The sequence below is a fragment of the Harpia harpyja genome, chromosome Z (genome assembly GCF_026419915.1).
Source record: "Harpia harpyja isolate bHarHar1 chromosome Z, bHarHar1 primary haplotype, whole genome shotgun sequence".
Lineage (NCBI taxonomy): Eukaryota > Metazoa > Chordata > Aves > Accipitriformes > Accipitridae > Harpia > Harpia harpyja.
This window is the reverse complement of record NC_068969.1, coordinates 114,479,316-115,632,748: the sequence shown is the minus strand read 5'-3', so window position 1 is coordinate 115,632,748 and position 1,153,433 is coordinate 114,479,316. Positions and strand designations below refer to the sequence as shown.

Here is a 1,153,433-nt window from a genome sequence, read left to right as displayed (position 1 = left end):
CAGGGGGTCTTGTGAGACAGGCGCAGCACTGCATAACCCTGTGCATAAAACTACCAAGGTCCTCCGTAAAATGATTCACGATGTTCCCCAGCAGACCCCAGAACCTCCCTGGTCGTCGGATGGCTCCTGCTGGTGGGATGGCTGGTGGGCATCAGGGCGGTGCTGTCCCTGGAAGAGGGGACCTTGGCGCAAGCCTTGATAAGAGGTAGTATGAAAGTCATTTGGAAAATTATTGGTTTTAAGCCTTAAAAATGATGAGAAAAACTCATTCTGAATAAGAACGCATTTAATACTAGGAGAAAAAAAAGTTATATTACAAACCTACTGAATAATTAAGCAGTGACAACATGCTATTTCGGGCTTAGAAAGGCACAGTTTGGCCATGGGCATACTGGGTTCAGTGCCCCTTGGTTTCAGTGAAGGCATTTCCTTGTTCCTCTGTGATCCCTCTGGAAATCTCTGGGAAGTGTCTGTTGATCCCAGCACTGGGCAGGATGGACCCTTACCGGTAGCAGTGTTGGCTCAGCCTTTACAAGGTCAAAACTGGAAAAAAAAGGGGGGGGGGATTACAAAAATAAGTGCTTAAAATTAGGTTCCCAATTCCAGAGCCCAGCAAATGGTTTGTTTTGGTGAGTTGTGTACCAGCAGCTTCCACTGCCACCAGTGACACTGGCTTGGATTTTCTCCTGCCTATGAGACTCTATTTAAATGCCTAAATAAGGATGTAACTTTGATTACCTACTTTATTTTTGCATCGTGACCCCAGGGCATTGCCCAAAAATGGTTAGGCAGTTATTTCTGCAGATTTTATTTCTGAACGATAGCAGACCTGCATGATAGTGGACCAGAATAACGACAAGTTTACGGAAGTCCTTCTGTCCTCTTACACAGAGGAGAGTCTTTGTAAGGAGTTCTGGAAATACTAGTTACTGTTTTCAGCACTGCATTTCCAAATTATTTAGGAACTTCATTACATGCAGCTAATTTGCATGGTTTTTCTTCTAATTGGTCCATTTGTTATTTATGTCAGTCAAGATCAATCTCCATAGGTGTGGCAAAGCCAGTATTCCCAGTTCATGTGGTTTCCCAATCCGCTGCTGCAGCAGCTGGTTACAAGGATTCCTTCGTAAGAGCCCAAGATTTAGGCTTGTCAAAAGAAAGTGATTATGGGTGGTGGGTGCCTTACAGAAAGGGTTAATGTACTATTCGCATCTTTGGTTAATTCAGTAGTATGATTTGGTAATCAAAACAATAAAAAAACCCAACTGTGGCAGCTGTGGGCTCATGCCTGGTAATCGCTCGGACTTGGGTCTAGTTGTGTGCACGTGTGTAACGAACACATACGTAACGTTGAACGGTGAGAAGGCTCGGGGGGGTGCGCGTAGCTCCACCGTTTGCGCCATAGATGGAGAAGATCTTTCAGACCATCAGTGCTGTTATCTTGCCTATGTAGGAGTTCTCCTGACAAAAAGGGGCCGATCTGTTAAAAAAATACGTACCCAGAGATTGTGGTGGGTTTCAGTAGGATGACTCCAGGATGCCTCCTCCTGCTAGCCCTCGGTCTCAGGGGTCCCAGCCCTTCGTTGGGGTGACATTTCTACTGAGAACTTACCACCAAGGCTTTGGGGACAGGGATTTTATGCTGTTTTCTTGGTTTTTTTCAGCTTTACTTTTTCTTTGGTCTTCAAGCTACTAATAACATTTATGCTTGTTAATAATAGAAATGCCCTACACTTAGCAAATTTGCCAGGTATAAAAATGGCTTGATCAGGAGTACTATTCAAAGTAACGAAGACCACAAGATTTTGGCGAAAATAATTTTGGCGAAAATAATTTTGGCAAACCACCTGTTTGTGTATAGCTATCTTGGTAGATCAGGTAGAGGCTTTGGAAGGGCTATATGAAAATTGAAAGACTACACTATCCGAAATTTAATAAAAAATAAAGTAAATCAAAGTAAAGTCTATAGTCAAACTCCTTAATTGTGATGCATTTGCTGAGTTTCCCTCTTCCATCGTCGGCCCTGCTCCGATGCCATATGGTCTACCATGGAACATTTAACTTGTCAGATATAATGGATTGTCCTGGAAGCAGATTTTTGCTTTGAGCGTTCGGCTCCTTTCTTGCATTTCACTCTCAGCTCCAGGCTGCAGGATGAAGGATTGTGGTGGAAATGCAAAGAAGAGACACACAGTTGATTCCCCTTAAGAGAGTGACCTATATGCCACAAAATTTTACCCACGTAAAGAGGCATTATCCCTGTCACTGACCCTAGCAGGCTGCATGTCAGAACCATTTAAATTTGTCCGGACTTAACAGATTGTGCAAATGTTTCAGAATCAAGTGCTTAGGAATAATAAAGGCTTGTCATTTCAACTTAGGCAGTGGCGGCGCAGCTCGCGCCGGCCAAGGGATGAGTATTATTTATTGTGACCTACATGTAACCTAAGCTGCCTGCCTTGTAGACCTTGTAAATTAAGTTCATCTCCCAGGGCTACTGAAACTTAAAAAAATATATTATCTGATAAGGAATCCAAATAGCCATTACTCTGTGCTGTAAAGTAGAGGTTAAGGTTGGGCGTGATCATCTCCATGGATGGGCCAGTAGCAGTTAATTACCGTCATACGTTTTGTGGTTGCAAGAGGCAGTGGACGTTTCTCCTTGGTGTGTTTGTACCTCGCTGAACACCGGGAACCTGCCGGAGTTGGAAGGGGGGACTTGGTTCGGCAGCTGTGAATAAAGTGCTTCCACTGGTGGACTCCAAAGTACGGGTAGACATCGTCAAGTTTTCTATAATATAAACTGAAGCAAGTGACTTCTGAAACAAACGTGACAAATGACAAATTCTTCCCTGCATCAGTTGTTTTAAAATTTCCTCTCACTTAAGTATAGTAAAAAAACAGTAAAATATTGACTAGAAACCATACGTAACATTGCTGTCGCATTCCGTGAAGTAATTTAAGAATCTAGGATAAAAATCTGGCCCTGCTAAAGATACTCAGTTTTATTCGGTATTAGCGCAGCTGGTATTTCACCTATGAAGAATAAAGTATTTGTAAATCAATCTGAATTTTGCTCTTCAGGGTAGCTTTCCTTGCAAATACGAAGTTTGTATTGAGGAACGGTAATTTTTTTTGCACGAAGGTGGTTGTCTTTGCATTTGGCAGCAAAAGAAAAATTGTCAGCTGGTAGAAGCGGGAAATCCCCCTCTCAAGGACTTTTTTTGTTCAGTGCAGGAATCAGCATTCGTAGGTGTCTTCACGAGAGAGCTTTATCATTCTTGATCTGATAGTGTTGGAGAACATGTGTACTGATGCTATGAGTTTGCCTGTATTCTCAGCCCAAATTGCTTGTTCCCGTAATGTTTAGGAAATGTCAGTTCTCAAGTGTAAAAATCTTATTAGGGTATGCATGCCCTCTGCTGGATATTACCGATTTGAGACTATTGGGTATTTCATAATGTTACAGTATATTTAATACCACATCATTCCTGATGTTTTGCCATACACTGAGAAGCTTGTAGTTCGTTTTGTCTGCTTAGCTAATTCAAATTATCCAATCTGTTGTTTTTAAAACATCAAAATTATAACAAAAATAAATGCTAGCCTTTTAAAATTTTATTTTCTGTACTGAACAACATTACAAATAAATACCATTTCTGTAGAAATGTATAATTGAGTATTTAATCTCAATGTAAGGCAGTATTAGAGACTCAGGTAGTTCTGTCTATATATGCAGAGAGCTTGTGAAGACGGACGAAAACCAGGAAGGAAATTGCTAGAAAGGCATTGATGCTTTTGGTATTAAAACCCGAAAATTTATCTTTGCCATCAGGCTTGTAAAATGGGTCCATGCGTGCTTGTGGTCAGCATTTGTTTCCTTCTTTCTGGTGTGTAGATGATGCTGTAGGCTTAATTCGGGCTTCAGGCAGGAGGGGTGGGCTCGGCAGCCGAGCGCTGGGGTGCGGAGGGCTGGCCCGCTGGGTTCGGTGGTCCTGCTGCCGGAGCGCAGGGTCACCCCGAGTCCCGAGATGTCGCCTTTTCTGTCACTTTGGAAAGAACGCAGCCGTCTAATAAGAATGGGTGCTGTTTATCACGCTGAGGTGTAGATTTGATCCCCAATCTGAACGATAAGGCTTTTGATCTCTTTATCCTTGCTCATGTCCAACGTGGTTTGTTTTAGTAGCCTTTTAATAAACGCTACTAGATAGGGTGGTTTACAGACCAAAGATTTAGAGCCCAGACTTGGGCTGCAGGAAGGTTTATTGTCCTCTTTCAATTCTGTGTCTTTCGTGGCCTTAGATCCTTATCTAACTTGTTTTAAAGCGATTCTGTTTTCATGCTTGAGTGAAAACCCAGGTTTCCAGATACATGATAAAGATCTCCTGAACTGGTCCCTGAACAAATGATGAGGGATCACCCTGCAGTGTATTTAAATTTAAAATAGCCCTGTGAGGCTTACTTAGGATAAACCAATATGCAGCGCTTTACATTCAATTCTTGTATGTTGCTTTCTGGTCTGGAGTATTATTACAACATGTTTTTGTCTCATATCTTTATGAAAATGTTGCCCCTTTTTATTATTCCAATTCTCTAGTGTTAGAGAATGCTTTTTTTTTTGTTCTCCAATGCCTGTCTTCATCCCCTGCCCATCTTTTGACAATTGTAAGTTCCAAGAATGAGAAGGGCAAAACATGGTGAATGGGTTTTCTTAGAGTTTTTGTTTCTCTCCAAAATAAATTTGCCTATTTCCAGAGTGATACAGGTGTTCATACTTAGATGATCATAATTATTTCCTCTAGACTGAAATTCCACGCAGATATGAAAAGGAAAGGAGACTAAAGATGTTTATGAAGTCAGATGCATCTTCCCTCTAAATGAAGGATTGTCTCCCATAAATGTTCTTCCATTCACGGCTTTTGAGCGTAGGTGCCTGGTTGCTCTGGGCTTACTGAACGTGGCCATTCGTGCAGCATCAGGCTCTGCGAGACAAATGTGGTGGCCCACGACACTGAGAAGTCTTGAAGGTTTCTTCAACTCGTTAAATATAATTTCTACAGACGGCATGAAATAAACAGTTGTTTTGTTTAAATACCTAATTTAATTATGAAAGTTTATTATTCTGGTCTCAATTAGTGTGTGTACTTGATATTAAGCTCATTAATGTTCCTTGTCCACAGAACACAGTATTATTTATTGGTTGCACAATTGCAGTGATGGCTACGAAATGGCAATACCTGCGTATCCTCTGATTAACTTCAAGGTGCTGAAAACCTGTTGCAAAGGGTGCAACGAGCTTGTTCTGACTGGATTAGACACCTTCAATCCTGTAATTCAGCTGTACCAGCCAGGCAAATAACCAACTATTAGCCTCAAAGCTTTCTTTTATGGGATAGTGGGATAATCTTTACAATCTAATTGATTTTGGTGGGACTAGTCAAGGACTAAGGGACCATTTAATATAAGTCTGGTAGAATACGGTCTTCAATATTCTCTCTTCTTATTCTTATAGTTTCAAGTATAGTTTTGCCACAGCTATTTTGTTTTAAAAGCACGCAAACAGAGAAATCACATACTGCCCTGTAATAGATGCTATTATTTGGTGGGTTACAGAAATAGATCGAGCAATTTGCCTTAGTCTTTTGGTTTGGGTCCAGTATCTCATGAACTGAGATCAGTGACAAAAAAATTTGTCTGGTATTTTCACGGGGCAACCGAATATGCATAGAAGGGACCGTGGAGCTTGGGGTGGGCAGCACTGGGGTCGGTCCCTTCCCTGTGCTTGAAGCCATCAGCCCCACGGAGGGCACGGGGCAAAGCTTGCTGAGAGCACCGTGTGGGATACCCTTCAGCAGGCAGCACAGCCTTTCCCATCAATATATATGTATGTATGTATGTATAGACACAGATACATATAACCTTGCCTGTTTAAGCATGAGCACTAGGCTAGTGAGGTGAGTCAGTGGTAAAGTACCACTTCTGCTCTGAATTTCCTTGCTTTAGGTTGTTCAAGTCAGCTCTGTAGCTTTATTTTAGTATAGGTTTTAGGATTTAATTTCCTTTGCATTTTGATGGTACTGTTTAAAAAAAAAATCTCCCTTTGTAATGGTACTTGCTCTGGCATCATAACATCTCTTTAAGAACCATTACTGTTTACTGCACATCAGTGTAAGTGCAAAAATCCTCTTTCGCGTCAAAAAGATCTCTTTCCCCTAGCATTGTGCTACATTTTGGGGTGTGATGCCATTCGAATTATTGGGATTAATCCCTTAGCTTTGTATCTAGTTTGTGGACCTTCCCTGGATCAGATGCCATGTCATTTGTGCTATTTTGCGAACGTTATTGCACAAACTTTGCTTAAAATCTATTAGATTTCTTTCTTATTGTCTGTACTTCACACATAGCACAAAGCAGAAATAGCTCATTAACATGATACTTCCATTACCATCGGATGAGATTCTTTGTGATGTAAAATACGCTGTTCAAAACCTCGCTGAAATAAATAGGGTATTTTGACTGTATATCCTATGCCGGTAAGTGCGCTACTGTTGGAGAAGTACGTATATATAACCCGGGTCAAGCCGGAGTTAGTAACTTAGCCGAGCTAAGCAACTCTCTCTGCTGTTTAAACGTTGGAAGAGGAGAAATCGCAGCCGGACCCCCGATGTCAGCAGCCGCTGCTCGGACCCGCTTGTCCCCCCCAGGTCTGCGGGGACGATGCCTTCCGAACCTTTTCCGTGCCTGCCCCCACGCCTCACCTTTCCCCGCAGCCCGAGCACAAGGGCTGCCTGTTCCCCTGCCAGCTCCCTGCCTGCGGCTGCCCGGGAGCTGTGCCGGCGAGCACCGCTCCCTGCCCGGGTTAACAGTGGAGGAGACGCCGGGCTGCTAGGAAAACTAGCTGTCGCACAAAGGGGGACAAGCCTCCAGCCAGCTGTTAGCCCTGGTGCCAGGGACGGCGTTCGGATTTGCGTCCCTCAAGCGAGAGTCCAAAAAATTTCATTTCATACTAAAGGCGTATTTTTTAATTATTTTTGCTTCCCCCCCCCCCCCTTTTTTTTTTCCTTCCTCTTTTAAAGAAGAGTGTATTCAAAAGTTCTGAAAAAATAAAGAAGCTACCTGCTGGCTCCTCTGATGAAAACATGGGCAGGCTATTTTTTCTGTCAAGGGCAAAAGATAGCAAGGCCTGGGAGGCTGTCCGTGGAGAGCACAGGGTATATACATTTCTCCAAGAGCGAGGTGCTTATAGGTATAGGATGTATAGTGTACCATGGCTCATCTATTGCAGTGAGGTTTTTCCTCGGATAATTTATAATTCTATACAAATTTTAGCTTGATTTCTCTGCTGAAATGAGTCAGGTTTTCAAATCTCTGAGGCAAAAAAAAAGCAGTGCTGATAACGTGGCTGTCACTGGCAGAAGTTACTGTGCAGGGCCGGTCCTTGTGTCAGGCAGGTCCGGTGGTCAGAGACCTTCGCTCACGCTAGTGAGCACTGAGATGAGTCCCACGCTCGCTCCCTGGAGTGCTCAAATCCTCCCTTTCTCGTGCAGCCAAACTTAAACAAGCATAAGAAAATTTTGAACGCAAGAACTGTAGATTAAGGCAGAAGTAAACTGTTTCATGATCCTCATCACAATGCAAATAAACCCTGCTATGGGTGATAACACGTGTGTGTTCGTTACATACAGACAAATCTGGAACTATAAAGTTCAGCCCATTCTTCAGTTGCTCAAAACTTTTTCCCAAATATGCTCCAGCTCTGTGTTCCTCATACCTGGTCTGACTTTGACACTGGCTTCTCCTTTAATCTGTCATTCTCTGTAGGGGAATCGATCGGGGTCCCTTCAGGATGCATTTGAGACATCCAAGATCAGAGGGAACAATCATTAATTTTCAAAAATGCTAGAAATGCAGTAATAAAATAAGAAACAGGTTTAAGCAAAATTGCAGACCTGAACAGACTGAAATTTGCAGCCATTAAAATTCCAATCCCTAATACAATTACTTTTTTTTTTTTTTCTTTCCTCAGATAGGTTTCCCTTCTTCAGTCTAACCAAGAATTAAACCCCAAATGTAGGGCAGCGGAAACCTGAATTAGAATATTCTGATCGAACTCATCTCTCAAAAAATATGTCAAACATGAAATCAATGTAAACATTGAATTGAAGTCATTTATAGAAATAGCTTCACTTCCTTTTCTCTACAGATGGAAAGAGTTGCCTCATGCCTCTCATTCTGCCTACCAGAAAAAAGCCAAGGTGCCCTATCTCCCAGGGCAGGGGAAAAGAGAGTGGGGAATCAGATGACTTGCATTTGTGCTTTGGAAGTTGCTTAAATTTTCTACTTAATTTGATTAATTTTTCAAAGTACACCATGGAAAGGCAAGTGGCTTCTTTATTGATTGATTGGCAATCCTGTGCTGCCTTTATTTTCTACAGTTAAACAAAAATGCAAACAAAATATTTATGAAGCAATTGTTTTAGTTTAGTGAAGATAAGCAGTATTTTTTTCTAGAGGTATTTAGAGAGCAGAGACTTGAGATTCAGTGTTTCTCAGAAAACAGGAGCTGCATGTAGTTCTTTCTTTGTCTCTCCTTTGATTGGCATGCATTGTGTCAATTAATTGAATATATATATATTTACACACACGCTAAGTTATTGCCTCTGATAATAATGGAGATGCTTTTCTGCCTTACCTAAAGAACAAGTGCATACTTGAAAGTTATTCACCAGCCTTTGTAGGTCAACTTCTTCCATGGAGCTTTGTTTCAATTGTCAGATCATAAAGCCACGGAAGGGTATAGATCGTGTTGCGTGTTCGGAGTGCTGGTAACAAATGGCACATTTTAGCATTTGGTCCTCTAGGTAGAAAAAATTAATCAGATGTCTGACAAGATTTGTTATTCGTCTCTATTTCAGGCTCCCTTTTTTTTTTTCTTCTTTTTTTTTTTTTTTTTCCTGGCTTACAACAAATATTACTAACGGGTACTTTTAGGTTTTAAAATATGGACAACAGTACTCCATGCAGTAAAAGACTTGAACGATTAATGCTACCCTTATGCCTCTTTTGAGTAGTTTTAGCCATGGGGCTTGGCACTGCCACCATTGTCTTTGTGCCAAAAAATATCCGCAGCGGCTGCCGCATTCTAGTACTAGAGGGTTGTCTCGAAAATTCCGCAGTGAATGCGTCGGGTGTCTACATCGCTGTAGACACTCTCTCCTTTTTAAAACATTTTTAAAAAAAAGGAGAGAGAATCTTTAGCTCTTGCAAACCTCGGAAAACGCACAGTACAGGCTGGGGTGTTCAAGTGACTGAAAATGATGCATAATGTACAGTAAACGTAGAAATTCAGGAGAAGCTTTTGTATTTGTGAGCACAAATAGTTGCTTAAAGAGCCTACTCTTGCATATTATCAGCACTCTTGCAAATTTTATTATCTGAAACAAATGTGCCAGTGAATTTTAAGCAGAAAATCAACATCAAGAGTGTAGCTAATTTTAAATGGACAGTTTATACAAAAGATATTCCCCCCCCCATGAAGTGTCATTGCAAAAAGTATGATAATTTCATAATTACAGTTGATAGTGAAAATCTACGTATGTATATCTTTTTAACGGTTTCTTGACTTTTTCATGAATTTCGGTTATTTGTTCTTAATCGAGGAGGCGGATTTCTAGCTGTATGTGGGAACAACAACAACAACAACAAATGTAATAAAGTTAAAGGCTTACACTATCAGAATGAAATGTGTTCACTCATGATCTCTAAAGCTATCTGTTTGGTGGTAAAAGTGGATGCTATAGATGAAATCTTTACAAGGAGCATAATCCTAAAAAAAAAAAGTCAATCTCCTGCTGGCTGCTGTGCCGCTTTGGTACCTCACAGACTTCGACAGAGTCCTGGACGAGTGCCCATTGATGTCATGGAAACACTCAAATTACTGAGAATGATTCATGTCTATGCTGTTCTCTTATCCTCCCCCACACAAATAGAAGTAGATTTTAACCCTGACAACTTGTAATTTGCAGTGGGTTTATTTTTGTATCTGGATAAATATTTTTTAACAACTGAAATTAAGATGAGGCTGCCTGTGTCTGATACGATAGAAAAGAAGATTACTGATACCCAGGCAGCAGCGAGAAGCGCGTTCAAAGTACCTTGTGTCGCTGCTTGTACTTGGTTCCTCTCGACCCTATTTTTCTGTTTCGGATTTTTTTTTCCCCATCTTCACCGCTTGTTATTTGCATCGACTTTCTGGCCCTCTTGGGGTGATGGGAAGTAGCACACGTAACTCCAGGCGTGCCAGCAAGACATTTTGTTTTCTGATCTCGGCATTGGACTCGGGGATTCACGATTAAAATTTCATTGTCATTTCAATCTTGAATTATTTCTGCATAGGCTTCCAGTACTCTGAACCTGAGGGGGGCTATGGAGTGGGTGATCCATCATTTTTGTATAACCAGATACAAGTGCTTTCAAAAGTTATTACATGTGCAAATGTCCTATGAATTGCAAATAAATTTTGGAGGTTCCCCTGTATAAGTAACTACTGCACGTGGAAAACAACAAAACCAAAACCAATTGAGAAACAAAAGCAAGCAAGAGTCTTAAACTGTGATGAGGAGAAAGGTGATTTTTTTATTCCAAGCCACTTGCAATAGTCAAACTTTATCAATAATACCTCTGAAGGGCAATCAAACCTAGTAGCTATATATTAAAGGAAGGGCTTGTGGAGTCAGAATGTGGCCACACCATTTTGGGAACGATTAAAATGAACTCCATCATCCTTTGTCTAACGACCTGCCTCACCATGGGTCCTTTATGAAATTTGGATCGCATTGGGAAAACCGAGCACAGCAGAGCCGTGCGGCCGTCGGGCAGTAGCACTGCCAGCTCGGGACCCCTCATCCGCTGCCTGCCTTGCTCGGGCCCCGGCAATTGGCGAGGTCGGCGGATATCGTTGTTGTTATAATCTGATATTTCTAAACGCAGTTAAAGGACGTTTTTTAATGGCTCCGGTAGGTATGCTAGCACAGCGGCTTTATCTCGGCGGCGCAGGCTTTGGTGTGGGGCTGTCGCCGCATCTCTCGTACGTGGGGGTGCGCAGCCACGTGAACCCGGCTTCTAGGTGCAGAGGTGTCCCCGGCATCGCTGGGAGTTGCGCGCAGAGATAAACTGAGCATCTGGTCCCTAGTAACTGGTACTGTGTGTTGTGGGTTTTATGCCCCAGCCTATAATAAAAACTTTAATTTTATGAGTGATTTTTACTGTGTTCTTGGATGTTTTGTTAGATAATACCTCCCCCCCTCCCGTGATTATCCTCACCATAAGGGTGGTCTTTTAGTGTCAATATGTTTTGTATCAGCCCTCTTGACTGCTCTTTGTCTCCGGAGCACGTGGTGCGGTGCTGCTCAGCCATGACTTAATGCTTTGCAGAAACCACCTCTTCCCTTCTTGATTTTGTTTGAGTCTGGCCATTCAAACCTGAAAGAACCTTTATTTTCCTTTGCAAATATGGCATAACCGTAACCGGTACTGCAAGTCAGGCTGCTGGTTCTGAGTGTTAAAGGCTTCCTGGGAAAAAAAAGAAAAAGAAAAGGGTGCTTAGGGCTGGCAGAGGGTCTGGGCAGTCCTTGGGCCCCGGCTCGAGTCCCAGTGCCGCTGGGGCAGCCCCAGCCCTGGTGGCAAATGACGAATTTCCAGTCGGTGTCTTTCCCCGGTGTAAATTCCATCATCACCTTGATCACGGGGGAATTTCCTCCTGGGAAAGAGAGCGGGGAGCCGCATCCCCAGCAGCTCCTGGGTGTGAAGCTGGCTGTCTGGAGAGCCGGTGAGGGGCTGGCCGTGCCCCCGGCGCGGCGCTGGGGTGGTGGGGGACAGGTAGGGTGCCTGGGTGCTCAGCCCCCGAGCCGGGGGGGAGGCGCGGAGGAGGTCTGCTCCCACCTTCAGCCAGCTGGTGGAAGCCCGTTAAATCCCGGTTCCAGGAAGCGCGTGGAGCAGCGCAGCCGAGATTAGGAAGTTTATTTCACATCACCATCCTCAGCATGAAAAAGTGTTAATCCCTTTCTGTTGCCTACATGCATTACGCAGTCGGCAGTGCTTATTTTACATATGTAAACAGCACTAGGAAAATGTGGTGAACATCATATAAAGTGCTTGGAGAAGCTATATATATATCTGTTTATATGTGTTCTACATCTTTTTTTTTTTGTTGTTAACAGGTAAAACAGAAAGGGGTTCGTACTCATCGTATGGAAGAGATTCGAATTTACAGGGTTGCCACCAGGTAAGTGAAAGTCTGCTCAGCAGAGGGGTTGTGATAAATACTCTGATAAATGAGGTTTGCTTCTTAAAGTTGTACATCTTAGGGATAGGCTCCATCATAAACGGCGATGGCTGCAGATGTGCATTTCTCAGAAACGGGCTTTATTTGCAAATGCAGGTTTTAAAGCTCCTGCCTGAGCTTTTCTAGCCAGGATACAGTTACTGGAGACTATGAGTACTTGGGTTGACCTAATACCGCCCTAGTCAGAGCTGCTGTGAACTATTGATTATTGTCCCTTGCAACAATGCCGCACTGTTCAGCATGGCGGGTCCTTCCCAACAGCACAACTTCAGAAATTACAGAAGTGGAAACACACCGCAGAGCTTGTGTCAGCCCCTAGCTTTGGATGGCTACTGCAATAAATTATAGTTTTCATAGAATCTGTATGATGTTGTGTGAAAACAAGGTTGTATTGAGGGATAAAAATGTCTGTGAAAATATGATTTGTTGTCCCTTTTTGTTTCTGAATTGTTTTTGGCTGGAAGTCAAGGCCAGCAGGCTAACAGCAAAGCCGTCTCAAGGGAAGCATGCGTGAGCTAGAAAAATAAGAGTAGTTTAATTAAATAATAAAATGCCAATGTAATACAAAGGTATAGCATGTGTGTGTGTGCGCCTCTCTGCACTTTGCATTTGCATACTTTTAAGTCTCCAGAGAAAGTCTGAGTCTAAAAATACTATCAATAGCCAAAAGTCTGTGCTTTGTTTCAAGACAATTGATTTTTTTAAAAGACACTTTCTTTTTAATTTCAGTAGCAATATTAATCGTGTGTTTAAATTCATTTTGTTCTTGAAGAGTGCTAGGCTTCCTTTCCTTTTTCTAAGTGCAGTAGCTTCGCACTTTGGAAAACTATTGAAAGACTTTAATAGCCTTCTTAATATTCAAAGCTTTATACTGTTCAAATCTGCCAGGAAAAAAAAACCAAACCAAAAACAACCAACAAAAAACAGTCAAAATGCATATTATTTCCCTATAGGAAAGGGAAATACTTGATCTCTTCTTCCCTTTCGTATGTCCGTGTTCTTTAATAATGTGGGGAAACAGCCTATTCTTACATTGTTGGTCTGGGTTTTTTTTAAACACTTAGTGTAGAAAAATGAAGCCATTTGAGCAATTAAACAGAAATTTCTGTTCACAGTGCGCACGTGTCCGCCATCAGCAGCGGCCGGAGGCCGGGGCAGTGCTCTCGGCCGGCTGTCGCCGCGCGCCCCTTCCCTCCGCAGCCCCGCGTGTCCCGGGTCGCATCCCGGCCCCCGCGCCCGGACGGGCTCCCACGGACGGACGGACGGGCTCCCACGGACGGACGGGCGCAGCCGTCCACCGCAGGGGAAGCATCCCGGGAACGCCGAGCGGCGGCGGCGGCAGGGAGCTGGGCCGCGAGCCCCGTGCCCCTGCTGCGATGCTGCGGGCTCCTGCGCGGGACCCTGCCCGCGGGTCCGGTTTCGGAGGTGGAGGCAGGGTCGGGGGAGCCGGCGGCGGGGGGCAGTTTCCCTTGCGCAGGTGGCCGCGGGCCCCTTCCACCGGCCGGCGCGGAGCTGCTCTGCTTTACCCCTCCGCTAACGGGGCCGGCGTCAGCCCGGAGGGAGGTGAGGTTTGTTCTGCTGCCAGAGAGGCCCCTGCGCTTGCCGGTCGTCGTCCGCGTCGTTTTGAGTTTTGGGGATGTTTCCTGTGCAAAGTTTTGCACGCTGAGCTTGGACCGGGAAGGGTGATAAGGGAAGGCTGCTTTGCCTTGCTTAAAGCGCAATTAGCGATGTTTAATTCTACGTAGAACAAACTGGAAGGATGCAGAGATGCTCGCTGGTGAAGGTTTGCAGGCCAAGCCTTGAAAGTAAAGTTAGTGATGCACTGAACCTTCACATACACAACTCTTCAGTGAGTTGGTAAATGACTTGGTGATTTCACTTGCAATAACCAGCACAGATAAGTGCAGAAGGTCACATGTGTAACCTTACCCTCATCTGATCCAAACCAACTGCAGTAGCTCTTAATTAGTTTTAGGAGCCATTTCCAGCTAGTGCTCTTTGCTTTAAAATCCTTGTATGCTTTTGCTTTCTATTGCTAGGAGGTAGCAGGATGTGTTTCTGTCCCCAGTGCATGCTCAGCGTTGGGGATATCGTCCCCAGTGTGTAGTAGCACCCGTCCAAGGGTGAGACCTGTCTCCTCTGCAGCTCCAGCCTCTTGGAGATCCCGCTCTGCTGCTCTCTTGGGTCTGCTGCGGTTTCACATTTCATCTGAAAACATACCTTTTCTTTGCTGCATTTTGCTTTTTGTTTTTCTTTCAGTCTTACTGTGTTTGAATGATCTCGTGATACTGCAAGTAAGTTAGAAACTGTTTCTGAGTTCAAAACGGCACTACACTTCAATAAGTTATATGGTCTATATATGCCTTGTGTCTGGAGTCTTAATGTGACCCGTACTGTGGCCCCTTTGTGCACCCATATCTGTGAATATCTCCAAGATGCAGATGTGTATTTTCTTTACTTTGGGAGTAAAAAGTTAATCTTAGAATCTAAGGGCAGAGAGGTGCAGCTGTAGGCTTGAGAAGATAGTTTGCCGTAAACACATAATTTTTTCTTAAGCATCCTCAGCTCTACGTCCCAGCCAAAGCGAGGGTGGCATTTTGCACAGCATTTTGCTCTTGGTGGTAGTGGAGAGTGACCTGGTGCCAGATACCCCCAGCGTCATACGATACAGAAATTACTCAGTGTGACGTTACTGCAGCCTCGCCGCACCCACGGTGCTGGGAGCGTGGCGGGGTCGGGGCAGCTCTGATCAATCCCGTGGGGACAGCTGGCGGGAGCTGTGGACCCCCTCCTGGCCCTGCTTGCGCCGTGCCACCGCCTGGCTTGGCCTCTCTCGGCCAAGTGACAGATCAGCAAACAGCTGAAACCCCTCGTGGGGAACTGCCGGGTAATTGCCATAACGAGGACGGTTGCCCGCAGAAACAGGCAGCACGGTTTCTGCCTTGTCTTTTCATGCAGCACCAACCACCTGCAGAAGTCCACACGCCGCTCCTGCTCGCCAGACTTCTCTTCTGGTCCAGAACGCAGGAGAGGACAAACCTGAAAGTGCCAACGAGCTCCAGCCTTTCGGCGAGCTCCTTCATGTTGTCTGAAAAAGAGGATAAGCCCCGACGGGCAGTGCAAACCGGGGGGATGCTGAGCACCGCAGCGCCGCTGCCTGTCCTCTGTGCCAGGGAATACGGTCTGTCAAGACACCAGAAAAACCCCAACATTTATTCCAATAAACAAGCCAATGGCTGTGGCTGTAGTATGAGAGTTAATGCGTTTTTTTTCCCTGAACAATAGCATTGAATACTTATCTTTCACACTTTAGTGGACCAATTCTGGAGTTTCCTCAGGAGTCAGTTGGTACAGACATGGTCGGCTCTCTGGATGGATCCTTGATTATATCTACGTGGCAGTGCCCTGTGGTTGTGTAGCGTCAATGAAAAACTGGTGGAGAAAACCCTACCTATCCATTCTCCTTTTCTTTGGTTTCATTCATGAAAATTTGAGGATTATTAGGAAGATACTACAATAAAAGTGCAAATAATAAAAACTCCAATCCATGGAATAGGGTCTGTCTTTCTACCGAGAGCATCCACTTTCTTGAAGTGTAGTGGAAGAGTAGGTGAAGCAGATGACCAGTGCCCAGACAGGAAGGAGAAAAAAATATTTCTAAAATAAGAATCTCTTGAATTCCTGAAAGGTACAGAAGGAATAATGCTTAATGCTGAGGCTGGACCATCTGTTGTCTGTTCTCCAGGCTGCAGAACTATCAGGATCCACCAAATTATTAACAAGTATGAACCTTCAGGCTTAAAAGAAAATTAAATGCTACAAGCCTATTGCAAGATTTCTAGGATGGGCTTTCACATGTATTGAGAAAGATTAGCTTATCTAGACAGAAGATATTGAAGAAAACTTGGTGAATTCCAAAGGAAATATTGGTGGTGATGTTGCGGATTGTTGAGAATCCCCTGAAGCCTTGGGTTATCTGAGGGACTGGAGTAGTGGCAGGAGCTGTGTGAGCTCCTTTTTCCTAAACCCAGGAGGAGCATGCAGATTTTGTTGATTTCTGAAAGGTAAATTGCTACCTCCAGATGTGATGCATTGCTCTCTGTAGATGAGTTCCTGGAACAATTAAGGAAAACTAAATACCTAACGATATTGAACTTGCTACCTATTAATCTTCTGGTAGGAAAAAAACCAACAACCTCTTTTCACACAAATAGCAGCAATGATCTGAGGTTTCATCCCTGTGCTGTGTTCACACCAATGAGAGAAGAGGTCAGATACACAGCAACCCATTTACTTCAAGATGATTTTTATTTCCGAGCCTAGGGCCCAATTGGGCTCTCACTGAAAACCATAGCAAATACAACACTGATTACAGTGGGAATGGAAGAAAGCTTATCTTGGGAACTATTTAATTCCATTAGAGAGAAGTCATCTAAGAAACATGTACTGAAGTTGTTGTCAAGACACTTTTGAAACACTGGCTTCATTGAAGTTAATGACAAAAATCTCATTTCATTCAGTGAAGTCAGGATTTTGCATGTTGTCTTAATTCTGTGCTACTTACCATTTCCCCAAAGATCAATTTTTTTTTATATTGTGCTGGTTTTGGGGGGATTAGCAAGGCAGTAGTATTAAAAAAAGTGCACCTACTTGATTTCTCTAACTTTATTCTAGTTTCCTGTATTAGTCTGTATTCTTGGTTGGGTACTCAGATGGTAAGTAAGGGTCTGCACGTGGTAGTGAAGAACAATGCATCTGCTTCTTTATTTAGAGAGCTTCACGTAAGTCAGCCCTGTAAAGAGGTAAAGGCAGAAAGAGCTAGAAGAAATGAAATGGTAGGTGGAAGTGAGCATCAGCCGCTCCGCTGCATTAGCGATTGCAGAGCAGGGGCTGGTGCATGGGTGTGCGTGAGCATCGTGGTGGGAGCAGGGAAACGCTCTGGAGGAAATGTGAGTACCTTGCTCTGGCTGGAGGATCAGCTTGTAAATCACCATGCTTCGGTTTCCCAATTACAACTAAAAATGAGGGGCTGTGTTAATGAGATAGGCATGGATTTGACGGATGGACCACTCGGTGGATAAGGAATTGGCTGGATGGTCACACTCAAAGGGTTGCAGTCAACGGCTCGATGTCCAAGTGGAGATGGGTGACAAGTGGTGTTCCTCAGGGGTCGGTATTGGGACCGGCACTGTTTGACATCTTTGTCGGCGACACGGACAGTGGGATTGAGCGCACCCTCAGCCGAAGTTTGCTGACGACACCAAGCTGTGTGGTGCGGTCGACACGCTGGAGGGAAGGGATGCCGTCCAGAGGGACCTCCACAGGCTTGAGAGGTGGGCCCGTGCGAACCTCATGAAATTCAGCGAGGCCAAGTGCAAGGTCCTGCACGTGGGTCGGGGCAATCCCAAGCACAAATACAGGCTGGGCGATGAGTGGACAGAGAGCAGTCTTGTGGAGGAGGACTTGGGGGTGTTGGTTGACAAGAAGCTCAACATGACCCGGTGATGTGTGTTTGCAGCCCACAAAGCCAGCCGAATCCTGGGCTGCATCACAAGAAGCGTGACCAGCAGGTTGAGGGAGGTGGTTCTCCCCCTCTACTCCGCTCTGGTGAGACCCCACCTGCAGTACTGCGTCCAGCTCTGGGACCCCCAACATGAGAAGGACACGGACCTGTTGGAGCGGGTCCAGAGGAGGGCCACGAAGATGATCAGGGGGCTGGAGCACCTCCCCTGTGAAGACAGGCTGAGAGTTGGGGTTGTTCAGCCTGGAGAAGAGAAGGCTCCGGGGAGACCTTATAGCAGCCTCCCAGTACCTAAAGGGAGGCTACAAGAAAGCCAGAGAGGGACTTTTTACAAGGGCACGTAGTGATAGGACAGGGGGTAATAGCTTTAAACTGAAAGAGGGTGGATTTAGATCAGATGCAAGGAAGAAATTCTTCACTGTGAGGGTGGTGAGAGGTTGTGGATGCCCCATCCCTGGCAGTGTTCAAGGCCAGGTTGGATGGGGCTTGGAGCAACCTGGTCTAGTGGAAGGTGTCCCTGCCCATGGCAGGGGGGTTGGAACTAGATGAACTTTAAGGTCCCTTCCAACCCAAACCATTCTATGAATTCTACAGTGCTTATAAAACACTGATATTCCTTAGTGCAAGAGGATCTGGATACACAAAATACTATTATTAGACTAATGGTAACGTGTGCTGCTTATAGTAGTGTGGCTCCACTAATCGGTTAATAGTTGACGAGACTGACTTTGAGTAATCCAGAGCCATTGCGCTTTTCTGAGCAATAGTTAATTCAAAAAAGCAATGAATAAAGAGAACTGCAAAATGAGCTTGATGGCCAGAAAACATATACCATAGATTTCCAAGGCAACGCTCGAGATTGTATGTGGGAATAAATTAGATAGTCCTTTGAAAATTTGGATTATGCCTTTTTGGCAAATGCATAGTAACAGATACTTAGCTTTTAAGGTGTTTTAACTTAAAGCAAATCCCCAAATCCTAAGATGACTTGTTTTTACTACCAAGTCTTTTAGAAAGTGAGTCTAAATGTTGGTTTTGGATGTACTGATTTACTTGATGTTCAAGAAATACTCTCAGAGGCCATTTGGAACCATCCCACTGTTAAAAAGCTGACTCTGGAATGAAGTGCTAAGGTAAAAGCTAGTGGAGTTGTACAAGCTCAGCCAGGGTTTTTTTTCCCCCCCTTTTTTTTTTTCTTTTAATAAAACACAACTGCTACCAAAATATAGTAAACTTTATCCAGATTGAGGTCGTATCTGCTAGCCGTCAGCTTAGTTCAAGATACCATGGTAAGAGAAAAGCCAACCACCAGAATGACATAGGCATGATGTTTAACTTTGTTTTTATTGCAGCTTCAGTTCAAACAAGCAGCATTAGAGGCTGCAACAAAATGGCTCCTTCGTGCATTTACAATGCCGTAGGCATCCGAGGGCAGTCCGCCCAAACCTGCAGCAGCTCTGTGGCTTTCCAGGATTTCCTGAGGGACTGTATCAGTAGCAATTTATTCAAGGAATCCAGATCAAAAAGGAGTAGACTCCGAGATCCTAAAAAGTCAGAGGGATGTGACTGGCAGGGCAGCGTTCCTGCAGAGAGTATTTCTGCACTGTAACACAATGTATATCATTTAACTTGTCTCTTCTCTGTCTTCCTTTCAGTACTTTTTCTCCGACTCCCCTCTTCCTCCTTGCTTTCCTGTGCTCTCCTCTCTCCCTGCAAAACCTCCGCCCCGTCCCTCTGGAAGCAGTGGTGTGGGTTTCCGAGAGGCTTCTGTTCAAGGGCACAGCAGGCTGCCATGGCAAGTGAATATGCCAGTTCTGGCTGAGGTTTCTAGAAACTCATTTGAAAGTTCACGCAGACCCAACCGGAGTTCAGCCTTGTAGCTGCTAATGTTTTCCTGTATCCTCTCCCATCAGATCTGACTCCAAATATTTGTTGGACATTGCAGTCTCTTTACAGACGCTACACGCTCTTTCCTGACGTCCCTCCTCCTGCGCGCGCGTGGATCCTCTCTCCTTTACCTCCCATCTTTTCTTACTCCCCTGGCCCTCTGTGATGGGTGAGAGGAGCCTTTGGCACACAGTGGGGCTTGCGGCCCCCTCTCCGTTCAGCTGGGACAGCCAAGGTGCTTTCTCAGAAGGTTTTCTTATTAGAGGCATGTGGCGTTTTATCCTCTCTGTGTCATAGCTCGCTCCGAGGGGAGAAGTCATTGGCTTTTCCTCCTTGAGCAGGTGGCTGCGTGGCCGACACGCTCCCCGCTTCCCTCCTGTCCCACCCCTTTCTGTTCCCTACGTACAGTAGCAGACTGAACGTTTCCCGTGGAGGAAGGCAAGGAAAGCCTTGGATTTTAATTCTTGAATGTTTGTGGCTCAGTGAGCGTAGTGGAGGGAGGATATGCTGTAGCTTTTACAGAGATTTTGTAGAGAAGTAACAGAAGTATTGCTGGAAAACTTGAAAATGAGTGTAAGGGGAATGAAAGGAAAGACACAGGCGGCTTCTGCAGCAAGTGCATGTGGATTAACTCAGCCCAGCTGCCCATGCCCGCCTGTCTGTGTGTCCGGTAAGGCTGTAAATCCTTGCATAATGCTGTTCTTCTCATGCTGAGAAGGGAATGGACAGAAATAGCTATTGCCCATTTTCTTTTTTCTTCCAGAAGTGCTGGGACTTCCTTTTTCTGCTGTGAATTATTGAATTGTTGCAACATCTTTAATTATATGAAGAGGCGTCCAGCAAAGACAGAAGGGAAAAAAAAAGCAGGAGGGATTATCTTTTTTATCTGATATGTACTTTTAAAAGGTCCTTCTTCAGTGCTTCATTCAGCATGAGATTGAGACTAATGCATATTCTGAAATCAGGATTCTGATTTAAGCCGCTAAAGAATAACTATTACAAAAATAACCCTGGTAGCATCACACAGGGGCTTCCCACATCTCGGAGACCCCACCGATGAACGCACGAATGCTGCCCTGTGCATTTAAATGCTCTTGGTTTTCTTGAATTTGATCAACAACACGTTCTTCACTACCTTGCAGAGCACTTTGGGGGTTTGCTTTCTTTTTCCATTTTTTTATGGCCTGCCCAGCTTTTCATAGTAAACAATAAAAAAGACGGTGTCGTGACTGCAGACAGGGAAGGTGTGAACCGAGGTGGTGTGTGTGTGTGTCTGTGCACGGAGCTGCTGCGCTCTGAACTGCTTCTAATTTGTACTTTGTTCATGAACGTCAGGGCAAAGAATCTTTCCGTTTTATTGGTATCGTATACAATAAGTTATTAAATTTCATCTCTGTAATACACCTGCAGTAAAATAACAAAACATTACTGCACTTAAGGAACATGTGTGTGTGTTGCAATGTTCCACCCCTCCCTTCCAAACAGCTGCTTACGGATTTCAAGATCCATTGTATATATTCCCTAGAGCCCACCTCTAATAATCGAGACACATCTGCCATTGCAGTATTATAGGCATATGTAGTTTTATTGAAAACTATACCTGTATATAAAAAAATTAAATAACTCCTACCTCAATTAAATTGGCAAGCTACCTTTTCTGAAGATCATATTGCAGACCTCTGGAGACACAGCGAGTTCATTTTATTCTTCTGTTACAAATTACTTAGTATTTTTTTGCTTAGTCAAATAACTAGGTTTCCTCTCATTTTGATGGCAAGATTCCCTATAATAATTTCTCTTTCGTTCTCCCTCCCTATAAAAAACGCACAAAAGCTGTACTAAAGTGATAAAAGATACCTAAGGTACCAAGGAATTTAGGTTCCTACGAAGTCTATTGCTAATCCACTTTTTGTGATTAGATGGGAAGTGTCAATGCCCTTAACAAAAGCTTCGGTGCTTTATTTATTTGCTTTTAAGTATTTGAACACTCTGACTTCTTGACTGAGCAATATGTACTTACCAGCCACAGCTGCGTGTGGATATGATGTGCTCCATAGGAAACACGGTACAAAATAGAATTACGCTGTATTGTACGTATAGCCTTTGGCTAAAGTAAATGCAAAGAGAAAATGCTCCTTGCCCCTAGAGTCCAAAATTCCTCCTCAGCGGCTACAGCCATACTAACCTCTCGTGTAGGTATAATCTTGCATGTGGGGTAAGGAGACGGAGTAGCTGAACTTCGAATCTGGCTTCCCCTGACTTCGTCAGTACACATTCCTGCCCCAAGGACAAATGATCAATATGAATGGATGAAATTCTGGCTCCCGTGAGGTCGATGGCAGAAGTCCCATTTGGTTCAGTGAAGCTGGGAAGCAGAATTTTGCCAGGTAACTTCTGTGGTAATTTATAGTTGGAGAAGGTTCACCTCTGTCGTCATTTCTGCTCGAGCATCTCGCTTTGGGAGGTGGAATCATTGCTTCTGCTCCAGAAATTAGTTCTAGCGCCCATAAACTATCCTCCTGTGATCGTGGGCACGTTGTGGACTAATGTTTTTGATGTTACAGCACTAAAATAATGACATAAGAGATAAAATTTCCATGTTAATCAAATGTATTAAAGGAACAGACTTAAGTTCAGATGTCTGAATGGCTCATTTAGCAGAATTCCTCATGCATCCAGAAAGACATGGTTTCATTGTCCATGTCATAATTGAAGAAATGCTAAAACCCAATACTGCAATTTAGTGGTAAAAGGAGTGCTTTTCTCTTAGCCCCTTGGATCAAATGTTAAGCTGAGGGCTATTTTGTTGGAAGTGAGCATTCCAAGGGCACCTTTCTGGAGCTTATAACCTGGCAACAGAATAACACTGCGATTTGTAATGTGCAATAATAGGTTTATGTTGTGGTTGAGTGCTAATAGGAGCTTGGTTCGCCTTCGCAGTCGCTGCACTCTGACTTTCTGTGCTATCATGAATGCGATAAAAAGGGGAATGATGCTTGCGTGCAGTTGTACTGTGGCAGGTTGTGGGCTCGCTATGCTGCACGTTACTGGTTCAGGTCTGGTCAGTGTTTGATGTAAGACCTCCAGCAAAAAGACAGGCTGTGCTTTGACTAATTCTGGCAGTTTTCAGAATTGACTATTGAGTGCCATGGTGTACAAGGGTGATAGCTGGGGATGCTCTCCTTGGCATATAAGGTATGGTTTGGCAGGTTCTGCTAATGTAAATGCATAAACCCTAAAAAGCAAAAAATTGGTCTCCTGGAATAATAGCTGAGACCATTTTCATTGCATACTTGGTGCAAACGGTGGCTTTTATCAACCATTCATTGCTTTCTCCAAAGACGACAGTCTCCTATGTAGCTGTGTGTTCACATCTTGGTGGTGAACTACATGCTCCTTTCCCTGGCTCCATTAATAAGCCATGTTCTTTCTGAATCACTCATGTAACAAGCCTTCTAGGCCCGTTAGATAATGCAGCTCAGCTGCAAGGTAGTGACAGTTCAAGCAAGTTCTGAAGAAAAATACCACTTTTTGGACTATCAGAAATTCTTATCATGATTGTGAGGACAAGGATATAGTCTCACTAAAGACACTATAGCTTTGGAGCTTTACTCACAGAACCACTGAGGTTGGCACCTTTGGAGGTCACCTCGTCCAACCCCTTGCTCAAGCAGGAGCAGCTAAAGCAGGCTGCCCAGGACCACGTCCAGACGGGTTTTGAATACCTCCAAGGATGGAGACTCCACAACCTCTCCAGGCAATCTCTTCTAGTGTTTGACCGCACTCACAGTAAAAAGTGTTTTCTTATGTTTCAGTGGAATTTCCATATTCCAGGCTGTGCCCGTTGCCTCAGTTATCAAGTGGTTTGGGTCACTGACTTCCAGAGGGTTCAGTAAATCTCCAGCTTTCACTGGCAATTTTATGCAAACACGGAGAGAGAAGGAGGAGCTCATGTGCAGGCAGTGTGTACGCACACGTACACAAGACGCATACACAGCACATACTCATGTGTTTAGGTATTACAAAGGATTGTGATAGACGTGAGATAGCCATAAGAAATGGGGGAAGCTTCAACACGCTAGTATTGACCTAATTTCTGACACTTCTCAGACAAAACGGCCTTGCCGTCTGCTGGGAGCAGTTGTCTTTTGAGAGTCGTCTTCTGCTCCTCCCCTCTGTTTCTCCCACCATTTCAGCAGTAGAGTTACCCTTCCGCAGGAGGCATCTGCCCTCCGTAGCTTCTCGCCCGTCCTGACTCCTCTCGGACATAGCTAGTTGGTTGTTACCGTTGGGTTTGGCTGTCGGCGGTGGGGTGCTTTTCTGTGTGTTTCTGAACAGAGCTCGTCTCAGTCCTGTCCAGGCTGTGACTGGGATCTCAGCATCGCCCGGTTATTTTAAATACTATTTTCTTCAGGTCACCATCATGTTTCTGAACGCGATGATCTCCCACAGTTGCCACAAACCTGCATGGCCACTTTTGTAGCGTTTGCTGTACGCTGTCGCATTGCTCATTTCCAACAGACCATTTCCAATAGCCTTTTTACTGCCCAGAAGTTACTCGGTTCTCCCACCACCCCCTTCTGACATGTGGTTACCTGCTGCTTTGCAGGGGAATGAATAGCATCTTTAATCACACTTAATTACCATGCGACTGCAGGCAGGAACTTCACGTACAGAACAGCTCAAGATGGAGAAACAAGATCCTTTACAAGCAGAGACAGATACAGAACGCTAATTATTAAAATAATCACTATTTTCAAAACACACACTACACAAAATTTAGTCAGGATCTGTATTCTCTAAGACAGCTATTAATTTGTTTCTACAAGTCATAAAATTTCCCTTATTTTGCAAACTTCTTTACAGTATTTCTAGTTGCAATTTAAGCAATCTTTAAGTTGTCTGAATCTCTCCGAGTTTCAAAATCTAGTGCATCTCACTTGTTTACACTTTGCACAGGCTAATAATTATATTTTAGGTCATTCAGATACAGAAGTAAATAGTTCAGTATATGGATGCACTGAGAAATCAGTGTTTTAACAAACAAGCGCCATACATTTAGACAGCAGGTCATTCTTGCTGCGTTGCCTGTGGAATTTCTTCACCTGTTTTACTGCATACTCTCTTGGAAGGTCCAGATAAACACAAGCCCACGATCTGTATATTTTTAAGAGCTTTCACATTCCAGTAAACTCTCGCCACCTGATTTTCACAGAAAGCTCTTTAACTTCCCTCTCGTTAATAGCGGGAGAAAAAAAGAAATACCTTTACGTCCCACTTGAAAGCCTGTGTTTGAGTATCGCAGTGTTACTCCCTCAGTGTCTGGTGCCAGCCTTAGCCATTGGTCCAGCCTGGCATCAGCACTGACCTTAGTGATATTTTTTCTTTGGAAGAAGACACTCTAGCCGTGCTTCTGTCTATCGTTGTGTGATTTATTCCTTTGCTGCTTGGCTTAAAAAAGGAGCAATTACTTTTGACAAGTAGAGATTTCAGGGAATGTACGAGGATATGAATCCTACCAGCTATTTATGTATGGAATAATTAAAAACAATGACTAAGTTCTGCTATCAGCCTGCCTAAAAAAAGAAAACTCTCTGATACCTCAAACACACAAGCAACATCAAATGGCTGTAGAGTTGTCGTGGAGCATTCCCTACTTCTTTTCTAATTCTTTGTCTTCGCCCATCTGAGGATGCTTTTCCAGCTTGTTTTCATTCAGCATTAAAACGCTCCCGTGGGACAACAAAGCGCAGCGCATTCCAGGTGCATGAGGATTCGGGCCCCTAAGTCCCACCTAGGTTGTGCATGGCCGTTAGGTGACGGGCTGCCCCAAGTGCCGTGCGGCTGTTCCCAGGGACACGGGGCAGAGGACGGATCGGAGCCCGGGAGCCCGGTTCCCTGCGAGAGGTGCCCCGGGGAGGCCGGGCTGGAGGGGCCGGCGCGGGCACCCACCGCTGCTCTTGTGCGGTGAGCGGCTCCCGGAGCCAGGTTAGCTGAATCATCCCCCCTCAATCCTCCGCTCGGGAGCAGAAACCCACATTTTCAGTGCAGCTATGCCTAAGTTAGGACTCCACATCTGTAGACTGGGGGCCATCGACCAACGACTTGGCAATGCCTTGTGGTGTGTCTTTCTCGCTTCCCCTTTCCTGTTTTGCTTGATTTTCATTGTTCCCCTTTCGCAGCTTTTTTCCCCCATAACTGACTTGTGTTTTGCTGCAGTCTGCGGCTGGCGTTACGATTGCTCTGGTTAGAGGGCGAGGGCTCTGCGTTAGGGGCTGGAAGTGTCCCTCGCAGGTGGAGGAACAGCGCTTGAGCCCTTTCGTGCCTCTAAAACGTGTGTTTCATTCGGTTGCAGCCTGTGCTTCCCCCGTGCAGCCATCCTGCTCTGTCTTGTGTTCTCAGCCTTATTCAGCTTGGGAGCAACATTTTTAAAGCATTTTTTTCCCCCGCTCTGGCTTTGAAAAGTGCCGAACACATTGTTGGTGCTTAACAAATAATAAATAATAATAACACAGGAGCCAGGTATTTCTTTATGCCTTTGCAGCAGATGAGGGGCATGTCTGCCAGGCATTCGAGTCTTGCTGCAGTATGTTTAGCAACAATGGAGAAGTTAATATTTTTATTTCGTTTTGAAGTTAATGACAGAATATAGCCATCTGTCTGCATGTTTATAGGTCTGTCTTTTTTTTTGCTTTTAAACTATTTTCTTTCTTTGAAAATGGATCCTGGTTGACTGTCAGGAGAAAACATTTTTTTTTTAAATAGTAAAGATACAGGGTATGCTACGGTTAGAATTATGGGTATTTCCCACATCCTTGTCTTTCAAAAGTGTCTGGGGAAAAATGCATATAAAGCCTAATAAAAACCAACTGTATCACTGAAATATAACTCTCTTGGGTATTTCTCTGTCTCTTTTTTTACATACTCTATAATATACAGTGTTACCTTTACATTGGATAACAAGGTGCTGTGACAAATCCAATTTTTGAAGAGAGTTATATTTTTATTTTTTCATGTAATGCAAAAAATGGCAATTAACTGCCCAGCATATTATAGTCATCTACAGAGAAAATTAGCAAGAAGCTGCCCATTGCTGTATGGCACCTTACCGTCCTGTCTTCCCCATGCCATGGAAGGAGTGATGGGCTACTGCAGCTTACCGACAGTCTTTAATGTTATCTGTTGTGAACAAGAAGATAGGAAACAGGTTGTTTCCACAGTTTGAAAATCCTGCTTGCCTTCTTGGTCCTGAAAAGTAAAATTTTAAGAACCTCAGACAAAGGTTTTGTGAGGCCATCTTGTGTCATCAAGAAGAGTTGCCCATGTCTTACCCTCTGCCTACGTCTCATAGAATCATAGAATCATTTAGGTTGGAAAAGACCTTGGTAACAGAGCTCCTCTGCCTTTTTCTAATGCCCTTTCAGTGACTGTTGTCCAAAACACTACTCGGTAGTTGCATCCTGGTTCACTGCTCCCCTTTTTTTAAACCTTGGGCGTAGAAGAGTGATCATTTTCCATGAATCCTTACTATTTTCTTTTTAATATGTATTTCCAGTTTAAATCAGTCATTTTTAGAAGTTTTATTCCACGATGACCAGTCTTGGACAGGCTTTGCAAAATGATTGATTCCTAGCCCAGCTTTGGAAGACTTGTGAGAAACCACATTTGCAGTTAGTGCAAGTCACCACTCTGCTCTTCTGGCAGCATCAGCAGAGTTCTGTAGCAGCTATATCCTTCTTCATCCGCAGGCATGAGATACGGGAGTCACATATGGAAATTTCTACCGCTTGTCATATTTTATGGGCACATGGCACATCCTGATATCGTAACGATAGATTTGACGTGATTGTACACGTGTAGAGCAGCACAGACAGTTTGGGAATTGGAAATGTACAATAGGAAGACACCTTTTGCTGCATATTTTTCAGCAGCCCAGCAAGGATGAATGAGGCTTCTTCCTCATGTACCCTTGCTGCTTCTGCCTGGATAGAACAATGATGCTGTGCCAGTTACTAGAATCTTACTCTGAAGTTACCTGGTGTTACAAATGTAACTTCTGGCTCTTTGCTTTTTTTCCACCTTCATTCCTTTATCAATTCAGTTGCTCTAAGATACCTTGTATGTATAGGACGTTAAGTAAAATCAAGAACAAAGCAGTATCTCTGAAACTTTGCTCTCCTCTGTGCTTCTGTTCAGCCTGGTATTTTTCTTTCTTTTCTGTAGAGTAATTCAGCATAGTGGCTTTGAAATTTTTTTTTTTTTTTTAAATTATTTCTTTCGGGTAAACTTATTACCCATTTTGTGACAAATTTTGTCTCTAGTATTAGTCTGAATTGGTTGTACCATCCCTGCAGAGCTCTACTCCACATCAACTCTTTTCTGCATCTTTTGACTATGAAGGCATTGCTATATCTTGTGTTAGTGCCGTGAGTGAAAGCTGGAGTAAAGGACCCTGTAAAGGAGACGTAAGGGAAGACGCAGAGGGAGGCGTGTCCCCATGCAGTCCCATACTGGCTTATTTAAACCAGCATCAACCTGCATGGGCACTGGCTTTGACTGGGTGGCTTATGCTCATTTCCCTGAAACCGGCAGTATCGCAGAGCGGGAACAATGCTTCTCTCTGCAGGGTAGGCAAGATAAAACATCACCTCCACAACAGTAGAGATCCTCCTCCCCTTTGCCATGCAAAAAGGAGGGAGGAAACGCACCATTTGGATAGCGAGTGGGACGCGTAGAGGGTCTGCTCTTCCCCAGCATCTGGAATACCACCTCTGTGGGAGCGCCGTGGGCGAGATTAACTGGAATAAGTGCCTGCACAGCCTTTTGGACTGAATCAAGCACCGTATCTTTTGAATTAAATGAAGGTGCCTCTATTTACAGGCACGTTGCTCCTCCCTGCATTTGGGCAGTTTACTAGATACATCTGCTTAAATTTGTATAATAGAGGTGATACGAACAGATGAAAATTGTACTGTAAGGGCGAAGTGTTGCTGACTGTTTTTCTTCATACATGAGAATACTTGGGTTGCTATATTTGCAGTACATCTGCCTGTAGCAAGAAATCCCAGGTGTTCTCCCGGTGAGCGCAGGAAGGTGCTGCAGTAATCCCGGGTGTGCGGGCACGGACAGGCGTTGGATGGGCGCTGCGTACTAAGGAGACAATCCTGAAGAGAGACGTAGACCAGAAACGTGAAGGTGTTGAGCATGGGCAGCGCCTGGCACGGGTGAAGAAGCCGCTGGGTGATCTCAATGCACCAGGCAGTGAAACCACAGCTCCCATCCCCTCCCAGCCAGTGGGGCTGGGGATGCACTGGGGCCAGCCAGCTCCCGGCGCACGCTGCAGCAACACGGATGCGGCCGCAGCATTTTGTGCTTTGGCCTTTCACTGAACACATGCGGTCCTCATTTTTACTTAAAAGCCTTGTTTTTTTCCTCCTGCAGTGCTGACCTACCTGGGAGGCAGTTTGCAGCACGGCAAGCAGGAGCGGGCCGGGGTGGCATGCTCCGCTCTGACTCGCTGAAATACCAGCTTATTATATTTTTACCTGTGTCAGCATAAAAAGATGCTTTTTTCCCCCTTCCAATTTCTCATAGCAGCTGAATTTGCCAATTTTGTTGTTGTTGTAGGGTGACTAATTTTTTGTCCTGTCTTAAGCGCAAGGTGACCTAAACTTCACAGGCTTCACTTGAAATGAATATGCCTTTGCACTTTATTCAGCCTCAGCTATGTGCTGTGTTAGAATGTATCAGTTTCCATTGAAGAGCATGTACTTTAGCTGTGCGGAAAAAGATTGCGAGCAGCAGAGGGAAATTTAAAATAGAGGAAAAAACAAAGTTCCTGTTTTAAATACCACAAGTGTCATTAGTTGGTTTTAGGCGTGTTTGCATAACATGGTTCTGTAAAAAATAAATGTGACTTTATAACACTGAAAACATAAGGCTCCTGTAACATGAAACACGATTTTGCTACTCAAACTGCTCAAGTTTAAATTTTTAATAGTCCTTTCCCAAGAAAATGATGGCAACATACACCAGTGTCGTGTCTTTGCATCGTTTCTATCTATTCACTTGCTTAGGTCTTAGGAAGGTCATTGCCTATCTTCTGGGAAGAACCTGTTTTTTTCAGTTGCCGTCTCATCCGAGTGGGAATGCGTCCATCCTTTCTCCAGCTTTTGTGTTCCTCTGGGGAGAGCTCTTCCCCGTCTCGGGGAGTTGGAAGGGCTGCGGAAGGTGGGTCGGTGGGGGTTCCTCCTCCCCTGGCCCGCTCCGCTGGGCGCCCGCCTTGGCTTTGCCGGGTCGCAGCGTGCCGCTGCCTCGGGCACACAAGCGTGACTTATTTCCAGTTCTTGCGTACCGTTAGCTTCAAGTCCCACTTCTTCCCTCCGCTTCCTTTGCAACGAGCGACTGAGGTTTCACTTCTCTGCTCCTTACCCCAGAGCAGGCGCGTGCTCTTTCACCTCAGTGTGAGCTTTAACTAATTAAGCATCCTTTCCAAACCTGTGTGACGCAGATACACATTAGCCATCGGCCTCGTATGATGCTAGATCATTTGAGGACATGCAAATGGCTTTTAGTCTGAGGATAATGACTTTTTTCCCTACAAAATCTTGCTTCCCCACTGAAAAGGGGGAGGCCATTGTTTATCTTTCAGGCTGATGAATAGTAAGAAGTTAAAAAAAACATCCTCTGAGGCACTTGAAGTATTTAGCATGGGTTTTGTTATTTTTTGGACAGGAAGTTTCTTTGGTCTCTCAGATGTTTTTATGGTAACTTTTCTTTGGTTAAAAATATTGCTAACGTAATTTCAGAAAAACGCTGTTTCCCATGCATTTGAACTTCTGTAAGCCTTTCCTGTGTTCTCATATTCAAAGGGAAAACAATAATTATATCATTAAAAATGGGAATTCAGCCACGAAACACCTTTTTAAGACTGAGGCATGTCAGGATATTTTACCCTGTCTGAGACAACTTGAGCCAGGATTTTTGTTGTAAGCTGTTTGTAGTCGAATGCTTACACAGGGAAGAGTGATGATAATTGACTTGTTAGGTTAACAGGTCTTTTTTTAGGGTTTGTAATAATTTGCCAGAGAGGAACATTTTGAAGCAAGTAATGGTAGGACATCCTTACTGAATCATGTTGAAGTGCTTACTTGAACTGAAAAAAAGCAGAGCCCAATGAAGCAGCTCTTGCCAGCAAGTCTTCAGGATTTTTCTCAGGGAGAAATAGTGCAAAAAAGTCGTTCTCTGCACAGCATTCTTTTCTGCATGTCATTAATCCTCACTGTCTCCTATCCATCTCTCCCCCCCCCGCCCATAAGTGACTTCAGTGCTGATACCTACCAGATGGTATAGGATTGGAGATGTTTGAAAAAGTGGGCACTTATAGATGTTCTGAACTTCAGTGTTGCATGGAAATACAGATATTTGTGTACTGGGAGGTACTGTGAAAAGCAGGGATACCAGGACATGTGTTTCATAATTTAGTGAGTGGTTCCAGTATATATATATACCAACAAATACCGGGTTTATCTGGTTATTAGTCCACCCTATGTAAGTTGTTATGGTGCCCTTTTTTTACAATACATTAATATTCTGATGCTGTGTCCTTTTTCATACCTGAAGCATCTTACCATATGTATTTAGCTTGCATTTTTGAGTGGAATAGGTATGGAGGGATTATCTGATAAATTCGGAAGGTGTTGCAGATCAGCCGAACTCTCTGACGATGTGGCAAGTCTGTTTTCTAGCAGCACTGTGGTGCTCTGCAAAAATACAGCAGACAATGCTTTGCTATATTCAGCAATCCCCGAAAATCCAGCTGCTGTCCATGGGCCAAATTCTTCCCTCATTAACACCCAGGAGGCCCCTGGTGACTTCAGAGGATTTATCCTGGGCTAAACTGAGGGCTGTTTAATTCCGTACCAAATCTTCTGTCCTGGAAAATGACTCTACCAATGTGCTTCAGATAATATTCACGTTAAGCCAAACTGGCTCCATGTTTTTGTACAAACTGAGTAGCTACAGTTGCTCTAAGCTTGCTTCATTTTCTTGATTGCAGAGTCTTTTAAATGTTACCGCACAGCATCACGGTATGCAAAGATGCGGGAGCACTCTCAGGGTCCAAGGCAGTGGATTTTCACGATGTTCGACCGACTGCGGATCGTTCTGGGGTGAATTTTCCCAGTAAAGGGCTGCTATGCAGGGCCCTGTGGCTCATCTTCTCAGCTCCGTGCGGTTCCTTTCTGACATGGCGCCGTTACAAACCGGGGGCCCCCCAACAGAATATTTTGGATTATTTCCCCTCGCAGAGGGGGCTGTAGGTGCCGAAGTAGGGGTTTAATCCAGACCGCCCTGGTGCCCGGGGCCATCCCCGGAGCAGGGCGCAGCGGCTGGAGCACAGCCGCAGCCGGCAGCCCCGGCGCGGGGATAATCCTCGCTGGGAGCCACGCAGAGCAGCTTCAGCCGCTGCAAATATTGGAGCTGGTACTGCGCTGCGCCTCGGCCATCTGCAATATCAGGATGTTGCAAAAACGACTAAAACCCAAACCCAACTCTTTTCGTGGGCACGGTTAGCAGCACGGGAGAACTTTCTAACCGTAAACCACTGGGCTTTGATCAAAGTCCCTTCGATCGCTCGGTCTCATCTTCCCCAGCCGCCCTCACCAAATGCCAGCCCTTCTGGGCATTAAGAAACCCAGCAGCTTTGTTAGTTTTTACGGGTTTTTTGAGGCCCTTCGAGGGTGATCACGATGGCGCGTTCCCCACCCCATCCCCCTTCCCCAGTCACCACGAGGACTTTCCCCTTTTTGCGTTTGTTACTCAGCGGGACATGTTTATATGAGTATTACCTGTATTTAAGCATGTGTTTTTAAACACTATAATCATCTGGCTCAATTTCAGCCTGTAAATGAAAACTATATTCTGAAAGATTAATAACAAAGCAGAGAGAATGTCCTTATCGCTGCCTCCGAGCGAGCACAAAGGAGCCGGGTGGTGCTTTGCTGGGGAGGAGGCGGCAGCGGCGCTGGGCTGGGCGCACGGGGTGCAACGTGGGGCTCTTCGGTTATTAGCCTGCGGAAAAGTCAGGGAGTTGTATGGGACGCCCCATTTCATATATGCACGTGTGTGGCGGGGTGTATGCATCCCTACATACACGTTACACGTCAGATATAAGCATATTTACGCCCGTGTTTTGCTGATCTTTGCAGCAGTGAAAGCGCTAGGGTTTTCATTTCAACTGTAGTAAAGGAGGTGTTTCCAGCTCCAAGGATTTGAGCGTAAACTGTACTGCAGAAAATCATAAATTGAGCAAAGACTGTGTTTTACAAAACTCCTTAGTGGAGGAGAAAGTCCCTTCTTCCCTTTGAAATTTTTGCGCCTTCTACTTGTTCAGTTGAGGCACGTTTTATCCGTTTTTCCCATATACTAGGAAATGAAATATTTTCATTATACTAAAGCTTTAGAAAAACAGCAAAGACCGTGCAATTGGTGGTGAAATCGTTCACTGTAAATGTGAAAGATGGGGATTGTTAATGCAAACAAGTAACTAACCTTTAGTGATAATCAAGCAGCAGTATAATAATCTGAGTCATCATGCCTAATGGTGAATGAAGGGATGGGAAGAAGCAAGCAAACACCAAGAGTAAATGTGGGGAAAATTAGGTAAGAAATTGCAAATGTTTTTTTCTCCTGCTCACCTGAAATAGATGAAGAAAATGAGCACAGGAAGAAATCTTAAATCCTCGCTGGCCAGAGGTGGTTGAACCTCAGCCACATTTAAGAGCACTCTGTGTCCATGAAATGCTGCTGAAACCAGTAAATGAACTTTGAAAGTTGCTGCTGTTGTGCTGATATTATATTCAGTGCTCAAAAAGCACAACTGGGAAAAATTACTCCAGAAAGCTTTAAACTTAAAGAGCAATTTTAAATTATGCAGAGGAAGAGATAGTGAAAAAATTAAAAAAACCTAGAGAACTAACACTGATGACATTAATGCACAAGGGTTGGTTGAACATGAAAAATTATTTGATAATACCTGCAAGCATTTTTTAATGGAGAAGGTCAAAGTCAAAAGAAAACTGCTGAACACTGTGCACAGCTATCTGAAGGTGCTGCCCTAGAAGGCAGAAGAAATGAAACAAAAGGTTATTTGCCATCAGATAGACAAAATAAAATAAACATATTAAAATTTCTCTCACTTCATACATGTGAGTGTTCTTGAAAAAAATAAATCTCTGTGAAAAATTAAATCTCTGAGAGAGAAGTTCCTTTGTTCTCTAAAAGTCAAAATTTTTCTGCAAATACTTTTAAGTATTATGGTTGGTTGAGTAAAAAAGGAAAACAGTACCTTAGCTTGAAAACACACTCGGCGAAACCCAGGGAAATTGTTTCTCTGTGTTTGCCATCAATGGGTTGCAATTTACACTTGGCATTAGAGAGAAATACTGGACGTAAATGACACAGAAGATTTTACAGAGAGCTGCCAAATTTCCAAAAGCCAAAGAAAGGAGTATTTGTAGGAATTGGACAGATTATGAACAGATGCCCTGATAGTCACATGATAAGTGGAAATTTAGTTTCATAATTTGATTAAAAACAGAGGATTGAAATCACAGAAGGAAATAACCAAGAAATGATTCAGATGTGTATGCAGCATGACTTAGTTAACTTGACTTAAGTGAAAATTCATAAACTGAGGATAGAGCATGTAGGAGCAGCTGAAATCTGGATGATGAGATATAATCCTGTATCCTGTGATTTTACTAAAGGAGAGGAAACCAGGACAGTTGCAATTAGAAATTTGTTGTATTTAAAAAAAAAAAAAATCTGAAAAAAATTACCTCCTATTCATCTGTTTCAGCATAAATTAGACGCGATTTCAACAAATTCGAGTTGCTTTGTTTGCAGATTTGCAAGGGAATCGATGTCGAAAAGTCAAAGGGAGATGGTTTAAGAGCAATAGGAGAAGAGCAGGGATTTGGCAGGAGAACGCCAGTCGCTGCCGAGCACGGAAGAGCCTAGCGTTTTAGGTCCAGCATCCCACATTACCGTGTTGGGTACCTGCACGGCACACGTTAGGTTTTCAGCGTTGAGGAAGGTCACGGTACACCTGCCTTTCTGCTCTTTTTTTCTGGGAAAAACCCCGTAACGAAGTTGGGCGGCAGCCCCCCGCTGGGTGGGTAACCCCAGCAAGAGCGGGAGCTGCGGGGCTGCGTGCCCGCCTGCCTGCGCCGGAGCTCGGTGCCGGCCGGGGGCTCCCCGGGGAGGTGCGGGGGCCGCGGGACCGCTGCCTCCCTGACCTACTTTCCCGGCCCACGGAGACGTCGGTGCCGGAGCAGAGGGAACAATGCAGAGAAGCGGCGCTCGCAGGGAGAGCCGGGAAGGCCTAAATGCGAATAAAGCCAGCGAACGAGCTTTGGTCTTTATAAAGTGTAAAGGATTTCAATTTAGGAAACGGAGCAGCGTCGTGAAAAATAGCGGGGCGCTCTGTTTTTTAGGTAAAGTGCGTGAATTCTCGTCCTACACGTGAAGTTTATTGCTTTTAAAGGATACACCTTGGGCAAGCTAACTGATAAAGCAGCGTAAAACACGTAGACGTGCCCGCCTTCGCAGCGGCTCCCAGCTCTGCCCCGCGGCACCTCGGAGCGTGCCGACGCGTCCGTGGGCAGCGGTGGGAACGGGCTCGCCGCTCTGCCGTCCGCCGGGTGGGTGTCCCCGCTCCGCCTGGCACGAGGACCGAGGGCTGCCTGCAGGTGCCGAGGACCCCGGCGGTCTCAGCCTTCATCCCCGCTCCTCACCCTCTCCCGCTCGAGGGGGAGAAGCCTCTGGACCGCTCCGGCCAGGAGAGAAACCGGGGGGGGGGGGGCAGCCGCACGCGACGCGGCGGTTCGCCTCCCATCGTGCCAGCGCGATGCTTCTGCGAGGCTTTTGGCGAGGGGAACATATGTCCCGCGGTCGCTATACGTCGCGCGGGTTGGGAGCGGCGCGCGGGACTGCAGCTGTGCGCGCAGGAACGCTCGAACGTGAGCGCGACCCACAAGCGTTTGGCAATCGTTCAGAAAGGGAGCTTAATCTGTTTTCATCTAAGCCCGTTTTTCTCTTGCCTGCAACGTCCCCATGATGTTGTGTTTGATTCTGGATCACGGTGTAGCATGAAGATGTCAAAAAAAAAAAAAATATCCAGGTTGTCAGAAAAAAAAAAAAAAAAGGCCATTTCTGAGGTATTTTTCCCTGATCGGTGTTTTCAGAGGCTTTCGGATTACAGGCTTCAAGGCCGTTTTCCTTTAATCTGAATTAACGTTCTATTAGCAAAATGCAGCACTCGGGCTCTAATCTCGCCTGTTTCTGTAACAAAGGAAAAACAAAGTATCTTTTTGTAAACGTATTTCCTGCCTGTTAGGTCTGAAACAAATATTTAGGTGAAATTCACATGATTTTCATCTGAAAAGCAAAACTTCAGGTTTGCAATGGAAACGACGTTTGTTTTTTCCAGGAGGGGTAATATCATATCCATATGGATATTACTTTGTCATAGTACGTGCATATTTTCTCCCTACCCAGCTTTAATTCTTTGTCTAGTTATTCAAATTTTGGAGGCAGGATTCACTAGTCGGTGACTTCTTTTACAAATTGCTAGAAAGAGGACAGGATTGTGTGTAACAATGAGGAAAGCAAAAACATTGCAATTGATAAAAAATACAGCTGCGTGGCTCAATGGGAGAATGGATTTTACTCTGTTGCCTTTTTTTTTTCTTCTGTGATTGTTTTTAGCTCAAACTCTTAACGTTCAACTGGCAAATTCAATGTATTATTAGCTTTGTTTATTATGAAACAAATAAACTGCAAACCGCATGGGTCTGCGAGGACAGTAGGTGCTATAATGCAAGAATATGCCTGCAGGATTTATACAGATGAGCTCAAAGATTCGCCCCGTCTTGCGTCCTGCCTGCTGTCCTGCTCGCACCCAAAGATAACCCGCTCCCAGGGTACAGAACGTATACGCACATTAAACCCCTAGCGAAAGACCGGAGAGGAGTTTGACAAATGTAACACTTGGCTTTTAAGCTCATCATTTCTTAGCGGTAAATATTAACTTTGATGCCTAATAATTCATTGCGTTTCTAAGATCCAATTTGGAGCAAAAGCGAGCTCCAAAGGCTGTGTAATCGATGGCATTGTGGTTTGTAAACGTTTTATCTCTCTCTTTGTTGCAGGCCATTAGCAGTGTGACATGTAGGCTGAACAGTAATAAATGCCCATTGTTCCTTTTACAAGCATCTCGGAATAAGTACATATATGTTTTTACCTTGGTTTTCCTCGCCGGAGTGCTCGGCGAGGGCCCCTTAATGCAGAAGCCCACCTCTTTTTTACCTTGTAAGAATGTCTCTGTCCCATAGCAGACAAAGGAGGGAGCTTTTCTCTGGTTGGGTTGTTTGTTCATGGGTTTTTTCTTCAAGAGAGTGAAGAAACGAGGCCCTGACAGTTGCGGTGAAAATTTTTGAGATGTGTTTTTTAAAAAAAAAAAAAAAAAAATCAATCTTTGCCGTAGAAAATGCCGTTTGTAACGTAGCACTCGGACGCGAGTTGTTGCTAGAGCGTTACTGGGGAGCGCGCTTTGCGCACGGGGCTGCAGCCTGGGTCCCCGCCTGCCCCAGCAGCGGGGACCCCGACCCTGGGGTGGGGGGACCCCCGCCGGCACAGCGAGCCCCAGGGACAGCGCCGGGCCCGGGGACCGCCAGCCCGGGCGCCCGCCCGCGTTCCTGGGCGGCAGGTCTGGAGGCGGCGGTGGCGAACGTCGGCCCGACGCCAGCAGCTACCTGTTAGGTCGGGGGAACGAACCGACCGGAGAAGGTGCAACCGGTGGCCCAGAGAAGCGTCCGGCCGCTCGCCGAACAAGAGGCGCGCAGCCTTCGAGACCCGCACGTGTGCTCCCTTCTAATAGAGTAAGGCGAGTTTGGGGGCCTTTTTCTGTAGAAACCTCTGCATCTTCTTATAGAGAAAAATGTTTGGGCGAAAAAACAAAAACAACATAGGGTCTGTGTATGTTTTATGCTCCTAAAGTGAATCTTGTTTAATCTAAAATAGTTTGCAAACGCTGTCTTATCTACGTTGGTTTTTTTTAAGTCAAATGAAATGTAGTAGGCTTGGTATAGGAATTTATACAGCTGATGGCTCTAAGTCTTTCAGACTACCCGACATATGGATAAACCATGCACAGATTTAGCAGGTCTGTCTTTATGTTAAAACGTATACGTGATAAAAATATATGACTGAAGAGAATTTCTGTGGTTAGCGCTGTTTCATTCTGAAATGCTCCGAGACATTCAATAAAATTACATTTATTTTCAGAGGATATTCACAATGAATCGATAACCCTTTTTTTCGGAGAGTTTTTGCATATGTTTCTCTACCATTATGCAATAGACTTGCAACCATTTTTGCCGGTGCAGGTGTTGTTTATTAAAAGGAGCATAGTCATTGCAGGTGTATATTAGACATTAGCTGAACGTAAAGATATTAGCAAAAAGTGCCTTCTGACTGGCATTTTTATATTTTTACGCTCTCGGAGGGGTCTGTAAAGGCAGATGCTAGGCTGCACACCAAGAAAGGGTTTCAGCCCCAATCAGTCAGAGCCCATTTGTCCATCCCTCGTCAGCGAGTCTCATTTAGTCTCTCTGGGAAAAAGAGGAATATAGTTTTCTAGAATCAAAAGTTATCTTTAAATGTTTTTAGAAGTATAGTCAAGGAGTAAGGATGTTTTAATTTCTGATTTTCCAGCTCATGGGTCATATTTGACCAACTGCTTTCAGCAGAAGACATGCCACTTTGTTGAGCTATTTAGGAATCAAAAAGACTGTCTTAATTTAAAACAAGGAGCCTTTGTTTTAGTTGGTGACTGCCTTGTGAAATTTTTCAGTTCTCAGCGGGTTAACCAGGGAACAGGGGCAGAGTCATAATTGGCCTATTTAGAGTATTTTGCATGTGAATAGTGTGTTAGTGAAGCATTACTAAGTCTGTTGTGAGTGACATGGTGATTAGAATTTAGATTAGGGAAAACACATTCTGTACTTTATCAAGTACAGTAATTAGTTCAGTCAGTAAAAGTTGATTACAAGTAACGATAAAGTTAGATTTTTGGTACTTAATTTTAAAATTTCTTTATTAAATGGTAAATTTGTTCTTAATATAAATGGTAGTATCTACACCTGTTATATTGCGTATCAGAATAATTAAAAGAACAATGTGTTCAATGCAGAGTATAATCAGGGGATTTATATATTATGGGTAAGTTTCAACGTAGTTTATAGCAAATAGAACATTACTCAGGAAATTGTTCTTCTGTCATAGTCTCTTAAAGATTTATAATTTTTCTTATAGTGTGGGTCAGATAATGTTTTCTGTTGTTTCATAGAAACCATAGTCCTTTTGTAGCTGAGAAAACGTTGCGTTTACTGGGATGCGTCTTGTTAGTTAATGGTACAGGCATAAAATGGATATATTGAAAGTCCTTTGCTGCTGCTACTGCTGCTGCTATACAATAGCGTTAATTGTTTTTGGTTTTCTGAGGTGCTTTTTTTTCTGATAGCATTGCAAAAAATATTAATAATGTATAATTTCATTTTCACGTTTTAATCACATATTATGTACAGCCTGCTGTGCAGATTTTTATATTGCAAAACCTGATATATTTAATTCACAGATATGAATTTTTCCTTGCACGGGGATAGACAATGAAGCTGTTTCATGCACACTGAACCAACCGCTCTATCAACAGCAGGATTTTTTTTTTTTTTTAAGTTTTATTATTGTTAAATCCGTGCAGTTAACTGTCTTGTTTGCAGTGAAGAAACTAAATTACCTTCAAATATATTAACAGAGCTCCAAAAGTTTTTAAAACACTGATTGCATTTGAATAAGTAGGCAATAAGTCTCCTTTAAATGTAAATAATCGTATTTTAAATTAATTACTTTGTGTTTTCCAAGTAAAGGAAGAGAGGCTCAACTGGAAATTTTTGTAATGTCTCCTTTAAAGATTTGGCAGGTTCTTGTTTCCATGTTTCGGTTGCTTATGAAGGTTTCTTTGCTGTGTTATTTTTAGGAATGAGAAATAGCTAATGATGAGGAAAGTCGGATTTAACATGCACACGCACACACATATATATTTTTAATCTTTTAGCAAAGTCTCCTTGGAGGTGACATGGATATTGGCAACCCAGGAGCGCTCTCCCCCACTAAGCCTGGCTCCCAGTACTATCAGTATTCTAGCAATAACCCCCGGCGGAGGCCTCTCCACAGCACCTCTATGGGTGAGTGACTTTGTGTTCAACCTTTTTTTTCCATTTCAACAAATAATTGGAGTTTCGTCCTGTTTAGCAATACTTTGAAATAAATACAATAAGTGGCAGAGCGTATGTGTACGCCGCCAGGACTCTCGGAGGGGTTTAGTTAACGTTAGCTGATTGTTCCTCTCTGTCCTCTTTGTTGAGCACGCAAGGAGCCTTAAAAAATCGCGTTTTCAAAGCAAATCCGTGTAAGGCAAAAACAAAGGCCCTAACACTCGAGATCAAAATATGAACAATTTTCCAGCATTTTGCTGTTGGACATAAGAGCGGTGGCATCCACTCGGTGTTACCAAAACTGCTGGAAGCCTGGCGTGAGACGGCGGGCAGGGCGACTAGCAGCTGGCTCTCTTAGAAAATATCTGTGCACAAAAAAAAAAAAAAAAAAAAAAAAAAAAGCGCCTGTCTTACGAAGACACCGTTTTGTCTTTTTACAGAAGTACAAACAAAGAAAGTTCGAAAAGTTCCTCCAGGTTTGCCATCTTCAGTAAGTACCGCTCGTCTGCTCGCTTGCTTGCGATCGCGGTGGCTTTGTTCGGTTGCAGGCAGATAGAAACGAACCCGCTCCCGGGCTCGCAGAGCGCTTGGCGCTAAAGGCAGAGGACAAGGTAAGGAGAGTTAAAAAATCTCACCGCTTGTCCCGACTTGGAAGTGATTAATTGCACGGTGGGGACGAGCGTGTGTTGCCCATGTGGATTTTCAGCGGCGGACGCCGAAGAGCTGCCGCGGGCGCGGGCGGCGCGTACCTGCGCAGGGCGAGCATCCCTTCCACGTGCTGGTTAGCTTTTTTGTCGGGCTGCTGATGATTTATGGCTTTGCATGCTCAAAGAGATGCGCGGAGAGGATTTATGAGGAATTTCCGTGGGTCTCAGCCCGGGATGCGGGGCAAACGGCTTCATTTTCACGTGAGGTCTCTGAGCTGTGGTACCTGCGGCAGAAGCTGGCTGGGGGTGAGCCCAGGTGTCAACCGCTGGGATCCAGCTGCTGCCAGAGGCATTGTGGGTTGCTCAAGCAATAACGACAGAGCTGGTAATTACCCAGGTTTTTGCCTGATGTTTTAGAGAATATCCCTGATACCTCTTTGTAAGGAGGGTTACGGATGCCATCCAGCTACACCGGGCACGCTTTTCAGCATTTATCGTGAAATCTTCCCATCGTGCAGTCAGAAGTTGGTGTTTCTCTTTGGTGTGGTGAAGTCCTTTGTTTCGTGATCCAACTAATGATTCTATTAATTTTCATTTTTTCATCTTTGTGTAAAATCGTTCTGGTTTTTTTCCTGAAAAAGCTGTACCAAGGTGCATTACATCTTTTGAGAGCATTTACTTTTAAATCCATTAAAACATGTAGAAAATAGCTGTTTTAAAAGAAATTATACGACGTTTCAGTAAATACAGCATGAAGAGTAGTATGGCTAAAGAGTGCATTTTATCCTAGTATTTTTATTCCAATTTTTTCTCTGCCATTGCTTTAAAAATACATAATACATATTTTCGTATCAATATCTGCAAACAGAAAACAAATCACTCAAGAGGGGGGAGCTTCCCTTTCATACCTGATAACTCTATTTGTTTTATCTCTAAATCTGGTTATTAGGAGGAGCTGAGTGGCAATCAATCTTGCAGAATATATAACAAATTGGCATGTTAATCTCAGATGGGTTTTATGTTTTTGCCATAAATCCACGTAAATTTGCAGTTTGCAAACTAGCATACTTTTAAAGCTTCAGTTATTGCAGTGACTGTGCTAAACAGTAGTTTCATTACTGGTCACTTTATAAATAACACAATTTTAATCTGAAAGAGAAAAACACATACGAGCATCCTAATTTAATTGCACGGATTGCCGTAATCTTTATAACATTAAACAAATGGAAACATAAGTCTTTTTTGTAAGTTGCTGAAATATGGAAATTCTCAAATGCAAGTTTCCGGTGAAGTAATAATACTATTTTTTTTTAATTAAAAATAAGTTCCCGCACGTGTCTTTTAAATTTATTTCACTATGTGTTTTTTGGTTTGGGTTTTTATTGGACTCCTTTACAGCAATAGCTAATATCCTCCCCAAAGCTTTTTACGAGTACTATTATGCTTGAAGTTAGAGGTGGATTTAATTTAGACGAAACTTTAGCTTTTAATAGTTTTTCTGACAACTTCACATGATATATCCCTCCCAGCTCTTTATAGTCGGAGGCAAGGCTGCGCGTAGTAGGGGTAACACAGAGCCACCGGCACGCTGCGAGGCACCGCGCTGCAGGATGCGGCGCCCTGTTCTGCATGCTCCCGGCACCAGCCGGCAGCGACTTCGGCAGTTAGTTGTGATAGCTCAGGAATTGTGCTGGGCTTCTGTTTAGTCATTTGCAGGGGACAAAAAAACCCAAAACCCGCCCCAAACCTGCGTTTTTTATGTTTTAAAATACTGCTCTGTAGACGGGTGACCATCTCAGGACATTTGCAGGGATATTTTTGCATCCATGTTACAAAAGGTGCTTTCAGTAAAATGGTACCTGCTATCTGCCCTCCCTGCGCGGGGAAAAGTGGCAGCGTTTCTGTTGGAAATGTCAGCGTGCAGGGGTTTATAACTGCTGCAAAAGTTTTTTATGGATTGCTCCTTGCTTCGAAAGAATGAAAGGCAATTTATGTTTGTCGCAGATTAGACTCAAATGTGTGCTTCCTTTAGTTTTTTGTGAATACAGTGGTTGTACAGGATGGAAATACTTCTACAGCTCAGTATTCTCAACTATTTTAACAGTATTTTTATTTTTAAGTGAAATTATCTCAAAGTAGAATATGCACTTTAAATACTTCAAATTATTTCAATGAGCTGTACAATTTATGAGAAAATAAAATATAAAACGGTATTCTTGAGTATTTTAATCACCCCCAGCTCTATCCTCCAGGAATAAGTAAATTAAAATACAAGTCCAGTAATGTGAATACAAGAATAGTATGGTTCTGAAGGAGATACGGCCTTTTTTAAGTGATCATACAGATAGGTATTTGCGTCTTGTTGTCTTCATATATCGTGAATCATACATTTCATTTGGAATAATACTGCTTTAGAAAGAGCACCTAGGTGTCTCAAACAGAACAAATATCTTATAAAAGGTCAGATTATATTTAGGTTATGGATTGTGTCACACTGAACTGCCAGGATTTATGATGCTGAATGAAGTATATGCGTTTATAAGTTGACTAACTAGATTATAATACACTTAGTTGATAGGGTGGAAATATAGCTGTATTTCTCTTAAAATATGTATATTAACTTGTTCTCAATGTGATTTATGCAGTGGCTATGGAGATTAATGCAGCAGCGTTTGTGCAAGCAGTAATTGTTGATTAATTCATAAGTAGTCCTACAAAAATTTCAATGATAAATGGTAATAAATATGTTGTATCAGCTCCCCTTTATTATAAGAAATGGCTACAAGTTTGGAAAACAAAGTAAATTAAACGATGGAAACACTCAGAGTTTAAAAACCAATGCAGGTGGGAACCAAGTGGGGAAGGCGAGACTCCCCGGGTGCGGGGAGGGGCGGCCCCGGCCAGGCTGTGACCGTCCTGCCCGTGCTGGAGCCCTGCGGCCGGTCTCAGCCGCAGCTCGTCGCAGCAGCAAGAAGCTGGAGACGGACGCGGAGCTGAGCTGGAACCGGAGTGTTGAACTCCAGAAGCTTGGCCTGAGCGAAGATGTGAGCTGGGGCGCGCTGCGTCCCCCACCAGACCGGCCCTGGTGCCCGCCCGACCGCTGCGGGGACTCGGGGTGCTCTTCCGTGGCGCGGGCTGGGATTGGCTTTCCCAGCGTGCTCACAGCCTCCCGCGCGGAGCTTCGCCCGCCTCTGGGGTTTCAGGAGTTCACACTAATTTCAGGCGTCGTAACCTGAACGTGTCTGCCCACCCCAGCGTGATCGGCCTTTGCAGGCAGCGGGGCGGGGGGCCGGGTCCCCCCGGCTCTGCCTGCTCCGTGCGCACACATGGCCTCGCCGTATCCTGGGCTCCTGTCCATGATGTGATGGAACGTAACGTACTTCCTTGGACCTACAGACCCTATATAGTCTCTCTGGGGCAAGGGGTTTTACTGGGACCATTCCATACTGGAGTTTCTGCCTTCAGTCAAGAGCCTGGGGAGCTCTGCTCCCACTCGAGCTGTGCAGTGAGGGTCAGGGTATTTTGGATTGAGCCAACTGGAGATGAGATACAGGCATGACTATATTGGGAAAAACTAGATTTTTTCTGTTAAAACTTGATTTCCTTGTTCGAGTGCCCACATGCCTTTACTGAGCTATGACATGGTAATGTTTTGTACCCAGGCTGGTGCATGGTGCAATCCAGGTGGCTCCTCTGTACGATCACCTCCTCACCCTCAACTTCATCCTAAGGCTTTGCTGTTCTTTTAATCTTTAACCTGAAGCCTTCATCCATTTTGGCTGCTGATGGTTTAATCACATCTGACCTTTTACATTAAGTGTTTGCCAAGTGATGTGACATTTTCTGCCTCTCTTATCTTGACCAGTAAGAGATAGGAACGAGCAAGCTGTGCTGGTATGTACCGTTGGAAGCGTCTGTGAAGGAACGGGGTATGGAATGGGAAGTCTTCAGGGGCAAAAGTGAGCAAAGAGGGAAGGGCTTAGGTTGTAGAGGTGATGTTTGAGAGGTGTTTTTACAGGAACTTGTATCATTCTGACTTCAGGAAGTCCACCACAGTGGCACTGCGGCAGGAAAGTGTGTCCACCCAGGTGTTGATTTCCAACATGTAGCACCTGTAATGCAAAGCAATGTATTGAGGACAAAAAGAAAGCTCAGAAGTGAAGCCCTCACAGAGAGCTTATGATGCACGGTACGAGTGCTTCATTGGCTTTCTTGGAGCAGGATTGCATGCTTCAGCAGAAGGAGGGCTTACTGAGACTGAGGCGGGAGCAGCTCAGAGGAGCACAAGTGGTGACATTGCCTTTGAGCCCCTTGCGTGGCCAAGGCAGGCTTTTCCCCTCTGAGAATGAGGATGGGTGCGTGAGCCCAGCAAGGACCGTCTGCAGGCTTTCTGCATCTCAAGTTGCTATTCTTTGTGGCCGAGCTTTCCAGTAGCGTGCCTGGATGTAATAAATTGCTCAGCTCATGCATTTCTTCCATCACCAGTGCTTTTTCTTTTGGTATGATTATCATCTAGTAGATGTGCTGTTGAGTACAGTCGTTGTGGCACAATATATTCATTTTCCATTTTCCTTCTCCGTGGACACTCTTTTCCTTTACAACTGCACCAAGGCCTCCAGCTCCCTTAGCTCCACGGGAAGAGTGGATGGTTGCAGTTGTCTGATCCCCGTTTATGGCAGACCCGGGAGCTGTAACCCAAACTGAAATCCCACATCCTGCGCTGCCCCTGGAGAGAGGTGTTCAGGCTCTCAACCCGTGCCGATAAATGCAGCCCCTCCCCAGGCAGGATCAGAAACGCCGTGCTCTGTGGGCCAGTGCTGCTCGGTGCGGAGTCAGAGGTGCTGGCGTGAGCTGCGGGCTTGTCCCCATGTCCTAGAGCTGGAGGGTGTCAGCAGCACCCACAGTTGAGCAGCCTGGTGGGATCAGCCTCTGCAGTCTGCTTCGTCTGCCGCAGGAGCACCTAAAGGAGCTCAGCGATGTAACCACGTGGTCTGGAGAGAAGTCGCAATCACAAACCACGGGTTTTGCTGCCATAGCTCCATTGCCACCGCTGCACAGCAGCGCTAACGCAGAGCTGGTTTGGGGACGCTTTAAGGGTGGGGGGTTCGCATTATAGTAAGAGGTCCACTCGCTATCTAGCGAAACGGGAGGATGGTGGCGGAGTTACTCCAGCTTGCACCCTGCTGATAGTAAACCCTGAGCGGGCTATGATGCAGTCCTTGTTTCACAGTTTACATCCAGCTGTATTGAGCTGTATTCCCTGAATCCTGCGTGCCGGCCACCGTGGGGGCAGCAGCGAGGGTGATGTTTGGGGGGTCCGGGCTTCCCCAAAGGATGGCTTTCCTGGCGGTCCCCTGCTGGGACCCCCACGGAGGTGTTCCACCCCATGCTTGGTTCCTCATGTCTCCTTGAGCAGAGGTGGAGCGTCCCCGAGCGTCCCCGAGCATCCCCCATCCCCGGGACCGGCTGCAGTGAAATGGAAAGAGCCAAAGCCATGGCTGTAAGAGCAGCCCTGGCATAGCCGTTCCGTGCGACAGAGACCATGGCTTCAGCCAGCGGTCGCGGTCACGTCTTTCTGGTTTCCAAGGTTAATTCACTCTTAAGAGAACCAACAGCTTTAAAATAAATAAAAGGCTTAAAAATGGAAGAAAGAGGAGGAGGTGATGGCTCCTCAGGTTGAACCGTCTCCTTGGAAGCTGTGTCTGTAGGAGCCCTTGGGGAAGACGGGTGACCTCCTGCTAGGGAATGGGGCTTGGGGCTCAGCTCCCTCCTCTGCCAGGGGCTTCGTCTCTGCCCGCCACACGCCCTTCGCCCTTTGTTCGTCAAATAAATGCGAGTGGGCTCGGGGTGAAGGAACCGGGTCTGGCAGTAGGAGCTGGGCTGCACCAAGGAGCAGGATTGCCATCACAGCTTGGACAGTCATCGCACATTATTTTAAATGTAGATCCTGAGAGAGTTCTTGTGGGGAGGATGTTACAGCCAGAATAAGGAGCGGGAGAAGTCAAATGTCATCTCAGTTGTGTTAAAAGAGAAGAAAGGAACTGAAAAATTAATTGATTTTGTTGACGAACCAGCAGGTAAAATCTCCTGAGCCTCAGTTTTAATGGCAAGAGCCTCTTTCTTCATCTTCATTTAAGGTGTCCCCTCTTAGACTGGAGACATCTATCTGCACTCGCTGTTGTGTGTATTTACAAGCGCACCAGCTCTGACCTTGCTAGCCAGACAGATAAGGAAATGTATGACTCAGTTGTACATCCTAAGGAAACACCTGCTTGGTTCCAAAAATCAAGAAAAGAGAAATACTACTGAGATGCCACCTGGAGTTTTTCCACAGCTTTATTCTGATTTCCACGGGAGAAGCCTTGATAATTTTGCTGGGAGGTGAGGAAGCACTGCTTGTGCTTTTTGTGCAGACTTTGCAGACTTCCTACCTCAAGTGAAAAAAACACAACCGTATGAATTTCCCTTCAAACATCCAACTTAAATGGGAGTTTTCCAAAACAAATACAGTGTCCCCATCTTACCCTGTGCCACCTGCCATATCAGAAAATCGGCCAGTCCTGGGACGCCGTGGTCGTCACTGCTGCCAGCATCTTTGGGGACGTTTCTCCACACTGGACCTGTTGGGTGCTTTGGAGCTTGCCGGGGTTCAGCGGTGGGTTGTGGGTTGTCACCCACCGGAGACATGCCGGAGCACTCCAGCTGCCAAACGGCACTGGGGCAGCGGTGCGGCGCCTGCCTGGTGGGGGGATGCCGGTCTGGGGGTCTTTGAGGACCAGCGACACGGGGCGAAGCCTCCTTGGGACAGAACTGACCGTCTTGGCGATAGGCATCCAAGGGCAGCGGGGTAAAATGGGGGTGAAAACTTGGAGGCAGCTCACTGGGACCTGGCTAAGAACTGCGTCAAGTGAGAGGGAGCGAGGTAGGAGCTGGATGGAGGAGGGCATAGAGGAGCTGATATTATAATTTTATCATAATGTTTTAGTATAATTCAGTGACTTCTGAGGTCTGAGAGCCCACAGAGGTGAGACCGGACCTGCGTAATGCACTGCAATGCGCTTGCAGTAGGGTACTTGGCTTTCCCCTGCCTCCCAGCAGCCCGTACGTTCTCCCGAAGTCCCATTCCGTCTTCCCGGGGCGCTGCCCAGGGCTCCCACCGGCGATGGGGCTGGCGCACGCTCGCTCGCCACGTTATCGGGTTGACAAGATCCTCTTCATCTGGTGGCCCCAGGGGAAGCAGCCTGGCTAACATCCCTGCTCACCCTTCGGGCCAGCCATGTAAATCATACTGCATTATGATTTGGGGTTTTTCCATATTAAAATTAGAACCTGATTAAAGTCCACGCAGCTTTTTTTTTCAGTTAGAGCAAAGCTCTGCGTTTTGCTTTAAAGTAAATAAATAAATTTGGAAATGCAGCTTTAGCACAGAGCAAATGAAGTCAAACCAAGGAAATGATAAAATCTACTGTACAGCGGTGAGGTGATCGGTTAAAAGACCGTCTATTGCAAATCGTACCTGAAATCCCTCCTGAAGGACTAAGAAGTCATTTTGCAGACAAAATGCTGTGGTGGTGGTGTTTTAAAATAGATGAAAGGTAGAGGAAATGCAGATTAAAATGGCTTAGGTTTTAGTTTTTAATGAATTGCACGGGATATCTTCAACATGAAAAAGCAATTAGAAAGGGATGGTCCGATGTGTATTTTTCTTAGGCCTTGGCCGTACGTTATATTTAAAGGTAAAACCTGTACTGCAAAATTCACACACGTCTAAATGTTTAACTGTTTTGGACTCCCCAAAAAATACAATCCAGTACTGAATAGTTCTGGCCCATTCTTAGCAGCTGGTAGCAGAGGTGTGGGATTAGTGGGGGTTTTTTGTTTAGCTTGAGCAGAGACTCCCTCTTCAGAGTACTGGAGGTAGTGCAGAAGGCACTCAGTCTTCATGGACTCAAGGTTTTGGCCAACAAATCCAGATGATTTCTGAGTGCCTGCAAAAAGGGCAAAATGAGACACAGTAGATACTCAGCAGTATTTTTAAGGCAGTTCTTTAAAAATTGCTTTTTAGGCAGCGCAGCGTTTATTCCTCTGCACAGCTAGGATGGTGCCGGTGCCCGAGGAGCAGACCCTGCTCACGGGGACTTTGGTTTGTTCTTTGGGATGAAACATGCCCTGCGTGCCTAAGCCTGATGTCTTTTGTCCCCTCCAAACTTGATGCACATTTTTTATTTAAACTTTTCATTAATCTGTCTACTTGCATATGCTGAGCGTCAGTACTGGAAGGTTCCCGGTAGAACAAAAGGAAAACCAGGTATGTGCGGTTTTGCCAGCGGTGACTCTGCAGCTGGAAGAGCTGCTGCAGCCCTGGCCAGGCAGCCGGGGAGCCGGTCCTGCCTGCGCCCCGCTGAGCCCCGCATCTCGGCTGCCTGTTTACTCCGTTCTCCAAGGATCGGTCAGAAAATGCACTTTATTCAGCAAATAAATGTAAAAATACGTGGCGATTTCATGTCCCGCCTTCAATCATTTTCTTTGTATAGCTATGTAATTTGTAATTCTTCTTTTCATTTGGGAAGTAAGCCGAGTTTCACAAGTGCAAAACTCAGCACTTAATTTTTCTTTTTGAACTTGAGGATAATTGTTAGGAAAAGGCATTTAAAGTTAAAAAAAAAATTCTCTGTGCAGCAATTTGATTTTGTAGCTTTACTATAAATATTATCTGTAGATTGTATTCATTACAAGCAGTGCAGCGCCTTCAGATCTCCGATTAGTACAGTTCAGCATTTAAGATATAAGCATTTAAATCCTGTCTTGTCTCAGGCCTTTCCAATGTGGTTTTAGGAAAGGATGGCTTCTGGGGCTGGAGATTTATTTATTTGATCTCATTTGCTTTAAGTTTCTCTTCCGTTTCAGAACGGATTGGACGTGGGGTCAGGGTGGGGAGAGTGATGCAGTGTGCAGAGGGGAGAGCAGGACGTTAATGACGAAGTTATCTATGGAAGTTGAAGATACTCCGTCAAGATTGATAAGCTTGCACTCTGACTGGAGTGCATTTGTTAACACAGTCTCTGTATTTTATCAAAGGAACATTAATTTTTGCTCTGAAGTATTTTTTGCCTTTACACTGAAGCGGTAAATGAGCAAAAAAATCAACATAGCGAAAATATAGAAAAAAAATTGCATAAAGAGCTCCAATAACTATTAACGTTGTTAAATGCATAGCAAAGCTCCCCTGACAGTTTCTTGGCACAAAACCTAGGAGGCCTACAATGGCTGGTTGTTTTTTTATTGTTATTTTATTTTCAATGGCACACAGCGCCTTTCGGCAGGCCAAACAAGCGGTCAAAGTCAGCGCCCGAGCGGAGGGGACACCGCAGCGGCCCCGGCGCGGTTTTAGACCCATAAATGCGTGTTGCGTTTTGCTTGCCAAAGCTTCAGCCCCACGGGCACCTCCAGGAGAATGGGACGGGCTGTCCTGCCCTGCTCGCTCTCCCCACCGAGCTTCTGCTGGGCTGCGGTCACCCACTCTCCTGCTGGGAATCCCTCGAAAGACCGCAAGAACACCCTTTTCTCAAGTCCTGGGAGGGCTCCTTTCAGCCGTGCCGATGCTCTGAGATGTTACACGCTCACGCATATTTAATGCGTACAGATGTAACGCAGACGGGTTTAATCTCTGGCTCTGCAAAGGCGCACGCAGGTGCCCGGGGTGGTTCCCGGGGGTCCGCAGCGGGCCACGGGGACGGGAGCCCTCCCGGACCCAGCGCCCACCCACCCACAATGTTTAAGGGCGCGGACGGCTCGGCGACGGGCGTTTTACCAATGCCATCCTCTCGCTACGCCGTAAATAAGAAAAGGCTCAAAGGCTCCCATATTTGCCGCTTTTCTGAATATTTTCGGCGCCTCAAAGACCCGTGCCGTCGGTAGTCGTCGTGTGTTACAGCATCACCCGGCACCGCGGCGAGACCCCCGAGCAGGGGAGCGCGTGGCCCCGCTCCGGAGCGCGAGGGGCTGCGGTAACTTGGGTATTTTGAGCTAGGTTTGCATATTACAGACGATTTGACTGCGTTTCCAGATGAGAACATCTTTTCCCTGCCAAAGGCAAGCCACGAAGTGACAAGGCAAAGTTAAATCGCTTGGTCCGAGTCCAGTTTGGCGGAGCCAGCCCTTCCCGGCGTGGCGGGCGCTGGGCCGGGACTGGGACCGGGACTGGGACCGGGACCGGGACTGGGCTGGGGCAGGTCCGGAGCCGGCAGCCCTCTCTTGTTGTCATTGCCACCTGGTGGAGCACAAAGGATATTGGTTTTCAGCAAACTCGCCTTTAATTTTGGCTCTTTTATTGCAACCACACTTTGGCAATAGTGTGCGAGAGTCCTTAACCAAAAAGATCCTCTCGTTTGCTCTGCAACACCTCATTTCTCCGCTCACAGTTCATTTATGATTCTGATGAGAGTGTTTTTTCAGGAAACACACATTTCACTTTTTGACCTAGGAGCATCTGTTAGAATTTTTTTTAATACTACTTTGGCATTCTGGAAGTGTTAATGTCTTTCATATCTGTTTAATGCTATTTAGGGATATTTATGATCACCTCTTGGTTACTTGGGGTAAAGTGTGTTGCAATTTTTTTCAAACAGACAGGAAAGCATTCATATGAGGAAACAGATTGCTTTAAACATGTGCTTCCTGTGACAGTAAAAAGAACAAATTAGATTTAACACTGTGTAATGAATGCATAAATGTGTACGTTTAAGCTTCTAAAAGCCTTACATTTGTTTCTGGCCTAAACAAAAATCGAGAATCACCTATCCAGGCACAACAAAGCAGATTTAAATACGTACAGCCAAGCCGGTTCGTATTTTCAAAGCGATTTGCCTGCCGTTTTCCGTTCCGGTCTAGACTTCTTCCCCTTAAATTGAGTAAATGTGATCTTTGGATGCTCTTTCCTGATCCTAAAAGCGCTCTGCATCAATGAGCCACAGAAGGAGGAAGCGCTCGTACGACCGTACCGATGAAAATTGAAGAAGGGTTCACCCCTTCCATACGGAGCAACGTCACCGGGGCGGCAGGGCTGCGCGCAGTCCCACCCCGCGGACGAGGCGGCTCCCGCGAGGACCCGCGCCGGCCTCCGGGGCCCCTCGGGGTCCCGTCCCCCGGGCAGGACCCCCCTGGGACGCCCGGCACCCCGGGGGCTCACACCGGCGCTGCTGGGGACGGCGGTCCGGGCGAGGGGCCGCGGGCGCGCTGCCGCCGGCGTGGCCGAAGCAGGCGGTGGGAGCGGGAGCAGCGGATGCCACCGGCCTCTTCTGGCGCTGGCCGGCGGCGGGGCTGACGGCCTTTGGTTTTTTTGGAGGCCAAAAAAAAGAAGGAAACGGTGAGAGTTCACCGGCCCGGGAAACGGCCTGGAAGTACTGGCTGTGCTTTCCTCTGTCTTCGACCTGTGCCTCATTTTTTGGCTGCGCTGACTGCTCCAGCTTAGTCTCAGAGCCACGTACAGAGCTCAGAATATGACGGAACTCTCCCTGGAAACACGACTGCAAGGAAATTCTGGCACGTGAAACGTGTGCCTTAACAGATACCTTCAAAATGCAAACAATGGCATAATATATACTTAATTATTGTTCTTTACTTACCTACTAGGGGGTAGAAACTATTCCGAATCATAGCTGTAGCAATTCTCCAGGAAATACTCTAAATGTCTGCTTCTTGTTTGCATCCTTGTTTTTGTTTGAAGATGCATCTGGAAAAGAAGTAGAGGCAGTTTCTGTCCGCCTTCACCCAATTAGTTCCCTCACACCTCTTATTTTCAATCTTTCCGGAAGATTTCTTAAACATAAAACCTACTCAGGTGAAAACAGAGCGTGGGGTTTTGTGTCACTGACCGTCAGAGTGCTTCCAAGTGCAGAGTGAGGATGTGGGGGTATCGGCTGGTGCTAAAATAGACTTGGATTCGGCACACGCGCGTCCACAAATGGAGCAAAATGCCAGAAAGATGACCGGTTTGTGCCGAGCCTGAATTTTTTTGCAGGCTGTGGGAGTTCGGTCTAGAATACAGTTTGTTTGATAATTAGTGCACATCTCCTAAGACTTCCAGAGATTCGTGTTTAACCTTTCTGCCACCACGTTCTGACATAAAATTAACGCACCTTTTATCATTCTCCGGTATTTAAGTAAATATTTTTGAACCATCTCCGTGCAACAGGTTTCCAAAGATTTAAAGTATGCCGCAGGTTTCCAAAAAACTTCATTTTTTCTTATATTTTAAATGTTCTGTTTGTGCAAAATTTTGAGAATCACCATAAGGGCTTCTTTGCATTTTTAATTTAGTAACTAACATATGAATAAATTTGCATATTAATTAGTTGCAGATTAAATCATGCATACATAATTGCCTCCTTACTGTGTTTAATGTTTGTCAAAATCTCCAGCCTGGTTTGATGGATGTCGTATGAAAGATTACAATTTGATGTACCCTTGGAAGTATTTACACCAATAATGCAGGATTCTTAATAGCAGAATTCTCTAGTTATATACAGTTTCTAATAAACATGTAAGATAGGTGCATGTCCCTTTTGACTAGATTTTTTTCCTTGCACCAAGTCATTTACTATTCATAATCATTAATGCATCTCCTAATTATACAGCATATGTCTGTTAACCACTTCGTTGCCGGTCTTTGGGCTGCAGCGCCTGAATTTTTAGTACAAGTTGTGTTATTTGAGAGGCTATTCCTGAACTGTTTTGCCTCCGCCACGAGCCATCACTTCAGGTTTTCCTCGCCTGTGATATCTGGAGGAAGAGTTTAAAATGCAAGGTGCATTTTGTGGTTTATTATTGAGGTTGGAGAAACGAGCCGCGCTTAATTCATGGCTGAAGGCTTCTCTGCTGTGGCTACTGCAGTAAATAATCAAGGACGTTCCAAGTGCAAAAATACTATCTACCAAAACCGTCACGAACGTGGTGCCGAGCCTCACCTCGAATCCCGCGGGGGGTGGGCAGGGAAGCTGGGGTCGGTGCTGCGGCGGGAGCCGCTCGGGGGGGACGGCACGGCCCCTGCCCGCGGCCGCCCCTCGCGCTGGGCTCCACGATGCAGAGGGAGCTCCGGGGGCTGTCGGGTCGCCTTCCCAGCGTGCTGGGACAGCACCTGGGCGCGAGGGACGGCCGGCCTCCGGAGACGCGTTAGAAGCCTGGACTCGGGTTCCCGAGACGCAAGTTCACAAAATTCAGCAGGCTTCTGGGAACGCGTAAAGGCAGTGGGTTCGTGTTTGGCTCTTGGGTTTGTCTCGACTTTTAGCTGTGCTTCTGATCACACTTCCAGGTTTTGTCCACAGCTATGAGGGCCCGCTATTTTTAAAGAAATCTAGGTGTTAGTGTAGTTACAGGATTTTTGAAGCTGAGGCTTTAGAAAAAAATAAAACCCCAAAAGAAGAGGAAATACTGCAGGACTCCTGATAAAATCCCAAGAGTAGGCTACACTGAATTTATCAGCAAGCAGTTGATTTCCTTCTTAACCTGGCTATACGTTAACTACTTTTCAAGCAAAAGCAGTTGTAGAGGACTTCCAAATAACCATATTTTGTTGCAGAAGTTGGCACTCACATGTGTTAGGCATTTGAGTGTGAATTTGAGCAGTCGATGGGAATATGGTACAGTGTTAGGAAACAGCACCAGGGAAGTTGGACCTTGCTCCCCAAGCTTGCTGCCTACCTGATAGAGAGTCTTCTGGCGAGCGGCTTCACCTCTGGGTGCCTTTTTTTGGCTGTCTTTGTTCATCCAGGCTGTAACCCCTTCAGGTCAGGCTCTGGCTCAGCACGGTGCCTGTGCAGTGCAGGATGAGAGGGGCTTCTGGGAACGGCTGTGGTACAAAAATATGTATTTTAATATAGCATCTGGATTTGTATAATCAAAAATGTGCTTTTGAGTATTAATTAGGATTGCTGAAAGGAAAAGTTCATGGGAAAGTGTAAGCGTGTCATTTCAGTGAGAGATTTCTTCTGTAATATGTGTGTGTTTACAGTTGGTTTGCTGTGTATTTTAAGTGCACACATTTTGTATATAAATAAAAAATATGCATATCTGATATAATATAAAATACACAGTGAAACCACTGCATGGCCCTAATTACTCACAAAATCATATACTTCGTTTCAGAAGACCCAGCAGCCTGACGTCTTTAGTCCAACCAGTCAGGTTGCGAGATATATTTTAGCACGTTATTCACTGTGAAAAGCCCAATGAAATCAAAGGTACAAACACCCTTTTCTCCTGAAGGATTTTACATAGTAAAAATAAAACATCGTGGAACTAGTGCCCAAAGACCTCACAGACTTATTCTCTAATCACAGAAGAACATAAACTGCTTAATACTTACCACTAATTATCCTCCCGCACTGTGCAATTCGGTATTAAACCACAAAAGAATGTTCAAATACCATTAAGGGACAAATCTACAAAAGCAAGAAAATTGTAAGGCCAGGCCAAATTCAGAAAACTCAACCCTGCGGTTAGCAGATGCCGCGTACAATAACATCTCTGGCCCCAATTCAGTCCCGACGCAGGCTAGGCACCGTGCAGGCTGTGCATCAAACACAAACACGCCATTTCAGGAGTTGCTTAATTAGTGGCGACTTGTGCCCTTATTTAGAGAGACGTCCGAACCTTTGCTCCGCTTGCCGGTAAACCCACGCCGTGGCCGTCGTGGAGGCACCGTGCACAGCACCCGTGGATGCAGGAGCACGCCTCTGCCTTCGCAGCGCACAGGAGAGGAGCGCGGTGCTCTCCTTGCACCTGGATGCCCAATCTAGACAATTGTCTACTGCTTTTTATGTTACTATCGCATCTCATCTAATTTTCCTATGCGAAGGGTTAAAATTCACTCGGAAAGCTAAATTCTTCATCTTTAGTGGGAAAATTGACAAATGTTGCACAGAACATCTTTTGTTTGAAGATCTCTGAGCAAAGAGAGATACCCGACAGTTTCCCTCCTCCGGGCGATATTCCTGGAGAACTAGAGACAAAACGATTTTCTGCAAAGAGAGGGGAAAAAAAGACTGTAAGAAGCAAAAATGCTAACATTGGTTATAGCCCAGTCCGGCGCAGGGGGCAGAGAGCTGAGACTTAGGAAAGATCTGACACTTTTCATGCTGGTGCTTCAATAACCTTCCGTAAACCTTGCAGCCCACCCACCTGCGCCCCAGTCCCAGGCTGGATTTAGCTCCTCTCCCCGTGTGCCGGAATGAGGTTTAAGCAATAAGTTCAGATCCTGATTTCTTGGAAAGTGAGCGGGACTTCCGAAATTTTGCAACACGCTTGGGGTTTAAAGGCCAATTCAGTATAAACAGCAAAAAGGGAAGAGAAATGATGTGGTTTAGTAGAGAAGAGGTAACCATGACTTACGAGATACAAACAAACCAAAAAAGCTCTGGCAGAACATCAGGTGAAGCTTTCTGTGGCAGGACACAGATTTTTGACTCGGGAATAATATCACATATTTCTTAATGTAGAGGTAAAACTGATAAAATAACAAGACACCTACTATGTGCTAGAGGCCCTCCCGTGCTGCAGCTCAGCTGAGCTGCTCTTGCACATCCAGAGCTGGGGCAGCAGAAATCTTTCAGGTGTTATAAACCCCTTTTAATTCCATCTTTGCTTCTCGGGTAACGTGAGCACTACCCCAGTCAGAAACACAGGCCCAGCAGTCGGGGATGCAGAGGGAACAGGGCTTCGTTTGCGTCACTGGGAAACCCAAGCCCTGATTTTCCCTGTGGCGTGGGGAGACTCTCTGGGTAGGTTCTGGGATCACCAAGCAGCATTAAATACCCATTATTCAGGTTTGTTTTCTTTGTTTGAGCAGTATCCTCAAAGAAAGCCTTGCACAGGGCCCTCCCTTCTTTTTTCTGAGCAGCGTCCCAGTTTCATGGTCTCCACCTTGACCAGACCTCTCACCGTGCCATTTCTATCTCCCCTGCCCATCTCCTCTTCCACGCAGGCTGCTCTCCCAGGGTGACAGCAGAATGGGGTTCAAATTTGCCTGCGTCCTCCCTAATTCTTTGAGGTCTTCAGGACCAACCGCTTCATCTTTCCATGTATTGCCCATCCTTGCAGCCAGCAGCAAAACCAAACTGTATTGCTGAATACGGAGGGTGATGTGCATGGGTGGGGAATGCAAAAGGATTTTACCTTGTCTTCTGATTTTTTTCAAAAACGCACCACCTCTACCCCTACTCTTGTCTGGCTATTTGAGGTTGGGGGTTATTTTCAAGTACAAGTAATTCCCAAGTACAAAGTTAATCTTCAGAGCGAGTTACACACGTGTAAACGTGACCTCCTCGTCCCCGAGCATCCCCGGGAGCTCGGAGCCGCGGTGGCAGCCCAGCCTCCTCTGCCGCAGGCACGTACTCCTCCCAAATGCCTTGTGCATCGCCAAGTGGCCAGGTCACCGGTTACCAGGACCAAGGTGACCGTACTTTGTATTTTCCCTTGGAGTCGGGGCAGAGAGCCCGAGCCATTCCCCTGGGTGTCCCCGTGCCGGAGGAGCGTATTCGGGGAGCCCTAGCCTCTCATCCCCTTGGCACCATTGCCTCGATGTAACTGCAGCACCAGCGCGGTGCCTATGGCCTCTCTGAGCTTCGGTTTCTCTTTCTATACAAAGGGAAACAGCGACAGAATAATATTTAACTGCTAGATGGAGGGGCTGCGAGGCCTAACTATGTAACAGCTGAAAAGTCTTCCATATGGCAATGTGCAATAAATGAGGAGCAGCGTTCCTCTCCCGCTCCCTCCCCAGATTCTTGTGGCAGAGTGGGAACGAATCCGAGTTTGCAGGATCCCACATCTACGTTCAGTCCTGCAGATCATTTAGCAGAGAGGAGGGTAGTGAGAAACACTTTTGAGTGCTTTGATCAGCTCTGCTAACGGTTTACTATGTAGACAAATTGCTGCACGTGACTGAAAAAAAAGGCCACGTTTTGGTTCTTAACATTAGCCATGTGTCCGCTTGCATGGTGTCCACAACTTTTTCTCACCTTTGCCACAATTTTTTTGCTTTTCTTTTAAAAAATAATTGTGCAACAGCATAATATATATAAATTCTTTCTGAAGTTCTGGTGCAAGTAGGTCTTTTATCATTTTATAAAACACTGAACCCACTTGGGAGGATACATGTTGTTACTTAATGAAAATCATATTACAGTGTCATTTTTTTTTTCCTAAAGACTGAACATAAGATCAGGTCCTTGATTGTGTTATGCTTCAAAAACATTTATTTATTTTGTAGTAGCAGCTAATGCTAATGGAGAACAATTGACCAAGAACTTGTGGAAACCTCTCAGTAAAGCAATACGAGCAATAACTACAGCGCTGATCACTCTAGATTGTACTGCAACTTCAAAAGCAAAGATAATCCCTTACAATCTGAAATTACTTGTTTATTGTGTGCTGCGTACAATCGGTGAACTGCTTGGCACTGTATGAAATATTAAAAATCTTACACTGTTCGTTTATTTTACCAAATACTTCTGCAGTGGACTCTGAACTATGGTACAACATCTGTAGTCTCATACTGAGACCAATGGCACTGAAATTTCCACCTGTAGGAACCTCCCATCACTTAACCCTCCGTGCCTTGGGAACATAGAGAAAATGTCAGAAATGAACCTTAAATGTGCTTTCCTGTCCATTTCCGTAGAGAATCCGGAATCAAAGCCTATGGGATGTTGAGGCCTGTTGTCTAGGCCAGCAGAATTCCTGACTTTGGGCAGGTAACCCCCGTGCCACCTTACAGTCGTTGTAGGGCCTGTTTACAGTGCCAGAGCAATGTGGAGAAGCCGTCATAGTATTGCTAACCCCAAAGGTTCATATATCATGAGTGAGCCACCCTTCCATCCACAAAAAAAAGATATCACGAGATTTTAAAAATAGTAAAGATTGGGTTGGTTTTATTAGCCTTTGGGGTTTTCTGCCTCAGAGTTCCCATTTCCCAGCTCTCCTCCACACTTATCAGAGTTAGAAGCTCAGTCTTCAAAATACGAAATCTGAGATCATCCTGTAATCAATGACTATAGCAGCTCTGACTTTCCAGAAAAGAAAGCCCACCAAACTCTCTGATACTCAAGATAGAATGGTAAAAAATGGCACTAGAGCCTTTGCGCAAGAAGAAATCCTGGCCCACGTGGTTTAAGTTTCTCTCTTGGCTTTTCACAAGCAGTGTAGTCAAAAATAAACCTAGTGGCAAACGGATATTTTAGATAGACAGTTTTGTTTAAAATAGATTAACTGTAAAGTATGTTTGTATGCTTTTTTTTTTTTTTTTGTAAGATAAGTTTTATGGAAGGCGACGGATAAGCCAGAGTGCCCGGTGCCTCCCTACCTGCCCCCGGTGCCCTGCCCAGCTCCGGGGGTCCAGGCCAGCTCCTACTGCAGCTGAGGGGATGTGCTCAACCTGATCATGTGTTAAAACTGGCTTATCTGGAAAGCAAACGTTGGATGCTGGTTTGGTTTTCAATAGCTAGTTTTGATCTAGGGTTTTATTATGTTACTAACTTCATGTGCTATCTAGTAAATACAGTCTGTATAGCATTTGAGGTAAAAGGAGAAGTAGTTTGATATTTTACAGATTAAACTTGACGGATGCTTGCAGAGATGTTCTATGGTTTGTTCTAACTCTTTTGCCATATTCGTGGCGTCCAGCCTCAGTCACAGCCCCCACTTCCGCCAATTAGTTTGTGTTTGGCCGTGCAAGAACAGGAGCGCATGCAATTATGTCACCGAATCAGTCACTGCTGAAAGGGCAATTTGCTTAAAACCTGCTCTGGATATGACAGATGTGCCCGTCTAACATGTTCGATACATGCAAACGTACAAGAATTCGGTGGAATCAGCGCTGTTCCTGACACCCACGAGTCATGTCTGACCAACCATTTCAATTCAGAAGAAAACCTGCGAATGCATTTTTATTGAAATTATTTGGAAATTTAGCAGGGCCCAGGTACTAGCATGATGGCCTGACTCATGCACAGAGCACTGCTGGTGACAAGGACTCTCAGACCGGCATCGCCCTGGGTGCTGTCTGGGTCAGTCCCGAGCCCTTCAGAAGCAGGCTGAGGCGGTGCTGCCGGCCGTCCCGGCTCTTCGGTCCAGGCTCTCTGCTGGAATAACCAACCGGCAGGGCCACTCCATGAGCTGCACCTGGTTAAAACATCTGGTGGAGAGTTTGTCCCCTTAACAAGGAAGAGGGGAGCTTGAGTTCAGTGCTGGGAAAAAGGTTCGCTTCCTCCTGGCAGAAAAAGCGTAGGATTGTTGGGTTGATTAGGATTGCTATCAATAGGTAGTCTATAATATTGAAGCGGTTGTATCCACATTTGGCTGGTTTAAATTAGCTTTTTAGAGACTGTGGCTTTTAGGATCTGATTTATTCATATAGCATCTGTATAATTAGATATTTATACTGTATTCAGTCTATGGTGCACAAGTATCTGAATATGAACCTCTTCCTGGGGAGAGAGGAGAGAATATTAATGTACAAAACTGTAGGAAAATAAGCGTTGCCTTTAGTTGCAATGGTTACGCAAGAGACTGTTATAAACTAGTCACCTGGAGTTCAGCAGGTTTCTCTCTAACTCGATTTGGGATCCTCCAAAATCAAGACCAGAAAATGGCCGCTGCGTGTGCTACCGAAAACGTGCCCCATCTTTATGTCTGTATAAGGTAAATATGGTGCAACTTGTTCTTGCGTTCATCCAGCATCCGAATGAGCTTTCTGTGGTTCGGTTGCGTCCCCTCCGGTGAGAGGCACCGGGGGCTGTCCCTGGCTGAGCTCTGCAGCCGCCGGTGCCATCCCCACGCAGGTACTTGGGGGGGGATTTTAAGAAACCTTTAGCTCAGCTCTGGCACCTCCTAAAGTAGACCTGGCTTTGGGGAACAGAGCTGGGGTTTGCTTCTCTTTTTGTGTTCCTTAAATAGGAGAGAAGCTGGTCGGAAAAGGCTGGTGGGGCGTGAGGTGGGGCATGTCTTCATGGGACCTCTGGGTGGAGGTCCTGGTCACTCGGCTGGGGCAGAACACCACAGCTGGGTAAAATTCTTCACATCTGGGCATTCAGAGCCACTTCTGCACCCACGGCGGGTACATTTTAATAACTACACTCAAGGATTTGTGTAAGAAGGATGAGATTATCCACGTGACCCAGACTTAAAGGAATTCTGGCTATTTTAGTCATCTTACTTGGTATTTTACCATTATTCGTTTCAATTTGTGGCTGCAAGCTTGTCATCCAGCAGACAGCTTCCCTTTCTTTGCTCCTCTTCTGAGGACCTCAGTTGCAGTAGCATCAGGAACGTGACTGCTGTCTCTTCCTTCCAGCATCCTTTTGCTAAGACGTTCCGGAAGGTCTCTTTCCAGACCCAAAGCGTGCCAGTGGCAGAGCCGCTCTGTCGGGACACCATCCCTCGCAGCCCCCCGGTCGACCGAGGAGGGTGCTCAGCACCACTCTGGATGAGGCCCTTTCCAAATTCTCTGTCTCGAAAATCTTGCTGGAAAAGCAGGGACCCATTCCCTCCTCCTCTCCTGGACCAGGAGAGATGGCCTCCTGCGGGAGCTGCAGAACCTGCCTTTCTGTCTTTCTTCTTCTGGTGCTTCCTCTTGGATTTCTCAAATGTTTCCTCACCCTCTTCTGGAATCTGACACAAGAGAAGCGAGGAGAGAATGGAACCCAGTACGTACATGCCAAAGCATTGAAATGATATCACAGAAATCACAGCACTGATTATTTCTAGGCAGCCCCACCTGGTTTCTCTGCCCGTTCACCAGTTGGCCGTACCTTGCCTGGGTGGCTGGTCCAGGGTGACCAGCGGTGCAAAGGGAAAAATGGAACAGGAGGGCCGTAGAAGAAATTGTTAGCTTAGATAACGCTGAAGTAACTGGATTCTGACAACATGGCCACGTACCCTGGTGTCCTACGCTTGCTGTGTCATGCTCCTTAGGTGACACATTGACCTGAATTTGTCCCTACTTGTGTTGTGTTAGGGGAATATGTTTGTGCCGTAAGCACATGGATAAGTTACACCTGATCAGCCTGGTTCTGTTACCAGTGACCTAGAAGATGCTGAAAGAATGACGCCCAACACAGAAAGTGCTGAAACAATGCATTATCGGAGCGTTTTCTGCATTTTCAACTCCCCTGTCCTTTGGTGGCATTCCCTCTGGGTACGGCATAACACCACGTTTACCAAAACAAAGGTTTCAGTGCTCCTCCTTGACCCTTTCCCTGGAAAACGAGTACCTTTGGGGCAGCGGAGACAAGGCGCCGGTCAGACAGGACTGCAGGGAAGCTGCTCCTCCTCGCTGGAGGAGGCCGGTGCGGTGCCCGGCAGCGGCGCGGGGCGGTGGGATGCGCGGTCCCCACGTCACTCTTCCCCGCCCGCGCCTCGGCGTCTCCACGCTGCCAACCTCTCGTTAAGACGAAGGCCGTAATTGCAGCGTTGCCGGCACCGCTCCGCGGCAAGGGCTGGAAGATGTCGGTGCTGCCTGATGCCCACCGGCGGGCGGGCGTGCGGGGGGAGCCGCTCGGCAGCGCAGATGCAGGCGCGGGGGTCTGCAGGGGGTCCCGCACAGCTGCACCTGCAGCATCCCCCTCCACCCTCACACCGGCATGTCCGGAGCTGAATCCCGGCGGCGAATCCTCGCCTGTCTCGGTGCCGAGTCCTGGCGGGGAGCTTGGCTCTCCAGCAGCCCGCATTAACAACAAAACCCAGCGCGGAACAACCGCTCTTGCCCGGTTCAGTGAAAATCCCCGACGTGGCTGTGTCGCGGCCAGATGCAAATTCATCGAGCGCTGCATTTGGAGATTAAAACACCAACAAAGATTTAATTTTTTAAAAAGGCTGCTCCTCGTCAGATAACTCCCCTTGTATTTTTAGCGGTTTGCTCTTGTAATCAACGGGCTCCCGTTAGCGCCAGGAGCCCAGCTCGGGCCGCGGGGCTGGAGACGCGTCCCCCGGCCGTGCCGGCGTGCCAGCGGCAGAGCCGCACTCCCGAAAGCTGGAGGGTGGGAGCTGGACGATGCCGCGGGGGTCTCCCGAGCCGGGCTGCGCTGGGGGGCTGCCGGGGCGGAGGGGTGCGGGAAGGGGAGGGTGGGTGGCAGAGGGCTAACACCGCCTCGCCTTGCGTCATTTCAAAGCCCTGCGTGCGGTCGGTGTCTCTCCGACGTATTCCTGGCGGTTATTAATAATGTGAATTTTATGTAAGATACACATTTCTATTTCTGAAAAAGAGAAAAGGAAAGATATCCAGGACAATCACAGGTTCCCGAGCGAGGCAGGAAAATATATTAAAGTTATCTCAATGTATGTGTCGAATGCAAATATGATACGGTAAAGTAATTAATTTTTCTTGTCATGTGTTGAGAATTATGTTATAGTTATGGGCTTACTCCCTGCAAACCGCATTAACTTCTTATCAAGTTATGTACAGTATATTTATACCAAGATTTTCCCATTCAGGAGAATGAAAGCGCTAATATGACAGGATCCAAATGAAGTTGGACTGTTCCCCACTCCGAGGTTGCAAAAACCAAACTGAAATCATCTGCAGTCATTTTCATGACACATTGGTCACGATTCAAGGATTGCTTTTCAAGAGTTGCGGGTCTCTCTCCATTTCCGTGATCTAGAGACATCGGCACGTGAAATTTTTAGAATGATCTAGTGCCAGTCAGAAAAGGCTCTATTCTGCTGGAGTTAGGGGATTGTTTCCGCGGCAGGAAAGCGATTAAGTGAGATGATTTAAAGGTCCATCCAATCTAATTTTGTGGTAAAACTTGTACTAAAATGTAATGCTAGTTGTATAACTTTGTGTGGAGCTGTGAAACTACAGCTTTTATTAAGAGAGAAGACACCGCGTTTTACAGTTCGCAAACGCAGGAGGGAAGAACGGGCTTTATTTCTAGGTGCGTATTAAAAACACCAGAAGGTGTGTTTTTTAATAAATGATCAAAGCACTTTGTTGTTTTTCACCTCTGGAGCATTACTACTACCTACGTTTGTAGGAAGTTAGGTTTCTGAAGTAGATTTAGCGGTGCGGCCAACGCTCTGCCCATCTGCGAGGAGCCCGGGGTCGGAGGAGCGCTTTCTCTCCCTTTCTGGCGGAGCGTTTTGTTGCGCGTTGACCTGCGGTGGTTGGGATTTTTGGCCTTATGTATTAGGCGCTGAGGGTGGTTTAAAGGTTACAAATGTGATCTTGTCAGATTGACAACTAACTGTTCTAATGAGGAAAAAATCCTCAAAGCATGAAATTTGAATGAAATGTGTGATTATAATTCAAGTACTGTTTACCCAAACCTCTGGGGACCTCCCGAATAAATGCAGAACAAGTGAGTTAGATAAACCTCCGCTCATTCTTTCCCCCCGGTTCCCCCCCTCGCGCGCGCAGCCGCGCACGCCGACCCTATAGATCCGGGTGGAAAGTCTGAAAGAAAACTTTGCCGTCGCCCAAGACGACAGCTCGGAATTGACATCACCATCTCTTTGTCGTTGATTAATACTGTATGTGGTGCGTTACCACGTCGAGGAGTAAGGAAATAGGTGCTTTGAATTATTAAAGTTGAGCCCGGAGACTGGCTGTATGCTCGGATGGCATTTGCTTCGGCATATGCAAATGATTTAGTTTCATTTGGGATCAATTCCCAGGGGCCCTCCTTTCCTGTGATGCTCTGAATTTGGCAAGCTCAAGTGAGTCCCGACGTTGGGGGGGGGGGGGGAGAGGTTGGATCCCCCCCCTCCCTTCCCCTATTTCCCCCCCCCCCCGCCGTTGGCCGGGCGGGCGCGGGGCGATGTTTGTCGGCAGGGCCGGGGCTGCAATATTTATTATTTAAAACCCACAAAAAAAAAAAAAAAAAGAAAAAAGCGGGGGGGGTGCGCGGGGCTGCGCGGGGCGCGGGCGGGCCGCGGCAGCTGCGCACAATGCTGGGAGCGCGCCAGCAGCACGGACAGATGGCGGAGTTATTAGATGTGCATCATACGATTCCCTTCCTGCCACTCGCTTTTTAATCAAATTAAAACAAAAAAAAAAAAAGAAGAAGAAGGGGGGAAAAAAAAAAAAAAAGGGAGAGGCGAGCGAGGGAGCGGGCGAGGGAGAGGGGGAGGCAATTAAGCGCATTTGTATTCCGCTCGGTAATGGGCCCGGCTCCGCGGCCCCGCGGGCGGCCGGCGGGGAGCGCGCCGGGCGGTGCGCGGGCGCGGGGCGGTGCGCGGGCGCGGGGCGGTGCGCGGGCACGGGGGGGGGGGGGGCGAGGGTGGGGGGGGGGGCGCCGAGGTTGGAGGAGGAGGAGGAGGAGGAGGAGGAGGAGGAGGGAGGCGGGGGGGGGGGAGCGCGCAGCCTCCGCCCCCGCGCGGCGAATGGTCTCGCCCTGCTTTGCATATCGAGCGCGCCTGGCCCGGCCATATGGGAACATGCGAGTGGAGGAATTGTTGTGAAAAAAGGGAGAGCGAGTTTGAAATAAAAGTTGCGAGAGCGGGAGCGGAGGGGGACGGCGGCGGCGGCGGGACCATGTACTGCGCATACACGATCCCCGGCATGGGCGGCAACTCTTTGATGTACTACTATAATGGGAAAGCGGTAAGCGGGCGCTGCAATTAAAGGTGTAATTTGGACAAGTTTTATGGCGGCGGGGACGAGCATCCTCCGCGCCGCGCTCCCGGGGCCCGGCCCGGCGGGGGGGGGGGGGGGGGGGGAAGGGGGGGACGGGGACACGGCCGCCGCTTTTTGCGAGTCAGGGCGGGTTTGGGGGCTTCGCTTTTTTTTTTTGCTTTTGGGGGCGTCTGGTTTGGTTTGGGTTTTTTCCGGCGCGCGATAAAGTCCGCCCGGGCTTAAAAGTTTGGGGTCAAGTCGAAATAATGCAAAGGGGAAAAAAAAAAAACAACAAAAAACCCAACCAAACAACCCACCACCAAAAAAAACCCAACCCGGGGGGGGGGGGGGAAGGCGGGCGGGAGCGGAGCGGGGCTGCGCGGCCGCGGACACGAGCGGGAGCCCGGCTCCAAAAGTCCTCCTCAGAAAACGGCAAATGACAAAAAAAGCCCCGTTCCCGCCCGCGTTGGAGCGACTTGCCTGTGCCGCCTGACTTCGGTCCTTTCCCCCCCCCCCCCCAACAGAAACGCTTTATTTAAGAAAAAAAAAAAAAAAAAAGTGTCTGGTATTTTGTGCATAACCCCAGCAGAAGGTTTATACTTGCCATCTGGAGGTTTGTTTTTTTTTTTCTCTGGCTGGGTCTTGAGAAGGAAAAGTATTTCAGTATATTTTAAAATATTTGGGGGGGGAGGGGGAAGGGCGAGGTAAGGAGGGGAACTGTTGCTGAAGGGAGAGGAAAATAAAATTTGGAAATGCTGGGAAGGGAGGGCAGCGCGTGGGGGGAGCGGGCTTCGCAAACTGCTCCAGCCTGTGTTCTTTCAACTTTCTTTCCTTTCATCTGATACCAATCAGGGCGGCGTAGTTAGGCCAAAAGGGAACTGTTAGAGTTTTAACCCAGGCCCGTTTCGGATGGAGTGGATGGAGCAAACTAATTATCCTGCCCGGGCGTGTGTGAATGTGTAGGCATGTGTGCCATAGACCAGCGTGTGTTTATAATACATCCAGCTCGAATTGTTTCGTACGGAAAGCCGCTCTCATGAATGAACATCTGTTTGAATAACTGAGATTTTTTTTTTTTTTTTTTTTTTTTGGTAATATGCTTACTGGCGAGAGTTGTGGGCCTCATCTTTTGTTTTGAATATTTTGCAAATAATGCGTTGCAGTAATGCGGGACACTTGGTCTGTGAGTGGAAACCAAGGGAATTTGCGCAGCAGAAACAACTGAGATTTAAAATTATAAAAATGCAAAAAATAAAGATTTGTATAATTTACTGCAGGGCCTTTTTCCCTTTTTTTTTTTTTTTTTTTTTTTTTAATTAGCTATCCCTATTCCAGAGCGGTTCAGGCTACACCTAAAGTCTACCTGACATTCCCATGCATGGCAGGGCCGGCCAGCCTCAGGAGCTTTAAAAGAAAAAGTTCCTAAATGCTGCTATTCATCCTCAGTAATAAAATCCTGGCGACAGCAGCCTGTGAGCAGGAAGCAGCGATGCACAGTGCTTGCACAGCGTCAGGGCTACGGTAAACAATTTTCAGCACTTAGACCAACTTCATTATTCTTTGGATTTCTCTCGCGGGGGGTGAGATGGGGTGCTCGATAAGGGAAACGGAGGTGGGTGTGGGAGCCGGGGGTTTCCTTTTGTTTGGGGTTTTTTTGCCCTCGTCCCAGTTGTCTGTTTTTTTGTCGGTTTCTTTTTCTTGGAGTAACGAAACGTAGAAAGCAAAACGCCCAGCCTGCCTAGCGAGCGGCCCCACGGTCCGTGGCACCAAGGCTGGGAACGCCGAGACCGTACCGTCGTCCTGTCGTGCCAGCCGCCTGTCGTACTTACATAAAACTGCAGAATATGACATCATAGGGCTAATAAACCCCGCTCGGCTGCCAGGCCTTTTCCCCTATTCTTTGTGTTTTTCCGAAGGTGGGACTGGTAAAACCCAGGGCGGCTCCGTCACGGGAGGTGTATTTCTAGGCACCGGTGGAAGGTGGTCGCGAAAAGCCAGCCCGGGCTCGGCGCTTGCCCGCGCCGGGAGAGCACAAAGAGCGGGGCGAGGGTCCCCGCGCCCGGGGGACGGGCGGCCCTGGCAGCGCTGCCCGCTCCTTCCCCGGCATCGGGGAAGAGGCATCGGCCGCAGCGAGGGAGTCGCGGGAGCCGGGGGACGAGGCCGGCACCGCAGCCTTTGGGAGGGGGAGAAAGTATTCCCGCGTCCACTCGACAAACAGATTTTTGTGTTTTATAGAGCCGGCATTGTTCTGGCTCCGGTTCCGCATTGTGCAGCTCTTGATGTGGTGCCAGGCATCGTGCGGAGATTGGGGATGCCATGCATTAATTGTTCCCAACGCCTCGTCGAAAGGACCCTCGGCTCTTGGGGCTGCGCAGCTTTCGCCCAGTTGTTGGAGCGGAGCGGGGGCTGCTCTGTCTCACGCAAGTTGCCTTGTGCAGGAAAGACAGAGTTCTGAATCCCCCCCCCCCCCCCTTTTTTTTTTTCCCCCTTTTTTTTTCCCCAGTGACAAGTCAATTACTTGTTTAAATTCAGTTTGAACTCTCTGAACTGCGAGCAGGCAGCGGAAGCAGGTCTTCCCTGGGAATAAACAAAAGAAGAAAAAATGCAAAATCATTCCAAAGCCCTCTGAATCAAAGTTGCTGTGGGAAGAGGAGTGCAGTTGGGTACAGGAGTCACAAAAATGGCTGGAAAAAAATTAAACTGCCGTAAACGCAAGATTTGCAGAACACATTTTCTGCAACTTGCCTTTTTTTTTTTTTTTTTTCCCCCCTCGCTCGCAGGGCGTTTTAGGAGAGCTCACTCTATGGGAGAGCACTTTTTGCCTTTAACTATTTACTGATATTCATCGGTAAGAAATCTTTTCCTTCACATCTCTTGCGATAGAGGATATTTGTTTTAGAAGATCTTAAAACAATAGCAAAACCTGGCAGTGTCAAATAATAAAGATAAGCTAGGGCTTAGTGATTACATTGATGGTGTAATATATAAATGTTGGGTTCTTGATCCAGTTGTTTTCCCCTAAAATATTATAAAAAAGATGTTTTAGCAAAGGAGTTAGAAGAGTGCACTGTTACCTGCGATTAACTGGATTAACACTTGGATTACGTTGGAAGCAATGAAACAACAAGAGCCATTTTTTTTGCTAAGCCTTGCTTCTTGTTACCCGAGATGCGTGTGGTATTTTAGGATGTGCACATTACCTGAAAGGGGATGGGGGCAGGATTACTGTCTAAATTTGATTTTCAGAATTGCTTATTTTCAATTGCATCTCACTGAGATTTTAATAAAGTATTATTTGGTCATAGACAATATATTGAAATGCATGGAACTATAAAGCAGAAATTATTGCAAATGGAAATGAAAAACAAAAGTGGCAAAATTTTCTTTTAATGGTATCTTAAGATCACATCATCAGCTCCCGCCATGCGCATGTGTTAAATCATATAGGGAAACCTATAATTATTGTAATTGCTCTTTTTGCTTTATCCTAACAAGCTTCAACCCATCTCTCAAACTAGTTGTTTTGAAATAGTTATTTGTCAAGTCATCAAATCACAAAAAGTAAATGCTAATGAGTTTTTCCTGTTTACATTCTGTCTGCTATTCTTATTATAAAGCTTTTCAACTCCATAAAGTTCCTAGATGAAGATGAATGCTCCATGGTATCATTCCTGCTAATAGGCTAGGCCAAAGAGTGTAATAATTCCATGTACCACGCTTAATAATGACAAGTGAGGAGTTGTGAATGGCACGAGGCTGGCGTCACTCTGGGAACGGCGCGGAGAAAGTTTTCTTTTTGAGCACGAGGAGGAAGAAATCTCGAAATCGAAGCGAGAGACCCTGGTACTTGCACCCTTTTGGCTGAACCGGCAGTAATTCAGCGTGATGTTTATGGTTCATCTTTGTTTAAAGAAATGTCAGCGTTTCATTTGCTGGGAATATTGGAGTACTGACATGCAGATCATAAAAAAAATATTTATTAGCAAAAGTTACAAGATACTTGAAGCCATTTCCGAAGTGTAGGCATAGATTTTGTAACAAAGTAACACTAAATTTACAACTCCTTCATCAAATTGCATCCACGTATGGGTGGCTCAGCCTTCCTGATTAGAAATCCGTATGTGTATGTATATACGTATGTATATAAAAATGCTTACTCTTCTCGATATTGTGAGTAGAAGCCAAAATATCTGGAAGACTTTTCCAGTATTTGTGGTGTTTATGGAAGGGCTCTATGTTTACGTCATAAATTAAAGCAATCTCGTAGGCTCCCTACAGATAACAAGAAAACAAAATTTTGTAAAGTATACTTAAACTGTATATATAGTCAGATACACACACGCATTTTGACAGAATCGGTGGTTTTGTGCTTTACCTTCTGGAGGAAGGGAAGGGAGATAGAACAAATCTATGCTGAATCTTTGAGTTTGCAGAAATAACTGTAGCACTGTTTTTAAGGGTCAGGATACCTTACTGTTCAATTAAAACTTACACTTGGCAGGTCTGATTGCTTTCTTCCCACTGTACGTGATGGAAGTATAAGTGGCCTCGTGTTTGCAAAGCTGGGTTTTGCTGAAATATTTTAGGAATTATTCAAGCTCAGTATTCTTGCAGGATGTTACGTTGAATCTTAGTTTTAAATATGCTTTGCATATGCTGATCAGAAGTGAACTTCACCTCTTCATCTGTGCCAGTTTGGAAATTATTATGGTGGTTTTTTCTCAAAAAGAAATTATAAATAGAATTTTATTTTATTTGGTTATAGATTGATGGTGGACATGGAAAATGATGTTAGGGTGTTGACATCTTTTAATAGTGTATATTATGAGCTGCTTTTTTGTGGGCAGGGCTGGGGGGGTTAACAAAAGATCTAATGGCTGGTGCAGTCTTTAAATACCTTTCCAATTGATCTACAGGAAATTGTGCAGAAGAATTGTTTGTTTCCTGTTTCAGTATAAATCTGGTTTGCATTATACTTGGTTTACTGTAAAATTGCCGTGGCACTTTGGAGACATGGGATTTGCTTACTTTGCACAGGGAATTTATTTTGAAAAGTGAATATTCTAGCCTATATTGGCCAGTTTCTTTCTGATTTTACGATACCGTGTTGCTCGTGGAACTTTTTTTTTTATTATTGTTTTTTTTCAACCGGCCTTTGAAGTTTGTCAGCCTGACGGGGTGGTGGGAAAGGTGACTGCAGTACAGTGCCTGGAGCTTGGTGGGGAAGGTAGCACACAGTTGGTCAGCCTCTCTGCAGACATAGTGAAATACTGTGGGAAACTCTGCTCCAGGGACAAGCTACCTGCGCGGGATTGCCCTTCCTTTGGATGGATCTTCCTTTCTTTTTCCTATTTTTTTTTTTAAAAAAAAGGAACTTATTTTTTTTGTGAAGACGTTCTAGTCAAAACTCGTGTGCCTGTTTCTCAGGCTGCACTTTGCAGTGCTGCTGTGATGAGTTTGCTGCCTAGCTCTCCAGCCTTCCTCCTTAGGCACACAGCGTGCTGCACTGACTGCACTGCCAGTGCATCTTTTAACTGGTCAGGTATTTTTTCAAACAGACCACTAGACGTGAGCTTAAAATCATCCTTTCAAAATTCCGGTGCCACAGAACTGTATTTTAATACATCATTGCCAACACTCAGAAATAAAAAAACATAATGCATTTCTGCTGAAAATAATCTCACGTACAGCAAGAAGCTGTATTTAACTAACACTGGCTAGTGTGTACCTAGTGTTTTCATATCAAAAGTGTTTGTATTTATTATTGTTTGGTTAATGAAAAGATCTGCTATCACGGAAAGCTGAGATTATTACGTCAGAAATGATCTCTCACTCTGTTGTGTTCCTTTTTACGGTGGAGAAATTCTCAGGCTCATTAAAAAGTTTCTGTAAGTCTCTCGGGGCTCAGTGTGGAGACTGCATTCTCAGGCCTCAGCAGGTATCTCAAAATATTTAGCATCTAGCTTTGTTGTGGCATAGCAAGTCAGAATCATCCAAAAGCAGAGATTTCATTGGGAAATGTTTCTCCCCCAAAATTCAGGGCAGGTCTTGCTTTTCTTAACTTACTGAATTTATCTATCTTCATTTGCAAGTGTTTGGGTTTGGGGTTTGGGGGGGGGGGGGGGGCGGCGTTTGCTTGTTTGTTTGTTTTTTCCTTGTTGTTGGTTTTTTAGTTGGTTTGTTTTTCCTGAGAAAGTATTATTACAGTGTTATCTCCTGTAAGTCAAAGGGACTTTCAAAGTTGGAAGTTGGCTACAGGAGGAGCAGAATCAGACCCTTGGTCTTGAGGGATTCGTCCCTTTGTGCTGTGGGTTGTCTGGTTTCCTAAGGCACAGCTTCAGCTCTAGATGCTCTCAGCTTTTTCCCAAGCAGAGGTGTCCACGTGAAGTGCAGCACGCAGAGCACAAATCCTCCGTCTACATTTTAAACTTGCGTGCACACAAATACAAATACACTCTGCAATTTGTTGTGTAAATTTGGTACTCGAGCTTTGAATTCCTTCCCCTATAAGGACTTCAGTTTTGCCTATAAAATAAATAATATTTAAAAAAAAACCAACAAACCCTCCCCAAAGTTTGAGTAGAGGAAATTTCATACACCTGCAGAGCTTTATTAGGTGTCTGCACAGGAGTGGGACTGGTGTGAGAACTCATGTGCACAAGATCAAATTGTTCTTTAAACCATGTACTACTCTTTCCGTAATGAAAAGCAGCTGAATAGAAGAAGAGGGGTCTCTAGCCCCCAGACGGGGAGGAATTGAGCCGGGTGCTGCCCGGGTTCAAGGGCGACACAGCCCGGCAGCCCTCGCCCGTTGTTCTCCGGAGACCCGGGGCCAGGCTGGGGTACGGACCGAGTCGCGTCCCCGGCGCGGGGACACGGTGCCGGTAATTGGAGGGGCCGCGCGGGGAAGGTTGCGCCGCAGCTGCTGCCATTGTAGCCGCCCCGCGCGTGAAAAGGGGCCGGGAACAATCCCGGCTAACATTTGACTTGGCTTTTTCACCTCTGCAGCCGGGAGGGTGAGAATTGCAGAGCAGCAGTCGCTGTGCACCAGCCACAGCCCTGACAAAGGGGATGTCCGCAGTGAAAAACAAATCTTCCTGCTTTAAAAATAGATCTTTGCTCACGAAGTGGTCTTTCATAATTGCAGTTACAAGAGTTTATCCAGCATCTGGTGAATCATCGTTATTAAATTCTGTTATTAGCCTATACGTTGGGTTTCTTTTTTTTCCCTGAAATCCATGATAGCAGCAGTCATGCCTCCCGGGAGACACAGCGCACAGCTAACTCGTCCCTCAAGGACAACCTCATGGAAAAGGTCTTGTGCAGTGTATTCAGCGACACCCCCCCCCCCCCGCCCTTTTTTATTTAAAAAAAAAAAAAAAATTTAAAAAAATGCTGACTTACTCAATGGCTTTCTAATGAACAAAACAAACCAAATTGATGTAACATGCATATTTAAACCCATTCAGTTAAGTACTGACGTGATTAAAATAATCAAATGTATTACTTAAAAAATTAAAAAGGTTAAGTTCTGCACCCCATTATTTTATTGACTTTTAAATATAAATTGCAGAAATGTTTACATTCCTAATGGCATTATGAAGCTAAACTGACAAATCGGAGGGAAAAAGTTGATTGCCCAGCATATTATTATTACTGCACCTGTCATTGCAGTTGAGTTAGCTGCAGAGCAGCACGGGGTGCGAGGGCTGCTTCCTCGGCTCCCTTTGTGAGCGATGGAAGGGCTGGAAGGGACCACGAGTGTATCTAAAGCGGAGGTTTGCTTTTTGCAGTGGCTCTTTCTTGCAGTCAAGTGATTAACAGGCTTTCAGAAATCTTACGCAGCTTAGAAAAAAATATGCAAATAGAGCGAGAGGTAGTACTCTCTGATACCTGCTGCATGAGGTCCCTGCAAGCAAATACAGCACAGATAAAGGTGTTTGTGTGGGGAATGAATGCCCATTATACGCAATGAGAGCCTGTATTTTTCAAAGGATTTGTGTTATCATCAGCAGAGAGCATTAATCTAGGTGAGAATCCCAGCTAGGTAAGGCTAAAACTGCTTTAATACAGTTGCTGTCAAGTGCTGCTTTTCTGAAATGGGAAGCACGCTGGCGTGTTTCCCCCCGCGCTGCCCCAGCCGATCCCCGAGCCTGCTCGCATCCCACCACGCTGTGACATCCCGCCGTGCCGAGGAGATGCTCGGGTGCTGGCCCAGGAGCACCCACGGCCCTGGGGGAGCCCATCGTCAGCCCCCGGGCTTCCCTCGGCGAGGCAGCGCCGCCCACCTCCCAGGGCTTACGTGGTTTTTCCTATTCTTTCCTGCACGTTAGCTAAATATTTGTTATTGCACTCTCTGCTTCTTGCAGTCTCTAGTTTGATTGCTGGGAACGGGAATAAGGAAATATGCCAGTTCAGCTGCTCTTAAATGTTGCTCTGCCCCCACGTAAAATAGGTAGAATAGAAGAGCTGAAGAAGAAATGATTAAGCTATCAATGTCTTTTAAGTGGTGGTTGTTTGAGGTGCTTAGACAATCACAGATTTTGAGTTACAGAAGGATTTGAATTCCTATGATTTCTGAACACCTGATACGTATTGCAATCTCTCTTACATCCCCTCTAGCTTCACAGCAAAATGGTTGCGTAAATACATCCTCAGTCTTGCGGTGGCTATTGGACTCGAGATTTTTTGGAATTAATGCTATTTCCAGAATGAAAAAATACTCTTCAGCTGTGGCAGAGGGGAGGGAGGGGGGGTGTAAGCAGAAAACCAAATGTGTTTCTTGCCGTTTTAAACCGTGGCCATGCCTCCTGCAGAAAGTAAATCCTTCTGCATCCGCAATCGTCACGGCACGGTTCAGCACCGGAGCCCGTGACAAGATGTCCGTGTGCTCCCGGTGCCGGTCCTACGGGAAGTTTGGCTGGCAAAGGGAGGGATAAGTATGGATCAGCCATCTTCCCGCCGTTAGGTTTGCAGCACATCCTTGCGTGTGGTTTGGGAATGGGGACAGCTGCGAGACTCCGAGTGATGGCAGCTGCCGGGATGCAAAACTGATTTTCCTATTAACACCTGAAAAAGAGAGGGGGTAGCGCTGAAAACTTAAATAAGGTAACGTAAGCTGATACACGGTGCTTCGGGATGGTAATCCCACTTCCCAGGAATCGCATAATGAAACACAACCGTTGCTTGCCGGCGATGGTCGGGAACCCCTGCCCGGTCCCAGGACCCCTCGCAGAGGGTGCAGGGAAGTTTCTGGGGCTGCCGGGATCCCGCTGCCTGCGAAGGTGCTCCCAGGCAAGTGTAGTTGCCAAACAGAATACTACTTTTTCTTTCCCACCATTTGAGACTTCTAACTTGTAAATAAAAACCATCTCCAGGATAAAACTTGCCGGTCGCTATTTTTATCAGGAAAACAACAACAACGACAACAAATGGTGTGGATGTTTTTTTGTTTTACTTCCTAAATTAGTATTTTACGAACTGTTCACCATTTCAGAAGTTAAACACATGTTGTTTTCAGTGGTTCGTTAGAATACAATGCTTTTGTGCTAATCTACTTCAGGCAGAGTTGGGATGCAAGGTGACCGGTCCCAGTTCAGTCTCACGTCCTGGTGGCCGATAGCTACCATCTGTTGGGATGATCTTTTTTTCTTTTTTTTTTTTCCTTTCCTTTTTTCTCCCCAGCCTGCCCTTCCTCACACCAGTGGCACATGTATTAGAAGGGGGGGTCACTTCTGATGGGAAGGGCAATGGGGGTGGCCACTGTTCAGCATCTGTGTGACTGTGGAGAATTCATATTGAGTACAGTCTTAAGAACCGTAGGATAATAGTCTGCTTCAGCGTTGAGAAGAAATAAATATCCCCCCTATTCCCGGGGAGCACCGTCTCCCCTGGTTAACGAATCTGCGAGCGCCGTGCCAGCACACATCTGTCTCGTGAAGAAGGGCTGTTGATTCTGCCAAAGCCAAGAGAGGGCACCTTGTAGGGGAAAATAAAATTACACATGTATAGACAGCTCTGTACTGATCACTTCTGGCAGAAGCCTGTTTCTGATAATCCCCCTCGCTGCCTGAACCACACACACAGATCTGTGGAAGTCGGAATACGAAATAAGTTCTGCTGCTCCGATTGCACGCAGAGATCTGCCACAATTTTGAGGTTGCAGTTGTAGATCTTCAAAAGATCTAGACTGAGGTCTTTAATTTGGTATGCTATTAACTCATAGGATGGTAATTTGCTTTCAGTGTCTTGGTGTCTTATTTATAGCCTTAACTATTTTTCATAGCAACTTTTACTGTGCTAGGGAAAGGAAAAAAAGGGAAGAAAGATCCAGTAAATAAAATCACGCCACGTTAAACCATCCTTTTTGCGTCCTGTAGCTCTGTATTTGATCTGAGAGGAAATGGCAGCATTTTCAGTTTCCTGGGACGAACTCCTTAATCCGGGGGGCATAGGCTGTGCCCGCCCCAGGTACGGCGCTGAGGGCTGGCCGGGGTGCGGGGATGTGGTCTGTGCGAGCCCTAGCCTGGGTCCAGCACCGCAACAGCCACAGCATTTATATTTTTTGCTTAAAAGCAGATTATAAACGCTTTCAAAGTACAACTGTTCTCTAATGAAAAATATTTTGGGAAAGTTCAGAAAGTCTAATGCAGAAAGAGTGGATGGTGACAACTGGGCTACTGGCTCAGTCATCTGCATTTCTGAATCACCTTTCATGAGTGTTTAAATATAGTGTATGTGGCTATGGACTTGCACTGTTGGTAACTTCTTGATGTCCATCTATGATGTCCAGCCCGAGGTCCCAGTCACCCAGTGCAATTTTATAGGGTCTTAGGTACTTATGTTGAGCTGTCATTTGCAGAAAAAGGGATTTTTGGTTTGGGTTTTTTTTTTTTTTGTCTTTTTAATCTCCAGTAAGATGTAGACCAGATTCTCATAAGCACGTACATGCATGCAGTGGCTTCGTTGGAAATATTCATGTGCTTAAATCTGTGCATACTAAAACTCCCAGCTGGATGAGATCCCAGGACTCTTACTTGCAAAAAAGAAAGAAGAACCATAAACACAGACTTTCATGTGTGCGTTGGTGTGTTTGCAGTTATCAGCGCACAGGTGGGAGCGCTTTCAGGTCGGAAGTTTTGAAAATTTCTACCTTTAGTGCTTCCTGCAGAATGGTTGGAAGGTTTAATGATTTGGTTCCCTTCCACGTCGGCCACGGAAGTAACCATTAACCGTTTGAGAAACGCCGGCGTCGGTCTGCAGGGCTGCCTCGTGCGATTAATAAAAGCCCTCGATGGAGAGCGACAAGCGGCAGCAGGCGTTACGGGGGCTACCTGTGCCGAGGGAGCTTTGCTTCTGTAGGAGGGGGTCAGTGGGAATTTAACCCTTTAACTCCGTGTCAGCAGGCACGGGCTCCCCAGGCCCAGTCCCGCGCTCCGGGCTCCCCTGGGGCACGATCCTGAAAAAGCCCTGCCTCTCTGTGTGCTGGTGCCAGCTCATCCCATTAACAAGAGCTGGAGGACTTTTGAGCCCCGCTCTGGCATGGTAGGCATCTTTTTTCCTTTTCCTAGACACACGAGGCATTCTAACGTAAAGGTCAGATTTTACAGATGATCCATGAGATAAATTCTTGAGTTCCTTTTATTCTTTCTGATAGCTCTGAGAAAGCAACTATAGCATGGTTCAGCTTTATCTTTAAGATAGAGTTAACAGTTGTACCCCTGCAAAACCTGCAGATCCCAGGCTTTGCCTACTCCTCTTTATGTTTAAGCAAAGCAGCGTACACCCCAAGGGAAGCTTCTTTAAAGATTTATTCCAGTGCTGATGCCACAGCAGAGATGTCCTTCGGTCTGATGACGCCCATTTGCTAATAGGTAGGGAGTAATTGGTTTTCTGAGTAGCTCCTTTGCACTTGTGGTAGAGACACGTTTTTTGAAATACTGCTGTGTCAGAGTCCGAAGTCTGGTTCATAACCATATTTACTTTGAGGTACTGATTACTACAGCTAATGACTGCTTTATTAGAGTAGGAATACCTTTGGCTTGGCTTGTGGCTCTCAACTAACAAGCTAATCTTTCACTGCTACCGGCAGCCATGTATTCAAATGCCTCTTGTAATTTTTAGTTAGGATAGTCATATTTGCATAAATGCGTTCATATTTTTTAAAATTGCATTTTATACCTATCTTGTTTATCAGCTCCAGTGAGTGCACAGTCTTTTCAGACACTCTTTTCTTGGTGAGACTGGGCATCGGGAGATAACAGTGTCGCAAACTGGCAGATGCTTTATCCTGGAGCTCGTGATGGTGTGCACAAACCATCATTTTTTCCTTGCAATAATTATGGCGTTAAGAGGCATTTGTGTTGTGTGCTCTCTTTCAGCTTGCACCATGTTTGGTTCCTGTTATGCAAATACCGCTTTAAACTTAGAAATGCCAATTTGCATTAATATTTTGGTTTCATATAGCCAGCTATTGCATTGCAAAAACAAGTGCATTTTAATGAGCATTTGGCAGAATGTTAAAAAAAGATATGGTACTCATTAAATTCTATTCTATGAAATGCAGTAGTTTGTTGCCAAAAATCATTAGGGTAAAATATAATGCAAGTTAAGGCCACAAGTATAGCCCTCATCAAAGAGTGCTGCGACACTATGGAGCTGCAAAGCCATGGCGTCGTTTACTGCATCATGCAAACTTCTCTCCCTAGCTGCGAAACAGGAATACTGTGAACTTTCAGCGTTTCTCAAAACCTACTTGCCTGTCCCTGCGCCATCTCTCAGCGTTGCCATGTCTAACCTTCCTGCTCTAAGCAAGCTCATGCTGGCGTCTGTTTGGTTCCTCTAATTTATCTGATCCTGCAGACTTTTAAAGGACATAAACACTAAATTGAAAAACAATATTTCATTCCCTAATGCATTTCAGAGCCCAATTTTGCAGCCGACGTTTCATTAGGCGTAGGTTTCCTTTGGCATCCTTGAACCAGAGTCATGCATGAATCAACGGCTTTGTCACGTCGAGGAAGGACCGCAGCATCCCTGCAGGTCAGCGGAGCTGCTCGGGGGACTCCTGTGGTTGCGGGGGACCTTTTTTATAGAGTTTTTTGTAGTTTGTCAAAATTCAGGCTGTATGCGTGCATATAAATACACAGACGTACGCGTATGCATCTGTCGGTGCCGCCCTGTGCTGGTACAGCTCGCCCTCTCCCCAGCACACAGTGCCAAGCAGCTGAGAGCTCTCTGGATTTTCTGCCCCCTCATCGCTTACTCCTCTCTGTACGAAAATGCCTCTGCCTGGGAGACAGCTTCACCCTGCGGAAGAAGGAATGCGAGCTGGGAAAGCTCGCCCTCCTCCGACGCTTTTTTTTTTCTCTTTAAAAAATTTTTTGGCGTATTAATATTGGAAATGCTTCCAAGGCTGATACTTGAGAAGCTGCTTTTCTGTAAGCTGGCTGGAGGAGGGCTAGGACAGGGTTAAATGAATTCTTTTCTTCATTACTCAGAAGTGATATAGACTTTTCTTTGACTAATGTAGCTTAATTAGTGGTCAATTAAAACTGAACATTGTTGAATTGAAGTTCTTTGATCAAAATCCTTGGCATGGTCTCCCTTTCTTTAACTAGCCACCATCTTGAATTCATTTGGAATCAGTAGTGTAAACAAGTTTAAAACTGGTTCTTTTATAAGAAGTCAGCAGGCTTGTATAGCTGTGGTTTCTTTCTTTTCCTTTTTTTTTTTTTTTTAACTTCTGTAGGCGGCAATTCAAAGCAGTGTTAAATGAAAACAGTGCTACACCCTGAAAAGTGCATTTTAAAAAAAAAAAAGTTGCATTAATTAATCAGGATTCAGTGGTTGCTCCTTGTTCCATTTCTTGTCATAATCTGTATTTTCTCTCTGGTGAATAATTTTATTATTATCTGAAATATATCTTGTTTCATAATTGGGCAGCAGTTGTTCAGAGTGTGTTCAGGGACTCCACAGTCGACGAGCAAGCAAAAACAAAACTGGCAGAGAGAGGAACATGTTTTAAAACCAGTACAGGGCCTTAGATTTAATTAGAGAAGTGCAGCTTTAACTTCTGGTGATGTTGAACAGCAATAACTTAAGAAAAGACTTGATGCATCATTGGTAAATTTGGCTTAAGGGGTTATTATAAGAATTACATCTTAGAAGGTTTCAGGTAAGTGAATGTTAACGCACAAGAAGGGCAAAGTTCAGATGACGGTTATACTGTGTCCTCTAAAAATATTTTGGGTTACATTTTTCTTGTTTAGTTAATTTCAGCAGTAAGCTTGAACCAAAGATAAAGATGAAAATGCTCGGTCATTACTAAAAGCTTTGTGAAAAGTCATTGTTAAATGCCCAGCTTTATTAAAAGCTAAATCGAGCTAGAACACGGCTATCAGTGCTGACAGTGAATAAAGTAGATTTTAAAACAATGTTGAGTTTTTGATCAGCAGAGTTCTCTCTATAATATGGATGAAGAAGGCTGAAATTTTAAAAATAGATGTATTTATCACTGGCTTTCCTTTAAATGCAGTTATTTAAGCTACAGTATTCATATTTTTATAATGCCTTATTAATATTTAACAGCTAAACTCTGAAAGAAAACTATGTTGGGGGGGGTGGTTTCGGTTTGTGGGGTTTTTTTTTTCTTTTTTTTTTCTTCTTTTTTAAGTTTTTCAGTTGTTGGGTAGGGTTTCCTATCCGTGTCCATGCTGGTTCCATCAGCATGCTCTTGGGCTGCCCCAGGCTGTCCAAGTCAACTGGAGCCCATGGGTTTGAATCGCAGCCCCAGATTTTGGTGTGTTTGAGTATGTGACACTATTCACGCTTGTAAGACTCGATTCTCAAGCCTGTGCCGGGGCTGTTTTGTGTGCCTAATTTGTGTGCACAATTACGGTGATTGCATAGCCTGGCTGTGTACAAAGGATTACGGAGCAGCGGCGCGGCAGAGTCACGGGCACAAGTGCTTCATTTACATGCAGTCATGGTAATGGGGAAAACACAACTTGGAGCGTGTTTGAAAATCAGACCCCGAGAGTACCCTTCATTCAAAGTGCTTTTTAAACACTAGCAAACTAAACTTCTCAAATACAGCTGTGTGCAGCTCGGGCTGTGAACTGGTGGAGCTTTGGAGCGGTATTTTTTTTTTTTTTTAATTATTTTTTTTTCTTTCCGATTTGAATCCGCCCATCTTCGCATGACGGAGTTTGAGTTTGAGTCAGACTCAGCCAAGCCCAAATCTGCATGTCAACCTTCTGAATTTCCCATGTTCGCATTTAAACCGTGCAGATTCACACAGTCCTGATACTCTCGATATTAATCAAGGTTACTCAGAACCGCTCCCCTTCCCCAGCACGAGGTGTGCTGCGTAGGCAAGTGCTGCCCAGGCAGCGGAAAGCTTGCAGGCTGCTTTTCAAGTGCGATTCATCCCCAAGGAATGGGGTTCAAGGGGTTCGACCTTCTGATGCATTTACTTCAGCCTAGTACTGCGGCATGGACTTGGGCAGAGCAGAAATCTTTGTAGCCCAGCCTGGTTCTCGCTTGCAGCTGAGCGGGAGCTGGCCTCCAGACTTCCCCTTCCCACCCTCCCCTCCAACCTAATGCATTTACCTCGTCTTTTCGATCAAAATATTTTATAACGTAAGTCTCCGCTGGAAATCCTAATAAATAAGTTTAAACAAATGACTTGCATATTTCCTAACTGCTGCTGCCTTGCTCTGGGCTTTAATTGTAGGAGGGACTAGGAGGAAATTGCTCTGCGGCGATGACATGAACAGATTTCTTCCTTTCTTTGAATGATGGCATTTTCAACTTTTAATCCCTTTCATCAGAAACTGGGTGAAAATCATAGTCCTAAACAATAATTAAAATAAAATTTCCATCTCTTGACAGAGAGAGAAATTGTTTATAGTAAATGTGCCTTTCAGCCTTCCCTCATGCCTTCTCCCAAAAGGGCTGATTAGGATGTAATAATTGGGGATGATAGCAGGAGGAAGACGACAATTCCATTTAATTAAAGATAATTTATTTTACTTTAACTTGGTGATGTCCCACATGAATAAGAGTAGATTTAGCAGATAGATTTATTAATGGGTACTGACATCTCTGCTGACATAAAAAGCAAACATTTTCTTTCCTCATTGTTTTTATTGTGTCTCGGCACCTGAAACCACTGTCACCCCACTTCCCGCCGTTCCCGGAGATGAAGACATTTCCGCAGAGGGCACAGCTCGTGATTCATTACCCGAGATGGGTCTGAGGCGCTGGGTTCGGATCAGGACCCGCCTCTTCCTAAAAATCGAACTGCAGGAAAGCAGAATCCGGTCTGGGCTCCTTTCCGCTCGTCACCGAAACCTTCATTTCCACTTGGGTCGGTTGAGCATCCAGTTATCCTGGAGTTCCCCGGTACACGCAGAGCACTGGGTGAAATCCCAGCTTCTTTGGGGGGTGTGCAGCGGGTGCATCCACCTCTCTGTAGAGAGAGAGTAGACGTGGCACCTAGGGACATGGTTTAGTGGTGGACTTGGCGGTGCTAGGTTAGCGGTTGGACTCGATGATCTTCAAGGTCTTTTCCAACCTAGATGATTCTGTCACTCTATTCTATGATTCTCCGCCGCTGCTGACAGAGGGATGGGCTGGAGCTGGGGCACCGGTGCCTGACGGCAGGCTTGGCGTCCTAGCCGGTAGTAGAGGAGTTTATAGCCGATTTCCTGGGGATGCTCCGTCAGCCTTAGTCCTCAACGGGGGTATTTCCATCCCTAGTGCTCTCCGGTGAAGCACGGTTTCCTTTGGGTTATCCCAGTCCCTCCCAGTGCGCCCAGCTCAGCCTGTGCCCACTTCGGTCCCCTCTTTCCCCACGGATTAACGTCACAGCCCCGCCATCAGCTCTGCTGGTTGACACCCGCCGTGGGGGTACGCGGCCGGGTGTACAACCCACTGCTGTCAGGAGCTTGTGTCAGGACTTTAGGCAAACAGATAAGGTCCAATTAATGATTGTATATGCTTTAAATTATTTGATCACACTGTGCTAGGTAGATAATGACCAGAAACACTGGAAGATTGCAAAATTAAGGCTCTTTTCTTGGGGAGAGATTTGAGAGGAAAATACGGGCAGATGTCTGATACATTCGCTGTCTCTGCATGTATTTGTAAACAGAGCATAGAAAATTAAAAAAAACCCCAACACAAAATGGTTCTCAATAAATGCAGTGGAGAAAAGGAAGTTAGAAAGCAGATCCCAAAAGAAGGAAAATGCATGAAATAGTCCTTTTCCTTTTCTCTGTCTCTTCTGGGAACTCCTTTACTAAAAAAATAAATGCTTAGAAACATGCTATCTTACATGAAATGTGAATTAGAATTCACGTATGGAAACTGCCCCTGGAACTGAGCCAAGTGGCACCTTTGTTCTTTTCATCATCACTTTTATTTCTGTTTTCCCACTCTTTTTCCTCTGCTCCCTCTTTATTGCTTTTTGGAGGTCTGGTTCTGCCTTGCTGAGCATCTGCAACTGTTAAAATCCTGGTAACTGCAGGATGTCGGCTTAATTTTTTAATTTTGTCCCATCTCTCCCATCACACCCCTGGTTCTTTGTCCTTTCTTCCTACCCACTCCCTCTTGATTTTGCTCTTTTGCTTCTCCTCCTGGAGATGTCTCCTGCTCCTCTCCATTGCCCTCTGCGTCCTCGGGGTCCTTCCCTGAGCCGCGCCGCAGCCAGGCCGATCTAGCCAGTACTCGCCGTGAGGGTTGCGTGTTGGTTTACCCAAATCGGGTAAGTTGGCCAACTCTTTCTCTCCACTCTTGAGTCGCCACCTCCTCGTCGGCTTTCATGGAGTCAGCGTCTCCAGAATCTAGAATTTTCTCGTTTCTCTGCAGCCTCTGTTGCATCTTCTGTGCTGTCTTTCCATCACTTCACCCGTGCGTTCTCCAAATGCCAGCAGGGCTGGTGACGGCTGGCTCATGTCTTGGAGGAGCGTGACCAGAGTCGTGCTGAAGCCTGGAGTGCTGCTGTCAGGGCAGGTCTCTGGTCCTCAAAGCCTCCTCTGCTCCCGTGCCTGTGACCTGGCAGAGGCTGATCCCCCCGTGCTCACATCCATGGGACCTGGTGGCTAAAAAAAAAAAAAAAAAAAAAAAAAGAAGAAAGAAAAAGAAACCCAGATGGCAAAGCCATGCCCAGCTGCATGTCGCTCAGCTGTGCGGAAGGTTTTGTGTCTGACGCCGCTCTCTGATTCTGCCCCTCTTGGCTGGGCTCACCGCTGGTGGTTCCAGGGATCCTGGGCATCCCCCTTTGCTTTGTCCCTTCTGTAATACACTCTGAAAAACATTGAGGTCTTTCTGCTGTGCCCATGACTATGGCCCATGGCTACCTAGTTATTAAATGTCCCTCTCTATGCATTTTTCCCTCACTCTTCTTTCTGCTTTGCTTCCTATCTTTTTGTTCCTCGTCCCTGGGGCTTCTTCTTGCTGTAGGAGGCCATCTCCCCGTCTCTCCTTGGCCACTCTTTGGTGTTCTCCTTTTCTCGCTCTTCCTTTACTTTCCGTAACACCTATTGGAAACAGTTGTGCTTTGGCAAGACCATTTGGTGAGCTCTGGCTCCTGGTTGTCCGGGGTCCCAGAGAAGCGATCTCACGTTAGAGCAGAATTCACCTGTGGTTCCCAACCCTGCTGGCGGTGGTGGCGTTGGCTCTTGCGCTGCTTTGGTAACGATCCGGGAGAGCTGCGTGATAAAGACAAATGGCAGAAAGAAATCAGAGTCTGAATAGAAAATCTCCGGGTCTATTTATGTTATTGTTGCTTTTTTAGAGTGTGTATTACTGCACAGGGATGACATAATGTTGTAATTTTTTTTCTCTAATTTAGCTGACCCCTTTTTAACTTTGGGCGTTCACGAGATGCAGTATTCAGCAGTCCCATCTGGAAGACATTTTAACTGAACAGGATCTGCGGACTTAGAGGATCATATAGGGTGGGATAAGGAAAAAAAAGCCAGGCAGCTAATGTTTAGGGTATGCTGAGCGTAGGGCAGCTCTTTGTGCGAGCAGTGATTCCTGGTGGGAGTGGAACAACCAGTGCGCGGCAAGTAGGTGGTTTGGTCCAGATTGAAGCGTTTCACCTCAAAACGAGCTGTGGTTTGTAAATGCTGGCACTTTGTAGTGGCTTTTGAGTCGACGTCAGTCTTCGCGAGTTCCTGCTTGATGGCATTTGTGCAAACGAGAGGAAAACCAGGGCCCGGCGGGGCAGCGGACTGCTCGGCCGGTGCCTGCGCCGGAGCGGGAGGGAAGCCAGACGTTTTTGCGTATGCCGGGCCGGTCCCGCGCAAAATTCGTACTGGCAGGAGCCCGGTGGAGGGAGCGCACCCCTGCCAACATCCCCGGTGCAAAAACCTTCACCGAGAGGCGTTTCGGCCCGTGGGGCTGCAGTCAACGAGTCTCGCTCGCGTTTTTTAATAAACGCGAGCAGCAGGAGAGGAGATAATCGCGGGACTGAACCTGCCGCAAAACCCGCAGCCCGGAGCCGGGGTTTTCGGCGCGAGACGGTGCGTGCCGGAGAACCGGCGCCGATTAACGGAGGCGGTACGAGAGGCGACGCGAAGGCGACGGAGGGATGCGTGCGAGCGCCCGGCCTCGCACCTGCGCCCGCTTTCCGCGGCGCTAGCCAACCTCTGTCGTTAACCCCGGAGAGCCCCCGGCCCCCCCCGCGGGCCCCGGCCGCGGCGGCGGGGGCGGCGTGCCATACAGGTGGTTACCCTGGCTGCGTACACTTGTTTTTCACGGCGCACCGTGCACTTAACGGCTCAGCGGGACCTGCAATTTCATACCTCTCGCGGGGCCGGGGGGGGCGGTTCGCATGTGCTTTTCTGCGTTGGGGCTCATATGGTCTCAATTACCATTTGATGGCAACGCCAGGCCCGAGGCCTTTCGCGTGTTTGTCCTGTGAGAAAGATCTGGAAGAGCCGACATCTGGTTTTGATTGCCGCGATTGCAGGTTGATAGAATAAACGCAGGGTGAGGTGGGTGGGTTTTCCTTCCGGCCCCTTCCAGGCCGGGCTGGTAATGTGCTTCACTGGCGGGGCTGCGCTTTTCATCAGCGCCCGCCGCCCCCGCGCCCCGCTCCTCTTCCTCTCCCCCCGCTCACCCGCAGCAACATGTGGCCGAAATTAGGGACCTGCGGCTTGAAAAGTGCCCTTCTGCTGGAAACCTGGAACAGGTCAGCCCGCGGAAAGGGGGGTCTGCTCCTCGCGCATATTAAAGTACAGATTTTTTTGTTGGTGGTGGTTTTTAACGAAAAGCTGGGGAAATTCAGCCCTAGCCTGGCAGAGCAGTCGCTGGTCTGATGGCAGAGCTGGGAGGAGTGAGAACAGCAGCAGAGTGTGTCCCTCAAGTGGTCGTAAAGGAAGGAGTAGCGACTTTTTTGAAATTTTTTTTAATATTTAATTTTTTCAGTGTTGCTGGTGAGCATGTCCCTCTGCGTGCTCTGGCTGGGGACCGTGCTGCTACACCAGCTCTTCCCCTGCTGCTGCCCGGGGCAGTGCCGTCCTCGGGTCTCGCGTTCAGCCCCGGGCGGCCGGCGAGTTCCCGGGCTGCAGAGGCACCGAGCAGCCTTGCTTGGGAGCAGCCCCGGTCGTAGGAGTGTGGAACAGGTTGCGACCAAGAAATTTGTAATACCTGAGAGCGCAAATGGCAGCGGTCGGTCCTCGGCTCGCGTGTGTTCGGTCCGGTTAGCGGAAGCCAACCGGTACCACCAAGGCGGCGGTGGGTGGGACGAGGCGGCACGGCATGGCCGGTGCAGCAGGCTCGGAGAGACTCTGGCAACGAGCGCTTGCTGCTTGGTCAGGTACTCGCTTAAAAGAGTTTTTCCCTCTATGTGAAGCTGACATCTGCTAATGCAGAGGAGCTTGTTCCAGCGAGCAGGTTTATTCCTCCTGACAGTTCTGATAGCCAGTACGCTTTGCCATTTGGTAATGCACTTATAATTTAATAAATGTTCTCTTTGAGATCTTAATTTTAAAGGAGTTTCACCATGTATTTTGAAGTCTCTGGACTGCTGATTGATGGGTTTATTCTCTTCGCAAATGTTTCCTTATATCAGGTACCTATTCAAGTGGATTGCTCCATATACAGAAATAATCACAGTTGTGTTTTACAGCTTGTGCTTTACATCGGTGCCATGCGTGCCAGGTGATAGATTCTTCCTAATTTCACATTGCGTGTGAAGGCCGGGATGGGGCTGCCCAAGCCCCATTGCGCCGACGCAGCCATTGCACCGGAGGGATGCCCTCCCTGCCTCATTCAGAGCATCTCACGAGCAGGAAAATGGAGACGCGTTTCAATTTGAGGGGAAATCTGAAATCTTCTGGCAACGGTATAGCCAGTGCCTGAGAGCAGAAGAGAGGTGGAGGTAGATGAGGAGAAGAGCCAAGACGGAAGGGGAAAAGACAACCTCTCGCATCTCCTTGCTCGGGCTGGGTTTCCAAACACCCGCAGCCAGCTGCCCCCCGCCAGCCTGACGGAGAGACCGCGGTGGGACGGCCTGCCCCGCGGTGCCTCGATGCCGGAGGCATCTCCCGGTACTTGGGAAGCGCGCACATCCCCATCGGTGATGTCTGCGAGGGGCGGCCGCATCCCTGACCCGCGGAGATGGGGTTTCTCACCCCCAGCCCTTGCCAGCGCCAACCAGCACACCTCCAGTTCACTCGACAGCTAGTATTATGACTTATTAATAGGTGTTTTCGAGGCCGTTTATCCTTTATTTGGTGGACTCTGGATCCCCGAGGCTTGAGCACGGCGCCGTGGGCGGAGAGCAAGCGCGTGGTCCATCCAGCCCGCGAGCAGCCAGGGATGCTCGGCTCGGCTTGGCCGGAGGCGTTGGGGCAGCGCCGGCTGCATCGGCAGCTCTGCTAACCGAGTCTCTTGAATACTGAAAAATGAAAGACATTGGAAACACGTTCCCAGGACAGCGAGCTTTCCAGAAGAATTGAAGAAGAAAAGGTGTTTGGAACTTGCAGGCAGGCTCCCAAAAATGGCAACAATGTGATAATTTTTTCATCATGTCATATTACAGAATGGCGTGTTTTTCCCAGATCATTATTCATCATCTTTTCAAACCTCCCAGCATGAGTCAGAGTGATTTTCTAAATTCAGGCTCTCTTTTAAGAATATTAACATCTTTAAATCTATAATATATTTTCTGTCAAATCAGAAAGTCACTTGTACACATCTGCGGTTTACTCTCTTTTGCCTTTTTGGAGACAGCATATTACCCTTTTTACCAGTGCCATAAATTTAACCTGGTTTACTTTAACTATTCTGGATCAAGTTATTGGGTTGTTTTCTTTACCAACACTTACTCGTGATAATTGATGTCTCTGTTTAAATGGGGTTATCGGCGCAATTCCATCTTTGTAAAATTATCTGGCAGACATTTTTGGACAGATTACCAACGTGATTAAATAATACACTGCTTGCTATTTTAAACATTGCTTTGTGGAAGAATGACAAAAAGACAGGGGCCAGTCAGAATATTGTTCATCCAGTTAATCATCTCCTACGCTCTCTTTATTGCCTGTTGAAAGTACTGCAGTCCCGATGATACAGAGGGCAACAAATCTGGAGACTTCTGCACATTTTAACATGAGAGGAATTTCCATGTGTGCTCTTAGCTAATGTCGTGATAACATGAGAATCCCACTGTGATAAAAATTTGAAAATAATGAATATTTATGTTGAAAGAGTGACACTTCTTCAGGAAATACACAATTTTTTAAAAAAGCTACCTTATAGCTCCTCAAATTCTTCCTGTGACTGAGCCTGTCACAGCAAAACGAGTTAATTTGCTTCAGCCCAGTGGCTTTCACTGTGTGAAAATTCAGCTGTAAAACCAACAGAAGAATAAATCAAGTCTCTGTCTTTAGCGAGGAAGAGTTACACCCAGTTACATGACACTTTGTAAGCTGGCATTTATTTTGGCTATTTTTCCCGTCATTTCACGACCGCCAGCCTCCGTCCGCCCTCCCCTGCTCCTCCTGACGCTTTCCTTCCCTTCCCGACCTCCAAGCTGACCTGCGCGCCCAGAACGTGCCAAAGCCTTCGTTCAGCGTCTTCATACAACTGCTAAGAACAGTAAAGCAAACTCCCCGAAGGCGTTTGACCCAGGCTGAATTGCCGCCTTGTCCTGGCGCGTCTCCTGTTGCTACCGGGGCGGGCGAATTGCGGCTGCGGGCAGGCGAGACCCGACGGCAGCGCCCTGCCGCTGCATGGGCATCCCCAGCCAGCGCCACGGCTTCGGCCGCCGCCACGGTTTTCTGTAAATTCCTTCGAGTGCTGGCTCTGCCTATTTGGGTTATTTCTGAAGCGTGTTCCTACCGAGCCCCATCGGCGCGGCGGGCAGCGCTGGCGCGGGGGCGGTTGCAGCTCAGGCACCCGCCTTGGGAGACTCTGACCCCGCAGCTTTACGGTTCAGTTTGACAACAAGCAACGAAGCGAGGCAAACTCATAAATTGGGGAATAAGTCAGCAAGAGGCGTAAAATACATACTCGTTTTCTTTACAGTGCGTACGGGGAGCCGTTAGACCTTTATAACTCATGGGCTGCAGGTACTGCAGAAAGCTGAGGTGCAAAGCCAAATTTCCGTCGGCGGGAGGGGGCCCTTTCCGGGCCTAATTTTTGTTGAGCTGGAGTCACGTCTGAAAGCAGTTAGGCTGGATGGCCACAGGAATATAGGAAAAAACAGGCGTTCAGGTTGAGACCGACGTATATCGTCGTGAGCAAGAGGGCTGGGCTGCGCGGGGAGAGGTGGGCGAGAAGGGACCGTCCCTGTGGTGGGGCAGGGAGGGAGAGGTACCGGTCGCTCCTAAAATAGCAGGAGTGATCAGAGGGGACACAGGAGGGGTTTTCTTCATAACTTCCCAGGCCAGGGCCCATCTCTTTTTTTCCCAGGTAGGCGCTCTTCCCGTGCGGTAGGCGGGATGCGCTGGAAGCCTTGCCTCACTGATGAGGTCACCCACTAGGTGTTCACCTGTCCCTTGGGAAACCTCCCCGGCAGCCAGGGCGCTTGGTGGGATACCTGTCAAATGAGCGCGAGGGAAGAGAACTGTAACGGCGTCTGACCTTTTCGCTGTACGAGTTACAAACACCTAGTTTTGACTGGTTTTCCTCAGAAATGCACACCCAACTTTTATGCAAGCCTGGTGACCTCGAGCGCAACAAGTAGGGGACAACAGGGATCTACTTAGGCAAGAGCAAGACGTGGTCACCTCTGAGTAGAGGGGCGATTGCTCTCACAAGTCGGTGGCACGGGCATCCCGTATCCAGCCAGGGCGGGGATGGGTGGGGCTGGGGGGGCGGGGCAGGGTGGGGCTGGGTGGGGTGGGCACCGCCCTTCCCAGGAGACCCTCCCCGCTCTGTGGGTGCAGCCCAGGGAGAAAACCCCATGCCAGGCAGTGGCATGCACCAAGGGAAAGGCCCCGAGCTGTTAAATATATTGTGATATAGCAGAATAGAGAAATTCCTGTACGTTAAATACCGTGGCACAGTGAAGCTGTTCTTCAAAGGCACCCGTTACACCCCTGCAAGACGTGTCAGAGCAGTGCAGCTGCTCTGCGATCAGCATGCACGCTGCTTTGTTTGAAAGTGCAAGAAGTGCCCGACGCATGTTTTATTAAAGCACCGGCATAGCCAGCACGCTGCCTTTGATGTCCTTGCCGCTTTCCAACCTCTGTGCTCGCTTCCTCTCTGGGCACTGGGTATATTCAAGCACCTTTTTTTTTTTTTTTCCCTACCTGTCCATCTTTAATCTTTCAGCATTAAATCTGACATTCAGGTATCTCTTCTGAAAACCTCTGCAGTTTCTGTAGGGTTGTTCTCTGGTAACTGCAGAACTTGTATGAAGCATTTTTGAAGCCGGTGCAGGAGCAGCAGTGGGAGAGGGCAGGGTTGGGAAGGGGTGTTTGGGGAGGCATCCCCTTACCCTCCCGCTGACCAGAGAGCAGAGATTTGAGCTGACTGATGCCTCCCACGGCTCTCCTTCATCCCATCTCTCAGGATTTTCAAAAAGCCTCTTGCCTGTGTTCCTGACCTCCCCTCCCTTAGCTGAATCACAGCACTCGTCTTTGCAAGAGCTGAGGTCAAGAGGAACTTCCCCCCCGGCCCCAGGTTGAAACCATCACTATCGTCCCACGCCAGCTTGCTTTCTGCATCACTCGGCATCCTAAAGGAAGAGCCGATCTGAAAACAGCCGTGCTGAAGGTGCTGATATTAGAGGTGACACTTGGGGCTGTCACAGCTCGCAGCTGGTGCCTGCCCCGACCGATGGCTGCGGGGACCGATCCTGGGGTGGCGGGACGCCCCAGTCCCTCGCCATCATGGCAGAGCCTGGGATGGCGGTGTCCGGCGATTCCGGCTCCGGAATCGCAGCCCTGCTCCGGAATCGCAGCCCTGCTCCAGAATCACGGCACGGCACAGCATGCCCAAGAGCTGGCTGCTCCTGCCTGGCCCAGGCCAGCCCTGCCCGCCCCCGTGCAGGCAGGCAGCGGGGTTTGGCTAGTACTTGTTGTGTATTTGTACCTTTAATGCAGTTAAATGCTGACACACGAGTAGGCAGTCGACTCCCGTGATGCCGGTATCACGGCGGTTGGCAGTGGCTGCGTCCCACCCGGAGTCTCCCGCTCAGCGGCACTGGCCGTTGGCTTCGCCGCGGGTTGGTTTGGCCGGTTGGGCACAGAGCCGCGTTGCCTCGTGTTTTACCCATCCAAACAGTCTTCAGGCTTTCCTGGGGCTCGCTCCCGGCTGCTGCCGCCCCACGGGCGGTGGGACACGTCTCCTTCTCCCGAGCGCCCAATGCCGAGCACCCCGAGCCCGCGTCGATCTCGAATGGGGCGTAAGGCACCGTATCGTAAAAAAGACTTTTGCTTCGGTTTTTAACGTCGGGCTTGTCCCAGGCGCTGAGCTGCTGTGGGTGACATTGGGGCTCACGAAGCCAGGGGAGCTGCTCTGCCGCCCGGGGATGCGATGCCGGGCTGCCCGGTCCCGTCCCACGGTCCCGCTCCTTGCTGGGGCTCTGGGAGCCCGTTACTCTGCATCCCGCAGCCCCTCGGCCTTTTGCTCCCTGTTTTTTGGGTTTGGGTGGGTTTTTGTTTTTTTTTAACGAGAGAAGCCCTTTGCTCCCCCTGCCCTGGCTGGGCGATGCTGGCGGAGCAGGGCCGGGCGCTCTTCCCAGCCCCGCCGGCGGCCGTGCTTTGCTGGTGGATTTCTCTTCCCTTTCGCTGTGACCTGCGAATGTCGGAGCAGGCGCTCTGCCAATTTTGTGATCTGCTGCCTGCTTCAAAATGGAGGCAGGAAGGTATCCATTTTCATCAAGGAGATGACAGTGCTTCAGTCTTCCTGACCATCTGGAGAGAGGCACCTCCAGCGCAGAAACAAAGCGCGGAGGAATTGAGGGAGCATATACGCAGAGAGAATAAATTGCGCTCTAAATAATAAATTACGCTTATCAGCCCTGACTGGTTTTGGGGGATTTTTTTGCTTTTATTTTGTTTTTAAATGCTGTCCTGGTTGAACTAAACTAAAGCAAGAAATACAGCAGATATTTTCTAAAAGGCAAGTTGCAGAAGGCTCTGGTGTATTAGTAAGCAAATATAAGTAAATGAGTGTTTTGGCACACGTACTAAGTTTATTGCATAGACAAATACAATAAGTCTTAAGAAAGGAGGAGTTTTTCCCCTGATGTGTACACATGCTGTGTTGGTGGTCTTGTGTAGATCCAGGTTTTTAATAGTCCTTTAAAGCTTCTCTGGAAAGAGCTCAATCCATGGGAATTTAATATCCCAAGATATGTTTGTAATTTTCAGTGTTCTTGATAATGCTGTTTTTCTAAATTTCTTTTTTTTTTTTTTAGTTTGGGAGATAGTTTTTTACTTCCTTGCAGTGCTTTCAGTTTTGTTCTTAAGTGGGTAAAGTCTGTACGCCTTCATATGAGAAAATCAGCATTGTTTCAAGTTCTTGTTTATTTTAAGCTCCGTAATGCTCTAGGAAGAACATATGTACATCTGTTTGTTCATTTTATTTACAGAAATACATAGTTTGACAAATACCTTGCAAATATCCTTGTTTAAAGCTGGAAAATGTCAGGCTGGAGTTTCTTTTGAAGCTTAAAATTTATTTTCCAGTCACACATATACTGAGGGTTTTGTGTTCTGAGAGAAGAATTATGTGGTGTTGTGAACGGATTTATACTGAGCAAGGTAAAAACTCAATATTTCTTTCCTGCTTCCTGCTAAAGGCATACTAAATTAGTCTTTTTTCCTTAGGTTTATGCCCCGTCAGCAAGCACTGCCGACTACAATAGGGATTCACCAGGTTATCCATCCTCAAAACCAGCAGCCAGCACTTTTCCTAGCTCCTTCTTCATGCAAGGTAAGACATCGCTTTTGAAAGGAAATCTATTTTGCATACATTTTCTGTGTTTGTATTTTAGTTTATATGTAGTCGAGACATGCCGGAATATCATCTTGTGGTCTGTAACATTACCATTAAAATGAAGACCTGTACGTCTTCGTTTGACCATTATGCCTCTGAACATCTTGTTTTGATCCTGCAGTGAAGCAGCATAATGAATAACTTGCCAGCCTCTTATCATCTGAGGTTCTTGAAGCATTTTTTTCCAGCGTGTGTGTGTGCACATATATTATGCATATACTGAAGGCACACACATTTGTGCTTGTATTTGGTGCATTGTTGTTTTATGTTAATGAGAAAGGTTTTGTCTTACGTAAAGTATACAGTGCTACAAGTATGTCTATGTGTGTGCATATGGAATTAGAGCAACCTTTTTAAAATGAAGCTGTTTCATTTGAGGGTGGGTTAATAGTTTTCATGTATTCACTGCTACCATGTTGTGTTTCTTGCGATGATTATGTGCAAGTACAGTTAAATCTGGTGTAACTTAGTAAATGAAATTCCTAGAGTTTGGAAAGATCTGCATACAGTTAGGATACCCATCTTTTGCCACATTTAGGGCAAAATGATTAGCTTTTAAACACTTTTACATATACTCTGCTTTAGGCTAAGTAAAGGGTAAGTAAATCTGTTTAATTCAGCAGGACTGCTAGGCTAAAGTATTTGCAGGGCAAGGGACTGGAGTTTATCCTATATACATATGTATACACACTTTCCAATTCGCACCCTTAGAAAAAAACCAAAACAACCCACTTTCGTGTCCCCACCACTTGAAGGTCACGGGCGCTGCTCAGCGTCCCTGGGGATGGCTCAGCTCCCTGTCTCAGGGTGACCGGGCTATCACCTGCGGAGCTCCGCCACATCTCCGGCTCTTCATTCGAGGATGCTCGTGTCTGGGTTTCCATCAGGCAGCTGCCGCGGGAGGACGAGCTGCCCGCCCGCAAAGGAGCAGGACCGGCAGGGATGCGGGCAGGAAGGACCAGCGGACCCTCCTGCCCCGGGTCCGGGGCTCGAGCGCTGCCAGGAGGGGTTCTGCTGGTCCCCCACCCGCTCTGGTGGGTCCTCGTGGGAGGGAAGAGGACGTCGTTCAAAGCACTGACCCCGCTGGTCACCTCCTGTGGGGGGGGATCTGCATCTGGACCATTTCCTGAGCGGTGGGAAGTATGGGCCAGGACTGAAGAGCAAATGGTGCTCTTGGCTTAAAACACGAGTAAATACCCCGCCCCAAGAGCAACCTGCTATGAAACTCCTCTGGAGTTACAAAGCTGGGGATTAATAGGGTTCTAATGATATCAAATATTTACCCTTTGTAGTGCTTAGCCATTCTGTGGTTTTAAATGTTATCTTCTCGCAGATTCGTATTGAAGACATAAATCTGAGTTAAATGACTGTTCAAACAGCCATGGGAAGGTGATGCTAGAAATGTTGCTGCTGCCAGGGTGTTTGAAGTGTATAAATAAGGCAGGGCTGTAGGTGAGACATAATAATTTTTTATTAGACCAACTCCTGTAGTTTGAAAAAGCCGACAACTTTTCCAGCCTACATGCCCGTCCTTCAGGTCTGCCGATCATTATGGAAAAGTTACCTTTTTATTTTTTCCTTTTTTTTTGTTAGCACATTGGCATTCTTCCAGTAGAAAATACATTTCACTGCATTATTATGATTCTATTTCAGCATGTCTAGTTAAATGCGAAATATGCAACCAACTGTTTTACTCGATAAAATTTGGGGAGCCCTTTTTATACTCTTCAGTGTGCAGTGTGCCTCAGCAGTGAACTAGCCTGAAGGATGAACGCTGTGCTTAGGAGGTGCAGAGACACAAGCTGTGAAATCCCTAAAAGGAGAAACCATACAAGTGGCGCTACTCTCTTTTTAAACAAACAAACAAACAAACAAAAAGCAACAACGAAATGGCTCCAAAAACTTTCTGGATGTGGAAAGTCAAAGTTCAGGAATTATCCGATCATTACCAAGTTGAGGCTTCTCCAAAGCTCGTTAGCCCATCCTCATTCTGTAGGCTTCAGTGTATTTCATTTCAATGTTCAGGCTTTTGTCTCTGATGAAATTTGTTATAACAGAGTTCAGGTACTTGAGTTTATGATACCAGAGCAGGAATAAAGCAGCAGGAAACTTTCAAGCCTAAATGACGTGGCCGTAACGAAGCATTGCAGGATGACACGAGCATTCACCACTGCTCAGCTCAGCTTCATTTTTATTAAAGCACATGGCTTTCTGCTGGAGCGGCGTAGCCCTGTAGCCCCGTTAGGGTCGTTAGGATGGAGTTTGCAGAGGCGCAAAGCCGCCGGTTCTGCGGGGTCCGGCGCCGGCGGCCAGCGGTGTTTCCCTCCTGTCTTACAGATGGCCATCACAGCAGCGACCCGTGGAGCTCCTCCAGCGGGATGAACCAGCCTGGGTACGGGGGCATGCTGGGCAACTCTTCTCACATCCCCCAGTCCAGCAGCTACTGCAGCCTGCACCCGCACGACCGCTTGGTAAGGCACGGACGTGGGGTGGGTGGGTGGGCGGCGGAGGGGGGCACGTCGCCCCGACCCGCTCACGGCGTGGGCACGTCTGCCAGCTGCGCCGCCGCAACGTTCTCCGCGCACCCGTGGGTGTTGCCCGCTCCGCAGACCCGAGTTTGAGAAAGCTGGGGCGGCTTTGCCTTCAAGATTTTATTCGGGCTCTGCTGAGGGAAGGAAACTTCTAAGCCGAAGGGTAGCGCAGGCTGGGAAGCCCCCGGGAGTGGGGGCGGCTGCCGCTGCCTGTGGAGGGACGGTGAGGAGGTCCTGCCACGGCTTCGCCCGGGGTGCAGTACCTGTTTCCACTGAAGACCACCACCTCTGGACAGAACCTCTCCTAGTGCCACTGGGAACTGAAAAGAGGAGGAAAAAAATTGTCGCGCAGAGCTTTCCTTCAGCCGACGTTGCGAGAAGAGGGTCGAGCCCGTGTTCGTACCCTCCGCTCGTGTTGTGGCCGCCCGCCTGCCGATGAGCTGCACACGCCTGTGCTTTTTGGTGTTTATAATTTATGGCAGTCAGTGTCCTTTGCTGGTCTGAGTTTATAGATAACTATCTAGCATCAATTTTCTGCTTTAAAAAAGGGAGGTTTTTTTTATTTTCTCTGGTACATTCTGATCCCTAGCAGGAGGAAGTCGCTGGGACCAATTCCATCTATTGTATTGGAACAGAATAAAATTGGGATTAAATCTGATCCGACTACAGCTTAGGGGATATTCTCCTAATATCATGGCTGAATTGATTATGTAGAAATAACACTGGGTTCCATCAGTTCAGTTTTTTGTTATGTTTTCGTTTTAAGTAAGATGTAGAAGAATGAACAGACAGCTAAAGTGAAGTAATTTTTCTCAAAATTTGTGAAACATTACAAGTACTGTTCTTGTATTCTGTGCCTATACTTTTCATGCCTGAAGGCCATTAAAAAGGAAGAGTAATGAGGAGTACTGGTTTTAAGGGAGGAAAGAGTCCATTGCTGTAAGGTCTTGCAGAACCATCTTTTGGGGAATAAGAAGAATTAAACTCACTCTTGCAAACTGAAAATTAATTTGCAAAACAAATCTTTAAAGTCTCACATTTAACGAGGTTAGCACACTGCTATGTAAAATTAATAGGAAGTCAAAAGCAAAAGAAATTGCCTCAAAAACTGCTTAATCATGTCCTTATAAAAGGCATAATTAAGGCACTAAGCAAACTTAACGTTGCTCTGAAGTGACAAGCGTATATAATAAAAATTGAACATAACTTTTAAAACCCAATTTAATCTAATTTGTTATCTACACTGGTGCTCATTCATCAGAATTAGGTGGCTTTTCATGGTATCAGCTCAGGGTAGAGGTAAGAGTAGAGTGCCTTCATGGGGCAAGTCTGCAAACATTTTTGCATTTAAGTTTACCTCGATTCTGAATTTCTTGGTTTTGTAACATGTAGGGTTTTTTATGAAGAGCTGAAATATTTCTGCGATGTAAAATGGGGAGGGATGCTCCACCTAAACTCCCCAAAATGTTTTTTCAATGCAGGTATTACTATATTTATTCTAAATTTCAGAGATAGTGAGGACCACTGATACCAGTCCAAATTGTAGGTGCTCAATGCCAGCAATGCTCATATTAATCATTTATTATGTATGTCTGGACTGGCAGAGCCTTCTATGTTTTAGGTAACACTGGGACAGAAGGGAGGCAGCGATACTTTAAATACTCTCCGCATAATTTCTGCTGGAGCATCAATGAGAGGTCAGCAGTTTGTGGTCAGCTGGAGCGTCCACAAGTGGTCAGCTGGTCGGGGAAAGTTTGAGTGATTTCAGTTCAGTTCCCTGCAAATGTCCTTAACTTCTCAGTGACCTGTAGAGAAAATGCATATAGCAAAAGAAAGAAAAGCTGTTGTTTATTATTTTTACTTTCTCAGGCTTATCAGTGATTTTCTAAATAGATGCATTGAATAGTTCTCCGCTAAGCTGTGTTCAGATCCCATGTTTTTTCTAAAATGTTTGGCAGTAGTGGTTTGATGTCTCCCCCTGAGAAATGAGAAAATCCCAAACCAGCACTTCAATACGTGTCATGGAACAGCCGTTTAGCAGGGGAGATGGAGTCACTCGTGTTCAGACTGTTGACCTAAGCAATCGTTGTTTGCTCTTTTCTCCATCACGTGAGAAATTCTGTTCAGCTGTGTCATTTCAGCCAGTTGGGTTTGGGGCTGAAGTCCTGGAGTGGTTTATAATGAGTCAATGCCTCAAAACATTATTCAGACCTCCGTCAGAGTTGATGGTCGTTTTTCCATGGATAAGAAAAATAGGTTTGGGCTATGTTGTTTACATTCTTTGAGATAACTTCACAGTATTCGGTTACTTGGCACTTAATTACAAGAAATCCTGTAAAAGTAATTAAATAGTACAAATGAAGGGAAGGATGTTTTCAGCCAGCTTACTCTGAACCACCTAGGGAAGCAGAGGGCACAGAGATGATCTTGCTCTAGCACTTGAGTGCCTTGATCCTGGGCCAGGTACTGCCACGTGTCTCCAGCTGCCCGTGTTTCTAAGGAGGCTTTGTATCAGAGTCTCCAAAACCTGGAGGTCTTCTGCAGGACCTCTTCTCTGCTGGGGGCAATGCTGTGATAGAGATAAAAGCTGGGCATGTTCTAGGACCTGTCTGCACACAGTGTCTTACATCAACTAAGAAAAGACTATTCAACAGTGACAAATGGCACTAATGTAAGCCAGGTTTATAGGAATGCAAATTCAGCAAAACATTTGACCGCAGCAGTGTTGGGTCACAGTAATGAAGGTTTGTGTTGATCCAGCCATGTAGCTGCCAAAGTCACAGAATCATAGAATCGAGTCACAGAATCGTAGAATCAAGTCTTCTGTGTGCTGCCCAGACGCTTGGCCCACGCTTGTTTGGAGAACTCGGTCATTGCATTTTCGATCGTCTGTCGCACAGAGGCACTGCAGTGGGAAGGAAAATTGATCCAGTTGATCACCTGGGGTGCCAGCGTGTTTACTTATGGCACGTTTTGTAATACCAGCCGTGCACGTCTTGTAGTCAGATCTTGTTTTTAATGTCAAAAGCAGTACGGGGTTTCCACCGCTTCCCTCGGAAGGCTTCTCCTCCAGCCAATAGCTGCCCCTGTCAAAAAGGTTTGCTTGATACATCACCTAACTTTTCTAATTTCTTCTCATTACATCTCTATGGTACTATCATCGGTTACGAACTGTCCACTGTGGATATTTATCCATATCAGATAGGTGTATGCTGTGTCTGCTCCAGAACATGTCAAATTAGGGTAGAAAAATACGCTCCCTGCTTAGTCTTAGGGCAGCGTTCTGCTTTTTGCGGTTGGGTGAAGTACAACAGCACTTGGGACTGGGGCAATATGAGCAGCCTGCTGCTTTCCATGTTCTCAACAGTGAAAATATTTCCTTTTTTTATCCTTTTTGCCACAGAGCTACCCATCACACTCCTCAGCAGACATCAACTCCAGTCTTCCTCCGATGTCCACCTTCCACCGCAGTGGCACAAATCATTACAGCGCATCTTCTTGCACACCCCCTGCCAACGGGACGGACAGTATCATGGGTGAGTTGAGGTCGGGTGCTGCGGCTGCCACCCGAGGCTCGCTCTTTCCCTCCTGTCTCCCCTCACATCTGCTTCAGTGCACTGTGCTAGAGCCAAAGAGGCGAAACCAAGGTGGAGGGTTATTTGATGGTGTATCCCAGTGTGCGGAAGGACTAGCTGCTTAGTTCAGTAGGTGCAGAGATAGCAAGAATTTCATGGAAGTACATCGTAGCTGACCTTTGCCTCCTTTGCCTATGCATTTTACTACGACTACTTCTTTTTGTGAAGTAAATATAATTACAGCAAAGGGCTTTGCTTCAAAGTTTGTATGGAAGACATTGCACCAGCTAAGTGCCCGATCCCGCTAGTTTTGAAGTCTGATTTTATTGTCTTAAGTGATTTAATCGCCTGCAGTGCTGTGTGAGGTGATACTTCTGTATCACGACATTCATCCCCTTCAGTTCTTTGCTGGGTTTCCACATGGTGTGGGGAAAGCGGCGATGGCGGCACGTCCCTGTAGGGGAGAGAACCGCCTGTGACGTTGCCGAGAGTGACGCTGTAAATTAAGAGCATACCTCTGCATACTTAAATATTTGGCAAATACCGGTTCATACTTAAATACAGGAAATAAAAAAATATTGCTTTGCCTGTATCTCAAAGAGCAAATAAAGCTAATTAAATAATTGGTAAATAGGGAACACATCGCTGGACACATGTTTCAGATTACACACATGATTCTGTATTGAATGACTGTGAGCAGGACTAATGCAGTAAGAATGGAGGGTGGATTCAAACATTAACACATGGGCATCATATTTTTCAAGGTCTCTGAACAAAGAAGAAACTAAATACAGTCTCTTCTTAATTTGTCACTGTCTGAGAAAAACGTATCTCATTTCAGGATAGCATTTCTGTGCTCAATCTTGCCATTCCATTGAGAGTTCTTCCTTTACAATATATTGCTGCTTCTGTGCGTGTGACATAGGAAAATCACTCTCTCTTTCTCCCTCAAAAGAAGTCTAATAGAGTCCAGTTTAATTCAGCTGTCTTTACACCAGTTATGCAGCAGCCTTACAGATAACGTTTAGGGATGCAAAATCTTGCAGAGGGACGTAAACAGGTAGGAGTACGAATGCAGCCTCCTCTGCCTCTGGGAGCCACCCAGAGAAGTACCTAAGTTTCCCATGTAAAAAATGCATCCAGATTTTCATCTGGATTCATCTCCTGAAAAACCCAGTGTGTGAATCAGAAGAGCAACAATACAAAGATGCAGATTTTTTTTAGCAGCTGTAAATATTCAACAACTAGTACTGCTGGGCTATGTCTGAACTGAGGGCTGCAAAAGTATTTCCTGGGTCTCGATGCAAGCCCTATTCTCCTCCTAAACCAGTGAACGTCCCCTGAAGTCTGGGCACACGCTGTCTTTTCCCTGATTTTCCCGAGGAAGCCGTTTGAGCTGGCCCTGCCGGGAGCCGATGTGCCTCCATTCTGGTCCTGGGGAAGATGACCGGGGGGTGCGTTGACGTAGCCCCACCGTGCCGTCCCCACGTGGGGACAGAGACCACAGTGAGCAGGGCTGGGGCGGGTGAGCTGCGTTCCCCGACGGTCGTGCAGCTCTGAAAGGCAGCAAGGAGAAAATCCTTTCAAGGGACTATAGGATGGCATCGGCAGTGGTTAATTTTATGCTAAGCGTTGGCCTTTTATTTTCAAAGGTCTGAAGCGGTGCTATGTTTAAGCAGCCAGTTATTGAGATAGAGTGCCTTTAGCATACGCTGTATGAGTCTATCCTATCCATCTGATGCATGTATTAATCCCACTTGCTGCTTTCACTTCTAATGACATGTTGTTTGTATGACATTATGCACTGTGACATGCAGCTTTTCCAGGAGAAACATTATGTGCATTTCCCCTTGAGGCACTGGTTTCACAGTAATTTTATTACCAGAGCAGTCACATAATACTGCACTGTATATTTTACAAGAATGTTAAGCTTCCAGTTACAGGAGGGTGGTGAACTGTCGCGCAGTATAAGAAGAATATGACTTTTATCCAGCAATGTCACTTCCTCATAAGTTGGGAAGATCATCAGCTGTGAATACTGAGATGGTGCAAGTTTTTCCACTCTTCTTAACATAGAAACATAATTTCCAGTCTGCTGTTTCAGAAAGCACTATTCCATCAGAACAGCGTGAGTTTGTACTAGAATTTAAACTATAAAAAGTCTGGCTGGAATTCTCTAATAGAAGGCTGCAGCCTATCGGTTACACTAGATGCTTTGCTAGATACAATTATACTTGCTGAGATACCGATTCCTGGAAGTTTATTCAATAATCTAAGATTTACACTCAGAATCCCACCAGAAGGATGTGAAAAGGCTGTACTTCATCATTCTGTCCCTTTGCCTTCCAGTGCAGAATTGTTCTGCACAGAAACATGCTGAGAAAGTTTTAGGAGATTAACTATAACAATAAACACGCTCTTCAACAGAGTTAGAATCAATCCATCAAAAGGTTGCAGTCTTTCACAGTGTCTTCAGTACATTAATAGTCTTGTGAGTGGGGGGATAGCTCACGAGGAAAAGCGACAGCTTTGGCAGTGCATTTTCAAGTCCTGTTTTACAATCCTGTTCCCAAGTTACCTCTTCTTCTGCATCTTGCCAGAATTTGCTGATGTTTCGTGTCGGTGGAGACCTGCCTTCTCAAGCGGGGAAGTCAGCGTTCAGGCTCACGTGTGCCTAGTTGTATTCCATAATAATTAGTACATTTAGACCAGTTTGATGAAATAAAGACTAGCATAAGTAGATAAGAAATGCCTTGCTGCTTCAGACGGTTGGTTTATCTAGCTTAGCATTCAGTGGCAACATGCGGTCCTGGCCATTTCTGCAGCTCCTGCCCTTCATGCTGCCCCAGCAGCCAGGGCTGTCGTGTTAGTGAGGTTGAAGGGGACATCCCTGCCTGGTTCTTCAGGCACCTATTTATGGACCTGTTGTCCATGCAATCATCTAATCCCCTTTGAACCTGCTGAAGCTGTCTGCTTGCACGGCTTCCCCTGGCTGCACGCTCGCTACCTGCTCTGTGGAGATGGACTTTGCTTAGCTGTTTTAATTTCTTTTCCGGGAAGGTTCATCAAGTGTTCCCTTGCTCGTGCCTCAAAGCTTTGTCCATCATCAATTAATTAATTGAAATCTTTCTTGAAGTCTGGATTCAGCTACTTCATTCGATTAAAGCCCAGTGCAGAAATGTCTTGGATAAACTGTGCCCTTCCAGTTTTGGGGGAGTTCCCTAGCATTCCTTGCGCTAAGTTGTTCCGTGTTTTGCATAAGAACTTGGAAACATCTGTCCTTGTTCAGACCAAAAGCTCATCTATGCAACAGTCCCGTGTCCAGCAAAGACTCTAAGGATTTCCTTGGGAGGAACATAAAAACAAAGCAAGCATATATGATGTTTTCCCAGTTGTTCCAGCACTGGGTGCAGCGCTCAGTATTTAGGAAGCTTGAGTTCATTCTTCTCCCAGCCTTTCCTGGAGGCTTGGCCTGGCACAGTGACGTTAGACGCTTGTGAGACGGTGCTCCTCCTCTTTCATTTTGACTCTGCTCCCTCAAGACCCGATGTGGTCCTCCCTCCTTCTCGTGTTGCTATAAACAACGGATGAGAGCCTTTCTACCCTGTTGTTTGGGTTTAGGTAGCCTGTGCCATACCCCACTGTAGTGGTCCCTTTTCCAAGCCAGAGGATCCACATTTACTGAGCTCGTCCTCTAAAGGAACCATCCTCTGCTTTTTCTGACTTCTCTTCACTTCTTCTGCTCAATAGACCTTGATGCTTTCATGATGGACTTACCAGATCTTTGCTCCCTATCCAAAATAGAGGTGTGTCGTGAATTCATCGAGGGACGTAACGGGCTTCTGGGTTGTCTCTGCTCCTGGCCCAGTCGTTGCTCATTGGGGTCTTCCTGGGGGCAGTGAGGGGCTGGTGCTGCTGCTTAACCGTCAGCTCAGGTTGTCAGCTAATTACTCGCTGTAGCTCTAGGTTTTCTCCTCTTCCTGCTGATTAGGTAACCGAGAGCCCACTTGTGTGTATTTATGGCATAAGGCTTTTTTCCCCCCATGTTTGTTGCCTGGTGTTTTCTATGTATGTATGGCATTTATTGCCCAGCAATTTAGTGTTACAAGAGCTGCTCTTTACACATAATATATTTTATTATCCTGAATCAGGATCTTGCCAAACGTCACAACCTCGGCGTATGCCACGTCTTTTTCCAGGCCATGTATGAGTATGTTGAACAGTACAGATCTGCACAACTGGGAATTTGCTGGTAATACTCCTCCCTTATAAAGCTAACTATTAATTCCTTCTCTTGTAGTCTCTCTCTTAATCATTTTTTAATCTGCAAGAATATCTTCACTTCCCTGTTATCTGAAGACAGTTTAGTTTCTTTAAGAGCCTTTGGGAGGTGGCTTTGTTGAAAGATGAGAGTACAGATCCATTATATTTACTGGATCTCCTGCATTGATGTGCTCATCATGTTTTTGAAAGAATTTAGATTTTCAAGACATGTTTTGCTCCACAAAAGCAGTGTTGGTTGTGCAATATGGTGTATGTATCCATATGTATATTGCACTCTGTTATCTTTCCTCGTACAGAAGTCAGATTTAAAATGTGGTGGCTCTTTGAATTCACAGAACTTTGTTTTCAGTATTGGTTTTTAATATTTTCTACCTTCTTTACTTCAGCACTAGGTTGGTCTAAGCAGTCGATTTTACACTGTGGTTAGAAGTTAGACATTTTTGAGTTTGAGTTTACTGAGAGCTCTTAGAAACATCATTTGGCTCTTCTTTAGTTTTCTTTTTGTTGACTTATTTTAAAGCCTTTACATTGACACTTCAGTTGGAGCCAATTTTTCTGACTAATCTCTTGTAAAATATCATCTGTCCCGTGGCAAGGCAGATGAAAATAATCTGTTTAGCATTTCTTCTATTACCCTTTTTATCCTTGAATTCTTCTGTTGCATCTTGGTTGTTTGCAGGTCCTACCAACTCTCCATCATTGTCTTTGTTTCTGATGGGCTTGAAAAAGCTTTTAGTACTAACTTTTAAGCCATTAAAAATCAGTCTTTCGAAGTATTTTTTTGTCTTACGTGTTACTTGCATTAAATATTTGCCTAAGATACTCCATCTTGCTCAACCCTTACATCTTATGGTTTTCTTCCAAAAGCTGAAGGGAAGTGGAGGAGCACTTGTGATGAAAGCCTTTTATTTAGATAGGATCGATATCTGTTCTGCATTCTACAAATTTTTTTGGAAAACCACCTGAGGATCGGTTTTGCCCAGAGGTGACAGAGCGAGGCTTTAGACTGTCTCAGCCCCTGCCGTGGTGATCCTCAAGTTATTTCAGAGTTCGTTCAGCCGGAGTTTGGCACACTCTCCGCAGGTTATCTCGTGAATGCCCCTGCCAGGAAGATTTATAGGGCTGCTGTGGGAGCACCGTGCGTGGATTTCATCAGATTACTCTTTAGTGCAGGGTGACAAATCTGGTGCCAGCTGGGCTGGGCTGCAATCCTTCTTCCCCACGACTCTTCCCTGCCGGCTGCTCGCGCACGAGGAGCGGGGTCTGCACGGACGTGCTCTGGGTATCTGCATCTGTCTTGACGATGCACGTCCCAGCCTAGTCCAAATACACTTTCTTGCTTTTCATATACATTTTCTTCCATTCTGGGTGCTGTTCTGGACAGCAGCGGTGCTTTTCAGAGCTTGGGTAAATATCCCGATGGTTTAAACCTGATAGTTGTAGTGCACACCAAAGCTGCCAGCTAAGCCTGTCCCTGCTCAGCCTTTGGAGTGTCAGCAGCTGTACTTAAATAGTGTTTCAGTGAAGCTGATGGTAAAGGGATGGACCAACAGCTGTATGATATTAATAGAAACAGTTGATTATATTCCATAGCCGTTCCCTATGTAAAGCAGCGCTGTACATTACCTTTCTCTGTAGCGATACCCTCGGTTGTCTTTTCCTACGTTTGAGGTCTGGTTCTTACTTCTGTAGTGCCCAGTCCTGGGACGATGTTAGTTTTGTCCCATTGCTCCTGAAATCTTTGGGCTCTTGCAGCGGATGCTCCTTGCTGTGTTTCTTCTTAAGACTCTATTCTTCTGTTCTTCCTTCAAATGCAAGGTTTTCTTAGTCACCTACAGATTTCAGTCATGTCCCTTAGGTTACCAAAATGATAGCTAAAGCAAATAATAGTTCACAGTGTAAAATGGTTGGTGATGTAAGAAAGAAAAACATACGTTAAAATAGTTAGCTGTATTTAAGTAATCCCAGTATTTTTGTGACATGAACACTCTCAAAGATCTCTGTCTACTTACGTTTATCTTGGTCTTCCAAGCAGAAGGTGCCACAGTTACCTTCCTTTGCCCGTTTTCTCCACTGTCCCTGAGAACCCAAACCCAAGAGCGCTGGCTTTGCAGCAGGGAAGGAGCCTCAGCCCAAAGCACCCGTGCGTGCCCTCCTCCCTCCTCTGGCCTTTCCTCGGGGTTTTGCAGCCTGAGCTCAGAGCCATCCCGAGCTGGGGTTGCGTCTGGGGCTGGTGTTCAGTAGCCACCGATGGATGTTCTTCTCCATGAATTGGTATTTTTAAATCTATTTATATGTTTGGTCTTTGCATACCTTAAAGCAACAAGTTTCCCCACCTGACTGGACACTGGTGAACACAGACACGCTCCCCGCTTTTTTTTTTTGTTTTAATGGGTGGCTTTCAGTTTTTGTATGGGGATAGCAATGAATAATGATGCAGAGCTTGCCTTCCCCTTGTTGTAAACCTCTACTGTATTGCTTTTCAAGCATCCCTTTCGCAGTGAAGCTCCCTCTTCTCTGCAAAAGGGAACTTTGTACACTGCTGCCCATCTCTGAGGCTCTCCCTGTATGTTTTCCAGGCCTACCACAGTAATTTGTCTTCAAAGTCTTTCAGGAAAAGTTTAATATTCAGTATATCTGAAGAATTCCTTTGTTCTTAGCGGTAACTAATATAAGACGTGGCCCAGCTCGGCACTGTCAGGTTTCTAAGAGCACGTGGAGCAAGACTGTGGTCCCTGCGTTTGCATCTCCCACAGGACCAGTATAGCTCATCTCATTAGGAGAAACCAGCCTTCAGACAGACAAATGTAGGACTTAATTTTAGGATAATGCAGTTAGAGTCACTTAGAAAAAGGAAAAAACAATGCATGATTTACATTTAGATTCACAGTTCACTTTAGAGCGAAGTAACTGAATTTCTGGACATCTGCCTGGTGTTATTCAAGTCGCAAACCTTTAGGTTGTGATTTACAACATTAAATTACCCTGATAAGTTGTATCTCTAGCTGACACCGCCTGTTCTATCTGTCTTCGCGTTTCTTTATATATCTTTCTTTATACATCTTGATGCCTAATTTCAAGCTGAGCTGAGATCACAAATAAGCTGTCATTGGCAGATGAGCACATTTTCAAGTATACAATAATAAAAATAAAAGTTTAACTAAGAAAAGGGGAAAAAAAGGAGTCAGCAAAGACGTCCTTGCAAACCGCACTGCGCACGTTTGTCTAACAGCATCTGGGACACGCGTAGACCTTGAGGCCTTTGCAGAGGAGTCTGCTGTAGGAGAAATGCTGAACCATCAGAGTCATGCAGTCAGGTTAAATGCAAAGATGCTGCATTTCTTAAATTTGCTAACGTGCATGTTGTATGTGAGAAATAGAAGGAAAATGCTGTTCTGTGCTATTCCTTAAGTTTTCCTAACTAGAACCTGCTGAAGCTGCTACTAGAAATTTTGGGCTTAGGCAGGACGGGTGATCAATAACTGATCCCTCTGACAGCAGAGATAAGGTAACTGCTAAGCAAGGAAGGCTGGGATGAAAGGGGCAAGGGATGGAGACTAGGAAAAGCTAACTGGAGACAGTGGGTAAGATAAATGCTTACCAGGTGGGAAGACTGGAGGAGGTGGAGCAAAAGGTGGTTCTGAAGGGGCATGGCAGGACATCCCCTGGACCACAGATGTCCCTGCTGCTGCTGTGGAGCTGCAACATCCACCGGCAGATCAGCTCATCTGCTTTGAGCGCTGGTCCATATACATTCAGTTATGAGTAGTTACCCCAGTGGCCAAAATCAAAGAGCTGCTCTTTCCCATGCCCTGAATATTTAACTGAGTAATGCTGGGGTGAAACTCGGAGGAGGCTTTTTAATATTACTTTTTAATGACCAAAAAAGTGCCCGTGCTTGCACTTTGTGGTACTAACGTGGGCAATTTGGTCCCCAAGTCCTTTTCCCACGGGACACCCCCGGCTCAGAGCAGGGGCTGGGTTTGCTCCTGAAGTCCCCTGGGCGCGGGATCCCGTGGCCTCGGGGTACAGAGCCTGCCGAAGGGCAGGAGGGGGGACCGAAGCCCTTCAAACCCCGCTGCGTACGGGATCCTGCCCTGCCTCAGCCCTTGTGTTCCAGACATTAATCCAGACTTTCAGGGGTGGTTACCGACTGCTTGTTTCTCGTTTTTTGGCCGCCTGGTTTAGGGTCCTCAGAGATGAAAGCAGAAGTATCGATCACAGGCAGCAGTCAGGCAAAGCTGCGCTTTTAGTTTATAAATGGACATAGAGATGCTGAAACTGGTGGGATGTTTCACCCTGACTTTTCTTTCCTTCAGTTTCTCCTGTAACGGAGAAGTTTCAATCCTGTCACCTGAGCGTGAGAAACTGGTGGCCTGCTACACCATGATTTTTCTTGCCCTAAATTTCTTACATAAAAGGTACAATCCCATCACCTGAGAGATGGTGAAAAACCATTTCATTAAATGCTCGTGAAATGTTCAAGTGAAGTCAGAAGGAACGCTTTGGAAAAGTCCATATGGAATTTAATAATGTCTTTAAAACATGCATTCAAAAGTATACAAAGGACCAGGGTCACAGAGCGAACGAGGAGACAACAAAATACTGGGTAGCTGCCTATTGACGGCACTTTGTCCTTCCCTCGCAGCGAGGGAGGTTAGGGCTGCCTGGGAGCACGGCAAGAGCCTGGAATTAATGACTGCTCCCAGTGCGGGTGCGGAGAGGGGAACTGGGCTGCGCAGGCAGGCTGAGCTCGAGCGTTCCCGGCTCCAGGGACTTTGTCTTTGCTGCCTTTATAATGGTCCTCGGTGGTAGTTTTGTGTGTGAAATATTGCCCTTATATATAAGTGCCTTAGAGTTTTTGAAGAAGAAAACCCTCGTTAGAGTGGATTAGCACAAACTCAGCGCCCTGGGACGGGCACCGGCTCTGAGCACAGGCAGGGGAGGCAGGAGCCCTTCCCCAACCCCGGGCTCCGGCTCGCCGCAGGCTTGCCTAGCTGTGTGGTTGCGTATTTTCCATACCTTTGAGCATCTTCTATTAGAAGCCTTTCTTTCGGAAAAAGCGACGTGGCCAAGTACTATCAAATACGCAATGTATTTTTTAAAAAAAAGTACATCAAGTTCATATTTTATCTGCAAAAATGGAGCATGAATGTGTTTGATATCTACCTTAGCAAACAAATTAATGGTAATTAAAGATTAATTTTATGTAATTAGCATTAAAATGCAATTAAATTATGAGTAAGTGGACCAGGAATAGAAGTCTATGATGTCTTACTGTCTGTTTTTACATCGAGTCTTTTGTTTTTCAGCAAACAGAGGAAGTGGGGCAGCAGGCAGCTCGCAGACTGGTGATGCGCTGGGGAAAGCACTTGCCTCTGTAAGGAAATATTTACTTTGGAATACACGTTTACCGTTTTGAAAGTGTGAACTTTAATCAGAATTTGGACGCCTGGAGTTTACGAAGATGAACAGCAAACGGGAGAGATCTGGTCTCAGAGGTCACCCGCGTGGAGTTACTGCCAACCGAAATACTGAACAATCAGTGCAAAATGGTGTTTAAAAAGTTTTAGACTTAATTTTATGGTAGAATAGAAAGGGAAAGAGGGGAAGCCTTGACCTGGTCCCGTTGACTGGGTGCCAAGGAGCTGTGTCTGTTAGTCTATCACACACTGCATTTCCTAGGGCAAGGGAGGTCTGAACAGAACCCAGCGGCAGGATGACTTCTGCACTACCGAGCCATCCGCAAACAGGATTCCTTTTGAATTTGCCTTTAGATTTTCTATTTTTCATGGCAGTTTCCACCTATTCAGTTACTGTGGTTGCTGTTAAAGTCAGCAGTTACCACCTCTTACCTGGGTAGCTGGGGTACGGCAGTTTTCCAGCTCAGAGCGGGAGGAAACCCTGCCGTGCCCCAGCTATTGCTGCGGTACCAGTTGGCACGGGCTGACTTTTAATAAGGACCACTATAGTTATTTTCTGGGCAGAGTGGGTTCCATTGAGTTCTCATGAGAGTTAATTTTTTTTGCATATTCTTCGATGCTTCATTGAAAAAGACGAAAAGTCACGCTCTAGTTTGCCTGAAATAACTGATACAGTACAGAATCCACTTTGAAGTGGTGCCCTGACAAATGGCACGGGTGGTGAGCGGGGATGCCGCGGGGCGGTGGCACCCCCGCCCGGGCACGGGGCACGCGGGGGCTTTCTCGCCGGAGCAGCGGACGAGTAGTTGGAGTTTGCTGCTGCGGATTACCCGCCGTGCCAGGGTTTAACGTGCTCCGCTCCCTTTGCTTTATTTTGGCCGTTAAGGGATTTCAGCATAACGAAAAAGCAATTTTCAGGCGTGCTTTAAGGCCTTGTTCAATGACACTCGTTCGTAAAGTAGTCTATGCAATGAAAATGTGTATATGTACCGTAGCAGATCCGTGTGACAATCAGAAACCATCGCTTAATTGGCTAGTGTCTGTTCCCATCAAAAGGGGTCTGTTGTCTGGCTTCCTGCATCTAATACAGTTTTGTCTTTATAAAAATATTAATATTTGAATAAGAGGCTTTTTAACCTGTCCTGCTTTCATTTAAATGAACTGAATGCATAAGAACTCCATATTTCTTTCTGCATCAGTTTGTGATGGCTTTAGATTAATTCTGTATCATCTTTTAAAGATCTATTCTCCAGATCACACCAACAACAGCTTTTCATCAAATCCTTCAACTCCTGTTGGTTCTCCCCCTTCTCTCTCAGGTATTGTTGTTACAATTCTATTTTACTGAACGTTTCAACATATTTTTGGTAGGAGATGCCTAAATGAGCTCCTACGGTACTGGGTGTGAGATGCGCATCCAGCCGGCAGCACCAGGCGGTTCCCGAATTGCCGTGCAGCACGCGCAGGTGGCTGCTGGTCCCACAGAGACGAGCAGAGACGTGTCCTACACGCTGTATTTCCCGCGCAGAGAGAAGGTCGTTGCAGCTCTCGGGCGGAACGCCTTTACAGAAAAGCAGTGGTTTCACGCGCCCTCATTGCGGCTTTCTGCAGTGCCCTCGGGGTCTCGCGGCAGATGATTTCTGCCCCGTGCAGAGCGTGTCCCCGTCCCGTGGCCGTGCCCCTGCGCAGAGGCACCCAAGCCCTTGCGGCAGCCTCGCTCCGGGGTGGCCGTGCCAGGTACGTCTCCTCGGACGTTCCCCCCCCCCGTCCCCTCCTGGGGCCGAAGCAAACGCTTGCTTGATCCATAAAACGTGTCTCTGGACAAACTGAGCCCCTGTGAACCCAGCTGATTCATTTCATACTTTTTTTACGATAATCGCATATTTTAACTAAACCCACTTTACTAATAAAAGCCTGAACTGAAAAGGTCCGGAGGCCCAGGGTAGTTCTCATGAGCATCAGGTGTTTTAAATGTTTACCTGAATATAATGCGGATTCCTTAAACTGTGAGACTTTTCAGCTAGAGCATTAGGCTTCTCCTCCCGTGCAGCACACGCTAACGCCTTGGAGAAGGCGCCTTGGCTTTCCATCCCCTCCTTGAGACGAGGTCTCTAATCACGAGTAACCAAAGACCCTGGTCTCCTCTTCGTTGTGCATGAGCCCTGGATCCCGTTAACCTCACCGGGAACCCTAAAAGGCAGCCGGGGCGGCCGTGTTTCCGTAGGGCAGCGCTGGCGAGAGGTGCGATCCATCCCTCGTTCTCCGTGGGGCATGAGTAGCAGGACGGAGGTGGAGGGAGCTCCTGGGCTCCTGATCCTTTAAAGTGGTGCCCCAGCCTCAGGGACCTACGCCTAGTAGCGGCTCTACAGCGACGAGACCCTTTTGGAAGGAGGGATGGAGAGAAGCTTGTGCTAGCCGGCAGCCTCTGCAGGAGGAGGTCCAGGAGGAGGGCTGGGAGGACACCGCGTCCCCCTCCGTCACGCTCGCCCCTTGTGAAGGAGCACGTAAGGTCAGGGCCACATCCAGTCCCCACAAAGCCACCCCTAGCTGGGGATGGGGGACAAGAGGGACCACCCGGCCTGTCACAGCCTGGGGGGGTCCCGCACCTCAGAAAATGACTTTCTGCCCTTATTTTGCCTAGAATCACCCCCGAGGTGTAGGACCGCCGGCACTGGGGCTGCGTTTCTCCTAGCGAGGTGCCGCCCTCCTTCCCGACGGAAGGGGCCGAGCCAGAGAGAAAAATCCTGTGCTCATTTGGGCTGCGTTGCTCTCTGCAGGCTCTACTGGGTAAATAGGGAGAGACGGGTGTCAAAATAAATAAAAATAAGGAGCATAAGTGCATTTAAATAAGAGCTGAAAGTGTTTAGCATGCAAAACGCTTTCCCTCAAGGATATCAAGGGCTAGTTAAAAACGATTTCAAAAGTAAAGATTGCCATTCATTGCTCCATACAGTGCTGTAGCAAAACCTCAACTAAAAGCTCCATGGGGACCAGAAAGGGAAGATTTAAGTTTTAATTAAAACTGACATAATTCTGACTTTTATGAGAACGAAAATCTTAACTGTGAGAGCCTAAAAAAATTGCCATGAGTTCCACCCTGGCCTATCTCAGTCCAAGCAAATGCCACTCAATGTAGACAGTAAGATTAAATTCCTAATATTTCCATCTCAAATTCTTAACCCCGTTTTATGAGATCATTCAGAAGATCACTCGTTCAAAAGAGCATTCTAAATTGTCTAAGCGTTGTGCTATATGTATAAAAGCTGTTGGGAAACTACTTGAAAACACTTCTTTTCCCCATGTTTGCTTTGCCTCTTTCACGAGGGCAAATTTTTCCTTAGAAAATGCTGCTGGAGACCAGGAGCCCTTTTCTTCCCGCAGCAGCAGGAACAGATTTAGAGCAGCGGACACAAACCAGAAGGTTTTCGGTCAGACCCTTGGCGGTCTCACCGGGCCAAACCAAATAATCTGCCCAAAGAGAGCGCAAACCTTATCAGCGTCTACATGAATGTTGTGTGCAGTGCTTTTACTGACTTCTTTTTTTAAGATTTTGTAAATTTGATGATGGGATGACGTAACCGGTGGCACTGAGTGTGTCTGGAAGCAAGGCTAGGAGAATGGGCTGGTCTGTGCTGGGCTCGCATAGGGGTCCAGCCGCCCTGCAGCGCCCTGCAGCCACGCTGCTTCTCCTTCCACCACCGAGACGTTTCCTTCTCCCGGAGCCTCTCGCAGCTCTAGCTGCCGAATGAATGCAGCCCTCTATGTGGAGGAGCAGCCTGGGGGAACTTTGTGGCCTGCATCTACGTGCTTTGCTACAAAATACCTTTTTTTTTCATCCGTGTGTATTTTGGAAGTTCTCCATATGTCTGCTCTATAGTCTATCTGGAATACGGCATTTACATGTCTACAAAACTGTCCAAAAAGTTTGAAAGACATTTTTGTTTGCATAGTTCTAATGGTAATTCCAATTTTACTATTAGCAGGCACAGCTGTTTGGTCTAGAAATGGAGGTCAAGCGTCATCATCTCCCAATTATGAAGGTCCCTTACACTCTTTGGTATGTTTTGATTAGTGACCTCCTCTGCCTCAGTATTTTACTTGCTGTTCTTTCCATTTCTCATCCATTCTTCTCACACAGGTTTTCATTTCGTTAGTGACCGCTATGCCCTCGGACTTGATTTTACCACCTCTAAATTCATATCATGGGTGCCCCGTGCTCTAGATACGTGGTGCGGTTTCAGATGCTGCTGGCCAGCGTCTCCTGTTTGACAGGGGATGCGGCGCTGGAATCTACTGAAAAGGGGAACAAGGACCACAAAATAGGGGAGGATGAGCAGGCAGATGGAATAGATTGAAGAGAAAACGGGAGTAGAGAGCCGTGGCAGCTGTCAGACAGGACGGAGCATCCGTCAGTCCCACGGAGTGAGGGAGGGAACGCGGCTGGTGCGGCAGCGATGGTCAGGAGTCCTCTCCCCGGGAAAAGCCGGCAGGCTGAGTTTGCCAGGCCGAGCTGGTCCTAAATGCTCGCGTGGCAGAGAGGGTTAAAGGGATGTCAGTAAGATTTGTTACCTTTCCTAATGGAAAGATGAAGTAAGAGTTGGAGCTGGCCAGAAGCACGGTAGGACAGAGCAGAACTGTAGAGAGCCCCACGTCCTTTGTCTCACTCTTCTCGGTCGGTTGTTGGTTTCGGTTGGAAGTCTAGGGGGTTTCGCTAATCGGTGTGAAATGCCTGACATGTTGGGTGTAAAATAAATAGCGCTAGAGCTTAGAAGTTTCCTTTAAAAAAAAGCAGTTGGGTAATTCCCAAGAGCACAGTGCCTGACCCCCCTAGTACGGGGCGATGCAGCAGTCCTGTTGGCTTCGTTAGAAGTTTGCCAGAGTCAGGAATTGGTACGGACTATTTTTACTGCCCCGATACAGAAATCCTTCTCATGATTGACCGCGATATTTTCTAGGCTGGCTGTCTTCTGGAGATTTTTTTTAGTCATTTTGGTTTTTGGAGAGCAATGGGTTGGTTAAGAGATTTGCTGAAGAGACCCATAAGCTATGCCTGATTATTTTTGCAGCTCAGGTTCCCCAGTGCTTGGGCACTGTCCTGTCGAGCTTCCCCTTTTCCTATTTTATTAAAGAGCAAAGACTTCAGGTGCCCGGGCCCGTGCGTGGCTTGCGCTGGGGACGGCTGAGGACAGCGGTGGGGCTTGGGGGAAGCAGAGCAGGGGGTGCAGGGGGGTCTCTGTGGGCAGCGGGTTGTTCCCGGAGCATCCCACGCACGCGCGCGTCCCTCCTTTTGCGGAGCAGCCCGTGCGACAGGCAGGCTGAAGCCTCGAGGTCGTTATTCCCTGCAGCCCGTTGCTTCTCCTCGTCCTCGCCCCGCCGGCAGCACGCCTCGGGGGCTGGTTTTTGGCTTAGCGGGAGCACGGTGTTGGGAGGCAGTAACGCGGCGAAGCAGCGGCTGGGGATCTCGAAGGCCCTCACCAGGGCCCAGAACTTTTAGGATGGTCGGAGAAGTGGGAGGCGAGGGCCCCTCCTTCCCGGGCGCGGGGTTGTAGGGACCCCAATGGCATTGTAGCCGGGGGGGGGGGGGGTGGTGTTCGGAGCAGCCCTGTACCCCTCGCCCCCCGGGACCGCCCCGGCTGCTAGTTGTTAACCACATCGCTCACCGGCCGTAAGCTGCTCAGTTAGGGAAGAGTATTTATTGCTGCTTTTACCAGTGATAAAAAGTGATTTCAGGATGCATACCTGCAGGGAAAAAAATCCAACTAGCAGCAAGGGACTGTAGGACCTGGTAGTTTCTCTTTCTCTCTTCGTGTGTGATCGTGGGATTAGATGGGGGGAGGAAAATCCCAGTCAGAGATTGATTACAATTAGAGGTATATTTGTTTCTTTACTTCTACTTCTTTTTTATTTTTTTTTATTTATTTTTTTTTTAAGTATCACTAAAACTTTTCAAAGACATAGAGGGCAACATATGTACTGTAATGATTATGTTCATGAGGAATCATTGAACCTGTTTTGCCCATGAAAATCAAAGCTGTACTCGTGTTAACCATGCTCTCTCCTTCCCCGAAACGCTACTCTAAACATTGCCCTAGGGAAACAAAACCACTCCTCTCCGAAAAAAAAAAAAAAAAAAAAAAAAAAGCCAAAACCGACAAAAAAAAACACCAAGGGGTTGAGAAGGAAGGACTGGCTGTCAGTGACCGTGCCCCCGCGCGCCCCACGCACACCGGCGGCAGCGCCTCGTGCCCGGCGCTGGGCAGCCCTGCGCGCCTGCTGACGCTCTTCCCGCTTTGTTTCTCGCACACAAACAGCAAAGCCGGATCGAGGACCGCCTGGAGAGACTGGACGACGCCATCCACGTGCTGCGCAACCACGCGGTGGGGCCCGCCACCGCCATGCCGGGGGGCCACGCCGACATGCACGGCTTGATAGGGCCGTCGCACAACGGAGCCATGGCCGGTCTGGGGTCCGGCTACGGCACCGGCCTGCTCTCCGCCAACCGGCACTCGCTCATGGTAAGCCGCGGGGCTCGCCGGCGGCGCTGGGGTGAAAAACTAACCGATCGCCAGGGCTCGGGGCGGGGGGGAAGGGACGGGTGGGCGTAAGGGTCCGCAAGGCTTTGGGGCTTCTCGGAGAGCGCGTTCACGGAGGGAGCGATGCCGCCTTTCCTTCCCGCGGCGCGTAGGCGAGCTATTTTACAGCTCCAAACGCGCGTATGGGCGTTTCGCTCCGGTGGCGGCGAGTGCACCCGTTTCTGTTTTGTCCCTGCCTGTGCCCTCAGCCCAGCTTGGCACGACTCTTGCCACTGGTACCGAGCCGCTCCGCTCTGCGCCCGGCCTCGTTAACCATCCTTGCTGACGCGGCTCGGGTCGGCTGAGGGCACGGGCGCACCGAGAAGTCGCCGGCGGGCGCCGCGGCGGGTGTACGGGGAACGGCAGCCCCGCGGCAGCAGGCAGGAGCGTGCCGGCGAGAGCCGCCCCGCGCCGGCGAGAGCGGCAGCGAGGTCGGGCTCTCCCGTGCCTTTCCGTCGGTGGTTCACGTGGCCGCATGTCGGGGCGAGCTGCGCAGCCCTCGTTTACCCTTCTTCTCACAGCCACGTGCGCAGAGGTGCGGATTGTGCGTGCGTGTGTGTGTGTGCGTGGCAGGGGGCACAAGGGGGTGTGAAATCTTCGGGGGGTCACTTATTCTTTGACTTCCAGGCCAGGTGAACGTAAAGTCACTGCCCCAATGCTTTTCCTTTTTTGCTTTCAAAAAGATGGCGGTAGCGTTGCATTTCACTCGGGACCCGCCACTTGGTTGGGAAGCTGGGGGCGGTTTTTAGCGTAAGGCGCGGTTTTGGCACGCAGGGCTGAAGAAGGTTCAAGGAATGGGAGGTAAGCCTGTCCTTGTCTTAAACACGTGCTTAAATTTCGGGGGAGAAGGTAGTTCAGAGTTAGAGCTGTGTATGCTCACTGTGGCGTGTGTTCCACTCTGGATTACGTGACCTTTCTCCAACGTGAAATAGCCGGTGCACAGAAGCCTGGCTTTGCAGACCCTCCTTGGGCTCGCAAGCTCGTGCTCGCGTTACTGAGCCCCTGATCTGTCGCTGCTGCCTGGGTAAGTGGTGTGTCACAAAAGCCTGTGGGATCAGGTCTGTAGCTTGCGTTACGTGCACCGCTTGGGTCTCCAGGACAGATGTCTTGCACTCTGCAAAGGAAATACTTTGCTGTTGCTTTCTCTCTTGCAGAGAAAAAGCATGTCTCTTCAATCTTTTTCTTTTTTAATATATCAGAAAAATAATAAGGAAGACCATCTAACACAATGCATGTGAGTCTACAGAAATCTTAAAATCCCTCAGCAGAAGTTAATGCAAAAATAACTGTCCTGTAGGAGCTGAGAAGCAGCGATTCTCGACTAGGAAGCGGTGAGGTTGTGCACGTGCAGAGCTGAGCTAGATCAGTGCAATCTTCAACAGGATTAAAAGGCATTCGGTTTTATACTTCCAAATTTCATTCCAGAAATAGAGTTGCTTACTCACACGTGGAATGGAGGAAGGGAACAAGGAGTTATCTGGCAGTATTTTCAGATGGTTCAAGCTATTTAGGTTAATTAAGACTAGGGGAAAATATGTGGAAAGAGAAAGGGACCTGACAGATCCATGGCCAGTTTGCTGCTGCGCGGCGCTGTAGGGGACTAGGCTTGATCCCCTGCTCATCCCACATGCTAAGGGCAAGGCAGGGCAGATTAGAAGAAAGAATTTCAATTAACCATATACATATAGGGAGGAGAGCATATGCCTCTGCTAGAGTCGCATGGAAGTTTCTCCTCGGTGTGCAAGAAGCCCTAAAAACAAGACCAAAACCCCATTGAATTGGAAAGGCACACGAGAAAGGACACCAGAACTGATGGAGTGGCAGTGTATGCCTCGGGTATATATTTACACATACATACATGTGTGTATACCTTCCCTGGAGCTGCCTTCTGTTTTGGTTTTCCTATTTCAAAAAAGTGTAGTGGAATTAGGAGTTCGGGGACAAACAGCAGGAATGATTGCAAGCATGGAAGGATTTTCATGTGAAGGGAGGTTGAACAGATTGTGGTGATTTTGTTCAGAAAGGAGATGAATGAGAGGAGACATAATAGAGGTACATGGAATAATGGACAGCATAGAGAAGGTAAATCTAGCTCTGCTATTCATCTTGCCTTATAATTAAAGAACAAGGGGACATTCAGTGAACCTGACAAAAAGAAATACTTTTTATTCAACACACAATGACCTGTGAAATTCATTGCTCCAAGATGTAATCAAGGCCAAATGTTCAGAAGCATTCCAAATAGGATTAGACATCATATGGAAAATGCAAACATTTAGAGTTTTATTTGACAGGATTCAGACAGGATTCCTCCTTTTTTTTCGCAAGGGAATTAAAAAAAAGAAAGAAAGAAAGAAAAACTTTGATGCCAGGGTGTGAGGCAACTGCTAGGGGAAAGCAGGAGCTTCTTCTGGTGGCCAATTATTTGATAATTACCGCATTCCCCGGTCTGCTGCGCGCTGGGGATGCCCCCGCGCTAGGCGCTGTCGTGATAGTCGGTGAGGCGATTATAAAATAATGAGCTTGCAGCGGTATTGAGAGCATGGCTTTATTCAGCAGGGCCGTTCCTGAGCCTCGTGCGATGCTGGGGGAAGTTCTCAGGCGGCTCGTCCAGCCTGGCTGGCGTTGCTCCTGCCAGCGGGGCCGAGCGGAGCGGAGCGGAGGGCTTTCGGCCACTCTCCATCCCGCGTCGGGGACGGCTCCGCAGCCCTCGGCACGCTCCGTCTCCGGCCAAGGGCAAGGTTTTACGGCTAAGCTTGGGTGCTAATCGCCATCCAAAGCCTTCACGACTGAGGTCTGCCATCTCGTAGGGAAATGAAAATATCCCAGCTGTCTCCTGCTTCCCCCCTGCAAGAAGAAGTTGGCTTTTCAGGTATCCTTAGCCAGCTATCCTTGACCAAACAGTTCTCCCCTTCAAACTTGTCCACATACAATGCCCTGGGCTGAATATTTGCCCGTAGTTTCTGTTGCTTCAGGTTATTAAAATCAGTTGTTGAAATTAAGCACCTGAGAAAGGAAAATAAGGGGGGTGTTCTTTGCTTTTTTATTGGGGCAGCTTTGTGACAGTCTCTGCTCCTCGTTAAATTAGACGTTACTAAAAGTGACTCTGTCGTGGGTAAAATATCATTAAAAGCCACAACTGAGCCTGCGCCATTTGCAGATTCAAAAAAATGTGAAGTGTTAACTGAAAATGGTCTGGTGAAAGGCTCTGAGAGGAGGTAAAAAGATGCTTTTTCAGCAGCTCAGTTAAATCCATCTCCTCTCCCCTTCCCCAATAAAATTAGCATGAACCAGACATTGTTTTGCTCTCTGTGGCAGTTGCTGAGAATTCACAAAAGGAAATTCTAGATTGTAATTTAGCTTGGCCTCAGGTAATATGTTAAATACACTTGGGATACATATAATCTAAGATTTTAGTTTGTACAAAGCTATTTTTTCCTCCAGTGTTTAAACAATACTGCTTTTAATGAAGAAATCTGGCTTTATTAAAAGCCAGATCTGTGACTTACAACTGTTTCTGCATATCTGCTCTCAATCAAGAGAAAAGAGTTTAATTTTTGTAGCTTTGTTCGCTTTGCATATGTTAAACTGATGCAACATGCACCCAGGGCATCACTTCAGAGACAGTTTGTTCCATAAATATGTGCTCCTCGCTTAAATACCAGATGTAGGTGAAGTTAGACTGAAACAAAAAAAAGCAGCAACAATGAGAAATCGAAGTGCCGGTATCGTGCATCTGAAAAATGTCTTCATATTTTTAGGAATATGTAGGCACTTGCTTTTTCAGGAGAAACGCCGAGTGATGGGGTCTGACAGGTTCTGTTTGGACTTCGCTAAATAAGAATATGGTCAAAGCAGGGTGACGGAGCAGGAGAATTCGGATGTTTTGAGAGCAGTGCTGCTGCTGCAAATGAGACGGGGACATTTCTCTGAAAACCTGGAGTCTGCCGCGTTCCCAAGCAGCATTACTCACTGTCTGAAACTGTAACTTGGGTGAAAGAGTCGGGCCCAATAATTTCTTTTGGAAAACTGGTATGAATTTTGAAGTAAAAACATAAGAACAAAGGAAATAGTTTTTGAGTAGAGTCAGTCTGAAGTTAGCCTTTGACCATTTGATACATTCCACGCTGAAAAGGAAGTTGAAGGGGGAAAAAATTTAAAAAAAAAAAAAAAATCAAGGAGGATACTGGTAATGTTTTCCACATTTGAATTTTAATACATGAAACAGGCTATAAAAGGCTGGCCAGCTGCAGTAAATAAAGTAGCAGTGGGAGGTATGGACCGGAAACTTGTAGAGCGCGCTGGTGGAAGCGGCTGTGCCCACCGCGCACCTCCGCGCGCTGCCCGAGCGTGCCGGAGCGACCCCGGAGCGGTGCAGAGCCCGCGCTCCCTGCCCGCATTCCCTGCCCGCATTCCCTGCCTGCTCTCCCTGCCCGCATTCCCTGCCTGCTCGCCCTGCCTGCTCTCCCTGCCCGCGCTCTCCCTCACGCAGCAGATGTGCGACTTTTCTCCCCAGACAAAAATAAGGCAGAGATCGGTCAGATGCTGCTGGAAACGGGAATCAAGTGCTCCGGTTTTAATGGAATGAGGCCAGGTTTACAGCTGTGTGGCTGGGAGCAGAGTTCTGCTCCCTGTGCGAACGGTTTGCTATAGCAGGCTGTCTTAAAAGGGATTTCTTCTTTTACATTCCCTCACTTTTTTTATTAGTGGCCCAGTAAGGAGAGCGTTTAAGCATTTACTAATTTTTAGCAGGCCCCTGGAATTTGCTGATGTCCCTGTTTCTAATTTCCCCTGTGCCACGAGCAAACCGGCGCACATTAATTCACGCCATTTACAAATACAATGTGTGTGATACCAGTTTAGCAGCAAACTGGTTTAGCGGCGAAAGCCCGGAGGAGCTGCCCGCTCCTCTGCGCCCGCTGCATTGCAGCAGCAGCACGTGCAGCCAGGAGAAGGGCAGCAGGAAAGTCGCAAAATCGGGATATTTCTTAAATCGCAGCCCTCGGGTGCCAGAGCTCGCAGGGCGTCGGGCACGGCTTCCTCGGCTGGGCAGGGTGGAGGGCAGGAATTCGAACACGGAGCATCCCCCGGCTTGCGCCCCAGCCGCAAGGCTGGGGTGCAGCAGCTGCTCGCCCAAAGCTGGTCCCTTTGCAGGGTGTATTTGGGGGTCGTGGGGCCGGAGGGGGAGCGCGGCGGGGAAGGGGGGTGACCCGCTCGTCGAGCAGGGGAGGTGGACGTTCGGGTTTCCCATCCCATCAAGAGCCGGGTTCTGCAAACACACGTGTGCTCGACTTTATTGCCACGCGTCGGTCCCGTTGGGACGATCCGTGACGTTGAGGTTAAGCGCGTGCACGAGCGTTTGCGGGATCGAAACCGTCGTAATTAAAACGGAGGTAGCCTCCCTTGGCCGGGCTCGTAAAGCCGGTACGGAACCGCCCCGGGCACCCGCAAAGACACCTCTGGGAAGAGGCAGAAGTGGCTTAGAAATGGGGATGATGCGGGGTTTGTCGTCGGGCCGCTCATAACGTTTCTGTCTCTGCGAGGATCTTCAAGGCCAAAGTTGTAGAAGTCGCGTGTCAAGACAAAAACTTGGGAGTTTTGGCCAATTTAATCTGCCCATCTCCATCTCTCAAGAGCATGAGCTAAGTGTATATTTTCAGCTTTAGCTGTGAATTTCCTGGCTTTCCGCAGTTCCTGTTATTTCAGAAGTTATGCGGATTGCAGGGATTTTATCGTAACATTTCGAATTGAATTGTAGAAAACAGCAAAATGCTAACTTTTGCAGAGGAATCTGAGAAGACACGTGTTTCTCTTGTAGCGGTGCATGAAGGTATTGATTAAAATCATTACAAGCCAGAAACTGGTATACATTATTTTTAAGATAACGCTTAGAAGCCCATCAGCCAGCCTGCATGCTTCACGTGAGGGCCCACAGGAAGAGAGCGTGTTCGTGTGTATTTTTTTTTTACATCCACATTAAATTAACTTATGGAATTTTCCACCCCTAGGAATTAGAGTAGCAGCTCATGAAGTAATTCAGTTATGTCATTCGTACATAAACAAAAAGAGTCAAGCGACTTGGCATTATTTAAAAGACAAAATTTGGCTTTTGCTGTTTTGTCTTACTATCTCTTCTTAATTTTTAGCACAGTTGTAGCTGCTGCGTCTGTGGTTTGTTTTGCTTGACCGTGTTTTTCAGTTAGCAGGTATAGTATAAATTAAAAAAAAACGGACAGAGTGACCTTGCTGGAATGAAGTCTGACACAACAGGCACCGGTGTCGGGTTTTTATATAGCACCGTTTTCTGCCTAATTGGTTGACATTCCTAATGCCGTGCAATTACAGACTTTGTCATATTTTTAAATTATTTTGGAGCTATAAAGTTCATTTCGACCAGGAGAGAAACCGCTGACCGATATTTAAGCGACACCTTTTCAGGAAAGCGTCGTCCTCGCACAATGGCTCCATTCATTTCGAAGCAGCTAATTAGCCACATGGTTTAAAAACCGCTCCCCCCCCCCCCGTCGTATTTGGTTTCCCGCGACGCCCGCGAGCTCCACGTGGCCGGCCCGGCGTGCGCGCGCTCCCGAGCGGCGACGGCGAGCAGCCGGCTCGCCTTTAAAGAGCTGCTGGGTGCGACGGCCGGACCGGAGGCGCGGGGCCGAGGCCGCCGGCGAGGCAGGTGCCGGGGAGGAAGGCAGCGGCGCGGGTGGGTCAGCCGCCTGACGCTCTGGACGGGACCCCCGCCATCTGGAACCGGGCACCAAAATACGGCGTGCAGGTGCGCGGACTTGCTCGCAGCCTGGTTTCCTCCCCTCCCTCCCCAGGCGTTCAGCGAAGAAGAGTTAATGTTCTTAATCCGGTACTTTAGGACCCTTTCTATCTCCGGATTTAGCCAATACTTAAATGAATAATCATCTCTGCTGGAAAGAAATCGCAGGGATTATTTCCGCGACTTCCCTCCGACGGCCGTGGCAACCCGCTTCTCTCCCTAATGGGTCGCAACCGGCCGCTTTTCCCTTAAAATGCTTCCATTATCTCCCACGGTGGGAAAGCGAAGCCGGCGAAGCGCGGGAGACCTCGCGCCGCGTTAGGGCTTACGGAGCGGGGGGGAACGCGGTGGTGGGCCGCTCTCTCCGGGACTGCGAAGGGCAGAACGCCGCAGGAGGGGGCCGGTGGCGAGCGGCCGGAGCTCAGCCGGCGACCTGCGCGGCGCTGGGGGGGAAAAATCGGCTGGAGGTCGGCTCTTCCCACCCAGCGGGCACGTGGTGCCAAACCGAACCCCCTCCTGCCGCGCCGGGGGGGGAGGTGGGCTCCCCGGGGAGCCCACGGGGCCGCGGGTGGGCGACGCCACGCCGCGCGCTCCCGCGGCCTCGAGGCGCGCACGCCGACGCCGAGCCGGTACACCGGCCTCGCGTGGAGACGTGGCACTTGCGCTTTTGTTTTTTTTCCTTCGTCGTCTTCTTCCCCTTCCTTTCAACGGCAAAGTCCGGCTTTGCCACTTTCAGCTCCGTTTAAATGGCTTTTGCACACAACTGGCTCGCAAACGGCCCTTTCATAAGATATTTGGCGAGCCGCTTAGTACTCGGTGCTACTTTTTTTCTGTAGAAAAAAATGTGAACTTTGCTTTTTTCCTGATTTAATGCCACTCTTAATGTCTTTTTTTTTTTTTTTTTATTAAATCCTTTCTTTCGCTTTTGATCTTATTTATAGCTGAGCCACTGGTCATATGGAAACTATTATTGTATAGCATGGAGATGAAAGACTTCGGTGCAGTTAAATAAGAGTGAATAATTTGGACCAATAATACACACATACAGTGAGAGACCATTTGTGTCAGAGTGCCCTGTGCTGTTCCCTTTTTAATATAGCGTTAGAGGTTTATAAGGGCTTTGCACAAATCTGCTTTCTGTCAGACTTATAAATTTTGACAATATTGAACACATGTTAACATGCATCACCTTACAACTTTCTTGCCGCGTGTTTTTATTTATCTAATTGGATAACACAAGGTCATCATTTTTAAAAGGACAAAGCTTGTTGCTTGTTGCATTTGTTCACGATACGGGCAAGTTAGGAATAATCTCTTCTTAACCGTAGCCCAAAGCCGTGGTCCAGGCTATAGGTAATAGTTTTTCCTTTGTATTTAGAAAGTTAACGGTACGCGTGAAGGCCGGCTCTCAGCATGAGAGGGGTTAACTGTAAGGAAAGGGGTGCAACGCTCATAACTTCATAGGAAACCTTTCCCCATTCTTTACAGTTTATGTCTGCTCCTTACCATGCCCGAACTTCAAATGCCCATCTGTGAGCAATAAAAGAAACATTTGTACGACCATTTCTTACCACTGCTCCGGATTCACTTCTGGGTCAGGACGGGGCTTTCCTCGCTCTGGAGGACAAAGTTTCCATCGCCATCTACATGACAGGCGGAGAGAGAGAGAATCCGACCCATTTCAAAACAAAATGCAGCGCTTTGCGGCTGTCAGGTGCAACTGGGATTTCGGGGAGGGGGGGAGGCTTCGGTTCAGAGGCACCAAAACAGCTCTCCGTGTCAGTGGGGTCTGATCGCCACGCGGACACGTTTTCTCTTTCACGTTGACTGAAAACCGAGCGTCTTCCCGGTCCCTCCGCAGGGGACGGGTGACCCCCCGTGTGCCGCGGCACACGGCGAGGGGTGATGCCGGGGAGGGGGGGAGCTGGTGCCCCGGCCCCCGTTCCTCCTGGCCCCCGTGGCAGCGGCTGGGAAGGCACGTTTGGAGAGCGGGGTTTCACTTTTTGGGGGGGCATCCGCGCCCGGAGCAGTGGAGGGGTGGCTTCGGCCAACAGCCTGCTCTGGGGACACTTCTCTGCGGGGGTGATGTTAATAGGCATTGCGTAACGGCCAAATTCAATGCCGTACGTCTTGACGTTGATGAAACAAGCATCTTGGGCAGCAGAACAGTTACTTTTTAAAAAAGAAGGAAAAACGCACTTTGTGGAACAAAGGCGAAACTGTGAATTCCTTCCCGGCATCCCAGCATCGCGTTCTTTATCTGGGTTAACTACACGTATACATCTCCATCAAGAAATGCTGAGTATTCAAGAATTAATTTCCACGTATTTTTTTAAAACAGCTTCCCATTCATGATGAATGCATAGATAGTGCGGGTAATCTGGAATACGTACAGGCTAGCATAACCAGAAAAACCTGACGTTTGTACTGAGTACCTGTTACCGTATATAAAAATGAAAATGCAAAGGTAAGAGAAGTCAAGGTCTAGCCTTCTTCCAGCTATTGAAGTTTTTAAAATGCCATAGAAGACTAATGCAAGTGTGAATTCAGGCATCATCTGTCCAGGTTTTCGTGCCGTGTCCATCAGCCTAGTACCTGCGTGCCTCCAAAGAGACCTGCGCTGGAAGGTCCGCAAAACAATTTTGATCCTTACTCTGGGATCAGCCTTCTCTGTACCAGTATTTATTTATCTTCCAGAAGCCTTTTTAACCTTAATAGCCAAAACCCCACCGGACTGGGGCTTCTCATGGTTTTTCCCTTTGGCGGAATTATCGCAAGCAGACTGTACCTCACACCCGAGTATGCACACGTGTGCTTGGGTACCTCTGTGTGCCTGAGCTGGTGACTGCGAAGGGGAGGTTAAGGCAGACGTTTGCACACCAACAGCAAAGCCCGCTTATACCTCCCGTGCACATTTTAGGATTTGTTCTTTGTTGGGGTTTTTTTTCCACTCCAATCTGCTGAGTGCTGCAGTAGGGGGCTGTTTAAAGAGATGGAAATAAATAAAATATTAATAGAACTTCAAAGTGAGTTTGATTCTCTAAAGATAAGTTTTATTTATAATCTACACTCCCAGGCTGGGGGGAATGATTCATATCTTCGCTCCACCTCAGGGTAGAGCTGTTGTTTGTATAACAGACAAACCGGCGGCGCTGCTGGCTGCGGAGGGAGGGGGAAGCAGAAAATGCAGCATCTTCTGTGTCCCTGGTGGTGCCGGGAGCTGCCCACACCCCAGGCTCGCAGGCGTTGCTGCTTTCAGTCCCTAAGGCTTTCTATAGGACAGGCTTTATTTCAGTAAGTCACATCCCTGCGTCCCCTGGCAGGTGGTGGGTTTCGGCCGCGTTCGGCAGCGTGGCGGTGCTCTTGAAGGTCCTGAGCTCTTGGTGGTTGGGTGGAAAGCCCTGATGACATTTAAAGGAAAAAAGGAAATGATATTTAAGGAGAAAAGGAAATGATGTTTAAAGAGAGAAGTAAGTGGCCAGCCCATTTTAGGGGACATCTGAGGCCTGAAGTTTGCTGTAAAAGCAGTCGTTTGGGTACCCATGCAGGCCAGAGCATCCCGTGGGCGGGGGAGACGTGGTGGTGTGGTGAAAACCACAGCGCTGCCAGAAGCCGGCCCTCGTAGTCCTCTGCTTGTGGAAGTACTTGGTGTGGGTTAGTTTTGGGCTTTTACTATAGATACCTGTGTGTGCACGTACGCACACATGCAAAGGTGTTTGTAGCCTGGTAGAGTTGGAGTTGAAGTCTTCTGTGTCTCAGAAAATACACTATGTGAGGGGAACAAAGTGATGGGGGCTGCCTGAATCTTCTTGCAAACGATTGGAACTGGAGAAATAAACTATCCAGGAAAACACGCTATGGAAAGGCCGTTGCAAGGTGGTGGTTCGTGTAACCGTGGAGTTAGAAAGCGTCGGTGTATCGGAGCAGCCCCCTCGCTGTGGCACGGGGAGGATCGTGGGTGGGAGGGGTGCTGCAGCCGGAGCTCCATCCCATCTCGGGGTGCCTGCCTCCCATGCAGGGAGAGGGGAAAATGGGCTTGAAGTCAATCACAGTGGATAAGAAGTGGTCTTTCTTTCATGCAGGGATGGTTGTAGGTTGGGCAGGCTCGCTAAGCATGCCTGGAATTTGCCAGTTGGCAGGGAAAAAAGCTGCAAATCTCAACAAGCAAGATTGATCACATAGTGGGTTGTAAGAAAGAATAAAAGAATTGATAGTTTTTATCATTCAGTTGTGAGCCATAGGTGGTTACCTTCCAGATCTCTTGAGAACCTAAAGGAGAAGAAATGTGAGGAAATCTTTTTTTATTGGAACCAATTTTAAAAATATAAATAGAACTTTATATCAGTATGTCAGCGGTAAAGTGGTGGTGACTTTATGACATGGGGTTTTTTTGCATCTGTATTCAACACTTCAGTTTAGAAATCCTCCAAATCATTAACTTTTGATTATTACCATGTCTGCTTCTTGACGTGGTAAAACAAGGCGTAGTCTTCAAGAAGTCAGGCCAAATAATCAAGGTAGCCAGGTTGTCCCTCTTCAAGCTGGACCACCCAACTGGAGGCATCTCGTGTAGCTCCATAATGGAGGTGGTCCAGGGAAGGAGGTGGGCTGCTCCGGGGCAGGAGCAGGACGGGATGCTTGCCGTCTCCGGGTCGGTCAGTCTGTCTGTCTGTCTGTCCGCCAGCACGGGTCACGGACGGAGGCTGGCAGGAAAAGGGAGGGAGCCAGAGCGAGACGTGGTGTCTGTCACCGCGCATTTACAGCTTCCAGCCGCTCTCGGGAGCTCTGCTCGAAGGGTGGTGGTTGGTTGCCAACCAGAAGTGGTATCATATGTTTCTTTGTCTTCATAGGCCTCAAAACGAAATGGTTTAATGGTTTTTGTCTTTTGTAGAATCACAGAAAAATGTAGATCAGAGGGGACTCGTGGAGGTGGCCGGGGTGAAACCCCTGCTCACGGTGGGGCCAGACGGGGAGTGGGGTCCAGCTCCCAAGCTAGGTCGGTTGCCCAGGGTCTGAGCTGGGTATCGCTGGGGATGGAGCAGGACAGCCTGTTTCACTAGGCGTTTTCTTTCATAGGTGCGGGGAAAAAGTACTTTTTCTCCTCAGAATGATGTCAGCGGGACTTCATTGTGTTTTCTGCATTGGGATTTGAGGAAGTGGAACTGCTGAGCTCTAAGCGCCCCGTAACAACTGATTCTCTCTTAAAACTGAATAATGCTGGTTCCAGTCTTTTCTTAGTATCTCATGTTTTAAAAATTATAACATCTCAAAAAAGAGAGAGTTTTTGTCTCTGCTATTTTACACTTGCTTTCGGTTATTTGCATTTCGTCTAGTAGTAAAAGATTTTCTCAAGTTCCCCTTGGCAGGATTCCCTTTTATCTTTCTTACTGCGGTCTCGACTTGCTGTTAACAATTATCCTATATTATCTTGTAAGTCTGATCAGAAACATCCCTCCATCTTTTTATCTGCCCGAGAACTTACTTTTTGAGTGTAAAGAGCGATTTACAGTTCTCTGTGGGGTTTATCGCCCTTTTGGCTCGAGCGTTAGGGGACGTACGCACCTGAGGAGGTGGAGCGCTGAGTTTTCCGTGCGGACACGCTGTCTGTCTGTCCTTGCAGATGTCTGTCGGTACCTCTCCGGCTCGGAGCGCAGCCAGCCGGAGCTGCCGTGCAGGACCGGGGAGGCAGCGCCAGCGTTGCCGCTCCGGGTGCTTTTATATCAAAGCAACTTCTGACAGTTTTGCTCTTCAGACGCGTAACTCTTCTCGGCGGTCTCCTTTATTTAATGAAGGAGCAACCCTGCTCCGCAGAGTGTGTCTGTGAGCCACGTAGAGGAGAGGAACGGATGCGTTTCCATCGCGCCTGTGCTGTCAGCTCCGATGATGGCATTACTGGAGTGTTTAATAAAACCTTTATTGGTATATTACCCGGAGTCACGGCGTTGGCAGGGACGGCGCCCCTTTGGGTTTAGGACTCAGTGGTTGATGAAATCCAGCGAGCGCTAATTTGGACGGGGCTTCTTGTTTTGGAAAGGCAGGTGACACGTTATTATGTTTGGGGGGAGCGGGGGCCGTGCCGCTCGCTGCCGCAGCTCCCGCTGTCAGAGGCTTAGCCGGCATTACGGTGAAAAAAAATGGCAGGCCTGCGAATCTGATCCCCCAAAATGAAAGCCGAATGCCAAATTGAAATTCCTGCAGGATTTCCGATAGCAATGGGGGAATTGAGAAGCCCACAATTAAGCATATGGGCATTAAGATAATTGTCAGATCTGTTGGCGGACATGATAGAAGACAGATGGGTAGGAATCGGCGCGCTCGGCTGCGGCACCCTGGGAGACAATTTGACATTCTACCTGCCTGAGCTGCTCTGCCGCGGTTGTCACAAGGCGTGCGGCGTGGCATCCTCCCGGGCGGCGCGCGCGGTGTGCGCGGTGTGCGCGCGCGGTGCGCGCCCGTACGGGCCGTCTGCGCCCTCTAGTGAAACGCAGCCCGGTGCCGTGCCTCACCGTCCCCATCCCTCTCCTGGGGTCCCCAGGATTTGGGGTTCTGCCGGCCGGCCTCACCGCTGCCTCTCTCCTCACCGGCAGGTCGGAGCCCACCGCGAGGACGGGGTCAGCCTCCGCGGGAGCCACTCGCTCGTGCCAAACCAGGTCCCCGTCCCCCAGCTGCCCGTCCAGTCCGCCACGTCCCCGGATCTGAACCCGCCCCAGGACCCGTACAGGGGTGAGTACCGCCCGCCTGGCAAGCCCGTCCCGGCACGCAGCATCCCCAAACGCGCGGCCGGGACGGCGGTGACCGGGCTGGAGGGATGAGGCGTCCGAGCTCCTGGTCGCGGGGACGCTGGAGACCGTAACGCAGCGCGGGGCATGGCGGGGACAGCAGGGCAGAGCCTCTTTGCTAATGCAGCTCTGCTCTCTGAATTGCTACAGCTAGAAGTGTGCAGGCAGCTTGCTTCTGGACAGTGAGCTTTGATACCAGGACTGCTTTAAGCAGCAAAATTAAGAGTGTAGAAAACACTGCAGGACGCATGGCAAAAAGCTGTGTGCGTAAGGTGAGACTCAGACCCACAGATTTTCCACCACCTTTACGGTTCTGCCTGTGGGAAGGATGGCACCGGCGTGCCTCTCCTTGGCTCACAAGATGTGTTGCACTGTCCTAAGCCTGGCAGACTCCTCTGCAGGGTTATTGGAAAGCAGGCCTGGAGCTAACCGAACCCCGAGGACATCGGGGGTCTGTTGTTATTCGTAGAGGCAGCTGATCTTCCCATTAAAGTGAGAAAGAAAGAGCCCAAACTATTATAAGGTCTTGTCCATTCATTGCAGCTGAGGTATTTTGATTATTTTGAGAATGGCATATTAAAGATCCTTTTTTAAGGTGAAGGAAAAGTTACGTAGTGATTGAACAACAAGAGTAGCAGCTAGGCATCCTGTGCCCCCTTCCACGGCTACCTAACAGCTGGAAATGCGGGTCTGGGCAAGATCACAAGCTCTCTGTCCGTTTGTAGAATGCAGATAATGTCATCTGCTAACAGGTAGCGGGTGTCCAGAACTCCTTCAGATGCAGAAATCAAATTTGTTCTAGGAGTTCAAAGTCTTACTTTCTTCCTAAATCCTTGCTTGCAGAAGCAGCTCAGGGTAAGGGCTGGTGCACGTGCCAGCTCCCCACTCAGAGCAAGATGCGTGGGTCCTGTGATCACGGTCCCCGGTGCCGTTCAGCTGATGTTTCGTAGACAGCGAGTCCTCATCTGTTCCTAAAGGCGGAGGAGCAGAGCTAGACCTCAAAGCCCTGGCCGAACCCCATTTTCAGGAGCTGCCACCCCCACACCTGGCTCTGCCGGGGCTGTGCCCGCGGGTCACCCTTCGCTGGGGACGGAGGACACAGACCCAGACCATTCAGGCATTGGCTTAAGCACTGCTTGACAGCTCGTCCGTGTGTTTTCTCGCAGGCATGCCAACTGGACTGCAAGGGCAGAGCGTCTCTTCGGGTAGCTCCGAAATCAAATCTGACGACGAGGGAGATGAAAACCTCCAGGACACAAAGTCTTCTGAGGACAAGAAACTAGAGGATGACAAGAAGGATATCAAATCAATTACTAGGTCAAGATCTAGGTAACAGTATATAATAGTGTCGCTTCATTTAATTCCTTTACTGGATTTCGATGAAGTGAACAGAACAGGAGGAAACTATGAGGTTTTTTCCTGGCAGGTAAAACCACAGCCTAAGTGGAATGGCATGGCTGTTCTGGCAGTACCGAGTACCTTTCTGGTACCTCTACTCCAGGACATCCTCAAATTGGAACAATTCACAAATTTGGACACTGAGCAAGTTCTCCACAACCTGTAAAGAAATTGCTTTACGCTAAAATGTATGAACTAGGCTGTTATTCCTCTCTGCCTATGCTTGCAAATTGGAATACAGTATGGATTTTCATCTCTTTAAAAATATGCCTAACAGCTGATCACACCTGCACCTGAACTAACAAACCGTATGCTTTTCTTTTACCTCTGAAATAAAATTGTCATTCCCAGTCCTCAATTTCGGTAAATCTCTAGGGCTCCCTAGGTTTAAGCAGAGGGTTTAGAGGTCTTTACTTTACTTGTTCGGCATATTCTTTATAAATTTTTGGAACGTATTAGTGAAGTTGTAGCTGGATTTTATCATCTGGGAGCTCACGCCCACGGTGAACATGAACAATGTCTATGGGTGCTGCAAACGTGAACCTGAGCAAGGGACAGGCTTTACTTCTGTCCCTTGGATTTCACCTGCCTCGCCTGCATGTCACCCCAGGGCCCGAGGTACAGCTCAGGACTGCAGGTACTCCTCGGCATCAGTCGAGTCCCAAGCTATGCAGCAAAAAGCCCAGTAAAGCTGAAATCCAGGCACAACCCTGCTTCGTTCAGGGGATTTTTTTTAAAGATGGAATGGCAGTGTCCTTCTGCCTTTTCTCCTTCCACGCCTGGTTCTCTGTATAAAAACCGAGCCGAGGTAAGAAGCGTCTGAGCAGACGGGCTCCCCCCGAGAGAGCGCCGAGACTCAGACCTCTCAGGCTGGCGCCCGCCGGTGTTTAAAACATTAATTACATTCACGTCTCTTATGACTGGAGAAAATAGATGGCACTCGAGATTTTCTCTGAATAAATGTGTTGAAGTAACCATATGTAGAAGTGAGGCTTTCATGTGCGTTTACGATATGGTAAGAAGGAGGCACCTTTATGCTGATGCGAGGTGATCGTGGTTCTTGTTAATTCAACAAATACTCTGTCGCTTATGCATATTTATATGTGCTTTGAAGCTTTTGTAGGCTAACATTTTTGCTTTTAACACGCTTGCAGCTTTAAACGGTTACTCCTGATACTTAGTTATATGTCTAAATCCATGTTATTAGTGCTGCTGAAAATTTAGATATTTAGTTATATGTCTAATTCCATGTCGTTAGGGCTGCTGAAAATTATTACTCCATTTGCATAACCAATTCAAATTATATAGTGCCAGTGATTCACCAGTGGATGCGTTTTCAATTTCAAATCATCATTTTATCTGGATAGAAAGCAGATTTGTTGCAGAAAGGATGCAGAAGTTCACCCTAGGGCTCTTCACAGCCAGAAATGACTTCCGTGGCTCTCTGCCCGTGGGCGTTTCGGTGCCCCGTGCTCCGTGCCGGGACTGGGGTGCTGCCCACGCCAGCTGCCCGTGGCTCCCCGCTGCCACTGTTAGGGAGGACGGCCGATCCTCCCCTTTGGGAGTAGAGAAAGTTTCTTCCAAACTCCGAATGACAGTCTGCTGAAAGGGAAACGTGTAAACGCACGGCTGTCGTTCTGGCTTGGAAGGCACTGCTGAGGGGCCGGAGCCCGTGGGAGTTGGGTGCTGGCACTGGTGGGAGCGGGGGCAGGTCCCCTCGCCGGTCGGGAACGAGCTCCTCGCTCCTGGGGCGAACCCACAGGCAGCAAAGATGGGAAGTGGGAGCAGTGCAGGGAGCCACCAGCGCGTCCTTTGGGGTGAAAGGGTGACGATGAGCGGAGATTTGCCACGATTTAAAGTGTTGCAGTACTGGCTGTGATAAAACACGTTACTGAAAAAAAGCTGTGTTTTTGCTTCTTTAAAATATCGGAAGTCCTGCCTCGCAGATTGTAAAGCCTCGTTACAAACCAAGGCTTTACTCAGAGTAAAATTCAAGGGGACTGACTTTTGCGCAGGTTTGGTGGAAGGGGAACAGTAAATAAGAATCGTTCAGAAGGTGCCTGTTCGTGAATTGTAGCCGTGCTTTTGGACAAAGTCTCTTGAAAATCTTTGCGCTCCTTATTTTCCACATCATTAGAAAATGATGTATTCCTTTTGTCTCCCAGCAATAACGATGACGAAGACCTGACACCGGAGCAGAAGGCCGAGAGGGAAAAGGAAAGGAGAATGGCCAACAACGCTCGGGAGCGCCTCCGCGTCCGCGACATCAACGAGGCTTTCAAGGAGTTGGGCCGGATGGTGCAGCTCCATCTGAAGAGCGACAAGCCCCAGACCAAGCTCCTGATTTTACACCAGGCTGTGGCTGTCATCCTCAGCTTAGAGCAGCAAGTCAGAGGTCAGTGTGCCGCCGGGTCTCCCTACATCCCTCCCGGGCTTCGGCTGTGCCAAACACGCCTTTCTGGGTTGGGGAAAGCCTGGCCGGGGGCACCGGGTGCCAGGGAGAGCGGCAAGACCTAACCCTCGGCACCCGGAGCCGGCCGGGCACCTCTGAGCAGCCGGGGAGCTTGCGTTCCCCTGCGGCTCCGGCACTGGGAACGCCGGCGTAGGTCCTCGGCAGCCTCGGCACTCTTTACATTCTTCGGCAAGATCCAAATTCAATATTAAGCTTGGCTGCTCCTTAGCAAAGCGCAAACACGGAGGTATTTGCAGAGCTTGTGTACGGAGTCGTGCTGCATTTCGGCGCTCGACCTGACCGAGCTGCGTCCTCCGCTTCAGCCCGCTAAATTCCTGTAGCAGGACTGGAACGAAGAACTGACAACTAATTATTTTAAACGCCCATGCGATGAACCGTAGACCAACCTGGTATAAGAATGTGAATATTTGAAACCGCCTTTTGCTTTAATTCAACAGAAAGAAATCTGAATCCTAAAGCAGCGTGTCTGAAAAGAAGGGAAGAAGAGAAAGTATCTTCAGATCCTCCTCCGCTTTCCCTGGCAGGACCCCACCCTGGGATGGGAGATGCCTCCAATCACATGGGACAGATGTAAAAAAAGGCAAGTTTGTTTTCAGCCATGCCCTGGGAGCCTTCTGCCCCGCACCCGGAGGGGCTGCCCCCGGTCCAGCCCCCCGTCCCAGGGCAGACCGTCCCCCGGGGTGCCGCGCGCGGGGGTGGACGCGCCAGCCCACCCCTTATAAACTGGTTTTCGGGTCGCCCTGCGAGCACGCTTGATTGCCAAGGCAGTGTTCGGGTGGGTTGCTGGAGGAGGGTGTAGGGACGCGCGCAGGCTCGACTCTCCTCGACTGATGAGATTTTTTACTTCTTCCGCAGGTCCAAGTTGCCACATTTCTTCATTTAAGCAAGAGACCACTTCCTTAACAGCTGTATTATCTTAAACCCACATAAACACTTCTCCTTAACCCCTTTTTTGTAATATAAGACAAGTCTGAGTAGTTAAGAATCACAGACGCAAGAGATTTCAGCATTCCCGATTATTAAAACCGAGAAAAAACAAACAAAAAGTGCAACTTGAGGGACGACTCTCTTTAACATATCATGCAGAATGTCTAACGCAGTATGTTACGAGCTGTAAGTGCACAGCCTAGAGACTGAATGGCAATCTTCTCCACACTGTGGGACAATGCATTTGTGCCTAAACTTCTTTTGGAAAAAAAAAAAAAATATAATTAATTTGTAAGTCTGAAAAAAATATTTAATTTAAAATTGTAAACTTGCAATAATGAAAAAGTGTACTTCTGAAGAAAAAAAAATGAGCGTTTTTGTTGGTGTGCTAGACAGCTAGTGTTTATACTTACTGGATATTAAAAGGGAAGCTTTGCTGCCCAGATATTTACAAAACCAGCAAACGTCCTAATGAAAACTGAAGCGATGACATTAGCCATTCCTTAGGGTAGGAGAAACAGATGGATCTTATAGACCTATGACAAATATATATATATAAATATATATATAAATATATATTAAAAATTTAGTGAATATGGTAAGCTTTTGTTCATTTGTTTCAGACTTTTTTGCTCCTGTAAAAAAATAGTACTGATTAACTTTTTTAAAAAGAAGATTTTACTGTAAATAAGGATTTTTTTGTCTTATTTCTGTCCCTCTCCCCTGTTTTTGTTATTGTAACCTGTAGTGCCAACTCTGTCTCTGGAGGGGTAGTGCAGGATGAAACGCTGACCCTGACGTTGCTTCTCATTCATAACTAAAGTAGAGAGTTGTTTCTTCAGTCTTTGGGGAAGACAGGACTTTGGGGCCGGCGGTGTGCCGGCACCCCGGGCGCGGGAGCGAGCCCCGGCCGCCCCGCTGCTCCGCTCGACCCTTTTCTGGGATTTTCAGAGGTACAAGGTTAGAATGCTACAATGTTACCACTGTGCCTTCCAATGTTTATATCATCGGAAACATAACATAATCAAAGTGGCTGTGATTAACGAACCGATTAAAGTGTTACCTATGTGTGTAGCCTAAATAGTGTGCAGTGAGGCGTTGCTGAATACATGGTCAGATTTGGGGGGGGGGGGGGACGACACACACCATCGCGGGGGAAAATTGCAAGTAGTGTGACAGATTTGATCGACTTCTTTTTCTGTTGTTCTTCTCTCGTTTTTAAGTGGATTATTTAAGTGTAGACCACTCGCTGCCTCCTCCTTTCTTTGTGAAATGCCAATTTCGGTCATCATGCAGCATTATAACAAGCCTTATGAGTCCTAAAGCATTAAGTTGCACTTTCTCGAGGAGGGGTGGTAGTACAGTATTTCTCTGGCCAGTACGAATGAAGTTTTTACTTAACATATTTAATAGTAACATAGCTCAAACTATGGCACAGCAGCTCATCAGATAACTAGCTTTGAAGTCTGGGCACAATTGAACCAACTTCCATAGTGAATCTTAATAACGATTGACTTTGGTGTACAGTACGATTAACAGATAGTGCTCCTAGTTAAGTATTTGTCAGCATCCTTTTGTCTCTAATTCCAGTTTCTATTTTTACAGCCACACCAACCTGGCATGTATTTTAAATAAAATCTCCCTGTTCGAGTAGATTTTCCACCTATCAACACTGAATAAATGCCATAAATCCATCAAACGGTCTAAATGTTCCATCTGTTCTCCTGTTTTGCCAGTTATATAGTAATGAAAAATACATTTGTAAATTTTATGCAACAAATGGCAAACGTATCATTATTTTGAAATTGTGTATGTAAAAGTTATATTTTTACATGTAGACTCTTGTTATTATGTGTTTTAATACATTGTATCAGTTTTTTTGTTTATAAAAATCTGTGTGGTTGAAAAAAAGTCTCATTTAAATGAAATAGTGAGATACAAGAATCTGAATTTTATGTTTGTTTCTGAAAACGTAAAGAACAAATATGATAGTTACCACGTGCTCACCTTCGACATCCCCATACCCATTTGGATTAGCTGTGTGCGTGCTGAAAACTGTAAATATGTTCAGTAGCGATAAAACTTTCAATGTTTTGATTTGTCGATAAGTTTCTCAAATGTGGAGGTGGATTCAACTGCTAGAGCAGACGCTAGAGGAGACCACACTAAGGCTTAATTCCGAGTTACAGAGGCTTATTGCAGGAGAAACGCTGGACTTGGAGCAGGCCTGGTTTATCTGAGAGGGGGTCTAATAAAGCTTGAGCCCACCCGGCGCTAACGACGGCCAGTGGTCCCCTCGGCAGGCCGGAGGGCTCTGCTGCTCCGAGCCGCGCGGGTTGTCCCTCTGGATGGCGTGAAGAGCACGATGCCGATGAACAAGCCATATATTTTTTTCCAGGAGACCTCAGACCCGGTGGACCACACTCGGTTTCGGTCTGTCCGAGTGCACCACTCGATCGGGGTAGGGACCGGCAAGGAGATCATCGCCGAGATGCTGAGGACTGTGCTTCTGATAAACGATGTAAAAAAAAAAAAAAAAAAAATTATAAGACCAACTTCATGTTTATTTAAAACAATCTGTGGACAGAAAATAAATGACGAGTTTAGTTTCTGGAACTTAAAGAGAAAGAAAAAGCTTTTCTTGTTCCGCTCGCACTCGGCTCGCTGAACTCGAGGAGCAGCTCGGGGCCGTGCCGCGGGACGGATGCCGGCGGCGCGCTGCGGGCGCTCCCAGGCTTGCAGTCCCTCCTTTGCGCAGGATGCGCCCTCGTCCGTCCTGGATTTAAGAACTGAGGATCCTGGCCGGCTTCTGCTCCAGACGAGGCAAGATTTAAAAACAAAAACGCCCCACGAGCGTGTAATCCTTCATTTTTTCCGTTATTTCCCAGCCCAGGTAAGGTGTGCGCATCTCGAGCTGCCTTTCTCCGAGGGGATTGAGCTGATGATACTTAGTGAAAGCGGTGAAGGTTTTAGAAAGCTGTACCCTGTGGTAATAAAACCGGGCTAAGAAACTCGCAAAGAAAGAAATAAAATACTGAATTAGCAGCTTTTTCTGAACTGATCCACCTCCACATTCAAGTAATTTATGAATATGCTGAATAGGGAATCTGTTCATCTAGAACTTTTTTACCATTTGTCTTCTGTGTAGCTGCAAGGAACACTAATGTTTATACAACTGTCAGTCCTACCAGTGATGCAACTTGTACTGATTCAGTCTTCCGAGGTTTTTTGGGTTTTTTTTAGGGTTTTTTTCAGGGGCGGGGCGGGGGGAGGCAACGAAGACGGGTGGTCAGGGAGAGGAGGGGTTCACCTTTGTATCCAATAGGCAGAATATGATCCGTGTCCAAAAGCGAACAATACAGAATATTGCCAGGAATGAAGAGATTTCAGCGGAAACAAGCACAAATAAAAAAATAAAAAATAAATTAAAAAAAAAAAAGAAAAAAAAAGGAAAAAAAAAAAGAAAAAGAAAAAATTAGTCCACTGGTTGACTGGAAAAAAAAACCTAGAGGTGGAATACGATGAATTCCAACACAGCGGGGCACCAGGGCCCGGGGGGGCCCTACCTTTTCGTTTTGTTTTTGTTTTGTTTGTTTGTTTTTTAAAAAACATGTTCTTTCTCATGGGACTTGAAGTTGATTCATATTTGTGCAGTGCTGGTTTGACCATACTCATTTCAAGTATTATAGACTTATGTAATGGTGAAAATATATGAACTGTGGCCTTTTTCATTCTTGTTACTTGTGATGCAATTAAGTGAAGATAAGAAAAAAAAAAAAGCAGAGATTTACCATGTATCAGTGCCTGGCTTTTTGTTATAAAGCTTCGTTTGTCTAGTGCTCTTTTTGCTATAAAATAGACTGTAGTACACCCTAGTAGGAAAAAAAAAACTAAATTTAAAAATAAAAAATATATTTGGCTTATTTTTCACAGGAGCAATCCTTTTATACCATGAATATTACGGAAAAAAAAAAAATTGTCAGATTCTGAATATTTCTTCTTTGTAGATTTTTGGAATCATTCTGAGTAAAAGTTTGTTACTTTATTTTACTATTTAAAAGATGTTATTTTACCATGTGTTATTGAGATGAAACTGTATGGTAGCTTTTTTTTTTTAGTTGTAGGTCGCAACGGGGAAATTTTTGCGACTATACACATAGCTGCAGCAGTAAAAACAAAAAACAGGAAAAAAATGAAAAAAAGGGAAAAATATTAAAAAAAAAAAAAAAGATGAACAGTTACACCTTGTTTTCAATGTGTGGCTGAGTGCCTCGATTTTTTCATGTTTTTGGTGTATTTCTGATTTGTAGAAGTGTCCAAACAGGTTGTGTGCTGGAGTTCCTTCAAGAAGATGACAAGCAAACAAAGACAGCTTGGTGTAGGCCATTACCTGTTTCTCATCTGTAGTTATTCGATGCCGTCATGTACATGACCGTTCTGTAGCAATAAATGTGCCATTTTTATAAACCGTTTCCGACACTTGGGTTTCATTTCATTCCGCATTGCCCATCACCGCCAGGGCCGTCCGGCCGCCGCCGTGCCCCAGCCTGGTTTTGGGGGGGGGTTCTTAGGAGAAGGGGTGCTTTTTTTTTTTTTTTTAATACGTGTCTGCGTTTTGGGTAAAAACCCGTTGTTTCCGTGTGTCCTGGTGTGTGTGCCGTGCCCCGGCGGGGCTCGGTGCTGCGCTGCGCCGGGACCCTGGTGCTGGAGCGGCCGGAGGAGCCGGTGCCGGCGGCCGTGCCGGGCGCTTCGGGCTTTCCCCCGCGGTCGCTTCTTCACTGGCCGGGAACGTTGGCAAAGCGCTTTCCGATCCTCTCGGAGGATGGTGCTGTAAAAAGGCAAGATCATCTTCATTCTCATTCTCATATAGATTTTACTCTGCTCCGTAAGTAAAACATCTGTATTTCACCCTAAAACTCCTTGAGCCCCTGCAAGAATACAAAGCACCTGCTACAGCAAGCAGGGGATGCTGCACAGGGGGTGTGCTGGAGCGCAGGCAACCCACGAACCTCGGAAAAACAGGCGGAATCTGTAAAATCCAAGGCTGCATGTCTGCAGAAATGTAAACCGTGCAAGTGTTTCGCTCTGCCCTCGCTTGCCGTGCTCGGTCGGCACTCACCACGTCGGTGGGTCAGCTCTTCTGCGGGTTTTTCTCTGCTGCAATTTCATGGTTGGAGCTGGAGCGAAGACCCAAGATGCGCGATCACTGTAAACCGAGCGTTGCCAACCTCACTCATGGTTTCACGGTATTTACACTTTTTTTTTTTTTTTAATAATTCACTTCTGGTTGGCACTGTTGGACCTTCTCAAGCCAGACGGAACCCACGGAGTTCAGAGCTGTACAAACGCCTTGCCTCACGTCCTACCGACCGAAAGTTGTGCAAACGGCGGTGGTGGGGACGTACAAGCCGAGAGGGGATCTTGGTGGAACAGCCTTGGGTTGGTTTGGGAGAAACGAGGAGGGGGCTGGTTCACACAACATTTATACAACACCGGAGATGGACGTAAGAACCATTGCGGATTTGCACTGAGGAATCATTTACTCTGTGTGGTGTCTCTGGGATCTTTTCGATTATTACTGACGCCTGCGAGGCCCGTCAGCGCGGCCGTCGGTAGCAAAACACGAGGACTCGATTTAATCAGTTATACATGACGTGCATCTGATACTTGCAAAGCTTTTGAGCGATAACACCTTTAGTTTTGCCGATGAATAGAGTTTTATTGCTGCGGTTTACCCTTCTACCACAATTCATTATTGCTACTGAATGATGCAGTTTGGTCTCTTTGAGCGTTACAAATGAAATGATGTGTTTAACTGAGTTTTCCTTCCCGACCAGGATAGTAGGTCATTTTAAATAACTGCAGACGCTGGCTCCGTGCTGTTTCCTGGGGGAGGGTACTCAGACATCTCAGACAGAAAATAATCTCAAATTAATTCCTTCTGGAGAACGTGGGTTTCGGGGCCAGCCCCTTGAGGCTGCGCGTGGCTGCCGGGCACGGCACGGCCGGGGGGGATCTCCACGTGCCCTGCCGACTCTCGGGGCATTTGGGAGGAACTCCTGCAACCCCCCCCTGAGCCCACACCCCCACTTTTCATCCACAACCACCAGACCTCTCCTTCCCAGCACCGCCAGCCTGGAGCGAACAGGAGCCCCTGCCTGTTTCTGCCTGCGTCGCCTGCTCTCAAGCTGCCACCGGAGCCGCCTGCCCAGCACGTCCCAGTGCTGCCAGTCCTCCTCTGCCCGGGAAGATGCCTGCGCTGCTACACCATCCCCAGTGCCACCAGTCCCATACTGGGCGCAGCACGGCTGGAGCGAGGAGCCGGGCGGGCAGGGATGGAGGAGGAGGAGGAGGAGGAGGAGGAGGAGGCTCGAGTGGGTTATTTCTCCACTTGCAGAAATCAAAGATGCTTTGCCAAGGGGGGGTGCCCCGAGGGGCTGCGAGGGCTGGGAAAGGTGCATGGGTGGGATGGGGTGCCGGGCACGGCTCTGCCATTCCGGGGCCAGGCAGAGAGGTGCCCGGGATGGAAATGTGGCCACTGACAGCAACTCAACCACGCTGCGTTAGAGGATTTTCAACAGGACATTCAGTTGGTAATTCATTTATGAGGAGCTTGGGCTTTTTTGTTGTTTACTAATGAAGCAACGGGACTCCACATTTCTTCTGAAAAAGAATAGAAGAGCTGAAGGGTGGAAGAATGGGTCTCATTCTTCTGGTGTCTCTATAGATAGAGTTTGGATGAGGAGTCATCCCACCCTGTCCCGTGGCTGACAGCTCTAGGAAAGTTGGCTTGATATCATATGCAATTACACTGCAATTATGTTGGTAGCCAGTAAATACATCTCGAGTGTCTTGAGCTTGTAAATCTTCGAAGTGTGAGCACTGGGAATGAAACCGTCCCATCCTCTCGGCTGGAGCTCAGACACAGAGCCCGGCTGCATTACACAGCACAGGGGTCACAGTGGGGTAATGGGGATCTTCACCCCATTTCTGAGCCAGAGAAGACCTCTCGGGCTCCATCCCTGCACCCCTTTGCTGTGAAGTTCCCTGCAGCGATCTTCTGCAGACATGTAGGTTTGGGGTTTTTTTGTTTTGTTTTTAAAACAATGCTGAGGCTAAAATGCAGTTCCCCAGTCTTGCTTACTTTCTGCTTTGGTACCTGTGGTTTTAAGAGCTAAACCCTGTTTACGTGGGCACACAGCGAGGGTCCCCCCAGGACGAAGCCTTTCAGGCAGTGTTGTCCTTTTATGCTTGGATGCAAACTGCCACTGGCCCTGCTGTTAGCAGTTCCCCACCCTTATTTAAACCCTAGCAGTCATCAATTTGGTGGCATGGACGACCTTTGAAGACAAGCCCTCCTACCCTGGAGTGAAGTACGTGGCGATTAAGACTCATCTCATACTTCAGGGGCTCGCCCCAAGACTACGGCTTTAGCCCATCACTGTCAGATGCTGATTTACATGTGTGCCAGGGGAGTGTGGAGACAGCCTTTTGGATTTGGTAACAGTTTGTACGTACTTAATTGGGGAGGTGAGGATCAAGGCTTGTCTGGGGGAAGCGTCCATCACCCAGCATCTCTGGGAGCAGACCACACTGCTGGAACAAGCGGTCTGGCCCATGGCTTGGTACTGGTGTTCTGAACAACACTAGAAAAAGAGATTGCCACTGCTTCTTTCCTATGACTAGGAGAAAGGCCTCATGTTTTGGGTACTCCTATCTGCAGAGAGCAACTCTTCTGTCAGAGGGGACAGCCAGGCCACCTGTGCAGCGATGGCTTTCACAACGGCTGCATTTTCTGATGCCAAAAATAAAGCAACAATAAATAAACCAGGGCAAGAGCAAAATACCCACATTTGCACGCAATGCATCTGCCTGAGCTCCCTCACATCCCAGGAGGGCTCAGTCCATACCTGCTGGTGGATGAGCGGCTGCAGGTCCCGCAGCAACCTCAGAGGGCTTTGCAAAGCTGAGGGCTCTGCTGGTAGGACAGGCTGGGGATTCTGCCCCTGCAGAGCAGCAAGTTGGTAATAAGCCGTGCCCTGCAAACTCTGCCTCGCTGCACACTTTAACCAGCCAAGATGCACGTGGTTACCCCAGGGACCGGTGCAGGACAAGGCAGCCCGCTGCCAGCCGGGGCTCGTGGCAGCCCATGCCACCCACCAGCCATCCAGGGGCAGGTCCCGTGCCCCAAAATGCTGCTTGGTGATGTTTAGCTCGGGCAGGCTTTGCTCAGCGGGCACTGAAACGCCCTGGGACACACACCGCTGTTGTGGCCAGCAGCTCTCGCGGAGGTGGTGCCCGTCACCTGGCGTCCCCGGGATGCTCGGTCTGGAAAACTGCATCTGGAGGCAGGATTGTAATACTGGAGAGTATGCGTGCACGCCCATGCACAGTATTTCTGCTAAGAAAAAATGCAGCAGTGCCCAAAGCTGCAGGAGGACAGTGCTGCGGGAGGAAACCTCTGCCCAGGGCAGACACCCAGCCCAGGCTTGGCCTCAGCACAGGGAGAGGAAGGAGGATGGGATGGGATGGGATGGGATGGGATGGGATGGGATGGGATGGGATGGGATGGGATGGGAAGCAGCTGGGGGAAATGACCAGGCCAAAAGCAGCAATGTAGGAAGAAGTGGGGGATAAAAGCTGTCCGGCTCCCTGGGTGATGGGAGGGGTGGTTCTCGGGTGTGTTAATAAGATCAATCAATGAATCAATCAATCAATTAGAGGCAAGGTGGTTTGCATTTTGGGAAGATGGGCAAGCCACGTGACTTATTTTTCTTAAGAACAAAACCAGTTTGGAAGCATGCTGGGGCAGCAGAAGGCCAGCCACCGAAGGCAGGCGCAGGCTGTGTTTTGCTGCAGGACTTGCCAGTGTTTGCCCAGCAGCGCGGTGGCCCTGGGACAGGCTGGGGCCACGTGGGAGCTCGGTGACAACGTGACGAGGCGCTGGCAGCAACTGCCCAGCCTCAGGTGGGACGGTCAGTAATGTTTCCTTGACCCCCAGGCACTGGTTTTTCTTTTAATTGCTTAATTTTACCCAGCTACCACTGACTACACACTCTTAGAATAACTGAAGGAGTTTCTCCCCCTCCTTTCTGCTAATACCAATGTTACTGGAAGTTGGCAGGTTCAAAGCCTGTTTGAGGCACTTCTGAGAAGAGCAAGCAGGCACTTCCCTGAGTAAACGGGGTTTCTGGAGTACTCCTGCCCACCCGCTGGCTGGGACCGTGTCCTTCCCAGGAAAACTGATTTCCCATCCGATGCTATTACCGGCAGCGTTGGCAAATCTGCCAACATTTTCCCATTCCCCGTGGGGGGAAACCTGGAAGTTTTTCTGGTGAAAAATGAAAACATTACCCCAAAATACCCCCAAATAATGCAGGATTATGCAGGAATCTCCCCCGGAGGGTGATGCGCAGTGCCGAGTCCTTCCCAACCCACAGGAGTCTCTGCAAAAACAAACCGTTGCCAAACAGAACGGGCTGAAAAGTTTCTCTTTCAGTAAATAGCCCTTTTGGCAAGAAATGCTGAAAATTTTCTTTTCATTTCTAGGCGCCGATTTTCTCAAATACTGCTGCTTATATGATCAGATAGATTTCTGTAGCATGAGCTGCTTTTAAGCTCTTAAAACCCCACTCTGTTGTAATCTAGTGTTAATCAGATTGTAGTCAGCTGTCCCTGGTATAGAGCAGTGGGGCTGTGAGACCGGGAAGCCTTCCTGCGATGCTGCGGGGCGGCTTAAAACCTCGGCGATATTTAACGAAGTGCCGCTTCGTTAGCAAAGAGAGCGTTTAGGTGGTCGTACCTCTGTGAGGACCTGGGATGCTGAAGGTGAAGCCGGGGGGATTTGCCCAGCCCCCAGCAGCGAGGAGGAGCGGGTCGGCTGAGGAGTTTGGGGTCTGCTGAGGAGGAGGCAGAGCCCCGGGGTTTAACTCATCCCTCCGTCTGCGGTTTAGGGTTTGGTACTCGGAGCCCTGGCATCCCTCCAGAAGTGCTAAATACCTCGGTAGATCCTTAGCTAGGACTCATTTATCTTCTTTACTCCGCTAAGCCAATATTGTTATTTATAAGAGAAATCCTGCAGCCTTCTTCTAAATCCATTCCTCGGCACAGCTGGGTAGATATGCTCCCGGCACCGGCAGGGAATGGGTTCGTGGTGGAGCGGTGAAGACCTTACCCTGGTCCTGCCGTGGCCCCGCAGGCAGTCCCAGGCACAGGACAGAAATACTTGCAGACTCAGCTGTCTATTCCAAAAACAGCCAAAATTTTATTTTAGTAGGATTTTTTTTTTAAGAGCGTAATATTGATAGAAACAACTTTTCGTTGTCAAATATTCAGGGCCTCTATCAGAAAAAAAGAGCATTGGGAAAGTAGCACTGCAAATTAAATTCCAATCTACCTCTAAGAGAAGCCCAGCAAAGCATCCCCGTGCTCAAAGCCACACGGCGGGGGCTCCGGCACAAAGCAAACTTCGGTGCAGATGTGCTGGTGAGCGCTCAGATACTTACTGAAATGCGCTAAATAACTGTAAGCCTGAGCTTCAAAGAAGTCTAAAGAGGATTAAATCATCTGAAATAGGCCAGAACTATTTTGTTGCTGCCGGTTTTTTAACTTTGTCAGAAGAGTGAGTCACTAGCAAGATGCCAGAAAGCTCCCCACCCTCCTTGCACGGCCGGGGAAGATGGTGCAGGAGCAGCAGCCGCTATCCCGGACCTGGGTGCCGGATCCGGGAGCCGGTGGGCAAGGACGAGCACCGGCAATGTAGGGCACGCTGAGCTGGGGGGCTTAGTGATGCTCTAATCCAGAGAGAAAAATCGCATTTGTAAAAAGAGGCGGGGGGGGGAGAAACATTTATTGCATTGCAGCCTGCAAGCTGTTGGCCCGGGGCTGCGTAACACCCTGACACCTCTTCGCCTGCTGCAGCTGAGAAGGGGAAATGTCGTGCGGCTTTTTGTCCTGTGCCAGGTCCCACGCCATCAGCAATGGCAGAGGCTCAGGCTCAGCAACTTTGGTGATAAACTCTTTACACCAGAAGCATCCAGACTCCAGTTTGGGGGTGAAGCATCCCCATAGCGCTGCGTGTCCTCGTCCTCCGAGGTGTCATTGTCTTTTTGGTCGTATTTCAGCCCAGGGTACGGGCTGGCATCGCTTGTGGCCCTGCATCCCCAGCAAGCCACTGGGATCTAATAATTTATGAGGGCAAATATGTAAGCCCTGGAAGGCAGAATTAAAATTCTGGGGACTCTGTCGTGCACCAGTGTGTGTGTGTATGTGTACACGTGGACACCCAGCATAGACAGAATAAAAGGTGACAGAAAATATTGGTGACCAGTCAAGATAAATCCTTAGTTTTGCCCATACGGATGTGGAAAAAGATATTTAGCATTTGCAGAGTGCCAGAACCATTTCATGCAATGCTAAAATGAAGTGGAATTCTTTGGGCATCCCCTGCCCCATCCGTGGGCGTCTGGGCTGACCCTCTGGCCCAGGCTCCAGAACCACAGCCGTGCGGGGGATCACGAGGCTTCGCTGGAGATCACGGCAGATGAGAGAGGAGCAGTTAAAAAACCCCCTCTGAAATAATGGCATTTCAAGAGACAGAGGCTTTGGCTGTGTGTTGTGGGATTTTCCCGCTTGGCCGCTGGCGTGTCCGAGGGCTGGCACTGCTCCCTTGCTTTTAGCAGGCTTTCTAAAGGACTCGGGGCTTGAGTTAGCATTGCTTGAGCGGGGCGTGATGCAGAAATCAAAACCTACTCCTTGCAGGCTACAGTAACGGTAAAGCCATGTGTGAGACCCCGCAGGGGTAGTTTCGGGGATGATGCTGTGTCCTTTAGCGGAGCTCCTTTCTCGGTATTTCAAGACCATCACCGGAGTGTCTCAGTGCTGGCACGCAGCAGCAATGCTCCAGTTTGGGGCGTGGGGCTCACGGGCATCCCTGTCTTGATGCTTGGTGTAGCTCCTGGATGATGGTTTCGCCTTAGATGTGACCTGAGCTGTCACAATTGTCCCAACGGTCAGGTTTGAAAGCAATGTTTGTGCTTGGTGTTAATTGTGGAAGCATTCTGCTCTCCTCCCTGGGGAGCGGCGTTGGCACCGTTCATTCGTCCCGCCAGCAGCACCCGTAGCTCTTCCACTGCCTCGACCTGTGGTTTGGGTGGTAGCCAGCCAGCCCCGGGGCTGCTGGGCTGGAGGACACCGCAGCTTGGCTGGCCACGAGCTCCAGCATCCCTCTGATGATGGGGAGGCTGACCAGGAGTTGGAGGAGTCTTTCGAAGCCAAAGAAGTTCAGTTTGACCTTTTTCCCTAGAAATTAGAGCTGCGGGCGGGAGAAGTGCCAAGGAGGCAGGTCCCACGGGGCCAGGGTTTGCCCTGGGGTTCGGTCGCGGGGAGGTTGAAGTCAAGGGCTGTTCAATACATTCGGGGCAAATTAAACAATATGCGGGAGCAGTAGAGGAAAACAGCTTTCAGTGTGGGTTGCTGAGCCTACATCAGGGAAAAACAAGAGCCTCTCCAGGAAAAGCACTGGCGAGGACGGGTCGGCGCCGTGGGGCACGGGGACTTGCAATCACGGCAAACCCGTACAGCAGTGCCCTTCATCTTGGCTGCACACCAAATGCAACTAATTAGCAAATAATGCCAGGCCTTGCTGCAGCTGAAAAAGGATTAGTACGAGGCTGTGGAAGATCCCTCTCCCGAGCGTGGGTGTGCCGGGTCAGATCGTGCCCTCCGAAACTGTGCCGCCAGCCAGCCGGTGCTTCGGGGAGGGAAAGGTGAGCTGGGTTTAGCCTTTGGTTTCTAAGACTATCATAAATTCCTACTGTCTGTCAACATCATTGCAGTGCCAATAATAAAATAAAAGGCGAGAACCCCGTGAAGCAGACAGGTGACAACAAAAGCTTCGGTGGAATGTGGAGGAGCGCCAAGGGAAGACAAAAATATCGATGTGGATTAAAGACAACGGAGCCACACTTAGATGCAAAGATTATGTGAAATTCCTGAATAATGTGGAATAAAAGGGACTGAAAGATCATTAAAATTAATCAGAGATTAACGGAAACAAAAATGCAAGACTGCTGAGCCAGTCTTATCTGCTGTCAATTGAACTTATTTTAGCTGAGAAATAAGACTATCAGATTTGGAGCATAACGATAAGGATAAGTAAGATCTCTTAAACCTCTAGAGAGACCCCGGCAAGTGCTCCCAGCCCTTCTGTGACCTCTCGGCGGGGGAGCAGCTCGGTGTCCCTGTGTCCTCCCCATCCCCGCGGGCAGGTTGGTACCCAGCTCCCACCCCCGGCTCCCCCTGCCCCATCCCTGCCCTGTCCTGCGGGACGAGGCCAAGCAGCTAAACTCCAGAAAAGCAAATGGCCTGCCTCTTTGAACTATTTATCTGCTGTCACAGTAATGGTATTTGGAAAAACTTTGCCCATCAGCACATGCTTCTTCCTAAGGGAGGGGGCAGGATTTCTGGGAAAGGTGAAACACAAAAAGCTGGTGTGAATGGGGCCAGTTGCTTTTAACTGCGCGAGAGCTACAACGAGTTACGTCCAAAGAAGATCTGGTGCACAGGATTTATTTCCAGAAAAAAACATAGCAAATATGTAGTGGCTTGTTTGTGAAAATGTGGTTCGGATTAAAAGAGTTATGCTCTAAAAAGGAATTAAAAAAAAAAATTAATATTGCTCTTGAAACATCACAGGGGAACACTCAAACACTTGGGAACGAGCTGAATTTGGCGATGGTGTGGGCTCGGTACTCGGCGGGAAGAAACCCGCGCCGGGCTGCCGAGGTGAGGTTTTGCGGCGGAGCTGGGGTTTGCCAAATGCCAAATGCCCAGCCCCAGCCTGCCCCTCGCCCTGCCATTCCTCCTGCCCTGCAGGGATCCGGCCCCAGGGCTGTTTGATGCTGTCGGTCGGAAGTCAGTCGGATTCGAGGAAGCTCAGGATATTACAGCATCAGAGCCGGCATAATTAGAGGCAGATCTGCGATTGCTGTAAATTGTCTTAGCTTCATTGAAGTCAATAATCTTTGAAGTCGATGGAGGTATGATAACTTACACCAGCTGAGGATCTGCCAACAACTGTTGGGTTTTTACAGTCCGTTATTCATCCTTACAGCCCAAGTACGAACCACCAGCCTTGCCTGGCCAGGCACATCCCTGCGCTCGAAATACTGTTCCTGTGTCTTGGGGATATTCAGCAAATGGATCCTAAATGGTGACCTGGGGCTGAGAGTGTGAAAATCAGATGCAGGGAGGAAAATCATGCCTTGCTACAGCACTGGTGATGGAGCAAACTGAAACGGACCATCCCCTGGAGGGCTCACCCAGCAGAGAGGGCTGGGAGACAAGGAGTACTGAATAAATAGCTACGTGATCCCAGGATGGTTAAGAAGCAAATCAACATGTTTGTAAAGATGAAAAGTGATGCATTCACCTGGTTATAGACCAGTTTTATTTGTCTTTAAATAAAAGCCTCGCTGGGGTTTTTAGGGCATTTAAAAAACTAAGCTGGAGGCTGAAAAAGTGTTTCCAATAGCGCTGTCTCTATTTTGAGATAACTCATCCAGTCTTCCTTTTTCATTGCCTGTAAAATCTCTCTGTAAGAGGAACTCCTGTAACAACCAAAAGCCCATGACTTCGCTGACTTCTTCAGCCTTTCTTCTCTCCCCTGCACTGCGGATTAGTTTATTCCTACCAGGCTTTGCAGTGATGCTTTTGGGCAAGGGGATGAGGATCCACCAAGGAAAGGAGCAGGTATTTTTATGGTGCAGCATCAGAATTTGGCTTATGTCTGCTCAGAAATGTGGATCTCGATGTTTATCATCTTTACGCCCAGTTTGAACTGCCTCCGGGACACACGTATCCCTCACCGAGTGCCTCGTCCTCGCAGCCCGCTACAGCTGCCAGCCAATGCAGAGTCCCCTCGTGAAACATGTTGCAATTGGTTCACCCCACCAAAACCTTTCTTTCTCACTCGATTCCCCTAATTTTTATGGAGAGCTCATTGCCACTTTGCTGTAGTATCTCTACCTTCAAGCTCCTTCTCAGACCATGAGGGCAAACTAACACAGAAAGCTAAATTAGACATATTGCATAGGAATGCAGGCTCCAATCAGACCCTCGCTGCTCATTCCTCTGCACAAAGCATATAAATTCATCCCAGATGGGTAAATAAGCAGTCAGCCTTTATTGAGAAAACTGTGTATTCATTTTGCTGCTGCTGACTAATTTCTCATAGACATTCCTTCCTATGTATTGAGCAAGCATCTTCCCGCATCCCTCTGATGCACTGTTAGCAGGAGAAATTATATCATAGTATTTCTAATTTGTGTTTAGTCATTCTAGCTCTTTTTAAACAGGCTTATCCAATCAACCCGGGGCTTGGTGGTGGAGGGGAGCCAAAAATCTGGAGACCTACTGCCAGGGCTTCGTGCTATCGTCTTCTGAGCAGCGGGGACTCGGTATAAATTGATCAGATACTTGGTGGAGAGAGACGTCTCCTAGACACATCCAATTATGCCAGCTTCCGTCAGCCCTGTTTTGGAGAAGGCCAGCTATCATCTGCTCTGGTCGGGAGGCTGCGGCTTTTGCAGGCAATGCCTTCTGAGTTCTTTTTTTGACGGCTCGGGCAGGTTCTGCTACTGCACGCTGCAAAGCAGCTCTTTTAAGAGAGCAGCGGTGGTGTCTGGGGGGGTTGCTCCCCGATCCCCCCCCCCTCGCAGGGGCAGCCCCTCGGTGCCAGGGTGATGGGTTGCAGGGCCGGGGTGCTGGCAGAGCGGAGGCAGATGTTGCAGCTGGGGCTGGTCCCCGGCTCCTTCCTGCTCTGCCTTTCCCACAGCCCCGCGTATTGTCTCGGCGGCTGCTCGGGCCGGCTGGGGCTGGCCAGCCCCGGCAGAGTGCCCACGGCTTTTGGTTCTCATTCTTTAGAAAAAAAAAAATTTTTTTTTTTGGGGGGGGGAAGAAAGAAAGAAAAACAATAAAGTGCAAAAAGAAGGAAGTTTCTTCATCTGCCTCCCTGCGGGGGCATCGGGGTCCCGCGGTGGGGTTGGGTGGGTGACCTAGCAGCTTCCCCTCTGCCCTCCGTGGGGTGCTTCTCCCCGGCACGCACCGGGGGTGCTGGCTCGGCACCCAAGGGCTGTACGGCTGCACCTTGCCCTGGGGCGCAGCAGATTTTAGGTGCTTCACGGCTGGTCACGGTCCCGCACAGCGGCGACCTCAAAGCCGTCAGGACAGCTGATAGATTCACCCCGTCCGTGCACCTCTCTCTTTAATGGGACGCTCTTTCCATTTCGTGCAGTCATTTTTGCACCGTGAGAAGCTGGCAGGGTCCGCACACCCCGGGGTTTCTCCGGCTGGACCCGGCAGCACCCTCGGAGCATCCGTGACCGGCTGAATCCCGGCATCCATCGTGGTCCCAGCTCTGCTGCTGGTGGAGCCTCACATCCCCTTCAGAGGCTGCAGGACCACCTTTGTGGGGGCTTCTCCAGCCCACTCACTTTCACGTGAATGCATTTGGGGTCTTGCATTCCCACAGTGCGCTTTCTAGTGTGACTTGGGGCTGGAAATGGATTTGAGGTTTGTGGATGCTCAGTGCGTTGTATCATTGTCTTCTCTCTCCTCCTCCATCCCTCTGCCCTCTCCCTGTCTCCTTTTTCAGTTACTTACTAGCAAATAGTTGCTTGAGGAAGTCTGATAGTGGCGCAGGTTTATTTCTTATTAATTTTTATCCAGTATTTTCTTGCATGTCAGAAACACATGGTGTATTTCCAAGGGAGAAAATATGTGTTAAGGTCTAAAATTTATCCATTCAAAGATCACATGTAAAGCCAGGGTGGGTCAAGCAACGTCCTGGAAGGCTGGTATCAATTTTAACCTGGTATTCAGTTATTACACAGGTGCAAGTTCTTAAAACAACTCAGGAAATGAAAAATAGGGAAGACATCAGGCTAGAAGATTGCCACTTACTCCGAAATTTGCATGGGGAGAAAGGGCTGTGCTCAGCCAGCTGAACCCCGTACGTGGTTGTCAGCTGGGAGGGACAAGGGTCAGGCGGGAGGATTTGGGGAAGGAGGCTGGGACCGCGGGTCAGGAGAGGAGGCATCGCGAGGGCAGGAGTCAGGCTCAGTCCCGTGTCTTCTTCGGAGATGCCCCGCAACAGCGGGGAGAGGGGGGGACGGGGGTGTCGGGATGAAGTGGGGTTTGGGTGGCTGGGGGAAAAGCATCAGGGGCAAGAGTGAAGCACAGGAGACATGGGGTTTGCCGGGGGAAAGAGTGTCTTAAAGGTTCGTAAAATGTTCATCTCCTTTCAGACCCTTCCTCCGAGCCCTGAGCGTGCCGTGAAAGGTCTGGTAGCAACCTGGTGTGTGATATTGAGGGGAGCTGGAGGCCAGGGTGGGGGGATGCCGACGGAGGAGCAGCTCCGGGACCATCCCAAGAGGCAGCAAGGAGATCCCTTGGAGGACAACGGGGCCGACGGCCGGCGGGCAGCTGTGTGCAGGCAGGTGGAAAGAGTGCGCTGGGGATGCAGAAGTGGTCCGAGAAAGAAGGGCAATAGCTGGAAAGGGAGGCGGGGAAATGGAGAGCAGAAAGGCGAGGATGAAGCCAGTGATGCTGCAGGAGCGGGTGAGTGAGCAGAAAGCAGGAGAACATCCCCAAAAGCCTTGCGAGGCGGTATTACGGAAAGCACGGCTCCCAGGCAGCGCGGGCAGCACCGCTCCTCTGCCGCCGGCTCCGCAGGGGCAATAGTCCACCTTGGGGGCTGTTTGGCAAACTTGGGTAGCGGTTTAGTGTGGTGCTTGTATGTCATGTTAAGAACCATTTTCAAGTCTTTTTTTGTGCAAATCAGACCACTTCTCGCTCTCAAGGGAATCAGAGTATCTGGAGCTGCTGTTCAGCAACCTTCAGGTGACTGTCATGATTCCCCAGGGAAGAAGAAAATGTTTTTGTAGCAATCAGTAAGAACAAGAAATGCCCTTTAGTGACACCCTGCTAATCTGGAGGGAGGTTCAAAGTAAATTTTCAAAAATCCTTGTGGTTTAGGGCCAAATGCAGTCATCGACAACAGAGCCAGATTCTGCCATTTGCCAGCACTGCAAGGTCGGGCGAGTGCTCTCAAAGCTGAGAGTTACCCCGGGATAAAATAGGGGACCTGGGCTAGGCTCAGAATAAAAAGAGCTGCTAAGACACACTGCTAATATTGAATAGTTCATCTACAGTTCAAAGGGCAAGTCTCCCAACCCCAGAGGTGAGCCTGGCTTAAACTGTCTGGCAGACTTCTTCTTTCATCCACAATCCCAAATACTTAATTTTGTCAACCTTGATTTTAAAAATGGCCAAAAAAAGCCCATGATGTGGGTTGATCTAAAGCAGAGGGAGAGAGGTGCGATGTGCACATCGGCCCAGCATGGCTGTAATTGTCTGTATCTTCAACGAGCTCGTTCCTGACGAGGGGCCGGCAACGCACCCCAAACCTGGCTGCTTGATGTGCAGCCCCGTGAGCGCCTGTGTCTCCTCCTGCCTGGACTCAAGGAGTACAGAAACATCAACAACAATTAAAGCTAATGGGAAACAAATGCTCTGTCCAAAACAGCCATTGATTTCAGTGGGAGCTTTATGAGAAAGTCGGAATTGGATACAAAGGGTTTGTCTTACATTTGTCTTAACTCCTGGCTCTGCGTCCCAGCTTGTTCCTATTTTATCTAAATCTGGTCTTAGTTCGTAGAGCTGCAAGATTTGTCCAGCTTAGGGCTCGGTTCCCGTCTCACACTCGCCCCGAGGCTGCCGGGGGGACGACGGCTGCTGGCCGGAGGGGACGGGGCAAGGGGTCCCTGGCTGGCCACAGCCACCGTGCCCCGACCTGCTGCGGGGTCCCTCGCCGTCCCTTTCGCCCGCTGTCCCCTCCGAACACGAGGAATAACGGGCAGGACCCGAACGCCTCGGTGCTGCCGACGCATCGGTCCCAGCCACCCGCGGGCCATCGGGGTCTGGTACCAATTAGCGCAGCTTTCCGGCGGCTCGACGCGCGACGCAGCGGGAAAGGCGCACAAAGAGCAGCACCAGCGCGGGGGGGGCTGTCCGCCGGGGGGAATCCGAGCTTGCTCAGCACCCGCCAGCCTGCGCCCGCTGCATTTGGCTTCGCCCAAGTGCCTGGTGAAACTCTTTCACCTCCGGCTTTGCCGGATCCGGGCACGCCGCGGGCTCCGGGATCTGTGGTCTCTGCACCTGCGGTACAGGGCAGCCCTGGTGAAGCACCCAGCCTTGCAGAAATCTAGCGCTACATCAGTCAGAAGGATATCTCCATGCATAGCTGCGTCTTTTCTTCCTTCCTAATGAGTAATTTAGAGCGAGCGGGAGGCTGACCATCAGCAGGCTGCAGGACCCGCACGGCCGCGGCTGAAGGCAGGCGCACGCTGAGCGGGGAGCTGCCCGGGGTGTTAAATCACAGCCCTCCTTTGCGGCCAGAAACTTGCAACACCAGCAGCAAATTGCTTGTTAGGCTAATTACGCCCTTCCTCTTTTAAGTGCAGGCATAGATGAGAATGAGGATACCTAGAAATACAGAATTGTGATATATATGTGTGTGTAGAAATTAGTTTGCACTAGGGTTTGAATGGTGGCTAACGCCAAGCCCCCTATAGAAGACTATAAGCACTTCTCTGCGGATATGTGAGGGTGGGATTATAATATGCCATCCTCAGTCTGTAAATGAACCACTTCTGGGCCAAATCCCTTGATTTCAGCGGGGAGATGATATATAAGCTAATAGTGAGCTTGACCCAACTTCTCTGTCTCTGCTTAACGTTTTACCCACTGGATTTAACCAGAGGTCTGCTGCTGTGAAGGTGAAATCGCTTATCTAACAGTGACTACTTAAATGCTGAATTTTAGGGACCAAACGACTAGGCTGGTCATTGCAGGAGCAGCAGCGTGCCCCGTGCCTGCGGGGTTTCCATCCCTACGTGCCCGTGCCCACCAGCCCGTCCCCGGCCGGGGTTGGCAGCGTTCAAACCCACGGCACGGCGGTGCTGCTGCCTAACAAACAGTCTTTGGTAACCATGGCTTAGGGTAATTGCACCGATGTGTCAGCTAAAACTCACGGCTCCTGGCTGATGGTCGGTGGGTCTGGAGAAGGAAGAGGCTTCTGCAGCCTGCTCCCGTCATTTTTTCTGAAAAAGATGAGTATCCTTCTTCAAGCGATTTATCAGAAGTATTCGACATCAAACATTGATGCTCCTGCCATCGCACAAAGACTTTGTAGGCATAAAAACATAGCATGAGTAAGGATATTTCCAACAATTTTACTCCAGAAATTGCTTCATAAATGAAACATGTAAGAGACTATATTTATAGTAGAAAGAACAACTCTCTCGGGATATGAATAGCATTATACCGTATCATGTAATTAAAAGCTGAATATGACTAACACATTCCCATACAGATGTATCACAGCACTGGTGACCATGTGGGATATGTGAAGAAAAAAGACCCAGTTAAAGAAACCACAAATTCCAGGGGTGGGAGTGTGAGGAGGGGGATAATGAAGCGCTTTGCAATCTATTTTAATTCTCCTTTTTTTTTTTTTTTCCCCTTTGCGAGAGCATGAACACATGAAAAGCATTAGGTAGTGCCGTGCCCGCCGGAGACCCGGCGGTGGCTGCCGGACCGGCGGGATGGAGCATTGCCAGCTCCGGCTCAGCATCCCCGGCCCCGCACCGGCACAGCCCCCCGGAAGGAGAGATAACGAGAAAATGGCAGATAACTGCCAAAACCCCCAAATGGCGAAGCACCATCCTGCAAAGAGACTGGGAATTCAGATGAAGGTGGGAAGGTGCCTTCAGAGCAGCGGGGCTAGCCCTGGATGCCTACGGAGCTGAGCGCCCGGGCTTTGGGTTCTGCGCCGAAATGCGGTGAAGCTGATGGGCGTGCGGACCATGAGCCCGTAACAGCATTGGGCTGGGCCCTCTGAAGGCAAGCAGACCTTGAAATACAGGCACGGCCCTGAATTCATCTCTGTAGGTCTCTCCTCCACCAGCCGATACAGCCTGCTCCCAGAGACCCCGGTCAGACTCTCTGCATTGCCGTGTTTTCATTCCAGATCTCCTCAAACACTGCTGTATAAAAGCCTGACTGCCCAGCACAAAATTGTCTGCTTAAGAGAGACAATGGGTGTTGAAAGAAACAAAAGAAGAAAATATGGCTGAGAAAACAGTGTAAAATAAATACATAAATTGGGGGGGGAGACAAACTTGTTTTTTCTTCAGACTTTTTGTGTATTGGAAAGCAAGCACCATGTCTTCTGCAGGCTCAGCGAGGTATTCGCGCCGTCCGTCCTTGCGGGTCGTGCTTTACGTGCAGCATATCGCCATTTTCTTCTGGACTCCCTCCAGCTGGCCCACATCTTTCCTGAGGGGCAGCACCCGAAAGCAGACGCCGTCCTCCAGCTGAGGTCTTACCGGTTCCCAGGGGAGAGGAAGGATTTCTTCCCGTGCCTCAGGAGCAGCACGGCTCCGTGTACAACCCGGCGTAGTGTGTATTCTCCTTCTCCCCAGCGGAGCAGCGCCGGGCTGCGTGTTCAGCACATGTGCCGAGGAGCCCCGCTCCCTCCGCTTCACCAGATGCTCCCGCATCCCTCGCATCCCTCCCCTGCCCTCGGCACACCGGAGCCGCCTGCCCTCCACGCCGGCCCCCGGTGTCCAGCCCGTATCTCCGACCTGCGAAAGTTGTTTGGAGCTCGACCCTGCCTTCTTGGCTCGCCGTTCCTGCACATTTCGTACGGCTGCTCCGGTCCCCCTGCGCCGCACCGCGGTCGGGAACCTTGCTGGATGCGTGCCCCCGTGTTGCCAGTCTTCAAGTCCATCCTTGGGTACGGTCCTCCAGCCTCCGCCTGCTCCGTGGCATTTTCCTCTAGGCTGTTGCTCCCTTGGTATGCTTGAATCGGAGCCCTTGCCGGAGCGCAGACATATGACATCCACAGCTTCTCCTCCACGCGCGAGGCCTGCTGCCCTGCTGTAGGATGAAATTAGATTGGTTTGACATGATTTATTTGTGACAAATCCATACTAGTTGTTACTCATCTCCTTGTTCCATATACTTACAAATTCTTTGATTAATTGCTCCGGTACTTTTCTGTGACTTGATGCTGAGTTGACGGCTCCATAATATCTCTGCTCTTCCTTTTTTTTTTTTTTTTCATATTTTTAAGGATAGAAATCCTGTTTTCCATCTTCTAGATTTCTGGTATCTCTCCTGTTCTTAGGACTCAAGTTCTTGAAGAGAATGACCAAGATGCGTGTGCTGGCATTTGCCAGCCCTTCCAGGGACCCGGCACAGCCTGGGACCAGGTCGTGCATCTCTCTGGATGTGGCTTACTCCATCTTTCTCCCCGCTCTGCAGTGCCTCTGCCTACGCAGGGTTAAATTATAAAGCTTTGGAAGCAAATCAGATGCCTTAATGGCACATCCCTACTTTTATTTATAATATGTTCTTCTGCTCTGATCACACATACTTGTCTGAAATACATTGTAAATCAATGCGCCCTAATCCAATCTCGTGTTAATTAATTCTTCCACTTGCCTTCTACTTGGGGGAAACAGAAGAATAGATGTAAAAACCATGATAGTGATGTTGGAGCGGCTGATTATTATTCTTTACAATAGTGTATTGATAAGAAAATGAGCATGTTCTTTTCCCATTTGCAGCACAACCTTGGGCAGGAGTTTGTTATATTAGAAAAAAGCAATTTGAAAAAATTGCTCCCTGGCTCCTGTACAGCCACTTGAAAATTGATTTATTTTGGGGTTTCCACAGCTGTGTGTGGGTTTCCACAAGACTTTATTTTGTGTTATTAAATCTGGCCGTTGAAATGTTCCTTTGATTTAATGTGAAGTGTGTTTTATTTGATAATTCCTTATAGATATGGAGGGGAGGTCTTGCTGAAGCCGGGGAGAATAAACAAATAAATAGATAAAGGAATGGCTCGGTGGCTACGACAGCTTGCCCCCCCCCTCCATGAGTGTTCTGCCTTGTGCTCCCACCAAAGCTGGGAGCCAAAGCCTCCGAGCAAGCCATCCATCGCCTGGGGAAGAGGAGCCCGGGGAGCTCCCTGCCCTGCTTGGGGAAAGTCAAAGTCTCTGGAGTGGAGGAGGCAGCTCCCGAAACGTGTTTTCTCCCCGTGAAGTCCCCTGAACGCACTCTTCGGTGGTCCATAGGTGAGAAAGCCAGGTGCCACCTCACCCTCTCGCCATCCCCCGGCACCCCTGGGCGAGCAGCAAAAGAGAAAAACAGGGGAGTTCCTCCCCGGCTGCATCTCCGTGCTGGAAATCTGCCTTTGGACCTGCCTGGGCAGGCAAAGCCCGTGGCCGGGGAGTGAGGAGGGAGCAGCTGAAGTCACCTCCGCAGCTCCTGTCCCAGCAAGGCTCTCGTCCCCCCCGGCGTCACGCTCCGACACGTGCCCAGCTTCAGACCCCGCGCCAGGCAGCGCTCTGAGCTAGACCAGAGGAGGGCCTGGCCTGGCGTCCAAACACAATTAGAATAAATTAAGAAAAAAAAGAAAAATGTCTTCTTCAGCAGAGTGAGGCAGGAGGAGCGGCAGCCCTCTGCCTTTATTATTGAATTCTGATTTTTGTGCCTTAGCCTCTTACTGTTTGCTATGGCTGACGCCAGCTTCACCTCCTTGTGGTAGCTGTAAGGGCTTTCTAGCGTGGCCATGGCTCTCCAGAGCACCCAGTGCTGCCCCAGCATCCTCTGGGTGTTTTCCTACGGAAAGGTGAAAACATCTGCTCAAGGTTTTTGTATTAGTAAACAAACCACTTGGTGAGCACACTGCTTGACTTCCAAAGTAGCATCCTTTTCTAAAAGCTCTAATCTTAAGATAATCATCTTTCATTCTTTTTTTCCCCCCTATAACTTTTTTCAGTAGTTTTCCCTGCCATTTTTGCATCAGCCATTTCCCCCCCCCCAGCCCACACACTGCCTCCCACGGACACTGTCCCCCCATCTCAGAGCCCCCGGCCCCTCGCTGAGTGGCTGCTCCCAGCAAACCCCAGGTTAAGTGGAAGGGGGCAAAGGCACAGGGCATAATCCTGCTGCCCCCCCCCCCCCCCTTAAGTGCAGCAGCGTGATTGAGCAGATGAACTTTTTTTGCCTCAGACAGTTGCAAAAATCTTCATTCGGGGAGTAATAAATCTTCAAGGGGATGGAGGAAAGGATGCAGCAAAAGGTCAGCGTGTGGATGGGATGGAGCAAGCACAAGACACTTTCAGGGTCACTTTTGCACTGATCCAGGACACAGGAACCAGGAGGTCATTGTGTCAGTTTAGTAAAGCTGTCACATAACCCATCAGCACTGATTTTATTCAATTTTTTTCATTTTGTGAAGCGAGAGGTATGGAATCACTTACTCCTCATGGGTTAAAAGTCAAATTAAACAATACTATTTTAACACTCCCCAAACGGCCATCGACAGGAAGAAAACCAGTGCTGATGGGGACAGCAAACGTGGTTGTGGCAAATAAGAAACAAATACCTGGCTCCTGACGAGCCCCTTTCACCCAAGGACCAGAAGGTGGTTCATAAACAGTAATGTGTGCACGCTGGGATTTTTGCCAAAGGTGAAAATTAATCAAAGCAATGGTTTTTCATTCTGCTGGAGCTGACCTCCGTCCTAACTGCATCTCTTCCTACAGTCTGCACTGGTGCAGAGGACTTCAGCTTCATTGACTCCAATGGGATCACATTGATTTTAGTCGAGGAATGAACTGGGAGGGCTTTATAGAAAACCAAATTCCTTTACTGATTTGCTGTGCTCCTTAACTTGACCACGATGAGGCTTGTTAGAACATTTGGGAAGATGTAGGACCTTGTCCAGCTCTGGCCTCCGTGGGGCTGGAGGCACAGCCCACCCGACTGACAGCAGAGCTGGGCGCTTGGGGGGCGGCCGGAGGAGAGGAGCTGGTGACCGAGCTGCCCGGAGGGATCACAGGCAACTGGGAACGTAGAGGATGCTCTTGGGTACCACAGGGATGATGCATTCTGCAAGTTTACCGTTAGATTTTTAACAACAATAAAGTAAAGAATAGTTTTGCAAGGAGTCACGGATAAAGTTGCTGAAGTTTAGGTTTGAAAAGTTTGTTCCAAGTCAGAAAAAAAAAAAAAAAAAAAGAAAGTCAGACACTTCTCCTTCCAGTTACAACAAAAGATTTTGGACCTTATAAAACATTTCCCAAGAAGGCCTGGTTGAATTTGTTGTGACAGAGATCCCAGAAGGGCTTTGTGGTTTGGGTTTGTGATGGAAATCTTAGTCACCTTAGATAGCTTTTGAATTACAATCGCCATGTATGGACAGTGTGACTCCAGTAGTGTTTTCATGTATTTTCATTTAACAGCTCTGCAAATACTAGATTTGGAGCTTGTAGCAGCTGAAGTGGCGTACCTTCCTAATTTATGTTGGGCCGGGTTCAACCTTATGTGATTCTGCTGAACTCGTTCACCCTTCATTTCCCCTCCTGCTCCGGTTATGCTTCCTAATATTCTGGTTTACTCCTCCCATTTCCTTCCTGCTCCAGGCCTTGGCTCGCTGCCCTCTTTCATCTGCCTGTCCTTGGAGCGAGCCGCTGCCCTCCTGCTCGCATGTGCCTCCACCTCCCCGTCCCCTGTCCCCTCTGACTCCTCGGAGAAACCCGCTTCAGCAAACAGCCTCTTTGGTTTTCCTGCATGTAGGAGTCCCGATAGCATCCCCTCTTGTACCTTAATTACCCTGCAGTTGGGCTTGGGCAAGTAAATGCGTATTTTCCTATGATTTTTCAGTGCAAACCTATGCAGCATTATATGGAGAGACTGGCACCAAACGCTTCATTAATAATTGCTGGGGATGGATTTGGCCTGTTACCTCTGCCCAAGAAGATGCTCCAGCTCTGCAATATTTCCTCAGTCCGACTGGCTTCATTGCAAGTAAACAGAGCATCCAGCCAAGTCGAAAGGGCTTGTCATGGCCATGTTCTCTCGGAGATACTGGGATTAATGCCAATAGCCAAGTCATTTTGCAAATGATATTGCTTAGTTTAGCTCTTCAGATGCTCCTTCGTTTCCAAGGCATTCGAAGGCTCTGCCTGAGTTTGCAGGAGCAGCCCTGGCCCTGATGATTTTCAAGCTGGCATTCGGCAGGCAGTAAGCACAGCCATAGCCCCAGCTCAGAAAAGGACAGGGGTTTAAATTTCCTGGCCTAAAGTACATCCTACAGTCAGGAAGATCCCGAGTACTTAGGGGTATTTCCACACCATAATCTGATGTGCAACAGAGGATGGCTCCGTAAGTCCTGTGAGCGTCGATACTTGACTGCTCTCCCATCTGAGCCCCCCGCTAGCTTGCCGTGCTCAAGCTGGTGACAGCGTGTGATTTGTCTAATCCCGTTTCTAATAGCGGTCTGCCTATCTGCAGCAGAGAAAAGAGTCGTCCCTTGTAAAAGGTCTGGTACAACACGCAGTGAGAGACTTTTGCATCCTAACAAGAAACTTCAGTGGGTTACAGGAACTTCCAGATTTCTTGAGCACAAACCCTCATTAAATCCAAGTGAGAATTCTAAAAAAACCTAAAATCTTGCATTTCTTTTCCTGGATTTATCCTGGCCTTTGCTGTACCCTTTTCTCTCTGTGCTGCAGGGGCTGGTCAGAAGGCGCAGGGCATCCAGTTCCTCGGGCTGCCCCGGCCGGCAGCAGCGGGTACCCGACACGTGCCCGTGAGCAGCGGCTGGCAGGGATGGAACTACGTTGATTCATCCCCGAGACCAGCCACGCAGGGTCACACGAGGGACCATCTCGTATCCTGCCCGCAGCAGCGGCCACATCCAGATGCACAGGAAAGAATACAAAAATAGGACAAACAAGTGATGCTTCCCTAGAAAACTTCCCCAGCCTCCGGTGATTTGCGGCTGTTCCTGCGGCAGAGGGGATGGTGATCCCCCGGGGCGGCGGATGGGGATGCGCAGGGGGGCAGCCCTCGCCCTCCCCATCTCCGACCCCCACCAACAACCGAGGGACCCTCCCTTTCCAGCACCCCCAGGCTGAAAAGCTGCATTTTCACCTCCTCTGCCCCCAAAACCGGAGTCAGCTGTCTCTGCCCGCTCCCCAGCTCCGGCGGCCTCTGCCTTGGTGCTGGCATGTGTGTGCCGTGTGCCGGGGCACGGCCGAGGCGCGGCGGAGCGGGGCAGAGCATGACCTCTACTCTTATTAAAATGCACTGACCTAATTTAACTGATGGATCTCTGGATTTACATGGGCTGCCCGCAGAATAGGCTGGCACTGACCAGATTAACGACAATTATTTGGGATTTACAGAGACTGTTTGCAGAATAAACTGGCACTGAGCAGATTAACTAACTAAAATAATTTGGGATTCAGGCAGACTTCCCACGGCAAATAGACTGACACAAATAAAATTAAGAGAGGACCAGGGGAAATACATTTGTTCTGCTTATTCATTGCAGTTAAAATTTCTATATTCCCTCTTTCCACAGATCTATCTTTTACATTGTCCCCCAAACAAATAAAAGGTATTAAGTATATGGAGCGATCAATCCTTCCTACCATCTCCACCATGATCAAACACAATAAGAAAACAATTACAGATGGGTCGTTTACTCCAACATACTTGCAATCTTTTGATTTTATTTGTTGTTGTCGTTGCCCTTGGAAACACTAAGCACGCCCTGCTCTCCTGCCTGCAGTCACAAAACGATGCTCCTTTGCGTCCCAGCACACAGTATTATTATCATGATTTACGACCTGTGACCAATTAGGAGCCTGTTGCAGGGCCTGGGGCTGAGATCAGGAGAGCCATGTGGAGAGGCGAGGGTGGGCTGGTGGGCACAGACCCCCCCAAGGGTGCGGGACCCCCGTGGGCAGGGCGGGCAGGGCATCGCATCGCAAGGGTACGCTTTGCTGGACCCTTCCAGGACGGTGCCCGAGCCGGGGACCGATGCTGCTGGGATGCATCCCTGGAGGGAGGGGATGCAGCGGCAGTGGGGGGGGGGGCGGTGCAGGAACGGCCGCATCACCCCAAATCCTGTGCCGGGGTGATGCACAAGAGCATGGGCCAGACCCCAAACTGCACCGACCCGGCTTCGCCCGGTAATGGCACGTCTGGCTGGGGGGTTGCAGCCACCCCATCTCCCCCACCGCCCCCTGCCCTGGACCTCGGTGCAGGGCTGTCCTGGCCACAGCTGCCCCCCCGGGGGACTGCCTGGGGCTGTTTGGCACTTTTTCTCTCTAAGCCAAGTTTTCACATTGTGCTTTTGCAGGTATCCTGTTTATTTGCATGCCACCCCCCCGCCTATTTTAAGAGCCCTTTTCTTTCCTTGTGCTGCCTTTTTCTTTTCCCTCATAGGGTTTTCCTGGCCTGAAATAATACTGGCAGGCCCTTCTCTGAAATTACAGGGCCTGTGTCTGTTACCTGAGCATTTCTGAAAGGGGTGGGGAGAAAATCCGGCAGCACAAAGTAGGCTTGAAACAATGCCGAGGGTACGTGCAGCCAGATCCGTCGCTACGGCAAAACTTCCGCGCGTTTCACCGCTTCGCAAAGCCACAGACATCCCAAGCTAGATTAAGAATGGCGTCTTTAAAACAGAAAAAACAAACAAAAATCCCCTTGCTAGATCTAAACCACCCAGGCTACAGCGGGGAGACCACAAGAAAGCCCGGGCCAGCTCTCCATCAGCGCTGTGCGGTGTAGCCGGCGATTATGCGGCAGCGGGGAATAACAGATGTGTATCAAAAAGTGAACGGCGGCCTGCCGCATCCCACAGTGCCATCTAGCGCGGTCCAGCCCGGCGGGACCCAGCGGTTCCGGCAAGTGGGCTAGCGGGGATGGAGGTGCAACTGGTCCACGCGTGTGCCAGGCACCCGTGTGCATGGACCGCACACGTGTGTTGGGGTCCAGAACCCCGGCGGGGTTCGCTCCTTGCAGGTCTGTGTATGGGAAAGCGGTGTTTTCCTTGCTGGAGACGGCGAATATGTTTGGCGCTGTCGTTTTGCAAAATCACCCGTCCCTCCTCGCTCCGCTGGGGAGCACCGGCTGGTTTGCAGGTGGGAGATGCTCCGTCGGGCAGAAGCGTGGGGCTGTGCTGGGGGGCTGCTGGGAGGGAGGGAAGGATGCTCTGCCCTGCCCTGCTATGGCACACTGGCAAAACACCTTGCTCCCCCCTTCCGCGGGGTCAGCACCCTGCCAGGGTCCCCTCTCCGGCTCAGCCCCCCCCGGGCACCGCGGTGCCAGCCTGAGCGGCGGGATGGTAACCAGCAGAAAGACCTCGGAGGGCGAGTCATTTAGTAACCTCTTCCCGAGCGCAAGAGCCTGTTTTAAACTTCTAAATGCCAACATAAATGTAGTCAGGCATATATTTCCATACTGATACTGGATAATAAACACAGTGGGAGCCTAAAGTACCTTGAGGGACATCCTGCTGTGCTTATTATCCTGTACTTCTCCACTAATTACTAGAGCCTAAACTTTAATACTCATGGATTTGTTTACCTACCACTTTATCAGCTGCCGTATCTGTTTTGCAGCTTCCCCGTGACTGCACTGACATTGCCACGCTTTCCTTCCCGACGGGCTGTGTTTTTTGGCTATGCCTCCTGTTCCCGTCCATGAGCCATGTCACATGCGTGGCTCCGGCTCAGGAAACCGGCACCGCTGTCCCCGCTTCGCCTTGGCCGGCCGCGAGATGCCGGCGGGCTGGCTCACCGCCTGGCCACGGGGCATGCAGGGACGAGGTCGGATGGAGGCAGTACGGAGCAGAGCTTCAAGGCACCAAAGTCACTTCTGAGCTCCGTTTCCACCCAGGAGCTCTGCTGCTGCCCACTTACCCAGCAGACATTTGTTAGCCGTAGCTGAACTCCTTAAAAACAAGCAGAAGCGTCTGCAAAGCACCCAGCAGCCCCTGCCCCCAACAGCTGATGAATTAAATCCAAGAGGAAGATGGCACGAGGTGGGGAGCACCAGGGAACAAAGAAATATCATCCTGGCAGGTGGCGGGCCCAGCACGCCGGCAACAGTAATGCGGGAGAACGGCAATGCAGTGGGGTTTGCAGAGGGTTTTTTGGGGAAGGTGGCCCAGGCAGGAGAGGTGGTGCGGGAGGCTCGTGATGGTGCTCAGCTGAGAGCGCAGCACGTGGGCGATGCAAAACTGCGTGGGTGATGCAAAACTGCATGGGTGATGCAAAACTGCGTGGGTGATGCAAACCCCCATGGGCAACGCACACTCACGTGGGCAATACAGATGCACGTGGGTGTTGCAAATGTGCATGGGTGTTGCAAACCTGCATGGGTGATGCAAACCTGCATGGGTGATGCAGACCCACGGGCAGCCGTGGTCGCTGCAGAGACGTGGCACCGACCTGCGGTGCTGGTGGATGTTTTGTACGCAGAGGAGAGCACGCCGAGTGGGTCCCTGAGGGGTGGGACGGGCAAATATTGTGCGATGTGATGAGGAAAGGGCGGGCAGGAGAACTGGCCATGGGGGGAAAGAGGGTAGATGGACAAGCCCTGGCAGCACAGGGGTGGAAAGGTGGGGAGCCTGCTCTGCTGCAGCCCCTCGGGGGGCCCGCTGGCCCCAGGTGGCAAAGCCCATGAGTGGGAGATGCTGGGAGCCATCCTGGCTGCCTTGCAGGAATAAAAAGGCTACTGCCAGCCCACAGGAGGCCACCCCGGGGATGCCGGCGGTCCTTGCTGCCCCTTCTCCTTTGGCTGGCAGGCCAGGCACAGCCACACCACCCCATTTAGCCGACAAAATTCAAAGCATTCGTGTCCAATAAATTGGATTATCACCCTTTTGTTGGATTAAGATGAATGACTTTCCAAATTCTTGGCCTGTTTACTTTGGCTGCGCTCGAATCCTGTGAACTCGGCTTCTGATAACCGTGTTAGAAAGAGGGATATGTGGAAAAAAGACTGAAATAGAAATGTGTAATCGCCAAATGGCTTTCTGGTTGCCTTTTGTTTTATGTCAGAGCTCAGAGTCCGTCCATAATTACCTTCATTACTCTTGACCCGAGAACAAACACAAAGGCACTTTTAAAAGAGATTAATAAAAGGATTTCTGAGGAAGAGACGGCATTGCAAGTCATTTTCATGTCTGTCCCGCATAAATTGAATCAGGCGTCCGTGCGGCAGCCGGGGCTGCCTGTCTGCTGCCCACCCGGCTCCATCCCCGCACGGGGCAGAGGGCTTCCCGGCAAACCTCCGCCTTTGGTCCCCGGTGCCGGCGCTGCAAACCCACTTCCAAGATGCCAAACTCCAGCCGCTGAGGCGTGTCCCCAGCCAGAAAAAAACCCACGCTTTTATACCCACAAACCAGGCAGGCGGCAAGCTGCATCCTCCACCTTCGTTTCCACGGAGCCCGACGGGAGCCCGCTCAGCCGCTGGCGTGGAGCATCGCAAGGACCAGGCGCGGGCTGTTTGCCCCAGCCGAACGGCAGGGAAGGCAACAGCCGCTTTTCCCTCGGGATGCACAGCCCCTGGACCCCTTTGTCCCGTCCTCGCACCCAGGGCATTGACAGGCAGGCCCAAATCGCTTTGCAAAGCGGTTGAGCGCAGCGCAAAGGCAGAACTAATTCCCCAGCAGAGCCCGAGCCACGCGGCGGGGTTGCACGAGGCCAGATCTGCCCAGCGAGCCCCCCGCGCCCGCCTCGGCCGATTTATTTTCCCCTCCCGGAGGGGTGCTCCTGGCACGGAGCTGGGTCCCAGCCGACTTCCCTGGAGCTGCTTACGTGATTGCCGGGGGGGCACAACCAGCTCGGGCTGTGGAAATTGCTCCCAGCACGTCTTCCCCGGTAGACTCTGGCTATTTTCAGATCATTTCCATGTTTTCTCCCAGCCTAGTTTTGGCTTGGCTTTGCTGAGCACCATCCAGCCCACAGCGGCCGCAAGGCTCAGATCTCCCGTCTTACTATTTTCCCCTCTGCCTTCCCCCCGAGGGCACCCTGCCCCAAACAGCAGCAGTCCCAGACTGTGTCACCCTGTGGCTCAGTTTACCCCTGCCTTTGGGGACAGGACAGGCTGCTCCTGTGGCTGAGCATCCCTGCCCAGCTGTGCGTTACGCTGTCTCCTTGTCCAGCTCTGGCAGGGCAGGAGGAGCGGGCAGCAGCTCTCCATGGGGACCGGCTCCCACAGACTTAAAAAGTCCACAGAGCCAGCCCCCGCTAAGCTCATCTGCGCATATGGCGTCTCTGGAATATCATCTAGTCCTGCCCTCAGTCTCCAGTAAGATAAAGCAGAGCTAGTTGCCCAGGACCATGTCCAGACAGCTTTGGAATATCTCCAAGGATGGAGAGTCCACAGCCTCTCTGGACAACCTGTTCCTAGCGTTCATCCACTCTCACGACTGAAAAAGAAAAATCATAAGAATTAAAGTGGGATTGTTTGTATTTTGGTTGTGAAATGACCAGTGATATGTGCATGCCAGGAACTGTGAGTGTTTTGGGGAATGTCCACGAAGGTGACGACCATGACCGGGGCTCCAATTGCAACGGGTCCCACCAGCACTTCATGTACTACAGAAACTTTTATTTACTTTCAAGTCCCCAGCTCCCCCTGCCAGGAGCTGAGCTCTCCTCTCCAAAGCCCAAAGCCCAGCTCCCTGGGCTGCTGCCCGGGAACCACTCAAGTTTTGGATAGAGCTGCCAGGGCTCAGCCCCCACCACCCCCAACGTGCACCCACCTCTGATTGAAGCAAACCCAGACCAGTGCTCCCTGTAAGCACTTGTGCGAGCAAATACCCATCGACAGAAATGCAAGAGGTCAGGGCATGCCCCCAGAGAGCTAATTATCAATGCAATGCTCCCAGCAGCTAATTATCAATGCAAATGATGGATCAGCCCAGGAAGGTCTGTGCCCCAGCGGGGCCGAACAGGATGCTGTGCTATTTTGGGGGTGTCAGGCAGAGCTGTGAGCAAACTGATGGCTTTGGGGAGGAATTTCCACTTACTGCCGTCCATATGTGCGTGGGGAGAAACGACACGATACGGCACTTCAAAGCCGGACGGGGACTGGCCGGGTGCGGGGAAGGGTGCCGAGCGATGCTCCGGCACGGCAAGCGGGTACACCAGGGAAACTTGGCAAAACCGAGTCAACACCACCTCACGCACTAAAACAGCAGAGGAAGACTTTCAGACACGCAGCGTGGGCACGGCTGGTTGCCACCACGTGTAAGGTTATTCCCACGAGGGCCACGCAGAAGCAGAGGTGGCCGGGTCTGCCGGCCGTGCTCCGGCGTGGGCACCCATCTCTTCGGGCAGGTCTGGCAGGCAAAAATGTGTGAGCACCCCAACTACTTCTGGAAGCCCGGCCCAGGGCTCCTGCTCCGATCTATTTTGCAAAAATAGTGCATCTATTTTGGGGGTTAAGCCATCTGCTCACCTTGCTTCTGTTCAGAGAGGAATTAATTACAGGCCATCTCCTTTACAGGAAACAGAACCTGCCTAATGGGTTTATTATCAGAACCTGTTTCTAAAGGGTGTCCCGTCCCCATCTGATGCAGCAAGCTAATTACAAAAGCTGGTTTTGATTAACTTGAAAGGTATTGTGACATCCAGCTTTGAACATCTGGAATGAAAAATGGGATTTCTTTTAAAAAGGAACTACCCGAGACAGCTAACAAGGCAGTAGGAATACATTATTTTGTTAAAAACAATACCCGCAGAAATGAAACGTTCACCAAAGCACTCCTAAGACATGTGCTAATCCTCCCATTGATCACTGCTTACCTCCTTCTGCATTTGTCTTTATCGTTTCCAACACTCCCTGCAACAAGGAACATGTTGTTTTATACGCATAAATAACACAACGTAATAAAAAGGGACCCTAATACTAATTAATGACTCTGGGCTGTGGGAGGCTGTAACTTGTGTGACACAAATGAACAAGGCAGAATGAGAGCTGGTGGCAGGAAAAGCAGGCAGAGCGCGGGACCCCCGCCTGCAGCTCGGCAGTGGATCCCCAGGGCTCTCTCAGGGCACGACGACCAGCCGCAGCAGAAGAGCCAGCAAGGAGCAGCTTTCATGCCGGAGAAAAAAACTGAAAGGGAACCAGACGACAAACTGTTGAAAGCAAAACCACAAAAATTATTGAAGAAAAGGCTTGTGACACCCACGAGGAAGGAAATGGGGAAGAACAACAAGAGCGACATAAAAATGTTGGAAATGAGCAAAAAAAAAAAAAAATATCAAAGGGCATCCTTCAGGCAAGGGAAAAACTTCCTTCCTCCCATGCTGCGTGGGAGGCTGCTCCCATCGTGCCTGCGGCTGCTGGCACCCGGAGGTGCCCGACCCGTGGCAGCGGGTCCGGCTCTCCATCGCCTCGCTGCCATAGGACATGGGATGCACGGCAAGGGGTGCGTGCCGGCGCGGGCTTTGGCCGTCGGGTTTTACGAGGTGTTTCGGGCCAGCACCCGAAACGTGCGGCACCGAGCAAGACCCGTTGCTTCGTGAAAGTCTGACTCGTGCCCGGAGAGCACACAGCTCAGCAGCTGCTCTGGATGTGCCCCGGGGGACACCAGCCGGAGCCTGCCTGTCCCCACGGTCACCCTAACTCCCCGTATCTTCTCATGCTGAAGGTGGAGGTTCTGGTGCTCCTCCAGTTACCGCCAGCCAAAATCCAGGTCAGAGAGCTTGAAGTCCTCTGGCCTGTGACAGTAGCACCTACATGCTGCAACAGAGCAAAGAAATGGCCATAAAGACAGACGGGGTTGGACTAGATGACCTTTAAAGTTCCCTTCCAACCCAAACTATTCTATAACCCTATGAAATAGCCATAAGGTCTATCCTGATTGTTTCCAGCCCATCCCGCACACTCCCTGCAAGGAGGAGCAGGACCACTGCCTGCTGGCTGGCAGAAAGGGTGTTTGCAGGAGCAGCATGTTCTGGTGTGAGTGCTACAGGTATTTTGCATTCACTAGTTTTGCATATTTTTTTTTTACTCCTGGGAGAGCTAATTACAAACAATTTAATTAAGATCTCTCACTCATTAATGTTCTAGTAGTTCAGCAAGTTTGGGTTCGCTCAGCAGGTTGCAAAGGTTTTATTCTATCCGTTATCCCCCCATTAACTCAGCCCGTGTCAACGGTGCGTTTGCTTATCCCCTGCAGTCCCGTGGAGCTGCACAGTTCAAAATCCCCTCGAGTGACAGGTCCTGGGACACCTTTGTTTTGGGGTGGATGCCAGGCTGGCACGGGGCCGCTCACCCGGCTCCGTCCCCAAGGGGTGCTTGGCTGACGGACCCCCTGCACCCCAGCATCACACCGGCAAGCACTACCCTGGGGAAATGTTAAAGCTTGGTGTTAAACGGGGCAAACTGATAAAAACCTCTCACCTTGTTGGAAGGGACCTGGAAGGTTAAAAAAACAACGGGTGAGAAAGGAAGGTGTTTGGGGAAAAGCTGGAGCCAGTTCCTTGGGTATCAGTGCACCAGCCTTATCTGTCCAGGGAACAGAGAAATCTGAGCACCAAGCCCCTGGAAAGTAGGGAAAAAAACATTACAAGTGACTGAGAAAAGAGAGGAAATGTATTTTTAGTCCATTTAGAAATCTGGTTTGATTTTGTTTTGAATTAGCTTAAAAATCTGCTTTGGGTTTGGCTAATGCTTTAAGTTCAGCGAAGAGCTCTTGAGCAATGCGCCAGCTCCGCATCCCAGCCTGGCGGTGGCCACGTCTCCAGTGGAACAGCCTCCAGCATCCCCCGCCGCTGCTGCCAGCTTAATGAGCTTGGCTAATTTGGGTGCTGGGTGGGACCCTGAAGAACAGCAGCCCCGAGACCCGTTTTCCAAACTGCAATAAAAGCCAAGTTACCCGTCAGCCGACGTTGTGCTCCAGCCTCTGCCCCGCGGAGGCTGCAGGGGAAATTCTCTGGTGCGTGGAGCTGGGTTTATCCTGCTCATTGCCAGGCAGGATACGTGTATCAACTTTTTTGTTCGGTTTTCCTTTGCTTTTACAGTAAGCGGGCGAATGGCATATATCTATATCTATTAGATCAGCAGCGCCTGCTCTCACAGCTGGCTGTCTAGTGAAAATGAATACAGAAATCATTAAAAGTGGTCTCGCAGGAGACCATAGGCCAATGGTATTTTATTGTGATTTAATGAAAAAACTAAAGCGCTGCTAGCACATGGTGCAATTCTCTTTTCATAACAATTGATTATGGGTTTATACTCGGTGATGGGTTGCTCTGGGGCGTGGGGAGGTGGCATGGCCAACCCCTGCCTCGTGCCATGGCTGGGCTTACTGGTTCCTGCAGGGATGTTGGGATGAAAAGACTCTTCCGAGTCCCCACTGCCTGGCCCAGCCACACAGATACCTGTGCTCACACTGTGGGTTTTCATCAAATGAAGCAATGGTATTTTTTACATGAAATCTTATATTTTAGGTGACTTGGAACGCAAGACACGGCTTTGCACCAGGTCAAAGTTAAATTGCTCTAGGGGCATCACACTTTACCCCTCTGGTGCTCTGCGTGAGCCAGGATCCCGCGGCTGAGCATCACCCACCTGCGACTGCACACAAAGAGCCGGGCACGCGCGGGTGCAGCGTTGCAGGGCATGCCTGCTCACATGGAGGTTAAACCTGAGCTACGGATAACGTTCCCCTTCTTTAAGCAGTGAAGGAGCAGCCTTCGCTCTCGTGTCTCTCCTCCCAGGGAGCTAAAGGCCAGCCCTGCGAGAAACCGAGGTCCTGCGGAGCAGAGAGGGGCCGCAGGGCACATGGGCAGGTTGGCACCTCTATAAAGTGCCAAGGCTCTGGAAAACAGCCAACCTTGAGCTGCAAAATGCTTTTCGAGCTGGGCAAGAAACCTCACCTGGTCTCCCAACACATCGCACTCGGTCGGCTGCTTTGGCTGCCTTTATTTACGGCGTCCGCTTAGCAAATAGACAAACCTTGGCTGCCGCGGAGCGCTGCGCAAGGGCAGGCAGATGTCCAGCCACATCTGGACAGATCCGCTTGCAACCCAGCCTTCCCGCTGTAAACAATTGTAATGTTAAAGCCCGGAACAAGGAGAATCTGCCTTTGGTTGGCAGCTAACATCCACCTCCTAATGCCTTGTCGTATAAATGCAAAGGTGCAAAAACCGCATGGATATCAGGTTGACATGTGGGCATTTAAATCTTATATCGTATTCACCATAATGCCTCACATCTGCTTTGGATTTCAGTGTTGTCTGCATAATCCTTAGCAGAGCAGCACATTTGCAATACAAAAAAAATATTTCATGTAGAGTTATCACAGCCTCTCTCTCCAGCTTGGGAAATGTTTGTCTCTGCAGCTGAATAAGCCATTAAACTTGGAAGAAAGCTTCCTTTGGTGCGAGATGAAAAGCTCTTGCTTGGGAGGAGAGGAAAAGGCACTGGGTGGCTTCTCGTCATCCCTCCTGCCCCAGCGCTGCCGGGCCAGAGGACCAGGATGCTCCCTGGCCACGCAGGCACGCACGCGGGGCGGTGGGCAGAGGGGTCTGAGCTCCTGGTCAGGGCAAACGAAATGGATATCCCATTTCTAGATGCATGTGATGAAAAAACGTGGGCATCTTTGCAGGAAAGCAATAACCTTCTTGCCGGGATGTGGATGATTTTTCAGAATTTGTTTATCTCTGCATGGGAGCTGCCCTTGGAGTAATGTAAATTACTGGGGAAAACCCTCAAACAATTTTATATAAACTGTTGTTCTGACCAGAACTTGCAAGTGGAAGATGTCCCAATTCAAGGAAATTTGAGGCATATTTTATAGGACAAGGATCACAAGGCCGGGTAGGAAAACAAAGGGGAATGGTGCATTTGTGGGCAGACACAGGAACATCTACAGATGTGCAGCCGTAGGAGAGTTAGCTAAATACCTGTGTGCAGGGGACACCTATGGATGAAATACATACATTGAAACAACCTCTGCCTGTGAAAGCATCCAGGGAGATGGACAGAAGTTACACAAGTTGCAGCACCTGGGGCACCCTGGGGAGCTGTCTCCACCCTGCGTACAGCTTGAATCCTTAACGGATTTAAGGAAAAAAAAGGGTAGAAGCACAGAAAACAAGCCTGAGGCAGAACAAAACTGCAATAAGCCCAGAGACTGCTTGACCTTGGGGTGCCCCAAAGCCCAGTGCCCCCCACCTCCCGGCAGGCACAGGAATACCCGCTGGACCTCGACCGTGGTTCCCCAGACCCTGCTCCAGCCGACAAGGCGTCTGACCGGGCACTTAGGGATTTCACCGGGAGATGAGTCTTTTCCAGAGGGATACGAATTTATTTCAAACTGAAGTGAATTCAAATCACGGCACAAGATAATGATGTCAATGCTGCTGTATAATCTCAAAGAAGAGCAATATACTGTGAAAGGGTGGCGAGGGAGTTGCTAAATACAATAACCATACAGAGGGAAAAATAGATGTTTAGGGAGTCACCTGCAGCCTTGATTGAAAAATCAGTTACATTAAAATTTTTCCTATTTAATTATCTCACAGATAATATCACTTAGATTGAGTTTCATATCTGAGCAAATTAGTTGTGCCACTATTATTAAAACCTACTTAGGAAACTCAATCAGTGAAAACTACCACTTTGAGGCTTAACACATGCTAGGAACAGAACTGGAGAGGTTTGCTTTTTCTTTTTTGAAAATGAGCTAAAGTAACTTTATGATATAGATAAATGTAATACAAGTGAATCCAAATTAATGCTGCTTTAGGAATTGCTTTCCCATTTAGCATTGCTCCACAAAGCTACAAAGCTGGGCTTGAAAAATTTAACAAGGTCATGGCCAGGCTTCAGGCTGCTGGAGCCGAGTCTCCTCTGCTGCCGCCCCAGATGCAGCAGTGCAATGGAGCCCTGCAGTAAATGGCAATATGTCATGTATTATCTGCACAGGGCTGGAGGGCTCTCTGCTTGAAGGGCTCTTGCCCAAGTGATGCAAAGAATGTTATGGAAAATGAAAAATATTTTCTCCGAAGTTTAATATGTTGTTACATAAATGCAGGCATCCTGGAACCGAGAGACGGGCTGGAGCAATCTTCATTTTCCACCCTGCCGTGGTCCTATCCGGATGAGGAAAGCTGCATCCCAGCCTAATGCACTGCAGCCTTTGCCATCACATCCACAAGACTTGTGCTCCGCTTCCCAGCCCATCCCTCCGGCTCTTCCTCTCGCTGCCAGAGCTGCATCCAGCCATTGGGGCATCTTCAGCTTGGTGCAGGAAAGGCTTCACCAAGATCTTAATTTTTGCACAGCTGCAGGCTGCACTACAGATTCATTTTGTTCTGTATTTTTGAATTGCTTATTTTATGCTCCAACCAGATTTTCTTTTTTTTTTTTTTTTCCTCCAAATGAGTGCTGTTTCCTGCCCTTCTTCATTTGCAGAAGTAATCAGTGTGGGCTTTTGCTGATTTTCCATTTCAGCAAGTATCCTGAAAGTGGTCTGGCTGCCAGCCCCATCCACTCCAGACAGCTCCGGCTCTGCAGGACATGGGGAAGGGCTGGAAGGACTCCGGGGTCAGCATTGCTGTCCGCGGGTGGGGATGAACCCCCCCAATTCCATTGCAACCTACTGGGAGAACAGAGCCCTAAACCTCGCGAGGGTGATGATTTCCAAACCCCTGTAAGCAATGAGATGCTTAGAGCTCCTTCACACCCTCGGTCCTGTTACGGGCTGAAAACACGGGGAGCTCCATGGGAGCACGGCGATGGGACCACACAGGCATGAGCCCAGCCGGCACGAGGCTACGGAAAACCCAAGTGCCAACACTCGGTTGTACAAAGCCACAATAGTTTGCAGCCGCTGAATGAAGCTGCCGCAGCAGAGACAGCAGCAGCCTCGAGGGAGAGGCAAAATGATGCTGAGCCTTGGGCATCCATGCCTGGTCTGGCTGGGAGCAGGGGCAGGGAGCGGTGCAGGGGTTTGGTGCCTAATTTCACCCTGTGCCGTTTTCTGGATGCCTGGGAAACATTCCCCCTTCTCTCCATTTTTTTCCAGTACGAGAATCTTCTTGTCTCCCCCCGCACATAAGGAGTGAAGCGTTGCAGCCATCTCAATCCTGTGCAAGGAACAAATGCAATTAGAATTACAGCTGCGCCGTCTATCACGAGCCCTTGACAAATCTTTCACCTTAAGGCTTCCTGCTTTCGTTTTCATCTGTAAATGTCTCATTCACAAGGTGAATCATAACACCCAGCTTGATAACGCGATGTACCGTAAGCTTCCCGAACCTTCTCTTAATTGCAAAATACTCTGATGTTTCACAGCTCTATGTACCTCACACCTTCAGATCCACTTCTCAGCCACCTTCAGAGCTGAAGTACCCCAGATTAATACAACTCCAACCCTTCTTACTCGCTCGCTTCTGCTGAAGGATTTCAAGGTTGCAGCCAGCAGCTCGACCTGATGCTGTTCCTACAGCCTAGGTGGGGAAGGGCCAGGGACGTGGGAAATGAAGAGGCACACATGGGTGTCTGCTGCTGGCCAGGGCAGAGGCAGGTCCCCTGTGGGCTTTTACAGGGAATTCTTAGGGGTTTAGAAAAATTCTAAAAATTCTTAGGGGTTTTTCCACTGGAAACCGATGGATCGGGATAATGACATTACCTGGTTAGGGGTGCAGCTTCTGTGCTGAATGCCTGTTGCAACTTGCCCCTCGCAAGCAGGCACTGCCGTTTCTTCTCCAGCACGGGAGCTTAGGGATGGGGCTGGTGGTCAGGATGCAACGAGCACGAGAAGTCTTGCCGGTGCCGGCGGGATTAAGGTCCCACCAACATTTGGGTAAGCTGTTCAGAGGAGCAAAGAGATGTCAGGCAACCTGGGATGGGGAGCTGGACCGGAGATGATGCTCTAGAGGCTGAAGTGCCCACGGTGAAAGAATCATAGAATCACAGAATACCTCAAGTTGGAAGGAACCCATAAGGATCATTGAGTCCAACCTTTGGAGACCCGCGTCCTCCCTTTCCCTCAGCAAAGCCCACGTGGGAGCCCAGCCAGGGGCAGGAGGGCATCTCCAGCGAGGGCAGGGACCCCCGCGCGGTGCCACACAAGACCCCTTCTCCCGACGGCGTTCCTTGTGACCCCAAAGTGAACGCCCTGATGTAAAACTGGCTCAAAAACCCCATGGGCAGCTGCAGGGCAGCAGCAGCCTGGTGAGCCCATGAGAGGGGTCGGAGCTGGCAGCGGGCTGGGGACAACCGCGACTGTCCCGCTGTCTCGTCGCGCCTGTACGACAGCATCTCCATCGCTGCGGAAAACAGTTTGCTGCTGTATCGTGGATGTGACTGGATTTTTTAAATCAAACCAAAAGTGGAAATTATTTTGTTTGTTTTTTTTTTTAAATTCCGAGACCTAAAATACATGTGCAGGCTTCTACGTTATTCTATATTCTTAATATTAAGATATGGATATTAACTTTTTAGCTGACATAAGAAAATACCATTTCAAAGCACTGCAAATTTAGATAAACCCCTCACATTTTGATGTCATCCATTCTGTACAAAACAAGTGGTATTTACAGGAATACTTCTCTATGTAATTACACAATTATTAAAAACATAGTAGTGAAGTAGGAGCTTTTATCAAGTCATTCAAATTAGAGCTGTTTCATTCTAATCACTATCTACTTGAATACGTATCGCTTGGATGAAACTGTAAAAAGCTCATTAAATATATTTTTCTTTAAAATTTAATTACTGGGAACTTCTTCAGAGAATAATGATTTTGGATCATAATTAGGATCTTTGTTTCTGTTTGTATTTAGACTGAAAGGTATAAAGACTTGGAGAAAAAGAGAGAAATTGCAGATCCAACATTTGGGAAAGGAGCTGTCAGGAGGGGAACAGAATATTAACAAGCCAGATCCAGCATTACAAAGCAGAAAGATGGTGCTATAATTTGATAGACTTATTAAGCCCTTCGTTTCTGGTGTTAAGAAAGCTGTGTTGTAGTCCTCTGCAAATGTGAGATACTAATTGGATTCTGTTTCCATACAATGTGTTTATGTGCATTAACTTAGTTTAGGCAACGAGGATGCATTTGCAACCTGAGTTTGAGAGTTGGAGTTTTTCTTCTGTGTGATGGGTTTAGATCCCAGCACTAGGAAAAAAATGATGTAAGTATTTTCCATCATATGCCAATTCAAACATATATGTGGAGAAAAATAAATCACTGCATTTTTTCCCATGATGACGACTAGGGATGGAAGTTGCCCCGGAGCAGAGCTGAAAGTGAGAGGTGGGTGTCAGCATATAGTGGTGCTGGCAGAGGTAGAATGAGGAATTCTTACAGAAACAGTTCCACAAGGTAAAATAACAATGAGTAAAACCAAAAAAAGAGTTGTCCTTAAAAAATAATTAGGAAAGGAGAAGGGCCTGAGCCTGCAAACCCTAATGTGAATATCCATTTCACTCACAATTGTGCATACTGAAATTGTAAGAACTGCTCTCTGAAGGCTGCAGACTTAGATAGTAATCTTAAACTTTAAAAATTACATGCAAGTGCTATCAATTGCCTACGGTTTTCTTGTTTGTTAAGGCTTAATTTTTATTGATAATTTTAATTCAGTTTAAAAAGGGGGTTTGTTTACAGGAAACACATTTACAGATGTTGGGAAAGGCTGCAGGTACTAAGCACGAGATGAGAAAAGCTGGAGCAAGGCAGGGGGAGGCTGATGCTGACACACCGGTACCGGGCTGGGCGAGGATGGGGATGCTCCCGGCTGAGTATATGCCCTTTACTTTTCTTACCCCAGGATTTAAACACTTCCATCATCTGCTGAAGACGGCTGGCTTCGCCTTTCTAGCTGAAGAATGTGGGTAACAACATTTTATTTTTAAATAGCCCCTGCCCTTCATGTGTAGGAGCCTTTGAGTGGTTTCCCTTTGTTGCCTAGGGAATGGGGCGATACCAAACAGCCATCACAGCACTGATCAGATTTTGCAAATATTTTTCCTGCCTGCTTCCAAGGTGCCATCAAGAGCCCCAGTTACCTGAAGCGTCCTGGTAGAAATGACCAAAAAAAGTATCACCTCGCTCATTTTTTAGAAAAGGTGCATCACGGGCACGTCTTCATCTGCACTAAAATGGGGGGGGGGGGCAAAAGTACGGGTTGGGACAGAAAGCAGAACAACACATCACTTCCCAGGACAAGGAAACTATCCTAATGCAGTAGAAGGAAAACCAGCGATCCTTTCCATTTTCCTGCCAGGAACCATCACCCAGTGGCATCTCCTGCATCCCGAGGTGGGCGGCAGCAGCCGGGCAGCAGCGTGCCAAGGTGCTGGCATCGCCTGTGGCTAGGGTCTGCGGGGCTGCTCCGAAACATTGCTGGGACCTGGGTCTGCTTTTCTGTTTCTGGATGTCTCCGCAAATGCCGGGGAATGTATCCCAAACCTGCTTCACATCTCTCAGATGTCCCTTGAGAGTAGAGCGCCCACATTTCACTTGTCTCAGGGATGAGGTTCTTGCTTGGGTTTGCTGGAGTCAAAATACCATTCACGAGCCATTAAGTGACAATTTTGCAATTTGCTGTCAAAACGATGCCTGATGCTTTTGCACCTCCTAACCAAGATTTGCATGGCACTTTTCAAAAGTACAGCCAGTAGGTACAGAGGGAAAGAGAAACCTACAATTAAACTCGGAATTCCCATCCCCAAACTGATGTTTTCTTACGTCCTCCTCCAGGTAGCCTCAGCGATTGCACCTAGCACGGGCAACCGAAGAGAGCAGGCAGGGAGCCGCGCTCGCCCGCGGCACTGGAGCACATCTCCGTCCCGGCTTTGGCACAGACCAGGTCCCCCTTCCCAGCGCAGGCGGGCGAGCGCAAGCTGTGCACGCACCCATTAGGGAGGAAAATAATTCCCATGTTATTACTTCTTAACGCTGAAAACTCTCTGCCAGCTGCTGTGTGAAAGCTGCTGCGAGGCGCTGCTGGTCTCAGCCCCCAGCTTGGACCAGTCCCTCGCCCGTTTGGATGGGGTCAGGGCGCAGGGTGCAGGCGGGGGACTGGGCGCACACCACTGCCTTCCACCCGGGACACGGGTAAATCAGTATTTCTGCTCTACAGAGCTGCTGGGGGCTCTGCATTGCCCTTCAAGCAGGCTGAACGCTAACCAATTCATTGATATAGAGGGTTTTACGATGAATTCTATAGATTTACGGATATAAGGGGGTGCGGGTTTACACCTGCCATCAAAATACTGAACCGAAGTCTCCGAGCCTCAAGTCGAGCACTGGGCTTGAGCGGTGGAACCGCTCTCAGCACAGGCTGGTGTCCTCAGGACATCGCCTGCCCTTAAACCTGGAAGTTAAATCCGAAAACTCTGCTCTTAGGCCAAAGCGAAGAGCCTGCAGCTGCACGGGAGACGGACCCAGCGGCACCCATAGCCCCTCCGTCGCAGCTGGGCCGTCTCCCACCGGCACCGAGGGGGGTCCGTGGAAGGGCGGGTGGTTAGGTCCTAGGTGATAAAGCCAACCTCCTCCTGGGCAGGTGCCTTCAAACCATCGCTCCTTTTCCCTCGGCGTGAACCGGACCGCGTGCGTCGTCCCACGATCGGCGTCGCCACCGGCGGCATGGGGGTCGGCGCTCACCGCTCGGTGCCGCACGGCGCGGTGGCCGTCCCTCCTCTGCCGTTCATCCCTCCCTTCCCATCAGCCGCCCCCGACTGCCGGCGGGTGCGACGGGACCTGACGGGGCCGAATACCTGATAACGCTGGTTTTAATGGGATAGTGCAAAAACGTGGCTCTTTTTCGAGGTGATACGTTGAGGAACCGCCCCCCCCCCCCAAGCTGCTAGCTGTACATTTTTCTTCTGGAGATGAATCATAGGCAATTAACAGGAACAATTCTAATTAACTGACATAATTAAAAAACTAATAATGTTTAACATTATTGTTTTATACAATGACATTAGCTTTAACAGCCTAGCAACACATCAAGGCTTCATTTGCATAGTCACTGAGTATATTATTTATTCTTGGTTTCTTTGGTAACCAAATTGACAATAAGAACTGCAATGTGAATTCCTAAATTGTTTTGCCATATAGCTTCATAATTTATGCCATTGGCAGTAATTGTAATGTCTGTATAATTTCCCTTTAATTATCAACTAATGAAATTTACATTCATTTGGGTAAAAAACAAATATTCACATTCGACTTCCAATCACCTGTCCAAATTTCCAATCAATTTACCAATGTTTGCTGTGCCTTATGTTTATTTATATTTTTGAATGTCAAAATGGGGGAGAAGTACTGAGACCTCTTTGACTGTTAATGGCTGGGGGAATAGTGATTACTGGAGCTGCTGCCACCGAGCTCTTCTTCCTCCCAGATTTAGGAGATGCTCCTTTCCAAAAGAAGACACAAGATAGGGACTTTATCACATTAAACTCTACGGATTTTAAGTGGAATTAATTCTGTAAACTTTAATTGCAGAATAATCTCTGCCTGTTCCCTTATCTCTTGATTTATTACAGACATTTATTTCTAGTTTGAAAATTTCTCATCAGTTTCCCAGGGAATTAATTTAGTTTTTCAAAAAGAAAAAAAAAAGGAGGGTTGGGGGAAAGAAATGGCTTCTGAATTCAAATTGAGATGCTAATTACAATAATTATTTCATGAAATTATATAGAAACTTTATACAGATGAGTATAGTCATTTCGTTAAAAAAAAAAATATTTGCGCATAATCTTAATTGAACTCAACTTCTGAACAAATCAACACTTTGGCCCTTTTTATTTTAAATAAGGGCACTTGGGAAAGTCAAACAGCCCCGGGAAGGCTCCCCTCGGGCCGCCCCGCTGCAGGCACGCCGGCGGGTGCTGCACCGGCATCGGGCAGGGTCCCGGGCCGGGGTCCGGGGGGGCTGCCCCAGCGTGGGCCCCCCCCCCGCCGACCCCGTTCCCCAGGGAGAGCCGGAGGGTCGCAGCGTCGCGGCACCTCGGCCAGCGGACCCGGTGGAAAGTGAGCGATGGAGTCCATTATCCTCAATTACCTTGAAGTGATTTCGCTACAGATTTGATGTGAAGCCACATGAGACAAATTAAAACAATTAATGGACAATCTGGGCCGGTCCTTGAAGGGAAGCGCTTATCATTTGTGTCTGGGTTTTTCTGTTCCATCAAAGATGCCTCCTGCACATAGAACCTATTAACTCCTTTTTGATTAGAAAAGGGAAGCTTAAGAATAATAATTGCTAATGTGCTGTGTTTCTTCAGGGGGAATGGCGTTGTGATTTGGAGGACCTGGTTCCCGACAAAGTTTCCCGTGTCTCCTCAGGAAGGAAATATCTGAGTGCTTAAAGCTGCTTCGGCGGCTCCCGATGCGCAACCCACATAAGGGGCTAACGGAGCACGAGCTCCTTAAAATAAAAGGAATGGAGGTTCTGTGAAGAAACGAGCATCTGCGAGCAGACTAATGTCACCCAGCGAGCGGCAATTGTGATCCGTGTTTGGGTCCACTGAACAGCATTTCTATAGCAGTTGAAAATTCATTTCATTTCATTATCTGAACCGTTCAAGCACCCCACTTTGGATCCGAGAAATCTTTCCAAACCTGCAGGAAACTCATTTACCCCTGCTGAGGCTCCAGCTTCTCTTCTTGTATTAAGGTAGCGTTGTCTTCCTTACAAATTCTGGCAGATATACACGCAAGGTTTGTACGGAGAAGAGAAGGACCATTTGCTGAAATCCAGAGTGGAAAGGAGCGGCGTTATTACTCTTCCCTGCTTTATTTAGGTCTGTTTCAAGGCTACTTTACTGATCTCTCATCTGTTACAAATACAGTTCGCGACACATTAGAAAGGAGAGAGCTGCCTTTGAGGGGATGCGATGTAGAACAAAGAAAAGACCATCTACCCTCCGAGATTTTGCTAATGAAGAAACGTGCAGTATCATTAAGTTGAAAAGAGAAAAATAAAGGAAAAAAGCAGTAATCAAAGTGGGATGTTTCCAAATTAGGGACAAATTAATGCAGGGAAAGTGTCTAGCGCTGGAGGTCCCTGAGAGCGAGCACCTTCCCTTCTACAGCATAGCAGTAGTTTCTGATCCACACTGTGAAACTTGACCTAGTTTCTTGATTACAATGATTTAAATACCTACAAAGTTTGTTGAAATCAGTATGTTTACTCCAGAAATACACCAATGAAAATTAGCCTGAGATTGCATAATCTGTACTCATTATATTGAGTTTCCATATGCACAGAGTAAGTGCAGAATATATAATAGCCTTGTACATTTTTCTGCCAGATTTTCAGCCCACGTATATATATAAATAAATATGGTGTTGCACTCAGGAGAGAGATGATCCGATCACAGCCGCATCCCTTGCGACACCCGCAGAAGCTATCTCTGTGGCCCAAGGGGTAGCACGCATTTCTCTAGGTTCCATAAGCAGCGACCAGCAAATAAATTACTGCCATTGCTCCGAAGTGCCCATTCCTCCACACCTGGAACGAGTTACCAAATCCCATTACTCCAGTCAAGATCAGACCAGTGTGTTCGAGAGAGGAATTCCCACATGGCGACGTGTTTCATGACTCACGCGGATCCACACGTTCCAGCCCTGGGTTACGCTTTAGGCTTCTCTTCGGTCTTTGGGTGCGGGAGGGTTTGCTTTGAGTCTAATAACCTGGAGTGACCCGTGAATGGATGCGGATCGCCCGAGCCCCGCTTTTCCATCTAGTCCTTCTTCTGGAGGCAAGCGGGCACCCACGGGCACAGCAGGGAGCGGGGAGGAGAAAGTGAGGGGTGGAAAGAGCAAAGATGGAAAATGCTGTGGGGTGTAAGCAGGATAGGAGAGAATAAGAGGGCAGATTAATGAATCATAAGGTGAGAAAATAAAAGCAGGCTAAGCTTAGAACCAAAGTTGAACAACGGCACTTAAATTTCCTACGGCGTGGTTTATATTGCCTTCCTCCTTTTCCTCTTCTTTCTAATGGCAACTTAACAGCAACAATAAAAGCCAACATCTGAGATTGTCCTTTCCCCAGCATTCCTTGACACAAGACGAGTCAAGAAAGTCCTTCTCCCGGAGGAGCCGGGAAGGCAGAAGCGCACCGGGGCTCTGCGCTTACAGAGCGTGCAGCCGTCCTTCGGCTTTCGTCCGGGGGCTGGTGGTGGCCACGTGGGGGCTGGTGGTGGCCACGCAGGGGCTGTCTCTCTGGAAGAGCTCAGCCGCAGGACGGGGGTGCCGGCACGCAGCGGCACGGCTCCAGCACGGCTGGAGCCCATGCCGGCGAGTGGAGCTCGGCTGCCGGGTGCCCAGGGATGGGTGGCTCTCCGTGGGGTCTGCACCCGGGTCTGCAGCCCAGGTCATCCTCACCATCCTTCCAAATGGATGCCCTCGGTGGCTTTGGTGGGACAGTGGTGGTTGGAGCGCAGCTGCAAGGACAAGGGGATTTTCCTTGTGCATCCGTGCTGTGTCCTCGCTGCCAGCAGGCACCGCGGGGCTTCCCGCGCCCACGGAGAAATCCCTTTTTTGCTGCCGCTTTGAGGAGGTTGATTAACGTTTTGAAGCTGGCTAGATCCATCCTTACCTGCCTTGCACTGCTGGGAAGCAGGGAGAGAAGAGACCCCAGGTGGTGGGGCAGTTAAATCACTGGTGAGGGGAATGTGATGAGCTGGGGGGGGGGAGAAGCCCCCACTGTCCCTTCCACAAATCAGGCACATTTGGGAGTCTCCCACTTGAACTGAGCAATACGTGTAATGGGATTTTTGCCTAGCACATATTATACCATCACACTTGTCTTTCAGATAGGGCATCTGTTCTTCAGTTCCTCTTTTCCTTAAAAAAACCCCAACAAACCCAACACAGAGAAGGAATGAGAAATGAAGCGGATTTTTTATTAGTTTGTTTCTTTGTCGAAAATCTGTAAACCAAAACGCTTTGATTTTCAGAACATCTGATACTGGAACATACAGGTCGGCTTTGTCTTTTTCAGGTACGGATGTATTTTTTTCAATTTTGAAAAGCTCCCTCAGTCTCTCGGGGTTTTGTGCCCCTTTTGACGAACTGAAAAGTTTAAGGGAATAATTAATGTCTCGGGTTGAATTTAAGAAATAAAAGAACCTTTAGAACGAGCATCCACAGAAAAAGGCTGGGGGACGGGAGGGGGGGGAAGACACATCTGCTCCCTGTATGGCTCACGCTGAGCGGGGGTGGGAGCCGCGGGGTGCGCAGACCCCCCCACCCGGCCCCGGCCGCCGCTCCGCCCCGCAGGCAGCGCTAGGTGGCACTGCCCGCCCGCGCATCCCCCGCGCATCCCCCGCGCAGCCCCCGCGCATCCCCCGCGCATCCCCCGCGCAGCCCCCGCGCATCCCCCGCGCATCCCCCGCGCATCCTCCGCGCAGCCCCCGCGCATCCCCCGCGCATCCTCCGCGCATCCCCCGCGCAGCCCCCGCGCATCCCCCGCGCATCCCCCGCGCATCCTCCGCGCATCCCCCGCGCATCCCCCGCGCAGCCCCCGCGCATCCCCCGCGCATCCTCCGCGCATCCCCCGCGCAGCCCCCGCGCATCCCCCGCGCATCCTCCGCGCATCCCCCGCGCAGCCCCCGCGCATCCCCCGCGCATCCTCCGCGCATCCCCCGCGCATCCTCCGTGCATCCCCCGCGCAGCCCCCGCGCATCTCCCGCGCATCCCCCCCGCAGCCCCCGCCGGGTCGCAGCTCCGGAGCACGGGGGCAGGCGAAGCGGGGCGGTGCGGGGGGGGGAACCCACCATTGCCTCGGGCGAGGCTCCAGGGGACTTTCCTGCATCGCTGCTGCAATATTGAGTTTTTTCAATTTCCGGGAATCTTTTTTTGCCCGGTTTTTCCCTGATTTGCTGTCGTTGTTACAACTTTTAGATCCTTGCCACCGTGCGTGGTCTTGCTCTGAGAGAGAGCTGGGCAGTGGGTTGTGTTACTGGTGCGTGCTCCAAGCATGCATGAGGGTGATGGCGATGGTGATGGCCATGGTGATGGTGATGGTGATGGCGATGGTGATGGCGATGGCGATGGCCATGGTGATGGTGATGGCGATGGTGATGGTGATGGTGATGGCACCACTGTTAGAGCCCGCAGTGCCCTCTGCGTGCATCTCCTCTGCCAGGAGAAGCCATGTATCCGTGTTTGGAGCAATCCCGTTGGCGGGATCCATGCACATGGTGCTAACAGGGACCTCCTGAATCCTCCGCTGGAAGCGTCTGGAATTAAAGGCAAGAGAGCAGCGAGTAAAGCGGCGTGTGACAGCACGGGTGGGCAGGGACGAGCACAGGTCTGTGCTGGGGGCTGCCGGGGACGAGCCAGCTCTGGGGCAGGGGCCAGAGCAGAGAGCTCGGGGTGCAGCGTTTGGGTGATCGGCAATGCTCAGCTCAGAGCAGCTTCCCCAGGACCGCTATGGGATTCTCTCTAGGCAGTTCCAGCAGTCTTATGGGACAACAGTATTTTCCACTCTCTGCCCTTTTTGCAGGTTTTTATGATGTCTGGCCAATGTTTTTACATGTTACTGAAGAAGTTTGCAGCTCAAGAAGGAAGTTTCCCTTTCCATGTAAATTATCTCAGGGAACAGAGAGACTTTTGGAGCCCAGCAGATAATGCAGAGTGAACATGAAGGTGCTGGGGAGGCGGCAAGCGCTGCATTTCTGGGTTGAATCTGTAGATTGACAATTATTTACCACTAAACTTTTGCATTGGCACTTCTGTCTGCTGTGCCATTCAGGTCAGGTGAAACAGCCTATTTTGAAGGGGATATATCAAATACAGAAGCTGGACAAGCCTGGTTTTAAACACTGAATTTCCTCCCCACAGGAGGAAGAGTGTTTAGGGCAAATAACTGGATCGATGTCTTTTTGTAGGGTAGGAGGCTTTCAGGGAGGTTTTTCTCTTCCTGAAATAACAGGGTGAACTGGCCCCTCGTCTGTTTTTTTATCGGGAGGCACACGGGACGTGCAGAGAGAGCAGCCTTGAGGAGAAGGGGGAGCGGGTGATGCATGGGGTGGGTGGGATGTGCTCCATGAGCGTGGGAGGAAGGACTGTTCCCAGCAACTCCCAGTTCACCTTTTTTCCACGCGCGGGAGCTGTGCCCGAGCAGGTTGCAGCTGGGATGTGGTTCCTTGGCAGCCTGAGCCCAGCAAGCTGGGCTGTCCCAGTCCCCCCCTGCTCACCCCGCTGAGCTGCAATACCCGGCTTCCCTCCTTCGACCTGCGACCGGGCTTCTGCAGACCCGGGCTGGACCCAGGAGCTGTGCACAGTCACTTGCTGTGCCAGGCGTGCTTGCAGCTCCTCGCGGCACTTGCCGCCGGATTGCACAAGCGGCAGTGCTGGTGCAAGCCTGGGAAGCGGGGCAGTGCCGGCTGAGGGCATGGCAACTCTCCTGGCATTGCCGGAATCAGGCTGTCGGGAAGCCGGGGCAGGACCGGCACGCACGTGGGTCGCTCACGCGGTGTGCTCAGGCCTTCACGGTGTGGTTACCATCCACCCACCCCCTGCTCTAATCTCAGCTGTACTGGTATGTCAAGAGCAGCGTTTGCCCTTCGCAGTTCCCTGGGCAGGTAAGAGATGGATGGGGCAGCTTTGAAGCCTCAGAGCTTCCTCCCCATGAAGTCAGAGAGGCTTAAAAAAACTTTTAACAAGCAAAAACTTGCTAGCAAAGCAGAAACATCCTAGCAAAGCAAAAATCAGGATCAAGTTCAGTTAAAAGACAGGAAACGCTATCATGTAGAAGTCCAGAATGATGAATTTAAAATTAATTAAATGTGTTAAATAGGATGGCAGAAGCTACACTGTTGTCTGTCCTCCCAGGTTAATAGTCAAGGCTTGCTTAAATAATTCTATGAACAAACACTATAGCAACAAAACTGCTAAGGGCTTGGTCAAAAGTCCCTTGAAGTCAGTGCCCTTTAGTTCTGGCAGTCATATTTAGGGTTCTTATTTGTTTCCTGATCTAGTTCCAAAAGCAGCGCAGCGTGGGCTGTGGGATGGAGTCGGAGAACCCAGCACGGCTCACCTGCCTGCCGGGCACAGCCGGGACCTCGGGTCACATCTCTCCCTTCAACCTTTAACAAGGGAACTAAAAACAGGAGATGAAGCTCTCCACGTGTGCGTGGGGAATGGCAGGCATCACCCCGTCATCTCCTCCGGACCCGTGCTCGAGTGAGAATTGTGTCACCTCCCGGAGGGAAACTCCTCGCTAATCACAGAGCCCATCCAGCCTTCTCCCACGCGTCTCTGCGGCGAGGCTGGGAGGTGAGCAATCGGTGCTATGACCTGAGAACGTGCATTTGCCTCGTAGACACCTCGAGAGGAGTCCAGCTCAGAGCTCTCAAAATGCCCGTGGAAGCACGGCCGTTTGTAACCTGTTTACAGCTTCTTTCAGGTAAAAGGCTGCGGCTCTGCCTTTGTGAGAGAACGGTGATTGACTACCATTGCTTATCAAATTTTCATGTCGTGTGTGTGCATGGGTCAACAACCTTATCTCCTCCATTCACAGTGGTCCAATCCTTACATTCCTGATTAATGACCAATTTGAGGAAAACCAACAAAACCCCCAGGTGCTGCCATGTCTTTGGTTCCAAATGTTTCACCTTGTCATCTCCTCATCTACTGTATGAAAGAAGAATATAAACCATGAAAAGCCAGAGCCTGCAAGTACTTGATGTCATCTAGCTCAGCGATTGTACCCACAACAGAAAGTCCAAGGGCCATGGGAGCAGAGAGTCTACTCTCCAAAATCAGAAGAAAGGCTAACGGGAAGGAGTTTTAAAGTGAATGACAGCTCATCTTGGGCCCTTGGGCTTTTCGAGGTGAAATTCGGTTTGCAGATAAAGGGTGATTCAGCCGACAAAAGGTCCGGGCCCGGCTCGGGGTAAGCTGAGCGGCCGCCCTGCGTGATGACAGGTCCGCTCGGGTGGGAATTCAGGATGTGGTCCTCAGACCCAGCACCGGTTGAGTCATTACATACTGCCAGGGCTTCACTGCTGAGGCATCGGCGCTTTTTTCCAGTGAGAGGCCAAGACGATTTTGTCATGTCGCTTCTGCGATGCCATGCCTAGGAGATAAAATCTGGTAGCGTGTAAAGAGCCGTAAGCAGTGCTATCATTTCTCGAATGCAGAATTAAATGGAAGTGGCACATTTTCAAAACTGTTAGAACAGAAACCCCAAATTTATCACTGTCTGTCATTTTTCAATATGTTTCTTTCTAAGCCTCGCTTTCTGATGAGTAGAATAATTATAATTTAGCTGCAGTAACTTGGGGCTCCATTTTCAGTTAACAGATTGTTTATCAAAATGAAGACCCAGAGCAGCAGCTGTAGGATGGGGAGAAGGAGATTGACGTGGATCACAGACCAGTCCTGTGGGAAGCAGCTGAACAGAAGGGAATTTAATGACTACCTCCAAACACAAGTGATCGATTCACTGAACCCACTCAAGCAAGGAGGCACTGAGTGATTTGGTTTGGAGAATTCATTATTCATACCTATTTATTGTGTAAATAGAGAGAAGAGACACTTTTGGATAGAAATTCAGACCAAACGGACTTTACAGAATTAAATTTGCAAGGGCTATTTTATTTGAAGATTTAAGAATTCCTGCTCTCCGGTAAGACAAGTGCAGACTTATGTATTACACACCAGCCTGATCACTAAAATCATTGTGGGTTCATTAAAATCCCGTCTAGCTGTGCCTCTGCACGTACATTGAGCCCCTCCAAACCAACGGTGCTCTCATCCCACGGCAGGGTCAGCCCACCCGACGGATGCCCCAGACCCTGGGCCGATGCTCATGGCAGTAAATCGCCGGCCAAGGTCCAGCCCCACTGACGCCAGCAGCAAAGTGCCCCCGGACCAGTGACTTTTAACCCTTTGCTGGGAGTGAAAGGCTTTGCATGGAGAGGTTTTCAATTCTGTTAAGTTTATTCTCACACTCGTGTCTAGATGGTAAAAATGACATGTAGTTCATATACATCTCATTTCCACTCTATACGGCAACCCTATCAAAATAAATGTAAGTACTATAAAAACACACTGAAATTGTATATTTAAACAGCTTTTTAACTGCGTTTTTGCAAGTTTTTGAGCAGTTTTCTCATTTTCCATCTGACATTTACTGGCACCGTGTTTCCTGGCATGAGGACTCTGAACATAATGCCAAGGTATGAAGGCAAATGAGTTCCAAGCAGCGAAAAGATGCTGATATACAAACTACCACTCAGAAAATAACTTTGGTAATGGAGTTTAAATACAGTAATTCCCAAAGTACAGACTACAGATTACCTGTAACGCACAAGGAAGGCTAGAAAGGGTCCAAATCTGTGTCATAGTCATGTTGTTTTTACTGTGTTTTCAGTTAATACTTGATGACACAATTGCTTGAAAAGCAGTGAGAAAATATGATGGGTGATAGGATCGAGAAGTGATTCATGCAGATCTGTTGCCCTGCCCCCAAGGAGATAAGTGACACGGGACAGTGCTCTAAGACTGCAGATTTCTGAGATAACTCTGTAAAATGATGCTGGTAACTTCTCCTCGCTGCAGCAGAGTTGCTCTGTGGTCCTGACGATGACTTCATCTTTCCAAACCCGAATGCACCACGTCTACACCACAGCATTCCTCCACCCTTACACACGCTGGCTCCCGAGCACAGCGGCTGCCCCCCCCGCTGCCGAAGCACTCCTGGGCACGCTTATCCAGCACCTGACTAACACTCCAATAAAGGGGGATTTTTCCTGCGCTGAGAGGCAGGAAAATGCCTCAAGGCTAAGGCTACAAAAAGAATTACGTGTCTCATCTAAGTGCTGCTTTAAGAAACCAAGTATGAACATGTGTCCTCAACACCAGGGAGATTTGGGGTAAGCCCAGACACTTCTCCTGGTAGGTCTCCAGGTCAATCATCAGTATTTGCTGCTGAGCCTGTGGCTGCTGCAGACCTGCCAGACCCCTCAGCTACGTTAGGACTTGAGGATTAAGCCCTGCCCTGTTTATCTCACCCAGAAGAGCTCCTCGGGCGGATCTGCTGGGTGAGGGCCAGCTGGAAGCACCTCCAGGAGGATGCTGCCAGCCCTCGACCTGGTGTGCTCACCCAGGCAAAACCCCCCCCTTTCTGCTCGAATGGATGTAAATGCACATCGCCCAGCTACAGGCAGCATCCCCTAAGTCTTGTATCGTATTGGGGTCGAAGCCATGCGTTGCAATTCATTTTGTCCGGGGTGACTCGGCACGCGAGGGTCGAGGCTGTGGGCTCCTCCGGGCAGCGAAGCCAGCGGGTCTGGGGCAGCAGCGGTCGCCCATCTTGTGCTTTTCTGGGCTGAACTTTCTTGCTACAGGTCAAACACAGATTTTGCAACCCAAGGCTGTGAAAGGCAGATTCAAGTATTTCCTGTATTATTTCCTGCAGCTGAGGATAACACCGTGGAATGCGAAGCCTAGAAGATTTATACTTTTGTGTATTCCACCATGTTCATGCGGGGAAAAAGGTCTGGAGGAAGAGAAAACCGTGACTTTAAAACCCAGAATGGAAGAAGACAGCTTATTTGTTAGTAGGTAAGAGAATATCAGTGAATCATTTATCATCCAGAGTGTTCACATAAGCAAGAAAATGTGTGTCTTGGATCTTCTTCTTCAGCATCAGACCATGAAAATAGTTATTTTCTAAAAGCAATCACATATGAAGATTAAAAAAATCCGAGTGTCTGTGCTTTACGGTGCCATACAGCAGGTCAGGGTGGAAACTGGTGATTCACGATCTCCAGACCTTACTTTCCTCATCATTAAGTAAGTGCAGAAAATTAGCACTAATGCTTTACAGTAGCCAGGTGTAAACATAACCATAATGGTCCAGGTCAGGTTTTTCCTGACTCCTTTGAATTTCTTTGTGCAGGGTCTATCTTCCTAACCAGAGACCCCTTTCTCGGGTGGTCTCCGTGCGCTGTCTAACTGGGTTAGTTGGTTCGCGTGATCTCGTTAGCCAGCCTTGTGCTGGCCCAAGGAGCCCGTTAAGGAGGAGGGCAATGTGCCACTGAACGATCCGCTGGCGGTCTTGGGGAAACGTAAGGGTTTTCTTCCAGCTTTGCAAGGTGCATAGCAGAAATTGAAAACTGGACCTTAAAACGATTTGTAGGAGACAGAGGAATCTGGAGACAAAAAGAGGACAGGGGGTTTATCCTAAGCAAAATGTCCCATCTGCTATCCGCTATCCGGACAGACCGGGAGCACCCACTGCTTCCAGGCTGTTTCTGCTCTGGGACGCACGTGGGCGAGATGCAACGGGCACGGCCACCCCCCGGCAGTGCCTCGCTCCCCCCGTGCCCCCGGGAGCCGTGTCCCTTACGCCGCTGGGTATCCCGGGAAAGGCAACAGCAAAGGGAAGGTCCTTCCATGAATAAAAATCAGTCATGTCTTCAGCATCAGCTCCCGGGTACACGCTTGCCTGGAGGAGTGATAGAGACAATTTCAATATGCAACTGGATAATTACATGGGACTACTTAGAAAGGCAAGTAAAGTTTGGTAGGATTATTTTGTACCAACAGAGCATATAAATCTTGCCAATAACCACCCCTGATTTTAATTACAGTGAAGCAAGTTTTATAGGGAGAGCGTTTTGTTAGAACAAATGATTTATTTGGGGAAAAAAAAAATGACAAGCTCTTCGGTTCACAAGCTCTTCTGTACACATGAAACGGAAGGAACGAATTTCAAGCTTTAGTTTCTATTTAATTCAAATTAGTGGTTGGTTAGACCAGACACAATATTTATTTCATTTTCAAATAACAAATATTGTGAGAGGACCTATTTAGTCAGGAGTAAGCAGGCATTTCCTAGTCTTGGTTAGATGCTTTTAAAATGTCTCTATAAACTGCAGGAAGAGTGAGGGCTTCATTTTCCTGCTAATGTTGTGTTTTCAGCCTAGGCAAGATAAGAAATACTCTTTATTCTTGCCCAAACTACTCATGCAACAAAACTCTTATCTTAAAAAGACATTGACAGGAACAGTTAACACACTGTATAATTAAAGCAATAAATTAATTACCAGGCTTCCCTGGTGACTATTAAACACTTGAGGCAAAAGAGCTGTCTTTTGCTCCTTGTTGAAGGATTATTACTATTTAGTTTGAACATTAGCTTGAACAATCTAGGTTACTTTCTCTGGTGCAAATGCGTAGCCACAAAACCCTTCATGTTGGCAGACATGTAAAGGTTGTTGAGGCAGCTTTGCTAACATGTAAGTGTCTTGAGACTTGGGACGTCCTCTAACACATTCCTTCAGGTTTTGGGTGATTTCGGTGGTTGCAACAAGGATCCTTAAGAGATGGATGCAGACATCAGCTGCAGAAGGATTTTAATTGTAGGAAAATGCCTGCAAGCCGTTGCCCGGGGGTGGTACGGGGAAAATGTCACTGGTGAAAACCCACACGTGTGGCACCCTGGGACGCAGAGGGTATTTGGCACCTCTCGTCTCCTGGGTTCTGTTTGAGCGCAGGGTGACTCACGCCAGGGAGCAGACATATGACTCACGGTTTTTATTGAGCTGATGGGCTTGTCAGAGCCAAAACGTTGTCTGACATTCTTATCTAAAAACCCTAACGTTAAATCTTTTTTTTAAATACATTCTTTCTGAGGTTATGTAGGGAAAGTATTTTAAAAGCCATCAATAAAAGGTTGTTTATGCATGGCGAGCTTTGCTTGAAGGAACTTTGAACCCCCATTGCAATTTAGAGATATTCACTTTAAATCTTCTTTAATGTTTTCCATGGAAGCTGGCTTCAGATAAGCTCCTTGGGAGCAGAGAGTGAGACGTGCAGGTAAAAGCAGCGGGCAGAGCCGGGCAGCGCTGCGTTGGGAGGATCCGTGGCAGAGGGCCACGTGGAAGAGCCGGCCACGTGCCGCGGTGGCCAGGAGAAACCTCAGTCAGGGCAAACCGGTTCCCAAAGAGGGACGTGTCGTGTCTAATCGGTCATCAACCTTCCCACTAAGGAAATCCCTAGCTAGACCGGAGCTGAGGAGCAACGTCACGCTAATTGAGACCTGGGACGTGATTGCTGAAGCTCGCAAGTCTCTGCAGTCACACCCATGAAAGAGCCATCGTGCACAGAGGAAAAAGTGATGCAGCTGAATTACTGGTTATATTTTTAATAGAGCCTCTTCCACAGACATGTACAAAGTTTCCTTCCGTTGTATTCAACAGGCTTTGGGTCAGACCCCCAAATTTGCAAATAAGCTTAATGCTTTACTCATCAAAACATGTAACTGAAGTTTTGAGGGAAAACCTATAGCAACATATTAACTATACCATTCTCTTTTTCATGAGTTTGTGGATAGAACTGTGGTTTTATGTAAGTAAAAATTAGCTGTTTGAATAATAACATGAAATGGTTGCTTAACTGAAAAAGCTCTAGGAACTGAAAGTTTCCATTCATAAGCTGAGCTCGCTGCGTATCCCATAAAGACCTTTGTGCATCGCAATAACTGGATCAAAACAGGATGCTGCAGCAAGGAGGAGCGATGATCCCAGGGCAAGGCTGAATGGCTAACCTAAATTACCAGGGTTCGTTAGCCTCCGCTGCCACGTGGGTGTTACACAGGTTAAGGACTCAGGTTAGTCCCCGAGTCCAAACTGCCTAGCAACAAAAATTGAGAGGCGCAGCCTGCCTCTTGTGCCGGGGCAGGAATACACACCGCCTAGCCAAATTTTGCTGTGCCGGAGCAAGGGGCTGATGCAGAGGTTTAGGACAAGTTGCAAGGAGCCCACTGTTGCGTGGTGGATCTCGACCGTACTGCAGTACACCTCCTCTGTGCTGGCAGCGCTGATGTGGCCCCACGCGGGCACCTGGGGGGGTCAGCTCATTCAATATCTCATAAATCACCTCAGATGGCCTTCCCCATTAAAAGAGGTATCCCCACATCACCCTACGTCAATGCTCCGCTGTCACAATCACGCTGCAAAGTGCTAAATCTTAAACCCTCAGAGATTTCCCGCGACAAAACGCAGCGGAGTTTGCAAGCAATTCTATACGTGGCTTCAAAGATAGATCAAGCTGCGTTTTGCAATAAATGCAAAGGCAATCACCACCCTGGATTCAACCTTCCTGGGCTGCAGAGAACAGCTGGAGCCTGCTGAGAGGGTTGTTAGTCCCAGGAATGTGCTAAAGATTAACCATCAACCGTTAGCTATTTTAGTTGGTCTGATCACAAGAAAAGCCACCTCTTGGGCTCCCTGTTTTTGAGATTTAAGAGCTTCCACTGCTGCGGAAGGAACAGCCCAGGAGTCGGTGGTAACTCGGGGCAGGGCAGGAGCGGGTAGGTGAGGCAGGGATCTGGCCGGTGGCTGGCACCGCTCGCCCTTCCCTCCCTGGGAGCCGACCTTGGAGCCGGGCGCTGCCGTTCCCGTGTTTGCTCCGGAGCCAGGGCTGGGAACAGGGCCCGACTTTGCCCTCAAGGCTCTTCGCTTCTGCGGGGAGGCAAGGAAGGGGCGGCACGTCCCAGGTAGAAAGAAAAAAGAGCTGCAATTTTTTTCCCCCCATTCCTAATTAATAAGAAAATCCTCTTACACTCCAACAGAAACCTGTTGTTAAGACACAGGACTCACACGGGCCACTTGGGAGCATCGCAGCCACTTCGCTCAGAAACCGGCTGCGGTGTGTGCGCAGCGGGAGGGTTCGGCTCCCCTGGCCACACAGGCACGTATGGCAGAGCACGTATGGCAGGGCACGTACAGCAGGGCATGTATGGCAGGGCACGTAGGGGTGTGCAGCACCTGGGCCTCCCCTGCCCGCCCTGGGCGAAAGCACCCTCAGATTCAAAATGTCACTGGAAAAAGAAAGCTGAGTGCAACCTGATATGTTTATGGGTGTTATGTGCTAGGGAGGGATATAGATCTTAGGGGACTGGACTTGCTGATCAAGACTTTCCTGTTTGTAGAAGAGTTTATTATACACTTTTGTCTCCCCATTCTCCATTTTATCTTCCCCCCCTTTAGCCTGTTTCCCAGTACGTTTGTGGCTTTCTCAGCTGTATTTCCATCAATACTTTTCTTTAAAGCGCTCTTCTTCAAGATGTTCCTCTTTCATTCAAGACACCTGCTTTTCTGTGCCTCGCTTTTATCTGTATTTACCATATTTTCTCACTTTCTTCCTTCCAGTTTTCCTTGCCCTCGTTAGTACTAAGAGGTAGCATTAATCATCCCAGCTGGATGGGACATCTCTAGATATCGCCTTTTTCCCAGTCCATTTTTGCTCATGCAGAAGAAGAGAAGGCTGATGACATATCCAAGAGGGAAAAAAAGCCCGTTCCAGTGACATGCTCGTGCTTTGGGACACACTTTAGCGGTGGACTGGGCAGCGTGACATTGACGGTTGGACTTGATGACCTGAAAGGTCTTTTCCAACCTAAACGACTCTCCGATTCGATGTCCCCCTTGGCTCGGGGGGGTGTCCCAAGCACCAAGCTGGCGGCTGGCTCCCTGCTGCAGGGACCCCAGCCAACCCACCGGGGGCCCAACGGCGTGCACTGGGTGCACCCCACGTGCGGAGGAAAGGGAATGGCAGGGAGATGGAGGTGGGGATGGAGATGGAGGTGGAGATGGAGGTGGAGGTGGAGGTGGGGATGGAGATGGAGATGGAGGTGGAGGTGGAGGTGGAGGTGGGGATGGAGGTGGAGGTGGAGGTGGAGATGGAGGTGGAGATGGAGGTGGAGGTGGGGATGGAGATGGAGGTGGAGGTGGAGGTGGAGGTGGAGGTGGAGATGGAGATGGAGGTGGAGGTGGAGGTGGAGATGGAGGTGGAGGTGGAGATGGAGGTGGAGGTGGAGGTGGAGGTGGGGATGGAGATGGAGGTGGAGGTGGAGGTGGAGGTGGAGATGGAGGTGGAGGTGGAGATGGAGATGGAGGTGGAGGTGGAGGTGGAGGTGGAGGTGGAGATGGAGATGGAGGTGGAGGTGGAGGTGGAGGTGGAGATGGAGATGGAGGTGGAGGTGGAGGTGGAGGTGGAGGTGGAGATGGAGATGGAGGTGGAGGTGGAGGTGGAGGTGGAGGTGGAGATGGAGGTGGAGGTGGAGGTGGAGGTGGGGATGGAGATGGAGGTGGAGATGGAGATGGAGGTGGAGGTGGAGATGGAGGACCCCCCCACCCCGGTGCAGCTCGTGCCCCGCAGCCGTTATCGCAGCCTTTGCCCTCGGGGCTGGGAGCCCCCGAGGGGGCGGGGCCAGCCCGCAGGTGAGGGCGGGGCGAGCGGGGCGTGGTGGGGCGGGGCCGCTGAGCCCCGGCACCGGAGCGGGGCCGCCGCGGGTCTCCGTGCGGGGCGGGGGGGGGGCGGCGGCAGAAGAAGAAGAAGAAGAATAAGAGGAGGAGGAAGAGGAAGAAGAAGAAGAGGAAGAGGAAGAGGGGGCTGCTTGGCAGCGGTGCCGGCGGCAGGTAGCATGTCCTCTGCCTCCAAAGGTGAGTCCTGGCTCCGGCTGGGGGGGCGGCGGCGGCATCCCGAGAGCCCCTTCCCTTCCCCGGCCCCGCTGGGGGCTGTTAGGGGCCGGGTCCCGTCCCCAACTTCGGGGAGCGAGCTGCCGGGTCTCACACTCCTTTGCTCCCGGTGACCGCAAGTGCTTTTTCAGCATTAGCCCCAAATTAGCACACCCCGAGGAGCCAAACCCTGGCAAAGCCTAGCCCCCTGGAGGTACCTTTCACGCCTACCGCCAGATGCTTTTAATAAAGCATAACCTTGCTACCCGTTTGGTTTTGTTTTTTTTTTCTTTCCTGTATCCTTGCCTTTGTTAATGAGTCTGCTTAAAGCCAAAAGTGAATTATTCTTCACGGCTTGTGCGTAGCTAATGCCTTCTGGATGAGCGAATGTCTCGTGGCCAAAAGTCTGTGGGTTGTTTGCAAAGTGTCCCCACTGATTTCTTGCGCTTAATTGTGTGTTGTGCTGTTAGTCACCGGTTATCTGATCCTCTCCCTGTCCCCCGGTTGTCTGCAGAAGTGCTTTTGTGCAGTGGGAGAATATAAAAAAGGTACATCTGCCTGAGGAGAGACGGTTGTGTTTACTTGTACGTTTATGTATTCATAAAAACTGTTTCTCAAACACTTGTGAGAACAACAGTAACAAATAACTGCTTTCCTGTGGATGTGCCCAGGCACCAGGCATTAAAAGGTGAATGAATATTGTATAAACTCCTGTTCAGCTGTGGAACAAGCGTGGTATTTATTTACCTGGCTGTTCCTGGAGCAGGCACAGGAAAAAAAAAAAATGCAGAAACCTTGCGTTTGAGTTACAGTGCTCAGCTGGAGACTGACACGGAATTACTTTATCTGACTATTCCCAATAATTGCAATTAAATGGATTAATTTCAATTTGAATGACTGGGGTCCAGCCCCACCTTCATTCCATAGCTAGTCCCATTACCCAGCCTGAGAAGAGGTTTATGGTAAATACCCAGCTGTCCTGGTTGCAGGCGAGCTGCCTTTGGTCCCTTTGAATTCTCAGGTGTCCCCTTTAGCTGCCAGCCTGCCCTGGCTGGGACAAGCCTGGCCGTCCCCTGCCTCGCTGTTCAGCAGGCTCAGACGCCGGCGGCACCTGCACCCACGCACCCAGGGGATCCGTGTTCTCTGCAGCACTTTTGGTCTGTCTCTCTTTTTGGCCTGGGCAAAACCTATCGCTAAGGCGGCCAAGGAGCTGCACCTCTTTCTGGCCGAGAGTGTAATAATATAAACAGTATTTTATATTAAATGTTACGCAAAATAATGTCATTCTGAATAATTTGGGATCTTCCTTATATAAGCAAGGGTGGTGCTTTCCTGCTTGGTGTGTCCTGGATTCTCTCTTGCGTGAGCTTTAGAGCAAGCAACCCATCATAAGCAAAAGCACGGAGACGTGCTTTTATAGTCATAAAAATATAGCTTGAATATTACTGCCTTTGTCACACCTGTGTTGACAATCTCAGGCCTAGCAAAGCAAATCTCACGTGCTTGATGGGTCACCGAAAGGTGAGTGTTTATAAAGGGTGGCAGCGGGATTTTTCTGCAAACGCTAAGCCTCTTAAATTGTGCCTTCTAGCAAGGAAAGCCTGTGAATAATAGATGAACTTGGCACTTCTTTTTACACTTGCTTCCAAAGTGGAGAGAGCGTTTGCGTGCCGCCAGCGGTACTTCCCCCATCGCTGTTCTCTCCATGGGCTGTTTTAGGGTCGCCCGCCGAGCACCGTCCCCTGGGGTAGGGGGGTGCTGAGCTCTGGGCTGGTTTGGGCAGTTTTTGGTGTGATGGTCCTGCTGCCACCCCCCGTGTCAGGACAGAGGTGGCCGGAGGAGTACCGAGGTCCAGCTGTGCAGCCCTGTGGGCTGCTGGTGGCTGCCCAGCTGGGGAAGGGGGACCCTCGCAAGGAATTCTGCCTCCCAGCCCAGGGCCCTGGGGTCAAGTTAGGGAGCTGTGCCGGGTACCGCTTCTCCGGGCTCAGCTGCTTCAGATCAGGAAAAACGTTTCCATTCCAGGGCTTACACCTGGGAGCGAGTGGAGGTTTCAGCCTGAATTAGGGCAGGCTGAAAGGAGAATTGATCCTGGGTTGCCTTTGTGTTGGGTGACTCAGTAGCTGCTAGATTGCAGGCAGGAGGGGAAACAGCAGCCAGCAAGAGAGAACAAACTTTGTTTAACCCCTTGTAGCATTGGTGGGAACCATCCTCTGTACCCGTGAAAAACCTCTTCCATGCCGCAGCTGTAGGCGTCTGGGATTTGTGCTTTATCTTCCAGCCTGGATAAACTGTGGCACCGTGAAATCAGGGCACAGCATCTGGAGTGAGTGATTTTTTTTTTTTTTGCTTGAGGTTCAAGCCCTCGAGGGTTGTGCCTGGATATCCAGCTCCTCTTTGCTATTTGATTAGAAGCTATGATAGGAAAGGTAGCTCGCCCTTGTGCAACCTGATTTTCCTCCTCTATCCCAAGTCCAGAACAGACCAGCTCAGTGATGGCCAGGAATGTGGCAGCTGCTGATGCTCCTGATTCTTAGAAGGTGGAGAAGAGTAGAAAGGAAAGCAATAAGAGTTTTTATTTTATTGCTCTTTGAATTTGTAAATCACCTAAGAATTGGAGTCCTAAGTAGTAGCCCTGAGGCGCTTAAAGCTCACGCGTTAAATTTCTTTACATTTATTTATAGTTAATTTCTAATTTAGCTGTCTGTTGTTGTCTGCCTGGGACATGAGACAATGGTGTATGGAGATGTCTCTGGTGTGGGTGAGCTGCTGTGGATCCACCTGGGCAGTTATGCAAACCAGCTCCATGGGGCTCTCTGTGGGAATGGCATTCCTCCTCCATCACAGCAATAAATGTTTCAAGTTGCCTAATTATGTTTTATTAGAAAATGAGCTAGTGAAGAAATGTGCTAGCCTGAGTGATCTTCCTGCAATAGTGTGTGTTGGGGTGACTCAGGGAATGCGAGGGTTTGGCCTGCAGCATCGGTGCTGTGTGGGCAGGACTGCTGTTACTGAGCTAAACTGCAGGAGCCCCGAGACCTTGAACTGAAGTGTTTTTAAAATAAATGCATTTTCAAATGAAATATTATTGTAAGCTATCTGTAAGCTTCGTTAAGTGCAACCACTTTGTCTTTTCCACTGTGAGCCCATCCGCACCCTCCATGCTCTCTAAGTGGCTTTATTATTTCTCTGTGCTAACCTTAATTGGTTCCAGACCCTTCAAATGTGCTCGTTAAAAATCAGCTTGTCTGATGTGCACCTGGGAGCTCACTAACTACCTGGGACAGGGCTGGAAACCGGTGTCTTGAGATCCAGACGCTCACTTCAGAGCAGTGCAGCTGACACTGGATGTCACCATTGTACAGCACAAACCCAACCGAAGGTGCTCGGGATTTTATTCTCCCTGCGAGAAAAAGCCTTATCTCTTGTCTCCTAACTATTCTCCCAGGTAGTTTTTTTTTTTTCCCCTGAGAATTCCGGTATCATTGAAGCTTTGTGTTGCTTGTAATGTCTAAGCAGGATGGGGGTAATCCTCCTGAACCCAATTAAAACCAGTTCCGCGCCGGTGTAGTTGTTGGGAACACAGAACCAAGTGTGGACTGAATTCCCTGGCAGCAATGTGTTACTGTGCGCAGGATAATCAGGTTTGGTTTATAAACTTTGCAGATGGATGGCAAAAGTTTTGTTTTGTTCTTAGTTAAATTGCATGCATGTGCGAGTTATTCGTGGATTATCTGCCTGGGATCTCTGGCCGTATGTTTTCTGAAATAATATAGGATTGGGGTGTAGGCTGCTAGTAAAAAGTCATTGCAATCTTCAGGGAAAATAATGTGTGAATTTACTTCTTTTCCCATTTATTTAAAAAAAAAAAATCAGATGTCTACATTTTCTTTTTATAAAGTACTTCTTAATGTTTGGTGCTTTAAGCTTGCAATGCCTGCTTGGCTCCAGCATGTCCCTAAGCTGAAATGGAATTAAATGGGATGGAATAATGGAATTATTCTCCATCCTTGCGTAATGAAACAAGTCCCTCTTTTTCTCTCGCTTGTACAGAAGAGAGAAACGCACGTATAGTGATGACTACCCTGCTACTCACTGAGCAAATAACACAAGAAGACCGTGGCTCGGAGGGAAAGTATGTCCTTTACGGATCCTCGTGTTCCCAAATCACCGAGGAAGCTGAATACGTGAAAAAGGTATTTCTGAAGTTGTTGTTGTTCTGTTCCTTTCTTTGCTTCAGCAGGAGACACGGTGAGAAAAACTAATAGCTCCTGAAAGAGGAAAATTCTGACCTGCATAGCGACACGCACTTGGAAAACCTTTTGGTGTACACATGGATTCTAGAAACACTGTTTACTCCGCGGTAGTGACTTAATTATAGCGTACACTGTCTTAGGTCGGGTTAAACCACTTTAAAACTGGTGAGGTTTTTCCACCTCTTGTTTAGGACTGTTGCAAGAGACACCTCAGTGCGTGTCCCCACCCAAAGTCACCGCTCTGCAGCGGCAGAGCTGGGGCTGTTTGCTGGGAGACGCGAGGAGAAGGATGCAGGAGCCCGGCCGCGGTCGGCAGAGCAGCACTGGGGAACGGCTGGGGGCTGCGGTGGAGACGAGCGTGTCCCCAGCGAGAGGGCTCAGCTTTGCAGCTCAAGGGAAAGGGTGTCCGGTAGCAAGACTGAGGTGGGAAAATGGAAAAGAGCATGAACGAACATGTGGCTGGAGCCTCCTGGCTTACTTTGCATACAAAGACAGTGACTAAGCAGTTAGAAAGTGTAGGATGGATGCATTATACCTTAAAACCAGTAAGAGTGATGTGAGAGATGATGCATAAAAAAAAGTACACGTATCTAAGGCTGCCGTTCAGCCCGCTAGACAGTTTGAACATCGTGCTGGTGGTACGTACTAGTATACCTGTAGGTTTTTATTGGAAGCCGTTTGCTATACAGCATCAGTGCTGAGCTGAGTTGTACAGCTGGGCTTGGTCCCTGGAAGAGACGAGGAAGCTCTGGAGCAGACAGTGGGCAGCCTTATCCGAAGCAGAAGTATTGGTCTGGGGTACGTGGAGGACCAGTATCTCGGGAGGTGGAGGATGACCTGTGGGACAGGGAGCTCCTGGAGGTGTCAGGCAGCAAAACCGAGAGCGCAGCGCTCAGAACAGTACTTTTGAGGTGTGTGGAATAGTCTTGAGTTGTTCCTTTCCTGAATGCCAGAGGAAATGCAGGAAGAATGGAGTTTAATGAATGCATTTAATGAACTCTTATGTGTAATGACACAAGAGAAGACCTCAAACTTTTGATTTAAGTTAAAAGAAATAGGATTTCTTCATTCCCTTTGTAATTACCTTTATGAAGTTGCAGAATAAATGCTGTAACTTTGAAAATTTTGTGATGGATTCTTAAGCATCTCATAATATCAAATCATTTATATGAAGCAATTAGTGAGAAAACAAATATATTCCCACCTCATAAAGGGCATATGAAGCAGTGCCCTGCTTGATGCTGACACCACACTGAATGGGTAGGACATGCTTCCCCCCCCTGCCCCATGAGAGATCTTGTGAGCAATGAGACACAGCCTGGTAGATCTGATATCTTATTTCTTTGCTCTAAGCAGCAGAGCACAGTGATGATAATATGCAAAGGCAGTTTTTCTGCATCCCAGCTGAGCCCAGGAGAGCGCTGTGGAGTGAGTGAGAGGAGGATCAGTGGGCTGAAACACAGCTAATTAAGAAATAACCGATCACAGAAAGTTCTTTTTAAAAAATGCTTACTCCTTTCTCTGTTCAGGTGAGAAATGAGCTTGAAGAAAAGCCTCTGTAGTGAAAAGAAAGTGATTTATGGTTTGAACCCTTTAAAAAGTACAGACTGCCCTTTGTTTGTAGTAGTTTATTTTTAACAAATGAACTTGGCGTAACGTAAGAAAGGCTGTATAAATGCCAGTGCGTTCTGGCATAAATCTGACCGATTGCAGGTAGTGTTCCTTGCCCGTACCAGCTCTCAGAACTGACAGGAGGCAAGCAGTGAGCACACATTCATGAACACCTGTGGGGGGGGAAAAGTGGTTTAAGCAAGTTAAAACCGCTTTAAGCAAGTGGTTTGGAGCAAAGAGGCAGCCCCTAGGAAGCAAACAGATTTGGAAATGTTGTGTCTGAACAGTTAAAATATGCTGGAGTAAGAAGTGGTTCTTTTAATGGGAAGTGTTGGACAACGTTTACTCATGTGCATTTATGCAGCCTCGCCTACAATGCAACATATGCTGCAATATCGTAAAAGCTAATTAATCTTATACCTGTGCAATAACACTGTAGAGAGTGGAAGAGCGCTATTTATCAGAATCAACATGCAAATGCTTTCCAATGTAAAGCCCTGGAGAGCTGAACAAGCAGAACATTTTAACTTCGGTGAATTCATGGAGGTGGAGGAGCTGTGCTGGCTGCTGCCCCAGGAGCTGCTCGGACCAGACTCTCCGGAGAGCTGCCCGTCGTCCGCCCCGCGCTCCCTGCGTCAGCCGGAGAGGGGTGCTTATAAGTAGCCAGGTCTTTTAGAATCAGATTCATTGCTCAAGCTCTCTTTCTATTATTTTAAAAATAATTTCCATGTGCGTTTCCTTTAGCAGCTTCCTCAAGTGTCGGGCAATAAACCGGAGTCAAAGAGCAGCGGCTGGAGCTGGAGCTGCAGTCCTGTTGCAAGGACGATGAAGGAAACAGAAGAGCAGCTGCTGCTGGTGAGCAGAGAAAACCAAATGCTGAAGATCAAGGTGTGTTTGGGTGGTTTTTTAAGGTTTCAGGTGAATACGTGCGCCTTGCAGTCCAGTTAGAGTTGGGTCCCGGCTGCTGCAGCACAGTGCCTGCCCAGCGATCCTGCGCCGGAGCCTTCCCTTCGAGGAAGGGGCAGACTCTGCTTCGCTTTCCTGGCTGCTGCAAACTTTCATTCCAGCAGGCAATGAAATTCATATCAAAATCTGCTTCTGGGGACGCTTCCCGTTTGTGACTAGTGAGACAGCACAGTCAGTTCTGTTGGTAGTTGACAGCAGATGTATTTACAAGCGGTTGGAAGCATCTCTCCTTTTAAGCCGTCATCCTTTGTTTGTCATGGGGGGATGGCTCAATACTGAATAAATCTGCATTTATTTGGCAACTAAACAGCCTGTCAGATACTGCCCACAGGTGTTTAGGATTCCTTTCCTTTTTTTTTTTTTGACAAGGGTAAATACTGAAATTTGATCTTGTATAGAGGGCTTATTTCTCAGCATGTGATTATAACATCACAGTATATATGTATCGCACAATTACTCTCTCTAGCTGGAAGCCACGAGAGAAGCAGGTGTACAGGCTCTCAGATCTGCCTCCCAGAAACTGTATGAGAATTACCAGACTTGGTCAGAAGAACTGAAAAAAAGCCATGAGAATGAGAAGCAGCAAATACAGGTACAAATCTCCCCCCTGTGTGGGCATGACCATCCTGTTCACTGTCAAAATATTTACGTGGGCTCTGGCTCTCTGTGCTGCAAACGTTGACCCAGGAGCTACTGAGTCTCTTCTGCTAGCGCAGTGGGGAAGTTAAATAGGAAAATTAAAAAGAAAAAATATTTTGGTTTTATTCTTGATTCTTGGAATTGGGTCGGTAGAGATAGCTCAAAATTCCTCGAGCCCCATCCCTGTCCATCCGCTGCACTCATGCCTACATTAATGCCCTTCTTGGTCCCAGACCTACCATCTCCAAAAAGAAGAAAAGCTTCAGCAAAGCTCCAAAACCACCAGCCGCCTTGCCGAAGGCATCAGGGAAAAATGTACCCGCATCGCAGAGATGGAGAAGCGAGTGCAAAGGATGGAGGAGGTACGTCTGCTGGCTTCTTGTGTCTGTCTGTCTGTCCTGGCACCGGCAGTCCTGCCCTGGCAGTGCCAGTGCTTGGAAAGAGGAGTTAATAGCATATTAGCTGTTGGAATTGGGACTAAGAGGATTTCTGCCATATTACTCTGAATTGAGGACCTTTAGCTGTAACTATAAATAAAAAGTACAATTTGAGCTCCCTCTTTTAGTTATTTAGCACTTGCTTAAAAACTGTAGAGCATCAGAGAGAAGTCTTAATTTGTAGTTATTAATGATTTCTACTCCTGAATAGTTACTCTTTCACCTTGCCCCATCGGTGTACTTCTAGCATTTGAAATGAAAATGTAGCCATCCTAGCACTAAAACCTGCTCCTTATAACCCTCAGAACACACCACTGTAAGCGACCAAAATCCTGGGCAGGCAAATGAGTGCTGTAGCCATCCGATGGCTGCTGGCACAGAAACTTGCAGAAAATTTCTTCTCCTGTATTGTGAATTTTCTTTGGTGGTGTTAATGGCGTTGGAAGAAGTGATGGCACTGTGCATCGTTTTTCTGATGTACACATGCAGTAGTGGTGGGAATTACTCCTATAGAAGTGCCATTCTAAAACTAATTTTTTCCTGTCCTGGGATTACTGTAACGATGGGGTCAATGGATGTATGTCTGTCCCCATCGCATGCAGGTGATCTTTCTGATACTAGGAGTTTTGTTATCAGTTTTGTTTAGATTTTTCCCTGTGTGGACAAGGTTTTGAGAGGTGGATGTAGCAGTAACGCAGTATCCCCTGGCTGCTCAGCATGGACTCTCACAAGACCTAAGGATTTTGCTAATCAAGTAGAGGACTGCTATTTTAAGAGAGTTTGGACTTTTCTCATGGTAAATCGGTACAGTCATCCCCTACGGATTCGATTCAGAGAGGTCCGACTGGTTTGTGTCTCCAGCTGATGTTGAAGGAGGCTGATGTAGGTGGTTATTAGTGAATTCTGCCTGTTTTCAGACACCGAGTAGAATTGTTGAATGTACAGCCAAACTTCTCTTGCTAATCAAGTGGCAGGATATGTAATATAGGCTTTATATAACTTGAATTGTTTCCTTAGGAAAAGAAAACTCTGATAGAGAAGAAAATGTCACTTGAAAAGATGCTTCAACAGATGATGTCAAGGAATGAAGATGCCAAACGGTGATTAAATGCATGTGATGATAGTGTTTTTCTTTCTTTCTGGGGGATTATTTCATGTAGAGTGCCAGACAATCACTTGCTCAGGTTCCTTCTGGTAGTAAAATTATTCATGATGAAAGCAACTGGTTCAAAACCCAATTTACTGTGATTGCTGGAAGAAACCAAAACAGATGTTGATGTCCTACAGCTCTTGGATATTGATTCTACTGGAATTCCTAGTACTTTTCCTTCCACTTTGCATGCATTAATTGTTTCCCTTTCCTGATTCTTGCTTGGAGTCGATGTTGCTTTGGTGACATTGTGCATGCGGTAGGTGAGGCGATAGCCTTCATTATTTATGAATTTACTTATCAACAGCTAGTCAGGGTGGTCCTGCCAGGCCAAATATGTCTCAAACTATGGTTTTATTTGTTCTACTCGGTAAAGAAGCCTTTACATGTATAGTTCTGTATAAATTACAGCCAGGCATCCTCAGGAGCATCCTTGCTAACAAGCTCTTGAGCCGACCCTGAGGTGGGAAAGCGGCTGGCTGGGTCAGCGATCCCTGGGGACTGAAGCTGGGGTGCTCTGCTCTCGCCCGCAGGTGCCTGGATCTCCAGCGGCAGATTTCCACCCTGCGGGAGCAGATCTGCCGCCTGCAGTGGGTGATCCAGGCGCAGCACCACGGCCTGCGCAGCGTGATACAGGAGGTCAGGCTGGTGCGGGCGTCCTACCGGGCAGGTCTTCAGTGGTCGGGAAAAGAAATGGGAGACACTGGGATGGGGGCTCCTGCCTTAAGTGTATGTGCTGGGGACGAGCAGCTTGCTCGTCACGCTGTGCCCTGTTTTGTGCACCCCGCGTTCAGGCATCCACACGCATTTCAACATTAAGATGGAAATGGCATCCCTAAAAATGGGATTATTGTGGTGGAGTCAGCAATTTCAGGCAGACCCCTGAGTTCTCCTAGAGTGTTCCCAGGGGGGACCTGGCTCCCTGCCGTGCTCCCGACGGGGACCTGTCTGACCCGGGGATCCTTGGCTGGAGGCACCTGCCCTGCAGCTTGTTTCATGTGAAGTTGGTGAAGCTGCTCCCATGAGCAAAGCGAACAGGCTGGCATCCTAGAAAGGGTGCAACAAAATTCAAAGCCATCAGCCTGCTTCCCAAAGTCATGCTACAACATGAGCTTTTACTTACTGACTGCTGTTGTATGTGTGAACTCTGGCTGTACTCCCCTTGCCTCGCAGAACACGGGCTTGCTTTTTCCCATCCAGCTAAGGTGAGGCCCTGTGCTAATTAGCTTTTGTAATCAAGTTTCTGTACATATGCCAACGAGAAGTATACTTGTTATCCCAAGGAAAATGTGACACTGTGTGTTGAGAAATTGTTTTATATATTGCTCAATCAACTAGTTTGAGTTTTTCTATGGTAAAAGACTAGGGACTTGAACAGCCTGCAATTCCCCTGGTACAGTGAGACATTTAACTGTGGTTTTGTTTGACAGAGAGATATTTTCAATGTATTAAGGTTTCAAATCTCTTAAAAACTTTATTTCCTAACTCTCAGGCAGAGGAACTGAAAAATGAACTCAGAAGCCAAGATAAAAAAATAGAAGACCTGACAGAGAAGCTGTCTGCACTGGAAGCACAGGTAAGGTCACAAAGTAAAAATATATTGGAGGGAGAGAGCAAAAGTAGCTTGCTGCTGTCAGGGGGCCCTTCACACTGCTGGGCTTGCATCAGTATGACACTGTCAGGGTGGTATTTCTTTGCACTGCATCTTTCACTTGGCTAAAAAACAAAAAATCCCCCCCAAACACCTTTTTGGAAGAGCAGCAGGTCCTAGCTGGCATCCAGGCTTGTCTCGTCTGCTACATTACGCTGAGAGGGATTTATTTTATTTTTTCCTTGCAGAATAAAGAACTGAAAGACAGAGTGGAGTTTTGGTCTGGCCAGCCCAAGGCTAAAGTTTCAAAAGCTGTCTGGACAGAGTAAGTAGGTACCTTGGGAGGTACCGTGGGGCATGAGAATGGCTGAGCTCGAGGCTCTTGCAGGCTACCTCTGGTGTCCCCACAGGGTTTTTGAGTGAGCTGACTCAGGCCTTGCTGGGAGCAACCAAACTTCATCCTGCAGAGATTATCCTCTCTATAAAGAGAGGAAAAATGCAAGCTCTGCTACAAACTTAGTAGCTGATGGTGTGACTGTGGTACCCCGAGTCCTGACTCCCCCACAGCTCAAATGGGGCATGCTCAGGACATCAACCAAGTGCATCTGCAGAAGCTCGTACATCTGTTCAAGATTAAATGGGAGCCTTTCCTGGGGGATACAGTCCTTTGCTGTAGTAGATCTGGACGCAGGTTTCTCTCTCAGCAGGACAGGCGTTTGAAGTCAGCTCCTCCATATCCAGGGCCATAGTTATAAACCTCTGACTTATTTCATACATGGTTGTGGTGGGTTTAAGCCTGGCTTGGGCAGGTGAGGGTGTCTGAGTGATCTCTACCTTCTTGTGCTTCATTCTGCAGCACCCCACGAGATTTTGGAGCATCCCCTTACCTGATGCTCACCAGGCTAAGGAAGCAAGAAAGCTAAAGGAACGACTGGATGTTTGTCTCCTACCCTTGCCAGAAGGACTCTTCCTGCGTGTTGCGACCTGTAACTCCTACAGCCTCTTTGTTACTGCAAAACACCTTCGGCATGTGCTGCCTCTCTACAAAAGGTGGTGCAGAAGCAGTACTGAAGAGCTGCATTTGGAAGAATAAACCTGGAAACAAGGCGAGAGCTGATGAGGGGTGGTGAGCTCATGAATGCCTGCGCAGTCCAGACAGCAAAGACAGCCCGGCCATGCCTGGGGGGGTGTGTTGCACTGCCAGACTAGCTCTGCGACTGCCCTCAGTTTAGGTAAGATTATAAAATAAACCTTTGGCTACCTGGTATGTTGTTACAGTCGCCGCTTTCCTAACTGCTGTTGTAGGATGGCTGGAGCACAGGTTGGAGGTGGAACAGCAGCCCTGCCCTTTCAGGGGGACTCAGCTCTCCTCCAGCGTTGGACCCTGGGGGGCACAGCGTGTTTTAGGCATAGCAGCAGCATAATGTCATGGTGTCCTCGGGGAAGGAATGAGCGGATCCCTTTCTGGGTTAAAATGGCTTTTGCTTTCCTGAAAACTTTCCATGGCAAATGGTAAGTTTTCTGCCCAAGTCAGCGGGAGTGTGAAGTTCCTCCTTGAGTCCTTCCTCCAGCTGAAATCCCTTTTGGAGGGGAAAGCTGGTGGTTCTCCTCCCTAAAGTGGGAGAGGTGCTGCAGTGGCCAGCAATCCCCTGTCCAAGAGATGTGGCACACCTTGGGAGCTAAACAGTGTCCTCAGGGGAGCAACAGTGGCTTTGCACACTCACATTTACCTCTGCACTGTGGGACAGAGGGAGCCCAAGAACTGCTGTGTCCCTTAATCCCTCATATGCAGACAGAGCAGCGTTTGGAAAAAAAAAATAAAGGAAGGTGTTGATCCTTAAATATGGCTAAAGGTACCAAGTTTCAGTTTGTTCCTTTTCTTACCTAACTTTAGATAACATTATTTACAGATGGTTTCACTCCAGGATTAACCCTGTTAAGGTGCAAATAAAAGCTTGGCATTTGCTTAATACAGGGGTGAGGCAGGTTGTATGTTTCCACAGGTGCTGCTGTACACAGCTTGCCAGGTTATACTTAGTAACCATTTAAGAGGGTGAGCTTTGTAAACTGTACCATTTCCCTGTCAAGTGAGGGCAAGGAAGTGCTGTTCAGTCCCTTCCCATCCCTCAGGAGAAACAGAGCTCAAAGTCAGGGTACCACTGCTGAGCTGCCCCAAGGCAGGCTGGGTGCTGACTGTGGTGAGGTTTGCAAACAGTCCCTGAGCCAGCCCAAAAAACCCTGCCTCTCTTTCCCTGGTCCTCCACTTGTTTTCCTAAGCTGACACAATTGCTAATGCTGTGTAACTAGGCTGTACCTCCCAGGGAAAAGCCTCCACTTCCCCCCTAAAACAGCTGAGACACCACATTTAAAAATGTACTTTTATTCTGAAAATAACAGTGCAGAAACCGAGTCACAGGATACATTCCTCAGCTGTATTACACAAACCCAGTCACCAGTGAATCAGTTGACAGTATGTTTTGAAGCCACAGGTACTTTGGTACAACAGAGTGACATCAACATCGGTAAGCAAGCACCACAATTCAATCAAGGGGTATCTATAATAAAAAATACTATTTGTGTTCAAGATAGTTTCAATCAATCACACGCATAGCACAGATCTGTTGAAGACAAACATAAAACATGCTTACAGTAGCATAACAGAAGGAAATGCTTAGTGTTTATCTGGAAGGTGAAAGAGACCTTAACAAAACCAAAGAATAACCATTTAACTTCCATAAGTAAGATACAACAGGCTGCTGCTAATACACAGTTTGTCCATTAAGCCCTATTGCACAATGAGGATGGACAACTTTAGGGTCTACTTTCTAAAGTTATGTTTTAACTAGGTAACTGTATGGAACAAAAGCACATAGCAAAGAATCATTTCCTCTGTTGCCTTTAACTAGTTAGATAGAAATAATAATAATAAATTGGAAACAGATCTGCCCAGCATCAAAGAGCATAGTCCCAAGTGAACAACATCCTCTGGAAAAAAAAAAACACACAACAAACCATAAAACTTATCCTATATGGGGGTGCGGGTTTTTTGGGGGAGGGAGGGAATTTATGTTTAAAGTAGAAGAATTAAGAGAGGAAAGAAGCTGTGAAAATTTGGCTTTTTCTTTAAAGGTACCTCAAGCCAGGTCTCCTACACTCAGGTAAAAAACTATTCATTTTTACAGCTTCCCATCAGTTACAACACTTTTTTTCTCCTTTTCTTTATAAGTAAGATCAGAGCATGGTCTGAAACTGCTACAGTGTTCACACCTGTATAAAAATAGGAGTCACTTGAGGTTATTTTTACACTTGCTACTTTTCTTCAGTTCTACTGCCAAGAATACAAGTTTTAAAATAACAGCTCCAGATTATTTTTTTTTTTAAAGTTTAGGCTGAAAACATTAGTTATATCTGTGGATTGAAATAGTTCTAGGCAATAAAACCTCTTACCTTGAAATAGTCCCACAGAGTTGGTATGGAGCAGGTATCAAAATCACATCTTAGACAACTTTTAAGAAAGTTTCTTACATGATCCAATCCTCTAAAATGTAAACATATATATGACAACCCTTTACACATTCAGAATGTTAAATAAGATGTAGCCTTCAGAAAACAGTTAAGGCAATTGGTTCTTAAAAAGTTACCAAGACAGCAAGGAAATGGCAGCTGCTCTCAGATGTCTTTTGCTACATCATACTTAACTGCCAGTCTCAGCTGTGCAAGCAGCCAGCAAATTGCCTGTTCTTGCCTTATGTGTCTTCTTTAAAAAAAAAAAAAAAAGCATGTTTCAGGCACCCAAACAAACACCCTCCTTTTTTTTTTTTTTTTTTTAAAGTAAAGTAAGTGAAACAAATACCTTTCCTCTTGCAAATGTCTGTAAAAAGCCACAGAAGGCAAAGGCTATAGAAAAGACAGGAGTTACTTAAGCCCCTGCTACTGGTTTTCTTTAGTGCCACTACTTCTCATAGCAGGCAGGTGCTGAGCTGGACACCAGGCTCAGGACTTGGCTGGGGCTCTAAGCTGGCTGTGCCACAGCACCCTGGCTGGAAGAGGAGATGGTGAAGTGGGGAAACTGCATCAGTTAGGGGCTGAGAAATGAGGATGTGCTGCTCTGCAAGGGCAGCCCAGAGCTGCAGCCCGCTGCTGTAAGTGCAGTTTGGTACGTGCCAGGGTGGAGCAGGGCCCCTGGCCGAGCAGAGTCACTCCCCTGCCAAATGCTTTTCTTTGGAAATGAGTCATTAGAACAAGGAAAAAAACCCCACACATCACTAGCTGATCACAGATAAAAACATTTCATAAAATGAAAGCAGAAGCTTAAACGATTGTGAAGCCTGAAATACATGATGTGCCACACACTATCTCCTGGTCCCCAGCCATTTCTAATGCTCTCATGGCTCTGAACAGGTATTGCTACATGTCAGCAACAGACCCTGTAAGGACTTCTGGAGAGCACCTGCTTAAGCATCTAACAACTGTGCATTGAAGAATAGTCATTAATACTCTCCTGGCCTTTTTCAGTCAATGGAATAATTTTCTTCATGGCTGGACATTATTTAAAATAAAATAATAAAAATAAGCTCATTCACATCTGTATGCTCATGGAGTAGGTCCTTCTGTGCACGTTTTTTTTTTCATTTTACACCATTTTAGCTGTCATCATTTTGCCCTGACAATAGCTCCTTACTTCATAGAGACACTTCAGACTCAATTCAGCCCAGCACTTACACACAAGCTTAAGTAACCTCTCAAACCAGGCTCACTGATAAACACTGTAAACATTTAAGGGCATTTCTCTTATTTAAAGCATGTTGCCTTTAGTACCACTTCTGTCCCGCAATTTCCAGCCAGCCCTAGGTATCCCCACCCCTCCACCCATCTCCGCAGGTAACTTGTTTTATTCCTGAGGATGCAAAGCAGCCCAGGACCCTGCCCTGGCACTGGCTCGCCTCTCCCCTTGCCCAGCTAGCAGCAGGGCTGGCCAAGACACCACAGTGGCATAACATAAACACAGGCAGTGTAAATTCACTGCTGGAGTGATCTCTACACCCAAAAAGGTACTTTCAATGTAGGCATAAAAAAAAAAAAATCCCATTTGACAACAGCACATTTCCTTTCTTGCATTCCTAACAAAGGTCCTGGCACTACTACTGCAAGGTGAGGGGCTGGTGAAGGTGAGGGCAGGGTCAGCAAAGGATGCACAAATGCCAGAGTAAGAGCAGCAGTATCAGCTTAAAAGACATTGCCTGCTGACCGTAAATTTCCTCACTCCTCTGAGTATTACACCCCCAGAGTCCAAATTCACTACATGTGGCAGTTCATAAACAGAGCTGCAACACCGGACTTTGGCACCACACTTTGGCAATGCAAGTATTTGGCAATGGATAAGGGACACACTTCTTACACCAAGACAGACCAAGCGAAAGGCTGCAGGCGAACAGAAGGAGCCGGAACAAGGGGATCACTGTAATGCCTATAGCCACAGGTCAGCACTCCACCACTACTCTAGTATAGTGTATTAACATCTTTTGATGCCACATTTTTACATTCATGCTTAAAACATGGGAGGACAAAAATACCTGTAGATCAGGAAGAAGAATGGAGTACAATGAGCTCTAACGATGAGACAAGGTGTAACGCCATTACACTGCATACGCTAGTTAACTGGGATACACCAAGAGGATTAAGGGAACAGATTCAACAAGAGGTCAGGTAACTTGAACTGTCTTGGTAAATATCACAGCCTGAGATGGCTGCTGGAGACAAGGCAGGCAGAACTATGCAGAGAGAAAAGGAAACCAAAATTATTCTCAGCGTAAGATCCCACAAGTCACACCTCTGAAGGATGGCTATTACCATCACCTTTGTCAGTGCACAGCAATGTTCAGTTCAGAAATTACCACACGCTGCGCAGTAAAGTCTGCAGCAAGAGCACTTTACTGGGGGGGATACTGGAAAACTGAAATAAGGTATTTCTAAAAGGACACAAAAAGAAACCTCGAGAAACCAGTACCTGGACTGATATTCAAGACGAAAGCCCACAGGGTTAGAATACCTGCACTGACATTTAATTTTTAGTATCACTCTGGATAAAGTATCATAGGACCTTCTCTCTCCAGCCCTGATACAGGATATCTATCGAGCAGGCTTGCAAACAAGCTGTGTTTGTGCTCAAAAGCAAATGCTTAGCTTCCAATTCAAATATGTATAATCAAATTTCACAACAGCAGAGTCTGGATTCAAGTTCTAGTGGGATGGGATGAGGCTATATCCTACCACAGACATTAAGTGAAAGCAAATTCACTTCCCAGGCCCATGTCCTGGAAGAATTTCTCAGACTGAACACGTCAAAGTGAAACACTTCAAGCAACAGGAGTACAAAACGGTAAAAACAGTAAGATACATGGCTCCAGCAAGGTATACATACAGGAGTTCACAATGCAGTCAGAAGAGCTGGAACTAGTAAAGCTCTGTGCCACGATGCCGTGCCTCATTGGCGTCACAGCAGCCTGTACACAGGACAGCACTACCCACCATACGGATGACTCAGCTGTGCCGCCCTGCCAGCTCAGCAGCTCTTTTCCAGCAGGCTGCTAGCAGGGGCTCACTGTGCAACTAGCTAGCTGGAAAAACTACCTAAGGGGATCCATTAGAGCTGCAGTAGAAGTGAAGGAAAGTTCTTCAATCAGAAAGTGGGTACCAGATACACCTGGGAGAGGATCTTCCAGCACATGGGATAGAAAAGTTCCTTTCCATACAGGCAAGACTGTGAGTAATCGCCTTGTAGTGTCCGTCCTTTGTTGCGGTTACCATTATTTCCCAGATATTACATAAAACTTGTGAACCTTAAAACTGCTATTGCTTTCAGTTCCTACCACAGCAGCAAGGAGTGGCCCTGAGTCATCTCTGCAGGGCTGCAGTTGCTCAGTGGGGGTTCACAAGAGCTGTGACACCGGAGGAAGACAAACGGACATTGCCAAGTGGACTTAGAATGTGAATCTGCTGGTGGGCACGTGAAATCTAAGAGGAATAGTTATGAAGAAAAAATGGAGCAAGAGTCAAATGATGACGGAGAGGGGACAGAAGGCAATTTTTAGTAAGAGTTCATTATCTAGTTTTTTTGCAAAGAAAGTTAACCTGATAAACAACAAAGCTGTTAGTAGCCATTTAGAATCACTTATGTTCCCCTTTTCTTAAATTAATAACTGAGATCTACTATACCACCTACCAGGAAAGGAAACATGTTTAAACTTCTCTTCCTTTCCTCCAAAGTTTTGATGGCAAAACCCTTTTGGGATAACAGTTTCAAGTGCACTCATAGATTTTTTTTTTTTTTTTTAAAAACACAGAATAATAATCAGTTTCTTATATTAGCAAGTATATAAATACAAACTAAGCAATGGAATTTTTACTACAGTCATTTCCCTTTCGCTCCTAAACGGACCCCTCCAGCGACACTGGGCTGCGAGGGCTGGCCACGCGCTCGCTGCATTGGCACTGGAGAGTTTCAGAGACTGTATCCTTATGGAACAGAGCACCCTGGTAACGGACTGCCAGCTCTGACAATTCACAGTCACTGAAGCTCACTGGCAGGGTTAGGCGATGCCTTCCTCTAGACCACACCGTTCTGGGTAACACTGCTGTATTTTTTTTTTCTTTTTTTAATTATTTTAAAAGTGCTAGTTTCAGCAGGTGGAGAGAGAAATAGAAGCAACTGAGCTTCATCAAGGTGCTTTGAAACAGTGCCAGGTTTGGGATTTTACACACCTTTGTATGAATCATCTGTCTGCTACTGAAGTCACTTTTAGCTTTGTAACAGCTTTTAGACAAGCTATACTTCAGCTGCTCTGGGAAAGACGCTTTGGTTGACTGTCAGTAATTTACCATTCTTAGCAACTTCTTTCACTCCTGTTCAACAGACAAAAATCTGATGCTGCAAAATGGGAGATTTCTTTGAAAGGGAGACAAGGAGCTCCTCAGATCATAATTTTCAGGAATTCAAGACATATTACTTTTTTTTTTTTAAATTATGTTTACATTTTATGCTACATACTAAAAAGCAATACAACTTCACTTCAAAGAAAACCCTGAACTTCCAGTCTAGGTATCTCAGGTAACTGAGGAACCTATCTGAGTATCAGCCTGCTTGTTATCAGTCTACTTACATTTTCTGCCTGGGAAATCACCTATTGACTACCACAACAGCTTTTCCACCTCTTGAGGTGTTAGGGCTTTTTTTTTTATAGCCTATAAAAGGACCTGCATTATACCTGGTTGTATAGTATACACTATATATAGCCTTTAGGTATAGTCTATCACTTATATAATCTTTACAGTCTGCAAATCAGATTTCTGGCATGGTAATCACAGCTATTTGGTTACTCACCCAATGGGTCTGCTGCTACGGATGTACCATCTGCCCTGTTAACATGCCAAATCATCAAGTAAACATTGTTTTAGGAGCTGGGCAGAAAAAACTTATTTTTTCAGCAGTGAATCTGGTAAATTCTCCATTTCTGGGAAGCACTGAAACATTTTATGAGCTTGCTATTCACAAAGTTTGCAATTTTGAATCAATCAAAGCTGAAAACATTTAAATACATGAAAGTCTGCAATCCTGCCAACCCAACCAATCAAGCTTGACTTGTAAAGAGATCTTCCCCCCCCCCCATCTGCATGCCCCCAAATGATTTTGAAGTAGCTTAAAGCACAATAAACACAAATAGACCTTTAACTACCACCTGTATAAAAACAGAACAGTTACTCTACAAAAAAGGACAGGGTAGACTAATAAATATACTGTAACTTGGTTTAGAAAAGGATCTATACTTATAAATATAGTATTTTTCTTTATTTTTTTCCTGTATTTGTCTTTGCTTGTGATAAGCAACTTGCTATTTCACTAGAACTTGCTTTCACCCGTAGAAGAGATCTTTTGCATTGCACCCTTCCACTGCAGCACACTAACAGAGCAACTTCTACCCTCTGTGCTGAGGTACCTGCAAACTTCTGCAACACACTTCTATCTAGTCAGTCACATATTCTGGACTCCTGTCATTCCAAGTCCCCACATTGCTTTTTTCCACTTTGCCCTCTTGCAGACAATTTAAGAATATGAGAAAGCTGTCCTCTTTTGAAAACCTAAGTGCACAGAGGACCCAACAAAGCTGTAGCGGTAACTTAGAGGCTTGCTCAGCACAGCAGAGTTTACAGTTCCTTTCTAAGGCAGTGCAAACAGCCACAAGTTCTTTCCTGTGTCCTACCTGCGATATACAGTTACCCAGAGAAAAAGAAGAAAATGGATAGTTTCCTTAAGTTGAGGAGGGGAGAGTATTTTTTGCTAACGGTAAGAAGTTGTTTCATAAAATATAGTTTATCTCTGCTCCCATACATTATACTCTCTTCTTTATAAACTGTCCCTGCAGCATCAGAATCCCTCTCCATACTTTTTCTCATAACGCTCCAATCCCTGCTTGGATTATTGGCAACACAAGCAATGCTGCACAATTCCCTGATAATTTTTTTTTTTTCAAATTCAATGCCCTACTTCCTCCCCCCAAACCCAAAATACACACACACAACACCCCCCCCCCCCCCCCCCCATCTCAGTGATTCACTCAGGACGGATTCACAGCATTGCTTACTCTGTGCAAGTGATAAAGTTTTTCTTAATAGGCCACATAAAATCTTTTGTATCTCTGCCTTAGAAAACACATGGTCCCTGATGCAGATTAAGAATTATAAAGAAACAGGATTCGGTGGAAAAATGGCACAGACCTAGAAAACCACCCACCTCCATTTTAATTTCAATATCCAGTGTATGCAGATAATAGGTTCTTTCCCTCTTTTTTTTTAAAAAATAAAGCTACTTTCCTCTATTCAGTATCCTGATCACACAAAAAAATAGAGATGAGGGCTAGGGGAAAAGGAGTGGGGAAGAGACATGGGAGAGTTTTCCATGAAGATGGCACTGTATCAGGAAGAATCATTTCAGCACAAGAGCCTCACTGAAACACAGCTTTTCATTTTAAACCAGTTCTTTGGAGAAAAATGCACAATCCAATAAAACAATGTAACTTTGCTTCTGTGCATGGCTCAAGAGAGCTGGTTTGAATTTGGTGGTAGGTCAGCCATATTCTGATGAAATATTTTCATTGGTTCTCACAGTTTAGAGGTGATGTTTAGCAGGCACACTTTTTCTCCTCCGGTTTTGCCGAATCTAGCTTTCCCGAGCTGCCTCCGTTGGCTGTGTCGGAGACCTGTGTCTTGTCCACGCACTGCTCCATACGCTTCATTATCAAGTCCAGAAGCATGTCCACAGCCTTCTCCACGTTCTGTCCGGTAGCAGCACTTGTTTCAAAGTACGGTATGCTACAGTGAAAAAGAAAAGGTTTGCTGGAGAGATTTTTAAGACAACCAAGTCTCGACTCTTTGTAACACTCTCAGTGCAGCTATCAGTGGTGGGTTTAGTGGCAATGAAATGAATGGGACAGACTTCTGGTTTGTCGTGACTTAATTTCCTTGCTGGGCAGAACCCAAACTCCTGTTCCTAGCACATGGTGTCATGACGACACGAGCACAAAAATGCCACATTAATTTACAAAATGTATCCTGGCATTTTGACTTCAAATTGCAATAACATCAGCACAAACCTTGGCTGAAAAAGTCTTTCAGGTAACCAGAAAGTCTATTTTAAAAAGAAACCTAAGTCCGCATTACAGAAAGTTTCAGGGACCACAGAACATACCAGAAACCTTTTTTTAAGCAGATAGAACATACCAGAAACCTTTTTTTTTTAGGCAGATAGTACTTACAGGGACAGCTAAATAGCAATATTTGTAACTATCTCCCTCCCTTCTTTCTTACTTATAAGCACAACTGAACTTAGCCGTTTCCATTCTGAAATCCCCTTTGAATCCAGAATATTGCCTTCCAAATCATCTTTTTCAGAAGAGAAGATTATCAATTGTTCCATCATACAAAATCTGGCATGAGCTACCTTCTTCTCAGTGTCACTGTCCTCCTTTACCTGGCTGCAGACAGCTTTTTAATACTCTTTTATTATTTTTAAGCCTAATTTGCTTACTATTCCTCACAGTTTCTCAGCCCATCTTCTGCTGCTGGCACAGTTCTCTGAACATCCCTCACTGCACAGTAAGGGCAACTAAGGGAAAAAAAAAAAATACACATTCTTTTTGCCCACAGCACTATTTACTAACTATATTAAGTATCAGCCAATTTATCCAGTTACAGGACACTCTGCAGGTGTTTTTAGTGCAAAGAAATGTAGAAACCTCACTAGAACAAGAAAAAGGCCATTAACAGCTTTATTATCCATCAGGAAAAAACAAATAAATTCAGTGCCACTGCACACCTAGAACCTGACCAAAATCCACAGGTGTCTCTGCTGCCAAATTAACAAGACAAGCAAGTTATAAATATTGTTATTTATTTAGTTCATGATACTGAATGTTCATCTGCCTTTGGTATACTCTGTCCTGAACTCTCAGGACAAGCCAATATCCCAAGAATGTAGTTTTCGAGTAAGAATGTTTCATTTCAGCCTTATTTGTCATGTTGTAATATTTTGGCCAAACTACTAGAACATTGTGTTTCATTCTATCTATTTCCTATTCAAACAGGTCGATCTGAAAGTGTGACAAGTAGAATATCACTATAGGTGTATGTGATATTGCAATGCCTACAAATCTTAAGAGTTTGTAAGTATACTTGCAAGTATCTCTAGGCAGTCATCAGCTACACTTAAAACAGTTACAGACTAAATTTAGCTTCTGTCATAATTTGCTTACCCATATTTGTCTGCCAGATCTTTTGCTTGCCTTTCATTTACCTCCCTTTGGTCTGATAAATCAGCTTTATTACCAATTAAGACTATATCTGGATTCTCGCAATATGCATTGGCTTGCAGCTGACCTAGAAGCAAAAATAAACAGAGTTAAGAGAATGTTGGAAGTGCCTTAGAGACCAAGATTGTTGACAAAAGAATTCAAAACACCTTTCTTGCTCCCCACCTCAAAATATCCTAGACTAACCAGCCAACCACTTCATGCCAAACATGTTTCATTGTCGTACATTTACTTGCTAAGGGGAATTTTTCAAAATAGGAAGTAGAAATGGTACTAGAAAATTACTTCCAGTATTTATTTTACCAACATACAACCAGACTTAAAGGCAATGAGGTGCACTAAACACAGTGCTTTAGCAGAGGAGAACCTCCACCAGCCAGACCTTTTATTCTACAAGACTCATAAGGACATTGAGGAAGTACAAGCAACATCCCACGTCATCTGCAAATGCAGCTCTTCAGGAGTTTAGGACAAAGTCCTCAAGTGTGTTTTTCTCTTGTATATACTCAATGCAGTTTTATCCATTTGAAGATCCAGGCACAAGTACTGTTCACAGCCTCACCCCTCATAAGTAACTGTACACAGCCATTTACTTACACTTGCCTCGATCCTGAGGGGACTGATTTGAAAAGGTGCAGTATACACAGAAGAAGTTAGAGACTCAGCTTGGTAAGCAGTGGAGGACTGTGATGACAGGGATTGTTTAGTGGGAGGAAGGAATCTCTGAACAAGGTGGAGTTGTTTTCACAAAGCTATCTGGATTCTCACATTATCCCCACTTCAGCTTGTTTGCTGGAAAACTGCCAGCTGGACATGTACTGGCCTCTGTCCTTCCAGCACTCTAAATACACTCAATTAAAAACAAACTTTAAAAACTTAACCTTTGTTTCACTTTTATTCTAGCCGTTATCTGAAGGAAAACCAACAACAGCAAACACAATGCGCTTTCAAACCAAATCCTCAAAACTCAATCTTAATCTTAATTTTAATTTAAACCTCAAAGCAGACAGGAAGGAATCACATTCTGCTTTGCAAATGGAAAACACACCATGAAGATAACAGCAATATCCAAAATACAGTTTCCGAGCTTCTGTATATCATCTAAAATATGGGGTATGGCCAAGGAAATGTCGAATGCCATGAATTTTCAAGAGGCAACAGATTTATTCAAATTGTACCAAATCCAAACAAGATTATCAAGAATATGCCCAAAACAGTCTATCATGGGAAAAAAAAAAAAAAAAAAAAAAAAAGAGAAGCATGTATCTTTCCAATTTGATGAAGCTGTCACCCGAAATTAAAGGCTGCAAGTACCCCAATTATGGCTGCACTAGACATAACTACTTTATTTGAGCATTTTCCAGCTCACAAACGATGACATGCATAAAGCCTAGAAGCCTAAAATACACAAGAAAGCTTCAAGCCAACCAATAAACCCAAGCTCTACGGTTCTACTTACTCATCCAATTTCTGACATTTAAGAAGCTCTGTTGACTGGTGAGATCAAACATTAGTAAGAAGCCCATAGCATCTCTGAAAAACGCTGTGGTCAGACTTCGAAATCTGAAGGTGGAAGAAAAAAGACAACATAGCTCTATTAATACGAAGTGATCTCTAAAGGTAGCACTTTTCTGGCAAGCCTGAACTGAGTAAAGGAAAAAGAGATAAAATAAAGCTTTTCTGAACTGCTTGTGTAAAAATTCTATTTAAAAATTATCTTGAAATCTGAAGAGTCTGCAAGATTTAGTGGACATACATTCCCTTGGAAGTAAAACCAAAAGAAAATAGTCTTTGACTTTCATTTTAGCTATGATGCATCACACCAGTCAACATTTATTAATCAGTGTGTTAGTAATTTACCAGAGGAAGCTCATATGTGAGAATATAAACATTGTCAGTGAGTAACCTATTAGTTCAAATTCTGCCTTATTTAACCGAGAGCGAGACAGAGACAGAGAGGAGGTTGGTTAAAAGAAAAAAAGATACTGAAGCATTTAGGGTATCACAGATCACAGTGATAGAAATGGATTCACCTGTCGAGATTACACACAGTCAACAGATGTGCCCTACTCTATATAGTCAATATTAAAGAAAACAAAGGAAGAGTAGGTGGCTGTTTACATGCCTTTGATTGTTTGATGTGACTATCTGCTGGGAAGCTCAGCTAAAAGGAAAAGGTAACCTTTCCTTGCAGAGCTCTTGACACACGCACTCTGTAAGCAGACCTGCGTAAGTGTGCGTTCACAAGGGACATTGTTTACAGGCTTCCTCCAAAGCTATGGAGCTGGATGAAACTACAAACCATGAAATGGAACTCTGTCTGTCACCAAAAGGTCACAAGGCTGTTCAAATCAGGAACGTGAAGAAAGTCCAAATAATATGAAAACATTCAGACAGTGCTGGAAAACTGTGCAATGGCACTCTGGTGTTTTCTATATCACAGGGATCTATCACCTCACAAAACAGCACTATATAATCTCACACAAACCAGCAGTACCAGAAATAGTAACTGATATTTTACGCCACACATCTGTGAAAATTAAAAAAACAGCTCTCCACGGAAACATGTCAGATACCTGACACTACTTTTAGGGTTTCTTTTCAGGAAAAAAAAAGTCACCTCAAAGTGTTTATTCTCTTGCCAAGGGGTATACACAAATGGTGTTTGAAAGTAAGGGAAAGAGATGCAAAGACAAAATATCAGCTTTCTTCTGCTTTTCATCCAGCAACCCCTCCCACACAGTATTTGCTTACTCTGGAAACCTGAAATCTGCCTCATCACTACTTTCCTTCCTCCCCACTGGGCAAATGCTTCAGTCCACTGCTCTTCAGTCGCTATTACACAGCAAATAGGTGTGCATCGCATCTCCTTCCCTTGTTGACAGATGACATCAGTAGTCATACCAAGGGCAACCTCACACACTTCACGATAGCAAAAATCAGTGTATGTAACCAACCAGGGGAAACTTAAGCAAGCCATACACACACTTCTCCCTTTAAAAAAATAACAGGATCACATTTAATAGTGACAAGTCAAGAAAGTCTTTGGGAAGAACAAACAACTGTGCACACAGAAGATGGGGAACACCTGGTTAGATAAAAGAATCCTTCTGCAAAGGAGGATGCTGGTCAGTGATGAACCTAATACATGTCAACCATGGTATGCTGCTGCAAAGACGACAAACACAACCAAGCCATAGAAGTAAGATAAGAAGCAATTCTTTCATACTACTCAGCACTGGTAAGACTTGAACTAGAATTCTCCATCCCACTTGCATGCTGGTCATGAGAGAGGCTGAAACGAGCCTGGGGCAGTACAGAACAGAAAGCTTGCTCATCACAGAAAAGTCTGACCAAGCCCAGAGCACATAAACTAGAGAGGACTTAAGGAAGGCATCATGCTGCTCAGAACCTTGTCCACTTGAGTTGTGAGCACCTGCGAGAACACAGACTGCACAGCCTGCGAAAGCAACCTGCTCCAGGGCTTAACCACTCCCATGGTCAACACTTGTGTCCTTCTAACTAGCTGGATACCCTTACGGCTGCTTGTGACCACTGCCTCTTGCCCTTCAGCTGTGAGCCTGAGAAGAGGCTGGCTCTGTTTTCTCCCCACTAGGTAGATGAAGACAGCAATTAGCCTCCCCTTAGTCTTCCTGTCTTCAGGCTGAACAAGCTTAGCCCCCTCAGCCCTCATCGGATCATTGTATGCCTCTGCCTCCTGACCTGGTCTAATGGCACTCCACAGGACTTCAGTTTATCAGTACAAAGCATCCCACAATGGGAGTCCCACAAATGGAAACGATACTCCAGATGTGGCCTCTGAAGTGCTGCATAAAAAGGAATAACCACTTCCCTCAGCCTGACAGCTACATGTGTGCTAATGCAGTCCCGTATCAGCACCTTTATCAAATACACCTTATCATCCAACCTAAGAGAAAAGATGTGAAATAGGAGAACAGGACAGTTAGGTAGATTATACAGTATCTTCCAGAGGCGATTAAGAACATATTATGAAGCCAAAAACCAGTACAAAACAAAACGAAAGAGCTAACCAATGACCCAATAACTCACGTGTGCCAGAAACAAGGCAGCGTGCTGCCAAGGCAGAAGCAGACCACCTTCAGTTCTTCCAGTCCTATTCTCTGAGATCCTCTGATCACTGCATCAAAGCAGTGTCAGAAAAACTTTATTTCTGGAAGATATTTTCCTTATCCTAAAATAGGAAGATTTTTGAGATTTTTTTCACCTGAATGGACTAATGGTTTACCCAGAAATGTGAAAAACTCAGAACTGCCTTCCAATGAGTGGAACTGTTACCTTTCCTGTCCAGCTGTGTCCCAAAGCTGGAGATGGACTTTGAAGGCTTTTCCTGGAGATCCATTTGGTCCTCTGCTGTTGTATACCTAACGAGAGAGTCAAATCAGCACAGCCATACAGCTCACACTGAAATCCATTGCGTGGGTCACAGATGTATATTTTGTGCAAGCAATAAGTAAGGAGTAAAAGTTCAGTCCTTCAGTAAAAGCTGACTCTTACCTCTAAAAGCCACTTCAGAGGACTGCTTATAATATTTAAAAACCCAGGAGCCACATGAAACATCTGTGAAAGCTGCACTTTAAAGATAATTTGGTCATATTCAGGACTTAAAATTAGATACCAATTCTTTAAAACTTGGCATAACACTGTGCTGAGCAAGCTGTCTGTGTTCAGTTTCATTGCTGTTCTTAGAAAATTTACCGCTGGCTGACAGGATTAACCACTATTATACAAAGCTATTTTTCATTCATTAACTTCTGTTGGACATTAATGACTTCCTTACTAACTGCAACTGAAAACTCATGGTGCTTAAAGAAATCACTGTGACCTTTTGTTGGGGCTCGATTCTTTATTAAACAGCAACAGCGTTGCAGTAAAAGACAAAAGGATGAAGTAAGCATGAGCCGGTTTTGTTATCTGAGGTAGTTTAGCAGACTCTCAGCAATTTTAAAAGCAGGCAAGTATTGCCCTTGCATTTAGATCAAGAGAATGTGGACTTTATGGACATGTCTGTATCCAGAGGCTGCACTGACCTTACCCAGGGAAGTGGAACACTTCCTCACCTGCCCTCCCTGGGCTGTAAAATACAGTGTTCAGTTCTCCTGCACAACCAAGTTAATATTAATTGGGGGTTGGACTAGCTGACCTCTGGAGATCCATTCCAGCCTAAACTATTCTGTGATTCCATGGACTTATTTAAACTGTTGTCATTTTAACAGGTAGCTTCTGACTGCAACATGCCTTTCTTTCCTTTGTGGCAGGTGCCTGATCTGAAAACCAGAAAAGAATCAATGAATTAACCACACCACGTTTGTGAATTAAACTGGTTTGCTGGAGCATGTTCCTGTAATATTTAGCATGATAAACAAGGAATCTCACAGGGTCATTTTTTAATATGACTTTTACACAACCAAAACCCACATATTTAACCTTTTGGCTCTCTTTCTTAGAATACGCTTTATTAGATAGATCTTCAAGATATTTCAAAGCTGGTAATTTCATGTAAGATGTAGTTTCTCCCACAATTACAAACTATCTTTCCCCAAAATGGACAGTAATGGAAAATTACGGAAGAAAACTGTCTGCAACCTTTAGCAGAAAGTTCAACCCTCTGGAAGGAATCCAGCGCCCATGTTCAAAACACATTAATGAGCATCTGACCAGCCAGAGAAGGAGTATTCTGGTAATTTGCATGTTCAGACATTTCCTTGCAATAAAATTGTGCTTTTAATATTTTACTCTTATTACATCACTGCAATCCCACAGTGCAGAGAAGGAGCCAGGTTCCACCGCAGCCTGAACCTGGCCTGGCCTCCACTTAACTGGCCTGAACTTGCATAGCGCTGATTACGAGTAATTTAAGACATAATCCCGATCCATGGTTCTTTTATTCAGAGGACCCCTGAATCCCCATCTCCCAGGCAGGGCCTGCACATCCCCGTCACCATGGAAAAACTGAATTCACAGCAGCAGCCACAAATACTGGCAGTCATGAAAAAGTTGCCAGGGAAGATGAAGGTGAATGGGGAAGCGATGCCCATCTTTTCATGGTACTCTAGGGAAACTGACATGACCTTAAAAGCATGTGAAATGACAACACATGAACAACATGCTTTATATTACCAAGACACGTGTTTTCATTCAACTGCTTCAAAATTGGGAAATGTTGTAATAATAATTAATAATAAATATTGTAATTGATTTTTAGTTCTTACATTAACCTGATGAAGGGCTGAGAAGCACTTAATTTTGTTGAAACTGAATAGTGTAAAGTTTTGTCAGCACTCAAGTTGTCAGGTACAAGGAAGAGCTCACCAGCTGCTCTCCTTTTTAGGCTGAAAAGTTCGCCACAAGCAGCAGTTCTTCTGCCAGCTTACTCATCTCTGCACTGTCAACACTTCCAAGGACATTTCATGCAAAACTCTTGAAGTGTTTCATTTAAGTTAAAAAGAAGCACATTTAAAGACGTCTCCATCTCTGAACTGGGCAAGTATTTACATTTCTTTTCATTAAAGAAATTACTAAAATAATTGTCCAGGGTCTAATATCTTGTATTTATTATGGTTTTACTGATCAAGCAAGCTAGAAGGATTCTTATTAGAAAGCTGAATTTGTCCTTATATTTAGCCTGTATCAGTTGTCAGGATCTATGAACAGATACATTAGTCACCTTAAATTAAAACAAAATGACTGTGGTCTCATAGCCACAAAAAGCATCTGACTGACACTACAGAAGACTCTCATCTTCTATTTAACATCAAGAAACAAAAGCATGGGAGAGCAGGCTCGCACACCTTGCATTAAGCAGCACATCGATCCTAACCTACGAGGACTCCTGATCACAGGCTTGGTATGCTCAGCCTCCAGCCTTGCTGCTGGCAGAGACTCAGAGGAGCAGCATGGTCCAGCTGGTGGAACCGCTTCTTGTGCCTTTGCTAGTTTACTGTGTGACCTGGAAGCAAGCTGAAACCTCTGTTCTTCTGCAAGTTTCCATCTCTTCGATTTAAATTATGAGTTTGGGGGCCAGAGTTACTTCTAGTCACAAACACACCTCATTCACTAGCACTATGGAAACCTGCTCTAGGAAAGATCCTTTTATACCAATATGCAATAAACCACTTAATCCAACGTCAGGATAAGGATAATAGCGTTTTCCCCCTTCATCCAGTTCCTAATTATGAGTTGCTTAAGCCAAAAACTAGACAAGGAAAAGCATTATCAACACATGTTATACCCCACAGTAGGAGAGGCAATACATATTTACATAAAACTTGTTCTCAGCAGAAATGAATTAAAAAAAAAGTTTTGTATGAGAAAACTTACCACTCGCTTTTCCCGAAAATCTATCCCTACTGTCGTGATGAATTTTGGATTAAATTTGTTATCGGTGTATCTGTACAGGAACGTTGTTTTTCCAACCCCAGAGTCTCCAAGGGCCAGGAGCTTGATCAGATAATCATAGTCTCCATCAGTCATAGTGCTAATTTTTAGGAACCTACGTAAAGAGGAAGAAAAAAAAAAAAAAAGATTTAATGATAACACCCCCCCCTTTCTGCTTGTTTCTGCCTCATTTCTATTTTTGTTCATTGAAACACTGCTGCCTGTGCTCAGGGTTAAAGTTATGTTTGTGTATTTTGAACAACGCTAACACAAAGCTGCAGTCAAACTCTCAATTTCAGTTCAGGTGCCAGGAGATAATACAACTTACACTTTCAATTTGCTAAATAAATAAAATTGAAGCTTAGAATGGTAGACTTTGGGACAAAAAGATTATTTTTGTTCTGAGGATGACAATAAGACCTACAATGAACATAGGTATGAAACCTAGGGCTAAATCCTTCTGCTCAAAGTATTTTGTTATGAGTTTGAAGAAAAAGGGTAGTGCAGAAATAGGACTGAAAAGGAAACTCAGACATGGCAAGGACCATTCTCAGGGCTCAAGCTCTAACCAGTATTACATTGCATTAGCAGGGCTACGTATTTCCACCCTGAAAGAAATACTTTTCCCCCAAAGATAATTTAAAAAAGCAGAGTAAGCAATTATCCCAGGGCCGCTGTTAATAAAAGGAGAGAGCTCAAACGCAGTTTACTCTCTAGTATAACCAGATGAACCCACAGCTGTCTTGTTCCACAAAGCACACACCAAAACCCGCCCCCTCATCAAACACTGCAGATACTAATTGGAGTGAAGAAGAAAGAAAAGCAGATGGCAAGCCCACTGCCTGGGTTCAGCTTTGTGCCTTGGTTAAGCTGCTGCTGTGACTGCAAGCAGGGGCATCTCCTGCAGCCCAGGGGAGCCACCCAAGCGTGGCCAGTGTCCTGAGAAAGCCACAGAGAGCTTACATGGCTTGACAGCAGTTGTAGGCTCTTTCCTATATGTAGTAGTGAACAAGAGCAGCAAAGCCTACCTCATTAAGCACTTTTAAAATAAATATACATGTCAGAAAGTAACACAAATTTGCAGAAAGAGGAAAATATTTATCCTATTTACCCAGGCTGCCTCACAGCCCAGGTGGAAGCTCCTGGAGCAAAACGTATGCCGCAGAAATTATTTCTGTGGGGTTTTCATGACGCCACGCAACAGTTCCTGGCTTTTTCCAATCTGCTGAGTCAAGTGACACAACATGTTTGGGATGGAAAGCCAGATACAAAGGAGGGACAGCTTTTCAGCATTTTCTTCTACTTTGGTCTTTTTCTGGTTGGCCAATGCAACCAAGCACCTGTGTTCAGGGTCACTTGGGCTCCCACCAACAGAAACATTCATCCTCTGTCCGAAGCAGGGCACACCATCTGCTAGCACAACCTCCTGCAAGAACTATGCCGTGGACACCCAGCTTGAGCAGAGGACCTTCATAAAATTACTTCCCAACCTGGCCAAGCATTCACCCAGAGGAGAAGCACCCTTTCTCCAACCAGACTGCTTCCCTAGCTTCTTTTTTTATTATTTCAAGTTCAAGGGGAGTGTTGTATTATCCTAAACCTAAAGCTCCCACTACTGTATTTGCTATGAAGCTCTACAGGAGAGGAAAAGGAGACCTATGTAGGAAATAGACCTACAAAGTATTTATTCACATGTATGAAACACCCTGGTGATGAGAAAACTGGAACCATATGAAACACCACCTAGTTTACATCTTCTCTTACCTTGTTCTCAACATAATTTAAGCCTTCTCTTTTTTCCAACATCTTGTTAATCCTTAGCACAGATGAACACCCTTCCCATTTGGATCTCTATGCTGAAACTAAGTACTGTGGTATCAGAGCAGGAGACCCTGGGCCATATCCCATTCACAAAAACTACTGCTTGTTTCAGTACAAGACCTTAATTTCCATCAGAATAAAACCTACCTTTCTGAGCATTTAAATTAGCAAGTACTGACCTGCTTTGACTAAAATAGCAAACTAAGCCCGTTTTGATTATCCGGCATTTCAACAGCTTTAAGGATAAAAAAAGCTGGCTGCGTACTGAGCAGTTTCATTGTACGCGATTTATACCTTTGACAGATATAGAGCCACCCAGAGAGGCAGGACAAGCTTTTGAGAAATTCATCTTCTGATGATAAAGGTTTAATGAATCGAGAGAAAAAGGCCCCCCAATCTGACAGTGCTGCTCTGCCTTGCACTGCCTTTGAGCTGCACTGGGCAGGGGAAGGCCAGAGCACCAACACAGCGACTTCACAGAAATTAATTCAAGGCCTTCAATCCTTTCCAGAACATCCAGGCCCCACTGAGCAAGAGTAATTTCTCCCCAGAAGTCTGAGGATTATCAAAATCAAAGTATTTCTGATCAATGCAATAACTGTTCTTTAGGCATTTCATTCAACAAATCAGAAAAAGAAAGGTATCTTGGGAGATGATTCTCCCCCAAATGCTTGACTGGTAAAACAAAGTATTAACGTGGGATTAGAGACTTCTCCCAAATATCCATGTTCCCATGTTCTCTGGGAGCTGAAGTTCAGCATCTCCTTGCTATGCAAATGTGCAAAGCAGAATATTCAGAATTTACCAGACGTGTAAACATTGAGCAAAATATACATCAGACTAGGATGATTAAAAACCTATTTTTGTAAATCTGTCACGAAAAGGCAGTTGGCACTCCTATTCCCAGCACTGACTGCCTTTCCAGAAATTCCTGCCTGTTTGCACCAGGGGCTGCACAAGCATTGCAGCCTCTCCCAGCCTGGCGCTAGCCGAGGCAGTCACCCATGCGACCAGGGCAGGGAGGCAGCCTGGGAACTGGTGTCTTTTGGCACGGTTACTCCAACTTTGCTCTCCTCATTCACTGTACTGCGTAAGAAAGTAAAATAGTCATTGGTTGGATAAAGGGGTTTTATTCCTTCAGATTTTAACCTGAAACCACCAGTTTTCCTCTCCTTGACCAGCTACGTGACGGAGTCGGGAGGAGCATGCTTCACAAAAACCTGCATGCAGGGAGACTTTGACAGACCAGACGGATCCACTGCCGTCACACTGCCATTACTGTTTTACCACTTCCAAAATGCTGTAGGACAGCAAACTGAGTTCTTGTTCCACAGGAAATTTGAGCATTAATATTTTAATTTCATTTAGAATGAAAGAGTTAAAATTACTACTGATTACTAATAATTACTATTAGATAAACATCTAAGCATGCTTTTAAACATGTCTATAATTAGCCGGATTTGAAAATTCTGAATGTTTCATTTTGTTTCATGACAAATGTTAACTGAAACAGTATGTACAACTGAAGTATAAAAATCATACACCATATCTGAAACAAAGCAAGGTTCTTCAGTGGAGAAGGTTTGGGGTTCTTAAAGAAAAGAGACTGTATTTCAAGAGAATTTCTTCTAGCAAAAATCTGAAAAACACTGCAGGATTTTCTATTAAGAGGTTATTAACACAGCAAAAGTGCAATATACTTTATTCAACTCTAATTTTAAATGGCTCAATATATTGAGCTACTGAAAAGAAACACCCCTGGGCTGTAATGCAAAAGTCTTACATTGCTAAAACAAAGCAACCCAATTCACAATTCCCATGACGACATTCAAAAAACACCCCTGTGCCTGGAACCTTAACTTTCAAGTCCTTACCATCCTGAGAGCATCTAAATGGACTTGAAGTTGTAATATGGCAACTCATTTTGCTGTGACTGTGTCTCCACCACAGACCACCTGCAGTCAGAGCAGCCAGAACCAGCAAGGTCTCCCCCACCGTCTGTCCCACAGGGCTCAGTCAACCTGCAAGTGCCCACACAGACCAAAACCAATTTTCCACTCAACTAATGTAATCTCACCCTCCAATTCTGAAGCCCGTGCTGTCTCTCTAATACCATGTTACCAATTAAGCTTTACAAAAACCCAAACAGGCCTCCCAACTGTCCCTCCCAACCCTCTCTGCCAACATGGCCAACAGCCAGAGGATGATAAATGTGACATTTTGATGCTGTTCTTCCAGGCTGTGCATCTAGACTGAGCCTGATTTAAAAAACACTCTTCTGCTTTCTTGGCAGACAAGATTCCCATCTAGACCAGAAGCAGCATCTTGTTTCTCGATTATTTTGTTCCACCCCTATTTAATGTTCTCTAACTACAGTGTGAGAGATCATTTAAAATCTGGCACTTGTCAGCAGATACCCCAGAGAACATTTTCCCGATAGAGAGATATGGCTTCACATAAACCAACCAAACCTGAAGACATTCAGTTATAGCCTACAGGGAGAGGAAAATCTACTCCTCAGGCACCGTGCCTTTGCTCTGCATCTCTGTACCCAAGGCACAGAGGAAACGCACCATGGCACACCCCACCACACTCAGCTTGGCATGCCCAGAGGAGCCTCCCAAACGCAGCACCTCCAAAGGTGGGACTGTGGAAGCAGGAGGGCTCCAGCCCTTTGCAGATCCATCAATAACCCCTCCAACTAAAGCGACAGCCTCGGCACCAGTCAGCAGCTCGCTCTGAAGAGCCTCCCCAGTGCATGGAAAGGGATGCAGAGGAGAAAAGTTATAAGTCTGGTTTTCTTCTTGCATTTGTAGTGTGTTCCTTAAAAACTGGGAGAAAGGCAATTCATTGAAATCTAAATTGCTTTTCAAAAAATAAAAAAAAAAAAAAAAAATCACTTTTGGCTGGGAACAAACTGCAGAAAAATGGTTTCAATTGAGAAACTCTTTTTCATCTCAAGATGTTTATATCTACTGTAAAAATAAATTCAGCAGGCTAAGATTCTGATGAACCTAACCTAACAACATGGCCTGTTAGTCATACTTTTAGCCTCTCAGAATTGGAAAAGATTAAAAAATTTGAAAACTTCTAAATTTCAAACTTTGCAGGTTTTTAAATTTTAAAAGACCTTCCTAATCAAATAGATTATCTACTAGATTTTCTGATAACACATTTTCTCATTAATGGAGAGGGCTGTTGAAAGAAGTTCAACGCTTACCTAAGTAGCTAATGGGAATATCATCAAGAAAAAGGTATGTGTGCAACGAGAGAAAAGTCAGTTCCAGAAAATAAGATTTTATTTCCCTTGGCATGCTACTAGTTAAAGGCCCAACAAACAAAAATCTTGTATAAATAACATTAGCTCTAGAAAACACAGGATATAAAGTCACAGCACACATATTGTACCAGCAGCCGGTCAGCAAGAGATTCGTTCCCTCTGCAGCAAAATATATCAGCACCGCTACTATTCATCCAAGCTTTTTTTTTTTTTTTAAATGTAAAAACCATAACAAAAAAAATCAGTGCTGTCCTGAGGACCAACTCAGGGATGACTGTATCAGAGGCGCACCACACAGACATAGTTACTATCACTTACTCAAATCAGCAAACTCTGAGCCAACCAGGGAAAGGCTTCACGAGCAAACTCTACGCTCCCCACCGCAGCTGGCACTGGGAGACTTGCTGCTCCTCTTTGATTCTGCTGCAGTGAGGCTGGAGTCTGACTTCTCCAGCACCATTAAGACCTCCACCACTTTCCCCTTTTTTGACAGCCTCTGGCACCTTGAAATATCATCAGCTGATACAAATTTGATCCTCAAATAAAATGCAATGCTGTTCCAAGAGCCCAGCAACAGCCTAATAGATCCAACAGCACCAAAAAAACCTACAAACCGACCCCATTCAACTTTCTTTGGTGCACAGCACGAGCCATCATGTCTCGGGTCACGGAATGATGTTCCTAAGCACAGGCAAAGGTACTGGACCACATGATGATGACCTGCAGGATCCCCCAGAATGACTGTGGCACCATCCTTTCACCCTGGAGATTCCGCTCCTGGTTCCCTTCAGGGTCAGCAACTGGATGCAGGTGACAAGGGCACGTACCACCAATGCATGGCATGCAGAGAGATGACCCCAATACCAACTCATGGTTTAAAAATACTTTGGAAAAGGCCTGAGAGACAGGTGGGCATTAACCAAGTTTAGCACAGTACCACCAAGACCACCCATTCTCATTCCCAAGCACTCCACAGATGTACCATTAACTTTCTGATAAACAAAGAGCTGCATGGAGACTTCTAATAAAGAAAAGAGGAGAGCTAGGCAAAGCTGATCTGTGGGAGGACAGGCTGCCTGCTACGTTTCCTGTTAGAGTCACTTCTAGGAGATGAAAAACACCAATGGCAGCAGGTTCTTGTTGGAAATCAGAGTCACTATGTACAAGAGAGTTTTGAAATGCATTATTTCTAGCTCCGTCTATCCTCCTAAAGAAATCATACAGGCTGTAGCAGAAAAGACATCTCAAGATCAACCTGGATGTGGCTGGTCTTTGAAGTTCTTTAGCTACGTCCTTTGAACAGAAACGCAAAGCTCTGCAATGTGAACAGAAAGCCTCCCCTGGTCTTCTGCAGGAACACCAGCAAACTTCCTTTTCTTTCATCCTCAAGATTCTGGCTGGTATTAACTCTATCCCAGCTACAACCAGTACAGCGAAGAACTAAACTCTAGTCCCCTGTCACCCTCAAAACCCCACAACCTGTTACTCTCTTACTGTGGGACGTCTCTCGCTGATGGAGCATCCAAGAGAGAACCCCACACCAACCAGATTATAAACATCAAACTCGTTAACAGAGTCACAATAGACACCTCTTCCCTAGCAGTGAGAACATACAGGACCATCTGCAATTCAAAGTGGAACAGACAGAGAATTAAATTTAAGAGCGCATTATCAGAAAGTAGCCTCGCAAGTCCTTTCCGAGTGGGAGAAAGAGACAGGATGTAGGAAAGATAAGATAAAACTCCGTCCAGTCATCCCAGCATCATGCTATAATTTGTCTGCAATCATCTGCCAAAAAAGCAGAGCCTCACAGCTGCCAAGAAAATGGCCCACAATGAGCCAAACATTTTCCCCCTCAAAAATCAAACAACTCACTGGAGCTATGCTGAGATGAAATTAAAGCTGGCTTCTCCGCTCAAAATCAGGCATACACAATTTCCATACAGGAGCTGTGAGCAACAATACGTAACAAATGCGGCATGAGTGCGAAAGAAATGATCTTTCCTTATTTTCTTCCTTACAGTGGAAACCCCTGGAGGACCAGACGGGTGCTTTCTGGCACAGCTGCCTCGCAGCATTTGAGCACAGACAGCTTCAGGCTTCAGTATGTAGAAGACTCTTGGCAAGCCACAGCCACATACTACTCTCTTTAGTAAGCCAGGATACCCTTTTTAATAGAGAAAGAAATATATACAGAACATACTGCATTTTAGAAGTTCTTTAAGTATATGGACTTTCAGCTTTCACCCATGTGAGCACAGGCTGAACATAACTCCACAGGTAAGAAGGCGAGTTTGTTGTCCCACTCCTCACTGCTACATGTGCCCTGTGAAGGAGCCATCAGGACTTCCACTTTAAATTCCCCTTCAACTCACAAAAAACCTGCAGTGAGCATTCAGACAAGCAAAACCAGTAAAATTTCCAAATACGGCTTTCTAAATAGATGGGTAAACACCAGACATTTCCTAAGCTAGAACCCTTTCACATCACCACACATCCCACGAGTATTATTCAGAATAAAACAAGCAGCATGCTCTCAGCTACCCACGTCCATCCCTGCTTTCTGTTCACATACCCACACCTTTTGGACTCCTTTTCTCACACTGCATGCTTTGCTACCCCAAGTTGCACTTAAAGAGGGAAGAGCAGCTCTGAAGCCCTTCCCTTCCTGCCGACGTGGTGTCGCTGCCTGAAAACTCTTCTTGCTACATACACACACAACAAATACATATTTACATTTGTGTGGGCAAGGGAGAAGAGTGACTAATTCAGTCATTTTCAGTATTAAGGAATATGAAAAATACATGCAATACAAAAAAGAAAAAAGGCAAAGACAAGGACCACACCCAACTATTACCAGAAGCTGTTATCACGACACTTCCCGAGTCCTTTTTTCCTCTAGGCCAAACACATAATACAAGGCGAGTTACAACACAAGCAACCATACACATTTTCCTCTATTTCACCATTTCAAAAACCTGCTCAGTAAGTACAGGAATTAGTTCTGGGTTGACCATGCCACAGTAGGTCTGTATTTAGCACGTAATCCAGTCTATCACACTTGATTGACTGCACAAATATAACTGTGCTACTGACCAGAAATTAATGATAATTTAGAAAATACCTGCAAAATACACAAGCCAGAAAAGGATTTTGCAAAAGGCAGCAGAATCCTGCCACTGTAAAATAACCCAGACAGCAAATACTCTAATCTTTCATTCACACTTCAAAAAGGAAAACAAGCACAGTCATTAACAACACTTACAGGAATGCATTTAAGGAGGAGGAAAGCCAGTGTGGGAAGTTTCAGTGGCTCACTGAAAAAAAAAATCTCATAAAATTTATATAAATCATGTAACTCCCTTTGAGGGAGTCCAAAAGTTGTACAAGGATTGGACATACACAGGGAAGTATTCCTGGTTAAACAGGAGAGAAGGGGGATATCGGGACTGCTGTCACAAGTGCAGGGTCACTCCCCACCCTACCAACACAGCCCAACACGCCACAGATTCCAGGAGAGATGCCGAGTTGCTGCTGACTTGCTGTTCAAACCCTCCAAGTCTCTCCTGCTCTTTTGAAGGCAAGTCTGTGTGTCAGGGAAAAAAAAAAATCCTATGAAAATTTATGAGCTAATATAGTTATCTGAAAGACATGAAGTGGGCTAGACTTCCCTTTTAACTGCAGAAGCATGGTATCATTATCCATACTTCATCTCTCCCTGACCTTATCAAATTCATGTTTTGAATCCAAAACTCATCATAAATCTTTTGTAAAACTCCTTTGACAAAGCCCAGCCTTTGCCACCAAGCACGTGACTGTTACACTGGTTTTCTGCAGATCTCTATTTAAATTTAGGAACCCTGATATGCTGATGAAGACTCCAAAGTGGATGATTACATCTAAAAGACCTGAACGTTTGCCAGCTACTCATGTTTTTTATAACACTACCCTTCTTCCTGCATACATGAATCAATATGTGCAATGAACAGTTATCAACAGAGTAAAGAGCAAGGGGGGGTAGAGGGAGGAAAGTCAACTCCACAGCTTAGAAAGCCTGTCCCGATAGTTGGGGCCGTCCTCCGACGGTATGAAACAGCATCGCTCCACTAACCAGTTATGCTGGTTTACAGTTAGTCAGCCCAAAGTCTGGCCAATACAGCTCAATTTTGTTAACATGGATGCTTTCTAATCTCCTTCCAAAAATATTTTCGGAAGCAGCAGGGGAACACAGGGCTGACCACAATCAGCCAGGGGCCATTGTTAACCCTCTAATTGATCCCAGAATCAGCCCAAACCTGTCTTTTGGAGCATCTCCATAGTGAAGTATCTAATGAAAAGTCTGAATCAAGATTAAGGCTAGGAGAATTTCTGGTTTGTGCTGTCTATAGATAATGGGCTGTATGTACAGTAATAGGGAAAAAAAAACCAAAACAAAACCCCAGGAAACCCAGCCATATCAGTTTGGGAATGGACAGAAAGCAGTGAGTGGAGCCTACTGCTGGCTACAGCACCTGTTACAGCTCTGAAACACCGTGGCCACCATTCCTGTAAAGTTGACGGTCCTTCTAACAGCTATTCTCTTCCTAAAAAAAAAAAAAAGCAGCTTCCTTGGACTTCATGTACTTGCATCACTGTGCAAGTGGCCTGTACTCCCCTGCCTGCCTGAGGCTAGCAGGAACTGAGCACACAATGCTGACCGAAGAATCGCCTGCTCAAGACTGCCCTGTTACGGATACCCACTACAGACACTGCCAACCTGACTTAGAATGCAATGCTCCCAGTCACTACTGGCCTCCTCCGGAGCAGGAGGGCAGCCACCAAGGGGAAGGGACCTGCTCTCTGCTGCTTCTGCTGCGCTTAAACTGCAGCCAGGGAGATCTCAGTCACACCTGACAAAGGAGTATCACAGGTTTGTGAATAAAAAGCAAAGCTGCTATTACAGTAGTTTAAGCTATTGGCTGGCTGCACCCTAGACAGGTCTGTATTTCTATATGTTGCTGCTTTTCCCAAAATCTTTGGGCTAGGTTTTAAGTTCCTTTAATAACAAACCTCCATTAGGGTGGCAAACTCACTTTGCATATCCCAAGCCTGTGCAGGGGCTTACCTAGAAACACGGAGGCTTTTCTGTGGCTGAAGTGCAACTTTACACGGTTCTCTCAAACCCTAAAGGGCCAGGGACTGGCCCTGCCATTTGCACACTCAGTTCACACCTGAACCCAGGGAATGCTACAGAGGTAATTACATTTGATTGCACTTCATCAAAAGCCCTTCCGCAATCCTCAAAGCGGTCTCCCTTTTGCTGTCAGACAGGTAAAGAAGATTTTTGGCATAATTGAAAAGTAATGCCTTTTGTTCCATATTGCTTACAACAGGCTCAGAAAGCTCTAACACTTTCAGTGTCCCTTTAAACAATCACTGCAATAATCATTAGACGCAATAGCAGCTACACCTGCCTCCATACGGTAAGGCAGACTTCCACTCCCTGTACCATTCTGTTTAAATAAAAATGTACAACAGTGATCAAAACGGTTTGGTTTGTCAAATAATCTGATCCCATTTATCGTGACTCTTTAAGGACTGCAAATTGTAAAGAAGGTTCCTTGAGATAGAAAGTCATTAGTTCTAACAAGCTAATGGCTATTACACATTTAAATCACTGCTTTTGAAACAGTAAATCATTTCTTCTTTCTACAGCAGACAATCTTATGTGAACACTAAAGCAATCTGATTATTCCATGAAAGGTTTTAGGAATTAAAGTCTATTGTACTGCTCAGGCACAAATTGGTTATCCCAGAAGTTTTAACCCCTTAAAGCTGCAGAGAGAACAGTTATTTCTCTCTTCCAGCTGAGGCTGTACCAGAAAGGAGAAAGTCTTCTCACGCCTGTCTTCTCGACTCCCCATGATGGTCCTCCTGGGATACTGCTCATGCCTGTGACCATGCCGCTGCCAGCAAGCTTCCCAGGGTGTGCTTCTCCTCTCTGCACCAGTGGCCTTCTGCTTGCATCAGGACATGGCAGGCAGACACCAGGAACACCACCTCTGAAGTTCTCACAGCTGGTTCCCCTCCTATCTCTCAAGAAAGTGCCATACCTGCCGCACCCTGGTTAATGCCAGCCCTGCCTGTCCTGCCAATGGTGCCGGGAGCGGACCCAGGCGTTTAGGGGCAGACAAGCAAATGAAAGGTTTTGAGGGCAAGAATGAGAAGTGAATTAGGAGCTGTCACAAGCAAGATTAGCAATGAGTTTTATAACTCTAACCTATGGGAATTAGCCAGTTCTTCAAGATTCAAAAGGAAACATACATCTTAAAGCTCCTTTCCTGATATGAAATGTCAAGATTACACGGTCTACTCCCTATCAGTCATTCCAGAGAATTATCCATTGCCTGATAAACATGCTGTGGTTTAGATCACAGAAACTGCCTATTTCCATGCTGTCTGGCCATTTCATACTGCTGCATTAACTACAACAGAGCACAGGGAATATTGCAGCAGGGAGCACTCAGCTGCAGGCACAGGGCCACACTTTATCTCAGCTGTTGGACACGGGTACCTCCACCCAGGCCAACAACCACACCTGGGGGTGGCAGGGAGGAAGGACCAATTGCCAGGCTCAAACTTTCCCAATGCCACACAGATCAAACCCAGACCTGCTGCATTATGCTACCGACCATGCTGCTTCCCCATGTCACATTTCAAAACACAAAATGCAAAACAGAGACCTTCTGCTGAATTACTCTGGGCTATTTCATTTCTCAATGAAAGAAAGAGCAAAACCAACGTTTTCGTGGGAACCAGCACAACTTACACTTATAGTCGCCTATGCAGCAGTTCTGAGACCAAATACCTGCCACAGGCTAACAGGAAAATCAGCTTGGAAAATTGAGGCTGCAGTGCATGAACAGTGAGAAAAGAACAGCTCCCAGGAAAAAAAAAAAAAAAGCTATCCAGTTCTCGCAAATGCAAATTCAGACTTTCAGCAGGCAGGGCTCGCAGATATACAGGTAAGCAGCATACAACTGTATTTTGTGACATGCTCTCAAGGGCAATATATTTTCGAGATGCTATTATGCCAGCTTTAAACAGTGACAGCATGTATTTCAGTAATGACCAGGTTGTGATATGTCAGCCTTAGCAGTTTCTAGGCACGCTCTAAGGGAGCATGTTGCTACTCCCCAGTTCGCACATTTTAGCAGGCTGCAATATATTGCTGTTTCTTTGAAGGCAAAAATAAGCACCACACCATGAGAGCTGTCGCTTTTCTTTGCAGCTGTTCAAACTTCCCTAGCACCATGTTTTAACAGAGCTTTCCAACAACGCTGTGTGCAAAACTGCCAACAGTGCCTTCTTGCGCATTTACTTGTAACACCCCATCTTGAGAACTTCACACGCAGCCAAAACCCACCAGATTTGTTGAGAAGAGTTTTTCAGCATGGGAAAACTGTTTCTCCTTTGAGTCAAAGTCTGATTAAAGAACTGAAAGAGGAGTCACGCTCTCTCTCACTGGTGTGAATTAGCATAACTCCAAGACTCAGGCCTTTTTTCCCCCCATATGTCTGCAAGTATGCAATTCATTTTACCTTTGGCAATTCTTTTTTTCACCTACAGCCCACGGCATAGAGCTACTTTAAAAGAACTTTTATAATAGAGCTCAGAAGAGGCAAACTATTTCCCTGCTACTCGGCGTACCTGCCTTTCTCCTCCTGCCACAGCCACTCGCAAAGATGCTTCAGTTAAACTCTGCAGAAGTTGCGCTTGGCTACGAACTTAAGGACCAAATCTGTTTCCACGATTCCTGCAAAGTGCATAGAACTGCATGAAAGAAGCCTCTCCACAATAATCTGATCTAATAAGGCTATTAGCCATACAATGGCATAACAATACTCTGCACGGTATTTCTGAACCAGCTATTTTTTTTTTTAAATGAAAAAGTGCATTCTGCTTCCGTCTCAGCTGGTCTTTTTATATACTCCATATCATATTCTCATCTCATTCCTCCACCCAAATTAAGGAGTGACAGCAGACACTGCGCCGTCAAAACTCGTCTGCTCACGGAGGAACTATTTCGGGGTAACTTATATTTGGACATCCTGGAATAAGCCCGCCTCGTTACGAATTCACTTTAGGCTTTTACAGGCATCATTCACTGGCACGCATCATTCACTAGCTGCTTTATCCTGCCCTTCCCTTTCCGCCAGCCAGGTCTTCCACATTCACAAATCTGCCAGCTCAAAACGCAGGATATGCCAGGAACCTATACATCCTCTCTGCGCGTCCCCCGCGCTGTCACGAGGAGAACACAGTCGCGATAGTCGGGGGTGGGACTCCCGCCTGTCGCCCCGCTCCAGCCCGCGGCCCGGGGCGGCTGGAAGCCGCCCCGGGCCGCGGGCTGGAGCGGGGCGACTGTCCGGGCTCCGTGCTCACCTTCACCGACCCATTTCGAAGCACCCCGCAACCGGCTCCCCATCCCCGGTCTCCATTTTACCCTCCCTCCACACACGAAGTCCCAGGGGCCGCCCCTCGCCGCCGGCCTGGCCCACCGCCTCGCCGGGCCGCGGGAAACGGCGGAGCCCGAGGGCCGACAGCGCCCGGCGAGGCGGGAAGGGTCGCCCGCCCACCACCACGTCCCGCTCTCCCCTCACACACGCTCTCCGCGGGCGGCAGAGACCTGTTCTCCGGGAGCTCCGCGCCGCCTGCGCCTCTTTCCCTCGCTGTCGGCGGCGAGAAGGGGGACGAGCGAGGCGCGGAGCACCTCCCTCTGCGGGAGCCCGGCGCCGAGGCTGGGGCTGAGGCGGAGGCGTCGCTGCCGGGGCCGGCGCACGGATGTGGGCGCTCGCCCCCGGGGCCGAGGCTGGCGGCGGCGGGGCGGGGACGGGACGTGAAGGCGGGCCGGGGCCGGGTTCTCCTGAGGGGAAGCACCCTCCGCCGCTCCTACCTGCCGCGGGCGTCTCTGCGTGAGGCGCTGAAACCTGTGGTAGCGACGAGGAGGAGGAGGAGATCAGCCTTCCCTCTGGGGAAGGTGCCCAGCCGGGGGGGAGCGGGTCAAGCCAAAGCCCTCGGAGAGCGGGAAGAAGGGGTCTGACGGCAGACCGCCCTCTTCCCTGATTTTCCCTCAGGCGAACCGGTCCCTCTCCGGGGGAGGGCTTCCAGCTTTCCCCCTGAGGAAACCAGGGGCCTGAGCAGCGTCTTCGCTCCGAGGGAGAGTCCCTACCCCAAGCGGGAGCCAGCCCTGCCTTACCTGGAGGGAGGAGAAGGGCAGGAGCCTGCCAGCCGAGTCCCACAGCCCGGCCAGTCCCGACTTGTGCCCTGCCATCGGTTTAATGGGCGTTCAGGTTTTGCCAGCAGTTCTCCAGGGGAGCAGCCCCAGCTGAGCACGGCTCCGGCATTGCAGGCCTGATGCAGAGCAAAGAGCAGCTGTAACCTATTGCTTATCACCCCCCTGAGTCCTTAGGGGAAGAAGTTGAAAGAGCTGCTTTCCACAGCCTCGCTAGCTCAAGTTAACTCGAATTTTCCCTTTAATCCATCTCCTAGTTCCCCAAACTCGATCCGAGGCGGTCGGTCAGTCAGGTTGTGTTTCCAACCCCACCGCTATTCCAGTATCCCAGCACTGAGGATCGAGTGGTGCAGCTGCAAGAGTTCACCCAGCGCTAATCCACTCACTGGTAACCCAATCACTCTGTGCTACTGAAAAAAAAAAAAAACGAAACACCCCAGTATTTTGTAGCTAAAGCGCAGCTTTTTCCGAACCGCTTCCACACGACTGGAGTACCTTCAGTGAGCCCATGCAGCCCAACAGCACGGTTATAATCATTTCTGCTACAGGCTCGTCATTACGTGAGGGTAACTCTTTACCTTAACTTGAAATGAATTTGATGTCTCCATCGCAGAGCACTTGAGAAGCCTCACAGGGCTGGGAGAGATGTGTTCTCTCTTTAGTACCGCGCATTGGTATTCATGTGGAAAACAATAACAACATTTGCACTACGCTGCTGGTAACTGGCACGTAGTACTAGCACCGTTTGGCCCCAAAATATCTGCTTTAAAAGTAAGAATGCAATAGGCAGGAGAGGGAGAGAGCTGAGTGAGAACAGCACAGAAAAATAAGGGCCGGCATTACCCTGTACACCTATTTTGGCAAGGTTATGGCACTTTGGAAAGCCCTTGGCTGGCAGAGCTGCGTGTTCAGAGTGAGTTCTAATAATTTCACTCAAATCCTTGGACTTGTCATAGTATCAGCAGAGTGGCCTGTGAAGTTACAATTCCTCTTTTATATGTCTTCTTTTGTGTGTGTGAAGTCATTGGTGAGATGTGATGGGGAATGCTGAGGTATCACACTGATAAAGTAGGTTGATAGACAGAACACCTCATCGGGTGAGGAACAAAGAATGGGAGTTTGAGCTTCACACCCTACTTGAACACATAGGAACCCTCTTTTTTTCCATGTGTCCAGAGATACCTGCAAAATTGGGCTAGCTGCAGGTAACCTTTCATGATCCCAGGAGGACGATCCAGCTGCAGATCCTGCGCCCAGTCCCACCTTCTAGCGCTTATAGCCACTTGGAGGTCTGTTTACATGGTTTCTGCCCTTCCCTGGGGTTTGTTACTGGCAATGTTTCAAAACACTGCTGTCACTACCATGAGAAAAAGAGTTTTTCTGAACAGATTTGTTCTTTGGGCTGCACAGCTCACAAATAAACCTTCTTACCTATGGCACACACATCCTTTTTTGAAAAATACTTTCCATGCAGCTCAGCTGGGAACAGCAGTCATTCAGTTTAAAATCAGTCAGACCGGTTGCCAGCGTTAGCTGCTGCAACACTCCTAAATGGGTTATCGCTGGTCTGTTTGCCCCTTTCCCTGCTGGTAAATGCCCAGTGCTCATAGACGGAGGAGATCAAACTGTTGGCAAACATTTCTTTGAGGCCTCACAGCTCAGAACTTCGCACCCACACAGTATCTGACAAATTGGCTTGCAATCAGCAGTGATTCAGTTTGGCCACACAGGCAATTAGTAACTCTGCTGGTTGCCAGCTCTTTTTATATAACTGGAAATGTTTTGCTATGATGGACAGTTTCAGGCAGAAGCATTTCTCTGAAGCCCTTGCAGTTCCCAGATAAGTTTTCTCTTTATCTCCTCTAGGCTGCTAAATGTTAAATAAAACTATGGTAGTTGTGTTTCTTTTGGGTCCCTTCAATGAAAGGCAAATGTCTTAGTAACCTCAGTTTCCTGCTTATTCCTCTAACAATTAAAATTCAGTGCTACTCACAAGAACAGGAAATGTGCATGGACCCTGTTCTTTCCAGATAGAGAAATTTCATGTGAAGCAGCAGTGACTAAACAAATACTTTACAGAGTTATTAGAGAAAATCATACAAAATTCATAACGAAAGGGTGGTATTTCCTGATACACTTTTTTTTTTTTTTTTTTTTTAAAGAGGGCTGGATCTGCTTTAGAAGTAGTAGCAGGATGTGGTATTTATGTTCCCTGTGACGAGGGAATATTTGCATTACCTGCAATATCGCACCACAATGAAAGCAAATATGTTATCTCACCTGTTCTCCCTGTGCCCGCAGCTGGGAGCAAATACCAGCTGGCAGCTGCTGCCCAGCTCGGCATAGCTTCACTCTTCCCCAGCAATAAGGAAGAAGTTGCAGCCAACTCTCTCTCTCCCCCCTGTTTTCCCTTTAATTATACCAGAAAGTTATTTCTCATTCAAATTTTTCTTTAAGGCCTGCTCTACGTGGGGGAAAAAAAAAAAAATCATTTTAACTATGTTTAGCAAAACTGGTGTATGCCTTTAAGTAAGCTGTCTTAAACCAGTTCTTGTGGCTCAGTTGTGGTTTTTCACAAAGTACTAATAGCGTCATTTTTCATCTCACTGAAGCACGCTAAATTAATGTATATTCAACCTCATTAAACTGCTACAAACTTCTTATGCAAATGCATTCAATCTGCTTTAGTCTTGCTTAACTCACTCAGCGTGGGTCTGTAAGGACTGGGGCACGTTGCTCTCTTACAGTGGCCTAACAAGTCACACGCATCAGGTAGGATTTCTGTCGCGGGGGCATGCGACGTGACAAATATGTGACATGTTGTGGGGAGCCTTAACACACGTAAGACTGCCCAGTGGCCCTCCAAAGGGTTGTCAGTAGCAATTAGTGATATTTAATGAAAGCAATCAGACACGGCTATGTCTGAACTGAGCAATGACAAAGTGTTGCTAGCATATTTCATATTCTTTCTCATCCTGTCCTTGACCAATGTACTGCCTGAATTGCCAAGATTCTTTGAGGAGAAACTTTCTATGTGTTTTAAATAGTATCAAGCATGTGTCTTGGCCCTCTATGCAAAAAAACTCCACCCAGACTAAACTCACACACGGTAGTATAAGCCGTTTGTAAAAGGCTTATTTAGATTAGAACATAGAAACTAGATATATGACCAAGGTGAATCTGGAGCAAACAGTTGACTTAATTACATAAGGCCAGCAAGTTAATTAGATAAGACACGTATTGCAGATTTACTTTATGAGTAGGTCTCCTCTGTCTATCCTGCTTTCTCCCTTTCCTCCTCCACTCCTCTGCCACCCTCATCCTCTCCCAGTTGTGCTGGGCATCCACAAATGGTTCAGGTCCCCAGGAGCTCCCGTCACCCCTTCCTCTGGTTCGTGTGCTCGCTGGATGTTGGATTAGATGATTGTTGTAGGTCCCTTCTAACCGAAATATTCTATTCCATTCTGCTCTAGTCTGTTCTAGTCTAGTCTATGTCTGCACTCATACTTGGAGACAGAGCTCACCTCTTGGTACTTGGCAGCGTAACTCCACTGAGCTCAACCAAACTTGATCAATTTATGCCAATAGGGTGTTTAATCCATTATATGTTTCCTAAACAATAATAATTCAGCAGGATATGCTGATGTTTTCTGCACCGTGATTTGATAGCCAGGGGCTAATTAGTTAAGAATAAGAGGAATGAATAAGGTTGGTCAGAAACCACTATCCTCTTCTGCCCAAAATGATGTTGGAAAGAAAAGCCCTGATTATTTAGTTATTTACTGAAACTAAATTTTTGGATTAAAATACATTTTTCATCTAGAAGGTTGCCCCAGATTTTTTTCAGACCCAGAAAATGTTCTTTTCCTAAAAAAAGGACATTGTTAAGGCCAGCAGATAATGACCTTGGTCATTTCTGCCTAGTCAAAAATTCAACCTGCAATTGCAAGCAATTTGCATCTCTCTTTAAAATCAGATATGTTATTTAACTTCAAAATGCAGCCATTTTTCCTAATTCCCTGTGTTACAATGTTTTAAATATGTGATGTGCCCAACAATTCAGAAACAAACCAGGATCACTTTGATGTTGCAAACACAGAGTATCAGCACCTAAATAACGTGTGCATCTGCATTTATTTATTCATGGTGAAGAAAGCTGTATAATACAGCCAGTGTTGAACTTCATCAGTTCCTTGATTTTGACTTGGTCTCCCATGACTCTTGCTGCAGAAGCAGCAATTAGTAAGTGCTGGCCAGTTGGAAATGTAATAATGTTCTTTTTCAGTACCTGGGGCTGTTGTGATAGGAGAAAATGCTCTAATTTGAAAAGACTTGTCTCATTATCTTAACTTCATTTGAGCTGATTTATAACAGCTTATCACACTGTGTCTGTGTGGGTTCCTTTTCGCTAAGTTTCCTCTGGACATTTTCATGTTATCTACAGACACATTGCAAAAGCAGAACAAAACACAACAGAAAAATGTTTCATGCAGACCTAAACTGCATCTCTTTTGAGCAAGCTGCTACTGTGTTTCAACAGAGCTAGCTGTGAATTTGCTTTAAAATTATGTGGAATCACTTCTATAAACTCAGAAAAACAGACTGAAGGAAACCACCCAGCTTCGTGCAGTTTCCCCTCTCCCGCGGTGGTAGCTGTGGTCTCCCGAGGCACCAGTCAGCGTCATAACTGCAGGATTTTCTATTGATTCATGCACAAAGTTAATTAGCAACACAGGAAAGGAAGCTGCTCATTTGCAGGGTGGATTTTCCAGGATGACGGGGAAGGCACAGCCTTGCTGTGCAGGCATGGGCTCGGGTCCCCGCTGCTCTGCCATCCTGGTCGGTGAGGCAGAGACCAACCCACGGGGCTAGAGGAGAGGCAAGGGGAAAGGCTGGGATTGACCCCAGGAACTTGGATGATGATGTCGTGCACTTCTGCAGCAGAAAGAAGCAGTCCAAATATCATTGCCAAAATCTCTGCTGGAATAAGGGAGAAAAAGAAGCCTCTAGTAATCCTATGCAAAGATATGCACTGGTAAGAATGGGATAATTCAATTAAAAAGTGAGCCAGTGGAATGGCAGAAATATAGGCAAAAGCCCCATTTTCTGAAAGAATAGCTCAAAATTGTTTGCTCTAGTTCAAACAAAATGTATTTGCTTGGATGAAGAGGTACCGATGATCAGGTAGATCACTTCTATGCCCAGAACTACCAGACAAGGTGGCTGTAGAGATCTCTTCTGCCTGTCTTGCAAGTCCACAAGAATGACTCAATGAGGGTGACTTCACGAATCAGTCACAGAGGCAGAGGACAGGAGTAGTTCAGGGATGTGGCACCACATCCTATACAATCTATTTGAGCCAACTGTCACCACCAGCAAACCCACCGAGGTAGCTTTGTGCAAGCCATCAGCTCCTTGAAGTATTTCCATATGCTCATACATCGCCCATCCAGAATATCAAACAGAAGATATTTTAGCTAGGAATCACATAAAAAATCTTTCTTTGCACCAAAAGTGGCTCTTATTACATGCAGCATAGCAAGGGCTAAAAAGCTCTGAATGAAATTAATCTGTAGAACCTGGAAACAGAGTGCTTCTTAATGGGCTGAGCGAGCCTGATTTGCCGGGTGCTGGAAAATAGTGTGGAGTGCCAAGAATGAGTGCTTTATCCCCGCTAAAAATTAATCTAACAAGATTTCCATAAAATTACGACTCACTGAGAAAAGCTTCTGGATGCGGTCTGGCTAATTAAACCCTGCAGAGGCAGCGTGTGGTGGGAGGGGTGCGTGGCCGCTGGCTGGGAGGTGCGGGGAGCCCCTGGCAGTGCAGAGCCAGCATCGCTGGGCGCCCGGTCGCTCCTCGCGGGCACCTCTCACTCCCCACCCTGCGCCTTTCTCTTTAGAAACTGGGAAGATGTCGTGGTTTAACCTCAGCCAGCAGCTAAGCACCACACAGCCGCTCACTCACTTCCCCCCCACCCTGTGGGATGGGGGAGAGAATCGGGGAAAAATACAGGTAGAACTCGTGGGTTGAGATGAGAACAGTTTAATAGAACAGAAAGGGAGAAACTAACAATGATAATAATAACAATATGAAAATGAAAATAATAATAATAAAAAGATTGGGATATACAAAACAAGTGATGCACAATGCAATTGCTCACCACTTGCCAACCGATGCCCACTTAGTTCCCAAGCAGCGATCCTCCCCGGGCCAACTCCCCCCAGTTTCTATGCTGGGCATGATGCCATATGGCACGGAATATCCCTGTGGCGAGTTTGGGTCACTGTCCTGGCTGTGTCCCCTCCCAACTTGTTGTGCCCCTCCAGCCTTCTTGCTGGCTGGGCATGAGAAGCTGAAAAATCCTTGACTTGGTATAAACACTACTCAGCGACAACTGAAAACATCAGTGTGTTATCAACATTCTTCTCATACTGAACCCAAAATGTAGCACTGTACCAGCTACTAGGAAGAAAACTAACTCTATCCCAGCTGAAACCAGGACAGAAGAATAAAATTAACACTTGAGCCAAGCGGGAAGCTGGAGCCAAGGACTGTGCGTTGTCCCCCGGTGGGCAGGACAGCATTGCCTGGGGAATGTCCTTGGGCTGGTGGGGATGGCAGGGGTGACCTGTCTGCTGAAGCAGCATGTGGGGGCAAGATGCAAAACCCGATGGGGTCTAAACCACAGCCGCAGGCTGAGCTCGGGGAACTGAATTGCTCCCCCACATCAGAGCAGGAGGGGCCACAGAAATACGTGGGAACATGCATGCCGTAGGTGCTTCGCAAGCACTTCATACCTAGTTTGGAGAAGGAACGGGTGATTTGGCCCAGAAGGAACAAATGTGGCCTAAGTGCTCCACAGCTTTGACGAGAAGTGGCTCTTCACATTTAAATGGAAGCATATGACACGAAATAAAGATTCACCGCAGAGGCAATCAGCGGCGCAAATTCAAATCAGGCTCATCAAGCCTTGTTAGCTCCTGCTCAGCATTGACCCAGTTGGGTCCCAGGTGGCTCCTGCAGAGCCACTCGTGTGTGGAGATGCTGCAGTCCAGGGGGGCTGCTGGCCTGGGCATCCAAGTGAGCTTGAATAACTGCTCAGTGCTCCGGCGAGCGTGGGAGACATGCCGTGATTGCCGTGCTGGGGCTGCCGGTCAGCCCTGCGCGCGTCGATCGCCACCCTGACCGTGCTCTAGGTGTAATAATCACGGCTTGCTCGAGATTCTCCCTGGGTTATTTAGTTATTCCCCCTCTAACCGTATGGGCTGTTATGCAAAGGACGTGAATGGGAGGAAATCGGGCTTTTTCACAACATTGCCCAGGCTCTGCAGTGGTTGTGTTTCTCATTCTGCATTTTCCTGGCTATCCGAGGTCCCTCTGCTGTTGCAGCTGGAATGGTCTGCTCATATCAGGAGCGCAGCACAAACCAGTTGGCCTTGATTTTGTAGGTAAACAAAATATCCCTCCGGTCTGAAAATATTGCTGGTTTTCCCTTGGTGTGATGCTGCCCTGAGAGCACTCATGGGCGTTCATTCCCCACGAGCAGAGCAGCAAGAGCAGGGGGGTACGGAGCCTCCGACAGTGTCTGCTCTTGGGGAGCAACTGGGGAATACAAACCTTGAAATACTCTGCGATTGTCAGCTGAAACCTGCTTTAAAATATTTTAGCATCTGTCCAAGCCATTTATTAGTTATTTCCTATCTCTCTGTCTTCCTCTTCTTTTGTTTTTTTGATTTGCAGGTTTCATGTATCAGTGTTTTCACTGCCAGTACCTGGAGCACAAACAGCATGCAAGGCTTTACACAGGGCGATCCTGTTCTCTTTACAAAGCTAATATCTTTTATTTTCCATGGAAACAATCCGTCAAGATTTTATCATCTCGATGAGTAGTGAAAGGCTTGCTCGGCGCAGCTTAAGCCTCCTTTCTGCAAGAACTCATAACTATAGATGCACAATTTTCTTCTTGTTTCTGATGTCTTCACAGTTTTGCACACACCAATTTTTACCAGTAAAAGTTTCTTTTTGTTTCTCTTTTGCTTTGGGGAGCTAATTCTTAGTGTTATCTCTTACAAGAAGAGAATTGTGCAGATAGTTTTTCTTAAAATAAAAGGTAATGTCTTGAGATGACTATGAACAAGAAAATAGTCTTTAATATTAATTTTTAAATTGAAATTTCAACGCTCTCTTTTTTTTTTAATTTTGCTTCACTATTTGCGATCATTAAGGAGCCACATAAATGTTCATGGAAAAGAAATGTAAAGCTCAAACACTCGAAATACTGACTACTTGTGAATTTTGAATTCTGTGTTGAATTGTGACAAGTTCCCACTCAAAATTAATTGCCCTTGAGTAATTTAAAGTACATCACTTTGTATAACTTACCCAAAGACAATTAATTTTGAGGAACAGAAGCTCTAGCATGTGATCTGGGCTAAATTATTGAATACTGAATATTCAGAGCAGAATTTGTAATCGGCAGGCCACAGAACAAAACACATTTCACTGAGTAAGTAACTAATCAAACAAGTTGGAGACCACATTGAACAGAGAATATGTGCTGAAGAAAAAATCTTTTTCAGGCCCATTCACACATGGAAGGGAAGGTGAGGTCGAGAGTGTGCCAGCCCTGAATGGGGGACCTGTGCCTTTGCCTTCAGCGGGACCCCGTGAGCGGTGTCCCTGCAGCGGCAGGGGTGGGAGCTGATGGCCCTGGAAATCCCATTTTGTCCTGCCTCCCCGCTGTACCTTACCAGGAGAGGATGAAGGGTGTCTGAAAACATCATCTGCACCCTTCTGTCCTCTGTTGGTCTTTTAGCTAGAATGGACATTTAATGCACATTTCTGCCATCCTCCTTTCCAGCAAGTGCTAATGTCCCTGAATAACTTCAGGTCCTGGCTGTGAGGATTTTTAAAAGCCGTTTTAGAAAGGAGCATGTTTCTTCCTTACTTTGACTGAGATGTTTTCATCTCAGTGGGATGGAGACAGCTATTTTTGTTGAATGTCCTCCCCACGTTGCCTATGAGCTGTGCTGTGTGAGTGGTGGGAGGAGACATCATTAGGAACCGAAGGATAGCACCTACCACGGCGTGCAATTAAGAAAGACTGGATTTAAACTCGTTTGCCATGTAATCGTGTACCGTGCTCATTAGCCTTCCACTGCAACAAGGAGAATAGTTATTTCTGTTCTAAACCAGTGTCACAGTCCTGTCGGGTGTTACATCTGCTCATTGCAGCCATAGCCTGCAGATCACGCTGATGCGTGGGAAAGCCGTAGCCCCGTGGACTCACAAGCAGACCTTGCATCTAGCTGGTGTTACGTGTCCCAGGCTTGGTCCTGCTCCTCGCCCGTGCACGCTCCCTTCTCCCAGGACAGGACTGGGACTGCTTTACCAACCTCGCTAACACCGGGCAGTTTATGTCACACGGGCACGTGGCAGTCGCTGGCCCCTTCCCCACTGTCACTGCACAGCAAGCTCTGACACGTCGCGTTCGGCTGCAGCAAAGTCGGTATTCAGCTTTCAGGTTTAGTTCTGCACCCCCAGCCACTTGTAACGCCCGCGTACGCCGGGGTGGGCTGCGGGAGAGCCTGCGGGCGCGATGGACCGATGCCGACGGTGCATGAGCAACAGCAGAACTGGATCCGATATGATGCTGAACCCCCCCCCGCTCTGTCCCATTTGCCCTAATAAGGTATTTATCTAGAAGTCTTAGAAAAATAATTCCAGTGCCAAAATTATTCACATATGACGGAGTAAGCAACCGAGTTGTGGCACGAGCGCGGCCACTTCTTCCTACCTAAGTAGCCCTGTGGGGCAGAGCAGCAAGATACACGTGGCTCCCTGGTGTGCATTCGGGGGGAGGTGAGGACTTTAAAACATCTTCTCCTGCGCAGTCGCCTTTGCTGGGAGCGGGGTTGTAGGGCATGCCACACTCCATATTCCTTCCACCCGGACGTATAAACCCAGCACACTGCAAAAAATCATTGCAAAGAAGCAGCGCTGAGCTCTCCAGACACAGGCAGCAGGGAAGCACTGAGAACTAGGACACATTGCAAGTCCCACGGAGGTAATTAGGTGCCTTAGTGAGGCTTATCAAGAGGCACTTTCTCATTGTGATTAACAGCCCCGAACCCACTGCTCCTGGCAGTTCAGTCAAGCTGATCTCTTGGGGTTCAGGGTTTGTTCCCTTTTTTTAAAGACAAATGGTGAGGAACACCTATGGAATTTCTCTGGGCATTCACAGAAGATTTGGGAAATCTGGTTTCCATACTGCCTGCTGCTGGAAGTATTTTTAAACCCGTTGTCTTGGTTTCGGCTGGGATGGAGTTAATTTTCTTCCTAGTAGCTGGTACAGTGCTATGTTTGGGTTCAGTATGAGAAGAATGTTGATAACACACTGATGTTTTCAGTTGTCCCTAATAATGGTTAGACTAAGTCAAGGATTTTTCAGCTTCTCATGCCCAGCCAGCAAGAAGGCTGGAGGGGCACAACAAGTTGGGAGGGGACACAGCCAGGACACTGACCCGAACTGGCCACAGGGGTATTTCATTCAGGGTTTTACATAACTGCAGCTTATTGTTTGTTATTGTCAAATTTATTTGTGACCATATAAAGCTAAACTACACTGAGAGTACTAAAACTTTAGCCAAACTTATTAATAATCTATTTTTTTAAAGATATAGGAGAATGATGAAGATTGTTAATGATAAATTCAAATGCAGCTGGACTATGGTGAGGTACTGTCCAGGAGAGCGTGCCCTCCAGCACCCTGCCTGGCCGAGGTCCAAGGGAAACAAGCTTGCTCGCTGTCCTGGTTTCGGCTGGCATAGAGTTGGTTTTCTTTCTAGTAGCTGGTATGGTGCTATGTTTTGGGTTCAGTGTGAGAAGAATGTTGATAACACACTGATGTTTTCAGTTGTTGCCAAATAGTGTTTAGTCTAAATTCAAGGATTTTTCAGCTTCTCACGCCCAGCCAGCAAGAAGGCTGGAGGGACACAACAAGTTGGGAGGGGACACAGCCAGGGCAGCTGACCCAAACTGGCCACAGGGATATTCCATATGGCATCATGCCCAGCATAGAAACTGGGGGGAGTTGGCCCGGGGAGGATCGCTGCTTGGGAACTAAGTGGGCATCGGTTGGCAAGTGGTGAGCAATTGCATTGTGCATCACTTGTTTTGTATATCCCAATCTTTTTATTATTATTATTTTCATTTTCATATTATTATTATTATCATTGTTAGTTTCTCCCTTTCTGTTCTATCAAACTGTTCTCATCTCAACCCACGAGTTCTACCTGTATTTTTCCCCAATTCTCTCCCCCATCCCACAGGGTGGGGGGGAAGTGAGTGAGCGGCTGCATGGTGCTTAGCTGCTGGCTGGGGTTAAACCACGACACCTGTATTTTCCACCTTCACAAGACAGTGCACAGGAGTGTGCTGTCAGTCAGTCAGCAAGTCAGAACCATGTTTTTCCATAGACTAAGAAAAAGGCCCATGACAAATAGTTAAGAAAAGCCAGAATGTAATCAGAAGAGGTAAACTCACTGCAGGGGTGGTCAGCACCTCTGTTAGAAAACATGATCTGTGACTCAAAACAGGCAGCAATTAGGTGGGTTTGGGGCTGGCCAGGGTAGGAAGCATCCCTGGGTGAGCATGGCCGTGTCGATGCACAGGGATACAGGCAGTGGTCCCCGGCTGTATGCAGCACCGCTGGCATTGCCCCGAAGGTACAACCAGGGTGTCCGTCACAGCACCCCAAGGGCCTTCCCCACGCAGCCTCGGCACAGGCATCGACGGCTCTGACAGCTTCTCACCTTGGTCACTGTAAGTGATTTTCGGTGGTCAGCTGAACTATTTTGTTGCACTAAATGTTCTCCTAAACCTTCAGGCAAAGCTGAGGAGGAGACCTGCTGAAGCTTTCTCTGTCATTTGGTTTCGTTGGACCAGTTCACTGCTGTAAGGCAGACCGAGATGTTGGGAGCCGCAGACTGTCAAAGGAGAAAAATGTAAAACTAGGTGGAAATCATCTCACCCCTCCCCTGGAGAAGTTGAGGGTGGGTTTCCTTATCACAGACTTTTCCTCTGCTGAGCTGAACCTGTTTCAGTATTTCGACCTCTGTTGCAAAGTGGAGATGCCAGAAAAGACTCTTCTAGGTGTCTCAGCCCCATCCAGGCAACTGCCCCCAAAATGGGAGTGGGAAAAAGTCCACGTCACTAAGACCTTTGCACCCTTGTTGAAGTCTGTCTTTTGATGTCTTGTGAGCTGAGGCAAATCCTAAGCCTCCAGGTCATTAGATACCTGTGCATCCTACATCTTTGGTGCAGCTAAGCACTGGTTTGTAATTGCTGGCCTCCTGGGAGTCCATGGACTATTTCTAAGGGACCATGAAGGATAACTGAGAAAAAACAGTCTAGTGAAAGGAAGCAGAAAGTAATGAAGCAATCTGTTCCCCCAAGGAAACATTGAGCTGAACAGATTGGATTCACCCAGTCAAAGGAACGATATATCTCATCTCATCTTTGTCACCTGAGCCTTAAAGCAGACTGAAACCAAACCACTCTGTGCAGTTCCTTCACCAGGCTAAAAAAAGGTTATTAAAACCCACCAAGTTATTCTTAAGAATTACTCATGTTGCTCACACAGTTGTGCAATACTACCTTATCACATAATGTAATAATTTTAGTAAATATATTAAAGTAGGAAATATTCTGATTTCATAGCTGAAAAGAGAAAGATACTTAGAATCCTAGAATGGTTCCCCAATAACATTAAAATACTAGATAACTTCTGGAGAGAGAATAGTTCTGCAAATTAAGTGACTGTTTCAGGGGCTGATCTGCACCTGCACAGTGCCAGGTACCGTGGGATGCCAGGATGCGACTTGGATTTCATACTGTCCTGGTTTTGGCTGGGATAGAGTTGGTTTTCTTTCTAGTAGCTGGTACAGTGCTACATTTTGGGTTCAGTATGAGAAGAATGTTGATAACACACTGATGTTTTCAGTTGTTGCTGAGTAGTGTTTATACCAAGTCAAGGATTTTTCAGTTTCTCATGCCCAGCCAGCAAGAAGGCTGGAGGGGCACAACAAGTTGGGAGGGAACACAGCCAGGGCAGCTGACCCAAACTGACCAAAGGGGTATTCCGTGCCATATGGCATCATGCCCAGTATATAAACTGGGGGGAGTTGGCCCGGGGAGGATCGCTGCTTGGGAACTAAGTGGGCATCGGTTGGCAAGTGGTGAGCAATTGCATTGTGCATCACTTGTTTTGTATATTCCAATTCTTTTATTATTATTATTATTATTTTCATTTTCATATTGTTATTATTATCATTGTTAGTTTCTCCCTTTCTGTTCTGTTAAACTGTTCTCATCTCAACCCACGAGTTCTACCTGTATTTTTCCCCGATTCTCTCCCCCATCCCACAGGGTGGGTGGGGGGGAGTGAGTGAGTGGCTGCGTGGTGCTTAGCTGCTAGCTGAGGTTAAACCACGACACTTACCCACAGAGTAGCCTAAATAATAATCTACACATTATAATCATAGAGAAACACATTGTTAATATCAAAACCTTCTTGTATAAGCAGGGGTTATTACCTTCTACATATTTTAAGGCACGCACTAAATTAAGAAATTAATAATTGTTCTAATGGCACCAAGTTCTTTTAGCTACTTTGTGAAATGCTATCTGGAGTACACTGCAAAGAAGAGGCTGGGGATGCAAACAGGGATTAGCATTTGTATCTAAAAGAATATGGAAGCTCTTTAAATTAAGAGCTGTATAATAGGGAACATACATAATAGTGTTGTCTGGAAGAAAAGTGATTATTTCAAACCAAGTTTTCCAGTTTCACCACCTACACCTATCACTAGTCATCTGCTTACAGAGGCAAGAGATGAAGGCTGTTTGTTGCAGTGTTAAGCAGACAGCATAGTCTGCAGCCTCTGATGAACTGTCTGGGTTATTTTTAAATTTTACATGTGTGAGAATAAGTGATTTAACTGTAAAGAAACAGAACCAGTTTCATGCTGCCTCTGCCTTACTGGTGTTTCCCTTGCGATCTGCTCCTCTTTTTTCCCATGAAAATCCAGATAAGCGTTTCAGGTAATGTATTAGCAGTATAACCCCGTAAGCTACACTTTGCAGTTTCTGTAGAATTATTGGATGTTTCCAGTGTAATCTATCCATTTTGGACTTATCAAAGAAGCAACAAAGCCTTGCAGAGAAAGAGTGCTGAGCAGCACTAAAAGGCTGAGCTGCAGCAAGCATCCTCAAGGCAAGCTGGCAGTGGCAGGACTGGTGATGCTGCCCTTGAAGCAGAGAAGAGACAATAACAATTTGTCAAAAGTATGTCACTAGTGTCTATCAGATGAAGTGTTGTTATCATCCTGACATGACTCGAGGGCTCCTCTCTAATCATGGTATCAGAGGGTGGAGGTGGAGGGCTCTGGCGGGGGACTCAGGACCCCCATCACGGTACCCGAACCCCCCGGGCTGGCCAAACGCCTGCACATGTGATGTGGTTACTGCAACGCTTCGGGGCAGGGAGGACTGGAAAGGGAGTGGGAGCAAAACGGAGACACACAGGGGATGAATTGGGGCTGACACACATTGCCAGCGATTTTGGATGCTGCCTGCAGGGCGGTGAGGCTGTGCCCCGAGGATGCTGTGGTGCAAAAGGAGTGGGTGCCAATGCCAGACATCGCCGGCTATAGCACCTGCGTTAGCATGGCTGCTCTCCAGGGAACTCTATTATGGGACCACTTTTCAACAGCCACTCCACCCATTCACAATAAATTGGTTTTTTCAGATATCGTGGGACTTTCCCTAGCAGCAATAATCATTCTTTACTGTAACAAACATAGTCTATAACATAGTTACTTGATTCAAAACACATCTGAAGAAATTCCAGTAAGGCTGAGGGGAAAACTGCTTGTGAAGATGTTGCAAAGAGCCCAATTCTTCTTCAAAGCAGGAGGCCTGAGTGCACCCTGAGAGCGCGGGGTGCCCGGGGGTGCACCCCATGCATGCCCAGCTGCTCCCCTTGGCTCCCAGGCAGCACCGGGCTCTCCCGCTCCTCCCTGCAAAATCCAGGCCCCCAGTTGCCCGCTCACCCGGTCCCGCGGGTCCGCCCTGGCCAGCACATCTTGGTGCCTGGCTGCTGGCAGACGTTATATCTGCCCTGGGAAATAACTGGTCCCTGGGGGAGCATCAGGCAAGAAATATTGTTTCCATGAATTATACCTATTTCCTCAGGCAGTTCCTCAGTGGAAGCTATGCTGGTGCGTTTCTTTGCCCCTCTCCAGGCTGATTTACGAACTCGGGAAGGCTCGCTAGCCCTTCGCATAAGCGTAATGAGCCGGGCAGCGAAGCGACCCTTGGCTGTGCCAGGAACTCTTACCCAGCTGAGACAGGGAGAGATGCTGTGCGTCTCAAGGACTCCTGCTGCCCGGCGGAGGCAGGCGGGGGACGGGAGTAGAGATAGCCACTTCTCATAACAACCTGCAGCCAGTTCTCTCTCCTAACGACCTGGAGACCTTGTTATTGCAGTCCTCCCCTCACACGCTGCGAGCAGCCCCTATCTGTGTTTGGAGTTCTTCTCAGTCTCGGAGTTTCCCTTATCTGCGTGTGAAATGGGACCAGCGCAGCTGGCATCCCAGCAATTTGTTGATGGCAAAAGTCAATCGCCTCCCCAACCTACAAGCAGCGGTACTACGGGAGGCCCTCGGAGCTCTCCCGGACCGCAGCGGGCTGGGACCAGCATCTCCCCCCGAGTGGGACGGGACGCCTCTCCGAGCTCCCAAACTCTCCTGTTTGTTTGCGAAAATCGGAGGTCTGTCGCCGAAAGCCGACACGGCCGGGGCTGGTTCTCTCCGCTCCTTGAGGCTCAACCCTTCACCCGTTGAGACAAATGCCAAAGCATTCGAATTTAATATTTTCACTGACCTCGAGGGGAATTTTTAACAGGCATACCTCTTTTACTCTCTTATCGGTATATCTCTTAGCATCTTCATGCACATGCGTGTACTAACCATATAGTCTATAATAAGTATATTATAAATTATAGTTTCAAATTTGTACTTAAATTACTGTCACGATTTTTATTCAACCGTGAATGAATTTCAGGCTGCCATTATACTCATAATCCCTTTAGCTATAAACCGTTGCCCAAGTCTGGGACTAGGAGTCGATCCAGCCGCACCTAGACTCCGACAGGAGTTTAGAAAGCAAGGGGGTCTTCTCTGAACCTCATGACTCAACGGGAGGGTCTTCCTTACCCTTTCCCACATTCCTGACCTTTGTACAAATCACAAGAAATAATTTCTTTGTAACATTCCCTTTTACTGTATTAATTTTTCGGTCCCTATATACATAAGTTTAGTTTGATTCTGATTTAATTTTCCTGTGTGCATTTCATCCATGTACTAAGTAATAGAGTGAACCTTGCCATCAAATTCTGTGAAGTCACACTTTCATATAAATTTCTATTAAATATTTTTTCTATTGCTGATACAATTGGAGGTGATTCTTTAATGATCCGAATCCCTCTTCTCTCTCTCATTCCCCTCCGTGACAGAAGCATGCAAGGTAGCGCTGGGACATTACAAAACAGCCTCAATAATTGAAAGAAGCTCCGCAATTAAGTTTGACGCCACTCCTTTAGATCAGCTACGTTTCCCAATTTACCCCATGTGATGCTCTTTGCTCTCACTGCTCATTTCTCCAACTCACAAACGCAAAATTTCTCGCACCAACCTAAATGCAATGACACGAACAGCCTGGGCAAGGTTTTGTAAATATTCGTTATCTTTGGGGGATACCGACGCACTGACGATGGGATCTGACGCGCAGTGTTTGTACTCCTCTGCGGCCGCTCTGGCTGGGAGCCGTGCTCCGGCCCCGTGCCTGCTCAGCCGCCCGTGCGAGGGCAATGCTGGGTGGTGGGTGTCAGGAAAAGCGCTCGTCTTCTTCTCGGGTGGATGGTTTTCCATCCCAAGATGAAGGAGAGCCGTTCGAGCTGCGGGAGCACGGGACAGCTTGCGTGGCAGCGGCAGTGCCACCTGCAGAGAAAGCTCCCTCCTGCCTTCCATTCCCCCCCCCACTCGCTCCTCTCTAAACAACTCAAACCCACCAATTTCCACTTTCCAGCCTCAGGGACTCTCCCATTGGGTTTAAGTAATAAGCAGACCCAAATGTGAAATTCAAAAGTAGTTTTAGCCAAAACAGGGCATTTTGAAGAATACACACTCGACAGTTTGAATGTGAAGTCTCTACCAGCAATCCAGTTCTTAGGAAAGCCATCCAGATTGCTTTAGACCCTGGGATGTGAGGGCCAAACCAAATAACTAAAAATAACAAATAATGGAAAATTGTGTTTAAAACCATGACAGAACTGTACCCAAGACATGGGCACCTTCACAGCAGATCTTGACACTTTTCACTTCCAATGTTTATTCCTATATAATATCTCCATCCTCAAAACTGGTGGAGATGTGAAGTAATTCTGAATTTAGATGACAAGAGCTCGCATGGGAAGCCCCCAGTGATCCCATACTGCTCAGCTTTCCCTCTCGTCCTAAATGAAGGCTGATTTAGAAGAATCATTTACTTTTGGCAGCATTGCGACACTGGGAGAAGCCCTCTAAGGCATATGTACAGCCAAAGGTGTATAACTCGGGAAGCAGATCCTGCACTGACCATTGCTCTGCAGCTCTGCAGTAGGGTTTTCACCTGAAGGCAAAGCCAGGCTGGGGGTGCTCAGCACCCCTGCCAAGGTAGGGGAGGACCCCTGGGTGCTCAGCAGCATGGGGCATCGTGAAATTCATTAATCAGGACGAGAATCTTCCATGGCAAGAAGGAGACGTGGTGCGGGGATGGCGAGAAAGGCGCCTCGGCCAGTCCATCCGCACGGTGAAGGGAGGCAGGCTCGGAGGGAAGAACGAGCTATGCTCATTATTTCAACAGTGATTTCAAGTATAAACAGCATCCCTTTTCTTTTCCACTATACACCATCTGTCTGGATGTAGTTGCCCCGAAGAAAGGATTAGTATCTTTTTTTTTAAAGTATTGATCATTTTAGCATCTACTATCTAGGCACTGGCAAGTGATCTGCATCCTCTGAGTCAGCCTGATGGCACTTATACGAGTTCCTGCTTCCCCATCTTACAGAAGAGCAGAAAAACTATCAAGCCAGGACAGCACTAACAAAGTCTGCAGCAGGTTTCGGATGAGGATGTCTCCTCGCTGCTCCACCTCAGGCTGCGGAGGCCAGACACGTGGAAGAAGGCAGCTCCCGCTGCTCATTGCCTTTGAGAGAGGAGACTTGCATCTCTGTATTTTGCATTTACTGCTGCAACAGAGCTCATGCAATGCTGGCACACTCGTGTGCACAAATTAGGTGTTGGCACAAAGCAGATGCAGAGATAGCCATGAAGTGTTTGACTGTTATGAGATAGTTACAGAAATCATGGATTTGCAGCCCAGTTTTAAATGGAAGAGCATTTTACTTGAGTGGAGAGAATGAAGAGTGGTTCATCATGCAAATGAAGAGCCGTATGCAATAGTCTGACAAGCATGGAACTTTAGGATTTATCTACAAACTAAATGAGCATTTGTTATCTAGAACAATAAATATCTGTTTACAGTGTAAGTAATTTCTCCCTCCTACTCCAGTGTAAACTCAGTGCCTGCAGAGCAGAATAGATGGCCCCGACTGGGTTCCCTTTATTACTTTCCCTGAGTTTCTGTCTGGCAAGTGCTGGGGAGGAAGTTATTAGACAGAGGACATTTGGAAACAAAGCCCAATAGGAGCAATCGCGTTAGATAAATGAGTATTTATCTACCATCTAGCTTTCTGACATGCAATATGTCTGCCTGTATTATTTCAGACAGTAATTTTACAGATCTGACCATTACCCATAAATTTACCCAGATGAGAAAAATTTTTGGTGTCTCTGATTCTAGCAGCCCTCGTTAACGGGCTCATGGACGGCCGCTCACTTCTTCCATAGGCGCCCGACCCACGGGAGACAGCACCGAGAGGGGTCTGGGGCCTCCCCTCAACCTCCCCCCCACCCCAGGAGTGGGGGTCCCCCTGACCCCCCCTTAGAGACCTCTGCCCCGGTGAGATGCGGTCCCTCCTCCCTTGCACCTCGAGGTCGGTAAGCAAAGCTGAGCTCTTCACAGGTCAAACCCGCTTTGTAAAATATCCGTGCTGATGGAGCTGCGCTAAAAAGCTGCACGGAAGATCCCAGCTTTGGGAAAAAATGTTGCCTTAGCAACTAATTGCCAGCCTGCTTGTGCAGAGGAGGCGGCTGCGCTGTGTTTACGCGCAGGTTAACTTCATCGCTGCTGCAAAGGCTGAACGCGATTTACACTGAAATGATAGATACCCATATATTTTCAAGTTAACCATGCACAGCCTGAAGATGACTACTCCCGACAGCCCAAGGGGACGGCTGCTCCCGAGGTTGTGGCTGGTGGATGTGCTGCTGGTGCAGAGGCGTGGGGCAGCCAGACCTGCTGCTTCCCAAATGCAGGAGCAAAAAAGACAATCCCAACCCACACCTTGGCTTTCGCTACATATTTGGGGAGCTAGTGTTGCGTTTCCCAGAACTTGCTTAAATCTCTTTTTGTATATTTTGTCGTGACGGTGTGTTATTTTTAATCTGAACCCTTACAGATTGGATCCTCGCTAATCTGATTTGCATTTCCATCATGAGTTAGTTAAACTATAGCAGGAAATGTGCCGTTGGAAACACCTTTGGAAGCCCAGGTAGCAAGACACATCCTTTGACCACCTCAAAGCAAAGACTGCTCAGGGACGCGGGGGCAGAGATCAGAGCTGGATCGCCCATGCAGCGGCGGTAGCAGCAGCAGCAGCAGCAGCAGCAGCAGCGGCAGCAGCAGCGGCTGAGTTTCACACCCAACTCATGCAGGCTTCCCAGAGCATCACAAACCTCAGAGCAGCGTTTCCAGAGGAGACCATGCTGTCGGCAGCGTCGTTTTCTGCTAACGTCGACGCGAGTCACCCTTGTAAATCAGAGCTATATAAATATTAACTCAGGCATTTTTAGAGATGCCTGAGTTTTTCAGAGGTGCTACAGCATCTTTGGGAGAGCTTGCAGAGCCTTTGCAGAGCTTGCACGCCGGGCTGTCCCCTCTCGCCGTGCCCGTCCGCTCCCCACCCGAGTTCACCGCTGCTCTAAAGCTGCATTTGAATTGCGTGGGCAGAAGGACCGAGGCTGGCCGCGGGGCTGCACGGGCTCACGGTGTTCCCAGCAGCATTTAGACGCTACTCAGCAAATACTTGAGTTTACACCTAATTTGAAGCAGACGTGCAGTCTGTGTGGCCTGAGATGCTTAAACATACAGACAGGATGACGTAGCACCTCCCGGCTGCGTTATATGGTCACATTATTTTGATGCCCTGTTAGGAACATCCTATTTAGATGTTCCTTGAAAGGATTCATGCCTTGAAATGCTGTATGATCCAAAAAACTCCCACTGCAAATGAGGAATAGTGTTGAGAAAGGGGTATTTATGCCCTCACCTGAGCCATGGAGGATGAATTCAAACAGAGCAATAACAACCCATAAGACTGAGAACGTAGGTAGTTTGTATTGTCAAAGCTTTTTACAAAGAAAATTATACCTGACAGCATACAGGAGTCAAATTCGTGCCCCAATATTTGATGGAACGAGTGACTGTCTAAACAGAGGAAGTATGTACAGAAAATTAAAATCCCAGCTGCACATGGGCATGTTTCTGCAGGACTTGAAATTTGGTGGCAAAAAGGCCTGCTAGTAGTTCCAGCAGGCTTTTAAAAACCCAATTTATAAATTACTGACACAAATGCTGGAGTTTCACTGAAATCTATGTAGCTTGCAGACATTCAGATTCTCTGAAGAATTAAATCACTCAAATATTTTGTATGAAAAAAAAAAAAAAAGGAAGAGATGAAATCAGTGGAGGGATCACAGCTCTCTTAAGACTAGCCCTGGTAGGAGGGTGATTAATGAAAGCAGGGTGAAGGAGAGGGTGCTGCAATGGTTGGCTTTGCTCACTTAAGGCAATAAATGGGTGCATTAAAAATGATGAATCCTGGTGGTTCTGTGATAAAGTAAAAGGCACTGTAATGATAAATTTAGTAAAGGTAGTCTGAGAAAAGTTTCAGAATGGCTGTCCCCATTTCCTAATTTTAATTAAACTAAGACACTAGTAATTAAAAAAACCCCTGTAATAATTCACAAAATTAATATCTAAATAGTTTTTTGTTTCTTTTAAAATCTTTGAGAAGATTTTAAATGCCAGAACCTGAAACTGGCTGTTTCTACCCAAGATAGCCTGGTTCCTTTCGACGAGTAGACAAATGGCTGCAAAAAGAACCGAGCTGTGCAATAAACCTCAGCAACACAGCGAATAGGCAGGGCAAGCCAGCTTCATCCCCTCTGCCACCCCTCCGCCTCCTCATCCTTGCTGAGAGCTGCAGCACGGGGACAAGGGGAAGGGACACAATTACACCCTCCCAGCCAAGAGTGACCCCAAACTGCCGCAGAGCCGGAATAATCGCGGGGTTTAGCCCGGGCTTTGAGGGATGCTGCCGTGTTATCCCGGAGGGATGTGTGCATCCTGGCCAGCTCAGCCAGTGCTCAACTGCAAAATATTAACGAGGCTCTCGGAGAGCTGCTGGGTGCCCTCGGCTGCCGCCCACCTTGCCCCAGGTGGCATCACCCGCGGGAGGCGGAAAAAAGGAAAAGAAGTGCCATAAATTATTCCAGCGGAGACCGAGCTGGGCAGGCGGTGGCTTCCTGCTGTCCCACGGTCCTTTTGGCTCCGGGCTGGCACCTGGTGGGAGCTGCCGAGGGGCAGCATGGACCAAGGACCTGCCACTGGTTTGGGTGCCTCTTCCCACGGCAGCCGCTCGACACCCGATTGGGGACATTCAGTTCTGCTCGTGGAAACGGCTCTATATGTTTTTAAAGCTCCTGGGGAAGTCAGGTGTTTCTCCTCGCTTTGGGGGGCACCCCGGGATTCAGGAGTACTGCAGAGCCTGTTTTGCCAAAGCAGTGGGCTCCTGCACACACCAGCCCCCCCCCCCCATTTGCTGCACTGGCCCCTGCCTTGCTGCCTGCGGCGTTCCTCGGACAGGTCTGAGTGGTTCCTCATCAGCACGGAGAGGGGCTTCCCAAAATCCCATCCTCATACACAGGCCGCTTCCTAGCCCCCTGCTAGCATGGCTTGTCATTTCACAACATACAGCAAAGTTTGATTTTGGGCTGCGGGGGTCCCTCCCGGCTCAGAGCCCCCCATGCCAGCACCGTGCGGGTACCCCAAAGCACGTGCGGCCCAGAGGCGCAGGTGAGGGGGCACTCCGTCCGCAAAGCCGTATCGGGAACACAGGGCTTATGCTGTAAAACCTGCTTTTTACACTTTTGCTGTTGGAAAAGAAACGTCGTGGACGCTTGCTCCAGCACCGACCCAGCGCTGGTGGTTTTGCAATCAGCTGATACATTTACATGGAATTTGTTGGCCTCAATTCCAAATAAACCGAGCTGTGCTCCTCAAATGACTTTAATTCCTCCAAATTAATAAGTCTTATCCCTTTTTATCATTAATAGAGGAGTTTTGCCCCTAGATGAATGGTTTCCTAAGTAAAATTCACTGTGCTCCCCTGGGGCTGGAAATACAGTTGTGTGGGGAACTGTAGGCGACTGACTGGCTAACTCTGCTCGGAGATGTGAAGCCGCAGTTTGCTTTCTGCTTCTTTATAGAAAAACTTAGTTCTTTTAAGGGGAAACACAAACTTTCCAGGCTTGGGTTAAAAGCGGTGAGGTCTGCGTGCTGCCTTCCTGCAGCAGTGACCGATGAGCCTGAGGAACCATTACCCGCCTGGGCAGTCCAGTCCAATTATCTTTATTTTTTTGAGATTAGATAAAAAAAAATGATGCTAGTTCCCTAATTCCACTCCCTATTCAATTACATTTGGCAGAAAAAGATGGATGGAAATAAATCCCCCTCTGCAGGTTCAGTTAGAACCCCCCAAGAAGAGGAGGGATGAGATTAAGATGCCGCGGGGGATGCCGGCACCCTTGGCACCAGCGCTGCTCCACTGCGCTTTGCGGCGGGGCGTGACAGAGAAAATAAGTTGTGAGATTCATGACAAAATCGTGATTCAGAATCACATTCACTACTTTAGGAGAAAGACACTATTTAAAAACAATTGCATAAGTCAGATGTGCTCATTTTTATCCTGATGCTTCTGGAGGAGTCTGACAACGTGATTTACCTTCCTGCTTCTCTCTTACACAGCACAGAGTTACGGGAGAATTTCAGTTGGAAGGGACTTCTGAACATCATCTAAAGTTTAAAAACATGAATGCATACTTTTTGGCTTTTGCTAGATGAAGACTGTAAGTCTTAAACTAATTGCTGCACGGCACAATACGGAGAGCAGCATCTCCCCGCCGAGCTGTCCGCTGGCCGGGTCGCAGCCCCGGGGATGCCTGCGCCAGGTCCCCTGCCGACTCCTTGGCCCGAATCAGCAACACGCGTGCACACAAAGCGGTTCACATCCCTGCCACGGCGTTTTCGGAAGCAACTGTGGAGTAATAGATGCCGGCTTGGGTAAGTGACGCGGGCAGGAATGCAAACAGCAGACTGCCCGGAGCCCAGTAAACACCCCGCACAGCCCACCCAGCACATCCTTTAGCCCCACAAACGTTCGCTCTGTCTCCTAGAATAACATTTTCAACACAAGAAAGATACATTTAAAACTACTTCTTACATGGCAGAATAGAAACAAAGGTTAAATGTCATAAATCACCGGAGCCAATTTTAACAGAACGTTTCCCTGTTTATCTTTCTCAGCTAAGAAACTTCATACTAATCCAAACTAATAAAGTATTAAAGCATACCGTTACAAAATAAAATGAATCAACTTACTGGAGATCTAGCTCAAGTTTAATCCTTCTGCTGCTTTCTGCTGGTTTCCAACTTCTAAGCAATAATTTATTACTGCTATATAAAATATTAAAGCCAGTGCCTGCAGCATTGCCCTATTTTTTAAGGTCTTGAATATACCATTTCCTAACTCCTGCCCGGTTACTTATTTCTGCTGACTACATTAAATTGTGTCCCGTTAGTGCCGCTCACCCTCAGCACCGCGACGGCGCAAACCACCCAATTTATGGCATCTCGGCTTATCGCAGAGAGCGGGGAAGGGAGTGGGACGTGCCTCCCACCCACGCCGCGCACATACAGCCGGAGCTGTTGGCAATGCACTCACACGCAGAGCCCAGGAGCGGCGAGGAGATTGCTGCGTTCGTACTCCCTCCGTGCCGGAGCTCCTGCGCAGGTTTCCCTTTCTTGTAAAGAAATACACCCTACGACAGAAGACGATGCTTCCCCTCAAAGGGCAGGATACAGCTTGTCGGAGGCATCTCAGGAGATCCATTTTAATGCTGTGTCCGTGCATCAGATGTTGCTGCTCATTTCTTGTTTCAAGTGGCTAAGCGATAAATTTTGCTTAGGGGAAAGAAGGGTTAAACAGGCTCTAGCATCTTCACATCTCTCGTTAGGAAGATATAGCAAACCCTGCTGTGAGTTTCTGCCAGAAGGATTTTAAACCTTGCATGGGAGAAGCAGGGAGGGGAAAAAAAATATATCTCCTTTCTTCCTCAGGTCCATCTATTTGCTGTTCTCTGGCAGGAGCCGGGTAGCAGGCAACAGGAATGCTGCAGAGCCCCAGGGACCTGATGGGGAGTCTGGGGGACCTGGGTACCGCTCCCTCCCCAAGCCCCTCTCTGGGCATCATGATGGGGAGCGGGTTGAATAAAGCAGATTTTGGGTCAGGGGCCAAAGCCAAGTTTGCCTTTGCTCTGGGAGGAGCAGCCGCGCTGGGTCCCGCACCCTTGCTGCGGCCAGGGTATCTCGTGTATTGCAGACGTTGGATTAGCCCCAAATTTGCCATTTCTTTCTCTTAAAAATGGGAGACACAGAAGCACACCGGGCACGATGGTGTCCCTTGTTTTCTGCCCTTCTCCTTAACCAGGCGTTTTGTCTCTCACCTCCAGGACACACTTTTGCCCGGGCTCCACTACAGCAGGTCCAACCTCCTGTGGTGTATTTCTTCCCACGGGCACGCAGGGGGACCAGGAGAGTTTAAAGATAGTTTAAACTGCAAGCAAAATGTCCGTGGATTGAGCAGATGGAGCAGATCCAGGTTCCAGTTATAGCACCGTGACGTGAGAGCATCTTTCACCAAAATAGGGGGAACTTGTGCAAAAATAACATTTGCATTCTTTTCTTTAGAAAAGGGATGTCGCTGATGTCAGCGCACCTTAAAATAACCACCCATTTGCCAGACGAGTGGATTCAGCAATATCCCAAGGAAGGGGCTGATGAGGGAGTTGGAGTGATGAAGCTGGAGACCAGCTTCTTGCGCGAGCTCCCAGCGAGAGCTGCAACCGGCTCCCGAGAACCCAAAGCCACCGGTCCTGAATACACCAGGGGAGGGAAGAGCTGAGCGTTAGGGACTCGCTGCGGATGTGCGAGGCTCCAGGTACTCTTTGCTTTACTGTATTCCAGTCTTCAGAGAAGCCTGTTTTCCTGATCGGCTCGTCTGGCACAATCTAGATTTCCCCCAAGGTATCTTGAGGGAAAGACACAATCTGCTTCTCCCTGGCATCTATTCACTTCTGTAAACTCCAAGGCAGAACAGTCATCAAATTTCTGTTAGCAATGCCTTTTGTTTCTGTCAGTGAAAAATTAATCTCAAAGGGAATGTATTTTTCTCCAACTGCTTGTTTTTTATATAGTAAAATGCCTTAGAGCCATAATTCTGCAAGTTTAAAATTTTCCACTTGTTAGCTCCCACCCCACTTTCTCAACTCACATTACAGCCGTGATGGCAGAACATACCCTTCAAAACCCAACAATGTTTTTTGGCATTATCAATAAACAGAGGCAGCTTCTGAAGAACGTCAAAGGAAGCAGGCATGGTGATAGATGAGGCACAGATAAACGAGATTTGCATCCCACAGAGTTTTACCGACACCGTACAAACCTCGGGCTCCACCCTGACAGCCAGCAGGCATCTCACCCGCGCTAATGAACTTATTTTCCAGTCCATTACTTATTTCACAGAGGGTCTCCCAAACCGCCTCCAGCAGAGCTGGCCACAAGCCCCATCCTCGGTCTGCACTCACCTGCAGGTCGCCAGCAGCTTCTGGGACCTTCTCGAGTCCATCTCGAGTCGCACAGCCTTTGCTTTCAACTGCAAACTCCACTGCTCATCATTCAGATGACTGCAAAATAGTCTTAGGATTTATATCTAAATATTTGTACCCATCGAATGAAAAGACTGCGTTTCAGTGAGAGGTGTTCATCTCCCAACAGCCCTCCTTTCCCCACGGCGAGCGTGCCGTAGCTGACAGCCTCACACGGTTATTTATTTTCAATGAAAAGGATCCCTTTAATTAGCCAATTCACAAGAAAGAGGATCTCATGCGGTATCTCTTAGGGACTTTCTGACATTTCTTGAGGATTAGCAGCACCTTAATTATTTAAAACCTGCCATTTACTCTGTGTCCTACATCTCCCGAGTCAATTAAAACACACAGAAATGTTGACAAGGGCGTTTCAATCTGCTGCTGCTGCACATCACGTCACCGAGAACGACCACAGAAAAGCTTTCTGAACCAAACTAGAATATATATGGATATACCGCCGTATAGGAGAATTGCATTAAGGAGGCTGGAAAGGACACCGGGAGAACATCTGTTCCGTTGTCCTGCCTCCATCTAGGATGGGTGTACGTACATCCCACCAGACAGATGTTCTTAAAATAAACCAGCCCCAATGTCCAGCCTGGGCTGTAGGAGACCTCCCGACAGCCAGCATCCCCAGTTCGAGAGCAAAGACCACCTTCTCTGGAGGGACCAGGCAGATGGAGCTGGAGAGCGGCAGAGCAGATCACAAACCCACCAGGTTTCAGTAGAGGAGCAGAGCTACAGTTTGCTACCTGCTTGTTTGATCTGTATTTAAAACAGCAAAAAAACATTTTAGGAGTAAAGAGCTGCCCAAGGGCGATGTGCAGATATTACTCACTGAGAAGACTGAATAATGTACGTGTTCAAGAACATCGCAGTGTCTTACCTATTTCTGTGTGAAAAAAAGGAAAGATCTACTAATACAGCCTCCACTCTCTAATGCAAGAATAATCATCAAGCACACAGGTCTGCCAACTTAATTTGAGGGAGGGAAAAATGTGCTTTTTTCTTTTTTAAAAACAATTCCAGTATTGGGAAACTCTCAGACAGGTTCCCTAGGAAGGCCTGGGGAGCTTAGGGATATCAAAGAACATTTTGAGCAAATGTGGTAAAGCAGCCTCATGCATGTTGGTGCCCCTGGGGTGCCTGCTCCGAGGCAGCGCTGAAGATCACCCGGGGACACCCGCTGCCACTCACCTACAGCTAATTCAACAGTTCGGCCCCGCTGCACAGCATGCATCTTCAGAAGTACCTTCTGGTCCTCTGGAAACAGCCATATGGAAATTATTTCCCCGGAGAATCCTTATTTTGCTTCCTATCGCTGCAAATTTGGTCTATAACTTGTGCAGAGCTAGTGCACAGAAGACATTTACTCCGGACCTATCCTTTTGTGCTGCTACAGAAGAATAAAACCTTTAAAGTTATATTTTAATTAGCAAAATATACAGTGGAGAACAATCCCACAATGAGGAATGAGGTCCATGATGTGGCCTGTGGGCATTTTACATTACCCAGCCCTGATATCAGTGGTCACACTGTGCTGGTGCGTTTCTTTGCCCCTCTCCGGGCTGAGGTACGAACTCGGGAAGGCTCGCTAGCCCTTCGCTTCAGTGCAAGGAGCCGGGCAGCGAAGCGACCCTTGGCTGTGCCAGGAACTCTTACCCAGCTGAGACAGGGAGAGATGCTGTGCGTCTCAAGGACTCCTGCTGCCCGGCGGAGGCAGGCGGGGGACGGGAGTAGAGATAGCCACTTCTCATAACAACCTGCAGCCAGTTCTCTCTCCTAACGACCTGGAGACCTTGTTATTGCAGTCCTCCCCTCACACGCTGCGAGCAGCCCCTATCTGTGTTTGGAGTTCTTCTCAGTCTCGGAGTTTCCCTTATCTGCGTGTGAAATGGGACCAGCGCAGCTGGCATCCCAGCCATTTGTTGATGGCAAAAGTCAATCGCCTCCCGAACCTACAAGCAGCGGTACTACGGGAGGCCCTCGGAGCTCTCCCGGACCGCAGCGGGCTGGGACCAGCATCTCCCCCCGAGCGGGACGGGACGCCTCTCCGAGCTCCCAAACTCTCCTGTTTGTTTGCGAAAATCAGAGGTCTGTCGCCGAAAGCCGACACGGCCGGGGCTGGTTCTCTCCGCTCCTTGAGGCTCGACCCTTCGCCTGTTGAGAGAAACACTGAAGCATTCAACATGAACCTTTTCACTGACCTCGAGGGGAATTTTTAACAAGCATACCTCTGTTTCTCTCTCTTTTACTCTCTTATATATATTTCTCTCAGTGACTTTATGCACACATGTGCACTAACCTGAATAGTCTATAATAAGTTATAGCAAGTATATTACAAGATATTAAGTTATAGCAAGTATATTATATTATAAGTTAATACTCTCAAATTTATACTTAAATTACTGGTGTGAATTTAATCAACTGTGAATGAATTTCAGGCTGCCATTATACTCATAATCCCTTTAGCTATAAACCCCTGCCCAAGTCTGGGACTAGGAGTCGATCCAGCCGCACCTAGACTCCGACAGGAGTTTAGAAAGCAAGGGGGTCTTCTCTGAACCTCGTGACTCAACGGGAGGCTCTCCCTTACCCTTTCCCATGTTCCCTTTTACCCTGTTATGTTTTCAGTCCCTATATACATAAGTTTAGTTTGATTCTGATTTAATTTTCCTGTGTGCATTTCACCCATGTACTAAGTAATAGAGTGAACCTTGCCATCGAATTCTGTGAAGTCACACTTTTACACAAATTTCTATAAAGTAATTTTTCTATTGCTAATACAACTGGAGGTGATTCGTTAAACAACCCGAACCCCTCTTCTCTCTCTCTCTCTGTAAATCCCCCCCCCCCCACATGCAAGGAGCTATGTCAGAAAAATCTGATCAGTCCCAAATTTCACTCAGTGATGAGCAAGTGCAACATTTAATCGCCAGCATAGGGAAAATTTGATCATACTTTTGAAAACTACCTCTACAGAGGTTCACTGAGCGTAGTGAGATGTTCCCCCATGCCCAGCGTGAGCACCTCCCGCTGCTCCCCATCACCCCAACGCCCGTGCTCACACAGCAACAGAGCAGTTGGGTCTTTAAATAAATTACATCCATTTAATTCTCTCCCTCACTTCCAACACTGTTTTGCTTGGTCTCACTGGCAAACGTCGAGGACGAGTTTTATTAAGCAGCGCAAAAGTCACTTCACAGCAGACTTAAGAGCTCATTTAACCTTTTCCTCTAATGCACATTAATAATTGATTTCATCCTCCTTCACAGGCTGTTCAGCATTCATTTTAATACTGATTTTCCCTATTCTCCCACACTCTTCCCAGTACACTCCCATGCCTCCCCTCCCCTGGCAACTCGCGCTGGGCTTGCAGCCACTCTTGTTGATCTCTCCTGCTCCACCAGGGCCAGGACAGAGGACGGCCAGCTAATCAAATCCCTCTAGGGTTTTTATTGCACTTATCATGCCTTTATCAGCCCCAAACTACCTTTTCCCTGCCCACTCAAAATCTACCATGCAGGCTTGCAGGGAGATGTGATGCATTGAATGAGCAGCAAGCAACCCAATAATCCCAATTTTCTTGGGCTGGCAGGTCAGGACACGCGGCAGAGAGACTCTTGGCTTCTCCATGGGCAGGCCTGGCCCGTACAAGCTTGTTAAATATAGGCATTAATTGAGGAGCATGATTTCCCCATCCGAAGGATGATGACCAAGCAGCAGGGCTGGCCAGGCTGTAGTTGCAATTCATATTAGATAAGAGGGCCGTGTCATGAAGAAGAGGGTTTTTAGCATTGTAAAGACAGTGTGGGGAAGCAGCTGTGCATAGATCCACAAAAACTTGTTAAATCCTGGCTTTACAGCTTTTTCTCCCCTCTCTCAGACTTGTGACATGCCTCTTTAATTTCCTGAGCCTCTCTTCTGCACAAGAAATTAAAGGAGTGTAATTATTTCCCCTTAATATACAGAATTACGAGGATTAATTAGGTATCGTAATGTAATGTACCCACAACAGGCTCTAGCCTACCTTTGTGGTTTTCTAGGTGTTAGAGGAACATATAGGGAAAAAAATTAATTGGGCATGATGTTACAGTGCTCATAATCTCAAGAAGAGAGAAATTACTCTGAGAAATGTTAGGATTTCTTGCTTTTTGTCCTTTTTTGTGTGTGTGTGCGCGGGAGGACACATGTTTATATTGTTTATATTTCAAAGTTAGGGCAAAAGCGGTTCCGATTCGGGGACTCCAGGCGAGGATGCTCGGGGCCACGTCCCGGCTCCTGGGAGCAGCATCACCACACGCCGTCGCAGGGAGGAACAGCAGCAAGCTGCAACGTCTCCTGTTCAGTGAGAGAGGTTCAGTCCAGATCCCGCTGAAGTAAGTGGCAAGCCTGTCCATATATAAAAGTGAAAAACCTCAGCCCAAATAACAGCTGTTCCTCAAGAGAAGAAACTGCAGTGTCTGAGTACAATCATGCTGGCATTCTGCACCACTGGAATATTAAACTTCCCTGCACTCAAACAAACAATTAACTCTGCAATTCTGTTTTTTTTTTTTTCTTGGAAAAACCACAGAACCTGATCCCAAGCTTTAAGGTAGTCCTTAGTGAGTGCTGCACAGACCGACCGCTTGATGAGCGATGAGCCCACGGTCCCTTTCCTCTCCTTTCCGACCCTGTTTTAGCGTTAAGTGTAAGGAAAGTGTTAAGTGTAAAGGAAATAGGAATGAAGGTTTATGTCTGAGCCCTGTTGCTCAAAGCAAATCATCTACAGACTTACAGATCTAAAAGGTAGAAGAAAGTTACTAGATTTATTAACCTGATTGCTTGCATCACACATTTAACGAATTTTCATGCAGGCAGCCCTTCGCTCCTTACAAGCCTGAGTCGGGTTAAAGGAAAGCCTTAGGATACCCCCCTCCACCCAGCTTCGTTTAAAAGTGTTAATCATCTTGAGAGTCTTCCAAAAGGTTACCCAACCTCACTGCCACAAACAAACAGTAGCAATACCTCATTTTTAATATATTATTTAAGCTCTTGGCATCTCGCTTTTAAAAATGTTTGAACCTCAACATTTATTTTATTTATCTACTTATTTATTTATTGTAACCCTTGCCGGTCTCTCCCCAGCCCCGGAGTGGGACAGTGTGGTACGGTGCTGCCGGCAGCATCCCCTGCCCCGAGGATGCTGTGTTGGTGCCCGCGGGCAGGAGGAGAGGGTTGTTCTGGAGCTCACTCCCGTCATCAGCGGAGCAGGTATGCCCTGCTCCCGGGGCACACGTATCCCAGAGCTGAGATCTGGGGTTTTCAACTGTATCAGCTGGCCTGATTAAAAAAAAATTCTTAAAAACCAGCTTCTTCCTGCGATGTGTGCAACGCTCCTATTCTTAGCCCATCGCGGTCACCGTGACAGCACACTGCGGCCAGGAGCAGCTCTCGCATCCCTCCTCTCCCAATCACGATCATCCTCTTCAGTTGGGTCTTTTCAGCAAGAAATTCTTAAGAAAGATTTCCAGGTATAATTGGCTAATTAACACCATGTCCAGGGCAGGCTGCAGGCAAAAAATAGCCCACACGCACAGCTAAGTACAGCATGTTTTCTGCTGCTTAGTCTCTTCTACTTCTCTGCAGCTTTATAGACATAGTCTACAGGCTATAATATCGTCTATATATAGATACAGGCTTATCTGCAGTTTATTTAGTAGCTTAGCTACATTTCATTCCTTGGTCTGGGGATACATGCATGCTCCTGACGTGTGCTGAGCTGAACCACCTGTACCTTGTTTCTGCTCACAAAAAAGGGGGAAAATAGGCAATAGAGTGAAGCAGTGCTTGGTCACTGTACTGTATAATTAATATATTATGTATTATGTTAATTATAATAACTAATGCAAGATGAACAAATGGAAGAACGTGACGGGTGTTGCTGGTGAAGCTGGAGCTGGAGGCAGCAGCTGGACTCCGGAGCAGCTCGCATGCCCAGAACAGAAGTGGTCACTTGTTTTAATGAACAGCTAAGGAAAAAAGCCACTTTAAAGCAAGGTGCTCATCTATAAAAGAGGCTGAGAAAGAGCGAGATGGGAGGGAAGCTCGTGCAGAACTGAAGTATAGAGGAAATAATTTAAATTAGATTAAATCAAGGGGATAATGTCGCAGTACTGTGCGTCACTCTTCATAACATCGTCTGCCAGCGTAAGCACGGACTGTCTTTGGTTGTGCAACGAGAGCACCCAAACCGAGACGCTGCTGATGATGCAGAGCACGGACCCCCCTTTTCAATTTCTGAAACAAAGGCAATCCCCATGGCATGGGTTTCTGCACCTCTTTTTTAACCCCCTCCACCAGCAGGGATGGTGTTTCGTGAAGGTTTTCCCCATGTGAAGGCACCAGCCGGGACCTCGCCAGCTTTGAGAGCCCTGCCACGGGGTTAAAGCTCACCGGCAGCACATCGGGGCTGCGGGGACAGATTCGTGCTGCGGAGCACAAGATGGAAATAAACGGATAAAGCCAAAGGCAAAACGACCTGTGTTTGAAAGAGCCTCCTCCTCAAAGTGGGAGGATGAATCTAAATGCAGATGTGTATGGGTGTGCTAAATTTCACAAGGCAAAGCCAGGCACTATGATTCTCCAGAACAATTACTGGAGAGACGGGAATAAGGAATTATGGATTTCCACCTCAAGAACCCAGATGGAAATGCAGGGCCAAGGCAGCAAACAGCCTGGGGTGCTGCTGGAGGGGATGGCAGCACTGAGGAGCCCCAGCAGCACCACGCTGGTAAATTCAAGAGAAGAAAGCCTTCAGACACCCCGAAACCCCAGACACCCCCCCTTTGTCACCACCCCGTACCTACAGGGTACGCTACTCAAACCAGATCCATCCGCTCTTTCATAACAGTCTGGCTGCGCCAAGAAAAACTTGATTATGTTACAGTAGTCTACTGACTTCATGTGCAAACAAGAAAAAATTAAAACCCCTGTACGTTAATTTCATGTGAAAATTCCTCCATGCCCTTTTGTTTCCCTACCAAAAAGTGCTTTAGTAATGTATTGGGAAAAAAAAAAAGAAAGTCACATAGCTTACTAACTTTTACTGCAAAAATTTGACGATCCTAACCACATCACTTCTGGATTCACTCTTTTTCCTCCAGCAAGCTGACTTTTAAAGGTCAGAGGAATGATACTGCCCTGTGTTTCCCGAGGGCTCGGTCAGACAGCAGCCGGACCCCGCAGCATCCACGGCCGGTCAGGCAGTGAACTGGGTGCAGTGGGAGATGCTGGCCAGGCTTGCACCCGTGGGACCGCGCCGTGGGCACTGCCCAAAACCGCTCCTGTCCTTCCCTGACACCCAGGGAGAAACATCGCTGTTTAACTACCTCTGCCATGGCACAGCTCACAGCTGATGCTGATGGTGAAAACCTGCCCTGGGGGGAACTGGCTCGGATGGCTGGTTGTCGCCAAAGGGGCCCCAGGGGTCCAAAGGTAGGAATATTTTCATTCCCAGACGATGCACCCGCAACTAGGCAGGAGAAAGGGTGAGGGCCCTGCACTGGTGCGTTCCTTGCCCCTCTCCGGGCTGAGGTACGAACTCGGGAAGGCTCGCTAGCCCTTCGCTTCAGTGCAAGGAGCCGGGCAGCGAAGCGACCCTTGGCTGTGCCAGGAACTCTTACCCAGCTGAGACAGGGAGAGATGCTGTGCGTCTCAAGGACTCCTGCTGCCCGGCGGAGGCAGGCGGGGGACGGGAGTAGAGATAGCCACTTCTCATAACAACCTGCAGCCAGTTCTCTCTCCTAACGACCTGGAGACCTTGTTATTGCAGTCCTCCCCTCACACGCTGCGAGCAGCCCCTATCTGTGTTTGGAGTTCTTCTCAGTCTCGGAGTTTCCCTTATCTGCGTGTGAAATGGGACCAGCGCAGCTGGCATCCCAGCCATTTGTTGATGGCAAAAGTCAATCGCCTCCCCAACCTACAAGCAGCGGTACTACGGGAGGCCCTTGGAGCTCTCCCGGACCGCAGCGGGCTGGGACCAGCATCTCCCCCCGAGCGGGACGGGACGCCTCTCCGAGCTCCCAAACTCTCCTGTTTGTTTGCGAAAATCGGAGGTCTGTTGCCGAAAGCCGACACGGCCGGGGCTGGTTCTCTCCGCTCCTTGAGGCTCGACCCCTCGCCCGTTGAGACAAATGCCAAAGCATTCGAATTTAATATTTTCACTGACCTCGAGGGGAATTTTTAACAGGCATACCTCTTTTACTCTCTTATTGGTATATCTCTTAGCATCTTCATGCACATGCGTGTACTAACCATATAGTCTATAATAAGTATATTATAAATTATTAGTTTCAAATTTATACTTAAATTAGTGGCATGAATTTATTCAACCATGAATGAATTTCAGGCTGCCATTATACTCATAATCCCTTTAGCTATAAACCCCTGCCCAAGTCTGGGACTAGGAGTCGATCCAGCCGCACCTAGACTCCGACAGGAGTTTAGAAAGCAAGGGGGTCTTCTCTGAACCTCGTGACTCAATGGGAGGCTCTCCCTTTTACCCTTTCCTACATTCCCTTTTACCCTATTACATTTTCAGTCCCTATACATAAGTTTAGTTTGATTCTGATTTAATTTTCCTGTGTGCATTTCATCCATGTACTAAGTAATAGAGTGAACCTTGCCATTGAATTCTGTGAAGTCACACTTTTATACAAATTTCTATAAAATCATTTTTCTACTGCTAATACAATTGGAGGTGATTCTTTAAGCAATCCAAACCCCTCTTCTCTCATTTTTAAACTCCCCCACGAACCCCCTGGCTGTGGGTTTGTCCCTTGAGGCTGCAGGGGTTTCAGAGGATCCCCATACATTGTGCCAGCAGCTTCCCCCATAACTATTGTCACCTCCCCAAAAGTTGTGGACAATTTGAGTGGCTTCAGAGCATTTTCTTCTCTGACATTTCTTCTGCCTTTTAGTCAAAGTAGTAACAGTTACTATTATTTAAGGAGCTTTTAAAGTAGTCTTTTACCACCTTACATTGCTATATCAATGAGTCGGAGTACCCTCTCTCTCCTCTACTTCATGGATGCCCTTTAATTTTTTTTTTTTTCATTATGCGGTGTTGATGCTTTAGACCTTTCCCAGGCACGGCAGGATTTGTCCCAACTCTCCCAGCGACCCCAAAGCTGCATCGCACCGAGCGCGTACCTCTCCGTGGGTTCCTGCCGCAGCACGAGGGAGCGGGTCTCAGGGGAGGGCGTCCATCGAGGCACCCTACAGCTTCATCAGAGAAATATCGGCTGCTTAACGACAGCTCAGTAAACCACGTATTAGAGTTGCAGGCAGCAATCAGAGTTCATCAGCCTTCGCTGGCACGGGGCGCGCTCCCCGGGAACGTAATTACGTGTCTTAACGCGGCTGCCGACTGTCGGCTGGTAAAACCCCGGGACCTCCTCTTGCATGGGGGTGCTTGGCTTTTTACAAAAAAGCACCTTCCATCACTAAATGACGGAAGCGAGGCCTTCGTTAGCTATTTATGAAGAAGAAAGTTTACGAGCTTTGTGAGCCTGCGCTCGCCAGCGCGCCGAGCGTGCTCTGCCAACACCCCGAACTCCGAATTCCTCGTACGTGGGTGCTGCTCCGGCGGCGATCGCCGATGCCCCGTGCACGAGGGGCTGCTAGAGAAAAGCCGTTTTCTGGCCCAAATTGCTCAGCTTCACCTTTGGGCCTCCGTGGAGGCCCCTGGCCGCTATCCCAGACATCCACCCAGCACCCTCCCCTGCACCCCAGTTCTCTCATTGCTCATAAAACCAAGTCATTATCCTCAAAATAAAGAAAATAAATCTTTTCTTGCAATGCCTTCCAGGTGTCCCATGGGTTTGCACGGAGCTGGAAGCGAGTACAGAAAACAATAACTTCAGTAAATAAATTATGAAAACTAGAAGAAAATTAAATATTCTGAGTTTCTCCTTACAAAAGAAGCAATACCAATTTCTGAATTCAATTCACCGACAAGGAAAGGCCAGACTCGCAGGGGTACAGGTTGAAGAGGATCTCGAGTTTATTACATCCCCACAGCACCAGGGAAATCATTTTGATTTTACTGTATCCTGTCTGCACAAAATATTGTCTCATGAATTTTTATTACTGAGTAGCACACTGTAATCTGAATTTTATCTAGCCATTAAATGAAGTCATATGGAAACCAATTTGCTGTGTTTAACAGGGGTCTAAAGTATATTAGAAGAGTCATAAATCCTCAGGTCTGTATATCCCAATACAGCCCTCCACTGACATTTTGCTCAAAAGAAGAAATGATGTATTGATGTTATAACACACACACACACTCTTGCTAGGGAAGCCTAGCTCACAGGCAAACCCTCCGCCAAGAAAAAAGGAGTAAGTGCTGATGGTTTTAAGGAGAATGTCTGAATTGCTCTGTCTTAATGCAGAAAGTGCTGTTCTTTGTACTTTGCCCCAATGAATCGTAACATGTTTTGCGAATTAAAGAGCAAGATTACCATATTGATCCCACGGTGAATTCCCTGCTTTACCATGAGCTCTAGTCTTTAAAAATCAAATTGCTGGCATTTCAAACTGATCACTTCTAAATAGTAAAATCAGATTTCCTTCAAGTCCACAACTGCAGTGTTCAAAACATAATATTCTTTGCACTTTTCTGGGAGCAAATTAAGTTATTCTCGCCGATAGCAGAGAAGAAACGCTTCCCCCTGCCCTGAGACCTGGCCGGGAGCCGGTGCCATGTCCCCGGCCGCAGGTCTCACCTCTGGGGAAACCCACAGCACAGCCCCCGCCAGCACCACGAACCGTCCCACGGCCGAGGGCTGCTCCTCCGGCTGCTGGCACAGCGGTCCAGTCGAGAGGACATTGCAAACATATATTAAAAAAAATTAATTGCCAGCCAAACTGATCTAGGTGCAACATAACTTGCTGCAGGGATCAGGGAACGTATATAAAAAAAAATTAATTGCCAGCCAAACTGATCTAGGTGCAATATAGCTTGCTGCAGGGATCAGGGAAGGTCACAAGCTGTTTCTGCACCCGATTTACTCGGTGCAGCATCCGAACCTTGTAACAGCTCCAGGGGAGCAGAGCATCCCGCATGCGGCCAGGTACCGAACGCGTCGGCTCGCCTGGGGAAAGGGGAGATGTGCGGGGCAGCTGCTGCCTGGTGGGTTATCCCAGGGAAGGCAGACATCCCTCCGGCCCCACCGGCTGTGCTGGTGCGTTTCTTTGCCCCTCTCCGGGCTGATGTACGAACTCGGGAAGGCTCGCTAGCCCTTCGCTTCAGTGCAAGGAGCCGGGCAGCGAAGCGACCCTTGGCTGTGCCAGGAACTCTTACCCAGCTGAGACAGGGAGAGATGCTGTGCGTCTCAAGGACTCCTGCTGCCCGGCGGAGGCAGGCGGGGGACGGGAGTAGAGATAGCCACTTCTCATAACAACCTGCAGCCAGTTCTCTCTCCTAACGACCTGGAGACCTTGTTATTGCAGTCCTCCCCTCACACGCTGCGAGCAGCCCCTATCTGTGTTTGGAGTTCTTTCAGTCTCAGAGTTTCCCTTATCTGCGTGTGAAATGGGACCAGCGCAGCTGGCATCCCAGCAATTTGTTGATGGCAAAAGTCAATCGCCTCCCCAACCTACAAGCAGCGGTACTACGGGAGGCCCTTGGAGCTCTCCCGGACCGCAGCGGGCTGGGACCAGCATCTCCCCCCGAGCGGGACGGGACGCCTCTCCGAGCTCCCAAACTCTCCTGTTTGTTTGCGAAAATCGGAGGTCTGTCGCCGAAAGCCGACACGGCCGGGGCTGGTTCTCTCCGCTCCTTGAGGCTCAACCCTTTGCCCGTTGAGAGAAACACTGAAGCATTCAACATGAACCTTTTCACTGACCTCGAGGGGAATTTTTAACAAGCATACCTCTGTTTCTCTCTCTTTTACTCTCTTATATATATTTCTCTCAGTGACTTTATGCACACATGTGCACTAACCTGAATAGTCTATAATAAGTTATAGCAAGTATATTACAAGATATTAAGTTATAGCAAGTATATTATATTATAAGTTAATACTTTCAAATTTATACTTAAATTACTGGTGTGAATTTATTCAACTGTGAATGAATTTCAGGCTGCCATTATACTCATAATCCCTTTAGCTATAAACCCCTGCCCAAGTCTGGGACTAGGAGTCGATCCAGACGCACCTAGACTCCGACAGGAGTTTAGAAAGCAAGGGGGTCTTCTCTGAACCTCGTGACTCAACGGGAGGCTCTCCCTTACCCTTTCCCATGTTCCCTTTTACCCTGTTATGTTTTCAGTCCCTATATACATAAGTTTAGTTTGATTCTGATTTAATTTTCCTGTGTGCATTTCACCCATGTACTAAGTAATAGAGTGAACCTTGCCATCGAATTCTGTGAAGTCACACTTTTACACGAATTTCTATAAAGTCATTTTTCTATTGCTAATACAATTGGAGGCAATTCTTTAAGCAATCCAAACCCCTCTTCTCTCATTTTTAAATCCCCCCCGACAACACCAGCGCAGCAGAGGCCAGCACAGCCCACAGGCGAGAAAGCAAAAGTCATGGAGAAAAGTCAGCTCCACTCCTTAGAAATCGGCTGTTCCCATAAGGAGGATGGGAGATATCCCCTCCCACCTGCTGTGGCTTTTCCTCTCCGTTTCCCCCACCAGCTGCCCAGCAGATACAGGCCGCCTTTCTTATTGCAACCCACCATGAGAAAACACGGTAACTGAAGAAGGAGCTGCCCCAAAAGCGGCAGCGACCCGTACTCACGCCGTCGGTGCGTGCTGGTCCCAGTCGCTGCCCCATCGCTTCCACCCAGAGCCGGCAGCCCCGGCTGCACCAGCCCGGCACGTTCTCCCATCACGGCTTGCAGGAGCTTTGCAAAGGCTTTGGGAGCTCTCCTGGCCCCCCCAGCCCCCGGAGAGACCCTGGCATCCCCAGCTGCTCCCGCTTTGGGGATTCATGCCCCTGCCCAGGCTGTGTACTGGAAAGGCTGCGACAGCAAAGGGCCAGCACCTGAGCCAGACCCCGTCAACACACCTGGGGCATCTCCGGCTTCCCAGCCCTGTCCTCTGAGACTGGTTTGCTTCTCCATTTTGGGCTCCAGGCACGAAGCAAAATACTGACAAGCTTTGTTTTCCGCAAGGGTGAAGCCTCCCCCCGCACGCCAGCGGGCAGACTTTTCTCCCAAAGGTATTTCTGTATTTTGAATAAAGCCAGCGCAAAGGTTTGTCCCGGGGTCCCCCAGACCCTGCTCCGGGGAGGGCGCTGACAGAGCTCGGCATTAATCACCCACCTTCCTTTTCTTTGAAATGCTTTTAAGCTGAACAGAAGCAGAAAGCCGATTTCATCCGGTGGAAAGCCATTGGCGCACTTGAGAAAAGGCGGTCAGCAATGAAAACTTGTACCAGTTCTTCACTGGAGAGATACCTCTGTCTCCTGGACAGCAGGACCCTCATCACGCCAAGGCAATGTCGTTGTGGTTGGATAAATCTTGCGTGGTCTGGCACGGGCGTGCGTGGTCTCGCACGCTCCTGGAGACACACAACTTGTGCCCGGAGTCGGGAGCTCCCGTCCCTCGCAAACGGTGGGTGCCCTGCTCAGCTCCGGCTCGTTTCCCACACCCCTCCTGATGGGAAAAACCTCAAAACCTCCATGATTTTATTTATGGTGTTTGAAACTCAGTGTTTGCCTGGGTGTTTGCATCGGAAAACACACTATTGTTGTTATTTATTGTTCTCCTGTTGAAAATATTTCAGCCGTCTCTTTAGGAAGTAGAAACAAATCTGTGGGATACCGAAAGGGCTCAGACTTGACTACAGCCCTTGCTCTGAAGAACATTCTGTCCAAACAACACTTTAAATACCTGAAAATAATTCAAAAACAGCTGCAAAAGGGAGGGAAACATCAAGTTGTTATTTTTTCCAATCACCTTTCCTACGGTCCCTGGTTTGCAATGGCTCATCCATCCCCTGGACAGAACGACACTGCGAGCACTTCTCCCAAGCTTGTAGCTACATTTCCACTTCAGCTGAATTTTATCTTTGCATGGATAGGTCTGCCTGAAAGAAGGAGGAATATAGACAAGATTATTGAGGTTTGGCACTGACTCCTAGACCCAGGAACACATCCCGTTGCCTCGGTGTGCTGATACCAAATCTGCATTCAGCCAGTTTAGGACTGAGAGGGGGCCAGGACCAGGACCTCCTTATTGCTAAGTCATCTCCTCATCACCAAACCACATCCTCTCGACAGCACTGCCTGGCTGCGCAGGGACATTAGGTGGCAACTAAGTTTAAATCCAAAATATTTCAGTGCCTTTATAATCCAGGGGGAGAAAAGACAAAAAAAAAAAATCCTGCTTGAGGAAGTGATGCATCAGTAAAGAACAAGATACTGTAAGGTCACTTTTGGCAGGCAGAAAATTGGGGTTTACCTACAGCAAACTCACTCTCAGAAAATATAGGCTACATCTACAAATTTTCTAAGTGGTTTTTCCAATGGGCTTGAGCTGAAGGGTTTCAAATTGGTGTGGTCCAATTAATCAGTCAGGCTCGCTCTTGTTCTATAATGAGCCACAGAGGCTTGATTTCTTTTCTGAGTAACAACAGTAAAAAAACCCAACAGACCTAATAATAACAATAATAGTCTGGCAAATAAAGTATTTCTGGGAAGAATTTTCTATTCCAACATTTTCTCTTTGATCCACAGTGAATCAAAATCCCAAACTTTCAACTTGCCTACTGAAGAGACAAGCTTATTTTAATGGCCATTTTAATTGTGGCATGTCAGTGATACATACATGCTCATAGGATCAGCATCTGCATCAAGATTTTTATCACATTTCCGTGCTACTGCAAACCAGGAGGTTTCTGCCGCTGACTCATTCTTCCTGCTGCAGGCTGGAATGGCTGTTGAGAAGAAAAAGAGTAAAGCTGGGGGTTTGGGCATTTGTTTTGCCACCCTGGGACCCCCCTGAAATGCTGAGAGCTCACTCAAGTCTCATATGCACACACACAGGTAAGCCTTCCCTAGTGATGCTGCCAGTTAAGCAAAGGTCAAACCCCACAAAAATTCACATTTCTCGAGCACTGACGTGAGCTTAACAGGTTGAACTGGCTCCAGAGTGAACTGCCATTTCTTGCGTTAGTTTCTGAATGTGGGATGGCTGTGGGGCCGAGTGCGATCTCTCTCCCTCCCCTCTCATAGGGGTTTTCTGAATTCTGCTCTGCAACGGACAGACTCTGGATGCAAACCTAAATCTTGCTCCTGAGAGGCCACGACTACTTCAGCAGACACCAAGGTACCAGCCATAGACTGAATTAATCCACCCAACGAGGTCTTCAGCAAAGTCTCTTCAGCGGATACTCCGCTGATCCCTGGTTTTTAACGGCAGTAAATGACTCTGGAATGATTAGTGCCCACCCATGCTTTGCCCTTAGGGAGGGATGCGCAGTTAGCGTTTGCTGAGCTTCCCCTGTGCTCCTCCACTTCTCCGGACCGCTCTCCTCCGGGAAGGGCAGTTTGTGTAGCCCCTGTGCGATGGCACGCTGCTTCAAACCCTTCTGCCTTCCATCGCCCATCTCACTTTCCTTTTTGCTTTATAACCGCCCGGCAATGGTTTGAGTGGGAGGTAAAGCAGAGGTAAATGGCATCACCCTGCAGCTCGGGGAGGGGATGGCAGGTACTCAGGGATTGATACGTCTATTTAAATGCATCTATTTAAAATGCATCTATTTAAAGTACACCATACAGGTAACTAAATCGTACTAGAGAGCAGAGGAGAGCCGACACGGACTGATGCTCCCCAGCTCTGGAGGGAAGCGCTTGCACCCCTGTCTGGTTGCAAACCGTACTTGCAAATAAATGTGTTCGCTCTTCCCTGGCATCATAACTTCTTCAGTCAAACCTCTGAACCAGGAGGTGCTCCTGGGTGTCCCCGGGCCGGCAGCAGAGCCCCTGCCTGCAAGTAAAACAAGATGGGGAGAGCGAAGCTGCACATCCATGAGATACAGATGCGACGCTTCCAAAGGGAAAAGTTCCGTTCTCAGTCGAAGTTTCTTGCTTTTTACCCTAAATTACCTTCTCCTGAGGAACCACATCCCCAGGCACTCGTGCTCCCGGACCACGGTGCCGCTGGCACATGGCCCATGGCCACAGCCCGGCAGGCGGCATCCGCAGCACTCCTCCGGCTCCCAGCCCGGCCAGCCTGGGAGAGGAGCGGGAGCAAGGCAGGGCTTTCCCTCATGCTTGCCAGTGCTCTACGCTCTAATTCTTTCCCAGGAGGGCACGCTGTATTTTTTCCAACTCCGTCGTGCTGCTCCGATCCCACCGTGGCACCTCCCAGTCATCTCACAGGGGCAGGGAGCAGAAAAGACTCTTTTCCTTGAGCTTTTATTATCATGTAATATTTAGAATACATTATTACAGGGTATTTGGTATTTTTCTCATTATGTTCTCTGGCACTGGTATAGACGTATCACTGTGTTCCCAAAACACAGGAGTAGCATTGTATGAAACCTGGAGTATGAGCTTTGAGAAAAGGCAAAGGAGCAGCAAACGACCTCCTCCCTCACCCAGCCCGGCAGCATGCACCAACACTGCCTTGTGCCCAACGGAGATATTATTCTTTGTAATTAAAGTCAATGAGAAGAAAACAAGTTTCTCGGAGGAATGGACCTCACCGTCACTGTGGGATCTCCCACTTGGGGTGACCTCTTCCCAGAGCTGCTTTGGGGGACAGCCTTTATTTTCCCATATTGTAGCAAGTTAACCTTTCTTTTTTGCAGCATATCAATCACCTGCTCACTGCCAGCAAACAGAGGCAACTGTCCAGCGAGCAGGAAAACTGAAAAATGAGTAAAGAAATAAAGTGCAATCAAAGCTGTAGGGATGGGGACTGGCAAGCACCAGTGCATTTATACAGACACCCAAAGAGGTTATCGTAAGCCGTGGGAGGAGGCGAATTCGCAGTGCACGAACTGTCGTGCAGGGTCCAGACCCCCCTTGGGTTAGGAGGGAGGGGGTGACGCACATCATCACGGGGTGTCACACACGTGTACAAGACTTCGGGCGGAGGACAGGAGTGGCGGTGGCAGGACAGCAGCAAACTCTGCATGTGCAGAAGCAAAGCCTCATACCTCCGTTTAAACCTCCAGCAGGTCTCTCCCCTTAACCCCACCACCGCTGCCGCTGGCCTGGGCAAACAGCTCTGCTTGTATGCTGCCACCTATTCCTGTAAGAGAAAATAATCTTAATGTGTGGGCACTAAGGACATCGTTATCAATTTGTGGGCAGGCACTGCTTCAAACTTCCACCTTCCTTAACAGAGCTTTGCCGTAAGGTTCATTTGGTGGAAGAAGACTTGAACACCCTCTTTCCATCTGTAAACTCTCAGCTACAGCACGTTTCTGAACTACTAAAAGCAGCTGGATTTTTAAAATATGTATATTTATAATTGTATATATATTTATAATTTTATATATATGGATAAATTGTGTATGTATACATGCACATCCCGGTGTCAGGGTCCAAAAGGAGTCATTTAGGACGACCTCCCTCCCCTTGGGAGCAATGACCAAGTTCGTGATACCCCTGGACTGAATTAAGGTGAAACGCCACCAGCCAACCACTTCAACAATTTATTAATACAAAATACAAGGCATGAGGTTAGATGCAATAACTCAATGGTGACTACTTAGCTGGACAACTCAACTAGACAAACAAGTCCCGTGCCACATCTTTCACAATTTGATAAAGAAAGGAGCGGGGGGAGAGAGAGAGAGAGACAAAGACATCACCACCCATGGATCCAGCGGCGTCCTGTTGGTCCTCTTGATTCCTGGTGGTGGGGGTCCCTCCCCAGCTCCTGATGGTACCATTTTATATAGTACGAGTCCCAAAATCTCTGCCCAGTTCCAAGAAACTTCATGCATACTTAAGCAGACAAGGCAACGGCACATTTGCCAACATCGACTTCGGTACCCACGCGGCGATCGTGTGGGGTCTCCAGCCCGCCGCGCACGCGGGGGGGTTCTTAGGGGGTGGCCGGGTGCCCCCATTAAGTGCCGTGACCACCAGCCGACCTTTCATTGCGCCTGCGCCGCAGAGATTGCGCCAGGCTGTGGGTTCTTGGCATCATTATGGTGACAGTTAACCGCGGGGCTCTGGTCTGTGAACCGGCGTACCGTTCTTGCTTGCGGTTTCCTCTGTATCGAGAAATGTTTAAGACACACGTCCACGCATCTGTCCCCTGCCTCCGGGAAACAGTCCGTTTCAGAGGGTTGCTGCAGGGCGCCCACCGTGATGAGCGTAGGACAGCACGGCCGAAGAAGCTGGAAAGAATGTAAGGTCCTAAAGACTTTGGGCTTTTGGCAGAATAAGCAACATCTGCTTATAAAATGTAGTGAAAAGGAAGATGAGTTTATGAACATCTGGCACTCCTGAGAAACACCATTTGGGCCAGTGCAGGGGCACAGGGGGACAACCCTGGGTGCCAAGGGGCTGCAGGAGCACCCCGGCATCCCACACGGGTGAGTCTGCACTCAGTACCGTCCCTGGGGATGCTCCTATTTCCTATTCTCCTATAAAGCACAGTCAGCTTATCATTTGTTAAGCTCTGTATTGTTTCTAAAACGAACACACTGAAAAACGCACATAGTCTTCCCAAAAAAGCCCAGTTTGTCTATCTGGTTACAAAATCAAATATTTGCCCATAGCCATGCTGCCGCTCGATTTGTTACATTCCTGCCTGGCTGAAGAGGGAAATAAGCAGCATCCCTGCCTCCTTTGGGGCAGGCGATTTAATGGCCTGGTTTTATTTTCATTTCAGTGTGCATTTTGGTACCCTTCAAACAGAGGGTCCCCACACCCCACAGACCGCTGCCCTAAAAGCCACCTGCACTGACCCATCCAGGGAAACCCATCTCCTCCGTGGAGCTGCCGGCGACGCTGCCGTGCGGTGCCTGTGCTCACCTTGAACGTGTTCTGTTTGCCCAGGCTAACGACAGCCCATAAACCCACAAAGGACTTGGCAGGTACCTTTGAGGGTGCTGGGAAGTCCCCGGCTGGGAGAATGGATAACCCTCGACTACAAAGGGATGCCACCCCTATAATTAGCAGTATTGTTCTATAAAACAAGGTAAGCTATTTCCAGCTCTGCAGCCATCAAAAAACTAACTCAAATCCAGCAAACCTTGGCTTGTCTTCAAAAGGTCCTTCAGCTTCTGAGATGACTCATTACCACGTAGGTTGTCCGGGGTCAGGGTGTGGGCTGGCTTTTCTGTTTGGCTGTGTTTGCATTGCTAGAGAAAGATAAAGATTTCTCAACATTTGTAAACTGGCTGTGATCAGAACATACAACAAAACACAGGAAATTTCCTTTTGTCCTTTGGGATCTATAAAACTCACCTGGGCCATAAAGGCTCGTTGACATGAGAAGGAAGCTGCAGGACCGAGATGTACAGAGCAGGTTTAATTATTAAATCATCCTTTATCTAGACCTCTTGAGATACTACCGAGCTCTGCCACGGCTTTTTAGCTGGTGGGATCTCAACAGAAAACGTTGTAGGAGACATTTGTGCATGTGCATGTTCACAGAACATGATGCAGGCTCAGAAGAACAGTGCAGCTTACTCGTTATAATGGCAATATTAGTAAGATGAGACTATTTAGCTGTTAAACATCAGAAAACAAACAAAAAGGGGAGTGCAGCGCAGCTGCATGAATACACATGAACTCTGATACTTCTTTAAGAATTAGTAAAAAAGTTTCAATAGATTTAGGGGCTTTTTTTATTAGTTGGAGTGAGGGGGTTTTGTTACTTTTTTTTTTTTTTTAACCAGGTTGCAGTGGGTTCCTACATTTTGCCTCCATCGCATTGTGCTGCCAGCACTTGTCCCTGCCGAGAGTGACAACGTGAGGGTTTGGGGAGGTTCCTCAAGCCCTGGTGGGAACAGCCCCCAGCCTCTGGGGCCCAGATATCCTCCCCAAGCAGCTTTCCAGAGCACATGCTGGCTGAAGAATTTGCATCTCCCCATTCAGCAGCTCTGCTAACCCAGGCAGATGCGACCCATAAGCCTTACGAAGCTCCTGCCTGACTGGCAAGCAGCGAGCCCTGGCATCGAGCCGCATACAGTCGATGGATTCAAGGAGCTTAAAAGCCTCCGAATGGTCCTGTGCTAATCTCTCACTGCCATAAAATTTGTGCAGATAATTTTCTGTAGGAGGAAACCAGTCAAACTCCATCAGGAGTAAAGCTTTGCCAGGCTGTAAAACGTGCACCTTTAATGACAACACACAGTGCCAGGTCTGGAAAAGGATAAACCCTCCCAAGCAAAAAAAAAAAAAAAAAAAAAACCACCGTGGAGCATTGCATGGGGTACGTGACCCCTTTGGTTTACGGCAGCTGGTTACAGAAACCCTATTGCATCTTCTGCTATAAAACCCGCTTAGCGTGACATCGGCCACCTCCAGGGGATGGCTCAGCGTGGAGACGGGGCAGGAAAGGGGATTTTCCCGGAGGGGGAAGTGGGAGGCAGCCCAGATGACACATCGACCCGAACGGACAGCCCGCTGGGACTCGGGCTGCCCGAGGAAACCCGTGAGCCCCGTCCCCGTGACAGCCAGGTGCTGGTTCAGCAAACGTCCCCAGACACGTCGGGGAGAGCCGTCACCTCGGGGGAGGCCGCGTGGAACATCGCAACCTCTGCCGTGGGGGGAATTGCAGGGGGGGGCATGGGTAGCGTCCACCCAAACCCGGGGCTGGTGCCTGCCCCAAAGCCGGGACGTCGCAGGCAATGGGTCAGTGTTGGATGAAAAAGAGTTTGAGGAAGGGGTTGCTTTTGGGAAAACGGGAGAGGAACCCAGGTGTGCTGGGTTGTGTTTGCCACGCGAAGGACAGCAGACGGCCCCGAAATACAGACACGAATCAGCCTCAGGCTTCTCCTTGCTGACCCCGACACCAGCCGTCCCCTGAGCCAGGGAACTGGCTTCGTCACCTCCGAGCAGATTTTAAGCTTCACTCTTCACAGACAAACTGGGGATCTGGCGCTTGTGCTCTGACCATTTGCTTGGATTCCGAACCCAGGAGGTAGGACAAGAAATGCGATTCAGCACAGCATTAAATCCTACTGTGGTCAGCTGAAGACAGATTTGACACCAGCCCAAAGGTTGACTGACACCTAAAGAAGCTATGGTGAGAATAGCTGGGTTATCAGTATTGGTAAAAGTTAAAGGAGAATTAAAACCAGCACATCTGTAAAATGGATAATAAAGTCAGTCCACATGGATACACACTTACAGCTAAGCAAAAAGCACTTCACTCGGCTGAAGGATCAGTCTGCAATCAGTAGACCAAAATTTAATTAAAAAAAAATTTAAAGTCTGAAAAAAATATGCTAGCTATTTAGTAAAAAACAAACAAAAATAAAGCGTTCGCAAATGCGAGCCTGCTTTTGAAGCACAAGGGCACGGCTGCAGCAGCTGACGGGGCAGTAATCGCTTTCGGAAAGTGCATTTCGCAGGCTGTTAACCCGATTGATTTGGATGTGCAAGGCAATGATCATTTCATTACGGCCTGATAAACGACAGCGATGCATCTCACTTCACGGTCCTTCCAAGAGGTTCTCCAGAGTGCACTCGCCCTACTCGCGGTGCACAGGGTTTTAAGCAGAGTGGCACAGAATAAAGCAGGTGGGCTAAGATGTTTACAGCCAAACAGGAACAGACTGCTAGGCAACCAAATTTCCCTCAGGGTTCCAGAAACGTACCTACAGAAGCGCTGGTACCTGAAGCCCATTCCTTGCGAGTCTTAATGAAGTAGTTCATAGAGCTAAATAGATTGATGAAGTGTACTATACGAACATTTCCCCTGGTTTGATTATGTAGCACACACTAATCGCACCCTTCTGTGGCCTCTCAGGATCTGGGGACTCACAAAGATCAGCTGGCAAAATACAAATTAGAAATTCCAGGCTTTTAACACTTTTAGATCTTTCTTTTATAATCAACATGATCATCCCCTTTTACTGACAGGCACTGTCCTGCTCTACGCTGGCAATAACAGCATCTGCCTGGGTAAAGGACCCAAATCTATCAATATATATTTTAAAGAGTAGCTTGCGGTCAAATACAACATGGAATAAAAGCAGCACACCAAAAAAAAATGAGACACAAGAGATAAATCAAACCTCTCCAACAGCGGGTCACAGGTCAAGCCCAGCCCTAAGAGCACACAACTGAGAACACCAGCTAAAACCAGGCACAGAAGTATTTGGTGGGTACCTATAAACAACTTCTGAACACCGTGCCTTGGGAGTGCAGGGCTCAGGAGGGCAGAGGACAAGAGACATCACAGCCATTGAGGTGAGACCACAGCTTTCAGTCTGGTATTCCAGCACAGCAAAGGAACAGGACGACAGCAGAACAAACCCCACTTCTCCGTTACTCAGCAAACCACCTTTTCCCATCTGCAAAGAAGAACCTCTCCCGTACCTGGTGGGTGCCTCGGGACCTCCCAAGGAACATCTCGGCTGAGAACCCCGCATTTAAACCTTCCTTTTCCCAGCTGAATTGTTTTAAAGCAGAGCCTTGGGCTGATTGATTCCCCACACCTGAGAAACCAGCCTGTTTCTCTCCTAACACCTGAAAGCACTTAATAACCTAATAACAATAAGACAGGTCTCTACCCCTTGGGGGGTAGCATGACTTGGAGAGCTTATCCAGCCCTGGTAGGCTGGGGTCGAAGCCAGGCGGTGGCCAGTGAGGACATGGCACAGAAGAAATCCTGCTCCTGTGAGCTCTGGTGGGACAGCAGTGTCCTGAGCTAGCTCGTATCAAGCCTTTTACATCCAACTCCTATTTTAGGCATTGTTTCCGGCCTTTAAAACCAACGCTGGGCTGCGGGTTAATTATGTGACAGTGACATTTCTCCTCCTGGACACGCACGCAACGTTTTGTCTTGAAGGCGATGAACAGGTCGATGTTCCAGCCCCGTTGGGGTCCGCAGTCTAGGCTTTCCCTCTCCCGTCTGCTCTGCAAGGCCCAGCCGGAGCACGGCCACCAAACAGCTTCACAAAATCCTCCTGGAGAGGCAGCGGAGAGAGCTGCAGGGACCCGCACAGCCGCTCACCCTGCTCTGCCAACAGCCAGGACAAGCCCGGCCGGTGCAGTAGGAACCGGAGCATGGCAGCACCTGCAAGTGGAGTACCCCGAGGTGGTGGGATGTTTGCTGGAGAGAAAGATGACCTTCGGCCAGATTAAAGAGTAGCCAGGGGATTACCAAGAGCCTCAATAAGAAGTGAAATGAATCCCTACTGAATATTTCACTGAATCCTTGTTTATTATGTGTTGATATTAAATCAGTAAACCACTTTAAATCAAAACAGGATCAAACCCCCTGAACTAGGCAAGTATTTCACAAGATTGAAAAAAAACCACAACACCCTAAGCCATGGGAAACAGAGAAATATCTCCTTGCCTCCCTGCTGCAGCCATCCAGTTGACTGTAATTAAATATTTATGCAAGAAGGAACAGGAACCTGAGGGTCACAATAAAATGGCATAAATGCCAGTCTGGGAAATCATCTTTGCTTCTTTTTGGCCCAGTTTTTTGGGGCTTATCTCTCCCCACCTTTTGCGTGGGAAGTACAGGTGCCTAACACAGAGCTTATCCGCTACTGAGTCTACCTTCTGCTGAGAATCTAGCCTCAAATGTTTCTTCCAAAATCAGATAGCAGTTTGGTGGCAAAGTCAGGAAAAGGAGTTAGTTGTCCTAAATTCTAACACAGTGCCCCACTGAGAGGAGTGCAGTTAGGGGAAGGAGAGTGAACATGACCTGAACATATGGCGAGCTCATTCCTGCCATCACTGTTAGATGCGGGGCTTATAACACAAGTCTTGGTTTGTGTATAGGCGCTGCATTTGTGTATAGACACTGCTAGATAAGAGCACTGTCTACATGACAGAAAATCAATGTAAACTTCAGTAGTGTGAGGGAAGAGATACGGTGGGATAATGGATATTATACAGAGCAAAAGGCAATTGTAATGGTAGAAATTACTTTAATATACAACTAATCAAATTACATTGCACTATAAATAAAACATTATAAAAATACAGAAAGAAAATAACTTTTTATAATGAATAACCCCAAGTTATTCTTTTTTTCTGAACATCTCGTCTGAATAAATAGCAAGAAAGGTACCAAAAAATACTGGTAGAAACATGGTGATCGTGAAAGAGTCCTTGGAACCATTAACTGCTAAGAGAGGTTATTTGCCTGATTTTTTGGCAGGCGTTGGGAACTTCTTAAACTCAGCCTGTTCCTTCCAAAAAAGCTGAGCAAGGATATGGTCTGCCGTTCCATGGAAGTAGTCATTCATTCGAAGAGTTTCCAGCTATGAAGAAAAAGACAATATTTTAAGAAGAATAATCACAGCTACCTGATCATTTTTACAATATTAATAATATGGAATATTAAAGTGCATTTCAAATCCAAGATGAAAATGAATTAATATAAAAGTATATAACTAATGACAAGTCTTACACTGGGCTATTAAGATCACTGGATACGTGTAACCTTAAATAAATACACCCTTGCCCTGGCTCTTAGGATATAGACTTGTTTAAGGCTTACAGAGATCTCTGCCTTTTATGGGTGCTCAGGTTGTAAAGATCCTGCCCAGTCCACCCAAGGACAAGCTCCATCTCTTAAACACCAGCAGTACCTCATGCACAAACACGATCTGAATTCCACCTCTCTTATACACACATGCACACACGCACATGCATACACACACATGGGAGCATGTCACACCCTACCACGGACCTCTTTTTTGTCTTTCCCACCTCCTGTTTCCAGTACAGAGTGATATGTGTTGCATGCCAACCACTCATACCAGAAGGGAATTTTAACTGTCAGTGTACTTGACATATTCTTAGAATGTCTTTTGAAAGGTGTGCACTGAAGCATGAAGCATAAAGCTTACGTGCATGAGAAAAACATAGTTGAACATTTTTTTCTCCCCTTGCCCGTATGAATTCTCACCTGGTTTCCTGTATTGTAGGCTAGAATCAAAAGCAAATCCTCATCACATAAGCTCTTGATATAATGTTGGGTTCCAACAGGGAAAAATATGACATCTCCAATGCCAATGTTGAAGTTGGCAGTGACTCCAGAGAGAATAACTCCAGCCTATTGCAAGTAAAGCAGCAATATTCAACAACAATTTTCAGTGTGCTGTTACTGGATAAATACACAGTGACAGTCCCAGCACTGCACTGAAATCAGCTAGTGTAGCATCGGTGCTTTCACTGAGAATCCAGAAAGGTAGAGGGGTCCTAGGCAAATTCCTGAGTAAGAACATGGTAAGTCCTTACGTTATGGAGTCTCATCATTCCATCTCAATTATCTTTGCACTTCAAATTTGCACTGAGTGAAAAACATAATAAAATCTTGTACTCTAAACCTTAATACTCACTAAATTTTTTTCTATTTATCTGTTCCTCAGAGGTGCTAAATCAAAAGTATTGCTTTTTTATTTTGTACTCCCAGCTTTCAGGAGAGTGGCAATTCCTGTAATGAGCATGCGTGATTTAGCTGAACAACTTAACAAGATGGACAAATTCTGCTCTTTGTATAACTCCACTTTGGCTAGACAAGCTTCCACAAATGTAACTGAGATCAAAATTTTATATGGAGAAGGAAAGTGTGGACACTGAAAGTTTTGTAATACTGCTAATTGTAGTGTTATTAATCAGGGCTGGGAGTCAGTTATTAGCTCTGTAATTGTTTTACAGCCAAAACTCCACTGACTTATCCCTCACCCATGTAACAAATTACCTGTCCACAGCCGCTAATGACATAACCCATCTCGTTAGCATTGAAGTGGAAGTGAGGCTGCCCCAGTCCATTGCTGAATATCCTGAGAGTTGCTAAGGTAAGGGTATTTTCATGCTGAAAAGCAGAACAAAAATGTTCAGAAAACTGTCCAAGTTTGTTATATCCCTGTTATACATGACAAAGCAGTGATGAACCCACAGAAACTGCATACTATGCCTTATGTTTATAAATCTACGGTATCCAATTAAAAGCACGTACCTTGTTCAGTGACTCACTAAAAATTTTTTCTGTTTCATTTAGTCCAGTGCCATTTATGCGGTAGCGAGCCCACTGGAAGATTCCTCCTGGAAAAGGATATTTTGCTGACCCTAAAATAAAGACAGCTAAATGAGCATTTCTAACAAGGTTTGGTTAACATTGTTTATTAGTATATTGGCCAACTTCAAGTTATTATTACGTACTAAACTTGAAGCCTCGAATCTTATGAGGCTCTGGAACCAAAAAGAAAGCCCATTTAGCTTCTCTATCCTTCATGCACTAGACACTATGCAATCTCCTTTACCGTATTTTTCTGTAGTCAGATAATCATAATGAAAAGCTCTGACTAGATTTTTTTCCATCCCAAATTGCTATCAATAACAATACACTTAAAGAACATGCTAACTTTCAGTATATTAATTCATATTAACCTTTATGGCACAGATTGTGTATCACAATATTTTGTAAAGTACTGCCAATGCAGAAGAACATTTTGGTCCAAGTGTGAAGATTTTTGTCACACATCTATTTCTCATGACCTCTATCAGCTGTGTGTGGAGCTCTGACCTATATTTGCTTTTTATAGCTTTTTGAATAGACTCTACTACTTGGAATTAAGTTTTGCCATCTATGTTTATTAAGTGCTCACTGATAATCACTAGATCTAGGCTATACAGAGGGACGTTTAATACAATTGTTGATAAATCAAACAGTGAATATGGTTCAATGCTGTTTATGAAGTTATATTTGTAAAAGAAAAGGCAGGACATAATTAGGTATCTGTTAAGGTGTTTATTCACTGATGTTTCTTATGCAGATGCAAGATATTCCAAGAAGCTCAGCACCAGTCACTCTCCAGCTAATCTGCTGCAGGGCTTCCTCGCCTATTAGGTTTTAATTTCTGAATCAAAAGTTTAGGTTATTGCTTAACGTAACTGTAGCAGGGAACACACCAGTCCTGGTTATAGATGTAAGTAGAGAAGCTTGAGCTGGGAAGTATTTAGTTCATGCCCTGCTGCTTACTGGCATTCTGCTTTCATATCTACTATTGCAGATAGAAACATTAAAATCAAAAGGGTAAACCACTTTGAGATAAGAATCAGGTTATACATCTTCAAAGGGCAGTAATTAGATGTATTACCAATGCATTTTTCATTTTATCTCCTTAAATTCTTATCATTTATCTATCTACTTTTTAACTCCTGTTTCAGTGAATCGACTACGGATCCACTCCTCTCCCCCTCTAGAAACACAGAGAGCTCTTACATACAAAGTTCCTAGATGTATACCTTTGAGATCGTAGAAGTACTGCCATACAAGTTTGTCCGGAGACTGCACATATGTAGCATTTTGTACAAGCTCATTTAAGTTTGGTGGGAGGTTAATTGCTTGATCTTCTACTTGTTTCTTGAATGTTCTGATGAAGTTAACTCCACCTTGTGGCTGCGGAACACACAATGCATGTTAAGCTGACAGAGACACACAGCAAACTGTGGATTTAAAATTTTGCTTCATTGAATATCCCACCTTAGTACCTGGTGGTAGACATTCTGCCTTGTGGACATACCACATCTCTTTAATTGCCTCACCCTGTCAATACTCTATTATGCTCCTTTGTTTTGCCCTTCCTTTTCAGTTACCACAGAGATTTGGAGCAGAAGGGAAACTCGATCCATCTCCCATCAAACTGTTTCAGGGTGGGAAGGTCTATCACAATTCTGTGGTTTGAACATGCAGATTGCTCAGACTCAGCAGAAACTCTGTGGCCATATTCTTGCTCATGGGACATTGCCAACTAGTCAGTTCAAGTAAGATCTGTTTTAACAAGAAGATGGACTTATCTATAGTTTCCTACGAGATCTTCTCATACCACAGAATTCATCAAGGGGCTATTGGGAAATTAACTTGGGGCTTCACTACGTTGTTTTCCCTTACACCTTTGGAAATATGGAGGGCCCTCTGTGAACTGGGGATAAATGTGAAGAGTGGAGGAGAAAAAGTTTCTTGGAGAGAGCATCATCATTTATTTCTCCTTGTGTATAAAGAAACACAGGGTGGCACAGTGTTACACAAAGGACATGTGTACACCCTTCCGCACTGATGGGACTAAAAAGAACAACTGAGGTAGGGAGGATCGTCTCCAGAAAATAGAGAGAGAGAGCCTGGACTGCCATGTTAACATGTAGACAACTAGATAGAGGCTGGCTATCCTATCATACAGACCTTTAATGCTCTAGCTACTATATCCTCTGGGGTAGAGAAAAATGCATCATCTACATCCAAGGTCTGAAGTTCTTCATGTGTTGTAAAAAACAGCAAGAACACACAGTCTTCTGATCCTACATTCTTTATCCAATGCACAGTGTTTCTAGGGAAGAAGATCACTTGACCAGCCGTGACATTGTATGTGGTAACCACGCTGTCATCTGCACCAATTACTCCAATCCAGGCAGTACCCTGTAACATAATCAGAACTTAACAATCATAACGAAAATTTTCTCATTTAATCCATATGTGGCAAATCAATAATTCAAATAACCTGAAGGCTGTTAGGAAAAAACAGGACCTGATGCACTCTCTAACAAGCCTTTGTGAACTTAAGTCCAGAATAGCATTTTAAATGACAAAATTTTAGAAGGTTTAAGGAACACATGACAAATACACATTGCTCACAGTCAAACCATTTCTTATTAAAGAAGCTGTGAACAGCTATAAAGGAGTCATCTTTGACCAAAAACTGCTGGAGAGAGGACCAGGTGTTTGTGGAATGCCTTACTCCAAGGAGGATCACCCATCCAGTTGGAGCTGTTCAGTTCTATGCTGATCAAAATACGAATAATTATGCTTAGAAATAAATTAATAACTGAGATCTAAGTACCTATGCTTCCAAAGAAAGATCATTTTGTTTTCAAATTAATATGCCACCTTGAATTCCTTATGGTGACTTTCTATTTATCTCATGTTCTTCATTTTTACAGATTTGAAATTTGACGGTCAGGTGAGATAGGGCAAACATTTACAAAGAAGATTTATTTGGGGGGGGAGGGGGGAAGGAAGGGGTATTCGGTCTAGGAAAGAGAAGACTGTATGGGAATAAAAGTGTCTTCCACATACAAAAAGTTGTGAGAAAGCAAGCTGATCTGAGGGTCTCTACAGCCAATGGAGATAAACAAGGAGAAATTAGGATTTTTTTTTTTTTGCAATAAAAAAAAATGTGGGTTTCGTACCAGCACAAACATTCTAATGGTTTCTGTGATGAAACATGGGAGACAACTACTTTTTGATTTTATAATAGCTCCTTTGTTGAAAATTTTTAAAAACTGAACAAAAGTATCAAATATGCTTTAGGTACTCTTATCCTGCATCAATACAGGGGATGGAGCCAGAGGCTTTCCTAAGAACCTTAACAGTCCTTCATCTCTGTGATTCTGCAATGGTTCTCTAATATAATTACTTTAATCATTGTAAGCACTTGGATAAGTACATAAAATTCTGTAACTTTCAGGTATCCAAAGTCTCCTCTGACTTCTGTTTTTATACTTCATTGGCAGCTACAGGTGTTTGGTCCTCTTGCAAGTAACAACATTCAACAGCCTATTTCAACCATCTCCATGTGAAAATTTTATTTCAAGCAAGAAAACTAATGTCATACATCAATTAATGGTAATTCTGCTTTTAATACCTGTTAACATTTGTATATAATGTATATGTAATTTTTTTTTACATGTGTACATCTTCTATATACACATAATGCTTTAAACTGCAAAACAACTGGGAAAGCTGAAATAATCAGATAATACCTGCAGCAGGTAGCCGTGTTCATTGGCATTAAAATGCCAGTGGGGAGCCCGAAGCCCTTTGCTTTTGATCCGTAAGGTTCCAAAAGTCATTCTGGAGCCATGTTTATTGATACTTTTTCCAAATTCCATTTCTTCAACACTTTGATATTCATTTACATCCTTCCTGAATCTTGCCCACTGAATTTCACCGCCTGGGTAGTTATGTACCTGTAAAGTTAGTGAGAGTGGAGAATTGTATTAACTGTGGACGGTGGTGACCAAAGAATCCAAAAATATTTCAGAAAATTCTTGGTCTGGGCAATACTGAAGGGACCTGTCCTTTTGCTCAGTGAGGATTCTCTCTTTATGTATTTTAGTCACTTTTCACAATCATTTATATACTTTCTCATGTCATGATGTAATAGTATCATTTCTATAAACGAGAGAAAAACAGTGATATCAAGAACAAAATTATCTGCTCCTCTTTTTACGTCATTCTGGACTTTGATTTGGGGAAATCAGTTACCCATATGCTTAAACTTTTAGATTCAAAACATTTAGAACATTTCCTGAGCAAGACATTTTCCTGAATTTCTATGGTTGCAAACTATTTGCACCTGAAAATATCCTTTCCCAATATTTGTACTGCCTCTAGAACATGTTTTGTCCAGGAAAGAATCATCTTGCACTGATGAAGGGCATATTAAAAGGGTTGCTCTCCTCTTAAATACTTTTGTTTGCATTCTTAAAAACACTTTTTGTTTAAAAATTAATTACATAGTTAAATCTAACATGAAAAAGTACCAGAATGGCTGTTGTCAGTTTAAAGTGCCCTACTACCTAATCTATCCTTTTCCCTCTTTTGCTGAAAAGCAAAAATTAATCAGGAATTATTTTTTATATAAAGATATATTTAGAGGAAGGCGTATGTCTTTAATTGCTCAAAGGATACATTTCTATAAGTATCAAAATACACCTAAACAAAAACTACATAATTCCTAGGGCTTCCTTACATTGTCAATTAATTTTAGCTCACTGTCGTGGTTTAACCCCAGCCAGCAGCTAAGCACCATGTAGCCGCTCACTCACACCCTCCTCCCCACCCAGTGGGATGGGGGAGAGAATCGGAAAAAAAAAAAAAAAGTAAAACTTGTGGGTTGAGATGAGAACAGTTTAATAGAATAGAAAGGAAGAAACTAACAATGATAATAATAACAATATGAAAATGACAATAATAATAATAAAAGGATTGGAATATACAAGTGATGCACAATGCAATTGCTCACCACTTGCCGACCGATGCCCAGTTAGTTCCCGAGCGGCGATCCCCCCAGCCCCACTCCCCCCAGTTTCTATGCTGGGCATGATGCCATATGGCACGGAATACCCCTGTGGCCAGTTTGGGTCAGCTGCCCTGGCTGTGTCCCCTCCCAACTTGTTGTGCCCCTCCAGCCTCCTTGCTGGCTGGGCATGAGAAGCTGAAAAATCCTTGACTTAATCTAAACATTACTTAGCAACAACTTAGCACTGATGAAAACATCAGTGTGTTATCAACATTCTTCTCATACTGAACCCAAAACACAGCACTGTACCAGCTACTAGGAAGACAGTTAACTCTATCCCAGCTGAAACCAGGACACTCACTGAAACAAGATCATGGAGTTCATTTTTCTTCTTGCAACATAATTTGTTTGAATCCAGTCCTAAGAACAAAAAGCTTAGTGTGCTACTCAGCTTAAATTAAAATTTGTTCTTTCTGGTTTTGTTTCTCAGAATTTCATACTGTGTAATTTCAGAATCACACATAAAATGGTTGCCTTGTCTTGCAAGCCTGATTTGTTGGAGCAATTATTTAGCTCTCCAAGAGGCACTCCAGAGATCCATACCACTTCCAACATCTGTTATGAATTGGAGTGAAACACTGTCAGGAAGTTTGTGTCTCTCCCCATGGATTATAAAAGAAGTCTGGATAACAGCTTTAGGCTGATCACCTAATGCTTAAAAAATAGTTAGGTGAAATTAATTCATTGAACTTCTATATTTGATGCTAGAATATTATTGCACGAGATGAACAATTTACCTTTGATTTCCCCAGATGATTCAGGAACTGGTATTTGATATCCACACTTTTTTCACCTGGTTTTGGGGAAGTTGCACCATTGTCTGTAACACCCGTCTCTTTCATAAAGGCAGTGTTTTTTACAGAGACCAAGGACAGGGCCAGCACTCCTATTGTGGTGGTGATAATACAGGCCAATAGACAAACTAGAAAGACCTTCATTAGGGACCAGCTGCCCTTTCTTTCCTGAAATTAATAAAAAGACCCCCAAACAAAAAAGAAAGCTTTATTAGATCTAACACACAGAAGAAAGTTTGTGATAGTTCTTTTGTAATCAAAACAGTATGCCTTTCAGAAACACAGGTATAGCCAAATTACTGGGCCCATTATAGGGAAACCTTATAGAGTATGTTATCAGATTGTTGCTGTCTTAGGGGTTATACAAATGCTTAAAGATTTTTTCATTGCTGTTTCTAATCTATATCACAAAACGCTGAAGACCTGCAGCATCAACTCATGGCAAACCTTCATCTCTGGGGCAGAAACGCTGCCTCTGCTTTATGTCACATCTCACATGGCCCAGCTCCCTGTCAGTAAAGAAGACAGGCCAGAATGGGGAAATTTCATCTGTACGAACTGCTCTGGGCATCATTTCTTTACTGAAAATTTCCTTTGTGGACATTCAGACCTCTGGAGAAGGGTGAAGGGGAGAAGCAGCTGGGCACACAGAAGCACACAAATTCTTTATAGAAGGCCAAGGCACTTCTGGCACCGTGAAGCATCACCTTGGTGAGGATATTCAGTGTTTCCTGTCCCTTAAACATTTTTGCTGCTGAAGTTGCAGCTTCAGACCAATAGAGACTGCATTCTCCGGCCCAAATTTTAAAACTCTACTGATTCTGGGTGCACAGTTTGATCTACCTTTAAAAGCCTGATTTTTCACATGGTAAGTGCCTGAAAATGAGGTATGAATGTTGATCACTTAAGCTAGACAATCAGAAATGAAAAAATTTAAGATTACTTGCTGATTTTAACAAAATGACCTTTTTCATTGATCTATTTGACAAAAGCTCTTTACAAATACATTTCTCTTGGCAGCAGAAAAGTGCTCAAAATATCACCCTATTCTATTCAGTAATATCTTTTCTTCAGTTCAAATGACTCCCTTTTTAAAGTTTGTGTTCAATCAAATATCACAACAGTAGGACTCAGACAACAAAGTCTCATCAGAGAACAAGGCTTTATAGTCAAATGCATTTGAAATCCCCATTTTCCAGATTTGAAGGACCTTTAATTTACAGCATTTTCACAGCAGTGGCACCCATTCAATAATTATTTTTAAAGTCAAAAGAATGCTGTACATATTACATAATAATAACTAATACAGAACATTCAACCTCAGCACAACCGTGTGGAGTGAGTTGTGCTGTGAGGAAATCACTAGCCTTGGTATATTTATAGCCAAGAAGCAGCACTGTACTGACTGCAAACAAATATAGTGGCTGATGAGCGATACGCCAACTGTTATTGCATGAAGTTAATTCAAATCCTGAGAAGCAAAAACTTTAATGGGAAAATTACAGAGAATTACTTTTCTCAAGGGCAAAAAAAAAAAAGATGAAACAGTACTCTAATGTGTAACTCAGTAGAGATACTAACCATTACCACAAGATGAGCTTTTAAGTAGCGCTTTCTGTTAAAATCTATGGGGAATCCTCCAAAGATAATTACTTTGTCCAGTAGTCAGAGGATAAAGAATTCAGCTATTAACTTAAGTGGGGCCAGGCAATTATGTCTCATAGTTCAGATCCTAGCTAGTGCACATGGAACTATGCATTTTCGGACCTTAGCAACTGAAGCCCTTTACAGCTTTTATTTTCCTCAGGACCTTCTTAATAGTATAGGATTAGGTTGTGTTGCAAAATAAGGGTTTAATCTTCAGACTGACTTTTAATACTGTTTTGCTAGCACTGTAAAAGAAAATGACTGGTACCTCTTTCTTTGGGCACTCTTCTCCTTTTGAAGAACTTTGTATGCTCTCTCCATGCATTTCAAATGCCTGGTTATCCATTTAGTAAAGCTAAAATAGATTAGTACACAGAAGACAAGAAAAACATTGAAACAAAAGGATGTTAATTCTGATATATGCTCAGTTATGTTACAGAGCTCAGGGAAGTGACTCATCTTCTGCATAGTAACACTAATGGCATTTAGTGCAGTACCATTGTGCAGAAATGTGACGCAATGCAAAAAACTATTCTTCACTAAACTACAACAGAAAGGTCTGACAATTTCTACATTCAGATTTAACATTACTCATGTATCACATGACCCCTAAGACACAACATGACAATGAGATAGAGTCTGAACCATCAAATACTTGGGGAAAAAAAGCCAGAGGTCATCTAATTCCTTTACCTATCCTAAGGACCCAACATATTTAAATTACAGTTTTGGCTGGTTGTGTAATCTACTTCTACAACCACAAAAATAGTTGAGGTTCCAGAACTTCTTTGGCAACCCATTTCCCCGCTTACATGTTATTATTGTTAAAAAGGTTTTCGCAAGCCTAAATCACTCTTGCTGCAACAGAACTGTTATATGTTACCCTCCTGCAATGGATCTAACTACACAGTAAATGTCCTACTAGCTGAGACCAACAGTACATCCAGCCCAGTGTTTTTTCTCCAGCAGGACTTTAGGAAATGATAAGGGAGAGCATAACCTGGCTACTGTTTCCAGGTTACACCTTTCATACTTTACAGGCATACGTAACTGTTGAATTAGAGATGCTAGAGGGAACAGCCTCTTCCCTTTAGATTTCATTCTATGAAAAACTCCATGACTTTGTCGAAGTCTTTTCTGAACCTGCTGATACTCCCTGACATCCTAAGTTTACTGCTTGCAGGTTAAAACAAAGAGCACTTCACAGTCCTAAACAGATCTCCTACTAGCTCCTTTAAGGCCTCCTATCTTTCTGTATTGTGGGATTAGAGCAACATCAAACACGTTCCCCTCTCCAAGCTGAAGGTCCAAGCCTTTTTAGTCTCTCCCTATTAGGCAGCTGTTCTAGCTCCAGGATCATTTCAGTCACTCTCCTCTGGATCTTCTCTAACTCCACTACATTATGAAAATAAAGAATAGCAATAGACTTCATTGTCTCCAAGTACTGTTTTCCACCCATCTTCACACTTCCCTAAAAATAACTTAATATAGACTATGATTCCTTGTTTTGAGGCACACAAGTGTTAAATGTTGCTACCCAGTCATAAAAAGGAAACTAGGTTTGTGTAATACACAGTGTTTGTAACGACTTCTCTCTTTCCCCCCTCTGCCCCTCCCATTTCCTTGAGATATTCCATGTGTGATTAGGTACTTCTGAACTTCTAGGAAACTGAGGTTAAGCTTACTGCCCTATAATTCTTTGGTATCATTTGCTGACTTTTTGTTAAAGGTTACTTTGCTAGTCCCATTTCTAGACCATTATGGGACTGCACTGAGGTCTAAACATTACCGATAGCTTCAGCCGTTTCTCTAAGATCTTAGTGTTAATGCCGGTAGGTGTAGTCCACTGGACACCAGTAGCTTGCGTAAGAGCTATCAATCACGTTTTCCCTGTGGTAACCTGAGCTTTATCCACCCCCTATCGCCATTGATGTTTTAAGTAAACATTACACCTTCACTGACATCATTTATTACTCTCTGCAGGGAGGTCATGGACCAAAATTTTCCTTGGTCCTCCCTTATATCAGTAAAGGACTTGTTGGTTATATAAGCAATAAGGAACTTTTGGGTTATTTTATTATTTTTGACAGCTCTTCCTCCTTGTCTCTCATTTTTGTGCTTTGGACTTTCCAAAATGCACAAAAGTCCAAGCTGACTCATCTTCAGGGACAATTCTAGCTATTTCCGTTATGCTTCCTTCTTGAAGACCATTGAGGTCTACAAGACATATTACATTTATTTTAACTGTTCCATACTAGGATATCCTGCAACTATATCTTAAATATATGTATTTTTATGAACTGCCAAACTTCCGAGCACCTTTTTCCTAGACTTTTTTCAGAGGATTTTGCAAACAGATCTTTGAATTTCTTGTAGTTACTTTTTTCTATTTTTCCTCTTTTCCATTCTAAAAAACTTGAAAACCTTGTAAGAAAATTCTTCTATTAACCTTCACATTCTGTATAAAACCTGACATCATCCTAGTCTAAAAATACCCTGGATACTCCATATTCAATTTATTTTAACCAACAAATATTTGGTTAAGTAGTAACTCCTCAAGGCAAATTATTCTGTCAGTTGTTTACAAAAATGTTCTTTCCATCTTATCCTTCTTGGTTGGTGGTCTTAATGGTAGGTCCTCAACATAATAGCAGTCAGGCTTTTTTCTCCTTTAATTATTGTAAAGATACTTTTAACAGATTATCTCCCTCTATATCCTTCTAGACTTTAATACAAAAGTAAATATTCATAGAGAAAGATGTCTTCCCTCCCCTTTTCTTCAGGAGCCACCTCCAGTTTTTTTCTGTATTAATTCATTAACAAATGAAGTATCCCACCAAGTAAACATTTATGTTGCCTAAATCACAACTTTGTATAGAACCTTGTACATTCTTCCATTTAGTTTCCATATAGCCTGCACTAGTATAGACATCTTAAATGTTAAGCAGACATATTCACTATCCTGTTTTCCGTATTGCTTCAATCCTTTTTATAAAAACCCTATATCCACAGTTACTATGCCTCTGGTCACCTTTCCACTGGTAACACTTACATTCTTTTGTCATCAGTCCCCATTAATTCTGGTTTAAAGCCTTTCTTCCTAAGTTGGCAAGTCTAAACTTAAAGCAGCACTTATTTTTCCTTATGAGACAGAGCTCATCTCTCCTCAGTAGTAATTTCTTTTCTGTTCTGAAAGAGCTGTGAAAGCTCAGCCATTCCAACTGGCAACAGCAGGATCAGGTCAATTAAAATTAAAGAAAAGTTCTTCTCATTTCCCTTTGAACAGCAATTCTCTCTGCACGGTGAGAGACCTACCAACTCTAAAGTTGACCAAATATTTTGAGTAAGGACACAAAAATTAAAAACCATGGTAGATCACAGAATCCATGATCAACAAGAAAGAAAATACACATTATGATTTTCAAGGGTTTCACAATTCCAGATAGATATATATATATAGATAGATATATATATATGTGAGAATCCATAAGCACCTCTTGGAAAACAAATACAAGTGATCTGGCAGCGTCAAAGATACATAAGAAAAGAATTAATACATTGATAATGAGTGACTATGGGATTTGCAGTTTTTCAGATCCTCCTTTTCAGACTAAAACAGGTATAAACTCTAGCCAAATTAACCCTCTACTGGCAGCACTGTTAGGCTTCATGATATGTGGAGCCTGTAACTAAGTTTTCCTATATCAGCACATTTTTGTATCCGTACAAATACAGTGATGCAGAGAGATTTGCTAACACAAATGAACTGTTATAAAGGAAAAGATAACTGCAGCATACAGTCATTCCATTTCAAGACCAGTATCACAATGGACTCTCTCATTAAGCCTTTAAAGAGCAAAAATCCCATCTATTTTCCTCCCACCGTGCCACGTCTGTAGTCTTACCACAGATAGGACCTTCACAAGATTTAAGAGCACAATACTTGTCTTCATCAAAGCCTCTACTTCCCTCAGCTCCGTTTTACTGATATATATATACACTGTAATTCAGGAAGTGCCCTCCTCATAAAAGATTTCCTGTATATGCAAATACATAGGATCACAAATACTTGTGTATATCCTTAGCAAACAGTTCTTGTCACTTACTGAGAAACAGTGACTTTCCTTCTATCTAGTCCTGCTATTTTATTATAGTATTTCCTCCAAATCCTGGTCTCTGTCTTTCTGCCTGCCCTTTTTGTTTTTCCCACTGTCACACGGAAGATTGTAGTTCAATAAAATTCCTTTCCCCTGATCCAGCCTCAAGGACAAGAACATCATTGACATCTTGGATATGGCAATTATTTTTGTTTAGTACTTGATTTATGTATTCCGTTATTTTTTCTGAGTGGCAACTTCTTTATGCTAACTCATAAAAACCCTAAATTCCAGCTGTAATTGCAAGAACTGACCAGTGTAGACAGCCAAAAAGTTACTTTTTTCTCTTGATATATAAGGCATCAAATCCCTCTTTAAAATACTCTTTAATAGCCGTAAAATATTGGTAGCATTTAAAAAAATTATTTTTATGTGAAACCAGTTGTCTCTACTTACTGACTAATGGTATTTTATTGGTTTTGGGTTTATTTTATTTTATTCTCATTTGAATTTCTATTGTCTACAGCTAGAAAGTATCACTTATTTGTTGCTTAGTTTCATATGCTTACGGTGCTTTTATCCTGTGCAGTACAGTACCTCACACAGTAGACCTTATCCATGATCAAAGCCTTTCATACCTGGCCAATATGAAGTTAGTAAATATGAATATTCAATAATGTCAACAATATTTTTAGTTGTTACCTAGGTCTGTGTGCCATAAAACCAAAAAAGGTTGTGCTGAGATTCTCCAAAGTACATTAAACTGATAAAGGAGAAATATCTGGAGTCTAATAAAAAAAACTCCGAAGAATGAGGAAACTCACAAATATGGATAGGTATGAGGATTCTCCAAGGGGCAATTAATGAAAAAGACTTTCTACATAGCAAAAAATCTCTGCCCTATCAAGACAAGTTCTAAGGGAGCAGGGAGTGCTTTACATTTGTCCTATGCAGCCCTGCAAGCAGGATACAAGGGGAGTGTGGTATAACCTGCAAGTACTCTCAGGGCATCAAGTCTTGCTTTAAGTCCACCTTGCTTGTGCTACCAGCACCCAAAGGAGTATCTATCCACCTGGATGAATAAATCTACCTTCCTACTGCGAGCTATGTAGGTACAAGCCCCTTCAGAAAGAGAAGAGCTGTGATAGCTTAGGCAGTGCCACACTAGTTGTGCTGAAAGTCTGAGGTGTACTAGCTCAAACAATGCAGCATATGCACACTATGCGTAACTACCTACACACAGCATCCAGAGTAGTGCAAAAGTAGAGCAAATTCATTGTGATCCACACTCAGACATGCGTGATGTCAGGAAAAATCCTCATGTTTCCTTGCACATCTGAATTCCTTTGATAAAATGACCTCTGGCAAACAGATACTGTCTTAATACAGACAACGATTACACCCACAGTATCAGTTGGTTTGTACATTCATGTCTCAGGAATGCAATGCTTTATAAAAGCTTCTACAAGAAAGTTTTCTAGAGGAGTAATTTCATTTTCTGTACTCTGATTTCAGATCTAGCTCTCAGGATTTGAGAAAGACCAATAAAATCTGTCTAAAATACATTATTACGTATTACTTATGATCTACCTATGTTGTCATGATGGCATGACAGTCATAAAATGAAGTCATTTATTATTATCATCTCTCTACTTACCAGTTCTTAACAGGAAGATAGGAGAAATGCATAGCTAACTTTCCTTCTACTTTTTCTTCTGGTCTCTATTTCATTTCTCAGAATCAGTACATGCTCAGGTACCTGCTTTCTCATGCATACCTATAAATATCCAGATTAAAAGGAAACAGTTCACTAGAAAGGCATGTTGCCGTATTTTGTTTACTGACAGCATAAAATGCTGGGCTACATTATGTAAGCCTCGGAACAGGTACCAAAGGCTTCTTTCAAAATGTTCTCTCAATATATTTCAATTCGCAACTTGAATTACTACTTACAGCTTTTCTCTTTTTCTCTCAATTTGCTGTTGTCAAATGGGATAAGTCCTACTCCTCTCTCCCCTGCACAAGTTCCAGTCCTTATCAGTGGCTTTCACAGACTAATTCTATTCAATTATGCTAAGAAAAAAAAAATTCTATTACTTCTCTGGTTATTTAGGCCCACCAAAGGATTTTATATTCTCTAAAGCTAAGATCAAAGACAAGGAAAATGGAACAGAGCTTAGGACTTCCCAGTAAAAGTGACAACCAGATGTTGGATCGGTCCAGCTGAAACACATTCTGTGCTCCTAAACAACATGCCTCTTAACAAGTGCCTTCTCTCCCCAAAGAACCAGGCTTTACCAGGATGTGAAAGGGGGATAATTAAAAAAGACTTCAGACACTTTTTGATACAATATATTTAGTAAGTTTGTGGTTGGGGAACAAGGAACGTAAAATTACATCAACTCAAGTCCTGTTAGAAAGAACAGCACTGAAAATATTATTTAATTACATTATTGCTAAACATTACTGCTTAACTTTACACATGATATTGAGCTCCCCCTGCTTCTAACAGGCCACGTAATGAAGTGATGACTAGAATCAGCCACAGTTTAGTTTTTTTGTAAATTTGTATAAATACACAGACATTCTTGCATGAAAATGTTCACCTTATTTTAATTAAGTATTCCTTAAAAAGTGGTATCCCTTGTCACATATTGTTAGATCCTACTGAAAGCACTAACACTCAGTTAAGCTTTGAAGTAATTAATGAAATGAACGAATATGTACAGAAATACTGAATACAACATTTTTGAGAACATGCACTGGTGGTTCAGCTTGCAAAAAAATTGACCAGTGGTCAGGCTGACAAATTATTTAAATTACACAATATTAAACTATTCTTAGATATCAGCTTCACAGATCATTCTTTTTTTCTTGTTTATCTTCACGATCATAGGTCTGCTCTTGTTGGTTACTGTTATCTTCAACAAGACTTTTAACACGTGACAAATGGTGTAAAGCCCTAGATTAGGAAAAATGAAGACTTTAACAACAGTGTATATATTACTATTTACATTTAACACAAAATGATGTTGATTCCTTACAAACAGCTTAACAGTTTGAATGGTATTATATACAGTTTACATCTCTATGTCTAACTGTTCTACTTACTCTGTTTTAGAGATTACAGAATACACTAAGATGTTCTTTAAAAAAGACAAAACTTTTTGGAACTGAAATTTTAAGTACATCTCAAATACAGGTGCTCACACAAACACTGTTTCTATTAAATTATTACGGAATGGGTATTTAAAACAGGATGTTAAACACTGCAAAACATTGTCATAAAATAGCATACCAATACTGAAAGTTACTGTATTTTTTTAAATTAAAAGTTCTTTTCATTTTACATTACAGTATAAAACTGTATTGCAACACTGAGTTTTGTTGAAACAAATGTTCTACATAAAATCCTGCTTTCCATTCTGCCTTTTCTCAAACTTTTTATTTCTTTAGTCACTTGTAACCATTCAGTAAGACTGCTGATTTCATTAATGAAATGTTTTCTAGCAATTATTTTCTCCACTGTAGTGAAAAAAAGTAAGAAGCTATTTTGTCCCATATTACAAACTTTTCCAAGTCTGATTATTTTAAAGTCCATCTATGTGTAGCAATAATTAATCTACTGGTATAGATGAAATACAAATGTTTATTTACAGAGTACATCTCAGCAACCATTCACTAGGTATTTCTCTGCTCCTTAAACTGCCATATTTTTAATTATTCACTACTTGCTTATTCTTAACAAAGCTTTCAGATCACATGACAACTCAGCTAGTTTATCATTCCTTTTCTGCAATTTCTGAAAACTGTGAAAAGTCAGAAAATCAATGGTCACTTACTTCTGAATAGAATTAGTAAGAGGGATTATCTCACTGTCACACAGTTTTAATTCAGCCTCAGCTTTTTCAGAAAGCTTAAAAAAAAACCCCAAAAATTGTTAACTGAGGGAAGGAAGAGTAGCTGAATATGACAGAAAACACAGAATTTTTATAGCACATGACATGGGAAAGTATTGCCAACAACTTTATAGCATTATAAAGTAATTCACGTTGGGAAGGATCTCAGGAAGTAGGCTCCTGCTCAAAGCAGAGGCAGCTATGAGGTTACAGCAGGTTGCTCAGGACTTTATCCCATCAAATCTTGAAACCCTCCAAGGACAGAGACTGCATGACTTCCTTGAACAACTTGTTCCAGTGCTTGGCTGTCCTCAGGGTAAAAGAGCTACTCCCAATGTCCAGTGTGAACCTCCTGTTTCAATTTATACCTGTGTCCTGATTTCAGCTGGGATAGAGTTAACTGTCTTCCTAGTAGCTGGTACAGTGCTGTGTTTTGGGTTCAGTATGAGAAGAATGTTGATAACACACTGATGTTTTCAGTTGCTGCTAATAATGTTTAGACTAAGTCAAGGATTTTTCAGCTTCTCATGCCCAGCCAGCAAGAATACTGGAGGGGCACAACAAGTTGGGAGGGGACACAGCCAGGGCAGCTGACCCAAACCGGCCACAGGGGTATTCCATACCATATGGCATCATGCCCAGCATAGAAACTGGGGGGAGTGGGGCTGGGGGGATCGCCGCTCGGGAACTAACTGGGCATTGGTTGGCGAGTGGTGAGCAATTGCATTGTGCATCACTTGTATATTCAAATTCTTTTATTATTATTATTGTCATTTTATTATTGTTACTGTTATCATTATTAGTTTCTTCCTTTCTATTCTATTAAACTGTTATTTCAACCCACAAGTTTTACTTTTTTTTTCCTGATTCTCTCCCCCATCCCACTGGGTGGGTGGAGTGAGTGAGTGGCTATGTGGTGCTAAGCTGCTGGCTGGGGTTAAGCCACGACAGCCTGCTTCTCATCCTGCCACCATGCACCACTATGAAGACCCTGGCTCCGTCTTCTTGATACCCTCCTCACAGGTGCAGGAAGACTTCTGTTAGGTCCCCCAAAACTTCCTCTTCTCCAGCCTGAACAAGCCCAGTTCTCCCAGCTCCCCCCCCATAAACAAGTGCTGTAGCCCCCAACCACCTAGGGGCCCCTCCACCAGCTTATTGATGTCTCTCCTGAAGTGAGGGGCCTAAACCTGGATGCAGTATTATAGATGTGGTCTAATAAGTGCTTGGGGATACAGAGGGACAACCATTTCTCTTGATCTATTGACTGTGCTCCTGTCCATATAGCCCAGGCCCTACTGTTCCTCCTTTGCTGCCGGGGCACACAGATAGCTCATGTTCAGCTTGTATCTACCAAGACCTCTTGGGTATTTGCAACAGAGTGGCTCCCTAGACAGGCAGTCCCCAGCCTGTATTGCTGCAAAGGTTTCTTCCTTCTCAGGTACAAGGCCTTGCATCTGCCCTTATTGAATTTCATGAGGTTCCTGTCAGCCCACTCCCCTAGCCTGCCTGATCCAGAAATACATGAAGCATTTCATTCACTACTGAGTATAGGACATAGGGTTTAAGAACTGTATTCAAGCAACATTATGAAAAAGGTAAAAAGAGATAATAAAGTCTATGAAATCATTTTGAAACAAGTGTCACAAAATACCAACTCTCTGATGCCAAAGGAGGCAAGGATAGAGCGTTTGAGAATGGCTTTTTAAAAATTTGGTACATGCCCCGAAAGCCTAGAATTAACGGGATTATTATCAGAAGACAACTTTTTCCAAAACACAGCTACTGCTTGAGCAGCAGAGATCCCAGTCTGCTCTCTTCGGGCAGGATTGCCTGAAATGTCGCCATCTCCTGGCTTACAAGTACGGCTTTCTGCAGCACCTCTGAGGCCACTGTTGGGTTATTGACCTGCCACCCAGTGCCCCTGCAAACGGGGAAAACTGCAGCTTAACTTAGCACAGAGCCTCCAATTTGCACCAGCAGCAACAAGACACAGAGGACTGAGGGCACAGCAGCCTTGGGCATATGCTCCTGATGCAAAGTGGATTGAATCTGCTGGCAGTGCTCTTTCGAAGATGACAGGAAACCAAGTCTATAAAAGGACTAAATTTTTCTCAGAAGCATACATAGCCCATCAATTTTGACAAGATACAACATAAGGAAACTGACTACTCACTTTTTCAAACTCTTCCTTTTGCTCAGCAGTTTCATTCTGGTTTAAACTTGCCTGAATTTCTTGAAGTTTAAACAACATTAGCTTCAAAGCTTCAAGGGGCCTTTGGTGATGACCTCCAGAAGAAGTATTTTCCTAAACCAAAACCCAAAGAATTTGTTGATCTTGCAGTGTACTGCAGTGCACATAAATCAAAACAAAACAACCAACTTTTCAAAAGTTTCCCTGAAACAGTTTCCCTCTACCTGTTCTTTAAAGATCTATTTTATAAATTGTACATCTATGATGCTACAATGGTTAATCTTATTTTATGCCACTATATGGTCAGTGAAGTCACTGTAAATACATACACTGTTAGGAAGATGTGAAGCAACACAGAAAGGCCTCAGCCCTGGCTTGTGTCAAATAATTCAAGAATACTAAGACTGTCAGTCCTTGTAATGCTATGACAGCAGTGCTGGAACATGTTTCAACATTTCAGAACCAACAGAGCAAGTAAGCTTCCTTAATGATAAACACAGATTTATTCATATAATTAGCATCTGTATGATATCTGCTTATACTATAATCAAAAAAGCATCTTAACTCAAGGTGACAAAAATCTGTGGTTAATCTAGAAATACTTATGTCTAGAAATGTCTGATGATCTAGCAGAACCAAGAGAAAGGGAAGCATGAAGGATGAGATACAGTGAAGCACCATTCATCAGGCAATAATTTAAATTACTCATGCACATTGTTAGGTTCTGTGTCAATTAACTCCGTAGGGAAACAGAAGTATGTGCCACAGTGGAAAAACTTAAAGGGTCATGCTCTGTTTACTATAAGGTGGGAAAAGGGAACCTTAGCGCAGTTAAGATTCAAGGACAATAAGGCAGAAAGTAAAGGGAACATACCAGTACGTAAACTAGTAGTATGCCTTTCAACTAGAACACTGGGCTCCGTGCTCATCTCCCTAGTTGAGAAAAGGCTAAAGGGTTCATGTAATCAAAGTGACAGACTGAACAATATTAAGACTGCCAAGAAGGTGACTAATATGTAAGAATGGGAATAAAATAATGAATAATCAAAAGAGTAAATTCAATCCCTGATCCAATTCCAGTGCAACAGCATAAATAATAAGAAATATATTACTTAGCTTACCTCTTGAATTTGACTCATACTCAACAGTACATCAGCCAGGCTAAGAAATTAGTAGTATTTAATACATCAATAACGAAAAAGTCTTCCTTCACTTGAGGCAGGAAAATCATTATTTAAACAAAACATGGAGTACAAAAGCCAAACTATTCCTAAGCAAAGCATTTCATAGTTAGATGCTTTCTTAATCATAATTGTTACCAAGGGTTAGATTATAGGATTTAATAACTGTATGAATTCATTGTGCTCAAATATGACTGAAGTACTGCAGTTAGGCTTTCTACCTTATATATTATAGCAGAATTAAAAATTTACAGGGATTGCCCCTTCTAATATTTACCAGTCTTACACATTTTAGGCACTCTCAGAAATAAATACTCAATTTTACTGACCTTATTTTTGTCATTTAAACAGTCTTCCAAGAATTTGTGTATGATATCTGCTTTGGGGAATGGTAGAGCATTCTCCATGTCCTCACAGCACACAGGCACTAGTGGTTTGCTAAACCAACATTAAACATGCAACAGAGAATAACAACAGGTTTATAAACTAAAAGAATGATTTCAGGATATAGTCATTGTGATGAAACCAGATATGTTGCATCACTGCAACACCAAAGGGACCCTGAGTAGTCCTGTCAGCACTTTGGTGTATGTGAGAGAAACACAACTATTTTTTCCAGTTTTGCCAGTATAATTAAAACCTGGGTAGCCATAAAAGTCAACTAAACAAAAAAGGCAAGATAAGGACTTGTTAGCTATAATTTATTACACATGTGTGTTTCTCTTACACATGGTACTCCTCCATTAACATTCAATATCTAAAGAAAAATAGTTGCCTTCTGCTTACTGACCTCTAATTCTTCTACAGTCTCTAAGTTATTTTAATTCAAAGCTAGTAGTCTCATAGAAACAGGCATTAATGAAGCCTGATTTCCAGTGATGCTCTCCTTTGTGGGTATTCTGGTGGCTAGCAGAAGTTTAGATTATTAGCCTCTCTCTCAACAGGAGCATGAATAGTACCACTTCTATTATCATATGCAGGAATGCTGCAGTTTGAGACTTTTACTCACCTGTGAAATATTGTTACAATTAACCAATAGTTCAGAATCTTCTAGGGTAAAGAGAAACACCCAGAACCACATACACCCAGCTTCTTAAAAACTGTAGCAAACTGTATGAAATTCTAGGATTGATTTTTAGCATTCTTTGATTCTGTGCAATAACCTTTCAGTTCCTAAACAACTGAAATTTCACACCCAAGACTGCTCCAAAATTTCCCAAGGCCACACCACTGTTACCACTATTGGGTGGGAATAGTGGGACTTCCAACTATTAACTTGTTTTTCATAAACTATTAATCATAAACTAGTAAATCTGTCAATTTAAGTTCAATTAAATAATTTTTCTCTTGAAATAAATATTTCTTATATATCACTGATGTACAAAGATACTATTAAAAGGCAACAATAAGTAATAATGATAGCAGTCTTTGCAAGTCAATGAAGAGAAAGCAGTGCACCAATATCCTGACCTTGAAATATTAAATATTCAGCACTAGCAAAAAATCTAATAGTAAATCCTTTTTCATGTACATGCCACAGCACTACTACTTATAACCTATATAGAAAAGCAATTAAATGCATTATGCATTTTCACGAACAAATTATTCCAAAATATATCTTTACTTACAAAGCACCTGGAGCATTTTCCCATGATCTTTCTGCTTCTAGTATATCTGTTGTAGAAGGACTGCCATCATTTTCCAGATTATTTGACAAATTTTCAGTTGAACTCTCCACACCTCTGTCGGCCTTCGAGGTAAGTGGCTCAAGCTGGTCTTCTAAAAAAGAAGGACACAATGTGTCCAACCCTCTTCAAGGGAATTATTTCCACATTACTTTTAACTTTATGTAATACTCAAAGAAAATTACTACAGATGAATTAGCACTGGAAATATTTTACAGAGAGTATAGCCCCAGTACAACTCCTTTGGTTATCTTGGTATGGCATGTAAATCATCAGTACCGAAGGGGATCTGCAAGGTTCTAGCCAGGAGAGTATTTAAAGTAGCCAAGCATTTCTTTTCTTAACTTATGTAAAACAAGTATCATATGCAGCATTCAAGATTATTTAATGTTTTTAATGTGTTTTCATGCTATAGAAAAATATAATTAATATTATTTCACAATATGATGTTAAATATTACTTATTAATACTATAAGTTCATAGGTTGGTTTTCTTATTATTTTGTACACTTTTTTCTAATAGGTGCTTTTACAGACACCTGGGAGAGAAATCATGCAACATATACATGCAAATCACGTATACAATCACATACAGGACTCACATTTAATAATAGGTTGAGGCAAGCACTCAAAATGTGTCTGTCATTGTCTTTTTTTTTTATACCTAGCCTGTTCATGATTGGTAAAATTTTCTATGTGAAAAAAAGGTATAACCCTGTATTTCAAGTTCATCATGCACACACATTATAAAGGTATTTGCAGACATTTGTATATCTGGCATTTTGTTGCTTTGAATTAACAACATAAACAACATTTTAATGTAGTTTTTATATATAACCTCTTGGAACAAGGTGGAGATCAGTATTTATGCTCTGCATAACAAAGAAAAAATATTTTTCTTTTTAAATGAATAAACTTAGACAGAAGCAAAGGTAATTAACACTTCAAAATGTTAATCTCTCATATCAAAGCAAATCTTGCTGATATTTCATAATACAAAGATGGTGCTTCACCACAGGAGGACCTCCCTGCTTCTGAAGAGCAATGGCCTGCTGCAAAGATTAGCTACACGAGTGATTCCCAAGGAAAGTCTTTACATAAACTGAAGGCACTGGATAACCTAAATATAGGGGTTACAAATATCTCCTGCTGATTGTGTAAAGTAGAGAAAAAGACTACACAATAAACGGTATATTTTTTTTTTTACCAATTTGACAGGTTCATTTACACTATGTTTTGGAATCTCTCTCCCCCAAGGTTACACTTCATGTAATTTAATTTAATGCTTGAAATTCTATTAAGATATTTATGGAACTACTGTCATTACCTTGCAGTGAGGCACTAAATACACAATAAGTACTTATATAATACCAATGTAATAAGTACTTTGCTGTAAAAGGAATGCTTAAATATTGACTTATATATGAAAACTTTCAGTATAAAAGCTGTTTAACTTGGTCAACTACTACTAAGTGCTTTGAGTCATGTCAAAGATGCAAGTGAATAAATCTACTGCACAGTGCAGTCAGACTAACATAGCTAGAGTGTTGGTTTAAGAAAATGTACATGTCTTCATACACATATGATATATACCCTTAAAATTAAAGAGCAAATTATACAAAATATAGTTACCTCTGAAAGGCTTTTTAGTGTGCCTTGAAAACAAGTTATCAAAAGGGAAGCACCCATCTGGACAGTCATAGTTGCAACTTTCTTCTACTTTGTTATCATTTCCCAGACACAGGCAACCATTTTGTTCAAAAAAATCAGAACTGCGTTTATCTACAGAGTGCCTTTTTTTCAGGATCTCAAAAGCTTGTGAAGAGGAAGCTTTGCCTTGTATATTAAAATTTTGACCATCGCTTTCTTTAGCTGAATCAGAAAAAAGGTTGTAACTCTTAAGCCATACTGGGTAGTGCAAATTGGGAATACTACTTATCCCTGATACACTTAAGTCGGACTTCTGACTGGTAAGCCATCTTGGATAATTCTTAAAAGGAAGAGTGTCCTCTTCAAAAGACGAGGGTCTCAAACTTCCTTTAGAGGAGACAGAATCGTACCTATCAGGTGTATACACATTGCATTTCTTTTTGCTGAAGTCTTTGTGTGGATTCTGGTGAGCAACAGCTTTCCCATTCTCCTGGAGACTGAAACCACTTTCAGTATTGAGTGATGAGGTTTGGTAAGGGCAGAAAGATGTTTTAAGGGACGGTCTGTTCCACTCACTACTTTGATGCCTTGATTTAAAAGGAGTACGCTGGACGAAGGGTAGTGATCCATCTGCTGGAAGTGCTAACAGATCATCCGTTGCAAGACTAATCAAGTCTGGGTCACACTCACTCTGCGTTCTAGAGGGTGAAGCAAGAGAACCCAATCCTACATGCTGTTTAAAATCATCCAGTGCTGAAAAACAAAGATATTTTACATGACATGCTAAACTTCAAGCATACCAAAAGGATACATTTGTAAGATCTAACATGAAGTAACAGTTTAAAGCTGAAATGTATTCTTTACCAGGGGCACTGAATTACAGTTCTTGCAAGAGTGGTTCAGTTTCTAATCAGAACCTTGATAAAAACCTTGTCGGTCAAAAGTTACCCCTCCTTTCACAGTACACATTTACAGCTCTGAGTATTTTCTTTAATTTTTTATTTAAGAGAAACAAGAAGTCAACATTCTACAGCCCATTTTCAGTTTCACATTCAGAACTGTGTATTTTGCAGATACATAGTAAAAAATAGCTAAAAGCAATAGCTTGCAAAGCAAGTAGCCAGATAATGGGCTTATAGACCTATTTTGTGATTCTACAGAAACTTACATGCTGTATAAGATTTGACTTGACAGTTTTTCAGGGAAGAATTATAGCATTAAATCCTTTACTGAAACTATGAAGCACTTTGGTTCATGACAATAGGTTTTCCTCAGCTAGTACCCGGAAGTTATTTTTTCACTCTTTCACTGTAATATCAGTAAGTGAAATCCATATATTACAGACTATTGTAACATACAAAACATACATGCAGACTAGCTAATATGTGAATGGAGCTAATGAGACTCCTGCAAAGAACAGCAATGGAAAAATTTCAGAGTAAAAATGTGAGGAGATGACACCTTTCATAGAACAGTTTCACATTTTTAGTGATAATCAGAATGCTGGGATTTTTTGGGGGGAATTCAGTTAAACATAAGTAGAATGTGGTTTGTATTAGAAAAATATAAACCAAAAGCTAAACACAGCTAAAAATAGCTGTCTTGGTAAAAGAAAGAAAGGAAAGGTGTGAAGCTAGAGGAAAGTTATAGGCTATGGTGAATTAAAAAAAGCCCTGAATAACACAATATGCTACTATAACTGTCCATGCCAATGCAACCCAGGAAAGTGTCCTTTTTCAGGTATGAAGTTCGCCTGTACTTAGAACTTTGTTATTTTAGGTGTAATGAACAAAGCATTTGCAATATAAATTAGCTCAAGCACAGTTACCTGCTCTAGACCTTCTAATAAAAGTTCATATAATCAATTATTTATTTATTCAAGCTAACTAATAATTTCAAAAGCCAATTCAAACCCATATATGTTACACGCTTGGGTTAGACTTCAGGTCCAAAAGTACATTCCATAAAAATCAATGGATAAGAGGCAAATTTTGTGTTAAGACAGAGCAGTGTTTGAGGGAACTCAATTAATTAGATACTGATGTTACTTACTCTGGAAAGAAAACTGAGATTTTTTTTAAAAGACTTGGGTTTAAGCAATGATTTACACTGTCTTTAGCATATATTCACATATAGAAAATACAATTTCTATTCCATACTCTGGAATTTATTATTGCATCTATGAGCATGGTCATGAATTCTCACCAATCCACCAAGCATTTATGAAAAAGCATTACAGAGAATGACGAATATTGCTAGCCATGACCAAGCATCATTTACTATACCATAAAGACTTGCAAGCAGTTGTGCAGGGAATATTCCTTCAACAAAACACACCTGGTGTGAGACAAGGAGTTGCAATACCATTGGCAATAAAAACAAAACAAAAGAACAGCAAACACCAAAACTTATTAGACAACAAATTTGCAGAGACATACCATGTTTTTCTTTGGCATGATGCTTTGAAAACTTAACTTGTTTGGGAGTGCTTTGAAATATGCAGATTTTTCCAGTGCGTATTTCTGAAGATGTGAGACTTAAATCAAAATCTTCAATATAAGCCTCCAAAGCCTCAGATGCAGAGCTGTAAAGCTTGTCCTTGTAGTGAATCAAGCTGTTTGAGTATGGATTATTGCTGTCAGTGCTATAGCTTGTTAAAAGAGAAGATACTGTTGAATCAGGAGAGCAGACACTGCTTTCTTTTATTGAGCTTGTCATGGTTTTTACCCAGCTTTCTGTTAGAATCTTCACTCATCTTTTTAATCAATCTAAATGGAAAAAGAAACAAAACCGCAAGTGATCATCTGCACTGAAATGTCTTCTCAAATTGTAACATATCTAGGATTTTTTACTTTTGTTCTGTAATTCTTATTATTTTCCTAAAATTTACTACTTAGCTAGTCAGCTTTCTGCTTTTCAAAAAGTTTGTCATACATATGTGCTGCCCCTAGAAAAGTCAAAGGCAGACAATAAAGAGACTGGAAAAAAGATAACGATAGGGAAAACTTCTTGTACATTGAAACTTCAGTAGTGAAAAAAAAAAATAACGAGAGCAGGAAAATCCAGCTCCTCACTAGTTCTAGAAGAACCTTAGTACCCTGCTTTTGCAAGAACAGGATTTCACATAAGAACTGCTGACATTTGTCACCAAACATACAATTCAGCAAAGACACACAGAAGTATCATAACTTTTGATTTCAGAACCAGCACAAAAGAGTGGTGTTCACGGACAAAACCGGAGGTTAAAGTAGCTTAGTATGAAAACCTAAACAACTCAATGTAACAAGAGTAGGAAGCCATTACCCTTGCAGATATTTTTATATAACTGGAATGGGTACACAGAGCAGAAGAATTTTACAAGCCCCATGGGAGCACTTAGAATCATCCTATCTACCTATGCAATTCAGTCAACCCAATCCAAGCTGCCTTTGTAACCCCCCCAAAGTGTAAACTGAAGAGTTGGAAGCGCAGTCTGGTTCCAAATGCTGCAATCAGGATGGTCAAGGCCACTGAAAGAAACCTAACAGTCCATTTCATTCCTATAGGTAAAATACCATTTGAAAGACCTGTTGTTAAGGAAACAGGTGGTGCACCAAGCAACAACGATTAATAACTTGGTTATACCCAATATCGCGTACGTACAAGGATCAGCATGCAATAGCAGCATAAGGATTTATATGAAAAAGGCACAGTGGGGGGTCAGCTCTTCCAAGGCCAAAGCGGTTTTCCCCGTAAAGCCGAGGAGCCGAGCTAGGCACCAGCACAGAGACCTCCCGGAGCCCCATCCTCACACAACACCCCCAGGAGAGACAGGGCAGGCCTGCACGGTAAGACCCGGCCGTGGCTGGTACCCCCGTCCCCCTTTCCCTCACAAGAAGCAGTCAGCGCGGGGAAAAGAAGCGCCCAAAGCAGCACAGCCCCTCCGCAACGCCATGAGGGTGCACCACCCTAGCTCCGACCCGCTGCCCTGCCCGCCCATCCCTCCCCATCCCTGCCCGGGAGCCCCGGGCATCCCCACCCCACGACAGCCGCTTCTCCGGGGTTTGCCGCGCAGCGGTTTTGAAGGGACCGCACCCCCTTTACAAAATGGCGGCGCGCAGGCGCGGGGGCGGCCGCGCGGCCCTGCGGGAGTTGTAGTCGAAGCCGGGAGGCCGGCGGCTGCTCTAGCCGGGACTACAGTTCCCGGCATGCCCCGCGGCGGGAAGGCGGGAAGAAGGCGGGGCGGGGCCGTGTGCAAGGCTCGCCCCTCCGCGCCGCTGAGGTGAGTGCGAGCCGCCGCTGTCGCCTCTTCTCCCTCTTGCCCCGAGCTCCCGCTGTGTGGGGCAGCCCGCCCGCCGCAAGAGAGAGCGGGGTGGGCGGCTGCCGGGTGGGTTGCCCGCCGCCCCTCATGGGGGTGGGCAGCGCGCCTCAGGGCCGCCTCCGCGGGCGTGAGGGTCCCCGGCGGCCAGGCCTTAGGCTCCGCCGCCTTGTCGGCGGTCGGCTTGGCCTGTCAGCGCTCCCCGAGCGGGTTGCGGGGGCTGCGGAGGCGCCGCGGATTCGCGGCAGGCTGAGGATGTGTGCTCATCCGTAGCCCTGGGCGGGCACCCCTCCTTCAGGGGTGCAAACTGAGCACCCGGCTAGATTCCACAGGATGTTGCTGAGGTAGCTCTGGAAAAGTCTGTGCAACCCGTTACACAAGACAGCCCCATAAAGATTTAGGTATGAAGTTAACTTTGTGTGAGAGACTGGTCCAGAAGTGTTCGATGCTGTTGGCCTGAGAACAACAGTTGATCCTCCTACGAGAAAGAGTTACAAGAGAGATATTGTACGTGTTAGCGGGGAGGAAGAAGGTGGGGAGGTAGGGACCTGCAGCATACCGGAGATGTCAGCGTTGGGGAGGGCTGGGTTGGGCTGGAAAGGGCTGGGCGGAGGATGTCTTGGTAAGGGTGGCTTTGCAGCCTTGCTGCTGCACGATTGCTAGAGCCAGGCCTCTCACCAAAGAGTTTCCACAGTAGTACAGCCTATAATGATCGTTGCATAAAGCTCTGATGTAAGAAAAATCTCTCTTCAATTGTTTGAGCTTCGTGTGTTTTAACTACACGAGTTGGTCGCTAGTCTAATGACTTCTGCAAATCATGGCAGAATCAGAATCTCAACTGTGTAAGGAGAGGAAGTTTTAATGAGGAGTAATGATGGATTTAATATAGCATGAACGGTGTGTCTCTCTGGATGCTGTAATTCATTCTCAAGATCCACACCAGCGGCTGCTTCTCAGTAGCCCAGACTGGAAGTCAATTACATAATTTTGTTTAAATAATGACTATCTTTTTCTGAAATGGAATATGATGAATAAAAAGTTCATTTGATAGAAATAGTCAGTTAATGTATACTAAAAGCTGTGGAAAGAATACAGGAATGAGCCCTATGTTTTTTGCTCTTTAAGGAATTCTTTTATCATATGCCAGCAAATTGCTTTTAAATCTTTACAGATAAATGGACTATAAGAAAATTGCAGATGAAGTTTCAGAAAAAATTTTGTCGTACAGCCAAGATACTTCAGGATGGAAAGTGATAAAAATTTCAGTAAGAAAATACTAGTTAATATTGTTTATGAAGTTATTTTTATTAAACATGTTTTGTTGCAAAAAGTGTTTCCTTTAAAGTTAGTTGACAACTCTCTATCAACTGCTAAGTTTTTATTTTTCCTTTTTCTACTTTGAGAAAAATGTTACAGTTTCTTCAAAGCCTTCAAAAGAGTATGCAGGAAATATGTAAGTATTTACATTTTGTTTGTCATTGTAATGAATAACAACATCTTTTTTGAACAGTGACACCCAAGATTGAAATGGAAAAGTTAACCATGTTCTATCCTTCATGGAAGTGTTAAGTTTAGTTTTGTTAGCTGTAGAGAAGATTTTGCGCTGTAGTTACACTGGGTAAGCAGTAGGGCTGGAATAAGAGAGATGGATTTCCCAAGCAATTTTCAAATGTGTTACGAAAATTAAATACTATATAACACTTACTAATATGGAATAAGTAGGTATGAAGTCACAGTTTTGGCCTGAAGTCAGTGACTCTTCCTGGTGGAATATTCTATTCAAGCCATTACATCTTATCAGCTGGACTTTGCTTTTCACGCCTTCATACTTGTGAAATGACTGATACACATGCAGACATGCTTATGCTCTTGCTCTACCTTATCTGTCCTTTGTACCTTTTTCTTTCTGGCACCTGAAACTGAATTAACTGTACTGAGATAAGAAGGTCATATAATCTCTGCAGCAGCAACTCCATCTGTCCTTCCTTCTCCCGAGCAATGAATTCTGTGCTGTTGTTAAGCAGCTAGATTTGGCCCAAAGGGTAGAGTTAGGCGAGGCAGACTAAGCTGATCTCACAGCTTGCTGTCACTGATAGCATTGGCTCTACTCTTTATTTTCCTCCCCCCCTCTTCCCTACCCCTCTCCTGGCTCTGCAATCCTGCTTCTCCTTTATGGTGGCAGTGGCACTCAGCTGAGTCTTTACCAAGTTGATTCAGCTCATTAAACTGGGGGAAAGAAGAAAAATCTCACTGAAGTGTGCAAAAGTGGAGGAAAAGAGGACACTTGCAACATGTCCTTAGCTTCTCTCTTTCTCTCTTTTTTTTCTTTTAATGCCTAATGAGTATTAAATTATATTAAATGCCAATATAGACAGATAGGCAGTAGAGAAAATTTGCATCTGATTCTTTTTTGTTCTCGATATGATGAGATGTTTGTGATTAGTGGTATTCTAAATCCAAAAGTCTTACTTGCTTTTCTAATTATTTCTGAAGGTTTGAGCAAAAAGGTATTAAAGAAGACAATGCTTTATCACTAATATTACAGAAGAATTACTCTACAGTATTATAATGGAAAATAGTGTAATATTTCATTAGAATATGTTAAAAGTACTGTTATCTTAATAAGAATTTGCATACTTTGTATGTGGCATTATTATTGTATTTCAGATCTTATTTCAGTACAGGTGGATGTGAGGGACTGAGAGTCTGGTTGCTTAGAATTCACAAGAATGTGCCTGACTTTTTTTTGTGGAGGACAAAAGATGTGCTATAGTCTCAATCAGGCACAAAGCCATTTTCAGTTGTATTCAGATCTGTATGCAGCAAGTCCTTTGCAGTTAGGAGAAGCATCATCATGTTTTCTGCCATTTGGTACAGGGAGCCAGAATCTTTCATTCGTTTATTTTTGTACAAGTCTTTGTCACATTAACAAGCAGTACCAGTCCCTAGTGTGTCTTTTGTGAAGGAATACTAGCTGTTTCTAGGAGCAAGAGTATAGCTGTTCCCATTTTCAGTTTGACATTGAATATTTATTAACCACATATCACAAATGCCAGTTTCTTTTTTGATTGGCAGGAGTATTAACAGTTTGCTTTACTTGCTAAAAGAAATCAGTATGGGATCTGGAAGTGAAAAGCAATAGAGATCCTTGCTTCAGTCAGGTGAAATACTTTCAGGAGAGTTCAGGGAAGCATTAAGGTGATTGTTCAAGGCTGAATAGGATTTAATTTGGAATGATGTCACCTAAGCTCATGAAAGACAATGAGGTATGTATTTTAGTTTGTCTAAGGGAGACTAGATCTGGTGATCTGAGTGGTCTTTACCAGGCTTACTTCCTCTTTTTCCAGTGTTCCCAATAATCCACTGTAAAAACTGGAAGTTGAGATTTTTCACAAGTGTGCCCTTTCTTTTATTCTAGCAACTGTGTCTTTCAGAAGCCTTGCCTAGAAGAAGTCCTTCCGATTAACAACTCACACTGAGTTTAGGAGAGAAGATATTACAGGATGCAGGCGAGAGCTGCTTAGGAGATTGGTAAACATAAGTTCATGGGAGTTACGGGAATAAAGGGTGTATCCATATATTAATATGCCGATTTTAACTGGTCCTGCCACAGTTTATGTTCACTGTTTTTGAGTAGGCGTTAAAATGTTTTCTGTCACCATCGGACCTGCTATAGTTAGTGGAGAAGCGAGTTTCTGGAGTAGTCATATGCGCCCACACTGTGCGCACTCCACCAAGGCAGCGAGTGGTGACAAGAGTTGCTGCAGAGTGAGGAAACAGACCCATGATTTTACAGGGCCTCTGTGTTTGGGTTTGAACTTGGCTGTCTTTGCTCTTTCTGACTTACACTCAGGGTCTGTAAATCTGATTTCATGCTTCTTAAACTGTTTGCAATCATAGTCTCCTTTGAGCTCATCTGTCATGCAGCATCCTTCACCTTTGCATTTAATTGCTGTCTGTGGGTGCTTACTGTAGTGATTCACAGTTTCTCCAGGAACTAGGTGTGAGAACTATCAGTATTAGTGAGCAGTTCCCAGCATTACAGGAGTTTCCTATTTCCTTGTGAGAGGCCCCTCTTCCCCTCTGTGAACTTTCCCTTGAACTCCTTGGAAGATTATGAACAAAAGCTGGGGAAATGCCAGAACGTGCTAGTTCATAAACAGTGAGATTTGCAATCAGTGTCAAAATGGACTGAAAGTATCTAAATAGAAAAAATAAATTAATAGATTAATTGCATATTTTTAAATGAACAGGTTCCTAATAGCTCACAAATAATTCATTTAAAATGTGTGGTGCCAAGAATGTAATGGTCTCAAAAATCAGTTGCAGAATAATAATTTTTATTACTACTTGAATTTTAATCAATCCATCAAGTGCAATCACATTCATGTGCTTTACCTGATTATAGCCTGGCATCCCCAACTGCTAGATGCTTATTATTGTATAACTTACTTTTCCAGTTTATAAATGTGAATTCAATATCTGTTTTTTACACAATCTAGATACCGTGGAGAAGGGATAATTAAGGAAGTCCCTAGTAAAATTATTCCTTTTATGTATCTTCCTGAATATCGAAACAAATGGGACAAAGCATTACAATCTTACAAGCTGTTAGAAAGGATTGACCAGGTAATACAATAATTTAATGCAAAGATTTTATTTTAACTCTTTCTGCATGAATTATGGTGACTAAAAAGACCTCTACTTGGATGAAGAAAGCTCTCTGCAAAATACGTTCTGGGTCAGTAAAAACTTCTAAGCCTGCTGCTTATGTGAAATGGGTATGAAACGTGTCCTTCCCCTTAGGAGCTAAATATTGAGGGTAATTTAAAAATTAGGGTAAATTTAAATATCTATTATGAAATAAGTGTCCTCAAACATGCCAAGAATTCAGTCCACAGAAAACAACAGAAGTCTCCATCAAGAGTAGGGTGAGACACAATGACAACAAAATGTAGGGAAAGCTCCCCTCTCGGTGAGCATAGTTTACACAAGTTAAAAAAAAAATCACCAAAGTTAAAGGCAGCATGGAAATGGAATTGATGCTCTACTAGTGCTGTGAAATCCTGTATGTTCTGAATTCCAGTTGCTTGGGGCTTTGTCTCAGGCACTCTGGAAACCCAGAACTCCAAATTCCCATGAAGAGTATCATCCTGTGTTAGCCGGCTTTGATCTAACCACTTGAGAGAGATGGAGGGAGGTCTCAGAACATATTACAAGGGTATGAATGACCCAAGTGTGTGAAAGTACTCCCTAAACCAAGGGGCGGGGGGTGGGGGGGGTGGGAATCCTCCATTTTTTGTCTTACCTGAACCTCTCTCTCACTTTCCTCTGCCTGGATCTGCTAGAGTTAGTCAGATGTTAGTAGTAGTGGTACATCCAACCACATCTTCTTAGCTTTTTTTGGAACTGATTTAGTTTAACAGATTATACATCTTTGTCCTAGAACACAATGTGCAATCTAGCGTGTGTATTTTAATGCAAATAGGCATTCTAGCTCCACCAAATGTGGATACTAAATGTGCACATTTTGAGTTTTTCCACACAGAAACTATACTCCTGCCTCAAATCCAGGGCACAAGGCATGGCAGTGAATCCCTACCCTGTGTTACTGGAAGATCCCCTTCATGGCTCTCATGTTAGTTCAGCACTAACTAGGTTACAAGAACTGTTGTCTTTTGCTAACAAATAGGAATCCATTTTTTGCCACACACTCATTATTCAACATGTAATGCTGCTTTGCCAAGTAAATAAAACTTAGCTTCTGACAAACTAATTCAAAAAATTACCTTTACTTACTTGTAGGACACTGGTATATACCACAGTGTAACACACAGTTATGGTATGGGACTGATATCATCAAGAGATTTTGTTGACCTGCTGCATGTTAAACCATACCCTGGTGATATCCTTACAACTAACTGTAAGTTGCATGTAACTACTTATGCTTTTGTATTTTGGCCGCGTTCTGGAAATCCTAAGGTGAATGGCTGTAGTAAGTTCTGCAGCCTAATCATGGTATCATGTACCTTGCTCCATGTGTGGTCTTACTGATTTTAACAGTCCCCTCCTGTTTATCCCCAAAACAAAGTTGTTGGGTTGTTTTTTAGTACTGAAACTATAAAAATTGATCTTCGAAGAAAATACTGTTTATTCTCCTATTATGTCTCTCTTTGAAAAATTGAAAAAAATGTAGTAGTAGTATGAGGAAGCTAGAATTTATTATTTCACTATATAAATTCAGTGTTTATTTAATAACACTTTTCTGTACTTGGATGGCTTCCTGACCAGATGCTACTTGCCTAATATGCTATTCTCTGAGTGAATTGCTAATTTGCCCCATATTTGATTCTCCTTGAGTTTGGCTCTGTAAACTTATACAAAATGTAAAATGATAATATTACAACTATATGGCCAACCAGGAAAATCTCTCACTGCTGCTCCATTTCCGTGCTAATCTTTTTCCTTTGTGTGGATCTTAGTACATGGCAGAAAACAACATTTTTCATCTTGGAACTTTACTGACCTATCAGTATTTTTCAAGCCATATTCTTACAATACTTTATTATGCAAAAGTAATGGATAACTAAACAAAAGAACCCCTCCTAACTACTATTGTGCATGTGTGCAGCAATTTCCTCATCTCTGCAATTGCATTTACTAATTAATGACATCTGCTGACAAACTAACTTCTTTGTCCAGAACTAAGCCACACCTCAACACTTAGGTATGTGTAATCACATCTCAAGGATAATGCTTTTGGGTATGTCTGCCCAAACACTTATAGAAGTTTTTACGTGTATTGAATTACTTGCACAAATATTTAATGTCCTTTAGGTGTTTCACATACAGAGTGGAATCGCTAAACACATCAGCGACTGTATTGCGAGATCTTGTACTATCCTATAGTGGTTGGAGGAGTTTGTTTTTAAAAAGTATTTTTGATTTGTATGATTGACATATATAAACAAAATTAATTTGATTTTGCTTTTTGTGTGTGCATGGTGACTTACAGCTAGCTGTCAGTGTGGAATACTCCAGCTGCCCTCCAACTCCCTCTTGTGTCCGAGGCTATAACAATCCCTGTGGATATGTGTGTTCACCTTTGCCCGAGTAAGTATTTCTAGCCCTCTTATATTAGCATCTTTGGTTACTCGGTTGTCTTCTCTATGCAAAGCTTAAAATTTACTGAACCACACAGGTTTTTTTTAACATTTTATTTAGACAGTTTTATTCTGGGGGAACTTTTGAGTTTTGTGCAGATCAGTTTTGTGACTCAGACTATCTTTTGAAACAATTGAAACTTCCACTTTTCTGTATTAGTAATTTCAACAGAGATGGACTATGAATTGTAAACATTTGTACATCTCACTAAGTTTCATAGCAAGAGTAACAAGTGTTAACTGAAGGATTTTACTCCTTTCATCACAGGAATCCAGAGCATTCTAAGCTAGTTGTATTTATTCAGCCAGAACTAGGAGGAATGCTTCCAGGTTCTGTAGTGGAGACAGCATTACCTACTACTCTCATAAACTTAATCACTGAAACAAGAGCTGGACTGAAAGGCTTGAAAGACCATGATTAAACGTAAGTGGAAAATAATAAGCACTTAAGTCACATGCATCTTTTACTTGGATTCATTTTTAAAGTAGATGGAGAAGTTTATTTTAATTGTGGTTTGTGTGGAAATACATAAAGCTTAACTGTTAAAATGGTGAATGCTGGTTTTCTCTGTTATTGGGAATGATGCAAGAATTTACATTGAACTGCCATCAAAGAACAGGATGTCACTTTCAATGTAATCAGGTGATGTTTTGTAATATTTTTGCACTTTGTATGCAGAGAATATATATATACACACATGCAAGAGTCTGGTGATGTAAATTATAGCAATGTTAAAATACAGTAGTCAAATATTTTGCTATAGCTTTAAACACACTTTGATAAATTCTTACCTCAATTATGTACTCTTGACTGAAACAAGCAAACATCTCGTGTGCTAGAGACTTTAAACATGTTTATTAACTGTAAGTGTGCAAGTGTAATTAGCAACTATTTCACTGTTTTGGAATTAAATATGTCAAGAAAAGCCTGATGAATTTGTATATAGCATCTCATTAAAAGCTGCTCTTTATACACAGAGTTGTTTTGTCATTTGCTGAATCCTGAGTACAAAACCTAAACAATTTTATATGCTGACTAATTTCCAGGAACAAGCTGGTGATACAATTCATTTGGAAGTAATGTTTCCCATTACCCCTTAGTATTTCTAGTACCTCCAGTTACGAGTTAACTGCTGGAAATAGTGATAGCCATGTGAATAGCAATTTCCATGACAAATCAGAGAAACAGTGGTGCAAATTAAAGAACAGTGTGAATATTGCTTTCATCTTCTCTGCTCAATCCCCTCCCAAGTTGTTAGGAACAATTAACTGCATACATAGTATAACTCAATGAAAATTAAAGTAAACACTCATTTCCCCTAGTCAACATGTTAAGGTATTAATAGTGAATACTGAAAGATGTTTGCATACTATATTTTTAGGGCAACTAAAGATTCATCAGATAAATGTCAATTTATAAGAAAGAAAAATAAGGCAGACTAATGACTAATTAAACAGTCACCAGCAAGTTTTGCCAGAAGTTGTCAAAATATATTTTTAATATTCACACCTTTACAATTTATAGTAAACTTTTCATAACTAAAGTGCCTTCAAGTGCTGATTCTTATAGTGTCACTATTATGAAAAATGTTTCACTGTGGTTTAAAATATTTTAGCAAACTGTTAGACTGTGATAAACATGGTGCCGTATTCCTTCTTCCTTTACTTGTTTTAGGTTTTTCGGGGGGTTTACCCGTAGAAGTTTTGGACACAGGTTCCTGCCTCTTCCATTCAGCTAGTAGTTCTTTTTGCACATCTGCAGGTAGTTCATAAAAAGTCTTTGTGTCAACGTTAGGAGGAAATACAATTCCTGCTTGCCTACTATAGGTTTTATCCACAGAAGTTGTTTGAAAGGCCTGCTTATCTTTATCCAAGACAGGGACATGCAAAACAGTTTGGCTGGCTCCAGCTTCCAGAGATGACAGATCTTTCCCTCTGAAGTTCAGAGAGTCAGTAGGTTGTTTTTCCAGACTGCTGCTTGTCAATGCACTTCTGGGACACTCAGAAAAACAACTGGCCTTGGAGCTGTGTGCCAGAACAGTTACAGACTCATGAGCTGACGTGAGATGTATACTGCACCCTGCAGCGTGCGTATCACTGTTTAGTCCCTTAGAATCTGGGGAAGTGCTGTGCACCTCTTCTGCAAAATATACTGATGGCTGACCTGAAACATCCTCAATAGGGATCGCTTCTGATTTTTCAGAAATAATTTCTTTTTGAATATCTTCTGGAAGTTCCCTAAAGACTTCCTGGTCAATGTCACCAGGAGACAAATAAAATGGGAAGTCAGGAATTCCTGCTTTTTTTATGTTGCTTTTCTTTTCCTCTGAAAGTTTCCTAGTTTTTGTAGTTCCAGTTCTGTTGCAGTTCTGGTTCCAAGAAGCACCTCCCTCACCTTGTGAGGCACCTTCCACTTCCTGTGGCAAAAAAAAGGTACATAAAAGCATAAGTATGTTCTGTGTAATTGACCAGTGACAAAGCACTATTTTACTAACAGCAAGTTCTTCAAATTATTCCTTAACAGACAGTAATTTTTTTTCCCTTACGATCAGTAGTGTTTTTTTAAATATTATTTTCAAGCACGGACCTTGAAAAGTACATACATGTAGGAATGCTTTTCTTATTTTAAAGCAGCAAATACCTTGAAGTTACATTTTACTGCTTTAAAACTCTGTGGAGCTTTAGAACACACAATATGATGTTATCCATCATAGTCCTGAGCAGTTGAGAAACAGACAAGTTTATCAATATGCAAAATTGCTATGTCAAGACAGAAACAGTAAATTCATTACACAACACAATTTTGAAGTTACTAAGTTTCCGTATTATGTACCGAAAGCATCTTGTGGAAATACTTAGCAGTGTTTCCACAGACAGCTCCTACACTGTCTAGCATATGGAGCTCGGAGGTAGGAGATTTGTTCCAATTCTGAGCAGGAATTAGAAGCTCACTAGATCTGAAGCTAGTGCTAGTGGTCAATACAGAATTGAATCTTTGATTAATTTCTAGTCTGAACAGGGAGACTTGAGAATGCATAGGAAGGTAAATAATCACTGTGAAAGTATCTTAATAAAAGCAACAAGGTAAAAAGCAACTTTAAGGAGCTTTTAGTCCAAGGTAAAAAATGCTTTAGTATGACAATATCTGAGTAAGTGGCCTGTTGTTCCACAAATGCTAAAAGGGCAGATCTTACTGAACAGCCAAATTCAGCAATTATTTTTTAGAAGAAATAAGTTTGGATTTCTCCCTTTGTGAATTCTGTTCTCTTCAGTTAAGAAGATAACCTAGCTGGCTGTCCCATTCAAGACAGTATTAAATCTCTTTTAAGCAGTCTGTCTAATGAAAGAAAGTGAACAAGTAACACCTGCTCAGAAGGCTCCAAAATAAATCTTCATTTGTACCAGGTGAATAAAACTTACGATCCTAAAAAATTCCAAAGCAGTTAAGGTTTAAATCTATATAATAAAGACAGAAATATCAGAACTTTCTTATCTGCAGATAGTTTTCAGTATCTTTCAGCTTACCCGAACACGTTTACCAGAGCCTGATGGAGGTGATACCTGCTTTAGATAGAAACCAATTGATCCTTTCTTGCTGCTAGGAAGATCTTTGAGGTTGGAGAAGCAGACGCTCACAAGAGTAAGATGAAAGGGTTGATCTACATCTACCATCTTTCGAAAGAGTTTCATTAGTATATCAACCATTGGAGATAGGACGCTGCTGCTTTCTAAAAGAAAAAAGGTTGAAAAAACCCAATGTATGTAATCAGAAGTAACTGACTGACTAAGATTGACTTAAATAGCAAAGTACAAAGGTACTTCTAACTTCATATTCTGAACTTTCAACATTTTGCATGTACACAAAAGTAAGAGATCAGTCATAATCTAGGAAGTTGAAAATACAGTGCTATTCTTAGCAACATAAGAATATTTGTAACTCCATTTATACACACTAAGGAAACCTTTATTCATCTCAAAACATGAATTCCTGAAGTATTAAACTCTAAATGCTGCTAAAGGCTTCCAAAATAATCTGTCAGTATGGTCAGGAAGATGTTCGTTCTGCCCTGTCAGGTATGTCCTGAACTGAGTAACAGGCTTTTTTTTTTACCTCCAGTAAAAATGCTTAATTTCACACCTGTGAAGATTGACTTAGGTTAGAAAGGAAGAATTACGGGATAAAGCCAAGCTGAATGGATTTGAAAAATGATCTAATTCTACCAAAAAGGGCCTTTACAGAGCCATGTAGGTGTGTAACATTACACCAACACAGGTAATAACAACATGGTTTAATGGAGTTTGCATGACTATATGAGCTGACAGTAACTGTCTCCTCCAATGTAGAAGTCCAGTAGCAATTCTGAAGTGAGAAGGTACAGAGACTTTCAATAGCTTCTCTAGGACTGAGAGAAGTAATTCAGGAATTGAAGTCAGGGAACAGTGATTCTGTGTGCTGATGCAGCAGTGATTCAGATTTATTTCCTCACCCCAATCTGAATGAAGTGTCAAATGAATTGCAACTACTGGTTGGAAAGCTTAAGTCTGAGAAGGATGAGAGCCTTTATGTTATTAATTTTCAGACGTACATAAAAAAGACATTTTATTACATAATAAAACTGAGAACATAATTCAAATCCCTAACAGAGAAAAGCAGATTATTAATCTGGGAAGCAGCCCCCAGTCGCACATTCCCACCCCACCAAGAAATTTACTGCCAGGAATCCAGCCGGACTGGGTTAAAACATGGTAGTAACATAGAAGTTATTCCTACAGTGAAGTTCTATACGTTTTTAGCACACCTCATCAAGATACATCCATTACAAGTAATGGAAAAGTTGCCAAGTATGAAGTGTAGGGAATATTATCATAACATTAAGTAATGGAATTTTACAGAGAAGTTAGGTGGTAGCAGCGCAAAGTTGATACTTTCAAAAATTCTAAGTTTACCTTTCCCAAATTTCTGAATGAGATGAGGCGGAATAGGACACTGACGACTTTCCCGATTAAACCATTTCTCAGTTGAGGAGAACTGGCGTATGGTCAGTCTCACTGTGTGTGGTTGTCTTCCATCTTTGTATATTCTGTGGAGCATTAATGTGCACAAAGCAGTAAGTATTACTATGAGTATTTTTCAGAGGCTCCATGGAAACACACAGCATCTAGGTTACAAAGTCAAATTAAGCATTACAGATCTCTCCCAACTTCTGGCCTTACTCCACTGATTATACAGGGAACTTTGGGTCTTAGCTGCTTCCTGTAATTACCCAGAAGTTAGAAATTCAATACAATGTGAATACTGTCTCCAAGAGTCTTCACCTGAAGTGAATGTGAAAATTAAGTGGGTCAGTCTGCAATACTGCCACGTTTCAATATTTAATACATTAAAAGTAGTACAGTCTGCAGTTATACCCTGTATAATCCTCAGCTTTTAGGTCTTCTTTTTGCTTTTCAAGGAAACATACCCACTTTAGCAGCAAAAGGTTCGCTGGCTTTTGGAAGAAGGATAAGAAACAAAGTATGTAATTGTTTCTTTCCCCCTCCAAAAGGCATTGAGGGGTGGGGAGGATGTATTTTCTGTACAAAAAAGATTTTGTCAATTCTACATGTTGTAAACAAGATAGGACAAACAGCCTCACTTCAAATTTCGTGAGTGAAATGCTCTTTCAGACTGACAGAAAAGCAAGCTGTGGAACAGCAGACATGCATAATGGTGGTCACCAAGGGTGTGAAAGTAGAGAAAGTCACTTAAGGAAAGAAAACTTAGGCTCCTTCACAGAAATCAGTGAAGATGCACTAAATACTGTGATGCACAACCAAAGCAACAGCAACTGAGAAGGATGAGCAAATGGAATATGCAAAGGTCCTTATCAGAGAAGCTGCATAGGAATGGAAGGGCTGGCAGCCAGCCTGGGGGCAAGACAAATGATGGGGACAAGAGGAAAGTGGGGCAATACAGCAGGACAATCCATGAATTGAGAAAAAAAGACCGAAGGGTAAGCTGGAGAGGCAGGTGCTGTCCTATAAATGCATTTTGCTGAGAGAAGAAATGCAGAGTATGAGACAAACCTAACATACGCTCCAAGTCCCTTCAGGTCACAATTTCAGTCATCAAAAAGAGCTACTGAAGACAAGTCACCTGTCTAATAGGTTAGGAAGCAGTTCTTCAATTTTCTCTTTAACTTCCACTTCTGATGAACATTTTTTAAAGGAATCTTCATCACTAAAGGACTAAAAAACCACATTACTCCTTTCAATTTTATATTTACTTCAAAACTCTGAAGAGGAAAAAAAGTATCACAGTTAAGCGTGTAGAATTAACACCAAGATATCTTTGACACTCAGAGCTCAACTGAATTTCAGGAGAATTACACATTAATTTGAGTTGTACTAGAGAATACATACAAAAATGCATCATTTTGGTTAGTCCAGCAAAGCTGTATAAAACTAAAAGCAATTTTTTTGTTCTTTATAAAGTGCTTCAGAACGATACTTGTACCTGAGGAGGGCCTGATGGAGTCACAGGGGAATCATCTTCTCCGTAGCTGAGTTTTTGGATACGCTGAGCGATAGAAACACCTAGTTCCTTCTCTAACACAGCAGACGGAAATGCTTGGAGATCACACACATTCCTAACACCCAGCGTTTCAAGACGTTTCGTAGTTTTGTAGCCAATGCCTAAATAAAATGTGTATTAAAAATACACAGAAAAGTGAAAAAAAAAAAATACATATATATAAAAAATGCCCCCACACGTAGTACTGACAATTATTTTCCCTAGTGCAATGCAGGCTTTTCAGCAATGTTTTCGGTGAGTTTCCATTTGAGTTTCAGAATCTGCCATTAGAAAAGCCGTACTGGGACACAGCAAAGGTCTGCCTGTGTCTGTAGCCTACATCAATGCTTCCTGGCCAACAGCACAGTGTCAGTGTAGAATATTTAGGAAAAGTACTTCCTCAGAGTATTCTATCAGGCTGCAATAGACTGTTTTAGTAACTATCAGTAGGTTTCCAATCAGCAAGTTTAAAAAAGTTTGTATTTAAAACCTAGTATCAACCACAGCGTTTGGGCTTCAATAAAAACAAACCGAGATTTTAGTATTTTTGAAGGTACGTTGTAAAGCACTGCCACACATTTATGTCACAGCCGAAAGTTCAGAAAACCAAAGTCCTTTCATTGCTTCTGTTGAACAAAACTCAAACAGCTTATGAAAAAATAGAAAGCACCCTGAACACACACCCACACACCCTGCTGCCTGCTTGCGAGAACTGGATTTTAAAATTATTGCAGCTGTAATTTTTTCAGTATTTTTTCTTACCATCTTAAGAGTTGTCAATATGCTCTCCATCTATGCTCATAGCACCATACTTACCAGGCACTTTTTGGATGTGATCAAGGCTGCGTATTAGATCTTGACAGCTTTCAGGCAGAAGAACTGTTTGCTGATTCGGTTTAAAGGTCCCAGATACTAGTTTAGACAGTAATTTGTTAGAGGCCACTCCTGCACAGCCTGTGAGGCCCAGTCTTGCATATATGGCTTCCCTGAACTCCTCCGCAATCTGAGATCCAATAACTAGTCTTACATGCGTTGTATCAAGCAAATTGATAGCTGCAAAGAAAAAGCAAGCAGTGTTCAGTATGTAAACAGTCACCTAGTTAACTAATTCTCTAGATTCAGAAATTTTTCACATTGCATTAAAGCAGTACAAGAAAGTATGGTCTCACAGGTCAGGTGGTATTGCCAGGGCTTCTGTATCCAAGTTTAACTTCACTCCTATCTCCCAAAAACCCTGGTAAAAGGGAGACTGCTGCTGTCCAAAACCAGGGGCATGCTGTCCAGGAAGCATAATGTTTAGGGAGTATTTTAAATATAAAATACAATATATTAAGGGATGTCAAAGAAAAGTGTTAAATATGACAGATTCTTGTACCAACGTGACCGAAGTAGAGATTTACAAATCTTCCGTTTAGAGGGCTGCCTCGCAGCTAAGCCTTTATTACGCACATGCAAATGCCAAATAAGGAAAAGGACTATTCAGGCATTTCCCTCCCCTCCAAACCATATTCGAAGCCATTGCAATAGCTTAAAGTCCAGGAGAAAAACAACCGCCTTTCTTCCTAGTGCATGAAATGAGTATCATGGCATAGCTATTGCATTCACAATGTATGAAGCAGCTCAGTTAGCTACTTCAGCCTCAGTAAGTCTATTCCTGACCTAATGGTTGTAGCAAAAATTTACTCTGTTTTTTGGTTTTTATTCACTAAGAAAATCACTCAATTTTGCCAACTGACAACAACGTTCAAGCTGAAACAAAATTCTGTGTCTTACTACAGTAGAACTACTTTAAAGAAAAAAAAAAAAAAAGGACAATGAAAATCTCTTCTGCCAAATCATTGTACATGCTTATCTGCTGCAGAGATTTTTTTTTTTTTATACAATCTAACTGGAATGCTGATTAACATTTGTGATACATGTACTCTCAAATACGGAAACCAAGCACAGAGCAACACAAGTTTCCAGCTGTTCAGCTCTGGACAATACTCAGAAGCAGACAGATACTTTGTACTGAACTTCACAAACGTTGACCGTATTTTTCAACATGTTTAACTCACCTTGGTGGTTGTACACATGGCCAGACACACAGACTCTGGAACATCCACTTTGCTGTAGCTGGTTTAGTCTTTTCTCTACGATCTCTGTGATATCCACAAAATTTTCATCAAACCCAAGCCTTTCCACCAGTGGACAAAATTCCCCCAACAACTCTAGGAGGAAAAGATACCCAAGGATAATATGCACACAACTAAATAACGTGAGGTTTTCATGTCTGCATCAACCCACAGCTGATTCCCCATGGATTCAAGAAGGATGATTGCATGAATAGAAACCGTGTTCTCTTCCAGATAAAATAATCAGGCACTTATTTTAGCAAAGGTGAAGAAGGGGAATATTTCTTCATCCCACAACTACCTCTGGCATCTGCTTCTCTTCTCCCCAAAGCTCTTCTTTCTTTCCTCATTTCTTTTTGAAATTATAGTTGTTAACCTCTGCAGTACTTTCTCCTAAGGAAATGTGTTTCCCAGGTAGGTGGGCTTTTACTTCTAAGTTATTACTATTTCACCTGCTAACACTGCTAACAATAAAAGCAGTAATTGATGGACAATGCTGGCATATCATTTAATTGAGAGATACTGGAGAAGTTCACCTGCTCGAAGGCTTCAGCATCCTGTCCTCCATTGCTTCACATTTGGAAATGTATTACTGCAGTCAGTATTTAAATAAGAAAAATTGCTCCTAAAGAACTACATGGGTGTAATCCTAACATAGCATACAAATCCCCTATAACATCAGTATGATACATTTATAGTGCCTGACCCAGACTGCAACCAAGTCTAATAGCTTATTTTATGAAATATTGACGTTGTACGACCGTAAGTATTATCGCCATCGTACGAGGCTCATTCTAGTAAGAACTTTTGGAGCAGGAAAACGTCATGTACTACTGCACGCGTGTGCACGTGCACACAGAGTTTAACAGACAGCGTTTGTCCTCTACTGAAAAGTTGTTAATTTAGTACCTGTAACCTTGTATGACATTTCCCTGTAGGGGGTTAGATCTTCTCCATTAACCAGTATCAGCTGAGGACACTTCTCTTTAGCATCCTTGACAGACATCAGTTTCTTGACTCCAAGTTTTCTGGCTTCGTAGTTACAGGTAACTACGATGTATTTCTGTTGCACACCTAAAAATGAAGGTTGAATGTGTTTTAAGTTTAGGTTTCTTGGTGCTTCACAGTACTTTCATGCCACTGCAAAGACTGCAAAGCATATGCTTTGATCAGACTGCAACATCGTAGAACGAGCAAACCAACCAACACAACAGTCTTATTTTACAGGACTATGAGAAGGACAGATCTCTTGATGTATACTGGACGGTAAGAACATTTTAAAACTTTACAGATGTTTTTCCCTGTTGTAATATCGCTCTTAATTTTGGGCCTTTCCAGGCAATCTTACTCATGAAAGTGCTCTTTATGCAATAGTCATTTTATGATGTACTTTCTCCACTGATCGTAGACACTACTGGCTGCCTCGCGTTCATTCTTAACTTCTGGATGGAATAAAGCATGCTTTAAGCATGACTGTGTCAGAAGGCTCAGGCTCATCTGTGGGGCTCAGCCCTCTCCCTGCCCGTGTACGTTACAAACCAGCTTCAATCCCCACAACTGCTCAGACACGTCGGCAAGCGCCTGTACTTGTGCTCAGGAGGATGTATTAATGTTGCAGTCACAGCTACACGGAGTCTAGACTGCATCTTGCTCACTCGGGATGTGGTTACAGCTCCGCTGTGCCTGCCTGAATCTCACCACACAGGCACGTCCTTAGTTTATTCATGACCTTAGTTTCTTCTGCCTGAATACACATAATCTCCAAATTAACAGCAAAGTAACTCGTACCTAAAGGCTTGTCTCTTAACTCAGGATTACGGATCATTTCTACTTGTGCATAAAAGCAGTCCAAGTCAACGTGCGCGATCACTCTGCATGCTGTGCTTCTTGCCGATACAGACTTGCTGTGGCCTGCTGCAAGGAAAGTAAATGAACAGGTTAAAAATGACAAGCTGCCTGACACGTCACCTTTTTTTTTTTTTTTTAAATTAATTCACAGTAATAAACAGATGTTACAAGAAGAACACAAAATGTACAAGTTTTGTACTAATTCTAGCGCTGCATTAATTCTAGGATTACTTATGAGCCTAAGTCATCCATAGCAACTCGGCCTACTACTAAACACTCCCGTTCTCGGAGGTACAGTTGTATCTGTTTTTCACTGAGCCATTTTAGAACATCGCTTAGCTGATACGATATCCTTTCACAGTGGAACACCGAAAAGTCTTTTTATTTCTGTAAAATAATCTGTCTTTAACTCCGCTAGGACAGCTCTACCAGATATCCTCCGCCTTTCCCAGGGGCGGCCAACGGAGACCACAAATCACCATCCAACAAAGAGCAAACCCTGCTACGAAAACAAGGCCGCCAAGTTAAAAAAGGCAAAAGAAAGTAATTTAAAAAAAAACCCCAAAACCAAAGGGGTGGGGGCTTTTATTTCTGTAAGATGAAAAAAAAAACAAACCCAAAACCGATTAGTTCAGCGTGCTGTTTTGGGGGTGCTGTTCTGAACGCCTGCTGAGGTCTCCTGCTCTAAGCGGAGGAGCAAAGCGGTCACCGAGAGGACCGCAGACCTAATTGAAAAGACAAGGCAGGGCGATGGCTGCCGAGGAGAGGCTCTCCCCTCCTCGCCCACAAAGAGCTCGCATTTTTTTTTGTTTTTTTTTTTTTTTTTCCCCCTCGCCCCGCAGCTCCCGCTTTTCCATCCCGGCGGGGCAACTCCGCCTTCTCTCGCCCCACGGCGTCTGCCCCGGCCGCGGAGCCCCTGCTCGGGGAAGAACCGAGTCAGAGGACCGGGGCCGGATCTCCGCGGCTCTGCCGGCGCCATTGCTCCCCTCCCCGCCGTCCTCCTCCGCCGCCGCCCGGGCCCCACGCTCACACGGGGCGGGCGGAGCGGCTCCGCCGCCGGGCTGCGGGCGAAGCCAGTCCTCCTCGTCCTCCTCCGTGGGCGGCGGGAAGGGCTCCATGCCGCCTCAGGGCTGACTCATCCCAACCGCCGCCGCCACCGGCCGCTCTCCCGCAGCTCCCCTCACGCTGCCCCCGCCCCGCGGAGGAGGAAGGCGGCCCGGCCGGGCCGCGGCGCGCAGGTCCTAGCGCCGCGCCGCGGCGGCCGCTGAGGGCCGGGGCCTCCCTCCGCCTTGCAGGGCCGCCGAGCCCGTGAGGAGGTGGCCCTCCGGTGGCTCCGTTACGGGACTGCCGGGTGTCCGACGGGGGTTGGGGTGTGTGTGGGGGGGGAGTTGGGGGTGCGGTAGTCGGCGTCGTGTTGCGGGGAAAGGGCCCCCGAGTTCGGCAGAGCACCGCGGGCCCCGGACGGCGGAGGGCTGTCAGCCCGGCGAGGGGGAGGCGGCGCCGGTGGTGGGAGCGTGGAGGACACGATTAAACTGAAGGGGGGGTGGGGTGGGGGGGGGGGAAGCGTTTCGTTCGTGGACGCTTTTGGAGGAGGAAACGGGTGAATTCGGGGTTTTTGGCGGCAGGAGGAGTGTCGGCGACCCCGTCCCGCTGGGCTCGAACGCCGCAGCCCGTCCCAACGCCAGCCCGGCACCGCTCTCCCTCACGCCGGGGGACAAGCGGGACGTGACGGACGCTTTCCTCCTCGCCCCGGCACCTGCCGCCGCGGTTCCGCTCCGGGCTTCCTCCAGCCTCCTCCTCCTCCGCCGGAGAGCCCGAGCCCTCCCGGCAGAGCTCCCCCGCTCGCAGGACGTCCGAAGACGCCGGCCATGGCAGCCCGGTGCCCGTTCCCCGCTCCGTCCCCGCCGATTGCCGCTCTGTCCCGCCTACGGCTCTCTCTATGGTCGGCGGAGGGTTGGCCGCTCTGGCCCCTCTAGGCCGCGCCGCGCCCCAGCTCGAAGGGCCGCTGACACGGATTCCGGGGCTCGGTCGCGGAAGCGGGCGCCGGGGCGAGAGCTCCGCCGGCTGCGCGCGCAGCCCGCGCTCCTGGCGCCGAGCAGCGCGCCGCGGCCGCCATCGCCAGGGGGTCCCGGCCCCGGCCGTGTCCGGGAACAATAAAGCTCTTGTTGCGAGCGCCGGGGGCTGGGCGCCGGGCGAGCCCCTTCCCCGCTCGTCCTTCCCTCCTCATCCTCTTCTTCTTCTAATTCTTCTTCATCCGGCGCCGCCGCCTCGGGCCCTGCGCCCGGTGCATGGAGAAGCAGGGTAGGATGGACTGCCCCGCGCTGCCCCCGGGCTGGAAGAAGGAAGAGGTGATCCGCAAGTCGGGCCTCAGCGCCGGCAAAAGCGATGTCTACTACTTCAGGTACGTAACCGGCGGGGCCGACCGGCCCGTGACAGCCCGTTCCTCCCCGGTGGGACGGGGCCGGCCCGGGCAGGGCACCGGCGCCAGCGCTCCTCCATGCTCCCCCCCTCTCCTCCTCCTCCTCCTCCCCGGCCCCGCCACCTGCTCCCCGAGCTCCCCCCCTCCGCGTCAGGGGCGGCGGGGTGTCCCGCTCCCCCGCCGCCGGCCCGCCTGTCAGGGGCCGGTGGGAGGATGGGGCCGGTCCCCGCACGCCGCCGCACGCCTGTCAGAGGGCCGGTCCCCTCCCGCCATGGTGTTCCCCTGTCAGAGGGCCGGTCCCCTCCCGCCATGGCAGCCCTGTCAGGGGGTTGAGGCCGGTCCCCTCCCGCCATGGTGTTCCACTGTCAGGGGGTTGAGGCCGGTCCCCTCCCGCCATGGTGTTCCCCTGTCAGGGGGTTGAGGCCGGTCCCCTCCCGCCATGGTGTTCCCCTGTCAGGGGGTTGAGGCCGGTCCCCTCCCGCCATGGTGTTCCCCTGTCAGGGGGTTGAGGCCGGTCCCCTCCCGCCATGGTGTTCCCCTGTCAGGGGGTTGAGGCCGGTCCCCTCCCGCCATGGTGTTCCCCTGTCAGGGGGTTGAGGCCGGTCCCCTCCCGCCATGGTGTTCCCCTGTCAGGGGGTTGAGGCCGGTCCCCTCCCGCCATGGTGTTCCCCTGTCAGGGGGTTGAGGCCGGTCCCCTCCCGCCATGGCTGCCCTGTCAGGCACCGCTGGGTGGTCGGGGCCGGTCCCCTCCCTGACAGGGGTGGTTGCGGGGAGCGGCCCTCACGGCCGCGCTGAGGAGAGCGCCGGTGCCGGGAGAAGAGGGGGCGGACGGGGCGTCTCTCTCCTCGGGCGGCGCCCCGAAGCAGCCCAGCCCCGGCGGCGGCGGGGATCGGTTGGCCGCCGCCTGCGGGGGCCCTGCCCGCAGGACAGCGGCTCCCGCCGGCGGCCTGGGGGGGGCCTCGGGGAGAGGCGCCCGCAGGGCGGGCTGGAGGCCAGGCCCCCCCCCGCCGCCGCCGCCGGAGCTCCTCCTGCCGCGTGTGCAGGAGCCCCGGGCAGCCAGCCGTGCCCCTCGCTCGGGAGGAGCCGCCGGTTCGTCTGTAGCGATGCTCCGCGGTTCCCTGCCAGCAGCAGGCGACTGCCAGCGCTGGGCTGGCTGGCTGGCTGCAGGGCTGACCGCTGGGCAGCTCGCAGGGCTTGTAAGGAACCCTTCAGCCCGGTTTTCCTTTGGGAGGGAGCTGCACGCTGGCCCGTGACAACCCTCCCGAGCCTAGCTTTTCCGTAGAGCAGGATCAGGCTAAGGAGAGCACCTCCCTGCATTTCAACTGAGTCAGAGTTGCCATCATCCGTACACAAGACGTCCTACCAAAATAGTTGGGTCATTGGCGGGGCACACGCACACCACGCTGAATTAATTAGGAAGATTACCGTTAGTAACAACAGTTGAAAATTCAGCAAAGTTAAGAGCATGTGAAAACTGGAGAAGTCTTGCCACTGCTAAACGTTCTCGTTATTACTGCACGGGTTATCGCAAAACCAAGAGAAGCAACAGCAACCTAATTTTGTTTCACCCTCCCGCTTGCTTTCAGAAACTGAAAAGACAGTTTCTTTTCCCAAGGCAGAAATCAAATAAATGCTGAAGTCTTGCTCTTAGGCCATGCTTCTGTAAGTCCAGCCTGCTGCACAGCAGAGGAAGCTGTCTTCTGCAACGGCTAACCTCTTACCCACAGCACCTCTATTTATAGCACTATATGCATCTGATGAACCGCACCTGAAACCTCTCCCTAACATTGCTGTTTCCGAGCAGGCCTAGCAGTCTCCTTTTGTTGCAGTGAATGGACTCAGTCTTTCTGCTGCCCAGCTGGAGGAGTAAGAAGTTGTGCTTGCTCCTTCTCAGATACCAGCTAATGGAAAAGTCGGTTTCTGTCAGTGTTGAATATGGCATCATTTGACCCATCATGTGTTGCTGCTAAAGAAAATGAAATGTCTGACAAAAGGATCACTAGATGTGGAGGAGGAATGTTGATTTTTCGTGAGCTTTTTGAATGAAGCCAATTGAAAAGTTTTTTAGACAAGTTCTGTTTTTGTCTTACCGCCTTTGTCTGACTTGCGCTCCCAACCGTATGCTAATATTGGGGCAGATGATTGGGTAGCATCTGGCATCACTGTCTATCTCTGCATCTGCCTTTCCTTTCTGCGGTGCTGCCTCGTGGAGCCTGTCTGAATGATTGCACTTGAGTCTACAATCTGAATCCTGTTTTCTGGATGGGTCCTGGTTTTCTGCAGATTGCTAAACTGAACTTTCTGTGTAGGATTATTCTTTCCAGAATTAAACGCCAGACTTTTCTCAAGCCAGACAGTCACTGCTGACTATGTTGGAATGTATTTAATGCAGAAAGCCCAAGTAACTTCAGCTCTTTGCTCAGGATGACCTGTTTTAAAACCACTTGAGTTTAGCCACATGTTTGTCCCATCTGAATGTAGGGGTGTCAGTGTTCTATATGTTATAGATCCTTAATTAAACTATGAAAACATGGGAAAAATGCAGCAAGCTCTAGTATTTCCAGGTTTTAGGTTTTGCTTTCCAAAGAATGATATGTAACCTCATTAAGTTCATTAAGGCACCTTAGTTAGCTGACTAAAAACCTGAGGTTTTTTTGATTTCTTAAGGCTAGAAAAAAAACCCAAAAGGGATTGGACAAAGCTTCATTTACTGTGATGGTCTAAATAATAATAGTAATTAAGAACAACTCTTGCAAGATTAATACATGTTGCAATCTACCTTATATGCATTTTGAAACTTGCTTGTTTCAGGACTGGTTTATGGTATTTTAACATGTCACACTTTAGGTAGGTGTGAACCAGTTGCTCAGATAAAGTAAAACACTTCCAGTAGTTTCTGGTAGGATGTTTTTTGCCCCTCTTCACATATATCCATGAGTCCTCTGACCTTTGTGATTATCATAAAAAAGCTATTAAGGGAGAGTTGTGGTGGAAGTACTTCACAAATACTGCGCTAGATCAAAACACAGCTTTTGAGCTTAGCCCCTTCTGCATAACGATCTGAGCCTTCACCCTTCAGATTTTGCTGCTGCTGTTGCCTAAAACCCTGTTAAGAAACTCTTTAACACAATTTTTGTTGAAGATGCAAGACTGTAATCTGCTCATCACTGACTCTAGAATTCTGTCTTTTTCATGTGGGAAAGTGGTAGGAATAAATGTTTCAAATTTTAGGACGCCTTCCAGCATGGTTAGCAGTGATGCAGATCTTCTGCCAAACAACCGCAAAATTGAAACTAAAAACTTACCAGGCAACTCATAGCTTAGAGTTTGTTGATTTCACTACAGATTACAGGTTTGGAAAAATAAGTAGTCATTTATGTCTAGAGAAATAACTTCTGTTCAGTAACAGGACTACTTCTGCACAACCGAAGTGAAACAAATAAAAAAATGGTTTTATGGCTGCAGGCAGGACTGGCATAGGAAATTTATCTCTTTTTTTTTTTTTTTTTTTTTTTTCTTTTCATTCTGTTATAGCTATGAGGCAGACTTCAGCACTGCTATGTTTAAAACAAATGAAAATCTGTTTTGATCTAGTAAGTAGAGCGGGCCAAATACATTGAAAAGAGTTATGTCACTCTAGTTCTGTTGAGGAAAAAAAAAAGAATGTTAATAAATGCTACGTTGTTAAAATATGTAGTTGAGTACGAAGTGGGTTTTGATTTGTGTGCCTTATACAGACTAATATTCCCTAAAAGCCTGCATAGTCAGGATTTGGCATGACCACTTGAAGAGTAATGCCACCTTTTTTTCACAACTGTAGGACAATGACAAAAACAAGCATTGCATTTAAGTTTGTACATCTTCAAAAGAATTCACTTAAACTTCCAGTTGCTTAATTTTATCCGGTCAGAAGAAATAGATTTCCGTGTGTGTCTTGATTTGAGGATAGTAGGCTTGCACAGGTGACACCAGAGGCCTGGCTTGGCTTGCAGAATCCTTGTTAATGGTGGTGGAGAAAAATCTAATTCTTCTGGAGCCGAGTTTGAGGGAGGAGAGAATTACTATATTTAGTAACATAAACTTATTTGATCTAGGGAATAGTGCATTAAAAATCATGATACTGAATGTAGGACAAATGCAAAACCAGCACAGCATTCTCAGAATAAATACCTGGTTTAGGCTTTAATCCACACATCAGGTAACGTCCTGGAAGGTTGTATGTGCAATCGGTCTGGTGTGTGGTGCCTCTAGCTTGAGTGCGTATTGTAGTGATTACAGATGTTCTGTCTCAAGAGCAAGAAATGTTCACAGTGATAACGATACGGGTTAAAGTCAAGAAAAAGATTACAATGGTGCCGAGACAAGATATTGTTCTTTTGAATCAGGTTGAGATATGTAGTAGCAACTTCCAGGAATATAGGTGATCTTTTCTGGTGTGAAGAAGGTAGGAATTCTCTCAATGACTGTCTTGTCCATACTATAAAGTGAATGCTCAACTTACAGCAAAGGTGAGCTGAAAGATAATTTTTGTTGCTTCTTAAGAATAAGAAGTCCTCTTTCTGAATGGCTTGTCTGTATTTGCTACAAAGTCCTTTATAACGTCCTCTCCGTATCTGCAGAGTGATAATCTGAGAGTATTCTTTCACTTTGTCTACAGACAGGATATTCCATTTAAGGCTATACATCTGATTTTTCTTTCAAATCAAGCTGCTGCGCTTGTATGAACCATATTTCCAATTTGTCCTAACTGTTGCTATCTTATTGTAATTAAAGTTATCTGAGAAAGTGTACCTACATAAAGAGCATTTTTTAAGTGACTCTCCTAGTAGTAACCTGTTTACATAGGGCCTAACACTGTAGTAAATTGGCATAATGATTTTTTTAAAGTATTATTTATTCAGTGTACTATGAGGTAGGGGGTGCTGCTGTCCTGCCAAAAGACTCAGTCATGCTTCCAAAGTCCTGCAAAAGTCTGAGTGAAGTGGGAACTTTGAACATGGGTATCTCAGCTTCTGTTTTCTTTACCCCTTCCTTTTGTTGGTAAAATCCCTTTAGTGTATATAACCCCCTAGAGCATTTACCTGTTGAAATATATTTCTTAAACTCTGGCGTGAAATTACTTCTCTCACAGCAGCAAGTTAATATTCTGTTTTGATGCATTTGCTCTTCGTGGGAAAAAAGCAAGCAAGAACTACTCTAATTTTTTTCTAGTCGAGATTAAAAAAGCCAAGTAGTTGACACCGCTTTCAGTGGATTCTAATAGACTGTTAAGTTTAACTACAAAAGCTTTTCCAGTATAGGTGTACCCATGGGGCAAACAGACATCCCTTTGAAGTTTGTTTTGTGGTTTGACAGTAAAATAAATGCCAGAGAGTTTCCAGTGATGGTAGGATTAGTTTAATTCTTGGGGTTTTTTTTTTGCCTTGGTTTTTTGGTTTTTGTTTTTTTTTTTTTTAGGGAGACCTTTACCTTTGTCTTTAGAAGTGAGCAAGTCATGACTTCCTGAGTGATGCTCAGTTGCGCTTATGTTATACATAGGGTTATTGGGTTTTTGCTTCCAAAGATAATTAGAGCTTAGAACAAGTCCTAATAGTGAGGTCTACATTTTGAGAATGTACTTCACCTCTGTGCAAGAAAAAAATTGCTGCCGTTAGCTGCTTGTTAGTTTCTTAGTGCAGCTCCTATTATATCTTTTTTCTGCAGTGCACCCACTTAAGGGGCCAGCCTTCATTGAGGAGAATTTTCAGTTGCTATCTTCTTCTTCTCATCTCTTCTGAAAGTCTGCATCCCTCACTGCTCATAAGTGTACTGCTTTTCTAAACTTAAATGAAAACCAACACAAGGCCAATGATAATAACAAACAAGTTAGCCCAAGTTTTTTTGTGTAGGCTTTCTCTGATCATCCTTAGGTTTTAGTTTGAATATTTTGGCTGCCTTTTGTTTTGCCTGCTGGAAGGAGAATGTGAAAAAGAAGTTTAAGTGGAACGGGTGTTATTTTGTATTTCCGTGGCTCAGTTACTTTCATTGATCTCTGAAAATGCATGGTAACAATCTCCCTTACTTAAGTTTGGGGCAGCATGGGGAATCCTGGCTGAACCATGCTGGCTAGTAGGGTCTTAGTATGTAAAATAAATTTATTTTCTTTATAGGGTGAATTCATCCCTGTATTGAATGATAATAATGATTATTACGAAGTCATAGTGGTAACTCTGACTTCATTTTACGAGGGCACAATGAATCAGTCCTCTGTCCCAGCAAAGGAGGTCATCAGGTTGTTTAGGAAACAGAAATAGATTCTGATAAATGAATCAAAAATTTTTCCATAAATAGAAGATTAAATAACAATCTGGAAATTAACTTTTTACAGTTTATTGGTGTCAATTGCTGTTGGTGTTTCAGTGTGGTGGTATAAACTATACGTACTATTGTGTAAAAAATATATTTTTGCTGCAAGCAAAATTAGGTAACAATGCTGAACTCCTTTGAAGGCATGAAAATGTATTATGTTATGCCATTCATGTAGTGACTTCTTTACCGAATCTTTGAATGTTTAGAGTGTGTGTTTGAGTATTTGCAAACAAATCTTTGAGGAAAGGTATCTCCAACAATTGCAGAGCAGTTTTTATGTTGTGGTGAACAAATCTGTCATGTTCCCTTAGAGGTCAGCTATCTAGGAGGCTTTAGTGAGCAGCTGTCCAATATTAGGTTCCCTTGAACATAAGATCAAACAACTGAGTTTATTGTGGGATTTCTGTGGTCTGGCTTAATGATTACACTGTGAAATGCTCGGATATACCTCCTTTCCTGGGCTTCATTCCCAACCTGTGGAGGGGAGTGATTGGTAGAAATGCTTTGCCTTGCTCTACCTCTGTTAGGTAGCCAAATCGAGATGTCTTTAATGTGAATTGCCTTTTCAAAAGTGTTTAGCATTTTTCTTCCTTTTCATTGGTGTGTGGCTCTAGGTCAGACTACAGCCTGCCAGACGGGAACCTGAGAAAACAGGAACTGTGCAACTGTTGGCCACCTTGGAATAGGTGGCGTGACTGATTTGTTTAGACTGCCCCTGCAGTGCTGTAGTAGAGGGTGTAAATACTAAATTAAGGGAATGAATTGTAGTTTTAATAGCCATGAAATCACACCTTCTCTTTCTTCAGTTTCTTATCATTTTAGCCACTGCTGCAAAACTGTGAAGCTAGACCTGCTTTGAAAAGCAAGACATTTTAAACTCGGAGAAGACAGCATATTTTCCCTGTTATCATCTGCTGTTGGGGGAGCATCTAGCATGCTGCGGTTGAAATTTTCCTCCAGATCTGTTTGATGGGTAGGGCCAGCAAGCAAAAGCTCAAAGTAAAAAAAAAAAAAAAGGAAGTTTGCCAAAATTTTTTTGAAAGCAACCAAACCCAGAAATGTCTGCCAACAAGGGTATTGTTTTAATAAGCCACACTACTATCTTGCCTAACTTACTGTGCATTTTGAACTGGGGAGGGGGCCAGATAGGCTAGTATCAAGTAGGTTTTGCTGTACAATAAAATTCAAGGTAACTTCCTTGTACATTAATTAGCTTGCTCTACTGCTTCACAGGAAACATCTGAAAAGTGTCTTTTTAATAAAGTTCCATGCAAGCTCATTATATAATATAATCACCTTCAGCCCACTAAGAACTACAATATGTATAGTATGTGAATTTGTGCGAGCGTATAGGGTTGTGTTCTTCATTTAATCTTGTATAAAGTGATACGAGCCTTGATAATGTAATTGAAAGAATAGTTTTTAGAAGTTGTTGCACGTCACCTCTTTTGAGATGTGCTGGTTTTTGTTAATTGGTTATGTCAAAAAACATACAGTGTTTAATTTGACAGGATAAGGTTTAAATGCTGATACACGTCAACTATGGTAGAACTAAGTCTTTCAGGTGCACTAAATATAATATTTCTATTTGGAAAATAAACCCCAGAAATTTCTAAATGAAGTTAACAAATTTTTTAAAAAGCTGTAGAAAGTCAGCTATCTTTAGGTAAGGCTAAATATTTGTAACTTTTAGTTAGTACTTATAAAAATAACAGTCTTACAACAAGCTATTGTTGAAATCTATGTGGAGATATTCCTGTGTAATCCCACATTGATCTTGCAAGTCTAAATTGTCTCAATGTTGGGTCACGCTGCAATTTAGTCAGACCAGAGTCTCTGCTATGTCACAGCACCCTGAAAGAACACTTTCACTTGCTTCTTGTTGCATGAAAGAAGTCAGTGTAAAGTTAATGAATGTGCAGAACATGTGGGTGAGGGCAAATTTTACTGGTTTCTCCCATATCTGTGTAATGTTTCCTTAAAATAATGTAGTGGTCCATGCCTCTGACTTTTGTAGCAGTTGAAATTTTAGAGTATGTGAACTCAGAGCAATGCATTTTAGAAATCTCTTGCAACAAGTGTGACTTCAAATTCTGAGCTTTCTTCAATGTCTCTTTCAGTTTGACTTCTAAGATACCTCCAGAGTATGATCCAGAGTGCCTTCTCAGAGAGAAGAAAGCTTAATACCTCTCCTTCCACCTTTCTTTTCTACTCAAAACTAAATTTGAACTTAAACTTGGTTTTAACACGTTTAGGAAAAAAAAAAAAGAACATGCTGTTTCTTAGTTTCAGCCAAGATGTGTAAGTAGCAGGCTCTTACGTAGACATACTGGTTTAAATAGGTTCTATAACCTCACTGTTTTCTATTACTGCATACTAATTATTTAATAGATGTTCAAATAAAGCCTGTGCAAATAGGCCTTTTATTTGACTTTAACCTCATGGAGCTTCCTCTGCAGGTAAGAGAAAGCTTTGCAGCAGGAGCAGGTTAGAGACTGAAGATAATCTGGGAACGATTCAGAAATTCAGGCATTACTTTAGTGGTTTGACAGCCTACACTTTCAGGGTACAAAATGGAAACAACTGCAGGACTGGTAGTGAAAAAATGAATATATGTGAAAAGTAATACAGGTGGGGTGAAAATAAAGTTTTGAGTTTATTCAAATCCTTCCAGCTCACGTATTCATCTCCCTCTTAGAACAGAGGGAAGGTGTGACATATGAAATGACGAGTCTGGACGGTGTTAGAAAAAAATGCAGGCTTGAAACTGAATGGAAGGCCAGGGGGTATTTTGCCAGCTACTGATGTTGAACCACAAGGCTTACAGAGCATTCTCCAGTATTTTGACATCATATGAACTTGTTGAAACTGTGAAATGAAGAACAATTAAGGATAGGGGCTTTTGTGGAAAATAGAACCAAATGAAATGTAGTTTCATAGTGGAATTCACTAGATTTTAGAGTTTGTACCAAAATAATGTTCCGAAGTAAGCAGAAGGAATGCTACTTAATCTGTTGGACTTCAGTGAACTTCACTTTCAATTGTGTGTCATTAGATTTCCTTGAAGCTGGAGAATGGAAAATACTACAGGTTTTGTAGAATGATTAAGTATGGGGTGAAGAGGAGGCAATAGTAGGTTATGATAAAACAAGGGCTTCTTGGTTGTCATAAGTTGCTAATGGAGTTGCATGAACGATGTTCTTGGAACCAGTCTTATTAATACTTGGATGCACAGGTCATGTGTGCTATGTATGAATCATGAGCAAGTTTCATACCTGGGACATCAGCAGAACAAGTGAGGATCAGAAAATAATCAGGAGCAATTGAATGGCTTCAAAGATAAGGGGATGATTTAGGATGAAAATAATAAGGAATAGAAGACTATGGACTTAAGGACCAAGAAGAACAATTTCTGCTTTTTGTCAGAGAGGGCAGATGGTTGGTTCACCACTTGGAAGGAAAAGATGCATTGACAACAATATGAATGTAGTGGGATGCAAAGGAGTGACACATTTCTGCGGAGACTGGGAGGTGCTGTGGTCACCGACTGCTGACTGGAGGCAGCAACATCTGGAAAAGGAATAGGATGATGAGAATGAATGGTGGAATAAGGGAAATGTAAAAAAGTCCAGAATAAGTACTTGACTGAAGTAGCAACCAAAGCTAAGGTGGACAGATTCCTCTCTGCCTGCCTTTTTGTTTACCTTTGTCATTTCAGGTCAAGGACAGATAGAGCAAGTCTCACCCTTCACACCAGTGTGGGAAAACATGGAAGCAAAAGCTATGGGACAGAATGTCAAACACTTTTTAGTAAAAAAATGCCTATTTTTAGTTCCTTCTTTTTTGTCTTGGATTATTTTTTAATCTTGGCCCAAAAATGCAGTTGTCGTTAACAATGAAATTAAGGTGAAACTAGATATTTTGCTAATGGATTGCAGTCTGTCCCTGCTAAGAGTTTCACCATTTACTTAAAATGGTAGGTTTTGTCCTGTGGATTGAAATACCCTTTAATACTGATGATCCATGCAGATCCTAATACGGAATATTGGATCATGTGCTTTGATTTACTTTTGGATTACTGAACAAAACAAACAAGACCCCCAAAATGTTAGATGTGTAAATAATAGAATTTAAGAATGTTGGATGCATTTATAAAGTTTGCTTTTACTTGTGAAATCTGTTTTCAGAATTCTACAGGAAGAATTTTTAGTGAAGCTAGGCTGATAACTGCTCACTGCTGGAATTTTGGATTCCTTTGAGGTGTACGTGAAGCATTTCTCTCCAAGGAACCTGAATAGGAAAGCTAGTAAAAAGAGTGCTGTCTTGATGACACAGTGTGTTAGCTTCTTACAGAACAGTAGAAGATGGTGATATGGGAAAACTGAAAGGTAGCATGTTTCATCTTTGGTACCAAAATTAGGATATAATAGAAGAAGATGTAGGATGTCAAATTTTTATCTCCTTTTAGTAGTTACTTAGCTATGGGCTAAAATGACCACGTGTATACAGGTTTTAATTAAAAAAAAAGTGTCTGGAATGCAGAATACCAACACCAACTTCAGGGTTTGCTTATAGTCATTGTTTTCTCCTTTTCCTTCAGTGTTTTATGTTCATTAGGAAAGCCGGGAAGGCAATGTCTAACAGGATACTTTATTCAGTAAATTCAGCCTTTCCACTCTGTTAGGAAACGGAGACAGGCAGCCAGCAATTCTTGACAAGGTTTTATCCTGAACTTTTCTTATACCTGCCTGAATAGGAATGAAAGACTATGGGTCAGATTATTTTAATAGCAAACCTACTTGCCCCACAAGACTTGCTCTGTCTCTGACCTTCAGTGCAGAATTTTTCTTACTGTTAACAAACCAGGGTGTTAATCTCCACTATCTAAAATAAAACTGGTGTTGTGTTTAGTTTGGCTTATAGCTTCAATTCTTGGTTTACGAGAAGTAGAAAATAGTTTGTGGTGGGATGTGTGTGTGTGTGTGTATGTGTGGTGGGGTTTTTTTTCCCTCCCACACCCATCCTTGAGGAGGTTAGCTTCAGATTGTGATCTGTTTTAAGTCTTTTTCTCCTACCCTTTACCTCTTGTTAATTAGGTCTTTCCATATTTCTGGATTCATTTAAATGACTTTGAAAAATGTTTGGCTTAATTAGCTATTTTTCCCAGAATTCAATACATATTCTTCCATGGGGAAGTTCTTGCCTCAAGGCATTATTAAGTTAAGGAAAAAAAAAACCCACTTTGGAAAAGTGAAGAAAACAAAAATATTCAGTACTTTTCTGCAGAAAGGAAGTGGCCTGAAAAACTCTCTGAGCTCAGTTAACCTCTTGGGTTTCAGTAGTTGGGAGGATTTTGACACTTGGCTTGTTTCATTGGATAGAAATTTGCATTAGACCAAGGGACTCTTGGCTTCACATGACGGATATTTAGCCATTTTCACGGCTATCTGTACTGATATAGATATATTTTCACGGCTATCACAAACTGGTGTTGCAGCTTGAGTTTCACATAGCAGTTCTTGATACTTGATTTTCTGTCGAGCTTTTAAGTCGGGGGGCAGCATTGTTGTCCCTTACAGTGAAATGAACTATATAGCTTCCTGGCAATAAGGTGCTTATGTGCAATGACTTGCACACAGGGCATGCAGACTAGTGAGTAAGTCTACAGGAATCCCCAGTGGGGTTGGTGAAAATATGCATGGATTAAATGTGTATTTAGTGCAGATAGTGTGCACAATGTGTGCGACTGTGTTTGGGATGCTTGAGAATGAAGTACGCATGAGGGGATAGAAAGTTCTGTGATGTAAAGATTGGTAGACATACCACTTCCTTAGGATAACTGGAAATTGGATATTTGCTGACGTTACTCAAAAACATCAGCTGGGACTTTGGGGTAATAATAATTCCCTAATTCCAAATGCAGATGATTTAAATAACTTCACTACAACTGATATGATTTATTATGATGGGATCTATATACACAATTGCAGCTTTGGACCTGTTTCATATTCTGCATCATCTTGCTTGCTGCTTGCTTGCTTGTTGCTCAGATACTTATCTGGCTTTGCTTACCAGTCTTGGTGACTGAATAGCTAAGAGATGTCATGTCACCTCAAATTCTAGTTCTGTGCATCTGTTTAATGCCTTGCTGTTTGATAGCTGAGAAGGGTTGCTGTTGGGTCGAGGTTGGCCTTAGCTAGCAATCAGTTTAAACCTTGCATACGGTTTTTACATTTGTGCAGGGAGGGTCCTGCTCTTGGCCACAGTCTGACATTTATACTTCTTTTACTGGGGTTTGGTTTAGCTGTACTGCTAACCCAGCTTCCCAAGGTGTAGTGTATCCTAGCATCCAACAGCCTGACATAGAAATTAAATCCAGTGCAAAGGACGGGAATGGATATGCAGAGGTTGGGCAGGTATACCGTCACTAATCAACACATCAATGAACGTGCCACATGGAATAAAGATAATGGAAACTTTTTAGATATTTAACAAGGTATAAAACCTGTTATAAGAAGTCAAGGTTGTATCCTCTTGTACAACAAAACATACTAAAGTGTTTTCTTCTTTTTAGTCCAAGTGGTAAGAAGTTCAGAAGCAAGCCTCAGTTGGCAAGATACCTGGGAAACACTGTTGATCTCAGCAGTTTTGACTTCAGAACGGGAAAGATGATGCCCAGTAAATTGCAGAAGAACAAACAGAGACTAAGGAATGATTCTCTCAATCAAAATAAGGTTTGTTAGTCAATACTGTGTTTAAGGATATCCTAAGAATTTCCTTTCCTGTAGTTCATTTAGCAATTTCTTTTCTGCTTAAAGCAGTCCGCTTCTAAGATGTACATGTATGTTTAATTTTTAGTAGTGGTAGGCAAATTTATAAATAGAAGGAATACTCTGCTACTACCCAGAAAATATCAAGGTGAGGTTAAGTATGAATCAAAAGTTTGAGTAATTCAGGAGGTGGCTTGGGACTAAGAACCTCAGCGCTAGTCGTCTACCTGAATTATATTCTTCTAAATGGGAAAAATTAGGACTGTTGACACCAAGAGATTCTCCTGTGCAAGGCTTCAAATTGCTATGTTCATCTTCCTGTTCTGAGATGAAATAGTTCACATTTTTAATGTGTGCGATATGTGCCAGGAAGCTTGTTTTCTGAGGCAAATGTATTTATCTGTACAAATCTGGATGTCTGTGTACTGCTATGTACCTTAACAAGGCCAGGTGTTTTTCTGTTAAAGATTTCTCAATTGATTTGATTGTTCTCTTATTGTCTACTTCTTTTTGAACAACAGTGTATCCTTTTGAATACTGAAGAAAATATGTATAGTAGATTAAACATAAAAGGCTGAAGCGTACAGAAGTGAAATAACTGATGTAGCACATAGGGACATGACAAGTAAATTTAGCTGACTCTCAGATAATATGTTCCTGGACAAACTTTAGAAGCCTCATACAACAGTTTGAAAGGATTTCTGTAACAATCTGCAATGTTTTCTTTTTCAAGTGTTTTATTCTTCAGGATTTCATTACTTACAGTAGTGTATGAAAATACCTAACAAGTTATAGCTATGTCTTGTGCACTGATGTTTTGTGTCATCTGCCATTTGTAATGCGTGAACCACACATTTCATGCTGATTTCTTTTTATTTAAAGCATATGTTCAATTTATTTAGTATTTTCTTCCCACAGACACAAGGCTTTCAAATAAGATAACCTTTGGGCATAGTCCAAGGAAAGGTTTTGGTTAGGCTTTTAGCATGAGCAGGAATTACAAAATTTGGTATATAAAATCTGGATGAGTGTGTGCTCATTTTGTATGATCTTAGATTACTTGAATGTTGCTCACAGTAGCTCTGTTAAATACAAGATTATTAAAAAATGCCTTTTTTAGGGAAATAACATTTATTATTTCTAAGTGACTGAATCTGTAACTCATGAGCTTTCAAGAATTTCTGCAGTATTCCTGTGATAGTTAAAAATGAGATCTCAACTTATTCAAGTTTATGTTTTCTTCCACAGACACTGAAAGAGATTGGTTGTGGTTGTCTTCTAGTCCGCCTTGCAGCTGTGCTGCTGGGGGGCCATAAAAGACAGACTTGCATAGGCAAGTTTGTGTATAAACTTACTCATATTTTATGGGTTGTTTGTTTTTGTACAAACAATTTACCACAAATGTTTCTAAATTCTTTGGCTCCCCTTATGTTTCAAGAAGGAATATCAAAATATACTTGAGTCTTCTTTCTCAGTCGTGTCTAGGCAGTTAGATTTATGCAGCTGGTGGATGGAAATGCTGTCTTGCCATACTTCTAACTTTTGAGATTCTCATCATTAGCAGATTAGAACTCAATGTCAAGATTGACATACTAATGCCACCTGGCTTAAAATGGAACTGAGGATAATATATGCTAATGAATGCTCACCATTTTGTGATGTTAAAGTACAACAGTGTAAATGACACGGAAATATTCTTCTAGCAAAATACTTATCTCCCGTCTTAGCGTTGTGCATTCTTACTGACCTTTCAGTATTGGCAATAAAGGCATATATCTAATAGGTTTCTTTATGGTAGAGCTGCAGGAGGAGTTTTGCTTCAACCTATACTAATCTTCCCGTTGTTTTCTGTGTAACCATTTTTACATTTCACTTGCAGATTAAGTTACTTTATTTGAAGTGCTTTTGAAGAGACAATGAAATAAGGAATACAATTGAATATGAATCCAGTAGATGCAGCATACTGCCGTGCTTATAGAAATAAGCTTATCAATTCTTTATTTTGAAAAGAAAACATAATAGAGAGTACTGGTGTCCGGCTGTAAGTGATTTGGAAGGCCTGGAAATACATTGTTGAGTTTTTAAAACGTTTTTATGTCCGCGGCACATTGATGCGTCTGGAAATACATGTCTTTGGAAAGACAGTGGACTGAAATTCTTTTGGAAACCATTGTTAGAGCATAAAATACTCCTAATGAGTAAAAATGAGCAGGGAGCATTGATATTTCTGCTAGCTGATACATTTCTATAATCCCCAGAGCAGGAAGAGATTTTGTTTTGTGATAGTAGTCAAGCAATGTAAAAGCCCACAGTGTCTGTGTTTCTGAAGGCTGAAGGTTTGTAGGTGTGCCTAAAACTGAATATTGTGAGCTTGATTGCCATCTGAAATGAAGTAATCTGTGTCTGACCATTTGAAATATGTAGATAGTGTCTTCTATTTGGAAAGCTTAAAAGAGCTTTCTTTTCTTCAGGAGAGGTGATGGTTGTAGGGATCTTTGTTACTTATTTCTATTAGGATGTACTGGAAGCTTTTCCTTTGTCATGAATAAATCTTATGTATGGGTGGCTTATGATTTGTTGTGAAAAAGTGTTTCTCTGAATATCAGTTGCTTCCTGTTAATGTGTGACAATTTTTTTCCCCTGTACATCTGAAGATCTGCAGGTGCTGGAGATGGGTGAGCTTAGCAAGTTTCTGTACTAAAGAGTTTATTTCTGTTGTTCAAAACTCAGTGCCATAAATGAGAGACTGTTTATTTAGGGTGAGATCAGAAAGCCCAGATGTGACTATGATTAGCAAGGAAATAAAGTAGGATACTACTAAGATTACAATTACAGTACTTAGGAATTGATCTGTTCTTAGTTTAAACAGTTTATGCTAATAACCACTTTCTAGTATGTAGCCTTGATAAAAAGTATGTGAGACATCTAGGCCTTGAACCTGTATTGCCTGCATAGTTTATAACTCATCAGGGTTTTGCTTTAATTCTGGGGACCATATCATTATTGTAGCTGAATTTTCTTAATTTCTCACGCTGCCTGAAGAAATCTTCCTTTTTATTTTTCTAAGTTTAATGGAATTATTTTTTAACTTCCCTTTAAGTCACATTACTGGCCAAAAGGAACCTGTAAATATTTTTCATGAACTTGAAACAAAGACCTTTGTTCTAGAAATGTTTGCTAAACCAGATTTATCCCCCATATGGCAGATGGCTCTGTAATATTATTGGTTTTGTCAGTTTTAATAGATATTTTACCACTAATACTGATGCTACTGCACAGAGTGCCCAGGGGGCATGGACTTCAAAGCATCAAATACTACTTTGAACTTGATGTCACAAGATCAGGGAATGCAAAGCTTGTAGGATAGGCAAGGTCTATCAAAGTTCTGGTGTGATTTAAGTTATGTGGTGCGAGGAAAGTTCATTTTCAAAATACTTTGTGCAAATGTAAGTAAATGCGATTACTGTCTAGCTCTGGTTGGTGATTCTGTGCTCATCAGAGGTGCTTTAATTATATATGAAAATATACATTATATATGAAAAAGTCTAACATTAGACTTACTATTGTCATCGTCAGTGAGGAAAAAAAATAGAGCCCATAACCAGTATCCACCATGCAAAGCACATGCTAAAAGCAATGACCAAAGTATCTGGAAGTATTTTTCTAGTGGACTGGGACTACGTGGGTGAAACATGAGGAGAAAAGTGATGTCTAGATTTATTTATAAGCTGAGATTCTCACTTTTGCTTTGTATAAAAAGATCTCAGAACTTCCATGCTAATTGAATGGTAATTTCTCTGGTTGGTTAAAATTATTAAGTGTAATCGGGCAGAAGTACTTGTGCTCTGTTGCCATTTGCTCTGGCCGTGGAAACCCTGGTCCCAGTTAGACAAGAATCAACAGTGTATTAGGGATGGAGCTGAAGGTGGAGATCCCTGAAGATATGCTGCTTTTCCCTTTTGAAAGCAGTAATATTGCAAGACATGGAGACTGGTTAGTTTCTGGCTGTAAGTTTATAAACCAGAAACGATAGATGCCTGAATTTCTGAGGAAAACTTCTATTGGAATTTGTGGGTTTAGCCTTATATTTTAATGAGTTAACTGCGCCACCTGGAAATTATGAAGGAAGGGGACCTATAAAATAACAAGGTATATTTAAAGGAGTGGTAGGAATAGAGATGTGAGATCAGAATTGCTTCCATTGAAAGGAACAGATTTCTAGAACTCTTTCAGAATTCACCTGTATGTTCTCACATATTTCTTCTGTTGGTCTGGAAAACTGTTTTGGCTCTTAAGAGAGAATGAGCAAATCAGTATTAAGCAAGGATTTCCAAAATGCTACAATGCTAATTTATAAGTGAGTATATGAATTGAGTCATACTGTTGAATAGCTAAGAATATGCATAGTACTCTTGATAAATCACCTTCTTTGCCATCTGCATGAAAAAGTGAGGCCTGAAATTTTAAAACTATCCCTTCATTTAGGTTATGTTGAGATGCCTAGATAAATGCGAAGCGTTATTCTGTTGCTCCTTCCTACCAGTTACATTCCTTAGAATTACATGGAGGACTTCCTTTTTTTTTTTTCTACCAGGAAGGATCTAATAGCACTGTGTCATCCTGGAGAGGCTATAGAAAGAGGCTCCTCCCTTGCCTCTCCCACCACCCAACAGATTAATCAAATAGTTGGATAGGAGCAGCCAATATAATAACCATTGTAGTCTGTAAGGATGTATTTTGGGATTAAGTGGCTTGCCTGTAGAATGGTCTTCATGATGAAAATTACTTTCTATGGAGTGCGGAGATGATGCTCTCTTTATTGCTAGTTTATAGATTATTCACTGTACATATATAGGAAGAACGGCTTCACGCTCCCTTTCTCATCAGCCATCCACCTTGCAATAACAGAGGTATGCTAAAATACAGGACATTCTGATGGTGGAGGAACTACCCTGTCAGATTGCTCTAGCAAAGCTCTAAAAGAGGGATATGTACTTTTAAAAGCAAAATTTAATCTGAGGCAGATGCAGTGAAGAGAAGGCTTATTGCTTAATAAGCCTAAGCCTCTCGCCATATTTTTAATTTCATTTTCATACAGATCATTACAGAATATCTATAGTCAGTATTCTAACTTTCATCATCTGGAATTCCAGAGTGTTCAGTTTAGGAATGAACAATTTTTAAACAAGCATGTGCTCTCTGGTTCTTAACATAGTCTCTTTTGTGAAGCTGTGTAGCCCAAATTGTACAATCTAAATATGGAGGATTTGAAGACTGAGATTTAATTCCCATTACTAAGCCCAAGAGGTTGCTTTTTCTCACAAAATTAGGAGTCTAAGTAAAGCCTAATGAAAAACGTCCTTGGATGGAGTCTGATATTGATGTTCATTGTGTAACTTTTGAGCTATGATCTCACAGTCAATTATAAAACTTCTGAGATGTGAAATACTACATAATAACTTATTTTTCTTCCTTTTGAATGAGTAGCAGTAAACTTTTAAAAAGCAAAAGCTTAACCATTTTTCTTTGTCAGAAACTAGATATGGCTATTAAATGTTTTGAAGTGCTTAGGACTGTTCTGCAAAATAGTGAACTTTTTTTTAATACACGTTCTTTGGGAAAATATGTACCATGGGATATTTATTTTCAGTGTCAATATAATGGTGTGTCTTTTCAGTCACACCCTTGTATCCTTGGGGGGAAAAAAGGGAATTATTTCAGTTGTTAAGAAAATAGCAGACAAAATGCAAAAGCAGAAAAGTCTGAAATTATGTGTTCAGGACTTGAAGGAAATGGGATTACAAACAAAAAGCTGTAAGGTGCTGTTCTGTTGGCACAGCACTTCAAACTGGCAGTCTGCTTTTGGATAGAGAGATTTAGAAAAGCTGGAATGGTGTGCAGGCGATGATCTATCTTTTTCTTTCCTCATCAGTCTTGGGGATTATGGGAGAATTCTATTCCCCCACCCCAAATATTTCTGGGGTTGATGCTATGGAGAGGGGTTCAGGCAGTAGTAACTCCAAGGGCCTAAGAGTTTGATGGGTGACAAGATATTATTGGTAAAGTTATATCTGATGCCTGGGAATCATCAGTTCACAAACCTGATAAAAACTAGCTTTGTCAAAAGACTTGCTAAAGTTGATATAGTTTTAGTTTCTTTCCAGAATAAATTGCTGCACTTAATTAAGGATTGTTTGATGTAAGAATTGCTTAGGAAATTTGTGACCAAAGTTATGCAGGAATTTGCTGTCCTTTAAGACTTGGAACTCTATAAACTGTTTGCTACAAACATATTTTTATGAAGCTTTGGAGATTTCATTTTGACATCTGATCGTGAAGCTGTCTCTTTTCAGAACGTAAGTCACTCGCACAATTAACATACATATTTTAACAAAAGAAAAGATGGACTTTCAAGCAGTTTGATTCTTCCCGAGCAGGTGAAAATGTGTGAAACCAGTTAATTGTTACATTTTTTTTTTCTTTGAAATGGATGACTGCAAAGGTTAGTTAAGTACAGCATTTAAGGGAAATCTTTACTCCAAAAAAGCCTCCTTCTTTTGCACATCAGTAGAAGAGGGTGAATCCAACCTTAATTTGTGTACTTTTTATGTATAATTTTTGTTAATTCACTTTTTTTTTCTTTTTTTAACAGGGAAAACCAGACTTAAATACAACTTTACCGATCAGACAAACTGCATCAATTTTCAAACAACCAGTCACCAAAGTTACCAATCATCCTAGTAACAAAGTACGATCTGATCCACAGCGAGTGACAGAGCAGCCACGACAGGTAAGAATTAATCTATTTCCATTGTTACTGCTCAGAAAGTTGAACAAGCTGAAAATGTGCTTGTTTTCAGCTGTGCTTCAATTTCAGATGAGAATTCCTGTCTTGAAGGTTACTTACAGAAATGTGTATAGTACATACAATTTTTTAAAAAATACAGAAATAACAGTCAGTTCGTATGGAAATTAATATTTCATAATCCAGAACTTCATTCATATTTGATTACCACATTCCTCTTGAAATTCAGATATATGCTATACTGTCACAATTGGACATCACATGTACAGCTTAATAGAAGTTCCTGTGAAATACATGGTTCTCATCAAGAAGTAATACCTCTCTTTTATGTAGAAGAACTTTGTGCAAAATCAATAAAAAATTGTATTTTAAATCCCTCTTTTTCACTCTACTACTGCTATAAATACAAACCACAGTAACATAAACTCATCTTACACAAGTTCTCCTCTAGCTGCTTTTCTTTATATCAATGACAGATCGCCTGTTTGCACAGTACTTTTTTGGTTTTTTTTAATGGGGAAGAGAGAGCTGAGAAGAAATGGGAATCTAGTTGATGAATGAATGAATGAATGATTGGCTAGATAACATAGTGTATATTGGATTGAGGTATTGTTTTTAAGTCTGAGTTGTATTATTTGAGTCGTAGCATTACTACAGTCAAATTGAAACAGCTTATTCTATCTCGGGAGTGCAGGGATGAGAAGAAAATGCAGAGGCAAGTTCAAATTTTTGTACACTCATATGTCACTAACTTTTAACAACATTTCCTTTGAAACTCAAGCTGTCTCTAATATTGCACTTTCAAACATCTTGAATGCTGTTCTTGTAAGAAATAACATAAGGAATTTAGACTCTGCATCCTCTAAATTCAGGTGAGAAAGAAAAAGAAGAAATATCGAGCCATATTGGATCATCTTGTTGAGATGTCTTTTAGCAAGATTTGAAGGCCTCAGCTAACCTCACTGTTGGTCCCATGAAGTTCAACAGGGGCCATGTAAGTGTATCACATTCAGATCTAAAAGATGCATAATTGCATGTGTCTATTGATTCTCTTCAGATTCTTTGGGTTTTTCTTTTGAACTACTACACTTTGTGTGTCAGGAATTTCCTTTTGGTCATGTTTGCTGAACCAGTTATTATCACCAAAGCATATGAAAGTTACGGCACCTTTGTGACAAGAGAAATGGATGTCTGGTGATTCGTATCTTGATGGATTCCAAATCCTTTCATGCTTGCCTATTTCCTCCCTGTTTTCTTTCTTCCAGAATCTTTTCTTCAAATACAGTGTGACTGAAATCTTTGGGAATGCATCCCTTGTCTTTTGAGAATGGCTATCCAGTAAAGATTTGCAGAATAGGCTATATTCAAACCCACCCAAGTTAAATCTTTGCCTCCTTAAGATAGGTTCTAATGGATTAAGCTATAGCAAGATCTTCATGAAATCATCATCTGCTGATCACTGTGTCAGCATTCTTTTTCAATCATATGCCTTTCTCCTTGCTTGCAACAGTGTATCTTTGGAAGAGGACACTTAAACACTATTCTTATTCTGTATTGCCATACTTCATTTGGAAGAAATGCTAGCTCTGTTTGCATTGAATGCAGAATAGTTAATCTTTAGCAAAGCCAGTCTTGATGTGTCTTACTCTTGCTTTTCTCCAAGCTAGAATGCTGCCTTGAGCTGTTTTCTGGTTTGTCATTGTTCTGAGTAGTGATGATTGACATAGGTGGGAGACTTGGGGAAAGGAGAGAATAGATTGTTTCAGTTGTTTTTACATAAAATTTGAGTTTTCAGTGAAATTTTCATTTAAAAATCTGGTACAAAGCAATTTAATGTAGGTAGTACATTACACTACATTGTCAGTTACTGAAGAATCTTAAGCTAATTGACAGCTTTCATAAACAATTTCCAGTGATCTGGTTTCTTTACACACAGATTTCCATCATACAATTATAAGTATTTCTTTGGTGTTAGTAACCAAAAGTATGGAGGAACTCCAGTCATTGGTCATGTGTACACCCTTCATGTATGCATACATAGATGCACAGACATGCACATCTTGTTTGAACATAGCATGCAGTTCATTCCGATGTTTTACTCACTAGCTGGAGCATAGCTATTAATAGATATGGTCTTTGCTTGGTTTTCAAAAAGCAATGATTCTTTTCTTGATGTGATCTGTTGAGATAAAGTAGAGAAGCCAGGGTGAGGACTGAAGTTGCTGGAAAACCTTTTTCTTAATAAAGCCTGCACCATGTGGAGCACCTGTCACTTGAGATACAATTGTTGGACAAATGCAGCCTTGCAAATGTATTTGAATTCTCTTCCCCTCCAGATAAAGCCTATATTTTCCTTACATAAATAATCCCCACATGTGTCACTGTCTTCTCCTTCTCTCCTACTCAGGTGTGCAAGCTTTCCTGTACATAGACTGTAAATGTATCAGTGTTGGATATTCAAGTGAATGCTGAAACACTAACTATATTGCCTATTTGTATATAAAGCTTACTCAGTTACCACTTCCAGTGTCGTTCCTCCCTGTTTCTTCAATCGTTGGCCCAAATCCCTTAAGGGATTCTTGCTTCTGTAGTTCTAGATAGCCATCTCTGAAAGCTTTATCCGCTTAGATCTATTGTATCTCCCTTTTCAAAAGACAGTCTAACCAGAATTCCCTGAAAATTCTCTTTGGCCTGCCTTCTTATGTAGAGGTAAAAATAAACGAGTACTGTAGTTCCTTTGGCAGTCGGTAGGTTTTTTCATGACCTGAGAGTGAGAAGACATGCTTATTGGTGTTGGCAGGGAGGATATTTGGCAGCAGCTCTTCTTTAAGCAGTAAACCCTGTGGTAGTTCTTGGGAAGATAAACTAATAACAGCTTGCCTACGATCTTTGTATAGGTAAAACTGTCAATTAGAGCAACTGCTGGTTCCACGTATTCAGCATGCTAGTTCATTGCACACAAGAAGTGTCACAAGGTTGTCAGCCTTTTTCAAGCAACAGCTCTGCAAGACAGCATCTTAAAGCTTTCAAAGCCATTCTTAAAGTTTTTATAGATTACTGAGTATCAGAGTGGAGAACTTTACCCAAGAAAAAATGGAAATGTTCTGGAGAATCCTGGAAGTAGTAGTGTCAGAACTTGAGCTGTGTGTGTATGCATGCATGCTCTCAAGGGTCTTCTGGTACTCACTAGACCTCTCCTCTTAACTATCAGTCTTCTTCCTCGATGTGGCTTTTGTTAAAATACCAGTACCAATCAATCCATGGAGATTTCTCGATTCTTCGTATCTGTTCAAATGACAGGTGTATCTGTAAGTTCCTAAATAGCAAATCTAATAGCCTCAATTGCAGTTTTCTTCAAAGTGCTTTAATGTCTCTTTTTGAAGTATCAACCTGCTCAAAATATTTTGACACTCCATAAGCTTACTTAAGATAGGTTTTCTTACTATTTCTGTGACTTCGGGTTTTTTTCCCCTCACAGAGTCCGCTGATAAACAAATGTAAGAAAAGGAATCCTGAAAGATTGCTAGTGGGCCCTGCAAGGAAAGAAAAAAAAAACCAACCAACAAACCCCCTTGTTTTAGCCTCCTCTCCACTGTTAGACTTAGTAAGTTTTGATAAGATATGATACTTTCTGGATGATTTTAAGGGTAATGGCTTGGATTTTAAAAAGTCAGGTTAGCATTGCTGAAATTGAAAATGGAATTAATGATGAATCAAAAAATCATGCAACTATATCTGTCATCTTCCTATTAGGTGATATTGAGTACTGTCTTAAAGTCACATAATTTTCTCCCTCCTTCCTATTTAGCAAAAAGGCCACTAGACGTAGCAGTACATCAGGGCACATTAATGCTCCACTTGTGCGTCTGGATTTGAGTATTCCTCAATGAGAAAACTGAATGTGAAGCAGAGGAAGTCCTGTAACTATCTTAAACTATTATAGGCAGTAGATCTTTCATGTAATCACTTAAACTTGAGTTACTTGCCTGTCAAGTGTTCTGTACCTAACGGGATCAAATGGAATGGTGCTGCAGATAAACTTCCTTCTTATGGATCACTGCCCTTTGTACCTACACTCACTTGGTGCCTCCAAAAGGTCCAGGCCTGTGTCCTGAGTAGAGCACTTATCCTATTCTTTTGTGTTAGAGCTCCTTGGTTCACACTGTTCTGCGCTTATTGACCTTTTTCAGGGTAAATACAAAACTCACTCATTTATCCCTGTCCCCCAAATGTATGGTGCCTGAGGCATTGCTTTGAGAGAGCTTTGACTCCTGAGGACCCACTGATCAGTAGTTAATTCTCTTGTATGCTGTTGATTGTGGTGGTAGGGATATTTGAAACCATACCCGTAAACTGATGTTTATTTAAGTGGTAATCATAACACCGAATTTGCAAAGCATTGACCTCAGTATCTTCCTGATATATTTGGCTAAAAACATTCCACGAACATACCTCAAATGTTTAAAAGAAGGCCATCCTTCTCTTCAGAGCTCATTTTGAGAAAATCAGGTAGTCAGTTAGTATTATGTGATCTGATTCCTCTAGTTCTGTGGCAGACAACCACCTTCAAAAACCACTTTAGGATAAATCTGAGGGTATTTTCTTTTTAAAAACACCCTAGGATAGACCTGATGTATTTACTTATCATCTATCTGTAGGCCAGAAGTACTCTTCAAAATTGATTTGAGACTCTCTTTTATACTTACTGTCATATATATTTGCAGTGGATTGTATTGTAATGGATTATTGAATAGGATTATATATGACAAATTAAACCTGACTGTAGTCATTTTTTGGCATAAGATATATATATATATGCAGTCTAAAAAGCCTAATTTACGAGAAAAATTGCAGGATGTCATTTTATGTATGTCTTCTTGTGAAGAGTTCTTAACAAGAAAGAGGTATTTAGCTCTTAGCACTTCGTATTTTGTCAAATAGATGTGATTTTATTTCCTGTGAATCAACTTAAGGGATTGGAATCTAAAATTAGATAGAGTTGAAAAACTTAAGCTGCTTGGTTAATATCTATTAGAATTATCAAAAAGAGGGATGGAAGGAACCCAGTGAGATTGTTAAGTTTCATCTCCCTCTCCCAGGCAACTAAAGGAACACTGAAATTTTGATTGGCAATTATGGATGCAGCAGAACTGAGCAACTCAGCAACTGGATATAAAAGAGGAAAGAAGTTTTCCAGTTTTCTGGAGAAATTCTCATTCCTTTTAAATTCTTCCATGGAGACTTTGAAAAGACCTCTCTTTAATCATATTTCCTCATTTAACTGCCTGCAATGTCAATCACTTGAGCAGTTTCCCAAATGATAACTGGCATTCTGGTCTGTCTTAGCCTTTAAAACACCTTTTAAAACATAACAAAATTGCAGGCTGTCTGTGTCTGCAGTACAGTATAGATATGTTGACTGTATTTTGTGTAGACATGACTAACTTTTAATCAGCTCGCATACCAGCTTATAATGCATCTGCAAGCAGCGTGGAAATAAATGTGGTTCCAGAGAGCTGGGAAGATGCCAAGGCAGCTACCTGGAGTTGTGGCTGTGCTGTAAAACTTGCTGTGTCCATCATACTTCTGAATTAGATGGTAGCTTTTTCTGACTACTGTTGCAAGTTAAGAGCAGATGCTGTAGCTGTCTAAATGGAAGAAACCACCTCAATAAACAAATCTCTGAACTCACCAACACCAGAATCGATGTCCTTTCTTCTGTGTTTCCAGTCAAGTACATCATTCTGTTGACATCTACAGTATTTTCAATACTCTGTAAATCGTAAATAGCAGATGAAATTTGAGGTTCTTGATTGATCGATACAGGTATATATCAGTCACCCTCCAAGAATGTTTGAATGTTAAGAACCTACGTGCTTTTCTTTTAAAAAGAATAGAATTGGAATGGATTTCTTTCCAGCAAAAATTTCCTGTAGGCTTCCATTGCTTGAGCAACTGTAAATAGACTTATTTATCTAAGGAAAAGGAGCAGCGCATAATATGTTTGTATTTGGTGGTTCTTGCAATAGGGAGGCTAATCTATCATTTCTTTGTTGTCTGAATGAGAAATAATAGTTGCTTAGGAGATTGTGTTTTTACAGAGATTACGGGTTAGATTATAGTTTACCATTAGTCACAAATAGCTTTTCTTGGACAAGAAACAATTATGGAGGAAGCAATATTTTATAATTCTCCAAACAGAATTTCAGAAGCACAGCTTAGTACAGCTCTGCCATTATGGAGTTTCAGAACAACAAGGAAGTGAAAATTCTGCTCCGCCCTGGGGACCTTGGCATTGCATTCCTATGTTGTCTCCTCTGTCACAGGAAGAAAATGGGGTTGCCCTTAGGGTAGTAAGTTTGAGTGATAAGGGATACATTTCTTGCTCGGCAGGAGATTATTGCATAAGAGGTCACTTTTGGCATAATGCATATTGATTAATTTCCTAGGAAATGGAGCACTTAGCTGCTGGGTCTTTCTGAATCTAGAACACTCAAACATCGGTAAATGAAGGACCTGGGTTTTAGGCTCTTTTCAGTGTGTGTTCCCTAACTGCTACTTCAGGCAAAACTGAAGTAGAGCCATTTTTTATCCTCCAACAGGATGAATACCCATAACTGACTATGAATCCTCAGAATGGTTATTCATTTTGCATTAGTAATGAAATATCACATCATAACAATGATCAATCTTGAAATCCGGTTCTTCTCTCATTCCTTCCTACCCTGGTCCCATCAGGATTCTCATTACTGAATAACAGGGTCTCGTGTTTGCTAATGCTTCTTTCCTGGAGGCAGGAATCTTGCTTTTCTGGCTGTACTGGTGAATTCTCAGCAGGAGGAAGGAAGATTGGACCACGTCAGCCTGCCCTTTGCTTCAGGGATTATGGTACTCTCCAGGGTACGCAAGCTGAGAAAAGCCCAGAGTCTGGATAGCTCACTCCATTTTACAAGAAAACCTTTAATTGTGAGAAGATGTAAGGTTATTATGCAGAAGGTGGCCTCTGTTGCTGGCAGTCATTTATTGAATTTGAGTGGCTGTATCTGCAGATGCTTGCACTGTGTGGGGGACTGTTGCTTGTTTTATGAAGTCCAGATGGCTTTGGGCAGGAGACAAATGCCAAGGGGGCAGTCTGCCTAGGCCACGCTCTATGGATGCTGATGCCTAACTGTTAAACTAGATGGGATTTTTATGAATTGCTCCTGATTTAGTTGCCTATTTCTCTGCTTAGCGGGGCACAAAGCCGGTGAACCTGAGCTTTATTTTCTCTTTTTCTATTCCCTATCTCACTAATGATGAGATAAATAATGTAAGCTATTTTTAGGGCTGTAACCTCGAAGGCAGATATTTTGCACATCGAGAGTTGCATGATCTTTTTCAGCTACTTGAATGCTTCCTTCCGTTGCTGTGGAATGGTTGCATCTTCATCATGTAAGTGAAGTAACAGAAAAGCTTTTTCTGAATTTGTATTAGCAGTTTCCTTCCCTCTCTCTCTGTCCCTTCATAGCTATTCCTGGTGCAGCTGTTAGGGACATACTTGTCCAGGTCTGGTCCAGCTCAGAATCTTCAGTAAGATCCAGGAAAGATGCAGAGGTTCAGAGGGGACTCGTAAGAACCCATAAAGGGTTGGGGAACAAAATTCATAATAAAAATCTAGGAATGTGATTAATTTCTGAGCAAAAAATTAGTAAGAGTGACTCGTGCAGTCTTAGTGGAGATCTGGGGAGCTGAAAATTTGGAGCACAATCGTTGTTTGCAAATAATTATATAGACTAGTGCTGGAAGCTTTGTGCTAGGAATATGCTTTGCTTCAGTCTTGTTTTAACAGGTGTGTCTAAGTGTCAAGTGCTTTTTTCTACTGATGTTGACCTTGAAGTCATCTGAGGTGTTGATAGTTGTATAGACTTTTCCCTGCATTCACAATCAGTGCTTAAAGAGCTGAGTGACTACTGGTGTTGGAAGCTCCACCCAATCGATACTGCACTACACTTTCCAAGTCTTCTAAGCTTTCATTCGTGTTAGTTGTCCTTCTTCAAGCAACTCTCTCTCCCACACAGGCATTTGCATTCCTATACGCCCTCCATTCTCGCAGTTCCTCGTTCCCTCTGTGATGTGTGCTGGGTTGATTTGAGTAGGGAACTGAGAATCAAAACCCAGTAATGTTTGATTGTATTTGGTGATATATTTGCTGCTGTAGACCAATTAATTTTAGCCTAAATAAAGAGATGCTGTTCTTATGTTTACGTGTAACATATAAAAACATAGCTTAGATTTGGAGCTGGTGGGCTTTTTGTTTAAAAGTTGATGAAATGGAGAGGGAAAGGGGAACAAAGGGTTAATTCCTTTAATGGTCGAAAACATGAATAAGCTTTGTAGAGACTTTTATCAAGATGGGAGGCTAACCCAGTGATGAAATACTGAATCGATAGATTTTTATTTTGACTTCATTTATCTGAATCCTAATATTCCTTTGAGTTTGGCTAGTGAGTTGCTGGTTTCACCTTTTTAACGAAGGATTTCTTCAGCGTTCTAGACAGCTTTAAGGCACTGCCACTTCATCCATGGAGCTGTAAGGACTGCTACAAGACATCTAGAGTGCTTTCTTTGGGTGGGGTCTTAGCAATAGTGGTAAACAGCAGGAGTGAATGACTGGAGGTACTAAATATTTAACATTTAACAAGATAAAAGAGGTGCCTTGATACTCAACTAGCAGTGTAGCTCAAACCTGGGTTGCAATGTTGAAAATTAATACTAATTACGAGCGAGAAGTCTATTTACAGGAAGCATTTGAAGTTTTAAGTGGCTGTAGTAAAATGAGACACAAGTGGCAACAGGTATTTTCAAAAACCTGTCAAATCATGGAGATGTCAAGAACGTGTGAAGTGTAGTCAGAGTTTGCAAAAAAGTTGAAGAGCTTACTTAGGTGATACTGTGTGAGTTTTCTAAGCCACTTAGATCTAAACGTGGTTACAAATGTGTCCTGTTGTCAAGAGAAGAGTGCTTAAATAAGTGGATCTCTGTAAAATGACATAGTAATCTCTCAGGCAACACAAGTATCATTCAACCTACGATTTATAAAACTGTACAGACATGTTGTGGAGAGTATTGCATTTTTCTTAGCATAACGGCATGTTTTATTTTCAGTCAGTAGTATACTCCTAATGCTAAGTTAGATGTTCTTTGTTGCTTTTTTCTTTGCCTTTACTACCGCTGTAACTCAGAAACTTTTTTTTTCTTAATAAGAATCACTGATGTACAGTGCTTCAGTTATGATGTCGTGTGACTAGCAATATAGGTTCCACAGAAAATAAAAGAGAATGCTCTAGTTGTTTCACTTCCAGTTTTAGAGCAGAATGTGACATTTGAAAACCCTATCTTAAACTGAGGCTTTTGCGTACCCAGCTGCAATGAAGAATTTCCTAGGAATGAGAGTAACTGCTTCTCTAGTTTTTTGTCTCAGATTTTTCAGGCATGAAAAGAAATAGATTCCCCCCCCCCCCCCCCCCCATATCCTGCAGAAAAATCAAACTATTTCGGAATGCCCTTTCCACAGGAAATTGCTACGTTCTTGCTTACCTCTTTATTAAGATTATTTGTTAAAAGTACCTTCCCATGGAATGGAAATCAACTTTTTAACTACCTTTCATCACTAACGTGCTAAATGGAAAAGGCCCATTTTAAAGAATAGGTGTGGCTAATCTCCAGCCCGGAACTTCCGGGTGAATATTCAGACCAGTAAGACAGGAATGAGTAGGGAAATCTGTATCATTAAACAAAAATCTCTCAGGTCAAAAAATTGGTTTCTGTGAGAAATGGAAACATGTTCCCAGCTAATAAACAAAGCAATAGAAAGTAAAATGAATGTGAATTTAGTCCATGTATCCTCCTAAAAGTGGAGAGATTTGATTCTATTTCCAGATAAGTCAAGAGATCTATACAGCATCGGAAAGGGCAGTGTCACCAAGCTAGCATAGGTCTGAAGTGGCATAGCTGCTGATTAGCATTAGTGTTGGTGCAGCTGTACTGCTCCAACGTGCAGAGCTGTCTCCAGTGTCTCAACACGCACTACATAATTCCACACAAATACGTTTCCGATGACTAAAACTCCATCAGCAGATAGGATATTATCTTTTTGGTAGCTTACGTGACTGTTAGGTTGGTTGTTTTGTAAGCTGCTAGGCACTGCCTGTCTTTTATTGTTCTGATGCTGTTTTGTTCATGAATGCTGTTTATTTCCATGAGCTGATTTAGTTTTGTTTATTATTTCTAATGAGCAATCTTGTTTTCTCTTTTTCAGCTTTTCTGGGAGAAGAGGCTACAAGGCCTCAGCGCATCGGATGTCAGTGAACAAATCATAAAATCCATGGAGCTACCTAAAGGTCTTCAAGGTATTGTGTTCACTTACTGCAGTTGCTTCAGATCCACAAAGTTGTTGTGCTTAAAAAGGACAGAGTTTTTGATGCTCTTAACAAGTTTTCAGTTTACAGTCAGATTAAGTAAACTTCAAATTGTAAATGTTCTTGCTTACAATACCTCAGTCTCCAAAACTATGTTTATTTTTAGTTCGTTTATGTAGTTAATAAAAACCCACACTTCAGAACTGCATTCTTATTGGTGAAAGTTGATCTAAAATATGTTCAAGTCATAGTTCAAAATTAATAATTTGTTCCACTGCTTGGGAGATTTTCTTGGGAATTTGAGTATTGTAAAAATCTCCAGTGTTTGTTTTCCAGAATTAATTTAATACTGTGTAGCGTTAAAGCAAAGACTGTGCTGGTGTGAATTAATACCATGAAGCTGCAAAAAACCTGTTTCAATATGTGACTGGTAAATTTATGGTATGATCATCTTGATTAAAAAATTGATGATACTGTAATTGTTAGTGTAAGGAAAAAACCTAGCCGATTTTAGAAATGAGATGCCTTTTGAAATGCTAACTTACACTTAAGTGAGAACTGTGCTATTACAAAGCCATTTTAAGAACTTGCATTTAACTGTTGAGCTTATACAATCATGTATCCTGTGGTAGTTATCTCATGAGTGTACATAGCCTTACAAACTGAGAAGAGCTCTGCCACTGGAATTTACATATGAAATGTGAATGGTAACTATTCAGTTGTCTTTGTTTTAGGAGTTGGCCCAGGTAACAATGACGATACCCTGTTGTCAGCTGTTGCTAGTGCTTTGCACACCAGTTCTGCACCTATCACGGGACAGCTCTCTGCAGCTGTTGAGAAGAACCCAGCCGTCTGGCTTAATACATCTCAACCCCTCTGCAAAGCTTTCATAGTCACAGATGATGACATTAGGTAAGTTTCGTAAAGTCTTCAGTAAAACGAAAAGCATGTTCAATTAAAGTAGATCTCTTCCTGGCTCAGTGCAGTCCTGGAGATAAAGGAAGAGAAGTGTGAACATTTTTCTTGTACCTGTTGATAAGTTCAGTAACTGGAAAAAATGAAAACCTGGTTTTTTTCTTTGTGGTCAAAATAGTAATATAAAAAATTCACTAAGGTATGAGTCATAATCCACATTTTCTTTCCCAAGAGAGTGCCCTAAACATTAAGCTATAGTCATGATCAATATTGGCTTTCTTCCTTCCCATTTCTGGTTTGGTCAAGTTAATTTGTTGATCTCAGTTAAAAAGTAAGTAATTTCAACAAAGGAGAATAAGAATATTCCCCTACAGCATATAGCTTTGCGGCTAATACACTCTCTTAAAGTGAGAGATTGCAATATGATATGAAGAGCACAGATAGATCTATTCACATATGGGCAAAGATTTTGTTTTTTAGTAGCAGCACTGTTAATTTTCTTTTCCAAGAAAGACTCATCCTTTTTTGGGTACTAAAAGCAGGGGCTTCAGCACTGAATTGCAAGGTTAGGACTGAGTGAAGAGAGAGATTTCTTGTTACATTGACTAATTGCCAGAGTGTGGCAAGACATGGGACACAATCCTGGCATCCATTTTTTTTCTTAGTATCGCTTAGCATGAATCAACTCATGGGATGAACACTGCCTTCCGTATCACATTTTTAGTTAAATTCCAGGTTGCATAGGGAATCTGAAGACCAAACTTGGATCTTGCTACTTAGTGGAATTCACTCGGCACCAAGGTCCAATACTGTCGCATTCTTTTCTAAGCCCTAGATGGCTAGCTGAAGCTTCTGCAGAGCTAATGTTAAGGTATAAAATTATCTGATTCCCAGTCCTTTGCTTAGGGATTTACTTCTCTTTATTTTCTTAAACATCAACTTGAGATGCTTTCAGAAGGTAAACTTTTCTTGCTTTGCTACAGAATGTTACAGGGCAGGATGAGAAACTTTCTTAGCTTGTTTGACAACGTTTATTATTCTTTGGAAACAAAATTCCTTTTTTGTCTTAGCAGTCATTCAGTTGTTTTTACAAAGCAGATTCTGAATTTGATGTCAGACAGTACTGGCAACTCAGGAAGGACACAGATTCTGAACTGGAGCAGCTCAACTTCTATGAATATGCTGCCAGTTTGGTGTCTCTTCTGGTTCATGACTTCATAGGTAGCTCACTACAAAAGGATTAAATATTCTTAGAAGTTACCTTTTCATGTTGTTTGTGAGAAGCTGGCTTTCATTTTAAGACCCTCCAGAAAACACATTGCGTGAAGAAGTAATATCAGAATATGGCATCTGTTATCACTAAGGAAAGCGGTACAATTGCTTTCTGAACTTATATAATGATAAGGAAAAGTTTGCAATTGGGGATGTCTGGTCAGTTGCCACCATATATTCTGTTTTACTATAGATTATTCAGGGAGATCATAGCAGTTGTTTACATTTAATAAAATAGCTGTCAGCTTGACTTATGTTTAACTTGAAGTAATACTGGTCATGCAATGATGGTAAATCTCTTGCATAATCAGAGCAAAATGCAAAATTTCCTCTTTTGGTTCAGCACATTCCCTGGGAAAATGTTAAATAACCTCCTATAAATGCTTGGTTAGGAAACAACTGTGCTTCCTTATCGCTAGGGACAAGCACCTATTTTTTTTTTTCAGTTGTGGGATATACCTTCTGAATAGTTCTGGGCTTCTTAGTGCTAGTCCTGTGAAAGGTAAGTATATAAAATGAGTATGATGTGGTTCCCAGTAGTCTTTACATCCAAATCTTAGCCTCCTGAGGCAGGCTTTTAGAATTCCCTGTTAACTGTCTTCTCCCGTACTGAGACTGTGAGATCATTTATCTTGAGACTCTGAGATCATTTATCTTGAGACTGCTACTTTGCACCTTCTTTTTGTAGCTTCTTTCCTGACCAGCATCTACTTACGTTCTTTGCAACGGCCCTGTTGAGTTGCCTCCGTTTCCATGAAATGCTAAGACTGACAACCTTTGTGTCGCTGCTAGATAAATGCTCTAACCAGTTTCTCTCTTTTGGGATGAACTGGGGAATGGTATCTTTTGAAAATAACAAATAGGTGGATTGTTTTTTCTAGTTATGCTTAGATGGATGAAGTTTTGCAATATATTAAACTCATTTTTGACTCACAGCAGTGTTCTGCTTCATAGTCTAGCCTGTCATTCTTTTCAAATGTCTCTCTCTTTAGTGGGATTTTCTAAAGCTTATAGTTTTCAGGGGATTTATTTTCCTAAAGCATGTAAGTTGTTTCTGAAAATCCCACCTCTCAGTTTTCAACAGCCCTTTCTCTTGCTCAGTCTAGGTTCTTTGCTGAGCGCTAACCATCACCCAGTAGGTTTTGTTCCTGAGCTTTCTCGGGTATTTTGACAATTGCTTTTTTTCAAATAGCGTGGTGGTAATGGGACTTCTGCTTTTTCTTATGGGTAGCCATAACCTGTTAAATTTACCAAAGCATAAAAATGAATGTAGTATGTCTCGCTATGTCATGCTCTGCACAGTCGTGGGTAAGAAAAAGTACCTGTTAATCTGTCCAAAACCTAAGCTGTATTTACCATGAGACAAGAATGGAGAGTAATTAAAGTTTAAGGCTCTCTAAGTTTATTTGGCATGGGTTTAAGAATGTTGGAATCTTAAGCTATATGAAACTTGATCCAAGCTAGTCAGCTGTAGCTTAGTCCCTCACAATATTCCTCAATACCCTGTACAAATCTTACTTTCAGTATGACAGACCAAAGCCACAAGAACTATAATGTGCCAAAGGAAGAAAATGAAAGATTGAGAATGTTTCCACAGTCTGAGCTCTCCTCAGGAATAAGAAAATTGTAAGGTAAAATGATGTGTGTTCCAGGGAGGCAAAACCCTAAATAATCATATCAATATTGGCTATGAGATAAACTTTCTGACCCCAGATGTAAAGACGAGTTTAATACAGAGTATGTCAGGAAAGCACGGTAACTAGGCATCTGAGAATTCCTGTAATTACCGTTTAGAGTATGCTGTCTCAACAGTGGTTAATTTCTGCTGAGAGGGGAGGAGAAGATGGGAAAGATCTCTTGGAAGTGATGTGTTGGAGAGGTGTATGTATGGGGGGGAATTGGCAGATGTCCCTAAACCTGAGTTTGATAGAATACAGCAAATACAGTCAACATACTAGTAATTAATTCTCCTTTCAGCAGTGCATCTCAGATCTGGTTAGTGGAAGACTTCTGGAATCCCTGCTGCTGAGAAGCTCTAGAGCATGTTTTTCATAAAACCAGAGTAAATGTTACTGTAAGCACTTACAGTGATGGCTCTCAATTAGAGTGTCTCAAAAAAATACTGTATTTGAATGTGCTGCAAGATCAGGGGAAAAGGGTTATTACCTCCCTCGTGATGAGTAGGAGGTCGAACTGGTGTTCAGACAAGGACAAGTTGGTTCTGTGGCTTTTTTCACATCTAACCTGACATCCATCCTAAATGTAAAGATACCTTTGTGTTTCTGCTGCAGCTAAATGCTATTACTAGAGCTATATGCAATTTTTTTATTTCAGTGACAGAGTAGACATTGCAGTGCCAGCACATAAGGAACTGAATCAAATGGAGCCTCAATAGATGTAGCAATATAGAAAAATAGAGGAAGAAATCAGAGGGGAGGTTGGCACAGTATCATAGTTTAGTTGCATAACAGTAGTGTGGAATCACACATGTCTTTAAAGCATGCGTGCTTCACTTAGTTGTGTGGGCTGAGAAGAGTGCAAGTAGTAAGGACAAATAAAATCGTGCTAAGCACTAAGGAAATCATCTGAATGCAGAGCTATACACAATCCTGTTGTATAAAGCAGTTCTCCACTGAACATAAGGTCAGAATTGGAATTAGGGGCTTGTGGATTTCTGTGTTAGGAGTAATGTGTCTTTAATTTTAGCTTGTTTTTGAAGGCAATAGTACTTAAACTAAAGGATGAGGACTGTGTCTTGCTGGGAGGAAGGCTGAAAAGAGCATGTGGCCAGGGAGCTGCTTCTCAGCGAGTGATGCAGCTGGGGAGGTGAGAAGGATCAGCGCAGGCTGCTGTTGTGTGGGATGGTGCCGGGGAGCTGTGGAGCTGAAGGGCTGAGGGCTGGTAGCGAAGAGTGGGCTCTTGTGAGCAGTGCTCTTGCCTTCCCTGGCAGCACTGCTAACCCTGTTGACGTAATAGACTAAAGTAGTTTTACTTAATACTGCTGTGATAAACTAGCATAAGAAGTAAAATGAATCAAATTGAATGGAGACACTCCAAGTCCTAGAGCTTTGCTTAGTGTGAAAGATGAACACTTCTTGTTAGTAGTGTTTTCTTGTTGTTTGTTCTTAAACATTCGCTCTTCGTAGTTCATTTGCTTTGAAAGTCATATTACTTGTATAAAAAAGAGCTATGTTTTTAATACTTAAAAACTCTGCTAGAACACCAAACTTTTCAGGACTGAGAGTGCTGTGAATGATTTTTTCGTTGTTGCTCCCTCAGAGGTCAGCTGGCTGGCTGAAAATTTGGAAATGAGATAACTGGGGAAGACTGTGTCTTCACATGAGTTTGAGAAGCAAGACCTGGGAGTAACCTCTGGAGAAGGCCACATACACTGTAAATAGGGAACCTGGGCCCTTAATAACAGAAGCTAGTCCGAGATACAGAAAACTGGCTGTCACTTCTGTGTATTGTGAGAGTTAAATACTACAGTTATATGTCTGAGATGATAGGAGGTGGCTTGTTACAAATCAGGATAACGATTCCAAAATCTAGGACAGGCTGAGCTTATGCTTCAGCATATATTTTTCAAAACTTCATCAACATAGTTAAGTACATTTAAAAGAAGACCTCAAATAAAGGAGCCTTAATGAGGTGGTAAAGCTTATGATTATTTTGTGCCCAACTCCTCAGAGTTGGTATATCAAGATACTTGCTGGCCTTTATGTTAGATTCCATCTCTGGACAGCAGACTCACTGAAGAGTAAAGCAGGGAAGGACCTTGTAGCACCAAGAAAGAAAGGATGTTCCAGATTTTTGTGTGCTTTCTGGCAAGTACATTCTCTGATACACATTGATGTTATAAAATATTCACAGCCTGGAACGGGCCTCCTTCTTCTCCCAGCTCAGCTGTTCATGGCTTAATTCAAGTTACGAAGTGGTCAAGGTTGTCTAAATGCCCTGAGACTTTTTTGACAAAGCGAGGATTGATATTTCCCATATCTTCACTGAATATGTGATACTTCAGGGCTTTTCCAGGACATACGCTTAAAATGCCCAGTGACTAGAACCATGATGAAGGAACATTTACATTTAATTCCTGAGCCATTCTTTATAAGAGTGGGGATGTGTCCTTACTGTGTTTTAGTTCATTGGAATTTTCTTTGCACTCTAAAAGGGAGCTTTATAAAGATATTTCAGCAGCTTGCTTCTCTCTGATTTGGTCATTCAGTCACTTTTTAAAACATGCTGTCAGTAAGTGTTCATATTTAACATCATAGCCTAAATTAGCCCTGAGTATGGGCTAATTCACTGGAAATCTAGTGAAGGGATCTGCTGGTGTGCCCTGGTTTCGGCTGGGATAGAGTTAATTGTCTTCCTAGTAGCTGGTACAGTGCTGTGTTTTGGGTTCAGTATGAGAAGAATGTTCATAACACACTGATGTTTTCAGTTGTTGTGAAACAGTGTTTATACCAAGTCAAGGATTTTTCAGCTTCTCATGCCCAGCCAGCAAGGAGGCTGGAGGGGCACAACAAGCTGGGAGGGGACACAGCCAGGGCAGTGACCCAAACTGGCCACAGGGGTATTCCATACCATATGGCACCATGCCCAGTATATGAACTGGGGGGAGTGGGGCTGGGGGGATCGCCGCTTGGGGACTAACTGGGCATCGGTTGGTGGGTGGTGAGCAATTGCATAGTGCAGCACTTGTATATTCCAATCCTTTTATTATTATTATTGTCATTTTCTTAGTGTTATCATTATTATTATTAGTTTCTTCTGTTCTATTGAACTGTTCTTATCTCAACCCACAAGTTTTTGTTGTTTTTTTTTTCTGATTCTCTCCCCCATCCCACTGGGTGGGGGGGCAGTGAGTGGGCAGCTGCATGGTGCTTAGTTGCTGGCTGGGGTTAAACCACGAGATGGTGTAAATGGCTATTGACTGTAATCTGAAGCCTGTTTCAGTGGAGTTTGTAGGCTGTGGATTGTGGAAAGATCCTAATGTCTTAAAGTCAAAATTCTAAAGCCAAAAAGGGGAAAAATGAAATATGCTTCAACTATTTATTTTCCATAATCTTTGGCCAGTTCACAGTGTATTCCAACAGTGAGATGGTGGCAACTTTTTATTACTGATTTTTTTAAAAATTGTATTTCAGCTTTTGTGTGCTCTTGGGATGATTGTCATTCGATTAACAAATACTGAATTTGCTACTCTAACTTTTATTTCTCCTTTGTCACAGGTTCTGCAAAAGATAAGGCATCTTTGGTTTTGTTCGGTTCTCTGCCCCAGGGTTTGAAAGATCACTCTCTAGGCATTGAAAGTTAACACCTCTGGGACAGTAAGCTGTGTATTGGAAGATAGAAAACAAGGGTAGAAAACAGCTGGAAGATAGAAAACAAGTTCTGTACAGAACTGCTAGCTTGTTCTTTTTTTTTTTTTCGTCCTTTTGCTATCTCTGTAAGCAGACAGCCCCCTCTGAAGTACTTAGGGAGTGCTGGTAGTGGTTGCAGCCGTAGAACGGAGTAGCCTTAGAGGCTGGTGCTCTTCAGAGGCTTCTGGCTTCTGTGGAGCATGTTGGATATCACTCCTGCTCTTTTAAGATTTGATGTTCTTTATATCTGTCCTGCCATCCTAAATAGCCACAGGGAGTTTGTGGCACTAACGAATGTTTTCCTGTGTCTGCTTCTGATGAGTTCTGGCCATTTTTAAAGTGTATATTTTGTTTAAAGATTTTCTTTTTTGGAAAAAATAGCTTGATAGAACAAGTGGATTTTCATGTAAAAAACCCCTGGGTCTGATGCAAAATTTGTGTTCTCTTGGGAAAACTTCAAAAGAGGACTTCTTGTTTTCTGTTAACATTTGAAAGCTAAGTATTACCTTCCAAACTAAACATTGAATCAAAATATCTTAAATTTATATTGATATCAAGGCAGTATTTTTGAATTAACTTTCCCCAGGGAAACAAGCCTTTGTTTCAGCAGAAGTTGCTGCCATTTTAAATGCATCGTTGCTTAGTAGATAAGACTGAATAGATAGGTAGGAGTAATTAAATAAATAAATGGAAACGGTGAAGCTCCTTGAGGTTCTTCCCCTGCACACGCATTGTGTGGGACTTGGGAGTGGTTCTCTGAGCACCTAGGAACCTACTCAGTGCCCCACCATCCTGTAAAGGTGCTCCTGGTGTACACACCCTTACGCTGGGAAAGAGGGAGATTGCCTCAGATCTCCTTTATAATGCTCATGATGGGAATCTCCTGCTACAATTTTCAGTGATCTACTCTAATATGTCTCTGCCAAAAAATAAAAAAAAAAAACAGTCTGACAAAGATAGTCCAGTGGGATACTGCTCCATTAACTTTCTGTTTGGCCTTTTCAAGTATCTAATCTGAGAGTGGAAGATCATATGTCACATTCAATCCTTCTGTCTCTGTATGAGGGAAAGTAAACCATGCATGCTAAAACAGAGAGGTTTCTGGCTCAGAGTGCTCTCGGTTTTAGAGCCAAGCACTACCTGCATGCCTGTGTATGTGTGAAGGTAATAGAACTAGTCTAGTAAGGGTTTAGAGAGGTGGTCGATGCCCCAAGCCTGTCAGTGTTTAAGAGGCATTTGGACAATGCCCTTAATAATATGCTTTAACTTCTGGTAAGCCCTGGAGGGGTCAGGCAGTTGGACTAGATAATCATTGCGGGTCCCTTCCAACTGGAACTATTCTATCGTATTCTGTTCTAAGTTAAAATGAGAGTTGAGAAACCAGTCCTGAGTCATTGTTTATGCAAGTGTTATGCTCCCAGCCTACTAGTATACTTGAAGGATTGACATTTCTGCCCCTTCTTCCCTTCTCTCCCTTCAGAAAACAAGAAGAGCGTGTGCAACAAGTGCGCAAAAAACTAGAGGAAGCACTAATGGCAGACATTTTATCTCGAGCGGCTGATACAACAAAAGATATAGATGTAGAAATGGATAATGGAGATGAAGCATAAAAACAAATCAGGTGAGTCAGATCTCCTGGAGGCACGCTCTGAGATTTATCTCTTGGCTGCTGGCAATCACTCAGCAGTCATTCGGTGGACAGTAGTGTATCACACACAAGCAGTCCTGCTTTCATGCTGCACATATGTTAGCTGACATGCCCTGTATCAGCAGAACACTAGGGTGATTTTGCATATATAGATATGAACACCCTCACATTAAATGCTACACAGATCACCAGGGAGGAAAAAACAGTGTTTTTCAGCTTTTACAGCAAAGACGCAGTCTCTAGAAACCATTGCAGGTATATTTTCTGGCACTTAATAAATACTTGATGTCAGACTGGGATAAAGCAAGCAAAGTAACTGGCCTTTTTCTGTTCTTCAAAATTTAATTTAGTAGAATTACATAAGAAGCTCCTGAAACTTTTCTATTTATTTTTAAATGGATAATACCTCTACAAATTAATTTTCCAAGGCATCTTCTTGTATCTTACACCTGTTTACAGTACTGATCTGTGGATTTGCCAAACACTTACTTAAAAAAAATTTTTTTTTTAATCACCTGCAGAAGAATGGTAATTCATTCTCTTGTTTCCATTGAGCTGGCAGTGCTCATTTATGAAAGTGCGCAGCTTTGAGATCTGAGCTTTTCATAAGGAGTTAGCTGAAGTTTTAACAACTAAGAATTCTGTCTGAAGATGGTTGTGTAATTTTAAAGGAATTCATTTCAGGTTTTTTGTTCTGGAGTTACTACACACAAGGGGCAAGAATGTATGGATTTCCTATTTGACAGTTACAAAGGAATTAACTTTTATACAACTATAAATACTATGTTCAGGTAACTTGTAGACATAGGATGGGAGTTTCCAGGCTGTGACCTGCTTTAGCAAGGCTGCTAAACATTCAAACTGGTATTCAACCCATGGCATAGAGTGGTAATTCCATGGTGCTCTGGCTCCCCCCGTATGAAGAATATAAGCCTGGTGCAGCCAACAGCCAGATGTTATTTTTGCACTCATATCTGGACTGCGCACTAGGTCACCACTTCAGATAGAAGGGTGTGTTGCTTGAGTAAATTCTTACAATTAGAAACAAAATGTATTCATAATGTACCCACCAGCCCCTGAATACTCATGTTTCTAATGCATAGTCATTTTTATTACTTACAGTGTCAGTGCAACATAAAGGGAAATTTGATCTTTAAGTTGTGGACAAGAGCTATTTGCCAGTGTTGTTTACTGGCCACTTAACAGGCCAATAATCTTGGATGTTTTCCAGGCTACTGGAATCTTTTAATGACTTCAAGTTACAGCTATTTACTATTAAACTCTTAATCCCTGAGTATTTCTGCTATAAAAGTCTAATTATGGATAACTTTAAAGGAAGTCAAGAAAGAACATTGTTTTAAGATGTGAAACTTCAAACCTTTGCCATTTTAGAATCAAATTGTCATTTTGAATTTTTTAATTTAGCATAAAATAATTATTTTGTAATGGATTCATAAATCTATTTGTAGAAGTGGTTATTTTTGCACTGGTACTGTGGTTCTCTGCAGAAATCAGTTGGATCAGTAGACCGTGAGTTTCATCAACTTGTGAACTGATTACCTATTTACATGTACATAACCAATGTACATGTAAATGTAGATGTGTTGGCTATGTTCTGTAAAACTGCTTTTTTTGCCCTAGTGGCTTTAATTATAGACTTGAAAAAGATTTTTGAGTAAGTGGATTAGGTAACGTGAAGTAGCTTGCAAGAGGCAACGTTTTTTTCCTTTATACAGACTAATGTTCCAGTATGATGTTTTTATATTAAGAAACTTTTCATGTACACATTACGCTGTATTTAAAAAACAAGAATTCAGAAAGTGATTTAAGGCCGTAATGAAGAACTACAGAAGCCTGGGTAATGTGCCAGGAGGGTGTGTGGTGAAAGAGGCTGGATGTTAAAAGCATGTTATGTATGCGGGTTGTGCTTAATGAAGAAGTAAATAGGCATCTGTGGGACTCTTAACAACTGAGTAGCTACTTACATTGTATTAATTTTTTGTTACCCACTTATGAACTATTTATGGTGTGCTCTTAATATTGAACTGAAACACAGCTGTAACTGCTCCAACAAAGTCATTCTAACTGATGCAACCATCAGCCTTTACTTTTCCAAAAGGGGTTACTTCTTTCTCTTTTACAGGTACTTTTAACTGACTTATCCCAGGAGGAACTTCCTATAAGACAGAGGCACTTTCTCCTTCGGTCTTTCGTTACAAGAAGAAATGGACCCATGCACATTTATATAGCTTTCTAATAGCATTAAAACCAATGCCTTTTCTAGACTCCTATTTTTGATGTATATATCTTATTTGAAAAGCAACTTTATTTTGTGTCCTATGACTTAAAGTCCTTTTTTAAGTATCAAACGTTACCCTTAATCTAAAGCTGAGCTTTTGATGCCAGGTTGCAAACCTACTGGAATTATATTGCCTGTACTAAATATTTGTTTTTCCTGTGGTTTTTAGTAAGAATGGATCAGGAGAACAGAATGATTTCCCAATTAAAGATTATTGTGACTCTGTATATAAACAGATTTTTATACCTATGGGTGAAAAAACCTGTACATTCTTCCGTCATCACTGTAAAGATAAATAAATGATTATATTCCAAGCAATTGAAAACTTGTTGTGTTGTGGATAGAGTAAGCAAAGAACGTCCCTGCTCATATTTCAGTGTTCCCTTGGCCAGGTACTGGAGAGGCTGGGAAGGGCGTGTATCAACAAGTACTGTCTTTGCCCAGAGCACTGCCTCAGGAAATCTGTCTGAACTCGGGAGCAGTTGTGGATTTTTCAGCCGAGGTGAAGTACGATTGCATATTTCCTCTGAGAAAGACGACTGCTAAAAATAAGTAGCCAGCATGACTTTACAGAGTTCTGCTTTGAGGTCAAAGTGAGACCGTAAAGAAAGTGTCTGCGGTGCAGAATGCAGCAGGCGCCAAAACTTGGGCTTGTTTCTGTCCACCTAGACAAAGCAGTTAGGACATCAGGATGGCCTATGGCACCGCACCGCTAAGATTTTTGTCAACTGAGTTGGGTCTTGCACAGTTAATCAGAAAACTCAGAAATAATCAAAAAACTGAGCAGGTTTGCTTAACTTCCCTGGAGATTTAAAGACTAAATTGCCTGGCAGGTCAGAATAGTTCCAAGGTTAGCATAACATCTGTTTCTCCATGACTAGTAACATATCGTACTGCTCTGCAGCCCACGGTGGGGGAGCTTTTCCATCGCCTCTGGAGTCTTTCTTCTGTCTGCACAATACTGGTCACAAGAGGGAAAGCAGAGAGACAGGTGATCTTACTGCAGATTTCCTGGGATGGCTGCGGGCTGGGAATCAAGACAATTTGTCATTTTTCTGAAGGAGCTTCCTTTAGTTTATAATTGGGCAGAATAAAAGAGAATAACGGATCTGGTCTTTTCCAGCCTGGTCACAGAGTGGGGGGCAATCAAACTCTCTCCTCATGAAAAGAAGGGAGCCTGTTACTAACAGGCTTCTGTAAAATTGGAAAGAAGCTATGTTCCCAACAAATTATCATTATTTGGTGAATTTCATGAAGATTGCTTTTTGGGACTGTATGTACACTGCACTACCTAGTAACTTTTCAGAATGCAAGTTAAGGGTTTGACAGATAAAACTCAGAAAGTAGAGCTTGAGTGAAGGTGAGTGAAAACCCATCACCATTGATAATTAGTTGAATTTAAGAACAGTTTATACTTGTTCTAATTCCAGAGTTGTATTGCATAATTACTGATCATAAAGTTCATGAACGGGGATGTGAGTGACTTCTCCTGTGTAGCTGTACAATACAGTCTCATTTTAGGGATGACGTTACTCTTCACACGACTGTATGTTAAAGTGCAATAAAAGCAGCACAGAAGTGGCTTTAAAAGGCTCTTCCCAATTAAAATATTTCATGTAAGAGCAAAAAGCAGATACAGCTCTTTCAGAAGAAAGATGACTCTTAATAGTAACTGTTTAACTGTGCCGTGTAGTTTTTTGCTGTTTATTACACCAATATTAACACTTAATGCCCTTGGGGCCAGGAGATTTGTCCTGGTCTTGCATACAAAACCTCTGGTACTGCATGTCGGGACTGCACTGCCCCGATCGTGCTTCACGCCTCCCAGGCAGGTGCAGAAAGCCGTGCCGGCTGTTGTAGCTCCTATGAGGTGTTGCTATGTTATTTAACGTGCTGTTGTTTTATTTCTTAATGATGTCTCATCACTTTTTTTTAGTGAGTAACCACCGTGACTGAAAGCCGTGGGGGAAGAAAATGCTTCTCTTTTTTAATGAGAAGATGTTCTCTGTCAAAACTAGAACGTTTTATATTAAAGCACAAGAAGTTCCCAAAGTTTGGACTCAAATTTGACAAAAGAATTTCCACTAACACTGGCATCACCTTTCTGTCAAAATCATCATTCTGACGGAAGCCTTTCTTCTACCTCTTGGGAGTAAGATGGTATTTTGGTACTAAAAAGATGGATATTAATCCACTGTAGTGCTGGCTTAGTGATCCTTGGAGCAGCTTAGAATGGAATGGTTTTCTGGTTTTAATGGTATTCTTCTATCTGGAAATCAGCAAGACCACCAAGAGGGAAGGACATCGCTAGCCTATAGCTCCAAACCCGGGTGGATCTAGTGCACCTGTCCTGGACAAATATTGCTCTTACCTTTTGAACAGAGGCTTAACTGGTTAACTGGTTAACTGGTGGTGGAGATGGTGGTGGTTACAGGTTATTCAAGATACGGGATTCTACCTCTTGACACCTCCCCACCCCTCAGTATGTGCTAACCCTCATTTCACGCACTACAAGGGGATACTCCTTAGACTCCCAACTAAAGCTGTTCCCCTTTTGAGAAAAAAATACCAACTTCTGGGGCCATAGAGGAAGCGTGCCATGCTGTAGCTTAGTGTTTGGGTCGTTACCTGCGACTGGAGGGACTTGGGATTGAGGGGCTGCCTGAAAACTAATGGTGTATTTGGGGGAAGGAAGGAGAGATTTATGGTTTGCTCCTTCACTGGATGCAAAAAATCATTAAACAATTTTTTGAGGTCTTCTTTTTTCCTGGGAGAGAGAAGTAACTCTAGAAAAAACTGGGTTAAAGGCATTTGAAAAAGTAACGATCTTACCTATTCTGCCTGCCGTGTTAACTAGAGCAGTCTGTCACTGCAGGAGAAAGAATGGGAAAAGACTTTTCAGGTGCCTGGTTCACCTCACTGCTGCTGCAAATGTCGTGGTTTAACCCCAGCCAGCAGCTAAGCACCACGCAGCTGCTCACTGACTCCCCCCCACCCGGTGGGATGCGGGAGAGAATCGGGGGGAAGAAAAAAAAGGTAAAACTTGTGGGTTGAGATGAGAACAGTTTAATAGGGCAGAAAGGGAGAAACTAATAGTGATAATAATAACAACAATAAAATAACAATAATAATAATAATAAAAAAATTGGAATATAGAAGTGATCCACAATGCAATTGCTCACCACCCACCGATCGACGTCCAGTTAGTCCCCAAGCAGCAATCCCCCCAGCCCCACTCCCCCCAGTTTATATACTGGGCATGATTTAACATGGTATGGAATACCCCTGTGGCCAGTTTGGGTCACTGCCCTGGCTGTGTCCCCTCCCAACTTGTGCCCCTCCAGCCTTCTTGCTGGCTGGGCATGAGAAGCTGAAAAATCCTTGACTTGGTATAAACACTACTCAGCGACAACTGAAAACATCAGTGTGTTATCAACATTCTTCTCATACTGAACCCAAAACATAGCACTGTACCAGCTACTAGGAAGACAATTAGCTCTATCCCAGCCGAAACCAGGACAGCGAGCAAGCTTGTTTCCCTTGGACCTCGGCCAGGCAGGGTGCTGGAGGGCACGCTCTCCTGGACAGTACCTCACCATAGTCCAGCTGCATTTGAATTTATCATTAACAATCTTCATCGTTCTCTTATACCCTTATGTCGTGGTTTAACCCCAGCCAGCAGCTAAGCACCACGCAGCTGCTCACTCACTCCCCCCCCCCACCCAGTGGGATGGGGGAGAAAATTGGGAAAAGAAGTAAAACTCGTGGGTTGAGATAAGAACAGTTTAATAGAACAGAAAAGACAAAACTAAAAATGATAATAATAACAATAATAAAATGACAATAATAATAATAATAAAAGGGTTGGAATATTCAAGTGCTGCACTATGCAATTGCTCACCACTCACTGACCGATGCCCTGTTAGTTCCTGAGTGGCAATCCCCCCAGCCCCACTCCCCCCAGTTCATATACTGGGCATGATGCCATATGGTATGGAATACCCCTGTGGTCAGTTTGGGTCAGCTGCCCTGGCTGTGTCCCCTCCCAGCTTGTTGTGCCCCTCCAGCCTTCTCGCTGGCTGGGCATGAGAAGCTGAAAAATCCTTGAATTTAGACTAAATGTTACTTAGCAACAACTGAAAACATCAGTGTGTTATCAACATTCTTCTCATACCTAACTCAAAAACATAGCACTGTACCAGCTACTAGGAAGACAATTAACTCTATCCCAGCTGAAACCAGGACACCTTAAAAAAATAGATTATTAATAATTTTGGCTAAAGTTTTAGTACTCTTAGTGTAGTTTAGCTTTATACTGTCACAAATAAATTTGGCAAACGATAGGCTGCAGTTATGTAAAACCCTGAATGCACTTTTTCATATAGAAGCAGGTGTCAAAACAAGAAAACATGAATGATTCAGTTCCTATTGGAAGGAGCAATTCTTATCTGAAGAACTCTGAAAGTTAACAGCACCCAGCCTGTGCGCATCAACAAGTCTGCCAGTCGCTTTCAAAAGCAAACTCAAAACGAGCTCAAAACCACAATTCTTGTCTATTTTCTCAGTATTCACTAGCACAAGAACACCCAAAGCACTGGTTGGATCCAACGATGAGCTCTTCTCCTCTGCAGAGCAGACGACTGAGCCAAGGGCTCAGCAGCTCCTTTATCTGCAGCAGGATGGGAAAGGGAACTTCTTGTTTCTCTTGACAAGCTGCTGCCATTCCATCGGTGTCACTGACTGCTCAGCTGCGTTCTCCGATGTAGCTACCACAACCGTGTTGTATTATAAGGAATGAAATGGTGTCTCTGAGCACTGGGGTAACTCCAGCATCGTGTTGTACCAGGCAGAGAGCATCTCCCGCGTGCAGACAGCAATTTGGAAATCCCACTGCGTGAGCTGCAATTCCCTTCACTTACTGTAAGAATTAAAGGCTTGGCAAACACTACATTTGCTTCAGGTAAGTTTTCTGTCCCTACTCCGAGGTCTGGTTGTAGAGTGCTCTCAACCTCTGCCACCAAGTACGCGCAGAAAGGAAGGCTGTGATCAGGTTGCCCGCGGACTTCTGCCAACCATTGACACATGACTGATTGCATCTCGCTGTGCAAGCAGAGTTTTCCTCCCAGAGCATTAAACCTGCCTGCTGTATACGCAGTACGACACTCATTTCTGCTTCTCTTTCCAGCAGGGACATGTTCACCTGCTGGTTTATATTGAACTTTTTGGTAATAAATATGATTTGCAACTCATGCATGTTATTTAGTTGCTACAGTTCCTTAAAAAATGAGTCAGTTCCCTTCATCAGTCACTGGGATTTCTCCTCTCTCTTCCCCGGTCCTCATCAAGGACTGCTTTGTAAAGTAAACTGTTAAAGGTAGCGTCATGAAATACCTATATTTAATGTGAGATTAGCAGTTTAGGTCAGGCTCCTTAAATGAAGGAGCATTGAAACAGTTTCCTCCATCTTCTGTTTGTAGTTCTTCCCTGGAGACACTGGAGGTTGCTGACCGGAGAACTGGTTGTAGCACAACTCACCCAGACCTCCCCTCCATGGTTATTTGGAGTTTGTTTACGTTACCTGCCTTAGCATTAAGTCCTTGGAGGAACACAAATATGGTCTAAATTAAGCAATCGTTGTTATCTTGTATGTATTGAATACATTATTTATAGTGTATTTTGTGCATGGAAGTGGCTTGCATTTCATATATAGGGGTAGCTGCAGACTTGCCATGTATGTACATAACTGTTTGCAGGGACAGACCATAGAGATTCACTGGGCACACTTAAAGTGAAATTAAGATCACCTTTAAATCTGAAACAGCCTCTTCAATACAACCAAAATAAAATCAGGTACTCTTACATAAGTAGTTCTTTGTGTTCTCAGGGGGGTGGAATTGTTTATCAGGCAGCAAAATGCTCAACTCTCCCCTCTCCTTCCTTTGTGGTTTGGCTGGAGATTAAGTCCAAAAGCCAACTTGAGAAAGCTGTGGTGCAGAATGCGTCGCCACTTTCAAGAAAAAAGCATGTGCTGGGTAATGCGGCAAATGCCACTGACGCTGTGTGCCCCTCCGGAACACCCTCAGAACAGCATCTTTACAAAGCGATGGGTGTTAGGGATGCGGGACACGTTTTGGTGCATGAGTATGCATCGCCTTTCGCATCGCGTATCCTTTGAGGCAGATGTTGCTTAAGAAGAATGCAATAGTCTTTTGGGGGTGCTAAAATTCTCTGCTAAAATACACCTTAATGAAACGAGCAGCTGCTTTTTCATTGACTTTAGAAGAACCTAGGCACAAGCTTTCATTTTTATATCTATACCGGAAAGATTGGCTTTTTCCTAGCTTTTATGTCAAAAGTTTAATGACTTCTCCATTAAAGCTGAGCTCGCTTCATTGGATGCATCACTGGTTGCATCTTCAGCACACTTCCAGGGTTAGTATCTTCGTTCGGGTACTTAATGCTGCTTTGGATGAGAGGTCCAGCTTCGCTGTTAAAATCTGCACTCATGCGTTGGTCCTGAAATCAATTAAATGCTAATGACCAAGTAGTCTAAACTGGAGAGAGATCTACTTAAAACAGGGATGTGTAGCAATGCATTGTCTGGGACTGGGTAGGGTGGTTACTGTTTTTTCCAACAGGCTACCAATAAATGGGCCTGAGAAGATGTCCAGGCACTGGCAGCTGTCCTGGTTTTGGCTGGAACAGAGTTAGTTTTCTTTCTAGTAGCTGGTACAGTGCTGTGTTTTGGGTTCAGTATGAGAGGAATGTTCATAACACACTGATGTTTTCAGTTGTTGTGAAACAGTGTTTATACCAAGTCAAGGATTTTTCAGCTTCTCATGCCCAGCCAGCAAGGAGGCTGGAGGGGCACAACAAGTTGGGAGGGGACACAGCCAGGGCAGCTGACCCAAACTGGCCACAGGGGTATTCCGTGCCATATGGCATCATGCCCAGCATAGAAACTGGGGGGAGTGGGGCTGGGGGGATCGCCGCTTGGGGACTAACAGAGCATCGGTTGGCGAGTGGTGAGCAATTGCATAGTGCAGCACTTGTATATTCCAATCCTTTTATTATTATTATTATTGTCATTTTCTTAGTGTTATCATTATTAGCTTTGTCTTTCCTGTCCTATTAAACTGTTCTCATCTCAACCTGCGAGTTTTACTTTTTTCCCCGCTTCTCTCCCCCATCCCCCCGGGTGGGGGGCAGTGATTGAGCGGCTGCGTGGTGCTCAGCTGCCGGCTGGGGTTAAACCACGACAGCAGCCCCGCCGGCAGATGAGTGCCCCTCGGTTTCCCAGGGGGGAAATCTTACAGATTTCCCAATTTCTGCCCCCCACACTTGCAAGCCCCCCCCGGCTCCCCGCTGCCCGCAGCCTTGGCGGGCAGCAGCAGCAGCACAGCGGGCGGGACCCCCCCGAAGGTCGACGGGGACACGTCTCCCCCCTCGGGCCCCTGCAATCCCTTCCCTGCAGGGGGTCAAAACCCGCTTTGCCCCCCCCGGCCCGGGCGCTGCCGGGGTGGGCAATGGGGGCCGAAGCCTCTAGAGGTCGGTGCAGCTCCAGCAATGGGCCGGCGTGGTGCCTGTGCTGGGATACGCCGTAGACACCCAGCTCTAGAAATTAAGCTGTAATCCTGCTTTAGCAGCGCTCTGCGGTGCGTGTTCTTGAGGACAAGGTGGGAAAGCCATCAGCCAGCTCCCTACAGGAGCGTACACGAAGGAGGGAGGGTGGGAGGTGGATGGTCGGTGTCGTGGTTTAACCCCAGCCAGCGGCCGCTCACTCACTCCCCCCACCCGGTGGGATGGGGGAGAGAAGCGGGAAACAAAGTAAAACTTGTGGGTTAAGAACAGTTTAATAGAACAGAAAAGAAGAAAGTAATAATGATAATAATAACAATAATAAAATGACAATAATGATAATAAAAGTATCGGAATATACAAGTGCTGCACTATGCAATTGCTCACCACTCACAACTGATGCCCAGTTAGTCCCCGAGCAGCGATCCTCCCAGCCCCACTCCCCCCAGTTTCTATGCTGGGCATGGTGCCATATGGTATGGAATACCCCTGTGGCCAGTTTGGGTCACTGCCCTGGCTGTGTCCCCTCCCAACTTGTTGTGCCCCTCCAGCCTTCTTGCTGGCTGGGCATGAGAAACTGAAAAATCCTTGACTTGGTATAAACACTGTTTCACAACAACTGGAAACATCAGTGTGTTATCAACATTCTTCTCACACTGAACCCAAAACATAGCACCATACCAGCTACTAGAAAGAAAACCAACTCTATGCCAGCCGAAACCAGGACAGCGAGCAAGCTTGTTTCCCTTGGACCTCGGCCAGGCAGGGTGCTGGAGGGCACGCTCTCCTGGACAGTACCTCACCATAGTCCAGCTGCATTTGAATTTATCATTAACAATCTTCATCATTCTCCTATATCTTTAAAAAAATAGATTATTAATAAGTTTGGCTAAAGTTTTAGTACTCTTGGTGTAGTTTAGCTTTATATGGTCACAAATAAATTTGACAATAACAAACAATAAGCTGCAGTTATGTAAAACCCTGAATGAAATACCCCTGTGGCCAGTTTGGGTCACTGCCCTGGCTGTGTCCCCTCCCAACTTGTTGTGCCCCTCCAGCCTCCTTGCTGGCTGGGCATGAGAAGCTGAAAAATCCTTGACCTAGTGTAAACACTATTTGGCAACAACTGAAAACATCAGTGTGTTATCAACATTCTTCTCATACCAAACTCAAAAAAGCACAGCACTGTACCAGCTACTAGGAAGACAAATAACGCTATCCCAGCTGAAACCAGGACAGTCAGCTATGCCAGAGCCTTCAGCTCTGCGCTTACAGGTCCCCATTCTGCTGAAATTCCACTAAAGGCCCTTTGGTGCATTTGATGCCCAGTACATTGAAGTCTAAAACCAGAAATGTTTGGAGAAATACAAGGTCGTACTGTTTCAATCACACGCTGCGGTACGCAGAGAGTTTGATTCACAGCCCTTTGAAATCAAGGAAAAAACCCATTTGAGTCTAACAGGCTTTAGCCGAGGTTGTTTCTGAAGTGGTTGGAAAGCAAGGCAGCTCTGTGTTCAAATCGAGGTTTCGTGCCGCGTTCCGCATCTCGCCCGGCGACCTCCTGCCTCCCCTTGCCCTGCCTCCCCGCTGCTTCCCACCACTGCAGGAGCAAGCCGCGAGGGGCTGATGAAAACAGCCATAAACATGCCATTATTTGCACATTAACTCCTGACTATAATACTAATAAAACGTAACAACATTCCAAACCTGCTCATGCAACTGCCCGGTGACTTACGCCATGAATATGTAACAGGACGGGTGGCCAGGATTTAGGCAGATTTTGATTGTTTCGTTGGCACATCCAGTTGGAAGGAGCCCCTAAAACACATCTGTGCTTCTGCGGGAGTTATTATTAGTTTGGCTTTTTAGTTTGCAGGGAGCTGCAGGGATCTAAGCATCCTGACGGTCAGTATTTAGTTTTCTACTGAGGTTCTCAGGAGTTTAGCTGCACCTGAGCCAGCAACACAAAAGTAACCGATGCGGTCAGTGTCTTTCACTCGCTGTAGTTTAAAGGGTAGGTGCTGAATGTTTTCCGATGCCCAAAGTCTTCACTGAGCTTCTGCAAACAGATTTAACTGCTCAGTGAAAAGAGAAGGGAAATGTTTGCGAAAAATCATGTGGAGTAGACCCACAGTGAAAACATACTTTTCTTGCTTGAAAAATAAACGTTCTGCTCCAAAACATTTTGTTTCTGGGTGGCTTTGCTCTTTACAGAGTTTAAGCAAGCTAAATTAAAAGATGGAATCTCTTCTGAATGAAGATTTTGAATATTTGGTTAAAGAAAGGCTTTGCCGAGAAAGGGCTTTGCCAGGTCCCCGATATTCGTTCCACTCTAGTAAAATGCTCTTTTTAAAAATGTGACTCCGCTAAGCAGAGGTAATACCAGCACGTTCTTCAGGTATAGACAAGGCTGTTAGAAAAATGGAAACTCAATCAGTTGGGATTAGGCAGAAATATGCATTTGCTTGGATGACTGCAATGGTAGATTATTTGAGGGAGAAACCCCCTATCAGCGCCGAGGCACTATCCACTGCATTACCTGCCTTAAACGGTGAGATCCCACCAATCTGTTTTGCAGGTTTCGGTGCCTCTGAGAAGGCAGGAGTACCAAAATGGATTTAAAAGGGCGTTTGTCGAGCCCAGCTTAGCCAGAAAAGCTGCGCACCTTCTTACCACGACCTGAGGACCAAGGAGTTGTTTCCGTGGCTTACAAATATTAGTGGAAAATAAGCCACTGGTAAAGCAAGCATACCGTGAAGTGGTTACGTATCGCACATCGTGGCTGTGGTGAGTCTGAAACAGAGGGAGGCGATGTCTTCACCGGGGTTTGGTGGTTGGACTGGTCGAGCTCTCACTGGTGCATCGTACCCGTGGGGCTGAAAAGTTCCTCCCCACCTGACCCCCCCAGCGGTTCCTGCTCTGCATTCCCGCGCCCACCTTCAGCTGGAGCCCCTTTTTGAAGTCAAAAAGTTTTTGATATTTTTGACTTGTTAGTATCTGCTCATGCAGCTGAATTTGGACTCAGAAAGTAACAAAAAAGGGAATTGCATTAGCATGAGGCTGAATAAGGCGTGATTCCCATGCGCTTCCCTCTGGCACTGCCTGGCCTGCATACCAAAATGCACTCGGAAAAGTTTCAGACTGAGGACTGAAGGACAAGTTCAGTCCAATTCACACTGTGTCTTGCAGATGGAATAATGTTTACTGCAGTGTAAAATGATATAAAACAAATTTCTGAGTGCATGTGCAGCTCAGCAAATAACCTTTATCAAGCCTCAGGTTTTCTTCATCTGTTGCGTAAATGAAAAAAAATAAAAAGAGTTTTCTTATACCTATGTAACAAACAACGATCTCGTACATATCTTTGGATGGGGTGTGAGAGAAATACTTCTGAAATTTTTGCTGAGAGACGGGAAACTGCCAACACCCGATCTGTTATGGACTATTTTAGCATGTACTCATGCTCTGTGAATGAGGCTTAAAACAGAAGTATTGATTCCTGTCTTGGGACAGATTTTAGTCTCTGAATGATTATATTGACATTCATCTCAGGGGAAAATTTGTAGTAAAAAAATAAGCAATGTCCAGTCAGCAATGTCCTCTTCTCAAAGGTTTCCAGAGAAAGCAGCGTGCAGGAAAGCTCTTCAGATTTGCATCCTGAAATCCAGAGCTCAGCAGTTCGAGGGATAATTTAGCATCACTCTGTTTTCATAAAGGATTCCAAAGCTCTGGCAGTTTTATGGTCCCCAGTCCCACGTATTTCAACCCAGAAACTCTGGCAGCTTCTGCTAAATGGCAAGCGTTGCCAGCTTAGCAAGAACCGGTCTTACGGTGCCTTCTTCCTTCCTAGCATCTCTTGACCAGTCTCACATCACTGCAGTGGCCCGTAACTGGCTTTCCCGGTAATTTAATTGCTTTGTGGAGGGAAGGCTGGCCACCTTGTTGGCCTTCAGCCAGACCACCTTGCCGGAGGTTGTCGAAGGTGAGCGTGGTGGGCTGGCGAGTACCTGGTGGGCTCGGGCTTACCTGCCTGCTGCAGAAGTCGGTACCGGTGGGTGAGGAGGAGGAGGAGTGCCCCGTTGTATTCCCCCCGCACTGCCAGCTCTGAACAACCAGCATGAGGAAAGAGGTGCCTCTTCTTTTTCAAAATTCTGTCTCTCGTAGGAGGTGGCCTTCCTTTCCCCGTCCGACCTGCTGTGATGTTACACAGCTGCGCTGTTTTCTATTTCAGTGGAGAAATACAGGCAAGATGTTCTTTACGGACTTAACAGAGGGGTTACCGTGGTGGGAGTCCAAAAGCAGTAGCGTTTGGCTTTTACAATTCAAATCGCTGCTGGTGGTTTGCATCCTTAAAGCACTTTAGCAAGTATCTCCCAAAGTGTGGTCGGGAGTCCCGGGGAGTGCAGTCATCCGGACGGGCACGATGCTGCCGTCACCGGTGCTGGGCTCCTCACGGCGGCCAGTCCCCTCCAGCTCCCTCTGGAGAAAATTAAGCACTTGTGGGTGATGCACAAGGGCGGGAACCAAGTCAGAGCACTCTGAATTATCTTCTAACGGGGCCGATGGCTTTGCAGGGACCTTAGGTGCACCCCCGGGCAGGGGTCTGCCGCACCATCTGCTGCCCCTTTGGGTACCACCAGCCTGGGGTCGTGTTGTGCCCCTGACTGGCGTGGTGCTTGGCAAAAAAATTGAATAGCACTCTATAAAGGCTTGTCTGCGCTTGGAAGTTTGCCAGCAGCCCGGCGATGGACTAATTATTCCCGAAAAGTTATTCCAGTGAAGGCCCCCTGTGGAAATTTATTCCAGATTGTAATGATTATTTTTTCATATTTAGTTCAATCCACCTCCAGATGGGGAAAAATTAATGATTTTAGATTGCGAGAGTTCGTGCAGGGGTATGCCGAAATAACTCTTAGGGAACAATTATTCCAACAACTCTTCCAGCACATCTATTTTGGGAAATTTCCCAGTGCATGAGCACACCCAAACCTTGCTGCCTTCATAGGGATCGTTAAAGAAATGGGCTCTGCTTTTCCAAGGGTTGAGTCATAAGGGCCAAAATAAATGCAACTTACATTTTTTGGCTTTTAAAAGAAGAATGAAATTAAAATGAAAAGATTAAAATCAGAAGGTGAAAAAGATAAGGAAAAAGAAAAAGACAAGGAAGCAGAACAGGTTTCTGGGGACAGAAGAATTTTTATCACCACACTTAAAATTAATCAATATTGTCAATGTTTTACATTTCCAAGGACAATAACTTTTTCCAATGTCTCTCAATATTCTATGAGTTTCAAGCAAGATATAATCAATATAATAAACTATCTTTGGTATGAAACTGATGTTTGTTCAGTCAGTGCTCACAGTTATGCTCATGTCATTAGAAACTCTTTGTTCCCAGCACAGAATAATGTGAAACATTTATTTGTATGGGAAAATCCTATAGAGTTTTTATAATCGATAGTTGGTTTTATAGTTGGTTAATCAGTAAGTGTGAATGCAATCTTTTGTAATACTATGATGTAAAATATAATTTTAAAAATGACACTTTTATGGGTGTGCAAAAACATTTTTGCAATTAAACCCCTGGAAACCTTTCAGAGATGTCTTTCACAGACAGTGTTTTAAAACCCCAATTCCAAATTTAGTAGAGTACTTCAACCCTTCTGCTTTCTTCTGGACTGTTGCTTATGGAATTTGAAAACTAAGTCTGCTGCTATTTGCACTGCAGGGCTGGGTAAAGACTGCTCTTCTGAGTGACTGTGAATCCTAGCACTGAATAGTATAGACTTCTCTTCGAATTTAAAGCTACACACAGTGCTCTTTTTTTTTTTTCCTGGCAATGACAATATCTTATTCCTCCAGCATTCACAGCTTGATTTTACCCTTTGATGCATTTTCAAGGGCGGACCTGTGTGTGTGTGTGATACATCTGCAATCCTGTGTCCTCTTAAAAGTGACAGTAGAGAGAACACTTTCCCGCAGTGATGTTTCACCTTGAGCTCTCGGAGGTCGAATCTAGCGGTGATGTCCACAGTGCCATTCGCTGACAGGATCTGGTCACATCCATCCAGGGGGTGAATCTGTCCCTAAATTAGGGAGTGTGAAGAAATTGTGTGAGAGAGTTTTATTAACGAGTCTTCAGATTTCTTGTTCTTTTCAATTTTATTCCTGGAGTTCATGACCAAGAAAGTTATGGGGCAGTAACTATAGAATTATTAAAAATGAAACGAGCTTGTGCAGTGGACTTATTTTACAGTGTAGCTTAGGGACAGGAGAACCTTATAACTTTATAAGGTTATAGGCTTTAAAGTGCTTTAGAACTTTTCTGAAAGTTTTACTGTTTCATAAAAGGAAAGAAGGGAATGGAAAAAGTTTCTTTACAGACACACGAGTATCTAGCTGAAGAGCTGGGCTTGTCCCAGCGGTTTAAAGAGGAAAGAAAGAAAAGAAGAAAAACAAAGAATGAAGGTGGTGTTTGGAATGGGAAAAAGATTAGTTCCTTTCTTGTCTCACGTGACTATGGATGTTCTGGTGCTCCTACAGCGGGATCTTGGACACCATCCAGCTGGATGTAAAACTCTTCTGTAATGAAAAGTCCTTAGAGATGGCAGGCGGTCAGGTCATCCATCTGCTGTTGTAGGACTGAGTCCTCTGTTACATTTCAGAGCTACATCCAGCCTCGTTAGAAGAGCCCACCCCACCACTCAGTTATACCTACTGCTCTTCAAGCGACTGCTCAACATCATGTGGATCCATGAGAAACTTTGCCCTGTAATTATAGCCCAAATGACGGTTTTCTTACCTCACCCTCATTTGTAACGTCTAAATGCTTTAGACTTTTCTTCATCATCATGATCTTCACTCCCACCTCCTCTATCCCCCTTGAGTCCTCTCTTTTGTGCATCATCAGGCCACGTCACCTAGTTTGTCATGTTTGATTTCTGTACTGGTATTTGCCAACTTTCTTTTGCTGGCAGCCTTTCCTTTTGAATCATCTCTGAAATGGATCCCCATTCACCATGGGAAAAGGACTCATTCAGTTTTTATCAGTGCTAAAAGAGACTTGGGGCAATGTGAGTGTTTTGGTGCCCAATATTGCTCCGATACCTTGCTGGCTTCAAAGGGAATAATGCTAGTGTTGGTGGGAATGGAGTTTCCCTCTGCTCGCTGGTGGCACTCAAATTCTCTGTAACTACAGTGAAAATATAAAGTATTGAACTACGGGGTTTTCTGAAGAAACGTCAATGATTTGTGGTTTTTCCTAATTCTGTCTCTGGGTTTGTTCTTTCACCATCCACCACCAGGAAGGAGATCAGGGCTGTTCATTCCTCAGTGGAAAGCGAACAGGGATGCAGAGCTTTAACAACTACTTTTTTTCCAAGTACGGGCTTTAACTTTTGCTGCTAAAATTCTGAATACATTTTTCTAAGATGCTGAGTAATTCATTGCAAGTGGCATACATGAGGCTCAACAAGTCTGAATGTGGTGTCTGAAATATCATTCATTAGACACTCAAAATTGCCAGTTGTTCTGGAAAATTGTGACCCAGGTCAGCTGCCCCAGCTCACCTTGGAAGGCTGCAGATCTGAAAATGTTGACTTCTTACACATCTGTTCTTCTTTTCAGTAGCTAAAATATATTCCTTTCTCTATCTGTTAACATTCACTACTATCAGTAATGGAAGAAAACCTTGCTTTGAATGGTTTATTTATATACATTTGTTCTTTTTATTTGTGTGACTGGGTTTGAAATAGCCCTCCTACCAGCAAGAGCAGTTTAGGCTGCAGCTTCCAGACTTAAATGATATTTTGATGGACAGCCAAGCAGCTATTTTACAGAAGACAGTCTGAATCAGGAGCTATAAGATGATGAGCATCACAATTTGCGGTTAGAAGAAGAGATGCATTTTCTTCCCCAGAAAAAAGCTTTGGGAGAAGGACGATTTGAGTTAAACTAGGGTAAGGGATTTTTTTTTTTTTTTTTCAAATGAGAAGCCTTACCAAAAAAAAAAAAGAAAAAGAAAAAAAATAGGCCCAGGAAAAAACAGAAGTGCAGGAAACAAAAGCAGAGGTGTGTATGTAAGGATTAGAAGAAATACCTGGAAGTGCAAAGGAATTCTCATGTAGAAAAGGAGGAGCTGTAGGCAGTGAAAGGCAGAGATTTGCAAAGGCCCCCGATGGTGACTGGCTGGCTTTAAAGTGACAGGGATCAGTTTGGGCAAAGGCTCTTGGCAAGAGGCTGTAAATTTGAAAAAAAAAAAAAGAGATGCAGGCTCTTACTCAAGGCAGGTCTCCGAGCTCCTGGTCTTCCGCAAATGTGTTCCCATCAGGAGCAGTTCAGCAGACACACTTGCTGTATAAGTAGGTTGTATTGGCTGATAAGATAGCAGGCAAGAAGCTATTTTCTGATTTAAAGATTGTTTATCTCCCCTGACAGTTTTCGTGGCAGTTTTTAAAGTTTTAACAAGGTGTTTGGCATAGCCGTTAGAATTTGGATTGTCGAGGGGTAGATAAAAGATGTCGAACACTACAAATATGAAATAACTGCTTGTGTTTGTGAGCTTTTGGCTAGTACCCATTGTCAGGTATCTATTCTGAATAAATGAATTTATTCCGAAAAAGCCGTAAGAACGAGTGAGGAAGGTACGGCGGGGAGGGGAGTCATACCCACACAACATCAGTGTGTCCTTCTTGGGGTTGCTGTGTGCTCTGTGCTTATTTGGATGTGACAAGAGGGATCTGACTCTTTGCGTTGATTCAAAAGTGGCAATGGTCAAGGTATGGAGTGAGCAAGAAGTAAAAAAAAGTCAATAAGTGTCAGCGGTGGAGCACTGCGGGCTTAGTGGGGGAATGGATTAATACTCCACAGGTCTGCTCTGGAAGACCGAGTTAACTTTGGAAATTAGCAACCGATGCTTTTATAGTAAATAAGAGTGTTTGCAAACAGAATTAGGATAAATTCTGCAGACAATAATAAAGACTCTGCACCAGGACTCTCCGGGGGAAGAGTCCTGCTCTGGTGTGTATGTGTGTTTATAGCAGCAGCAATTTGTCTCGCCCCTATTTTCTACGCCATTCAGACCCCTTAAACCATGATGGCCCTTTACATTATTTTCTGTACTGGGAAGGACATTCGTTATCTCCTTGGGCAGAAACTCCTCTTCCTCTGTCACGCACTTTATTATGCTGAAAGTCCTGTCTCAGGGGTGATTTTTATGGGAGGGGAGGGTGGTTAGGGGAATGCTGTGTGTGGCAGCCGTGGAGCAGGAGCGCGTGGTGGGAAGCCTGCCCGGTCCCGGCTTGTGCAGCGTGGGGACCTCGGGCTGCTCCATTAACTTCTTATAGCGCTGGATGCATTGTGCCAAAAGCTATTACTAGCACTTTCCTGTTTATGTAATACGTTCACATTTTCATAATTAGGATGCTGTCTATCCAAACTAATCAATCTGTTAACAGTGTTTGTAGGACAACCGGTATCACAGTGTGAGCACTCTGTCTTGCATCTTGTACCTTTGCGATGCTACTGAACATCTCCCAGCTGCATGACGGGTACGTGCTCCTCTCTGCCAGAGCATCTACTCCTTACCTGAGGTTATTTTTCAGGGTTTTTCATCCTTCCTCATCGTTCATTCATTCTGGTTTTGTAATCAAAGAGCCCTCCTAAAGGAGTTCAGCCCCTGTCCATGTGGCACTCATTTCATCCTCTGATTTCTTTGTTAGGGGCTCTGTTTTCTCCTAGTAGTCCTGGAAAACAAAACCAGACTTCAATGCCAGAGAGGAAAACTAGCAACTGACCTAAATGGAGGTCAAGTCTCTTCAGTGATTTTTTTTTTTTTTTTTAAGTAAAGGTTTAGAAATATTAAACAAATGTATACACTGTAGCTGAAAGATAAATGAGGTATGCTTAGCAGTTGCTGAGTTTATTATAACATGTTTTTAAAATAGAAATTCTTTATTTTTCTCTCAGCTTTCAAGTTGAAAAGGATAACATCTTGATTTGCTTCTTACCTTACCCTTGCACTTACATACACAATTGCCCTCAGTGGTGTTACATCAGTGTGAGGGGAGAAATTCTTCTCTAAAATCAAGGTCCAGACCATAATTTAGCTCTCACTGACATAAACTTCTGCTGGGGGAAGCTAACCTGTGTTTGTTTTATTGTTTGTTATTCTATTGAGCCATAAGGAGGTGTTCCTTGGGAATTTCCTTTCCTTGTGCTTAACTGTGGTGTTTAGGTACAGGCGACAGCAGAAACAGGAATACAAGGGGAATTATAATTAATTGCATGGCTTTCCTCTTCAGCTGAATGATACATATATTTAAAATATATGCAATTTTCTTCCATTGCAGTAGGACCGGGACTCACCCAGACACAAATAATTTCTCAATATTGTTATTTCACTTTAATTCACCAGAGATAAGGACATCTTGACTGAAAGATGAAGTTAGGCAGAAGAAGTTAGTATATCTGAAGGAGAAATTAGTGGTTTTTTTTTATGTTAATGTTCAACAGAGCAACTTGGAAACCACTTAACGGCAGCCTTGAATTGGCTCCATATATAGTGCAGCTGATTTTATCCTTTCTAAGAGAACACAGTTTTTCTCAGAAGGATTATGTATGGACCTGGTGAAAGAAGATTCAGTAAGGATCACAGGGGAGCATCTGAAGGGCGTGGGGTGAGATATGGAATATTCAGTTTAATTACATTTGTTCAAGCCCACAAAGGCAGTGGGAGCTAAGGACATCTGTTAAACACTTCAGAAACTTTCCTTCATTAAGGCATGGAACTTCGTGAGGATGCTCTGGGAGTACAGAACTACAGTGCAAGTAAGAACTGGGGCTAGGATCATTAACAGAAGATATTTTCAATAAATTTTCCTTAAAGACAACCCTAAACAATAAATGAAAGGCATGAGACAGTCACAGTAATTCACTTCATATCCCATGTGTTTTGTGGCTTCCTCAAGGCTTCTGAATTGTTCTGGTATTGAATAGCAATGGTGAGCAAAGTCTCCTTAGCACAGAGGAGTATAGTATTTCACAACGAGCAAGTTCTGCAAATTAGTGCTTTTAGTCCATGTCAGAAATCTAACCGCCATGGTCTGACTGCAGGAAAGAATGAGCAAGGAGCAGCAGTGAAATTGGCACAAAGAATTTTACTATAATCAAGCTGACGTGAATTATTGATGGGGAATAGTAATGTCAGCATTAGCTACATTACAGTGAGAGATTTGCTGTGGAGAGGAATGAAGATGTGGATTTTCTTTAATGCACCAGAAAGTATACATTATTAATAAATGTGCAAATGTGTAAGAATCTGTTACTAATGACAGTAACACAGTTCTGTCACGGTCCGATTCCCGGGCCCCTGACTTGGAAACCACAGGAATCTTCTAATGCAACTTCTTGTAAAAAGGGGCAAATGGTGCAAGGTGATGAGGAACACCAAGCCGATGAAGCTCTGGTAGGCTGTGTGCGTGTACCGCATCCCGTGCCCGAACTCTTAAAAACTCAGTGTGCAGAACAGAGTATTCTCAATGAAAAATATAAGCAAGGACGTTTAACAATAAACACGGAGATAACAGCAAAATACCTTTTTGTCTTTAAAGTACACAATTACATTGTGTTTTGGTTAAGTGGAGGTCTACTAAAATCCTACTTTACAGCATATTTTAAAGCATCCAGCTTTTAAACTAGGTAAAATGAGACTTGTCACAGGCAGCCTAAGCTCTCCCTCTGCAGAGGATGGAAAGAGCTGGGTGGCTTCAGAGTTACGTTCATATTATCCTGAAACGGCGTCCTGGGGAGGTGGGATGAATCACTCTCTGATGCTGCAGGTGGCACGAGGACCATGTTACCGTCTCAGGATTATTGTCCGTGGCCTAACGACAGGGATGAATCATTTAGTCACAGATACGCATCAGGCGGACGAACAGATTTCTACTGCAGCGCATCAACATTGTTTAATACAGGAGCGTATAAATGAAGGTATGAGGCAGATCTGGTTCTTCTTGGTGTGATTGCAGAGCAGTTCACAGACCAGGGTGGGATGAGAGCAGGGTACACAACGCAGACAACCAAAAAATGCATGCAGGGTGGCTCCGGGGTTCTTCATTATTTGCTAATGAGTTTCTGCTCTCTCTAGCTTTTACTGGACAGGCCGCTCCTTCGTTGGGTTGCTAGCATTTATAAAACCCTCTCGTCTGAGGTGAGAAGTCACCGAGCTCATCTTCACCACGGCTGCTACCTCGCTGCCGCTGAGCCCCGGGAGCCTCCAGTTCCACCTCGTTAGCGAGGAGGTTTGCCGTGTGGTTAACGCTCGCTGGACTTGAGCTCCGCTCTGCTTTAATCACCCACTTGCTGAATTTATGTTACTGCATTGCACTTCCAATCCTTGCTTGTCACGGCACGAGTTATTTGTGGTCCTCTCCTGGAGGATTTCCCCACATACTGCCAGGGTCTTTGACGTTTTCAGTACAGGAATAGAAACAGTGGAACTTTGGGTGGTTAAAATACTGTTTCTGAAACAAGCATCAGTCTGTTCTTATTGTACCCCTTACAACACCCTTCCCATAACTGGAAACTCGGAGGTAATGCTGTTTAAAATCGCCCGCCCGCATCGCCCGCCAGGGTCTGCCCATCGCAGGATCACAGAGCGGTTGAGGTTGGAAGATACTTCTGGGGGTCATCTGGGCCAACCCCCTGCCCAGGCACGGCCACCTGGAGCCGCTTGCCCAGGACCACATCCAGGAGGATTTCGAATACCTCCAAGGATGGAGACTCCACAACATCCCTGTGCCAGTGCTCGGTCACCCTCGCGACCTAATGCGTTCCAGTTTGTGCCCGTTGCCTCTGGTCCCTGGGCACCACCGAGGAGAGCCTGGCTCCGTCCTCTTTGCACCCTCCCTTCGGGTATTTATTGATAAGATCCCCCCAAGCTTCTCTTCTCCAGGCTGAACAGCCCCAGCTCACTCAGCCTCTCCTCAGAGGAGGGATGCTCCAGTCCCATCACCACCTTTGTGGCCCTTCACTGGGCTCTCTCCAGTATATCCATGTCTCTCTTGTGCTGGGGAGCCCAGAACTGGACCAAGGCAGGGGCTTGTGGCTTGTATCCTAATAGTCCTAATCAGAGTTAATAACAGGTTTTCTAATCTGTGACCTCCTTGAGCGAATCTTGCTTTAATTACAAGTAAAATGAGCTGAGCCAGGGATAAAAAAACCCCAGTAATTTTATAGTCTTAATTTCCTGTATTTTGTGGGATTAGGTGAAATCTATAATTTTGCTGGAGTGTAGGTTTTATGGCTTAATTTCTTACTGCTTTTGTACTAGGAAGGGAAAAAAAAGCTTGCGTATATGAAAATCAACATAATAAACCGTTATTGCCGGCACAAGAGACATTATGGTCTCCCTTGGAATAGCACAAATACATTAAAAATGTATTTAGATGCATTTAAACATGCATATTATTTCACAGATGAGTGTAATGGTTTCTTAGGAGCTATTAGGGTTTAGTATGCAAAAACCATGTTTATTTGTGAGACTTTCAAGAAAATTATTTAACAAAAATGACAGTAACAGGACCCTTAAGGTTTCATTATATAAATCTTAATTCAGGCACTTGGATTATTAATCCAATAAAGTGCCATGGACCTAAATGACTCATTACACACACACTTTGCATCAGTTTATTAATAAACTCATAAATAGCCCATTATTATTAATTTGATTTTTCTGAAGCATCCAGTTGTGCAATGAAAACAATGCAAGGTGTGAGCCTCCAAGGGCTTTTATCTTCACAGCCATGTCACAGGGAAGTTCAGGAGAACAGGGAATGAGATGCAGAAATAGCCAGTCATCAAGGTCTCTGTTACTACAGCCAGGTACACACAAGGCATTTCATTTTTGATTGGCATAACTTTGAGTTCAGATGTGAAAAAGTTTTTAAAAAGTGGCATTTCGTGAAATGAAGATGCCACGCTTGAATTAATGCTCGTAAGACATCAAGACACGACTGGCTTCTAAATGACTCGCTTGTGGGCAAGGGAAAGCCTGGAGTAGGTGACCTCTGTTACCCTGGGGGAAGAGGGAGTGATGGAAGGTTGTTAGATGGGACATTGAGGGTACCAGAGAAGCTTCCTCATCTGGAGTTTTACTCCGGGAGTAGCAAAATTATGGCCAAGTCAAAATACAAAGGGAGCCAATGGGTTGAATTTCTGGACAAAGAAGAGAAGGCAAGAAAAACCCCAGAGGAAGAAAATGCCACCTTCTTCATGGTTGAGGCAAGACATTGGAGTAAATGAGCTAGGATGGAGCAGAACCTAAGTGATAACAGACCAACAAAAAATTTTATAGTGCCTGATACTCTACTGCTTTTAAAAAGATCTGTACTTGGTGACATCTTTGCTTATGTTTCTTTTCTCTTTGCATTGTAACTCTTGAGGCACTTAAATAAAAAAGAAATGGGAACAAAATCCTGCCCGGAATTTTTATGACTGAGTATTAACTTCTCAAAACAGACGTGTATCATGCACGGTTCCTCCCATAAAACCAGCCAGGCTGGCTCTTCTGCCAAAGGCAGGAGAAAAAGGGAAGGCTTTGAGGGTTGACTGTCACAACAGGACACCTTACACCAATGGAGGAAGGAGCGATCATGAGCCTTTTTGCAAGCAGGAGGGAACAAAAGTGGCTGCTTTTATCAGAAAAGAAAGAGGAAGTAAAAGTGAAGGTTTCATGACTTGGGAAAGTTGGATTTCTCTTTGAATTGCTGCATGTTGACAGCTCGCACCTCGCCATCCACGCACACACAGACACAGAAAATGCCGGTGGTAAGAGTTTGTCACGTAACAACAGTGTTTAAATAAACCGTGAGGCTGAGGCTGCCTGTGTCGCGCCCAGAGATGGTTTTGGATCTTGGCTACTTATTCTCCAAATAGCCTGCCCTGTCAGGGTTATCCTTAACACGGATGATGAGAAAGTACTGATAATGAAAGTCATTTATTTGCAGTTTCACTGAGGCAGACCTTTCTCTGGAGGAACATAAGTACGAAGGAAGGAACAGGGAGCCCAGCTGTGTTGTGTGGTGGAAGGGGCTGTAATCAGTAGCAATAATGCCAGCATATCACCCCATTTTAGACTGCCTGTGAACTCTGCAAATTCAGGTCATCTGCATTAAATAAAAAAAAAATATTACGGGTCCTTTGGCCAGGAAATGTGATAATCGCAGGGTTAAAATTATGCTTAATTTTACTTTATTACTTGTGCATGAATAAAAGCATCCAAATTGTACATATGCCAAATCTCAAGGGGAAAAACATTCCTATTTTGCCTCATTTTAGCCATTTGCCTCAGGTGGCAAATACTTTTTTGTGTTTGTTTTTTTTTTATGGGGCTAAGAGTAAAGCTTTAGATGGCTATAAGCATAAGGTCAGCACCAGAAGTGCTGTAGACATGTTACCATGGCACTGCATAACTAATTAACCATCCTGATAAATTTTTCCCAGGGTGTTTCCTTGTAAGCTGCTTGAGAGCAGCAGCTTCAGCCCTGACAAGATCTCACTTCAGCTGTGTGAGGAGCTTGGTGAGGTGGGGAAATGTTGCTGGACCAGAGAGACAGCAGTTCTGCCCCATCTACATCCTAAAGTGGTCTTAGCTTGGGTGGCGAAAGGCTTGTGCTTCCACTGCTGAAATTTTCTTATTCAAAATTGCCTGAAAATTGTGTCTTTAAGCTCGTAAGTACTTTCGAGTCCTCTTATGTTGTCCCAGTCCCATTGCTGGGTAGACAGCACAAAACCATAGAATCATAAAATAATTTAGGTTGGAAAGGACCTCTGGAAGTCATCCTATTCACTCTCACCTTCTAAGAGGGTTCCAAGTAGATCAAGTTGCTCAAAGCCTTGGCCAGCCAATATTTAAATATCTCCAAAGAAGGAGAGTCCACAACCACTCTAGTACCTGTTTCAATATTTGACCATCTTCATGGTGAAAATTTTTCTCATTACATTTAATTGGAATTTTCTGCACTGTAACTTGGGTCCATTGCCTCATCTCCTATCTCTGTACACCTCGGAGAAGAGCCTGGTTCTGCATTCTCTACCCCAACAGGTAACTGAAGACCACAAGGTCTCCCCATAACCTCCTCTTCTAAGGCTGAATAAACAACCTCTCTCAGCCTCTCCTTGTTTTCTGGACTCTAGACTCTCCTGACCGTGGATAATTGAGGAGTTCAGTTTTTAGGCCTATTGGGTTGGCATCTTTCACCAGCACTAAAAAATAATTCACTTTTCACTTTTCTTCCATAAAGTCTTTACTGCTCAGCTCTCAAAAGGGAAAGGTTTTTTAAAAAATTTTATTCCCCTGACGTGCTACCTTTTCAGTGTCGATTAAATAGCATCCAGCATCCAGGCAATAGTATATTGTCTGCAGTAAAAACCAGCAGCAATGAAAAACTAAATACAGAACTGCTAGCAAATAGTGAATTAGCCTGGAGTGAGCTGCATTTGAGTGCAGTCACTGGTATTTATGTGCCAATGGTAGATGCTCTCAGACTCATTCCTTTCAGGCTGACAGAAAGCATTAATTGCAGTTCTTTAGAACAAAAGCAACTTATCTGAGTCGGAGAAAATACCACCTGCAGAACCTTATATACATCTAAGCGTTGAGAGACTTCTTTTCCCAGCTCGGTTATTTCCTGGCTTAATCAAGTCAGTCTGAGTTTTCTGAGCACCCGTTGTCTTCTTTGTCCTTTGTCATGTTTTGGGGTTAGGTGTAAGCCACGTGCTCAGACCCATTGAAACTGAAACTCCGTGGTTCTTGTCTCCTCTTTCTCCCCAGTGCCTACATCATAATTCATACTGGGGCTCTTTTCAGGGCCAAACCAAACAAATCCCTTTCTTGCAGAAGCGGAGGTCAATATGCACCAGGGTTCAGCCTTGCATGGATGCAAGCCATGACAGGTTTGACTCCGACTGCCTCCAAGGCTATCCGCACAGACCCTACGTCTCCCAGAAGACTGAGGAATGGAGCCTGGGGAGGAGATGGCCCGTCTGGATGCAATGGGCTTAGGGGAGCGCTGCACCGGACACGATCCATCTGCAATTTGTTATTTCAAAGGATCCGGAGTCTGGGGACCTTAAGTGTCTCCGCTCCCTGGGGTTTATCGCAGGCAGAATAGATGAAGCCAGCTGCTGACGTTGGGTGATGGTGTCTTATAGAGCTGGCAATTTGGGATCCCATCCTGAGACACCTAACTCTCCTCATGTAGAGAGAGTCCTTGTCCTATTTGTCTTTAGCCTTTTCAAGACCTTATTGTAAATCCTGCTAAAAGACAGCCACCTCAAAAGTAATAATTTCCCTACCCCCACGAACCCATGAAATAAAAGTATTTCAAGGTGCTTCTTTCATGAAATGGATTGACTGCAGTGTTGCCCTCACATTGCCTGGTCTATCCCTGTTACATGTTAATGTTTAATCCTCGTGCTTTGAAAACAAAACGGTATGCTGCTTACTCAACATCCGGGTTGCATGGTTTATTACACAGTATATTGTTCTGATCATTTATATTTTGACTCCAATATTTACTTTAGATTAATAACCTCAGAGCAGTCTATTGTTTTGAAAAATGATACAGTTCCAAGAGTCTCCATAGCAGGAAAGCTTCTAAATGTCCAGTCTAAATTCAGCACTAAGGCTAGCATTTTAAAAAACCCACTTATCCATTTCAGTTTGGGTTTCCTCAGCCAGACGTGACTTTACAAATCATGTTCAGACCCAGCCAAAATGCATTACTTGTAAACTTTCCAGTACATCATGTTCTTCACTTGCACTTCTTGTTTTACCCTTCTTTGTACTACGCTGGATACTGTGCTCTGATCTGTAAAAATTGATGCCCCAGTCAACAAATCAATATGTTGATTTCCATGTTTCCTTGTGCACCTTCAGCGATGTCTTCTGCAAATTAGAGCTCTCCTCAGCCTTTCATTTGGGTGCCCGGTACTTTCTCCCTGACTGACACCTGTCCTTGTGATTCATGCTTGTGCTGGAGCAATTCTCAATTTCTTTTCTCTGCAGTGTGTACAGCAACAGGCAAGGAAGATGTTACAGAGGGCACGGCTGCCAAAGTGAGAATGAAAATTCCAAAGCTTTTTATCTTGTTTAGTTTTTTAGAGTTTTCTTTAACACTCTCTTTGCTGTGTATCGATGTAGTTCAATTCTCCATATCATTTTCTGTTGCAGGAAATATAAAAATGACTTCTCTCACTCCTAAATCAAATGCTCTTTTCCACATGTTTTCTTTAGTTCAGAATTGCCATCATTCGAGTTTACTCTATCCCATTTTCTGTTGTTAGACTAGGTCATGCTGCTTCTGGCTGGGACTTGGTTTACTCATTTCATGAGTTTTGAGACGTCTGGTGCTAGTTAGGTGAATGCTTTCAAGGAGATATTCCAAATCCTGTTGCTTTTGTTCCTTAAGAAAGTCCACTATTGCAAAATCTTTGCCTCTGTGCCTATTCTTTTCCCATATGCCTTGTTCTGCATTTCCCTGAGATATGTTTTCCATCCCAGTCTGCTGCACGCCGTAAAAAGGGAAGCTATGAAATCACCCGCCGTGCCTAACGCTCCCTTTCCCTGATGCGTTGTCTCCCATGGCTCGCTTTGACCTTCTCTATTGAGTTTAACTTTCTTCCATTTTAATAAGGGTTGGTAAAAGGAAATTGTTCCCCCTTCCACTTCTCCCCCATGGCAGGAACTTCCCTGCTGCAATTCACATTTCAAAACATGCCAACATTTCTGTCTGCCCGAGATATCCATCCGTCTGGCAAAGCCACAGGTAAAAAGAAAAAGGGGAGGGTGTGGGAAGAATTTCCTGGTGTTTCATGGTACGTCTACCAAATACAAATGGCCAAAGAAGAGCCGGGAGGGCACATGATGTTGCTGCACAAAGTTTTCCATGTTGGTTTTGCATCATGTCTACAAGTCGATCGTGTCGCACCCCTGATGGAGGTCGTCCTGTACTGCAACCGAGTGTCTCTCCTGTCCACTTCTTGGATATTTGTTGAAAGAGGGTTTTTTCATGTTGTAAAAGCAGTGGCCTCTACTCTGTGGCTTAGGCAAAAGTTTTGCTACATCGATTTCTCTTGTGGGTCAGGGGAAGTTTTGAAAAAATAGTTCAGGTGAAGGTGGCTGTTGCTACAGTCTAATTTTATTTTATGTTTTGTGCTTATTATTACCTGCTGCTGGTTTAGGTTTGGGGACAGTTGCAGTACATCTAAATGGAGCAAAGCAGCCATTTGCAGGTACCTGAACCATCGCTGAATGATTTCATCCAGAGCCAGAAATGGTAAAGCTGCAGTAAGGCTTTGTGACTCGGTTTATTAGGCTGAATTAAATGCTGCACTTTATGTGACTATATTGTTCCTCGTTCCAAGCCAGTGCCTTTCCATGGCACTGAGCAGTGACATGTGGATGTGCCAGCACAGTCAGACCAGGAATATTTGGGCATGTCTACAAAGAGCCAGATATCACATCAGAGATGAAAATTACATTTTGAAATCCTATTTTACCATCTGAAACAAAAGCCCTTTAGTTTGCTTTGTAGGGATGGTGATTTCCTAGGGAAATGGGAAGAGCATCTATGTTGTTGCCCTTGCAGTATTACTTCTCCACTGCTTTCATTGTGGGCCAGCCCAGGCTTGTTTCTCTAGACAGGCTTTTCCAGTTGTGTAAATGTTTTGATATATTTGCTTCTCCATTTTCAAAGAGAATTTATTTCCATCTGTGGATGTAAAAAGTGGCTTCTTAATTTTAAAGAAAGATGCCGGTGCTCACATTCAAAGAGAAAAGGATGAACCAAGGGAGGGAGGTACATTAAAGTGCACTTGCTGCATTTCTCTTTTGACACCTGTAAAACATACAGGACAAAATCCTGACCCACTGAATGAAACGGGGAATTTTGCCTTTTATTTCAGTTGAGGCGGGGTTTTGACCGTGGAATTCAGAGTGTAGGTGTTTGGCAGCTGAATGGCACATTAATTCACAAGCTTTGGTATCCTGCAATGGGCGTGAATACGACGGCACGCATCGGACCCAGTACCTTGCCCACGTTACTTCTTGTCTCCATGTAAACTCTAGCTGGGAATTCAAACCACAGCCTTGTGTTGCACCCTTATTTATGGATGCCTGGTTTAAAGAAGCTTGGCATGGAACGTGCATTTTGATATCTATATAATTGGGGACATTTTAAATGTAATAACCATTTATTATTTTGTAAGTGGGACCAAGTGAATAATTTTAAATGAGCATGCAGTTGATAAATACAGTTCCTTTTGCCATATATGGAGAATTTGCCAAACGGAGAGTTTCCTGAGTCAGTTAATTCCTTTTTTTTTTTTTCTTGCATATTCTTAATATTCCTTTTCCTTCCCTGTCCCAAGGATTGATTACAAGCAGGCCACCACAGCTATTCAATGTTTATATTTGAGCTGGATCAGCTAGTTGTATCCTAGTGACTACAGTAATTTTTCATCAACAACAGGGAAAAGTGCCAAAGGAACACATGAGATTAAAATTCTTTATTGTGGGCATTTGTGAGAGTAAAATTTAATTGTATGTGTGTTGGGGAACACACACAGCACCAGCCCAGCTGAACTCCACTCATTTCCAGGTGCAAGAGAAAGGAAAAATTTCCATGTCTTTTACCCATCTGCAAATTTAAGTATGTAAATATATCACATAAAACCTGAGTCAGAAGTAACAATCAACCCTAAATTTTACTTGTAAACCAGTGAGAGGTTTGATGTAGTGTCTTTAACTATTTATGTAATGCGCTGATAACTGGACTTCAGCAAATTAGATGGAGTAAATAGGATTGTTCACATACCCTAAATGTCTGTTTTCATTTTCCTTATTTTTATTCATGGATCTCACATAGGCAAAAAATGAAATGCAAAAAGCAATGCAAAATTCAGCAAAGATACTTCTAGCCCATAAGATTTCCTTAGGGCATATGAACTATATGATTTATAAATAGCTCATGTAGACACAAGATAAAAATAACCCAGGAAAAAATAAGAGAGGAAAAAAAAAAGCCCACCAAGCTCCTGTTAGATGAAGTTCTGATTCGAGCACATTCTATGCCTAAAAACTCCCAGCTCTTACCTCCAGAACTGTTTTAAAACTTTCCTTTTTGTGAGATAAGGGCACAATAACTTTCTCCTTCTCCCAGCTTTCTCTTACCCGCGCTAAATTTTTAATTTTCTGGCTACTTTTATCTTCAGTTGACATCCATCCTCCTCCAATAACTTGCGGTGAGTTCACGGGTTGTTTGCTGGGAAAGCGCTGAAGCGTAAGCAAGTTTTCCTTTTTGGGGGTTTCTGTCCCCAGCCGCGCCGTGCCGGACCCAGAAGATGCAGCCGGGGCTCCCAGCCTCTGCGGGGGTAAAGCCCAGCCGGGATGCGCTGCTCTTTTTTTGAGATTGGATGTCTGTGGAGGTGTGAAGCCACAAAATATTTAAGACCGGCCCCGGAGAGTGGCTTTCTTCTGCGCATATATTTCAACCCGTGACTTGAGAGCACCTCCCCATCTCCGCTGAGCCCATAGGGACGGAGGGGACAACCCGCCCTGGGATCCGTGCCCCCCGTTCCCCGCACGGGGCAGGGCTCAGCCAGGTTACGCGGTTCACGTTGGCATTTCAAACGGCCTTTGGCCGTAGAAAATCTGAACTGTGGAAGCTTGAAGAAGATGGTTTCCATTGAGCGAGGCTATATGCAGATTTTTCTGTTTTCTCCAAAACGTTGTCAGACCGAGACCCTCGACGAACAGTATAGAACTCTCCCTGTTAATGTTTTATACTGTCCTCGTTCCCATTGATCTGGCAGAATTCACCATTTTTCACCATTTACATATAAAACTTTATTTCTAATTTGAAATAATGTAACTTTCAAGTCCATTTATTCTGTATGATTTATTAAGAAAGTACATCAGTATCACCAAACTAATTATCATAGGCAAATGACTTGTCATAAAATTAATGTACCTAGTGAAAAAGTTAATAGTTATTATTTAAATTCTTGTTTCCTCCTCTTTGCCTGTAATTACTTCCAGATATGTGAATGAATACGATTAATACAGAGAAGTGAAAATGAAATGAATTTGTTTCAGACTTTTTCCTTAACAACAACGCTTTATCCTGCAACCTTTATTCTAAGAGAAAGGGCTGCAGGAGATCCAATTTTTATAATTAAATATTTCTTTGTCTTGCATAGCTGGCAATTTAGAAACCTAATATAAAGGCTCACAAAATATTGCACCTTTTAATAACTAATGAAGTTTCTTGGAAAGAAGTCCTCTGAACAAAGAATTTTAAGGAGGGGGGGCATGGAATTTAAAATATTGTGGTAAGCATGTTGAAAATGTTGGGGTCTGTTAGTTTTCTGACAAGTTATTTTTATAATCATAGTTGAAGAAAATTTTTTTTTTGCCACATTCATAAAATAAACTAGATAAGTAGCTAACAATGTATTTTTCCAGCTAAGTATTATAATTTTTGCTTTACTCTGCATTTCCTCTTAGCCCAACTTTCTCTCCTTTATAACCCAAATTCATTATTCCTCTTTTACCAGCTTTAAGTCTGCATCTCTTTTTCCTGGTAGTTTACCAGCTCCATTTGATTCAGGCTTATCCTTGTGAAGCGAGAGAACAGAAGAAAGCTCTGTGACCTGCACTGTCTGATCCCAGCAGCTTTGACCTTTTTTTTTAACAGGCCCCATGCAAACTGATATTATGGTACTTTGACCTCCACAATCATTACTGCAAGGGATGAGTATCAACCCTATGGATACTGTTTGCAGAAAGGCTGTAACTTATTTGCAGCATGCATGGTACTTCATTTTCTGTCAAATTGTGCGTGTGGATAATCCTCCACAGCACGTACTTTAGAGAAAATTGCCACATCCTCGCATGCAATGTGCAAACAGAAAAAAACCCTGTTCTCCTTAAAAGAACTTCTTTGTTACAAATGATTTACTCAGCTGTACGGTGCAGAAGCCAGACTGTCAGTGGGATGATAAACTAGTTCCTACCAGGTAAAGATGTGAACCATGAAGTTATATTTGGACCATCAATGTACATAAAATATGAATACTCTGGCAGTTCTGAAGGCATAGGTGGTACTTCTGAAGAATCGTCCAAACACAGGTCAAATACCAGATACCTTCCTAAATAAATTTCACTGAGGGAATCCGACTCCATCCATTAACTCGCATACAACAAACCTGGAAATATGCTTCAGCATCTGAGCACAAAATTCTCAGCAAAGGCAGTAATAAAGTATGTCTTGTTTATATAGATGACTGGATATTCCTGAGTTACTGTCCGCTACACATTACAATATTTACAGCATTATCGTTATCTGCATCCTGTAGCTAAGAAATAAATCACTTTAAAATATTGTTTCATTAAAAAAACAAACCACCCAGCAGCCCAGCGCAACATTACTGCAAGGTTGTGCTCAAGAATTTAAGTGCACAAAAGCCAGTGTGTTTACTCAAGTGGACAGGGCGATATATATGATCTACAGTGTTATACCTACTCATGAAATAAACTTATTAGCGCTAAAATGGATTGATGGCCAGTTATGTCATCTGCTGAATTTGAGTTCAACATGAATAATCATTGGCATAAGCTGAATTCTGACATTCCCAAGCATTGGGAACAAGGCTTTTGAGCTGTCAGGTTATCATACCTTGCAGATGCTACAAGTGCTTTTTTTCAAGAAGAGTCAAAGTTTTCAAATTCTCAGCATCAGGGACCAAAGACATGGGATAGGGAATGTCCTGACGTGCTCTGTACTAATCTCAAATGCATTATAATGCCAGAGAGGTGGCTGTATGACTGTTTTATTCTCTATAATCATTTATCTTTGTAAGTGATTCATGATTTGGCACCCAGTGGAATCAGTAATATCTTCTTCTGTTTTGGCAAGCAATGAATTCTGGTTCCAGCACATAATGACAACAAATGAACCAAGCTGTTAATGGTTTCCATGTGTTAGAGATAAAGACATTGATTATTAAAATGAATGACTAAGAGAGGTAGAATGGCTTAATTAGTCAGCATGCTGCTTTGCTTTGAAAACCCCTATTGCCTTTGATTGAACCCAGGACTTCCGTCAGTAAGAATCACTTACACTAGCAAATAAAAGGCAAGCAAGAGAGGAAAGTGGCTGTAGTCTCTGCCTGGTTATGGTGTTGTGGGGATGGGCTGCAGTATGAGCAGTAGTAGATGGTGTAGCCTTTATCAGTAACATCTGCCTTGTCTTTTGGCCAGCTTGAACGTTCACGCAGCTGACTCCACCTGGCTCCATGGGATCTCCCTCCATGTAAGTACGTTTCAAAGTTCAGGGGCCAGGAACTTTTCCTACAATCTCCCTTTGCTAGTGTGGGGAAATCCAGGTGGAGTCAACAGTGCTAAAGTTATGGGTACAGTTAATAGCAGAACATCCTGAAGGATGCAGTCTGAATCTTTCCAACACTAACAGTTCATCAGAGCTAGAAAAGGAAACATGTTTTTTGTGCAGGTGGAGAACTTGCTTAACTGTAGGCATGTAAGACACCTAATTATCATACTGCTAGCAATGCTGTGGTTTGCTGTTTGTTTTCCATTCTTGGATGGGTAAATGTGTTCTAGGAAAACTGTTAATACTCAGACACTGCCAAGGTACAATGTGGGGAGTTGATGGGATTGTTCTCTAATCTCATGCTGATATATCTTTTATCCAGGAGGCTGGCTTTACCTGGAAACCGGGGATTTCTTCTCTGTTACCCAGAAGGTGGGCAGGACATCTCTCCTTGTTTGCATAGCTACATAAGCGGAGCAGGTAAGGAGGATTGCCTCTCTAAATCTGAAATTATAGACATGAAGGTCCTGTAAACCCTTGTTTGTATTCATTTTCTTGGTGTAATAGGTTGTAAAGGTTACATGTAACCAGTATTTCTTGCTAGCATGAGTACAAGTAAATTTCCAACAAAAAAAGTGACTAATAATCCAGAGCTGATTTCAGTTTGTGGATGAAGACACCTAAACATATGTGCCTACATGTGCAGCAGTTAAGTATCTAAACTCTCTCATCCTTGCTGGAGATGTAGTTGATGGATGCAGTGGAGCCTGGGGAGCCTTTTCAGCTCAGGTTAGTGTAGGTTCTTGCCAGCTGGAGAGCTCTCAGCCTCCCAGCCGTGGAGTTTGCTCAATTCAGCTGCTCGTGGGCAGGTACCCCGTGCTGGTTGGCATGGTCTGGGCTGCTGGAGACATCCACAGTGGTGGTACGTGTGAGATGAAGCCTGAGGGAGAACTGTAGCTGGCTGGGGTAGCAGCCAGAAGGCAGACAAGATACTCAAAAATATCTGAAAAGGCGCTGAGTGGTTTAATCTGGATATGTGGGGACCATAGATAACTTTGGGCTAGAAGATGTGACGGCCTGACGTCAACAGAAGGACACAGGCTCAGGAGGCAGGACTTGTACAACTATTATATTGGTTAAAATATACTAATGAAGAATAGGACTGAATTAATTTCTGAAAAACTTTTGTGGATTGCAGCTGATTCTGTGCACAACTTGGCTTTCTAACTTGTGTGGTGTGTTTGAAATCATAATGAATATGTGTACCTACTTTAAGGTTATTGGCATGTTATTTTGCCCCAGATTGAACTCTGAGGGTGTTTTTGCTCTCTGAAAGGAGCTGACAGTTTTATTTTGCAGGCTGAGTCCCTTTTTTCCCTTGCATTTGTGCTTTTTCACTTAATATTAGATTCTTCCAAATAATTCGGATAAAAAAAAAGTAGTGACATGGAATAATAAGCTGTTTGCCCTAAAGGAATTATATTGATTGAGATGGACTCTCCTGTCTGAGTGAGGAAGTGGTGTCTATGGGTCTTCCTCTTACAATAAGTAGCTTTCAATCATTGCATCTGTGTAGTGCACTGGATATTTTTCTGAATGCCTCTTCATTTTCTCTTTAAACTTTTTTAGTATTTTTTTGACCCCTGAACTGAATTACAACAATGAATATAATACCTTTAAGTACCTTAAAGGCCCCTCTATCTCTACAAGGTTATGTAGAAGGAGAGGGCCCTATAGTATAGAGAATTTGGGCTCCAAATTAATTGTTTCAGTTCTTTGGTTAAGTGCTTGAAACTCCTTGTGTTTTCTTATCCAATACTAGACTAGAAGATGGAAAAAAACCTACTGAAAATAGAGCGTGTTTAAAAATAAATATAGCATATAGCTTTTTCTGGGTTTAGTGTAACAATTGAGGATCTAATCTGCATAATATAATCATTAGTTTTCTCAAACTACCAAATGTCTGTTATTTCAGAACCTTTTAGCTGTAAACATTATGTTCAAATACAGATGGTGTTATTCAGGGTTTTTTTTCCACAATTTGATCAGATGAAATATACTATATTTTGGGTTTAGCATCAGTATTTGTAAGGCTGTTTGTAGGAACTAATGAATATAGATGGCATTGCTAGCTGTGCATAATGCGTTCCTACAGCACGAAGCGAGGAGCTCAGGTGTCATTTCAGAGTTCATTGGCTATCAAAGGAAGCTGGCTGTCTCCTCCAATTTAGCCTGTGTAAAGAAATATTATGGTTCATCATTAAAAAATAATAAAGCTTTGAAAGTGACCATAAACAAGGCTACCTCTACAAGGAACTCATGACTAACCAAGCAGAAAGACAAAGTAAAGTTGTTTACTAATGACAAGCCTGATTCTGCTTCCTCTTGCAGTCAAAGGCAACACTGTTGCTATTGTCAGAGATGGTGGGGCTGGGCTAGTCAATTAAGTGTGCCATTAATGATGAAGAATTAATGTTGAAATGGAGAAATCGACAGAAGGGGCTGAATCACTGTTGGCTGAGTGAGCAACGAGACTATTAGGTTGAAGATGTACTTCTGATACTCTGTATGGGTATTATTTTTGAGATGGGATCAGCTGCATGCACCGCCAGTATGTGCTGGGGACTGCCGTTTAGATGTGCAGAAGATGGGTACTGTAGAGAAAGGGTCCGTGTAACTCCGGTGCAGACGGATACACGTGAGGCTCATGTCAAATGTGAAAGTGCTGATGTGGGTTCGCATGGGGTAGGTGGAGATAATGCCTATATACGGTTTGCATTTCCAGCAGAATTTACACCTCCTGAAACCTAAAAAAAGCCCCCAAACCCCAAATTTCACTTAATAGCCTGAGATGCAGGTTTTGAGCTGGTATAGAGGAGACCAGGATGTAAGAAAAGCATTAATTTAGGTCTATTAGTGCATCAGAAGAAAAGAAAACTTAACTGGAGAAACTACTGCTGTGACTCCCAACCTGTGCCAGGTGGGTTAGGGTCCTGCATGGTTTGTGGAGCTGTTTCTACCACAGCTGTGGGGCATGCCTGTCTTGCAGGGATATTCCCTGCTGATGACTTTTCCTACTGGAAAAAATCTCTGCCTTACATACCCTCGATGTGAAATTAGTTATGTCTGTGCTTGCTGACCGTACAGCCATTAGGTTTGGGAATTGGATGGGTAGGGTGCATTATCTTTGTTTTGCTTTCATTGGTTACTAAAAACCCTTTTACCTCCTGTGCTGTGGCTTAAAAAACATGTTTTACCCAGTGCTATACTTGGTATCAGATGGCTGGCCTTCATTAAAAGGCAATCAAAGCTAGGAAGAGGCATTTGCTCTTTGAGGGGGGGGAAAAAAATCTATACATAAACAACATTGCAAGAAGTCGTACTAGGCTATTCAGGCTTTGACTTCCCCCTGAGGCTTCCTCAGCTCTTCTGAAAACGCACAATTTGGATCATAACTTCATGTTCCAGTTCCTTGCTTTTCTCATTGTGTTCTCCAGGCTCTAAAACCTTACCTAGGTTTCTCTTGACTTTCCTTTACTTCTCTTGCACACATGGTAGTGTAGTGTGAGAGTTAGAGGACCTGGACCAATGAACAAATTGGTTTTTAAGCTTTATAATTGCTGAAAATATTAGTGCACCTCTCTTGCATGCAGTTAGACATACAGCAAACTAAAAAGCCAAGTTCTATATATGTCTTCCTCTAGAAATCCTAGCATAGCATCCTTTCTTCACATGGCAATGAATCTGTATATTTTTGTCCAGCAGAATACATTTGCACTTTAAATGGTATTTCTGTAGAAGCTTGGTTCTTGCTGCTGGTCTGTCACACGTGCTCCCCATGTCTATTCACTGTGAGCATCTCGGGAAGCTTTTTGTCAAAACAGTTGTGGTTACAAGATGACTACAGGTTAAAAAAAAAAATGTGCTTTTTGGGGTAATGTATCAATTTAGGAAAAAAGGGGCATTGAAAAAAAGACACTGGATAAAATATCCTGGAAACAGGAACACTTCCCTAGAACCTGTTCCCACAGGTGGTGCAAAGCAGCCCTGAGGTCAGGGAATGTGGGAGCTCGAGGTTCAAATCTATTTTTTTCTGCACTGAACCCAGATCTCCTACTTCACAGGACATCCTGTGGGTAAAAAGCTGATATTGTGGCATGGGTCCTCCAGCTGGAGCTGCTCTCCTTGGCATGATTTAACAGCCCAAAGAGAGGAGTTAAGTCAATACCCTGGCAGTTAGGGCACCCTTGCCCTACAGCTGGAGAGCTGCCCTGAACTGGAGAAACCCAGCAGCTGAGTTACTGGTCACAAATGGGTGGTGTGAGGGCAGGAAAGCTCAGAAGGGGTAAGAAATTGTCAGCCTGAACTGGGACTGTATTCTGGGTATTCAGTTATTTGCTATCACTGCTGCTAATTAGTGAACCTAACCACAGCTATCCACCTGTAAAATAGCTGTTGATGCTTTTCTATTTACTTTCTTCTTTCCTGTAAGGAGCTACAGAAGAACACAATGATTATGCATACTAAATACTGAGTAACATATGCCATATGCTGGGATTTAGCTTCTTGAATAAATCTTAATTAGTTAAATATAACCAAACTAACTATTCTTTTATTCTGAAATTGGCAGCAAATTGAATGTGACTGATGTACTGTCCTCCATGCTAACAGGAATAAAGAGCTCTTTAGCAAGCTTACAGAAGCAATGTACTTAAAATTGCTTCTATTATTAGCAAGGTGCTTTAATCCAGTGATAATGAAGGTAATGATTTTCTTGGTTGCAGTGTAATTCTTCTCAGTATCTCTTCCTGTGTCTCACAGCAGAACACATACTCGGAGGGAGTTCAACACCACAGACAGTTTCTGCTGCAAAGAAACCTTTTCTGGCCTCCAAAGGCAGGAGCAGGGGCTGCTGGATCCATGGTGTGGGCACAGTTCTGCTTCCAGTTACTCAGCACCCATCTGTCTAGGCCCACATCTGCAGTCGTTCCCTCTATGCTGGAATAATGAAGTCAAAAAAACCAAAAAGCACAAACAACAGACAAACATGGCTGGGAGAAAAGTCCTGGAAAGAGTTTAAGGCTGCGTCGCTGTAGGCGGCAGCAGTGTGTGTGACTCCTTCATAAACCGACCAAATGCCACTTTACAAGTGGCTGAGGTTTTTGGATCAACTCTGCTTGTGTTTTTACCCCAGTTAAATTGGCTGTGGCTTATATGAGGTATCTAATACTTAACTAATAGCAATATACTCTTGTTTTATCCATACTTAAAGCGTTTTAGGATGCAATGACATTTAGTGATTGAAGGGCTTAGTAAGATGGTGAGAAACAACAAACAGGTTGTGACTCATGATTTTGTACTCTGCCAAAACTCCTTCAAGAGAGATTTTAGAAGTGTGCATCTGGAAAACTACTTCTAGGGTGCAGTGGTGGAGCAGGGCAGCAGAGTGGCTGTGTCCATTCACTATTTCCAGTCTTCATCCACAGTCTCTCTGGCTATGAGATTACTAATGAAACCCAGGAAACCATATAGCCTGTGTGATCAGGAGCTGATAAAAAATTGATTTATTTTTCTATGGAAGGAAATAACTCAAGAATAGAGTCTGGCTGAGGTCCTGCCCTTTAGTTCCAAAGTGGAATGAGGAAATATCAAATGTGGTACTTTTGCTCAAAGGAAAACACTAGTATGCAGGAAAGCTAAAGAACTGGGGGAAGGTTAAGATAGGGAAGGACATGCTTATACCACTATTTTATACTATTCAATCACTAAATAAAATAGGAATGGCTATATAAGCAAAATATGGGCTTTGAGGTTCAATCTTTGCATTTAAAAGAGCAAGTATGTGTTTTGATGAAGACAGTAGAGGAGGTACCTGGCAGAGGAGATGGCTGCACCATTCTCCCTGAGTCCTGGCATAGTGGCTAAGCAGGTAAACCAACTTTCCCATCAGCACAGGGCAGATAATGTTGGGTTCACACAACAGGGGGAATATTATTAGTGTATACTTTTGGTGACATTTAAGGCAAATACAATTTGCTTATTAATATAAACATGGTTATGGCAGAATAGACTAGTGAATAATGCATTTGTTTAAAATACAAGAAACACTTAGAACATGTTTTTTCTGGTGAAAATGATACCATTTTCAGGCTCAAAGTGAAATGCAAATAAATGAGACCCTTTACTTCCAGAGAGGCTGCAACAGCCTAAGAATAACTTGCACCATTCAGTTATTTGAATTAGAAGTTCTAATTAATCTAAAGCTGAAAGGGAGGGGGGTGGAATTCAGATTTCCATCTAACTTAAAGCAGAGGCATGAAATACTTCTGATGTATGACATCTGAGTCCAATACCTTAACAGAAGGTGACTAGATTCCCCATGACAGCCAAGGCAGTGTAAGGTAGTAGTCAATGGTTTGGTCTAAGACGCTTCAAAGCTTTCTGATTCTGGCCTGGGCTGATTCTTGGTTTTGAGCCAATTCCTGTTAAGACTTTCAGCAGGTCCCTCTGCTTTAAAGGATTGTGTTTGCCCATGCTCCTAAGGGACCATGCAGCTGGACTGGTCAAACAGAGGGTCTCCAAAGAAAAGGTGTGTGACCTAGGAGCCTGGAGGTGTAGGGTTCTCCATCGACCAGATGAGCCATCTCCACTGGGAAGAAAAAAACCTGCATTTTCACATGGCAGAATCTGCACAGCAGACTCTCAAATGCATGACAGTTGCTCATGCTCTTTTTGCTTTGTTCATTTTTAACTTATTTATATTCAATATGAACATAGTCATGCACTCACACCCATACATATAGCAAGTATATTGAACTAATCCTGTTTCCAAAAATCCTTGCTTCTGCTAGCTCTTAACATACCCTTGGAGTATCTTCCGTGTCAGAAAGTGCTGTGGAGATGAGAAAGATGTGAAGAAAGGCACTTATTGGAAGCAATGTGGCTATTCATCTGTGAAGTCTATAGCAACAGAACAATAAAACTCGAACTCTGAATCTAAGGGAGGCAATGGCATGGAACCAAGGGTGTTTTTGCTAAAGCTTCCCAGTGTTTTGCTAGGTGACATGTCAGACTCATTATATTTGATTCATTGGTTTCAGTGCCTAGAGCTGAGCACCAGCTTTAGCAACCAATTGTAAAAGAAAAATAGACAGTTCAGAAGCTGGGATAAGCATTAGTGATTCTTGCTGCTTTGAATTTGGTCTTATGATGAATGTTATTATGGGAAATGTCCAGAATACCTTAACACCTGAGCACACCTGTTAAGGATTTGGACTATGTTAGCTGCACTTAAGAAGATATGAGTCTGTTGCATGCCAAGCATGGATCCACTCTTACTTTGGATAAGGACAGTATTGCATCATGTAACCATATGGTAAAACCTGCTGGTTCATTGCCTTGGAAGAGTGAAGCTCAGTCCAGTTGTGTTTACTCAGTTTGTCCCTTTTCTGTTAAACAGAACCGTTCTCATGTAGATGGATCTGGTGTTTTCAGGCAGAATTATTGCATGTACCCACCCAGGGACACAAGGACTGTTGGCTGACTTCTGCCAGTGCTTTACCCCACCAACTCCCCCTTAGGAATCCCTTATAGAAATCGCTTCCACTTGTCATGTATCTTCTCCCACAAATAGGAAAGATGATGAAGAATTCCCAGGGAGACATGCAAAGGAATACTTCATAGATGACCTGTGCTAAATGTCAAGGAACTCTAGTGGTCCTTGGGTTGCTCCCTTTACCTTACACCTTGCTTCCCACTCCTATTAGGACCGCATATGTCTTGCTACTACTTCAACTGGTGATTGCAAGTATTTGACCAATTCACTTCTCAGATATTTTAAATATGTATTTAAGTGAAGAGAGGGAATATGCAATGTAACTTGGCACAGGTTTGCCAGCATTCAGGTACCAGCTGCTCCAAAAAAAGTCCCCCCCTTTACAGTTTTCAGCCACTGTGGACTGCTTTCTAGGAAGTTCAGAGTATGTTCAAGTGAAGATTTCTAAGAAAAGAAGGACTCTGAAGGGTCACAGTAAGGCTAGGCTGCCATGTACAAGCTTTTCTGTCACATTGTCTAGCAACAGCTCTGTCCTGGTTTCAGCTGGGATGGAGTTAATTGTCTTCCTAGTAGCTGGTACAGTGCTGTGTTTTGGGTTCAGTATGAGAAGAATGTTGATAACACACTGATGTTTTCAGTTGTTGCTAATAATGTTTAGATTAAGTCAAGGATTTTTCAGTTTCTCATGCCCAGCCAGCAAGAAGGCTGGAGGGGCACAACAAGTTGGGAGGGGACACAGCCAGGGCAGCTGACCCAAACTGGCCACAGGGGTATTCCATACCATATGGCATCATGCCCAGTATATGAACTGGGGGGACCGCCGCTAGGAGACTAACTGGGTGTTGATTGGTGGGTGGTGAGCAATTGCATTGTGCATCACTTGTATATTCCAATCCCTTTATTATTATTATTGTCATTTTCTTAGTGTTATTATTATTATTATTAGTTTCTTCTGTTCTATTGAACTGTTCTTATCTCAACCCATGAGTTTTGGTTTGGTGGTTTTTTTTTTCTGATTCTCTCCCCCATCTCACTGGGTGTGGGGGGGAAGTGAGTGAGCAGCTGTGTGGTGCTTAGCTGCTGGCTGGGGTTAAACCATGACAGGCTCTGGGAGACAATTCCTTCTCATTTAACATAAATAAGTTCCCTGGGCCCATTTCTAGCCTTCTCTTGGCAGCCTCCATTCTCACGTGAGGAATTGTTGTGGTTTAACCCCAGCCAGCAGCTAAGCACCACACAGCCACTCACTCACTCCCCCTCACCCAGTGGGATGGGGGAGAGAATCAGAGGAAAAAAAAAAAAAGTAAAACTTGTCAGTTGAGATAAGAACAATTTAATAGAACAGAAAAGAAGAAACTAATAATGTTGATAACAATAATAAAGTGACAATAATAATAAAAGGATTGGAATATGTAAGTGATGCACAATGCAAATGCTCACCACTCACCAAACGATGCCCAGTTAGTTCCCAAGTGGTCACACTCCAGCTCCACTCCCCCCAGTTTATATACTGGGCATGATGCATTAGTATAAACACTATTTTGCAACAACTGAAAACATCAGAGTGTTATCAACATTCTTCTCATACTGAACCCAAAACATAGCACTGTACTAGCTACTAGGAAAACAATTAACTCCATCCCAGCTGAAACCAGGACAGGAATATATCCTGAAAGTCTCATCTAAAGGGTGTGGAGGTGCAGTTATTTAAAGTTACTCAAAATGATTTGCCCCAAACTGGGGTTTGTCAAAATGGTGTTGTTATGGTAGCCCTAATGCAGGTTTTTAGTACTGTGATGACAACAATACTGGTCTGAGAGCGCTGCTCATGATTTCTGGTTACTTAATCATCTAGAATGTGTCTGGTCAGGTATAAGATACACTTGTTTCTGTGTTTGGGGATGTTCATGTGCATTTATGACCTTATGGAAATATTTATTAGTAAATGTTACAGATGTGGCTAAACTGGCTGCTTTAGCTCCTTAGAAAAGCAGTCCCTGAGGTCCCAGGTGACGGGTGTGATGTGCATCTCAGGGGCATGGCTCTAAATGCCAACTTCCTTGCTGGCTTCTCGCTGCATCAGTCCTGGGGCAGGTCTGCCACTGTTAGAAACACTTCAAACAAAGCTGGAAAGGTTAAGTCACTAATTAAGTGGTTGCCCTTCTGACAGAGATGGTCAGATTCTGCATCCATTTTTAAAAGATACACTGATTTCTGTGAGCATTCCAACTAGATCTCTACATGAAGTTGAGCACTCTATATCTCTCCCATGTCAGTCAACTTTGAATTTCATTCTAAAACAGAACTCAAGAGCCCATAATTAGATTGTTATTAGGATTAATTTTCAAGTACTCCATGATTTCTCTTCTCCTGATTAAAATTGAAAAAAAAACCCCTCATCCAGCCCCCCAATCCCACAGAAGGAAAAATGGTTGGAAGAGGTAGAAAGGAGAGATGGGCAGATGTTATACTTAGATTGAAGAAAGGACATTTCTCATTCCAGACAGGTAGTGGGTTATTAATTCCCTCAAGTGGTTCTGCACATCTCATAAACCATGAGAGCAGCTGAGCTCAAGAGGTTCACAAATGTCAGCTGAACCCCGAGAATTACTGCTGTCTCTGGGTCTCTTCCATATTGGTTGTTAAATCTTGTATATTATCCTTCCCCAAGAAGGAAAGGCAGCAATGCAATGCTAAAAATACCTGAATACATTTTTCAACATTAAGCATAAAATATGTTGAGATATCTATGAAACACACGCTATATATCTTCTTGTAGCAAAAATATATGCATGGAGAAAGCTGGCACTTAAACTCAACGTTTCCATAAGTCTTAATGCTACTGTTGTCACTTCTAGTGGTGCCAGCAGCCTCTGAAGTTGTACAGGCTCAACTTTGTGTCAAGTACTTCTGCTTCAAGTTTTTGCTCAGCCGATGCCTACAAACATGTCTCTCTGATCCTCCCTAAGTTTGGAAAATGAGAATGAAGAAAAGTGGCTCTGCCGTGTCAAAGGAATAAACGGCATGCTCTGGGTTTCATTTTGAGCTCATGGGGAAATGTTCAGTAAAAGCCACGCAGCCTTTCAGCGTGGAAGAGCCCAAGAGGAGATCTCTGATGTGCTGAAGATACTCAGAACTCTATTCCCTAAAGTCTCTCCCTGATTTCACAGTCATCTTATGAACACTTCTAGTTATCCCCCCCGACCCTGACACACATGCTCCAGCTGCAGGGCTCTGCCAGTTTTCTAAAGTGGAAAGTTCCACAACAGGACTTAAAACATCGCTGCAGTTGTGCTTCCACCCTTTGAGACAGGACAAATAGAGAAAAACCTCTTGATGATACATGTTTCTCAGGAGCAGGGACAGACTGTGTTTTATGTCCTAAGGGCTGTAATTTTTCTTGTGGCGGTAAACATGTATCAAAAGTGGGAATGAAAGTGTGGGGTAGATTTGGTCCTTAAATCCTGCTTACATTTTTAAATGGTAGCCAAGATCTATGGTCTCTGTGGCCAGAAGAGTTTGTGTTGGTTTTTTAATTAAATACAGCTCCTAATTAGTAGAAAATACTTTCTTTGCAAAACATTAAGACTTTGATAACAAATAAATTAATTTTCAAGGTCTTTGAGCTGCTGATTAATTTGGCTGCATAGTAAATAGGTCAAGCTCAAGTCTGGGCAACTTCCTGCTGTTGAACGGTTTCTGTGGAATTCTTGCACACAGTAGTGACAGGTTAATTTTATGTTGGGAGCAACTATGAAGTGGTTTGTTAGTGCTCTGTTAAGCCAGCCAAATCATATTCTTGTGCATAACAGCAGAGTCTCCTCACTGTCAGAAAACACGTTTACAAAAAGCACGCTGTTGCTGTACACTTCCCGTAAAAACTGCTAGAGAGAGCATACCAGTAGAAAATAAAGCATTAGTGTAAATAATTGGAGTTTCAAATTCAGGGCCAATATGAATCAATACAGCAGGTAAATTTGGTTTTCCTTATTCCCACTTCATTTGAATATCCAATTACATTCATATTGTCTTTGATAAAGAGGATTGGTAACGAACCTTATCCTTGTACCTTATGACTTACCTTGCAGGCACTGAATTTTTTTTTCATGTAGACTGTGAATTGGAGTTGGGGGAAGATAAGTAACTGGGCAGAACAACAGACTAAAAGTGGACAAGACAAATGTATTTTTTCACAAAACCCTCTCCTTACAAGCTTAACTACATGCCTTACTCCATTGCTTTTCTAGGTGTACTCAAGTTGTTGCAATAAAATAAATTGCCCTCAAGTTCTTATATTATTAATAATTCAATAGCAACTACTGAGCAGATGGCATAGTAGCTGTTGCTGTGCAATATTCATGGAATAAGGACTAGAGTCTTACAAGGCAAGAGACCAAAAAATGTTAGGCTATCAAGAAGACACACATAAAAGCAATCATACCCTCATTAATTATAATTTATAATAGCATACCAAAGCAGGCCACAGGATGTCATACGTAGTGAGGAGTATTTCATCAGAAAGACATCTGGGGGCATAGGTAGAGCAAAAACATCACAGGAATGACCAAAGGAAAAACACTACCCACAGCAGCCTAGCTGTGATGGCTTGGGTTGGATTAAAAATAGGACAGCTATGATCTATAATGGTTACACTTGATCTTTGGGGCTACACAAATTAAGGTCATGGTTGGCTGTGCAAAGTGCCTGGGATTTCCATTTCAAGAGCCTGTGCTTGCGCTTTTGCTAGCAGCATTCAGCGGGCAAACAAATGTATTCTTTCACTGTGATACTACAGGATGATTTTTTTCCTTCTCCCTCAATTCATTTTGTCTATAGAAGGATATTCTCTCTTCTGTATGCTTCTAGTAAGATTGTTTGATATTTTTCTGTGTAAGTGATTTTTGAATGGAAAAATTGATTTCAGTAAAGGTACATCATGAGAGACTTGCTTTCTCAGCGTTTAACATTTTAATTGAAGAAAAAAAAATCCCAGTATTCCTATGCCTAAATATTTTGCTGTTATTTATTTCATAATATTTGATGACTTATGTTTTCAGACGCTTGTTATCAACAGAAAATAAGTGCCACCCCTGGAAACTGTAGGCTCCCACTGAATTTTAAGTGATACCAGCTCGAACTTGCTCCTGAAATCTAGGAAACTCCTTTACTTTGCCAGAGCATTCTTTATAGGTAATACTTGTCTTGGCACAATGGCTAACTGCTGTCCTGGAAAAGTCTTTTTAAAAAAAAAAACCCTTAAACTTTACTGATGGAGGAGAGAATTATATATGATGCCAAGTAATGATTAAGCAACGTGTGTGTGACTGCGTAGGGATGGGCTTTTTGACTCTTTCACACAGTATTTAAAAAGTAAGACCAACGACTCGCCCAGGGTGCTTGATCAGTTGCCTTGAGGTCCATCTTCCATTCCCGAGCGCGTTAAGCAAGAACGAGGCTTCCCTCCTCGGGTAGGTGTACATCCACGCCTTGCTTTCTGCAGGTGGGAGAGCCCAGAACTCGCAAAACTCTCCCCATCCCTCCTGGGAGAGCGGTCTCCTTGGCTGCACTGGGCTTGGCCAAAACCACTGATGCTGCAGGGACGTCAGCCCGGGATTCCTCCTGGGATGGCCCCTGCCGCTCGGCGTGGGTCACCCACCGAAAGAGCGATGCTTCCTTCTGCCTTCATCTAAGCAGCCTTCCTACGCCGACCCTTCGTGGTCGAGTTGTTTCACGCAGGCTTTTCAGATATCAGGCAGGGTTAACGGCAACCTTTAACCATGCTAAAATGTCATTTAATTCTTAATAAACCACCCCGGCTGCCCCATCGCAGTTCCCCGAGCAAAGCCTGCTTCTTCCGTGCTGTTCACGTCCTCCCCTGAGATGCTGCCGGTGCGTTTCCCGCAAGAATTGCTCCAGCCCTTCGGGGTCCTCGAGGAAGCTTTCCCAGCTCGACCTCTGCCTCCGTAACAGCAGGTGCCTGCAGTGGACGCTTTCCTCCTCAGGGATCCTGATTACAGTACTTACAAAGCGAGGAGAAAAAAAAAAAAAAAAAAAATCAAAATTTTCCCCTAGGTGGAAAAACCTCTTGGTTTCCATTCCATGTTACTGACTCTGCATTTTTGAAGCGGTTCGCTATAGGTGTCTGCGTCACACTGAGAGTATTCTTTCATTTTGGCTGCAAACACACACTCCGGTAAAGAAATTCTTCTATGCCATTTATTTCACAGCTTCAGCCTGCTCCTATGCACTCTGCAGCAAGTAAACAATGCTATTTTGATAAAGAGAATAATTAGCTACCATTGCTAATTATGCTAATCCTCTTCTGGTGTTGTCACATTAAATAAAGGGTTTTGACAGTTTTGTGCTTTGCATTTGGTTTGTGCAAAGCTATTATAATTTACCTTCCTTTCTGTACTAAAGACAAAATTCTTAAATATAAGGAGTATATAAAAGCATTGTATTATTTAGAAGAGATTTTTTGTGGCGATGTATGGCCCTATTCTGATGCATCGCTGTGTTGCTAGATGGAAATACAGAATAAAAAAAAAAATCTGCAATGTAATAAAAACTTCAAGATTGATGTGTTCCAGCCAGGGAACACAGGCAGGGACACAGAGGTGTATAGAACCTTTTCACTTTGATTTTTTTTTTCCTTCTTTCTTATTCATCTTTCTGAACACAGACACCATTAGAAGACATTGCTGCAATATACACATAGGAGCCAGGCACATACATTACAAGTGCCAATGCTGCAGGTCCATGTAACAAATTGCCAGTAATCTATACACTCAGTTGTAAATACCAATACTACAGGCAGGCTTGAACCTTTGCATTTTAGTTGCTATCCATATTGGTGCACAGAGAAGCACTCTGCTAATTGAGTAATTTATTGTATCTTGTTTTATTTATATTAATTTTTCATGGAGGTTTTGCAGGCAGTTCAGGGTATGCTGTGTGTCAGGATAAACAGGAATACATTGCTCATCTTGCATTTTTTCTTACTTCACAAAGTTTCTATAAAGCTAATGCTCTTTGATTTTATTTTTTTATTTATTTCGTGTTACAGATGACTGAAAAATTAACCCTTTGTCTATGGCTTTTAAAATGATTTAGCTGAAATAACCCAGGGAGATAAGTGTGCTCATATCTGAGCTAGAACCAGATCAGCACTTTGGAGAGTCCAAAACTCCAAGATGTCCTTTCCTCCTCTCTCCTGGCTCTAACAAGGATTGGTATGATGTTCCTGGAATGGTGGAAGGACTAACTGATATTACATCATGTGAGATTTCAGACACAAAGAAAGATTGTACCAAAGGAATCCAGTGGCGACTGGTCACCCGAATTAGAAGTTTCACAGTTTCATAGAATCACAGAATGGTTTGGGGTTGGAAGGGACCTTTGAAGATCACCTAGTCCAACCCCCTCTCAGGGGCAGCGACATCTTCTGCTCGGTCAGGTTGCTCAAGAAGAGCTCAAAGTAGAAAGCAGACTGTCAAACAGTGCTAGCACGGAAAGTTGTTAGTTTCATGAGTTAAGTGAAATCAGAACCAAGTGAATTTTGCAGGTTGCTTATCCTCCACAGCGTAAAATGCTACTGTTTTCTATGCTCGCTTTGACATTAGAATTATTGCTATTAATGATGAATTTATGTAGGTTTCGAGCAGCGAGGGCATTTTTGTACTCGCTTGCCATCTAAATGACCATACAAAGAGCCTTGCCCTTTGGCTCTATTATTCTCAGATGTAAATCTTTATATTATACTTGGAGTTATTACCTGTGTTGTCTTTTATACACTGAAGTTAGAAAAGTAATAGGGTAAATGAGATGTGTGTTACTCTCATAGATGCTTCATTCTGGGGCAGATGGGAATGAACTGTAAAGCATCATGATCAATTATAGTCACAGAGCTGAATTAGTAAGACAATTTTAAGACATCTCTACCTAATTTATAAGAGTAAGCTTACTACTGAAATTCTTTCTCTCCCTATGTGGGTTGATTTGTATAGGTAGAGAGCTCCATTTGCCAACATAATGGACATGGGCTCTGCTGGAGTGATAAAGCAGAATATGAGATTATTTTCACATTTAGTTGATGGCAATGAGCTTTAACAGTTGTTTTTCTCTAAGCATCTGTGAATTGGACTATATTCATGCAGAGGAGACAGTCTGTCATTTGCTTATACAAACTCTGCGTTAAGTCTTACTCCTTTTTTTTTTTTTTTTTATAATTTGTACATTATACTTTCCCTATGGCATTTCTTGCTCCTACTGAGTCTGTGTTGTACACGCTGGATCTTTACAGCCCAAAGACCGTCACCATGCAAAAATAATAGTCTTTTTAAGACAATTGTGGTTTATGGGATGCTGGAAGCAATACCATCAAACTATGAATATATCTAATAAATAATCATTTAGCTCTTCTACTTTTCAACCGTAGAGCTCAATGTACTTTCCAGCAGAGTAATTGTCTTTACTCCTGCTATACAGACAAAGAAGCAACACCTAGACAAAGAAAGTTATTTGCTGAATGTCATCTGGCAGCTGAATGGCAGCTACCTATCCGTTGGCCTACAGTAACTGGTTATGAGATGTGCTGTGTGTATGTGTTTCTGTTGGAAAACCACTTACAATTGAAACTATGGACTCTGGGAAGGAATGCATATTCAGATAGGTTTCTCTGCTTGCACGTGACTTGAGTTAGCTACATTCATACATAACAAGAAGCACCCAGAAGCTCTGAAGAAAAACCTGGATCAAGAGAGAAATACCTTGAGTGAAATGAAGTACCGTAGTACTGTGCTTAATGGCAGTGCAGACATGCGTTAGGGCTGATGGGAGTAGGGGGCTAGGGGACTTATTTTGAAACCATGTAAACTAAGATGACATAAATCTGAGCCTTCGTTTTGGCAACCAAGACACGTCAGACTCCCCTCCTTGCAGAGCCACCACTGGGACTTCTCTGCTCAGCCCGATCTGCTACATCAGAGGCCTTTGCAGAATGAAAAATGTATAATTTGAAAATGAACACTCATATACTATTAGGAGTTTATTTTAAATCTCGGCATCCTCACTGCTGGGGAAAAAAGAACCAACTGGAAGGCCTTTCTGCAAATATCAGAATCTTCTTCCACATTTGCTTTGCAGATGTGTGTATCCCCTGCTAACTTCAGGGTAGATGAGCTGGGTGGAACACAGACACGAGGGTCTGATTATCTGGGAATAACAAGGGGAATTGCAAGAGAGTTACTTTGGAAATGCTGTTAATTACTAAGAATGACAATCACCCTTTCTAAAATGTTTCCAGTTTAATGTAATCCACAGATGTAGAGGAAATGCACTGATTCCTAATTGCTTAAATTCAGACACAAGTTTTAAGGTAATTTAGGTGTAGAAACAAAAGCCGCACAATTTTCCATTTGTTAGAAGGGATAAAAGTGCTTCTAAATAATTACTTAGCTCTGTAACTGCTATTTTTCCTCAGAAAAATGGAGGTACTTATGTTTTTAAAAATAGATGCTCTTTTCCAAATAGTTCTGGTAAACTGTCTGAGATCTAAAAAAAAAAAAAACCCAAACCCTTTGAATTAGAATGATTTGTTATGTTTGCATGTTTGGAGGAAGGTTAATGACCCATCTGACAAAGCTAGTGATAATTAGACTGCCAAAATTCCCTCCTCTTACTGGCGATCGTTTAATAGGAGTAGCAGTGCCTTGGAAAAGGACTTGGCGCTGGGATTTTGCCATTTCTGGGCATCTGCTGCTGAGGGATGCCACGTGCTTTCTCAGAAGCTCCTGTGAAACTTCCCACAAGTCTGAACTTCAGCTGGGCTTCAGCTCACTTTGGGAGCTACACAACCAATATACTCACTGTAGCTCATAACTCGTAACGCTGCTGCTATGTAGTAGAGAAGAGGCTGAGGAGAGCTGTCAGCGCACTTCAGTGCATGAATGGACCCGAGCTGTGCTATACCAGTGCTTCCATCCTGCTACTCCAAAGGCTGGTCTTTTGGGGGTTTTTAAGAGATCTGAGCCAAAGAGATGCTCAAGTTACCCACGTCTCTGTCTGTTTTATGTCCCAGACTGAATTTCAACCCTGAAATAATATCAACAAAGAACCAGTGTAAAATAATTCTCTGAAACAGGTGGGTTTTGTAAATTATTGTAAGAGTCCGATGGGAATCTGACCATGGTTCAGCTTGGATTATAGACATGGGAAGTTCAAATGCTGGCTGTGCTGACTTGGGCTGGATTGCCTGTTGACTATGATGAGTGACTCCCAAAACACAAGCGTGTTTTGAGGAATATATTCCAACTTTGACAATGGCCGAGTGCTTGGTAGATCCACAGTCACGCGCTGGGAATAGACAGGAGGGTCTGAGCAGGAGCAGGAGGGCTTAGACAGTGGTTCGGAGGACTTGGCAGAGACACGCTCATGGCCTGCCCTGCCATCATTTCTCCTGGACGCTTGACTGATTGTGCTTAGTCTGCATGGACTCTGGGTTATGAACCTTCACGTGGCCAAGCAGTGACCTTCTGGATTGTTTCCTGTAGTCATCCAGCATCCTTGCCTCCTACAGTGCCTTCGTCTTTCTTCCGTGTCCATCTGTCCTGTCCAGCTGTGGAAGCAGCACTTGCTTTCTTGCCATCTGGATCCTACCTGCTCGCCAAAGAACATCCCCAGCCTTGTTTCCAGTCCCATGAGCACTCTGGCAGAGCTATGCTGACCTCGTGCTTTATTTTCAAGTATACTTACCCTCTGTGGCAGGAAGGGGACGCACAGAACGTGTGTTACTTAAATGGTCTGATCCTTTGAATTGTTTTGTATAAAGAGAAGAAGGAACATTATTCTGTCTCTCCTGATTGCATCTTGGTTTCTTAGGTGTATTGCATCACCCCTAAATGGTAGTTATTATTTGAGAAGAATTAGATTTTGAGTTATAATGATTCACCAGCTTTGTTGCACTTCCAGTGTTTTAACTAGATTCAGAGAGAGAAATGAGGTAAGTGACTGACAGAAACAGCAAGCTGTCCCAGTTCAAAACACAAGGCGACTCAGAACCTAAGCTTAAAACTGGTGTAGACATACCCTAGATTAAAAACTAGGGTCAGCAAACACTTGAGCTTTAATGAGTAGGTTCAATCTCATATCCCTAAGGCTATATCTGTACTGCATAGAATCAAGGCATGAAATAAAATGGGGCATAAATCCTCTTTGAATGGAGGCCTTTCCACTAACCTGAGTTTCTTTGGGGACTATTTGCTGATTAAAATAATTTTTCAAGCCTTCAGAAAATAAACCAGTTACATATTTTAGGCATTTTTTTATGGACAGATGCAATCAACCTTACATGGGTGAATTCCCCAAATTTTCACAAATCCCTGGTGAGGAGGGGTTTGGTTTTGACTGCCTCCCTAAATTAGCTTTGCAATTTCAATTGAAGGTGGCTTTCTTTACTGTTTCTTCCAAAATGTGAAGTAGAAATTCTCTCTCCTGTTTACTAGTTTTCATGGTAAACAAAAAAAAATAGAGGAGTTTCTTATTACAGGCTATTTTTGAAAATTTGGGTACTGACTTTATTTGCACCAGTTTCTCTATCTGTAATAGAGGAGTGTAATCAATAGGGTTTTTTACCATGTTTTGAAAAGATAATTTTAGGTCACTTAAAAAGCCTTGATTTTCAGCTAAGAATAAAGGCAAATTGATTGTTGGAGATACTGAAGGGAATAAACTAAACCTGGAGACTTTTAGTGTATCTTCTTACAAGACTAGAATAAAAATAGAAGTCCTCATAGAACATATCTATGAGTATAACATTTTCAAAGTGTCAGTTCCAAAACATTACCCATGTTATTTTCAAAGGGATTCCTCCTTCCCATTAGCAGAACATTCTCATTACAATCCAGATAGCCATTTAGTTCAAGGAACATAGTTTAAATTAATAATGTGTGTTTGAGTTCATTTTTTTTGAAGAGAGGTCAAAGATTTGTAAATGTTTTTGTGGAAAAATAGGCAAGAGGTTGTTCCAGGGAGGTAAGTCATCAGTTAGCCTATGTGTTATGCTAGTAATGGCTATATCTTTGTGACATATTTATGAATTTTGGACCACACTGACTGTATCGGGTGTTTTAGAAATAACACTATTTTACTCTGACCTGAGTTAGATTCTGCTGTGTCCACTGTTTACTTGGTCTGCTGCCACAAACCTAAACTGCCAGTCCAAATTTCTGTAGGAGATCCACTTCTAATAACCTCAGACAACTAAGAAAGCCCAGAGGAGCCACTCTCACCCCAACCTGCACAACCAGATTACAGAGCTAAATTGTCAGAAGTCCATGTTACATCTATACCAGCAAGTTAAAGTGTCCGAAACCATGATCTGGTCTTTGGCCAGGTGGTGTGGAACAGCATGCATCCATGCTGTGAAACTCTCTGGCCCACAAAATAAGTCAGCTTCATGCAAGCTGTGTGTTGGGAATGGTCCTTGGCTGATGCAAACTCCCTGATTATGCCTGGAAATTTTTTGGAAAAGCGGTAGTTGGCCTAGGATAGAGCTGAGCCAGGGACTGTGCCAACAGCTAACCATATGGGCAATTAAGTTGCCGTGCCTGGAGACATTTAATTTCCTGGAATAGACACAGGGAATTCAGCAGTTCCAGATTCCAGTAACCCTCTGTTAGTATGCACCGTAGCAAAAAGGTCTGGGAAATATCACTAATTATCCAGAAGTGCAGATGCTTGTTTGCACAGTTCTTTCTTTTGCAGAGACACTGATAATAATAGAAATCAAATTTTATTTTATAATGCGTTCTTATGGGTTTCTGCTGTATATGTGTGTGTCTGTGTGTATGTGTATATGAGGCTACTAAGAAAGATGGTGAAATGAGTTGTGTGTAGAATACTGCACATTTCTTCTCTATTTAATTCACTTTCTAATAAAACATCAGTATTTTTTTCCTAGATAGCTTATGGGCTGAGCTAGAATCAGGGTGTCACAATCTAGATACGAGATGCAGGTTGTCCAAATTGCTTGAAATGGTCCATTTTCCTTTGCTTGATGGTAGTGGTGGAGCATGCCTATGACTTGTCTACTTCTGAAATGGAAGAAAACAAGATGTTTACCCAAATGTGCTTCCTAGGGAACGATTGCATTTTCACTTTTGGGGTAAACATTCGATGTGCAGTTCATGGCCACTTTCTCTGCTGTAGCCCATGCTACAACAAGATATGTTGTGACTTGTTCTTCTGTGAGTCTTACTCAAGTCACTGGAAAACTGCAAGCAATGCAGCTTCTGGCTGACAATATTTAGTAAAGATGTCTCTGCCTACATCAGAGGACTGAAAGCTTTCTTGATTTGTGAACACCTAGAAACTTTCCAGGCATAAACACCTTCAGAAATAGCATAAATAAAGACTGAAGGCTGACAACTGCGACTTTGCCTTTCTTAACTGTCTTGGAGGAGCAATAATGAAGCGATTCACAGGTTCTCGGTGTGTGCAAGCCTTAGGATGAAAAAAACGAGCTAGGAAGCCCTGAGCAACCTGCTGTGGTTGACCCTGCTTTGAGCTGGGGAAGCCGAGGGGGTTGAACCAGATGATCTCCAGAGGTTTCTTCCAACCTCAACAACTCTGTGATTCTGTCTTTGCCTGTAGTATTTAACAGGTTTTCTTTGTACAGAAGGTTCAAACACAGAGTAAAAAGTTTTCTCAGGCAGCTGTATGAAGTAACAGATGTACAGGCAAAAATGTAAAACATTGGAACGATTTGGCAGTTTCCTTTAGTGAGAACAAAAAGGTATTTTAAAGCAGGGACTGTGTCCATTGCTTGTCACTGCTGAGCCTCTCGATGGGGGAATGGAGGGTAGAAAATGTCTAAGTGCGGCTGGAAATTTAGAAAAGCTGCTGAATTTGATACATATCCACCTACCTTACGCAGACAAAAATTAATATACTTGTTGGAAGTAACCAGAAGGTACTACATTTGGGGTTGTGTACATATGGCTTTGGACTAGCCATAAGTCTCTCTTGCAAAAGAATTACACACATTCAGACATGGAGTGCTTGGAAAATATTGTAAAAACCTTCTTCAGTGAGAATTTATATTTACATGTTAGTGAGCCTCTGTAATTGTTATGTCCATCTGCTGTTATCTACACTGAATTGCAAGGGAGTGCCCACAGAATTATAAGCAGCCCATGCCTCTCTTTATCTTTGCTCTCCTTTTTACACTGTTTTGAGCTCTAGATAATTAGGGGGAAGGCAAGAGCAGTGAATGAGCAGAACTTTGTATTTATGATCCTGACTTCCCAGAGTCCTAAGCTTTGCTTTCTAGACTGTATTATAAGCATAACCTACCAAAAGGCACATTGCATGCCATTAACAGGTTCGTTTTGCTGGAGGGACAGAATAAAAAATGGACATTTCTCTGCAGTCTTGGCACACTGGCTACTAAGAAATTTTAGTATTGTCAGGTTGTAAGTGGCAACAGTAACATTTTAAATTCAAAAGACTCTTGTGTACTGCAGAATAATGGCATAACATGCTGAATAACTTTTTAAGATTTAAGATGGATCTCATTTAATCTGACTCTGGGCATATTAGGTGTTTGTCCTGCCTCACCACACTCTGCTCATTTTCCAGTCAGTGTAAGAAAACAGGTATGTGAGGAGGGTGAGTCATCCACAGATGTCCACCCCATTTGCCCTCTGGCTGTACCAACTTCTTTCCATTGATTGTAAAAGGAGCATAACTTACACTTCGTTCTGACTTTTAGCCTGATGTTCAATCAATGTTGACCTCCTCTTTTTTTTCCCTCTAGAGACATAAGAAAAATATACAAATCTGTAGGAAGGAAGAAAAAATATTTTCAGTGAGAAGTAATGAAATGTTTGCTTTTTGATATTTTTATGCTCTATTTTTTAAGAGCAGAAATAAGGTGTTCGGATTCATCACTGATTTTTAAATTCGTTTTCTATTTGTGTATGGGACCACCTTAACTCTTAAAGATGGTTTGGAAATCCTACCAGTCCCTGAGAACTAATAACGTATGGGTAGGGATACTTCCCACTAAAGAGGGAGATGGATACGTGCCACACTCCCTCAGTATGATTGCAACTGGTCTGCAGAAAATCTACACGGAGCTTCTTTGTAAATAATGGCAATCCATCAAGACCTGCCTGCAAAGATAACTCATGGGTTCTTAGTTGGGTGTAAATATGCTTTATGCAGATTTCTCCTCCTTATGTACCAAGCAGGCATTTTCAGCCCTCAGGTGGCAGCAGTTCAGGCTAAGCCCATACCAAAGTAGCTGGGATCTTGGAATCGCATGCCCCAGCACAGGAGGCTTATTTTTAGGGTTTTCCACTTTCTTCAAGGGCTGTGGGTGGTTTTCTGTGTTTGGTTTTTTTTTTGTTGTTGTTGTTTTGTTGATTAGAAATGCCCCTTCAAGAAATTAAATCAGATTTTAGGCAGGAGGTTAGGTGACCTAACAGCCTTTTAAATTTCTACCATCTCTGGTTGTGTCATTCCTATACAGCTATTGCAGTTGAAATCTCCACTGGTGAAAAATACTTGCTAGGAACAGGTTGTGCTAAAATATTTAAAAGTAAATAGTTTTGTTACCCCATCACTATTTTACAGGCACTCTCAGGAATGTCTAGCTTTGTTCTGGGTTTTTAAAGTTACTCAAAGAGCTTTAACATGTTGCACTATAAACCTCTACCAACTAAATCTTTATTAACCTATAATGACCATTCAAAAACAAAAAGATCTGAGAAAGTGTTGTAGTTGAAGAGCTTCAGGAAACACTTTTGACCAATTTCCTGGTTTTTGACATAATACTTTGTGCAATTAGACAAAAACCAAAAACCAGATTAGACAAAAACCAAACCACACCCAACATGGGGAAAAAACCCCACAACCCAGACCAAAAAGCCCAGGTAGTACCTTATATATCAGAAACTTTTTAAAATTTAATTTCATCCGACTTGTCTTACTGAATTTCTTTCAGTGAAACCTATTTTCTTTCTTGGTGAGAAGCAGAAACAATATTAAAACTTTCAGTTTGTTTTTGCAAGATGTAGTTCAGGCTAATATGTACCTGCCCCTTAAAAGCTCTCCATCTTATATGAACCTGTCAGTGGCAACTTATCATCCTCAACTCTGCTGCCTAACGTGAAGTCTGGGTAGCATCAATTCATTTTGTACCTCATTAATCTTTTCAGCAAAGTTAATTCCTTTGCCTTGTTGAGACCTGCACATGTAAGGAATGGATAAAGAATTCAGGTCCACTTTTCACTGTTCTTTTGTTTATCTAAATATCCTTGAAGTTTTCGGTGAATAATACGAGGACTCTTGAAAAATTATGACCAAAGCTGTTTCAGTAGTTCTAACCCAAGTGGAAACTGTGAACAGGAGGGAAGCCTTCCTTTTGTGATGCCCAACTTTAAAGGGCGGGCTAGGGAAATTATTTGCTGTAAAACCTGCTCACGGATTTTGCCCCTCTGCAAAGCATTTAAGAAGAATCCATACCCAATCTTCAGTTGAGTGTGTGTGCGTTATAGAGCTACCAGAGCTGCATTTTCTGCCTGGGGTGGTTTGCAGAGCTATTCATTATTTATGTTTTATGAGGTGTCACGACTTACATTAATTTTTTTTTTCTTTCTCTCTGAATAAGCAAGAAGATAAATGATGGATAGTGATTGATGAATAATAATGAAAATTCTATGAACACCTAGGCTTGCATGGGAATTAGTGCTGAGGTGTTCCGGTGGGGAGCAGCCATTCTCAAAGATCTCTGCAAAGTAACTTTCACTCATATGCATGTATTCACAAATGGCAAATAACAAAGAACAGAACATGATTTAAAAGAATAGCCAAAAGAAATATGGAGCAGTGTGCCTGAATACTGTGTTTTTCAATATAGATTTCAGTTGACTCTGATATTTAAGCATCTTAAACACATGTCCGTAATTCTGCAAAATCAGCCTGCCTTCAAAACCTTTTGAAACCTCTCAACAGCATGGGTCCTGCTGCTTCTCCTGAGAAGCTCAGGAAGGGCCTGAGGGAACATTCCAGTATCGGACAATACGGTAACAGACCCACCTGCCTGGAGCTGATGGAACGAGCTGCAGAAAAGAAGTCCTTGTCATATGTGATAACACTGTTGAGCCTGTAAAATTCAGCCGCTGCCCTACATATTTTTAAGCAGTGTTTACACCTTTTCCTTAATTATTTGCACATAAATTTGCAACACTTCTGATTTGTATGCCATTCTTCTACCATTTTCTAAAGCCCACAATGGACCAAGCCAATGAGCAAGTTATGTAAGGGTGGAAAAAAAATACTTGTATTCTTTTATGACTCAAGCCTGCCAGTCAGAAATTTTTTGAATTCATACATTTAAGTCAGAAATTTTGGAGCATTTAATTTGAAAGAGAAATTGATGATGGCATGAGGTGTCTGACGTGGTTCTATTTACAAAAAGATATGAAGGCTCATCTTGCATACAAAGATTCAGTTCATGCTTCCCTGCACACTGGTCTTTCAGCTAGCAGCCACGCTACAAAAGTCATTGGACTAGTTTCCTCTTTGGAAAAGATAAAATGTCTTATTTGAGTTGTGCTTTATAATTTCCCATCTCTCTCTGTCTGCTGTCCTGTTTCTTCCCTCCTCAGTGCACTTCTGATAGGAAAAGCCAAGTCTGATGGCAAAACCCACAGTCTCTTAAGGTACCTTTGATAATCCCAGCCTGGAAACTCAGTCCAGCTGAACATCAGCAGACTGGCTGTCATGGGGGGGGATTTAAAAATGAGAGAGAGGTTTGGATCACTTAAAGAATCACCTCCAATTGTATTAGCAATAGAAAAATGATTTTATAGAAATTTGTATAAAAGTGTGACTTCACAGAATTCAATGGCAAGGTTCACTCTATTACTTAGTACATGGATGAAACGCGCAGAGGAAAATTAAATTAGAATCAAACTAAACTTATGTATATAGGGACCAAAAACCTAATAAGTTAAAAGGGAATGTAGGAAAGGGTAAAAGGGAGAGCCTCCCGTTGAGTCACGAGGTTCAGAGAAGACCCCCTTGCTTTCTAAACTCCTGTCGGAGTCTAGGTGCGGCTGGATCGACTCCTAGTCCCAGACTTGGGCAACGGTTTATATCTAAAGGGATTATGAGCACAATAGCAGCCTAAAATTCATTCATGGTTGAATAAATTCATGACAGTAATTTAAGTATAAATTTGAAAGCATTAACTTATAGCTTATAATACACTTGCTATAACTTACTATAGACTATTCAGGTTAGTACACACGTGTGCATAAAGTCACTAAGAGAAATACATATAAGAGGGTAAAAGAGAATAAAAGAGAGAGGAAAAAGAGGTATGCCTGTTAAAAATTCCCCTTGAGTTCAGTGAAAATATTCAATTCGAGTGCTTTGGCATTTCTCTCAACGGGCGAAGGGTCGAGCCTCAAGGAGCGGAGAGAACCAGCCCCAGCCGTGTCGGCTTTCGGCGACAGACCTCCGATTTTCGCAAACAAACAGGAGAGTTTGGGAGCTCGGAGAGGCGTCCCGTCCCGCTCGGGGGGAGATGCTGGTCCCAGCCCGCTGCGGTCCGGGAGAGCTCCAAGGGCCTCCCGTAGTACCGCTGCTTGTAGGTTGGGGAGGCGATTGACTTTTGCCATCAACAAATGGCTGGGATGCCAGCTGCGCTGGTCCCATTTCACACGCAGATAAGGGAAACTCCGAGACTGAGAAGAACTCCAAACACAGATAGGGGCTGCTCGCAGCGTGTGAGGGGAGGACTGCAATAACAAGGTCTGCAGGTCGTTAGGAGAGAGAACTGGCTGCAGGTTGTTATGAGAAGTGGCTATCTCTACTCCCGTCCCCCGCCTGCCTCCGCCGGGCAGCAGGAGTCCTTGAGACGCACAGCATCTCTCCCTGTCTCAGCTGGGTAAGAGTTCCTGGCACAGCCAAGGGTCGCTTCGCTGCCCGGCTCCTTGCACTGAAGCGAAGGGCTAGCGAGCCTTCCCGAGTTCGTACATCAGCCCGGAGAGGGGCAAGAAATGCACCAGTCCAGTGGGCCATCACCTTTTGAACTTGAGTCTCCTTTAATGTGAAGCTATACCTGAGTCATACAGCTCTAGACTTTCTGCCAGGAAAGAAAAGGTGTTCCCTTTTTCCTTCCAATAGTTCTTGATTCTTGGCTTGCTCAGACTGAACACACAAAAGATTGGGTCTGGATTTGGAAAAGGGATTTTTGACCCTCAGGTAGAGCTCAGACACTTGACTGTTGCTCCTGGAATCCACTTTTTCTCTCCATCCTCTGGAATATTTAGAATACATGTTAAACTGATTGTCCCAGAATTTTTTTTTTTTTTTTTTTTTACAGAAACTGTAGTAAGAGGATTGTCTTACAGCTCTCTGTATTCTGTATCCTGCCAACTTTCCATAGGAGAACTGCACAGTTCCCTGCTACTGCTCAGTTTGATCCAAGCTTTTGCTCTCCCTTGCTGAGGAAGCAATCCTGCTCTTGTCAGTCACATTACCGATCACTTCATTTTCCTCTTCTAAACAGCAAGGCTTATTTCTTTTCAGTGTCTTTCAAGAGACTTCCAGCTCTGGTTCTATTTTTTTAGGGGGGGTGGTGGTGGTGGTGGTGTCCATTTAGTAATGGCTCTTGATTTTTGTCTGTTACTTTTGCTTTTGTTTTAACACTTTTGACCACTTTTGATCTCTGTAAACAAGCTTCATCACTGCCTCCACCTCCTTTCATCAATGACCCAAATTCAGTCCCCCCCCGCTGGATTCCAGTCCATGTTCAAGAATAACACTCTTTCAGTATTGTTATTCTTTTTTACTTGAATGATTAGCCAAAATCTAAAGAATCAAATGAAGATATAAAACTTCTTTTATTTCTGTTTATTTAAAAATGCATGAAGACATACTCTGCTGAGAACATTGCAAGCAAGTTAACTACTGCACAGCCTCAACTTCTGAGATGGAGGTGCTGGGCAAGAGAACTTGATTTTCTTTCCAAATTCCTTTGTGTATCTCTCAGTAATTCACTTAAAAATGTACCTACTGAATTATTTTAATTTTAATCACAGGCTAAATTATTTTATGCAATGAGTAGTGTCTGAAGGCTTGCCTGCTCTTCAAATGTAATTAATGCACTAGCAGCTTATGTGCCCCCTTGTCTGAATGAACCAGCTTTGCATGTCATGCTACCGCTGAGAAGGTTGTATTACTCCAGCAAAGGGTCAAGTGCCAAAGTGTCCTTACAGATCACCCATTGCCACTTCTACAAATCTGGACAATCAGTAGTTTACATTTACTTTTTTTGGTTTTTTAATTGAAAAATGTATTTCCCCTACACTTAACCTAATAGTGCATGGCTGACACCTGTACTAATAGACTTTAGCAGCTTTAGTATTTGAATCCTTATTTTTATGGATTTAGTGGGAAAGTAATAGGTATTCACAATAGTGATGCATTTTTCTTGTTTCAATGGGGCAATACAAGAACTAGTTCTCTTTTGTAAAAACAGCTGTGTTTTCTGTGGGACTTGAATATTGTTCCTTACATGTCTGCTGGAGCTCTGTGTATAACCGTGATGGATTTCATAAGCTTGGAAAACTCTTACCGTCCGAGGTCGCATTCTGCATTGATCGCTCACGGCTGTACAGTTGTTCTACAGACCTGGTGCATTTTACAATCCCAACTTACGTCTGCTTTGGCTGGAATCTGGCCAGTGCAGGTAACGCTAACTGTGCCGATATAATAGTCTGATGTTAGCATGATGCTAGCTTTAAACCTGTACCTAACTGTGAAAACCAATAGGCTGAAATGCATGCTGAAAAATCAGTGCTTTATCAGTCCTCTTGGTTTCAAGCTGCCATAGATTTGTCTGACCGTGTCTCATCCCCAGCTGCCGTGCAGATCAGCAGCAGCAGAATCCTGTACTCAGCAATGTCTTTGTCTACTCGCATGGGTCTGCAAAAGCTTTCTGGCTTCTGTTCCTTGCCAGTTCTAATTTTGAGTGATGGAAAACCATTGCCCAATTCATGAACTCAATAAACCCATGCATTTATATGATGTATATTTATGGAAACTGTTGTAGTCACACTTGATATTAATATATTTCAAGGCAAAAGATCCTTAGGGTCATTGATTTTTTTTCTTTTTTTTTTTTTGAGAGAGCACCACATTTGCATGAGGTACAATACATGATGAAGCCCTGGCATTCTAAGATTATGGCAGTGATTTGTTTTCCTGATTATTGTTCAGATAAGAACATGGACATGAATAATTACGTCTTCCATCATTCTTCTCTTGCTATCATATAAATATACCTGGGTCAGGGGACACTGGCATTTGAGGATGTATGGCCTTCAAAGTAATACCGATGGCGATGTAGGTTAGCTAAGTGATTCTCACTAGCTTTGGTGCAAACTGTGAGAACCCTCAGGTGCTTTCACTAATTGTGAAAGATGGAGAAACAGAAGTAAATGAATGAGTTTTCCATCAGTAAAGAGGGAAAAACAGATTTTGGCTAACCTCAAGTAGGTGCAGAAAGCAATGAGAGGGCATCTTCTTTAAGTTTGCCTCAGTAAGCAGCAGCATGTGGCTTTCAGTCCCGATCTGGTGTCCATCAAAATCAATGGGGGCCATTCAGGTCTTCCATAGCAGGACAAAATGCTCAGGTTCTCTCTCAGGCTATAGAAGCATGTGCACATGAATATGATGTAACTAATGCAGAATGGTGCTAAAACAATTAGTGGTCCCACCCATCGCCCTTGCAAGCAACTTTCACTCCTAAGAGCTGCAGCAGCTCCTGTTGGCATGCTGGGTGTCTGTGCCCACTAGGAAGTTGTTAGCTCATTACACAGCACTGAGATTTAATTAAGGCCAGAGTTAAGTGTGTAAAGATATTTTACTTTTTTTTTTTTTTTGTAGCGGAAAAGTCAGAAGTAAAAAATTAACAGAACGGTAAGCAGAGCAGAATGGCCTTAAACAATTCATATAATTGTATAAACATAATTTTATGGCATTTTTTTAACATGTAATATATTAAGATGCAGATTCTGTGTGTTGCAAGAGAACTTGATAGTGTGTGAAATTAAAACTACAGGCAGTTAAATTTTTGATAGAAAATCAAATAATACATTTTTGTAATTGTAAACCACTTAACATTTAGATGTCTTTTTTTCCTATAAGAAATTCATTATGATATGCCTGAATACATTTAGTGGAAACAATTGAGACAACTTAAATTTCCCATCTAAAGAAAATGGATCCTGCATATCTCTAAAACAATCTGAGAAAACTCCACCAGTATTGTTCATCAAAAGTACAACTGCGTTAAAAAAAAGAGTGGACTATGACCGTGTGACATCTGTGTTCAGTGTTTTTTGTAGCTCCCTCTCACCAGATGCTGCATGGGCTCTAAATTCAGGCAGCTCTGCCATTTATTGCAAGTGAAAGAATGAACTCTTTTCCAGCTTCTGACAGACAAAACATTTCTTCCTGGTGGTACTGATGGTACTAATCGCACAACTTGTAAGAAAATAAAGGTTTCTGCCCCCAGATAACTGACATTCTAAGTAGGCAAAACAGACCAAGCCCAGAAGAAATGAAGAACTTCTGTCTTGTTCTACAGGGTGATCTACTGTAGGCTTTGTGGAATTAACCCACGACCGTGTCGAAAGGTTGAGATGGAATTTCGACCTTTGTCTTGAAAGACTTCATAGCAGTGGTGGCATAATACCAATAACAAATAGGCTAAGATAAAGACATTTCAGAGGGATTTGGTTATAATTTCTCTGATGTATAAATAAGATTAAACATGTATGAAATCAAGCACTTCTGAGAAGAAATACTGAAAATGAGCCTAATAGCTCTCATCCAAACAACAAAAAGAAACTGAGATGTTTTTCCCTAAATTCTTCTCCCTTCTCAGATACAAATCCCCTCTAACCTCTGTGGTGGTGCAGACCTCCTGCACCATGTTGAGATGTCAAGACCAGCCAACGTTGTGTCCTTGTTTTGGCTACAAGTGCAGTGAGTTGGGACAATCTGGTACGTACTTGTCCTGGTTACGGTAAAGTGAGTTAGGACAACTGGATACTCCCTAAACGTACCTGGAACTCCTGCTGCCTGGATCGTGGCACGCCCCGGGAGGTTCCCGAATTACGTGACAAGAATTGTGGCTGGAATAGAAATACACTGACCACAGTCAATCATCTCACGATCCTAAGTGAGAGCCTTTGAGCTCCCCGGGATCGCAGCAGGCTGTGACCCAGTATCTGCCCCTGAGTTGGGACGCCTCTTAGGGTAGATTTCATGAGGATTTCCAGGATCGTCCGCTGGTAGACGCTGATGAAGAAGAAGGGGTCAAAGATTGTCTGCTGACAAATGCTGACGAAGGAGAACAGTGAGTAATTCGCTGCAATTAGATTCCACGAAGTTTCAAAGATCATTAGGTACTAATAATTTACTACAATTGGCAAAGAGAAAAATCTTGATTGTATGTTAACCTCTGTATCTGTGTGTGTGTGTTTGTGTGGGGGCTATTCGATTTAGGAAACTTTGTAGTGTTGATTATAGCAAATTTTATTAAATGACTGATAGTTGGCTAATGATTAAGTATTGTTAAAAATCTTGTGATTTACCTAATAATAAACCTAACCTTGTGATTTACCGTAATAGTGTTAATAAATCTTAAATTGTTGCTACCTAAGTTGTGTAGGATCCATAATCACTCATTCCCCCCAAAACTGGTGAGTCAGCCAGGAGGTTTCCTTACCCTTTGTGTTAATACCATTAGACATAAACTGCTGACCAAGTCTGGGACTAAGTCTGGATCCAGCCACGATTAGAGTCCTCTCTGCGAAGGAGTTTAGAAAGCAAGGGGGTCCACTCTGAACCTCGTGACTCAACGGGAGGGTCTCCCTTACCCTTTTCGCCTCCAGCCTCTGTGTAAATAATTCTAAATTGATTCTAACTCTATTTTCCTTTATATGTTTCTTAACCATAGTAAGTAATAGAGTGAAACTTGCCATCGAACCTCGTTAAGTTGCGCTTTTACAAATTCACATTAAAATCACTTTTGCCAATATCTTTGACGGTGATTCTTTCAGTGATCTAAACCACTCATTTCTGCGACAGCCTCGTTTGGTACAGAGTTGAAATCGTAACGTGCGAGGTACTGCACGCGCACACACTGCCGTGCAGGAACTGGGGTGACTGGCACGGTTGCCTGCGCTGCAGGTACAACGGCAATACCCACTCGTGCAAATCAGATGGACGGGTCGTGTACATATGGTTTGGGAAACACAGCTCCAAAATTTTTAGAAGACAAAATACTAAATGTGCTGGGGGCTTTACAAGAAAACCTAAATAATTAGTGTAGCTCATGCCCTGATGTAAATTTACATGAGGGAGATGGAGATAATTCTGCAAGCTACTCTCCCATTCCTCAGAAGCAGCCTAACACTGATACATTTTAAAAGGTTTGGCTGAATTCCTGCATCCTTGTGCCAGCGTAGCTTCTTCCAATAAAACCAGAAATTAACATTTTTTAAAAAGGTCAGTGAGCCTTCCTAACACTGTTTTCTCCTGTAGTCACATCTAAATACATGTGTTATTTCTAAATAATTCATTATTTTTAATTATCGTTTAGTTATGATTTTCCCTGATGCAGAAGAATGTTGAGCAAACTTAAGATAATGTTCGGTGCAATATATCACAGAAAAGACGCGCTCTGATGATGTGCATTTCTAAGTACCGTCACTCCAGTGATGCATTTTCGTGTAAGAATACAGGAATCGAGTTGAGAAATGGAGGGTATGTATTATGTATTTGCAAAGGATCCTGATGAAATCCTAGCTGGAATCATTAGTTAAACTCAGCACCTGTCACATTCAGAGCAGGCGTGAGATGCTCCTGTGGATGCTCCTGCAGCCATTTCTGAAAGTCAAGGGGCTTGCAAAGGATCTTGTTTTTACTGGGCATGCTCCTCTGCAATTGTCACAAAGCCTTGCATTCCCAGATAGTTTATAAACGTGTTTTTTGAAAACAGTTCTAGGCAAATCCGTATAACCTTTAGAACACATGAATTGTCACCATGTCAAATGGTGAGTCTATATAACCACTAAATAATAGTATCAACGTCTCACTGTAAATACACTAAAAAGTTTCTTTCCAAAGTCATCTTAAAAATCAGCACAAAATCTAATGAGTCTTTTACTGGAATACCCACCTACATTGCCTTCCTAGAATATCCCCAATATGTCAGACATAAGGCAGCTCTGTCAATCTGATGTATTGAAGCTGGAAACCAAAACCATGCTGCAAGTATCCCAAAGTTTTTACTTGCACCCAATATTTTGGATACAAGTAGAATTGGGAGGGGGGTGGGGGTGGTGGTGTCTTTCTGAGTCTGTATTTCCCTGTATTTAAAAGCTACAACACAGTAGCATGTAGTGTAGGAAAACTAGCTCAAAACTGGCCAATGAGGCAGTACTTATTTAAGAAATATATGTACCGATTCTGTGTCACAGTATATCTCATATAGGATTTGGTATTTGCTTCTTGCTGTTATTATTCTTTAAACACTTTCTAGAGGTGAGATAATAACTTTTCTTTTATGTATGCCTGAAGAATCTGAAGTGCTGAGATAGTGATAGCCAGTATAACTTAATTTCAAAAGTAATTAATGAGGCTGCATTTTAATGAGCCTTTTTATACAGTGTTGTGAACTGGGCTGTTTCATGATGCCATTGTTCTCAGACTGCTGGAGGGAAAAAAAAGAAAGCAGAACCTTGGAAAATTAATTTAAAAATAGCAGCAGGCCAAATAAGAAACAATCTATACATCACTTTGCATTTATTTTATCCTCACAGGTATTTTTGAAGCAAAAAAGACAATTCCTTCAAAGTTCTAGTATGGAAAGGATTCATGAGGTTGTAAATTTCTGCCATAGTCTTATAACTCATCAGCCTCCTTTCATTCTTTTGTGCTTTAGTATTCTGTCTTTCTTTGCAGGAATGCAAAACGGGGTCTACAATAAGTAAGCAAGGCTTTCTTTTTCTGTGGGATAATTTGGTTTTCTACATCAAATAATTTCAGAATATTAATGGCCTTTTGTAACTCTTAGATAATATCAGAATAGGGAAGAACGTGTGGGAGAATAGTTTATGCCTCCTAAGGTTGAAATGTAATGAATACCGCTATGAGCTTTGTCTGTTTAATGACTTTCATGTAGGTGTAAAAATAACATAAATGTATGTGCAATATTTTTATCACAGTGAAAATCCAGGGATTTTATTCCTAGCATAGCTTATGGTATTGGCAAAAATGTAGAAAAAACCCTAGATTTTGTCCCGCAAATGAGTATGGATTTTAAAAGATCTTATGGCAATCCCTTCCTGAGCTTTCATGACTTGTAATAGATAAAACTTAATCTAGAAGGCACTAACGTTCTGGTTTGTATTTGGATGAAGTCAGAGTCTCTCGGTAAAGACTAGTCTTTCATTATCCAGACTGGTGAAAATACCACAACAGCACTGGCTTGCAATTTCTGCTAGGGAGACTGAAAATGTGGAGGAAGGGACAGCCCAGGAGGCTGAGATAGCGCGGAACCTTACAATTGAAACACTAGAACTGATTCACTTGGGTCTTTGAGGAATTCAGTATTTTCTGTATAAAAGTTCCAGCTTTGGGAAGAAATCAAAACTCATAGATTTGATCGTAGGAGTCCTGCCGAGTTTAAGGAGCCACAGCAAACATCTGGATCCCTGTTTATAATCTGTTAGCAAAGGCAGAGTGGTATGATTTAATTTCACTTCTAATGACTGTAGGTGCATGCTCATTTGTAAAGCTTCAGTCATTTGACCAGGGTCCTGAGATGTAAGCTAACCTAATTGCGAAATGGCTGCATTGCTTTCTCTTTATTGTAGTAAGTAATTCATGATGTTTTGTTGCATGGAGATGGCTTAATTAAGCTGTTGATTTAACAGGGAGAGAGAGTAGTTGTACTTTCTCCTCCTTCCTCCTCCTCCCCTGTGCTGGTGCGTTTCTTTGCCCCTCTCCGGGCTGAGGTACGAACTCGGGAAGGCTCGCTAGCCCTTCGCTTCAGTGCAAGGAGCCGGGCAGCGAAGCGACCCTTGGCTGTGCCAGGAACTCTTACCCAGCTGAGACAGGGAGAGATGCTGTGCGTCTCAAGGACTCCTGCTGCCCGGCGGAGGCAGGCGGGGGACGGGAGTAGAGATAGCCACTTCTCATAACAACCTGCAGCCAGTTCTCTCTCCTAACGACCTGGAGACCTTGTTATTGCAGTCCTCCCCTCACACTCTGCGAGCAGCCCCTATCTGTGTTTGGAGTTCTTCTCAGTCTCGGAGTTTCCCTTATCTGCGTGTGAAATGGGACCAGCGCAGCTGGCATCCCAGCAATTTGTTGATGGCAAAAGTCAATCGCCTCCCCAACCTACAAGCAGCGGTACTACGGGAGGCCCTCGGAGCTCTCCCGGACCGCAGCGGGCTGGGACCAGCATCTCCCCCCGAGCGGGACGGGACGCCTCTCCGAGCTCCCAAACTCTCCTGTTTGTTTGCGAAAATCGGAGGTCTGTCGCCGAAAGCCGACACGGCTGGGGCTGGTTCTCTCCGCTCCTTGAGGCTCAACCCTTTGCCTGTTGAGACAAATGTCAAAGCACTCGAATTGAATATTTTCACTGACCTCGAGGGGAATTTTTAACAAGCATACCTCTGTTTCTCTCTCTTTTACTCTTATATATATTTCTCTCAGTGACTTTATGCACACATGTGCACTAACCTGAATAGTCTATAGTAAGTAAGTTATAGCAAGTGTATTATAAGCTATAAGTTAATGCTTTCAAATTTATACTTAAATTACTGTCATGAATTTATTCAACCATGAATGAATTTCAGGCTGCTATTGCACTCATAATCCCTTTAGCTATAAACCCCTGCCCAAGTCTGGGACTAGGAGTCGATCCAGCCGCACCTAGACTCCGACAGGAGTTTAGAAAGCAAGGGGGTCTTCTCTGAGCCTTGTGACTCAACGGGAGGGTCTTCCTTACCCTTTCCCACATTCCCTTTTACCCTATTAGGTTTTTGGTCCCTATATACATAAGTTTAGCTTGATTCTAATTTAATTTTCCTCTGCGCGTTTCATCCATGTACTAAGTAATAGAGTGAACCTTGCCATTGAATTCTGTGAAGTCACACTTTTATACAAATTTCTATAAAATCATTTTTCTATTGCTAATACAATTGGAGGTGATTCTTTAAGTGATCCAAACCTCTCTCTCCTTTTTAAATTCCCCTCATGACATCCCCGTACGCTCTTGTAGTCACGGTTTTACACATCGCTGGACAGGCAAAATTTCCAGCAGCTTAGTGCGTTCTAGCAAAAGGTTTTGTACAGTTAACAGTTTAAAAATATATTGATTAGACCTTCACACTAACTGTTAATTTTGCCGTTTGCAATCTCTGCTGTGATTTCCAGAGACAGAACTAAATGGTGTGCTGTCAAATTTGCCATTTTAGCAACATGTTACTGTGGTTTAATGGCTGGAGAGGTGACTAAACAGAGTCCTGAATGGAAAACACAGCTTTGCAAGAGATATTTCAATGAAATATCTTGAAAGGCAGCTTCTGCGGAGTAACCCAAAATGTTCTACAAATTAGACCATGCAGAGGAGTCATTTATTATCAGTTACAATCTGCTGAAGTACTGTCACTAAGGAGTAAACTCCAGCCTTGCAACTCCCCCATACACATCTCCCCTGCAAATCTGACGTTTCAGAGAGCTGGACACCTTTCAGTTCTGCAAATGCTGCCTTTGTGCACGTTTTTGGAACTTTTCCTCCTGACTGTGTATTTCTTGCAGCTCTCAGAGACGATGGAGGATTAGCTCAAAAAGAGCTTTCAGTCAAAATGAGTTTCTGAAGGAAACTGCTCCATGTAATAGCCTCCAGCACCCTGTGAGAAAGGAACAAACAATCACCACCACAACAAATTGTATTTATTTAGCACCCATCACAACAAAGCTATCCCTGGGCACTTGACAAAACTTTCTTGTTTATAGTACAGAAAAGCTGAGGGATCTGAATATGAATTTATGTAAATCACCATCTACATTTCGAAGCAGCTGTTTGCAACAACTGTTCTGTTAAATTGGTCCCTCTTTTGAATTTTTTGAGTTTAAAAGAGGAAGCAGATCAGAGTTCTCTTTACCAGCTTTCCAACATGTTTGGAGTTTGGTGATACAAAGGGAATGATTTTGAAGGATCTAGCCTTGAGAAAGCAGAACACAAGCTATTCTTCCTCCCCTGCTTTTAGCTATAATTTTCAAAAATATGAGCATCATATTGCTCACAAACCGCATGTTTTTTCCATCTGTGAGCCAGCCAGCCAAAATCTGTCAACATGATATGTGGAAATGCTCAGAAAAGCAACAATGACATTAAAGACAGTTGAAGCGTGGAGTAAGGGGAAGAGTGGGTGTAACTGGATGGCAAACATCCTTTCCCGCTAAAGCACGGAGGGATAGTTATTGTGTGAATGTGAATGGGTAGGGACCGTTTGTGAAAAGTCTGTTGTGATTAAGCCATGTATATTGTCATGAGCAGAAGGCATTAACCTGTCTCTTTTGCATCCCTACTATAGCGTGCATTTCCCTCTAGCAATCTTTCTCGTTACTGTGCATCACCGTAATCGTACCTCGTCCTTGTTCGCTGTTTGACCTACTGATGGACTTCAGGCTCCTTCTGGTCAGAGGAACCGAAAGTCCTCTGTTCCCTTTTCTGCCACGTGGGCTTCAGTGATGGGATGAGCCAGGACTCTTTGGCCCACTGCTGCTCGTCCAGACCTACCCCATTCCTCCTCCAGCCCGCTTTCCTGCAGGAGAAGAGAGGCTTGCTGGTGCTGTGTTAGGTTCTTTGGATCATCTTACCAGACCTGGAAGCACGAGACATTGAAGAACCCTCCTGCTAGACTACATGCACATAGCCATGCTCTGCACAGAGCATTTCTGCCACTCTGCTCAACGTGGGGCTATTTCATGAGCACGAGGGAGGCAGATTTTACAGCAGGGTGCTTCTGGAGTGTCTCTGGTACCTTTTCATTCTCTGCCTTGAGCGAAATGAATCGGTGGTGGTGTTATTAAGCATGAAATATAATTGGTGAGTTCCTCACAGCCTGAATTTTGTGATGGAGAAGAGCCACTCTGGTGAGGTCCTTCAGGGTAAGATGGAGAGGAGGAGGGATGCGCGTCCCTCAGGAAATGTCAGGGAAGGGTGGCGGAGAGCTCTGCCATCACGTAAAGACAGTGTTTCAAGTGAGATGGATTTATAGCACTTTTGTTATACATATTTAATAAATTCCCTATGCCTAAGGAACTGAGACAAACTAAGACACAAAGATGTGGACCTGTGAATGTGGGCATCAGCTTAGAGCTTCTTCTATAGGTGTGCAATTTGACCATTATGGCAGCACACAATGTCCAACACATCACGTAAAAGAGATAATGGGGAAAAGATATTTCACAAGCAATTTTTCCTTTGTTCTGTAGTTTCATCTAACCTTATCTATCAAGAGTGGTGAAGGCTGTATGTTCCTTTGCAATGAACGTGAAACTTGAAGGGCTGCACAGATAGATTTTTACGTAGACCAGGCTCAGACACGTGTATATCAATAAGCAAATAAAAGTCAATTAGTGCACTTCAAAGATGAAAATAGATAAATGTTTGAATACGGCAGTACAGTTGTTACTCCTGCGAATATCAGCAGTAGATAAATACAGCAACTGCTACTTGGCTCAAGTGCCTTCTACCCTGGAAAAATAAGGAAAAAAAAAATCAGGGTTTAAAAAAAAATAACTAGAATACCATTATTTCTTTCATTCATGTAAATGACAAGGAATGCCATTCTGCACATGGGGACAAATTGCAACATTATCGAATCAAAGTATAATATTATTTGTAAACAGTGCCATTCTGAGCTCTGGAGAATTAGAGGGGGGGAATATTTGGCAATATTTGATGGCTTACTGTCCTGGTTTCAGCTGGGATGGAGTTAGTTTTCTTCCTAGTAGCTGGTACAGTGCTATGTTTTGGGTTCAGTATGAGAAGAATGTTGATAACACACTGATGTTTTCAGTTGTCGCTGAGTAGTGTTTATACCAAGTCAAGGATTTTTCAGCTTCTCACGCCCAGCCAGCAAGGAGGCTGGAGGGGCACAACAAGTTGGGAGGGGACACAGCCAGGGCAGCTGACCCAAACTGGCCAAAGTGATATTCCATACCATATGGCATCATGCCCAGTATAGAAACTGGGGGGAGTGGGGCTGGGGGGATCGCTGCTTGGGAACTAACTGGGCATCAGTCGTGAGTGGTGAGCAATTGCATTGTGCATCACTTGTATATTCCAATCCTTTTATTATTATTATTGTTATTTTATTATTGTTATCATTATCATTATTAGTTTCTTCTTTTCTGTCCTATTAAGCTGTTCTTATCTCAACCCACGAGTTTTACTTTTTTTCCCCCTCCAATTCTCTCCCCCATCCCACTGGGTGTGGGGGGAGTGAGTGAGCAGCTGCGTGGTGCTTAGTTGCTGGCTGGGGTTAAACCATGACACTTAAAAAATAGTTGATTGCTAGCTTAGGCTACTGGACAGGATAAATAAGATAATAGCCTTTCTGCTAAATAACAGTGATGTTAAGATGTTATGGGCTCAGCATTGATTAGCTGCTTCTAATATTAACCACATTTAAAATACTGGGGAGGAAATATAAATATGATTACATTTTTGTCTGTTTTGGAAAGCTTTAGCTTTGTGTTGTTACAACAGATGGTTATTTTAATTCACCAGAGACTGCTCAGGCATGTGAAAATGGTTTACGGTTTGATTTGCTATAACATACTTACTATTAATATTACAACAGTATCTCAGAGTATTGGTCATGGATCAGGACCAAAAGATCCAAGCACTCTAAACATCCAAACAAATGTTTACAATCTAAATATAGGAGTTAGCAGATGGAGAGATGCAGTTAAGAAATCATAGAAAAGCATGAGATAACACAAACACTAATGATCCCAATACACCAGTAGCCTAACGACCACCGTATTTTTAGTCTAGTGTTTTGAAAAAGTGAATTTTCTTTTAATTCAAATATTTGTTAATTCAGCCTAACTGTAAATCTTTTGCATTCTGAACTTGATTTGTCTTGCTGGTGCTGCAGCAAGAGGAGCAGATGCACGCATCTGTGTGGGTGCAGTGTTATTCTATAAAAAGCTCCATAAAACAAACCAGACTGAATATTACATAGGCTTATTCTGTAATGGTGACTGTGCCAAAAATTGATAAATTCTGTTGTTATGCCCTCATAAATCTCAGCAAATTAGGCCGAGAAACATTCTGAGCACAGTGCCACGCGTTCCCTCTTTCTCTCGCCTCTTCTAGCGTCCTCAGGTGGGAATGGAAAACCCAAGAGACCTCCGGCTAAATCATCTCTTCCACTTCTAATGCAGCTTGAGGTCTTTCCTTTATTCTTTTTTAAATCCAGTTCTCTGGCAAGCTCCACCGAAGCAACAGTTTAACAAGGACTTTACCAAACCATCCTTGAAGCCCCTTTGGGCTGGAGAAATAGCGTGAAGGCACTGCAGTGAGGACTGAGGTCCCTGACCCTTCTACCTATAAAGAAAACAATAGCAAAATATCTTTATTAAGAAGGGGTACTTTATTAACAAGTAAGTGGGGTCGGCAGCATTAAAATCAGATGACTGACGGGTAAGTTGTTGCTGAGCGTATAGCAGCATGGGGGATTCAAAGGGACCTGTGAAATCCTGCTCTCGTGCTCCTGTCCGAGGTGGGAAGCATCACATGAAGGGCTTTGGAGCTGGGGCTGCTTCTGTCCAGGACGATAGACTGCCCTCCCGAATCCTGACTGAGAGGTGGGAGAATGACGCAGCCCAGTTGTGGAAATGCCAACGGCAGTCAGCTAATATCTAATCATTCTCTTTTTTCCTCTTTTCCCTTCCAGCTGGTTCTTTCTGATTTGACATTTTCATTGTGATTATTGACCTGTTTATATATAGCCATAATTCCTCTGTGGTGGGGCTTATTATTTTGGGTTTAATATGCTTTTTATTAAAATTTCTTAAAAGGGATTTTCTGTATGTCTGTCTGACAGATTCAGAGTCAATTTTAGTGTCCTTCCCCTTTTCTAACTTCATATTCTGAATTTAAAGTAGCCATGAGTGTCATTTCTTTGATTTATTCAGTTAGCCTCTAGCTTAATAAATCTTTATTATTTCTCTTGTCCTGTTTTTCAGTATTAAATTGTTTTATGTGTCCCCCTGAGATTTTCTGAGAAAAGCTGTATATCTTTATACCTTCATGTTGCACATTAAGTCTGTAAAAATCTGAGTCTTTTAATTTTCCTGTTTTTGCCAAATGCCATTATTTACTTAACTAAATGACTCTAGTATTTTATGATGATGAATCTTCCTGTTAGAAATAAACATAAACCTCTTTTTGTAATGATAGTTGTGACTTCACGGCTTAATTTTTATGATTTGTTCTTTCCCTTCTAGAAAAGACCACCAACCAAACATCAGCCACGGGAATTTTGTGCCACCCATCAGTATTTAATACAAACAATATCCCCTGCAGTAAGGTTCTATAGGTCTGCTCAAAAAAATTGCTCCTTAGCAGGCATAGGTTTCTCTTTAACACTATGGGCTGGATTCTTAGTGGACATACCCAGAGGTAGTCACGGATGTTGGTGGAAGTAGACTGGAGGACAGCGGCTGGGGATTTTATTCTATAGACCTGAAGGTTTTAAGAAGCATTCTCGAGCATGCCATTGTATTATTTCCTCCTAAGCTGTCTATTTTTCAGCTTCCAAAATGTATACGACCTCCGCTGGAAGCGTTTCATGTTTTTACTTCCCTAAGGCTTCTTCTGTACCTGCTGCCACATAACGCCAAGCGAGGAGAGTAGCTGGAGCCCGTGAGCTGCGGTTGATCACCTCTCCAAAGAGATCAAATCCTGCTTTCTGGCAAGCTGGCTCACCCTTTGTCACGAGACTGCGCCTGAGAAGTAGCAGTCTTCCAGGGGACAAAGGGGGAGGATATAAATAGAGCGTTTAAGGTAAAAATCAAAACCACCTGGCTACAGCTACAATTTTCTGTTCTTTTAAGAAATAGAAAAAGCCTACAAAATATTGTATTTTGCCTCAGATTGCTCCCTTTTTTAGAAGTCTAGCTTTAGCCATATTTTACTTTCAATAGTGCATTTTATGAAGATGTCTGTCCTGTTCACTCCATCTTAGTTATTTTTCCCAACTGATTCTTAGACCTCCCTTTCTCCCTACCTATCTACCAGCTGACATTCAGATGCACGCAGATTTTATTTATATGTTTCGCTATCACTCATTAATCAGCAGTTTAGACAGAACAGCTTGTATCTCTTGTGTCGAGTCCTCCTGTAAGTGCCAGTAGCAGTGATTCATATCTTCAGTTGAGGAACTATTTCCATAGGAATAAACAAGAATTTTGCCATAGCTGGGATCACAGAGATGGTCTTTTGGTTTCCACATTTATGCCAGAGGTATTTAAATAACTATCAGGAATGATTTAGCTTTCTCTGTTTGTGGCACTGTATTTCTTGAAAAGCCTGCTTCTCATAGTACAGAATTACTTTTTCCTCTCTCATTTTACCCTAAGCATTTATTCATATTATGCACATTACCATTGCTTTCTTGGTTCTTCTTTTGCTTTTACGGAGCTCTCCCTAAGGAATTTTGCTGTAACACAAAACTTCTTACTTTTTTTTTTTTAAATTAACAAAGTATTATTTAAATGTGACTTACAGTGAGGCACTTGATGTAGAGATCAATGTAGTAGATTTTAAAGGCTGCCATTGAATTTTAATTCAATGATATAATAAACCCATCATCGCATACGCAAAGAGTTGCAATATAAGTGTAGTGGAATTTGATTAATCTGGCCGGATGAGTTTCAGAAGGTTTCAAATTTTGTGAAGTCTCTTGACTTAATTCAGTAGAACTGCTGAAGTGCTTGAGGCTGAGTAAGTTTGTACCAAATGAGATCTTACCCTTTTTAATTTTCCAAGAACCATTCTGTTTTAAATCAAACTGGGTATGATTTTTATTTTATTTTATTTTTAGCAAAGGACAGAACCATGTAAGTTTGTTATTACTTATTGCATTTCTATGGCATCACTTGTGTGTTCAGTGTCCTTAGCTTTCAATCTAAGGCCCTAAGACTACAGCAGAAGATCACCAAATCATTAGGGAACTTTCCCCATGGATTTCATTGCAGGTTTAGATACAAAATAGAGATCACAATAGCAGGAGAAACAGAGCATAAGGAAGGATTGTAAAAGCAGGAGGTGCCTTAGGGGATCCATCAAGGTAAAATGGAAGTGGGGCATGGAAGAACCTTTTCCACCCACGGATGCAATTTGCAGGCTAGCCAACAAGCTCTTTACAAAAGTGACTGGTAATTTGGGGTTGCATTTTCTTCTCAGCCCTGAGTGACTCTGAAAGTCGAGAGAAAGATTCCATACAGCCTTTGAAAAACAAGTCCCAGGTAAGCTATTTCAAGCTAAAATGACTAATGTCTCTTGGCCAGTTTGTGTTTCCCATTTAGCTTTTCATTATCCTTTACTCTTTTTCTCATCTCTCTTTTTCCACTTTTTTTTTATTCATCATTTTCTACTCCAATATCTTTGCTCAATGTTCAGCCTTTCCCTAGCAGGATGGAAACCTACCTGATTGCAATGGGGACTCAATTCTTCAAATTCCTTTGTGCTTCTAGGAATCTGAAATTAGGCCACATTTTTTTTCTTAGCTCTGCTGGCATTGTATCACTGCTAGTAGATATTTGATGTTACCCTGATGCACAGTAGTCACCATTAAAAAGTCATTTACACTGGCATCTAAAACTTCTTAGCACTTCTTAGATCAAGAGGAGGAAATAATTGCAGCATCTTGCATTCTGTGGTGTTGTAACTCGTGGTGAATGTTGACATTTTAATGGCAGGCATCATAATTTCAGACAGAACAAAAACGAAAATAGGAAAGGTCTATAGCTCTCACTTAATGAGGTCATGAATTTTCTTTCTCCGGAATGTTTGGTTCGTAATTTCACTAAAGAAAAATAAAGGAGTTTAGACTTTGACTAACATCTAACAACAAGGGAAAAAAACAGAATTCATTAGTGGGTAGTACTAATTACTACTTATTAATAATTTGTGCCTCCCCAAACAAATACACAGTGTTTCCTGCCTGAAGATCTTATACACTCAAAGACTGATCTAATTTACACTTTCAGTTTAAAGCTAGCCACAAGGAAGGAAAGAGTAGGCATGATGTGAAAACAATAGTTACACAAACTAATGTAGATGGTGCTGCAGTCAGTTTATACGCATTCCCTGGGCCATAAGGTAAGCAAATAACACTCCCCTTTCATTTAAAAAAAGCAAAACAAAACAAAACCCAACCTTTCCACTTTAATCAGTTCAAACTGTGTTTAAAAAAAAACCCCCACAACATATATTTTTGAGGAATCTGAAATAGAAAAATTCAGATTTTTTTTTTTTTTTCCATAGATGGTCTGACTGTAGGAGATAAATAACACCAGAATCAAAGAACGAGATACTGGAAGAGGGACCAGAGATATAGTGGAATGTTTCTTTCTGGAGACCACTAAAACTCTCCTGGATGAGGCCCTGAGCAATCCAAACTAATTGGCCCTGCTTTGAGTATAACTCTGATTGTAATATTGGAATAACTTCGGTTGGAAGAGACTCCTGGACGTCATCTGGTCCAACGCCCTGCTCAGAGCAGGGGCAGGTTAAAATTAGTCATATTGCGCTGGAGCTTGTCCAGCTGATTTTTCAAAATTTCCGCGGATGGAAATCCCATTCTTGCAAACAGATATGTGATTAATAGAAACTCGATATGAAGGGGCCATATGAGGCTATCTGTTTCCACCCACTCGACAGAAATAAAACCTACAGGCACACAAAGGCAATCAGTCATCACAAGCTATTCTTTGTTTCCTTCAAAGACTCCCATCAATACTGTACCCTGGTGCAACAAACATTGCATAAGTTCACTTATTTGCCAAGAAATAGCAACAACTGAGGTACTTAGCTAATTAGACATTTCTGTCTTTTGCTTTTGACATTTATATCAACTTGAAATTTTGCAGACTAGATTACTGAAAGAATTTTAAATGAATACTGTAGTGATTAAGCATTGAAGATGAATACTAATGCATTTCAAACTGGGTTAGTGCTGTAATGAATTTAACGTATCTAGTTTTAAAGTGGACTAATTAACAATTAAGAGTCTCAAGTGAAACTTATTTATATCTGTGTTAAAAAAAAATATACATATATATACCCCAGTCCCCCACCTCCCCAGTTTTGGAGAGGCAAAGTTCTCAGCCTGGTGCTTGGCAGGGTGTAGCTTCTGCAGTTTTCCACCTTCCCTATAGTCAGGCATTTTCTCCTTTTCAGGTATTCACTGGGATGTCCAGATCCTTCCCCAGCCCCTTTTCCCAATGGAGGTGTATCCTAAATCATGGATAGTAGATAGTAAGAGCATTTCAACAGTTTATTGCAATGAGTGGTTTCTGGCCACATCCAGAAAATCGCCTAGGTACCAGCTGGCTATTCAACCCCCAGATCTGGATCCTTGTGGCTGTCATGTAGCCATGTTCGCATCTGTGCTCACCTTCACTGGGTCCTTTAGAGGGAAGCTTACCATTTTCCTTTGCATTTGCAGGATAATGAACATTTTTCTTTTTCTCCACCCCCCCTTCTTCTTCAGTTCAAATAGAGCAGAAAGGGAGAGAAGTGCTATTCCCTTTGGACTACAACATCTCTGGCAGGTGAAAATTGCTGCATCCCAAAGGGGATTAGCACAGCATTAACTTACTTGTCAAATACAAATGTCAGGTTAATTTTGTCCCTACCTTGATATTCAGAAAATATAAGCTTTTATTCTAAGATCACTAGAAAGGTTCCTGTGTGCATATTTTAATTACGGTGGAAATGGATCTGCCTATCTGTAGATCCTGGAGTGCATGTGTGTGTATGCGAGACTTTTAAATAAATATCTTCTGTTCATTGTTTTTATTTACAGGCTTTCAGGCTTGAAAGGACCACAGGGATCAGCTCCTAGACTACCTGTTTAGAAAACTCGGGCCAAGAAACTTCACCAAATAATTTTCTCATCAAGCCTGTAAGTAGATAGAATGATCCAAACGTTGCAGCATTTTGTTAGCGCACGAAGTACAGCTGCCTGGAAGCTAATGATAAGGGAAGAGGTAACATATCTCTATTGTCCAAGCTAAGGAAAATACTGAGGGATAAGAAACCGGCATAAATGCTGAGTTAAAAAGTAAGCAGAGTAAACACATTGTAAAGTTTTTTCAATACTAAGAGCTTAAGATTTAATTTGTGACATGGCTAAAGAAATTTAGTTCAAATACAAAGTACTACGTTTGTTTTCTAAACCCATCGTTTCTGCCTATGGTAGGCAAGAGCTGGAAGTGTGTATATCATAAAAAAAACCCAAACCAAACCAAAAACAAACCACCAACTTGGTTCCACTTGGGCTCTAGTCCTCTGATTCACCCTACTCCCCTTTAACTTACATGAGACCCCTATGACTTGTCTTTGACTCACCTACCCAGAATTAGATTGTAATTTGATTTTTGACCTATGAAGTTACAATTAAATCAGACATCTACTGGTGCAGATCCTAAAAGGCTTTTAGAAAGGTTGAAAATAGTAACAGCAAGAAATTTCAGGAAGTTTTATACCTCTGTAGTGGATTAGTCTACTGAATTATATACTCTCAAAGAAGACTATTCAGCAAAATTTGCTGAGGGACATTCATTTCAATTAGTCATTTATAATCAAAACAGTTTGTCTTCAAGGGGAAGGAATTGATATTGTTGATATTGTTAGCCACTCCTGTTTGGTGCTTGGGCACTAAGGGCTTGATGCTTTCTGGTACGGTCTAGCCCCCCAACAGAAGGTGCTCAGCACCTCCTGGGAATGGCTCAGCATCATATAGGATTGGACCCACCGTCCCTTTGACAGCATGGGTTACTCCTTGATAAATGGGCTTATAGGCAAAATAATCTGAAAAGGTTTTCAAAATTGAATGTTTTTTCCCCCTTGTTTCCCGAATAGTCTTAAAAAGCTGCTCTTTAAGGTTGGCAAGGATGGTGCTCACAAGGATGAATTTCCCAGGTCAGACTTTAGCAGGTGTAAATCAGTTCTGAAGGAGCTGTACACCGGCCCGAGGCTACAGATCCTCCCTCTTGTACACACTTGGCCAAACACGCAACAGCTTGATATTCTTTGTTAGAGTCAACCAAACCCAAAAGAGATAGAGTCAAAACTAGAACACAGGCAACGCGTTTCCTAGTTATGAGCTGGAGAGGCCCCAGCTCTGCTTGTATTTTCCTTCTTGGCACTAGCATCCTCTGAGGCATCCCAAGATTTCAGCGCGGGGTTAAGCCAGCCTTTGGGGTAGAGTCTTGTGGGTTGGCAAGGTTTGGACCCGCGTTGGGGGGCATTGAGGAGCACGTCACACACGGCAATGATGAGCTGATGGTGGCAGGGTGTAGCAGGGCTGGTGGCTCCCTCAGGAGCCTGCCAGTGGGGGTCAGGATCGGGCCCGGGCGAGAAGCAGGGTCAGACACAGCCTGGGATGGTCAGGAAGGGCCGTGGGTTCCTGAATGAGTGACAGGTCATGATGCAGGAATGCCGGTATCCAGGAGAGAAATCCTGCAGGTACACACGTGCAGGGGCGTCGGAGAGGATGTGAAAGTGCAGGATAGAGACTTGAGCTTTGGGGGAAAGGAAAGCACAGCCCTGTACGGCTGTGAGGCCCAATCCTGCACCACACCACTTTATTGACGTGAATACCGCCAAAGTCTGAAAATAACATTTACTAGTATGAGTCCACATCATATTATATTTTCTCAAAATTCACTTACATATGACTTTTGTATGATTTATTTTTGCTGTAACTGGTTTTTGTTATAATTTCACTTGAATTTTTATACTGAAACATTCTTTTACAAATCACAGCTTTTCATGTTTTGATTATTTGTGTGCATGCATATAAACCCCATACAAATACTCTATATGTACAATATATATAAATCGCTCTAATGTATATAATCTAAAGCATTAAGGGTGACAAACTACATTTAATTTTACTACCTTAGTAGACAGTTATTTTGGGAGTGAAAAGAGAGTTTCCAAAATGCCAGGAGAAAAGAAATAAAGGTAAATGGGGAGAAAATGCAATCTTAGATAAACTCTGAATATTTTCTCCTGTATCCTGTGATGCGTTCCAAGTAAAGCAAAGGGCTTTCGAGCTTTCTGCAGATGGAGGGGCTGCTGCTGGCTGGCGTACGTGCAGCTGGGTATGTGCAACAAGCAGGTGCATCGTTTGTAGCTGTTAGTAAGCAGAGAAGTGCCAGAAGTTCTGCGTATGCTCTCATTGGATTTGTAAAGCAGTGCTCGGAGGGCAGGAGGGGAAGGGGAGGAATTCCCCAAAAGCCTGTTGGCAGTGGCTTGGTTTTACCGGATCACACAGGGGAAAATGGGTTGGACATGGTCGTCTAGGGAGGGAATGCGGCTGAGATTCAGGAGGCAACTTGCAGCATTTACAGTTGCTTAATCGTTTCTGTTTCGCAGAAGTCAAGAAGAGAGCAGGGTCCTAGGATAAATTTTGTCGTCTTTGTAAAAATTCCTCCAAAATCTTTACCAAGAATTGAACATTTCTCTTGGGAAAATGGAAATAATCAGTCATCAGCTGATGTGAAAGGCAGTATTTTCCTCTGTCATTTTAAATTCAATTGATTCTGATTTGGGTCAGATGTATGTAACATTCACCTTTTTCTGTCCCTCACGGGCATTGTCTCTCCTTCTCCTCTTCCAGTATCTTCCATAGCTGGATTTCCATGTCCAGTCTCTTGGCAGCAGAGCCTTTTCTGCACTCGACCCACTCCAGCACATGGAGAGAGAGATCTGCAGCTCAGATCTTTGCTCAGAGACAGGCTGAGGGCAGAGGCTGCAGGACCCACTGGGAACATCACCCTCCGCAGCTCTCCCCAGGGACTGGAGCAAGACAGGAGGGTGTGCCGTAATGTTGAATCAAACTGACACCACCATGATTATTCAGAACTGTAATAGCATTCTTATCAGTTGAGAGTGTTTAAAGAAAATGTCTAGAGGTTTCCAAATTTAAAGTTTTGGGTTTCGGCCTGAAACAACAATAACAAGTCAGTGTTTGAGATTCTTGCAAAAAACATACATTCCCTATCGAAAGGAAACGCTTTTCCTGACAAATTAATTTAGTTAATAAATCAGTGCAGTTTCGCAGAGTAATTCTACCAACCTAACCAATTGTTTTAATCAGACAAGCACATGGCTTACTGTAAGAATCGTGCTTTCCTCCCTTACCTAACAACATATGTCTTTGTGCATGATCAAGAGATTCGTCATTTTCTTTTTCCATTATACTAGTTCTATATGTCAATTAATGCATTTTAGCTTTGTTCTATCTTTTTTTGAATCTAAGAACAGGAACTATATCAAGTTAGAAAGTAAATAAAGCAGCAAATACTTCCTCTTGTGCTGTGCAAACTTACATTATGTGTTGACGATAAATATATCCGGGACATTCAAAATTGATTAATTGTGTCTTACAAGGTAACCAGAATAGCTTTTCCCCTAAAATGAGGTCACATTCTAATAAAATAATTTACCATTTTTAGTCATATATTATAATAAGTCATTTGAAGTCAACTGTAGGCCACTCAACTTGTCAGATCCTTATAAATGAAGATAAATGATGAAAAGAAAAACTGCAAAAATGTCCTGAGTGTTATGTGACACATTATTGAAATATTATTAGCAGAATTACTTAATGGAGATACATCAATTAATGAAATCATTCTGGTTGTCCAATTGCTCCAATGAGCAAAATAGAATTAAACTACCTATTGGGAGCTCTGACTGGCCAGTATGTGCATAGGAGTATAAGGTGGAAGGAATGCAGGAGCACAAGAAGGATAGGCTACGGAGAAGGCAGTATGTCAGCAGAAGGTTGGGAATGTCCCACCAAAGTGCCCCTTGAACTAACCCCCGAACCTTGGGTCATTGCCTTGTGAAGGGATGTGGGCATCGTGCGGGACTCATCCATTTCAGCACAGCTCCAGGTGCTGGGGAAGGTACTTGGGCATTTCCACCTCCAGGTTCAGGGCACCAGACACACGTTTGTACTAGCTGTTTGCACCGCTAGAGAAAGAAAGCATTTTTCTCTTTATCTACTTAATTTTATTTCTCCTAGCAGCTTTTGGCTCAAGGTAGTTTTATCTTTAGGTTTGCTTTGGCAACACAATTTAAAACCAGTCAGTTTCAGGGTATTGCTTGGTTTTTGAATCCCTGACTAAAGAATGCCTCACAGTTAGTTTAATGTTTGTCAGAGCGTATAAATAGAGAGTCTTAAATGGTGACTGCAGATGTGGACTTTTAGAATCATAATAGTGGTCTCCAAAGATTATTATAATAATCAGTTCATTATGCATTGTTATCAGAACTGGTTACTATTATCATTATTAATACCATTATCCTTTTTCAATCATTGTGTGCAGCCCAATATTATTGCCTGTCAGTCAGGCCGGTAACCTGGCATCATCTTTGTGATCTGCAGCTCCTCACATCCAGGATGTGTCTAAATCTTGCCAATTCTTTCTGCCTAACAGCTCCCAGATCCTCGTCCAAGCGATCTTCATCCTCTATCTTGATTACTGAAGCACCCTGCCTTTATTCAGACCCGTTCCGAACAATGTCGCAAAGAACGTTTTCCCTCTCCATCACGTGAACCGTGTCACAACTCTTGTTTTATCCCTCTGGAGAGCAGGGGAGGGGAGCTACGCGTGTATTTCCATGTCCATTGGTGGCCAGCCCCAGTGTATCAATTACTGAGGATATAAATATCAAAGTAGGAGGAAATGATTTAAACTGGAAGCTAGTTCTGGCATAAGATCAAATGGATGTAAATTAGTTATGAAAGACTGGAAATTAGATGGTTTCTAACTACACGAGGTGTAAAGTTCTGGAACAAGCCTTCAAACACATTAGTGGGGGGAAAGTATTTTATGCTGGAGGTTATGATGTTTATCGAGGCAATTCTGCGAGAGTTTTCCTAGAGACAGAAAATTAAGCTTGTGATCTGCATCATTTGGCAGCAGATTCACTGGCATCTTTATTTAAAGATCCAGTTGTTGTTTGTTTGTACGTCATTTCAGTTCTATTAATCGTATGCTGCGGGGTTTGGTCTGGTCTCCTGCAGAAGCTGGACAGAATATTTTTCCATACTCATACCTTGAAATGGGTAGAATGAGGAGGGAGGAAGAGGGCAGGGAGTTGTCCTGTGATTTAGCGGAGAGTAGTCACACCTAGAAATAGAAGGGACATCAGGGTGCACCACAGCTCCTCATGGTATTAATATCCCTGGTATTAATACAGTTGGGGTGATTTACTTCCTTGCTTAACGTGAAACCAATTGCTCGATCTGAGATCAGGAAGGCACAGTTTGGAAATCATAACATAGGTTTTTCTGCCTTCTGAAGCATGGGCCATGGTCCATACCCAAGACTCATTCTGGGTGGTTTATTTCATAAGTTTCCTGCTATGCAAGGAAATAATTTCCATTGATTTACCAATCCTTTCCATTGATCTTTCTTCCTGCGGCAAGTTGCAAACATGCCTGTTTGGGGTTTTGTTGGTTTTGTTTGTTTTTTTTTCTTCTATGGTTCATCATTTGTTATATTTTATTGAGATAAATATTAGGGAAAGAGTTTTCACAGTGAGGGTTGTCAAATACTGGAATAGGGACCCAGAGAGGTTAGGAAATCTCAGTCCTTGGGCATATGTAAAACTGTTTTTCCTAAGCAACCTGATTTAACTTCGAAGTTGGCACCTCTTGGAGCAGAAAATCCAATACCAGATGATCCTCAGAGGTTTTTCCAACCTAAAATATTCTGTGATTCTGTAGAGCTGCAGAATATGTAAGCAGTGGCGGATGGGAATGTGTGACACAGAAATCTGATAAACACCCACAAACTACCTGATATTTGCTCGTAGCTGTGGAGTCCAGAACTTGCAAATCCAATGGTCCCTTCATCCTATATTCCTATATGCCTCTCAGTCATTGATGAAATCTCACTTTCTCTGCAGAGTAGGTTGTCATGTCCACCACCGCACGGAGTATCCGTTCTGTTCATTAAATGCACGAGCAAAACATTTCAAATGAGAGCTTTAAAATGAGAGCAACAAGTATCAGATGGCAAATAACATGCTTTAATATGCATTTGACCTAAGATTCTCAACAAGAAGAAAAATTTCATGAATAGCAAATAAGGTTATACTATTCATCAAAGAGATGGAGTTCCACGCTTCTGTTTGATAAAATATTTGGACATCAAATTTAAACTGTAATGCCTCGGGGTATATTTTTTGAAAATTTTGATCAGTTCTACCTCTTAACAGATAATATTTTATAGGTCTTGACCAGGCACTGGGGCTTGTCAGTGGATTTCTGCATGATGAAAAGTAGTGCATGTGATCAAAAACAGAATACATTTTTCTGGGTTATTCAAATTCAGATTTTCCCCTAAGGCTCCTGGATGCATTCCTTGGTTGCTATGACTGAAGTGTGGGAATTAAGATGCACTCTTATAACTGAACAAGATTGATACTGACAATGTAATGTAGGTTTGATTTCAACTTCATGTCAGCTATACCATTTTAGACAAAGATTTTCAAGAAATCTAAAAGTTAGGATCCTAAAAAACCCCAGAATTTCATCAGGATTTATATCTGTAATATTTTGAAAAACTCAGCTTAAAACATTGATTATAAGCCTGCCTTTAAACAGAGCCTATGCAGTTCATTAAATAAATAAATAAAGAGCAAAATCATTCATAGTTTCATAACCATGGTTTTAATTTGGATATATGAAAGAGAGGACTTGGCAAAATTGCTTTTCCAACTTTCTGGCTCTGATTGTCTTTAGCGCATGAGAATATTGTTCTTCCTAATGATGCATGTTATCTGCTTTACTGTCCTAGACTTTAATTCTGGGGCAGTGCTTGGGTTTTCTACCTATTCAGCAGAAAAATCATCTTACTGTAGAATCTTCTCAACCAAGTTGGCTGAAGGTCACCTTGAATGATATTAAAAGAGCTCTCTCCTCTTCTTGTTAAGGTCTTTGCTGAAATAATCAGTCCCAGCTGTCCCTTCCTTGAAAATACAACCATAGGGAAGATTCATTTAGACAACATTGCTGTGAGCTTCTCCTTTCTATTGTCATCCTGATGAGAGGAGAACACTGGACTTCTAACAAAAAGGTTATAATGTCTTTCATTAATAGTGATTATAAATTAAACTAGACTAGTGGAACTTGAAGAAATTTGTACTCACACCCTACTGTCTCTATTAGTTCTGAAGGCTTTGATAGAAACACAGGTAAAGAAGCTCAAACATAGCTTTGCTATAGCTGGAAGTTGCTTTTGAAATGTTTAAGGTCCAAAAGTAAGGGTGTCACCAAGAGGGTATTAAGAATGACTGCCTTAAATTTGCTTCTTTTTTCTGAAGTGCATCAGGCTGGCAAAGTGCACTTCTCCCTTTCTAGGTTCTTGCATGTTGGACACCAACCAGAACCTCCTCTGACTCCCACCAGGAACTGTAGAGTGTGCCTTCATAAAATGTTTTCATGGAAATAAGACACACCTCTACTCCTTCCCTCACCAAAGCCCGAGCTTAGTCTATATTCAGAAAGTGTGATGACTAAGCACCTAGTCAGGTGGAAGGGCTTCCTCCAGCCAGCTTGGAATTCCTGACTTGTACACTCAAGCTATTTATTTGAAAATTCTTTCCTTGCTGTCAACAACCATAAATATGAATGAGGTCAGTCAGACGAGGACATCCTAAATAATACTGAAATCCCTTATTGGTGACAGCAGTGTCTTGCTGATTCACTGATCTCTTTATAGTTCTTCACTTTGGGTGTCCCATTTGTGCTAAATTAGATGAGTTCGGGGGCACTTGAGAATATCAAGTGGAAACATGTTCTTGCAGGAAATGGGGGAGAATCTGTTAAGGTGCAAAGCATATTAGCATCGTTTATTGCTGAATGTGTCTGGTAGCAAAAGCTGCAATATCACCGTCAGGAAACAACATCTGATTCTTCATACGGATGTCATGCCCATGCTGTTGTGGAACATAGCAGTAGAATATCAAATCCATCAAGGACATTGCAGGACACAGCAATATGGGGCAAGCTCAAACATTGGTATATGATGTGACAGAAAATCTTGTATGCGATGACATTTTTCTTAAAGTATATCAAAAAAATGTATACTTGGGAGAAAGATTGAAACATTTTTCAACATTCTTATTTAGTAAACAGCTAGAGGCAGATTAACCAGCTACTGTCTTGCAGTGCTGTTCCTTGCCATTGAATGAAGGATACAAGATGAAACAGAAATTGCCTGTATGGGTTCCATGCATACATTTTTCATTGTTGTGTCTGTGCTCAGGAATAGTAGAGAGGAAGCACGGAAGACAGACTACCCTTTTGCAATCAGGTAATGGAGGTGAGTAATGTATACACATCAAAAACTTATCTTGAATATGCCTGGGATACCACGGAGATAAGTTTGGGCAAGTAGAACTTCTGGTGTCTTGGTTCAGCAAGCATTGTGTGTAGCTTCTTAGCCAAATCACTATTTCTGGAAATCCTTTAGGGACAGAATTTGTTGTGGATCTTCAAGCTTTTCCTGAATTTCTGTATTTAGATTAGGCCCTTTATTATTTTTCTACCATTATTTTGTTTCTTAGCGAAAAACGTGCAGATGGAAGTGGATACAAACTGAAAACCAAGGACTTTGTTTAAGTGAGAAGGCAGTCTCTAACTCGACAGAATATTTTCATGCACAGCTAATTGCATGCACAGTTATGCACATAGCAATCAACATTTAAGAACTGCATTGCTGGGACAATCAGACCACTGGAAGCTTTTGCCACGGAAACACAAAGACAGCTGAAGCAAATCAGCTACATTTGTGAAATCTATGCACATAAATTAGGGATATGTAGGAAAAGGGAACACTTTCATTAGACCAGCAAGTGTAGTATACTATTCAAACACAGAAACCGTACGCACTATGCAGAGACAGAATATGAATGTTGTCTGTCTAAACCATATACAGCAAGGGTCAGTTATAGACATAAGCCTCAGGCTTTACTGTGACAAGTTCTGCTCTCAAGCCTCCCAGCTCCCTCAGAGACAGAGTCTAGGAACGCAATGCATTTTGTACAGAAGAGGGAGATTGAGTTAGGGACCACCTAAGCAAGGTGTATACGGAAGAGTCCATTGGACCACATAGGAAGCACTTGAAGGTGCCAAAGGAGCTGGCTGATATGGCTGTTAAACCTCTGTCTGTCATTTTTTGAAACCACATGTTGGCCGGGAGACACTCCTGGCTGGAAAAAGGCAAAAATCAAACCCATCTTCAAGAAGAGGATCTGGGAGGTACAGGCCTTTTCAGCTTATCCTCAGTCCCTGGAAAAGCTGTGGAGAAAATCCTCCTGGCTGCCATTCAAAGCATCTGAAGGACAGGAAGGGAATTTGGAAGGGTTTTTTTCTGACTAAGCTGGCTGCCTCTATGGATAAGGGAAGAGCAGCTTACTATGTATACCTTGACTTTAGCAAAGTGTTCAGCACAGTTTGCCGTAGTATCCTTATAGGCAAATGGGTGAGATATGGACGGTGCATTAACTGGTTTAGGTAATCAATCCTTAGTTGATTTGCCTTAGCTTTACTGTGTGTTCCTGAGTACCTTTGTGCCTTCATTTACGTTAGCAAATACCAGCTGTCATCAGCCTGTGCAAGGATGCAAATCCTGGGTGCTAAAGGGAAGTTTCGGTTTTTAAATTGACCAAACGTTTACTTTTCTGGTTCTGTCTCAGTGATGGTTTTGCACTAGAATGTGCGTAGAGATTCATATTTCATTCTTACTTTGTCCAAGTCAATTCGGAGTCTCTAGACCTGACTGGCATGCCAAGCAATCCCAGCTGCCCCTCCGCAGCAGTGCCTAGAAAAAGAATTCTCCGATGTGAAGCTAGTGCCATTTTCTTCACCTATATTTGTTCAGTCCTCCTCAATATGTCACCCAAGAAGGTCATGGCTTGTATTATCATAGGACATCTTGTCTATATTCAAAAGAAGGCTGGGATCACAGAAAACCGCCAGAGATTACAGACCCTTTTATGGCTCCTCAATAAAGATTAAGCAGTGCAGTCAGAGTCATGGGACTGTGGCAGAATGCAGAACCACTGTTTTTAAATATTACTACTGGAATGGAACCAAATCAGATATTTGACTTTCAACAGGGAAAAAAAATAGCCTAGTTAAATTAAGTATTGAAAAGACTGTAATGTTTCCACCCCCCTTTAATTGTACTGCTTGCTAGTTTCAGTTCTTACCTTTTTCTTTAAGATCTTTTTGTTTGTTTGTTTTATTTTCTTGTTGTTGTTTTTTTGGTTTTGTTTTGGGTTGGTTTTGTTTTTGTTTTTCCTGGGACAAATTCTCTCTCTTATATCACTATGATTTCGGTCTAAGTCAGGAAGACTCATTCTGGATTTACACTAATTTAGAGCTAAATTTTAGCCTAAAGGAAAGACCAGATTTAGACGAGAGCCATTGCATGCTTTACTCCAGTCAGCTGTAGCACGTACGTGATCTTCATTTCTCACCTGTGAACGCAGCAGATTTTAGGTATAAAGCTGACTTGTACAGTTACCACACATCTAGGCTGGAAGCACATGAGTGGGCTTAGCAACTCTTCACGTGACAGAAGTTAAGCAAAGCCATCACCATAGAGATAACCGGGGAGGACACGTCCCTGTGGTTTGCCTGAGTGGAGATGCTGTTACACCTGCCCTTGGACAAAAAGGCAGCTCTGCAATCTGCATGTAGCTTATTCTCTGCAACATGTAAGTTAACTTTGATCTCAGAATATTTAAAAAATGCTTTTCACTTGCATGCTGCCCTAATGTGCCAGTACTTTTTCATTCTTGGCTGCTCTTGGGTTTTGTGACCAATTCAACTGTTGTAAGTGTTCTCATCTTCTCAGTCCGTAAGAGAAAATCTGTAAGAGAATCTGTAAGTCTTCACAATTTTCTGTGATTTTAGTCTGCATTTTATATTGCAGATTCTCAAATCCCTTTTTCCTGTGCATAGTGCATAAACAATATAATAAAAACTAATAAATATACTCAGAGATATTTAAGGTTTTCTCAGGTAAGCCATGACAGTTAGTTCAGTTACATTTAGAAAGAAAAGGAAAACATAAAATAAACTGTGAAGACACAGCACAACTCTTTTTGTTGTTTTTGTTACGGTTCCACCCACCACCATCAACAGAGCTCTGATACACTTGTCTAATAGTTATATTATCCCAGGTAACTTCAGTTCACAGAGACAAGAGGATGGAGAGGGAAGACAAACAAGCACAGGAGGGAAATAAAATCATCATTATGGCATCTTGAAACTAGTCCTCACTTCTTGGATGTACACAAGTGGTTGAAGGGCGTATCTTCCCGTTAACCAGGCTCCAAGTCAGCCAGCTGCACACCAGGTCTGCTCTGGAAACTGTTCACACACGCAATTCCCTTTGTGACTCTAGCTTTGAGGACCTAAATGCTCAAAAGGTTTATATTGACCTCCATCAGAATAATAAAATGCTGCAATCAAGCTAATGTAAGCTAGACCAACTCATCAAAAATTCCTGCAGATTAAAAAAATATATTAATCAGCTATATTAAAATCAGATGTGGGTGCATTGATTCACTTCCCTGTAGTAGGTACTTGGGCATCCGCTTGCAGGAATTCTGCTGAAGCCTGCAGAGGAACTAATCCACCTTTCAGCTCAACATCTGTTTTCAGCGGAGGGCAATAAGTAATACATGAGATACCTCTGAAGATAAACTAACAAATCAGTATAGATAGCAAAATGTTCTTTGAGATGAAGATAATATTCAGTAGCCTCAAGGCAAGGAATGTATTTTCAGTGCTAAGAGAAATAAAGACTACTTACAGAAAGCAATCCATGCTGTAAAGAAAATTGTGGTAGCAAGGAAGAATGTGTACTGCAAAGGTGAGCAACAAAACATACAGACTAAGTTCAGGGACATAATTAGATGAAAGGCAAGAGCTGGCAATGTGATAAGTGTCTTTAAATACAGCAAGCAATGAACTGTAATGCTGGAAAAATATAAAAAAAAGCCATGTGAAATGAGTAGATGAACAAGTCAGCGTCCCCTTACACAAGGTGAATGGAGCGAAACATCTGAGTTGACAGAGAGAGGAGCATTGAGCAAACTTACTAGCACCTTCAGCCATCGACAAGTTTGCTCTCAACCTTCCTCAGCAATAATTACCCAGTTGTTGGACAATTACAGTGTTCGTATTGGACTGGTTTCACACAACATGGATGGAACAACTCTTGGGTGGTGGTGGTGGTGCAAACCACATCCACATCACTTCAGTAAGTGTTTGCAGCCTGAACAGTGCCAATGGGCACTGGGGATTTTACTCAAGGAGAAGATCGTGATGTTTAGGAATCAATATACTCAAGTGGCATATGTGAAGAACATACTGATAAAATGCGACATTTTGAATGCCTAGAATTAGTCACTTATCTTTATGTAATCGCTTCCTCTGCGGTGATTGGTTTGATTCAGGTTCTCCTCAATCAAAGCTGGTTTCACTCTTTCTGCTTCCGAAAGAGCAAGGTGAGCACACGGGTATCCTGCCCCGGCACTCAGGCGCTGACCATGCTCCTGAGCGGTTTACCACGGATTTACCCAGGGAAACGTCTCTCCATGACACTGCAATGGAATAGACACTCGGTGATGCGGGAATGTCAAAAAAAATTTGAAGTTTCTCCACGTGCAAACTCATTTGGTATAGAAAAGTTTAGATATTCTTATTGATATTATATTATCCTAGCTGACCCTTCCATCCCTAAGTATTGATTTCAAATGTATTTATATAGCTGTTACTCAAGAAAAGGTATTTCATTTAAACTCTCTTTAGCAATAGAGAGAGGAATTCATTGCTGTGCTCTATCTTTGTGCCTTATCAACTCCTTTCAACACAGAATCTTATTAGCAAATCCCTTGTGGAGCAGTTCTTGTTTGTGTTGGAAAGCAAAATAAAGTTCTTGTGCATTCAGTGATAACGGGTTACTTACATGCCACATTTTATGGAAGGCATTATTTCTAATATGTGTCATTTAAAAAAGACTGGAATATTCATTTATTTTGACAGTGAAACATGAATTCTAGAAAGTGATAAAGATTTGTGATTACTCTATTGATCGGACCCTATTCCAAATTCTCTGAGCTAAGAAGAAAAAGATCTGTCTGGTTTGATGAAGAAATAAAAAGATCATAACATGATGAATACTAAAATGAACCTGACTGAACTAAACCAGCTCAAAATTCACGTAGTTTAGACGAGGGGCCACACAGCATGGACAATATTTTGGTTTTGCTCTTTGCTAAAATACGAGATTCAGAAGCTAAATGGGCCAAAATGATTTTTTGTTACACCTACATAATTCCTGACTACTATTTGATCTGTTTTTAAAGCTTCTTCTAATGCTGGATAATCTACCATTTCCCTAGAAAATCTCCTAGTGTGCTTAGCAGGTACGTACACATCACGTCATGCTCTATCCATTTTGCAGATCTCTGAAAATTTGGAGGAAAGTGAATTAGCTCGATATCAGCCAAGAAGCAACCATATAATTTTCTCAGCCCCCCATCACCCAACCAGGATTGATGGGGACACAATCTACTAGCTTGGGGGTGGAGGGGAAATCCATGGAATTTGCATTTCACCCTTTAGTACAAAGGGAAAATCCTAGTACACAAACTACTCCCCCACCTCACCCTACCCCACATTTATCAGAGAGCTATGAAGTACCTGTTCTGCTTTGGACTTTTCATTATAATAATGCAATTACTTTTGTCAAGAAATACACCACTTAACCTGATTCTAAGAAAAAATGGGTAAGGATTCTTAATAATTAATAAAATGACATTCCTTTAAAAAATGTCATCAACTGTATTATACTGAAGTTGGCATTCACAGTCACTTAACTACCTACAGAATGAGAGTTTCTTTAGCTGTTACTGGAATCTGCAGAGAGGCAGGACATGAGCTTGTTGGATGAGAAATGCTAAAAGTTTGGTGACAGACTAAGCAGGGTCTTTGCAAAAGCTGAGGTTTTATCCGTCCAATTAGAGTGAGATAGCACAAACTAAGTTCACCTAATGAAAGCCATAGCTTCAGATTCTTCTCTAGGAATTCAGCTGGCAGTGATTCATGCTAAACTCAGGAGCCTAAACCCCCTTACATTCCCGACTACAGCATGTGACTAGACCAAGGTCTGTATTCCTTGCACACACACAGGTAAAATTCTTGTTGGTATTGACTAAAACTTTGTAGATTAGTATAACGTTTGATGGGCATACAGCAGATAAACATTGGCTACAGGGGCTGCTCTGTCACATCTTGCATTGATTTTTTTCCACCTAATCTCTTCAGGTAACCCATCCATGAACTACGATTCGAGAGCTGAAAGACGTGTTCAGCTGTCAGCTTTTAGCTTGGCTCAGAGTAGACGTTGCTCCAACTCTCAATTATTCCCTAATCTAGAAGACCTATGAAGCAGGTGGATATGACCTTTGAAAATAACCCTTTTACAGAGGCTTGTGAAGATGGAATATGGGCTCGAGTTGCTTGACCTGATTTCATCAGTGAATGCTGATTCATTGAAATGAAAACATCTTGCAGCAAATACAGCAGTGCAGTTTTTGATGGAACATTCGCTAATTCACAGGCAGGAGCCTGTGGGAACTGGCTGCTTTTAAACCAGCTTACCTGTCTGCTTGGAGATAATCCACTCTGTTACTCCAAGACATCCCTACCTGTGGCTTGCAGGCAAATTCTTTCTCCTAGCTGCAATGGCAGTAGGTACACCAAGGATTCCAGATCCCTCCCTGTGTTTAATGAGTCTTTGCCATGGAGGTAAGAACTCCGGTTCCAGCCAGAAAAACTACCCACCTGTGCAAACCTTCTGCAGTGTTGAGGTCTAGCTCTACCTCACCTAGCTTCCAGCACGTTGGTGAGGATCAGGGCCAGGAGTACAGCTGCCTTCATCTGTACACTGAAATTTGTTAGGGGCAGGCACTTTCAAGGAGCAATCCAAGCCACCTAAGGTCTGAATCTGTCTATGGAAGCATCAGTTCTCTCCACTTATCATGCAACGTGACTGCACTCTGAAATAAGGCACGGCTTTAGGTACCTGAACACAGGTGTTGTGAACTCAGACCAGATGAACTTCAATGAGAACTGTCCCTTGGGAAATCTCTTTAATGACAATTTTGCTAACAGCTTCATTGGTATAGTTACTGTCTGATTATTTTAACACTTTCTATGTGGAGTCTCATCCTAAAATCTTATAATAAATGACTTGTAGCTTGTGTGACCTTTCATACCAATATATTACCAGTGACTATATTAATGATACTTTATAAGCAATGAGAGATTTACCAGGCTGTCTGTAGAGTTCAGTGTGATGTGCTTCAGTCCAAGTAAATGGCAAGACTGGACCCAAATTATACCAACATACATATATAATGTACGAGAAATCCTAAATTTATTTGGATACCTTCAAGGAAGCTGAACCCTGTAATGATTAAACTGCAATAAACCAGCAATTACTGTGCATGCTACTCCTTGGAGATGGGAAAAAGTCTTGGCTGTAAGAACCGTTTAAAAGCAAAATAGATCAGTTGCTAAGTAGTTGCCAAGTTCTGAGCCTGAAATCAAACCCCTTTAAATACTAAGTAAGGGAAATAAAGCATTGTAATCATTTACACAATACTTCTGGTGTTGGGCTTGCCCTTCCCACTTTGTTACTGAAAATGGGGATTAAATTAAAACCCGTGTCCTGACTCAAATGCTTTACAGCAGCGTGACGTCCTTGAAAACTGGGCTGTCCTGCGTGCCCCACAGCTGAATTGCTGGTTGCAGGGCTCCAAGGGATGCACAGAGCCACCGAGCTTGTAACGCACATGTCTTCCAGGCAGGCATCCCAAATTCCGTTGTGTGACCCGCCCTGACTTTTCCATGTGTGGTTAATGAGCTGCCCGTGCTGCGATCCCCTCCCTCTCCCCTTCTTCCCTCCAAGAGGATATCAAGGTTGTGAAAGAGCAGAACATGAATAGTCAGCTAATCAAATCAGCGAATGCTGAAAAGGTCAAAGCTGTGCGGGAGAGTGTTGACTTTCACAAGCTGTCACGAAAGGGAACTGTGGCGTTTGAACACGGTGCAGAGAATTCAACCCAAATTTGAAAGGGAAATACGAATTGCTTCTCTACTCTGGGTGCTGAACTAGCAGGAGCAGCAAGCGAGAGCCTGGCTGATCACACCTTCACAGCTCTTTATTCCATCTTTTGAAAGCCCAGGGCCCAGCTCCCCCGTTGCTGAAATATTGCTGCACACCAGCAGATTTCCAGTAACTTACTGGGGTAATCGTCATTGGCACCAGCCGAGGCACAGCCCGCAGTTCTGCCTCCAGACCCCAATCCCATTACCCAGCTGCTCACTGAAACAGTTCAGGGAGCGCCATATGGAATTTACTTATTGATGCCATTTAGTTTCCCCAGCACAGACATAACTCTCAGAAACTACGTTGTGTGGAGCTGGGGAATATTTGCCACAACGGACGGAAGACGAGAGTGAGGGCTTGTGTATTTTTAGCTAACACATTATTCCTGGCATTCCTTTGGAGCAGACCCACTTGTTAAAGCCTCTGTTCATCCATCCAGCTTCCCTGTTTAAATACAGTCTGCCACTTCTCATCTGCTCCTATCTTGGCTGGGCGTCAGTCACTTAATCACTTGATTATCAAGGAATAAATGGGAAAAAGAAACAGACTGGCAAAAATCTGAACTTCTCCGGTAGCTGGAGATCAAAGGGTGGAAAAGTTGACATATCTTGAAATCCCCTGGCAATAGTGATAAAGCAAGCCACCAGGAAACCATCATTGGTTTTGTTGTTATTGTTTTAATAAAACACTAGATGATTGACTTCTCTGTCTAAATGAAGCAATAACTTACACTGGAAGGCTCTACCACTATGCAGCTAATTGCACTTAACACAGTTTAGCCTAAACTAAGCTGCAGCAGAATAGTTTAGTCTGAGCAGCTTTGGAATTAGGCTGTTCATCACATCATTGTGTGTCTTGATTCAAAGCAAGGGAAAGCTCTATTTCTGCTGGGCAAAATGAGTGGGCCCCTCTTTGTCTAAACAGTTACCAGATAAGGACTAAGAGATGTGTGTTTCTCTTAATAGATTTTTCTTAATAACCAGTCTAATACAGTATCCATGACTGATAATCAGAAATATTTAAGCACTGGAGAAGAAAAATTATTCAAAAACATACATTAAACCCCACCACCTGGTTGACAAGTACATCTCCAAACTGAGAAATACAGACCAATTCTGTATAATGCTTTCCTTCGAAAGCATAGAAGCTCCTGAATTCCATTGAAATCAGGCTTGTGTTTCTGGGTAAATTCTGATTTCCCTGTCATTCTTTTAATTCTGGCTTAGACCGTTGAAGACAACCTAATCTAGGGTCGGTGTCAGAGAGAAGATGTGCAGAAATGGTAGCAAGCCCCTGCATTTCCAGTAACCTGGTCTTCTTCATGCCTCTCACTGCAATTGTTTTGGGTGCTCCCTGTTCTTGCAGCCATCTCCTTTGGACCAGAAGGGCAGACTCCCCCTGCCCCGGAGCCGATGCCAGCATCCCTCTCGGGATGCCCGCCGGGTGGTACTTAGGTACAAGACAGCTGCATCTCCCCTCCTCGTGAGCTGGGGACATCACTACCCTTACGCCTTAATTAATCGCAGAAGAAGATGTTTGCCCTTCTTGGCCTAATCTGCTTAACAACAGTTAAGGTTTATTCAGTTCCAGTGTTCTGTAACACTGCAGGGATCCACCAGTTTGAGTCGTATCAGCTTCCCCACAGCCAGCCCGGCCACACGGTGGCTTCAGCTTGGCTCAGTGATGTTCCTTCTTGAATCCAGCCACGTGCTGCTGGGGAAAAGGAGAGAATCGCTGTCCACGTTGCAGAACAGATAAATTCTGCAACGCTGAAACTTGTTTCCCTGTACCGGTGAGTGGGAAAATTTTCAACATTTTAATATGTGCCATGCTCAATTATTAAGAATATCTTCCTGAGCTGGTATTAGAGATCTTTCTCTCAGCAAAGAAAACCATATTAAAACACATTTCATACCATGAGATACTCTGGTCCTCAGGCTAGTTTCACTTACAGTGCTGTAAGGCAGTAGTGATGCTATTGAAATCAGTGTTTCAGCTTCAGGCCTAAGTAGTGAGGCAGAGGAAAGGTAATGCATTATTCCAAGATAAACAGCAAATTAGGAGTAAGCAGTAACCCTGACAGCCCTGTAAATTCTGAGTCTTGGTTTAGAGTCATCACACTTCTAGCAGGTTCCCTCTCTCTGTCAGCCAAGATCATTATTGTCTCTGTCCAGATGATGAAATCCTGTAAATCTGAATGTAAAATATTTTGCTTTCCCATTTAGTGTTTTTTTTTCCTGAATATTATTTTGTGCACCCAGGGAGAAAACAGCTGCTTTTCCTTTGCTTTCTTTTCTTAAAGGGATGCAGGTAAACAGAGAACAGGATAAATATATATAAATATTTCTTGAATTTTATCAGACAAGCAATTCCCTTCAAGGGCATAAAAGATTTCCTCCTGTAGATGGCACTACCTCCTTTGCACCTTCAGCAGGAGGTATGGAAGAAGGGATGACAAACTTGCTAAACTCTCCTCATCCCCGATAAGTTAATGCTTGCAAAAGCAGGAGCTGCCCAGGGTAAACTGGCAGTGTGTGCTATAGGCACCTGAGTTAACTTTAAATAAATGGGCTGGGGCACAGCTGCTATGGCTGGGGGCTCAGACAGGCTATTTATCTTGGCAGATAAATACTGCACTGTGGGCAGTTTCTCTTGAGCCTGGAGGAACTTATTAGGGCTCTTCTGCTGCAAGCTACAGCCTAGGTATGTTGGTGAAATGGGTTGGGAGATCCCAAATCCCTGAGATTCCTAGCTGGGTCCCCCCAGGTGCTGGCTGTGCTGCTCCAGTCTCTGCTGTAGACCAGGAGCATGTTCCTAAAGAGGGCTGGCAGCAGGTGGGAGACTCCATGTCTTGCTTTCCAACAAAAGATGTGTGTGCTTTCTGTAAGAGCTCATGAATTTTGTTAAATTGGCACCTTTGAACAGAGAAAACGCTCTGCTGAAAGGCTGTGGGCTTCTGGAGCAGGCTATTGCTCTTCTTGATCACTCCCCTAGTCTTCTCCTTGTGCTGCTATAATGCATACCTTGCTGCAGGTGATAAAGCTCTCCAGCTAAAAAAAAAACCAACCCAAAACAACAACAAAAAACCAACCAAACAAAAACCAACCAAACAAAAAACCCCCCAAAATTGTGTATTGTATTCTGTTCTGTGTGGATCTAATGTGAGTGCGAGAAAATAGCAGGGCTTGCTCTTGATTTGCATATGCTAAAATGGTGGAAGGTTTTTGGTGGTGTTTTTCTTTAATTACTATCTTTCAGCCTTATTAAAAGCTTAGTTTTAAATGAAGCCTGTATGCCATTTTCCCCAAGCTGGTGTGATCACAAAATGTCTGTCCCAGGCTACCCTGTCTTCCACTTTTTCAGAGTGGGAGTTTTTATCCGACAGCATGTGAATAATGCTGAGGAATGGAGTGGCTCATCACAGCCCGTTAGCTCGCACTAAAATTTTTCTCCATCAACAGCTTTTTGACTAAGCTGTGGCTTGAATTTAAAACAGACCAGTGACTGTGCTGTTTGCTTTGCTGAGATAGTTTTATTAGTGCTGCAGGATAAGGGGTAGGATCTTTACAGGAGTTTTTGCCATCGATTCCGTGTGAGCAGAGTTGGTGGAGGGAAAAGCACTTCTGAAATCCCCGGTCTGCTATTCAGACTCTGAAGGTTCAGGTGCATCGTGCACAGGCAGCAAGCTCAGATTACTAAAGCTTTTGGTGTCTATCCTTTACAAAAGGTAACATCCATCAAAATGGACAATGTTTCATTGTAATGAAGGATGCTTGCAAAGAGTCTTGGACCTCTGTGTTTTGGCATCATTTATTTCAAAAAAGGAAAACAAACACTAATATCCTTCTGACTTCTAAAGAAAACAAAATAAAAAGCTCCATCAAAACCCAGGGAGAGCAACAGCACTAGCATTCCACCAAAATGGCTTAGAAGTAGAATTTCTTACAAAAAAAAAAAAAATCTACTAATTGATTTTGTTAATTGGCAAAATATCTTGTCTACTCCTCTTGTGCTGTAGTAATTCCAAGCAGTTCCAGCTTTCCCTGGCCCTTTCTTACCCTGAAGAGCCCTTGGAGGACAGTTGTCATCACACAGCTCTGCACCTGGGGTCTCTCCTGGAGCACCAGTTGAGCTCTTGGCATCAGTCCCTGTTATCCTTGGCTTTCTTTTGCCTGTATGATAAGATGACTGGTGGGACTGGAAGGCAAGCTAGTGTCCTGGTTTCAGCTGGGATAGAGTTAACTGTCTTCCTAGTAGCTGGTACAGTGCTGTGTTTTGGGTTCAGTATGCCAAGAATGTTGATAACACACTGATGTTTTCAGTTGTTGCTCAGTAATGTTTAGACTAAAGTCAAGGATTTTTCAGCTTCTCATCCCCAGCCAGCGAGAAAAGCTGGAGGGGCACAACAAGTTGGCGCAGGACACAGCCAGGGCAGTGACCCAAACTGGCCAACGGTGTATTCCATACCATGGGACGTCCCATCCAGTATAGGAACTGGGAAGTGGGGGCGGGGAATCGCCGCTCTGGGACTGGCTGGGTGTCGGTCGGTGGGTGGTGAGCAATTGCACTGCGCATCATTTGTACATTCCAATCCTTTCATTATTGCTGTTGTCATTTTATTAGTGTTATCATTACCATTATTAGTTTCTTCTTTTCTGTTCTATTAAACCGTTCTTATCTCAACCCACGGGTTTTGCTTCTTTTCCCGATTTTCTCCCCCATCCCACTGGGTGGGGGGGAGTGACTGAGCGGCTGCGTGGTGTTTAGTTGCTGGCTGGGGTTAAACCACGACAGCTAGCCAGTAGCAGGACATAGATGAGGTGGTTTTTTTTCTCGGGAGAAGGCTTGATCACTCTGACGGTTCCCACAAGCCTCCCTTTCCGTTATTATCCTGGCAGCATGGGCAGATGCATTCCTTCCTGTGAAATCCTTCCAGCACAAAGCGTTCTGTGATTTAGTGATATGAAAAGTGAAAACACTCAAACCAAACCAAATTGTTACAGTTGTGTTGGCAATATTAAAAATAACTCCCTCTCTGGAACATTATCCGGAGTGGGGAGGGAAGGAAGGGACATGGCTCTAGGTGTAACCAAGGGGATGAAGGGTTTCTATGATTCCACCGCAGGATGAGCGGAGCTGTGTTCCCCCTTCTGCCACTGCCCTTCTCTCTGAGCTCAGCCCAGGGATGAGGCTCTTCTCAATACCACAGCTTCTTCTCTTGCAAAGGGGGTTGAGGATGATTCCTGCCTCCATTTAATAATAATAATAGTAATAATAAAAGCTTGAATCTAAACTAGATGTGTAAATTGTGCAAGTTAGCGTTCTAGTTCCCCACTACGTGCTAGGGTACCAGTATCATAGGCTTAAATACCCACAGTAATAGAAAATGTTGTGTATATATGCCGTGCATCTAATTCTAGCAAGTCCTATTCCATGGCAGCCAGAGAGATGAGATTTGTGGAGAAAGCTTACGAAGTCAAAATGGTATTCCTATGCTAATTAATTTTAATTGAGCCCAAATAAATCTCTCCCTTCTTTTTCCAACAAAAAGAGATTTTATGTTTCTCTTCCCTCAATATCTCCTGCAGAACCTCAGTGGAAATAATCCTTTGTATGCATTTTTTTTCCTATGTGTGCAGAGGATTTATGACAGGAAGAAGGTTCCTCAAATTGTCATGCAGAGGAAGCTTTTCTTCACCCTTTCCTGGGCACCGTCCTCTTCTCCCGAGAGCTGCAATAATTCTAACACGAAAGTGGCAGCTCACATTTCTGAAGCGACATGTCTTTTTCTCCTGCCAAAAGCATTTTCTCCCATTACTGCACCCCTCAAGAAGAACGGTTATAATTGGCTCTTCCAGGTCTGCTCATCCAACAGCCGTACAGAGAGTTGTACAACGGCTGGTGCTCAAGGATTATTCATGTGACTGGAAAAGCGACTGTCACACAGCCATCCTCACTGGTGTTTTTAAAGAGCTGTGTTCTGTCACACATAGAGTTGAACTCAAACTGGATGCCCTATCATGGGAGCGAATGTGTGTGTGTGTCTTTCCCACCTGGATGAAGTCGCTCTCACCTGGACAGGGGATTACTGCACTGGTGCCCAATGCCACCGCACAGGCAGTGACCCGGTCTCTTTTTATTTCTGCTTTGCATAAGGTAGTCAGTTGGGTCAAACTGGAGCCGATTGAAATCAGTGGGGTCACTGCTGTGGAGTTTGTAATGGGATCACAATTAAACTAAACTCCAGCTCGACCCTTCCAGGATTCCCTTGTTAATTTTGTCCTGTTATACTTGTATAGAATTACAAAAATGGTCAGATGCTGGAGAATTAAAGAAAAATAACAGTTTGTCTTTTAAACGTGAACCTCTGCAAAGTGTTGTCTTGATAAGGAGTGTCAAAGCAGAGCCCATGTCAGTAACCTGCAGATTTATGTCCTTCCAACGCTTAGGTCAGTACTCTGTAAATCTCTTTTGCCAATTAACCTACGTATGAAGCTACAGCATAGTTTCACAAATGCTGCTTTAGGTAATATAACTGGTTTAAGGAGATGAAGACCTTCTGCCCCCTGTGTTGTTCCCTCTCTCGCAGTGCCTAATAGCAGCAGTATCATCAGATAAACAGGATTGGGGAACTATCAACACAAGATCAGTTTTGACCCAAGAAAGGTGATTATTGGTATTCCAGATCCATTTAGTAGTCCAGGTCAGCCTGTGACTGCAAATATTTGAGCTCCCAAACGGTTAGCTCTCTGCTAGTCACTAATCCTCTCCTGATGACTGTCTTTAACTCGGAGGCTCGCTCAGCCACCAGATTTCCCAAGCAGTGCTGTCCCGGCCGTAGGCATTTCCAGAGAGCTACCGCAGAGCCAGGACTGCACCAGCGCCTGGCAGTACGGGAAAGCAATGGGTTTCCCTGGAGAGATGGACTGGAAAATGCCACTAGGGCTTCAAGTAATTTTTAAAGTGCTATTCAGTGGAGAGAAACATTGGAACCTTATAACACTGCCATGGTTTGGGTCAGCAAACGAACATCTCTGCTTAGGAGGGATGATATGCAGAAATAAGTGCTTTGTCTGTTGTATTTGAGGACGCAGTCAGCCTGGTTCACAGAGATCCTTACTGCAGCCTGGGACTGCTACCGACCACTGCAATCCAAGCAATAATCACCAGTAGTAAAGGGCCTGGGGAATCAGTCTGTTCATGCAAAAAAAAAGCTCCTTCGAGGCTGAAGATGGAGAAAAAGCAATGCACCGTTTAGCTGGAAAAAGCGAAGCAAGTTTATTGGAAGAGCTGTAAACCAGGAATGTTTTGATGTAGGAGAAAAGCATTAAGGTAAGCGTAGGCAGGAGCCCAGAGCGAGGAGCAGCCGAGCTCTGTGCTCCGAGTCCTGGCACAGACTTTTTGCATTGCACAGAAGTCCATGTCTGGTGCCTCCGCACCTCTCCCACCCCCTGTGCGATCCTGACCCCCCAAACACAGACGCTCGCTCTGCAGAGACAGGACGGCACCCCAAATCCCTCTGTTCCTGAAGATCTGATGCTCTTCATGGAGGATTTGGGAACTCTAATATCAGATAGCCCTTGTTCTCATGAGGTGGGAGGGATGGCAGCTTCGCTCCCCAGGGGTATAGGGCATAAGCGGTGTCTCTGATCTGTTGTTACGTCCGTGCAAGATACAGAAAGAAAGGGGGTGAAAAAGCAATTTGATACACATGCCGAGGCTTTGAAAAAAAAAACACCAAACCATTGCATTTTGGATTTATTCAAATATACCAAAACATCTGAAATAAATGTAAGGTTCCAAAATTCACTTTGCATGATTAATGCTTTGGAATATTTACATTTAACTTTCCAAGAAATGAGAATCTTTAGTTTCCTGTTAGATAGCTGTTGCTCGATAAAAGATTCTGAAATTGGATGTTACAGGTCATGGAATTGTATTTATATACCCATTTCATGCTTCAGAAAATCAGCTTCTTAAAATGTAATACTTGATTACAGAAAAATGCTGCCTATCAAAATAAATAAATAAAATGGCTGCTGCTCCTTCTCCTATCAGAGGGAGGATGTGGCGGCTGAGGTGAGCTATGAGAAGTATCATCAAAATACCAGCTGCTCTAATGAAGTTGTTACGCTTACCCTTTTTAAAAACAGGTAGCAAGTTCTGTTTATCAGAAAATGAGTTCCCTGGTGTACAATAAAGCAGGTGCCCAGGAATGGCTGTGAACCAGCTAGAGGATTTCGAAGCCTGTCTTCGCTGGATGGGATGATGCTAACGGGTGATTTTTAGTTTGCTCTCACTTCCACAGCTGCAATAAATTTTTACGGTGATTCCTGGGCTGAGCCTCTCGGGATGGTGTTACGGATCGTGCAGCGCTTGTGAAACCGCTGTGCCGGAGGGGTGGTGAGAAACCCTCGTTAAAGAAAATGGCCCAGGCTCATCCCTTCTCCTCCTGTGGCCCTTCCTTGCCTCTTCCTTTGGGAAAACCCCTCGGGGAGGTCCCTGCCCAGCCATGGTGGGGCAGTGGGGTCTGGCCAACCAGCAGATGTGGCAAGGCATTCCTGTTACTGCTCTAAAGGAAGGGTTGATGCTCACGTACAGGTATCTCATGCTACGTGGCGCGTAGCTGCTCGGTTTGCTGCAGGTGTTGCTCTTGCCATCCTGCCCGGCTCCGTTTCCCAAGCACGTCCAGCATCTGTGCTTTCCCCGAGTGAGCATCACCCCCTGCCTTCCCCCTCCTGGGGCTTCATGAAGTTTTTGGTAACGTTCCTTTGGGGTTTCACAGGCTTTTTAAAATTTTTTAAATTAAAAGGGTATTTCCTCGGACGTGAGGAATTGCAGCTTAGAAGATACTGTTCAACATTATGTATTGCTAATTTAACTGTGATTGAGATCCTGAGCTAGCAAAAAGCTGTCTTAGTTGTTGTTTTGGTGGGTTTTTTTAACCAAACCTCTATTAATTACAAACATCTAGCTTGGTAGTCACCTTTCTTAGGGCTTGAGGTACACAGGTGATTATAGATCAGTGTAATATTTACTGCTTCTTCATTTTATCAGACTTTATGTGGATTCTTTCCCAATTTTGTGAATTCATAGTATTGAAACTTCATTTTAAGCAAAAATATCAGACTACATGGCTATTTCTAGATCAAAAGGTATTTGGGGCAAAAGTATGCTTCTTTAAAAAAAAAAAAAAATTCTTTCCTTTAGGAATTATCTTTGTCTTAGTAGACATCTTTGGAAATGATTACATATGGAGGCCTTAAAGGGAGGTAAAAATGGTATATTTTAGGTTGATTTTGTATTTTAACACAAATATTTCATCACGTACTCATCGGCATATGGATGAGGAAGAACAATGTGGGAAGAAGGTTGCTCATCTGCTTTTAAGGAGAGGTTGAACCCAGAAAGATGCTCCTGCATCGTACAGAATTACTAGCGCAATCAGTATCTCAAAGTCTTGCCTTTCAGCCCAGTTCTGGAGGCACAATAAACTCAGAAAGTAAGATTTTTGTGGTTTTTTTTTTTTTCTCTGACAGCAGTTTGAAATTCTCCTTCAGAGGGATCCCAGCACTATTTAGCATCAGTAAATTAAGTTTTCCTGGCCAGCGTGTCCCTGTGCTCTGCTGTGCTGGAGGTTTTGCTTGGCTGGGAGGTGCCGGCGCTGCCTTTTATCAAAGGCAATCTCACAGTGTGTCAAGTCCCTGTGTTTGCAGCGTACTTCTGAACGTGGCAGGAGAAGATGACACTACTTTTTGTAGCAAAGCAGGTAGAAATAGTGGAGGCTACCACCCAAAGCCCTCGTGAGGTCTTGCGTGGAGGTGAACTGCCTCAATTTACAGGTATTTTCTTCCTGAAAAAAGGGAATGAGTTTGCAGCCTGGTGCTACAAGCACAGCAAAAATTACCAGGAGGCAAAAACTACCAATGGGTAAGAGTAGGCAATTATTTATAAAGTTCCAGTAGCAATGTGAGAACTCAGCATTTAAATCAAAAAGGGGATGTGATTTCAGGCTGCCCATATTGTCAGCTCAGCTTTTGATTTGCAGAACTTGCATGATGGTTGGATTTTTAATATGGGAAGTTTCTTTTAATGTTCTTTTCTCTTCTGAAAGCATTAAAGGCTCCAAAGAAAAATGATGCCATGCAGTGTTGGAACAGGGGAAAAAATTACTTCCTTATCAACTTGGATTATACATAAAATCAAATTATTCAATCTCTATCTCACCATCTAACTTCATCACCACCTCATCTTTCCTAAAAAAGGTGATCTACCACCTCGGTGTAATTAATTTCCCTCTCTTACGCTGATGAATTGAAAATCAATTAAAATAGAAAAAGGCAAAACCCAGGAAGGGATATACAGAGGGCATTCAGAATATGAAGCTATGTGCTATAATATCTAATGCTTTGCAAGAATCGCTCCTGTAACTTTAGGATCTTGAACTTATGAGAATTCCTCTCCATTTATGTAACAGGAATGGTCTGGCTAATTTTTCCCTCCCTGAACCTTTTTCCCAGTGTCCATTTGTAGGTTAAGGCTGTAATCTAAATTGGACCGGGCAGGCTATTTAAGTTATGGTAGCAAAGCTCGTCCAATCCATAATGGATGTTTCTGTGTGCGTGGCTCAGGTTCCCACCTACTGTGCAAATTGCCGTAGTGAAAGCACGCACCCAGAAAATGGAAGGAGGTTAGGTATTAAGGGTATCATATTTTTCTGAAAATAGAATTAGGGCCATTACAGAGCTTGAGCACATGAACAATAACAAACATTAGTCTTGGTTTTAAATTGCGGGTCAATATTTTGCAGCTGCTGCAGCAACCTGCAGGCAGGCTGTCACATCAGGTGGGAGCTGCAGGAGAGTCCCGTTGCTGCTCTGACAATGGATGTGGTTTGAAACCTCCAGGACTGAAAAATTTGAAGTCTCCAGGAAAGAACGGGTAAGAGATACTTTTGCAAAGAAGCAAACACTTAGTTTTGTTTAAGTGTCCTTGCCCAAAACTTGCATTTGAGGGGTGAACATGTTGTGATGAGCGAAAGAGAAACGGACGCCTCTTGTCTCTTACCGCGCTGGTCCTCGTGGCTCAGCGGGACGTTGGAGTGGCTGGTGATGAAGTCCTCAGCTGTGCTCTTTGGCTTCTCTTCCCCAGCTGACAGCGGTCACTTATACCAAGTCCTAGGCAGAGAGCAGACATCCCATTTTATCGCTGCTTTGTGTGGACTAGTCCCCTGTTATTTTCATTTTCTGAGACCCTCTAAAGCACTTGGCAGAGGCAGTTAGCCGTTGACTTAGCATGGGTGAAGAGTTTAGGTTACCAAACTGTATATCTGTCCTTGGTTTTAATTTGGTCTGCTCAAGAACTGTTGAAGTCCACAAGCATCTCCCTTCCAAACTATTAGAAAAAGTTATTACAGGAGATGGGGATGTTTGCTATCCTTTGAGACATGGGGATATCAACTCTATTGGTGGGAACTGCTTGAATAATCAAAGTTTTTACTGAGCCATTCTTTTAAGGGTTTGCCCTGCTTTCTCTTAATTCCTTTTCAGTGCTAAAATAAAACAAAGGAAAACTGGTTAAAAAAAAACAAAGGAAAATGTTGGGGGGGGGAGTTTGGAGGGGAAGAAAAGGGGAAGGGAGAAGGTAAGGAACAAACCCTTCCATCGCTGAAGTGACAAAGTTTGGGTGTCTTTCCCAACTGAAAGCGTTTTTTAGGACATTTTTACTCCAAAAGGCTTTGGTTGGGGGAATGACAATATCTGGACAGGATTAATTCAGTGAAGAGGTCTGATATTAAATTTATTAATGAACACAGGGTTGTCAATTCAGCTATATCTGCATAAACGTCAAAGACGACTTTGGGGTTTCCTGTATTGAAAGATTTATCTGCTGTTCTCTTCTGCCTTACTGCATTAAAATTAACTGTAACCAATTTCTTTTTTGTTATCCCAGTCTTTGTCAGACTCCAATCTCTTAAAAGATAACCAGCATCATTATTGCTGCTACATGAGAAGTCTATTTTTAAGCTACTTCTATGAAGGCTTTATAATTAAGCTTTATCAAGAAATGCAAACAAATACGTAAGTTGCTATTAAAGTTAAACTTCCCTTCCATGAGATTTTTTTTTTTTTTTTTAATCTTCAATTTCTTTTCTTTGGTAGTTCTACAGGAAAAAGAAAACAAAAGTGAATACCCTGAAAAGACTGTGGTCATTCTTTCAAAAACAAAGAATAACAAACATTACTGCAGTGAAAGAGGTAATAGTCTTGTCTCCCATCCTGGACAATAATTCTATCCCTTATCTTTAACAAATAATGTAACAATAATACATTTGCCAGTATAAACAGTTCCAAAAAGGAAAAATTATGACCACAGAGGGACATGGAAATTGGAGCGTGTTGGCAAGGGATGGGATGAAATGAAGCAGAAAGCACCACAGAAATCCCAGGGGATGGCACTCAAATCAAATCTGAACGTTTCTGGTCTGAGGCTGAACCCAGTTTTAGGTGTCCCTGGGTATTTCTGGGCTCCGCGGCATCCATGGAGATGCTTCATAGCTGACGTGAGACTGCTGGGAGGAGGACAGACACTGAGCGAGATGAGAGCGGTCAAGTTGCTAAAATCGTTCCCAGTATGCAACACCTCTCTCTGTAGTGGGAGATCTGGTTCTTGCCAAACAGAGGTGGGCAGAGTACACTCTTACGCCTCACTGTTTGCATCTTGTGCACGTTTTCAAAGACAGTCTGGTCTGCAAAGACCGCTCACATGGGACCTGTGGGTGGATTTTGAGAGGAAACAGGGTCTACTTCTTCTTAAGAGAAAGGAATGAGGCAGCCAGTTACAGAAGAGTTAATTTTCTAACACAGATGCAAGCTGAGGTGGAGTTGTTCAAAGCCTTGAAATTGAAGAAATTTAATTTAGAGATGACAATAGGAGAGTTTAGAGGGAGAAGGTTGAAACATAGAGATAATGGGGGACTCGCAAGATGCCCTGCCTTTGTTCTCCTGGGAGAGGGTTATCAGGTGTTACGGTTTAGAGATGTGGAATTACTCAACCTTTAGACTCCACCTGAAAATTGCCTTTAATACCTCTTTCTGTATAATGGAGGGATTTTTTTCCCCCTTTTTCTCCTGTTGCAGTATCCTTGCAGATGAGATCTCTAATCCTTACGGTCACTTTCTTAGCATTTTTTTAATGGCTGCAGGTTTGTTATGATAAATGCAAAAAATCTCCTGAGCAAAAGATAGTAGTGGAATTTAGCAAAAACTAGAGATTAAATTTATGCTCGCGTGGACAACAATAAAATGTCTCACACACGTACTGCTGATAATCCTTTTCTGTGATACTGTAAGCCCGTTGCACCAAAAGACAAGAGCCTTGTACAGAGTCTGGTTAATAGGGCCCTGAGCTGTTTCTGTAACGTAACCAGAAGATAAGCATGTTATTTAAGTTCTGTGCAAACCCTCTCCTCTGGAATGAATTTCCCCTTAGATGCATTTCCAGAAGCAGCATGAGCAAGAGCTATATTGATCAAGAGTCTGAAGCAAAGCCAGAGCTGTGGCTCCACAACTGTTGCTCCTAGATTAAAACCCTGGCAAGAATTCAACGTGCTGGAAAGGGTAGTGATGGGGGTAAAGCACGTCCCAGGAAAACAGGCTGTGAACGTGGGACTAACATCTCCATCTTCTTGCTGCTAATGCTGGCCTGGAAGCAGAGTCCTGCAGCAAAGGCAGGACTGGATTACTCCTAGGAGAGGCATCTGAGTATTGTAACCTTTAAAGTCACACTTTTGTCATACCCACTTGTCGTATCTGATAACGAGGGGAAGCTATGCGATCTATAGCATGCTGCTACAAGCAAGATGGCACATAAATAAATTGCCTACCTGATAATACAGTCCGCTGCTGGAGATAAGTGGAAGGGTGATGTGTTTGTAACAAGGAACATCCCATCAAAAGCAGCTAGAATTCTCACAAGCTTTGCCTCTCAATAAGTCACTTTTTCTAGTTTTGAAAAATATCAGGCTGTAGTAAAGAAGATGGAAAAGGAGTGAATGTCATGGAAAATCTGCAGGGTGAGATTGCCAAGTGCTCCTAGTGAGCAATGTTTGTCAGGGTGACTGAGAGCCTTCACAAATAACAGAGACTCCAAGGGGTGAAGTGGGCTTTTAACAGCTTCACAGGGAGAAAATCACTTTCAAAGAGAAGAAAACAAGCTACTTTGGGCAGTAGCCCAAATCTTGTGTTTAAAGTTTCTAATTCTGTATTGTAGAAGACTAGGAAGAAATGATTAACATTTTTTCACTGTTAGTAACAAAAAGATGAAAAGGAGAAATATGCTGATGGTTCCATTACTTTCTTTACAGACCTCATCAGACCCAGGGCATTGGACTTTTTCTGGAGGGGCTGTAGGGAGCACAGTTTTCAAGGATTCAGATAGGAGGTTAGGAGATAAAGATGTTATTTAATGTTGGACCACTGACTTGCCCTGGCTTTGGCAAGTCCCTTTGACTGAAGCCCATAATGCGGAATGTGTGGACTATTTACTAACTGGACATTGGATGTCTAAGGTTGGGATCCAACCTTCCTACCTCAACTTTACACTGGGGATGTCTTTGGACACCTGAAGAGGCATCTAACCTTCTCTACTGGTTTGACAGGTAATTTAGGCACTTATGTTAGTAGGACTTTTACACAAGGCACCTAAATTTAGACTTATGAGTGACTAAGTAGGGAAAAGGTAGGGGAAAATGTAGGCACTTCTCTTTGAAGGAGTTCTTTCTATTCTTCTGTACTTCCTATCTTTGTTTTGCAGCAGCTTACTTTGAGAAGTGACATTAGCTCAAATTTAAGTACTTGGTTAACGACAAACGCTGTACTTTGGCTGTCTTGTATCTCAGACACTGCTTTTTCATCCTAATACGCTTTCAGTGACCTTTGACGAGTGCAAGTGGCCAAAGGATGTGTTCATTGCTGAGAGTTACACTTCTGTAAGAGCATATGAGCACCGTTTGCCTCTGAGAGAAAGCACGGGCAGCATAGTACAGAGAGAAATGAAAATGTTTATGATACTGGAGGAAGCACAAGAATGTTATGAGAAAAAGGAGAACTTACTTCGCCTGAGAGTAGAAAGGTGGTAGGATTCAGAAATCACCATAACAGCCTTAAATTTTGACCTGAGTTAAGCAAAGCCTGATTTGCTTTTTGTGCATGAGCACTTGTCACCCAGAGGTAGATGTGCATGATTTTACTGCTTTTGTGTGCTGAGTGTACTCTGAAAAAGCCACTAGCATTTTTCAAAATAGAGCATGGCACAGGTGGTGATCCCCTTGAAAAAACATACAGCCCTGAGTGGCTACATGTAGATTATCACATACTGCTCCCACCAGAGCTCTGGGGTTTACCGATTTCCTCTGAATAATTAGTTTCCCAACATATCCTGTCTGAATTCTCGCATATGAATCAATTTCCCACAGAGCAGTGTAAAAGTTGTGCTTTATTCGGGAATGGTCTAATCTTCCGCATCACTGACTATTCTTTCCTTTGCCCATCACCTTGATCTATTAATATTTCTAGTGCCTACCCCAAAGTGGCAAAAGAGTAACAATATCATTACTTGGAAAATTAATTAACTGCTTATTGTTATTAATTATTTATGTGCTCGTAGAGGCTAGGAGCTCAGATGAATAATTCTCCATCATGTTATATATAAAGGCATAGGAAAAAGACGGTCCTGTCATGAAGAGTTTATGGTTTTGATAATCTAAGTATGCATTGTACCATATACCAATTTTTCATTTGCATTCTTCATTACTGGTCAATAATAGGCATTTAAGAGTCATAACGCTTCATAGCCAAGACTGAAGTTAATAGGAGCGATGAATGATCTTAGAATCACATGTTTTTTAACTTCTGAATTTATCATGTAGAAGAAAAACTTCAAAGAAGCATGTCAATAAAAATGACGTTTATCTTCCAAAATGTGACCTTACCTTTCAGAACTGTAGACATCTAAACATGCAGCTAGGTAAGACCTCTTGGCTATTGTGTGTAATTGTCGAGCTGCCCTTCTTGGGGAAGTCCGTTATGGTAAATTCGTAGGATAGCAACAAAAATGATGAATGGATGAGGTAGTTATTTATGATTCACACGTACAAGAAGATAAATATCTGCATAGTACCTTGATTAAATGGTGTCTAAACAGTGTAAGTGCAGGATGATATATTTCTAAAACGAGGAGTTGCATGAAAATGAATAGGTGCTATTGCCTTCTGAGTAGCATTTGTAAAGACAAAAAATGGGTCCAGTTCTGGGCTCTGTGTTGTAAGTGAAATGACAAAGAAGTGAAAGGAGTACAGAGACAAACCACTAAAATGTTTTGGGGCCAGAAATTGTGCCCTATGTGGAAAACTCTCCATTTTATCAAAAGCGATCATAGGGTATAAGAAATCTATTCAGCAAAAACTGTAAAGTGACTAAAATGCACAGCTAGATAAATACTAGTCAGAAATGAGATGCCTGTTTTTAACTGAGAAATTGAGTAATCATTGAACCAAACTTCCAATGATTGCAACGGCATGATCATCTCTTCAGCTCAAGCCTAGGTATTTGCCTTGATATTTTATCTTAGTGTTGACTTACTTAGTGAAGGATGAGCTAGATGAAATGACAGAGCCTGGATGATTCAGAAAGTCCAGATTAACAGATTTGAGTCTCACTGTGAAGTAGTTGCTTTGTGAATGGCACTATCTGTTATGGTCCAGGAGGTGCTGGAGTAGTAGGGTGAAATGTTAGGTTTCTGGGCTCCCTCTGCGCTTGGTGAGGACAGAAGCTCTTCCAAAGCACATGTTACTCCATCCCGTGATAGAACAAGGGGTTGGCATTGCTGCCTGGGGGTCTGTCACTGTACAGTGATTACAGAAGAAGGTGTGAAGACAGTTAACTTTAAAAGGCTAAGAATAAATTAAAGCTTTGACTAAATAAAAAAATATTTTGTAGCATTGTCTCTCCAGAATGAGTCATGGATAACTTCTCTTTCAAAATACTGAAAAAAAGGTTGACCAAAGAACTGTGGTTTCTACTGTATAAAATATATACTTTTAATAGCAAGTCAGAGTGTCATTCTTCTGGTACGTAAGACTAGATATAGACATAAAGAAGTTAAAATGTGATTGGTATGATGAAGAGGTTGAAGGACATGGCTTATGAGGATGTGCTGGTGCGTTTCTTGCCCCTCACCAGGCTGATTTACGAACTCGGGAAGGCTCGCTAGCCCTTCACTGTGCCAGGAACTCTTACCCAGCTGAGACAGGGAGAGATGCTGTGCGTCTCAAGGACTCCTGCTGCCCGGCGGAGGCAGGCGGGGGACGGGAGTAGAGATAGCCACTTCTCATAACAACCTGCAGCCAGTTCTCTCTCCTAACGACCTGGAGACCTTGTTATTGCAGTCCTCCCCTCACACGCTGCGAGCAGCCCCTATCTGTGTTTGGAGTTCTTCTCAGTCTCGGAGTTTCCCTTATCTGCGTGTGAAATGGGACCAGCGCAGCTGGCATCCCAGCAATTTGTTGATGGCAAAAGTCAATCGCCTCCCGAACCTACAAGCAGCGGTACTACGGGAGGCCCTTGGAGCTCTCCCGGACCGCAGCGGGCTGGGACCAGCATCTCCCCCCGAGCGGGACGGGACGCCTCTCCGAGCTCCCAAACTCTCCTGTTTGTTTGCGAAAATCGGAGGTCTGTCGCCGAAAGCCGACACGGCCGGGGCTGGTTCTCTCCACTCCTTGAGGCTCAACCCTTTGCCTGTTGAGACAAATGTCAAAGCACTCGAATTGAATATTTTCACTGACCTCGAGGGGAATTTTTAACAAGCATACCTCTGTTTCTCTCTCTTTTACTCTTATATATATTTCTCTCAGTGACTTTATGCACACATGTGCACTAACCTGAATAGTCTATAATAAGTAAGTTATAGCAAGTATATTACTAGATATTAAGTTATAGCAAGTATATTATAAGTTAATACTTTCAAATTTATACTTAAATTAGTGGCGTGAATTTATTCAACTGTGAATGAATTTCAGGCTGCCATTATACTCATAATCCCTTTAGCTATAAACCATTGACCAAGTCTGGGACTAGGAGTCGATCCAGCCGCACCTAGACTCCGACAGGAGTTTAGAAAGCAAGGGGGTCTTCTCTGAACCTCGTGACTCAACGGGAGGGTCTTCCTTACACTTTCCCACATTCCCTTTTACCCTATTATGTTATTTTGGTTATAGAATCATCATAGAATCCTAGAATGAGTTGGGCTGGAAGGGACCTTAAAGATCATGTAGTTCCAACCCCCCTGCCATGGGCAGGGAGACCTTCTGCTAGACTAGGTTGCTCAAACCGTCTGTAATCTGAAAGGGCAGAAACCTCCATCTTTTGTGTAGCTGTTTTCTTATTGAAAAAGACATGCTCTTTGTTACATCCACTGTCAGCCATCACTGTGACCCCATCAAAACTCCAATATTATAATCTATTTCTTGTAAGACAATGCCTACAGAATAAGAAAATTATTTACTGAATCTTTTTTGGATGCCTGTTGGGTTCAACTTAAAAACACTTTTCCTAAGCATTCAGGTTTTCTACAGTGTTGTAAAAACAATGTGCAAAATTTCACTTAAAATCACCCTCCTGATAAACTCTCCCTTAGTCCCAGCTGTACTGAGTGCTGCAGCATACTTAATACATCAGTTCACGTACCAGGACTGTCCCTGCCCCAGTCCTACAGCTCTGCTGCTGCCATGCACATCTTGGACTCATGTAAAGAACTTGGAGATGATGTTTTTCCAGCCCAATGTGGAAAAACAAGGAAGGAGAAACACTCCATGAGCCTTTACTTTGTCTGCACTGCTGTCAATGTTTCGGTGGCATTTTAAAATAAAGAAAATGTCAGCCTGCTCTTCGTATCTCCCTGTCATATCTGTCGTCATCAGAGATGTTTAAGTCAGGTCCTGGTTGTTAGGACTCTGGAATTTTCTTGCCATCTCTAGTTCAAAATAGCCTGAAATTTATGACTTCTGGACACTTCGTGGAAGACACTTTTTGATAGATTTTTGCAGGTAAGAGGAATGGAAAAGATTTGAGTAGAAGTTTGTTTGGCAGTGTGCACTTGTGTTTCAGTGTGCCCCAGGATATGTTGTGATATGAAATTCTGGTCCCACTGAAGATTATAGCCGTTCTGCCATTGAACTCTAAGGAAGATTGGTTTTAAATCAAAATTTAAATAGCTACATTTATTTTTCTCAACACACTGTTTGAGTAATTCCACTTTATTCTCTTTAGTTTAAGTTCAGCTACCCGAGTGGTGTGTTGATTACATATGGGAGTATCAGCTTTGTTGGGAGGAGGAATTATGAACAACAAAAAACTTCTTTAGCTGTAGAGCTCTTTAAGCTGGAGGACAATTTAGAGAAACACACAGCGATAACATGAGTCGTGAGCAAATCTAGTGTGGAAATTGGGAGGAGGTTGCCAGCTGTTGATGGGGTAAACTTCAGGAAAAGCTTTCTGGGAGCAGAATAAAGGCAGGAAACACAAGCGGGACTTTGATGTTTTATAAGTGTTGTTATTTGATGTGGATGCTCATGACAGCGAAGAGCTGGGCTCCGCTGCCTGACAGTCCCTTGGAGCCAGACAGGTATCGGCTTCGTGCAGGAACAGTTTGGCATTCGGCGTGGAGCGGCGTGAGCCATCGCCTGAGAGGATGACACGTTCCAGCCGGTTTCTGAGGGTCCCTGAAAGACACAATGAAACTCTCCAAATGGTCTGTTCAGGCTGGATGACATGGACAGTTCTTTCTGGTTTATACCATTTGACTGACCTTGTCTCCTAGCTAAACATTTATTTTCTCCTTTCCCTAAGCTAGTATTTTCCCCTTCCTAAACTGCTGTTCTTGGCTCTAGAGACTTCTCTTCCTGCGCAACATTAGTGACAGTGGAAGGATCTGATCCTCTTGGGCGATATCTCAATATCTTGGAAGGCAATTAATAAATGGTGATTAAATGATAGCTGTAAATTGAGTTACAAAACACATGTAATTTCAGGTCTTTTACATGTGCTGGACCATCCTCAGTTAAATGATTTAGAATCAGAGCTGGGTCCCTATTAGTTTAAGTCCAGTTTTTATAAGGCACTAGTCTCTGTTACAGCACAAATTTTTAAAAAAGCATTTTTGTTACAGGTTTTCCTCATTACTATCTACTACCAAAAAACCCACGAAGCAAACTTGGAACAAAATGACAGGAATGTATCTGTTGTTGGGAGGAACGTAATTCAACAGAATCTTTTGAAGAAGATGCTGGCACAAACTTTAGCGATGAATAGGATGGTCCTGATCATGAGATCGCTAATGAAAAACCTGTGGCAGCTTGAAAACTCATTTAGCCAACAATGCACTCTTAGGTGGCAGTGAGCTAGCTCACAAGTCAGGGAATTTAAAACGAGTGTGAAAGCTTTGAAAGAAAACCTTGAATTCTTCTGACTTGGGTTTGTTAGAGTTGTTACAGCCTATTTCCTACGCAATAGCCAAACGGCCCATTTACACCATCTGCCAAGGTGCTGGGAGGTGAAGTAGAAAACTGAGGCTTTGGTTTCCTTTCTGCCTTCCTGAACAAAACTCGCACTTGTCAGACAACAGTCAGCGTTATTGAACAAGGGCTTGACAGCTATGGGGAAAAGCAGATTGCTTCTCCATCACCCTGCTTTACCCCGGTGGCAGCAGGGTCTGCCAGCAGCACGCCGGTCGCGCGGTGCTTTACACACGTTTGCCTGTCGGGAAAGTTAAAGCATCGTCAATCCAGGCCAGATTTTCTAATTCACCTTTCTCATTGGATAACTTTGCCTATTAACTGTCTTTTATTAAATTGGGTGACTCACACACTAGTTACTGAAAGCCCTTTCATGCAGGGGTACGACTCCAGAGCCATATAGACCTGTGGAAGAACGTGTCTCCCTTGCCAGGAAAGCAGTGCTCGAGCAGGGAATTGTCCTCTTGGAGGTGGGACACTGGAGTTTATACCTGAATTTGGTTGCACTGGGGTAAAGTAAGATGAGGACCAGAACGTATCGATGCTCACTCCCAGAGGAATAAAAATATAAAATAAAAAACCACTAAAGTATAGTGCAGCCCATCCATTGATGAGAGTGTGTCCTGGTTTCATAATAGTTGTTCTGCTGGCAGAGGAGGGGGAGACACTGCTCGGCAATATCCAACCTGTCAAAACCAATGAGGGATATCTTCGTCCCTTTTAATCAGAGATTCCAATACATTTTTCACTTAAGAAACTAATAGACAGATAACACATTTATATGGACATATTTTACGGCTGGAGAGAAGCGCACATTAATTTTTTTTAAAAGCAAAGCAGTACTAAAGTCTACCAAAAAAAGTACATGAAGTTCTGCTGAAAACCAATTCTGATCAGATGCATCGTGCACAGCTGTTCAGCTGGGTGCTCAGGAATTAATTTTGTCTCTGTTCATTATGAATTATTCCATGCAGCTATGATGTCTCATAATGGATAGACTATGGAGGGGAGAGACTGGTTTTGATATAATTTTTTCCCAAAAAAAGAGTATGATAAAACAGAGTACAGTGCTACTACTTGGGCCATACATAGAAGTAGGGCGATTCGTATGTAGATAGATGAAGGCAGTGACACTATATGGTGATGACAGCTCTTCGCTGAAGGCTCTTGCACTTTTTACTTGTATGTTATAGAGTTATGTGTACCTGTTGTGTGTGCGTGTGTGTGGTTTTTTTTTTTTTTCTTTTTAGAGCTGTGAAATGAGTCTTTATTCACATTTGCACAGAACTGAGGACTATGGATTTCTGTCGTCTTTTCTCACTCCAGGCCCTCTTGCAGAAAGCATAATAAATAGGACTGCCGTAAGGTGGATGCCTTCTGTACAGCTCCATGCACTTCTCCCTGCGATGCAGCCACGCTTTCGACAGAAAAGCAGCATCTGCTCAGGTTCACACCGTGCAGTTACACACTTTAAGCAGTCCAAACCACTCCATTTCACACTGCACATGGCTTAGAAAAAAAGATGTAAAATAGTATACCTGACTGGGAATTTTGCCAGGGCCTCACCAGCATAATCAGAAAACAGGACCGTGTAGATGCTGATGAGCATAAAATAGTTGGGACTGTTCTCCTGCACAAGTATCCTAAAATATTGAATGCAGGTTTAGAGACATGAGGAATTGTGGCCTAAAGAATAATTTCAGAAGGTTGTAACTGCCAGATGAGAGGTGCTTAGAAGGAAATTGCCTGTCTCAGCTTGTGCTTGATGGCAACAACTTAGTGACAGAAAAGGGATGTTACATATGAGGCTGCTCCATAGAAACGGCATATTATTTTTGCAAGAGGAACAGCAGAATGTGTTATTTTGAAATCTCAGCTTGTTAGAACGGAGTTCTTTTTAGGCTCAAACTAGAGATGATTTATAGGAAAAAAGCCCCCCAATTTTACTGCAAGAGGTGAATGGGGAGAAAGGAATAAAATTTGTGTGCTAAATGTCACGTTTCTTACAGACAGCATGAACTTTTTAGCAAACAGACGGATTATTGACACAATATGGAGGTTTAGTGATGGATATTCTATTTCCATCCACAGATGCATTTTCTGTCTAAAATTAAATTTTGATTCATCTGCAATTGATTTGATTTTTAAACCAGCTTAGAAAAAAATAAACTTTGACTTTGAAAATAGAAAAGAAAAAAAAATCACAGTCCAGGCTTAGACTTACCTGCTGCTGCCTTGGTAACAAAATAACCAGTGCCAAGATGTTTTTAGCCATTTCTTACCGTCTGTTCCCAAATCTTTATGCTCAGCCTCAGCAGCATTGCCCACCGTGCTGAAGGTAGAATCTCCCACTGACTTCTGTGGGTCTCTGGAGGCCAGTGGGAGGTCAGCGCTGTTGGATGAGGCCAGAGAGTGAAGGATGGAGCAACCGTGGGTCCTTGCAGTAAGGAAGGGCAACCCGGGCTGTATTAGCCAGAGCACAGCCAGCACGTCAAGGCGAGGAATGTGTCCTCTCTGGTGGACACTTACGAAACTGCATCTGGAGTGATGCTTCCAGTTTTGGGGGTCCCATCAAAAGAAAGGCATTGACATGCAGGGGTGAGCCCAGTGGAGGCCATCAAGGTGGTTGGGGGGGGGCTGGAGAAAATGACCTAAGAGAAGAGGCTGAGATGACTATGGACGGAAGGCTCGGGGAGATATGGCTGTCTACAACTACCTGATCAGAGGACACAGCCATGATGGAGCCAAACTCTTCTCAGAGGTGAGTGGCTATAGGGCGAGAGGCAACGGACACAAGCTGGTACATGGTGAATTCTGATTAGATGTTAGGAATAAATGTTTTACCATGAGGGTGGCCAAACACTGGAAGAGATTGCCCAGGGAGACCCTGGGATCGCCACCTTTGGAGGTGTTTAAGACTGGATGAGACACGGCCCTGAGCAGGGCTGCATGACCTCCAGGTGCTCCTTCCAGCCCGAAGTGCTTTATCATTCTGTTCTAGAAACCCTCACGATGAAAGTTGTCCTCTACTGCAAGATGAAATATAGGAAGATGTTTGGAACATCCTTCAGAAGGAAGATGAGTTTTATTGACCTCGAAGCTGAAAATTACCCACATTCTTGGATTTAAAAAGAAATAATATCAGTTGAAGAGTGAAGCTGGCATTCAGGTATTAAGCACGGCAGTGTATGGAAAGGATCTTTTTTTGGAAATACAATGTTTTTACATTTCTCAACACTTTTTATCTTTAATTTCTTGTTTGGAAGGATTGTAGATAAATTTTGTTTGATAGACAGACTTGGACTTGGCCTGAAATGTGGACTGGACCCTTGCTGAAAAACAAAAAAGATGTTTCTTGTGAACAGAAAATTTAAGCTTTCAGTCAGTTAACCCAGCTTCTGACAACTGGTTCAGCATCTTGTGTTAGTGTGATAGGAGAAGACACAGCCTGTGACCCCAAACCATTGCACTCTATGTGAACTGGGCTGCTTGCAGGCAGGGTGGCAGCGGTCCAAAAGTGAATCATTACACACAACATCTGCTTAACTGTTCACGCCACAGTTCTCTTTTTAATTCAGAATCGGTGAACCAGTCCACCACCTTTTATACTCTGACTAGTCTGATGCTGCAGAACAGCGGCTGTGCCGCCGCTGCTTTCTACCACTGTTGACTTCATTGACGTTAAATATAACAAAACAGATGATTGGCATATAATTCATCATTGCCTTGGCCAGCGTACACCTAACTGGATGCTGCTTTGACTGATGCTCAGGCTTCCTTCTGCAAGGAAGCCCGCTAGCGGTACATCCTTCATTACAGACAAGTTGCTGAGCAACAACAACAAAAAAGCTTTAAATAATAGTTGCTATATTTAAAAACAGTATTTTGGAGTTCAGTGCAGAACAAAACTTCTGTGTTGTTATGGGCTCTGGCAGTGCCTTAGCTTTCAAAGGCCCTGCCAGGTGCAAGAATGGCCTCATGGCAAATCTCCATACAAAACAAAAGTCAGGCTAAATCTGATAAAGGACTGGGACAGCATTTTAGGCATACTGTATCCCAAACAGTGCTAGAAAAGTTGCTGCCAATCCCTGTAGGTGATCAAACACCAGTGCTGCTTTACTTTTTTCTCATCTTAAGTTTTCTCCCTGTTTCTGTGTGTTCCCAAAACTGTGAACATGTTCAGCTTGCAACTACATGCTGAAAAATAACTGGGCTTTATGCTGTCCCCAGGGCGGTGCAGTATGTTAGGTTTCTCGGATTACACATAGGAAAAGCCAAAAGGTTGTAAGCCCCATGTGAAAGCATGTAGACCCTCTTTCCATGGAGACTTAGACTACTATCACAGGAGGTGGGGGAAGACAGACGTTCAAATCCCAATTCAACTTTTTTGCCGATAGCTATAAGCCACTGCTGGGAGAAATTCAGAACATCAAACAAAGGTACTGAGAGGTGGGAGAGTGCCTTGAGCCCCTCCTCTCATGCTGAAGCAAAGCATCACATAGCAGGAGGCCACTCCACCAAGGAGTAATGAAGGAACTATAACTTGTTGCCTAAAAGTTAAAATACCTCGAAAAAGGATCCCTGGCATCTGGCCTCTTCCTTCAGGCTTGTGTTTGCCAGGAGTAAATCCCTGAAGAAAGGTGTAGGCTCACCTCAGCCAAACTGGAGCTGAAAACCAGGCATGTTTTCCTTTGTGCTCTCTGCCAGGCTCAGGAGTCTTTAATTTTTTCCTGTATAAAGGACTAGCTTTCAAGATGAGATAAAGTTGATGGCCCCCCGGTGCAGCCTAGACCTGGTTTACATTTCTGTTCGGAGGCTCCCAGATTTCCTTGCATATTGTGTTGGAAGCTTAGTTGCCTACCGTAGGATTTGGTTTCTACTCAAGGGGCCAAGTACTTCAAAGTTATTAAAAAGATCTTTTATTGTTTCTGGCCCTCGTGGTTTTGCAGCTGAAGGTCCATGGAGATACTAGGTGAAGGAACGGTGCTCTGCAGTAAACCTCTCGCTTCCCTTCATATCCCGCTGTGCGCACGTATAGTAAACAACTACCACAACAGGACAGGTAACAGGGGAAGCTATCCTTGCAGGGCATTTAATACTGGAGGAAAATTCTCACTTCTGCACTGTATTTTGCAGTAGGGGATATTATGGACTGTTACACATTCCCTTGTGTTACTCTGATTATTATTCTTGACTATTATGCCTAGTTTAAGTTTAAGATTTAGCTGAGAAGCCTTTATATTATTTAGGCAGATTACTCAATTTCATTTTCTTTACAAAAAAATGAATGCCAAGCATAAATCCTAGAACTGAGACTAAATTCATGTGATTACAGCAGAAACAGCTAAAAAAAAAAAATAATCCGGTTTTCTGGTGTTTGTACTTGTGTATGACTTTGGGAGAAAAGGAGACTTCCTTAAAAAGGAAGGAGACTTTAAGAAAACATCTTTAAAAAGCTTACACAGTGCTAAATTTTAAATATTTAGCCTTGACATTAACTAGCATTCCAATGGCCACAGATCTACATATTCTTTGAGCCAAGGAATCAATGCTCTTTTACACTATGTAAGGAGAGAAGCCAATATGTTTAATGGGAATTAACTCAAGTGTTAAAACAATTTCCCTGCTCATGACTGAGCGTAGTGATGGTGGAGTCAATGAAATTTTTGGTTCTGTGCAGACTTCAGACTCCCCCCCAGAGCGGACGAGCACCATTACCAGTTGGGCAAGGCCCTGCAAAAACGAAAGCAGCAAGTCTGTAACCTACATCTAACTTCATGTCCTTCCCTGCAGATACGTCTTCCTGGCAATCCTGGAGAATGTGGGAGAGGAAGACTCTGCCTTCACCCAGGAGCAAATGCAAGGGTACCAAGTTTTTATGGGAGCAGGGTTTTATCTTGCACATGTAACACTCGATCCAAAGCCAGATAAATGCAAAGGAAAGTCACTGGACTTTGAATTACAGCCCCATGAAAGCATTTCTTACACAGAGCTACATTTTTCCTGGTTTTTCAGTGAAATTAAGTGTATGCAATGGTGTGGTTTGATAGTCCCTCTGCCTGCCCAACACCCCTGATGCACTGACCAGTGTCAACGAAACATGCCAGAAGGATGGAAGTTTCAAAGGCAAGTTTTGTGAAAACTCATGTTTTAGCAGAAGAGAGTTAGTGCTTCTGCTTAGGGAAAAAAGTGCACCGGTTGAGAAACTCTCTTCCCCTGGTCTGCAAACCAGGCAAGGGAGCATCGCCCAGGTACGGCTCAGCACCAGCCGGGCTGAGGGTACCTGGGAGCAGCAGCAGGAGACACCACGGGAACCATCACCTTTATTTTCCAGTTGGGCGAGGAACGAGGTACTGATTTAGAAATACTGCCGCACCTCTGTAAGTGCTGCAGCTGAGTGCCTTGGCTTACTACTCTATTCTGAAATTTAAAAGAAAACCACCTCTGTGGAGTTTATAGTGAGTTTAAGCATAAATTCGTAAACAAGCAAATGAAGAACCAATGGCACTTCTTGCAGAAGGTGTCAACATTATGAGCTAAAAAACTTTTGCTAAACTAACTAGAATTTATCCAGTATAATTACCAGACTAAGGTCACAATTGATTCAACAACTTAAGGAATTTACAACAAAATCGGGTTGCCAATTCACCAGGTAATCACATTCTGAAAGACACAAATCAAATGACGAGATTACTACAGTAAATTTGTGATTAGCTCCTGTAACTGCTGACTGTAGTAAAGTCAGAAATGAATAGTTTTACTCAGCAACCTCGTAATCAATATGTAAACTCTTCTGGGTTCCTGTAGTTAGCAGGTAGAAGGCTGGCTTCCTTCCCAGGTGAAGCGGTGCTTTCAGGAGGTCTGGGTTTGGTTTCTGATCCTCTTGCTGGTTTGCCAAGTGTTATGGGCTAAGTAATTCCACTCTCTGACCCTCATTTTCTCATGTGAAAACTGGAATAACAATAATAACAATACTGATCTCTGTTGTTAAGCATTTGGATCCCAGCTATAAAAAACATTATACAAAGATCTGTCACTACCCCATAAATAATGTATACTACCTTAGCTCGTTAACAGAAAAACACTGTTGGCTAAGATGTGCTAAAATTGACACATAGGGGTGTGGAAGCACCCATGGTCCCTACAATCAGTGCTGTAAATTTGGTGCTAATAATTCCAGAAAGAGAGCTGCAGTTTTATACTGAGACACATAAGTTTCACTGGAGGATGCTCCTTTCCAGCAAGTTGTGTGCTAGAAGTTTTGGGTTATGAGTTTCAGGGAAGAAACAAGCAGGTATGACTTTAGTAAAGGTTAAAACAACAACAAAAAATTTCTCAAAAACCACTTCCATGTACACAATATGCTTTTGAAATAGTTTTTGCTAACTTACCATTATACTTGGTGTTCTGTCCTTGGCAAATTTTACAACACTTGCTGGAAGCTCAGTATTGGTCTTTTGGAAACTGTCTCCCTCCGTTTGATTTAAATAGAGCTGCACCTCATTGTTCATCACTGTTGCAAACTCACTTGTTAAAGTTCACAAGATAGCTACCATTTGTCAGGAGCTTTGCTCTTCATTGTGATCCTGAATGTGCCCATTAGGCTTATGATAGAAAGAAAAAAACTTAAATGACCTAAATTACAGGACCAAGGGCCAGGAAATTATTAAGCAAGCTGTTCTGTTGATTAATGGGAAACAAAAGGATACTTGTCACAATCAGATAGGTAAGCTGATGGGCAGAAAAGATATGGGGATGGTTTAGCAAGCTGTGCTATCAAAGACTTGATATACACTTTATCATGGTTAATTGGACAGTCTGCGGGTAAGTGAGAGATGTCCTTTGTGAGATTCTTACTACATCGAAACTAGGAAAAGCATTTTTAGTATTTTTTAACATAGTTTCTATGTACAACAGTGATCACAAGAGATGCTTAAGAGCTACTATAGTAGGTTTAAAATCCTGAAGTGTTTCCAATGAAGCAGGCATGGCCTGTCAAGGTAAGAGAAATGGTCTGTGCTGAAGCAACTCGAGGCAGATTTTTAATTTCCCTACATCTGCACATTTCTCTCTCCAAAACCAATGTCAACCAATATGACATGCTTATATTCACCTTTCTAACAGCTACATATATTCTACCAGCCATGCATGTTTTCTTCTTATTTATTTAATGCAGCATCTAGTTTTGAAAACATAATCAATGTTTTTTGCAGAGTATTATGCTTTTATTTTTCATACCATGCTTCTGTGGATTTTCCACATGTGCAGAGACGCAGTGGAAAACAGGTGAAGGTGAGAAGAACAAAGATAAGTTAGAGCATCATCTTGTTTGAGCTCTGGCTTTCCCATTTTTCCATTTTTTTCCACCAAAGCGCAGAAATTGGGGGTGGAATTTTCAAATCCATTAACTGTAGCTCTGCTTCTTCCAGCGAAATGAAATGCTTTCAAAGCAGTAAAACCAAACTGCCAAAGAAAGCCAGTTAAAAGAAGAATTAAATTGATCATTAAGACTTTAATCTAGAGTTTTTACAACAGCATACACTTTCAGTAGTGTAACTTGGGCTGCACCCTTGGTTGGAGGAAAGCTGCTGCAGATTAATGCTGAGCAAGGCACTCTGCACGTTACCACCTTCTGAAGGAAAAGGAAATTAGAATCTCTGCAAATTTTGCTAAGCTGGAACCCGAGACGGTAAGGGAAAATGATGAAAAAGTTCACAGTTTAGGCAGCAAAATCTAATTAACTGAAAACTTCATCTCTCAAGTACTCATGCAGCTTCAAGATGATTCAAGGGCACTACTGCTGCTGCGTGTCAATGGGAACACTTATGACAGAAAAACAGATCCAAGAGGTAGTAGTGCCAAGTATCTCTCCCAAGGAAGAGGATTTAGGCTGGTGTTCTGCAAAGGAAATACGTATGCCAGAAGTTCTCTATAGGGATAAAAAAGGATGAGCTTGCGGAAAGCATCCAATAAGGAAATTTCCAGTTCTGAAGAAGAATATGTAACTACCATGACTTTGATCAGAGCAATCAAGGCAGCTGTTTGCTTCTTGAACACTCTTGAATGAAAATGGTGGTTGGGCTTTTTAGATTTTTTTTTTTGGAGGGGCTGCAGCAGTACCTCAGGCTTTTAGATAACTTGAGAGGAAAACACAACTTTGTAGATAAAGGTTCTATATTTTAGACAGCAGAGCTCAGTTTCTTTCACTTGGAAATTATATACCTCCAGCAATCTGACATCACCCTACAGCACCCAAGGCTCTGCATTTCCACCCCAGAGCAATGCTGTGAAAGGCAGGAGAGCTTGTCGATGCCAAGGTGTACTCAACCTCAACACAGACCAGAATCCTACCAGCCTTGGGAAACAGCAGAAAATCCCTTTTCTTTCTAATCTCAGCCTTCCCCTGACTGCAGAATGGGGCATCGATGTCAGAGGAGGCAGAATTCTGCAGGAAGAGGAGACTCCTCGCCATCACAAGGAAAATGAGCCCAGATTTTGAACTTCAGGCTGGAGAACATACTGTAGAGAGGGCACTGCAGAGCCCAGAAGAGTTGGCCACCATCCAGCACGTGCTTCATTTTCAACTAAGTACATGGGGTTGGAGGAAAGATTGGGAAATAAGGGCTCTGTTAGGCAATTAGGATTCTTGTCACGCTCCTATTAGCATGAGATTCTGCAAGAAAGCTGTTGGAAAAGTCCATGGTTTGGAACAAATCTTGGATAAATCCTGGTTTCTTGTAGTATCTAAGAGCATGGAATATATTTTTAGTATAGAATACTTTATCCAGGAGCAGAATCCCCATCAAACAGCAAATAACCAGCCACGGCTGAGACATGACATATTGTGAATAAAACTACTAACCCCATATGGCTGATCTACTCCCTCGTTTTTGTCCTTGCTTAAGAAGACTTGGTCTAGGCATTAAGTAGCAAAGCACTCTGTCGTGCTATTTATCTTTGCTAGGTATATTTCTTTTATTGATCTGCATATTAGTTCTACATCTGCTGTGACCTAACAGGCCACAGAAGGCACTTCTGAAAAAGTAGTTATATAATGATTTATTTCTTGTTAAAAATACTGGTTATTTTTAATATTATACAATAATTTACTTCTCTTCTTTTATCATGTTGAACTCTGACAAAATTTCACATGAAATGAGCAATCAAGCTGTTGTGACTAAGAAGAACATTAATATTCCTACAAGATTATCCACACAAAAGTCTATCTGATTCCTACCTGGTCACTCCCTACCCACTCTCTGCTTGGTACTGGGAAGCATAAAAAGATAAGGATGTAGTGGGGTTTAATTTGTGTGTATAACTCTCATACTTCTATACCTTGATGGAAATGGCTTTTCCATTATTGAATTTCTCATCAATAAGAACAGAAGCTGAGGTCAGTGTTGAGGTGGATGTACCGGTACCCTGGGGCCATTGTGAGATTCATTACTTTCCTGTAAAACAACCTGCAAACCTTTTGAATCAAAGGTGGGGTTTTTTGAATCAAAGCTTTATTGCTAGGTATCTGCTGGGATGGGGATGGTTTGCTGTGACTGCTATCAACAATTTGAGCAAATCTTCTGGGAGTCATTCTGAAATGGCCCATTTAGTTCTCAAATATCCAGCACAATCTAGACCAGCGCATGAGAATATCTGGGGAATTGCTGGCTCTGCTTTTTGGAGATCAGATCTGCTCGTATTTTCTGCTCTTCAACACCAGGTCACGGTCATCTTGTGGCACCGGTGCTAAAGGGTGATTCTGTTTAACAGCGCAATTTCTGTAACTGCAGTGGTGGTGGTGCTCAATATGCTGAAGAACTACAGTAACACAGTAGCCTGAAAGTGTGACTTACTGAAGATGGAGTAATATAAGCTTTTTGTCTCAAAAACAAAAACACACACACGCAACCCTTTCACTTGAGCTGTGATTTGTTCCACCTCCTGGTGAGAAAATATGACCAAAAGGTAATCATTCCCTGCAAAGAAGGCAGGTAGAGTCAATAGAATTGAAATAAAATCTACACTGTTGTATCTGCACGTACTAATGCTGCTGGCTTTGATCAGATGACTATTAGAATTGAAAAATAGACGCTTCATAAATGATATGGCTTTTAGATTACCCTTTGCAAATATAGCAAGCTCTTCTGAACTGAAGAGGTGGTTATACTTACATAGATAGGTCTTCCCTATGGAAATGTTGATACAGGAAAAGCTTATCGTGTAATTAGGAAAAAACAAATCAGAATTTAGGTCCTCTAAGTAAGTCAAGTTCACTGCTGCAGTCAAAAAAGGGGAATAGGAATCTAAGTGCTTCTCATCAGTGAGAAGTGTTTGAGAAAAATATGTGAAGAGGTGGTAAAGAGATCATGTTGGTTTGGAATGGAATAAACAAATAAGTGTCACAAGTAAGAATGATCACTTAGCATCAGCTTCTGGGACCTTCAAATGTCACAAAGAGGTGATTTAAGCATTACAACTCCCTGAACAAAATTCTGCTCTTTGGTAGGAAGGTGGTACAGCATCAAACAGCAGGTGAATTGTTACATAAAATTAAAATTTAATGCCTTCATTTTTTTTTTTTTATTTGAAGGTCTGCAACCATTACTGAATGTGCCTATGTTCTTCCTTACTGGTGACATCAACTCCTTGCTGCTCTGAAGTTAAATAGGTGTCAGCTAATGAGTTATCGATCATTTGATTGAAAGTGAGGGGTTGAATAGACTGATATCATGGAAGGATAATCCCCTAACTGCCAAACTCACATAGTCATCACTCATGGCTTATCAAAGTTAGGCATTAAAAAAATCCTACTAGGTCATCTAATCTGCCTGCCAATATTGCCTGTAAGTAGGGCTGGTCAAGAAAAAGGAAAAAAATACCGTCCGCTAAATTGAAATGTTCTGTATGGATACACCTATTTGGAGAAAAAAAGAAGTTAGTTTTGAAAATATACAAAACTGAAATAGTTTTATTAGGCTTTCTCCTTCTCTTTTTCATTCTGGCTTTTGTTGCTAAACTGACCTTGTAAAAATGAATGTGTTGATTTTGCAGAGGAATCTAATTTTCATTCTCTGGTTGCAGTGCTCTTTATCCTGATATTTTGCAATTTACATTATGACGATCTTATTTCATTTTTGGAAAAAAATCAAATGTAGAAATACAGGACATTACTGTGGAAACAGAAGTACTATTTTCTAGTCAGGTCCATTTAAAAACACTTTGACTAATCTCTTTTTAAACACCCTTTAAGTGTGCAAGTCTAGTTTTTTAACCATATGAAAATTTCTCTCCAGCCTTGAGCAAGAAGCTACCAATTTAGACATTTCCTACTGAATAGCTTATATGATTTTCTATTCATTTTGCTAGTTAGTATGTAGCTCCTAAGCTGATCTGTAATTCATATACAAAGCCTGGGTACCTAGTTCAAGGTTTTTGATTCATTTCTGTGTCTAGCTGTCTAAAAACTGGGTGAAAAATGCAGTGTTGCAAATCTAGAGTTTTTTGTAGACTGAGATGGAATTTCTATGTCCTACATACAACTGGTGAGTTACTAAGCACTGGGATGGGGGAGGTTATTTTTAAAACTTCCATTTCCTAGAATATTGTCTGCACTGTGGAAACAGTGGAAACCAGGTAGAGCTGAAAATGGGTCTTGCTGTTTCCTTCAAGGCTCTAAACTTTTTGGGATGGCTTAGGTTTGGACTGATTTGGAAAGGAGGAGGGTGGAGAGTCACAGGAGTCGGGTAATGTCCAGATATGAACTAGCTGTCTAGGCTCCACTTCCAGTGAAGAGAAATAGGCATTTCTAGCATAGGGTTTCTATTGCCGTTGCAGAACACCAGACAACCAATGCAGATAATGATGTTTTCATGGTAGCCGATTAAAATTAAGTAAGTTATATTCAGGAGGGCTGAATATAAGCAACATAATTCATTATAGCCACTATGCTTTGGTTGAAATGCATAGCGGAAAAAATACACAAATAAATCCTCAATATTGTATTAGTATTGGATAATTAGTAAAGGAGGGTGCAGGAAGGAAAATAAATCAGAATAGTTGCAGCTTGATATGGGATATGTTGCATTTCACTCTATGAAGCTGAATGAAGAGCGTGGTGGGAAAAGCAGCAGTAGTGGAAGGATGCACCTGAGCTTTGAGCCTTGCAGATTGGATTGTCTTGTCCAATTATTCTCTTGCCCAAAGCAGAGTACAATCCCACAACACAGTTAGCAGTCCTTGTCCCAGCACCAAGGGAACCTACACTTCACTTGATTTTCTTGTTCTTTGTTGTTTTACCTGACTGGAAACAACCTGACTGATGATTTATGGCGTTACTCCGGAGGGATCTTTATGCCCGCTCACCCTATTAGACACAGCCCTTTTTGTTTGCTGTTTTTCTGACAGCAAGTCAGACACCATCCCTTCTAAAAAATTTCCCGTGGTTGCAACTATCAATCAGTTGTAAAAAATGATCTGGAGAGAAAATCCTTCCGCTTTGCATCAGTGCCCAGAGGAGCACATCCGTGCAGTGAGGTGCTGGAAGAGGGATTTGGGAGGAGCAGCAGACACGGGGAACCCTCCACCCCGCCGCTCTCATGAGATGGACATCAGTAAGTTTACGATGCTATAGTTGCCTATGACAACTGGATCCGGCCTCAGTGATGCAGAAAGTCTCTTCCCCTGTTTTGTTATGCTAACTGCAGCAGTCGCTGCAAACCCAAGTCAGACGCTGTGTCTCTCCATGTATTTGATTTGTTTCCTCTGCCCGGCAAATGCCTCTTCGTAGCGGTTAGTCCAGGAACCTGTGGTGCAGGTAAAAATTGATAGTGTTCCTTGATTCAGCTGAAGAGGCGGAAGATGGCTGTTATACATAATGAAAGCTTTTTAACATCATGGGACTTCAGCAACAGAAAAGGGACGGAATCTTTTTCCTCAACTATTAAAACATATTCTATCTGTTCCCTTCTGCAAGGAATTATGTATACTCCATTTCAGTAAATATACCATTTATATGAATCTGCTTTGCTTAATTCATGCATGTAACGTGCAGGCTCTCTTTAGGAGTGGAGCAGGGTTTAAAAACCTTTGAGGAAGAAGAAACCCAATGTGTTTGTTCAGCTGCTTGGAACAAAATACGAGCTGCTCTAGGCTGATGAAAATATTGGGTTTAAGCTTTTTAAAAGGATTTATCTGCAATGTCCAATTAAAATATACAGTCATGAAATGGCAGTTTAAGGAAACTGATGCCTAATTCTCATGCACATTTAATTTTCATTTTGTCTGAATGGGCGGCTGATAGAAAACAGTTCTGTGAACTTGTTTCAAACCAAAATTTCCTCCAGGTATTTTTTTAATCAAGCATTGAAATATAAGCCCCTTCCTTACATAATGACTGTGTGTACAGACTTTTAAGAGGAGTGGACGGTTTGGGAAAGGAGGAAGAATGGTCTCAAATTAGCCTACTGAATGACTAAGTCAAAAAATAAAAAATAAATAAGTTAAAAATCAGTTCATTTGAGCTTGCCTGCAGGCAGCTTTCTCTGGCGTGTGTTATTCCCAAAGCCAGTTCAGAAAGAAACATGAGCTGCTCGTGAACATTTTCTCTGATATAGGATATGAGATATAAACATGTATTTGCCTGGGACTATTAGCATGAATTTTCTTTTTTTCCCCTTAGAAAAATCTTTGTACTCTCACAAGTCTACAAAAATCCTTTTATCACAAAGCAGCCCCTCACTATCGGTGAATTAGCCCCAGTTGATCATGAAGCATTGCTGAGCTCCAGCAGTAGCTGACTCAGGACCAGGGATGTAGTGCGTCAAGCAAGTACTTACCTGGGGCAAGATTGGCAAGTGGAGAAGAGATATAAGAAATATAAATAACTAAAATGATTCTCAGCCAATACAAATGATCCTTAGTCAACATAGACAACGGCAGTAGACTATATTGAATGAAAGCTTTGGTTTGACCCATCTAACTTCCACTGCAGTCAATGAAGAGACCTTCGTGGGGTTACTTAGTCACTGTTGGTTCTGACTCATGGTCAGAGAGAAAAATATCTCTCTTTCTCTCAGTTAACTGAACAGGTAACATCATAGAACAATTAGGCTTCTAGCTCTGTTAAATGCCTATTTAACTAGCTAGAGGAAATAAAGCTAGATTTAGGTTTAACTGTGACACATCACTGAAGAATTGTTTTTGTTCATGCTAACTTATGAAGCCAGATCTCTACTGTTATTCAGAATAAGATGTTTTCATTAGGGACAAGAGCATAAATAAAACCATTTGTGTTCTGCACTTGGGATACCCTGGTTAAACAAAAGGAAGGTGTTTTGTCTATTAAATCAGGTTAGGAAAGATCAAAAAGCTTCTTCTAGCTTGTTTATTAAGCCACGTGGGAAATAATCATCTTTGAGCATTCATTTTTGAGTCAGAGCTTGGAAGTGCACTTACTGTTATTGTGTTGTTTTTATCAGGTTAACAACCTGATGGTATTTGCCTAGCTGAAGCTTTGAATATTATCAGTATTGAAGCCTGAGAAGGCTTGTTGTGCCAAGGGTATCTCAGAATGGCTGACAAACATTTCATCAAGAAAGAATGTTTCTTTATGCTATACCCACTTCATTTTCAAGAAGGGTAATTGTTTATACCTATTATAGATGGGTTAATTTGTATATCTGAGGCTAGATTTAATATAAGCGTTACAAGCGAGAGTCTGCAGTAGCCATTTGAAATCAATGGCACTAGGCTAGATTTACATCAATGCAATTTAGCTCAAAACCTGTGTCTAGATCCAGACTATTCTTTCATTGTCCCGGAGTCAGTCTGGTATGCATATTGTACAATGTACTCTTTGCTCAGTAAAGCCTAGCTCTGGCTCTGTGTACGCAGCTACCGTGCAGAGATTCAGATAAGATGGTCCCGGTGTCTGGTTTGCGCGGCTCACAAGCCAGCTTGAGAGCCCAGCCTTTCTGCTTGCCGAGCTTTGGCAGGCTGAGGAGTAGTCCTGGGCTTTCTCCGGGTGGAACCAAGCTCCTGGAGCACAGCTCGTGCTGTCCCACTGCGAGTGGCAACCACCCGTGGGACCGGAGCAGCGCGAGGCTGAACCAAAACCCCTTGGAAATGCGTTGGGGCATTAGGTCCTCAGCACCAGCCGTTGTGCTCTGCGGATCTTCTCCGACCGGACAACACAGCTGGCCAGTGTAGACACAGCCGGAGATGATTTCTAAGAGTTTGGCAAGAAAGATTGCTGGGGGACTAGCTGAGGTCTTGGGAGATTCGGTTGTCTGGCCATCAATTGTCTAAGATATCAGTCCAAATTTAACATGTGCTGCAAGTGTGTTGTGGTTTGACAGTATCTTATCCTTGTGCGTTTAACACAGCTAAAAAGTACTGTAAGAAGAGACTGCGACCCAAAGTTACGTACCTTAAAGTAGGCTACAAAGTCGCTCCGTTTTCTCCTTTTTTAATTCCAATTTTACCTCTTTTCTATTTCTGTCTCTCTCTTGTTAAAGAATTATGACATGGTCAAAGGCTGCAGTAACAAAAGCCAAATAGATAAATACATTTCTATGAGGTTCTCTAAGCTAATTGAATTCAAATCTAAGTAAGTGAAATATTTTAAAGGAAATTCAAGCATGCTTTTTGTGATTCTTCAGTACTGAAAGTATACTCTGATTTATCTAAATCTACTTACCCAAGTGTAATCTTGGACCCAAACTTGTAAAAATCCTAACAACACTTTTTAAAGGTGGATTGAGAAAATGACATTCACCTTGCTGAAGGCCTAGGTATGACCAGTAAACAACCCTATTAAATATTTGAAGCTTTGGTAAAAAGGTCATCATTACATAGGAAGATCATCTTTCCATACCGTTAACTTTTTCTGTCCTTTTCTCCTAAAAGAGGGACAAAAATATAATGCATTAGCTGGTTCAGAGCACAAAACATTTTATAAAAGAATACATAAAACCCTATGAACTGTATAGGTCACTATCCCAGGAAATAAAACAAACTTTATAGCACAGAAAAAACAATGTCATTTCCAAGCAGGTAACCGGCTGGGAAAAACATTGAGGAACTTTGTCTTCACAGTTGTAAAGCAAATTTCACTATTTAATAGAGGACTGGCTGCTTGGAATATTGGATGTCATGTTTTGACCAAATCCTGGAGGGTGCAAGTGATACATATATCACGTTAAAATCAGGACTGGAAGTCTTCATGAGGGGGTGTTTCATGGTGACAGCAGGAGCCAGAACTGGGGAGCCCAGAATAGGAGCTCTGACCTGATTTGCATTACCTTGAATGAGTCGTTTAACTTTGCAGTGCCTCTGCGCCATCCGTAAAAAGGCAGGATGATAATAATACCAGGTATTTCACTAAAGCGTTAACTATGCAGGAGAGTACAATTAAGGACAGGAGCACCCTGATCAAGGTTATGCCTACTATTATACTGTCTCGAGAGCACACTAGAAGAGGATGCTTTCCCACTACTATAACATGGTAGAGCCAGGACTACAGCTGTAGCCTCTGAAGCCCGGCTTACACTAAGCTTTTCCCTGTTACAAGCAACCTTCTTTACTCTATTTGTAAAGCATACCTTGAGCCAAGGCAGCAAGGATATTAAAACTGTGCTTGGTACCAATATCATAACCTTCAGCTGAAATAGCAAACGGCTGCAGTATAAGTGGAAGTGAACGTAGAGTTGTGCTGCACACCTGAAAGGCAACACCTACAGTTTGAGTTCTCTCAAGCATATGCATTTTAGATAAAAGTGCACAGAAATAAAATATTACTGCTCTAAGTCTTTTTCCAGAATTCCTCTCCGGCTCAAGCAGACACGAGGCAGAGCCCAGGCGAGACCGTTCTGCCTCCCTTTCTTCTAAGAATGGCAGGTGGTACAGTGCTAAAAGCCTTTTTAAGTGTTTTTGTAGTCATCTCCTGCTTCTTCCTTATCTCCAAGGCCATGACCCTGTCATGGAAGGAAATTAGATTTGTTTGACATGATTTGTTCCTAAAAAAACCCAGTGATGGCTGTCTCCTTGTTTTTCGCCTAAGCGTTTGGCAAAATGCTACAACCCTCATTGTGCCCACAGCATCTTATCAAACAGTCAGGGTTTCTGAGGTCAGAAAGCATCAAAAAGCCCTGGACAGCCCAGAGGATTCTTGACCCAACACATGTGATTAATACCCTGCTTTTCCCTGCTGATGCAGTGAGTCACAAGCAGCTGCTGTCATTCCTGACCAGAAAATGCAATGGCTTATTTAACAAAATAAACTTTTCTTTCCTTTTTGTTCAAATGGCATCACGGCTAGTACTGAAGGAATTAACCTTGATACATCAGCTCTTCCCTACGGTTGCTCCAGAGCCACACCTGTGCAGAATCTGTGCAGAATCTGTCAAAAGATTAAATACAAATTCATCTCGCTGAACCTAATATCTAGCACTTGGCACATTCTGGATTCCAGCTGGAATTCAGACTTGAACAGCTCTAGTGGCAATGATGGATGATTTCCTCTTGTTAGTAAACATTTTCATTATTTTAGACCTCCCTGCAGCCCTTCACATTGTCAGCCATGAGATATTACCTCCCACTTGAGAGAATGCCAGAAAAGCTATAGGAATAGCTGCTGTTCCTCCACAAGAGACACCCTCAAAGAACAGGGAGAGAAATATACATCTTCAGCATTACGTCTCTCATCTCTGAAGCCCAACAAGGTTACTTTCTCTCTGGCCCTCTTCAACATCTATCTGCATGAAGATAGCTTGGATCAAAAGAGCCGATTAAAAGTGAACCTCATTGAAGAGGCAAACACTCGGACAGTACGATTTTCTGACGTTGTGCAACTTGGGTGAAGGTACAGACTGACAGCTGGTCAGTTCAGTCCAAGAACCCTCCTTTGCTTTCTGTCTGATTACAAGCTCTCATCTAAAAAACTGAAATGACTTCAGTCCTCTCCATTTGCCAAGGAAATGTCACCTCATCTCTTACATACCTTTTTCATCATCTCTTACATATATTTTACCTCTTTCCCAAACTTCAGCAATGGGATGTTCAAGCTATCAGTCATTGAGAAAGTGACTGCTAAGGAAGTGCTTCCATTCAAGACATCAATAAATAAAATGTCAGCCTGCCCTCCGCTGGGTACTTCAGTACGTACCTGGAGTGTACTGAATCAAGTGCAAGATCTCAGCTTTTATCTTCAACTTCCATAATGGTCTGGGTCCAAGGTACTAAAACACCTACTGAAGTTCCTGGGTGAAGGCTAAGAATGATTATTGATTTCTCAGATCAGTACAGCTTTCTGCAATAAGGGCAAAGGTCCTCTCTGCAGGAGACCTTCCTTTCTGAGGGCTGATGCAACTGGGGATGCTATTCAGCAGGAATGAATGACCACTGCAAACCTCATTGGTTTTTGCTCTGAGCATAAAGTGTAGTTCTTTGACCTGCCTGCCGTAATACCGGTATCAGCTAGTGCCTACAGTTTAGAAACAAACCTCACCAGCACTTCATATTCCATTAAGTAAAGTTTCTTACCCTTTATTCCCTCCTGAGGAGAAGATGAGGCAATGACACTGGCATCAGCGGCAGAAGATAATCAGATACTCCCATGAAGAGGAAAACGTGTAATCGCTATTTCCTTGAAAGAAAATTCATTTTAAAAGTGTACTGAAAATTGGCCTCAGCTTTTGACTGCAGCTGGCTTTTACATCATTCAGCTGCATCTTTGCAAAACCATCCTCTCATCTCCCAAATGTCAGATATTGCAGCAGATGGTGAGACCAAAAGTTGGGCCGTGGAATTGCTCATGAAACCTTTTACTGCTTATTTCCACAAACAGGTCTTCAATGAGCCCCACAGGAGATAAGGACATTGCCAGGTCATGAAACTTCAAGGGATTCTTACTCATTCATAATGACCCTCACTTAGAAAGTGCATGCTAGGGACGACCCACAATGGAAGGGAAGTATATTGTAAAACAGAAGTTTCACTATTTTCAAGAAAAATAAAATATTTGACAATATAATAAATTGCTGCAGTTTAGTTACCATGGTATACTGGAGTCTTTATCTAGTCATTATAATTTCACTGCAATAGCTCTTGCCTTATCAAAATGTTTCAGTGAATCAGGTGTTCTGGCTGCTTCTGATACGGGATAAGAGCCCTGGCCTTTTGGTCAATACATTTGTTTCAGCTAATTATTTCCAAATTGCCAAAGGGATAAATATTTAAAACAATCATGCATTTAAAACATCACAATTTAAAGGCTTAAACCACATCATCTGGTTTCCAGCGTCACAAATTTAAAGTTTCTGAGCAAATATTATATAGCCAAGCTGAGAAGCAAGACAAAGCCTCTACATTTGTTCCAGATTGCCTCTGATCTGTTTTGGAAATGGAAAAGAGGGGAGATTCAGGGATCCACATCCAGTAACAGATTTGGCCTCCAAAGTATGGTGCCGAATTCTGTCAAGAACACAGAATCCAACGCTGATCAGCCAGACCCCTCCGCAGGGAACCCTGTAGGGCTCATCTGCTGAGGACAGAAGTCGTTCAAGTTTGGGCAGTAGCTTTGTTTTGGGTGGAGAATGCTGGGTTGAATTTGCTACTGCCTGTAAGAACCTGCGTTGAGCCAAACGATGCTGTGGGTTCCCAGCTGTTCTGCGAGGTCAAGATGTGGGGAGGGATGAGATGTCCATAGCAGCTTTGTGTGATGTGTTTACAAGGAAAAAAGGAAGCCAAGAGTCCTGAATCTGCCCAGGGTGCTGAGCGGTGAAGAAATGCATCGTTATCTCCGGGTATTTTGGCACTGGGAAGTATTGCAGCAACCCGCCTGGAGCATCTGCTGGAAGGGACCAAGGCTTCCAGAGACCATCCAGTACCACCCCTCCGGGCTCGGCATGGTGGGCACACATCTCCGCTGCTTCTGACCGTGCACCAGGGACCCTGCAGTGCAGCAGTCTGTCCTCGCGGTTTCACGAGGGACGTGGAGTGGGCAGTGTGGGGCTGAAGTAAATTCATGATCGGGGGTGGCTGCAGATGGCAGAGTCTTACATGCTGGAGCCCTTTACGGGTCACTCGCACAACTACGCCGGCAACTTTTTTGAAGTGCTGTTGCTGTTTTCCAGGCAGGTAAGACGAGGCATAGACAGGGAGAGTAAGGATAAGTGGCTTGCCCAAGGTCACAGATGAAGTGACTGACAGAGCTGAAAACAGTACCCAGGAGTCCTAATTACCAGCTCTCTGTTCCAACCACTAAATAGCAATCAAGAATGATTATGCAGCAAAGGCTCTTGCACATGGGAACTGCCTTACCAGAGGGTTAATTCCACTGTAGCTTCTTACTGTGAGCTGACACATGGTGGTGCAATGAGAACATTAGCCTTTCACCCTTCAGGATGTTGTTTGATGAGGTGCTAGTCTGGAAAACAAAAGCAAGCAGCGGAGAGGCAGCAGCCGGCAGCTGTAATTGGCACCTCAAGAGGAAAGAGTCAGGAGTAGGGCGACCACTTTGGGCGAGCACAGCCTGGGAGGGCTGCGGGAAAAGGTTCGTGGACTGTCTGCTCCACAGCCCTGCATGGCGTCTTCTCTAGCTTAAGGGATGGTACCCTTTACTAAACTTTTAGTTCTGGAAGCCCCTCGTTCGAGCGTATTTTTAGCAAAAGGCCTCAGAGGCAGGTCACTCCGTTGCAGTCAGACCCTCTCTGACACAAGCGTCAAAATGAGGGTGCAGCATCACGTTTGGCTCCGCTCTGATTCTGTATGACAACTCCTTTGCTCTCGTTTTCCTAAACACAAACAGTTGAGTGATTTCCTCTGCACATCGCTCAAACATCTGCATTGAAATGTGAGGTCTGCGTGCTGGCCTCTCAGCATTGCCTCCCCTCATTTCGATATTTCTTGCAACAGCCATTGAAAAAATCGTGTTAGCTGATTCCCAATTCTCATTTTTGGACAGGATTTCTAGAGTTAGAAGCCATTTCTTATGCTATAATTCCAACTCTCAATTCAACAGATAGTATTAGTCAGTGAATTATTTCAAGCCATATGAGTAACACAATCAATACTCATGAAGTAATGGCTTGGGTAACCATGCCAACACAACTTTCATGCAAGACTGGAGGGCAGGTTAGTTTTTAAAACATTGAAAGGGAAGGTAATTAAGTCTGATCCTGACAAGACATACAGGCAAAACGAGAAAGCACTGCAAGTCATGTGGAAATATTTCCAATGAAGAAATAAGGCTAATGCTGCAAATAAAATTAATTCAGTGGATAACGCTGTAAAAAATGTTCCCTTGCTCAAGCAGCCATCAGGAAAGTGTTCCTCCTTATCTTGCATATTTGGGTGAACATTGATCTTCCTTTTGTTGCATGGACATCTAGTTTTTCTAAGGGTTGTTTCCTACAAATGGATTTTATGTGTGGACGTGTAACCAAGGTCTCTGTCAGAAAATTAATAGCTAGGTCAAAGACTGGGTGATGTGCCTGTTCTTACTATCTCTTGGAAAGAAGGTATTCCAAAGGATGATCCAGTGCATGTAAGACCCATAATTTCTCAACAGAGCTTCCCTATTTTGTCCTTAGAGACTTTCAGTGATGGTGATTCTCCTAGCAATCTATTCCAGGGCTAAACTCTACTGTTGGAAAGATTTCTACCTTTATCTATGCTGTGGACCCTAAAGTCCCTTTGCTACAATTGACAGTAATACTGCAGAGGTTGGCTCTGAGTAAGGAAAGGATCTGCGGGAAGGAGATGTTCAGATGAATACGGGTAAGCGCAGAAGCAGCTAGCTACATGGTGCAGAAGAAGCAGGCGATAGCTTCGCATCAAGGTGGAGCATGTGGGAGAAGGTACAAAGGTAAGGGTAGAAGAAGAACACAGAATGCCAACAGAAAGGCCATGTGGTAAGTCAGACAGCAGACTGGGGTGGAATAACAAAATACCAACAATTTGTGATGCTTTCTGTCCCGCTCCACAATGCTGCATCTTCCTGTACTTCTCCCCAAACCTTTTGATACATTCCTCCTGTGCATCACTCTGTGCTTGTGGTGGTGTGGTCCTCCCGCCCCCCCAACAGGACCTGAATTTCCCATAATCCTGACCAAGCGATAACCACCAGTGGTGATTGTAATGGATGTGTCTGGTCGTGATGGCTGCATCCTTCTCCAAACGGATTTGGGGGAGACAGATAGCAATACAATAGCCAAGGGCTAATTTGAACATTGAGCCCACCTAACCACAGCGCTGGGCTGTGTCTGACTCACTCAAGCCAAAACTGGAAGAAACTAACACCTATGGTTGGTATGTAAATATGAGTATGAGTCAATTATGTTACTCCAGAAATAGTGGACAGCCCAGGGCCCGCTGAGCTCTCCTGCATGGCAGCAGGCTGCATGCCAAGATCTCCCCTTGAGTAGGGATGCATCTCAAGGTTACTCCTCGAGGCTGAGAGACTCCTTGCTGCAGCAGATTCTCGGTAAGTGATTAATAGCATGCTAAACTTTGAAGTCTTAGCTAAGTGATGTGAAGAGTTGATTGCATATATATAATCCTTTAGACATAAACTATTGACCAAGTCTGGGACTAAGTCTGGGTCCAGCCATACCTAGACTCTCTCTGAGAAGGACTTTAGAACACAAGGGGGTCCATTCTGAACCTTGTGACTCAACGGGAGGGTCCCTGACAGTTTTGTCTGACCCTGCCCTCTACACAGTAAATATCAACCTTGTCATCAAATCTTGTCAAACCACTGTCACTTTTACTATCAAACTTTTTGTTAAACCACTATTTTCTCTCAATAAACATACTGCTACTTCTCTCTTACGAGTGAAGTGCATCACTCCATCCGCGACAGTGCTGACCATCTGACCTGCTACAGACTCTGAAGACGTCGGCGTCATCTCCCCCTTCAGACGCCGGTTTGCCATTCTGCTTGCGGGGAAATCCACGTGTTGACTTTATCCGCGTCTAGCTAAATAGAGACTTACTCGTCTATTTGCAGACTGAGAGCACCATGAAATAGAGAACATCTGCTTTTGAACGTCTCGGCAACATCTAGCGGAATATCAGACCTACAGTAAGGCAATGAGAGAAGATCTGCAAAGAGTAATGTAGCTGTCGAGTATGTAGGTACAAGTGTCTGGGGAACAGAGAGGCACAGGCAGACCACGAGCACTGGGAAAGGCCAGTGTGAGCTGATAAATGGTTGGAGACTGGGTTTCACTTTACTGCTTGCCCAAGCCCTGGACCAGCTGCACCATGAGCTCTGACAGTGTAGGATCAAACCTGGCTTCTGTGGATGAAGATCAGGACTCTGACCTTTTTTCCCAAAAAGTCCTCTCCTCATGCTTTGGACGAAAGAAGAACTCCAGTGGCTGTTATCTGCAGAAGTGTCCTCCTCAACCTCTCTATGGCCCATCGTGCCAGGGATTACCACATAAGCATTAAAAGCAATATGACAGCCACCATATAGGGATGAAAAGGAGGGATGGGGTCTCAGTGGAAAAAATATCAAACACCTAATTTTCAGTTACTTTTATAAATAATGGTGTGCAACGCTTTTGGCCCCATATTCACACTATGAATGTGATAATAACAGCTGGCAAATCCATTGTGCCTTGCTTCTGCATTGCAGCTTTTAATTTTATTTAAGAATAACATCAGCTGGAAGCTGGCAGAGTGAGTCAGAGTTATCATGTTATGTCTAGTAGGTCCATAAAACCACAACCTGGATTTGATAGCAGGAGCTGTGAATGTTGGCTAATGAACTCACATTCTTTACAAGGGCCATATGGGCATAGTTAGAAAATACAGTTCTGTGTTAAGGAGGCAGAGAGGTAAAATATTAATGCATTGTATTTTTTCAGGCTTTAGAGTACAGACCCAAGAAGGGAATCTTTCTTCCACAAGTTATAGTTCAAACAAATTGCTATGAAAATCAGCCAATTTTTCCCAAAGAAAGACATTATAGTCAAGTTCGAAGGCTTCTTACCTGTGCTATAGTATCTTGTCTCATCTATGAAACCTGTGCCTCATTTCACAGTAAATATCCTGTGAATATCAGAGATGTACCACTTGGGGATGTACCAATTAAAAAGTGCTATCTTTTTCTGCCAACTAAGCAGCAGCTAATACGTTGCAATAGTTTGCACAGCTCTGGCAGCTAATTGCTTCTAAGGCTGGGGATACTCTGTCACCGGCCTGAGCTGTACCACGGGCCACTTGGAGCACTGGGCACGTATTAGAGACGGGCTTTTTGGGTAATACCAGTGCCTGATCCTGCGATTAGTTGTATAAGAGCAAACACCTGTACTTACTTAAAACCTCAGTGATATTTTTGACAGACCAAATTTTTGCTGCTTTTTTTATTTTGTAATCACATTGCACATCCCATGGGGAAGAACAACTTAGCTGCCTATACCAAATTGCAGGACTGGGGGCTGACACCCAAGTGCTCAACTTCCAGTCTTTCTTGTTCTTTCTATGTTATCTTTACCCTTCTTTATGGCCGCCTTTATCAATTATAATTAATTCACTGAGCTCATTTTCCCAGGACTTATTTTCTTCCCTCTGGGTTTCAGGAGACTGTTGTCTTCCGAGCCCTTTGTTCTATGTGCCTCACGTGTCTTCTTCTAATTTATGTAATTTCTCATGGTTGGTGTTGTAATTGCCTGGTCATGTACACTATCTTCTCTGAGCAAGCTCAGAGGAAAACTTAAATAGGTATTTTTTTAATCTAATTTAATTTAATCAATGAACATAGGTACATCTAATGCTGTTCTTCTAACTCTTAGCTGTTCCAACAATTTTGATTTTGTCTTTCTCTTGGCTGGCAGCCTTTCTCTCCTACTCAGAGGTACCAATCACCTCTCAGATGGTTTAACTGATTAAGATACAGAGTTCAGTTCAGAGCTATTGTTCTTCGCTTTGAAGATGACTGCTCCAATTTCAGACCTGCACGCTTGTCTGTTTCTTATAAATACATCAGTTGGTCTAATGGAGAGATATTATCCCTCCTCACTACCTGGCATCATTTACCTCCTTAGACCATGACAGCTGTAAGGGTATTGCTGCGAATGCAGTTCAGGTCTAAGCCCAGGCTGCAGGTGGCAGAGGTAGATCCATCCATTCTCTTATTTATTGATTCAGATGAGGAGTCGGGCAGTTTGGTGGTTGCTTTCCTCTGTGATCGGTGTAAGGGAAACCAGCGGAAGGTGGGATAACCCACACAAAGGCAATATCTCTGTCACTGAGAAGCTTTGTCCTGAAATGTGAGAGTTCATGTCCCTTCTAAAAAGCCAGCCAGCCTTGAATGAATATAGACTGAAATGAAACCTTTTTTTTTTACCTTTGTAAGCAATGAAATTTTCAGGCAGCTTTCCCATAAAAGTAACAGAAAGGAGAAAGCTCAGCTACTTTCAAGATGAAGCTTGAGTAGTGCATGAGTTGATCTGATTCAGTTGCCTAAAATAAGAGGAGGCTGGGCAATGACATTACTATTACAACTTTGCATTTCTTTGTTCTCATCTACCTATATGATTTTATAGTTTAACAGTTTAGCTGGATTAGTGTATGAAAAGAGGGGAGGGTTTTGAATAGTTTGTAGATGTATACTCATACAGCAGTTATAGTTGCCATTTCTACTTGTTAAAGAAACCATAATAAAGTTGCTGGGTGGTTGGGGTAAGTGGGACAAGACGCCGGTGTAGAGCTGTGCCTGCTCTCTGCCACCCTAGTTTATTTAGTTGACTGTTGTAAGGAGGGGGTTCTATTTTGTCAGCACCACTTATGAGAGCTGATTGTCATCTCCTCTCCCTTTTTTTCTAGTCAGTGGTCTGGCAGCTGCTGTGCGGGGCGATTGCTCGATCCATAGTTTATGGTGCCTCCCCCTGACTTGCAAAGCTCTGCGGGATCCTGATGGGTGTTTATTTTCATTTTGATTTAGTTTTTAATTGTATTTCCTTTGCCAGTGTTTGCTGCAATTAATCACCAGGATTTTGCAGCTGTGGTGCTCCCTATTGAGTTTTGAAGTCCGTCGTGTTGCTGCTCTCCCCCGTGAGCTACTTAACAGAGGATTTGAATGTCTTTTGCTGATCTCTGGCATGGGCACCTTTGCTTTCTATACCTTTGTCTCACAGACTGGGTCAAATGATGCTCCTTGCTAGACGTATTGCCATCAAAATGCAAAAAGTACAAAGGACACTGAAGGATAAATCTCTAGCTAAATTTGGTGGGAGGCAAGCCAGCTTGTGCACTGGGGATGGCTTTCTATTCTGAGGCAGTGAAAGCTAATGGTTCTGGACTGTTAATATTAATGGTTATGTCTTTATCTGCTTCCCTGATTGACTTACTTTCTTTCTGTGTTTCAGCATTGGAAATTAGTCTGTATTAAACTTACTTTCAGGAACAATAGAAAATGGAAGATGCTAAAAGAAATCATAGCTTCCATGTTTTTTGTCATATTTTATAGTCCTCTATTTATTACTCCCCATTTATAACGAACCCCCCTATTTCTTCACAAGCCAGTTTATATCAGCAACACTGGCTGTAGGTTGCCTTGGTTTTCTAAGTTCTTGTGGCCAGGCTGCACCGCAGCGGTGAGAAGCGTGTTGTACAGGGTAGACTTGTCAGGTCTCTGATGGCTCAGACAAATCTGCACGTGCCCAGCAAGGTGGTTTGGGATGCAGCAGAGGCAGAGTATAGGCTTCTTAGGACCAAGTACTGCCATCCACTAAAATATCCTGCCTCTCCTTTTCTAGCTCCTGTTCAGACTGGAGTCACTAGTGGCATCCTGACCATCCAGCCGGGACACTCTGCCCATACAATAAGTCCTGGGCAGGGTAAAGGATTCTTCCTAGGTAGGTGAATTTAGCCCTAATTAGCTGTATCTTTTTTTTTTCTTTTCTTTTGTAAACAATGGATGAGAGAGAGAGATGGGATTAAAATGAGTCCTATTTCCTCTTGCAGATACACTTTTCATGCTGCTAGGAGAAATCATTGCTCTTTCCATGCGTTCTTTGCTCTCTGAACAGACCTGGCTGTCACTATATTGAAATCAGTGAGTGGGCCTGGGAAGGGTTCAATATAAAGTGAATGCAAAGCTGTCAGATGAGAGACAGTTAAACAGAGCAAAGACTAGGAAGAAGTGCCCCAAAACACATGCCTGGGGACCCAGGCTCTGGTCCCAGCACCAGGGATGACCCAGCGGGTCATCTCATTGCCATGTTTTACCTGGCTTTTTCTTCCTGTCCTTGGTTTGCACTGGTTGTCTAGGTTGGAAATGGAACGCAGACTCTCTCAATGAGAGTGCTGGTTTATGTTCCCATCCCACAGGTCTCACTGCGGCATCAGAGACTTCTAGGTGCTACGGTAAATACTAATGTTGGGAGGTAATGGAAAAATAAGCCACCATGTAGTGCAAGAGTGGAATGATTTCTGACACAGTTAACACGTGTCTGCTGAGAATCAGATGAAGTAGGCTCTTAAGCAAGTTGTCTGAAAACATTCACTTTGCAGGAATTCACAGCCAGAGTCCCATGAAACATTCAAGCCAGAGTTACTAGTTAATTAAATCACTGACTTTTTTTTTTCCACAAGGCAGCAATAAATAGATTCCTTTTTATGAAAAAGAAATATCAAAGTAATAATGTCATTGAAAATAAATGTTGTAACTGGTAATGATCTCCTACTGCAAAATAAGTGTCAAGTCATTTGTGGAAAATAAACATAAAGAGGAGGCAGGGAAATGGGTTACTACACTCTGGAAGTAACCTTCATCTGGTTCCAAACTTCAGTCCAGGAATGTTATTGCTAATCTACCAAATGAACAAGTAAAGAAAATATAGAAGAGAAAATGTAAAAGGAAAAGGAAAAAGGGGGCACTAACAAACAGGCACAGTATAGTGCTTTGAAGGTGTGGTCCTGTATCTCTCCAGTCATTCAAGAGAATGATGCTGACTTCCACGGATGTTTTCTTATAAGAAAACTTTATTCCAACAGGCTCAGGAGAATCTGCACTGGGACAAATAGGCAGCGATGCCCAAGCATATTTTTTTCTTTTTTTCTTTCATAAAAGCTAATGTGCAGACCATGCCGTCAGTATCTCCCAGACTCGCATGAACTCATATAGCTGAGGTTGCCCCATTGTCCTCTCACTTGGCACCACTGTATATTTGAGCAAATGAAGAGAACAGCTTGTCATGCAAGTGCCTATTACCACGCTGTCGTGTGGCTGTGTTCTCCTGCTCGCTCAGTCCTGGCAGCCTTTCCAAACCTATTGCTGTGGCGAGATGGTCACAAAGGCTGAAGCCCTTTGGACGGTCGTAGCCAGCCGAGATTGCTCTGGGGGTTGCAAAGAGGAAAGCTGAGCCAGTACTGCCTGGTGTTTATGAAGACTGTAGAGAAGACTTTTTTATATTGTCTCATGATCTTTGTGACTACAAAGACAAGGAAGTAGATAAAGATGCTCCTCTGTCACACTGTGCAACACCTTGAAGTCAACAAAAGTTTAAGGGCTTAAGTTTTGTTTTGTCTTTTTTCACTTGGGAACTGCAAGCCCGGCAGGCCTTCTGCAACTTACTCAACTTACAGCCATACTGCTGTGACATACTGATTTAACTGAAATTTTCAGTCCTAAGGTATCATCTCTACCATGCTAATGTATACTGAAGAACCATGCCAAAGATTAATCATGATGGACGATTCTTAAAATGCTTTCAAAATTGGTTTATTTATATTTACAAAGCTGGCCAGGAAACACTCCTATAACTTGTCTTAATCACTTCTTTGGGCCAGAAGCAAAAAAAATCTGAGTCCCTTCAGAGACCTGCCCTGCAGTCCCACCCTGTTTTAACATCAAAGCAATTAAGAGTTGTAAAAGCAGCAGGAACAAAAAAATAAATTCCATGGGAAAGGAATGAACAATTAATTTATTTAACAATGAATATATTTTATGAGCTCTTAACAGTAGAAACACAAGCCCTCTCTTTCCTGCTGATTTTTGTCTTCTTTTTTTCCTTTTGCAACAACAGCAAAAAAAGGCATGAGGTTTATAAACCGCTCCATTGGCTTTCACGCTTCCTTAACTGAAGCTACCACCTGGTGGAACGAACTACTGATGGAAGAAGTGGGCTGCACATCTCTGGAAGTCCCTGAGCTGCCAACCCCCAGGGGCCAGGTCTGTGTCGCAGGGAGATGCCAGCACAGCCCTGCTCGCTCGCAAATCTCCGCTCCTGAGACAGGATCCCACTGACCATGGGTCTGACCCTTCCAGCTCTGACGGTCAAAGTTTTCACACCAAGACCGTATGTTTTACCAGAAAGTAAAATTCAGTCAAACACATCTCATCAGGTATGAAGGTAATTAATTGGATGAAATTACATGGCCTCTGCTATGAAGGTCAGACCAAATAATCCAGCATGCATGAACATAAGAAGAGCTAGACTAAAGGTTAATCTAGCCCAGTGCCTCATTTTGCTCAGGCTTTAAAATGTTTGTTTTATATATAGCATGATTTCATGCAAATATGAAATACTTCACATAATTCTTTCTTACCCCCAGCCCCTTGTTCCAACCCCATACACTGCTGCTGTGGGTTCTCATGATGAATTACAGAGTGGTTGCAAAAAGACGCTGGTTTTGCATCCCTGAAGGATGGAGCTAGGTGTCAAGCCTTGGCCTCGCAGACCTGCAGCGCATCCAGCAGCTCTCGAGCCAGGAACAAGTGAGACCCCGAGGAAGAGCAGCCGAAGCTGTACCTCCTTTTTGCCAATGTGCTTGTTCTGGCCGGAGCTGCCAGCAAAGGTAGTTACTAGTGCCAAATACGCAACTGTATTCCCTTGGGAGCTGTACATTTCGTACTGGTTACTGAAAAGCTATTAGGAATGAATGGGTTTGAATCCTTACCATTGTGTGTTATCTTGCTTGTGGGGTGAATAACCAGTTTTAATGGCTGTTAGGCATTTACACATCTGGCTGTGGGTTTCAATGCTCATATTCAATCCTGAAACTCACTTGAGTTTAATTCACTAGAAGCTCATACCTGTCAGAATAACCTTGCTGAATTCAGGTTATCTGCGTGTGCCAGGAATACTCTGGTGACTGTTTTCCAAAGGTATAATTGTACCTCTCTGCCCTCGGTAAAACAGGATATTAATAGTAGTTTGTGGATGACGGTGATGAGGATGGTGCACCATCAGCACCCTGATTGTCTCCACCAGGAGTGGTGGATCACATGCAGATTCTGGCAAACACCCTGGGACCAAGCAAGGAAGTGGAAGAAACAGTTATGAGGAAGCCATCACCGATCAGGCTTGAATTTAACTCTTGGAAGTGTTTTATGCAAATCTGGGTTTGTTTCTAACTAACAGTGCATAGTAATTCAGCTCCTGACAGCTTTAAAAAGCTCCCGCTTCTTGCCCAGATTGTTTGGTCAGAGGATCAGGACAGCAGGTCAGACCCTTGCAACATTGATCGCTGCAATGCATTTCTGATGGGACACCTGGGAAAAAAGATCTGTGAGCAGAAAGCAGAGCCAGCCACAGCTCCTTCCATTCTCATCTCACTTTTTGGTTTTGCAAGCTGGCAGTAGCTGCAGGCTGGAGCAATATAAACGATGGCTGTTAGCATTATGGAAAAAGAAACAGCCACCTAAACCAAATATTATTATTATTATGAACCATTTTAATAGAACAGACAGCTACTTTCTGTGTTTTTTAAAGTACATCTTCAGTTTCTGGTCAAACTGTTTTGTTTTTGCCAAAATCAGATGCCGGCTCACTGAACCTTTCCTGTGCATGTTGCACTCTGCTACCCAGAGAGCTGGAAATCATCGGGTGCTGCAGCTGGCTACCACGTACCGTACAGGAATGCACGGCCTCGTGTTTTCCAGAGAATTGGAAACTGGAAGTTACTGCCAGAATACCTCATTTGAGATGCACATTTAATGGAATAATTACTTTTTAATAAATCCTAAGCATGACATGGATGGTTTTTCTTCTGCCTAACTGGCTAGCACTGACCAAGCCACTCACTGGCTCCCCCTCACCTTTGCATGGGAATGAAGATATTCGTCTGGGTCTTCAAACCTCGGGCTCAACCTTTTCCCTGCTGTTGTCTCTCCAGACCCGTGAGCTCCCAGGGACGGCCCTTGCCCCACTGCTTTTCCACCCCCAGGTACACTCTGCAGCACTAATCAGCTTTGCTGGTGCTTCATCACCCGAGTGCCTGTGCTGGGGTAGCAGGCAGGGGCTAACGCAGGGTGCGGGATGCTCCGCTGGCAATGCTCAGCTTCCAGAGATGGAAACCCTGGTAGCTCTGAAGGTACTGACTCAAAAGACCTGGATGAGCAATGGAAATGTGAGCACAGCCCCAGAGAAAAGGGATAGAAAGTAAGAAGCATGTATATTACAAATAAAACCATATTATTGCTCTCATTGAGACTTTCTCCATGTAAAAATACTCTAACTGTACTAGTTTGTCTTTTTCTATAACAATCAGAACTAGACTAATAATAATAATCCTTGAATTAGAGTGTTAAGATTGCAAATTATACTAGTAAGTTCTTTTCTTTATTTACGGTGCTTCCTTTTTGCCTGTAAAAAAGACTTTGGGTGTAACATTAGCCTTAGTGCTAGCAGCAGTGGTAGTGCTATCACCCAGCACAGGTGCATTTAGAGAAGTAGTACATTAGTTTGCTCAAATGCTCAAATACTAGTGACAAACACCATGCAACTGCATTAGAAATAATAATAAAAATAATAACATATATACAATACAGATGACTACGGTAACTACATATTTGGAACAAGAATTTAGCATTTGGAACTTAGTTATGTCCAAATCCGTAGTAAAATACTTAGTTAACACCTCCTCCTTCTCAAGGAGATTTGCTGAAAGTAACGTTTGCTATCATATTCTTCACTCTGCTTCTGTATCATCTCCTCACCCCAGTTTTATTTGTCCTCTCTAGTTAGATTTTTATTAAAAAATGTGCAAAACTTAGCGCAACATACTCCGTTTTTTTTCTCTTAGCAAACCATTGGGCAGTAATGTAATAAATATAATTCTGTAAATGAGAGCACTCTGAAGAAATTGCTTGATTATTGGTAGTGCTATGGACCCACAGTTTCTGTCAGCGCTAATAAAAGTTTAAGATTCACATCTCCTCAGTTGCTTAAATATGTTCATGTTGCAAAGAGATGGGCTGTCCACTGAGAATCATGGTGGCAGATACCCTAGCTTGTTTTGGAGGTTACCATGAAGCATGATAAAAACACAGACATTCATATATAAGCACTGTGTCACTTTTTCCCACTCAAACAATTCTCTCACACATTACATTTAGTGGCCAATTAAACATTAACTGTTAGAAAAGGGAGGCTGGAGTTGTCTCTCTTTTGCAATAAGCAGCTGCTTGTGCCCTTCCCTTCTGTCAGGTCTTTGTGTAGCTGTGTCTTCGTTCTACCTCGTACCGATTTCATCTTTCATCCTTGGGATGCTGCCAACCTTTCTTTCTCTGCAGATTAGAACTTCAGCACCTTTTACTTGACCTTCACAAAAGCTAAATTTTTTTGGACACTGGGTGTCTCTGAGCTGCAACAGAGCCAAGGAAATGTAGAGGATGTTGGTTGCGCTCCTCCCCTTCTGCCTCAGCCTCTTTCTCTTGGCTAATTAAAAAAATTCCTTTGCTGGTGCTTGAGGGCCAGGTTGTCACTCATCTCAGCTTTGATCCTAGGAGGTGACTTATGCATATATTTAATTTTGCATGCTTTAGAAGCCCATTCACTTCAAAGTTAAACACATCAACAGGCTGTTAGTTGGATCAAGGTCTACATTTACTTTGTCTTATTCTGTGTGGACGTTTCCACAACTGCTGCTGTTCATCACTTACCTTTGGAAAGTATTCGTGAAAGGTTTTTGAACTACTTTCTCTCCTAATGAAAGTTAATGGGAAAGCTGATCCTAACTTCTGTAGACGCAGGATCAAGACTTTCCGTCCAAGATCTGAAACAGGAATGTCTGTTTTGGATCAATTTTATTTCCTTGTTGAACTGTGTATTTAAGCCGTTAGCCAGCTAGAGTGGGAATTCATCAGATTTCCCTCTCAGGCAAGATGCTTAGCTCACTTAAAAATTGCTGTCTCATTGTGGAGTTATCACATGGTCCTTCTAGTCTAAAGTTTCTCCTTTCTCTGTTTCTACAAAACATCTGCACGCAGACAATTATTTTTGGGCTTCTCAATTTATGAGTGCTTTTCTTCTTTTTTCTGTTTTTTCATCATGCACTTCCCATCCGCAGTGCAATCAAGCATGCAGTTCCTAATCTTAGGGAACATTTCAAAATGATGATTTGTTGTTAGGAGCATGGAGCTGGTTGTTAAAATTTAAAGGAAGGGTATACTGGAGTTATTTCAGCTCACGGAAGACCTTAGCAACAAGCTGCACCCAGCTCCTGCCCATGCCCCTCAGCTTTCTACCATGTTCATCCCTTTCACTTCCTAAAAGCCACCTGTGGGGCACCCCTGACTGGAGGCAGTTCCAAAGTTTCTCATTGCAAAAAAACCCTCATTTTGCTGCTTTTTCTGTTGAAAGGGTCCTAAAAGCCCATCTTCCCCCCCACCCCCAAAAATGAATCAAAAAAGCCCACTTACTTACTTAGAAAAGTATGGTCTGTGAGACTCAGACATCCCACTTCTGCTATTCCTCTGCTCACAGAAAAAAGTTCCCCCTAAAAAAGCATTTGCTTAACACTTAATTGCTCCAAAATGCAATGCTTCTACAACCGCCTTAGTGGGTTTCTTTAAGGGTACGTGGGTTTGCTGCGGAAGGTCACAGCTGGCTCCGGCTGCGTTCCTCGTGTGACGGAATCGGGATGCGCATCGGCAGGGAGCCGACCCTGTGGCATGGGCATCCACAGGAGGGTAACACTCGTCTTGTTTTCCCATGGCATGGAAAAAACAGGCTTGAAACTACTGCTGGTTCCCCACCGCTTTACAGCATTCGGCAGGTGACCGTGGTTGGAGTTTTGAAGACAAGGCTGGGTCTGACTTGGCCTCTGGCAAACAATTGATGTTCTACATCTTTCAAATCTGTTATTAAAGATCCAAAAAAGAAGAAAAAAGCTAAAGCATTTGAAAAATAAAGAACTAACAAAGGCATTCCTATTAACATTATCCTTTATTCTTTTTGTCTTTAAATGCTGAGGGTTTAAAAAAAAAAAAAAATCCTGTTTGACAATCTCTTGGATGGCACTACAGATGGGAAATAAAAAAGTTTCCTGAAACAAGCTGGAGTGCTTGTTACTGCAGTTGTTTGCAAAGTCCTGGGCTGCTTCCCTGCATACCAACCAAGACTAATGAATGCATAAAAGGGGAAGAGAATAAACAGCAAAATGGGAAAATGTTCTTTTCTATTTCTTCACCAGACTCTTCAGGCACCTTCACCACTGGAGAACAAAGCCATGGGCCATGCTTGTCAGTCCTCCCAAGGCCTGCAAACTTGCAGCAGCTTTGGGGTCTCTTGCGCCTGGCTGCCTTGTTTGGTTGCAGGCTTGCAGCAATTTTACAAAAGGCCTTTGTTTTACAAAAGTGACCTTGGCTGGCCAAACCAGATCCTCATTGCGTGGAAGTAAGAATGGAGAGGTACAAAGAAAAGAAATAAAGCCAGAAGATAAAGCTCACAGCAGCAATGATATGTTTTGTATTACAGAAGTCATATGGGACTTTTAGACAAAGCCAGAGAAAGAAAAGAAAGGTCATATCGTCCCCAGTCTCTGGTTTGGCGCCATTAAAAAAACCAGTAAAATCCAGATGACAAAGGCCCATTGAGGTTCTTGTCTCGGGATGTGGTTTGGCTTTCATTTTAAGGTAATGCTGACTCCAAAAGTTGCCCTGCCGTGCCCTCCTGCCTCTTCATCACACCGCAATCCACAGTCTCCAAGCCCACATAAGTACTTCTTGTCTCCTGCTGACCGGTGTCCGATGCACTGGTTTTGGGTGCTGCACCACTCCTACTCAGAAGACCTCAGTGGAATCAACTGAGGTCTTCTTGGTAACCGATTTGCTTGTGATAATCATTCTTTCTGCCTTTAACTCTTGCTGCTCCCTCCATATACGCTCTTCTAGGAGAGGCTGAGCCGAGGTTCTGTGGTCTCCGCTGCTCCGAGTGCCCCGAGTGCGAGAGCCGGGAGGGAAGCCCATCCCTTCCCCGCGCACCGGGATGCCTTCGGGAGCTACGGAGGGAGTCAAGCTGTAGGAGGGGATGCTACCCAGATTTATGCTTCTGTGGGGTTGCCAAATACGTTGGGAAGATTTCCCTGCCAGATTGCAACTTCTGTTCTTCCCCATAAATTAACTTGCCTTCAAGAAAGATGTCTGCAAACAAAATTGTCTTTTTTTTATTCCCGAGAATGTTTTGGAAGAGTATCCCTCCCCTTCAGCAGCACCTCCTACTCCTCAAGAGCAATGTTTTTATGCAGTTCAGTTTGCGGTGGGGGCTTGAGGGGCACGCAAATAAGGAGAACTTTCACTTAGGCAATCTGTGCCTGAGCGGTGCGTTGGGATAAAGTGGAGAGAGGCAGCACTGGAAGCAGAAGCAGGGACCTTTTACACTGCCTGAGTCCCCTCCAGCCCTAAGAGGGACAGCTTTACACAAGCAAAATGGCTCTTTGCACAGTGACTATAAAGGGTACCGAAAAACAAGTCCAACACAAAACTCCTGCAATAACGGGAAGGGTACATCCTGGGGCAAGAACTAATCCTGTGGGGTAGGTATTGATTTTTATTTGGGTATATCAGCATGCACAGAGGCAGGCTCATTCTGCACTTTAATAATTATTTCGGTTGTGCCTGAATGCAAATGTTTTGGCTAGGAAACAAATGCACCAAGCCCCTGACCTACATGCCGGGAAGAAGAGGCATGGAGGCTGCCCGGTGCTACTCACCCGTGGGAACACAGCAGGTCCCTTTCCTCTCTGATTCCCACCACTTCCAATTTCCACCAAATGGGAGCTTTTTATTAATAGAAAAGTTTCTGAGCATGTATACCATGTTATTTTCCACTCAGATTCCCAGAAAAGAATGAGGTTGGCTAAATCCTTTAAGATTCAGTTACTACACTCAGGTGCCTTTGAAAATCCCAGTTTTATTTAACAGTATAGTGAGTTTTCTAATTTTCTCAATCTACCCTGACTCGCACATTAGCACACATGAATCCCCAGCGGCGGGGGAGGGCTGTCCATTTATTTAGCAGTGGAAACCATTAGCTTTTGCCTGAAGACAAGAAGTTGTTTTACAGGGCTTATGAAATTTCTACGTGTTCTGTCACACTTGAATTTATGACAACAAAACCCAGAAGACCACAAACAGTCTCATCCTTTGCTTGTGACTACAACTGAGCAGTCCCTCTGAGAGAATTAGTCTTCAAGTACGTACCTGGAAATTTGGGCTACCCGAAGTGCAGGCTGCAGCTCGGATGCCTGCTCCCCTGGCGCGAAGCAAAGGCATTTGATGTGCACCAAAGCGCTGATGCTTTGGTTGGAGCTGTACCTAAACCAGCTCTGTTTTCTGCTGCCCGTGGCTTACAGGTGGCCACAGTTTGCACTGAGCTTCAAAACCTGCTGCTTTCCCAGAGGGAGGGAGCAAATGCACTTTTATCCCCTCGCATGCCTTTAGTCTTGCTACTTCAAAAGGCATCAGCACCCCCGCCCAGGTAATAAAATTGATGCATGAACCACTGCATAAGTCACTGATCGGTGCAATATAGAAAGTCAAACTACACCTATAAAATAATCCCTTCAGCCCTTAAAGCTGTGTGAAATCCCTCCTTGGCTAGAGAGTCCTTTCTAGAACTGTGAAAGATTTTCTGGCTACTTTGCTTTAAATGGAGATGTCTTCCGAAAAGATTCCCTAAGGTTGAGGGGGTGGCGGGAAAAGTTAGTAAAGACAGAGAATCAAAGACCCAGCAGATAATACTGCAAAGACCTGTTATCCATATGGCTCTGATTTGCAGTCAATTTTCTTCTTTAATAGGATTATTTCTTTGTCAGATATTTATATTCTCCTGCATGGAAAGTTTATAGAACATGCAGCATTGATATATTAGTGCCAAGCAGATTTATTCATTTAGCTGCTCAAATACTCATTGTAGCCCTGCTGGGAAGGGAAGATTTTTCTCAACTTAATAGTCTTTTTCCTTATCAGATATTCATTTAAATGGTTTGCCTATAAATACAGGACATGGTGAGACATGTATGCTATAAATATTTCAGAAGATTTATGCTTGCATTAGGCATTCCTTTAGCTGGACATTAATGTATTGCAGCTACTACAGCCAATTTAAAACAAAAACAATAACTCTAGTTATTGATAATAAAACGTTCACGTGGTTTCAGAGAAGCAAAGCACAGCCCCTCTCCCTCCCGTCGAAGGAGGGTTGCGTGCGTCTCGGAGCGTGCCCACCGTTCAGCTATAGCCCAGTTTGCCCCGCGAGACTGGGAGATAGATGGAAAAGACGTGGACGTGTTCTCGGCTGCTGGCAGATGTGGCAGAGGGTTGCCTTCTTGCAGCGTGCCCGTCGTGCAGTCCTTGCAGCCAAAGCACAAGGAGACTCGGCGAGGCCACAAAAGTGCAGGTTATCATCAAGTTTTAGTCCCCGGGCTGCAGGGCCTGGCATGTATATGAAGGGAAAAACAGGGCTTTGATTTATATCACACTGTACTTTTGTCCTCTCTGTCATCAGCGTCTGGCTGCTTCGTTTTATTGTTGGTTGATGTTTTCTGCAGAGCTGCCATGTTTATGACAGAAAGAACCGTTTGAGAACTGTCACGGGGGGGGGATTTAAAGGGGGCGGGGGAGAAGTGAGGGGTTCAGATCGTTTAAAGAATCACCTCCAATTGTATTAGCAATAGAAAAATGATTTAATAGAGATTTGTATAAAAGTGCCACTTCACAGAATTTGATGGCAAGGTTCACTCTATTACTTAGTACACAGATGAAATGCACACAGGAAAATTAAATCAGAATCAAACTAAACTTATGTATATAGGGACCAAAAACGTACTAGGGTAAAAGGGAATGTGGGAAAGGGTAAGGGAGAGCCTCCCGTTGAGTCACGAGGTTCAGAGAAGACCCCCTTGCTTTCTAAACTCCTGTCGGAGTCTAGGTGCAGCTGGATCGACTCCTAGTCCCAGACTTGGGCAGGGGTTTATATCTAAAGGGATTATAAGTATAGTAGCAGCCTAAAATCCATTCATGGTTGAATAAAAATCACGACAGTAATTTAAGTATAAATTTGAAAGCATTAACTTGTATCTTACAATATACTTGCTATAACTGACTTACTATAGACTATTCAGGTTAGTACACACATGTGCATAAAGACACTAAGATATATACATATAAGAGGGTAAAAGAGAGAGGAAAAAGAGGTATGCCTGTTAAAAATTCCCCTCGAGGTCAGTGAAAATATTCAATTCGAATGCTTTGGCATTTCTCTCAACGGGCGAAGGGTTGAGCCTCAAGGAGCAGCGGAGAGAACCAGCCCCGGCCGTGTCGGCTTTCGGCGACAGACCTCCGATTTTCGCAAACAAACAGGAGAGTTTGGGAGCTCGGAGAGGCGTCCCGTCCCGCTCGGGGGGAGATGCTGGTCCCAGCCCGCTGCGGTCCGGGAGAGCTCCGAGGGCCTCCCGTAGTACCGCTGCTTGTAGGTTGGGGAGGCGATTGACTTTTGCCATCAACAAATGGCTGGGATGCCAGCTGCGCTGGTCCCATTTCACACGCAGATAAGGGAAACTCCGAGACTGAGAAGAACTCCAAACACAGATAGGGGCTGCTCGCAGCGTGTGAGGGGAGGACTGCAATAACAAGGTCTGCAGGTCGTTAGGAGAGAGAACTGGCTGCAGGTTGTTATGAGAAGTGGCTATCTCTACTCCCGTCCCCCGCCTGCCTCCGCCGGGCAGCAGGAGTCCTTGAGACGCACAGCATCTCTCCCTGTCTCAGCTGGGTAAGAGTTCCTGGCACAGCCAAGGGTCGCTTCGCTGCCCGGCTCCTTGCACTGAAGCGAAGGGCTAGCGAGCCTTCCCGAGTTCGTACATCAGCCCGGAGAGGGGCAAAGAAACGCACCAGCACAAGGAGTCACAACTACTCTCAATCACCGAGAGAAGCCAAATGGTATGAAGTTCTCAGGCTGTGGGTCTGAAAGTCGACCTGGGAAGCTGGCAGAGCCCAGAGCTATGGGAGATACTTTCACCTTTCTGTCTGAAGGGCTCTGTGCCACAGTGGGGCCAAGAGGCAAAATGTCAGTGTAAAATGGTCAAGCCCCCTCCTGACAGTGCTGGCTTGATTTTGAGGAAACCTTCAGGTACAGCCTCATCTTTGGTTTTGCTGGAACAATTTGTAGCTGTAAAATATGTGCCTGACTCCGGGCTTAATCACTACGTATTGGCCCCTGAATGTGTCTAACTTCATCCCTCCTATTGACAGAGCTCTGATAAATACCTACGGTGCAAACAGGGTCTGCCTGAAACAGAGGTAGCTGTTCCCTTCTTCCTTTCCTCCACCCTTCTCCCCAGAAACAGTCTCCTTTACAAATGCATGTAGGTCTCTACAGGTGGAACGGGCTTCTCAGCAAATGTGGAGAACCAAAGTATTGACCTGTATTACCATTATTATTTGCCTGCAGAACCTCAGCGGCAGGTATGGAGTTAGGTTAGGTGCGTGGAGTTGGGTGCATTCCCCTTCATCAACAGAACGACACAGGTTCCTTCAGAGGGCAATTAAAATGGAATTCAACCCCCCCTGAAGATGCCTACCTATATATTTACTAGAGCCTATGTGGCCTATTACATGAGGGGTGATAAATTTAACTCTCAGATACCAGAATGAATAAAACAGAAAAAGAAATGAAATAGAATAGAATAGAATAGAATAGAATAGAATAGAATAGAATAGAATAGAATAACTAGAGCAAGACCCCAAAACAATATAATAGAACAAGACCCTCAGATAGTCTCATCATCTGCATGGTATTTAAGAGCACTGAAAAAACCCACACGTTACTCAGCACTTTTTCAATCTACATGCTTTTTTTAGATTGGACATTTAGATGAAATGTATAGCTGCTCCCTAACACTGCAGAAACTGAACCCCTAGAGCAGGAGGAAACATAACGAAATCTTTACTGAGGGAGTTGACTGATAGGAAATTGAAAATGCAAGGTGACAAGTGGCATGCTTTTAAGTAAATCAAAATCATTACCGACAGCTTGCTTTAATTTTAAAGCAGTGACATGGCTGTTCATTTTGAATGTGCATTTCAAAGGGGCTGTGACTACCCGTTTCTTTGGTTCTGGTTGTGCAGGTAAAGGTTAACTGGTCCTCCCAGGTGTGCAGCAGAAAGGCTTTTCATCCTGACAGCCTACAGGTTCCTGAGATATAGGTACTTCTTACTTTTTTGTTGTTGTTTTTTTTTTTTAGCTTCCTCCCTTCACAGACATTAATCCCATGTACCAGTCGGGGGGGGGTGGTACTAAGGCTCGGTTTGATTGCTTAGCCATAGCCATGCCTGTGCCTTTTGAGCACAGTGCTATCTCCAACCCCACCTCTCCTGGAACCAGTCACTGACCAGCAAATACTGACCAGTACTCATTCGCAGGACTGCCCCGTGTCTACAGGACCGGACAAAGTCCGTGTGCCCAGGAGCTGCCCAGTGGTAGCCCAGTGCCAAGCTGATCACTAAACCCAGGGCTTGAGTAGTCCATAGAAACTGAGCCATGTTTCCAGCATTACGGCTGAATTTAGACAGCTTATTGTCGTGGTTAAACCCCAGCCAGCAACTAAGCACCACGCAGCTGTTTGCTCACTTCCCCCCCACCCAGTGGGATGGGGGAGAGAATTGGGGGGAAAAAAAAGTAAAACTTGGGGGTTGAGATAAAGATAGTTTAATAGGACAGAAAAGGAAAATAATAATAATAACAACAACAATAATAATATTAATGTTATTATTATTATTTTAAAAATACTTAGAATATACAAAGCAAATGATGCACAATGCAATTACTCACCAACCGATGCCCAGTCAGTTCCCGAGCAGCAGCCCCCAGCCAGCTTTCCCCCCCCGCCCCCCGCCCAGTTTGGCCAGTTTGGGTCACTGCCCTGGCTGTGTCCCCTCCCAACTTGTTGTGCCCCTCCAGCCTCCTTGCTGGCTGGGCATGAGAAGCTGAAAAATCCTTGACTTGGTATAAACACTACTCAGCGACAACTGAAAACATCAGTGTGTTATCAACATTCTTCTCATACTGAACCCAAAACACAGCACTGTACCAGCTGCTAGGAAGAAAACTAACTCTATCCCAGCCAAAACCAGGACACTTATCTTACACTGCTGCTGCCCTTGGTACTTCCACTGTGCCTAAAAGGAGTCACTCAGCCTTCGGGGAGCCATTCCGTTACCTTTAATTAGAAATACATTCACTTAACTCCCCCTAAGCTCTTCCCCATGACAGTAGGGATAAGAGCGTAACATTATACCTACCTTCCCCTAAGCCTCTGTGTGCCTGCACCTGATCCCAGGCTACGGGAAGCTATTTAGCGCGGGTTTAGCTGGACAGGCTTAGTCTTGCATCTGGTGCTTTAGTGAGGTATCGACAGACGCATCCCCCCACCACGCCACGGGTGTATTGCTTAGGCTGGAAAACAAAATAAAAAGGCACGCGCATCCCACCGTGGGCTAAACTCCCTCCATCTGCTCTGTTAACACGTGCTCTTCAGAGCCAACCAGTCTTAACTGGAGGCTGGTTTGTGTTGAGGATGTTGGGAGACTCTGCCCTTCCATGAGCTTTTTGTTCTAAAAGCACAGCGATCACGTCTAAGTTGGGGATTTTTTTGGCTTCACCTTCCACCCCTTCTCTGCTGGATGTAACAGCCATTTCGTTGCAGGACTAATGTACTGTAATCGAATCGCCTTGTGATCCTCTTTTTCGAAAAGTTAACAAAACAGAGAATTTTAAGGCGGAGAAAGGTACCGTTTCCAGCCCCCCCAGTCATTATCGTGGTACTGGCATTTTTCAGCCTCTTCCATCTTTCAGCAAAAGAAGAGAGAGCAGGTTTGGTGTCAGAGCTCTTGGTGCTGTCTGGGGGGACAAGTCAGGCCACCACCACCTTTTCTTGCTGAATATTAGCCTGGTCTTTGAGAACTGTGGTTTTTTCCAACTTTCAGAATGTTTTCAATTAGATATAATTAATTGAATTTAACTTCTAAAAGATTTTAATTCAGTTTTTTTTTTAAAAAACAAAGTTTAGTTTAATTAAACTAAAGGTTTTTAATTGGATAAAGGGAATATCATTAAAACTATAATACTACTTGTGCTGATAGCAAAGCGGTTTAGTACCTGAGGAAACAGGAGCAGCCGACAGGAACAGCAATAACAACCCTAGGAGCAGGGTTCAAACCCTTGATTCTCCTGTGGGCAAAGTATTTCATTTAGGCTATGGACCTTTCTGTGGAATACTTTTCTTTTTAACCACTGTTTCTGGATCGCCAGGAGACTGCCTGTGTTGCCAGGTGGCTAACTCAAGCAGTCTCACACGTCTGTGGTGTTTCACTGGTAGATGGTGAGAGATAAGAAAGAGTTGTTTCTAGACCCAATAAATTCATTTTCCCAACTGTGTCGTGTGGTTCCCGAGTACAAAGGAAAACAATTCTCTTCACGACAAGCTTTATTTTCTTTTCAGTGCTAAGGCTGTGTCTCTTGCCCTCTTTTTTAATGAATATGGCAAATAGGCAGAGTTTTGAATAATGAAATTGTGAAAAAAAATTGCAGATGAAATGTGTAATGATTCAGACAAGACCCTATTATCTTAATCCAATTTCATTAGCAGCAATATAAAATTGTTTCTACTTACTCAGACTTTCTTTTTTAATGAAACTTGGTGATCTGGAAAGTTAAATGTTTGCGTTTACAAACACTGATCAAAGGCATCTAATTTCGTAGATCATCTCACGACCTGATCCTGCAATCTGTTGACGTCTGGGGCTCCAGTTCAGCGTACCCTCTCCATCCCCGGTCCGAGGGCAGGGTGTCCCCCCAGCCCAGCACTGGGAACACCATCCTCTGGGAAGGGGCTCCCAGCGCACCCCCATTCCCCATCGCACCCTCCCGCGGGTGCCCTCTCCGGCTCTGCCCCAGTGAGCAGGGACACCCTCCCGAGCCGGCACTAAAAGATGTGCTTAGGCTACTCCGATTATTATGCTTCCAGCTCACGCCGCTCCTCCTTGGCTACTAAAATATTCATGTCTGGCGCAGGGTGCTGGGAGGCTGGGTAGCACATTGTCATAATAAAGTGATGCTGAATTTTGCATGCCTACTTTTTTTTTTTTCTTTTTTTTTTTTTTTTTTTTGTATGGTCCCAACATTATAAATTAAATTTGGTACTGCCCAAATAAAGAACCAGCGTTTCATTCCAGACTTGAGAAAGGGTGTAATTTGTTAAATCAGATAAACCATCCCTCTTCCAAATTCTGCCCAGACACTGAAAATTAACTTATACATTAACCCACCACTGTCATTACATGAGAGGAATGACTTTCCTTTTCTTGCAAATATTTTTCAGGATTTTGCCGTCGTTCCTGCACTGCCTCAGAAGTTTTTCATGGAAAAGGAGGCAATGAGAGGGGAAAAGCTCCCTGGGGGTAGCCGTGGGGTGATGACCGGAGCCTGGGGGGGCTCGAGGGGCGGCTCAGAGCCCCGCGCACCCCGTGGGGAGCCGGCAGAGCCGTCCGTAGCCCGGAGCAGCCACAGACCCAGACAAGGCATGGAGTCGATCTCCGACAGCAACGGTAAGTGTCTGCAAGAGCAGCACAGGACCACTGTCTTTCTCTTCTTTCTCTGACTGGTTTTGACTGGAACTCCATGCACGTGAATCCCTTTTCCTCAGCAAGAAGCTGAAAAAAAAAACCCCAAACTTGTTGGGAAGTTTCCCTGAGTCAAAAGCGGAGAGCAAAGCAACCAGGGATGTAACGCAGCACTGAGAACAGTGCTCAGGGTCCCCACCTTCCCGGGCCACCACGTGTCCGCTGACGCGTTTGGGCCTTAAAATAGATATTTGCCACGTGTTTCCCACCACACACGTTAGCAAATCCTGTCACTCGTGGCCGCGGTCCCGCTCCCGACCCCACCAGCCATTTACAGACAGCGCATCGGCACTACTCGATCCGCTTGCTCTGACCGCACTCTTTGCTCGGTTTGTTGGCGAGAAAGGCACTCGCATTAATTCCCACGTAGCAAGAAACGTGCAATTAAGTGCTGCGCTGTCCCCCAGCCTCGGACAAGAGGGAGAGGGCGCACAACGGCTGGTGGGCTCCCAGAGCTGACATCCCTGCCTGCTGAAAGCACGGGCAGACAGACCTCAAGAAATGGATAAATTCTGCAAGTACAGCAAAAACCTCGGAGGTTTACAGCTCGCGAGAGAACATCTCCGCTACGTCTCGTTGTGGTCTGACGGACCTGAGCAGATCAGCCAGGTCAGCTGGATTTCCAAGGAAGGGAGAGTGCAGGAGTTGTCCAAGAGTACGGGAACTCAATCTGCCGCTCTGCTTGGAGCTTCCCCCCCAGCCAGGGCAAAACATCTCCTGTCCAAGTGAGGTTTGGGGTCTCAGGACGAAGCCCAGGTATTTGCAGGTGTTTCGTCAAACAGCAGAACGTGCCACCAACCCAGGGCTACGGCGATACGCTGGGAAGGCTGTTTGCTTTTCGCTCGGTTGCTACAGATGGACTGTCTTGCCCGGGGTGCCAGCAACAGCAGACGTAGCAGAGCATATTGGCTTAAGACTGCTAGCAAATTGAATTGCTATTCCACAATGGAGCCAAAACCTGGTTTTGTCCCAAACCAGGGTGAAAAATGAATAATTCATGGATTTCTTTAAAAGGAAATACGGTGAAGGTATTTGATTTACTCACATTATATTTCAGCAAAGTCCGAACGTTTTCTTCTGACTTTTACATCTGGAGTTTTGCATTATAGTATCAGCCAGAACATATGTAGCTTTAAAGCATGACACATGAAAAAAAGTCAAAATATTTATAGCAGAGCCAAATACTTTGCCACATTGAAATAAGACTGAAATAAAACACTGCGATAACTTCCTGAGCATATTCAGTAAAATACAATATGTTTCAGTGAAATACTTGGATAGCCTCAAATCAACAGTTTCTGATGTTTGAAAGGAAAAAAAAAAACCCGACCATTTTTATAATGCACTTTGTGAAGAGCATCGTGGCTCGGGACTTCAGCAGAAAGGCGGTGGGAGCCTGGTGCGACCATGAGGCTTTGCCTCCTTGGCTCGGGGAAACTAACTGCTTTTAAAATAGAATAACTTCCTTAGAGAGGTGTAGTTACGCATTGAAGTCCTGCCTGTTGCTAAAGAGGACTTTCATAAGGCAGTGCCCATTGCTAGAAAATGTCTAAGTTCGTTTCTTTTCTTTCTTTGCAAGCTGAGACTCTGCAGATCCCAGCCTCAGGAAAGCCTCCCAGACAATCCTGCTGCTTACAAGCTTATGTGTATGGAGGCCTGTTCCCAAAGCAACCCCCAAGGAGTGGAATTACATTTATTAAAAAGATTTTGCTACTCCAGTGTACTTGAGCTGGCAAAGCCAGGAGAAGTCTACAAAGCCCCATCTCTGTGCAGTCCCAGCCCAAAATGCAGCTCAGCCATCCCCAGCCATGACCCCCAGGTGCCTGGGCTGGAGGTTGCTTATATATTCCAGCAATGACTTTGTCTGCTCCTGCAAATACCTCAGCTTCAGCCTGCTTGAAACCAGCTGGAAATAAAAGCAGAGGAAATGCTCCATGCCCAGGCGTGACTCCAGTGATGGTGCTGGGTTGGATCTCAACCCCTTCCTATTTTACTGCAGTCTCTCTGGCGTGCTACTGTGCAACTGCCATAATAAAAAAATCACCGTGAGGTGCTTTTGCACGCAGCAGATTTGCTTCCTTGCATTTCCCAGGTTTGTTTCTTTTATGGACTGGGCTAAGGGGAAGTTTTTACGCACACACAAAATATGTAAGTGCTCCCCCGAGCTGCTTCCCATGCTGGTGCTTGTCCAGGGAGTGATTTCTGCTTACAGGCTCTGCACCTCCTTTCAAACCACCAGCTGGTTTTACTATGTTTGACTTCATTTTGTAGCCACATGCTCCAGCATCCTCCTGCGGAGTGGTCATGAAATCATAGCTGGAGAAATTGTAAGGCAAAAGCCATCGGTGAGCTGCCAAGCTTCTCCAGAGGTTGTTTGCAAATTACTTACTTAATAAAGAAAACACATTGACGGCCAGCTCAGATTTATTATTTTTTTTTTTTGGCCTGTGGCTAACTGCCTTGTTCACAGCCAGGCGAGCGGCACCCGACTCCTCCGCGGTGCATCTGTCGTGCGCAGATTGCTAAAGCCACGGAGTCACCAGCCACGGAAGGCAGGGCTCGAACCCTCCCACGCGTGGCTGCAGGTCACTCACGCTTGGGAAACGACGTCTCAGCCACAGAGGCTCAGTCATTTATTGTGATGGTTTAATATTTACAGGCTGCAGCCTCTTCTTCTAGACACCGGGAAAAGCAAGGCGGTGGGCATGCAAAGCTTCCCCCCAAAAACCCACACTGTGACTGCAAAAGCTGAAGGCAAAGGTCTTCAGACCAAAACACACTGATCTTGCAGTCAGTTTGACTTGAAGTAAAACAATATTTTCTTCTAAACCGTCCACCGATTCCTTTCCTACACTAGCATTATTTTGTTACATGAAAAACTCAAATAGATTTAATGTATTGGCCCCAAGAGAGGTCGATGTCTTTTTGTGCAGGAAACGAAATATTCCCACTTTACTAATAAAATCCTGAACCATGATAAATTTATTAGAATGCCACCATTTTAAATTCAAACTAAAGCCTCAACGCGTGCAATTAATCAGGGGTTGGTTTACCCTACAGTCATATTTCTCTGTGCTTAAACATGGTGTAATAGAAAGGGTTTCCATTAATCCCCACTGACAACACCAAACAGGGTTTTTCAAGGACTCCAGCGTAAAACCAAAAGCAGTGGTTTGGGGCATGCCCCCCCATTTTTTTCCAGGATCCTTCTTCGGGACAAGGACCCACCTTTGCTTTCAGCAGGACGCAGCAGCCCTACCTTCAGCCCAAGAAACCAAACCACAGGCAGCTCATGCCCCTCTTCTTTGGAGGAAAGTCCCACTGTGGTGTCAACTTGAGCTCTTTTATTAAGGTATTTGAGGGGGGGTTGCCTTCCTACAGAGGAGAATCTAACATTTACGGAGTGCCAGGAAGGCAAAAGCCCCCAAAGCTTGCATTATTTGGGGTCCTTGGAACAGTTTTCTGCGCTTTCAATTTAGCTTTGACTTTTATTTCCCATAACCTTCTAAAACGCAGTAATTCTTGAAGGAAAAAATGAAATTGTCTGCCTTTCCCTGGAAACATCTGGAAATATCAAAAGTTTGACCTGATTAGAATGCCCCTTTCCCACCACCCGCTCCCACGCTTGGCTCCGCCACCATCCTCGTTAGCAACAAAACCAAACTTTGGAAGAAAAGGGCAAGTTGCTTGTGTGGCCGCTTTCTGCCTCGGTGCTGAGCTGAGCACAGCCCTGGGGCACAGGACAAGAGTCCTCGCTCAGCACCAAGGTCCCATCCCACCTGGATGGGAATGTGCTCGGGTGGGAGAGGGCGAGCGCATGGGACGGGCAGCCCACGGCCGGCCGGTCTCGCTCAGCCCCTTGCCTCTGTCGCTCTCGACATCGCAGATATACAGAACTGTCAGGTCTTGACTTGCTTCAAAAGCAGGATTAATACCGTTATCTAACTACAGAGATAGCTGCTTATTTGTCTTTACATCTCAGTCTTCAAACACAAAAATCCTCCCACTTGCTTGATGTGATGATTTGGTACCTGCCACCGCTTGGAGTTTAGAAATAAAAGGAGTTTTGATATTGAAAAAGGTTGTGCCAAGAACATAAAAAGGGCTTCAGCGTCCATAAAGTGGTATTAATTTTTAGAAATAAACATGAAAGCTCTGGCCCCATAAACCACACTGCTTGCTTTGGACAAGACCTTGAAAGAGCAAACAGCAAGAGAAGAAAAGCAATTCCTTCCGCAGAGTCATATTTTGTTATGCAGCCTTAAAAGTTGAGAATAATGGGGAAAAAAAAGCAGACACCCCACCCGCCCCCATGTTCGCTTTACTCAGAATCCTCCAAATTAGACGAGAAAGAAAAGCTTTGCGTGAAAGAACAGATACGGGCACACCAGGGAGCTGGCCATGATGTTGAACATGAGGAATGATTCTGCTGGGAAGCAGAGACACCGACGAGGATGAGACGGCAGCCACGGGGGCTGCAGCGGTGGGCACCGGGTCCTCAGAACTCGCACAGGTCAAAAGTGCCCTAACCGTGTTTTATTCAGAATATGGACTTGCCCCTGTCTCCTCTGATCAGATGAGAAGCCACCCATTCTCAGCACCTATACGAGAAAGTGGAAGACAGGAGGGGTTTGGGGCATAACGTATGTAAAACGTGCCCTTCCCACCTAGTCCGCATTGCAAATTATTTGCAGCACAGCCTCAGGAGACCTAGAAAGCGTTTTGGGTCAGTTGGCTGCACCCAGTGCCAGGGTGGCTTAGCAATGCAAATGCCCACGACTCCAGCAGCAAAGCACGAGGGCACCCCGGTAAAGGAGAAACAACGATTGCAACAAGAGAAACGGGGCGTAAGAGGAAAGAAGGCTGCAAAGCGCAATGAGAGACCGAACTGGCTGCCTTAGTTACCCATCAGGGTCTGGAGAACATTCACTGCGTGCAGCCCTCGGGCTATGGGGTCGGAGGAGATGCTGGCAGCACCATCTCCCTTGACTGCTGCCTCCTGCAGATGCTCACAGGTAGGTGCCGGGTAGGACAGCTATGAAAAATCCATGCGTTGAGTGCTTAGAGCTCAACACTAACATGTCTTGAGGTTGCTCACATCACCCAGCACTGTTTTGGCTAACTTTACTACTAACTCACGACACCTGTGGGAGGCAGGGCAGGCAGGCTCAGCAATCGCTGGGAAACAACAGCAGGATCAAAGTGCAATGGGAAAAGGCGCAGGAGCAGAAATAAATCCAAATCCCAGCTGCTCCCTTACAGGGAGACTGAAAATAATTTGTGAAATGTAATAGCTGGAGGAGCGTCTTGGAAACCGCCCATGCCCAACACGGGGACATCGAAAGCACCAGACATTAAAGCTCCCGGGTGCGCAGCACAGCCCGAGGCGGCGTTAGCCCTCTGCTTGCTGGTGGCATTGAGAAGCCAAGCCCAGCGTGACTTTTCTCTCCTGATACGGAGCTGGCTCCCCAGCGTGTGAAACTACCCTTCTGGACAACCATTTACACGGTGGCATCACGTTTTCCTTCGCAAGAAGACTTCTTCTTCCCTTCCAAAGCTTTCCCCAGATCGACGCAGCTCCTGCAGCATCCAGAGTGGACCCCAATACTCACCTTAAATTGACCCCCAAATTGCAAATCGCATTTACACGGGGCTCAGGAGGGGAGCAACGCAGCGGGGATGGAGCCAGCAGATACTGCAGGGCTGGATGGGATGTGCTGGGGTGGGAGCTGCGGGGTTGCCCCGGGATGCAGTGACCAATACCCAGTGCTTGTCGTACAACGTACTAGACAAAGAGAGAGAATTTGTATCAAAACTTTATTTATTAAACAAAAAAATGCACCATTGGAATAACATTTCTATAAAAAATGAATATGAGACTGTTCTACAGTGCATTACAAAACCCCCTTTTTCTTCATGTAGTAGTATACAAGATTGTGTGTAGAAACAGTCATTTATTTTTAAACTGTAAGCAAGTTTCCTTTCTCATAGAACAAGATTTACACTTAAATATTGCAGTCACTATTCTAATTTGGTTAACAATGCTAGAGTCTGACAATTTAAAGAAACTGTTTATAGGCTCAAAATGCCATCTTTAGGCCTTTTGTAACAACAAGATTTTTTTTTTTTAAACTAAGGCTAGTTAAAGCTGTAGTATAACCCATTTCTATCAGATAAACATATCACTAGTATGCTAAGAATTTTTTAATTACCTTACAAAGCCCTTTAAATGGCATTCACCAGTGCCAGGACATCGAATTAGCAGGCTGGAGCCAGTGTTTCACAGCAGCCGTGGGGTGTGTGTGACAGTGGCGGTGACCGGTGACTCGGCGGCACGGTCCCACTGCCCGACCCCCCCGAATCCTCACGCTTGGGGTGCATAACGCAGGACCAGAGCCCAGCACACGGGGACATGGGCACACTGCAGCTTTAACAGCCTGCTCTAGGTTTCCAGCCAGGTATCCCTTGTATCATAAATTATCCAAAAGAAAACACTCTAAATAATAAATTAAATATTACTTATAAAAAGTACACCCTCCCCCCCCAACCACCCCAACCCAAACATGGTGGCAATTCGCAAACGCAGGAATTGCCAGGTCTATTTTACAAGAATAAAAACAGCATTGTTCCTTCTCCTACCGACGTTGCTTCCTCGCACTTGGAAATACACGTACAGCATACAGCGAAGCACGCTGGCTCGTGCCGCCTCGTGACGGGGGGGCTGTATCATGTTCTCCAGCCAACCCAGACCAGAATGAGGATGCGTTCAATGCCTTTTGCTGAGAACGTGAAAAAAAAGGTCATGGAGCCTCCGAGAACCCAGTTCGACACCAGACAGGACACTGAGCAGCTAATGGGGATGCGGGGAAACAAAGCCAGCAGGAAAAAACAATCTCTGATCACCTGTGAAGCCACGATTTTTTTAAAAAAAACCCTTCTTCCATCCAGCTTCCAGGTATCCATCTCAGAAATGAGGCCGAGGGGGTTGCGGATTCGCCGCCTTCTGCTTCCCACCGGCGGTGCCCGCAGAGCGCTTCCCACACCTACACCTGCTTAGGGATTTAACGAGCGACTCCGGCGATGCTGCCAGCTCTCGCCCTCCAAACGTTTGCCCCTGGTTTTACCATTGGTATGGCTAAAGGTGGTTCGTGTCTGTTCGGGGCAGCGTGCGAGAGCATCTGCGTATGGATTTGCAGGATTCAGCGTTAGGTGCCAGCTAGGCGGGCGTCCCGGGAAAGGACCCTCGGTGAGCTACAGCAGGAATTACACCATCAGCTCTGACTGCAGAATAAAATGCCTGACGCTTCCCAAGGGCTGGAAGGACCCAGAGGTGGCCTCACTGTTAACTCATTCCCATCCTTCCACGCGTGAACAAGCGCTGCCATGGTTTTGCCTGGTGTTTTCTGGGTTGCGCTGTGTGTTGTGGCAGAAGGTGTCGGAGCGAGCGAGCATGCACCGCAAACATGCCCAGAAGCTCTGGAGAAACATTTTAAAAAATCATCTAGGCTTTAAAAATGTCAAGGAGGGAATCAGGCCAGACATGCGGCAGTTCTACCTAAGCCAGTTTTTAAGGAGCTGGCTCTGGGCAGGGGTTGGTGAAAAGATGCTCCTGTAAAAAACTAAAGGCAAGGCTACCAGAAGAAGAGGCTCAAGGAGAGCCAACGCAAAGAACAGCCACTTTGCGGCAGAATCTTACTGCAGCATCCCACACGTGATGTCCCAAGCTGCACGGGAGCCTCGTGGCTGTGATTTCCTTCGCTACCAGTGCAAAGCTGCCAGAGCATACTGGGACGCGCATTGCCACTGGCGGTGGGCTGGGTGCCGCGGGGCGAGCACGGACCAACCCTTGAAGCGTTTGCAAACCTGTTGGGAAACTCTGGAGTGGGCAATCCTGCTCGGAGCTACGTGACTATCTCTGTGCTTCTCCAATTTCTGGCTGCCTTTTAGTGGGGAATTACCAGTTCCCTAACGTGAGGGTGCACAAGCAGCCAGACCAGTATAGGGGATATGATGGTCCTCGCTCCCTGAGAAGTGACACCACAAACCCTACGGCAACATTTTGGCAGTATTGCTGTCCGGCCCCAAATTGTGACATAATCAGGTCATATGCAAGAACAAGCAGATTATCCTCCCCCTTCCAAAAATTTAACAGCTTCTCAAAGTGACTGAACCTCTTCCCCAGAAGTGAGCATCTAAGCAGTCCATGGACAAAGACACTGAGCTAGGGAGTGCTCAGCCTTTTGAACCATTGATATTGCTCCATCTTTAGGTCTTGGAGCAAAAAAAAAAAAAAAAAAAAGAGGGGGGGGAGAAAAAATAAGAAATATATTCTTTTTTGGCTGCTGTTTTTTTTTCTACCTGTTTATGGCAGCCCTGTTGTATTGATTAGCTCGTGATCTTCCACAGTAACATCGAGCTTCACAAGCTCGTCATGCGTTGGCAGATTTCTCATTACACTTTTCTGGGAGTGTCCGTGGCTGAGATAGTCACAGGCTATAAATACTCTGGCAGTTGAGGAATTTGTCAAAATCCAAAGAAATTCTCAGCCAAGCTCACTGCAAATAAATAGAGCATCAGCAAAATATAATGTGGAAGTTTTGTGCTAAAACATTTGAGTTTTGCAAGTTACGTAGTTCACACATAAGGTGAAATTTTAAAAGAAATGCCTGCTTACTAATTCGTTAGGTATTGTACTAAAATTGTCCTCAAATGAGGGTTGGGAATGTCTCCAAGGCTCCTTAGGACAACGACGCCCAAATTTAGTGTCATGCGGCTCAGGGGAGGTGAAGGGTACAGCTGAAGGAAAATTTAAAAAAAAAAAACCCGACACAACCCCCAAAACTCAGTGTTTATATGGAATAATTGAGTTTTACTGACGTATGCAGAACTTACTTAAATTGAAGCAGAAGTTTGTTACTAATTTATTTAGAAAGGGGGTGGGAAGCGGCTGAGCCTTGCTCGGGCTGAGCCGATAGAGTTGTTCCTTCCCGCGGACAGAGCACACGAGGACTTGTTTTGGCGCGGACCTTGGCCTTGCTCTTCAAGTGTTATTGATTTAAATGGGCTGAGCCTGGAAATAGATACGCTTCAAATGGCAGAAGAAAGGCAGCGCTCATGGGAGGGCCAGATCAATTTGCAGACTTTCAGGGGCTTAGCGTTTTAAGTCGAAGAGAGACGCCTGAACAAAACCAAGAGGCTGATCAATACCAAAGCGCCTGGACGCTACGACGCTTGTGTCCGAACCAGACAAAATCCAACTTGCAAACCTCTTTGTGGCTCCTCTTATTTTAGGCAATTTGGGATTGTTATATACTTGGTCCTGGGTTAGTATTCCGTGACTAAAAAGGTGCAGTGCTGCTCTGTAAAGTCCTGGGGGCAGTTTCGGTTCCCAGCTATCCTGCTGCAAATCCAGGGTAAGAGATATTTCATAAATGATAAGTGAGAGACAGATTTGACCTTATGTTTCTATTTCAACAATGTCAATCTCTGCAAATATGGACGGGGAGCTATTCAAAAGCTGCATTAAGCCTTCTTTTTTTCCAGTTAAAATGGAGACAGTGATTTTACAGGGTCTAACAGCTGAGCCGGGTTTTCATCAGGAAAGATTTGTGCGTTTTATATTTAGTAGAGGTTTTTGGTTACAAGTCTTTCAGAACTGGAAAGCTCAGCCTCCCATGCAAACAAGATTTCCTCACTCTTGAGAAATATTTCATTAAAAATCTTAGTAAATTGAATAACAAGGCATTTTTAAAGGAGCATTTTCACAAACACACTAGAGTTCCTAATGAAGCATTTTAATTCCTCCTTGACATCTGATTTCCTTTCCAGCACGGGGCCGTAGAAAATAATCTGAATTATTACTTCTGTTGCAGTGCCATTTTACTCAAAATATTTTATTCGGAGATTCACATATAATTACCCACCTAATAAAAGGAGCTATTAGGTTGTAAAGATCCTATCCTTTCCATGCTCTTTTAAAATTATGACCCACTCAAGCTTGAAATCAAAGGCAGAGCTGAATGGAATAATTCATCTGAAACTCTCTTATTGGGTTTTGCAGCCTCCTAACTGATAAATATGCAAATTAGTTCCCTTTTGGTGATTCAGCTGCATAAACAGGGATTAACGCTGAATGCAGCTGAAAATTTAGCAATAAAATGTATGCACACAAAATTTAGTCAATTCAACCAGTTATCGTTGTCAATAAACACTGTAATGCGCAGCTAAAGCACTAGGACAAGGAGAGGGAATCCCTAAAGATGGTTCACGGTGTCCTGCTGCTCAACCAGGAAACATTACGCTTGCAGAAAAGCCCTCCTAATTAATTTATCAGTTATTTACCGTTCTCTGTGGTTCTCCCCCCAGGCTCGCGTCCTGCCCGTGGGAAGCACCCAGCGCCTGCCACCCCTTTGCCCTCCTCATCCTCCGCCCATCGTCATCCCAGGCGGACGGGTCCTCGGATCGGAGCCGTCCCGGGGGATGCGGGGTGGATGGGAAAGGCTCGGGGAAACTTCAGCTCCGTTCTTCTCTCTGCTCCGACTCGCGGTGGCCCCAGCAGCACTTCCCAAGGTCATCGCAGGGCAGTCTGGCACAAAGGCCACCCATACGCAGACATGTTTTATTACAAGCTTCAGCACGTAATGACTGCGTGTCAGAGAAGATTGCATATTATGTCCTCTTTTTGCAAGTGTACACTGGCTGGCTGGCAGCAGGCCACCAATGCAGACTTCTCTTTTTTTTTTTTTTCCTTTACATTCCTGGTTCTCTGTTTGCCATACATAAAACATTAACTACGAGAGGATTTACAAACGCTTGCTAAAATGGCTGAATTTCACAGCAACTCGCTAATCCCCACCACTTGTGTGAGATGAGTGACAGAGACGACAAAAGAAATTAGTAATTTGTCTTTTTGTTTTGTGCTGTTGAGAAAACTTCCAAATTTTTGGCGTGGTGGTGTGATTATTTGCTATGGGTGTTTTTGTAGTCAGTAATTACGTACTTAAAAAAAAACCCAAACGAGTGACCTACAACACTGTCTCATTAACGGCATGGTCTATGTTTAAAAACATACTTGCATGAGGTAAGACTAGATCTATACAAAGAGCTACAAACCTCTACGGAGTAAAACATGAGTTAGTCATGACAACTTGAGCTCTACGAAGACTAGTAGATCAAAATGAGCAATCTGGTGGCATCAGCTACGACTCCGCAGCGATGACGTCATTCGCTTTGCCACGCTTCCATCACTTTAGATGCCAGATCCACAGTTCTGTAACATTTCCATTATTATTCTTTCCTTTTTCTTCTTCTTATCATTCCTTTTAGGACTTTGCAGGAATCTTCCTTGCGCTGAAGGAGTGGGACCGGGAACAAGATGATTTTATGGGGTGGTGTACGTGGGTGGTATGCGTGAAATCCTGGTATGCTGCAATGCTCCGGGATAATTATCGCTTCATCAAGAGCTGTTAGAAGGCTGAGCCTGTGATAGCATTGAGTTGCTTCATTAGCCCCTCCAAACTGGCCATCTGTTCACTCAGATCATCCTGCTCATAAACCTGCGAGTGAACAAACACACACAGATAAGCGGGCAGCGGGATGGGAACCGACCCCGCGCCCCCCCGGCACAGAACCCGGGATCTTCACCGGGACATCTTCCCCACGTGGTCCTCAGGGACCTGGAGCATTCAAAAGTGGGCTGACGCTTACAGGCTGGATAGCAAAGCCTCTCTGGGCTTAACATGGAAGCTGAAAACCAGGGGTGACCATGCTAGAGCAACGTTAAATGTTAACGACCCTTCCCTGAGCCCCCATTTCCCCAGCTCCCTCCCACACGTCCAGGCTTGGGGCGACTATGAAAACATCGCTCAGCAGCCATCAGAGACGTCAAACGGTCATCTAAACACGTCCTCTCCTAGGGCAGGCTGTGACGGTTCGTCCAGCAATTAGCTGAACTTCTCAGCCGTCGCCGGTGGTTGGGAATTTCTGCCATGGCCTTTAGCGGGAGCAGAGGAGTGGGAAGAGTTTCCAGAAGCGCCTAAGTGGGCTGGATGAAAGTCCCCCTTTGGGGCATGGTCAGCTGAGAATCTGCAGCAAAACCTAAAATTACCCACACTGCATCTATTCTTGGGAACCACTGAACTCAAAAATTGCCAAGGCAAGAGCAAGAGGAGCGATCCTCTGCTTTCAGACACTGAGAGGGAGCTCAAACATTAGTTCTTTATGCGGGTTTTACCGGGTAAAAGATCTGACAGTGCTGTATAAATCCTGCAGTCCCCAAGGTGGGATGGAGCAGGCAGCTTAAAAGAGCACCTGCAGAGTCAAGCTTAAAAAAAATAATCCCCAAATTCTAGCCTTTCTCCCCAAATTCTGACTGCCCGATGAGCTTGTTGCCTGTACTGTTATTGCCTGGAACTGCCCTCACGCTTGTGGAGCTTGAGCAGTGTCTCTCCTGAGATCGAAATCATGCTGCTGTGATGAAAAAAGGTATTGAGAGCTGAAATCGCATTTTGTATTACCAAATGTCCTGTGTTAAATTACTCCTTATGCCAGCAATTGTATTATGGAGGGCATTTTCCTTCCCATCCCCATTCCAGTAGGAGATTCCACATCCCTTACATCATCCTGCATCCCCTTTTCCCAGCAAAACGTGAGAATCCTTCTGTGACTATATGTGGAAGGATATTTTTATGCCATTGATAGTGACAAGCAGGAATCAAACACTGCTGTCCTGCATTAATCAGGCAGCAGACCCAAACCCTCCACACGTTATGTCTAAAGCAAATCTTTTGTCTTTCCCTTCACTCAGGTTGAAAATGTAAAAGGATTCACTAATGAAATGTTGGACAAATCACCACTATAGTGCCTAGCAAAAAATTCTCCTGTGCAAGTAGATGAAAAGAGGTGATAAACAACATGTATTTAATGTATTTCTTTTTTTCCTTATTCTTTTTCTTTTGCACTGTTTCATCTTCTGGCTCACGTGAGACCTTTCTCTAAAAGAGTCTTAATAGGAGTGAAAAGATTATTCTAATTTCACCACCTTTTCAGTTTCACTTATCTACTCCTTCAATGTTATTTTTCTCACCATTATCTGGTATTACTATATACTCATTTTTCCAGCCAAAATTATTTTCTTCCCTTATCGCACTTCTCACCCCCTCTTTCTCTTCTCCCGATAACTCAGGGCACTCAGGAGAGGCTGTGCGAGTTGTCCCGTGGATAATATTAACGCAGAATTTAAGCACTCGCTTCTCCCCTGTATCACACACGCCAAGCTCCATTAAAGCCAACAGAAAAGTTTTACCGGCTGCCAGAACTTTCTGCTAGCTTTCTAACAGCTATCAGCTGCAGCGTAATACCTTAGGTAAGGAGGCACAGATCGTTATCTAAAAATTAATGTGCAGATTGGGGCTTAGAGAATATAACTGGATGGCGATGAGCCTTGCAAGAAGGCTGGCTCCGAAAGATGGTTCTTACGTTTGCGGAGTCCTCCGTCTGCTTGTGGCCCTCTTCTGCGACCTCCGGGGCTGTGGGCACCGAGACGGGCAGCAGAGGTGACCTGGCTTTCCCTGCCAAGCCAAGGGATGCTGTTTTAACCTGAGCCTTGGGGAGGTTAGGCCCTGGAAAAAGAAACAAAAGTCACACCGAGAACCTGTAGGTATGAAAAAGGGGATTGCGGTGAAATTTGGGGATTAGAGGCAAAACGCGGCTGGTTTTACCATGCTGCTTGCGTTTTCGGTTGTAAACGTATAGGCTCCTTCCCAGACGGGCTTACGCTATTTCTTCCAGGAGGAGCACCAGAGCCAGCACAAATACTTTCTAAAAACTCTTCAATTCTATTTCAAACATCGCAGGTCTAAAGCCCGCTGCTGCGCCCAGCAGAACCGACGTCCGAGGCTCCCGCAGAAGAGCCCAAAGCTACCTCTGCCATCGGGCGAGGTTGCAGCAGGTTTGCCGTTTTCTGTTGACATCGCTTTTTGATGAAGCATGCTCCTTTACAAAACCAAAAGTTTTCACACGGAAACTTCAGTTTTCCTGGGAAAAATACCTACAAACCAGAAGATAATGAAAACCTGGGCTCTGTGGCCCCTGCCTGTCAGAGAACTGTCAGTTTGATGTGTTTGAAGGAGAAAGTGAGACCGAAGAGCAGAGAGCAGTGGTCAGGCTGGGGGAATGGCAGTTCATTTCCACAGTTCTCCTCTATTTTTGTTTCAAGTCCCTCGAGCTGACAGCAGCCCTCCAGGTGGGTCACTGAATGAGCTAAAATAAAAATTGTATTTCAACTTTCTCCAAAGAAAAAAAAAAAGTTCTGACTTTCTATCCCAGTTTGGAAGGAGGAAAAAAAAAAAAAATCAAAATACATTTATTTTTTTGACAGAAAGGGATTCCCTTTTTGAAGCAGCTCTACTGAAACTCCTCCTGGCACCACTCCGAGCCACAGTACTGCTGCTTGGCAAAAGAGGTGTCAGCCGCAGCACGGTTTGAAACGCTGCCCTTTAAAGATGCATCAACTGACATGTCTCGGTTGGACGTTTCTAAAGGAAATTAAAAATTCTTTGTCTCATTTAATGATTTAAAACATCAAAGAATAAAACCTTTGTCCTGGACAATCTGCCTCCACTCAGCACAAGGTGCCTGGCTCTGTGCAAGACTGCTGGAGACACAAGGGCTGTCAGTTGAAATAGAGGCACACAAGACATTGATTTTAAGTACATGGGAATAGTTTTAAAATTAAAGTTGCCATACAAAACCAAACTGAGAACATGTATCATCTCATGCATCATAGATTCAAGGCCAAAAATGGCGATGGCAGTTTCAAGCTTGCTTGCTGCCAGAGTAATCCTGCTCCCCCTGAAGCTACGGCTTAAACATCCCTACGACCTGCGTAAGGTCAAACTCATTCCAGTGAGCACTTTGGCACTTCTTTCAGCCACCTAGGTCCCCAAAATTTATTCTTCCCACTTTTTCTCTATTGATATTAAGCCACTTTGATGCCTGCTTGTGCCTTAAGGCAAGTTTCATGTTCGCATCTTTAAATATGCAATCTCCAGGCTGATACTTGCTTGGCAGGAGGCATCACGTACCAGGGACTGTCAAATCCCCCCAGCCAGCCCCACCAGGTAACAGCAGATCCCCTCTGGCACAGGGGATCACTCTGGAGTCTCACAGGGCAGGTTTCCATCTCCCTTGAGACTTGGGCACAGTTTTTATTCTGCTCATTTAACTCCCACCGAAATCAAGAAGACAAATCATAAACAAGTAGCTTTTTTCTCTGTATTTCCTCCACTATGACCTTCAGCAAGTTCTCTGCCTTTTTTTCTATCAAGAAAATGTGTACTATAATAATGATAGTAACAACAGCCATCGCTTTAGTAGCTGATCGTGCTTATTAGGAGTATTAAGAGGCATCAGCATCAGTCAGTCAAGTAGGTTATTGGCCATTGCACCAGAATTGGACCCAGAAAAGATAAAAACAGGTCGAGACACTCAAGCCATAAAATGTGCATAGAGGAAGGGGTGTCCCTGGGACGAGCCGCAGGACAGGTTTGTACGCGGACGCCTGCGGCTCTGGAGCCGAGACGCAGGGACCAGGAGCGTGGGAGATGTCTCCATCCACATGGGATGCACAGAGGCTCGCTCCAAAATCCACGTCTCGGATCAGAAAGCCACCCAGTTTCCATGCAAAACCAAACCGTCTTTTCACGGCTCTTAAGTTTAACCACCCATTTGTTTTCTTCATCGCTAGATTCCCACCTGATTACCTCTCTGTTCTTACAGATCGTGAAAGCAATGCTCCTGAGCTGGGAGAATACCTCCGGCGCAGGGAGGCAGGCAGCTGCTGCAGCTGGAGCAGCCGCGGCTCTCGCTCCCCAAACCCCAGCAAATCACTGCAGTCATGACAGCTCTCTGTATCCTTCTAGAGTTCCAGCAAGTAGCCAGGAGACAAGAGTTGCAGATTAATTTTCCTGTGTTTCAGAGAACTGTGTTTACATTTTTAATTAGTTTAAGGCAGAGAAAACACAACGGAGCAGAAGAGAGAACAAAATCCCTCCCGAAATCGAGTTGCCAACAGCGTGTTCATTAAAAGTAAGTTCCAGTAAAGAGCTGCAAGATGGGGGCAGAGAGGGAGAGACTCACAAACACCCCCTCTGTAAGGCTGAGAATTGCAGATAACTCCCGTTTAGCTGAAGCTATGAAAGTGTGAAAGCTCAATACAAGCTAAAAGAGATTGCTACGAAGATACCCTCACTCTTCCAGCTCCAGTTTAATAGCTAAAAGACTTCTTTAATAACTGGGCCTTCAGACTTCCCTGTATCTCAGAGTAAGAGTAGAAGATACAGCAATCCCCAAAGATTCAATCTTCTAAGCGCTGCACATTCAAATCAGTTTTTAAAAAAAGGAAATATTTTTCACTTCCATTTCTTAATAAGAAAGCTTATTTCCAAAGAAGAGTGTGTGTGTGAACAATCACACACTGACACTCAAAACGAGCACCCAGCAGTTACACACAGAGAAACGCAAGAGCCTGAATCTAAAAAATAAAGCAAAAAAGGTACCGTCACAGGCAAATTAACTCTAAGCTGCCTGGCGCACAGACTGTAGCCCCTCAACATTTTTTTTCCCCCCAGTGCTTTGCAAACACCTGCAGTGCTCAGCAAAGAAGCACACTGCAGCTACGGCCCCTGCAGCTGGCAGCTGCGGCGGTATTTCTATTCCGGCAGCGCTCGCGTGCCCTGCTAGAGAGGGATTTATCCCATTCCTGTTACAGGGAATCTGGATTGCGTCCTGGGATATCACTGGGACGTGAAGAATAAATAATAAGATATAGCCACCACAGAAAATTGCATCCGTGCCTAGATAATGGACGCAGATAGGCTTTTTTTTTTATACAAGTGGCTTCCCATTGCAACTTTGGTTTTCATGGGCTGGTGGAGAAGTAAATATTTGATGTGGTGGTGAGGAGCTCATGTGAAATGCAGAGTATGTTGCTATTGTAATCCTCTAAATCCCGTGGTAAAAATCATGTTTCTCATATGTAACTCATTAATTGTAGTAATTGGACTTAAAGACCCACTTTTCTGCACAAAGACAGATGTTCCCTCCTGGATATTGTTAATGAGAAGCCATAATGATGATTAGTAAGTTCAGTTTGTGCATCTTTTTGCCCTTTAGCTAACAAAAGCAACAGGCAAATTGTAACGCTCATAACTAAAATGAAGCTGAGAAAATTTTCCTTATACCTAGCTGCATCTTTCAAGTTCTTCAGCGAATGTTTTACGGCAGTGACCGTTTTCCAAGGTAAAGCCTGTAATACGTAATTAGTACAACAGTTGAGCCCTCTTCCCCCGAAGGACATTAAAAAGACCAAGCAGGCCTCTCAAAGAGAATTCTGGACGCAGAAGGTTGACATGCTAAGTAAACTAACTTATGCAAATGAGTAGCTAATTAAATTAAAATCGCTTTGGTTTCTAATGTTCTCCAACTCAGTGGGACTCTCACAAGTAAAAAAAAGGAAACCTTGGATCTGAGGCCGCAAGAGGCAGGAGGTGACAATACCGATCAGGTGTAACTCTGAGCAGCCCCAGCACGGATTTACTGTTTAAAAGTTGCATTTTCTCAGTCGGGTTACTAAACACTTCACTGGCTCATTAGTTAGATAAAGTATAGCTACCAGGTGCAAATCCCAGCTACCGCCGCCTCTCCGAGGCCCCCACTGAACTCCCTGCAGTATCATCCTTGGTATTTCGGGAGCATTGCACATCAGCGTGATCCTGAGTCAAGCCAAAAAGAAGCAGTTTTCTAACTCTATACGCATTCGCGCGTATCAGGCCATAGGTTATCATGATGAACACCAAGTAAAACCAATATAGCATCCATCCTCTTGATAGCAATACTTTGGGAGAGCTACTTGGCATTATTTTATTTTGAGATATGTCAAATGGGACATGAGATGATGTACTCAGCCAGGTGAGAACAACTCATTTCAGGGAGAGGGCTCGGGGTTTCTGCTGTTTGTGTTGCAGCGTTTCCAAAGGCCAGTTCCCAGCTGCAGGGAGGACAGCAAGCTGGAAACTCAGACAGTGTCAAAAAAAGCTATGTTCGCACTCGATGGATCTGGGGTCTGTATCCAACGTGAAGACCAAAAATTCTTGCGTGGTTCATGTGTTACAGGCATTCCGGGTGACGATGCAAAACAGTGACATGGAAAAAAAAAAAGAGTTAAGGTGGAGAAAATGGAGATAAATGCAAAATTGAAAGGAGCTAGTTTATGGCGAGACAGCAAGAAATCATGCTCAATGGAGAACACTGGAGTAGAAGGCAGCTACCAGTGGAGTTCCTCAAGATCTCGATCTAGGACCGATTCTTACTATTTTGATACATACTATAGGCATGTGATTATGAAATCTGTTACTAGCAAAAGCTTGGAAATACAGCTGGACCTGGAGTAACACAAAGAGAACTGCAGGGACCTTTCTGCCTACCTGCTGCTGCTTATGCAAACTTTCAGACCTTCACAGCGAGGAGGCTAGACCGTGTCTCGCGTCCCTTCAGCTGAATTCCGCATCGCTTCAGCTGTTTGAAAGCGAGGGATGAGCCTCTGCTGCTTCTTTCATCTCCCTTGATCATTTATAGAAAGAAGCACCTTCCAAAGTCTGCAGAAAGGTTGGATGAATTCTCTTTCAGAAGATCCTCTCTCTCTCTCCTTTGGCTGCACAGTGAGCTTATGTGACTGGCACAGAGCAGACACGTATTCATCAGAAGCCTAAAATTAGCTAGGAACGAGTCATATCTCTGAGAAGAAAGAACTGGAAGTTTTGCCACAAATTCTGCTGGGTCTAACAGAAGGAAATGAGGGAAGAGAAAAGCTTGCACACTTCTGTTTTCAAGCCTACAAGCAGGTATGTGCCTCAGAGAAGTCAACTACAATCTTCGGATGTACGAGGGAAGCAATTTTTGGCAGAAGCAAGGCAACAGCAATGCTGTTTTACAAAGTGTTCAAAGATCCTATCTGGAAAACTCCGCGCAAGCCTGAGAACTTGCACGCAGGAAAAAAACAAATTGTACAAAGAGGGGTTTACTAACTGGCAGTGACAAAGAGGAAGAGTCTATATGCTAACCTATATATGGAACAGAAAATGCAATGGAATCAGTTTTGCCTGCAAATCCTGGGCTTCTCAGAAAGACTGCAGTAATCTGGTTTCACTAGGCGGTAATGCAAAATTCAAAGGCAATGAGAGTCTTTCCATTAACCTCAGTGAGATGTGGATCAAGCTCGCAATACCAACGTGTTCTTCTCAGAGATCACCAACAGCTGCGCTTAGGAAGGACATACCTAGGCTAAAACATCAGATAGTGACCACAATTATAGAGAGGACACCTAGCATTTTAAAAAAAAACGTTCATCTTCATAATATTCTGCTCTTGGTAAACACGTACAACCATCATCAAACACAATGTCTGACAGCAGACAGGACACTGGAGAAACTCTGAAAAGAGGATTTTGCAGTAAGATGCATTGTGTTGTATATGGGCTACTGGTTCCAGTTTTTACACTGCAGTCGTTTTAGTCTATTGATTACAGAGTTGGACAAAATGCTCGGTTCAATATTTGATTAATCTAAAGCTGATTTTTTTGTTGTTAGTTTAGGATTTTCAAGAAAGCAAAAAATACTTTGGATCAGGCAAGGTATGTATAGGCATGTCTCATAAAACCGATTTGGAAACTTAAATAGAAAATTTCCAAACTGGGGATACAGACACATTCTTACATCCAGTAGCCCAACAGCCAGGGCATACATCAAAGATGTGAAGGGGATCTGCAGCTGAAGATCAGCTGGTCTGAAGGGGCAGATGAAAACTGATCTATCTACTGGGGTGCAAACAAGCCTTTGTTTTCGTAAGAACTGAGAGGATTCTTGGAGGATGAATCCTGTATAATGAGACTATAAAAGTCAAAATAAGCTGCGGAAATCAGAAGGTAATGTCAGACTTGTAACTAAATGAGGATAATCTTTTCTGACCCTGCATCTCACACCTCTTCGATGGCTTTTTCTAAGCAACAGAACAAAAGACAAAACCTGTGTCGTTAGCTAGAGCTGCCTCTAGTAATGAAGATCTGCAGGCACGGAGGAATCTGCAGGGATGCTCCCACAGAAATATGTCATAGCTCGCAAAACTGAAAGCGATCAATCTGGGAAATTAAAATTATTGAAGAATATTGTCTGTCTCAGATGCTTCTGACAATAAGGAGACTGGCAGCCTGAACTTCAGGGGTGGGGAAGGAGAGCTGTGTAGCAATGCAAAGCCAGATGTTTTCCCTATTAAGTAATCAAAGCTGGTGGGGTATACGGCTTATCTTGCAGGATGAAGAGATAATTTTCTTATCAGAGTACAACAGAAAATCACAAAAGGATCAAATGCCACTTACGGGTTATTTGATATTTCCACCAGTAAAAACAGTGTCAGTTTAAATGACTTAAAAGTTGAAACATAAAGATGAGAATAACATGTAGAAGTGAGCTTACTTGTAGCTCCATGGCTGGATATTCCTGTTTAAGTAAGACAGTGCCTCACAGGGGAACACAATACGTAACTAAATGAAAAATATTATTTGAAGACTCATCTGTTTTACATTACAGGTGGGAAAAAATATTTTTCATCAAGAAATTGAGTTTCTAAAATTGATTTTTGAAGTGATAATCAACAGAGGCTTGGCTCATTCCACAAGGGAAATTGTTCTAGAAAGAGGCAAAGTTTAATTTAGAAATATTTGATAGTAGGAGAAATAAAGTAAAAAGAGAAATAAAACACAAAAGAGAAAGAGGTCATTTAATCACTCTCCGGATTACGGTACCAAGCAAGTACTGGGACTGCCTATTGGGGAGGCTTTTGAAATAGCACTGATGAACTTCGCACATTTTTACGTGCTACGGCTTCAAAATAGGTATAGAAACAGTGATTTTGGAAAGCACACTTCAAGACAAAAGCAACACAGACTGCTCAATACGTGGAAATATGAGAGAGATTTGGTCTCTGTCTTCTCAGCTGCTCTTCATGTTTTTAATCTATTTGCTGGCAATACTACGTGGGATAAACAAGTGTTAGGGCAAAAGTGACTCGTTGGCTGCAACTGCTCAGTGACAACACACACAGTCCCAAATTAACATGGAGAAATTGTACACGCAGTGGAAAAAGTTTTACTTCTCTGCTTATGAAACACAGGAAGATAGAATGGCCCATCATTAAGTCTTTCTACGGATTTACAGTATAATTACCCAGATAATTTTTTTTTTAATTATTTGACTGCTGCTTTGTATTGAAATAGATCATTTATATCAAAGGGGAATTAGCTCATTTATTCAGGCAAGTACCTAAATCCACACTTCACTTTACACCTTCCAGTAGTCCCAACGATTTTAATGAAACAACTCAGGTGTCTCAAGTTATCTGCATGCTAATTAAACTTCACTGGACTGGGGCCAGATTTCTCTAATAGATAGGACTGACCCTTTCACGACACTTCTGTGCCAATATATCTCCCAGGTGAATGGAGAAAGCCTGTTTTCATAAAAAGAAATGTGGAAGAAAACAACATTTCAAAATTGAAGGGGGGGGACAGATGAAGGCTTATGAAATAAAAGAATAACTTTCCTTTGATTCTGGGAGTTACTAGTGCAAAAAGCTAGGATTTCAGAATAAAAGGTTCAAGAATGAATCAATCCCATATTTTCAGTGAATTTATAGACCTTGCTTACTGTAGACTACAATGAAGAGAAGTCCATAACCTCATTTACACTCATCATTAAAATAAGAAACCCCCCCCCTACGCCAGAAAGATTTTTATACCCTATTAACAAAAGAGTTCTTAGTTGCCTTTAAATTCAATGACTGAATTCAAATTAGAAGCAATAGGTTTTCCTTTGTGTTTTATATTGGCAGAGGGATTTTTTTATTGCGAATGGTAAATTTAAAAAAAAAAAAAGAAAACTGAGAATTTGGTTATATAGCTAATTAATTAGAGCTAATTGATTGTTCAGAATAAATGCACTCATAAATTAAATCCCCAGTTTGCATGACACAGGATTAAACACTCTAAAAAATGGATAGCAATTAAATGCATAAATCTAGCACCAGAGAGTTCCAAGTTCATGTCTCCAAAATTTGCCTAATTTCCAGCCAAAAGTTTTATTCTTGGAATTTCCATCTCTAAACACTTCACCTGAGATCCGATATTCAAGACATTTGTGTAACAAGTGATTTTACCAACGCTCCTGTGAGGAGCAGTCTATTTTCAGCACGACTGAAAATTCTTTCTATATTCTTTCTATATTCACTCTTCTAAGGATCACGGTAATTTCAGCATCTACTGAGGCCCCAAACCCTTGCTATTTGAGATTATTATGGCCCAGGAGTCACTGCTTAATACCCATACACCCTTTTTTCCTCTTGATTTCATCCCTTATTTATTTGACCGTTAGCTCCTGGGTTTAACACTGGCTTTGCAAACCTTCACTCTTATCTTGTTTTTCTCGTTCTTTTCTTACAATAGCTATAGAAAGAAAAAAAAAAGCAGCACAAAAACGACCTCGTGGAGCTCATTTTCTTATCAGGCTTTCTTATCCCGTTTGGTAATGAAAAGAGCGCGTGGGTCAGCCTGGATATGGGAAGGATTTGTACTAACGTCCAGGCAATATCCAGCTGCTGCTTTTTACACAGGGATGGTTACTGCCAGGTTTCTTCACCTCACTCTTCACTTTTACTCCCCAAACATTGAAAATACAAGGGTTTTTTTCCAAAGAGGCAAATAAATAAATCTTGAACAGTTCGTCTGCAGTGCAACCCTTTCCCTGCACTCCCAGCCCACAGCCACTTCGGGGCATACCTTACAGCTTGGCAGGAGGAAGGAAAATCAAGCTCAATTTTGCTGTACAATAAAGTGGGTTTTAGCTCTTGAGGTATCACTGAGTGATTCCAGGAAGCCCGAGAAGATGACAATTTGGTTTTCCAACTACACTTTTTTTGGTGGAGTAGCAATAGAAAAAATGCAGCGTTTTTACAATCTCACAAAAGATACAGGAGCCTGAAAAGGCTGAAGTTTTCGAACTATGACACAATATAAAAACCACCACTTCACAGGTGGTATTTTCTATCGCCTTACACTTGCTTCTGCAGAAGAAAAATGACCTCCTAATTCAGGTTCATTTAAAGTGCAGCTGATCATCAAGACCTAAAAGGAATTTTCATTTGTGAGGGTACAAAAAAAAAATCTTTCCTGTCCATTTGTGGAATTTATGTCAGATCTATAATGCAATAAGCTCAACACTCCATCAAACATTTTCTATTTAACCTGAAAGGGGACTAAGTCAAATCACTTATATGCCTATGTGTATGATTTGCAAAGAGGAGCAAGTGCAGCCACAGTGGGGACTGGAAATACCATGGAGTGATTCTTACGCCTTCAGAATAAGTATTAGGAACCTCAAGTGCTCGATCACAAAGCAGTGATGAAAAGGTGAGATCTCCTATAAAATATCAATGGGAAGGGCTTAATGTGAAGAGTTCAGATTTACCGGGCTCACGCAAAAAAAAAAAAAAAAAAAGCAAAAAAAAAAGAAGAAAAATGGCAGATTTAGCTCTGGATTAGGCTGATGTCATGACCCAAAACCAGGAGCACAGCCTTTTTGATATTTATTCATATCCTCATGGCAAAATCCCCCACAACTGAGTAATAATCTCTCTATGTCTTTTTTATGAACCATATGATAGAGTTTAACAGCTAATTATAATGCTACTACAGAGATATACTGAATAGATAAAATATTAGAGGAGACACCTCCTTTTAGCATCAGGTCAATCAAAGCCAAGAAAAAGCCCTGTGCTCATCTATTTTCTGGGCAAGATCCAAAAATTAATTTCGATACTAATATTGCACGAGGGCCAGTGTTGGACATCAGCTCCAGGACTATAATCTAAATATACAAATACAGCTGGAGCTTCGGCACGCTGCTGGCTGCAGGGCGGGCGGTGGGGCTGGTTGAGGACCGGAGGACACGACTGCCTGCCATTTCTCTTTAAAAGGAGATATAAACCTCACAGGGCTGGAGGGAGGAGAGGCTGCCAACCAGCAATGAAGGGATTTCAAGGGAAATCTCCACTGAACTTCAGGTTCCTGCTTTTTAAAGTCTTTGCTGGAAATCTCTGGATCAATCTCTACAGTTCTCTGCTGCTTTCTCCCCTTCTGAATTCTGCAGGATTGTTGCATTATTTATGTATTGTCTGAAGGGATAAGACAGCCGATTGACATGCATTTAAAAAAATAGGACAGCAAAGCAAAAAGTAGTTTGGTTTAAGTGATGATGAGTCCACTATTTATTGCCCTATTACTTTATTACACAGGACATGCAAAAATGTCTTGAGTTTGAGAAAAATGTAATGAAAAATCAAGTAATTCTATCTATCAGGTTAAGGAAAGTAACAGGTATTCCAGCGTGGGATTTTGCTAAGAGCCTTTTAAACCTGAGATGTCCCTAAGTGGGGTGTGACAAGCAGACGTGGTCCGTAAGGGAATCGTCTCAGCTGGCCCGCAGAGAGCTCGGCCACCCTTGCTGCGCCAGTGGGGACTAGGGAGGAGTGACTGTGCAGGGACGTGTCAGTCGTCTTTTCTAGGAGGTTTGTTCATACACAGAAATACATCACAAGCTTTGTCAAGTCACAAATGTCTTCAAAGTTTCCCTTTCATGGGTATCTAGCTATGGCTGAGATGATACCGTGCTCATGGGTAGGATTAAACACTCAGAATTGCTGGTGAAATGAAGCGCTCTTTCTTGACTTCTCTTCTTCAGTGCTTTCTCTCTCCACTCCCATTTTAAGTGAAAAGAAGAGAGATCTGGATTCCAAAGGAGTGGGATTTGGGAGCGGGTACTGAAAGAGCAACCTAGTTTTGAGGGATCATGTGCAGGACCAGGATCAGTTCCGCATGCCCCACCGCCCAGAGGCACAAATAGAAGTTAACAATTACAACGGAAAGCTTTCTACAAGAAATTGGTAAAGGAGACAACATCAGTCTGGCTAATGACTCTGAGGACAAGTACATTGAGAAAAGCAAGAGAAACCATACATAGAGAGAAATAAATAGCCCCCAACACCACAAAATAGCTGGGGGCAGATCAGAAATGAAGTTATACGGGAGTCTAAAAAGTAAAAATTGTGGTTTCAGTATAACAGTGAATACAATAGTTTGAATGCCATATATAACTCAGCAACATGTTTTTGTCTATGTGACAGAGTCCAGAAAAAAAGATTTTTTCATTGCTTTAGCATTTGCTTTATTTCCATTGCTTTATGGCAGATTATTGCCATAAACTTTCAGTTCTTAATTTTGCCTAATAACAAAGTTCTACACATTGTTTGTAGGAAACATTGCACCTGCTTATATGAGATAACTTACTGAAAAAAAAGGCAATTTTGTTTTTCAGGATGATGGGATTCTTTATGAAGATAAGTAACATGCCCCGACTTCCTCTCTCTTCACCTCGCCTCCCAGTTATAATGGTTAAAATGTAAACTCTGATTGACTTAGAGAACAAATAGTCCTTTCGAGGTAATCAGGCTTACTCACTAGAGTAAGACAAGTAGAATAGGATCCTCATAAAGTAAAATGCAGTACTACATAAAGATGAATGGACTCTGTTATATATAAAAAATAATTCAGCAGCACTATTTGGCAAAAGCAGTTCTCCAATAACTAAGGATTTATCTACTTCTGTCTGCTGTCAGAAACTGGATTACTTGCTGATGGATAGCAGGTGCTTCCAGTAAAAATGCAGAGATGTTTTGGTAGCTTGCTTGTTGCAAACCTCGACCTAACATATGCTGTATGGCAAGAAAGCTATGCTCGGAAAGCAGTATTAGAATAGAAAAGAGTAAAGCTGAAATCTCAAAGGTTGCCTGAGCCAAACTGGAGATTATCCAAGCTAAGCAAGTAGGGCAAACAGTTAAAATGAGATACCAGTCTGCAACCCCCCCCTTTTTTTTTTTTTTCTCCTTAATAGCTCTCGTAGTTAGGGTTACCAAGGCAAATAGTGTTACTCAAATTATACCGGTTCACGTGAAGAACAATTCTAGCACTGGGCCTACTTTACAAATACAGCAAATACCAGATACATCACACAAATGTTCTCATTTGATCCAAGGGTGAATTTTTAAAACAGCTCTCTAGAAATCGTGCTGCTCTGGGAACAAACCCAGAAACGAGCTGGAGAGGCACCGTTCCCTCTTGCTCTGCCATGCCTCCCACCCATGACTGAGTGTTTCACTACGGCTATACGCAGCCATTTAATCTAAACCTGAAACCAGCCCACAGCTTCGTTCAGTAGTGGCACTATGCTAAAACCTTTTTTTTTAATATATATAATAATTTTCTTTCTGTTCCTTGCACACTTGCTATTTAATTTTTAAGTAGTTTGCACACTGGAGTGGATTGCAGTCAGTTCTTTTCCAGCATACATAAATAGTTCTTTCATTATCAGAAAGGCAAGCCTTGAAACAAGAGTCAAGCATTTGGCACTGGTTCAAGTTACTGTAGCATAACAGGAGACTGGAAACAAGACCAAGTGATTAATTCAGCATCTCATTTAATTCATTTTTATCACTTACTTGTTAACTCTGATTTTAAGCTATTGCCTTGTTCTGAATTTTTATTCCAGATTGCCAGAATGAAATACTGGATTATTATTGTAAAACTGTATATATCCACTTCCCATTCTGTGAGCTCTTACAGATAATTTTTCAAGGTACGGGACAGTCTCGTGCTCTCTATTTTCTCACGAACTGAAAGTCAGTGGTTCAGATGAGTGGCACCGCGGACTTTTCCCCCATCACTCTTACCTGTTTGAGACAGAAGTGGTGTGTAAGGGACTTTCGGTTCTATTGCACTCATGGGCGGAGGTAGCAAGGGGTTGGCAAAGCTGCGGAGAGGGTGCGTAGGGCGGACGCAGGCGGTGGGGATGGTTCTGCTCGGGGCGTCCTCGTTGTTGGAGTGCTCAGGCTGCGTCTGCGGTAGCAAGGACGGCTGCTGTGGTGCTGGTCCTTCATTAACAGCTGCAAGAGAACAGTCAAAAAAAAAAAAAAAAGGAAAAAAGAAAAACCAAAGGACTATTATTGATGTATTTTTTATGTCTCATTTCCTACTTTAATGGTCGTTTTCAACAGAAGGGACAGCATTAGCCTCCGCCCTTCAAGAAGGTGCAGGAAATATGTAAACAGTTCCATCAAGAATTATTGGCAGACGAATTAAAAACCAGATGTTCCTCAGAGTGGCCGTGTGCCATCTGAAGCTCAGAACATCTTCCTTTAAAAAAAACCAAAACAAAAAAACAAGCATGATATCTCCTTCTCTCTAGCTTTCCTCTCTATGTACTTTTAAATACTAAAAATCAATAAACACATGAATACATCATGTGGAGATTGAAACAAGCTACGACTATGGAAACTCGTTATGTTCAGCATGACGGTAGTGTTCTAGTCATAGCAGAGAAAAGCTGGAGACAAAGAAAGGACTTAATTCCCACATAACCAATCACCAATACTGTTTTTCTTGAGACAGCTGTAACATTTAGTGTGCCAAAGCAATAGGTTGCTGTTTTATTAGCCTATATTCAAAGTCAATTCTTCAGAGATTTAAATGTTGCGTGTCAACCTTCTAAATATAAAAGACAGCTTCCCTATGTTCTGCAGTGTTTCTTAAAAGAAGCTTCCAGCATCAACCTCTGTCATGGACTTTCCAAGCCAGAAAACAGAAGCAAACAGCTGAAGTACTAATGAAAACAAAGGTTGAAACAGAGAGAAAAGCCCTTTATTTCTGCAGCCCTCTAGAAACCCACGTTGTACCCAAACTATGAATTGCAATATGATTATGGTTGTATAAGAGTTTTCAGGACGTGTATGGTCCACAGTGTTGTCTAACACCTCCAGTACCGTGAATGCCAAAAAAGCTGATTTGTGAACCGAGTTCTCTTGAAACAAATTAGATGCAAAATCTTCTGTGTAGTCTAAAATCAGAGTATCTTCTATGGAGTGTGTACAGTGTGGTAGATGTTGCGCAGGAGGAGGGATAGAAGAAGACAGCAAGAGGCAGGTTGCACACTCACACATCCCAGCAGATTTATGGCACTGCTCTTTACCTAACACTGACTCTTGGTCATGAAGAGAAACTCACTGCTGCTGTTTACACCAGGACACAATACCGTACCACGTTATTCAGACTTTAAGAAGTTTAAGAAAATAAACAAAGACAGAAGAAAGAATTCCAAAGAAAACATTATTTTGTTCTTGTAAGGGAACTGTAACTGGAATAAAAAAAATCTTTAAAATCTCTTCCTGACCACTATGCCTACCATGACAAGCCAAACTAGTTAAGAATGAATTACAAGGACCGGTAAGTGTAAGTCTGCTGTGGTGCTTTACGGATGGCAGCAAGAAGTTCATTTCCTCACGCCGCAGAAAAGAGCCTGCCACTTCTATTTTGTTCCTACTGCAGGAGAAGAATAAGCGAATTGAACTGGAAACACCATCTCTTATCTTCTTTTCCAAATCCTGCACCACGAGTGCTGTTGAGGCTTCCCCGGAGCTCGGGTCCGTGGCCTCTCCTGGCCCCTCTTCCAGCTCCTGCCCCACTGCCCCGAGGAGCAGCACTGGAGAAAGCTCTCCTCTTGGTGAGAGTGCCCTCAGGGCCTGACGTTATTTGCAAGCAAAGGAAGCAAACTGGTTAGTGAAGAGCCTGATCACAACAGGAACTCCTTTAATTTGAGCGTGTTTGTGTTGTCCAGCGTCTCCACAGTACCCGTGCCGGCCAGGATGGCTCACAGCACAACAGTTAATCATGCAGCTTGTGGCACAAAACAGAAATCTAGGAAAAGCTCAACCTTTTTCCAAAGAAAACAACCTTCCTGACACATAGCTATCAGAATTAGTTATTATACTGGGACCCAAAAAGCTCCAGAGGATCTGGTTTCTTTCAAAGCCTGCTGCAACAACCAGAACTCATTGTGCAAATAACATGCAATTACACAGCCAAGTCAAATCTCAAGGCATTTTATAATAATTAATGTCAAAGTATATAAGTAATTACAACCTACTGAGTGGCAAAACAATTTTGAAAAATGGAAATGAGGATTTCTCCTCATTTCCACAGCCCCATTGATTGTTCCTATGGCAATATCACAGACATCCCTGGCAAAACCGAACGCCACGGATAGGAACCCAACTATGGGATCTGACCAAGGTCAAAATCATCTACAGTTTGTAAAAGTTTGCTCATCGGTGGCTCATTTCCCTTGTTTTCACCTTCAAGGCCCTTTGCGTTATCATGCCATCGCCCTAGCTCTGCTTCTCCATCTCCTTCCTTGCCCAGCAGACCCCTCTCTTTTCTTCTCTGAGGACTAAAATTCTCCTTAAGGAAGCCAGAGTTACTGAGGTTATTTTTAACAGGGCAGAGCAGGAATGATAGTTTAGCTCATTCCACCCTTACTCACTGCCCACACATTCAAGAAGGCGTCACAGCGCGTTGGTGCTCCAGGCTACCGTGGGCATTGGGCTCTTCTCTCCCTTCACTCTGCCCTAGTCAAGGAAGACGCAAAATAGCCTGTGAGTCTCACAGAGGTACACATCTGAGGTTACAATGCTTTCTGGAGCAAATCCTTGGCGAGGTCTTTGCTTAAAGTAAAAATAAAGCCTTTTGTCTATCCGTGCTCTTAGCCTCAAAATGTCTTTCAACATGTTTGTCAAAGTCTGAACTTCCTATGGAGCCCAACGCTTTTCATTGTGTCCTTAAGGACAGCTCTTTTGGGAGGCTCTTGACCTGTTTGGAGAAACAAGTAGACCAGACCCTTACTGCTACTCGCCATCAAATACCTTCTTGGTATTCTCTGCTCTCAGATAACAAAGCTTTATCAGCTAGCATCAGCACAACAGTCTGTGCATTAAAAGGCTATTAAATTACTGCTTTACTGTATGGGTATGTTTTATCTTAAAGATTTAGTTGTAAAATCTGGAGACCTACATAACCATTATTGCATAAAAGATTTCAGCTTATCCTCCAGCTATTACTGAAGAGAAAGGTGTGATGACTCTATTAAAATAAGAAGCTAGAGGTGGGATTTAAATATGGAAGGTACGTGGTCTAACAAAGGTGCTTCATGCTTGAGAAGACTTTTTTCTAAAATAAGATGTGCCTGCTTGCAAACATAATGAGAACCATCAATTTGCAATTCACTCAAGTCCCTGCAGGAAGAGAGGATGGGTTGTTTATTTGAAGGACGGATGAAGATGAGCACATCGCTACTGCTGCCTACATCACCTACATCAATCCGCTGCCTAGCAGCCAGGTATTTGCCTTCATACACCTCAACAGAATTGCCCAAGAATTCTAAGTATTTCTACTGATCCAATTATTATCTCGATTTTTTACAGAAAGTTGACACCCAATCGACCTTTAAGATGAAGCAGATAATACCATGCTGCATTCAAGTTGTGATCTTTTGCTCTTGAACGTAGTAAAATATTTTGCCAGAGTAAAGAAAATATTATGCTATACCTGAAGATCTCTTCTAAAGCCCAGTAAAACCAGTTATCGTCTCATTACTTTGGAGAAACGTTGGATAAAGCCCTCTTTGCATACATTTTGTATGTGAGGAACATTGAGAATAAGCTTGCTTTGAACTCCAATAGCCATGGACTCTGCTCACCAAGCAGAAGAATAAATATCTGATGCAAAATCTTTTGATCTTCCCTTTGCTTTTGCATAACTGTTGGTTGGTACAATGCTGTTAACCAGTTTAATGAACATAGGTCTCTGAACATATTTTTACATTGTATATCTTCTATTAAGAAATAACACTGGAAATAGTCCCCCTTGGATTTGTAGCTATTGGCTCTGCCACAGTCTGAGGTAATGAAAAAATCAATACGGATTGAAAACAAAAGGTAGTAACAATTCAAAGTATGTGACGGTAGATGGGGACTTAAAATGACTGAACTTTATTCCATACCTGCTAATGACTTTCTGTATATTTTTGAATTTATACAGCTTGTAAATATCACGTGACTAAGACTATATACCTGTATAATGCTGACAAACCAGGGCCTCGTTCCTGTTGGGATCTTTGGATGTTATTACAGCACAAGCAGTAATATTTTTTTAGCATGTTTACTGTCAGGTTACTACTCTCGTGCAATTTTAGGTACATCCCAAGGAATATTTTTGAGGAATACTTTTAAAAAATTGCTAATCTAAAGCTGAATCATGGGAAGATAGCAGAACCGTTTTTAAATCATATGTGGCTAAATCCAAAGAATTATGTACTGAAAAAAACAAATTGCTTTGCTGACGATTCACTTTCTAGAGGAAAGCAAAGGAAGTGAGGGGCGAAGCAGGACCTTACCCACAACTCCAGTACAGCTCTCACCCCACTTCTGTGAGATGTTGCAACCCCTGCTGAACCCAAACCGGACCGTTGAATAAAAACGACGATTTCCACTAAGTCCAGAATGCAGCTTCTATGGTAGAAGGGATTTAAGCTTCCCAGCTGGGCGAGCTCACTGCAGAGCTGACTGTTCACAGCCAGAAAGCCAGCTCCAAGAGGAAATGTGCTCAGGAAATATTTGCTTTAGTGCATCTCACTTTAGCAGATCAATGTTAAGTAGAGTTCTCTCTATTCCATAATACTTTTCTATGGCTATCTTAAGCTAATAACATCATTGTTGTTCTACTGTTCTGGTTTACAGAATTTTCAATCTTTCTTTTTAATACTAGAAAATAAGTTATCTTTATTTTTAAAATACATACTTTCTGAACATCTCCAAGTTTTCATCATGTGGATTAGGAGCGCAATTATACTGATGAATGGTTCCCTCTAAAAATAGTGCTGTTAGACCAGTTGTAGTCTTTAGGGTTAGCCTGAAGCAAAGTACCCTGCCTCCCGTAAAAGTGCGATCAGGACGGGACCAGGACGCAGTCTGTTTATGCTGACCAGAGTGGGGATGGGGATGGGGCCACCTCGATACCTCCCAAGTGGGAGATGGTTTCCTCCAGCTCTCTTCTTTCCCTACTGGAGACCGTGATGGCTCAGCATCTCCAATAGTTGCGGCAGCGGAAAAAAAAAAAAAAGCATCTTCTTCCTTCTGTAACACGTGGCAAACTAGGCATGTCACCACCTTCTCCTACCTGTCTGGATAGAATTGTGATCAGCAGGTGTGACAGAGATCTGGAGGAGAAGGCAAGCTGCGGGAAGGATTGCTGACCCGATGACAGTCACTTTATTATGGCTCAGAGATGCTTTCTGTCTGGAAAAACCTGATATTTAGCAATTGTATTTTATGCCTGGTAGCATCATCAGCAGTAGTCAAACAAGCAAGACAGCTTATTATTCAAGCTCTAGCTGGCGCCTGACTCTCCCTTCCATTTTTTTTTTTTTTTTAGTTTCCTCTTCAGTAGAACATTTGTCCTAAAGATATGTTGCAGAACTCAAATCTTTGGGTCAATGAAAAAGGCCTTCAGAAACAGAAAAAGGTGTTCAAGCATTGTCTGTACGGCAGGATGCCGAGCAACACCTTCGCTAATGGCGTGGCATATGATTTATTCAGGCATTGCTACATCTTGATCAATAGGATGCTCGGTCATGCAGTATCACAGGTAGGCTCTGTCTCCGAGGAATTATTGCTGGGTATTTCTTTTTGAGACACAGCTGCAATCGGTCAAGTATCAAGTGAATTTTTCACTGAGGGGTAAAACACACAAAAAAAGCTTTATGTATTGTCTCTATAGTCTCTTTAACTGCTAGTTGCTCTCAACCGCAGGATCATAGTAAGAAAACGGCCAAAAAATAAACAAACTCAAAGCGTTAGAGTAATTCCGTTGATCTATCCCCATTCGCTGCTGCAGCGAGGTGGTCGGTGAGGCAGTGGGAGGCGAGCCGCAAACGAAGCAGCTGCTTTTCAGTCGGACGCGCTGGAGATTGACCACTCTTCCAGATGGGATGACAGCATCGGCGCTGGCGTTTGCTGAGAAAAGCTTCAGGCGTCATATAGAAATATACTTTTAGATCCCTTCATCCCCCCTCCGACTGAAAAGTAACAAACACTGCCCTTACATAAACCTAGTGAACTGCTTGGCTGGTTGTGACAGTGTCAAGTGTCACTGGAAAACAAACAAACGTTTGGAAACGCTATTTCCACATCCTTGGCTGTGCCTTCTCTTCATTGCCGTGGTGGTGAAAACGTAAGGCACAACGAAGGAAGAGAATATTTCATTTGGAGGTATTTTGCATGATCCGGGAGCTTTGGAAGCCGATAGCCTTCGCCAGAGAGCACAACTGCAACGGCTGTAACAGGTTGTCATTGCGTGTTGTAACGGGCTTAGATAATTTTTTAAATACCACACAGTCTTGATTACCTAGACCTCAATAATCTGAAAAAGCCATTATCCAAACAAGGCTATGTCTACCGCTTTTGAATTATTTAATGGGAAATTGCCCAAATTATCTGAAATCTTCACTGCATGAGTTTTTTCGACGCCCATCAGGTCTTGTGAATAATGAAAGCTGTTTTGTATTCAAGCTTCTTGCAGGGAACTTTTGTGTATTAGCAATCTTTAACTCTCAAGCATGCCGCACTTGAAAGACTCGGGCAAACCCACACCTTTCTATACAGACCTTCCTCCAGGAACTGCCATTGGATCCAACAGGACTTCAAAGACATTCCTCTTTTTGAAAACCTCATCTCCAGACTACTGCATGTGTAAATCTAGTGGCTGGTTCAGGCAGAAGCTGAACGCACCGGGGATGTGTGATTTTGGGGGTTACGCCTAACATACCCCTCAGCAATCGTGTCCCAGCCACCACTTTGGATCTGAGGACTGAAGATGCTCAGGTCCTTTGTGAGCAGGTCGAGGTGATGGCAGCTGAGCAAACAATTCAGGCTTCAATTCTTTTTCTTCCATTTTCATGATCAGGCAAAGGGTGGTTCATTTTGTTTTTATTCCCCAACATCTAATGTATGTCAAGCAAGAAAATGAATCTACTTTGTTTCCGTGCATTGCATTTGTGGTGGGTTTGGTATTAATTTAAGCAGCAGACCAAAACCTGATTACGCCAGCGAGGCCCTTCAGAGGAAATTGCCATCTAGGTTTGAAAGAACCTCAGCAATCACACTGAAGAGAGGGGGAATGGCATTAGGATGATGATTAGGACACCTGAACCCACCTTTTTACCTACAATCCCACCACTGGATTTCAATCACCGGTCCCCAAGGACCTGTCTGAACTGACTGAAAGCAACAATCAAATAGGAGGAAAAAATCAGTCATTTCAGGATGAGTTCCCTGTGGACCAGCAGCACAGACTCTCTGTGATGTGAAAAAAATACGTGTAACAGATTGACATTAATCTGTCAATAATTCAGACTTGATATGCAGTAATGTTAAGGGAGAATTATAAGAAAGTATCAGCCCTCCAACTATAATTAATATGCCAGAGCACGCTCGTTAGGCTTGAACAAAGAACAGACGGCTGCCGGTGCGGCAGAGGCTTACAAGGAAGTTGTGAAGGTGAGGCTGGGGGCTCGCGCTGCGTGCGTGCGCTTTCCCCGGATCACGGTAAGGTGAAGAATAGTTATGGGAACACACAAACCTCAAATTATTACTGCAGAGGAGCAAATGTGAATATAGAGCTCACTCGAGAGAAGAGACGAGTGATGTGAGATGGGATAACAGTATTCACATGTATAAAAGGATCTGCAAAAGGAAGAAGACAAACTGTTCTTTATGCCCGCTATAACAGAATCAAGAAACAATTGGCTTAAATTTTAGCAAGTTAGATATTAAAGAAAAAGTTTCTAACAGCGAGGGCAGCTAAGCCTGGGAAGACACTGTGTGGAGAGGTCGTGTAAGTGCTATCAGGGATGATTTTAATGAGTGATGATACTAGATTCTGCCTTGGGATGAAGAAGAGCTCCTGAAGACTACATTTTTCTGGGAATAACCTTATGAATAAAGCACAGGAAATCATAAGTACAGTGAAACGACTGGCAAACCTGCAGAAAAGACAGGATTGGATTAGAGAGGCAGCGACTTTTCACTTTTAGGGTGTTCAGTACAGACTGGAAATTGCAACTGGAGCTGCTGCTGGAGAAAAGGCAGCCCGCAGCCGGTTGCTGTTACCCGACCGGACTTATCCTGGCTCCCAAAAAGCACGGCAGCAAGATTTGCATTGGCTACAGCTTATACATCCCAATGACAAAAAGCAACTTATTTCCAAGCACTTTAACAGCAAAGAGCAGAAGAAAAATACTGTACTGACTTCTTCCAGCTCCAAAGGTCCTGTCCACCGAGAGGGTCGGGAACGGCACCGGCCGAAGGGTGAACTGCGGGTGCGGGTATCCGCAGGTCGGGGACGGCAGGATCCCGGGGTACTGGGCACTTTCTAGTGTTGGCACCGGAATGGCACTGACCACAGCTAAAAGGAAAGCAGGAGAGAGAGATTACATGAGTGCTTTTGGAAAATGAAAAAAAAGCCCTTAGAGGGTCAGTCGGGAACCAGAAACAACCACATTTCCAAAGCAAAGTACCCAAATCCTCGGTATAAAACATGCCCCTGCCCACAGAAGCCACCTCTGTATACAGAAACATGCCTCTCTGGTATACATTGGATAATTGCAAGTGCAGTCTGCAATTACTTATCTGTAAAATTAAGTAGCTTTTTGTCTGTGTTCCAGCTATTCAGCCACATTTTGAGGGGTGCTTTATATCCCTTGACAAATAAGTGAGAAGGAACGGAGCAGGCAATTTAAGGGCTTATTTCAGTTGTCTAGGCACACACAGGTCCCCAGTGCCTTTTCTGATGCCTTAGGAGAGCCTGCTGCCCCCAGCCGCTGCTCTGGAGGAGTGTGGGCTCCTGCAACTCCTCCGTCACTTCTCCTTTATTTTCAACAGTCAATGCTTGAAGAGTGGGTGATAATAACGCTATACAAATCATAGATTTCTCTGTAGCTTTTAGGAAAAACTTGGAAACTCTCATTAAAGTTTTGCCCAGCTAAACAATAAGCTGGGATTTTTGGCTCGTTGCTGGTAAGGTTTGGCTTATCTAGCACCTTTCACACGTGAATTATAAACAATGCTGTAAACTTCAAGACAGTCATTACAATTACTTCTAGCTCCTACAACATCCATTACGCAGACTGGCGAATTGGGCTACCTGCCCAAGGTCACACAAGAAGCCATGAGGGTGCCAAGGTTTTACGAGGGTATTTTTAAGCACAGGGCTTTCAGCGAGACAAGGCTGCACTTCCAGAGGTAATGGACAAGTGTGGAGATGAAGAAAACTCATGAAGCCATGCTAACCTGGGTGATTTGAGCTTCAGAGTTGTCTGGGTTCAACTCACCCACCCTTAGAAGAGAATTTCTACTATTCAGACATTTCATTTTGTCTGTATAGGACATTTTTATTGACAATATTTATAACATGGCTGCTACAGTGAAAAATATCACTCTTTATTGAATCCTATTAAAGAACAACTTGTTTTTCAAAGTCCATTCCTTCATTTCTTTTCAGGGTGCAGATACCTAGCACTTTAATTTTTAAAATAAGACAGGATTACTATTCATTGCAGTACTCTATTGTAGAGAAGCTGGAGAAAAGGTAACATCAAACATTTTCAATAAATCTTTGCAATTTCAAGCAGATACGACAACAAATCTGTTCTGCCATAGCCTGTCAGCTATTGAATTTGCACTTAATATTGATATACTAAGACACCGAAAACAGAAATTCCCTGACCAAATCATGGAGCTACCTAAACACTGTTCTACATTTAAAATGTAGTGTATCACGTAAAAAAGGCAGCACCCGAGAACAGCTTACAGAAATGACAAAGTAGGACAGTTTGAATTGTATTCAAGCACCCCAGAGGCTGCCAAAGCAACTGAGTTGACATGTTCCTATTTCCCTGAAAAAAAGAATTGTGGGGATTTTCTGCAATTTTCGGGAGGGGCACACACAGAAAAAAAACCTCCCCACAAAACATAGCAGAAATCTCTCTCCAAACTGATGTACTCTGTCAGCATTTTATTTTCATCTTCCATAAGTAAAGATTACCAAAAGAAAACAGGGGAATTACAGGTGCAATACTTGAATGTGATACCCTGCAAAGACTTTCTCAATTATTTTTCTCTGTAAATACTCCTCTCCATACAACAGCCTTGGCATTTGTGCCTGCCTGTATTTCAGTAGCATTAGAGCCATCAAAGATATCACTAAAACCTTATCAAATTTATCTGGTTTATGCTCCTTCCACTTCAGTAAGCAAAGGCGCATTATGGAGTATATTTGCTCTCACAGACTGCAAATACTGATTATTGAGATGAGCATGAATACTTCCAGATTTGGTATTTAACAATTAAGAGTATGTGTTTTTTACTTCAGAATTACAATGTTGTTTCTTCAATCTATTTAATCACTCACTGCTGACAATTTCTTTCAGTATCAAGCAAACAGAGAGAAATTAATTAAAGCATCTAATCTGACAAAGCCTCAATTTTACCTTCTGGGGAAAAAAAAAACATATTCAGCGTAACTCAGCCTGCACAAATGCACAAATAAGACTTTTATAAATCTGAGTTTAATTCTTTGCAAACAATTATAATATGCTGTCACTGTAGATTAGATTGATACTATCAAAAATATAAATAAATAGAAAAAAGGACATCATTCCCCAAAATGCATCATTTGACTGAAAAAACTAAATAAGTTTAAGAGCACTTTTATCTCTAAGCTGTATGCAGAACAATGTTGACTTGACTTTTACTTAACTACCACTGCTATTGACCCATCGTAATTACAATTGATTCGGTTCTGATTTTGCTTACACCACTCCAAGTCTATCCCTTTTCTTGGACTGCTGCCCTCCTTCAACCCAGGCCAACCCAGCAGGAATCCCACTGAAAAAAAGGGCAAATTGCCTGATTGTGAGATTAGTGTGGTTACAAGACGGGAATATTTCCCAGGACGCAGCCAGGTGGTGTAAGAGCTTTCTCCGCCTCAACCCAGAGATCTTTCTTCCAGATCATAGAGAGGGTGGAGGCTGAAATGTGGTGATACATCCAGCCCAAGGCGTGAAGAACTGGAATTCAGTCTCTCCCTGGGCACCTCTGGTTTATCCTTGTAAGGGCTGGGTACTGAGGCTGAGCAGCAGGACCTGAATCGCACGCATAACGAACACAAATTAAGGGAACCAATGCTAGCTCCTCCTAAGTGATTCACTGCACAAAGCCATGGTAGGTTATTCCCTCTCCTCTCCTTCACTCAGTTCCTTCTATTTTTTTTTTTAATATATCATTTATGATGTGCCCTTCCACAAACCTACAAATAGGCACTTACATTTAACTGCCAGAGCTAGAAAGATGAAATGGATTTCTGTCAGTATATGTTCATTTTTCTTAAGTCAGAGTACTTACACAGATGTACCAATTCCTATAGATTTTTGATCGGATCTATTTTGTGAGGTCAAAGGTAGAACTTCTAGCTAAAAGCTGAGAGCTACCAAGAGATTGATCACAGGGCTGCTCAGAGGAAAGGTGGAGACCCAAAGCCTCATGCTCCACCGGGGACTTGATCAGTGCCAAACCCTCTCTCCGGTGCCTGCGGGCTCTCACTTAGCCTTTTCCTTTGCTCAGATGTGAAACAAGGTCACTTCAGAAATTTTAATCAGTTCTGCAGGATGGGAGAACCTAATGCTCTCCAGCCTTCCTGCCTTTCTTGTGTACTTTGATGCTTTGAAAAAGATTCACTTCATCTATGAAATTTGTTCAATGATAAATGCTCTGTGGTCACTAAAATTGAACACCTATTAAAAATATCTTTTCTCCTTGTTTACTTGGCTTTATGAGAGAGCTGCTCCACATTAAAAATGCATATAGGGGCATGGCCAACTACTATAGACAAAAGAAAATATAGCAGAAACTGCAATAGTGTCCAGCTGATTATAATTATTACTAGTAATAAGACCATCACAATTTACATCTCTGTATTGCAAAGCCTTCTGCTCTGGCAGCTTGAACTCTTACCCCCGTTTTTCAAGTTTTATAGTAGGGAGACAGAGGGATTTATCCATCACTATCCACCTGGTAAAAATAGACACGATGACTCTTTAGGCTTAACCTGGGCTGAGTCTAGCAGAAGTCTGATTTCTGAATTCTTTCCATAGTTTTTCCACTGATGCGTTGTGAAGCCCTGGCAAACTTCCAGGCCTTTTATGGGTTTGGTTTTTTTTAGACGAAGAAAACATTGCTAATGCTATTTAACTTTACGAGGCATAACTAGATCATATTTGAAAGATCGTACGAGATCTTCAGATGGGTGAGCACAGCTTGCGGGGTGCAGAAGGGGGCTCGGGGAAGGTCCCGGTACTCACGAGGGTTGTTTGGTTGTGAATCCATGGGGATCATGAGCTTGGCACGGGTGGCTCTGCGGGCAGCAAGCGAGCGCTCCAACGTGGACATGCTGCTTCCGACATCTTCTGTCTCAGGCCCTACAGAAAAACAACACAATAGCTCAGCTGAAAATGCTGTAAATGAATGTTTCTCTTCACTTTATATCTAGCAGAAAGACCAATAGCGTTTTTTTTTAGAATTCTGTGGGTTTTAACCGATCATTAAATATCACCACCTGCAAAGAGCTGCACAGACTATTTTGGCTGCCTTCTCTGAATAAAATCATTGCATTTTTCTGTAAGAGAATTAAGATAGCGTGTCCCCTTTGACTCTGAAATTATCTTGAAAACCCCATTCACTTCATAAAAATGTGACATTTTTCTTGTAACTTCCCTGCTATAAACATACTTTAAAATTCAAGTATCAAGAGCAGAAAAAGGCTGCATAAATTCAGGTACCCACAAAACCTGGCAGCCAAGAACTGGTCTTTGAAATACATCTGAAGGATGAAAATGACCTTCCTTGTGAGATACCACAAAGTCCTATGTCTTGATTGTCTGGTAATTCACGGTGGCTCTTCCAGTCTGTGCATCTTGTTTTTTCTACAGCAACCATGGCAAGCTGAAGATGTGCCTGGATCTTCCCCTTCTTTAGTCCTGGATCACAACTAGCACATCTACCTAGATCAGAGAGCTGAGATACGCTGCCTGATGTCCAATCCAATCCAAAACTGTCTCAGCAGCTATATATATTAAACTCTCTATTTAGCTACTGAAATATGGATGCTCTAACTTAGTCACATTAGTATAGGATATTTGAAGTATTCAAAGATTCTAGAGAATACACTTGTCAGAAGGAAAGTGTGCTTGGAACTGGATGTTTAGTGGAGTGAATTGCAATGAAATAAAAGCTGTATTTCTCTCTTCATACCTTGTCTCACATGAACCTTATATTTATGTTACTTTTGCTATTTTAATAAATCATGGATTTAATCAGTTTAATACTGTCATACAGGTAAGCTTAATACCCACTCAGACTATTCATCTCTGATGAACCCAAGTGAAAACATATTCCTTGAAAAAGAAGAAAAAAAAAGATTTGCATGAAAAGACTTTTTTTTTTTTCCCAAATCACTCTTCTCTGAATTGCAGGACTGAAATGCCAAGTCTTCTATCAACGGCCATTCAGAGACCTAATTGCTAGTGAAAAGCCAGGGACAATATTACTGAACTGCGTATTACAAGGGAAGAAAGATAAAGGCGTTTATTTACGGTCCAAGGCATTTACACATAAAATACCTAGCCCAGCCTTTGTCATTAACTTGCTCATATGCTGTGATGACTTCCTACCATGCACTCGCTTGCAAGCCTATTGCAATCAATGGAGCTCTCCCACTGACCTTTCTGGGCCCTGGATCAGCTCTCCTGATCATCAGCAATAACTGTTTAGGCAAAGGGAATCTTCTGGTTATGTTTTCCAAATATCTAATATAACAAGGACCTTTGCGTTTAAAACAACAGAAATCATTGTCACAATTATCTTCTAAACAGTAAACTATCAGCCCAAAACACAATGTCAGAGAAAGAAAATTCGATCCATTTAGAAAATTGAAAACTGTTCCTTAACTTTTCTTTCCCTGCAAGAACAAGAGCTATGGAAAAGGGATAAAAACAGCAGAGGTATCTGAAAAAGTCACCTTCATTATTTACAGCCCCAACCGATATTCTGGAATTATTTCACTCTGTCACCCACAAGCAATGCGTTCACGATGAACTCAAGACAAATATGTTTATGCTTTCAACTTCCGTGCTGTGTTTCGCCCTCCGTCCCCCTCTGTACATACCACCTGCCTCTCCCAAGACTTTCTGTTATTATGGTGGGAAAAATGTTATCAGCTAAAGTGAAACCTGGGGTGTGCTGTGTGCACTAAGGTTAAAAAAGGGGGAGAAACCTTGCTGAAACCACATTTTTCTTACAGAATTTCTTTCTTCATATCTCAGTCTCCCTGGCCCAAATTCTGCTCCTGGTGATGCTGCTGACCTTCTTCCTGATCATGTTCTCCCTTTGCTCCATTTTCCATTTCTTTTTTCCCCCCACTTCTCCATGCCCCCTTTTTCCTCCCTGTTTTTCCTAGCATGGTACGCAAATTTAACAACATTTGACTTCCAGTTGAATTCCTGAACTTAAAAAATTAGAATGGTGTAAAAATCAAAACTGATGGCTTTTCCCCTAGTCTGAAACCACTGCAAAAATCATCTAGGAACGTCTCTCCCAGCACCCATACCAGAGCTGGCAATTCTCCCAATCTCCTCCTGGATCTTGCCAGGTTTCACCCTCTCCTAGAGACTCCACGTGCTGGGCTAAGGTCACTAACCACCAATACCAAATTAATTTAAAGAAAATTTACATGCTGGTGATGGAGAAAAAAAAAAAATTGGAGTATATGGAATGGGGTTGGACTAGATGACCTTCAAAGGTCCCTTCCAACCCAAACCATACTATGACTCTATGATTCCAATTTCCCCAAATCTCCAAGTGAAACCCAAGCAATTCCTGTCTCTCCTGCCCTCGGAGCCCCTCACCGGGCTGCGGGGTGCTCTTGCTGCCCAGCTGCGTTTCCGACTGGCTGTGGCTGACGGGGGTGATATCCTGGCAGCTCTGCATCGGCGAGTCCCTTCCTGCGGGATCCGAGCCCGTCGGCTTCTCGATGTTCTTCATTTCCATCTCCTCGTGGTGTATCCACAGATCCGGGGGTCTCAGGTCCTTCTGGCTGCCCTTCCTTTTACCAGCGCTATGGGTTGCACGTTTCCTGCAGCAAAAAAAAGATCAAAACTGTCACGTAAGGACGTTTTTCCCCTCCATAAGACCAAAAGAGTGATGTCTCCTCATCGGTGTCTTCCTAAGGAACCCCTCTGGTTGTGTCCTTCAAAGGACAGCACTTCTCTTGGTGTGGTCCTATGCTTCCTGCAGTTTGCTCCAGGGGATGGGCCTGGGGCTCAGCAGGGTGGGTCATTTTTTTGCACCCCCTGATGTAGAAATTGGGGAAACCCACTCTTCCTGGAAGAGAAGGGAAGCAGCCAGTTTCATCTCAAGAAGAGCAGCACTTGTGGAGTGCCTGCATTTAAAAACAGCGACTGAAAACTGCTGAGCCCACTTCTGCCAAGTTATGTGCATCTTACACCTTCCATAACTGCGTACGGCATAGGTTATATTTCTTTAAATACACATTAAAGCAGTATTTTTATTGCAGAAAAGCTCAGAGATCTGGAGTAGCATTTCCCAGAGCAACATTAACTCTCCTCTCTCTATGCACACATATTACAATAAGCTCTCGCACGTCAGAGGACCACCTCCTCCGGGGAGCACACCGCGCCACGAGGGGATGGCACTGCTCCGCTGCTCTCCGACTTTCACCTCCCCTCGACTACGCAGGCTATTTATAACAAAATACGCATGTTTTTCTATGCTAAAGAAAAGATACGCTCCTTAAATATGGAGCACAATGTCTAATTTACAGCTGTAGAGAAAGTCTTATCAGAAATCTATCAATTTAAATAACTGGAAGAATAGTTTTTCTGGCTTACTGTTAAGGTTTTTTTGCTCAATAATCCAAAAGTACTCTTGCCCCTGCTTTTTTTCCTCAAAGTACTTCGTGAAAGGAAAGTCATATTATTGTCCCAAGTGGAAAAGTAGAAATACTTGTGATATACACAAAGCTGCAGGCAAATATTTTCAAATTCATGTGCACTTTTAGGTAACAAAAAAAGAAAACCTTGATTTCCAGGGGCACTGAGTGCTCTCAGTCACACATTACCCCCGTTGTACGCTCACGTGAAGGGAAGGCTCTTTCCCGAATCCATGGAAAGCAATGCAAAACCTCTCACTGGCATCCCTAGGACTCGCGCCGTGTGTGTTATTTGTGTAGGTGTGCTCAGATAACTGCCCTTCCCATCACACGCTGCAGGCAGTATTGTGGAAGGTGACATGGGGTTATTTTACCAGAAAAAAGCTTGAGGAAATTTTAAACTAAAAGAAACTCCAATTGTTTGAATCTATTTCTGTTCTTTGCTAAAGTTTCTCAGCCTGGTCTAGAAAGCAAGAGATGAGCGTTACAACTACGTGCATCACCAAACATTTTACTTTCAAGAGAAGGAACAAACACGTCTTATAATTTAAAATGTCACCAAGGGCACAGCCCTGTCTCATCCCCAGGAGCTGACGGCAATGACATTTTACTTCAGCAGAAATATCCCAGTCCTCAAACTGCCACCCTTAAAGGCAGAAATTGTTCTAGGCCCTTTGACTGGTTGGTACCCCAAAACCTCTTCAAGGGTCAAAAGATTAATTTTAAAAAGTGATCAGGAAAGTTAGCGGTGGAGGCGAGGCTGGGGTTGTTCAGAGGTTTTTGTTTATAGCCCACAAGAAATGAGAGTGTTGGCTTCTGGTCATAATGACTTCCTATGTTTAGTCTGTTACTTGCTAATTGCCAAAACTTAATAATTAAAACGGTAATATTTCAAGAAACAGGAATAAAGAACATGGAATAAAGGCAGTTCTTTAACACCTTCTTGTACAGACCCTAGTACCATCCTGATTAACACCTACAAGAATAATTATGAGCACTTTCATTCAAACCTTAACGTATGACCCGCCTAAAGGTAAAAAGTAAAGTTGTCTTTTCTGTCTCATTCAAAAAAAGACCATAATTTTGGTTCTAAACAAGGAATTACTTTCTTCACTTCAGAATACAGCAGCTTTTTTGTCACTTTCCATCGAAAATAATTCATTTCTCCAGGCTTGAGCTAGGCAAGAGAAATTTCAGCCCCAAAGTAATTTTATACACAACTCAAAATAGGTGGTTATAATGAATGTGTCATTCCAACCACAAGTACAAAACCGCTACAGCAATGATATCATTTAAAAATATATGCAATGATCTAGCTTGGTTTGCATTGTTTTTTCTCACAAATTATTGATGTTCTGACAGCCCATGAGTAGCAAATTGAATCAGAGCCAGGAGTGCATACAAGAAGGTCATCAATAACAAACGAAAATAAATCTTTCCCTGGAATGTTTTGTTTCTGCAATGCAGAAGTTGAGATTCAGCTTCTGAAAATGCATCTACTCTCATTTTCAGGGGGAGGCAGGGTCTTTGCTGCACCAGGCAAGTACATTTTATCTATAGAAGACAGTCATAAAAGCTTCAACATCAGCTTCAAAGCTCAGCTGCAGCAATGGAAGCCGACGCTTCAGAAGTTTGTGTTGAGATTTACAGTGGGTTCAAATTTAGTCCGTTACCCATTTTATAACTGGAGCAGGGGTTAGGAAGACAAGAGTTTGGAATTGAAAAAATGATCTCAGACGGCAGCGTTTCTGTTGTTGTTCAATTGTTTTACAACATGAAATGCATCCAGCTTGCATACCATAATGATATATATTTTTTTCCTAAGGATGGATATAAAAACAGAATTCAGCTCTGCCCTTAAAATATATATTATGGTCATGCAATCTTGAATAATGACAGCAGAACTTAAGCTGTACCTTCAAAATAAATAAACTCTCTGGAGAGGACACTCTTCACTCTTTCACATTGTCTGCTTCTAACCTTTCCAGCACACCACCGCCTGGGCAGTGACTTCAGCCATTATACAGCACACCCATAAAGCTCCTAACAATATACACATGCTACATAGGATAATTTTTCAAATACTCCAGAGTGAGATTACTCTTCATTGCCTTCATTTTACAGTTACATCACCCCAGAGAAAACATTTAAGGTTATAACAACTCAGCCTAGTTTCTTTTTTTAACAACAATTGAAGATGTCTCTATCTGAAGATCTCAGAAATAAACTGTTCTCCTGGGCAAAACAAGTTTTTGCTTGTAAAAAAACCATGGGTAACCATCCAGTCCTGGGCCGATCGGACGTCTTTTCTCACGGAGCAGGGACAGTTTCAAGGCAGGACACAAGCAACGGCCCCATAAGCCGTAACCACCTCCCGCACGAATCCCGAGCCTCCTGCACTGCTGTTTGCAAAGCACTTTGAAGATACTCAACAATGAATGCAAATATTACTTCACCTTAATTATCCTTCCAATGCATGAGTTGTTATTTTGTATTTTCTGCTCTTTACTCTTAACCTGGCAAAAATGTGCACTGTGCCTTTTGGGCTATATTAAAGGAAATTCAACCGGTATAGAGGTCCTGTCCAAAAAAACAACAAAAAAAGAGAAGAGTACAAAACAATTCTTCCTCCAGAAAATCTCCCCCAGTGTTTACAGACGAAAAATTATTTCAGGTTGGCCTCTTTATTTCCTGCCAGCCGTCCTGAAAAGCTGAAACCAGTACCTGCCTCTCCCATCATCTGGCTTCATGGGCCTCTCCCCCGTGGTAAGATCCAGCCTCACACCATCGTAGAAGAGATGGGGCAGAGGCCACCGCTAACGAGCTTCCCTGGCGTGGAGGACACGCAGAAAACCAGGAGCGTCTCCAGGGAACGCAGCAGTGAAATACGGAGGCTCTTCAGCGGCTGCCAACTCATTCCCCGTTAGTTTGAGTTTGATTACGCTTTGGTTAATGCCTCCCCCGAGCCTTCCCAAATGTATACTGACACATCCCTGTTACTTATATGGGACTTAAACTAGTCTTAGCTCGTTTTTTGCAGCCTCTTTTTACACCGCTCCCCCACCCAGCATACTAATTGCTCGGGCACTTGTTCAAGACCATGCTTCATTTTTAATGGCTTAAATATGCACTGTTTACCTACCAGGCTCAGACTACATGTCCACCCTCACCTTTTCTCCTGTGGAAATCACAACTTTGTGTTACTAGTCCATAGGCTAATTGTTCTGGCACGTTACAAATTTTTGTTACGCCTCGAAGCCTTAAAAAAATTCCTGGAAGAAGCAGGTCCTGCAGTGTATGCTGTACAAAGTGGTATTTTCCCTTATTTTCAGATTCAACTGGGATTCATATTCTCTAAGCTTAAGCTCTGAACTGACCTGCCCGGACCAGGAGTGCCCTGAAGGACGGAGCTGATGGGTGACCCCATCGCCCACCCTCCCTGGCACCACATCAGCCGACACTGCCAGTGCAGGACGGCGAGCATCTCGGGCTGCGGAAGACGTAATTACGGTGAGGGTATGAATCTCAATTACTGCAGGAGCCGTACGTTCCCCTTATGCGCGACTGGGTAAGTTATTGCACCTGAATCTTTACTCACATTTTTCTCCCCTATTTTTTACTGGTGTCAAATTGTCACAGGATTTGTATGGCTGATATTTCATTCTGCCCTAGATGGCAGAGACAGAAAATACCTACTAAGCCACCTAGGTCAGTACCAGGTTGTTCTGTATAATATGCTTTATTGTGCTTTGTTCAGCCAAGTTTTAATTAACTTAAGAAATATGACTTTCCTCCACTGAAGGCTTACAGGAGATTATTCCATCACCTGCAAGTTTTTGCTCTGGGGAAGGACACATGCATTATCCAACAAGACTTGGCCTTTACCCTCACTGCAGTCCTTTTGTTCAGTAGTTCATCGGTGATTTTAAACTAAGAACCAGCTGCCAATAAAAGCCTGAATCTAAACTCTTTGTGTCATAGTGTGCATCTCTCCAGGCAGGTCAGAAACAAAGTCATTCCCACCAACAACTTCTGTTTTGAGGAAATTCAGGATTTTTCCTGTTGTGCTAAACTTAAGATCCGTTGTTTAATTTTTATTGCCCTGTTTTTTCCCCACTTTCAGTGCAGAAATGGTTCGTTTGGGGCAACTTGGGTGAGATTCACCTGTCCATAGTATAGACATTTAGAAGTTAAACAGCAAATCCAAATCCACCAGCTTCACATTTTTTTAATCACTGGACAGCAATAAGCATCGTCAGATGGCAAGTCTTCCGATGTCTAAGGCTAAGACGAATGATTCTTTGAACGTTCCTGCTCCTCCCCAGGGGCTACAGAGGAGGTCAAGGTTGATTAATTCAAACTTGGATATTTAAGTTTTAGACACCTAATTCTGGACAGATGAATCTGTTTCTCTCTCTTGTAATTCCCTTTTTCCCTGTCAGAAACTTAAGAGAGCTTTAGCCTTGATTCACCAAACTCTACGCAACAGAAGAATTTCCATTGCCTTCAGACGATGGCCTGATTTTCAGGTGCTAAGACTCACAATAGAAGCAGATTTTCGTATCAGTTCATCATTCGACTACTCCAGCACTCCTAAAAACATAGGCCCTTACTTTTCTGCCTAAACGAGAGCCTTCTTATTTAAAAAAAATCTACCCTCAAATATCCATCCTTAGAGAAAGCGCTTGCCCCAGTGACTGTAAGACACTACAAGCTGCCATCTGCCCGTGCTTGAGCAGCTCAAAGCTGATTTCAGGAAACCTGGGGGCTGTTTGGTTCCCTGACCATCCCTTCTTTTATCGTGCCGCCCTTTTTTAAGCATCAGTACCAATCAACATAATAATGCCTGGCCTGTGCAAGCATTTATCATTCTTGTGGGCAAACTATGATTAAACTTTACTTTCTCAGGTCCAGTCTTTCATACTAGCATAATAATACAATGAATTAATAGTAAAATGATAGTATAATAATTTTCAATGCATTAAATACATCAAACCCAGCTCTGTTTCAAACCCATTGACCCCACTCCTAATTTCTCATAAAAACTGAAAAGAAGCTTTGTGCTTTACGCTGCTGCCCTTTTACAGCCTTTCAGAGGAATCTTAAAGATTTTTCTTCCCTGTAATTTTCTATAGACTGGGTGGTTTGTTTTTTTCAAATATACGAGAATTATCTGGAGAACAGTTCTGGATGCTTTTTACTGGAAGACTTTTGGAGACAGACTGTCTGGAGAGGATAACGTCCTCCCAAAGGTTAGCAAGTGAGCAGGACTGTCTGTGTTTCTTGGCCGTGCAGGTGCAGGGCTGCAGACTCAGAAATTCTCACAGCATCACCTGGCACAGACAAATACTTTTTTTTTTTTCCCCTTTAAATCAATGGAATTGATTCTTTCCTGTGTCTGAATTATACTTGGCAATATAAACAACAGAGAGCTGTGCAGGGCAGACTTATTTTTCAAGGTTCGCCACGTCAGAAGGTACTTATTCTCCATGGTTTACTCCGGAGCCTGGGGATATTCTCCACTCACCAGCAATGAGTAACACCTCCAAACCCAAGAGATCGAGGCCCAAAATGCAGTTCAGCCCCAGAACCCACGACTCCGCAGCACGAACGCTATTGCCCGTATCTATTTTGAAGCTGAGCGTCACTGCCTTTTCCTTCCATCCCCCGCGCTGAGAACGTACTTTCTCTGCTGTGCCGAGGAGCGCCTGGTGCAGATGACGGCCACCACCACCACCACCACCACCGTGATGACACCGACGGTGACGACGATGATGACAAGGAGGTTGCTGTTCTTCTGGGGGGTGACGCTGCCGTGGGGAGGGTGCATCTGCCCGATGGGGGGCTCTGAAAAAAGAGAAGACAACGAGGGGATGGTTAGCGCTGGATTTGCTCCCCTCCCTCTGTCACCTGTAAAATAAAACACATAGAGCCTGTCAGGTGGCATGAATTCCTCTGAAAAAGCAGACGGAGGGTGCAGAAGGGTGCCATAAAGAGCCAAAATTTATGTCTCGCTGCCTTTCAGTGGTATAGCGAACAGCAAAATATTTAAGCAGTAACGACTTTGCATTTTCTGGGTGTTAATAACCTGGTGTTGGGAGTCAATAACTCTCAGCTCATTTTTGCTATTATCAGCTGAAAATGGAAATACAGGGACTATGGATTTTTTCTTTACGGCCCATATAGTCTTTCTCGGTATTTACAGGCAAATATATCTCTTGTGTACCAGCCAACCTGAATGCCCGATTCATTTGTCAGTACTGCATTCACCCCACAGTCAGTCTTGCATCACATTATATTTCGTTTATTGCTATGCTGACCAGATCCCTGTGCAACACTTGAGCAGGTTAAGGGCTCAATCTTCTGAAGTGATGAGCTTCTTGGTTTCAATGCAGCAGCAAGACTGGGACTGAAAATCACATCATTTCTGGTGTCGAGTTCCAGTCAAACTGACTTCAAGTACTGGTCCCTTGCTTTCAACAATAGTTTCCCCATTGCACTGGGAATAGGACAATTTATATTTTTATAATCTTGTTTGATAACGCCTCTGTTTACACAGCGTTGGGCCATACGTTACGGACACCTGCACAAAACAGCAAGTAATCCTTTTGCTCTGTCTGCTAAGGCAATCTTCCAGGCATCCTATAAGATTACAAACTCACAAACCCCCAAATATCTTTCCACTTAAGCTTGGAGAAAAACTAAATATTCGGTGCAATGGGATGCAAAAGGAAGAGCTGTGCTATAGCGTGTCCAAGGTTTCACAAGAAAAATAACTCAGGAGTTTTCGTATGGCATCATCCCCACGCACAACCTCCCATGTACAAACTAAACTAGACTTGACTGGGATTTCATTTTGCCTTTAGTACGACTGAATGCGAAAGGAGTAAAGGACAAATCTTTCCAAATAACGGTTTTAGTTAGCAAGAGATGTAATTTAATTGTAATATTCTGCCTTGATTTTCTGCCTTAATATCCTTTCTTTACACAACTAATTATGCTGTTTAAATAATTTGCCCTTTTCTCATTGCCTTTTTCAGGCAACTGAGTAAGATAAGCAGCTGTGAGTGCCATCCTTTCGGCAATACAATGGTCTAGTACAGAAATCCCAAAGACTTTGGGGTTTGGTTTCTTTTTCATTTCCATGCTGAGTAAAAGGCATTGAAGGAACATACCACATAAAATACAGCGACTATCAAGAAAAACAAATTTTTTTTCTCTCCCTACCCTTTATTGCAGGCCCTGGAAGCTCTCTCTACTTCTCGAAAGTCAGTTTTCCTATATTTATGATGAACTACTATGAAGAACAGGAGAAAAGCCTTAAACAGTGGTGTGTTGGCTGCAGCAAAGTAGGACAGAAAGAAGTAACAAAATTTTGCATTCCCTCCTTGTCTTGACTGAGGAGAATAATCAGTGTGAGTTAATCGGCTATGTGCCTTGTAATTATTTTGTACTTTCAAACCTCACTCGATACCACATTTGAGGGAATCTTGTCTGTTGTTTCATTCAATAATGTGAGATGACAATGCTTCATTAAGTAACGGAGATGGGGTCAGGAATAAGAAGTTATTGATGGCGTACCTACTCCCCAGCTGGCACTGATTAGGTTCAGTTAATTTTTGTTAATCCACGGGGTTTCCTCTCATTTCTTCCTATTTTAGGGCAGGATTAATTAATTTTAAAAATGGTATTTTCTGCAGAAAGCTTAAATTGAAATATAATAACGTAAAATGCATTTTACAATTCTTTTTAAGCTGTTATTTTTTCAGAGGCGTTCCCATGGTCTGAGATATATCTAAAACACCTCTTGCGATGGGATGATCATACCCAGCGACGTGCCTTTCAGAGTACTGCGTCAGCTGGAAATCTGATGGGTAGTTTGGGGATCAGCTTTAAGAAAGCCAAAACAGAATATACGGTGACCTGACCCTACTCTTTGTCAACATTTCTGGTTAAAACTACGGTCTGTTTTGCAGCAGATATTTTGCACAATGGATGGGATTTTCAACAGCTAACTCTTCTCTACAAAACAGCCAGCGTGCGACCAGTGGGCACGGTGGGTGGCCTCCAAGCCGTAAGAGAGAGGAAGGAGAGAGCAATAAAGAGAAGAAAAATAGGAGGTTGTCACCAAAACTGTACTTAATTATGGAGCATGGTTGGGTGGAGCCTGTATTTACCGTTCAGACTGCTCCTGTCAATCAGGTTGGTGTCCACCGGCCAGTAGGAGCCATCCCCGTGACGACCTGTTGGCAGAAAAATGCATCAGATACAGCGTGACAGGTAAACCAGCAAAATCAAGTTTGTTGCTTGAGACAGCGCCTATCTGACAACGTTTAAACCATTAAACAGCGCGAGAAAAGTCATCCCGTATGCGCTGGGGAAAATCTGTCATCAAAGTAGGCTTTTGAAAGCAAGCTGAATTTCAGCCCTTTGAGCAGCTTGCCTTGTTCTGTTGGTTTTTTCCCTCCTCCAGATGTGCTCGTTAGAGTGACAAACTAAGGTGTGATGGCAGCATCCGTCTGTGCTCCCTCCACGGGTGTCGGGAATAATTCAGACAGCTGCTTTTGCACACAAGCAGTTGGAACAGCAGCAGAGGGATGGTGCTGTACAGAAAATCGTGGGCACGTTTCTCCACCTGCCAGGTGGCTTTCCACCACTATTAAGCAAGCTTTCTTTAATTTATTTTCCCGCTTTTGGAAATACAACTCCAGAACTGCTTGTTTTTTACAAAAGGATCGCCTCTTTTCTAACCCTGACATAAAAAAAAAAAAAAAAAAGAAAGAAAAAAGAAGGGATATGATTGTTATTCCAAAAATGTTTTGGGTGTTGAGGCAATATTTGCACTCCAAATTAATATAGTAAAATTTCAGGTCTTTGTCTTTTCCCCTGCTTTATTTTGTCCTATTTATCAGCTTTGGGCTAAAGAGCTGTGACGGTATGTCCGTGTTTCTGCCAAGACCAGCATCTCTGCTTCCTCACGTCAAGGTGAATCACAAAGGTTGGTAAAGTCCTACCAAGCTCTTCTTTGACTCTACCGATACGGGATTGAGCAGTCAAAGTCCATGGCAGAAGTGGTTTGGGGTAAAAGGCGCTCTTCTGGCAAAGACCAAGCTTATGCCACCAGCCTGCTGTGGCTATCTCATTCCTCCAAAGCTAATTATTTTTTTCATTAAGTCAAACGAACCTTTCCAGGTGGCACAGTCTCAGCTGATGCCAGTAGTGCTCTGCTGGGACAGTGGTTCAGGGAAAAGACATCTTCCCCCTAGAGAGGCAGAGGCTGCTGGAGCAGAGCATTGACTCCGACTCCAGAAGAGCCCTGGGCACCATCTTTTTTGGCACTGCCATCCCTTAGGTCAGACAAATAGTACCTGAGGGTGGGTTTTGGTTGGCGAAGGGCTTATGTAAAAATTCCGAAAATTTAGTGCAGGGCAGGGAATTACCAGGGCTTACTGCAGATAACTTCTGCAGCAACCAACCACCGCCTACATCAGCTCTCTTGGCAAATTAGCAAAAAACCCCACATTTTCTCACTTTCCTGCAGTTGTTTGTTGCTGCTGTGCACTGTTGAACAACTGCCATATTCCTCTCCAGAGGTACTTGTATTTCTGTGGATTGTGAAGAAATTCACGTGCATAACTTTGTCTACCAATTTGGAAAGTATTTTGTGATGAATGGCCCTAAACAAATGGAAGATGATTATCATCAGAAGAGACTTCAGTGTAATCATCTTTTCAATCAGCGTAATTGCACAGCTACAACAACTTGATCCCAAGAAAGCAAGGTTGCAAAATGTTCAGCTGTAAAAGCAGACAAAATAGAGATAAATGTAAGGTATATAGTAATTCTGTTTACCAAGATGACACTCTAAAGCAGTCCTATTCATAGTACTACACTGCAGCGTGTGAATATGTTGTGACCCTGGGGTTATATTGTGCTTAGGAAATTGGGTATCTCCATGGGAGACTGCTAAATGTTACTATTTTTTATGTTTAGCCCACACTGAAACATCTTAGCGGGAGCCTAATGTATTGGAAAATTTAGTCAGGATATCGGAGACTTAAAAAAACTAACCCTGCATGCCTGACTCTGAAGTTTGGTACTTTCTGAATTAGCATAAGAGCACTTTTCAAGGCATCACACATGACATTTTCCTTGTAAAAATATTTGCGTAAACAGCTGCCCATTTCATTTCTGGCTCTAATACAGTGGCTGGCACCTGGAGATGCCATTTATTTGGGATGGCTGCAACACGGAGCCAGCCAGGCAGCAACTGGGGAAAGGTTTGGGCTACACTGTCCATGTCGGGGGGGTTCTTGGGCTAGAAATGTTTCTGAAATGCTTTAAGTTTTAAAACCATCCCAAGGCAGCAGACTCTCCCAGTTTTACTCACTGAGGGTAACTCCAAAGGCCCAACTTCTAATCAGAGGCAATTTCACTGATAAGAGACAGGAACACAAATAACTCTTAACAAACAGTATTTCAACAACACGGTTTGTCAGGGATAGCCAAGACTGAATTTATGGTAATTCCGCTCTGTTCTGCTCTTAAGACATACAAACATTATTCAATATTTGGATAAACAAGGAAATGTAAGCACGTAGGAGATGGGAGGTAAATCTCATTTGCATTGTAAGGTTTTACATGTTAAAGGGTAGGTAGGGCTTAAACCCCTAAGGATTATCCATGCTCTGTTCCAAGCCAACACACCTCCATGAATCATTTCCATCTCTAGCTTTCACTTGGCAACAGTTTAGGTTATATTTCCCTCTAAAAAACTCAAACGATGTGCGAGAGCACTGCTACTTGGAGGCTATTGCTTCATTCAGTTTCAAGGCCTCAGGTTTCGACTACCTTTACAATAATCTAAGAAGTAAGCTAACCTGTGAGCTTCTACTTCATTTTCAACTTCAGTATCTTTACTGAACTCGTCTGTTTGCACTGTACTATCACTGTTGCTCTCCACCTCCTTCCCAAATCCCCTGGTGGGTTTCTTGTCTTACAGAAGACAAGTACAAAACTCCTGTCCCACTGAGTTTAGATGGAAACCCTCAGTGTCAGCCAGAAAGTCATGTATGAGCTGGGCATAACTCAACAAATATGTCCAGATCTCATTTGGGGTTTTTTGGGGGTCAGACAATAGACTCTCTCTTCAGCTTCCACCAGTTTCCAGTGGAGCTTCTATTCTTTGTATTATTCCACCTTTTGGAACAAACCATTATAAAATCTTGACTCATCAGCTGTTTCTTTGAGAACTGCCTTTTTTAATGGAGGTTAAACAGTCTTTAAACTTGATTTTCCTACTTTGTTAATGAGTTGTATTAAAGGTGGTAACATGCTATCAGAGGTACAAAAAGGTGCATCCATATGAACCTACATATCATTTCTCACCTCTCACTTCTGTGTTTAACTTCTGTTTTCCCCCAGGTCTTTCAAATGTTTCAGTAACTCAAGTTTTTCTCTGAAAAAAAATCACGTTGTCGGTGACAACGGTTCTTCACCCTCTCAGGCCTCCAGCACTTGGAAGTTGGCCAAAGATTCTGTTGTCATTTTGCTGTAAATCTCTTTCCTTTTTCATGCTTTACTCGAGCAGCTTCCTTATTTGCAAACTTCAGGTACTCCTGCACGACACAGGCACGTCGGTAGATGTTGAGGGAATGCTCTCTCCTTGCAAAACGCTCACTGCAAGCCAACCACCTGCGCGGGAGAGCTGGAGGGGGAATGACGCTTGCTGCTGTATCGTCTGGCTCCCCTGAACCAGACACGGCCCTGCACTACCACTGTTGCTGTATTTTGCCTTAAACGGTCCAAAATACGGAGAAAATAAGCTGAGCAATAGTCTCACATGAGACAGCAGAGACTGTAAGTGATATTTCCTGCCCCATGGGGGTCCCCAGGGAGGTTCAAGCATGCGAACTAGGTCACTGGGAGGTCCAAGCTTGCAAACTAAGTCTTTGGCTCTCACCGCCAACACAAGCTGTCAGGTGTACGGTGCCATCAGAAAAGCTGCTCTTCTGTTCCCACAGAAAAGCTGGGCTCCCCGTGTAAGGCAGTTATGGTGCTGAGCACCTGGAAACCTGCTCCAGGATAGAGCAGAAGATAGCAGAAGACAGCAAGCTGCCTTTGGGGGGCAGCTCTAGCTCGCTGCTGACCTGCAGCCCCCCTAGAAACCCAGCGGAATAAGGATGCTCAGACGTAGCAGAGTAAAAGCAGAGTAAGGAGGGTGGCTGAAAAGCAAGGGGCAAAGGGAGCTTCTGCCCAGAGCAGACACATAGACACCTGAGAAAAATGAAAGCATCCCTCTAGCACCTTGTTCCTGTTAGGTACCCTTTTCTGGGAAGGCAGAAATACAAGTCAGAAGAGAGAAAGGTTGATTCATACATGTTATGCAGTTCAGTATCTCTCCAGAGGCTGCTCTTCATCCTGGAAGACGGACGCCAGTTCAGCCTGAGATGGGTAATGCTGTGCGGTCACATCGCGTATTCGCACACCCAGCAGGGACGAGGAGCCACGGGTCACACACGGACTTCAGAGAGCACCGAGGTGAGGATCCATCTCCGTGTGCACAGCCATCGACAAGTTCCCTCTTCAGCCAGTGATGAGAGAAGAAAGCCTCACAACCACGGCTGAATCTGCTTATCTTGGATGGGAAAAGCTGCTTTTTGAAGGCACCCACCTCTCCCCTTTGACCACACTGTCAGGCATTGAGATGTAAAACATTAGCTTTCAGCACTGAGGTTCCGCATCCATCAGCATTTAAACAGGTCAGAGCACGAGGACTTGTGTCTTCTTCCCATCTATGGTCAGCACCTGATAACGAAGGAGCCCACGTTGTCCTGGTGACAGCTGAAGAGCTCAGCGAAGGCAGGGGTGTTTGCAAATTTGCTTATAAGCAAGTATAAACCGGCAGACTTCTTGGAAAGATGCTGGGGCTTGGGGCAGAAATGCAAGATTAGGTGAACAGACACCACATCACCTGTTGACTTTCTAGTCCTTCTTTTTCAAGTGTATCTGGAGGTAGTTGTCTCAACTATGTCTCAGCGCAGCAGGAAACACAACCAATATGCAGGAATAACCCTTCTTAAAATTTCAAGCATGTCTTCTGAGATGCTTTCCATCTTTTGGAACTTAAGAAAGAGTTCCTACACCTGCTTGGTAAACATAGCCAGATGACAGAGTTTAAAAGGCTTTTTTTTTTTTTTTTTTTCCCCCAGAAGGAGTTATTCTGATAAATGGGATACTTCTTATTTCTTTTCTCTAGCAAAGAGCGTTACAGACCACTGCATTATTTGTTTAGGAAGCAGCTCTTTGAAAAAGATCTGAACTGCTCATCCTTTCACTGCTGCTACGCACAGAGTTTGCAAAATAGCTTCGGAACCAAAAGCCCGGAGCCATCAAAAGCTCTAACAGAAAAAAAGAGGCAAACTTGATGCCTTCTGCAGTCACAGTATGAGACGATGCGACTGTTTTGGGGCTGATATCAGGCTGTAGATGTACCGGCAGCTGTTTTCACGCAGGAAGGCATATGCAGAAAAACGAGCACAGGAAGGTTTCAAATGGGCAAACAGCAACACGCCGGCAATAATCCAACATGGCAAAGGTTGAACTGCAGAAAGTCCAATCCCAGGCATGACTAGACTGTGCTTCAAACCCTCTTGCTCTGAAAGCTGAAGCAAATGGTGCACTGTTAACTCACGAGATGCAGAGCATCGAGGTATAAATAGCAGGCGTACGGTCAAGTGCCCAGTGTTCATCCCCCGTTCAGGAGAGGCAAAGTGCCCCAGCATCACTTGGAAACCTTTCCACGTCCCTCCGGACTGGATGCAAAACAATGCAGACCACTGTTTTCCTCAGGATTTGGAAACAAAAGCTGCGGATGTCTGTCGTGGATGATCTTCTCCATGGGCTTTTTGTTGTCCTGGGTATGGTCACTGGCCCTGCTCCAGGCATGGGAACAGGAGACCTCCCACTGGCCTCACCATGGCAGTAAACATTAAATCTGAACTTGTAAATATCCAGTTTATGGTTTCAAAAGAGTAATGCCATATATATATATATATATATAATCGTACCTGTATTCCATATGTAACAATTTTCCATAGTGATATATGAATTTATCTAAATAGTTCATATGACCCATTTCATGGGAGGTATGCTTTCAGAAAACAATTGAGCAATCAAAATGTATTGAAATTTCCTAAGATAAGGAGAAACATTTGTTTAAAATTGTGTACGTTTCCTTTCATCAAAATCTACAGGGGATGTTATAAAACATTTGTAGTCCAAAGGCAGAAATCAGCTTTTTCGCTCTTGCAGAGATCTCATTCTGATGAGAAAGCAAAGCTGTTGACAAGTCCTATATTGACAAAATATGGACTAAAGAATTTAATATTGTTTTATCAAATGGAAACTGGGGCAAGATAAAACACAATGATTAATCTCTTCTTTGCCCAGTTTGCCTCTATATATTTCAGATGAAAATCATAAACAGAGCTTTTTAGACTCCAGGAAGCCTCTACAACAGCTCATCTGAAAGCAGCTGGCCTTGACCCACATACATAAAGTTTGTGACAAAAATTCTCTCTTGAGCATCTGAAAATGTAATTTTTTTCTTACTTTTATACTACCATTTTTAGTACCTTTGCCTATGCCCTGCTCTACCAGTTGCATACATGCAAAATAAAGATCTGAAAAGAAGCTGACACATTTACAGCCTTGGCACCCACTTCAGATTTAAGGGGTCTCCTGTAAAACGTGTGATTTGATCCTCTAGATGCCGATGCTCCTCTTTTTGCCCTTCAGATGATGGTGTTTGCACCCTGGGAGCGTTATTTGCATTTCATCGACAGGATTTCTCATTCTCTGTCAGGCAGCTGTGGACCAAAGCTTCCACGGGACGGGATGGGTTCGACTCTGTCCATCACTCATGGGCAAGAATGAAGGAATGGAGGTGGGGTGCCCCTTGCCTCCTTCCTCTTGTCAGTGGTAGGTCTCTGCTCTCCCAGGGAGTTGCAGCAACAGGGAGCACATCTGCCCTGACCAAGAAACCTTTGAAATTCCCCCTAAACTCTCCTCTTCTCCCTATCTCCTTTTTTGCACCCCAACCCCCTCGCACATCCCTCCAACACTGCTTGGCTGCCACGTACATTAATTTTGCTTCCTGAACTCGGGAACCCTGAGCCGGCATTAGAGACAGATGACCTACCAGAGTTTATTCGTGTCACTCAATAAGAATTGCATTTGTGGCAGAGATGGCCCTCAGGGCCTTGTCCAAAGCACAGAGTAATTTAAAAGGCTCCCACTGACTTCAGCAGGCATTGGTTCAGGATGATTAAAGAATTAGCTTTGATGATTTCTAAGGCAAATCAGCTTCTAGAAACTTTGACTTTGTTTGTCTTAATGCTTGTGCTTGGAGTACAGTTACAGTGAGACCTGGCACCATCCACTTGTCTTCAACAGAGCTGCCTAAAGGCCAAGTAAATGCGAGTGAAGACCTCAGACTTTGTCTTATTAGAATTCATCACTGAGGTCACATAAAAATGGAAACTGAATTCAGGTATCAACAAGCCTATGGAAGATACAATAAAAGGCTGAGAATTTCTCCTCCTCATATGCTACAGTCCTAAAGAACGAAAACGCAGTGTATTTCAACTACCCAGGCAAAAGACAGCATTTATGTACTAGGAATGACTGCGTTTAACTCACACTGTGCATACCTGCTGTCTGCTAAAGACACGCTAACCTCATTTCATTTGGGTAAGCTTTAGACCCAAATCAAACCAAAAAACACCACCATACCCGAAGCAACTGGGAATCCGCAGGCTACGGCTGCAATCCCAACACAGTTATCACCCTGGGGATATGCTTTAGCCAGACATCATGCTGCAAGTAGTTACACGAAACTGGTTGAAATCTTCCCTGTTTTAAAGTCTATACGGAGTATCGTTCACTAACCAGGTTGCAAACACTGTTCAGGCTGCTCAAGAACAATTAATTATTCTGGTGACTGTTTTCCCATAGCAAGGAAAACCCTAGCAAGGGGCACAGCGTTCCCAGAAGAACACGATGCACAAAAGGAAAAGCACCCAGACCTCTCTTTTTCTGTGGTAGTTTGAGGTCCATGAAATAGCACTACAGTATGGTCATACAACCATACAGTTACGCTGAAACAGGGCAACATGCTCAGTGAAGAACTAAGACGCAAACTCTACTTTCCATCCAGCCTTACATTCCCCCCCCCGCCCTTTTGTTTTTTTAAACTGAACTTGACACTTCTTCAGTCCTGCTTACCAGGTGATACCTTGTGCTGAAGCCTCTCCTAGGCTTTCTAAACCTGCCTGAAAACATTTTAAATGCAAATCTGAGAAAAATATACTGACAATTTACTTACAGGCTTCTTTGTAACCTAACACTTTTACCCTTTAAAAATAGTTTTTATCTATTCAAACCTGACATTTTCAATTTGCGTGTGCTGTGGTGCAAAAAATCATACTGAGCAAACCAGCTTTTAATTTTATAATTTGTATACTTCTACTTCTTTCAGCAAATCATACGCTGAAATCAGAGGGTGAATTTCCAAAACTGGCTGAGAGTGGGTCTCTCCAATGTGCTACCTTGCTGTGATACTATATGGGGTACCTGGTACAAAGTAAAATCCTAGTGAAGAAATATGCTCCGGGTAACCGCCAGGGATGCTCCAGGTCAAAGTAAAACCTATAAAAGGGCCTAGAGTTGACTTTGATCTTCTGAATAACGCTTTCTTGACTTCCCTAGGAATTACCTATTGTAAGTTAACTCAACTCACTAAATTGGGGTAAGACGGTAGCTGTTAAGTAAAGCCAGGGATTTGAGGTTTACACCTCACTCTGCCTTTTAAACTAGTGTGAAGTGAGAGTTCGAATCCAAATAAACCTCCCAAGATCAGGTCTGAGTTTTCCAAATGTCACGACTACTGTTTCCTTGGGCAGATGTCACATAAACGTACAATGCTCTAGCTGTAATTGAAAGAAATACTTAGGAATAAGTAGGTCTATAGTAAAAAAAGGAAAAAATATCCTAGCAACAGACTTCACAACTATTCGAAAGGAAACAGGAGCAGAGGAACTGCGACTAATCAGACATATATTCACATTTGGAAAATGTAATGATAATGCCTTGAAAAGTTGACTAAACTTTGCTATTATCAAACAGGAGCTGCTGGTTTGAGAGAAAAGATGATTTGCGATTTCTCACGGTGAGGCTTTTGAACTTTAATCTCTAACCCACGAAAGGGTGCAAGAGGAGCCTGGAAATTATGCTGAGCTTAATTACACTTAATGTGAATTATTCAGAAGTGCAGCAGAGAGACTAAAAATTTATTTCATACAAAGAAGCTTGACATTTTAATTGGTCCTTCAGAAAAGAGACAAAACAATTTCCTCTCCCGAAAATTTACATCTTCCCCGTCAAAGCAGCAGCCGCAGCCGAGCAGAACTTCATTAACAAGATTAATTATCACGCCAGCGTCTGCCTCATCAGGTGTGCAGCCCAGGTGAAAAGCACGGCCCCCTCCCCGGCGCGCCCCCCAGGCTCCGGCAGAAAAGGCGACAGATGGAGGGCACCGTACCTTGGTCATTAGCCATTTTGTCAGGGTGCTCGACTGCAAGAAAGAGACAATGTCATTAGAGGCTGACAGCTCCTCGCAGGCAAGCCGACGCATCGCAGAGCAACTACGGCGTTTAGCGGGTTGGCGCAGCGCGGTGCTGCCTTCCCGCACCGGAGGCGGGAGGTGCGGGAGGACAGGATGAGTTTTACCATTCCCTTTTTCAGAGAGATCCTGGAGAACTGAGAGGACAAACACAGAATCATAGAATCACAGAATATCTCGAGTTGGAAGGGACCCATAAGGACCATCGAGTCCAACTCCCTGCTCCTCGCGGGACTACCTAAAACTAAACCCTATGGCTAAGAGCATCGTCCAGACGCTCCTTGAACCCTGAACACAGGTTGAACCGTGCCTTGTATCAGATATTTTCACCAAGTTCTTCCAAATGCAAAACCTTTACCGCAGCTTTTTTTCATTCGCTTGTTCTTTTTTGGTATGATCTGGCAAGTTTAATCAGGCAAGAAGGGAAAGAGGGAGAGATTCTGCTTCTTTAAATAATTACAGTCAAATCACCTACAAGTTGAAAGCTCAGTCTGACTTATATTATCATTGTTTCAGCTTTTTGCAAAGGGGTTTAAAACTATTTACATGGTTTTGCATAATAACCATAAAAGATAGCGTGATCTGAAGTGCACCAGACAAGACTTCAAAATTCAGTAGATATATTAAAAGCTTTCCTGCACAGCTACAACTTCTGACTATTTATGATATGGCTGAGGGAATTAAACTTTCCTCGGATTCATAAGTAGCTACCATCATAGAGCATTAACCAGTCCTCTGCTTAATAAATTATGCAAGAATCTTAAGCACAGGAAATTGGGGGAAAAAGAAGTGTTTTGGCACATGAATCTGGAAGTCAAATAACCAGTGCCTGCAGGTGCAGAGCATGCTGCTCTCCTCGCTGCTAAAACCACTACAAAACCTCCTCTAGATGATGGCATCGTGCTAGGAGCACGTGGAGGTACCGAACTAGCAGTAATTTACATTTACAGACACGTCTATGAGCTCCATGCCTGTGGCAGAGGGGGAATAGCTGCTTCAATGACCCCCAAACCCTCAGTTAATTTTTTTTTCCCCCCTCTCAGACTTTTTCACATGGATGCAGAGCGGAAGAGGGGTAGATGGAGCACATTGCCTCAAACTTCCTCGAAATCCGTGAGCCTGCGCTTCCCCGCTGAGCCGTACCTGGCTTATCGCCTTTCCCTGAGGACAAATATATTCATGAAAACACGAATCCTTGCTCGCAGCTAAAGTTACCCCCGTCCGAGCGCTGATACCACTTAGACGCTGCCCTGGCACCGCTCGGCGTTTGCTGCCTTCTCCAGGCGATGGAGGAGGCGAAAGCCGTGAGACCTGCGGTGCCAGGCAGGGCTCCAAGCCGGGTGGGTGATATTTACTTTTGGCAGGCGGGGGGGGGTCACGTTTGGTGCCGGTTATGGACTGGGATGCGCTGCTGGACCACACCGCCGAGGCAGCATTAGAGGGCACTGCAGTGCTAGAAATGCTGCCCCACACCTTCCTTGCCAAAAAGGGGGGGGGGATCGGCATCAGCTGCGATTTCGGGTTCTTTTAGAAATGGTACAGTGGCAACTTTTAATCTGGTGTCCTGTAGAAAGCCCACGAATACAGTTTTCCTTGCTGATCTTAGCGCGATGGGAATATCTGAAGCTCAGCCCATGACCTCTTCAACCCTCTCTCTCCCCCTTTCCACTCTTCCCTTTAAAAACACATCTGAGCCAGGGGTTTGTTCGTGCTTGATGTCATGTCTATAGGTTCATTAACAGGCAACTTTTTTCAGTTTATGTAATGTTTTGCGTGATTCTGATAAGCAGAATACTACTCTCTCATCTTCCTTAATTAAAGGAGCTCGGCACTCACAGAAGGTCTGTTTGTAAATGCTGGCTGAAATCCAGAATAGGTACAGCTGAGCAGAAGAAAGCATAAACACATTTACTAAGTACAGTTCTGAGATCTACTTGTTTCTGTAACAGATGAAAAAACAAATCACTGACAAGTTATTTAAAAGATTGAGGAAATCCTCCTTCCTGTCTGTCACCGGTTCATTCCTTCCCTCTTCAGTTGTCATCTTTCATTGGGCAGTTGCAAGTAAATTTCAGACTATTTACTCACTTCTGCAACTTAATGAATTTCTGAAAATGATTCATTTATATGCCATAAAAATAATGTAACATTGAGACTTGGACTTTACCTTCGGGGACAATCTGTGACAGTACACTGTGAAAGGCTGCAAAATGGACATACTATTTGGGCACTCTCTGCTTCTTTCCCATAAACACATATACATATATATGTATATGCAATATTTACTGAAGTCATCCACACTCAACAAGGAGTAAGAAAAACCCTAGTAACGACCTCAAATTTTGGCCCAAATTATATAAGAAAAAAAAAAGATGGGATATTCAATTACATTTTATCCTTCTATTCCAGGACCCTGAGAATGTGTGTATCAGATTCTTCATGCTTTAAGTGATAAATTTAACCAGCCAGAGCATAAAAAAAGCAGATCCTCAACTGATGTAAACTGTTGCAGATTGATTGAAGTTCACAGTGTAACAACAATTTACATAAGCTAAGGATTTGCCCATTTGCCTGTATATTATCATCAGTGGAGCTGAGGTGGAAGAATATAAACTCATTGCTCCGTGGTAGTGTTATTTACTACTAAGCATAACTCTTTCTCACAGATCGCTACATTTTCATTAGTAAAGGAAAGTCAGTACAAATACTCGCATCGCAATTACAACACAAGTAATGGCTTGGTTTCCTTGGAGGAGCTTTATGTGCTATAATATATGAAACGAGACAGTGGGTGACTTAGTGGGTCTTTGATGCTTGTTTAGTTCCTCGTGATTTAAAACTTCCTCTGATCAGGACAGAGATTTGCCATCAGAGCACACATTACCATATGGCACATACACATCTTCTGTTAATAATCATTAAGGGCAGGAAACCAACATTTTTGCATAATTCAGAATGCACTCAAGACTTCAGAAAGTCTTTTCACCTCAAGTGTAGGGATAGATTTGTCAAAAAAACAGTTGAATAGTATTGAACATGACATATTTAGGGTGGATATCATTAAGTATTCACGGCAGAGTATTAGACATAGTCCTTGTAGGCTATTACAAGACGTAACAAATGTATAAATTCATCTTTCTGGTATCTGTTGATGCTGTCTGATCTAGAATTCATTTCCCAAATGAGTTTTATGGTACTTTGTGTAAACATTACAAAGTAAGTGATATCAAGTGCATTAATCTTTTGGTTTAGTTAGATATCTGGGTCTCTATATCTTTTCATATCTCATTAGTCTGCGGCTATTATATTTTGATGCCTTGACTCATTTTAAACTCAGTCTAATAGACTTCTTCTGCTTGGCACAAATTGTGAGCATGAAATTAAGTTGGCACCATCCGCTTGATAGAGATGAAGCACCCGCAAAGTGCTATCTCTTCACATTTCATGGCAGTGGAGAATGAATAATCAGGATCTTACCAATAATTCATTCAAAGTGAAACATGACTTGGACAAGTCAGTCCTGCAAACCTGTGCAGGCGGTGATAAGCTTAGAACAAATTGATACAATTTTTCATTTTTTTTCTGACTCTTGCTAATTCATGAAAACTGTTGTATGAGGCTTTTCACTCCCAGCCTGAATGGTCGATAGCATGCTTTCGAGACACTGATATCAGTGAAGGAAAAAGGGAAAGCTCTCTGCCAGTGCTGCTGAGGACACTGGCTCATTCATCGCAAACCTTCCTTAATGGCTGAAAACGGAGTTTCCCCTCCTTCCCTCAGAGGCAGCGGAAAAATTTGCTATTCACATGAAGGTTTGCGCAAAGACAAATACAAGCGCTCGCCAAACAAACCAACAAATCCCCCAAAGGGAATGATGTGGGGATGGTGTGCCACCCCTCCTCTGCAGTCATTTCGCTTGGCTTTTGTACACCTCGCGTTAAATGAAGTCACTTGCAACTGATTAAAAGAGAGGCTTGAGCGTCAACGCTAATTCCAAGCCTCTCACGCACAGGTTTGGGGCTGAATTTCCCTAATTTCCCTCCAGTCGTGACTTCTCAGGCCCAGCCTGCGTCCAGTTTCAATTACCTTCTGCCGAGATGTTGTTTTTATATACAAATCCCTGGATTTTCTCTAGAGGAGACTCAGCGCTAACGTGCTTTCTCATATGCCATGCTTCTTTCCTGGAATAGGTTTGCTGTTTATGTCATTTGAGTTTTTCATTAATTACACGTCTTTTTAAAAGTAATTTCATACCTTTGTGCAAATGAATGAGTGACAGTTAAAATATAAGGAGCAGAGCTGCAGCAAGAACCCTGCTTCCCACTCACGGTAATATTGCTTACATCTTCATAACTAATAATTTCTGGGTAGATCATGTCAGGCCTTCACACAGACAGGCAGCGGGGAAGAGAAAAGAGGAATATCTCCCATGTTAATTTGAAATGGAGTCTGATACAAGTGCAACCCTTTGCTCTCGTAAACACATTGGTGCTGAAATACCAGCCAAAACCCATACCCCTGATTTGCCTGCTCCTTCTCACTGGTCACTAAGGGAGAGGGGTCAGGTATTAATTAGTCTCTTGTTAATAACAGGTCCTGAAAAATATCTGGAACAACTTTCCCCACACAAAGCCAAGTTGCATCTCAGTTTGCTGAGGTTTTTAATCATAATTTTGCCCGTCTACTCTGTTGATAGGAGTGAGTCATTACGGGTTCCTACAGTCACTGAAAGATCCAAAATGAAAAGGGACCTCCCTAGAGAAATCCAGTCAGATCCAATTAGCTTTATTATTGATGGGAGAAAGTTAGGTGGTGTCAGAGTGCTTTCCCCCAGCTGAATGAATTGAAAAATATAGTTACTGCCTCATTATGTGGTTTACTTTTGTCAACTACTGCATGTAGCGTTTTGCTTTTATCTCTCAATAATAGTTTCAAGCAGTAGGAGCTCTTCTGGCTGACATGGAATTAATTGCAAAGCTCCCATGAAGGCATAAGAAAATTCTATGTATCATTACTATCCAGATGATACAGATCCAAACCTTTCAGTGTCCGGAAGAAAACGGGATCGGAGAGGGGCCCCACTCCCTTGGCGTTGCGAGCTTGGATTCTGAAGTAGTAGACGGTGTCCAGGTTGAGGTCCATGATCTGGTGGGTGAGGCGGTCGCCGCTGATGGACTCCATAATCCAGTCATCAATCGGAGCGTTCTTGTCCAAAGTATAGAAGAGGATGTAAGCTGAATAAACACAGTCTCTCAGTTAGTACTTCAACCAAATTTTAACGTGCTTCTGTTATGAAATACAGGTAAAATTCAGATTTCTTAAAAAGCGGGGTTTTCTTTATAAAAGCAGGGATGGCAGGTCTCCAATCAAAATAGCTTTGAGGAATGCTATGAAAATACACATTTGTCTATTTTTAGACCAAAACCACGATTACAGTATTTACTGTAAGAAATAGAGATTTAACAAATATTAAAATAAGTAGCACACATTAAAAGGCTTACAAGTGCATTTCTCAAATTGAGGTGCACCCTTCAGTCTGATAGCTGCCATAAACCATATGATATAAGTCTTTAGTGTTTCAGTGCTGAAATAAAACTAATTGGTATTAATGACACACATCAATTACTGGGTGCTTATGTGATATTTCTTGGCAACCACAGGGAAAAGTATTTTGGTGAAAAGAATAAAGAATTAAAAATTTTGGTAACTCAGAATTTTGGTAACTTAAGAGTATTACAATAAATATTTATTCAAACAATAGAAGTTCGAATAAAACTTAAAAGTTTTAGAACTTAGAGAATAGAAGCACCAGTGTTAGGAAGCAATAATAGTTTGTAGGAATTACCTTGCCAGCCAATGAAATTTTGGGAAGAAAAAAGCCTGTAAGCAAGGCTGAGAGGTCTAGCACCCCCTGCAACACCAGTCTCTACCTAACTTTGAAAACAGCTTCTTTTTTTTTTCCCCAAAATGCTCCCTGGCAAATTAGTCATAGGCAAAAAACCCACTCCAAGTCTGGTCTTAAATGCTGTGCCGCAGGAGGGAGCTACTGGAGCAGGGAGAGCCCGAGCGGGTCTTCTGGACTTCATCTTTGTGTCTGGACCCAAAGTTACTACAAAGTTGGTATAAGCCTTATTATTAATGCTATTTCCCTATTCTTTTCTGAAAAAAAGATGCTTTTCAAAACTCATTCCACATGATCGGTTACACTGGTCACAGACAAGCGGTGTTAGGATGGAAGTGTTATGGTTTTGTGGGGGGTTTTTTTGGTGCTAGTGTTATATTATGGGATTTTATTTAGAGGCTTGTATTTTGGGGTTACTAAAGCAGTTTCTCTGACCATGACATTTGAATTAATATATTTTAAGCTATGAAAACATATATATGTTTCTCAAATTAAGACAAATACATTCACTCAAGCATTTGTATGGATGAAGATTCGGTTGTTAAGGACGTTTCTACTCTCCACAAGCAGTTGTTTCCTCTGAGACGTCTAAGAAACATTTGACCACATGTGCAGTAAAAAATCCCCATGAGAGTCATTCTTCAACCAAGTGCTACAAGAAAGAAGTTTGTGCATGGATGTCGGGACCCAGTCTGCTCTAAGGTCTGAATGCTGCTGTCGATGGAAAAACTCTACAAAAGTTGCTACCGCAGAGTCATTTCATGCCTTGGAAGTCAGGAAAGCTTTTATTTTATTTTGTCTTTTAGTCACTGAGGAATCAGGACAATTAGCAGTCATTTCATCATCATCATAGAATCATCAGAGAAAGGTTTGGGTTGGAAGGGACCTTAAAGATCATCTAATTCCAATCCCTCTGCAGTGCATTGTCCATCAGAATGATCATTTCTGCTCTCTAATGGCTAAATTAGGTTAGCGTAAACAGAGCCATTTCATCAAAACATCCTCCTTTCAGACATGGTCACGGATTGTCAAGTCCTGATGATAATGTGGAGTGGAATTATACGCAGTTATGCAAGTCTAGCCTAGAAATCGTTATTGCTGGGTGCTGTCCACATGGAAATATATCCTTATTTTATTGGTAACATAAAGTGGGGTACTTTCCTGGTGTAACTCACAACAGCTCATCTGATGCCAGTGAAGCCCTGCTGAGTTACAACTGTTAAAACCTGACCCAGTGCTCTTCACTGCTAATGGCTCACACGGGACATCATTCCCAAGCGTTCTTCTTCCTCTTACATTTATATTTCTCAATGTTTCAGCGGGGTGTAGCTGGGATTGCTAGCAGTAATGGTGACATACGCACACTTTCTCCCACACAAAAATATGTCGTAGAACTGGTCTAACCCAACTGTTTGTAGCAATGTGACCCTAATGTGCACATTTTTGAAGACGAGCAATATTTTTCCTAATAATTATTTGCCTTTAAGATGTCTATTAACAGCCTAAAACGATCATTTAAATGCAAAATCTCAGATAGAACTCCACTATATTTTTCAAACTAAATTAACATTAAAGGTTTGTAATGGATTTCTTAATTAGGCACTAAGGTTATATGCAGTTTTTTGGAAAATAAAATCTGTCAATGTGAAGCATCCATTAAGTTCAGTTCTTGTCAGTCAGTATTAGGGTTTCTTCCCTGATCATCATTGCCTTAAATTGTTATTGTAAAAAGTTAAGCATCTACCAATAAACTCTCCCATGATCTGCTGCACTAAGCAACCTATCATTATGTATATTATGTATGGCATTATTGCCAAACAAAGTACTTATTATTAGTCGTTTCTAATTATCATTGAGCAGCACATACCACAAAACCTTCACTTTGAATGCTGCATTTTTTAACTTATATTACTGCTCTTAGCATTTAAAAATAAGATTTACATCTCCCGAGTTCTAGACTTTGCAGTATCCCTAATACTGCCTTGAATCCTAGACCAAATTGGCTGATAAAAGTAAGAGAAAATAAAATAACGTCAGAGCAAATAGCACCCAAGAAAAAAAAAAAAAACAGAGATAGGGAGTGAAAGCAGCAAATGATCAGAACAGTAAATAAACAGAGAATACAGGATAATGTAAATGTTTACCAGTAATTTTTCCATTGGCTTCCAACGGCGGCTGCCAGCTGACAATGACGGCCCGGGGCTTCCCTTCCCTCGTAATGACTGTCAAATCCTTGGGAGCAGAGGTTGGAGCTGAAAATAATGAATATAATTGAAAACAGAAATTATTCACCTTCTGAATTCCTTACACACCGTAGCAGGCATGAACTACTCAGTAGGCATTTACTGCCTTCTTAGAACCTTTCAAATGCGAGAGTCCTTAGATGCATTTCAAACATGTAGCATATGATTTGTCTGGAAGTGCTATTTTAATAGTGGCAATTGTACAAAACACTGCGTGGGGATACGTTAGGAGTTGGTGGATAGCCCTTATCCTCCTACCGTTAATATTGGTCCTTACAGCTAAACGACCACCGAGGTATCCAAGAACATCTAATATACTGTGGGAGCCCTATCCATTTAATAACAGTAATAATATTGTGTCTTCTCTGTTAGGAATATTTGTAGGTATGTACCAGTATAAAGCAAATATACGCTCAACTTGGGACATTTTAGACATGACAGAAGATTCTTAGCTTTTCTATCTCCACTGCATTAAAGACAGAAGGTTGGATTTCTGAGCCTGCAGTGGCTGCTTTGCACCCTGCTTTACTAATGCTGGCCATGAGGTCTTGCGCAGCATCTCAGATATTTTAAAATCGTATTGTAAAACTGTGGACGAGAAAGGAAAAATGGGCAATTATTAAAAAATAGTTAAGAGAGAGGGAGTAATACATTGGCACTGAGCTCATTGTTCGTTTACTTAGTTTTGATACAGGCTGTAGACGACTTAGAGCATACAGGTAGCGTAAGAGCATGGAGAACACAGTGTACGAGCACCCCATCATCTGTGTCCTACCCATATGGCCACTAAACAACTTTCCTGAATGTTCAAAGAACTGCTCCAAAGTCACTTTAGGAGGTAAAGCTTTAAAAATCTGTTGGATCATGCTGAGCTAAACCAACCCGACCTAAAGCACAGACACAAATCTTCGAAGTGACGAACACTCAGTGATCTTAAACAAGAAGAAGGAAGGGAAGAGCCAGCTGCCGTACAGGCTCTGGTCACAAGGAACTGATCGCTCTGAAATAACACAGAGCAGTTGGTCTCATGGTATTTGCATCAGCCGAACTTTTCACAAGTGGGATCCAGAAAGCAACCATGAAATCTGTACGCAGAAAACAAAAGTTTCCATTACTGTTGTTATATTACTAAGCAGGTGACTACTCGCCAGCTGATGCTCTTTGTGGCAGATTTCTGGTGGATTATCTCTTTGCTATACGTGCTGGAACAACACGTTCACTCTGGTATGTCCAGAGCCAGCACCAATGGGACTCACAGTGTTTCGCTTTAGTCTTGTCACATTAGTTGCTTCTCGCTGGAAGCATCTTTCTTAGCCTGAAGTAGGCAAGCCACAATACAAACTCACAGATCTTTGAGAAGTCTCTTAATCCTTGGCAATGCCCAGCATGATGTGAGCTCCCACACTGCTACGGAAGTTTGCATTACTGTTGTTGTCATTATTATTATTATTATTATTATTTCTCAAGCGGGTTGTGTTGCATTTAAAAGCTACTCGGCTTGTAGCCAGCTTGGGACACTGGCTCATCAGTTTGAAAACAGGGTACTAGAAGAAACATCTCGTACTGTCTTGCTGTTTCAGGGAACTGCAAGAAATAACCCTTTTCATAAACAAATCATACTTGATTTTAAAAGTAGAGTTTTCCTTCTCTTCGCTTTTGCTAAGCCTATCCTACAACATTCTCCAACTTTACATAAAGTTTTTGCACCGAAGTGCATCCATCTCTCTGTATGCAAACAGCATCTTTATCTTAAACACTATTTTCCGTTCTCTGGTATGAACCCTTTTGACATGTTTTCATGAACTAACCCTTTCCTTTCCTAGACTTTCTGTTATTTGTGAGGTTAAACCAACAAAGCTTGTAAGCCCCCTCCTGTAACATAGGCTTGCCATGCTGGTGATTACCACGTGAGTCCCGCTGAGCGGCTGAAGTTGAGCTCTGCTTTCAGCAGATTGTGAACATAAGATATCATGAGAAAAATCAAAGCTTTAGATGTTTCCCTTAGCACTCATTAACACCCCTCATATCAGTAAGACTTGTGTAGGCAGATCTGGGGACAGAACTTGGCTCTGAGAGTTGCTTTTGAATTATGGGCATAACAACTCTCCCCAGCTATGGTAGTAATCTCCAGTGAATTCTGTATCGATGCTGATATGTACGTTTTTTAATATCATTACAGGAAATTCAACATGCGGAATGGGTACAAAATAGGCAATAAAGATCAGCAGTGCAGGATGTCCTTAATTAACAGAGCTGCTCCATCAAGCTCAGATAATTGCATTGCAATCACATGGGAAAATCTAAGGACACATATATTCCCTCTTATTCTCCCTTTGTTAATTAACTGGCATGTACTGTGGTTTTCATTAAAAAAAACCCCAACAAATCAATATTTACCAGCAGACTTCATTTGGTATCTGCTGGTAGAAAGCAATTTGTAATGGCACCTGGAGTGTTTTCAAGGCCACCCGTCACCCTCAGGAAAATATAGCATGTACTACATTGGTGTCCAAATGTACATACTGCTGTCTACAGCGGATGAAGAAGAAAAATATCTTAAGCAAAACCATGGACATTCTTATCTATGGACAAGGGACTATAGCAAGATATACAGGCAATCATAATGAATTTGGAAAATCTAGTAGTTCTGCAGCATCCAGCCTCATGCAGGTCAGTGGGGTTATTTAAAAGCAAATCTACTCAGGAGTTTCAAAAGAGGGGCTCAATATCTTATTCGAAAAGAAATGAAAACTTAATGGAAGACCCCACCCTTGCCATTAACACCTATGTGATAACTAGAAGTAAAGACCAGGCATACTATTTCCCTACTGTGGTTAACTGAAGGCACACAAGAGAGAAAGAAACAATTAAGTTTTGGGGAGGATGTTCTTGCCTGCAGAGATCACTACGTCTCCATCCCTTTTCAAATATTTTTATCCCACTGAACTAGGGTTACATACAATATGTATCTGGTGTCTGTTATCAAAACTGGGTTTCGTCCCCTTCAGAATCTGAAATATCTTTCAGGTCATAGCTTCCTGCTTGGAAAATACCACTCAAACGCTTGAGAATAGCACTAAATTAAGCCTTCCAAGTGTTTATTATAAGCATATTGTTAATATTAACAATGGCTGCTTGCTGGAAATGAAATACAGACATATAAAAACACTGAGCATAGAAGAGATGCCTTACCAAACTGTCAGCAGGGAATTTATGTAAGTCAACATTTTGCACAGGGTAGATAATTGTGTCTTTCCAATAAATAATGAGCAAGCTAAAAAGACGGCTCACTTGACTATTATCTTTTTTTCCTGTTGCTGTCTCTGTCTCTAATTCTGCACACACGGTTTCAGTCACTGTAACTCTGTAGGTCTTGGCTGGACTGCTGCGTTGGTCACCGGCACGGTGCACAGCTAACAGCGAAAATGTGTCCATGTAGTATTATGAACAGAGCTGTGAGTCAAGACCTTGAGTCAAGAAGGATGTGCGTTAGATAGAAGCAGTCATTGAGTCCTTTCTACTAAGCGGGTAAGATGGGAAGTCACGAACTTGAGACAAAACCACACAGAACTTCAGAAGTCAAAATTTTCAAGTAGCAAAATCATTACCTAATGATAAGAGAATAATTGTTCTCACCTGATCGCGGGTTTCTTTGAAAAGTGAAAACTATTTTAAATCATTAGCATTAACAGTCACAGATACTCATTATATTATGGGGCAAAGCATCACACACACACATACTACCATCTCCTAACTTCTTGCAATGCCACCAGAGCTCAGTAGAACGACGGCTCTGCTTCGTGCCCATGAAAAAAAGTGAAGAAATACAGTTAATTTTGTACGTACGCTATTGGTTTATGCGGTTAGGATGAACTTGAACAAGGCTTTTGGTGACAAATAAAAAAACCAAAGAGAGCCTTTCCAGCAGCTCTTGCCGTACCTGCTTCATAGGTGGTGGCATGCGCGGTCATGCTCCAGGTGCTGGACCGCCGACCTTTGGTGACCATGACAGAGAACTCGTACATCGTGTTTGGCTTCAGACCTATCACGGTGTGACTCAGAGCGGTCGTGTCTGCCGACTGCAGAGAGATGGACCCGAGAATGTCTTTTAAAGCCACTGTTTTTGCTGGTAGCCAAGCAAAACACAGTTAGAATGGATTCCTTTTCCAAGCAAAATAGCTCTGTTGCTACTGTGTACCTTAATGGGAGTATTTTTAGTACCATAGGCAGTTAAAGAAATTATTGTGATGCTTTCTCTCTCTCTCTTTTCCCAGACAAAGAAATTTGCCATGCATTTTTTTCAAATGTAAATTGGAAGCTAACCCTACGTCCTTCATCTATGCCCATATGAGGACAAAAAATAGGAACATTTCCATAATTTAAGCACTAATTTCCAGCCTGTTTGTTGGGTTCCTTCTTAAAAAAAAAAAAAAAAACAAAAACAACAAAAAAAACTTTTTAGTCTCCTGATTCTTAACGGCGGCTCAGAAAGCATTTTTACCACTAGAATGGTCCTGACTAAGGCTTCTCAGTTCCTGGGGTTAACATGTATTTATGACAGAGATCGAAATATGACCCAGGACCACTGCATAAAGATGCTTTTTTGTATTCATAAAACACACTTTCGCTTGGTTAAATGTAATTTGTTTATATATTAGGTTATATTTGAAATATATTATTGATCTGCCTCACTGTGATACGTTATGAACAACTACACATATTGATGTTGATGTGAATATTAAATTGTTCATTTATTTTTAGCTGATGTAGCTTTTTACCTCAGCCTGCAGTAAGGAACAATTTGAGGCAAACCGCACTAGTATCAAAGGATACAAGTGAGAAGAAAATTATCGGACAAATTGGTGACAATTGAATAAAATCAATTCCCATGCTTTTCAAGCTACAGAGCCTGGTGTGCAATCCTCCAGCGCCAACAACTTGCAGGCGAGCGCGTAAATGTGGTGTGCCCTTTTACACCTTTCTATACCTATAGACTAAAGTGTACTGAGCGAGGACGACATTTGCATCAGAAGACTACCTTGATGTTCACATTTGGGAAGCGGTTCACAACAAGGCATCTTGCTGGCACGCATCAGTAATGCCATTCTGATGCTAATCATCAGATGATTCAAAAATAAATCGACCTTTACTAAAAATGGGACATCAAGTTTCCAGCACACCACAGAATAAAGCAGTAATATTCAAGGGGGAGTGGGAGAAATTTACTTTGCAGAGACATTAATGAATGGGCTATATATGCCTACACGGTACGCTGTTTTATCACAAGTGCTCTGACAGATGTTTTGCATGCTACTTAATAGGAAGACTTAATGCAATACCAGATTTTATCATCTTCATACTGAATTAAATCTCCTAGTTCTTGGAAATTAGCCATTTTGCAACTTATCTGTACGAGGGGTTTACTCCAGCCAAGAATCTCCCTCTATAAAAAGTCTTATTGAAGCAAAGACATCACTTATAACCTATGTGTTTATAAACTACTCAGCCAAACTACTCAACTACTTGCCTGAGACGGCAAAATCTACCTGCTAGAGTTTATACAAATTATTCTTTGACTAAAGGCTGGATTTCAATATAGGGAATAATAATTTTCTCCCCCAGAAAAGATTTTGGAAGAAATGAAATTATTTACGGCATAAAATACTCCTCAGCATGTCTTAGGGTAACTAAATCTGATAACTATCGCTATGGAAGTTCTCAGATATTACACATGATCAGGAAAAATTCACGTGGAAAAAACAATAGGGTTTGAACCTATTCCTGGACAAAATAGTCTTTAGTGGAACATAAAGACCTTGGGTTCTTTTTTGCACAAAGAAACTTATTTGTCTCCAGCTGAGTGGTTTTCTTTGACTGTTTTGTTCAATACTAAATATTAGCATTTCAATAGTCAAAACATCCTTGAAGTTAATACCGCATTGAGATGAAGGGGGTGTAACTGTAGCAAGTACCTTTAGTAATGCCACACCATGCCTGTTTGGGACAGTTTGTACAAAGTAAAGTTGGTAGGGAAAAATTAAATTTATAAACTTTCAACTTCAATAGGAAAGTCTAAACCCTTCATTATATTAGATTTGATATACAGTTTTGAAGCAATGGGAGACTGTAATGGGAAAATCTCAAAAGACGTGGAAATTCAATGCCAATGCACAAGCAAGTGCTTTGGGAACCTACTCGTGAGCCTGATCCAAACCCCTCTGAAGAAAACAGAAGTTTTCCCCACTGTTTTCAAAGAATAACTTAATAGCTTTTATCTTGTTTCCTTGTAAAAAACGTGGTTATTTCAAGAAAGCAGACCCTCTTGAAAGATTTTTGATTGTTTCTGCTTCTGGGTGATTGAACTGGAATAAATGAATCAGACCGGCTCTTTACATGCTACCCAGAGACTAGTCAAAGTAGAGATGATGGCAAAAAAAGGTAATTTCACTCTCGCTCCTCTCCTCTTCAGTCTCCTGCTCCTCGACGGCTCCCGGAGCCCTGCGTGGTGGCTCTGCGAGAGAGATGTCCACCTGCTCGTGTGAGCAGAAAGCCAACGAGCTCGACACCTCCGAGCAGGACGTGCTTCTCCTGCACAGCGGATTAATAGGGCTGGGTTTGATCATTTTTGCTTATAACCCACCATCTTCCACTGCAGGCAGCTCAGTACATGCACTGGGAAACTAGAGAAAATGTTATGATTGACTGTGAGTGGCAAAACACAATGCTGTCTTTTCTGGAGCTTTGATTTCATCACTAGAGCTGCAAAGTGGGACTCGCTGTGCTTCCCTGTGCTATACTCCGCATTTTGTTGGGCACGGAAATCCATCTCTAAAGAGGAGTCGGATCAAGGTAGGGCATTCAAAGCATTACAGTGCATCGTTTTGGCACCCTTAATTACCTCGGAGCTTGTTACAACTGCATGAACATACAAAATTTGCATCTAACATTGCAGATCACCATGTCAGCATCTGAGGTCGCCACAAGTACGGCAGCAGATGTAAAAGCAAGGTATGTCCTTTTACACCTTGTAAAGATGTGCTATTATTTAAAAGCTTTACAGTGGGTCAGCACCTGCAGCAAAAAGCCAGCTGACCTGAGTCTCCTCTCAGCTGGCATGAACACAAATCAGGAGTAAGGCAACTGAAATGGATAGTTTTGTGACAGCACATGGACCGAGCCGAGTGCCAGCGAGCCAAATTCTGACGGAGACGTGCAAGGGGGAGAGCTGAAAAATCACACTCGGAAAAGGGATTGAAGGCAAGAGCTTCTCCACCATCATTTCCACGTCTTCTGAAAATTGCCTGGGAAAGATCTTGAGATTAGCGTCTGTAGGACAGGGGTACCCCAAACCTGAGAGGGGATGGAGAGCTATTCTCTGGGGTTTGGAAAGGCCAACCTATATTCAGACACATCACTCAGGCTCTAGTCAGAGGAGCCTCAGTGCTGGATAGAGCATGGCCTATTCCACAGTCCTTGTAAAAATGACTTGTATGAGGCTGCTTTTGTTAGGACAGAGAACAGTAAAAAAGGGGGCATCCACCTGCAGTATAAAAATACACCCATAGCAAACAACTCACTATGGATCAATACGATCCTTTAGGCAAGTGAAAACAACTATTATGGCAGGGCACAGGAGGAAGGACATTCTCATCATGGGGAAGGTGGATGTTATATGAGATGCAATATATAAGCTGACGATAGTAGGGAAAGATAGCTTATTGTTCAAAAACAAGCAAACAAAAAAGCCTAAAGGCTGTGCTTGTTCCTTCCCATTCCCTGTCCCACCGTACCTCTTTAACGTACCGCACGTGTTTTGGTACTGCTTTCATTAGGACTGGGAAAGAAATTCTCATACAGAAAATAGCATGCTGCTGTCCCATCCATTCAAGTGGAGTTTTCTCATAAACTAGCCTTCATTTTTTGCCATTTGGGAATATGTAATATGGGTGGGTGGAATTGCCATACGGTGTGGGTGGGTTTGCAACTGGCATTTCTTCCTAGTCACGCTACACTATTGTGCTACCAAATCTGTGACTGATTTATATCTGATTGGTAAAGACTGAAGATCAAAACTTTCAACAATTGGCATGTGGAATTAAAATAATGGCATTTTCATCCAAGTAAACACATAGGTTTCTAGGAAGCAGTAGTTACTCAGGCAAGTTTCCTTTTGATTGAAATGCAAATTTTGGTTGAGGGAAGTTCATAAAAGCCAAATCAGAGTCTTTGCAAATAAGATATGAACAGATGAAATAGCTCATAAATTCATAACGCGTTAAAATTTCACCTTGTACTTAGCACTTGTCGAATAGCTTGTTCTCCATCGGACCGTGTAGAAGCGAACCTCCGTAGTCTTTTGGTTCTTTGGGACAGAGTTGTCTGCCCAGATGACCCTCACTGCATCATGCGTAAGTGCAACAGCCTGGACACCTACTGGTGGGAGCATGGGGGTGGAGATATCTGGGACTGAGGTAGGGAAATCATCAAGCAAAGGATAAAAATCAACTTCTAATGGATCAATGGGGTCTGGGTCCATACATCACCAAATGAGCATTCCAAAATAAATGAATAGGTAAGTTAAACAGAAAAACAAAACAAAACAAAACAAACCACAAACAGCCACCAAGGGGCACACATCACAATGGGTTAAATGCATGGCATTAATGAGGAGGAGGAACATGAGGAGAACAGAAAGAAAGGCATTAATGCAAAATGAGAACGCATCAGCAACATCTCAGTTACATCACAACAAACCTAACCATCGCTAACTGCTATTTTCCATGACTTGTTTAAATACTGCCAGGTACGCTGTGTTTTCTTCACACAAGATGAAGTCAATGCACAGTGTCTCTCCTTAAAATGATTTACGTTTTCTTAAAAAAATGAATCACTTAGATGATACATTATTGGAAACACCTACAAAGTGGAGAGTGTGCCATCTTCCAACCTCATTTACAGACGTGACTTACTCTCACATGTGTAGGAGTTACCTATGCTTTTCTCTCTTGGCAGCCTCTTTCAGGCTCTTTTGTTGTTTTAGGCTCCTGAAAGGAATATATTCTGCATCTGCTTAAACGTTTGTTAGGCAAAACAGCACGCAACAATTTCACTGCTGAAGTGAAGATCTTGCAATTGCTGGTTCAATACTGTCAGCGTGCTAAATGCGCACATCCAGGCGTGGAGACGTGGATTATCTTCAAGGGGGCTTCTTCCTCGAGGAACAAGCACAGTTCCTCTCCTGTGCATCCGTGACCGGGCAGTCTTTGGGGAGCAAGACGCTGAGCACCATCTGCACGCCACGGCGGTGCGCTATGCAATGGCCGAGGAAAATTCTGGCTGTCTTAATTATCGAGACAGTGGCACATTTCATCTCATTTCCAAAAGTTCAGATCTGAGTGGCGTGCTGACACATCCAGTTAACTGAGGCTGCCGAGATGACTGCGGCCGTGCTTCTCCTTCCACTCTGTTGCAGAGGAGGTTTCTCTAAGTTACGGTGGCACGAGAGAGGGACCAGGCGTTGGGTGGGCAGCAGATTACTGCTGTTAGAGTCAGGGGAAAAAAAAACACCAACCACCCGCGTACAGAATTCCTGATCGGCGTTTGGTTCGGCCCCGATGACATTCACGCTCTTGGCTTCTCCGGGGGTCTGTCTCTGCCCTCTGGGGCTGCACAGCGATGGCACCCACGCGGGAACCAGAGATCGTTTCTACTCGGTTTAAATACCTCTGTCCTTGATGAAGCATCCAGCCAACTTCTGGCCTATCTTTTAAAACTCCTTCCTGACTCATTATTTACCAGTTGTGATTTTTCTACATAGAATTTCAAAATGCAGTGGGTAAAGTGCAGCACAAGCACGCCGAAAGGTTGCTTGGGTTTTTTTTTTTCCCCCTAAAATAATGTGCTAATTAATTAATCAAAGCATAAATGACTCTACTATTTCCTCACTGACAGCTGCTACAGTTTGCCTGCTCCATGTACAATTCCAGCTCCTGACACTCTTTGATCACTCCTGTTTTACAGTTTTTGTAATTCTTACTCAGAACTTCAGGGGGTCACAGCCCTCAGAAGGAAAAACAGAGGAGACAAAGATGTTTAAAATGTATGATAAGCCATTAGGTTCAACCTGCTTCTTGTGTTGCTTCTTTCATCAAAAGCTGCTTTATAAGAAGCTTGAATATACGTGTTGAAGGAGATGAAGCAAGTCAGTGGCTGTTGTTGTAGCGATCCAAAACTCAAACACATGATCCACACAGGGAGAAATGGGCAGCTGAATCTCTTTTTTGCCCCAACCTGGTGAATCGAGCTTCTGCAAGTTGAAAGTTAACAGTTTCTTTTCCTGAACTGAAGTTTTCCAAAAGAACTGGCTGTAAACTTTGGAAAGTGAGCAATACCTGTTTCTGTTGGGGTTTTTTACAAACTTATGATGGAAGTTGATGTGATTGGAGCCGAGTTGATATTTTAGCAAATACTGCACTTCCTTTCTCTTTTTCTTTCCCATACTGAAAACTGAAGTCCTGCTGTAGAGGAGATTACGAAGAGAGGCTGGGTTTAGCAAAAATAATGGTCAGACTTGATCAATCAAGATAATTCAGTTTCTGAAACAAATCACCACTGACCTGGGGAAGAGGGAAATGTCTATAATCCACTGGTGGCTGAAAATAGGTCCCTAAATACTGCCTCCATTTTCCACCAAAGTTTCATTTGCTATTATTTACGCGTGGACATCTGTCATTTGGAAATTGCAATCTCTTGACAGAAAATAGTTTCTTGCTCTCTTCGGAGCTGTTTTGTGAATATTGCACGTCACGTAACTTTAGTTTGCACTCCCTATCCACACAAGCAGACACCAAAGCATGCCTATGTATATGCTAAACGGACACACGAAGACACAGGTTTTGGTTTTCTTTGGTGCCCAGAGCGCGTCAGCTCATCCGCTGCTTGGGGGGCACGGTTCTGTGCTTTCCTGCTTTGCTAAAAGCCTTTTTGGAGATGTTCCTCCACAAACAACCCAGGCCACTGGCTCCTTCCAAAAGCTGCATCCCACGGGTGGGAGGTGGTGGGAAGCTCCGGGTACGGACGTCTCAGCAATGAGAGAAGCACTGGGGTGGACTGCTCGCAGATGATCATTGGGTCAGTTCACCAAAACAAGAGCCCAAGCCTGAATTACCGTTTTCACACCTGGATATCATTTTGTTTATGAGAGGTTATATACAGACATAAAATCAAATTGCACAGGCCAGCCGGGTGATTTTTAAATAGAACCAACAGGGAACAAAACACTTAAAAATAAAGGAATATACAGATCCTGAGGCAAACTCACTGGAAAAAGATTTCACAAGACACGTACTTAGCAAGAATGACCTCTGTAGATTCCAGACAAGAAGAAAGATTAATAATTTTGAGCCAAAATTTTTCTGACACTTATTATATCTAATGTAGCTTGTTACAGTTGCCCTTGATTGTGTAATTAATCTTTTTTTTTTTCCTCCTTCTGACTTTCCAAGATTTTTTATGGGAATACTTCACAAAACCATATGGTAAAAGCTGTTTTTCCTTGTAGAGCCACAGAAGTACAATTTGGTTGATTTATTCCTCGTGGTCCACCCAAGCCAGCGTCAGTGATGGGGTTTGCTCTCAGTGACACAGCTCCCTTTCCAGGCAGCTCTGAACACCATGGGTGAAACACGAGAAAAAACTTCACCAAATGATGGTGTTGCTCCAGAGGAAAAACACTTTTTTTTTTTTTTTTTCAGTTTTGTTCTTTTAACCCCTCGTCAGTCCCATCCACCCACCAGTGATTGCAGAAAAACCACGAGGCAGTCTGGAAGACAGTGCTACATGAGAGTAATTCTGATTTTAGAACTTTGCTAGCGTCCCAACAATGCATCTGTGAAAAACAGCTGCCTAAAATCACCCTGCTCCATTACTGCCGGGTAATCCCTTCTGCGAGCCTTATCCTGCCAGGAAAATCTCATCAGTACGTTCCTTCACCTTTTGCAACCCCTCTACATGCTCTTGTAGATGTGCATGATGAGAGTGTGTTCTTAACTAATTCATTTTAATTTAAACTGCTTTAAAAATGAAGGAAACAAAAATAATTTCATCTGGGCTTAAATCAACAAAGCTATTCACCCCTATTCTGCCCTGATTTTTAAATATTTAAATTGTTTGGGAGCCATGCTTCTCCCAAGCCAACCCGCACCAAAGAGCAAGCGCTTGTGAGCATCCCGTTAAATTCATACAGCCAATTTCTGGAAAGGGTAAATAATTCATTCTATCTGTGTAGTTAGAATAAAGTAGAAAATGAAGCTGATTTATTCTAGCAGGGACCTGGAGGTTGCAGAGCTCTTTTCTTCCATTGCCTTGACCAAAATGTTTTGCCTAGCGTGCACCTTTGTAAGGCTAATGTTCACTGACGGGGAGCAGATTACGAACCGGCATTTGCAACTCACCTGTCATCGACCTGGTGGTCGCACTTTCGTACAGAGGCACCCCTTCGCCTGCGTTGTTAAAGGCCTTTAAGGAAATCACGTAATGGGAACTCGGCTCTGCAGGAGGAAACAAATAAGGCAAAACAAAGCACGCATCGTTAAAGTCAGATTTGGGATGCAGAATGGACGAGTGCTTTCCTGAAAAGCAAGAAAAAAAAAATATAAAGTTAAACAAATGCCTGTGCAAAGTGACGAGCATGACTGCTGCCCATCGTTTTCATTTCCCTTCCAAAGGCTTTATTGATCTCAATCCCCTGGTGCCATCTTCACCAACAGCGAGCTGACGTTCTCCTTTAAGTCACCTGCAGCTTTGCCTGCGTAACGAACCTGGAACCCGCTTCGCGCATCGGCCCTAACTCCTGACCCATCGCTCCGAGCAGACGAAGCCGCAGACGCGGTGCTACACGGCGGCGAGGGATGCTGCGGGGTACCGGCGCCTTCCCCCCGGCTGCCGGATGGAGCTGGGGCAGCCGGGGCCGTGGTGCTGAGCTCCGGCGGGCAGGGAAGCATCCAGCCCCACGCGGCCCTCCGCGAGGACACGTTGCCGTCTGGGGGATGACGTGGGAAGAGACGGTTGAGGGTCGCCAGCGATGCGTTGCCTCGGGATCCTGAAGTCCGTACCGGCGAACCGCAGGCGTCCGGCTCTCCAGCGCAGCTCGGGTGGAAGTCGTGCTCCCGAACCCAGCCCAGAACAGGTCACGCACCCCTGGGATCGATTCCTGGACGCTGAGCAAAAAGCCTCCCTCCCTCCCTCATTTCTTGATGTCAGAGTGACGTGGGTAATAAGCCGTTTTACCTCTACTGAGAACTGCTCACGCTATGTTGTAAAGGTGAAGGATGGGGCAGACAAGAAATAACACACGGGAATTAACTTCAGGGTTGCACGGACGTGCGGCGCTGGTTTGTGTGTCCTAGTTTACCACGGGGCTACTCTAAATATGTCCCTAAATAAAAACAAAGTGAAATGAGCGCACCAGTTCCATGTTGGTTTTTTCTACTGTTTTCTGAGCAAAACAAGGCGATTCGTTTTCCTGATTTTTTTTCCAGGTGAATTACTTCGTTCCCCCCCACTTTTTTTTTTTTTTTTTAGCTGTTAATTCTATTTGTACAGAAGAAGATTGCACCTGAATACATTGGGCGTTCATACACCTGCCAAAGATGGGAACCACCTTCTCAAAGTTCTTCAGCAAGAAATAACAAATGTTTGCACATGAGGACGCATTTATTAACATGACATTGCAAAAGACCTGCTGCAGAATTACATATTTCATCTACTTTAACATCAAATCAGCTCAGTATGATTAATACCATTACAGTGAATCTGAAATGAGTAAATAATCTTTAAGTACTTATTGCATATTGTTACTAATATCCTTTCTACCCACATATTTTGTACTTAATTTTATGTCCAGAAGAAACAGTGACATATTTGTTTAATATTCAGGTGACTTCTGTGCTTCTATCACAAAAGAGCTAAACTTTAAAAATTGCCAGATGAATGACTGGTGCATTAATAACTCCCTGTGCTAAGTATTGTACGGTTATTAATTCAGTTGGTACTCACTGTAATATCATTAGTCATAAGGAAATTATTTTGTATTCAGAGAGACGTAGTATATATTTTCATATGATTTCCACCATGTATTAGCATACTACTTTTAATTTCTAATTTAACTAAGTGTTGTAACTCTCCAGATTCCACACAAAGATTTATTTATTGAGACAAGAAGTCATTATTTAGCTGAGACTTTAATAATGTCACATTCAGTAGTTTCAGCAGAAGAAAAAGAAATTCACATGCACAGTCTAGACCGACTCCATCTCTTCCTTCTACCCACGTCCCAGCTGCTGTGCCTATTTAGGAGTTTTGAAAGATGTCTGGCAGAGTGACGCAAGGGGTTAATACAGACCATTCGCTAGGGCAGACTTTGGGAAATACAGGGAAGAATACCAAAAGATGAAGTTTTAGGACTTTGAGATGTACCAGGTGTTTGCTGTTACCAGCAGTGAACTCAGTGCCTAGACTGAAGAGGACAGATAGAGACAGACAGCGGATTAATCTCACTGCTTTCTGTAAGTTAGGCACGTGGTTTAGTTTATAAGGGCTGTCCCTACAGTGACTGAAGAGACAAGCACCTCTGTATGACAATTCATCCCATACTAAGATAGGTATTTAAGAAATATAAGATAAATCAGCCTCTAAGGATTGGTATGTATCTCCACTGATGACGGCCACAGCACAGATGTCTGGACTTCGCTTGGCTTAAATTTTAAATAACAAGACATTAGTCAGAAAAGAATGTCACCCTGACCACTGACTTTGCGAATGTGGAAGATTACTGGAGAAACCCGATTCTAGAAATTGCTGTCAAAACCCCCACAACCCCATAGAACTGTCACGTCTAATCAAAATACATTGTGAATTCCCAACAATGAATACGCAAAATGAGTGATTTACTATTAATTTGATCATGAAAAATACACTCACGGAAATTGATAAATTAGGCGGAAAAATGTGATAAGTTCATGGAAAATTTAAAAATGGAGACTATATAGCACATACTTCATTACAACTGCCCATATAGCACAATATATAGTCCATCAAATTTTATAAATTGAACAGGCTGACATATGATTCATGTTTATAACTAGGCTGGGTAAGGTTACATTTGCAAAAATGAGCTAAGATTGGGATGAGGATGCGATCTGTAGCTTTCTGTTAAAAACATGAAAAATTCAGGTGGTTAATTTGAGCTGCTGCTAACTGGAGCAATAAATAATTGCTTGAGTCTCCTTTAGATAAGAGGGAAAAAGGCAATTTGCCATGGTACAGTGTTTGAACACAGTATTAGAGTTCGGTTTAGTCCAATACAATGAAAAAATGAAAAAGCATTAATATTATCATGTGACAGACAGTTGCTTTTTAAACTGCATTGTATACTAATAATAATTACGGGGTCATTCTGGTGCTCTTTTTGGTAAAGTGCCCCTGGCTGGAGTGGGAGTTCAAATGAGGAAAGCTTTTTAGTGTAAACCTGATAATAAGTGCAGCTGCTAATGGAACAGAAGGGTTGTTAGCGCTCCTGGCAGAAACAACACAAAGAAACAAAGAAACGGGGGCTTTAGAGATGACGATTGCAGTGCAGTTGCAAGAATTCAGAGGTAAATTCTGAATTTTTCTCCACCGACTCCTATTCATCACAGCGAGGAACACAACCCTATAACAATGATGTTACCATTTGTATTTGCTATTCTGAAGCAGGAGTGGGAGACAATTATATGCTTTTTTTCTGGCAGAAGAAATCTCTTCTTGCCTTTGAAGAAGCTGAGCAAAGAATTCAGCTTTAATTAGAGCATCAACCAAGAATCCCCATGTCAGTGTTGGTGAGGAACATGCTCTGGAAATAAAGTTGTGTTCTGCAGTTCAACTAAAAAAAAAAAAAAAAAAAAAAGGACAAGAAGTTCAAACTAAGCATGAACAAAATCGATTTCTTCTACTGACAGATGTTGTTACTGGAAAGAAAATAATCAACAAATACCAACTCATTCAAGATACCACAGTTATCTTCTTCTTCAAGAGGGTAAAATTGTGACATCTCTACAGCCATTACATGGCATCTTTTGACAAATGTTGACTTTTCATGTATAATTTGATTTTGTCTTTAAACTATAAATATAAAATAAATGCTTGACAACTAGATATGAACTCCAATCTGAGGAAAGCTCCTCACTTTAAACTACAGGGTTGGGAAGAGGGTAGTGCACTCAGCTGATTTTCCAGATCAGCTCCTTTCTCTCTCAAATAAAAATTCATTCTCAAGTCCTCTTCTCATCTCCCATTTTAACAATTCCCTGACACGAGGGACCTGTAGAGTGCTCTACAGATTGGTACCCTGGGAGAGCCGAAGCTAAGATGGGGTCTCCTGCTCATCACGAAAACGTTGCTCAATCCCATCATACTACTCAGAGCTACTGCCTTACACTTAAAAACATCTGAATTTCTTCTAATGCAATGTAGCCAATGAAATAGCAATAAAGATAAGTTACATGTTCAATAATCTTCTCCCAACACCTTTGTCAGTGCCTTTCCTGATCCTAACCAAAAGTGAAGTAGAACTTCATTGAGGTCTAATCCCTTTTACTCTGCTTGAGCATCAGTGTGAATCTATAAGTACAGTATAATAATGTGCTCACGCTGCCACAGGTTGCTGAGGAGGAAAAGCTGCCATCTTTTGCACTTTTTTTTTTTCCCCCCATTACTAAGCTGTTTTTAACTGTAGGCTACAGAAGTCTACCCTTGGGATGGCAGAGACAGTAGTAAGGTATCTGTCATGAGAAGCTACAGCCTCCCTGTAGACAAAGTAGAAACAAAGATATCTTGTCAAAACAGATGGGGTCTGACAATATCCTGCAGTAAAAAGACAGGGTGGAAATCGCAGCAAGAGACATTCCTATTAGTTATTAGGAAAAAAATAAATATGAGGGCTGTCAAGCACTGCAGCAGGGGCCCAGAGAGGCTGTGGAACACCCATCCCTGGAGGTGCTCAGAAGTCAGCTGCAGAGGACGCTGGTGTGGCCCAGAGCTCCCTCTGAAGCTGGCTCTGCTTGAACAAAGACTTGGACCGTATGACTTGAGGGATCCCTTCCAACCTAAGTCATTCTGTGGTAATTAATACCTGCTCCCACAACCACGATGAGAGCAGGAACCTGGCCTTGATATCAATCTGAGGAGGAAGTTCTAAGCCAGCTGCTGACATAGGACCCTTCTGCCTTCTCTGTTGCTCTCACCGTTTGCTTTGCCAAAAGCATGCTGACTCCACTTTATCAGCAAAGAAAGGAGCAGAAACACAAATGCTAGCATTTGTTGCAAGCAGAGTAACTCCTACAGGAAATGCCCTGTTAAAAGAGAAAAAGTCTTCAAGAGAATTATGTCTATGCCCTGTGTGTCCTGCCATTGCCACTGATGCTGAAAGACCCTCCAAAGGGTAGAAAAGCCATCGCTACAATTATCTCAAAAAGCAACCAGAGAACTGTCTCATTTACTGCTGTTTGGGTTTGTGAAAACATTACACCTAGTAATCAGTAGTACCAGTGTCAGTTCCTAGACCTAGTCACACTAGTTTATTGCCAGGAAAAGGTAATCTATCTATAGGACGAATGTCAAATTGAAGTATAAACTCTTGCAGACAAGGGTTACCGCATTCTGAGAAATCGAGAGGGTAAAGCACTTCCAACGACGCAGTCAAATGTAGTGTACTTCTGTACCCTGGACCTGAAACGGAGGGTTGCAGCCAGGGCTGGGGTTGAACGCTCCCAGGGAATTGGAAACCACCCTACGTGCATTAAGGAGCCCAAAGCACAGTTTACGCTCCAGTTTTCAACTAGAAGTGCCACAACAAACAAGCCCAAAGCAGGAGGGGTTCCTGCTGTGTGAGACGGCTCAGAGGGAATCGGAGGCGTTCCTCTGGAGGCAAATTCCAAGGGAATCTCTTCACACCTGGGTCAGACCTTGGAGGAAACATTCTGCATTCAGCAGGCTACTGAATAAATCCGTGCTTTGAGCGCTGCGGTGTCAGGCTAGTCAGGCATCCAGGCATAACAAACCGTGCCACGTATGCCGTTAGAGCATCAGCAGCGTCTTGCCCGGGGGGTGGAAGCCCAAGGGGTGATTTGGCCTCCTCTGTGCAGAAATTACCCTCAAGCAATGGACTGTACACCGTCACCCAAAAAGAAAGGTGCCTTGACTCTGATTTTACAAATATCCACTGGGCACCTAATGGCCAGCAGATTAAAGTGCATTAAAAGAAACAGTAAGTGATGTATTCCACCTCTTGGACAGCATACGCTTGCCCTGGAGAGCAAAGCTTAGAAGCAAATTTTAGCACAATGTAGGGAAATGGTATCCACATTAAAAAAACCAAACCCCAACCCCAAACTATTAATCATATTAGCAAATTTAACTATAAATATTCCACTAGAATAGACTAGCATGGTGAAATTCTGCAAATGAGTTTCTCCTATGTTGTCAGCTAGAGAAAAACAGTTTTATTTTATTCCTTCTAGGCACTTCTTGTACATCAGCAACAGCTGCATTTCAGTGGTGGACGAGGAGATAATTTCTGTGATGTTATTTCATCGAATGTATTAGGTAATTTAGAAAGAAGTCACTACCAGAAAGGCTAAAATGGGTAATAAAGAGCTCATGTATTGCTTTCAAGAAAATAAGAGAACTACCAATGAATTATCCTTTTTCTAACACAACTGAACTAGCATATATTTACATCTTCTGGTAAACTGAACAATCCATAATAACAGAGAAGAACTTTGTTCAATTAAGTTAAACTTACCAGATGCTGGAAAATTCAAGAATGCATTTTCCATGGTTACAGAGGATGGGCCTGGTATCTTCTTTGTGAATGGAAAGCACAAAATGTAAGTTTTGGAAATTGGGCACATTATTTCCATGCCAAAGGTTTCATCCAACATTTAAACAAAGTCAGCTAACTAACATGATATTTGAAGCATCAGGAGTACTAGTATCTCCTGAAAATCAATTCTTTCTGTTTAGGATCTGAAAGAGCAATGTAGATTGCTGATTGAGGCATCAAAACGTGAAACTATTGGCCTGGGAAAATTCCCACCTAAGTGTTAAAGCCCTTTTTAGACAAAAACATTTGGTTTTGAGAGGGAATACAGGGAACAGTGGAAACTTGGATTCATGTCTGCAGTACGTCACAAATTTCTCAAGAAATGATGGATAAGTCACTGGTTTTTGTATGTCTTCAGTCCCTACAGTATTAACTTTTCTTTTTTTTCTATTTCCTTTAATCTTTTGACTATAAGCTCCTTGAAGTGGAGTCTTACATTGTGTTTCTACGTTAACTACGCAACAAAACCCCGATCTCACCTCGAACCTCTGGGCCCTACTGTAACACAAATAACAAAGAAACGTTAATACGTAGCCATGCTTAAAATATTTCCTATATTTAACTGAAAGTTGTCCCTGAGGAGCACAGTTCTGCCCATCTGCTTCCCAGAGATGCGAGGGACGGGGGACAGAGGGAGGTCCTACACGTCTACATTTCAACCGAATACAACCTAACCTGTAATTTTTAATCCAGTCTCACCGTTGACTCTGTTACAACTGTTGAACGCACGTCCTAGCTCTCTGGATGATAAACTAGGACTCCAGTCATCTTCCAAAAATTTGGTTAGGCAGCAATACCCAGGGTTTTGCCTTACTCTGCTGCAGCGTGAGCTCCAGCAGCATCCTTCAGCAACTGGACCTCCTTGTCTTCTCACAGGCTGTCCCCCTTGGCAAAACATCTCTCAGCGAATCACCCCAAAGAAGTCAACATCGACCTACCTGGAGCCCCGGCGCCTTTGGGGGAGCGCACCGTGCAGCGCGGGGAGGACACGACCCTGCAGGGAACCAGTGAAGGTCACGGCATCAAAACACGTCGCTGCAGCTGGGCGACAATGATGTGCCTCACTATTCTGGGGGTGCCTGTGTATTTATAGGTACTCAGGCTGATTCTGGAAACATTTAACTTCTAAAACGCTAGAGAAAGTGTTTAACGGAGCAAAGAGAATTCATAATGAGAACCTGTTAAGTGCTTTTATTTTAATGTAGTTCAAGAGACGAACAACAAATCCATATTTACAGTTGTTTTTAAGATGTCACCTCATCATATATTATGCCTGCTTGCTGATTTCTCTTGCGAGCTATGTCCTCTGTGCATTATAACAAAGTGTGCAGGGCTTTTTTTTTTTTTGAGGAAAGACTGTAATTTGAACATGCTTAGAAATAGGTCTTGTCTCCTGCGGAGATGTGAACCTTTACAACTCCCATGGTGCATTGCAAGCTCAGTGCACTCTGTGTCGGTAGGGATGCGAAACAACAAAAAAATCCCTATGCGTATCACATACATTTGTTATTGATGTTACAAATGCAGACAAACTCAGGAAGAGTAAAGTAGTGTAGCAGAAATGAAGTGTAAGACATATGGACAAATGAATAAAAAATGAATAGATGTGACTCGAGATGCTTCCTGACATCAGAGGAAACGCCATTAACGTACCAGGAAGGTTAACCTGTGTGGGGGCAAGGTTTCTTCAGGCACTCATACACAAAAAATAACGATGAAAGTTGAACCATGAGGAGAGGTTGTGCTTTCCTTTGCAAAAAATAAGTCTTACATCCAAGCAAACGTGCATCCATAAGCCTGCGTCACTTAGCTGTTTTGATCTCCTTAGCATCCACGACAGAGACCAGTAACAATCCAGAAGGCATAGTGTTGTATCTGTCCTTTTCCCTGAAAACTAAGCCTTGCAACAAAGCTTCCTTTTTTTGTGGTTGATGAATGAGTATAAAGAAAAAAAATATTCTTGGCTATCTGCATTATTTATATTATAATTGGGGATTAAGAGTTATTCTTCGGCATTCTGGTTTTTACCAACGAAGAAGGGAAATATTCAGCTCTTCTGTTCCATCTGTTGTCAATAGATCCTAAACACTTTGTCAGAGAAGCCCGTTTAGCTGTTTTTTACAGCTGGAGAACAGAGGCATAAACAAACTAAAAAGCCTTACAGAAAGTCAGCCAGAGTGAAGCGTATGAGCGGATTCCTACACACAGGTATATGGGCAGGCTAAAATTCACTTTAACACGAGGACACTGTTAAAATCCACACAACATCTGATTTGGGGGAGTTACGCAAGATCTGTTTGTAATATAAATAATGCATGGATCACACACTGACCCTTTGCTTGGGAGCAATTTCTCCATACTCTGTAAGAAAGCAAAGTCAGGGAGAAATGAAAGAAAATTGTTGCATGAAGTATTTGCAGAAATAGCAACATTCTTTAAATGACAGTCAGTTTTCAAAGGCAAGAAAGAAAATGAACAGTCCCTGGAGTCTCGAAGTGCCTTTACTTGTTAGTGTTGTGCTTTAATGTGATCTATGAGGGAAACAGTGAGATGCATAAAATTTAACATATTTTTGTTTGATTTTTGCTGCTCCATTTTGTATTAAAAATGCAAAGGGAAGAAAACAACCCAAAACTACATTAAAAAGCTTTTTTGTTCCCTTTCATGTCTTTGTTACAATCCACAACTGTCATCTGCAAAGATTAAAGAAAATGAAGAACCTTCTTTCTCTCCCTGATTCGCAGTTAAGATTGAAGGTGAATTTGATGGAACCCTTTTGTATTCCTACCGGTATGTTTGTTAAAATATAAATTCAGATCTAAAAGCTTTATCTTCATTTCTTGTCACTTGTAATTGTCGATTTTTTTTAAAGTTTTTTTCCTTGAATAATGCAGGGATCTGTAAAGTTGAACATCTGTGCCATCCAAAATGCTCGCACGTCAGCTGAACAGTAACACTTGCATCAAGGCGCACAAAGACAAGACCACCCCGGCTGCCAAGCTCCCACCATGCCGCATAGAGTCCCTTGCACCAGTCCGTATAGACCAGGGGAGACCGTGCAACCCCCTCCAGCATTATAAAATGACTTACCGGTGTGAGCTGTTAATACGTTCTTATTATTCATATGGTAGCTCTAATCTCCAAACTACTAATTAAGCAGAAATTGCTCACATCCATTAGATTTTCTCTTCAGAGCTTAAAATTTTCAGATGTGCGTAGCTTCAGGCTTTATGGGAGGAGAGGGAGTAACTTTGAAAAGTCTTTGCTAGATTTTGCTGCATATTATGCACTTTGCTTTCATTGCTGGGCCAGGAGGATCAAAGGTTCAAGTTAAAAAGAGACATGAAAATAATATTTCAAGATGTGCACTCCAGCTTCCCAATCAAACTCTTTCAAGAGGGTGCATACGAATTCCTACACACTCGGGGAGATGAATGTAGCTTTTTCTTAGATCACATAAAGGCAACTGTACTTAAAAACTCTTTCTAAAATTACGCCTTGTTCTTCTCTTCTTACATACGTAAGGGGGGAGGAAGGGATGTGCTCTTAAGAAGAAAGTCCACATTTCTGTAAGACTCTAGAATTTGGTGCAGCTTTCCCATCACGTTTAGTTTTCAAATGGTTTGAATAGCTGTAAAATAATAATTTTTATACACATTTTCTCATGGAAAGACCTAGGGCGTTTTACAGATGGAAGTATTATTATGGACGCCAGAGGAACTACCTTTTGTGATCAGCTTAAAACTGAGTCTCAGGTTTTCAAACCTGCATCTCTCTGCTTTCTCTCACGTGGTGCAAACACCCTGTCGTCAGCTGCGGAATTATTCTATTGTTACTATTCAAATGCTTTTTTAAAGCATTTTTGCTGTTGGGATGTCACTAACATAAAGCAAAGGCAGAGGCCACACCGTGCAGCACTGGGAGGCTAACGGTCATCCGCCGGGTCTCCTTACGCCCAGCCTACCACCCTTCTCATGTCAGCCTCCTACCTTTTCCCACTATCCCAGTAAGTTGTTAAAATATCCCAGAATGAGTTATCCAAATATCCCGGCATGATATGATAATGTTATAATGTACCGGAATATGCTATGATAAAGTTACCACGTTTCATTTTTCCAATACATTAATTAAAAATACAGCTTTATGATCTATACTAAAAGTTTTATGCAAATTATTACAGCTAGTGTGGTGTTTCAGATATTTGGGGGTTTATGTTTGCAGAATCAGTAAACAGAAATCTCCTTGGCTTACTTCTTCCCTTTTCTTTTAAACTTTTATTTCATGAGTAAGCTTTAATACGAAGCTCCATGGACATGAGCCCAGTCAGTTCATTACTACGCTTAATGCCTTCTGAGCTGGATCAGTACAGAAATCATTACTTCTTAGGCGTAAAAGATCAGAATTGGCATCTGTGAATTCTTCCGATATTGTTAAAACCACCATTACTCAGTCAATAACCTTGCCATTTATAATCACAAGCAAAGAAGTAAAAAATATTAAAAGAAACAGAAAGAAAACAAACTGAAGTGGCTCACTAGAAGTGGGTCTCCTTGTTAGAATTATTCATTGCAGAGTCAGTCAAGCACTGATCTCTGTCACAGAAAAAGCTGAATGAGAGCAGGGGATGCTTGCTCCTGAAATTTATGAGACTGACATCAAATATCTTTCATACACTACAAAAAGAAAATACAACAAATTCTTCACTGACAAAGCTGAAGTCTCTGGATATTCTTATATTCTTCTGCACCTGCGGAGGTCTCTCCAAGCAATATGACCACTCAGTCATAAGAAAATCACTCTAATTCATTCTAGAGCACAAGTGTTACCTCTATATAGTTGTATTCAAGATGATCATCACACAGAATAAAGTTCTCAATCACTATTATGAAAGACTGAGTACTTTTCTTCATGTTTTTGAAGTGATTTATTCAGTCGCTGAAGTGTACTACTCAGACAAGTGCTGTAACAGCTCGGGTACAGGCTCATTCAGGCATTAAAAAAGTTTTGCTTGAAGGCAGTAACCAATTAAGTACCTGAAAATGTGATGCAAAGCTGCCATACAACTTGCGCATACTGGTGTTACACTTGCATTAGCAAGAGGGAAGGAATTAAAAAGCAGACCACTCCGTGAGCGTGTAGGTCTCCATCCTTCCCCTATGGGTGATCTCCTTAAGGAGACTGTCCATTGCTCCCAAGCCTTGTACTTTCAAGCAGAGTTTTAAAAGTATTTAGGATTATAAAGGTGCAGTGAAGTGTCCGATAGGATTTCTAAAGAGACTTCGGTATCTGACTCCCATCCAAAACCAGTAAGTACTACACAGACAGCATTTTTAGTTGATCAATAGCAGCAGATTGAAGGTGCAAAGATCTTTGGAATTTCATCGTCAGCTCTTGAATGACAAATCCTGATGCGTAACAACGCACACCACGGCTAAGTTACCATTACGGGCATCCGCCGTGGTCAACAGGGAGAAAAAGTCAGATGATGGAGCTGTTGAATGGGCTGAACTATCCTTGCTGTTCTTTTCTTGCTTGAGGGACTAGAGAAGTAACATGGGCCGATACAGCTCAAACTCAGGTGACTCAGTTAAACATCTGAAGTCGGGTAAAATAAATAACCAGTCTAGAGAGTAGGTCAGAGAGTTTATCATTAGTTCTGATCACAAAGGTTTCACCACCAAACGCTGACGTACCACGTCCACAAGTGAAGTAACCCATCTTCTTTACAGCCTGGCTGCAGAGAACATCAACAGGCCTGAGCTTAAAGCATGGACTAAGTTTTGTTTCTGACTCTGCCTCAACTTTTATGATAGTAGTAAGTCATTTAGGATTAGATTTTAGAATTACAGAATTTCACATAAAAATGCAAATTACATCAAATTACTGTATTTCCAGACATTTATAACAATGGTACCCAACCATCCGTATTCATAGGATGTGCGTGCAGGTGGCCAACAGTGACCCGTGGCTGCACAAACAAATTAGGGAAGGAGGAACAAAACCTACACAAATACCAGCACGAGGAACTGCAGCCTTACATATCCAACAAGCAGGAATTGCCACAGCAACCCTATTGCACATCTACGGCAGGAACCGCCAAACAAAGGGGGATCACGAAGGCAGGAATTTCCAGGGCAACCGTATCGCAGATGCTGGGAAGGGAATAAAGCCAGTGAGCCAGCCTGGGGGCTGACAGCTTCAACTTTCAATACCTACGTGCATCCCTCTTGTCAATCTCTCAACTGTAAGGTCTTTGGAAAGATGTCCAGGAGGTGCTTTTGTGTGGGTCTGAACACAGACAGAAGAAAATCGTTCCCAGGAAAAAGATCAGGCGTGCACGTATGCGCACACGTATGGTGTCAGGGTGTTTCACGTCCCTGTTCAACCTGGCACGGCACTACTTTTAACAGAGCAGTTCTTCCCCATCGTTTCTCTCAGCACTACAGCACGAGTTTATAGCAGTAAAATAATGCCTGACACGGACCTGGATTGCTGGGTTTGGGCATCTGTGGGTGAAAACGGTGACTATAAGTGAGAGTCAGGCAGGATTTCTGAAAGGCAGCTGATGTCAAACAAATCTGATTGCTCTTTAATGAAAGTATCTACGACTCCAGAATCTAAATGATACGTAGGTTTGCGCTGTGCTTCAAAATAGCATACAAAGCAACAATAAAAAGAAAAACTGCAGTGAACCTCAGGAAGCTGCAAAACCCCAATTTTTCAGCTACACACATCACAGACTGGATTGAGGCGAAGTGGGGTGACCTCTCTGCAGTCTCTGTCTAACGAGACAAAGGAGAGCTGGGGAGCCAAGAGGAAGTAATCGCTGAAAGCCACGAGCATCAAAAGGGATGAGGTCTTTGGAAGGGAGAGAAAAACTCACTGAAGTTCATCATTTATTTAGACATCAGACTTCATTGTCGCTTTCACATAGTACATTTATGACAATGAATACCATACTCATGCACAGGTTTCATAGGAAATTTTACAACAGGTGGGGTGAGTCCACATAACATCTAGGAAGTATTTTTTCCCCTCATTTCACCTAGGAAGTACTTTTCCCCCTTATTTCTGCCAGCAGCACATTTTGATTCATAACCTTATTGAAAACAGTACTTTTATTAGGAAAAGAATTCTGTCTCATCATTTTGTGTAATTTTCTCGTAATGGCTTCTAATAAAGTGGGTGAATAATGTAGGAAGTGTTGGCAACTGTTCTAATTTTTTAAAAGCTTTCTCTGGGCCCTTGGTCACATCCCTCTGGGGTTCATTTTCTGTGGATATTTAAATGATGGAATTTAATTAATGCAATTATTCATGGAATTGATTTCCGAAGTTGTACACGTGAACATTTGGAGAAGTCGAATTTAAAATGCACACATCAGGATTTGCGACCAAAGAGCTTGCATCCTTACCCAGTTCGAGACCAGATGCATGCAGCTTATCTGGACACTGACAATTAAGTTACAGTGCTCACATTTTGAATATTTGCAATCAAACCAAAAAATGTACAATGAAAAAGATACTTTCCATCTGAATAATTAATAATGTTCATGAAACCTCAGTCTGTTGGAGGATATTCAGCAAAAAAAACCAACCCTGATTTCAGTGACTGAATTATTTATAACTAAATATTTAATACACTCAATAGTTTCTTGACATTTTCTAGATGTCTGGGTGTTACTTCTGTATATTAGTAAAGTACATTAGTGAAACACCCTTCCTGACTTGCTGGACTTTGTATGTACTTCTGCCTGTTGGCAGGGCCAAGAATATAGGAAAACCCTTTTAATCCACAGAAACAGTTCTAATACCCGAAGTACACCATCAACTTTCCACAGATACCAAGAGTTTTGTATCTGCAAGCTGTTCCTAGCATAACTTCCACCTGACGGTAGTGGCTATCAGAGGTCCTATGAGCGAATATATTCACTGGTCATTTAATACATGAAGGAAAACAAACACTAAAGCTTCACAAAACCCAAGACGTTTCTCCAGTTGTTAATCAAGACACTTTTAGTGGGAGCTGGGCATTCGGAACTCTGTAAAACTTTGATAGCTCTGTCCATCTCCCTTTCTTTTCTAGTACTTCTGGGTCAACAATGGTGGAAGACTCAACTGAAAACTCATTAGAGATATGAAACAACTTAAAATAGGCTTAGGAGAATTTAAATCCCTTTTGGAATTAAAAAAAATACTTTGCACTTAATCCTGACCATTAGTTATTAGACACACACATTCATTAGTAATAGCTTTTATCTTTATATTCCACAAAATTTCTGCCATAGTCCAGTCAGATATCTTTCCATTTTGCATAGTAACTTCGCACTTGCACAAAACATTATCAAATCTGCCTTTTTCTGTAGAACTCACTGAGTATTTGGGAGCGTTTATGCACGGCTCTTTGCGAATACCTCCATCATGAAATATACACCTGGACATAGAGAAGCTGTTTGATGAAGTAACAGTAAAAACAGTTTACGCTACTCTCCAGGTTTCCCCCAAGGAAACGGCAAAAAGGTTGGACGATGCAGTTTCACGGTGCTATAAAACACAAATTCCAAAGAAAAGCGTCTCCAGCTACCAAAGAGTTTTGGCCCTCTAGAACTGAGATAACTAGTCTAGCTGTGCACCCCTAATGCACCAAGTTAATGAATTTTCCTGTAACAGCTGATCATTCCCAGATTACTAAGCAGAAAACTTACCATTTTTACCTGGAATAGAAGTGCTAAAGCAGAAACTGCAAGGAAACCATTAAACTTTTTGACTTCCTTTAAACTTTGAACTGTTTTCCCAGTGCTAGGAGAACGGTCCGTCACCACTGGAAGAATCCAGGTCCCTGTGTACCATGCTGAGAATTTAGATGAACTGTCACAGAGGCTGTGCCATGAATAATGAATAACCACCTCTCTCTGGGCACCATTTTGACAGACACAAAATAGGAGTTTTGCGATTGCCATTAAATTCAAACATGGGGGGGGGCAGCCCAGGGAATAACATCTTTAGGTCCAGCTCTCTGCACAAGTGAGAGTCAGTATTAGGAGCACACGACTTAATAAGGTCTACTGAATTAAATGAGCATTTGATCAAAGAAATTTGACATATTTGAGACTGTCCAGAGTTTTGAAGGTAGAACCAAATGTAAAATGGACTGCAGAAACAGCCTAAGAAAGCAACATATAAAGGAAGCACCAGTGATTGCCTGAAAATAAACCTGCAAAAATAGCATAATCTCAGAGGAACATCTTTTCATGAAATGAAATGAATGAAAATAATTACTTACCCAAATTTTCAATGGAATAATAACGCTGTTTACTGTCCACCCGCACAGTCTCAGCATACGGACTGCCTACGCCGTAGCCGATGATGTACCCGCGGACGACAATGTTTGGGTTCAGCGGCGGAGTCCAACTCATGACGATACTTGTTGTCAAGGGCCTGACATGAAGAGAGCTTGGCTGGTCAGGAACCTGAGATTCTGGGATTAAAAAAAGAAAGAAAGATAGAAGTATAAATTAATATTCTACTCAAGGTTTGAGTTTAGATTAAAATATTTGCACAAAAACCCCCAACCAGGTGCCCCAGAGTTACATGCAGCGCTTACATGCAATTTGATTTCTGAGCTACATCCTTCCCTTCCAAGAGCACCGAGCTGCCTCATCCTGTTTTAAACCGAGTATCTCCTGGTGCTTCCCACCTTTAGCATAAGGCTACAAGAGATATTTAAAATGATGCAGGAAAATGAAAGATGACCTGCAAAAGAATTTCCAGGAGGACAACTTTTCTCTTCCCTAGTCTATTTGCAAGTTCAGCAGGATCCTAACAGCTGATTGCATGAGTCGTCCTGCGCTCGCAGATTATTTAACAAAAAGGTTTACTTTGTTAGCAATATACTAGTATATTCTGGCAATAGTGTCTTTCCTTCCCATGAAAACAAGAATTTAACTCTTGGGCATGCATCTCTTGCTTTGAAGCTGCTTTAAATAATACACCAGCATTTCAAAAAATGAAATAATAGAATGAGATATTTTATTTACAGGTGTTCCCAGGTAATATTCATTACTTTAAGTAGTAATTAATCACTTGGAGTCTATGTGCCTTCTACAAGCCTAATTTTAGCGTAAAGGTTAGATGAGTAAATGCCTTTTGTTTGAGTTTACCCGGTAACTACCATATCACAAGTCTCTTCAGAGGAGCTGCACAGTAGCTTGTCTGTTTGAGAGCAGAAAGAGACAAGTTACTATTTTTCCCCAATAAAAAGGCTTGCAATATAATAGATGAAAGCTTATATGGAAGGCAACAAGGACAAGATGATGTAAACTCCAACAAAAGACACTTCACAGTTGTGAAGCATTCCCACTGTAAACCTTGGAAAAGGCAATAAAAAGAAGAATTAACACTTTTCAATAACCAGTCCCATGCATGTGTCCTTGGTATTTTATGAGCTTTCAGTTGAATTCTTATGAACACATTAGAGTAGTCTGAAAACCTGCTGCACCTTCAGGGAAGGCTGATTAGTACATTACCAGTCTGAACCACCTAGCAACTTTGCAAGTCCTTTGCATTCAACTCCTTAAAATTGCAAAGCATGGGTCTTGTTTAAAAGTTGAAGAAAATTCACTGAAAAGTTGCTACTCACAAAAAGAAGAAACAGATTGCACCCGTAGTGCCACTGTAAGTCAGGTTAAGTTGCCATTTACCCCCACTCCACTCCCAAACTTTGTTTTAATGCAGAAGCAAAAGTTATTTGAGCAGCTATTCCTCAACAGTGCTGTTTGAAAAACAAATGACAGAAGCATTTCTTACAAGCCCCAAAGATAAAATAACAATTTGATGCCTTGAAATGACAAGCTGGATAACATAGCAATACTGAAAATTCCTCAAAATTCCTAAAAGCAGCAATTCTCAGGCAGCAGAGGAGATCAGAGCATTCAAAGAACCAATTGCCCTCAAATGATAATTTTTACATCTGACACAACACAGAGATTTCAACTGCAGTACAGATACCTCTAGGCAGCTGTTTAGGTTAAAACTGCTTTATTCAAACATTTCATATTCTTTATTCCAAACAATTCAAATATGCGATTCACGCATTTCAGAGCTAAATCATGACTTCTTATTTCAAAAAGTTAAAGGCGGTTTAACTTCTGGTACCCTTCTTGTGAATTAAGTCTCTAAAATGAAGCTGGGCTGAACAACATTTTTGAACTATTCTTTGATACTGACATTTCATAATCACAGCTATTTTTTGAAGATGCATTTTTTTGCTTCAGCTTTCTGTATAAAGCAATTTTAGTTACATTTTCATTAGCTTTACTTTCAAACATTTTCTGGAAAAAACACTTTTCTTATTCTGAAACAGAACTTTAGAAATTGTGTCGTGTAGCTCACATCCCAAATACAAAGTTAAATGTTAGAATCAACTATTTTTTTTTTCCCCTCAAACAAAATACTTTTTGGTTCTCTTTACAACGAAGCATGCTTTCCACAGTAAGGACTTCTGTCAGACATAATGTACAGCCAAACATCTAAATCCATCAATTCTTCAGGAAACATGACCATCCAGCCTTTGCATGGCTCTGCTGATTTCAGTGTTCCAGCACTCAGACATCCAGGAGTCAAATTCTCATTGAAACACGTATCTCATATTTCTGCTTTCTTTGTCAGACCGTTCCCTTGCGGTTCTAGATCGATACATTTACTTTTGTATCTCCTGGGCTTGAACGTGATGCCGGAACTACTTTTGAGAAGCAACCATGAGATCCCATTCTCCTACACGTAGTGCCAAATGAGTTCTTCATCCTAAGTCCCAACTGAGACAAATTTACAGTCCCTCTCTTAACTGCACCAAGAGTTTCTCGCTTTCCTCTCAGGTGAGGAAATCTGTGGGTACCTGCAAGGAAACGCTGTGCTCAGACCCACCAGCCGTGGATGTCAGCCAGCCCCACAGACCAGCGGCTGGCACGCAAGAGGAGAGCTCCTCAGTAGACGTGCCCATGAAGCCAGATTTCTCGGTGCTGCATTTCTCACGCTCTTCCCTTACGGACGGTTAGGTCCGCAGCAAATGGAAGCCGGAGTCCTGCGTCGCTGCCTGCCGTGACTTCTCCTCCTGGGACGCCACGTCCGCTCACACGTGCCTCTGAGTCCTTCGCTGTGTTTCTGCGTGATGGCTTGAGCACCTACGTCTTCCATCCAGGCAATACTGCACTTAGTGCTACTTAAAGGTCCCTAATTCCACTGTCAAGCTTGAAAAATGCTTTACATTTGGGTCACTTTAGCAATTCTCTTAGACATTCAAAGATGTATGTTTTACAAAGTCCGGGTACTTTTTACTCATCCCATTTTGTTCACAGATTTCCCCCTTCACTTTTCAGTATAAATTACAATATAATAGCAGTGTAGCTTGTCATGCTCTTAGAGCACTAATTTAAAGCTGAAGCTAAACTATATCACTATCTAATATGTATAACAGCTTCCATCTGTTCAATGCAGTAATCAGAAACGAAGCATCCTAAACCCATTTTCCTGGAGGATACCTTTGCTAAGTTGATCAGAGATTCTTTTGCATCCTTGCTCAAGCTATTTAAAACAGACCCTTTGGGGAAAGCACTGCTTTCAATTTCTATTTTTTTTCTTTTTAAAGCACAAAATTTGAGGCTTAAAATAAATATTTAAAACCTTCCCAGCTGTCAGTAAAGGCATTCGAGCTTTCTAGGGAACCTTGAAGAAGCAGCTATGTTTGGATTTCTAATCACTTTAAAAAAAGACAGTAATTAAAATGACTATCCATTGGGAGTTGATGCCGTTCGCCAGGATACTGTTTGTCTTTGTGCTGCTGATGCCAACCAAGCTTCCAGAGAAAGGAAGAGAAACTGCATTAGCCAGAGCAGCAGAGAGGGAATTGCAGTTACCAGCCTGTGCTCCAGCCCTTCCCTGGTTAGCTGGCACTTGCAGGACTCTGCGTAACTACAGTAATAAGTAGGTTCTTCCCCAGGGTTCATCGGACCATTTGTACCTAGTATGCAACAGGGTGCATTCCCAGCATCAGGCTGCTGCAGCTTCACGAGGATAATGCATCACTACTGCAAATGCAAATGCATGTAAATACAATACATGAACAAGATGGCTTTGCGTGAATTTATCGGCATGCACCCACTTCCATCGCGTGTCTCCTGTGATTACTCGATTAACGTCTTTGCATGCACACGTGTATTTGGGCACAAAAACTTCAAAGGAGTGCCGTGTGTACTAAATGCAAATCAAAACGAAAATTTGCTCACATGTATTACTTTCTTTTTACATACTGCGGTGTGTTCAGAATTTATCTTTTACTCTCGCCAGTGAAAAGTCAGCTGTTTACACCTTAACAACATCACTTCTCAAACTGCTGTCTAGCCAAAGCATAATTAGAAAGATATCATCATGCACCACGGCATGTTGTGATCCGTTGGTATAGTTACGCCGCGTCTAGTAGCATCACCTCTTCTTTAAAACCTTGATGAGAAACCACAGGTAGTGGTTCTCCCATTTTGCGTGCCATGCACTGCAGTCACTCCCAGTCTGCTGGAAAATTGCATTTGGACATAGAGAAAGGCAGAAATTCTTCAATTTGCAAGGCTTGATTTTGAAATCATAAGGAAATCCAGCCAGTCAAAAGAAAGGCAACATCACGTACTATGGTGCATTTAAATTGATTATTTATTTATTCTTTCATCCAGTTTGCCTTTGATCCTTTTTAGGTGACTTATTTTGTTTTAAAAATCATAGCAATTTTCATCAGTTTCCTTTTATTTTCTATTCATCTCCTTTCAACTACGTATTTGCTTCTTATGGATTGTCTGTAGTTTTGCCGTGACTTCCATCTGTCAGATTCTTTGTTCCATTTGATTTGCAGTCTGTTTAATTTTTTTAGGTAGACTTTTTCATTACTCTCCTTTTATTCCTTTACTACTTCAAATATTCCAGTCATTTTATCTAACCCTTTCATTTCAGTGTTTTTCTTCCCTTTTGTGTCAGCATCTGCACTGATTTATACAGCCCACAGTTTTCAGGTATCTGCATCCCATCATCTTTCACTAATTATTCAGCTCTGTTGCCAACCTGCATTTCTAACATCTGCAAACAAAGGCTGGGAAACAGGATTTGACCTATTTGAATATTTGCTTAGTGAACTGTTAGGATTGTTGGCATCATTTCCATTGTTTCTTTGATTGATTACATTTATCATTTATGAAGTTACAGATTCACTGCACCGTATTATGGCAAACGGCCATGATGCTCAGGAGCTAAATTCTGTCACAGAATTATTTTAACAAAGGTTTCCGACTCCTTGGTCCTGGTGACGACAGAGAAACGCAACCCAGGGCATACGGGACCCAGGAGAATAAGAAATCATCTGCTGGTGGGTGTTCAGAGCCCAGGTATCTCACCCTAACCTCGGCTTGGGTGACAACTGCAGTGCCACCCCTCGGCTAGAAGGCTTTAGGAGACAACAGCTTTTAAAAGAGATGCATTTACCATCGAGATCATTCTCGGGTGTTTCCGCTGTGTACCAGTCCGAGGGGGGGCCTGTCCCATTCACTGTCATGGCAGCCACCTGGAAACTGTACTGGCTTCCTTTCTCAAGTCCTGTTTAAAAAAAAAAAAAAAAAAAAAGGCAAACAAAAATCATACAGAAAGAAGAAAAACAAATTAATGAAAATAGCAGAGTTTGCAATAGACTTTGCATAAAATGAAATCTCTAGTAATAGTCCACTGGATGTGCCATATGTAAAGAAATACATAGAAATGCATATATATATGTATATATACAAAAAACATATTCAAATACATAAAAGCGTGTTCCCCCAGCACACCGCAGCCCCACGCAGTGTCTCGCTGCCCGGTTTGCAGACTGTGCTATATGGCTCACGTACGCGGGAATGTCGTATGGGCAGCACCCACCCAGCAATGCCTGGGCAGGGGTGTAGCAGAACGGCTCCAGGGGGGAGGTCGTTAGACACGTGGGAAAAGAGATTTTTGACCACAAGAAAAGGCTTCAAAAATTGACTGAGGGCTGCACCGGCCCAGGACTAGTTTGGTTCGTAATTCCCATCGGTTGCGCTCATACATACAAAATTAATAGAAGTCCAAATAGCAGAAAAATGAAGATTTGTTTTACAGAGCTAATCACTTAATTGCACACTTCACAAAAACAGCTCACTGCTTTTAACACGCAGGGTACTGCAGGTACACTCTCCTTATCCATAAAATTTGCAGGCTAGGAACTAGGTTAGCAAGCGACGAGTGTTTTGCTTTCCGGTGCTCCTGATTAACTTCAGAGCACACAGTTCAGGCAAAAAATATAAAGTCTTACCAATATTATGAAATAAGCACGAATTCAGAAATAGACGTTTTCCTCTGTGGCTAAAGCCATCAGAAAACAATTACTGCAGCGTTCCTGAATGTGCCACAGGAATTCCAAGTCCCTGAGGTGGGGATATAGGTTTATCTTTTTGCTCAGTCTATACTGACCACAAAGCACAGGAAAAAAATGTTTCATTTAATTGCAAACATTCTCTGGAGAAGAACACTCATAATTAAAAAGAGCAGTTTAACATTTAGCTGACATGGAAGGCTACTCTAAAATTGATAGCAGCTATTTAAAAACCTGCACTGTAACTCTAAACTCCTTTGCTATTGCAGATGTTCTTATTATCCCGTAAAGCACCTGCCTACCAAATAGGATTGCAGCAAAGATGTGAAGTGCCTACATGTTAATATTTAAAATGTCCATTTAGAAGAGCCACACAGCTCGGTCTCCAGCAATCACAAAATATGCATGCAGCAGGTAATAACGAGATCTGGATATTTTGCTGAATTGCTTTCTAAAACACGTATTCCCAAGCTCCGTAAAACAAAGCACTTCCCTTCGGGCTGCACGGAGGCATCGGCAGCCGGGGCAGGCAGGAGGGCTGGGGCTGCCTGCAGCCCACACTCCCACCAGGACTCCCACAGCTCTTCAAGCCCGGAATAATTCACGTGAAAGAAAGTTTGCTCAGGACGTGGGGATCTACCGCAATAGAGATTAACCTGCTCTGCTCCCCAGGCGGCAGACCGAGGCTTTAACCTCCCGCAGCCTTTCCCCCTCGCCGAGGGGGCGATCCGCAGGGATGGGATCCGCGGGGACGGTGGTAGCGGAGCTACGGAGGTACGTGCCTTCGCTCTGGGACTCGGACTGCATCGCGATGTTTTCTTCTCTAAGCTGTCACAGCAGCAGCAACTCCAACATCTGAGCAGCTTTCATCATTATTTCTACTTTATCTGCCAGATAATAGATCCTTTCCAACTTGTCTAACGTGCTATCGCTCCCCAGAAAGTACTCGTTTGTTGTGCAGCCATCAGTTACGTAGCCTTCACAACAGGTCCCATGGGGACTTCGGTCAAGAGCCTAGGTTAGATGACCAAGTTGAGATTTCAGTATTTAAGGTTTTCCTCGTAAAAATGTTCTACTTTTGCTGTTGTTTAATTTTGAAATAAAATACCGCTTTTCCTTCCGAAACAGAAAAATGATATTGTTTATTCTGAAATATACAATTCAAAATGACTTCTGATTCTCACAGATTATGTTTACTTCCACATGTAAAGTGTAAAGCAGGTCATGTGAGGTGAAATCACGGTTATACTGAATTCAGTGGCAAAGGTGCCATTGACTTTGTCAAAGTTTAATTTTCTCCCTTGATGCTTTGCTGCTTTCTCAGTTATGTCTTGGGCACAATGCAAGAACCCAGGTGAAATTCATTTTCACCCACTAGAATTCACTGTAACCCTTTTACAATACTCATCTGGCTACTTTCATTCGTTGCAATTATAGTTTTTCTATGATCTACTGTTGCACTTTTTATCCTGTGAGGAGATATTTTCCACTGAAAATCTTGGAAAAGAAACTAGGCAAATCGATTATTTTTGCACCCACGAGAAAATACGAGATGTTGACTGAGTGCTCTAAAAAACTATCCAAGTCTTAAGATATTGGACACCAGAAATGGGGCTTCAAATTCATTAATGATAAAATCCAGGAGACAAACATATGATAAAAGCATTAAGGAAAAGATTGGTTTAAAAGAAACACCATAAAGACTGTCTTCGTACAACACAATAAATGCTACCTGCCAGCAAAGAAATCAATGTTCCCTTGAAGTGAAAGTATATTTTATTCCCAAAGCATTTAATTCATCAAAACCTTGCAAGGCTGTACCATGTGAACACTGACCTGTGAACAAGTACCAGAGGTTGTTTGGCTCCAGTGTTTCAATCTCACCCCTGCGGGTAGTCTTTCTATGTCGGATTTTATAGCCCGTAATAAATCCATTTTGAGTACCTGGTGGTGGAGGCAACCAGCTAACTTTGATGCTCTGTAAAAGAAGAGATATTATTGTTGATTTTTTTTTTCAAAGAAAAGACAGAAATAAAGCACATAAAGTGAATTTTAAAAAAGGAAAAAAGAAAAAAGGCTATGTTTTTCTAATAACAACATGTATTCAACTAAGTTGTTACTTTGAGAACAAAACCATATCAAATCTAAAAAGATTCACATTGGGATAAAGAAAACCGTGCATTCTCTAGCAGTGGATGGCTATATAGACAATGGATTTATATAGTAAATTTTCTCCCTTTTCAGGAATTTTTCATTTCAACAGGCTACTAGAATACCTATGGTACTAGAAACATCAGCTCTGGGGTTGAGTAGACACTGCAACTCATTTTGCTTTTCAGCCCAAAGTGCCGAAGTCACCTCTTTCTGACCGTAGGATACAAATATCAACCCGAGCAGCCCTAACAATTCTGTGCCATTTTAATTCCACGGACATTCACAGAGACGTTACATTGATATAACGAGGGTGCAGTAAAGAGAGTCAAACCTTTTGGGAATAAACTTATTGCCGATCCCAACACGTAAGAGAATTTTTGTTGAGCCAGTCGTCAGAGTCAGCAGCAATGCAATTAACCAAGACCAATCACTTACTTTTTCTAAATACTGCTTGTCTAGCCTAGATTGTATGAGGGATTTTAGCTCAGCCTAATAGCCCAAACTGAAACTCTCCCTTCCTGATGCATCCCAACACATCCCTACACGGCCAGACACCCGTCTCTGCCACCTCTCTCCTCGGAGAAAGGTCTGAAGGAATTTTGTCACCGCGATACAGAAGCCAGTCCATGTCCTTGGCCATTCCTGTCACCTTCTCTTGTACCTTTTCTTCCTTCCCGTCTTTGGCGGAGGGTGCATGGCAGGTCTGTGCAGCGCTGCAGCGATCGTTTTCTTTTCAACCCTGTTCATTTTCCAATAAACCCCAACACTCAGCGGTGCTTTTACCGCTGCAGACCATTGCGCTTCCAGACTTCTAACAGCAAGACCTCCTTCCCGACCAGCAGCAGCTACTTCAGCGCACAGCAGCGGGTACGCACGTGTTCTCTGCATTGCTTTATATTTAACCACATGGAATTTCGTTTACTCTTTTACCTCCCACTCACTCAGCGTTCTAAGGATTTTTAGCAATCAGCTTTCACTTTTGCTACCCTAAATTGTTAACCCTTGTTTCCTCACTCTCCATCCTGTGCACTAGCCAGCGTGGACTCCAGCATGAATCGCTGGGCAACTCCACCGCCGGTGGTCCTCAGCTGAGACAAGCCAACACCTCTCTCCGTCCTTTGTTTGGTTGCTTATCACAAAGGGATCTTTTTCCTTACGCTGCAGCAACTGCATTTCTTCAGGAGCCTTTTGTGAGGGATCTTATCAAAAGGCTTTAGGAAACCCAAGCCAATGATATCAACTGGATCTCCTTGCCCAGGTGCTCGATGATTCCTTCAAAGGACTTTAATAGGCACGTGAAGCAGGACTTCCCTCCACAAAAGCTGTATTGATCCCTCTTCGTCATATCATGTTCATCCATATGTCTATTCATTCTATTCTTTATTACAGTTTCTATCAATTTGTCCAGGAGAAACCACCAGATTTAGTGGGCTGGACTGATAAGAGACCTGATATCGTACATTAACATTTCTTTGCCAAAACAATCTGGGTACCAGCTGTTCCTTACAAGTCTCCAATCATTCTAGTGTTTTCACTCAGCCCAATACAAGGTATTAAGGGTTTCTCATGGAGCAAGGCCTCACAATTGCACAATTCTATCTATACTATCTCTTGCAGCACTGTATTGCAAATTTTTAGACAAAGAGAAAAGTCAAGCACATCACAGTGGATGGTTTTTGACAAAACACAATTTATTACCATTATTGAGTTGCTTAGTCCCTGCATAAATACGTTATAGCACATATCAAATTAATTATTGCAATAGAAAAATCAATTTTGCACATATACTGCCCAGTGATTTATTGTTACAATCAATTATACATTTCAAAATCAATACTTCAGGTTTTCATTGCTGAGTGAAATAATGCTGAGTTTTCTGCATTAGGGCAGAACAAACTCCATTCTTCAAACCAGAGAGTGATTGTTTTAAAAACAGATTTGGTCACTTTGCATATTGAAATTGCCTACATATAAAATGTTTATGGAAGAATGCAAACACCCAGAGAGCAGCTTTAAAACATATTTCTGTTGACAGCTCTGAGGACGTCTACAGGTAACTCATTGCTCGATACCGGTGCACTCCCAACTCTTCTGATTTCTGCACAACATTGAGCCACGCTCCCATCGTGGAGCCCTCAGCATCTCTGTGTATTCCAGCCCAGCTACAAGGAGAAGACACTTTGACTGCCCCATTGCCCAGGTAGAGAAGAAAGCAGAGCATTTGGATATTTTCTCAGAGGAGAGTAAGAAAGAACAACTCCAGCTTTCCCCTACCCTTTCCAAGAGCAACAAGAAAAGCGCTTCTGAAATCCCAGCTGCCCCCATCCAGGGGAAAAAAAAAAAAATATATGGAGAAGAAACCATAAAGGGAGGGAGGGACAGGAATGCTTTCAGGGACCTGTCACATAGCTCATGCAGGTAGATGGTTACAGGAATGATTTCTGGATTGAAAAATCCCACCAGAAGGGACAAATCACACTGGTGTCTCAGTTTAGAAAGTGCAGTAACACAAACTTTTACCCAAAGGTGCCGCTTACAGAAAATTTAGAACTGAGTCAGCTGATAGAAACCACAAGTGAATTTTGAAAGAAATCCCATAATTTGGAAGACCTTCTAATAACCCAGAATTTTGAGCGGATCTTTGGGTGGTCCACCATCATTTCCAAACCACAGGCTCCATTTTGTCAATTTATTTCAAACAAAAAAGATTGCTGAGCTACATGTGAGCTAAACCAGCTCGAGGCCCCAAGACAATCTGTTGCCTTCCAGGAGAGGCAGCCGTAGCGTTGGTTCTGCTCCTTCAGAGGAAGGGCTCTCCAGGCCAGCGTCCACCCACACAAAGAAAAGAGTTTCTGGCAAATAGAACAATACTCGAGCAACGGATCTGCCACTGGGGTGGTTCAACCCCTCGATGGGGCCAGTCAGCAACCATTTAACAGACCTATAGATGTGAGATTTATACACGCGTAGTCTTTAGGGATATAAGGAACTATTGCAGCCATACTACTTCTAGACTGAACTTGACACCAATTTGATTTAAAAAAGACAAACAAGAGTTCCAGCAGAAGCATCCAAGCACTTGGAGCTGCAACACCTGCGAGCACTGCACAGTTTTTATGAGACCCCAAATATCCCTTCCTCTACCTTGAAGTCAACACGGACTGCATCTCCCCGCACAGCAGGTCTCACAGAAGCAATGGGTTTGATCTAATGCTCAAGGTAGAATAAATAAGATCTTCCTTATGATCAGAGGAAAAAGCAGGTTCTTTACAGATCCACCTAAAGCTGTCACTGTAACGGTAACAGTTCACTTTCACCTCAACCTGGTCTCCATGGACACCGCAACGATGCTTTTTATCAATAGTACTTAACATGTGACCCTTTGCACCAGGAAAATCAATGACTAAGGTTCTGACAGGCTTCTTGTCCTTTCTTCTGCTTAAGAGAGAACAGTAATGACTAGTGCTCTAATCCTTCACGCTCTGTCCGAAAGGTAACCAACAGAAAGAAAGTATTTCCTTTCTGTTATACCAGCATTCCTAAGGAAACCATAAAACGAAGCCAGCTTCAAGAGGATTTTAAGAACCTGTTAGTCCTGGTTGGAACGCAACGTGGAAAAGTACTGTAAAAGGTTACTGGCCTTTTTTGTATCTTAAATACTCCTACTGGTGGTGTTTAGCTTTTATTAGTAATAGCAACGGGCACTGAAGATACCCGAGGTCTGTCAAATGCTGTAGCGACACACATTAAATATTCTTAAGAACAGCAATAAATAAAAAAATAAACCAACACCACAGCACCTCTGAAGTATCAGTGGTTTCAATACACCCAGACGGCAAGCGTTCCCCACTTAAGGTTGCAAGCTGAAATAGGACTATAGGCTTGAAGAAATTAAAATTTAAAAACTAGCATAAATAAGCTGGACCTGTCAGAAGCAAGGCTTATAGCCAAAACCACAATATACTGCCCGAGATGCAGTTGCAAATAATTACAAGCCCCCAGGATGCTGAATAGAAAGTTTCATGACCAGTTTGACTCATCTTTCATCCTTAAAAAACCCCCCTTGGGACCTGGGTATATAAGTCAGACTGGTCACCACCGAACACAACGATACATCCCCCAGAAGGGCTCCTAAAGATCTGCTAGGAGCATTCAGAAGTTGTCCTGTGCCTCTGAGAACGAGCCTTTCTGTGCTTGCCAAAATTCATATCTAACTGTGGCTTTTTTAACTGCTATTAATCTTGGCCTCAATAATCTCCTCTGGGTGAAGTGTGCATTCAGAGGCATTCAGGCTCTGGTTTTGCTAACAATTAAATCAAAACTACCTGAACAGCTCATAGAAAACATGTATTATCTCCCAAATCAGGTACCTTTTGAAAAACAGGCAGGACTCAAGAAGGGACTTAAAAAAGACAGTATTTAAAAAATATGTCTAACCCTCAGGTGTACTTTAAAGGAGGCTAGCGCTTGAGAAAATGTGAAAATCAATGTGTCATTTGTGCAATAAGATGCGCTAAGCTGACATAACTGCAAAATAATAGTTTACACCATGAAATTAAGCATCCCAAGGTGAAGTAAAGGGTACTGTACTGTTTTTTTGCTATGTGTGAGTTCTCTCCCGAAAGAGAAGACGAATTCCAAGGAAATACTTATTCTATACTATGCATGTGGCACAGAAGCTTATTACCCTAGCGCTGTAAGCTGTGCTGGTGCATTTCTTTGCCCCTCTCCGGGCTGATGTACGAACTCGGGAAGGCTCGCTAGCCCTTCGCTTCAGTGCAAGGAGCCGGGCAGCGAAGCGACCCTTGGCTGTGCCAGGAACTCTTACCCAGCTGAGACAGGGAGAGATGCTGTGCGTCTCAAGGACTCCTGCTGCCCGGCGGAGGCAGGCGGGGGACGGGAGTAGAGATAGCCACTTCTCATAACAACCTGCAGCCAGTTCTCTCTCCTAACGACCTGCAGACCTTGTTATTGCAGTCCTCCCCTCACACGCTGCGAGCAGCCCCTATCTGTGTTTGGAGTTCTTCTCAGTCTCGGAGTTTCCCTTATCTGCGTGTGAAATGGGACCAGCGCAGCTGGCATCCCAGCCATTTGTTGATGGCAAAAGTCAATCGCCTCCCCAACCTACAAGCAGCGGTACTACGGGAGGCCCTCGGAGCTCTCCCGGACCGCAGCGGGCTGGGACCAGCATCTCCCCCCGAGCGGGACGGGACGCCTCTCCGAGCTCCCAAACTCTCCTGTTTGTTTGCGAAAATCGGAGGTCTGTCGCCGAAAGCCGACACGGCCGGGGCTGGTTCTCTCCGCTCCTTGAGGCTCAACCCTTCGCCCATTGAGACAAATGCCAAAGCATTCGAATTGAATATTTTCACCGAACTCAAGGGGAATTTTTAACAGGCATACCTCTTTTTCCTCTCTCTTTTACCCTCTTATATGTATATATCTTAGTGTCTTTATGCACATGTGTGTACTAACCTGAATAGTCTATAGTAAGTAAGTTATAGCAAGTATATTATAGGATGTAAGTTAATACTTTCAAATTTATACTTAAATTACTGTTGTGATTTTTATTCAACCGTGAATGAATCTCAGGCTACTATTGCACTCATAATCCCTTTAGATATAAACCGTTGCCCAAGTCTGGGACTAGGAGTCGATCCCGCCGCACCTAGACTCCGACAGGAGTTTAGAAAGCAAGGGGGTCTTCTCTGAACCTCGTGACTCAACGGCAGGGTCTCCCTTACCCTTTTTACATTCTCAATCTCTGTACAAATCACGAGCAATCAATTCTAACTCAATTTTTTGCTGTATGTTTCTCTTTTACCCTATTGCATTTTCGGTCTCTGTATACCTAATTTTAGTCTGATTCTAACTTAGTCTTCCTTTGTGGGTTTCATCCATGTATTAGGTAATAGAGTGAACCTTGCCATCAAATTCTGTGAAGTCATGCTTTTATATAAATTCCTATTAAATCATTTTTGCTAATACCATTGGAAGTGATTCTTTAAGCGGTCCAAACCACTCCTTTTTGTGACATAAGGAAAGTCAAAACTACTTAGAAGACAGACCTATGGAACCTACAGAGATCCTGTATGATGTTTTTTCACGAAATAAGGGTGTCTTATTTTGAAAGGCTTTAAGTCAGTATTTTCAATGCTCTGGGAGAACAAATTAGATCTGTTATCTGTTAATGGTATCTTGACCATCAACAGTTTAACGTGTGTTTGTGTACAATGTTGTTCAGGCTCCCAGCTGTGGACGTGTCAGCTTAGACCCATGTGGGACACAGAAGTGCCTTGCAAAAATACAGGAGGCCTAGGGCAAAGAAAGGAAAAGGAGAGCATTTCACGCTATGTGCTGTGAACGCCCAAAGTCCTGCTGGAAACATCTGAAAGCATCAGTAGTCAAAACGACAGGATTTTTCACGTGCTGAGTTGCAAGTGTAGGAGCAGAAGGGGTGAGGTTTGGATCCATTTTTTTCCAACCGGTTCTGCTCTTTTATGACCCTCGCTGAATTACCTTCCAGTAACGCGAGTCTCGGACTTGGGTCCCACGCCTTCGGGCACAGCCCTGGACTTAATTTCCTGCTTTATTTCCTGGGCTTGCAGCAGGACTAAAGCTGTAGTCACCGGAGAGGCTCTTTTCTCAAGCATCCAAACCTGTTACGGTACGTGTATGAGTGACAGAGGAAGGCGCTTAATGCAAAAGCTGAATTTCTCCCAGCCTCTCCTGGTGCCCTCGGACCCCCTCCCCTCCCACCGCCCCGCAGGCAAGGGGCTCTCCTTCTACAACCAACATGTAAGCTGCAAATTAATTTACAAATACATGTGGAGCCTGTTGGCAGTTGCCTTGGATACAAGCAATTTTAAAGTCCCCAAGCATGGTGTTTCATAAAACCACTTTTTTCACCCCAAGAGAAGATAAGAAGAAGAAAAAAACTGGGAGGATTGTTAAGGTATGAAGACCTTTTCAGCCAGTATTATCTCCTCAGGGTATTTCTCTTCTGAGCTACGTCTCCAAACGGCTCTTATATTAAAATTGCATGATCAAATACTTAAACCATTTGATCACCACGGTCTTAAAAAAAAAAAAAAGAAAGCAATAGTAATGATATACTGGGGAAAAAAACTTAAGGATAAAAAATGCCTCTGGGTGTCTTCGCTAACTTGAAAAGAAGAGAAGATGAAACATAACCAAATACAAGGCTTAAAAGAGTCAGGAACCTCAGGCAAATACTTGGTTATGGTGGCAAAGGAACAAAACAAACAGAAAATAGTGAGGTTTGAAAACAAATAATGAAAAAAGTAATAATTTCCTCTCTCTCTGCAAATGTAGAAACTTCTAAGGCACAACTGCTTCCAAAACTTTGTTCTATATATTTAAAAAAGACTTTGGAAATAATCATGGACAGTGCAACTAAGTGCTTTTTAGCTGGGTGACATATGGACATTTCAAAATAGTATGCTTAGAGCAACACTTAAAACAATTTTAATGTTTCAAAACTGGTGGAGATTCCTCTGAGCTATGTTTAGACACTTAACGCATCAGGCTCTTTTTATAGTTGCTGGTAAGAAAAAGGAATGTCCAAAGAAATTCACCTCCAGTGCCTGCCCCTAGAATTGCCCATTTTCCCCCCGACTGCACGGGACAGCTGGCCTAGCCACGGATATCTGACTTTTAGAAGTCAAAGTTAGGACAGGTGAATCTTGCTTTCAGTTTCTCATTTTATTAAGTGAAAAAAGTCATTGCTTACTGGGTTGTTTAGGCATTTTTAGACATTTCATTACACAACTAAAACTAACTCGTACTAATTTTGTAAGTACATTTGAAAACGATACCTTTTGAAGTAACTAAGACACACCATTAACTTGAAAAGATCTTTTTTTTTTAAAGAACATCATATTCACGAAGATTTTCAAAGCTTTGACATCACCTTCAGAGTTGGGCTAGAAAGTTTTCATTAAGAAAATCAACCCCTGTAGTAGGAAAACCCATCTACAAAATATTTCCACAGCTGTAGCGATATATTTCTTTTCATTTTAACTCTTCCTTCTGCCAATGACAGAATTACTCACAACAAACGGTTGCTCTCAGCTCTTCCTCCCTCCGCTGAGGATGCTCTGGGTTGGAGTCACCAGGGCACACGGAGTTGTGAACCCCTGGAATGCCGACCGGCAAACGGACGGGGATGCTGCTGGCAGCACCCTGGCCAGGCAGGAGTCCCGTCCCTGCTCAGGGGCTGCCACGCTGCCTCTGCGGCACGCAACGTCGCCTCTACGGCGTTTGCCAACATCAGATGGACCGAGGCAGCAAACCCACACGCCTGTCGACATGCAAACAAACTCAAAGTCGTTCAACAGCTGGCAAAACCGTTTCTGATCCACAGTGCAATTTTTATTCATATCAGGCAAGGAAAGGTTGAATTTCACCTCCTTCCTTTGCAACACCTGCTAAATATTGCAAGCTCGTAAAGGGCTTCAGTCAACTATAAGAAAACGAACTGGAACTTTACTGGCCCAGGGATCAAAGCAACTATCAATACTTCAATCAAGTTTTCAATTACAAACGCATTTAATTGATTAGCACTTAGCAGCACCTGTAGTTGGCTATCACTTTAATTACTGATTATACCAATACTGATTACTTAAACGATATCTGCCTGAGAGCCTCGTGATTAAGAGTTTATAAAGCAAAGGGCACAATAATTTCAAAATAATTAGGCTATTAAGATTCAGATTAAAATAAAATTGCAAGAATATTTAAAAAAATATATTCCATTTCCAATGTTAGTGCACGTGCCCTTATTATGCTGTGCTGGTATCAGGAGCTGCCCAGAGATCCCTCAAAGGCAGCTAACTCCCTCTTTCTCTGGAGGAAGGTGTTAGCTGCCCATCAGCACAACCCACCCAACACCATCACTGCCACAAACAACAAAAGGAGGAAATGAAAAAAGCGCAATAAAATAATGCATCCCTAAACTTGTTTACTAAATATTTATGCTCCCGCAGCAGTAAAGGAGGTTCCTCCTGTTACAACGTATGCAACGGAGAGATGCACACTGCATTTGGAGACTGACAGAGTTCCTGTGTCCATCGCCTGAGTGCCAGAGCCTGTCTTAGCTTCGATGCCAATTCTCTGTACGATTTTTTTATAAAGCCACTGACGCTTTCCTTTTTGCAAATTACACATTTTCATAACAACACTACTGAAATACTAACTGCGACAGAGGTTTGCGAGTCTCAAGGTGCGTGAAGGTTCCTGTGGTAAGGTAACGCAGGAGCGCAAAGCATACCAGCTTCTCATGACGTACTGTCAACCTGGAGAGCATCTCTTTGGGCCTCTTATGGAAAAAGCATAAAGAGAGTTTCCCAGCAGAAATGCTCAGATTTAAAGGCCTAATTCGGACGCTATTTTGGGTATAGAGGTTAGTTAGTGAGTTTCGGAAAAGAAAGGAACCATCTGGTGCTATTCAGTGTGCATCGTGCGCTGGAACAGCTCCCTGAGCCCAATTGCGGGCATTGAGAGAGGGCTGGGAAAGGATTTGGACAGGATCACGAGCGAACAGCTAAAACGAGGTAAATTCCACAAACGAGTATAAAGCTTTTGTTGAATTGCTCAAAGATGGAAGATGATTATGAATAATCCTATTAAAAAGACCAGGGAAACAAGACATCAGAAGATGCAGGGACAATTAGCCAGGCTGTAGATCTTAAAAATAAACACTTCTGCCCCTGTAAATTTTCAGGTTAGGCTAGGACATGTCCTATCCCTCTTCTCAGGACCGCAGAGCATTGCAGAGCAGTATCCAAGGGAAGGAAAGCCCCCTCTCAAGAAATGCAGATAGCAGCTATGGGGATGGACACTGCTGCCTCTCTGTGTAAAACTCAGTTTCTTCTGTTTCTTTTCTTTCTGTAACAAAAAGCACACCCTGTGAAATACCTGCTTAAGTTCTGCTGACAAAACTTTATTTCTTTGACAACATCCCCGAATTGCATGCATTTTCTGTGCCCTGTTCAAAATTGGCACTCTGAAGTACTTCTAAGCTTTGTTACATCCATTTATTCACAGAAGCATGTTACTTTTCCTTTTGATTATAGGAATATATCTCCTATCACTAAGTTTGGGGCTGAATGCTAATAAAATGTGGGTTTGTAAAACTGTATTTTAATGATCGCATACCGGTGAAGTTTAGGACTATGAGAAGACCTGAAATACGAATGTGCACTGACCTTGTCTCCAATTAAGTCCCTGGGAGAAGTTCAAATGAAACGAGAAGGGAAGGTTCTGGCCCTGTTCTTAAGTTAGTTATCAAAGAAGTGGCTGGGTCCTGGTGACTGTAAAGCTTAACTGAAAACAAAAATGGAGCGTGAAGACCTACAGGTAGACTTTCAAATTTAAACAAATACTCATCAAAACTAATTTGTGATTCTCTACTCTCACCTCTTGCGTGCCATGACTACACACTGCCTTCAGACTGTATATATGTACTTCTGTGGCAGCTATAAAAAAACCTTTAATTTCCTCGTTTATTCAGTATAACGCATCCAGAACTTGCATCTTACAGGACGGCGACTCCCCCAATGTCCCAGGTGCCGGTGGAAGGCTCAAATGCAGCCTTAAAATAAGGGGCTTCTCACACATATGGCTAGGTTATCTAAACAGACACAGAGGCACTTCTCATGGCTCACACCTCCGATGAAAAAGTAAAATGTGGCATTTCATGAGAAATTAAGGCGCTCTGCCATTTTCCCCTGGGTTAATCTGTCCCAGAGACCAAGGGCAATCCCACTCCAGGGCCCCATTCCTCAGCCTATGTTTATTGTATTAGCATTTTAAAACCTGCCCACTGCTTAATTCCTTCCCATTTTGTACCCCAAGGCTGATCTTATTCATTAATTCTAATTGAACATTATCTGTGCTTCTGCTTTCGGCTTTCCAAGTCTCTAAAACACTGGCAGAAATATAAGGGTAGTCCAGGTATCACACGTTGCCTTAAATAACTCTAGCTCCAGCCAGCTGTGAAAATACATAATCTTCAGTAATTATTTCTGTTTTTATCTCTACGTTTTTTTGTTTAATTATGTTTTTCTTTAAAATTTGAAGTGCTGGAGGTCCCTGAAATTATCATGGGACCCAGATGCCAAATTCATCTGGGAAAGGTAAATGACTAGAAGTCACTAGACAACCAAACACATTATATCGATTTTTAGGATTAATGACAAGGGTCATTTAGGATAGGCCTTTAAATTTTGTACCCATTGGCATCTGTTTAATTAAAGACGTTTCATTCCCTACAGACACTCAATAACATTAAGCAAGACTCCAGAAAACATAATCTCAGACATAAAAATGTATTTTCTATTTTCTAGTTGTTCTAACAAGCACTTTTGCTTTAGGGACCTGCAGCTAGGCTTTTTGAATCAGCATCAGAGCAGCTGTGGGACACTTTCGGTATAATTTTTCTCCGCCCCCAAATCAGCCTGAATTTGCAGAATTCAATGGGATTTGCCTAATTCTCTGCACTCCCAGAAATTATACCAGTCAGTGATAAGCTCAAGGCAAATCTCTGAGGCTTGAAAGTCTTGTCCTGAAGACCTCCTATGAGATGTATTTATAATTGGCACCTCAGTTGATATACAGACCTGCAGAAGGATATTCTTCTACAGTGAAGGACACTGGATCCAGTCCAGCCTCAACTATTGTTTACTACTGGAGCTGAAAAGTTCAACTTTGTTATAAATCTGCTGCTGGACATTCAAGGTTGGGTTCATCCCAATTAATTTATGCACATAGCTGAAGCATCCCAGTACTTGGTCAGAGAAGGATGTATCATCTATCTGAACCACCCTTCGGGAGCTGCCTGCCACCTTATCACTAAACCAAGCAGCACTTAGGGTGCTGCACTTCAGATAAATAAATTAAGTGCCTAAGTTCAGGTGGAATGATCAGTCAGGTACTCCATTAATGTGGATGGCATCTGAGCCGTGTTGGAAGAGAAGTTAATATCAAAATGACAACGGAAAGCAGCAGAAATGTCACTGAAGTACAGAATGGTGTAAGTTGGAAGGGACCTCTGGGGGTCATCTACTCCAACCCCCAAGTATTTGTTTAACACTTGTTCAGAGACAACCCATCATGGTCAACATTTCCAAAAGCAACCTGCACTTCTGACATTTCCCCCGTGTTTCACAGGGACCCGGCCGACTTGGTGTCCTGCTGCGGATTTTCTAGAGGATGCTTCCCAGAATGAGACACCTCAGCCCACACTGTGCTTTAAAGAGCGCCAGTCCTCATTAGCAGCCTCGTTATCTTGAATTAAGAGCATGAACACGATTATTTAGTTCGGTTTTCTGGGGGCAATGCAGCCCTCCCATCCAGCAGCTCCTGTCCTTAGGCTCAGCACCACATGGGCCAGGCAACACTGCACCCTCCAGCCCTCCCAAAGGAAGAGACTGAGCCTTTTAGCCATTATTTTAGCCATTATTTCCTTGGAAGCAGAGCCCAGATTCGTAGCTTCACAGGCCAGAAGGGATCTTTGCAACCATTCCCTGCCCGGTGTAACAGAGTCTGTGAGACTCCTCTGGATTAATTCTTGTCTGAACGGGATAAAGAAGAAATCTGGTTTTGCCTGACCTTGGGAGAGGGGACAGATCTGTTCAGTTAAACACACAAAAATGGCTTATGTTGGTATATTTTGGAAGTTTTGTCGTATTTTCAAGGAAGAGATAGACTTGCACAATGTCGCCAGAATGAGCGACTGGCCAAACTTTGATTACAGCCCTGCTGCCCAGTGCCGCTACATTAAAAAAGTTATTTTCCTTTCAGAAGATTTAATGTCATAATGTTACCAATAAAGGAAGGCACAATAGAGTTGTCAAGAAAAATGAGAAATAATCCCAGCTACAGTCCTGAACAAAGCCCTCCGAAGTAAAGCGTGCAGTGATCTAAATAGCCCAGCACCTGGTTGTTATTCTTTGACTAGGTAATAAATACAGCAACCTTTACAAATGGATTTTAGAAAATAACCTGTTACGTTAACAATGGGGTGGATTCCCACCTAATGATCACAATTAACCACCCCAGTCAGAAATATCGCTGAAAAGAAACGTCTCAGAATAGCAGAGGTAGCGTTTCTGGCACTTTTGACCCTTAGGGCTACATCCCATTCAAAGAAAAAGTTGCAGTGTAAGAATTTATAAAGACAGTGATCTGAGTCCCACCTGCTCTCATTATCATGGGCACAACGTTTAGGCCCTCGAGGGAGAACAACTGTCAAAATCCTAAAAAATTCAAAGTTTTCAGAATTCACCAAGTAACTTTACGGTGCTGTGCACGACATACTGGTTCACTAAGTAAACTAAGTGACTGGTTTCAAAGCAAGTACTTTTCGTTACATCAGACTGACATAACATCCTCCCTTCACAGGAGGAGATGCTGGAAGAAGCTGCTCTATGCCTTTACTCATGTCATTTAAGAGCTTAGGGCTGGGCGGTGGAAAGCCATCGCAGCGGTGGGACCGGAGCCTGCCTCCAGCAGCCTTCACTGGAGTTTGTCTGAATGGAGTGCAGGATCAAGCGCCTTCCAGCAAAATATCTATAAATACAGAGAAATGGTGCACGGCGAGTCCTATTCAGCTGCTTTCACCTCTACTCAGCAAAGCGTTGCTCCATAAACACTACCATCGTATCTCATCCTGTACGATTTTCCTCTTAGGAAAGACACAGGACCAGCGCCTGCACATCCTGACCTCTGGTAGTGTTACTAAAAGGCAGAGCAAAGAAGCAGATATTGCAGTCATGATAAATAAAGATCACATTTGATGTTAGTGTCTTCTTTTGAGTGAAGATGATTGGGGTTTTTTTTTTCTTTCCTTTCCCATATCATTTTATTTGCAAGTGGCACACGATTACTTGGGTACCATCCAGTAGAGAAAGAGGGAAATTTTCACTTCGCAACACCATATCATATTGCTAATTTGCCTTAACTTTACAGGAAGAAGAAAGCAACCATTAAAATATTGGAAACCTTTGTCACACACTGCTTGTGGAAAAAAAATTTCAAACATTTTTCCAGTTTGAGTAAATTACACCAGAGGTCAACTCTTAGAAATTCCAGGCTGCCATTACTACGTCAGAAATAAGTATGTTGGTCCTGTTTTTATCTGATGGGAAAACAAGCTATACAGCAAAGATAAACAGTCAAAATAAAGTATTATTCCCAAAATCCTGAAAATTTCACTCAAGAGCACAGCTCAGTCTTGCCATGCGGGTGAAGTCATTCACACCCTACAGATGAACCAACAGAGATGCAACAAGAGCAGTCAGCAGTTGGGCTTAATATAAGACTTTACAAACACAGATTTCAGGATTTCAGCAGACTTAAAAACCTCATCAACTGGCAAAACTGTCTCTCGTGCAGAGAGGTCCAAACTGCAAAATCTGTAGCTGTATTTCACCTCCTCGGTGCTTACAAATGCTTGGGCCGGGACCAAACCTTAACTTCACATATGTGAAGGCACAGCGTAATGCAGAATATGTACCAGAATGATAAAGCTTTGCCAAAGGTTGGTAATTCTGGTTAAACGGCTTTATCTCCTATTTATAGCTACTGAACAGCACTGAGAGCAAATATTGCTAAATCCAACTATGCATTATGCCAGCATGCATATATTTCCTGATGAGAAAAAGTTTGTGAAAATAGCAGGCATTTGATATAATTAATACATATGCACCCAGAAAAACACCACTGAAAACTAAACCAAATAAACACCAATGCCCTAATAATATCTACCGAGGAGTAGTCTTTGTGTAGGGTCAACACTTTTTCTGCTACTGCATGAGTTTTTCTTTTAAAATACCCATGTCATCCATCAGCACTGTTCATCCAAACCCCACACTCCTTATCCTTGTGCCTCTGGCATGCGCAAGATGCCAACGCTTGTGCTGGAAACGCTCAGGATTTACATGAGGGTGTGCAGCATATGTCCTGGTCCACAGAAATGCTTTTTCTCCTGGTGAATGCTCTATAAACTCTATTTCAATAACTAACTTGGACAAAAGAGGCAAGGTGAAGAGTATTGCTGTGTGTAAATTAAGTCCTTATTAAGGAGAAAATAAAAAGGCAGCAGAGAAAGAACACTGGAGACTAAGCATTCACAGAAAAGATCAGAAGTAAATATATTAAAGTGTACACAGAAACATAGGAAACAGTTTAATAAATCAATACAAAGGATGTGAGCAGATTTGGAGATATTTAGTTAGCCAAACAGCATTTAATACACAGTTCAGAAGGGACTTATTGAATCAAAGTGCTTCAACTGTTGCTGCAGATGATGATGGAGTCTCCTCCTTGCTCCAGGTGAGGCAGGAGATACCCAGCATCATTTGCCTTCACTATTCAAACAATAACATAGTATTGATCTCTTTATTTAGTAAATTTTATGATTCCTGCAAACTGCTACAGCTTCAAAAAAGTGGTTCTATGTAAGTATCAGATTTTATGTACCGCATTTTTCTTCACCATCTAAAGAAAAACCGTGGCTAATAAACACTACACAGCACTCTGCTTCACATATCTTGAACCAAAGTTCCGTAAAGCCAAGAAGACTTTTTTCTCTTTTAGTTTCAACAGGTGCTGGATCGGGCCCATAAACTGCATAATTAGGCACACAATCAGCATCATTTATTCTTCCATCAAATCCTATACTTGCGTATAGATGTAATCATCAGCATCTCAAAGATCACTTAGAAGGCAGGTGACAAACCTGTTCCTTACAAGTTTTATTAGACAATCTATTCAGTGGAGACTACTCAGAGGAATGCTTCTCAAATAGATACTGTTAGGACAACTTCAGCCCCAATGAATGGAAAAAAATATATATAAACTAATTCTTTCCTACCACCACCTAGTTTAAAAACAAACAAAACAAAACACCAAAATAATCTGAAAAGCACTGGAGAATACTATTAGACCATAAATAGAAATTTTCATCACATGCTTTCTCAATTCTCTGTGAAAGATAACATTAAGCTTGTGAAAAGAGTTAATACTGCATTAAAAGGGTACTCTGGGAGTTAAGGCTACTTTCAAAATTCTGAAGCAAAGCTAATTCTGGCGTGAATGATTCCATAAATATCATGTAATTTAAGCCCAGAAATAGGCTGGTTTATAATTGTTTTATTCTCTAGAGACTGTTTTGTGGATTTTAAAGATGGGAGGACATAAACTTTTGGCTTTAGTAGATCTGTGGGATCCAAACTTTGATTTTAGGGAGCCAATTTTGGTCTTAGTTTTTTGTTTCCAATCCGCCGCCCCCCCCCAATCTTATTAGGCAAGGCTATTTTTATAACATAAAAAAAATCTTTTATGGCTTCCCTTTTCATTGGTTCTGCAACATAAATTAACAAGAAACATTATTCTCACTGCTATATACACATTACCAACAAGGAGTAAGAAAAACAGCAACAGAAAAGCAAAAAAACCCCTTAGGTTATATATAATTAAGACAAAAAGTCGTAAAAATCATTAAATGGAAAAAGAAAGAAACCTCAGGTCCTGATTTTCATTTAGACCGAGAAATCTTCCAACCATTCTGGCTGCGCAAAAACACCTCAAGGAGGCAAGAGTAAATTTACAACTCTTTTCAGGTACTATCATCCTTCCAGAATGGCATAAGCAGGCGTTGCATAAATAGAAACCAGATAATAAATCTACTGGAAACAGTTTTATTTTATTTTCCAAATCTTTGGCAGTCTTATAGGACCCTCCAGCAAGTCAGGCTGAGTCAGCGCTACGAGGGAAGGCTCCATGATGCAGGAGGTGCTGGGATGCCTTTGCTCCCACCCTGTGGGTGCGGGACCCCCGTGCTGCTGGGCACCCCAAAATGGGGACAGGCCACCCCCTCTCCCATCCTTGTGCCAGAAACAAGGGGCTTTCCGGCCCAGGGGTTTGATTAGCACTTCGCAAGGTTTAAAACTTTACGAGACACCCGTGTTGGTTTTGGGGGATGCAAGGATGAAATCCAGACAGTGTATTCAGATTTACAGACTGCGACGGATGCGCTCGACCCCCTTAACCAAACCAGCCTGAGCCGTAGCCGGGCCAAGAACTCCTCTAGGAAACCCGCAAAGGAGCAGAGTGAGCACCGACGCCTACGAGCTTGGATCACCGACCACGCGATTAACACGTGAAAAGCGGGTGGTTTTTCCAAGACTCATTTATCAAGGACTAAAGAAAGTCGTGGGTACAAGGAGTCTCGTGCATACCTCTCCCATTGTATGCAATTTGACTACGAGCCAACCGCTTTACCCCATAAATACGACAGCCTAAGCGAGCCTCCTTTGAGCTCCCCTTCTAGACAGCGTGGCTGCACGGCGGCGATCTCCCCTTGAGCTGGGATGTCTCTCAAGGTTTGAGATTCCTTACCTCAGACTAAGAGATCCTTCCTTACCCTTATTCACAACAGATCCTCGCTAAGTGACTGATAGCATGCTGAATTCATACTAATGGAATCCACATAGCTAATTCCATCAGACATAACCCATTGACCAAGTCTGGGACTAAGTCTGGATCCAGCCGCACTTAAGACTCCTCTCTGACAAGGAGTTTAGAAAGCAAGGGGGTCCACTCTGAACATCGTGACTCAACGGGAGGTTTTCCTTACTCTTTGTATTAATTCCATTAGACATAAACCATAGTCCAAGTCTGAGACTAAGTTTGGACCTAGCCACCCCTAAGCTCCATCAGGAGTTCAGAAAACAAGGGGGTCCACTCTGAACATCGTGACTCAACGGGAGGGTCTCCCTTACCGTTTTGCATCTCCGGTCTCTGTGTAAATCATTCTAAATCGATTCTAACTTGATTTTCCTTTGTATGTTTCCTCCATGTAGTAAGTAATAGAGCAAACCTTGCCATCAAACTTTGTTAAGTCACACTTTTACATCATATTAAAATCACTCTCGCTAATGCCTTCGATGGTGATTCTTTAAGCGATCTAAATGACTCATTCTGGGACACACACCCACTGAAAAAAACCCAAACAAAACCCCAAAACATATTCCATGTCTGTCAAGATGGCCAAAAACACATCAAAAAGTCTGCCCTACAGTTCTTGACTGCCCTCAAGATCCAGGCCAAATTTCATAACTATTCACTAAAAAGCGTAATGCCTTTCGCTGCTGAACCAAGTGAAGTATGATGACCCCAGCAGGTCCTGCCAGTAAAAGGAGACGCCGGCAGCATCCCCAGGCTGCACAGGGCGAGGGGACAGCCGGGGCGGTGCTGGGGCCCCGGTCTGCTCCCCACGTGGGCACCCACACCAGCAGATCAGAGAGACGGGGGTTGCAGGAGGGATGGAGCTATGAAAGAATAAATGAGATGATGGGTCTCATCTCGCTTTGACTGGTCATCACAAACAGCAAAACCCCAATGCTTGAGTCAGGACAGGCGAAGGGAAAATGTCTTAACAGCGATATCAACAGTCGCGCTACTACCAAATGTTTTCTCCATCTGGGAGATAATTCCATTATCTTAACATTGCGACCACAGAGACAAAGCCGTAAATGTTTTAGGCACCTAAAATGGAATTTCAGACAAAGTAAGCGAAAACGTCAGTCGACTCCGAGGTCGGGCTTGGGAACCCCAGCACCCGCGACATCCTATCACCTCCTCACCAGCGCCTAGCTGAACCCCAAAGCACAGCAGCAAACCCTCCTCTGCCCACGTCCCAGTGCCCCGGGCTTTGGGAGAGGCATTGCTGCACCCTGGGAACCCGCCGAGGGGGACAGATCCCAGCTCCGTTTCATCTGTGTCCGACAAAATCTTCTGGCTCTGTTTTGCTGACTGTTTTCATCCCATTTCTGGAGCTAGCTTTGCAGCCACACCATAGCCATTGCTTCTTACTGGATATGGCCCCAAATCAGTAAGAGCAGCAGCAATATTTTTTTCCTTCCAACATCCCATCCCAGCTGAAGCCTGTCCTGCAGATGACATTTCTGCTGAGACCAACTCTTCATTAATGGAGTCTATTCTTTTATATTTTGTCCCCAAAACTGCATTTCTAGTGGAAATTACTTGAAGAACAGTCCATAAAGGGTAATTGCCCTATTTTTCCAAAGGTGATCCACACAGCCTGCTCATTCATCCTCATTTCACCGGGATCCTAAGACCAGAGAAATGTTCGGCTTGCTTTTTGCTGCTATACGATGTCAGCTAATGCTGCTGTTAGGATCCCTGTGAATGTCATTTTAAAGTCTCAGTGATAACACAGGAAGAACGGTGCATCCTAAATTAAAGTGACTACCCAGGTTTCCTCGGTAGCGACGCTCCTTTTTGCTATTCAGGTGACAGAAGCAGTACCCAGACACGAACGTTGCTGCATTCTACAGAAAGCAAGGGGGAAGTTTTGTAAGTGAAAATCCTGAAGGACAGACGAAGTAAATGAATGCGATCAAGTTTGATAAGAAGGGACAAGAAACCAGCTGATCCCCATAACTGGAGGCATATAAGGTATTATTACACCAACAATTATATTTCTTTCTATTTATACAAAAAAGATGTAAGCTGATATTTTTATTAAAAAAATCAAATAAATGCTGCTAGGGAAACATTAAATCTGAACAGATAAGATCTCACGGAATAAAGAAAGGCAAAAATTAAGTTCCTGAGAGTAATCACAAAGCCTCACTACTCTGCAGCGCAAAGGCTTTTTTCCCGGCTAATTTATTTATGCCTCAAATGCTTCTTTTAAAGTGTACATTATATGCTGTTTAGCCAAGCTAACTGAAGTCTTAAACACACTTCTCTTTCCCCCTCTGTGACTTTGACTGCACATGTTTAACAACGAAATCATACAGGTTTTGGCACCTATTGTTTTTACTTTTAATAAGAAAGTTTTGTGTTGGTTTTTTTCTTTTCTAAGTTCTGGTTTAGCATGTGTGTATAATGAGATAGTGACAAATGCAGGGAAAATTTAAATAATTTTTAGTGTTTACCCTGGCTCCTTTAAAAACTTTATGTTCCATAACATACGGGGAAACAGACACCTCATCCTTATGATCTGACTGGTTGCTAGAAGAGATGCGATGGGAAGGGAAGAAAAGACCTCAGTGTTTACAGCTGCAGAGCAATCATACCCAAATATGCCATATTAATGAATATGGCTCAATCTCTCTCTAAATGATCCTTGAACAGAAGGATAAAACTGAAAGAAATCAGGGAGAAGCCCCATCTGCCCTGAGGACTGCAGGGACTTGATAAAAAATGAAAAAAATTAAAATATTCAAAGTGAAATGTTGTCCAAAATAGTCCAACTGAAGTCTTTTACAGGACAGCAAAACCAACAGTCACTAACATCATGGGATAACAGATTTTTTCCCACACCTGCGATTTCATTCCTGTTCCTGGCACTCTGGAGCTTCTTCAGAAGACACTAGGGTCAGTTGCATTGCCCTGTAAACTCTAAAAACTAAGAGTTTTCCCTGGGTAACTCTTTCGACTAATTTCATTATATTGCTTTTTCTAGAGATGAGCTTTCTCCATCCCTTAGGAGCCTCCATACTCAGCATTTAGTCTCTGAAATATGAGGTTGAATGAAAAACTGGATGGTGTTAGAAATTTCACCCCATGCGGAAAAATGGAGTCCCACAAAGAATATCCCACAAGCTCTCTAACAAAACCTGTTGCCTAATAATAAACCAATAATAAATTCAGATGCCAATAAATAATTTCATAAAATTCAGTTGGTGGCAGTGTGGTATTGACTGTTCTCTGTACTATCTTCTATTGCCTCTAAATGAAATTAAGGCCTGACCGTGGTGAACGCAGAGCCGGAGCCGCAGGCGCTGCCCCAGAGGACTTTCTGTCTCGACAGACAGCACAAGCACCTCAGGGCGAGAGGGCACCAGGAGAAATGAAGTACAACACACGAGGCAAGCAGGACGGTCCAGCAGCCTTGCGGCTCCCCGCTTCAGCATCACCTCTGCCCCGCGGAGTCAAGTCACACCAAGGCTTGCTACGCGCCCTCTGTCTGCATGGGAATCCATCCATCCCTCTCTCATTTTTAGCATAAACCCGATTTTCCTTTTCAAAATAAACTCTATGACTCTTGCCTATATGTTCCAGAACTTAAACGAGTAGGAAATAAAGTTTCATTTTTCACTTTCCCACAATAATCGTCTTGAAGAAAGCTACAGACAGTGCTTAATATAAATCTTGTTCCCGGGTAAATTTACCTTAGAGACCTTTTGGGTGCTTATTTAAGTTGCCTGTGTTCAAGAAGAAATCAGTTTTTACAGATACAGCAGGAGCTCTTAGCCAGGCCAAAACAACGAGGCTGCTATAGCTCTTCTCACAGGGGAACCGGAGCTCCAGGTACCTCCTTTTCATAACTTGGAAACAATTATTGCTGTGGCTGAAGCACAAAGGAGTCTTCTCCAAATGAAACAAATCTCTTCAAGATTCAGGCACCTCTAACAGAGGTGCCATTAGAGCATCGTCTCTTGAAATACTGCCAAGCGAGCGTGGAAATATCTCAATTTGCATGTCATCGGATTTGATAAGCCAAGACACATATGGCAGCATCACCTTCATACGTGTTTTCAGGGGTTCCCTCCCCATAACTGGAGGATTTGGTCTAAGCCAGAAGTCAAGGTTAAAATCAGATTTTGGAAACCAGAAATCCAAACGATAATACTCATTTTAGGCCAGACAGGTAGTATCTCGAGGTGGGTCACGTAGGACGAACAGCTCCAGTGCATGGCAGTGACCCTTGCAGCCCATCTTCTCAGCGCGGTGGCGGTGGGTTGTCCCGCTTTGAGTGAAGAGCAGCGAAGCTCTGAGAAAACGCTGTGTCCGAGGCACACGCCGCGAGCATCGATACGGGGAAAGGCGCATTCCCCTCTCGGGATCCCGTGCCAGCCCACCCGCTGCAGGACCGGGAATCACGGCTTCTGCAGGCAGCTCCGTCTTCGAGCTGTTGGCTCGCAGACCCCATCAGCGTCGTCAGAAAACAGCGGGTTTTGTCGCGTCTAAAACCTTGGGCAGAACCTCTGATGAGCACCCCAGAGGGCACTTAGGAAGAGGCTTGGCTTCGACAACTTGGCCTCCGTTCCTGCTGCCTGCGAGGCAGAGATGCACTTCTGATCCATCTCCTCTGGCACCAAACCAGTAGCTTTTTTCCCCAGAATGCTGCGCGTGCCCCATCGTGTTTCCTCTTCCCTGCTCCCTTCCACCGCGCCGGTTGAACCCGAGCTGGACTTCGTTGCCTGTGCCGCTCTGACAGAGCTGTATGCTCTGCGAGATCGTCAGTGAAATCACCTCCCTGACCGACTTGCTCGCTAGCTGGAGACTGTATGTAAAGTTCAAGCACTGGTGATGCTATTTACTGAGCTATATAACAGAAGAAAGTGTATAATATTGTGTATTATTCAAGATGCGGAAAGGCTGGGAAGTAGCAAATTCAACAGAGAACGACTATGGCAGTAATTACTAGTGAACTGTGTGCTTATTTCCAAATATCTTAATAGCAGCCATGCAGAAAGGTATTCTGAACCACCAGAAATACCTCCGACTAATTTTGGGGGCAAAGGCTGTTATTTTGTTGTTTTGTCATGCTGTCTAGCACAGTGAGGTCTTGAGCCTGTATTTGTACATGCCTAGAGTGCACATATACCACATTAATACAAGTAATAATAACAGCAACTGCAGTAATTGCGTGCAGTAATGTAATTTTTTTCTTTTTTTTCCCCTTGCCCATTTTAATGAAAATCTGTCCCTCAGGGAAGTTGGCACATGAGTACTGGGGGGAAGAGAAGAGCATAAAGTGTATACAAACTATAAATGTCAACGGCAAGGCATCGCTCACGATGGTACCCAGGGGCATAACTAGAAGCAGCAGAAAAACATTAAGAAAGGGAAAATTTAGGGTGTTTCAGGAAAGACAAATAGTGATATCCAGTGAGACGTATGACAGTGACACAATCCCCCCGCAAATGTGGTGGGAAAACACCAGCACTTAAATGCTTTGCCAATACATGGGGAAGAGAGGTAGGAAAAAGAAAAATAAAAAAACCAAACCCATAAAACTGACTGCTGGGACTAGCAGTGCATTAACCGTGGTACCAGAGGACACAACAACTCCTTCCAACTCTCATTTCAGTCATTTTGTAGGGGAAATCTTGACCCAGAAATTATCTGCTGGTTCACCACATGCACTTGGTTAACCTCAGATACAAGTTCCCTTATCCTCTGTTACAGCCAGGTTCAGATGAGCATATAACGTCATCAGCAAAATGACAAATAAAAATTTCCCTGCCAAGTTCATTCCGAATTTTTCTGTATTACCAGAGATTACAATTTTCTTCCTTTAAAGGCCAATATAAATGGAAAAATTATCTTGGATACTAGCAATTAAAATGCTACAGTGAAAATACATGAAGACAGTAAACCAATATGGCCACATTTTTACTGACACTGCCCAATCTCTTCCAATGGTTTGAGAAATGTTCCTATTTCGTTAACTGTCCTGGGCACATATTGCGCTGCAAGATGCGATCATTTCATTTCTGGCCTTCTGGTCCGTGCTGAAAAACTAATAAAATTATTGAGCTTATAGGCAGAGCCACACGACAATTAGTTTATTACCGAGGGGGCAGGGGGGGAGCGCACCTCCTTCACCCCAGCCCAACACGGTGGCTATCACCATCTCTCTTAAATTAATAGCAGCAGCTGAGTCAGGTCACCACTGACCCCAGCTGCGAGCTGGGAACACGCACCATTCGTTACAGTTACACGTGCAGCCAAGGGTGAATGAGACAATATTTTTACTCGGTGTTTTCTACTGTACCATCAGAACTAAGCTATAACTTTTAATCACGGGCACAAAACCTGGCAGAGGAACTGGGCTGGAATAGAGACATAAAACATGCAAAATGCAGCTTATGCGAGCGGACAGAAGACCCGTACCTCCGCATAGAAACTCTCCGTAATTACAGTTCTCTTCTTGAATGCAAAATCAATATGGAGTTAACGGTGTTGTGATACTACCCATGGTGGAGAGGGCAGGCGGAGCCGCGGCCGTGCCTGGCGTGCACCCCGCAGCCGAGCAGGAGAAGTGCCGGAGTTACCTCCCGGTGCCACCGAGGAGCCGCGGCCGCCCCCGTCCTCCCAAACATTTTGTCCATCCAAGGGAAAGCCAAGGCAGGCACGACACAAAGCGGGCAACCGAGGCCAGCGCTTGAGCTGCCCCTGCTCCAGGGCCAGCCCTCTTCTGGGTATAGAAGATTGTCTTGCACTAATCTACGGTTTTTCCGTCTTTGCACCAATTCTTGCCTCGCTTCTTGCCTTTTTACTTTAACTCGTTATCAGATAGTTGAAAGTCTTCCTACAGATCTTACTGACCTCTCTCATCAAAGGTAAGACACGTAATCATCACAGGCTGATTGTACCTGCCTGAAGGCACAAATACACATAAGAGAGAAATAATGCTTAAATTGCCAAGCCCAATATTACCCAAAAATGCAATAGGAATGTCCCAACTTCAGTCTGAACGGCAACACCAGCAAATAGAAGAGTTACGAAGGAACTCAGCTTACCTCGCAACGCACATTCTCAGCTGCGTTTAAGCAGCTCTTCATTCTGTGCGGTATACTAAAATTTTGCCAAATACTAAACGCTCCTAAACTTGTTTGGTTTATAAATTAAAGAACAACAACATACAAAACAGCAAAGAACAAGTCTCTGCGAACACAGATCTATTTTTCAAGAATTACTCACTTTTGGTGAGTAAAACCGACTAGTCAGATGGTTGTGCATGTGTAACCATGTCCTGTGGCTACACTGCACTCTCCCCAGGCTCAGAGCTCAGCGGAAAATGTGATGGGAAGCATTCAAATGTAATTATAAAAAAAAGAAGCACAGTTAAACCAGGGTATTTGTAAGCTTCAGAGTTCTAATTTCAATTTCACCACCGCCTGTTGGCTTGTATGTTGCTATAAGCTAAGAGCCAGTTATTTAATGCAACCACTAGTTATTGCTTCAGTATTTCAACCATCTTTATAGCGTCTTTACAAAATGCTCTCCAAGGAGCTCAGCCGGAGAACTGGAGCTATGGGTGAAGTCAATGCAACCAGGAAATTGGAAGTTCTTCTGGTTTGGTTTTCTATTAGGGTATTGCATTTTTCAGTTTTATTTTGCATCAGCCATTTCTACTGCCAAGCACTGAGGGAGAGTTGGGGTGTGCACAAGGCACCCAAGGCCACCTCAAACCTCGGAGAAGCAACCCGACTCCTAGGACTAGACCTTTTTTATTCCCTTAATTCAGTTTCTAGAAAAAAAATGGCAGTTTTAGCAGGCTTTTTACAAACAGACTTCCAGGGCTCGCTCTTTTTAGGTGGAAGGAACACATGAAAAAGCAAAACTAACAAATAAAGCAGACAACTCCCACTTTTACACGCACTTGCAGCTCATTTTTCCTAGGACATCAGAGCGCCCAGGCATTCCCTACCAGCCTGGATGCTGCAGCCTGACGAAGTTTGCTCCTGGTTGCCTAATGACTCGCTGCGTGTCCTGCCCTGCTTTTCAGTCCTTGCTTCCTTGGCTGCAAATAACTTGAATCGGTGAATCCGTAGCTTTCTGAACCCAACATCTACCTGCTCTTTTTGCGACTCAGGCAGATACAGCCACTACTCTGCAGTCGCGTAATTCGGTACGAGACGCCTGCCAAAACCCACAGCTTCCCGCATCGTTCCCTCTTCCAAAATGCGCCAAATATTTTTGAAGGAGGGTATACGAAACAATTTCCATTAAAAGTTATAAAGCACGCAGCCGTCCTCTGCTCTCATTTCGCGACACCGCTCAATTCCCCCGTGCCCCCAGGCTCACTGCTGTGACGATCCCCCCCCAGGCTTTGGGCGGGCGGGCGGGCAGCGAAAAGGCAGCGAGAGCCCTGCCTGCAGCAGTGGGGACTTCTGGTGGCACTTAGATTTTGACAGCAGAGATTCGCTTTGTACATCCACTAGCTCTAGGGAAAATAAGTAGTAACAGACGGGTTTCGACTGTCTTACCCATTCGGAGTTGTTGACATTAATGACACGCCACACCTCTGCATCCACCCGTCCCTCCCCGACTGCTTTTATCACTAAAATAATTTTGTCCGCTTCTATGAGCGCCTCAGACTCTGAGAAATGGAAACTCAGGTCAACAAATATGCCTGTCCATCCCTGGAAAGGTGTGCAGGACACATGCGATGTCCTACTTACCAGACCGGTACCTTCTGTTCAGCAGTTTGTTCTATATTGCATCTCAAGAGTGTCCAGTGTTCGCGAGAGATGAGGATTGCCAGCATTCAAGGCATTGCTAAAAGAATTTTCTCTTATATTACCATACCATTTGCTATTAATCGCTGATGATACAGGCATTATCTCATGACCTTGTATCATTATGCACTTTTAAGCAAATAAATTACATGTAAGGAACTGAAGACAAAAGAGAACATGAAGGGTAAATTGTATCAAGCACTCCTAAGTGCCTCTAACAATGATATTCCCATCCTGAAGGACAGGAAGAATTTCACCACTATGAAGCAGCTTTTATTTTTTTTTGATTTTGCATGCATTCTTCTTTACAGTAATAAAAAAATAATTACGGAAAATGTCAAAAATCATATAAATCTGTACACTCTACTGTCAAACTGCAGAAGAGAAATTTTCTTTTATAAATGGCACCAGGCCAATATATTTGAGGATGATAAAAGAACATATTGCCAGTGTGTATTTCTGCATAAAAGGCAATTAAAATATGATGTTAAGAAATGCTAAAGAAAATGAGGGAAGCACAAGCACTTGCTGTCTCTTTTTTTATATACTAAATAATACAATAAAAATAAAATCCAATTAAAAAACTCTGCCAATGCTGCAGAAATCTTATGACTCATTACAAGCCATCGGAAATCAAAGGAAGACAGACACCCAAATTATCTCACATCTTGAACCACGAGTGCTCAGACCGAGCCCCAGAATGAATTACTTCTGTGTTTATTCGATCATACAGCAGGATCCTGACTCAGTAAACTTTTATGACAAGCCATTCCCAAATTTCTGATGGCTCATTTTATTGTGTTTCGGTGAGAACAAAAGATCCTTGTCCTAACGAGTGAAGAAATAGCTGTTCGTAATAAACACTGAGGCGGCAGTACACAGCCAGTTATTTGAAAGGACACATCGTTTAGGCTGAGCTTCTTCCATATGCTTCATCTCCTGATATGAATAGGGAAAAAGCAGGAATTTGCAAGCGCTGTAGCGCAGGAGTTAGCGCCAGGAATACATATTTGTGCTGTGCCACCCTCTCGCCGTGGTACGCAGGCTCATCGCAGATCCTCCCGTCTAACCCTTGCAAACAGGGTACGTTTGCTCCCAGATCTAAAGAGCTTCGGGGAACACGGAGATGTGCAAAATTCAGCTTTAAATGGAACTTCCCCCAAATGAAATACGATTTTCTGCTTCTATTTCTGTACCTTTTTTTCTTATCGCAAATAGTTTTTAACTCTAAGTCAATCAAACCATCCCAACTTCCACAGTTTGGATGCAAAAATCGTAAAATATCGAGCTCAGTCAAAAGAAATTAATGAGCATTTTTTCAAAGGTATTCTCTGCTGAATAACAGCAGCTAACCAACTCTGCGCTGGGCAAATTGCTTGCTGGTGTGATTAAATCACAGTTACTCAGAAGCAACATGCCTGTCAGTCTTCATTGAATTTGGCTGTATTAATACAGTTTTACTTTTTTAATGTAATTAGCAATAAATTCAATAAGAAGCTTAGATAACATCTTTCAAAGTAAATAGGAAATGAGAAAATGCCGGGAGGAATAATCCAGCGCTGCCTTTCTAAACCGCGCTCGCAGTGCCCTGTGTGCCGGGCTGGCGGTGCAGAGCATCTGCAGAGCCAAACACCACGGGCAGCGGAGTTACTGATCTGGGGGAGGAGTGCCAGAGGAAATCACAACCACGCGACAGCCTGCGTTCGTTTTTCATTTGTAAAAAAAACCCAGACACCTTATATTAAGATGTTTATAATTCTAAGGAAGAGCCATGTAAGGTTTTTCCAAAATGTCCTTTCCTTTAACCCTTGCAGGCCAAGGAGTGCACGAGCTCTGCTTGTCTTCTGGGTGTGTAAATCCAGGCTGCCACCAGTTGCTGGAGATGGCCTTCCCCCTCAGCCCTTGTAAATACAAACCTATAAATAAAACCGTTATTGCCCCTTTGCATCCTGGTTTACGCCAACTGCCGGCTACCTCTGAGCAGGCAAAAGTAAGGGATTTCCATAAAAGTACCCTTCACCAAAGCGATATTTCTGGAAAACACCTTTCTAGAAACAATACTCTTTCTGTCAGCAGGACTGATATCCTTCAATAGCAAAAAAAGTTACAATCCCTAAAACTTCCCAAATTTTCAGGTCCACGTGATTATTGTTCTACCTCGGTGGCCAACAAAGAGCATTTGCAAACAGTGACATGCTGAAACCAGCAGCAATTGCTGCAGCGATCCATGGGGGGCAAGCGGTGCTCGCTGAAGCCAGGGAAGCTCTCCCAGTGTCCTGGGAGAACTTTGGAGAAGACCTGAAGGAAGAAAATACCTAACTTACTCATCAGCTTCCAACCAGTCTTGGGGTTACAGGTCCCCATATTTGACAGAGTCAACTTAATTCCCTCATGTCTGAAAGAAAATATTCTCCCACTGTCCAAGAGGTTTGCTTCCTACAATTAATCCTGATTCTCAATTAATTCTAAAAACTTATTAAGCTCAAATGATGAGAAGGGTGAAAGCTGCTGGGCATGATGAGCTGCAGAGATGGGCCCCTCCGTGCCCGCGGGGTATTCCCAGCCCCTGCCTTAGCGCTGCGCAGAGCGGCACAGGGTGGAAAACGAAGCATCCCTTTACTGCCTCCAGCATGCTCCATTACAGCAAACCCATCTCAAAAAATAAATAGGAACAAAAGACGTGGCACACCTATTCATTTTAAGGCAGCATTAATCCTTACCTGGGTCGTACAGACAGCCCTGACCAATAACTTAGAAAATAACCTTTTTCTAATATATTTTTCAGCACAGCAGCTGCTCTGGCAAGCTCCTTATTTTGCTGTGCTCTCACTCTGGTTTGGGTTCTGTTCTTCTTTATGGCAAATAACGAACAGGAAACGTTATGTTGGTACTTCACTGCAATGATGTTTTGACTCTTTTATACAACACTGAAAGCATACTTAGGCTCTGCACTCAACTGTGGCACACAGCAGCTATGACGAGGTTTTTAAACAGCTGGAAACTTCTGAGAACTTCTATAGAGATTCTGGATATAATTAACACATAAGAGCTGCAGAACAGCCGTGCTGAAAATAAACTTATGAATATGCATGAGACTTACCAAAGTTTGTTCCAGGATATTGGAGGGGAGCAGTAATGTTCAAATGGAAGGTAAAGAAACAGACAACAAGCAGAAAAATGTGACTTTTTAGATTAAAAGAAATCTGTTTGGTGATGGAATAATTGGAGGAGCAATGACTCCCTTAGACAAGGCAGTGAAACCTCTGTAACAGCAAATTTTTGAAGCAGGTGAAACCTGTAGGACTGAATTACCTTCATTACTGGTGAAGATAACTGCCTCAGGCTGAACTGCTCCAGAAAATTTCAATTAAAAATTTCAACTGCTGCTAAGACCAAAGTATAGAAAACATCACTTTGTTCTAGTTAAAAACATATGTATATTCTGGTATGAGGGTTTTTTCTCTCCACCTGAAGATCCTGTGAGCACCTGGAAACACTGCAGGAGATTTTGTTTGTACCAGGGATGTGCCTTTGTTGTTCCCACTCAACTTCATCCACGCTGGATGGAAAGCCATCCAACATTTATACCAACCTAGAAATCTTCAAAAACAACCCAACCCATTTATAACTCTGGTGGCAATTACAACCATATATATATACACATATACATGCATATTCTTTTCTTCCATGAGATTTCAGCCACACTGAATGTGTTCATGCCTGATCTCTTCTCTGGACCACCATGAGAAATGGCTCCAGGCACTCACCACGGAGCAGGTTGGATCCTATCACAGTCGATTTCTGCTCTAAGCAATGTTGTTATTATTAGCTGAAATACCAGAGATCTGCAGAATGGGGCTAAAAACTTTTGTCCTGTTTACAGAACACAAATTTTGTCCTGTGATACCCATATGGAGTTATCTTTTTCTCCATTTATTTTCTCAATAAGCTAGGAAATCTTTGCAGAAAACATATTGAAATGTCATCATCCTGCAAAGTCAAGACGTAGCAGTAAGGAAGTGCCTTTCCTATGTCTGACTCATTGCACAGAATCTGATTTGTTTAACTAAAAGATACTCATTAGTTTGGTTTCACTCTGCTCACTGAACTTACTTTTCAGTCCCAGTCAGGAGAGAGAGTTACTAAGTTCCTCCTAGGATTTCTATAGCATAAGCACTTTGCAAACACTATCAAATTTAACTTATATGTTCATTTATGAGTTTATTTTCACAGCATTCCTGTGGAAAGGATGACATTATCCCCTTCTTCCATTATTCTGGGAAAGATTAAGCTTCACTACTTTAGGGTGCTTTATGATGTCTACTATGCAATTCTTTAACAATTTTGCTCCCATTTTAGCTGTATCGGAGTCCTTTATTTATTCAAACCACCACTTCTATTGACTTCGCAATTGTGTCTGCTCAATACTTGAAAATGAGAGCTCCCAGCCCAAGCTGGTCATCAGAAGACGAAGGCGGCAACTACTGCGGTCACATCTGAAAGACTGACCAGCCTGGTACAAAACCAGGGGCAGGAATAAAACCAGCTTCTAACCACAAGGTCAAACTCTGCAACGGTCCCTGCTGTTCACGTGCAGGCAAACTCTACGTGATCAACCACCTCCACACAAGCTGACCACAGCCTTGCAAGATGTGGAGGCAACTAGTAATCCTTATTATTAATATTATTATTATTAACATAATAATATTAATACATCTTAAAGATGTGTGACAGCAGGAGGAAAGTCTAGGCCATTGCATCAGGGATGGAGGACTTGACTTTTTAAGGTATTATCACATAGTTCTGGCTCCATTTATTTAGGCATGTGTGTGCATGACTGAGCAAAGGATGATATTTGATAGCCACTGGCAAACGGGTACGGCGGTTCCCAAACCCGATGGCACGCTCTGCACCAAGCACAAGGCAGGCGCCCATGGGAAAACATGTGAACGAGCGTAGGCTGAACCTCTGCGTCCTAAGACATGTGCAGAGGGAATCAATAAAGGTTTCACCATGAAGTCATGTCCCACACTTTGCCTTTGATTATTCAAACTCTTATTTACTCCGCCTGCAGCAGAGCTGCATGTACATCTAATTTTATACAGATTGCTATACAGACAGCATATATAGTGCCTTGAAGGGGGTGCTCAGCAGCATAGACAGCTTTGGGCTAGGGAAGCAAATCAAAAAGTTTTTCATGCTTTTCCTTAAAATCAGCCCTCTGAGACCAGCAGCGGGACGGCAGCCATCGGCCGCCGCCTTGTTCAGCCTCAGTTGGTGTCTGCAGAAGCAGATAGCATCGTCTTCCTAAAGGGGTTCAGTGTTGAGGCAGCACTTTTCCAAAGCTAATTGCTTCCCATGCATGAAACCATGCTAACATCCCATGAGGGAACTGCGGGGATTAATTAGTCCACATTTGTTAAGCACTTTGAAGATGAAAAACACTTTATGAAAGTTAATTGTTACTACTCGGTTATTTTTCCCCACCAAGCCAGCGTGTTCCTCCAGCAGAGCTTTCTTTCCTTTGCACTTCAACCACCACACTGCTCCAATATACACGTAGACACGTCCAAAGAGGAAACTTGTTTTATACTGCAGAAAATCTCTCCTGTTGTTCACATTTTTGCAGATGATTATCTGCCAGAAGTCATGCTGTAGCCTCGAGAAGCTGTTTCGACAGCATCTCTACCCTCGCTTCCCATACAGTCCCATACAGGATCACCATTCCGTTTTTTCTGTTTTATATTCCAGTCGTCCCTTCAGAAATAAAGTGGCAAATTGTGCCAATTTGTTTCACCACGTTTGCTATCTGCCTAGAGAAACCATGTGCGCGCCCGTGACCGCGGCAGACAGCTGAAACAGTACCCGCAGCGCAGGGCTGGAAAAATGCCTTCGTTCCAGATTTACCACAGTTATCAGCCAAATGTCGCACAGCCCATCATCACACCACTTGGACCAATTTGCTTCAATCTGGTCTCCTGGATATTGCATGCCACATCGTTAAAGGCAAGTGCGCTCCCCACTCTCAAAGAATCACAGAATGGTTTGGGTGGGAAGGGACCTTTGAAGGTCACCTCGTCCAACTAGTCCTCCTGCCACGAGCAGGGACATCTTCCACTAGATCAGGTTGCTCAGAGCCCCGTCCAACCTGACCTGGAATGTTCCCAGGGATGGGGCATCCACCACCTCTCTGGGCAACCTCTTCCAGTGCCTCACCACCCTCATCGTAAAACATTTCTTCCTTCCATCTCGTCTGAATGTCCCCTCTTTTAGTTTAAAACCATTACCCCTTGTCCTATCGCTACAGGCCCTACTAAAAACTCTGTCCCCATCTTTCTTCTAAACCCCCTTTAAGTACTGAAAGGTCGCAGTAAGACCGAGCGCATCTCCTGTGGTCCTGAATGCTGCCAAACCTGACCCTCCCAATTGTGAACCCTCTTGCCCCAGCCTTAAAGCATTCCTTCACAGGCTTTTTCGTACCTATTTATTACTTATTAAAACTTTAAAACCAACACTGCGGTCAAGGCAGAAATCTTGTGGACAACGCAAACGAAGATTTCCCTTTTTTTCCCCCTCATCGCTTCTCATCCTCCACTAACGTCCGCAAATGCCGTAGCTCAAAGAGCATCCCTTCCGTCCGACCCGCAGGCGCTCACCGCTGCAGAAGAGGGAACGGCGTCACTGCGGGGACCAGCCCGTCCCCGAGCTGCCCCTCGGCAGAGATGTCCACGTTCTGCACGTCTATTCGAAGGGAGGTGCCGAGATTCAGACGGGAAGCCTGGCTCTTTTATGGGAGTTCATCAAAGGTCAGCTGCTAGATTACATAATCAAATTGAAATAATTCAGGAGTCCTTCCCATGAATAACAATTTTAGAAGATTATAGTAATTTCTCCCACAAACCAGTCACTCTGAGTAAGAGACTGCATTTTTTTTTTTTTTTAAATAGGGTCATTCAAGGCCACTGATTCTACTCACTGGACTTTAGCCAAAGAAATATACATAAATATATGTGATTATAAAAAATCACGTTAATTTGCATGTTATGTGTTCCCCCTTTAAAAAAACCCAGAGGGCTAAACATAAAAGCGGCATAGGAAGGTAAGGCAAGTTAACCCCGGCTGGCTGTTAAAAGGAAACGTGCAGAATAGGTGTTTACGGACATGGGGATGAAAGGGAAGCCTTGCACGCTAAAGCAGCTTAAGAAGATCTAGATTACATCTGAAATATTATCAATAATTTCTGGCTACATTTATTTCTTCACAGCAATTGATTGAACTAGTGTATGACCGAGCAGAGAATAATATCCGTGATGCTGGGAAAGCGTCAGGCTCTCAAGCTCTGCTGACGTTCGGTACTAAAGAGCTGCGGGGAAGCAGCTCTTGACAGCCTTTAGGGTGGTGTTAGCTGCGGGATGAGATGCTGAAGACAGGCAGCAGTGCTCAGGGACCCTCTAACATGGAAATAACAATAATAAAAGCGACAATGTACAGACACGACTGCAAACTGTTATTGCCCATCAGCTGGTAGGGGATGGGAAGAGCACGGAGCTGAGGGGGTGAGTTTGGTCCTACTTCATGGGTCTGAACATCGTCATAAAAAAATGTCATTCCCCCACTCTAGCGCCTGGAAGATGAAAATCTATTTAGGAAAGGAGAGACCGCTTTAGCAACCACAGGCTGCTTTTTGTGGTTTGACAACAGAAGAAAGTAAAAGGAATTATTTTAAGGAGTGAAGTTAACACCCATAAATTAAAGAGCATCAAACTCTGGCATGGACGTCCTCCTTCAGAAATAAATTGGCCCTCATTTTCCGGTGTTTCAAGGAGGCTCACGCTTCACTGAAACCACAACTTTACATCCGACTGAGAGCATCTGTATGGGGTTTTAATGTCCTTTAATTTACGTCCATTAACCTTACAGCTTTCATTAACGTCTCTCTGCTCCTTTAAATGGGCAATACCCTTGATTCATTTAAAAAAGGAGCAAATCAAGTTGCAACACTGACAAGCGGGACCAGCCCCAGGTTAGCGAGCGTGCTGCCGGCACCGGCCAGCTCTCGGGGCTGCTGTCTCTACCAGGGCTCCGGGATTAGGCCGACTTGCTCCTGAAATTATATCTCAAAGTCTTCAGCACAGCCCACGGGACCTTCAAATCCACAACCGCACAGTGCCCTTAATTTGCTGTCGGGTAGTCGGAGCAGCACTGGATGCCAAAAGCAAGTCCGACTCCCGTCATGGTTGTGTTCTGGTATGTTGTTTCCATTTGGCCTTGCCTGTGTTAGGATACTCGGTCTTATTTGTCTCTTCAGCTGTAATAGTAGTGTTACGCTCTTTTACAACCCTGCTGTTCCTTTTTTCTTTTAATTGCAAGATGTTCCCTAGTCAAAACAATTACAGAAAAGGCATTAGAGCACAGAGGACTAAATAACAAAGAAAACTAAAGAAAGCAATGTGGAATAAAATCTGGCAGTATTACAAAATTAAACCAGAGCGAACCAGAATTAGAGACGAGTGAATTATTTACAGTGAGTAATTTGTCTTCCTGTCTGCTCGCAAACGAGGAAAAGTTTGTTGTTTCCTCCAACTCATTCAAGAAACCCGAACAAAACACGTTTCCCAATGATTTCCCTTAAATGCAATACATAGGCTGACGGAAATTCTCTCTATAGGTCACCTAGCATTACGTCTGCTGCTTAAGCAGCGAGCGTGGAAGCGTTTCAATGATGGCAACTTGGATGCCTACATTTAGAGTCTGGCTTCTACCAGATAATGCCTGCGCTCAAATGCTGTGGCCCTGGAACGGGGTGAAAGCACAGTGCACACCGTAGGGCTGTACTGGGAAGAGCAAACCACTCACCGGATCACGGTAAATAATAGAAATAACACTGTGCTCCAAGACAGAACGAGCACTTTGAAAGATCAATGCAATTCCGGAAGGTGCTTAAATCCCTAATTCAAGGCCAAATTGTAACGGGGGTCAGAAAGCTCACACTGAGAAAAATATTTTGAAGATGCTTACATAACTTCCAAACGCAAGAGGACTTTATCAAGCTCCGAATTTTGGAAAGAGAAAGTAGGGCACTGCCACAGACAGATGGAACCGACCCACAGAATAAAACCTTTTCTCCTAAACCAGCTGGGATTAAAACACAGACCTACCAGCTCCCAGTTCTCAACTAAAAGCATGGCTTCTTTTTATATATATATATATCTCAAAATAAATTTTGCTGGGAAGAGAGGCAGCTGTGCTAAGTCCAGTCACTTTGTCTAATATTAAAAACAATGTTGTGCTTCTCAGGACTAATGTTACGCCAGTAATTTTCAAGGAACATATTTATAAATGAATAAACTGTTCACCACAACACATCATATTAAGGAGAAATATATTTAGGAACAGATTTGCACTGCTTTGTTTGTTATGATTATAAATTATTTTGTTAGTCTAACTGCCTAATTGCAAAAGGATAAGGATCTCTTAAGGGAGCAAAAGTAAATATTAGAACAACTGAATGATGTGCAGCATCCAAACGCGTCTCCTGGCAGGGACGGAGCCATTTGTACCAACCTGCTTATGGATTTTGAGGGACTTCTGACAACACAAAACGCCTTGTGAAGTCAAGGTTTTCTTTAGGAGGATCTGAATCCTTCTATGCCTGTGCGAAGCAGAGAGCCGAGCCGGAGCTGACAACCGCATGCTCTTGGAAGAGCATGAGAGAGACAGATCGCCATGGGACAGACTGAACGCTGGCCAGAGCACCAGAAGAATTCTTTATTGTCCCAGCAGTTTTCTAAGGTACCTTTTTTTCTGCTCCTTCTTTCCAGCCCAAGCAGTAACCGGCTGAGTGAACTCAGAGGTTTTTACAACGAGAAGAATTGGGAGAGCCCTGCTCAAGGCTGGAGTTTTACTGACTGTGTAAATATTAGACTTTGAAGAAAACCATCATTCAATTGCTCAGAGAAAATAGTGCAGGTCAAAAATATTTTTTCCGGATAGAAATGCAAAGCAGAGAGCTTTCCCAGTTCAATGGGCATTAAACTCCCTCTCTATTTTCACTTTGGATGGAGCCTGTGATGGCCAAGCACATGGTCATGGTATATCAGTGCCCACGGGTGAAAATTACTTTTTGGCATCATCCTAAACCAAAGATAAACTTCTAGCCTCTCATTAGTATTACAAGGCTCATAATGAAAAAATACTGCTGTATACATCTCAAACAAAAACCCAAATCTGCTCTGACTGAAACCATTGCCCTGTGTACGTCATATGCCAAAGGGAGAGTTTTCAACCAGACAAGCTGCATTAACATTAGGTGCAACTGCACGGAGCGCTGGAAATAGCTGTCTTTAGTCCCTTGCCACACTGTGCAAAGGTTTGAAAAAAAAAAATTCAAATTAATTTTTTGTGATTGAGGAAAATCACTGCATTTTTTTTTTTTTTTTAATATCCTGAAACTTATTTTTTACTCATTATCTAGAATTGAAGTCTATTCTTTGGCATATATTCATTTGTGGGTTTTTTTCTAATATTTAGTGCCTTCTTGATACCATGACTCTTAGCTACATCTAATCCATAGATGTAAAATTAACATATAAAAACATAAAACACAATATAAAGATATTGTGCACTTCAGTATATATGGATTGTATCGAAACAGCCTCCTCCCCCGGAAAAGATTCAAAAGTTGCACAGGAGGAAGAGTAAAGAATTCCCAAAATAATACTGGAAACCGTGATGGCTGGGATTCCAGAGGGAAACACCAGAAGCTGCCAAAATACTGGTTGGGCATGCCCCAGATGCCTCTGGCTGCCCGGCGGTACAGCCCTCCGCTGCGGCCAGGGACAACTGCCTAGAGGCACGCCAGATGACAATTTTAAGAGGGTTTTTTTCCTGATATCAAGCTTCTAGGTAGAGCAGTTACAATCATTTCCCAGGGTCAGTAGGCTGAATATTTTTGCTACCATTAAAATCCCTTCACGATCAGTAAAGTTTGACTCAGAAGCTTCCCATGTTGCTCACATTAGAAGGGATATTGGTACTTTAACCTGGCATGTTTGTTTATTTCCAAAGACACACAGCGATCACGTTGTCCTGAGCATGGAAAATATAATCCCAGCATTTAGGCCGGCATCTCCTTCCTCTTGGCTTTGGGTCGGAGAGAGGGGCAGAGCAGCACGCGCTATCTGCTCCCCTGCCCGTTCCTCCTGACCTTGTCTTTCTCCTTCCCTAGTCTTTTTATTGTTTCTCTCAGAGATACCCAGGAACATATAGCTCTACTAATCAGTGTCATAGCTCATTAATTTGCTTTATTGGTCTCTGGGTAAACCTCTCGTGCTACACTGTTCAGAAGCTCCCGAGTCTTTATCATTAAGAAATAACTGCCCAGAGCTCCTACTCTGTGTGTTGCCTGGGTGCATTAAGTGGCTTAATAGTATCTCTAAATTTATCTTAAATGGAAAGGTGGCCAGAACATTCATCACCTTGAACAAGGTTTAATCAAATCCCATAACAAAATGAATCTGTCCAGTTTTGACACCATAACCTCTGAGACTTTATATGTACTCAGCACTGAGGTGTCAGACGTGGACGATACCCTTAAAGTGCAACAAAAAAATTATCGTTCTATTCAAGATAAATACATCAATGCACTTTGAAGTGCACAGTTATAATGCTTTCTTGATTACGACACATCTTCCAGCAGGATTAGTTCAAGGGATGTTTTCTAAGAGAGTCACCCACAAACAGTTTTGGTCTCAGAAATGTGTATAATTAAAAGTAAGAATTGGAAGGTATTGATCTACAAGTTTCAGCAAATTTTCTCCTTTTAAAGGTTAAGCTCAATGCTTGTTACTATCCTTTTCTACGCGTAATAGATTTAAAGGTTAAAGAGCTCTTTCTCTGTGGTCTTCTCCATAAATAATATATTTAAAGGTTACGTAAATTGTCTCTAGAGGACACAACTCTAAATAGTGGTGACAGTCATTTTGATTTTACTTTTTGGTTCTTTTAAACTACTTATTTGATATCGATTCCTTTATGAGGAATCCAATCTCAATTTCCAGTTCACAGCTCATCTTCTCCTACAGCCACAACACTTATGTATATCTGAGAGCTTCAGCCTCCACAATGCTTTACAAACATTAGCTACTTAAAGAAAGGACCATGTTTTTCACACTTTGCAAATACCACGTTAAAATCCAGCTCAACTACCCCGTTGTTCCCTCAACCTTGCCATGAAATGCCAGATGGAAATATCACAGGGCAGCCTTGTGCACAGGGTTAGCCCAAGTAAGCACTTAAACTTACTGCTCAGCTGTCACTGTTGCCGAGCTCTCGTGGCTTTTTTGTACTTACTGACTCACCATCCCCGCTGGAAGGTGGGTTGTGGCGAACGCTACTGAAGGTGCAGTTTGTTTGACAGTATAACCCACCAGCTCAGTTTTCCCCAAAATAAACTGTACTGCCAGAACTGTTTCATTATGTGTAAGCATCGCATCGCTTAGTAATTTTGTTAGTACTTCGCACTTCGAAAAAGTATTTCAGGTCTCAGTCTTTCTGTCTGTAAAATGGGGTGACTGCTCCCACCAGCAGGCTCTGGCCAACTGCTGCGTTTCAGGACCAGAACGGGCTCTGCTCCTAGCCAGTCTGTAGCTGCGAAACTCAGCGCCCGACACGACTGGAGCTGAAGGATGGATCGGTGCTTTGCAAACCTCACCCGTGGGGCCGGAGGGGAGGCACGGAGGGGCTCCCCAGCAGCCCCCTCACTGGGATGGGAGACAGCTCCTCTACCCCGGGCCAGATCATTGCTGCTTTCTTAGGCAGTTTTAAACTTCACTGGCGAGATAAGGGATAATTATAGAATAGAATTAGAATAGAAATAGAATTAGAATGGAATTAGAACAGAATTAGAATTACAATAGAAATAGAATAGAAATAGAATATTTCCAGTTGGAAGGGACCTACAACGATCACCTAGTCCAACGGCCTGACCCCTTCAGGGCTGACCAAAAGTTAAAACATATTATTAAGGGCATCGTCCAAATGCCTCTTAAACACTGACAGGCTTGGGGCACCAACCACCTCTCTAGGAAGCCTGTTCCACAGTTTGACCGCCCTCTCGGTAAAGAAATGCTTCCTAACGTCAATTCTAAGCATTATAAATAATGCTCGTTCGGGGGAAAAATACTTCCCATGCCAACCAAATGTTTCAGATGCAATAAAAGACACTAAAGAGAATATATCGCACCTACTTTAAGCAGTCTGTCCAGCCTTAAAAGAAACATTCTCTCTTGATATTGCTTTATCATAAAGGGCCCAATCCATCCTCATCCTCCAGTGAGCCAGTGGCACTACACAGCAATGATATACAGCTCAGCAACAATTCCTCTGAAGGTTTAGGATGCATTTATAGCACATTTTAATGTACATTTAGTAGCAGAGCAATTTTAAGCAGCTGAGCTAAATGCAATCTGACAGAATGGTTGATCTCTTTGGCTGTGCTGGAGTGTATCACTTGCCGTCAGTGCAAAGCAGCCTCCAGACCCAGATGCCAAGCAATGAAAAAAATATTTTTTGCAGTGGCAACATCTGGCTCCTGCATGCCTCACGTCTGTCATGGAGCATCCCAAGGCACGTCTCCTCGTGTCTGCATCCTTCTCAACAGCAGAAATCAATGCGGGGACCAAAATCAGAGGGGGAGGAGGAGAAACTTAATAACGTTTCACTTTGACAGCTTAAAAATCGTCAAGACTTTTTTCCACGGACTGTCAAAGAGCCAATAGTTTGGTGATGACTTTAATTTGGAGACGGCTAAATGTTTTCCAGCTGAGTGGCAGACCTATGTGTAGATGATGTAAAACTCCTGACAAGAGGCTTGTTTCCTTTAGGTCCCATCAGCAGAGCCTCTCTGGCCACAGACTGGCAAATATGGGTTAATGTAAAATGTCCCACAGGTGAGTGCCTAGGAAAGCAGGCAGCCAGATGCCTAACTTCAAGTGCCTAAACCCTTTGGATAAAATAATTTAGAAAAAGGACAGAGAAACAACATAAAAATATCAATGTGATTTTAAAAAGTATAGCTAGCTCCGAAGTACCTATCTACCCTAAGATACTCTGCAGCACTCGTCACCTCAGGTGCCGTTCTCCATTACAAAACGTTAAAATTTTTGAACATAATTAAAAACGGAGTTAGCCGCTTTGCCGCTGACCACAGTCTGCCCTTGTCTGGGCCGATCCCGAAGTCAAGCTCAGCGTTACGCCAGCCAGCTGCGATTGAACATCCAGCAGCCGGGCTCGGGCTTGATTAGCTTCTCTGCCGCTGAATTTTGGTCCGACGGCAGAAACACCTTGCAGCCCTGAGCAGGTCAAAGTTGCCATGAATATGGAGCATCTCCAGAAGGCACATATCTGTGTGTTTAAGTAGTGTGAAATTAAGTGATTTGTTAGGGCTGGAGGTCCTGATACCCACTAGCCTAGCTCTTCTGACAGTAAAATAAGCTCTCCATAGCTGCCGAGGTTTTGCTAGGAATAATTGACCACATGAGGCAAAAAGAAGGGGAGTTTTGCTCAGCGAATGTTAAACAATACAATTATTCACACTGGAAAGAGCTACGGATAATACTCAGCAAAGTGTTACAAGTGTGGAATTCGAGTCTACAATCCACGGCTATTGCTAGCTTAGGCCACCTTCTCCTTCGTTAAATTTGATACAAACCCCCATATTTTATTAATGTGAACTAATGATAGAGATAACTCTTCCTGCAGTTTATTTATTGGTACTTTTAAAATCTCATAAACAGCACAAATTTTGATTTGTGGTATGATTCTGCAAACATTATGGGGCATAATGACTGTGAAGTTTTTCTTAAGCGTAGATACAAACAGACGCACAGAAAAGAAATGACAAACCCCCCCCAGATTCATTACATGTCTTTTAACTTTCCCCAGGAGAACATTACCAGTTATGTTCTCAGAGCTCTAACTACCCTATGAAAAATCTTACCCTAGAAGCAATCCCTATTCATCTAAGTGGAACTACATCCCGGGATTAAATTGCTACTAAATATGACCAAAGGAATTCTGCTTCTACAGTTAGTTCCAATTATTTCTTCACTTTTCTCTGTATTTTAACATGGGAAGAAGAAATAAAGTTGCATACACTTTTAATTAGATAAATCTATAGCTATTTATGCATTTCAGATTTGCTAATTAGTATTTAAAAAATTACAAAAAGTAAAAACGCACCAATATTTAAAGCAAGGAGGTAAAGAAGTAAACAAATACATAAATAACCACAAACAGTTGCCTTCACGCTGGTTCTTGAAAAGGGTGGAAGAAACGAGCTCAAAGGAAGAATAAGATCTCCTCAAATAAAAGACAAAAGGAGCAAAGGAGCAAATTCTCAGCCTTCCAGCTCACGGCCCCCAGCTAAAGCAACGGTTGGGCTGTCGCAGAAATTGTATGCCAGCTCAAAAGAGTTCAGATCTGTTGGATCTCCCTCAGAATAAGAATTCTTTTTTTCTTTTGTTGCCCCAGATACAGCAAAGTGCAGATCTCCTTGTTCTACAGATTGAAGTTTTAAAAAAAAGTTCTCTTTTAAAAGATAAAACTTTCAACAATTAGTTCAGCTTAGAATTGCAGGTCTTACACTTTTTTGTTTTCTAAAAGCCTGCTATAAAAATGTTTCCCTTTTTTGACCTCCTCTGCTGACCAAAATTTGGCCATTGCCACGTTGTTTCTGCCAGAAACAGAAGCTGTTGATGCAGGTATTCCTTGGGAAAACCCCTTTGTACATTGTACATGTCCTTTTCCTTAAGCAAAACAGGGTATTTTGAAACAAAAGACGTCCAAAATAAATCTCTCCTCTCTTATTAGATCACCTAGCTCTAATTAAAAGTCCATGCAAGCACCCTATGCACTTTGCCAGCTTCGATATTGAGTTACCCCCTTACTTGTCTCAGCCATTTCTGTGTTGCATTTTACGGTGAAATCTCTTTTAGGCAGGGAACTGTATTTCTGTCACAGTCCTCACCATTATCAATTCTGATCTGACCGAGGTCTCCAGTCACAGAACACCATCAATATTAAGCAATAATCATGATAATAGTAATTCATATCAAGCATCTCCCATTTGCTTGGCCATCTCCGTTATGTTATTAAATTAATAGATCTGCCACTGCCAAAGAAAAATAGCATAAAGAGAGAAATCTTATTAAACTACAGATAAAATTTTAAACAATTCTGGGAACTGCCAAGGCCAGCCTTTGGGCTCTTCTGCGCACCACTCAAATCCAGTTAGCAAACTATGAGGGTTATTTAGTTGTTTGTTTTGATTTAATCAGTTTGTGAATGGTAAGTGTTTAGTCAAATTAATTCTGACTGCTGCCAAGAGAGAAGAAAAGCAAGAACGTGATAAAAAATGGACTGCAAAAGTACAATATTCTGGGTTATTGCAGCCTTTTACAAGAGTGGGAGACTGCATACAGCCCTTTACAACATTAGCAGTTTAGTTGTGCCTCGACCACAAATGCCACAGGAGTTGTACTGCAAAAGAATGGGCAAGGGGTTTTTTGGGCATGGTCTCTGAAGCTGATTCTTCTACTTGAAAAACTTTTTTATTCCTTAAGATTTAGTGAGTCTAGTTCATTTCTGTATTTGTTGTTCCAAATTACCTAGATGTCAATATTTAAATTCTATTCATGCTTTCTCAAGATTTGCTGGAATATATTGGTATCTGTTCTTTCCTATGTCCACATGACCCAAAAGAGTCCCAGCTGGTTCCACATCTCTTCTTTCTCTCTGATAAAGATCCCCATTTCATACATACACCCTTAAGATACCTTTTTACACAGTTATTATGTCACACAGCGGCCTCATTCTAGGGGCGATGGAAAAGCCCTCGCGTTACCACCGGCGTAGTTCTCCAACACACACACTTGGTCATGCAGAGAAGGACTGCGACCCATTTCTTCTGCCTATCACGAAACAGCAGTCCTGCACAGTACAGTCCAGCCAAACACTCAGGTTAACGCCAAAGTCTGCCTTTGTCCAATACAGCACTTGTATCTGCAAATGAATATCCCGTCAAGACTCCCAACGTTTAGTGCTCTGCGACTGGGAACATACCGACGACCTCTGATGACGGTGGATAAGGGCGAGATGGACGCACAGCCCATCCTCCCTCACCCCATCCCTACAAACTATCTCCATCTCTAAGTACCAATAACGCAATAACACATCGTAGGGTAGGAGCATCCGCACACCATCCTGTGCAGCACTGCACCCCACAGCTTCTTTTCTATTTTTGTTCCAAGTACTTTAAATGTAAATGATCACCACAAAAGGTCACGAAACGTGATCAATTGCTCTGTGACATTTTACCTTGAGAATAAGCAAGAAAAAGTAAACACATACATTTGGAACAAGATGTGCCAAGACACCAATGCCCTTTGGGCACTACGTGTAAGAGGAATTTAAAAGTAACTGGAGCTGGGTGCATTAAAAAAAATAAAAATAAAACAGAATATACATTTGATGTCATGAAAATGAGCAGTGGAAGAGAAAGATCAAACTGACAGGTACTCAGTGTTCCCAGCAAATCAGAGATTATATAAATATCCTCTAAACTGGAGTTTATCCTCGTCGGTGATCTTGGGGCTCCTACCCCTTGGTAGCTGTGCAAACGGAAATCTCCAAAGATCATGTCCAAGAGGACATCCTGACAAGATACGAGTGGGCTTTTTGTGCCTTTCTTCCACGCTCTGAAGCGCGAGCTTTTCCATGTCCAAATGGGCCAATCATTGAAATCGGCTACAGAATAAAAGCTTATGTAGGTCCGGTAAATGGAAGGAATGAATAAAAAGAAAGGGAATAATCTCAAACATTTTTCAAAATATATCCAAAAATAGCACTCAACAAGCAGTAAGCATAATTAACACCTATAATGTCCAATATTATCTTATGAAATGAAATCAACCCACTTTATCAGTGATATGGAAATGTTAGACTTTTTTAAGGAAGCAAGTACTGGATTTAAGAGAAAGAAACGCACCATTCAGAAAACAAATATATTTGTTGGAATAAGCAAGATGACAACAGACCTACCTGCATGCATGTGGTGCATATAACCTACCAAGAAAATATTTCTTTCCCACACCACCTCTTCCCCAGGAACAGCTCTGCTGCTCATTATTCCCTGAGATTGTTCCATTTAATCAAAGCGCAGTTAGGTTTATTGCAGATATTAATCTGCAATCAGGGAACAGTTTCTGCTTGTTCACCTAAGTTTAAGTGATACTACCGTTGCTGAAGCCTCTCTGGAAAAATCACTGTTTCTCTCTAAAACATTTTTTGGGTGTTTCAGTTCTTATTTTAATATGATCTCCCAGACATGCAGGGGCAGATTAGGTCTCTTTGTATATGAAGAAGCTACACAAAGTAGGAATAGCTACACAAAGTAGGAATAGCTACACAAAGTAGGAATAGCTACACAAATACCTGTGATCACCGGCCATGAGGTGCTGAGCACATGGCAGACTTACCCTGGAGTTAACCACTTCCAAGGAGACGTTCTGAGGCATGGCACTGGGCACTGAAAGGGAAGAAAAGCAAAAAGAAATGGGAAATATTGCCATTAGCATCAAAGGCAGGGGAGGTTACATCGAGTATTTCTCTTGTTGGAAAGAAAAGAGTGCAGCTTTTACAGCTAGTTTATAATCTGATCACAACCATGCAGCTAATCCAGGTGGCACTTCAGAGGTCCCCTAGGGAGAGGAAAAACAAATGCATCTGTTCATTTCTTCCCATTTTTGATAGACCTATTAGTAAGCCTTTTAAACAGCCAGTCAGCGGGCTCCCTACAGTGAGCCCAACTACTTGCATTCAGTTATTTGTTACAAACTTGGTCAGAAATAAACAAGAACATGCCACAATTTCTCTGGCTTTTATGTATTAAAGTGCATTTCAGAACAGATATTATATACAGACAGAGCAGGGTATTCCTCTCTCAGCGGCAGCAGTGCGCCTCTTTCTACAACGACGCCTAAGGGGGAAAGAGAAAAGAAACTTTGTCTTTAGGTATTATTTAAAAACAGTGTTGTACACTAAGGCTTTGCTTGTCGTACATAATATAACCCATACCTGGTTTTATACAACTAAACTTTGTTATATCCATTCCGGTAAATATACTTTAATTCTTAAATGGGGCTAATAGCTATTCAACACGTGGTCTTATACAGATGCCTCACGAGGCATTAACGAGAAGGTCTGGCACCCACAGCTTTAAATAAAACAAATGGTTCTGACACAAGGGGGTTTTTCCATCTTAAAAGTTCCTTTAATCTCACACTCGCTCTAGCTATAGCTGCAGGAAAAACCTGGACGGTGAAGATTCATGTATCCCATCCATCCTGCCAGCTCCCTCCCCATGAAGGATCAGGCTCACACCACCGAGACGCGGCACGGATACTGGGGAATGCCCAGCATCTGCGCGGTTGGACAGGCCATTAGCAACTAACTACTGACACATTTCTGCCTGTTTTCCACTCCCTATCTGCTGTACATTTATTTCCAATATATTTGTGCAACAATGGTTCAAATATATATGCCTCCAGCTGATGGCAAGTATTAATTCAACCGCTGAGGAGCCAAGAGCTTTAAAAATAAGTTCATAGCTGGTGACACATCAACTGCCTGACACGAACCCGAAGCTTTATGTTCCTTTCAGAGAAATAATGCCTGCCTGCTAACCTGGGCTACCGAACAGTTGAAAAGCAGAGATATAGTTTAAGCTTACAGGAAGGTGGCCCTGAATTTGGAAAGAAAGAGCTGAAAAAGGATCATGGTGAATACCCAGTTTAAGAATAGTTTGCAATGGGATTGATTAGGGAAAAAGAGAGCCAAAGAAGAGCCGTTTAACACATTTTTAGATGATATTAACAAGAACACTAGGGCAAAATCATTCTCATTGCAGTTGTCCACCCATTTGAATTGATACAGCAAAGATCTACAAGAATGATCTGAGACCTGAAACATTTTAGAGATCAAATAAGTTGATTTTATTTAAACAAGTGTAGTGTTAAGAAGTGCTTGAATTATTATCTGTTGTTACCTGAATGGGGAAAGGACTTCTGGCTGTAGAGAATAATTTAATAGGCAAAGAGCTATGAGCTGGAATCCATCTACATTAGAAATCAGGCATACCTTTCTTTTCACCTTCTTCAGTATTCACTAAAAATTGCTGTCTAGGAGCATGGGACATAGGTCACCAAGCAAAATGTATACGTAAATATTTCTGCAAATCACTTATGTTGGCCAAAACTTTCACCAGAATGAACTGGTGAAATTCTATGTGCTGTATAGAGGTGGACTTAATGGGGGCTGTTGTCTATATTGTCTCTTTCTATAGTCTATATTGTCCATATAAGCTGCCAGCTGTGGCACACAGAGATGAGCAGACTGGCTCGAGATCCGCGCTCCGGGAGAGGCAGGCTGCATCTGTAGTGAGAAGTTGCCTCTGACCTTAACATCTGTGACTCTCTAAAGAATGTAATGGCCACTAATACGATAAGAAACACCCCTGTACAGTCATTAAAGGAAAGGATCACAGCAAGTCGTATAAATGCTACTTTCCCCAGATCATTTTAAGCAGTGCTGGTCAGACAGCTCCTCCGCTGGACTCTGTCTAGTCACGTCTATGTTCAATAAAAAAAATTCCCAAAGCGTAGCACTTTGGAGCATCCTCAGTGCATGCTGCTATTTAGGGATTTAAGTCAGTCAGAGCTAAGTCATTTGTCAGTGCTAATAAGAAAATAATATTTTAAATACAGGCTACAAAAGAGCAGAAGTAATAACAGCTAACCAGGAGGGACCTGGTGGCAGCAAAGTCCCACATTAATACTGCTGTCCTTCACAAAGGCTCTGTGGATCATAAAAAGGAAAAAAAAAAAAAAAAAGAGACAAGAGGAAAAAAAAAAGATGCATTTGAATCATAGTGATCTGAAAACTCAAATTGCTTGGAGAGAGAGGTACAGCAAAGTGAGCGGCAAGGAATATTGAAACTCTTCCTCACTGTGAGGATCCCAAGTCACAGAGATTTGCTATTGGAAAAGGTCCAGGGTAAGCAATAGCCTGACTCAGCTGGGAGTTCCTGAAAAGAGCAGCTAAGTCTCTGGACCGTTTTGCTTATCCTGCCACAGTTTGATGTGAAGATACACGTTCAAGGAACATACAAAACTAACTTGACATCATGCATTTTAACCACCCAGACCTGCCTCTCCATCGGAGCAGAGGGTCCAGGCTGGGGGACCCGAGCCCCCTTCTGAGCTCTGCCCCGACCTGCCGGGGCTCCGCACGCAAAGTGGTTCCCTGTTCAGGCTCTTTTTTTCCTCTCTCCAGATTAGCAGCTTTAGAAACTGGTTGGTTTCTCTAGTGCAGGGACCATTCTTTATTTGTTTCCATACTGCCCACGACAGTGCAAAATTGATCTAAGGCATTGCTGCGGCAACAGTTCCAGCAGCAGCAAACAGTACGTGAAACATTTCATCTCCCTTAACACAGAGGAGACATCACTGCTCGCACTCCCCTCATTTTGAAAAATATCAGACAGAAAACCGTCTCTGATGTACTCCGTATTGCAAGGAAAAAGAAAAGTGAGATATTTTTGGACATTTCTGAATGAGCCGGATCTGGCAAATGCCACTATCTCCCAGAAAAGCCTGTTCTCACTGGAGAATATTTGCCCTTCTTTGTGAGCAAGGCAGAACTGCTCAGAGCCCCAGTTTCTCAAACGTGATTCCTCTTTTCTCCCCCCTCTCTTGTGGGCAGCGAAGGCTCATTGCGACGTTTAGCCATTGCCACCTTAAACCTTTCCCTCTCATTACTGACTTTCAAGTTTTATTGTTACTACATATTATTCCCCTACTGGACAAACTTGTCTTAATTTTTCTTTTTTTTACTATTTGTTTGTCTTTCTATTATCTTGTTTATTTCTCTTCAGTGAACGCTTGTCACATTTCCCAGTTCTGTTGCATACATGAACATAACTGATGCGCTCCTCTTTTATTCCAGATCTTCAATCAAAATGAGAAATAAATCCAGACCTGACCCAGCATCGAACTCAATCACTTCCACAGCAATACTGGGTGTCTTTATTCCTTGCTCACTGTTCAGTCAAGGAGAAGTTTTGCGTTACCAAATCAGAGACTCTGATTTAATCTCTCAGGTCGCATAACAATCAGAGCGCTCCCCTGGCAAACCCAGCGCCTGCGAGATTACAATTACTTCCTCTGGTTTTATATCTTGATCAAAGAAATTGGATGCACCTGGTAAAATTTGTTTTTTGTTTATTATTCACGTCTTAATTATACCATTAGAAATTACAGCAGAACTCATTTTACCTAGCATTAGCTATGCAATACACAATGAACAGAGATAGATGCATCCAGGGATAAGTCGGCCGCTCTGTCTCTGCACAGGGTGACTCAGCAGTGGAAGAAGCCTCGAATGCACTGGAGGAGCCTTGCTGCCTGTGTTGGACGAGGTGGCTAGAGGTACGTGAGATGAGCCTCACTGCTGGAGACTTACTGATGGGAAGAAGGTTCATGTGGCAAGGTACTCAGATTTGTTCTTTTCACAGAATCACAGAACGGTTTGGGTGGGAAGGGACCTTTAAAGGTCACCTCGTCCAACCCCCCTGCCATGAGCAGGGACATCTTCCACTAGATCAGGTTGCTCAGAGCCCCGTCCAACCTGACCTGGAATGTTCCCAGGGATGGGGCATCCACCACCTCTCTGGGCAACCTCTTCCAGTGCCTCACCACCCTCATCGTAAAACATTTCTTCTTTATATCTAGTCTGAACCTCCTCTCTTTTAGTTTATAACCATTACCCCTTGTCCTATCACTACAGGCCCTACTAAAAAGTCTGTCCCCATCTTTCTTCTTTAAGTTTTTATAAGGTCTCCCCAGCGCCTTCTCTTCTCCAGGCTGAACAACCCCAACTCTCTCAGCCTGTCCTCACAGGAGAGGTGCTCCAGCCCCCTGATCACCTTCGTGTCCCTCCTCTGGACCCGCTCCAACAGGTCCGTGTCCTTCTCATGTTGCGGACCCCAGAGCTGGACGCAGTACTGCAGGTGGGCTCTCACCAGAGCGGAGCAGAGGGGCAGAATCCCCTCCCTCGACCTGCTGGTCACGCTTCTTGTGACGCAGCCCAGGATACGGTTGGCTTTCTGGGCTGCAAACGCACATTGCTGGCTCATATTCAGTTTTTCATCCATTAATACCCCCAAGTCCTTCTCTGCAGGGCTGCTCTCAGTTTCTATCTGGTAAAATTAAAAAAATATTTTTTCAGTTGCCCATCAGATGAACCCATGTCCTTTGCAGTTTTGCTGGTGGTTTGTTGTTCTTCAGTCGTAGAGCAGAATGATCCAGAATGAATGAGATGGCCGAGCAAGCCCCCCGTGTATTTCGCTGCAGCGCAGAGAGCACCCAGGTCCCCAGGCTGCTCTTTTGGGAGAGACACGGGAGGGACAGCGGCACTAACTGGGGACAGCGAGCCAGGAGGCAAGAGGGCCAGATCCCGACTCGATAAAGACTGAAACAAGCACACCATGTCACCGAGCCTTGCTGGTGCTGGCACGATCTCCAGCCACCAAACCTTCCCATGGACGTTTCATTACAGCCTGCACCTTTCCCCCAAACTAAAAAAAGTTTTGCATCAGGAAACTCCTGTGTAATTCTTGCAGGGGAAAAAAGAGGAGGGAAACAGCTCAGTACTTCTCCCAAACAGATAAAGATGGAGTGAGTAATTTTCGGGGAATTCACTGTACCAAGAGGTTGGGCTACTGGGGTGGCACAATGAGGGACTCGGTCCCCGGCAGGGTCACAGCCACGACACCGTTCACCTCCGGTAAATCCATGCTTGTGGCTCCGAGTGACGGGCTCCGCTCACGCTCCCGTAAACACCCTCGCAGTCCGTTCCTCCTCACCCTGCTCTCAGCTCTCGTGCAAACACAGGAAAGGCTACCGACATCTGAAAAACTTCATAGGCTGTCTCCTGTGTCAATCTGAACTTCAATCTTCAATTTTTACTTTAAAAAAAAGCATTCATATTATAATTATGGAAATAAATTACATTTAAATCAGGTACTGAGGAAGCATGAAATAATACTGTCTGCCAATTGCTGGGATTAAATGAATTTTGATAAATTCACGAGCATGATAGCTCAAAGCATTTCTGAAATGGCACGCAGCTTCGCCAAATATTATCTGAGCTGTATTTTAAACTGAAAATGAAGCATTAAAGATACAGTGTGTTCCTTGATCTGGTGAATGCTGTCTGGGGTCTGTAGCTCCTGCAGCTGGAGATGCCACACTAAATCCCTTTGATTGGGGTGCATTTCTCCAACTATAGATTACATCCCAGAGCCTCATAGAAAATTTCTGCCTACAGAACTGCAGGAACTAACACTACACGCTTTTTTTTTTTTAATAAAACTATATACCCTGTCGTATGCTATACAGCAAAGGGTTGACGTGGAAAAAATAACCTGCTCAAGCACACGCACGCTCTCAAGAGAAAGGCAGACTTAAAAACGATCCTGTCATTTTCACAAGAGGAAAGGCAAGGCAGACCAATCTTCAGGACTTTTCTCCCATTTTTAATTTTTACTTCTGTTTCAAACCAGCTTTCAGAAAAGCAGCGCAGGAGTCGCTGCCCTTCGAGAGCATCCCGGCTCCTTGCCCGGGGGCTGCCCTCCGGGTTTGGCTACCGATGCGAAAATAAACTGCCAGAGACTACACGGACCGAGCTGCAAAGACAACGTGAAGCAAAGACCAAAGGCAGCCGGTCGTGACAAGCAAGGTGCTCCTCATTTTGGTTTTGTCCGGTGGCAAAAGCACCGGGCAGGAGCAGGGAAAGGTGGCCAGCTCCTGTCCCTCCAACAGCAGCAGTCCCTGACTGATGAGGCTACTAAATCTAAATTTAAACCAGAGCACGGGTTGCAATTCAAAAAGCAGAGCGGGGCAGCATGGGGAGGAGGTTGGTGGTAGGGGATGTAGGAACAAAACCTGCCCAAATCCCAAATGTGTATATGGACAACTACAGGCTTTCTCCTTCCTTTATCTCTCACCTATAAAACAGGACAGATTAAATGTCTTTGTCCCTCCTCTATGTAGGCTGTTAGCTTGCCCATGCAGGAGTTATTTCTTGCTGTTTTATTGCGCAGCCTTCTAGCAGAAGGGACCTTAACCCTGGGAAAGGTCTCTGTGTGGTGCCATAAAAGAAGAAATTGCAGAAAGTTTTGGCGCTGCAGACGTGCTCTCTCAGTTCCGTCCTTTCCTTCTCGGGACAGCTAGGACCGTGCTACCGCCTTCGCTCAGGCTTGGCTAAAGCCAGGCTCTCGCTGTGGCCCTTTGGCTGCTCTTCTTTGGGCAAGAGACCAAAGTGGTTTCAGGCAGACCCAGAATGAGGAGGATGAACAGATATCCTAAAGGGATTTTCTCTTCTTTTACACCTGCTCCAAACAAACAGAGGAAGGCTGGGAAGGCTGCAGCCAACTGACTTCTTTACAGAACAGACTTCTGCTTAAATAAAGAGAAAAATAAATACCCTCTTTTTCCAGATTCCTGAAACAAGGGCACCTAGGCACACTCCTGTTTTCTGGAATAGTCCCATGCAAACCTTCTCGTTAGCAATGATTTTTGTTCACAGACAGGTGAAGCATTTGAAACACTTGCAGAGGATAATTTTCAGACTCATGAATAACAATCTTTCCCTTTCTCACTTACGGTGACATTTAAAACCAAAGTGGAGTACAGGGCTGCAGTTCTACACTTCACAGTGTGAATTAAATCTACATACATTATGCAAAATATTCATTTTCACTTGTTTTCCTTTTGTTTTTATAATTATAAGTGTGAAGTAATTTATTCTGCCAAGATCCAGCCTGTATTACAAGGGAAAACTGAATTTGCTGGGTAGACGTAAGTAGCACTCGAAAAAAATATTCCAGAGGTGTCAAACGTACAATAACAGTGCCAACCAAGCCGGGGGTCTCACGGATGAATCCCACTGAAGCTCCAGCCCAGAATAACGCAGATTAAACCAGAGCTGGGGTTCACCAGCTCCCTGGCTCGGGGTTCCCCACACCCCCGGCCCCCTCCATGTCGCTCTTCACAAGGTCTATTTTAGAGGCTCCCAACAGCTCTCCTCCAGCACCCTTTATCGAGGTGCCTATTTATTTCTGAATTAAACTTAGGGCAGACTGGCTCAGCCTTTTTAAAATGAAAGCACTGCCCCTCCTGATCCCCACACAGCCTCACCGCCTGACTGAAGCCCCCCCCTTTTAGACCATGCCTTCTCCATCGCCGCTCTTCCAGAGGTCAAGGAGACCTGGGGGGGGACCTGCGGACCACAGGGTAATTTAGAGTGGCAGCAACCCTACCGGGAGCGGGTGGATGTGAGACAGGAGCATCGCTTCCATCGGGGATGTCACCAACCCACCCGTGACCCAGGGACACCTGCAGAAGGGCTCTATGCTGTAGATACACTAAACAAATACAAGAGCTTCTCCAGTGCATGATCCCCCCTCTGCTGATTTGCTCCAGGTTCTATACAGCTTCTACTAACGCTGCCCAGAAATTGGTATTTTTAGTTGATCTGGTGTAGTATTCAGAAGCAATGGGTTACCAGACAGAAAATTGTCATTCTTAACCTCATGCAAATTTTCAGCTCTTTTGGTAGAATAACAAGGGAGAGTTATCAACTTTGTAATGAAATTAGATAAATATTTGTAATTATAAAGGGATATATATCAGTCACCCTGGTTCCGCATTCAATTTTTTTTTGCTAGCATCAATCTACAGCATGGAAAGGAACAACAGTGAAATTTTTATGCGACTGAGGTGCATGCCAGGCACTGTTTCCAAATGTGCTCATTAGCACAGGTTAGCTGCTACATTTCTGAGGGGAGAAAATCCCAGCAAGCTTAACATACCTAGCTGAAGCCCACGGCAAGGTATTTCTTGCCTATTCCCTGATTTTAAACTCTCATGTAAAAGCAAACATTTTTTCCCCATGAAAATGACCTTAAATTAGTAATCCAAACCCAGGCCAGGGCCAGCTGAACTCACATACCTTGCTTTATTAGCATGAATGAGAAAGAGATTGCCTGAATTTTTACCAGAAGGAAAATTACCTGTTTATAAATCTCACTTTAAAAGCTTAGTTGACACCTCTTATATCATCTTTAAACAAAACGTTGGTACGGAAAAAGCCCCTCCGGCTGTGGGGCTCCGTCAGGAGCTGGCACATCCCTGAAGCCTCTGGAGCCTGTCTCTGGTCTGGCTTCTGCTTTATGAACTCTTACCAGCCCCGCCGAAAGAATTTTTCCTTCGTTTTTATGGGTTTTACACTTTTGTAGCCCAAATGACTCCAATGAAGTTATTCCTGTTTTAGCCAGGTGTGGGGATCAGGCTCAGTGACTTCAACAGGAGTCAGCCGTGCGTAGGTTTTGTGATATCAGACACAACTAAGTGATTCTGAATGCAAACTAAAATTCAATTTATCTCCCGGAGCCTGTGAGCCACGGGAGCACAGCACTAGCTCGGGGAAGGATGCTGGTGCATCTGCTGTGACGAGCAGAGATTGAAGCCCTGGCACATTTGCTACCCCTGTGTCTAAAAAGCACAAGGAAAACCCAGGCAGTTGGCTCTCCAGATGCAGCTGTAATAAAATATAGTGTCTGTTGAAAAGCTGAAAGGATACACCTGTGCCTAAGTCAAAGAGAAAATAATGAGAGAAATAGACTATCCTTATTACTAAGCATAGGAATAATGAACCAAACCAATTATGCTTGGAGACAAACACCAGCTCAGAGGGTACTGAACCTCTGATTTCTGTCCTCCACATTCAATAACCAACTCGCTTCATCGCTGCCTCTTCCGAAATACGGTGGCAGAAGAAAAAGTCTGATGAAGGCAACCGATACACGCAACCTGCCCGTCCCGGGGTCCCTCCATCCCCACTCACCATCCGAAAGCGTGGTGACCGTCACATCCTCGGTGGAGACGCCGGGGCCGTAGCGGTTGTAGGCGAGGAAGCGCAGGGTGTACTCGGTGAACTTCTTCAGCCCCTCCAGCCGGTAGGAGAGCCCGTCCACCTCCACGTTCTAGCACACAGAGACGATAAACCAAGGGGAAACGTGACCGCCAGCACCACGGCCGTGCCGAGGGATGAGCGGATTAGAGGCGAGCTTTTCACTCTTTGAGAAGTAGAGCTAAATCCTTATTTAAGTTGATATAAAAGGCAATTTGTAACAGGGCGGCTTGTTACAGCTCGGTTCTCCAAACTCGTCCACAGCCCTGCCCGCAGCTTCAGCACGGAGGGGATTTCAGCGCCTCAGAGCGGTGTTTAGTTACTTAAGGTGCAGGAGAAAAGGGGGGCTTTTGGGGGTTAAGCCAGTCGCTGCCACTTCACAGGTACGTGATAGGGAAAGAAAATAAAGGCAAAGAGTCTACGGGGAATTTTGGAGAAAAGGAGGAAGTAAAATAAAGCAAGCACAGAAAAAATGGGGACAGTATAAAAGTTCCCGTAAGACTACTGAAGCACCTGCCACAAGACTGCTGATGCCTGTGATTAACACGTGCTATCAGGTGAGAAAAAAAAGACGTCTCCGCTTTCTACCCTGCCCTATTCTTTGCTAAAAACCTATTCAGGCCATACTCTACCTACAGAGCTCATCTCCACTGCCACTGCTGCACTCCTATCAAATATTGGTTATTAAATGGCCAGCGGGAAGTGTCTGAGCAGTTTGTAATCTGCAGAAATCAAGGCTGCTGCTTTGCCACTCGAAAGCATGTGTTCACGGCAGAGTTAGGAGCACAATTAAGTGCACAGCATCAACACCAATTTTTGCTATGAGCATCTGTCAGCCTGGAGACAAAAAGTATCATTTCTAGCCTGGATTCATATTATTTTATCCTCCTACTTGAAAGAAGTTACAAGAAGCAACTAAAAATATATATTCTACAAAGATCACATGTACAACCTGCCATTAACGTGTTGATGGTTTTGCACAATGTAAAGGAGGAGTCTAAAGGGTCTTTAAATGCTCTTTGGCATTATTCTGAAATTTCAGCATAAATCCGAGGAATGGTTAATATATAACAGGCTGCCGCCTTCTACCTCCTGAACCCATTTTATACTAGCAGAAATTTATTTTGCTTGATTTGCTCTTTTATCACTGGTCTGTGCAACGTTTACCTAACCTGGAGGATTAATCCATAAAACCCTCACTCTTGAGCCTTTACAGCGCTCTAAAGACCTGCAGATTCCTACAGCAAATATGTCCTTTTCACATGGAGAGCAGTCACCGCTCACCTGCTCTCTTCCAGTCGCCATCTCCGTACAGAAGAGCCTGTAGCCTTGAACCGGGCCGTTTGCATAGGCAGGAGGATCCCAGGAGACGAGAATCGAGGTAGGTGAGGTAGACACAGCCCGCAGATTTTCCACTGGCCCAGGAACTTGCACTGCATGGAAAGGAAAGGACGGTGTGAAAATCCCGTTCCCGCATCGCCCACCGCTGCGCCCGGGTCCCTGACGCGTGGCATGGCCCAGCCCAGCACACATCTCCGAGGGACGCCTGCAACGGCACTGCTTCAGCACCGTACACCTCAGAAACTCCAGAAAAAATACAAAAGGGATGATAAACCCATGGAAAATACACTGCCGAAAGACTATTGCAGATTTAGCGCCATGAATACATGAAATACTGAAAAGGATTGTTCCATCTAGGCTACATCTCTGTGCCTTTGGCTCAGAGGACGGACTTCATCTTAAAATGAATTTCTGGGAAATAATTAGCACAAATATCTAATGCATGCAATAGATGCGTTTACCTTGCGGTAGCAGGAAATCGGAGACACGCAAATCTGATCATCCAAGACCAGTTCGAGCAAAGGACTGCCATTAGAGGAGCCATTAGAAACACCCGCAGGCAAGCACCAACACAGCACCCGACACAACCAAAGTCATCTCGTAAACATACTAACTGCGAGCTTAAAGCTGCTTTCCAGCGAGGCACCGCTTAGCTGTGTGTGTTTCTGTCCCAGCTCTGTACATACCAGCTTGATGCTATTAAATTATAAATCGATTTGGTGCACTGCAGCAGGCTTTGGTTTCTTTTAGCAAGCAATTAGCCTTCAAAATCCCTCTATTAGCTTCTACTTACACCATTTGTACGTATTGGGCACGCATACCTGTTTATGCTATCTGTTTAAACTCCTTTACGAGCTACTCACTCCCTTTTAGCTGCCCGAGGGATCACAGACGACGGCTGAGATGAAGCATTAAGGGCGATCCTTGGCACGCTCTAATGAACAAGGGAGCCCACAAAGGCTGGGCTCTAGGCTGGTATCCCTCCATTTAGCAGCGGTATGAGACCGCTCCTGCAAAGCCACAGAAGCCTGGGAGCGCGGAGCAAGGCGATGGATTTGCTCCGAAGACATCACACAGCTCTTCGCGTAAAGCCCTGCGTGAGTGGGCTGATCTCGGAGCTGACCTGCTTTGAGCAGGGGCTGGACCAGAGACCTCTCCTCATCTGCAAACCCTCATTTGCCCTTAAAAGTTAGGCCAATATTAATGTCTAGCCCCAGTTCCGCTCCTAACTAATATTCCTGTGTTTGCACGGTGCCCAGCGCTTACAGAAATTGCAGGGCTGTAACAAGCTCGTCTGAGAAGCCACATAATGACAACAAAAGTGTTAAAATAGCCCACCCTTGAAACTATTCCCTGGTTTGATTAGTTCTGAAAATACAGAGGTTTGCAATAGGTTTAGCCTTAAGTAGAGATCATTTGAAATGCAAACTTTTGATTGCCTTGACCAGATCACGGTGGTGGGTGAAGAAGCACACAACTCCTCCTCAAATGGCAACACAAAACAATCCCTTGTAATTTTTAAAGAAACCATACTTGATCACCTTTTGTTACATAGCCTGTATCTTCAAATGCTCCAATTTTACCCTGAATGCAAATTATCACACATCGACTACATCACGCTTTTAGATGTCAGCTTAAATCAGTTATTAAAATAAAAGAGCTAAAAAAGCTTAATAAACTCCTCTACCAGCAGTACCAGAAAATCACTCCCTGCAAGTCTCAGCTGGACCTAACCCTAACTCCAGATGTTTGGAGATGAAGCTATCTATAAGCTTATCTGTGCCTTCATCTCGAACTCAAGCAAAATTGGAAGAAAAAACCAACAAATTATGATTGTGGCAAAAATATAAAGGTCAACCAGAATGTTATTTCTGAGAATCTTCAACACCAAATAGTATCTTTCTACTTTCAATAGGGAGTGTGCTGTGGCATAAAACAAACTCACAAGCTATTGTGCAACCGGCAGATAACAGAATTACAGCTCCTAGAACAGGCTTTCCACAAAGTTACATCCCCATTACAAGGCAGTTTCACACTAACAGCTCTCTTTTGTAAATCTGGAAGCGTGCGGCGAGCAGCGATACCTGAGGAGCGCCTGACCCTGCGCTCCCTCGATCCGTCCCTCTCCGGAAAAACAGGGATGGCAGAGCTGGGCACTGGGGAAAGGTGCCCAGAAACGTCATCAACAAAACACAGATAGCCTTTGATCACAAGTAATTTCAGGTTTCGATGCAGTGTAGATATATTTAATATATTTTTATTTCCTTCGGCCAGCCTTCCTTTTCATCCTATTTCAGTATTTCTGACAGGCACTCTAATGTGCTTAAGGTCTCAGTATTTTCAGCACACACAAAGCATTTAATAATCTCTCCTGATCCCTTCTGTCAAATAACAATCTCGTGAAAATTAGCATTACGTTTTAAATCTTTTCCTAAATTCTTCTTTTTCTAAATAGCAGAGAGGCCCTAGAACTGCTTTACATTCCATTAAAACAAGATATTAAATCATGTTTCTTCTAAAGTCAGTCTTTTACAACTACCAGCATCCTTTTTCTAAGAAAAAAGGATAAAGGAAAGAGGGCAGGCAGATGACTGATGCATTTTCTTTTACCACAGGCTCCACATAATGCTTCAATATATTCAAAAAATCACTGTTCCTCTGAGAATGCCCTTCCGCTCCCATAAAAGACCAGTTCAGCGCCTCAGACTGTTTCATAAATACAAGCTACAACAACTGCTTGCAAAGAGTTTGATGCTGCTCTCACAACTGCCAGTTTTGCGGTTATTTGGTGGAATTACTCCTATTCAGTAGCAGTAAAAGCAATCAGGTCCAAAGCCAGAAATGGTCAAATGCTTTGCTTTTTTTTTTTTTTTTTTTTTTCCCCCAATGCTGATTTTAGGAATATGAATTAACTGCCTTTCTGTTATTGCTAACGTTAGCTGTCAGCGTGGCTGATTTACGGGGGTGAATAGCTGTATCCACGCTGCCCCGAAAGCCAACGTTCCTGGGGCTGAAAGATGATACTTACCATAAGCACCCGATACATGCCTTGATTTTAGGTATATACTCTTGCAGAAAGAAGTAACCGTGTTCTTATCATATTCACTGCAGAGGAGTACTGTTGTGCTTCTAATCTGAGCTGGCCCCAGCAAAGAGGGCTGTCCTCCATGTAAATGGTACGTCTTGCTTTTCATCTTCCAGCACTTCTCCAGTCTTACAGCCTATGGGCTATTTTTGGAGCTCACCTCCAGCCAGCGGTCCCTATAAACCCAAAGATGTCACGTCCAGTTGGCAAGAGGCGAAGCGCCTGCAGAGAACGTCCATAACTCATTCCCTCCATCCATCTTACGGAGCAGTGCCGCGCATCCGCGTCCAGTCCCGGCTGCAGATGCACCACACACACGGGGCAAGCTGGGAGCCTCCGGCACGAGAAACCAAACTCCAATTCCTGCCTCCAGAGTACAAGTTGAGTCAATGCAGCTTGACTTGAGGGTCAGCAGACCCGGAGGAGCTCAGCAGGAGGGCTTCGCAGCTTAAAGCGGGCAAGAGCTGCTGGGAAGACCTGGCCACTTGTAGGGTATGAGGGCTTTAAGACTTCTAGTAACCCTGCAAGTTTGATTTGTTGTAGGAGCAGAAAGGGCAGGCATCGTGCTCCTCAAAACCTGCAAGAACACAATTTCTACTCTCATGAGCCTTCACTGTTCTTCCATAGAGACTTCCTCTTTGCTGCTGTTCAGTTAAACTTCTGATAATAGTAGTTAATAAGATACAAGAAAGATACAAGTGCCTAAAATAGGAATGTAGGCAACTACGTCAAAAATTGCTTGGCAATTGCCTAAACATGCTAAATATCTCTCTCAAATCTCACCTTTTTGTAAGTTTCTGAAGCTCTGCCTTCTGCACCTCAGGCCACCCTGCCTGCGCCGGTGGGAACCCGGCTCATACCGAAGCCCCGCTGGAGACCAGGGAGAGGAGCATCTGAACTCCTTGAGCACAGCTCTGGCACCTAAACAGTTAGTTACCCCAAGGCCGTTGCCTTAAGCTCTATCACAAGACACTGACCTTCTTTTCAGGGGTATTGACGGGCTCCAGCCTCGGGGCTCTAAGGTGTATCGATGCAGAATTGTGCACGGCAGCCTTTGGACAAGAAAGCAGAGCCATAAATACCATCTTGAAGTTGAATGCCCAAATAGGAGGTGAAAGGATCACAGTCCTACTTCTTTTCTCTCTCCTTCTGGTCCCAGGGGTCTTGACTTTGGCTGCCTGTAGTCCAAACCGACCTCCTGCCTAATGGCCATGAGGCTCCTGCACCAAGTGTGCCATTCAAAGCATTCATGCTCTGAATCCTTTCAGGTAGAAGACAGCATTAAAACTTTGCATTAAACCTTCCCAGGAGAGAGCGCGTACCACCGAGCACATACCACCACCATGCTTTCATAAGGAAAACAAAACCACTTATCCCAACTCAATTTTTTTAAAGGAATATGCCTGTTAATTCTGAGTTAGGCTTCCTTGGTCTCCAGCTCTGTGTCAGGCTAGCCATCTCCATCATGAAAGCTGGTTTTTTAAAACATTTTTCCTAGTGATTCATTCTTCTCTATAATGAGATGCAATGATTAAAATGTTCTTGTTATTACATTTCACTTTTCGTTTAAACAGCTGGTTCTGTGCTGATCTGCACTGAAAACATTTCAAACATAAAACATTTATGAAGCTACTTGCAGTTATTGATAATAGAGTGCATGCTTTGATTGCGCCTTTGATTTCCACCCCCCCCCCTTCTTTCTCTGTAGTTAACAGCTTTAACGATATTTCATTAAAATCTGGTTCCATGCTGCACGGAAAGATGCAACTTCAGAGAGCCTGCAGGCAGTGTAATTATTAACACAGCAAAACCCACCTCCCCGTGCCGGACACGCTCTGAAGACATGACAGTTGTTTGGCAGGACTGCCCCGGACGCCTCCAGCGCTATCCACAAGAGCTGGCATTGGAGTCAGCTTTTGGAAGTAGCTGTCGTTTATATTTTCACAGAGTCTTCTGGTTTTCATTAGTTTGCCCTTTAACTCCTCACGCGGTGCCCAGCTGCGCACCACAGATGGGCGCGTGGATCTAATATTCTTGGATTTGTTAAGGAACACAGGACCGGGGATGGTACCACCAAGTGATGTGATGGAGGTGGCTCAGCTCCGAACTCCGCGGTGAAGGGGAAAGAGCCTCCGTGGAGCTGCCTTTACCAAAGGAGGTTTGGAAACGCGTCCTCCTCCGTCCTCCTGCTGCGGAGGGGCAGAGGATCTGGGGCTCGGGGGAAGGACGGCGAACTCAGGGGACCTGTGCATCACCAGAGACCCCGAACGTGCCAGTGGGGCACCATACCACAATACAAATTCTAGAAAGTCCGGACCAAGAAGCAGGTGGGAGTATGGTGTTATCTTCTTACCCTGGGATCCAGTGATAGGATGGCGTGGGAACGGTTCCAAGCTGTGCCGGCGGGGTTTAGACTGGACATGAGGAAGCATTTCTTTACCAAGAGGGTGGTCAAACCCTGGAACAGGCTTCCTAGAGAGGTGGTCGATGCCCAAAGCCTGCCAGTGCTCAAGAGGCATTTGGCCAATGCTTTAACTTTTGGTCAGCCCTGAAGGGGTCAGGCAGTTGGACTAGATGATCGTTGTAGGTCCCTTCCAACTGAAAATCTATTCTATTCTTGCCAAATAAATCCTTCGCCAGAAATGGGTAAAATAGTGGCAGCAGAAGCAGCTCAACGCCTAATACAGGTGTTTCATTAATAAAGAAACTTTAAAAAGCGTCTTCACTACCCAGCGTTTTCACTCCCGTGCTTATTTTGCCTGACTTTCAAACTTTTAAGCATATATCGCAGTGCACAGTTCTAGGAACTGAACCACAGTAACCAAACTGTTAGCCCTGCTACTAAACTCAGAAAGGGAACAACATTTTAAATGGTCTCCTACTATTATTTTTACACCGTAACAATGGGCTGTATTTGTGGCAGGAAAGCCACAAGATTGCGGATGGAGGAAGAAGTACTCTGTTGTAACAGTTTCCACTGGGGAGCAAAATTTATGATGATTTCACTAATGTCAATAAGCTACTTGAAAGCAAATACGGGGTGCAAACACAAACACTAAAATAATGCCATCAAAGAAGAAATATTCTGCAGTCAGTGAGATAAATTCATTTAGAAAACAAGCTTTTGTTACGAATTCCATCTGCTTCTGGGCGTCCAAACATACCCTGCATTTGTTTGAGGTCTGAAAAATGGAAGGAAAGCCTTTCTGAATGGAAGAGCATTTACAACGGCTGGAGGCCTCGCTATGCACTTACGTAAAATGATAGCATCCGCAGAACTAAAAAGCAACTCCTATTGACTTCGATAGGGACAGAAATTCAACCTTTTATTTTGAGAAACAGTGCACAGAAAGATAGGTTACAGCAATCCTGGCTCTGGCTCAGGCTTCCAGAGGGAGCTTGGATAAATAATTTAATGCTTTTATGCTTCAATTTCCTTCCCATAAAATGGCATAATAATATATCTCCTACCCATTCTTTATCTTACCTATTTATATTGCAAGATTTCTGGGGTAGGAAGAAAGGTCCAGATAAAACAAAGATGAATGTATGTCAAACGGAACTGAGACAGAATTTCAATTCCTACACCCAAAGCTATTTTAGAAATACTCAGCAGCAGCCCATTTTATAGGATACCTTCTCTTCGACCTTCTCCTTCTCCCGGTGCTGTGCTACTGCTCCTGCAGAGGACCGGAGCGGTTACGGCTGAGCACCTCGTACCCTGCCAACCCCTGGTACGGCAGGACTAGTGACGGCAGCACCCAGGTCCCCGATGGGAGCTGAGCAGGATGGGTGAACAAACGCCGCTGCGGCAAAGCGATGCACTCGGATATCCCGCAGAGTCAACCGATATGGAAGGGGTCAACGGACCGGGCTGAACTGTTTAAATGATTTGGCACCTCCCAGGAATAGTAAGCTGGAGTGCATCCCTTCCTCAGCTGCAGAGGTTCAAGAGTCTGTCTTCTGTCTCAAATCTAGTCCCTCCGTTAAATTAGGAGAAATCATAGCACAAACAGCCTCCATCATAATTTAGGTCTCTAGACACGGCCATCCTACAAAGAAAACCTGTCTCTCTACAGAGATAGCTTTGTTTCTGATCAAAAGGTTTGAGAAAAGCTTTGTACCACCATTCAGTAAAATGTGGTGGCATTGGATCAGCTGGCGGCACTGGGCAGGTCTCTTCCCGGTGCCCAAATTGGGCTCGGTGAAGTTTATTTCATTTCCAGCTCATTACCAGTGCCCCAGTCGCCATTGTTTTAGGAAAGCTATAGGGAGACAAATACATCCCAGCGGTCTACGGCTCAGCAGAGATTTTTGGATGCATCTCAGCAAATCGACACACCGGTGCTCTTGTCCAGAGAAAGATCAGACGGTGCCAAAGCCAACTGCCGAATCTGGCTGGTGAAACACTGCCCGGTGTCTCACCAACAGCGAGCGGAAAGGACGGCGGCATCGAAACGCTCCCTTGAGGGACGTAAGGGCGAAGGCAACGGACCCTAGTGCAAAAGAGCTTCCAACTGCAATGTCTTTCATACTGGTAAGGTGACATCTTCATCACTGTCATCTGCCTCTCAGTGCTCACCCACAGCCCGAACCGCCATCTCCTCGGCACGCAGGGTCAATCCTGCCTTGGCGAGGGGTGCCAAGCGTGGTCCGTCTGTCCTACACCGCTCCCGGCTGAGGGGCATCCAGGCAAGGGCCACTGTGCCGCTGCATTACTGTTTGCATCAGCGACCTATAAATATGGAGATTTCATGCAAATGGTGCAATGCCTTGATTTGCATAGCTGATTAAGATACGCTCATCTGTTCTGCAGTTTTCTTTTTTCAGGTAAAAGTGGTTTTAATTTTCTGCTCCTTCTCGGCAAGTCAGTCAAAGCAAGTATTTTACTTCGCATAATGGTGCCTTTGCATCTCAGCAAACCTGGAGCAGAATTACAACACACTTCTAGCCAGCAAAGCTTATTATTTATAAAAGGCAATGATTAGGTGACAAGCACTGAATTCTTCATATCAACCACCTCCATGAACCACTAAAAGGCAGGAGTGTGCAGCGTAGACAAGCCTCAGAAATGGAAAATTCCTCTTCTCGTTTAGAGCATTTGGTATATTTTCACTGAAGCAGATTATTTCTGGTAAACATGGTCTTCACAGACATCAAAACATTTGGAAAGAATAGTGACAACTTTTGCTTAGCAAGAAAAATGAAGCAAAGTAATTCCATAATGCTGAAACATCCAGTAATGCCATTTTCAAACCGAAGTATTTATTTTCTAAATAATTTTTAAATTACTTGCACCGATTTTGGTGTAAGCTTTTCACAAGTTTTACAACACTGGATGACAGAATGGGATGTATTGTTTCATTAAAGCAAAAAAAAAAAAAAAAAAAAGGAAAGCAATCAAGAATTGTTTTCACTGTACTTCAAAATACAAGAGCCTCCACCATCATCATTTCCCGTGAACCCCAGACCTCTGGTCCTTGCCCTACTCTTGCTATCCTCAACCCATATTTAAAGAGTCTGATGGAAAACACAAAATAGTTTTAAAGAAGAAATAAGCAGAGAGGAATGTTTTTAATAAAATATACTATCACTATTCTTTCACAAGTAAATTTTAAGTTCATGAAAAACAGGCAGAGATTATTGTGAGGAGAGGAGAAGATCTGTTAAAAACAATAGGAAAAAAATATTTAACACTATTTAAAATCCTTGGGAAATACCTGGAAGGCCAGTCTCCCAGAGAAAAAGCGGCTCCCCGCAGCGGGATGTGCAGCAGGGTTGTCCGTCAGACTGGCCAAGGCTCAGCAGACGGGAGGAGAAGGTCTCCCCTGCGTGTCGCAGCAAGACCACGCCAAGAGCGAGGGCTACGGCCGAGCTGGGGCTTTGTAGCAGGGAACAGGACCAGATCTGTCTCAGCATCTCACTCAGGCCAACTCCTCTGGAGCCCCAGGAAATAAAACGCAACGGCTTTTACCGCTTTTGTTCTCTCACCGAGGAGGCGGTAGCTGGTGCTGAGATTTTCAGAGACCTCTGAAAGAATATCTCAAAACCTCTCAGGAATGACGAGGGTCAGAGGTATTTTCAAACCCAGCAAAGCCAAAGAATTTTTTAAAATTTTTTCTAGAAGGCATAAAAAGATGAGTATGTGTCTCAGAAGGGAAAGTCTTTCTGGTATAGTGCCAACCTCAGTAATCAGAAGGAAAACAACACTTGAGCCTGGCGCTGATTCGCCACGTGTCGAACGTACCAGCAATTCTGCCCTACGCGAGAAGCCACAGAGATACCAACTCACAATTTCAAGAGGAAGGATTCGGTATACACATCCCTCATCTACGGGGTTTCTTCCTCTGTACAACAGAGGACACCAAGAAGGTCTCATAAAGGGGATGCAAAGGCATTTGAATTCTGTTTTAACTAGAGTATTTCATATAGCAATGCAACTTTCTGATGAGACTGACACTTTTCAAATGAGGCAGAAGAGCTGGTCAGAAAACAATTCAACAAAACCAAACCCCCGAAAGAAAAGACTCTGACTGCGTTATTTCAGTTAATTAAGATGAACGATGAACAGCAAGGAATTTGTGGTTCTTTAAATTGAACCCGAGACAATTAGAAAATGAACAATTTTACTTTCTGGGTTTGATTTGTTTTTCACTTTAACTCTTAGTCTACCAAGGTGGTAACAAATCCTCCCACTATTAATAAGCTGAATCTGCCCTCCTAACTCACAGAAAAGAAGAGCTTGCACGATGTCTTCAAAGGATTAAGATTCCAGCATGTCGTCACCACTTCGCCCATTTTGGAAACAACGGGATGACGATGCACAGGAACGAAACACCTTTTTCAGTGTCATTGCACGAGTCAGCTGGAAACTTCAACTTCAGAGAGCTTGTGGAGTTAGCACTGTCGATCAGTAAGAATTGAGTATTTCATCGGGTCCCCTTACAGCTTCAGAGGCACACGGCTGCAGAAGGAACAGAGCTGGGGCAGAAAGGCAATGGGGTGGCACCACCGCGGCGAGGTGCAGGGTGGAAATGCACTCAGTGATGGAGACGATTTGGAAAGATGGAAATTTTTCAACTGAGTAAATATCTTCAAGAATCTGATCACGATGGGTTTTGTAGAAATACTGGAAGAACTGACCACACGCTCACCTGATCACTTTTTTTGCTGCTTGAACAGGAGGTGACAATCAATCTAAGCTTCAAGAAAGGTGTGCAGAATATTTTCCTCTCCTTTGCAACTTTTTTTCCACAGTCTCTAGGAAGCAGTACAAAATAAATTTCCATTTCTCTCTTACTTAATCCCTCCTCATTGTAAACGGCCTTTACAAAAGTCTTAATCAAGCTCCCCATGACGCACAGGGAACCATACATCCAGCAGGTAAGTGCAGATGGAGTCACTGAATCTGGCTTAAGGTACTGCATTTTTTTCAACACAAGAAACTAGAAATTCAATGGGAAATAGAAAGAAAAAAGAAAAGAAAAAGGCCACAGCACTAAAACTAGCCAGAGTCTGAAGAATAAAACAGCATGAGGTGATCTTTAATCTCAATTATCAATGCTAACAGCCTTTATTAACCAACCCTGACTCCAGTTTAAACATATCTAAAAAGCAACAAGCTGGCCCGACCGCCCCTGCGGCATGTACAGACCCAGCCTCGATACAGCAGAGGTGGCCGGGGAGCACAGGAGCTGGGAACGGGAGCGGGCAGATCGCTTGCCATGGGAAAATGGCTCAGATTCCCCACAAAATAAGATAAATTTCTACTTGATTTGAAATTATACCTGGTGTAAAAACAAAAACGCAGGAAACAAAAAGACAAAATTCCTACCGCAGATGTGTTCAGGGGATCTGAGTTCATATTTTCCATTGAGAAAATACAAATTAATTCCACAAGAGAACAGTAAGGATACCAGGGCCAGGGCAGACGCATTACCCAGTCCCATGCTGGGGACACCACCAGTGTCCCATCCTGCTTCTGCAGCAACCTTCTGCAAAGTGAAGCACCTTCCAAGAGTTGAGACTGAAGCAACTCTTCTCTCTCAAGAAAAAGACAAACCCCCCCCCCCCGCAAAATACCAGGAAAGAAAAAGTGGATGGGAAGCCAAAAGCAGGACAGAAAACCAGACATCACCATCTTTCCCTTTAGGTCTGCCCAACTTTTAGAAAGGAAGATACGTTTCATTAAAATTTAAAGCAATTGAAAACCTCCCCCCCCCGCCAATGCTCCACATAAATTACTCATAAAATTAAAGAACCATGCAAGAATGGCATAAAGTTACCCCAGGGTGTATTTTACTGAGCCATTATGGAAGAATACACACAAATGAGGAGGATATTAATGACTCCACAGAACACATTTTTCAGTACTGCTTCACCCTTTCATCAAATGACAAGAAAAATTCACTACCGAGGCACTACACTGGAGATGCTTATGTTTTCTGCCTGCCCCAGCTCCCTCTTAGAGATTGATGAATGTATGAAATATATATAAATACCCCTGCACCTTGCAAAACGGACACTGTCCAAACACAAAGTGGCCATTCATTATTCTGGGGATCTTTCCGTACACACAAAATTTGGCAGAGTGAGAATGCAGACTCGGACTGAGACTTTTTTCTACTTTAAAAAAATATATGTAATGCTGTTGTAAACAGATGGATGGAGAGCAGGAGCGCCATGTCCTCAGTTCATCACTGTGACAGACGATGCAGGACAGGCTGCAGCAGAGAAGGCTCCTGATGGAGCCCACGGCTCCCTCATTAGATGGGATTAGCTGCAGGTCTGTTAAAAACTAGTAATTTTTCTTACATCAGTACATGATGGAAAGGGAAATCCCTGCCACGAAGGATATCGTTTAAGCAGCATTGATAGACCTATACCTGGGCGTGAGGAAGGAGAGAGGAAAAGCCATAGACTCAACAAATAGCCCAAGTTGGAAGGGACCTTGGAAGATCATCTGGTCCAACCTCGTGTCAACATTGCTTATTTATACTCTCCCGATGGAGAAACCAAGAGGCTTCAATGATCTGCCCAAAGCCACAGAGCCTCGGCTTCAGCCCTCCCAATTTCTTAAACACGAGCTCAGCTTTTTCTCTGCCCAGGTCCATGGCCATTTTGCACTGGAGAAAGGAGATTCTCATCTCCCTGTTCCCAAAAACCTGATCAAACCCACTTTGGCGGGAGGTCTGTGCCTGCCCAAACTCACTGCAGGGCTCTCATTTCAGCAGGACCCTGACTATCATGAGATCATTTAGCACCATTTATAACAACAACGTTATCATCATTGTGACTGAAACCGGTACCCGAAATAGCTGAGTAGGAGCAAAGGTGGCACTAGTGCCCTCTGAACTACTCAGCACCCGACAGCGGCAGGGTCCAGCCCCGCTTGGGGACCCTCGCCAGCCCGGAGAGGTGACGATCTGGCACCATCTCTGCATTGGTGTCTAAAATGGATGGGTCCGATACAAGTCTTCAGAAAATTCAATTACTCCAGCACATGCTTATTCTGCAAACTTAATTTGCCCAGATCAACATATATGGAATTGATTATTGCTTGATAAAATTGTCATCTTTGTGGGCTTTAAAGACATCCCTGCCCTCCCTTGCTTTTCCATGTGAAATTTCATTGCATTAATTTTAATGGCCTTTTAATTTTCTATGTGGTTTTGACATTTGCAGAAGAAATGTATGTTAAAAGAGATTGCAGTTGCAACTTTGTCTATGTCTTTTTAACATTTCCTGTGCAACAACTTCAAAGAATATTGTCTCCACTGAAAAACTTGTAGCCAAAAAAAGCCGTCACTGAACCCCAAAACTTTAACAGCTTCTGGTGCAATTGCTTTAATGCAGTATTGATGGCAGTTTTTGCTGCTAGTTGTCTTAGCAAGAAAATTCAGGTGCAGCCAGTCATTGATTTTAAAAAAAAAAAAAAAAAAAAAAAAAAAAGACAAAGGGACTGATTTCTGAGGTTACATGCACCAGCCTCTAAGGGGAATTGAAAGTAATTACAAAAGCATGGATCCTGGTGACCAAAGTCACCCAAGTCTCCTATGCAGGTAAGATCACCCTCTAGCTGCTGCAAAATGTCCCACTTTCTCCATAAATCCACCCCAAATCCCTGTATTTGTTTCAGAATTTCCATTTTCAGGACACTGGGGTGAGGAGCACAGCTTCTCCTGGTGGCTCCCCACCTCAGGGACAACCACGGGGGGTCACAGATTTGCTCCTCGCAGCATAGCATGGGAGGGGAGAGACATATGGGCACACAGCTGGGCTTCTCTTAAGTAGGTATAATAATACTTCCCTACCTCAGAAGGATACAGTAATTAATTATTCCTTATAAAGCTCTTAAAGATGCTTGGGTAGAAGTTGAGATGTCAGTGCACACTAAATTGATTTCACTGAAAGGGAGATGATAAGACGCGATTTTATGAGGCTGGAGTGATGCCGTCAAGTTTCTTTGGGGCACACCAACATGCCTTCCTATTCATCTCCTCTTCCACCAACTAATACACACATCAGGGAGACACAGATTTATTAGGAAACTGGTTTTAATTCATAAGGGCTGTGAAAAGAAGTGAGCTGGTCCCACAGCAGGGAACAGCTTTTAAAGCTCGGATGGACAATTTCAATCCTCCTTGCGAGAATAGATGTGTTCCTTTATTCTCTACTACCAAGCTGCTTTAACAGCATCTTGAGGAGCCAAAATAATAACTCACAAAGTCTCCACATGTGGCATGAAAAGATTAGACATGGCTTAAGCAAGCAGGGATTTAAATCTGGACTGATAATACTGTAGTGAAATTATATACCATAAAGGCAGAGAAAAAGGGGTTGTAGTTTACCAAAAAAAAGAAGAGAGGAGTGTTAATCTGGGGACAAAAACCTTCATATAAATCCAGCCCATATATTCTGGATGATTATTTCAAAAAGCTGGAACTTGTTCTGTTGATCTTTTAAACTGATTACTGAGCAAATGTATGCACTTTTAGAAACAGGCACTGACAGACATGAATTTCAGATGTCCTTTTTCATCAGCTTTTTCTTCTTTAACAATGCCAGATTGCATAATACTTCTGCTATTTTCAAATAACGTGGAAATTCAATCTATGTGCAGCCACGTAATTTATTGTACAATACTTACAGCATGTTCTAAAAGACAGCCACATAGAGGCTGACTGCCTCCCAGGACCAGAGAGACTTGTTTCAAAATGATAAGATAATTTGGTCAACAGTAAAAAGTGAAAAGAAAAAATGGAAAGCAATATTTTCTCCATGCTCAAATTTGACACTTCAGAGAAATCTTCGAGTTATTAAATAGGAAAGATATTCCAAATGTCTACGCTGCACATTAAACAGAGCTGGTAACTCTGTGCCGTGGCAGCTTCAGGCGGTAACAGCAGGGGGTAGCGGTGCCTGCTTTTCACTGGGGCTTTGCTGGGGAAAGGCGTTTTCCTGATTGGAATGCTATTTTACTTCTGTAAATATATATATATATATAAAAAAAATACAAACATATACAGAAATGTGTATACGCACATTTGCGCCTGCGCGTCTAAGCAGAGATAAATTACTAATAGATAAACGCTGCTGATGGCGAGTTAATACCTTACTTTCAAACGGTTCAGATCCATAAACTGACTTTCAAGAATTTTTTCCCCAAAAAGGGCTGGGATAGAACCTTGCTTATTTTTGCACATGGCAGTTGCGTAACTGCAAATAAGCGCAGTAAGTGGCAGAGCAACCTCAGAGCAGGAATTGAAGATGTATCTAAAATGCAAGGCCATCCAGAAAAACAGAAAGCGACGTATCTCAGGTGATATTTCACTAACATCACTACTTTTGGGAGTTTGGGAATTGATGACAGGGAGTAAAATTCACATTTCGTGATAAACAAAGCTATAGCCACAAAACCTCAGAATAACATCAGTTGAAAGGTCCCTTTTCCCCTTGTTCACACCATCCCTTGCCTGGCCAGGGGACATAGCACATGTTCTCACTGGCCGTAACAGACACCTTTCCTGGGGCTCAGCTTAGCCGTAAAAGGAACCAAATGGTTCAAAAGCCACCTAAAGCCACCTCCGGAGGCTCGCCTTATCATAGGATTTGCTTCCAAGCTCCTCTTCTCCTCCACCCCCCATGGAGAGCCATTCCCACCTCCTCTACCTGCTCCCAGCAAAAAGTCACCTGCGGCAATGAATCACAAAAACACATTTCAGGGCTTTCCAGCACAGCTGTTATCTTCACATAACAAGGGGTTTTCAGACAAATACTGCCTTTCAGTTAAATTTCTGTACATGGCAACGCGTGACGATGTAGAACAGTTTCTGTTAAGCGTTAGATTTCCCACCTTATTACAGAGGGAGAGTGTATTCTGGCAGGGACTTACTGACAGAGCGTTAAAACAGCTGAGCATCCCACCATCACCCCTACGGTTCACCAAAGCAGTCCAGCACACATCAATATGAGACACAGCACCCATCCCTGTGCTCAGAACTAGATACCAATCCCATTTTTACGGCCAATTCCTCTCAATAATTAATTTTGCCATGGAAGACCTCAAATGGTGTTTCAATCCTCTCTCTGCAAAAGCCCCTCTTGGACCTTCCAAGTGAGAAAAACTGCAATAGCACAAACTCAACCAGAAGAAATTTCTCTTCTTTCTGGAGACCAGATGCGTGCCAATACTTATAATAAAATGAGACATACAGAAAGAGAAAAGTGTTTACTGAAAGGTTCCACCTGCTCCAAAGATTTATAAAACACAGTTACGGCTAAATGTAAACAAATAGAAAATATTTCCTTTTCAACAAAAATAAGCCAAAACGTTTACTCTAGTGGAAAGTTTTTGTATCTTTCAGTAAGTTTATCATGTTTCCTTGTAAAAACCCAACTCCTTAGGAACTGCTGCTCCCACCCACGCCAAGACCCCGTTCCTGCGCACACTCACGCTCCGGCTGCGTGGCGACCTTGACGGGCTGCGAGCTCTCTCCTGGTCCCCACTCGTTGTATGCCACCACTCGGAAGGTGTAGGTCTCCTCCGGTTTCAGGTTGCCCACAGTAAGTTGAAGTGTTCCAGACTGAGATGTGTTGACTGCCCGTTCCCTAAAAAAAAAAAAAACAAACCACCAAAAAAACCCATTTTAAAATGCATTTGGATCTTAAAGCATTACTTATTTATGCAGTTGGTAGCCTGCAAGGTATGATTACTTATCAAACTTCAGTTTGAGGCTTGTTCGTCTATAGGGGGTTTTTTTGATTTTTACTTTAAAAAGCCTAATTCAAGTAATGGGGCCCACTGGGAATGCTGCAAGTGCTACAAAAAAAGACTTGTATTTTAACGCTTCATAAGGTACATAGTATATTGGTTCTTTGCCTTTCTTAATATAACAAAAAAGGAAAATTGATGGAAAGAAATCACTATTCAATACAGGAACACATCTCTGATATAGGAAGCGAGATGCATATTGGTCTGTAAACATCCAGCTAACAAAAACTGGGTTTAGATTGCCCTGCAAATCGAGCCCTCGTCAGTGCTCCTTTTTGCAGCTGTACCTGCAAAACCACCACCACCACCCATTCTTTCACAGGCAAAGGGACCAGGCAGAACTTTTTCTACAATGGGGCTACCATCCACCATTTCGGAGGTCTCAAATGAAACCCCATTTGTGGAGTTTGCACTACGCTCCCCCTTGGCAAGGCGAGCTGTCCAGGGACAGCCTTCTCCTAACGCAGAAGGATGGTCAGACACCAGCCCACGTTGGCAAACTTGGCTGGCAGCTCCTGGGAAGCTGGTGCATGGGTTCAAGCAGGTATTTCTCCTCCTGGGCTGTGACACCGAGCCCACCTCTTGTCCAGCACTAAATTAGTTTCAAGAAACACTGCAGCTCACTATTGCCTGCATCAGCCAGCTTTCTATTTCTGCCCAACCTGGCCAGGAGTTTGTCATCATGAGCCATGGCAAAAAACGCGATTGATACTCCTCCACCAGCTGCTCCCAGTGGCGAGTCCCACGGTAACTGGCCGGTGGTGGTCTCCAGAGTAAAGGTACAGCCCAGACATTGGGAGGTGGCAGTCCCTGGCCAGGGAGAGGTGCAGGACATCGTCCTCCCACCGGGGCAAGAGCCGTGTAATCTTTCCTGGCACCAGGAGCACCCAGAGCTGAAGGGGTATCTGCGTCCTAGCACGGGTCAAGCAAAGCTCTGCCCAGCTGGGGCTTTGTGCTGCCCGGGGAGAGAAATGATTGGTGAGAAAGAGACAGACCTAGAGTCATTAACGTGGGATTATCTGGGAAAAACACAATCCCTAAACAGTAAAGCAGGGTTTAAATTGGATGAAATCACAGTCATTTCATGGACAATCTGCAAACAGAAGTAGGTAAAATTGCTTTTGTAACTGATTTATTATGGGTGGTGTGCCTCGCTCCTCTCCTTTACTAGAAGCCCTCTGAAAAGCTAACAACAACAAAAACGTAGATTTCATGCTGCAGAAAAAAAATCATTTAAGACCGAATCAACTAATTGTCAAACTTCATGTAGGCTGCTGTGGTTCTCTGGGCTGCAATAGGCATAGCAGCAATTCAGAGAACAGAGATTATTGTTCCTTTGGGGAATGTTCCCTCAAAATGAAATTTCTCATACCAGAGAACAGCCCTGTCCTCTGAGCGCCAGGCTCCACCATCGCTCCGGCCCTCCGAAGACTGACTAAACAAAGCTTGGGTGAACATTCCTTGGGGATAAACAGTCGGATCGTCCCTTAGCAGAGACGATGGGAGTTTAGACGGGAGTTTAACGCTTCTATTCCAGCAGAAAGGCTTTCTGTTGCACTTGATAATGTGAAAGGAGAGCTGCGGACGGCTGCTGCTCCCCGACGAGGACGCTGGCAGGCAGAGCCTTTGCTCTTTCTAACCGGGCAAGCTGAGCTGTGCTTGACCAACTCACCTAATTTTATTCTCTTGCCTCTTATCTCTGGTTTCTGTCTGCATTAAAAATGGCTCCAATGGATTTGTAACCAACTGTCGGACTCTGAAAGCAGCGGTACAACTGGGGGGCCAGATGGCCAGTAACGTCTGAACTGAACAGCTACGATATTTCCATAAACCCCTTAAGATGCAGGAACCCACAAAAGTAAGAGAGGAAAAAAAAATATAACCAGTGACTTCCTACCTGCAGGATGACAGCACTGTCAGCAACTGTCTCTCATTGTATACGTCTTTTTTGTTAACAGCAAAGATGCAATAAGACCACCTTTCAATACCAAAATAGCAATAAAGAAGCAAGAGAAGAAAAAGGAGATGAAGCGATAGAAGAAAACTCCAGTCAGATATCTGTTTTAATAGTTCTCTGCCACAGTGGTACCAGTGGTGATGCAAGTCTGGAAAGGTGGAATGGTTTGTGGCATTCTTTCAGTAAGTCTTTCCCCATTATTTAGTAAGAAAGAAGAAAAAAAAACCCATACACATATCTGGTGCCCCCAGCACTCACGTTGCCATTGAGTGACTTCCTGAGCCGAACCAAATCTGCATTTTAGACTACGGGGGCTGAACCAGCACAACTCTCTCATCTTGTGTAGTTTGGGACGTCGGTGTGAAGTGCTATGATGAGGAGTGCAATCCTGACACAGCCCATTCTGTACCTGATGCTGAGGTTGCAGAACAACAGAAAAAATCCAGCCCTGCCACAGAGGCACGAGGAGACCCAGGACTGTTGTTCCTCTTCTCAGATCTGCATTTGCTGCATCACATCCCAGCCTCGGCCATTTGGAAACATCCAAGCAAGTGCTTCGATTAGACTAACGCACTCATCTTCAAATGCAATCTCAGCAGCTTCAGTGTTCACCTTCCGTTGGATTTCAGTGGTGATACGTACAAAAGTCCATCGTGTGCTCCTGCTTACCAGCGAGGGGTTAACGCGTTACAGATGCTACAGCAACGCAGGAATCATCTCAAAAGCACCAAACATCCTTGAATCAGGCACCTTTACATTTGGGGTTTTCTTTTTCAGACCCATCTTGGACATAAATTAGTCTAAAAATAAAAGACCTTGACTAAAGTCATCCACCTTCTTGTAAAATGGAGGCTTCGACATGTAATTTCCAGTGACTGAAGATCATGTTACATTACGGTATCAGCATGTAAAAAAAGATAATTACAGTTCCCATATATCTCTTAGGTGTGTAACAAATGCTTTTATAATGTTTCAAACACCTAATTAGTTACTTCAAGTAAGACAAGTCATGTTAATGCTCCTTGCTGTGAAATGAATACTATTAATTTTAAAATGGACGGACTTTTATTACCTTGAGTTCTTTTTTTATCTCCCATTATCATTCTCCCAGAAAATAACATAAAGTCCTTGATTATAATAAGCAAACCTCAAAACTAATGTAAATAGATCATCTGGGAATGATATTTTAGAACTTCAGCTGAATTCTGAAGATAGACTTTAATCAAATATAAGTTTTTGTATTCAATTAAGTGGTCCCTTGATTCATTTCTTCAGTCGGCAACATGCAGGAAGCTAAACTGGGAGATCTATTAGCTTGTTGTGACTATCTATGCATTTATTAATTTGTTACTGAAAACAAGTTCTAGCGCATGTTCAACTAAAAATAAAACTGGTTCCAATCTTGCAAAAGAGTCCTTCGTCAAAGGGTTTTACGTTCAGCTGTAATACTGCTGATTTCCAGGGTCATTTTCTTCTTTTTTTTTTTTCTTTAAAGATCAGAGCATTTAATTTCATTTATTGGGAAAAATGGTTGCTAACAGTCAGTTAAAAAAGAAGGATAACTAAAAATCAGGACCCACTATTTAAGCCAACTTGACATTTCAAAGGTTGCAATCAAAAACTGAACAGTATTTTTGGGCTTTGCGTCTCATCTAAAATGCTAAACAGAAATATATTACCATACAAATATTTCTCATTATTTATAAATAAATATAGTGATTTTTTTTATTGTAAATTAAATTTTAAATATAGTGACGCAAATTCTCACCAGGAAGGCAGAATTCATTTAAAACTATGCACAGGTAATTAAATATGTCTTGAGATTACATCTGAGGAGTTATTTTTTGGTTTAGAGGTAGATGAGAAGCAAATCAGCGAAAATAAACAATGTCTCTTTCTTTGTGGTGACTAATATGCTACCGCATAAATATCAAATGCCTGCGTGAATCAATGCTTGCTCATTGAGAAGCAAACCAGCAGAGACAGAGGAAAAGAGGGAAGAAACAGTGAGGCTGAGAGCAAACCTGAATATCAAAATCAGATCAAAATTTGAACCTGCCTGTGGATTGAAATATCGAATCCAGCCCATTCTGCAAACGCTCAGAACAAAAAATTGCTACTTTGAATCAGTGTGCAATTAAACGTGAACAACATCCAGATACAAATGCTGTTGGTTCGGAAGGGGTTTAAAGATGGAAATGGATCCAGTGCTTCCCACCTGAAGACCACCTCTAGCTAAAAAAAAATAACAATTAATTAAAATTAAAGTTTCAACAGCACATGGATGTGAGAGATGCCAGAGCATCAGCAGCAGATCTTGCAGCACCCAAGGACAGCCCCATTCCCAAGAGCTCACCATCTGGGCAGCATCCCGGCAGTAAAATGGGAAAGAAATCAAAAAGGCAGAGATTTACCCGCTACATTGGTAAACTCTGCATTTTTAATCTTTCGGATGACCTTTTACTTGCATATAAAATAGGGGTTTTTTTTCAGTGAGCTTATAACATCAAATGAAACCTAAATGAGCTCCTTTCTCTTCTGGGACATTTCTCCTGCGAGGCAGGATGGATTTTTATGGTCTTTGTGCGTGTGTACGTCTATACCTTGAAGAGTGATATCCACTGAAATGCATGCATTATGTTCTACTGTTATATTCCACTATATTTTAACAGAAAATAAGCACAATCAAATGTATGCTACAAGTTACGTATCTACTAACAGATCCTATACACAAAATCCTCTATTTCTGCTTGGGTTTTTCATCAACAGTCTGCTCTTATCAGCAAATGTTATAGAATATCTCACTTTTAAACCTGAACTTCTACCTCAACCAGAAACTTCCCTAGCTGCAGGTGTATTGGTTGGCTGTTTATTTATTTCCTAATAGATTTAAGGTTTGTTTTATCCTTTTCTGAGAAACATGCCTTTTAACTTTAAGTGCTCTTTCCAATCATCCTTATCAGCAAGCAAACCCATTTGATCCCAAGCAGGATGCCCAGCTGAGCATGAAGATTAAAGAGCATCCCATCAGAAGGGCTCTGGTGATTACGCTACGGCAATAAGTGCAATCACTTCCAAAAGGGGTTCTTTGAAAGGGCTGAGCTGAAAAACCCTTATGAGAGAGTTCAAAACACGGGAGGCTGTTTTTCCGGACGGTCTCTGAAATGGCCGTGCGCCCTGTGTGTCGCGTTGGCCGCGGTGATGCTGCCAGATGTCATGCAAATCCTCCCTGCTCTCGAACCCGGGAAGATCGCCTTACTCCAGACTTACAGTAATTTCTCTGACAATTCCTTTGCATCCCTGAGGTTAATGTCAAATCCAATACTTATTTTCATAAACAGAAAAATAGCTCTTTTGTAAAAATAATGTGTAAACAATAAACAACTCAAAAATTCCATGGAAGCTTTTTCCTTTAAGGAAAACTACATCAATTTTATCTCACAGTTTGTCTGAAAGTTTGCAAAGCTACAGGTGCATATTCAAAAGTTGTAAACTGGAGGTGGTATTTTGAGTCTCTTGCTGGCAGGAACATAATAGAATATTTATTTTGTCTATTTATTTGTTTAGTTATTTTAACACAGAGCCCACAGTCTTCTGCAGAAGACTCTTTAACAAGGCGTGCATCTAGTTGGGAATGGGACTAAGGCACCCTTCTGGGACTCAGGACTTTGAGCAGCAACATGGAAATTCTGGAAGAAAAATTATTTTGAAGTATAAGGGAATCTGGGGTGAGCTCTCTTTACATCTTTTTTAATCTCAGAAACACCATTGTTTAAAGGCCTTATATAAGAATATTAGTATTTTCACTTCACTGCTGAACTAAAAGGCTGAGTTAGAATACGACTCAGTCCAGTTGTGTGTGGCAGCTCTGACGTTTTAAGACAGTTAAAATAAATGAGATGCGATTACAACAGTGCCCTCCGGCATTGCCCCGACATGGGCACTTCATGCCCATCAACAAATCTCAGTGCACTTTATGAACAAAAGGAGATGAGAATCCCCACGCACAGATGCACAGCACAGGACCCTGTTCCGTTATTACTGGTGGCGATCCTGCAGACAAATGTTAGGACCCAGATGTGCAAAAATATTTGATTCAGTCGTGTGAACCCCGATTTGGTACCCAAACAGGGAGCAACAAGGGAGCCGCTGAGCATCCTCACTTCCCACTGAACTCCTTCATCGCTCTTTTTGCATCAGTTACTTTTCTAAGGCCAATTAATACCCTCCCCAAGTGCCTTACAACCTTCAGTATAACCCTTCCTGACACTCCAGTGAGACGTCGTTCTCATTTCATACACGCTAGTCACAACTGGAGACTCGATCTGATGCAGGATGGAGATCGGAGCCCTGACCCTCTGTCTCACCCTGCTCCTGTCTCTTGCTCTCTGCTCACAGTCAGGCTCAGAGGGATTTGTGGAAGGTGAGATGCCCATGTCCGACCTGTGACCCAAACCCAACAAGCCTGGCTCCTACCCTGTGTTTTTGCCACAAACTCACCCCCCTGCCTACGTGCCGTTTATCCCACAAGTGACACCCTGCTGCAGAAGACGCTTGCCTGCAGCACTGGCCTCAGAAATGCCAACTTGAATTTAAGAGCTTTCTTTCACAGAGAGAGAGAGTGCGTTTCACACTCTCATCTCAAGTGCTTTGGGTGTTGTGTCCTTTCAGGCTGCTCAGCCGGACCAGATGGATACACGTCTCTATTTAGGAGCGTCTGCCTCTTGCAGCAGGTACTGCTGCTATAGCTATCAATGTCTACAAGCATTGAAACAAATTAAAAAACAAACCCTTATATATAGAATCATAGAGTCATTTAGGTTGGAAAGGACCTTTAAGATCATCAAGTCCAACCATTAACCTAACACTGCCAAGTCCACCACTAAACCATGTCCCTAAGCGCCACGTCTATACGTCTTTTAAATACCTCCAGGGATGGTGACTCCACCACTTCCCTGGGCAGCCTGTTCCAATGCTTTGACAACCTTTTCAGTGAAGAAATGGCTATATAGCTATAAAAGAAAGCTGGACCTTGTTGGAGATTAAGATGAGAAGCTTGCGAATGTCCAGCTGGGGCAGGAAATTTTGCCTGCAAGACTGAGTCCCTTCGGATGAAGGATAAGCCCACACTGCGGCAGAGGGGAGCTCACTTTGGTAACTGTGGGGTCCCACTTCTTTAGCTCTCATGAATCCAATACAGGTCTGCTCATTTTTCAATTAAATATAGGTTCTTATTCAAGTCCCCTCAGAAGCTGAGCTGCCATCAGCGCCCACACAAGTACTAGTCACCAGCCAGCAGCTGAAGTGTATCGTAAGTGCAGCGAAATACAGGACGGGATACTTCAAGTGAGTTCTTCATAACGATGTACAGGAAGAGAAAAACACAAGATTTTTCTCAGGCAGAAAATCATTTATGAAGTTAGGAAAATAAAACAAACCCCAAGTAAATACGCAGTACCTTTTCGAGTGTGAAATGAACATACACAATGAGGAATCATGCGAATGCCAAACAATCTATAGTGCCATTATCACAGAAGAGCTCTCTGCTCTGCAGCTCTAACCCATGAGGCTAGAATGGCCCAGGCTGGTCCATCATATTTGCAATCACGTAAAATCTTCGCAACCCACTCCCTGGCTGTTTTCAAGGTCTTAAAGCATTTGCACTGCTCTAAAAGCAGTCCTTCTCCCTGGCTGATTAGGGCTCAACAAATTCACCTCTCCCAGCGATGCAAAGAACACTTGAGCCTGTGTCTTCAGAGGAAGATGAAAGGTAAAATATGGAGCTAACAATACTTTATGTTAGACGGTCAAGTAATAGCTGGAGGACGTAAGATCCACAGACATCACTGTCAACGCAAATGGCCCTTCGTGCCAAGACAATGAGCGCTATTATATAAATGTTGATATGTCGTCTATAAAACTATATGGCAACAAAAGGCATTTCTAGCTTCACACTTCTTTTACCACGGGGAGAAGAACACAAGGTCGAGAACCATTTGCAAGATACTTGTAAAGACCTCAGGCCCTCGTAGGGCTATCCCCCCACCCAGAGGAGACCCACGGTCCGTTGACACCTACCTGTTGACGCCATCCCTGGAGAAGAAGACCGTGTACGTCTGGACGCTGCCTCTGGCTTCTGCGGGTGGGCGCCAGCTGAGACGGACAAACCGGCTGGAGACCAAAACAGGGACCACATCTCGGGGGGCAGAGGGGAGGACACTGGAACTTGGGACAGCTGGAGGGGAAGGAGAGGAGTCAGTCAGAGAGGCCGCTGGCACGGGGGTATCGGGGCGGGCGGGAGGTGCCGTGGTGGTCACAGCTGAGGTGTTAGGGAACAAAGGGCCAAGGTGGCATGGAATAAGCGTGAATAAAGTGACAGGGGATGAGAGAGAGAGAAAAAAAAAAACTAACGGTAAAATCGCACCTTAAAATACACCGTCCTGAACCATCGTCTAAAGCGAACAGCAACACGCAAAACTCGAGTAGGCTACTTCCATGGGATAACTGGAAATTATTTCTTGCACGAGCGATCAGTACGACACTTTCCTTTGTTCACTCCTATTTCACTGGTTTTGTCTCTTGTGCCCCAAGCAGCAGAAGTATTTCACCTCATAAGCAAGCAGTAACTGACCACTCAAAGCCTGAAGCCTACGAACCGACGGGTTTGGGAAGAGCAGAAACTAAGTAGGGTGCTTCAGCACACGACTTATTAGATAATTGCATCGAAGTCGGATAAAACGAAAAGAGAAAAGACAGTGAAACTTGATATTAACACCGTTCCCCATGGAAAAGCGTGCAGAACCAAGAAATGCCTAAACTGCAGATTCAAGCAGTAAAATTCATTTTAGAACAGTACTTATTTATAGAGTTTAAGGGTTTGGCTATTGCCCACCAAATCTATGTGAAAGCTGGCCTGCCAACATAAATAAATAATTTTTTTTTTTTTTTTTAACAGTACTTTAAATGATAAGCTGCCTCCTGATTTAGCACATGCACCTTATGGAGCACCCACGGTCATCTAACCTTCTCCGAGAGCAAACACGATTTGGTCCAATTTCATGGGCCATACCGGCCCTGAGAAGCAGGTTTTCACCATTGGTATCGAACCAAAAAGCAATTTATTTTTCTTCGTTCTTGCCAATCTTTTTTGGTCAGTCCCCATGCATATATTGTGAACTATATTAGTAGCATTAATTTACTGTGAGAGCATTAACAGTGTTGTATTATCTAAACAGCATAGGAAGAACAGCTTCATGTAAAAAGCATGATGCTCACTGAATACTAGCTTAGCATTTTCTGATATTATCCCTAAGTTATTATTAAAAGCCATTAATATTGCTATTATTAATAACAAACATTATTACCTCTTACTTGTTGTGATCAATCCAAAACCAGAGGGAATTAGGGAATTTCCCAGTGGCATTTCCAGGGTAATGATGTGTTGAAAGAAAATAATAAGCCATAGTCTCAGCTCTTTTGGCTGCAAAGTTGTGATCCATTATTTGCACTGAGATTGTGTTTAGCGTCCTTAGTCATGGGCCACTGATCTAAATAATGTGCAAACACAAGGCTAAAGTATAATTCTGTGTACATTTATATTACGACGATGCGACTATTTTGCTTCGTGGTCAGAGCAAGCAGATTTGGGTTTCTGGTCTATCCTATATGTTGACTCATGTATTATAAGTGTAAGTGCATTGTCGTCTTCTAAAGAGGCCTGTGGTAGGTAAACACCTCTAGAGAAGTACCAAGGGCAAGATTGGGGAAAAAAAAAAACAAAAACCCCACACAGACAAACCTGCAAGGCTTTTCCAGTTAAGTTCTGGTACTTAAAACACAGCAATTCAGAAATATCCCCATTATTAAGTACTTTGGCACCTGAGGGGCTGTAGAAACTCTGAGTTTTCCCCCGAAACACCCCGGTCCATGGTTCCTCCACCAAATATCCATCCTCCTGGTAGAGCACGGCAGTCTGGCACCTCTCTTCCATCAAAACCCATTTAGTATTCAGAAACTTGTGCTATGATCAGTCCCGAGTCCAGACACGTACATTTCGGTGACTATGCGTACGTGACTACATATATACGGGTGTCTAGTCTCCCCCCATAGAAAATGAGGACATCTACCCAACACAGGTAATGGAGCCCATAGAGCTACTCAAACTACCAAACAGCGTCTACCTTTAAACATGCTGAATAAGTATCTAAAATCTGGAGGCGAATCCATACCCTTCGTGACCTCATGCCTGCGGTTGCGGCGGCTGACCTGTTAGGTGTCAACTTATTGAAATAACAGTGAAAAAAATGAGGCGAAAAGCAGCAAGATTGGGACTGAAGCTCCAGTCCACTAAGCATGTATTTTACTCTGGCTTTCAGTAAACTGTGTAGAGCTATCACTGACAAAAGCAATTTCACTTTTATTGTTGTTAGCAGTGAATAGCAAACATATACAGTAGAATAGCACAATCCAGCGAGACATATAACCCGAAATTATCTCAGCAAGTAATGCCTGAAATCCTTCAATCTTTCATATGACTACACAAGATCAATCCACCATTGGTTAAACCATCTTCATCAGAGTCTGACAGGCTCCGATTTTAGCCTGATGCGGTTTATATTAACTCCTCATGAAGTGCATCTTTCTCTGCTCTTGTGGCAGCGTGAATAATCATCTAGCTCTGTACAAAGCGAGCATAAAACTGGATTGATTCATTTTCCATAAGTGTAAATGACTATACAATCAACAGAGAAGGTCTGAATACAGGCCTGATAGGAACTCATCTTTGTGTTTCCATTTCGGAAGCCAAATGGAGCACCTCAAATTCAGAACCAACCCCCCTGTTATTTTTAATCCAGAATCAGCTGTGATTTTGGGGACCTTATTATTATTTTGCCAGTAGGACCTGTCTTTGCACTCCTAAAGCAAATGTTCTTCAAACATGCAGACATATGTTTGGTGTAGATGTCCGGGACCGGGTTGTTTACAGCCTTTACTGGTAAAATACAGACCAGTTACAAAACATGCACAATTTAGGGGTTTTAAAACAACTAAAAGCATAACATCGTGCGTGACATCCCCTTTCACCAGTGCTTCCCACACACAGCAGTCATGGGCTGTTTCTAATTAAAAATAATAGGAATACAAGCCCTAGTTCACAGAGACAGGGGTTTTTTTTAATACATTTCATAGGTTGGTTTGGGTTTTGGTTTTGGGGTTTTTTTAACATATATGTGCATGTCTACAGGCAGGTGGGGAGAGGAGAACCTGTCAGCAGCAGCTGTCTACCCTTTCAACGGTGTTTGTAGAGACCAGCAAAAGCTTATGTGGGATATACAAGAAGAGATGACGAACGAATGAAAAAAAAACCCAACAACCTTGTAATTATATCCCACAAGGGATTGGTATCAAGAAGATATAACATTATTATTGCTAAGGAGAGGTGGCAATAGATGGCATGGGTTTATTCATGAGCCTCTCCTGGTAAAAGACATGGGTACAAATGCTCTAAATCTGAGTTATAAAACATCTCATGTTCTCACTTGAGTGCTCACAGGGACTATATATATATATATATATACATACACACACACCCCGCTCCAGACCTCAGCACAGTTTTTGTACCTCTGTACAAAAAAAAAATATTCATTTGCTTTTTTTAAAAAAAAAAAAAGAAAAAAACCAAAACATACTTACCAAGTTGACAGAAAAGGGAAAGAAGTTTAAGGAAAAAAGTTGTAAGTTTAAGGTGAAAAATAAGTTGAGAAGTTACTGTGCATACAGAAAATGTTGCTCTTGGATGTCAGTAATATTGATATAAACGCTATCCTGGTAATCTGCATTGAGGCACAAGTTCTGAACTCCGAAAGATGAGTGTGACTTTTCTGCTACTGAGAAAGATGAGTTTGACTTTTCTGCTACAAGAAAGATGAGTTTGACTTTTCTGCTTTTAAAGCAATTAATATTTGCACGTTTTTAGTCATCGTGTTTAATTCATATAGAAAATTTAAGCCTGTTATACACGTAACATGTTGCCACACGCCTAAATTAAAAATTATACTAATTTTTCAGGGGGATAAATTAATAGAGAAAGAGATTGGGCTATATATAGGATCTATCTATATATCAAAGAAAGTGTTGATTTTCATGACGCTATCCATTTAGCGTTGTTTTTTTTAAAATTATAACCTTACCTAAGCGAAGACTATTCAAGCAATTGCCACTGTTTTACACTTAGAGTCTGTTAAAATAAGAACATCTACTATAGGCTATCTATACTTTTAAAATACTGTAAATTAGAGCTTGCTGATAAGATTTGAAACTCGATACTTTTTCAGCAAAAATGAGAAAACTATCACACTTGCAATCTTCAACCTCCTGCTGCAAATCACACTTTCCCTACATATCCCACATACCCTGATGCCAAAATGACATTTCAAGACATCAAATGAAAATTTTCAGCCAAGACGCTACCTTAAAATATTTTTTATGCCTTCTAACAACTATTTCAATTTCTTAATTTGAATTTTTTTGAATATAGAGATGAATTTTTTATCTGTTTTCATTTTAAAAGACATTTGAAAATTTCACTGCATGTATTTAAACATAAAAGGAACATTCAGGCTTTAAGTTAAACATTTCATTTCAGAAAAAAAAAAAAGATGTTCTATTCAACTTAAAATATAAACCTTTTGGATTAATTCAAGTCTCTTCCCCACTCTCCCCCGTCATATTTTCCTTGGCTTTAGCACTTTAAATCAGTTATTCGTACAGCATGAATTTCAAGTATGACATAAGAACATGAATCTGTTCTCATCTCCAAATCCTCAGTGTTAAAAGGAAAAGCAATTTACATGGAATTTTAATTCCAGAAATAACATCAAATACGTGCTTATTGTCCGGTGTTGCTCAGTACGGCCATAGCCTGGTCAATCCAGTCTTTTGTTACACTTCTGCATTCAGAGAATTTCGTCTTTTTTTAATTTTTTTTTTTTATTCAGAACCTTTTTGACCCATCTTACACCTTCCATAGAGCAAACTGCGAAAGTTATAAGTGAGAAAAAAAGCTCGCCGCAGGAATATCTGTAAACTCAAGAGATGCTGCACATGTAACAGCACCTGAAAAAGCGAGGCACTCTTCCAGTAAAATCCCCTTAAATAGGAAGATCTATAATAGATATCAATTTTGGTGGATTCGTCATTTTTTAGAACATAGACCCTTTTGAAAGAATCGTTCCCATTTCATTTTACAGAACACCCTTTTATTTTAACAGGGCTATGCCATTAACTGGCAGAACTGCAGGCAGCTCAAGAACCTCAGGGGTCGACAATCATTCCTGGGGGAAAACCTCAGAGATGGTTTACAGATCCACGGCTGGCACCCCCATGGCAACGATGGACTAAAAAAATTAATTAAAATTTTTATTAAATTTTAAAAAGGGGATTCAAAAAACCTCCTAATTTGTGTTCTTGAAAAAAATAAAAATCAATCTTCATGTACATTAGAGAAAGAAATAGAACAACTCTAAACAAAACAAAGTTGGGGTGTAGAGCATGCGTTGCCTAATTTTACCTTGCACTGGCTATCACACAACTACGAATTTGCAATTATATTAAACTTGTAACAGATCACTAATTGTTTCCAATTTAATAGACCACACTGAGGATCTGCAGTTGAGAGGAGCTGTATTTTTACATGGTGTTACTTTAACATTGGAAGATTCATTTTTTATGCACTCGGAATATAAAAGCAATCCATGACTTGCACATTCCAGATACCCTCAAGAGCAGGCTGGGAAAGTAACCAGGAGCTGTTTTGCTCCAGATCGAGGAAAACAACCAAGGACGGAGGGTTTGTGCCACTAAAGAGCGTGGTTTCGGTATGAGGACGTACCCTTTGATGTAGGGATCCTGGGGCCTGAAGCCCCCCTGTCTGGAGGCATCACCCGTGCTAAGCCATCAAGCACGTGCCTTGAGAGGGGAATGCAAGGAAAAATTCTGCATTTCACATGGGTAGTTAAAAATTCCATCTGAAATTTCATGATGAAATGATGGATTTCACCACCCATCCTCCAGGCCGCTTCTAAAACCCAATGCTAACCTGCAGTGGGAAGATGTTCCCCAGGAAAGCCCTGGGACATGGATCCAGGAGCTCTCATCGTCCCACATTAAGTGATTAAATGGGTGAGAACTGGTGAAACAGAGAAACAAGAACCAAATTAATCACAGTGTTTTGGTCTGATCACGAAATAATTAAATTTTGGTCTTGTTTCCAAGAGCTACGAAAAAAGCAGATGTTCTATCAGATAACCTTTACAGAGATATGAAATAGGTGTAATTTACTGTCCCAAATAAGTATCAGATTGGACAAGTTACTGGTAGCTCATTACTTAAGGTCAAACAAAATGCTCCTTTCTGCACAAGCAACTCCTATTACCTTTCCTGGGGACCACTTACACAATTCGGCCTTTCCAGTTTCCATCCAGCCAATTAATCATACAACACGGTTTCAAAGCATCACATTCAAAAAGCATTTCTTCAGGCGTTGTGTGCTCAAATCCATCCTCCAAACGCCAGCAGAGATCACGTTGGCACAGCTCATATGCGAGCGCGCCCGTCTACATTTGATGTGTTCACACACATCAGGTTTTACCAACGACACGGAGCACATGCCAGGATGTCAGGGTACATCAGCATATGTTTAGAGATTTTCAGCCCATATGCAGTGATACTAATTTACCAAATAAAAGATCTGTCCTCGTTGCCATACATACTTCCTCCCTTCTGGCTTCTTGCACAGTAATTCATTATTACTTGGTGCCATAATGATGTTCTTAGAAACAAGTCATGCAGTACTAATTTTTATTATGCCTCTTTTATGACATTACGAACCTTGCTATAAATCACTGAAGTTCACGTGTGTCAACAACGCCTGATGTTCCTGTACGAGGAATTCACTCCTGACTCAGCACCTCGCAGGATTAGGCCAATAGCGCTTTGGAAATGGCACGTACATATCTGAAATACAAAATCTCACAGAGATGGGGGAGATTTTGATAGTTTCACCCTATGCAATAACAACCACATCAGAAGCTAAATACACACTAGCGCTTCTCTTTTCTCTCCAGCCTCATTTTCTCAAATACAGGCAAGAGAGGTATATGGAAGGATAACAGCTTTAATTGCCGAGCTGCGATAGCGGGAGGAAGGAGGCTAGTTATCTGCTAAACGGCGTGACCCGAAACCAGTAAACGGGGACACCTCCACGAAAAGCAAGCCAGTGCATCTCCTCCCACACGCTCCTCTTGACAGGGAGGTGCTGCTCACGCTCACAGAGGAGCACACAGGATCTGCCCCCAGGATGGAGCATGAGATTCCGCAGCTGCAACCACAGTTAGTGAAGGAAAAAAATGCCCAGAGGGCCCCACCACAAAACCCAGCACCAACAGACCCTTCCCCATCCCCGTGGAACTCAGGATATCTGACCTGCCCTCTAGGCTACCCCTGCAAACCAGCCGTGCTATTGTATTTTATTTTCGGCTCACCGCTGCAACACCGGACCGCCTTTCAGTAGCAGGTGGAAAACCAAGATGAACGCGCATCACGCGTTTTACTCTTTCAACCTCCAGCCCTGTTTTGTGCGTAGACAGGCACTGGAAGGAAGACAGAGGAAGACGACGACTACATTGCACCTTCACTTCTCCCGGAGAAGAGTCAGCGGCTTTCATTTCTTCCTCCTTTTCCATGGGGGAGAGCCCCTGAAGGGGTGACAAAGGCATATGGAAGAGAAGGATAAACGGCTGGGAAACGGGATGCCCGCTGCAAGATCTGAAAGCTGAGGTGTGCTGGGGTGGGGAGCAAGAAGAGAGGCCAGGAGGAAAGTCCAGGGAAGAGCACGTGTTGGGTGGTCAGAGAGGCAAAAGGGTAAGGTCAGGCCAAAGAAGGCTACAATAACTAGCAAAGGAATAGCTCAGGTTAAAATAGAATTTGTCTGGATCCCCTGTAAGAGTCAAAAGATGTGCCGTCTGTGTTTACTTTGAAATTCAGCAGCACAACACAGAACTACAAGATCCCATAATTCCAATTAATCCGGGGCAGTTTTGCCCAACGGTTATACTGAAAGTTATTTTAAGGAAGATGTCGCCCAGACCCTTATCTGCTGTTAAATGTGCAAAACAGTACCTTGTAGAACTCTGGGCCCTTTGGGGAGTTAAGAATTATTTGAACCTGTAGCAGGACATAGGCAAGAAAGGCAAGGCAAAGAGCTTTGTGCAGGGGCCAAAAGGAGGAGAGCATCTACGGGGATGATGGTGTTTGCATTGTCACAGTAAAGCTGCTTGATCAGAGTTAGAAGAAAGTGATTTTATTTTTCTCAGATCATTAGCTGTTGTCACCTAAGAGCTACTCTACGCAAAAAAACGGGCTGGGTCAAGGCAACAAAGATGAAGTCCTGCTGACCGAGATCTAAGGATGCTGGGTGTGAATTGCTGTCTGGCACCGCTATTCCAGCAAAGTTCCAGGTGTGACTGCAGCTCCGCCAGAAAAGGAGACACTGTAGTGGTTTCACTTATTTTTGGAGAGCTGGTGTTCCCCAGGCTGGCAGCTGTAGCCCTCCATGGACACACACTACATCCACGCACGATCACTGCTGCGTCAGCAAAGCAACAGCACTCTTAGCACAGGCACGGCCACTACCCGCTGTTTTATTGTAAAAGTACACCTACAAATGATACAAACTACTTTCATATCATTTCTTTAACTGCAGGAAATCTGAGATGTTTCCATTTTCATACCTGAGCTTGTTTTGGACACAGCTTGGCCAACAGTTGTCCAAGGGGACACTCAGACAGGCTGGTACGTGCACACACTTCTCTCTTCCCGTGCATGTGAAAGGCACGCCTGTATGCAAATCTGTCTGCATATTATATTCCATTTCTTTCCTTTTACAGCTCTGAAAATTGCTATTCACATTTAAAAAAAAAAAAAAAATCAACGGCAAATATGGCCTTAATGGCTGCTTATGTTCATGCAGGAAGAGATCTTACTAATTAACTGACACTACAGTGTAAAAAAAAAAAAAAATTAAAAAAAAAAAACAATCAGCAAACCCACCACTGATCAGCTCTCATGTTCAGAGAAAGCACTACTGCTCTCCCCCTTGGAGCTGTGAAGGCAGGGCTGGCGTCACCGCGCAGGTGACATCTGTCATCATCAATTAGTCACCAAGAAAAATGGGGGGGCGAGGGGCAATGGGCTGTTGATTGCAAGAAATTCAATCACCCGCAAATGCTCCCGGAGGAAATGCTGGTCAGTTAATCTAGTCAGCCATCCCCGACCCACCGAACAATAGCTGCCGCCCACGGAAAAAGCCGAAATAAACTGAAGATTTTTAAAGCAGCCAAGGGACTTGGAAGGCATTTCATGATCAAATACCAACGGTGTTAAACAGCAACCATAAATGTTGTCATCTGTGGTGTTCCAAATGCAGCAGGAGAGCGCGCGCAAGTTCATTATTTTTGCAAGCGAAACTCAGCGGTGCAGCAGCTGTTTCTAGTAACGATAGGGAGAGTGGCTGGAAGGTCAACTACTTCCCACTGTTCGTGATCAGCTGCTTCTCCTCTTCTTCCTCCCTGAGACCATCAACAGCATGCTGTGCACGTGGCTTATTGCTTTTTAGCAAAAGTTTAACCTGCATTAAAACTGAGCCCTGAAGGGTTTCAAACTATTCAGGAATGTAACAAAGTTGAATAACAGTTTTTGTTGAGGGAAAAAAAAAAAAACCAAACCAAAAACATAATAGAGGGAAAATTCTGAAAGCCTCACAAACTGAGATGTTCTCATTCTGAGAAGTAACCACTTCTTTAAAGAAACATTATGGTGTGTCTTAGCTTGTTCTCCCTGAAACTTTCTGACTTTTGATTTTGAAGTATCTTCTCATTTTTAATATTGGGATTATATTTGAATCAAAACTGCACCCCCTTGTCTTTGTTCCTTAAAGCACCCTGAAAGAGCGTAAACTTGGAACACCTACCCGGGGGACCACAACTTGCTGCCACACTGGAGATTTAGGCACTCTGATGTCGGGCAGACTTTTCAGGGAGGCATACTATGTACTTTAAAATGTTTGCTCACACTTAGAGATGTCAGTCAAGACCCATCTCCCAATCTCTCTTTACCTCAAGTTATATTCACAGTAGCATGTGGCCATACAAGTCCAACACTGAGCACCAACGAGACCTTCAAAGGTCTTCAGTGAACCGCCATTTAAACATCTAAGAAAGTAAAATCTCTGAATTATACTGAACACATACTCATTGCTGCTACTCAGCTCCCGTAAGGAGAGCTGACAGACACACACAAGTCTCCAAGTCTTGACACGGTCAAGACACGTGAAGCTTCAACTCCCACACACTTTGGCAGCTCTCCCAGGGATGGAGCCTCCTCACCAAACCCGGCCAAGGCTGACAGCAGGATTTAGAGATTTGCTGCTGCCTTTAATATTTGGGCCAAACTCTTTGCTTTCAGAGAGAGTGGGACAAAACAGGTACCTCTGTATCAATAAGGTATTTTACAGCCAATTCAAAAATAATAATTCCAAGCTAAGAATACCAAGTAAAGCAAAGCAACAAAATGCTTCAGCATCACTCTTTTCTCAACAGCACTTCCCCTAATGTGGGTATCTGCTCAGTATTTAGCTCTTGTGCTTTCTATTCCTTAAACACCTAATTCTTCTCAAATACTATGGAAAAAATTAGTCCTTTTCTGTAGCTCAGGCTTCCACCAAGCACATTAGTCCTTTTTTTTTTTTTTTTTTAATTTTATTGTAGTTCTCAGTGTTACTCAAAGTTTTGGCAGAAGGTGGCATATGTTACCTGATCTGTTCAGCAGATTATTTATCAAAATCACTGACAGGAGTGTGAATTTGTAGGGCCGCCATGCATGGCTAATGGGGATGCTTTTGAGGTGAACCTTTCTGCACCTTTCCTCCTCATCTGAAGAACAGAGAATTGTGAATCCAAGCGTGTTCATGGTAGTGCAGAGGGGTTCACACATTCTGGTAACAAGCACCAGAGAAAAGACCAGGGAGAAAATTAATAACACCACCTTCAAAGCAGTGTTTAGCCAGCACAAAGGAAATAAGGAACAAGGAGACAAAGCTAAACCTGGTGAACAATACAAAATGTGGAATGTTTCCACTACTGAAGCATCACCTTGTACTCGGTGAGAAGCTTTAGGACCTTACAATTGCAAGGGCAGCCATCAAGTGTTGGGGGGCCAACTCCAAGGTGTGCTTTGCAACAGCAGGAATTTGTCATACTTCACTAAAATACCTGGGGATAGCCTGGCAAACTGACCTCTCTCCACCAGAAGCAAAAACCACGCCATCACGAGGTAGCAGCCTGCAAGCTTGGTTTTTTACTCCTAAAAATCAAATCAAATTTTCTTGCAACAACTCTTCCTAAATACGCAAGGGTTTGAAAGCTGGTACGTGACAGAAATGGCTTCAAAGGAAAAAATGGAAAGACACTGGATTTCCCAGTCTTTTAAGTCACCTGCTTTTGGTAGGAAATCCCCGAATCAGCCACGTGCTGCCTCCGCACAGGTGACCACACCAAGGTTCCAACGCCACGTGGGAACATCTCAGAGCATCTCCTTCAGCCGTCCCTCTCCTCCAGTGTGTATCTGCTAAGGCTTAGCGCCTCAATTCCCTGGCTGTTTATTACTATTCTTTCCCTAACAAACTTTGCTCAGCCCCCTACTCACCTCTGTCTTGCAGAGAGGAGACGTATCACCACAACTCACTTTGGCAGCAACAAACCTGCTCCCAGACCCGGTTAACTAACACTGCTCAAGGAGCTGCTCCCCGTGATGAATCGGATCTTAACCAACCTCTACAGCACTCACTTCTACGGCTACACACCAGAATGAAGCGAGAAATAAATTAATCAAGCCTTTTACAGCAATTTTCCCAAGAAGGTGTCTTGAGCTCCTCAACGGAACCATGGTCCACAACACTTCTTAGGTGCCTTGATAACCTGCAAAAGCCTGCCAACTGGTTTACTGAGCATCTGCCATGTCTTGGCCACACAAAAACTAAGGGAAGAGCAAAGATGAACTCATGAACTGCTTTATTGCAAACGGTATTTATCTGTAAAGGACTGGTTTTGACCTGCACCGAAACCATCTGCATATCGACCACAGAGCCCAAACCAGAGACAGGAAAGAAGAATGACGGCTGTGTAGTAAAGGTATTTTGCCTGGATTATAGGTGTCCTGGGCTCAACTGCTAGCTCAGCAAGATCTTCAGCATAACATATAACATCTCTCTTGCACTGCTATTATCTTTTCACATTTGCACAATGAAATAATCATGCTTATTTTTCATTGCTTTTTTATGACGTGAATTACAACATACAGCTTTTCGCAGGCAGGCAATAAAAAAAGCTCCCAAATCACTTAGCTTGAGACAGGAGTCAAGGTTTAAGTAAATTCAGTAATGTGAAATGCTCAGATCTTGCAGAAATGAAAGTATCAGAAGAGACTGATGAGGCTCTAAGAGGTCTTTTTCCATCTGCAATTGCCCAGGTGCCACAACTACTTTGCTCTTACCACTACCTTTTTCCTGACATCAGAATTACATCAATTCAGTCACTTTGAATTTCCTATTCGGCCCATCATTTTATTGTATGCTCTGTGTAAAATTGCATGAAATAAATGCTACCATCCGGCTTGAAAATAAACAAAGAGAAGAGAAACATCTGAGTCCAAATTTCCTGGAAAGTGCAAAGTGAGATTTTAAATAATCCGGACAGCTCTTGAACGCTTTCATTTTTTGTGAGGCATGTGCCACCACCTTCAGCGAGACACTGGGAGAGAACAGCAGAGGAACGGGGTCAGCTGGGACATCAGCCAACTCGCAGATGCACGGCCCACGGTGCAGCTCCAAAAGCTCCGCGTCCCCCAGATGCTTCCAGTGCTCGATAGCAAAGCTAAATGGAGGGGTCCTGGAGGGATCCCTGCTCCCTTTCCCACAGCTGCCCACTACCCCGGGATGTGGGGACAGCTCAGCTCTCCCTCCTGCACCTCCAGGACTGACTCGGATGGTCCTTCCCTGCCCACCTGGCAGTTTCAAAGGGATTCAAAATCTTTGATCTTCGCCCTTTCTCTAAGCATTTTAAACTGCCCAACCGATAATAAATAACTAAAAAGGAGAGGAAGGACGGTGAGAGGCAGACAGATGGCCACCCAGATCAACAGACAGATGGTACACTCACATAACCCTTATTTCTTCAGCAGCCTAAACCAGCCTACAAGCCAGCAGCGAAAACCAGTTTTGAGGGCCAGCGCAGCCGTGACGGCGCAGAGGGCCGGGTGGCAATCGCGGCACAACGGTACATCAGCACGCCCGGTGCCATCCCACAGCTCAACTGGGATCTACGTTGCTGCTCATCAAAGCACCAAGAGCTCAAACGGCATCTTCTAGGAGTGAGACAAGAAGTCTGCCACCAAAGAGCAGCAGCCTTAACAGGCGAGGATGCGTTTAACGTGAAGGAAAGGCAATGCCTATCCAGGATAAGAGACCTGTGTGTGGGTTTTTTCCTCTCCCTGTATCGTAGAAACGACTGGTTTAAGAAAGCCTATGAATCTTCAGCAGAGTAAGCAAAATCATCCAGGAGCTGGAAAACTTCCAGGTGCCCTGTGTGTGATGCGTGCTGCACACCAAGGTATCTCAAGGATAGCACTTTTAAGAGAGAAAGATCTGCAGTTACTTTGACCTTCCACACTCTTAAAAATAAACCGTATGACTGCGCCCGGCATATGAATAATTTGTGGAGATGTAATTTTTTAACAGTGAAAGGTTCTCACAATCAGCAGATGACCCGGCCGTTACCTCCGAGGTAAGCGGGCAGGCTCAGCATCCCACCATGCAGATACCTTCAGGAGCTCACGAAAGGCATAGCTATTACTGCTGAGACAGACCTGGCGCTCTGTTCATATCTAACTCGGCGAGAGTCCATATAAACTCCCTAAACTTGTCCTGGTGCATGTGCTAGTTTTGGGCAGACAGGTATGCGGGACCTCCCCTCCCAGCCTGCCACCCCTCTTCCATGTCGGGTTGAATGAGCTAAACGTGTACTTCACAACCCCAAAGGCTTGGGGCTACAAGGCACTAATTGCTATTTCGTCTTCCATAAAAATTTCCTGCAATTTCCTAAGCTAAGAGCAGGGCAGAGGAGAGACGGGAAGGCTGTTTTCTGCTGTGCTGGGGGGAAGAAAGTGTCATAGAAAATAGAAAATAATTCAATTTTCATAAAATATAGTAAGTAGCAAAACAATGGACTCACTAAAACAGGGGGAAAAAACGGCATCGCTTCCCAGTCCTGGCTAACGCTGGAGAGAGTCTGCTCCCAGAGCATCCTGCTCATTATGCCTACAGCACCCGATCCGCAACATCCAGCATTTCTCTCCCCAAAATACACAACGACACTAAGTCAACACCAAGCCTGGGGCAGGCAGAGGGAGGGGATAGATGGACAGTGCCGTAGGAGTCTCAGCTCTCTTGTTATACAATATATAATACAAGCACTGAAGCAGTCGCTGTCCCAACAAGGCGAGGGGCTGCCCAGCCAAGACTCAAAAGACTGATGGACACCAGAGAGGCAAAACACCGAAGGGCGTCTTGTAATCTGCCCTCCGGAGACCATCGGCTTTGAGAAGTGAAATTACAGCTGCTGCTAAACTGCAGGAGACTGAAGCACTGACCCTACCTGGTCCTAAAGAGAGACTGAACGCAAAATTAAATATTTCATTGGCTATCAGAATGGCCAGACACAAAAATAGTAAAAGTCCTTATCCCTAAAACCAAAAATTTAAGCCCTAGATTGAAACCCCTGTATGAAATCATCTTTCATAGCAGTTTTTGCCATTTTATATTTTTAACTTTCCTTTTTAAGGAAAGAAAGCTTAATGATCATCCCATCTACCTGTCTTTTAAACCCTCTACGGCAGCTGTTGCATTTTGGCCAATTCTAACCAAATTTCTCAAGCGATTAGGGATCTCAAATAAAGGAAATCATCGTGAGTTTAATGAAAATCAGTTCTTGGGTGCGGTGTCCCCACTGATCAAAAGCCTTCAACAGGAATTCAGTGACTCTACAGCCTGATATATGGGCTTGGAACCAAAACTTGCTCCCCTATCAGCTGCTTTCTTGGTAGGTGGTATTCAGGGGCATCAAAAAAAGTGGGGCTAATTGCATTTTTACCTGCTGGGACCCCGAGATGTGGTCCAGAGGTGGAAGAAGGGGTCAGAAAAGGACCCCAGCAAAAACAACTGTCGTTTCAAAGCCCAGGCTCGTAGGATGCAAGTCTATAGGAAAGCAGGCTTCATCGGTTACGCTGCTCCCAGAACAATTGTTCCACCATACGAGTAACAAAATTAGTAATTAAGAGGATTCCCAACCTGAGAGAATTAGTGCCTCCAATCTATAATAAACCTATTAGAAAGCTCAACGGCAGATTGCACTGCCACAAGAAAAAAAAAAAGAGTCGGCAGAGATTTTAGTGCCCTCTCCTTTCTAAAAATTATCTCCCCACCTAAGCCAGTTTAAAAAAATAGCAATCAGATGGATTGAATACTAATTCTGAGACCGTTATCATGGTACAAAGCACTGAAAAAATACAGTAATATGTTACATATTCCTTAAGGTAAGTTTTTTTTCCAGGATATTGAATTTACAGATAAAAGCAAGAAACCAGCAGAACTAATCTATACATTAATGAAACCCACTGTGCCCCATTAGAAAAGCAGTTACTCTGAGACAACAGGAATGATATTTATAGTGGTGTGTACTGATACTAATAGTTTTGTTAACATTATCTACTTTGCCATAGACTTAAAAAGAATTATACATAATAGTGGTAGTTACGGTAGCATCTTAAAAATTACTGGCTTTCTGCCATTCTAATTCTCTCTTCAATCACCTGTAATTTTCAAGCCTTTTCTCATCTATTAGGTTGCAATTTTTCACGAGACCCGCCCACTAGTATTTTGTGAGGAGAAGGATATGGGAGATCTAATGGGAGAAATATTTTACTCAGCGCAGGGGGAAAAAAAAAAAATGTTGAAATTATTTTACTTTACGTAAGAGCTACTGAGTCAAAATTTGATCTGGAAATAGTTCTACTGAACGATCGCATGGGCGTCTGGAAAGCATTATTTTGGTTAAAGTTACACAATATTGAAGAAAAAATTCCCATTCCCCCTGGACAAACGGGCACAGTAAGCACGTGAGATGTGAGAGTGAGGAAGACCCTGATGTCCCCCAGGTGCACAAGGCTGACCCCGCGCCGAGGAACGCTGGGGGCCACCCAAAACAGTTCACAAAACCCGCAAGTGGCAGAGGCAAGGCGGGCAGGGAGAGGACCCGCCAGCGGAGCTCCCGCGCGGGCCGGCACCGATGGGCACGTCAAGGAGAGAAGCAATGGGTGATGGTCAACCACGACAGCGTCTTCTGGGAAGCCCGTCCTGATTTTGCACTTCTCCCCAGGTATCCTGTGAAGGGCTGTTAGCAGAGGCTTCGGTCTGCCCAAGTACGTCTGTTCTTGCGTACTGCAAGTTGCATAAATAATCTGTGAAAGACCTTAAAAGGCTCAGAGCAAAACAGAGATGAAGTTTGGGAGCGCAGGCTCGGGGGATTTCGGAGGGACTGCAAAGCAAGGCTGAGATAGGATAGGATAGGATAGGATAGGATAGAATAGGATAGGATAGGATAGGATAGAATAGAATAGAATAGAATAGAATAGAATAGAATAGAATAGAATAGAATAGAATAGAATAGAATAGAATAGAATAGAATAGAATAGAATAGAATAGAATAGAATAGAATAGAATAGAATAGAATAGGTGGCAGAGAGACCCAAATAAAATCACTCTTTACACACAACTCTATACAACCTGTACATAAAATTTCCCTTTCCTTTTTTTGTTTTTTTTTTTAAACCTCTAAGACAGACACTTCACCGCTATAGTAAACATTTCCTGAATAATGAAAGCTATTACATCCCTGGTTCTCTCGAAAAATTGGAGAGAGTTGCTGCCTGTGGGGCTGCTGAGATACCTGCAGCACCTGGCCAGGGCTGACTAGCATTGGAAAGCTGAGCAGCTCTGACATGTTGTAGTTTGAGTTTGCTACAGAGGGCTTGCTACTATAAGCTGTATCAACAGAATTCTTATCAACTTTGGCAAATATTAATATATAATTCAGATTTTTAGTACAGTTACTTTTTTTTTTTTTTTAAGAAGTTGAGAACACAATGCTCTTCCCTCAGCTCTGTTCCTTGCAGAACATAATCAAAGCGCTTTGGTTTGAAATGCTGCTTGCTTTCTTTTTCTCCTGGATAATGCTTTGAAATAAAATAGCATTTCTTAGCAAAAAAATTGAAGGACTAAAGAAAGAAACCTTCCTTTTGAAATATTAAATGCAATTTTATTTTGAACTGCAATGATAAAAAAAAAAAAGAAAGCTTCTGTGGCTGGGGTTACAGTTCCTCATCACATAAGACAACAGACTTAAAGCGAGCTTATAATTGTCAGGGAGCTTTAAATAATTGAACAGTAAGACACAGCATGGGAGGGTGTGTTTTTATTGTGTAATAACATCTCAGGATTCATTATTCATAATAATTATGATTATTAGTCTTGCAAGTTTTATACCGTTTCCTTTGAAAATCACAAGACTGATTGTATGAGGAAAGAGAATTTAGAATAACACACTTAATTTGCTTTTAGTTTATTACATTCTCCTTATTAAGTCTGTTACCAGAGGGAATAGTCCTCTAACATGCAGAGAAAACTAACTTCTTAATAAAAAAAATAAAAAAAAAAAATTAAGTCCTCTACAGCTCAGTTTAAAATAGTCTGTTTAGGTATGATTGGGCACCTCTTTGGCCTGAAGTCAAGGGCAAACTCCTTGTTGTTTTCAAAGGTACAAAGTAGGCCCATGTAAATCTATAAAGAATTAAAAATTACAGTAAAACATTTGATGTTGGAGTCATGAATTATGATAGCCTTATTCATACTGAACTGTGCTTACACTGCGAACACTTTGATATCAACGGGGTTCTCCATGCTCTACGTTATTATTCAGAGCCAGACAGAAGTGGTTTTCCTGTCTTGTGAAGAAATTTGAGATAAAAGAGAGAGAGACACGTTTCTGCATTCGGATGAGCCCAAGACCTTTAGAAGTATTTTCAAGGAGAAAGGGAGCCGGAGCGGCTACCCAGAGCTGCGGGAGAATCCCGCATCAGAACAAGGCTCCGGCTCCATCAGCCCCATCAACACGAGCATCCTACCTTCGCATCCCCTCTCACGCTCGCAGAAAAGGGGACAACTCTCATCAGCTCTGCCATCGTTAACGACGAGCGGCCCCAGACAGAGCGTTAATGGCGAGGCTGCAACCGGAGAGACCTCCGTGGAGAAAGGAAATAGCTCAATACGTCCCCCTTATTAATAGCATGCATTATAATGGGAAAAGGTGAAACAAAGCAACGGAACAAAACTTGATTAAGTTGCTTCAAGAACAAGAAAGTTTTTCAGCTGAGGTATTTCAAGCTGCAGTTAAGATGACAGAAAAATAAATAATTTTTTCCCCACAGTACTTATGAAAGATGATTCACCAAAGATTGCAGTCAGATGTAAACAATCACCAACCCTGTCAGCGGAGTTATTTTCCAGCGATTCGCTGATGGGAAAATGGAACTAAATATTTCACCGCCAGCACTCTTCAGCAGAGGCTACAACAGCTCAAACCCAGAGCAGCACCGTTTGTGCCACTGAAATCTTTAACCTCTCAGAAAGTAACTCGCTTCCACGGTGCAAGATGGTGCGTAAAACAAGTTGTCTAAGATGTCCAGACATTTATGGAGGTGTAATCTTGGCTTGAAACTTTGCTCTGCAACGTGGGAAAGGATGACCAGTGAAATAGGGGTGAAACCTGCAGTTTTCTTCCTTCCCGTGTCTTTCTGCAAGCTTCATAATTTAAAATGGAAATTCTCTGGCTGAATGACTATGGGAATAATGGAATTTTCTTCACCTAAAGATTTCATAGTCCTGGGAACATATTTTTTGCTTCTAAAATGATAATAAACTTTTCATGGTTTATTTACCAAGAGAGACAAATTACTCAGACTTTAAAGTGGGATGAGTATTTTTTGGAAGGAGAAAGCAATAAACACATTTCTGAAAGGATTCAAGAACTCTGAGAACTTAAGAAAATCTTTTTATGGATCTGGCTGAGAAAACTGAATTCCATGAGTCCATACAATAAGGGGGATAGAATATAAATCAGGAATTTATATTTTTTAAAATTACAATTGATATTGAATTCTGGGAACTCGAGTGCCACTAGCATAGCAAGCTATGCTAATGAAAATGCAAGGAAGCCAGAAAAGAAATGGAAACACAATGGATATTTTTATGTAAAAGAAAAAAGGAACATGTTTTATGCAGAAAAAAGGAATCATCATTTAAAAGGAAAAAAACCCCCACCCCTTCTTAAAAACTCATTGACTCTTGCAGATTGTGGTAACAAGGATCATTACAGTACGGGTGATATGGGTGATATATTCTCCACAAAAACTATGGACATGTAAGCGTGAAAGAAAAGAAAGACTTGGAGAACTGTCTGTGCAAACCCTGGAGTTGAAGAAATAGATGAGGAAAAATAAAAGAAGATTCTTCTTCTTGGGTCTTTGTACAAAGACCCAATAATTGATTGCTGTGCCAAGTCCTGAGGAGCTGAAAAAGTGCAAGATGTATCTTACAGGTATTCAAGACCCATAAATAAGCTTTTATCATATGTTATAATGTAAAAAGGTCACACCATGTCATGTGCTCAGAAATGTCAGGCTAGCAACTAGTAACCATAAGGAGTAGCTAATTTGTCTCATTGAGCTGGAAGCCCACGAGAACAAAGGCAAGGAGCACGCACTGGTGGTTACCTGCGCCGTCAGAAGTCACTCCCGAGAAGGAGCCACATCCATCATCTTCAGACAGTAGCCTTAGAAAACTGGAGGTGTATTCTCTGAAAATAAGACAGCTTGATAGAGAGGAATATATCTTAGCACAGCGAGAAAGACACTAGCCCTCAAGCTTCCTTGAGACAGGGAAGGATGAGAGAAAAAATATCTAATAAGGAGAGTAAATACCATCCTGGTGGCTATTACAAGCATGGAAGAACATCCTGCTGGAGCCTGAGGAGGTTCCTACTGCTTGAGAAGTTTTTCCCTGCTACCGCGGATGGGAACCGTGAAGTGGGGTCATGAGTGGGAGATCGGTCTCTCCCTGGGGGCTGCTGCCAGGCAGAGCCTTCCTAAGCAGTTCCAGCCTGGGGCTCTCCTTGTAGGAAGGAATAAGGATGACAACAGACAGCCAGAAAAAGTCTCGGAGATGCTTACGAAAACCACCTACGTGTTGGAATAATGACTGCTGAGAAAAGTTAGTACAGTGCAGGAGTTGCATTTTAGGAGATGTTCACGTGGCATCAAGGGAGGTGGCTTGGTCAGGACTTGATCCAGCACTTGGCAAGCAGACGTGAGACAGTACTGATGGAGATGGCTTAGCAATAACAGGGAGTCTACATGTGTCCCGCAGCTCGTGCTATTGCTCATCTTTCGATAACAGCTCACGTTGGTCTCGCCGACTAAATAAAACTACTTTGATAAAGAAGAAACAAGCAAAAATGCAGAAACGATATTTAGGAATGGTTCTGCAGGATAATAGAGAAAAATGAGCCCAAAATCAACATTTCCTGTAAACAGAAACAAAACAAAAAACAAGAAGAAAAAGAACAGATTCCCATCGATATGATTGGAAACGGCGAGGCCGCACGTTTGTGTCGCTCTGCTGTGCTGCTTTCTAAGCAGGAAATTACCTGGGGCTGATCACGAGAATACTAAATCAAAATCTAAGTACAGAAACCATTTCACGTGCTTCTCCTTAAGAAAGCCTACAAAAATACGCGCCAAGCACAAGGTAAACGAGAGCTATGGGGTTAACGAGCAGCACAGCTTCACGTGGTGGCCAGAGCCCATGTGGGGTCATGCGCTCGTCCCGACTGCAGCGGGTCTGAGCTCTCAAAATTCAAGGTAATCATTGCATTTGAACACTTTTTTTTTTTTTTTTTAATCAGACACATAAAATTCCTTCACGTCTATTCCATTTGGCCCAAAATAAATGAACTGACTTATTTTTATAAATTTGTGAATCCAACCAGAAATGTAATCAAGCAGAGAGGCCTGCAGAAATCTATAGCTCCAGCCCAAGCTGTTCAAAGTGATTTGAAGGCCTGAGTTATTCTATACAGGAGCAATTCAGCACAGCATGCCGGGGCTGATCTGCATGTAAATAATCCACCACAAGGGCCTGAAACAATGACAGGCTGCTGCTCTTTTTGCAGCCCCGAAGAGCCATTAGCTTCATTTCTATCACGGTGCTGCCACACAATTCTCCCCTTTTTACCTCCTTTCCAAAGGAGCTTTGGGTTTTTGCACCTCCTCAGCTGATGAGGTACAAACCTGCCCTCTACCCGCTCCAGGCTGTCCTACGTAAGAGCCAGAGCAAGACAGCAAAATCATTTTGGTTTGCTTACTATATAGCATTACCTTTCCATGTGAAGACTGCTAACTTATGCAGGAGCTGGTTCTCTGGGGAACACATTATGTTGCTGGCAAACATTTGCTATTCTCTTGCATGCTAACCATCTTCTACAAAGCAGAAAACAGCCATTTAAATCTCATTCCATTTCTGCTGGCATCGCTCATACGCAGCAATAAGGGAAGGGGGAAGTTTTCATTAAAAGCGGGTATCGTTTTCAAACGGGGCATTGCCAAGGTTTGAAACAAATCCTACCAACTGGTGCTGTTAATGCGTATTTGGCTGAAAGTCATCAAGTCCACATGAAAATGAATATATTATGTTTGTTACTATCACAAAGGGACAGAGGACAACACTAACTATATACTCACATTGTGTTTTCTTATTGCAGTGCTGAAACATAGCCCGGTTCACAGAAAGCGTAACACCACATCGCAAAGGGCCTAATCCCATAACCGCTTAAGGACGTCTACCCTTCGCAGTGTTGTGTAGAAACCCTCAACGTACTCAAAGCAATATAACCACGTTACTATGGTATCCACATCTACTTATTCAACTAGTGAGAAGGTTGCATTAGCCCAGGCAAAGACCTGCGTCCGTGCAGCAGTGCTGCTATCTGTGCTGGTTCTCCCAGCTGGTATCTCGGGCAGATACCATAACACAGCTACATCTTGCAGCCAGAGACGTCTATAAGTGAGATCAGAAGAGCATTTAAAATTGTAGTTAGAGCCTATTGTACGCGCCTACTGCTTGTGAGTCTTCTGGCATGGTGCACCTTTTGCGACGGTGAGAGGCAAGCTGGAAAAGCAGTGAAACGAAGCCCCGCTCCGACGGCAAAGAAGGATTGCATCCCACCCCAGCTTAAGACAGTGGCCATCAGCAGAGACCTTCACAACACAGTATTAAGCCATGTGCCTTTAACAATTTATTAGAAAGAAGCTAAAGAGATAAAGCTTCTCATAATTGCATTATGTTGGATTAATATGCCTTCATTTAATTGCCTACTGTCAATTAATTCTCAGTAGGGAATGCAGAAACCAGTACAGGTAAAGGGAGTTCCAGCTTTTGTTGTCACTTCTGGCAAATTAACAGACAGAAACTGGAAAAGCGAAGCATCGCTGAGCTGAACAACTGACTGGACACACGGCCATACTTAACATACCCCTCCCACGCCTACATAAAGCTTGGACAGAAATCTTCTACAATATACAGATGCGGCAAGAACGATGCAGCGACAAAAATAAACCTGTGCAGGCAGTAGAAAACATGAGCAAAAAGACACACTTGAGCGATGTTTGGTAAGTGGCAAGACAGATCCTCAGCTGCAACCACTCTGGGTTATTTAGATGGGCACAAGGAAAAGCAAGAATCACTGAGGCTCGCTCGCCCCGAGACCAGCTCCATGTGAGCTCCAGCACAGGAGAGAGAAAACCGGGGCTTTGTTCCTGTATTCCCTTCCTGACGGGTGTAAAATGCACCAAATTTATTTTGCATACAATGTCTTACTCCAGGTAAGTCATAGTGAACTTCACCCAGTTCTCTTGAGGAAAAGACATCATGTAGAATGTTTGCTCCTCTCTCCTTATGAATGGAGATACCATAGCAGGAGAAAATAACAAACTCTTCAGCATAACTACAACTGCCTGGATTTATGTGATGTCCCCGAAATGAAAAGTGAGTGGTTTGATATAGTTTCAAATTCATTTTTTCAAAGAAAGTTAAAAAAAAAAAAAAAAAAAAAAAGGTAAGACTTGCTTAATGCAAAACATTCCTTTAAACAGTACACCATTTTCTGCTTTACAGATTGTGCTTTCTTTCTGAGGTCATCGGGGTAATGTAAGAAATGGCAGGCAGACAAACTGCCTCCGGCAAAACTCGGGAGTAGACCAAAGAGTACATTCAAACAGTGGTCACACTAGAATAATTCTCCCAAGTCTGGTACGATAGCAAAAACCAAAGTGTTAGAACAGAAATCGGCAGAGGCTGATAAGAAAATAATCTATCTACAGCAAAGAGCATTATGTTTTCCAACCTCAGGAAATTCACACTAAACTGAAAAGACAAAACAAAAAAACCCCACCACTCCAGGGCTGGCAATGGAAATGGATAACTTACTGAAGGTGCAAGGCAATAGTTCTGATAATCAAGATTTAGATCAGATTAAGAGGAGCTGGGAAGGGGGGTGAATTACAAACAGCTTTTTAAGGGTCAGCTTGCAATCCATTTGCTTCACATTGCATGTTAAAAATTCCACCTCATCAAGTACTGGTAATTTGTAAGATTACAAGAAAATAAATTCCTAAACGCTACTTTTCTAGACTTTGCAAACTCCACGCTCTGTGTGATGAAGCCAACAAACACAGATAAAACCCATGCGTTTCGGGTATGCCCTGTGTGGTATGACCAAGGAGTCTTGACATGGAAGGGGATGTTTGTCAGTTATTTAGGACCAGCTGAGTGCAGGCTTTATGCCAACAAAGTCTTCAGGGAAAGGAAAATACCTACCTTTGGTCTACCCAACAGAGGTTAGAAACCGGGTAGCGTCATGGGAGAACTGCCTCAGTCTAGCGCTTGCTAATGTCCTAAAGCTGCTATGTCTAATGCTTTAAAGGCTGTTTCCTTCACAACCTCCACTCTTAGGATAATTGCATACGCTCAAGCGGTAGGTCAGGGAGGACACTGTTGTCCTATACATGCCAAGGTGAAGAAAATTAATTTCATTCCCAAAAGAAAAGAAGAGCTGGCAAGACTGACATTAAACAATATTGATTCTGTGGCACACGGGTCTTGAAAGCAGAGCCAAAACAAACAAGCGTGCTTTTGGATCCAGCATCCATAATATATCACCAACCCAGGCGGATCTGAAACGGCTCAGCAGAGGACACTGCTCTTTTCCCTTTCCCTGCTACAGCAAAAAGATGCACAAAGCTCCTGGTAAAAAATCAAAACAAGTCATGTGTAGAGCAGAATACAGCCCAATAGTTTTAACAAAAGAGAAAATGCTGGGAAAATACTCATGCATATCTGATGTTGAAGGAAAGCCAGGGTGCGACTAACATACTGGAAAAGTGTTTTCCTCTTCATACAGAGATTGCCCCAGCAAATTCTGTCAAGGTTACAAAGACCTTGCATTACAGCTTCTGTAAGGGAGCAGCTGTCTACAAACAGACTTGCAAATGTACTTGTGCATCTCGATTTTTTTCTTCCTTTAATTTAAACCTTTAGTAGGACTTATTTATTTCAACAGTTCCCTTCTGTTAGCATCAACTACAGCTCCTTCCCCTCTTTCTCTTCAGAGATTTCCATAATAGAAGAGTTTTCTATAATGGCATCTTCAGTACCCTGTTTAAAAAAATAATAATCATATAGATGAGAGTACACTACACTTCATTAAACGTGACAATCACATTCCTCCACACAGTTGGTCTCACAGAATGCATTCTGTCTAATCCAGCTACCTACACTCCGGTTAATCTATCAACACAAACAGTGAATTTTGTTGCAACACAGGAAGAGCAAAATATACCTTTTAGCCATCCCACTGAGCCTCCTGGAAAAAGAAAACACCTTTCCATCCACCAGTAACACCCCTCCTCTCCAAAAGCCCAGCTGAATGAGTTTTAATGTCTGAAAGCGGTTCCAACAAAAATAGGAATTTCTACAAACCTGAATTTTTTTCTTTTTTTAGAAATTTTTCATTTTTCTTCAGAAAAAAAAACAATTTTTATTCATTTCATTTAAACTTAATTTCATGTTTGCCAATTAAATGAAAGCATTTTAGCTTAAATCAATTCAGTAAGACATTTTTTGGTACTTTCTCTCACCATACAGACATCTATTCTCTCTGCTGGGCCAAACTCACTTTCCAAACACAGTTTAGATATTCCCAACAGGCAGCCCTCAGGGTTGCATCTCTGCAACTCACCACGGATTCTGCGCCCAGTATTGTGTTTAAAGGACTTGCGTGTAGCCGAAAGGCATCTTGGAGAAAGCCAGCTGAACCCCCCCTCGGAGAAAGACACCCAGCCCTGACTGCAGAGGTGTCTCGAGAGTGCTGTGGGGAGGCATCACAGCAGCTCCCTCCTCCTCGCTAATCCTCCGCTTAGATACCCAAATTAATGCATTATCCCTCTCCTTCACAGCACTCATGGGGATTCCTGTTTGAGTGCATTGTTCCTCCTCCATCCTTTCCAGGGCGATTGCTTTCTGCAGCATTTCTCCAGGCATTGCCCACTTGCTTATTCCTATATCTATTATTTTGCAATTGGCTGTAGTTAAAACACGTCATCTGAATAGGCTTAGTTTGCTCAACCGTCCAAGTCATTCTTTGTGTCCGTCTCTAACCCTTTTAACTCCAGTAATAAGTAGTTCATATTTATTTTCAGGTAATTGCTCTTAAGCACTGAACAGCATCAGGCCCAATGACAATCTCTGCTCAATGCCACCACCAACATACCCACCCAGTGATGACTCCCAAGTCAAGAGCCAATTTTTAATCCATTAACCATACGCTATATTGAGAGTGAACAGTGTTTGTTTTGAATGAGAACGTCAGGCAGCTCCAGCCGAGCAACTTCCACGCACCAGAGCCTACGTGGTGCTCTCCATCAAACACGCAACCACATCGAGGAGGGGGATCAGGCTGGTTTCTCATGACACCGTTTTCCACAGAGCCCCCTCTGCAGCTATCGTATCTCCCTTCTTGTAATTCATGATGAACCGATACCTGTGTCAGATTGCCTGTCCTTGTCCCTCTTGCTAGTATAAGCCAAGTTGGTTAATACTTTCAGAAGTTGCTCACTTGCCGTTTTTTAACATCAGCAGAGCAATATATTATGTTCACAGTTTTCATTTCTAGACAGCTTCCGTTTTCTCAGTCAAGATTTAGGCTGAAAATAAGCGTTGAAATATCTGAATTCCCCACTACCTGAATTCCGCAGTTTGCTCAGTCCACCTGTAGCTTCCCTCCAGAAATCCTACGTGGAAGACCAGAGGAGCTTAAAGCCTTACACAATATTATGGTGGTTTACTTCTATCCAGTCAAATGCAGATATTTTAATTTCTTCTCTCCTTTTAGTATTTCCATGCTAGTGATACTTAAGATCACCTGGTGGGGGTTTTTTTTAATAAAAACTCCTTTCTATTTTCTTTTCCTTCCCAGCACATTCTCCTTCCCTTCTGGAGAACAGTCACGTCCATGGTAGCAGAACTACCTGCTGCTTTGCAAACCTACACGTACGTTTTCTCTTACCCTGCTTTAAATGATCCATCTTCACCTTTCTAAACTCTGTCAACCCAGCTACTCATCTTAAGTGTTTCCTACCTGATTTTATAGGTAGAATCTATTTAATCAGGAACATCACCTTGCAATAAGTCTACAATCATATTTTCCTTCTTTTCCCAAGCATTTTAACTCTTTCTTTCCTTTACTCCTTTGCAATTTTTCCCAGCCACATTTTAATTACTTTTACCACTTTATAATATTTCATTGTGAATAAAACCATCAGAAATAATACACTGTGATAAAGCAACTATGATAGTTTTTGCTTCCTTATTTCAATATCAGAAACTTGAGCAAACACTGCAACACAGTTTAAGCACGGCACTTTTTTTTTTTTTTTTTTAACTTTACAAAAACCAGTTCAACAATTTTCCCCAGGATCAAATCTTTTGCTAGGGGACTTTAACATCCTTCACGATTTACCACTCTGTCATTCCGCCCTCTTAGCACATGCTACACATGAAATTTCCACATCTCCTCCTTTCGCATACATGACCATAACAGGGTGACACAGACCCCAGAAAAATAAAATACCCATGGTATTTCGTACCACTGCGCTGCGTTGCTTCAGAAACCCATTTCAAAGCGCTTGTGAAGAGCTTCTGCCGTCGGCTCTATCAGCCGGGACAGATGTTTGTCCTGCCAGCGACTGCGGCAGGCTGCCCAGAGGGAGATAACCAGGGTCCCGCACTCCCTCGACGTCCCCAAAAAACCCCTAATGACCCAAATAAGCCACGGGTACTCAGTTACGGCGTGTGCGCTGTCTGTCCTTGTACAACAGGAATCGCTTCCGAGAACTGCAGAATTCATGTGACCTTACTGAAGATTAATACAATGGACTGAACTATTCAATTTGTGATTAAATTGTGTGTGTTTGTGTTTATGTATACATTTGTATATTACATACATTTTCCAGATTGACACAGAAGTAACTGGTGGAGATTCCTGACCTCAGTCCAGTGCGTAATCACGTTCAGCAAATACAGAACGTGCAGTAAAGCAGATCTGGTGGGGAAAAAACCCAGATCTAGCCAAACCTAGCACCTATTACCCGGGATTCTTCAGGACAGGAAATTCAGTGCAACAGTTGAGCCGAAAATACTGGGCCCAACGCTGGAGACAGCCAGCACAGTAAGTCACTAAGTTCACAGCAGCCTCTGTAAATATCTAACAGAGTATTGTTAATGTATGTAGATATATACTGCACGCACACGTTAATGACTGCGGACACAACTGAGCGTACAGCACAGGAGAAAAATTGTTTGCTGCAATGTTCAACGGGCAACTCTTGTAGCAAATCACCCCAGAGCAGTTTTCCCAGAAACCAGAATCTAAAAGAGTTTCCAGGTTAAATTCAGACTTGGTCTGAAGCCTAAACTTTTTTTCTGACCCGGGAAACCGTAAAACCCCAGAAACGGTGAGAGGTTAGGATGTAAGCTAACCGCAGCGTTACGAGGCGAGAAGGGCAGGGAAGCGATGGCAGGCGATGGGCACGCAGCATTTTCCCCCGCGCCTGCTCACGCCGCACCGAAGCCTGAAACGCAAGTTTTACTGCTGAAGCGCTCTACTCCATTACGTACCCACGTGGAAAGTTAAAACGTATTGTTCCACAGCAGGAGGGCGTTGGCATTTCGGCCCATTTATTAGCCTGTTTCGCTATAGGGTAACGCGACTGCATTCCTCGTGTTTGATCGCCTTTAAAGTCTTCCTCCTGAAAGCTCCTCGCCTGTCGGCTTGCGGCGAGCGCCTTTCTTCACAATGCGTTTTTATTCTTACACCAGAGATATTTTCTTATTAGTTATTCTCTCAGGCTGCATCGCTTCGTCCCCGTTTCCAAGGCGACAGACAGGAAGCAGGAGTTAAGCAGAATCTTTCATCTGGGAGGGGATGATGGGAATGGATGAGGGAGTTTGAGCAAGGTCAGGCATTTACCGCTGAATACAAATCTGTCACGCCTAATAGATGAAGCTCTTTAGTTTCCGAGCTACTCAGGCTGCTCCCAGCATCCAAGGAGAAAATAAAAAGACACTCAAGCATGAATGCCAATCAGCCTGTGCTGGCAACAATGATGTATATACATGTGCCATAGCAGCTGTACCAGGCTTGGCCATGGATGAAAGGAGAAATTAAATAGGTGTCAATAATTATAGAAGGTCAGGATCTAAATCCCTGAATACTAAATATATTTTAATAATACTGGATGGTGAAGCAGAGAAGTTATTAAGCCAGGAGGCTCAAGAGGCCTCGACCCAGAGTACAATGAGATGCCGGGGACGCGGCGGTGGAAAAGCGGTGGCACACAGAGGGATCCTGAAAGGCGATGGGGACACTAAGCGCATATTTAGCAAATACAGCTCTTTTAGCTGGCCTGGCTATGCTGGCTGTGCAAACAAGGGGAACAAAGTGATGGCTGGAGCTGGAAGATTTGCCGAGGCCAGGAGGGCTTTGCTGAGGGAAAGACAGGAGGGTGAGAAAACCCATCCCAGGGTGTTCACAGCTGGTCTGCTGTCCGACACAGCCACCGCGGGGTTGCAGGTATTGGAGCACAGAGGGGACAGGTATGCCAGGCAATACCTTCCTCCTCTGCCCAGAACTGGGAATCCACGTTCGAGATTTATCGCTGTGCATAGATCTGAAAATCGCAGTAGTCCATCGCCCCGTGAACGCGGTCGTAACTGCGGCTGCGGGGTGTCTGTGGTCCCAGGACGATGGCACGGCCACCTCCTCTCTCCGAACCCGACGGGCACTGCCCCGGGGACGTCGTCCCGCAGCTCGTGGCTGCAGACGTCGCTGCCATCGCAGGAGACCCCCTTTGCCTGTAAACGGAGCCAGGAGCGGGGTGCTACGTGCACGATACTCTGCAGCTTGCCATCCCCTCCCCGGGGCCGCAGCCCCAGAGGCAGATATGGACTACGCTTGGCATCATTTACAGGAAAAAAAAAAAGGTTGGTTTCCATGACAAACGCTTTGTGGGGCACAGTATCCCAGCCGGCACCACTCAGCAACTTGCAAACCTTACAGAAGGCAAGAAGATTGGTTTAGAATAAGCCACAAAACAAACCATTAGAAACTCCTCGGTGGAGAAGAGGCAGCAGGCAGGCATCCCCCCGTTCGACATTTCCTACAAGGACTACTTTCAGCCCAAAGCCTCGCGTCCAAGCGAGCGAGGAGATCGCTCCCTGCTCACGCACGAGGGGACGTGTGTTGCTCCAGAGACAGCAGAATAAATCGTGCCTGCTCCACCCCTGTCCGTAGCCACGTGCAAACGTGGACTTTTCCTGCTAAAACCGTCTCCTCTGAAGTGATGGGTTAGAGTCAGGGTTGTGCAGCTCTGCTCCCAAAACCAGCCGGGCTGAGCAGCATCGTTTGCTCCTCTGCTTTGCCGGAGAAGCCAACGGACACAAGAGCAGCTCCTTGCTTTGGGAAAACATCCGTCACAGCACAAACCGATTCGTTTCCCTCTGTCCCGCACTAATTATGAACAAAAAATAGATGAAGTGACTAAACCGCTGGCTAAACTGAACCTTCTTTAGAGGATAACACTTAGACTGTATTTTTCTTGTTTATCTACAGATTTCAACATAAAGCTGTCTCTCGCATGCTGAAGGCAAGGCTTAATGGGATTTCTGTACTGAAAGGCACAGGATAACTACAGTAGTGCAAATACACAATATTACACATGCAACATTAATTTTTATATGGCTTTATATTTCTGTGAAAAAGCTTGGTTTAAAGTTGGCATTATTAAGCATGCCTTCAACATGCTAGAAAGATATCTTAATTTTGGGATATCAGCAGGTTGATTTTGCTTTTTACTAGAGCTAGGCAATTACACATGAAGATAAATGTCATAAAGCTAGCTCAATAACATAGTCTTGCAAAAATACCAACAGCAGTAAAATATAATAAGCTGGATTCTAATATAAGCAACACAGTAGCTGAAATCCAAAGAGTTGTTTTAATTTTGAGCAACTTCACATCAGAATAATTCAAGCCAGAAATGAGAATAATTCTTCCCGGTAGACTGGCTATACGTCATCATTGACTTTTAAGAAAACACATATAGCAAAGGGTCCTGGGACCGCATGAAAGACAGACCTTAAGTCCCTCCATCTGCCCTCAGGCAGACAGTTATACCAACAGACCCCTGGCAGATGTTTGTCAAAAACCTGCTCTTAGTAACATTTAGTGATGGAAATGCTATAACCTCTCAGACACAGTGTCCCGAAGCATCATTTACACATCGATGTTTCACCAGCCTCACGATCAGAAAGGTTGGGGTGTTGTGGTACTCTGTACCCCGAATCCTGCTTTCTGCAGTGCGGTTTGGGGGGCAAATGATGTTCTTGACTTTTCTTTGACTGCTTGTAATTTTGCAAACTGGGATCCTGTCTCTTCTCAGTCATCTGTTTCAGAACCTAAATTAAAGTCTCCCAGTTCTTTCGGTCTTTCTCCTCCTTATGACCCTCTCAGAATTCCCATGGCTTTCCTCTCCGGTGTCTCTCTGGTCCCATTCAGCGAAGGGCTCAAAACTGGAGACCGGACTTCATCCAGAGGCTTGGCCAATGCTGACCAGAGCAAACAGCATTTCATTCATCTTGCCAACCATGCCGTTTCTCACACCGCAATCTGGCTTTTGCAGGCAAAGCTGTTTTAAGGAGGATTCATTTTCATGTATGATCTTAGATACGTACTTTTATCTGGTCACGGATAACAGAAATTAAGTTAGGTTTTATTGTTTCATAATCTGGCTTGAAAAATGATCAGATTTGATAGTCATACTGCAGCAAAGATTTCTTCATGTTACACATCTGGGCTCCCAGTCTGTGGGGAGAAGGGGAGTTCCCACCGCCACTGGTGCGTGGGGAGATCTCCAGAACACAGCGCTGCTGAGGGCACACCGTGGCCGCTGAAGGGAATCTATAGAATTAAACATCATCCTAATTAAGCCATGAAATTCAGCAGGTTCCATCTGCCTTTACCTTGGTGTGACAGATAATGTTTTGGTTGACAGCGATTATTTCCCATAAAAGAGAAAATGGAGTCTCACATCACCAGCACAGGGGGTGCAGGGTCAGGCTCTCTGCGCCCTACCCATGCAAGCCACGTCGTTAATTGTCCTATTTCTTGTAATAATTACAAAAAGGCACCCACCTTCACCTGATTCTCAGGCTCTTTACCCAATTCCTGTTTCCTTCCCGGGTTAACAGCTGTGACAGATGCTTCAAAATTCTTCTCCGCTCTTCCACACCACTAGATTAGCAAAATTTTGCTTTATTCAACTGAAACCGCTGCTGTAGATGTTTTAACTGACAACAACTGTGAACAGCTGTTGCTACCTGAAGGACAGATACTAACTTTTGGCAGGGAAATTCCTGCCAACTGTTTCTGTAATGAAATTGTCAATGTCTCTGAACAGCTCAGAAATCTGACATACGCTAACTTACAGATAACAGGAGGAAAAACCCACCAAGAACCCCAAAGCAAAAACAAAGAGGTAAACAAAGGATATTTAAGATTCCCTTAATCCTGGTTTAAAAAAAGATAAATGTAAGGGTATTAAAAGTCTGAATTCCTTAGAAGCAGACCAAGGCATTGCCCTTAACCATGGCTCTGGTCCTGCAAGAAGGTGGATTCATTCCGAGGCAGTCGTCGTAAATCAGGAATACAGCCGCCTAAGGTCAACATAGGTAAGCCAAAAATCTATATATGCAGGACATTAATTTAATGCCCAGAACAGCAGACGGTACTACAGTTTATCCAGCATTCTTCGGCCGTGAGATGCTCGGGTCTGGTAGGGAGCAAGGGCTCCCTCTCTGTTCCTGAAGATGGAGGGGACACAACGAGGGGCTCCAGGTTGGCGGAGGAGCCCTCGGGGTGACCCCAGCAGGGGAAATATCGTGGCAGACCACGGAGCTGCTCATGACCCTTCAGTAATGACACCACGTCCCGTGCCCGTTCTGTGAGCTACGTCCCCAAATCTGGCTCTCCCTTTGTTTCCCAGCGTACGTGTAAATAGCTAGCGCACCTCTGAACGATCGCTTGGCTATCAGAGATTCCTTTGTGCTAAAGGTAACTGCAAAGCAGTTGTACTCCGAGTACAGTATTTTGAAGATCTTTAAAAAGATTCTGCCTGCAGAGATGTCACGAGCTCAGGAGAAGGAGAAAGCATAGGGAAAGTATACCAAGAGCCAAGTATACGCCGCCCTCCTCCCTCCCTACTTTCTCAACAGATGATGCTACAGAAGGATGGAGAGGACAGAAATACATATATTTTTAGTTTGGGATCAAAGGAGAGAGAGGGAAAAAATTCTTTTTCATAGCTTCTCTTTACAAAATATTCTTTTCTTTTTCACATCAACAAATTTAATTTTCTTGTACATGCTTTAAAAGCTTTTAGAGCCATCACCCCTCCTCCCCTCTTTTTTTAAAAAGACATTTTTAAAATGGATTAAAGAGCTAGATAGATGAAATCCTGGAACTTCAGCAGTCTCGGTTCAAACCCTTACCATGGGTTAAGCAGATCTGTGCTGTTGGGAGGCAAGGACTCTTTCATCCTCACATTGAAGCTGTCCCATGTGTAAAGTAGTATAAAATAGTTACCTCCTCACCAAACTAGAGAACAGGGGCAAAGGAATAACTCTTTAGCAGGGCTTTAGGAAATTCAGTGGAGAAATGTGTGAATTTCTTGAACCTAGTCTTTGCTCTAACTACCGTTTCTTTCTGCAGAAAAGAGCCCTATGAATATGAAAGAGAATGAACTGGAAACACCTTTCACCCAAAAATCCGCGGCAGGATTAGGACAGCTCTCGTGGGATTACAGGTTCAAATCCCATTAGGTAGAAGACAGCGTTGCCATACACTGCATGCGATGGCTGCAGATGCAATTCTGGGGAAAATAGAATTACCTTAAAAAATTTGCAGAAAGTAGACCCATGAGAAAGAGAAATCCTTCAAAGTGAATAATGTGATGAAATTAAAAGAAGAAAAACATTAAACAGGCTGAAGGGATAACATCCCAAACATGAAAATTAAGCATTTGCTAGCAAAGCAGTCGCCTGAAACGCTGCACAGACCAGCGCTGTCCTGGCCAGAGACACGCCACCAGCTTTGTAGCCGCAGCTTGACGAGGCCAACGTGACTTTTTCTGCCTAATCAAACCCTTGAACCTTTTCAAAATTAACTTCTACCGTTGCAAGGAAAATTACAGTAGATATGGAAATTGATGCTGATCTCCACTCCAGTGGTACCAAGTTGTTGACTTCTGCATATCTCTATTTGCAGTCCTGCAACTACAGTTGAAAGCAGACACGTTTGAGGAAAACAGGACCATTAAATAATCATCTTTATGAGGCCATCATAAGAGAAACCCTCTGCCCAGCAGCCTGAGCAGGGCACAGCGCTGGCTCGCAGCACGGAGAATGCCATTCCAGCTACCCGCGCGAGGAAAATTCTGCTTTTTCCCGCTGGAGGGGCCAGCACATTTAATTTTGACAGGACCAATTTCAGAGTACATGCTCCAGGACAGTAAATGGTAACTTTTGATGGCTGCTCACCTTGGCCCTCTATTCCTCAGAGAATCAGGGCGTTTTCTGAACAAATAATGGCTCTCACTGCTTTCAAGCCATCCCCTCCCCAGCCCAATCTTCTACTCCCAGGGAAAGTAACAGCAAGGCGAGAATGCTGCTGAATATAAATAGGAGTAAAGCACATTATAATTACAAATCTGGCTATCCAATGTACAGCTCTAAACCCTGAAATGATAGGCTGACACTGTCATCCCAACCCAGACACCAATTACAATTACATCTAACCGAGGCCACTGAGCCAGACAGGGGAAGGGGTGGATGAAAGATGCACCATCTCAGGGATTCATCTCCTAAACTTCCAAGAAATATCAGTCTGCAAATTATTAGCAAATCACTTGAGCTAAATAATTAATATTTAAACACGGGCCATGAAGTTATTCCTAAATGTTAATGGTGGGAATGGGAGAGAAGGGAGGGATGAAGGAGAGGAAGGGGGAGAATATGAGAAGCCTGCTTTTTTTTTTTTCCTGTCACTCAGATAAGACATTTGCATTCCTAGAAGAAATGTGCCTGCTTCCTCCCTTAGGAGCTCGCACAAGGCTTTTTTTTTTGTGATTTTTTTTTTTTATTATTATTTTCCCCCTTATTACTCTGTGATCCTGCAGATGGAAATAAACATACAAACAGAGAAAGTCCTAATAGGTCTGAATCAACATCAGAACCAAAAAAAAAAAATCATCATCTTTGTCCCCAAGTCCATGCTTGGCATTGTCAGAAGGCAGGAGCACTGCTTTGATCTTAACAAGAGACTGTCTGCTCCTAAACTCTAAACTGAGCTTGCACTGCAAAATCAATTTGTGAGCTCATTACATAAATCCATATTAAACTATTTAGTCTATATTTAACACTATAACAAGTATAGTCAGGGTGAATTAAATGGATTTTATTCCAGGTGGCGAAGAGCCAAAGTTTGCCCTTCGTCTTTTAATTCTCTTCCCAGACTCATCTTTTGCAACACTGAAAAATTACTTTTTACACATAGGAGAGCACACGCAAACACACGTACACAGGGATGGCAAAGCTCTCAGGCTTTTATTGTTGGAGCTGTAGGTGCTAATGAAATCAATATATTCTAGTCCTCAGAGTGATACTGGCAGCACGTATTTGTTATCTCATGCACATGCTCCATGTGTTGTCCTGTACCATTGGCCCCAAGTATGAACAAAAGCAAAACTAATAGAATATCTAGCGGTTTCCTAAATAGGACCACGTGTAAGTCTCTACGTGTTTGGGGGTTGTTCTCCCTAAATCTTTCCGCCAGGGACCAAGGCTATGAAGTTAGTATCGCTGACAAATATGCCTGAAGATTAATTTGCTGTTTCCCCATAAACCAAACACATTCAGCTATTTCTTACCCTTTCTTATCGTTGATCAAATGGCAGCTCAGCAAATAGGTTTCTGCTGGGAAGGTGACATGGTAGTGCACTACGTATAAAAACCCATCAGCGCTCAGGACCGCAGACAATGCATCTCCTGACCTTATTACTCCTGAGCTCTGCAGTGTAACTTCATCTACGCTTCTAAAGGAAACTGTTATGTTTAGGGAAAAAATGAGCACCTGCAAAAGGGGGAAAACAGATGACAAAGAGAGGAGTTAACTTAAAAATTAAGCGCTCTCTGGCTAGCGAAGTGGCAGGCAAAGTCAGAAGCCAGGGATGAAACACCCAGCTATACACGGCCAAATGAACAAGGCTAGAAGGACACGAGCCATACGGAGGTGAACAACTCTGAAGTAACTTAAATTCCTAGCCAGTGACCCGCTACAGAATATACAAACACCTCATGCTTTCTAACGTAGTTAGTTTTAGGACACCTTTGATAAACAGGCAAATACTATTGAACTCATTTGATCGGTAGGCATCCCAGTGAGTTACTGGGAGGTTTGTGGCAAAACCTTTGTCACACCAGGGTCAGACTAGCAGTTTAGGCACTGGTCTGTCTTTCCTCTCTAAGGCTTTTCTCCATATTTTTCCCCCAATTCCTTCCTTAGAGATGGTTTAAAGGAAGAAAGTCTATGCCCCCCCAAGCTGCAAAATCCAGTAGAGCCCCCTAACAACTCCCTGTTAAATCACTGAAACTCGGACCACGGGTATTTCCCTGGAAATAAGGGCAGAAGGACCTTGGCCTATGGCCAACCCTCAGAGCCTACACATGCACATTCAGGGATGACCAGGGCTTCTCTGAAACTTGCGCCGTCACCTCTGCTGACAGTAAATCCCCTTCCACCAGTGTCGGTGGAGTCACAGCAGACCCCCTGCAGGAGCTGCAGTCTGCAGCATCCTGCAATTTTCATTTGGGTTCTTTCCCCCCCCCCATTTGCAAGATCAGCTTCTGCCAATGCTCTATTACTTAAATTGAGTGCATTAATATATCTAAGGTCTCTTTAAAACTCTTAATTGTCTGTTACCTTTAAAATAAAGAAACGAAAAGGCTATGGCATCTTCACAGTCTACTCAAGTAACCTGTATGTAAAAAAAAACCCAAACCACTTTCACATGTAGACCACACGCACAGCAACTCTTCGCCTTTGTCTATATGAAATTCAATTACATAGATATACGGCTATATATAGACACTCACAGCTTCTTTCAAGCCGCAAGAAGTCTGATGTTCACAAATGAGGGAAGAAAACAAACCCGCCGGCCTTTGGAGAGCAGAAGACACAGAGCTGAGGGGCAGCAGATGCACAACCGCTGGATCCAGGTGGCAACAGTCACCCACAGCCGCAACGCCGAGACTTACCTCACCTCACCTTCGAGCTTCTTCAGAATTTGACTCGGCACCCTCTGTGGGGTTTTCTACAGCTTTACTTCACTGTGTAATAAATACGTTGCATTGCTCTCATGAAAGCGTAAAACACTGAGGTTATGCCAAACCTGAACGAACAACTCTTCAATGAGCTGTTCATGAAAACCTGTTTTCTTTGCACTCGATTCCTACATGAAAAATGAAGCTTTCTGGTATGCAAGCCTAGTCATTCAGACAATACTTGTGAAAACCAAAATCTCCTTTTCAAGGTTTAAAAAAAAACCCCAAACCCCACAAATCCAATAGAATACTTCATAGTAAGAGTTCCTATGTGAAGTCATTAGATTCAGTTATCCGCACCAAACTCACACAGGACTAAAAAGAACATTGCTTTCCATATTTATAACATAGTCATTTCAGTTCTCCTATTCTGACAAATTAAATTCTAAGAGATCTCAAGGTCTTAGAACTAATTGTGCAGTTATTCATTCTATCTTGTGATTATTCTGACATTACCATGTAAAGTCAATATACAGTAAGTGATATTTTAATTAACACCACTTAAACCCTAATTGTATTGCAGTTTCCCATGATTATTATTTCTCAACACATATCCTTTATTAAAGACAAAAAATCATGGTAAGGCTGGATTTTAAATGGTTAATAGCATTATAGGAGATTATTACCCTTCTCTGCCTTTTTTTTCAAATTATCCTAAATCTATTTTAATACATAGTTGTGTTCCTGTTAGAGTACAGACAACAGCTCTTCCTCTCTTACATGCAATAGGTTTCACAGCATTTTCTGTAAAATTCTATCATGTCTTTACAGAACCTCTGTGCTCAGATCACTCTTTCATTGTAAGTTTTGGGTTTTTTAAAGAAAGCACAAACATGTTTGTGAATTGTTTGGGAAGCACAAATGTTCTTAAGGTATCTGACACCTTAGATGACTAAGGTAACTTCAAAAACGACCGCTAAAATCTCAATCTTCCAGTCCCGCACTCATCTGCTGTTGACTGCTAAAGGCATGAGAGCTCCCCAAATACTTCAATTTCTCGCAGGAGCTTCTGGCTCACCTGAACTTCTCTCCCTGGCCGTACAAACCTGCAGCCAAATCCCGAGAGCTCCCTGCCTGCCCCAGGCAGTGACCTTACGCAGGTCTTTCACACACAGCAAGGCAGCTCCAGCACAGCTGAGAACCATCTCACCCCAGAACACCTGACATTTCATAGGAATACATCCATCGGCGAGAGGAGTGACTTTCTACTTCAGACCAGGAGAAACCTGGGCTCACCACGCTCTCATGTGACCCCTCTTCCCCGACCAGGGCCTCTTTCTTGCTGAGTTTCTCCCTGACTGTCCAAACGTTCAAAATTTGGCCTGCACCGAGGTTTAACTCGGTTGGGGGAAAGCAGAGTGACTCCAGCACAGAAGCTCATCCTCCTGAGCTTCATAGGAGACTGTGGTGGTGTAGAAACCCAGCTGCCAGGTTTTTAAACCATTATAGCTCTTACAGAACAAAGCCACCAATCTTTGATATCAGTATTTTAAGACAGGATCACTCATCTCTAAATGCATCTTTCCAGAAACCGTTACAGTCCAAAGTTTCCAGCAATGTTCACTAGATCAATGGAAAACAGAACCAGACATCATCTCATGAAGCCAACTAATCCTTTCCTACATCCCATGGCTGGATTAAAAATATCCCTAGCACATATTTACCTAACTTGTTCTTAAAGACCTGCAAAGATGGAAGCTCAAAAAAATCCTCCAAGATAATCCCCTGCAGTCCATCTACCCAGACATGCCTTCTAAGCACCTCTGCTGTTTTTAGGATGGCCTTTCTACGCCAATTTTTTTTTAAACTAGAAAAATATTCTGCTAATTTTGCATTTTCGCGTACGTCTGTTATAAATCCCCAGTAAGGTGTCATAATATTATGGCAAAGACCACCATAAAACCATATAAACAAAATTTATTCTTACTATTACCATCATTATTACTGCTTATGCGGTGCAATAAATGTGAACAGCTTACCAGTTGTGCATACCAAAATAAGGACATTAAATCTCTTGTTTCAACACAAAAACTCCCGATGCTATGGTTCAGGAGGTTATTCTTCTCCCCATCCCTGGGCATCAGGTGCTTTTTCTGCTTGTTGCTCCCAGCGCTTTCCCCTGAAGCACCTCTTTGGCCACCAGCAGTGGTAGGGCTCCAGACAGGATGACGATACAGCACATTAAATTCCTCCAGGGTCCAGAGCCACCAGGCACAGCCCCCCCACGGGCCCCCGCTGCCTGGGGCTGTCGCCTCACCTTTGGGAATAAATGATCGCGTCTGGGCTACATCGCACTTCATCCTTGGAGCTGCGTCCCACGGAAGGTTACGCCTCATATCCCTAAGGTATATTTACAACTTTGCAGGAGTTCTTTCATTTCAAAGCATCTTAAATACTCAGGGCTGTGTTGCAGCTCAGTAGAGTGCAGCTTTTCTAGCATAAAAACAGAGATGAGTTGCACGCCGTAGGATATGTCAGGGGAAACTCTCCTGCAGCTAGAAACAGACTTTGAGGGTGCTGAGTCTGCTCAAACGGTGCTGGAGAACCGTGGGTGATGGAGAGCGACGCTGCACCCCACCTCCGTGTCCCTCCTTGGGAACAGCACCCCAGAGCCAGCACCACAAGTTTTCTAGCCAAGAGCCACTGGGCAATGGCCAAACCAGAGGCAGCGAGCGAGCCACCAGCTCGGCAGTGCGAAGGGACCCTGGTCCAGTGCAGGAATTTGCCCCCACGCTCTTTTATTTCTAGCCGAAGTCCATACGGGCAGTATAAATCACACCACATGACTAAATAAGCCTTCAGAAAATAAATACATTTCCACATCCCAGTGGAATTACCGCTCCCTGCATTAGAGAAAAAAAAAAAATTCTACTCTGAAATTTGAGTGGGATCTTGAAATAGTCTCTCACTTCTTTCTTCTGCTCTGTCTCTGCCTACACAATGCGAAGTAGCTGTGTGAAATTTGCTATTTCTAACTCAGGGCATAAAGAGCAGACTGAAGAGACAGCACATTCCAGCTTCCTCTGCAAAGGCAGGATCAGGATTATTAGCACAAAATTATATCTGTCCAGCCTCTTTTTAAAATTTCCAGTAAAGAACATTCCTCATCACTACTTTTTCACTGGTTTACCAACTGTTAAAAAAGAAACCCCATTTTTCCTGATATTTGAAATCATAGGTATTATTTCAGACTAATTTTAAGGGTAACCATAAGCAGAATTAACGCATGTGGTTTGGCTTTCCAACAGACTTGCAAGGAATACAAATCTGATGTTTTAATGCCAATATAAGCTCAGTTTCTTAGAATAGAGATGGATTTTATTTTGTGGTTGTTTTTTTAATGGGGAAGTAATTATAAATAATACTAAATTATAACTATAAATAATAAGTAATAGAATAAGTAATACTAAATAATACTTACGATAACAAAGGGAGGGGAAACAGTGCCTCACAATGTTTTTGTAACGGGAATTCAGGGACAAAGGAAGTTTTTTTGAAAATGGAGTCAACCCCTGTTTCTTTTACAAAGAAAAGTAATTCACAGGTTTCCCAAGCTAAGTCTTGTTATACAGAAATGCAAAGTCTTTGCAAAGATCTTGCGCATGCAAAAATGTTAAATCTGCTAGCTGCTAAGCCGCAAATCTGACATGAGAAGGAGCTACGCAACTTGTAAGTAGAGGAATTAAAAATAAAGAAAAAGAACGTGACAAAAATGACAAAGCGAATGGCTCAGAAAGCTGAGCCCGCGCAGCGGGGCTCGGAGTGAAACACCCGCTCGATGGGGACCAGACAGCGAGGACCAGGCCACCCACGAGCTTCAGCTCTCTGCACCCTTCCCTTTCTCCCTGCAGCATCCATCTTTGGACATCCTCAAACATCTGGAGATCATTTGTGGATGGACATGCAATCCCTTCTTGAATGCCAAGAGTGAAGACTCAATTTACAGCACTTTTACCAGTCTCTGGGAGAGGGTGTCTTCCTAAGCTGAAGATTTTTCTAGCAAGGAATTTATTGCAGGAACATAGCTAATAATTATCCTACCGTATACACAAGTTGACTATTTCAGGGCTGTTTTTATCTGAACTTTCACTTGCTAGAATAAAACAATCCCTCCACACATCTCGTGAATATCTGAAAAGGATGGATCCGTGAGAAGCCACCGGCATAAAAGCAAATAACTGTCTGGGAGTTCTTTATAGGAAGATTTTCTTCTGGGATGCTCTCCTCATCTGAAGTTATGCATGTCCATCACTCACCACCACGCTGTTCTCTATTCATTTTCTGGGTGTGCAAATAACAGGTTTTATACAGCTATAAAAATAAGACAGTCAGCTGAGATCTCTTTCATCTGCTTTTTCTTGCTGAGAATTTGTTTTCCTGTACACGCAACCAGAAGTACATATTGTAGGCTTTATTCCTGGTACCTGCTCAATATGATCGCACATTTCCATAGATCGTATAAAGTCCATCGCCCTTTAGCAGAGTTAGGGAGCAGAAACAGAGGAAGCCAGGCACTGGAGCGGCCTGAAAAACCCAGAACGTGTGTGTTGGAGATAAGAGAACTGAAATCCTTAAATCTGCCTCATTTATTGCTTTGGTTTTTTACAGAAATCAGAAGCATTTAAAGTTTCTTTTTTTTTTCTTGTTACAAACTGGTGAGCAATCTCCTCCTAAGAGGGTAACATTAAGGTTGTTAATGGGAAAGAAAGGAAAAAGGAGAAGAAACAATCCCAAGCGCCTTTTCCCCAAGTGTGCTGGAATCCACAAATGTACTTTGATTTATTGACTAATGTGTGTATCACAGACCATCTACCACCACTTATTTTACTCTAGTTCATAATGCCCTGTAAAGTACAATGCCTCTCCAGTCATAATCTCAGTTTAAAAGGACAGAAATTTTATATTTCTCAGGGAGCTCGTTGGCTTTTTACAGTCTAAGCAACACATACCAAAATAGTTTTGAGCATGCTATAGCCACATCTGGAATACTAAAAGAGGAAGCTATTATCTGTGTGAGCTCATAGCCCGTTCAGCTTTCACTTCTCATTTCAGTATTGTCTAATTCCAATTTAGCATCCCAGCATTTACAAGGGGTGTATTTGGTCTCAGTCTGAGCTCATTTATTCTTGCTTTAATGCCAACTTATGTGCTGCTACTTCAGGTTCTACAGTTAGTGATGGTCAGCAATGGATGTGAATCTACATGTCCACGTAACAACAACAGTAGTAGGAGCACTCAGACTGATTATACTTTTCTATCCCAGTAAAACTTTCAAAATCCCCCAACAGAAAATACACAACGTATTTAACCCACTGAATGTCCCAAATTACTTGCAAAACTTAAAGCAAAAACTATCTGCAGTATTACGAACCACACACACACAAAAAAAAGTTTAAAAGTGACTATTTTACCCTGATATAAGTTTGGGGTAGAAATCACTGTTAGGGTAAAATCATTATTAGTTCAATAAAGGGTTTATCTGACCCTGGTTTTCAGGAAAAAGAAGCTCAGATAAGCCTTCAACATGACTCCCTTCCACATTAATGGCTCCGGAAGGGGACGATAGCTATTAAAGAGTATATTGAAATTTCTTTGGGCTCTCATAAAAACCCGCCAACGGCAAGCGTGGGCTCTGCTGGGTCATTGCGGGCCCCAGGAAGGGGGGAGCCCCCGCCCGAGCCCCCCGGCCAGACCCCAGCTACTCGGTGATGCCACGGGGAGCTCGAGCTGAGCCCCAGACGCGTGCTGAGCATGGCCCAACAGAATCAAAGCAGAGGGAGCTACGTTCCTCCCGCCACGGCCAGCCCCACCGCTTCATTTGTATTTATGGCTGGCTACTCCACCATCTGTGCATGCTGGCCCTCCCTTCGTCTCAGAGGAGTTGGAGTGGCATTGTTTGAAGATCTGATTAAATAGCCAGAAAAAAGTAATCCATCACTTAAAAAGGGAAACAGAGACAGTTTACAATGGCGTCCCGTAGCTCTTTAGGATTTTCTTTTCATTTTCTTCTATTTTAATTTTAATCCAATGCCAAACATAATAAACACCAACACGGAGCGTAAAATTTACTGACAGCATTCCACTTGCAATGACTAGCTGGGAGCAGCAATGAGTTATCCAGTTTCCCCTAGGATGATCCTAGCACCGGATTAAACCCCACTACAACAGGAGATGGCCTGTTTCCTTCAGATGTTCATGTGTGTAAATACAATCCAAGCGCACGAACTGAATATGAGATTCATCTTAAAAGAAAGCAGAAAGAAAACAAACAAAAACCAAAGGCAAAACAACTGTGCATCTCCCCAGAGTGAGATCTGAAGTGGAGCAGGTTGTTTCTGAGCAGGATGATGATCCCAGCCAGCCTTCCTCAATATCACATAATAGACGTTTTTTCTGCCAGTGAATCTAGTTCGGAAGTGCCTTCTCATTTTCACATTCGTCCCTAAGGGAACGTAACCTCATTGTCACTTCTGGCGACTGCACAGAGGGAAACGCTCACCCAGCAAGATCCTGCACTACGCTGGGTGTAGGGCACGTACGAAAGTGGGAACCCAAATAAATATCTGCCGCTTGATGCAAATACCCAACCACCAACCTCAGGTAGTCAATTAGCCCTGCAAAGCAGGGTGAGGAGGGAGCCCAGGCTGGAGGGTCACACTAGCAGGAGGAAAATAACAACAATCACATCTCTACGGACATTACAGTTCTTCTCCCTTTACGCCCCTCCCGGATCTCCCACTAAGCTGCATAATTTCATGGCTGCAAAGTGTCTGCGGCATGAGCGTCTAGGGCAGAGGGAGAGAGGGAGGGAGGTCTCTGACAATTCCCCAGTTGCTACTGGAATTGCTTTCAGGCAGTGGAGAGAAAAGAAGGAGAACAGGCTTATAAAGGAGATGCTGAATCACAAGGGAGAAGGAACGAGAGGGAGGTGAGCTTCAAAGATGTGCAAAATCCATGTCCAGCCATTCATTTGGGATCAAGAGAGAAAACAGAGGGAAAAACCTTAGCCCTGTTCCCATTTTCATTTGCCTTAAGTATTTGCATGGAGACAACTTTGCAAACTGGGGATCCGAGGCTTCCAGCGGTGCTTACTCCTCACTTTTGTCTACCAGCTGACCTCAGCTATGGCCACGTGGCAGTGCCACCTCCCTCTGTACTGCCTGGAACCACTCTGGGTAACACTGCCCATAACTCAACAGCTTACAGGACTGAACTTTGATGGATCTCAGCAAACATTCCTGCTCAGTGTTCAGATAGGGGTCCTTAAGAGTCAGACTACTGCAGCTAACAAGAACGTAGACCATGGCTGTACTTATTTCTCTATTTGTAGGTGCCCAGAGTTTTGGCAAAGCTTTAAAACTTCACACTGATGCTGTGTGGAAACGTTTCAAAGGATTTCCCAAAGAAATTCTATGGTACGAGCTATCAGGCTGGTTAACTGATCTCAGTAGGGCTGTCTCGACTGAGTATTTGTGGGCTACCAAGATTCTGCTCTTCCCAGTCCAACTCGGAGCATGAACGACACTTCAGCATGTTCTCTTGTTCTCAGCTTACTGCCATAGCCCATGAGAGGTAGCAAGTGTAACCTGCAGCCCAGTGCAGGTCATTAATCATTTACAACCCAGAAACTTTGAAAGGCTTTTATCCATGTTTTACATATCATCTAGCTTAAGATGAAGACATCTTTCTGTTACTTAAAAACCCATAAAGCAGTAAACACTTAGGCTGCTGCACAGCGCAGTCCATAAAACCAAACACCTATTAATTTCAGAGCAACAAAAAAAAAAAAAAAAAAAAAATCCTTCCAGCATGTAGACACAAACCTTCTGATCTCAACGGTTGGCTGCATTTGATAGCCCACTGACGAACTGATCTTTCTCATACTTTCTTTTTCTTCTCTTTCCCTTTCCCCAAGACAAATGTTCTACAACAGCTTGATGCAGAACTATGTATAATATAATTCTCTACTGCTTATGGACTACTTTAGTCCATCACCTCACCCATTTATGATCACCTTCTCTTATTTCAGCAGGATAAAGCCGACCAATAAAGACCAAGACACTGCTGTTGGCTTTTCATGCAGGTTTAGTTGGCCTCCAGAGTCATCTCTAGGACAAGGCCAGCATTTGTAATTGCCCCAGTGAACAAAATGCCTCAAACTATCTGATAGCCTGGACACGCTTTTAACTACAGCCAGCCAGCTGGATAAGTATGAGGGAGTAAAGAATAGTAGCTGCTCATTTGGGATTTTTATGTTAATAGCATTAATTACATCTACAATTCTGTATGTCCTTTGCATCTTACCAGGCTCTGGGATGATTAGCTGTGCACTGGCCTGTGCATTTCCAGCTTCATTTTCAGCTACACACTGATAAAAACCTTCATCTGACTTTACCAAGCCCAGAATCCGTAAGTTGCTGCCACCCTAGAGAGACAGCAAAAGAGAAAGAAAGGAAGTGGAGAGAATTAATTAGAAAAACACCATCCAAAGTGAATGTGGATTACAAAACCTTTCCAGAACAGCTACACTGTGAAACAAGGTGCTATGTATGTAATCTCAGCTCCAGTGCACGTAGTCCTGGTCCTTAGAGGGCTGTAACCATAAGCCTTTTCATCAGGAATCTCTTGACGCCTTGTGGTCTTTGCGTTTTGTTTGATGGTGCCTATGGCCCAAGGGTAAATTCACTTTCTTGCACTGAGTCCATCCAACACCCTTCTCGAGAATTAAGCTCCAAATTACAGCCATCACTTGAGTAGTGCGCTGAATTTTGTCTTGGCCCTTTGCCGCAGGGAAGATTTAAAAGAACTTTCAACTTCTGCATCTTTGAACAAATACTGCTCTGAAGGTCAAACCCTCCTTATGGCTTGAGGCCTGGAGATCCTCAAGAAAAGGTCACTCTACGCTCACTTCATTTGAAACAGATTTAACTTTTGACTTCTGTTAGCACAAGCAGAAACCAATTATGTTGGGTAAAACAGCTCAAGTGAGGTGTATGCTTTGGCTGAAACGTACCTTCCGTTAACTACTAAGTGAAAGAACTTTCTAACACCTCCACCACACAACCACGGCAGCAATAGAGCCGTCCTTTCCTTGGACAGCTGCTGGCTGCTTTCTAATAAGCAGTGATATATAAAAAAAAAAGATTGAATTTGCTATAATATATGGCAGAATAAGTCTCTCCTGCATGAAAACCACATTAGAAATAAACTCTTTTTTTTGATAGGTAATTGAAAGACATGATGATAATCAATATTATTCGTTACAAGGTGAAAAGTTAGAAAGCACTGAACCAAGCCACGTCTCTGAACAAGCCACACCTCGTGGCCCATGGCCATCTTCACAGCAGCTGAAGTTTTCAGGGGTGTTCTCCAACATCTCAGCTCACTTACAAGTGACACTGCTTGCAGGAGAGGCCAGTTAAATCAACCCTTTTAGAAAACACAGCACAAATTCTTACCCTATAGAATAGTGACACTTAAACTAAAAGAGGTTGGAGTCCTGGATGGGGACGTTACTTTAGGTAGGGTGCACAACAATTCTCCCTGAAAAGTTGTAATTATGTCAAATAAGCCCCTGTGTCTGAGTACTATTTCCTTGGAGAAGAAATCTACTATTTTTCTTCAGAAAGGATAATGGTGAGGAAGGGAAGTCAGTAACACCTGGCAAACAATATTATTAACAGCAACTCAAAGTATGACCTGACACTGTTACTTCTCCGTGAAAAGACCTCGTTCCAATATCACTAAAACTGGGAGACAATGTCAATGTACTGGACCTAACACATCTCAACGCAACGTGCATTATTTGTATTAGAAAACAAAATTTCTTCCACCTCCTTCGATTGGATCAAATACCAGAATACATTTCACAACTTCATTTAAAAAAAAAAAAAAAAAAAAAAAGAGTAATTCTAGTAAGTAAAAGCCAGATAATTACCACTATCTGAAAATAGTCGCTAGGAATGACCACTTCTCCATTCTTGATCCACTCCACCGTAGGAACAGGCTTACCAGACACGGCACATTCAAACTCAATATCCATACTCTCATAGGCATGAAGATTTGAAGGGCGAATTAAAAACCATGGTGGAACTGCAAAAAAGATGGGGAAAAAAATGAAAGTGGCAATAAGTGGATATAAATTAAGGCTTAGCAAGTAAATCATTTCAATAAGCCTGAAAAATATTAGACATAAATAGAAAATAAATCTGTAATTCAAATTATTCTCTTTAACCCTGAGCCTATTAAATACTAGAGAAAGCATTTATTCTAGAAAATATGCTTAAGCAGGTCGATGTTAACTTTTTTTTTTTGCCAAAAGAAAGAACAAAAACCTCAATTTAGAAGACGCGTAAGATTTATGTATAACAAAATATATATGTAATTCTCACTAAGCGAGCAGGGAGGTAATAAAATCTCCCTCATTTCAAAGGGATCAGATGCCAACTGCATACGTAACAAGGTCCTGCAAGTCAACATATGGACAGGCACTTACAGGTACAAGACAAGTCCACTGACAAATACTACAAAATTAGAAATATTTAGAGTAGAGATATTTTCATAAAACCAAGAAGGACTTCTGGCTGGGTTTATAGAAGATAAGGAGATAATCAATAACCAGGAAATCTGTCCCTAGTGATTGGAAGAAGAAAAAGGTTGAAATATCTTTGCTGGAAATGAATTCTTATTAAGCTAGCAATTACCTGTTGCCTTGTATTACTATAATGTATTCACAGTTTTTCAGTATGCTAGATGATATGCTAATTTAATTTCATCATTATTGTAATACTAGGATGATGGAAATTAGCAATTTGAGGCAAACTGTTAATAACATCACATTTCTAATGAGCTCCCCCCGCATTGTACTGAAAAACACACACAAAAACTCAGCAGCCCACGTACATTTTGTCAGTTTTTGTAGGGGAACAACAGTCTCTGTTTTGAATATCCATGGTTGCCAGAAAGCCAGAGTAGATTAATTTCTAAGTACCATCCATGACTTATCATTTCAGACAGAAAATCCAATTGTATTTCTTGAGCCATCACTCCCGATGTCTGATTATAATATTTATAAAGCCATAATATTAAAAAACTCCTCTAAATTAAAAGACAGCGAAGATTATAAAATAAATTGCACAGAAGCTAAGAAATGTTAGAGCCAAGGCTGCCCTTGCATCCCGAGCTCAGTTTGCGAGGCTTACAGCACATTTCTCAATTACACCGTCAAATTCTGTTTCTTCACAGCCTCCCTAGGCGCTGCAGGAGGACCCCGCTCGCCGAAAGAGCAATTCAGGATTTAATTTCAAGCTTCCTTTTTAGTACATGGCTTCATGCTTTCTAGTTTTCAAACTTTTCTCTGCAAACAAAATGATTGATTTCCCAGTGGTTTTTTTTCTCTGGTTCCCATTTCTACAATACCGGTGTGATCCACAAACGTTTTTAAACGCGTAGGAGTCGGACACTAAGAGGTGCTACTAGCCAAGCTACCAGTGAGAGGGCAGAAGTACCCTCCTCCATTTTCTTGTCCAGTTAGGTATGATTTAGAGCAGTCTCTGTTAGAGTACTCCACGGACTACCGTGGGGTTTTTGCACATCAGACCAAAAAGTCTCACTGGGGATGCAGAAAACGAGGAAAACAGTTGCAACATATGAACACGTGGCATAAGCGACGTCTGCTAGGAATACCGTGGCAGATGTACAAATAAAATTGTGTTCTTCAGGGTTTGCATTTCATCACCTTAACTACAAAACTCTTTTTTTTTTTTTTGCCTTTTTGACAATAGTTTCCAGCATCAGTAATAAATGAAGGCAGAGTCCTAGACATCATCACCTCTTCAATCATCTGCTCCCAAGCTAATCCCGAGTGCTCTCCAAACTTGCGTGCACAATGAGGTAGAAATACTTTTGAGAAAATGAGATTATTATATTTAAAAACTGCAAATAATGCATAACACCAAGCAGATCAAAGTAAGACTGCAAAGTTTTTATGTCAGCTTTTTCTTGATTTTAGCAATTGTTTCTGCTTTTGAGCTAAGTTACCTACACTTAAATAAACATCTGTCCTGGGCCCCTCCAGCACCATTCCTGTGTCCCATCTTCTCTATTCCTCCTTCAGATTGGTCTCTTGTTTACCATGTATTTAATAATTTAGGATACCTAGAAGCTCCCAATCCAGTTCAGATCAAACCCAATGCATGCAAATTAAAACCGATGAGGTGTCCTGATTAACTTAGCTGCCTAATTTCCTATCGCAAAGGCTCAGGCGGATGCGCGGGTCAGAAAAGCTCCAGGCTGGGCTCTTCTTGCTCTGTGGCCATACAGACATTAAACCAGGGTCTCCAGACCACAGCACCACACAGTGCAGGAAATTTTGTAGATGATTTTTCAAATAAAATATCACTCTTAAGGGAACACTAGTAACTAGGATGCTGATCAAGAGGTTTGTAAAAAATAGTATCGCTTAGACTAGAGATGCACAAAAAAAGACAATTCAGTGGCTGAGTTACGAAGAACCAGCATTGACAGTACGGCTCAAGGGAAAAGAAACAAGCTCTTTGGGTAAGAAATACCCGAAGGAAAAAAAATTAAGATGGAATCACATTCATACATTAATTTTTAATGCTTTTTTTTTTTTTACACTAGAATCCTACCATAATTTATTCAACAAACTCACATAAAACCACCAGTATCTATGTAGTTTATAAACCATATAATTTTTCAGAGCTGACAAAATCACAAACTACTCAATCTTCATTAATGTGCTTTATTGCGATGTCACCAGAAGCCTGCAATTAATTTATAGACTTGTAATTCACAGATTCCCGCCAGTTATGCTTTACGACGCACACGCTTCTAGACCCTGACCCCGCTTGCCGGCAGCTTTTCATTCCCTCCACCAGCACAGTTGCTCCTCTCTCCTCATTTCTCCCTTTTTTTTTTTAAATTGCTGGCATTTTTCTAGACTGCTAGAAAGCTTGATGCTTTCTTTTTTTATGGTTTATGTTCAGTATATGCATATCAGGGTGTTGAGTTTCATACAGAATAGATGTATTTAACAATTATAACGCACACCCCAACACCCTTGCAATAGTGGGGTAGGTGTGCCCCCTATTTTTTTTAAGGATGCCATTAAAGTGAGTAATTTGCATAATTACTTTGGTGGAAATTATGCCGTATTAAGCGCAGGTAAGACACCACAAATAAGGACAACGTAACACCCTAAAGCAGACAGATATAACACATTTAGACTGGAAATATGTATGCATATATATATAAAATGTCAAGCACTATAAATATACATTCTATAAATATTTTATACATCAATAAATGTCAAGCGCTGCCATATTTGCTCTCTATGTGTTTTTTTCTCAGTACTTAATATTTTAAAGGCATGCATATGTGAACAAGGCTGATGAGGTGGGTTGCAAAGGAAATAAAAATACACGCCATTTTCATGTTCCTTCTAATTATATTGTGGCAATATAAAAAGGCTTGAACAAACCACAGACTTTTTTCCCAAGAAACTTACAATGTTTCAGAGAAATTTTTTTTTTTTTTTCTTTTTTCAGAAAACGTCTGTGAATTGTTGGAAAGTGAGAGTTTAGTGAGATTTTTCCAGAACAGCCTTGCACTATACAATGCTTATATTGTACTCTGCCCTGGCTCTGGCTGAAAGCCTTACAATTCTATCTTCAGACCAAAATAATTTCAAATAACATCTCAGCAGGTTATGCTTATTCAATATCAGGATGACAACACTTTTCTAAAAACTCATTTTCATTATTTCATGTCAACCTAGCCCTATCAAAATGCCCCAGTTGCAGACTGAGAATATTTTATGCTAGATACTGTACCAAAAAAAGGGAGGAAAACACCCTAGAAGGTTAATGGGGATCTCTGAAAGATGTCCATGAGATTTTGAGTTTAACAGAATTTGTATCAGCAAGTAATATCAAAGTCCTCACTAAACGTCTTTGGATAAAGGATTAGGACAGACCCCAGCGCGCAACCCTATTGACTCAGGAAGATTTTTAGTCGTGTGAATGGTGTCACTTAAATGAAATACAAGATAGGAGCCATTTTGCAGCTAAGTAGTTTTGTATGAAAGCGTACACAAAAGTTTAAAGTTCTCTGCGCTCCAATGAACGCACTTGGTGGGTGCTCGGTTACGGAGGTTGTCCCCCAGCAGACAGCACATCGGTATGTGGTATTGCAGGCTCCGAGATTCAAAAGCAATAACTTATCCGTGTGTCAGCAGATCCCCGACAGCTCGGGGAGAGGAAGAGTGTTTCGTTTTCCGCAGTGCAAGAAAAAAGCAAATCTGAAAATCGTATTTAATGTATATACTCCTGTAAAGATGACCCTACAGCCCTGACCTTCACTTGCCCAAAGGTCCCTCAGATGAAGAACGTGCTCTAAAGTCTGTCCTGTTTGCAGGTCAGTACTGAAGCAGGTCGCTGTTCCGCGGGGTCTTCTAAATAACTCCTCGAAAGCCTGCGTGGGAATTCCACGATGCCGCGGAAAGCAGGTGTGGGTCTGGGTTTCGGGTCTCAAACACCGGCTTTGAACAAATGGGCTTTTGCCTTTAAGGACCGCAGCAGGCTGCATTTATTACCAAAAATGTCAAAGATTTGTTGTAATGAGCCTGTAGCAGAGGCTTGGGGACTAATCGAACACTTGCCAGCAGAAACAGCTAGTTTAGAGAGCTGTATGTTGGGATGACCTCCCTATTTCTAGAAATACCTTTTGCGAGATGACAGCTGATCTTGCGACAAGAGGAAGCAGTTTTAACTCAGAAAAATGTCAGCATTTCCTAATGCAAAGTGTCTCCTCTTTGCATGTTTGAATAAGGAATGTGTTTCTACTGACCCAAGAAAGATAACTGCTGTCAGCAAGTGCCCAACCCTGTCAGCCTTCTGAATGGGAAGACTTTGAATTGCATGTACTTAAAGGGTGGCTTTGGCATCTCATAGATTCAAATCCTTTTTTTTTTAAAAAAATCCCTTGTACTTTTCACTGCTAACTTGCACAAACCGTGAATTTAAAATAAAGCTACATCGAGTGAATGTGCCAGGTTGTGCCTGCCTTCAGGGGAGTCAGCACAATCTAACTCAAAGCCAGTGGAGCTCCTCCAGATCTAAAAGTGACAAGAGAATTGGATTTTTATATGAATTTATATTTTTTTTAAATATATATATATGTGTGTGTGTGTATTTACTACTCTTCCCTGTTATATATGGTAATTCAGGAACTGAGTTGTTACTGCAAGAAGTTCAAGAATAAACTATGAATGGTGTTACAACGCATGGCTCTTTGGAAAGAGTATGAGGCATAAAAAACAAAGTCCACTAATGGGTCTTCAAAAAAATAGTAGATTGAAATTACTATCTTTCTATCTCTTACTACAGCTCTGCATCCTTGTCTTACTCTAAACTCTATGCCCGACAGGTAGAAAGACAATATGATCACAATACATGTCCCCTCAGAGCAGCCTTGAAGAAATAAGAGAAAAATGAAGCTGTTATTCTATGTAAAACTTCATTCTTCACCTAAATAAAGGTGTTACTTGTCTTATTTAATGATTTAGATTATTTTCATGCTTCTTTAGTTCTCAACGTGAAGGTCAGCTTATACCATTACTGCAGAACAGCAGAAGTTCATGGTTCCCAAGAGAAAAAGAACTAAGCCACCAAAAATTCAAATGATACATCATCGCAATCCCACGGGCATGAAAGAGGAGAAGATGCGGAGACAACTCCCGCAGCTAGAGCAGGGCTTTTGAAGTCAAAGCCTTCTCACCCGAGACACGCATCTCACTTTGTACCGAATGTATTAGAAATGTATTTTAATCAGTCTGAATTAACCAAAACGTATCCTTGTCCCTCAGCGTAACTTGGAGCAGCCTTTAACCTTCCAAAGTTGCGCATGGTTTCAAACGCATACAGACAGTAAAATACTAGGAGCTGAGCAGAGACTGGGGAGAAAAGGCAAAGAAAGCAGAAAATTCACTGGAGGGGGGAGGACAGAGAACAGCACTTGTTTCCCACTCTGCATTTTCTACGGTGAGCGATAGCCAACTGAAAAGCTGCTAATCCTTCCACTCTAACACTATATAAATGAAAAATAATCAAAATAAGAGATTTCATAGTCATTGACTACATTACTAATCGTAATTCTATTAATGAGTGCACTAATGACACGCTTAAGGAAAAAGACAATTTCAGTTTTATAAATAATGATGAAGATTCTTCATCATTACATCCCAAAATACAGTGAAAAGCAAAACTTAACATAGCTCCCACTTCCGTTTCCAAAGGCAGAAATCCTTCTGAAACACTGCGATGACCCATGCTGTACTTGAAGAGCTAAAAGTCTTGATCTCATCTAAATAAAAAGGCACTTTTTCTCACCGATTTGTAGGAGTCAGCCCCTCAGCCCAGTGCAGAGGAAAAGGAGACACTGTTTTTGTAAGGAAAACTCGTTACTGTCTCTGCATTGGTTCAAATTGCAGCTGTTCTATGAAAATTCAAAGGGGATAAGATTACTTGTGAAGTTTTCAGACAGGGTCAGAGCAGTAGGGAAGGACAGGTTTGCTGCAGGATCGTACCTCAACAATAAGTGAGTATAAAAAGCCTGTTAAGAAAAAGGGACTTCCTTAGTAAATCACAAAGATTTCGTTCACACATTGGGAATCAAGTAAGAAATTCCCATCACAAAATACAACTTCTTCATAGACGTTGCCGCTTTGTGTCTTTCGCCTTTTTCCTAAAAACTAGTTTTAAAAACTTGCCAAGGGCGTAATCTGTGTCTCAACAAAAAACCCCTCTTGGGATTTTTGGGGGGAAGTTTGCACGGTCAGGTGGCTAATAACAACTCCCCCTTCATTGCCCTCCTGGTAGCCAGGCCCTATTAAGTTCAGCAAGGTTGATAACGACCCTGTGAAATCGCTGGGAGTTCCATCTGGCTGCTGCTGGGCTGCTGCAATGTCAGCACTGAGGAGCAGATGCAGCAGTTATACGTGTTCATCCTCACAGAAAAAGCCTATACAGTTAAAAAGTATTGAAACCAGATCAACGGAAGGCAAGTTTTAAGGTCTGGGTAGGGAACGCGCGCAAACACTCATCTACAACTTTCTGTAGAGGACGCTCTGTGTAATTTCCGTGAGCAGTATTGAATAAAACCTAGCCATCTTGTAGACCACCATATTCTACCACAGTGTAGAATATTTCAGGATTAATGTAAATGTCTGTAAATTTCTGAGTTTAAAAACAAATAGGGAACGTAAGTCTTTCAAATGGATCATAATACTAAAATGTTATTTTAACAACAATATTCTGGAGGACTTCCAAAATACAAGGGCTTCCCCACCACCAGTAGAGAAGTTAGGCATGGAGAATGGATTTTTCCCCATTAATACATTGTTTCATGTATGACCACCAAGTTAAAAACAACATAAAGATGAGATAAAGCATTCCTGCCCCTTGTAATAGGTAAAAAGTTGGTCCAGCTCCTGAATGGGTTTGCCTGGCTGAAGACCACAGAAGCAGGATGCTAATAAGCGTTCCTTTTATGTAACGCACCGATAACGGACAGCCTGGGAAGAGAAAACGAAGGTCACTGATATCTGTCAATTTATAACCACCTAAAGATTTTATTTTATTGCTGCCTTTATGACTTATAGTACAGACAACAGTTATTGACCACATACTATCTGCCCTGGGAACAAATGAGCATTTCATAATTGTGTATTGGGTCAAACTTTATCTTCAGATGCATTAACGTTATTTCTGTCAAGCCCTGTACAACAGGAACACATGCATCACAGAACAGCCTTTCCAAAGGCTAATATGATACTGACAATTAACTAAATTTTGAGTAAAGAACATGAAAGAGAAAATTAGGTTGCAAGAAAGTTGCAGATAGAGCTGAATTACCTACTTTTTTTTTTTTTAATAGTATTTTGGCTGTGTGAGTAAGGACAGTCTAAATGGGTATTAAGTTAATGGGAACACAAAACTCTTGAAACATAATGTAAGGCCACAGAGACTTTCCAAGGTCTCAGAAGGCATACTCGGTGTTTTTTCTTTCTTTCCCTTCATAAAAACATCAAGATACTCTGAGTTAACTCAAGATAAGTACTTATAGGCACCAACCTTCACCTTATCAAGAAAACCCAAGAAAAAACAAAAATGCAAGCTTATTCTACAACCATTCCTCCTGTGCATTTGTGCAAGAGGCAGTATTTGTGGTTAGACAGAAAAATAACTGTTGTGCCTGGATGCCGCACGATCTCTCTCCTGTTCCTCACGGTACGTTAAGGACCGGCAAAGGATCTTTTCCAGAGCTCTTTGCTGAGATTCCGGCTGACAGCGGCATGCACCTTGCCATCAGACTTGATAATTGCAACTATAATGCATTTCATTTTGGGATCTCAAAGCAATATGTAGACATTAAATAATTCACAAGCATTTTACAGATAGATACACACATATAGAGTAAATGACTTGCTCAAGGTCACATAACATATCAGTGACAGATAATTAAAAGCCAGTCTAATTAATAGATGTCCCTGCGAGATTTCTGTATATCTAAGACTCCCTTCCCTCTCTAGCTGGAAAAGAAAGCTGCCTCTTCGCAGTACGGATTTCCCAGGTTTACTTTTGGACTTTCTCTCTCAAAATCCTTTTCAGGATCTGCACATCTTTGCCCTGATTGCATCCAGTAAAGCCACACCAGCTGCAGGTTGCTGTCACTGGAGCAGGAGCCCGGTTTCTACGCAAGCCCCACGTTGGGCAGTGGGGACCAGCTCTCGTTTGTGAGTGGGTCAGTTATTGAGCCAGCACCACCCCGCTCCTTACAGCTCTCCTCTTCCCCCAGCACTCCTCATTAAGGTTAAAAGCAACTGCCGTAACCTCATCAAAAAGAAAATTGGAAAGGCTAAAAACAGATAAAAATACAGTAGAAGCACCGGGAACACGGTATGAGTTTATTACCCTCTCTGTAGCAGTCCTCATCTCTAATAAGGGCTTTTTTGTTGCTGTTACTCACAATTTCATTCCCTCTTCCAATTTTGCAATGCAGCGTTAGTGCGGAGGGACATTCCGTGGCTTTCCCCGCAGGGAAGGAGCAGGACCGGAGGGAAGGTGGCGGTGCAGCCAGGGACAAGGCACCGCCACGGCTCCCCTGCCATTAACCTCCACTTCTTGTCAGTGTTTCCTTAGTTTTTTCCCTGATATCCGAGGGCTGCAAAGCCCATAGCATCAGGCTGGGGAAATGAGACTCCAGTGAGATAAGAAGTGCACGGGGAAGGGGAGGAACTCCAAAAGTACAACTAATTGGGAGTTGCTCACAGGAGGTGCCTTTAGAAGCTTATCCTGGCTGATGCCATGTTTTTAATTCAGTAGCAAAACTTCCAAATAAAACTATCAAGAATTAAAGGCGCATAGACAGTAGCTCACTGGATTCACTCAGTGACTCAGCCAGGTCCACACACATGGGCAGACCATGGATCCGTGCTTGCTCAGGCTCATCATCACACCTCAAAAGAACAAGAAAACCACTCTTTTACCTTGAGAGCCTCCACCATGCTTGGAAGTATTTAAAAAAAAAAAAGGAAGAAAAATGTTTTTTAAAAACAAAACAAAAAGCATGTCAGCCCCTCTGTATTTTCCTTTCTTTAATTTCATTCTGTTAGTCATCAAACTATTATCTTGTAAGGAAAAAAAAATCACCAGCTGACCACATTTCAATAACCTTTACAAAAGTATGCAATCTGGTTTCTGGAACAACCCAAAATGTACGTTAAACTGTTAATCCACTTGAATCTCCCTGTGTGTAGCCTGCCTGGAGGAAGTCCAATACTGAAGACCAGCAATAGTTTGTCACTCTGCAAGAAGGGAATATTGAGAAAACGTGCTGGAAAGGTACTTATTTTTGAGCTATTTATTTGTATGGCCTCAATCTTCATTTTATCACACTGTCTTAAAAGAAAGGGAAATGAGAAACTGAGGAGCAAATAGATAAGACAGAATATATAGTACAGCAGTATATATAATATTGGACACGTTACTGCCGTCTGTTATGATGCTTACTATACTTCCAGCCCCCTTGATGTACCTGGCAAGTTAATGGGTGGATTCTCATGTCATTTATTGAGGCTAGTACATCAACTTTTAAATTATTCCATTCAAACAAAATCATTAACATGAACTGAGGACAGATGCTCAGAATGAGTATCTTGGAAAAGAAAGATTTGAGCTGTGCATGAAAGGCTTTACAAACTAAGCTGTGTAGAACACAGAGAATGAAGAAGTCATTGCCACAAAGTAATAAAAAATTCCAATTCAATTTTAAAAACCCAGAAATATTCACGAGGAATTGCTGGCTTCCGAGTTAGCACAGCCCGCAGGTAAAGCACGGGATAGCAGCAGTCCGCAGGGTGCGATGCCACAGTTCTCCCAGTCCCCCTTTACCTGTCTCCTAACCAGTGCTCATCACCTTTGAGGAGGAACAGCTCCTCATCCCAGTCAGGCGAACGAAGTAAGCCCTTTTTAAACTGACAATATGAGTTTTATCCCCCCTGCTCCCATAATTAAGAAGAGTCGGGAACTGCAGGGTGACAGCTGATGGGAGCTGTGGTGGTCGCTGCCAGGTTATCGCGCTCAGAAATCAAACAAAAATATACTCCGCTCTACATTAGACCAACACCAGCTCTCGTTTTAGATGTCAGGCCAGTTAGTGGGCGTGTAGCTGTCTGTCCATACTAGCCTTTAAATAAATAAAAAGTCATTTCATCTTCCTTGTAGAGATCAGGCTAACAGCTAGCAAATGCTAGGTCTTAATGAAAGCATCTAAAAGCTCCATTTAGTTTAAAAACTAAAAGCATACACTAGGCAGATTTATTTTGGTTTATTTGGTTAACAATCCTACCTGCCAACCGAGTACAAAAATACGAGCAAGGCAGAATATGAATTATGAAAAAGACGGCCGGCGTGAACCTCCCTCTCCACCGGCCGCTCTGGCACGGGCTGACCTTTGTTCTCGGCACTAAAAGTGAAGTGCAGATAGATGAAAGGGACTCGAAGCAGCCCTTGCAGCTACAGGCAGTCCATTACACGACCCCCCTTCCACTCTGGGCGAGGCAGTTGCATTTTGATCAAAGAGAAAGGAATCAACAAGCTCTAATTTGATTAGCAAGCAAAAACGTCAAACGATTTTTAAGTAATCCAAGGTCACCGAGAATAAAAGTGGCTGAGGTGTACGCACACTCTTCACCAAAATATAAATCAGACAGCCATTCTCTTGATAGCAGCTAAGTCGCCTACTCCAGGAACCAAAAGCCTAACTGTTTTCCATTAATTCACCCAAAAGGCATGACTAAAGCAGCCGACAGCTCTTGTACCAGATGGCGAAGATGAAATGGGGTGAAGAACCTCCTGTCCTGCAGGCACTGCCATACAGACCTTGCTACAACCCTCTTTCCCCAGATTCCCTGTGTACAACCATCAAAAGAGAAGAAGAAAATGCAGATTGCTTCAGCAAAGCAGGGAGAAGGGCAGGATGAAGCCCGCGTGCCTCCTGCTGCCCAGCCCTGCACCCCAAGAGAGGATGCTGCCTCCTGAAACCCACTTGAACAGCTCAGAGAACAACCAGAAAAGTGGAATAAATGAAAACTGAGAAAGATCTAGGTTTTAGAAAACACCATGCTTCATTCAATTGCTTCCCCAGGACAAGACACATTAACTCTAAAAAACTAATATAAATTAAACAGACTAAAGGAATGTGTATTCTATGCGTGCATAATGTCCTTTAGTGCGCTGCTTCTGAATCTCAACGTTAATATACCACAAGCCGCACAAATGTAGCTTGAATGGATCGAGCGAGTTGAATTACTGTCAGCCAGTGTCATAGGCAGTTCAGCTCTTCCAACTGCCTTACCCTTTGATGAAAAAGTAATAATAGTTTAATTGCTATGACACATTTCGCCCGTAGACATTAATGGGTTTGCAATACCCAAGTGAAGGAGATTGACACCTCACTGTCATTTTACCAATGGGAAAGTGAGAGCACGTGGATCAGGCTTAGGAGATCAGGAGGGTATGTTACAATGATCTAGTCCAACCTAACGCATAAATCAGAATAGGACTTCCCTGAATTAATCACTTTTTGAATTACTGTGTATATTTTAGGGAACTCATTCATTTTTTCTCCTAGTGATACAAAACACACCATGGCCCTTGGTACACTGCTTTACTGATTAATTATTCTCATTTAAGAAAAACGTATTGTCTTACTTCCAGTCTACACTTGTCCTTTTTCAACAGTGGGTGTTCTTCATATCTATGTCAGGTAGACTGTAAGGCTCCATTATTATATTTCTGTTCTTTCCACCGATAGCTACAGACGATGATCAAACCACTCTGTAACCTTCTCTGACAAATTAAATAAATAAAAGGGGCTCTTTCATCTTAAGTATCTTTTCCAATCCTTTAACCAATGTCACAGTTCACCCTGGATGCCTTTATCACTTCTTTAATTTTCTTCTTGAACTACGGATGCAATTCTTCAGCAGGGTTTTCCCCAGTGCCAGGTACAGAGGGTGCTAGGCTTATCCAAGGGTCCCATTTTCATAAATCCCCAAAATCACATCATCAGTTTTGGCTGCTGCATTGGGCTGGGTGTGATGTTCAGCTGCTCGGCAGCCTTGACCCTCAAAGACTTTCCCAGTCTGTATTTTCCAGCAAAAGCCTGCAGTCTGTACAGCTGGCCTCTACTCCAGAGAACTCAACCACATGAACAGCATTTACTTGTGCCGAGCTCCCCTAATTACCTGATGATTGGATCAATCAGTGACATGTTTTCTTCATTAATTCCTGCTCTCACAAAACAACGTATCTGTGCTTGTGTTATCTATGAACTTTGTCAATGCTTTGTTTTCTTTCAGGTCATGGGTCAAAATGTTAGAAAAATATTTTATCCGATGCAGAGCCCACAGCCCCCGAGACATCCCCTTGGCCTTTTCAAACCTCGGCACACAAGCAGCTCCCCTCCGGTCCTCCACGATTACCCACTATTTCAAGAATTACTGAAAAAAGGAACATTTATAATTTAGACATTTCTTCAACCAGTTCTTTTGAAGTTCTTGAATACAATATATTTAGACAGGCTAATTTGAAATTAGACATTTAAAGACGTCTATTTGAGGTGGTACTTTTAGAATTTCCTGATCTACTGTTTAACTCTTACTGAAGCTCCCTTGATGCCATGCTATGCTCTGGATACATCACCCACCTTCTCCTCTGATCACGCGGAATATCTGCATACCCACAGCTTTACTGAAAATCCTACTCTGTGTAACCGTACAGTCCAGCAAAATGCAGATCTGTGCAAAATACTGGAGCTGTCGGACCATAACCCCTTGAAATGGGGCTGAGGTCCAGGCTAATTAGTCCTGCTGCGAGGCCCAGCTTGGGCAGGAGACTGAGCAGGAACAGCGTACTGGCCCCGTGGTCCTCGCCAGACACGGCAGCTCGCTCGGGTCTGGTACGTCTAAATGAAACTCCAGCAACGCTCAGCCCCGCAGTTCAAGGTGTTCTCCAGCTTGCAGAAGAAATCTGCTCTCCCACTGCGAGACAGTGGCTTTCTATTAAAGCTATGCTTCTTTCCAAAGTCCCTAATTATCATTTGCATTTTCCTTCTGACAGGCCTCTGAATTTTCTTTAATTTCATGAATTTGAAGCCTTTTAAGCATCGAGCGTGTATCCTGTATCTATGGGATTTACTGTCCACATACAGCTTTCAGAGCTAACTTATTTTTAAGTTAGGGAAGGGATTAGCTCTTTGCTGGCCTTGGATGAGTGCAGGATCAAGAACTTCACCGTGACCTTTCCTAAGCGCCTCAGAAAAAGTAGCAGAAGTAGTGATATCCTCCAATTGCCTTTTGAGAACTATCAAAACCGCAGCGCAGGGCCAGAGAGGGGCTTCTTAAATCTGCTCCATCTCCTCCGCGGGGCTGAGCTCACGCTGGGAGCAGTAAGGGTGAGCATCTCCATTCCCCTACTCCCCGATCTCCGCAGTCACAACCGTCTGGGACAAGGCTGGCACAGCCTGGAGGGAACAAGGCAGAGGGGGGACCGAAGCGTTCCTCCGGGGACGTCCAGTTGCCTCGCCATCCTTCCTTTGGAGCACGTTACAGAATTACAGCCCATGCCCCAACGTCGGGATAGCAAGTTAACGAGCGGCACTTGGCACGAAGCGCCCGAAGGCCGGCGTATTTTCCAGCCACACTTCCTCTCCCAAAATGAGCTGGTGTCAAAACGCATAGGTGCGTGAGGTATTCGAAAAAACACAGAAGAAAGCTCAGATGAATACAAGCCTACTGCATAAGTAAAGCATTAAAACAACAATAAAATTAAAATACAACCCTTTGGTTTTACGGCAAGGTCAATAGATTACTTCTTGCCCAGTTCAATTCAGGTATATAGAAGCGTATGCAAGCGTGTATGAGTTTTTACGGATGAAACCACTCTTAAAATACATGCATGTATACACATACACACGAGTATGTATTTCCCCCAGCTCACAGTCTTATTTATATTCTAGATACTATTTATGTAAAACCAAAAGTGACTCTTCAAAAATACAGCTGCTCATTTCATTATCACTATTGCCCAATATTTTTCTGACAGTTATCTCAGTTACCCATGTTTTCCTATGTGACCCACCCTCAATACGCTATAGGACAGAGATATCGGTATGCACAATAATACGTTGTGTCACACAGCTTTCACGTCTCTGTAACAATCACAGTCTAGCATCTCTAAAACGTTTTCAAATTTTATCTCGCTGTCCTTGGCTATTTTGACCCCTTATTTTCTCCTAATATAATCCCTGCAATTTTCAGCATATGATTGCATCAGGAAATAATATTAGTTAATTACAGCTTATCGCATTTGAAACTTGGTCTTTTATTGCGAGTCTAAAAGCTCTCAGTGCACCACGGAGCTATGGGAAGTCCTTGTATTTACCAGGTAAGCTAAGCTTTGTCTCTGTATGTAAAACCTGAGCCTGCTTCTACAGGTGAGGTGCCAGAAGAAGCGTTCAAGTTAACTCGAGCAGAACTGGACATCCCGCCACCTCGAGCTGTCCTCCGAGCAGCTGCTGGGTCACCAGCGGGTGGTGGATCTTCATGGAGGTCACCCATTACACCCCGGAGAAAGGTAACGGAGCACTCGTATCCTACACCCCCCAGACATCCTCCACCTCTGCCAGGAGGGTGCTAAGCCACTCGTAGGGCTTCAGTTCTATTAATGTCACTGAAGTAAGTCATCTGATTAAAGTTAAGCAAGTGTTCAGCTGAATGAGGGTCACATTGCCGAATTTCAGTCTCTATCAGCAACTCTTCCCTGAATTACTAAATCAATGCTCTATCACGCTAGTGGTAGACGGCCCTGGACTGCTGGGAGTGCTGTCTCTTTTTAATTAAAAATTAAAACTGAAGCCTTCACCATTACTGGTGGTGATTGAAGTACCTGCAGCACCTTTTTTCACAAGGGCAGCGTTAACTTTAAAATCCTGAACGACTATCAGCAGGAGGAATTAAAATTGCCCACATATGTGTCTCATTTCTTCAGATACAGTATTTACAAGCATTGGTGCACGTTGTAATACCATTTTTACAGCTCTTGTATTCTCAGCCGTGTACAGAAGAAATAAAAGCTATAATCTATAACCCTAAGGTCTTACCGGTAAGATCCCAAACCTGCAGGCTCCGATTGTATTACTAGGATTAGTGTTTACTACTTTAAGTAATGCTCTTGACCCCTGTTTAATAATAGATATTTCATCTCCTCTGTTCAAACAGCCCACTAATTCATGGACTCTGGGTAAAATTCACCTTCACACACAAAGCACAACTATTTCCTCGAGGGTTTGTACAGAATCTAAGACGGACACACAGGCTCTCTGCCAAGCAACGGATTTCATCCAAAGAGCATCCTTTTGAAGAACCTGTTAACTATTTTCACAGAAAAAGGCTACCTTTAAAATAGGACTGGAAGGAGGGCCTGGGTTGCTTCTCCCACCCACCACGTGATTGCTCATACCTTAATTTATGCACAAGACAAAATTTTCATCTACTTTAAGTGCTCAGCTGCTGAGATGTGATACTAATCACTCTGACAGCTGTCACTCCTCCCATCACCACTTAACACATTTAGCTGTTGAAGGGAAAACCAGGCTAGCGCACAAATAAAAAGGCTTATTCTGCAACAAAGAGTTTAAAGATTTGCCCCTGGCAAGTCTCAGGAAAATTACAGTTTTAAAAGTGTAGATAAGGAAAAAAAAAAGCTGAAAAAGCTGATGGAAATATTAGTAAAAACCAGCTTGAGTTTTAAGGAATTGTGTGTATCAATCAAAATTCACTGCACTTCAGGAGACGCAAGGAACACAATTTATCAATTTGTGAAATGCGTTTTCATCCTTACTCAAGTGTTTCATTTATTAAGGTAGGAAAACATACTCACACAACTAAGAACATGTATGCAACTCTCCTACCACACAAACTACCTTGCTGAAGTCCAATTACTCCCCAAAATACCACGCTGAATCCCATCGCAATGAGACACTTGGCACAGAGCAAACAGAACATAAAACCATTGCCTCTGCCGGGTGGGACCAGGCAATGGTCGGGGGGGGGGGAGAATAAATTCACACAATGAAAGCAAATCCTTGCCAAAAGAGAGAGACTGTTTCCTACAATTAACACAAAAATGGCACAATTCCAGCTGTGCATCCAGATAGGACTCACCAGGGCAAACCCACTTAGTAGCCATTGTGGGTTTATTTGCATTCTTCCTTTTTATATTCCTATTTTTTCCCTTTTTTTTTTTGTATTATTGGGAGATATCGCATATATACCTGGCAGAGATCCAAGGTTTCACACTCCTGTGTGTTCACTTTCTGCCTACTAAGAAAATGAACCTCTACTGAAAAGTCATCCTCAGCACCACTTTTCTTGAATACATACTGAAAATGAAGCAAAAGCTTTGAAGTCGAGATAAACCTACTTTAATACTACTCCTGAAAGCATGACTCAGCTCACCATTTAAGCCACGGCTCCATTTCCTTTGGTAGATAACATAATTGCACCCGGTATGGGGAAATTTTCAACATGGTTTTGTAAAATAGTATACAGCTAATTGTTTTGTCTGTTGTACTCTGCCATTTAATAGGTGTTCAATACCCAAGAAAAAAATCACTATTCACTTTCCTAGAGGTGACAGACCTTCTAGGAAAATTATGTATCTTCTCAGGACAAAACACACGTACACACAGAGAAAATATGACCCCTGCATTTTCTCCTGTCTGAAGTTAACAAAACAAGATCTCCAGCATTTCCTAACAAATACCTTTTAGGGCCTTAATGCAGAGTTAAAAAACAGGTTTGAAAGAACCCTGTATATAAGTTTGTGTTCTTTTTTCTACTTTATTAAATGAACCCTCCCTTAGTTCTCTTTTTTCCTGTCATTTCCTAAGTCTTCATTTTGTTTTTTCCTTTTTTTTTAAAGGAAGAGAAACCTTTTAAAAGAACATATAGAGCACCAGAAAATACGTTGAAGGCCAAAAACCTTTGCCAAAAAAAAAAAATCTTGAGATGCTTTTTTTCATTGAAAATTAAAAGCTGAGATGAAGGAAAACAGAAAACCTCTGACGTTACACACAAAGCTTTACAGGTATCTCAGGGAATTTGCCATTTGTCTGGAAAATTCTGACGGCCAACATCCAGCTGGGAAAAATGAACAGATTGGGTTAGAAGACGAGCAGACATGAGCTTGTGTCCAAACCTCAGGCTGCATTTCTTCCAAGGCTTTAACGAAGTTTGAAAATATTTCATTTTTGATTGGCAGCCATGAATATTTGCTATACGATGACTGCAATGCTCTCTGTTCTGCATCTGAAGTATTTTGTTTTAGCACATGTTAACTTTAATTTTTAAATATCTTCTAAATGACTTACTGTATTGGAATTGGGAACCCTTTTAAAAAACCCCCATCCCCCCAAAAACGTAATACCCCCCCAACAATAATAATAAAACCCCACACCAAAGGAACAGCAGCACAGCAATTCTTCCAAGCCTACAGGTTGCTTTCGCCTGAGCAAAGCCTCCAGCAGCGCCGTGCGGCTCCCAGCCCCGGGGCGGGCTGCGCCCGATGCCCCGAGCCCATACCGAGCATCGGCTCCACTCTCCCGTGACTTTAATGATTTATATTTCCTTCTGCTGATGGATCTCAATAACATCTTTGCCATTTTACTCTATCAAAAAGCTAAAATGATGGCCTCAAGGATTTTCCTATTACAGTCACATGTACTCTGTAGCTTGGTTCATTGCCTCCAGACTTATTTCACATTTGTCTATATTACACTGTATGTTTTCATGCAATTTTCCCGATAACCATGAAGCCTAAAACCTTCTAAATGTGGTTGCATTATTTCTCATTAAACACAAAATTGGAATTGATGACAAAGCAGGTTCCAAACTGGAGTGGAGAACATTACAAGCTACAAAAGTCTTCTGGATGTACGCAAGACCCTAATTTTGTCTCATTAGTCCAAATTTGATACAATCAAATGTTTAATTACTTCTCTTTCCATCCATTTTATTGAGGATATGCAATTATCTATGTGTGTTGAATTTATACATACAAATTCCCAAGTAAATGACTCACTTTCATGAACTTTTCATGTAGAATTACTATTTACAGTTTCCAGTATGCTAGCTCTGTTTTATACACAATGTCCAATTTTACCAAGTGTCATGGTTTAACCCCAGCCAGCAGCTAAGCACCACACAGCCGCTCACTCACTGCCCCCCACCCTGTGGGATGGGGGAGAGAATTGGGGGGGGGGGGAAGTAAAACTCACAGGTTGAGATAAGAACAGTTTAATAGAACAGAAAGGAAGAAAATAATAATGATAATAGTAACAATAATGAAGTGAACAATAGTAATAATAAAATGATTCGAATATACAAGTGATGCACAATGCAATTGCTCACCAGCCGCTGACCGATGCCCAGTTAGTTCCCGAGCGGCGATCCCCCAGCCCCGCTCCCCCCAGTTTATATACTGGGCATGATGCCATATGGTATGGAATACCCCTTCGGCCAGTTTGGGTCAGCTGCCCTGGCTGTGTCCCCTCCCAACTTGTTGTGCCCCTCCAGCCTTCTTGCTGGCTGGGCGTGAGAAGCTGAAAAATCCTTGACTTAGTCTAAACATTATTAGCAGCAACTGAAAACATCAGTGTGTTATCAACATTCTTCTCATACTGAACCCAAAACACAGCACTGTACCAGCTACTAAGAAGAGAATTAACTCTATCCCAGCCAAAACGAGCACATCGTGACTTAGTATCACAACTCTGAACCTAATCTCAAAAATTTACTCCCTTGTAAATGGGTTTGAAAGACTTATAACATCCACTGCCTTGCTCTGGTCTACCAAAAAGGAATCTAATAAGAAACCAACAGGTTACTAGACACTACCAGAGCTAACTTCTCAACTTGACTAGAACCAGTCAATACATGTTCTGTCACTATAACTTACACCGTTTTATTATTGAAATGTTAGCAATACATACGTATAAATAAAACACTTTCATTTTTATATATGGAAATATTTATTTAGAATCATAGCTGATGCTACCCAAGAAATTCTGTAGCCTAAGCAGCACTTTGACAGCCAATTTCCAACCACTCGCACCCAATTTAATACCCCCCTGAAAATTCAAGGTGGCGTACAACCACGCGGAGCAGCTGAACCAAGCCTCTCAGGGAACACTTGCAGTGACACATACCCTTGGTGACAGTGCTCTATTTGTTCTGCTCAGGGGATAAAACTGATCTGCCTTAAATTAACAAAGTTGTCCCCCTGCATTTTTTATGTTATATTTTCAAACACACATCCCCTTCCAGATTTTTTTTCTTAAGAATACACAAAAAAATGCTTCTGGAAGTGCCATGAGATACCCTTCCCTCCTAGCTCACTTGAGCATTTGCCCTCATTATTAGGCAAGAACTATATGGTCCCTAATTTTCAATTTAACCCCTGTATCTGCCCATCCCAAGTAGGAACCTTGAGACGGTAGATAAGACTGCCTGTCCTAATCAGACTACACAGACTACTTCTCTTCAATTAAACAGGAAAAATACTGGGAATATTTCACTCTCGCTATTCCTTCAGGCAGAAGAGGAGAAAGACATGGAGAAACTCCTTTGCCTTCTTTCTACCCAGGGAATTTTATGTAAAATATTAATACTTATTTGACTTTAATTGTATTTGCATAGATTCAGGAAGTAAGGTAGAAGAAAAAAAAAAAGAAACACCAACTTGATCAAATATTTGTCCAGGAAAATGCGGTTTAGGCAATCACTAAGAGACATCTACCATCTGATCCTCATCCACTGGAACAGCAAATATTCTGCACTCATGCTGCTTGAAAAATTTCTTTCAACACTGGTAGACTGCAACGACTAATAGACACAACACTAAAGAGACTACTGCTTATACTTTTGTATTTCTGGAAAACTCGTATTTTAATGATCGCTTGTACATTTTCCCTAACATATATCTCATTAAACTTACTCCTCACCCTGTAACTTCAATCACCAGATAACGCAGTTTCTCTTGGGGTGTGCAGAATAACCGCCAGGCACACAGGCTGCGGCATGTTTGACCACGAGCAGGTCAGCATCCCTTGAGTCAGAGGGAATACATGACCGTTAATACATAATTTGCCTTTGAAGATCTCATCGGAGAAGCACACGCAGCATTTTCAGAGTGCAAACATTCAAATGTGTTTATTTTTCCGACAAAGAAATGCTGAGTCTTAAATACCCCACAGCCAACGGCGAGGCAATCTCTCTCCTCTTCCAGCTCTCCGCTTAACACGCCGACTTCGGGAGTTCCTAATCTGGTGTATCCTTAAGCAGATGGCAACACTCCACCCTACCCACTGTGCAAGACTTGCTTTCGTGAATGACAGTTTTACAAAACGATTTCATTTGCATACATCAAGCCAATTTCTCAAATGATACTAAACATGAAAGCCAAAAAACACATCTCCATCTTCAGTTACAACCTCTTAAGGGAAGGACGACATGCACATTTCCACAGGGATGGTCCTTCAGGTGCAGGAAATTGCAGCAGAAAAAAGAAAGCGCATGGGCTGTAGGATAAGAATCTTTTCTTGTAGAGGACAATGGGAGCAAAGTTCCCTAAATTTTTAACAACTGTGGGTAAGAGTTTGATACTGAACTGCTGACACCTTTTCCAGGCCATTTCATAAGTAAAAATCATTATACTGAAGATGGAAAACCTAGAACAAACTTCAGGTGAATGAAGAGATTCAAAAACCTTTTCAGTATTTGTGAAAACTTCGAAATATAATGTCAGCCAGGAATTCACAGGTAATTTTTTTTTTTTCCTGGTTGACATCCATCAGCAAGTATGCTCACCCCTAGGTAGCAAAATATTCAGATCAAGTTTAAGAATCCACCTTTTATACTCATGGGTATGTATTTAGGTATTTTGGCATATTTAACAACCTATACTACCCTTAATTTTTGAGGGCCTTTTATAACCACAATTACTGTGACGATTTTTTTAGGGGGTGTCCAGCTGACTACGTCTTTGCTCCATCAAAAGAATAGTACAGATCCATTCAATGTCATCTCTAACAGGTAAAAAAAAAAAAAAAAAAAGCATTAGGGAACCTTGCGAACCCACAGATCAGTCATCTTTGAGATTTTCAAGATACAAGAAAGGAAGAAGCCATTTATACCTTTCTGCTAGCAAGCAAAAGGTTAGGGTTTGACCTTTAGGAAGTCACTGTTTCCATCAAACAGAAGCTGTATTTACAGTGGCTGGAAGACCACCGAGAACCCCGACTCTGATTCACTAATGGTTTGTAAGCTGCAAGGAGACAAAAGCTGTAACCCGCCGGACTGAAAGACCCTGACGTGACATTTAACTACTGCGTGGCTGGGATCTGCGGGAGAGGCAGCGTCCCCTCGCGGCAGGTACCACTGCCGCTCGTGGAAATCCCACGTTTATTTGGGAGCGTGAACACAGCGTGCGACGCAAGAGAAGCCTGCGTGGCCTCAGGTTAATTAGCTTCTCCACATTTCCCCTGCCTATTTTAGGAAAGGCATTATACAGTTCGCTGCCGTTAACAGATCTGTAACCCTGCAAGAAGCGCTTAAATACTTTACCGCTGAAGTTAAAATTGGAGGCCTGAACCTCAGCGAGCGCGGCTCCTCCCGCGCTGAGCTGGGCGAAGCCGGCTGCTCTCCGACGTCCGAGCCCGCAGTAGGTAATGGTCAGACCCAAACCTGCCATCCATCACCCAGGACACGACGCCTTTTGCTCTGCCCGCGGGGTTTCTCAGCGTTCAGCCGCAACACTCCCGCTGCAGAACTCACGGATAAATTTAACCAAAGGTTCAGAATCCAAAGTACAGTTTAAATCTTGCCCGTCTCGATGCGCGTTTCAACACGCTTGTTGCAATTACTGGGGAATCCATAGTTTTGCTTTTCTGAACTCCACTTTATCGGGCATTTGTTACTTCAGTTTGTACATATTGATTATTTCTTTTTATAAAGTGATTTCAAAACACATGGTGTGACAGTGCTATAAAATCAAAGCACCATATTATTGTTGTTAATGCCTGCAGTCCAAGAAAATAGGCAGAACCCTAATATTTTCTACTTCAATACCTTGCAGTCTTAAATACAGTACAGATCAAAAAGCTATGCGTACTGGAGAACTAACTCTTTCCAGCCCCAACCTAACAGAGTGTACGCTTAAAAATACATCTAGTGGGTTCTAGATCCGGAAAACAGTATCTGGAAAACTGAAGCTTTCCGTTAGGACATCACTGTGTGGGAAAATAATTCCAGAGGCCTGAAACGAGCAGGACTATTGCTAGAATAATGAGAAACATGTCTGCCCTGATCTCAAAAGCGTCATAGTTTTTTTTTCCTACTGCTGTGTATTGAGCAGCCTTCCCAACAACTCTGTTATTAAAAAGTTTTAGCAGCCCTAAGCCCAGTTGAGCAATATTATTCCATTCTTCTTCTAAATTTTGCCCATGTACCCTGCCTTCATTGTCTTGTTCAATGGAGCTACTCACATAGTATCGGGACACTTTTCAGTGTGAGTATATGGCTCATAATCTGGCTATTAATTTGAAAGGAGCTTGCACAGTAATTTATTATATTAATACTTTGCACTTATATGGCACTTTTACATTTAAGAATCACAAAGTACTTTACAAAAAACTAATAAATTAATTCTCACCATGCTCCTCTGAGATGGCTACTATTAATCACATTACACACGGTGGGGGAAAAACCTTACAAAAATGCTAAATGAATTACCCAAGGTTGGATAAAAAGTCAAGACGACGACCTCAAAGTGAAAAAGATTTTAGCTCATGCTTTTGACAATTCCTCTCAAAAGTAACGAGTACAGCCCAGAGAACCCAAAACACGTGGGACTGAATCCTGCAACTCTAATGAATCAGCTGGGAATTTCCCTACATACCACTGCACCTACAAGATCAGCTAAAGTTTCACTAAGGTCAGGATTGGTATTTCCTTAAGGACCGTGCACAGCCCAAAGAAAGAAACAAGTGGATTTTGAGTTATAGCCAAAAGAAGGGATCCACGTTAGTGGGAGCTGAACTGCATAGCTAAAATTAACAGTTCTGGGGTAAAAACCCAACGATAGCTGTGCTGATCCAAACACTACCGTCATCTAGGAGTCAATGCCATGTTCTATGCTAATGGAAGTTTTTCTTAATTAAATACGTGGTATGTGTCCCATAGACATATAATGAGCATGTGAAAATCCACCTAACTCTCCTGCAGCAACTTCAGATTTTAATAACTTCAAGATCTTGCGTGTGTATTTTATATATGTATATAAAATAAATGCACACACAAATCTCCCAAATACATCTACAATTAAGCATCCTTCTAACCATATGCTTTGCTTGAGCTTAGTAATTCTAATAAGTAGATGCTGGGACTAAATGCAGAAAGGCTATTCCATATATTTTTTTTTTAATTAAAAACAAGCAAAACTGAACAAAAAAAACAGCTTTCTGTGATTAAAATGTTATTAATATTTTTGCAAGAGCAGTTCTCTCTTGTAAGGCTTCCTGCCCATCCTTAAAGATTTGAGAGGGCCAGGGCAGCACTCAGTTTTAATGAGGCAATACTCCCTTATACACTGGAAATACATAAGCTGTTAACAGAAAACATTTTTTAAATGTTGATAAAGAGGAGGGTCATTGATAAAATCGGCAAGTAAACTCCAAGGTAAAAATCCTCCGATTTACACACCAACTAAACAATTCAACTAAAATAATAATATAATTTGGTCTACCATACTTCATATGTAATGAAGAGAGAAAGAGAAAAAATTCCATAATCCAAATATTTTGATGGCCAGTCATACTTCAAAGAAAAAATACAACACATTATGCAAATAATAAGTCTAAGAGTAAGATGAAACCTGTAATTTGGGACACAACAGAAGAAAATTAAGAGTCGGTTACCTGAAATCTGCAATTCTTCGGACCGATTTACCTCATGCAGTTTTTCATTAGGCTAAATATTATAATCCACCACAGGATCCACAGAAAGCTACCAGGAAAGCCAGAAATTACTAGAAACATATGCTGCAAGCCGTAAACAGACTGCTCTTCACAGTGAAGAAGCAGTTAACCTCTACCCTTTACCCCAAAATGCCCCACTCCATCAATGAAACATTTAATAAAAACAGCCTTTCATCCAATTTTTCTAGAAGTTGGATAATCCCACTGCTTGGAAAGAAACCAGCCAAAGGTGCTTCTCAGTTAACCAGAAATGCTGATGAAATTTCAGAGTGACACCGTTCATTCAATTCCCTTTACGACTGCCACCAGGGACCCCAAGCTCTGCTGGTGGCATCGCTCAGCAGAGCCCAGGTAGCCCCCGGGCACGAATCGCCGGCTCTTGACACCAACGAAATGGCACTGGACTGCTCTGGATTAAGCTCCTGTTTACCTCCCACAGGACACAGCATCAGAACAGCACTAAACCCCAAACGGCGCTGCACTTCTGGTTTTCCCATCTGATAAACAGAAAGACAAATTTTTCTATTTATTAGTGTTTGCATACAAATATTTTGAAAATACTCCAGTATTTGGAGTACTTATTAAACAAATTCTCCTCTGAGAAGGAAGACACACACAGACAATACATCCCAAAGCTTGCAGCAAGACAGATGTTTGCAGATCCTGAGCCCAATTTTGTTCCTGCTACTGCCAAACCAAAGACACATCAATCGGTGCAGAACCAGCTTCACGGCTTGCTGTGTGCATTGAGATGCAGCTTTTATCTATAACACACTAAGCACTCTCTACAACCTACAACAGACTATGAAAGGGTGCAAAAGTTGCGACAAGGAGACCATATCTACACGCTGGTCAGGCAACTGAGATCTGGAGGCGAAGCGATCAGGAATACACCGCTGGAGGTGGAGGAGGAGAGATGAAGCACTTGGTGTGGTCTGAAGATCCACCCAGTAGCAATGGCACAGAAGGGACGGAGTGACCCATCCCTCAGATACATTTATCACCTATTTCTCAGTTTCATCCATGTCAGGACATACCTGATCAACAAGAATCCACACCTAAATTATCATTAAAATGCAGCAAATGGTTCAAAACATCACCCTCCTCTAAATTAAAATAAACGCTTTTCAGAAAAGATCAGGCTGTTCGGGAAACATGAGCCTATCTATGCACCACTTACAGGAGCACTGTAGCCCCAAGGAAATGTCACCTCCTGAAGAGCTGCAACGCAAAGTGCTTGCACCTATAGCCCAGGTGTCCCCTCCCTGCCTCACCTTCAACCCTCCTAATTAACAGCACCCATTTGAAAATGGGTTTTGTTTCTAAAAGGTATTTCCTACCTGTGGCGGTTTATTCCACCGTAAGAAGAAAAAAATCATTAAGCTATCAGAAGCCATCGCTTTTAAAGCAATCATAATTTCGTGAACCAAGATTTATAACTTCAGGTTTGAGATAAGAAGCACAGGCAAATATATGTGGAAAACAACATCAGGTTCCATCCAGATTTGTTAAGTATAAAAAATAAGAAAAAAAGAAGAAGAAAATGTAGAACATAAAATGTGAATTGTTTCTAAACAGAATGTTTATTGAAGATTTTTCAGAGGAATGAGTAGTTCTTTAAGTGGCAAGTTATTGGTTTCCCACAGATTATATGTTATACAATCAAACTGAATTATTGAAATGCCTTCCATCCACCAATCTATTTACATCAAATATACTGTGTTATTTTTTTGTACTGCGATCCCAGCCTTCACAGGAAGTCTTTCCAAAATGGGCTTTAGTGCATTTTATTCATAATAGTGACATTTTTACAGCCATTTAATATACGGAATCCAGCCTATTAATGTATTTATCCTGTTACACCACAGTTATTAGATCTTTAAAGCCACACAGGGTTTTTTTCTTCTTTTTTTTTTTTTTTAAGACAGTAAAACAAAAGCACAAGACAAGGAAAACCAAAATATGATATGCCAGCATGCATTTAAAAGGGTATTCTGAAAGACAGCAGGGTGGGCTTATGGTCTGACCAAAGACTTGCCAAGAGCCTTGATATCCCGCATGACTACAGCAGCTTGCTTGCTCTGCGACCTCAGGCGATGCGCTTACGTTCAGAGGTCTCAAACAGCCTCAACGTGAGCTCTTAGTACACCGTGGTGGCTAAAAAAGCTAGCGTAAGCCTTGGATGTTTAAAAAGAACAACGTCAAGGAGAAGAAAGAGTCTGATCTTGGCTGACTACGTAGCCTTTCTGAGACCGCTACTAGAGCGGCATGCCTAGTTCTGGTACCCGCTTCAAGGGAGATATGGAGATACCAGAGCGAGGGAGCACAAAGGAAGGCCAGAAAAATGATTCAGAAGCCAAGGACTATGAGACTTCACATGTTTAACGTCTTTAGTGGATTGAAAACGTGGAGAGGTGACTACATCACCCCGAAGAGCAACTGTATTTAAAAGACTTGTGGCTTGTCCAAAAGACTGATAACACTTCCCAACTTAAGCAACCGGCTAACATTTTTTTACGCCATTTTGAAAACGGTTCGTACTTAAAGGATCGCAGAGATGCTATTACACACTATTTATTTGGATGCTGCCTGAGAAGACACGCGACCAGTTTTGCCTCACGCGCAGCTACAGCAGATGATGCTGCGTGGTCCCCACGCCGAGCAGCGAGCATGGCCAGGCTGCGCTTCCATGCACACCCCGCTTAAGCTGCTGCGTTTTGCTTTCTGTCAAAACAAGCTCAAACCTGAATTAAGTGCATTAAACACCAGACTCTATTGTCTCTTCATGAGCCCTTTTTGACTGGAAGGAAGTTAGGAAAAAACCTGTGTAGGTTGGTATCAACAGAGAACAGGGCTCAGCCATGATAAGGAGAGAGGAGCAGCTCAGTGGCAGCAGGCTGGGAAGGATTAAAATGGTGTTTAGGGTTTGATTTTGTGACTGATCAGCAACAGATCTGTGTCCAACCAACATGGTGATCCGCCAACGCCTGGGAAAGGACAAGTCTAATCACGTAATTGCTAGTTACTGACTTGGGTTCATTTATAAGCTCCAGGAGCACATTCCTGCTGCTAGACGAACGCTAAGCAATCTTATTTCACCTAAAACATAGCAAGTATAAAAGATTTTATTAATGCACCAGTAGTAATTAGATGTCAGGGTTGCATTTATTCTACTAGTTCATTCAAGACAGACATTTGCTTTTTTTGTCAAAGTTGAAGATACTATTCATTAAAGCCCATATCCATTGCCCAAGTGCTTACAGCAGAGCAATGGCAAGTGCTGTGAGGTGCATGTTATTCCATATTCCCCAAAATAAGACAAAAAGAAAGTAACAAAGGACTGTATCTGCCTTATTAGATACTTATTCCTCAAAACAATAATTAGATTAATTATCCCAAACTCATGAAGACATAATTGTATTACTCTCTAACAAAACTCCATAAACCTGCTGTTACTCTAAATCAAGATAACGTATCTGATTAGACAGGGGGGTTGTTGCATTAGATTTTGGCAAACTGATCATGGCATGAAAGCAGCCCAGGGATGAATTAGATTTTTGCTAAGATTAATTGCAACATTAACAAAACAAAACCAAACCAGTATGAGGCAATATCACACAACTGGGCCTAATCACTTTCTAAGCAAATTTTAAATGGTAATACTTGATATATTTGATTAAGAAAACATCTGTCACACATACTTTAAAGAGACATTCCTCTGGCCTTGCCGCATCTTCCCACTAGAGGAAGAAAAACACTGTGGGGAAGCTCAAATAATGCCAACACCAACCACACTGACATTTTAAGATATTCATCTGCTCAATAACCATATAAGGACACACGTTGGTTCCCATCAGATTTTTTTGAGAACTAGGAGTATTTTACTGTCTTCATTAAAATAAGCCCAACACAAACCAACATCATCTCTCTCGCCCTTAAAGTACACATATAAATCACAGTGGTTTAAGACTAGATTGCCGTCACCAAATTGCAATACTTACACCACTGTAAAGGAGCACCTTTGTGATGATTTCTATTTTCTATCACTTTACTGTCTCCTTGCAGCTCTATAGCCCATGGTGTCAAAAGGTGATAAAAGAACAAATGAAACTGTTAGAAACAATGTCTGTAAATGTCTCTTTCCAACCATACAGGAGAAAAAAGTCTTATCAAGACAACGCTATCTCTGTTTTTATTATACTCTGGATAATTTCGGGAATTTCATGCATAAGGTGAAAGAAATCATTTTACCACATCACTTGCCAGTTCCAAGATACTTTCCTAACAGGAAAAGAGAAGCAGTAAATTTATGATTGCCCCGCATCTCCATTACTCTCTACCATGGCCTTTAAATCAAAGCCTTTCTGTCAGGCAGGAGGTAAGCGCGCTGGGGGAGATGGAGGGAAGACCAAGGCAGGGACAACCTCGGGGACAGGCTTCCTCACCGGATGGTGCTGTGCCAAGGACCAGCGCCGTTTAACCCCAGGGAATCACTGAAGCTTCCAGAAAAGTGGCATTTTAATTCTCAAATCAAATTCTTCGGGATGATGGATGAGTAAAGAACAAAACAAAACAAATGGCAGCTTGCCAATATTGACAAGAAAAGGGAAATCTCCTTTCCAGCCTGGCCTCCAGCTTCGAAAATCAAACATGCCAGTAAAGGAAGTTTGTGCTGGGGCTGAAACTGGAAAGCTGGGCAGCAAGTCACAGCAGGTTTTCTTTTTACTTAGTGGCTTGTGGCTAAAGCCATCCAGGCAGTGAACATCAGCCTAATCCCCAGCTTTCTGACATACAATGTCTTTCCAACCTTTTGCACTGCCGAGGAGCGAGGGCAGCGGCTGCAGATGACACGCGCTGCCTTTCCCCACTCTCATCCCTTCCACACCGGTGCCTTTGCCTGAGGAAGGGAATGAGATCCTCCTCTTCCTCCTGAGGATCCCTGCTGCCTCCCACCCAGCACAGAGCAACGCTGGCTCTTGCCAGGAGCGTTTCCCGGATGCAAAATTTCCATTTGGCAGTGCTGCATGTTATAAACCTCATTTAAATTTCTTGTAAATCTGATCTCTTCCATCTCATGCATCAGCACAGAGACAGTTTTATAGCAGCTGATTTGTTGTCATTGCTCCCAAGCTGCACTGTACCACAATCCTTTAAAAATAGTAAAAATTCACAAGTGATGTCACATTTGGGGCCTTTTGGCTTTCCCTTTCTTTCAGTAGCTTCCACTTTGAAGACTATCAGCTAGGGCAGACTCCCAAATTTATTCTCTCCTTTTGAATCCTATTTCACAAATTCCATCCTCATGCCTTGGTGGATTCTTTCGTTAACTTTCCAGCTCTTACCAAGTGATGGAACAGGCTCTTCATACAACTGACAGTTCACAGCAAACAAATTGATGGCCTCCATTGACAATGCTGTACCTGCCTTCTGCATATTCAGCTGATGACATCCACATCTGACCTTATTGAAGATTTGCTCTCATATTTTTCAGTGTCAATTTTTCCTATTACCCCAGCAACCTTACGGCTTTAAATTATTGTATTCACATCTAAATCTTCTCCGGTACCTGAAGATTAACACGCAGTCCAATCTTGCTGCCTCTTTGCAAACAGGCAGCTGAAGTACAACATGTTCTTTTCATTAATACCAAAATTTTGGGGGCATCCACATGTAAGCAGACACCTCGCCTCTATCCACGTCCATTTCTGTAGTCCTCCTGTAATAATCCTACATTTCCACTGAAGTATACCCAGTAATTAAGGTGGCACTGTTGGTATACATCCAGTCTGATAGCGTGGTGATCTGAAGGTTGCTAAATAATTCCTCCAGCTCTCCAGGGTCATTATCATTTGTTAGGGCACAGCACAAACCTACGGAGACCTTGTCACGCCCTGACTGAACTGAACCAGCTGCCAGATATTTATTGACGGGGCCCATGACTTAAACCCTTCCTCACCAGAGCTGACAAGCTCAGAGCAGCTCGCTGGCGCTAAACTAGCTGGCCAGATCAGCTGCTATATAAAACGGCTTTGCTAGCGGTCTTTATTTTTCCAATATAGTTGCTCTGAAATAGAAAACATCTTTTATGCATTAACTGCTCTAGTTTTAGGCAACTTCCAGCAAACAGGCTCTGGATACCAAGTTCATTAGAGAAGGATGACATCTACTAAAGGGATCTGCACGTAGCACAAAGACTTGTTCCTTCATTTCACAGCTGGTGAAGTTTAGACCTCTGTGCACTTCTTTTCCCGGGGCTCTAAACTTTTATTTCAAAAAACTCTCTTAACCTTCCTTGGGCATTTCTTTTTTCATATGGGAGGAGATTAAAATCATTCTCTCTGGGTAAGCATTTCCAGGATGCAAATGACATCATTACAGAAACTTTCACACCACCTCTTCTTTGCTCTAATCTGGGAAATGGTAGGGGCTGAAGCATGGTCCAGGATAACTTGCAAGTTTACAGTTGTTTAGTAGAACCCCATTTGTCAACTTTAACCAAAACCCACAAATGTCGTCTTTCAGATCTTAATTTAAAGCACCTCAGAGGGTGATGATCAGTTTTAGCACAGCCAGCATGGATATCCCTTGTATTGTTTGTGTCATTAAAACGTCTCGGGTGTTCAAAATAATAGCTAAGAAATAACACGGCTTAGAAAGGCAGCAGCAGTCATTCCTCTACCTTGGCAGAAGGAAAATGGAAGCAGAATGCACTAAAGCCTTAGCAAGAGCCCCAAAGATGCATTCCCAGTGACTTTGTCATTGTCTCCCCCAGCAAAGCTGGGCTTTCCCTTACTGAACAGTGGCCTCAACGGGAGATGCCATGGGAATGGCATTGATTTTCACTCCTCCTCGCTGGAGGGTACGCTGGGCTTTGTTCACGGGGACAGGCAAAGTGGAACAATAACTCCTGCAAGCTGCATGTGATTAGTTACCTCAATACAAAAGAAAATTAAAAGCTACATTTCAGCAGGAAAAAAAGACATGAAGCAACTCAAATCCAAACCCTTCTGAAGGGCCAAATATGATTTTCTTTCCCAGGACATTTTATTTTATATGAAATACTGAAGACTGCATAGGTTGGTAATTAAGAACATAAACTAGCAAGGAGCTGGTGCCCCAGCAATGATGTGGGAATTGCAGGTATCTGACACCACTCCCTAGTTTGGAAATAACACCTATTGAAAACAAGGAAGATATAAATGAGGATTTCAGCATGAAGCTTTAGACATATTAAGATAATATCTAAACACTTACTTCAAACTGTGTTTTTCTTTCAAATATGCGCACGTCCACCACTCCAAAATCTTTTGTTAAATAATAAAAATGCATTTAGATCCACCAGTGGGAAACACTTTGCTTTGTTACTCAAGAAATTTCTCTCAAAGAAACAAGAGGCCACCACCACCGCAGCCACCCAGACCCCCAGCAGCAGTAACGGGGAGATGCGGTTCCTCACAGCCCACCCCAGGACCACGGCAGGAGCTCACACCACCACATACCAAAGCCAATCAAAGCCTAATCTCTGCAAAGCACTCTTGGCACTTATTCTGAAAAATCTGAGAAAAATGATCATGCTGTTTCAACAAGAAGCACAGAGTTCACCACGAAGAAAAAACAAAAGCAGTGCAAACATCAGCTGGGTAGCCAGCCACAACTTGCAAGGCTTTTTTGGAGACAGAGCAAACCCAACACAGGAGAAGAGAGCACATAATGGTCCCTCATCTCATCCAGCGCATCCTCCATCCTTGCCCGGTGGGTCCACCACACGGCTGTGGGGCAGGACAGCATCCATGTAGCTTTGCTTCCTTCACGGCCATGAGGAATGTTCACGCCTAATTGCAGCAGGCTTCATGAAAGCAATGATCACCTTCTGAGTCACCAAACCCACTTTACAGAGGAATAACAACCAGCTACAGAGTGCTTTAAAGCTGTTTTCTGCTTTGAGCAGGACTTAAGATGTACATTAAGTGCCAGGGAGCCCTGGGACAAAAAGCTTTCATTCCTCTGTTGCTAGCTCCCTTCCAGCCTTTTCCATCCAAACACATCACCTTTCTAAATAACAGGTGTAAATAGAAATAGGCATGTAATAGCATAAAGGCCTTTTTCTCCTCATTTCTGGATGTCTACTGAATTCTAACAGCAGTGAGATTATTGTGTCCCATGCTTCAGTCTTTTTATCTTCAGGTGCTAACATCTTGGCCCGACTTGAACGAGCCTCTGTTCTACCTCCTGCTGACCAACGTTCATTTGTGATGTAGCCATTGGGAACAGGCATCAGTCTACAGGGAAATTTGTCCAAGAACATCATCTATGAAAGATTTTGCCTTTTTTTTTTGTCTGCATGACACCGAGATCTGTATTTCAGTATCTTCCCACAAACAAGATTATTATTCATAAGCATCATTTCTTTCCCCCAGATTTGTGCAAAAGTTAATTAACCCTAGCAAAAAAACAGTGCAAAATTTATTAATGTGGTCATGATGACCATAATTGTCATTTCTGAGTGTTTGAACTTCCCTAGGAATTTTTTTTCATGTGTTCAGCCTGTCTGCTTGAGATACGGCTGGGGGCGTGCAGTGGGAAGGGGGAATAGATTCAGAATTTTCCAAAGGCAGACCCTAGAAGAAATGTAAAGCAAAGAATCCTCCCTTCTCTCAGACAAAAGACATTCCTCTCAGCCCCTTTTATGCTGCCTTTTTTCCTCAGTTCTCCTCTATTTGATCACCACAGACCAGGTTCAAAAAAACAAAACAAAACAAAACACCAGTGAAATACATCTGTCTTGCTGTTTGCTGGGGCTGAGCCCATCCTCTTCCAGCAGAGCCATCTCCTGATTGTCCCTACCTGCTGCAGGGACATCTAGAAAATCCTCTAAGGCATCCTGGAATCCTAGCTTTTTTTCCCTTTTTTTTTTTTTTTTTTTTTCTTAATAAGCCCCAAATGACCAACAACAAAGCAGCCCTCGGCACAAAAGCAGTGAGAACTTGCTGCCCTCCTTCACCAAACCAGTTTTTTATATCCCTACATGAAACGGTCTGTTTCATTCAACAAGCTTTGGATGGCCACCAGAAAGATGAGCTGAAACACATACTGCATTTCCTTCACGACCTTTATCTTTTGAAGATGACTGCAATGGATTGCAAAGCTACTTGCTGTACTAGATATTTGCAAAAGGCATGTCAAGGTTGAAACCGATATCCTTTATTAAACTTTAAAAATACTCAATAAATTAACAGAAAGAGGCAAAATGGTTTGACTAGAATGAAAACCAATACAAGTGGGATTCTGTGGGTATGCGTAACTCCAGGCTAACCTGTTTTAAAAAAACAGTAAGACGGCTCTGTTAGTCCTTTTCTTCTTCTAAGCAAAAAAACAAAGTAGGATGGGGTCGGGGGGGGGAGTTCCATAGGATTGGAAAAAATGATCAATGAAGAATAAATATTCAAGTGCTAATGGCTGATGTGGACCATAAAGCGTACATCTTATTTTTACGTGCGGGTTATCAGCCTTCATGCTGGTTTACATATGGAGGGGATGGGATTCTCATGACATGGCTTATTCAAGCCAGGTTATATTTCTAACATGTTTGTTCTAACCCCTTCAGAAGTTCTGCGTTTGACACAGAATCACTTAATGGAAGTACCCTGAACTGTGCTATGCAGGAAGTCAGATGATTAAATCCTTCTCCTGACCTTAAATTTCCATGTGTTTGAGATACGTCCTTGATAAAGATAATGGAGTCTGCCACTGACAATCCATTCTGTAAGTATTCTCAGTACTCATCAGAAGAGAAGGGCATTAATTTACAAATAAATAATGCGGGAAATTACGTTTTAATATCAAGTGTCTTCCTTTATCTTGAAAAAAGATCTAGTAGGTTTACAGTATGGTAAAACAGCTGCAGTTACTCTGCTTACCACAATTAACTGTGTAAAGGAAAGTCGGGATTTCAGTAGTTTCACCTCCTGCATCACGAGTGTCAGCCCCAGACCCAGCTCCTGCAAAACAGACCCCCCTGCCTCGGCCCTTTCTGCTTAACAGCCTTTCCAGTCGTTTATTGATGATGGCTTGCTTTCAATAATCAAATATTAAAACTAATGATTATTTGGAGCACTTCTAGTAAAAGCAAATGACTGGCTAGGGGTTCGCACGATGCCAAGGAAAACCCTTGGGAAAGCTGATTTACTGTAGCACAGTTTTGGACTGGAGTTGCTGAGAACATCAATTTAATGTATTTTTGGATAAATATCAAGTCCAGCACCACACATATTCATCTTGTGTCGTCTTGGTTTCTACATCCAAGTTTCAAATACAGGCTCCAAAGGCCGAGGTCTCGGCTTCTCACCAGCTCACTGCCAACTGGCAGCAATTTCAGATCTGTAACTGTCTTAAATGAACCCTGGATTATGGAGTGGTTTCAAAGTCACACTCCCTCACACACACACACTCACACATATGCATCTGTTATACAAATCATAAACCACCCATGGCAATACAATTATTATTTTTTTCAACAATAAACGTCGTCTTTTCTTTGCTGAGTCTAAGGAGTCTTTTCTTGGGCTCTCAGCTGGAATGAACAGATAATAGTAGCTTTGACACATTAAAACATGTGCCTTATGCAAGAGGGGAACAGCGCATAGGTGCGCCGTCAGTATGGACACGAGTTTAAATTCTACACTTGAGTTCCTCGCAGCAATGAGCTGTAGCCTCTCTGTTATTATGTAGTGCAGCAGATTAAGGCTGGGCTTGGCATGATCTAAATCAGAATAAGCTGCCTGGGTAGAGCACAAACACACTGATATGAGAGGTCTGCTGGCCGTCCCCCTACATCAGCGCTACCGACTATATGGATCTATACGACACTCTTAGGTTCGCTCTTGAAAGGAGCCATACGCCTGTCTTTCAAACTAGAGGTAGAATGTCAAGACAAACAAGAAAAATTGCACTGTTCAGGTGCAGAATGAATGTATGCAGCCTTCCCATATGCAAGTATATTAGGAATTAAATCCATCAATGATGGACATAAATAAAAAGGAAATGACTATCAGAAAAGAATAAATACAGGGGGAAATGGAGATAAATGCATACTGGCAGCTTCAGACTGATGGCAGTCATTAAGACAAGTCACTCAATCTGCAAATTAGTCTTTTTTTTCCCCAAAGAGCAATTCTATTAATAATAATAATACTATGAATACTAAAAATAAAAAACTTATTGAGAATTATAAATGCAACAGGGCTATAATTATAGCTACAACTGTCACAATATATAAAAAAACATTTATTTATGCATACAACATGCATAACTATAGCTTCTTTACAAAAACAGAACACCAGTTAAAGATTTTTGATATATAGATATATAAAATTAAACCACCCTCCTACTATTCTATAGCATCCTGCCTTGCTTATTTTCCTGGGACAAAAATTTCACTCTTGCCATTCATAGCTGTAGGTCACCAGGGAAAAAGACTGTATGTTTTAAGAAGAATTAAATACACTGAGAAGGAGAAATACTGCCTATATGAAGGTTAAGGAGACGCTTCCATTTTTCCTAGGAGAATGCCTTTTTCAAAAGGGAATACTTACCTCCTCTCTTCATGTACCTCCATGAGAACTCCCAACCCGAGGCAATTTTGACTGCTACTCAGAGTCTCGGCCTTTCTGGGAAGAGCCCAAACCTAGACTGGGAATCTTTGGCCACACACTCTTCTGGCACTATATTATGATACTAAATTCTTCATCAAAATGACCAAAAATGAAAAGTTAATGGGCTGCACCTTCTCATTGCTGGAAAGCTTTAATTAACATCCATATTTTAAAACCAAAAATGTTTTACATTTTTATCAGACTGAAATTTCTTCCCTTTGAGTTGTACCCTGGATATCACTGGTAAAAAGGAGATGAATATATTTACAGCCATCCTTCAATTCCATATCCTGTATCTGTCTCGCTTGGTCATACGTTAGAGCCAAAAGATACCTGAATATTTGCACGGTAAAATGCATCGCAGCCTAGGGCACAGCAGAAGCCCCTAGTTCAGGCAGTCTGATCTCCAAGTTGAGCATCCAAAGTAAACAACTGACTGTGGCCCTAAATTTGCAAGCTGATATAGTAAAGATCATCTTTTCCTCAAACACGATGAAGCACGATCTAAGACTTTCTTAGTGTGTTGCAGAGCTGTCAATCACTATTTAGCTGAACACCCTACATTTTCATGACAATGGCAAAATGCACTGGAGCACCAATTTCTCAGCTATAAGCTAGCAGAATAAGAGATAATTTACATTTACTTGAGGGTAAAACTTATTAATAAAATTAAAGCTTGCACCCTGAACACAACATATACTTCTTTCAACCCTCTGCTTTCAGCTGGGACGGAACTAGTTATCTCCAAAAAAGCACAGGTCAAAGTCTGAGCTCTGTAAAATGAGCAAATATCATGGCTATATTTGAAAGATAATGTTTAACATCAGTAAGATTCAGCTAAGAGCCCTAAAAGCTGGTTTTCAGCAGGATAGCATCTAAAGTCTCTTACTGGATTAGACTCAAACTCAACATTCGGAGTGGCTCCCAATCAAAGCAACAGGGAATTCTCAAGACATGCAGACCCCAAAATTTTTATTTATCTATAAAAGGTCCACGATTTCATTTTTTATTGTTTAAGAGATCATAATTATTTACTCTAAAGGGAGAAAGAATTCAAGTCAATATTTCTAACTGACAATAGCTGTTTTCCATCTCTCCAGATCCCTGTGACATCCAAAAGAATCTTTTATTCTTTCTCTATAGAACTTTAAAAAAAAAAAAAAAAAAAAGAGAGAGAGAGAAAACTAAACAGAATATTACAAAACAGCCCAAAGAGTTTCAATGGATATTTTTCCTCTCTAAACCAGAGGCATCAGTTATCAGTAGCCTATTGGAAAACGTATCATATTATCGGAAGCATGCACCATAAGTAAGAATAAGCTAAATCCAGCCTAAAGTACACCACTTGCTTGACACAGTTGGGTGCAGAATGTTAGTCTTCACTTTGTTTTAGCCTTAAAACATACTCCTCCATCATCTTTATATAGTAAGCATACTCTGATAAAAATGTGTGAAATCAAAATACAGCAAATAGAAAACAGCAGCAGCTTAGACCTTTTATATGATCATTTCTTCAGTAAATCCCTGATATGGACTCAAAAGGAAAAGTCAACAAACAATGCAAAAGAAAATAAGGCATGGGCTTACCTCATCCTTTTGGCAGGCAGGGTTTTTTTCACCTTTCATGTGTTAGAACAAGACAACTACACCTGATTGGAAAGGTCTGGCAACCTAAAAGCATTGTCTGCAGCCTTCAGGGAGATGAGAAAAACAGAAAGCTTGCAGTAACAGCCACTGAGGCCAGATTTTGAAAAAAAAAAAACTGGTTTAAATAAATTACAAGTAGGGGGTTTTTTTTGCACATCATAGATGAACAGACATGATTTTTGCATATACACACGACCCAAATTCTCCAGGTATGCGCAGGAATACGCGGAGGATAAAACCGAGCCTAAGCTTTTGACAGGATAGAAGGTCAACTGCAGTGCTAAGAAAGAAGGTCACCACGTCCAGACACACACGCAACGAGGAAATATTTTATAACAGCGTAGTTTCCACTTTCAGTACCTGCGCGGACTGTTGCACATGACTCCCTTTCCTCTTCCTGGGCTTCAGGTGGCTGAAAGAGAAAGAAGGCGAGAGCAGGGCCCAAGCGACCTCCTCCTCCGCAGGGAAACATCAGGAAACTCGGTGTCTCCTCGCCCCCAGTTCCAAAACAACCTCCCGTACAACACGGTCCGTGCCTACGCTGCCAGCCCAGGCTGCGTGTCCAAACTCATTCCCACACCCGTTATCAAACAGGAGTTCCCTACAAATTATCCATAAGATCAAACCCCAACAGGGGAGAAGCTCGAGTCCTCCGGAGCACCCGGGGCCCGTGTCAGCACTCACAACTTCTGCTTACGAGGGAAATTTGCTTCTCCCTTGACAAGACTAAAGGCACTGCCAGAAAAGCAGAGTGGCTGGTACTTGCTGTCATTTAACATGCAGTTCTGCAGTGCTCTGAAAACATAAAAGTTACTGACATGTCTGAATCCCTGAATGATTTAGGCTCTGCCTTCTAAGAGGATGTCTACAGCTTTAACTAGAAAATGGCATACAAAAAACAACTTCCAATACATCAAAATAAGTAGAGGATACTAAAGTGACCCTGAGCTATAGGGTATCTTGCAACATCCTGATGAAATTATTCTGTAAGAAAGTATAGTAAAATATGTTGCTGGAGAAAGTATAAGGTAAGCCGTGCGGTACACACTAAAGGTTTTATTCTTCAGTAATTTTAGCAAACATGAGCTTGCAGAAAAGATACACTGATAGAAAAAAAAAAAAATATACATCCATATTATCCTTCCCTCCAGGAGTATACTACAGCTATTCCCTAGAAGAAAAATAAAACAAAAAGCCCAATAACATCAACTCAAAACCAAAAGGCTGCTAAAAGCTCAACTCCAACATCCAGGATGTACTTTTAAAACAAAACATATGCCCTCGTTTTTAGCTTTCTCTAAAATTTGAGCATGTTTGCAGAGAGCATTAGTCTTTTCGAAGCAGAAAAAAAGTAGGCAAACAAAATGCTAGGAACACTAGAGAAACGCCATTCTGAACATCCAGGAATAGCTCCAGCTCAGGTCAGACCCAAAACCTCATCCTGCAATATCAAAGAACTTGCAAAGACAAATACCCTTCTCTTGGGTATGTGATCCAACATAATACCCAAGTCATAAGAATCCTTTTGTCAGTATTAGGTCTCAACATGAAGGAACATAACATCCCCTCAGCTGAAACATCCTCAGTACCTTTCATAAATTCCTACAGCATAACAGTCATTTTGAAAGGAGCAGTTTTCATGTGAGTAAAATCGCCCATAGACACTGAAAAATTTTCTTTCTTGATACTTTGCTCTTTTGTAGTGTTTGTAAGAATCTAGGTGCATATTTAGAAAATGAACAGGCAGCACAGCTCAAAAATTCCCATCGATTTTCCTGTGAATTCCTAGAATGGGGCAGCAATAGAATTTCATCTCCTACATTAAAATCTAGATAAACCCTGACAACATATCATAGGCAGAATTTCAATTTGAAGCCATGTCATACATAAGCAATACGTTGATTGCCCTAACCAGCAATTTCCGTGCCATCATTGATCAATATGCTGAACTAGATCATAATTTGTCACTTGATGCTACGCAAACCAGACTGTAAACACTAATTTTCTTTGCTGTCCCACAAAGACAGGTCAAGCGTAACTCCAATGTCCCTATCTACAGGAGTACGAGGACTGCTACCTTCCCAAAAACCGGCTCACAGGTTTGTTTCACATTGCACCCATCAGCAGAAATTGTTGGATTTATTCCCAGCGGAAATGTGTTGTGTCCCAAGGGCTGAGGCAACTCTCCCCAACAGAAGACCACCACGACGAGACGCAATTTAACTCTATAGCCCGCGTCCACTGCAGAAGTGAACAAACCTCTACGCTCCACCTGCTCTGACAACACAGTCCATCAGGCTGACAGGGCAGCAGGTTGTAAACTGTCAGCTATCGTCCAAACGCTGTCGTCGTGGTGTCGGTCTCTGTTTAATCCTGAGACTGGAACTACTTCAGAAGTTTTCAGAAAGTTTTCCAGCACCTTTGTTCAAGTAATTCCCCATTTTTCAGACCCAACATGCAATCTCTCAAAGGAAGGAAGAAAGTCACTTGAAGGATAGATGCAGACATCATATCTTTATCTGCTCTATCCAGTCTCATGCTATTCCTTTGTGTTAACTTCTATGTTCCTTAATACATATCACAAAACAATTACGTTTGGCTCTAGAAACATTTATTTTTAATCATTCCTTATCAAGCTAGATGGGAAAAGACACCTATCCCTGGGGACACATAATAATATAATTCAATGTATTAACAAATCTTTCCCTTGTACTGTGATCTTAGGACGAATCGTTCACAGTAAAGGAAAATAACAAATAGAAGACTTAAAGCAACAACAAAGTCAGAGCCGGTATCTTTTAAGGGAGCATTCGCCCCCAGAGAAGATCCTGGTATTACTTTCAGCAGGACCAGATTACCTGGTCACTTAGATAGGATTCTAAAAAGTCATTAGATAAAACTAACCATACTGCATAAGTGCAAAGAAGCTGAAAGAAGAATAGATGTCTTGCAAGAAACGTGAAACTAAAAGGGAACCACTAGATCACTTAGAGACAAAACACTGAAAATCTGTGCTTTGAAATCTTCCTGCTTTGTTTTATTCCAAAGGGAAAAGAACATATATTACACACATAGCAGCAACCGAGTAAGAAATACCAATACAGCTTAAAACAAGATTCAAACCCAAATTCAGTCTGACTTACCTCTTTGCTAGTGTGGTTTCATACTCGGGTTGTCCTATCCCATAGAACTGCTAATTTGTAAAGCAGAGAAAGATGCAGTGAGAATAAAGGGAAATGTAAAATAATAAATGTATTGATAAAAGATTGAAGTTACTTGAAGAACTGAACTTGCAGTGACACCCTGAGTTTGCTTTTCCAACTTCCCCAAGGGAAATACGTTTGCAAGAAGGAGCCAAAGCCACAGAGACTGGAAGCATTTTGAAATGGATGCAAGAAGCCAGAAAGAGAAGAATCACAGACATTAACTGAGTGCCCTGGCACCTTTATCGCAACAAAGGGACAAAGTAGGATAGTTTGGGGCCAAACAATGCAGATGGAGACATCATCATGCAGAATGCTGAAGGTAATTTAATTTGAAAGATAGAGACAACCCACTGTAATTAAAGATGAGAATAACACAGCCTCAAGCAATGACCTAGGTAGGTGGTTTGGACAATTGCCTTTGGATTTGGCTGCTGCCTTTGGGCTTAACTGGAAGAAAAAGGATGTTCAGATGACGTTAATTAGCACCATACTGCTGGAGATTTGGTCATGTTTCACACTAACCACTTAAAAATCAGCAGGAAGCCAAATTCTGAAACCACATCAAAATTAAATTCCCACTGGATTAGCTGTTTAGATCAAAGACAGTGAAGGTCAGAACTCAGGGGTTTTAAAGTAGGAAAATTATTTTTTTTTTTTAATCACAAAGAAATAATCCTTTCAAGACAAATATGTAGGACATGATTTTTTTTTTTTTTTCTCAGGGGCTTTTTTTGGAAGAGGGAAGAATAATCTACATGGTGGATTAGAAGAAAAATCTCTAGGACTGCCTTTTTTTTTTTTTTTTTAATATAGCGCTCCCACTGATGCGAAAGAGCAAGATGTAGTCATTTCTAGGACAGCCATAAGGAATACAGACATGGTGGAAGTTATTTGCCAGCATCTCGAGCCTTCATCTGTTCATTTCCTTCTCAAGAGCAGCCCAGAAAATGCACATGCTGTGCCACGTATCCATGTGGCAGGGGACCGATATTCAACACATTTGCGGTTTCATCCATGGTGACAGCATAGTCCTGTTTGCATGATTCCCTCCCTCCTCTGGGGAAAGGGGAGCTGATCCATGCCATACACTGCTGACACTTGCGCCCGTTCCTCCAGGGCATCCAGATAATTCTCTGGTTCAGCCTGATAAGTCTTCTGCAATTTAGAAACTCAGGAATGTGTTAATGGCAGACCCAGGTTATGCCTTCCATTCTCTTGCGTGGCACACATCACGTACCAGAGCTGGAAGGCTCTCCAGTCTCACGAGTTTGTCTTTATTCCCACAGCGGTGGACAGGAGCGGACCTCCAAGTGTTTTTGTAGGAGAGAGAAAGTAGTCATCCAACCCAAAGCAACAGGAGTCACTTTGAGATCCTCATTTTCTCTTTCCTTAATGATACAACGAAATTATAACCCACTGGACCTCCTATAGTCCCGGCTTTGCCAATCAAGAAGGAAGAGTGTCGCAACCAAACAGCTGGGACCCGAGATGGGTTGTTCATCGCGGGTTATACTGATTTGCCCCATGGCTTGTGCTGACCTGCTAACAAGGCCTGCAGAGAGGCTTCCAGGGGGTCAGCAGCCATAAGACCACCCACGGGTAGAAAATGCTTTTTGTTTGGAGAGGGGGAGAACTTGGAGGGCTTTTTGGAAGTGTTTGACCGCCTTTCATTCTTCTCCAGCTAGCAAGAAATAAAACCCTGGACATTGCCTGTTAGACTAGGATGTTATCCGCTTCTCTGCAGAGGTTACTATTATGAGAGTGCCCTAAGGGGTCTGCCAAACAGGGGACACTTTGCATGGATCGTACAAAAACACAGTAGGTCGACTAAGTTTATGCTTTAATGTTAGAATCCAAGAATCTGATGTGACTTATTATCTGCGCAGCTGAAAGCAATAAAAAGAGTGCCTTAAGATATTTTTAAAAAGAAAGTCCAAGTGATGATGCTTTGTCAATTGATTCAAAATAATAGTGGAAGCTGAGGGAAAACTTTCCTGCTCAAGGGAAAGCTGCTGCAGTGGGCTCAGGAGAGCTGGGTTCTGGCACCACTACCCAAAGCCCATGGGTTTTTTCCCCCAGCTTTTACCTGCTCAGTCTGAATGACAAACCATTTAGATTGCATCTGGTTATTTTTCACATATGTATCATAACTATATCACATATATGTGATATAGACTATAGTAGGCCTTTACTCTCAGGGACTATTTCTAGGCCCTACTATCATGCTGGCACTAACATTAAGCATCGTCAATCTTCAGCGGAGTTTGTAAAAAATCATCAGTGGAAACAGTATGGTTTACTGTTACAGTTACTATGAAAAACATCCTCAGGATCCAAAACAAGTCCAACATAAATCCAACCATACTTACCCAGGCACCAGCTCCCATTAGCATCAGAGCAGCTTTTTGTAGAACAAACATTTTAGAAACCAGACTTCAAAAGTTACAGTCAAGCGTCCAGACTGCACAAACCATACAAGAAGCTACTCTTCGCCTCCTGCTTTCAAATGAATCAGTGGACAGATCACATACACATCCCTTTACCTTTTGCTGGGTCCCTGCTATTGTTTTTTGAAAGAATACTTATAGTCTTACAATGTGTTTTAAATAACCAACTTCCTTAATAGGGGTACCTTTAGTTGCTGCAATTTGATATGAAGCAAACAAAACAAGCCCAGTATTGTTCATTGCACTGTTAGAAAATATAGCACAGGAGGCAGTGAAAAACGACCAGTCACTTCTTTTCGCCTAGCTGATACATATCTTTATTTATTCTTTCTGGTAATGTGTGAATGCTGTGCCATGCCCTATTTTGTCTTCTGCCTCAATTAAAATGTAAATTTCTGCAGCCCATCTCTGTAATTCCAAACTGCTCCGGGCAGAGGAATTTAAACTGCTTTTAATAAAACCAACTACAGATGCTGCAATAAGATTCCTTTCAGAACATTTGAAATCTATATTTTTAATAGTATTCTGTATATTACACAGTTATGGCATTGCTCTGAACTTTCCCATTAAAGCTGGATCTGGAAAGACTATGCATGACCCAATTAATAACAGGCAGACTCCCAGCTGGCTCCATGCACACACATACATGCACACCCACATGCCCAAACACATATATGCGCCTCCCACTCCAACAATTACTTCTATTAATTGCTGTTTCCTTTACTTTCAGAAGATGCAATATAATACCCTTTGGTCTGTATGCTAGAGCTTGGCATCTTAGAAATTCTCAAAGCCTTTTCACCAGCCAAGATCTACAACTAATCTCCAGCAAACTAAGTTTTCAGTTAAGAATCCACAAACCTGCATTGACAAGAAGTTGTGCTGGGTATTCCCTAATTTTCTTTTTCCCTCTTCCGTAAATTCTGTCAAGTTCGGAAGTTCAGATGTGTCTTGCTGAGTTAGTGTACTTTAAAGGCAAGTGTCACACTCAAATTTATAGTAATATGTGAGGTGCTCTTGAAGGGCTTATTTCTGACAGTGCAGTCTTAACTACCCACCTACCTCTAACAAACTCGACAATCACAACTCAGAATAAACCCCCACCCATCATACAGCCAGGGGAAAACCCTTACACCAACAAACCCTGCCTACCTCCCTCCATGACATGGAGATGATGTTATATTTATAGAAGCGGTCTTGAAAAAACAGGAGTTGCTAAAGTCCCATACACCGAAAAACTAGAGGATTTACTGCCAAGCTGAGAAATAGAAGTCAAGACACCCACAGGTATCGATTATATTTTTCCCAGGGAAAATCCTACAAAGGAAGCACCAAAATACTAAATTTAACCAACACGCAGACCTACAGAATACAACAATGTGTTACACACACTGACAGCATCACGCTTTAAAGCACAGAAGAGCCTATGGAAATACTCACAGTGCTGTTCAGAACTTCCTGAATATCTGGAAAATGAGCGTTTCATTCTAAAACGCTTTCTAACGCAGATTTGCACGAAGAATGAGAGATGGTTCAGATCCCGGTGTGTAGTGCTTGCTTCATACCTAAAGCAGTACTTTGCACATCTCCTTCTGAATTTTGTTTCACCTCTCCACTTTTTGAGTTCATTTTTCACCAGATTTTTCCCCAGCAAACATTGAAGAGGGCAAAAAGCTCCAAACCGAACCTCAAAGAACTAACAGTGCCAGCAGCTAATGACAGCTGCCAATTTGGAAACCCAATTTCCAGGTGGATGCTCTGAAATGACAAACCAGGGAAAAGAAGGCTTGTAATCGAGGTGGTGCTTTCACTCTCCACCTGCCTCCGCAGGGGACCCGGAGCTCTCCCGGCATCTCCCCCCACCCAGCCTGCAAAGTATTTTTAGTTTCAAGGCCAGAAGCAATGTTCATCTGTATTTTGCAGTCAAAATAATGACAAAGTGATAATTGCCAGTATTGAGATTTAAAAATTACGAGGAGATAAAGATTCAACAAAGCAACACTCATGAGCCTGAAATCTCTCCTCGAGCAGTCTCAGACTCAAATGGGAATCTGATGAGCGAGAGTTCTCATCATGTTGATATTTGTTTCTTCACTAGCATAAAATCTTGACAGTCAAGATGGACCTTTGAATCTGAGTGCTGGAAACGCCAAGGTACTCCGTTCAGAGGTGGACTAAAGTGTTTATATTAACAAACTGCCTATTGTTGCATTTCTTCTAAACTTTTTTTGTCCTTAGGTCACTGTTTGACATTTCTGTTAAAAGGATGACTGATCTTGTCATTTTTTCATTGATTTAAAACATTTGATTCAGTAAAGGTTTAGCTAGTGCTACATTCAAACAAATTTGGCAGGTGTAAAGCAGAGTTACTTAAATTAATAGAAATGTTACCACATAATATCTAAAAAGCATGTACGTTGCTGCAGGGTAGTCTGTTAGTCTGTTGACATGCACATCCGCATGTGTTTTGCTGATATTTCAGGGTTTCCGATAAAGCCGGCCACATATGATCGACACGTTAAATACCTGAAACCATAATTCTGTACCTAAATGAGACGTAAACAAAGGCGAAGTGCAACTCCCTCTATTACTCTGAACACTTCCACACGCAGCAAGCTACCACGTTCTTCATACTTAGAAACGCTCCACACTTCATGGGAAGTAACAAGAATTAAAAACTCAAAGCTCTAGGCAAGTCAAGGGAAAAAGAAAAAAATAAAAAGATCAACCACAGCCCATATTTGCCTCCCAGGGACTGAACTCTGGTCTTTTTTGTGTGACCTCAATTCAAGTATTTGAAAGACAACTTAAAAACTACCATCTCAAAGACACCTGGATTCCAGGAATTTAGTAATTTTAATTCCCCACCACTGGTTCAGCCAACCCACAGAGAACTGGAAACCCTTGTTCTACCAATGGAAATATGAGAAAACCTTTACCTTCTTCTAAGGAGATTTTAATAGCTTTTTTCAAGGGTGCAGAGGGTGAACCCCCTTCTCCCAGATTCACGTGACACCACCATGTTCCACAGGACACCCCTAATGCAGGTGCCACCCTCGAGCATCCTCCCAGTGCCCGGCCAGGCTGCCTCTGGAGTGAAGGGTATTTTTGGTACTTGCTCTAGGAAAACTGCTGCAGTATTCAGACCTCTTCTCTACATAAAGAGTAAGCGAAACACAGAGCTACTTCAAAGCTTAGATACTGGCACGCTTGATTTATTGCATATTTTAAGTTGCCATCTACCCGGATTGTCAACTTCCAGCAGAAGTATTTTTCAGCTCTAATCCACTTCTATTTGGCCAGGAAACATGGCTTGTATGGAGGCTTAACAACAAAACACAACTTTATTTAGATGAATATAAACTATATGCACTAATAACCCTAGTGGAACATGAGCTGTGTTCAGTCTTCTTATATTAGACACTCCTTTAGATGGAGTGAGGACATTGCAAAAATTAATGCTGTCCTTCTGGATGGGACAGGACATGGTGGATATAAATATATACCCCTTTTCACAGAGTTCAACACCTGCACGCCAGCACCGATACCCCAGCCATGGCCATGGTGCAGTGCCAGGCTACCTCTCTTTCTACTATTTCCAAATCAAGGGGGAACAGCTGAGCAGGTAAATCTGGGGCTATATGTCTGCTTCCCTTGAAGCTATCTTTAATTTGCAATTGTCCAGGTCAAAGTGTAGTATTCAAACTGCAATCCTGGGCAGGGGGTTGACTCACGCCGGTAGGGCACGCATTTCTTGTGTCAGCAGGTGAATGAGACTCAACGCAACGAGCATCATTTGGGGGAAAATTCTGCTGATGAATAAGGGTAGGAATCGAGTCAAACACAGGCATCACACATCATCCGTAACATCCAAAATTATCTGAGATGGGGGCAAATATTATGCAGGACCTTTGGGAAACCTGTACTGACCCGGAGCAAAAGCTGGCAGCCAGGTACGTAAAGTGAAAGCTCCGCTTGCCCTTACTGCAATGCAGCACAAGGGGCCACTGCACAAACCTGTTAGCAGCCCTTCTGATTTAAATCCGGCTTTTATTATTTTTATTAAAGGACTGATGTTTCCTTACGCTCATTTCAACAGCGCCACACGCTGCAGAGTTCCAGCACGCTATTCAAAAAGGTCACCTGTTACTTACAATCTACAAAGAAAACTATTGTAAAATATCGGAAGATGAACATGATACCTACGAAATTTATTTTAGTCAACCTGCTAATTGAAATTATGTTTTCAGCAGCTGCTTGTTGAAGAAAAATCGATGACATCAGAAAGCTTCCTTATTTTTTTCCTCTCTCTAGATATCTGTGGACTAGACTGCATTTTTCTCTTTGTTTTATTATACGCAACAGCAGCCACAAATAAAAAACAAATCACCACAACAGCAGAGATAACACAGAACTAACAAAAGCAGGACAGTCACACTGGTGTGTCAAGAAGCACGCAGTTACACATGCGTGCGTCTCTACTGCTAAAGCAGTAATGAATTTTTTATCACAAAAAGTAGAAATAAGGGCCCTTTCCAAGGTGTGAAACACACTGGAGAAAGATCTGCAAAGCACTCAGCTCTGTTAGGCTTCACTTTAAGAAAAAAAAAAAAGTGAGAAAAATCTTAGGAAAATATTTTTTCTGCATTTTTGTTATTGCAGAAGTATTTTTTCAGGTCTAATAAAAACACAAACAATATGACCTTATGATTTCAGAAAAAAATAATAATCTTTTTTTGTAAAGGTTAAGGACTTGCTAATTAGGTTTAATTTGTTATAAAAGGCTGAGGTTCTTGAACCAAAGATGAAGCGTTAAAAAAATAAAGAGTTTCTTTATGAACTTTTCAAGTATTGTTTTTGACATCCAGATATTATAATGTTTTGTATTTACATGCCCAGATATCATGGCAAGCACTTGTATTAAGAGTAAAAGGACAAAATGTTGTTCTAGAAGGGAAAAGAATCTCTAGTACTCCTCCCATTTTCTATATCCAATACGCTAAGGATAGGAATATTAAATCTAAATCAGACATTCCAAATATCCATACGCCTAGGCATTTTGTATTCTTGCTTCTCCAGACACGATCCAGTTCTTTACCACCATCCTCCCAGCAGGTGAAGCAAGCAGGGCTCAGCAGAGGTCCACATGTGGGACGCAAACCCCCTTTCCTCTCCCTGAAGTGAAAGGCAGCAAGAAGAAAACCAAATCCTCCCTTTCCCCATCAGCACACTGAAGACAAGGGGACACTTCACCATCCTTAAATCCCAGGGGAATAAGGTGGGGATGCCTCTTCTCCCCTTAACCAGAACATTTTGGATCCGTTCTTTCTAATTTACTAGTCGATTGACACCACGGACGCCAGAGAAGCAGTCCTGGGAAATATTATTAGGGTTGCAGGACTGATGCGCAGGGACGAGCAAAGTACGAGCCTCGGCGTTTAGCACTGCCCTGCTTGCTAATCGTTCTCTCCTCAGCTGAACTGTTCCTTCTTCCTCCTCAGTTTCATTTTGTTTTGAATGCAGATGAAGCAAAGTTAACAGTCTGCTGCCCCGCATAAAAAAAGATATACAGCTAAAGAGACATTCAACATTGGATTCAATGATGCATTTGAAGATAATGTGGCACAACAAAGACACAAAGCAGACTTAACTACAAACGCTGAATAAATATCATTTCTGCCTTTAAGAAGAACTTACCAGGGCCAAAGGCAAATGCAAAGAGGATGCTGTGTGAAGGGGGACTGGAAAACAGAAGAGCAGGAAAAAGGGAAAAGAGACTATGCTAGATTGTGGCTTCTTCTGAAAAAGAGCTTTTATCCATGAGCCCCTCACAAAGACACTCTTATCACACACACATATAAGCTGCTCGGAATTTTTATCCCTCTCTTTTGAAGATAAAGATTCAAACCTTGCTGGTCTGATACAAACAAGGCTCCTGCTGATCTCGGTGGATATTTTGGTTGTGTAAAACCATAGGGATGCGGTGTGATCTCTCTCAGATTAGTCCCTTGGCATATTTTCTGTTTTCAGGAGTCAGCCAAACCATGCCCTCTTCTAAGGTTTCCACTGGGAATGGCTAGAAGCTCACTGGGAAACAGAGCAATCTGGACATCCCCTGTGCTAAACCGGCCGTGGTTCCAGTGGTGCTGAGCCTGTGGGATTTCGGGACACAGTTAGTTACTCCCAACGGATAGCCAGGGAGCAGCAAAACTGTGACACCTTGTACAGCAACTAATCAATCAGGACGTGAAGGCTCTTAAATAGAGAGCTTGGAATAAATGCAACAGTAGACGCAAAAAAGATCTGAACCGGCTCTGCTAAAAGTCAAGTATAATACAGAAAATTAGTTTTCTCAGTAGAAGCTATTAAAGAAATGTCTCTGGGACAAAAAACACTAAACAACACCTTCCCATTCCACTCCCCCCAAAAAGACCACCACCAGAAAAGAGAAAAAATAGTGACTTACCCCTGTCTACATTTAGCAGTAGTAACATATTAGTACACCAGCCCCACAAACATGCTCACAGGATGATTTTATTTCACAGATATGACTTGTGCTTGTATATGGTGCTAAATAAAGCCTTTCACGGACAGCAAGGCAGCTTCACAGGTTTCCCACCACCGTCCCAAGGCTGAGCGACAACCAGCACCCAAAAAAGCAGGGTCAGCCCCAAGTCCTTCTTCAGGGGCGTGAGGAAAGGCCACAGAGGCAGAGCAGTTCCTACCTCCTACCCTCTACAAAATTATACAGTGTTGGGATGCAAGATCATAGTGATGTCCCATCATTACTAACCTGCATCAAATTTTAACTATTATAGCCAAAGCTGAAGGATGAGGGAAATGGCTAGTTCTAATCTTACTCCCATACATTCTTCACGCCACTCATGTCAAAACCATTGATTTTTTGCTTTAGAAGATGTTTTTTATGGTTTCAGTTGTAAGTTTAAGTAGTAAAACAAAATCCAAACCCTCACTGGGAAAATGCTAAATCTCTTCGTACTTGTCAGTCAATATGAAGAGCTCTTCCACTGGAAACACCAGAGCAAGGTGCAGGCAAATCAACTTACACATCTAGGAAAGCATTTCATGCATTCAAAATATCATACAGACAGGCTGATATGAAACATGATTAGTTTCCTAAATAATTTGATATATTAATCTCATTTGCAAAAATCTTGGCTTTAAAATACGTATTTCTAAGCAAACCATTTCGTTTTGCTTTTTTTCGGGAAAAAAAGTCCAAATTGTTGGGTTTGGTTTTTTGTTTTTTTGGTTGTTTTTTTTGTTTTGTTTTTTTTTAGAAAAGCGCCATTATTTAATAGATGCAATCTTCTCAGCTGCCCGCGACAATGTTGCATGAAAACATACCGCAGGCAAGGCTGTCTCTGTTCCAGCTCCACCTGCCAAATTCATTTATAATTATGGATTACATCAACCAAAATTTTATCGTTAACTGAGAGGCCATGGCCATTTTCCAATTTTACAAATTGAGGTCCTAAATGGAACAAAGGTATTTACCTGTAAATATTACGGCTTCTATACAAGACAGTGCATTTACCACAGCGTGTGCTCTCTTCAAGATGATGTGAAGCTCCTCCATCCCCAGCACAGACATACCCACCATCCTGCAACACCTACCTTTGGCACTGATTTTCTGCAACAGATCCATACTGCATATTCACAGAGAAATACTTCTGTTTTTCAGTGGCACCTACAGTACCAAAGGGAAACTTCCAGCTTGTTTGGCAAACAGAACTCAACAGGCAATTCATGCACCTAATGCTCACATTAGAAAATGCTTCTATTTATCCACAGAAATATTAGAAAAGGACACAGGCAAGGACAAGTTGTCCCCGTTAACCATTAACTGATGGCCTCCAGGGCAGGGACTGCTTAAAGCTGTGAATTATCTAAGAGTGCTGTGGGTTTTTAAGAGAATGAGCCCCAAACAAGGCTGCAGTGTACCGCAGGTGCTGTGGCACAGCATCTGCAGAAGGAACCGTTACTCCAGAAGACAAAATTTGGCGTGGAACAGTTTAGCTTTAACCCTTTATCCAACAGGGTTGTTTTTCTTTCCACTCCTTTTCTACTGACACTGCTAATGGGAAATCAAAAGGAAAAAAAAAAAAAAAAAAAAAAAAAAAGGGTTTGTGATAAACAAGCTACTTGTACAGCAGAGGAGGAAAGACAGTGGGGAAATCATTACAACCTTTAGTGTTCACTGAAAAGCAAATGTGGAAGCTATTTCTAGTCCACAGATCTTGTCAATGATTTCCAGAACTGTTGGCCACGCTCCTCCTCTTGAAATTTCATCCTCCGGTGGTTTCCATGACTCTGCTCTTGCCCAGTTCCCGCTATCTTTATAATTATTCCCTAAACGCATCTTTCGGATGCTTCTCCTAACCTTTCTGCGACACACGGGCTTGGCCTCGTCAGCAGTCCGGCAGCATTTGCATAACGCTTCACACCGGGGCAGCACCGCAGCCGCCGGCTCCAGCCTAGGGCTCAGAGATCACGTCTGATCGCACCTCAGACAGCTACTGCCTGCAAAAGAAAACGACCGAGTTCTTTTATCATTTTATCAGTGGAGAATAGTTATTACAGCATCCATACTCACAAAGTAAGTAGCACCTTACACTTCCCAAAGGACACCAGGTTTTTACGTGGGAAAGGGCAGGGAGCACTGGCTTGTCCAAGGTCTCTCAAGAAATGATCTGTGCAGGTGGGCACCAAAAAGATTTTTCCGAGTTGTAGTTTCCCTAGTTATAAGGCACAGTAACAGTCTGGATAGAGCCAGCTACGTACAACTGCTGGCTTTGCAATCCTCTGCGTTTGCATGCAATAAATACCAAGCTTTCTTCTGAAGGGCTTTGCCTCTCCTGCCATCCCTGGAGTTCAGAAAATCCTTTCGGAACAGATGACACACGAGGTGTCCAGCAGGAACCTGCTCCATCTGGGAGTTACCTCCATACCCTCTCCTACCCCACAGGCTGACCTTCTTTTTCCTAACAACCTGATTTAACAGAAAAAAAGATGGCTTCCATTTTTCTTTAAAGGCAATCATTTTCTGTCATCTTCAAAAAGTAAACTTTCTGCACATAATAGCCAACTCTTCTTCAGTTAATCCATACGTATCAGTGGAAAGAGGAACAGGAAAATGGAAGTTAAATAACTAAAGATTTTTAAGAGGTCCCAGAGAAATAACTTCCCATTAAAGAGCATATTTACTAGATAGATGTCTGTGTGCTGGTACATAGACATGACCAAAGAAATCTTCCACGCTGCAAATTAGCGTGAATTAGAGACTGAAGACTTAGGCAAACGATACATGGGCAGGAATGTAAAAACAAAGAAAGGAAAAGAAAAGATGACTAGGATGAACCAACTGAGCAAAAAGCTATTGAAAAAATATTCAAAATGCTGTTTTAAAAAAAGATACACTGCTCAACAGCATTTGACAATTTCATATAATTGAGTTTTAAAACTTTCCTTGCTTTGAGTATCAAAAGCATCTGCACCATGAATGAATACACTTTTCTGATATTTAAAAACAGCAGAAGGAAAAATAAATACAGTTGCCACAGGCCCCATGTTAACTTAATCAACTTGCAGCCTCTGAGATTTCTTCTTCTGGAACAAAAAATATTAGTTGAAATTAATACAATGGTATGTACCTATTAATAAATGATTAATTTTCAGACTTCAAACAGATCCTGTTTTGTGGAGACCTACGTTTCAAGCAGCTCAATGCAGTAGAAGTCCAACTAATCTTTTGTACAGTAAGCAATTTATAAAAGGCAGGTTCAAAAGTTAAACAAAGAAATGAAAAATAGCCTAAAAGAGCCCAGCTCACAGCACTGTGAGACTGTGCTAACTGCATTCTGGTAAACAGGACCACAGACGTACAATTTACTAAGCTGAATTTGGTGGAAAAACTAATAGAAATGCAGATTATTGGACTGATCTATTTTGAAGACATTGTTTTGGAAGGAAGATTGGATTCATGGGGAAAATGCCAGTGTCCTAACCTTCCCCATGGCTTCCAGCTCCAGAACGATGCCAACGAGCTGGGAGCCTGAGAAAGACCCTGAATATGGAGAGGACACACAGCTCCATCCCAGACACCACCCAAACCAGATCTCGTGTTCCCAAAAGCACTGCAGGTCTTTCCTCACCTCTGCGGGTTTGCTTTTTTCCATCCTCAAGCCTCCCCCTCTTCCTTCTACCCTCCCTTCAGAAGTCCAACTTGGCCAAACAGCTGATCTTTTCTAATGAAGTTTTCCGCTTTAAAATTGGCAGCTAAAATAATTATTTTAAAAATAGCTTGACACTTGGACAAGGGTCTCAACGATGGATAGAGCAGTACGGTCCTACCCAGAGAGGGTATGAGTACAGGTCAGAACTAGAAAGAAAAGCTGCATTTTCTGGTTTTGCTGTACTTTTCCTTTCTGTGCATGGTTGTCTACCAGCGTCAGAGGGAAATAGCTTAACAATTGCAATGAGAGCTCGTCCCCATCTCAATTCAATTCTTTCTCCTCCAAAATTGCATGCAAATGAAGACAATGGTTTGACTGAAATATTTATATTATTTTTCCTCTTCTCTTGTCCTGGCTGTTTACAAAAGGTCCTAGAAAAAAGTTCTGTAGAGAGACTATCATCACAGCAACAAGGCCCAAGTCCTTTTATCCCAAACCTGAAACCTGTGTGAGTCTCAGCACTACACATCTCAGCAGCCTGGGCTATTTCATTCACAATTTTACAAAACTCATGGAGAACCAAAATACGCAAGCTTTTTTACTCATTTTTTCAGGGCTTGCCTCTCAGTCCAGTTTTACAAACACCAGAAGTGAAGTTTTACTTCAAGTTCATTCTGATCCAGAGCTCAGGTTCCAACTGCCCGAAAGAGGAGCTTCTGCACAGATTTACCTTCAATTCTTGGGTATCATCTCTGACAAGATACTGAACTCAACCGCCTCCGAAACATAAAAAGCTCCAGCATTTTTAAATAACATTTCAACTCCATTTTACAAACCTTGAAGTTTATTTGGAAGATACTATGTTCTCCATGAAAACAAATTCAAGTTCATGAATTCTTCTCTTATGTATAAAAAGGTGGTTAAAAACACTCACGGTTATGTCTAATTGGCCTACAGCTATGCTTTAATTAGATAAGTTGTGACAAAATGTTGCTCACAAACCCCATGCTGTGCATATCTAATACACCTCCAAGGTTTAAAAGGGACAAAAAAAAAAAAATAATCATGTCAGCCATACAAGTCCTTCAAAACTAACTGAAGTCAAAGTTATTTAAAAAGTCTGTTAGAAATACTGCATATTTTAAAATCTGGCTTTGACCGAATGTGCTTTTAATATTTCTAGCCCTTCCTACATGATGGGCAGTGGTTGCTTCACATACCTGTAGCTGCTCTATAGCTGAGAATAAAGCAAACTTTGCTCAGGTGATGTGGTCGGTATCCTCAACATCACTCCGCTGCTGGAGCTAATATTCAGTGAAGTTGTATTTCACAGAAATTTTAAGTGGCTGTGTGTGTATATAATAAATACTATCACCACGCACTGTCCAGCTGCATTCATTCTCCAGTGGAGAACTTCGCTACTTCAGCAGCTTTTCTAGAGTCCAGGACCATGTCATAGTCAGACTTTGCAATAATATACAGAATTACAAGAAGAACAAGAGTAATCTTCTGTTAACTGTGTAACTATATATCTAAATATACTTAGGAAAAAGAACTTGTGCTTGTGTTGAACATCTCCCTTGGGCAGCAGGAAAAAAGAAATCCTGTTATTTCAAAAGCCGCAATTATTTAGCAGTCATAGCGAATTCAGTGCCAGCTTGTTTATGCAATTCCTATGAACGATGATGCAGCCAGTGTCTAAATTGAGTTTGCTCTTTCCCCCGGCATAGCAAACTGTTTGTCTAAGCTAATAAATGTACACATTAACCCAGCCACCTCGTAGGAAGCCTGTTCTACGCTCTGTTCAATATTTTCTAGTTAAACTAATCGGAACCATTTGCTCAAAAGACTTTTGAGACCCTCTCCCTCGCAACTGGAATATACATATTTCACATGCTGAATTTGAGTAGTCTCAAAGTCCCAAGCGGTTTTAACAGATCGCCACCACTGTTAGCTGTAAATACTTTCCCAGCAAGCCGCAAGTGTACCACTGAAGCCAACATAAAACACTTTTAGGAATCTGAAGAGTAGCAAAAGCTGGGAGAAGTCATGGGAATAGCACTAGACACATTCATTATGAGTAACAGACATTTTTCAGTCTTGGACGCTCTCCTGCCTTCTTTTTTAATAATTGAATTTTGGCAGCTGCATTAATTCGTGTTAACTATGTAGTTTAATGGGAACTACTCCATAACTGAGTGCAGTTCACCATTCATTTCATTTAGGACCTTTTATAACCATTAATCAAACCAATGGCCAATCACTCTTGTCACGCTGAATCAAACGAGAGCCAGAAGGCAACAGGAACAAAAAAAGGTCTAATGAACGCTGCCACTCATCTCGTGTTATAAATAGAGTGCAGGGAATCGCAACGGTGTGTAAGCACAGCAATGCCAACTTTCCTCTTACCTGTGAAACTCTGCTCTAACTATGATTTTAAAGATGTGACATTTCAAAAACAAACAAACAAAAAAAACAAACAAAAAAACCCCCAAAAACCAAACCACACACAAAACCAAAACCAGAAACAAAAACCCCAAGGTTTTGCCCTCCATCAACAAAACTACTCTGCTAATAATGATAAAAATCAGGCTGGAAGGGACCCTGAGAAATCATAGCCCACCCCACTGCCCCACAGCAGGATCTGCTTTCATTTAAACATGCCTGATAACTACCTGTGCAACCTGTTCCTAAAAACTACACATTTGTAAACTAAAAGTTGTAATACACAGACCAAAACAATTATTTATTTTTAAATGACAGGAGTGTGCTTTGCGATGAGATCTACATATTTTGACTGCCTTATCAAAAGTATCAGGGTGACTTACTCTCAAGCACTTTGCTGCAGAAAGTACTCTGGAGAGCTCGGGAATAGAGAGCCAACCACTCCAAGGGCAAAAGAAACCACTTCTCTTGTTACAATATATATTCATGCAGTTCTCAATTTATAGTAGAAGAGATAAAAGATCGTCCTCAGCAGTAACCCAGCTGTTAGCTCTTCTCTCCATTGAGACAAAGAAACAAACTAGAAAGTCAGAGCTGAACAGCCAAGGGTCAGGTTAAGCATTGGGAACCCCTCCTCTCCGAGAAAGCTTTCTGCTTAAAACATTTAGTTAAAAAAAAAAAAAAAAAGCTTTGTTTTTTGGGTTTTTTACAGCAAGCTGTTTAAAATGTATGTAGACATCTGTTGTTTTTATTTTTCAAATCCAGCCAGCAATATGGGGAAACTCATTTCAGTTGAGTCTTCTTTACTTGTCATTTTCAATTTTTTTTTTGAAAGTATATAACATGCTCTCCTTATTGGAAATAGCATGGTGCTAAACCATGCTAATATATTAATTATAATACCATGCTATGAAAGATTCCTAGCGTTATTATTAGATGTTCACAGAAACAGCTGAATGCTACAAGCAGATGCTATTGCTAAGGAACTGCACAGTGAAAGAAAATACACCTCTTCTCTGGGCTTTGTTCTGTTTTATCTTATCCTGTCTAATGCTCAGAAAGACAGACTTATTCATACTTAAATGTAAACACCAAAATGCAGTAACTAGTGTTATACAACAATTATACAGTTACAAAGTAACAAGTCTAGTGCTTTTGAAAAACAGGACATTTATAAAGAAAACATGTATTTTTTGAAATACCAATATACATTAAAAGTTGGGGAAATAGCAGCTGTAAGTCTTCTGGTATCCTATATGGCTCAGTCCTATCACTGAAGCTAAGCTTTTCCACTATGTCTAATGCAAAAGTGCCCCATCCTCCACTTTGAGGTTTACAGATCAACACTGTTCGAAAACCTTCTGTACAACACAAGTCTAAAGGAGATATTTGGTGGTAAAATTTCGATAAATGCATTGGACCTATGAAGGAGATTGTCAAAGGGCACCTCAGCTCCCAAACCTCGCTGAAGGTCAAGCCGACCCACAACAGCTAACCCACGATTTTAGTCCAAAGACTTTACACTGAGTCCACATTAACAGTTACTTTTGCACACACGATTCACAGCTTGCCTGCATGTTACTCAACTCAAGGTCATATTTTAAAAAAAAAAAAAAAACAAACCAAACCAAGCAGCAAGCAAGCAAACAGAAAAAATAAAAAGATTTCTGTCTCCAAAGGGTAAGTAGCTTCTCGGTATTGCTCAGGGTCAGAACCGGCTCCCAAAGTTATTTAGGCACTTCTCTAAATCTCATTTAGCACCTATGGCCATAAGCAAAAAATCAATTTTAAGAAATGTGCGCAAAGCCCTACAGAGCCTAGAGCCAAAACAGAAAACTTAAGTTGGAAGACGGCTGAAGTAGGTAGCTGGGGCAGCGGACTGCGCCATCACCTGCTGGGCTGGAGAACATCTCCGTCGGTCCCACCCTACCTATATTCAAGAGTTACACCAGCAGGACTGCGCGCGGCACGACTCCCTCCGCGGCCCCGGGAGCAAATCAGCCCGCGGGCACCGCGACGGCTCCGCACACGAACGCACCGCCGCGCTCGATGTTTCTGGCAGCAGAAAACCTCCCTCGTCAGAGAGAAAATAGCTTCTTTAACACGCCATTTGGCAGGGTATCTCGGCAACTATTGCAAGCTGATCCACAAAATTAAAAGTTTAAAAATGGCACTCTGCGGAGATCTGGTAGAGTTAACTTTCCGACATCCGTTCTCCTGTGGATTCAAAGGGATTTCTGCATAAGTATTCTTCCCTTAAACATAAACCTGTAGATCATACCCAGACACGGCAATTTTCCTATGATCAGCCAAGTGAGCATCGGTATCACAGAGCTTGTTAGGTATATTTATTTTTAATAGGACTGAATTTAAACACCATTATCAGAAAATGGCAACACTGGAGCTTCACTCAAGTGCTTTTTACAAGTGTCAGGTGCCGAATAAGTATTTGATACTCATGATACATTGACAAGAATTACATTTCCAGAATGGTCTGAATTAGGCACTCAACGCCCATTCCATTCATGGCAATAAAAATTAGCTAACTGTCCTTCAATCACACACCATTACCAGGATGAGCTTCCCTTTACCTGCAAGTAGGCATTCACCTCATTATTCACAGACCCCATTAAAGGAAAATCACTCAGAACAAATTCTTCAAACTGCTCTAAAAGCAAAATAAGACATCAAAGAGGACTGGGGAAAGAAAAAAAAAAAAAAAAAGACCTATATGGAAGTTCTCTAAGATCAGACCGCTGTTCATTCCAGTCCAGCCTCACTGCCAGCACTAGCCAGCGTCAACAGCATCACAGTAAGCTGGGAGAAACTTTGTCGTAAATAGGTACAGAATAATGCATGCTTATAATATTATAATTATATTATTATATAGAAGTGGATGCTTCTTCCCATAAAGGATTAAGTCAACCCTGAAGCTCACACACACAAATATATATACGGACACATATATATATATGTATCTTCTTTTTATATAAAAACAGACACACAGAAGAGACTGTTGAAATCCTGTTTTCTTTCATGTTCAATACGCCCATATCCAATAAAATAATGCCAAATCCCAAATCAATTCACAAATCTCTTGGTCCCAATGCTATACCCTGATGGGAAGCTCCACAGATTAATATAACACTGTTTAAAAAGGAAAAACACATAACCCCATCAGCTTTAAATTTGCAGCGGTGATGTTAGCACTTGCACCTACTCAGATATTTTGTCTGTCTCAAGGGCATTCAGTCATGACATGAGTTTCTTGACATCATTGGGGGTGCTGGATAACCCAGTCATTCTGCTCGGACCGCTTGGCTGAACTGCTTTATGTAGTTTAAGATACATTAAAAAAAACCCAAAACAACACATCAAGATGTCGAGCATGTTCACACGTAAAAGAAAAACTGCAAAAATTTCTGCAAAACTCTACTGATTCCAATAGCTGCACTGACTCAGCATGACTGCAGAGGTGCCAGGCATTTAGCTATGCATATACTATCGTGTGCCCCACCTTCAAGTGTCCTATTAATAAAATACTCTTCACACATCAGCCTCAGCAAGGACAGCCCCTTTCCCCCCACCATCCTTTGAAACTGTTGCCACCCTTATGTTTTTCCTCCTTTCCATTGCACCCCTCCAGAAGGCAAAGCAAATCTGAGACCAGGAGAAACAGAGGAACTTGCAGTAAAAACCTGTCAGGGCTCAGACAGCTTTGCCATAGAAAACCTGTGGCACTACGCAGTACTTTGCAGTTTACTGTTTATGCCAGCACAGACCTCGTGAGTGCCAAGACTTCATCATTTCTGTCCTAGGGTTACGCAGCTCTGCTAGTACTGTCATTTTTAACTTCTTAAGTATAAAAAAAAAATCCTTGAAGTGAGTAGCTAACCTTTTCAGATCACCTATAGGGTACTCCCATAACATTATTTTACTTGTATTCAGCACCGTGCAACCATACCATGCTACCTGCTAGCAATGCAATGGTAGCTAACTGATTTCGAAGGGAAATGTTTCAGCTTCAGTTGCATAAAATTCATTTTAAAACATTCTCCAAATGTATTCTTCCTGGATGGAAAAATATGACTGGCTTCTGTGAAGCCATTGAACACTATTGATTAGGTAATACATTTTTAAAATTCTCTAAATAAAGGGGAGTGAACATAGAAAGTTATTGATCCATCTAATCTAGTCCAGCACCTTCATCTTAGAAAACCTGGTGACATTTCAGCAGGCAAATCCAGTATTTCCAACAGACTTTGGGTTGCCTGTCCCACACTGATACCCTGAAGAAGACTCTTCCCAAAGCCTAACTGAAACATTTGACTTCCATATTTTCAGGTGACAGTACCATTAATTTTCTCTCACCTCAGTGAGAACTAGGTAAACTCAGCTCCATCAACCTTCTGGGAAAGGACATACGAACACCACATCGGACACTTCTGTCTGCTTGACTTGACAGAGGAGCTCTGGGGATGGAAAACCTACGCTGCCATGTCACAGGCTCTAAGTTATACCTGCAAGCAATATAATGAACAGTATCAATGTTTCCATTCACACGGAACGTTTCAGTATTGAAACTTATCAGGAAAATGAATGGGAGAGAGATTGCTTTGGGGAGAGATTGGGTTTTATGTTCATTTGTCTCAGTTTTGCCTAAAGTAAACCATCATGAGATTTGTCATCGATTACCGTGCTGCTTTATCCTGCCAGCTCACATATACATATGCCCTGTTCCACAAAGAACTATAAACGCGGAGCGGAAGATAATTAAATAGCCTAGTCTGTGCTTGGTTTCTTCAACAAGATAGCAAGACATGAGCAAAATTAACTTACCCCACAGTGTGGGATCATAGAGAAACAGACCCTCAGGTTACTCAGATTTTCTTGGGCTCACCAGCTTCTGGAGAGCTGCTGCAATGTCCATCCACGGAAGATCTGCCTGCTTCTCTACAGGTTTATAACAGTGGATAATCTTCTGTATTTTGGAAATTATTTTTCAATGAGTATGTACCAATAAGGTACATCACTGGGTTTGACTTTTAACATTATCAATAGACTATAACTGCTTTTGTAAATATTTCAGGACCGGTCCATTTGTGCGAGATCAGCTTAAGCAGCGCTCACAAAGGAAACGTTAGAAGGCTTCCCATTTTTCATGCTTTCATTGCTGTGTCAAACCATGTTATGGTGATGCAGGCTTCCTTCTTAATACTACTCTCTACCTAAGTGATTCACACACAACAACGTGATCCACGCCTGCTTTATTCGGTACTTTCCATGACCTTGATCTCTGAATAACCATTTTGCTACAGGAATTTATGCAGCAGAGTCAGAAATAAAACTGATTTGACCAAGATGCATGGCGCTTACAATCGTTCATTCTTGTCAAAAAGACTGAGGTGATTCTATAAGCCACTTGTCTCACGTGGCCTTACCTTTGATGTAGCTTTTCTTCTGCAATGGCAAACAAAACTGGTGCTAAAACCACTTCATATTAAAAACTCCCTAGTAAAAGGCATTTGCATAGAAAAAAATGCTTCCAAATTGCAGTCATCGTTTGTAGCTTATACATATGGATGCTCAGTAAAAGTTAGCAATAGTGTTTTTTCTGCAAACACTGTCTTTCCGATCCAGGGTTTTTTTGCTTTTTGCTACTTTCTCTTACTTTAGGCAGTGACCTAAAGGCATCTCAGACCAGCATTCCTGACCCAACACTACTGGAAAACTGTTCCCTTCTCTGTTCCTCCTTAAGGGACATTTTTGGAAAAGAAAACTGAAAAAAAAAAAAAATTACCTCAATCTTGATCCATTTAAAAATAGCTGCCCAATTCAAAGGCATTGATAGCATAATTCTGAATATAGGCACTATTATGCAAAGAATAGTTGAGAAACCTCTCAACTTTCAGAAGATGCAATACTCTTCCCCTACTGTATCTGTACAGTTATAGTTTGCTGATACAATTAAGGGACAAACCAAATACTGAGCAGGAAGAAGAAGAAATTATGTATGACAGCATATCAGCAAATCTATCAATTCAGTTATGAGCACCTACAGAAAACTGGGTTTATCTCTACCAGGACCTGAAATCCCAGGCGTTTATCCCATCACCAAACCAGGCTGCAATAAGTGAGATCCCACAAGTAGGTACAGGGTATGGAAAACTTTTTTCTGGGTTTATGTCACTTTCAGAATGCTTACGAGTTGGGGTAGGGGGTTTCTTTGCTAAAACCAGCTAAGCAGACTTTCAGTCTCACTTAACAAAACACAAACCAAAAAACCTATATGGAAAAAAAACCCCTCAGAGGCCAAAAGGGAACAAGCCCCAAATACACTTCTGAAAGCTAGAAAATACTTAGAAAATCATTGTAGTTGACACTGGTTAACACATTTAATCATCTTCAAACATTTGTTTAAACACCAAGCTCTCTAAAGCTACCGAGCATGTAGATGATTTATGTAGTAACTACGTAATCTGCACCGGACCTTTTAATTTTCATTACACAGGGAGCTGTGCTGAAAATCTTGCCAAAAAGGCCACGACACAAAATCAAAATTTAGCAAAATATATTATCTCTTCTTGCAAATTCATTCACCTCTTGCAATTTTAGGCCTATGTCCAACACAGGGTTATTTTTAGCTCTTTAAAAGAACTAATAGGAACTCCATTGTGAAACACACTGTTTCTTGCAAATAGCCTCATTATTTAAAAGATCAAAAGCATCTTGCTACCATGTGATGTAACTAACTTTGATCTGATGTCGTCTACTCCGACTTCAGAGGAGATAATTATTGGACTATTTTTTTGCACTCTGACTGCAAATGTCTCATTTATTCCTCTTTGCACTACAGATACATTTACAATTAAAGGATTACATCAATATTAAAAAATGCGAGTCTCACAACAAAATACTGATAGGCAATTTACAGTTTGTTAAATAAACAAGCATGTTAACTCTAAGGAAACACACAGAAGTATCTGCATTTGTATCTAGCCAATGAAGACAATAAAACTATCAATTAATTATTCTGTTTATGAGATATGACGATTACATGAGAAACTTTAGTGCATTTGAGAGTTTCCTACTGGTAAGAATGGATTCAACAAACAGATTCTGAGCAAGTTTGTAGCCCTGGTATATTGCTCTGGAAAGACAGAGATCAGGGGATTGCTATCATCATCTCTCCAGTTTAATCATGTAATTTCCTTCGAATCCTTTGAACATTTTCTGTTATTAATACAAACATACACGAACATGATGTTTCATTTTCAGTTAAGTCTGTCACAAATGAGTGATCTACTCGTGAAAATAAAAAAAGTACGTTAATCTGGTGCCTAACTTACAGCTCCTTTTTTTTTTTTTCATTTGTTCTGTATTTGTGAATTCCATATGTGAACAGGTACTTTACCAAAGAAATCTTTGATCTACCAACAGGGTGAATACAACCGCATTGTGCCATGGCAATGCAGTTTTGGTTTCCCCTTGAGACTGCAAAGAATCAGTAATTGTGGCATCTTTCATCTTGTGTGGGTCTACTTTCATGCTTAGCACTATCTTAGCATTCTGTCGTCTTCTCCTGGAGATTTTCATCATCTTATATTCATCCTTAGTCACATTGCCATCACATACCTCTCAACGTGCATGAAAATTTATGTACCTTTAATTTCTACATGACACACAGCAGAAGGCATAATGAAGCCAAAGCTAGATGCATTACAGACTGAATGCAGACAAGAATAAATTTTTCAGAAGGTAAAGGACCTAGATGCAAAACTCCTATTAATTTTAACGGGAACTGCATGGTCAGAAATGATCTATACAATAATCTGTGCAATGATCCTCCAGCCACAGTTGCCTTTGCCAATACATATTGTCATCTATTGTTGGGGAGAAATATCAGTGTAATTTATTTCTACTTCTCAAACAACAATTAGTCACCTGCTGCACACTAGATTTGAAATCAACATATTTCAGTAAGGCAAATAAAGTATACTGCCCAACAACTTACCTGCCTTTTCTATATTTGATTCCTTTTAACAAAACCAATTCCATAATAAGTGACTTCCACAATTATAAAGCCACATTTTTATTTTTATCCGGTAAAACAATGTATTACATTAATGTACCTAGAGAAATAGAACTGAACCCTCCATCACCAGTAGTAATTATATTTTATTATGGCTTGATAAAAGGATATTGTTATACAAGCACTGAATATCCTATAATCCAAATTAAGGCTCTATTCACTAATGAAAGTATTTTTCACGCATAAGCTTTAAAGCCAGAATGCAAAATGAACAGCACATTGACATATGTTACTGTTTGACTAAGTATTAACTATGTTGTTCTTTAGATCCGACTGAATAACACTAATGTACTCTGCCTTTGTTCAATGGTTTAAATAAAGAAAAAAGAAAAAAAGGCAGCTATTAGATTTAAACATATTTTGGATTCCATTAACATTTGCCATGAGGAAGGAGTGTGGGGGAAAGCAGGTTCTGTCGGGAGGGTGCTTTCACAAGATTTAACAGTGGGAACCCTCAGAACATCACCGTCAGTGAGGACTTCCATGAATTTACCTGGACTTTTGTTAATTTGGTGAGAAGGCACTAAATACATTGATTTTTATCTTACCGCATTGACTGTTCATGACAAAAAAAAAGTAGCTACAAACCTGATTTTCAACTTGCTGAGCTTGACATCGTGCACAAAAGGGACACCCATTGTAATGCCAAAAATAAGGTTTCAGGAAGGAGAAATAAAGGGAAACGACCACGTACAGAAGGCAGTAGCAATTAGCATCTGATCCCATAAGATGTTTGGCAACAGCAAGGCTATCGGGCACAGTGGGAGGTATTCAAGGGTTTACATGACTTGGTTTCCATGGGTGTGAATACCTGATCAAAGCAGGGAAGGGACTTGTACAGTTTGCAGCTATTTGGAGTTCTGAAAATTAAGTCACTCTGGAAAAGGGAATAATTAAAAATGTTCTTGGAGAAGGAAAGTGGGCGTAGTTCATGTACTCACCCATCACTGACAGCTCTGCAGAGCCACTGCTGTTCTCGTTTTTGTAGGTGACTACACACGTGTACGTCCCAGAATCGTCGTCAGTCACGTTTGATATGAGTAGGTTACTGCCAGCCAGTAACGAATACTTTTTGGACCTGAAACATGGATAACACATGTCCACAGTGTGTTAAGGCGCTATCTCTATCTAGAAAAATACACACAGTAAATTATGCTGTAAGTAGTTCTCAGCTGTGATTTTTGCTGTTAATAGCTTTGCACTTCCATTTTAAATATCAGCCAGGTGACATTTATGATCAAATTCCACCCTCGGATTTGGCGCAGAGATGAGTTATAGCAGCAGGTTAAGAGACACATCCAGTCTCATTATTTAGGAGGAAAATCTCATGGCCTCCAAATCCACCCCACTGAATTTGAAACGTTACTCAGTGGTTTGCCTGTACTTTGCTCAAGGAAACATACTGTTAGATACACGACCCATGAAGGACTGAGCTACCTGACGGGAAGCACTTCGTCTCCTCGCAGCCACGTGAAGGTGGGAGGGGGGTACCCAGAAACGCAGCACTCCAGAACAGCATCCTTCCCTTCCATGGCCACCACGTTTGACGGTCGCTGCAGGAAAAACTGCTGCCTGTGCAAACCTGGATCTACAAGAGCAAAAGAAACCAGTATCGTCCATTAAAAAAACAAAAAAAAACCACCCAAAAAACCAAACAAAACATTCTTTTTGTTGGGGATGAGGAATATGAAATGACTGATCAATAAGGGACCCAAGAGACCACAGCTTTCACAGATTCTTACTGATGGGAAAAATACAAAATCATAGTACAGACGTATAAAAAGTGTATCAAATGGCAATCTTAGAGCTGCTTACAGGTTGAACCCAAGGGAGCAATTTGAAGGCAGAAAAATACCAGCTTTTGGGAAAGTGAGAAAGGACTGTTTACAGCCTGGTATTAAAGTCAGGTCTTGGAAAGCCACAGGAAAAGGCACAGTCATGGCAAGAAGACAGAAATACACATAAGGTTAAGAGTGGTACTGGATTAATGACACTATTTTGGAGTTGCAAGAGGGAAGTTCATAAACGCAGCAGGTGAGAAAAGAGAAGGAAAGCTTCAAGTTAGGAAAACACAGAAAACGAAGAATGAAATAACTTGAAAAGTCTGAATCGAGAAGGAATAAGTAGAAAGGTTAGTGCCCCAAATTCTCCTTTGCCTGACCAAAGGTGTCCGCAGCAGTCTCAGCCAGCCCCAGACATCCACCTGTGGGCAGCTGAGCCGAGCTCAGGGTGCCCGCTTTAGGGTGAGCTCAATCTCTGCCTCTGACTGGCATGGGTGGATCACCGCTGACCAGGGGACAACCCACACTCGGGTGACAACCTAGACCCAAAACCCACGCGTTGTGCCTGAAATACCAGCAAACAGAACCATACACCAAGGAAATCAGTTGGGTTGGTTTGCTTTTTAAATGAGTCTGTTCCTTCTCTTGGAAAGGACTTCATTTTCTTATCACAGATGTTGAAACAAATGTGCTGGACTAGAGCCATTAAACATTACTCCTTGTTTCCTGACACAAACATAAAAAAATACGCAATATAAGTGAATGTTCCCACCAAATTAACAACTATAAGATCTTCCAGTATCATCTCCAAGTAATTAGCTCGTTCTCCCATACAAGTCGGAAGAAACTGTAACTAGCTGCGTGCATTTGTTACGGATTTACAACAGCAGCATATTTCAACTTCTTACAGTAACCAGATGAACGTGCAATTTCCAGCCCTCAGTAAGTGCAACTGATGCAGAAGTTATCACACACAACTCAATAGCTTCAATCTGTGAAGACATTTTAGCTGATCGCAGTGATGCTTTTGGCCTGTGAATCGCATGGCATCTCTTGCAATAACCACAAATACATATATCACCTTAGCGATTAAATACAATGCAATTAAATACATAGGAGCTAACTAGCAGAAAACCAAAGCTTTTTTTGGTTTTTTGCTTGTTTTGATTTTTTTTTTTAAAGTCAGTTGTGCAAAGATGAAAACAGATGTGCAAAAACAGAAAGCAAACAAAGTCTGCAGATAGCATCCAGTTCTTAATACAGGACTGTCTCCTTCCCTTCAAAAACACTTAGTTCTGAAACCACAAAAGAGGTTGTCTGATTAAAATAATGATCTCGGTTAGGATGGAAGATGTGAGCAGCAGTAAGAAGCACAGCCATAAAAATATAGGGAAAATGACATCAATGAAGATTAAATTTGAAGGCAGGAAAAGGAGATGATTGATAATTGAAACTATAGGCTTTAGTAGAATACATCTGGCTGAGAGGGTTCTTCAAATACATCCAGAATAAATGGGATTCCAGAGCTGGTATAGCCTGGATATTAGACAAAGCTGCAAAATCCTAAACCACACAAAAGCAGCTCAATACGTATTGCTGTTCTGTACTTGGGAAAAAGCAGGATAGCACATTCACATTTTACAGTCATGTGAAATACGTTTTTGTTGTATTGGAGACTAGAAATAATGTTAATGAGACATCGCCATTGTCTTAACTCCTCCAGTGAAAATAATGTTTTCATTCTAGCACTGCCAACAGTTTGAAGATCAGTTAATACCTAGCACAGATTAAATCAACACCATACTTCAACCAAAATGAAACACAAAAGTATTTTATCTGGGGTTTTTCTTCTCTTCTGTAATTTGCCTAGCAAAATTTTGGATGTTCCCAAGGGACATACTTGAACGAACATCCTAATGAAAGCAAAACTGTTAGTGTTAAGGTACGCAGGCAGATAGCTAGACCAAGCCCAAGTTTAAACTAGGAGGGTACCAACATGAGAAACTGCTGAACACTGGAAGGGGAAAGTCACCGTCCAACGCCAGATTGCGACTCAAATCATTAGACAATAATGGTAGGTGACAGAGGATGGACTCAAAGGTAGGTAAGTATTTTTAATTATTGTTTTGGGATCTCTTACTTAACCTAAAACTGTCAAAACCGCTTTAGGCTAAAATGTATTTCAAATCAGTTTTGTATGGAATGGGTAGCTACATATAATTTCAGCATGAGAAGACACCACTACTACACATCCCTGTAACATCTCTCCGCTTTTATCCCCACTAAAGCTTACGTTTAATAATCATCATCTCATCTCTTGCTTAGCTCCCTTTTCCAACACTTATTCTCCTCCTTTAGCCTCCAGCAGCCAACTGTGCCTGTACCGTGGCGTTGCCTTGAGCTGGCTGCTGCTCACCTGCTCTGCAGAGAAATGCCCCATCGCCTGGAGGAGGGAGAGGGTCCCTGCTCTGCCATAGCACTGCTGTCGCCTGCTCTTCTTCGTTTCCAGCTCTTGCTCCACTCAAGACTCACAAACAGAAGCCTAAGCTTGTATTTGACCTTTTCTGAACTCCCTAATGATATAGCTGCTAGCTGAAAAGGTGGCATCTTCTCTACATCCCTCTTTCATCCGGAAACGCAGCTCAAAAGCAGCTAGAAACCAAACGTGTCAGTTGTGAAGCAATGTTTTGCTGCTTCATTTCCAGTTGAATAGAGAGTGCGGCTTAAAGCCACATAAAGAGTCGAAGAAAATACCTGTTACGGGAAGGAAAAAAGAAGAAAATACCTTATTCTTTTCAGAAAACAAGAGGAGGGAGAGAGTTGTGGGTTCAAACCCAGGAAGCTCAGAACTTGCACGTTATTCAGGCAAGTCCCTAGCAAGGGCTGAGCCTCCCAGGAGATGGCAGCTGTGCCCCGGGGCGTCACGGGTGGGAGTCAGCGCCCACCGTACCGAACACGGCCACCCGAACCACAACTGCCGCCAGCCCTTATGTCCCTGCGGTGAAGGCTAGCGTCAGTTTTACTACCAGAGGCGTCTGGATGGGATAACGAACAAGTTTGTTTAAGCATCAAGAAGAAAACGACAGCTTTTCACGATACAAAAGGCTAGTTAGTAAGGAGGACTGACATGCTATCACAGACTATTAAAGTTGGCATATCACAACCTCTGGCTTTGTGCCACCTTCCGAAAAACAGAAGTAGTCTAAAACCAAAGCTCAGTAACTAGGACACGAAAGGCAGTGTTATCTGAAGCTACAATTACTTAACCATAATCCTACAAAGCACTGAGGAGTCTCCAAAGGCACCCTTTCCTTCGGGTGGACATCCACAATTTCCTCCCAAAGAGCTGAGATGCACCCCGAACAACGGAATGGTGTTGGACATTAAAAGAATTCATGGACCAAAAAGTCTGTGGGACCACAGACTGCAAACCTCTGCAGTACAGTGTTATACTGAAGGTGGCACAGCTACTTATGCTTGTCAGGGGGAAAAAAAAAAAATGAAACAATTAAAAAAAATAGTCACTAAACATGTTCTGAGTAAACCCTACAAAAATGCGCATCAGTCACTTGTGAGGAAATCGGGCCTTTTTGTGGGCTTAAAGCAGTACACATCTAGTGCCCAGGCAGCCATTTCAGTATCTGATTCAGACTTGTCTGGTAAAATTACTTATTATTGCACCAGTGCAACCAGTTATTTCCAGCTGAGAAATAAGAGAGATTGGTCCATCAAATTAGATTTTCATATTAGAGAGAAAGGAAAAAAAGGGCGAGGAGATTTTAAGACTAAAGGACCATTAAATTTTGTTTCTTGTCTAAGACAGGCCACAGAATCACACCCGTCCTGAGCTCAAAAGCATGTTTGAATAAAGTGCCTTCTTCAGGAAGGCATCCAGTCTTGATTATAAAGATATCCAAGCTCTTGTTATGCCCTTCTCCACTTGATTAAAGAGCACTCCGTGTATTCTCCCTGACAAGGTACTTGCACACTATAATCAAGCCCACATAATCAACCAACTATGGACTAGCTTCAGCAGATGAGAAATTCTTTGCATGAAGCCCTGGCTCCATTGGAGGCACCGACTTCATTTCAGCCACGATTTCACCTCTTATGCACTGACACGGCATTTGCGGCCCGTGCCCCCATCCCTAGGGATGCGACAGGACACCTCTTGGTCTTTTTCAGCATTAGCTTTTCAAGCAAACTGCTTGACGGGGACCCCGCGGAGCAAGCTGCTCCCACCGACGGGCCACAGACCCCCATCGCTGCCGGCGCTCGGCCACCCGCACGCTCGGAGCCTGATGCTGGACCAGCTGGAAGCAAGGGCTACGCCGAGTCCCCAGCCTGCAGAGCACCTATCGCCTTGCTGGCATTTGCTGATTTTATTTTAACAAATTTCTATAAATTAATGTTTAAGAATGAACGGATATGCCTAAAACTAATTATAAAGCGGTGAGCTGTAAGAATTTATTTTCCCCGAACAAAGCCAAACCTCATTTTATATTTAGCATTTTTCTTGAGCACACAACGTGCAGTAATGAGGTACAGCTATACACATATTTTTCCATGCTCGTTAAATCAATGACACATCGTTGAAATTCAAAACCACAAATAGGAGCTGCAAATGTGTGATTTCAATAGTCCCCATTACACTGATATCTGAGAATACCACACTATTGGCAAAAAAATACATATACACCTTCACAAAGCTGTATTAGGATAAATCGCTTTATCTCCTTTTTATAGGTTGTTAATGGAGTAACCGAGATATTTTGTGATGTAACTAAGGACGTATATGTACTCCGCAGCAGGCAAAGGTCCTGAATTAATCTTTTTTCTCATGTCAAAGGCATAACTTCTGCCACATTTTACCAGCATACTTTACAGCCAATCACCAATTGTTCTCTCAATAAACCCTCAGATTTGTGTCAATATGCATTGATAAGAGTTGAGGATGTATTTAATTCTCATACCAAACTGGTCTTAAGCAAGTGGAACTCAAGACAGTGCAATTTATTTCTGCCTTCCAAGAAAAATAAAGCTGCAAGCAGTTCACTTGGATTCAGCAACACAGATACAGCTCTTCAGCACTGGAGGAGAAAAATGTTACCGCAGTATTTTAGCTACATTATATATTGAAAAAAAGAAGAAACGCTTTCATAAAAATGTGTTGCATCCTGTTGTATGGCATTTCACTGTGCTAAGCTACTTTATGCTACAGTGCATTTGTAAGTGTTGTTCAACTGACAAAAGACTCCCATCGTATCATAGCCATGAAAATTTTTCTGAATGTATTTGGATAATATTGTACTTTGCCAGTACAATTTTATTTTTTATTGCAGTAGTTTTTATATTGCAAATTACAGAACTGAGATGCCTTTAATGTGACACTGATGTGACGGACTATCTCTAAGTGTTCATAGTCACATTTCTAAATTCGATTAAAAGAGATAAAGATTTATACCAAATAAAACCCAATTTTGCTCTCTGCTGTCAGCAAGAAAGGCCAGCAAAATTCCCCAACCTGATCTCACCATCATGCCTAAAGGCTGAACACTTAATCCCAATGAGAAAGCAAGGGTTATGTGTGAACAGCATTAGAGAAATCTGTCATTAAAATGATACCGATCTCTCAATATACAGAATGCATTAAAATGTATAACCAGAATGCAGTCACTACTTTGGGATTTTGCTTTTTTGCCTCCATCTCCCAACCCCCTTGCCAGCATTTTTCTGCTTCAGCCCTTCTGCCCTCCCCTCCCAAAAAACGCAAGCCTGGCTCAGCTGAGCTCTGGGACGTGACATGACCAGGAGCATCCAAGTAGTAAGGACACACAAAGATTGTACCATTAGCACCGACACGCATCAGGGCGTGAAGACATTCTTCTTACGGTAGTAACTTCAAAAGACATTAACTAAAGTGCAAGGAAAACTGTGCCAAGTCGCTGCTGGAACGTGAGACTATACATCAGGGGTCCTATTTCCAGCTTTAATGACGATTTGTTGTGAGATACTCAGTTTCCTCATCCATAATGAAGACAAAAATATTTACAGGCCTTTGACTTCTTCGAGATCCTTAAGTAAAAGGAGAATATAAAATTTATTACTGCAGGGGTAGTGAAGGGTCATTGCTGGCTTGTATTTAGAAGAGAAAAGGAGGAAGCTTTTTCTCTAGCCATTAAAGTTTTAGAGGCAAAATTGAAACAGAATGAGGAACTGCTCCATGACTACATTATCTTCTATCCCGAAAATGGAGAATAGAGCTGAGGTGAGAAAGTAGCAACACATTTACACTCTTACTTTCAGCTGAGCAGAGCTCTGGCAAATGTTATTTTAGACCTACATCGTCCTTGAGATGCAAAGACACAAGCAATTAAGCAGCAGTGGTTTGATTCAGGTAGTAACTGAATCCAGAGAAGAACCTAATACAAGATTTGCAATGTGGCCTTATGAATATAACTGGAAAGATTTTACTCCCAGTCCTAGTCTGTTATGAGTTGCAAAAATAAAAATAATCCCCAAAAAAATCAAATCAAAGACTAGCTTAGTCAACTTTTAGAAACAAACAAGTAGCAGCCCCAAACTGTTGCGTGGCTTTTAATTAGTAAATGGGACAATCTTTTAAATCATTTTTATGGCCATTCTCCAAGCCTCCTGCACCATTTCTGACACACTATGTCACACTGACCTCAGCATGGAAGTCACACACGTCCTGTACCATGACCCAACCGCCACTGCCGTTATCCTTACCAGGATCTCATTAGCCTCTCTCGCAGCACTTGTTCTGCTGATTACTCAAGATGAACCTCCAAGATTTGTCAGAGGTAACTGTTTGCTCCGGCCCCTAGGCAATCCTACGGCCAATGGGACCAATCACAATAAAATAGTCTTTTTTTTTTTTTTTTTTTTTTTTTTAAATTCTGCCCCGTTTTTAGAGTTCTGTTCCATATCTACCACCTCTGTGATACATGCATATGCCTTCAATTGTGGTTTTATCACTATATAGTATATTAGAGAGCATAGGATCAAGAATATATATCCCTGGCTCTTAGTGAGGGCTCCCACTAGAAGTATCTGCTCAGTAACCATTTCTGTTTGGAGACTTGACGGCTACAAATCTGATCTAGCTTATAGATAACATATTTCTTTACAATTTCTCTAATTTCTCAGGTGATAAATCCTCCCAGAAATCTATGATAATGATACAAATTACCACCAAAAATTTATGCTGACATCTTCTGCTTTCATACAGTCATACTGACTGATTTTAATTGCATGGACCATTTTATTATTTGGTCCCTCAAAGATGCCAGCCTGACAGACCATCAGATACTCAAGGGTTGGTTTGTTTGTTCCAGACCATTGGAAACTTCAGTATTCAAAATTTATGGTCAAGAATTAATGGTCCTGAAAATTTCTCAGCTCCTCCAGGAACTACATTTTTATCTGGATATAAAGACCTGAAAACATCTGGGTTTGGACAAGCTTTTTAAGCCACTCATGTCAAGACAATAATAATTTATTTTTTTAATATAAAAGTACTTTTAAATAATCAATGCCATACATACAAGCACATATTTTTTAAAAAACTAGTTGGTTTTTATTTTTACTTTTCTGCCTTGTAAACACTGAAAGAAGTTCTACCACTTTCATCCATTCATAGTAATATTGTTTCAGTTATATTTGAAAAACATTTCTACCCTAAACTTTACTAATTCTTGATATCTTCCATGTCTCTGATTCCTTTGACTCTCCACAAATTCTGTTTTTTTAATTCATAATTACTATTATCAGATTACTTGCTCCAATTTTTAGATTTTTCTCGTTTCTTTGTAACCAGACTGCTGTGGGTTTCAATTAAGACTGCTTTCTTTTCAGTATGTTGCAGCAACATTGTACTGTGTACATATAAAATACACTTCCAATTCCCCAATAGCCATTTAAGTCATTCCACTTAAATTCTCTCTAGCTGCTAATTTGACTCCTGCACAGGGGAATTATCTTCTGGTTTAAGAGATAACTTTACAAAGTGTAGCGGTGATGAAACAGTTGCGTATGTTTTGCTAGCAAATTGGGTTAATGGCTAGAGAAGCAAGTAATGTGTTTCATGCAATTAAAAAAACAACCACAAAACCCCACCAAAAAAAAAAAAAACCACCAAACAACCTCAAAAACCTACAAGTTCATAAAAAGCCAAACCTGGATGCAACCTTCGGTTGCAGCCATCATCTCTGATGTTTAGGATCTATAATAGTCATAGTCATCAATAGTCACTAATAGTTTATTAGTGTGTCGTTATTATTAGTATGAAATAATGCTCCATATTAAAGCTCTAGTGCCACTATTTCATATAAAATCTCAAAGCAGGAATGCAAAGGCTGTTCCAAGACTACAGAATTCCCTCGTGTTTGGGATTCTTTGTGAACTGCATTTTGAGAGCAGAATCAGTGACAAATTTGAAGTGAACTACCTTGTTCTTCTCTGCCTACCCAAATTTGCAAACCAGCCTATGGTCCACTAGTTGAAAGCATCGGCATCCTTAAGCTAGCTCAATTTCATAAGGTTGATCATACACCAGGAACCTTCCAATACCAGCTTATGCTTTCAAATACATTCAAAATAAATTACATAATATTCTTAAGGTTCTTGTTCTGAACTCAATCTGTGCTTCAAATATAAGTACTAAAACCAATCCCATTTAGAGCAATCACTGAAAAGCAATCACTGAAACCTCTATGCATATTTCATAAACACACTAATATGGCAACTAGCCAGGGAGTTGTTGAGCAAACAGCTCTTTAGTAGATATTAGTTATCGTTCGTGTGATTGCATTGATCTTGAGATCAGCCCTGTGCTAAGAGGACATGCTGCCTGTACATAACATCTCTGCCTGACTGCTCATTTTTATTTCCAACTAGGCAAGCCACTGTAACATGGGAAACTGATATTTATATGTATTATGTAAGAGATTACTTAAGCACTAATCAGATTTATCTAGGGGAGAGAGGCAAAATAGCTCATTCCCCAGGATTATTAATAAGCATTTTAAATTTAACCTTTTTTTGTTAAAGGTCAGAATACAGCTAGCTTATAAAGCGACCTCAGCAATGGTATTCATTTGGGCAGCTGGAAGTAAGGATAACCCAGATACTGGAAGTTATTACGTGGATATTTTGTAACTAGGAATTTACTGTGTAAGAATACACACGGAAAGACGATAGCACATGTGCGTGTGTGAACACTCTCGCACTGCTGCCTTGTTTTCAGACTCGACTTTAACAGATGACGCCTTAGGAGGATTTATTTACCAAACAAGAAAATATCTTTCCCCCAATGCATCCAAATACTACTCATAATTTAAAAATCAGAGTAATTACACTATTACTAAGTAACCCAGCATGTTATGTGACAGGGCATACCCCATCCAAATGGTTCTCTCCTAAGGAGGTAGAAATGAAACCTTTAATAGAAATTATCCCAATTCAGCAGCACAAGCGATGCCTACGCCGGGTGCGCTGCTCAGGGCAAGGCTTTTGATCCATTTGGTGCTCGGGTTGAAAGGCAGGAGGAGCAGCGACTAAAAAACCACCCGTGATATAAATACAACTGATAGAAAATTCAGTACAAAAATAAACAGTTCCAATGGCTATTACTGGGTTTAAGTGTTTAACTTTTTTCTGCTTGCAAGAATATAGCTTCAGGTTGCTAGTCATTAGTTTTTCATGTAGTTTATAAAAAATTACAGATTAAAAAGCCTTTCCCCCCAAGTAAGTGCTTACAGAGCACACTAACAGCAAGTCTATAAAGATCTCCTGAATAAAGTACGAAATTTCCCCTGTGTTTACCAAAAGGCAGGCTCTGTACAGTAAACACTATAATTCTTTTCTGAACTATTATTAATTTATCAACATTCACTCCCTCAGCTACTGCCTCAAACTGGAAGCTTGTATTCAGTTGGTATCCGAGTAACTGAAATCCCTTCCAAGGCATCCTCAGCTCTGTACAGAGGCTTGCACACTTGCGTGCATCACCTTGCTGGTAAACGAGCATCAAAATAGACCTGGTATAAACGAGTTCAGCTTATACCATGATCTGGATCCATCTCTGGTGTCGTGCATCGCCCCTGCGATTTGTGCATCCATAAATGACACTGGTTTTGCTGGGGTTTTTGTTTGGTTATTTTTTGTTGTTGTTGTTTGGTTTTTATATGTACTGATCAGAATTAGGGCAAGGCACCCCTGCAGAAAACAGGCACTGGAGAACATAAACGTGGAATTGTTTAGATTTAAAAAATAAATAAATAAAAAACCCCTGAACTTGTGAATTTAAGTGGGCCACATCTGTTGGAAACCTATTTTCATCTAAGAATAAACACTGTTAAGCACTAGCTGTTGAGGTTAAGAGTAAGGTAAAGAGCTGACTTCGACAATTAGTGGCTGTTAGGGAATGTACATCAACACAGGGATCCTCCCAGGGTACAAAAGACGAGAAGAAATCTTTAAGTTATCTCTGCACCTGATACAAGCTCAGTGTGTTGCATGAGGAACTGATGGCTGAGCTTCAAAGAGATTGTGTGCTTCAGCTTAGCCAGACCTTCCTCAAGACTAACTTTAACTGTAAAACTCACATTAAACAACGAACCCATAGCAAACAACACAATTCAGTATATTCCACCCCTGTCATTTCCCACGCAGATATTTACCTAATTGGATGTCCTCAGACAAGATGCTTCCTGTATTAACGTGACTATTCAAAATCAAGCTAAGCCAGTGGTAACTGCAAAACTCAGTCAGTGCCACGATGCTATGCTGTATTTAAATAGCTCTAACGTTGCCATTGCTTTTCTTCTAACAAGCGGAGTCACTTAAGCATCAAAGCAAGCCTGAGCTCATGAGGCAACTTCTGTTGTACGTGGTTACTTAAACATGGCCAACCAACCTCTCCTTCCTAATTCCTTCTCGTGGGATCCATCTCTACTCGGTCCTTTTTGCTGCTGTTATCCTTCTGTCCTCAGAAGTGCAACCGCGAGGAAGGAGCCAAATCACACAGCAGCAACCAAATTCTATTCGCATTAAATATGAAGGAATTACATGATATTGTTACCGTTATCTTGCACTGCAGCTCAGCAGACAAGCTCAGGGACAGAGAAGGAACCTCAGTAATAGACAATAGTACAGCGGCAGATTACTTGAATGGCTAATGATAAATGCAGGATTATTATTTATAAACAGAGAATTAATAGCTTTCAGGCATCAAACTACTCAACTTTTGCTTCTAAAATGTCATCTATATTTCTGAAGTGTACAGACCTCCCAGAGAAACTTACACATTAATTTACAGAAGCAATGAATTCAGCTAAGAATTAATTCCTTAGTACTGGTTTCTATAAGATCTTGGGGGGGGGGGGGGGGGGGGGGGTGCAGTAGCATTATTCCTTCTAAATTAATTAGGTGAGTGCATATAGTTATCTGAATATGTATGTCCTCATGTTTTCAGTATTTGCTGAAACTTTCACCTGGGATTAAGTTTCTGGACCCCAGAGAAGAGCACTTCAATTAGAAAGGTGAAAAAATGTGCATTTGAAATGAGCTTTCTGCCAAAAGCTGCAATGGCTACTCTTAAAATTAAGTGCAACTGATAAAACCTGACACAATAAAAACTCAAGAGTTTTGCTCAGGTTTGTTGGGCTTTTTTAGAAAAGCTCTTCAAAATCTGTTCTCATACGGCCTGCGTACTTCTACAGGCACGGGGTGTCTGATGGAGGATTTAGCGAGGCTGGAGCTGTTCGTAAAACGTGTTTGTTGATGCGCTGGGAGGAGAATCGGCCCCTCCAGAGCCTCCCCAGGCAGAACCAACCACACAGAGGAAACACGCTTGCAAATGGGCACTTGTAAAGTGTCGCTGAGTTACCAAAGTAAAAACTTCATGCCCAGTGCCTTGCCCCACCTTTCAGACATTTTAAGCACCTACAAACTACTTCTCTTTGGTAACGGAGGTCGAAGGCTCAACTATTCCTTCATTTACACGGTGAGTTAAACTACAGGCTTGCGTCTGGTAGGGTGAATTTTACTTTTTGGTCCAGGAAATCAGTAATTCTTTCATCCAAATATTTTGGTTTTCTAACCTGTATTCATGCTGGATGATGAATTTTTCTATCAAGAGGAGATACAAATATCTCCAGACGCAGCATAATGTCGAATCAAATATTTAAGCCACAGGCACTTCGACTAAAGAAACTAAACGACAAAAGATGTTTATCCCTTGTTCTTTTTTCTTGCATTCTCTTTGGAAGCTGTAGAGAAGATTAGAAATTATTTGCCAGGATTGTGGTCAGTTTTGCCACAAATCCTGACAGATACACTGTGTGTTCAAAGAAATCACGACCACTATCTGTGGAAGAAACAGCATTTTAAAAATACAGAATTATGATATGCTACCTACACTTTTTTGTTGTTTTGTTGCCTATTCCTTTGAATGGGATTTAAGACTTCTTTATTTTTTTTTCTCCTCACTAACCAGGGGAAAAAGGCCAAGAAGAGTATTCTGCCTTCACTAATTATGGAAGTGGAGAGCTGCAACTGAAGAAGATTTCTACCAACAAGCAAAAACAGGAGGCAGAATTAGCAGCAAAGTATCAGCTAGCTCTGAACCATGAAAGCATGCACACGAGAACAAAATTCCCAAGAGGCTCAATAAGATCTGAATTTTTGTTTCAGGAGCACCACTCATTTCTTACAAGAGCTGCTGCCTGCTCACATTATCCTGAAATGAGACCTTGTGCTGCTTGCCCTGAGCCAAAGTCTGACGGACTCCACTAGTTCCTTGTTATATATTTTTCTCATTATTTGCTCCAGTGTTTCCCTGGTATAAAATTTTAACATGCTAGGAAGAGATAAATTAATTCCCCTCTCTCCTATAGACAGCCTGAGAGAGGCCATTTAGCCAGGACGTTAACGACCGAAACTGGGAAAAGGAAGAAACATCAATCCATCCACAAATGATCAGAAATGTAGAGGCATAGCGAATTAACAATACTCAGAGGAGCTCAGGAGGCTGAGGGAAATCTTCCAGGTCTGTCTAAAATACAAAGTTTTGTGATTTTTCTTAATTTTAATCAAGACATACGAAAAAATATTCCCCGCCCATGGATCTCATTGCCATTAATAACCAGGGAGGCAGGAGTGCCTCAGTGCTGCCCAATGCATAAGGAACAGCACCGGCTTCATGAGGCTCACGGCGAGCCTGAAGCCCCCAGAGCAGCCATCCCGGGGCAGCCCGTTACACCAGCAAACAGACGGGGAACAGGTCCACGCTACAGAGGTCAGGTGCAAGCTCTGGTCTGCAAAAAAGTAGGAGAAAAACCTGGCAGAAACTGCAGGTGATGTGGTCTTCCCCTGTTGCCTGCTGGTCTGGCTGTTATTTTGCTTTGCAGCTCCAAAAAGGATTAATACCTATTACCGTAGCAGAAAGCGAGGACACGGGCTTTGGTTTGTAATCCTAGGTTTAGAGGCTGCGGGGGGGTTGGTTCGGTTTTATGGTGCCAAATCCCAAAGAAGAAACTGTAATCCCCCAAATCCCAGAGCTACAGACCACTCCTAGAAGCAAGGATGAACACATCAAGCTTCACCTGCGTTAGTACACGGACACTTCCCCGAGACTGATCCCGGCCTTCCCGATATCTATAGCGTTTGGACCATCCCAGAAGCCTGAGAATCCTGCTCAGTTACCTCTCAGTGAAAAATCATGCAAACCAACATTTGTCTAGAAAATGCATATATAAAGAATTTCTAAAAATACAACATCTCTGTCCCCTTTAATTAGTGGTTACATGTTAGTCTGTAGAACTAGAAGGGAAGGAGATTTTGCGGCAATACCTTTTTCAAACCATTCTTCTGGCACTCAGTTCTTGATATTATACTGCAGTGGTAACCATCTATTTAGCTGATGAGTTTATTAACAGGGAGAGCAAGAAGCTCACTTGGCCATGAATTTAGGAGCATTACCTATCACAGCTAAACTGTGTCAGATCCCAAACTGTGCTCTGGGCAACTTGGCAGATCGCATCAGGCACTGAAGTATCCAAGCGACCTAACTTTGAGTAGGTAAATTCAAGAACTAGTCCCAACAGATTGCCCTTCTAGTCGATGGGGTGAGAGGAGCTCTTCCAGAGGGAGCTCTGGGACAGTACTTACTGTACTCTCAGATGGGAAGTACTTCTCTCTCCCCATTGACCATGTAAAAGAGACCAGCTTCATACATATCTAAATTTGGTACTTGAAGTTAGGCAGCGTGAATACTTTCCTACAGTGTCAACTCCTCACCTTCACATCCAACTGCTTCTAAAGGTCTCCAGGCTCTTCCATGTGAAGAACTTGGAAGCTTGTAGAAGTAACTGGAAAGAAAGTGGGATAAATCAGCCTAGCTGCCCCAGGAGAAGTGACCACTCTTTCAGAGAACCAAAGGACACAACCAAACAAGAGAAAAAGGTGGTGTGGAAGGGTCCGGTTCTTACCTGCCAAAACTCGGACTTCTGCATCATTTCCAGTTCTCGAACTGGCTGGGTTTTTCGCCAGGCATCTGTAGATCCCGCTGTCCCCGTGCTGAACCCTGCTGATCTGTAAAGCTCCGGAGGGCAGGACGGCCACCCGCGTGTCGGCCGGGCTCGGGAACACGTCCTCCTGGTTTCGCTGCCAGTGCACCACGGGCATGGGCTCCCCAACAACTTCACACTTCAGCAGAATCGTGTCTCCTGCAAAAGCCGTGACAGATTCTGTCTGGGAAAGAAACCTCAGTGGTCCTGCAAACACAAGCAAAAAAAGCAATTATATAGCTGCTGAAAATAGAAGTCACACACTGTTTCCATGCTGATTTGTATTTTGTTAACAGTCCAGACTAAAACAAAAAAAAAAAAATTACATGATATTCTGCAAACTGCTTGGAGATTGCTATAATGGCCAGGTGACTAACACTTTCCTTTGTAAATTACACTCATTAACAGCAAAGAAAAGATGTGTTATCAACATAAAGAGTAACAAATTGCACCTGTTACTTACAAACCCACTCAGGAACAAATTTAAAGTATAGATATGCTATCACGCAATCCAAACTGCTCAGAACAGGATGGCATTCAAAGGAAAGCACAACTAAACCTACGTAAGGTTAAGAAAATGTTACAGTTGCATCTTGCTGTATTTCTTCTTCCCTCCAAATAAAAGGAAAAATACTCTGAAAAACCTCTGCTAAATAAGTTACTTGGGTCACATAATCGAAATACTTCAAACAGGGAATGGCCCGTGTCTGTTTTTCCATGAAATGTTTTTGACTCACGAGGGCAGGGGAGCAGAGCTGGAAGCTTTAATTGCACAACCCCCAGATGCCCCAGCCTCACTCAGTGCAAAATCACGAGGACCACATCCTTCACAAGAAAAACCCGGCAAGAACAGAACACCGTCTGCAAGATTCCAAGTGCAAGATGTCATCAAGACCATGGACTTTATTACCTGGAAGCATCGTTGCTTTGCAGAGCACAGATAAACTTGCAAAGAAGGAAAAGAAAAGGAAAAAAAAAAAAAAAAGGAAAAAAAAAAAATCAGCCCTCTTTCCAGCCAAGTACAAGAAGGACAAACCAAGAAGATAAGCTGAAGCAACTGCTTGGATTAGGGATGTGCTGGAGACAGTGGGGACATGTTCTGGGGACATGCTCCGGCTCTAGTCCTGGCCAGTCCCTAGAAATGACCCCACCAGCTCCCAGCCCGGCTGAGCACGCTCGCCTGCCTGCAGGGACTACCTGAAGCCACACCAGTAAACACGATCACTCAGACACGTGTGCGAACATGTGCCAAGTGTTGGACAGAGTGAAAAACTTAAGAGACAACACTAAGAGCCACCAAAAAGTATATAGGAAACAAGTATCTTTTAGATTATGTCAGTCAGTATACAGTGAAGGCTTTCAAAAAGGAGCTGTCAGTAGAGACTATTCTTTGCTTCGTCAGCTTCTTAATAAAGACCTCAATTTTCCAGGCATTAAAATGCCACCCAGATATTCAGCAAATCGGTGTACTGGGGAACGACTGTGTACCAGAAAAGGCATTTGAGTGGGAGGCCCGCATTCGTTCCCCGGTTCAAACACCTATTTTCGGGCGTGATTTTGGCCCCCCCCATCTCTTGTCTCAGTTCTCCTCAAACACGTTGCTCCTGTCTCACGGAGCATCCGCAAGGACGAGATCTCGCAACCTGGGTGAAGCTCTGCCGTGAGCTGAAGCGGGGGAAATTCTTTAGCGAGACTGAAACTGGCTCAGTGAAGGCTTCTTAATGGCATTTCCACACGTGAAAAAGAGCCTACATGAATCTAGTGTTGTGTGGGCAGTGGTATTTCTTAATTGCCAGGTTTACAAGCTATCCCTATGAACAAAGGGAGTGAGGAGAAGGCAGTCGTTCCCAACGCCACCCACGCAAGCCCTGCCACCCGCTGCACCCTCGCACACCTCCCCGTTACAGCAAGGATGCTACTTTCCAGCAGAGCTATTGGCACAGACGCACAAGTAACAGCTTTTCACCCCCAGCAAAGCTGGTGCAAGCTAGAAAAACAGAAGCGTTCAACACTTTAATTAAAAAAAAAAAATTGAATATAAACACAGTGTGAACAGTGATGGAAAGCTGTTGAAAACTGCAGATTCTTCCAGGAGGAAACACAGCTAAATCTAACAATTTACCGTAAAAACGAGGACTAAAACAATTGCCATAGAAGGACTTTTTTTTTTTTCCCCCATGGCAGCACCATACCTCCCATGTCCATGCGCACAGGCAAGTTCCCACTTTGCCCTGCCTCTGCACTGTCTCTCTTTCTGCGCGTACCCCAACTCTTTTTCTTTTAAAGTTTAAAAAAACATAATAAAAGTCTATGCATAACAGATGGGGACATTGCAAAAAACCTTTTGCTGTGTCCCAATGAAAAGACACTAACCACCTTTTTCCATGGTTATGTTCAAAACTCATTCATCTCTCTGCAGGACCATAACATATGAGATCTTAAAACTATCACTGGGTCTTTACAGCTCTCCTGGCTTACGCTGATTTATTTTAAAGACAGTTTGTGAAGCTACACAGATGTTTGGGTTGTTGGGAGCTGGCTCAAGGGAACGGACCAGCAAATACATTCCGAGAAAGTCACTTTCCGAGACAGACTCTGGAATTAAACATTGCAGATCCTCGGTGATGCTTCGCTTGGTAGCCAAAGGGTCACAGATGCACCTCCCTGCGTTACGCTCAAACCTACTTAGGAAACTTAATTGAAAGCAGTACCCAACTCCGATTTACCATGCAGTCTGCTTGGCAGCCTATCAGGATCCCCATCTTTCCTTACAGAAGACCCAATTATTAAGCAATTAAAGTTCACTTAATAAAAAGGCTTATCATTTGGGGGACAGACCTCAGGGTCTGGAACATGTTTAGCTATTAAATATTCAGCAATTTAGTAGCACTCAGTACAATCCCCCAGAGAAGAACTGCTTTAAATGCTTTGTTTGTTTCAAATTAAAGTCTGCAAGGTTACTTAACATCAAGACAAGACCTTTTTTTTTCACTTTCAATTCACATAATAGCTGAAGGGCGAGAAACCAAGGTAATGAAAAAGAGTGATTTCCTTCTGCTTGCTTCAGAAAATAGGAAAGAGAAGCATGGGTGAGTGAATCTGGAAATGTAAATATTTTAGAAACTGCTGTCTAATTCTCTCTTCCACAGGCTGGTTTCCAAAAAGGTGCTACACTTCAGTTACTCCATACTCTTTTTTTGTTTGCTAGCTCCAGTCTACAATTCTGAAAATATTTGCGCTGAGTTGTGTGCAACAGAAGTATCAGAACAAGACCTACACCAAATAATCCAAGTACAGATGTGGTGTTCAGGTTCGTTCACAGAAACAGGAGCTAAATAAACTGTTCCCCTTCTTGTTGCAAACCCCACCTTAAGCTGGACACTCAGATTTTTGATTAAGAAACTAATGGGGTGGGGGGGGGGCGTGGGAGGGGTGGAAATCAAGTTACCAACATGCATTCAGCAATATTGCCAGGCAGGGAATTCCTGCGGTGTGGTACCAGGCAGCCACTCCTAGTACTGGCTGTCAGCCTAATGAGAAGGATTCAAAGGGAAGGATTTAAATATTACAATAAAATGAACGTTAGTAAGATATTTTATGCCTTTGCATTTTTTTTTAATATATGAAATTTGGGCAGTTAAGGTTTATATAGATGGAAGTTAAACCAATTTGCCACAAAGGGCACCCTCAGCGCAAAGTGGAGGAGAGGAAGGTGCCTTACTGTCTGAGAAGCCGAGGATGGAAACCCGCCTGGTGTTCCAAGAGCAGATGAGGCCAGAATATGACACACCAAGTAATCATAGGCCTATTTACTATTACCTATTTCCAACAAAAGAAAAGTTCAACTGCTCCTCAAACTTGTGCCTGATATTGGAAATACATCATCCTGCTATAGGAGCCGAATATTTCAAATAACACTTACCAACCACCAGCTAAGACTACACTCGAAGCGTGCCAGAGGAAATACAAAATCTTAGCAAAGAGACACTAATTTGCTCTACGGTCCCAGTTTCCAGCTGCTTTCTTTGCTTCAGCCATTGGCATGGTATTCAGGAGAACATGTATGATCTCTTATTAGCACTCGATTTTCATCAAATTCACACGCCCAAGCTAAAAATATATAAGCAGCATTAATGCATGAGCATTTGTCCGTTACGCCTAAATTAAGCCACCCACCTCCCAAGGCTGCCTATGTATGGGATTAACCAATTAAGAGCTCATGACCACTAAAAAGAAGGCAGAATCTACTTTTTTCTTTTTTTTTTTTAAATACAAACCACACTCAGTATTCTGACTATGCAGAACATATTTATAATCCTGTGAAACTTCACCCTTGAACACAAAGTACTGCAATTCCGACTGCAATGCACAGACACGATCCCCACTGGTAGATCACATCACATACAAATACACCGTGAAACAGGGAATACGCAAGTCTCTGATGTGATTTATGTGATGTGAACATACGATTGCCTTGATTTCTCCCAACTGTGGAGATTCGCATAAGCAAACTTCCCTAGAAGTTAACATGGCTGCTTGAAACAACATAAATTGTGGGTAATGACAATACAGTCAACATCACATATCAACTGTATCCTGAACCGTTCCATCAAAAAATGAAATACTGAAAAGTAACTGAGAATTTCAGAGAAAGAAAGAAACACAGCATCCTTAGAAATAAACCTATACAACTCTAATTTGTTATCTTTTGTTTTCCCTGGGTCTCAGGTGTTACTTCTGCAGCAGTCCAGTTGTAACCCACCATCACAGCCCTATGGAGATACCGAAATACAGCTGACTGTGTCACTGAGCATCCAGCAGCTGCAGCCAAAGGGAGAACAGACACAATTTAAAGACTGGAAGTTTGATTTAAGAAGTCAGACTTCAACAAGTATGACAACTCTGGTCTATAGCCCTGTCTGCAGTAGATAAGGATCAACATGGGCTTGGCATTGAAATTGTGTACTGAGATGCAAATAATTACTTATGAGGCACAGTGGCAGGCAGGTCCAAATAGCTCCAGATTAACCCAAGTACAGCTAGTTACATAATAATTAATTGAAATAATTGTGTACATAAGTGTGTGTATATATATAGATAAAAAAATATCTGAGTGCATCATAGGTCTTTAATTTGTATTCTTATGTAAGCAAGAGATAATATCATTTCATTTTCATAAATGAGGAACTGAGTCTCTAAGATACAGGTTAAAATATTGAAAGGCAGCAAAGCCACGGAAACTGGCATCCCACTAGCTTATAAAATGTGGCAGCTTCTAACTGGGAAGAGTTCCTCGGGCTTTTTAAGCACTTCTGAAGATGCTACAGTGACTGACTTGCTTGCTCAAGGTCACCAGAGAAATCCAAGGTAAGCAGGAGTTCAAACCAGGCTTTCCCAAGCCCTCCTGTAAATATATCAGTGTTTCTTTCTTTCCTATAAAACTGAGTGGGAGTTTCTTTTGGGGTACCCACAAACTGAAACAACCTGAAATACAGTTCAGGGACAGCCTAGGAGGGAGAGAAAGGTTGGGTTCGTGCTGAGTTCTCAGTTTCTCAGCAGAAAGGAGAAAAATCCTTGTAAGGGAATGAGCTTAAAGTAAAATTCAAGCCCGTGGGCTCAGCTGAAGAGGGGTTGAAAATGTACTGCCTGCAAAAAAAACCTTAGGGACCACCATCACCAGATACCCTAAAAATAAAACTACAAGGGATGAGTTTAAACAGACACTATTATGTTTAATATTCATCGAACAAGTGTCAAAAAAATACCTACTTCACATGCTTTTCTTCTGTCCTTTTAGCATGTGTCTCACTGCTTTTGGATTGAGGAGTGACTCATCCTGCTTTGCGCCAGGGGAGCGAAAGCAGCTTAGATGTTTTCAGCCAGATTCATCCCAAACTCCAAGCCAAACAAAGCATTTGGCCTCATTTCAGGAGAGCCAAACTGCGATAGCTTTTTTAGCCTACGCATTTAAGGGCGAGACAATTATTTCTGCAACTTGTATCTAGCATTCAATTATCGTACTGGAAAACACATCTTGACATTCTTGCTGTGACATCCTCTAGTCCTTAGATAGCCCTCAGAGCTCCACTGTGAAGACTCAAAGGGGCAGTCCCTGCACTTCTCTCTGCAGCCCTTTTGGGAGGAGGATAATTTAGTTGACCTCAAATAGTAGCACAGCTCTAGAGGGAATCTCTGTACTGGGTCAACTTACAACAAAGTCAAAGAAGCAAAGCACAGATTTTATAGTTGACTGTAAATGCAATAGTGTGTGTGTATATATAAATAGATATTTAGGGGAGAGTTTAGGCTCTGACACTTAAGCTGTGTTGCAACCCTGATGGTACTTAGTCACAGAAGTGCCGCAGTTCCCCAGGCATCCTCACCTTTTGAGGAGGTTTTAATCCTGAGAGTTTACTGTTAGATCAGGCTCCTCATATAACACCAGGAGAGCCACCATGTTTCCTCTTAAACCACAAGGAGATAAAGGTCAGAAGCCACCTATTCCTCCATCAGCCTTACCCTCGTGAGGACACGTTCACACAAGTGCTGTTGAACTCGCTGTAGATGAGATAGAAACCATAACTCATGAACAGACAATTCAGAACATCCCACGTAGGAAAAAAAATTTCCCCTTTTCTAGTACAGGGGCACATCGAGGTCTCCTCCAGCACAGCAATTTTCTCTCCCAGCATGTACAGTCCATTACAAATATCATAGCACCGATTTTTGGCAGCAATCCAATTCCACCAAGAAAGGCTAGCTGAAGGAAGATGAAGCCAGGCTCTGCCCTTTGATGCCTCTTACCTATCACAGGAAATAAATGAACTTATTATTCTGAAAAAGACTTTTCCCTAACCTGTGTTACTGATGTCAGCTCAGATTATCAAAACTGCAAGAATTTTAAAATCTAATTTACTTGTCACCTTTTATGCAGCTCGCTTGCTGGCTTCGCTCAGCATAACGCATGGAAACAATCTATTTTTTCCATCCACATATTTATGCTGTAGGGGGATTTTCATCAAGGATTCAATGCCTTCATGGTCAGTTCTACTTAGTCTTCGCAGATCTATCTTTCTGATTCAAAGCACTAGCACAAAGCTGTTGTGCCTGAATGTCCCACACATACAGGATAGGTTCAGAAGAACAAAACTTTCAATTTTAACTGAACCATTCAAGTACAACCCTCAAGATTGCTTTTCTCTTCGTTCTACAGGTTTGTCAGCATTTCAGAGTTCGTGAGAGCCAAATTCATCATTCTTCAAGATCACGGCTTGAAACCACAACCTTCTTATAGCCACGGGCAAAACACCAGTCTCCAGAGCTCCCTGCCTATAGCCCTCTATGGCTGTTCACTCAGCGGGTTGGATCTAGTTCCTCCCTCGCAATTTGTGCAAGATACAGCCACAGCTTTCAGCTTAAGACTATTTGCTGATTTCTCAAAGAGAAGGGGGGGGAATAAATCACAGAATAACAGAATGGTTTTGGTGGGAAGGGACCTTTGAAGGTCACCTAGTCCAACCCCCCTGCCATGAGCAGGGACATCTTCCACTAGATCAGGTTGCTCAGAGCCCCGTCCAACCTGACCTGGAATGTTCCCAGGGATGGGGCATCCACCACCTCTCTGGGCAACCTCTCCCAGTGCCTCACCACCCTCATCGTAAAACATTTCTTCCTTCCATCTGGTCTGAAAGCACAGTAGATATTAAAAGCAACAACTGCACTAATATTTATTAACAAGCCTACATGATATACTGAATCTCTGGCAGTGTAACTCCCTGTCATTCACAGTAGTACAATACACCTGCGTTGGGAAAAGAAATACTACCCTAAATTTTTATCACCCACCAACAAGCCCACCTACTGCTTTGCCCCTGTTAATACACAAATCAGAGGGTGTAAATCTCTTCATCTTCCTGTCGGTGGTTCTTGCCAGCACTCGTGGCTTGCAGCCAGCAAGCAGAACAGGCTTCCCGCCAGTCGCCAATGAAATCATCAAATCTGCTCCTCAAACAGAAAATAAGCAAGAAGAAAATAGGCCTTTTTTACTGCTGAAGAATCTAAAAAGGGCCATATTTCAAAATCTCTAATTAAAACAATAAAAAACGCAGGCGCTCTCATTTGTGTGCCACGCACTGGGAGTTTGCTGGTGCTAGCATCGTTTAGTCCATTATATTTAAAGCCTTGCACTTGGAGCAGCGACTTCGCTTTCATAAAGCACTGTAGAAGGAGTATAAAGATGCCCTAAGCGGACCAGCAATCTCTTGATGTAACAGTCTACAAATGTAACATGATATTTTTGTGACTTGCTTCATTTAAAGTACTTCAGAACCACCTTGAAAGGACCTTCAGACTAATTAGGTGTAACTCCAGCCACACCTCCCAATAAACGAACAGAGTCTTCAAGCAGGACAGAGGCATCCCCAGCTCCAGAGAAAGAAAGAACGAACAAGCAACGCAGCCACCCCTGCCTTCAACGAGCAGGGATTGCTCTGTTTGGGCTACCACCGAGAGCACCGAGCTGAGCGGTACCATGGGACAACAGCAGCCAGAGCTGAAACCCTGCTGAATCGGCGCCGAACGCACAGGTGAGCCATGAGCCGAGTGAAGCTTCACAACAGTCCTAGTTAGTAAGGGTTGGTGTGGTCTGTAAGGCTACCACAAACCTCTCTATCATGCAGACCCCATCCACTGCGGCTTCTGAATCCAGCTGTCTGCTTTAAACCTCATCTTTCAGAAGTCTGAAATGCCTAACGTGACGTGAACTGTGGTTTATTCTCCAATGATAGCAGTAGATGTTTCTGATGTGACAGACCAGTTCTGACATACTGAAGGTCAATCTGTTCAGAGAAAGGAAGAAGGAAAAGTAGAACTCTGCTACCTCGAATAACAGATTCTGCCTACACAGCAGAGAAAACGTTTATGTATGTTCCCTTCCCCTCCCCTAACCCAGTTCATGGACTATCCTACAGCACTTCGAAGACCCAGAACGTATATAAATTACCACAGCAAAAGGCTGCTTGCTTCTCTGCTCCCTCCTCTACTGACTAGCCATAGAAGATCAAATCAAGTTCAAGAGGACCTCAGTCCTCTAGTTTAAGGCACTTAATGGCACAGGCTCATGATATCTATTTAAAGAAAAGATCAATTCAAAACTCTCAATTACCACTCATCTTCAGCAGACACTCATCTCAGCTGTGCTGAAGACCAGACTTTCTCAAGGACTAGGACAGACCACAGAGCAAACGCTTGTGAGAAGAAAGATTCATCAGAGATTTCAGAAGCTTCAGATGCAAGTACAAGGGCAAGTTTATTTTAACTTATCAGCTGAAAGCATAGGGCGTCTCACACACACAGGGTGTGACGTATGGGCGTGCAAGGTATGTGTGGCTCTTTCTTAAATGCCTGAATGCAATGAAAGAGCCCAGACAGCCCAAGCACCAGAGCTGCTTGGGAGAAGGTGCAGAAGATTGTGCAAGGCAGTGACAAATGAAGATGAGGAACACTGAAGTAGAAGATGCAAATGCAGCACCTGAGAAGTTCTGGCTGCTGTCCATTTTACCCTCTTCCAGCTGTTTGAGGCTTTTCGGGTTTTTTTTCAGTGGGCATCCATTTTCGCAGCTCTTGCCTGGTGAAAAAATCTTTGAAAGCCACTTATTCTGCCAAAGCCAACTGCAGTTCCTCAGGGGCAGCACATGCCACTAGTGATTAAAGGGACACTACAGGTCACGGAACTTTGGACAAACTTCCAAGATGATGAATATCAAGCCTTTGACTCCACAAGCACGGGCTGGGAATATCTTACATCATTAGTAACGATGAGACCAACAGGATGTTTAGACATTGTACGCAAACCCACGGGATGTGAAGCAGCCCAATCCTTGATAGGTTTAACTACGCCAAAGGAGGCATTCATTCTCTCAAGAATATATAACATAGTTCAAAATACAAGGACGTAAAAAAAACCCCTAAAAGTTTATCTTTTCTCTTGACCATTATCTGACATGCTGCATGAAAACACGCTTTAGTTCTGTCTTGTCTCATTCCAGACAGAGAAGGTTCAAAACATATCCACCAACTTACTTATCGAATCCCACTTCCCAGTGGATTTGTCACAGCGCTGAGCACCACAACTGTGACCGTATTCATCCCTGAAAGGTGGGAATTCCCCTCAGCCCACGGTCAAGACGGCCGACCACGGTCCTGCGGTGACTGGCAGTGCATCTGGAGACAGCGCACTTCAGCCATGCACCCACGGGACAGCTCTCTGCCTCAAACACCTAACTCCTCTCTTCTTGCATCCTCTTCACACGAGGGTAAGCGTCACACAATATGTTACCTGACAGCAAAAAAACTAGAGAAACTATAGAGAGAACAAATTAATTGGAAAAGCAATTCTGACAGAGTACACATGATACTATGGTGCCCATCCAAAAACTCAAAGTCATGCAGCAAGCCACGTGTCAGAAATAATATAAGACTTAAATGAGACATTAAATGGGATGTTAAATGATTTTTCTCAGTTGGCTAGCACTTTTAAACTTCATTTCATATTTTTAAGATATTTCATTTCAGCTATATTCCTTCCCTTACAGCATAAACCCTGTGTTTTCTGCTAAGGATAAGGATCGCAAAGCTAAGGGTTAAGGACAAAATACCCCCACCCACCCTAAGTTCTTAGAATTGTGCCCAAAATACAAGAATTGGCTTAATTTTTTTTTTTTAAATTATATTGGCTAGAAGTTTTTTTTTCATTTGTCTTCAAGGACAAATTGCAACAGCCTATAATCCATATTAGGGAAAACATCACATGCTACACAGCTGAACACATAAGAAAGAGGTTATAATTGTTTTACCATTATAGGCAGCAATATTTTTCTAGAATAATCAATTCCTCATAAGCCCATAGCATTTATTTATTTATGGGAGATCTATTTAAATGTGCTTTTCCACACATTAGGATTCAGCCTCCACCTTATTTTCCTAATCATTAAAACTAGCAAAATTACTATTGCCCCCACCCCCAAGAAATCAGTGGCTTCCTCGGGAAAGCAACTAAAACCAGCTAGTAATTTGGGTCTGACAGATTTACTAATGTATCTGTAGGCCACTAAAGCATTTGAATCATGTGACGTATCTTTTTATGAGACAAATTTGGTAAAAGCATGTCGAAGTCCAATCCTGAAATACAGCGCAATAAATGAATTAACTGAGCACAGCGTACTCGCTATAGCCATTAAACTGGAAGAAATGCAGGCAGAGGCAAATACCAACTTGAGAAATGTAGACCCAATTGGCATTTTATTGAACATTAGCAGGCAACCCTAAATCACCAGCTATCGTTGTGTATAAGTAACCATTTAGCAGCAGTGGTATTTGTGGTACTGCAATTCCCGGGGCCCCAGTGGGTGTTACGGCTGTCGTTCCCGTTATGACACACAAACGCACACGTGCAGGATCGGTTCAATGCAGCGTATTGCACGAGGCGCTGCATGTGGAAGTGGAAAGAATAAGCAAAGTGCAAGGAAAGGGAGGCGAGAACTGCCAGCTAACATAGTGCCATGCCATCAAAATAGTCCTGATCAAACACCAGAACCAGGCTGGAGAGAGAAAATAGCCAGAATCTGAACATCCTCAGATATGGACATTATTTGCTCGTGTTTTCCCCATTTTATTCTACAATTTATGCATAAAGCATATGTCAAGCTGCCAGTTCAGGTCATATCTGAGCCCAGCTCTGTGTCCTACTTTGCAGAACATCAGCCACTAGGTCTAGACAACGGTAGCTTCTATAGCTCAAACTTCAGCCCTTCGGGAAGCCGGGGCAGAGGAGAACTCATCCTCTGCAGCGACCTGCCACTCTCCATCAGCTGCGGGGTGGTACAAAAGAGCCTCTTCAACCTCCCCCCATCCTTCCTGGGCTGTAAGAGCTCTCCTTGCCCCTGTCTATGGAAAGACAAACTCATCTGCTTAAGTTGGCTTGTTTAATCATGCATCAGCAGAAAGGCAAATGACTCACAAAACCAGGTACAGCTGCAACATTGCACAGAAACTGGTCCTTACTGTTTTCCAGCTCACATCTGCCATTACTTGCCAAAGCAGGTCTGTCTAATATGGACAAAACAGAAGCAGCGAGTCAAACCCCTGCAGATTCATTGCCCTGAAGACAAGCAACAGCCATTTTAGCCGTAGCCTGGAAAAAAATGTGGAAACAGAGTAGGAGGAAAAAGTAGTATTAAAATTATACCAGAAGAAACCACCTAACATCAATTCATAAACCGCAGAATATAAACTGGTCCCCGATGCTTTCCCTGGTTTTCATGCACACTTTATCTTCCATTGGCAGATGTCCTCAAACATAGCATCTTCTCCCTCCTCCTTCCACAGGGACCACGTAAAGACCAACAAGGTTACCTCAGGCTTTACCGCATATGCCATTTGAGTTCACAAAACCATTTAGCAAACAGGAGCGACCAACATACCCGTTTCCAACTGCGACGTGCTGCCGCAGAGAGGGCGAGGCAGAGGAAAAGAGGAGTGGGATCCAGCCAGAAAATGGTAGATGCTGCATACCATCCTGGCCTTGGTCTAGCAAACTCTGTCTCGGGAGATCAAACACTGTCCTGGCACCTAGGAAAAGCTACTGGCTACTCTTGAAAGTCTTGTATGCAAGGAGTCAAATCCTGCTTTATTTATGTATGCATTCTCAATGACTTAAGTGCTACTGACTTTAATGGGACACTCCTTTCTATCACAGGCTATTTTCTTGCCCATAGCACCAGCAAACCTCTGTTGATAAAATAGTCTGTTCTGACAGGGCTTAGCTCTTCTCTGAAAGAAAAAGATAACTATGATAACAGTAATAACATCACTGGAAAACAAAGCCCATTAAAATGCAGCAACCTGCTAGCTCTGTTCTGGTTGAATACTACAGCATTGTCATGCTTTACCACAAATCTACAATAAATCAGCAGTAGCCTTCAGCACCAATAAGTAACTTGAATACTTTATAGTGTAGCATCTCCAACTTCAAGTTGGCTTTTTATCAGCAGCACAGGACAGGTTACATCAAACCAAACTGCCCCAGTGAATGGTGCAGTGTTACGTTTTCTGCAGTTATCCTCATTTCCCCTCCTTTATGACCATATGGAGAATACTATATGCTCCGTGTTTGCATTTCTCTGCTCCATATGTCAAGGGTGGACAAGGATATATTGTGGTGGTACTAGAGGTACTTAGTGCAAAATAAAGAAAGTTGCCCCCAAGTGCAACTCAGGTGGCCTTGTCAATTCAGAGGAGAAAATCATGTAACATGTGAAAAGCAGTCTTTTTCTTTCCTTCCCCCAGTGGGAATTTCAGCATTTCAGAAGGAGCTGTTCAAAATCAGCCTCCTAACATCAAAAAGGATGTTAAGTGCAAATAAATCAAATCAGAAAGAGAAAACAGGATGAGAGCAGTTAAAAGGCATGGTGGCATCTTTTTAGCTTTTGCAGGTAATATACAGTGCATTTACACAAGCCTATTTATCCACTGATCTCAAAATAATTTGTAAAGTGTTAATTGACTCATGAAGCTTTGCAATTTTCCCCTGGGAGAAAAAGTAAAATCATCATTTATATTACATGAGAGCTGCTTGGGAATTTTTCAGCGTGATGGTTTCTCGTCATGATTTTTCACTTGGTCAGTGGTGATTCTGCAGAGGACAGACCCGGACAGCACTGAGCTCCCGTCGGCTCTCCTCCTCAACGGCTCGCAGGCAGTTCTGGAGCTGTGAGGGTGATGATACCTGAGCCCTGCCATGCAATTTATTCCAAGACAGACACCCTGCGTGTCCCCAGGGATCCCCGTATCACAACATCACAAGTCTACAAGCACTTCATGTTCATGGGCAAGAGGGAGATGGACTGCCGGCACAGACCAGGCTGTTTTGTGGGCTGATGTGTTGCAGCGCTCATGATAATTTAGCTTCTCTTTTTGGTTTGGGAGGTGACTTCAGGAAAGTCACTTCTCTGTGCTTTGATTCTCTCCCTCTGTGCAACTGGGAGCAAGGACAGGAACCTGGCTGACAAACCGTTGTGCCATCTCCTGATGAAAGGCACTACCTAAGATTCAGGGGATCTTATCTCTATCCTGAAACCAAAGGAAGAAGAAAAAAAGATTTTTCCATTTAAGACGCTTAACTCACAGGGTAGCTACCTCCCAGTCACCGCTGGACAATGGTGCCTATTGTGCAACAATTTATTTGCAATTAAAAGCCAGAAACACACCAATACAGTCATGCTGTTTACTGGCACCTGCCAGAACACAGAAATCTCCATGTTCCAGAAAAGCCGTAGCGATGGGCACAGGGAAGAGGGAAGTTTGCTTCCAATTTGCTCTTGGCAGGAATCCCACCCTGGCCGACAGCGAGAGCCGACTCACCGACCAGAGCGAACAGCGTGCGCTCGCTGGAGCCCCCATATCCAGCCCGTGCAGAGGAGCAGGCTCTCAAAGACATGTCAAATCTGGTTTTGCCAACGGAGGAGGTTCAGAATATTGCCCCCAAATCGACCGCTTTACTGCTTTACCTGCCCTGCGTCTAGTAATCAGCCTCAGATGCATATCTGCGCTCTCCATGTTTTCTCTTCTTGGTTGAAGCGACTGAAATGGAACCAAGCACTTTGGTTTAAACTTGTTTTAAAAGCCTCCCTTACTCCAGAATATAGATATCCCTGTTAGAAATGAGCATGGCTGCTTCTCTCCTGTCTGAAACAAGTTTTGTTGGTTTTTTTTTCCCTCTTTTTTTACATTTCCCAAATTCACCTACAGTCATTTCAAAACCAAAGAGCTTATGGGACATAAATAAATTCTGCTGGCCCACTAGCGGAGTGACCTTCACCCTCTGTAAGCAACTTGGAAATTCATTACACAAAATTTCTTACTTTTTACTGACAAATAGTACAATTTTCCAGGATTTTCCAGCGTGCATGACCACATTATCAGGAGACAAAGAAATACATTTTTCAGTAGCACCAAGGAAATCCAAAGCAAAATGCACACACCTATACCGCCCCATTTAAATTTACCTTTATCATCTGCAGAAAACTAATTTTGCTCAACATTTTCAATAACATTTTGCAGTAGACTGCCTCGATGTTCATCTTAAAAACCCAGACAGGATATGCAAAAGCAGCATTCTGTGACTCTGGACCACATGATTGATAAACATAATTGTATAACCCAACTTCCAAAAGTATCTTTTTAAAATTGGAAATGCTCTTTTAGTATGAATATGCAACATAGCCACAGGTTTGAGATAAGAAAAAAAAGAAGTATGATTATGTTGTTCTAATGCCCGTTCAAATACATGTGTTATTGCTAGGTCTGGCAGATACAGGTTCCTAGTTCAGAAAATATGTGGTTATAACTACTGAAAAAAAGACCTGCAAGACCTTGCTCCATAACTTCAGCTATCCATAACCCAGATTAAAGACCTGTCATCCACCCACCTCTCCCTTTCTGTCTTGCCTTCCCAACTCCTTCCCCATCACTAACCCCAAAGTCACACGCATACGCTCTCTTGCCTTTACCACAGCAGATGTCCTTCTTGCAACTCCCTTATCTTCAAAACATCCTCCCGACTGCTTCCTTCTGGCATTCTCACATTTGTGCTTTTGAACCCATTCTTCTACCTGGAAAAATGCTGTTTAATCTTGTGAACTAAACCTCTAGCTTTCAAGTTATAAATCATTACATAGGGGGGGGAAAAATAGAAATAAAAATGACAGTGTTCCTAAAACCACCGACTCCATTAAAAAATTTATTAATATACCCACACTAGTGTTGTGCTACACAAAAATGACCCTTTGGCAGCCCACAGTGCAAGCTCTCTACCGCAAGTCCTTATAAAGCTGTCTCCCCTCATCAGGAAACACTAAAAGGAAGAGAACTGAAAGCCCACAAAGTTATTACCATAGTTAACAGAAAAGGAGAAGCAAGGTACAAAAGCAGGAACATAAAATACCTCCGTCTCCCTGATGTAAAGGGCCAGAATCCCCTAGAAGATGATAAAAAAAAAAAGAACACTTTAAGATGGTGGCTCTAACAAGAGCTCTCCCATTAAGGCATTAGAATTGCATTCCCTGCTCCCTGTGAGTCAAGAACCACAGCCCACGGCTTGCAAAGTTAAAGACCGATTTACTTCAACATCTTTTTTTACTTTACCTTTGGAAATTATGAAGTTGCACACAGGCAAGGGTGAGACTGCCATAACCAAAGTCTCCCAGAGTTACAACAAAATACCTGTTCTTTCACTTCCAACTTTGCTCGCCAAGCAACAGTGCTCCTGTTAGTCTCCCCTTGGTCTAACCTTCACAAAGTGGAAATCTCTACTTGTACATCACCATTTATCTCCAAAGCCAAATAAAAAGTCATAGCAGTTTCACAATCTTTACAGTCACTACCGTTCTGTCAAATTAGGTTTAAACCAGCCAAAACATTCAAAAGTTACCAGGAAGAAGGAAAAACAAATCTGGAGTGTCTTTTCCTTAGGAAAAGAAAAAAAAAAAAAAAAAAAGAATACATGCTATTCAGCATCTACCAAGATAGCAGATCTTCACCTTACAAATCACTTCCCTATACCTTTCTGTATTTCACCGGACTCTTAACAGCTTAACAGATCACAACACTTTGCAACTGAACTTCAGAAGACTCAGCTAATTCTTCCCTGAAAGAAAAAGCTAAAATATTACAGTTTTCTTTATTTCCTTCCAATGTATATTTAATATATCTCACAGTACATTAAATTGTGTAGTCATTTAACCAAGGATTTAGTTATTTACAGTCAATGTTTAGTTTATTAACTATAAGAAAATTATTATTTTCTTATTGGTACTCATGTGGCTCATTAGAGCTCCAATCACTTTTCTTTATCTCAGAGCCGGTAACCTTTTCGATGACTTTGGTAGTAAAATTTTTTACTCTGCTTCTAAGGCAAGACTTGCCCACCCCCAAAAAGCTGTACGCGCAGCACCTTCAACACCCATGAAGCGTCCACAGCACTCAGCATCCCCTATAGCAGGTGTTTCCACAGGGAACGAGGGCATCACGAGGCAGACAGGCCACTAAATTACCAGACAGCAGGTTACAGAAGGAGCTTGCAAACAAATTGCCTCTCATCATGCCTAGTGATTGCTCAGGACATCAACCATGCTTCATATTTGTGGCTCCTTAAGACTACAATGTTTGATTTTAATTATATAATATATCACAGAAGTGTCTAGCAAGAACAGTCTAATTCCATCCAGCTTATATCTTCTTAATGCCTCCAACCATATCATCACCAGGATGTTCACTGCATTATGGGTTTAAATATTTTAAGAGGCAGCAAATCATGTACCAAAGTCTTTGCAGGAGTATATGTTAAGATTATGATATCTATTATTTCGAAAACAAATACAGAAAACTACAGAGTAATTTTGTTAGTATAGTTATCATTCCAATATTTTGTAAGAAAAGTCACTAAAACCAGTTTTACAACTCCATCTGTATCAATAACACATCTGTACATCACACAGCTTCGTATTATCACCAGAACTTAACAGTGAAGTTTGGTTTATTTGTTTTGCCCAAGCACTGTTTATGTCCCTATAGCTATTTACAGCAGAACATGGATTTCCCTCCACCCACCCCCTTTCTCACAAGACTTATTTAAATTAGCAGTCCTCAGGAAGAAAACACAGAGAATATATTATTCAAATTCTGAAGTGGTTCATATTCTGAGTTTTTAATAAGAGAACAATGCTGCAACTACTCACAGGGAATAGTTTCCAATGTCCTTACACATCCTGAATATAATTTAATCCTTTATGTAGTCTCACTGAAGTCACTGCTGTGAGGATTAATACTTTACAGAAATAAAGGTGGCAGAATATCTAGAGAAACATAGTAAATGCTAGCTTTATTGTTCTGGAGACAATTTATTTTCTGTAAACCAATAAAAACTACCCTCAGCGGTGGAAGTTCAGCATGAGGTGTTCGAACAGACAAGATCTGTACATTTGTTACAAAGTAGTGCAAGTTATTTCATTCCTCATTGACTACTTGTTGAATAAGGATGCATTTACCTTATGCCCCAGGGGCATTTTTGGCAACTGCTGATCAAGGGAGGATTAGGGACTGCCCGTGAAAACATGAGACCTGTATTTTCACTAGCTTGCCTCCACCCATGACATTCCCAGAAAGCCTGGGAGAATTATTCCCTGGGCTTCACAATACTACCAGAATTACTGAAAACTAGTGCCAAGACTAGATTTACATAATCACTTTTTTATCCCTTGGCATTATATTTAACTCAGCTTATTCTTAAAAAAAAAAAAAAAAGGAAAAAGAAAGAAACCAAACAGCTCATTCATTAACATTAATGACTCTTCCAAGCTAATTAAGATGAAACTCCCCCTTGTCATCCCCCAAGTGATCAAACCATCAGTTTCTTCTCAAACAAATCTGCACTGAAGGCAAAAATAAAAGCCAACTCAAATTAAATAAAAAAGGAGGGTCCAAGGTAGCCATTTAAAGCACCCGAAATTGTCTGAATATTTAATTTGGAGTTAAAAATCAGGGACAGAGGCAAGTAAATGAAAATTTGGGTCAAAATATTCATTATCACAGACATAGAAGAAAAATTTGAAATCTTAGTAAGGGCCATTACAATGGCATCTGTGCATCCAGCTGCTAGGGCCACCCAGCATCTATGGCTGGATTCTCAGCCACAAACCAGCAAGGGATTTTGCTCTGTGTGTGTGTCCATAATTAGCAGGAAAAAAAAAAAAAATAAAATCTTTTTTTTTTTTTTTTTTTTAGTAAAAAAATAAATCAGTCCCTACTGTGCTTAGTGCAAAAGGATTTTCAGGGTCAGGAATTTCAGCTGAATTATCATGACATACTAACCACCACCAGAGCACCGTGGATGCCAGAGAGGGTGCCAGCACCGCGATCCTGCGGGTGCACAAGCGTCTCCGAGGCCACCAAGCACAACGTCTGCTCCGCTGCTGGAGGTGACACGGGAACAGGGGTGCCACATCTTGAATCTTAATGGCACGCCTCAGGTCTCGGTCTCTGTGTTCCCAGCTGGTTTTGCTCAGTGCTGTACCCTCTGCCAACCCAAAAAAAATCTCAGAAAGGGACTTTCCTTCCCCCGGGTTTTGTTTCACGCAGTCCCCTCCCGTTCACAGATGCGCTCGCTCCTTCACGAACATTACTGTTTCTGCTTCACTGTTTCTGACAATACCAACACATGTATTTACTTCCCAAACCAAACACAGATGTCATGTTAGAAAGGCAGTATGTGAACAACGTTATTGTGGAAACAGAGATATTAATCACCACAAGTAATTTAGAAATAAAGAAATAAGTGGCTCGTTCTCATCAATGTTATTTTACCTAGGACTACCAAAAAAAGCAAGTCAGGCTTTCTGACAATTTTAAAGGCACCTTCTTTTTCTTTTCTCTACCCCCCCCCCCCCCCAGTTTCACACTGGAAACACATTTTATACTAAAACACCATCCTACCAACCCTCTCCATTGCCAAACAATTTTATGGAACACCAAAAGAACATTAATATTTTCTGTAAGCAGTCTTTCTCCTGTATTTATTAAATTTATATTTTCAGGCCTGTAGAGGTATTATAGAAAATATCTGAGCTTTGGATTCTGAAAACACCAAGCTTGTCTCTGCCACAACATAATTTTGGAGCTCCTGGATACTGTAGAAACAAGTGAAGAAGTCACCAGAAACCTTTCAACGAGCTGAGAGATGAGAGAAACGTGAAGAATTGAATTTGGAAAGATACAACTATGAAGCAGAAGTTAAATTGGATCTTCTAAGGAAAGACATTTGATAACAGAGTCTAACATTGAATACGTATCTGGCCAAGGGCCTAGTGCTTACTCTGCCTCATAATTTTAATATGATGTATCAAGCCCTAATTTTATGAAGATGTAAAGTCACGCTGAACTTCAGTTATCGCATTTCAGAATTTTACTGTACTCGAGGGATGACAGACATTTCAACATGAGGATCCTTGGTTTTTTCCTGGCACACAGTAGCATATGCACATATCCATACCCTTCCCACTGAGTACCAAAATCATCTGTTTGCTCTCAGTAAATGATAATTTATTGCATTAGACAAAATAAAACAGTATATTTCTGAAGTCATCCTAATGAAATTACTCCTTTTTAAAAACCTTTACTAAAAAAGGTTTCTGAAAGTCTACTGACGCAGTCTTAAAATCATCATTTGACTGTGAATAACCAGTTAAAGTATTACTAGGAATAGAATTTCAAAACAGATTTTCAAGTTAAAGACTACTTCTGTTTAGGAATTATAGAAGTGATGAGTACCTCGATTAAATTAACTTTCCTCCCTAAGAACTGGGGGTACCTCCAAATTTTGCAAAGAAACATGGCTGCACTTCTGCAGAAAATACGACCTAAAATCCTTCCCTGATGAACAATCTCAGAGACGTCTTCTCACAATTTAAGTTTAAACACAGAAATAAGTGCCAGGCACAACCGCCTCACGTCTCTACTCAGTAACTCAAACTTTTAACACAAACAGCTAAATAAAATCTGGGTGTGACAAGAGCATCCCAAACCAGACCCAGCAGAGCCCCGTGGGATCCAGGAACGATGGAGGTGGATATCCCACACAGGCAAGCGGTTGGGACCAGGCAATTAAAAAGCACAGAGGAATTAGGCATAGCTAAGCACGTAGATATACAAGTCCCAAACCGCCAGCAGCTTGCGACCCATGCCATCGCTACCGGGCATTGGGTACATCAGTTGGCTGACTTCAGGCCAGACGGTGTCAGCAGGACTACAGCACGGTTTATATACTTCAAAAGCAACTTCCATGAATTCACTAGTAAACAGCACTCCTTCAGCCCCCAAACCACTAAACGAACCTTAAAGTTGATTTTGTTTCACCGTAATACTGGAGTTCCCAAAGGCCCCCTCTAACTGGTTCCACCCCAAAGGCGGCAGGGACCAGCCCAGTGGCAGGAGCACGTCCCCGCTCTGCGCCACGTTGAACCCGCTTGCCCGCTTCTGGCGTTAAACTGGGGGGACCCCCGTGCCCATATGCAATGTTATAATGAAAACAGTGTGCTTTAGCAAAAGGAAGGAAAGAAAGGAATGGAGTAAAAAGGAACGTAAAGGAAAGAGAGGACATTCCACTGCTGCATAATCAAGGTATAACAGCACCATTTATGAGCCAACGCACAAAAAGCAATATACTATATTGCCTGTAATGCTTTGGGTGATTTAAATGTCAGTCACAGTATTCAACTCATTTATATTTAAGTGTATTATTTTGTTCAATCATTAGGAAAATGTTTGCATGAGCTGCTTTATGCTTGTGGTTTCCAGATTTAATAACTGTCTCTCAGACAGCATCAGTGAATGCCTGCACAATTTCTCTCAGGGGTAAGGAGAAGAAAGGCAGTATCAGACTACTTAGCAAAGTGCACATAAGAAACAAGACAGGTGAAACCTGTAGTTATATTTTTAAGTTTAAACAGGAGATGCATGTGCATATTTAGCCCCAAGCATCATAGCATGGGTACAAAAGACTATTGCACAGTAAGGTTGAACACTGAAGGACAAAGAAAAACCGTAAATCAGGTGCTACAGAACAGGACTGCTGAAAGTATTAAGCTCAACGGAATAAAACTTAAGAATGAGACACTAAACAAAATACCAACTATCTCATTTCAATTTGGAAGGCGAGGTAAGATACTTTAGCCCCTCAAGCTACTGAGTCAGTGTTTTTCCCTTGCCTAAAAAAAAAAAAAAAAAAAAATATTAAGAAAAGCAGCTTACAATCCAGACCACAAATGCTGTCAGACTACACAGTTATTTGATTAGTTAAGCTCAAACCAGCAGATAAAACAAACAACTAGAACCTGCAGTTATTAATTCATTTATTTTTCCCACAATTATACTTTTGGAATTCAGATCAGACAGAAAAACTTCCATTTTTTCCATATTCTCTTTGCATTTTCATTTTCTGATAAAATTTGAATCAAATACCTTAACAACCCATGGTTCTTCACAGTATATTTTCTGGCCCCAGTAAACTTGAGTCCCCTTTAAAAGCAATAATGAGAGGAAGCCATATCTAATGATATTTTTAATTTGCTTTTGAAGATCATTATTTTAGGATATACTTGCATTATTTAGATTATATAAGGAAATACAAATGCACATAAATGCACATGCACATAAATACACACAAAGTGTTTAGGGACCAATATAAACCAGCCGGGACATACAGCCAACATTTCTGTGGGTATGACCGCTGTCATATCTCGTGAAAGAATCCCCTCCACATTTGAAACTGGGATTTCTGAAGGGTTCAGCAGCTCTTGCTAGGAGCCAGTCGTCATTTGGGTTGTATTTGTACTCCTGTTGGCATGCCCTCTGCCTTCGCAGAGGCCAGCATACAAACACAGGCATATTTATGGGAATGGCCACTTTGCCCGACTTTCAGAATTAGTGAAGAGTTCATTAGAAAAGCAGTCTGTGTGCTCCAAGTACTAATTCTCCTGGTGATCAGGTCACAAGATGACCAAACCTTTGCTTTCTCTTCGGACAGCCTGAAACCAGAGCAGCAGCAGCATCCTTCCCACCCTCCGCTCGACAACTCGCGTGGCATTACCAAGTGACAAACCATGTAAATTAGAAGACAAATCTAAGGCGCGGATTAAAAATTCTATTACTTACATTGATTCAAATGCCTTTATTGGGAACAATGCTGTGCTGGAAACCACACAAGCAGAAACGAAGAAACAGACTCCGCTGCTATGCTAGGTGCGTCTGAGAATCACATTAGTCGAATAAAAATCTTAAAAAATAATGCAGAATCAAGCTTCAAAGTAACAACCAGCATCCAAAAGTGACTGGGTATAAAAAGTACTTGTATGCGCCTATACGTTTCCTTCAGTTTAATGAGTATGATATATATTATGTCAGCTATCTAGGGCTGCTCCCCATCATAGCTTCATAAATAAATTGATTTCTTATAGCTTCAGTGAATTACAAAGAGGCAACCTGAAGGATGACAGAGTACGGGTTCACAAAACTATTCTTTTAATAAAGTGTTGTGTAAAAATATAGTAGAGATATTAAAAGTATCTGAAAGCTGAAAATCATGCAAGCTAGTGAAAAAACAAGGAGAACCAGTGGGGAACCTGATAAGAAGGGAAGATTTTTCTCTGCTAACCTGCAGACCAGATAAAAAGGCTGTGGAATCTGGGGCACTAAAAGCAAAGGTGGCCATAGAGGTTAAGGCAGGAGAGGAGGAGATCTTGGGTGGAGATAACAGCTCTAAGGAGTTTAGTAGCTAAATGGAATGGTGAAAAAGTTTGGAGGAAAACACGGCAGGATTTGGACATATAGAGCAGAAGCTGGGGAAAGATGATCCTTCAGTGACAGGATGCAGAAGTGGGATACAGGCAGAGTAAATGCTTCAGTTATTACAGTTTCAGTTTATGAATGAGCTTCAAATTAAAAGTAATTCATGCTAGCAAGACTCCCTTCTACACTGCTTAAAAAAAAAAAAAAAAAGAAGTTTCTCAGCTTAATAAGCTGTATTTTGAAAGTTTTAATTGTATGGCTGTATTTTTTCACCAGATGGTATGTATTCAACACTTAAGGCTTTTTTTAAAGTCTGTAGTTGTGTGACAGCATAATTTATTATTTATTTTAAACACAGAAGTATGCTTTCCCTATGGTATCCAAGCATTTCGGTCAAACATTTCTTGAAGCGATACTTACAACAATTACGTTCTAAAACATAGAGTGTTGATAACATCTTCCAGTCACCTACTCAAATATGAAGAACATGTAGCAGATGATTGTAAAATTCATCACTGAGAGGTATTACAGATGGTTATAAGCATCTGGTTAATCTGCAAGACTCCAATAGTCTAAGAGCTGATTAACTATTCATTAAAGAGATGTTAACCATTCATTAACCCTTTGTGAAGTATGTATGCACAGAAACCTCATATTATACGTCACCAGCGTCGCAGGGAGTTTGTTTCTAACCTGAAACACCAGCTCTCTGCACTTGCTGGCTTTCAGCGATGCCATTGAGCAATAAAACCAAGCTTCACTGCCCATCTGCTCTGCCACAGTGTGTTCAAAGTATCCATGTTTTATCTGATTGGATGTACAAGGATAACGACTTGGACACCTATTCCACCCTTACTGTCAGCAGACAATATTTTGGATTTTTTCAGCTCTTAAACAAGACTAGTGGCAGTACAGAGCTAGCTCCCAGCTAACAAGGATCTTGTGTCCCTGGTATTTCTGCGTGCATCCCGGGAACCACGTCATGAAGAAATGCCCAAAGAGAAATGGAGAGAGAAGGAGTAAGAGATTAAAACATCCCAATGGACAATTCACAGCTTGGGGGTTCCCTCACCAGCATACTGGGAATTTACTTGGCATCTTCCATTAAACATTACCATTAAGATCCCACCCTCTGGCTCCACATATTTGTCCCCAAGTGTTTAAAGCTGGCCTTACCAGCACTTACACTGCGTTACAACAGGTCTCTCCAACCCCGGCAGCATTACAAAGGTTATACAGGTGAATAGTCTCTTCCAACATATTAAATGCCACAAAAGATTTCTTTCCAGCACCTTGCTTGCCTTTGCATCAAAGCCTTTCTTCAAAAAGGTGTTTACTGCCAGCAATACCAGGCAAACTTGACTCTACAGTAGTGCTTAAGCTCCACCGTGGTCCACTTTTTCCATCTCAAGTTGGGAAGGTCATGATCAAATGAGCCTGTGTGTGTCAGCACCACACTGCTTTCCGTCGGTGTTTGCCTTGTTAGGATGAAACAGAGGGCGGTGGATTAACCTTACCCCAGAGAAAGGACTAAATTCAGCTCCTGACAAGATCTCCATTAACCCCGGGGTTTAGGTTTGCTCTGGGGCTGCCATGAAGGCAGGCAATTTAAATTTGCCTACAAATTATCAAAAATGATCAGCCAGCAAATTATTTAGCCAATGTGAAAATAATAAAACCACCCCTGCATTTCATACAGTAATATTTAGACTCAAGTAACAAAAACAGCAATAGCACCAAACATTCCTGTTGATAGATTTAGCTGTACAGCTGGTCAGAGATCTGCAAACCCAAGGGCTATGGCCCAGAAGGACACTAGACAGCATTTTGTTGCAACAGACTGTTTTATCGGAGAAAAAGTGTTTTGGAAAGACGCTTCTGTTCTGGAAAAGATTTGGCTGGAAGGGACCCACCTCACCTCCCCTTCTGGGGGCACTGACCTGGGAGGTAAAACAGCCGGGCTATGGTCCAAAAGATATTATTCTGGTACAATTCTTGTTCTTACAAAAACATATTTAAATATATAGTTGGTTGTCCTTGAATAAAAAGGGATTCTAAAACCTATCAAGCTGTGGCAAAACAGAAAAAGCACTGCAGTCTTCCTGCTGTTAGAGATGCTGCAGCAGGGAAAGGGCTCTGAACATCCCAGTAGCCAGAGATCACAGCGTGCACGGGCCCATCTCCTGCAACATCCTAGGGACACGCAAGATTTGACTGAGGGGAAAGAAAAAAAAAAGTTGGTTCCTCCCATTAGCAAGGACTGGTAAAGAGGGAACAGAAAAGCGTTCAGGGAAAGCGGGACTGATGGCTGATAAACAACAGCATCTTTAGGAAAGCAGACATCTCGCTGATTCTCCCCCAAATAAATTATTCAGTGTTGTTTGTGACAGCAAAAAGACGCTTGTGCTCTTACAAATAGGCTTTAAAATGCCTGCTGAGTTCCCCTGCAGGTGAATGGAGGGTCTGTTGTCATACAGGGCTGATATCCCACTTGCTAAAATCACAAACGGCTTTGTAAAATCTCTTCCTGGGGTACTGAAAAGCTGAAAGCCAAGAGGATCTAAGAAGAGAGTCTTAGAGATTGGTTCATTTTGCTTGTTTATGTTTTTAAGTCAGATTTCCCTGTCTGTTACTCAGACATATTAAAACTCAGACAGGATCCTGTTAGCACATGCAGCCTTATGGCATTAACCATGGTCACTCACATAACATCTGGTTTCTGCTGAACCCAACTTCTCCCTCACGCTCAAGAAAGTGGGAGCGCTCAACCTGAGCCTACCATGTCTAAACGACCCTACAATAACAGCACAGCACATGCAAGACCAAAGAAAACAATTTCAGGAAGGAATTTCTAGGTTTTGTTTCCAAATAAATAAGTATTAACTGAAGAAAAAGGGGAAAACAGATTTAAAAGGTGTTTTCTTAATATCAGTTGTTTCCAAATCTATTGCACTGCGGAATTAATCCTCGAGCAATCAGTCTCAATGAAATGACTCTGCCTAAACTACTCAAAACACATGTTTGACAAGACTCTCCAATGTCCAAGGCAGCAGTGGGGTGAATTGAGCCCAAGTCCTCCAGCAAACATTAATCAGCTAATTACGGCGTCTGGCTGCACAACCACTGCCATTAACAAGGGGTTTGCAGTTATCACTGCTGATGGCTTTAAACATCACTGCTAATTAGTTCTGGAGAGAAAAGGCTCCACAACCCAAAGTTCATGTTGCCCTGTCGTCAAGAAAAGTCTTAGCCTTTCTGCATGTTTTAGCTGATGGGAGGCTGTTTCCTTCACTGATTATTGCTGGTAAAGCCTAGCATATATGCACACAACCCTAATTAGAGAATTACTTCTACCTCAGTAAAGCGTCTCCAAAATCTGCTTCATCTTCCAAACATGCAGAGACAGCACATAATGTGTTTTCATAAGCTGAGCGCTGCACTTGATAATATAGAAAAGTCTTTTTGGAGTGTATCTGATTTCTGTTCTTCAATATTTTAATGTGGAAAACTTCAAAACGAGGTAAGAAAAAAGCACAACTATTCTCTTACAGACTAAAAACCAATCTGGTTAGGAATCACAAAATGCGGCTTAATCCTCTGTTGTGATACAACTGGTAGCAAAATAGCAGATGTTTTCAGGTAAATATCAAAAATCCACATGGTATTGATTGATTCATAGTATAAATAAGACATTGCTTTCACAGAAAACCCGTCAGCTAGAAATATATCCTAGCACACATAACAACACAAATCCCAAACATCCCACTTTTAACCAATAGCTGCTTCACTCCCCTTCTCCCTTCCCAAAAGCCTTTGAACTCCTTGGCCACTTTCAACAAGTCCGAGTTGTAGGGCTCAAAGAAAAAAAGATCCTACAAGTTTTGAGGAGAAGAGCTTTCTAAACCAAAAGAAGTAGTGCATCAACTGGAAAAACCACAGTTTGAGCTAACGCCACACACAAACGCACAGGCCAGTTCCCATCCACATACCTGGGGGTACCCACAGGAGATGCTGCCAGTAGCCTGGTGTGGAAGCGACCTCCGGGTACCTTGGTGGGGAGGGACGGGGGACATATGCTCTGGAGAAGACACTTTCCTGGTACTCTTCCCACTGAATCCAAAAAGCAGGGTAAGAAGCATGGTCAAAAAAAATCAGGAAAAAAAGGAATATACGCTACAAAGGAGTGGGACAGGCTGGGACCACTGAACAGGGGGGTTGGACGCAGCCAAGGAAGCAGGCAGATGACTGGGCTGGTGCTGGTTCTTGATAACATCCAAAATCAACGAGCATCTAGTAGAATCTTCTTCTGCACCAGCTAATAGTGCTGGACAAAATGGAACAATCAGGTGCACTGAGGTACTTCCATATGCTATAAGTAGATACTATAAGTAGGGAAATAATAATTTCCAGATTCTCACTGGGAGAGGGATAAAAAAGCAGCGTAGGTCAGTCAGAAGTACCAGGGGTAAATCAGACACTGAGGGAATGCCTTCAGGGCAGAGAGCAGCCCAATTGTCAGATCATAGCACGGATCTCCAATATCTAAGTCCCACTTGAAGCACCATGTGTGTACATCTACGTATGTACATACACATACATGTATACACCATCACCGAGAGGTAAAATTCAGAATCTATTTCGAGTGCGTGGGTTTGAGCTAGACCGCTGCAGTGCACCCAGGCCATTTTGGTCTGATCAGAAGTAGAGCAGATTTTCTGACAGTGGAAGAGGAGGGGACAAGGCTCCGAGAGCAAAACCAATGGCTCCAGGAGCAGCAGCCCCTGGAGAAGAAAGAGGCAGAGAGGAAGAGCATCTTTGGGACCAAAGAAACAGGCTGCGAAAAAATTATTTGTGCAACTCTACTGTGATGTGGTGAATCAAGCAAGACTGAATTTGTAAAGGTCACTGAAAAGAGAAGGGAGCAGTGATCAGGATTTGGATGATGCTGCAGGGAAAAAGAGACTTTGAAGAATAACATAGTTAAGAAAAGGAAAGGATTCGGACCTTCACACTAAAGTTAAAGGGATATGGGTCAATCATTTTGCTTAGATGATGACAACCTTAAAATAGGAAAATAATTTCACAGAAGTCCAAACAGTCATAAATCCTGCAAGAAGAGGCACACGGGGTACGGACCACGAGGCGAGAGTTCAGCTGATGAATAAAGGGCAAAAAGAGTCAGGGACAGCGAGGGATGAGAATCACATCAATGAAGCCAAGATAGCAAAGGGCAGAGGAAGAGGGAAGAGATGACTTGTCAACTTCCCACATGTGAATAATCCCAGTGATACCATTCACACACAGAAAAAGCTAAAAAAACGTATGTATTATAGAATTAGGGTCTTAAAGCAGGACTTACCACTTTGCCTACGGCAAAACACTTCAAAGTGGCGGCACGAACATCCTCCAACAGGTTACGCCGTTCTTAGTTTGTACTATACTACTTCACGTTACATGATACCCACATCAAAGCTTCAACAGCATCCTCATTGTTAAACACTATTAAAATAGGGCTTGAATGCAGCAAGAGGGCCCCAAAACAACATTTGCCTATTTATACACAACAACTAACTCTTCTGAGTAGATCAGCAGCCAATAGTTACTTGTTTGCAATCTTCTCAGCCATCACAGGAAAGAAAAAACCAGACAAGCAGATTTTGTGCTTGTGATGGTAAATGCTTGCAACTCTTTTGCAATACTGCAATATATAGATTTCATCATGCTACTAGCCTTCCATTATATTGTCATCATCTGCAGTTGAATGAGAACACGTCAAGTAACACATCAATATTCCTTTTGCAGTGCAATTCCCAGGGCCTCCAGCCTGTGACATTAATATGAGGGAATAAGAAAGTCACCAGAACTTTCTTCTTGGATTCGTACATCAAAGCCACCAATGCTTACTCCATCTTGTTCTCAGTAATGAATATAGAAAGAGAAGCTTCCCTCCACACAAATGCATACATAAGTCAAGTAGGTTCATGCAGCTAGAGCATAAAGACATTGTTTTCCAGGTATTTTTGCCCACACACCAGCATTCCTTTCCCACTCAGGGTGTACATCAGTCACAATTCTACTGTCAAACGTGATTTTTTAAACTGTCTAATAGTAGTCATTGTGTATTTTAATTAACACGTACATAGTAACTGGCAAACACGGACAAGAGCAGTGAGATCTATTGACCCAAAGGAGAAATTATGATTAAGGAAAACAGAGTACAGTTTTTATTTGTTTTTAACCTTAGAAACCAATAAACTTGAAGCTCACTGAAATATGAAATTGTGTGAATAACTGCAATTATTTTGAGGTCATTAGAAAAATCCTACAAACTCCTCATTTCTCCAGTGCGTTTTGTCAGAAACGTAATGAGTTTTTTAATTCAGTTGTACTCATTACTCTATGTAATCAGAAGAAAGAGAAGTTTAAAAGCTATTATTCAATATCTAAGAAGAATTTATTTGGGTGGAAAACGTCATCACATCCAGAGATGTCGGATGCCATCCAAGAGCACAGCTGTGACTTTGGCTGCAAGCGGACGTCACTATTACGCAGGGTGCCGAAAATTCAATACTTGCTCACTTGCCGTTCCGGCACTACAGAGCACAAGTGGTACGTTTTTTGTCCTATCAAATTTATATGGAATCTGTGGAACATATTTTCATTATATAAAGTTTCTCTGAAGTTCTGGAGAATTTCAGAGACTGATTAGAACCGCTGGTGTATTTACTAATAACCAGGGAAAGATGAGAGGAGCCTTGGCTCCTCAGGTTAAAAAAACCCCACAGAATTAAAATTCAGGCTTCTTACTTTCCTCTAATGCAGGCAATTACATACCTAAACTGATTATTATTCTTATTTCATAAATTAATTTTCAGTTCCATCTATAGAAGAAAGATTTGGCTTAACCTACAATGGTAGTGTGTTAGGCTGCACTAGCGTTCCTCTCTTCCAAGCATCATGGAATATTTGGAAGTTTTGCTTTTTGTTTTGAAACATTTGGGGTTTTATGCAAGAAATTAATTAAGATTACAGGAAACTGAAGCAGCTGAACATCCATATGACGATGATATAGAATCATTTAGGTTGGAAAAGACCTTTAAGATCAAGTCCATATACATAATTACATATAGTCCGTATATATGATAATATACATTTTAGGTGTTAAGTATCTTTACATTTAGGGACTATCTTATCCAAAAATAAAAAGTAAATTTTAAGGTTTTAAAATAATTAATATATTTACATTTACTAGAATGAGCTTCACGCTTGAAACATCATATAGCAATGCAGCTAAAAATCATTTCTCAATGAAATGGCAATCAGAAAAATTTAACCATTGCATTAAATGGTTAAATATTTCCTGAAAAGCCATGACTGCTTAACGTAATAGGAAACAGGCAGAACGGAAATACACTCACAATAATTCTGATAAAACGGATGTTTCCACATGCTGTTACTTGCTGAATTCAGTGTGACAGAGAACATTCAAGAATTTCTGTTGAGTTTGGGCATTCAAAATTTATCTTTCTTTCCCTTAAAAGGTAGAAAATGTGCTAGAATTACATGTTCTCATCTACTACCTTCCAGCTCAGACAATCTTAAACTATGTTGCTTATCTATAAAGCAACTATATTAAAGAAAAAAGCCGCTCAAGTATTTAAGTATTGTACATTTGGTTTGTGGGTTTTTGTTGGTTTTTTTGTTGTTTTTTTTTTAATAGCACTTAAATACTACTTCTAATCCAATTTGCAATATCAAAAAAACCCTACAGCCTCAAACTGTGATACATTTCACCTGCTCAGAGATCAGATGGCAACATTTCTTTACCATTTCTTTTTGACAGTAAATTAAAATGCAACGCGGCTTTATGCCTTTTAATTTAGTCTTTCACTCAGGCAAACCAGTATAGCTTTTACTGTATTATTTCTTCACATAGTGAATACGCAGCTGATTGCAACATTTTTCCCTTCTTGAATGATGCATTGGGAAGAAAATAAAGATTCTCCACAAGGCGAGGAGGAGACTAAATTTTCAGAGAGATCAAAAAACATTACAGAAAAAAAATTAAGTCCTCAGTTTTCAGACAGAGCAATTAAAGCAATGAACCTGCCATAGAACTTCCAATAAAATTAATGTTTGCTGGCAGTTTTAATATTTTCTCTTTTACATCATCATGGGCATTGTCAAACCCTGATGTTCCAGACAGCTCCATAGAAACGATGAGAATAACCAGGCTTGGACAAAAATCTTCCTACCAAAACGTTTTTTCTTTATAAAATTGAATTTTTGACTAAATATATTCCCTTTGCAAATAAGTACCACTTTTTTCAGAAATTATATTAAAATGTTTCAAAACATTCATAAGAAACTAGATGACTAAATTAAAATGTTCCATCCATCATTTGGTTCATAGTAAAAATAATTTTAACATCCTACTATGCTGCTTCATGGGAGCTGCATTTGGATTTCCCCCTGTACAAAAGCTCCTCTAGTGTGAGACACATCTCCCATCACACACCCTAATCAAAAATCTTGGGAATTCAGTTATCGGGATACTGTCCATCAAAATGAAGTCCTATCAGTAAGTTTAGCTTAGAGACCAGTAACATGAATCACCTATACTATAATTGTAAAGGGGCATTAAAGTAATATTGCCTAATTTCAGTGTTGCAGGATGAGGTTTTATTTTATTTTTCTAAGCTTTCTTGAAGAAAAATACCTTCTCTCCCATACAAATATATTCTACTAGGAAAAAGCTCCTACATCTACTAGATCTAAGAATATGCACTTATTTCATCTAAAAAATAAAGCTACATATGAGTGGGGATGTGTGCTACCACAACAGCAGGCTGAGCTGGGACCCCAAGCACAGCAAAATGAGACACAGCAAGGAGCAAAAGCACAACATGGTTCTTCGCCAATGCATCTCCTGGCCTTCAGGTTCTTTTGTTTCTTTGTTTGGTTCAAATGAAAAAAAAAAAAAAAAAAACAAAAAACAATCATGCCCTTTTCTATGAACTACTAAATGGTGTAAAAGCCTTCTACTTCACATAATTAGTACCAACTTCTACATTTTCTCACCAAATCAGTACTGTGCATTTTGCTTGGCCTACCCACAGTACTCATTAATTTTGAAAATTAGGTATTGCCATCCAGAGGGACTTTGACGGGTGGACCCGTGCAAACCTCATGAAGTTCAATGAGGTCAAGTGCAAGGTCCTGCACATGGGTTGGAGCAATCCCAAGCACAAATACAGGGTGGGCAATGAGTGGACAGAGAGCAGCCCTGCAGAGAAGGACTTGGGGTTATTAGTGGATGAAAAAAACGAGTATGAGCCAGCAATGTGCGTTTGCAGCCCAGAAAGCCAACCGTATCCTGGGCTGCGTCACAAGAAGCGTGACCAGCAGGTCGAGGGAGGGGATTCTGCCCCTCTGCTCCGCTCTGGCGAGAGCCCACCTGCAGTACTGCGTCCAGCTCTGGGGTGCTCAACATGAGAAGGACACGGACCTGTTGGAGCAGGTCTGGAGGACAGCCACAAAGGTGATCGGAAGGCTGGAGCACCTCTCCTGTGAGGACAGGCTGAGAGAGTTGGGGTTGTTCAGCCTGGAGAAGAGAAGGCTCCAGGGAGACCTTACAGCAGCCTTCCAGTACCTAAAGGGGGTACAGGAAAGATGGGGAGGGACCCTTTAACAGGGAGTGTAGTGCTAGGGTGAGGGGTAACAGTTTTAAACTGAAAGAGGGTGGATTTAGATTAGATACTAGGAAGAAGTTCTTCATCTGTGAGGGTGGTGAGGCACTGGCACAGGTTTCCCAGAGAAGCTGTGGCTGCCCCATCCCTGGAAGCGTTCAAGGCCAGGTTGGATGGGGCTTGGAGCAACCTGGTCCAGTGGAAGGTGCCCCTGCCCACGGGGACATGGAACTTGATGATCTTGAAGGTCCCTTCCAACCCGAACCATTCTAGGATTCTACGATTTTAGTTCCATTATGAAGGTTATTTCTTTAAACTAGAATGCTAAGGGGTTTTTCCGCCCTCTATATACACAGTATATTTAAGTTTATCTTTAATCAGCTGCTCATTAAAGAGTTGACAATGAGACTCGGTAACTGTATTTCACATCTTGCATTTGTTCCTTGAAGACATGTTCAAGAACTCATCAGAACACCAATTCTCCAAATCCCCTTGATCCAAATGGGATGCAATGGCATTAACTAACACTTAGGGAGCACAGTGCGAGTCCCCACCCTGCTCAGCACACCCGCACTTGGCCAACACCCAGCAGAGAGCCATGCTTGGATTCATTAGACAAAGACCAAGGAAGACGGATGTTTTCACTAGCTCCGCCCCTCTTTGAGCACCAACCTCAAGCTGTCTTCATCCTCATACCGAAGCATTTCTGTCTCCAAAGCACAACCTTTGCAGCCCCTCACTGCACACACAACATGCTGACCCTCTTCTGCGCTGGCTCCTCCGCTCCCAGGAACCCGACACAGGCTCCAGCAACAAGGCTGGTCTGACACAGCGCGGTACTGTCTGCCTCTCTCCTCCTCCCCGCTGGCTCCAGGCCTTCTCTTCTCCAAACTGTCCACCCAACCTACCCACTTTTCTCAGTTTTCATGGAAGAAATAGCAGTGGGAATGGTGAGACACCCACCCAACTCTGCTTGCATGGATGCAGAAAACTCCTCATCATGACAGTCCTTCATGAACTGAACAGAGAGCTTTTTATGGCTATGCCGCATTTCTTTCAGCTCTAAATATTGCTTCTAGCCTGAACTCTACAACTTTTAAAAATGTGACTGTTGAATGTAGGATTCCAGTAGCAGCATCCACAATTTAGTGGTCAGATGTATGGTCACCTCTCTGCTCCTGACGTGGTGCTGCTTCTGTTCCCCTCCAAGTAACCTTCCGCAAAATCCCGATTGGCAATAAAAACAATGAGATTCAATTTCTACAAGTCCAATGCCATCTGTTTTCCCTCACGCACCACTCCTCATTCCAAACCACTTCAACATTTCATGCTGCTCCTGAAAATTTTCTTTTCTAAAACATCATCTTTTCTTACCTAAAGCAACAAGTTTGCCCACTGAGGTCTCCCAAACAGAAGATTCTCTTAAATCGGCTTTTTTTTATTTTTGAATTGGTATTCCCACAAGTTTTTATTCCAATACAATACATGTGTGTGGGTATATATATATATAAATTCCTCAACTTTTTAGTCTGACACACCACTTTGTTGTTGTTTGTCATCAGAGGCCAGAAGGACAGTGGTTGCAGCCTGCTACGCCGCTGGGGTCCGCGGCACCGTCTCTCCCGAGTCCAGTTCACGGACTTAGCGTTCACCAAATAACAGGGGGCCACAAGTCACTTCCCAACCGCAAAGTGCAGGGGAGAGTTTTAGCAATACAAAGCATTAGTGGCCATGGCAACCATAATGCAATGACCTTCTGGTTATTTTATTACAGCATTAAATCAATATTTCTGCCTTGGGAGAAAAACTGGGGCAGTCCCACATTGGCCTAGAAGATGCATCTAAGAGAGGAACATTTTTTTTTCCCCCCATACTAAGTAAGATTAGAAATAGTTGTTATATAACAGGATGAGCCTTTAGCCACTAATGGAAAAAAATAATAAAACCCCCCCTCATATTAAACTCTTAAACTTGCACCTATGTTAAAACCCAGAGCCTACCAAAGGTTGGGATAAGCACTTGTTTGTGTCAGAGTTTGTAAAATTACACAGTGCTCCGGGATTATTACGGATCTTGTCAAAACTACTCTAGAGGCAGAGGGGAGGATTATGGTGGGGAATTGACTTTCTCTGACTGATTTTAATGAAAAGTCAGATTTCTGAGACAACGTTATAATAATGCTTCCACTTCTCCCCACAGCCTGGAGCGTCTCTGCCTTTCTCCCCCCTCGCTTGTCTGTTCGTAAGCTGATATCAGCACTTTGATGTGCCTTTTACTGCTGGAGCTGGTCCCCTCCCTCCCCAGCCCTTGCTGCAATACATATGATTGCCAGCCCATAAATATGACTGCGCTGTGTCAGGCTGATCAAAGTGTCAGACTGTCACATCTGTCTGAAAAAAAGCAGCAGTTTGCACTTGATCCATAACATATGTAGGACATAGAAATCCTTAACTATAAAATTACTCATCTTAAACACTGTAATAATCAGGCATGGCTGCTACAGATAGCCTGTTATTATACATGTGTTTAAAATTCAGATAAGGAATGTCTTGTTATTACTTTTACAAACCCACACGGCATCATGGTTTCCCCAAGCAACATTAACCAACCTACTACTGAAACGACACTGTTTTACAAAGGGACTCCACTCCTTCCCCTAAGAGGATATTTATACTGGGGTTATACTGTCATTTAACCCAGGAGAGAAATGCCTCAACATGAATAAATGTAGTGGACTCCCACTTTCCCCACTCCCTTTTATTCTTTAATTGCTACTTTTTCTATCATATCTATGTTTACGTATAGATTTACACCTACCCCCAAAGCTTTATGGTGAGTTGTTGTGGTTTTGGTTGGGGGGGGGGGGGGGTTAGGGGTTTTCCTGGTGGTGTTTTGGGGTTTTTTTTCTCCCTGAGATCACAGCAAAACATAACACCAGCAGTCTCACAATTACATGATGCATTTTGGGAAGCCAGCATCAGGTCATTAATGAAGCCTCCTGCCTTCCTCACAGGGTGAATCAGGAGATAATCTGGCAACATTGGCAGAAGAGCTTTTATTCAAATTCACATGTATGCTATCACAGACAGCACACCAAAAAAAGGCTACCTCACTTTGAGGATAACTATCCTCATTTTTTGTTATTTTTTTCCTTTAAGTAAGCACGTTGTCAAATTTGTTTTGGGGCACAGACTGCAAGTACACAGTCTTTAGGCTTTATTTTGTTGTCGACATGATTTGCAAGCACAGCACCAGCAAAGCAGCACGGGGCTGCCCTGCAGGCTTTGCCACAATTAGGGCTCTCCCTCCCCTCCGCATCGCTTCTCCTTTCTCTCCTAACAGATTCACTTTGCCTTCTTGTTACCGGGTATATAATGAGTCATTTCTTTCCACAAGAAACCTTGGAGCATGCCGCAAGGAGCCAGAACCTGCTTGCAACTGGGGAGTTTCAGCTCTCCTTTGCCTATCTTCACCGGTGTCCTCCAGGAACATGCGCGGACCCTGCACCATGCCCTGTCCCTTGGAAACCAGAAGCTTACTGCTACACTGAACGTAAGGAAGAAAATAAGTTTAAACTGCTGGTATGTTCCCCATGCACAGTGAAACAAGGAGTCAATTTTAATGAAAATATTTAAGTTGACATAGAATGCAAAAAAAAAAAAAAACCTTCCATTTTTTTTTCATTGGGGTCTGGAAGGAAAGAAAAACTTGGTGATGCTCTGCCCAAGTGCCACTGTGGGATAGGAAACCCAGGGTCAGGTCACCCCAGCAATGATAAGAGTTTAATGACTCTCCCTTACCTCCGTAAGGAGCCTTTAGCATTTTGACCAGAGCCGAGTTATTTTATAACGGCTCTACGGACAGTTTTACTGAAGATCAGCATTATTGCAGCTAAAAACTTGTTTTCAATAATATTTTCTTATAAAATCACTATCAAAAATGCAAAGCATCACCTATCAAAATAATTCTGAAGCACAGGTTCAAAATCCCTAATGAAACTATTTCTAAAAGATTACCTCTCCAAGAGGCATGTATTACACCCCTGTTGAAATAGAGTGACCAGATTTCACCACTATTCACCCCAGTTTCTCAAGTTAAGCAGTAAATAAGCAAACAAACAAAAAACCCCAAACACAGCAACTCCTATTGCTTCACCTCCTTTTTGTTGGACTTCACACAGAAAATACAGCTTCCTTACATCACCCTCTACCTGCTCAGAACTCAAAAGGTAGTCAGGATTTGTATGACACACCATGCTAGAAATTGCTGGCTTGTTCATAAGGCACCGCAGGAAGAGCAGATAAGCTATCCCATACTCACATGCCTCCAACAGCCCGTGTTTGTGTTATATTGGCCGATAACACACAGCAAAAAAAAACCGTCATACCCTCTGAGAAACAGACTTCATAAAATTAATTTTGCATCTCATTGCCTACTACACCACTGCACTTTGGACTCATTTATCTCAGCAATGCCAAATTACTCAGTGCTTCATAAAAATTGCAAACTTTTTTTTTAAAAAAGCAAACCACTAAACATAGAGAAGTAGTTTTGCAAAGCCGTCACTGAAGTAAGACGTACTTTACACTGTGAAGGTCTCTACTGGATGTCCCAATTTGAAATATTATTCTGTGGAAATATCCTATTATTTGTACTATACAGTGACTCAAAGCTTTAACCATCAATCAGAAACATTGGTGCTAGGTGCTGCACACAGAGGGGAAAAAACCATTCATCCCAAAGACAAGCAATATTGGTGGCATGTAGGGAAACACTGCTTCTCTGGGGCACAAAGGTTGCCATCAGAGGACACTCAGCATTTATTTCAGATTTACCACCTGAAAGAGTTACTTGCTTTCACAGCATAGCTATAGGCTTCTTTTAAACCAGCTGTCACGGTAATTCATGAGCTTTTGCATCTCCTGGACCAGCCGGGAGCTATGAGAAGTCAACTTGTATTCTCTGCTCCTGCATCACCTGTTTCATTAGCAATATGCAGCGCTTCAAGAGGCAAGGGTTGTACAAAGCTGTTTTACCAGCCACAACATCAGAGCAACATCACATGGTTGAGTCTGTGCAGGTCCCATCCCACCCAGCGAACTCCAGGTCTCTTGTCCCTTCATGATGACAACATCAAGGAGCAAATTAAATCCTACTCTCAGGACTCGAATCATTCCACCATCTCCACCCGAGTCCTACCAAGTGATACATGCCACCACATCGCTACCGTTAATAGTTTACATGTGCGTAACAGAAAGGACTCCCTCTTAGCTTCACACTTTTAAAGTACATAGAAAGGACTGAAGGTTTATTTTTGTCACTGAAAATGTAACTCCCAAGTTTTATAAAGAACATGGTTGCTTAGTCAGAAAATATTCTTTTTACAGAACCACTTAATCATGAAGAAAGAGGCGCTTCAAAAATATTGTTTTCAAGAAGCATCAATATAAAGGCTTTCTTTGTTGACAAAGTACTTTTTGTTTGCAGCACAGAAAATACAGTCAGTAAACAAATTTCAACCTTTGGCAGCTCCTTTCTAACTTTGTATTTTCTTTTTAGATACTGAAGACATCATCCGTTTACCAGGCTTCTACCTTCATCGGGTATTCATGCAGAAGAACATCATTGTATAGGATGTCATGACATAGTTCTTGCTTATCTTAATAGTAGGATTTTAAAAATCCTTTAAGAGGTTGATTTTTTTTAAATCAGGATTCTTTTCTGGGTAGCCTGAAAAGAAGGAAACATCCCTTACTAACAATTCCTTCCATTCCTTTAAAGTCTCCTTTGTCCTACTCCAAGAATTTTTTAGACTTCCAAACAATGAACCAGAAGCACCCTGCTCAGGCAAAACAAGCCCATATGCAGAGGATTTTTCTTGCACTAGTAATCAGAGGCTGTTGAAGCATTTCCTATTTAACTGGCACATACAAGAATCTACCCCCAGGAAAAGGAAACCCAAAAAAACGCGCCTTTGCTCCATCATTTCAGGAAAGCTCGAAGGAGCGATACACAGGTTCCAGCATCAGCTCCCACGCAGTCCCTCCTCTGCAATCACCCCCCTGGAGAGCAAGGAGAGTCCCGTGCCAACATGAAAGTTTGGCCAAGCCCATGGCAATACCGGCTGCATTCCTGCGGTGTCCCAGCAGAGCTTGCTCTGTACCAGTTGCATTCCTCCAGCACCGAGGTGGACAGGCTTTTGCCCGCCCTTGCTGCTCAAGCACCCCACCTCACGCGTTGCCTTGGATTTTTAGTCCACACGCCATCGGCTCAGCCTGGAGGGTTGTCCTTGGATCCACACTCCAGAGCACAAATTTTAGGCTCTAGGACCATTAAGCTGCAACACCAATCGCTACGTCATTTTCTGCCATAAAATTAAGCAGTCCACAGAGACAGCTTCAACTGGGTCCTCTTAGAAGAAATTGTTTCTCACCATATACCCTTTCTGGCCTCTCGTTATTATCCTCCTGATATTCATGGTTTACTGGCTGGTTTTAATCATAGTAAAATGAAACCCTGTTGATACGATAGCTGTAAACATGGGACTGCCAGGCTAGGAAGTGCTCAGTCCTGCCTGACATCATTTTTATTTGCCTAGAAGTTCTTTGCTGTAATGTCTCCCTCAGTAAGTCGAGCCCATCCCACAGTGTAGAAGGAAAACTCACATGTTTGAAAAGTACCTAACGGACAGGCTCGCAGGCTGAATCCAATTCCAGAAGCTGCATCCATAAATAAAGGCTGAAGACACATAGAAGTTCAGGCTACAAATTCAGAGGCTTAGAGAAAACATTTCAAACAGAGATGGAAAGAAGATGAAAATAATTCTAAAAAGTTTCTTTTCCGTAAGAGAGTTTGGCCAAATTGCTGGTCACTTCCAATAGCATGGAAACATTTCCTCTGAATCTCAGAAAGCAGCAAGAGTAAAGACAGATTGCAATGGAAAAAAATTCATTTCAGTCGGCTATGGATGCTGCCACTACTGTTTTTCACAAAATAAAAAATTTGATGTTTGATCACAGTGTAACATGCCAATGGAAAAAAAAAAAAAATCTACACTCACCAGGCAAAACAGCTACTCATTAGTTCTGGTCCAGATTTAAAGAAATAGCTTCTGGAAACAAGAACTTGAAGGAGAGCTTCATTTTCTTTTCTGCTCTCTCTTAAAATCAATTATTTCTAGTCTTACCAACTGTGGAAAAAGCTGAAACAAGTGCATTTCCAATTCCAAAGCCAGACAAGACATAAAAAGCGTTACACCAGATTTCGTATTTTAAAGCCGATTTCATAGCTTTTTGCTGTCCAGCCAATGATTGCTTAATGTCCGAGGAGAGCACCACAGGAGGAGGTACGTGCTATTCACAACCAGGTAAACCTACATTTTGTGTTCAGATCCCAGACAGCTGCAAACTTTCTTGTCTGATTGGACGTTCCTGGAAACACCTTATGTATTTTAAAGACTTCAAGCGTTTACTGTCCAAATATCTAAAAATGTGGTAGGGCACGCACCTTCCATTCATTAATTTAAGGACTCTGCTTATGCACGCTATCTGGATAAAGGTAGGCAAAAGAAAGAGTTAAGCAAACAACTTATGTCCCTACTCCGCCTCCCAAAAATAGCTAAAATATTCTGTCTTCCACAATTCAGTTCAGAAACCCAGATCAAATCCATTAGGTAGATCTTGCTAGAGAGCAGACTGAAAGTTGCAATTACTTTCCTTTACTCAACAAGTCCGTGTCCTTAATACCTTCAAGTGCACGACAGGTCTTACCCTCCGAGAACTCGATTTCACCTGGCCTGGCCTTCCAAGTCACTGCCCCCCACCCCAAGCTACTGAACATTTTGGGTCAGAATCCTTTTAGACCTCGACCACTTAATTTTTCTCTGCTTGAGCAGAGACTAAACCTCAATAATTCCTTGTCCAGCCCCGAAGCTGGAGTCGCTCCATTCACACCCCTCAACAGGTAAAACTGCATTACAAAGCGCAGGGTAATATAAAGGTGTCTGGTTGGCTTTAAATGAGCTAGAGGGAAATAAAGTGAGAAAAACAAACCAGGCTGAAACTGAAACATCCCTGCTCCACTTTTGATTTCATTACTTACTCTATAACCTGAGGCATGATTCTCTCCCTTGATTTTTCTTCTGTAAGATCTGACTGGTAACCGTAGTCACTAACAACAAAAAAATGACTCAAAAATGATGCGTTCAAAGTTTTCTGCAAGATCGCAAGCGTAGCACTAAGGAAGAGAGGCGATGTCCGTTTTACAATCCCTAGTTAATTTAGATCTAGCCAAACACGTTATTTTCTAAATGCGTGAAAGATTAATTTCTGACTTAAGATCTTGGATGCAAGACACCAGCCCAGGTGAGCTTTTAGGACTGAATTACAAACCCATGAAAATAGAGTTTATAATGGAAACGCTGACAGACTCTCAGCTACAGCTACACTAGTGGGAACCACTGTAATAAAATGAATGCAATCACTCACCTCGTTTCACCAGATTTTATTGCTGTAGAGAAAATTAAGAAACTTAACATCTTGCTCTCCACTAAATTGCTTTTTCTTCCCCAGACTTTTTGGTGTGCCCTTTGTGATACCACTTACTTGTAAACATCCTCATTTTTGTCTGTGTATTAAAACACATGCATTTAGCAGCTTAAATTAGGATTTCTCTCTCTATAGTGTTTAACTTCCTATCTGGCCACTTTATTCTGAATCTTATTCAAATTAAAGCAGGGCTATTATGCAAGGCACAAAAGTTCAATTTGAGTAAAATCTGGGCAGGATTTTCTTTTTTGCATGAAAACAACAGCATAATAAGTGCTAATCATTATAATCTTTTCAAAGTGAAAGCTTTTCAAGAGTATTTTTGCATTTACGAATATAAAGCATGCTTCCAATTTACATTCTAAAGGTTTGCATAGAATCTGAGATTAGAGATAGAAGAGACCTATATGTCATCCCTTCAATTCCCTGTCAGTACTGGATTGTATCATCTGCTGGTAAATATGGAATAAGAAAGTTTAAGAATAATATGTTTTAGCTTGTATACCCATAATCACCCTACATCAATCAGAGAAATCATGCAGAGAAATTTGGAAACCCACATTTCTGTACCGCTGCACGTCAATCAAGTCCCAAACTAGCGCATACATCAACTACTTCTCTTGGTCGGACATGGGCACCAACTAGGGTAGAGAAACCTGACCCCTTTTAATGAAATTGCCTGGATGATGTGTTTTATGGAACTTGAAGATTGACCCAGCTAATTTAAATCCCTCTCCCCTCTAGTGACACGGTGGCATCACAATTGACCTATTTCTCATTTGCCCAACAGAGGTCATCAAGGACAAATGAGATGGTTGTAAACAGCTTCTCTCCTCTTATTAAACATCGCTTCAGAAACGTGTATAGATTTCAAGTAAGCAAGGTCAAGAAACCATTAGAAAGGTTAAATTGGAAACAAGAGAGCATGCAAGGTGGTCACAAGATTGTTCCAAGTCAGAAAATTAAATTAACCTAAAGCAATCCCTGAAGGTGACTACATCTTCATTACTTTTATTAGGGACAAAAGTAAAATCAAGAAATAGGGGAAGACCTATTGAAAAAAGATGCAAAGCACGAGCTACCCAGAAAGCCTTGCCACTTTTGAATTCCCCCCCACCTCCATCTGATCATGTTTGTTCAATGTTTCATGTTCACTTTTCATGAGCAATTGCTGCAGTTTTACCAGTATAGATGTCAGCATAAAGCAAACAAATCACACGGAGAGACATTTTAAAATCTGCCGCATTTGTATTTATCCTGAAACGCATTGCACACTCATCCAAAACAGGGATCAGAAGAATACCGCAGGCAAAATAGCACTTAGACATCTAAAGAATACGCTTACTCAGAACTTGGTCAGCTAAACTAGAAAGAGCGTGAGCCAAAAACACTCTGCAGGACCCACTTAAGCAAATGAAGTGGTATAAACGACTAAGTTGTCACCAGAAAATGTACTTTAGTACCTAAAATGATACTGCTGAGTATATCCCAAAGCTTTTCTGCTCTGGCTGACCCAGCTCTCTGAACACTTATAAGTTTATGCTCCTTCAGATAACCAAAATTCACAGAACCATCCAGTTTTCCACACACACAAGGAACTGTCTGACGGACTCCAACATGCTCTACAGTCGCTTTCATTACAAACATGTAAAAATGGGCCCCAGCCTAAGCTCTTGCAAACTAGCATTTTTGGCTGGACTGTGTTACAGTTTCAGAGGAAGGAGAACAGAAATATTCTCTGGGAGAATGGGTGCAGTGAGTTCACACCCCTCCACCAAAATGGGTCTGAAACTCAAGTCTCCCACTTCATTTGCAAGAACTTCAACAAAATGAACATGGCTACTTCTTCCTCCAATGATGCAATAACAAGAACAATCATTCCACCTGTGCCCAAGAGCATGCTATTTTAAGTACAGAAGGCAGTTTCCAGCTCTGGAGCCCAGAAAAGGAAGGAGATGAGACTGCAGACACATTCCTCCTCAGTGGACGCTGGCATTCAGCACACCAGCTCCTACAAATCTCACTCTTTGGCATTTAATTCTCCCCATTCACTGTAAATGACACTTAGGATCCAATTCATCATTATAAATGCTATTCTGAGAGTCAGGTCCCTAATGTTCAGGATATGCAGGGTGAGCAATTGAAGTCTAGGTTCACTGTGAACTCCAGATATTATATCCAAGTACCCCAAACTACTGACACCAAGCTTGAAATATAAGTATCAAATTACACTGAACTGCTCATGGTTAAGAAAATAGCACATTTCAGCAAACGTAGCCAAAGCTTTTCCAAAGAACTAGCTCTTTGTTCTTCTATAATCTTATAAGATAAATACAGCTATAAAATTATCCATTTTTACTGGCTTTACACTCTAGGCTTTTCTCAGGGAAAAAGTTCTGATTGTGTGTTCTATATTAGACATGCATGCAAGATAGTTACAAGGGTTAAAATGTAGACAACAACTGCATTACACATCACCTGGAAGCACAGTTTCAAGAACCTTCCCATAACATGTATTTTTAAAGTATATACAAGTATCCTTCGTTTCTTTCCTGCTACCTTGTGCCATAAGGCACTAATGATGCTGCTGTTGGATAAGCGCATATAATCTGGACATTCAACTAAGCAACAAAACCAGTAAGATATTGGGGAAAGTGATATATGTCAGTTTAAATCAGGTTTCTTCAGTCCAGAAAAAAATAAGAGTAAGGATGAGGGGTCTGAGCAAGAGGTTCAACAGATTTTAATGTGTTCGGTTGCAATTAAAGAAATGATGATCCCTCTGTTGGTCTTGGTCATAAATAGAAAGATTAGATCAGATTCCTTAATATTAGAGAAGATGTAGGTTGGACATCAGAAAATCTGCCAGTGTACTGAAACAAAATCAGGCTGAATAAGGCTGTTGATCGCTCCACTGTCGTTCTGAGTGCTATAATACCTGGAGCACTGCACAGAAGGGCAAAGGCAGCTCCTCCAGCTTTCGGTATCCATCACTTCTCCCACAGACAGCCTGATCCTGCCTGCACGGACAAGGCACGCTGGGACTACCCGCCTTGCAATAAGCGTCAAGGGAAGAAAAGCAGATGAAGGTCTCCTTTCCCACAGACCTGAGAAACAAGAGGCACCCAGCTCCTGCGTGCTGTCAGGGCTGAGCAGACATGCACAGGATGGAGCAACCAGACACCGAGGAAACACGGAGGTCAGAACTACTGTAACTTTGGGCTTTAATTGCCTCCGTGGTCAGGCAGCAGCTGAGCAGGAATTTCAGGGCAGCAGATTCAAATGTCAGCGTCTAAATAGAAGCAAGCTTCCCTTCATTTCATTTTTTTTTTTAAATCTCTTTATTTTTATTTATTATTATTGTTTCCAATAGCATTATTTCTGTTTCTGCAAAATACGCTGTAGCAATAGGCTGACAAATACATCTGAAGCACTTGTATCTCACACCAAGAAAGGCTCATAGAAAACACAGGAGGAGGACTCTGACCCCTGCAAATTCAAGTACAAGCATTGCTACTTCCAGAGAACAACAACAAAAAAAGGACTGTAAAGAAGAGAAATTTTAAACAATAATTTTTAATATAAAAAAAAAAAAAATCCTTTTTGCCTAAAAACTAGCAAGACCAGGTTATATAATTGGAGGCAAGGCAGGCCAGAGGCATGAAGAGCAGCGCGGTAAGTCTGAGCACCGCTGCCTGGCTCAGACCCAGCAGCAGCACAGCCTGCCCTGCCAGCTGCCGGCCAAGAGCAGGAGACCGGCCTCGGCCAGGGAAAGGGAGAAGAAATGCTCCTAAATGAAAACTACCTCCAAAAGACTGAAATTGAAGCTGACAGCACCAGGAACTAAACGCAGGTAGGTCCTTCGTCGCTCGGATGACTGCCACCAGGAGATGGACTGAGGGAGAAGAGGAGACACCAAAAAAAGCAGCAAAAAGGTTTTTGGCAAGTCTCAGACAAGCGACAGGGCCTGGGAAGGTGAGAATCACAAAGGCTTGCTTTCTCTCTAAAATTACTGCATCAGTTATTACCTGTTCTGTCACAGCAGCCCCAGGAACACGAGCAATTTGAAAGGTACCTTTATATCACGAAAAAAAAACCCAAAACAACCCAAAAGTTAGTTTATACCCCAAAAGAACCTACAAGTCAAGCATTTGTTTTCAGGCTTAGAAGATTATACCCCAACAGCACCTTTGTCCTCCGCAATAAAGGACAAAGTGATGACACCAAGAAAACTGAGGTTTAATTTCCAGAAAAACATCCTGACAGATCTATTAGGCAGTAGGACACAGTGCCAAGGGAGGCCGTAAGAATCTTATCACTTAGGGCTTGTAAAACCAGAGCAGACAGACGATAAGCAAACATGGTGCAGGAACAGCCCTCTCCTGGAAGGTAAACTGGCCAGATGATCTACAGGCTGATGGCCATCTCCAGTGCCTATGATCTATTACACCCCATTATTTTAATTCACTGAACTGCATGCCCTCACTAACCAAGGCTGCTCCTTTTTCAATCCAATCTCCTCAAGTTCAGTCTAAGTAAATCTCTGCCAGGCAGTAAAAAACAAAAGCAAAACCTTTTTCCTAAATGAAATTTGCTAATTAAAGCCACATTTCTATGCAGCACAAGGATAGGAAGAGCAGGAATTGCGGTGGCATGCATTCCTGCTGAGCATTTCTCAACAGCCCGATCGTAGAAGGGAATACAGTGCAGAAAAGACAGTGTTTCTGTTGTCACGCTGCACCCAAATAAAAAGGAGCATTGCACAGAAATGCAGTTCTCAAACACTTTATTACTCTAGAACGTTGCTCTCCTACAGGTTGACAAAGTCATTAAATTGAAAATGAAGAAAAAAAAGCAGTGTGTTGACGTGAAATTTCGTAACTTTTAGCTACTGATTTTCAGACTTCCATTTTTATGAGCAAAACAATTTCTCGCTTACTGATGCCCATTTAAAAAAAATTACAAAGGTCCCATTTTATCCTAGCTATTTAGCTGTCCTAAGTACCAGCAATCCTGCCATTACAAATATGAACACATGGGATTGCAAAAAAGGCAGGCAATCCCCTCACAGGGCTGCTGCCGTCAGCTCTTTTTTTCCATTCGCTGCCTGTACCGCAGAACCTTGCGGAAGAGCAGCCAGCAGGAATAAAGGCACATCCACACCGTGCAATCAAGAGACACCAAGAACACCAAACAGGAGGACTGAACAACAGCCTCGGTCTTGGAAGAAGCCATATACAATATGGAATAAAAAAACTTACTTCTGTCTAAAGATACCTCCTGCTTCGATTGTAAAAGTTAAACGACAGAGATGGGTGGCAGGCAAGAGAGCAAGGTGAGGCAACGAGACAATACTATGCAACAGAAGAAATACCATTTCAGAGCGCTTGCTTCAGCGTGGTCTCAGCATTCATATGTCTTACTGCAAAGGAGGGTGTTCAAGGAGGACTGCAGCATACAGACAGACACAAAAAACATGCAGTTACAATTTAAGCTTGCAGAAGTAACAGCACTGTGGATGTCCAGCCATCTCCTTGGTGACACCTTCCCAGCAGAGCCCTAATCCCTGGCTACGCAACATCCCAGCGGCACAGCTCATGGGGAAGAACTGCCCGAGCCAACCAAAGATAGCACGCTAAGCACCTGGAGAGGCAAATCAGCACAAAACATGGTGTTTCACTTGCACCGACGCAACCTTGCTGAATACCCTTTGCTCTCCTAAAAGTGGAAAGTAAGCACATGAAATAGTAAGTTTGGCTCAAAGCACCTGTTACCTAGTACTGAGTCTCTGCTCGGTCTCGGAGGGGAGGAGAGGAGAACGCAGAGCAAAGCCTTGATGGTTACGAATCCAGAAGCACCTTTGCTGGAGTGACAGAACGGGAACCAGCGCCCGGGTATGCCTCCACCCACTGCCTCAGGGATCCCAGAGGACTTGCAGCATCAACGCAGATGAACAGATAGCTTTTTATTGTGTTAAATATAGAGTTAATTATTCCTCCTCTTGACAGAAAGCGCACCCAAGAGCGACACACATGGATACGTGTCAAGAGATATGTGGCTGGAGCGGTCCTTGGGAGTCTGCTGCTCCCAAGTCACTCACTACAGTAATTTTAAAGTCAGCAACAAAAGTAAAATTAAAAGCTGATAAAAGTGTTTATGCTAATGATTGTGTTGGTGTTCAGGTACTTAAACGTAAGTACAAATATTAGCAAAGACATGTATCTTCAGACGTGGTCTACTTCTTTACTCGCTATTTTAAAACCAGTGGAACATTATGGTGCAGCTGTTCCCAGTTCACACTGGTGGGGATCAGGTCAGTCTGCTTAATGGAAAGGTACAGCATTAGAAAGGTTGATGTTCTGTGGAAACAAAACAAAAAAAAAAACACCCAGGAAAACAAATGAAGAGTAGGGAGGATGTACAGAGAGTTGGAATAGAGAAATAAATGAAAGCCAGAACTGCATGTTAATTGAACACCATAGGGGCTGCCACAGATGAGCTTCTCTTTGCCCTCATCTCCAAGGGACCCCTAAGTCACTGGATTCTTAGCACATTTGAAGAGACTTCTAATAATTATTTATAGCAAAATAAAATACCTAAGTAACTGTAAGATTTTTGTTATCTTTAAATATTTAAGTAGCATGTTTAAAGTGAAGGTTAAGCAAAATATCTGATTAGTTGTACTGTATCTAGACTGTACTGTACCTAAATAATACCCAAATAACAGCCAACATAATGCTCAGCCTTCTCTACTTCTTGCCTTCTGGGCCCACTTTCTATCTTATTCTTTACCCAACAGGCTTTGATGACTGGCTCCAAATACTCCAAAGCTTCTTTATTCCTTCTACCTGTTCAGAATGAAGAATTTGGTATTTTAAGTGACAGGGCAGAAGCTGGCTGCCACATTCCCCTGGCGCTAGAAGCCAGTAGATCTGCATCATGAAAAGCTGCGAATTCTCTCAAAAGCCACTTAGTGCCTAGTGGTAACTGTGATTATGAAGAACAGCCAGTCACCAAAAGGAGCCAGTTACTTATTCCCAAATTTTCACTGCAGTGGATATTTGAGATCAAAGTGTTTCGATATTCAATGGTCAATCAAGGATTGAAGCAACACAGGCAGGAATATCTTCCCTTCTTCCATAGGTGAGAGTTACTCCTGAGGAAGTAAAACCATCACCTACAGCTCATGTCCTGCAATGAGAGATCCCATCACAGTTCACCAGGGAAAAGTAGAGCGACCTGCAGCAGCTCCGTATACAAGGCACCTAGAGGAGCCACTTAACTTCTATAAGATCATAAGATTAAAGGTGGGACAAACACATAGAGGAATTAAAGGTGTAACTCACAGCCTGTCGCACAAGAGTGGTCATACAGAACAGAAAAACATTGAAAATTACCATTTAAAAAAAAAAAATCAGCTATCATATCAAAAGGACAACTACCTTACTAGATATTGTGGACATTTCGTTTGGGGTTTTTTGGTTGCTTATCTCCCCACACCCCCATTTACATCAGAGAAAAGTAGGTGCATCTTATGCACAAGACAGTGGAAAAATATTGGGACCGAAACAGAGTGACATGCAGAGAGTCAAATATTTACCTGATTTCCTGATATTTCCTTTCACATTTCAGATCTGGTTTTAAATACAAATGTACTAATGAGCTTTAATGGCATGATAGGGTATACGTTTGTGCACGAGGATCTTACAAATACAACAAAGGAACATTAAGTAGTGGTAGCATAGAGCGAGCACTCGGAAATCATCCGTTCCATTAAGCAAAAAGACTATTAAGCACTATAGGTCATCAAGTGATGTAAAAAGCAGTCCCACAGGCATATATTATTATGGCATGTAACAAAAAAGAGGAAAAAAAAAAATCTGAACTGGCTAGCTAGTCCTTAAACACTGGACTTAACCAATTCCTGAGAGAGTCCCAAGAGGTGCCCTATGCACCAGTACACACGGTATGTGCTGTATGTATTCATATAAAATACAAATATAAAAAGGCATGTTAGAAAAACCTGTTGACCAGAAGTTCACAAGCGTCCATCTATTTTGCCAAATTCACTGTCAAGGGGTGATACTTGTAATCTAAGTTCTCCAGCTATCATGTCTGTTCTACAGAGTTATTAAGACTTGCCTTTTTTTTTATTTTGCCATTTATGAAGAAAATCAATTTTTGAAGCTCCAAAATTAGTTTGGGAAGCATGTGGAGTTTGTTTTAGATTTGTTCACTACTTTTATTATGGTTTATAAATTCACATTACTCTAAAATCTCCTGTGATTAGGAATCAAAAAAAGGTAGGAATAAAAAAAATGATTAAGTCAATATTGGCTTATTTTAGTCATTATAAATCAAGTTATACCTCCCAAACGATTAATTTCTGAAAGCAATTTTTTCTCCTTTATAAAAAAAGAAAGTGACTGTCATAGATCCAGGGAATGAAATATGCACCACTTCAGACCATGTCTTGTTTACTCTGTCCAATACAGTATTTCCTAAATTTTAGTTTAGCAGGTTTCCTGCATTTATCTCTTAAAAGTGATACCTCCTTAGGTTGCTCTGAATGATTCATTTTCATCCTGAGTTCATTAAAATCCCAAAATACTGCTAGGCAATAGTATCTAATATTATAGTTCGTAATTTCTTCACTGTTCTGCGTGCACTGAAATAGATCTTTTAGAATTATCAGTGGATTTACAATATTTGAAAAATAATTTAGGAAAACAATGAAGCTGTAACACTAAGTGAAGATTAAAATTTCTTCACACCTGCAAGATTTTAACCTTGGGTTCAACAGCTGTCCTAGCAACTAGTCTTCTGGTACTTGAAGTCTGGCAGTGCTGTCACAGATGCAGCGATACTGCACAAGGTGTGATCACCATAAATACAGGGCTGTAATTCTGAAGTCCAGTTACCTTGTCTCTTTGCAATCTGCTGGTGTTCTGTCTAGACAAGTACACCGCAAAGTTTTGATTCTTACCAGCACAATTATAAAATGCTCCCCGGATTATTTTTTAATTTTTCTAATACTGATGAAGCAACCTGATAAAACACTGCGGCATGAGCAGCCGCCTCCTGTTCAAAGCTGAGGGACACACTGGTGTCAAACGCCATTTAAAACTATTTTTAAATCATTTAAAGCTCTTGAAGAAATAAGTTGTTGCTTGGCTGACAGGTTTATGGGAACATATGGGCTGACTTACAGCTGAAGGAGAAATGTGACAAATGTTTTTTATTTGTTCCATGGTACTTGCTCAACGCATACAGTTTAGTCCCAGAATAAACGTGGTCACAACAGTGGTTTGAAAATTCCTCTCTTTCTTCCCTGGATATTAACCTTCACAACAACCAGAAAGTTCCTTCCACAGTAAAAGAGAAGTCCAGTGAGACTGTAAATAAGGTGCCATCTTGTGACACTTACCATAACCCTGCATTAAAACTTTTTCACAAAATTAAGCCTTTCAGGATCTCAAAGGGCAACACTAGCCAGCTGCACTTTTCCACTGACTTCATCAGATAGGAAATATTTTCAACTTCTTTGACAAAGCATGTCTTAACTATTCTTCTAGGCGGTAGTTTGTTGTGGTTTGGGTTTTTTCCCCTCCATCCTCCAAAATAACCTCTGATTTCAGCCAGGACTGAATCAGTGGCAATATACGCATGCAAGGAATTAAGTGCTTAAGGAAGACAAATTTATTGAAGAAAAAAAAAAAATAAAAGGCACTTAAACGTCCGAATGCTACACTCATGACTCAAGAATTTACTGACACGCAGCCCACGTTGACAACTGATAGAGTATTCAGGTGAACTATATGGATATACACTGGTCCTATAGTCTCCAGACATCTACTACTGGTGATTACCAAAGCTAGGGCATTGGTCTAAATGGATCTATGGGTGGGATGTAACTTATCCATTGTCTGGTTGTTGTTTGGAGTTGGTTTGTTTGGGATTTTTGGTGTGGTTTTTTTGTTTTTGTTTTTTGGGGGTGTTTTGGGGTTTTGTTTGTTTGTTTGTTTTAAGAAAAAGTAAGTAGTTTTCAGTATTTCAGTTTTCTAGTTGTAAATCATCACAACCACACAAAAAAATTCCTCTCTTATCACGTCAAAGAGTTTGTCTTCACCAAGGAGCTGGATATTGAAGTGCAGGAATTTCCCTATAAAGCGACCTTGGATTCCACTTCCTATCATCTTCTGAAAGACCAACATTTCAGATTAACAGTAAAGCCAGAACCTTTGAAGGACTGATCCTGCAACAGTCTATAAATAGAGACATAAGACAAGGTAGTGTGGTTTCTATCCGAAATCCTACCAATTACTAGAAATACCAATAATCAGTAGTCTGTTAAATTGGGAGTTTTAGTAAGATGCTGGAGAAGGAAGTAGCTCTTCGTTTCTCTCCAGTGCTCTCATTTCCATTTCAGCCTGGAACACTTTTACAGCTGGAGCACGTCGGGGCCGTAAGGACCCTTGAGAAGTTCTTAGAAACAGTGTATTTTCCCATACATGGCAGGCTTCATGCATAAAATTCTCGACTGATTAAAAACGGTTTTCATTTGCTACATTTTCTTTATTGAAAGCACTTTAAGCCATGAAAGTATAAGGGGAAGGGCTTTAAAAGGGCAATATACTTTCAGTACCCCTGAGCAGTCTGTTCCACGCAGAGTTTTACCTTTTAGCGGTGACTGCTTTATTGACTGTTAATGCTTTAAAAAGTGTGGTGAAATCACGTTCAGAGTCTTTACTACGAGAAAGATATATGCCCCTTATGCATAGCAGTGGTTTGGCAATTGTAACCTCCAAAGACATAAATGTTGATGTATTCTATGTTGCCAAACAGCACAGTAAGTACTTAAAATGCTGTGAACAGACCTACAGTTTAAAAGTGACACTACCCAAGATTAGATTGTAATTCAGTGAATGAATCTCTTCCTAAAACCTGCCTGAAATATTGAAGCTCATGATCCTTCCTTTAGAATCCTGCAAGAATGAAATCTTGCACAGAAATGGGAGACTAAGTGAAACAAGGATATGTACCGTTGACATGAACACAATCTTCCACTCATCAGGACAGTGCAGTCACACATACCACCATCATCTCCTTTGGACGAGAGCATCAGGCTGTCCACGAAAATGTCTATTTAGCAGCGATACCTTGTACATCATATACAAGGGATCAGAAAGATTCAGTTTTTAAGTGTTATAATACTAAACGTAGCTCTATCCTATCCCAATCCTCATCTCTGTAGAAGGAGGCTTTTCTGAACGTAGGAAGTTTATTTGCTTTGCCAAGCAATGATTAACACAACATACTGGAGTGCGAGACCTTCATTTCTCCTCTTGCCCTCTCTCCCTTACTCTGTCATGTTTCCATCTGCCAGTGCCTTAAGTCAATGATGTTCTGCCAACATTGCACAGTGACTCCCTCAAAAAAAAACCAAAACAACCCAAAACCAAAAAAATAAAACAACCCACCACAAAAATTCTGCTCGCTCGGGATTACATGTCCTTCAGAGCGCAAAATACCACTTCTGCTTGAAGAACTCGTTGCCAATTTTAAATGCCATACACATGATGTTCTGCCTTAAAATATGAACCATTTTCACACAATGAGAAAAAAAAAAAACCACACCAAAAATCAGAATCACCAAGGTCAGAAGGCCCCTACAGAGACCATCTAAGTCCAGTGCCCTGCAGAAAGCAGGGGCAGCTACCAGCAGGTTGGGCTGGTTTGTGTGCAACTGGGTCTTGCGTATCTCCAAGATGCAGACTCCACAGCATGCCTGGGCAACCCTTCTCACTCTGTGATCACCCTTATAGGAAACATACTTATGTTTAAATAAATATCCGGTACTTCCGTTTGTGCACATTGCCTCTTGTCCTTTCCACTGTCCTTCCAGTTACAAAATCTTTATCAGTTCTTGCAGCTTCAGCCAAATTCTTCTTGAACAGCGTAAGCCCCCCCCACCCCAAACTTGTCACCATCACTGCAGGGATATGAGACCAGGACCTGCCACGCAAAGCACAGTTCTTCCTACGAAAAGCTCAAAATTAGAGCTGGGCAAGCACAACAGCGAACACTCACATATGTGCATTCGCTTAAAAAGAATAATTGGAGTGATTTTATTAGTTAGCGGTTGCCAACAACCAAGATCAAGGCCAAATAACAACTTGAACTGGCAAGAAGCCCTACTTGGCAAAGCATGGCTCTGCAGGCTGCCTTTGAGGGTGACTTGATAACAGAATGAACAATTTCTTTACATCTGGAGGGCTCTCCATCACTTTGGGTAGGAATCATAGCACAGGGATACGTACACTGCTGAAGGTGTGAGGTTAAATGACCAGAGATTCAGACAGAAAAGTGGTGGGGAAGAGGTAGATTAGGAAAGAGCCGAGACTCTTATTACCTGTTTTAAATCAGGTACCATGAGAAAACACACCTTTCTAACTGGTAGAGAAGGGTTTGGAGGAGGAGAAGTGATCTTCGGTTTAAGGGACCATAAGACTGGAAAAGGCACTGAGTTCATGAGGGACACTGGAGAGTCCAGCTGAGAAGACAGCTGCCTGGACTCCCTCCCAGTATAACCAGTGAGAGTTAGGAAGACACAGGATGGCAAAGAGTTGTAGAGCACCTGAACTGAACTTCAGTTTTGTTCTACACCCCCATGTTGTTCAAAATGTGGCAGGACAGCAAGACTAGGTAGTTCACAGACTAGATGCCCGGAGACCTGGAGAAAAGTGCATCTCCCTGACAGGCTGCGTGAGCACAGCCAGGTAATACTGAAAGCTTCAACACAACCTGGCTTTTAACTTTTCCTTAACATAAACAGAAGCTGCTCCTTCACATAACCAACACGCCTCAACAAACTCATAGCTCACCTGTGCACTAAAGACCATAAGTGTCAATCCTCTCCCCAGCACAGAAGAGTATTTTATCCTCTTTTCCCAAGGTTACCAAGTTAGCACCTGTGGATGGCTGCTCGGCCCTTGCCAAGGCAAGGCAACCAGGGCATTCTTTAACAGGTTTAAGTCACAGCGATCAGCAATACACAGTAGCTCCATCCACACAAAGAGCAGAAACAAAAAGCATCCCCTCCGAACTGACAAAATTCTTTAATAATGATCACAAAGAAAATTATTCTGAACTTTAGCACATTCCAGTTGGTATCAGTTACTAAGCGATTTGGGGTTCCTTTGTAGCTTTTATTTGAAGGATTTCCAAACATCTTTCTCCCCAATAATTAGATGATTGAGGACTTGCTACATCCTTCCACAGACTGATGAAGAGGCAGAAGACCCCTTTAAAACTTCAGACAAACACCTTTCACAAAGGTATTTGTAAAGTCAACGAGAAGCCATAAGTGTTCTCAGATGCCTGGTAACAAACTTGTGTAGGTATAAGGCAGAAGGAACACAAGTGCTTTAAAGGAAATACAAAGAGGCTGCCAATTCCAGTAAGCTGCATAATGAATTCTTGTCTATGAAAAAGTTCCTAAACCATAAAATTTGTATATTCAGTGCCCTACAGAAGTTTGGCATTTTTTTGTGTGATCTTCAATTCATCAGAAAAGCAGTTAATTTCCAACTTCAGAGGTTTCATCTATTTTGAAGACAATAAATATGCAGCAGATAACTCAAAGCAACAAAGAGGTGATTAGACATATTTAAACAAGAATAATACCTTGTCAGAAATAAATTACTGTCGCAGAAGTGTCATATATAGCTTTACTTCTTTTGAAGAGGGGAAAAAAGAAAACCCGCAGCACTTGAAGTGCTTTTATGTACATTTCTTTCTTTTTTTTTTTTTTTAAAAAGCAGCTGCTCACAAAGAATATTTCCAGCAATCCAAACAGTAGGAATATTTCTCCCTACCTGCTACCATGACCTTAGCTGTCCGACTGATGATAGCTCCAATGCCTTCTAGAGATGCTTCACACTGGTAGAGACCTTCGTCTGGCTTGTGGTGCCTGGAGTGGACTATGTTTTGTATCAAGAGTGATCCATTGGCCAGCTGCTGCCGCCTTTCATCTACTGCCAGGTTTAAGAAGACTGCATCTTTCTTCCATTTAATAACTGGGGCTCCTTGGTCTGATTCTGCTATGCAGTTCAACAGCACATTGCTTCCACGCATGGTGACAGCATCTGAAGGCTCAGTCAAGAACCTCAACGATGTAAAAGTCTTAATCTGTGACCCTGAAACAGCAAAACCATAAAAGAAAAGGAGTAAATATCGGTTATACATTTCTAATGGTATATTTCTTCCTCCAATTAGATACAGAAATATCCTCAATATAAGGAGGTAGCATACAAACCCCAGAGGCACCATAGATATGGCTGGCAAACATTGTAAGAGATTAAGCTATGTTTCTCTGCAAATTATTAACATGCACAAAAAAAACCCAAGCAGAAATTATACTTTTGTCCCATCGCTACAAAAACAATATTTGTAGATAAACAGATCCTTTGTATGTAAAACATGGAGATGAAGCAAAGCTAAAAATCTGTACAACTATATACACCTGAGTCAGAGGTTAGCATAAAACCACCATACCCCTCGACGTTTATTTGGAGAATTTAATTGCTTACAAGACCTACTCTGGCCACATGCACTGAGATGCATTTCAGTGTGACAAGCACAAAAACAGCACTGGGCCTCGCTTTGTTTGCTGTTAGCAAACAAGTGGGAGGAAAGCATGCAAGTCTGCAATCTGACCATCTATCAGAAACAGTGCCAAAACCTTAAGCCTGGTAGATCGTCTTCCACCTCACCAGAACAACGGTTCTCCTCACTACCAACTAGTCCAGCCACTGCTCCCCAGTACTGAGCAAGAGAAACACCATGCGAGCGTGTCCTTTGTATGGAGAAGGGGCAGGGGAGGTGCTGAGAATGCCAACCCTACAAGCTGCACGCCATCCCTGCCACAGCACTCAAGACCCGAGATTTCCACCATCTGCAAGAACGCAGAGGCCAACTTCTTATGCGTCACTTTGGTAACAGGACACCAATCCACTTTGTGTAGTTGGGAGATAAAACAGACCGTAAAGGCAGAGAGAGACGCTCTCAGAGCAGAGCTACAATGAGGTCTGCTAAAGAGTAGAAAAGTCATTAAAATGCTTGAGAACCTGTGGATGCAGTTACACCAAAGGGCACAACTCAATAACCTAACGTGGTCCTTTTTCTCTATTGCATCAAGCATTTCCTAATAATTTATAAAGAGGCAAAGCACATACAACTTGTATTTTTAGACAACAGAGCCTCCCCAAGTCTCAGTGACTATACTTGAGTGAGAAAGCATCAGAGTAGTTTCCACTACATCATAATAAAATCAGTTTGCCACATCACGGGCTTGCCTATCCCACCCTGCCCAGGGGCAGCACCTCTGAGCGCTTCCAGGTTTAGCCATAGCCCTCTGGTTCCCAGACAGACAGGTTGCTCCCCAGCCTCCACCAAACTCCATGCCAGCAATAGTGCTACTGTTCTGTGCTCCAGCGCATGGAGAATGGAGTTTTGAAACAGTTGCACATGAATGCAAAACTAGCTTTTTTTTTTCCCTCTTCATCATCAAATGAGTCCTTTTACCTCATTAGAGCAAATGAAAACAAAAACTTACATGATAAAAAGATTCAAAAACCTTTTAGTCCTATGAAAAAGATTAATTATTTCTATTTTCTCTCTCAAACCAAAGCTTTCTACGACTATACATATAATAATGCATAAACAGCTACTTGGCATTTTCTTTATAGAAATTAATTTTATTGTCAAGTACTTAGTTCCACCCATACGCTAAGTGAAGTAGCTAGGTACCAGATTTTCCTTCAAAGCATATAAACAAAAAAGTTGTGGCTTCAAAACATTAATAAAATTTAGCAAAGGAGAAAGCAAGAGTTGGGAGACTCAACTCGAAGAGTATTTCAGACACAAAAACAATAGCACCGTAAGACCTCAGAATAAAATATATTGTCTAATACCATCAAGAAGAGTAGCCAAATCCTGATTTCTTTTTCATCTGTCTTAATGCTCTGATCTCAGTTACTGCAGGAAGCACATCAGAATTAGGACTAAAAGCTGCACATTGGCACAGGGCACTTCTGCCCGAGAACATGGGTAATGTTATAGGGGTATATTTAAAGTGCATGAAAGAGTAGTTATTTTAAAAACACATGTTCTTTTCCCCTCTCCCAAAGGCAACTATGTTCTGTTTGTAAATGACGGCTTCTTGTTGGACATTTATGTATGTCACCAACACCTATAACAGTTTAACACAGCTGTTTATGACAGCATGTTAATGATTTTATGTAGCTATTATCACAAGTAAATAATCCACTTCTACAGGAGAAATGGGGTTATGACAGCTTCCAGTGCAGCAAATGCAGAAGTTACAGAAGTTAAACAAAGATTAACTTTCCTTTCATGCAATTACCCTTGCAGTTCAGTTGCAATTTCAGCTATTCACATCCTTTGCAAAAGGCATATTTAACTTAAATTGCTTTACTACAAGGAACCTAACAGCTTGAATAACCTGAAAAGCTTTCTGAATGTGAGGAAAATTCAAATCTTCTTGAAAATATTATTCCTGAAGATAGAAGTCATGGTGACATCTTAAAAACGGAAGAAAATGACCGTTTATTTTCAGAAGACATTACCTGGAAGGATAAGAATCTAATGGCCACGTTTTTGTAGTATGTAGGTGCTGAAGGAGAAAGGCAGAAAAGTATTTGAAAATCCCATTAGTACCTATTTGCCTATTTGAACTACTAACTTAGTTTGGAAAGCCCAGCTGCAATGTTACATCTGAAGTCAGGGCAGCCTGGAGAGCTTTCCCAATAACATGTCATCTTATTGCACCCTTGACTTGCACAATTTTTTTCCCTAATTTCTACCTCAAGCAGCAAACACTAAACCTGATTCCTCTAGACCAGGTTATAAGAAGGAATACACTACACCTAATACAGAGGCCTATTTCAGCACCTAAAAAAAAAAAAAAATTAAAAATCAAGTAATTTCACAATACAACCCAGGATGAACAAACTCAGCCTTTGTCAAATTAAGGGAGAGACAAATCCCAGACTTGATCAGACCAGACCACAACAGACCTCCACACCTTCCTTCTATATGTGTAAAACTAAGGACTGTCACCTGAAGAAACAAGAGATCCACATATCAAATTAAGAAAAGGTTTAAACTTTGCCTGCAACAAGAAACCAAACTCTGCCAGCACAGCTTATGAAATGCACATCAAATGTGCTCTAACCAGGCTGATGGCAATTTCTGCTGTAGAGGACAAACAGCCACAAGATACAGCCCAATTTCTAGGAGCCTACTTCAACACAGTTTGCCTCAAAAAAATGCTTGCTTACCACTTCTTATTATCAGGGGGTTCTTTGCAGGGGGATGTAATTTCTTTGTGAAGATTTCTGTATTCACTGTGTATTCCCTAAGGACAGTGCATACTTATGTGTGTACATATATACACACACTCTGAAACAAAACTGAGCCTATGAAAATTCTTAAGACATTGTGGAAAACACAAGTAAGCACAATTTCTCCAGCAACTTTTCTTAACAGTACATTTACTTTGAGGCCCAAGTCAGAGTTCAGAAGCATTTCCCTGGATCCCTGTTCTCCTATATAGCATCTATCCTGTTTAAAAATGTCAGCATTTCAGTAGACGCTCAAGCCTACGCCAAACACCACCCACGCTACTGCTACCCCAGGGTAAGCCAGCTGAGGAAATGGGCAGAACAGCCCATATGTATGCTGCTCCTATAGATCCTTTGGGTCCCTACTGCCTAAAATCCCCTTGCTTTAAGAACGAGACCAAAACAAAGCAAAGCTCCAGCTTATGGAGGTCTTTCCTCCCAAGGCACTCACTGCACTGCGCTTCCTCTTCCCATATTCTCCAAGAGCAGGAGTGCTACCTCCAAAACTCAGTGCCTCCACCTCTGCGTGGTGGAAATCCAGGGTGAAACCCCCCAGTAGTTGCAACCAAGGAGGCAGGAGCAGCTTTTCCATCTCCAGCCTGAATATCAGGCTTGCAAAGCGGAGCTCAGACAGACAGCCATCTCTCCAGCTACCTATTGCACAGCTTTTTAATAGCTGGAAATATGGAGATGATGAAAAAGTTCTTTAATATCTCTCCTAGTCCTTGGGCAACTTCTTTGCCATTGTGCATTACAGTAAGCACCTCATAGCTGAAACGGCTGCAACTGTAAGCTACTTTGCCATTTTCATAAGCAGGTAGGGGACTTATTTTAAAACAGAGATGATAAACCTACAATTTAATCCTTATTGCAATAGCTCAACTGAAATGGAAGGCAAGGAGGGAAGGAAAAAATAAGGCAGCCAGGCAGGAGAAGAGATGAAGAGCTCTTCTAAAACCTGCCATAAAATTTGCCCATGTTTTCTTTTTCCAAGTTTTGCTCTCGGAGGAATGGGGGTCTTCCTTTATCTGGCATTTTTGCTAATGCCTTTAATTTTTCATCTGCACTTACTTGCAATCCCTTACAGCTCCAAGATATTGAACAACTAAAAAAGGCCACGGCGATTGACAGTCACCAAGTTGTAGGGAATGCACTCGTTCACATTTACAGAGCCCTGGTTTGATGTTCCCCAGTCTGGTTTGCAAAACCCAACCTACACCCATAGCAGTTAACACTTTCTTATAACGCATGCGTCACAGCGAGGACATCCCTGCCTTCCCTGGGACTTGCTTCCACACTCTTTGCCTCTCAGAAGCTTTAAAAGTCAGAACAAGAGAGGGAAGTGCTGTTACAGCTGCTTCATCTGTTGCAGTAAATACATTCACCTTTTGCGTGCATGCTCACACAGCTGTCATTTGGGGTCCAGCACTCTCCTATTTAAGCGAACAAAGGAAATTAAGAGTTCTGCAAACCTGAGGCTGCTGAAACCGATGGGTCCAGGGCACCTTAGCACTCCCTCTTCCCTCTGACTACAGCGCGCACAGAAAAACTACAAACACAAATTTATGAGATCTATGGCTTAACCACAAACTTGAATGGAAGCATTGTAAAGATTAAATACCTCCTACACAAAGCTACCGTGTCAGCTATTCCGAGCACATCCGTGTCATCAAACAAGCCCGTAGCGCTGCTTGGAGATCTGAAGCTCCGAGGTCAAGGAGAGGGCCCTTGCCAATAGCCCACAGGTCCTTTAGCCAAACAAAGGAGAAGAAAACTTGAAGCTAAAAGACCCCATCCTTAGTCCCTTGCTGCTTTAGCAACCAAGGCATTACCCTATGTGATAACCCGCTTTGTGATACAGGAATAAAACTAATGGGCTTCTCGCCCTGACAGGTAGCATCAGAGTAACTTCAAGGTTATCATCCTCCAGGCCGCAGAAGAAATTAACATTTAAAAGATGATCTCTGATGTGCTGCTTAATCAGTCCCTTGCTTTGAATCCTCCACTTTCTGTTCCAGCTTTGTGAAATGTAATCTTCCAGGGTGGGTTTTTTTCCTTCATGTTCTGCATCAGTTGCTTCCATTATAGAGAGGGAAGAGATGTCACAGTTGCAAAAGCATTTGACCAGGCCACCCCTGGAGCTTTCTTCTTTTTCAAATAAACATTAAGAAATAAGACTTTTGCACACAGACCATTTGAAATCTGTGAATACAGAAATACCCCCCAGTCTAACTGAAATTTGGTAGCGGAGCACTGTAGCTGAACTAAGTCTATTACAATGAAGTGTATTTATGGGCACTCAGAGTATACATTTTCTCAGAGGATTTCCCCCCCCCTTCATCTACAGAGCCTGCATAAATTAGCTTAATGGCCAGGCTAATAAGCATTTATTTACATGCCTAGGTAATGCAGAATATATAGCAAAACTTGATACAGTTTTATCTGTTGCCACAAAATACGCTAATATGAAGCTTAATATATATTAAAAGGAGAACTCCTGTTTTAATGTTTTTATCATAACTTATGATGCGCCTTCTGGGGTGCTGAATATTTCATCTCAGCTCTATGAAATTTTTAAAATCTAGCCTCGTGCCTGCATTTGATGTTCAAATGTGGAAATAAAAATTCCTGCTCCAAGAAACGTACAATGCAACACACAAGTGTGTGGTACATGGAAGCATTGTTCAATTTTCATACAGAAGTGAACATATACTTTTTATCAGGACTTCATCATGACATTCTGAATCACTGAATTTTTAAATGGTGCCATCACAGGATTTTAAACTGTACTAAAAGTGCTTGCAAAAAAATTCCATTATAAGTCCTCCATATTCAATGAATCATTAGGAACACATAGCGACTGGCTGTCTGATTTTTACTTTAAAGCTTTAGCGTGATAAAAATAAGGGTTTTTAGGTAATTTATTACTAAGGGTAGTGCCTCCACGCCACAGTACCCCACACTGCTTATATCCAGAGTGCTCAAAACATCAGTCACAAAGAACTTTCGCTGGGTGCCATTGATGAGCAATACCCAGAAAAAGGGCCACTGAACAGATCCAGCATCATTTCTGTCCCACATTCAAGCTGTCCCTCTAGTGTAAAATCACAGTCACATAGAAAGAGTAAATGAACCCCTTATCAAACCGAACAAGCTGAGTTTCGTGTGTAGTTCTGCTTGCCAAAGAATGAATGACCCCATGCAACAGATGGGTTTGTCACATCACCTTACACACTCGGTGCTCAGATTTAGTCGGGCTGCAGATGTTAAATGAACTCTGATGGGATAAGAGAGATGAGAGCACACGCAGATGCTCCTTCCTGCTACCCCTCTGAATATTGAGGTCTCGAAAAGCACTGTTTATTGATTGGACCCATTTGACTCCTTGCCCAACAAAGATATTTGGGATAGCCCGCTAATTCGGAGAACAGCCCTATGGCTGACCCAGGCTGATCTCCGACCACGGTGCAGCGAAAGGGGCACTCCTTCCCTTCCTCCAGCCCCAGCCATACGCTCCTGGGGCTTCCCTCGCTTTGGCTCCAGCAAACAGGAAAACACAAGAGCCAGCTTGACCTGCCGACCCGCAAAAGAAAACTACTCCTCTCAGATCAGATTCCTTGTAACTGAACCATAAAACAAGGCAGAGGGCAAGAGCGCAACTATTTGGAAGACAAGGGCTGAGGAAGAAAAAAAAGAGACCAAGTCTTCTGGCAGCTGCCTGCTGTTAATCTGCTTTGGGCAGAGACAACACATTGGCCAGACTATATAAAACTATTTGAACAAGTACCTGCACACACCCACGATTTGCTTGCTTTGCTCATGTACTCAGTGAAACTCGGTCTGTGGCAGCCGCTGGAAGAGGCAGAGCTCAGGTCCTCTGAGCCGAGATCAGATGATGTCAGGTGTAGGTAGGCTTGCCTTAAAACAGTATGAGTGATTCTCACTGCCTAAATTTAGCCAAATCAGTTTGAGGAACAAAATCCAGTCTCCCCAACCAACAAGCCCTGCAGTATGCACTGCTTCTGCAAGCTTATAAATCAATTTAAGTTACAAGTTCATGGGAACAAATTCAGAAGATCCAGTTATCCCTGGAACGAAATGAGAGAATCATTTTGCTTCCTGCACGGCACAGAGGATGGAGGGCACAAGGGTATTTGGCTACATTAAAAAAATACCACTAGTATTGGAAGAGGACTGAGACATGCTCAACAGCAGGATACAGCACCATTTCTTCTGGTCCAAAGCTCTCCAGAACTTCAGGTAGCAGCCGCTGCAAACCTCGCTGTCCATGGGAAACCCAGACAGAGCCTGGTGTTTTCTTACAGTGGAGAAGGCAGCAAATTGGATTTTCATTTTGAGCACCCAGAGAAGACTACTGAACAGTTAATTGCACTGACTTGGCAGTGCAAATTTTTCCTACATGCTTTTGTTTCAAATGCTTTAGTTACATTATCAGAAAATCATATTTGCTGGGTTTCCCCCCTTTTCCTCAAGATAACCGGTACCTGCACCTGCCAATTTGCACATAGGAGTTCCACAGAGAAAAGAGATGAGGCACTGTATCTACAGACAGAAGCACAGCGTTGTTGGTACTTTCCGCATTTCCTATACATTAGATTTAATATACTTTTCAAGATTAAGGAAATGTAAAAGCATAGCCAACATGCAAACTCCTGGAGAATAGCAATGTTTTAAGGTGCCTAAAAGCAGTATTACCAACCAGGATCTTATCACAATTTTGAACAATCCCGTTAAGTTTTCAAACAGCCCTCAGCAGAAGACTCCAGCAGAGAAGAGGCTGCGTTAAGGTAGTTTCCCCAAGGTACGTCACAACACCAGCGTGTTGCCGGTTTCAACGTTCTCCCCAGCAGATGCTTTCTGTCTTTCTGACAATGAAAGAAATTACTCTCACAACTGTTAAACACACATCCAAGACATACCAGATTTCAGGTTTGCCTATCAGAAACGGTCTGTTTTCTGAAGTAGTGCATTTGAGGAGTCAGCGAAGCATGGCCCTACAGAACAGGGCTGAAAAGTCAACTAACTCCATCCTGACAGCTACAGTATGTCAAAAGCTGTCTACCAACACCCCCCCTTGTGTCTCAGAGACCTACAGTGCAACCTTCTCACTTACTAAGTTATGAAAGAGATATTCCTACACTAAAGCTTCAAAGCTCCAGTATTCTGCCAGTGTTTCAGTCTGCCGCATCCCATAAAACATTTCACAGTCCAGACCAGCAGAAGAAAATGCAGAAGAGACACCCAAGAAGTGCCTGGCTACAGATAAGGAACTAAATAAAGCAAAGAGGAGAAGTGAATTTGGGGTATGTAACTACAGAGGCAGAAAACAAAACAAAATAAAATCACTTAAATTATCAGATTATGTTATTATTAGATTAAATCACCTAGATAAAAAAATGCATGGGGATGGAATGAGGACAGAGCAGTAAGCAACACCAAGCAAAAGAAGGAAGAGAAAATCCCCCAGGTCAGTGGTAAAGGAACAGTCAAGAAGCAGGGAGAAAAAGAAAAGGGGAGAAAAAAAAAAAAAACCACCAAACCCAAAAATCAATCCAGCACTGAATCCAAGCCAAGCAGAAAAGGGCTGAAAGGGGAGAGTCGAGTGGAATATAAACAAGAAAAGGCCCATAGATCTGGCCAGATGCAGGTTTTTACTAGTCATTGTGGAAAAAGCCAGACTGCAAGAAGGAGACATGAGCCAACAGAATAGACATTCATGCTTTAGATGAAAGGGCAAAGGAGGGCAATAGCTGGAGAGGGCAAGGACATGGCAATGTATGTAAAGGAAAAAGAAAGAAGTCAGGTGAGCAAAAGAATAAAGAGGAAGATGAAAAGATAATGAAGAGCAAGAAATACTGAGTTAAAACATGAAAAGAACACATCAGTTGTTGAAAAAGGAAATCCCTTGGAAGAGCTTTAAGCTAGAGAGAAAGGCAGAAGGAGCAAAACCAAAGCCAGTATTTCCACAGTTTGATTTTTTTGAGATGGTGATGCATTTAGGGAAAAGAGCAGAGGAAGAAGCAAGAGTGAGGGGGGATGGGAAAGAAAAAAAAAAACCAAAACCCAGACTCCATGACTAAGAACTCTGTGCTGAATTTAAGTGCATTATAGCTCAGAACAGCCTATAGCATAAATAGTGCTGCTCAAACACACACGGCAGAGCTCAGAATAAAACCACTTCTCGGGAAGACAAAACATTTAGACAGGGGGTTTTTTGTTTTCATATTTGTTCACTTCTTAAATGCATTCCTCCTTCCTTGCAGGCCATTTAGTAATGCAATAAATTAATTTGTACTTTAGAGTGAACTCTTTAATCCTTTTTGTTCTCTCCCCTCCCCATCAAATACATACTACTGAATTTGCATGCATTAGCATAATGAAACATTAATTACATAGCATTTTGGATAGGACAAGCATAGAGCTTCAATCAATCTCAATAACTCACATCAGGAAGGTGAAAACCACTGCCCAAGCTTATCAGGACAACATAATAGACACAAACACATCAACATCGCCTGTTGCGGGTGTGATTTAAACCCAGCATCCAAAACAAAAAAAAACTCAGAAAAAATCACAAAGAAAGTAATAAATATCAATTATGTTAATGATACACAGACAAATTGGTTTCTCCTGGTTTTGTTAGAAACTAGAGCTGTGTTTGCACCGAAGGATGAGCAGGACTGATCTGGCACACGCGACCCCGGGAGGGGGTTATCTCCTTCAACATATTGGGTGATACAGCTGCCAAAAATAGCGTGTGTGTACCCTTCAGCACCAAATTCCAATGACTTTACAAAGACTGCTTCTAGCCTTTAGTTATCATCTCATCTGCAGCCTTCTCAAGCATCTTCAACAGATCATATGCTCCCTCTGTGCCTCTCGTTGTAGGGTACCCCTCTGCCAGGGCAGGTCCCACGGTACAGAGGGACCCCCCAGGGCCCCACAACCAAAAAGACCTCACAAGTGCACCTGCATCTCCTTACACATACCCGAGGCTGACATGCATAAAGCAAACCAGCACCCAACGTAAGGTAATAGGAGGTCGGCTGCGTCCTCCTCCCATTACTGTGCATACAATATCTTAATTATAACGTTCTCTCTACTCCCATTTACAAAACAGAGAAAGACAGTTTCTTGTTCAAGCCTCGAAATTAAAGTTCTCCCACTTCTATTTAGTGAAAGGCTTCTGGGAACACCAGACTGGTGTTCATTAAGGAAACAAACTGCAGTGCTACGATAATGTATGTGAACATTAAAGAAACAAATGGGGACTTCACTGCAAATGTAGAGCCCTTCCCTTTTTGCACAATGAAAGCACACAGCAAAGCCGATGGACTGTGTGCCCTGAATGCATCATTTCAGCTTTTGAAAAACCCAAAAGAATTAAGATAAAGAAAAAGTCTAATCTGAGCATAATCTGAGTCATAAAACATCCAACAGCAATCAAGACTGCTGTTGTGAGGGATAACCAATGAATATCAAACTGCTCCCACCACACTCCCTTAATGCATCAGCTTTTCCAGCAGGAAAAAAAAACCCCACTCAATTTTGTTTCATAATAAATCACAGTTTCCTTGTTTTACTTTAACTCCATGTCCGTGTGTCAGCTACAGTAACAGAAACATTGAGGGGCTAAACTAGGTGACCTCCTGACATCTCTTCCAACCTAAACTATTTTATGAGTCTGAGAAAAAAAAAAGAAAAAAAAGATAAAAAGCCAGCACTCCCCCACAACCCTCGGAAGAATCCAGACCTTGGAAGAAAAAAAAAAAATAAAAAAAATCACTAGCTAGAAAATGAACCTCTCCTTTGGGAGTTTGTCACACATCACAAGCCCCAGGACAATAGATTTATCTCCAACTGAGCACCTTATAATTTAAGCATATCCCTATATCCCTTACTTTTAATTTTTCAATCACCACCAGAGCCAGGATTTTTGTTTCACAACATAAGCATAACTACTAAAACTTGAGTTCTGCATGTTTTAGATGAGATCAAGCCCAATGTATGATGGGTCAGATATTGACTTGGACAGTGATGTTGAATTAATTTACAGCCACAAAGTATCCAGACCTGTGTTTTGAAGGCTGCAACATGACATGATGGAGAGCTTTTCCTGAAAACCACAAAATAAGAGGACCAGCTTTGTGGCAGATCCATATTCAGAAGTCATTCAAAAAGATCAAATAAAGTATTAAATGTCATTGTATTTCAAAGATACCATACAGCCTAGAAGAGACATTGTCCAAGTAACACCCAAAGCTGTCAATATGAGTTTACTTGCAGGGTGTAGTTTTTAGTTGGAAATTGGCATTCTGCAACCGACACACAGTAAGCAGTATTTCTCATCACACCTGTCCTTCGGGCAGAACTGTCTTCAAAGCCCCTCATTCTCTGCCAGCTACCAAATACCAATTAACTGAGCATTTCCTAACAAGGAGAAAAAAAGAAAAAAAGGAATCAACTCAGCAAGTTTTGTTCACTAAGCACAGAAAACAGCAGAATTCATCTGCCTCAGCTTTGGTGGCTGTGCAATGCAGGCTTCCAGCAAAGACTGAGAAGTCATTCTCACCTGGGACTAGGAAGGGGATAAGGAATCCCAAATGATTATTCTATGATCAAGCAGCCACCTCTCCCTGTTAGTGATGAGGTTTCAAGGAAAATAAGCTTCTATGGGGAAAAAGCCATTTCTGCCCAGGAATTGAAATACCTTGAATGAGCCCACCAACATTCTCACTTCGACACTTGCTAAAACAGCGAGTTTGCTAGTATTGGGTTAGCTACAGCATCTATTTTAACGCACTTGCAAAGTTTCTCATCAAAGTGTAAGAAGGGATATATCTTTTATTAAGCATTTTGTTCCTGTTCACTCCCTGAACAGTTGCTGTATTTCAATGGTAGGAAAGAGCATGAAGGAAACTCCCAGGTAAGGTTTACTACTGCCTCTCCACCTTGGTGTACATCTCTCCTGAATGAACATTCATAATTTGATTCAAAGGACATTTTCTTCTCCTTATTCTGCTCTGAGCTACTTGTCTTCCAAAGGACAAAAAGTCTCAGGCTCTCTCCAACCAAAAGTCTTTCCACTGCGCTTTACTCCTCTCTTTTCCTCTTACCATCTCTCTTTCTAAAGGTGAAGATGCTTCCTCCAAGCTTTCGTAGCAGCTGAAGAACGCACTCCTCAAAGCCGTCAAGAGCCAGATCGTTTTTCGGTCCCTCATGTAACCACAGCCAACAAAGGAATCGGACTGTACTCCCTCAGGTCCCCCTACCACCAAAGCACTGAGTAAGCACTGAAGAAGCCCAGATATAGTTAAAAAGCCAAGTTAAGGCACCACCAAGCATCCACCCCAGCATCTGCCACCACACTTGGTGTAGGAACAAGTACACAAGGAGCCCTTCTGCCCCTCTCCTGCCAGGATCAGTGGTCGCTCGGCCATGCAAGAAGCAGGATTTCTTGCACCCAGCTTCCCCGGCTACTTGTACAAAGACGCTTGATTGGAGCCCAAGCGGTTCAGTATGAATTGCATTGATTTATGCCCAATTCCTACTGCAGGTCTGTTGAAGAAAATACCTCGCTGTCAAATCACCGCAGAGTCACTCTGACCAAGACAGAGCATCTTGACGTCTTCAGGCAAGCTGGCCCAAGAACTGGTGTGCACCGAGGCTCAAAATGCCTGGGAGGCATACGCTGAGCTTGCTGTGCAATTTTGGTTGAACCATGGGTAGTGTTTTCTTTTCTCACTATCCTGCTTCTGTAATGACTAAGTCCATGCCACTGAGACCCTCAGACATAAAGTTCTTCAGGGTCTTGTACAACTTCACTTGGAATTCTGCTGAACAACTGCTTTAAAGAACAATCAGGTTAAGAGGAACAGCACAGCACCCGTAGGAAGAGAGGTCCTTCACCCATAGAACCATAACAGAATTGCTATGCAAACAACTCAGTTGTTAAATACATCTTTTGAGACTAGGAAAAGCTTAGAAGTCAGAGCACAAAATTCAGTCACTCTTATTAAAACATTGTGCAACAACAGTAATTTCCACTCTTTTTTAAGTGTGGAGCAAATAAATCCAAAACACCCTGATGTCCTGTTGCCAACCTGAGAAGTTTTCTCGTAATCAAGTTATTTTTAGAAGTTTGCCAGCTCCAAAGAAAAACAGAAGGAGCAGTCCGACATTATATTACTCACTTGAACGAGTTTCCAAATTGAAATCACTAAGATTGCAAATACAGAGTTGTAACTACATGGGAATCCATTTGCAATAATTTCAGATCTGAATATTGCCATACGGTCCTCTTGATTTCGATGAAGAAAACCTACTCATGTGGATAATACTATGCAGATGGGGCAGTGGCTTTGGGGCCTTTTGCCAAGGCTGTGCCTGCTCTTGGCCACCCCTGCAGCTAAATGCCTTTTGATTGCAACTATTTCTGGGAGGAAAAAAAAAGGCTATATATACCAAAAGTATTTACATTCCTTAGCTAGGGACCCAGACTTATGTTGGAGCCATATGGCTGTACTGTTTCTCTATTTGAGGTTCTGGGAACATCAAAAATCAAGCTGTGGTTGGGAGGTTTTGGATTTTTGTTTTGTTGTTGGTTTTTTTAAATAAAAAGCAGGATCAAAGTAAATAAAAAACAAAATCAAGGCTTGTAAACCAAAACCATCAATACAGACACAAAACCTCACAGACCTTGTTCCCACAAATACGCTTTGTCCAAGGCACCAGACCAAATGCACAGACCAGGGAGACGAAACCTGCATCAGGAGAGACGGTGAGTGTCCACCAGGTAAAAAGGTGAACTGCTAAACTGGTCCAAATGAAGTATTACAGTCCAAAAGAACGTCGAACTGTTTAAAAAAAAAAAAAGTATTTTTCCCCAGATCTCCATTCCTGCCTTTGATCACTCTTGCCTTTACACGAGGAAGTTGACTTGCACAAAGAGCATCACCCTGACCCTATGCAAGAGGATTTCCTCCAACTCTACTACAGATTAGAAAGGCTCTTTACTTACTTCAATGATGTTATAAACTGCACCATGGTTTAACAAGCTATAAGAGGCCTTTAAGCACGTAACAACCAAATGTGCCAATTGCTTCACAGATGACAGCCAGTCTCTACCTCCCCTCACCCAACCCATCCCTGACCTGTTTCTCCTACTTTATACTACAACTTCTACACTTCCCTTTTGCCATTAAGGCTGTGTAATTGGTTTCTGCACCCTGTTTGCTTGTTCAGACAAATCCTGGCTGAGCTACAGAAAGCCACATTGGCACATCCTACAGCAAACTCCCACAACCAGCCGGGACAAGACAGGTTTTATTTAACATTTCTCTTTGGTGCCTTCCAGCTCTCCACCTGATTCGAGCTGGGCAAAGGTTCAATTCACACAATTTCAGAGGGAAAAAAAAAAAAAAAAAAGAGAGAGAGAAAAATCCAAACCATAAGCTACATGAGCGGCAGGTAACAGGAGAAGGAAATGTTTGTCATAGTTTTCAGTGAAGTTGTGAAAAAATGCAATTACAAGCTTAAAGACAGTTGCGGGGGGAGCCCCAGACATTGTTTCATAACCTCTGCCATCGATAACAGCTTCTTTTAAATGCAAATTCTGAAACCAGTGCATGCTGCGGCTGCAGCGGTACCTCGAGACCCCAGCAGCCATCAAACAGTGCCCCATTGTAGCAGGCGCTGTGCGAGCGCACAATACCGACCTTATTCCCTGAACCTCCGACAGAAAGTGGGCTGCAGAATTCTGCAGCTGAGCGAAAGCCACAAGCGTTACCCTGGCTGCCCTGAATACCAATAACCCTCAGGGCATCAGTCCATCCTACGTCTTCTCCGGCTGCAAAGTTTGAAAAGTTTTCCGAAACAATCTCTGTTTGAAAAGCAGTTTTGTTCGCCGTGAATTGCTGCGACTCCGCCTTACGCAGCCCAGCCTCGACAAACCACCGCACTGGTACAACTGGGGCCAACGTCTTTTTAGGCTAAAATCACCAAAATGACAATGCTGAATTGAGAAGCAGCTGCCAAGAGCAGAGTGCAAGTCTGCAACTTCTAAAATTGTCTGCTTCAGTTTACACTAACCATGGTAATTAATGAAATTAAAGCCCGCTAGTCTGCTTGCTATAGCTGCACACTTGAAACAACATCCCGTTCTGCACATTGGTTTTGCATGTCTAATGGTACAACTCAGTCATTAAAAACCCTCCTTTAAAAACAGGACACATCATCCTTCCACTAGACAGGCTTCTTTCCCCAGTAGGAAAAGAGAAATCTGTCTGATGCATGAATATTGGGGTAACACCGCACTGCAGGTTTGTTAAAACTCCTAAGTGCTGAATAAGCTGATTAGCACATGACATCTAAAAGTCAATATAACCTTCATAATCTTCAAGAAGTAGAGAAATATTTCACACTTATCAGAACAAAAAAAAACAGATTAAAAAAGAAACTAGGTGAACCCAAGAGTATTTAGCTCCCTGTGATCAGTAGATCAGGATGTCTTTTACTCCACGGTGCTTCCTTCGCCAGGGCAGTGTAATTAATCATATAAAAGTTGTTTTGAACTTGATTCACAAACTAGAAGCAGAAGAACAAACAGAACTAATAGAAGAACAAAAGAGGTTTAGACTTGTATGTTTTTGAAATCACAGCACTAACATGATTTCAGACACTATCATCATTTACTTAACTAAATTATTAGCCCATCGGTATTCCTCTTCCTTTCTGACACAGAAACATACATCAGAAGAACCACCACCGAGCAGTGGGAGGAGAATAAATCAGAGTCCACACAACCGCAGCTAAGTCGGGTTCTTCTGTTTTGTTTGGGTTCCCCCCCCCCAGATTAAGGAAAAAGAGCAAATATCAAACACCCCATGAGCCTCTTCTTGAAGAATAACATCACTTTAAAAGCTCCATCTTTAATTAACAAATTTAATGTTATAATTTTTTCAAGTTCCACAACAGCTTTCTCAAAGCCCAATACATGGCAGGCAAAGCCCTTGGAGACTTAGTTCCCATATTCCTTGGCTGCTATATGTAAATAAAAGCAGTGAACACTGATGGTCGCTGGCTTCCTACATAAAAGGCAAAGGGGGAGAAATTAAATCAAAAAACTTGAGGATACTATAACGGAAAAAACCACATGAATAAAGTCACTTGCTGGGGAAAGAATAAAGGTTAGGACCAAACATTTTAATTCAAATTACTGGCACTTGTGTAGATAAACACTATTTGGTAATTTCAGTTAGGTACTAAAGGGGTTTTCACTCCCAAATGGCCCATTTCTACCAATTATGCCAATTAATTGGAAAAAAGATGGAATAGAGGTGCTTTGGTTTCTCTACAAACAAAGATAGGAAGAATGGAAAGCCATTTACATTAATAAGTATCCATCAAAATACTCCAACTGACAGCCAGTGTAATGGAGCAGTTACAGCACATATGGTTCCTAACCGGCTCCTCGTCGCGTCTTTCCAGCACGCTCCGCAGAAACCTGTCTGCACAGGGCTCCTCTGCGACAGGAAATAATTGCCATTTCTGTGTTAAATATGGATGCAGCCACATTAAAAAAAAGTACAAAGAATAATTTTTTTTTTTCCAATTTGACCATCTACAATGATTTCCAATTAGTATTTTGCTCTCACTGTCAGAAGGGTACTCACTTCAAAGCCAGTAAATATCCTGCCTCATATTTTAACTTATTTAATGATTGGATCAGGAAGAAACATCTATTAAGAACAAATGTTTCTCTACAATTAAGTATAAGTATCCCCTAAAAATCCCAGTTCTGTAAGCGTATTTCAGATAAGACTTCTTTAGAAATATGAACACTATCACTTGTAATAATAAAATTTTATTCCACTTATACCGTATCTTTCCCTAAAATGCTGTATTCTAAGTTACACACAATCATTACCACCAAAGTGCAGCAAGTGTCACTGGAGCAAGTGTCTCCTGCCCAGATTTTCAAGCCAGCCAAGCTTTCGCTGTGGCACGCAGTGACCATAGCCTGGTGTCGAGCACCCAGCTGGGACAAGTCCATGTCTTCATGGTGCATTTGTTCTTCAGGCGGACACTATTTATTTATTTTTTTTTTTTTTAAAGCTCTGTCACGCAGTGTGGATCTCTGAGCCCACAAAGGGGATTGGCTTCACCACACCTACCCTGAAGATCTCCCAAGGAAGACAGAGACTTGAGATTACTTTGACAGAAGTAGGATGAGGAGGTTGCACACCAGCAGACGTTGCATTGACACGCACATCTGAGGTCAACATAACCCAGAGCTGCCCGGTGCCACACCAAGTTACAAGGGCTCTGCACAGGCTCCACAGAGGCTGCGAGAGCCTCGGGGACAAAGCAGCCAGAGCAGACCACCGATGAGATGCCACCTCAAGGTGGCTTGTGGCACGGGGAAGCCCCACAAAGTCTCGTCTGCCGCAGGCAACCGAAAGAAAAGTTACCCAGCTTAGTTTCCGTCAAAGAGTAGGCTGTTTGCAAGAGATGGTGTGGGTGCCAAATGCTGCGGTATACTTTAATTGCACATATTCCTGAAGCCACTGTACCACGTGTGGAACGTGGACACAGCCCATTTGAGATGACAGCTTCAATCAAGAGTTGGTTCTGGCTCCCTAAAGCAGAGTTCCTGGCAAGGGAAAAGTAGTTTGTTCCCCATTCAAGAAAAATACCATGGAAACTGTAGATAATGCTTAAAAAAAAAAAAAAAAAATCAAACTTATATAATTCTATAGCTTATCTATCCTTAAGAATTACAGCAATGTCTGTGCAAAGCTTCATTGCATGCAACAAAGCAAGTGTCTGTGTTCTCCATTTTAATTGTTCTGTTTTAAAAAAATCAGACCTCAGTTTTCACACAATAATATCGTTTATCAGGTCCTCTTCCAAACACCCACATGAAAGAGAAACACATTATGTCTCTACTTACGGAGACAAAAAGAGGACACAGCTTGCTAGGAGTCCAGGGTGCCATTCTGCAGTGACTAATGATGTTTAGTTCCTCATTTTTACATTTCAGTACATAAATATTTTTTCAGACTGTTTTATGGCAGATATCCCCTCCATTTCAAAGTTTGGAACAATCGCTATGTAGAACTGGGGGTTTTTTTGCCTCGATTCAACTTTTTAATAACTGAATCCAGTGTAGAGATATGAGTGCACATTCCAGTGAATCAGATGAGACTTTAATCCATTCAGCCTTTGCATTTCTTCTTCCAAGTACAGGTTTTAGTCATTCTATTTGTTCAAAATCTGACCTGACTTTTAGACAAAGTCTTGATTCAACATCTCTTTCTTTTGTGAAGTCAGCTGTATTAAAAAGCTACCCGTATCTTATTCAATTTGGATGCATCTTCTGGTTTTCCTCCCTACTCTAGTCTTTTCTGTATTGTATTATACTGATTTCAGCTGTCATACAAAATGCTATAATAAAAATACTAGCTAGTGAAAGTATTATAAGTATTGATTTATCCTGCAGGTTTTTAAACCTTTGTTGTTGTTGTTGTTGTTTTTTAAATCAAGCACAAGCAACCAGCAGAAGTAGGATAGGCAACTACAAGTAGAAAACCGAACAAGAACAAAACACTCTTGACATGTCCACTTGTGTATTGATAGTCCCGTCTGTATCCAGCAGGCTCCTAGACCTCCAGGAGCTACCAAACAGACTTCTTGGCAGCTGTTTTTTTCAGGACAAGTGATTACAGCAAGCCAACAAAGCCAGAGCCCATTTAGACATGAACATTAGAGGAGCTGGATCAGGGAGTGTTTGATCCCTGCTCCAGAGGATGGATCATCCATCTGTTCCTGCTCCAGCCTGGCTCTAGGGAATCCTTGGATGACACAACACAAGCGTATCTCACACTACATCACCCATTCTTCACACCTACCATCTGCTGACCGGGACAGCCATTTCTAGCACACAGGTGACAAAGCGGCTGCTTGAAAGGACTGCATAACTCGGGCTAGCTCTCAGGACACCTTGCAGTGAAACAAGGAACGCTTTGTTCCCTTGTAATAGGACGTCAGAGAAAGAAAATATGTCTAGATGCTATTTTTTCTTTCTTCTTCCTCAGCTACTACAAATGATAAATCTGTGTATTTTCTAAGCAAAACGCACAGCGTCACTGCTGCTATTGTAATGCAATTGCATTCATTGCACAGAAATATGTATTAAATAGTAAAATACATCTGGTGACAATGAAACCTGCAGTTATATAATATTTGAATAGAAGAGTAAAAGCAGTTTGAAGTTAAACTTCAAAGCAACACAATAATCTGTCACATCAGAAAATTCAGTTAGAAATGCCCGTAGTTGTCAAGAAAAAAAAACTCGGAAAATTCGAGGAAAATAATTCAGAAGAGTAGCTGTTGATCATATCACATACCATTTACACCACAAAAATGTTTATCATTGTGTTTGTTTTATGATTTAGCTTCAACTGGATATAAATATGCAGATGCATATGTTCGATACAGTTCAGTCAGAGGCATGTTTTTACCACTTGAACAGCTGCAGTTTTAAACTTTCCCCAGTGCCATCACTGTAATCAAGCTAGATCCCAGGGGGTGAGGAGACATCGAGTTTTCAGCCTCGTATGATTTGGGATGGTCACAATCCGTGTTTTACAAACATTACGTTCTGAAATACTCAGCTTTATTCACATCCCTCTATAAAAGCGATAATTCATACAGGTAGCACCCTTTTGCTTGCCAAATAATTTTTTAAATTTAAGGCTACTGAGGTTTTACAGCAGCATCCCCAGGTAGTCCCAGGGATTTCAAGGTGCAGCTCGCTGTTTCCAACAGGGCAGCCCATGCAGGTGCAGGATGAGCCTGAGCTCAGCGATTGCTTTCTGGTACAACTGCTGCTCCTTACCTCAGCCAAGTCCCTGGCATGCAGGGTATGGGGTTTGAGCATCCTTAAACGTTATTTTCACAGATCTATGAAAGCCTGCTTTGGCAGATGTCTCAAATCTTAAGCCGCAGGACACTTTTTTCCAAAACTTTGGATCTATTTCTTGTTTATTTTCTGCATCGCTATTGTTAATTTTTCCCCCCTACAGCATTTAGGGTACTTTAGAGCACATAAGTCACCAATATCACTCATTCACAGCTCTGCTAGAGCCCATTTATTCAACATTTGGATGTACAAGCACTGAAGAAAGATATACAATCACTGAAGAAAGATGTTAAGTAATACAGCAGTCTTGTCACTGCCAGGAACTTTCATGAGTCAGTGCTTATATGGTGGGTTTTTTTTAAAGGACATGATATAGATCAGATGGAATGGCCAGAGTCTGGGATTAGATATTTCACTGCTGGGTCCTTTGAAAGCCAGACACAGAATTGAAAGCAAGAGCCACACAGTCATAAGACATTATCTAACCAAAACCAGTACCTGCCTTTGTTCTAAATCCCATTTCAAAAACATTTAGAGCTGAAAACTTAAAATATATTGCAATTATATAGCAGCTATTAGTAATGCATGTTATACAGTTTTATGAAGTGTTAATAAACTCAATAATAAAAATATATTAATATGCAGTGAATTTTTAATTATGAAATGCAATTATAGGTCATTTGTTTGCTTTTAATCATGCTGAGTAATTGGCTCCCTTGCTTCCCACTGACGCATTTATCATTCTTTAGAGAAGTAGCTTTAACATAATATACGGCCGGTAATGTTTTATACCTGCCTCACACTTATGTGGACAACTGCAAAAGACATAGGGCAGTAGCGATTTGGGCTCACGAAGAATGAAACTACACCATCTGGCAATGCTTGACACCCACTTTACACAGGTAGAATTGACTACACAGGGCAGGACTGGAGAACCCCGCTCACAGCATCTGGCATGATTTAGGGAGGCAACCTGTAGGACAGTGGGAAGGGAGAATTTATGGCAGGACTTGAAAACCATCCAGCAAAAAGCACAGATACTAATGGTCTGCAGCTCTCTAGAAGGACAGGCTACAATTTATAATGTTTAAGATCACTCAGGCATTATGCCCTGGAATACTTTGATACTATACTCAAAACCCTGCACTCATCAAATATGGAGATTGAATTTCACCACTTGCTACGGAAACATTACAGGTTTCTGCAAGAAACAAAGCCTTTTCAAGGCTGCGAAACCCGTGGGGCACACGGACCATGCTGCATGTGAATCTGCTTCTGAGACACGTCAGGGAGCCTACAGATAACAAAGCATCCTGCCAAACGCGTTGACCATTGAACCCCTGGATCTCTATCACATTGCTTAAAAAGAAGAGAGATGTGAGGGATCTGAACCCACGGGCCCTAGGACAGACAGAAAATGACGGATGGGAGAAATCTCTAGGGCAGGAACAGCAAATGAAGTGCCAGAAGTGGTCACTTAACAAATGAGAAGTTGTCAAGTGAAACAATTCTTCAGATCTTTTAAAGCAAAATGTTTTTAAATTACAGCTTGAATATGTCAGGGGCTCAACGGGGCAGGTGTTCAGTGGACTTCTGATGAGTAAGCTGACTGCAGTCAGCTACACAAGAGGGTTTAGACAGGACTAATTAAGAGGTCCACTTAAGTAGATAGGTAGATAAATGAAGCAGCATGAAGTCAATCCTTACTGTGGGCTTCTGTAAAAGCCACCCCAGATATAGAAGGAGACGGCAGCTGTCCCCAAACACAAACATCTCTCTCCTGTACTCGTAGGTACAAATCACAGACTTTCCGAGCTCAGGGACACCCCGACTGGCTGCCTGATAGGTACCGGGCAGCACTCTCATCCCGCACTGGAAAGGCACCATCTCCTGCCAGCTGAATCCCAGACCTTCCTTTCTTCTCTAAATAATTAACACCAAATGAAGTAAGGAGTGGAACATGACCAGGATACTCTGAAAAACAGGGCTTGTTGATTAACTGAAAGAGGAAAGAAATCTAGGAATATATGCTTGTAATCCAGATGCTTTTATTGACCAAATTTGTCAGCTTTTAGCTTCAAAAGCAGAAACTAGTCAAGAATAATTAAAAAAAAATAATCACAATGTGAACATCAAAGAAGGTTTGAATTAAAACTCAAGGCAGGACCCTAACTTTTTTTCTGGTCTACATGTACAGCATAGCAAGTGTTTGAGGTCCGGACGTCCACAATCCCACACCAGAAGTACCACTCCAGGGCCTATATTTGCTAGGAAAATATAACAGTAAGTGGGCATTGTGGTCTTTTAGTTATGCGTAATGTATGACAATTCACACATAGCCCTTCTTTGGAAACCTGTACACTCAGCATTTTTGCAAAATGCACCTTTAGTACCTCTAAAGGCAAACAAAAAGCAGGTTGCTTTGAAACTGCAATTTCAAAGTATCCTTCAGTTTTTTAAAAAAGCAACAGCTCTCTATTCCAGGGCTACAGCCTTCGCATTAATTCCCTATTACCAGTACCTGAGGGGATTTTTTTACTGTATTACATAAGACTGACTGAATAAATACAGAGTTCTTAAACGGCCATTAGTTCTCTTAATTAAGTACAGTGAAAATACATGGTTTGCTAAGGCAACAAGTGTCAAAATAAGCCCAAATAACATTGCGTTAAAGATATGTAGAATACACCAAATGCTACACATCCTAGAGGACAAGTATTACAGAAAGCTGATTTTGCTAGGAGGAAATTCTCTCTCTTCATAATTAGAGATGTTGAAAACTCCTGCAGTCTGCTGAGTGACAAGCCCATTTCTTACTAACCAGGTTATTATTCAACAGTCAAATCCAGTAGTAAAATGCCAGTCAACGAGATTCATCTGTCCTCAGAATAATTTATCTCTGTACTGTAACTTTCCCCAGAATATCAAACTTTACATGCATCACACGACACCTGAAAAGATGAGTAGTTTGGCAGGTGCCAGGTTTGAGCTAAGAATGAAGTGGAAGTGATGGTTACAGTGGTGGTGGCAGGGGTTTTTGCAAGCAATACTACTTAGAGCAACAAAGCTATCCATCAAAAACAGCAACGCAGCGTAAAAGGTAAGACACAGGAGGAATAAGCTCTTACCCACCTCAGTCTTGATACTGAAAAACTTCTCCCCAGAGGAGCGGGGCTCAGACCAACACCCCCCTTCTCACCAGTAGGCATGAAAGCTTCAATACCCGAAACACCGACCTGGGATGCTTCCACCTTGTCCTCTGCTGACAGCCAGGCCTATGGCTTTTGCTCAGGCTGTCCTAGCTCTCAGGGCAGCCCCGTGTCCCAGCAGGCATCGCTGCAGCCTGGGGACACGCACGACTGTCACCTCCGCAGGCTCCTGGGGGGGCTCAGTCCAAACCCTTCTTTGCTCCTAGCTGTCATCTACCCACCTGATTACTGTAATCCCCCTCCACAGCCTCAGGGAGAGCAGCCATCCTTCCTCACATGATTGTCAACAGTAAAACTACTGAAAAATGCATAGAAAAGATAAAGCACGGGGAAACTAATAACTAGCAAGTAGTACAACGGCAGCCCGTACCACCAACCAGCTCCTAAGGAAGGAGAGGGGAGAAGGATTCAGCAGCATCCCTAAGAGAAAAAAACAAAGCAAAAAACCACCCTCCAAAAAAGCACAATACCAATGTACCGAGAAAAGAAATTGCACAGATGTGTAACATCATGGTAATGGGTGCAGAAACAGCTATGAAAATCCACTGTGTCTAGACATCTCTCATTTTTGTTTTGTCACTAAATGAAAGTCAGATGCATCTAGCCCATAAGAAAAACTGCAAATATGGTCTTTAAAAAGATAACCTCAAAACTGGCCCTACGAAGGGTAATATTCTCTGTTCAATGCTTAAAATAATGTATATGGAATCTCATAGTTTTCATAGAAAACTGTATTTTGTTTCAAGTTCTTAAAACAAATCTTTATCAACTGGTAGAAAGTAAGTACACTTCCAGGACCATCCCATCTGGGCCAAGTGTCCATGATAAACACTCCAAAACAAAGCACTACTTTCACAAGCTGATCACAAGTCAGCTGCCTATTGTTGGGCCACTAATTTCAAAGAGAAAGGAAGCTATTTTCTCTTCTGTAATTAGCATTATAGTCTGCAGCTTTTCAGGAACACCAGAGGAGGTCCCACCCCTGCCCCAACTGCAGATGCAGCATTACCTGGGGCAGGCAGAAGCCACAGTAAATTCCAAAATTCTACTGAAAGGAGCCAGTTTCTTCCCTTTTAAGAAACAAACCCCGATAACACCACACTTGCTCATGAGAAAGATGTAGCCATTCACCACCAAGAGCAAGACCAAGGAGATGCAACTCCTGAAGAGGCAGCACAGGCAAGGGTGGATGTACCTCAATTAGCAGCTGATTAACACAGTTGAAAGGTATCTACCAAACTACTCCAAAACTGGGGGTTCATCACATACAGAGGAGGGCTGTGATAGGAGTTTGGCACAAGTCTAAAAACTGCAACCAATCTGCATAACAACAGTTCACTTAAATGCACAAGCTGCAATAGCTCCTTACAAACCGTTCCGTCCTTGAAGCACCAAAATTTGATTATTGTGCAAGTGTTAGCAGCAATAAGCACAACATTGGTCACCACGCCCATGTGGAATTAACCTACAGAATTTCACAGGAGCCAAACTAACAGGATCTCATTTAAGTTATGCTAAAAGCACATAGAATTTGATAGAAACCAAGCACCTTTCTGTATGCTGGGGAAGGCTGCTGTTACTTATTTTGGAAGAAGGTCTTAAATTCTGTAAAATGGTCCCGTATACCTATAGAAAGGTTCTTATTCCCGGGGAACCACTGCAGAGCTTCTACCATCAGAAAAAGCAGCAATAAAAAAAGCAAGACTCAACTATCAGCAGGTAACCTAGCACCTTATTAGGCAAACAGACCTCCTCCTAACTAACCACTAATTCTCTAAGCCTGCCTTAGCAGCTCAGGGGATGGCATATTTGGGGTTACAAAGCACAGCTCACTTCTTCCCCACACCAACCCTCCCAATGCACTCACGTGCATCCCTACTTAAGCTATGATTTATTGTACCTGGCAGGACAAAGCAGCATTGAACAGCCACCTACAGGAAAGAGGGAAATGACAGCAAAATATTTTCAAACAAATTCTTTAGAAAAGAGAGGTCTCGCCACTTCTGAAGGGACTGAAGCCAGAGATATCCAGCCTGTGGGCTGAGGTGGGTGGCAGATAATTCAGCTCCTGCACATCCATAGTGTACAAGGGACTCCACTGAAGTATATAACAGCATCATATCAAAGGTAGCTTTAAAAGTGGCAAACCTTACAGAGGAATACACTGAAATTGAATGATCAAAGACATCAGACAACATGCGAAAAGAAAAGGAGATGGATTTTACCGTTTCCTTCGTTCCCGTGGTGCGAGGAATCATTATCGCCTGATCTGCCAGCCACCGCCTGAGACTCCCCAGCGCTCCCGAGTGCTCACACACCACTAACGCTGCCGCTTTATACAGTTCTTCAAATGCCAGGAGATTCCTGACTCGTATTCCGTATGGAGCTCAAGACAGTCATGCATTTCTTGATTCCCATTTAGCAACACCCTGATCTCATTGCTAGCCCCCAGCATCACCTGTGCACCGCTGGAATCCACAGCACCCAGATTTCCTAGGCAGGGGCTGAGTTTTGATCCCACTTACACCCATGCATCTGCAATAAGTTCAGATGCCTGCTCTTGTGGAAAAAGATCAAGATTCTGGGGCTCAACAGCATGCCTTCTGATTAGTAACATTAGTAAAGATCCATAGCAAATAACACACAAGTGATTTACTCATTTTGAATAACAGAGTCAAAATTTGGCTCAGATAAACAAAATGAGCAGCCAGTCTTGCAGTCCTTATTCTTGCAGTAAGGCCAGCAGACATGGACTGCATTAAAAAAACAGAAAAGTTTTTGATTTATCTGATCAATCTTCACTTTCTATTTTCAAAATTATAGCTCAAGGAAATGAATATGAAATTTTTTTGTCATTAGCACTTGAAACAGATATACTGCCTGCATCTCCAGGAGATTTCTTTCTAGACAAGTTCTTATTTATCTCAGATGAATACTTCAGCCATGACTTTATATGGGAAATACCACCTTTTAGCTGGCTCATCCCTTTCTCCTGAGCGTCAAATTCACACCTACAAAATGGGCAAGTTTGCAGAACCACTGCCAAGGAACCTTGCTTTACTAGCCTTGCCTAATGTCAGACAAAATGTCAGAGACTCCAGAACTGCTCTTGGCAATGCACAAGATGGAAACCGTCCAAATTCAAGCAGCTGAAAGGCCTGCACAATCACTGCACAAAGGAACTGATGTATTGCATATTGAATTGTGTCAATGATTACATATAATTGTATCATTACCTAGAGTGAAATTAATGGAAGTTACCATTCAGGAAAATAAGAAAGAAATTAGCTTTGAAGTAGTATAATGAAAGATTTAAGTTAAGGAAGAAATCAGTCACATTTTTCAAATTACTGGTTATAGTGCCACAAACACGCACCATCCAAACCCCGTTTGTCACTTGGACATGAAGACTTCTCTCCTTCAAACCACAGTGTTGCTATTCAACAAGAGTCAAGCATGAATAACTTGTCTTCACCCCGATTCTCAAATATACAGGCACGCACAAATAAATTTGCAGGTGAATGAAAAACTATTGTTGGATCCATGAAAAAAGACAGCATTTGAGAATCTTTTACAGGAGAAATTCTATTCAAATGCTAGTCAAGCATCCCACAGCAAAGGGAATTGCATCAACTAAGTATACAACTGCACGTCTTTCATATATCAAAGCCATTCAGTAATTGGTCAACAGTTGCTAGCAACACATTAAAAGAAAACTCTGTTACTGTTAAGGAAAAATAAGACTTAGAATTTACACCTTGACATCATTATCTTAGAATAGGTCCCAAGCATCCTCGCTAGAATGATGTGACCTATTTATCGTTCTTTGAAATATGTTTGAACAAGTCACAGCAATTTTATTTCAACTAAATTCGTACTATTGCATTATTTCTTATAGGTAAGTTCAGGTTCAAGACATTCCAATTCAAAAACCTGTGTAAGACACAGACAGCTCTACTTCCTCCACGTTTACTAATCGCACATTAGTAGCAGTTACAAAGCTGAATGCACCCATCTGAAAGCCAGTTACAACTTCCAAAGTCCTCATGGCAAAACCAGTTGAAAGCACAGGTAGTAAACTCCAGCCTAACTAAAGGGGAAGAAAAAAATAAAATTAAAAAAAAAAAAAGGGACTACAAGTAGTTTAACTTACTGTCATTTTGGGGGGTTTCATGAAAAAGACCCTCGGGTCTGCAGCGAGAGCCTCTGTGGTTACCCAAGAACAGCTCTCCACCCCGTGCGCGGCTGTGAGCGGCGTCCCGCCGTGCGATGGTTTATCACATTACAAGCTGGCACTGAGGGCTCGGACTCTCCTCCAGCTCAGCCGAGTAGGGCTGCTCGCCTTTGGCCTCCCCACCGCGGCGAAGCTGGATCAGTAGTACTGCCAGAACTCCTGTTCTTGGCTTTTAAATATAATGAAACAATGGGAACTCATCTGAAGGCCTTCCAAGGCACTTCACACCGAGCCAGCTGGAGCTTGCCCTAAGAGCTGTGCACAGACTTCAAAATGTGCCTGATTTATTTCTAGAAATAATAGGGCAAGCTAGACACGCCACTGCTTTAATTCAAGGACAACCTCCTAGAAGAACAGTAAGGTTTAAGCATCTCATATACTGCCAACAGTACTCAACAATTTCATAGCCCATTACTGCAAATAGCCAAAAAGTATTTTCCTCAATTTTGATGCAAAACTTATAAAGCACTTTCTAAGCTTTCTACATCTTTCTGACATTACTTTTATTTTGTCTGAATTGGCATACTCTGCAATTTTTGATTGCAGTAAAAAAAAAAAAATCCCGCACGTCTGTCACCCGATTTTGATATGAATCTGTAAGTCAGCTCATGTCTGAAGCTTTTACTAAGCCTGAAGAAGAATCAAACTAACCCAAGTTTACAACATAATTAAGTTTGTGATATGCTTGGTCACTGTCAGCAGAACTAGGTAGATTCTTGTATTTGATATTAGTTCAAATATGTGCAAAGTCATACCCTCTTAAACTTCGACAGTAAAAAAAGGACCAACAATTTATTGGAGACAGTGCTTCTAAAAACGGCACTGAAGTGAGATGGATCTAGCTCGAAAACAACATTGTTTTTCTTGGGTTAGTTGTTTGAAAAAAACATTTTAATAACTGAAACCCTAACATAAACGATATTGTATCAAAACATTGCTCATCTGTTGCAGAAGTTAGGAGATACCAAAGTCAGCTGAAATGTTACAGCACTGGGATTCCTCTCAGAATTACGGTACTTCAGGGACGGATGGAAAACACCCATATTAGCATTTCGGCTTAGATCTCAGTAGCACTTTTCAAGCTCCTTCTATCTCCGACCTACGGTGCTTGATCCACATGGCGGAGCAGTCTTTGAGCACGTAAACTGGATCCCTTCCAGCTGAAGCGAAACCTGAAGCTGTGCTGTAAGCATCCCACAGGCGTTGGGCCCCTGGGATCAGACAACAGCTACTTCAAAGAAAACCTCCCAAACACATAGCATGGACACCAGACCTTCTCCACCAGCTCTCTCGCTTTGGTGCTGCTCAAACTGCTAATACAAACACAGATATTGCTGTGCTTTTTGATTATCACCCATTTTTCCAAGCTTCTATTTCCAGCATCATCTAGGAGGAGAGCAAGGTTGATATGGAAAAAAATCAAAATATTGTTTGGACCTCAGTAAGTGCTTAATTTGGATCCAACTTAATTTCTGGAGAAGTATTTGGCTGAACGCTGATGGCACACCTCAGCAGGCAGCTCATATAAACAGGTACGGAAGAAATTGCAGAAGTGGACTCAATACATTATTAACTCTCTCTGAACCTAAAATATTTTTAAATGGGGGAGCAAATTAAAATGCTACAAATAATTCCAATTATCCTTCAAAAGCAGGTCTTCAGTTGCTAGAATGCATCTTCTCTCTTCCTTCACTCCCATAAATAATATTCTTTCAAGGGAAATTGTGCAGCCCTGAGGTAAAACTAATATTTTAAAGTTTTATCCCTGGTAGGTTACAAAACTTCTCTGCTGACCCTGTATTCTAGGGTCTATATTGATTTTTCAATTAAAAATTTATCAGGAATAGAAGAAGTAATAAAGCAGCCAAAATCACTATGGGAGACCCAGAGATGAAAAAATAAGGCTGTTTCAGAGACCGAGACAGGCTAGAGCTAGCAAAAGCAGTTGACGCATGCAACACCTAAACACAGGCAACCAAAATTGGTCCACCACAAAGAGAACAAGAAAGAAAGGAAAGGGAGGAGGAAGCAGAAGACGACAATCAATGGAGCTAGATTTATAGTGAAAAGGTTAATTAAATCTTTTGCTGACTTTTACTTTGGAAGGAAGTCACTTTTCCTAATCTAAATATATAAAGTGCCCTTTTCTGAGGCTCCAGTCTCAGAAATACTCAGTGCATAGAAAAACACCCCACAATAAATCACATCACTTTGTGAAAGGTAAAGTGGTGCAACTGTATAGCAGTTGACCTGCAAATAAATCTTACTAGCTAGACATGTCCCTTTCTGTCCGGCACTGTAACTACTGGAGGCATTTCTTTCCTTTAAACAACAACAGAAATCTTATAACATAGGATTATGGCTATCAAAAAGGATCTGTGCAGACCTGCACGCATAAATCTGTTCAGATAGAGCAGCCAAGTTACTTCTCCAAAGCTTAAAGAACACAATTTTATAAACTGAAGAAATAGTGAACTTGCACGGTATCATCTTCAAAGGTCAAGAGCAACATCACAGGAGCAGTATTTTCTCTAGCCCCCCCTTTCAGCCAAGCTTCACCACTCTTGCTATGCCTGTAAATGATGGAAAACAAAAGATCTAAGTTGCCCCAGAATGACGTTCAAGGAAAACACCAGGGTACAGCAATTGGGGGATGGAAATCCCTACAGACAACATCAGCACCTGCAGAAGCCTCCAAGATGCACAGAAGTAGGTCATCCCATTTTAGTGAAAACAGGACAATTTAAGAACAAAAAACCCCCAAATCCAGCCTCTGATTTGTTTTGACTGTATCTTCAGTAACAGATCTATTTTTAACGCTATTCTTGATTTATGTATTTTGAAAATTATAGAGTCCTCCTGCTACTAAAATAATTGTACATGATGGAGCTGGAAGAGGGGCGGGGCAGGAGGGAAAGAAAAAGAGGAAAATTACTGTACTTTTTTCCCCCTAAACAACATGCCAACATTCATAGACTCTCACATGCTTGAATAGGAACCTCTCATGTGTAAAATCAAAACGGAGGGATGCAGCTTCTTTGCAAAGCTGATCTTTCCTCCTTCTCTTGCCAGACACATGCAAACACATAAGGCTATCCAAACACAGTATCACAAGCTACGTTGTTCAGCCTCAAAATGGATCATAATAGCTTCATCTTCTGAAGAGGCAGCCTTCGCACCCTTCCAGCTATGGAGAAGGCATTTAGTCATCGCTGAAAAACCACAAGGTCAAGAGTGAAGAAATGGCTGAGCTGGGCTCACAGCTCCCTCTGAGTGCTGGTGTTTCTCCTGAGAAGGTGGAGGGGAGACAGATGAAGCGAGTGCCACAATTCCACCTTGCTGATGTCTCTATAGTTTAAACCCTGCCACCACTCAGAAGAGGGCCAAGGAAAATCATCATCTGTGAAGTGTTGGGCAAGAAAAAGAAAAAAAAAAAAACTCCAGATGCGACAGCCCCCAATGACACCAGCTCCCCCCACAACTGCAGGCAGGAGCAGGCTCAAGCATCTCCTCCATCTCACCTGCCGGGCACGCACCGATGCGAGATGCGTTCCTCCCGCAGGGGCAACCAAGTGACAGCCGTGAAATATGTGATTACACACTATCAGTGTCCAGCATCTGTCGCCTTCACATTATTCCCCCCCTCCCAACCCCCCATGGGCTAAGAAGGAGCAAAAGCTTCCCAAAAGGCTCCCGATACAAAAGTACTGTTTTAACAGAAAAATGCCACTTTTGTAGCTAGCCTGTCTCCTCTTGATATACATGGCTCAGATCCCCAGGGTGTAAAGAACTACAACGTGGGGTGAAGTGAAGGAAAAGCAGCATTTTGGGTCAGCTTTGAAGCAGAATATAAATCTATGGATAACAAGGTAACCCTTTCTGACCTCGGGTCCTGAAAAGCACTCAGAAAAGTTGAGTTTCTCTCACACTGGTTGTTGGTAATTATTACCTGCACACAGAGGCAAGTGCCACCCAAATCATCTGCGCACACAGATGCGGAGCAAGTACAGACCAGGGTCACGGGACAACTCATGCACAGTCTGTCGGTCACAACTTCCACCGACTGAACTACCTGCTCACACCTATGCTTCCATGGGAAATTGTTGTAGAGCCAGCACGAGAAGACAACTCAGTCTTCAAAACAATTTTTTTTTCATACATTTCTTTGGATATTCCTGTATAGTGGAGGAGGGAGGTAGGAGGTTTTCCCATAACATTGTAAGAAAACCACTTAATATTACATATAGCAATTGTTAAATTATTCTACTAGATGTATAGGGTCAGAAAAGAAAATAAACTTGAAGTTTCCACTCCTTCCTTTGTTTCTCTCCATCAAGAATTTTTTTCCTCTTTAAATACCCTGCTTACAGAAGTAAATGCTGGCACATATACCTAAATGACATCGCTGTAAGGACAAATAACATCCAGAAGAAGAAACTCCATCATATGGACCTTTTAATTTCTTTTTTTCTAAAAAGAAACAATACAATAGAAGATCAGAAATCCTACTTAGCATATTCCATGGAACAAAGACAATCAGCTCAACAGAAGGAATCAGGAGGAACCAGTCAGAGATACTATATTTTACCATATATGTCCCATTGTTATTGGTCACAGACACAGTTCACTTGGTTCGTGCAACCGGCACAACAGTCATTTCCCCAAAGATCACTATTCAATGGCCTAGGATCAGAAAGACACAGTGAAAAGGGTGGATTGTTTGTCTTACTAATCTTGTTTTACAAAAACTCACCATACAGCCCAAAATACACTATTTTTTCATAAAAGGAAACAGATACCTGACTCTGTTTATCTAAGTCCTCCCCAGCAGGGGTCACTGAATTAATAACAAATATGAAATAAAAATAAAACATGGATATTTATTCTTCCAAAAACGTCTTTTTAATCTTATGTTTGCATAGGTGCCCTTTAAAGTGTAGAATTATTTGTGCAAAAGTTATTAAGAAAATTCTGAGTCGAACCTGACTGATTTAGCTTTATGAGCAAAGTAATAAACATATCATTAACACAGAAGAACTTCTACAAATTCAAAATCAGCAGGTGCCCATCAGATACAGCATATGAATTCAATTTAACTTTGTCTCTTCTTGTCCCTATTTCTTATTATCTAGTTTTTTGATTTGGGTTTTCTTTCTTCCAGGATCACAAAAAGCAGAAGAGTCTCAGCTGGTACAAATTAGCATAGTGGAAGTCTTAGGCCTAAGACTTCAGAATTATGCAAATATTTACTATCTGTAGATCTGGACCCAATCTCTCAGAAACAATAAAGGGAAAATTGTCTCATTGTGTCTGCTATCCAAAGTATAAAGTATAATGTTTCCAAAGATGAGGGAAAAATTTACAGGGAATTAGCGTATTTTTTAAAAGATCCTTTAACTTTTAATACCATCTCTTAAACTGGCATCATCATCTTTGCCACTTTTTCCATCTACACAGCATGTCCTCCTTCCACAAACCTGTCAGCCAGAATTTGAATAATTTATTATTTATTTGCTGATCTTTCCAAAACAAGACACAGAAAGAAGAAGCAGGAAAGTTTCTGCTCAGTCAATTTTATTTGAGCTTTAAATTAAGAAGGGGGAAATAAGGCGCTTCTCCATGAAAGTGCACGAGAGCCAACATTTCTATTCCCTCTTCTAATAAAAACGCACATTTCTCTAAGTTGCATTGTCTGAGCTGAAGTGGTTCCCATTGTTTCCTCCCCAGCTCTATGGAGGGCTCCTGACAGATGACCCACGCCGGGCTCGCTTCTTTGTCTTCCAACCTCCTTATCACTCTTAATTTCTGCTGAAAAGGGGCAATCTGCTTGGCCTACAGCCTCTTCCTGGGAGTAGCAGTTGGTAAGCCGGGGGTCTCCTCATACCCCTTGGCTTTTATGCAGAGCATGTCCGCATCCCAATTATCCCAGAAGTTCTGCATAAATTAGTTGATATTGTTACTAAAGCTGTCAGGAATAAATTGTTCTTATTTGCCACAACTGTCAAACGGAGGGAGGGGGCTCCGAGATGAGCTTTGACACGCCACTGCTGCTCAAAGGCAGAGATGCAAATGGTACCTCCTGCCAGGGTGTTGTCCTGACGACTCCTAGCCATGCTCAGTAGACGATGATAATAACACACATATACCCACAGCTGCCTTAGAGGCTGCAGATATCTAGCACAATCATCCTCTGCAATAGGAATTAGAAAATTTACAATAAGAAAATCTGGCATCAGGACAGAGCTCCAAACGACTGTTTCTGTTCTCAAAACTTGCACGTATATCTAAGCGGAGTTTTGAGCCATATGCCTGTGGCAGGTTTTGCATTTTCCATGGGCGGGTGTAGTATTCAGTCTTGATGCTAGTTTAAAAAGGGAAAAACTTAAAGAAAAAAACCCCAGCTGACTAAGATTTTGTACTTAATTTGCTGAGATGGTACACATGCATAACAATCCCTAGCAAGAGTAGGCATAAAGGAGATGCAAAATGGTAGCCAAAATACATTATTCATTCCTGGGGAGACAATTTTCAGGGGAACAGGAAAGAATTCAAACCATCACTGGGTGACACTCATAGCTCAGATGAGCATCCTTCAACTTGTTTGCTCCACTTCTTGGGTGAACTGGAATAAAATCCTGCTTAAACTAAAACTATTAGATATAAGAATGGAAGAAAAAAATAATCTGCTTTATACTATAAACTAAAGAAAGCTTTCAAAGCATAAAAACATTGCACTCCCAGTTAGTTGAATACAGTAATTTCTGATTCATACACACATACATAAAGAAAGTCTGACCCAAGACTGTTGCATCTTGCTACCACTTAACAGCTAGATAGCCTGGCTAAAAATAGAGACACTAGAGGACAAAATTATTAGCAATCTACAGCCACAGACATTAGTATGCAGAAGGAACAGAAGCAAAAATGTTAAAGAGAAAAAAGCTAATGGGTTCTCCTAAGAAATCTGGGGCCAAAGCAAAATACAGTGTCCTTGAAATGCTTCTCTAATTTAAAAATAAAAATCTTTTCCATTTGCCAAAAGTAAATCTCGCCCCCACTCACCAAACCCCACATTTCAGTTTCCCTTCCCGCTGAAATAACAAAGAAAAAGTTTCAGAAGTCTTTCCAAAGTAAAATTTCAAACTCCCCACAAAAATGTGAATTAAACATGATTAAAATAATTATATCCTGAGATTTCAACTTCCCACTCATGGTACATCCCATGGATTTCCCAAACACAGCAAAAGTAAATATATTGTACAGAGGAAAAACACCCAAAAACCCACAAAAAAACCCAAAACACCCATAACTCTGCTTACTTATGCACAAACAAAAAAAATTATCAGTTTTCTACTGGCTCTACTAGCTGCCCACAGCACACCAGTACATAACGCCTCAAATGGGAGCATGTAAACTACACTGCAGCTTCTTTGACTTGAGAACATGATTCAAAGTCTTCAGCAGTTTGCTTCTGCTTGCTAATTCCTACGTATTAATTTGAATATGGATCTTTATGATCATTTCTTATGCTAATAATAAAATCATACTTTATTAGGAACTGATAAGCATGAAGGAATTACTGCAATAAATTGCACAGGTTAACCTGTTTCCCACCCTTTGTCCACAGGACACTGTACAGGTACAGTGCACATTGTCCACGCGTATATTATGTTCAAAAACAGCCACAAAGAGTCTGTTGGGTTTTTTAATTACATATATTCCATAGGTATTCTAGTCCCATCAAACCCAGAATGCCTTGCAGACTCATCAATGCAATTTCAGAAGAAAAAAAACCCAAGAAAATCTGCCAGTATTAAAAGACATCCTGACAGTTTGGAATGAAACATCTACATTTTTCATTTTCAAGGGTTGGGGGGGTTTTTTGCATCACATAAGGAGAGCTACACTGTACATTATTACAACATGAACATATTGCTTTGCACACATCAGAACTCTAGAAGCTTAATTTCCTGATAAATTACGTCCCATTTTCTTACACTGCCACCTCATTAATTCCTCCCCTCCCCACCGAGTCACCCCCAATACCCCAGCTCTGTCCCTCCAGCCAGCACCACGGCTGCCTACCAAATCCTCCGGACACCAGCCATGGTCCTCACCCAAACCCACGTCGAGGAGACGTCGGGCACAGCGCTCGTTTGGATCTCCTTTACTCAGCTATTGATCTTCATGAATTCTGTAGGAACTTAATATTTCTTAAACACCTGCTCCTCCATCAAGTTGCACTGAAATTGGACAATGTATTGAAAAATTATTGGCAGGGAGAAGGACTTGTAGATAGACAGAAAAGGGAAATTTGTTTTCTGCTGTAGGAAGCAGGTAAAAATAGTTAAGACAAAGCAGTTTTATACAAGAATTTAATTTTTTTTTTTTTAAATCATCCCAAAGGTTTTTAACATTTTCTTATGGGGGGAATTTTGGTAAGTTAGCTTCTTAATATTTTAAAATAAGCCAGATTTTGAAATCAAGTCCTTTGTGAAAACTCCATCTGCTCCGCAGCTTTGTCCAGCAGCCTGATCACATTTCCAGTACATTAATGGGAACATTGCACCTTATTCCAAGGAACCTATACCAAATTCTCTCTTTTACTAAGAGGGAAAAAAAAAAAAAAAAATCTCAAAAAAACCAGCATCATAAGTTAACCTAAATCTACCTTTTCTGAAATGAAGAGTCAAATTCATTCATTTCAGTGGGGTAACTGCCCAAAATGCTTCTGAAAAAATCCATAAATTGATTTGAAAATAATATCCTCCAACACAACTTGAAGGGAAAGAAGTTTGAAATTGGACACTTCACCTATATAGTTAATGTGATCTGTTCCTGTATAGGCAGAAAATAGAAACTGTAGGCTCCTTTTTCTTGTACTGATGTGTTTGGGACTTTTTGCCTGGTTTTGTGGTGTTTCCCGCACAACCCTCTCCCCCTCTCAAACTAGGGTTAGTCACTGATTTTCCACTGTTTTCTGTGAACAGAATTGAATGATTCTGCACTGGAAGATCTGAGCCCAGAGCATCCACTTACAGACATTAGGGAATAACGTCACTAGATATCCAGTTTCTTTATGGTAATAATGTAGATCCAAAAATACCTTGCCCTAGTGATAACACATTATTGACTTATTAATTATTTAATATTGCTATAGGGCCTACAAATCTAAATGTTATGAGAGCATTTGACACTAGAATTCTTCAGGAAATTAATTTGTCTTGTTAAATAGAAGATAAGCTTTGATCTCTGTGAAATTGTTCAAGATGTGCGATGAAGACTCTGCTATCCTGTCCTTCTTAGACTTTGTGAGAACATTAATTATGACTCGCATTCACTGTGTATTTCAGAAAAAATACATCAATTAAGTACTTGAACCCACTTCTGCCAAAGGACATATTACAAAGACATAAGTTTTTTTTATTTTGAACTAATTCTATAGTATTTCTTACAAGTTTTGGTGGGCAAATGAGTCATTAATGTATATGTCTGTATCATATAACCAATATACTTCATTTTCCAGAACGGCCTTGACAACAGTGAACCTTTATCAGTCCCTCTTCATTAAGAAGTCACTTACCCACAACAATTTCACATGTTTGCTTGTCCCATTTACCCAAAGCTACCGCAGCAAGCTGCTTAGTTCACAATTCTACGTTTGCATACTGAGTATTTCTGAAACAGGCCCTTACCCTCATGCATATTCAAGAACGATGGATACTCTTTGCTTAACCACCAGCTCTGAAGCACACACACACCGTGGGCACAGGGCTGCCATCGGCAGCTCAGCTGCAGACCTGGCCTTGCCTGCCCTTCCGCGGGGACCATCCAAAGGTCTTCAGAGCGGTGTCCAACATCCCGCCAGCGGTCCAATTCAGTTTTCGGGACTGAGAACTGCAAAGATGCTTTGCATTCGGAGAAACCCTAGCTGAGAAAGGGCGATATAATGGGAGAGTTCACCCCAAAGGAGATTGTGCTCAGGACAGACAAAGGTTAATGATAAGGCTGTCTGAAGGACCAAATCTCAACCTCATGGACCTGCTCGAATCGCCCTGTGAGCCACCTTGACTGGAGAGTCTGTTATCAGCAGGGAACACTGAAATCACCTTGCCACCAAAGCCACACAAGCTACAGCTGTAAAGGATGTTCTAGTTTCATTTCTCCATATCCACCTTTAATTACGTTACCCAACTTCCTTAGCTCCACAATCCAACAGAACAAAGCAAAAGGCTCGAAGTTGACACAGCATCCAAAGCGCTTTCCGAGAGGCTGGGGAATCCCGAGAGCCACTGCCCAGGAGTGGTGCAGCAGGGTCCCACCACCACACTGAGGACAGAAGCTCTTGGGGGACATGGCAAGAATGATGTCCCCAAGGAACTCCTCAGTGTTTCAAGGGCCACTGTGGAAGAATAACCAGCACAGCAGGCAGGGATAGGAGCATCCCACTAGAAAGTATTAACCAGAACCTCTTTGGCATGCCACACTGCAAGGGAGATAGAGAGAATAAGGGTTCACACTTTGCAGTGTAAAGCCTGCAGAGCAGAAAAAACATCTTAGCAAGTATTCTTTCACTAGGCAAGGACACAACCCTTTGCAGACACCTCTTCTGCTCACAGCTGAGAGAGAGAGATATGGCTGCCCCGCAGTGGAAGTTCATTCATCTGGAGCACGGACGTGAGCTGTACCCCTCACGCCCAGGCTTCATTGCAGCAGAGACACGGATACATGCTGCTGGAAGAGCAAAACAGGATTGCACCTCTCATTGCCCAAGTCAGGGACCCAGTAGCTTTCCCAGGCACATAGTCACTGCCCTTCCCAGTAGTAGGCTGCCCACCCATCCCAAAGGTCAATACTGGATTTATATTATTAGACCAACACCAAGCAAGCTTTTCCCCCCGTTTTAAAAGGACGAACAAAGCCATTTTTTCATGCTCCTCACAGCACCCTGTAGGCTTAGGGGGGGGAAAAAAAAAAAAAAAAAAAAAAAAAGAGAGAGAAGTAGGACAACAGCAAGAGTACATTAAATACTAAAGAGAAGAGAGGGCAATGAATATTGTGGCCAGCCATGGCTGCTTTCCAGGCAGCTCAGAGTCTTTCAGCAGCCAGCTGCAAGGGAGTAAGTGCAAGAGCAGAAGGAAGAGCTGCTGCTTCTCAGGCTGCATGGGGAGAAAAGGTTGTCAGTCTCAGCTGACCCCTTTCCTTTCTCAGGTGCAGAGATGCAGCACTCGTAAATGAATTGCATCAGAAATTGAGTAACAGGGCTCTAAATACAGCCAAAAGTCATTCCTCCATTACACCACCAGTGCTAAATGAGAGACCATTTAGCCCTGCACAGAATCCAACCCGGTAACACACGTGGTGGAAAAATGGGAGCACTCTCTTCACTCCTTTCCCTTCCCCTGTCACCTGCAGTGGTCATTACAGTTAAATATTTTGCCATTTGGCTGCATTTGACAGCCCAGATTCCCCGGGTATTTAAACGATGGTATATTTGACTTATACAGACCTTTGGTTAAGTTCACAGAAGGAGATAAGGTTCAGCTCCTTCTGACTTGTATCAAGCATCCAATAAAATAACACAAAAGTCACCTAAACTCTCAGCACCTTTGAATAGGATTAATACTCTCTCACTGGGTATTATTTTGCAGATATAGTCATATAATCCTGTGATATTAAATATCTCATTAGACAGAGATCCAAAAACAACATAATGCCAAGCACCGGCAAACAGAAAAGGGGGATCGGCTCTTGGGAACGTGGACTCACACTGATGTTAATTATGATCTCACAATTAAAATCATTACATGGAATTCTATCCTCACTACCTGTACAGTCTACATCTATCCACTCTCCATACATATGTAGACATTTACGTAGGTACGTTAACCAGTGTTAGAATAAATCACTATCAGATTACCCAGTTAATAATTGCCAACTTCTGGATGACTTCCAGACTCTTTCACGCACATCTGCTCCACACATTAACAAAATGTACAGCAACCAGTGCTGCACAATTCAACACAACAATTTAAATATTTTGTAGAATTAATTATATGTAATTAAACTTAATATCATTACATTTGTGTTCTCAGAGGCAAGTATTTTATAATTGCTGTAATGTCAACAAATTACTTTTTTCCCCCTAGATCAAAAAACAGCTTGGTGAATGGTATCACCATACATACTTAACAGTGTTTGTTAAATAACCGTACTACAGAATGGCAAAAGAAACATCGCAATTCATCAGCTTCTCTCTGTATATACGCTCTTCCCTCGCCAACGAGCACATCACTACAAATATTAATGGCTTTCCACGCAGGCTGCTCAGCACTCCACTCACAAATAAGAACGTCGCCTCCTCCGCTCTTCCCTGCTTGCCGGGAGATGGGCAGAGCTCCCAGGTAATGCCATCACTCAGCACAGCCGGAGCCACGGCCCCGTACCTGCCAACCTGCCAACCTCAGCAGGTCAGGAATTTAATTAGCATGCAGCACTGAGAGAGCAGCTGCTTGGTGGCTGTTTCCTCATTTATTTATAGCTGCACCTTTGCATCCTGAGTGCGTTGGTTTTCTAAACCCACATTTGCATGATGAAGATGCGTGCAGTGCAACTTCACCAGCACCATCTCAGAAGACTTTCTGCACTTAAACTAATGGCCCGTGTCATATATCACCAAGAATAGCAACGAAGAAGTGTCAGTAAGATTTCAGTTTTGAGGCCTTTGTTCTATTGGACTGATTTACGAGGTAGTTATCTAATAAAAAGCTCTTACCGGTTTTCATATGACCGCAGAAGTGTTGCATATTATGACCCGACCTCCTTTCTTTAATGGATAACTTGGATTCAGGAGCCATCAATTCCTTACCACGACTGAGTCTCCTGCACTGTTAACTAACTTCTACATCTCCTCACCTACAGAGTTGTAGAAAAGGTAGTTTCTGTTTTGCAGATACCCTCCCTATTTCAAGTTTAAGTTTTGTTCTAGCTAGGATAACTTGATCAAAAGTCAAATCCCTAAACAGAACAAGTTTCTGTATGTCAGCAGACATAGGGTAAGCTGCCTGTGTATGTCCTAGTTTACGGGAAAATATAAGGTTATATAAACGGTCCAAAGCCTATTTCATTTCAGGCTCAACTACATTGTTCCTCCTTGCATTTGCCAGGGGTCAGCCCTGCAAGTGGACTCACCACTACTTGCTAACTACAGAGCTCATCTCCTCTGCCTCCGCTTTGGCAATCGCAATGAAACCCTTCCCGCACCCACCCCAGCAGGGACCTCGTGGAGTCTTTTAAACAAACCTGAGGGGCAAGTCTAAAATGAGCCTGGCATTTAGACCGGGCCACTGGGCAGCTGCTTACTTTAGTGTCACCACCCTTGTCTCCCCAGACTGCTGAAGTATTGGCATAGTCCGGAGTTGCACTTGTCTTACTCTCATGTGAGGCTGAAGATCCTGCTCCATTTTTTATAGGAATGATTTTACTGCTACAGCACATCTAGAAACCTAAGTGAATCTAATTTTAGTTAGGAAAAACAAACAACTTCATAACAAAAATATTGATCTGATTTTTTTTTTTTTTTGCTTTCAAACAAGCATGGTATTCCATGCCCCAATATATTCTGCACTAGTTTGCTAGCTGATATTTTAGTATCCTCTAAGAATTGCCAAAAACATTTAAGTTTCAAGACACTTGTTTGACTTCTACTTCATGTTTTCAATCCACCAAGACTGCATTATATTCTTTCATAAGTGCTCCTTGCAAAACCAACTCCTTTCTGTATTGTTCACTTAACCATTCTGGGGATTGCATAGTGGTGAATTACCACTATGATGGCATGATTGCACAGTGTTGAATTACCTTAGAAATAGCTGCATCTCAGCATATGAATGCAATATCTCACTGACTCAGACTCTTAAGCCCTTGAAAATACTGCTATTTCAATAGTGAAGCTGCAGCATAAAACTGGAACATGGGACCTGGTCAACCTACTGAGGCACCAAGAAGTTTTGTAGTCCGCCCACTATCACCGGGATCTAATACACCTGTCAGCCTTCTCAGCTACGCAGTGTTAGCACTACTAACTTAATTCCATTACAAAGAGAACCTAACACCAGCAGTGGGAGCAAATAAAATATTAAATTAATAGTTTCCTCAAGCAAAAAAAGTGACCTTCCTTATTTGAGAGTTACAGTTAATCAGTATGACAGACAGAATAGCTGAGAGTCAGATCCCATCTGTACCGATAAGTCAAAGTGACTAGATTTATTCCAGATTTAAGTTTGATTTGCATCTATATCACCTTACTTGAAGGTAACCAAACTACCATATTTCTTAGCTCAGTAAGATTAATTACCAACCCTCCAAAACAAACAGTTTTCAGAACAGCTTCACACAATATGAAAAAAAATAAAGAATTCACAGCCACATGTAGACTGAAGGCCTCCCTCCTACTTTAGAGCGATATACACTGTTCATGACAGCAGCTGCAGCACCAAAACCCCAGAGCTCTTTCACAATTGTGACATTACATGTTACAAACATAATTTCATTATAGTCTCATGCATATATTTCAGAAGAATTACTCTTGGTTTTACACCACTTTAAATCAGGCCTGAAATCAGAAAAAGACCTGAATCCGGCCTTTCAATAGCTTCCTACACAAGTTTATTACAGAGATCACATGAAAATAAAATTTAAACAAGCCAAAGTTAAAAAATCATTAAAAGAAAAAAAAAAAAGAGAGAGAAAAGCATAAGTCACACAGTGAAGAGTTTAACAGACTGTAATACAAAAAACTGTATCCCGCATCGGAAAGCTTCAAATAACCTTAGTTACAGGCAGCGCACCTACACTAGTAACACACCAGACAGAGTCCCAGCTGCTGCAAGCAGAATTTGTTTCTATGATGAACAGAAAGTGAGCTTTAGTTAGTAAGAACTGCCACCTTCAAACTGCTGAAATATTTATGGAGTGAGCAACTTTGTCTGGAAACTGTCTTACACAAAAATAATGGCTTAATATTAATAAGATTGGTTTATCCTGACAAGAGTCTGAGCAAATAACACATCCTTTCCTGGGAAATCAAACGTAAATCAAAGCTTTCTCTGTACAAGTTTCAGAAACTGCAAGAAGAATTAAGGTTATTTAAAACCTCTTGGATACAAACCTTCCAAAATGGCAAGGGTCATTTAAGAGGAAGCTCTGTTGCTAAGATACCATAATGATAAAGAATGAACATAAAGGCTGTTGTTTATTTTCACTTTAAAAAAAAATGCACAAATGTACAGCAAGGAACATACTTATCTAACAAGGACTGAAGTTAGATCATATCAGGTTTAAATTCATCGCAGAAGTGTAGAGCTATACTAAACAGCAACTAAGTATTTATGTACTAAATGTCTCCTCCTACATCCAGTCAACAAAATATGGGTAAGTTACAACAGCCAAATGAGAGGTTTAATCTTTGAGCTCAATCAGCTGATGCCTGGTTCTTCAGTCCCAGAGGTCTTAAGGTTCAACCAGCAGCAACATCCACTCCAGCAGTTACTTCAGCTCTGGTCTCCCTCTACAGTAACAATAGCTTTTCAGATTATGATACTTGCACTTTAAGTATATTTCTTTTATAACTACATGACACTTATAGTAGAGACACTTTTTCACTGAATACTCACATACTGTACTGGCATAAACTATTTAAATGAGAGAGAGGGGCTGGGGAGTAGAAGAGAGCTATGATTCTGCTGCTGCATACCTTAGCAATTCTGAATAAGTTTTTTCTGCATTGTATCACCTGGAGTGTAAAACCTTCTGTTTTACAGAAGAAAAATAAGAGGTCTTATTGCTTCATCACCTACAACTCTGCTGAATGAGCTTTAATTTATAGTGCTGAATGCATCAGCCTTAAAAAAACTCACGGTAATTGTTTGAAAGGAAAAGGAGGTACATGGGTTAATGGAAAAAGGCAAGGGTTCAACTGCTCAGCATGGTGCATTCACCCTTTATGAGTGCTTCAATTCCACTACACAGCAGAGAAAATTTATTCCCGCAGTCATGCATGGAGGATTTAAGGCTGGCAGATTTGTATTTATGGCATGTTGCAAAATAAACAACATAAGCAGTTTCATCGCACAGGTGGTAAGGGTGCTTTGCTTGAGAAAATACTTCAAGAGAACTGAAATCTCCATCTGATTTTTTTTTTTTAAATTTGAATAGAAAATAAGAGTTGAAACTTCATATGAAATGAGACATCTGAAAGTTTTAAATACAGTCGCTAAAGCATTTCAAGTTCAATTTTCTGTAAATAATAACTTCAGCTTCCTGTTTATGATTCAAGTATTTTGCATTGAACGTGAAGTGGCTAAAATTTAGTATGCTAGTTTTAGAAGGAAAGTTTCATCCTTTGGAATTTTTTTTTTGTTTATTTTTGAAATTTATGGAATTCTTTGAGGCGAGATTGCCTTTGTACACCAAAGAACCCGTTCTGTGGAATAAGATATAAGCAGGTAAGCCAAGAATGAAAATCCAGCTAGTGGGCTAAGGACAACTAGCTGAGAACAACTCTATGTGATGTTACAACCGCTCACATGTTGAAAAAGGAATACAAAACAGTTGCTCAGTTGGAGAATTGCATAAAATTCAAATCCAAGTTTACAATGAGATTTTTGCCATTGAAATCTATAAACTGTTTCAGTCCTATACATCATCATCTTCCCTTCTTTTTTCACCTACGTACATTCCTAGTGCATCTGTAAATGCCAGGAAAAAACACACACCTACACATACTGAAGTATATACTATTTTCCGTTAAAAAGTGCATTTAATAACTATGATACTACTCAGACCCTAAGGCTGGACAGGACAGTTAGATCTTCTCATCTGTTCAACTATCTAACAAAGACCATTCAAATTAGTGATTTATTAATTCCAAGAACTTGTCTTCGACCTAAGGATATTGTACAAGGGAGGTGGGTGTTAAGAGCACAGCAACTGTTCCTGTGGCTAGCCAAACTCTCTTAAAGTGTCCATCTTGCTTATCATTTGAATTTGTCTCATTTTAACTTCCAGCTGTTGGTTCCCAACATTCCCTTCAGCCTTCGGTTTAGGAACTCACTAGTTTCTGGCACTTTCTCCTTTTTGTCATCATTTTGCCTCTCAAGTCACTGAGAACTGGAAAAAAATCCATTGCAGACTTTTTGCCAGCCCACAAGTCAGGCTTGTAGCTCTCCATTATGTTTACCATGGTAAAAACAACAAAGTAATGATAACCCACTCTTAAGTACACAATACTAGTAAAGACATCATTGTTAATATTGGCTAGAAGGACTTTTTTTTTTTTTTTAAAAGGATGCTAAAGCCAAATATGCCTGCGCTAGGCATTTCATAAAGGCTTCGCAAATTGATCCAAACTCTTTTGTCCAGAAGCAGCATACAGGCACGTTTGGCAACAGGCATCTCCCGAGATGCTTCTCATGCCTTTCGCTCCCTCTGCGATATTGGCAGCCACCTTGCTTTGTCTCCAGCTTGGAAACAGGGCGAGTGCTGGGATGCTGAATGGGTGAATCTCAACAGACCCAGAACTACATCACCTGCAGCATCAGGCTGCCGTCTGTTTGATCAATTATCAGAAGATTACTCTCTCCGAGACTCAGAAATGACACCCCGTTCTGCTCAAACAGGTATGTACATCTTTCTCTCCTGCCCTCAAAGTTGCCAGAGGGAACGGGACAGTTTTCCTCGGGAACTGATACCTTCCAATAAGCACGACAGATAATAAATAATGCTCAAATAATTAAAACCAAGACACTTGTTAGACAGCCCTTCTCAATACCCTCAGAGCCAAGGCAGTGTTCAGATGGGAATACTCAGATGTTCTGTTCTCTGGTGCTCCGATCTTCCTATCCTGCACCAAACCGGGTTACAGATGCTGTGGATTACTGTCAAGAGGCTGTCTTAGATGGAACAATTCTTTGAGCCTCTGCGACAAATGTTACCTTCCCATCAAGATTTAACAGCCAGGAGCATGATCACTCACAGAACAATGACTGAAAATCCTATTAGGCCTCTGGTTTGCCCTAATATTATAAAGGGGGGAAAAAAAGGCTTCCTGGGGTTTTTCTTTTGTGCAAGACAAACTCAATCTGCCTCCTGGAAAGAGAAACATTTTAGCCATTACCTTTAGTAAAAACCCCCACCATAATTTTTCCCTCAATTACAGTAAGGCTGATTGCATTTAAGAGACAGAGGAAATGCAAAGCTTGAGCCAGTCAGTAATGGGCAACTGGTTTCAGGAGAGGAGAGCGTTTAACATATCCCTGGGTACATGTCCATCATCTTAGTGCAGCATGAGCTATAAGGAAGCAAATTGTGCAGGAACACACATGCTTCCCCTGAAAACGATGAGAGATTTTTTTTCAGTGAAAGATTTGTCAGTTGCAAATACAGGATGAAATGCCCAAAATTGCATATGTATACCTATACATCACAGCTTGATTGGTTTTAGTGCAGGTCACATGGGAATCGCTTGACATACACACTGAAGAGCATGCTCAACTCATGTGTCTCAAACTATACATGGGGTTTTCTTTACCACTTGCTTTTAATTCCTTCCCTGTTCCTTCCTTCACACCTTCATTTTCTTTCATTCTGTAGCAATTGCCCCAAAACACAGAAGGAAAAAAAATGGTGCCACCTCTGAAAAAAATCACTGGGATGGAACTGTATACATAATGTATGTTGTGTGATGTTCCAGAAAACCTTACGCACAGAATTGCATTTTGATACTAAATGGACCTGATTAGTTCAGTATTTTATCAAACTCTAGTCAGCAATAATCATCTAATAAAAGTTTAATGACGTATGGCCCTGAAGTTGCAACAATGTGATTTTATTCATAGTTACATCAATAAAGATAACACATAAGGGATTCTTTCCAACATACCCTAAGGAAGAATTAGCTACAGCACTAAACCAAGGGTAGCATGCTGCACAGTTTTTTGTAAAAAGATACTAGCAAATAGTAAAAAACAAAATACAAACCCAACGTAATATTTACATCACAAATTTTCACTTTAACCTAATTTATTGATTTAAAGGATTAAGAAAAAATAAAGAGTTTAAAGCTAACTTAACTCTGGAAACTTCCTGCTTGTTACATTTCACAAAGATCCTTCGTGGTTTTGCGTTTTGATTTTCTCTGGGGTTTGGAGGGGTGGTAGCGGTTTGGTTTTTTTAAGTGAGGCACATTTCATGTTTCCCCAAGTCCTCAAACACCGATACAATGTTTAGCAGTAATGTTAAAAAAGCTTACTTCGCAAAAACTCTAAAGAGAGAGCCTTTATTCAAAATTATTAAAGCACAAAAGTAAATGTATTTAAAAAAACCTGCTCTGTATCCCAGAAGGGGTTTAAAAATATCTCCCTTAGCTAATATTAAAATTCCATAGTTATCAATAGACATGGTCATTTAACCACTCGAGTGCCTTTGGATGTATAACAGAAACCCTGGGAATTGACATTTATTCAGCCTAAGAATACACAATTTGGATTTTTCTACTCTTACTGCTTCAGAGATCACAGCAGGGATCCCTTTAAAACAGGTTGCCACTGGCATTTGCCAAACTGTACTTAGCGAAGGATTTGGCATATAGATAGGCAATTTAGTTGCCTGGTAATTTGCATAATACCCCACGCATCCTAGTTTTCATGTCAAAATACAAGAGATTGCTAACCCTTCCAGGGTGTTAAGAAGCACCACAAGAACTGAATAAAATGTGGCAACTAAGCTGAAGTAAAATAACCTTCTGCACAAAAGCAGAGTAGCATTCTGTAGGCATCCTTTTAACTATCTCCATCTTCAACTTCACCCCACAGATTAAGACCAAAGCAGTCTAAATTTGTCAAGACACCAATACTGACTGGATACATTGATTTTTCTCCTTGTTTCAGTGATTTTTCCATGGCTTTGAACAAAAGAAAAACATAAAAACCCCTCATTGCTCAGAGGCTGGCAAATTTCTTATGCGTGTTTCTAGACAAGCAGAAAACACTGATTTGAGAGGTTTGAAGGGATCTGTTGTCTATTGCTCTCAACTGTACATGCTAAAGGACACACTTTTTTCTCCTCTTTTTGAAGAGTTCTAGACAAACCTATGAGTACAGGATGTGACTGAAGTACTGCTACTGTTTTGTAACACTTTAAACTTCAAAGGAACAGAATTTCTAGATGATTAAAATGCTTTGTAAAAGAACTAACGATAAAATATCCATAAGCACAATTATGCAAGGGCATCATTAGTAAAAATCTATTGAATGTTTACACAGTATGTTTTCTAGCAACTATTATAAAGAATACTAGAAGTTTATTTTGCTGTAAGTTTTAACCTACAGCAAGACCCTAGTAAATTTTAAAAATAATTATTTCCCTGAGGTATAATCTACCCATGCCAGAAAACCTACATGCCATGCAAGCCTTAAGATGCAACTTTAATCTCCAACGGATACCACGGATAACGGACATTATTCAAGGTCTAACAACTAATTTCACTGGGAGATATCTTATTGTAACTAAACACTATTAAAAAGAAAAAAAGTTTAATTGACATAGAGTCTAAAATATATCCAGAGTTTCATATCAGCAGATGATGAACTGAGATGAACCAAAACACTTTATCACCTTGGTTTAATAAAGCCCACTAGAGCCTACCTTGCTTAAACAAGACATCAGACTATGTTGTGTATGGCAGTAGACTGTGATAAGCATTAGAAGGGAAGGCAAACAATATCCCCAAATCCAACTTGCTGGCCAGGCAGCAAAAAAGTAATTTGAGTCCTGGAGATAATCAAAGTTTCAATTTTGTACATGTGCAACTGTACCTCTGTACGCAGGGGTCTTGTGGCTCAATTTAGTGCCATATTGCCACGTCACACAAAAACACGCATGGGAATTCTAGTGGCTGCCTTGTTGCTCTCGAGCATTGCCAAGAGAAGACCATGGATTGCAAGTTTTAGTTATTACTATTTGTACTTTAATTCAGTGATATTGGGGAGGGTAGAAGCCATGCTATTTAATTCCTGTGTCATCCAATTAACACTATAATGATTGTCCCAATCAAAAAAATCAGCAATAACACAGAGAAGTCTTAAAGCCTTCTAATAGTCACTTCTCAGCTTTGCATCGAGAAGTGCAAAGGCAGAATTAAGAAATTTGTAGATTATGCTCTTCTAGGGACCTCAAACTTCAGCTATTCTTAACAGATGGCCCCAAACCAAGTTCTGCAGTATGTATCTAAAAAATGTTTTATTTATCCTGGGCTGCATCACAAGAAGCGTGACCAGCAGGTCGAGGGAGGGGATTCTGCCCCTCTGCTCCGCTCTGGTGAGAGCCCACCTGCAGTACTGCGTCCAGCTCTGGGGTCCTCAGCATGAGAAGGACACGGACCTGTTGGAGCAGGTCTGGAGGACAGCCACAAAGGTGATCGGAAGGCTGGAGCACCTCTCCTGTGAGGACAGGCTGAGAGAATTGGGGTTGTTCAGCCTGGAGAAGAGAAGGCTCCAGGGAGACCTTACAGCAGCCTTCCAGTACCTAAAGGGGGTACAGGAAAGATGGGGAGGGACCCTTTAACAGGGAGTGTAGTGCTAGGGCGAGGGGTAACAGTTTTAAACTGAAAGAGGGTACATTTAGATTAGATACTAGGAAGAAGTTCTTCATCTGTGAGGGCGGTGAGGCACTGGCACAGGTTGCCCAGAGAAGCTGTGGCTGCCCCATCCCTGGCAGTGTTCAAGGCCAGGTTGGATGGGGCTTGGAGCAACCTGGGCTAGTGGAAGGTGTCCCTGCCCATGGCAGGGGGGTTGGAACTCGATGATCTGGAAGGTCCCTTCCAACCCAAACCATTCTAGGATTCTGTTGTTTAATTTCCTGTTGTTTAGAACAATCATCACTCACATTTGCAAAATAAAAGGCGGAACAAGTGAGGAAAAAGGATAGTACGCTCATCATGTCTTACTGTGAAGACATTAGAAAAAGTCTTTGAATTCCCACACACTGCTGAAGAGCTTCAATGCATTCAGGACATGGAAATAGCACAAGACTATTAGAAATAAGCTATCCAAAGAAAATATGCAAGGAGATAAGAAAATATTATCATTCTCAGGAGAGATTCTGTACAATAGTATCTGGAACCTATGAAAAAATGCTAAGAAAAACTTGTAAGAAAAAAATTACAAAGACTTATATGCAAGTCCTAACAGTTGAGCTCAATGCAATGCTGCATCTATCCCAGTTATTCTCTGGAAGAGAGAAAATACGGTAAACTGAAAAAAACCAAAGAATTGTCAGGACCGAAACAAGCAGAAGAAAAAGATTGTCCCCCGAGTCTGTATGACGTAGCAGATCGATCACTGGGCTGTAATAGCCTGGCACCTTTGCCACTGCCCAGCTTTAATTTTCCTCACATACATGCCAGTTTGCAAACATTATTTAGTTAAGCCTTGCAACGCCTCCATGAAGCGGGTAAATATTATTGGCCCCAGGGAGAATAATGGGGAAATTGAGGCTTTCTGAAATGTCTTTCCTAAAAAACACACAACAAATCAATACTGTAACAAGGTCTTTTGGACTCCAAGCACCATCCTCCACTCAACTAAACGGCAGTACCTTGTGCATCTCAAATTCACTGCATTGGGTCATTTAACCTCTCTGTGTCCCATTTTCTCCCTATTTAGGAGAAGCATATTAACATTCAATTTGCTACACAGCCATGTTGACGGCAGGCTCGTCACATCCACCTCTGTCATGACACTAAAAATGCTTCCTCTCACAAACATTCTGGCCCCGCAGAGTATCAAAGAGCTCTACATCCAGGACCCTCCGTCAGCTTCTGCCAAGGAAGCATGGCCACAAATATTCCTCCAGCTTAAAAGAAGCCTGTATCTTCACTCTTTCCAGACAGCATTGACCAACACTAGAGAACAGATGGGTGAGGATGGTTCTGCATGGACCTGGACTTAGACACTTCAATCTGATTGTTCCACCACCAACTACTGCTTCGCTCTGACAAGAGACAACAAAATTGTTGTCTTCTCATCATCACACAGGCTTCCTTGAAAAACAGAAATGCGCTTATTAAAGAAATTACCTAGCAACATGTCATTTGCCCCTCCTGACTCAGGAACAAAGCATTTCAACCTTCTGTAACCAGGCAGAAGCTGATGCCACCGCATCCACCTGGGCAGAGCACATACAAGTTGTGAGCAGGCAAGCATACACACACACACACACACGTGCATGTTCTCCTCTTCCCCTTGGATCCAGTTTACAAGGGCTGGAAGTCTGGCACAGCCCAAGCTACAAAGCCAAGAAAGACTCTCTGGCTGGGGCTTCGTTGGTTGTGCGTCCTTTGAGGTCAGACAGGAGGACTTAAAATCCCACACTTTCTGATAGCTTAAACGTTTCATTAATGGCAGAAGGAATCAAGCAAAGCCAGTTCTAATCAATAGTATGGAGTAGCAGCCACAGCACAGGCTATGAACTGCTTTCAAGGAGCCCTTCATTAATAAATGCACATGCAGCTCTGAAACACTATGGTATCCCACATAGCCTCTCAAGTCACTTGTCCTTTTACATGTAAATTATGGGTTAGGACCACGTAAGTCACATGCGGAGTGACAACCAAAGTCAATGCAGAAATACCCTTTCACTGGGGGAGGAGAATCACACTGCTGACTTAAGTACAAGGCTATGTTGCAGATAATGAAGTTACGCAAAATTACAGTGGCGTAACTGGAAGAAGAATATAAGCACCTATCTGCTTACGAAATTTGAATCTAACACTCTCAAAAGCATTCGGAGATCTGAGAGAGAAGGCAGGACATTTCAAATAGGGTCGCTGGCCTACAGTGACAACCTGTCCTCAAGTTCGAGCTCAGTCATTGAACTAGATTTCTAACACACCTGCTAATAAACCTTTGGCATTTGAACTGTTACACAATCTATTATCGTTTTCCCTGCCACATGTATGAAACATATTTAACATTCATGTTTGTATTTCTCTCCCCATATATATGATGGTACATTTCTTACTAGATTTATTAATATATTCGACAATGTATTTGCAAAATTCCAGACAGGTATTTGATGGGCTGATACCATAAACGCACTGTGGAAACTATATACATTATTCATGAGGCTTGTGACAATATCCTGCCAAAAGGAGCAACTGACAAACAGTAATAAATTTGAAAAGTAGCCATCAAATTAATATAGCCAGTGATAGTACTCCCTGCAAACATTGCACAATCTAGACTATCCATACACCGGCATTCACACCAGGTACTGGATCATTCAGATACCTTTGAAGGGTCTGGAAAAAACTCTTAACAATTAATGAAGACATTTAGAAGTTACTTCCCATGAAAACATCTGAAGGGCAAAAGTTAGTCATCCAGAACCCAAAAGGAAAGTTTTTTTTCCTAGCAGAAGTGTCTGCCAACCATAGAAATTTCAACAGGGGAAACAAACTATGGATTAACTGAAAGGGTATAGCATCCCAAACTGACAGACTCATACAGAACAGGCAGTATTTATTTTAACTGCTGGTTTGGTCATTCTGTTCTGGTCATGGTAGGCACTGGATGCACCTGTACTAACTAATAAATAATTTTTTAAAACTATCTGCCTTGCACAGATTTCAGTCTGAAAACAACAGGAAAAAAATGCAGAAATAAAATATTGTCCTAATTTTAAAGATAGACAGCTTGCTAAAATAATCTGTCACAAAGTCAAACTAAAATAACCTGATGCCACCATTTAATTCTTTATCTGTTCCAAGAATCCTTCCTTTCTAAAACAGAGGAGGAACATCTGAAGAAAAGCGTTACGATAAAACATTTTCAAAGTTAAGTATTTGCAGAATCAGCATTTTATTCAAGATATATTAATTATACTGGGAAAAAAAAAGGCAGGAAAATTATTGGCACAACAGGACTAAATTCATTTGCAAACCACATACAGCCTCTGAAGAAAACTGTTTTCCAGCTTTTGGTATACACTGACATACAGACAGCAGAGACAACCACATTTTTAGCATCTCATCAGTGATAAGTGCTCCTAGGCCTGTTGTTACACATGCTCACAGAGCTAAACTCTCTTCCAAAGCACAACTATGGCAATCCAGAGCTGCACCGTGCATTAAGCTCAGATAAGGTTTGATTAAGGATCTACTTCGTGGACGTTTGCAGGACCGAGCTCAGACTCCAAAACCACAACTCCGCACATTAAGCGTTGTGCTATATTAACGGGGGAAAAAAAGATGAAGGGAGGGTGGAAAACCCTGTATTTAAGATGACATTTGCCATGAGTTCAATTGAAATTCATTGTAGTTATGCTTAGGAAAAGGGCAACAAAGACCAGCACGGTTAAGCAGGGATATAGAGATTATAGATATAGAGATATAATCAATCATAAAGCTTTACAGAAAATATGAACAACTTTGGCAAAGGGTACTGAGGATCTATGGAGTAAGATGAACTGTGTTTTAAGGCTCTTTAGCAGAACAAAGAAACGCTGAATGCAGAGTCACCATTTCCAGACATTTACTTCACCAGATGTGCCAAAATGCACGAGTGCCCATTTCAGGAATCAAAAAAACTAAGGAGGGTACACTCAGAAGTTACCACTTCATTCAACAGTCCTTTAACTAATATTTTTCAATGACTTCGGAGCTGTCTGGAGAAAACATTATCCCTCGCTCAGGAAGATATGCCTGCCAATAGCTCCACTAGCAGTAATGGAGAAGCCTGATGAAAACCAAATAGGAACATACAATTGTTTTTGCAACGTGTACATTTTATCATCAGCTTATTTCGCTTGATCACTTGGATTTTTTTAAGTGCTCTCATTTTCCAGGTATTTTTGCATTGTCCTTATCACAACAAAACAGAGATTACAGATGGAGCCTCCTAGACAACACAAGTCTGATATAAAGCAAAAAATGAACAGTTTTCATGTTTGAGAAATTAACCAGTGTGCCCAAATCACTGAATGAGCAGTTATACTGTAATCTTATACAAATAAAGCAAAAATATATATTCTTTAGTGATAAAAGAGAACTCAAAAAATATTTGAAGATAAAAGTAGTAACTTTCATACTTTTCATTTTGGGGAGCCCTGTTCCTTTAGCATAAAAATGTTGACATGAATAAAATGAGAGCTATTAAGGTTTATTTTACAATGTCGAAAGACATCTATCAACATCAGAGATCACTCTGCAAAGATTAAGTAGCAAAGACTTTCTAAAAATACTTAAAAAATTTAATCCAAACCATTGTAAAATACTACGGTTTCAGCAGGGATTTTCTCTGATTTACTTCATTAGAGCCCTTCAGATGTAGAAGTAAAGGGTTTGGGTGACAATTCTCTCAAAATAAATTTCTGAAGCTCCACAAAGGTAATAAAATTGATATTATAAAGCTGAGACACCTTCTAGAGCTCTTTGACACCAAAGCCATAAAGGACATACTTCCAGTATACTTTCTTGTATTTCTTCACAGAGCCAGAAGTGTAGAGACCATGAATCTACAGATATAGATAACTATAATGGGTAATACAATTCAGTTGAATATTATTTTCATTGTAATTCAGAACACGTTCTTTAATGAAATACCTACATCAGAGACTATATCTGGGAAAACATATTTTAAATACCAAACAGTAAATGGAACAGGTTTTTAATATGTTTCAAGGTTATTGTCAATAAAAATACTTAACATCATCTATCATAGTAGATGAACTGTGGCCAAATAAAAGCCAAATAACGATGTGACATAATTACTGTGGTCCAATTCAGTTTCTCTAAATGAACCTCCAGAATAACTTGGCCATTTTTCACTTTCCCAAGATCTTTGCAGCCTTCAGGAATGTGCAAGGAAGGACAAAGGTTTGAAAAGTTCAGGGTTTTCTTTCATTGTTTCCACTATTACATGTGGAAAACAAGAGTTGCGCATGTTCTCCCCAAAGCAGCAAACCTATTTTAAGAGGAGTTCAGGAGAATAAATAAGGTTAAAATACCTCACTATTTTTCAGAACAACTTAGTTCCAGCCGAAAAATCTGAATGGCACCTTGAACTTCCTCCGATTATTCAGAAGCCTGAGCAGAAAACAAGATACACAGCTCTACAGAGAAGGAGACTGGCTTTCAGTAATGACTGATGGAGTTTTAATCAGCCACTAAACCAGAGTTATCAGGGCAGGTTATATGGTAAACATTTATGCCTGGTAAGATAATAAATTCAAGCTTTTGCAAATTAAACAGGGGGCAGGGTCCCCAGCTGCAATTAGGCTTTAGATCCACTGTCAAGGTAAAAGACTGTAAGCTGGAATAATTTTAAAGAGGGAAAAGTGAATTAGGAAGCAACAGCAGGCTGTTTCATCCATCCGTGCTGCAAGCAGCAGAGAGAAGTTGCTGCAGAAGTCAACTGGCAATGCTAAAACCCACCAGTAGAAACTGGCTCTCTTGCAGGCAGCCTTGGAAGAGGAGCGAAGGACACCAAGTATATGGTAACCAAGATAGCCTCTGACCTCACATGTGGCATCGGGGTCAGGAATGAAACCCATCATTAGTCCGTCAGCATGTGAACGGCTGATAAGAAAAGAGATTATTTCAAATCTCCATGGTTATTAATCCCGTCACAAAACAAAGGGGTCAAGCTTGTTACAAACCAACGGTATTTCTGGAGCTTTGGAACAAAGATGCTCCAGCGCTTCCAGGGGCTGCTTATCCCAGAGCACAAAAAGCAATTTCTGCCCTCCCAGCCCTTCGCAGCAAGCCATATTCCTTTAAGATCCCAGCCTAAAGACCACTAATATCCCTGGGCTTTCAGACAGTGCCATAGTAATACCATATTTCTCGTTTCTTTTAAAGACCTGAGGGCTCTGCTATCCTTAGAGATTTTCACTTTCACACTTCCCTTGTTACAAAAATATTTTTATCTGAAGTCATTGCTGTTAGGATTGCAATAAAGACCTTTTGTCCTCATTTTGAGAAACACTTGGTAGTGAAAAGAGCCATTTGCTACTACCCCATTCCCATACACACAGGTATCTTTCATCTCTGAAAGTACAGGCACATAAAAAAAGGAAATAGAAGTGTCAATTTATATTTAGGTCTAGAGGAACCTTCGCAGTTTTAATTACAGCATGCAATCTCAACTGAGTCATTTAATTCTTGCTGGGATTTATGAGGATGCACTCATTTAACAGAGTTTGCACTGGAGCACTTAAAAATGCTTTATTGGAAGAATTTCACATTCATAACTTACTACACAGATTTTAGGCTTCTCAGGGTGCTGTTCCCTTCCCCTAATGCCAGAGCCAGATCCTTGCCCTCAAAGTGAAATTTCTGTTTCAGGACCGTGGGAAGATGCAACACATTTGCTGACAGTCTGAGCAAAACCAGCAAATTCAAGTACAACAACAACAAAAGCCAGTGTTACTCGAGCAGCCTCTGGTTTGTTTGTTTATTGTGGCAGGAAGGGGGATATCTTCCCAATGTACCTAATGCATGCTTCTGCGCCACTGATTAATTCCACTGTCCTTCCTTGACTTTATGATAAGCCTTAAAGAAGTCTTGTGATGAGAAGATGATACGCTGTACTGCCAAACTGAAGAATTTTTTTTTCTTTTGGACAAGAAGAAAAAAAGGTGAGGGAAGCAGACAGAAAGTTGAAAACATGAAAACGAGAGGTTGACTATAAAGGAAATGAGAGTTGCTAGAAAAAAATTTCTATCCAAATACAGTATCCTTGAATAACCTTGTTAGAAAATTGCATAAAATAAGCCAACGTATGTAATCCCGTTACAAACCGTTAGCTTACAGGCTTTATGCAGAGGAACTGGGTAATGAGATTAAACCACAAACAAACATGCCCGGCTGTAGCTTCCTGAATTGGACAGTTAGAAAGAAATCTTAAACAAAAAGCCCTAAATGGACAAATACCATGTTATCTACTTTTAAGTGAAAAGCAATTAAGTAGGAAGATTGTGTGGCAATACAAATGCACCCTCACTTTTCTGCACATTCTTGTATAGTTTTCCTAGCCTCACTTATTTCTTAATGGTATTTTTATTATGTGTAAGTTATTTAGTTCTCAAAGGTACACAAAGTAGCTAATTGCTCTTAATGAATATTTCCTCTGCTCTCAAAAACCGGTTCCCAGAAAACCACTTTTTTCCCCCTCCCCTTTGTTTTTGTCCCTTAAATAGCACTATATTCTCAGCTGATCATTAAGGACTATTTTGTGGAGTTTTCTCTTTTCCTAGGTGACAACACTGCCAAAATAGGCCACAAGCATCAAGTCCCCTGCTTCCTTACTCGTAATCAACATTCACTGACATACATACATTGTTCTCTGACAATTACACACCAGTCTTCATCAAAAGCACATAGCACAGAAGCAGAACCCGCTCATAGCAGCAGGTTGCCAGCCTCAGATCTCTCACCTTCATCAAGATCCCCATCCATCAAGGTAGACGGCAACCATTGCCCTTCATCTCTTTGCACATCTCTAGCTGATAATACACACCCCTCACACATTTCAAAGTGCTAAAAGTGTAAATAAAACCAATTATGAAACTGAAGAGTTAGCTTTTTTCCCCAAAATAAGGCAATTTATGTATCTTAGTACTCTTGCAGACATTCTATTTTTCTTCTGCCTCTCACTATGGGTCTTTATCACACAGTGTCCTCCATTTCAGACTCGCTATATTCAAAAGTGCTGTGAGGGTGAAAAAGTTTGAATTCAATATCCAAACAAGTAAAATATCAATGAGACACCTAGACTAGCGGGAAGAATGACTTATCACAGCATCAGTAGAATAACAAAGACTTTGGTAGCTTGAATCTTTTACCTGGGGCAAGCAAAGCTGGGGCACAGCTCAAGCATCTACATGCAAACCAGACGCCTAAGGTCCAATTACAGTCAATTAAATAAAACCAACAAGATCTAGACACCAATTTAATTGGCCAACTTCTAGAAGCACTGTTGGGCTGCCCATATGTGGACTTTTCTTCCACTGGAGATGCCTTATGGTATACTAAATCTAATGATCCTGAGAAAGTCCTCTGAACTCATTACTTAGGATGCTGACCATAACCACCTGAATGTCTAAAGGTCACAATTGCATAATGTTTTCTGCACTTAAACCACCAGCAGCTATTACAACTCTGACTTACAGCCTATAGTCTCAGGTCTCCCTTGTTTATAATAAAGACCTTACAACTTACACATCAAACAAATTTATAAAACAGTGTGTTCCACAACTTCATAAGTTACTTAAAATCTCAGCTCTCATGTAACACTCACTGAAGTCATCCAAAACGTAACAAACATCTTGTCCTACTAGAACAAAGGGTTTTTTAAACTGTATTACCTTCTTTAAAGCTATAATGACATTATAAACTTCACTGCATTCTCGTGTAGATCCCTACCCTGTCCTGCTGTCACACTAGGGAACAAAAACAAAAAACCCAAAAAGTAATCACATGCCAATTGCCTACAACAGAACAGATATGGGGTGACTGATGCAGAGAAATCAGCTTTCAACAGAAACAGATGCTTAGGTAAACCAGTCCCATTTACCTCAACTTCTTTCATATATAGTGTCTATAGTGGAAGAAAGACTTTCAAAAGATCTGAACTGTTCCAGAAGACAGCAAACATCTTTCCCTGCCAAACTTTCACACCAATACACATGTACTATTCCTAAAGTCTTGGTATTTTTAAACCAAGAACTGATGTTTCAGTGGTGTTTGGGCTACATTATATTTTCATGAAAGCTGTTGTCAGGCAGGTGGAAATCTGACATTTAAGTGACATTTTCTACTGAACAAGACAGAGCTCATCCCTTTATTTAGCTGTGAGCCTGCATTTGAGAGAGTATTTCAGTAGCATCCTCCTCACGGATGCTTGTTCAACTGTTGTGTTCCATCACTGACTGTATAAATCCTAAGTTGGTACAACTCTTAGTAGAGTTCTTGCTACACCTGCATTTTCCTATCAAAGGAGCAACTGAGATTCAGTTTCAGATTATCTTTTTGCTCTTTTACAGTCACCACACCAGATTTTTTTAACGGGGTACACTTTTTTTCTGCAAAAGAGAACTTTTCTTTTCAAACAGTTCCTCAAGCTTCCGGTATAAACTGTTTATATTTCTAAAAAGCGTTTCATAGAAATGATACTAACCTTTTTTTACAGCAGTTACTGTTCTGCTACTAGAACAAATACAGTTTTGTAACCCAAGCTTAAGGGAAAAAGGAAAAGCGTCAAGGGTATAGGAGGAAAGGAACAAGGGAGAAGTGAAGCCTTTTTAGTACAAGCAGCTATCTATTCTACTATAACTAGTGAAATAAAAAAAGGAAGCGTCAAGAGAATTAAAAAAACCACACAAAATACCTTACCTAAAAAAGTCACCCATCCAACCATCTTTGAAAGTAGTAAATTGTATTAGGGGAGCCTGAAGATTAGACCACGTAACTCTTTTGCTCACAAAATGCCACGATAACTACTTTTGGGCAGCTCTGGCTACAAAGCCTTTTTGCAGCAGGCTTTCGAGTTGCAGTGAGGTGGGTGCCCGCAGGCAAGCAAAGGCCCCCTCTTGCCCTGTGATATTCTGCAATGTGGCTAAGACAAGCAGGGAGAACGATGGAAGGAAATGCTGGCATTTCCCAGCCTAGGAAAAGTTGGTAGCCTGCCAAAATAAAGGGGCATTCCTGTTCCCAGGTTAAGTCTATGGTCACAGCAAAGCAGCATTCCCAGCACCACTGGGAACACCATCGTGACTACGGCGGCATGGCCCCTTCCTTCCACCAAGCTCCTGCCTTACCCAAGGTTTGCTCTGTAACCGCACATGTTACGGTGATTCTGGCATAACCCAGCTTTCGACTTGTTTAACTACGTGACAAGTAACTTTCCAGCAGACATTGCAGTGCCAGTATTAACAGCATACCTGTTATGCATACAGAACCCAGACTCTCATCCATTGTATTTTTACAAAATATAACTTGTTTTCATCTTTCAAATTTCTCACACTTCTGGCATACATTTCTGAAATACTGTATTCCTTGAATGAACTATTCTATTCTGATTACTTCCTCTGAATTCATACATCTCTGGATCTTCTTTATATCTCATCAGTGCCGACTGCTTTCGAAAGTAACATTTAAGAGGAAAGTATTATTTATTTTAGCAGTAAAATGAAGCATTTAGTAGAAACCAAAGGCAAATCTATGTATCTGTATTTTCTTCTAATGCTTACTATACCATGAAAATAACCAGAGCAGACCTGTGATTTTGAGATCTCCTCAGCTGGGCACCTACCTGTGAACATCAATCCTTCACACAAACTCTTTGACCTTTCTCAACAAAAATCTGTTTTGAGTCTGACAGGGACCGAAGGGGGGGGGGGGGGGGGGGGAGGAATCATCAAATCTTACAAATCTAGTACTTTTATTTACTAGCACTTAAGTGCTTACCAAAGAACAGTTTATTTTAAGCTGTTCTTTCGCCTGCTACTTGTTTCTTCCTGACACCCAGCTCAAATTAAATCAATATATTTGTACAGTAAATATTCCCCACAGCCCAGTGGAAATGTAGTTTTCATAGATCACCACAGAGCTGCTCCAACCTAATTTTTATTTTAGTCTAAGTATCTGGGAGGAATGTGAAAGCAATTAACTAGGAACGTCCATGGCCTCTCATCAACTGCAATTCACACTGGGCAGGGCCATTAGAGATCTCTGGTAGAAGTTTCCCAGCAGTTGCTTCCTCTTCATTTATCACAATTGGTCTGCACTTCTACTGAACATATTTGAGGGCAGAATTTATTCTCTATATAAAACTGACTCATGGAACACCCTCAACATTGCTGGGTAATAATACTATAATGCATGTTTGCAGCCTTGTAAAACAGCTCTGAGGTAGCGTTATACTGATCTGAACTACGTTACACCAAGCTTAGATACCTCTTAGTGACTCGAATGTGTAAAGGGATGGAAAGGAGCAAGACAGAAATAAATACGTTGGTTTTAATCTATGTAAACCAGCTTGAGTTTCATCAGATTTTGCTATCTGCTGGATAAATTAATTTTTGTCCTTCAACCACTATAGCCGGGCTGCGAGTAGGGAAGTAAATATGACAGGCATTGGGAAAACATTAAACAGAATTTACAGATTGAAAAAAAGAACCACCACTACCTCTTCCTTAGTGGGCTATAGAAAGTCTGCTGCACTCAAAATTGATATGCAATGAAAAATGGTTCAAAAGCCACGCTAAGACTACAGCTGCGGAGGTGGAATTGGCTATAGATATGTAGTTGTAATAGCAAAACCCTCTTCTAGCATGTAATCAAGGCAGTGGAAATAACTGCGGCAGCAGGTAATGAACTTAGCTAGCGCTTAGGAGAGAAGTTCTGCAAAGAGCACCAACTTTGAAAGGTCAGACTCCCCCAGTTCGCTTTGTCTGCCCAGCCCCGCTACTTGTGGGCACACTGTCATTTTGCAAACAGCAGCTGTGAAGCTGCAGCCCCGTGCTGCATCACGCTGTAATTCAGCGCATCGGGAAGAGCTGCTCGCCACGGAGCACTGCCCTTCAAGCGTCCTTATTGCTTCTTCAGAAGCCACATGCAAAATGACCTGAAACCTAGCACTTGTCATTTAAGGACTCTTTTCCCCACCCTTCCCTAAGGAAAAAGAAGTCGGAATATGTATTCTCAACAAGTGCCCTCGTGTACGTTATTCCGAGGAGGGTACGATGGCAGGTGTCGTGAGCCAGTCTGCAGCCAAAGTTTCTGCACACAAACCTTCGGATTGCATGCAAATACGCGGACATGAGCAAGACACATGGGTATTTCCATTTCCTAATGGTCTCCTATTTATTTGCCTTATTCCCCACTATCGCCCATTGGCCACTGCCATCAGAAGCCAAATACAACCTCATGAAACTTTAAAACCCTCAGTGTTTAGTTTTGATCCACACATTTGAGACTATTTCATATCAGACCCTCAGCTACACATTAGAGGAGCACCGAATCAATGGTATTAAGTCTGATATGAACTCCCGTGCAAGTCAGGGCTACAAGAAACCCTACCAAATTAAACAGTCTAGTTCCTCTGATCTGAATTTGGCCCATAAATGCAACAGGTGAAAATCCACAGCAATTCCACCACAGAGATGCTGCACAAGCAGCTTTAATCCTTATTGGAAGCATGGAAGCATCCTGCAGATCAACTTGTCTGCATTGCAGCCAAGATAATCCTTCATTTGAGCTGCTTATCTGAGATCCACCCTGCTGTTTGGATAGGAGGATTTAGCTCTTAAGGGACTATTCTTCAAGATACTGAGCCACTCCCAACAGATACTCAGCCTCCTCAGCTCTTAATGGAATCAGCAGCAGAGGGACTGTTCAGAGCCACGGACAGGCAAGGCAGGACCACACAGGATGAGGCACCCCAGTTCCCTGGGGTTCATGGTAGCTTAAAAGAGCCACTTAACTAACCTACAGCTCTGCTAAAGGAGAAATGGTCTTATTTTTAACTTATAGCTTTATTACTACCTTCTAATAAAGAAATACAAGCAAAACTATTCTCCCATCGTTATATAAAAATATTGTTTTGCCTTACGGGGGGAAAAAAAAGATCTTGCTGAAAGCTGTATCAAAATAAAGGAAACCAGTGTCTGAATCCATATCCTTCCACAAGATAAGGAGGTGAAAGCTCAGCATTATCAGTTAATCCCCCCCTTTTTTTAAAAAAACTTTTTATGTCTTCTGATGAGTTCTAATTAATATTCTACAAAGCTATTTTGAGGAATTTCTTCCTCACATTTGTCATACAGTATTTTCCATTCTGAATTTTTTTTTACTAGCATCTAAGGGAATTAAGTAATCAATTCCCAATTTTCCTTATGCCCACCAATATTTAATAACTGACACGTAATGTTGCTTTTAAGCAATAAGAGGGTGGTATCTTTGTATGCATTTTATGTAATTGCCTATACCAGTAAAATATTAAGTAAAGCAATGTACAGCCATGATTTTAACACAGATAATTCATATGCTGTTATAAATATTGAACTCAATGTAATTTATTGCATAGTACCAAACAGTAAGCAAACATGCATTCCCCCCCCCCCCCCCCCCCAAAAAAGAATAATTTAGAAAATCGGCTCCGATTATAAAAATGCCCTAGAAGTTCAATTCTCAGGACTGGGTACTTAATCTTTGTTTCAAGACAAACTCTGCAAAGTAATTTGCAGTACCAGCTCCTGGTGGAGTAGAGGTTAATGAGTAACTCCTGGAATACAAGACAGATCCCAGAGCCCTGGATGACCCCAGTGGAAGTTATGGATGCTAAGCAAGTCTCTCATCCAGGCACATACTCTATTATTGCAACTCAGTAAGTATTTACGATAACGCTTCACCACAGGCTACCAAAGCCTCCGCGCCATAAGCGCCATTAAAAAATTCTCCGTGTTACAGCACTTTACTCATCTTGCAGATAGATGCCACTCATCGCTGCAATTTTCAGAACAGGAGTCACAGTCAGGCAGAGGGACAGGTTACCCAGCAAGGCTGGGCAGCCTGCGTCTTTAGAGGTTTTGAAGACCCAACTGGTTAACCCCTGAGCTTTACGCAGAAGATGGACTAGATGACCTCCCAGTTCCTCCCAGCCTGAACCAGCCCACGGTGAAACCGTCCCTGATGGATGACCACAGTTGCATTCTTCAGCTATTTGCCTACCATATGTTGAAGTAATAGCCACGTACAAGCCCTTAGAAACAACCTGGCTATTGATGCCAATTACTGATGTCTCACAACCTCCAAAGACATCCTTCATTTTTGTCTCTGTACTGGACTGCTAGATGATCATGAGCATTTCATTTCCAACCTCTGTAGCAGTCTGTTTCTTCATCTTTAAAATAGGGATACATGATACTGGAACCCCAGGCAAAGTAATCAAGGATTTACATTAAAACTCTGGTAATAAAAATATCTACCTGTTACTAACACCTGGTTGGTACTTAGTAAACCGTAACCTGCCCTAACAACTAGGCTATCGAGACATGCTGTTGTACAGTATTTCCTCCACAATGGCCTAATTTTTGAAATGAGACAATTATGAATAGACAATTTTGAAGGCCATTCAGTATTTCAGCATGACACTAAAAGCAAAATTAGTATGATCTTCTTGGGACATGGTGCCTTAGTTACACATTTCCAGAATAGGTAACACAGACTTGAAATAAGCGCTACTGAAAAGCTACAGTAAAGTGAACTTACGGCAGCCACCTGAACATCACTGAAATTACAAATAAACAAGACAACGAATTCCCCAGCAGAGAAAACAAGTGAAGAGACACAGCAGTAGTTGAATTAGGACCCTGTCAAGGGCCTGTCATATATTCTGTATTATTTCAGCAAGGAGTGAGCAAAGTGTGGTTGACATGACAGCAGAAAAATACGTTCAGATTTTAACAGATAAACTACTGACACTAACTCTCTGCCTCCGCTCTCAGACACACATTTTTGTTCTGGACTTCTGATCATCAGGCAGCTATGCAGATACATTCAGGAGATTTAAACCACTCGGGGCTTTAAACACTGTGCCTGAGCACCATATAATGCTGATAAAAATTGCACAGGAGCCCCCTCCTAATCAATATTAAATGCCGCTTAAAGGATATTTACTTAGCATACCTGAAACATAATTACAGTTCTATTTTTCCATATAAGGCACACTTACACATTTGTGTATTTTGTATAAAACAGTCATCACAATTACTATGATAAACCGCTACAAGACTCCCAGGCAGCCTTTCTATAATTGCTAGAAGACAGGAGCCCTGACCTCAGATGGCAACCTGTATCATTACCACAGGGAAGACCTAAGCAACTGTATTGATTGGGTTTCTGAAGGATACCGCAGCAGGATAGAGTGCTGGATTAAAATTTAACTACTCCCATTATCCCTAATCAATTATGTCTTTAATCATGTAACATTCACTGTATGACATCCAAAATCAAGTCAAGACACAGCAATGAAAGATTTGGAGTAAGGAAGTAAACTAGAATCTGACAGACCAGAGCCAGACAGCAGTCAGTTAAAAATAGAGAGAATTATGAATAAAGTGTGTATTATAGAAATGCCAATACACATCACTTCAGGCTTGGTGGCTCTGGACAGTGTGGAACCTGCTTTATGGCATTTCATCCATTTGCTATCGAGTTGGGCTTATGATTACTTGCATCCTACATTTTTTTATGTACTTTCATTGTCTTAAGCTACTCACCATTTCAGTAATACCTGAACAAGTAAAAAAGCAGTAAAAAGTTTAACTTTTCCATATCACAACTTACACTCACAGTTTCTTTCTAGCTGAAAAGTATCTACACTTACTTTAATAAGTAACTTTAATAACTTTAATAAGTTTACTTTAATAACTTTAATAACTCGTGATTATTAAAGTTATGTTGCACAATCTAATGACAAGTTAATTTAAAGCAACCTCTGCCAATGACACAATGCAGTGTAGTGATATTGCACTACACAGCTTGCATTGTAAAAAGCAGGTTTTTACTAAACAAACTCATTATTTTGAATGGCACGGTATTTCCCTTGGTCTAACGAGCTACATTTGATCATACAAACAGAAAAACCAAAACATCACTATCTGCCTCTTGAACAGTGACAGCTTAAGCTTCAGTTTAGCTTAGTTGCAAATAGGGACCGAATTAAAAATTCAAAAGAAAACAAGCTTGTCTTTCCTAAGAAGATATTCATAACCTGATGGATAAACAAAAAAATGAGACAACCAGGTTGGTAAACTTGCAAATAAGAGATTATACCACTTCATGCACATCCTCTGAAGAAAGTTTTACTTTATTTTGCATGAAATTTATTCTGCCACTTCAAGGGCAGTATTTGTTCACTCCTGCCTTTTTCCTTTTCCATTTCAAGATGAAGGATTTTCTTTTTGAAGCAATCTCTTTCATTTGCTTCTCAGTTTTGTTCTTTTGGGGCTTGGGGGGGATTTTTTGTTGTTGTTTGGGGTTTTTTTTGTTTTGGTTTTTTTTTTTAAGTTTTTTGAAACAGGCTATTAAACATACACTATGCATTGCTTGCAAAAGACAGACAAAAAACAGTTTCCCTATCCACAGGACCTACACATACATTTAATTCAAGCAATTACATTTCATCAAAATTTCATGCAGAGGAAAGAAAAACAATCTACAGATCACATGTCTTGTCCAAGCAGCCAGGCAGTGCATACATACTTTGTATGCACTGCCAACGCAAGCTACAGTAAGAGAACAAATGGCTGGAAAAAAGTCACCAAGTCACTTCCTAGGAATTCTCTCCCTTTTTTTTCCTCTCCTCAAACATCCCCTCACTGTAACAAGATTAATTCTGTTATAGGAGTTTAAAAGAGCTTCATTTTGTTTAAAAGAGCTAAAGGCCACCATACAGAAGTCAGAAAAAACCCTGATCCAAGACCCTTAAAGGTCTTCCCGTATGCCACTGAGAAAGTTTGTATCGGCATCCACAGTGGTTTAAAGCAAAACTGCACCACTGATAAGCCCAGCCCTGCCAAACACATTCAGTATGACCGAAGCCTATGCGACAGACTGGTGCCCTCAAAACTCAGTTGGAGACAAACAAGTGAGCTCCGGCAAGGGATCAGCCCCTCAATTCTCAGCTTCATTAACAAAGTTGAACTCTGAGGTTTGCACTGGAGGCATTACGCTTATTTTCCAAGAATACAAAGCCGTGTTGATTGCTTCTGAAATACGCTGGTGAGATTTTTACCCCATCCCCCAGCTCGTGCCTTGACAGTCATCTAACTTCCTCCACAGTGAACCTTATGCATAAATGTGCTATTTTGAATCTCGCTGCAAATATCTAAAACACACAGTGTAATACTCAGCGATCTTGTTCTCAAATTTAGTGATTCCACCCTACGACCATTACTGGGAAAAGAAGGAAGGGAAAAGATTAAATCCAAATCATAACAATACCAATGGCTCACTGGTAATCCACAGCACGTATCTCACTGCCTCTTGCACACATCCTTCTCAGCAGCGGGAAGGAAAATGCATACATATTTTACATTTATACATCTGTTTCATTATGTCCTAAACTGAAGTGAAGGATCATGAGGTCTGGGTCAAATTCACTACTACCACAAACAAAGGAAGATACACTTCTGGAATCCAAACCTCAGTACGCTTCATGGAAACTATTTCAGCTCCATCATCTAAATTGCCCTGCATTGTGCCACAAGGACACGCTGTCTGTGTTGCCTCCATGCTGATTATGTGAATCAGTGTGTGTAATTAAATAAAGCATGAGATATTGAAGTGGGGAGGGGAACAGGATTCTTGCTTGTTATGGTCAACAAATTAAATTCTATTCCCAGTCACACCATTGTAATTTGTTTTCATTTCCAGTCAATGAGGCAAATATCTACCCTTACCCCATGAAACGAGATAATGTTTAGCATAAGTGAGTGCAAAATGTAACCCAGAGGATTTATTACAGACCTACAAAGCTGCGAGAGCAGAATTTGATCATCATCTTGTTTCTCACTCTACAGAAGCTGGTAACACTGCAGCCATGCCAGTTATTTCAGAAACTCCAGCCAGTAGGTTTTTTAACGTGCTTTTTCCATTTTAAAATCCTGAGCCATGTTTGCCAGCAAGAAAGAGCGCAGAGAAAAGATTGAGTAAACATCCTAATTGGTGTGATAGCATATTTTCTGCATTGTGAGAAGTGACAGCAGTAATATTGACCGATCACTGCCAGCTGACAGTGAAATGTCAAGACAGAGTTGGAACAATATACTTCATAATGAACCAACTCTGAATACAAAGTCGAGCAGGGAAAGCGGAAATCAAGTGAGAATGAGAAAGTATAAACACTTCTGATTAACAGCCAATAGCACCAGCTGGAACAGGCAATATAACAGTCCTGTTGGAGCAGAGGGGTCAGCTCCACCAGTGACAGGCTTGGCAACACAACCTTGTTAGCAGCGAGATGAAACCTCATTTGCTCACAAATTTCAGAGGATGTTCCTCAGGCATCCACAGCAAATTGATGTTAGTATATGAAATTGCATTTAGCCCTGACTTCCTGGCACCCATCCCCAAAACATGCAAACAAGCCATAGCCAGATTGATCAAGATCACAACTGGCCGGCAAAGCACGCGGGAGATGCAGGTGCTCAAAGGCACTCGCAGCAAAACCAGACCGAGTTCTGTAGGCAGGACTGTACAACAGCTTCCCTAAGAAACCCTCCTGAGTGGGCTCCTTCTGGCCAGACTCACACCATACACCACCCACCGGCAAGAAAAATTATTCTTCATCAAGGAAAAAAAAAAGTAACTGAATGCTGCTAAACTTCACAGCTCCAGTCAGAAGCAGTACGGTCAGTCAGCTGACAATGCTACTTCCAGAAAGTCTTCTGTAAGTCAGTTACAGACAGTTAAAAAATTAACCTAATAAATAATACAATATGTGAATGGTATCCTTCTATAGAAAGTGCCTTGTCAAGATGTCATTTTAAAAATAAATGCTAATTTCTGGTCTCCAGAGGTCTCTTTTCAGCATCCCAGCTCTGTAACTCTGCTATGCATTTGTACTTCAGAGCTAAAAATCCATGCAGGATTTTAACAAGTAAGTACACCAGAATTAAAGGCATGTTTTCCAGTAAAATGACTGTAAACTAACAGCCGCCTAGTTCTTTCATATTACTGCAATACCAAATGAGGCAAAATTGGACTCTGCAGTCTCTGTGGAGACTTTCATCAACTTTCATCAACTTCAATTTGGAATGTGAACCACAGTCAACGGGCAGATCCTCAACCGAGATAAACAGGGATAGCGCTATGGCATATCAATTATTAAAAAGCACTTGAAGATCTACAAATAAAATAACAGTTAGAGACTACTGTTATTACTCTGAAGCACACTGGATGCTGCAGGGCTGGAGGAGAACCTGCCTGTTTCAGGGCAGAGCCCCCCAGCAGCCGGCAGGACAAACAGCCCCCAGGGGAGCAGCTCCAGCCCTGGCAGGTGCTCCGGCTGCACAACAAGAAGTTTTTGTTCAGATGTTATGAACAACGTAAAATTTCATGAGCCTGGTTTTGCATTTCATTGTCTCTTATCTTTAACTAGCTGGAAAGAGACTGTAAACACACCTTTAAGCTGCATGATGCCAGGAACCCTGCGGCTGCAACAGAAACGTGTCTGTTTCTTTCCCTTTTTCCTTCCTGCTTCCCCCTTCCCTCCCTCAAAGCTATTAGTTTATTAACTTACTTGGAAAGGCCTGAAATAGTATGTGACATCTTCCTTTCAAGACAGTTAAGTTTCCACATCCATTTTCCAGAACCTGATATTTTGTATAACCATTTATATTTGCTAAGACTTTTTTTTTTTTTTTAAGTACCTCAAGTTGCAAAGATAGGGAAAGCAATTTTTTCTTTTTTTCTCTTTCAGTTCTAAAATCAGATCTCCTATAAATACAAAACAAGTTCTACCAGCATGTGAAACTACTTTTCTTGTCTAATGCATATTCTTTTTATTAAAAGAATGAGTAAATAACTGGTGAACTGTCTGGGAATGACTAACTACTGATTATGAAGAATAATTTATAATTCTCCTTGCTTTTGTTTCATTTACTGAAAAGTCCATTAATGACTTTTTAAGGACTCAAATCAGCTATGCATTACATTATTAAGAAAACAATTAAGTAGCCCCAACAACATTAAACGTAACCAACATGGATACTAATATTTGATATGTTGTCTTATTGGTACAACTGGTTTTGTGGCCTCCCGGGAGAGATTTATTCTAGTGTTTATTTCTACTTACCTAGAACTCCTAAGAAAAAAAAAAAAAAGTGAGTCATGCAGCTGCACACAAACTCTTTAATAATAAGGCCTGTAGCTCTGTAAAGACAGACATCCTCTTGGGTACAAAATCTTAGATTTCTAAGCTTGTATTTACATCCTCTTACTGAAAAGACTAGAACTGGAGGCTTGTTTGCTCTTATGAGCCTGGCAGAGCATCCAAGAAGTATAGCAACTTATTCATCTTCTTCTGAAAGCAGTTTAAAAAGTTAGATCAGAAACCTTTTCCGTAAACATTTTTAATATATAAAAAGTGCTTTCAAGTTGCAACTCTTCATCCAGAAGAACTTTACTGTGCAAACTCTATCCGAGTTACAACAGAGCTGGGTAAGTCAGGAAAATTGCACTGAACATAAAGAGAGAAATTTCCAGAATTCAGACCTCCAAATCAGACCACACCAGGTGTACAACAGACCAGGTGAAGCGCTGCTAAAACTGTCACAAGTTACCCATCAAGCTGATAGGAAAGGAAAAAAACCCACCCTCAGAAGACAAACTTCACAGTGACTGCAGCCAAGCAAGGATTCAGATTCCACCTGCCTGGATGAAAACACAGGGGACATTCAAAGTAGACTGGGATAAATGAATTGAGCTGTGTTTTAATCAGGATACTGGGATTAATTAATTGGAGCAAGGATTAAGAAAAAATGAATGTGTAATTTATTAGAGAAATGAAGGCTTGGTGGCTTAGTCTCTAGACAGGGAATTAAACATCTTTCTACTTACTCCAGTGAGATTCTTAAATAATTCTGAATTAGTCGATAAATACCAATTTTTTTTTAAAATGGTGTTGCACAAGGAAACCCTGCCCTCTGGCTAAAAGGATTTAAGTTCAGATACAAGCTTTTCCACAGCAACACTGAGCAACTCACTCATCTCCTGTTCTTCACTTACCATAATTAAAGTAAGTGAAATAAGCAGTTATCTTCCTATGCTCTTCCCCTTATGTCAATTTAGAGATCAAACTCCTCAAGGCAGGACTTCATTCTATTTATCACGCATAAAGAATTACACTCTGTAGAACTACAGACACTTGTCTTCAGTTTGCCACCTAGATGCTAGCACAAACTACACTGGCCATAGTAGTGTTAATGTATTTCCTTGCACAAGATACTCATGAGGATTCAACTTTTAAAATGTTTATAAAGCAGAGTTGCAAGCAGTTACGAAAACTGTCAATAGGTTCTTGACCATATATAGGTTTTATTGTTTCTTAACCTTTACTTCCAGCTTCGCCAGTTCAGCTGACTACATAAGCTCAGAAGAAAACCACTGGATTTGGTCTTATACTCTGAAAGGCTGTAGAGTTCACATGATTTTGAAGAAAAAAAAAAAAAACAAAAAAAAGCAAAAAAACACAAAACCAATAAATCAACTCAGGCCATTCTGAAGCACAACCTATGATTGCCTGAAAGGTCAGGGAGGTTTAGAGAATCTTTTGTAGTAAGAGACAGAGCTTAGGCATAAACCAAGTAATAATAACAAAAAGACACCAGAAATCAAATCTCTCTGAACTCCTATGCTTGATACTTGTGCCCACATCCAGACAAGCCACACAATGTGAGCAGGTGATTTTTTGCACATGGTTTTCCCTCCCTCTTTCTAAAAGGATCATACTGCCTGCCCTGGATCCAAATACCCCTTCACCATAGGGTGATTAAATTCCAAGGCTGAGTTTTGATTCCATCTGTAAATTAAACAAGCAGGTAGCAGTATATATTATTAGCTGGTGTATATCCTTGCACAGCTCCACAGGCAAGCCTTGATGACAAAAGCTAATTAGTATGTAACATTTAAAAGGATTAAGAAGTATGAAGGGCTCCCACTTTGGTAACAGATTTGTTCTGTCTGGTCACCAGCACTCTGATTTCATTGCTAAAAGCTTCAACAAATTTCTATTTGCTCTTCCATTTATGGCACTATGCAAATATTATAAAATGGTTTAGCGCCACATGCGAGCTCCTAATGCTTCTTCTGTCTTCTCTGAGATAGTCTTTAATTAGTCAATAATTGCTTGAAGGTGCCAATTGATTGGCATTAGAAACACAAGAAAATGAAAATGGTCCTTTTATTTCAGAGCTGTATTTAAGGTTTTAGTAGGATGTTAGCAGCATATCATTAAGTAGAACAGAGCAAAGTAGTCTACAAAGCACATTTAAGAAGCATGACTAAACACCACACTATCCTGCTTTACTTTTCAGATTAGGATAGTGACAAGTAGTAAATGAGGATTATGCATGTGCAGTTCTAGGAAACATCAAAATACTGTATCCCGTATTGTCTTGCTCATAAATACACCCACAATTCAGCAGAACCTGACAAGCAGCTGCAAACACTCAGCACGTTTTTGGTGTCATTTCTGGAGAGATTTATGTTCTCTTTAGCTCTAGAATGCTATATGTTCGTTTTATAAAAGCAGAAATAGGCTTCATCTGTGGTTCTGTTCCTGTGAATTCATTTATCTCTTGTCAGGGCCTAATGAAAAACATTTTAAGCCGGTATTTCTGGAGGTGTCAGGCCACATTCATTTTCCAAACCTACACTTTTCTACTCTTCCTTTCCTTTTTTTTTTTTTGGCCTCCTGCAGAAGCCACAGCAGCTGAAGATCTTACACTAATCACTGGTAACAGACACACCACCTGACACTTTTAAACACCAAGACCTTGCTGATCAGTAGTATATATAATATTTTCATGAGGTGACCAATTCTAAACTGAAGGAAAGATTTATACAATTATTTTTCCTGCCTGAAAATAAAACGCTTCCTACTTCATTCAGGTTTAGACCTGTACCTATGAACACCAAAATACAACTTTATGTAGGAGTAACTTAGTTCAAAGTCAACTGAAATCTGTCCAGGGTTCAAGACCACAACTGGGCAGACACACTTTCTACACAAAGCTTACACACCACACTTAGGAGGTTTCTGCAGGTGTAAACCTGGAGCAGAAGACCTACACAAGGAGGAGTAATGTCAATTTTTATCCTCACTCCCAGGCTGGATTAAAGCATCAGCAAGAAACTATTGCCCAGTGGTAGGGGGAAAAAAAAAAACCCAAAAAAGAATGTTTCTAAGCACTGTCAATAGAAACCTTTTTTATACAAGTTTTACCTGTAAGCTATTTGGCTCCAAAGCAAATCAATACCAATAAGAGGATATTGTTTAAATCCACACAGGCTCAGAAGCCAACATGAAATCACAACCACCACATGCTGTTATCCCACAGCCCAGCACCACCTCCAGGCACAGTCCTGCTAGGAGCAGCACCAGGATACAGAGCAGTATCCCAGACTGACCAACCGGTCCTTCCTTCCCAGGGCCACAGCGGCCACCAACCTGGCACCTGCTATTACCTACTCTGTATCACCTTTTTTTTTTTTTCCTTTTTTTTTTTTTTTTTTAGGAAAAGGAAAAGAAAAAGCATTGCATATTAGACTATAACATCATTCACCGAACCCCTTTGACATGCCTTAACACCCCCCCCCCCCAATGATAATAATCAGCAATATGAACAGATCGGGCAGACTGCCTGTTTTTACATAAGCAGCCAAAACAGAACGCGGACAGCCACCAAACTTGTGGTAGGCTCAGGCAAGCTATCTCCACACACAAACACCACCCTATCAACAGACCAAGGGGAGTGCTCTGCAATGAGGGGTCTCCAGCAAACCCAACAAACCCTTTCCCCGATTTTTACCTGATGAGGTTTCTCTCCCCAGCCCATTTCACCTCCCTCTCTGGAGCACTCCTGTAGCCATTACCTGGATGCTTAACTACCCACTGCTACAGCACCGCCAGAACACGTACACAACGATTATTTTAAAGGCATCCATCTCGCTTCGCTTCTCCACATAGTCCTTCCACACAACGCTTGGGCACATTTGCCCTGTTCAAATGCTGACTTTTCAGCAAATTAACTTGCAAGCCCACCTCTAACTCACCCACACTTACCTACAACTCAAGAAAACCACTGCAGCGATGCCTCACTGCTTCTCAGCTGTCACAATAAGCTAAAATAAAAGTACTTGTGAAATAAAAGCAGCTTTTTTCCCTTTACCTTGTGTTTTCGCAAGCATCACCAAGGATCAGCCAACAACCCCTCTCCTGCACGCAGTGTGGAGCAGTCGCTCTTTCTTCCCCCCAAACCCCCCCACCTGTGGGTGAGGGCTCATTAATGAGCTCTGGCTCGTTAACAGCTGACAGGCGGGAGATTGGGGGTTTCAAATGGCACCAGGTGAGGGCCCTCACAGCACTAACGAGACTAATTGCCCCAAACAGCCTCACCTGGACCTCACTCCCCCCCCAGCCCTGTTTCAGCTGGGGCCGGCCATGGCCTCTAGGTCATGGGCCTAGGCCGGCTCCGGCGCCATCCCGGGATGCTTCCCGGCCTGCTTCTCCAGGGGGACACGGTTCCCCCCACCCTGTGTGGGGCTGCAGACCTCATCTGGCCCCAAGCTCCCCATAACCAGGTGCCACGGTGGCCCAGGTACCTTTGTGAAGCATCCCCCCCCCCCCCCCAGGAGACATTTTGGATGCCCTGCGACAAGCGTGGCGTTCGGTGTCCGAGCTGAAGCACGCTAACCGCTTTCAGACAGCTGGCTGGCCGGGTTTTACCGACTTTGAGGCGTTTTGGTACCAGAGCAGAGCACCCACCTCTGAGTTTGTTTAGCCGTGCTTTTCCAAGGCTCCGTTTGTAAAGGCCACGCTGCTGGAAAACCCAGGGAGCTCTGGCCCCCATTGCTGCCCTTGAAACAGGCCCCTGAGACAGGTATGTGGTAATTTTGTCAGAAGAAAGCCCATCTTTCCTATTTATTCCCCGTTTTTTAAATTTTTGAATACGTACTTTAGTTATCTATACAAAAATCCCTACTGTAGAGAGCTCGCGTGTTAGCATGCGCTGCATTGACAGATGGACGCCACCATTAAAATTAACAGCCAGCTTTCGGTCGTCATCTCCCTGGCTGAAATATGCTCCGCTCACACATGGAAAGTTGCACGGCAAAGGAGACGATATTAAAAAAGCATGTGCCGCGCTCCTGCCAGGCACCGAGGGGACATCCCGCTAATACACAACACACACGCCACCTTCACTCATTTTTTTTTTTTTTTTAAAAAGAGATGAATCAGCAGGCTGTAAAATTCAGATGGGTACCTGATGGCGTACCGGCTTGTGAAGTGACTGGAGAAATTGTGTCCAGAGAGTGACGGGCGAATGCCGCTGAACACAACCAGCTGCCGGTCACCACCTCGTCCCTGCAGAGCCACGGTCCAGCCTCCCGCTGAAAGCTAAGTCTGTATTATAAACAAGCCCTGGAGAGCCATTTTCCAGGGTATTTCTCTTCATTAGAAGCTTTTTTTTTTTTTTTTTATCATATGAAAACACAAACAGTATTAGTTGGACAGCATTAAAAAACATTATTCATTAACCATCCATCTTTGGAGGCTTTTCTTCATCAACCTACAGCAAGGCATTAGGGAGATTATGCAGCAGCATTTCACTTAAATTTAAAACGTTTCAGATTTGGGAAAGAAACAGTGGTTTATTTTCTGATAAATGAATAAAACAAGCTGAAATTTTTAAATGGCTATCGTGCTCCTTGTCAGATGATTTCAAATTGGGTTTCCCTGATATGGCTGTAATGACATTATGTTGTGTTAATCCCGCAAGGTAGCTTAGATGTCCTGAACACATTTTCATCATTTCTCCCACCTACTATATCCCATTTTCACAATTTGACAGACACTCTGGAATAAAGACTTAGAGCCTGTATTCTCTGTAATGGAGCTTTCTCCTACACAGCTGTAATGAAAATCGGAAACAGATAAATGTAAAGCCAATCTAATAAATAGAGAAGGATGAAAGCATTTTATCTTCATCTATCGCCAAAACAGTTCTCACGATCACATACTAAGAAATTTCGTAATGAAATATTCCTCCTGGTTACAGTACCAAGGTTTGGCCTTGGAAGGGAAGGTTCTCTTTTCAGCTTTCCTGACTTACCCTGGGTCACCCTGAGTGACCTTCCCGTGCTTCAATTTTTCTCATCTCTCAAATGAAAATAATTCTCAATATTCATCTCGCAGCTGGATTCTGCTGTACAATCAGAGCCACTGCGCAGAATTTTAATACAAGCCTGAATTCCCCCGTGGTCTGTCACTCAGTAGGACTGCAAGGCTGTATTTGTAGTGGGTGCCACTGACTACATGTACTTTTTATTGAAAATAATTGTCACCGTTCTGCCTCTGCCCTGCCGTTTTTGAGGACCAAAGCATCCTGACCAAAGGGGTGCAGCATAAACAATGATTATTTCAGTATCTTCAGGGACTGCAGCTATTCCTAGATGTTGAAAGGACATTCAAAGGACCTCTCCTATCTTGGGGAAAACAGCTTTTGTGTATGAATAATTTCAATTTCTGTCTTTCAAGTCTGCATCTCAAAAAGGTTCATCAGTTCCTCAGAACAACTCAAAATATGTTGTTAAGGCACAGGTATCTTCTTTTCTATTTCAGCTTATGCTCTTATTTATACTTGACATGCCAGAATAACCCCATGATAAGTGAAATATTATTACACTTATTTTGCAGAAAGGAACAGCAGCACGAACCTGAATTGCAGATCCTCAAAGGAATCAATGACAATTGTACCTAAGCAGATTTTAAAAGCTGAAGTTACACAAAAAACCTGTAACAAAACTCAGGATTGAAACTTCTCCCAAGATGATAACTCTTGAATGTCTTCTCACAGTAAGAATATTTGCAGTAATTCCTGATCAAATGTGTTCACTTGTTGTTTCTCATTTCCATGAATCTTCAAACTTTTTCTGTTCCCATAAACACTCGTTTAATTCTTCCTTTTCAAGGGCTGACACCCCATCACTGATGAGTGAGGACAGAAGAGGAGTCTTGAGCTCTTGTTGTTTTATCATGTATGACCGTCACCAGAGCTCCTGTTCTGATGATGTATCCAGAGAACACAAGACACCATTTTGCCTGTACTGTGAACTCTGATGTAGAAGAGGGTAACAAATGTAAAGACTACGAAAGAGCAGAGCATCTTCTTCAGCGTAAGTCGGAGCCACACTGAGAACAAACTGGCCGCTGTGCTTAGAGCACAAGACGATTTTTAAATATAAAAGCGGGGAGGGCAGAATCACTGCTTCAGAGCACAAGACGCATGTAAACACTGCACACCAAGGGCAAAAGGACTGTCCAAAACTTGTACACTTAGTCTAAGCTAGCTATGTGTGTTCCCTTTATCTTTAACAGATAAGCACTTCCATATGGCAAGTTTCCCATCTATTTCTGGATACAATTAATCACCCTTTCATGGTACCTGCATTGCTGATTATGGAGGAAGCTTAGCCTATCAGCCATCTAGTCAAAGCCAAAGTTAGATGAGACCAATCCCACCTTAACTGATTTATCCAAAGACTCACAAAATACACCTGGCAGAATCAGAAACAAAATGCCTGAATTAGCAATCACTCGGGCCCATTATGCTACAGTTTTTCTTTAAACTGGCTCTGGGGATTTATATATCTCACATTATCCTACTGACTCACTGGAACTGGAAGAATGTCAAGGATTAATACAGTTAACCTGATTCCCCACTTATCTATCTGTGGTTTCTTCCCAATGTAAAGTTTAATTTATTTATAAAAGTGGGAGCGTTTATTTCAGACCATCTCCTGGCTTAAAATGACAGCAGCCTGGCTTTTTTGCATGATATACACTTTTGGGGGATGTAAATTTATACCTGAGAGGACAGTGAAATTGGGAATTCTCTAGAGCTGCAGGGACAAAACACAAACTTAACCCAGCGCTTACATAGCAACTGTTTTCCAACCACCTTGTTGATTATTATAAGGTTGACTGCTTTCCTTAACAGCAGTTACATCTCTGAAGAGGTTCGTGTTCAATCCTTGTGAGAGAAGTTTCTAAAGTAATGCTCACTGTTCATTTTCTTACACCCAGCAGAACCACTTGCTAGAGCAGAGCACCAGGAAACATCCCGATTATTCCCTCTCCCCTCAGAACAACCCCACTCCCTTCTGTGCCGAGCCAGGATTCTCATTCCTTGTTCAGCAGTCTTGTTTCATTGTTCCATCTGCAAATTAATTCTGAACTATAATTACTGCCTTATTTGTGTATCAATAATTAGCTGAGTAAGTTGTAAGTGATTGTCTGCACCAACCTTGGAGAGCACAAAGCCTGTGCTCCAAAAGATGAGAAACCGATGCTTTTCTGCTTTCCTCTCTGAACTGCAGACTATGGGCAGTGTTTAAGGGTTTCGTCAGGGTTTCGTTTGAACAGTAAATACTAAATAAAGTCTTTGTAAAGACAATGCACATTACGTAGCAAATCAGAAAGTACAGCTATCCTTGAAAGACACAAAGCTGTAAAGCCCAATCTTTCATGTTACCTTGTCAAAGAACTATCCATGCTGCTTCATGGGCTGTCTTTTTTCTCATCCTTTGTTTTCCTGCAGTTTTAAAAATACCAAGTATTGTGTAATAAGAACAGAGTGAAAGAGATCATCTTTTCACTCAGGCTTGGCTCTGCGAATCAAGAGACTTACATACTCTTTTAGATTCTGCTACAAATTTCCTGCCCAAGGTTGGATAAGCCATTTACGTTTGTCACGGATCGCCTTCACCAATAATAACAGCTCGTGATGCTTTTGCATCTCAGTGTTTTTAAGTGATGTTCTCAGGTTCATTCATTCATGTTAACAACACCTTCTCTCTGTGAGGGAAGAAAAGCGTTGATACTGGTTTGGACTTGGGAATGGATGTGGAGGTGTAACTAATGGAAATTAGCGCTGGGTATACATTGGTAGATATACACTAGCTCTGGTTTTGTAGCTCCTAAGTGCATGTATTTCAGGGGTTGTTTGTTTTCACAGGGATCTTATCCTGCTAGAGTAAAATAAATACGCTGGCTTTATTTGGCATAGACAAATTTCACTTTGCTAACACAGAAATTAAACTGGCCTTCGAAAAAAACATTTTTTGCAGTACAGCTGTCTCCAAACTGTCCACGTATGGAAAATCTAAAGCTCTGGTTCAAAACTCTTTACTGAATGTTAACTTAATAACTATGTTGAGACATGCACTCTTTTTTTTTTTTTTTTTTTTTTAATTTCACAGTATGTTACATATAAAGCTTCTGGAAAGATTGATCACTAAGACAAAACTGACAGGAAATCTTCAGCAGTAAACATCACTTTTCTTTTCCTGCAGAAGATGACACTTGCACAAAGGACCTTATCTTTAGTTCAACAAAGCCACAGAGCAGTGAGGTCAAGATAAGTTACTTAGAAATGCTTATCTGAATTCAAAACACAGAGATTATTAAACAGAAGGACGGAGGGAGTCCAAGATGCTTTTAATGACTCATGTTGCCTCCAAAGCGACCACTGATACACGCCTTTTATGAAATTAGAGCAGGATGACAGGAATGATATGAGATAAGAGCGTGGTTTTCATCCCCAGGAGGGACTCAACGGGCTGGGACTCCTTCAAGACAGACAGTGGTGTGGAAGGATCTACTGGAGGCTTCCAAAACTATCAGTGGTTCAGGGAAGTTAAATAGGGAATGATTATTTACCGTGTCATGAACACAAGAACTGAGAGGTTCCAGTGAAATCATTGCTGAAATTTTTTAAGTAAATAAACTGAACAATCTGTATGTGCAATGCCTAATTAAATTCTGGAACTCTGAGCTGCAGGATGTTACGGAGCCAAATGGTTCAAAAAGAGATGAGACAAATACAGAGGAACGATCTGATGATGCTATTGAACATGACAGACTGAAAGCAGCACTTAGCGCTGTCAGTTCCCGCATGCCAACTGCCAAAGGAGAGAGGACACGCCAAGGCAAGACCACTCGAAACTTGTCTCTTGTCTTTTCTTTAATTGCCCATCGCTTCCCGTTCCAGGAGACAGGCTACTGACCTAGACAGGTTTTTTAATCTGATCAAATTCCTGGCCGTCTTACAGCCATCTTGAATTGATGGCTGACTACAAAACTAGTAATGACTTACTCTCCCTTCTGCTTTTATTATGAGCATTCATGAGGCAGAGACAAGTATCTAGGTCATTGGATGTAAGCTTTTGGAAATGACAGAAACCAGAAAGGACCATGTTGACTATACTGGTTCTCAACCCTCACATTCAGTTTGGCGTAACTCCGCATTTCAGTGCAGGGTGAGCAGCTGCAGCAATACCATCCCCAACAATTTCTATGACATCTGCAACAGTTTCAGCTCTTCCCACATTGCTCACTAGCAAGGATAACTTGCCCATGTCTTCCCAAACGCTCCTGGCAACTTCCGAAGTAACCATAGCTCTCAGCCAGAGCGGTTTCGTAGGCATTGTACAGCCAAAATTGCTTGCTAGTATTTGGTTGGATTAGTTGTTGGTTGCTTGCTTCTTTCAAAGAAGCGCCCATTGTTTGTGGCATAGCCTGCTAGTTAGAAATTCTATTCGTGTTTCAGAAATATTGGAATTAATTCTCTCAGTCTGCAGAAACGCTAGCTCGTTATCTCCCACTTCCAAAGACAGCAGAGCGAAGACTACTTGATGCAGAGTATTCTGCGTCAGGATACCTTCATGTGAAATTGGACAACTGCGCAGCAATCAAAGCAGCACCCTTCTGAGTAGAGGCGAAGCAGGCAAGAAGGAGCTTTACTCTGTATACAGCTGTAAGGAGGGGAGACCCGAGTCCCGCTTCCAGTACCAGCCATGGATTTTATTCTACTTACTCGCTGCCTAAAAAGAGAAAAAAGTATCTACGATTAAGGAAGAGGAGGTCCACGTATAGCAAGGAAGTTAACAGGAATTTTCCGAGCCTACAGACCTAACTCTCACTGTTGGAACAAATCCAATACAGCAACTGCAGTCTGTATTACTTCAGAAAGAACCATACGGAGAACTGCAATTTCCTAATTTTTAGTAGCAGTGTCTGTCTTCTCCCTGAAAACCATCTTAGTGATAATTTAAGACGTCTTGCACAAATAGGAAGAAGAAACAAAAAGAGAAAAGCACATCACTGTACAGAATCAATGCAGATATCACCAGCTTAAAACGTGATCGTGTTGATATCAAATTCCGAGGGTGGCTAACACAAATAATGCAAGAGAGAGAGACAGAGACAGTGTAGTCCATGAACACAAATATCTACTATTATTACCAAAGGAAGCCCATTACTAGCGTGGAGAGATTCACCTTGATTTACTCATTGAAAAGGTGGCATATTTGCCAGTAAAACTGTTCAAACAGGGGAGGGTACACTGTCAGTAAATTGTGGCTCTTCAGTGATGTATTGTCTACTCTATTGCAACCTGCATCACCAAAAGAAAAAACTTTAGCCTACCTCTTGACAGCAAAGGACAAGATGACTGACTATCAGTTTGTATCTTTAAACAGTGAACCATGACAGAAAAAAAGCAACAGAGTTGTTGCAGTGAATTCATCCCCTATTCCTGGGGCTCTGGAGTTCTGAAAGTTTTATAGTGTTGAAATATTCTAAATCCAGGAAAGCACTGACTTGGTGGACTGGATTTATTTCCATGAGATTTCTTGTTAAACCTAAATCTGTCCAGTTTTATAATTCATTCCCTGAGATTCTTGAACTCTTACACATTTTGGATTTTAGAAACTATTGCTGTGCCTAACAATTTATGAAGAAGGTTGTGTATGAGTTGAAATGGTGCTAAGGGACAAAAAAGAAGATGTTGGAAAGAATTACTGCTAAAAAACTAAATTGACTTGGAAACCGTACAGATGCTGTGAATTCTGCTGCAGCCAATATGATTTTACTTGAAGAACTTGATTTTCACATAGCCCTCCATACAGCTTCTATTACCTTTAAAGGTACATTTTTTCTTTGTAAAATATCAGTGCTACCTTTCTGTGCCTGTAATTAATTTCAGATACAGGCCATAATAGTTACTTTGCAGGTGCAAGCTGATATGACCATTATTGATACTCCCCAGAAGCCTTGGGGAAATTGGGTAAGAAAGGATTTTATTATCTCAGAAACAGTTTTCAATTTAGAAAAAAAAAAATCCACTTTGCTTCAGGAAAAAAAAAAGGAATCAAAATAAAACATAATCTGTCAAAGATATGCTCTAAAGGAAAGAAAGCCTCTATAAAATCTCAAAGTAACCGTTGTAGTCAAGGTGCTTCGCTAAGACTAGGGAAACCCAGGTCCAAGTACTTCACTGGAATTAGGAGGAAAGGGGTTGGTACCTAAAAAGTTCACACCCCAGACCAAGCCAATGACAGATTCAATGCTACGCCCCCTCTCTGCTTCTGAGCAGAAATTCAACACAGAAAATAGGAAACATTTCTCAACAATAGATTCAACAAAAAAATCAACAGCACTTCTACAACTCTACTCAGAAAACCTAAAAAAGCAGAAAGATGGCCATGAGCACACACAAATAGCATGACCACGAACATGTGTGGAACAAAAATAACAAAAGTAAACCCTTCATAAGGAGGGATGTTCCTAAATTTCAATATGCACTGTTTTATTGAAAATATTACACGTACGTGTTCTCACTGGATTACAGTCAGCAGTGATATAGTGAGAACAGAGAAGTTCCAGTTCCGAGGATTTTAATTAGAAACATGTTTCTGTGTGAGTTTAGTATGTACGGAAGAAGAAGAAAATGCATGAATTAAAACCATACAGTTGCTAAGTGGATCAGTGTCAAACATTATTTATTTATACTCTAGGGCAAAGGGATTAATACTAGATTACAGTATGCAGGGTTCTCCCCATGTGAGCGTGACCCTTCACATGTGTCCCTAGAAAAGATCATGCTCCTTCAATTGATCTTTCCTAACTATTCACTAATTGATAATGCGAACTGTATATAATTAGCCTTCAAGTCATAACCTATTAAGCAGGAATGCAGTCACTCCTGTTGAAGAATCCCAAACTGTGAATGCCGTGTTAACCCATGCTTAGCTCACGTGTATAAAATGATCATCCTTACAAGACTCAGCATTTTCTGCAGAATACCAGTGCAGCCATCTACTGTGTAACATTTTGGAGGATTTTGTTTTGTTTTAAATCAGTGCTGTTAGGAAAATATTAGTACTGTGTTACATTTGGGAAGCTGAAGTGCCAACAGTTTAAATCAACAGCACAACAAAGAGGAGGAAAATGATTTATTTCCATGACTTTCATCCCAACATTCGCCTCAATTTTATCCAGTCACTCATGATAAACACTAAATTCAACCGTATAGCAATCAGATAATTATGGGTTTGGACTCTTGACTTTTACATGTAACATGATAAATAAATCTTTGATCAGTCCCAAATTTGGAAATACAGTAAAATTCTCAGATCCCTAAAATGCCAATTGAAGTCAAGCAATGCTGTGGGCAACCTTAACCATTCCTTTAGCCTCCAATTATTGCTGACCTTTCTTAGAAGAGATGTTTGCTTTCCAGCAGAAAGATGCCTGCAGAAAAACTTCTGCTAAGTTGGAGTAGGTGTTTTACAATGTGAAATGCAAATTAAAGAGAAAATGAGAACGAGGGCAACGTTTCACCTGCATCGTTGCTCCACTGAATTCAACACAGCTATGCCACCTGCATATGTGGAATGAAAGATACTTTACTACTTCAGCAGAAATTTTCTAAGTGTTTAAGGATCTATTTAAAATCAACTTCCCCCTCAAAAAAGCTTTAAAAAAATGAAAAATTTTTTAAAATGTAAGATTATGTAGGAGTTCTTAATAAGTTTCTGGAATGAGATGGTCATTATAAATTGCACTATGGAGGAATTAATAGATCATTGTTATTAATTATTTTTCTGCACCATTCTACTACAAAGAATCAATAAACTCAGGAAGACATTTTCCTCAGAAATATCAAGGGACAAAGTTGTTTACAGCTTGTTTACCATTAAAATTTCATGCAGAAACAACAAACTACGGTACCATTTAAAATCAATTTGATGCTTGGTATTGCACTTCTCTTCGTTTCTGGTACAGGAACACTCCTATTGTACATGTAACTGCTGCTCCATGTCACCAGGCAAAACTATCAGGGATTTCAATGTAAGTACCATTTAGCCTGTCATCAGGACAGACTATCCAAAAACCACAACTAACAATCTAATGGAAAGGATGTACAATTACTGGTCTCTTGAATTAGTCAATACACAATTGGAGGTTCATCATTACCCCGTAATACTTTATGAACTGAATTGTTTAAATAAACGTGTTTGATAAATAGCAATTAAATTAGCAGAGTCCGAGCTGGCATGTCAGGCTAAGCTTATCTAAAACCACTGAAGAAAATGGTTTAACTGGTAAAGCTCAATGATAAATAAGTAACGTTCAGTACAGTGTTTGCTGAGGCACGCTTTTCCCGGTCATTCTTTCTACAACTCACTATTTCTCAAAGACAAAATGAATATAACCTGTTAAACATTAATGTTCAGGAAGGAGACACAGTGCAAGAAGACGATGAAAAATATCTCAGGTACACAATTAGAGAGAGGGACTGAATCCAGAACTATTTTTTCTAATTTCTATTTTCAATGCAACCATCAAAACACAGTATTTCAAAATTCAAAACGCATTATACTTAGATCCAACCCACTGCGGACTGAACTCCAGCCAATATTGTTTTGTAAGAAAAGATGTATAATGCTGCCCTTCTACCCAATGCTATAAAATATTTATTTCTATACTGAGTTCCAAAATTACTTGCTCAATGCATGGAAGCAAACTGCTACTGCAGAAAGAACTGTCCTGATACCCCGTCAGGAAGGACCTTCACAAGACCTCATTCTTCTGCCCATCTTTGAGGAATCATCTTGTATGACAAGACGATTGCATGACAGAAGCTTTCAATCACCAGGTTTCACATCATTTTGCATAATAGAATCATAAAATGAAGAGCTGCCACATTTAAGAATCTTGTACTCTAAAACAGACAAAGAAAAGGATTTCAGCGACAGAGAAAGCACCAGCTTTGGCCTCCGTGGTTCGGAAGTGTTTTGTAAGCAACTGAATTAACAGTGGGCTGTCCAGACTTTGCATCACTTGCTCCAAAGTCTCCTTTGGCCTCTTGACAATGTAGACTGCTTTGGGCAATGGCAAACAGCTACAGAATGGAAAGTCAACTTAAAAGAAGAGGGTAAAATCAGATGCATTTTTAACTTTTAATAAGCCTGACCAAGACATTCTGCCCAACTAACATAAACATATCGCTTGAACCTGTTGGACAGTGAGCCCTTTTAATTGTACCTGACTGTAGCTTACATGGTAAAGCTCCAAATAATTTCATGGAAGAGACATAAGATGCAATCCTGGTATTCCTAGTTTTTTTTCATTTTAGTGATCAAAATGAGTGACGTTTTTCTTCTTCACTAATACAAGACCAGCAAAGGTAAAACACATTCAGAGGTTTTTATAAGAATTCTACAAATTCCAGCATACCATGCCTTCAAAACTAAATGAGACATTAGCAGAGAATACCAAAGCTTTATTTCTATTGTTATCTAATTTTTATCGATTAAAGTTGTCAGAAAACTTTCAACTTCAAGCAGTAGGACACTTGGCTGCCTTCTGATTTCAGTACTGAAATGGAGACAAAAGCCTGCCCAACACAGCTACAGCAGTCACCAATATTTAACATTCCCAAGAAACTGGAAATTAGACACAGCAAAAGAAAAATCACACAGGCATGCTCATCTATCAGATCTTCTTGTGCCTTCTATAGCTGTGGATCTGGCTGCTTCAGGCTGTCTGTGTAGGAAGAAAACAGTTGAAGCAATACAGAAATTCCAATTCATGGTAGTGCGGCAGTCCATTTCAACAGCAGTGAAATCCCATTTTATTCTAGTTCTTTTGTCTTTACAGGAACGTTTCTTATATTCTTTTTATGAATCCATTTTAATGCTATCTTTGCATTCCTAGATATTGTCATTCAGGATTCTGGCTCTTAACTCTATAGGAAACAAACTCCAATTTCAGCTAATCATCTTACATAATATGATAAGCTAAACACAGAGAACAAATATTTCCTGAAGGGGTAAAATAATTCTCAAGGAAAGAATAATCTTGCTCGCTAAATTTAATTGAGGACTTTATCTTCCCTACAGATCATCCATTGGAATCCTAAGTATTTATTTTCCTCCAGCACCCCCTGTAACTAAAATCCCCAGGAACGTTTTGTTTAATTTCAGTCTCAAATAAGGTAGAATTAATCAGTTTTTAAAACATTAGACTCTCCCACCATTGTCTGTTTCAGTGCTGAATTAAAAATGGAGCCATACAAGTAGCTTCTTTCCATATCTTTCTGAAGCCAGATGTGCAAATAGTGAAATAACACAAGCAAGACTCTTTTCATGATATCTGCACAGCACCGGAAGCAGTGTGAGGATTATATCAGCCCAAAATTTAATTTTGCAAGATTTTCTGTCCATACTCCCAAGAATTTCAGGCACGTAGCAGAGGGGATTTTCATTCTTTCTTACAACAAACTTGAAATCCAGATTTTTTAGATAATCGCCTTTAAAAGTTGCTAGAGAAAACTGTACAGAAAACTGTGCAAAAATAAAACCTACAATCATACAGAGCGAGATGTGTGCATTTTAACTTGTTACCAACTACAAAATTTTTCAGTCCCTGGGTTTTCTCTCAGATTACTACCAAAACGAAGCCATAATCTTTAAACACAGGGTAAGATAGAGTTTGAGCTGTGCACAGGCAATCTGAGATGAGAAGCATTTTGAACGCTTGGAAGCGAGGAGATACACATCTTCAGAGGTTTCATCAGGGATACCTCTAACTTAAAGCCCCCAGTGTTATCTGGCATTACAAAGAAAGAAGGCAGCAATACGATACGACGTGGCCGTGACCAGTTTCCATGATCTCCTGCCTCACAACTTCAGAAATGCTTGCTCTCCACTAGCACACTCTGAGTTGTAGATTTCTCATGAACCCTAGAACAGAGGTGAGTTTTGTACAGTTAAATTCTGTATCAATACTGCAAATTTGTGATACTGCAAATTTAGTGCTGGGAAAAAAATATATATAAAATTGCAGCTACCACAGGACTACTCATTTATCGCTATAAGGGTAAGAGCCAGTGAAAAGATGCTCTGGACCACTTACTTCTTTAACAGAAATACTTCTGTAATAAAAATAAAAATTTAAAAAATAAAATAAAATGCCTTTTTTTTTTTCTCCCACTGCTCAAATGAAGGGGAGAAAGCAGAAGGGGAAGCAGTGTCAAGACTTACCGCGCCAACTGGCCTGGAGATACATGTTACCCATATGACAACCTGAGCTTATCACAGTGGGGGGACTTCAGCAGGAGATGAACATCTTGAAAGGAAGGGGTGAAGAGAAAAAAGGAAGGAAATGCTGAAGAAAATGATCTGAAAATGGGAGAAAATGACCTATTATCGCTTCTTTTTTATATCACACCGTTGAGTAGGACTCAGACTAGCTGTCAAAAAGCTTTCTTTGCTGAGAGAAACTAACAGGGGGTCCCGAGAGTCTCATGGGACAGTAAGTGACAGAAGAAAGAAAAGGATACTATAAAATGCGAAGGAGAAAGAAGCACAGAAAAGAAAGGTCTGAAATGGTTAAGGGTGTCAGGCAGCAAGCAGACACAGGTATCTCCAGGGAAACATGGGGAAAAAACCCAACCCAACCACAAAGCACTAAGAAGGAGCAGCAGAAAAAACACTGCGTACCTAGACACTGCAGTGTCAGACCCGACAGAAAACGTTTTTTCTGTCCTGCGTCCCTTCCAGCCTCCTGTCAATGTGCACCAAAGTCTGGATTCTCTTCCCTGAGTGTCCCCAGCCTTGCTTCAGATCCCAGGGAGTTATGTTTGTGTCGGGAAAGGGATGGAATCCCCTTCCTGCATGCCCTGACATCCGAATCATCGTCAGTCCGCGGCAGCCTCGCTGTACGCAAGGAGTACCGCAGCCATCGTGTTTCTAACTTCCCCAGCAAAAATATGGGTGTGCTGGTATTTACAGCATGAAAGGACTTCTCTTTGCAACAGAGTCATCCGCTCAGTGCAAAGCTCTTTGCAAGCTAACGCAGGCTGCCTCTTCTCCTGTACAGAAGAGCCATTATCCTTCTACAGATGGAGAAATGAAATACCGGGGAGTCAGCCCTTTGATTATACACACACAGAAAATTTAATTAAAAAACTGATAATACACATCAGGTCACTTGTTCTTTTCTGGCCATTACCTAAAAGCCACTGTTCCCCTGTATTTGCTAAAGTTGTTACTCAAGATGGGTGCATTAACGTAGCTAATGCTGTTCAGCTCTGAAGGACAGACAATGTGCTTGAATCTCCAGAACAACAAGACCTCATTTTTATAAGCAGACTTCTGAATGGTTTCTGAGGAAAACCTGTATTTTTACCCCAGGAGGAACTGAGGCCATCAGCCATCACGTGCCTCTCCCGCTCCTGCCCTCGAGCAGCCCGTGCTGCTGCACAAGCGTAGCATTTTTCACGAAGAAATTGAGGAGTGGTTGGGGTGGATCCCAAGCACGAACCTGTGCTCTGAGCTGGGTTTGGGGCGTCCCGGTGTCCGGGGGGGTGTGCAGAAATAGGACTAGCGAACTGGTGCTGGGGTGACCGGAGCCGTACGGGTCTCTCCAGTGCGTGGGGTCTGTTTGACTGCAGGGAGGGTACAGGAGGACTCCGGTGTGAGCGCGTAGGCCCTTGACCTCCATCCTCTTCTGAGAGGAAAGCTGGAAGAGAGGAGAAAACACGCACGATACTGCCCTGTGGGCATCAGAGGCTTTGCAGGGGAGGACTGATCTCCTGACCGCTGCCCCAGCCTCAGGACTGGGATGATATCGTGTATCACCGCGGCTGGACCTGTCTCCTCTCCACTGCCCTGCCTGCTCCTCTGCAGAAGAGGAGGAAAGCTCCTGGAAGTTCCTCCGACAGGCAGAGCTGGAGGCGAGGAGGTGGGAGCGGGCACGCAGGGGATGGAGAAAGAGGCACCAGCTCTCTGCGTCTACGCTAACGCCGTGGGGACACATCTTTCTGTATTTTTATTGTCTGGGGGGGGGGAAGCAGGTCGTAACACGGGCTCCAGAGATGCATGGAGGAACGCTCAAGCCCAATAGCCTCTCGCTTATCGTGCTGCTATTCTCCCTCAGCTGTAAACCCTCTCGCCGGCGGCACAGAGGCAGCCGTCAGCCCCAGGAGCCATCTCTCTGCGCTCGGCTGGAAGCGTCCATCTCCGCGAACTCTCACACGCTGCTCAGCAGGGGCTGCGGGAACAAAATCGCCGTGCATCGCTGCCATCCCTGCAAATGCACACATCTGCAAAACGGAGCTCTCCTCCCCAGTGTCCCATCTGCTGCTTTGTCATTAGAGACTTTGTTCACCCCACGTTACGCTCGTTATCCAAAACACCACAGAAGTCGTCACCGGGGACCTTAATTTTCCCTATCAGAGCTGTACAAGCATCAGAGTTTAAATGCCAGAACTGCTCTGAATTACAAGCAATGCTGTGAAAAACTTTTTAGTAGTAATAAACTGGTTGAAAAGACCGTGTTTTTTAAGGACAAAAAATGTAGTCTAGTGAGACTAGTCAGCAGGATTCCCAGACATCTCCTCTTACCATGGCCACAAGGCAATGTCTTGATTCTCCTCCATTTCAGATTCCTGTCTTTCACAATAAAATCAGACCATTTTTGTTAGGCACCAAGATCTCTTTCTATTGCAAGGGGAGAGCAAGGTGCCAGAAAATGCAATCCCTGAAATGCAATGCATGGGGAGATAGCTGAGTGGGAAGCTGCCTTGAACCGGCCAGAGAGGCAATGCTGACGTGAGCGTGAAATAAATCCACTCTTGGGACCTCAGGAATGTGCCAGGATGCCCGTGTCCCACCGGCAGCCCACTGCAGCCTGCCACTCTCTTCTGAAGCTAAGACCCCAAGCTCTTCTCTTTAAAAACTGATTTTTTTCTTAAGACCTAACCAGAGAAGTTCCCATTTTATACAGCAGCTCCAAAGACATCTCACATTACAAAGCACCCAGGCTCAGCTCTACCAAGCTGCCCCATCCCCGGGTGCCCCACAAGGACTGGGCGATTCCTTCTTTCACAGCTCTTCAGCTTTACTGGAAATAATCCAGGTTTAGTTAGCGGAGAGAGGGAAGAAAAGCACTTGAGGTTAAGGCACTTGCTCGGAAAGGGAAGATGAGGGTTTCAACGCCTGACTCGAAACGCTGTATACAAGTTACTGGACAAAACACAACAAAACAGGGGGACTGAAAATAGATTTTCACACCTTCTGAAGCAATATGAACAGTCATTTTTCCTCTCACCCCAAGCCTGTAGCTCAAACAAACCATAAATATTTTTTCTGGAAAGAGGATCAGCTTTGTCAGTGTACGGGAGAGTGTGTCTGGCCTCACCAAGCTCCATGCAAACCACTGCAAAACCAGCTGCAGCCTGCTCTGAGACATGTTGGAAGGTGACCAGACTATGGGTTTACATTTTTTAGACAGCAATGAAGAAATCCAACCTTTGTTCATCCCCCATAATGGTTGCTTTGTGCCACAGCTTTTCTGTATGAAGGGAAATGGAAGTTCCAGTTTTGGTGCCCAGGTCTTTTGGGGTTCCTGCATGAATACATCAGAGTACAAATTTAAAGTACCATATGTTCATTCTGGTATAATGTCTTAAAGATATATTCAGTGCCTTCTGGAATCACAAAATCTGTGTCAGGAGTTGAATATATGTATGTCAGTCCTTCTTGCCAGTCAAAACCCAGGCTTCTCTGTATCCCATAAAAAACATGGGAGACCAGTCATTCCCTCTACCTCTCCTCCCTCCTGGATTTCTGCAAGGCTGATTATATTTCTGCTTTGAAAGCACCTGGAAGTTCTTGGCTGGAATTTGCTACATAAATGCAAAATATTGTCACTTAAAAGAAAAACAAAAAACAAACCAGCCTTACCCATATTTAGGTGATGCGTTAAAAAAAAAACAACTTTATTGCCACATGCAAGACAGAAGATCAATGCTTTTTATAAAAACAAGCACCAATGGAAGGCTCTTTTCCAACACGATGGGAAGTAGGGGAGAGAGGCCAGCAAAAAATCCCATGGAGACTCATGATTGATTGCAGAATTGCAATACTGATTTGATTTCCTTTAAATAGTGATATTACAGCTTTAATCAAGATCGAATCAAATGACAAATAATAAATCACCAAGCAGAGTTCACAGCTGAATAAATAAGTAACTTGGGGGTGGGTGGAAGAAATGTTTCAGATACTAAGAAGGTTTCAAAGTTGTAATGCTCTCATCATTTTTCTGCAACCTTTTAGCAGTTAATAGTGAATGGATCGCAATGCAATATTTGGCTGTCTGCTAGATGAGGGCGTACGTCCAAAGCGTACTTCAGGCTGGCTCAGATCTGCTGCAAGCAGCCCCAGTGCACCGGGGGACATAAACTTTCTAAGCTGAGGTTTTCACTTTTTCTCACTGGATCTCAAGCGGGAGGGTAAGGACGTGTTTTGGGGGCAATTCAGTAATTTGCAATAGAGTTTGTGGATGTGGAGCAGAAGTGGTGGCAGGGGGAAGTGGTGGAGCGACTCCCCGGGGTGATGACACTCCACCGGCTGCGTAAAGCCCTCTCAGCCGCGAGCCATCACCGATTTCCTTCTTACCTCACCTCTCTGCTCCTCGGCAACTCTTCTTCTTTTCTAAATACCTCCCTCGTGCACGCAGTTTGAGATGGCTCCTATTCTCCTACTGCAATTAGGAAACTGGTGGCAAAGGTCTCATTCCTCTCAAGGGTTACTTGCAGCGATTCCCCAGCTCGCTGAGCATGGAAACTCATGCATTTGGGAAGCCATCACTGCTGCCATATCCAATACTGAAAATGAAGCCTCTTTTTCAAGATCTGTTGCCAATAATCTTTTCCAATGCAAATCAAAAAGCAACGGCAGACAATTGCAAATAACATTTAATTACAGCAGTACCTTTTACTCAAGGATCTCAACAGCTAGTTAATTAAAATCACATCCTGCTTGTGCGGCACACATGTTGGTAAGCCGAATCACAAATGAGCAAGCACAGCTGTGAAAAGAATAATGACAAAGAACACTTTTTTTTTAAATTACTTTTTAAAATACAAGTCAATGGGAAATTGCTTCCTTAAAGTCTCATTTGAGGACTGAGACCTGCAAAACAAGGGGCACTAGAAACCCGAACAGACTTTTTTTTTCCTTATCTCACACATAACTTAAAATTATCAAGCAATCTTTTTTTCCCCTTGCTTTTCCTGGTTCTATTCTCTCACACAACTGACTTGTAGCACTTGAGAAGCATAACTGCGTATACAATTTTCAAAGAGCAGTGTCTTCCAAAACCACAGATGATCAGATCAGCCCACACGGCAAGTGGCTGCCAAAGCAAACAACAATTGAAATCTGAACGCAGCCCCAGCCCTGGAGAAGAGCCCGAGAGCCTCGGCCATGACTCAGTCATCATTTCGATCAGTCACTAGGAGGAACAGCCCTCATTTTCAGTCCCTGGCCAAAATCAGGGCATCTGTCCGCCTGGCATCGGCTGTATGGCACAAAACTGCACCTCGCTCACACAAGGCACACACTTGTAAGAACTTCAAAATACAGAAACAAAAAGACGTATGAGGTTAAAAGTCTACAAAGGGTTTCAAATCAATGAGTTTGTACATCAGTGCAGCTGCTCTTCTCAGTGCAGTCTTCAAGCCAAAGTTGATCATGCAAAGCTACTCCTTTGCCAGGACCGCTGCCTCCCCTCCTTCTCACTGTCGCTTCCAAAACCAAACAGTACAGAAACAGGAGTTTCTCAGCTCTTCTGAGCAGAACACTGGGAGTGTTTCAGGTCATATCTGCCTTGAACAGCCCCCCAAGAAGCCTCGGAGGTACATTTCCCAGCAGATGTACAGATGGGAGAAGGTTTCTGCTAGCTGCGTCGTTGCCCACAGGCGATACAGACGCTACAAAGAGCTCAGTTAACTTTGCAGTAGCACAAAAGGAAACCCTATTTTGGAGGGTTTAATTGCAATATACACAAATCTATATGAGCCTCAAGAACAGGAAAACTAATGATTTCACTATATTGTCCTAATGTACATACAGGGTAAATGGAGGTATATATAATGTGTAAGAGGAAGATTTGCAAGAGTAAAACCAGCTTCTTCAAATCAATAGGTAACATTCAAAACTGGCTCTGGTTACTATTACCATTAACGTTTTTCTTACTTTCTGAGTATATCCACTTTACCATAAAGCCTCTCTAGGCAATGAAGACAAAGACCAGTTTCACAGTATAAGGAGAAAATCCTAGAAAGATGGAGTGGGTAGTAATATCTGAGTTTCTGCTATCTTGGCTAGCCAAGAGCAGAACAAAAATAAGATCTCCACGTGTTTGTAAACGGCTCCTGAAGAACTAGGTTGCTGAAGCCGAACAGATTTTAGTCATCTTTTTTACAAGCTTGGATGTTCAAAGCACCCACAAAAATTAGGGATGGGAGTTTTCAAGTTTGCAGAATTCTCATTAATTCCTATTAATTTCTCCAGCATCTTTGAAAAATCCCTCTTAATTCATTCTTCCATCATTCTGATGGAACAGGGGTCAACTGAACGCATTTCACAGATAGGAAACCACAGCAGAGAGGTGAGGTGACACCGAGTTACTTTATGACCTTTTTTGTATAAATTCATCTTCCTAGGCTTTTTTCATGTCTCCGTTTCGTACATGACGGCACATGCACATCTCTAAGGCACCCTGGGACTCCTAAGAGGAAGGGTTCCATGTGTATGTAAGGTGTGGTGTCATATGAATAAATAAAAAATAGGAATAATTAATAATAAATACCAAGGTTGTATTTTCAGCAATGTCCATTTTCATCTGCAAACTTTTAAACAGGATGTGAGCTTAGGATGCTTTTTCTTTATTCCAAAGAAGAAAAATGTTTTCCTCACCTTTTCACTGTGACCAAGTCACAGGTCTTAGAAGGCTGGGTGGATTTGCCTTGAAATTTTCCAGCATAATCAAGTCTAAATAAACATCAAACACTGGCATTTCAAATCCGGCAAGGACTGACGCAGGAAGCGATGCGCATATGAACCCAAGAGACTAGATCAGAACAGAGCTTTCTAACATTAGCTATAGGCACTTGGTTTTTTCCAGTGATGGTCCAGAGTACAAATCCCAATGGTAAACATATACTATCAAATGCCAGCTATGAAAAGGAAATACCTGCCCCTATACACATAGCTCTCACTAAATAAGCATTATAATTGCACAAGGGACTTTGCACCGTGCTCCCCGCAGTGGGACCGCGGTCAGGCACCTCCAGCACAGCACCGGGGGTCACTCCACGACTCCACATCCAAAAAGTGTGTGTGACCCAGCACAGTCCTGTCCTGTGCTCAGAGACTAAAACACTTCAGAGCCTTGCACACACTCAAGAAAGTCAGGACTGTGAAAACTGTAGTCAAATACTCCTGCCACCATAGAACGTATAATGAAAAATAATAATATTCCAGTCTACTTTTTTTTTTTTAAAAAAAGAAGCCACAAACATGTTTACCATGCAGTCTCATTACTAGCAGACCAAAGGAGAGCTGCGAAACCCCAGCGCTGCTTTCTTCCTGCAGCTGGAGGAACAACACAGAGGAGACAAGATGCAGGCTCACCGTGATGCACGGCTTTTCCTTTCCCAAACTCAAAGACGAACGCCAGTGCCGAGAAGACCTCAGAGTCCTTCCATGCAGATGGATGCGTGGGACCGTTTTAATCATGCCCCTCTGCAAAATCCCTGGGCTAAGGCTGCGAGTAATGGTGTGCAGTGACACGCAGGGATCATTTGTAGGAGGGCAGCAAAGGGCTGCCGTGCAGCTCTGCCGGAGGTGCTAAGGTTGCCTTTGACACAGAGGGAATCCACCCTCAAAGGAAGAGCAAGCCCAGCCCTGATGCTCCATATTCAACCTCATTTCTTTGTTGTTACTCCCTTAATTGCCACTCTGAAATGCTGACAACATTACCTAAAAGTTAAGGACTGCTGGCATTTTCCAGAACACAAAGAAAATCACAGGGAAGTAAATCTGCTTAAAGAGAAGCATCTATAATTTTAAACAGCAGCACAGAATAACCATGTTGAAAAGTGATGTATGATTACTGTCACAACTGGTTTGATTGATTATTGATTGCAATCATCTCCTCGCTTCCACGATGAAATTGGCTACAACTCCTTCATGCAGCCCCTGATAAGACAGTGAGCCTCCCACTCCGGTGCGGTGGGCGCACGCTGCACCGGATAAATGCCTCTGCAGACAGAGATACCCCCCGCTACAAGGCACTCGTGGGGCTTTGCCGGGTCCATGGTGATGCTGCGGGCTCAGGTGGGCACAGGAGGGGAAAAACCCCTTCCTGGAGCCCCGATTTAAGGCAGCGGGACCATCCCTGGGGCTCACGCCCCACGGCACCCGCAGGCACTGCTCCTGGGGTCCCTTCCAGGATGAAATCCCACGGGAGACCACGCAAAGACCCACCAAGAGTCAGCCCAGCTCGACCACCCCCATACACATGGGGCTGAGCTCTCTGGGAGAGCTGGGGAAAGCCAGCACCCACCATCCACCCAAGGCCTTCGGCACCCTGCTTTGGGGACCGTGAGGATTTAACCTGCGAGGAAACGCCGGCAAGCCCACCACCTTCGGGATTTTACACCTTTCCACATGGGGAACGCTTATTCAGGGATGAAAGTAGAGAAATTCTGGTCTGTTCGACTTCATGACTGGGACAGCTGCCTTCCTATCGAGTCAGCTGTTCACTCACTGAAATATCAAGTGATACGGAGTCAGTATTTTGTCATGCCGTGATAACGCACGGAAATAACCACTAATTAATGTGGCATAACAAGGAGAAAGATAAAAACCTTTCTCCCTGAAGTGTCAAACGATCGCTGAGTGTTTTTCCCTCTTTTTCTTCTATTCTGCGTTAATAATTTAAACGGAAAACTTCTTCCCATACCAATCGCTGCTGCAAGCCAGCAGAGCAACCCTAATCACTGTTTGAGCATCTAATGCAAGACATTTTAGCGGGCATTAGGAAACAGAACAGGGCAAACAGATCTGATACTTCCCCTCTAATACCCCAACACCTTCCCTTCAAACATTTTTATTGTAGGAAATTTCTTAAGTCCTGGTGATTTTTTTCCAATGCTTAGAATAAAGGGACGTTTTCAGCAGCATTTTCTTGTTCGCTGGAAATAATTTGTCCTTCCATTATGTGGCAGACAAATCATTTCCTTCCATTCTGACTGCAGCCTGAATTAACATAGTTCTTTGACTTAATTCCAACTTTTCAAAAGTAACCCGGTGATAAACAAACATCTTTATTTGTCTGTCACCCTTATCAGATGATGACAAGCACAGTTCTGAGGATCTGCATTAGTTGACAGCTGCTGAAGAGCCTACAAAGCAAGCACAAAGCACTGTATTTTACAGTAACTTCAAACTATGTGCATAACACCAGGAGCATTATAAATAACACAGAATCCAAGCTCATACTGGTCTCAATGCAAACTTTTGCACTAACAAAGCAAAAGGAAAACTTCGTATCGCTTCTTGTTGGCTATTCGTCATGTGTCACCTAAGTTTTCCGGTGAGTTTAGGCTCTGTTGAATGTATCACAGGGAGGAACATAGGCTTTGTCAAAGCCTTTGATGCTCAGAGAGATGAAGACAACTACGATGTGCTCCATTTATTTAAGATACGGCCTTCAGACCACCAAGGAGGTGACGCTGTCAGGTGTGGTTAAACAGTATGCATTCAGGAGAGCTATATAATTTCCTATATTGGTAAGGAAAGGTGGCATCAGTACAGCCAGTCACTTTTTTATATAGTTATAAATACATACACATATATAGCCAGACAGATGCAAATGCACGTTTAGGCAATATATATACACAGTACGTATACAGTATATAGTTTAATTTCTTTCTCAAAATCAAAATGATTTCTCTCAAATCTTTTCCCTGTTACTGCCCAAACGTGCTATGGGAGGTGCAGTCTCAGTGCCCCTTCAGCCATGTGTTCAGTGCACAGTAGTACATTTAATTAGTTACACACGTAAGAATTAATGCACACATTTAACAACTACTGAACTCCAGGTTTTCCTACCACATTTATTTTCATTCACATTGCTAACAAACGCTGCAATAAACAATGGAATAATACCCCATCGATTAAGTATAATTAAGCTTAATAATTGCTTAAACTTGTCATCCATAAATCATGACCAGTAAACCATTATGAACCAATTAATCATTAGTGGCATCATTAAGTATGTTTATTTATAGAGTATTTATAGAAAACCTAATCATGTGGTAGAAAAGATTAATAAGTACAAGCTGGCAAAGGGAGGGATGGGGGAGAGGTGTTGTACAAGAGCAGGGAAGCCTTGAACAAGATCACGTCAGACAAATAACCATAACACTTCTATTGCAACCATTAGATATTTAATCTATGAGACAGAAACAGGTGTGAGAATCCAATCAAGGTGTCGAGGAAAAATTGCAGCTACTAAAGACTTTGCACCAGACAAATAAAACCCTTAAATCTAAATTCGAGACTGTGATGTATTAATTTGTATTGCAGCAAGTGTCTATAAAGCCCAGAGAAATAGTCCAATAATTCACTGTGCTAAAGACTGCAACAGCACTAAACAAAAGGATGGTGCGTTTTCCCCAAAAGCACAAGGTCACAGTTTAAAGTCAATAATGTACATTTCCAAAGAAACTATGGAAATTAGGCTCTAAAATACCACTGAAAGAAGAGGGAACTGGAAGAGGTGCCTAAGCTGCTCTTTGGTTCTTCGGAAAATCCTAGCATGGATTTTTCCACCTTAAATGCCTGCTTATGTTTTACTGTTTGGGGGTTGGTTTTTTGGGGTTTTTTTTTTGTAAGGTCACGATTTCTTCCTCTAGCCCCTAAACTTGTTTCTACCTACGGGTATTTATTTGAATGTCCTAAGGGGTTTAGAGCATGAGAGTCTAAGTGGAGACAGATTAGGGAGCCAAAGAAATGTATGAATGTTAATGTAATTGACTTTTTTTAATAGACTTTTGAGTTTAAAAAATTAAACTCCTGTTCGGGAACTGGGCTCTATGAACAAAACAATCTATCCATTGATCCAGCAGTTCACGAGGCTACTCATCATCAAATTAAAACAGCTAAGGAATGGATTGCAATAACGTATACCTGATACTGGTGTTTATTTCAGTGTACCTCTGGTCTCCTATCTGAGTATTTCTTACCATATTTATGGCATGCCATCTTATTATCTAAAGATGTTTCACTACAGCGGTAGCCCCTTATTTGATTAACGAGAAATTTCTCCATCATATATAGTCTACACATTTTAAAATAACTATGTTCAGCCTTTAGCCCTGGACCTAGCACGTCTCAGGCCAGTGAAAGCAGACTTTAAAAAAAAAAAAAAAAAATCCACTGTTTTCTAAGCTTTCTAGTTCTTCTCCCATTAGGAGGACACAAATGCTTGCCTTTAATTTCTATTTTCTACCACCCTGTTATTTCCAAATGCATCTTTCTATTTTGCAGGAGAGTAAACAATGGTATCTTTTCAAAAAGACCAACATTTCCAGTCCTCCTGACCCATCAGCCTGGTCCATGTTTTGCCATTAGCTTCCAGCATACTGAATTTGTCATCTTGAAAAAAAGCAATTCTGTATACTCTTCCTAAAATTGCAGAAAACTGCAATTAGCCCTGTGGCAAAGGGCAGAGAAAACCAGTAGAGAGCAAGGCATAAGTGATGCTGCATCCAGGTGTGCAGTGTCCGGCGCTGCCACGAAGCACCAAAACTCTCCTTATATTGACAGGCATATTACTCTCCTTAGCTAAACAAAAACTACCACCATTATGAAGTTAAATAGGTCAAACTGTCAGTTGATACCTGGTTTATACCTGGCATACCTGGTCAGATACCAGGCATCTGACATGTTAAAGCCATGGTTCACACCATGAACCCACACACGCACTCACAACTCTCTTCATTACTCATTACTTTGGCCTAAAAACCCCACAGCAATCAAAGAAAAAAATGCATTATCTCTTCTTCAATGGTAGTCATCATAGAATCCTAGAATGGTTTGAGTTGGAGGGGACCTTCAAAGAAAAGATCATCCAGTTCCACCCCCCTGCCATGGGCAGGGGCACCTTCCACTAGCCCAGGTTGCTCCAAGCCCCATCCAGCCTGGCCTTGAACACTGCCAGGGATGGGGCAGCCACAGCTTCTCTGGGCAACCTGTGCCAGTGCCTCACCACCCATACAATGAAGAACTTCTTCCTAGTATCTAATCTAAATCCACCCTCTTTCAGTTTAAAACTGTTACCCCTCGCCCTAGCACTACACTCCCTGTTAAAGGGTCCCTCCCCATCTTTCCTGTACCCCCTTTAGGTACTGGAAGGCTGCTACAAGGTCTCCCCAGACCCTTCTCTTCTCCAGACTGAACAACCCCAACTCTCTCAGCCTGTCCTCACAGGAGAGGTGCTCCAGCCCCCTGATCATCTTGGTGGCCTCCTCTGGACCCGCTCCAACAGGTCCGTGTCCTTCTCATGCTGAGGACCCCAGAGCTGAACGCAGTACTGAAGGTGGGGTCCCAATTTCCTTGATATTATCAATAAATAAACTTTAGAAATATAAATGTTAGTCACTGATCCAATGCCTAAAAGCTGTCAGCATTGTATAAATTAGCATGAACATATGTTAATGCATAATTCACCATTTGCAACAGGGCTTTGTTGAAAAATTGATGAAAATTCATGAAAGAACCTTTCCAGATTAAGTTGCACAATAAACATGTAGCCAGCGGCATTCATAATGTAAAGGTAATAGTTTAGATTTACCCTCTGAACATTTTGTATATTCGGAGACCGTACATTAAAATTTTAACTATCATCAAACCCAAACATTGAATTACAATGCAGCAGTGTGTGTGTACAAGTAAGTGGGTGTTTGCGTGCGCGCTGCAGGTATACATTTACACCGCTTTGCAAAATACTGCTGCTTTTTCCAGACGTTTTCTATCTTTGCCATACAATAATGTTCTTCAGAAATGTACAGTTTTTGCAAAAGAGAAAATTTTCAGTATTCCACTAAACATCATATGTAAATAGAAATGGTAAAAGATGTTATATCTAGCCCTATTTACTGAATATTGATAACTGTATTACATTTTTTTTAAGAGAGAGAAGTAGCTTGCTGCCCCAGCCCATCCAAAACCATACTGAGTTCAAATTAAGCCACAAGCAATAGTATCGTGTCCAGGCGATGTTAGAAACCCTGAATACATTATCAGAATCTATATTCTCTTTGAAATAAATTCAGTGCTTGTACTGAAAGTTTTGTGTTGATTTGAAATGACCTAATTAATGAAATTAATAAGAGATAATTTGGATCTTTTCCAAAAAGGTTATATAATATTTCTACTCTGAACACCTTGTTCATCTTGAAGAGCCTCTATTTCCATTGCCAGAGTTATGTCCGTTTGGAAATAACAATTTTCTTGCAAATTCAATGTCAGGACACATATTTCGCCACATGGGATATGGAGAAGGCTGAGGTACTCAATGACTTTTTTGCCTCAGTCTTCACCAGCAAACGCTCCAGCTGTGCCACCCAAGTCGTAGAAGGCAAAGGCAGGGACTGGGAGAACGAAGAACTGCCCACGGTAGGAAAAGATCAGGTTCAAGACCATCTAAGGAACCTGAAGGTGCACAAGTCCACCTAAAGGGAGCCTACAAGAAAGCCGGAGAGGGACTTTTTACAAAGGCATGTAGTGATTGGACAAGGAGTAATGGTTTTAAACTGAAAGAGGGTGGATTTAGATCAGATGTAAGGAAGAAATTCTTCACTGTGAGGGTGGTGAGGCACTGGAACAGGTTGCCCAGAGAGGCTGTGGCTGCCCCATCCCTGGCAGTGTTCAGGGCCGGGTTGGATGGGGCTTGGAGCAACCTGGGCTAGTGGAAGGTGTCCCTGCCCACGGCGGCGGGGGGGAAGTAGGTGATCTTTAAGGTGCCTTCCAACCCAAAACATTCCAGGATTCTGTGATTCAACCAAATCCTTGCAAAACTAGGTGCCCAAAATAACTGCCTTTAGTCACAGGTGGTTTTGAAGCCCCTTTACAATTTCTTTGCAGAAAGTTGTAAATGGAATTCATATTTTTAAAGATACTTATTTCTGCCAATTCATACAGTTAAAAAATGAAAGATTATTCATACTAATGGCATAGTCGTGCTCCAGAGGCCAAATGCCTACAGAGACATTATGTCTACCTGGAAGAGCTTCAAATCTAAGAGAACAATACAGGATAGGAGGGGAAGGCAGTCATTCAAACCACAGTTACCATTTGTATGTGTGCAGTGAATTTATAAAAGCATAGTTATCTTTTTTCTTTTTTTTTGTCTAAAAGCATGTTAGAAAGGGGAAAAAACAAGTTCTTAGAGGGAAAAAAAAAATGAGGTGGGGCTTTCTTGAATTTTCCCACTAATTACAACCTTCAAGAGGAAAATGTACAGAAAATATGTGATGTGTCTTGACTTTATGCTGAAATTCAGCTGCAACAATTGCAAGCCAGTATATTACAACTGTTAAACAGTGCCCACATCTTCCCATCCTCGAAGCTGTTATCTTTGATAGGTTGAAGCCGCATGATACCAGAGGTGATGGCATTACCACTGAGACCCATTTAGAGAGAAAAAAACATGTATTTTCTTTCTCCGTCTCTCTCCGATGGCTTCTCTCCATCACGGTTCACTAGAAGTTCTTCATCCCCAAATCATGTCTCCCTCAGCTGCCAGGCAGCCCCCAGCCAGCATGGCAATTAGCCAGATGTCAGCAGTTCTATTATCTCCATTCCTCACTTCTACATTATTTAGGCACTGCACGATAAGAGAGAATTACAGCAGAGGATCCCACCAGGACTCCACTTTAGAAACCTGCATGGTGCCTGAAGGAGGGCCAGAAGAAAGACCAAAATGATGCAAAAGTAGCTAAACACTGTCTCCTTTCCTGTTGGCACCCGAGTGCTTCTTCTTTAACTTCTCCTTGGGAATGAGAGCAGGTTGGGGAGATTATAAAAGCATAACGAAGAGTTATTTTTCCTTGTCACAGTTCTCTGCAGCTCTGCATACAGCTCTCCGCTTTTTTCCTGCGATACTGGCATAGGAGATTAACATCTGATAATGGGAGGGCGACAGGCTGCACAGAGGCACGGAGTCATACGTCAAATGGAAAATGCACTAAGTAATTTTTGGGTTTGGGGTTTTTTTTGCATAAACCAAAATATCATACACAGATTTTGAGTTTAAAAACCAAAGGGTTACGATTTTCCATTTCTGGTAGTTTGTTTTATAAAAATTCTGCCTTACCCGTCCGGGAGAGGGAGCAAAATCCCATACTAAAGACAAAGGAAAACTTTCCAGTTTTGCCTACAAAATATGCCTGGCGAGGGTCTTCTTTTGCGTATAAAAAAGCATTTAAGCATGGGGGCATACTAGTTAGTATTTCTGGGTCATCATTTGGGTCATCAATTGATCAGTACTTCAGATGTCCAGACAGGCAATTAATCAGCGGCTTGAGCAAAAGATAGACTGTGGATGGAAAGTAAATATGACAGTGACACTCTGTAAATACTTGGACTATGATTAATACCTGAAAAGTGACTCTCTAAAAGTGCCTTTCTTCTCATTTTCTTTCTCGTATGGAGCCTTTTACAGAGACAAAGATTCTTCTTTCTTGCCACTGACATCTCAGACGCCACCAACGGCTTAAAATAAAGATGCTTCATTTCCCCTCTTGCCTCATTCCATCTCGCACATCCCACTGGAGGGCCCAAAGTGCTTTATCAACATTAATGAACTGAACCTCAGGACGGTCCCATGAGAAAAGCAGCTTTTATTATTATTAATCCTCTTGGGCAGATAGGGAAACCGAGGAAGAGAGAAATTAAGTGGTTCATTCCCACCGCAGCCAAGCAGAACTATGTCCTGGCGCTGCGGGGAGGGGGGGACAGGGACATGGCCAGGGAGGTCCTGGGTGTGTATAATGCTTTTCCAGGTCTTCATTTTAAGCTGAGTCCAAGGCAGCCCAAGCACCTCAGAGGAGCCTGAAAACAGTATTTTGCTAGTGATAGGACCTAAAACTCTCCGTGCTCTGTTGGAAGCCTCCTATCAGATATCCTTCTCAACTCTGTCATGACAGCTGTTTTAAGAAGTTTTAAGATTTCCATGAGACACTGGCATTTCAGAGATTTAAATCCAGAGCCTGGTTATCCTGGTTAACCCAGCCTGGGCAGAGCGATGTCTTCACTGAGCCCCCAGCACGGGTAACCTCTGCTCGTGGCACAGCACATGCATCACACCACCTTGCCTGCGGAAAACCCCAGCAACACGAAGTCTTTCGTGGTGGGCTGTGGTGGAGACTCTCAGAAAAGGAATATAGCCACTGCTTGGGAGAGGGGCTAGAAATGAAAGAGAAGGTAAAGAAGATAGGATCTTGCTGCAACTGGAGGGGGGAAATCAGTCCTGGAGTGATGGGAATTGTCTAAAGGACGGTGCGTTTATCTCATCCAGGCTCACAGCCTAGCTAGGATTTGGGCTGGGGCAAACATCTGTACAGAGCTCAGCAAATAAACCCCCACCACAGAGACCTCTGCACTGCAAGAGCTGCCCCAGCCCACATCTGTCCCGGGGGGAGGCCCAAGGGCAAGAAGCTGTTGCCCCACACGGCATCACTTCTGAACTCCTCTTCAGCCCCAGGATTGCAGAGGGGAGCCCTGCAGATCTGTGCAAGGATGTGATTTTCTTTTTGCCCATATTTCCGTGTTACAGTACTCAATTTTTAGCCTCTCTTGTCGCTCATAATGCCAAAATAATGCTTACTGATAACATAAGAAAGAAAAAACTGGGGGAATAAACGCAGAATCTCCTGTGTTGCCTTGCTGTATTGTGTCCCTAACTTCATCTGCCATTTACTGTATTAATTGTTCCAGTAACGCACAGACCAGCCACACATTCTGCATTCCAGCCTGCCGCCCGCTCTCCTGACAGCACCGTATTTGCAAACACTCAACTAACATGCTTCGCTGTGTTTTGAAAATTCAAAAAAGTGACGGGGAAATAACATCCCATTTCCCGTCTTCTTGCTTACCAGATTTTGACACATTTGATGCGAGTAATTAGTTAAACCTGATTGGTTTGCATTAAAAAGGAAGACAGCTGAACTGCAATCAAAGACATTATTAAACAAGTTGGGTGTTTCTCAACGTACCTGAGCTATGGACATCTTTAATTTTTATTTGCTGTGACAAGCAGGCAGCACAGTGCAGGGGTTGGAAAGGGACAGACACGGGGACTGCAAGACAGCCCTGAGCTCGTTATAATCTCCGTCACGGGCAAATGCTAAAGTCTTGACAGAATTTCTACATCTCTTGATTGCATCACCTTACATTATGCTGATGGAGAAGCCTGAGATTGTGGACTTACAGACCACTGAATAAAAGCAAACCAATCCTCTAGTCCAGGGCATTTAGCCATTAGATTTATCATTCTCAGTTAAACAAAAATGTTTCGGATACATACGACGTAGGTATATCCATTCATGACAGCCCTTAAAAACTCAAGTGACACTCACAGAGTGTGACAACCAAAAACCATCCTGTTGACCACGTTCACCCACCAGCAAATTCATTTCCCATGCTGCAGCTGCAGAGCCAGCTGCCAGCGGAAAGCTGAAAATAATGGGACATTTTACAAAATGCCCTGAGGATCCCTGAACTTTTGCTCAGCGGGACAGGTCTTGCTCAGATCTGCGGAGGCACCAAATGGAGGAGCCACGGCTGAGCCTGCCCTGCCAGCAGCCAGCCCCGGGGGGCACGTTTTTAACACTCCCAGATGGAAAAGCTCTCCGCTATCTGAAATCCAGCTGCCAGTGCAGCTCCACAGTACATCTGGCTACCTACCCTCAATCAATATGAACCATTATGAGACCGGACTTTAAATGCAATTATCTAAAATATCAACGATTCACATACAACAACTGTCACTTCAGATTACCTATACATTTTATCGTCGGTGATCGTTCTTGAATATTTCATTGAAATGCAGGGGGTACGGTAGGGACACAAAGTTACAGCGATGGCTAGAGAGCGAGCAAGAAGAGATGACAAATTAGCACAGCCATTAATTGTGGCAGCATCAACAAGCTGCACCAAGGTTTCTTCCCAATGACACATTTTTAAAGCGTAAAGATCACTGTGGTCTAATTTGCTGATTCCCTCATGAAAATACTTGCTGAAAAGCATCTATCACCGAGACAAACACAATTAATCCTGGTCTGTGCAGCCACTCAAGTGGCTGACAAAATTATTGTTAAATAGAGATTGCCCCGAGCGCTGGAGGTGGTGTGGGGAGAAACACGGACAAGGGGGCAGACAGCACCTCAGCAGGGTATTGGGGAGAAGCAGCAGACCTGAAGCATCCCCGACTAATGCTTGCCTCTCGGGTCCTTAAGAGCCTCCAAAGAAAACTTTTCCATAATTTTATTTTGATATTTGGAAAGCTTTTTCCTAACATCCAACTTAAATCTTTGCTGGTTATTAAGCTGGCCTTACAGCAATGTCCCCAGTAGATACGGAAAATAACCGGTAACATCCTCAGTACAACAAAATTTTCTTTATTGTAAGATCTTGTGCTTCAACCTTCTCTTTCTAGCTCAACCAGCCCAGAGTTTAAACCTTCCCTTAAAGGTCACCGTTTCCCAAACCTCTAAAGACTCCCTGGAGTGCCGCAGATTGTCTGCAGAGTTTTAAAGTGCAGTGCCCCAAACTGAGCCCTGTTTTCCAGCTGCGGCCTCATCAGTGCCGAGCAGAAAGGAATAACTCCCTCCATACGCCGCTACACGTGACACTTCAGTTAACGCAGCAATATTTGCCTTCTTCACAACAGCATCACGCTTTTGGTTATGGGATCCACCATCTCTCCCAGATCCTCTTTTGGCAACAGTGCTGTCAAGCCCAAACCCTCCTCAGCCTGTACCCGTGCTCTTGGTGGTCTCTTGCCTACATCTTCTTCCCCTTATTTCACTTTATCTTGTCAATTTGGTACCATTCCTCCAAGCTATCATTCCAGTATCAAGTCTGGCTCCTTCCTTTCCAGCTTCTTCCCAGGCTGGTGACACCTGCAGATTTGCTACCGGTACTTTCCATTTTACTTTCCTAGTCATTTAGAAAATGAGAGCTGGGTTTTATTCCCAGCTTCGTCGCTAACAAAGCCTTTGGGCAAATTGCTTACGCTATTTCCCTGCTCAGTGGGGGGAAAGAAAAAGCTCAGGAATGTGGCAAACATTGAGACCCTGCGGTACCGAGCCACCCGGCGAGCTCCCGACCTGGGAGGAACTCAGCAGAGAACCCAAAGTCCTCTCCTTGCAGCATCTCACACCTGCCCCCTCATTTCTGTGGGCTTTATACTCCACTGATTGGGCTGCAGCAACTCATTTATTCTGATATAAATTACAAGCCCTAGTATGTTTTATACCTTGGCATAAATCTTTAAAGCATTAGACAGCACAGAAAGACTAGCTATGTATACTTCTTATTCTACACGGTATTTCTGTCAAGGGTTTATTTAGGGCAATTCTTTTAGTAATATTATTATTCTTCCACCAGAAAGTTCTTATTTGTCATAAGAATGAAGTTTCCTAAGATCAGCCGAAAACCTAATGAGCACACACTGTGACATTAATTGGGATGCTATTACCTGTTTTGCTATAAACACTGCTAATATAATAATACACCTCCAAATCTTTCACTTGCAGAGAACATTATTCACATTTATCATTTAATAATTATTGCACAGACATTAGGATCTTCTCATGGGATCTAATCTCGAAGCTTTTATTCAGACTGTACATATTCAGTGGAGATTTTTCAGTGCAATAGGTGAAAATGCCTTTAGTGAACTCAAACCACACCATGGGAAGGGATTGGTATAGGTGTCATGAGGAAGCAAACAGAAAATTGAGAAACATTAAGCTGAAGCATTATAAACTGCACACTGTGCTTTCAAAATCAATGTTATTTATCCAATCTTAATTCCATAAAATAAAAGCAGACAAGTTATTAACATGGCAAGATTATGACTATTGGCTTAGTGCTCATCCCTTGGGAGTTTTGGACTGCAAGACCAGAAAAAAAACAGACAGGGTTCTACAAGCTCATGAATATGTATCATTTTTGCAGAAACTCCAAGCTGTAGATGTGAACATGGTCACTGGGGGTGGGGGGGCACCTATGCCTCAGCCCACCCTACCTGCCAGCAAAATTTGCAGGTTTTTGTAAATGGCCTCTCTAACAGACTGGCATATGCATTAGCAAGTCATCTAAAGTATCACAGATGTTTCACAGCTTCTTTCCTTTTGTTGATTTTTTTTTCCCCCCCTTCTTCAAAATGAGGAACAGTTGGACATCATTTCTGATGCTCAGGCCAATTTGCAGAACACAATACAGCTCTTCAGATCCTTAAAACAATAGCTCTCAGGTCCATGCCCCTCTCTCCCCTCCCCTTACATCTCACTATATTATAAAGATCCCGTTTTACAGCATAGGCAGCTTCAACATCCCGGGAGCAGGGAACCCACCTGGGGCAAAGAGGGAGTTCGGGACTGAACCCAAGCCCCCCAGTTCACAGGACGGTGCCCAAAGAGCTGAGAAGCAAAGGGGCAGCATCTCCTGGAGGCTCAGGCTATCCCAAAGACCCCGAGGAATTTAACTGCCATAGGGATACACAACCACCCGAGGAAAAGCCCATCTTAAGGCTTCTTGCAAACGTCACCTTTTCGGTTCATGGTGAAACTTGTCCCCATTCCCAGCGGTAGCAATACTTCCATCGCCTTCGCTGCGACACGGTGTTGCCTGGGACTAGGCAGTGCAAAGGCGCCGAGGGTCGGGGACAGCTTGGGTCAACAACCACCACAGGCTAAAACCAGCAATTATCATGCTGACAAAGAAGGAACAAGGAGAAACTCCGACAGCAGCAGAATAGCCCATAATTGCCTACAATTACCTACATGTGCACATATGGTACGTTTAAGCCTGATGCAGCCCACTCAAAAGCAGCCCCGGTGCTCATGCAAGTTAGTGAATCTCTTTCCTCCAGGTCAGTGAGCAAAACAGAAATGACTAATATAGGATTGCGAAAACCAAATGTCGTATCTTGAGTGTATAATGTAGCTTCACTAATGGAATAGGGCTGGAGAGGAACAGCTCTGTGCTTTCTGTAATGTGTCAAACGTATTTGCTCAGGAACATCTCATTACTATTTTTTGGCATCTTTGCGTTTGAGCTGTGCGGTGGGGCTCCCAAGCAGAACGGGACGGGGCGGCTCAGCGGAGGGCGAGCTCAGGAACCGTGCTGCAGGTCTGCCAGCAATTCACACGCACCCAAAACCCCCCAGATCCCTTCTGCAGCAAAGTATCATAGATCAGCCCTGGGTTTATGCAACTGAGTAATCCCTTACTCAGAAGCCCCTGCCCAGCCCCTACATCAAACAAATTCCCTCTGCGCTATGTCTGACAAAATAATGATCTTCCTGGGATACCTTTTCCCAATCACTGCCGCTGCATACATCCTATGCCCCCCAGCTATTTTTTCTCTCTTTATGGCTGGAAGGAGAAGAAACAGTTGACAGATCTACCGTTGGCACGTTGAGAAATTCGCTAGTCTATCTGTAACGGCAGGCATCAGAGGAAACCGGGAGACACTGGCAAAGTGTCAGAGAGGGATATCGTGAGTATGTGCAAGTGGAAACAGCATTCAAATCCAGATAGATTGATGCAGTCGCTGTTGCATAGAGAACAGACTGGGATCTTGCAACTCTAATTTAATTTAGTATCCTTCAAAACCTAGAAGTTGCCAACTTGTCAGCCAAGCAAGTATTTGACAGCGGTTCCTAGCTATAAAGCAGTACATACTCTCCTGGACCTACATGAATCAGCCCTGGAGAAATTCAGCTGCAAAGAGCAGATAAAGGTGGAAGAATTCCCACCTGTCTCAGGCGCTTTCATACCTGGATCATCTCTAGCCACCGGATACTGATTCCAGGAGCTGGGAATCCTCTCTCCCCGCTTAGAAATGATAACGTGGGAAAGGATTTACATAAACGACAGATTCTCAATAATAAAGAGCTGCGCTCCCACAGAAAGGCTCTGCACGACAGGCACGTTACCTGTCGGCATCAAAAGGAAACGTGAATTAAGCACGAAGCTCACCAAAGCCTGGTAACCAACAAAGAGCAGACCACAGAAATGAATCTTCTTCTACCCATTTCAAGGGAAATGACAATAACATAATTATTCACTTAATTATCTGACACCTAGTGACAAAATGAATCCTCGGTGTGAAACTGCGAAGGCCAAAGGTCTTACTGCAGGGATGAACTTGGCTGCTGGAGACACCTCAGATGTCTGCCATTAAAGCGGGGAGGATGAAACAGCAAGGGTGTATGTATCCGTGAGGAAGATGGAGAAAGAAAGATATTTTCAGGTGCTCAGAAATCTCCCCAAGGCCTGGTTAATAGGAACACAGAAATCAGAATAGGTAGGAATTTATGCCTCCGGGGCCCCAACATACCTCCCCAGAAGTATATGATGTACCGAGCCGTGCTGTGCATATAAAACTTTAGGCAATATCATGTCAGTGCAGCCAGGCAGCAGTAAGGCCCCTGCAAGTGTGCTGCAAAAATATTACACCATTACACGTAGCAGGCAGTATTTTCTGTCCTCCTCTCTGCATAATGAGCTTGGATTAAATAATCTTCTTTATCTGTGAAGAAATTATCATTGGGCTGAGCTTTCCAAATAGTTTACATTTGTCATAAACGTTTGAACTAGGTTAATTTGAGGATGACCTTGGCCTCATCATCCCTTCCAGTGGCACAAAGGCTCTGGCAGCTGCCGAGGACACCGGGTACCTCCAGTTCAGCTCTCCAGAGCCAGGGAGTGTTCATACCTACATCATCCCCAAATGCATCCCACCTGTCACAAGGATGGGGATCTCTTTGGTCTTTCCTACAGACACTATTAGCTTTACATAAAATACACTATGTTTTGTGAGAGAAAAGAACCATGAGGTCTAATAAGGAGGCAGGAGGGAGGGTTGTCACCTACCCCTACTCCACTGAGAGCTCAAGGGGTTTAGACAAGAAGGACCCACCATCTGCACACAGATGAATGAAGTCCCACCTTGGAAATATACCTTAATATGATAACCCATATACATTGTGATTATATTTTGGTTTGTTTCTATTTAGTAGCCACCGCTGGACAGAGATCCTACACTAGGGAAACAGTGCGCAAATACGGTCTTTCAAATGGAGCTGTGAATGCTTTTCCTTTGGTTTCCAAGGGCAATAACGCACTCCCACAAGAGCACTGAGCATTTAACAATCTTAAGCACTGACAACACTTCTGAGAAGAGGATCTGGCAAGCAGAGGTTAAATCACTTGCCCACGGCCACACCGCAAGTCAGCTTCAGAGTCGGCAAAGTGGAACGAGTCCCAACTCCGGCGCTACCCTCCTCCTCTAGTGCCTGGGCTCTCACGGCACGCTGGAGAAACCCTGAAACAAGTGCCACCGCAAGTGCCTGCTAATTCTCTGGAGGAGTCTTGAGCTTCACTTGAACTGTTGCTGGCAATTTAATGGTATCAAACAAATTCAGCATTTTCTCATGCGAGCGGCTGACTTTCCCTCCCTTCATCCCATTCAAAAGCCAATACTCCATTACTACAACTCAGGTCAAAACCAGTCTTCATAATCCAGAGTAAATGGAGTAGCTTCTTTTAGGATGACCATATAAAAGCTGGGAAGGATTTCTGGTAGTCCAGAAACAACCATCTCCAGGTCTGATGGCAACCAGAGGCACAGACCACACGGTACAGCGCCCAGTATTTGGAGCAGGAGGCAGGAAAGCCCCTCTCCAAACTGGAGAGATGAGCAGAAAACTTCACTGCAACTGAAGGACATCCTAAACCCTGCCCTGGGAGATGGGGTGACTGCAAATGGAAGGGGCCGGATCCAGATGCAGAGAGAAAGCAGGTCCAGCTAGGACGAAGGAAGAAATCCTCTCCAGGACTGGGAGAGACCCTGCAGCCCATACTTTTCGCTGTTTGTCACCCAAAGCTAGTGGCACCTTCCACTGCTTACAGCACCCACAGCCCGCCAGGAGATGCGGCTCCAACTCTCCCACTGTCTGGCACACAAAATACAGTCCCAGATGCTCAAAACTCCTTCTTTCGAGTGCTGCTCAATGGGATTCCTGCAAATTGGTTTCCAATAGAGTTATGGTTGTTTCTTCTGACAGTCTTTTATATTTTAGATTTCTCTAGCATGACACTCAAAGAAGAGACCTCAGAAAATGCTGGTCTGCGCAACCCCATCGTTCAGTTGTCGCTTGCTCAGGCATAAAACTGTAACAATTCCATCTGGGAGTGCAATTACATTCTGTCCCTGAGCTTATACACTACTTCAAGAGTCTGAAGGTCCTTTAGTTTCATAGTATGAAGAATATTTAAATGATGTTTTCCCTGGCAAAAATCCATTATTGTATCATGCATGACATCTGTAAAACCATTTTCTTTTATTTTACTTTACATTAGGCCTTAAGGGCCAGCGCCTCCTTCACAAAATGATAAATCCTATAAATTAAATAGGAAGAAGCAAATTTCTATGTAACAAATCACATCCTAATTTGCTAATCCATTACTACCTAGTCAGAGAGTCTCTGTTCTGAGTCTTCATTTGTAATTCATGAATATTTCACAGGCACCCATGCATTACCGGAGGAACGCTGCGCGGCATTGTTTGCAGACGTTTTACAGCCATCGACCGTGCATGTAGGATGGAGGAAATAAAAGGTGTGTTGTCATTCTGCAGAGTTGGTGAAAGGAAACCAGAACACTTGCTCTCTGTCACCTGCAATGATACTCCTCAGTACGGAGAGACAGGAAAACTAATGACAATTATGTTAATATTATACTGTCACTATATATGGGGCACACATTACAGGTGGAAAATCTCCTACCAAAGCATAGCAGTAATCACTGGTAAAGTGAGCAGGTGTTTGTAGGGATCTCCCATCAACAAAACCATTCCCTTGTCAAAGAACTAGCGTTCCCTGTAATACGTTCCCCAGTTCTTGGCTTAGCCCACCTTTCAATATCACAAGCAACAAGGCCACCTACCACTTTCCCAGGCACGCTGACGCAAAAGCATCAGGGGAAACGTCTGGCCACCAGCCTGCAGCATTACTGCAATGCTTTTCACTTTTAGTGAAAAATACAATATAGGAATTTAATATCGACTGTGCAGGTCTGGTAAAACCCATCCTGTGCAGCAGTCTGCCTCCAACAGCTGATGGTGCTTGACAGTTCAGAAGAAACAAGGGGAAAGAAACCCCATGGCAAGCAAATTACAGCATAACCTGCGGATGAGAGTCCCAGGGAGACTGGCAGAGCATTCACGTACATCACTACCCCCACAGGGCGAAATGCCTCTTCGCCATAAGGATCCCCAAGTTACATCCACAGCGACTGGTGCTGGGCTAAGCTGCTCCTCGCCTAGAAATTCTGGGCTCCTCCTGGAAGCTCCGTGCACCTTTTGGCTTGCTGTGCCCTTCAAGATTGTCTCACTGCTCTTTTTGCTGTGGGAAACCAACGTGAGCAGCCCTGTACTTGGGAATGACCCTGCAATACCGAGCCAGATTGCATCGGGGCAACTGAGAAAACACCATGCAGACGCTGAACAGATTTTGTATTCCCAGGCAGTTGCCACCAAACACAAGTCAGGACAGGGATGCAAGTGCTGTCTCTGAAAATACTTCAGGAACAAGGCAGACCAAACAACACAACTCTTCTCAGAGTCCAACCTGCTCTGTTTTGCAAGAGTGGCTTATTCTGGCTGCAGCTACATCCCGAATCCTGGACACGCACGTTGCCTCCCCAGCATCTCTGTATCCTCACCCCACCAGCTCTTGTCTCTCCTGACATGTATCAGGAATTCTGGCACCTTGAATAACATCATCCTAAAGTGTACTGCTTTTATTTATTTATTTAAAAGCTGTCTAAAATGGTTGGCTTTGATCAGGATTTCAAAAATACACCGAGCACCTGATGACACCTATTACCACAGCTGAGGCCAGCCTTTATTCCTCTTGAAGTCTGTGGGCCCTTTATTATTGTCTTCAGAGGCAGCAGAGAGCATAATTATGTCCACGCCAGTTCTCGGCATCAGCTTCTGTCCTCCAGCTCCTCTCTGCTACTCCCTCTTTGATATATCTAAATGTCCAAACAATTGCAGACTGGGTTTGGAGAGGAGACATTTTCATCATGAAGCTGACATGCACGACCTTAAGGAAAGTCTTTATAGTGAACCAATTGTAAGTAAATATTGGAATTTAAACTGATGAGAAACAGATTGGGTGTTGTCTGTCAGGGCCCCAAAGGCCACGTAATAAATGGCTAGGTAGCAACAGCTCTGGCTCATTGAAATGCAGACGTTATTCACCGAAATTTCATATGCACGGCTTACTCTCCACTGCCTCCTTAACAGATGTCAATGAATCAGATATATACGTTCAGTGAAATGAAGTGCAAATACCACTGCAAAAATCAGGGGGAGGCGCGCAGGGAGGCTCAGCCCTGCACATCCCTCCATGCCTCCTGGCTCCAGCGAGCCTGCCCCAGCGGGAGATGCTCCTATGCACAGTCCACACAGACGCATCCAAAAGCTTATCTGCTTTGAAGTTTCACATAAACTCATCAAGAGACATTCTGCAATCAGACCACCGTGCAGTTGGAAAAGGAGAACATTTTATACGTACGCATCCCTGAGACTCAAAGCCCCCAGGATTATTTCTGCCATGAAATCTTAAAACATCAGGATACACTTTTTCACCAAGGGATATCAGAAGTTGAATTATTCAGTGTTGTGACTAAAAATCAGTGCAGGGCTCCAGGCAAGACTGTGTGCCACCAGCAAGGAGATGCTGAGCACCATCTGAATCAGGAATAAAACAGCCAATTTCCTTCTTGCCCTGTCCCTCTGGTTTTTCACGGCTTGCTGGTCTGTATCCCAGGTTTATAGCCCTGCATCCACTATATGCCAGGCTGCTTCTGGACCAACATGACATCCTTTCATTGAAGCCAATGGGTATGCACTAATTCACAACAGCAAAGAACCTGGCAATATATTTAGTTTCCATTACGTGACATGATGCCTTCCTGTGTTCAGGAAGTTCTTTTCTGAAGCTGCTATGAAATCCCTTACCTTTCCACAGGTCTTAAAAGGAATATCCTCAACTTAAGTATCACCTATATGTTGGTCTAAAATTGTTTAACTTAGTAGAACAAATAACACCTAGCTTTGCCATAATGGAAAGCAAATAGAGGGGAAAACACCTCCCTCTGTGTTTGCTTTTTTGCATTTGAGCAGATTTTTCTGCATACTCAGTTTCACAGTTCTTCCAAGCATCACTCAGTAATTTTGTCTCCTGCGCTCCTCACTGCACCAAAGGGATTCAAATCCCTTAAAACAGTAAGAAAACCTAACTGTAGTAATTACTAGTGAAAGCCGAAGGTTACTAAAGACTTCACAAATTGTAAACACTAATGGAGTTTAATTTCAGATGTGAATTTGGCTACAAATCAGGATGAGTCCCTCCAGCATACTCACACAGCAGCAGAAATCAGCAGCAGAACAGGACCAAAAGAAGTGCCCCTGGGCCAGGTTTCTGCCTGAAATACTTGCTGTGTGATGGAGGACAAGTCTCACCTGGCCACGAGCAGCTCTGCAGGCAACACAGGGAGGTCTTGCAGGTGACCACAGATTAGAGGCAGGTGGCTCTGGTCTCTCCCAAAGCTGCTGCCTAAGAGTGACAGGGCAAAATCACCTTCATCAGCCAACCCCATCCTGGTGCTGCCCCGTGCTCCTGCTGACCAAAACACGGCGTGCCCACGCGACAATCCCAAGGATGGAAATCATCCCCATGACTCCAGACTTTCTTTTTGGCTGGGCTAGTTTCATTTACCCCAGAAACCACACAGTAAATCCAGCGGTTTCTTAATAAAATAAAACCTTGTTGAGTTTGCAATCCTTGCCTTGAAACCATAGAGCATTTCTTAATGAGCTTTTACAGGACTGATGTCCTGAGTCAGAGGTTCACCATTCACTTCAGTCACTTCACTCCCACTGCTTTTATGTTATAAAATTGCTCTTATTGGTACACAGACTAAGAGCACCACCCAGGGAGGCATCTATGAAAGTATACAACTCTCCGTAGTCCCTCTTACAGCCCCAAATTTACTGCTACCTCACGCAACGCTGGTGTTTTACCACCTTTGTTGTCATAAAATATTTTCATGGTGATTAAGGAATCCGACAATGCACCATAAAACCCATCATTTAGGCTAGAGAAATCCATAAAAAAATCTAAGTGATCAAGGCATATTGCTTGGAGGGAGGAGGACACCCAAGCCGGGTGGGTGAGTCCCTGGTGCCAGGAGCATCCCCAGGTCTCAGGCTGCTGCTCGGACCAAGATGCGTAAGAAGGGTGAGTGCCCCTCACCAACCGTGGTTTGAAGTCGTTCAGCTTTGCACAGAAAAATGTCAAGACTTGATGGTCCAGAGGGAGTGAGAGCTGGTGTGTAACTGCAGTCCTCTTTCAGAGAAGGGAAGAAAAGGGAGTCCCAAGGCGGGTCCGGGAATTGTTAATAGATTTTTATAAAATGCCAGTTTAAGGTAAAAGCAATTTGTAGTCGTGATGCCAGTGACAATCTGTCCAGCCCTTAGAAATCTGCAGAGATTCAGGGAACAGAGGCTCATAGTACCCTGGGTCTCTGGGGGTTTAATATCTATTTTGGATACTGGCTCCTAAGCCCCTGGGGACAGGGACCACGTCCCAGCTCCACTGCTCTGGGGCAGCGCTGGGAATCGGTTCAGATTCCCAAATTCTGGGAGTTTTCCGGTTCCCAGGCAGGGTCTGGAGCTCTCCTGCCTAAAGCACAGTCTTAAACCCCCGACCGATGGGCATGGAGCACAAACAGCAAGCGGTCGAGGGCATGTTGGCCTCAGGCGAAAGAGGCATAATTTTAATATGTGCTCTTCTCCCGGGTTTCCCTGCTTATTTTGAGACAAAGAAATGTGCTTATTGCAGGGCCAGGAAATGTGGTCAGACTCTGCCGTCGGGTACAGGGGGGGAATTTGGGAGCAGACCCCTGCAAGCCTCCCAGCCGCAGGGGAGCAGACGCCAGCCCCCTACTCGCCTCCTCCTCCGCTCCTGCGGCGAGAGACTCACTTCTTGGTGCTGGTCGAAACTTTCCTGATAGGGACACAAATGATCTTAAATCCTCAGGCAGATCACAAGGCTTACATTTTCTAATCCTATAAGGAGATATCCAGAATAATTTTGACGTAGTTCAGAAGGTCCTAGTTCAAAGTCTTCAATGCACCTATTAAAGAATATCTGAGACTTACAAAGCCAAGTGCACATGGGTATATTCAGAAAAATCCACATGTGTGGCTTTAATCGTTCCCAGATGATGTCTCCCACGAGTACTGAAACTCAGATAACCACCCTGTTGTGGCATACAGGAACTACTCTTCTTTGTCTTTTCTGCCACCGGTACAATATGAGCAATACCATTTTTCAACCTCGTTAAAAGCTGCTGTTATATAAATTGCTGGATCTATTAGTATATCTTAATTACAGCGTCTTGAGCTGCTCTTAGCCTCTTGTGGGACAAAATTGTCATGATTTATACTATACTAACAATGATATTTTTACATTAGTAAGCAATTAAAGGACTAAACAGCACCCACGGGAAGTCTAGAAAATCTTGGAAGGACCACCATCATTCTGAGTTATATGTAGTCTAATTGTATTTACAGAAACCTTATGAAAGAATAATACCTTGTCAAAATATTTGCATTATTCAAAATAAATGTGTGTATAAAAAGTGGCATTAATGGCTTGAATTTATGATAAAAGGAAATCATAAAGGGGAAAAAAAATGGCCCCTGATAAGGTCACAGAGAGAAGATGATCACAGGGCTTTAGCTTTGTCAGCCTGGATTGTTACAAAATGTGGGTCATTTTCAGGCAGGTCTTTGCTAGCGATGTCGAGATGACAGGTGTCATCATTACAGCTTATATTTTTAATGTTATTACAGCAATGACGGCTGTACCGTATTAGCTGCAGCGATGCTCTAACTGCAGCATACATTTGTCGGGACAGGCTGGAATCAAAGCCGGCACTATTTTCCCAGAAAGGCACAGGGCATGGGGCAGATGCGCCTTCCTCCTGCACGGGCTTCTGCACCTCCCAGCAATGAGATGTAAAAAGTTCATGAAAGGTATCAGACTGGTTTTCAAGTGTTTCATAGAGTATCAATGAAAAAAAGGAGTCATAGCCAGACTCGAGCATAGAAATGAAGGAATCCTTGGCTGGTTACAGAACAACAAGAGGGTTTTTTCTGTCATTAAAACCCCTGGGGAGGAAGGGGCAACCACTAGAAATGCCAGGCAGTGGGGTTTCGTGTTAATAAGCAGTCCAAAGACATGCCAAATGAACACAGTTAGGAGATTCATGTCTGTGCTTATATAATCTACCTCCCAACAAATGTAACAGAAATAAGCTGCAATCTGTTACTCAAAGAAAGGGTAAAACCCAAAGCACCTGGAAACATTTGAGGGTCATCACCAAAAAGCAAATTTTTGTACTCTACGAGACAACCATCTCATTGCCTTGGGATCCTCTGTGGGATCACTGCGCTCCTGCCGTGGGGAAACCTTTGCTCAGGTGCTCACTGGTGCAGAAATTCATCCAAAAGCAACAGGTAAATCAAGACGTTGATGTGGCGCTGCTTCTCTCCCTCCGCCAGTCCTTTGCTCTCAGTCCCAGTGCTCCCACTGAGCCCAGAAATGCCGACGGGGACCAGGGAGCCAGGCTGGAGAGGGCTCTGCGAGGCTTCATGCTGGGCAGTGAGAGAAGAAGGAGGAGGGTGGGCACGCACCCGGACCCGCTCCCCATGGAGGACATCCCCGTTCGCCGTAAAACCTGGATGCCTTCCTGCACCACCCAGGTAGACGGGGGAAATAATTTTCAACCTCATATCTATAGATACACATATTTATTTGTCACCACGCTATGGGCACTAAAACCTCAGAAATTTGGCCCCAAGAGACCAAATTCACTGAGTTCTTAGAAAAAAGCATTGGCGACTCGCTAGGGTTACGCAAGGTGACCTGCCGCCTTGGGTCCACACATCTTCCCATCGCATCCTCTGACCACCACCTGCCTGGAAAAGAGACAGTCTTTTTCCTTCCCTGGGATTTCTGCAGCCTTCCCAAGGATCGAGGGTAACATTTTATTATTATTCTGAAACAGAAATGTGCTCCTACATGAGAGGCTAACAAGGTTTTAAAACCACTCTGCTCATCTTCTTCTGGTACAAATGTAAAACAAGCTATTTCAACTGATGGTGAAAATGTCACCTCTTGCATGAATTATGAGGCTCACACCTTCACAGCAAGAACAAAACTGTTGCCCCATCGCATGCCTTTCCAGATAAAGGAAATTTGTCCAGTCTCCTCTAAAGCATTACACATCCTGAAGTAGAAATACTAGAGTAAGAGTAAAGACGTGGATCAGTGTTTAGTCCTTCCAATTAAATATCACAACCTTAATTTTATCACTCTAATGGTGGTTCAAGGAAAACTTGGAAGGCCAGTTAGACTTAGTAAGTACATATAATCTAAATAAGCTCCTGGTTCTCTGCTCCTCATAATCAATCCAGCTAAATATTCAGTCTTGTGTTCCTCAAAATGATCAGTTTATTCAGGTTAGCTCACATATAAATGTCAATGTAGTCGGAATAACAGTCCTTTCCTTTTTAGCCTTTGCTTTATCCTTTCATCCCTGTCTCTGGCAGTGAAGAGCAGTGTAAGAGGGTTTCGCTCGCTCGCATTGCCGTAACTCTGCTAATCAGTGGTCTAATGGTGTGCAAGAGTTCAGTGAATCAGAATTCTTCTTAATTAGTTTTTTTGCTCCCTCTGCGATGGAGGTGCAACTCCAATGAAAAATAGGTTTTAATTATTGAAAGTTTCTTATTGAATTTAATTAGAGTCATGCGGTCGGAACCCCACACCTCACTCTAAAAAATTAGAGCTATTGGTTTCCTAAATGAATTGCAGTAAATATCGCTGCTAAAAGGAAATGCTTTCATGGAAGAAGCGATGACCCTCATAATTCAGTATGCAAATCACAGAAAAAAGCAATACCCACTTTCCTCATCAATCTTACATATCCTAAGAGGCATAACAATATTATATCTAACTACCAATGCCTATGGAAAAAATAATGGACTGAAACAGGTGATTTTATAGCAACGGTATCAGGAGTCTCATTAATAAAAAGAAAAAAGAAAAGAATGAAAAATGTAAAACTTAATACCTCTGCTGTAGAAATGGGAAACAGGGCATCAATAAATAATCTGGTCAGACTATCACTGATTATTTGGGTTGGAAGGGATTTCTGGCAGACGAGTAAATGTACCCCCACGTTCTGTGGCACGATAACCCAAACTGTCTATAGGCAATGGTTTTTTGAGCCTTGCATACCCGTGATAATATATTTCTTCCATGTTTTGGTATCTTATTTCCCGACTTGCGTAATTTCCCAGCAGAAACAGAAACTTCAAAGGACACTATTGAAACAGCTTTTCACAAAACAATGTTTGCAACCAGACTGAATTTGCTTCTAAAAAACTTCCTTTTAATTTTTTTCTGGATGCATGTTTAGTAGACAACTAAATGACTGAACTGCATGAATGAATAATGTTGTCGTATAAAAGACTGAGGTTTTAAAGCACAAAACCATGAATCTGAAAACTTGTGCATGCAAAAAGATGAACGGGAAATGCTATAATTATTTTTACAGTCCATATATCTATTCAATTTGAGGTTCCTTTGAAATATTTGAAATACCAGGAAATAATGAATACATTCAAGCAATTTTAAAACGGTACTGAAAGGGCTGCAAAACATAAATATACATTTACATGCATAAGGCATCTGTGTATAAGATTTCCCAGCTAAATGGGACACCTAACTGTTGGCTGCTTCTAAATATATATGAGTAGCATATGCAATCACGACAAATGCACGTATGGAATAAGTAGGTATTTAGCATATATTTTGCAATGGAGCCTTGCAAAATTGCCTGTTCTTCTGAACATGAGCTGCAGATCCCCCAAAGCTTTAGAAATGAGTGTATTTTTACTGCATCTGTATCTTCTGGTGGCCAAAATACACGGAGAGAAAAGACATCTGCATGACTTCATCCAGTCCCTCGAGGGAGGGTGCGTGGCCGGCGGCTGGAAATGAAAACCCAGCTCCTGCTTCTCATGAGCAGAGCAAATGTTACGTGGCACCATCGAGAGACGATGGATATAGACGGACTCCTCCAGCGGCTTTATTTATTCAAACAGATTGAATACCCAGAGTGGAAACAAATTTCCTATGAAGTCTATCTTCTTTTGGTCCTTTGCCAGGCAATAAAAATAATACAAATAGTATGAATATAATCATGTTGATGTCCTTGACTACAAGACAATTCTCACCAGGCACAGCAGTAAGTCATTAAAATTTAGAGCACTGAGTGGGCCCACAGATCCCGTCTGAACTTTGGTCCCACTGCAGTTACAGAACTGCCTTATTTTGTTCAGGCTACAAAAGCTGGTCGTGCCACCACTGCAGCCACTGGTACTGTAGCATGACTGGTCACAAGTGTCCTGAACAGTGTCAGATTTTTTTTTCTTTTCCCATTAGAAAATACTTTTTCTATGATAGTGTGAATGTATCAATATGAGAAATGCTCACTTAGAAAGTATGAATTTTTAATGAAACTCCTATTATAGCAGATTTCCAAGTCCAAGTATGCATGGCCAACATAGGAAGGAAGGAAGGAAGGAAGGAAGGAAGGAAGGAAGGAAGGAAGGAAGGAAGGAAGGAAAGAAAGAAGAAAAAAAACCAATTTCATTCATAAAATCTGGTCATTTAGAATCTCATCTAGGATACTGGAAAATGTCAGATTACTTGAATCATATTTTTTGCTTTTGGATATAAACATACATGCATTTGGTGCTGGATGGAGTTATTCCATAGATCTCAGGCTTTGTAGGCTGAAATTGCTGTTTGTCTCTGAATCAACTCCCTTTGAGGATGATTCCTGACTCATTTATAACAGTGTATATCTGGGCAATTACTAAGACAAGATAGCTAAACTTAGCTTCTTTTAAATGAAGGCTCTTTTCTTCTGAAGAAACATTGTCCTCGAGAAAAAAATGTCTCTATCTCCAGTGCTCGGAGAGAAGGGAAGTGCTATCCTTATTGTGGCAAATAATTACCACTACCAGAATATGCAGCCCTTATATTTTCACTTAACAGCACATGTACATCAACCACAGTCATCTCTATCCGCAAAAGCATCTTCTCAACCGGCAGAAGGCTGAGGTAAGACCTTTGTAGCAACTTTGCACTAATGAGGCCACTTTGAAGTGGATGAAAACTTTGGTTTTGGCTTCAAAGGGTACATGTACCTGCTGTGCCTCTGCAGCAGGATCAGACCGCGGCTGACAGGCAGCCTCGGAGGGGCAGGGGCGGCACCGGAGCTGCTACAGACCAGCAACCCCCATAACAAACCTGGCTTACAACACATTTTCACTTATTAGCCCAGCCAACGGACGTGGGACGGTGGGTCAGGCGGGAAAACCATTAGTCCTCACGCATTGCATCGTGATTAAAGAGAAAAATACTGGGTTTTTTCTCCACGAACTACCACGAAAAGGTCCCAGAGCCCCAGGAGCTGGCCCCGGTGATATGCACCTTCACGCTTGTCTGTTCAGACCCCGGGGAAAAGCCGCTTTCATGCCCATCGGTGGATAGGTCCTGCACTGCTGAATGCAAAGGAGGTTTTAGCACAATCCCTTTTGAAATTTCTGTGTAATCTGAAATACGAATAATCAGGGAGTGATTTAATATCTGGTACGTTGGGGTCAGAGTCTTGCAGACTCACATAGCACAAAATTTTCCTAAATTGAAAATTATTTTTCTTTGCCGCATTACGCTCTATAATCTGTAGTTAATACTGCCCATATCTTTAACTGCTGAAGACACCGTATCATTGCTGTAACTGGTCCATCCAATAGAGAGTAAAATGAGATTTTCCCCATATTTTCTACCAATTGTTACTTTACAGCTCAGGCTAGTTTGCTGCAGCTAGTCTGCTCTGTCAGTTCTAGTAGGTTTTCCAACATATGATGAGGATTTATATGCCATTAAATACGTAGCTTCTGGGTTTATTCCCTGGCCCTGGTCAGACACACTGCAGAAATGCTGCTTCACCGGGGGACAGTCTTTTGGAGTGAAACCACTAACTCCCTCCAAGATGAAGTCTGGTTGTGGATCTGCAGATAAATTGCTCTAAGGATCATTGCCAATAAGCACTAGGGTTAAAAAAAAAAAAAAAAAAGCACCTTTTTTGGTTTTCCCTGACTACCTCCAAAATGCTCCAAGGCAATCCCGGCACGCCTTGGATGCTCATTCCCACACGTGCCTTTCTGCGGCACGTCAGGCCATGCAACATGAGGCCTTAGCTCCACATCATTCCAGTGCCCTGTCACCTGCTGCCTCCTTTTTCAGGGCTTTGAATTAAAAAAAAAAAAACCAAAACCAACTATCATGTCTTAAGGTCTCAAGATCCCACAAGGAGCACAGAAGAGCTGAATCACATCTTATGTTAAATAGATGGACAAGACCGGTCTGGAGGGGTTTATCCAGGTGAAACCCACACTGCACTGCAGGACACGGGGCCAGCAATCCCCAGGCAGATGCTGTCTATCTTTTCAACACTGTTTCTGATATCCTTGGACAACTTCGTGATTTTTATAGCCAATATTTATTTTGCCCTGGCCAATGCACGTGTATGCACTGAAACCCTGTCTGTGTTGTGTGCTGTGCCTATACACGGGTCCATAAAGAGGGATTGCTATTTCCATTTCTTATCCCTCTTGTGAAGAAGTTCAGTACACAGAGTGAAAATTAGGCTCCAAAATCATCCCTAGCCATCAACAGAGCTGAGATACCACAAGCTTTGGGACTTTTTTATCTTCAGCATCAACAGCCTTGGGTCTCAAGCTCCTAAACACAGAAATCTTTTAGAAATTTATCTAATCCTTACCTGTTATGCAGCATTTACCTATAGCTAAAATTCTTATAAACGAGGTTATCAAGAGATTTTCCCAATTCTCACAAGTCTACAAATAACACAAACCCAATAATTTTCATACTCGTCAGAGCTTCTGGACAGAAGCTCAAAGTGAAAAGATGAATACAGTGAAAGAGAATATCAAGTAAAAGAGAACATAAAAGGTAACGGGAAAATCCCAAAGTCTGATCGTTATTTATTTCTGTTTGAAGGTTAATTTTCTTCCTAGATGTTGCTAGAAATTTGGAGAAGTTAAAAGCTGGTGTTTAAGCCTGTTTAGCATAATTTGAAGTCTCTCAGACTTCCTCGGCAGCACTGAAGCAAAAAGACCTGTGGGAGGTGACTACTCGATTTTTTGGCATGCAGAAACTCAAAAGGATTTTGTTTACTCTGTTGGTTTTTTTTTTTAATGAGAGGTTAAGCTGCTCTTACGATGGAGATACGTGTCCTCTAAGGCAACTGATCCCTGCTGCAGGGTTGCACAGGGGGAGCTTGTCCGTGGCCAAGCTGGAAAGTTCGATGCTCCCACAGATGGTTACGCCAACACAGCTCCTCCTGTGTTGCATCCCCTTGCAAAGTCGCGCCACAGCAGACGCGCTTGCGAAGAAAACATCTCTGCCCCCAACAGACTGTTAGATAAAGGTTAAATAAAGGACTTTGCTTAAGACAGACTCTGGGAACTTATCTCTTGAGATGATACTCCATGATTGCATACAGCCTACTGGAAATTAATTTCTAGCCTGAAAAATTAAATGGTGCTATGCACAGCAACTGCAGATTCTGGATGTCCTCCGCATTTGGGGCTCCTCCCGCTACAGTGCTTGTTAGAGTAGGAATGAAGAAACTCCATCATATTTGACTGACTGGATATGTTTGATAACACTATAAATAATCCTCATGTATATGTATCTAGCGATAAAAATCTATAGAGGGGCTTGGGAGAAATGGAAATCGGTGCAAGGCAGGATGAGGTGGAAGGAGCAGGCTGACATTACATCCTTCCCTTCCTCTCTCTGTGCCCCCCAAGAAGCTATCAGTGCCTTTAGCCATTGTGAGCCTCTCCTTTTTACATGTAGAGTTGTGTGCTTTTTTTACCACTGAAAAAAGCCCCCTAGCAATTCAAAGGTAGATTACACCTGGCTGCTGAAAAGGTCAAGAGAGGCATATAACCTGGAGACAAATAAGGAGATGGAGAGAGATGGAGAAAAAGAATCCCAGTGAGGGGCAAAAATAAATACATTCCACCAACAGGGAAAGATAGTCAGAAGGTCTTCTCTTCTAATTGCTCTTGCTCTCTTGGTAGGGATTCCTTGCCTAGAAACCTTCCTAACAGCCCTTCTCCTCCTAATTCTTTTCCTTCCAGTGAGGGAGATTAATGGGCAGTGCCCTAATTGTAATAAAGTGCTCCCCACTCTTGAGTCGGTGTCCTCAGCGATTCACCTCCCCAACAGCCGACTGCAACGCCCTGTCACCCAAACAGATACCTAAAGTGCACCTGTAGTGCTTTGATGTCGCAGTAATAATGGGGCTGGAGCCCCGATGACAGCGATGGGCATTTCAAAATACCGAGGGATCAGTCACCGTGATGCTGAATCAGGGGGAAAACCTACCAATAAAACCATCTCGGTGGAAAAATACTAAAGCAAGCTGATGGGACTGATGCCAGTGTCTGCAGAAAATGACTAAGTTTGTACAGAAATTTGACTTTCTGAAAACACTGAGAATTTAATTAATATACACTATTAAATTGTGAAGTACAGAGTTCCGTGCAGGGCTATAATTTAACAGTAAAGGCAACAAATATTAGGAAGTTACTTTCCATTGCACTGTAAAGGATTTTCACACAGAAGTCTACACAATAGCAAAGGGGAAGTTCACGTGTTGAGCTGCTGAACCAGTCCTACTCTGTAATTAATTAACAGCACGCAATGAAAAGACCATCATTCTTTTGTTTCTTCCATTCAAAATATGTACCCGAGAACATGAATGCTGACTAACAGCAATTATAATATTCTAGAACATGAGACAGAGTTTATGGATAGTTGGAATAACAAAAGACGATGAAGACACAGGCACTCCCCACCGCGCTGGGGGGTCTCTCGTGCTCCTCTTTATTTCCTCTATTGATTTTCTGCTGCAGGCGTGTTAGGACAGCAAAGATCAAATTCAAGCTAACAGAGCATGTTGTCGGTATTTATCCTTCAACTCTGGCTTAATGGATTAGTTATGCGAGGGGAAAAAAATCTTTGCAAACATAGTTTTGGAATTAGCGGGAGAAGAATATGAAGTCCAGGTCGTGGGGATAGGCGAGTCGAAGACATTAGCGCTCAGCATGGTGCGCCACGGCGTGCTCCTCTCGCCAGCCCTGGAGATGGCCAGGGAACAGATTTCCCAGGTTTTGCTGGGAAAAAATTTAAAATTACAGGAAAAACAGCTGCTCTGGTAAAATTGAAATGGAAAGCTTGGAAGCATTTTGCAGAATGAGCTCCTCCCACTGCTGTCCCTCAAACATTTCTTTTGCATTGAGGTGAAATGCTCTGTTTCACCCCAAATTGCATATTTCATTAAACATAGAATTTATTTAACCTTTACGTTTGACTTTTTTTCCCATTAACCATAAAGTGCTGCTCAAAATGAAATACTTAGAAGTTTCACTGGAAGGTGTGAAAATTGAACTTTTAAAGCTTTTAAAATAATGCGTATGTTTGGGTATTTTCTACATCTTACGTTCCATATCTAAATGCGCTTCTTAGCCAAACTATAATCTGTAGTTGACCTGAATTCTTGTAAAGTTGCTGTTCTGGAAGGCAGAAGGTGCAAAATAAATTGGGCTAGGTTTGAGTTGGCATTATTAATTTGTCCCCTAATTTGTTTTATGGTCTTTTGTGGAAGACGGAAAACCAAGCCGTGTGGCGAGCATCACACCTTCCAACAGTTGGAAAGCATTTCTGAAACGAAGGTTATTTTTCAGCATTTCCTGAAGACAGATTGGATCCAGCCATGCACTTCTGGAAAATAATTTTGCAGTCCAACCTCAGTGACTGTGGATGCCTCGTTCCCACCAGTGGCACGCTGCAGCCGGCGCTCTCCTGCACAGCACTGTCCTGCTGCACAGGTACTAACTGGGCGCTGTCCTGGTCTCGTCCCATGAGCCCAAAGGAACCTTTTTCTGACTTTAATGGGCTCTGGGTAAATGCTTATCATGGCTGTCCCTTCCAGTAATTATATTTATTATAGTAAGACTTCCCCAAAGCAAGGACTGCTGAGAGTCGGCCCAGGGAACGAGCAGAACGATCCACCAGTAAAGAAGATACGGGCACCAAAATTGATGAAGTCTGCCGCGCAGCATCTTCACCACCAATGATGCTGTTTAAACTGCAAAGCATCTGCTCTGAGCTCTCAGGATGGACAGGATAAGTGAGTCTGAGCTTGTAAACAGCCAGTGTGATACGGGAGCTGTGTCAATCATCCAAAATAGCCTTCCGAAGTACCACTTCAAAGTTGCTTTTCAGAGTTAAGGTAACCTAAACCTAAGAAAGCAAGTAAAAAATGGAACCAATTTATACATTTTAAGTGCCAGAGTTACCACATGATCCTTTTATCTCTAACGTCAATGGCATGTGAAAACTGACCTTGAACCTCTGGAGCTGAAGAAGTCCCATTTCGGTACTGCCATTTGTTCTTCCCTTCTGTCAGGGTGTATAAAGCATTGTGAGGACTGTTCAAAGGATGCTCATGTCTTTGACAGTTTTACTGAATTACCAGCAAATGCATGTCTGGGTCTCACAAGGGAAAACTCTAAAATCAGTGAAATTTAGATTTCTGTCAAAGTAGTCAAGAGAACAAGTGGGATGAGACTTCTTCTGCACTAAAGGAGTAACCTAGCTCCCATCAGCCTGCAATTTCTGCAGCATCTCTGCATAAACACAACCACAGCCAGTCACAAACAGCACTGCCTACAATTCTGCCAGCTGCCTTCTAGAGTGAGAGGGCAAACATCTTGCGTGTTTACCTCTGCACACCACGCAAAGACCAGATGACAACAGTGCCAGGCCAGCAGCGGTCCCCACCGTTGCTTCTGAGGGTACCTGGGGACCACGCGCAGCACTCCTCTCATGCAGTCAGATGTGCATCCTCAACCAGAGGATGAAAATACTATTGCCCCGACCGCACCACACTGCACAAGGACCAAATAACAGAGCAAAACAGCTTGCCTATGTTTGCCATGTCTGCAAGCCACCTTCACGTGGCTGGAGGCACACCAGGCTTAGCAGGACTGGGCACAGAAGAACCACAACACCCCAGCACCTCCGGAAAATGAAAAAACTCTCCAGTATCTACTCAACACAGGGCAGGTAGAGGTAACATCTACTGGAATTTTGGGGCAAACAACCAAGGAGTGTTAGTGCTTGGAGGTCGTGATACCCGTGAATTTAAAACTTCCCTAATGTTCACAGAGCCTTCTAACGCCCGTTCAGTAATAAATCAGGGCAGAGAGTGCCTTCTGCGATGCTAATAACTTATTGCTGGGTATTCAAGGAAAGTTTTTTGTGCAAGTAGTGATACAAGTCTCTCAGCTTGAGAGACAAAATCTCTTTGGAGTCCCAAGTGCTATTGCTTCAGGAGATGCATATGAAGATCATTAATTACTGTCTCGCAACTTGGCTGTGGACCCAGCAGTTTTTTCATCTTCTTTGGAGTACTCGGTTTCTATTTGAAGCACTGTGGAACTGAGGATAATGACTGTCGATTATAACGGGTGGAAGCAGCAACATGGCTTTATTATAACACAGCATGCTAAATGGTTATGAACTAGAAAGGAAAGAATTAGTCCCCCTCTGAAAAAATCTGTGCATGTTAATTGCTTGCTGACCGCAAATATTTTTTCTCATGATTTTCTTTTGAAATTTACATCATGCTTCGGTGTTTGGCAGCAGCACAGGAACTGGAGGGCCCAAGCAAGGAAAACAAGCAGGTATTTTGGAAGGTTTTTCTGAATTTTAGTATCCTACTGCCCTGCAGGAGGCTGTACTCAAGCAATGTTAAATATACATAGTCCTTTCTTCCAAAGCAAGTAAGATAGAGATTTAGTAGTTAAGTGGCATCTTTCTTCATTACGGTGTGAAAGAAGAGAAGGAATGAATGAGTTTTAAAATAAGTGCCACAGAAAAAAACCTTACTGTCGCTGAGGTTAATGGCAAAAAAAGCCATTAACTTCAAAGGACAAATATTTCATTTTCTGTTTCTCTATTACCAGAAAAGCAGCATTTCATAACTACCTAACTCTGCTATTACTTACTCGTAGTGGTCTCAATGAAAGAAGGCAAACTCACAGACAGGCTGTGCCCCCCACCCCAAAGTTGGTATCAGTTATTTCCCATTCCAGCTGAGCAGGGCGAAAATTGTGCCGTCGCACCTGCAGAAGATGAGGCTCTCTCTAGAGTTTATAGGTTTCCACAGAATTTGCAGTATTTCTGAAGGAAAACTTTGTGGGAATTAGAATATGCTTTAAAAGTTAAGTTTGCATTAATGATCCTTGGTGGGAAAATGGGAAGCATTTATTAACAGACACAGTAATAATAACTGTTGATCAATGACAACGACTATTTACTGTTATGCCTTTTGTTTTCTGCTCTAATTAAAACCTCCAGTAGTTTTCTATCAAAATACCTAACCACACTGCTAATAATTTGTTTTTATTTTGCTTGCAATCACCATAAAGCAAAAATGCCATTCCATTGTATGTATTTATTTTAAATAACAAACAAAACAGAATGAAAACCCACATCATCTCTTGGCAACAAATACAGCCTTGACTGTGAACTCAGATTTACCCGCTCTGCGCAGGGCTATCTTGCAGATTAATTAAGGGGAGCAACATTCTTATTTTGCACAGCAATTTTTGTCACAAAGACAAATTAAGGGAGCCGGGTCGGGTTATAACGACGGAATCTGAAGCCAATCAAGAAAAGCCATCAGAGACTTACACTTGACAAGCGCGGCAACAAGCCGTCCTCCCCCCATCACCCCAGACAAGTTGAATTTTCCACTCGTTTTCATTGTTTGAAATTTAATTTGGCCTCTCCCACGCCAGCGCGGGGCAGGGGGCGGCCACGGCCCCTCTGCCCCCCCAGCGCTCGCCGAGCCCCGTCGGCGAAGGAGACCCGGCTGATACCCCGTGTCGAGAGGCCACGCGGACTGCCATGAAAATTCATTGCTGTCACAAGATTGAAGGCCCAAACCGATGCTTTTGACAAGCCTGAAATCAGCAAATGAGGACGGTGAGGAGAAAAAGGCGTGAAATGTTGGCTAATTTTAAAGGCTGGATCTCTTTTTCTCTGTCCCCACTTGTTTCTTTTTCATTTAAACAAGTGTAACATTAAATGAATTGCTTTTATTTTCTCCTACTAAGCTCATTAGGATGTAACTATGGAAAGTTGAAGCAATTTTTTCCTGCTTAAGTTCCCTCCACTGCGCAAGGCTGGGCTCCAGCTGTCAGCCCTCCCGAAGATTCAATGAGATTAGTCCTAAATGTTCTTAGCATCATTTCAAAGGTTGTAACCGCATTACTTCCTCAGACAAAATTGTTTTATCGCTTCTCTAAGTCTAGTAAGTGGTCAGAGATGAACATAAGTGGTTTTGAGGTGATTGAAGTTTTCAAGATTGTGAAGCTCTCGGTGGCTCCCAAAGCAAAGTGAGATATGGGGTGCTGCCAAAACTGCTTTCACACAGTCTGCACCAGCCTCCTCCAGCCTCACCAGAGTATGCAGCGTCAAGGACCCATTAGTTACTCCTGGTTTACAATGTCGTAAGGGAGACAAGATTCACATCCATAGGACATAAGTGCAAACAAGGGCCAACTCTACTAAAATGAAGAGACTTTGGAGTAAGGGCAAACACAATGGGCTGAAAGGACAACCCTAAATCAAGGCCACCGCTTCATACCCACCAGGCGTGGTCTCGGTCTTTACCTGTTGCAGCTGAGGGACCTGCTCTAACGAGCTACAACAAATTATTCAGACTAAATGGGGTAAGAAATTTGTGCTGTTGGAGAACCCTTGTGCTAAGACAAAGTGTTATCCCAAGATGCATGAAACTCTTTGACATCCTTCTGGATAAGAGCATTAGGTACAGTAGAAAGAGGTGACAAACATGCCCCAACTCATGAAACCCATGAGAACTTCTTAGATTTGACAGACCTGGTCTATCAAGCACAACGCAAGTGGTCAGAGAAAGGGGTCTGCTGCCCACAGCTGCGAGGGGCACTCGTGGACAGGACAGGCTGCCTCCCCGCGTCGCACCTCCTCGGGCTCACTTCTGAGGGCTAAAAATACGTTCTGTATTTTCAGGGGTAAATAGCCAGGCTTTTTTCAGTATTGGCAATAACTACGCTGCCTCCCGTAAATAAAACCATGAGGCGAAGAAGCTTTTCACATGCATGGATTAACTCCCAAACCTGCTAAACTCGAGCAGAACAGCCTTGTGGGTTTGTGAGTGCCCACCGTGCACGTGCCAACACCAAGCAGGGTTTGGCCGTGTTGCCGCATGAAAAACGTAATAAAAACATCTTTGGAAGTTCAGAGGGACAACATATTTTTGTTTTCACTCTGAACTGATGCCTTTGAAGTGTAGGCAATGAATTTTTTATACTCTTCATTCGGACTCGCATCTATCTCCAGTCCACCTCCAAACACCCGTACTCCGAGGTTGCTAATTTGGGCAGTGAGATTAGCCCTGCTTAGTTCAGCTCTTTTCTTGTTTGTTGGAACAAGGCTGTTGGTGATAGAGGAAACCTCAATTTGCATGTTAATGAGAGCGTAAGCGGATTGAGGCCATTCATGCCAGTGTCCATCTCCAATTAGCTGAAGAATTTCCATTCTCAGTTTAAAGAGTTAAATAGTCCCAGCAAGGAAACAGCACTTCGTTTAGGCAAGGAGTCAAAAGGACAGAGAGCCTGTTGGGAAGTGTATGCATGACTTCCTAATCCCTCCTCATTTAGTAACAACTGCTAAACCATTTGGTCAGTACTTAGGGCTAACAAAAAAAATACCTCGCAGATCCCCACAGCTTGTTTTGAGATAGGATCGTGTACCAACTCACTCAGGAAGCACCCAAATGGCCAAAAAGCCCCAAGCTCCTGTTGCAAACAGACAAACCTCAACACAAAGTGTGTGCGCTTAGCTTCTTATTTTGCTTCATCAGCGATAAAGACATTTGCTACACTCTCAGCATGCTTTAAAGCACTAAGAAATTCTTGTTGTCAAGCAACCCCTTTGTTCGTAGGGATTTTTTTTTTAATTATTATTAAGCTTGGAACAAAAATGCAAATTAAATATTTAAAACAGCATTCTGCAGCATCCACTAGAGAAGAATATTCTTATCTCCTAGCAAAGTGGGACTTTATATATATTCTATTTAACCACAGCAGTGTGGGAAACACAATAAAGCGACACAGCTTTCTCACAAAGAGGTCTGAGCATGTGTAGTATTTCACAGGAGGTACAGAACAGAAATGAAGCGGTTTAGGAATATGCTAATCATGGTGAGAAGCCAGCATACGTGGGAGAAATGCAACGTACTAAAGGAGAGACAATAGAAGAAGATAGGAAAGTCCTCAGGTTGGTCTGTTACGTGACCCAGGAAAACTTCTCAAACTCTTTGCAATTCTCTTCCACTGTTAAATTTTGCTTGTTTAGTGGGACAATGCTGGTGATAGGAAATGCTGTTTTGGAGAAGGCAAACCCATATGGCTGCACATCAGTCACCAGCACACCCTGTTGGTTTATACCTTTGTGTGCAATGGGAGAAGTCTTCAGGGCTGTTCATCATCCCGAATCGTGGGGCTCTCCTGATACAACGCAAATGGGAATTAATATTCATTTAATGTCAATACACAGCAAGGTGTGCCCTTTCATAGACCTTTGAAGGGCTTTCAAGCCTCTGAACACAAAGTAATTCAAAGAGGCAGGCAGCGAGGGGGAGGCTGGGGTGGGCGAAACCCCCCATCATGCCCACCAGGCCCAGGAGATCTCCAGCGCTCACCCTCCCTCAGCACCGGGCAAGGGGGAGATGCTTTGTCTCGCTCCACCGGCCACCCTGGGATCCCAGAGGGGACCTTTAAGGAGAGGAGCTATTTGGAGCAGGGTGGTCCCAGGGTGCCTCTTCGCTCATCCTAAACCTCCTCGGGAAGCCGTAGTGCTTTGGTGTAACGGCTCAGCATCCCTTATCCCCCTTATGCACCTGGGTGTGTGTCCTAAGTGTGATGCTGATTTAGGGCTGGCGAAGAAATACCTCGGGGAGAGGGTGGGAAGAGAAATATGGTGTACCTGAGTGCAGCAGGGGAGAAGATTCAAAGAAAAGCAGGTCCCTGCTTAGGACCACCGCCTGGGCTCCTGTTCCTCCTGCGGGGCAGCAGGAGCAGCACAGGGTTGTGTCCCCCAGCCCCAACCTCGCTACGGTGGGCACTGATTAAGAGCAACCAGAGCTCACATAGTCAATGGGCATTTTACTATTTACCTGACAAATATATGAAAAGCAGCTCTCCCGCTGATCGCTGCTGCAACCCCAAATCCTGGGGGTCCTCAGGGCCCGATCCTGACCTGGCTGTCCGTGGCCTCCAAGTCCCCAGCAAATAACCGATCAATACCATGAGCAGAGAGGAGTTACCAGGGGTTCAGTCTGTATTTACGCTGGTGCAGTCAAGGACAGAGCCAGCTACACAGTTCAGACAGCCAAGAAAGTAATGCAATTGCTCCGGACATTCCCGCAGTGTTCCTCCTGTTAGCTCAGTATTAGACAGCCACCGGACACAGCAGCAGGCAGTTGAGGAGCAGAAAACTCTTGGAAACAAGCTCAGCAAAAGCCACATACGCAGTAAAAAAAAAAAAAGAAAAATCAACTTTCCTTGCTATTCCCTTTCAGAAAGCGTTACACTCCCACTAAACAACACGAGGGGCAATTAAAAAGGATGAGCCCAACTCCAGCGGGTTGAATAGAGCCACTCCAAGGACTAGACCGTAAACAGATGCTTGTTTTTGTCATATTAAAGCCCCTATGGCTTCTTTAGGTAGCCATTGTCTGCCCGGCTCCCCCCGGGGACCGCTTAAAAAAACCACCTCCTCCCATCGACAAGATGCATCTATTGTGCGTGTCCGACCACGCCGCGTGGACCCGCACTGGCCCCGCACCTGCGGGCAGCTGCCGGCAGCCCCGGGGGACGGTGACCCGGCCCGGCGCTGGCAGATGTGGGGACCCACGCCGGGAGACCCCCGAGAGCCCTCGCGGTGGCGGTGCGGCCGTCCAGGCCCAGACCACCGATGTCCTCCCCATTTATTTCGCCCTCGGCCATAGCTCCGGGGCTCTCCTGCCCGCGGGGCATGCACTACAAAAGAGCAGCGGGAGGTCTGCTGGGATTTACGTCCTGGTGTTTCTGAATTTAAGGAAAATAGGACTATTTCCTAGAATATAAAAATGTATTTCATTATGTAACGCAATGTGCCCCAAGTCACATATATATATATAAATATACATACATCACTTGAATGAGCAAAGACCTAAATCCATTCCTTTTACACCACAAGAAGTTAAACATCACTCTACTTTTTACTTATAAAATTTAATTATGTGAACACTAAAATGTCAGTAGTTATGAGTCAGCGAACAAAAGACAACAGCATAAGTAATTCCATATACGTAATACTGGGAAGCTAATATCCCACTGCTCACATTTAAAAATACCCTCTAATGTTTAGAGTTTTAAATTAAATACTGACATATGTGCTAGCGAGCTGCATCTGCATTTTTTCCCTTTCTGTGTTGTTTCAAGAGAGAAATTGGAAATAGGGTAATTGTGGACCTTTTGTATGCAGAGTGACCCATCTATCTTCCCCAGCTTTTCACTCAGACAACAAAGGAGCCAGAGAAAACTGTGCGGTTTCCTTCTGCTGTTTGAAGTAGCATTTTAGTTAACTACAAGGCAGTAATTTTCTTTGTGGTGACCAAAACACACCTGCGTTAGGAAAGCAATGGGAAAAAAAAGGGGAAGCGTTGTGCAGCGATGCAGTACAACGCCCGTCCTTCTGCAGTCAACGTCCCCCGTGTGTGCCCAGGTGGGCTTGTGGACTCCTCCTGGACCTGTGCTGGCTGCCAGCGGTGCCTCGAGGAACGGCGTCCTTGGAGGACCACATCTGGGTCACCTTTGCTCTCCGGCAAAGAAATGCCGACACGCGACTCGGTATCCTATGAGCCGCACAACGGGCAGGTCCAGAGAACTCCTATTTTTAACCATCCTTTTGATTGACCGCGAGGGCGAGGGACTCACGAGCCGAGGGCATTGCCCGGCACGAAGAAGAGGTGCCCGCTGCACCCCGGGGAGCCGCGGGACCGAGAGCTGCCTCCCGCGGCACCGGGGCCGGCCGTGCCCTCCCGCTCCCCCTGCAGCAGAGGCAAGCGGCTGGGTGGTAACCCAGCGGCCGAGCAATTACGGCATCGACCGGGGCCGCGGTCCCTAAGTAGCAGCAGCGACGATTTGCCTGCCTGCCAGATGCCCAAAATACATGGGGTGTCCCATTAATCAAAGGACATCTGCCCTCCTGCTTTCTCGGTAGCTTCACAGCCCCTCGCTCCCCCGGGGACAGCGTGTCCGTCTATAATTGACTCTGCTCCTGAGTCTACGTTCTTACTATTATGTAGGAAAGGAGTATTTAGCCCAGGGACAAGCGTAACACCACAAATTCATTTCCACATCTGAACAGATTGTTTTAATGAGACTATGTATGTGTTTAAATGCTCTGCTGGAGTTTTCCCAAGATCTCAAACCTTTACAAATCAAATCCCATACTTCAGTCTCCAGACAGTGCTAAGGTCAGACAGTATACGCTGAGCAAGGCACAATCATCCCAGCAAAAACTAATCCTTGGGTTTGCTCCATGCACGCAAAATTTTTCGCTCTATAATTTAATAAAAGAATTATTGATCCCCTACCTTGCTATACACTGCTAAATTAAATATGTATACGGACAACTGCAATCAGCTGGCTCTTTATACTTGCACGACAGCAGAGCCAAACTCAGAACCTAGCTGCAAACTAAACATTTCCAAGACACCTCACACTCTCATAGAGCACAAAGGTGAGATACATCTCACTTATCCCCCACCACTGCGACATAAATCCTCATAGAAAACCTATTATTATTTTTAATAGCCAATAGTCCACACAGTCAATTCTTACTTTCAGGATTCCTCATCTGTATCCTTAATAGAAAATTTCTGTAGCTTTTTGAAGGTCCAGAAGCTCTGCTGAATCAAAGATTTTACACACGGCGTATCCATTCAATTGTCTTAAATGTTACGAGTTACACAAACAGGGATCCTGACAACTATACAATTCTGCCAAAAGATAAACTGTTTGTAATCGTATCTAAGTAGTAGTGCTTTACAAAAACAGTCTGCATTATCTAGGATACATTGCTAGTATTATTCACTCGAATACAAGCTCTTCTTCCACGGTAAGGAAGAGGCTGCATCTTTCTAACCTATTTCTCCTACCCCCTCCTATTCTGTTATGCTCAGAAGTTGGGAACTAACTTCTTTTTAGGGAAATGGTATCTCCTTTTCTGAATTGGTTTTGTACAATACTTTTTTTTTCCCTCTAAAAATAATGCTGGTATAGCCTGTATTTATATGTTTCTAGTTTAAAAAGATAGAGATTCAAGACAAAATATCGTGCAGACAGATTGAAAGAAGACAGTGCATTCAAAAAACAAATGACCCAAACAAAAGATTTCTCATTTTAGAGCCTTTCTGTTTTCACTTTGTTCTTCAGCCACTCTGCCAACCAAATGTACTAAAAATAGACATTATTTATAAGTATTTGGAAAGCAGTACTACTCAATTAAAACTCCCTGCTTAATGGACCAGAACTCAACTTAAGAACACGAAAGAGGCCCGAATTTCAACAGGCTGATTCCTCCCCTATCTTGTAGCACTTTCTGCATTTCGTAGCTTTCCCTGAAGGTTCACATACTGCTCTCCAGGAGCTCAGCTCCCATGTGGTGGCCCACGTACAGTGCTTCAACGCTCAGACGCACCCACCGCACTTTCCACGAACGCAGCATCCTGGTGTAAAACCATTCGCCCTGCTTGCTGGCGCGGGGATTACGGCAGTGATTTATCAGCTGCCAGACAAAGCAGGCAACGCAGCTTATCCCCTTAATGTCTGCTCCACGCACCGCACCACAGGAGTCCAATTCTTCCACTCTCTCTGCTCTGATTGTGTCTTTTTTTTTTTTTTTTAATTAAAGATTTCACTGACGTTTATTATGAATAGGCATTCATGACTCCAAACGACTCCTCTGGGCTGTAGCTCTGTGGAAATGGAATCGATGGCAAAGAGCGAGCTTTCCTTCCTACGGCTGCACAGGTGGGAAGCTTTTCCCTTGCTGGCAACGAAGAGGCATTTCAAAGGACTGGGACACAGCGCAGGCTAACACACACCTTAACTGCTATCCAAAATACTGTTAAGAAACATCGAGAAAGTCATGCAGCCATGAGCCATGCAAAATTAATTTGCAGGTTTTATTCAGCCTGTAGACCAGAAATTTCTTATCCTGCCCTATAATATATCTGATTGCCTAACTACAGTGGAAAAAAATGAACTGTGTTCACTTCCACACACCTCAAGCATTAAAAGCGGGGGAGAAAATCTGGCAAATGCAGAAATATCCAAGTGAAAATTTGTTTGGGATACCCACCGTCTCTTGCTTAGCCTCCAGCAGTGGGTCTCCATCACGCACAACTCCTTTTCCACGGAGCAGGGTGGCCAGCCTTCATGTGCTGATGCCGTAATACAGGCACAAAATATTAAATAAGGAGTGAATATTACTTGTATGAAGAAATCTTACAGAAGCAGATTAAATTATATGGACTGAACTAGTGAAGTTCTCCATAGTTTCAGCTCAAGACGACAAGGGAGCGTTACACTGTCTGGTCTGTAGTCACACGCCATTAAGTTTCACTGACTTACGTCTACATTAAGCCCAAAGATTTTAGCTACATTCAAGCATCGCAAACCACACATGACTGAACTTGGTGCTAGAAGCGAAGAACTGGAAAACCCACCGTTGTTTGAGGCCCCACAACTATTTCCACAGCAATCACTAATCCACAGAGCCCTCACGAGGACCTGATCTCCCATCACTTTTAGCAGGGTTTTTTATAGAATCGCTTGCCATCATCATTCTACATACCAAAAGGAAAGCTGTCTTCATCAGATTAATTTCAAAAAAGCCAAACAGCCACATTTTCTCCACCCCAAGGCCACTGAGGCAGGATGAACACATGCATACAACACAAAGCTCCAAGAGGTACTAGGACATCCAGGATCTGATTTGCAGGTTTCTCTCCTGTTTTGGACAGTTTGGCTCACACTTCCCGATGTAAACACAAGCCAAAAATGCTTCTGCCACTTTTTAGTGCTGCCAGTTAGTTTTGCTGGTAATAAATTACATTATTCGATTCATTTCACTTTTAAACACGCTGGTGTAATGTGATGCTGTGCTAGCTATTGAACAAGGAGAATTTAAAACAAATCTAATTGAATTAACTTATAAAGACAATGCAATGGTGAGTAGCTGCTTCCATCCCTTTGTCTGTTCATTTAATGCGAACAGTCACTTTTGATTTCTACCCATTATGAAAATCAAGTGCTAAAGGTACACTTGTATGCAGCTCCCAAAGATTTATTTTCAAATACCGTATCTGCAGACCTTTAAAACTTTTCAGATGAAAAATAGGGTAGGAATCTCCTGTTCTGGGGTAGAAATCTACTGTTTTGCAGTAGATCTGAAGTCAGGAATGGATCATCTTGCAGGCTGAGACATAGGCTTTGCGGAGCCCTTCATGCCTCCACATCACAGAAACCAAAATCCTTCTGTTAGCATGTAGAAAGGGTTGTTGGGAGCTGTAAGTGCTCATGCATCACTCCATCACATCCAAAGAGAGCAAGGAAATGGTGCTATGCTATAAGCTCTCCTGTAGCTGACAGTATTTCTGGAATTTGACACAGGTAAGACAAGCAAAATTATCATTCACATCGCATAAAAATCAGGAAACATGTTGTGTCTCTTATTTAACCTTCCTCCTCCTCTCACATTTCTTTTTATTCAACTCGTATCTTGATGCACTTACTCTTCATTCATTTTTCATGGATTTGGTTTCCATACTCTCATGCAGATTTAACTGCTCTCAGTCTGTCATTTTTTATATCTCCCTTCTTTTAACTTTCCTTGCAGCATATTTACCCTTTCGAGCCTTGTCTTTCTGTCAGTATTTTTATCCCATAGTCTCTCTATCACACCACTGAGCCTCCACACCCAGCCCAACTGCAAGTACAATCCTCTTGCCCACCCCGGGTTAGCAGAGGCTGGTAAGAACTCTACCTCAACAGGCAAAGGAGAACATACATGTATTTAAATATGCCAATTCATGGCCCTGCAAAACGCGAGTGGGAGAGAGGAGAGAGGAGAAGGAGAGGGAGAGGGAGAGGAGAGGAGATCCTCTGATGTGAGGACCAATGTGTAACGTACATTGGTGACAGTGGATTAAGAGCCTTAGTTAGGTCTCTGGGCTTTGCTGCAGTTTTAGTCATGTACCTAAATACTAGCACTAACTTCAGCTCACAGCGGACTAAAGAAGTACAATTTATAAAAAGTACACGTACAAGACCAGCCCAGACGTATCTGAGACTCCATCAACTGTACATGTCGTGGACGTGAGCTGTAAAATGCATACTCAGCTGTTTGTAGAGGTTAAGGTTTCTGCATACATTCAAATATAAATCTGGCTTGCAAAGAGCATCTGGTCTCATGCAACACTTGTTTTATGTATCAACAACAACTGCAGAATTTCAGATGGCTCCTTGGAAGCCATTCACGAGCTCTGCTCAGAAAATTCAAACTCCCTCCCATACACCAGAATGTACTACGTATATGTCAGCGCCATAGAATTAAGGTTAGATAAAGAGATCATTAATAAACCTTGGAGAAGCGTTACTGATCTGTGGAAATTGTAATGACAACTCCAAATGATAAAATACAAAACAACTCTTTGTCACTCCATCACTATGCAGGTTTTCACCAGCAGGGATGATGGGTTCAGTTGAAAAGGCAAAGTCTTAACTTCAGTAATGGTTTCATGTAAAACCTTTCCATTGCAAGATAAGGTTATTATGGACTTGCTTATTAATTAGGCAGGCATCTTTGTAGCAGTGAATAAATTTCACAGAAAGCAAAGAAGCTTTTTATGCCATTCTGTTAATCCTGCAGAAAAATCGTCCCACCTGTCCCTATCCCATATGCATGCTCCAGCCATTAACTGAAATAGCAACTAATTACATCAAAAATCAAGTGTAATTATGCCAAAAGATAACATTTCACCTAAAGAAGTCTGCAGCTCCCCTGGAAAAAAAAAAGAACAGCAGCTCTTTTGCTCCCATCAGTGGCATCTTGCAGAGAAGGCTGTTGAATTCTTACTCCCAAGATCAACAACTAATCTTAATCTGCATGCTAACGGGGCAGGTGGCGGTGAGCAGCAATAGCTATGGAAATGAGATGAAGCGCTGCACCTTAGGAGGAAGCTTTGACTAAAAGCGAGGCCACATTGTATCATCCAGTGCCTTCTAATTTAGCAGTGCTCTAAATGATCTCGTAGATGCCAGCTCCTTCTCCAGGCTCTCTCGCCTTGGTCAGCCAGAGAGGGGTTGCACAGAGATGTCTGCTTAATGGGTCCCTTTCCATTGATTAGGAGCAGTGTCGGTGGAAAATGGAGCAGATATCATTAGACTTCATTACAGAGCGCAGCTCATCTTACGGCTGGCAATGATGAGGCTGTCGGCATCGTATTTATTCGATAATAATGGGTAAGCTTTCCAGGGCCGATGCTTCTTGCAGAGGAGGGGGGATGGCTTTTTTCACTGAAAACACAGCAGTAAACATCAGAGGAACAGTGCTATGCTTCCTGTTCCTTCAGGATTATGCCATGTAACACAGGAAAGTCGGATGCGCTATGGGTTGGGTTCCTTAGTCTCAACGAGACACCTTCTGCAGCTCTCTGGGATGGGGACAGCACGAGCACCCACGCTACAAAGGCCCTTGGGCATGCTGCAGCCATCAGAGCTCAGCTTTTTTATCCCCACAATATTTTTAAAGGATCTCACTGCAACTCGTTGATTAAAAGGCATCCCTGTGACATGGGCTCACAGAAAAGCTGAGCAGTCGAGTGTCCAAGTTCCCCTATTGCTTTCTTAACCACAAAACAGCTAGATAGACCTGCTCTGAAGTGGACATCATGAAACTAAACAACTAATGTTAGCAAAGTGCTTTGATGCTCTTAATCTCTCCTACTCTTCTCCTGTAGCAAAAGATAGTTGGGGCTTTTGGTCTTTTACGATAGATGCAAAGTTTATTAGACATTTCATGGACTGTCCTGTGCCCTGAGGTGTCTGAGGGATATGGAGAGGAGCTCTGTGGGCTCGTCTGCACCAAAAAGCTTGCATTTCCAGGGACCTGGCCTCCCCGACACATCGGTCCTTCCAATCCTGCACTGTTATTCATGGCTAGAAAGCAATATAGTTAACACACACAGTGATTATCATCAGGTATTCACAAAATGTCACACATTCCTATGGCACAGTGGAAAACAAAAATGTTTGAGTTTATGTCAACGTGTTAACGAAATGAAATAAACACTGTGTTAGGGCCAGTAAAAGATTGCAAGTCAAATCAAAGTATTTAACATATTTCACTATACCAACCCTGTGTTTCCTAAATTTCATTTCAGTTCTACTATAGTGTTATTTCTTTTTGGTCAGGCAAACAAACAAAATTCTTTAGTCCCTTGGCACTGCAAAGACAAACCTGTGTCAAAATAGATTTGATGTTCTGAAACTTGGCTCCCACTTGCTCCAAAGTGGGGCATGTCTCTGCAAAGGTCTTTCTGCTTCTTCTATGGGATTAAGAGTTTAATTTCACAAACTCAGAGAGTGATGGAGGCCTCCCCTAGGTGAAGACAGAGGAACCTTCAATCCATCCCTTCCTTCACCCAACACAGCATAGATTAATTATCAATATCTGCTCACTAAAACATTAATGATGTATCATAATTTCAACTTACTTTTACCTTTCTAGCGCTTCTCTGTGCATTTTTATTACATATTTGCTTCATCTAAATTTTTACTTTGATTTCTTTTCAAATTTTAAAAACACTCTTTTCTTCTTTCTTTGTCTGAGATATGATATGCTACGAGATATACAAAACCTTGGTATCTGGGCACAAATGCATAATAACCCACCAATCCATCATAAAGTATCTTATCAGTGGCAACAAAGCTGGAACAATGATATACGAAAACGACACAAGTTTTTTACCTACATCCTTCTAGAAGTTTTTTCTAGGGGGAAGGAGACCACAGGGAAGGACAAAATGGTCGGAATCCTGACTCCAATTGAGTTTCCTATCTGCTTCACGTTGTTTCAGGTATGAGCAGAAATGAAAGAAATATTGCCAAGTATCCCCCTGTTATTATTCTCCCCGCTAAGACTCCTGCAGTTCTGTTATTCCCAACACTTTCTGTGCAGATCGAGCGCTCAGAGGCCCCTCTCCATCCTTGGGTTAAAATCCTGACTCTAAATTTCCTCTGACCAGAAGAAGGACTTAAACAGGAACTCCATTTCTTTGGTTCATCACTACACTTACGCCATATGTTACAGGTCTATCTTTAATCTGCATGAGAAGTTTAAGAGGGATCATGTTTTACATAATTGAAAAAATAACAGCAAATTCGGAAAAAAAGAAGTGTTGTATTTCATTTTGTCTTAATATTCCATAGGAGTTAGCTGAGTTGGGAGTAATATACAATTTATTTCCTGCATTACTGAAGGAAAAGGATACATGCTTATCATGTACGTATTACTCTACCTTTTATGTCACTTAATTGCTCTTAATACCATAACAATTGTCCATACCCTAAACACAACTTTAACATAACTAAAAGCCGCATATGGATGTTTTGAGAATGCAGCTCCCAACCTCTATTTGTTAATCCCAGCAGGATGATTAATGAGCGATGATCATTCGTTCCACCACTATCCTTACCAAATACCGCTGACCTGAAAGCTTCGGTTCCGCGATCTTGCTTCACATTTTCCATCTGGACGGCAGGTTAGCGGCAGCATCCCTGTCTCTGGGACTGCAGCCTGCAGCAGGGCCGGGTTGCCCCACCACAGAGAGGACAACAAGGTCCCTGAGCCGTTTATGACCCACCGCAGTTTTGTGGGAAACCACTCTGGCGTTTCCCTGCACTCCAGAGCCTGGATCACTTTTCTGGACTTGTTGGGAGAAGACCCCTTTTTCCTCAGCTCTAATTCATCCCGATTCACTTTCCCGGCAGCGATTGCACGAAACAAGGTGGCAGATAATGGCAAAGGCTGGTAACTACCTGACGATAGCCATCCATATATCTTTAAAGAAAAAGCATTGAGGAGAGATAAGATGTTATCCCAAAGTTAAAACACTCATTAGTATTTTATTTACTTTTTTTTTTCCCCTAAGTCTATTCACTTGTCTTGTCCTTTTGAGTCATCACCTCTCTTTAACATCTCCGATAAACCCACAGCAAGCAAGCTCTCGAAGGACGGCAGCACCAGTGCAGATCACCATCCAGCCCCTACCCAGTCTCTGATCATCAACAACACTGGGAAATACAGGGTAATCCTATAGAAATACCTGCCCTGAATATTGTCCCCGCTCCCATCAAACTGCAATTTGTTAAGGTCCTCAGTCTGAGGGTATCTTCATAGAAAGAACATTTGAAATGTATTTGTAACTACCTTCCTCCCTCCACCTTTTCCCTCTTGGGTGTCTATCAGCATTTTTTTTTTTTTATTTAACTGAAAAAAGGGGAGTATATTCATAGATAGAACATGTCGCAGGGGTGACTAGTGGAGTCTCATTGATTTCAGTATGAATACAAGCTTCTCACCACTTTGCAGTGTCAGGCCTCAGGGGAACAATTGAAAGAATGAATTCATATTTATTGTGGGTTTTAAGGCCTGTTAGGTTTTATTTCTGTCAGCCACAATGGTGTCTTTTTAACTAAGATGAATTATAAACATATGAAAAGAAAATACTGATTGCAGCAGAGAAAGCGAGTAGATACATCACAAACAGCTTCATCTCAAGAGCAGACATGTGGCATGTGTGTTATTCCATCAAAAATGCAACCAGAAGCACAAGAAAGATATTTATGGTTGGCCTGCAAAAGCCATATGTTTAAACCATGCCATAATAGGAAGAGAAGGCTATAAAGGATATTGTAACAATCAAGGCAGGCTATACTTTTCTTGCCTTGTATCCTTGTCAATACTTCTTTTTTTGTTGTTGTTCTTTAAATGGGCAATAATAAGGACTCCACCTGATCTGAAATACAGTTTTTCAAACCAATGGAGAGAGTCTTATGTCCCCATAAAATCAAAAAAGAAATTTGTTTACAAATCTCATCATCACGGCCTCAAAGCATGAGCGCAGTTTATCATTTTCTACCAAATTTCTAAACAAAATTTAGACAATGGGGAGAAGAAAAGTTAAAATAATCCCAAGCTTTCATGAGCTTTTCCTTGGTAGGAGCATCCACAGCCACTGCTGAACACTTATTCCTTCAAAATTCCTGTTGACTTTAACTGAAGTTTGTTAACGCCGACGAATCAGGAGTCAGGGACGCCTCCAAGATGCTTTTCTGTATCTGCTATGTACGCTTTTAAATGCTGAGCATGGAAAATTGTTCAAATATTACACTGATCTGAGCAACAAATATCTCAGTTGCTGGAGCTGGTGGTTCTCTTGAAGGTTGTTTAAAGGAGTTCCTCTGCGATTTCTGTGATAATGTTAATTTAGGTCATCTGTTTCCATGTATCGGCATATGTTCTCCTTACGTTACTTGACTGCATTCAGCTCCACCTAATGAGCCACAATCTAGCAGACTGCACATTTGTTCAACATCCCAGGATTCATTCAGAAAACAATAATGATTGTGCCAAAACGTTTGCAACCAGTTCTACCAAAGCTTGAACTAAATCATTATTTTACTACTGACCAGACTATATTACTTAGCTTGGGCTAAATTACTGCATTTAAAAGTTCAGGCATTACTTCATGTGGGTGAAGAAGGAATCAGCAATTCTGAATTTTATTGTCATCCAGGTGCTTCTGAAAAAGTTACTCAGCTTTCACTCCATTAATGGTCTTCAGCCCAATCTTGGGCACTGTCTGCACATATTCTAACCAATTATTTCACCTTGCCAGCGTGCGTTAGCTGCAGCGGTGGCAGTTTGACTGTTCGCTTGCAGAACTGCCAAGGGGAAAAATACTTTCTGAAGTCCAAAAGTGTTAGCCTAATTTTGTCTTAGGAAGCAGCCCTTGGAGCGATGCTAAATAGTCTGTAAAGGTCCTCGTCACCCGTTGCGGACGCTGGCCAAGCCCGGAGGCGGTGGGGAGTCACGAAGCCCCGCTCGTGCCAGGCAGGGGACGGCAGCGGGATGAAGGATTTCCCAGGGCATGAAACCAAAAATCAATCAGCTGAATTCAAATGCCTCTTCAGGCCTTGTGTGCAATACAACCCTCCGCTCCCTCGGGAGATGCGATCGTGCTGGGCTCGTTCCTGATTGAACTACGAGGGAGACAAACGACCTCGGATTTGTGCCTGTGGCAGCACCATCAGTACCGGCCAGGTCTAACGTGCTTGTTTACAAGTCAGCCCTTTCAAGGGTGGCAAAGGAAATCAGGGCGGCACGCTGCCAGCCCCTTCCTTCTCTCAGGTTGATTTTTCTGGCCTGATTTGACCAAATTACTCGTATTAGGGGCTCTGATATTCACATACCTTCCTCTGACCCTTCCCTTTGCCCTACCTTGCAAATAATAGGGCATTGCTCTACCGTCCCTGTCTACCCACACTATCCCCTTCCCCGCCGCGGACCCCACCGCGCTTTGGGACAGCTGAACCCCCGTGGTCCTGCCAGACCCCAGCCCCACAGCCCGACCCAGAGGGTTTTAATTCCCACAGTGGCCCTGGAGCTTGGCAGTCCCAGCTATCTCACTCGATCCTTGATGGCTTGACAGAAATTTCTGAGTTTAGGATTTCACTTTTACTCCGTGATGGGATGCTCCTGCCCTGTTTCAGCAGGTTTTGGTGCTTCGTGGAGCACAGGCAAGATCCACGGGTGCCTCCTCAGGTGGAAGACAATTCTGGGTACAGGCTTGTTAGACAAAATAGGCACAGTGCTGGAAACACACATTTCCAGTGCTAAAACCTGATTTTTCTACCGGACTCAGCGGAAGTTAATGTAAATAATTGCCCGTGTTAGTACAATGTAAGGACTTGCACTCTTGCAATGTGCTGACTTCGATGTGTGGTAACGTGGGGGTTTGCTGGGCTCCTGAAGGCACAGCCTGTTTTAATTTTGTTTCCCAACATCCGAGGGACTTTGCATAGAAGCTCACGGTCCTGAGCAGTTTAGGGGGTGTTTATGTGTGAGATGTTAGGATAAAATGCATATTGCTTTTAGCTGATTATAATTTGTCTTTCAGTTTGGCCCACAGCTCAAAGGTAGCCATCAAATATTTTTAGTACCATCATAAAGACTGGTCAGGAGTTCAAATTCAAGAGCATGAAGAATTCTTTGATAGATGTACAAGATGCCACATAAATATATGATCCCAGGTTCAGGAACAAATAAATCACAGGAAAAAATAATTTAATGTTACCTCTTATTTTAGAGGAAAAAACAATTTTTTTAACCTTTCTCTTAGGGGGTTAACAAACATAATTTAACTTAATATCAAACATAAAGAAAGATGCATAAAACATAAGATTAGAAGGCTTTGAGAGAAGCTGGATCTTTCATTTAGTTCTTTTATCTCATCACTCAGTAATTTGAAGTGAAGAAACGCTGTTGGCACTGTTTAGCAACAATTCATCAATCTTTTCTCAATGAAAGTCAAGTGCTCCTTACACCAATCCCAGATTTTCGAGAGCCTCCTTTCTTGCTTTGACTTTTAACTTCGGCTCCTCGCAGCATTTTTTCTTTGCAGAGCAGCGTGGCAGGTTGGGGTAGCAGCAGAAGCGGCAGATTAGCCAGTCCCGCTGAGCAAGGAAACTGCTATTGCCAATCCTCAGCGAGAGAATTAATAAATGCCCTCATTAAAGCAACTTTAGGAGCTGGATAATGTTTCATATATTTCAGAAAAACCCATTTTACACTGGAAACCAACAGTAATCCCACAGCCCCTTAACACAGGCAAAACATTTACCTAAGTGAATAGAGCAGGTTCAGATGGCAACGGAAATCTGGAATAATGCCACTAAATTGCATTACGGAAACTTGGGATTTTCTGTTTTAACAGATCAGAGTTTAACCTAGTGAATGGCGGACTGAGGCCGTTTAATTCTCACGCGCAGAGATCCTCAGGTGTAAAAGGAACATCTCACCAAGGTGGCTTATGTCGTGCCACATTGGAGGGATATGGGGAAGCATGTGCTGTGCCTAGAGGGTTTTTCTAAACACTGGCTTATGTATCATTAATAGCAAACAGACCATGAACTTTGATTTTAATATAACACTACTTAGTTGTAGCATTTGCCATTTAATAAATGCCAAAAGCAATAATAGGCTAAAATCTGGATAAGGGCTTTTTTATAGCAAAGACTATTACCGCTGCATCTGATGGGTCCATCTCTGCATTATGGCTTAGCTTTCGGAAAGGGCAATGGCATGAATAAAGGTCTCGTGCCGTGGCCGGGTTCCCTCCTCCCCTCACCCCAAGCAAAGAACGCAGGAGTGCTGAGCTCTAATAACGCGCCTTTCGTTGACTCTGCCCACCCAGGCTTTTATCCGGCACAAACGACTTTGTCGTGATGGATGGCTACAGTTTATGGTGCCCATCTCATCTGCAGGCAGAATTTGGAAGCCCCCCTTCACCGGCAGCATCCTGATGATCGTATCATTACCGCATGCTGAACTCATTAGAGGGAGAGGAAAGAGAGGGTGAGCTGGGATTTATGAACCACCTCCTAATCTTGTTGTGTCGAAAAATAAATTCAGTTTTTCTTTGCGGGCCTGACACATCCTGAACTTTTGTTCCTTATTAAACATGAACTCGTCTCAAAGGTTGGAAACTCAGGCAGGCTTCTTTATGTTTTTAAGGTCAAGGAAGGAGAAGGAGAACAAAACCAAGACAAAAATACCCTCTTAGAAAGAAACTTAACTTCATTGATTATGTCAGTGAAGAGCAGATGCAAAAAGACGCTGCTAACAGAAGACATCAGGTGTGTCTGTTGAGGAAAAATAAGATGGAAGCGGGGATAACTCGTTTAGGAGGTCTCCAACTATTAGTGAGGCACAAGCAGTTTTAAAACAGTGAAGATTTAACTGTTTTTAACAAAAAAAGAAAAAAAGGAGTAAGGAACAGCAGTTCATTCAGCCAAGAATGAAGGATGCAACTTGGTAAAAGCCCGTGCAGCAACGGTCTCCATACAGGTGGATCGACAGCCGCACTCCTCGCCCCGGATGGGTCCATGGCAATTCCACAGGGCTCCCACACCAACCTTTCTCACGCTGCAGCATTTTGGTAAGAACCTCTGATCTTTCAAAGAAATGTCTTTGGACAAATCATGCGCCTGTGGTCACAGCCCTTGCTTCAAAACGCTGGGGACAAGGCACTGCCACCCCATGATTCGCTGGGAAATCCTCAAGAAATAAATCAGCAGAGTCAGGCTGTTTCCTAAGCCAACAATCAAAGCAAAGCTAAACATGGCTAATGGACTCCTGAACTGTCATTTATAAAAGAACAGCAGATTAGGCAGTAATTTCTTCACAGAAGTACCTCTTGGTGGTTTCTATCAGCAAACATCTATTTTAAAACACTTTGAAGATGCTCTCCGGGCTTCACACGTAAACTGAATGAAGGGCCCACTTCTTTCAGAATAATTCATATGAACTCTTTTTGGAGCTGTGAGAAAAACTAAATTCGTAAACCAAAGTTAACCGCACCCAGAGCATCCTCCGGGAGCCCCAGAATGCCGAAGCATTGACGGCATCCGCGTGTCCCCCCGAGTGGTCACAGCGCGCACAGATCACTGCAGCGCTCATCCAGACGCACAAAAATGTCCTACGCAAATGTCATATGCCCTGTAATATTCTTGGCGGGTTCAGCTTTGGGATTTTCAATGCAAGTCCCGTAATAAATCTTGCCACGCTTCCGCGGTCTCCTTATGACAGTATCACACACAGATCTGCTTCATGTATTACCACTGTTTCGTGGAACCCAAATATACTCTTAGAGCAGCAGTGCTACTATAAACACAGGTATCAGCAAATTCATTCCGTATTATGACTGCCATAAATCTATCAGGACTTGTCAGCTGCAGAAGGGCCTGAATTGTCCATAAACCAACAGTGCTTAAAGCTCAGAAATCTCAGTAACATAAAAACAAAATCAAAGGCACGCTGCTAAATGTTGCAGGTCAGAAATGGCCCAATTTTTTAAGGAAAAAAAACACAAAAAAACCCAAACCAAAACCAAAGTAACAATTCCCCTTCTCAGCAGAGAGAAGCAGCTGACAGATGGACTGTGCCGTTAAATGTCAGCACTATAACTCAAACCCCGAGCGCAAGCAAACAGCCCCACTCATGGGTCTGCTTACCGCAGCCCATTAACTGCCCATGAATCTCACCACTGCTTCGGCCTCACCCACCTCAAAGAGCTTCTCCGCGCATCCCGTGGATTCACAATATCTAACTATAGTGACTAATTCATCACTAATTCATCACGTCTGGTATTTTAGGCTTCTACTTCTTCAGGATTTAAGGACATGAGGCAGGAAAGCAGAAAAATATAGACGGAGAGTGGAATGCCAAAAGCTCTATCCCTAAATCAGTTAGGAGCACAAGCCCTGTTAGTGACCAGCTCCTACATCTCCTGAGCGCTGTCAGGAAGAATAACCTTTGGTTTCAGATATTCCACCCAAGGCCACACATCATATTAATTATTGACACGAAATGACCTCTTAGCCTTCACTTCATGCAAACCTGTTTGAGCAAGGGTTATGATTTCTGAAATTATCTCATTTCTGTGTTTTATATTAAAAACATTTGTTTCGAGAGTTTTATGTACTGTAGTCTGCACTTGGTTGCAGTGGATTACTGAATATTGCAGACTGGTCCCACGCAAAGAGATCCAGTGAGCAAAACAGGGGTGCAATAATGCACAAAATTAATAAAGTTGTGCCTCAGAGGTGCAGAAGGCTCTCTTTACAGCCCTTTGTGCAACCCAAACCAACATCTGCTTCAGCTCCATCCACAAGAGGAATTCTCTAGGATTCTGCTGATTAAAGCCAGGCGCTGAAATGGAGGATGGGCGTTTCAGGATGGCTTGCATTCATTTTGCATGAAGCAAAGGTGTGACTGCATCTCATTTGACTGCACTGCCAGCACAATGGAACAGGAGGCAAAGAAAAAAAGCAGCAAGTGTAACGAATAGAAAAGCCTTGGGTTACTTTCCTTTAACAAGGTAATCCTGATGGAAAAAGCAACGCACTTTAATCATCTATGCCGTGCGCTACCTCTTCTACCTAAAAGAAATGATTTCTTGTCAGACATAAATGGTCATGTTTCACTGAAGGAAGTTGAGTCTCGCTGGGGTACGTAACGAGGCAAGAAGGAAGAACATTATTGCCTGGGACAGCTGAAGCCGAATTGGATAGCACACCACAAAGGCACCTGAAAAACACACAATGGGGAAAAAAATATGCGCTGACAGGTAGGGAGGAATAGATTAGATGACCAGAATACCCTCTCTGTCTCGGCTCTTTATTATTCTATGAACCTGTTTGATTCTCAGGAACAGTTCAAATTCCTACGCCAACAAAGGATGGGTTTATCTTGGCAAAGAAAAAGGCAAGCCTCTGATTTTTATTATCCCTGTATCTCCTTTTGACAGAGCTCCTCAGGTGGTGATGCGAATAGTGTATTGAAAGCCGCAAGAGAAAGGGTGGGCTGGGGCCAGGATGGTAATCAGAGGTGGGGAAATGGCGTAGCTCTTCTATCTTGCACAGAGACAGTAACACTCATTTTAGATAATGTGTCTACAGTAACCCAAATAATCTGGATCATAGGGAATGGCAAGTATCAATCTCAGCAACAGCTAGAAAGGAAGCATCGCCCAAGAGGAGGCAGCCAGCAAAGCGGATTGCTATCATTACGGTGATGAATGGGAAATTCTCCACAACGCTACAGGTGTAGGACGGGGAACGACTCACTCGTCTGCAGAATCACAAGTAAGAGCTTTGCAGGCATCTCAGTGCTGCCACGCCATAAAGCTGTCCCAGCCTCTTCCGTGACCCTACCCAACAGGGCTGCAGGAGCAAGGGAAAGGGAGAGAACAGAGATTCCCTATTTTAGTGCTTTTATCTTCTTTGCTATCCGTTAAAGAACAGCAGAGAAACACCACAGATCTCTCCACCACTGGGAGTGCAATGGATGCTCTTTACAGAGTACAGCCTCATGAAGCAGAGATGTTTTTTCCTACTTACACACAGGTGGGCATAGATTAAGGCACTTCGGAGAGGGAGTTTCTGACGGCTCCAGTACAGAAAAGCAATCGGTCGGTTGGCAGAGACAATTTTTGGAGCAGCAATTTTCTAAGTGGGAAGGCTAAGCAGGTTAGCAGATTACAGGAGAGACTTAAAAAGCATCAACACTGCTACTTGACACTAAGACGACAACAGCAAGGGGTGGAAAAAGTCAGAGAGCCCTTCTTCTGAGCTCAGCTAGGAGAGGAGTGGGTGGGATGAGCTGATCTGTCTACCAAACAGCAGGAAAACTACTAACAGTTGCAGAGGCAAAGTTGACCGGCGGCGGGAGAGAACGGGAAACACGGCATCTTTGCAAAGCCTGGAAAAGTTTGGAGGAAAAAGTTCAATGCTGGCCAGTCACGACTAATAATAAATAGTGGTGGTTGTAGATTTGCGCCTATACAGATATGTACAATCCGTGGATCTGCTTGCACCACCTCTCAGAGTGCTTATATTAATGACCTCCTATTAAATGGTAAGACATTCGATGAGCTAAGAACCACGAAGAATTGAAGGATTTGAAGCCTCATGGGCTTTTCAAATAAGCCTGTTCTGGATGTGCTGCTGTCTGGGTTTCAAAGAAATGAGGCATTTTACTTTTTTTTTTTCCTTAATAAGTGGAGAATAAAACCAGATTAGAACAAAAAGGACATGAGAATACTTTATGGAGGATTGAGCAAACCCTCAAGATCCTATTTCTATTGCTCTGTATGTGCTTCACGAAAGGCACGATTTATTCTGGTGTCACAACAGATGACAAGCAACACCACCACCTCTGCAGCCCGGTGCTTTCACCTTGGCCAAATCCTGACATCTAGCCAAGAATAAAAAAGACCACTTTTATCAATGCCACTACAGGACACTTAGATAACAGAAAATAGATGAAAGTTAAAAAAAAGAAAACTTTTTGGTTTTATTTTGTTAGGATTTCAACTTCAAAGGAAAACATGTGGTTTAGACTAATAAGGTACATGAAGCACCTGGAGTCTGTGGCTGAACAGCAAATGTGCTCATACATACAGGAATCAGAGTCTATCAGTTACAGTGCCATCTTACTTTAGCACCCCATGAGCATCTCCAGGCTGGATCAGGGAAGCCAATGCATTACTAAAGAAACATTAAAAGCAAGCATGCAAGACGTCGAAGATAAGCAGTGGTCAATGGAAATTTCAAGAGACGTACAAGGATCAGCTAACAGGAGATGCGATGTTTTCAAAGCCTGGACAGCAGTGGAAAAAAAGCATCCTGTCAGGGAGAGAAAGATAAAAGTGGTAAACAGGGCAGCAAAATTGAACCACAGATAAAATAGGGAAGAGGGGAAATCAACAAAGGCAGATCTGACATTTCCAACGCTCTGCTGAAATGCACTTAGGTTTGGGGGATGTCAAGGGCTGAGAGTGTATTTTCTGCTGTGAAGCTTAAAAGGACCACACCACAAGAGTTTGGAAACCAAAGTCTCTGTCAACTTCACGTTCTGCCATGTAAAAGATTCATCAAGTGATTTGAGATATTCAGATATATGCTTCTCTCTGGCAAAACGCATCAGATGGAGAGCAAATCTGCCCAGTTAGGAGAGGCTTTTCTTTCTGCTTTGTATGCTCACATTTCATATGAAAATGCTTTCCATGCATTTAAATAGGGTACTGATGTCATAGGCACTCCAGAAAATCCTCTCAGTGTCTGGCAGTAAAAGGATCATAAATATCACCCCCAAAAATGCTAGACAAGGATAACACAAAGTGCTACAACGACTGCTAAATGCCACAATGATCAAATCAGATGCGGCGCGCCAAGAGGACCCCCTTTGTTCCGGAGCTCTCCTGCGGCACCCAGCCCCTCCCCGGCTGCGCTATTTACACGAGGTGACATCAAGGCAGGACTTAAACCTGGCTCATATCCCTCACACAAGTGGATTCCCACCAGCTTTAATCACACTGCTCCAGCTGGGCAGGAAAGGCAGGAGCAGCCACAGCTTTCGGATTGCTGCTGTTTCTAAATGAAACCTCTCGAAGACGACTCAGGGTGCCGGCCGTGCAGCAGCTACAGGAGTAGATTTGCCCAATTTGGCCGGCGGAGAGGTCCCGGCAGCCCCAGCAGCGGCGACGCAGCACCGGGACAAGCTCAGCAGGCTCTTTCCTGGGATTTAGCAATACCGGGACTAGCTGGTTCAAAGCTACGCCGGCTCTGGCACCACAAGCTGGCCTCACGCGCCGATCTCTGCATCAACATAAACCTCCCCAGCAGGGTATGACCCTCCTGGTGTAATGCACTCTCCTTTCTCTCTCATGTGCCAGTTCTGGTTCGGACAGGAGCTGTCGCTGTCATACTGTTATTGCTCTCGCTGTAAGCAAGTAACTGTGAATGACAGGATCTGGCAAACAGGAATGTAAAGGAAGCAAATGCACACACCCAGCAAGTCCCCTCAAGCAAGACTAGCTGTGAATACAGTATTTTTGGCCATCCCGACCAGCCCAAGGTATTACTTGTTATGCCTGGAACGTATTTGAGCCTTTCTGAGCCGAAAAATCCATTCTGCAACAATCTAACCACTTTCGCTGCAGTAACCAATCGAGACTATAATGACTGCAGCTAGCTGGCACAGCAGGTTATGTTTGGAGACCACTGATTCAGACCCGAAAGGCTGAGAAAAAGAGAGACAAAAAAAATCATCCAAGAAACTGAAGAGTCTTGGGAAAGATCAGAAAGGCTGTGGAGCAGATGAGGGTCTGAGACTCACCGATGATAAATATTGGGGGAGAAGCAGCTTTGGCATCAAGAGTGAACTGAGATTTGTAATCCAAATTTAGAAGGAATCACTGTCTGTGTACTATCCCCATTCTAATTAGATGATGTTCTTGCAAAAAAAAAAAAAAATCAGAAACAACCACAGAGTTGTGCACTGCTCTGTAGACTTGGAGCTATAAGGTGCAACGAGGCTGCAGCTGAAAAGCATCTTTATGATCCGCTGTGCAGCCAAGTGAGTCAGGACCAGTTTACTGCAAAGAAGGGCACTCACAGCACTTTGTAGATGAATCTTGTAGTGATTGCTATCATCATCAAAGATGCAATGGAACTGATTAAAGTGGAGACATGTCCTAGAAAGAATCTGCATAGAAGGATAACAATTAGCAATTTTCCTCAAATCGGCAAAGTGGCACTCACAGGATAAATTAGTGCCAGCAGTTACATGTAGCAATTCAAGAACCACCGAGGGCAGAAAAGAGGCAGCAGCTCCTCGGTCATGTATTTATCAGGAAGTAAAATACATTCTAGAGAAAGTGGATTATCTAGAGATGTCATTTCTCTCATAGAGAAACATGCAATTAAAAAATGAAGATTTTTTTAATATAAAGTATAAGATTTACTCAGCAGCTTTTGAAACTCTGTCTCCTGATTTTGCAGCCATGCTCTGCTGAGGTCTGAGCACAGACGTTGCCTTGCTGGGGAGGGGGGGAACAAAAGAAGCAGAAAACTTACCCTCAAGTGGGACAGGGGATAAAGGAGCAAAGGGGGTTAGGAGGGAGTCATTACCTCCACGTTTCTTTTTTTCCTGTTTTTCAAGAAGTTACAGAAACTTCCCAGCGGTCCTGCTGGGGAGTTCTGCACCCCAGACCTTAAAATAGTGCATGAAAGGATGCTTGAGATGGTACTATGCATATCACCCTTATGTAGAATTGGGACTTAAATGACTTTTCTTTGCCTACAGCAGATGAGATCAGACTGATTATTTAAAGAAAGAAGAAAATTCCCATGTACCAATCCTTTGCTCTCCTCGATACACTCAAAGACCCTGAGGAGGAACTAATCCACTGACCCTTTTATGATGCACAAAGGTTTCATCCAGCCTATTTTACTTTTCCTGTGTTTTTTAAACTGGATCAGTTTCAGTGCTTTCATCACATCAGACTAAATCTGACTACTCTGCCTGGGAGAGCTCCCTTGTACAATACCGGGAGACTAGGTTACTCCTCTGATTTAAAGTGGCACTGGAGATGAGGCAAGGAAAATAAATAACTTTCAGAAGAGAAAGCAGTACTTACCCACCTGGCAGTACACCTCTATACCTGCTTTAGATATAGCAAAAGGGCTCATGGTGAGCCAGGCAAGCACAGACTGAAAGGACAAATACTGTCATGGGGAAGAAACTCCCCACCGGAGTCAGTGCAACATCCCTAGTGGTGCTGCTTTGGCTGGAAAGATAAACAAGTTGTGATCTGAGAGACAAGAAACATCACTGCTACAAAATGCAGATAGGATGACACTGAGATAGTTTATCATTCTGTAAGGACAGTTTCAGCCTTCAGGGTTTTCACCCCCTATTTATGGCACTAATCAGGTGCTAAGGCATCAGCTTTAACAGCAACCAGAGGCACTAACAGCAAAAGCCTTCCCATGTATCTACAGTATTTTTGTGCTTCCTATAACACAGGATTCAGATAAAAAGCTTCCCTTTCCTCCCAGAGAATACAGTCTCTTCTAGCAGGGAGACTTGATACTTAGATACGTTGTCAGCAGAATCCTGGATTAATTTGTATGCAAGTCAAAAAATGGAAGGTAATGTACACAGAGATTCTCTTGTCCTCCCTAATTCTTAGTGAGAGGGAACAGGTAGAGAAAAACAAACAGCTTCTCCTAAACCAAGAGGAAAAGCCCACAAGCAGAACTTGAAGATCTTGCTGAAGGTCTCGACCTCAGCCAGTCCAGCCCAGTCTTTCCCCAGGCACAGAGAAGGAGAAAAGGCACATAGAGCCCATGTCCCCTTCCTACCCGAGGGATAGGAGAACGTGAGCCAGCTTGAGGAGTTCAGACAACTTGCTAGAAAAAAAGAAAACAGATAAATTAAGAAATAATATGGCAAAGGACTGCAGTGCAGTTATTCCTGGGATGAGTGATGCATCATAACTGGAGCCCCGTAAAAGCCCAGCAACACAGCCTGCACAAAAATGATTTTGAAGGGTCTCCTTCCACCCGCTATCAGACTCTGTGCAAGACCCTCATTTGGCCATGACAACTTCAGTCAGTAGTATCACCTCTTTGCTACAGAAATGGGACCTTCCCCTCGTTACTGACACCAACCCAGCAGCTCAGGCCTGGCTAGGCATCCAACCCTGACAGCACTGTGCCCAAGGAAGGCTAATCCTGCTTTCTGGACAGCCTTTGCCAAGCTCTGGGTCCCTGCGGCTGTGGGTGTCTTTGCTCATCGGGCAGAAACCAGCTTGGGAGCGTCTCCATTACTCTGCGGTGACTGGAGGTCCCACAAAGCTCTCAGAAGAGGAGGGGACCATTCAAGAGCATGGGAGATGAAAAAAATCAAAATATTCTTGACAATTACAGCTCTTTCTGATGACCCTAATAGGGTATAAAGATGCCTCAGCAAAGAAAAAGAAAAAGAAATAAAAAGCCAAACAAACGAAGTCAAAGCCTCTGATGACCCAATAAGAGCATTTTTTCTGACACAAATGCACAAGTCTGATCGGGAAAAGCAGAGGAAAAAAAAAAAAGAACATTTTCAGCATCTTAGACAACACAGACTCCCAGGACCCTGCCAAATCCGTCTTCTTTAGTAGCCTCCAACAACACCTTGATAACTATCTCCTCTGGTTGCAGCTGTACTGGAAATATCTTCAGAAGAAAGATCTTTCCTTCAGAGAGAACACTACAGAAAACATGATAAAGACGGACTTTCTTCTGTCTGTCAATTCTAAATGCCCTTAAAGATCTTGTGAACTTCAGTGTAGGCAGGGCTTGAATTTAAATGCCAAGTGCAAACGCTGTCTGGAATGTACATCCCCAGAAAACAAAGGAGAAAATACTTTTGGCAAGGGTGTCCAGAGCTGTCTAGTTAAATAAGCACCTCAGGAAAAGAATTAATAAGGTGGAATAATTTTGAGATGGACCGGCAAAGAAAGTACCCTTTCAGAGGTCAAAAAGTGGAGGGCTAATACTGGAACAGCTAAAAACTGAGCGAGTGAGATGTCTAAGAGGAAACCAGAAGTATTTTTAGACATATAGATAACCTGCCAGGTTAGACACTTCTTTTTACTGCTATTTAACAGTTTATACAGCTGGAACATCATCAGAGGACGATGGTGAGATCTCAGCCACAGCCTACTCCTCAGGTTAGCAATTAGGCCATTCTCGCAGCAGGAGAGAGATGTGTCTTCACATCCTCTCCAGCAGGAGAAGGAATTTGAACTTTGGTTTGAAGCATCCAAACTGAGAAGTCGACTGAGATACTGGGTAAAGACACAATGATAGTCCTCCAGCAGTTTTGCCGCCTTTTAATTGCTTTGTTGGGTTTTTTTCATTGAATATTTGATTTGGAGCCCAATGGAACTTTGCAGACGGAGTGAACCAAAATGCTGAATGTTTCCTGTTCCAACAACTGTTCAGTCCTTCATCCTTCTGCATCAGCAAGTGGGCTGAAAAAACCAGTTATTTACAGAACCGTTTACATTAACAAGATGGGAATATATTTTCCACATCTACCCAACCTCCTTCAGCCACCCACTCTATCCCTTGAGCTCTTCACCCACGTATGTGGAAGGTAAGAGGGGAGAAGGAGTGAGGGTGGTGCTCGCTATGTCCTGTAACCATTGCGCTCAAGGGAGCAAGACGCAGCCATCAAGACCTCTTCGCATACAACACCAGGGATACGATTCTGCACACTCCAGCAATCTGGGAAATCTATTTGACTATAGTACCACCTGCTGTCATATAGTCGGTGTTCTGATTAAAAGAAAAAAGGTGAACTTACTAATACCTGTGTGAAGATGGTTTGCTTCTCCATCTCCTTATCAGTGAGTAGAGAATCCCAGTCTAAAACAGACTTTCCAAAGACTAGTTCAGTCAAATATGATTTCCAATTGGCACTTCTATTTGCTTTATTATCTAGGGCATTTTTAAAGCTCTTCTGCTCTTAAAAAATAGTCAAATAAATGAAAGTAAGGAAGCAGAGCTTATCTTTCGACTAGTTGAGTCTAAAGACTAGTTATTTTCCTCACCAATTTTACTAAATACAAAAGGAACCTGAAGCCAAAACAACAAACAGCAGACAGCTATTTAATTAAAGTAATTCCTGCCTAGATGAGGCTCACGCAATGACTCCACTAAATAAGGTTCTGGGTGTTACCAAGCAGAAAAACTAGATGGCTAATAACTATGCAGGAAGGCACACTCAGTTGTAGTAAGGCTCGTGGAAGGATGATGGTTTGTGGCTAGAGGACAAAAGATAAGTGAATGTGGATAAAAAAAGGAGATAAGGAAGGTAGCATTCAAAATGCAAGGCCAAGGAAGAAGTGAAGATATGTGCCAAGACACGAGGAGAGACAATTGAGCTGTAGGGACGTGACAGGAATGAGCAGCGGGGAGATTTGTAGAGGGTTTTTCTCCTGGTTCCAGATCAGCAGTGTGAAAGATTAGTCTGTTTGTCTCCTAACATGTTAAGGAAATCCTTCAGCCAACTTCTCTTGAAAAGAATATTCACAGCCAGAGAAACGAGAAGTGGGAGCCTGGATGCTGGATGTAGGTCAGGGATTAAACCAGAGCAAGGATCTGCCAGCCTGGGGGATGGGAGAAGCGGGGAGAGGGGATCCACCAGCCGGGGACTTGCTCATTTCTCTGCAAATAGGAGGAATTCTTTTTCATTTTCAAGGAAAATTATCAACTCACAGCAGGTATTTATCTAGAATATGATCCATGTCTTTTCTCTATGCATCAGCCTATGTATCTGTAGCTTCACTGGTACAGTGATACCCATACAGATTCTCATCTACTCCTTAGGCGAATATAATTCTTGAACCTTCCCCCAAAGAAAGCAAGCAAGCAAAGGAAAAGCAAGCAAGCAAGCATGATGTCCTGGCCCCGAGGACACTCGCTGGCCCTAATGTCCCTGGCCAGCCTCCCCTGGGCCTGCCCATGGGGGGACCCCATTTCAGCCCAGCCCAGTGGCATCAGTCCCTGCCCCAGCAATGTCCAGATGCAAGAAAAGAAATATATTATGCCACATACAGCTGTAGGGTAAAGAGAGATGGCAACACACACACACACACACACACACAACCTGTTTCCAACCACCACAGTGACGGTGCTGACACCTCTCTTTGAGTGCCAGCTGACATCTGAAACAAAATACCTGGGGAGTGAGAGCTGACACCAGCTCACAGCATCTGAGGCTGCAGGTCTATCCCTTGCTGAGACAATCAGGTTTTTAGGGAAAAGTCATAAAAAAAGATAAATTATAAATTCAGGTCTAGATCAGCTTGTGCACTTTGGCACTGATGATGCATATGAAATAAAAATCTTGAGGTCAAATTCCTCCCTGCTGCAAAAAACAGAAGAAAGGGGTGAAAGAGCCCGGAGAGAAATGAGAGCGCTCAGCTCTCTCCTTGCTCAGTTGGGCTTGTCACAGATTTTCCTCTGTCTAAGCCATATAAGCCGGTCAAACAAAACCAGTAATCAACCAGAAGACGTAAGTAATAGAAACGAATAATAGAATGTTCATATTAACTACGCACAACCACCAGCTTCTAATTTTTACAGTAAATCCATTGTAGGAGTTGACATACGGAGCAAGTTTTACCCCTTTTACTCTCATCCGAGTCCCTGTGTACTTGCAGTAGGGCTGTAGGCGTTAGCAACAGTTACTGACGTGGCTCCTCCAATGACTCCCTTAGAAATGCTGTCAATGTGATCCAGGCCTGTTATGCTAACACAGTATTTCCAGTCTCCTGTAACTGTCCCTGTCACGGGAAAAGGAAGAGTCCCAGAGGAATTACACCACCAGATCAGACGTAGCCCAGGGTCTCGTCTGAAGCAGACAACAGGAGCAGATGCATTTGAAGAAGATCAAAGACGCCTCGCTCTGTCCCTGCTTCATCCTCAGGTGCAATCATTAGAAACCGAAGTAGGAGACTTCATAGCCCGTCTGACATTTTTGTTAGCCTTACCTCTATCAGCTCGGGACACTCAGGCAATGCACGTGCAGCCCAGTGCTGCAAACTGCGAGCGTTATGCTGTGCCTTAAACAGCACTGGGTTTTTAAACGTGACACTATTATAACTACAATAATTCCTGGAACTGCAAACAGCAGCAAAAGAGGCCGGTACGAAAGTAAAGGCCAAGTGGAGATGCGGTTAATTTGCCGGTGCAGACACAGAGGTGCTCTGGCTCTCTCTGCCTGCAGAGGAGCTGAGGAGGGCATCTCCAGCAGCGATACCTGCCTCAGACATCTCTGACGCCGAGTGCAATGAATCCTGTCTGCATCAGGCAAAGCCAGTGAGGAGCGAGGCATATGTTCAAAATAAATTCCTGTGTTCCTACCAGAAGAGCAAACTCTCCTCCTGGCTGCTGTGCCACAACACCCCCATGAGCAAGGCAGGCTGCACGTAGCTTAGCCAAGTTTTTTCCCAACGGCGAAGACTGTTCTGATTAAACCGAGACCAAATTTTGCAGGTGACATGGGTTAGCCACCAAGTTCTTTTACTCATGTTACAGATTTAACCTGAAGGAAATGTCCAAAGCACACTTCAAGCGTGCTGTCATACTCCACTGGCAATTTCAGAGATGAAACCAGACAGAACTGAGATCAAAATGAGATTCATTCCTTAATTTTTAATGTAAGAAAATCAATGTGCTTTAACCAAAGAAAATAAAAGCCTTGAAAAGAGTTCAATAAGAAGCGCTCGTTTTGATGTAAGCACCAATAAACAATATCAGAAAGTGCAGACTGAAGTGAACCAGAATGAGAGGAAATTGTACAATTTTGGGGTGTGTGGCAGTTATAAAACTAAAAAGTTGTGAGCTTTCCATACAGAAATTACCATAAAAAGGATTAAAAAATAAAATGGATCTTTACACCACCGTTTGGTTTCCCTCCTACTGAAGAATTGCTGCGACAATGCCGAAGGTCCCAGCAGTTGACATAAACCCAAAACACATTCGAGGTTTTGGTGGAGCCTAAAGGGGAAGGAGCACAAGGGAGCCCACCCAAGCCAGTGGGCAAATACCACATTTTGCTCTTCTGCTCTGAAGCAACTGACTTCTTAAAAACGCTCTTGTACCTCCCAGGGAGCAGACCCTTAATGCCTGAGATTGGAGCCCTTATAAAATCGTTCAGGGAAGCGGTTGGGGAGCGGAGAAAACTGACACTCCATAAACTGCTTGGAGGATATTTATAATACTCAGGGTCCTTCATGTACTCTTTCTGTTTTATTGATCATAAAAAAAAATCAATCCATAAACTACATATGTATACAAATATAATACAATGACGTTTCTTAAGGGAATGACAGTACAAACTTAAACCAAAATGCATGAAAATGGATCCCGAAACGTATCTGAAGGTCTGCAGGCACTCCCCTGGCCGCAGAGCCAGGCAGCCGGTGCAGCGCGGAGCCCTCGGCAGCTGGCGGCACTGGCATCGGCACCGCCAAGGGCCAAAACTAGGTTAATGCGGTGAGTGAATCAACTCTCTTAATAGATACATGGCTAAGTTCATTGGCAGGGCAATGAGGCGAAGCTCGCGGCGTAGCTCTCTGCAATACGACGGGTCTACAGATAAAAACACCGCAGTCTGCAACGCTGCCAGCTACTTAAATTTTATTGCATAAACAGTCAATCATGGCTTCTTAAAAAAACCCCACCCAAATCCCTTCATTCAGACAGGTTTAATTGATTGCTGTTCTTCAGAGAGAGTTCAGAAAAATGATAGATGTTCTTATCTAAATCCCTTCTTTTAATAGCCCTAAGTTTGCACACTACCAGTAGTATGTATTTATATATCAAAGCCTCAAGTCCTGAGGATTTTTGCTCGACTCTTGAGAAATTTCAGTATTTGATCCTGAACTCAGGATAGAAAATTCACTTGCAACCTCAACTGTAATCATTTAAAGAGAAAGGTATACAGGTGGACAGAAGAGCCGCAATGTAAAGAAGATGTACGCGGGGATCCCGTGGCCAAGCAGGATGCTGCGAGTGGAGGATGGCCACAGCCTCTCCCCTCCGGGCAGCTCCAGCCAAGCCCACGTCAGGCACGCTGCAAACTTACTGTGTGTTACAATAAATACAACACCTAGGGGAAAAGAGTGATTTCTCTGGATTAGAGCTGCAAAGACCCTACGAAACAGTTTCTCGGGGCGGTGTAACTCAGTGGCAGTCTCCACACCGGCTCCAGCAGCCGCCCCACGTAACCCAAGCCCGCACCCACTGCAATTGGGCAGCTCACTTGTGCAGACGAGCCACAGCTGGGCATGCTCTTCATCCCGATTAGGTGTGCTGTGCTGTGCATTTGGTATTCTCTACAACGTCGTTCATAAGACGACTGTCAGCCTTTTCTTTTTTTTCTTTTCCCCCTTTTTTTTTTCCTTCTTCCCTGGCTATCTGTGCCAGCACACGGCTCAGATTGAAATGCTACGGTAACCCATGGGAGCAGGAAATTTATGACACAGAAAACAGTGCTGTTTCAATAACCATTCCATTTTTTTCCCTCGTTTCACATCACAGTGCTAATATTACTTACTTATTTATTTACATGGACCTACTCTGTATATATATTCTCCTAGTCTCAACAGTACTGTAGAGCAACAATTTTTTTCTCCTCTGAAGTCTAAGATGAAAATATGACCTGACTAAAAATGTTGCATTTAGTACACTTCAGCTGCAAAGATTCAGAAAATGCAAAGAGAATAAATTTACATTATGGTAGGATTAACAGCTAATTCATTCGATTAATTCCAGATTTTGGTGTTTATCTGGGTATAGTCTTCTACTCAAAAAAACCCTCCACAGCTTCACATCCATGTTTTCACAATGATTTTGATTTGTGCGTAAGAGACGGATTTACTAGCAGCTTTGTTGCCTCTTTTATTTTTTTTACCTGTCTCTCCAGTCTTAATCTCCACACCTTAAAAACAAATAAAAGAATATTAATATTTCTGGATATCTCTCTCTGCATTTCAACAGTGTAAGCGCAAAACATCATCTCTAATCCCCCTTTATTATGTCTACTGAGATTCTTTTGACTCCCCTTGTCTCACATCTTCACGACCTTCAATATACGCCTCGTATTTTGTCCTCTTACTGAGGACTTACTTACTGAGATTGGAGGTAGAATGTGTCATTAACATAACGATGTTGAAAAATATTTTTGTGTTACAGACAAAGACCTAAGCGATTAGCTTTTTCGGATACCACTCAAATCTATTCTACACTTAATTTTAAACATTTTTTACCCCAATAGGTTGAATTGGGCAACTCTTAGAAGAAACCAGCCTGCTAGGCACGTACCTCTATTCTTTTAGAATCACAGAATCATTTAGGTCAGAAAAGACCCTTAAGACCATCGAGTCCAACCGTTAACCTCACACTGCCAAGTCCACCACTAAACCATGTCCCTAAGCACCACGTCTACACGTCAAGAGGTGACGGGCCACCCTGCTGCAGGGGTGCTCCGCCAGACCTCCCGGTCCCCGCTCCCATCCAGCACCCCTGCCCCGCCAGTGCTCCTCTGCCACGATCAGGAGGCAGCGGCAGCGATGTTTGACATTTTTCTTTCCTTCCAGATCGACTTTCCATTTCAAAGCGCGGCGGGCGCGCCGTTGGTCTCCTGCTCTCTGCATTGTTCTGTCTTTCCAAATCACCATCAGGTTAGTTTGCTTTGCATATCATTTCCCCTCTTGGAGATCCTGAGACATCATCACAGGTAATGGATGCAGTCCAAAACGCCTGGTTGCCACTGGGATCGGGGAACGGCTGCCGTGTTGAGCTCAGAGATTATCCAGCCCTCAGACATTATAATTGGTAATATTCAGATGCCGTATGCCTCTTTTTTTTTTTTTACCACAGATGAGATGACATTTGGAAAAAAAATTAAAAAATAAAGACAGCTATGAGTCCAGATGGCTTGAAACCTACAATAAGGATGAAAAAAAAATGACAGATCTGTGGGGAAAGAAAGGAAGGAAAGGATGACAGGGAAAGAAAAAACAATGCAGACCTGACTGGGTAGGTAGAGCATGGAGTGAAAGAAACCTGTCGTATTTAGCAAGCCAAGCACCATAAATCCAAGAACACCCTCTTAAAACACACACATTTGTACCCGTATTTGTAAGCTGATGAGAGACATAGCAAAAATACTAATTTCATGGTGTGATCATAGCCTCCAATCTCTAAAACAAGCCAACTGGTATCCTCGTCTCTATTGTGAGTACAAGATTGCGTTAGAGGGAAACACAAACCAGTGAAATGTCAAGAGCAATTAACTGCTGCATTTTTCACGCAACACAAAATGGGAAAATTTTATAGGGCTCCTATAATTAAAGTTAATAAAAATGAATATACAATTCCCGGAAGGACTGTAGGTGATACAAGTTTCTCTAGCCTCAACGTAGCCATGCCCTCCCCAGTTACCTGGTGCTCCATTAAAACACTGGAAAATGTTCTTTTGCCACATTTCCGACAGCTCTGGAGCTGAGTTTTTGAGCCACCCAGGAAACTCTCAGCAGATTTCTCTTTGTGAAATCTACTTTAAAGCAGCTTGCTCCTCACCACTGAGTGACCCTTTATTAACTCGGCAATGGTGGCAGCAGGCTGAGCAGGCAGAGGAGTGACACAGAGCGGGGACAGATGAAACGCTGAGCGGTGTGATAAGGTGCAAGACGAGGTTTTGGACCGGGCTCCTGGGGACGGGCTGTTTGAAGGCAAATGATGCTTTGTTTGTCACCGAGGTCTGACACGAGCCCTTCGCTCCCGCCTGACCCCGGACAGCTCATGTATTACTGCATGCTACAATTTAATGACTTTAAAACGTCCACAGAAAGCTAAAGAAGAGGAACCGTCAGCAAGTAGTGAATTTACCAAAAAGAAGCCAGTGTGGGCAGTCGGGAAACAACTTGTGTTTCCTACTGCATTTGAAGGAGAGAATGCAAAGAAAGAAAGGAGGCGAACAGAAAGAAGGTGATGTCAAGGCTTCTTGGTCTCGTCATGGTGCTGGCTTCCTTCCTCTGCCTATGGGAGCACAAGCCCTTCTCTCTCCTGCTCAGGGAAATGTCACCATTTTTAGGCTCTGAGATATTTTGGGTGCTGCTGGCAATGCCAGATACCCTGCAAAACTCATTGATCCCAAGTCCAGGACTTTAATTTCCCATCACGCAGGAGAGTAGAGGGACAGGGAGTTAACCCTCTTCTCAATACTCAAACAACTGGAAGTGGAAAAGCTCTGTGGGAAGAGCCACGAAGGCCCCTCTGCTCCCAGAGGATTTGGGGCGCTTCCAGATGGGGTGGGGGACCGGCCCCATCCCCTCGGTGTGTCCCACCACCACGCAGCCCCCAGCGCCGGCTGTCAGAGGAAAAGCACCGGCTCTCTCCCCATCTCTTCAGTGAGACATTTCTGCAGTCCTTCATTTCTCAGAAAGGCTGAGAGTGTAATAAGCTGGTGTGAACGGAGCAGAAAATTTCTTTTGACGTTAATTGAATTTTTCAGGTGTTAATTTTTATCAGGAAAGAAAAAAAGATAAATTTTAAATCTGGTTTGATCCAACCCCCTTTTCTTTCCTTTTTAGCTGCTGAACTAGGACTGTTGTGATGCAAACGCTTCCCCACTGGAGAAGGCCCTGTGGATTCTGCTGCGAGTGAGATCCCCGTACGGCAGAACAGAGGACAGTGTCTATTAACCCAGGATATCTTTCCAATTTCCATCTCTTATTCTGCTAGTATTTTTAGAAAGCACTTAAATCTGTGTGAATTTTTGATCTGGGCTGTGAGGAAATACCTCCTCCAGCTGTGCCGGCTCCTTGGGAATACCTGCAAGAGGGAAGCCAGAGCCAGAACAGTGACCAAAGCCAGGCAGAGACGCAATCTCCCCGTGGGCTTGTCCACTGTGCATCCCGCAGAAGAGCGGGCTGTGCGACGGGAGGCGTGGGCACTCAGTACCACGTACGCCGTTGTTTTGCATGCAAAGCCGCGGTTTTACCTTTACATGGACAGAGCAGAGAAATACCCAAATTTTGGTACGCTTCCACCTCCAGAATAACCTCGCAGCGTTGCTCCCGGCTTTGCTTGAAGCAGCTTCACTCCCGGGAGGGCTGTGGGAGTTCATTCCTGATACAATTCCCCTTTCCTCATTGTTCTTCACGACTCAAACCCACCGCCACGCCAGTACAGAGCTCCCACAACCTCCCCGTCAGCTCGGGCAGCCAAGAGCTGCCCAACCTGAAAACCAAAGCCACGTTGGCTACCTACAGATGAGCCTTCACCCACAGTCTCCTTGGGTCAGCAGGTGGAGAAATGCTTCTCAGCAGACAATCCTTTGGCTAAGAACATCATTAAAAAAGATGGAGAGAGACACAAACAAATCTCTTTCTTGGTGAACCTTGATTATTCCTTCTTACGATGCAGTTGACACAAGCGGCTCCATATGCAGCATGCCATCAAACAGCATTTGTCCCAGAACCGCTCTGAAGCGGAGTACAGAGTGCCACATGGTGTCCTGAGCCTGCTCGGACATGTATTAACAGCAGGAGACATGGATAAGCTAGTGTGCACTGCAATCTCCCTTATCAATTCCTTTTTCCTTTTTCTTTTTTTTTTTTTGTCTTTTTCTTTTTTTCTTTGATGTTGTCTAAAAAAAGCCAAACGGCAATATCAAACAGAACAGACCTTTCAAAAGGTTTTGATAACAGCAGCCTGCTGAGTCCTTTTTAAATGCAATTATTTTATGTGGGACTAATTCAGAGATAAAAGTCAGCTCTGTCAATAGAGCTTAAATCCATTCCTTGCAAAACAGGCCCTTGAATTACTCCCGTTTTGAATAAACTCGTTGATACGACACGTTCACTGGATAGTAGCGGTGAAATGACCCATCGTGAATCCCACTGCCATGCACCTCGCAGAGCCTGGATTGTCCCCAGGGAAAAAAAAAACCTGCAACGGCTTAACCTGGCTTGTGATGTGGCAAAGCAGAAGGAAGCGAGAGGGCCTGCGCGGCCGCTCGGCCATGGGGCTGCTGCTCGGAGCAGCTCCTGCTCTCCGGGGGTCCGGGCAGCATCAGGGGCTCTGTAACCACCAATCGCATTCAGATTTAGGGCTTAAATTTAGCTGCTACTTGCAAGGACAGAGCACGGCCGTTTCTCATGCTTTGTTCGGAAAGACAGTATAAATGGGCCACTTATGAGAGCGCTTGTTATGTACAAGTACTCGTACATTTGAGGATGTACCGGCACTTCTTAATTTACTCTTCAGCTACAGTTGAAATCCTCTTCTGTCAGGCAGGTTTTCTGTGTAAAACCTAGTTTGTACCGATTTCTGGGCACCTTGCCACCGGAGCTAGATTATACACAAACAAGCATGCGCGCACACACATAATCAGGGCCTGCAATCACATATTTAATCAGGAATGGATTAGGCAACCTTTCCAAAGTTCAAGCTGCAGACTGAAATAAAGAACCACCATGCTGAAAAAAAAAAAGGTGTTATAAATGGGTTTAATGGACTTGGCATTAGGGATGCAAACTCGCGTCTTTACCCAAACGGTACTTTTAAACCCCTTTTCCGGCTGTTTCTTTTAGAAGCAATCAACCCTGGTTTACACCAGCTTGCATTTCAGTGTTAATAATATCAGTCTACAGAGTTTTAATTAAAGGAAGATCCTCCTGTAAAGAAATCCCATGAGTATTTTAACAGTGCATTCACTAGAGTCTTTTGCTGGCTGAGAGACAGCCAAAGGGGTTTCGCATTGCCAGCGGACAGTAACGCCTACCAGGTTAGGCATTACTACCTGCTGCGACCCAAACTACCTGCTGATGTCTGGGCACGCACATGTCCGTGCAGTGACGAGTTCTGGTAGAAAGAAGGCATAATAAAGAACAGAAAAGGCAACACATGGGAACCGAATTGCCACTGTCTGTGAAATACTTCAGCAGAGCATTTTAATTAAACAATTTAATTATAGCTAAATTAAAACAATAAAAAATCAGTTCCTTGTGGTTTTGGCAAAAGCTACTTAAGAGTTTTGATCTATTTTCCTTTCTTCTCAGGTAAACATCTTAATCCCTCACTGGTGTAAATATAAGATATACTCTTCTACATTGATCTTCAACTGCAAAGAAACATCATTCACGCTTCAGTATTTTTGTTCATTATAATTCTGGTTTTGCCGTAGCAAAGCTTTCCTCTCCCCCCGGAGCAGACAAGCTCTCCCAAAGCCAGGACATCTGCCCACCCCAGCAGTCACCAGCCTTTGCACGGGCTGGGGCAGGGCAGGGCGAAGGCTCCATCCCCTGCGGGGACCTCCGCTCACGGCAGTCGCCCTCTGAGTCGGACCGAATGACCTGAGATCTCAATGAGGCTGATCAAGCCAAGACAGCCCTTGTACACCCCAGCACCCGCAACTGTTATACGGATGACGGTGGAGGTTACAACCCACCTCGTCCTCTACCACCCGCTTATGGCCCGGCCACCAGCCATGAATCGGTCTCAACCCTTTTTTCCCACCGACACCATCTGCCTCCGCAACAACCCCAGCAGCTATGACCAGAAGTTCCTTTCCTGCTGCGCAGAGAAGCACTTCTTTATCTCTATTTTTGATTAATACACCTTTAATTTCTTCTCCCAGTCATACAAACCAGCGAGGGCCCAAATACTGGCCCAAAGATGCAGAACAACAGGTAACACCAAACCCAAAACTAAATGAGTCACAATTTACCAAGCCCGCCTGGGTGATCTGACCCCATGGCGTTTCCCTGGGGCTCGCATCAGCCACATTGGACTCTCCTCCTGTATTAGGGGACTTCACCTCCCACTCTTTACCCACTCAAAACTCACCACTGCCTGCAGTGGGAACAGTGAAAAGGCGAGGAACAGGGAAACGTGCCCCGCGTGCAATATTTAATCCCACGCCTTAGACATAACCCGAAAACCCCACAGATTTGCCATTTACAGGGAAATCACTGAAAAGCAGTAGTATCTTTGTTGCCTCACCAAATAAGATTTAAAACAGAGAAAAGCATAAGTTGGTTCATTTTGTTATTAAAAACAGAGCCGGTATTCTTCAGCTGTTTTCCAGCTCTGCAGGCTTTCCAAGCACTGACTGCTGATGGATTCCAGCAAGTCCTCCCTGTTGAGTGAATGATTATTATTCACACAGTACGGTGAGGGAAGTCGTCAAGGCTAAACTCTTCAATCTCTAGTGTCAAAAAGTTGGATAAACTCAGGATTGCTGAGGGCTGGCAGCTCCTCTTTAGAGGAGCTTTTTATCGCAGCTGAAATGGGAACCACGCTGCCCTTCGCAGCCTGGGATTTCTAGACTGTCCGATTTGGGCAAAAGCACGGCTGGAGCCTTGATCATCTGGGTTGCACCGAAAAACAGCCTGGAACAATTCTTAAATGCCCGGAGCAGAATGAATCCAAATGGTGTCGCAAGCTCCCAGTAAAATTATTGGACGTTGCCCATTTTTGGGCTGCAGCCGTTCCTATCTGTCCAGGCACGGAGCAGTGCTACATGCATCTGCTACCCATGTGCCTCCGTTTTTTTTCCAGCCTTCAGATATATTTGGCATATCGTTCGGGTATCCATAGCAGTTACTGTAAGAATGGGGCTATAATTTTTAAGACAGTCTCATTTATGAAAAGCTGGAAAAGAGACAAGTCAAAATAGAGCACATAAAATACCCAGTAGCTAATTTACAATCTTTTATTTCTGGATCTTAGATGCATTTGCTTCATAACAAGAATATATTCTCTGCTCCTCTCTTTCCCCCATTTTCAATTTCCTGGGTTACTAAAGTTGAAAAATTCATTAATGAAAGCTCTTTGCATCCATAACTCAGGACATAGAGCTTCTTTTCAAACCTGGCAATAAAGCGTCATTTATAGCTGGAAAGAGTTAGGGCTGGTTAGATCAAATACCAACCTAATCCCACTGAAAGAAACAATGTTGCAAAAGTAATTGCTTGTTAGTAATCACCCCCCAGCTGCAGCACTGTATACTGCTGCCTTTGAGGAGCACGATGCAATGTCAAAGGAGACGCACTGATAGAAAGAAAATACTCTGGAAAACCAGAGGAATCAATTTGTGCTTAAAATACATAATCCAGCAAAGGAACTGGCAGGAAGAAAACTTGCCCACAATGTGATGCTGAAGGAACCCAATGTGCTCTGGACTTGGGTGAAGCAAGAATACAAAAAGACACCTCGATAGCTTTTCTTCATTTTGAAAGATCACATTCAACCTAGATGGGGAAACTTATCACTGGCATGTAAACCGAGACCAAGATTTACTCCAGCTCTAGTTCAAAGGAATATGTTTATATCCAAAGGTATAAGGGCAGAAACTGCTACCAAGCTGTAGCAGGTACCTTCACCGACTTCCCCGGCATGCAAACCTTGTCTATGCTGCTTCTCGCTGGTGGCCACGGGCACAATTAATGCAGCATTTCCAGACTGACTTTGTGTTTATTCTTGTGCCAAATACAAAAAAGAACCAAACTTTCATCTCTATTTTTTTTTCCATTTGATTTTCTGTGTGTACATTGATAGACAGCACAAGGCATTGAGTGTAAATACTGTCCCTACATCTATTTTCACAGTTAGGATAATATAACCACAACATTTTGCTAGGGTATATTGCCACTCAAAGTGTTTTTGCCTATTGACTGTCGGATTGAGTGATGGCAAGAGAAACAATCTTACTAATAGAAATGACACCACACCTTGATTTTCTCCCCTCCTGTTTCTTCTGAAGTATCAGAATTAGAATAAATCCACCTTTCCAATGATTTCAGTGGGACAGACGGAAAAAAGAGTGCACAATGGTGCAATAATTACCATTTCAGCTTGTTTACACACATGCACACATAGACACACACACTTGCACACTTCCTTTTTCCCCCCTAGAAGTCTTCTGAAACAACCAACCCGCTTGGTCTACGTCTGGAAGGTCAGTTGCTTAATGATGCATGCTTAATTGCAATTCATTACATCTCAGCGCTATGTAAATTATTCCCCTCTTGCTTTAAATAGACTAAAAGGTTTTAGTAATCCTTTGCATTTAAGTGAACAACGCTGAGTTTTGCTATCTGGGGCTGCAGCTCAGGTCTGTGTCTCCGTTCCTGAAGGGCTCGGGGAACAACCGTGTTTCCACCCCTCTTCAGCCGTTCTCGCTCAGCTTGAGCATCCCACCAACCTTGTCCTTCCTCAGATATACAGGACTTCTGTTCTTCAGGAAAATGCCTATTTTTAGCTCACAAAATATGGTATAAATCACCGTGTGGGTCAATGCTTGCTAATTACCCATGACTAAGTCCCAATTTAATGTGTACTGACATAGAGATTTCCAAATAATAATGCCTTCTCCCTTGCTGCATGACAGTCATAAAATACGCATTAAAGAGGCCTTCTTTTAGGAGAGCAGGTGCTGAGACTAAGCACTGACAAAAAGGCACTTCTGGGGTGTGAAATACGTTATTGAATTAGCAGCGAATGCATTAGTTAGGTCTGAGTTATGCTTTGAACATCTAGGACGCATGCAGCCATGCCAACTCCCTCCTCACCCTTTCAGTCCATCTTCAGGGTGAAAATTTCACTTGTCGCCTGCTGAATAGAATATGGGGATAGAAAGGGGCATGGAGAAAGCGGTGTGAAGAAGGATTAGAGTCATGGGATGTTGTGAGGTTTGAAGGAAATGGACTGTGACGAAAAATGAAGGTTATGTTGCATGTACGGAGAAGGTGAAACTATCAGGCTGCTGTTAGCGTGCAAGGGGAGACTGGTCCCCAACGCCCTTGTTGCAGCAAGTCGGAGAGACAGGACCTGTTCCCAACTCAGTGGGTGACCTCAGGCGAGTTTATTCTCTCCTCGATGTAGTAAATTATGCTTTCATAAAATCCCATGCCCCCAAAACACCATTTAAAAAAGAAAACCCAACTTTTAAGGCTGCTAAATGAAAGCAACGCAATTGTCTATCACTTCATCTAGAAACCCCAAGCAGTTAAAGCCAGGGAAATGAATAGTTAATGATACCATAAATCTTACGCTGCCAGGTAAACATAAACACATTTTTTCTTGTCATGTGTGAAGGAATAAATGTTTTATCACACCTTAACTCTGCTACATTGAATTATTTCCCCATTATTATTACTATTTTAAGGCAAGTATGTATTTCCTCCCAAAGAGGCTCTGTTAGGAACGAGTTACACAGTTATTTACTTGTGAATAGACAGTGCATCTTCGGTGAACTCCTTCTGTGGAGATTTAGGCATGTTCAAAATAAGACTAAACAGACATTTGTCTGACAACAGTGACTGGAAGTTGTAAGAGAGACTCCCTGGCTATTTAGGAGGTGAGACATGAGAGAGCAACACAGGTCCATGGATTGGCACTTCTTGCGTGTGCTGGAGGAGAAGACGACACGACAACTTGTGTGCAAGAAAAGAGCTCTGGGGCTTCTCTCTTGTAATACCCCACAGTGCTCAGCAGCAACAAATACCTACAGACAGGTGTTTTGCCTGTGAAATTGGAGAAAAAAGAATCTGCGTATTTCTTAGGATAAACTCAAAAGAAGTGACCAGGTTTTGGAGCCCTTGTGAGTAGGTGCACCTCTTGGCTACAGCTGCTGCATGTGTCTTGGGTGCTGAGCGGTACCCAAAGGACTGCACACAGAGAAAGGTGGTGTATAAGCCACGGGCAGCCCGAATGAAGACTGTACGATCCCATTTCCATGATGGTATAAAAGAAAGAGCCTCTTCAGGGAAGCAGGGGAAATAATAGCTGTGAAATGGCAGCTCCATTTCTGCCTGGAAAGGGCACGCTCCCATCTTGGGGGAGCACTGAGTTCCTAACTCACCTCTGCGTTCAGGGCACATCACGTGTAACTTTCTGAGGCTGCACAGAGAAAATTTTACCACCTTTGTAAAACACTTTGAAATCTGAGTGAAAACTATTATTTAAGTGCAAAATATAATTACAGTGAAGATCAGCATGTAGAATGCTGCTGGGAAAAGGGGTGTGACATTACTCTTAATAATTAGGCAGAAAAACACAGAGGAAATGGATTGTAAATAAAAAAGGAAAGAAAGAAAGAAAGAAAGAAAAGGATAAATTAAGCTTAACTAGCAGAAAAACCCTTTCAGAGACCGGTTGGTATTGTGTCTAAACCAGCAAAGCAGAGTTGATCTAAGCCACTAATCCAGTGTGCATCATCTGGACCCTTTTCTCAATGTCTTTATCTGCAACATACAGGCTAATAATTGTTATGAATTTTTGATAGGCACAAGTAGCAATACGACAGCTAGCTTTGATTTACTGTCACGTATACTTTGAGAATTTCTCTAAAGCACTCTCAGTTCTTTGTGTGAAAGAACTGCTGCAGAGGTGCAAAGTATTATTATTATTATTATTATTATTGTGCAGAACATTTCAAACACTGTACAATAAAACTTGTGGCCAGCAAACTAGTTCCCAGAAAAGCAAGCCTTTACAGCAAAATTGCATCAACTAATGAACTCCCCACAAAAAAGAAATAATTGGATTGAGAGACAGCTTCACACGAAGGGGTGGACCACCAGAGTCAGTCAGATGAAGTTCATACTCTCCCAAGCATACAATATAGATGCCACTGATCTCTACACAGTACGTAAAAACAGTTAACTATTAACTATTAATATTAACTATATTGAGAACTTTTCATTACAAAGAGGCTCTGCAAAACCTTTTTATAAGGTAACCAAGCTAGATAGCTAAAATTATACAAGGCAAGCCCCTCCAAGCTCCTTTTGAAGCACTGTCAGGTATCACTTAGGTACCATCATGATTCTTTCCATGTATTGGGTGCCATACAGGAACCAGAGGACGAGGGCAGGCACTTGTAGGATTAAGGGTAACAGCCTGAGCTTGTAGGTCCAGATTGTGAAGTCCTGCAGGCTAATTTTTCCCAGCGTCTGGAAGGTTTGCACGATCATCATCATGTTGCGAACAGTCCCTACTGCATTGCCACAATTAATCCACTCCAAGCCTTTCCCTGCCTATAATCAGGTCAATTCCACCTATATTGAGACAGATAATTACTATTTAAGGGCTTTTTCTCCACGGCTCCCTACAGGTTTTGAACAAGCAGACTCCCTCCAACCCCTGGAATATCTTGTAGGTGGTGCAGACCACAAGCATGCGTGCATCCAGGGTATGTGTGCTCAGGACATCAGGAAAATGCAGCCATCCAGCATGTTTTCCTCCCCAGTAACGCTTCCCAGGAAAGCTGCGTTTCTAGTAGCCCCTCAAAGAGATTTCAGTCCAGACTCTCTTAGCAACACCTCATCCACCTAGTCATTTGAGAGGTGACGCAGGGCAGGGGGGATGTAGCCAACGCTCCCCAGGGCCTCTCACGGCACAAGTTGCTTTTCCAACGAAAGCCTTCCTCCCTTTTCTGGATGCTGTGCGCTTTCCTGAGGCTTCCAAGGACTACGTGGAGCCACACGAGGCTATAACTCACATGATGAAGTCCAACCCAGTTAGCTTATGTGATATGAGTTCCTCGACTACGCCGGCCTATTGATTAGTTTGTCCGAAAATGCTGCCTCATTTATTACGGTTTGATTTAAGCAGATAGAGCGCACCAGAAAGGTCACTCATTTTTATCTGTTCCTAGCAAACAACACCCCCAATTCCATTACTACTATTTCCAAATCAATGCTGCTTTACTTTTCCCTTCTGAGCCTCTGGAGCATAGCTAGGATCGATGGTGCTTGTTCTGCCTTCAGTGTGTGAAACATTGCTCAGACGCTGTTGCAGGGAAAGGCTGCTCCTCCGCTCGCTGCTACATCAGAGATGCCACCTCCCATTTGCTCATGCAAACACAGGCAGCTCGATAATGAATGCCATATTCAAATGCATTTGTTAGTGGTTTGATCCTCAGAACAGACTAAAATATTTCTGCTAGAAAGGTGTCATAGGTTTTTTTTTTTTTTCCCAAGAGCCTTAAAAAGTAACAAAACCAAACCCTTCCCCATCCCAAAATGGACACTGCCAGGATCCATTTTTGCAAAACATTAAATAACCACATTGGTAAATACTCTCTGCTCACAGAAGACACAATTCCCAGTTTGAGCAAAATGAGAAGTTTGAAAATGGGTCACAATTCCAAAGCAACATACTGGAAGTAAATTTTCAAACTTTCTGCGCAATTACCTTCCATCTCTACCTTTTTCATATTTAAACCCAACCCTATGTTTGGCTCTCAGCAACAAAAGCAGGTTTAGGATATACGAGCTGCCCTTGGCTCTTGCAGGTGAGGAGGAAGAAGAGGGATTATCTGCATCGCTGGTCCGTGCCGTTTGCTTGGATTACAGTCTATTTTGATACACTATCTTCAATGTCATTGTCATTTTGAAGCTAGTAAAAAACCTCTCTGGGTTGTTCTTTAGTCCCTAAGTGGTATTTAAGCACTTTTTTTACCCCACCGCTACATTACACATTAGATAACGCAGCATTTGCTCCACAGTCAGAAGGGACTTGTTTTTCAACCAGACTGCCATGCACATCTCGAGCTGGGATGTTGCTTCCCTGCTTTCTCACCAAACACCAGTGACACCTTAGCAGCTGTCCGTCCCTTCCCAGCTCTCATCCCGCGCTCAGGGATAGAGCCCCAAGCGAAGCACTCCCGTGTAGACCTGTTACCTCCCGCCTGCTGGTGCGAGCACTGGAGGGGAAGAGATGTGCAAATCCCCCTCTCCCTTACTCAGCCATTTTTTAATTAACCTCTCGATATAAAAAAGGCTAATCACAGTTACCTATGCTGAGTCAGAAGGCTCTTTAACCACCAGCCAAGAACTCTAGAAAAGTCTCTTTCTGAGCACCAAATGCAATCACTACCACGTCTCAAATTCCCATCCCAGTTCACTTCTCGCAATTCATTAAGTGCCGCAGCTTTGCCATTGGGCAGTACCAAAATCCAGGTTCCCTTCCCACTCGGACCGAGGGCTCCAGCCATCTCCCTCTCCCTGGGATCCTCCCAGCACCTTTCAGCTCCGCATCGGGTTTTTTTTACTGGCCCTGTTTTTCCCTTCGGCCCCTTTTCATCCCGAACGTGAAGCCGTCACTGTGGGTGACACTCAGAGAAAGGTTGCTTTATTTAATATATGTTTTCCACCAGTGCTATGCAAGTTAAATCAAAGTTTGGGGGGACCTGAACTTAATTATACATACAAGCCAATGTATGCTGGGAAGATAACAGTCCAGGTAAGCAAAATACCCGTAACTTCATGTATATGTGCCTTCTAGGGGTATTTTTGGAAAATTGGGAATTTTCTATGAAAGGAGCTAAATTGGGGCTTCTCTGTGAGCAGAGGAAGAAGGAAAAGAGGCACACGGGGCCGAGCCGCGGGCAGCAGGATCAGTCCATGACCGTGAAAAGCAATGAGAGAGCAAAGCTCCCTTCACCGTTGTTCAAATAAATAGCATAAAACCCCAAACAAAAAAATCTAGCTGCATTCCCACCCGGGGCGAGCTGTAGCTTCAGGGCTCGTGTCCAGCAACCGAGCTGACAAGCAGCTCCTGTTGATGCCAGCACACACACACACACATGCACACGTGCACGCACACACACACACACGCAGCACATCTGAACTAATTGGCTGGCTCTGCTACTCTGTGCAGACAGCAGCTGCATGGGTAATGGTGTTACTATAATCAGATGTTATAAATCTCCTGATCGGAAACTACAGAAAGTTATTTAGTCAGAATAAAATGTGCTCTCTTCACCTCCGACCTGCGCACGATTCCTGACACTCTGCAACTCTAACCGCAGCACCAGCCCTTATTACAGCTGCAACATGGAAAACCAACTGCAGATGTTGCAAGGCGGTGAGGTTTTGCTCCTTTACGCTGCTGTGCCCTCTCACTGCCACCGCAAAATGCCTTGCAGGGTTGCTGCTGAATAATGCAATTACGGAGTCAAGTAACTAGAGAGGGAGAGCGAAAAGCAAGAGAAACGCTGGAGTTTCGGTGATGTTGTGACCGCGGCAGGGATGGAAGAAGCAAGGCAGCCGTTCTCGCCAGCAGAAAGTCAGGGGAAGATGTTCACCAGCTGTTATGGGACTGCACGGGTGAGCCTGCGTGCAGGGACGGGGCGGAACGGGATGGTGTGGCACTGGGGCTGTCTGCAAAGGCAGCGAGTGGAGAGCTGCTAAAAGAAGGCAGTGCTAACGTATGTGGAGAGAAAAGCAGGAAGGTGTCAGAAGTGGAAAAGGTCACTCATATGAGACATGGTAATTCACCTCACTTCATGGTGCCGCTTCGATGAGGAGCTGAGTCACCCTCCGCTCCCCGCCAGCGCCGAGGGGGAGCCAGCACTGCCCACCACCACGGCCCTGGGCTACGGCGGAGCCTGCATACCCCCAATTTCTGCATCTTCATCGGGTGTCCCAGAGTTCCCCAGATCAGCTATATATCCCCTGGTAACACACTTGACCCTGACAAAAATACCAGCTAGGGATCCATAAAGCTGTGGATCCTTTCCTTCTTCGTATCTCTACTTCCTCATGTCATGCCTGCCTTTCCAAAACAGCTCTCTCAACACCGTCCTAATCACTGTAAAAGAATGGGTGCATCTGAAGGAAGAAACTGCTGTGTTTATTAAGATACTTTACATAGCAAAATAACAAACTGCTCAGGAACATCCACGGCAGACTACAATGGCATAACACTTATGCCACAGTATGATGGTAAGACGCACGCTGACTGCCAGTGCTTATTGCCCACATGTTTCATGGCTCCCCATCCCTTGCTATTTTTCTAAATTGATTTTACTGCAAACTGCAGAGGAGTTTACCTCCTCTACGGGCAAAAAAGCCCAACCAAGAAAGCAGCACAAAACTTTAACCAGTGCAGCAGGCAGGCCTATGGTAAATGTTGAGGTGAGAAGCTGAAGTGCTGCTGTGGCTTTGATGCCTTCTCCACCAAAGGAACCACCAAAGGCATCGTTGATCGCCCCTGCAGCTGAGGAACTGCATGGCTGCATCTTCCAGCCCTTTATTAACCTGATATTGCGAGGACAGGGAGATCAAATGTCTGAAAAGGGAAGGACATGGCAATGAAGAATGTTGTTCCAGCAGAATTAAGGATGTTTATTCCCCCTCTGTCATCTGAGCAGTGTGTGACACACCGGGCACAGCTATGGCCTGCTTGGAACGGAACTGTGGTGTAGAAGTTCTCAGCTGCTATCAGTGTTCATCAACTCCCCTCCTAAAAACGCACATACCAGATACAATTTTTCTTTTGTTTTTGATCTTGAGGACCAGTGAAGGGATAGTGTAGTTTGGATGCTGGGAGAGAGAACTGTCTCTTAAACATGAGTTGGTGAATTAATATTTAAAATGAGTGATGGAACTAAACAGACCAAACAATGTGTTCCTCACACTGCTCTCCGACACCTCCCATTTCTCTAACTTGCACCTTGCCAAGTAGGCTGGAGTCACACCAGAAATAAACTCTGACACAATACAGAACAAACCAGACAGAGCAGAAGCACAGCCACAGACATCACTGCAGGGCCAGGCTTGAACCTGCAAGGTCTTAGGGACAACTTTCCCAGACAGACAGACCACCCCAGCACCTAAATAATAATTAGGCCATGTTTAAATTTGCTATTTTGATATGCTTGGCCATGTGACATGCTGTTTTAGCAGCACTATGACATCAAAGTGGGAAAAGAACAGAAAATTTCCACCATTTGGGTACCACTGAAAAGTTTTCACCTCAAAAATCCTCCACCACATCACACAAAAGCATGTCTTCCCTACTGCAGTAGCCCGTATTTTGCTTTTCTTTCATTTCCAGTTCCATCACTTGTATTATCTTCTCCTCTTGTCATTTGTTTCCCTCCAGGTTGCCCTTCCTTTTGCTGGTTGCTCTCTGTGCTGATACAGCACCTATTGTTATAAATCATTAAAGTTTGACTACACTGTTAATATTGGTATTCATGTAGAGTTGACACTTTAATAGCATCCGCATGCAGAGATGCAGCATAGAGATTTCCTAATGGTTTGTGTTACCTTTGTTAACATGATTGCTCCTCATTTAACTACAAACCTGAAGACATTTGCCAGTGTGGAGCTCCTGTCATTAGGTGGAGCAATATCAATATTTCAGTGCAGTGAATTACATGCCCAAAGTTCAGTGAAATTAGCTAATATCTACCCAAACTCTGCCACCGGTCACGACACACACATGGTTACCTGGGACCTCTGCTTCTGCTACTTTACTGAATCCTTCCTAAAAAGTTATTTTTGTCATTGTGACAATAAAATGCTTCACACCGGTGGGGTTGTTGGATATTGCTTGCTGTGCAGCTATTGCCTGTCTAATGGATCATTTTCTTCTGCCCTGCTTTCCTCCAGCCACTTGTGACACAGCCTATGTTTCGTCCTCATTTAGCACACAATATTTTTACATGGAGGATGGCTACTTCAAATATATGTGTTCCTTAGCCTACACACCAGTGCCATGCTTGCCTCTATGCATCCCAACAACAGAAGCAAACAACAGCCAGCAATCGTGTGTCAGCCCAAATCAGTACAAGCCTGGCCCTGCTTTGGGTGAGCAAAATAAAGAAGAAACACCCAGATTCGGCCATTCCTCTGCGCACACGGGACCTCGCTCGAGCCTTGTTCAGGCAGCACAGCCCCTGGCTGAATAACTGCTCCAGGATGGGGCTTCCTTTTTTTAGTAGTGGTATGGGACAGACACGGAAGGAAAAAGCTCCTTCTTAAAATCTCGGCAATTCTGTAATGTTATTCTTATCTTCCAGCAATCCCACTAATTTCCAATGGCAGGCACCAGGTTGGATGTGTGGCACCAGGTCCCAGACCTTCACACATGAGGTCCCCCGTCCGTGCAAAGACAGCTATAGCGGGGTTACCTTACCTAGTCATCTGAGACAACCCTGAACATTACTTTAAAGACTACCATTATCCAGTTCAGTTTTAAATGATCAAGACAATAAGTCATAGAATCACAGAATCATTTAGGCTGGAAAAGACCTTTAAAATCAAGTCCAATCATTAACCTAACACTGCCAAGTCCACCACTAAACCATGTCCCTAAGCGCCACATCTACATGCCTTTTAAATACCTCCAGGGATGGGGACTCAACCACTTCCCTGGGCAGCCTGGTCCAATGCTTGACAACCCTTTCAGTGAAGAAATTTTTCCCAATATCCAACCTAAACCTCCCCTGGCACAACTTGAGGCCATTTCCTCTTGTCCTATCCCTTGTTACCTGGGAAAAGAGACTGACAACCACCTCGCTACAACCTCCTTTCAGGTAGTTGTAGAGAGCGATAAGATCTCCCCTCAGCCTCCTTTCCTCCAGGCTAAACAAGCCCAGTTCCCTCAGCCGCTCCAGTCTGGAGACTTGTTCTCCAGACCCTTCACCAGCTTCATTGCTCTTCTTCAGACACGCTCCAGCACCTCAATGTCTTTCTTGTAGTGAGAATCTTCAACAGATTCTCTTGTAGTGAGATCTTCAACGCTTTTACATCAGGAAATGATTTTACAATCCCACTTATCTCTTCACATGGGAAACTCTCTGGGCATCAGGTTCAAATCACCCACATCCTAGATCTTACTTGTAGCATTCCCAGCATTTCTTTTCTCTCCTCATTGATTTTGAAACTCTTTTAGATACGTCAGACCCTTTGTAAGTTGGGAAGCAACACACAGGAAAGCTGTACTGGCTTCAGAAGACCCTCATCACAGCCAGACAGTGCTCTCAAAGCCTGCACATTTCTACAGGACAGCTAAAGCACCCAAAAAAGACACAGCTTTCCTGGACGATGCCGTTGCAATGAATTGTCGTGATAAGCTCCGCAAACCACAAATGCCATGCTTTCTGCCTAATACAATCCTTCCTTTGCACAAGCCTAGTGGTAACCTCATTCAATTATGGCTAAAGGGCAGATATCTATCTGCCGCACTAACACAGCTTACCAGTGCATTTGCTCAAGATTGATTCTTCCGCTGGGGGAATAACTTCCTTAATTTTTAATTTATTTATTTAGCCTTCACAGTTTTAGTAAAGAATCTTTATCACTGTGCTTAGAGGGTAGGGAGCAGGAGTGTGGCAGCTGCTTGCTATTCCCCTCATGTCTCAGCAAACGTCTTTGGAAAGGTGTGCTCTGCTAACAGGACTCAGCACTGCCTCTGCACAGCAAGGTGCAGTGGAGAGAGAGGGGAAAATTGTTACCAGGATAAATGAAGGCAGTAAAGCTAAGTGACCTGCTTGTGGTGTGGGACACCGTCAGCATCACGGTCGGGATCAAAATGGAGAGGTTCCTCCGCTGCCGTTACACATTTGGCAAGCACAGATGTGCAACAGAGGTGATCTGCCAATTTCCCACAGGCTCCACCACACGATCACGCAAGCAGATAGATTTGCAAAGAGCCCACTGTGTCCTGTCCTGCTCTTTGGGGAAAATCTGGAGAAGAAAAGGAGCTGGTGGATGTCAATCACCCTTCAAAATCTGTCCCCATCCAGGGCACTCTTTATAACCTGATCCAAAGTAATAACAGCAGAGAGCACAGAGTATGTGAGCAGGTTTTGAATGTGTCTTTTTCCTTTCTTTCCCTTGTTTAGTGTTTATTGTCTTCAGAATTCAGCTACCAAAAAAAAAGTGCATTCATCTTAGCCAGAAAAGAGAAACATACTCTCCTCATAACATTTTGTTCTCAGAAGAAAATGAACTATATCTTGATTGTCAGGTAGCAGTGAAGCTCAGAAACTAAGACACAGACTTCGCCAAAAAGGAGGCAGCTTTGCAGTTAGCAGCAGCATCAGCCTGTCAGAGGGAATTTGATTTTTAGAAGAAAGTAACATTCAGATTCGGTTTACAGAATCCGAACATAACGTAAGCACAGCCAATGAAACATCAAAACTTGCCCCACACCTAATCCTGCCGTTGCTTAGGGTTTCTTCTGGAGCTTCCCATCCCAGCTGAAGAAGGGTGGCTTTCAGCCACAATCTTTCAAGGTGCTTTGAGAAGCTACATGGGGAATTTGAGGCTCTTAACTTCCCTCTAGACAGCCCAGCCTTACTGCATTGCTCCTACCTCAACCTCCGAGGTTTGGGCTTGGAAGCAATCGCTCCGTATCCTTTTAATCCAAGGTGAACACACAGAAAGACTTAGACTGGGAAGGGCCTGCGGAGGTCCTTTGGTCCAACCCCTGCTCAGGGCATGGGTGAAGCCAGACAAAGCGAAATGGTCAGCTTGCCGAGCACCACAACGCTACCCAGGCGAGTGCAGTCCAAGGAGCCTTCTCCATCTTCTGGTTGGAAGGACAATGGTGAAAATGAAAACAGTGTGAAGAGGCTGGATGGAGCAGGAAGGTCCAAAGCCTTAAAAAACCACCTCAGCAACAGCGTGTGCCCTTCTGAAAGTGCCCGTGTTGTCATGTCCACATTGTCACGCTCGTGTTGTCACATGTAAGCCTCCCGAATCCCTCTGATGCTTTTTTTAACGTACACAGATCCTAAGTTGCAAAGCCAACTTCTCTACGTGAAAAAGCCTAACAGGGATGTTTCTCAAGCCTATAATGGGCAAACTTGGCTTTTGGAGTCAATGTTATCTGGGTTTTTTTTCCACAGGCAAAGATATTTCAAGTTCAACTTGAGTTTGTAGCAGGGCTGTACATTATGATTACTTAAACATCTGTTATTTAAATATATCCATTAATGCTGTCTGTGCAAATTAATCCTACCTTTTATTATGTTCTGAGCAGATATTTTACATACTCATTGTGTTTTCCAATCAAATTCCAATAAAAAATAGAAGAACAGAAGATGGAAAATCTCAATATAATCTGCATTTGTATGTATTTTTATTGTGAATTTAAATTTATTTTCCTCTGGGTCTTAAGGCACTTTGTGTTGATGCCATAAAGCAGCTAAATCAAAATACCTGAAAAATTTAGATTTGGGGCCTTAATATAATACAGACATACCTCTCTTAGTTGGCAAATATCTTTCTGACCTTCATTAATGCTCATAAATATTTTTTTTTACTGCAGTGATTTAATCTCTTGGTACTCTGCAGAATCGCTAATGAATGGATGCTGTGGGAGGCAGCCACCTCCACCGAAATGTGCTATTATCTCAGGCATCTCTCGAGATATTTGAAATACATCAGGACACACACCGATAATATAAGCTGCCCTGATGCATGACATTATTTTCACTAGCAGCAAAAAAAGAATGAGAATCCAATGACGCTGCTCTCAAAACTGGCAACACATTTAACAGCCCTCTCTACAGCTCTCGGCTTGTTTTGTTTCTTCTCCGAGCACGTGCTCGCAGACCACAAAGAGGGAACGGAGTAACGGAGCCAGTGAGCCGGTTCGTTTGCAGCACAGGGTTGCTCCTCTGCGTCATATGGATTTATTACTTGCATTGTGTTACCAGCAAGTGACCCTGGCCCATGCAGGTCCCCAGACAGAAGGGGGGCCCACCCCACTGCATGCAACCTTTGCGTGGGCCTTCTACACGGGCTTTGAGGGATTGATCCAGCAAATTTAGCAGGGAACCAAGTGGTCTCCTCTGATATTCAGCCACAAGCATTCAATCTCTTCTCAAGTTTTCAGCAGTTCTCTCCATACACTACTCAAATTCCCACATTCCTCTCTGGATCGGAGGGAGTTACGTGCCCATCAGCAGGCTGGTGAGCAGGTCGGTGGCACGGCACCAGGGAAGCGTGCGGGTCCGTGCCCAGCTGTAGCTCTGTGTCCCATCACCACTGGGACCCGACACCTTTGACATTGGCTTTGGCTGCTCTGCGAGCTCTTCAGCAAGGGATAAGAGGACACGTATCAAACACGGACGTTCATCCCTCGCGAGAGCCATGAGCCCCGCTAATCACCGAGCTACTCCAGTGCGTAAGAGATGCAGCTTTGTGACGGCCACAGCTCTCTGCAGCAGCTTCCCCATCCCACATCTCAGCTGCTTCAGCACTGTCTGAGGTTTGCAGAAACAGTGTTAAAAAGAAAGTCCAGCTACGGACTCCACATACTAAAATACTATTTAAAAATAATTAGGGACCCTTTCTTGCTTTTCAAATTAGTACCTTGGTTCCAGGCACCTGGCAAAGGTTACAATGGCAGGCTGCACTTTGTGATTTTTTTATTGATCTCAATATGTCCCCTTAATGGGAGGTTTACCATCAATTCTCTTCAGTTAAGTCTGAGCACACAAAGCCTATTCAGGGGGAAAAAAGGGGTTCGAGAAAAGCTTTTAAATTCTCCTGTGTCCTGGAGAGAGTTTGAGCAGTAGAGAGAGAGAGACTTTGTAGGAACACTGACTCGCAGACCTGTTGGGCAGAGGAATCAAACCGTATCTCGTTTACTTCCACAAATAAGTTGGCTCAAGCAATGGAAGTAGAATAAGTTGGCTCAAGCAATGGAAGTAGAATAAATAGCACAAACGCATCACTAGTAACCTGCAGCAGGCGATATATGAACATGACGGAGTATAACTCATTTATCATGCTCTTTAGTTAGTAGCGACCATGTACATTTCCATTTATCCACTGTTTAATTATGCACAGCAGCTCCTTTCCCATATATAGACATACCAAATGCAGCCATTCATCATTTCTATAGTTTATGTCTTATTCCATTTCAGTTCTCTCTTGTCTTTACTAGAGTTTAAATAGGAGCTTTTGTTCACGCATCCAACCCTCTCCCTCTTTTTTTCCTGACAAAAAGGAGCCACCTGCCCTCCCAGCCGCAGCACGTGCGTATCCTCTCCTCCCTCCCCTAATCCCTACATGTCCGTCCCGCATCTGGCTGTCCCACATCTGGCTGCTGCTGAAACCAGGGGGGAATTTTGGCATGTGCTTCACGGAGCAACAGGATGGGAATTGGAGTCTCTGATGGAAGAGAGGCGAGGGAGGTAGATTTCCCAAGGATTTTACCCTTGGGGAAGAGTCCTCAGACATCTGCCACAGTCTTACTTCCCCGGGCAAGAAAAGGGGGAAGCCAAGAGCACGTCCCCGTCCTCCCAGCATCCTTACGGCCAGCGAGGCAGGTCACCTCTCCTCCCCGGGCATGCACCTACTCCCCCAACATTTTCTTTCCATTGTGCTCCCTCTCTCACTCCTCCTCCCCCACCATCTCGTTTTCTGTCTCTCTCTGTCCCACACCTCCCCCACGTTCTTCTGGGTCTATTCTCCTCCCGGTATGTAACTCACATTAATGTCAACTGGAGTTATGCACGCGTACGAAGGGGAGAATGGACCTCTTGGAGCGGAGCTAATTAAGCTCTTCTTTAGAAGTCAGCGCCTGTAATCTCACAGACATCAGTAGCCTGCTGTCAATCAAGGTGCATCCTGGGCTGCCAGACATTCGTGCCTACCTGTTCGCTCCTGGCTTTCCGACAATTACTGATCGGCTGCGATGGGGGCGGGGAGGGCGGCAGCCGCGCTGGATTCGGCCTCAGCTCTAGCAAAGCCTTAAAGCAGCCGCTCGAATGGACTCCGATTTTTGAAAATGCCTTGAATATGCATATTGCTGGCTAAATTCTGACTCCAGTCAAATCTGCGTAACTCCCCCAGTGCTGGTGAACTGCATATATTGAAGGGAGCGATTTGCATTTAACTCTCTAGAAACTTTACCTCCTGCCAGCAGGCATCAGAAGATGACATCGCCTTTGAAAAGTCATCTCAGTATAAGCAGGAAAGGCACTACCAAAGTATTTGCTACTCAATTCGAGTTCAATTTATTTCTTCTCCATTCCCCAACAGCCAGCCCAGCCTGCAAACTTCCCCACTAGCAAGCTGCCGTTGCCTCTACCTGCGCTGAGCAAAGCCACGCTGGGCTGGGACACCAACGGGACCCTTCTTCTGCCGTTCACCCATGGTACCTGAACCCTATGCTGTTCTCCAAGAGTCGCAAGCCGGCAGGCTGGGCACAACCTGAGAGTCCTGGCACAGACAGTCCCTTTCAAGTACCTGGTAAAGTGTCAGAGTCAGAGATGTTCAACAGAAACCCCGTGCCCAGGCAGGCGGCCCCTCTTCCAGGTGCAGGCGGGTTTGCTCCCCAAGAGACGGCACTGCTTTCTTCGTCTCTTCCTCCAATCCCAGCTTACACAAGAGCTCAGTCTTCCACTAAGTCTGAATGTCTCTTATTTCCAAACTGCAGGAAATAAAGGATTTACCCTTTCTTTCCACATAAGTACTTAATGACACAACTTGAATCCAGGGAAACCCCTGTGAAATGTTTAGATTCACCTTCAGTTCATCTTTGAAAGATCATCTACCAACTTGGCACAGTAGACACCGTCACCGCTCTCCTCTATCTCACCTTCTCTCCACTGGCCGCAAGGCCCATACAGTTGTGCCTTCAATATTACAACATTTCTGTCTCAAATTCCTTCTCAGTCACACCATAAAACCAAAGCACCGTCATGAACCACCTCGCAGCAACACATCAAGCCGCACAATCCAGCGGTCACCAGCACCCTGCAAAACCTCTGCGGCTCCAGGCACCACCACCAAGTTTCTGATCAGGAACCATGGGGAAAATGCAGCGGCTGATGCACGATGGGAGACGGGACTGAACAACCACACCAGCTTTTTCTAGCCTTATATTCAGTGAAACCTAACTAAAAAAATAAACGGTCTGCAAACACAAAAATTCAGCTGTAAAATCATTTAGTAACAAGCTGACAAGGAGATCACATTGAATACCAAGTAAGGGGAAGGAACTATTTTAGAAGGTATAAAATATCCCTTCGGTGATTACCCCAAAGTAATCCAGAAGGAAATGCACCGTGGTTTGCAATGATCTGTAAATATTCTGTTTTCATTTGCACTTTTTATGGATATAAAAACTTCAGTATTTAAATCTCAGCTGTGAAGTGAAAGGCATAAATATTATATCAGATATACACTCTATTTAATACAACTTAAGGAAAGGGGAAGGTCCAAGTGAAGATCCTGCGGCTTAGAATAGAAGTATGAGAATTTGAAACACGTGACTACCTCTTATACCAAAAAGCCCACTCTAGCTGTAAAAACACTGGTACCTTCTTCCCTGAGGCTTTTACTGTGTTTCATTCTTCTCCTTACAGGGAACAGCACTGCTGTCTAGCTTAGTGTGATATTTTGCCAGAGATTTAGAATGGAAAATAACCCAACAGTCTAAATTCACCTAAGTGAAATTGGGAGAAAATGCACTGAGTTCAGTTAATTGGTTCATTTTCACTAGCTCCAGATTTGTCACTTTGATTAAACTGCATGTTCAGTAGGCAGGTGGCTTGTGGGAACACAGATATCAGATAATATGAGTTATTTCCCTTAGTGTCAAATGAAGAAATCCAAAATACCAACAGAAAATCCAACCCAGACTCACATTGCCCCTGCTCCAGTACCAGCTGATTAAAAGTTGTATGAACTCTCAGTGACAGCCTGTATCAGTCCAGAGCCCCCAAAATAAGCCCCAGCTTCTCTAGGAAGAAACAACGGGCTCTAATGAGGAGGTAGCACGGGGACCTGGTGTCTGCAGAAGTGGAAGAGGGAGAGAAGGGTCCCTGGGTCTCCTGAACCGTCCTGGAGAATTCAAGGACTACATTACCGTCGGGCAGATACTCCCCTTCCCTGCCAGAAATCTCACCCTTCTGGCAAAAAGACTTGATGTTTCAGCTGCCACAACTCATGGGGTGTGGGACTTTGCCCATGGGTTGGGAATGGGGACACAAGAAATCTCCCTATATCAGTTCCCATCCATTTTATTTTATGGCCTCATTTACTACCAAAACTCCACTTTCTATGCAGTTTTCCACTCGACTCGAGTTGTACATAGGAGATGGATGCTGGGGAGCCACTGGCACTCAGCTCCCTAGATGCTCAGTACTGGGCACAAGGGAAGAGACAGGGAAGGGGAGCTTCTACCCTGGGGGATCCTGGAAAAGTCCCCTTTTCCCCCAGACTTGCAAGAGTGGCTGGTAAATCAGAGCGCTGGCCAAGCTTGTCTCCGAGGGCTTCATTCACTTGTCAAGCTCTCGGCTAAAACTCTCCAGCCTCATCTCAAAATCTTGCCCGTGTAGCCCTAAGCTACAGTCTTGAAAATAGCAAGAGTGACTGTGCTTTTTCATTTACAGTGTTGCTGTGAAATTAATTTAATTATGAAGTGCTTTGTTATCCCTACGCTCAAGACAACACAGAAGTGCTTGGCAAATAAAAATGATTTCTTGACGATTGCCAGGATTTCATCTGCAGTTATTAACCAAAGAGACTTGATTTCAGTGTCACTCACTAAGGTTTGGGTTTGGAATTTTTTTTTTACTTCACTGCCTGGTACTTTGCAGAAGACATTTGGTATGGGACCCTGTAATGATCTCAAACAGCACAGAAGATGCTCAACAGCTAATTAAATTCTGCTTTTAGATCAATCAAAAATCCCGCTATCCGGTACACGTTTGCAGACATGTTCCTGCATGGCCCGGGCACCGTCAGGGACCAGAACTGGGGTGCAGCCCCTCGCCACAGTCCGAGCACCCACGGGGGGCTCTCGATGGACGCGGGCAGCATCTCCGTGGGTGTGGGCAGAGCCGCCGGCACGGGGGTGCTGGGTTCCCGGCGCTGCAGAGACTGCTGCCGTGGGGACAGCGGACACCCAGTAAAAGCCCCTGGTCACGCAGGGAGCAGCGGGCAGCTCTTCGGAGCAGGGGAAGGGGAGCGGAGACCGTGCTCTGCTGCACTCGTGTTAGTCGCTCCTGAACGGCGGAGTGAGGATGCTCATCCACTTCATTTATCAATGTCAGTTACACCTACAGGATTTAATATAGACGTAACTAAACTGAGGTGTACACAATAGCTTTTACCCAATACTAATATCTGCGATGGAATTTGTATCTCTGTACATACCAGCGCAACCCTTCCCCTTTCTGTTCTTCAGTGGGAGCCAGACCTGCTGAAATTACAACAGTAACTTAAAATTCATAAACTTGAAAGCTAGGCTGTTAGAGGTTATGGGGTTTTCTGCTGAATCTAAAGCCATATTGTCCCAAAAATGCAGGTCAGGAAATGAATTCCTGTGAGAGAATAACACTGTGTAGGATGCAAGAGCCTTCTATCCAGAATGAGTAATACTGAATATGTGAAATTATTTTGTTAGTAATAAAAAAATCTTTATTATAGGATTGGATATAATGTTAGAGCTCTGGCAGCAAAATCCTTCTACAGTTAATTCTACTCAGAAAAAATTGCATTAAAACTTTATTTAATTTTTTTAAGCCCAAGATATGGAGATCATCAGTGAACACTTGTTCAGTTAATACAATGCTTGAAGATGAAATGACAGAAGTGCTATAACTAATTAAACTCTAAAATTTTGTAATAGGAGCCAAATTCAAGTCCTCCATCATTTGCCTTATTCATTACCACATCTTAGACAAAAATATACTTTAGGTTTCTGAAAATACTTTTAACGTTCTTATAGCCTCTGGTTTTATTCTGACCTTTCTGCAGTAGCTGACTGGGTTATACATTTATTCACACAAATCAGACTTTGGTACCTATGTCCCTCTGATAGTAACCCAGTATCTAAAAATCTCCCCAGGGCCCCTTATCTTTCTATAGATAACTATAAGCATGTAACTGTGTGTGTGTATGTATATGTGGTTTTATCTACACCTATTTATCTGTACCAAAATATGTCTGAATGAAATATAAAGTTCCAAAAAGATACTTTTAACAAAGCTGCTGATAAATGCAATCATCTAAGTGCCACACAGGATCTGCCAGGTGCTGACAAATAGCAGAGTGCTAATTCTGAGCATCTCCATCTGCAAAGGCTGGTGACCTTAGCTCAGGATAAAATCAAAATACAAGGAGAAAAACAGTCCTTTCTGCCTCCTAGTCCCTTGGTGAAATTAGCTTTTTTAAGTAAGGGGACATTTTGTGGCCTAATCCTTCCAACTCAAATCGGATGTGACTTCAGAAATCCTCCAAGGTACAGAGAAGCCCCTGCTGTCGACAGGAGCAGTTTGTTAAGGTGGAAGATGCTCCAACGGCCATGGACCCAGGGGGAAGGGGTTCCCCCAAACAGGCTGTCTGTGCTCCCCGTTAGGGACCTGATGGTTCACCTCCAGCTCTCAGCAAAGTCATTTACTGTTTTTCTACTGCAGAAATAGTTCCTGAGGTCACTTCACCAAACAAATGCCTGGCACAGACAGGTCCCAGCTGGGACTTGCCAACAACTTCGCTGCTGGCTTTACTGTGGGGAATGGAGTTGTGTGATTTTTCCAGACCAAAATTCAAATCTCCTTCTGTCCTGTCCTCACATGCATCTTTTTATCTAAGACAAAGCAAAAGGGCCTGGATATACAAAGAAGGACAGAGGTACCCCAGAGAACCAAAAGCTTTGGTTAATGAACAAAATTAGCGCATCTCGGCTGTGCAGTAAATAGGCTTTCCTGCCCCAAGACCACACATTAGAACGAAAAATGTTCAGCCATAATAAGCTGATGTATTATACAATTACTACTAATAAAACTGGACCCAAAGCTTATTCATAAATCCTCTGGAAAGTACTTAAGAAAATTGTAAGGGCCAAATCCTGCCGGTTTTGTCAGAAAATATGTCCCCTTGAAACCACGTGAGCTCTGAGTGACTGAGCCGCGCAGATCTTGGTCTCCATTGCCTGCAAACTAATGATTCCTGTCTGAATCTATCCCAGCTATTGATTTCCAGTCTCCACACCCGCCTGTCCATCACTGCAATCAAGGTCCTGCTTAGGGGAGAGCAATTTATCGCTAAACTCTCATAAGACAAGTGACACAAATTTAGGATCCTCATATACTTTCCCCATCACTCACTGAATACTACTGAATTGATTCAGATAGGTTTTCTTTTATCATTCTTAGCTTATTGTCATTTTTGTCCACCGTGATTTCCACACTGCCCCATGACATAAAGCTCAAAGTCAAAAGATATGCAGTGCTTGTTGCTAAAGCTAACGCTGTCACCTGTGTTATACAAGTTGCTTGTGCCTCTGATTTTTCACTCCTAGGGAAGGTTGGTTTATAAATCCAGACATCCAGCAGTGAGATTCAATCACCTATAAAGAGCCACAGGCATGCATGACATTCACAGGGTCTAGTAGGGTACAGACGTTGCCTAATCCTTATCCATGTGTACGTCAGTAATTCATACAGAGAGCTGCATATCCTCTGCCCTGGCAATTTTTCTCTGTCAGGTTCAGTTAAACAGCTTGTGAGACGTTTCACCATGACCTTATGGTTCACCTAGCACTGGGCACCGGCGGAGGTCCCTGCTCACCAGCCCTGCTCCTCTGCTGCTAACGGAGAGCAAAGGGCCCCTTCAGAGGGGCCGTCAGATCGTTAGCGAGCCCTGGTAGGGTCCGTCTTCCTTCAACGACCACTTAGGAGGCAGAAGAGGGTCTTGCCAGGGAAATCCGGTCCCTCTAATTTGGTCTCTAGCAGGCATGCGAATGTTGGTGCCTACTGAAGCAGTCAGCAGCCTGAAGCCTTTCAAGACTCCCTGGGGCCAGCCTGCCTGCCTAGCTCCTGGCACTAACTTGACAGACAGGATTTTCCTCTGGAGGTCCTTAAAGTAACCTCATTTTCTCCAGTGACTAAAGAGGGACCTTAGGCATTTGCTTTAGAAGGACTGTTTCTTTGGGCACCTAGTATTTAGGGGTAGATCAAATACCCGAGCGAGGCAGACGGGCTCCGGCTCTGTGTTCCCACCGCAGGTAGACACCGCAAGCTAGGCTGGATGACTCTGGGCCATCATAACCTGTGTATAAGGAGAGCGTACGTGGAAAGAAATGATGCTCACAAGAAAACTGAGGCCATTCCCAGAAGCGCACAGAGCTGTCCTCATCCCTCCACATCCCCATGGGTGAACGCAGAAGGCAGCACTACTTCTGAACTGGAGCTGAGTACTGGGGTGGGGGAACACCCAGTACCCGTGTCCTTAAGTAGTGGAGTGTCTCATCCATGCCGTTTAGCTAAGGCATAACTTTGCAAGATACAGCAGCAAATACTCGTGAGAAAAGTAAAGTGGGAATAATTACATGCACTTATTTATTATGCACTTGATTTAGTGAAATAAATTACTTCTGTGTTCCAGCTTCAAGGACAATCCTTTTATAAAACAATAACAAAAATGAAAAAAAGCCAAAGCGTTCCAGTAAACTGAGGGACAATGTTCAAAAGCCTCCTTAATCTTTCCATGAACATCAAAATCTCCCATAGACAAGACCCACAGATGCAACCTTCCCTTCCCAAAACAGCCCTCAGACCAACAGAAAATGAAGAGCTGGATCAAGAAATCCACACAAACAAGCGACTGGTATCTGTCCAGCTCAGATATGAGAAACCAAACACTGATTCTCCGTCCAAAACCTGATCCTCTCCCATCCTTGGAAGCAAACCCAAAGCAATTTCTCCTTGAAAAGTTATTAGTTCTGTTTTACCACACGAGCCCCTCAGAGGCACACCGTTGCTTTCCCCAGACCTCTCTATCACACACTAAGGACTTTTTGCTTCTGACCATCAATAAACAGGGAACTTTGGGGAGAATATTCCTGTCAGTGGGAAAATGTTTTTCACGTTTCAAAAGAGCGCAGGTAGATCAGGGTAATAACAGGATTTATGCTGCAGTAAAGCACTGAAAAGCTTCGCAGCTCCCTGCAAGAGCACAAATAATTCAGCCCCTGGGCTGGCCCGGCACTGACGTTAGGAATATGATGCTCATGGTCCTCAACAAAAGGCACATCTGCCCATGCTTGATAAATGCCTATACACTTGACACTGTACTTATTTTCAAGATTTTGGGCTGGATTCAGCTCTTGGATAAACCATACTAACCAACAGTGTCCTCCCTCCCACGGCTGGGGGAGGACAGGAGGATGCGCAGCCAGCTCTCTGGTGAGAAAAATGCCCTTCAGCGACACCAACCCAAGAAGCATTTTCTGCTTCTGGTATTGTGTCCAGTACCGCACACAACATCCACGGTCTTACCTCTGCTCCAAAGGCGCACCCCTGCACACATCCCTACTGCACATCCTTCCCTACCTCTAATCACCAGTGACAGCACCGCTAGAAAAGGCATCCTGATTTTCATTTGCAAAATCTACTGCTTCTCTAGAAATCTTTTCCCTGTATGGACAAACAGGACATAAATGTCAGTCAGTCCTGACTTTTCATCGACTTCAACAGCACAAGGGACTGATCATTAATTCACATCCCACCATCCCCACTCTCCCACAGGACTGGTCATTCCTGGAAGTCATACTCCAAACCTTTTGCTATTTAGTTTGTTATTTAAGCATCAGACATTTGTATGAGCATCCATCAAACATTTGATCTCTGAGCTTGGAGTCACAGCACAGCCCTGAGCTCATCTATCACACCAGTCCAGCATGCATACGGTTGAAGATTCAAAACAGGTCTTTTAAAAAACATCATGTTTTGGCTTCTTGCAGAGGGTGATTAATTTTTAGAACAAAATTTGCATAAAATGTTTTCAATCTATTTGGAATTACCAGAAATTGAAACAAGTGACAAACAGCTTTGAGCTTTTGTTTTCAGCTGGGTGTTAACCAGGAAAACCTCCAACTAACTGAAACCCAAAGTTTCAAGTAAGAAGTTTGAAATATGACTTTAAAGTACTTGAAAGCTCACATATTTTAAGAATCCAACTTACTCTACAGAAAAGAAATACACAGGGGTTATGCATATTTAGAAATCCCATGCTATATGGAGTGCACATACCCATGTGTGCACAATATGTGTGGGGCGGTGGAGAGAAAGGTTCTATCATTGAGATCTCTTAGTAGAGATGTGCAAATAATTGCTTTTTGGGTCAGTGCATGCAAACACAAACGTTAGGTGGGCAAAGATGGTTTTGCACAGAAAGGAAAAAGAAAATCAACAGTGAAATATGCAGACAATGTATTTTTTCCAGTTGAAACTATTTACAAGTTTTCCTTGAATTTGACCTGAAAGTGTATGCCTATGTGCTTTAATGAGTGAAAACAGAAGGGTCCAAGGGACTGTATTTAAGAACGGGGGAGTTACAGTTTCAGTGTAGCTGTCCCCTGGTTATTCTGTTCTGTACAATGCCCACACTGTGTGATGTACATATGCATACTCACACCCATTTCTACCGTATTGACACAAGGGTATCCCTCCTCATTTAGGCAGTGCTCTTCTAACCTGCCTGGCTGCTCCACATATTTCCATTCCATAGGCAGTGTCTTCGTGCTTTGCAATTTGCCTTGTTTCTCACTATTTCACCTCACTTCTCACTTCACTAGCTTCCTATAAATTGGTTCTTTCATGTTAAAAATTACTGCCGTTGCATTTAATTCGGACATACAACTCACTTCTCCAGTTTCTCTCTGGTTTTCTTCTTTATGCAGTTCTTTCCCTTTCTTCTGAGCATCTCGTGCAACAACTCACTTCGAAATAACTGCCCCAGTAAGTTTTTCTGGAAGAGGTTTCACCATCACCTGCTGCCACAATCAGATTATATGGGATCTGCCCAATTAACGCCATCTCAGATAAATGCTGCAGGATTGACCTAATTTCAGAGCTGAAGAAAGATGAATCAAGGAAAAGCGAAACACTTACTGAACCTCCTGCCCACCTCCACAGGGTGGAAGATACTTCTGCTGGCAAATCTATCCCACCAGGGCATATAAAGGCCAACTAAATCCCCCCTTCCTTCTTCTGTGGACTTTTCTGTCCAAGTGCTTTTGGCCTTAAAAGAAATGAAGGGTATATGCAAGAAGAGGTGTTTTACAATAAAATGGAGATCATGTTTATTATTCAGTCTTTGCTGTTCTTACTGTTATTTTTTTCCCCTGGAGAAAAGGAACATAAATACCATGAAAAGTCATCCCGGGGCAGAAACAGTGTAAGCAACTATGCTCCATCCTTCAGAGCCCCAACACGCTCCTGCCTTTCACATAATACAAGAGCCATCAAAGCACTCAAGTCACCAAATGGAGAAGCGGGCTTGACACCAAAACACCCATAGCCTTCCTGCTTTAGTCAGTAACAGAGCAGGGAAGGCTCTGTTCCATTTCCATCCAGCCCAGTTAATCTAAACCGGTGTAAACATCGCGCTTCTTTGGCCCCGTGAGTCCAGCCCTGCACAGGGCACGTCCTCACCGTGTCTGCTGCATGGGGCTTCTGGTCACCCAGACATACGGCTGAGCAAGACAGGGATTAACCAGGTCTGACTGCATTTAATTTCTAATACAAACTGCCCAGTGGGAGCCACAGCAAATCTCCCGTGTGAGGGGGAAGGAAGACATCATTGCTCTTGATTAGAGACAAGAGCTGGCAGAATTTTTTTAGTTTGCTCTGGCTGGCCCTGGACAGGATCATGTTGTCCTGTTTTTTAAGAGTGAAAAACGGCTTGTTTTAAGGATTGTGGCTATTGCTGTTACCACGATTAACTTTCTAACGTTGCACAACAAATGTCTGACTCATCTCGTTACTAAATAAACCACTGGTGGTGGTGGTGGGCCAGCAACAGCAGGAACCAAATCCAGGTCTTCTGCAAAGCAAGAGCTGGAAGCCCGGTTCTGTTCTGAGGCTGATACTACGTTAAAACAGCCCCTTCACGGGACAGAGGAGCACTGCACCGAACGTTGCTGTTCCCTCTCTTCTCCAATACAGACGCATCTGGCAGCAGCCAAAGTTTCGGAGACCGGCTTGGTGTCTCGATTTTGGGTCTCCTTCTGTTACCCAGGAAGCATACAGACATTGCTGCCTCTCCTTGAGCGGCTCTTCATAACCACCTATGGGTCTGAAACACCCCATTTCCCTGGCAGTTTAACCCCTCGGTCACATCTGATCAAAAAAGAGCCTCTGAGCTCAGAACTTCAGATGAAAACAATCTGGACTATGTGGTCTCCACTTAACTTGAGTTCTTTCAAGAAAGTTTGCCAAAGGACTTTTCACCATTCTTGGAAAGATCCCAGGACACCGCGGGGGCTTCACGCCAAGAGAGGATATTTTTCTAGAGGTTTGGTCACAGCAGACATTCGACTGTAGTTTTCCTGTCTTTTGACTTCACAAAATGACAAAATAAAGGAAGAGAAATCTGCAGTTACAGAAGGTGATGTCATGTACCTTTACTCTGATATTGATTGCCCATCTACAGTACTTCACTTTAAAATAATGAGCAACCCAGAAATAGAAACATAACCAATCAATTATTCTGTCCTTCTAATTACTCAAAGCCAAATCTGGTGGAAATGCAGACTTGCACACCAGCTTCTACAGCATAAGAAAGCCCCCTTAGATCCTTATGAGGAAGTGGGAAGACACAGCATTGCAAACTTTACTGCAAAGTAAGCCTGAATCGCAGCCGCCATCCCTGAGCGTCGCACGGGTCGGCTAACCACACACAGGCGCTCATGCAGCTCCCGCGCTCTAAAGGGACATTTACTTAAGCTTTTATACTTGTGCAGGATTTGGGTTGTACAGAATGGGATTTAAGCAAGTGCTTAATTTGTTCACGAACAAGAGAGACTTTGTGTCTTTGTTTCACCTCGCAAGCGTCAGAACTTCAGGTTGTTGAACTACTTCAGAAATTTAAGTGCAAACTGAATGTTAAGTGCTTGAAAACCTAGCCCCGCTGCTGTGCAAACCAAAAGCAATGAGAGTGCCGCTCGGCTGCAACCGTGTTGTCACCCTCACAGTTACAGGACAGTACTATGGGAAAAGATTTTCATCTTAGAGCCATTCCACTGCCAGGACGAACATTAACCAGCATGTCAATATAACACACTAAACCCACCCATCACCAATTTCAATCTGGAAAATACTGAATGTCTACAACCAAACATTCTTGAGAGACAGGCATTTCCATCACAAAATACAGGAGCCAAATTGTGTATGTAAAGCTCAGGCTTAATGCATTACAAATCAATATTTCTCCTTCCCTTCTCCACATTTACCTTCTTTGCTCATATAAAGCCAATCATCTCATGAAACACAGGTGTGAGAAAATTATTCTGATTTCTACAAAAAGTCAGTTGGAACCAAATGCTATCAAATAGAATAAATCCAGTTAGACAGCAGCTGAAATCTCCGCAAATGTCTATCAAGCCTAAAGCCCTGATCCTCATCCCAAATTCAACCTTGGCTGAGATCATTGGCATGACAGGGATTTATCACGGTGCAGAATTTATGCCTCGTGCACCTGATTCCTGTCCCAGCATTTCTATGTGTGTGACCGCTTTGGGTTAAGGTGACTACTGATGTGCAGGAATGGGAAGGAACAACAGATTTTGCTTTTCCAAGGTACTTTTTCCAGCCTGTGCCTAAATCCCGCTCCAACACAGGAAACCTCAAAACATCAACAGCTTTTTTCCTATCACGCAAGCAGCAGCTTTTACGGAGGTCCAGACTTAGAGGTGTAAGGAAAAACATTGAAAGAGATTGCAAAGACAATAAAACTTGTAGAGAAAAAGTTTGGCACATGTATAAAAGCAGAGGGCAGTTTTTCCTTCAAAAGTCAAAGTTTACCTCACAGTAATTTCATCCCACAGCAATTTTCTAATTGTTCATTAAAAACACATTAATTGTATGTAACATGCATAATTTATCGCTGTTTGGAAGTGAAAATAGAAAACCCCAGGGGGCCAAAAGTTGGCATGAAGTCATACTTCTGATTTATCCCTACAAAATCTGTCCTTAGGTACCATTAATTATTACAACTTACAGGAGAAGACATTAAATTTCTACTTTAAAAATTATTTCTAATGAATCCATGCATTGATCATGAATATACAATATTTTAATAAAGCACCACATCTTTCAGTGCAAATGTGTGTATGCTTCTGTTGATTATACTTAGCTCACAAAGTCATATTTTTGCATGAGTGCAAAACCAATATTCAGTAGTCGTAATTCAAAAAAACCCCACCCAGCAACAAAAGAACAGAAAATCCTGCACCATCACGCTACATGGTCTCATGATTACTGTCTCCTATTTTAATGAAGACATAGCACACCACTTTATAGGCTTGATTTACACTATAGATCAAAACTACGTGAAATTTTCTAATTCTCTAAGGGAAGAGGGACATTGCCTCCTCTGTGGCTTTCAACGCACGCTATTACTTCAGTTTACAAAATCAGCATCTGTGTACAGTGGCAAAAGAGTGCTAGGATGTGTTTAATGTAGCATTGAACTTCTGATTCTCAGAAGTCCAAATAACGACTATTTTACCCCTACCAGTAATAACTGAAACCTTCAGTTCAAGTCAAATCTTTCTAGCTTGTTTGTTCAAACAATCTAAAGGAGAAAAGTAATTACCACAGCACTGTGCACTTGCAATTCTTCTTTCTGCTCTTCCAGCAAGCTCGTTTGCTTTTCTAACTATAGTTTACTAAGAACTTGCACCTTCTCTCTTACTGTAGCTATATGTGCGTGCACATACGTTACATACATGTATATGCACATAGGTACACGCCCAGGTATACCTGAGATACAAAAACACACGCAAGTACAGCAATGCACACCCAAACATATCTACTTACATACGTATAAACTCACCATATACAGAATTTAAACCACCTCTATTCATATTCATAGGACTGTATTTCATCCCCCGTCCACAGGTGCACAGCACCCACAGAAGTCATCAGACAGCAAAATGCTGCCCACACACTCAGAAGTGACTGTTGGGCCCCTAACAAATGCCAGGAATTAAAGCAGGATTTTGTCTAATCAGGTGCCTGGGGCGTCACTCCATGAATCTCAGTGGTCGTTCCTGGATAATACCTGTGGAGCTGCTTCACCCTACCAGATTCATTCTCAGAAGAGGAATTAGGGATTTTTGTACATCGTTTGGTCTTACCAGCAAACGAGCATTTTCTGAATCATTACAAGCTGCTTTAAGAGCAACATGGAGCTTCAGCGTATGGCCAACAATAATGCACGTATTTATACAGTAGGCTAAGGAGTATTTTTTATTTTTTTTAAATCTGCTTAAGTGCAGAGTCATCCAAATGTCCATTTATTCTATTAGGTCATGAAGACAACTGGTTCCCTGACACAATAAATACCAGAGTGCTGCACGCTAGGAGTATGAGAAATGGCCGGCAACGTATTCCTTGCAGGATGAGGCCACCTTCCAGGGTTGGGAGCAGCCAAAGACCCCGAATGCCTCCGCTGCCTTTGCTCTACCTCCTGGCCGTCCACCGCTGACCATCCACATCAGTCTGGGACAGCTGCTAACAGCTGGAGAAAGGCAGGGTGGGAGCCAGGGCTGCACGCCCCGCGAGGATATGGGCACCGACAGCTACGACTTGCTCAATATTACTTTTCCTTTCAGTGATGAAGGGAAGAGAGAAAATCTGCGTGTTTATGTTTTAATCATTATACACTGTCTTCATTACGATCCACACTCACTGCTTACCGCAGTAAGATTGGCAGTAAGTCATCTCACTTTAGATGTGGGCAGGAGGGATATTTCCTGGTTCAGCTTGGCAGAACATACATTTCTGTTTATTTTATGTTTAATTTGTTACAAAAAGAATAAAATAAATAAATCGTCTCTTACTATGGGACACTTACAAAGTCTTTCATTAAAAATAAAAGAAAATTCCCTGACTGATTCGCTACATAAAATGAGGAGGGTGTCCTTCTTGAAGCAAACAGGTCACTCTCAGCAGTGTTGCAGGAATGGCTTGAAAACACTGGCAGAGGAAATTGCCTTTTGCTCTTTTCTAACATACAGGAGAGTTTGTAGTCTTTCAGCTCCTTTTCTTTCGCGTGATCTAGTAGACAACGAAGTTTCAAGAGGATCTGCCCTCACCCTCTGATAATAAGCATTTCATTGCCTCTGCTTCCACTTACAGATTCTTGCTTGAGGCATCCAATGCTCCAAGGCAAGCTTTGATAAAAGAGCCTTGCTGTCTGCAGTGCCCCTAATTACAGCAGCTCCGTTTTCTCGTTTGCCCATGCTCTGTGCTCTAGGTAAATGCCACAAAGGTCACTTTGTTAATTCAATACCAAGCCCACATTACAAATCATTTGCACAAGGCGGAAAAAGTCAGTGTCTTATTTAATACTGATGTTAAGGTTTTCTTAATACTATACAGTCATAGAAATGAATTTCAATTACGGAGGAATAAAGTAGGTACCTTGTGAAGGTTAGCATTATCCTGAGATAGACATCAAGGCAGGTCAGACAATTCACCACCTGGAGGTGACTATTTTTCTCCTGAGATTAACATACGTTACTACGCCTTAGACGACAGCCTTCCAGGAATGTGAAGTTAAAAGAGATTATTTCCCACTGGATGTCACTCACGGCGGGGAGGTCCCAGCAGGCAGGGCTCCAATTTGACCAAACACGTCGAAGGAACGATCCCTCCCGCATGGGGCTTTGGATGGGAGGGGACAACCAGGGTCATCAAGCCCACTCCACAGAAGAGCTACACAACAGATACCTACTGCAGAAAGGTCCACAGAGCTTCACCACATGCCACGAACCCCCCAAATACTTGCAGGCACCCTTTTAAAAGACCCCATAAAGACCAGAAACTGTAACTACCAGAGGAGACGTGAGGATACCGATGTCCCTGAATGTTGCACAAGATGCTAGGAAGCCCAGCAGACCCCACTTTACAGGAAAGGGGGGAAAAACAGTCCCTGGCAATCAGACCATTAGGGAAAAATTCCCTTCTGATCCCAAATCCGGCAGCTGTTTTAACTGTGGGTGTACGAGCAGAAGACAGCAGCTAGGCACCTGCAAGGGCTGATGCTAACAGGACCGCAACGGCCCCTTCCTCCACTCTTCCTCCAACCTGCCTCTTTTGTAATCATTTAAGGAGTTTTCTCCCCTAGATAGCAGATGCCGATCCGTTATGTATTTAAGGAAATGCACCAAAAAACTAAAGCCCAAGCATTTAGAGCTGCTGGGCTGGATGCAGAGTCCAGCCTTCACTGGGTTTTGCAGCACACGAGTGCAGTGCTGTCGTGTGCTGTATTGTCCTACTCCTTTCTCCTCCGCTTAAATCGACTTTCTGTCATGATGAACAAAACTACTGCAGGACAAAAAAAAAAAGTACAAAGCAGGATTTACAAGAAGGTAGAAGCAGAGGATGGGATGTGTTCATTAGCTGTAGCCCTTCTAGTCCTGAGAGTTGACAATTAAGTCCTGGGCTGGAAACATTATGGTTACTCCTGGAGTACAAACCGTGAAGCAATAGTTGATATTTGCCCCCAGTTTTGTTGTTTGCCTGTTGACTTGCCACTTTTATTTCGTGCGAGGTTACCGTGCATCTGCTCAGGGAGGCCATTAATGAGCAGAAAAACGACCCTACAAGCAATGCCGAGAAGTCACCTGTTGGCGCTCAAAGGAAAGCAGAGGGGGATTTTTCATCCCCTCTTTAGCTTATTAGGGCTGTGAATGCCAAGAATGTAATTCATGTAGTAACAGAGGGGTGAGGGAAGGCCTTCAGCACTTACCAGCGCTTACCATTTTAAGACTAAGAACCACAAAGAAGGAATATGGTTTCTTCAGTCATAGTTTTGGGAGGGATCTGCCAAACATTTCGGGGAAAATGTTTACCAATTATAATTTCAAATGACCGATTTCTTCCCAGGAGCCAAACAGGCTATTCCTAGGGATGGATTTTGGAAACCATTAGCTGCTCACTTTTTTATATTACAGAGTAATGTATATGCCATCAAGAAATGTTCTACAAAAAATGAGAAACAAATTCAGATAAGTTGCTGACAGATCGTATACTAAGAGGCCAAATTTTCATCATACATTTACTGAATTACCTTTTAAAATCTAATTTATTGTCAGGCTAACTCTAGTCTCATTTAGAGCTTACTAGCGTTAGGATGATCCACATTTTATGACAGCCATACATTACAGTTGTGTCGTACCCTTTTACTACAGGAATCTCAAAGCATTTTACCATCCTTCATAGGTGTTTGCAGTTGTTTGGCCTTAATTGTGATAAGCACCTCCCCATCCTCATTTAACTTCATGGAGAAGCGACAACAGGACGCTTACAAGGCTGTGGCAGCATCACAAAGCAGTTTGGGAAAATGAGATTTTAGAGCTGGTATGATTGAAAACCCAATAGAAAATTAGAGAAAAAACTATTCCTCAAAGGGGACTGGCCTCAGCATCAGGTTTCCTTATGGGAAGGACCACGGGACCTTTAGGTCTAGAGCTCAGCCAAGGAGATGCAGTTGGGATGGAAACCTCTGCATCAGCATTCATTTAGCTGACTGAGAAAACAGGGAAAGTTAACCCCAGCTCCAGGAGTGGCTGGCTGCATTTTTTGATGTTTTTTTAGTCATGCAATGACCCAGATTGACCTTGTATAAAGGTTTACTCACTTCTGACACAACCCATTTACCTACCATATGGGAACAGAACATTTAGTGGCAAAGCCTGGAGCCCAGCACAGGGTGATGCAGGGAAACTCCTGACGATGCAGGAGATGTCAGGAACAATCAGAACTAATGAAATAGTTATTGCTATCAGGTATTTGGCATATTAATGCACAGAGACAGATCTCATTTACTGAGACAGTCTGGCAATGTAAATTATCGGACACTCAAAATACTATCACACTCCACATTTAAGGGCCATTTGAATTGTACTCAGGTAGTTTCACTCATCTGCAATCTGAGGAATGTGTTAATAAATACAGGACTGAATCACACCATTGATTTGTAAGTGGAATTTCCCATTAAAACCTGTCAAGAGTATTACTTAAAAAAAAATTAATGGTATAATATAGCCCAGGGTTTTGCTACAACATACTCCTGACGGTATAGCTCTCTGAGTCTCATGGATGATGGATAATCTTGTTTGTTCTGTATTGTCATTGTAGTATCTTTCTTTTGCACTTCTGCTGCAGCCAGAGGTCTCGCTGCCACCAGTAGTAGCTGGTGTCCCTCTCTGGTGGGCAGCAAATTAAACAACCAAGCAAGAGTCTACACCTTTCTTTCCACCTCCCTGAGGAGCAATGTTTCATTCGTATGGCCAGTATCTCCAACTCAGCAAAAAAATGGAAATCCACCACTCTGATACTGCAACTTTGGACTCTGCTCCCATTTCTCTCTGTTTGGATTTGAGCTCGTTCTCCCAAGTCTCATGGGTTTGGTGTCTTTTGGAAAGCTAGCTAGTTTTGTAGTTATCGACAGATGCACTTGTCATTCCTGGGATGTTCTGCGAGCTCTGATGTGAAAAGGAGTAATGTTGAGTAACAATACGACACCAACAGCCCAGACTTGGCACACACAGGCATGCCCCCTGTGATTTCTTTGTCGACGGCCTCACTCCACAGTACTTCAAGAATTTGTGATAAAGACAGATTAAGTTTATGTAAGGAGCATCGGGAGGGTGCGGGGGGGGGAGAGCCAGAGTATTATTTTATTGCATGTTTGAGATGAAAACCATTTCATACTTGATTCACAAAAAACAATTTGCAATGAAGCAACGGTGCCAAGGGATTTGGGTGGCTCCAAGCCAGCGTGCCCATTTAAGTAGGAAACCTCCCCTCGGTCAGGATCGGAAAATTTGCTCATTAAGAGAGTCATGGCACTGCCCCATTTGTGAGTGGTTGGTTGAGCACAAAGCATTACTCACAACCTTGAGTAGCCACTGTCCTTGCGATGATATCATTTTCCATTGATTGTAATTGAGTTCTATCAATGATGTAATTCAATTAGACACAAATCAAGAGATAACTAATACTTTTAATAACATAACACCAGCTTCTGACAAATTCCCTACGCAGATGGAAAAGCTTGATAGAGTTACTGGTAACAGAATATCCCCCTCTGGAGAGATGTTAACAACCCTTTTAATATCAATACACCTGCTATAGCAAAGCTATTTGGTTGCAGAGAATCAGCGTCTATGTGAGCATATAACGAATGCAAATGATCAACAACAAATTGTGTTAGGAGGACTTCGTTGATGTGAAGGTATCTCCACAGAAGTCAGTGAAGATTTATTCAGGTTAAGAATCTGGCCTAATGTATTGAAACGACCTTTCTCTCTCTTTTTATAATTGTTCAAATCATTAAAATTTGATGGATTAAAAAAAATCTGATTTATTCTCCATTACTGTGAGCTTAGAGAATTGTGTGGGCAGTATGGAAATACAGCTGTTTACCCAGTTTTCTCCTGAATCTTTCATCCAGATGACCTTTATTGCAGATTAATGGAAACAACAAATGAATAACGTTTGCATGAGCGGGAGATCACAGCAAACTGCCACATGTAACAGTCTCCACCAGAACTGAATATATTTCTTGTAACACGCACCTGCTATTGCAAAGCACAGTTGTTTTAATTTCCACAAACTATCTCCTTACTTTTAATGTCAAAAACAATTAGCACCAGAAAACTAAAAACATAAAACCATATGATTTTTGCAGAAAGCACTGCACGTACAACACCCTCAGTCCTACAGCACTTTAAAACCTTGTGCATTAATACCTTTTTCTAAGTGTCCTTATACGGCTGGTTTGCTAAATGTCCTATCAACACTTGGACCGTGGGAGCTATCAGCCCCTTTTGGTGTCTCTGTCACAGGCACAGAAAATTTCTACATTTATAAATCTCTGTGGACACTGAAAAAAGCCATTCTGACACTATCCAGTGGTATGAAACTGTCTGTTTTGCATCCTCCTAATCATGAATGGTAAAACAAGAGCTGTCAGGTTAATTTAATTTTTTAACTCGCCTCACACTGTTCTTCACACAGGAGGACACGGTTTTTATTATGTCCAGGGAAAATAAAAATGTCCAGAGCCCCCCTAAATAAATACATAAAAATCCCAGTGTCCTTTTTAACAGCAAAGTCTAAATCTAAGACCATGAACTACTTTCATATGTATGACAGACTCCTCTTCAATAATTCATCTAAACCTTTTCAATCTTCTGAGCAGAAAACCATGTAGGAAGCTTCCTTCCAAAGCAGAATGGGGGATTGTGGGCCTTTTTGCCAAATTTATAAATAACGTTTAGGAAATAAGGATAACCAATCACACCAACAGCATGTTCAGCAGCATCTATAATACAACAAAGGAGGGATGAACTAGGAAAAAGGATTTTCACTTTGGATAAGAGAAACACAAGCGCCATAACATTTGGAAAATGAGTACAAAATTTACAGAATTTGATGAATATGGGGAAAACCCCACATCACTGCAACCACATGAAGTATATATATATATATACACACACACATGAAATGCCATCTACACCCACCTCCTAAAATACACACCCCCTTCTGCTGGACCACCCTCCTCCATGGCCCTCGCTCAGGCCGTTCTGCGGGTGGTTCAGCACAAACTCCAGACAAAACCATGATTACTAATTACAGTCCTACAGCAAAGTTGCATCGGTCCTTCCCTGGCATCTGACACAAGCGCCTGCCACCAAGACAACAACAATCAAAACCTCAACGTGAGCAAGAAAACGCACTGCTGCTTCAGCAGTCAACAGTTTGGTGCATTTGGGTCTCACCACGACCACAGTCTGTTGAGTGTCTTCAGCACCAGGGAAGAGGAGAGGGAAAGTTTCAAGGGGTATTTTCCTCTTCTTCTTCTTCTGATCATCAGAAGGCAGAGAAGGGAAAAAAAAAAGGAAGGGAATACAGACAAAGACCCCTCAGAGCCTTTTGAAATATCTGTCTTCTTCCCCTGATGCTTCTAAAAGGAAACAAAGAATGAATATTGTGGATAGAAACTCCAAAGAATGCTTTTAAAATGCTTTTTAGTCTTTGGCTGGTGAGAGGAAGAGTGTCAGAGAGAGACTCAGGTGGAAGGGGGTTCATGCATGAACTCTGCACCAAACGAGCCCTTTTGGGTAGCTGTGGGCTAAGGATGAAGCACCCAACTCTGCTCGGTACCTGCTGTCAGCCCCAAGATAGCCCACTCCTTGCTCATAAGTCGACACCACTCCTAGGAAAGCAACCTTTAGCTTTTAATTGCAACGCTTTGGAGAGTCCTGCCTTTAGAAAGAAACACTTTATGCAATTATATCAATTGACCTTGTCCAGAGCTGTCATGTTTCGTCTAATTACTGCTCTCTGAGCTTGACAGCCAGACAGAAATGCCCACCAGTTTAGCTGTAGGTCACACCGCTAACATAGGCATGAGCCCCTGGACACTTTCTGAACCAAGATTTCTCAAATTTGCTGAACCAGATTTGGCTGCTGGGCACTTTTATGTTCCTCCTCAAAATACACTCCAAGAAAAAGGGACGAGGAACCTGGACTAAGCCTCTAAAAAAAATATTTATGAGGTCGGTGTTCAGCTATGCCAACAGCAACCGCCTCTGGCTCACCGGGATTGCTCCTGCCAGCAGCACAGCTATCGGCGCGGGATGGGCCAGGGACGGGCGCAGGCTTCGGCTGCGCGGGCAGCAGCACAGGCAGATCAGGCTGCCTGGCCCTTCAGGGCAGCACCGGAGCATCCATCCAGCACCAATCTGTTTAGCTTGTCAGAAAGGATATGAAGATGTGCCTTCACTGTACTTCATACCTTCTCAGGGAGAATTCACTGTTAATTTAGTGGGGCAGGAAAGGCGCAGCAAGAACCAGTGGCAAGAAACTGGAGCCAAGCAAATTCAAATGAGAAGCAAAGGAAAAACAAGCAAGCCAACAGCAACCCAGTGCATGCAATTAGCTATGCCAAGAGAGAACGTTCTCCAGCCCATCACAGCGCTGCAAGGTAAATAGGTGAAGTTACATGGATTGTCCATACGCAGAACGGACTAAATAAGCAAATGATTCCTCTTTCAGTGACATCATCTGCTCCCATCCTGGCCGCAAGATCTCAAGTACATGCACAAGTGTATCATATACAGGGCTCAAGTGAGGACTTCTCCTTAGGTGCTTTGCCTGGAGACTCACATCTGTGACCAGCCAGGCAGAGAATACAAACATTGTGCTGCTATTTTTTATGACAATCTCTCTCTACTGAGTGTACCCCAGAGCAAGCAGGGAACTAAAATAATAGTTAGCTTTAGACCAATAATCTCTCTATTTTCTTAATCTTTCGTTGTAGAAGCTACCCATATCCAAGAGTAACCTTGCTGCTACTTCTACCAAACCAGCCTGCACTTGCAATGCTGCACCGAGATTTGATAGAGCATCAGGCAACTGTGGAGATGGCAGAAGGTATGCGGGTGGGAGTAAACAAAAACTTGAGAAATAGGAGACAAGAACGGAGCTATGATACTGAAGAGAAAAAAGGGAAAGCAATAAGCAAAGGCAACGTGGAAATAGAGAAATGTAGCTCCTCACCTGTGCAAGACACAGTCCCCGTCAGCACACCTGAAGCCCCCATTGACTGACAGGGTATACAGAACCAGGTTGTGAAACTATTATTTTATATAAATGATAAAAATACGAACTAGGAGACTGTCGTTCATTGTGGAGCTCTTCTGGTGATTGAAGAGCTGACCTTAGCTCAGCTAATCTACAGAGCCTCTCAAAAGAGTCATAACCCTGCAATTTATAAAGCTCTCCATCCACTCCCCAACGAGCAGCCTCAGCTCCCACGGTACATCCTCATCCCACGGTACGTTTATATCGTGCAAGCACCACCTTCGTGATTTGGATAAATTCTGCATTTCGTAACACAGTGCCACAGTAAGCGCCCAACTACCCTACCCTCTCCAACTAAAACAAATGTTGTCATAAACACCTGCACTGGTAGTTGGGGGTGTTTCATTGTCCAGGAAGCTATGTGCACAGAACAGGAGCTTTTCTGTGTAATTTCCAGTATCTTTACACTTTATCTATTTTTGTCACCCTTTGTTCTTGCTGTAAGACCCCAGAGGAGAGCAACAGTATTTGTTTCGATGAGTCAAACTTCTCAGCTGGTCCAGACCTGTTTCCCAAAACAGGTGGAAATTGGTATCAAAGCTTTGGAAATGACAAAGCTGGTGTTTGTTCACCTTCTGCTTCCAAGCTGGGAGGGGAGGCACCTTGTGAGCCCTCCAGCCCAGGAGAATGTGACCATGGGCTGGGCCCGCATCTTCAATCCAGTGAATCTGATTGTTCATAAAGCACCGTAAAAGTAAACAAAATCACCAAAACATCAGTAGCCTTCCTGTTTTAAGCTCTACTTCGCAGGGCAAGAGATACCCAGTTTTCAGGCCAGTAACGTGATTTCCAATGAGATACTATTCCTTCAGCTTCCCTGTTTGACAACCAGTATTTTGCTGAAACTTCGGGCAGCAATTTAGAGTAGTTTTCAATGTATTTTGAATACTTCAGAGCATTTATAAAATTACAGCACATATTGGCATTACCATCGACAAATGACTGCCATCAACTGAGACAGAAATTGAGACATTTAACTGTGCATTTATCGTGCCTCTCTGAGAATTCAGTTTCCTTTATAGTTCAGACATCTCCAAACTCTCGAGCAAGATGTTCTGTCATTAGCCCAATTTAGCTGTAGCCTTTCACATCAAAGCTGAAATTGAGAAACGTTGTCAGAAAGAAACAATTCTGCTAGGTTTACAATTATCTGATGTGTTATCTTTCAGGAATAATATACTCTATTTTACCAGTGAATTTACTGTCAGAAATCAGGAGATACACTTCACTTTCAGTCATCGCTTTCCATAGTTTGATAAGTTTTCCTTACAGGAGGCTGTGCAGAAGACCCAAAGGAGCAGATCTCAAATGCCCGAGGCTCTCCACCAGTATTAAAAATAAGATTCCCCAGCATCAAGCATCCTTTATCTTGCAGAGGAGACCACTGTTGCTTTTCAACAGCAGAAGCGGTCAAAGAGACTGTGAAGTTTATAGAAGGGGATGGGGAGGAGGAGATAAGTAATGGACACGTGAAGTAGATTTATTTCCCAAGGACCAGAACCAGTAACAATTTAAGCCATCCCCACAACAAACATTTGAGAAGAAATTCTCGAAAGTGAGCATCAGAAACATTCACCAGGGAGCCAGACAGAAAATGGCATAAACACGGGTACTGAAGCCAGTTCCCTGCAAACCACCTGAGGCCAGCTCTGCCTGGGGCACAACCTCACAGTTCCGACGAGGAACGCTGTGGTACCTTTTGGCAGATGAATTTTAAGGCCGGCATGGAGAAAGGAATTCACTTGGGCAAATTAAAAGTAAGGGTGTTCGGAGACCTGGGGAATAGCAAGCAGCACCTGGTGGCGGATGCCTTCCAGAGGAGCGGGGATTGCTCTGCACCCTGCAGACCCGGGTGCTGCCTCCCGAGCCGATGCCCTCGCTCCCGGGCAGGAGCACCTCTGTCCAGCCCAGGGCACCATGGCTGCGGTAAGAGGGATCTAAGGAAAACGAGGACAGGGCCAGCGTGTTTACTTTGGATTCCAATGGAAATACAAAAATTTAGGTCAATGTTTCACCCAAGGGATAATTTTAACAGAGCAAGTGATTTTTTTTGCCTTCAGTTAATTAATCATGAAAGCCTCAGTGGAATTTATCAGTATACTTTTTATTCAGGCAAGGCCAACATTTTAAGAAATTTCCATCTATTTGTATTACAACAAAGAGACTGGCTGCACTGACTCACGCTGTTACAGATCTGCATTTCAGCAGAAGGGAAAATTAAGCATGTAAAAAAGTGGTCCCTTCTTTGAGCGTCAGCTTCTTTCACAACCGCTTTGTTCAATGCACAAAGTGACTAACTTCTGTAAATTGCATCAATCGAGGGATTTGCAACAGCAAACCTGAGGTGAGAAACCTACCTGTTGGCTCGTGTGTAGCCTTCGGGTCTGAGTGTCCCTACACCTGCACAGTGGCACAGCTAAGCCTTCTCTTAGGCTAGCATAGAAGGGAAACAGAGAGGCGAGCTTTAGTCCGGTAAGATGTTAAAATACCAGGAAAGGGCAAACTTCTTTCACAGCTTACTCACATTAGCACATTTGCTGAAGTCTCTGCAACAACCTGTTCGACCAAAAATGGAGGTGCAAACCCATTGCAGAGTTTTGTCCTTGCAACTGGACATGCCATGCAAGCAGGCGCATTGGAAACACTCAACTCTGTAGCATTATTTTATCTCATAAAAATAACACTTAAAAAATCAGTACTGGCCCTCTAAAGGACATCTGGTGGAAAATCCGTGCGCTGAGCATCTGATGAATGACTCTGAAAGAATTATTTTAGCTGTCATGTCACCGGATTGACAGCAGTCTCCCATTAGAAGAGGCCAACCCAGGCGTCACAGGCAACACATGCTTCAGGGGCCGAGCTCAGGCAGAACCCAGATTATTGCAGGATGGTGTTAAACAACAGTCTACTGGGAAATACCAGCCCACATACAGCACCAGTCTTTTGCCAGTCAAAACGTGAGACAGGACGGGGATGCAAAACAAGGCGCTCTGCTTCCCTGGCAGCAGCGTGAAAGCCTGGCTGGGCTGAGAGAAGGCAGCACTTGCTCCTCCATCTCCATCCAGGCCGCTCCAGGAAAACGCAAACAGCCAGGTCAGTGCACTAGCTCTGAAATTAAGCTCGGTCAGATGACATGAAGAACTCACCTGGATTGCAAGTTGCGTCTGGAGCAAGCAGTCCCACAGGTTTTCTTCTCTAAGTTTGACAAGCATAGATGTTTTTATTAATCATTTTGATCCTGGAAGCCCTCACTGCGGACCACGATCCTGCTGTGAAACTGCACAGAAAAGCCCTTACAGTCCTGCCCCAAAGACCTTACTGTCCCCCAGTGTAAAACAGGCAAAGATGGGTTCAGACAAACAAGAGAAACACAAGCAGAATATCCTGAGAGCACTGTCATGTCTTGGGCCCCGGAATAGATCTTTCACACTAAGTTTTGTGTTAGGAAGGACAAGGGAGTAGCAGTCAGGGATAAATGAACCCAGTGTGAAATCTGGTCATCATTACACTTGGCATAATTTCATTGAAAACAAACTTTCCAGACTGTGTATCCAAAGCCAGCACTGGTCCTGTATCCATATGGACGTGGAGAAGGGGGGACTGAGGACAAAAAGACCTAAAACAGGAAGAGCTGAATACAAAAATATTCAACAAACTATAGAAAGAAGAAAACTACTCAAATGTAAATTGCTCATCCTCAACCAAGCTCATTTCCATTTTTAAAAATACGCTCGCGAACGCACGGAGGTTACCCCACTCCTATAATACATGTGGTGGCTCACAAGGCTCATAACACAGAGGGCAACTGCAGCGCATGTGAAATGGATGCTGTGACAGGTCACTGGTGATTTATACTGCACCACTCACAGAAGTGATTGCCATAGTACCCAGACATCGCTGGGCTCTGACATGCTGCACTAACACTAAATTTCTCACCAAGATCTAGTGGGAGTCAAAGACACCAAACACAGAAGCCATTCACAAAAAACCTTTGAGATTGAGTTAAATTCCCACCTACAGATTAAAAAAAAAGGGAAGGCATTTTGTGATTACTTTAATACATGGAAAGGACAAGCCATACAGCACCATAACGACCAAACGCTACGTAATTTACATCTGCCTTTATCAGGAACACGTTTTCCACGGTCTCTTTCCAAAATGGCAAACACTGCCCATCATCTGTTCTTCCGTCCACTTATGCACGTTTTTAACCAGGAAGAGTCTGATGTTGCGCTTTACTTTTTGTCTCATCCCCCAAAACGTTTTGCCCCTCACACACAATGGCAAACGACAGGCGCGGGACTTGACTCCGGCGCAGAAGCAGCGTGTCCCTGCCCGCACGTGGATGCGCCGCTGCCCTTTGGTACCAAAGTTTTGAACGCACCCCTGCACGCCCACGGCAGCTCTGGGCTTTGGGCAGGGAGCAAGAGAGGAGCCGGCCCCATTGTGCAGCATCTCCAGGAGCCCTTTGTTAGCAGTGCTCGCCGCCCGCCCGTGCCCTGCTGCGCGGGGACCGTGCCAGGCACAGCGTGCTGCCCGTACCTCCTGCCTGCACCTCCTGCCCACAGCGCGCCAGCTCGCCGGTGGGGTGGAAAAGCCACGGTGAGCGAGCAGAGGCTGCAGCCTTACCCGAAAGGGGCAAGACCCGCTTTATTCGGTTTTGTCGGCTGACTTGGGATGGCGACAGGGGTGCTCAGGAAAGCACAAACTCACGACTGCCCCCGGGGCTGCGACGCTGGGAAAACTTTGCCCATTTGCAGCTTGTGAAGCGCAGCGCAAGGAATTGGGTGCAACGCAAAGATGCCACCTTCAAAATCAGTGCAATAAACACCTGTGTATCGTAGACGGGGCGTGAAACGCACAGCCAACACGGGCTGCTGGAAAACAGCCTGTTTCTTCCGTGTACCACAAAACAATACCGATGCTGTGGGAGCAGTGGGCTTGCAGCACGTTTGGCCCCTGACACAGCACACGGTTTCCTTCGCTCCTCAGGCGCTCACGCACAGAGGCTCTCGCTCCATCCCCTCCTTTGGCAGCAAAGCAGCCTGCGAGTCAATCATCTTTCACGAAGGAGGATCACTGCCATGTCTCCCAGCCTTTAAGATGGAAAGGCAAGAGAGACACCTATTCGTTATCCTGCTCCCACTGCCCGGGTCCCACCTTCCACGCAAGTAATTGCAGAGGACAATGCTGGGGACACACATGCACAAACGCGCATACACGCGCATGCAAAATAATCCTCCTGGTTTGGCAGAGAAGCATCTTCCAGTTTACTTGCTAACTCCCCAAAATCAGGACAATCAAAAGATACCCCCGTTTGTCTAAAGGAAGCACCACCTCCGTGGGCGATTGCCATTTGCATACAGCTGATATAACCTGAGCTTTGCCAGAAGACACTGAGGATCTTTTCGCAAAACGCTTCATATGCAGCACTTTCCCCATCACAAAAACCTGCTTTAGTGCTGGTGTGCGTGGTGTGGGGAGTTGGTTCCCATTGTTCCTCTGTTGGTGCTGCGAAAGCAGTGTGCACAGACGTGTGCTCAGATCCCTTTTTGTATTTTCCAGACTCCCCCTTCCCAAGGTTTCTGCTACTGAAGTGTTCCTCCCTTCCTTTTGGAGAAAATTAAATGAGCGCTAGAGAATACTATTGCCTTGCACGCATCTCCCTCCACCATGCACTCACACCCCGAGCCTGCTGCAAATCAAAGCTGCACTTTCTTAGTTCCTAACACTTCTTGGCTCACGCTCCCATTTCTCTTTTCTTTCTTTTTGAATAAGAGATCTGTGTACCGCCGAGCCCTTCTCTACCTCCCGCACAAGTAGCCCCGGAGCATCGCTGTGTCAGTCCCCTCCGTTCCTCCCCTACCCCAGTTCCACACACAACTGGCTTTGCCATTTTTAATTAGAAAACGTGCCTGCCAAGTGCGGTGAGAGAGGTGCAGCCCCAAAGAATCGCAGCCTCATAGAGTTGGAAGAGGCTTTGCAGATAACCGCGTTTTCTGCCTTGCTAACTCATCTGCTGCTTTTATTCCTTTACCCAGTGAAGGCAACCCCTTCCCTCGGCTTCAGCACACAGACCCCAAAAGCTATAGGCGAATATATGCAATCGCAAGCGGGATCAGGTGCAAAAGAGAAGGGGAACTAACCCTACCGCCGCCATGGCACACACGCTTACACACCTATTATGCCACCTCCTGCCACATTTCTCCTTTATTTTCCACGGATTTCCTTCTTTCCAGTGCTGCCCTTTCTCTCCAAGGCTGCGCAAGGCGCTTCTAACCCCGCTTCCCCCTTCCCATCTGTGGGAAGTGATGCAAAAGCTCACGCTGGCGAGCACCACGGACAACAAAACCCCCCGAAAAACCAAATCGTGCTTGCAGAGGGTGAGAAAAGTCCATTAGCACAAGAGAAAGGGGCACATTGCTTTGGGATGCAGAGAAAAATCACCCTCGCCCCGGAGCGCAAAGGGAAATAAGGCAGAGCTGACTTACCGGAGACTCGAGGATGCAGGCTCGCCAGCGTAAACCCGAAGAGGAGAAAAGCCAGCTTTGGTACCCAAACACATCCAAGACTATTCTCCATATTTCAACACACACCTACGGATTCGGGTGCCGGGCACCAGCAGCAACCACACATGCACGCACAGCCCCTTCTGCCTCCTCCTCGCCGGGGCTTTTTTTTTTCGGTCCCTGCTGACAGGGATCAGCCAAGGGGGAAGGGGTGCGGAGGGAGGAAAAAAAGTTGCATTCAGTCCAGGAGGCTCCGAGGCTCCCGAGCGTGCGGGGAACTAACTCAAGGAGACGGGGAAGGATGGGGAAGGGTCCTCCCACCGCTGGAAAACCATACAGAGGAAAATCCTGCCCCAAAAAAAAAAAAAAAAAAAAAAAAAAAAAAAGCCGTCCGGCGTGCATCAAAAGAGTCGCGGCGGCTCCATGTCCAACGCCGTGCAAAGTAAAAAAAAAAAAAAAAGAAAGAAATAATAAAAAAAGACAATAAAAATTGGGGGGGGTGAGGGGGGGAAGCCCGGGTGCACGCGTAGAAAAAACCCCAAAAAACCCCCCAAAACCCCCCCAAAAACCAAACCCGAACACCGGGAGCGGTGCAACCCGGGGAGCGTGCGGCTCTGCCTCCTTTGCCGGCAGGCGCGGGGCAACGCCGCAAGCAGCCGCCGGCGGAGAAGGGGCTGCGGCGCCGTCTCACTTGTTACGGCCGCTGCCGCCCGCAGCCTTGCGAGCCCGGACGTGCAGCCGCGGCGGCCGTAGGGGCGGGGGGGCGGCGGCGGGAGGCGGCGGCGGCGGCGGGAGGACGGGCCGGGCCGCGCCGAGGCAGCGGCGGCCGCGGCGGCAGCGCCCCCGGCGGGGAGCGGCGGCGCCCTCTGGGGGCCGCTCGGGGAACGGCCGGCGGCCGCTGCCGCCCGGTCCCGCTTCTGCCGCGGTTGCGCCTGTACCGGTAAGGTGGGAATTCTGCTTCTCGGCTTGCCTTTTTTTTGTTTGTTTGTTTCTCGGTCTCCCCCACGCAGCAGGAGCCTTTTTTTGCTCCCGCTCGTCGCCCGTGGGGTGTCCTCGGCTTCCTCCAAACAGGTCCAGCCGCGGCAGGTGGGTTCTCACAGGTCTTCCGCAGGAGAGCGCGAACGCTCGGGTGAAAGAAACCCGCACGGTTCTTCCCAGCACGGAGAACTGTTCTGAACGAGGAAGACGGGACTCTCCCAGACATCTCATTTTGCAGTTGAGAAAAAAAACAAATTATCTAAAGAGGAGAGTGTCAGAAAGCAAAAACCAAGAGACCGTAGGCTCGGACCACACAAGTCAGCCCTGAGAAGATCCCGCGGCTCAGCATCGGCACCAACGCTTCCAAAGCAACAAATACCAGGGCTCGGGATGTGGGGTCCGGAGCACCTGTATTTAACCTTAGGGGGTGGCTGAATGGCAGCCAAAATACAGCGCTGGATACACATGGTGTAACCCAGAAAATCCATAATTTGGGGTGAAACGCTAAGAAAAAGGGATTGAGCACTTCCAATTGCAATCCAAGCAGCGAGTGAGCCGGATCTAAGAGGGTAAATTGCTGTTTAGGAGCTCTGGGGCTGTTTCAGGATAACCTGTCGCAGTTCCCAAGTGCTGAACGCTCGGGAGTCGGGTGCTGAGACCCCGTGCAGCCCCGCAGCAGCCCCAGTCGCCGGCTGTCAGGGTTGAGAGCGTGCTGCGGCATCGCTGGACGTGCTTGCACGTGAAGGCGGGATGGAGGGCATTTCATCATCCCGGGCCACGGCCAGGCTGCCTTCTCCTGCCAGAGAAAGAGCGCGTAGCCATGGTGGTGGCACTGGCTGTGTCTTCTCTTGAGCGTGAATTGTGGATGAGTGAGAATCAACAGCTCCAACATTTACATAAAGTGCACCTCAGGGGAAACGGGATTCAAATCCCAGGAAGAAGTCTGCAGCTCGGATGTTTTTCTTCTGGGATTCTGACTTTCAGCATGACTTTATGCAAGAATAACTTAAAATAATCAGCAAACCAATATGCTCTGCCTACAATCGTTGCTTTGGCTTAATTAGAGCGTGTCATGCCTTAGGTCAAACTGTGGTCTCCGCAGCAGCAAAAGCATTGCCAGCAGCCGAGGAACCCCAACCTTGTACAGCTTACTTGGCCGCTCTCCACCCGCTCTTCCTGGAAGCGGAACATACCAAGCTGCCACACGCATTTCAGTAACTTTTTGGCTGCTGGAAAAAGCACATGTTGGGTAGGAAATGACAGCCGAGGAGCTCAGACAACTAATTGACCGAGGTAATTTCCACCGGTCAGGCACAAGTCTTCTAGAAACGCCTTCACTACCTGCCTATAGACTTCTGCACGTGGGGCGTTTCTCTCTAGAAATTACCCAGACTTCAAGGCAAGGGCCCTGCGGAAGGCACCCTGCCACCCTATTCCTCACAACGGACTGACCTTGCTCCACCACCTTCACCGTCCCCTGCTCTCAAGGGCACTCCCGTTGCCATCCCCAGGAGCTTTCACCCACCAAATCCTCTGCTCTGGCTTTGCGAGACATCCCTTTCTGCAAAGACTACTTCTGGCGCTTGTTGCTGTTTGTCTGCAACTTGCTTCTGCCGTTCTCTGGTTTTCCTCATATTTTGGTCTTCTCTTTTTCCTCCCTTCGTCTGTGACCTGCCTTATCTCTGTTTTCAGTAGCACCATCGCTCCTTCTGCATGTGAACCAAAATTATAGCCCGAGTGTTCAACACAGCTCTCGCAATGCTGACCTCCTTACTGGTGGTCGGACACCCCCGTGCTCTGGACTCCCACAGATGCACAAAGGGATTCTCTCTGAACAGTCTTGCTTCATCTTCTATTCTCAATAAGTATTCTGCAATGTGAGATAACTGCACAAGAAGTTGCACCCGGTCCATTATCATGAAGGCTAAAAGAGAGCAGCCCTTATTGAAAGGGAAAGGACTATGTGTAGCAGGCATTTGTAGTTGGGGATGGGTTTTCTCCCTTCTGCTTTCCCGGCACGTTCCAACACACAAGCCCGTAGTTCTGTGGTGCTACACACCACCATTGTTCTCAGCGTGAGCTCCAAGTGGCTCTTCACAACCTGTTTCTAAAAACTGCCCTTCCAAAGTCAGCCTTTCCTTGAGTGTCTGCTCACATAGCAGAAACACTTTTCATCCTGCAAAGCCTATTTTTACAAATACAAAAAAGCCTTAACTCTAAATATGGATTTGGCGCCAAGGAAATAGCAAGCTGAGCAAATGCAGGTTTCTGTTTTAAATACAACCAGGACTTCTGCCAGTATGTGGCCAAGACCCTTTCTATTTGAACACACAGAGCAACATATGGTGATAATCTTACTTACAACTTGTAACTACATTGAGATGGGAGTTGCTCTCTGAGGTTCTACCAGTCCTTTGGGGAGCAGACCTCTCCCTAAGAAACAGCACGATAACATCTGCAGGTGCAAGGCTATGTGACCAAGAATACCACAAGCAGGACCGGAATCTATCACCCAGCACATGACTCTATGTGCTATGTGAAACTTGAAGAGCAAAATGTGGTTGGGGCGAAGCAAGCAAATGTTCTAATTTATAAAAAAGATGTGTAAAATTTGGATTGGTCAGCCTAAGGCTACAGAGTAAACAGGACTGTTGGTACAACCATGCCATCACAGCTCAGCTGTTTCAAGATGTCACTGGGAGTTTTTGCATTGCAGTTTGCAAGTTCCGTATCTTGGTTTTCTATTTAACTTTTGCTTGTATTCTAGTAGTGAAAACATAGTAAGTCTTGCTGAATTGCATGTGAAAGTAAACAATGAACGAAGACAGAATATTAGAAGCAGCTGTACTCTCCCAAGTTGTCCAGCAGAGTTATATGGCAGTTATGTACTTTTTCCAACTTCTGAGCGAATGTTAGTGGAGGACAAACAGAGCTGATGTGAACCAAGCAGAAAATAGGCAAGCGCTGTGCTTTCTGACATGTGATCTCTCTTTTTTTTGCCTTGAGCTTCTTCAGGAACAGACTGCCAACTGTGCTGGGCTGTGCACTGGAGGTTTATGAGCTTCAGAAATGGGTGAGCAGGTTTTCACCACTAAACTCATTTTTTGCTTTCAATCTGAATGCAGATCCTGAGGGATAAAAGGCTGCTGTGTGTGCCTTAAAACAAATGGGCTCCACATCAGTGGAAGCAAGCATCGCTGGTCTTTTTGGAAGTAAAGGGGTACAGAGACCCATAAAGCCAAATCTGGGTCTTAGGAGAAACAACTGCCCCATCAGTCACTGCATCCTGCTGTGGCAAGACGGGCGACAACTGCCTGAGTTGCTCAGCTGCCCTCTTTGCGTAGGCTATGGAAAAGTCCCAGAGCCAAGACCTGGGAAGGGTCTTCAAGTCAGATCGAGACCCTAAAAACTGCAGTAGATCCTGCAATGGAGGTTAAAAATCAGCCCTGGGTTTACTTTTAGACTTATTGCCAACAGGCTTTTTTGCACATACATAGTCTCCAGTAAAACCTGCTGCCTTCCTCAGCCAAAACCCATCCCTTCTACTGTGCCAGAAAAAAACTGGAGATTCACGGGCTGAGAACTTATAAGAGCGAGTGTGACCTTGAAGGTGAGGGGTTAAAAGCACTCACTAGGCTGGAGGAGATTTCCATTCCTGTCCACGAAATTAAAATCTCATATCCGCTAGTCACTGGCAACAGCTGATACTCTGATCGCACCATGGAGTCTGCCCCAGGGCCATAGGAGTTCAGCTCCACGGTGATGCTTTCCATCACGTACGATTTCCTTTGTACATCTCACCCGGAATGAACAAGTAGGCTTTTCCTTCTCTAACCACCACGATGTGCAGTGCTCAATGGACTGTTCAAGGCAGAAGACTGCAGAGTTCACTCTGCAACACATTACCACTTTTTCTAGGGTCTGGTTCCTTCCACCTCAAGAGACCTGTTCAAAAACTTGAACATTTCTTTTACCGACTTTTACATCCCAATAACCATGTTTAAGGTACTATTATCCACTGTAAGATTATGTGCAATTACCTCCTTCTCATGTAATTTTGTTCTCCAGAATTACCACTCCCCTTTCATTTGTTACAAGGAATATTTTATACACCTTTATGAATTCATCCAGCTATGCAGTAGATCACAACACATAATTTCATCACACTTACTTAAGTGCCTTTTAAACATAATTAGAAAATTGGTGCAAGTCAAACGAAGCTGCAGGGAAGTTTTCTCCTTTCCTACCTGTTCTTCTTCCCACCAACCCTCAACATGCTGCTCTCCCTGATGTGGGCTCCCACCCACCCCAGGGCCTCATTCCTACCTGGCTCTCCAGTCTTCGCACGGTGACCCTCCTCCTACCCGTGCCCCAGACACTGCACGTGCAAGCTGCCATCTCCCCCTGCTGCCAAGCATACCTTCTCCTACCAGGTACTGTAGGAATGCGTTTAAAGATCAAAACGTCCTGTGTACATTCTTCCATGTCTGTGGCATCTTTCCATTATGAAGTGCCGCCTAATGCATTTTATAGAGTTTATATTTTTTTGTTATAATTAACTTAATTTCTTTGTTCTTTTTGTTTAGCTTGCAGTTTTCTTAACATAATCATTAAGTAGCCACAATAACAGCCACATTGATGTTACTCCAGAAGTACAGCAACATACATCAGAGCAGAATTTAGTCCCTCTTACAAAGAACCTTAAATTAACTAAATGGCTTACAATTAATGAGCTTATTAGACAGATGAGATAAAGTAAGAGTCTTTAGTTTTCATGCAAAAGAGAGAATGCTTTTTGCTTTGGCAAGACAAGCAACTACTTCAATTGCCTCAGCACATTTTTTGAAGGAAGCAGTGCATCTGTGGCTTCACCCTCCTCTAAAGCAGAGTATTGGATTTGCCGCCTCGAGAAATCTAGCTCTAACGCTGTATGATAAGTTCTTGTTTTCCTGTGATTAGAGTTTAATCGCTGTTCCTGTTTTGCCACTTGTAAGTCAAGCTGGTATATCTAAATGTTGTTTCTCTTCTGCAGAGTCCTTGCATTGGTTCGCATTCTCCTGTCCACCAAGCATCTTCTAAATATGTGTCCGCACAGCACTTAAGCTGAATTCCATCCTGAGCAATAAAACTGTCACATCATCACAGGTAAAGGTGGCCATCCCCCAGGCTGTTGCCAGTGGCCGGGCCCTTCCACAAGCACACATCCTCCGTGCTTTTAAATTCCCTGCGGCTGAGCACGGTCAGTCAGGCACCATCCCTGGTTCTCACCTCTGGGACAAGGTGACCACTTGCATGTATCGTACATCCACGCTGGTCCAGACAGCCCTTCGCAGATCACGTGCACCCTCAGCCCAAGCTCCGACTTTACGGGGAACCTCACCTAGCAAGGGGTAGTTGCAGATCTATCCCACAGGCTTGGCAACAGCTGCTCTGCCAGGAACGGCAGAGACGATACCACAATATGTGAATACCAGCCATACTTCTCCTGGAGTTCACTTTTCAGGTTATAGGGATGCAGCTGTATTTTGGACCTTCCTGTTATCTCCCTTATTTCATCAAAATAAATTAGTTCTCCCCCTCTCCTCCCACAACAACTTTGTCACTTGAACAAAGGACAGTAAATCTGCTGTAATAAATAGGATTAAATGGTTTGTCTGCTGCAATATCCAGACTTTTAAAGATGCCAGTCATTCCTCCTTTGATGATCCTGGACTTCAGCAGCTGAGATCCTCTCAAAGTTATCAAGCACAAGCAGTGAGAGATGTCTCAGCAACATTCGCTCACATGCTGCTCTTCTCAAGGTCAGCAATCCTCCATTTTCAGTGATGTAATTCCAGATGGGCATTTTCTTAGGAAAAGTTTCCTTCCCGGAAATTACATGAAGGTACAAGTAGCATTTCTCTAAAGGATCACAAACAAAAACTGCCGACTTTTCTGTTCTTACGCAGGTAGGTACTAGTCCTGTCCCAGCTGGATGAACTGTGAACTTTTCTGGACATCAAGCCATATGGGAGTCAGCTCAGCCTTATAAATTTATGAAAGTGACCTTCTTTCAGAGTAAAATGTAGCTGTGAAATTCTCAGTGACTTACCATCAGATGTTCAGGTGCCTCTGGTGCATTATGTTCTCTGATGGATTGCCAAGATGTTTCTTCTCCTAAAGCAGTTTTGAAGTCTCCTGGAAAGATTTGTTTTCCCTAAAGAGAGTGAGGGCAAAGTCCAGAGTACCTTGTGCCAGCACATGCTACAAAAATTCAGCAATTCATGCCTCCGTCTGCAAAAGGCACAGCTTCTTTCTCTGCATTTTCCTGAAGGTTATCTTGAAGTCTACCTGTGCCCAACACACTGCCTCATGCCCCCATAGTTTACTGAAATTAGAGCATGCCCTTTCAGAAATCCTCATGCTTACGTGGGGAAGCTGCCTGTCAAAGTTAGGTTGAAGAGTGAATTTGCTTCATTTTTAATGATTTTGGAAACTACACTCATTTTATGACAGCGCTCAGGAACCAATTCGGTGTATTTTCTGGGTTCCAGATGCCTTTTCAGTACTCTGCCCTCCTGAGAGCAAAGCTTTCTGAGCCACAGTGTCTCCTCTTACCAACTCTGTCCTCCAGACTCCTTTAGCCCTGGCTAGTCCTACCCACCACCGGCACCTCTCCCTGCAAGCACTGATTTCCCTTCAGGAACCTGTGCATCCCCTCCACGGATTTCAAGTTCTGAGTTTTTTAGAGTTCAGAGCAAATCCTGATCACTGTATCCTCATCCTCAGCAAATGCTGCTGCTCCCCAGAGAAGGTGCTGGAGGAACCCTAGCATCACGAATCCGTTGTCCTAAACTGCCCTGGGAAATAAGTGACAGTGCTGACAGCAAAAGCTAGATTCCCCACGTACTGGCACAATCCTGGCGTGTTCTTTTGCCTTAAATTTTTGGCATGTAAAATGCAGATGTCTCCACCTGACCTAATCATCTGAGGTTCTTCATTACAGTCCATAGGGTGAAAAAACACAGTTTCAATGCATCACTTAGACATCTCCTTTAAAATCAGGTGATCCAAACTCTGGAAGAACCTCATCCTTTCTGTTGACCCTCATCCTCAGCCAGATGACCCCTCTGTTTGCAAACAAACCCATTTTTATACAACTAGCAGGGCACAGAAGTTATTCGTAGACAGATTGCCAAAAGACTCTCAGGGACGTGTCTGATTTTAAGTGCATGAACAATCAGACAAGCCCCACTGATGTCAACAGATTAGTCGCAAGAGCAAAAGGAAGCAAGAGCTGAAAGAAAGGCTTTGCTAAATCAGACTCTCAGTCAATAGCAGGTCTCAGAAGATTACAGCTAATAACACTTAGATTACACTAATATATTAAAATATGGATATTTTATAGCTAATATTAAATGATAAGAAAATCATTTATGACCTCTAAATTTAAATGCCAGGAATTTTGTAAGGAAGTGCCTGCAACTCTTATAAATCAGAGATGGAAGAGATTTCCATTAGATCCAGCTGAATTCGTAATTGGTAACACCTTAATGCTAATTTGTGACAGACCCAATACTCTTGTATATGTGTCCCTCTAGTCCCTTTGCTTGGGGCAGCAACTGATTTTGACACCTCAGGGCACACCTGTCCATCAGACAGCATCTAATCTGTGAGCAAGGCTGCACAATCAAGCTCTCCTCTTGCACCCGACCTGTAGAAGAGCCTAAACCTTTACCGTAGCTATGACTTTGAATCCTGCGTTAGCGTTATCAATGATCCCAAGATGTTGTCAGTAATGGAAGTAAAGCCACATGCCCAGTTTTTCTCTTTGCTGCGTATCTTTGGCCTTGAACCCATCCCTGCAGAAATCAGCAGGAAAAGTGACAGCGCTCATAATATGTAATTGTGGGATCAAAGGGATATTAGCTACCCACAGGCAGAGGTGGCCCCTGTGATGAGTACCTACAGCCATACCTCTGCCTTGGGCAGGGGACCACAGGGTCGCTTATGGCTCACTTCGGGAAAACTCCTTGCTACTGACTACAGACTGTCAAAGCTACTGAGATCCTCTCACATCTCTCACACAAACGTTGCCTGACCAGGTTGGGGCAGGCGCAGTGTTCAGTATGGGTTAAAGCAGGGCTGTGCGACCGCAGAGCAGATTGCCCTCTGCTAGCTTCACCAGCTAAGCCTCTTTTCTGCCTTCCTCTAGATTTTCTCATGTCATGGTTCAGAAGACACCTGTCCCAACACCCAGTGAACTCAGAGCAGTCATGTTGACAACAAATTACGCTACTGAACAAATTTTGTTTTCATCTTCTGTCAGCTCCCTTTGGAAACTGTTTTGCTCGGGCCTAATTCTTTACACCATCCAGTCCCCAGCCAAAATATCAAGTCTGCATTATCTACCTCTGAATGACTGCCAGGGCTTGAACTACTGATTAGGTATGTCAAACTTGACGGTTCGACCACTGTGCTTTTCCCTCCGGGAAAGAGACAAGCATCTGGTCATTTTTTCTTTTTTGTGTTGGACTGTTCAGACTGAGAAGCAATTTGTTCAAATATGAAGTCCTTTACTAGGAGGACTGTGTCCAAGATGAGACAAAATTACAATGAAAGGAAAAATAGCCCACAGCGGCTCAGCTCGCCAACCGAGCCACGTCTCCCAATGAGAAACAGAATATGCTGCCTAACGTTAGTCCAGATGTTAGCCAGTAGTTATTTGCCACTTCAAAACCTCTTTTTCCTATAGACCCCTTGTTGGTTTAAAATCCATGTTTCAGCTTGAAAAGCTACCATATTTTTTAATGGAAAGTAAACTGATACTTGCAGACAAATGATCATTACAGCTGTTTAATCTCATTGTGCTATTGTTGGGCTGCCAAAGAATTGGCCATTAACAATCCACTTACTCAAAGTTACACTTTCCCATTGCTGGAATAAATTCAGCACCTGCAGCTATCTCAGTTAGCAGAGGCTGCCATGGGTTTAATGTTTCTCCATGTAACTCTGCAGCGTCGGTCACTCCATGCTGGCAGGAGACATCCACACTTTTTCCCCAGATACAACAGCTGACCGTCCACAAGACAGCCGTGGCAACCGAAATCTGCTACATGCTCCTGAGAGCATGCTAAATAACATTTCTCTTCCTGAAACTGATCTTTTTTTTCTGTATTTTAGATCAATCTTTTATTATTAAGACATTTCTGTGTCTTACACTTGCACTGGGAGTTAGAACACAGAGGTTGTATACTGCTTCTAGAACTTCTTTTCTTTGACTTTTGGAAAGTTACCTAGAAGAAGTTTTTTGAGACTTGAAACAGATCTTGGAACCCAAAAAAACCCTAATGGAGGCCTGACTTTTACAGATAATGGCCCTTTTCTATAGGATAGATTTCTTCTAGGAGCATTTTGACATTCTGATTCAGACACATCCCCAAAGGTACCTAATTTTTCTCCACTCCGTAAGGAAATCAGGCTTCTGACTTCATTCAAACACAACTCAATTAGTTGCCTAATGCTGCCTAAAATAGAGGTGGGAAACTTCACTCTCACTCTCCGTCCCCAGAGGCCATTCCTGGGAAATACTGAGTGCTCTAACCATAATGTAATGACAGGAGTTGCTCAACATCTCTCAAAATCATCATTCCAGACATTACATTGCTGCTGAATGAAGTATGTGGTATGTCCTTCACTAGGACGGACACTCTCACGCTCAGTAAGTCCAGAGCTTTTGAACCAAAGCAGACCAAAGGGAGTTCCCAGGGCTACCACTGTTTTACCATTGGAGCACAGTTTGCAGTCTCAGTGCTACAAAACGGATGCCAAAATACTCCAATTAGATATGCACATGAAACTCATTAACTAATATCCAAGCACTTACACATCTTCAGTCAAAACCCACTATTTTCTAATTTGTTAATTTATTCTATTTATTTCTATAAATCAGTATCATTTCATCCAAAACCAGAAGCAACAAGTAGCAAGAGAAGACCAGGAATGCAAAAGAGCCCTTCAAATTTCAGGAGCAATACAGGAAGTAAAAGGCAAACGTAATATGATAACCTATTTGCAGTTATACATGTTGTTAGCCCCTTTCTCTTCATATTTAGATTATATTTCTCCATGAATATAAATCAATATAGCTTCCAGATGTCAATTCATATCAAGTTCTATTCCAGGTTTTCTCACCCCTCTCCACTTCTTTCAAAGTTAATTCAAAATATACGAATATAATAGAAGTACTATAATAGTTTGAGAAATGTAAGCAGCAAGAGGACAAGAGGAGTACAGCACAGGGGAATGTTCTGCTTTAGAAGAGAAAATCATCCTCCCTGCCTCATAGTTAGAGCTCTGGCTGTGAAAACTGGCTAGGGAAATGTCTCACTGTACTGTCATTCATGCTAAATGGCCAAGGTTTCTGTAATCCCTGCTTGAGAACTGTAGTTTTTAATTAGCTTTCACTTATTTCCAGCATGAAGGCTGATTTCAGGGAATCACTCTTCAAAAAAAGTCTTATCATCTCATGATGTCAAGATTAACTTACTTCTAATGCTCCACAGATGTTGGGAAGTGCTTTATTAGGTTTATCAAATGCCCAATAATCAAGTCAATACAATAGCACATCCTGCATGCCAGGGGCAACAAGAAATGTCCCAGTGTGATGTATGTCACATAAAAGCATTTTGTAAATCTTCCGGTCACAAAACAGTAACACTTTCAATGAATTTGTAGTATACAATAAAAAGCTTACCACTGAATATCTGAGCGTAACAACTGAGTAAGCAACTGAAACCTACAGAACATAAAATCCATCTCTTATACTGATATTAAAGATGAGCTTTGGTTTTTTATGTATCTCAAAAAGGATGTGTGCAACAAAAGCTGACATTCAGGAGCAGAGTGAAACAGTGGATTAAGAGAGACTTGAGCTTCCAGAAATCTGGATAAATATCAGTAGCTCTGTGTGTACAGAATTTCCGTTTGTGCTACACCTTCATACTGAAACAGAACATGCAACCTCCAAAAGCAGAAATATAGAATACAGCATAACATACGTTGCCTCCTTCAGGCATGCTCTGTATCAAAACACCCAATGCATTATTTTTTTGACAGAGTGTGCACTGAAAATGAATTCAACAGACAGCCTTATATGTGTTGGTTGGTTGGTTGCTTTTTTGCCAACGCTACTTTTTGACCATACCTAGTTACAGAGTTCAGACAAAAAAATAAGTAACAGGAAAATCTGAAGAATAGGCAGGAAGAAAGAAGCAGCTTTGGGGTAAGATGCTTAAGATGGTGCAGAAGTACAGCAGAAGTATTCAGGATAATGCAAACAAAAGCCCTTTTCAGTCTGAGACCATGACTAGATACAGAGTGAATTAAAAAAAAAAAAAAGAACGCCTACAGGCATACCTCGAACTTTTTGCTTTAAGTCTTAAACCAGGATGTAGGCTTGAAGAAGGGCTCCGGAAAGACCAAATTACCACATAGCACTTGTAGCAGTTGTGCTAAATAGTCAGTTCTTTGAAGCAACTGGCACTGGCCGCTGCTAGAGGTGGACTTTAGGTCCTATCTCCAAGGGTCTCCTGCTCCTCAGCAGTGAACGAAGAGGTAATCCAAATCCTGCCTGAGCGATGAGGTGGAAAGGAGCAGGAGGACCACAAACCGCTGCGATCCTGTCCTGTTGACAGCAGGCACAACTTGTGACCCAGCTAGCTCTGAAGACTCAGGTACGACTTTCAAAGTCTCCTCACAGCTTTGGAAATGCAACCGATTTTACTGGACACTGGGCAGACAAACGACTGCACTGGCTCTAAAAACACCAGTCCTTAGAGTGACGGTACGCAGCAGCAAGGAGATGTGTCCTGGTTTCAGCTGGGATAGAGTTAACTGTCTTCCTAGTAGCTGGTACAGTGCTGTGTTTTGAGTTCAGTATGCCAAGAATGTTGATAACACTGATGTTTTCAGTTGTTGCTCAGTAGTGTTTAGACTAAAGTCAAGGATTTTTCAGCTTCTCATGCCCAGCCAGCGAGAAAGCTGGAGGGGCACAAGAAGTTGGCACAGGACACAGCCAGGGCACCTGACCCAAACTGGCCAACGGTGTATTCCATACCATGGGACGTCCCATCCAGTATAGGAACTGGGAAGTGGGGGCGGGGAATCGCCGCTCGGGGACTGGCTGGGTGTCGGTCGGCGGGTGGTGAGCAATTGCACTGCGCATCATTTGTACATTCCAATCCTTTCATTATTGCTGTTGTCATTTTATTAGTGTTATCATTACCATTATTAGTTTCTTCTTTTCTGTTCTATTAAACCGTTCTTATCTCAACCCACGGGTTTTGCTTCTTTTCCCGATTTTCTCCCCCATCCCACTGGGTGGGGGGGGAGTGAGTGAGCGGCTGCGTGGTGTTTAGTTGCTGGCTGGGGTTAAACCACAACAAGACGCTATCAGAAAGACTTGGCAGAGTTGCAGTCTTGATATGCAAGGGAAAATCAGAGAAACTTGAAGAAGCAAGTGTGAGAAGAGTAGGAGAGTTAACAGCCGGGTGGACAGTGTAGGCCGAGATGAAGGCTGAAACCTGGCAGAGAAGGCTGATGGTGGGGACCAGAGGTACATCGCAGGTTTGTCTCTTCCCGACTGGCAGAACATCTATGGGGAGACACTGCCTGCTTACACAGAAGAAGTAGTAAAGCCCATCTGGCCAGTACAGGTAAAAATAGGTCACTGCTCCCACCAGGAACAAGAGCAGTGCAGTTTGGCCATTTCTTATAAAGGTACATCTTTCTTCAGTTATATGCATGAGTTTATACCAACCTCCTACCCATATGAACTCTATCACCACATTTCATTATGCCTTTGAAGACCTTATCAGAGAATATATGAGTAAGGACATATTTATTAATACAGTGTTAAGCAAACACTGTATTTCTGCTATCTACTATAGGAGTTTGCCTTAAAATGTCATATACACTGGTTGCAGCTGCTGATAGCTCTCCTGTTTCCTTTATATGAAAAAAAAATAAAATAAAAATAAGTATTGGCCTCAGGGGGAAATAATCTATACACAGTTAAAATGAGATATTTCCCTTATTAAAATGTCAAGCTTAGAGCTCACATGGCACTCTTCCTTCTCTGAAAGGGTTTGTACCTATATGCAATGGTGCACAATACTTTTCATAACAGAACAGTTCTTGTGGTCTGCATTCATCGTGCAGCTTTTTAAGGGAGTGTGTTATCAAGGCTGTTTTTTTATTTCCCTCTCTCCTGCTGTAGAAGATCATTTCATGTCATTTCATGATGTTCCAAGCATTGGCAGTGTTCCCCCCTAGTTAGACCAGAGGTTGTTATTTGAATGCAGACATGAAGAGAGTTTACAAACCACAGCAATAGTATGTGTGTGTGTATATATATATACATAGTGTAAGATGTAAGACAGCTGTGGAATAAGGGCTTCTGAAACACACACAAGAAAAGGCAATTTGCTTTGTTAATGTTTCTCACGCTTAAACAAAATTTCATGCATCTGTGTTACGTGCCAGATGCCAGTAAAAGTTGTTACAATAATAAACTTAAAGTCTCATTAAATGTTTAACCCCAAGATGTCATTTACTTATCACTGCGAGATGGCAAGTTATGGTCATAGCAGCGCTGTCTCCTGGGGCGAACCTGACGCGTGGTACAGGGCTTGTATTTCTGCGGGCAATTCCTTTCCCCGGGTAGGAAGCGCCTGGAGCTGCACCCAGGGACCCTCTGACTCCAACCTTCTCTGACAACCAAATCATTGGGCTTTTGAAGTGAAGTTTGTCAATGATAACCTAGAAACCACGGCTGGTAGATCAATAAAATATTGCTAGTGTGCATGTAACAGTAAAAGCTCTCAGGGTTCAGCTGGAACTCAGGCTGGACAATACACAATACGTGCAACGTAGCTCCTGTTAATACTACAGGGACTTGTTCAGGGTTATGGAGCTTCCACGATGCTCATGTACAGGAATGTACAGTGTTCAGAAATGCAGAAACAGGTAGAGCAAAAAGCCATCCACCCCTTTCCAGCTCTTAACCTTTGCCACCTACATCTCCGGGGATAACTGTTTGCCTTGGCATTCAGTGAAGAGTCAGGGCACAGCACGACTGACCCTCTCAGAAACTGGAGGAGCACAGAGGAATTAGATGGGTGATGGGGGAATTAGAAACGGCTTTTTCGGAAGCTTTCTGTATTGGCCTCTACTGGAATCCTTGCCAGCTGGAGGAAAGTTAGACCAAAAATGAGTCTGTCTGACTCATTTGACACTACAGCAATTGCGGGTCTCGGGGTCAGCACGTGCTTCCTAGGATTCCTCTGGGCTTCCTTTAGGCTTCACAGCTACATGCTGGCATTTGAAAGGTACAGTCCCACATCATGCAACATGCAAATTGCAATAATTACGTGCTGTCCAAGAGCAACGCTGGAAAAAAATAAAAGCAGGAAGGAGACATTTCATCTTAGGGCACAGTGATAAAAAGGCATGGGTTCTGTACAGCACAAGCTACAGCTTTTAATTTCCAGGAGCCTACAATTCGTATGACAACAAGCAGGTTTTGTTTTATTTTATTTATTTATCAGGACTGTTATTACTATGCTGCTTGTTATTTATCTCTAACTGTACCCACTGCACTAGTAATCGCAGTGTGCGGAGTGGTATGTGCCTGGCTCGGGGGTTTACGGAGACACTGCGGGCAGAGGATCAGCCAGGCACCTGCCCCTTTACAGGAGGTCACTATATAGTCCCTAATGTACAGGGCACCGATGTCCCTGCATCACGCTGTCCTCGAGGGGGACTGCTCTGTCCATGGGCCTGGACTCACGTCTGCAAATAACTCACACCCTCCTCCCTGCTTCCCAAACTGCTCCTCGGAGCATGCTCCCCATTATGCTTCCAAGGGCATAATAATGGCATATTATAATTCTTCGATGACTTCTTTTCCCACAAGGTCTTCCTTTGCCAGACACATCTAATAGTACACATTTTTCATTGCACCAACTGCTTGGGAAAAATACAGTTTTATTTGTGTCTTCTAGCACTTTTGGAAATTAGCATGTTACCTGTGTTGTTGCTTCTTTGTAGATGTTTTTCTATTGTAGTAATTTGTTTAATTATGATTCTTTTGTCTACGCCTATTTTATTGTACATTTTCTCCTATTTTCTGCTTCCCTTCCCTTCTTTTTGGCACATAAAATAAGTTATTTTGGTACCTTCATTCCATTGTGCAATTAACTCTCACTTTTGGTTATTTGCTTACCACTGAGGGAAACCTGCTGTCTCCAAATTGAGAGATACCCTGCCCCTATATGGCATGTTCTCAGTAAAATGGCCTTTCTAGGGATGAAGGCAAAAGAGCACATTTTGCCCATTTTTGTTTACATATAAGCTCAAAATAAATTTACTTAGAAGAGATATTTAAAAGTTTGATATCTGTTTATAGATATTTTGTTTAAATATTCATTTTATACAGTAATGTTGCAATTATAATGTGTAGTTGTAGACACATCAGATGTTACTACTTTTCATCTCTAAATCTCACAGCACTTCCCAAATAACACCTCTCAAATTTTCAGAGATTTATGAAAGGGGAAGGTAAGGGACAGGGAGATTAAGTGACCTGCCCAACTCACACAGAAGATAAGTGGCCTGAATCCCACTTCCATGTTCAGGCCACTGGGACCTGGATCCTTTATAATGATTTGAACCTCAGTTATGGTTAGTTTTTGTTTTTAGAAGCAGATAAGTTAGTTTCTAGGAGCCTATATAACCAGAGCAGCACAAATATCTCTGCGTCTTCCCACTGCAGGCATGCAAATCCCACTTCTCCATGACTGCGCTGCAGCCCAGGGCTCCAGCAAGGGCTAGAGTAAACCCTCCAAACGAAACCACGTCCATTCAGAGATCTACACAGGAACTTGTAGATTTACATAGTGCTGACAGTCAGAAATCAAAGTCTTTTGGACTGTAACAGATTACTGAATTATGAAAATGGAGGAGTGCAAACTCATAGCTTGGAAATTACCAATCTGCAGACGGCTCTGAAGAAACAGCAGGCTTTCGTTATCTGAAATGAGCACTAGCAATTAAGGGCCAGCTTCACTGATGTACTGAGAAGTTCGACCTTCAGTTTAAGCAGGAGAAATTTAACCCTCAGCTCTTCAATTAGTTGTATCTGAATGCACTTGCGTAAAAGCTGTAACTGACAGATGCGATTATAACAGGCATATATAAATACATGTCAAGCAACAGGTCTGCTTCCAAAAAACCTGAAGTAAAAGATTCTGGCATAGTACAAAAGATCTGGGAGGTGAGAGCCTCCTAGGATCTTGCAATACATCTCTTGAGAATTGAACGCTCGTTATTTTGGGCAACCTGTAAAGCCAAACTACTGGTCATTTTGCACTACAGCCAGCGCACAGAGCGCTGGGCCAGGGCTCAGCAACGGGGGCATATAATCACCTCTGCACTGTGTCCTTGCAGCAATATCTCATTTCATCTCTGCCTTGCTTTTCCCCGTGGGAACTGTAAATTGTCAACTTGCAATTACAATTGCAAATTGTAAAATGAGGTCATGATGCTAGCTTCCCAGGTGAGGCCCTGAGAAATGTTAAACCAAAAGAACTACGTAGGAGTGCAATTTATTATTAATGTCAACAGTTGTAATTTTTGAATCAGTAGTTCCTGGAAAATTAAACCTTGACTTGAGCTTCTTCGTGTTTCCACCCAGGACAGCAGCAATTGAACCTTTCCTTTACTCTCTCCCTGATGTTGTCTGATCCCGAGTGGCCTGGGCCAGAGCTTGTGGGATAAAGCTGGACGCTCATTTTCTGTTTTCATGTCTGTTCAGGCTCTTGGACTGCAGGCTGCGTTTGCAACAAAGGTGAAAATTGGGACCAAGAGTAATAATGTGCTTTGTGAAGGGCATCAGTCCACTAGGATACAGGCTACACTGATCCTCCTAATTCATTTCATGTCAGGGATTTGAATCCGACACGGAGATGAAAAGCTCTGCCTGCTATTACAGCCATACGAACCATCCCTCCCAGATGCACGTTATCACACGCTGCACCAGCAATCATGTCATGCCCAATGTACTCCACTCGGTATCAATTACTTCACCATAATGAAATCAGAACGAATGGAAACGTTCAACTACACACAAATAAGTATGTACTAAAGATAGAAAAAGAAATTAGAGGCTGTATTTTGACCACAAGGTCTGCACTGGTTGTGGCTTAGGGAAGATAAGTGAGCCCAGACCCATTCCCCCACAGCCCACAGCAGGCTCGGTGGCAAGATAGGACAGCTAATCTGGTTTTCCATTTCGGCAGTGTCGTTTACTGAACCTTTTAGGGCTCATATTAGGTGACAAAAAGTGACCATGAGCCCCGTTCATGCTGCCTCAGCAGAATGGTATTTGAAAAAGTTATTCGAGCCATTAATCCTTTAGTGCCAGGAATCTGTATCTGCCAGGGAGCAGCGTTCGCCGGCCGGCAGTTATTTATTCGCCAATTCCCAATGTATGAAACAGCAACGTGGCAATAACGTACACTTGCTGCGCTTCAGCAACAAAGAGACAAAACCCACACACCTACTGATCACAGCACCACGTCTAATACACAAAAGATAAACTCCCTCATTTCACGTCCAGCCCTCTCTCTAAATGCCTGAAAAGGAAGGCTGGATTTCCCACACTGTTGAATGAGATGGAGATACGTTTTCTGCAGAGATCTCACAAAGACGGCACAGTGAAACTGCCGAAAGGAAGGTTTTACAGGACATGGCTCAAACCCCAGCCTTTGATGCAAATAGTCTCAGGGGTACAAGAAGTTTTGAGCCCGTAACCAGGTCCAGACTGATTTCCTCCCTGTTCCTGTGCCGCGTGTTGAAGTGGCATGGTAGAGCAAGGCATGCTACAGAAATTTAAAAAAGGGGTTTATCTGTCTTAAATCTGGCATATGAAAATTAGTTATCTTAGCCCAAGCGCAGCACCATAGCTCTCTGTAATGGTAATGCACAGATACAGGTTCTTCTAAAGGCAATTCACCTGACCTAGCATAAAACTTGTCTAAGGGCGAGATGAATTGCCCTTCACAGGGCTATGCAAAGTCTCATTTGGACTTTCACAGCATTCCTACAAAACAGCTGGGTCTAAGGTATTGTTCTAGACAGAATTCCTTACTGAAACTCATTCTTTTCTTCTCCTTGCAGTGCAATGATTTTGAAAAAAAAAGGAACGTTTTCAACACAGAAAAAAAAAAATCTCGTAAGACAAACCAGAAAATTTTGTATTGGAAAAAATATCCACTTATATTCTGAAGTTATACAAGTGTAAATAATGTGGTTTAAAATTACTTTACATCTTCTGATGTTGCAAGGTATAGCATTAAAATTAAATAGTTAAAATACTGTATTCTGAATAATTAAGGGCAGCTGCAATTTAGTGCTCACTGAAGTGTGCTGCTTTATTTTCTGGATTAAAACAGCTCTGATAAAATGAAATAACACTTTTAGCTGTTGTCATTAGAGGAAAAGTAAAAGTAGAGGTAGTAGAGATATATGTGAAGCAATACCAAGGCAGAAATACTAGTCTATTAGTTTGTCACCCAGTGCACACTGCAAAATGAGACAGATATGAGCATAAGCCATATAGTACCTTTTCAAACAAAATTTCATAAAAAAATTGACATGAGAGTTTTTTGAAGTACCAATGGACTTAAATTTGCCTCAGCCATAGTTTGAATGCTGTGGGCTCTCTGACACGTTCTCTAATTACCCAGCTACACCTAAAGATAAAGAAAAAAACCCAACTACTGATGTCACTACAAAACTGCAAGTGGTAAAAATTGAATAATACTATCGGCAGAAAGGAGCATCTGAAACCCATCCATCTACCCAAACACGGCTTTGCTTCTCTCCTGTTGAGCAGCGGTTCTGTTCCTAGCAAAGTTTGCTTGATTTTACTTGCCCACAGCAGACTCACCAAGGGAAGCCAGAGCAATTCTGACAGCTTGGCTCAGCAGTTTGCCAGGTCCAGACAAAACCAAGAATTGACCTTTTATTTCAGTCAACACCAGCCTTTCCAGAACATCCAGGTTCCCCCAGTGCTGTCTTTTAAAACCATATTCCTTTGTCTCCTTTCTCCTTTCATCACATGAATTCATTTTTGTTGCAAAATGCCGTATCAGCATGAATCCCTTGTATGGATTTCATATAATTACTATTATGCTTTCATTACACTTCTCATGTGCTTTAGCAAGAGGTATTTTATAAACCATGTAGATTTTCCAATCAGTTTCCTTTGAATGTTATCACCCAAGCCTTTTTCTCCATGGGAATCTGTTATAATACCTGTTGTAATGAGCAGAACGATACAGTCAAAGATTTTCCTTGAGGTCTAAAATGTCTTGAGATAACGAATTGCTCTTTATTTATACATAAGAACAGATTCCACTTTCACCAGTAAAACTAGCAAGAGACCTATAGGCTTTCAAATGCTAATTATATTCTGTCCGAGGGTCTAAATCCTGCCAGAATGCAGCGGGACTGCAAGTGACTACACACCATGGTACATTAAAAAATAAAGCTGGGCTAATCCAAACCTCAGCTAGTAATCCTGCCTGACAAGCGGTTCTGTGTTTAATGGGTAATTTAATCGCTCACCAGCGACACGTTCAGAAAGCATCCCAGTTCAGGAGAAAACCTACCACCTCTGGCACGCACTTATATCCCGCGACCACAATGGCTTTTCCTGGAGCTACAGCAGCACCCAGACGTGTGGGATGTGTTGGAGAGCAGGAATCAGAGAGACTCAAAACACGTAACTAAATCTGGAAAAACAGGAGAAAGTACCATCTGGAGAAGGCAGGAAAAAAGAAATCCTCCAGACACAACAGGTTAATGTTTAAAACAGCGGTGCTGTGGTCCACGTGAGGATGCATTTGCTAAAAAGCAGTGGGAACACATTCCCTCTGCTTCAGGGACCCCCATCCTGGCTCTGTGTTTCTATCTGAATGTGTTTACTCCCAGCTGGAACCCAAACAGGCAATACCGATGGAGCATTTCTCCAATAACCCAGCTGAATATTTCAGCTGCTGCCTGGCCTCGCCGGCAGCAGTGGCTGGTGCGCATGGGGAGGCAAGCAGCCCTGCTCTTGCCCTCCAGACTGCTAGAGAGATCCAAATCCTCTGTGAGATCGCACTTCAGAGCAGCATCATTCAGCCAGAAGAGCTAAGAGGACAGATGGGCTCCCAGGCTAGTCATGGCCGTTTTAAATGCAAGATTGTGCCCTACTGAACTTTATCCAACACACTGATTGCTTTTTGATGTTTTAATGAAGAATTCAGGAATCTGTTTGGTTCTTCCCCCATAATATACTGTAACCCTCAAGGATCTTGATCACCTCCATAAGCCAAATTTCAAGAAGGCCATTTGAACACTATTTAGAAGAACTTCCAGGTTATGTCACCTCCCCAGAAGGACTGAAGACAAATCCAAGAAAGTTTCAACAGTATTGCTTTCACTTACAGATCTTTGCAAAAATGCAACATTTTCACAACTGATTCACTAAAGACTCCTCCCAGGTAATCACCCCCCTGCACACCTGTTAAAGAAGTGGATGAAATCTGCATGGGCACCAGTGGTATTTGAAACCCTTAATTAAAACTAACTAGTTTCTTGTTACAGGCTCACACATCTCTCACTATTCCTTGGGAGTATGGTGGTAGCAACCCATTAGCCCTCAGGCATCACTTCACCTTTATGTCCAATATTCCAATTAACACCTGAAGAAATGCAATTACAGTCTTTTTTTTTAGAAAAACTTATTAGCAACGATGATTTTAAAGGATGCGCATCAGATGATGTACCACAAAAGACACCGTGGCCAGTCCAAGTAAATCTGAGCAGAAACTTTAAACAGCAACCTTCAGACACTTGTTTTTGTCAGACAAACAAGTCACTGGTGTTGGTTTTGTCATACCAAACAGCTAAAGGTTGGTAGTAAAGACCCTCTCTCATCCCTCTGTATCTATTGCCAAGGAAGTTGCTCACCTCACAGCCTGCAAAATTCATTCACAGGGTCTGCCAGGTCCCATGACTCTGTCTCAAGAGGGACCATTTACTCCCATGTATAGGAAGTAACTGCTTAACCAGTCTGTTTACTGAAGTTGGAACTGGTGTTTTTCCTGTGGGAATCCTTTACCATGTCTGACAAATTTGCCTGTAACAACTTTACTCATTCTCCTACCAACCAGCCTCTCTGTCTCTCCTGGTAGATGACACAGTCACAGCTACTTCTGACCTACTTCAAGCTCGGTGTCAAATCCAACAACATTTATAAACCCATTTGAAAGAAAAAATGTGGCTTTCAGGGTCAGGATTTTCTTGCGTTTTGTGGAGCCATGGGGCACAATCTACACGCATGTCTTGAGCAAGTGCAAAGAAAACTTAGAATATGCAAGCAGCCAGACTGTTTTCAAGGCACATTTATCACACAGCAGAGCTGTGAGTTGGGCCAGGCACCGTGTGCATCTGAAGGTGCTCAGCGGATTCACAGTGGGCTTCATATGTTTAGTATCCAGTGGTGAACCCTTGCAAACCAAGGGGCATGTGGCAGAGTAACACCACCAAGATACCCCAAACAGACGGGGGAGATCATGTTTCGGGGCATCACCTGCACGGATACAGACATCTTGTCCACCTGAGAATCGGATCACTAGTTTACGGAACAGCGTCTACTGAAATATACCCAGTTACCTTCTGTTTTGATTTCGCCTCTGGTTTTGGGGTGCATTCTACATTTCGTACAATCTTTGAGAAACTCTTGCTATGTGATTGCTTGTGAATTATCTAAACTCTGCTCCCACCTGCAATTCTGGTGGTCTGGAACTGGTGAAATAGCTGGTTACAAAAAACCTGGAGAACGCAATTTCCTAGTTATTGAAAGACCAACCACCCTCTCCATCTGGGACTATGGAAATCAGGAGGAAATAAATATCCATGCCCTTTGAGCTGACCTTCTGCTTCAAAGTACACAGAGAAACCTGGCCTGTGCCATGGAGGAAGGGATGTCTTTCAGCAGGGAGGTATCATGACTCCCATAATTACTCCCAATGAGACAACCATTCCTACCAACAGCCCTGGATAAAACGCTGGTGTGATTACTCCAGACACATTACAGATGTCCCAGCTGAACCTCACAACGGCATGGGAAGTTTCAGAATAAATTAAAATCAGAGCTGTCCAAAGGCCAGCAGAGCAAAAGGTTAGTTAACAACACATTCCCAAACGCACAGCCAGTGGTAATTTAAATTCTTTACTACCCCAAAGGTGAGCAGATGTAAAGCTTTTAAAAAATGCTTCGTGCATCCAGTCCAGCCCCTGGCAAACCAGGATCGGCACCACAATGACTGGCACGTTTGCAGTACTGGTTGGGAAACCTACTAAAAAAAGCCAAGGGGGGATGAGTCAGCTGAGGGACAACTGGGCAGAAAAGGGCAATGCAAGGAATACACGTGTGATTTTGCTGCCATTTTTACCCATTTTGAAGGACTTCCTGGGACACGTGGGCAGAATCAGCAGCTGACCTGGAACTGCTGGAGAAGCAATGTGTGAGGTGGTGGGAGTTAGGAGCTGCAGCAGTGAAGAAGTTTCCCAAGTGATAGATCCACAACAGATGTCACACCTGTCGTGGGGTACCTGTGCATACCGAGGAAAAGATAAGACCTTGTGCTGTCCTAACAAATTTTCTCCAAGACTTACTCATTCTACAGAGAACTGAAGAACTTTCAAGATTTCCACAAATTCATGTGAGGTATTTAGTATTAATGCTTAGTTAATCAATTTGCACATACTCAGATGAAGCTGTGGGAAACCTCAAGAAGGTGCAGCAATCACATACCAAAGTGCTGTGCAAAAACCTGGACAGCTGGCAATGGTCTTCACTTTCAAGTGTTGTCAGTGTAATAGTAAATTGATAGAAAAGGTTCAACTGAAGATTATTTCGTCCTTTTGTATGTTTTTAATGTGGTTTCTTAAGGAAGCAAGGACTATTGGAACATGATCCATCTATTGGTCTTTCTGCCCTTTCTCTCTCTCTCTTTTTTTAAGATGTTGGTTCCCTGGAACTGAATTTGAGAGAATAGAAAAATATTACAAATAGCCCACATTAAAGCAAGAAAAGCCTCAGTCAGAGGTTAATAGTCAGCAGAGAATCCTATCCAGGAGACACAGACCTATTGAAAATACAGAAACCTCTCCTATGCACACATCTGCTCAGAAAATACGTTATTATATTACTGATCTACTCAGCAGAAAAGCAAGCCCCTACTGCACAGACAATCCCTGACACATAATGATCAAAAGCTAAATAGACATGACCAAGGGTAACAAAAAAAAAAACAGCAGGAACAGTCAGGTCACATAATACCGACTATAAACCTTCCTTAAATCCAGAATTTCTGCTGGGGAGCATAGAGCCCCCGTCACCTGCTTTCTCTTTTCTGGCCCTTTCAGAAAGCAGAAGAAATTGTACTTATATGTGGTTCAACTTTAATTCCTACCAGCTGCTACCTGACAACTTGGATTTCGTTCAGGCTGGGTCCAGATTGTTCTAAATCAGCCCTTTCCTACAGCCACATTTGTCTCCATTATCTTCTTCCAAACCCACTATAACTTCCACCAACCACCGCTCTGCTGAAGTAGAAGATTTGCCCAAAAAGTTCACGTACAAAACTATCATGTCCTCCTTATCTAAAACCTTGACTGCATATGTCAAATCTGGCAGGATACTGGTTGCAATATAGTGCTTTTAAAATAGAAAAATGTAAGCTTATGCTTTGACCTGAAACATTTCCCTTCTTCCACAGCTGAAAAAAACCAAATCCAGGAAAATCCAAATCCTTTTCCTTGGCCTGAGCACTTCACAGCTACTTTAATGTGTGTTGGTGAGAGATCCTCTTCTACCTTTCAAAAAAGCTCAGGCTTTTCTTGGGAGTCCATTCAAAATAGTACAATCAGGGAGAAACAAGCAGTTGCTCAGTAATTTATGGTAAAGTATATAACTGCCATGTTTGGCACTTGCAGTCACATTTTCGGAACAGCAGAAGAGAGGAACGTGCATCCTCTTCTGCCTCTCACGATGTCCTGACACCAAAGTTGGTGACTTAACCGATGAGGCTATGACACAGGAAACATCCAAAAATCAACATATAAAGCACTTTCCCAGTCACTTGTGTAGGATACCACTTCCAGCTTGCTGCTACAGTTTCCAAAAGAGCCCAGTTTCCCAAAATCCCACCACTAGCAGAGTTTTATTTGCAAAGCCCTTGTGCTCTTGTGTTTCCTACTAAGAGCACCAAAGGTGTGCCAAACACAACAGCTACTCCAGCTTCAGCTCTTGGTTTCATTCACACTCTCAGCTTGATTATTGCTTGAAAACCATAAATTCACTCAGTTGGTGGAGAAGATTTGCTATCTTCTCTGAAAATAAGGGGAAGCTCTCCCCAGGGTCCCATGGGTGGCTGTACAGTGCTTGGGTCCCTGAACACACAGCACCTTCAAGCTGAGACCAGCTTTGCCAACCAGCCTCAACACCGGAGTTCCCGATGCTGGCTGGTGCACTGGCACAGCCCGGGCATGCTCAGGCTCCAGGTGAAGCTGGTTAAAATAGCTGGGAAACACACTGTGAAGGGTTAACCCTTTTTATGCTTACGACAGATTTGGGGATTACTCAGCACGCTGAGGACATCTCTCTGAGAGACCCTGTCCCCTGCCATTTGTGAATCCAGATTCCTGCTCTTTCTTGCAATAGTGACATTGGTTTTTCCCCAAGGTCTTCAGTCAACATTTTCTTTCCTCATGCTGCAAGGCAGCCTGCTGTGCACTATTAACCCATCTGCCTTCTGTCCTGCATCCCAAAGGTGCCTGGCAGCTTTTCAGTGGTACCATATGTAGAGCTTGTAGGGCCAACTTCTGTCCTCAGATGTGTGTGTCCAGCTCCCATTGACTTTGTTTTATGCTTTAATCCAAGAGCAAATTTTGCCCATCAAACAGAGGCACTTTGGGATGCTGACGGATGATAGATGGTAAAAAATGTAAAGTGTTTTAGTCATTATATTTTTCGTCATCATTTTATTGTCTATTGCATTTAACTTAGGAGGAAAGGACATACATACAAACATTCCCTACCTACGTACATCAACTGTTAATCAGCAGTAGAAACATGGGGCTTCTGGATCCAAGCCTTGAAGGATGGATGCTTCAACCTGTATTTCCAAGCCTGTGGATAGGTACTCTGTAGAGCAGACTAATATTTAGAGGCTTAGAGTACCCAAACTTCACTGCATTCTATGACAGGACAACCATTTGGCTCATCCAAATGTTCATATTGTGCTTCACTGCTTTGTGCATTGTGTGGCATTATGCTTCAGTCTGCTCTTTTCCAAAGCGCACTGATATAAAAGCCTGAAAAAATGTCATTTATACAGGGCCCCTGAGAGTTTTACGCTTTACTGAATGTGACTATTATATCTCAGCTACCTGTCTCACTTCTTAACTTTTAGGATAAAGTTAAGATTTTACTCTATCTATTAACTTAAACAGTCCATTGAAATATAGATTGAGAGGCCTGAAGGTAAGCTTCTGATTTTAGAAATGTTGTCTGTAGCCCTTTATGACATGACACTAATTATCACAAATATAAAAATGAAAAGAATTTATGGAGCCGTTAGCAGAAGCCTTCTGTGTGCCAGCAGAGTGATGGAATTAACTATTAAGGCTGTGGTGATGGTAACTCACAAACACTGATTATTCCTTTACAGCCTGGAATTTAGCCAAGGTAAACCCAATTTAAAGGTAAGCTGTACGGTCATACTTTTCTTCATTCTAATTCATGCCACTTTTAAAACACACATAGGATTCTTAGTCGCTGTATTTCACCCCTTTGTTCTATAATTAGCCAAAAGAAAGCAGAATGGGAGAAAAATGTCAGCGCATGCAATGTAACTATAATTTTCTGTCCGAAGAAGAAAAGCACGAAGGGGAAGTGTATATACACACATAAATAGATCTTTTTTATGGAAAGCTCATTACAGAACTTACAGCGGCTAAAATAATGCATGCAAAAATTGTCAATGAAATTTGGTCACCAAGTTACATTAAAGGGACTGCCGCCTCATGTTATTCTCAGTACATGAGCCACAGCAGCCGCAGAGTCCTGGTGTTCCCAGGGCGTTACAGACAAACCGCCTTGAGAGATGATGCTGCTTGCAGAAAAATGAGCAGAGTGAAACCCTTAGTACAAAGCCAAAAATTTCACCCCTAAAATAAGACAACCAAGAATCAAGGCACACACCAAACCCCCAAATCTGTGTCTATTTTTGGCCCCCAGGGGTAGCATTGAGCAGAAGATAACCTTTGGAGCTAGAGAGCAAGGCTGGCACAAGAACAACTATGGCCCAGCCAAGCATGTGAGCTTCTTGGAACAGCCAAACGTTACAGAGAGGAGGGTGAGCCAGTCAAGGGAAAGGCAAGGGATTATACGACATGAGTGCTTGCAGTAACAGAGAGCTGGACTTTCGGAAGTTCTTCCCCCACCAAGCTGCTGAGTTACAGGAAAGTGATGCATGCAAAGCACATCTGACTCTGCTCTCCTGTGGCAGAGAAAAGGGTCATAATATGAGGGAACCTGCAGGTATTTTCTCAATCAGGTATCTTCATATTTCTCAAGAGGGAATACTGATTTTGCTGATTAACATGAATATATAATAGGCTCACATTTACAAAGCAAAACATTACCTCCCTGAGAGGAGGAAGCTATTAGAATGCACTTATAAACCATAGCAAGTGATAAAGCAGTTTACAGTCCACTATGCTAATGAGATGCTCAGCTGGCAAAGTGCACCATCATGCTTACAAATCATTTGTTTCAGTGACACTTCAGATAGCAATTTACAAAGAAGCAAGCATTAAAACCATAACCATCACCACTCCATCATTTTTAACTCCGGAGTTTCAGGAGCTGTGCAAGTCGCAGCAACAATAAATGTTAGCGGCATAGTAATGGTGGATTATTCTTTTCACCATGCAAAGTCATTTGGGTGTCAGGAGCTGGTAGATTTTTGACACTAGAGTGTCGAGAGTTCAGTAACCTTCTTTCCATAAAATGAACATACCAATTAAACTAAATAGCATCATAGCAGATCTGTAATTTGTAATTTTAGGATCTGTTCAGAGGAAAGACAGCGTAGGTCAATGAACAATTGAAGGTCCATGACTCAGTCACCTCTAGTTCATTTGTCACCTCCATAATGAGCAGTACAGAGCAGGAGGAGATAGGAAAGGAGAAGAAAAGCTGCTTTGGAAGGTACAACTTTTAAAATTACTAATGAGGAAGGAGCAGCACAGTTCCGAATCTGTCACAGGAGACCTGCTTGCAGGGGAAGACCTCGGAGAGACACAGCCCCCAGCTCAAAGAGGATAAAGACAAGATGTGTGGCCAGGACACAAGGGGTAGCAAAGACTCCCATTGATGTGCATTACTTCAGGCTTCCCCCTGCACCCAGTGCTTTTACCCTCCTTTTAATCTATTAATTCTCACCCCTGCACTTCCATGTGATGACTGTGCTCTGTCTTCCTCTCACACTGCTAATAGACCTCGATATAATAACCAAGTCAAAACTTCTGTGACTTCAGGTCACAGCCCCGAAAGTGAAACTGTTTCAGATTCATTTGAATATTACTTTAATAATCTAATTTCTGCTGTCCTTAAGATTAGTCATGCTCTAAGCCGCTGGCCTCTTCACCTTCTCTTCCCAAGAGATGAAGAGATAGTTTATTTTCCTCCAGGTTTCAGAGGCCTCAGCAACACGTCGCACTTTAACTTCTCAAGCTCTGGCTGGAGCAGCACTTTCGCAGTTCACCCAACAGCAAAACATTTGACCAGAGCGGCTACCTCACTAGACTACTTCTAAAACTTCAATAGTTCATTTCACAAGATAATCTTTGTGACATTCAAATGCAAGGCACTAGAAGAAGCACAAAGAAGGTACCACCAGCCAAGCAACCACCTACAGCCACGCAGCTGCCTGGCCCCCGGTGCCGAGCTGGTGCATGCCCGGCTCACACGGACTCCCGGCAGAGGAGGCTCACCCCTGCTCACAATACACCCGCAAACATGAGAATTAGGCCAATAGCAAATATTTTCTAGAAAAAGCAGCCCCACTTAAAAAAAGATTTTCAGTGACAACACTTCAGCATATGAGACAATTTTAACAGCAAGTCATGGGTAGTTAAAGAGGATCCAGGAGGAATGTGAGTCTGGATCAGGCCCCCAAACAACTGCATATTCTGCCTCCCTCTCCAAAGCTGCGTGGGGAGCACAGCACCATTAGCGTACAGCAGGAATTAAACACTGCTGGAAACTACCAGGAGTACACATCCAGCTCTGCTCTCCCCTGCACAAAGCAAGGTGGGATTTCCATTACTCTAAATACACCATGGAGCACAGTTTGGGATCCAATATTGCAGATATGAGGCATAATCATGAGCCTCCATTAATCACACTGCAGTTTTTTGCTCTGCTCAGGCAAGCATTGGAGCAAGTTTATTTCCTCAGTCAACAAAGGAAGAAAAATTAATGGTAACAGTTAATAATCTTCATCTGCTTGCTATCAATATGCACACACTGCAGCTTTACTCAAGCCCCTGCACAGGCTCTGGAGAGGGATCTCTGGCACCGTACACCACTACACAAGCTGCCTTGTCAGTATAGTTATTTTATGTTTGAAAGGATTACCTGTCATCCGGGTACAGACTACAGCCATCACTCCCAGTCCCATCTGACAAGTCAGGAGAGAAGGTTTTGGGTTGGGATCCTTCCTTCCTCCTCTTGCCTTTGATGCTGTAACTAAAAAGGTCTTTTTTTGCATCTCTGTGAAATTGCTGTCTGAAAAAATGAGGCAACTCCGGTGACAGGTGACACAGATGTTCCGCCATGGTCTCAGAGTGAAATCCAGCCACGCTGGATCTATGTTCACAGGCAGGTGCAGCATCAACAGCATCCAGCTGCCATTAACACCGGCAAAAGACAATGAAGCACAAGACTGATCCTTGGAAAACTTTTTCTTCTTGATGGCATTTTGAGCAGGATCGGGCTTCCTGAGGAAACGGGAGCAGGTGAGAGCTTCAGGTTTCCCTAAGCACTCTGCCATGCTGGAACAAGCGGAGACACCAGTCGAGGGCCAACCTGCCATGGCAGTACCTGCGGGAAGTTACAACAGTGTTTTAGTTTGGGGCAGGAAGGTGGTCTCTGGCCATATCACAGCCAAGCTTTGGTTTTCATTGCAGAGTGTTCTCTGGGCACGCAAACTACATTCCTTTTAGTTAAAATTAAGCAGAAAATGATCTCCAATTGCTAATGGGACCACAGGACCAGAGCAGAGAGTCTGAAAAAAGCTCTCCCTGAAATGTGCAATGTAAAGATCGAGTCCTCAGCAGCAGCTGTCTCACTCTACAGACTGGTCCTGCTGTCTGTGAAGCTCCTCTGCCACAGACTTGAGCCTATTGCCCAAAGACTAGACTGGGAGCCAGGTCATGTCAGTCACAATGCGGTACTTTTCACTCAAAATCAGTATCAGGGTACAAACTGATGCCATGAGTTCTCTGGGATACCTCTCATTAGAGCAAATATGCACATGAGAAATACAAATGGCCACCACTTGGAGGAACTT

General features: G+C 43.4%; 9 protein-coding genes across 45 annotated transcripts in view; 4 read left to right on the top strand and 5 right to left on the bottom strand.

The window, feature by feature from the left end:
- TCF4 (transcription factor 4) overlaps positions 1–138,021 on the top strand; it is a 247,575-nt gene extending 109,554 nt beyond the window's left edge. For 10 of the 23 annotated variants that reach the window (XM_052775821.1, XM_052775820.1, XM_052775819.1 and 7 more), the window contains 15 exons: positions 12,219–12,283; positions 39,928–40,057; positions 40,528–40,577; positions 92,647–92,752; positions 95,153–95,286; positions 98,750–98,882; positions 108,518–108,585; positions 109,869–109,947; positions 112,609–112,685; positions 114,940–115,143; positions 128,560–128,695; positions 129,918–130,080; positions 132,315–132,544; positions 133,060–133,202; positions 133,478–138,021. In XM_052775821.1, the coding sequence (XP_052631781.1) occupies positions 12,219–12,283; positions 39,928–40,057; positions 40,528–40,577; positions 92,647–92,752; positions 95,153–95,286; positions 98,750–98,882; positions 108,518–108,585; positions 109,869–109,947; positions 112,609–112,685; positions 114,940–115,143; positions 128,560–128,695; positions 129,918–130,080; positions 132,315–132,544; positions 133,060–133,196 (1,712 nt within the window). In that variant the 3' untranslated portion in view covers positions 133,197–133,202; positions 133,478–138,021. Of the gene's footprint in view, positions 1–12,218; positions 12,284–38,900; positions 39,036–39,927; positions 40,058–40,527; positions 40,578–65,109; positions 65,333–92,646; positions 92,753–95,152; positions 95,287–98,749; positions 98,883–108,517; positions 108,586–109,868; positions 109,948–112,608; positions 112,686–114,939; positions 115,144–128,559; positions 128,696–129,917; positions 130,081–132,314; positions 132,545–133,059; positions 133,203–133,477 lie in introns of those variants that run through there. The other 13 variants (XM_052775812.1, XM_052775832.1, XM_052775817.1 and 10 more) reach the window with 11 other exon arrangements.
- Positions 138,022–194,842: 56,821 nt separating this feature from the next.
- CCDC68 (coiled-coil domain containing 68) lies at positions 194,843–207,196 on the top strand. Of its 2 annotated transcripts, none has more exons than XM_052778997.1 (10): positions 194,843–194,938; positions 199,004–199,146; positions 201,565–201,705; positions 202,250–202,375; positions 202,656–202,784; positions 203,877–203,959; positions 204,543–204,648; positions 205,502–205,585; positions 205,849–205,925; positions 206,457–207,196. In XM_052778997.1, the coding sequence occupies exons 1-10, from the start codon at positions 194,920–194,922 to the stop codon at positions 206,521–206,523; spliced, it is 975 nt and encodes a 324-aa protein (XP_052634957.1). In that variant the 5' UTR covers positions 194,843–194,919; the 3' UTR covers positions 206,524–207,196. The 2 variants fall into 2 exon arrangements, with proteins under 2 accessions (XP_052634957.1, XP_052634956.1); XM_052778996.1 differs by having other exon boundaries at positions 201,562–201,705.
- Positions 207,197–209,366: 2,170 nt separating this feature from the next.
- Positions 209,367–263,395, bottom strand: RAB27B (RAB27B, member RAS oncogene family). Of its 2 annotated transcripts, none has more exons than XM_052777503.1 (6): positions 263,199–263,395; positions 224,821–224,992; positions 221,779–221,864; positions 218,921–219,024; positions 217,405–217,528; positions 209,367–215,965 (listed from the first exon to the last, which is right to left on the bottom strand). In XM_052777503.1, exons 2-6 carry the CDS (start codon positions 224,971–224,973, stop codon positions 215,776–215,778), a joined length of 657 nt encoding a protein of 218 aa, XP_052633463.1. In that variant the 5' UTR covers positions 224,974–224,992; positions 263,199–263,395; the 3' UTR covers positions 209,367–215,775. The 2 variants fall into 2 exon arrangements, with proteins under 2 accessions (XP_052633463.1, XP_052633465.1); XM_052777505.1 differs by lacking the exon at positions 263,199–263,395 and adding an exon at positions 238,647–238,811.
- Positions 263,396–289,610: 26,215 nt separating this feature from the next.
- On the bottom strand, positions 289,611–305,363 carry LOC128137784 (uncharacterized). 2 transcript variants are annotated; one of them, XM_052778978.1, is made up of 10 exons: positions 304,973–305,363; positions 299,487–299,573; positions 297,515–297,739; positions 295,456–295,662; positions 293,879–294,112; positions 292,945–293,098; positions 291,656–291,765; positions 291,398–291,511; positions 290,603–290,749; positions 289,611–289,952 (listed from the first exon to the last, which is right to left on the bottom strand). In XM_052778978.1, the coding sequence occupies exons 2-10, from the start codon at positions 299,562–299,564 to the stop codon at positions 289,827–289,829; spliced, it is 1,395 nt and encodes a 464-aa protein (XP_052634938.1). In that variant the 5' UTR covers positions 299,565–299,573; positions 304,973–305,363; the 3' UTR covers positions 289,611–289,826. The 2 variants fall into 2 exon arrangements, with proteins under 2 accessions (XP_052634938.1, XP_052634937.1); XM_052778977.1 differs by lacking the exon at positions 304,973–305,363 and adding an exon at positions 303,124–303,565.
- A 288-nt stretch (positions 305,364–305,651) lies between these two features.
- CZH18orf54 (chromosome Z C18orf54 homolog) lies at positions 305,652–318,007 on the bottom strand. 3 transcript variants are annotated; one of them, XM_052778599.1, is made up of 9 exons: positions 317,939–317,989; positions 317,224–317,405; positions 316,359–316,688; positions 313,903–314,673; positions 312,215–312,365; positions 310,916–311,024; positions 309,388–309,519; positions 307,158–307,231; positions 305,652–306,277 (listed from the first exon to the last, which is right to left on the bottom strand). In XM_052778599.1, the coding sequence occupies exons 3-9, from the start codon at positions 316,636–316,638 to the stop codon at positions 306,169–306,171; spliced, it is 1,626 nt and encodes a 541-aa protein (XP_052634559.1). In that variant the 5' UTR covers positions 316,639–316,688; positions 317,224–317,405; positions 317,939–317,989; the 3' UTR covers positions 305,652–306,168. The 3 variants fall into 3 exon arrangements, with proteins under 3 accessions (XP_052634559.1, XP_052634560.1, XP_052634557.1); XM_052778600.1 differs by lacking the exon at positions 317,224–317,405 and having other exon boundaries at positions 317,939–318,007; XM_052778597.1 differs by lacking the exon at positions 317,939–317,989 and having other exon boundaries at positions 317,224–317,871.
- Positions 318,008–318,154: 147 nt separating this feature from the next.
- Positions 318,155–335,840, top strand: STARD6 (StAR related lipid transfer domain containing 6). Of its 5 annotated transcripts, none has more exons than XM_052776820.1 (8): positions 318,196–318,618; positions 319,389–319,482; positions 319,621–319,670; positions 322,720–322,846; positions 324,023–324,140; positions 325,237–325,330; positions 325,649–325,804; positions 335,151–335,840. In XM_052776820.1, the coding sequence occupies exons 2-7, from the start codon at positions 319,393–319,395 to the stop codon at positions 325,800–325,802; spliced, it is 633 nt and encodes a 210-aa protein (XP_052632780.1). In that variant the 5' UTR covers positions 318,196–318,618; positions 319,389–319,392; the 3' UTR covers positions 325,803–325,804; positions 335,151–335,840. The 5 variants fall into 5 exon arrangements, with proteins under 5 accessions (XP_052632778.1, XP_052632780.1, XP_052632781.1 ...); XM_052776821.1 differs by lacking the exon at positions 335,151–335,840 and adding an exon at positions 331,855–331,961; XM_052776818.1 differs by lacking the exons at positions 318,196–318,618; positions 335,151–335,840 and adding an exon at positions 318,155–318,181 and having other exon boundaries at positions 325,649–326,359.
- Positions 326,831–337,107, bottom strand: POLI (DNA polymerase iota). Of its 3 annotated transcripts, none has more exons than XM_052776816.1 (10): positions 336,926–337,107; positions 335,836–335,961; positions 334,957–335,121; positions 333,991–334,143; positions 332,750–332,986; positions 331,877–332,055; positions 331,517–331,608; positions 330,328–330,461; positions 328,942–329,108; positions 326,831–327,797 (listed from the first exon to the last, which is right to left on the bottom strand). In XM_052776816.1, the coding sequence occupies exons 1-10, from the start codon at positions 337,011–337,013 to the stop codon at positions 326,973–326,975; spliced, it is 2,166 nt and encodes a 721-aa protein (XP_052632776.1). In that variant the 5' UTR covers positions 337,014–337,107; the 3' UTR covers positions 326,831–326,972. The 3 variants fall into 3 exon arrangements, with proteins under 3 accessions (XP_052632776.1, XP_052632774.1, XP_052632775.1); XM_052776814.1 differs by having other exon boundaries at positions 328,906–329,108; positions 336,926–337,106; XM_052776815.1 differs by having other exon boundaries at positions 328,906–329,108; positions 335,836–335,958; positions 336,926–337,106.
- Positions 337,108–337,495: 388 nt separating this feature from the next.
- Positions 337,496–380,451, top strand: MBD2 (methyl-CpG binding domain protein 2). 3 transcript variants are annotated; one of them, XR_008233505.1, is made up of 8 exons: positions 337,496–338,296; positions 351,237–351,396; positions 358,085–358,222; positions 368,535–368,625; positions 369,369–369,546; positions 371,268–371,323; positions 377,671–377,811; positions 379,982–380,451. XR_008233505.1 is itself a non-coding variant. In XM_052777115.1 (7 exons), exons 1-7 carry the CDS (start codon positions 338,184–338,186, stop codon positions 372,348–372,350), a joined length of 741 nt encoding a protein of 246 aa, XP_052633075.1. In that variant the 5' UTR covers positions 337,496–338,183; the 3' UTR covers positions 372,351–372,447. The 3 variants fall into 3 exon arrangements, 2 of the variants coding, with proteins under 2 accessions (XP_052633075.1, XP_052633074.1); XM_052777115.1 differs by lacking the exons at positions 377,671–377,811; positions 379,982–380,451 and adding an exon at positions 372,346–372,447; XM_052777114.1 differs by lacking the exon at positions 371,268–371,323 and having other exon boundaries at positions 337,506–338,296.
- Positions 380,452–550,666: 170,215 nt separating this feature from the next.
- On the bottom strand, positions 550,667–1,123,077 carry DCC (DCC netrin 1 receptor). Of its 2 annotated transcripts, none has more exons than XM_052778515.1 (29): positions 1,122,700–1,123,077; positions 908,813–909,133; positions 853,229–853,513; positions 838,372–838,522; positions 837,876–838,012; positions 772,511–772,665; positions 770,878–770,998; positions 725,325–725,565; positions 716,972–717,126; positions 700,875–701,023; positions 699,525–699,663; positions 690,038–690,087; positions 644,875–645,016; positions 642,141–642,251; positions 636,907–637,101; positions 621,158–621,253; positions 616,993–617,231; positions 612,646–612,784; positions 608,607–608,714; positions 605,600–605,794; positions 600,480–600,512; positions 591,055–591,120; positions 588,562–588,724; positions 581,835–582,061; positions 579,234–579,350; positions 575,126–575,281; positions 566,662–566,874; positions 553,252–553,394; positions 550,667–551,330 (listed from the first exon to the last, which is right to left on the bottom strand). In XM_052778515.1, the coding sequence occupies exons 1-29, from the start codon at positions 1,122,788–1,122,790 to the stop codon at positions 551,241–551,243; spliced, it is 4,428 nt and encodes a 1,475-aa protein (XP_052634475.1). In that variant the 5' UTR covers positions 1,122,791–1,123,077; the 3' UTR covers positions 550,667–551,240. The 2 variants fall into 2 exon arrangements, with proteins under 2 accessions (XP_052634475.1, XP_052634476.1); XM_052778516.1 differs by having other exon boundaries at positions 725,325–725,481.
- Positions 1,123,078–1,153,433: the final 30,356 nt, after the last annotated feature.

Excerpts from the sequence above, each read along its gene's own strand:
- LOC128137784 (XM_052778978.1), bottom strand. The coding sequence starts at position 299,564 with ATGGATAACCAGGCATTTGAAATGCATGGAGAGAGCATACAAAGTTCT. Across the intron at positions 294,113-295,455 it reads AACACGGCTACCTGCTGCAG|GGTACTGCCTGGATTGGAGT; the intron begins GTATTATCTGAT and ends ATTATGTTACAG. Across the intron at positions 291,512-291,655 it reads TTAGTGAGTCACTGAACAAG|CATGAAAATACCCTTACCTT; the intron begins GTACGTGCTTTT and ends TCTGCTTTTCAG.
- MBD2 (XM_052777114.1), top strand. The coding sequence starts at position 338,184 with ATGGAGAAGCAGGGTAGGATGGACTGCCCCGCGCTGCCCCCGGGCTGG. Across the intron at positions 351,397-358,084 it reads ATTCTCTCAATCAAAATAAG|GGAAAACCAGACTTAAATAC; the intron begins GTTTGTTAGTCA and ends TTTTTTTAACAG. Across the intron at positions 368,626-369,368 it reads GCTACCTAAAGGTCTTCAAG|GAGTTGGCCCAGGTAACAAT; the intron begins GTATTGTGTTCA and ends TCTTTGTTTTAG.
- STARD6 (XM_052776820.1), top strand. The coding sequence starts at position 319,393 with ATGGACTATAAGAAAATTGCAGATGAAGTTTCAGAAAAAATTTTGTCG. Across the intron at positions 322,847-324,022 it reads TGTTAGAAAGGATTGACCAG|GACACTGGTATATACCACAG; the intron begins GTAATACAATAA and ends ACTTACTTGTAG. Across the intron at positions 324,141-325,236 it reads TGATATCCTTACAACTAACT|CTGTCAGTGTGGAATACTCC; the intron begins GTAAGTTGCATG and ends ACTTACAGCTAG.
- CCDC68 (XM_052778996.1), top strand. Across the intron at positions 199,147-201,561 it reads AAGCTGAATACGTGAAAAAG|CAGCTTCCTCAAGTGTCGGG; the intron begins GTATTTCTGAAG and ends CGTTTCCTTTAG. Across the intron at positions 204,649-205,501 it reads TGCGCAGCGTGATACAGGAG|GCAGAGGAACTGAAAAATGA; the intron begins GTCAGGCTGGTG and ends CCTAACTCTCAG.
- POLI (XM_052776814.1), bottom strand. The coding sequence starts at position 337,013 with ATGGAGCCCTTCCCGCCGCCCACGGAGGAGGACGAGGAGGACTGGCTT. Across the intron at positions 335,122-335,835 it reads GTTAAGAGACAAGCCTTTAG|GTGTGCAACAGAAATACATC; the intron begins GTACGAGTTACT and ends CTTCATTTTTAG. Across the intron at positions 327,798-328,905 it reads GCTCTGGTAAACGTGTTCGG|GAAGTGGAAGGTGCCTCACA; the intron begins GTAAGCTGAAAG and ends TTTTTGCCACAG.
- DCC (XM_052778515.1), bottom strand. The coding sequence starts at position 1,122,790 with ATGGAGAATAGTCTTGGATGTGTTTGGGTACCAAAGCTGGCTTTTCTC. Across the intron at positions 838,523-853,228 it reads AGAAGTCCGAGTTTTGGCAG|ATCCAGGTTTGCACAGGCAG; the intron begins GTAAGAACCGGA and ends TTGCTCTTGTAG. Across the intron at positions 566,875-575,125 it reads GACCTTTGGAGCTGGAAGAA|CTGTTAATGAAGGACCAGCA; the intron begins GTCAGTACAGTA and ends GTTCTCTTGCAG.
- RAB27B (XM_052777503.1), bottom strand. The coding sequence starts at position 224,973 with ATGACTGATGGAGACTATGATTATCTGATCAAGCTCCTGGCCCTTGGA. Across the intron at positions 221,865-224,820 it reads ATTTTCGGGAAAAGCGAGTG|GTATACAACAGCAGAGGACC; the intron begins GTAAGTTTTCTC and ends CTCTCTCGTTAG. Across the intron at positions 219,025-221,778 it reads GACACAGCTGGACAGGAAAG|ATTTCGAAGTCTGACCACAG; the intron begins GTAACAGTTCCA and ends TTCCACCTTCAG.
- CZH18orf54 (XM_052778600.1), bottom strand. The coding sequence starts at position 316,638 with ATGACAAGCTCAATAAAAGAAAGCAGTGTCTGCTCTCCTGATTCAACA. Across the intron at positions 307,232-309,387 it reads AAAAGGAAGAGTTTGAAAAA|CTTTCTGAAAAAGCTGAGGC; the intron begins GTGAGTAGTCAG and ends TTTTTTTTTAAG. Across the intron at positions 306,278-307,157 it reads CTTACTAATTCTATTCAGAA|GGCTTTACACCATTTGTCAC; the intron begins GTAAGTGACCAT and ends TTCCTAATCTAG.